The following is a 1,153,433-nucleotide window of genomic DNA, read 5'->3' as shown; positions in this document are numbered from 1 at the left end:
AATGCTGTACTATCCATGTAAGGCAGTCTCAATGGAACAAACAGCCATTTTAAAAAAGATATTATCCAAGAAAATCGTCGCAGCTTTCGTCCAGAAGGCTAAGTAACATCACCGACGACGGTCGTCGACAATTACGAGTCAATTAATTAATTACGACAGACACACCGGGCGGTCGATCGTACGCGAATATGTTGCTGGGCCCAACTAGTCAAGACCATTAAGCACGTTTATGCTGAAAGCGTATAAATTTCACCCTATCGGACGATCGACGCTGAAATCGAGCATAAATAAACGGCAAACTGCCTCAACAGCTGTCCTGTGCGACGCGTTAAAAGGCGCTCGTAAATTTCCCGCGTAGCTGTCAATAATGTAATTAGCATAAGAAGCGCGGACTCTTATCCATGGACACGACACTGGTTAATACTTATTGGTATTTTTATATTAATGAATATTAATCATCTACTCTCCTGATAATCACCCGATCGATAACGCATCGTTTGAATGTTAATACGACAGTCGTTCTGTAGATATTCGCAGAACCAAAGAATTTTATGAACTCGCTTTATTAAGAAAATTAGACTTTTGACACTTTGATATCGGTACAAGTGAACTGTTTAATAAAATTTGGTTGGTTATTAATAACATGGAACGTATACTTGTATTGGCAATCACAGGATATAAATAGCCGTTTTAAAATTATTTTAACATTTTCAGAGTTAGACACCGTAAAATATTTCTCTCGAAATTTGTTCTCTATCATAAGCTTTTGTAAATGAAAGAATCGAGAGAATAGTCATATGTAGTATACGAAATGTAGTCTCGTGCAGAGGCATCGGAGAAATGGGAGGGCCTAAAATCAGAATCGACCTCGGTCTGGGAAGCTCGTTAATGGAGGGAAGGTCGCGTGTAGAGGAGAGTAGCGTTTAGAGCTATTGGCCGGCATCGGGAGGTCGGCAGCCCACTAATCACCGCTAATGTTAATATTATGCAGCGACCACAATGCTCTACGTGAAACCTCGATAAACCACAGGCAGATCCGTCGAGATGCATGCACCGTTCGCATGCGAGTCCCTTGTTCATGGTATCCGTGATTCTTCTTCCTCTCGGCCGGGCGTAACACGATGGACTAGAATTGTTCGACACTTCCGTGTTTCATCCTGTTTGAAAAGGATCTGCAGCTTTTTGTTTCCAGTTAACAGTGGCGGATTGCATGCGTTCCTCACGGAGAGGTAATTTCGTTGTAGACAGTTTAAATGGCTGTTATTTAGCTTCTTGATCCTTCTGTGCGCAGTGGATACGTCCAGTCTTGGTCAGGCGCTATTTCAAATAACAAATGAACTCGATTCGCGAATAACGAAAGTATATTGGTAAATACCGTATCTATCCATACGTCCAGAGATGTATATCAAAATGAAATCGAAATAATAATAATCATTACGAATACAGGAATGCAATGAATAAATAAGTTTCCAGTTCGTTTTAATCACTGACGAATTATAATTGAGTAATGAATAAAAAAAATGATATTTCATTAAGTATTGGACACATATTAATCGAAGGTAATTGTTCAAATCGATCAAAGCATTCATATCGATAACCATCAAAACGATTACGTACTCTCAATCTCAACCTAAACACACTCATCCAACTCGAGTATCCATCTCGAATGAAGCTCGCGTGCACCTCGATTCAACTCGAGGCGTAACATCGTTGCTTGGATTACAACATCGCCGGCTCGTTACCCGCGGGAATAATAGAGAGGATCATCGCTTCCGCGCGGAGAAAGCGCGCGGTTCATAGATCAGCTTACGGGTTCTGTAATTCCGGAAATTTAACATCGCTTGTAACGCACCCGCATCAAGTCATCCACGAAATCGTGGCCTGCTGCTGGTGCCGCGCAGGGGAAAATTAATGCCCCGGCGAAATTACCATTTATTTCCACGTCCCCGGCAATCAGGCAGCGCGCGGCTAAATGTTAATGGATGGCCACTGACAGCAAATTGAATACACGCATCGATTCCAAGGCGATACCGTGCGTGTACGCCGCGACGCGCCACTTCATCAACCGTTGACCTATCAACTCATTCGCCCGCCACGACGCGACAGACAGGAGGACGTTTCAAAGGAAACTCGCGGGACGCCGCGCTGCGCCGAGTTGCTACGGGTGGCCAATTAGAAATGCGCCAATTGGTGTTTGTGTGTGTGTGTGTGTGTGTGCGTGTGTGCGTGCATGCGTATGTCGCGTTTATTGACAACGCGACGTTTTATTCGTCGGTGAAGTATCACGGTTGGTCACGCGATTACCGTCTAAAAGGCAATAATAGCGTGCCGCAAGTGACGCGTAATCGCGCATACGTATAATGTTAATTGCGCGGTATACCTGATTAATTCGACTAGCGGCCCCTTTTTTGGCTTTGAAACAGCAGGCGGGAACCGGCAGTAGTCTGGGGATTCACTCGCGTGAAGATGCATTTGCATCCCCCGTTAGGACTCGCCATGTTTTTTTGAGAACTTCTCTTGATGTCGTATTTATGGCAGAAGCTCGGAGTTCGTATTTTAGAACAGATGGAAAGGATGAATACAGTTAACGTTCTAATACTAGGGTACTTATTAGTTATATCGCGTTTTAGTAATTTTTGGTTATTGTCCAAAGACTATAATTTTTCCTTCTTGGCAAAAGTATAAGTATAGCACAGCTTATCATCTTTCCAACTAACATCCAATCAACATCCACTCTCGTTTTCTATACATGTCAAAATACGTGCTCGAACCTCAAAGAAGAATATCAAGAAGACAGCCGTCAGCTGATACAATCGGCTACAATTAGTCACCGGTAATCACACGACACGCTTCAAAATCACGTTCGCACAGTATCGACATAATACTCACTGTTCCTCGAACATGCAGGAATTCCGTTTCACAACACTCTCGAGTTAAACGTTGTTGCAACACATCCTCGCCTGAAATGTTGCCCGTTAATATTAATTTATCGTACGATCAGAGGGCACCTACCGAAAGAAGAACGAGTAGCAGCTATCCGCGACTCGGTGTCGCAAGGGGGAAGATAAATGGGGATTCGCGAGAAGATTCAAACGCGTACTCGAAGATAGCATTGTGATGTATAATAAGAAGTTTGACGCCAAAGGAAATTGCATGGATTCAACTTTACAATGGCGTCGTCACCGTGCTTCGATGCTTGTTGTTTGTTTGTTAGATACCTGTTTCGTATACGTGAACAAGCGTGTCTTCCATCGCTTGAAAGAGATCTCCTCGTCTACCGTGAATAATTTCTTCGATGAAGAACTTGCTCTAGGCGCATTCGATTCGTCGATACGTCGGTCGAAGATAAAAAGTGAGAAATGTTTTATGGAGACACATTGATCGGAATAAATTGATTTTCAAATAATGTTTTGTACGACAGGCCATTCAAATCTGATTTTCTAGGAAATTTTTTCATCGTTCTTGGTTCCTGTAATCGGATGAACATGGTTCGCGCAAGGCTTAACTATTAAATTAATTATTTCAGGTTTTTCCTACGGAAATTTTATCGAACCGAATGTACTCCGTCACTTCGTTGATTGATCACTTGGTATAGAGAAGAGAAAGATGGTTGAAACGTCGTTAATGGCTCTGTGAACAGTTCCTTCGGTAAATATCGTTGAAATATGTACTGTTTTTACGTAATACTGTAATTTAGTGACATCAAGTTAGATCGAAAGTAAAAGGTAGTACGTGAGAATGGAATTTTAAATATTTTTCCATTTTCCTGCGACTCGGTGTAATCTTTCCCTTCTAACTCTATGTCAAATATAAAAATTATTTATACAATTTTTCTTTGCTTCGTTAGGCATGTAATTCAGTAAGTGTAATTCACGTTAAAGATTACAACACGAGCAACGATACAAATGATAGCGACAAATAAAACACGACTATTATAATTGCTCTCGTGTGGCAACGATTTTATGATTTATAAGTTTCGCTTGATACCCAGCTTTGATTGATTTGCTCGAAGATTTTCCTCCTAATTACTTTGGAACTGGATCATTATCTAGCGGAAGAAGATAAAGATAAAACGTAATATTTTGCGCCAATTTAATCACTATCTCATTTACACATTTATTTTCTAATTTCTTAACATGTACTTTTTCCACCGCTATCCATCATTGCCATGTTCTCTCGTTCTACTGTTATGGCCCGATAAGACATATGTAAAATCTATTCAATCTTTTCCATACATTTAAACGCGTTCCATAGATCGAATAGGTTATCCTCCACCACTCGTAACCATCAGTTTAACGATAACCAAAAACCGTCGATTCGAGACATCCTTTAATGGATCCATTATCTCGCGACTAATGAACCAACCTCGGCAATTTATCGTAAGAATAGCAGGTATCTTTCACGAGAATCCCCATCTATCGAGTCTACCCGGCGTGCCAATAAATCTAACCTCACCGATCGAACGAGCACAACGGAGGAGATCGTATCTTCATTTTCTACGTTTCGTCTGGAGTCGAGACTCCAAGAAAGCGGAACGGTAATAAGAAACAAGAAGAAGCTCGGGGTGGCTGCGAAGAAGTTCGGAGCGCGCGCGTCTTAATTAAGGCGGCGCAATGACAAAGCGGCGTGCTTTTTCTCCGAGTCCGGTTGAACGTGAACGTGATGCGTCCGCGGCTTTCTGTGCGCGGAAAAAAGTCGTAGAAAGAGAAACATTTAAAGCAGATAGCGGGGTGCGTAGAGGTATTTCGGAATTGGGCTACCTTAATTGGGGACGGCCGGTGGGGCGCGGGGTGCGCTCTGTCAACGCGGCGCTTCCGTATTCACGTGATCGGGGCGTGAATTCCGCGTATTTAAGTGTCCGACACGGCGTGCTGGCTTTCTCCTGCCCCGGCTCGGGTAATGATCCCTTTGTCCGGCCCGAGTGAACGCGACTTTAAGTGAAAACGTCCATTCACCGAACGACAACGACGCTTTGCACCCTGAATATATTGCACCGATTGCGAGGGGAAGATAAGTACCGGAGACTGAGGTCCGTCGGAGCTTCTCTTCAGCTTCCGACGACCAGTCTCAACAGAAGGCCTTCTTTTTTCCACTTATCCTCCTACCTCCAGCTCTCGTATTCTTTCTTTCGTTCTTATACTCGGTATGGTGTATATACATATATATATTCTTTCCTTCCTTTTCGTGTTCTTTTTTTTTATCGGTGCCTCGCTTCCTTGTGGAAAAGGAACTTAACGCTCGGTTTCCGGATCCTGGGCAAGGGGACGTTATTCATCGACTGTCGAAACGACGAAACACTGACATAATGCGATCTCAAGACTGGATGGGAAACGTTCACTAGCTCGCGACAGGCTTTAAAATTCGATTATTATTCGCGATGCCGCGAGATCGAGCACCACGTGCTTCTTCGATGGCGGACGCGTCACATGGAAACGTCAGTTGAAATTGGAGAATGTATTGTGTGATAAGCTGTTTGATTTTTGCATGGGGGCCTTCAATTGACTGTACGAGTATGGTTCGTTCAAGGATTGATCTTTGTCTCGGAAATTGGTCGGGAAAATGGATATAAAGTTCTTCGTTTAACATGGTTTCAATGGAAGTGTCTCCTTCTATCGATGGGGAGAAATGTTTCTTCGTTGGTAGAAATGATTATTTGTTCAAGGACTTTCTCGATATCGATGCACGAATGCAGTGACAGGTGTTATGGGCTTAACACTTTCTTCCCCTTCTTTCCATTCCTTTTCAATACTCATTGAAACGGTTGAATCGAGTAGTCTTTTTATGTGGTAAATCAGTATAGCTACAATTCTGCTTAAAGAATGTTCTGTAACGGTAATAAAGAGCGTTTCTCTTTCAACGAGCCGAATGTTTCCAGTTAATTACACGGTGGAACCACGTGACGATTACATGAATATTCCACCTGGTCTTAGTTTTTCTACATCCACAACTGTGCATATTTCTGGAAAAATATCGCTTTCTACGTTTGATGAATTTTGATGAAAAATTTTTTAAGACAGAAATGTAGCGAGTAGGAATTTCACTTTAGTGCAACAATAGAGAGATTCTCACTTTCATACAATTTTTTTTTCCATAACGATATATACATATGAAAAGGTCTGCCTTTTCAAGATGTAGCAGCTTCCGATCATTCCACTTTCACGATAATGAAGTAATTTTCGTACTTCTACACGACGCTCTCAAGCATCAACAGATTCGCAACTCTGCTTTTCTCTCCCCGTACATACCAATTCAACGATCCCGTTACGACATACCTACTCGCGGAAGGCCGAGCAAAGTAGACGTGGACAGGCGTGCAAAGTAGATCCGCGAAACGACACTGATCTAACGGCGTTACCAGCGTTATCAGCGTCGACTAGACAAATATCGCCAGGAATTCCGTTCTTTTCTTTTCTCGCGATAAAACTCGCCTCGATTTACCAACAGGGCCGCGTTATCTGGTGGCCGCTGTTCTCGCGCATTAGTATAGCGTACGCCTGTCTTCCCGGTCAGGAAACCGAGACCAGGAGAGATCGATTCGACGTGTTTACGCGGTTGGACGGCGCGCTGGCAAAAAAAATTAATTAACACCCGCCCGCAGATAAGCCGCTTAGTTCAGATAATATTGGCCGGCCGCCACTACTTAATAGACTGGTCGTCATGAATCTAGGCGGGAACCCGGGGCGTGTAAATAAACGCCTCGTGAGTGGCTCTATTAATAGGATTCCAGAGAGCTTAGCAGCCGGAACGCTTTTTTTCTGCGACTAGATAGAACGCGACGTGATATCACCGTTCTCAGAGTCGATCCAGGAGCCGATCTCACCGCCAGATAATTGCGAAGATCTTACCGCGAAGTATGAACATACAGTCAGCTAGTCAATGACCAAGCATCGCGTCCACAGACCTGACCCTACCGATCTTTCCATATCGGATCGAGCTTCGAGGTTGCATCGATTAGAATTTTATGCGGATGTTATCGGAATATATTGGATAACCAATTATAGGATGAATTATAAATCTACATAGATTGCTTCACGAAGTATAATTGCCAATAGGAATGTCATTTTACAGTATTCGCTTTTTAAGGTTCGAGAGTGATACCACTAATAGGGTTATAAAAGTATAATAACGCTAAATCTACGTATATTTATATAGTAAGTCTATATTATAAGCAGAACAAAACAAAAAAAGAAATAAAAATGTCGTACAATAATACGAAACTCAGGAGAGTTCTATGCGTTGCTGTGGAAGAGCTTCTTGAAACGAGGCACACGTAGATTTGACGAAGGAGTTGAATAGAAAGGGGTCCCGAGGTGAGAAGCTCTGACCTGGTGAACCAGATGTATCTATGATGATGTAATTGCTGGGTAGGTAAAGGAGTACGTTTTGTACGCCAGAAGGTGGATTGTGACAGGGAGTAATCGGTGTTTTTTGTAAACAAATCAGACATGTAATTTGTATGTTATTACTTTCTAATTGAGGAAATGTTAAAGGGTTGTATTGTTAGGAATTCGATTATATAAGCACAAGGATTACATTAAAAACGAATGTACTGATAGAAGTTAAGTCTCGTACAAGTTGTTATTAACTGCTAATGTCTTTTTGTAGTTTAGTTGAATACAGCCTTTAATGATTACATAATTGGTTTATGATATCCATCAGAATGCGTTTCAAAAGTCACATAACTTCGTTTAAAAAGTTTCAACTTGTTGCAAAATCATCAGCCATTGCAGAATCATCACACGTATGCGTTAAATGTTCTGCTCCTCTTAACATGCGTGAAACTCACAATTTAATCATAAATTAAAGATCTTTTGCATTGATCCGTTACTTATTGCGACAAAGGCTGTTAGATTCTTAGAATTTGCACAGTATCTTTTAAAGAAATATCTCGTCTCAAATCTCGTCGAAGAATTTACTTGGAAACAACAACCAAACAGACTAAGATATGTCGCAACAACAAGAAAAAACGACCCTCGATTCCAGACATCGAAGAATCCAATTAATCTGTATCCTGTCAATTCATCATCAGAAGCGCACATAGTAGAAGAGCCATCATCACCCATCAATTCACAACTCAGCCACGGTCACTGAAATACATAAAACAACTTGGGTTGCTGTGAGAAGAGAAAGAATGACAAAAATGTACCCGATCAAAGACACCATAATCATCGAGAATATGCAGATAACCAACCTGTTGAGGCAGGTACGCGAAGCATTGCATAAATCGCAGATGATAAAGCCAGGACTCGCGACAGAAATGGCCGTTAATTCAAGCATTATACGTTTAACGAAGGACTATTAATAGAGGGGGCTTGGAGCTCGCACGCGGGGAGGCGAGTAATGTCGCCTTTTGAAAAGCGGCCTGTAGCAACTCGCCACCACATATTTGCACGTAGCTGCCGCATAGATAGGCATATACCTGCTGGAACTTGGCGGTAATTGCAAAGACGGCTCAAAATAATGAAAATCTATTAGTTGGTAGCGGCCTGTTAGGGGTCCAATCGTTTCGAACGCGTGCGACCGTGTAACGAGACAGGCGAAAAGAGACAGCACCATACCGATGCCAAGTGGCTTGGTCGGTTCCGTTTCGCGTTAAGTGGACGTTTGTTAAATTGACGAGCAAACTGGCGCGTCCTTGTAGTCGGCCATCTTTGTCGTCTGATCAAAAGTTCACTGTTTTCACTATTCGTTGATAAAAGCTTTCCGCATGACGACTCAGCAATTTTGGTTTCATATTTGGAATTCTTTTTACCTTTGACGAATTAGTTCAGGCTATGTTTAAGAAAGAAGCTTATAAATCATACTATACATTCTGTGAAAGAAGATTCTTATCTTCAGGCAAATCAAGCATGAACAGTTGCTCTACGCGTCTGCCACAATTAAGCCATAAAATTTACTACCCACTAATAACACCCATTACACCCACACTTGAGCAGCTTAACACCTAAAAGTATTCAGGAAACAAAAACGCGAAACATCTCCCACTCAAGCGAACCCTCGTCACTTTACCTACCAAAAATCCGCGAACATTATGCGCGCCATTCGCACCTCTCAATAAGAACCTTCTAACCTTCATCAAGAAAAATCAAACACCTTTAACCCCATTACCCTTCCATCAGGCGTTCATTAATCCCCTTACCTTTCCCTCGACAAACCTCATCAACGACCAAACACTCCCACCCACGTAACATCCTCTCATCCTCCTCGAACGAGAATAATCGCGCCGCGTACAGTGCGTTTACTCTGGTAAAACCTCTTTAGAACTCGCGTTCCCCGAGTCGAAGGTGGAACGTACGCGGAGAGGAGAAACGTAAGTATAGGAAGAAACGGTGTCCCGCAGGAATGCGCGGACAAAGGAGGAAGAGGAGGCCCGGTCGCGTCGGGACGACGACGCTGTCGACGATCACAGAGGCTTGGTGGCTCTCTCGCGGAGGGATCGAGCGAGCGGCGTCTCGGTCGGTCGGGGTCGCTGACTCGAACGGTCGCCGATCCGTCAGTCGATTACTCCGGGGATCTTACGTGAACATGGAAACAGGTTCTTGGAATCCGGTTCTCGATTCTACATACGACTCTAATCAACGCGGCTAGATTGCTGCATCGTATAGGCCGCGGTGGCCTGCTATACCTGCACGGTGCGTTGCGTTCGTTCGTTATTCCCTTCGGTGCGGATCGTTCGTTCGTTTGTTCGTCGTCTCGAATCCGCCGGCTCGTCTCGCTTTCCACGCTGAACGACGGACAACGAACGATATACAGGGTGTTTCGAAATTGGTGGCGAAATTTGAGAAAGGATGAATTTACGCGGAAAAAGAAGTTGGGAGGGTGAAGTGATGTTTCGGAGTACGGAGATTCAATTTTGAGGATCTGAGAAAGATCTGTCCTTCAGTAAGCTGGAGAATAATCCCTAACTTATCATCACGGTGCCCTCTTAATTCTTGCTTATTATTTCTCTTATTTAATTGTATATCGATCTGTCAATCCTACCCTACCATCAGTTCAGAAATGCTTTGTATGTCTCCAGAACCAACCGTATGTTTTACGTTAAAACGCAACTTTATTAGGAAGGTTCGGTTTGGGCTGCGTTCGAAGGCAATGGTTGTTGTCGCGGATCGGCCGAACCGGCCGCGATTTTATGCGAACGATTCGGTCGGTTACGGTAGCCGCCAATTATCGTTAATTGAGATCCCGAAATTGCAACGCGGACGGAGGCAGCTGCCGCATCGGATACGATCGAGAATGGAGATCCACCGGCGAAGGATCGACGCGCTCGCCGGGGCAGAAATGACCGAGCTCGTCTCCTCCTGTGTGGCATCGTAAATGCTAATTTATATCAATCATAGCCTTTGCCTACAACGTTGTCGCCACGGGAGGCTATCGCTCGTGGCGATTCCCTTTTAGTACTCTTTGCAGCCAGAGATATGCGCGATTATTGTATGTGCGGTTACAAGATACGAGACGCGGATGTGGAGATAAAGAAGAGATTTTCGGGTTTTACAGCGTTGGAAGACGTTTTTTGGTAGGTTAAAATTAGCGGCAAGCCACTTGCTAATTGATAGTCACTTTATACACTCGTCGATTTGGATGGTATAATGTAACTATGAATTTATAATGAGCTGTCTTGTGTGGTAGTATTCTGAGTATCACGTCGCATGTTTTATCACAATAAAGAATTTAATTCTTGCTGTTTATATTAATTCTAATTGGTTAGTTCTAGCATGTCATAACATCCTAAGATATGTTTCTTTAGAAATATATTAGAATTAATATTGCATGCATTAACGACGATTCATTTACTTTCTATAGATTAATATCTGAATAATATCTAGAGAAAAAGAGTATATCTACGGAGATGGAGAAATTTAAGATACAGGATGTTTCTTTTAGCTGGAAACGGTAGAATATCTCACAGGGGATTAACATTATCAGAAAAATGTTTGAATGAAAATTGTCTGGTTTGAAGGAGAACATCGTGTAAATTATTTTCTTGCAGGTGGAGTAACGGGCAAGATTTCATGACCAAAGTCCTTTTTTTTAAATGGAACCATATATTTTTAACACATCAATCGAATCTCGACATTCCCTATAAAAAGAGTATTAAATTATTTATGTCGAAGAATCATTTATTTAACAGATATTTTAACTTCAACTTGTGAAATTTAACATGTGAAAGACAAAGACAACGCAAACATGGCAATACCTATGGCTGAGGTGAGATATTTTACTGTTTTCTGTTAAACGAAACACCCTGTAGATATAGAAAGTAGAGAACCACGCAACCGGTATAGAAATGCGCAGACGGCGAAATTGTTCAACTTTATATAAAATTGTCAACATTTTTCTAACGATTTCTGCGTCTCGTGGAATGTAAGGTGATTTCGAATCTTCAACTGACAAGGTACATTACGGGTAATGTCATGCACACATCGTTCGCTTCTCAAATCCTTGTCATTTCAGTCATTCGATCTAACGCATAAAATGTTCCTTCATTTTTGCATATACTAATGATAAGTGTATATTAACAGCATGAGGCATTACAGTAAGTATGTGCGTAGAGCAAGAGGTGAAATTCTGTCTTGTATCATTAATTCGTCGTAACTGTTTCAGCATAGACAAGTCGAAGCCATTGATGGAAAGGAACTATAATCCCTGACAGAACGAAGAAGTACGTATATATTCAGTCGTCGTAGAAGAGTTTATCATAGTGCTCGATCATATTTCTTCTCCTACCCCCCTCTTGTAATTTCTTCTTGTTCTCCATATTTAAACAAGTCACCCGGTACTTCGTTGCGTGGATGTAGAATCAACTAAAGAGGAACATCAGACCTGCTTCCAGCAGTGCAAAATAGCTACCGCGTATACATACTTTGCTTGGTATCAATTCATCGCTCAAGGCCATGAAAGGGTAGATAAATCCACTCTACCCACATTTAACTCTATTGCTCTATCCGTTTCAGAAACGAAACACACAATTTTGCAACCATAGATGATAATAATAGAAATTACTTGTAATATTCTTCATACTGGAAATATTAATTTTGAACGACCCGGAGATCCACATTTACTAGATCTTTCAAGGAGAATATAAAATTCTCTGCAAATATAATTTAAATTCGAGATAAAAATACACATATATGATTAATTCTGATTTGACTGATAATTGCCTTTGATTATATAAGTTTCATCGACAGTATATTGAATTTTAAAATTGTTTACCTCTAAGAAACATAAAACATTATTTATTACACTGTTTCTCTGTGATCCAACAGGCAATAACCAAATATAGATACCGAGCGACCTAAGACAGAAGAAAAACTGTACATATTGGTTTATCGGTGTCAATGAGATGCGCATGGGCCACAGTCCTGGTCCAAGGTTGTCCACCTGCTGCGCTATCTATCCGATACACAATGTGCCCAAGACCGTCCAGCGAGTCCACGCCTCGGCTTGGGAGCAAGCGTCGCGATCGTAGCTGCGCGTGCGACACTTTTAGTCGTCCTGTCGCCTTCAATGAAGACATCCTGTTTCAATAACGTCGTCAAATCTAAGCAAAGTCACAGACGTGATGCGTCGATGCGTTCAGGAAATCCTCGATCTACGATACGAGGATCAAAACGAACAAAACGGACAGATCAATTAAAGTCACAAGATAAGCGACGTTAAAGTCGTAGAAATATGGTAAAAAGTGCCTTGAAGATGCGGGACACTGCTTTTACAGGTTCTTAATATTTGTTTGGTAGCTGTTCTCTTACATTTTTGTAGCTTTTACGCAAGTAATGCGGATGTTTTGAAACTGCCACAAAAAGTGGAATAATTAAAAAGATCTTTCGCATTTTTTATTTAGAAATAATCCATTGCTAAATAACGTCATTGTGTACTACTTAAGTCGCAGAATAAGTATAAAAGCAAAGCATACATCTTGAAAATTCGCAATCGTTACGATCGATCGTAGAAACTTTTTACGTTGGCGTGACCTAACGCATGGTCTGACCACGTCACCTATTCTACTGTGAATCTATCGCGTGGAACATTCGCCACCGAGTATTCTACGTCGCTCTGGCTGCTCTCGATACGTTCATAAAAGACAAGAAAACAAGAGGAACGTGTTTTACCTGCTCGAACCGTTTCCATTTGTTCACCTGTTGTTTTCGTCTCAGGAGGCCCGTCAGGGGATTATAAGGATTTCGTGGATAGCAGAGCCAGCAAGAAGACCAATTAAATTTCGCCCGTCACGAAGAGAATCCCTCGGTTAAAGAAGCTGCTTGCTTAGGGCCCCCTCGAGAATAATGTACCGCATTCCAAATGAGGAGATTTACACAATCGGGGCGGCGGCGGACCCTCGCTCGAAGCAACAAGTCTTTTTGCCGGAATCGTTCCGGTGATCGTTTTCTTTGCTGATTCTGGCTTTCTTTTTGCCACTTGGTTCCACCGTCGCGGCAATTAGGAAGTCCTGATTTCTGAATTACGTTCTCGGCGGTTGTTTTTATTCTGTAAACTGCGAGGGACCAGAGACGAAGAACAATCGACTTCTACGATCGCGAGATGGCGAAACCAGGAGAGAATACAGAGAAGAGCGTTTAAGCGAGCATTAAGCGGTCAGGCGTTGTTTCGACGTCATTACCCACGAAAACAGGTTTGGGTATTAAGCGTTTGAAAATATCAGCCCCGCTTTTCTCCCTGGTATTACGGTCGACGCGGAATTACGCATTCAGCGTAAAGTGGATTACGATTATCGCGAGCTGCGTTAAGCGTTTACCGCTTAAGAATATCTTGGTCTTCATAAAGGCGCACAAGAATGCGTAAGAACCTAGCTGACGCGACGGGGTGGATGAAACGTGGATGACACGATGCTTGGAGAGCACGATGTAATCATTAAGAGAATCCTGCTACGAAGTATGTATCTCGAAGCGATATACGATTTTATTATTACTATTATTTATTGTTATTTCTAGTGGTGGATTTAGCTTAAATGTGAATCGAGTCTGAATTAATTTTTAACTTCTCATCTTTCAACTTTTCAATTTGTTTGCGGAGCTTACAAACTTCGTTATTGAAAATATAAGTTATTTATTTTAGTCGTTATTTTTTTTCTTTAAATATTATTTTTTATCTTACCTTGTGTCATTAATCGAAATTACTCAATCCTGCTCATAACACACACTCCCTTCTGACGCGTCTCATTCGCTTAAACACAGTCATTGTCCACACGCGAGCTTTTCGAAACCGCTCGAAAAGTCGAAGGCAACATTCATCATAGTCACCGTAGCCGGATATTCTAGCGAAAGATTGCTTTCCTCCATAACTATATCGACAATCCACTACAGTCATTTGGAAAGCGGGTACGTAATACATCATCATGGTAGAATGTAGCGACTCGACGAGATGCAACTCGATCGTCACTACGTGCCGGCAGGTGTTGCCGGTTTACTGCAATTTTGCGAACCGGGTTGCAATTTCGAAAGGCAAATAACTGACACAGAACTCGAGGGGGTATGATTGCGATAAGTGCATTGGTCGCGGTACGAAATCCACTGGACGACGATCGAGACTGTAATCGCGTCGATTGCGAGAGACACGTCCGTCTGTCGTTTGTAACGCGACGAAACGCAATACATCAATCGGATGGTTGTAGAAGATCGAGCGTAAAAATATCGATGGGACGAGTCTCCAATGAACTTAATAGCATCGATGTTATATTCTACGCAATTGTTCTTTCTTTAGCTAGTTCGATGAAACGTGTACTGAGAAATATCTATCTGTGGTATTTTTATGTCAAACAAACGCGTGATAATTGATTCGTGATTGGAATTGTAAAAAATGTTCGTTTTCTCTAGAATAAAATAAAAAGTGAGAATTTACATCTACTATTGATACGAATATTATAGTGTTAAATGTAGTAAGATAATAATCGTGAAACCCAAGTACACTTTGATTAAGTTCTATCGGATTCTTGTAGTACACTCGATACTCTTGCTTTATAAACCTCGCTAACTCGATATTTTAAGTGGTTTGCATACATTAAGATAAATGTAATTTAGTATGTTTAATCTAAGGAAGAATATGTAGCGTGAGTGTATGTATGGAGGACACTTCTGCATTCTTTTAATTGTAGGTAATCATGCGTGAAGCTAGAAACACAGCTCGACATTCTTAATTCTTTCGCTTCTTTCTGTATCTGTCTCGTTAATTATTAAACATATTGTCGCAAGTACCGTATGAATGTTGTCTCGAGCATACTTTGCATTCAAGCGGAAATGAGATTACTGGTTCTTAGCGACAACTTCTAAATGGTCCAGTCACTGAACTTTGTTTCTGATATTCTATCCGAAGAAGTTAGAATTTATAACATTATTAAAATATAAATTATCTGTACACAAGTAAACTGTTACAGAAAAATTAAAAATGGAAAAAGCTTATACGAATAAATTGTATTCACATATTTGTATTCACCGAGCATATAATCTCGATAACGTCAGAACTATTTCATGCATTTCCTATTTTGGACAATTATTCTCGCTCCTCGTGGCAGCATCGGAATCAGCGTCTCATTTGCGGTTTATATAACCGAGCCAGGCCGATTCCTTTTCAGATCAGGGATCGAAAATGCGCATAACTGTTTTTGTGCCGCGCAACCCAACCGGAGGTGTGAAACGCGATTATGGCGGACGCGGCCACAGCGCTTCGCTTCGAATTTGGTATCGATTAACGAGATCATCTAGAAGACCGCGTATATGGTGAAGTTATTTGCGATCACCGTCTCCCATTTGGAAAAGTTGCCGCGGTCTGCGACTCTCTTCCGCGTTCCCCCGCGCAACATATTTCTCGTTAAGATGTTTATTTCATACCGGTCGCTACGAGGGATTCAATTAATTTCCTTCCTGCTCTCCTCTTTCTCTCGTCTTCTCGCACACGTTCAAAGTTTCTCGATAACTCGAGCAGATTTCCAACGAACGAGATAAAAGAGGATCATTAAGAATTTAAACCGGGTTTCTCCTCTTCCCCTGAAACGTATCTACATGCGGTCTACTTTCTCCGACTTGATGACATATCATTTTTATAAATATCTCCGAAGAACGAAAAACGAAAACACGATTCTAGGAATGATTCATGTCACGACGTAACAATCGTAACGAGAATCGTAACAAACGTAACGATATTCTCCGTTTGTTCGATATTCTGTGTAGAATGACCAAAGACTTGGAGAGTAGTATCTATTCTTATTCGTTGAAATATTGATTGGTAAATGATGTTAGCCCAAGAAAATTACTAACATTTAGTCTAGCTTTTAGGATTGCGGTAACATGTCAGTGAAAAATATTGTTTCCCACAATATTTGCTGCGATTGTTTCTTATTTAAATCTTATTCGTATCGTTTCCTCGTCTTCTACAAAAAAATCCATAAGAATCACTCGATCGATCCATAATAAATACACCTAAATTGTCAAAATCGTGCGACGTTTCATTGCGCTCTCCCATTCCACTACATTCGTGACATCTGTAACCGACTACAGCCAATGTGTTCCGTCTCGCATGGCCTTAAAGGAGACGCACACGGTTGCAGTGATACGTAAAAATGAAACAAGTTAGCCGGAACGGCAGCTAGGTCGAATGGACATCGAGTGGTCTATCGGTGGAGTGGTGACGCGACCCGAGGTCACGGAACGATCGGAGGAAACACGTGCAGCTAGCACCGAGCATCCGCGGCTAGCAGTGACGCGGTGGTGCGGTTGGGTTGCGTGTCGGTCGATCGCGTACCTGTAACAAGACGGACAATAACAGGCGTTGCAGCGCGTCGTGCAGGTCGAGGATGTTCGACGTGCACCGTGCACACGACGCATCTTCGTACGCACAGGGACGAGAGGGGGAGAGGAAAAGAGAAGAGCGAGGCAGAGCGAGAGGCGATCGCGCGACACACGGCGAACAGAAGAGAGAGCAGCGCATGGCTCGCCGAGAGACGACTAGGAAGGAAAAGGAGAGAAAGGGAATGGAAAGAGCGCGATACCTTCTCTCAGCCGGTGGGAAAGGAGAGGCCTGTAAGAGCGGATCGAAGATGTAAGGAGGCCCGTGCATCACCTGTGTCGGCCCACGGCTCACGGCTATTGCCGCTGGCGTGCCGATGCAACCTGGCGGCCCGAACGAGGGGTGCAACACGAGAGGGAGATCAATGGCGAAGGGAATAGTGGGGAGCAGACGCGCTGCGTGTGTGACAAGTGAGGCCCCGGGAGGTATCAGCAACCACCACACAATCGTGTAGACGCATACGTGCCGGAGGATGTGGACCGGGAGGAATCAGTTGGAAGATAGAAGAGGAGATGATTATGGAATGGACGAAGACAGAGAGATCGAGTATTCTCTGTTACCGCGAGGGCAAAGGGTGGAGGGAGAAGCGTTCTGGAAGCGAGAGAGAAACCTCGCGCGGCTGCCCTCCGGCGCTCGTCCGACGGCATTCCTTCCACCGACCGAGTCGTCTCTTCATTCTTCTTATCGGCTCCTCTTTCTTCCTCCCCTTTGTACTCTCGGCCGCTTCTCGTTCGTCGGCTCCCACCCTGGCGTTCGATCGTTCAGGTCCCAATTTTAACCTGGGAAGACGTCTAAACGCCCGACTTTGTCACCTACCGCCCCTTGACCCTCGTACTCTTCCCTCCTTGGGCTCTTCTTCTTCGTTCGAGTGTGGCTCGATGACCACATGGTTTGTATCGTAACCAACGATCCTCCGGATCTATCTCGGTCAGACGAGGTTTCGTTCTCGTTACGCGGTCGATGATCGATCGTACCACGCTCCAGACACCGGACAGGATTTTCGTGGTTTTGCTCGTAAACACGGTTTGCTCGCGTGATTAGACCGCTTTGTCAGCGTCCCTCTAGTAACGGAAACTCGAGTCGAGAGTAATGCGTTTGAGTGAATTCCGTTGTGCGTGGCACTTTCGTCATGCTTCCAAACACGGTGACCAAAACGTACGCGTAGAAGGAGAATGTTGGGGGAAAAAGAAAAGTTCAATTGTCCGACTGGTTTCACCTATCGTTCGACGTTGGTATTCGTGCTCGAACGAGCGTTCGTTTGAGTAGATGAGGATAGATATACGTACTACTAAGATAACGAGATCTTCCTCAGGATGGATGATAGTCAGTAAACGAAGACCGACGATGAAGCTTTTTGTGCAATGCTGCACGAATATAAATATTCACAATATAGTGAAAATTTGTCAAACAAGTAACAAAACATGATACAACTTGTTATCCAGGAAGACTGTTCAAGATCCGACCGATAGTCCTCGACAAGGACTGATCCTCTGGCGACGACGTAACAGATCCAGCAACGAGTGCAACGAAGGAGAAAGAGATGAATCTCGGCGGCGTAATTAAAAGTAATTTCCTTAAGCAGCGTCGGTATCGACCGGGGCTAAATTTCAACGCGAGATAACATCAACGACGCATAATTTATACGAAGCGCAGAAAAACAAATACATTTCCGACGGCCGGGTCATTATACGTTGCGTTATTTATCCTTGATGATCATGAAATACCGGTTCCCCGCGGGCCGGCATACGTACAATAATTAACGTACGATAGTAATAACGATAATTCGAGATCTCGCGCAGCATTCCGCGCTACCGGACAAGCGACTGCTGGCACAAGAGCGCGACCCTTCATTCATCGATCCTCCGGCTCGAGCTTCGCCTAGGGACGACGCGCGCTCTGCTTTGCTCCTTTCGACTTTATCATCTGTTACGCTGTATCAGTGCCGTGTTTCGATATTCTGTTATCTAATCGTGGCGGTCATACCATGCGCTTCTACCACGCCATTCGTTCTCCAGCCTAGTTGTTCGCCTCGTAGACGTCGTCGTTCCGGCGAACGGACGTTTGTAAGAGTTTGAGGCTACAGAGGGCCTCGGTGGTGTTTGCGCTCGCGAGTATTCTGATGCGTACACACGCATGTACGTATAGTATATATATAAAGGGAGCATTGCTGGAACGAACGCCGCGGGTCGTTTCCTCGGTGATTTTTACTCGCGGCAAATAATAAATTATCGGCCGGCCGTGCGTAATCGGGCTGGAATATAATCTGCGCATGGACAACCGTATCGCGCTGCGGTAGCTACGGAGGCTCCCTCTTAGCCTACAATCTGTCTTACATATTCATTATGGCTGCAGGCTGAGCAGGTATTATCTTAGATGGTCGGTTTGGAACAACGTATAGCTTGTAATTTTCAGGGGGCCCCATGGACTGCCCCTCTTTGCTCTTCCACGTCTTCGTCTCGTCTTTCTCTGACCCTCGTTTCTCTCTTTCTTTCTTTCTTTTCTCCCACACCTCACCCTATAACCTCTCTGCCTGGTCTCATTCCCTTTGTTTTGTTTTCTCAATGTTGTAAAGCTACAGGAGGGTAGACATTTTGAGAATCATGCGAAGAGAAGCAAGTACGCTCCTCAGCGCAGTGATCACAGATGTCATTGAGCAGGTAGGCTTAACGATCGGAGGATTTCGACTGTGGTTCAGCGTACGCGCGCATGCCACCAACAGATGATATCCATGGTTAACCGTAATTGCCGACCCTGCGCCCATCGTCTACCTGCTCCGCGACGATCCTGGCATTCCCGGAACTCTGAGCGGCGCCTTCCCCGGAGAACAATCACTGTTCACCGGCCTTGCGATCGTACTAACCGCGTCACGGTTGCTCGTAATGCGCGCTTTGCATTTAAGGGGCTAGCATGTCGCTTCTGGATCTGTAGGAAGGTTGAGAGGACACTGGGCGGTCTCGTTGGTAATGAAGGACCATTTTCTCGTTACGAAGGAATTGAGAACACTTGTATCGTTATATTTATCGCAGCAGAGTATCGTGATATGCAGATATTTAATTGAAAAATAATATCGAACGATTCTGTACATTGAAGCTAATCCGTGAAACGAGTGCATTTTATAATGAAACTGATAATAGTTGAGCAAATGCTGACAGAATCATCTTAGTATTCAATGGAATAATGATCAAAGGTGAACGTCTTCTGACTTTGAACCAGATAATAAGTGAAAAGTATACGAAGCATAAAGGTAAGAGGTACAGCAGCTGACCATTATGACGAGATGTAGGTAGCCTTTAATACCTGTGAGCGGTTAATTAATTTTGGACGAACTATAAGCTGTACTATAATTAGGGTCAAAGTTTCTGGCTGTCTGAAATTATTCCCCTGATTATAAATCATGTCAGATATGACTCTTACATCCTTGTATTAATAATGCCATTGTGCGTTTCATTTTTCTGTTGCGCACGATTTTTTTGACACCGGTATTCACCGCAATCTTGTTCTAAATTCTTCTTCCATTACAAAGAATACCGTAACTTGTTTAAAGTATATATAAAGCAGCACGTATTTCTCCTTTAAATCCATAATTGTTCTCATAGATTATAATAATCAGATTAAAATAAAATAGAACTATACAGCCGAATGGTTACACATAAAGAAGGCGAAATAAAACAATTGGCCTACCAGCGAAGAGCGTCGATCGATAACGACGGATATACGGCGAGAAATCGCGAGGAGTCGGCTACCGAGGATGTAAAGAGGGGAGGATACTCCGGAGATCTCTGCAGCACGAATTACGCTTCGATTCTGTGGCTCCTGATAGCGTGTTTTCTTGACATCTCGCCGTCACTCGACGGCGGTACGGCTCGGCGTGCTGGACGGTTGCATGGACAGAGAGGAACAGAAGAACGAAGAGAAAGGAAGACAGGGAGAGAGAAAGATCCGTGGCACAGAGCAGGTGGCACGTGAAGTGAATGACTGGAGGGACGATGGTGGTGGCTGCTCCCGAGATGGAGAAGCGGGGAGAAGGTTTAGCGAGTAGCGTGAGTGAGGTGTGTAACTCGAGTGAGCGGATAACGCGAGTTTGGTGAATGAGGCGAATGAAGTGAAACGCTCCAAGTCGACGGCGCGTGCAACGAGTGGGTGATACGCTTTCTAATTATCGAGATTAATCCGACAGGAAATAGAGACGGCCGGTGTGTACCAGGTTCGCGCGCTTTGGCCGAGCGTTCTCTTTTTTTCTTTCCCTTCGACTGGGGCGCGCTTTGCACCGCCACTAGACTTGACACCGGTTCTGTTATTTTCCTGCGTGCATATAACCCCACATCGAGCGCAGCATGACCTGCATTCGCGCTTGTTTACGCTCGCCACTTTGATGCGGAATAGATAGATACCTTTGGTCCTTGTAACTCCCGTTTCCACAATTTTACGCATGTATTTTGGTCACGATATAAAGTGAAATCGCAAGTAAATACATGTCCGGTGATATTTCTAGCTTCTGATGAATTATATGTCTACGCATATACGTATGTATTTTGATGCAAATGTCAATGAAACGAATTGTAAATACAATGCAGCGGAGCTTGATAATGGTATTAACAGGCTGTTGATTCTTTGAGAATAATGGTTCGATCGGAATTGCGGTGTAAGTTCCTTTTGCATTTCTAAGAAAAAGAGAAGACATCCTCTATTCACACATCATGTTCTCACACATCAAACTAATCTTTCACAAACTCATTATTCTCTCTTAAAAAAGTATCTCTTACTTTTTCTTCAATTTCGTCAACCATCATTTATCAACAATAAACCTACCATGTATCCTTTTTTCCGAAATCAGAGGCCGCAGAGCCGGTGCACGTCCCGTGGCGCGCCATACAAACACAGTGGAAGCAGCATCCAAGAAAAAGCATTAAGAGACAGACTCTGGAGGCGCATTAGCATTGTTTGTACCGGCGACGGCCTCTTACAAATTTCCTAACATGGAATGTTGCTGGTACGAAACACCTTGCGAGCCGCCGCTAGCTGGCTGGGACCTGGAATCAGGGCATACTTGTCGTTCGCCAAGGCGGGGTAGCAAGTGCACCGGCAACAATAATCAATGGAGTTGCTGCATTGGGGTGTGGCGCGCAGTACCGGCGCCTCCTTGCTGTCCGACGTACTTCGATCGTACCCCCTTGCCAATCCTGCCTCTCCCTCTCAATCCCCTCGCGCTCCTCACTCTCGCCACGTCTCTCCTTTTCTCGTTCTACGTCGGTTCTTCGCCCACCTATCCCCCCCTTTTTTCGCGGATATCGACGAGCCACCTTGTGCCCTTCTTTCTTCCACTTGAACGCCGGCTGAAAGTTGGTAAGACGTCGTAAGAAGAAAGATTGCTTGTCTCGAGAAAGAAGGTTTTGGTGTCTTTACTTCGTTTTTTGGTGCTCGCCTTGAATTTTATGAACGTTGAAGCAGAGATCGAGTTTCCAAAGTTTTAATTTCTGGGCGGTGTCTTTTGTTTGCTGTATGATTATTTTGATTACCCGATTACTTTTGATTATCCCGTTACACGTTCTATCGGAGATTAACGAAGGATTATGCGGATGGTTTTATCGTGTAACGATTATCAAGAAATATTTTTGTACGAATGGTGTACGAATGTGAATTGATAAGGATAAAGTCATAGAATCTCCTTATCGACGAAATATAGAGATCCTAGGATAATAGCGTTAATCAATTATGTTAATGATTCAATTGAAATACCAGCTTTAAACATTAAGAGTTCTTAATAGGCACGTATTTCAATTTTTATTCTTAAACAAAGATATTATCAATGTTTCAAAAGCATAATCTTCATAAATTACATAGAAGCGCCTGTCGTATAAATAGAATTCTAGACTTGGTTTCTCGATCCATCACTTCACATAAAGCATTTCGCGTAATCACACCCACGTGTATCCGCTTCGTCTAATTAATTGAATTCCCATAATAATTAGCCGGTAACGAACAAGGTTGGGCAGTGGTTATCAGCGTATTAAGACGGTTAAACACAGGTTGTCACCGGGCTATCGACAAATACGGGTCTTTCGGGTGTTGGCGGGCTAGCGGCCAGGTAAAAGTGTGGCTTTCAGCCGGCTTTGGGACTGGTTCCAACGGCGAGGGCACGCGTGGGTGGAAGACCAATCACAGTAGCGGCAGCGGCGGCGGGCCGCCGGTGTGCATTGCAGAGCGTGTGCAGGTGCAGCGCAACGGAACAGTGGCAAAAGAAGCGGCGTTGCGCTGGTCAGCGCTGACACGCCCGGTTGGCCGCGCTTCCGGCGCCACCGTCGTACGCGCCACGCTCCACGAGCTGCCGGCGCCTACGAATTTGCAATTGCACACGCTCCGGCTACCGCGAACTGCAAGTCACGTCCCGTTGTAAACATAAACCAGCAACGTGAAAGAACGCCGTACCGCCTAGCCTGCTCCCGTGTAAATATCCATCCCGACGTACCGTAGAAATTTCACCGAAGAGGAAGTTACGAAGAGGCGTAACAATTCTGTTGCAGATAATAACTGCGGCTAATTAAGTTTGAACGATTGGGTGTGGAAATGTGGAGTTCACATTGTGTAATTGTGGTTGAAATTAAGGTGGAAATTCCATTGCTTGTGATTTTATTTGGAACAAGGGAAGTGAATGGAAGTGAGATATTCTTGGATATGTCATATTTTTTGTAAATATTTGATGAAGCTTTGGTAGCAATGATTATGTCTTTTGTAAATTTTGTTAACATGGCTCCCGTTTACAATCTTCATTAAACTTTTTTCATCCAGAGCTCGATATATTTATAAAAAGATTCCATTTCTCTGTTCTATTCCATATTAACAAGTTATCTACCACATTAGCCTTCAGGAGCGAACACCTATAGTTAGCGATAAAATATCCTCGAAGAAGGATTTTAAGCGTTTCCACTGAAATCACAGTGAGAGGGAAACGACGATGAAGCGGGCAATTTGAATGCGCGCGGTCGTTTCTAAAATGCCGCAGTTAATTAACATAAATAACATGTACACACGCTCGTTGGGACGCGAGCGTGCACGGCGAGCGTCGCGTCGCGGATGTAATGTTTAAACGACAGCGTTTTCTCCGTTCGATGCAATTTATTCGAGAAGCAATTACCGCACGGTAAAGCTATATGTTATTACAGCTAATTGGAAATCGACACTATCAGACGCACAGAAAGCATCGTGTCTTATAATTCCTGCGTTAATCACTTTAAGTGGAAGTCGGTAATTAGTACTAAGCGCGGCAATTTCGCCTTTGGACGTATTTACTGTGCGGTCGCGATTCATTTTGATAAATTTAATCGTGATACGTCCCTGCTTGATCGTCCGCAACGCTGCCCTTTTCAACGACGTTACCATTGTCTCGATGGATAACGTCTTTAAATGTTAACGTGGATCCTATCGTTCTCGTACAACCTCCACGGTTCATAGAATGCTTATAGGATGTTACGCCAAACACTTCCTTATTGCCATAGAGATTACACGTCAATTGAAAATTGTTCCGTGCGAACGGTAAGTAAATTGCGCACCGAGAAAGGACGATAATTAACACCGCTATAATATACCAATGTACTCGGTGGCGCTAGTGTTCTCTGTCTGGCTCATTAGAGAAATCATATCTCTCTGAATTTCTTGTATATAACATTTTTTAAGACATAGAAATTGCTTTCGAGATTCGCTAACTAGATGATCATGACTTCAACGCATCTGTAACACTTGAACCGCGCGTGGAAGCTAATAAAATCATGGTTAATTGCTACTTCCATTTTTAAGAATTAAATAGATGTAATAAGCTGTTCGATTTAATCTTTTAACGAATACAAATTTTCTCGAATTTTTTCACGCGCAGCAAAAATATAATTCTTCCGTCATTACGTAAAAACAAGAATGATAACTTTTCGATAGAAACCCATGAATTTTATTTAAAGAATGAAAGTAAGTTTAAAAGTTTCGCTGATTCATAATGATGAAGGGTTGACAAACGTGACACGTTGTTCAACACGCGATACGTTCGCTGATTGAACGCCCGAATGCCTTTAATTTATAATCGTCGCTTGTACACTGATCTTCTTTTTTTTTTTTTTTTTTTGAGTTTCCCGATAAGTCTCCCATTCCATTTACTCGTTAACATCGTTAAACGTATTCTGGACCATCATCGTAGAACACCAAGATAACGTGACCATTTTGAACGTGTAAAGAAACGTGACGCAACCGTTTCAACGCGCTCGTGTTACGCGGCATACTTTTCTGCTTCTGTTATTAATTACGGCATACGCATCAGATAAACGCGGCAGCATTAATTCCTGTAACGATTATTGCATTTAATGATACCTACGTCGTTCCTGCCTTTTTTTCACCGAGTAATTTTTGTAATATTACCAGCAGTGTGCACACAAGTCACGTGCTTGTTAGGCACGAAATTAACAAAAGGGTCGATACACTTGTACCACTTTGCCAGAGGTTGACGTGTCTCGATTCTCTTAAACGATCTCGTATACTGGCACATGTGTATTTCTTTAATTCCATAATCCTGAAAGTTACGACGAATATCCTCTTTACGATGATATATTTGAATAAAATATTCGTGGAAAAAAAGACAAATAATTATCTTTTCTGGTCTTATTAAACTCGTTTCTAAAGAGGTTAAAGAAGAAAGGGTCCGACAGGGACGCCGTTCGAGCGGCCTCGTTGAAAAAGGTGCTTCGTTCCCACGTGTACGTCAGACAGTAGTTTTTCCGATTCACGATGAGCTTGCAAAGCTAAATGCTCGGTAGCCTGAAATCCCAGATTGTAATACCAGGCGGAACTCGCCGCGCTATTGTGTGCTCATTGTCCCGCTGAAAGAAGAACATTTTTAGACATCACTTAGGCGCTCCACCTTGGGGTGACACACAACCGCGACTCATCCTTATCTCTGCTCCGTCTTTTTTCGTTCTCACGCGCCTCGTGTCCATTGTCTGCCACGAGCTTTTAGAACGGCACGTCATCCGCATTCTAAGTGAGCGTCCAGCTGGAAGGAAGTGCGCATTCGATCAGAGATCTCAGTTGATTTATTGGTACTGTATATGTTACTTTTGCTGATGCAAATTTTGTTTCCTTCGAATATTAGTGTCTTGTCTATACGTTCGAAGGTAATTCAATATCATGGAGGAATATTAATTTTTACTACGAAAAAAACTTTTTACTCGGACAATGGCATACTATAATATCAGCAAAGCGTTTCTCCATTTCTAAATTGTACAAAATGGCAAGGCAGAACGGAAGATGCAAATTACTAACATCGAAGGTTACGGTTGATTCGGCGATTATGGTTCGACGAACGAATAAGAAGTCCAATAATGGAACAGCAAAGGTGCGAAACATCGTGATGTTTAACGATCGATCAAGCGATCGTTAAACGTCAAACAATATGCAACCGAGTAAGTAGATAGCATTTATGTACCAAGGGCCATTTATATTTTGCGCGGTCTACAATTTCGAAACACCTTGCGCGACGGTGCTCTTTTCACGAAGGCTGCGTTAATCGCCACGCGCGTCCGTCAAGCTGAATAAAGTAAATTGCACGAACCGATGCTTACGTGTCGGGAATTCTATGTGCCAGCCCTCATTATTCTAACAGCCAGCATTATTCAGTACAGTGTTCCGTATTGTCCGGAAGATAACAGCCTGTGGATTTATACTGTTCTTCGTTCTCTGGTCGACGGTTTTCGGTCTGCATGAAAAACTTGATAGCCTTAAGATAGCGGTGGAAGTTCTAACCTCCGGCAATCTCGAATTAATTTCATTTCTGCATTATCAAGTTCCTTAATGTCTTAAATTCGTGTATATTTAATAAGTTAAAGCATATCTATATGTTTTAACTGTAATATTTAAATATTTATTAAAACTTACTTCGAGCTTTAATACATTTAATCGATTTAATGATTCTGACTCGTTACATTAGTCTAAATTTATTTATCGAAGATCCTTTAAAATTATTCAAATGATCAATCCAATCACATAAAGAATTACTTAGCAGCAATATAATTTAACTAAAATAAATTCAAATTCCGCGATATTTATCCCGTGGTCAACGAAACCAGCCAACCATATAACTTGGACTAAAGTAATGGAACATCCAGGCGCAAGTTTCACGATTCGATCACTGTCCCATCGTCACTGTTTCTACGATGATCGTTAGATCTTCGTCAAACGCGTCTCTACTCGCCACATCTCTCGTGCAACAATGCATTCTCCTCATCGTTGTCTTGGTGCTCTGTCCTCGTGTATACCGGTCCAGGTTGCAATCAACGTTGCAACGAACGTTGTCAATCTCGCAGACGCAAAGTGTACTGGACGAGATGGCGAACGCAGCGAAACGATTTGCCGGAGCAGCCGGCGGGTAAAACTTCGTTTAGCATCGCATCGGGGTGAAACAAACCGGTCGCGTGCGTGTTCGCTGCGTACACGCCGAGCGGGGCAGAGGGTCAATCTCCTCGCGTCTTCTTCTTGTTCTTCCTCTTCGTCTTCTCTCTTTCCCTTCCGCGTAACTATCTTCTTGTTTCTCCTCTTCGTCCGTCCTCCGCCTCTTCTTTTCTTCTCTTCACCTCCTCCTCTTCACTCTCCACCCTCCTCTTCTCACCCTCTCCTCGCTCGTCTTCTCCGTTGTACCCGCGTGTACGCTTATTGGCATCGTGCCTTTTTCTGCTCATCTTTTTGATTTTCTTCTACCACTCCTTGCTCTCCTCTATTCTTGTTCTTCCTGTTTCCCTTTGACCACCCGTCTGCGCTTGTTCGCTCGGCCGGAGGTCGGACATCATTGTCCCTGGACGTTCGAAAAGGGAAAGCAGCTTGCTCGGAGTGAGAGGGTGTAGCTACGGGGGAAAAAAGAAGAAGATGACGGAGGAGGAGAAAGAACGAGACGCGTATTCAATCCAGTAGACGCGAGAGGTAATCAGTTACTTCCGTTGGGCTGCCATTAAACGCGCGCTAATTACGATTTTATACGGAGAACAGGCGCGCGCGCGCGCGCTAAGACGAGCTCTCGTACTGCTTCGCGCGGCCAGTGGAAATGTATTATTATGTCTCTATCGACGGCCGCCAGCCGACTATGAAAGCACAACGCATCGCTGCTAAATCGGAGCTGGATATTTTTGATTTCCAACGAGCCATGAGAATAATAATCACGAGATAATTAATTGTTGGCGTGCACGATGGATAATAATTAGAGGATTCTGGCTAGAGGCGATTTAAAAATCAGATGCTTGAATTTATTGGCTGTTTAGCGTGTTCGTGTGACTAGCATATTCAAAGTTTTGACGGGTTGCAGACGTGAATGAGTCATTATGGAAAATTATATCGCGGATTTGAATATACAGCGATGAGACGGTAATGGGGGAAATCTGTTAATTACATGTACGCTGTTATTTTGTGCATCGGTTCACGATCAATTTATCATATTTATTTTCGTTTGCCTTCATCGTATTATTTTCTTAGTTTACAATTTGAAGCTACGATACTCTAATTGCTTCAAGCGATACACTTACGACTGATGGGCGAAATTATAGTGGCGCGCGTAAAGCGTTTATATCGTTTAATTTTATTTTAGCGTTTGTGACTACATTTGCTTGAAATTGCACGATTAGTGACATTTTTTTAATTTCGTATTATTCAGATATATTTCAATTTAGCTAGAACGCGAATTGTAAATTTACAGTTTCATACGAAAAGTATGACTGATACGACATACATTCGTTGTAACGCGAATGATAGAATTCAATGTAATTCGATTTCTTAGGATTTTATTAAGTATTTTTTCGTTTCTCGTTAATAATGCATAAGTGTTTGTACAATTGAAAAGGTAGAATACGATGTAGACAAAAATTCTATGATTCTGCTCTCGCGAATGAAACGTATCTCTTTATTCTTCAAAATTGAAGAATTCACAGTTCGCTGACTCGATACCTCTGTTATCTGCTGAAATGAACAGCAAGAAAGCAACATAAAATACTAACATGTTCAACCGCAATGTTACTCAGAATAGCCATTCAACGCTATTACAGCCTTCCATAAGTCTCTAAAACAAATTCTACGCAGGCTTTCCGCGTGCCCTCCCCGTTACACGAACGATCATTAAATTAACCTAGAGATTACGCGCTAAATTTCACGGAATACGCCGAACGTTCCCGTCGCCTGGCTAATTCATAGTATTATCGCGAATGTATCATCATAAATTTGCATACGCTATTACGACAATCCACGACGTCACGCGAAACGAATTTCCATAGACCATTAAGGCCGTTCTGACACGTTTACGTCCAAAGAAACTGCACCATCTACAACGAGTATAATCTTGAATTCTGTAACATTGTAGGAAATTGCTGAATTAATTTCCATTTTAAGAGACAATGTTTTATGAACAGATTCGCTTGAGAATAAATTATGAAAAGTTGTCAGGTTCATTAACTCTAAAATGTTATTGATGATAATTGTAGAATCTAAGTGTCTACAATTTGATTACAGCAGAAGTCCATTTCAAACTAATCAGACCTAAGGAAAAGATTCAGTGGAATTGTATCGTATGAACTGTGTTGCCCTAATGAGGCATAATAAATGAAATTTTACCGCAAGTGGTTCTACGCTAAAATTCTATAACTATTAGGGATTTCTATCCCATCATTGCGAACAGAATTCAACAATGGACATAATCTCAGCATTCTGCCCATGATATCTCGTCGAAATCATAGAATGCAGAGCCGAATTCTTTCTTTTCTTTCCTGGCTAAGTTAGCCAACTCTTTGGCGTTGTTGCACGCACGTGTGCAAAGGAATCGCCGTGAAACGCTAACGTTATAATAACGGTCGTAACAACGGCCAGAAGTCGTAATTTAAATTGAGTTTCTCGCTTGTCTGTCTGTAATAGCTCTATTGCACGCTACTTGGACGGAAACGCGAAGGAAAGACGAACGGATAGAAGATCGAGAAGAGGACGGAAAGTGGAAGAAGGACGAGATTAAGCCGAGAAAATGAGACGCTAAAGGCGTGAGGAGGATGACGAGGAGAGAGAAGATGGATCATAGCGGGTGGGTGTGAGTGATATCTGGCGACCCAGGTTGGGGTGCGCTGATCTAATTGATGGCCGTGCTGGGGACAGAGCCAGGATATGACGCGAATCCATTGTGGCCCACATTATTATAATATATATTATATACGTATCCTCTACGATCGGACAACGAGCGAGAATCACGCCACGGGGAAAGAAAAGAGACAGAGTTACGTGGTTGCCCGGTGTAATAATCCGGCGACATTGTTCAACACGACAGTTAGGGAGAGTGGTCAGTAAGTGTCAGACAGATTGCGGGATATATCGGCGATAAGATATATTGTGGTGTTTCTTCGTGGAAGATATCGCGAAAATGATTTTTAAAGATATCGAAGGTGATCTGCTCTGGGACTAATAACGTGAGGTGCTCTTTTGTGGTAAAATGGTTTGTACACTGTATTTATTATGTAAATTGGTACGCGAGATGATGAGTGGAAAAGATTGGATTCTAAGGTTTGGTATCGCAGTTATGCACATTGCCAAGAAGATATAAAATTCAAATTTTGGATACAGTAATATAGCATCAAAGAGAGTGGTGTCACGTATGAAGATTTATTTCGTGCTGGAGAGATAACGACAACTTTGAAGACACAACGTTCGGTTAGTTACTAGCTGAAATGCACGTCTGAGGGAACTTTCAGGGAATTTTAAATTGGAAAAATAAATTGAAGCTTTCTATTAACTTGCCGGAAACTTAAAATAACGGAGTCGGAAGGTGAAATTGAAGAAAGTTCAGTTCTTCGGAACAGAGCGCCGACCCAGCCTGTAACTTTCTTTCAGTGTGATACTCCGCCATTACCAAATATTTAAATTACATCAATTACAGAGATACTGTTCGGTAATTTACTTAAGGCAATCTAATCTCAACCAATCTTCCACTCAACTGTAATAGCACGATCTGTGAATTACGAAGAAGTACGTACCATCGAGACATTTCTACTCAATTTGCGGTGTTAAAACAAGTGCTCAACAAGACTAGCAAACGAACAAACAAATCAACTACTTCCATTATCTATTCGCTATTCAACAATAACATCGCGAGTTCTGAATCATCAAGAGAAAACATTGCGCCAAGATATATTTCCCTTAATTATTTTTTAGAAGAATTTCAGAAAAGACATCAGTTTCTGTATCAGTGTTCTCCAGACAATACTTCGGTGTTAAAACAGCAGTGCTCAAAAAAGATTTAAAGACAAACACGTCAAGTGCCTCCACCAGGATTCTACTTGCAACATCCGAGGCCCTAGCAGGCTGAATTGACCCACGCTGACGGTAAGATCCCCGGGGGCGGCACGGCGCAGCTGGGTTTCGCGGCGGTAAATTCGAGGACGTGGTGCGCGCCGGTGGCGCGTCTTCAAAGTGGCAACTGCCGATCCCTCGGGCCGGCGATTCGTTAAAAGACATGCCGGTAAGTCGTGCATGCCTCGCGAGCGTGAAGCGAAAATTGAAGCGCAACCACTCGAGAACGAGAGAGCGATGCGCAGTCATGGCCAACCTTTCCAGGGCGAAAGTCTTGCGAGCCACTGGTTCTCGGCAGCGTTACGCCGTTCTGAAACTTATAATGAAGAAAATCCTCGAGACGATCGAATATAGAAGTGCGCGGTGATACACATAGAGTTACTAAAGCGAGAGCAACCGTGTGTAAGCATCATCCTCCTCGTCCTCCCCCCTTTCGAACGACGCGCACCCTTCTCCGGGTTCTCCACCCTTTTAGCAGCCTTCGGATTCAAAGTGTCCTCGTTATAGCTGAGTGGATGTCGCTTGAAGCGAGACTGGCTCGCGCGACGTGCGCTACCATCTAACGTTTAATTGCATCGGACTTTGGCACCGGATATAACTTCACTGCCGGAAATTAACAGGCTTTAACTATTGCCCGTGAGCGGGGACACACGCGTGTAAATTATAGGCGCGCCAGCTTCCACAGAGAGATAGAAATAGATATTTGTACCAGGTCTCTGATACGTGGATAAATGTGTACATGTGTGTGTATGTATATATATATAGGTCGGTGGTGGAGGTTCACATGTGTAAAATTAGGCTATGGGAATAAGCGTGCACGCGGTGAATTGGTCGAGCTTATAAGCGTGTCCGCCTCTGGACGCCCGTTATTAGAGGATCGAGCGAAACGTCACGGCATGATAATTAATGTCCCGATACGCTAAGGCGAACCGGCCGACCGGGCTGGGGTTATTACCGATTATGCAATATGTTTGCGAACGCAGTCGGGATCGCAGCGAGTCCCGATCTTACTCCTCATCGGTTGCTCGTTTCAATTAGTTTCGCCAGCGCCGATCCCTCGTTCCAGCAATAAGATTTCGGCACCCGTGTGTTTAGTATCGAATTTTGTTGATAAAGCGTTGGTAATAACTGTTGATTTACGACGTTCGATTATTAAACAATACTCTCGGGTTTTCTTAAATAAAATACTTTTTATTTGTTCGTGAAAAGAATTTAGTTTTTGAGATATTTACTTCAACACTGAACGACTACTATTGTTTAAACCAAATTATATATGTCCCCGCAGTACCTACTTTTTTATCGATTTTCAACTTCTTCCAACTTCTCTCCATTCCAGTCCTTTAACACCAGCTTACCAAAAAGCTCCTTAACTTACCTACTTTCTGTCATATTCCCTTTAACACTCCATATAGAAGCTAAAACAATCACTAATTCAACCAAATCATCGAAAAATCGGAGTATTTCCAACAATTAATAAAAATATTTACGAGTTCGAACCAAGAATAATCACATCCTCTACGAATATTCATCGAATATCTATTCAAACTTCGCTTGGAACGTTTAATTCTTAATCCGCAATATCCAAGCGTTTCAGCAACGACAAATCAAGACGCGAGAAGAGAATTCTCCTGTAAGAGAATGAAGAATCTAGAATGGGGAGACCCGTGGTAGCACCGCGAGCGGTGGTCTCGGGTTCGAACTTATCGGACACCCGATGGGCACGGCCAGGGCCCGAAATAATTGCCCGCAGTGAAATATAAATGATACCAAGATTGTGGAGCGGTCCGAGGGGATGGGTTACGCGTTTGCCGCTCTACGGTGTCCGTGGCTCCTTGCCACGTGTGCGCGTATGCGTGCGTGGCCCGTCGACTGGCTACTTGGTACGCGAGACGTACGCGCACGTAATTGCGTGCCCGTCCTGAAATTATTCATCTCCCCGACCACGGCTGATCCCAGGCACCGCACGGACCGGCCAGCCACCACCGGAGCCAGCCCCAGCGGTATGATAATGCATAGAAGTGCCAGTCATTATACTTATACGTAGCCGGTGTATCCACTGCCCATCCTACCTACTCGCTACGTAGATTACACCACCTCGAGATCCCCCTTCTCTTTGCCTCGTCCTTCTGTTCCTCCTCGATTCTCTATGTTTCTCTCTACCGTCCTTTTACATTCGCTCGTCCCTTCTTCCTTCGTTCTTTATTCTTTACTCCCTTCGTTCACCATCGACGCGCACGTAGACGCGACTATCGCGTGTTTTGCATTGCATTGCATTGACATTTGATTAGTGTGCGTATTTGTGAGCGTATGGTTGTATGGTAAAATTTATGGAAGTACGCAATAGAGAGGGAACCGAGATATGTGTGCAAATTTTTTGAGTGATGTTCGAGATAACCGATAGACGTTAAAAGGATTTCGAAGCATTTAGGAATGGATATTTCTGGAAGAAGCAAATTGATCGATAGAAGCGGTGAAACTCCTCTATCGAAGTGGTATGTCTAGCTATTAGTCTTAGTACTCGAAACATTACCTCCGTGAAAGCCTGTTTCACGGAAACCAAATACCAAAATTAGTTCGTCGAACGATCGAAACGACACCCAGTTCGAACCAACACGACGCAGTTAGTTTGAATAATATTTAACGCTTGCTCCCCATTAAGCGTAATTCCTCGATTCCAGGCATTCGTCCAGCGTAGCTAGTTGATCTTGTAATCTCGAGCTGTGCTGGTAACATGCAATTAGGTACACACGCGCGCGTTTACGGCGTGACGGGTTGGACGTGTCGCGTTCCGGCACAATGTATCCTCCCTCCTTCCAGAAACTTCAATTACACGCGAGCGGCAGCGTGCAATTATGCGTGTACGCACTCTCGCGTGTGCGACAAGCATCGCCCTGCTCTCTTGCGCTCTTCGTTCTCGTTAAGGCGGCCCGGAGAGCCGTGAACGACCCTGGACAACCGTACGATTAACCGAATTTCCGACGAAGTTTCGCGTGTTCTCCGCGGACACGACCGCGGTGCCACGCTCTGATTTGAGTCATTAAAACTCACTTAGGATAATACCCGGGTGATTCGTTTTTAAACGGAACTCTCTCCCCCGAAGCAATTTATACCGAATTCTCGCGGTGCCCCGTGGCTCCACCGAAATGATATCGTCCGAGGTGGACGCTTCCAGACATGTAGCACCAAGAATAGCAATTTTGGGCCCTGCTCGGCATCGTAAATGAGAGAAAGAAACATTTTATCGCTGGTTCACAGGGATATTCAAACACAGTTCGAGTTAATGGCGAACTGATTGCGAACTGGCTAATTGTATTGTAACACACGGTCCCGGGGTTATTTTCCGAATTCTTCTGTGAGATTGTTTAGATAGTTACGTGGTACTCGAGGATAATGCGAATTCGAAGAAAACCCCCCAGGCCCTAATTTTGGTCATCTAGATCGAGCAAAGTACTTTACTATTTGCCGTGTCAAAAAAAACGGATGTTTATCGAAATGGTAGGAATCGCATATAGGAATCGGAAGAATAGGAAGAGCACATACGCTGCGCGTGTAGAGCGGAAGTTTCGCGGCCGATTCGCGATATCCAACGTTCTATCCCTCTCGCGGCGCCATTGCTGTTCCCCCTGTGGCGTCCTCTTTGTTTCTGGGGGCCCCGAAGATAATGAACACAATTACGGCAAGCTTTTTGTTCTAGAAATTACACAGTAGTGCTCGAATGCATCTCTGCGGCTGATTGCTATGCCCTGCCATCCTTACGGCGATACATCGACGTCCACCGTACTACTATATACACTCTATTCCCTACGTGCATGTACTCTCGAACGCGACTACACGGACGCGTTTATCCACCAGCACCAGTGAAGAAACGAAGGATTACGGCAGGATACGAGGCTGTGTATGCGAGACTCGAACCACCTCGACGCGAGAAGACGAAGAGGACGAGAAGGGAGAGTCGCGCAAAGGGGCAGGCGGCAGGGGGACAGGGACACGGAGTAAGCTCTAATTGCATTCAATAAAGCAAATAATAGCAAGCTCATTAGAGCAGAGAGAGGAGCTGGCGAGTTGACCGCGGCTCGTATGCCAACCTGCCTACGCTCTCGAACGAAGGAAGAAGAAGAGGACGAGGATGAGGACGAGGAGGATGAGAAGAAGTAGGCTGGGGATGAGGACGACAGTGGGAGTGGAAGCGAGACAGAGATCGGAGCCAGAGAACAGAGAAACCGGGTAGAAACTGGCGGTCGTGCCGTCGTATCGTCGCGAGAACCACGGTCCAATGTCATTTATTGTCCCTGGTGGACAAGCGCAGTTTGCCAGAGCGCACCCCCCTGGCCTGGCCACGAACAGAAGAGAGAAGCTGAGAGAGGAAAGGAGAGGAGAGACGAGGCGAGCCGATGGCCAGCCGGCCTGGTCTATATGAATGGGCAATAGCCATGCAACCATTCGCGTCCTTCGTTAGCTATTTATCCCCGTTTATTATTATTCGACCGCATCCCATATATACTCGCGATCCCACTCAACACTGTATACCGCGTAATCGATGAGTAGCTATTCCCAGGGAATGTCAGCCCGTTCCCTGGGATCTGGGCATCCATGGCAAGTCTTTTCGTCTCTTTCACAACACCGATCTTGCTCCTTCCCGTCGCTTGGTATATGTTACTTAATAGTCGCTCTTTCGTGGTATTTGTATTTTGTTTCTGCTTTTTGCTGCTTGGTGTTTTCTTGTCGTGGATGAGAAAACGACACGGCATGAGTTTGAAGTTTTGTTGGCGGATCGACTATGGTTTAATTCACTTTTAGTAAAATCTTCTTGTTCCCGTAATACAAAATACAATTAAACTCAACACATTCAATGTAAAATACTAGAAGGATGGTAGTGCGTATAAAAGTAAATCATAAATGTAGAATACGATTTTCCTGCATGGTAGTTGGTTTTCGAGTTAATTGAATTTGAACATTCGTCCAACACTCGATTAACTCTGGACTTAACCCTCTTCAATTCAATTCTTTTTCTACCTGCAGGCTTTTCAAATCCGGTTATTTTCCTGGGAGACATGTGTTATACTAACAAGCCATTTAAACGTATCATTTACAAATAAGACGTCAATAATGAATATTGAAGAGTCTCGTTTATCAGCTAACAAATAGAATTATTCATGCTACGTATAGGACTGTGTATGCCACGTTGCACGGAGCTGTATAAAACACAATTTTCATTTTATTTCATAAAACGAATTGCTCTTCTTAAAATAAACAAACGTTCCTAGTCGCCAGATAATTTGGGACTGAAAGGATTAATATGTAAAATTCATTACAACTCTTCAACTCCTATATAAACAAAACCGCAAATTGTTCAAATTTGACCAACCCACGTTTCGTATCTTCCCACGCGTCCATTCAGCGCGTAATTACTATCTCTACCCACTAGTCACGCGAACCATACGAAAAACCAAAAAAAGGAAAGTAAAATGTTAGGAAGCTAAACTTGGAGTAACGTCCATGGCGCCATTGACAACCGCATGAATTCCAGCTCGGAGGCAAATTAATCTACTCGTTTCCCTATAGATATAACAACGAGACGAAAGGAAGAAAGAAAGGAAGGAAGGAAAAGATGTGACGCTAGCAGTCGCGCGCGCCTCGCGAACAGCGTCCGTTTTTTCGTCCTCGGCCATAAAGGACAACACCTGAACCGGATCCTATTTCAGCTTAACAGGGAGCGTACAACGAAGACCGCGGTTGTGCCGTGTCGTTCAGGGACGCGAACAATGAACCACGCATGGACAGGAAAGCTCGTTCCGAACAAATCGAAGCCGTCCTTCGTGGAACGGAGAGGCCGAACAACGGACAAAGAAAACGGAGAAGGAGAGAGCGAAAGATCGCGGGTTCCCAGTCGGTGGAACGGAGATAGATGGTAGACGAGAGCGAAGGAGAATCGGCCGCCCCCGACGCGAGTAAACGCCGGTAAGAATGGCGATTCGGCTAATGTATTCCGCGGTTCTGCGCGCTCATTATTCAGCGATAATTAATTGACGGCTATAAATAAGCAGCGCGTCCCGGCACCGCGTAAATAAATGGTTCGCGCGAACCGGAATGGTAATGGTGACTTTGACGGACCGTTTAAACTGGAATAAAGCTGGGATACCTTCGTTCTTCCCCCTGGGGTTTCCGTGCCTCTTCAACGACCCATCCGCGCACTCCACCTAACGAATATAACTCACCTGCCGAGGCACCGCTACCCTGCCTCGACCCGTCTATACGGTGTCGTTCTATACTCTCCTCGTCTAAATGCGTTTGTATACCCCACCATCTCTCGCCACTATCGCCAGGTCCAGGCGAATATTTACTCGTCCAACCGCTCCCTTAAACGTCGACCACCCTGTCCATCCTGGCTTCGTCCGACGCGACCCTCGAGTTTGCGCGGCGGTCTCGCTCTCGGCTCGTTTTACACCTCCGCGACCTGCGATCGGGTTCCTGCCGGGGACAATGAAACCACGATGTAATCGTTCGCTGTAATTCTTGCGTAGCTTGCTATTAGCTGAGGGGAGAACTGGATAGATTAATCGTAAGTGGTTAGGATGAATTATGGTTGTAGCGATACTTTGTTAACGTGGGTAATTGTCATTTAAACGTTATTCGATTCCTGATGAATCTAGAATGCTTGTTTCCAATAGACGTAGTTCTAATCTTAACTTTAGAAGAATTTTTACATTTTTATGAGTATACTTATAATTCTTCAATTATCGAATATCTAGCTTCTATTTTCGAAAGCAGAGTTGCTTACACGATTTGATTAGTTCCATTAAGATGTACATTATTGGACAAATGTAAAATAGAATAGCTCCACTTTTTCCAGGAGTATATCGTCGTAACGAGTAATTGCCTGTTAATCCAATATTTTTTCTGTTATTTATCGTAATTACATAATTACCACTACGTACATCGTGCATATTTTCTAAGAAACGAAGACGAAAATAGATAGTAATCGATAGATTTCATCGGAAATCGACGACTGTAATTAGAAACCAGAATTAAAACATTCTTTAATAGCCACATTCCTTTCGATAAATCTTGAAAATTGCTGAAGGTGCATCGAAAAAACAATAATACTTGAAAGAATCTTCCCAACATAGTTTTCTCAATCCATCGCATCGCTAGTATATTCGACGAGTCGCAATTTAGAAAATTGTAGTTATCAAGCCAGTTTCTGGCACTGCAAACAGCGGTTAATTGATCGTTATTATCAACGAATTGCCTCGGGGATGCTGATTACGCCTGGAAACGTTCCATTCAGCCGCACTGTTCAGCACGCCGTTGCCTAATTCTATTTGCAACAAGAACGCCAGACAGAGACAGGAATTACGAGTAGCTCGAGGACGAAGAGAGGGACAAGGCAAGCCTCTCATGAAAGCGGTACAAGTTATTATGGCCCCGAGTTCGTAATAACCAGTGGCTTTCCTTCACTTCCTCGTTCACGCCCACTGTTCTAACGTTGGACAGTGCACAATTAATTTCCAACGCAACAGTAACTAATCGCGGCTTAATTCCTCCATCGTGTACGCGGAGAATCGTTTCTTGGCGAGAAGCAATTCAACGATCATCCTTCGTCCGTGAGCATCTGAAAGATGGAGCTTCTACTCGACATGCTTGAATTATGCGAACCGGCCAGTAACCAAATTCGATATGGCGCCTGGTTTCTGCTGAGAATCAATAATGAAGCTGAGTGTTTAGTAAGCTGATATGTAAGGAATTAAGATTTGAAATGTCCATCAAGATTAGTACGTAGTATGTATTTGATAGAATAATAAATTACGAAGCTAACGGTATCTAATTTCATCTTTTTGTTCGGTCAAAAAAAAAATATACCTACTTTTAATATAAACTCTCGAGTAATCACAAGTTAACAAATCTTTTTAATAACTTCGAGCAAATAACGATGAATACAAAGTACATTTTATTTAAAATCACTATCTTCTATCTGCAGAAATAATTTTCAGTAATTTTCATAAAAATCGCCTTCAATAATAAACCTTGATCCTTAACCAATAACTTAATTAAATTCACAAGTAAAATTCGCTAATTTAAATTCATTTACGTATCCCTACCTAATATTTTCTGTCCTTGTATCACCGTTCTGAAGACCTAACCAGTCACCTCATTCCTTCCTCCGAATTCACGGAGCAACTTCATCGGTCTACTTCTTACCAGCTTTGCAGGTCGTATCTTACGTACATTGCATGCATCCAAACGAATCGGCTTTCTTTCCAACTTGCTTCCCAGGGTTCTTCTTTATCGGTGGCAAACTGCAACCGGACAGCAACAACGTCAAGAATGTTCGGTGGTCGCTGTTTCCATGCGACTGTATCGTTCCCCCTGAAACGCGATGGCGGACATGGTCCAGCCGCGGGGCGAAAAGGGTACACAGATGCGTATCTGTATCCGCGCGAATCGCCGAAAAAAATAATACAATGAATCGTGGGCCTCTATCGGGCGCGTAATCTCGGGAGGACGCGGAATCCCGCCTAATAACCTTTCCGTCGATCGACATTGTTATGGGCTGGTCATTAGAGCCTCTGCCCCTCGCCCAACCTCCGCTCTCACCCGCTCGATGCTGCTTCTGGCCGCTGCCCTGCTTGGCCAAAAAACGTAGTGCGTCGTTTATCGGGCCCTTGCGCCGTTGGGTTTCATCGGCGTGCACTTATCTCAAGGGACTTGAAAATCCGGTCGCATTAAGATATCTATCGGAACAACGGATGTGCGCCATTAAACTTTTACTTTATTTAGCGCTCGGAGCGGCGCGCACTCTCCGCGCGAGTCAACGGGAACAGAGAAAGAGACAGGTCGGACAACGGCAACCAGAAAATCGACCGGAGGATGGGAAGATGAAGAGAAGAGAAGAGAAGGATGGCGGGAAGCGAAGAAGAAGAAGATCAAAACACCTACATTATAATTTAGAATTGATATTGATAGTTATACGTCTAACGATGATATATGTAGATTAATTAGTGACACGTTGTAGGTTAGAGATTTCAGCGGCACTAACAATTTTTAGAATCGACTATTTCAAGAATTTATAATTTTACATTGAGTAGGTCGAGCAATTGATTTGTAATTTGTTAAATTTACTTGTTTTATCACTGAAATTGCAATTCGAGAGGATTTACTAGTGACTTGTAAAATTTTCATTAATACTAGTTCGATTTTACAAAAAGACCCGCGTTGTAAGATACGAACGACATAAAGATAAAGAGAAGAATGAAACGAAACACGAGCAAAGCGGTGGCGTGCTCAGGAGCTTGTATTTCTTCACGTCAAGCGATTGTTCTTAGCTCTCGAACGTGTAATTATTATTTACGTTTTACTCCTAATGACCAGGCTTCGCACGACACCATTTAGAATTGCTAATGGCCGCGCATCTGCGTGCCTCGGCTACTGTCAATAGATACTAAAACTCATTACCTAGCCCGACAACTAATTGGATACATTTGGATTGACGGAATGCCCGCGTACGATTGGTTATTAAATCGCCAACTCGTCGGGCACCAACCAAGAGAATCCTTATGTTAATACCAGTGCTACCATTACGGAATAGGAGCATGTACACGCGTCGCTCCCGAGTTTCTTTTATGTAGAGAACGCAGAACGGTTTATTAGTCTCTGACAAACGTTTCTTCCCAGGACATCGGTAAAAAGCAAGTAAAAAATAAGAAGAGCGAAAGAATGTAGGAAGAAAAAGAATCTGCGAGAATACGTAATTCATTTCTGAAATAAAAATACTGTTTGATTTATAACTTGTCGTACCTATCGCTGCTTTGACAAAAGAAATAATTTGCGTATGAATTTTATTAAAGTGTATGTTATATGTTAATCAAGTTAGTTGGTACAAAGTGTTTTGAATTAAATGATAGTGCATTGGATCTGATCGTTTCATAGTTGATAGCGAAACATATTAAAATTGTACCTGTATTCCTTGAAGCTGAATTCTATGACTCTCTTCTACTCCCCAAGAGATCGTCATTTTCACGTCATTGAAGACATTCGAAAGATCATGAACAATCGTGCGAATACTCAGCTAATATATAAAAATTTCATAACCTGACTAAAGAGCCCCGTTACTTCCATGAAACAAGTCACTCAGGTATCAAGAGACAAAGATACAATCCAATTAAAGAAATTCAAGAGAAGCGAAGAAGCGTTAGAACGAATCGCGTCACAACGCCGGAATAAATCAGCACGCACACGTTCAAGAACAGAAGCAGAGTTTTCCATTCGCTTCCATCGGTCACGCTCGCAACAAAACCCCTGAAAACAGAATGAAAATGAACGTCCTGCCGACGTAAACGATTGTTAACCGCTTATCTACTCCGAAGCAGTCGGTTTAACCGGAGAGTTACGAGCCTCGAACTCGTTACGCATGCATAGGCGCGAGCATAAAACACTGGAATTGCGCGCATGCTGCTTGCCTTCGTCCCTAAACAAGAGCTCTTCGTTCTCTTCATTGCCCTCTTCGTCACCCTTTTCCACTCAACGACGACTCGACCCGCGAGATTTTTCCAATTTCTTCCAACATCGAACGCCGACCATTCCGGCCACCATGGAGACTCGTCTTAAACCACGTCCTTAACCGTGCCAGCGAGACACTTAAAAGCATCCAGACGTTTCCTTCTCCGGATGTAGGGGAAAGTTTTTCGCGGAGGCTGTCTCATGGCGAGGCCTTCCGGCGATTCGCGGGCGAGAAGGATGTCGGGCAAGGGCGACGACGGGCGTCGTTACTCGCGCTGATTTAGTTGAAGGCAGCGAATTTACGGATCCACCCTTTTTGCGCGCACGCCGGAGCCGTGCGGAATGGAGCGGAGTCTGCCGCGGCGAGGCCTTTCTCGTTAGCCGCCTACATTATATTACCCATCGAGGGGCATACATCATTCCCTCTTTATGTAAGTATCTATAACAGCCCGAGAAACATTTGCAGCTCGCGCTGCCTCGCGATCCACGGGCCGCAGACGCCGGCCCATGGAGAACGCTCGCGTGGGCAGCCGCGGCTCGCTCGCGGAATTGATGTACTGCGACTCAAGAACAATGCCTCGTACCTGGACGACGGACGCGCGTTGTCTCGGTCCGAGCCCACGTGCCCCTCCCGTCCTTTTTCGCTTCGTCTTCTCGCCCGGCACCGAGTCCTCGTCTGCGAGGCTTGAAATTGCTATTCTTTTTTTGCCAATTCTTCTTAGGGTTGAAAGCGGTCGCGATAGTGTAGAAAGTTGTTATGATTGATTGAGTTCGTTTATTTATTTTTAATTTTGTTACTTTGTTATATAGCTTATTTAATTTTTCATCACATACAATTCCATATTTTTCTATATTTTATGTTCTTTTACAACGAATACATATTCGAAAGATATTCGAATTGGAAACCGTTGCAAAAACAGAGTTATTCGTTAACAAATAATTAAATTGAGCAAAAAGAAGAAGAAGGAAAGAAGCATTGGCCAGAACAGTAAAAGAAAATCACATAAATCATTGCACAGAGAAGTCAAGCACAGCGCTCTAAAACATTACTGATTTTTAGAGAGTCATAAACGAGCAGAAAATCTACACTACATTTATAAAGTTTTACAGGAAACAAAGAAAAAGATAAATGCCGAACAAATTATGTCTATAAAACCTCTCAGTAACCAGTTCATAGATTTTTGTATACTACAGTGAATACGCATGGAATGGATAATTAAGCGTTAAAGCGGACTACTCTCGCGATTACCCTTTGATTCCATCTCGCGTTGCCGCTAATCGGAAGACTCCTATACAATGTTGTTGCCCCGTGTAATTCTCGATAGAACGATACGTTTCGATGGTATCTCGACGAACGGACATTGTCGTGAATCGTACTAGTCGTCCCGCCTTTGCAGATTACGCAAGAGCTATAATTATTGCCTCACATTGGCAGAAAAAATGATAATTACTTTACATGCTTAATTACGTTCTCTCTCTCTTTTCCTTTCTCCTTCTCTGTTCGGAGGCGGTATGCCCAGGGACCGGTAGGCAGCGATAGCGCTTTAATGGCAGAAGAATTAATTATACACTGCACGCGATACGAAGAAAGTACCTCGACTCTTTTTACCCGCGGGAAGATGCCGCATTAGGCGCTTAATTGATCGGACATTGCGTTAACGAAGATCAATGGCAGCTACGCCATCCGCGATCGACCAACAATCAGATCAAAAATCGAACGAATGCTTTAATTACGCGTCACTACTTATCGTCAAAGGACAAAAATATTTCAAAGCTTATATTATATATCTTTCATGACGAATGAGTTTACGCTACACTAGCTTACGAAAATATTTGAACGCTCACCGTAGGAAACTTTTATGTCAAATCATTTTAAAACTTCTCTAGCGTTATAACGAGACACGACAGTCACGATCATATTAGCTAAATTTGAAACCAATCTGAGAATTTGTATAAGAACGATGTATTTGTTGCGAACATATATCTAACAGAAAATTTTAGTATACAGCATGAAAATCGCATTTCCCTTCGAAGAACGATCGCAGGTTCGATTTTGTCAACAATTCACCGGATTACCGTAAATTTTCCGCGACATAATAGCCGCGACAGTTGCGTGACGGAGATTTACGCTGGATGCACAGGTAAGATCAGCTTAGCCAGGTTAAGATCCGACGGCGTAGCGTACGTATACCAAATTGGGAGCAATCGTACGTCTCATTAAGCATCGAACGGTTCGGCCGATCCCGGGGGCAGAGACAATTACCGCGTGAGCGACAGCAGGCCCGAGATAATCGGCCGGATAGAAGGCGAAACGTGGACGTATATTTCACGTGGCCGTGGGTTCCTTCGATCCGTTCGTTTCCATCCGCGGCCCGCCGGTGTCTTACAATTCACGACAACGTCACCGGGCCAGATAGCATCGCGGCCAGCGAGCAACAATGCACCGGTGCCGATGCATACGACGTTCCAGCTACGGTAAATGTTTCGTCCGTGCACCTTCCCTTTGCCTTCACGGAGATTTTCTGCGATAGTCTTTTTGCCTCGTTCCTTCGTTTCTGGTTTTTGTTCAAACTGGGTGGACACTGACGAAGGTCAGTTAAGGGGTAATTGCACGAATAGGGAAGTCCTTCCAGGTTTGGGAAGATGAAGGTTTTATACAATGTTGATGTTAAGAGGAATATACTTACTTACTATTACATAGTTAGCTCAGGAATCAAAGACAATAGATAAGGAATAGATACGACTTGCAATAAATTTAGACAGTCATGCCCTGGGATAGCTGACGTGTACGTAGTTAACAAGAACAGTTACTCGCAGATTGTACGTATTGTCTACCATCGGAAGTCTGCGACATGATTCACGAGAGATATCTATCTTTGAAGAATAACTTCTTGTTCGACTATACCACCCTCTTTCAATTTGAAATTAATTAAACAAAAAATATGAAGAATACTAATTCGCCGTAGAAAAACATTGCTTAATTGATCACTCTTAATCAATCAACAAAGCTTCTTATAATCAACCTTACGCTAAAATAATTTTCTCTGTACTTCGTGCTATTTCCGCCGAACCAACTCAAACACATTAACCCTGTATATTGCACTGCAACTATTAATGAATATTTGTGAATCGACCAACAACATTTAAGTTGGAATAACTTCTAATTTGAGCGTCTCGAGGGGGAGAAGATATCGTGGAGGAATTCGAAACTGCCCGAAACGCGAGTCGCAAATCAGTGTTGACAGAGAAAGCTGAATATATATTCGCGAAGCGGTAATCCATCGTGAATCGATCCGCAGATATATCGGGCCGTGCGAACTGGAGAACCGTGGCTCGTCGTGTGGCCATGCCACATGCATGTGTAGTACTTATATACGTTGCCCGAGTATCGATTCGAGAACCGATGCACGAACCTAGCGTATAATCTGGCGTGCTCGTGACGAGCGCGCAACTTATCTCGTTACACAATCCGAATCTTTCGTAGCCGATGAACACGCGCTTGCAAATTAACACGCGTCCTAACAATCGCGAGAACTGGGACAATGTTTCGCAAATGGGATGTCGTTTGGTTTCCAGCGCATTATTCGAGTAATATTATTCGATGGCATCTTTTGCCGATCGTTGTATTACAAACTTTTTGAGAATTATCGCTTCGATGATTAGCGAGAATTTGTAACGAGTATTTTCTTTAATAATATTATTTTCATACTCTTTGATGAATATTATTTAAGAGATAGCTAGGTTGAACATTTATAGTCCTTTGTGAATTATTGCATCAGACATGTACATATTGGTTTTCGAATCGCGATACTCGATTTGAAATATGTTACAAGAAATGAAAATTATGATTTAAAAAATGAGAACTGGCTAATAAGTTTCCCCTTTATGATTGGTTTAAAATATGCTTCCGATAGTCAATGTCTTGAGATTGACAGAGATTTAAACGAATTCCTTTAATTTTACATTCTGTAACTGGTAACAAATCGTGTATAGGATTCGTTTCGCAACACGAATTCTCATAATCTCGGTGTAGCCTCGAGCGACCGTTTAACGATTGAATTCTTTGAACAGTTTCCGGGGAAAAGTTGCAGGTAGCGAAGTAAGTCAACAAGATTCGAGTCGCATAATTGCCGATTACGTTCCGTTCTGGTGTTATCGTGTTTCTGGGTGATCATCCAAGAAACCTCATTAATTACAGACTTTGTAATTTTTATAAATTCAGACAGATGCTAAAAATGGCGCCTAGAAATTACATTAAGAAGTAGTTTAGTTGAGTAATTTCTATAAAAGGATTACATATTTAAATTACATTTAGAAACAAGACAATCCCCATAATACATAAATAATGGGTTAATTATTTTTAACATTGTAATCTGCCGACTAATTGATAGCAGAGAGTCAGATACAATTTAGCCATTACTAATTATGAAATAGGTTCGTTACCTATACTGAATTGCTCAATAAAGCAATCTGTCATTGTTACTCAGTTCTTTGACTGTTAAGTTGTAATGTAACTCACCGACAATGAGAAGATGGTGTCGAAATGTTATCTATGACTCACATGTCAACGTCACTTTGCAAGAATAACTAAGAAATTGAACAAAAAAATGATAGCAAGTGCATTGATGAAGAAGTATGAAGATGTCTGACATCTGACAGCTGATATCGTTATATGCTCGCTTTAGTCAACTAAACTTTGTATGTAGGTACCTAATTGGGTTAACACGCAACGCGCAGCGTCACTTGCCGCAATTATTCATTTAAATCAATGATGTTTGCTCCGATATTAATTTATTAAAAAATTAATATTGCACCATATGCTACACATATGATACACATGCTAGAAATATACATTCGATAGTAAATTGGAAATTAAAAAAGTTTAATATTTGTATGTAAGTCTTTTATCGAACAAATTCGAAATTCATACAAAAATTTTGACATTAAGAAACGCGTAAGAATCAAACACAAATAAAATAAAACTTATCTGCAATTTCATAACTACCCTCTGTTCAAAACAACTTTAAAACTATCCAACTAGCCTATAGAAGCAAAGGGATTAACAATACTGAGGGAACAGTACCAGCATACCAACCCACAACATACCACTATCTATCCAGTCCCAAACAACTTAGCGCAAAGACACAGAGGAAGAACCAGAAACGCATCTCGGTTTGCATGGGATCCAGCAGAGGATGGTAAATTCCAGCGAGTGGGTCTCGCGAGGATTTTCCCTCTGCCAGGAAGTACAAATCCTGAACAACCATTCGTCGTTCCGATGAAATTAATCACTAAACACGGGACTTGTCTTACCGGGAGAGGCAGAGCCGCGGACGACGACAACAAATAGGTACTTAAGGCCAATGGGATGTTCGGCCAAGGGAACAAGCGTGAATTCTACCGGTTTTTAATAATTGTACTCGGCTCAGCCCTCGTGGAATATACACCCGGTTGCTTATCTGCCGCGAAACATTGGCGAGGGAACGAAGGCTCACGAGATGCCTGGATAATTCTTGCATATCTTCGCGTTGACGCAATGGCGCCCGGCGGAAACGCGTGGCCGTCAGAGGCGCCGCGCCGAGCTGCGCCGCGATGCATTAGCATCGATGCACGAAGGATTCCTTTGGACCCTTAAACGCACCGATACCGCGGCGGGGAACCATTAAAAACGGACGTCTCGAATTACTACAAATTCCTTGCGACGCGTTTCGCGCGCTCACTCGTCGTAAATACTCGGTTTTACAGCACGAGCGGCGCGACCGGCGATCGAGCGTTGATCATAAACCGCGATCCTTAATAAACCGACGCTCGAAGCAGCTTTTAACCGGTGGATGAGCGTCAGGTGACGAAATTGTTGGGTAATTTGTATGGTAGTAATTGACCAGTCGTTTTTGTGAGTATTGCGGAGTTAAAGAATGTCCTCGCGTCTCGTTCGAGGTCACACGGGTGGTAAAGCCTGTCAGAAATTTTAGCTACTTTGTTGGTTTATTCTTTGTTCGTACGTAAAATTATGAAAAGATAACGACGAGGTTTTAATAGACCAACCGATTTTCAAAGAAGGATAAAGATTTTTCTGAATATTTCTGAACGTTCCACGACTTTCGTTGCAGCAACGTACTTTGTTGGTAATTACAGATTTCCGTAAAAGGAATATCCACTGAATGAAAGTTCACGAAATTTCATTCTAAGAAATAAAATCCGAATTCAGTGTTTTTAATTTACGAAGCTATCGATCTTCTACTTATTCGTATACGTATATGTTTGTAGACAATTTAATCTTAAGAAGCTTTTAATACTACTGCAATCTTCAGCGTTTTCAACAACTATTTTTCATAGTATAAACCAGTATAAACCAGTTACACCGTTTTACATAAACCTTCCTAACCATTCCACTTCTTCACACCTATCCGAACTCACACCTGTATGATCGAGGATCGTCCTGCGATCATCAGCATCGCAGCAACCACGCAACTGTAGGAACTCGTCCGATCTAACCTGAGAAGGATCACGGAAGAGCGTGACACCGAAAGGAACCGAAAGGAGGGAAGACAAGAGACAAGAGACGAGAGCAAAGGAGTTACGGGAGACTCGAGGCCCGCCTGACAGTGAGGTGTCGGGTGGTCGGGGTCCAGCTCGCTGTCAGCTTGTCAGCCTGTCAGCCCACGCACGTTGGCACCGCGCCAGTCAGCCCCGTGTGGATTCACACCGACTGTTCGCGCGGCGCGTGCACACAACCTCACGGCTCTCCGCTCGACACGCATTGTTCCGAGCATGCCGCACGTATATACCTACGCTTAACGCGTAGAGCAGTCTGACGCGTCCGATCCGCGGCTTACACGGCCACGTCATTAGTCGCGGGACCACGGACGTCGTGTCCGTGCCTTCGATCCGCTTTAACGAGCGCTGCTCGAAAATTCCGTGCGCGATTCTCACCCCTAAAGGCGTTCTTCTTTCGATTCTGGACACGAGCTGTCCTCGCGCGCGATGTGCCGGATTCCTCGCGCTGGACTGCACGCATCGTGCCCAGATTAGCGACCTACGAATCGAGAGGAATCTCTTTTCGACGATTCGAGCTGATTCGGCTGACGTTAGATCGGTACTTTACGTGGCAGTCCGCTTTGATATTTTGGGTAATGGGTAACGGTAATTAGAATAGCGTTGGAAGAATTTTTATTGTAATATCTTTGTGGGAGCTAGAAAGCGTGGAGAATTTATTAAAAAGGGATGAACTTCTTACAAATGTTTTTTGTAGATTGCATAACACGCAATCCTATTCCCATATCTGCATCGAATTATTAAATCTAAGCTGAATACCCACTCGACAATTCTCGTCCATGTCGACATTCACGGAAAGAAGGAGGAAAGACGTGCGCACGCAAGGATCGACGAAATACGCGTAACGGATGGAAAGGCGTCCGAGACTGTGGTAATTAAATATAATCGGGATCTACGCAAGGCGGAAAGATGGCTGCTTGATTAATTAAAAGGCAGTAATTGGCTAATTAAATTTTATAGGCTACAAATGTGAACATTATCGAGACTGGGGTTACCCACGCGAAATTTGCTTCAATTTGCAGAATATAGGCAACCCAACCACCGATAGCACGAATTTATAAACTGCTTGGATCGTCTGAACTTTACATCGCGTACTGGACATCGTGAAATATAACATTTTAAATGGTATCATTAGAATATTCAAGTTATCGCGTAATTAAGTTCTGCAACTATTCTTACGAAATTCTTTAAAAGAAAATGAAAATAACGAAGAATTACGCAGTGACGTTCGACTGTAATAAATGATAATTAAATAAAGTCAAATAAATAAACAAACATACGTTTATCGGTAACAAACGTGCGTTTTAAGGACTCCTTTATGTTTAAAACCATAGTCGATTAAACGCAATTTACGAATAATTTTGTAACGTTGTTGTTGCATTATAATGAACAAGAAAAACTATTTGTATCGTCTGATAACCAACAGCCACTCGATGGCGACCAGTGCCACGTCGGAATTAATATCACGCTGCTGACTGCGATACCAATCTACGTAACTGTTCGTTTATTGTATCCAGACCAGGTAGTCGTTCCCCTAATCTTTCCTCGTTGACGTCAGAACGCTCTTTTTCAACCAGGTCGATGCAACCGGTTCCTGACTGCTAGCAAAAGAAAAATACATATGGAGTCACGATGAAAAGAAAGAGGTGCGAAAGTAGGCAACCGCTGCGTTGTTCGTGCTACTCGCGGTTAAATTGCACTTTCATCAGAGTTACTTCGTCTGGCAGTATAAGTACGCTATTAATGTTAATTATTATGCACCACTTTATAATTTATTGAGTCATAATCTGGGAAATCATTTATGTAGATTAAATGGAAGATCATTTACCTTGATGTTATGGCAGAACAATGTAGCGAATAAGAAGAGTCATTTAAGGGGTTGTTAATCTGGAAAGTCGGTGAAATTGTAGGATACCGGGTTACAGATACTCTCAACGATGATCGGAATTGCCTACAGTTTTATTCAAATAATATAAGGATATTTTTACATTTAATAATTAAGATGTTAATTTTTGTATATCTTATCGTATCTGTTCGCTGCGTAAAGTCCAAAATTAATAAGCTACTCGAAACCACTTCCTTCATTTTATACAGTTCTTTCCACCACCTTTATATAGTTTTCAGATTATAAACTAATGCACGGAAAATATATATCTGCCTTGTATAGCGGTTCTTACACGCTACATCATAAATGTTAATTATATACTTAGATCTCGAGTCGTTGATACATGTATTAAAATCCAATTTTTAAAAGAAATACGATACTGCTCGTTGTGACTGATTTATATAGCACATTTACATATAACCAGATGTACCCCTAGAATTTTTAAAACCTTCGCACATTTTCACTCTGTACGAATCATTTCTGCAATATTTATCTCACACCCACTATAAATTTTATATCACATCGTTACATTAATCGTTATTGCTAGCTCACGCGAAGACGCTCGCGCATCGATGTCACGATCGCCAATTTCGCTCGAAACAATTTGCAACGAGCATCGTAAGTAAGTCTCACCGAGTCTCACCGAGTGAAGTCGATCCGTGACAGTTGCGAAACGGCTGGCAAAAGAAGAACGCGTCCACCCGATAAGAGACCACGATCGCCGCAGGCGTCTATCAGCTTACTATTGAATTATTTAATTTATAATATAAGAGTCCCGTTTCAAAGTGCGCCGCGACTCGGCTACGCCAATAAGTCACGGCTGGAGATGATTTACAAGCCGATCTACAATGATAATACACGCGATAATTAATAAAATTCCTGATAATTTACGATCCTACCTCTTGCACGGACACGTCACGCGTAATATACCTATGTACCAACCTTCTCACCGATTCAGCGTCCGGCTTAGAATCGGTCATTGGTTCCGTGATCGAGGATCGTTCGAACCCCGTTGTTCCCGCACGTACTACGAGCTTCCTCAATCTCGAGAGGGCTCACCCCCGAACGTATCATTATCCGGTAAGTCATCTTAATTGACCTAACCCCGAACGATGCGTGGTTAGCTGGTAATCGGCGCGATTAAATCGGCCGATCGCCGACGCAGCCAGCGCATATGATAATTCAGTGGGTAACCAAAGGCGGCGGTCAATGGTCGCGCACCTGTTCTCTAAACTCTCTACCTTCTCTGTTTCTACCACAGCTCGGCTTCGTTCGCTTTCTCTTTTTCTCTTTCACTGCCGCTCGCCGTGGTAGTGTGTGCTCTCTCTTTTTCTCTCCCGTGGGTCACGGTACGTCTAGGTTGTTGGGAGGCCGTTTACCCCTTGGCACGGTACACAACACACCCGTCCTTTTCTCTTTCTCCCTTTTTCTCCCTTTCGGTTCTCTCCCTTACCGTTCGCGTTATTTCTTTCCTTTTCTCCGCTTTTTCTACGTCTGCACCATCCCTCGATGGTTACGTTCGTGTATTAACCGCATATATCTAATAATCTCGTTCCATCGAGTCCCGTAGAACCGGGACACCGCGCCGCGCCGTTCCGATCGACGCGGGTTAGCTTTCGACCGGGTATTAAATGCCAGGATGCGTGAAACGCGCGAACACCGACTGGACGGCTCTTCCGGAGATTAATGGCGGCGCGCCGACTCGGTCGCCCTGGAATTTAAATAACTTCGAGTTGATGTTTGCTTTAAGAACTATCAGTATCTGGCTTTTTCTCGTCTTGTGTACTTGGGTGCTTGGGAATTTTTTGGTTAGATGAAAATTAAATTTCGAACGAAGATCCGAGGGTGTAGAATTGAATTTCTCTGACAGATTGTTTACTGTAAACGATATCTATAATACAAACAATTTTTCCGTTGTTCTGAACAAGTAAGTTTATAATCTCTTACTCTTTTTGCTAAGGCAATCGATCATTACTTAAGCAATACGCGACTATCATTATTTGTTTACTTCAGTCTCGCATAAGAACTATCGCATTAATTATGATTTGCAAGCAAGTTATGATGGAATGTGCATGAAACGTCGACAAATAAAACTTTACGACTTTAACACGAATACGAAAGATACGCAGATTATCGGAGGTAGTAAATGAAACGTAAACGATTGCATCGAGTGCATGGAAAGATTAAGAGAATATATATTCGAACGTAAATAAACAATAAAAGAGAAATAGCAAGGAAACGCAGACCGGCAAGACGAATTTTTCAAATTGTACATCTTTACGACTCAAAATTCCTTCGAGTCGATAAGACGTATAAATACAGGGGTTTACTGGAAATTTCAATGGAAAAACGTAGAAAATATTAAATACGTTTATCACAAGAACCGATACCTTTCATAAATATTCGTGTTCTTACTTCGTTTCGATATTGCAATATTCATTCGATATCGCGGCGATAAATCTCGTTAATAGCACTTTTTTTGATTCAATTGATCCGACTCGGAGTGTCGATCGGGTTTAGCCGCGAACGTCACGAAGGATAGCCGTGGCTGGTCGACGGGTGAAAGGTGAATCACTTCAGATGCGGAAACGTGTCGTTGGATTGCAAGGTTCCGGTGCACGATCATCGTGACACAGTCGTCTGCTATCTCCGCGACGGATACCGGTGCCTTTCACTGACCGACGTTCCCGAAGATTTAATAGACAAATAGAAAGACGTTCGCGCGCGTAATATATGATTATCGTTGGATACTTTCCTGCTAAACTGCCGTAATACATGGTTGAATGGTAAATAATTGCGGCGCGCGAAGAGAGAAGACAGAAGGAAAAAATACATTGACGGAGAAACCGAGCGATGCAATGTCGCGTATAATAGTTAATAAATATCTGAGTAGGCTATCGCGACCTATCAGAAGTGCGTATCGCTTACGCGAAAGCCAATCTTGTTGTCACGGGGACTGCTCGATTAATTATCTTTGACGAAAGCTTTTCACCGACGCGTCCGACAACTGTTCAGAATTAATTACTTATTCTCTGACCGACTGGTCGACGACAAGGAGTGCAATGTCACCGATGCAAGGTCAACCGTGGACGAGGCAAGTCATCGAACGCTATCTTTCCCGTCTCTCCTCTCTCTCATCGTCGAACACGAGAATAACGGACAATATATATTTCTCGATTATTCGCCGGTCGAAGCGCAATCGCAAGCACAACCGAGCATCGTAGAAACATAAAACCATTAAAGAGATATCGACGAAGGAAATTAATTTCCTGTGCGAGAGCGTGCTACACACCAGGCGCTGGTTTCTATCGGGCGAAAATAAAAAGGCGGTTTCCACGTTTTATCCGGGAGCCAGAATGCTGCTACGCACTACCAATTTGTAGACGCGTGCATGCGTGGCGCGGACGATTCACTGGCAGGGGGAGAGATCAAGAAGGAGAGAAAAGAGCAAGAGAGAGAACGATGATTCGACACGGTGGTGGTGCGTACGCACGCGAGAACACCTACACGACAACGTCCGGTTGCGGGTATCCCAGCCCGTTGTAGTCCCGGTTTCTCTCCGCGGCATGCGTTATAATCTCGATATCCCATATATCCACGTACAAGACATGCCTCCCATTTTAAATATACCATCGTGTAATTCATAATAAATGACTTATAAATGCAATGTACTTTTTGTAGCGGAGCATCGCGCGCCCGTTGTGCGAGCAACCACGCCGTGGCTCCTCCTTTTCTTGCAACGCGCGGTATCGCGCATGCGCGCCAGCTTTCACGCATGCGCCTCAGACACGCTCGCAGCACGAACGCATGCGTACCCGCGTGACGCGTTGCACATCGCTTTTTGTTTCTTCCATTGCGACGCGCGCGTGTAGCGGCGCATTTTTACCGCCGCGCAGCGCTTCTTCTCGTCCTCCTCCTCTTCTTTTTCCGCCGGTTCTTCTCTTCTTTCTCTTCTTTCTTCTGCTTCGGTGATTTAGATGAATTAAAAGTGTATCGCGTAACGCGTCTCTACCTCCGCCTTTCAGTTTTCCCATGGATATCGCGTGCCGTCGTTTCACCGTTCCGCCGGTTTGATTTCGATCCTAGGGCAAATTGAATATCGTGCGTTCCGAAGCCATGTTCAGCGCTTGCACTGGTTCTATCGTAGAATATCGTCGCGCAACGATTGCTACAGAAACTCAGACACAATCGTCGCGTTCAGCGTCGACCGTGGTGTTACGTGGGCGGACGGATTAAAACGAGTAATCAGAAACCTAGACGACCACGCGACAGACCGTGCGATTCGAAAGGACGTTGGACAAGAAACGGAACAAAACTGAAACGAAGCAAAAGAAGGGAAACACGCGACAACGGACGAAAAGCCGTCTATCGAGTGATCTATCTCCGGCCGGTTAAACGGTTGTCGCCGATACGAATTACCGAGTAGTCGAGGCCCCGGGATCTTTGTGTTTCTCGTGTATATCCACGGGATCCGAGTGGGACGAGCGGGGCTGCGTGACCGTGCCTCCGGTAAAAGACACGGCAAGATTTATCGAAACCCGATGCGGCAAATGCGCCGATATATGTATGTCGAGGGCCGTTCGAAAACGCTCGAAGAATCGTTCGATACGAAAAATAAAGGATCGTCGCGCCTCGGTCGCCGGGCACGCGGTGTCTGCGCGAGCTCGCCGTACGTACCAGCAGGGGTGCGATTAATCGTCGTAAGCAATCGCTTATATTCTGGAATTTTAATTCGCAGTCAGTTAAGCGAGCTCGTTGCCTACGGGACGAACAAAACGTCTGCGAGTATTGCGAAAAGCGGGATTCAAGCGGCGCGAGAGCGGTCGTGTATCTACTTGAGCGAGCCGTCGAACAGCACGATGCACGCTTGAAATCTAGCCGGCTCGGCTCGACACCTGCGTCGCCGCGCCGGACGAAGCGGTCGTACCGGTCGGGAGTACCATCGGGAAGGTGACGATGATATGTGCCACGTTAACTTTACAACTACTCTGGGATGAAAATATGTACTTATCAAAGGGAAAGGAACCAATCGAATGTCTGGTAGAGCGGGATTCGATGGTGGATCTTTCGAATTGACCTCCTAACTCAGTTTGCAGGTTCCTCGAGTCTGCCTTTTCTACCTGCTTGAACTTAACTCATTGGCTGTTTTCATTTGGAGATCGTACGGAGAAATTTACGTCGATCGTGCACTTCAAATTAATACAGATTTACAAAGTATTGACCATATCGATCATAACAAAAAGAATCATTGGACATATAAGGACATATTTAAAGCACCAATGACGGGTTTGAATTTTTTGCGATACTACAAAATATTACCAGCTTTGTGTAGTGTAATGATATATAAATGTTTCGTTAGAGTACAGCTTCAAATTTACGCGTAAATTTATTTTGATATCGCTACATCAACTAATTAGAGTTGATCCAAAACTGTATACTTTTTTATAGTAATCGATGATATTTGAAAGGCAGTTTAATTCAATAAAAAATTTGTTACAAATATTATATATTTCTCTCATTTTTGGATCGCTAGTAATTGACATAAGTATACGAAATAAAAGACTAAAAGGTATACGTATTATACCTTTAGAAGCTCATTTCTAATGACAAAACAGACTACTATACGTAAAACCCCTTTTTATAAAAATGCGCATAGTCTAACATCTTCTTAGAAACTAAACACACGAAGGTCGAGAAGTGTCCTCCGGTGGTCGATGGTTCAGCGTCGGATCCCTATATCATTTCACAGTTTCCTCGTATTCCCGTGTTCGTCTGCATCGTCGGGACGGGCCATGCCTCTTTTTCGCGTGGAACGGTTGGAAAGTACGCGAGGCATGTGTATTACTTATAATAGCCAGCCATACGCCGCTGGTGTACAAAGATGTAAAACGCGAGTTGCGCGCCGGTATCCGGCCAGATTCCACGTCCCCCGCAGCAGGGCGCCGCCGCTAAATAATGCAATAACATAAGAATTATGGCAACTTAATGATACTTTATGTATAATTATACGGCTGCGTTACAGGACCGCGTCGCCTGGCTATTCTGTCTCCAATCGCGGGTGGTGGAACCGCCGCCTATTCCCGTCTTTCCAATAAATCCCGATTCGCTTTGCGTCGTGTGACTTCCCGCCTTGCGGTCATTCCGCCATTTTCGAGCTTAAGAGTCACGCTTTAATCGCCAATTAATTTACCCGTGACTATCATAAATGTATATTCGATAATAGGATGTCCAAGTATTTAATGAGAAGTGTTAAGGAAAATTAAAATCGTAGATACTTGGTATAAATTTTTCGTAACGATATTTCTCAAAGAATTACTTTTTGCAATAGACGATAATCGGAGTTATTCAAATCACTAATCAAAGACGAGACGAAGAATGACGTAATAATACCACGAATCGAAGCTAAAATCGACGACAGAACTCTACCAAAAGGAACGCAATCTGCATCCTAAAGAAGCATTACACAATTTGCTCGCCAGCCTTTTCTCGCCGATTCCACGAACGCATTAGCATATTCGCTGAACATTCGTCGACGAGGAAAAGAGCACGAATGTCGCTTTTTACTCGTCGTACGTCGTCCTGGCGAATTATTCCAGCATAATACGAACGACATTAAGTTCGCGTTTTCGAAACAAACACTGTCGCCTCGAGTGGAGGAGAAGAAGAGGTGGCCTCATCGCCGTTAGGTACCCCGCGGCGAACATAATCGCGGCAATTTGGTAAGAATCCCTTTCTACTTTGTAAGGCGACAATGTCCAAGCAAGCTTAATGGGCCAATTGGGAAAGTTCGATCGAATATTCAATATTTTTCTCACGCCGAACTCGTGACGGCGCCTGCATTTTGTTTTTCGCTTCGATTAGCGCAAGACGATGTCACGCGAGTGCTTTGACGAGTTCTCCATCGGTGGAGACTTTGTACGGGTTTTCAGATGGCGAGTTAAAAGCGGCACGGACGGTTCATTTAAAACACGTTATACGCGAGTGGTAATGGCCTGTCGACCATAATTGTCGATCCTCTTAAACATCTCTTCGATGCGTGTTCACGGGTTTCGAGGGAGCGCCGTTTTTTACTTGCATTATTAACTGCAGATACATCGATAAGCGTGCAGCTTCTCGGGTTTTTAGTCGTCTTAACGGAATACGAGCGAGATTCGCGAGAGATGTGCGCCAGTTCACCACCTTCCTTCCAGTCCCGATGGCGCACACCGTGTCAAGTCACTGGTATTGCTTAAAGGTTTTGTCGTCGTGTGAGTTTTTTCACGAAACGAGATCGTTCCGTTGCTTCCGCGACAATTAGTCCAGTGTCGGAATCCTCGGTTGAGATTGGGATGTCGGTCACGATTTTAATGGCCGGAAATGTTGTTCGCCTTTTATTGGATCGATGCGTATAACATATCGTTCTCTTGAATAATACTTTGACCACACGTGCGGTTTCTTCGCCGCATAACGTATTTAATTATATTTTGTGCACCTTTTACAATCATCAATTGATTTATTTATTCCATCCATTTATTTATTTTAATTGATTTATTCGAATACTGCTTTACGGGGTGAGCAATTTATTTGTTAAAGAATTTTTACGGGTATCGAGAAAAATAGACAAATGACGAAAGGCAAAAAGATTGCTTTCAAAGGCAAAATTTTGTAAGCTGATACTTGAAGACTTCCTGTGGACACTTCTCTTATATATGACGCAGGATGTTTACAACGCCATCCACATTGACAAACGATAAAAATCGAAATTATAGTATCACAATGCAGCAGCTTCTGGGCATTTCCAATCGAACGGAGACCTCAAGGCTCTGGTGTTATCAGAAGGCGATCAAAGGCTCCCAAGATTCCGCAAAAGCGCAAAAAGAGAGAGGCATCGATGGCAATCAGGTTGTCCCCAGTGTAGTTTACCTAAATTACAGGTCAGCCGTTCGTAACAACACGTTGCTCCTTCTCTCTTTCACCACCGATCTGTAAACATCGATCTAATAGAACGTGGCCGATGTAAACTGCTGCCATGTTGACCACCGGTGGTCGATCTTTCTTAACGAGGTGTTATTTTCTTAATAGATTTCCACTATTCGTAACGTGTTCGTCACGCTTCGGCGACATGAGAACGAACGACACCATATACGAACAACGCGGACACGAAACAGCAAAATAAGAAAAAGGAACACGTGGAAGAAACGCAAACATTTCCTCGTGAAACTGGTGAAATCTCTCTGATTGCTCGTCTACCTGTCCACAGGTAGAACGAGTGGAGAGATAACGAGAGCCGGTACCCTTCGAAACATTTGACGAGTGCGAGCGGTTTCGTGCGGGCAACGATGAGGAGGATGCGGCCCTAAAAAATCAGCCCACGGAACGAGCGGGCACGCGGTGAGGCGCGAGGGACGCGCGAGGAACAGGGCGGGAGGGAGACAAGGAGAGAGAGGAAGAGAGAGAGAGAGAGAGAGAGAGAGACTGGTAATTTATAATGTGTAATATGTAAAGTGGTAATGGACGGCCGGTTGTAGTGGTCGCGTTCGATGCAACCTGGAACTGCAGGTTGAGAGAGTCTCGAGGCAGTCGAGCAGCCACAGCCAGCCAGGCAACTGGCCACGGAGATGTTGCAAGGGGGCACCGTGGGGCGAACGGGGGGACCCCAGGGGCGTCGTATGGGGTACCTGGCCCCGTGAGGGCAACGACGGTGGGGGATGAGGGACGAAACGGAAAGGAGATAGAGTGGAAATCGGACAGCGAGGGAAAGAGAGAGGGAAACGCGCGGCGACCACGGCGGTGGCGGCGGCGGCGGCGGTGTTGGCGGTGGCTATCGAAGGGGGGAGACCATGGGAGAAAGAGAAAGAGAACATCAACAGCCACTGCTTGCGTGTCGAGGCTTAATGAATGCAAACCACGATCCGGAGGCAGCCCGCTCGACCTGTTGTTTTCCAGTCCAGATAGCCTATAATTTTTATTGTCACGGGAGAAATAGCAGCCTGATGGAGGCACGGCTTATCTTGCTCCTCGTTTTGCGTCCCGGCAAAGCATGTTCCATGCGTTTTGTTGCCCACTCTTTAGCCCTCTCCGGCGTCCTCTCGTGCTCCCTCCTTCTCTGACCGCCAACACCCTTCTCGTTCGTGCTTTCTCACCACCTTCCCACCTACCAACCAACAACAAACCAACCCCTCGTGATGTTGCTACTCGCTTTCTCGCCTCTGTTCGTCTCGTTTTTCGAAATCGACCAACATCCCACGAAGGAGGATCGCCGCGCGATACGATTAACTCGAAAGAGATAAACAAGGGAACGAAAGAGAAGAAAACGGAGAGAGAAAATCGAAAGCAGAGTAAAAGAGGAAGCTCTCGATAATGGTGAACCGAAGCTACGGCCATCGCAACAGTGCATCACGGTGTTCTGGCCGCGAATCCGGTAACTGGCGCACGAACAATCGTCCATTATCCGAGATATCGATTTCGATGCGGCCGGTCGAAGCTCAGCACGCACGGTAGGCCCAGCTACGATCGCGGATACAGAAGAATTTCGAGCGCGGCTCGGTGCCGCAGGTGCACAGGAACGCGATGATCGCCAGAGAGACCGAGAGCTGGCCGGCAAAGATCGAAGACTCGTAATCGGCTTCGAGGAATCGCATCGGAGTGGAATCGATGAAGACACGTCGGATCGCCAATAACGATTATCCTGGCTACGAGGTATATCGTTCTACCCGCGTGGTATTCAACGAGCCTTGTTATACGCTCGTTGCGGCGGCGCATTGTCGATCGAGCTTCAATGGTTTCGTGGAATCCTACTCGCGGTGGCCGCCGATCGTAACAGCGACGACGCTACTAGCGGAATCGATCGGATACTCGTGTGTGCAATCCGCGAAATCTGGTTCTAGAACGAAGCTTAAATTTGTGGGAAATCGAGCTCTTCGATTCGCTTGGGTTCGTTTAACGTTGCCATTAGCGACGATTATCCGTGAGAAAGGTCTCTTTTTTAACGGTCCTGTGTAATCTCTGGACAATAATGTTGAAGCGATTGTTGCAGTCGTTTCAAATCTGAAGAAGATCGAAACTGTTCAATGATACTTGACAAAATCAGATTCAAATTCAAATTTTCCTATTCCATTACTCAATTGTCAAAGCAAGAATTCAGACCTAACGTGAAAATAGTATGCTACCTATTATTGCCCCTTTATTGGTTAAAGATTCAGATATATTTACAGTCTTCCGTATCTATTAATAACATCTCGTATACTCAAGATTTCAACAGAGTTCGGTTAAAGAAACATCTACAGACCACACAGTCAGTACCACTGCGCTTTCTTCATTTTTCGAAGTGGCAACAATAATTTTCATCAAAATATCGTGTATCTAATTATAATTATCACACACGTTGTCCACCATCTACTGACGCACGTATTAATAGAATGTAGAACGTCATCGAGAGAACGGAACTTGTCTACGTGCGTGTAGCCGGTCCTGCGTGTGGAACGGCGTCATCATCATTATCATCGTCATCATCGGTTGAGCCGCGTCTGCAAGAAATTCCACCGGGCGAACGGTATAGCGACCGCAGGGCAATCAGCGTTAACAATGTTTTATTGTTACGTCACGGATCGGATCGGCGTGCACGTAGCAGACGAATGGACAGCCGTGCATTAAGCTTATCATAACGGTTTGCCGTTAAGTCGCCGTCAGGCCGAACTCTCTTCGCACGGGGTAAGATAAAAGAACGAAAGATAGAGGAGTAAGGGGTTGGCAGAGTGAAAAGAAAAGGCGTATCGAAACGATCGCTGCTGGGATTCGTCTGCGCACAGAAATTTCAAACGGAGAAAGTTCACAGACTGTGAAACGCCTCGATCGAATTTTTTCTCCTCATTTGTTTCGATGTGACGAAGTCGCTGAAAACGCGATCGCCCTCGTGTTCTTTACCTTTATTCGATAGAATACAGCACATAGATAATCATGCATGATCTCGAATTACGGCAATAGATATATCACCTCTATTGGTATACCAATAAATGTGATAGGAACATACGAGCTGAAGTGCACTTAATGTAATGACTCCATGAAAGGTTCGAGGTAGAATGCTCAACGATCATTGGATTGGCCGAAGTGGAGGACTAAAATGACTAGCTCGTTCTTTAGATCCTATCTGCGCTTAGATTACACGCGATGATGCACAGCAAGAAGATCCCGTTTTGTATCAATGACAATTGATATCTGTCGACAGATATCGAGTTAGCGTCGATGCTCGCCACATGTCCGTTGCTTTCCCGTATTAAAAGAAAAGAAAAAATATCAAATTACATACGCCTACGAAATATATTATACCGAAGTGATAAATATATTAGTTTCTCTATATACAACGTTCATCGAGTATTGGCTTACGATATTTATTAAAAAGAATAAAACAATATTTAATCAACATAAATTTTAAGATTTATAATCACTAAAATGCTTCTAGTAGAGATATTTGATCAGCTTGATTTATTTCACGTACTTGACTTATTTGATTTAACCATAATAAATAACATTGAAAATTACGATTAGTTGAAATACCACAATGAACGCACGTATGCCAGAGAATATACGTATCTCGAAAGCATATTTGTCGATCCATAATTTACACATGTGAATGTTATATTCGAGTGAAAGGAAGACGCATAAAACATCTCTTGTGAAAGAGGAAATAAAGTTTTATGTGTTTCTATGATTTTTTGTTGATACTAGTAATAACCTCTTGTCACGACACAATATTCTTGTCTCAGATTTCTTTCGTCAATTACGTTTAACATGCACATACGATGTAGCTACAAAATTACATTATATTATTTCGGAAAAATTGACTTGGCGTGTTCTATGTCGGGTAAACCTGTTTTACACTGCTCAGTAAGTAACACAAGCTCTTACTTTGCATCATCCTATACAATAAACTTCACAGCAAAAACTTTACATCTTCGATACGATAAAAAGAAACGCCGACGCAACATCTTCGCAAGATCGATCGTTGCATGATATGGTGTTTCAGAGAAGCTTCGAACGATCAAAAGAAGGAAACTTGAAAGAATGAAAAGAAAATATTTGACACCCTGTAGATGCTTTGGCGAATGCTTCGTTTCCTTTCCGCGTGCGGCGATCGCAAAAATTGCACGTTGGGGGGAAAAGAAAGTAACACCTTTGGGCGCTTAATGCAACCGAACGTTTCAGTTAACTGTACTCCTATATGATAGGTTGTTCGTTCTCTCTTAGATCGACTAATATATGGCGCATGAAATGAGCAAACCCGTGAGCCGGGATGAACGGTGGGGGAGTGGATGTCGAAGGGGGGTAAAGGTGTAACGGAACCCCGATGATCCACGTATTCATCATGCGCGACCTTAAGCGAGAAAAAAGTGACAACCAATTTATAACCGAGATAATTACAATATCAAGTGGCTGGCTTTTAATATATGCTTAATAACCAATAATGAGCGTGTCGACCAATCGATGCGACCGATCGACCTGCTCTTTCTATTTATGGATTCCCTTTACAGGATCGACGAGGAAACCGTTTCCGCGAAAATTACACCATTATCGCAATTTCTTCTTTAACGAAAATCCCCGTTACCTTCCTTTCCTGCGAAAATGTGGTATTTTTTGGAACAATTAGGAGATTGCCTCTTATAACAGTAGAGATAGAGAATTTTCGAAATATTTTAAAGCAAAGCAATATTTTAAAATTATTGCTGTCTTAATAAAAGGTAATAATTATTCTCTTTCATTATACCTGACAATAGATAATTAAGGTTTCGACCTTCCATTCGTCAACCAGATGTACTGTCATTAGATTTCAATGGCTTCCTGCGATAAATCACTGAACTGTACAGCATGTTTCCAAGCGATAAGATACAGCTTTGAAATTCGATACAAAGTGTCAGCTTAAAAAATGATTAAAAAAATTTAACACTAAAATTTACACGATTTATCTGTTTGTTACAATGAATTATAAAAGATACTCGTAAATTTACCCATAAAAGTATTTAGTACCTTGTTATTAGCAAATTAACGACTACTAAAGTTGTTCCTACCGTTCGTACATAGAATTGCACGCTTTCGCTATGTTAGAAACCAATCCTCCGGCTACTTAATGCTAAACAAACTACATCTACTAGTTTTTCCTAAACACAACGATTCAAAGTAGTTAGATGTAACGACAGTATACATTAGAGAGGTTCAATTGCATCATACGACAAACAACATAATATTCTACGAACACAAAGTGTCTTAGCAGTGACTTTCTAAGAAAATATTTCCAAACCCATACTTACGGTTTTTTCTCGGAACCGCATTTCCTGTCATATTCTATGCAAGCGTCTTTGCGTTTCACGTATTATGCAGCCTGAAGGACGATTATTATGCTACGGCTAACATCAAGTCCGTAAAAACATTTTGTTCCCAATGAAAAGGAAATCCAAAGTAGTATATTAAGAATGAACCATAAGAATTGTAGAAAAACTTAAATGATATTCTTTCAATTATTTCTTCGCGTCGTGTTCCATAAAACCAATTCTTCTACAAATACCTACATGTAGATAAAGTGTAATTTCAATCAAAATAATATACAACGAACATAAATCAATATCAAATGGACAAAATTGCAATCGAATTACGAGCTCTTATCTTTCTCTCTAGAGACTTGATCCATTAAAAAGAGAGATTCTTGCTTTCTCCGTCATATTCTCCGTTCCAAATTGCACTCAACCTTTTTCAAACAAGCGAACACGCATCCTAAACACAGAACAAAAAGCACCGTTTCGCGTTTGCCGTACTAAATGCGAACAACAGGCAGCCAACGTTTAATGCGTGTCGCAGTACAAGTATGTCATTGAAACGAGCGAATCTCGCGGCAGAGGACTAATTGACAAACATTGACGAACCGTCGGTGTAATGCCCGAAGTGGCCTTTGTTGACACGAAGACCTTTACTTCGACAACGATCGTACCGTCTCCCACAAAAGCCCTACACCTTCCAGTCCATTTGCTCGTCGCCTCGTCCACTACTCTCTTGCATCAAACCTGCGATCGCTCAAAACACGGACACGCGATATCTCTTTCCCCTCCCACATAGAAAACAATCCATTACGGAAACGTTCGTGAAATTCGTCACGGAGAAAGATTCGTCGCGTTAATTTCTAACCGCTAACATTAAACTAATGGTGGATGATATCTTGTAAAAAAAATGTTCTCCCTTATATTATGCATTCTTTCCTGTACCTTCCGTTTCCATTTCCTTGGTACAAGTTCTACGTTACAACGATCGGTAGTTTCAGTATCGAGCCTTTCATATTTAATGTCGCTTATATACAATTTTCTTTACAAAAATATTCCAAAACGTATGTTCTCTTAATAATTAGTTAAAAAAGCAATTTTCCACATAGTCTAAAAACACCCGATCCCGAAGGGATTAAAAAGAAAAGGATCGAGTTTCCTCTCGGTTGTTTCCACCTCCATTATAATTTAATCTCACCTTACACCCTGGAATTTGAGTGGAATTCGGGGACTTCCAACACGATGGGTATCTCGTCGATCATGGGTGATTGGCTCGAGATGATGATACATTGGCGGAACGATGACAAGATAGCTCGAATCGGGCGGGAAATTTGTGGTTACACGACGATCAGATGGGACGAGAGTACCTACGATGTCACACGGAAAGATGTTTATTTGCACGAGACAGAGAAAGGGAGAGGGCAAAAGGATTCCCCGATAATCTGATGCAAATTGTTAAAGTTGAACCATTAGCGGGAACTAATGTTGTTCTCCGTGGATCCGTGCGAAGACGGGTCGAATATAATATTGATGGGTTTGACATGGGGCTTACAGCGTTCGATTGGCCCGATAGAGCGAGGGTTTGAACCCCTCATTATTTATTAAATCATCGCCACGAAGTCGCAGGCAGCCGCGCCTCTCGGAAATTCGTTTTGCCTGAATAAGGCGAGACCGCTTTAAAAATTGGCCCCGCGTGGGGCGTGCATTATGCAAAATGATCACCACGAGAATAATGGTCGCCGCTTTTAGTCGAGCGCACCTGTCCGCCGTGCGTGCCGTTAGAACATAGGAAAGAGGAAAATAGACAGCAAAAGAAAAAATAACCTACGTTTACGTATGTACATACATTCTATCGAAGGCATTTATTAATTAAATATTTAAAGAAATTGCATTTTAATGTACCTTATTGTGTCTAGATTACGGGATATCTGTAGGAAAAATTTTTCTATAAGTATCGAATGTTACCTTTAATTTAGCAGTAAGTTTTTGATTCGATATAAGAAAACAAAATTTCTATCAAATTCTTCGATAGTTTTCCAAAAAACGAGAAATTACTTGCTACTCGAATACCGATCAAATGACATGAAATGAAACGTGGAAGCCTGAGACGACCTTGATCCTTGAAACACACGATGTCGATAGCAGCATCTTACCGATGCAGATCACGTTGTCGAAGCTTAAGAAACGAAACTTTTACAAGCAAGCCTGGCAATCAGGTAAGCATCATCTTCGACTACGCTTCAGTTACGCTTGAATCGCGTGAGCCAGTCGAGCGGTTTATTTTCACCAACTTCCTGCTCTTCTTCGTCGACGTAACCCCGTACGTCACGATGCAGATGTTATCAATCATCCGTTTTAATTGCTAGACAAATGGACGTATTAGGCTACGTCCTGGGAATATAAATAGTACCTTCGTGCAGGGTGCACTTAATATTCTATTAGCTTCGTCGCGTTCTCTTTCTCTCTCCCTCTCGGTTTTCCTTCGTTCTCCATCCACCTCGGCAAGCCAGGCCGGTTGTGAGTTTGCCAGTTAGTTTAGAGCCTGAAAGCAACGCGTTCTTGCACAATCTTTGAACACAATAGTTTCGTTGAACCCGTGACGAGAGTAACGCGCCTTTCGTTCCTCCGCTCATCTCCGTTTTTTCCTTGTGTTTCTTCCGTCTTCTTCTAACCTGTACACTCTGCTCGAATCCGGGAATCTTTATGAAAGGCATAAACGGCCATCTTCCGTAACGGTACCGGACCGGGAATGGTATTCATAATTATACAGTTGCGACATACGCATTATTTGTTCAGAATTGTAATGGCCGAGGTCTTCTTTCATTGAATCAAGCCAGCGACCAGTATAAAACGTTAATCGCCGTGCCACAGCACGATGTCCTTTACGACCGATTATAAATCGTCGCTTTCTCACCGCGTTATATCCCACTCGCCTGATAGAATAATCGCATTGGCCGGCCCGGCCTCGGTTAATGGGCGTCAGTCGAATTTCGCTGATTCTTTTCACGATTCTATCGATCTTCACCGAACGAATGTATCGTAACATTCACAGGAATGTATACGAATTGCCACGCTGGAATCTTCCATTCGTGCGACTGGAATCTTGGGTTAAAAGGTGAGGAGAATCGTGTTAATGGTAAGAGCATTCTTTCGATGAGGATGTAATTTTAGAAGATTTCTTTTTATTTTAGAATCGTCGATAATGGAAAATGATTTGATAATATGATCGATTTTCGTTGAATTAAGCGAAGAGTAACGAGGACATTTGGGAGGATTATTTACGATTATTTATAATTTGGGGAATTGGTAGAATCGGGCAGCTCCTGTACAGCAGAAAATAATAAGTATAACTGTGTATCGATTATCTGCATTCGAACGTTATTTATAAAATGACGAAAGAAATATTTCCCCGTGAAATTTAACGATAGTCGATTCTACGTAGAATGTTTTCCATGATTTTATCAAAAATTTATTTATTCCACAGTTCATCAACAAGCGATATTTAAAGTTTGGAAAAATACTTGATGATCTCTACATGATTCAATATTATACTTAGAATATTGCCTGGTTGCTTGCTGTGTCAAATACAGGCGGAGAAGTCAGCATCTGACACGCGATTCGTGCAACGATTAAAATTAATTCAAAAATCAATACTTGGGTGGTTCGTGTCACGTTTTCAATACCTATGCAGGGATAACAGCTTAACAATAAAGTGTACAAACGCAAGAACGCGGTGAAGTATATACGCGTGTAAACGTTTCAAAGAAATCGCCACGGTGCGTCGAAGGACTAATGACAGTGAACGGTTCGTTCCATCTTTTCATCGCCGATACCAGCAAACCAACGTCTTCTGTGTAATCGCGTGCGTGCAAAAATTCGTCCACGTAAATAAAACGAACTCTTTTGAGGCTGTTTCACTCGTGCAGACAATTTCCTTGCCAATCGAAAGCAATTTAATCGTTCCCTCCTGTCGGCCACCACGGGCGAAAACAGTCAACGTGAAACAGTCGCGCTTCTACTCTGCAAATAATGCAGGTTCGTTGGCCAGCCAGCGACGTTTTCTCTTTTCTTCTGTCGCTCGTTCGTTACACCTTCTCTGTTCGTTCATCTCTCTTTCTCTTACATTCTGTTTCTCATCTCGTCTCTTTTCGACACACTTCGCGACTTGACTGAAGCGGAGAAGAGCCGAGTTTTTGTCGCCCCATTGTGTTAGTCAGGGTTGCTGCCACTTCTGCTCTCCTATTGTACGCATTCATCAGCGTATTCATTCATTTCGTTCGCATTGTCTCGCCGCTGTCCTCGCCTAAGGTCCTCTCCTCTCGCTGCTTTTCCACCTCATCCTCCTCGGCTCATCGGGTCCGGCATTATGCTCCACGTTAACGATGCCCAAGTCGTGAAAGGACAGCGACGGAAGAGCGTCGAAACAAATTGCGCCGTGCGTGCAAGTTTCCCGTCTAGTGGTGGTAGGGTTTCGAAGTTTAGAGAACTTGTTGTGTTCTGTCTACGTGTATATGTAAGTTAGCTTCGTGCAGGAATGCTAGTGACATTATGTTGTACATAAATATTATTTCACTTTAAATAATTCTTAAAATTTATATATTTAACGTAACTTTCTCAAAGTGTAGTTACAAATTTATATTAAAGGCCTTCAAAGTTAATTAAAGATCAAAACTACAAACTTTTATCACTCGCTGTCCATTGCAACGATCACATACACCAACTTTGTCAAAACAACGCCTCACCCTCGACAACACATTTGTACAAGTTCCAGCTAACCCCAACCCATATCTTGACGATATTGTCACCCGCTCGATAAACACTTTACATCCCCTTCTTCCGGAATTCAGCTGGTTGCCGGTCGTAGGTGTGTAACAACGTCCGCCAGCGACTTCCTTGGACGAACTTGGCTCCCCCGGTTGTCGCGTTCGCGAGGGTGAAGTAACAATCGCATTTCCCTGACGAGAATTATCGAGCCCATGCAATATCGTTGCGGATATTGTTTCGACTCGGAGCAACACGGTTAGAGGCCGGGTTTGGTATAGAAAACGACAATAGCGTATACCCCATTGCATTGCTTGGTGGGTAGGACGCGGTAAAGGGGAGTTCTGGATCGAAGGCAGAGAGAACGAGACACGAGAAAAGAGAAGTTGACGCGGATCGAAGTGGATTAGAGAGAACGAGGAGAAATACAAGCGGGAAACGCGTGGCGTGGGAGGACGTTCATTGTCGTGGCAGCGCGAGCCATTTTCCCATCAGTGGCAGTCAATCAGGTCTCTCTCGGTTTAGTTAGTCAGTCAGTCAGTCAGTCAGTCAGCCAGCCGTGGCTCGAGTAGTCTCTCGCTACTTGCCGACCTACCGAGCATGGAAATACAATTACCACCGGCGGGAACACTATGCCTCGCAGCTCTCCGCCATTACGAAGCGCGGCAGCCGCCTCTCTCGCGCTCCTATTCAGCCCTGCCGTCCGTAATGACGTTTGATTGTGCGCCACCGACGGATATTCGATTAAACAAACAATATTAGATTCGCAGTCGGAATTCGCGACATCGTCGCGTTCTCGTTGTCCTGATCTACCGTCCTCGTTATCCCGCCGTAGAGGCTGTTTCTAAGCGCTGGGCTCTCAGCGAGCTTTAGGCCTCTTTGGAACTGAAATAATGACGTGAAAGGACGAGTGGTTGGAACGCGTTTATGATGGGTTTATGAAGTGAATGTGATTGGTTTGTTGCTTCTAGAGATTCGTATTTCTATTCTTCATTTGACAGTGCGTTTAAGGAACTTATATCTTTGTATATGAATTAGGTAATCCATCACCTATATTCTTAAAGATAAGTCGTATTCGTGGATGTTATAATTTTAGCGAAACTTTGATCGGAATTTTAGAATGTTATGTAGGAATGGTGCCAACAATAGATTCGGTACTTTAATACTTTTAGCAACTATCCAATCAGTATGCGAAGGATGATATTTATATTCATTTGATGAGATCCATAGAAACTCGTTCGAATCTCCAAAAATATATCGTCCGAGATCGACAACATTTTTGTGAAAAATTATGAATTGATCATTTTGATCATTCTGGTAGATCTAGTCTTAATACAGTAACCGTAATTTGTTGAACGGGGAACAGAAAACTCTGGAAACTCGGGGTCGATCGACCGTCAGGGTAGCAGAAGCTAAGTTGCTCGTTCGTTGCCAACCAGGGGATTACCAGTGGATAGCACTCATCAGTACCGTTACGCTCATTAAATATAATATCGACGTCTAAAAAATATGATGAGTTAATAGTGATGCCGGTTGCCATGAACGAAGGAAGACTTATGCCTCCGTAGTAACAGGATGCTAGATATAATATCGATGCATGCGCGCCGTTGAAACGCAACGTTCCATCGAAAGGCAATAATTTCGCGATTTATTCGCCGTCTGGATGAAAAGTGTTCATTGTAACCTCCGTGAACGTCTCCCTTCTCGATTACGTGCGACGAGTTTCGTATACGCGATCGTTCGAGAGAAAGGCGGATTCGAGCTCGCAGAGAGAAAACCAGATCGTATAAAGCGGTATAAAGTAGATTATCCATTAAAAAAGTAGTTTGTAATGTGTACCAATTGGGTGGTGGGCTCAAACAGAAAGTATTTAAGCCCGATTTCGAGGGGATCGATAGTCTCGCGCGTCACGAGCAAATTCAAGGCTCAAAGACCGATCCGTTCGACCGGAGCGTATTCGCGTTTCCACCAACTGGTTTTTTATCGCGACGCGGGTTAAATTTCCATTAAACATATTTACAAATGTTCCTCCTCGAATCTGCCAATTTAGATTTGCAGACAGTTCGAGCGTAGAATTCGTTTAACCGATGATGAAATTAAAAAATTCTCGAGAACCCAGCACGATGATGAAATTCGTTCTAGAAAAATCTACGCGATTCGTCTATCACGTTGAACGCGTTCATGTGGCATTTTGATAACAACGATTTATTTTCCTGGGCTGCACCGGTTCAGCTAGTTCGATCTATCGATGGAAACAGAAGAAAACTCGGAAACGAGTAATCTTAGTTGGCTAACTCAGGCTGTCCTGGCAATCCCTATGATTGAATACAGAACTCGATTTCACTGGAACGTCACAGCATTCGCGGAAGTTGCTTCTTTGCTAGATCCACGAGTGTCTGCACGCACCAGTGTTGAACTGATAAGGACGTAAGCGAGGGTAAATTCGTTCCCGAGTCATATCCTGAGCAGAACGCCTGCAGACAAGCGGAAATCTGAAAAATTGCTCTGCCTCTCGAGCAACCATGTTTTTTCTTGCTTGACAAATGCACTTAACTTCTATTTTTCTTACACCCGTTGTACATGCATATATCCTATTTTACGATGGAATCGATCACTCATGTTTTTTTATTTTTTTATTTTTTCTTTTTTTTTTTTTTTGATACAGATAATTGAGGCTGTGGCACACGTTGTACTTAATGGAATGTATGTGTTCACGTGTAACTTAATACTGTAGCAGAGAAAGTGCAACTACAAGTTGACGTGCTTTATTTGTATATAAAATATAATTATCCTGCATTTATTTTTATGCAAATTTACTCTGTCGAATATTTTACGCATAACATGTATGCACAAAAGATAAGCAAAAGTATAATTAATAACTTGCGCTCTTTGTTCCTGGAAATGCTTAAACGTAAGATCGCGTAATAAGCTTCGTATTCCTTATAAGCCATCCGCGTTAATAGATGGGTGCAAGCACGTTTGACTTTGTCGATAACTTCGCACAAAAACGCCCCGCACGCCTTAATGAGTTTTTATAATATATTCCATGCATGCACTTTACAGGTGTTCTCCTGCACTTACGAACAAAGTAAGGTTGCGCAAAGATGAACCCTGATATGCCATTCAACTTTTTTCTACCTACGATAAAACAGCTACGAATGGCCTCAGCCCCATTATCTGTCTTCTCTGTGAACACCCTATACATTATGTATATAATATCTCTTTTCTTTTGCGAGTTGGAAACCTTCCATTCTATATTTAAAAAGTATTTTTTCATTTCTTCTCTTTTTAGAAGAAGAGAACAATACATTTTCGCGCGCACAGCTTTTACATAGCAATGTCAATCTACGCATTGTATAAAAAATGTTATTTAACAGAAAACATCGTTATTTAATACAAAAGTCAGACCTAACTGGTGGTATAGCTTTAATCTACGCAACTACCCAAAGCTTTCAGGAAACGCGAACGTATTTGAGAGAAGAGCTCGATGTATACCACCCCGATTCGTCGATAGATATGCATCGGTATTAAAACTTGTACAATTTATAAAAACCGCTACGAGCTATCGATTTGAGTAAACAACCGAATTACCGGGCTTCGTTAAACACAAGCACGAAATGGAAATAATTTAATAGGAAAGTATTGCACACGATATCGATACGGATACACAAACATGATGGCCGGTCAATTAACATATCGGCCGCGAAAGTATTCCCTCCTTTGTATCGTGTTTACCAATCACTATGGTCTGTATTTTCGTTTAACCCGTAGCCTAAGGACTGCTACGTTATCCGGCCGATATTACCGGCATTTACCGCCGATACTAAGAAGCCCTTAATAATTCACCGTCCACAGCCGAGAGCGTATTATTTGCGCGACCACCGACAAACGTTGCGATTACATTAACCTAGAGTGCGAGGAAACGAAAATCCAGGGAACCCTAATTTACTTGTTCCTCGCGAACAGATATCGAGCTAGATTACCGTGTGCATGCGAAAAAATTCATTAGACGACTGACTGTTTCACGAAAAGTGGAACGCTTATTTCACCCGAAACAGTGAAAATTGGTGTAATTGATTTTTTATTCAAATACAAATCTCCGATTCTTATCAAGTCGTAATTATTGTTGCTTCGAAAAGTTTTCTAATTTTGCGGAAAAATGACTCTCGATATACTGTAGGCAATATCTAATAATGGAAATACTTTCGTGCATAATTAGGAAATTCAAAAATATATTCGGATCAAAGTAGGTGAACGAAGGAGATTTTCCGTGATAAAAAGAATAAAAAGTATTAGGTATCGAGATAGAATTATATCTTCAATGCAAGTTTAATTTGCGTGGCTAATAAAATTGTCAATTACTTTGAAGAACTTCATTCATTATTTAAACTCTGCAATGAGGTTATGATTAAATTATACTTCAGTTTGATGTACAGATTAATAATCTATTCGTACATCAAGTCTAATTACGGGATAGAGTTCTCAATAAATTACTCAAAGATTGATATGATTGACTTGTGATTTCCGAGGTTGAATACACTGAATTATTATTTGATGAGATATCTAAGTTTAATAAGGAAACGAATCAAAAATAAACAGAGTAGAAAATCAAGTAATATACTATTCAAAGATTTAAATAAAACCTAACAGCAACCTAACCCTAGCCTCTCGGTAAATCCATCTAAAATATTTATTTAAGTAATCTTTTTAAGCAATGAAATAGGTAATACAACCGAGTAAGGGTTGAAGAGTACAATGAAACAATAATTTGATCGTATTACATTGCGACCACAAATTTATATCGAATCCTATCGAGGTTTCCTCTCTCCTCCTCTTCGACGCATAATTAAGGAGGAAAAGCGTCAAGCAGCGTCAGATTTGCGACAAGAGGTCTAATTATTGCCGACATTATTAGCGCTCGCGGTAACAGAAATCGTTTAGAATGAAGGCTGGCTGAATAGGTGTGTCGGAGGGTAGAAAAGCGATAGATGGGTGACTCCGAGACGCTGCGTCGGCTCGAGGAATACTTGGCGAAGGAAACCAGAAGCTACTGACTATAGAAGAGCATTATGTCTCCTTTCGCCTTGCAACGCACCGTGTGACGTGACGTGAGTGTTCCAGACAACCTAATTACATCACAACATAGCTCCACGGTATGGGCCACCCTCTCCTATATTCTCGTCATTCCACACCTACAAACCGCCTTTCCCTTCAGCCTCCCCTTTCTCCTTACCCCTACCATCGTTCAACCCTCTTCCATATTACTCGGTTACATACTTTCAGGAACAAGTGCGATATAATTCGTTCTGTTTTTGTATAGTTCGCAATATAATATATCGTATATCGGTTGATTTCTTTGATGATAGTTATAGGCTTCATTCAAGTATGTACTTATTTTTTGAAGTTGTTTCCCGATGAGATCTACATATCCTCTTTCTGTCAAAACCATAGAATAAGATAAAGTTATGTGCAATTTTTCATTGGTTTTGTAGTCGAGAACAGACTATTCTACTTGTTAGTAGCATCCATGATTTATCTACAAAGATAAAATTTGAATTTTAAGATGTTGAAACTTTCCTCATAGTTGATCCAAAATAACCCACTTTACGCTATCTAAAGCAACTCTAGTTACTACAGTGTCCTATCAACAACACATTGAAAACTAGATAACCATACTAATCGATATGCAAAACCAATAATAGAAAATTGAACGCGGACTGAGTATCCATGTGACGCCGAACGCATGAACCACCCATACAACGGTCATTCATAAAGCGGGCAACGAAAGCGTTTCAGTGTGCCCTTTCGCCGTACTTTCACCGATAGGTAGGCCGAGTCAAGGGCACTTACGGTCACGAAACAGTTAATCGGGCGCGTTCGAGTTAAACATCGTCCGGCAATCTGTCGCGGCTATCGGTCGGCTGCGCTCGACGTGAAAAGCATGGCTGCTCCCGCGGAGACTAATCGTTCGGTATCGCTATCGGCGACGTGCACGCCGCTCGTCGTTTAAACTAGCGGATCGCGACGTACCAATTAACGAACGGGACGTTTCAACAGATTGCACGGGAGGAACGATGCCGAAGTGATCGTCCGTTAGCAATTTTTCGCGCACGCCTTCCTGCATCCGATAAATCGAAACCCTTTCGTAATCGACTGAAAGCTCGTTTCGTAGCGTCGATGGCTAGAGAGTGCTGTGTCGGGGATTAACGACATGTTAAGTGGAACACGACCTCGTAATAATCGACACGAGCTGGATCGCTCGATGGATATGCGTGAGGACGTGGCGCGAATACGTGATGCATCCTCGTGTTCTGGTTATTTTCTAGAAGCAACGCGATATCGCTCATAGTAGGTAAATTGAAGAAAATGGAAAAAGGGAATTGCATTTTATAACGTTTAGAGAATCAAGTTTAGTATGATATCTTCACAAAATCACGGTATGCCAAACAGTATACCAAAGATAGAGCAACCGCAATTCAACGTATAAAGAAACATGTATCACCTTCATTAGAAATTTGTTAAAAATACAACATAATAGCTTACAAATAATCAATTAAGAACGAATTCCAAGTTTATACGTAGTAATTACTTTGCAAAAAACAGAAAATTTCTCATAATTACCCTCATAAGAAGTTACAAACCAACATTTGACTAATTTGATAGTTCTTTTACTGCCACCTTAATAACCACAGATACATCATCGCGCTAATCCAATGGTATCCGTTAGATTTCCCTAGATTTACGACAAGTGATCGAACGGATTTCATCGCCGGTTAATTAACGGAAACAGAGAGTCCGACAGACTTTCCCCGATACGTTTAAACGCGAAGTTGGATGCCGCGGCGATTACGCGTGGCTGAAAGATTAAACTTCCAATGATATAAAGGTTAATGATTGAAAACTGACCAGCCAAGGTGGGTATCAATCATTCGCGTCACGTACACAACGATCAGGCGGGAGTAAAATTACGAGCCGTCGTTCCGCGTGATTTTCTGCTCATTTTTCAGATTGATCCAGGTTTTTCAGGAATCCCCGTCGGCCGTGGCGGCCGAGTGCCTTCGATAGACCCAGCGATTTATCTCGACGGCGTTTAACGTTATTTATGGACTATATGTAATGGCGAATCCTATGCTGAGGAATTTTCTCGCTGGGATAAACAAGTTTTATGCGCGCGGAACCGACGTCGCCTTCAAGTTGTTGCAGAAACTCGTATAAACACGTGTCACCGATCTTCTCCCGTGTTCGTTAGCTCGAACGCACATCCGTGGGATTATTCGGATTGGCTGGAAAACGATTTTATTTGACAAATCGGTGTACGTATCGGATTTTTTAAGCGAGATTTCTCTACTCTTTTGAGAACGAAAATTGCGTTAACTTTGCTTACGAGAAATTGAAATATTTAAAGTCCAAATTTAAACATACAATAGCTATACAACTTTTTGAACGCCCAACTCGATGACAGTCCATAAATTAACCCAGTATTCGAAAGCATTCCACCGAGCTCGCAAATATTCAAAAATAACGCTAAGATTCTGAGGAATTCATTCAGAAACATAACAAGCCGAGTGTTTCTAGAAGACCATCGGCTACGCGATCAATTAAGGGCGTCCGGCTTCCTTCCCCGACAAGTACCATTAACCAATTAGATGTATGCGTACGCTACGCTACGCATTTTGTATAATTAGAAAGGAAATGCCGGGTAACATCTACGAAGCGCAATTATATTTTCTTCGGTATCGTACTTTTCCCAAAACGTCTTTGTCGGTAGCCATTACCGTGAAAGCATTGCTGCGGATATTCAGACGCAAAGAAAAAGTGAAGTGGATAAGTAAGGAACTGTGACTAATAATGAACGGTAGCCGCGTTATGTTCACCCGTTAGCGGCTGCTCGGCTCCTTATGTAATGCAAATAAACACAACCATTTTATTACGAGCATACAGTAGCATATCTGTTATGTTGAAAAGTGTATTCCTATTAGGAAGAATCACAAAGTAATCTCTTGCAATCGTTTCCTAAGCAAATTATAACGTAAGGTAGCCTTTCAAAAAATCGTTCGTATACTAATTTGCATTTAAACGCACGTTCCCTGGTGTTCTGCCTACTAATGTTGCACCGTAATTGAGATATATTCTTTCGGAACAAGCCAAAATTTTTCTGTTCTTTGGCTCGATACGAACGAAAGATCCGTCAACAGTGATCGTTTTCTAACATATTCTACATTTGTTGTATACTATTTCTCATTGATCTCTATGACTTAAATCTGATTTTATTCAAAATATCCTCCACCAAATTCTAACCTTCTCCTGTCATCTAACGTCTGTGATAATTAAGAGCAATTGCTAGTTATTCTACGAGAAGATAATAATTGACAAAAAGAAGGCTGTATTTTCGCTTGTATAACTTCTAGCCTGAATCACTACTTACATCAAATAGATGCGATCAGTTTCACCTGACTGCCATGAAAATGGTCATTAAAACTAGATCACCCATAAATAACGCGGTCATTACGACAAACCTCGAAGGCAACCTCGAACTTCGCTTTGACGGGAAGAAAGAAACGCGAAGATGGAAGAAATCGAACTGTCGTTTCGCTTAGAAAACTCATCGTAGCATTAATATTAATTCCTTGGCGCATAATAGTGGACGGTGCTCGTTCTGCCATTAACTCCCCGTTAGAGACGTTAAACGCGCTAAAAACGATCGCGTGGGAGTGCAGCGGAGTGCAAACGCGCCGTTTCATCGGTCACTTCGACCAGTTCTCGGCACAGCTGGCCACTGACCTTCGAGTAAAAACAAGCCAGGATATACCGGCGCGCGTACTTCAACGAAGGAAGGTTGTCATTAGGCAAACGGAATGAGTCGTAGCCGTGGCTGTGACGCGCTCTCGCGATTCCGCTCGATTCGCGTGGATCTCTCGCGAGAAATTACATCTTTGTCTCGGTTCGGGGAACTGGGATGGCTCGCGGCGAGGACCCGGCAATTTCGTTTTTCCACGTTTCTCGGGACTTCAATCGGAAGGCGGCTCGTTCCCTTGTGCGCTCCGCTTTTTGCCACGTTACGAGAGGAAAGAGTCGGAAAGATGAAGACTATGCGTAAAAATTGCCCCGAGGTATTCGAAAGTAGTTTCAGATAATGTGAAATATTACGTTAATATGTAGCGCGGTCGTGTTATATGTAAGTTGTTATTGAAAATTTTACATGTTATGTGAAAATATCCCATTGGTATTATTATATTAATCTCCAAAGTCCTTCGTTTTAAATAATATTCTTATGAGAAAAAGAAAGAGGAAAATTTGTTCCAAGTACTGCTTTCGTGATAATATAATCTAAAGAATGATACAGATGTGACATTAAAAAAATTGATTCGGGCCATCGTAAAACTTTATCCCCTTCTATTACTCATAACTCTATCACTTACGAGGAAAACGCAGGGAACTAGCATCCTGAATATTCTATATGCAAAGGAAATATAGAAAATTTCTAAAATTCCTTGCATTTTTAAGTAAAAGTAAAAGTTGGAAATCAATAATTTGTCAACGCTTATCTACTATATACATCATGAAATTCTATCAGGACAGTATAATAATTTTAATAGAGAAGCATGTGAATATAAGGAATAACGTAGAAAGCAGAATTTAATATGCCATTAAAGAAATGATAATGTATAAGCTTACACGTTTTATAGCGACGTGCCTCTGTTCATAAGTCATTGAATATTTCATAAGTTTGAATGAAATGTTCCCTGGGTTAGGCTCTCCGTACGATTTTAAAGAAGCGCTTAATAGTTCGATATGTCTTATAATATGAATAATTAATAAGCAACGAATAAGTTTACAATCAAGAAATTTTGTAACTAAAACACGAATATAGCTTTATTCTAGACATAGTTACGAATCGTAAATATTTTATGAATTATGGACAGCCGTGCGTACGACTAAATCTTATCTTTAACCTACAATTCCGAGAATACTTAATAATAAAAAAAAAAGGAACAACATATAGAATACTACCCGAAAATAATACGAAGAAAAGAACAAACGCTTCAATTCTTACATTTTCCTTTGCTTATAAATCCAGTCAATTCTCCCTAAACAATCCTCACGCTAAGAAATTAAACAAATATCGTCAAGAGTGAGTTTAGGAACTTGTGAAAAGACAGATTAAGAGTCCATCAACATGACCGATAAAACTCAACGTTGCAGCGATTAGTTACGCGCTCGTCGAACCCGCACCGCATCGTAACCGCGAAACGAAACAATCGCGTCGGCATAGTAAGTTCGTTCGACGAACGATCGCATAATAACCGCATAAATTTCAGCGAGACGCGCGCAACATACCCGGACGATCTTGTTCCCCGGCATCGAACTTGGTCACGCAACGGGGCCGTTTGCGTACCACGCAGACCATCGCCAGAGACACGCGAGACGGTCCACGTTCGCGTCACCGGTGTTTGCTTTCAATGGAAAATTTCGAGGGAATCGGGCCAGACGCGCGCCAACAGGCCTCCTTCAGCGTGGCGTGTCCAAAAACGGGCAAGCTGGCCGCGATCGAGCGCGGGCACCGATCGATGGATCGATCGATCGCGGCTGTACGTCGCATTCCAGGAGATCCGGCGATCGGTGTGCACGGAATATAATATGTAGCCGAGCGTAGTTAGCCAAGCGAGCCGAACGGCCGCAAGAAACCGCTGCCATTCCTGAATCAGGTCGTGCGGTAGCCGCACGTCCCGACAGCTTGATTAATAGCCTTAATTAAGATATTTAATTGCTTTTATTTTTATTTGCCGTCGGTGCTGTTCGTACGGAACGGCACGACGCGACGTCGCGACAGCGCCGAGAACAGGGTGAGATCGAGCAGGAGGCTCGAGGGGATCCAGACCTCGGTGTTGTAGCTACGTGGACGATGCCAGAAGGAAATCGGGCCTGACAGAGGATAGCGATAATGCAGGTGCAGAGGAGGGTAGAATAGAGTGTTCAACGATTGAAGAAGCAAACGTGTGTGAGTGATTCTGCAATTATATCCGGTTGAATGATAGTTGGTGGATTAAGAAAAGATCGCGAGAAAAAAGGCAGAAAATTTATAAAGGTGAAAAATTAAAAGGCGGTTCATACGCTCGTCAAAACTTTCTATTTCCTTGCGGCTGATATCTGGATAAATAGATACGTGATATAAAAAAGTCGATTTTCGCCATCAAAGACCTCCTTAGATTTCGTGGACCGAATCGAATGTGGTACGGAAGAATGTTTAACGCAATGTCCAAACAATACTTATGTTCTTATAAAGTAGGCAATATAAACAAACGAAACATAGAGAAACCAAACACTGACTCCATTATTTAACTATAGCAATTCCTCACTAGAATTGTTCTCCCTTTTTCGCAAAATTTTTCTCCACGCAAAATTAATCGCCGCGACCTCGATACTGAGTTCTCGTCGCGCGCGCATTGTGAGCGATCCAGCGGTGTGTTCGCGGCACGTCGTACAGAGCGGGGTGTCTTGAAAAGGGAGCGGGCGACAGCGTGATAAACCGTGGGTCCATTGTCCGCCAGCGGCGGCAGACAATACGGGCAATCACGTATGAAGGAATCGGTGATTGTTTCGTTTTCGTCTCGCGCCACGGTTGCAGAGAGGGTTGTTAGGTTAGGCGCGGTCTGCAAACTGCCACGGAAGCCATGCTATAGACTCGCCACTTCGTGTTCTTCCTATGTATACGTACGACACACCACGGGTGTACGAATCGGACACGGATGGACGTGGTTTTCTCGATGAAGCACGGCGCGAGGCGACGCGACGCTGGTCGTACGTGTGCGCCTCGAGTGTAGAGGAGTAGGGGGATGCCTCTCAGAATGGAACAATCAGGCGAGAATCAAGCGGCCGCTTGTTCCATATGCAGGGACCGCTCGTCGCTCCTCCAAGTGGTCGAACAATACAAACCCGCGACAATTATTGCAATTATCGCCCGAAACTCTGTCAGAGAACGCGCAAGGATTCGCGTGGCGGACGTTAAGTCGCGCCATTTCCATGCAAATTCCGCGCCGCGTGTTTCGGCGTAGCTTCGCTTCGTGTCAAACACGAAACGTGTTGCTGCGGTGTAATATTTCGGGAAACTTGTGCCTTTGGACGAGCCATGCTGTTGTCTTAGTCGCGTAGATGCAAATTGATCCGATATACGGTCGCTGGCGTGGAACGACGTTTGTGGGTATTGCATGGGTTAGAACGCGTCGAACACTCGTTCTCACGGAGAAGTTGATTGAGATTGCAAATAAAGGCGAAGGCTTTAGGTACCTGACAGCTTGGAATGAAAGACGATTTGGAGAAATGGTATCGCGTGAATAATACACAGAGTGTACAAAGTATTAATGATAATTCTCCCTCTCGTAAAAATGATATATAATTTCTATTGTACTTGAAATTAATTTAAGATTCGCCTACGTGAACAAACAAAAATGTAACGGATAAAACTTTACGAATTACACGATCAACAGAGCTCTATTTAGAAGTTACCAGTTCAAGTTATGTAACGAGCTTGAAAATCCAACACACTGGAATGCCCGTCAAAACACGAAGCAGACTCGCCACTCGAAATCTCCCGAAAGGAACGCCGAGAAGAAAGCGGGGGAGCAAAAGCGTCGAACGCCAAGAATCGTCAACGTCGAAACAATGAGCCGCGAGTACGGAAGGGCGGAAAAAGCCATGACCGAGTTCGAAAAAGAGAGTCAACAGCGATCGGTGGCAAATGAACGCGCTCGTTCGTGCGATTCCCTCTAAGCCGATGTAGCGCAGCACGAATACCGGCATTGTCGAGTCGGCATCCACCACGGTCGACGGTGGAGGGTCACGGAGAAGAGACGAAGGCAAGCGCTTTTTTCCGCGACACGCGGATTACACGTCGGCTGGTGTGCGGGGATGCGCACTAACACCGTGGTGGCACGAGGGCCACGAGAGAACTACGACGACGACGTCGACGACGAAAACGATGGCAATGACAACGGACAAAGAGAAAAAAAAGTGCACGGCCAGACAAAGAAACAAATTTCTAAAGAGGACGCCTCGTCGTAGTTGCTGGTTCGTTGCTGGCGACGCTGTCGTAATGTTGTACGCACGCGATCGCGACTAACGATGGTTAGGGATGGCCGTAGAACAACCGAGAGAGGCAGGGACACGCGAGAGACAGAGAGAGGAAAGAACGCGCCTACGGAGAGAAAAAGTCACAAAGGGCGTACACGTATCGCGCATATAAATGACAATGCCGGCTGCCGGTGGAACTGATGAGGTGTCGCGTCTGTGTTTCTCACTCGTCCACCCCTTCAAACAACCACCCACCCCCGTGAGACTTTGTCGTCGTCGAAGGGATGGTGACTTCTCATCCGTCGCCTCGCCCTCACACCTCGACGCCGAGGGTGGCGGCGCGACCCTACACGAAGGTTATTGTTGCGGTTACCAGAGAAGCCCTCCGACGACGGAGTTAATTGAGCGACGATTGTGCTGCCGCCGTTGCTTTTCCTTTCTCTTCGTGATACACGCGCGCGTTGACCTCTCGCGCCAACGCGACCCTGACCGAAGGGGAACAAAGGTTGCGGATGGGTTTCCGCGCTTCTTTCCAGAACCGAGAAATCACGAACGCGTCGTGAGTTAAGGCTGATGTTCCTGGTAACGATGCCGTTGTAAGTTGCCGTTGTTTGAGAAAGTTGGAATTTTGAGGTTGGCGAGTGTTTGGTAATGAGGTTGGAGAGGTTTTAGAGTAGTCGTGTAGTGGAAGAAGTAAGAGGCTATTGTTGGAAATCTTTGTGTGGCTGGTGTTAAATTCAGATGTGAATTTTTAATGTTTCAGAGCTTTTCTATATGTAATTTTGTTATTAAGAGATTTAAGATATAAAGATTTTTACAAATTGATGTATACATTATGTAATGCAACATCGAACGTAGAGAAAAGAACAGACACCCGAGTTTCGAAACAAAGGACTGTTTTTCTTATTGTATTCCAATTTAATTGGTATAATCTCACGATTAAATAACACACCGGTATAATATTTTCCGAACAATCGAAACTCCTACGCATTGTCCTAGAATTGCAAACACCGATTTAACGACATTAACAATACCTTTTGTATTTGATACCAGCTCGATGGGAACAATATTTATATTTATAGATACATCGTTTGTCACGTAAGAACATCTTAATTAAATATAATCTTCGATTATATAAATATATAACATTGTTGTTTATCATGAATATCTATTATGAAACAAGTCATGATTAAGCTTCATGGAATTCCTATAACGTTAAATGATTCTACTCTTTTTGCGCAAATGTAAAAGTGTAGAGGGAAAAGGAAGAATGAATCCCCAATATTTTAACGTGGTCGATATAATTTCCATCGTTCGTATACAGAGCATAGTGGATTGAACAGAAACGAATTGAATTTTTGCCTGACAGTGGAAGTTCTGCAACGGAACTTCTATTACGAGCCATTCAAATCCCCGATATCGCTGAGCCAATAGTCACGTCACGCCGATCAATACTACGCGCCCTTTCATTGATTTCGACGTAATTGCATTTACTTGGGCGTTTTCGCCCAGAAACCTAGTGACATTGACGTTCACCTTCGGGCTATTCATCTATGGCTCACCACGCGCTCCCGGCACCCTTGTAAGTGAAGTCAATGAAACTGACCTTTCTCATGTAAATGCGTCATGATTGGCAGCGCGCGTCCCGCAACCAGAGAATTAAAGCTTTAAAGATAAGCGAGACGTGAACCGAATATAGCATCGCCGCTCCGGAAGAAAAGCGATGATTAAAGTCGCCATGAAATTTCTCGTTATGGAAACTGGACGCTTAAAGGAGTTTTGACAAAGGTAATAAATATTTATGTTTATAACTACTGCATTACTAAATCTGTCACTAATTCGAAAAAATACTGTCAGTAATGTAATACAAGTAATAAATTTTAAACTTTCTACATAAATTAAAAGCTATCGCCAGAAGAAACTGTTGACTTTATGATTCAAAGATTTGCACGGTATATGGTGTAACCTAGAAGTATATATGTAGTATAAGAGTGCGACACCAGCAATAAATTTTTTTCCGATAATGAAAACATATATTACCGAGCAACTGACATTTAACGTTGTTTCGTTGTTGTTAACGAAACAAATTATCGAGAAAACTCTTCGTTGATTGGGGTTTAAAAACATCGTACGAAATAATTAATTTAAAATTAATTACCCAACGAATCGGTGGTAGGCGAGCGTTAGCGAACAAACGAGCGCCGGCCGGAGAGGTGAAAGCATCGCGCCCGATTTTTCTGCGTATTTCGCCAACGAGCAGGAAGCAATTTCAACGAGGAAATCGTTGATATAATTCCATCGGGAAAAATAATAACGCGAGACAGCCCTGAAACCGTCCGACCGGTAATCGTACAAAACGGCCGGCCGCTGCATTTCCGTAGATTCCTTAATTGCATTTCGCATTATTCCGTTCAACGGCGAATTCAATTTGATCCGTACCGTCCTCCTTAATTATTCCAATTACAAAACCAGCCGACATGACCGAATCGAAATTATATAATCAACGATAAAACAGAAACGCGTGAGCGCGATTCGTCTTCATTAATTAAACGGACATCGTGCACGAGTCTTGACTGACGTGACTGCAGCAGAAAAGGAAAAGAGATGGCAGAAAAGTGTTGGAAAGAAAAAGAAACAGAGATAACAACTATTTCCGTTTCGACACAATGCAATTAATCACATTCGCGCATTTACATACGATAAGAATCGACAGATACAGTTTGCTTGACAGGAAAAGAGCGGCCTATTACAGACAGACACCTGTCGCCTCGATATGGCACGATCAAAAATTTAACCTTCCGAAGGAAAGAATTCCTCTTGTTCCATACTTAGGGTAAAAAAATACATTTTTGGATCGTTTGCTTGACCACCTTCCGATGGTCCATAAGATCCTCCATCTGTGTGTATGCATCTGTGCATTCATGTATATACGATGTACATTGTGCATACATATACAATATAGGCACGTATACGGTTACACAAAGGATCGCATACGAGCATGCACAGCGGAGAGCCGATAATACCTATGCGGCACGCAACCAGCACACGGACACCATCCAATGACTGCGCATTGTTCTTCGGGGAGGCGCTCCCGCTAATTGCGCATTGTATACCATTGTTGCTCTCAGCCGGTTAACTCCTATCGACCTGCTATCTTTATATAAAGTAACACAAAACAACGTAATTAATTACCAGTCTTCCAGGCATTGTTAGACGATAAATAACGCGCGCCGGGGCCTACGTCCAATTAAAATATTCAGCAAGACAAACAACAATGGGACGAGACTCGGCCGTGTACTCTTGGCCGCCGCTTCCTCCTGCCGCGCTGGCGAGCGTACTCGTCTCCTTCTTCTTGCGTCCCTTTTTCTGCCAGCGATCGCGTACGATTCCGCTATTCAGAAGCTAGATAACGCTTCTGTGTGTTTTTCGCGGTTGCGGTTAACGGAGGAAAAACTCAGTAGACGTAGGGGTTAGAAATAAAACTGCGTTGATCGGAAAGAATCAGCTTTTTTTTAATTCAAGATTAATTATTTGGCAAGATGCAATGGCCATCGCCGTTAACAAGTGTTCTCGTGTGTATGTAATCTTTTCACGAGCAATTAACCTCAACACTGTAGTTACGATGTTCGGTTAAGTATATGTTTGTAGAAACTTTATTAATACCAAGCGGTTTGTCACTTATACTTGGCTGATTCGTGAATTTTCATGAGGATTTCAGTTGCCTTTAAATAAATAGCGATCATTTTTTTTCAAGTCATATTTTTCAGAAGAATCATTAATTTTTCCGAACTTTATACAGTTTCATATTTCATGACTTTCAACGTCTCAAATGTTACTTGTCAATCAAAGTATCAAAGAGGCATAATTCATCTTTATAATTTTCAATTAATTTCAGATATTAGTACCTTTAATATAACTATACTACAACATTTCTAAACGCCATACATAAATTTACTAAGAACAACTTGGACTACCCTGTATATCTTATCTTCGTACACAGTCAGAGCGGCATCGAACCAGAGGCGATCGCAGAAGAGCGCTTCTGGTCACTGACGATCGGCAACCGTGTTTCGCAGAATACGCGCACAAAGCGAACGCAATCGACGAAACCGATCCGATAGAAGAGATCGTTACGCGTGACTCGTAGAAAGCAATCGAACGACCATTGTGTCCTGAATGGATACGAGTGGAATGGTGGAACATCTCGTAATTTAGATTGCTGGGAACATCGAGAGAGAGAGAGAGAGAGAGAGAGAGAGAGAGAGAGAGAGAGAGAGAGAGAGAGAGAGAGTTACAGGAATAGCACACACGATGGGAGAATATTGGTACGAGTCGGTGGTGATCGAGCGGTGAGCGGAAACGCGCGAAGGAAGCTGTCTGCAATGACGTTATTGTCGATCGTGGCGATCATTTAATAATGATTGGCTGCCAGCCACCGCGGCGGCCGATTCTACTGCAAGTTTATCCACGGACACTTTTACGCGGCTCGATATTCACGCGTTCGCGCGACTCCTAGACGTCTTGATTACAGGTTGCTCACCGGTTCCCACTTTCTAATGCAACGTATCGCCATGGTTTTTTCGTTTTCGAGTGAAACTCGTATCGACGAAGCCGATAAGCTCGCGCCCGATCGTCGTGCTTGCGTAACCCTGTTGCCTGTCGTGTTCTCTTGTTTTGATTTGACAGCTGGCACGGCACGTCACGTTAAGTTATATCGCGCTATGCTACGCCACTTCACGCCGATTGGATCGGCTGATTTCGAGAACGAAAACATATCTTCCGCGCCTTCCGGCTACCGAAGAACGTTTCAGTCGGACGCGACACGGGCTTGGTAGCGCAGGTAGCCACGCGTCTGTCTTTCGAGAGTGACGGCGATATTTCATAACTCACCGGTGACTGATGACCCTATGGAACGTGGTGCAACGGAAATCATGATCTAGTCGAACGGGAACGGCGCGTTGGAGCTTGGCGGGCCGTTTGTAACTGGTGGTGCTTGATCGACGATGACAAATGCCTGCTCCCAAGTAGTAATCGATGTTTGCGATTTTTTTTCTTTTTTGTTTTTTTTTTTCCAGACAGATGAACGAAGGTGAGAGCGGACCTAATTAAGCGTCTAATTCGTGTCGATGACAGTGAGAAAGTAATTCGGAGCTACGAATTCCTCGCGCTGTGCATCTTCGTATTAGCATACTGAAAAGGCATAGCCAAAGAACAAGTACCTACGATGAGCTCCCTTGATTTTCCCTTATCAGAGACGACCACTCGCGAATGGCCAGAGTAATTGCAAGCAATCGTTCACGCGGTTGCGTGGCAATTCGTTTCCCCGGTTGTAACTGGCCGTTGGAAGAAGGAAACGATTTCTTCCAGTATATGTATTCCTTCCAGGATGGCCAGGTCGTGTTTCGTACTTCCATCCATCGCGTTCTCGCTTCGGCTCGCGCATGCCGGCGACTTATCAGCAAGAAATTGCCTCGGAGAAAACAAGGCGCTGCATTCTCGCACGCTCTAACGACGCGGCTAACTTTCAGGGGCAGGAGGGAGCGGTCCAGAGAGAAAACCGTTTTCCCCGCGTGTCCAGAGAATGAGATGCCCAGAGAAAGAGGGAAGAACGAGGGAAGAAAGTGGGAAGGAGTGGCCGTTGAACGCTCGCGTACCACACGTACGTCCATTATTAGACATTAGAAGAAGCTGAGACGGTTCGCGGTTTACCTGCGAATAATGTAAATCCGCTCGGCCATTGTAACGTGGTATAACGTTTACATGTTCACGCAGGCGCGAGCCCGCTTACTCTAACACGCTTCATCTCGCTCGAGCAACGAGTTGCTTCGCAAAGCTCTATCGCTGGTATAATGCGAGCCTCACCTTCATCTGCTATTTTACTTCCCTCCAAGTACAGCTCCCTGTCCGCCCCTGTTCCTCGCATCGGTTCTTCGTCTTCTTTCTCCGGAGTCTCTTCTTTTCATCTTTTCTTCCGCCTGTTCTTCTTCTTCTTCCCGTTGTCCCTCGCTCCGCCTCGTCCCCCGTTCCCCCGACTGGCCGCGTTATTTATTGCCAGCAGCGCAACAGCCGCAAAACTTAAAGCCAGTACACGCGTGTACACTTTCTGCGTACAGTTTTTACACCGTGCATTACAATGCGCGCGCATGTACGCATTATACTGTCCGCGTGATTCATTACCGGCCGATCCTCCGGCTGCTTAAGAAAATACGGAAACTATAATTGCGCGAGACTTATGATGCCTGGTTGTACACCATGGCGACCACTCTCGCTTTGCGAGCGAACGAGTGGATAACCGCCAGATAGGAGAGCGTATGAGGAGTGAAGAAGAGAGAGAGAGAGAGAGGCTCGTACGAGCAGCGAGCGTTTATGATCGCCGAGAAACTTCGCGAGATCATATCGCCGGATCTCTTCATCCGTGGAGCCCCGTTCCCTCCATTGAGTCGTCCATTGTCGCTGATTGTGACAGTGCGTAATCGTTGCTGTTTTATTGGTGGTTGTAAAGTAATCAGTCGGTTGGAATGTTTAGTATTTAATCACGTGAACGATGATGTACACAGGTGTATGACTTTACGTGCTCGTGTACGTGTATATATACGTGTGTATATACGTATGTACGTATGCATGTGATGCTTCCGTGAACGTTCATAGACGCGTCGCTGGTATTTTGTAGGAAAGTTCCTGTTGCCACGGAGGATACTCGTTTGGACGGGAAGCGGTGATTATAGATAAATGTGAGTTTAATGGCCGCAATAATTGCGGTTAAACGTAGCCTGTTATTACCGGCAAGAACGTATTTCGGGGCGACAGAAAGAACGGCCGCTCATGCCGCATCTTTTATCTTTATATGGGCTGATTGGATTTTTTATTTTTCGATCTGCTTCGTTTCTTTCTCTTCTTCTTTTCTTCTTTTTTTTTCATTTTGCAAAGAGAAGAAAGGAGTCTATTAATCAGCTTTGTGGGAAAGAATGTTCGGGCTCGTGGAAACGTGATCGTTGATGGGCGAGTTTTTAATGGCGAGGTACTGGCAAAGAGCGATCTAATTTTGCTTCAATAGTATCTCTAGCGATCGACAAGAAACCAGCGGACGGTATGATCGTTACGCTGATACAACATCCTCGCCTCGATTGGTCCCTAATGAAGCAAACTCTAACGCTTGCGAAACGTCCACGCGTAATCCTGGCTGGACACAAATCTATCCCTGGAGCCATCTTTGATAGTCGCGATCTTTCACTCTCTTGGTTGCTGTTTCTTAAGAGTCAATGTGAATGCAAGAAGCAGGGTTTGCTGGGAATATTCAACGCAAGTTTGTTCTTATTCTCATTTAACTTTTGTGGGGAAATATTAAATGTAATTTACGTGTACCAATAAGTACGGGAAAATGTTCTACACGAAAATATATCTACACTTGAAATAGCAAAAATTCTGAAGACTTTCAACCTCGTAATTTATAAATTCAGTCGAATTTCACTGCATCGCTCAATTCTCTTATTCAGCTATTTGACGGTCGACGTGCCTCGATACAAGGACATAGTGTACATATTATTCGGAATAAGACGTAACATTGTCATTAAGAATATTCAGAAGCGTCCAGCAATTATATGACAGATGATGACAGTCCCCCTAACGTTACACAGTGTACATAGTACTTAACTCTATCGTACATTTCCACGACGCGTCTACTTATCAACGAAACTCTTACGATACCGTTTGTTTAAAATACCAGCGAGTATCAAATTAAACTTCAGCCTAATTGATAACTATTCTGCGTGGCGGCAGAGGAACGGTAACAAGAGGGCATGGCGCTCGCGGGCCAAACGCGGCCCACGGTGGCGACACAGCCTCATCCGGGCACGATCTAGCCTGCGGATAAGTTGTAAGCAGAGATCTCTCTGTTCTGTTACGTGGCCACGCACACGCACAGGCGCGTATCTGCTCGGCTGTCTGCCCGATTCTTTCTTTCGCTCCATTGCTCTCTTACCATATACCTTTCGTTCGTTCTCTCCTTTTTAAACTCTTACTCCGTCTTTTGCACGCGTACGGCGGTCCCGTCGAGTCATCAGCATTTCAGTCAGGTGCCGCTACTTGCACAACCTGATGAATTCCATCTCTGGAGCCGGATGGAGGAGACCACGGGCCTGAATAGCAGCGGTTTCTATTTTCTGCCATCCCGGTGTGTTCGACCGATTTCATCGGGCCGGCCTCTAGCCTATGTCGATTTATAGTATCATGGCCCATTAGAGATAATTGTTGGGGCAGTGGCTCGAGCGGACACGGACCACGCCACGCTCGTTTTTCCTCGTCATCTAGCCACCAATCCGGACTGGACGCGTCGATGTCTGCGCTGTTCTTGCACGCGTATGGCCACCTAATACAGGTTGGTTTATTACGTGCGAAATTTTTCTTCCAACTATTTTCCACGTGCGTCTGGTGCACGCTTGTTTTACGGTGGCGCCGTGGTGCAATGCTAGGTTCGCCATTAGGAATGCAGCTCCGTGCGATTAAACTATTAGAATGATACGCTACGTCCTGTCCGTCTCGAGAGTTTCAACTTATCGACGCCGGTTTCTTGTGTTCGGCGGTCGATGAAAGGAATTTGTTTGCATCTTTTCCATATTCAAAGGAGATTAAGTCTTTTATGGTTTTTGATGTGAATTTTTGGGGATCTGTGACTTGGTTTGCTGTTCTCCCAATGTGTACAGGATATTCTCAGAATACGTTATATTCTCTATATCTGTATATGTATATCACAACAGTTCTAAAACTTTCTATTCATTAGATAGTCTTGTTTAATTTATAGATCATAGATCACTAAGAATCACGATAATAGCAGAGTATTTGCTATCTTAATAAGCGTTAAAGCAGTTCCAAGCTTGTAATGGATGGTACTATGAACGGAGAAAGCCTGGATTTTGACATTTCATTAATATCGCAGCTGGTATTACAATAAGCTCCGAGAGTACTCTAATCTTAGCGTTGCATTGTCATTAATATTTATGGATTGTCATTAATATCTCATTCTGAAATGTTGAATTTTTCTTTGTCGTTTTTAATTGAGATAGACAATCCTCATTTCCCAGCCCTATGCCTAATTGCAAAGTTATAACGGCAATGATCATTAATTTGTACTCTGTCATAAAATAAACTGTTAAATTTGCATTTTTTTCAGGGAGATTTTATATCAATGTTTGCAAGGAAAATGCATATTATGGATTAGACATGGGTAGTAGCAGACAATTAACCGCACTAATCATAGTATTTCATTTTTCTTTTTATACCGCTTTTGTTCGCAAGTTCCGCATTAGGAAGGTCTGAAGAATTTTTACGTTCATTATTATAAAATTATACTTGAACAAACGTAATGAGGATTTTCCGTAATCACTAAAATGTAATGTTGATTCATTAGACGCGAAACCGAATGCAGCAGATTGGATTAATCGATCAACTGTACGTCATATCTCTGCCGACTTTTCTTCTATCCCTACCTTCCGCATTTGTTAAACGTAATAGAACGTCATCAAATGTCTCGATGACTAATTATCTACTTCCTTCTGTCCAACTACGATTCGTTTTTGCTAACATACGAATGGTAGATTTGCTCGACGAATCTTCTTCGTTGAACAATGGAACATAACGTTTAAATTCAAAAGAAATATGTAAGATGGAATATTATGATAATTTCAGTAGGCACTAAATTTTATTACTGTTATGCACAGATACTGCTACTATTATACGTGTCATAGCATTTACCTATCCTAAAAATTAAACTATTTCGTCTTGATTGATGAATTCTCTCTAGTCGAAAGTACGAATGTCAAGTAACCACTATTTTCATCTATGCAGAGAAAGTTTGCAAGGCTAATTTTCGCCGTCAACACTCGCCCACATCCAGTCTCGAAAGCCAGACATGCAGAACCTAATACACCAGTAATGATACATACATCTAACAATAATTGAACCTTTCTCAACCATGATGCATCTACTCGAACGAACACTTTAAAATTCAATTTTGCTACTCGATTAACTTTTATATTTTCCAAATAACGCTCTTTACGTACGATTTACTCAACAGCGAAGAAATCAACAGATCTTACATTTTAATCTCGTTTCTTGCCTCTTTTCCACTAACTTTTCAGTAACTATTTAAGATAACGTCGAACCAGATTGCCAATCGGTAGTCCGGTTACGGCTCGGCTATTAATCTTACGCAATTCATCTCGTTCGGCCTGTCCAGTTTATTAATCCTAGTAACGACGAGGCGATTCGCTTTTCCGAGATTCCGTTGGAGGCTAGTTCCACAGCAGAGCAAAGAAATGACAGTCCAACGTTCCTTCTGTCGTTCATTTTTCTCATCTTGCGGTTCGCAACGCGTGGCGTTCGTATAAATTCCAGCTGTAATTTAGATAATTTCCCCGACTGGTAATAAACTAATGCAAGGGAAAAAGGAGCACAGTGGCCACAATATTTCTCTGGTGCATATAATGAAAAGCCGGAAGAGAAACGGGCAACGAGAACATTTTATTTTTAATTGTAAGAATCGAATGTATCATACAACAGGTCATCGTAGATTACGGATGATAACGTAATATTTTTGTTAATATAAGTAATTAAAGAAATGAAATCTAATCAAAGATTCGTATTTCACTTCGGATATTTTCTCAGTACACGTTAGAGAAATTGAAGTGGAATAAATGAAGAGGATGAAAGATAAAAAGAAGGAGTAAGAGATTGCAATTATCGTAAAACAAGACTCTTGTATCGCGATCGTCAACGAATTCTCGTTAATTCCGGGGAAACTGTATCGAACGGCCAAACCAATAAACGATAACGAAATAACACGCGCGTTACGACTTCCCGTTATTCACCTTTGAAACCGAAGCGACTCTTACGGGATTCCACGAAGAAGCCGAGTTTCATTGCAAATATACACGCGCGTGTACATACGCACGAAAATTTGTCTTACGTGGCTCTCGTCCAATTGTGACGTTTGCCAGAACAAAATTCGATGAAAGAAAAGAGGGAATAAAGGAAGAGGAGAGGATTATAGCAAGGAATGAATTTAAACTCGTGGAAATTAGCAATGTAAACGCGAGCCAACACGTTCTACTTCTACTCTTGCTCACTTTATCGTTTATCAAAGGAATATGCAGATGATGAAAAACGCTGTGTGAAACATAAAATTGAGACGAATAAATTTACAAATGGAAAAATGTAGAAAAGAAATAGATAAAATATATAAATAAGGTAACTTTATATCCAATGTGCACCTAATATACAATACTATAGATTGACATTTCTATATCTTAATTTAAACAAATTGTTTCTATCACACTTTCATACTAAGCCTATCATCTTAGTACTCTGACAAACCAGAAGACACTATTTAAGTATACGTACATCAGTATAATCACGCGCAAAACCACAGTACGTTTCGATGAAGCAATTGTCGTTGTTCTCTTTGTTATTCGCGGCTGGCTGACAGTAATATTCGAGTGACCATAGAAAGTACCAGTATGTTTTCCTATTTTCCTCCGTAGCACTTGAAAAGGCGAAACACGGAGTGCAGCTGGAGCGTGCACGCACGCGGCCATGTGGTGTTACATCCTACTGGTACAACAATTCTCTTAAACCGGCCAGTTTACGTTCCGCGGCAGGCAGCAGCGATGCTTGTAAAGGGGCGACGATTGATTGATATTCCTTCCACGGCTGTCTTTACCCCATACATTTTTACACAGCTTTGTAACGCGGTGCTCTTGGAACAGGGACGGCCATCAGGCCGAAATGTGCCATCTATTCGGCCGACGAGTGATGCACTCCACGCACCCTCTTCCTCGCTCTTTCTTCCTCTTTCTTTTCTTCGCGCCCACGTGTGCCACCAGCACTTCCGTCTTTCCCTTGTGCACCATGTGACGAAGAAAGATTCTTCGTTCCACGCAGAGAACTTATCCCATCCAGACGAAAGTTCCAAACGAATTCCTCTAATCGGGACTGGCATCTTCCAGATGACGCTCTTCTTGTTTCGTGACAGATTTAAAATCCGTTTTAGTTGTGGAGACTTCTGGATGTTTCGTAAGTAGTCGTATCTGGGTTATGGGTGGCATGGGTTTTTGTTTTGGAAATATGGAGAAAAGTAGAAACAAGAATAGAAGTGGTCAATTGAAGCGCCGATGGATCGACGTTTGAGTTTGAATCGATTGTTTATCGAACTACTGTTCTACTGTTTTACCGAATACTTTGCTCTCATATTTCAGATTTCATAGAATAGCATTATAAGTCCTACTGTTCGTAACTATTCGATTAGCTTCCGAAACGAATAAACGCTACCTGAATAAGTTGTATTTGAGGTACGTAGAGTTGCAACGAAAGATATAATAAGAGAAGTGTTTATTTCAATGAACATATGATATCGAGGAAAGCCACGGGTCGTTACTCATATTCTACAATAAAGCCGAGATAAAATGCAAAAAATCCTATCTTTCTATTAATTACAAGCAACATCGTACATCCTCGTAAAACAGCGTACGATCATCGTCCTCGCGAGGAATGTCCTTAGAGGCAATCCACGCGTTCGACTTCCCGCGCTCATTTCTTTTTCTCGTATCGGTTGGATAGAGAAGTTTAGCGCATTAATTACATGGAAATGATATATCGACTGAGAACTTATGCGACAGCCAGGCCAGAAAGGGTTCATTAAATCGGGTGTACCGTGGAAAAAAGCCGTAATTGATTCGCGCGTTTCCCGTGATTTATATGATTTACGCCGTTCATTAAGGAAGCGTCAAATAACTTCACGCGGCCAGTATCACAGCACTACGAACAGCCACGACCAACAAATGCAACACGATCTCTGTCGCTTGAATAGCATTCCGAACGCAACGAGAGAAAGAGAGAAGGCGAGAGTGAGAAAAAGTTTTAGGTCGTTCTGTCGCGCGAAACGTGTTCCCTCGAACGCCGGCACCGCCGCTCGTATACACGGGGATTCACATGCAACGAGGCGAACATTGCATCACCGTGGACTCGCCACGGCCTTATACGTTTCTTTGCTTCCACTGGCTTCCTACATCTCGTGATAACGTGCTTATAAGGCTCGATCTTCGAGAAACCCGGCCCCGACGTAGCGAGCGCGCCGATGCCGAGCAGAATCGAGCTCGCGGGCAAGACGTCGCGCGTCCAACATCGCTACAATTGTAACTTCCGATTTCTTCGGCCGATAAATTATGGAAACTCAGCTCGTCGTCGAGGGACGAGCCCCAGCGCAAACGAACCGGCCACGTTCGTTCAGACTCAGCCACACGCTTTCGCAAAGTAAACGTAAGTACTCGCAACACGCACCTGTACAAGCGACAGACGCGGGACAAACCTTAAGCGTACACACGTGCGATCGCGTTTCGCAACCGTGCGCCGTGTTCGCGGATACGGTAATGGGAAGGTGGATTCCTATTCGAATTGCCAATAGTTTCTTGTTTTCGTGTACCTTTGCTAATATTGTTGTTGACTCTAGACTTTTAAGTATTGCGGCTTGGTGATTTTGTTTTAGTGAAAATCAGAAGGATTGCAATGGAACTTTTAATAAATTTGATAAATAATCGTTGTTTGATGATTGTGTCTTATAATGCAGGAAAACAGAAAGATTGCCGTGGAAATTTTTATGATTTAAATTTAAGATATTAAATTGCAAATATACAGTTTGAGTCGCGTAACGTGTTACAAGTCGATTTGTTTCTCTTAATTAAATGAGACAGAAAGTATCATATCAGAAACATCGTTACTTTGCTTCATTATTTAACGAGCACACGATACACTATACGATCTCATTATCAATTGTAGAAAGTTTACGAGACCGAAACCATTCTCTAAGTCGTAAGTAGTTTTCAACACTGTGTTTCCGCTATTTAATATCTGTAATTGTTGACTTGCTTATACCGTATTTCTTCGCTAATGAAGCTGCATTCTCAAGTACTACAGTTATTTCGTATTTAATTGCAATGGTTAGCATAACGCGTTTCCGTCTTGGCGACATTAGACGTATCTGTGGTACGATTATGTAAACGATTCCGCTCATAGATTTAAAATAAATCATATGCCTATATGGATGCATTATTGGATAAAAGTTTGGAACCACTACGTATTTCGCACGATCTAAAAAGTTAGAAATTAATAACAAAACATTTCTAGTAATGCACATACAACGTTCGAACGACAAAACCTTCAAGTCACAGTGTATTCATAAAAAAAAAAAAAAGAAAATATATATATTCCAATAATAAAAGTTCCACTCCATCGCTCGAAGCGACGATCACCGGAATCGATGTTATCAGACCAAACATTGCTCATCGAACTTCCTTCGTCGAAAGGTAATAAACCGCTTGAACACGAATGACAACGCGTTCTTTGTAGAAGAAACGGCGGAAAAACGGCGAGAACAGGAAGGACTCGTAGTCAACGCGTCCTGTGGAAGGCCAGCCTTCCGGCGCGCAGAGTTATTTCACTGTCGAGGAGTCGTAAGAGAGTGCGAAGGATATCTGGCAGACACATTTCTACGGTCGGGCCGTAAAGCCGGCTAACAGTGGCGCAGCAAAGTAAATGTTATAACAAACACGGTGAGCAGAGGCCGCGACGCCCCGCTATTTAACATTATTTAGTTTGCTTTGTGGACGTTTAAACAGTGCCTGCCTACTTTTTGTATGGATATTTGATGTGGCTCGGCCGGCCTCGAACCCGGGTGTATATATAAACGAGGATCGCGTGTTTGTTTTCTAGGAGGCACTGCTCAAGCAAGGATAGCCCTATCGTTCTCTATGCATACGTTACGCTGCGCGTGTATGCGCTACTATGGAAGTCGCGTCTTTGGCATCATCATCGTCGCGAAACGGTGTTTAACACGTTTGGCATCGAGTATGCTTTACCTGGACATTTATTTGCACTTGGTTCGGTATTTTGCATTGGGAAACACAACTTTAGTCCGATTGACATAAATATCATGGATATAACGTAACTGGCACGAATTGCATGGTTTGATTATACAGCACGATTGACATAAATTAATAAATTAATAATTTATGTCGTTAATGTCGTAGATAATCGCTATTTTCTTTTTTTAAACTAGAATATACAATATAGTTGCAAATGTAAGGTGACGTATGTCGACTATGTTAAATTTGGACTGAGTGAAATATTTCCACGTGTTTAATAAGGCGTGGTCAATACGATTTCTGATTAGATAGAGACAAGATATCGATGGTTGTAAAACCGTACGAGATAATATTATCACGATACAGAAAATTCAAATAGGAAGCGAGGTAAAATGTATTGATCTTTTGGTATATCGTTTTATTTATATTTGCTCGTACTCGATACAGCAGGCATGTTAACAACGCTCGAAGGACTGAGGGACAGAATGTATTTCTTTGTAACTTTATTTTACGTCGGACAATTTCCTTATTTATTCTCAGTTTGATTCTTTTATATTGATAAAATAAGTGTAAATATCATGCATCGACGAAGTAACATAAAGATCTTGATCTTTGAAAATTAGTTTACTGTCAGACACGCTATAAATCAGAACTTTCGAACAGCACATATTTTATTATAATTCACATCGTTAGATACTGCATGTCACTTTCGAAAGTCTATGGTTAACGTGAAACAGCGAAAATCAGTTTGATACTTTCTCTGCCGGATGAAATATCAGTCGCTTTACACCCCCGTAAATACCTATCATTTCCTTTATATTTTTGTTCCTATACTGACAGAACAGATACAAAATCTAATAGTGGTATTTTACACGGCTCGAAAGATCCCTCCAAGTTTCGAAAGTCTCCTGTTCTTTGAATTGAAAGAAACAACGATTGCTAGGTAACGGGATCTTATTTCTAGGCCCACAACTTTCTTTTCTTGTATCATCTTCTTCATTTCGTATTGGACAATACATCCATTCGAAGACAACTTCGGTATAATCTATTTCATATCAGATAACTCGATTTGTACGAACACAAACTTAAAATCAAGTTACTCGAATTCGCTTGATCGGGTCTGAATTTCACCCCTTGTGAACAATTTGGCTATACGTTATCCGTATATTTTTGCATAAGCAAAGGATTTCATAGTTATCTATTGAAGTTCCATTTTGCTAGTGAAAATCCAAAATTGTCAAAGTGTTGGTTATTCACCATACATATTCGCGAACAGGGAGCGTTTGAAGAAGAATCAGAGAGCTGCTGGTCTGGGAAAGTAGCGACTCTTCCGATTCGGAACGATAGCGATATATTTTTCCCCCGATGTAAAGAACGCGACTGGCCGTGACCGGGGGAAGATTTACACGCGTATTAAATTACCCCGCGACTTCGTGACACGCAAAGCGGCCTTTTCTGGGTGGAGCGGCACGACGAGGCGTGTTTCGTTGTAAGAGTGCCGCGGCTCGTTGTCCGGGAGAGCATAGAAATCAAGATAGAAAGCTCGTGTATACCTGGAGACGCCGGAGACAAATGGTTGTGACGTACGGCGCGGATCCTCTCTCTCTTTCTCCTTCTTTCTCCGGCTCTCCGCTTAAATCACACCCGGAATATTTACGATACGGCGTATCACGTTTCAATATATCTTATTGTAGTCGCGGCCCGCATCCCCCGGAACGAAAAAATCGTTTATGTAACGCATCATACTCGCTGCTTCCCCCTGAGAAATTAACTGTGTCGTGTAATAATTTTTCATACGCGATTGTAGAGTTTAAAAGTTGAACTAAATAATGAACCATTATCCACCACTTACAATTAGTTTCCGATCTTAAGTTGTTTCTTGGTTGGTAACAAATTGATATGAGAGATAAATAAGAATTCATACAAATTCTCGAAATGTTGAACTACATCGCTGATTCGCAACTTTTGCGAGGAATATCGATATATTTATTTTTGACCGATCTTCGTTTCTTCACTCACTCGATCATTTAACATTATCACAAAAACATTTTAGAAAATAGAAGAAATAATTTTAGAAATGTTTACAGTAACCTTGGCTTAGAAATTCAGATACTGTATTCAATATTATTACATTATGGAAAATATTATTTTAAACAAAAATGTCTTTTCGAAATGTACCAGATAAGTTGTTATAACAAAGCAGGAATTATACCTACCACTTTCGTTCACATTGTAACGAAAGCGTTAATCGCAATCGTGAACCGTATAATAAGAAGAATTGTTTATTTCCATTTAATAATACCTGTCAGTTCTGACCACCGCGGTCGGAATGAATACGCGACTAATTTCATTAGTTCGATCGAAATGACCATGATATTATATCGGAGTAGAGATCGGTGTTCGTTATTAACGAAAGGAAAATAGAGCTCTTGTTACGAAACGCATCTAAATATGGAAGTGGTGTGTCATGATAGTTGACGTTGTGCGGTACGAGAAATTAACCTTTTGTGGTATTAATTGTACGTTCTTGGGTAGGATTGATTTGGATCGAGGAATTTCAGGTTTCTTGAAATGTTCGAAATATTGGGTAACGTTATAAATTTAATTTCCTTCGGTGTTTAATTGTCACCAAGTAAAAGAGACACAAAGTCTCTTTATCTATCATAGTATCAACGATCGATCGCAATCTCAAAATTCAGATCTAAGCAAGTACGTATCTACAAAATATAAAAACCCAAGGAATATATCGACGCTACGGAAATCTTTTATAAAGCTTTCGCAACGAAGGTGTCAAACTAATAGCGATTCTAAGCACGAAATACTCGACAAAGAACGTTTCCCTTTTAATTTACCAGTTTCTCGTTATAGACGGCGCTCGTTTAAGAGCAAAACATAAATTCGTATACCCGGTTCCGAAAACGTCAAGAAACGAGCGTCCATTGAACGCAAGGATAGCAGGCGCCCGCGCTCGTTACGCGCAAAGCGTAACTGTCAGGAAAGGAGGCAACGTCTTCCGAATCGGTGAAGTTGCGAACGGCACGGCGGCAAGAAACGCAGTGCCGTCAGTCCACGTTACAGTTGGCGTTCCGCGGTGCTACCGTAACGGGGTGCAGTTCTAGAGACCATTCTCGCGTTACGCAAACCCTCATTAGACATCCTATTCTCGAGCGCGATTTAATCGAACCGCGGCTGCGTACTCGCTCACCGCGTCCGGTCCTTTCAACCTTTTCTTGTAAACGTAGTACAGATATACAGGATGAATCTTAATTTATGATACAAATGGAATGAGAAAGATTGCCTAACTCGAAATAAGACCAAACCAGGAAGTTTCGTTTTTGTGAAAAATGCATTTGAAAATCGACTGAGTACGCGTAACACTTGTCTGATCATTGACTACCTATTTCACTACATGTGTCTGGCTAACAAATTCTTAATAATTTCATTGCGCGGTTTTATGGGTCACGGAAAGCTATGAAATTCTCATTCTAACAAATCTTTTATATCTAGCGTAGTGTTAGGAATTGTAAGAAAAAATTGAAAACATCATTAAATATTGATATACCATTTCAGAAAATGAACCATAAAATAGAAAAAAATTGCTTAACGTCTGTACCATGTATAATACATTCTCGTAACTCAACGATTGAACGTGATACATCAGGGAATAGTTAGTTTTGATTTGAGTAAAAGAGCCGAGGAGGGACCTACTTTCTATCGTAGTTAGCCTACTATAACGCTGCTCGAGTATCCGGCAGCGCCCCGGGCGATACTCTCGCTTTAAGACGAGCTCCAGAGAACTCGGACGAAAGCACGATGTTCCTTGTCTACATCGTGTCCATCCGTTGTCGGTTTCCCAATATACGTTGAGTTTACCAGTCTTGTTTTTTCTGTAGGCTAGAATAACTTTATTAAGTGTGATGAATATGATTTTCAATAGGTGTGCTGCGATATTTCTCAGCGTGGACATTTATCGACATGGTGTGAACTCACACTAATGTTCTAAACTGTGAATATTCATGTTTATCAAGATAACTTTCGAAAAGAATGGGACCATCATTTTTCAAATAGCGTTATTAATAGAATTATTCAAGTATGTAATAAATCAATACATCGAAGCTCGATCTTCTGAATAATAGAACATGAAAAATATTTTTTACACGTTTAGGAAAGTAAGATGTCTTTGCATATTCTGTGCTGCGAATAATTGTAGGCTCAAATACATTTTTTGTTTTATTTATTTAATGTTTCCAAGAAACTGATTATGCTTTGGTATGTTAAATGAAAGTGTTTTCGTAAAGGATAAATTGAACGTTGTATGATACCGGCAGATGTTACGTGGCAAATTGTGACCTTTCATTGAATTTTTCATTGAATTTATTTTTCAAAGTCAATTTTTATTGAATTGAATTGAAATGGAAGACAATCTTTTCAATAAGACGATGCTCCTATTCATACAGCCGCCACTATGCACAAGTGGTTTCAAGATTTTCGAAAAGAATTATTATCATGACCAACAATGAATCCCGATCTGAATCCGATCGAGAATCTATGGTGAATTCTAGCGAAAAACAGTTTACAATCAGGAGAAGTCACCTATAGAAAGTATCGTTAAATTTAAGAAAAAAATAAAAAATAAAATCCGCGATGGCGAATATTTAAAACGAAATTTAAATAAATTAGCTAATAGTATAGCTAAAAAATTAATCAAAAACAAATGAAAATCCACTAACTATTTAACGAAGACGTAACAACATTAACAATGACTTTATATTTTCCCATAGCCAAAGACACAATCTTAAGAGAAAATTTAATTATTAACAAACTTCAAAAGAAGAAGATTTTTGTTTGTTGCACCTTTAGTTTTGTTTTATATTCAATATTTCAAATATACGTCAATTCTTGTTTTAATATTATGAAAAATCTAAAAACAGGATTGAATTTATAATTACTCACAGCACTGTACATACTTCAACCGTAACTTTGAGAACCAGTTGAATTATACGCTTCTCGAATACGGATAAATCGAACTCGACTAGGGAACAAATCACCGAAATCGAGGACGGATGCCTAACGAAGATAATGCCTAGTGGCCAGAGAAGTACACGCTGGTTATTTCCGATTCACGGTGCGCACGAGCTTGCCAGTGTCAGATGGTCGCGTCGACGCTGTACCGGCGAACGAGACGGAGAGTTGCGTAACGACTGGCATCCACGTGCTGGAGATCACCGACGACGGTGGATGCCCTTCGTGGAAACCTTGCCAAGGGTTATCGCGAGTACTTCGCTGACTGAATGGTTAATTGTCGACGAATGGAGGTACACGATGCTTGGAAGCGATACGGTGTACAGATTCGGCCCCAGCCACTGTCCCGACTGCTTTTTGGATTGATGCATTTTGCTCGTGGAAGCTTTTGTTCGCACAGAGGAATGCAAACTGCGAATGGAGATGTATCATTTGTGCAGTTTTGTATCTACTGTTTTGCATCTGTGTTTGTAGAATGAAGGGAAAATAAAGACATTGATATACAGGGTGTTCTGTAACTGGCGGTACAGCCCGGTAAGGGATGATTCTTCGTGAAAAAATTAGTCGAAAATGTAGACTGAACTTTTTTCATATATCGCTTAGTTTCTGAGAAAATCGTGTTTGAAAGTTTGACGAGTACACTTAAACTTGGTTAAGTACCGACTAGGTATGAGTGAACAATCAGTAGGAGGTTATTCTACATGGGAAAATAAGTAAGAAATGTAAATTAAATTTTTACCATTAAAGGTCTTATGTGAGAGAAAATAAAGTTTAAACGTGTTTAGTTAAGAACAAGTCTAGTGTATACGTATGGTACATTTTTAGATTTATGTTTCTCAAAGGCGAAGCGACTCACGAAGAAATTTTATTTCAATTATTTTCACGTACGGTTTAACCTCCTGTCGATTATTTATTCCTGCTCAGCGAGAACTATCCTAGTTTAACTATACTTGTCAAATTTTCAAATTCGATTTTTTTCGAAACAAAGTGTCGTAAGAAAAGAATTAATTCTATATCTTTGATTTACTTTTCACGTACAATCACCCTCTATTCTATTGTATCATCAGTGACCGAACATTCAGTATTGTCATAGACAATGTATATTTTTATACATTAAATAAATTGAAAATTTGAAAGTTTCTGATATTAGAAGGATCGTCCTGTAGATCTAATTGAACATTATTGAGTCATTTAGCGCCATATGTTATGTCGGAATACACTTACAAGTAGCTGAAAAATTAATGACTTAATTAGAAAAAAAAAACCTACAAATCACAGTACAAGTAGCAATTCGAGTTCCAAAACATTCCATCGTTTTACGCAATTTTCTCTGCTAATTAAAACCAAGCACCTTTGCAATAACTCGGACGACAAGTATCCTGGGTTTGACAGCTTGCGTAAATCGAAGCGTTTCCACTTGTTCTAGTTGTCTAGCGACGAGGGGAGAGGCGTTGAAAAACAAGAGAAGGGAGGGGAAGGGAAGAACGTTAGAAACGCTATTCGCGAATCGCAGCCTCGATCCGACACCGCTCGCCATTATAACCGGATCAGGCATCGTTTCGTGGCTGAAGTTAATCCAGTTGACGAAACCCGATCCACGGCGCGGCACGGCGTTCCATTTACGCGCAACACCGACAATCGATTTCTGCAACACATCCACAAATTTCAGAATCGGTCGCGTGTCCGATCCTACCTGTTTTTCTGGTTCGTGTCGTTCACTTGTTCCTTCGACTCTACGTGTGTATAAGTAGGTGCTTGTGTACTCGCGTCGTAAATACACTAAGTCTGAGTGGAATTTGCGAACCGAGAAGTATCAACGTATACCAGGTATACATTAGCTGGATTCAAGTGAAGGGACGAGGGACGAATCCTGAAGAACACGATGGTGTAAATGGAGTTTTAAGATTGATGTGGGTGTGAGCCGCAGAAGATTTCGTCGATATGAATATGCGTATGATGGTTAAGTAATTATAGAGAAGATTTAGAATTAAATAGAATAGAATTTTAAAGAGCAACTTTTTTTTTAATGAAAAATGATATAGCAGAAGGAGATTATCAAAGAACTAATTCAATAATTAATTTATTCGTAATGATTACATTTTAAATAAAAACATAGTAGATGCAGCGTAATCTGTACATTTGTTTGTAGTTATGTTCCGTCTGTGTACTTTGCAATTACGTACTTGAATGGAGTTGAACAGAAAGTCTCACGAGGTGTGTACACTGCGTTAACCCTTTGATCCCTGTTCCAGCACATATGTCCCTTGAGATGTTTAGAATGCTCTTACGTGGCATTATCATGCAAATAGTCATGGTATTTAACTATAATAGTAGGTTATAATCAGGTTCAAAGAGCTGTCAAAATATTGCCTGAATATTAACGCTGCTAAATATAATCCTAACAAATACGTGTCCATCTTCTCGCGTTAATTATTAATTGATATCTATTGATCTACCTATATCAAATTGCTTGCATTTCCTTACGGAAAATTATAGAAGATCAGATTTCACATAATTCCTATTGAAAAATTATTTTTACTAAGATACAGAATACCGAAATTTTTGGTATTGTATATATTATTTATGTTTATTATCACTGTAAATTACTGTTACTCCTTGTCCGTGATAAAATGTGTCTTAAAATCGACTTTAAGCAGAAGATAGCACATGTATAGTCACATTGTGCTCCGTTGCATTCCTGGAGGCACAAATGCCGGAATGTCAAGAAGAAAATCACTCGAAGGAAGCTCGGGCGAGGCAACGACGGCGGCAACGCAATGCACGCAGACATCAATGTTAACAGAGTTCAGTTGATGGAAAACCGTTGGTATGCCCGGCAGGCCACAAAAGCCATTTCAACGACCACAATGCTCGGCGCAGGCGTGCGCGAGCACAACGTTACGCGTGCAGGCCCGCTCGTCTCGTTTAGATGCGCGCAATATGCGCGCCACCGCAGACTCGCGGAAAAATCCCCGAGGAAAGCAGCGGAGTAACCGCACTTATTAAGACGTCGTGCCTCGGCCAGAATTTAAAGTAGCTGCCAGTGGTCGAGCACGAGCTGATGGTCTGCCCCTAGCGACCTTTTCTACCGTTGCAACCGCGTCTCCCCGCTTTGCTGCTCGCGAAAGGGCTGGAAAACGAAGGGACCGGTTCCGATTTACGTGAAAATTAATGTTCTCATTAGAATCCCAATGATCAGTCGGATGACTCCGAATGTAAGGGGCTGCGAGATCGTTTCGAGGTGACGTTTAATGGTATACTTTGCTAGCGTTTGCATATCATCGCAGTTGAGAAGAAGGCCTCTGAGGCGTAAGGACGCGCGAGCTTGTGTTGTAATATAGAAGCGCATAAATTTAGTGAAATGTCGACTGATTTAATGTCATTGATGTCACATGTACGAAGCATTGGAAGTTACGATTTATAAATCGTACGCTGTCAAATTCATTTTACGTCGTTATATTTTCGATATAACGATGGTGTGAAAGATTCGAAGAAGGAAAAACAATTTGGAATGTAACATCTTACTCTGTTTCAAAGTATTCTACCTAATAACTACAAGTATCATTGAAATTGCATTCTCAATTTATTAATCTACATTCAACAAACGCACTTAACTCACTTTTCAAAAACATCAAATCCAATCAAAGAATCAGAAAAAAAGCATCCTTCCCTTATTAAGTACACCAAGTAACAGACAGCGGAATCTTCATCAAAGCTCCACAAATTCCTCTCATCCTCTCTCATCAACTATCTCCGAGGCACGTTTACAAAATACAATATCGAAAATAAGAAAGGTGCGTCGAGAAAAAATCAGGGAGCGAAAAAGGAGCGAAAGCTGGAACCCTACAAATGAGAGGAGAGTGAATTTAGGAAGCGGCGTATCCGTGGTCAAAGCATCGGTGCGGCGATCGGCCAGCAAAAGGGACGAGCAACGGAGGGTCGCCGTTCGCGATGGGGTGAGTCGCGAATTTCTGAATTACTGGAAACAAATAGCGGGAGGGAGTGGCGCAACGTCGAAACGATACGAAGCTACGCGTGGACCAACGAATATACACAGAGAGAAAGGGAACAAGGGAGGAAGAGGAAGGGAGAAGAACCCCTTTTTAGTCCGTAGGTGGGTATGTGTCTCGGTTCGCGTAGCCGATGGTGGGAGATTTGGGGCGGTGGAGAAGAGAGCGGCTGGGAAACAGGAGGGATTCGAAGACCCGGGTGAAAGAGGGACAGCCCGTGTCGTGTCGAGGAAAGAGAGGTAGAAACCGAGGGACAGAGGGAGCAAGAAGTGCGAGAGAGGAGCACGAGGAATGGGACGAGTTGGAGGAGAGAGGCTGGGACCAAAGCGGCGTACACGGTAGCTCACATCAAAGAGTCGTCTTAATAGAAAGCCTTAGAGGCGTTTGTTCGAGTCTCCTCATCTGACTAAATATTCCTGGCTGACTGAGGAGATATCGGCGGGCCAAGATACACAGAGCGCGCCGCGCAGATCTTACGTATAGAACAAACAGCCGCGCGCGCCCGTGCCCCGGGATTACGGCTTCCGTTCCCCGTGTGCCTCCTGGGTAACGATCGCTCTCTCCCGCATAAGTTTCTCCGAGTTTCTGCAATCTGCGTGTATACATATCGGGAAGCCGGGGCTTCGACGAAATCCCCGATAGCCGTGTTTCGCCGTGGATAGAGAGAAACAGAGACCGCGGATAGGATGAATCTATACATATAAGGCAGTATGGAGCGTGCTAGCGGGAACGCGAGCACACCGACACTCGGGGGATGAGGACCGTCTTTGCTGTCTCTCCCTCCTGCGTGCGACGATATCGCAAAGAATTCAGCGGACAGACGTTTCGCCAACAAGCAAACGTGCTCGATTCTCGGTTAATTGATAGCGTTCTGGAAGATCGGTAAACACTCAACGTCGAAGAGTTTGGTTCTTGGTACGGCGAAGAAAGTTTAGATTCGTTTGATATATGATTGTAGAGGAGAGGTAAATCTTGATTGTGTTATTCAGGCTGTTGGAAGGTAAGTGTCTGAGACATTAATGGCTTCCGGTATTTATCGAGGAAAACAGAAAGTGTGAATTCTGAAATCCATCTTTTCGGAGTAAAATTGAAATTCATGTGTAAATAAATATGCGAAAAAAATTTAAGAAAAATCGACTACAATTATTGCCATCTATGTTCGATATATTTAGATTAGAGAATGAATGTTTACCGAGCAAGGGGATATTTATTTGTTCGGCTAAAAAACAAACCAATTTATGCTTGTTGGAACTTGTAAGGTTAAAAAGAGGATAATGGTAATGATAATAATGACAGTAATAATAGTAATAACATAATTTAAACAAATATACGTGTAGTGAATAGAAATATAGTATAATAAGCAAACGTATAGTTTCTCCATTTTTACATAGTTAAAAACACAGTACATTTACGATTGATAATGACAGTAATTATTCAGCAAATATAGCAAGATATACTCCGAGATAAAGGAAAATGAATAGCCTTAAATTAAACGTAACGTTGGAAGAGATGGAAGCAGAAATAAAAGCGAAAGTTGTCTTCTTTTGAATGCCAATTCGAATCGACAGACTTGACATTTCTACCTTCTTCATCGGAAAAATAATTGACTATTAATTTTAATTACGCCTAATCAATCTTTGATAGAAATGTTGTAGTCACAATATGTACAATTTTTCAATATGCTAATAAGTCACGGTGTATTCTATATTATACACTTAATACACGTGCTCAATTAATTTCTTTAACAAGCGAGAAAAATATTTCCTTTGCTAAAGAAATTATGTATTCAAAAATCTTAATGTAGGAATTATAAGGATCTTTTTTCTTATTGTTACATGTCATGGTACTTACCACGCATTAATTACTTACAATCACCTTCGTTAATTCTGTAATTCTAATTTCTAAAGACGATCCTAAAATTAATTCCATAAAAAGTCTATCTAAGCTACATACGTATATGCTAATCAGCCTTTCTCTGCCATTTATAGAGAACTGTTTCAGCGCAAAGACTTTGCCTCAAGAATATTCACATACCTTCCTCGTTCATCTTCCTATCGCCTCAATTTCACAGTACGCGTCCGCTCCCGTTGCACATTGTCGATTAATACCTGCGGATATGCGACCGCATATCCGAACGCGGAGCCGTGTTTGATTGATTTAAATAGCTCCCCTTATCCTCTGACAGATATAAATGAATCGGATGCGTCCGTTACTAAGCGCCATACAGATGTAATCCTTTAAAGGGATATTCGGCCTGTGTTTCGCTTCGGTTAAGCTGTACAAATAGACGTGGGATGTTCGCAATCAGCGTTGGCCTCTCTCCGGACCGGCGGGTTGGGTCGTCGGCTATTTATAAATGAATCGTCGCGCGGGACACACCCCTCGGCGAATCAGCATCCTTCCGTTTATTATTCGAACGGTTCAAGGACTATTCCCCATTATATCCTTTCCGCACGAGCTTTGTTCCTTTTTCGCCGTGGTTGATACGGTCAAAGCGCGATTCGTCGAAAAGACGTCGAATCTTAACGTCAGCGACGACCGATGAAACAGGAGTTGCGTGAACGACTTCGTTCGAAAGAAACTCGACAAAAACTCAATTCACCGTGAAACACGGTGGGGATGGATGAAATAAATTACAAGCGAAATCGCGAGAGTTGTATCGATTTTAAGACAATAAGAAAAACAGTGTATAGTACGTGTAATGGTATAGTAGTGTGTATATAGGTCAATTTGATCAGAATAATCGGGGTAATTGTTGCACCCAGGACTAATTACACCAATTTGGCAAACAAGAAGACTCTAAGTCTTTAATTCGAGCATCCACGGAGGCAGGAACATTACGGTTAACAATTATTCGAGCACGAGCCAAGAGGTTGGCTCGTGAATTTAACAAGATCTATCAGTGCCTTGCTCTTCGTTCGTTGCCGTCCCTCCCCTCCCACAAAGCAGGGGCGCACTCCAGTTCTCGCAAAGATCTTACTGCGAATCATCGTGCCAAACGACCTCGTCGGTAACGACGAAGCTTCCGTCGCTTGTTTGTACGCTTACTTTGCTCCTCTTCTCTCTGTGTCTCTGTCTCTTCCTCCCTCGTTCATCTTGTCTACCCTTCCGCTTCTCTCATTCGCTCTCCCGCTTCGAATCTTCCGCCATTGTTTAAATACAATTTTGTCGTTTACTAATTAATGCGCTGTACATCAAAGAAGATGTTTATTGGTTCATGTGATACTAAAGAGACGGTAACGAAGAGGTAACTCGCTAAGGGAGCGGTTGAAGGAGTGACGAAGGGTGGCAGGGGCAGAGGAACAGGTTTGGGGTAGAGGCAAGAGGGCGGGGGGTGGTTCGAGGCAACGAGAGACGCCGTACGCCCATGAAAATATCTATATAGAATGCTGCAAGTGGTGTTCCTTCTCCCACCGGTTGCCGCTCTTGTTTGCAGCTGTCCTTCTTTCTCTCCGTTTCTGTTTCCACCCCCTTGTCCCGGTTCTCCTCTCTGTTCCTCTCTGTTGCTCCGTCCTTTTATCCCCGACAAACGACGCCAGCCACCCACAGACTCATCAGCTAACTCTGTTTCAGAGTTACAGGACTTCTGCTGCTTTCCTGCCATCTCTTTCTCGTATCCCAGCCGTGTCTCGCGCTTCACGGACCTCGCCTCTCGCTCGAAACCCGGTATCGTGCCGCCGAATCAGCCGTAGTTACCTACGGTAGTTCTCTCCCACTCTTGCTCTCTCTTTACCATCCCTTTCTATCCATCGAGTCGTCGACGTCAAACGAAAAGCAGCGAGGTACAAACATCGTCGCAGACGTAGAAGCAAACGCCCGGTAGGCGTTCGTGAGTCGGCGGACGCGGAAACCGACCAACTTGTTTAAGCGTGTAATTTGAGCGCGACCTTACTCCCTCTTGTCGCTGTTCAATTCGATAATTCGTCCGCCTCGACTTTTGTTCGTCCTTTGGAATTGGCACGGGGTTGGGAATACGAAAGTAATGGATGATAGCAAAGGAGAGTATCCAAGCTCCGTGTGAAATTTGGTTTACAAATCGAAATTAAGGTGTGTTGTTTAAATAAAAATAATACGAACAAATATGCATGTATCAATAAAGTATGGAAGAGGCAGAAATGATTACAACTCGCCATAAACGTTCGTCTGAAATTCCAGTTCACACATATTTTTCCAGGAGAAACTGTTCAGTTCGATATCCTGTATACTAGTTAAATGATTCGAACAAAAATACCAACGACCGATGAAATAATCTGTGCAAGATAATCCCTGCTCATAATCCTTCGTCCACGCTCGCGATCGGTGCGCAATGAAGCATGCGCGATCAGCAAGAAATTCCACGCGACATTGAACGTTCCTCGTCGAAGTGGATACAGCGTACTCGCAACATGTCTCGAGAAACGCTTATTAAGCCTATCGGCCCTCGCTACCAATCGACTTTCTTACACGATGATGCAGAACCCAAAGCGGATCGGTTCGCTTCGCGTTCAGATGAACTCGTTCATCGACGCGACCACCGATCCGACGTCGTTTTTCTTTCACGGTACGCATTGGGATCGCCGTTCGATCGACTTGACGCGGAATACTCTGGAGCGTCATGTAAATTTCTCGCGTGACGGAGCAACTGGATCGTTACACCAGCGCCGCGACGTGTATGATACGTCTCTTGGTTCTTCTCCTTCTTTCACGTCGAGGAATTCCAAATGGACGAACAGAAGCATCTCTTTCCGCGCTCCACGCCCTTTCCCTTCCTTTTCACGCTGATCACTATCCCTCCGTTTTAATCTTTCTCTGTCTTTCTCTCTCGTCTCGTTTCGCTCATTAATTTCCCGTTCGCGCAGAGAACAGTGAACCGGGTCAACCGCACAATGCGCAACACCTTGCCCGGCATAATGCAAAGGGGTGGATTAGAAAATGCAATCTTTCCTAATGGATCAGAACGAGGGGGGAAAAAGCGGACGAGCGATGATACAGGGCGGGAGGGGAGGACAGAGAGTACAGGGGGGAGGCATAATGAATGCGGGGATCATAGCGGTGGTAACGTGACGATATAAAGGAGGCTTAGAAAGCCCGATGGAACAAAAGCAGCCGGTGATTGATCAGCCCTCTAGATGCAGCCTGTTGATACTACCGTTCGAGAGCCGCCGATCCATAGAATTCCCGCCGGCCTCGAACGGGAACGAGCCGCGGACCGCCGATAAAAGAGGCCCGAAAAAAGGGTAAGAGCGCGAGGGAGGTCGAGAGGAAGAATTGAAATCGAGAGGCAAGTTCGAAGGAGTGGAGCGAAAACAGAGAAAGAAGAGAAGTAACCGAATGAAATCGCATAGTGATATGAGCGATACCTGACTTAATACTGTCTATTCTTAATTCCATACTCATCAGGTTTACTAAAGTATTGGAAAACTATTAAGGCATCTAACATCTGTGTGGAGAAATTAATTTAATAGAACTTCCCAATTGACCGTAAACTAATTTCCTTCTGACAAAACTAAATCATAATTTCTCCATTTCCCGCGGAAAATATATAAAACAAACCAAAATCGCGCAAAACATAAGAGATTTGTCTCGTGAACAGCCTCGATACGGAATAATATGGAAAATCAACGGATCCAGGAATACCCCTCGGAAAGGAAGAAAGTAAACGGTGAAAGTAGGATGGTGAAAGAAAAAAAAAGAAGGGGAAAAGGGGACAAGTACATACGTGGACAGACGTGGCCTGTGATTTCGTGAATCCACGACGCGATAATGTTATGCTCGACGGACCGAACGAAAAACCTAGGGAGCCAGGGGATCGGGCAACGGGACCTATTATGCTGGATGGAAGAGGAGAGCAGCCCGCTGCCCGGGTCTACCCTGCCCTTCCTGTGTCAATAGGCTCGATTTCCCTTTCAAGTTGTCAACTCTTTTTGTGTGCACGGCAAATTGTCGCCGCCGGTACAGAAGCGGCGCAGAGGAGAATCAGGAGAAGCAGGAACGTCGAATGGGGTTGGGTGGGGTTAAATTAACATTATTGTTGTGACAAAGAGAGGGGGCGGCCCTGGGCCACCCAGGACGGCGCGCACCCCGGGGGACTCGTAGCTAGGTAAACAATTCCACTTGATGATCGGCTCGTTTGATGTCGCCTGATTACCCTCCGCAAACAATCGTTGATTCTCCGCGGAAAGGAAGATATCTTTTCGTTCAAATCGAGCCAGGCCCGGCCCAGCTTTCACTCTCGACCATCTTCGCGAATTGACCGCTCGTTCTGCATCATTTCCGTTTCTTTTCTTCTCTTTTCTTCTTTGCGCTTTTCTGCGCTGCCCTCTGTGTGTGTGTGTGTGTTTTTTTTTTCGTTTGAAAAGAAATATCGATTCGAAGCATAAAAGGACCGCGAAAGTCGAAGGGAGCTTTTGTGAAAGTTCACCTTTAACTGTGCTCGTATCAGGGAGCGATCCTCGAGGACCAAGAAAGGCTGAAGTGGTTTCGCGTCTTGCCTTTGTTATATCAATGTGGAATTTGATATTCCAAATGTGTTGGATATTGAGATTAATATTGCGAAGATAGTCCGAGTTAGGAGATTTTAGAATAAATTTCTGAAATTCTTCGTTTGAGTACAGGTTTTCAAAATATATTTATGTCTTTTCAAACATGTTTCTATGTTACAATATAAATTATTTTAATGCAAATTTATATATCGTAGAGTGTAATAAAAGAAAGTATTACCGTTAGAAATAAATTTGAAACATCATCTTAATCACTGACACGAATGGTGTAGTAGCTGTTGCATATTTATTCAGATTATGTATATCTGATAGTCTAAACGATACTGCAACTCGATACGCTTATATTTGAAATATAGTTATTTAACCATTACGTTATGAGTCTAGAATTTAGTAGAATTAGTTCTGCGATGCAGACACGCCTAACTGGTTACTCTTGGATCTCTAGCAGACATAATTTCCATAGAATTTCATTTTGTTTTCTAACTTGAGAAAATGTATCCGGTAACATTTTATTTGCATGATAGCATAAACTTATACGATAAAACTGCGTTAATTAAGTAGAATTTACTGTAATCTTATTCATGCTTCTAATTATTTATAAAGAATTCCATTATTTTCAACCTTTCCATTACCAAAAATGCTTGTAGTTATGAAACGTCCAACGTTTACTATAATTCGCAATACTTCGTCACAGCGACAAAAGTTTATTTTTAAAATAACCAACAACATTTTCCAAACTCGGCAATGAAAGCGACACCATCAACGATACTTAACGACATTTCGTCCGACATTTGTCTCGAAGCGATAAATCACCGACATATTCACCATGCTATCTGTCCGTCAACGTTCGCAATGAAGAGGACAGTTCGATACGACCGATCTTTCCACATTCGTTTTCGACTTGCTGAAAAAGGGTGTTCGTGCACGCTCGATCCCACACGAGACTGACCGTGATGCAAGAACAACCTCGAGGAAGATATATACACCTCCGTACGCTTAAACAGCAACCCTATCCAACGAGCCGTCGCCTACATATCGGAACCTGTTCTTACGGCGATGCTTCGTTGATCAATCTTATTAATTAACACCCGAGATCGTTCACCATCGTATGAAAGGACGCCGCTGGGAATTTCCATCGTGTCCCATCTTTCATTCGTTTGACGGGTTTTACGTGAAAGTAAAGACACACGCGACTTCGATTTTTCCATCCCCCCATCTACTTACAGGCACAAAGAGAGAAAGAAAGAGGGGAGAGGAAGAAAAAGAGGAAACCCGAATACCTTTGGTCGTGTATGGGAGCCCTCCGATTGGCCAAGAACCTGAAGAAAGTCGAAGTCAGTCGATCTCGGTCAGAGGCCGCGGTGGCTCGTTAATTAACCTTGGTTCGAGTCACGCCGCGCTACCCTTACGTAAGCCCTGTCATCCGGTGACAATGGGCGGCGATTGGCAATCATAAAGAGATTCGCCGTTTTGCGCGAGCGTCGCGCAATCTGAATAAAATATACGATCGAATCGATAGATAAAGGACAATGCTCTTTTCAACGGCGGCTGGAAGGAGAGCACCGCGAGCTGCTGCCGGCATGGGACGAGCAGAGGGTGCACGCGCACGAAGAAACGCGGAAAAGAGAGGGAACGATCGAGTGAGGAGCACTCCGACTCTCAGCCAGTCGACAAAGAGGCTCCTTCTATGCAAATTAAATGCTGTTTCCATAACCATTCGTCCGTTCCATTGAGTGAGGTTCGGCTCGCCCGTTCGCCCGGTTCTTTGTCATCAAGGTAAAGGGAACTTTCACAAGGGGCCGCTCTCGCTCGCTCGCTCGTTCGCCCGATCAACCAGCCAACCAACCGACCCAATCCACCCACCCAGACCACCACCCATCCGCCAACTACCCTCTCTCCATTTCAATAACCGAAAACTGAGCTCTCGCTCTTCTATATGCTATTAATCAAAAGAACTTCCCCGACTTTTTTCGCTCTGTCTCCCTGCCACCCTCGCAGCCACCCTGTGTTTTTCCTCCCTCGTGCGACCGTTTGTCTCTACTTTACACTACCCAGCACAACTCAGGGAAAACGAACGGCTTGTTCCTGCTTCTGGATCGTACTATCGCAAAAGTTTGGTGTATTTCAAGCTTCGCGATGAGGTAGATAAAAATTGCATCGAGATTGGACGATCGAAGAGTCGAGATTCGGTCGGTTGTCTCCGATGATTGAATATATCAAAGAATTATTAACTATGATATTGTCTGACATAGGTATTGTTTATTCAAAATTTCACGTGAGATCGGTATGAGCACGGTATCAAATAAAATTTCCGACCCTTCTTTTATTCACCATATATCTTATCTATGGAGATACTTTCACGTATATTACATCCGCCTACCATTATCGCTCCCACTCTTCCGTTATACATTCCCTTGACAGTCGATACTTGAAACAGCCAAATACCCTACTTTTTCTACATTTTTTCATATTTCTAGTTAGTGATCTTATTATAATTAACTATCACGTAAACATTGTCAGTAAACATAATTAAGTATAAAAAGATATCTATTTTTATCAAACTCTTGACGAAAACGCTTCTGTCTAATATATAAACAACATACAAGGAAATTTTTGACAAACGATTTCTGCTAGCAGTAACACACATTTTGACAAGCCGTCGCTCGAGAGAAATCGATTTCGGAGCATTTTATTGGCGACATTCATAGACTGCTAGTCTATAGCCATTAAAGAAATCTACGAGCTTAACGATCCACTAAATTATCGTACGCGGTCGTTCGCCACCGTAGGTCGCCCTAGCTCATTGCCATTAAATCCAATGTCCGGATTGTTAGTGCTCATTAACGGCGGGTGTCATAACACCGAGCGCAACGGAGCGGAAGAAAAAATGGAACAGTAGTTGATACTCAAACACGGATAATCGCGCAATACATTCAACTCTGTATAAACTTCCATGTCTTATTTGCCCCCGCGTATATTCATGTGTTTGTTATATTCGCCACGTTTAAAATCCTATTTATTACCACGAACAACGGGTCAACCAGAGCAATCACGGACATTTAAACTGTCACGGATAATACGCCATTTTCTCGTTTTACGACGTTTAATAAACATGAAGCAATAAAGACATGAGAATATGATATGTTATGGAGTGGTTTGAGACGAAGATAGTCTATGAAATCGAAATTGATATGAACTTCAACATAAAATGTATCATTCAAATTGAAGTGAGATAAAATTATGGAATTTGATTGAAACTTTTACGAATCCTCTACGACATAAGAATGCAAATTGAAAGCTGATATTACTCTATCTGTCGTTTCAAATTGTGTCTTTTAAAAATTGACTGAAATATTGATATAAAAATTTAGAGTTAAATTTCATAAGAATAAGTAGAAAATGACACCCTGTAAAAGAAACATACAGAGAGTAAGGAGCATACAATTTCAGAAACAAGATCACTCAACCTTCGTTCTAGCATTTTTCAAAACTTGAAATCACGCGACATGTTAATTCTTGTCACAATGGCGAACACTAATAGCGGCAAAGAAAGGAAAAGATTTTCCGCCGGCAGTATATCGGATCGAGACGACCCGCGCTCTTCTGTCCGAGCGAATGCACGCCGATAGCAATGAAATTACGCCCGGTACAAAGAGCGCCGCGGGCGCACCGTCCCGTAATGATGCAGCGCGTTTATGTTAAGAGCACGCCAGTTGCCTCCGAACAGAAGCAGCCACCTCTTACAGCTCATCGGCTCATATACGAGCGTCAGTTCGTAGCACGCGTGCACACACGGAGCGATCGTGCGCTTTGCGTGCTAGGCCCATTCTAATTTGCAAATGTCGTGCGGACCCACAGGAAGCTACCATCAAGATTGATACTATTAGTCTGCCAGAGAGAAGTACTACCTCTTGCTTCTAGTACCACATTGTTGATTCGGATTTACCATTCAGGTTTTCCTGCTACCTATACGTTCGGTTGGTTTAGTAATAATGAGATAGGCGGTTTGTTGAGATTGTGTAGACTACGTACGTAGATGGAAAGATAAATAATTTTGCTTTGGAGAAAGCTGAAAGTAATGGAGCATGGTAAGCTTGCGTTTGTAACACGCAATTTTGTAAAAATTAAACGTACTGGAGGAAAAAAAGTTGTCGGCGAAATCATCGATATTGCTACTTAGAAAGCAGGCACGTTTCAATTAACATTGATTTACCTTCTGAATAATCAATTTGTATTTGTTAAAAGTATCGTGTACCTACGTAAAATATTTAAACGCGAGATAGTAAAATTATTAAAATAAAATGTTTCTTAAATAATAATGTAAATTCATAGTCGATTTAAAATTATTAAATGCGTGAAAAGTATTTTAATGATAATGGAGATTGCAAGATAACACGCGCATGGAAACTATGTAAATGCTGTCGTAGCGAAGCCCACTCAGTTTAAGTTGTTAAAAATACAAGTATTTATTCGCTGCTTAAAGCAAAATCCACATTATGGCATTGAATAATCGCGAGATATTCTTACACGTCGGGCTCCAAGTATGCTCAGCAATTATTACTACAGTAATGGGAAACTACTAAATGAACTGTAGACTAGACTAGCAAACTGTCAGACGTTGAATTGCGCGCCAGATAAAATCCAAAAACTATTACTAGGTTATCGTAATTATTGTACCTTTTCTTTTACACTTTGTGAATTTATTAAACGTAACTGAATATTATCAATTTAGTTGGTGATTAATTTATTACTCCTAGCGGCAGTCATAACGCGGTGACGTTGATTATCACTATGCTAATATGGCTATGTGCATTTAGAAGTTCTCCAAATGGTAATTAGATCAGTAATATATGAAATTACGTGTTGGCTGCGTAAATTAAATGGAATAGACAAATTCCCTAACTTCATGATAACCTAATCATTATTTAGGATTAAATCGAATGAAAGGGTAGGGTCTACAAACTGATTACGCAACAAATTAATGAACCATGTTCTATGATAGAAATTAGAATCATACTACAAAAATAAAGTAAGCTGAAACTTCACTGTTATTTTCCAATAAGAAGATTGCCATGAATTCCTTAATCCATCATCCCCTCGTTCAATTAACGGGACTCTGGTTTAACAATACCGTACTGACAACACTTTCAGAAAATTCCATTCCTCTCCATCATTCTTGGCAAGCCTGCACCGAGACAAGACCCATCCGTTGCTCATCGCAAACGTCGATAGGAGACAAGTGGTCGATAATTAATGGCCGATTACCGAAAAAGGTTTGCGAGCGTGAACAAATGGGAAAATGAGAACGGGGGCGCGGGGTTGAGGGAACAGAAGGACGGCTCGTTAAGTTTCTATCAGCTGGCGGGACGAAAGAAAGACGAGCGAGTAACGAGCGTGGAAAAGAAGGAGTAAAACAGAAGAACGCCGAGGGAATGGCGAGGCGTTGCGGAAGGTCCGAACGACGGTGAAGCCTTTAACCTATCACCTGGCACGATGCCTCTGTGATAGTATTTCCGAAGTGGTCGTCGGAGTACCGTACGCCGGTGACGAAAGGTTAACCCGTAATTGGTACGTCCGCGAGGCGAATAATTCGCACGGGCCTCGTTTCGCGCGCGTTCTACCCGCTCTCCACGCGATAAGATGGCTCCATTAAATCAGGAACGCCATGACGTGGAACACGATCGCATGGAAATCGAAGGAAATTACAGAAGCCAGCCGGCCGCGCATGATTTATATTTGTGGGATCGCTGGAGCACGACCCGGCCCATGAGCACCGTTTCCCTATCGCCGCCACTCGGTGAGAGCTTGGCTCTCTTCGTCCGGCTGAATGGCTTCTCCGCAGACTGCGACGGTAACGCGGTTCGAAACGATATTAGACACGCGCCAAGTTGTGTGCTCGTCGAATCGTGGCCGAAGCCACCCGTAACCTTCCGCCGTGACGTTATGGCCACTCAACGAGCAGAATATCGGTTAGTTGGTTCGCTGCTCCCAACCTCTTTAACGTCTAGCATTGTTATGCGCCTCTACTTCTTGCTTCCTGGCTGCCCCGCTAATTGCTGAGAATGTTATGGTTGATTTAACACGAGAACCAAGCCAGAACTGCTAAAGGCGGTTCTATTCCTATGTGAAATTATTCGATCGATTGATTTATTTTTCCTGTTTTCTTTAAATAGTTATACATTTTTCTTTTAACTTTACCGTCAGAACTGTTTTTGTAATATATGAAATTTTATAAAAATGTCTCGTTCGAAAGTTGCATAGTGTTTCGGAAGCAACGTATATACGAATTTTGAAGATTAATTGCGCTGCCTTTTTTTTTAATAGAATACATTATATTTTCGGTTTATTAACTTGGTAAAAAAATTATAGAGAAATGAAATTCTGCGTGTAATATTTATTGAATCTTCATGACCACGACAATCCCTTGCATAATCTCTCCTTGCGTTAACCGCATTTGACTACCAGCCGTATAACCACTAACCAGAAACCGTTTTTACATGGACACCAAATCACCAACTATATACTGCCAGTACCAACAATATATTTACCTATCTAAGCGGTAACCGCGTCTAATTTACCTTCGTTCGAGTACCAGACACGAGACGAGGCTTTCTCAAGGCAGAAACGACCTAGTCTTTTTCTATGCGCAGCCTAATCAACCGCAAATCTATCGTAATAGTGCAAAAAATCGTAACAGCTAAAACGCGTTCGGCTGAGTGATCAGGGATTGTTTCTTCGTCGATAAGAAGAAAACGAGGCCGCGGGCGAGTATGAGAATCGAGTTAAAGGAAAAGGCAAAAGAGCTCGCCCGCTCTCTTCCTCGCGTGGCGATCGTCTTACAGCGAGCACACGACCTTGCGCGCAGTCGCGTTCAGCGTTTGGCATCCCAGTTTTTATCGTAGCAGAGAACTGCTCGTCAACGGACCGCGTCATGTAAATCCAGTTGGATTTAAGACCGACTACAAACTGAAACGCGATCGACAAAAACAGCCATAACAATATCTACGTAAGGCACATATGCTATGACGAAGCTAGTTAGCAAGGCGTTTCATTAGGCAGATAAGGCAGCCAAGAGACCCGCCGTCTGACTGGTTGAATCGCGCATGCGCGCTTGCAAACTGACGCGATCGTATTTATTTCGCGTTCTTAACCTTACCGCGTGTTCTTACATGCTGTTACCATCCTAATAAGTGCACGCTTGCATCTCATATTTCGTTCACGATAAACTTTCATGCTTATTCGAGTTTTGGTTCTTATAAAATTGAGAGCAATTAATGAAATGCGAATTGTCAATTGTTACATGTAATAACTATGACACTCCATAAGCAATATATTAGAAATAAAACTTGACTTACGATAGGCGAATCGTAGAGCTCGTTTTCAAAAAGATAGATCTCTCGCTTCTCTGAACAAATCCTGAAACTGCAATCACTTTCACCCACTCTTTCTCGCAAACTTTCAAAAACACTTATTCTCACCCACGCCGCGCATTGCTACTGACGTTCGCCATTCGATTTCTTCCATCCGCGCATGCGCAGTTTCGGAACCGCTAACTTTTCTAACATGGCGATTACACTTCGACTTCGAAAAAGCGTTATTCTTGCGCGAGTGAAGCAGTCAAATTTCGGTCGTTTATTTGCAACTTGAAGTCGTATAAGGTTGTACGAGATAAACCTGTCCGGCGTTGGCAAATCGGTAGCTGGGTCGGTTATCCCAGTACACGAAGGCACCCCGCGCATCCACGATTGTCCCGATATCTTGAGGTCGGCCCACGTGCGAGACTGGGAAACCGCGGCAGCGTGTTACGCACTTTGAAACGAGCGTGAGCGCGCGCGCGCTCTTACGCGGACCGGATATCTCCAACATCCTACGTGAAAAGTTCGACACGCTGTACCATTTGCTCGTACGATGTAGTATATTCGTTCGGTTCGTGCACTTCCGTGACTGTCGTGCGAACGTCCAGTTTGATATGTTGCTAGGAAATAATTAGCCTGCCAGGTTTAAGTGAATACCTATGCTTCCGTCAAGGTTTGGTAAGTTATACAGTGTTAATTTGATTTCTAATTTGGTAATACTTTTAAACGAATAATACCAGGCACACACACGCACACACATACCGTTGTTACGTTATATTTATAAAATATCACAGAAAATGTGAAAGGGAGAATTGAATTTATTTGAGATTTTTGGTTATCTAACAATTGATAATTTAATATCTTGATCTTCTTAGACACTCGATCGTATGAATTTCAAAATTCGATTTCACATTTTAATTGCCATTATGTGAAATAACTATATTTCATTGATGCAGCAACGCTATCATTTTAAATATCTCCAGAACATTTAGTTTCACCTTCCTAACCTCAAAAATTAGAGATACTCGATGCGTTCCGATTAAAAATCAATTTTGCCTCTTACTTCTCCGAGAGTCTATTCGTGTTCTTGGCCGTTGATTTACGACGAGCGTCGTAAGTCTACATTAAAATGATCGTTGCAAATACGTAGTCACATCGAATCATCAAACATGTCAATGCGGTAATTGTACCGTTTCACTACGTAACTACCAGCAATTCCGCGCCGCGTCCACCTAGCTTGCACCGACTAATTAGGAAAGTTCGTGCGATTCGAAGCACTGGTCGATCGCGTCGCCGAGTAAATCTTCCGATTGATTACCACCTGTCATTCGAGTATACGCGTCCACGCACCTGCTTCGTGCAGCGTTCGATCTCACTGAAATTACTGAAACGTAGTTGAGCGTGAAACGCACCGAGAACCTAAGGTAAGACAAGAAGGAAGAAATGGATACGGAGGTAAACGCTGTTTAAATACCGTATATAGTTCGTATCTTCTTGGCATTGGTATTTTAATCGTGTAAAAACTGAACCAAAAAGAAGTCGTTAGACACAATGTATCTTCGTTACTTTTTCGATCTCGGAATTTAAGTTTTCCTTATAATGTTTCTAAATCAAATGGCGTATTTTAAAAAAAGAAAACAGAAGATTACGCATTAAAATTTCAATACTACTGAAACTTAGGCGATACATATTTATGAAGTACAAACACAGACGTCAGGCCTCGCGAGTCGCGAGGTTCGACCAGTAGTAACACGTAACATACAACGAAGTCCGCGCTGTTCAACGAATCTTGTAACGTGTCACGTCCATTGAGATCGCTAGTCTTCGACGGGACGAGTCGTGGCATGGTCTTTCTAGACTTAATAAAGCGATTCACGCTTTCGACGCTCGTCCAGGCGTAAGGAGCTTGAGCAAACTCGAACAAGCGGCCAAGAAACTCGTACAAGCGTGCACGCACCGGTATCCTCAGCTCATTTGCGCACCGTCAAACCAATCACCTGCCTTTTTCCACGAAACTTGTATCGCGCAGGCTGCTCAGCACACGCATATAATTAGATGCCACGGTTATCATCATTTTTACAGGAAGCAGATATCTCGAACCGATCGTCCGGCTTCTCGATCTCGCGTAATTAAAGCCGCATTGCCATGTAGCTCGGAGGCAAATTACGCTCTATAAATTCGGCGTATTCTCCGTGAAATTTCGACACCAATCTTCAGGTTTTCGACTGATCGATTTACCATGAAACGCGCCACTTCCATGACTCTCGATAATTGCGAGAAATTAAATGAGTCACGTGCTCTCCCGTATGCGTAGTCTATTGTAGCAAATTCAATTAAATCAGCCGATCCGTATCGCAATCGAGTGAAAGTGTGCGGTTAAAAGGATCGTTTATGCGAGATCCATCGAAGTCGGTCGTAGCACGGAACGCTTTCTGATAAATTCGGAAATAATATTTTACTTTCTTTCATTATTTTACTATTTTATTAACTGTCAAATACGTAAAAATTTATAACTACTTTTGTTACACCGATACGAAAAAACCCAGGGAACGCAAAATGACAACTCTATTAATAAATTAAAGTACTGCTTTTGTTAACGACAGAAATGATTTATCAATACTTAAATCAGTCTAGCCTTACAGATCGCTATAAATCAAACTACGCTCTAACAATCTAACCCAGAAGCCACGCTCGTTCACCGAAAGCCGAACCTGTCTCGTGAAACCTCAATGCACGTATGTTTATATCCTTATCGAAGTCGTAAGCCTCCAGAAACGTACACGAATCGTACATTCTCCATGCAGGTCGAATGGAAGGGACGAAGCCGAGCGTGGGCCGCGAAATTTCACAATTATTTCACTTGCGATTGAATCGCGGAGCGCTCGTGACTTCAACTCCGGCGCGAATAATCGCGTTTTCTTTTCGCACCTGACTGCCGTCGCTTCGATCGGTAAATTACGCCTCGCATGATACACACGTGGGCAATTAATGCATATCCATGGACGATTAGGTGCGTTCAGGATTACGAGCGCCTCCGGGAACCATTCGTGGCGGAATTGGTCGCGTGGGCGTGCAAACGAGCGGCCGTGAAGCAACGGAAAAAAACCTGTCGAACGGTGACATTTATCACCCGCGTTATCTCGCTGGATTAAATCGTGCTCCTCTTTAGCATTCCGCTCCTGCGCCTTCCACGACGAGTATATTTAACTCGATTATTCTATTTTTCCAGATCGCGATTCGATCAACTATGAAAAGCAAAGAGGCTTTTTAATCGCTTGCATTCGTAATAGAGCGGCTAGATCGTGGTATTGGAGGTTGTCCGGCTTGTGTGTGGTCGACGTTTGATACGTAAGCGTATTAAGCGAGATCGCTCTGCGATTAGTGTAGTTTTTATCGATTAGCAAGTATTATAGGAATTTCTCTTAAAGTTGCAAAAAATATTTTAAGAGCTGTGATGTTCTATAATATTATACTGCATAATACTACAGCGATATAGTGGTTATCGAAAGTTTGCAATTGTTACGTATTTATTTGTTTTAAGTCAAGTTGAGATTGAAATTTTGTAAAAATTTTTCTTTTGATTTAGAGTTTAGTCGGAAGGGAAATATTGAAATGATATTATTGTGTATGAATTATTTATTTGGATTTCTGATTAATACGGTAGTTGCTGCCACCAGAAATAATAGTCTAAGGACTATTTCAAATTTTTATTTATTTCAAACGTTACGGGTAGCGTCGACTAGAGTTTAGTGCTACTGGCAAAACCGATTCCACTTTTCGGCTAACCTGCTATGTGCAGGGATACTAGCACGGGAGAGGATTAAAGCTGGTTGAAAGTAATTTAACAATATCTAATGATTTATTCAAATCTTGCTCGATTTCGATATTGACAATTGACTGACAGATATAAAATTCTTCGGTTGACAAAATGATAACTCTTCGATAGACAAAATGTTAACTAACTCTTTGAATGCTAATTATTCGGTTGACGAACGGTAATATTGTTATTCGATAGACGAAGGATAATTATTGTACTGACTTCTCTGAGTCGCTACATTTATTTATATCTGTCGGAGATGGAAAAGCGTCGGGGTCTTTCTTTTGAAAATGTTTGGGAAGATCTCCAACGTTTGTTTGTTTTGACGACTTTGTTTACAATTTAAATTGTCTTAATATCATTATGAAAACATAATTAGATAAATATAAAAACATAGATAAATTTTCGCAAGATATAGCTTTTAGCGGCTTTAACTGCCTTTCACTTCAAATACTGTAAACACGGTTTCAAATTGCAAATCGGTTATTAGTATGTTTATTTAGATTTGTGTATAGAGTGGTTTCTTGTTCTCGTTACGGCTCGTGCGGAGCGCGGGACGTGACACAATCTTAGCGTAGTTTTATTACATAGTATTTACATTAATATTATATAATATAATTTATTATATAATACGTTAGCAAAATTTATATGGTGACCTATAGCCACCCTATAAGCCACCTGCATTCATGCGTAACCTGTACTCAAGGGGTTAATTCCGAGGCTATGAAGAAACGATCAGAGTTCAAAGCTTTCTAACGATATCGTAGATACTCTCCATGGTAATTTTTATCCATCGATTCTATCAGACAACAAGGTTCACGATCCCAGTGCTGTCCGTAATATCGGCACGTAACATGCACACAGGAATGTTTCCCTTATGTCGGATTACTTTGTCCGGGCGCGCTTCGAACGTCTTCCCGCCGCACATTCCACCGTACTACGTTTCGTTTAACTATCCGACAAACGTACACACTCACGTGCACACATCGGTTTCGTATCCAAGAATCTCATTGCTCGTTCGCGGCCACATGGGACAGCACAAAGTAAGCGCGCGTATAAAGGCGCGACCTTCCTTCCAGACTTCGTCCCCGACAGCGAGCTCGGCCCACAGACCGCGCACGATGGTGTGTATTGCGGGAACGCACATATATTTTCTCCTGATCTGGAAAACAATACGCTAAGCGTGGATTTATATGCACCGCGGCCCGAGGCAATAACTTGCGAGGCGAAACACTGCCTCTTCTTTGGCGTTTCCCTGCTTACCCCGGACGTGTCCCTCCTCTAAATAAGGACACGACGGAAATGGCTTCCCATTTCTTTTTCCTCCGCATCTCCCGCGTCTCTTCGCCTGGGTACGGATAATCCACCAGCGTCGTCTCTCTTCTCGCCGTTCCTGCGGAATTAACCCTCCACGTCGTTGGCTTTTTAGAGAAGATCATCCGCTTCTACACCGAGCATATTCGTTTTAGTCCCTGCTTCCGAAATTCTTTTAAACACGAAATTGTTCGACTTCAGCAAATAGATTCGTTGAATCTTTCGTGCGGTTTCAGAGTGATTTTTTCGGTAACAAATTAGTAAAGTTCTTATTGTGGTTTAAAAGAAAGAAAAGGAAAGGAAACGTATCGGGGGAATGATTTGTCGGTTTTTGGTAGAATATAGGCTAACATTGGTAAAATATAGACTACGCTGATTAATGTAAATTATCAATTAACAAGAACCAATTTTTTCTCTTTCAAAATAGTGATACTGATACGATATTTTTAATTTCTCGAACTACTAGTTTCTAACTTAAAAATACTTTTATCCGGAAGCAAATATACCAAAAAACGAATAACACCACAATATCAAGCAGAAACTATCTCGATCAATTTCCTCGCTACTTCGCCGTGTATTATGCGTGTTTCCTGAGACGTGGCTCCTATAAAACATAAATTCAGATTATCGGTGATATTTGTGCGATAGATGGCCGGGCAAACGGCACGCGATAAATCGAAGAGGCGCGTGTGTTCCGGGCCACGAAGAATGGAGTTTCCCCGACAAGCGTCGATTTGTCAAGAAGGGCTTCGAATGCCTCTCAATGGCAACAAGCGGAAAGCTCACCCTCTACGGGGCGCCCATTCCGACCGCCACAATGCCTTCAATGCGTTCTTTATCCCGCCGCCAAGTGAAACGCGCGCACCCGCTCGCGGGAGAAAGCGGCGAGTCAGAAAGAAGAATAAATTCGGGCTCTCCTTTCGCCGATCGGGCCGAAGCCTACAAAATTTACTTACCTACGCGAGCCGCTCTTTTTCCTCCGGCATCGGCCCATTCAGCTCGGATAACTGTATTACGTTCCATTGTGCGCCGCGTCCATCGCCTATTGTCGGCTTCCCTCGCTATTTCCACGGGAAACGTCGTTCGTTTGCATTTTTACCAGTGACCCAGTCAGTTCGGCTTTTGCACCTACGCTACTTAGATTTTTTACGAGTGTTGTATTCCTTCGTCTTTTAATCTTTTCCTTTCCTCTCTTTTCTTTCTCTTTTGATACAGCCTGGTGGAACGCAAACTTATTATTAGCATCGCGTAATCGTAGTCGAATTTAGAACACGTATGCTAAGCAAAATGAATCTAGTATTTGCAAATATCTACGTACAGATAGGTTGTATGGGAAATGAGCCTCAAAAATCATAGATGGTTTCCTGATGAATGGAAATAAAACTGTGTCGAATCTTGATAAGTCATCTCTTTTCTGGTCTGATACGCGGATAACGACAACACGACGAGGCGAGCAATTATTCAGCCAACGAGCGCGTTCATACTTCGCGCATGTTTCCAGATTCCGCGTGCTCAAAAGCACCAGTAATCTCTTTTACCACTTTGTCGCTTGGTTGACACTTCGTCAGAACCTGCTGCCTCGAGTCACTGTAAAACAGCAGCGACTATTTTCTCTCCCACGCGTTGCATGTACGTGGATGTTACAGAGCTTGAACGAGAGAAGGGTGATTCTTCATTTCAAGGATTACATTTTTGTAATTGACTACTAACCCCTATGCTATGACGTTCTTTTAAAATTCAGAACTCAAATATTTCAATATTTAATTACCATTACCGTCTTTAGTTTGTCATTTAAAAGATTCTAAAGATTATTTTACCCCGAACTACGAGTAGTTCTATTCGCTTCCTATTTTATGCTAATAGTAACTAGTAACTAAAATCTTGACAATAATTTCATCAATACAATAACATTCTTAATAAACTTTACCTCTCACTAATCGTCTGACGAATCGCGCAACTTCTGCTCGGAGCGAAACGCAGTCAATTATTCCGATTCCTGTGAACCGGACACGAAACGCGACCAAACGGATCCATTACCAAGCATTGTTCCAGTCTTAGCTGTCGCCTGACATTTCCGCGTCGATTGTCACGCCAATAGATCGATTCGCGCTCGTTCCCTTTCCCCGAGGAGATTTATATCGTATGCGCCTCGGGATCGCCTATAATAGGTTGAACGACCTCGACTTTATCTCGCCACTTGAACCTGCCAGGTCCGAACAATCGATCTCTCCTCCACAAGATCCTCCGCCGTGGCCGCAGAAGGACGGGGACCGTGTTTCACACACGCTTGCGCTTCGTGCGTGCGAAAGGTCACGACTGCGCTCGCTGCTCGAACGTTTTTTCCACTTTCTAATACCTTACCACTCGCTCGCCGTACGGGGTTAACGATAACCACGATTCCCTGCCGCCGTTGGCCATGGGCAACGCGACGACGTCCTCTCTTATTCGCCGCGATTACGTCGATTGCTCGATCCAAGCTACCAGCATTGGCAGCACCACGATTTCGCGGACTTTTCTCTTTGGAATACCGTCAATCACGATAGACAGAATGGTGGTATAGGAAGAGGTGAAAAGGAAAAGGTTCGTTACCAAACGAAGAGAATTTGACAATTTTTAGTGTAGAGTAATTTAGAGTATAAGGAACAATTAAAAGAAGAGCTACTAGTACCATGATTTTGCAAGTTTTGTCGGAGCACCGCCGGTTAAAGTAGAGACGAATAGAGCGTTGATAAAAGAAGGAAAAAACGCGTTTCCAAATGGTGCATTGACAATGGAGGAAGTAGGCTCTACTAATTAAGAACAATGAAAAACAGAAAAGCCCCGCAGTGATCGAAGGTACTGGCATCGCAATTTCGTAAATCTTTCCCTTTGGAACAGCGTCGGTGAGGACAGATCCGAACGGAACGTCAATACACATAAAGGAGAGACGCGTTATCAAAGCTTCCCTCGACGATTGAAAAGATATACTAATAAAGGACGGTGAAAAGAAGAAGAGTATCATGATACGACGAGGCGATTAATTACGTGACGTTCGCGACGCGAACCGTTCGAGGCGATTCGAATTCACGTTCGAAGGAACAAAGAACGTGGAGGAGGAAGGTGGAGAAAAGAGATGCTCCTTTGTGAACGCTAACAAGCGTCGACAATTTAATGGTATAACTTCGTTACATTGACGGGGAGGCGTTGCGCCGCGATAGAGATATAATAGGACTGGCGCTAATTAATAATTAATAACCCGGATCCGAATTAAATGGCTGTAAGGGTCGAGGGTGGCCGCTGACACGGAGCAATGAATGCCGCAGCGCGCGTGCTGTATCGGAAATGACGTATAGGGTGGTCGGAGAAGGCACGTACACACCTACAGGCATAGACAGGGGGTTGCGAGGGTTGTGAAACGAGACAGGCTGGCAACTCCGGCGTTCCAAGGGTGGCCCGCCAGCTCAGAATCGCACCGAGGGGTGTTGCATTATTTATGGCCGCCATCGATCATCGTCCGGCTAGCAGTATCGCCGCCAACACCCCACTAATCGCCATATGACAACCGTATTTATTTTAAAGTCGCCTACGTCGACCTACGATGCATTAATTCTAATTGTTTGATCCGGCCGCTCGTATACGCGGGTGCCTTCTCATTTTAGGGTGGCTCGTGTTTAAATTCTCGTTACAACCGCGAAACTACCGGCTTTTGCCTAGGGCTTAGGGGATTGTAATTTATTCTTGAGAGTGGATAGAAACAATTTATGAGAAGTAGCGTGTTTGGAATCGGGCGTGTTCGGTGATGGACATTTGTCATAGAATGATCGATTCGAGTACTATGTGAAATGTAGCAGACTCTTTATTTTAACTTCGTTGCAAATGTGTGTCGATACAACTTGACGTTTCCTGTAAACAGATACGAACCTGTTCGTGATTAGAAAATGTACCTAACCTGGTATCTTACTTATACGTAATTAATTTAAGAAACATTTAAATTTCAGCATTAGAAGGTAATACGGAGTGCTTTGTATGGAAATTTTAAAATAATATATGACATTTTTATGATATAGAGGATGATAAATGAAACTATATTTTCTAGATAATTAGCATGGCATAGGTTTAACTAAGAAATCTTCTCCTATATGACCTTTATCCGTCCAAGTTGCTAAGAACCTTCTGTAAGAAACTAACATTTTCACTTAATGTTACTTCAATTTTCTTTTATTATATAATGCTGCAAGATCGGATTAGATTTATGTGAAATCTGCTTCGTTCCTACTCTTTTATTTATTGAAATTAATTACAGATTGAATTAGACGTTAAATTTCTATTTAATCACCCTCGATCTTCGACTACTTTGTAATACTAGTTCTTCCAGCGTCTTTTTATCACACGAAAAATGCTAACTTTATCCCATCTTCAAAATTAAACCTGTACTCACAGGTTAGCGCCGTGTACGACCTTTCTCAATATTTTGTCGATAGAAACCGACTAGGATATCTTTCCTTCATCGTCTAATTAAATATTATTCATTCCCAGACGAATCTCTGTTTTTTTATACTGTAATTACACTCATATGTGTATCTCCTAATCAACATGGTTCATAAGAACAGCTTGTACCGCATAATCAAGTGACACGCTAATGAAACGTCAATACCGATATCTGAATAGATCGTCCGACGCAGAGCGTGCGCTCTTTGACCGTAGTCAGGGTTAGGAAGTAAGACGCGAAGCGAAGGAGGTCGATGATTCGACGTACGCGACGGGGTGTGGAGAAGAGAACCGTATCGTGGGTATTGCTGTAAAATATGCATAGAGAAAGGGCTGACAGAGGAAGGTGGAGTATGGCGAGAAACTACGAAGAAGAAGAGACGCCCGAGGACGAGAGGTGGTTGAGGAGATGGCACGCTGCGAGAAGCTGGGTGCTCGGGGGTTGACGGGGGATTACGCTGCATTCGAATCTCAGATGTGCGGATGGGAGAGACAAGGAGACTGCTGCACCTCGGCGAACATCGGCGGCTAGAATGCCTGCAACGTGGGGTGCAGATGCAAGAGAGTAGAAGGTGGTGCGAGCGTTGCTTCCACATGAAAAGGGAGTTGTCGTAGATGTCTGCGAAAGGAAGTAGGAGAAGGGAGGACATTTTATCCCCCCGTGTTACACATTCACGGCGTAGGTCGTCCGTTGACCCCGACCGCCTCGCGTGAACCTGTGACGCGAACTATTATCTCCTGACCGTGCAACCGTGTGTTTGGCGTGTACATCGGAATCGAGTAATAGGCTTTTGGTTAGCGTGATGGGTGTTCCGTTAATGGGTGTAAATGTATCGAGGGCGATGTGGGGAGATTTGTAGGGTAGCACAGAAGGGAAGAGTTGATCGGAAAATGTATTCCGTTTTGCATGAAAGTGAGATACAGATTCCTCTATTTCTTTGATATACAGATCGGAAGATGGTAAATAATTTAATCGAAGTCGTCGAAGATTTCTATTTATAACATCGATATTTCGTTCTGATACTGCTATTATTGTCTTTGAAATTATTTTATCTATTTTTAAGTACTTTTACCTCAGAAAGAGACACTTTCTAAACTTACGGCTACATGACATTTCCTTACGCTTCAAGTAAATTAGCGAAGGCATTTCCGAAGTCTACTTATTTCTGAAACATCTTTATACCTTAATGGCCGCTGCTCAAATTAAGAAGCGGGAACTTTCTCTCTAACTAGTTGCAAGTTGCCAACTAGTTTCCTTTTTAAACACCGTTCGCTACTTTTCCTTTCTCTGCTTCGTATTTTAACACGGGGAAAGGTGGTTTTATCGTTTAGTAACGTAAGTAACTTAATATCGCTACTAAATTTTAATATATATTCGCTTCGAAGCTTTAAATCTTTTACTTATCAATGGTAGAACATTCACTTCTGTTCTTTTTACGATTAATCTGTCATGCAACTCATTAACCGAGTAGGTGAAATAAGAAAATAAGATTAACTATAACTATAATAATATATCTAAACGATACGCAGTTCTATAAATTAAATGATAAATAAACTGCTATCGTAACACATTCAGCAACTTCATTTAGTTACTAACACACACATAAACACATATATAGATCTTATTAGCAAGCAATTAAATTCTTAAATTTATATATCCTCTCAAACCTCAAATCCGTGAAAAATTCTGACCGTACTACAACCCATCGCACTCGACAGTTCCTATTCAATCATTAACATATACATACATGCAATCAATAATCATCCATCGATATTTCAACTTCATTTACGTATCCAACATAACAAATTCATAAAGGTCTTCAGGAATTCACGCACCTCTCGCTACTTAAAAAGACAAATTGAATAACGAATCCTCAACATTTCAAGAAGCAGTAATCTAATACTTCCAGCAAGAATCAACTCCTACTACGCCACCCACTACTCGCAATCTTTTCCATTTCCCTGTACAACCTGTTTATCCACGGTGGCTGCAAAGTAGCCGGAGGACATCGGTCGCTACCAGAATGAAATCGATTTCCGTCTCCGCCGGCCGGCGTTTCACGGTCCATCGAGCTTCATCCGCGCGCGATCCTCGAGGAAACAACAAGAAGGAGAAAAGGAGAAGGGAACAACGACCGAAGGGAGACAAAATGTATCCGGCAACGAGAGTAACAAAAAGGACAAGCGAAGAGGTGGCTGTAATACGCGAGGCGAGTCGAAGACGTCCGTGTCTCGCAAGGTTGCTGGCTCGCGAAAGCATGGGTCTCGGCGACTGGCATAACTTGTTCAACACGTTTCTCGCGCGATGGGGTCACCGACGAACGAAAGATGCATCGAACAGCGGGGTCACCACAGGGTTGCGCTGCACACGTGGCAGCCTGCCGCCGGCGATTCGGTTGCCGCCAATACCATCCCGACCGGCAAGATTTTGACCACCGTGGCGTACGCCACTCTCCGTATAAATCACTCGAGATAATCGCGGCCGATGCCCGCTTAATCGTAGGATGTATCACCGGGTCGTGGGGCAATCGTGTGTTCCGCTCAAACGCGATATCACGCGAGTGGTTCGTGCGCGGTGACTGGCCAAAGTTCTCAAGGTGCGACGGTGACTGTTTGATGAGTTTTTGTTTAGAGTTTGGAATATTAAAACTAGTAATATCTTATTTTAGACCCAGCCAGATTACGAAATATTTAACATATAAGTTATGGTTCTTTCTCTTTTTCGAAATACGGCGTTTAGTCGAAGCTATCGTAATATCGGTTCGAGTTCTTTCAAAGTGATTTTTCAAAGATACTATACTTCTCGCAGATATCACTTTCTTCACGTTTTATAAATTTCTTTCGTCTGTTCACGACTAACTTTTAAATTGATATCTTTCGAAAATATGACTGTAAGGTTCTAGCCAATGGAAGTGATAAACGAAGGTTTCAAGATAGGACTCGATCACAGAAAAGATTCGCGACAAGTTGTGGAAAAGTTCATGAGAGCGTTAGGTCGAGAGCAAGGATAAGATGGCCCCTATCGAACGGCAGGTGTTCGACGTTGTAATCGGGCATCTTATCCGGCCGAAATCTCGTTTACAGGGTAAACGATTGTGTTAAGTGAATGGCCGCGCAACGGTTCCCTGGTGAATATCATCGACAGGCCCGGATGAAGATCGTACGAAATGGTGATTTATTGGTCGGCGTTGAAAGTAAACAGCCGGCCGGCTGAGAGCGCCAATGACGTTGGAATTGATTCGACGGTTTAAATGGAATTGTCGTTTACTAATGAAACGGACTGGCTCGATAGCATCGACGGCTGAAAATTCATTTATAATTCTTTGCGGCGGAATAGAAACGTTATTTTGAATTCGAGCTTTTATTAGGTAGCTGCGTTAGTTGGATTCATTGATTGAAACATGAGAATTCATTTTTCATTCAGTACGCCTCCTTTTTATTCCTCTTTTTTTTTCTCTCTTTTTTGATTTAACGTAATACGTAGATGAAATGCGAATGGGTGAGCGGCGTTGAATAAAAACGTAATGAAAGAATTTTCGAACAATCATACACATCTAATTATTTATAATATAAATTGCTTGGTTTGCGGTAAAACATGCATTTTATTCGCACAATTATACGAACACTCATCCTATTCGATCATACAGTTCATGTACTCTAATGGATAAATCAAATTTCTAAAAGAACCTCTGCAAAAAACCAAACTGTATACACCGACTCAACAGTATCGACGAATGATCGAACAATGCGTTTTTCCCCAATTATCGTTCTTGTTGTATCTCGTAATTAAGTCCGGCACGGTCATCAAAGAGCGTAACAAACAGAGAAAACGAAGAAAGAAGAGAGGACAAAGATCTTGAAGCTCGGAGGTGTCAGAGTAATCGAGTTTTCGGAGTTGCTACTTCACGAAGATTCTTTCTAATTTCTCACTGTACTCTCTGTCTCTCTCTTCCCCTCTACTTTGCCCTTGCGAATCCGGATAATATGAGAGTGGCGAAGTTGGAGGGCGGCCACCTCCGTTACTTTTCTAATGACAACGGCGCCAATCGGGCGACCCGCGACAAAAGCAGGGTAATGAGAGCAGAAGTAAATCATGGGCCATTGTGAGGTAATCTCCGGGTATTGTCTGCCGCTACGCGCGTGATGTATTATGTTATTGGGGCTAGCAAAAGACCGTGCCCCGTCACGGAGACGCCGCAGACTTCTCTCGGCCGCCCCTCCGTTCTTTCGTTTCTTCCGATATCGGGGTATTTATACGCCTCGTCATTTCCAAATTCATCTCTGCAACGGGACACGTCCGCTACGTGGCTATTGTGATAGTTACATCACCGATAGTCAGACATCGTTGGATACAAATGACGATAAATGAGAAATATAAGGAAAACGAGAGATATCGTTTCGTAGATCCTACATTCCGACTTTGCTTCGCCACATGAAGTATATAAATGATGCCTAAAGAAGCGGAAAAGAAAGCAAGAATATCGAACGTATTATTATTTGCAACGAAGAATTCCAAACGCTTGTAGAGTTTTTCAGAAAAAATAATCTGTATATTCATTATATCAACATTTGCTCCACTTATCTTGCAAATTTCACGCAACTTAACAATCCAACCTCGCGTCATCATAGATACAAGCTCGTTTCATGCTAATGTTATGGCCGACTGAACAGCAGTCGGTACCACATCGTTTTTTCCCCTATCAATCATTTCAACGATTATACAGTGTTCACTATGGTTGTTTTATTCGTATAAAATCAGCGGGGTGTATTCATATAAATGACGAAATCGTACGCGAATAACGCCTCAGCTGCTTTAAACGATCATCAAGGTGACAAGAAGACACGCGAAGCACCTTACACGATTTATCAAGTACAACTCCGCAGATTGTACAGAATCCTTGTAGTAAAACGAAGAACACAGAGTGAATTAGTAAATTTCTAAAGTAACAAACGGCTGTTCGAAGATTACCGGAAGTCGTTTTCTGTGCTACATTCGGTTATGTCGAAGTTCTCAACCGTCTCGATAGCGTCTATCGATCAGCCAGAGAAACTTAACCTCGCGGCAGCCGATTCTGCTCGTCAGACACCTACGCGAGTCGCGATTCTTTAAAGGGACGTACGTATGTTCGCACCAGCGATACTGGAACCACTTCCGTGTCGGGCCATGGTAAATCGAAAAGACAACGTACGGCCACTATTACCGTACAATCCCGTGCACACGCCTCACTCGAGATTCCCGCGATAAGGATCCTCAACGACGAGGATTTTTCTGTTTGATGAACCGTGAATTGCACGGGTGAATTCGTAACACGAGAGACGGGGAGCTTCGATCCCGGTTTTTCCAGGATCTGACTTTATTCTAGTCGCTCTTACAAACGATTGACTGTTATAACGCTGCGTCCAAGATGGTCGATCGTATACACAAGAACGATCATAACGGGTTTTCGAATTAACAGGCTGGTTTTTCCGTAATCAGGACTCGCTGCCGGGAACCTACGTAAAGTATTAGATGTAGTATTAGAAGTTCTCGAAGATGGCGTGTTAGACGCTGAGTTGTTGAATAAGGATTTTCAAGTTTCCGCGACTCGATACGGTGTCAATGCGTTCGTTGGCTTCCGAAGGAGTTAAGTGCAATGTGGGCGAAACATTGGACCGCGATTTTAGCAAGATAGGGTTTACTGTTATTGCAAACTGTTCATAGCTCTCGTTGTAAAACTTAGAATGATTCGATTGCGACATTTTAAAAATTTGAATAGGGATTGTGTCGTGTCGATCGATATGTCGGTATATCGAATCTGACTTGGCTTAAGTTGGATATGAAAGGTTCGTGGAATGTAATCGAATAGTTTCTGAACACACAGTTTCGTGGTTTACGTTTTCCAGAGAACATTGACCGAAGGAGACGCGGTAGTCGGTTCGACAGAAAGCGGCGGCGAGCTAATCTATTACCTCGAGATGCGTATCCCGTTTCGGCCGACTGTTTCTCGAACAATTGACAAGACCGGCATGCGTTCCCGTTAGATCGAATTCACTCGGCTTACAAGCATTATGCTTGCGATCTTTAACGACCGCGAGATAACGATGCGCAATATAACGATCTACGTTCGGGAGATCGAGCAACGCGTGCCTCGATCCCGTTACTGTCCCGGACGAGAGGTTTTCTCGAATGATCGGTAAATGGAATGGCACTTGTCTGTTTCTTCTTTATGTGGAACAACGCGTTTTGGTGTAACTTGTGTACATTTTATTGTCGTGGATATATCGTCCAGACGCGTTCGTTATATTTTCCTGAGCCATCGATTTGTTGCTTTTTGAGGCATTTTAGTATTTCTCATGCATGTTGTATCAGAGTTACGATATATGTAACGTTTTACGCAGCAACAATGATCAACAGAACTCCAGCATTCGCCTCGTAAAATCGTCCTGTTTGTTCGCCTTTCTTATATAGCTCTTCTCTAAAAAATTGAGCGAGGAATTTTTCCTCCTTAGCAGGGAAAAGGCATCGAAGGCGAGGCCGATGATTCCATGCAAATGGATCGATTCTTCACGCTGCGTTATCCACCTGCAAACATGGCCTTAACGAGCCACAAGGACGTCTCGCGTTTGACGAAATGAGATTCGAATCTTGGTAGGCGATCGAAAGGAAGCGGAAAAAGAGGAAGAAGAGACCGATGGTAGACAGTGGAATCTCGCTTTCCGACTATGAGAGAGAAACAGAGAGAGAGAGAGAGAGAGAGAGAGAGGGAGAGAGAGTACAAAGTGTTGGACGCGCCCGTTAAAGGAAAGGCAGAAATATATCGCGTCTCATCTCCGCGCGTTCGTTCCGGCTATCTTTCGTTTCTTTATCGCGCCCCGGCTCTTTATGCTCTGTGTACTTGGCTGCGTTAATCTAAAAAGTCATACGGGAAATGCAAATAACCCACGTGTCCGTCTTTCGCCCCTTTCCCTACACCCTCGTGTCCGCTTTTTCTTCATTCGTTCTTTTCTTCCCGGCTTTTCCTTGATCTACACAGAAAATGTTGGTTCGCGAGTATACGAGAGCTTATCTCCCGTTGACGTGGTTGGGAAAGGTTGTTGCTATCATCCTATACCCTCCACAAGAGAAATATACAGAGAATCTGGAATCATATATGAGTAATCGTTAAATTTGATCAGGTGAACGATAGATTAAACTTTCCTGGTTAATAAAACGATTCACCAGAAAACCAACAAGTCCACTGGCAGGTTCTGGTCATAATTCTTTTGCTTTTCTCTTCAGTTTCTTTCTGCCTCTCTTTCCTATCATTACAACGCCACAAGAAGGTCACGAAGGGCTGACCGGTCGAAAATCACTTTATTATATGGTAACGAGTGGCGCTCGAAGGTTTGTCTGGGCCTGACCAGGGCCCATTAATACCTTATTTACCACATGCTGGCCCCCACGAAACGGTCGGTTCATTTTCAGTGGGGAAAATCCATCTGTGTATTTTACCGTTTATGTAAATCGAGCTGTAGAACGAAGAATGCGTGCAACGATGGGAACGAGTCTTTGAACGAAGGCGATGGGCCTGAATGGGTGTTTCTACTCGAGGTTTCAGGGATATTGGTGCAATAGCATAAGGGGAATGAGTGATTGAAAAGTTAACGAGCGGTATATTTATGGTGCGTACCGTTATAAACGTTTAATTGGATTTTATTTTCTTTGGAATGGGAGATAGAGATTTGGTATCTCTCGAGCAATAGAAATAAGTACTCGATAATATATCAGTCTAGAATACGGATAACCAATAAATCGATCTGCATAAAATTCTTTACGAATGGCTATCTCTTCGTTCTTTATCTCATGTATCTTTAAACAAGTGCAACCATTCGACGCCTTGATTATTTCTAAAGAAACAATAAGATACACTATTCCGCTGGTTGCATATATACCGAACGTGGTAAGGCATAAAAGTTTACAGCAGCTTGTCATAAATTTCTTATTTAACAAATAGTGCCTTCCTCCATATCTATCCAATAGGCTAAACTCGAAGGAGCAAAATATCACGATTTAGACAGAACACAGTAAACATAGGAAGCTATAAAAGTTCATGCCAGTTTGCCACAAGCCGATTGTTTCCGAGATACTACCTTTCTCCATATTTGGCCGGTACGAGCAATATCCGAGGATAGGATCGTCTCGATTTTCACGAGCTCTCGACCAATGCATATTCGCGTGCGTGTGCACGCACAAACAGGCAGGTAGGAAGGCTGGCCGGTGATCGGGTAAATTTAAACCGATGCGGAGATACCGTTACCGCCACTGTACCAGCGATATAGTCGTTGCTACTGAAACCGCACTCTGTTTCACCGTAGGCTGCGTCCGCGGAGAGCTCGGCTCGCGCTCACGCAGCTTTTTTTCCAGCGGCGCGTATACAGGTCCCCGTTATCGCGCCTCGACTCCTCCGCCACGCGTAATGTTACAATTTGTCTTCGCGCGACTCCGTACTCCCACTCGTTCTCGCCTCGCGCGCCCGTTCGTCCGCCTCGCGGTATAATTGAGTATCGACGCCAGTTAATAAATCCTTTCAACGTGTTCTTTCAGCGCTACTCGCGGGGAAGGGAACGTCCGAGATAGAAGGTTGTCAGAGGTGTTTTCTAACGAAGACTTACATTGGGTGTCGTTCGATGACAATTGGTAAATTGGAAAATACGTATTAATTGACGGATAGCGACTACGTTTCGCTATAAGGTTACGGAGACTAGTTGAGATGGTTATGACGTTGATGTTAGATGGATACGTCGAAATAGTTTGGTACTAGAAAGTGACCGATTTTTTGTGTAATTGCTGCAGATACGTAGCTACCTCTGATAAGGTTAATATTTATTTTCCTGGGTATAAATACGTGATTATTAGTTAGTTAGTTGGTGCTTTGATTGTAATCATTTATATGAGATGCATCTGGGGACACGGCAAAGATTGGTAATTCTAGTGCTGTAGAACAAAGTGTATAAAATGCGACAAAGAAGGTATCAGAAAGGGATTGTCTAAACAAATCAAAATCATAATCGTTCGGCTCGAAACGTGATAGGGAGGCGGTAAGGGCAGTAAGCGAACGGTAACACGGGAATGGAGAGGAAAGTAGGGAGAAAAGGGAGGTGTAAGGAGGATAAGGAAGAGGCGTATCGTGAAAGAGGAGCGCGGGCGAGCAAACGGCCAGGGATAGGAAACAGCGGAGAGGGCCGTGGCAGGTCGGCAGTCAGGCAGAGGCAGAGAGGCAGGGCAGAGGCACGGCAGACTCGTAACGTGGGCTAAACTACACAGCCTCGGTGGGTATAAGTCGGGCTATTATCGGGCTATGCGCTGAGAGCCCTCCGCTTTCATCCGCTAATGGGCAGCTCTCCGCCCGTCTGCTCCTTTACTGCGTCATTAATACAAGTTGCACATGTCGAGAGTCGGTGCGCTACAATAATTTACATGAATGGAATTGAAAATTTTCTACTCCGCGGAGGAGAAAAAGACACGAAAGAGCGAGAACCGACGCCGAGAGAGAGAGTGAGAGAGAGAGAGAGAAAGGACGGACAAGAGACGGGGTGAAGGAGGAACGAATCGAGAAAGAAAGAAGAAGACAGTCAGAGAAAACGGACACAGAAGGGAAAAGGAGAAAAAGAGTGCTGGTGGAGAGAAATTCAGGGGGAAGAGAGAAGGCGATCGGAGAGACCGCGAAGTTGTAGGTGGGGAACGGAGGAAAGGAAAGGGCGAAAATCTTCTGGCATTTTATGTCAGTAATTACATGAAAGATGGTATAACCTATCCGACCGACCGACCGCCCGATCCCCTTCTCCTTTCGTTCCGTTCGGAACCAACCAACCAACACGCGACCTCCTCTTTCAGTCGTCGGCCTGAACCCCCTTTAGCCCCCGTTACTCATCTTTCCGACTATGTCTCTCTATCTCCCGCCCTCGCTTTTCTCCCTCTCTTATACCCCCGTCCTTAACTCTTACGGCCCCCGCAACCGGATGGCAAGGGGTTTTTTTATGCTTTAATTTGTGCATGAAGTGTGTCCGGCTGAGTGGAGGATTTATCTACGCGGTGTACGTCTGAATACCGTTTCTGCCCCTCTTTCAAGACGGAGCTCGTTTCCTACGTGCCATGGCCGTTCATCCTCGACCCGAGTCCGATTTAACTAAAACGTAGAGCGGTACAACCACTCGGCAGTCTTCGTCGACTATTGTTGACCCCGTGCACTTTATTATGCGCAATGCCATGACTTTACCGCCGCATATAATGTCATCGTAAAGCAATCAACCAACCCTGCGCCATCCCCACGACTCCTACGCGCCAGGATTCTCAACGCCACCGCGTTCGTCGACGAATCTTCTCTGAGGAGGTCACGCTGCCGCGTGTACATGTAAGTATTGCCGGTACATCGACGCGGATTGCATATATTACGCATGGTGTGAATTAACACGACGATCCGACTAACCTTCCCGGAATAAATCCGCGATGGCTACGTGTCCCTCTGATTCTTCTAGCTCTTAACGATCGCCTGACAAACAACTATTTGAAACGGCGTCTGGCTGGACTCGCACCTGCTTGAAATGGCACTCAATGCTCGTTGTAGAATCTTAAATTAATTTACCACCTTCCAATCACACTTTCTAATTGTTACGTTACAATTTCGTAATAACTTCGTGGTACGAGCAATTGGAGCCCCGAGCGTACCAGAACAATCTTTGTCTCTTTGACACGATTCAAGGAAGTTCTCTAATCTTACTATTCGAAACAGTCGATTCCAAATGTTCGGCGAATTAGTCAATAATCTCTGAGATTTCTTCGCAATTCTCACGAAACGCAGCATCAAGGTGTAACCGCGGTATCCTCGGGAAGAAGCGCGTGTCTAGAAACCATAGCTATGCGAGCGGTACGTTAATCACGGCAGGCGATTGTTGGTTACATTGTAACACAACGACTGCAAGATTACAGAGGCGAATCGAGATCGTTGCACTTGGGTCTAATTTCACGAAATTACATGGCGAGGCCGATACGCCGACGAATCTGAATAATAACGCGTCGGTCACTCTCTTCGGAGGTTATAGAACGATCGAGGATTATTCAGTACACGTGGACGTGGGCTGTCGAAAGATTAAAGATCGACACGAGCGAGATCTTGAAAGAAAGAGCTGAGACACGTACTTTGCGTTCTCCCTGTATATGGAAAGTCGTTGCCAAGTACTTCTCCGGCATCAGCAACGGACCTCTCGGTAGCTATACCGGCCATACGTCAACGTCCATTACACTTCCACCCTGCTGCTGGCTTTAATGTTTTCGACTCGGCCACTCTTTATCCCACCTTGCAGCTAATTAGCGAGCCGGATACCGGACACGCGCTCTCTCACTGCCTCCCATCCTCTCTTGTTCGTGTGTACATACGTAGCCTACTCGTGTGTATGCCTACAAAGTCGTCCCCGTACATTTGGTTCTCTTGCCTTACTCTCTCTTTTTCTCTTTTTCGTGCTTTGCCCCTTTTTCTCCTCCGCCTCTATCTCCAGCCCTTTTCCTTCTCCAACCCCGTGGTCACATCTCTGCGTCCGCCTGGTCATTGCGAGGCGAACCAGACTCCGCGATTATTCCAAACTCATTTTAACTCATTACACGGGTCCACTGGCACAGAATGGCGCCCGACAAGTGTGCTCCGCTGCTCACGAGTCTCCGTAAGCTCCTTCCCCCATCCTCGAGACATTGAAATGTGAACCGCGGAAATTCGCATCGCGTGGCCTGATCTATGGCCCGTGGTTTTTCGCTTAAATTATCCACTGAGCGATTATTCGTACAGAGAAAATACCATCGATGAATAGAGATTACGAACCGTGCGATTCTTGGCTGGTTAACGAATAATATTTAGTCGTTCTTCTTTCACATTTCTTGGGCGTCGTTCAGGGTTATCGTTACGAATCGTTATCTATCTGTCAAAGATTCACCAACATATTCTTTCAGTGTTCGAAAGGGTTTGAAGAGATCGTTTTCGCGACGGAAAAGTCGCGACAATCCAAACCGTTTAATTTCACGCTTCTCCCAGACTCCGTTAACTACTTTCGCGAAAGGGATCTTGAGGAACGATTTCTACGTTGGGCTAAGAAAGGTAGAATGAGGAGAGAAAGAGAGGAATTTCTCTTAGGGGTGTACACGCGGCATCGGGATAAGTTTCGAGCTGATCATTAGGTAAGTTTAGAAAAAGGGCCAATCCGAGGAGGTTTCATTAGGAAATGGATGAAACAGTGGATATAGGAGGATTGGAAAGGAGGCGGTTCTGTGTGGAAAGGGAATGAGTAGAGCTTTGAAGCTCTCGCGATGACTCGAACTGATAATCCATTAGGATCCGACTACTTAGAGTATAACATCTATTTGAATGCAAATCAATAGGGAATGGGAAAGGACGGTAGTCAGTAATTGGTCCGGCTTTATTGGAGCTCTCAGTGTCTCAAAGAGCATCTCGTTCGGTCATCTCCTCTGGCTCCGCTTCGGCCTCTCCTACTCCCTTTTCCCCTTTCTCTCTGCACAGAGTCCAGCTCCCATTCTCTCTTTCCCTCTTTCTCGCCGAGTCACCTCGTTTCCTCTTCCTTCAACTTTGCAAACCTCTGTCGTTTCCTCCGTGTTCGGCCTCCTTCTGTAAAATATATACATATAGATGTATATGTATACATAAGACTCGACAGTAATTAACCAAGAACTTGTCCTGTCTGGCCACTTCACTGAAGTGGTAGATGCGTACGAACGACTCAAGAATATTGCGGCTACCGCGATGTAGACCAACTGTGTTGCGCGTTTGTCTCGAAATCGAAAGGAACAAATAGACTGACGCGACACGTCGTAACACCACAGTACAGCAGCCATGGCGTACGCTCGTTTATGGCTGCAATTTTTACGCTTCTCGAGCGTACATACGATCGATGACTTTAGGATCGGTTCTACGAAAGGAAATAATCGGAGGGAGTATAGTTGTAGACAATGGCTATTTGAGATTCTTTCTGCATCGTAGATTACATTTTGTTATCTCTATGGTCGTACTACATTTTGAATAAAACTCGTTACGTGACTGACTTCGGTCAGTTGTTAATGATTTACAAGTTCCATTTGGTATTTACCACCGGTTGAGCAATCGGATCGCCTCTAACGATATACACCGAACGTTAACGAAGCTCCCGAACAAATTGCCATTCCCAATGTCTGTCGCAAGAAGAAGGGGCACATGACTGGAACGGTTTGCCCCGTTGTCTTTGCACCGAGCAATCGGTAATGACTCTTTTCTAAGCAGGTGCAGAACCATTCATCCGCTGTGGTTGCGTGAGCGCTAGCGGCGTAGCAAGAGATGAAATTAATTCCAACCACGTTCATGCCACTGAATGGCTTCTTACTTTTCCGTCTTCGTACTCTTCTAGCCATCGTCACCGTCATCGTCGACGACGCGACTCTTTGCGATCCAGCGTCACGAGTACCCGAGTTCTCGTTCGGTAATGGTTTGTAAGAGGAAACGGGCGAAGATTTATTGGTTGCCAGAACGAAAATGTATGTGAGTCAACAATACGTCGATACAATATAAGGGGCGCGGGACTCTGTGTGGCTAGTGGTGCCGGTGGTGGTACTTACATAGCACACCCGAGAACGCCGACAAAAACGCGTGCACACAATCGACCCAAGCGCGATTTCCAATGGAGTTTCTTTTTGCTCGACCGCATGATTAACGATTGAACGCACTCGACTTCCGATCCGTGCCGGCTCGACATGGCCAGAACGGTAAGGAACGCTTGGCGGTGTCCTCGATCGTGTTCGATTTTTATTTCTCCCCGTGTACCCCCTACCCTGTTCTGTTGCCACTTTTCTTCCTTCGCTCTTTGTCCGTTTCGCGCCTTCCAGTTTCTTGATTTATCGTCGCCCGATGCGATTCGACGCCGCCGCAAAATCTCGCCTTCGAGTTCCGTAAGAGCGACGCCATGACACTAGGTACAGACGATCGCTCGAATTCTCGCGAACGATGGAAGATCGCTCGCTGTGGTCGGACCGAAAGCACCATACTAACGCAAAGAAGACAGTGAAGTATAAATCGCACGATACGAGATAGAAAAGACTTTTCCGGGGATTGCTCTTGTCTTAGCCGTAAATTAAACTATAATATATCAACGTAACGAGTATGCGACTTTTCTGCGGCGGTTGCGTTCAAAGGGTGGACTATATCGACCAACAGCAGCGCGTAATGAGCTTGATACATCCTGTTGAGGGTGTTACGCAAGCGATATTAACGGAAGAAGAATGAGATCGCTATTAAAAGCGGCGTTCGAGACCAGGCCTAATGTCTTTATTCTTGGCGTGACGGGCGCGTTCGCCGAGTTTTGCGACGTGTAGCGTATTAGTTATGATATATTAATAGTCCTAGCAACTTCGATGCCGCGATAAAATTAGTATTCCCTTCCGATGAGGCGCACCGCGCGATTCACCGCGCGATTCATCGTGCGTGCCTCCCTGATCTATCCGCTTGTACATAGAGCCAATTCACGATCGTTGCGGTCTACCCAACTGCGTTTCAACGATGAATATAGGGGTTACCGGGAATTGTAAAGTAAAATATAAGCTTAACGTCGCTACATGTATAGAAGAGAAAGTTCAAAGTTTTTTGAAGCAGGAACTATTATATATTTCCTATTATTTCGTCACAAACCGTTGCAAATGCATCAATAAGTAATAACTTGGAGTTTACATCAAACGCTTTCCAACCGTAACAAACTCCAGTTTCACGTGTTTCGCAAGAATCGGTCAATCAGCATACGCGTATCGATCGCGACACGATTGCAGAATGTTAAATGTTTTAAGCACGAGGGGCATAGTGGAGCTTGATTTAAACGAGTAATAAGATATTAATTGGGCCAGGATTTCGATAATTCGAACAAACACAATTTACATAAATGACAGACACGCGAATATCGGCGGTTCGATCGGCGTTCCGAATCCGACGTTAATAGATTGTCAGCCAATGTTGTTCCGTCGTCGTGCAGTTAAGTTACAGCACCGAAATTCGAATCTATCAATGGCTATTGAACGAGACCCATTCGCTCGATAGATCGATCCGCGGAATTTCCGCCGCGGGCTACGCGCGCCACATCCACGTAACTACTCAATGTACAATTTAATCTAACAGTTAAGCGATTCTTTCTTCCTCTTACAAAATGTTAAAAAGCTGTGCGAGAATCGAATCGACTTGGACGTTTGAAAGGGGAAATCGATTCGATTTGTGATTTAACGAGCATAATCAGCAAGGAGCTTTGTGAAACAATCACGCTTTATTTGCAATTAATACGAAGAGTTCAGATATCTAAAATTTTCTATATATATGTAATAACAATCACCTCTTGCCAGAATTGAATATTTTCACATAAAATTGTGAAGGCTGGGATGAATCGAAATAATTATTAAATTAATTACTCGTATTGCTGCATTCCGTATTAAAAACAATACTATTTTGTACAATATTATTACCGTGTAATATAAACAATTATAATCCTCAAAAATGTAATTGAGTGAAGCAACGGCGGTGCGTAACATTCTTACACGACAAAGGTTAATACGATTTCAGCTAGACCAGTGCCATTTATCGTGGTATAAATTACTTTCATAACAGCCGCGCGGTTTTTAACAGAATTATTGCGGTTCTACGATCGTAGGCTGGCCAATGAATGCCTGTAAAATTGAGATATTAATTCCGCAGTTCGAGCGTGGCATTTCGCGCGGGAAAACCGACTTTGTCGTAATCTTTAAAAGGTATCGCTTAATCGGTATTCTTCACGAGTAATTAAATACGAAGGTTTCATGGAGTAAGTCATTGACCGCTCGGAAAGTCGGTAAAACATTGAAATTATTCGCCCCGTAAAATAGCATGACGTATAGCCGTGCATTCGTACAAATGAAACGCCATTCAAATTACACGTCGAACGACAACAGCCCCGGTAAGTGTCTTTAAGGAGACTGCAAAGAGATCGTTACTTCTACCGTATAATTTGCCCGTTACGCAAGCAAACGTAACTACTTGGAAATCTTGTCATCGCCGACTGTATAAATCATTGCGATTGCGTGCCACGCACGTTTTCCTGTTCGTCAAAAAATATACCAATTCGTGTCGAAAAGAGAGAAAAAGGAATGCGGTTGCAATCTTTTGGACACTGACCTTTTCAAGTTTGTAGACTTACTTGATATTTTATTTTTATTGCTTTATACTTAATGGAAAAAGTTAAGAATAGGATAGCAATTTCTACTGTATATAGGATCGCTTAGAGGTAAAAGGTTGTACATGCTTCACACACTAGTCCAACTTTGCGTGAGTCTTCCTATAGAAAAAAATAGGATGAAAATAGGTAGGTTCGAAACCATTCACTCCAAAATTGACGAAGGTGATGACATTACATGCTTGGTGATTTGCTTCGATTCGCCTCACGCTTTCAACTATCGTGTCTAAAATTAACGGTAGAAGTGCTGGAGTAAGAAAATATTCTTGATGCAAATAATGAGAAAAGGTTTCTAGTCTAAGTCCTAATAAATCACTAACGTTGAGATAAAATTACCAATAATAAAACATCTAATTTACAATAAGCTATCTACGCTTAGAATATTGAACATTCTTTAGAATTACATTTAATATATGCCATAGTCAAAACGAAATAGAAGAACAGACACACATTCATCAATCTTATTCCCCACGTAAAATGTACAGCAGATAAACTGCAAGTGCCTTCCTTTCCACGGAAATCAACGACAGAAAAGTGAAGGTAAACAATTGGCCAGTAAAGAATCGCGCGTTGCACTCGGACGAGGTTATCTGCTCGTCTGCACTTTGCAGCCTCTCGTAGATTTCCTCGAGCTGTACGCGCTGGTTCGCGCGCTTATTCACCATCGAAGCCGGTGTACCGCGCGAAGTGAAAGTTCTCGTAGTCCCTCGTATAGTCCCGCGAGCGAGCTATTCTTTTTTCCCCCGATTGTCTCGTCACTGGGCGCATACGCGGCATTATCGCCGCTGACGTGAAGAAGGAAACGCCGAGAGAATGGATGCTGAAACGGCGTCGTTGATCCTGAACGATCTCCGATCCAGTCCCCGCCGAGACAAATTCTCACGCTTCGCGGCCCCCAGCGCATACACCAGTCACCATCATGCAGGTTAATAACGCCCGGCTCCGCATCGTTCGCGATATAAATTAACGCCTGACCCGGACGAAACGATCCTCCGCTCTTTTACGTGCTCTCTAACCGTGTCCTCGATGCCTCGAGCGTTACGCTTTGCATTATCGTTTTATGTTTCTTCTTCGAGGATAAGACTGGTAGATCGAGTTATTGGAATAGGAATAGGAATTCCAGCTTCGTTTAATGTCTAAGATCTGGTTTAGATGTTACTGTCATGAGATGTTAATTCAATTTAATTTATTAAGATAGCGAGGATATTTCGGATTATTCTGCATGTTTAGTGGTATCTTTATATATCATTTGTTCAATAGAATCTTTGCATGAAGTAAATTGGTAAAGTTGCATTGGTAAAGTTGAATTTTCTTAAACTGAAAAACGTGGCGTATATACTTGACACAGAATTGTCAATAGGCTTTCTCCATTGAACTTGATCGAGACTTACTGACAGGTGTAAGCTGTACGAACAATGGATGTGAAATCTGTGGGCTGGATGAGTGATCATAAATACAAATGAATAATATCGACAAACATCATAAGGTATAACCACTGATTATGGAAAGAATTTGTACATTGTTAAACGAATCTTTCTCTCTCCGTCTTTTTCTCGTTATTAAATTAATTAATTCATATAGATAATATCTGACATTATATTTCTTACAAAAAAAAGTATCAAACTATATAATTAAATCAGTCAAACGTGCGTGCCGACCGTACCTAATTCCGACTTGACATTTGAAAATGGTTAGGTGAAATAAAACAAATCGAGCGTTGATCCCGAGCGTAACCAGTTCGGTGGACGATGTTAGCTCCACTAACGCTAGTTAGTCGAGCAATGCATAATCGAAAGTCGAAAAATTGTAAGACGACGAAGGAAACGTGCGCAGGTCTGGGTCACAGCGGGGCCGATCGAACGCGGTCCGCTAACGATCCACGGCACGCCGATAGATTTTCGTCGAGCGATTTTTAGCTCAGCCGGCAGCTGAGGGGAAGCGAGAATTCTGCAAAACAAGGTTTCGCGAGAGAACAGGTCTCCTCGTTGTGCTCACGGTTCTTACGTGCTTTCTAATGTAAAGTATGCGCCCGGCTAATGGCTCGGAGGAGAACAGATATTGCATCGGGACGCCGCCGGAGCCGTGGTAAGGTGCCACGGCAGGCAATTAATTCCTCCGGCAGACTTCCGTATCGGAAAGAGATAAACGTTGGACGCTCTCGGTCGGGACCCTAGGATCGTATATTACGCCGCTGGTTTTGCGAAGAACTTTTTCCGAGGCGATCCAACCGTGTGCCGGTGAGAGCTGCAACTTCGAACCGAGAGGAAGAAGCCACAGAACTACGCGTCCTCCACCTCGTCGTCTTCGTACTGCTCTCTGGTCCTCCGTGTTCTGTCCTTTCCTTCTTCGACAACGTATAGAACGTGTCGGGATGGTACGCTTGCAGAACGAGTGGACTGGCGCCAAGTAGATGTCGCCACTACCTATTTGGCAACACAAGGACGCGATCTACACGCACGCGAGCGCTGCCCCGCCGTGTCCTCTGTTCCCTATTCCGAACTCCCCTTTAATCGGATGCCTTAGATTCCATTCGACTAATTAACCAAGCGTTATGCTAAATCTTGCTAAATTTAACTCTGGATCGGCATGCCGGGGCCGGTGCTTGCGACGGTTCATTAATTGCATAGCCGTCCTAAACGGAGACACGTCGCCGCGGAAAAATCTTCGGAACTCTTCAGAACTCGTACCGACGCCGTAATTACTCCGGCCGCGTAATATCTTACTTCGCGGTGATCTGAATTACTAATCATACCCGCACCTTGAACGAATCCTGCTCATGCGACGGACGGACGTGAATCTATTAACAACGCGTTGCAATTCCCGTCGAACTTGTAGAAATATTACAATTCTAAGCGATGCTGAAGGCGATATCAATGTTAAAATGGAAAATGCGTATCGAAATTTTTATTTTTTGTGTGTATGCTCTGACGAAACGTTTATAGTGGATCGAAGACTCATCTTGTTTTTACAATTCATATTTATCTTCGGAGTCAGAATGTGTCGCTATTTTTCTTATCAATTGAAACACGTTGTATTTAAGCCTTTCGCTACTACGCCTCACGTATATGTGACGCATTGTAAAAGCCGCTTGGATTGTCTACTTATCAATTTCTATTATTGTTTATCTAAAACTATTTGTTGTATTACGTAACATGTCAAAAATTTGAAATTTGCCCTGCGAGCAACGACTTTTACTTAAACGGCGGTAACGAAAGGACCTTAATATTATTAGTTCTTATAAATTATTGGTATATAGCATGAACCTCTGAATTACATTTAAATATACTTCTTAGAATCGTTGCTTTATATCCTATTAAAAGTAATTTATTCCAGTGAAGTCTATAGTTACCCAATGGAAAACTATAAAAGGCAACGGCGACTTAAGTAAAGTAAGGAAACAGTGATACATCTTTATTAAAACAGCGTAAGCCATACTCGCGATGCCAATAGCAATGATTCACTTACCCTTCTAACAAGAAATCATTTCAATTATCTTAACATCGCAGCAACGCTTGAGCGCGCACTATAATTTCGAATTTTGCCGCTAGAGAGACCGCGGCGCGTCATCTGTCAGTCAACAAACAAATATGGCTGCGTTCGAGTTGTTGCCGCGTGTAGCCGGTCAAAAAAGGTTCGTTTTCCCGTAAATAGTTGTTGCATCGCGCAGAAGTTACGTACACACGACGACCGTATTTCTGAATAATAAGTGCTGATTTACGTGATCGTTATATCGTATGTAATTCGTCGATCACATTCGTTAACAGTCGTATACGAATTTACGCATTTGACCGCGTCGCGTGTGGTTATATGGTGAACGATCGTTGTGACGCACATGCTTGATGACGTATTTCTGACATCTATGCTTACATGTAATGTTTACAAACTTGAATATCTACGCGAGAACTTCTGACCAATGAACGCAGTATTTCGACGGGCACCGGTAAGTTCCCACATTCTTTTCCCTTCGAACGAACGATCGTTTTAGACGTTCCATCAGATAATAAGCCCGCGGGCTGATTCGTGAAACGTGCAACAACCTCTAACAAAGAAATCAATGGTAAAGGTACGTCGTATCGTCGATATTGACGAGCTGACACGTACGACACTAGAATGCAGCGATTGTCTCGGAGGTGAGTACGAGCCGACTTTCTATACTTTGTGCCGACTTTAACATAACTCAAGTGCCCCGGACAAAAGTCAAGGGGAATCGTAGAACGTTGGCATTCAGGGACGGCGCGTAGCTTTACCCACGGGGGAAAACATTTTCGCGCGGTGCAATGCAGCATCGCGATAGACTATCGTGGCGGAGATCGCGCGATAAACGATTCGCGATGCGAGGAAAGACTGGCGCACGCGTCGATGAATTAGAGAATCGGCGCGGATTTGACGTAGAACGTTGTCGAACCGAATGTCGACTGTCGGTCGAGCCTGTGTACATACGTACATGTGTATATGCGAAAGCTTTGAAAACTCGCGGCAGCGTTCGCCTGTGTGATTAACGAGTTGTACACCGCGGGCACGACTGCTTTTCAGTGGCAGTCCTGCTCGTTTCGAGGCTCGCCATTATGTAACGGGAACGGTGTAGCCGATGGTGGGGAGAAAAACGGCGCGAATCGCCGCGCGCGCGCTCGAATTATCGCACCTCACCGTACTCACCGTTCGTTGTATATTACCAGATGCGGAGATAAGGGAACGCGCGTTAAATGTTTCATTACCGGCCGGGCTCGCGCAACGTACGCCGGGATTGAATGTCCGGGACGTTGATACAACTTATAGCGTGAATTTCAAACAGCCTGCGTGTGCACGAGCGAGCTAGCTAACTCGCTGCCGGTGCACCGCGATTCTGCCTCCTTAATAAGCGTGAAAGTTTAGTGTAACCCTTAACTGGCGAGGTGTATTTAACGGGAAAATTGCGATTTTCGATTCTGACAAGTTCTCCGAAGGGGGAACCGTGGAACAGCTCGGTGCGTGTGAGATGTTAAATGAGGTTTGTTGCTTACTTATTAAAGCGAACGTCAGCGTGAAAAATGACGTCGAGTGAGTAAGTGCACCGGTAACTCGACAAAATCATTTATGGTGGCTCAAGGGTCGAATGCACTTACGCATGTTAGATTAGTTTAGTATCGACGTCTCGAAAATTGGGTATTTCGTAGCAGCTAGACATCTGCCAAGAGTTATAAGCAATCTAACGATTATTTTCGATTTATTAAACGTGCTTGGTACACGATACCTTTAACAATACGATAGTAGTTTAAACTCATTATTCTCTTAAGCAACAACCGGTATATGATCACTTCGATGTCTCATTTTTCCAAGGATATAAAGATAACATGTCAGCGTATTTTCCTAATTAACTTGTATATCCTGTTCATATCGAAATGCATGGAATTAGCATAGGAAAACTAGAAATAGACGTCTTGCAACATAGAAGCGATTAATTCGAATTCCAAAGTATAACAATTAAAAGCAAACAACCTAACAACATCAAGATGCATAATGGGTATGCATAATAGGTATCGGTATTACAATCTATCCATAGTAACGAATTTATGACAATAAACTAGATTTATGTGTTTCTATACTGTACGTTGCCGTACATTCGTATAAGATTTATCGACGGTCGGAAAAATTGTCATTAATTTCATTTGCTTTCCAATGAATCTGTCCCTTTTATCCAGTCTGAAAATAGAAATCAAACCTCGTCCTATAACTTGGTGTCGGTAACAATCCGGCGTTGCATAAGTACAATAATAAACACCTGTAATCGGTATGAAACCGGTTCTTTAAAAACAGTTTGAACGCTGCAACAGCGTAAAAACTGGCGGACAGGCGTTTCACGCGGTCGCGGTTAGAGCTGTGGCGCTCGAAGAAGAACGAGCCGTCCTCTCGCGCCATAGTCGATGGTATATTTCGCTTTGTCTTATCCCGCCAGGGTGTAGGGTGTAAAATGCGTGTGGAATACGTGCTAAGACAAGGGTCACCGATACACCTGCCCCGGAGCTTCTAGAGCGCGATAATATAGGATTCTGATCCGACAACTGCGACCGGTATCTTCTTCTTCTCCCCTTCGCATCGTTCCAGCCCATCCAGAGAACATAATGCCGTGTAGAGCAGCCGCTCATAACGCTCGGCGAACCTGTTGAGATATAGCCCGGGTAGTGTTTCAATCGCTAGGCCACGGAACGTCGACAATGATACGTACGCGCGCGTATATACCACGTATGCAAAACGTATTACAATATTGGATAGCCGGCCCATGCATCACGATAGTCGAAATAAATCAACCGCGAACAAGCACAGACGTGGCCGGCGGAGTCTTAAATAATTTACTAATTTTTCAATGGGTCGACCCTAAAGGTCGAGTCCGCGTCGAGTACCGCGTAAATCCCTTTGGCTATGCCTCTCCCGGCGAGCCCTTGCGTCTGAGTTCAATCCCAACCCGTTCGAGACTACGCGAGAAGTTTCTACGTACTCGTACTCTCGGATACGGTACGTTCAGCCCGTTGGAAACCGAGGGAAATCGCGCAATTGGTACCGTTGAAAAATCCCTACGAAACGCGTATCCCGTGCGTACAGTACTCTACGAGCTGGCGATAAAGAGCCATAGTTCTCTCTCTGTTTCTCTTTCCTTTCTTCGTTTTCTGAGTCGCGAAATGCTTCCGCAAAGGGACCAACAAAACGACTTGAGTTCGCATCGTTGCCGTGGCTGAACATAATGTAAACATCGAAACGAGCAAAAATCCTTACTTATTACCTTCCACGAGCTTTCCTCCTGGCCCAGGGTCAAGACTCCCCATTTCCAAGCAGAGCTAAGCGACATTAGGTGAATTCGTTCCTCGGGATGTTTTATCGTTCTCTGTGTATACGGGAGGCATTCGAATCGCTGGCTGGCAGCGATGCGCAAGATCTTACAAAAGCGAGGGCATCGTCGGACCGGACAATGCCACTTGATCCCTCAGCCAGTGGCTCTGCGTTTCTAGTCTATTCCTCACCCCACGTGTCTTTTTTATTCCATCCCCTTCCCGTCGTCTCTGTTGCTCCGCTTTCGGTTCGTATCTCTTTCTCACTCTCGTTATAATGGGCAAACACATAATAAAGAGGGTAAGCGCGGGCCGCGTACGCGATATGTGGGGCGTTTAACAATGGAGCACACCTGAGCACGGGCCGGTGCGTTTGAGATGGCTTTAGGGAGGTGGAGAAAAAGAGAGAAAGGGAGAGAGCGAAGGTACCGCATGGTGCATCGGTATGAAACGTAGTGGGACGAAAAACGAGCGGTCCGCGGTGTACGGTGCGAGGGGCGCGGAACAATGCTTTCGACCTCTTCTTCTTCTTCTTCCTTGTCCTCCTCCTCTACCTTCTCATCCTCGTCCTCGTCGTTGTTTCGTCGCCGTCGCCATCGTCGTCGTCGTCGTCGTCGTCATCGTCGTCGTTGTCGTCTTCGTCGTCGTCGTTCGTGGCGGTGCCCCTTTTCCTCCGGTATCTCCTCGCCACCGAGCCAGGGTGCCGGCACGATGCTCTCCCATTTGTTCGCGAAACACCGAACACAGGCAGTCACCTCGTACGCACGTCGTCGTAGCGCAGCTTGGCATTGTCCGCGACGCTCCCCCTGAACCGGCCGCGCATGTGTGCGTCACGTATCTCTTTCAACTGTACCGGCTAAGCTGCTGCGTTGGAAAACTGCCACCTTCGAGTGTCCGGTCTGTGTACTTCTTTTTTCCTTTCGTTGCTCTCCTTCGGTTTTTCTCTCTAGTTTCTTTTCACTTGTTTTTCTTTTTCTATGAAGACGTTGGCCAAGACGTTGGTACATACCTATATATACTTACGTACGTCTGTCCGGGAAACTGGTGATTCTGAATGATGAATGTTCTTTTCAATTTCTCAGTCTTAATTTTGCTTCCTTTTCCGTTTCTTTTTTGTGGAAAGAATCGGTAAATCGGTAAAGGAAAAGAAAAATTAATAATTACACGCTAATTACACGTAAGTGTAAAGTAATGTTATACGCTGAAATAAAATTATCCTGTTAATTATTAATACCTTTATTGACGTTTTCGTTTAAGTCTCGCTAAAAAAACAAATTATGCACATTTAATTTGAATCCAAGAAATCACAAGTAACGAAATATTCCGTACAATGCATACCTGAACGTTGTAAAAAAATGTCAATCTCACTTTAAAAATGATTTGCATCGTACCTGTGCAGATAATTATAAATAAACGTAATGTATATGTAGGTATATTTAAATAGCGAAGGATGTACAAAAAAGATCATTGCAGATTTATCGAAGTATCATAATATGCAACGCGATGGATTTAAATAAAACGATAATAGATTACTACAAAAAGTAATATCACGACTTCATGGACGAAAGAACTAAGACAATTTATACATGTCAGAACTTAATTAATCGTTCTAAAAATAGCAAAATTTTAAAGATTAAATCCTTTTTATAAATTCTGTAGTTTTTGCGATAGAATCACGTTCGCAATGAGATCTCTCTAATTAAAAAATTCAGAGTTTAGAATAGAAAAATATCGCAAAGTTGTTGCAACAGAATTTAAGATTAGTAAAAAGTGAACCTATAAAGACTGAGATTAAAAATAAAATGTAATAGTGGTGGAAAATCAAAGTAGGTCGTTAATCTTTCATTCCGCTTATTGAACCTGTGTCAACAGCAGTACGAATGATCGTTATTGCAAAGCCTGGGACGATAACGCGTAGAAACGAGCGCAGCACGCTTACGTTGCGCTGTGAGCGGGTCGTTAAATACGTTCGTTTACACGACAACGTCTTATTAGTCGCGTTCGTTCATTACGTAACAATGATTCGAATCGTTGGTCGCGTTACACATTAACAGAACGGAACACATCGTCGTGTCGCTCAAAGGGGAGGAATAATGAACGGTTTCGATCTCGAGAACCCATTTTTCTCCACCGCTGCTCGAACGCTCCGCCCTTTATTTGCTTTTTCCACGTAAAGTTGTGCAATCAGGTCATCGTATTACCGAAAAAGAATACGTACAATTTAGTATTTGCATTTACATTTAACATTTAGGATTCAATTGTTTGAAGCTGTTTGTGATTAAGGATAGCAGTATATATATATACATATATCAAAAGTTAATCACGAGAATAAGCAAGTTAAACTAATACGGTCATCTATACTCATCTTTATTCGTTTGAGCGGTATAACCAGGTTTTTGTTCTTTCCATTTCTTCGTTCGATCAAATATTATTATGCTCGCCTTAGAGAGGTATTGGTCGAGAGAACGTCTTCCTTCACGACAACGAGCTGGTTTTCCATACGATTTCTCGCAGTGGTCAACAAATTTTTTTATTGTGACGTTTATACAAGCGGGAACGCGAGCTTCTGCTCGTTCAACACGTATCTTTAACGACGGATATCGTGGCCCAGGTCGTTTCACGTTCGACAAAACCGGTGACGACGTTAACCGCGTTTTGCTTTGATCTGTTGCACCACAGGCACTTTCAGCGTTAATTTTTCTCTCTTTCTCCAGCAAGGGTCCCGCTCTGTCGCGCTCTCCGCTCGTGACGAGAGATCATTAACCGGCTTGCGGACTTGCCGTGCTCGGGTATTAGAATTTAAATCGTCGCTGATATAATTACGAGCAAAAGCTGAATATCTCGGCCGCGGAAGAAATTACGACGGCGATCCGCCCGGGCGAAAAATTAATAAGGAGATCCCACAGGATATTCTACGCGGCCATACTAACGTTGTTATTAACGCGTTCGATCGTCGATCCCGATACACACTAGCTATACGCCTATTTTCAACTACGAAGCCATTTTTTCTTCTTTTCTTCCTTCCTCCGCTCGCTACGCGTCTCGCGTATCAGCAAAATAATAATAATAATAATAATGATAATAAAACCACTTGCTCGTGAAACAACTCTTAAAATGATCAATCGAGCGTTCGATTTGCGGCATTATAAATCCAGGGCTAATTAAGGTGGATGGTGAAGCTCGTCGGGAAGATCGAGACGCGGCTCATCGAGTCGGCAACCCGTTCCACGACCAAACGGAATGTTAACAGGCACGTAGATTCGTATTATCTCCTGGAGCCAGGATTTTCCATGACTGACATTGTATCTGGTGCGTTTAATCGTCGCGGATTCTGCATCCGCGAGTCTCTTTAGTCGTCCCGCCCGAATTACGATAAACGACCACTCGCGTATAAACCGAAGGTAATGTCACGAAGACCGAGAGAAGTTCCTTGGCCGAGGGAATCTCGATGGCTCGAGGTATCGTTCGGAATGCGCGTAATCTAACGTCGATTCGAAAGGAGAAGAAGCTGGACTCGCCGCTCGAGTAACCCATTATCGTGCTAATGAACAAGCTCGACCGAAGATGGAACGCTTCAGAACGAATTCGTGAGCAATGAATCCGATATCGGCTTTGCGGAATATTTCCGTGGACCGAGCATCCGACGAATCGAAGAAATCGCCTAGTCATCGTTCGGAATGATCCCCGCCCCCGACTGCCCCTCTCTTCAATGTCCTCGTCGTTCGTACCAACCTCCCAGCGAAAGTATTTTTTTCACGGGAGCCGCGAGAAAGGAGCGGACCCTTAAGTACCGTTCTTTCGTTCCTCGTCGACGCACCGCTCGATTCGTGCACGCTTTCATTGCCGTTGGAATGCGATGGTTACTTCTCTCGCCCGTATACGCGCCGTAGGATCGCTCAAGGCCGCGGTGGCTCAGGTGAACGGATGAATGGATTTGTCAGATGAATGCTCGGCATATAAGGGCGCATCTTCTTCAATTACCACTCGCATGTGTCCGAATACCGTGTTTTCTTTTCGTTCTTACCCATGTTTGCTATCAATAGCAACTGTGTTATGTTAACATTATCATCGAAAGGTGGTCGGCTACTATTGGTGGTTATTTGGTTAACGGAAGACATATGTATAGCACTGATTAGTTATAGCATTGTAACAGGACCTTCCTTCGTACAATCTCAAACATATGGAACGCATAGTTTCATTATTAATTGGAATGATCAAATCTGCGAATCGAGTAATGTAGCAACGTAAGATGAGAATGAGCAAGCTGGTTGTATTCTTTGTCCCTATGCTGATTGTGTATCGGCATAGTTAACTCTCCCGCTCTAACTTTCCTGAAGATCCTTTTGTGCTCCACGTGTCGTGTCCTCGTTGAAAGCGATTGTTTACCGTTCGACGCGGCTAGATGAATTGATTCGTCTCTGCGTGTCGGATTTCTTTTTCTTTTTTTTTTTCCAATCGCCGTGGACACGATGAGTCGCGTTTTCCGTGGCTGCTTAATAAGTCAGATTAATTCCGTGTAGATCGATATTCATAAAGTTACTCCATGTGTGTGCGCGGTCATTACATACCTTGTTAGCAGTAAATTAGATTCTTCGTGGTGAGAGATGGAATACGATGAATTTGAGATATGAGATTCTAATGATATCATGGCTGAATATTGCAATAATTCATTCTAAAGATGCACCGCATTCGTAGGTTTATCTTTCCGATAGCGTTGCTATCTTTCTCTAATTGCATATTCCAATCTAACTGTTCCTCGATCGTTCGCATGTTTTTAATGCTCTATCAAATTGCACATAGCTGCAGTTGTTTTTACGAAATTGTAACTGTGGTAGTTACACACTATGTCATTCACTAAATTCTGCTACAAGTGTTCTTAAATTATTAATTCTCAGAAATGTTCTAGAGAAATTTTAACACTGATCCATCATTACAAAGATAGTTAATCTTTACACCGTGTCTATTTCATTCGATTCCCTGTAAACATTTACAATCCCACTGTCGATATGACAAGCACAAATGTCAATTTACGATCAGCAACGATATCTACAATTACCAAGTACTTAGGTATTTATTGCACAAAGATCTCCATATCTGCAATCTACAACGAGAACGACACGTTTATAGCAACATATATTATCCTAATACAAACTCTACAAACATCCTCTCTCCACATTATCAATTCCTCTACATTCATCTCAGTTATGCATTTTAATCACCATTTTCAACATTCATTTCCAAAAAATTCACCTCAAAGTCTACGAAACAGTTCCACTTGTGTCGTCGAAGGTTCGAAACGACCTCATCTGGTTCTGATAGTGAAAATCGTGAGCAACCTGATCCGAGGGTCGGAGCTGGCCTAGGTCCGCATAATGGAAGCAGTCCGTTAACAATCGCGTAGAAAGACGCCGCGGCGGTCGGTTTTAGATCGAGGAATATTGGGGTATTGTAGGAGCGGCACCTAGCGTGGTGTGTGCGTGTGTTGACAATGGGAAGCCTAGTGGGTGCGTTAATCCCATATGTAAGCTCGCTCTGTGGGAATATTTCGTCAGGCTGTTGGGGGTGGGTGTGCTGACGAAGGGGCGGCAAAGAGGGGAAGGGACAGAAACGGTAGAAGATGCTGGAGATCGGGAAGGCGGGTAAGAGGGACTCTGGGTCTATTGTTGCATCCTGGCGATATAATCTGGGGTACACGCGATGCCTCTGTCGGCGAACCGAGACAGACGGAGGTGACTCGCGCGCTCAAAGGATCGCGCGGTGCGTTCTTCCAGGCTCCTTCGTAATTGCCGCGAACGAACGAACGATCGTAAGAACGAGCGAACGAACGAACAAATCGCCGGACAGATCTCCGCTCGCGAGCTTATCGGACTTCGCGGCGCGCCTTTGTTCGAAATCGATAAACACGTTGCCGAAGAATCATTTTCCATTTTCACTCGGCGATCGATCGACGGCCGCGAGTACTACGCGCGAGATACTCGAGACCCGATAAGGGTCGCGCGAGTCGAGGGGTTACGCTTAGAGGCGTTTCTCACGCGTCTTTTCTCCGCCGGATAGGAGAGAAGTCATGTGAGGAAGAATCGAATCCTGTTAGGTGAGATGGAACCGTTGTTTCTTGGTAAGGCAACGTGTTGGACGGGTTGGGCCGTGGAATTCGGGAAGTTTGCCTGTGATGTATTTCTCTTATCGTGGTGTAGGAGTGATGCATGATGCTGTCAGAGTATGGTATGTATTAATTATGGTTATTGTTTTATCGGAAAAATTTGAACTGATGGATCGAAGAATAGGAAACATTTCGCGCGAAAATCAAATGATAAATACTCTCTTTGTCTTCCCTCGTATCGTTTCTCGTTAATTTTCTATTTAAACTGGACAGTAAAACAATTTTCTTAGTTCCTGGGAGTAATTCTCTGATGCAACGTAAGACAAACAAACGACTAGATCTCGTGTAAATAAAAACCAGCACGATTATAAAGGGTGGGTTTAAGATGACGGGTTAAAAACGCATTCCGTGTTCCCGTACGTAAGAAAGAAGATGAAGAGCACGAAGAAGCTGAAGAGGAAGGGTCGCGGTCCCATTCTGGTAGCAATTTCTGCTTGTCTTTTCCCGTTCTCGAAGGAGCCATGACCGTGCCGTATCTCACCTGCAATTTCATCCTTTCGGTCGAGTGGTTTCGAAATTCCAGCTGTGACGGACGGGCGACGCCAACGACGCCGTTCCGCCCGTAAGAGTTCTGGTTCTAATCTCGAGACCGGATATCGAGCCAGTGTACGGTGTCGTCGGTGATCGGTCAGGGGATCGGTCTCTCGGAAAAGTGGCTGGCCACTTTTGTAGGCGCACTCTGGCGAACGTGGGAATGATTTTGAGAGAGGGGCAAGCCGCTGCGAGATCAGGACGAACGCTAGACGGAGAGGGAGAATCGAGAAGATAAAGAGGGACAGAGAGAGAAAGCACCTGAACGCCTCTTCGAGCCAGTTCCGTGGCGTCTTGGTTCCAAGTCTGTGTGTGATCCACAGCCTCGTGTATATACGTGTACATAGACGCCATAAGAGAAAGAGAGAGAAGGATGGTGAAAAGGAGATGGAAGGATGCGGAGGCAACACACGTGTTGTCCCGTGTATGCGCGTTCATGCAGTTTGTAACGCGCGGAACAGGTATTCCCCCATTGAAATAAGGTAACGTCGCGAATATGAAATATACCCCCTTGTACAACTTGATAATCCGTGGTTACCATAAATCCTGAGTGATTATCCGCGTGTCTATTTATAAGCCTCGTGGCGTCGCCCTCGCCTCTCTGCCCACCCCTCGTCTTCGCGCCGTTCGTGTATACCTCCCTCCTTATCCCTCTTCCTTCTTTGTTCGGATATTCATCCACCCTCCCAACCCCCGTCCTGCCGACCCGTTCTCCATCGTTATTCTCTCCTTCTTTAACCACTGGCGAGGATGATCGCGCCCAAAGGACCTCTCGCGCGTTTCTACCTATATGCGTGTCACGGCCTTTCATCCTCCTGTGTGTCAAGCAGAGAGAGAAAGAGAATAACAGGGAGAGAATCCTTTGGAGATACGCTCGATAGGATTAATCGGCTTACGAAGACACGCTCTCTCCGCCTGCCGGTCGCCAAGAGAGAAGAATATGATTTGTTGCCGAACATTCGTCCGCACCTGCGACAAAAATGGCGTTCGCCCGATGACGGGGCTGAGAGAGCTTTCTCCTTCGTCGAGGAGAGACGTACTTGTGGTACACTGTAGACGTTCGATGAACCAAGTTGTCTTTTCAAATTCTTACAGCAACGAATGTTTCCTGTAAAATTCAGTCTGTCCCTTAATTTTTTATCGACGTAAAAACGTTTAACATCCAATCGTTTCACATTACGAATGATAAACGCGGTAATTCGTCCATATTTCAATTGAATATCGATAACCTCCGAGAAGAGGAAAATAAGAGAGTAATAATAATAAATGATAAACTTCTGTACATAATAATCGTGGTCGTTTTGATCGAGTGGCGCAAGCACGAACGGGACGTGAACGTATACACGCGTGTGATACGTTGCTCAACGTCTGGCGCGGTCCGAGAGCCGGAAACGGTCGAAACGCGAAACACGTCTGTGCACTGTCAGATTAATTGCACCCGATTCGTTCGCCGCTGTATCTGCGCGCTCTCGGGAGGCGATCGTTCGAACGTTAATGCATGGAACGAATTAACAGTTTACGTTTGAAAAAAAAAGGTCGCGATAGCGATCTGCTTCGAGCGAGATCCACTTCTCCGATGTCAAACGGAATTCCACGAGCTCGTGTTACGGTTATGCGAGCAGATGTACGTCTTTCGACGATAACAAGTGCTCTTCCGGTTTCGCCTGGCCGCCCGGAAACCACGTTCGATCCCGTGGCGCTCGCGTCGCACGCCATTCCCTCTATCGTTTCTGTTTCTGTTTTCCTTGCAAAGCTGTTGCTGCCGCGCGCTGCAAATATCGGCGCCGTTTCTCTTTTGTCAAACAGGAAACGCGTTCCACGAGAGTGTATAAAATTATATCTGCTCTCAGACATCTAATCTTCGTATCGCATCTATAATATATCATTCCTGACAGGACCATGCCTCGTTGCGTAATTCCGGGTTTCTTGCGAATGAAATTGCTCGCGATCTTAGCAAACCAGCCCGTTTTCCTACTACCAGACGTAGTTACATACATAGATACACAGGCTGATTTCTTCATTAACCGCCTTCCTCAAATTCCATTCGTGCTCCATACGAGCCTGTAAGGATCGTCCAGATGTTGAATAATCTTATTCTTCTTATCTTCGACTCGACGCGTTAGTTTTGTCATATCGGAGGTTCATAAATTAAGAAAGAATATTATATTTATTGGTTTTGTAAATTTGAAGGTGTGAAAAATGTAGTAACTGTAGCAATAAGAAAGAAATATGTTCGATCGTGTATATCTTTACATTTCTTTTCGGACGATAAAGCTGTACAGGTTATTTTTCATTTCTATTCTTATAGAGATTAACGGACCGAAGGAATTATAACGTCTCGACAATCTCGATAAATTTTGAAGTTAGCGATACTCGTAAGTTCGTTTCCATCGTGCACCTGGTGCAAGCGAATTAACATATAGCTCGTATCTCATTATGAGATGTATGTTTTTTGATACGACTCGTGCTTTAGTTCCTTTCAGAAGAAGATTTAACAGAATGGTATTTAATGGTACATGCATATTACCTGTCGTTGAAAGTAAGAGCATTTAATTCAAAACTCGATAAATTTTCTTTTGACGAGGGGAGATAGTATTCCATTTTTAAAAGCGATGATGCTATAATTTTAGTTACGTAATTTGTGTTATATTATTTATGTTCGCTTTATCATCTTGATAGTATCGATATCATTATTTCATACTCATCGCTATTTCATCAAACTTTCATTTCCAAAATTAAACTCGGAGAACGAGTAAAAGTCGTACCTTTGATATTTCGATTAATATCTTGGGATCAGATAAAGCGTCGATTTGTGCGAGAAAAGTCGAGGAAAAGGGGTGCATTCGAGCGTCTATGGTTCGCGTGGACTTTACGTCTACGGGACGATATCGGGGCTATCCTCGAACATCGCCAGAGGCGCTGCGTGTTATGCTGCGGCAAGCTATTAAAAACCCAAGTTATGAATGAAAGCCGAGCTGAAATAGAATGGCACGCCGTGCTCCGCCCACAAGAACAGGTACAAACACCACGAACGATAAGCTTAGCTCAAGTCCAATGTCAGAAGATTCCCTAGAGGCTAGAAACGAATCCTTGTTCGCCAACCCGTGCTGATATTTCACGCGGAAGCGAAAATTATCGGTTTTTTGGTTACCGTTAGCGTGGCAAACTCGAGGGAGAGGGGAAACTCGGTTCTCAAAAAATTATTTAAATTCTGGTATTTTGGTAGAACGCTATGAAAATTATGTATAAAACTGGGATCCAAAAGACGTTAGATCGATAAAACAAGCTGTTATCGATATTTTCTTCCTGTGTAAACGGTATTTAACAAATATAGAATTTTCTTCACTAACGATATTTGTTCGTTAATCGCTTCAACTTATTCGTCTAACAAGAAAAATTCGTTTCCCTTCGTACGACGTGTATAAACGAAACTTTTCTCTAATTTCGTATACCTTAGCTCCAAATAGCTTAACTTAATCCGTCTTACGCGAACGAAAGAATTCACGGAAGTACCGACAAGGTCAGGAGAAAACATCGTTCGATCGTGTAGCGTTGATTTACTCCGGTCGGCGGTGTAAGGGGTTCGCGCGTCGTAAACCCAAATCACGGCGGAGCAAATTATGCGTAAACGAGCTGGACGGAACGACGGGCAATACATCGGAATCGTACGGCGGGTCGCCGGAGGTTCGACGCGGAGGGATCGTGAAAAGGGCACGATGCCCGACTGTCTGTCACATTCTTGATGTCAGCGGGCCGGAGAAGGGCCGGTAGTCGAGCATCCTGACGATTCAATTAGGATTCAGGCATGCAGCAGAGGTCCGGATCTCTCCTCCGTGTGCTGTTCGCCTGGCCCCTCTCACCTCCTTCCTGCGTCAGCTTTCTTTACAGACCCTCCTCGGCTATAATCGATCGTCGATTTCACGAGAGATCCGGCTGGCCGTTCGCGTGGCCATTGATGTACGGGGGCTGATAGAAAAATACTGAGAATTCTCGCGTATGTCGATAAGAACCTTTATAAACAATTGTAATTTTCTCCGAAGCAATTATCGATCGAAGTCGTCTAATATTTTGAAGATCCTCCGTCACATTCGAATCGTTTTAGGAAAACTTTATCATCGAAAAAACTTTCAATTTTATTCCGTTACTTCTTTATCGAAGCTTATCGTTGCTACTATCAACATTGCTGAATAGTAGATTGTTAAACGTGTCGAACAATGTCTCCTATATCTATATCAGGAGAATTTTAGATTTCGATTCACGAATATCATCGACGTAGCTACGAACACCAGAGATTTTACGGAAGTTATCGAATCGTTGGCGGCTAGATGGTCGCGGGTGAGCTTCTTCGAAATTCAATAACTCCCGCGTCCCTGGCTCTATGATTAACGAAGGCTGCGACCGCGTCGATCGATACAGAACTATCCCTTTTACGTATGGAAATATCGTTATAATCGTGTACACAAACGAGTCCGCCGCGGTGAGACTAAGGAAGAGGAAGCAAAGCGTTGAACCAAGGGGTTGAAAGCTTGGACGAGGCCCATCGGCGAGAAGCGTCGCGGGACAATGGAGCAATCAATAGGGTAATGTGAGGACACTTTATCGAATTATCGATGCGGTCGACACTGGCGTACCTACGGTCAATGGACACGGGTACCCTGCTTTTCGAACGAACCCTTTCCCCTTCCCTCCAACACCCCGCGCGGTCCTCTTGCACTGTCTTTCTCTCTTACTTCTGACCAACCGTTCTCTCGCCTCTGTTAACGTTCCTCCGGCGCTGCTTTCTATCTGCCTATCCGTCTCTCTTTCTCACGGTTTCCCGTCAATGTTCGTTCGCTGATAAAGTGAAGCATCCGTGCCGTAACAAGCTCAGTCGCCCTTGACACTTTGCCCAGTTAATGTCCACCGGGCACGCGATAAATCCGCCCTCGAACGCTTTAATAACCGTGTCGTGTTTGTGTGTGCGTATACGTGTGCATGTGGTAACACGCGAGTGTCTTCCCGTCGCGAAATTCATTATTCGGTTCGCGTTCCGTGACCTCGTTCCTCGATCGTAAATATCGTCTAGAACCCCTTCGAACCTCGAATCTTCCTTCGTCCGTGTCGGTCGACCGATGGAAGTCGTCACGAACTGTCCAAAGACTCGAAATTTGTAAAGTATCATGTTCTTTTCACAGCGGAAATATTAGATCTTTTTGTCGAAATGGATCGATGGAGGATGGGCAAGAACATGTTCTCAGATTCTTCTTTCCTCTACGCACGGAGGCGATCGCGCGCACAGGTGGCAGGGATCCTCGCGTGGAGCTCGGTTCTCGTTTCACGGATTCTCGATCCGGAGATCATTAATCACGTCGGTTCTCCCCCCGGACGAGCTGAAATCTCTCGGCTCGCGACGCAAAAGACTGCGAAACGCAGCTAGAGGAAACCCGGTCGCGAGTGGGTTTCGCGGACACTTAACAGGGACGATGGTGGGCCGATGCTTTTTACGCGGACGTGATCGCATATTTCATGTCACTTCGACTCGATCGCTTTTTCGTTTTTTTTATTCTTCTGTCAGCTCCGCTCTGTTTCTATATGTCGAATATACGTATAGGGTGAGATAAAAGTAACGCAACTGGAAAGATTGTATAGAAAATGCTGCGTATCGTGATTCATTATGCATCGCGAAGTTAATCTTTGAACAGATTTGTGTACCAAATTCTTGGCTGATTCTGAAGGAGCAAATCCGCCAGAGATGAGGGCAAGAAATTAGGTAATGGTTTGGAGAGTAAAGAATTTAACGTTACGTATGAACATGGAGGAATTGTTGGATGGTAAAAATATCAAAGGTGAAGAACTCGTTATACTAAAATCGTCGACGATAAATTGCGCATGAAGTTTGTTTATTAGTCGACTGATAAGCAACTTGAAAAAAATGATAATTAAATTTCGTCGCTCGTATAATTTAGCAAACAGGATTGCTTCAATGAGACATAAAATAAAAATTCCCTACAACGACTATCTTTTAAATCGTTTCACAAGGACAGATACCATAAGGTTCTTTTACCAATCCTGATAGTTTCATTGTTAATCATTTTAAAGCTGTGTTACTTTCGCGTCACTCTGTATACGCACATCGTTCGAGCATGGCAAATACACACAGAAGCGTACGCAGTTGTAATTGCCGCGTTCGGTGTTCGGTGTTCTTATCTGGACGGTGTGTCCGCGGCGAGTCGCGTCGAGGCCGTGTCGCCTTGGACTCGGCGTGTCCGATTGACCGCGTGTGAGAACACGATATCGCACGAATGAGTTATGATCCTTATTCGAGGATTTGCATACCGATTCATTATGCGCCGGTAGAAGTCAAAATTGGAACGCGACGTGGCGCAACGGCCGCGCGATCGCGCCACCTCAAGGCTCGCGGAACGCGACCGAACGATAAATCAAACACCTTCCTCCCCATGGCCCGATTTTTTATTTTTGCATCGATCGGTCACCGCACGTACCATCGTCCCTCCTTCTATAATATCGCTGCTGCGTATAATATCAGGATACATAATCAAACGAGGTAAAAGGTAAGCGCTGCAGAGAAAAGACTAAGAAGGAAAGAGTAGGCATGGCGAGACGAGTGTAACGGACTTTTCGAAAACGTCCTTCGGCGGTTTGCCGCGCGGCAGGTTATTATCACGAGTGTGCCTACAAACACGGCCGGCGAAGGCCGTACGCACAGATGTTCTAAATTGCGCGCAAACAAATCACTTTGGTACCATCGACGCACGCAAATACAGTTGTGCAATGACTCGGCCTGTTAGGTAATTCGATTTATGTAACGGTGCCGCGGCTATTGTTCACGCGTGTCGCTATTTCGCGCGTGATCCATTCGACAACCGCTTAGGAGAAAGAGTACTTATCTTCTGGTATTACGTTATACTCGGTTCTTGCCTAGCTATTACGGCGAGAAATACGTATAACGAAGGAGAGATATTTATTTCCGTTGCACACGTCGCACGGGGTATCGATTCAATTAATTTCGCGGTCCTCTCCTGGGTAGAACAGGGGCAAAATAAAAAGAAGAAGGAAGCGAGAGCGTCTCAGCTTCTCTCTCGAGAAACGAGACGCGGAGAAACGGATGAACGGATTGTCCGAGATAAGAAGAGATGACAGGTAATTCGGCCGATGGAAACGAGACAGCCGGTTACGGTGCCCTGAACGCGAGCCGATCGTCCTCTCCGCGCGTCTTAATCCTCCTTGCGTTCGATTTGCCCGCTTTTATCGATCCTTCGTCGCGATAAGGCCGACCGGATCTGTCGGAGCTGACGGATTTTTCGCCACGACTAATTGGCCGATGCAGATGTTTCCGAAACTTGTTCGAAAATCGTATACATTATACCGGAACGATAGTCACGATATATCGTCTTCGTATAACACCGTCTGATCGGCTTGGAATCGGTTTCAAGTCGGTTTCGAGCGGTTTCACCAGGCATCCGTAACCGAACCAAACTCGCCCGATCAATGAAGAGAGAATAGAGACCGATACGCGGTCTGCTCTCCGGGCTTTACCCCACTTTCATCCCTAGAACAGAAGTTCTAGAAGGTTGGCAAGTCGATGGGCGGAGGGAGGAGAGCGAGATAATACTCGCGCGACTGCCTTAAAGCGTGCGTACTCGCGGCTTAAACAGCAACAGCAGCATCAGCAGCACCGGCAGCACCAGCAACGAAGTACACCCCTCCACCAGGTCCCGCAGGCCGTTTCTTCTCCTCTCGTCTCTTCTCTCTGGTCACTCTCTTCTCTTACCTCGCTAGTGGTTAGTCTTGGCTCCCTCTTTTCTCCCTCTAGCCTTCTCGCTCTCTCCTGTCCACGTACCTTGTCTCTAGCGCTCTCTCCTTCTCCCTCCGCTCTCCCTCCCCCCATCTCACCTGGTTCAACCTGCGAGCCGCGTCTCGGCCCTCTTTCTCCGTCGCTCCGTCACCATCTCGGTTCCGCCACGGCTTCTCCCCGAGTCTCTTTAGTTTTGTGCGCTACCTGCCTGCCTTGTGGCTCGCTCGTATCGTATCGTATCGTATGTAAGTGAGGCGAGGTGCCGTTGGCGGGATGAGGCGAGGCTAGCCTGATGCTGGTCTATACCTGTGTGTGCCGCGGTATGGCGTTGTCTCCTCGCGTGTAGCCGCACACACTGCCCTCTTTCTCTCTTTTCCTTTCTTCCTCCCTCTTCTGTTGCCTTCCCTTCTCTTTTTCGCTTGCTCGCGTGCGCCTGTACGCGAACGCAGGTACGCACCGGCGCAGGTACGCAGCCACGACGACGGCCACGCACACCGGTGCCACGGTGCGAGCCAGAGTGAGAGGCCAAACACGCGAGAGCAAAGACACGCATCACAGAGGAGACGTTCCGTTCTGTTCGCGGCGCGCGTACCTACATACCGGTACGTACGTATGTATGCACGTACTTAAGTCCCACTATGCATGTAGGTAATGCGAATCGACGAATACACGTTCGATACGGTCCCGTCCGCGTGTATATACGTACAGCGAAAGCACGTTAGCCGTGGCGCGCGCGGGAGAGAGCTCACCGATTCCACCGCGAGAGAGTACGCTTCGGGCCTTGTCTGTGTATGGAGTCGAGGCACGCGATTGTGTGTGGCCGGTGCACAAGAGCGTGCTAGCTCCCCTCCCTCCGGAGCCACACTCCACCTCCTCCTACCTCTCTCAGCCTCTACCTCCTTCTTCTACCTGCCGGCCCGGCCGACACACATGTGTATGTGTACCTTGGTCTTCAGTGTAAGATCTGAACCAGCGGAGAACGCACGCTATTGTTATATCATTATCATTGTCATCGTCCGTGGCGATTCGCGCCCGTCCCCACCGTGTCTCGCGGACCGTGTTTTCGCCGGAGTGTCGCCGCGAAAACAGCCGGATCTCCCGTGGAAATTCGACAGCCCGTTCGCCGCGACCTCGCATTTTCCGGACGCAAGCGAGCCCGCGGAAACCAGAGGAGAAACCGCGCGATCAGGAGAGATCGCGGTGCACGCGCCGCGCGACAGCCGGTGCATCTCTCACGCGCGACAACCACGTTGCACCTCGCCGCTCCTCCCGATCTGTGCACCGGGTCAAAGGATGACGGGACAGACGGCACCTTCGCCGCGCCCTCTGACAGCAAGCCGCGCACGGGGCGGCCCGCCCGTCTGAACACGTGGGAAATCGCTGCCACCGACACAACTCGCCTCCTCTGCTTCCTACTTTGCCGCCCTTTTTCGACGCGCCGCGTGACCAACTTTCACGATCCACCTGTTCGAAAGTTTCGATTTTCCTAGTGCTTGCTTACCTTCGATCGTTTAGTGTCACGCGTTCAACCACGAAACTTACGATCGATACTCGATCGATCGCGGTCGGAGTAACGTCGTCGAGGAGTCGTCGATTGGATTGTGATTAAAAGAAAAACGTTTGGCTCGATAAAAGAGCAAAAGTGCGAGTATAAATCAACGAGAAAAGCTCGGTCGATTCGTTTCCTGCTAACTCTCGTCCCCGTCCCCGTTGCCAGCCGATTTCTCCGTCCGGGACACAGAGAAAGAAGACGTCGACTGGTCGATTAGAATCGAGGGGACCCGATGACGGGGAGGAAGAGAAGGAGGTCTCGGGACTCGACGAACGAGATGGGCAGGATTGATCGGAAAGAGGCTATGCTTGACGCCTAATTAAATCGATTAGACTTTGGGGTTAATTGTTCTGGAACGTGAGTTCCCTTGCACGCGTCTGTCGCCGCTACCGTTATCGTCGTCGTCCTCGTTATTCCGTGCTTTCAAGTGGTGGATCGTGTGTACGCGAGACGAACGATCGGTTCGGCCATTCGGTGGACGAGAGGGAGAAATCGACGCGTCGCCGATCGTATCGAAACTATTACGGATCAGATCGGTCGATCCAGTGAGTCTAGGAAGAAATTTCGGTGCTAAGTGACGATTCGTGTTCGACCACGCCGTATATTTGGCATTCGTATCGGCCGAACCGCCGGTGTCACTGCTTTTTCACCAACGTACTCTCCCCTGTTTCATCTCTTCTTTTTTTTTCCCGCTCTTCTGCTTCGTTCGTTTTTTTAACGTTGTTGCCCTCCCAATTCCGGTTCTTTTTTTTACTCTCGTTTTCCCAGGCAGTTTACTCTCGTTTCTAATCGTTCCTTTTCTACGAGACCGCTCCGATCGGATTGAACCGTCCACGACACCGGTTGTCATCGGCATGTGAGTCAAAGTGAACAACAGCGTGAACAACGACTGGTGTCCATTGTTGCATTCCGTGGTCAGTGCTCTGTGTCTTGCTATCCTTTCTCGTTGACAAACAGCACGGGTCTTCGTGGCCGTAATCGCGGTTGGTCCGAGTGACAGGCCTGCGTAGACCGGCTTCCAAGAGCCGCTAGAACGCCGCGGCTCCGACCTCGATGATTACTCAATTAGTTCAAAACTCGTGCTCCCATAGTGTAAACTGTGAAACGATTCGACTAGGTTCCAGAGTGACTGGGTGATCGCGTCAGTGTGAACGGGATAGTTCCTTGGAAGCGAAGTTTCGTGTGTCATTCGTTGCTAAATATCGTGATTCGACCTGGGAAATCCGATTATGCGGACAAACAGTCGCGGTGATCGATGATCCGCGCGATCCTCGACGCTTCTCACTCGCGGAAGCAGCCAGTTGGAACCGACGGTGAGTCTACTAACGATATTTTCACGATTTTCAAGCTAGATCAGAACGCGCGAAACTAGCACTTCGCGAAAACGATGACGCTCCGTTAGACGCTAGAAACTTTCCAGTTTCCCCTCGAAGAGGTAACTCCTGTCCGAGGTCTGGTTTAAAGTGACAAAAACGTGGCCTGACCGGGAGTGTATCTGTCGAAAGGTATCTCCTAATAAAGCAACATAGCGATAAGTGAAGAGGAATCGGCACGCCGACACGAGAGCAACGTTCCACTGCGGTGCATCGTGTGGATGCGACGTGTAAGGAGTTCCCTCCGCTTGGATCTGCTTGGTTCGTTTCGCTAGTCGTGAGTCCCGCGAATTCGAGGCGAACGCGACCGGCAAATGGAACGATAAATCCTTCGATTGTCGAACGTCGATAATCGTTTCGCGGCGGCGCTCCGTTGTAGACACGCCGAGTGAACAAACATCGTTGGACCCGACTTGTTATCGGTCGCACGTGATCGGCCCCGGTCGATTTCAACCGGTGAAAATATTGCCCGGCTGTGCTCGGTCACGTTTATAATGTAACGCCGTCGATCGCGACACACAGTTGGGAATCTTTCGGTGAAACTTCATCGTGTGATTATCAGCCCGGAATTCATCGTAACAATGCTTCGAAAACTTCTTACGTCTTGAGTGGATCGTCGCTTTTCAATTTGGTACTCTTGACGATAGAAGTTTGTATGTGATTACCTGGAATGGATTACCTGGGCAAGGTTTTGTTCGTTGAATGGAACTTTGTTGAGTCGAAGGGTTCGGAGGAAATATCGTAACCCTTTTAACATGAAGAGTATTGTGAAAATCTTTTATTCGTAAGCTATGCATAGAAAAGTGAATAATAGAAAATATCGTATTATAACGTACGATATCACATAATGCAAAAATATTTATATCTGTCGAAAATTCCATAGTAAAGAACTGGAAAGAAACGTAATGTTACCGTAACTGAGTTTAGTCAGAGATAATCTTAATTAAGCTACGAAGTATGATTCACGAAACAATTAACAATAGCATCCCCACGTTCTTCGAGAATAAATATCGTTCTGAAAACTCTTCCATTTTTATCTACGTATACGGAAGCTGAAGCTGAATCAGCCGCGTCATCGTGCAATATGACGAGTAGAAAACTATGCATTTGAAAATCATCGTCGGAGAATTCACAGATATGCAAATATGTTGTGTGTTCTTCTTGACATTCTACCGACATTTTTCCAGAAATTTTCTTAAGTTATTGTCCATTACCGGATGTGATGCAACTATAATATTATCAGAAAGTTAACATGCAATAACGTTGAAGCGGACGTTATTAAATCTTTTTCCTATATGACGAATAAACAGCTTTACCTGTTACATTTTTTGTACTTATTCCTATGATTATTAGGAGAATAAGAATAAATTTGCTTAGTATTCGTTTCTTTATCAACAAACGTTCCAGTGATTTTTGTCTGAAAGTAACCTTTCGTTTCCTTTAGTTTACCAACAGTACGATGTTTTCTTTAGAAATAGGTTTCCAGCAATTTCTCCGCCTTGCTATATTGGCAATAATCTTTTTGCTTGGTTCAATCTTAAACTCTTTTTTCAATTTCGACGTAATTTGAGTCGTCATTCGTTGCTTGTGTCAATTTGATATGTTATAAATGTAAAAAAGCAATACCCTGCACATCGCTTTATTTTCTTATGGCCGATATTAACAATCTTGTATCTGGATATGCAAGAATTTCATTCTTTTATTTTTGATGAAAGTCTTTGCACATTTGCGATATTTCACTTTATTATGTAAACCAGAAATTATAAAAGACGAATTAAGCAAGAAAAATGAAGGCTAGATGAGGGTTAAAAAAGGTTTTTGTATTAGTTATCGAGGAATGCCACTCGTAATCGAAAACATCTAGCACTGTACACCAATCTAATCTCTGACTTTTGAGCTATAATTTATACTTCCTCTATACTCTGTTTCGATTTGTATCTTTTTGTTCTCAAACAAGTTTCTTCTTGTAGCTTCGTGAAATATAACGCGACGAAGTGTTCTCGGGCAGAAAGCATTCGTTCCGCGAGACGTGCGTTCCGACCCGTGGAAGTAGTAAATTATTAATCAGTGTTGCTAATTACACGTTTCTATCCTGAGTAGAAATTCCCTGATATCATTGCTGCTTGTTATTGATCTCGCAAGACACCGACCTTTTCTAATGCGTTTAATTAATCCGATTGCGTAAGTAAAACGATCGGACCGATGCGTTTTCGAAACAGAAACTCACCGAGCATAACGATTTGATCTTCCTGCAACAACCTGTATGTCCCGGATGCGAATTAACGCTCTCGTTATTCCTGGATTTTTTGTCAACCTCCAACGCAAGTTCCCTGTTCTTTCGAACCTAATCAACTAGCATAAGACAGGTAAAAAGAATTAAGTATGGGCGCTTGATGTTGTTACGAATTTCCTCGAATTCTTCTTAGCTTTCTACTCTTCTTGAGAAATAGGAAAATATCACGGCAGCGTAGATCCAGCCATTTAATGCGAAGTTGCCTACAAAATTTCTGAAAGACAATCGCGTCCCAACCCCCGCGATACGAAATGATTTTTACCCGGTTGCACGGTGAACGGTGGCCACGTTTAGTGGCCATATTTCCAACTTAAAAGGAGCTGCTGTCAGCGGTGATTTGGGTGGCGAGTGAAGTGCCGCTTTTATAGTACGCACAGGAGGAGACAGTCCAATTAAGGGCACATTTGTATACTTAAGTGCACCGATATCGATGTATAAATCGGTCCGCGTTGCACGATTTATGGCCGCGCGGCGAGCGTCGTAAAACGTCCGGCAGCCAGATATCGGTGAGGAGAGGCCAAGAAAGTCCTGGGGCCTCCACGTTCCTGGAACCATGAACCCACGTCTCGCGAATGTTTGAACGGACGCCACCAGAACCAACTGTCCCCCGTCCTTTCCTTTCCTCGCCTCTCTACTCCAGCCTCCTTCTTTTTCCTCGTTTTAATTGCTGAAAAAGTCCATTCTCGGTGGGCCGGTCGGCCGTCACACTCGTATCATTCCGGTCTTCAGTCGTGAATGAAATATCGAGATGAATCGGAAACGCCGGGGGACACGCGCGACGCTGGCGGCCGTTCCTCGTCGGTTCCATCAACTCCGCGTTTCTCAGCGAACTTTAGCGAGCATCGCACGCGTTAAACTTCTCACTTTCTCAGACTTTCTCCGTTAATAGTAATATTTTAATTACAAGAAGTGACTGCCTACGTTGTACGTTGACGTTAAACCGCCTAGTGGCACGCTCTTCATTGCGAGTAACTTAATACCGTTTCATTCCTTTTTTCTTTCTTCAACTTCCTCTTCTTCGTCGTCTTCTTCTCCTTTCTTCGCCTCCTCGATCGCGTCTTCGTACTCCTTCGACAGCATTTCACTCGGTCTCCTGCGTGCACGCGCACGTTTCATGCACCTGCGAGCGTTCTAGAGGAGCCAGTCTCGCGGTTACCGTAAGCCGTACGCAACACGGTAATGAGTTTCGAGTCATTCCGGTCTCGAAGAGGCTTGAAAACGGCTCGCCGAGGCCGCCGTTAGAAACTCGCCGGCAATTTGTCGCGCGTAACGCTGAAAAGCACGAGATCCGCCAGCGAACGGTCACCTGGATTTTCTAATCCGTTCCGTACGATGCCAGGAGAAGCGAAACACAACACTGGTGAAATCATCCTGGACGGCTACATTGTCGATACTTTCTATCTGATCCCGCCACTGGTTTATGCTTGGAAACATCGACTAGATTGAGACAGTCGATTTTAGAAATTTGAATTTTTTCTTTTTTGGTACTTCGTGGTTTAGAAAAATTCTGATTTAAAAAAATCTAGGCATCATTCGTTTTAATGCTATTGGAAGAGAATTAGTTCCAGCTCCACTAATTTTTAAAGAAAAACTAAATGGTTCTGTTTATTACTGCTCGCTACTACTGTAGCTTACCTGTTAATATATCTATAAACTCTTAATCCTATTCTTATGCGCAAATTATTCTCGAGCGTATGCATAAATCCAAATCTTTCTCCTTTACTTTCTTCTTTTGCAATTGCTCCACTACGATTTACAATAAAGACATAATAATAACGTTACGCGTCCGAAGTAAATCGAAAAACGCTCAGTGTTCGCAACGTTCATAATTATGCAAATTTCACAGACCTTCGATTACTACTTCGATACACGGATCCAGGAGACAGAGAAAGAAAGAAATTATATGCATATTCTTGATTCCTTTCATTCCAGATATCTGAATCGGATAAACCAATGCACAAACTTGTGACGCCTTTGAATACTTCAACTATCGATCTACGATTAACTTTCCATCTACGATCGATATAGTGAAGTAATTACAGTTTTCACTCTCCTAAACTTCCAGTAATAGTTAAGATTTTTCTTTTAATAAGTGCGCGTGTGAATTACGTTTTGATATCTTAAATCGAGTTTGAAGTATCAAAATTACAAACAACCACCAAGAAGTAAATGTTAGAATAAAATAGGAAGAAAAGGAGAAATAGAAAAAAAGAAGTCGTGTATCCACAGCCCGTGCCGGTAAAAAGTTTGCGAAGAAGCGTCGTCTGGCGGAATTCGCCGGGTAGAATCGGAGGGTTAAACCCTTTACGCGCTACGTCACAAAGGAGAGCGAGTTTGCAGCCCCTGCGACGCACCAGTCGGTCCGCACCCCTCTCTCATTCTTCTGCGACGGAATTCTCTGTATGGCAGACAGGCCGGGAAGGTATATATTTCCCTTGTCGTAAATCTTCTTCGCTTGTTTCTCGCGTGCTCTTCAACGATCGCCGTTGAGTTACGCTCGTCTCGGTGACTGCACCCCACCCGGCGCGCCGCGCCGCAACTCCGTGTGTTAGCGACTCGTAAACGCTCAAAATGAAATCCTTTAAACCATGGTATATTCATTTCGTGTCTAGCAATTTGCATACAAATCTGACACGTTCGAGCGCCGGTATTGACGTTTCGCGCACCTCCGCTATCGGTACTCGCGACGTATGCTAATTGACTCCTTGGCGATTATTCTCCTTTCTTTTAACCGTATCCTTCTCTTCTCTGCGTTTAGGGTGACACCGAAGCTAGCGATTGTCCGCGGTTAGGCTGTGTGTTACGTTCTTTAAAATTTCAATACTTTAGAGGTATTGGTACACTGTGTAATATTATTGAGTGACGATTTTATGAAGTGTGGAGTACTTGAGCATGTCAGTTATGTTTGTTAAAATGTACTTCTTCCATCGTGAATCTGTGATATCTTTTAACGAATCTACGATCGATATAGTGAAGTAATTATAGTTTTGACTTTCCTAAACTTCCAGTAATAGTTAAGATTTTTCTTTTAATAAGTGCGCGTGTTAATTACGTTTTGATATCTTAAATTGAGTTTGAAGAAGAAGGTTACGATGTTGGAAAATTATAGTAGCATATATAGTAAAGTTTCTTCTAGGGATGTAATGTTGTGGGTAAAATATGTGCACTCTGTTTGCGTTATTTCTTTAAAATAGAACGCAGAAAAATGAATATTTTATTAGATATTATGAAACGCGTTATATCATCTTCCATGTTGGCAGATCGTTTTACTGAATCCAACGCTTCAATATTCAACAGCGATTGTCGGTGCAACGTATTAATGATTTCGTATTCAAACATACTGCTTGGACTTCATGACGGAAATAAGATACAAAAGGCATAGATATATGACTACGTAACTTGTAACAATAAGTTACATAAACAATATTATAAAAGCTAGTATTTCACCGCCCCAGATCATCGCGTGAAAAGTCCGTGTACCCCGAAACGATCGTAGAGCACCAATCGGGACAAAGATCGACGAGTGGAATCGTAGTTTTTCACGGTGTAAAATGCAAATATTAATTATCTAAGATCGGTGAGGCGCGATCTTGAAAAACGGCCGTGTAGTACCGGGTCGGTACGTCGCGCTCGCATAACTAGTCGCGATAATCAGATCCGTGCCGACACAAAGAGAATGAAAGTTACGTTTCTCGACGAAACAGCGTGTATACGCGGTGTACTCGACCGATAGAGGCCGCGCGAGCTCGGATTTGAATATGTTTACATTCTTGTTTTGTTTATCGGGCTACGATCGTCGGTGAGCGAGGCAAAATGCATCGCGGATCGCCGATGGCGTCTGACTTTTACGAAACAGGTGGTTTTCACCATATAGATTGGACGAACACAATGAGACGTGTCTCCCCGTGGACCATAATCCATCTTGGAAGTCAATCCAGTTTGCCTTGGCATGGAAAATGCCGTGTCTTCGACGAAACTCTCTATTGTTGTTGCCGGCTGTTCGATGTAGAACAACGTACCGACAAGAGTGGGCTGGTTGCCGATCCTGTTGGCTGCGTTTCGAATCGATCGATCAATCCGCGGCTCTACAACGATCGCAATTTAACCGATTTGGGTTGGTTGCCTCGCTGGATCTCGTTCAGGATGGTGAATCTCGTCGAAATGTTACTTTATACAGAGCGTTAAAAAATAAGAGAATATAAGTTTCAAGGTTCGTACGATACACGGAGAGGAGTTGAAAAATGTTGGATCGATATCTGAAACGCAGAATCGAGCGTCTTGGAGTCGAATAAAATAGAATTATATCTGCAACTTATCTTCTCTCGTCAAGAATTGAAAAATACGGATTCTAAAAATTGTTAACCCACATGCAAAGCTCGCGTTTAAGCTCTCCTCGCAGTCGCTTTATAGCTTCGTAAATATCTTTTTTTCATCGTCCGATTTTTCGTTTCCTGACTCGGTTGAAAACACGTTCACTTTTATCCGGGCAAACGCGAAGAGTCGCGCGCGCGTTTATCATTCGCGCCATATGAAACAACACGCGTGTTCCCGGAGTCATCTGACCCGTTCGCCCACTTAAGCTCATCGAATCACGCTTCTACGAAGCAAGTATAAAAGATCAAAGCGTTTCGGGTTTAATGCTCGCGGAGAGGATTCGAGCCGTAAAACGGCCAACAACTGAGAAATAAAGTAAGGCAGAGACGGTTCTGGGCTGCCCAAAGCGATTCCCGTTTTTAATTTCGAAGACAACACGCCCACTAAACTATTTACGAGTAGAAACAGATAGAATCTTGCACGTTGCGCTTTCGGCTTGGATTAAATTAAGCTTCGAATAAATTGTTACTATTAGTTTCCTTCGTTCTTTTAATCCACAGTGGATCGATTTCCATTCGCAGAAACGATATTATTTCGTTAATTATTTCGATCAATCGGAATACGAAAGAGGTTCGCAGAGAAAAAGTCAAACAGGTCTATAATAATAAAATCGGAAGAAGGGACCATCGTAACGATAATATCCCAAAATTACACGTCCGTGCGTAACGCTGAATCCAAAAGCTTCGAACGAGATGCGTTACCTTGCTTTGGAATTCTTACGAATTTCCATCTAAAAGCGGAGCACCTACCTGTGAAGCCGAATCGTTTACCTGCAGCTGCTTTGCTGCGTCGATGAAGCGGTCATCGACCCGAGGGCCAAACACTTTCGACTTAACAAGTTTACCTCTTAAGGTCTATGGTATGTCTACGAAGGTGTCCGAACTTCGGCCGATCCTCCGTTAAGATCTCCGTAGAGAATCTTCCTCTAGGATTCTCTTCCTCTAGGATCTTGTTCTTCCTTAATTTCCTTGTCGACATCGACAATGTTCCGAAAATCGCGGCTTCTTCCTTTGACGTAGTTCCACGATCGTAAAAGGAGGTTGGGGTAGCGGCAGCACAGAAGCGGAGAAAGAGAAGAACGCGTGGATCGTTTTCGAGAAAGGAAAGGAGGTTCCCGCTTCATCAGGTTGCCGAGTTTCGTTTGTCCGGTTAGTCCCTCGAAACGATGGCTATTCCACGGATGCACAGCCACGAGCACGACGACAACAACAACGACAACGATTTCTTCAGGAAGAGGCGAATTCCAATGGGTGGGAGGTCGATATCAACGAAGAAGGGTGACGCGACGGTGGAAGCCAGGGGGCGACAACGCGAGAGTGTCTTGTACAGAAAGAGAGAGAAAGGCGGAGGGCAGGGCGGCGGTGGGCCTAATTAGTCAGGGATATATCTGGAATCTCATGGAGGCTGAGTTTTGTAGGCCTCCTTCAGTTTTATGTACGCAGGCGGATTTCTCCGGTGGATTAGCATACAAATCGATTTAAACTCGAGATAAATAGCCACTCAAAGGCTCCTCACACGGAGCCGACTCCGGGCATTATCTTGTCCACCGGTGAGATTAACGCTTAATGCTTTATACTTTACAGCCAACGGAGCTCTGCCTCCCCGCGCTGCCTCCTGCAGTTACCACTATATGTATGCTTAAAGTATACGTACCGTCGTTTTGTTGTTGTACCCGATCGAGAGAAAACCTTTTATCCTTCCTTTAATTCTCTCCTTCTCTCTATTTCTCTCTCTTTTTCTTTCTTACCTTCTTTTCCTTAATTTACCTTTCCTTCCTCGCGAAGTAGCAACGAAGAAGCACCATTCTCGTTCAAACACCGACACTCCTCTTCCGATTAATCGAAACGTCTGGTTATCGTTGACGCAATATCGAGTCGTCGATGCCCGGATCGTTTACACTTTACACCCCCGATGAATTTCATGGAAGTAGCGTGCGCACAGTGGCGAAGGAGAATCTACTGGCTAAGCGAGAACGATAAAATCTCCATCTTTCTCTTCTGTTCGTTGTACGGCGCGATGATCCCCGAAGCGTATCTCTGTCCAGGCCGCTCGTGAACACGTCACAATTAACCGGCGAATCGCCTGGTTGCGAGCTCTCCTTGTCTCCTCCGCGAGAGGGACGCTTATTAAAAGGGCGAGACTCGACGGGAACCAGTCGCGCGGACTTTTCTTTAAATACGTTTATTAGGATTTACGTGGGTTGCTCTTTTTGTGGGATGGGGGAAGCTTTTTGTTTGGCGCACGAGTGTCGTGGATGCAAGAGCTCCTTTTTAGCGTCCTGCTCGTTTACGAGCGCTGGCTCCCGCATGCCGCCGCACACCCCTTCGCGTTTCAACGAATTATTATCGCAAATTTATTCGCGCGTTGATGATCTTTCGCGATGCGATCCGCACTTACTTCATGCGAAAAGATGCGCGTTCGTTTTTTCGTTTCTTCGAGTTTGACGAAATTGCGAAAATTTTGTGCGTGCGTGCGATGGTATATTTTTTGAAGATGCAAGGGATTCGTCTTTTACGATTGGTATTATCATAAGGTTAAACGAATTATATTGCTCGCAAGAGTAGAGGAAGAAAGAAACATCATAAAATAATTTCCTCAATGAATATTTAACCTCCTAAGGACGTGATATTAAATTGAAGCATTCTTAGGTGATACGAAGCTGATGATTAAATTGAGAACGATGTTTTAGTGTGAGATCGTGTGAATTTAATGGCGCCACAACGGCGCCGATAAATACGTACATACATATTTCTTATACAATTCGATAGAGACTTCTAGGAATTAAAACTAGTAGGAAGGATATCTTAAATAAAAATCTCAAAACCGCAAGAGTATATAGAAAAGCAATCCTGAAATATTTAACGTCTGTCTATTGAGACGGGAACTACCTCTTACTATTTTGTCAGATTTTTATCTATCACTATATATAGAATACAAGTTAGAATATTATATATTATATATTATATAATATATATATATAGAATACAAGTTTTATTTCCTTTTTTAATATTCCAGTTTTTAAGAACGTTTTGCCTTTCGTCCACGTCTTTCAAATTCACGGTAGCAACAAGGGTATCAATTCTCGCGCGAAATCTGCATGTTTCTTACGTTCTTTCGCGATATTTATGGAACCGTCGAGATTACGAAACATTCACGTTCTCTCGTGTCCCAAGATCCAACGAGCGAACAATTATGACGGGCTGTAAAGCGAAATTTATAGCGTGTCTATTGTGTTTCGTTCTTTGAATCGCCGAATCCACCTCGAAGGTTTATGATTCCGTCGGAGCCGCTAATTTATTCTTTCTTCTTTGAATCTTACGATCTATCGCTCGATGAACGATGTCGTCTACCGAATTGCCTAGAGAAAACGAGTTTCGGACGGAGCCTCGTAAATGCACGGCTTTGGTCCCCTCTGTTTTATCGAGATATTTCGATTATTCATGATTGCTCAAGGTCTAACGGACAGAGCTGAATCCATGGCTCCAGTCATTAAGCATTAAGCATGGAACACGTGGACAACGGGGAGTACGAGTGAAAATCGTATACTCCCTTGGAGATTTGTCGTATCGTCTCATAGCGCTCGTTAATCCTCATCGTTTTTATCCTAATTTATCCCGTTATTCGTAGCTTGTCCAGTTTAATTGGCTCTTGCGCAAACATATGAATTAACCATATTGAGCAAGCCTATATTTTTCTCTTTTTATTCTGCTTAGCTTTGTTCGTTGATACTTGCTTTTATATTCAAGATGAATCGAAAGAAATGATAGAATTATAATTGTGAGAGATGATTGTGGTTTGGAGAGAAGAATAAAAATCGTCTTCTTGTATTCTTCGATAGCGTAAAGTTTATTTACTATGTATAAGAATTTTCCGTGTTTGTAAAATATTACGCCAATTTACTCGGCAGATAGAGCTAATTTAGAGACCTTTCGTCGAAGAAGTAAAGTTAGACACGCACGTAGTTGCATACACTTATGTTGTTCGCAAGAGAATTCAAATGACCAACGGGAAAAATTATTGACGTGGATTCTGAAGAGATGAAGTTTCTCTGAAGCACGAAACAGATAGGATGTTTGATTAGAGAACGACCATGCTGAACATCGGGCCGCAAGATTGTGTAACTTTATCGACGTGTTTCCATTTATTGAAAATTTCCTAGATTTTTGTAGTGGAACGAACACTTTCGCTAATGATTGGATCAAATTTAATAAACTATCATTACGATCTTCCGTGTGATTTCGATGGGAGCGGCAATTGCCTTGTAAAATTTCACTAATAATTAGTTCAATTGTGCAAGAAAATACCGATATAAATTTTTAATACATTACACGAAATTTATGCCTAGACCATGCAAGTAATAACGAAGAATCGTCGGTGTTTCGTGATAAAAATATCAAGGTATCGAAAACGCGCACAAAAAGAAAAAAGATAAATAAAAACTACGATTAATATGAACACGTATCAGGAGTTTCCCTATTTATAGGTTCCCAATAAAACGAGTTAAGTCTGTATGACGAATCGTTTGCCACGACATCCGTGTCTCCATACTTTATCGTAATATTTCATGCAAAACAAAAAAAAAAAAAAAAGAAAAGAAAAACCAATGGAAACGTTTCAGCGCCGGTGTATATAAAGTTATTCGACTGAGGTAAAGAGCCATTAGGACAATTAAACGGCATGCCGTTAAACAAGAAGTATAAAGACACGGTACGGAGGCCATTACCAACAACGGTTCATCTAAATAAACGTTAACGATCGACGATTGTGATACTGGCCCGAACGAGGTTTCACGGGGAGATGAGCGAAGAAGCTGTTGGAACGTTCGTCGAACGAGGCTCTAAATAATTACTATTACGCGAATCGAGAGAGTCGAAGACGCTCGTTACCTTGATCGTTCTATTAAGCGGCGGATTACGTGTACGTGATAAATCGATAGAAGTCAGGCGATTCGAGCGGAAACATCGTTCGGGGACTGGATGAATGAGAATGAACGGAGCGAGGAGGCTGATCTTTTTCGGTCGTTAAAGCCTTGAAAACGCAATAAGAGTACAATGGACAGCGATCGCGCGCGAGCCCGCTACATACTACGTACGCATAAGCGGGCATAAAATCGTTGGTCAGATTCGAACGAGCGCGTTTATTTGATAGTTAGCGTTAAAATTGGTGTCTCGGATAATAGTGGCTTCGCTGGAAAATAAGTATGTTATACGCGGCGCGGCAATAATTGCGCGTTTGTATAATACTTCATTTACATTAAGTGAGACATGTACGATGGAACAGAGCTAAAACTCTTTCGCTACACCCCTCCATCTCTCTGGCTGTTTTAGCAATTACCATAATTTAGTTAATTAAGATGCATTATCGGAAACTGAAAGGTAGCTTAAAGGGTATCCACGAACGGAGATGGTATCGTATCACCATGCTTATCCGCCGTAACGATACCACACTCGTTATTAAGCAGTTATCACTCTAATTACGTATATGTTTAGCAAAAGAGAAATTTTCATTAGGCGATACGTGTATACGCACGCTACCGTAGCCGTGCCGCCGCTGGCGATCATCGTTCTTCATTCATTTTTATCACCTGTAATGACATACGGGGAACGTCGATGGTCGGCCCGACTGGTGAATTTGGCCATGAGAAAACACAACGTGGCTACCGGAATCGTGATATTGTTCTCATTAACGCATCCATTAAGAAACCACGACCAGACGCTACTGCCTTTTTTCTTTCAATTTTTGCGCGCAACCGTACCGCGTCCGATCACACGCACCGCGCATGCGTGTAGCGGGAACATTTCGATTCGAGTTGATGCCATGAGCGTACGCGCTATGATTTGATTTACGTATTATCGAATGATTAAGATCATAGCTCTTTTGAACCGAAAGCTAAGTTGCTTCGAAAGAAAAATGATTCCTATATATGTATATAGTGAAAATATTATTAATCGCAACTGTCCTTATTAATGGCACGATAATTTTAATTGAAGCAAAAGCTGTATAGGAACACCGTTAGCGAAGACGTGAAACCATGAACTTTCATTCGCAATCCTAATACGCTATTCACTCTATTAATTTCGTATGCAGCATCAAGTTTCACATCGAAGGCAATCAACATGCACTTTCATTTATCAAAACTATAACATTAAACATCGTATTAAAACGCAGCGCACTTGCATAATTTGCACGCTTTCTCCTCAGCTCTATTCAAATATCCTTGACCGATGCCCATAATTTAACGAATCGTCTTTCCTTCTTAAATATTTTACTCCAGAGTTGTTTCGACGGAAGGAAAGATCTTTGTACTCAATTTTTGTATAATTCGTCCTGTCTACGAGTATAAATTGATAGTCGAAGACGCGGAAGCTTCGATCCTGTTTCAATTCCAATATCTCAATCATACGCATATCCACGAACTCGTTCGCAACGTCGTACTTGGTTAATAAGCGTGCATACGCGCAATAAGATAATAAAGCGGAGGGCGATATGATAAAGTCACTGCGAAACGATATTTCCCAACAGAGCGTGAACATGGAGAAAATAATTTGGTCCATTCGTGAGACAGATGAACAGGTGCATCGGTGTCAAAACAGGAGGAAGAACAGCAAGTATGAAATGTAGAAAGTGGAAAAATTGGTGAATGAACAACAAGAAACGCAGAGAAAAGGAGGCAAAGGAGAATTCTTGAGTGTTTGGCGAGAGTCTGGACCAGCTGTTGTCGTCGAGCTGCCCGGCACTCCGCCAGATCATTTTCTACGTGGCCCATGGACGCGATGAAAACGATGCCACTAAGGTTCTGAAAATTCGGCGAAACTAATTTACGAGCGGATTATTGTTATGTAACGCGGCAACCTGCTGATAGCCCGTTGAATAATTGCGAGCGAAGAAACGTGAAGCTCTGCTTCGAGAATTATGAGCCATAACTGTTTCTTTCCTTAGGCTACGTGCATACGAAAATTGTTACGTATGTTTAAATGTTCATAGCTGTTCAACTAGGATAATTAACATACGTTAAAAACGTCCAATTTTCGTTTATTCAGCATCTCGAGAACAAATTTATGACTTTAAACTCGATAGCTGCTCTTGTTAATCGCTTATTTTTGAAAGATCCCGTACATGATATTCACGATTAAAGAATTCTCCCTTACTTAAAAATTCTTGGAAGAGGAAACGAAGATAGGGAGCATTCGAGGTTTGCGAATTAACGTTAAGAAGGGACAGATTCAGAGCAGAGATAACGATACACCTGTCGGATAAATAATTTCGACTGGTTCCGGAGACTGGTTTGGGTCGGTTGATTTCTGGCATCGCGAATCGACTGGATCGACTGCGTATCGCCTTACTCGCGTGTCGGCCGCGGAATCGCGTGTACCAACGATCGAATCGTCGACACTGGCACCGTTGACCCCAACCACGGTGTCTCCTGCGTCCCCGAGGAAGAAGCGCACCAGCCAGACCGGCTACTTTCATACGTTAGCTGTTAGCTCGCCAGCAAACGGAGAATGAATGATCGACCAGCTCGATGTTAAATCGGTAGAAACCGTCCCGGCTAATAAATCTCCGCAGATACATTCCCGGTTGTAATACGCTCCCGGATGAGAGTTATGTACTATTGATAAGGCATCGCGCAAAACTGTAATTTACGGCATCGTTTACGCGACGTGTAATTGACTATAAATGAAATCGTAGAGTAGGGGGAATGGCGCCTTTGTGGCGAACTCGATGCTCGATTTTCGGGTTTGAGAACGTGAGAGAAGAGTCGAGGGAGAAAGCCTCTATGGGAAGGATTTTATTGAAAATTTCAGATTAATGTGTACAGTAAAACTGTATTGACTGAAAGGAAAGTTTAGTTACGGAACGATTGAATCCACTTATTTGAACGTGAACCGCTGTTGTGTGAACGAAAAATAATAAATAGTGGAGAGATTGAACTTCTATCGTTTGTCCAACAAGTTTAGGTAAATAAAATTCTACTGTAATGAATAATTGAAAAATTTAATCTAAAAAATATTATGCAATCTAACAGTTGAATGAAAATCAAATAATTGGAATAAAAGTGCAAGTAATAGAAGCTTGAAAAATATTATTTAGTACGATTCAAAGTACAGTTATAGACACGACAAAACGAGTAAGCGAGAATACACTGGAGAATATCACTCTGTTGCGCACAATGTCTAGACTCGAGAAACTGACGCTAACTGGTGTAATGTAATACCTAATCTAGACATAGCATAGACTCAACTTAGATTTATGCTAAATGAAGCGGCCCACAACGTATACGCAGGTATCGCAACGATGAAAAGTCAGCTGAAATTCAGTGCGTAATTGAACATATGTAATGTAACGTAACAATTTACATGTATATAGAGTTAGATCAAACAGAGCCATAGTGTTATCTTGTTGCACGTAAAAATAATGCTATACTGTATGGACACGAGAAATTGACGCTTAACTTGTGTAATGTAATACTTGATCCAGACATAACTCAAACCAAGCAACTGATAGCGTAATCATGAGTATCACATAGTGACGGAACTCTAACCTAGCTAATGTAACTAATAGGGAATTCAGATTCAATTTGAAGCGAAATTTGCAAACTTAAATATGTCATAATTTCGTTCGAACTTATTGTTAGTCGACAGTTATATGTGATACGAATCGAATAAAGCAGGGTAGGATTGGTACGTGTATTAATATCCCATAACGTATGCTATGCAAGCTAATTTACACAATCTGATCTACGCAACAAAAATTGAAAAGAATAGTGCAACTGTAAAATACACGTGCGCCATAAAAAAATGAGAAAATATAATTTTCTTTGAATCATTTACATTTCGCTCTAAAATTTCTTTCTGACTGCAATCAGGCGAGACATACAACTCGATCCAGTTGCATGAATCACTCTATATAGCAAAAACATACTTATTTGGTGGATATAAATAACAATGAAGCGAGTTTCGTCAGGAGGCTCGACGCATCCTGTAATAAGTTGAGAAAGGGTTTCACCCTGCAAAGGTAGACCTAAAAGAAACAGTTCACGAGGGATTTTATATCGAATGGCGGTCCACACTTCGGTCGCATCTTTCGCGTGATGGAACTTAATTTTAGAATGGCCGTGTCCGAGTCTGGGTCTGCCGCGTATAGGTAATGCGTGACACCGTTGAATCGCTGCTACGCGGCAAGGTGTTGAAGCTAAAGGCTCGTATTTTTGTCGCGGCCAGCACGTCGGCTCGGCAAAATCCTTTCGGCTGGCCTGGCGATAAATCCGTATCTTTATGAAACGACGTCGAGCTTTCCTGCTTATAAGGGCTGGCTCCTTTTGTTCGGCTAAAACGCTCCACAGGACCCACTTTGCTCCCTTCCTCTTTCTCTTCCACACATTGTACTGTCAGTGGGATCAGCGATAGCGAACTCGAAAAGAGTTCCACGTACCAGGTAATTCGGTATAATCGAATTATCCTTGTATTCTTGGGATTTTTTTATCGAATTTCTTCGTGGACAACGAGACATTAATTGGAAGGCTCGTTAGTGGAAAAGTGATACAAGCATGCTTCTCGTACAAAATTTTGTTCGTCCAAAGAATTGTGTTGCGAATTTTTTAATCTTCGTGACAAATTTTGTCTAGTTTATCGTCTATATTATTATTAGTCTCAACAGATTCTTTCATAAAGATCATTTATTAGATACAAATCTAAAAAGGAGAACTTTCCTGCATACAGTTGTCTTTCTCATAAGAATTCCTTTATTACAACCGGTTGCTTCCAAGCTCGCAGAAGGCAAGTCGATCCTCTACAACCAGACAACACCATGGAATCCTCGATGTAACGATATCGAGATTGAAATTGGAACGGGGTCCTATTAGCATCAGCTTTGGGAACCACTGATACGAACCGTTCCCCAGGGAACGGCTTCTCTCGCCAGTTTTAAAACTACATTGACACACATACTCACACACGCATATCATCAGTATCATTGGTGGATTTGCTTTAATAGATAGGGGTCGATCGTAAATCGAATTTTGAGATACAAGGAAACGTCGACCCTATCCAGCGAATAAGTACCTCTATTCCTTTGTGAGACTCTGTTATCCGGTACTTAGGTATCCGGTGTATCCGTGTAAAGGCCCCTGACGATCCAATCTTATCGTGACGAAGGGACTGCTGCGCGTCCTAGGCCCTCCCCACCTTTTCGTATAAATTATCGCCACGAATTTCGAAATGCTCCACCTCCTCCGCCTCCCTTTCTTTCTCCTCGTTTTGCGGCTCATTCCCAATGTATCCTCTTAGAAGTGCCGTGGAATTCGACGCATTGTGACTACAGCTCGATCGTGGTCACAGCTCAGCTGTAAGCCAAGGAGAAAGTGGGGGTATGACGATGGTCAACTATGTTAGTGGTGGGAGAGAGATTGAAAAGGGCTCCTAATCAAAGAATGACGGTAATCACCGAAAGTAATGACCCGACGTTTCGTAGACCTTTAAAGCCTACGTACGCATCGTCTTGTGCAACTACGACGGCCGATGGGCAATAAATTGTTGGCTCCTACGCGCGAAACACGATTTCCGTCTCTGTCGAGCGTGTACCAGCGAACGGGACGCATCTCCGTCTCCGTGGCCCGACTCGTTTCACTCGTTCCCTTCCGACCGATCACGTTCGAGACACCTTAAGACAATAATAAGGGGGATAGCTTCGTTGTTAATGCGTTTCCTTTCTGTGCAAGACGTTCTGGACCGTGACCAATGAGAATAAATTTATGGTGGTCGGTCGGAGCGCCGAGCGCAGACTCGTTCGCGTCGACTGATTAGGGTAATATTTTGTTTATAAACGCGAGCTACGACCATGTGAACCTCCATTGATTTCCTTCTATTTGTTTCTTCGGATCTTTTGAGAAAGCGCATTTTGTCGGCTGTATAACGTAACGTTCGAACAGAGGTGCCACTCGTCTAAAAAGTACCTTTTCGCGATACTTCCATGGATGGATACTTTGTGAATATTGAAATTTTTATTTGATTATAGAATATTGAGCTATGCTTAAGGATATGATATAAAAGTTAGGACCGAAAAGTAGACGTAATAGTAGCAGAAGTTTTTAAATACGACGAGTAATATACCAGTTATGCGTATATTCTCGCACAAAGTCTGACATGTATGTATAGGATCTTTGGAATGACACCGTTGAAAGGTCCAGGATTAATTCGTGTTTTTTCGTTGACGTGGAAAAACTTGCTACGATTAAATGAAACGTTCCATATTCGCGGCAAGAAAATTGAATGCTCTCAACTATGTGTTAGCTCCATGTACTGCAAAGATATATGTATCTGTCAATATTTCAACGACTTTTCGCGAAGAATTTTTCTCTCCGTGACTATTTGAAAACAAGTGAAAACCTGCCTATCAGGGAATCTAATAAGATTTATAGTAAAGAAAATGAAAAATCTTACAATTACACAAATAATTCCACTTTCCAAATGTGATTTCTGTAATTATATGCGTACTATCATATTGGGGATTTAACAGATTTATTTCGCCTGTATATAAATTTGTTCCGCGGCGAGTTTTTAAAATTAAGGGCATGTTCGAATCAAATATCGTGCATAATTCATTTTCCTGTTTTTACACTAATACGACGTGTAACATATATTCTTGGAGAACACGTGTGTCTGAAAGACGTTTAGTGCACCGATAAATTCAAACAAGCGTAACCTCGTTGCGCCGAACGCGTGAGTTATTGTCGCTCCTAAGCAACTTAGACAATGCGGCTAAAACAGAGTGTATGGCTAGAATTTGAATTTCAATCGGGACGTCCATGTAAAAGTTATTTGTAACTGTCACGGCGTTGTTTTCAAGCCGCTCGTTCCCCCCGGTTCGAATTGAGAGCTTTTGCAAATGCCAGCAATTATTCTCGCTTGAGTTTCCGTATTTTCTAACTGACGCGTATTGCCCAATCGACTAAGGACAAAAGGATCAAAGGAGACTCTTATTGAAATAGAAGTGCCTCCTGATGTATTGATATATGTAGATGAAGGAAAGGAAACTTCTTTTCAACCGAGATGTCGTTCGTGCTTTACCTACGTCCGTGGTGTAAAAAGAAACGATGAGGATGAAAATGCTGTATTGTTCGATATTTGGAATAACTGCATCAAAAGGAATTGAGTCGTAAGTTTTCAACGAGAACTGTTTGTTTGAACATCAAGAAAATTGATGTTGCGTTCGAATTATTACTCGGCCTGTGAAGATGAGACCATCGGTTGAAAATGATAAATAAAAGAATCTTTTGCTCGTTTTGTTATTCGTTTCTAAGGCCGTGGATATACAGAGATCAATATGCCGTACGCGGTAAGCGACAAAATTGGCATTTGGAGCATTGGTATTGGTTGTGCCATCGCTTGTTTTGCCATCGCTCTGTATTCACACGGCATAAGATTTGTTTAACAGCCAGGTTTAGTCGTTTCACTCACACGTATGAACATGGGGAAAAAGATCGAATTGAATACTTTTTTTTAAATAATCGTTCATTATGCAGCGACGACCAAAAATTCTCTCAGCCACGAGTTCATCACGCGAAAGCAAACATCGTTTCTCGTCTCTGTGGCTATACGGAGTAGTTTGCTCTTAACCAGGTTCTTTTTCATGGCAATTTCGCGGCAATTAAATATACTTTACATCGACCAGCAACAGAGCTTCTTGTCATGGTTCCGTGTATATTAATATTCATCTAATACTACCTATCGACCATCCACCAACGACGAAGAGCAGAGAGTTTCTCTGCCTCTCTGTTTCTTTCCCTCTTTCTTCTACCACTTTGCATCGCGACCACTTAAGACGCGCAATTATCGAACTCGTTCCCAGCCGCGTTCACCACGGTGGAATCGATAGAAGAATTCGCAAAAGGAATATGGCGAGAAGAACAGAGGGAAAAGGGGCGACGCAGATGCGACCGATACCGTTAGCGGAGCCTGTAATAAAGTAAATAAAGAGCCCGTTCGACAAGTTGACTCGCCGTTCGGTCCGGCCGCACTTTTATTTCCTTCCGCTGGAGCCTCGTGGCGGCGCGCGCACCGAAGAGAAAAAAAAGGGGCAAGAGAGCACCCTGGGACCAGTTTCGAAGACGCAACGTGGCCCCGACGCTCGTTATGCACTATCATCCTTGATATCGTTCGTTGATTATGTAATTGACGTGCGCCACGGACCTTGATCTATACTAATTCAACGACACCTGCTGATTTCTTCGTCAGCCTCGCGTGGTCGATTGGATTTCTCCTTATTTCCTTTTTTCCTTTCCTTTTCTTCATCTTGAACGTTTTACACGTCGCTTTCAGTCAACAACATATATATATATATATATAATGAAAGCGATCGCATTCGCATATTTTATAGATACGTCTCCGTGATACGCGGCTTAAATGAGACGATCCAACCGGTCTGATAATGGCAAGACACGTCCGTCCAAAGGTTGACGTTGTTCAAAATTAAGATGGACCTCGCGAACCGACTGGAGCTGTCCTTTTCGAGCGATCGTTCGCACGCCGATGTAACGCTATTCTTTTTCTTTTTCTTCTCGCATCCTGCTTGGTAGCCTATGTAAAAATGTCTGAATCTTAAGTGACGTGGTTAATTATAAAAGTAAATACCATCGTCCGATGATAAGGGGAATTACTCCACGCGCTGTTTCTCAATTTGAGATGTACATGCTGTGACGTAATTAAGTCGAGGTATCGGTAAATCGCGGATGAACTTCGTTTTCTATGGAATCGATATGTCTGCTTTTCAAATATAGAGGTCTTGAAAGAAAATATTGTTCAAAGTTTTAGTGAGAATTCGATTAGGTCAGTGACGTTAAGTGACCGCCATTTGTTAAAGTTTCTATATTACTGTCATTACGGAACCAGGCCCGTAGCCAGCCTCTCCACGTACTCACGACTCGCAATTTACAACCGCGCAACGAATAGTCGCGACGGTTTCCGGGTGAATAAGTCACTCGGATAAATGTCGTTGCACGATATTACAGTCTCTGCTATCATCTTTATTCCATTCGCGTAATTCTGCTTGTTAATGGGAGAAGGTAGATGATCAGTGTTGTACCATCGGATATATTTTATTCACAGGCAGAATCTCGGTGCTGCGCGATTTTCCAGCGTTAATTAGGACCGTTTCTTCGGTCGATCGACTATCCTTTTTATTCCTCTTTTTACCCACGACTGCTGGAATCTAATTGGCCAACCACGAATAGAAAACGTGGTCCACGTGTGGAAAACTCGCGCAGGAAGTCGATTGTCTCGTAAACGCTGGAATCTAATTGGTCAACTAATAGATATCAATTTATCGGATGTGGATACGATCTTATTCGATACGTTAAAACGTTTCAGATGCTCGACTCAAGAATATCTCCTCTGTTCTGATATCTATCAGATACGACGAACCTGTTCATTACGAGCGTCGGCAACGTTCGATGTTTCCGGTGAAAATAGCATCGCTGATGGGGAAACGGCTCGACGCGTTTTATTACCATTCTTTCTCCTTCTGGACTGACAACTTTTCACTCGATTAGCGACGGTTTATGTATATTAAATCTTCGTGCTTTCGCGTGCGAATCGAGCACAATCTCTGAATACGATGTTACTGCTACGAGCGGATTAAAGATTGGATCGTGTTGCTCATAAAGGCAGAAATGGCACTCGATAGCTGAGCCAATGGGTACAGGTTTCATGTGCAACATCGAGAAGGTGGTTACTTATCCTGATTGAGGATTCTGATAAGATGCGTTTCCTTGGTAACATTCTATGCGTTAACGTCCGATACAATCAGATTCGTCAAAGGCATTTGCAAAGCGTAAAAATATTTTTGTAAAATGATGTAAGGTATTTGCAAGCTTGCTAAAAGTACAAGAATCCCATTGCAAAACTTGAATAACCATACTGTACTTCATCGTGTGAATGACCACTGACCACGCATCTTGTATTTATCTTACATCGACAGTGCCACTTCTATGTTCCATGTTGGTGGACGACGTGGTTGAAGCTTACTGAACAATGGCGAAACTACTACCTCACGAGTACTGTATCTCGACGTAATAGGAGGAAGCTAAATTTACGTCGATGAAAAAGTTGAACTTACAATATATCGAGGAAACCAGGAATGACAACAGCATTTTCATATTATATTTTCCAAAATTAAAATTCAGGTTAAGAAGAGATACGAAGATCGTAAGAAAACTTAATCTAACGGAGTATACGGATGTATTCAAGCTCGCGGAACGGAATTAGCCACTGACTTCGTTCGAAGATGGCATCTAAAATAATTTGTCAATTTTAATTTCCTTTCGGAGTATCCATTAATATATATTATGTTCTAACTCATTACTTCGTTTTATCACTTGTCTTAAAGACAAAAATGAAATTTCCTGCGTGATGCTCGTTTTGATATTCGAGTTAATTTGATCCGTGCTAATTTTTTAGAGAAACGAAGATAATCTTAGTTCCGCTTTCCAGATGATCTATTGTTTTATAGTTCTACCGCTTCCAACCAACGGTTGTAACACAATCTGCAACCTCCGTTTCGTCGAAACGCATACCAAAACCCCCCATAAGTAGGTTCACATTCATCCTGCGGTTCTCAATCAAAAGCCGGGTCTCCGTCAAAACTCGTATCTCGATTTGCATCGCGAAATAGTCAGATCGTGGAGAATGCTGAGCAATATGTATTTCCGATTGACCAGGTGCACAGCAGCTGTCATCGTGTAATCAGTGCACCGCGTTCCCGATTATTGCAGAGCTGCCGACGCCGCATAGCACCTGTAGGCCGCGCGATGCAGAAACGCGTCTTCAAAAGTCGGCACATTGTGTTCCATTTGGAAATAGGGCACGGAACAAGTGCGCGTCTCGGCGCGGCCGCGATAATCAGTGGCCTCGGCTGGCCGAGGTCCGCATCTGCATACAAGCAAAGGCAGTGCGCACGGCTTTCGAGCCAGTGACAACGGGTAAGGGAATCAGTCCGTAAATGTAAAGTTGAACGAGCGGTGCAAAAACCGCGAGACACACTCGTGCATCGGGCAAGGGGCCGTTTGTTTGGCTAGAGGCCGGAACGAGCGAGCCTTCTCTCCTCTTCGACCGTGTATATACCCCTGTGTGTTCTTCTGTTACCCGGTGTGCTTTCCGCCGGTTGTGTAGTGTCTTCTCCTCCTCCTCCTCCGCCGTCTCCTTTGGCATCTCCTGCTCATCCTCCCCGTCCCGGGCAAGCTGTTCTTGCGCGTACTCTCATCTCCATTCCGTCCACGGTGCCTCTTCTCTTTTTCCTTTGGCCGCGTCCACGATCCCGGAAAACACGCTCGGCTCGGGATCGGCTCGCTTGCTCGTCCGCTCATCCACGCCGCATTATCCTCTCTCGCGTCTACCGAGACTTTCCCTCGGCATCCGCTTTTTCTACCAGCTTTTTCCTGCCCATTTTCTCTCTTATCTTTCCTCTTTCTTTTCACCATGACAAGAGAAAAAAGAAATGCGAACAACCGTATGAAAATAGAGACCTCTGGGCAAGTCGTTTCAGAATGTTTTATCCAAATGTGCACGACTATGTTCAACGTTCTTTCTCTAGTTCACGTTGTTGGTAATGGAATATAAAAATGGCCGAAAGGATGGCTGTGTCTTGCGAATGTTAAGAGAGGATCGAACGTTTTGACGCGCTTCTTAAGCACGCGTGAATAATTACTCCGGATAAGAAGCGGCACTGTTGCCAGCCTTTTCTCTTTACACACTTTATTAACTCGGTAGCCTGAACGTGCGAAGGATCCGAACAGAAGAACGATTGTACGCCGCGACGCCGTTCGGCTCGCGTCGCTTTTTCTGTAGGCGGCAGCTTCCGGTTGCTGGACACGCCGCGGAACTGCGATCGATCTGTCCGACTCGTTTCTCGAGTTCCGAAGTTCCGGGCTGAATATGCTTGTTCTTTGTTAACGTTTATAGTTGTAGTATTATCAAAAAGTATGAAGATGTGTAGTTTTTGGGATCGTATACGTATAAAGACCACAGGAAAAGAACATGATAAATTATCGGACGTTTAACAGGGAAGCTGCTTTAAAATTCAATTCACTGCCAATCAATCACATATCAAAACTGGTTTTCTACGCGGTTTTGAGATTAAATATCTGTTATAACATTGGGTATGCTCTTGGCTTTTTAGAATACTTCACAGATTTATCACTCATTTTTAAAAGGCTCGTGTCTTCGACTTGATTGTTCCCTTTCCAAATACGTCACATCAATATGCTCTTGTTTAGCTATCGATATAATATAAATATAAATAATATAATATAATATAATATAATATATAAATCAATATAATATAAATAGAATGAGATGGGCTTATCATGTTCTTTGCTAAGCGAGAACCTTTCCTTTTTTTTTTAATGTATTACTAAATATCGGAAGATATAATTTTAACATCGAAGTATTAGCAAATTTCTAAATTTCTCACCTAGATATAATAGGATTTTAATTTTCATGAAGGAATTCCAAGATCGTGCATTCTCAATGAAGCTAACTTTGTGAAATCCATTTACGTTCTAGCGCAACCTAAGCCCGTGTTTCTCGTTTATCATATTTACAATTCATTCAATTCGTTCCTCTTTCCTGCTGAATTTTAATCTCGATTCAAATGAATTCCGTTATACGATATTATTTCAAATTATCTTTGTTCTCCCTGCTTGTTAGTAAGAAGATACAAGATACACCGTATTTATACACGACTCGATTCACATTTTTTTCTATAATTGCGCGCATCCTATTCGCAGTTATGCGGAGATTCGAGCCTGCGATTCTGTCTAATTTAGACTCAACCCACACGCGCGTTACCGGGCAAACTAGCCGTAATATTCTTATATACAATTTATCGATGAACACGGTTAATTAATAATAGTGTGCGAACATTTCGATATCTTTTGCGTTGGTTTACACGATACTGACACTTCGCTAACGAGCTATATGGATATCCTCTTTTTCTTTCGAAACTTATTTCCTGTTTTCTTCTTTTTTCTTTTTTTTTTTTTTTTTTTCTTGCTATTCGTGAAGAAATTGATATCTCAGATAAAATTCTTGTACACACACACACACACACACACCAAGCTTGTTAATATTAAAATTCCCAAAAAAGGCTTTCGTTCTTGCGAAAATAAAATATTGATCGAATCTTTCTAAATCGTCGTCGAAATATCTCTGAAATATCGAAAATGGATACGCGTGCTGCAAAGAAATATTTTAGCTAAGTGAAAGCACTCGTTGTAAAACATTGCTCTTACGAAATTCCCGTTTGATATTCCAACTATGCCATGATTTATAAGCGGACCTTCGACTAAAGCGAATGAAACAAAACTATGCCACATTTTATGCCAAGCCGACCAGTGACGATTATATCTCGCAAAGGAAAGAACCCGGAAGTATGTCCCAAACTCGACACAAACCTGTCCAGAAATTAAGAATATTCTTCCAATTACCATAAACTACAGTCGTTCCATCGGCAGCTTGATATCCTTCCAATATCAATCGCAATTTAATCGAACCACGTAAGAGATCAGGGAGTAATCACCTAATCATCATAAATTGACTTCTCTCGTCGCGTCATGGCCAGTAACGTGGACGATAAATTAGCCAATTCACAACCGATCTGGCATAAAATCCCTATATTATGGATTCGTTGAAAGGAGAGAAGCAAAAGTTCGTACAAAAACGTTCACCACGCGAATTCTTTCGCTTTATCGTGCGTTGATCCTCCGGCGCGTCGGATCTTCTTCCGTCGAGGAGGCAGCAAAAGGCGATGCGCGATGGTCGGAGAAGGAAGCATTCGGTGAATTGAATTATTTAAAGGCCGCGCAAGAACAGGCGCCTTTTATGAGTGTCCCACACAATGGCGGCTTTGTGGGCTGCGCGTTGGGTACACGTGTTGCGTGCACGCGCTCACGTACAACGGTGGCGGGTGGCGGGTTGCGGTGTGCCACTGCCGCCGCCGCCACCACGTGAATGTGCTAATAATGAAGGTAAATTTGTTCCGAGGAGTCATTAATTAAAGTATTTTGTAACAGAAGGCAGAAATGGCGACGCCACCGGCCGTCACCGTCGACGCGTCCTCTCCCTGTCTGCGCACGAATTTTCCGCATCCAGCGGCGTGTCGCGCCGCGTAATAAACAGCGCCTGGGCGATGTTCGCGACCACTCTCTTTCTATACACACGGTAATCTGGTGTATACGCGTGTGTCGGTGTGCTCTCGTGTACAGAAGACGGACGAATAGAGGAAGACCTGGAGGAAGGCAACGAGCCACGCCACCGCGCCATGCCACGGCAGCCCGTATAAATAAAGGTGGCGATCATAGAATTGCTAATGTTTCAAAGAGAGATATTATTCTTTTCAGAAGATGACAGGGCATGCGACTCGGCGAGAGACCTTTCAGAGGGTCGAACAGAGGGTAGGGGGCGCAAGAAGAAGAGAAGAGGCTGGGAGGACCGAGAGATGCTCGGGGACAGGGAGAAGTCGGTGGTAGCACCGGTGGTGGTTGGTGGTGGATGATGGTTTGTCGAGCTCTGACGGTGGTGGCCGGATAACTCTGGCGCCTTCTCCCTTTCTCTCTGTCTCTCTTCTTTCTCTTCTCGTGTATACAGGCGACTTTGCCAGATTCGCGTGTATAAGTCCATACGAGCGAACCCGGCTGTCTGTCCGTCTCTCTCTCTCTCTCTCTCTCTCTCTCTCTCTCTCTCTCTCTTTCTCTCTCTCTCGCCATACTTATATATTACTCGCTGAGACGCGCTCGCCCCCTATACGAACGTCCTACACGCGTCCGTACACAGAACACCCGTGTCCAGGTCTGCGTGAATACGTATACATTATGCGTCTATACAAAACAAGCAGCCAGCAGTAATTCAAAGGCCTCCATTCAAGGCTCCGTCTCTATTCTTGCTCTCTCCTACGGTTTGTAAACCGTTTCGTTCGCCGGTTGCCCCCTGTTCCTCCCTGGCAACGATGCTTCTCCTCGCCCGAGCGAGTATACTAATAACTAATAAGGAACGCGCGGAGCCTCGGACCTTTCGAACTGTTTTCCGTTGCGGTGGCCTCGCCGCGAGAGACTCGCCAGAGTCTCTGAGAGACTGGCCTCATTATCGCGGCCTCATGCCACACCACAGGGGAGAGAACGCGAATGCGGAAAATAACGGCTTTGATATTGTCTCTCCCGACTCGGTGGCGGAGTAATGGACAATGAAGATCGCATCAAGCGATTCAAAGAACGATCCCGAGGCCACGGCGAGAGATATCAGACGCGCGACTCCGCCGCGCCGCGCCGCGCGGACAATGAGCCCGGAATGAAAGCGGAATAATCCACACGCTGGCTGAATTAATCTTCATTTCTAGCCGCGCGACCGTGTAACGCTGCTGGAATATTGGTCAGAACGGTTTCACAATTGACATTTCCATCTTTCTTCGCTCGCTGTCGGCCTCTGATTGTTTCTTCAACCGTGTTTTCTACCATGCTTTTCTGGGGGAAGTCGAGGATATTGAAGGGTGGTTCGTGCAAAGGGAACGTAATTTGCTCGATTTCCTTAAGAATCGTTCGTATATGGGCGAAGAAAATGCCACTTTGACGTCGAAGCCGTTTCTCTCTTTGAACAAAGTTTGGACACTTGAGATTCTTTTAATAAAAAACGTAAACAAAGATGATAGAAGTTTAAGAATTATCTAATTTTATGATTACGATAATTCGAATGGAAAATGATTTTTCGTAGATTTTAACGACTCGCCTAATGCCACTTTCGTTCGTTTTCTAGAGACATCGCGCGATAGTACGGTTATCTATTAAAAGTCATCGGAGCCTTGGAAAGCTATAATCAAGCAGCGATAATCATCGACTAATGAATCCATTAGTAAATCGCAATGCCGTGAAAGGTCTTTTTTAATACTCCCTGTAATTTGTCTTGGAATAAATTCGAACCAAGTGAGACTGGGAATATTTAATGAGAAGTGGTCACGAGATTATAGCTTATGTAATTTTTATTATCCTTCGTTTTTTGTAGTTTACGATTGCAAGATAAGTAAACAGTTCACACGCAACAATTCAATTCGCGTTCTTCGATGATTACAGCTTTCGGTAACAAGATGTTAAAACATCTGACAAAATTTTCTCGATATCCACGATCGAAGAACGGGGTACGATACGATCAGTTTACAATTTTCTTTTGCAAGATAGCAATTTTTTAAATCGAGACGATAATACTTCACGGTTTTACGTGGATCGTGTTTTTTTACAAAATTTTCTGTACACAATTCGTCGTCAAAATTCGCTACCTCTAAAAATGGCAAGTTAAGAGACGTGATGGGTATAGCAGATATCAATGAGCAAACATCGTTTATTTCTCGTATACGCCACATGTCATGATTATAAAATCATTTTATAATATCTGATTCCCGCGCACCATAATTAAGATTAAGACAGACTACGTAAATCATGCACATCCTCGCAGGAAGAACTTTTCCTGCTCTTGTTTCCATTCAAGTTCGATCCGAAAATATAAAATCTAAAAACTTTATCCAACTTCGCAGTTGTAAAATGCGATGTACTATTTCCCTTTACGTGATATGCCTTCCTGTGCAATCAGCACCGTTTAACTGTGAAATTATACATTACGCCAACGATTACCTTAATTGCTAGCTCGATCGAGCATAAATCGCGTTTCTTTTTAATTTCCTATCTACCTTAGAATCCATAATTTTCTCCAAATCGAGAAGAGACTAATCATCGACAGATCCAACCCAGTCTCGTCTTGTCTGACCGCTGACCTTACGCGTGTGAACGGAACCACTTTGGAATCAAATCAAGTCGGTACAAACTTCGTAAAACGACAGGTATTCTCGCAATTTCTCGGTGGCTGGCAAGGCCAAGGGAAGCCCATCGAGAGTTGTGATCTCTTCGGTAGTGTGAAACGAACGCGGAACAAACAAAAAGCGTGCACTTGGTTGGTCCCCGCGGCGGAGCAACCCTCATCAAGTTTTACGAGCCGGCGTCTCCACGCGCGGACACGAGCAACCTCGGTGTACTTACGCGTCGAGGAATAAATTTCTTTATTACTTTGTAGCAGAGCCCTAATGAAATACTTAATAACAGTATTAAACCGGATCGTTAAGGCGAGTGGAAAACGATCGCGGTCTCGTGGTAAAAAGTTATACGCGCGCGAGTACGCGACCTGGTTTCACAGAACGAAGAAGACGAAAGCTCGTGGAGGAGCTGTAGAACGATCGAGCCTACACTGGCTAGAAAGAAATTACCGAGTAATTAGAGTTGTCTGTTCTGTTGCCGATAGAAGAGGGATTACGGGCCACCCTGTTGATGGTATCAAGGTAAGGATTAACGAGAATCGGTCGCGCGACGTTCGCGCGTGATACACAGGATTGATTATCGGCAGGAGTCTCTTCCACGCGTTTGGTATTCGAACGTGTGCTTGATTGATCTGGATCACCGACCAACGAAAGAAACAAGAAGGAACAAAAAGTGAGAACCGTGCTTCGTTTGGTCATGATACACAAGACTGATTATCAATAGGGATCGTTCTCATTTCCACGCGTTTGGTATTCGAACGTCCAAGTAGACGCATAGAGTTCGATCGAACCAGATCATCGCCCACTGAAAAGAAAGAAAAAAAAAAAAAAAAAAAAAGTAAAAGGAGAAAAAGGGAAAGAAGGAAGAAATTAGAAAAAGAAGAAAGGAAAGTACTGAAAGAGAAAAGCATCGAATCATCGCGATAGTACGGGTTACGTCAGACGAAGACGATCATCGATTCTCTCGAGCTAAACGAGGTGTCCTTGGTGGACACCTGTCAACGAGCCCCAGTCGACAGAACGATTACGGAGTGACGAACGAGTCGACGTTACGGCACGGTCTCGTGCAGGAAGAAGGGATCGAGGTGGCCGTGGAGAGAGAGGGAAGCTAGTCACCCTCGACTTATACACGTTGGAAGGTCGATGGAATTTCAGAGTGTCGGTCGAGAGGAGAAGATCGGCTACTAAATTGGTGAAGGGCGAGCACGCCGGAGGCTTCCATCCTGTTTCCCCCTTAACACGACCAACCCCCTTCTATTCACCCTTACACGAGGTCTGCAACGAAACACGAAGCTCTCGATCGGGTTTGACGTCAGACAGAGGAAACGGTTTCGCGCGATATAGTGATTGTCATTTTCCGGCCTGCATCCGGACCGTGTTGCTTTTTCTCCGTCGCCTCTTCTCCGCGCAGTCTACTTTCAATTATTTTTTACGATCAAGTATCCTATTCCCAGGATAGGCGTCTGTTCGACGTCTGTTTTTGTGCTCGCCGTGATTGCGTCTCCTCTTTCGTCCGATCGTCCATCGATGAACAAACGATCGTCCCTAACGGATTCGTCCAGGGACTTAATCGACTTCTAGCACGGAGTTTGTCTCTTTTCTTTGATGTTCGACGACGAGTACGATTATGGGCTTCTTGGTGGAGTTTCTGTGAGAGTTGTCCTTTAGAATTTGATATTTTAGGGAGTTTGAGATTTCTGGTATTTGGGGTAATTAGTTACGGCGGATAAACATAATGGTGTTTTGTAATATCTGTGATACTTTGACTTCATACTATAAATGTAGGTGAATCATTTTTTATTACGCAGATAGAAATTTTAAGTACTAGATACCGAGAAATCGATACTTTCAAGTGTCAGGCTTTGATATTTTACGAGCTGATTAATTTCGAATGTATCTTGAAATAAAATTTATTATTACCTTTCTAAAACGAGTTTTGTAATTTCATGCGAAAACAACGCGTTTACGCTTCTGCACATATTCCGCACAGTCGGAGGAATTTTTACAAGACCTGACTACCCAATTCGAAAGAAGTTCACTTCTTACAATAGACGTGACTTTCATCGAGCGGCCGCTCTCCTGCCGACGAGGCGATTCGTTCTTCCTCTGATTACGAGAATGATTCGAAATATTTTCTGACGTGTCATCTTTCTCGCCTCGGTTGCCCGTGCCTCTTTTGCGTAACAGCGTAAGTAGTCAAAGAAGGTGGTCGATCACCGGCATAAACTTCGAAGAAGTACGACGCAGGCGAGTTTATGTGACGTGCATAGCTGGACGTCTCTCTCAATCCCGGTTTCAAGGCTACTTCACATCACAATGGTCACCTAACGGTTAAAACTCCAGGCAGAGCAGACTTCGAGAGCGTTGGAACGTAATAATGGCCGTACCCCTCTATCGATGAGGAAGGATCGAACATCTCTCTGGCCTTATCGACGAGAGTTAATTATAATCGAAGACCGGTTAGTTGTTTGGTTTCGTTGAAAGCATCCGAAGACTACAAGGAACCCTCTGAACAAGGGCTAGCTCCCCCTTCGTCCGGTTCATTGTAAATTAATTACCTGGAAATGAGAAATCTCCGGTATACGTTCGCTTCCGTAAACGAACGAGCTCAATGGGAGGTAAAAAGTGTTCTTTAAGCGGCTCTTCGATGCGACTGATTGTCTTCCTCGCCCTGTTCGAGCCCTTTCATCGGTATCTCGGCTGATGTATTTATGCGCCGCGAATGGGGTTGAAGACTTACTGGGGTAATAGTACGCCGCTGATGAAAGTGAGGCTGTTATCGACGATTTGAAATAAAAGGAGGTAGTAATCGATCTACAAAGTGTTTGATGTACTAACAAAAATTATTATTATTCAAATAGCGCACACGCGTGTATCTATTTTTCGTATATCAGAATTGCCCTTGGGTTCGAAAAATATATCTTTACGCACCTGTAACATTACGCAAGAGACAAAAATCTCAAGCTCCATCTCTGACAATGTCCTCTTTACGTATGTATATTCTTCATAAAAGAATCGGCGCAACGAGTTAGGCAAACGTTCTTTAACCTATAAAAATAGCGGTCGCGAAGTGGAAAGAAAGAGTGCGGGGATGCGGGTTGGACTACGCCTGAAAGGCACCGAAAATTCGCGAATCCTATCTAATTGAATCAGAAAACAATTGTCACGCGTTCCCGCGATGACACACTCGCGCGCGTAACTCGCTCGCGTCCTCACCTACGCAATCCGTCGTAGTACACTAGAACGAGAGAATTTTCACCTGCTCAAATAGAGCCCGGCCTCGTCGAGTTCGCCGTGTCATTGTGTTTGCATTATTATGTTAATCACAACGAAGACGGTAACAATGCGTCAACCTCGATTTAGGAAGCGACTCGAAAAAACATATAGCTGAGCAAATATTAACTAAGCAAATTGTTAGTTTGCTCCTCGGTGACTGGCCACCTCTATTCCCCTCTTGCAAGAAATGGAAACGAACAGAGGAGAAGACCTTTTTTATGCCGGGCTCTGTGTGTGTATGTGTGACGAGCACGACGATCTCTCGCGGTTTTGCCGAGACACGGAGCCGCAACTTGCAAATTGAGCATACCTATTTACGGCGTCACAAGTGTTCTAGCAAACGACCTCGTGATAGCTAATTCGCGGGGGACGTCACGGGATTTTCGACACTGCCGATTCGACGTGTGAATCTTTGTTTTACGCGAGACTTTACCACTTTACCGATAAATATTTGAGTACAACTCGTAGATGGTCCTGGTTCCTCGAATTGATTATGTATCAGCGAACGTCGATTTCTTTTTTGATACACGGTATTTTAAGAGGAAATGGTGACAAATGTTTGATTCATGCAGGAAGAGTCGATTCTGTGACTCGATTAACTGGTCACGGTAGTCGTCCACTAAGTGGAAGATCGAACGATAGATAGCTCTATTTGGAAACTTTGTTTTATCCAATCTTCTTTTTGTGATAGTTTAAATTATACCTATTCACAGGATACAACATCGACGAGCTATAATTTAACTCAATCTTCGCAAAAGAGTTTTAATGGTGACAAATTGAACAGCCTACAGGGATTTACAAAGAATAAAAAGATTTTCAAAACACGAATCACGAAGTTACCGGATAATCGCCTAAGGTCATTCCAGTAAACGTTACTTGATAGAATGCTAATGTCTTTAATTCCAACTCAGAAGATAACGGATTATTATACACATATATTTCAATGGTTAACTTCCTGCTATGAAGAGATCAGGAAATTCTTCTAAATTTCACGACGAACATTTCGAGTACATAATTCAACACAATGCAGAAACCATACAAATGTACGACAAAAACTCTGCTATCAACGCGAAAATCACCTCTCATCCAAGCAACAAGCAAAAACAACAGACTCCCTAGCAAGAGCCAGTAGCGGAGTCGTACTGTGAGAAATCAATCGACTCTGTTGGACCTATTCTTGGAGTCGCGAACAAAGCCTCGATACGAACATATTCGGCCCGGGAAATAGCGGCACGCGATAAGCACGGCTCGCTCGAAAGGCGAGAGCGTGCTCGATCGAGGACGCTCGTGGCACTAATAACGTTAGCGTAGCACCGCTCGAGTAGTGGCATCGAGGAGCGGCCGAGTGCTTGGCGTAGACCACTCGTCCGAGCAACCCCCAACGTGCACGGAAGCCGCGACTCGACTCTGCCAGTTCCCATCGCCCACGATGCCAGTCATTCGTTCCAGTCCCTTCCACTTACTCCTTTCCCCTCTCAGGCCGACCTGTAACGCAATTACGATTGTTGTTTGAATGAACAATCAAGCGCCCTCGAGGCGCGCGCTCCCAATCATTCAATTTCTGTTCAATCGACTTGGAGCGTCGCCTGGGCCACCCCTTTGCGCCACGACGTCGTCTATCCTTGTCACGAACCGAGAATCGTGGAATAACTCGGTCGAAGGACAAGGATGAGACATTACGAAGGTTTGGCTTGGCTATTAAGGGTGAACGGCGAAGAAACGAAGGACAGGGAAGAGAAAAGTCAACGTGGTTATTGTTGCCAGCTGACAAAGAGATCGCGTTCGTTCTGCTCTCCTTATTCACTGCCACTGACAGGGCACGCATTACCCCGAGAAAAGAAGCTAATAACAGTCGGTTGGAACAGCCGTCTGTTTATCGGCTACCTGCCTCGACGTGCGCCCTGCAAAAGTTGAACAGCGTAGTGCGGAGGACAGCGTCGTTTTCGGCGCGTGGAATCCGGCCCGCGCGGCTTTCTTCGCGCGGACGCGCGTGCACCCGGACACGCCTCGTGAAACCCGGTTATTAGTTCCCCGCGGGAGGGCTGTCCCCCTTCTCTGATTCTTTCCACCTCTCGTGGACGGGTGCCACCGCTTGGAGACGAGGGTTCGTTCACGCGGACAACCGGCCTCCTGTTACTTCACTCGTGACGTCATTCAGCGACGATGAATTTCACTGTACCGTGGAATTTGATCGGTATCCGGCTTAGCTCGTTCACAACGAACCCGTGTATGCCCGCGTGAAACGCCACGAAAAACGCTTTCTAATTGGAAAGCTGGATTTCGTGACACCGAACGACGGGATCCAACGATAGCTACTTGATGTTTGCATTTGCTGCTTTGTATTTGAAAAGATGAAACGCCGGTGTGGTTCTTGACAATGACGAAGATGAGTTTGCCTCTCCATTTACGTGCATTTAACTTTTGTGCAAGTATTACCGATGATCCACAATAATCTACCTACGTAACTATCTCTTGAACTATTCGTTAATGTGGAAAATGCTGAACGTACATCTTTCTGAAGTGGGAGGTGTCTTCAAGATCATAAGGTTAATTATTTTATTTCTTTAAATGGTACTATGTATTTGCGATTTGCAAACCATTTGTGAACGTACATACGAGAGGATGGTTTTTTGAGTACTTTACTTTTCTTTGAATCATTGGTCGGTAGCATGTAAAAGTTCTATAGCTCAATACCATAAAGACCTATTAATGAAAAGGATGTTCGCATTGGAGATCTGAAAAAATTAATAATGGTGGGAAATATTTCTGAAAAGGTGGTGTATTGATAAATTCAAGGACTGTCATTACCTTTTACAAGGGACGCTCATTACTTTTACTCGATAATGGGTTTATTATAGGATTTGTATACATCATATGTTATTAACAAATAGTGGCATTTGATAACAAAAAGGCAGTGAATACAACATAGATGTAGTATAGAACTAACTTTTGCCGTGGTTACGAGAAACATATGAAGATCGTTTTTTTTTGTTGGCGGTGAACATGAATCTTACACGGATTTTCCAAGTGTTATGTCGAAATGTCTGTCTGTTTCTATCGCTGACTGGAATTCCTTTCTATTTACGTACAAACTCTTTCATAACCCACGAAGAAAAATTTTCTACACGATTCGATGAATAATGCTGAATAAAAAGTACCATACATCTAAATGTACCCGAAAGAAACCACCAATCAATGAGACGCTATAATAAAGGTACAAGTATTTTAATTCTCGAATTATCAATCATGAGAATACAAGTTTTCTAAAACGGCCTTTTCTAAGATCTTTCGAAATATTAACCGTTTCATATTTAACATCATTCTCTTCTATCGTCGATTCATGCGATATACTTTGATTCTCTCATTATAAAATATATACTTTGTATTTCATAATTTTTATTAAATAAAGCACTTTCTCAGTTTCACACGTGAACTCTCTAAAGCAACATTCGATACCTAACGGTACATATAATAATAACACCGACGCTAATAATACCGATCGATCGTTCGATAGTTCCAACGTACACAATCATTGACAATAAACTAATCATCCGAATCATGGGCACTAATCCCCACCGTAGAAACGGTTAATCGGACGAGTACCGTAGCTTGGATAATATTCATCAGGGACCGTAACGCTGAAAAAAATGCATCGCGCGCGGCCTTTTGCCGAGGCCTGAAATATGACCCGTGCAAGGATTGCCTGCGAATTACGGTGATCGTCCAGTCGCGATATATTGCTGAGAGGCCAGCGGGAAGGCCGAGGAAGCGTTAATGCAAACGAATAGTCGTAGATCGTGCGAAAAGTCTCGCAGGTCGTTATCGTTCACCTATTCCACGATTGATGTGTATTTCGGTTAACGTTTCTGACGTTTACGATCCGACTGAAATTGCCATGTGAAACCAGTTCTGATAGCAAATATCTGAATTCAGTCAGGAGACACATAAACAGAGAGTATTTATTAGCGACACGTAAAGCAATCACTGACTAGAGGAAATGTTTCATCACACCGAACAGTTCATGATTCCTTGATGGGGGAAGGTTCTTCGGTGTCCCCCTTTGATTTTGATCTACTTTCGTAGCATGTTAGTTGTATCACTCGCTGTTTGTAGGGTAGGGATGGATTTAGATGTGGAAATGGGAAGGTGCCTCGATCATTTGCATCGTATTTGGTCTGTGGTGTCACGGAGTTAGTGATACTTCCAACGGGATTGTTATTTTATTCGGATTTATTCATGAGATTTATTTATATAATACTTATATTTAATACTGTGGAACGATATTTGTTTGCTTTCAAATCTCAATGACCATCGATCGCTTGATTCCCACAGCTCCAATTCTCTTCCCTTTTTCCATGGTAGAACCTGTAAACACGCTTGCAAATCGCAAGTATCTCAACTAAGAAGAGACTATCCAAACTCTACGGTCCCACGACCGAGAGACATAGGCGTTATCGACAGAAAAAAGATGCGAGCGCGCTTTTTCCGCGCGACGTAACAGGCCAATTATCGTGTTAACACGAGCACGAGTGCAGCGCGTCGATTCGAGGCAAAGTAAGTACAAATACCGGTGTAACTTACTTAGTTAAGTCGGTGCTGGTGCCGTGCTCGGATCTAGAAGACAGGGAGACAGCCGCCCAATGAAACACTGTGGATGTGGATGAACAAAGAAAGAAACACTACACGAAGAACGGAAGGAGAGAGAAAGCGTGGAAGAAACAGGTGAAGGAGAGGGAAGGGGTAGCCAGGGAGAGCCAGCAGAAGAGAGTCACAAGAGCTTGTGAGAGACGAACGAAGTCGCCTGGAAGAGGTAAGAGGGCCGCGTGATTCGGACGCGAGGAAGAGAGATCCGACGAGAAAAAGAGAGGACAGAGGGAAGCAGGATCAGTGGTAGGAGGGGGAGGGGAGTGCAACGGGTGAACGGGTGAACGGCCTGCCGCGTCCTTGCGAACCACCTGACCACACCGGCCGTGCCGCCACCACTCGGCCTCTCCAGCATCCTTCCAGCGGCTCGGACTCGCCTTCCAACCGGCAAACAGCTCGCCTACCGGACTCCTACCTGACCGATCGCCTGCCTCGCTTCGGTCCCGATTCGCTTCCTCTCGACCGATTGTTCCTGAATCTTCGAACCGCTACTCCTTTTCTCAGCCCGAGCAAATACATTCTTTAATCAGCTGTTCGTCTGCTGCCGCCGCTACCGCCGTCGCGCCACTCAGCATGCCGCTCGTTCCGCGGACCAACTGCATGGGTCGCTCCTCTCGTGGTCGTTCGTTCGGACGGTCGTTTTCGAGACTCGGTTGTTTGATCGAGTTTGTGAAGAGGATTCGGAGCTTTTGTTTCGTGGAACCTTATTGGAAGTAAGAGGTTCTTGATATTGACGAGGACGATTTGATTTTATGATAGGTTTATGGTGAAAACAAATGGAAGGGTTCTGTGAAAAAGTAGTACAAGTAATGGGAATGCACGTCCCTGATTCCACTATGAAACATCTGCATTGTGTACAAGAGTCGCAACAATTTTATTACCGTGTTATCTAGGAGCGCCAAGGAACTTATTGTGTTTCCAACATCCTGCTTTTAGATTGAAATTTATTCTCTAATATACAGCTACACAATATCCTTTCACGTCGACACATTTCTATTTCTTTCAAACAAACGATACATCCGATTCTATACGATCCATATATTTCGTATCGACTCTCTCGAACATTCTTAATTTATCCAATGAAATTCTGAACGATAGGCCAACTAGAGGAGCTTTGTTACAAGACTTCGGCGAATGTTTCAGACTGGAAACAAGGCTGTTTCTGGGACATCAACCTGTGATGCATATGGTTCCACTAGAAGGTACTGTTCACAGCAAGGTACTGTTCATAGCAAGATTTCGCGAAGTGTAATGTCACCGGCGCGTTTCGCCCACGCTCAGGAACTACAATAGGAGTAACAATGATGCTATAAATTGCTGCGTGTGTTCTTCGCGCGGTCTAGAAATCGGAGCACACCTAAATTCCTGGGTTAGCGAGCCAATCTGTTTGCCCGTAAATAATGGCGCTTTGTCTAAGCGTTCGCGGTTGCGTTATCCCGGCCATCTGGACACCGGTAACGACCGTTTCGACTGATAACGTTTGTTGCTGACGAAAAGCAAAGAGAAAACAAGGGAGGAGGAAAAATGTTCGCGAGACACGAGGCTAGAAATTTCCTGCGACTCCATCGAGAAGAAACAAGAAACAGCGAAACACTGGTCTATTACGTTTGACCAGATCCAAAAATGGCTGGGTAGGTTGCTGGTCGCACGCTTCCTTATTTCTTAAGAACACCCACGCGTTATTAGCATATTAATGCAATAGCGAAAACTCGAGGCGACCCGGTGTTTCTGGAAGACCTAAATGGCGAAGAACGCTCCTTTCGCATGGTGTGGATGATGAAAAGAAGAGAAAGAAAAAAGTAGCCGTCTGATTTTGATGCGCCATTACGCTAGGCGTTATCCGGGAATTACAACTTCCTTCTTGTTGCACCGCGCTGGACGGCCAATAAACGCGCGATTGCTGTGCACCAAAAAAAGCCGCGGCCTCCGTGAAATATGCTCAGAAAATATGATTCTTCCTGTTGGTAATGGCGCGAACGTTACATTTATCAGGAAATAAGATTCGCCGTACGGTTCTCGAGCAATACGGGGAGAAGAAGAAACGAGAAGGCGGTGCATTATCGTCGGTGCATTCGCAATCGTGCCTCCAACTACCATTACCGCCGTAAGCTTCTGTCGGCGACCCAGCGCCACCGACTCCCATGTCCGACGATTTGCGCGTAATACAAGCCGAGTTTACGTATTTTTCTGTTCGGTCGCGGTATACAGCTCGCTCGCGAACCCTATCCCCCTTTCTCTGATACCTGGAACGGAGCTAATGTTCCAACATCACTTTCTTCGCTGGTCGAAAGTGGCCATTTAGCGCCTTTATGACCGCCTCTTACTGCCGCCAGGTGTCGCGCTTCTATGATCATATCGATATATCGAGTGCCCTATTAACGTAGTTGTACTGACTGCATTCCGAAGATGCAACGAGAATTGTCCGCGGTCCGAAGCGATGTTCCTGTTGCAGGTTGTGTTGCATCGACGCGCTTTAATCGGATGTCTTAATCGTGAGCTGAAGTACTGGCGAGTTAGAGTTAAACATAAGGAAGGGAAACGTAGTGTGTTAATAAATATACGTAATTTGTAGCAGTATTTAATACGAACAACGTCAGATTTAAATTAAACTGACAGGTATCTTAAATAACAAGTATAAATCGACTACATACATATGCATATCATTCATATTTGTATCCTAAGGTATAGAGCGTTGTAGCTTAAAAGATATGAACACTGGAATTTATTTGACGGAACAGACTCAAATTTAATAGACGATTATACGTTACAAACTATGCATCGTGCAAAACGTACAAGCATTTTCGATAGTAAAGCAGGCCTTTTAACGCGAGACCAATGCTCCGCCACTCGGGCTGTTTGTTTTTCTACAAATCGCAGGTATGCTGTGCTCGCTGACTAGCAGAAGTTACAGAAGGATCCCCAAGGCTAATGATCCATCATCTCCTTATTTCCAAGTCCGAAGTGGCTACTTAACGACTTTACGGCTCCCTGCTAGCCAGGAACGCCCACGTGCCACAGGTACCCCGGTCGCCTCGACTGCTAATTGATCGGTCGCTCTTTTAATAGAGCGAATCACCACTGCCAGATCGTCGTAGTGGCCGCACGGAACATGGGAACGTTCAGTTAGGAACGTCGTAGCCGGGACATGGTTAATGCGCCTCGTATTTCATTGGAAAGTTTCCGTGAAATTCGATGTACAGTGAATCTTGCAAGATATGAAGCGTTTCAGCGATGAACGAATTTCTTGGCCGATTGTTTCAATTAAATTTTACTCATAGAAATTAATGAAATCTATCAGCATTCTGTATTCGATATCTCTCTTGTCCTATTACCTGCTAGACTTAACTAAAACTACTACTGCTCTTATATCCATATCATTGAATCAAATATTTTGTTAACATATAATTAAATACAATTAAATACAATTAAATTTCTTTTTCTGATAGCGATTGCGGGTAGTCAGATTCGAAGTAGGATATATTTACACTATCAGAAGTAGCCTTGCCTCTGTCTCTCTCTCTCTCTCTCTCTCTTTCTAACCAGTGTATCTAAATACCAAAAGAAATGAACAGCGTATACAAATACTTTCTGCATCTCCTTCGGTTGTTTTTTCAAAAAGTCTCTCCCCAAAAAACAACTTCGTCCGCATCTCGACAAAGAATCAGCATTCACCCATTACCATCCGTTTCATCCCGCCTAGTTCGTTTCTTAACAAAAGAGGGAAGAAAAGAAGAAATCCCCCGGCAGTGTGACACAAGTTAGAGAGAAGCACCTGCTGTCGGGGCATCGAGTTCCCATTCTCGTCAGCGGGCACTTTCGTCGGGGCGATCAGTCTCGTCGAGCGATTCGGGAGATTTCGGTCGGCCGTAAATTACGGAAACGGAGAAGAATGTTTAGCAGACATTATATTTCCTCGGGACGGTTCATTTAACATCGTTGGATTCCTCGCGGCGGGAGGAATGCCGAGATTTCGAGTCGAAAACCACCTCGCGGCGTCCGATAGTCGGTCGCGCGCGCGCTCCAAACCAGCACAGGACGAGCAGAAGAAAAAGACAGTGACGTAGTGCCCACCTTCGGTGGAATCTCGTGTCATCTACCAGGTACTTCTCTCCTACTACCTCTGAATCATCGTCCTTTGTCTTCGTACAGGATCCTTCGTATCTGTCGGTCGCGACCGCGGGCCAAGACTCCACCGACCTCCATGCAAATCCTACGCGTTCGTCGCTGTGTCGCTGCGTTATCAATTATCGGAAGGTTGGATAATGGAGTCCTACGGGAACACGTTAGTAACGGTTTTTTTTTTTCTTTTTCTTTTTATTGGAGACGATGGCGAGGCTTGGAACCCTTAATTTGTGAAACGTTTGGCGAGGTTTGTTTCTTTCGTTTTTTACCAAGTAAGTTTGTAGGGAGTGGATTCTTTCGGATTCGAACTTTTTAGAGCTGTTAAGTGTGAGATACGTTTAATGTAATAAAAGTTGTTAGTGACGTTGATACGCTATAGAAATTTGATGGATGTTTCCTTACAATTTTCGTCGTATCGTACGAAGTAAGAAAGACGACAAATTTTTTTCTAAATACTTATTTATGAAAGTGAAAGGGATGGTTATGATCTTAATCTACTTATAAAAATATCTATGCTAATACGGCGTTAATACTTCTTTACGTAACGATACTTGATTAAAAACAACTATGAATGAGCGTACTACGATTTACGCCAAGCTAAATCCCGTTTCTACTTAAACATGCCTGATCCACGGCAAAATATGTACTCGCTTTGATAACCCTTATCAGCTTTCAAGATATCATAGCAAGATGTATATATAGTCTACAGTCTACGCAAAACATCTTAATTTTGCAACATTTATAACAATCAGTTTCGAGCGATAAACCTGCGTATCTATTACTTGATATTATACACGGTGACTCACTGAAACAAACTATATTCGTAAAATGATTAGAAATATGAGAGAATGAATTTAATGACAAAGCAAACTGAAATAAAAGTTTGAAATTTACTAAATTATTTCTGTGTTTAGACACTGTTTAATGCGTGAATTATATTTCTTTTCGTAATAATGTGACAAATTTTCTTTTCATATTCATATAGAAACACGTTGTGTAGGTACACACCTAGATTTTTCTTTACAAATTCACGAATCGTTCCGTCCAACCATAACGTTAAACCGTCTATCACGGACTACTAATAAAACGATTTTCTTCTGCCCGCAGAACGGTGTGCTTCCTGATGTTCGCCGTAATTGTTCGACGGTGGATGGGGTCGTCACGGCCATAAAGCCGATCAGCTGGAAGGAGATTCGAAGCCGGTGAGTCGAGCACCAGCACCTGCTTATTGCGCTTGTTCATTCAGGATGGGCCTGCGTCGGGGCGCCGAGCTCTCTATTCACCTTGAAAAGGCGCGAACGCGTCCCTCGATCCGTGTAAATGCCGTCGTATCGCGATAAACCGAATGAATCAGGATTCTTTGGAACTTGGAGTGGAAAAAATCCCTTCGATCGGAACTATCCACCAAAGAATCCTCCGCTAAATCATTCGTTCTTTTACAAAATCGATAATTAAATATTCGAGCGGATAGCTCCGCCTCTTCTGACAAATCGAGATTTTACACATTTTTATTTCCCATTTTTATCTTATGCTTGTACCATTTCTCGAGTCGAGGTCGCGTTTCCGCGACAACGTGAAACGGCATCGCGCGTTTGATCTAGCTCGTTCCTATTCGTAACGATTCATATTACAAATCCATTTTAAGCGGAGATATCGAGGTTCGGATGGCGAACTGTGTGGAGATTTTTCCACTTGATATGCTCGCTCTATGTCTACACCGGCAAAAGGTGAACCGCTGTGAAAAATGGACGAGGTCGCATGCGGCCGCGTACGAACATGGCGGGGCACGCGCGGACAATTACAGTCGGCCGGACACGATTTTACAATAACTCAATTCATTTCCGAGCGTACGTAAGAACGGGCTGACAAAAAAGCGCGGCTGGATATAGTTATTGCGGCTATGGTGCACACGTGAACAGGTCAGTCCGGTCGAGCGGTGGAACGACGCTGGGAGGGGGGAGTGGACAGGGATCGAGACAAGGGGACAGAAGGAAAGGTAAAAACGTAGACGGAGAGCGACCAGTGGAATCAGGTGGAAATGAAAGAGAGCGGGATAGATACAGAAAGAATTCTCTCGCGAGTACCACGAGCAACCTGAGCGACAAAGATCACTGTAAAGTCGGTTAAAAAGAGATAAGACGAAGAATGAAAGGAGACCGCCGAAGATGACGACAAGGAACAAGGAGACGTTCGAGTGAGATTTTCTATAAACGTAGAATACGTATTCATGCGAACGTGACAGTCGAAGATCGTTTAGAAATGTGCTTCTTTGATACACCGTGGCACGGTACAATTTCGTTTGTATGAATTTCATTTACCGGAACGAAGTATTACTTAGCGTTTAACTGCTACCGTTTGAAACTACTTATCTGAACGCGAGCTTCCATTATGTGAATGAATTCTATTATATTCTCCTATTATACGAACTCCGCTAATTATGGAAACTATTATAAAATCCCTCAAAAAATTCTTATAAATGAAGTTCTACTATACAAACATCTTGTACCGATATGTCATTTCTGTGTGTAACACTGTGTCCAACTGAAAGTGTCTATATATGTAGATGCGTATGTATGTACGTTTAACGCTTATAGGAAATCCTACTTTTAGAATAATCCCACAGTGCAGCGCGGTGTGTTTGCAAAAGAGTCGATATCTAATCGGCAAAATGCTCGTCGAAAAGTAAACCCGAGAAACAGGGTGGAGCACAGGCATGCACCTCTCGTCTCGTTTCGTCGTCTCGACGTTTTCGTTGGCGCGCTCGCTATACTCCCAAGCGTATGGGACAGTACGGCGTACACGGCTTCAACGCACGAGACAGATCCTCTTCGCGGGAATACCTGACAGTACTTGCTTCGCTCCTTTCGTTTGTTTCGTTCGGTGGTTGGTTCGGTTGGTTCGGTGGACCCGGTTCGCGCGTCTACGTTTACATACTCGCGCGTCGTCGCGTACGCGCGCAGCGTATTGCGCTCTCACACGTACGCGCACGCACACCATATTCCGTGTACACCAGTTCACTGGTATTGTATAATGCAGCCATTGATAGCCGTCCTCTCTTTCACGCACGCGATCTGTTGCAGTCGCTGCAACCCGTGTCCGGTGACAGCGTCCAGTGTCCAGTCTCCCTCCCGGTGAGTGTCCACAAGATTTATTTTCCCATGCGATATACGGGGTGACACCGCGAAAAGTGGACCTGATTCGTCGATTACGGCGAAAAATCAGTCGCTATCTTTCTGTTATCATCGTAGTTACAATTGCAACAATATACGTATTAATGAACGCAGTCTTTATCCGTTTCAAGATCTTGTGTTTTACGTGTACTTTATAAACAAGAAACACGCATTCACGTGACGATACATACCATACGCGTGTACGAGTGCATTCGTGTTTGCGTATTCTATGTGTGCACCAAAGAAGACGCATAGAAGTTAAAGAGAACGCTTGCTGCGCACCTTTCGCCGATCGGCGAACGCATCGTCCGTATGGATCTCATCGGGTACGTAGTCCGTTCGATCGCTCGAATCGATGTCTGAGCGTGTTGCATCGTGTCGCAAACGTTCAGTGGAGACGTCGTCGATCGCGGCGAAGAGGGCTCTGGATCGCGGCCGTAGCTCTCGGATACCTTTTCCGCCATTAATTGCGACCGCGTCACGTTTTATCGTTATTTTCTCGATCTCGATCTCGATCCACGCCGGATTGCTTTCCAGCCTCGTCTCTCCGAGGAGGCTGCTGCGGTACTTAACGAGCAGATCGCTTTCAGTCGAGACGCGAGCCGCGATCAATTTACAAGCGCTTCGAGATCGTACGAAGTTAGCCGATCTCGGTCTCTGATTCCAGAAAGATTTCGAGCCTGGCTCGAATCGAGTGGATTTTCGTCGATCTAAAATCGATCTTACGCCTGAGCTCCATTTATTAGCCGTGCGAAATATTCGCGAATGTTCGCTAATATAAATTTCCTTCGGTGGAGACGCGATGTGTAAACGAATAGAAAAAATTGCGAAGGATCGTGGGCGTTTGGGAACGTTTAGAGTAATGTTGATATACCAAAGAAAATTTGTTGTTCATTGATTTCGTACACGCTCCATCAATTTTTTTATTAGTTGAATCAACGACGAATGTCTGTGATCACTTTCGCTTTCTCCAACTACATATGCGTAGCGCAAAAACTCAACAAATGTTTATTATCGTCTGCTAACGCGTTTAGTAGATAATCAGTTCTAGACGCGATGCGACATCGTCATGATTCATATTGCTAATGATAAAACGCGTATTGTCGTAGAAAATATAGATTTGCTGAATCGCCCAGCGTCTACGCTGTGAAATCGCAACAGTGTTGTCTTGTTTGTCTGCGTCGAGTCTTGGTTAGTGGACCGATCGCTCTCTCGCGCGGAACACCCGTTGCGTCGCGAGCTTCGCGAATGCGAAACCACGATTCGACAAAATTGCGTAAAGGGAATCGAATTACGCCTGTTCGCGAAGCCCGCAAGATTCGCCCGTTAGGGGAGAATTATCTCAGCTACGGCCACGATTTACGCGTTCTCCGAACCGGTGACTCGTGTCTGTCTGAAGCGTGGCTGCGAATAATGTGATTTTGTTCCCTCGTTCAATGTTAAACTGTGTTCTTCTACTTTAATGGAATTTCTCGATGCTCGATTCTTGGTACGTTTCTTTGATTTTTGCAATTTATTTATGCTTCCTTTATTTTAATACGTAGTGATGTTATTCGTGTTTCATTGACTTCATCTTTCTTGTTCTCTTTTCCGAGCTTGTTTGATGTTTGTTGTCTCTTGTTACGCTTTATTGCATTTGTGTTGTTTTCAATTGTATTACATAATTAATTTAGATCACTCTTAAGACACGATTTCATTGCACGATTAATTAAAGAATTACAATTATTAAAGAGGCATTGGAATCTTTCAGACATCTATAACTGTTTGAAGAAAACTCGTGTGTACAAACTGTATTAAACTTTTACCACAAAAAGACTCGACATTACAATTTGACCGAACGTCCTTCGATTCCATGACAAGTTCCCAATATTTACCCGAGCTCCTAATCTCCGCGAACTTTACCGGTGGATTATGTGTCCGCAAAATGAAAGCAAACATCTGCGAGATAATTACACAACCACCTTCAAATTTCAAGATCCAATCACACGCACACATAACTCATCGCGCCTCGGTATTTCCCTCCACAATCGATATCGAACGATCGGGATCAAAAAAAAAAAAAAAAGAAGAATCTAAACATTACATCACTATTTCCAAAGAGGAGTCCCATTGAAATCGCACGTCCCTTTCCACGATCGAAACGTAAAGAACGAGTATTATCTAAAAGCAAATAGCGTGGCCATGAAGAAATCCGCGAACGCATCTCTGACACACGTAATCGACGATTCCCAAAAACCGAGAAAAACTATCGTCAAACTCGTGACTCTATTAGCGCCTCTACTTTGTTTGCTTCGAAGAATATTGTACGATGTGTTACCGAAGAGAAACAAGAAGCTACACTGTTTATCCTTTCAATTCGATCGTACGCTGCCCCACCTACCGGAAGTGGAGGAATGGTGATGTAACGCAAAGCGAAGGAACAGTTTGCGCGGGGCTATCGTTTCGAATCGAACGTCGTTGTATTCGTAAAGATATTGACACGTTACGCTACCAACGGGACAGCACGAGCAAATAACGCGCGGATAAGCTGCGATCCTCGCCTTCGCGCTCGCCTGTCAATAAACCGCGTATCGTTAGCGATAAAACGCGCCGCGAGAACGTGGAACGTTTTAGCGATTTTCGACGGTGGGAAAAGTTCGTACCCTTAATCTTATCTTTGCGCAAACAATCGAACGATGTTCCGCGACCGGTTACTGGTTCCCGTTGCCCGAGCCGCGTTCCATCGATTTCTTTAGAAGGAATCACGCCAAGCAATGAACGAAAGAGTAGGTTGAAGAGACGAGGAGTTAAATTCGGAGCAAATGGCGAGGAATTGGCGTCGGGGATCCGACGACGCCGTGAAAATTGTGACAAAAGCCTTTGGTTATTTTTTACCGCGCCCGCCGCTCGTAATTCTTTTCGATTCGCCGATCTCTTTGAATATTACGGCGCGTTCGCATCGGGAAAGGGGAACAGGTGCGTAATCCTCTGTTTAACACTTTGCTCTCTGTTTTATGGCTTTTTGAGGAATGATAGGGTGATTTCGATTTTACCGCAGTCATTGTAATATCGTAAGTTTGATACGAAGTTAACCTTTGAAAATCAACTTCTTTAGGAACAATGAATTTGAGAGCCGATGGAAATTTGCAAGTTATATCGCCATATGTAATATTTGAATGATGCAACAATTCTAATTAAAATTCTACTTGAATTATTAGAAATACAATTAGGAATTTTATTTAATCAGACGTTTGAATCTATTTACAAGTACTACTTGTTTATTTACGTATTTCTTTTCGAAGCACTCGCGAAATGTTTCAAATAACCTACTAAAATTCGAAGATACTTGCGATACACTTGATCCCATCGCTAATCAGGGGATCCCGTAACGGAATCCGCGCGCGGAATGCAGTCGTAAATAAAGCGCGAGCGACGAACTCTCTCGATGCGCGGCGGCATCGAGAAAATTGAGGATCGAGAAAGAAACGTGGACGAAGAAGAAAGGAACGGGAGAGAAAGGGAGCGCGCTTTTGTCGGTACGTCATTACGACATCCGGTCACCGTACGGTCGTCGCGAACGGTATTTCAAAAATATCGGATAAAATACGAGGATCGAGAGAGAAAGAAAGAACAGAGAGGCTGGTTTCTGCTATTATACTTGGTCGATGTAGCCACGTATTTCATCTTTCGTTCAAAATATCGTTTCGAAGGGTTATTTTTGGATGATTCTATTTTTCTTGACACTTTTGACGCAGGGGAAACGCCGCTGGCGGCGCGCTCACGCTTCGCCACGAAATTCCTTTGGTTCCTCGTAGCCCATTGTGGTTGAATATCTTATTGAGAGTTGATTCGTGTATATGCCTTGGTATGCGTGACGTTGAAGCGTACAGATGTTCGTTTATCAATGTTTCACCGTGGCAAGTGCAGTGTGAGATATGGGTGTAATTTTTGGTGCGATGTTTTGTGAGAAATTCTTGGGAAATTTTTGCATTTGCTGTACAAATGTGAAAATGGGTGCTCTGCTATTTTCTGTCAGTGGAGTTCAAAGTTGTAAGTGTATAAAGAAGTCTTCAAATTATATTATTTGGGATATTAGTTCAAATATATCGTGATATTATCTTATTACTTTTTTATATTTCCCATCAGAAACAAATAATGCAACTGTTAAATGTATATATACTTTGTTGCACCCTTTTTGGTCCTTTTCATCGTATTTTCCTAACACTGTTGAGAAAAGAGGAAAAACTCGTTATAAGTTGCGTGGACTACCCTGTACAATACAAATACAACTTCAGTATAGCTAGCGAAAACGTGAATATAAGTGTTTGTCAATAGATTTGTAAATTCTCTTCTGATAATGCGTGTATACTTTGCAAATCAGCATTATATTTGCATTATGTTTCAGGCAAATTGCGTAACAAGAGTCATAATAAAATGGCAAATGCAAGGAAATTACTGCAATTTATGAATATTTATCGTTTTATCGTATTTTCTTTAACAATCAGCAGATGTTCTATAGCTATTGTGTTAAAACAGATTCATTTGTTCATTGATTTTTGCCGATAGATTCTGAAAACGTTTCTTTATGTTACGACCATTAACATGTCATATAAAAAAGACTATCGTGGGAGATGTAGTACATGTAATTATTGCAAAGTAGGGAAACTCGAATACTATTTATTAGGAATGACATTCCAAATAGCGTTGCCAATCGCTTGCTTTTGAAATCAAAATTTCACATTACAAGACGTTTGTTAGAATCATCGTAAGCGCAATAGGATTAATTCAATAACACGGTAATTTATACGATATTGATAATTAATTGTGAATTTAATGATGATTTATCACCAATTAAAAAATGAGTTATACGACAATGGAAACGCTATTTCCTTAAGCAGGAAAACTGTAACGTAGCTATTGTGAATTATATCAAACGAAATTCAAGTAAATTCAAGTAGCTATGACTGTTCAAGAACCTACTTTGAAATTTCTATTATTTCTAAACTTTCTATTCGTAGCGTATATCATTCCAATATGCGCATTCGTATTTTTACCTCGAAACACTCATTCGAACAGATCATAAATCAAAAAATTGTAAACAAATTCAGTAGCTCTAAAATTTAATCAGGATGCGCAATCGCATAAATCACGTATATCAGGAAGCACAATAAACTATAATTTATTCATCCAAGCGTGCACATGCGCGCGTACCAGCAGTCAATGCTGGCTTCGTCAAATAATCACGGATTACCTAGAGAGGCTCGGTTTCGAGGATTAAAACGGAGGGATTCTATAGATGCTAAAAGCTTGCCTATTTAATTCAAGGATCTCGATTTATGTGGAACTCGCCGGTCGTTGAATGCTGCTCCCCGGTAGGCTCGCGGCCGTGTGCGAGTCGAGAGCCGATCGTGAATCTGTCGTTGACACCGAGCAGCCAGGCTGTTTGACAAAAAAAGTAGGCAGGCATAATCGTAAAGTGCGAATGTTATTCTCTGGACGATGAGCGAACCCAGGGAGAGAAAGAACGAGGGGACACTATAGGCGCACGAACACTAACCAACGCGAATACGTATACACACATGGATACGTGTACACGCACTTGACACCGGTATTATAAGCATTTCTTTTATTCGTCTTTTATTTTGTCGGTTTTTGCTCGAAGCGTATAATGGGACGACGTAAAATAAGAATTCGTAGCGGAGACAGAATTCTTTAACGGTTCCGCGAGCGGCGAATTAGGACGGTTCAATGTTCCCGCGAAAGCGATATAATTGCGTCATTAGCGAATTTCGCCGGACATCAAACCGGTCCTCGCGCGTACTCCGATCGAAAGAACGAGAAACAGCCGGAGAAAAGAGGAATCCTCTTAAGGATCGCGAAATCGTTTTACTGTTCATTCTTAAATCGTTCCGTTGGCCGCCACCCTTTTGTTTCGCGGATATTGCTCGGAGGAATTCGAAAGCGGGACCATAGAAAGATATCGCCACCCTTCGATTTCCATCGAAACGCAAGGAGACAGAGGCGAACACGACCGATTCGAGGAACAGAGTAAGAAACAGAGAAGACAGGGCTGGGAGTCGGACAGACAGGCAAATTCAGTGGCTCGAAATTGTACAAGCGGATTATACGTTTTCCTTCGTATTAAAATACGGCGGGTCTCAAAGGGAAAATAATGTCTCCCTGATTACTCGCTTCGGTTCAACTCGAGCCACCCCTGTGCGTCGATCTCCGTTGCCCTGTCCCGCGTTCCACCCCCTTTCTATATCCCTTCGTTTCGCTCCGATGTCTATCTTCGTCTGGCTTAAACGCGTCGACGCGACGGTCGCCCTGTTCGCGACCTCTCCATCTTCTCTGCCTACTCCCTGCTACCTTCACCGAAACGGGGATTAAAATGATGTTTGCGTGAAAGCCAAAAGCATTACCGACTTTATCTTCTGAAGTGCGTCGTATTACTCTCCCTTTTATCCGTCCTCGCTTCCACAATATTTGTTTTCTTAATTTCCAAGAACGCCACCTCCGCGATTTCCTTTCCATTTTTCTGTTTCTCTTCCTTTTCGCTTGTTCGTTCGTCGATACGAATTTTTCCGCAGAGCTCAGGAATTTTATTCTTGCTTTTCGTTCTTTCCTCGTCCCCTTTTCTTATTGATAATCGTTAGCATGGCAGAATGCACGTTACTTGTTAGATAATTTGTTTTTCGATCGCAGCTACTGTTTGGCGCAGTGTCAAACGAGTTGCAGCAGCGTTGCAAAAATGTCCGACGTAATGACTCGGGCGTATCGGTCTGCCTGGCCAATTATGATAAACCGGTTCATCGGTGAATGCGAAATGCCACTTTCTAAAGTCGTTGCGCCGCTGAAAGGAAGAAACTCTTGTTCCCTCGGTCCTTTTTGTTCCAACAAACTCGATCGGCTCGCTCGGTTACGTCGGTCTTGACTCCTTACGACTTCATTATCCGCGACGGTGGAAAATCGGTGGCGGATCGTGATTCTCGAAGCTCTTGCACTTGAAAGTGCATTTGGCAGCGTGTATTTGGGTTGTGTACGGAGGTATAAAAAGCTTTTGACTTTTGCAAGAAATACAAAATCTGCGACTACTTTATTGCTTTTACTAAGAACCCTTACAATCATCGATTAATTCAAGATAAAATTAACTACGCCGTAATTATCCTCGAAACTAAGCTACAACAACCGCTGAACATTTACAAGCGAAACAAACCGAGGGAAATTGGATTAGGAAAATCAGTGATCGAAAGGGCAGTGGCATCGCGGCACTACGTGGGCGGCTGATCGAAACAGGATGTTGCGAGAAGCCCGGTGGCTTCTCGTCCATAATATATGGCGGCCGCGCGAACATAAAATTCTCCAATTGCAAAATTGATGCGTCTTATGTTACTTCCTCTTTCTTTATCCCCCCTGTCTATGTCTCTATCTTTCCATCGACACCTTTTTCTCCGTCTCTATCTTTGCTTCACGTTCCCTGTTCACCGGGTACATGGTGGAGCCACGGGTCTCGCGGGTCCCCTGCTCGTTTTACTGTAAAGCAACTCCTCATATTGTACAGGGACGCGTAATTCATTTTTTACCGGACTCGGCTCAATTATTTATAAATTGCTGCTCCCTCGGGTAGGACACAGGCAACCTGTCATCCTCCCTCCCCTCCGCGTCGCCGACCTCCCTCTCGATACTGCTCTCGCAGTTCTCTCTGATGGCACTGCTTCTCCGGTGCGGAATAAAAAGGAGGGAACAGCGAAAGGGAGAGAAAAGGAAAGGAAGATTGTGAAACGGAACGAAGAAGAGCGAAGAAGAGAGAGAGAATGGGAGGGAGAGGGGGAGGATGGTAGGAAAGAGCAGCGAGTACTTGACGAGAGCGAAACGTGCACTCCGAGTACGAAGCACTTTGGACGATCGAAGCAGAGGTACAATTTACCGGTTTGCCTCGCTCTGTTTATTTTGTTAGCGTGCTAATGGAATGGTTACGATTCCGAACGGGGCAGCGCTCCCTTTTCCCGTCGATAAGGCGAATTATAAAGATTGTCCAGGAATAAAGTTTGACAGCCACTAATGGTGATTCCCCCGAAACACGTGAATCAATTAAAACGGACGAGAACTAGCAGTGGCAACGTTCGACCGGTTAACAGCGATTATCGTTGCTCATGGTTTTTCATTCGCTTATTCCTCCATCGAGACGGTTGACGAAGTCGAGACCAGACGACAAAGGCCTCTGGTTGAGAACGATGATCGTTATTGCGCCGTGATAATTTGTAACGAATGCGAGACGTTTCGAGAACGCGGCAAAGAAGTTTATGTATGGTGGTTTTTATTGGCCGGGTTATGACGATCGTGTAGGTGATAATGAAGATGGAAGTGTTAAACGCAGGTCGCTGGTAGTCAGGTTGGAAAAGGTGATTATTGTCGAGTAATTTCGGAACGACCAAGAAGGAATATAAAGGTGATGGCGCGCAGCTTGGGTTGCATCATAAATTTTTTCCTTTGTCGTAATATGCGAGTTGAAGTGATTAAATGCCTGTTCCGCTTAGGTATAATTTAGTTAAATTGGTAGTTGGAAGAATAATGTATTGTGCCTTCTGTACATCCTTCCTAAGATTCTAGTTAGTAGCAGGAATTATTTCCTTCGTTAGCCAGTGTATCTGTTTAAAACCATAACCCTACCGACTCAACGTTTATTCATCGAAATGATTAAACCAGATGCATGTACCTTTATTATACGTGATCTTGCAAATTAATTACACACATCCAATTAAGTTTATCGCTCAGTCGAACCGCAAAGATCCGGTGGCGAAGTCGCGAAGTCGACGACGCGCTCAACCTCACGGAAAATCTCGGCGGGTCGAAGCGCGCGAGAAAGCCGCGCGTAATCCGGCGGCGGGGAGGAGTTCGGGATCGTGCGTAATTCGCGATCTTAATGACTCGGCCGGTCTACATAAATTCGCGTGTAATTGGAAGCTTCTTCGTGGCGGCGTATAAATTTAAGGCCAGCGGGATGCGCGCAGACACGCGCGGCCGCCTCGTTTCGCCCGCGCCTCGCGTCTTTGAGGAATTAAAAAATCTCGAAATATCGCGCGACGGCTCACTGCCACGATAACCGGCCATCCGGACGTGTTTCACCTGACGCGTTAAGAGATCGCGACTGTTTTGTGCACGCATGTTATACGCGAATCCGCTTCGCAACTGCGAATGAGCATTAATAAGTGAATGGAAGGAGCAAGATAAATTCTTCTTGCATATAGTTGTATCTATCTGTTGTATTTTTTGGCTAGTTTCTTCTTAAGTGCGGAGGAACATATTCATTTCATTATGTTTGCTTTGCTTAAACTAACTCTCGTAAGAAGCAAAAATATGTACAAGAATGTAAAAAATGTAATGTAAAAAAATGTACAAGAACAGCGAGAATAGTTGCATAAAGAAGTAAAGAAGTATCGTTAGTCATAATTGTTTCACATAAAGACAGTGCGATTTGATAAGTTAAACACGATTCGCGTAGTTAAGTAGAATGTGTGCCTAAACAGATTCAGACAGATCGGCTAGGCATTGTCATATATAGTTGAAGCAAGTAGAATATATCTATGCCCCGCTAGTCGCGAAAACGTAGTGTGTTCAGGTTTTGAATAAAATGAAAAAATAAAATAGAAAATTTTATTCTTCTTTATAACTTTCTCTAATTAATAACTTTCTTCGCTCATTACGCAGTTAACAGCAAATAAGTCTGATCCATTGATATTAAAATAATGCATGACGATAACATTCGTATAATTTTGTGTCTTGATGCTCGAAAAGATTTGTATTAGAAAAATTTTATGGGGGATTTGGCTTGTATTTGTCTTTTTTTTTTTTTTTGCGCAGTCTTTCCCAGAAAACTTTGAAATCCGATTTGCAATTATTTTTGTATCACCCTGTAGTTTAACCTTCGTGATTATACCTTTAGCGTATATGGTTAACTAACTGAGCGGTTAAAATTGCTGAACGAGATAATCTGGCGGCTAGCTATCGTGTCTTAATTAGACGTATAATGAATCCTCGATTTATGTAAGTTTTTTTCATTTTGGTTTCGATTAAAACGCGATTAGATTTTTCTGCTAGTTCGTGCAGCCTGTGCGCACGCAGAGTCCGATAAAACTTTGATAATTAAAGTATGGGATTTTATGGTTCTCTGGCAGAAAATCGTGTATGTGTGTAAAGCGGGTTTATTACGTTAATTTTAACGAGAATTTGTGGGTAGGTTGAGAATTGGTAAGCGTTTAATCAAAGTTGATCGCTGTGCGTGGAGATTTGTCGGCCTGTGAAGTATTTCAGGGTGCGGATTATGTTTTATGAACTAACTGCGGGGTTTTTTAAGTAAAGTTACTGGCCAATAAAAACGAATTTGGTTCTACTTTTTATTTAAAAAGCAAATTGTTTCTTCTCTTTTCTTTAATTCCCTTTTTTTTCAAAATACTACTTGAAACGAATAATCAAATGTACAATGGAAAAAAGTAACGTTCGTTCTTTTAATTTGTCATAATATAAATTAACTGTTCATAATGCTAATATTCATATCCATCAAATATTAAGTAATTTAATGGTTAATATTATTTCTGTAACATGTTTGCTTTATACTATAGTATATCATTTCTACAAATAAATACCTATATACTATTCAAAAAATTATAAACAAAATGAATTAGTTCACTGTCTGTCGCCCGTTCAATTAAGATTAATCCTATGACATCGATAATGCCGTATCTATTTACTCATAATAGCGCATACCTTCGACGACTTAACACCTATAGTATGCCATGACTAAACCCATAAACAATCAGAGTCGTCACCCATAAACGATCAAAATAAAACAAGTTACATTGAAAAAGCTATATTCAGTTCGCAAACGGCTATTGAATCTTCAAATAAGAATGATATCTATCAGATTAAAAAATTGTAATCCATCCATAATCGCCATATTTCTCGCAGAAGACAAACAAACAAAAATTCTCCAATTAGAGGTTTTCAAGTACTTGGGCATAAATCGGATAATTTTCTCAAAAGTCATCAAATAATAGATCAAGCGACTAACGCTTTTCCATGCTGTAGCTATTAATCGAGCTCAAGACCTTCGACCTCGGGGCTGCAGCGGAAACGTAAGCACCAGATATTAATAGGAACAACCTTCCTCCTAGACACACAGTATCCAAGATCAATCGAACGTCTCCTCTTTGTTTTCCCTTATCTAAGATCGCAATCGACGATGCTCGGTGTACTATAATACTCCGGGCCACGTCGGAAAGCATCAGTTTGTTTGATGCTACCGGATCGTCGTGACAAGGGCGACGTTACTTTGACTACTCCCCTGAGAACAAAATCTCCCTTTCCGCTTGCACGGCTGTCCCTCCCTTTCGCCAGTTTCTCTCTTCTTCGCCGTCCATCCTCGTTTTCTCCGCGCCCTTTGAGTTATTCCACTCGATACACGTTCTGGTCTTGTTTGCAAATCGCGTACAACCATCTTAGTTTTTTTCCAGGAAACCGTGTGATTTTTCATAGAAAAGCGGAGGGTTTTGACCGAGCTTTATGATATAGTTAAAAAGTATGTCGAAAGTTTTTTATATTTTCTGCGCGATGGTAGACAGCAAAGGCGAAGGTTTTCAAAAGCTATGCAATTAACGTGTTTAATTTTTTAATGAGTTTTTTGAAACGGAAAATATTTGAAAAGGAAATGGATCGATGCTTCGAAATTACAGCGCAGTGCAGCATTGTTGATTATTATTATCCTACGTGTTACACATTCCAACACTTCCAAGCCTACTGTCTTCAAACACTGAAGATTTTATCTGGTAATTATATGGTACAAAACGTGTTAACTGATTCTTCGAGCGGTGCTTTTCTCTTTACGCGATCGAACAAATCGTGGATTTTAGAGCGAGAGGTATCTATAATTGATGTCACGTCATCTACATAATTGATGTTGCTCGAGTTTCTGCATGATTACATTCTTCAACGTCTATACGAAACCGGGCTGATGTAAATTCTTCGCTCGAATTGCCATTAATTTGTTCGATAAGATATCGGGTTAAGTGAAGTATACGCCGTTTGCAAGTTACTTAAAGAGCTATGGGAGATGTCGATTAGTGAATTAGAATCAAAGGGTGTGCCGATGAGAAAGGATTTCAGACTCGAATCGAAACGTCTAGAACCGTTTCCTTTTTCTTCCTCGTAACATTACCATCGAGAAGGTTCAGATGTCGTAATTTGTTGGATGTCGTATGATTTTCTTATACGACGCGATGGAGTTCGTTATCTTAAGTGTGGTGTTGATATATGAGCGTACTTACGCTTCTCAGATGCAATAAAGAAAATCGGAGTATATGTTTCCATTCATTAATTTACCTATTCAATAGAGAAATGGAAACTGGAAAACATTATCGTGCATTTGATATATTCGGAGCTCTTAAAAATAACTTTTCTCTTAAAAATACGTTCTTTAATCAATTACAGCAGAACATTCTCACGTTAGTAGACCTCTGCGTTATAAATTATATATTTCGTTCTATATTATATCAACTTCAGCTTCACGTAATACTATAATCAATATGATTACTTCTAAGCAATATATTTGTTGTTATATTATAGAAACAAACAAGTAATCTTAATACCTTGATTATAATACGTCAACATAACCGTGCAAGGATTACAACTTTATTATTGTCTAGTAATCCATTGAAGCTTCAATGTATTCTTATACCAGTAATAACATTTAACAGAGAATTTATAGAGGCGCACTGTCTTATATGGTCTATCTATTCCTGAAAATATATCCACGCCACGAGTAGTGGCGATACAGACTAAATTTAATGCGAATAATTCATCAGAAGGTAATAAGCGCAGCTGCGGATAAGTCAGAAATAAATTGAACTCCTGACGTAACAATAATACATCTTAAGACTAAACCAATCGATCCTAGACCATCATTACCAAGTTACGTCCAATATAAGTATTGCTTAAAATAATTCAAACGGAGAAATCAATATCTCGTGCATTCAGTGAAGATTTCGCGACACAAAACGTATGCTGTGTTTCCTTAATCATTTCATCTTCGAGATTTTCCAATTAGTCATTTAACCATAAAACTTCAACCGAAATAAGCATATAAGAAAAAGTGATAGAGTCACAGTTTACTAGGTTCATCATATAGCTATTAATTATAACTCGATTGTTTTCTAATCTATGTTTATTTACTTAAACCATTTTTAAAGTGGAACACAAGTTATCGGATTTCTCGATCGAATTTTCTTACGATAGAACATACATGTATAGATATACATATACATATGTGATGTATATCCCTCTTTTGTTTTCATTCCATTACCGATGACAAAATGACAATGTCGCCTGGACGCGTGGAAGTATCGATATCGAAGTCAAAATCCTTTAGTCGCGGGTTTCGCTAGTGGAGCACGATCCCGCCGACTACCCTTCAAAGAACCTTGATATTAACCAGTCGCGTAGGGGCCATTGTCGGGCCGGCACTATGGACATTGTGCTCTTTGAGCGTGCCACAAAGAGGCGCAGCTCGCACGCTCGGTGTGCGTGCGGCATTCAGCGGGAACGGGCTATCCGTGGCCAAGCCGTAGTTAAATCGCCGCCTAAGAGCCTCGCGCTACCATTGTGCTCTTCAGCCGCCTCTCTCGAAATACACGTAACCGACTAGAAATCGCTCGGGTCGTCTGTATCCGCTGGAAACAACGGAGCGAAAAAAAGGTGTCTCTCCCAACAATATAGAAATTGTAGAGAAACGAACGAGGACGGCCATTTTTCAAGCTGGTCATCCACCCACGCGCGAGGAAAGAGACGAGTGATGACAATGGACGCGAGGAATTTCCTGCGGCGGAGATTAATTGGTCACGAGGATTTCGAGTCGCTCTGAATTCGAAGAGTCGCCTTCGAAGCATCGAGCCGCGTTGAAGGAACAGGATGAAAGAAAAGGAATAGTGAAACGAAGCGAGCAGAGGAGAAGGCAATCGCGACGTTCGCACGAAGCTCGCCCTAATGCCTTAAGCTCCTTGGCCGGTGAACGCGAGCGCGCATGCGTGCAAGAGACTAATGCACCGCCGGTAGCACAATGCCGTCGTCGTGGCCCGCGATGAATGTGAGCATTAAATGATTATAGCCAGGGATTTGTACGAACAAATGGATGACAATGGTAGCGCGTCGGTGCGTGGCCGAGAGCTCGTTTGCCGACGCCGCGGCCTTGGCTTCTTCTTCGCCTTTCCGTTCGTCTTTCCGCTCGATCACTCTGGCCCGATTAAGGGTTAGGAGACGCTGGCTTTAATGATACCTCGGGATCGAGTGTCCAAGCTGAAATGTAGTCGATGAGCAGGTTTTCACTTGACGTAGCTTGAGAAATATAGAAAAAGCTAGAAAAATATTATAATAAACTATATCGTTTGCAACAACTAATTGCAACAACTAAGCCTACAACCAATTGACAAGATATTGCTTGCTATGTTTTTTTTACTACGATTAAATGAAAGATCATCCTTGAAGATTAGTGTGAAGCAGGAACAAGGATTTTTATATTCCATTCCATGCTAATATCTCTATCTACCTGAAGATGATTAGTTTAATTACTTTATCAATCTATAGACATCTCGTCTCATATTTGCTGTAAATTCAACTACACATCCTGTGTTTGAAATTAATTATAACGCAACCTGACCATTTACTGAGATCATCGAACAAAAAGAATATTCCTCTTTCCACTTCAGAACATAAGGCTCGACGAATATAGGGACAAATACAATAGATCAGAACAAAAACAGAGAATCGATATCCATACTAAGTGATACACGTGCATCCAACGTCCTTTTCTTAACATGTAGCATGTTTTTCGACCGATAACCAAACGATCGGCATTGGTATCAGGATGATCCGCGCTGGATTCCATCGTGCAAGCGCCTCCCTTCCTCGTTGCTTCCGCGAATAAACACGACGATAACGACCGGTTCGCAGGAGCAAAAGAAGTCGGGGCCCCGTTCGAAGAAAGAGCGGACGTTGGATGGAATCGGTCGGTCCGGTCGGGGCCATCTATCATGCAGCTGTTGCTTCCATTGTGTTGTTAGTCTTACGTTACGAGTCGTAAAGAGAGAAACACGGCTCTGGAGAGACAAGGCACGACGTCTTGGACTGGAGCAGAGGGGCAGAGAGGCAGGCCGAGGGTTGTAGAACGAAAGAAGCCAGCAGCTTCCCCAACGACGACCGAGTGTGCAACATGTGTTTGTCTCCTCTAGATCCATCTTTCCTCCTCCTCCTCCTTCGTTCTTCCAATATCTCTCTTTGTCCCTCCCTCTCTACGCCCGTTATAATGTTATTCTTCGGACTAAGCGGCTAAGAATACGCGGTCAAAGGACGCGGAGACGTCGATACAATGGATCCGTCTGTGTTTCGTCCGGCGCGAAAACGCGCTAAAATCGTTGCCTAGCCAAACAATCCAGTCTCTTCATAGTCGACGTTCGAAGTTAATGACCGCTGTTCCTCTTAATTTCAAGCGGCACGTGTTCTTTGTCGAGCTGTCTACAATTGTCTACGAAACAATCAACCGCGGCAAACGCTATTCACACCGGCACTCTATACATTTGGTTTCGTGATTTTTCATGGCTTTTTCTTCCCACGTTGCTTCCTCTAGCCAGCCACTTTTCAACGCTATTATACAAGAAAGCCTGGTCAAACTGGGATATCGTACGAGCGGAGCACGATTTACTGGCGCGCACCCTGGCAGAATGCGCGGCTTCCGGCGGCGTTTCCATCGTCACCGCAAGTATCGTGGTCAAAGAAAGGCGGCGGCGGAGTAATTTACAAATGGTCATTTCTCGGAAGCACCAAAGCCACGCGCTGCACGGGAGGGAAGCACGCGGCAAGCAAACCAGAAGAAGCAAGACGGAACGAGCGAGGGAGGAAACGCTGGCAGTTCGGAAGGGAGACGCGGATAGCCGGGTAAAAGACAGGGGAGAGAGAGAGCAGGAGAGAGAACGAGGACCCCGTTAAAGGCCACGGGAAAGGAAGAAGGAGAGAAAGAGAGGCGAACAGGGAGAAAGATAAGTCTTTGATGTCTAGCGGAGATATGATGATAATCACGATGTAGGCTTCCGCTTGCATGGTACAGCGGAATCCGCGCCTCCTGCCACCTCCCTGGCATCGGCGAACATGCTCGCGCGCGCACGTGCTTTCATGCCAGGTATCTTGTGTTCTCGCAATCAATATAGCGGATGTACCGAGACGTTGATGTATTCGAGACTGACTTCGTGTCCAAACACAGCCACGAGCTGGGACCGATGAGTCAATTTCGAGGAACTGGGAAGTCACGTTTGTCGATCGAAACGTTCGTTAGAGAAGTAATCCCGATCGAAAGGAAATAGTGTTTCGCGACGACGTCCTCGTTTACGATGTTTCCTGTCAGGGAAATAAGAAAGAAACTTCGTAAGTCCCATTGTTTAAAGCGACTGGAGGATTTTGAGAAATTGCGCTAAAATAGTTTTTGATTTACAAACATTTGACATGACTGAACGAATGTTATATAATTAAAAATTTGGAAAATCGGTAACAAGGCTTCGAATACCTATAAATAAACACTGAGACCAAGGAGATCAACTTTGCGCGACTAAATATCTTAAACACATACATAAAATACCAGACTCGCTGCAGAGAGACAAACTTCCACTTATAGACGATCCACGCTCTTCTAAACACCACAACCACAAACCACACAAAACTTCTGCCCTTGAGAAAGGAGATTTCAAGATTGCACTCCCTATTTCTTAATATATACATATACCCATCTCCATTAAATATCGAAAGAAAAAGCAGATGCTCTTGAAGTTAACGATCCCTGCGTCACAAACCACCAGACAACAGCCAGGCTTGAAAATTCGTGTCCCATTAAGAGGCTTGTTTCCGGCTAGAAAAGAAGAGACTCTTAGCTATCGTTTTCGAAGCAGGCGCACGCGATACAGCGAGAATAGAAAGAAAGAAAGACGCACGGAGAGCCGACGAGTTGGCAGCATTATACGGAAGGAGATACTACCGGGAGTCTGCTATCGTGAGCAATAAATTGATCTGTCCTTTTTTCCCATCCCTCAGGCTACTTTTTGCCCCCGTTGTCGTAACGTGGTTGTCCACGTTCACGCGAACACACTTATACGCGCCCATCTATGAACGACATGTTCAGTGGCAGACCGCAGTTGTCTGGTCTAAGATACATACAACGAGAAGCACAATAAACACCGACGATGCCGTGTGCGTGTGCGTGCGTCTGCACACGCGAACGTACGCAAGAAGAAGTGCGTCCTGCTTTCACGACAATCCAATGCGGGCACGAGAAAGTAGTCGGTCCATCCGCCTTTATACATACCAATGGAATAGAAAGCCAGATAAGTTTTATAGTTGATCGAAATCGTAAAACGGCCGGCCAACGAGTAGTTTTAACGAGCGATCCGCCGCGATGTCGCACGAATGCATTCCCATACGTCTGCCGGTTCGTCTTTCGGATGATGCCAGCAGGAATCGAATCGCAGTAGATATCGGATATCGACGTTGTTCGTCCCGTGGAGAATGTTAATCTATTAAGGGAAGTTGCTGGCCCAACGAAGTTCAGTGAAAGAAGAAGAGACTTAATGAGCGCTTTTGTTGCGAACTTAGGGGATGATTTCGAAGATCTGTTCGATTAACTTCTATATAATTTTGTGTCTTCGACGGGTTATAAGATATGTTTTAAGTTCACGTTCATGTTGTATGTTTTGCATTTGTCGGACTCGTTCGACGACATTTTTTAATTATCTGATCGGAATAATCGAAGCATTTTATTATACACAATATAATTTACAATTCGTCAGAGTCCTTTAAATGTACACGATATACAGGTGTGATTTACAGCAAATTTACACGCGAGGATATCTTGTAGAAGACTAATAATTAATTCTATATCCTTTCTTCAAAATATTTGGCAAAGTCTACCGTCGTAAGATGTTATCTCGTTTAAGAAAGTAACGGAGAAATCAATATCTTCGAATCGACATCACTTACGATATAAATTCTTCTTATCATACGACGTATCTTTGTTCTATTATGGTAAATTTACTTTGGAGTAGTTTTATTTTTCTAAATTGCTATAAATTTGGAGAGGTTCGAGGTGATAGTGGTTCGTATGTTGCTATCGATGTTCGGTGAAACCGGCTTGTATCAGATGTTCTAAGTGAAAAGTTAATAAATTGGAGATCGAGAAATCCTATTTCGTTAGCATAAGTATGTCTGTTTCTTAGCGGATTTTTATTCGCAACATGCATTATTAATCTTATCGCTGTTCCTGTCGAGCATCGACCTGAAGGTACGTCGACCCGATACTATTGTCATTAAAAGCCATATTTTGCACGACAGTCGCTGAAGCTTATCGACGATTAAAAATCAAAAAAATTAATAGCCAATAATTTTTTATATTGAAATTATTCATGTGAAATCACAAACAATCTGTTTCTTGACCTCCATATACATATTTAGACGATTCCTTTTCTGTCGTATGAGAAACCACGAAATAAATGTCAGAGTTGCATAATTCAATCTTAGAATTCACCAATTATTTACAAAATAAATTAAAGAGTTATCGCGTATTTATTATTAACCAAGAAAATTTTCAAGAAAGCGCAGAATGTTATGCCGAAGATCTATTTATTTCAGTCATACCCTGTATAATAAAGACATTTTCCTTGGAATAGCAAGCTTGGCGTTTTGAAAAGACGAAAGCAAGCGTCGAGAAGCGCGAAGAATGTCTTCGCTTCTAGGATTCGTCGACCGGTCATCGCGAGTCGCACGCTTTCATCGAATCGATGCCATGTACTCGCTCGTTTGCATATCTATAGATAATGCGTATTTTCAGGCACGAACATGCCGCAAACGCTTTCGCACGCGGGATTATTGAATCGGTTTCCGGTGATTTCACTGGCGCGCACGAGCGCGCGGATTCAGTCCTTCGACGTGTCAATTTTTACGCGACCGACGCCGTCTCGCTTGTTTTCTCGTACTCGCGGATCTGCGAACGAATTATAGAAAGTATACTTTCGAGTCTCGGGAGGAAAATCACACTCTGCTGGTCGTTTTCACGCGGGAAAATCTCTCCTCTCGCGAACCGTCTATCATGGTGGACGATGGCCTATCGGTAGGATTCGAGCACGTTGAAGAAAATAGAATCCGTGGAAGTTGGCGTCGATGAAAGTGTTCTTTTTATCCATTGGTCGTGAGAGGTAGTATTCTTTGTGATTGCAAAACGATAGATGAACATTTCATTGATAGCCCGTGGGTCTTTATGGAGCCAGTAATAAGCTTTCTTTTATTCATATTTTCGTTTGATTTTACATAGCGCAGAGATGAAGTTGATCAATTAACTAGTAATAAATATTCGTTTCGAGTTGCAGATTCTTGCTTACGAAACTGTACATATGCCGATAAGATTACACGAATTGATCGAAATAAATTGTAGAAAGTCGCTTTCCAGCATCGCGAGGAAGATACTTTTGTTAGTTGTGTTCCAATTATGGAAAAATCTGTAGATCCCGATTGATAAGTGATAACAAATTGATGTACATAATTTCTATTAGATTAATAGAAATATAATTAACGTAACAGCAACTGCATTTGAAAAATTGTTACAATACATTTACGCTCGTAGACACCTGCATTAACAAAGAAATTTTCGCAGAGAACGTTGCATATACTTCCATAACAACTTCCATAGAATGTAATTTATTTTTTAACAACATTCTTCTTGCTAAATCACAATTTATCGAAGAAAATTCGATCAATGTGCTCTAAGAAGAATTCCAATCGTATATATCAGAAAAATAAGGGTAGTTTCACGAAGGGCGGGTACACGTGCGCTGGACGTCGTTATTAAAACATTAGGCGATGCGGATAAATGGCTGCAATAATCCGACTGTGGGGCTCGCGTTTCGATTGTAGAGTAAAAATCGACGGAAAACGCGGCGGTGCGTCGCCCTTCCCGCCATAAATGATCGCTCTTCTTTCTTGGCAGCGTTTATACTCCACGGGCCGATAAATACGGGTCCGCTATAGGGCGAAGGCGAGACTCGACCACGAATTATAGGCGTTTTAAAAATATTGTTCCATTACTTATTCAGTAGACCAGCTAAGGTATCGCTTTCCAATAGTATCCTTCGATCACAATTTCCCAGCGTCTGTATTATTGAAGCCTGGCCACGAAACTCCGATAGGATAGACGCCGGAGGGGGTGGATCGTCTGTTTAGCTAGGGTAGCTCGACTGGATAAACGGATGAAATATGACTATTGAGAGGCAGAGGAGTCGGTGCTACCTTCGATTGTGTCCCGTTTCAAAAGTGCATTTCTCAGAGTGCATTTCTGGTTTCTTTAGAAACGTTTTCGTTAGGTTTCTGGGAACTTTGTGGTGGCTACGTAATATTTATGAAGAAAGGAAATCGTTTCGTAGAGAGATTTATGTAATCGACAAAGATGGAAGCAAGATGAAATTTATAGCTGTAGGTGATTGTTTTGTGTAGAAGTGTAGTAGAAGTGTACTATCGAAGTGATAAATGGAACTAAAAAATATTTAGAATTAGACAGAGATGTCAAATATGTATTGAATCGAATAAAATATTTAGTGTTTACTATCACATATTTATATAGTCTATCTTGAGTATCTTGATAACAAAATTATTCTAGTTGTCTTCACTCAATCCATATATATAACCGCATATATAATAGGGAATATGCATATTCAAAAGTCTGAATTATTTCCATGTACTCGAATATGTATATAATTTTAGCTTTTATTATAGTTTCCTTCTTCATGCTTCGATGGACTCACGGGACAAAATGTTGCGTTAAAGAACACTCACATGTCAAAGGACTCGTTGATTTTACTAGCTTCGCACTAATAGTAATTCAGCAATATTTCAACTGTAATCGTTTGCGAAACAGATCAATTATTTCTAACGTAAACCGTCTGTTGAGTCAGTGCTTTTTGCAAAAGCATCAAATCCGTCATTAAATTTCAGTCCACCGTCTTCCGGCTGTGTAGCGGATTATCCGCTTCTAATCTACCGCGGAACAGGAAGTTTTGATGATTTCATCCGAACTTTAAGATCGCCTCTGAAGCATTCGTAGTCGTTCTCGCATGAGTCGTCAGAAACCACTGCGATGAAAAATTGCGAACAGGTATTAAATTTCTTTTTCCGTGATCATAAACCTGACGCGATCCTTGACGTTTATCGAGTAAAAAATGTCAAGGAAGAAATGGAAGACGATGATCTAATGTATCATTCATTAGAGCGACACGTTGCCGCATCCACGCTCTAAAAACTACTTCTGTGTCAAACGAAGAAAAGACTCTTACGACGTTGCAGCATTGATTTTTCTTCGTTAGACAAAACGTTCTTTAGGATTCTCTAAAGTAAAGAACTAAAAATGATGAGCATCACTTTTCTTGCTGATAAAATAATCCGTTACAACTATCGTAAAATCTTTCCAAGTCACTGAAAAAGATTCGAAACGACGGAAGAAAGTGTCACGAAACAATCCCACTACCTCTCAGTCATCCACGCTCGAAACATCAAGCAGGCTAGACGCAATTCTGCAACTACTCCAATCTAAACCGCCTATCTACTATAGGATTATCGAGCATCGGCAGCCTGTTTTATTTGCGTGCTTAAAGAGCGCCGGTACAGGCCGAAGGACAAACCATGAGGTCTATATCGTAGTTCCCCCGGTGCGCGACAGGATCAGCGAAGAAGACCGGTCGTTCGAAGCGCAGTCGCCTCGACGAACTTACACGAACACCGACTGAGCATCCAAACGGACGATCGGTCTCCGAACATACGTACATATACATAAACTTCCATATGTATCTGCACGGAATAGCGTAGTTCGCTCTCTCGATCCAGGCGTTAATGAGCAGAGGCGGTCCACGGCGGCATCGTGCATACATTAGGAGCACGGCGATCACGGTAACTCGATCGGATCGAGCGACGACGGAGGAGAGAGAAAGGATTGCTAGGGGAGGAAGATCGGCTTCCGTCCGGCGATCGAAGCGCCGCCACTGTCGTACGCGGTAGAGCGGTTCCGATCGCAGCGCGAAGAGCGCGCACAGTCTCTATATAGAGAAAGAGCGGTCGCAGTCGGATGAGAGTGGCTACCGGTGGCATCCGTAGCGGCAGAAGCAGCGGGAGCAGCAATAGCGGCGGCACCAGCCGTCGGGAATGGGAATGAGAAGCTCAAGCGGCGCTTTCAATTATTCCCTTCGAACAATCCCGCCGCTTGTTTCCTTCGGCGATTACATCTCCGAGTATTTATTCGCTGCCTCCCGTTCTCGGCGTCCCACACCTCTTTTCCTCTTCCATCGTTCCCTCGCTATCTATCCGCTCTTGCTCATCCCCTTTTCACCCCTCCGCGCCGCGCCGCTTCACTTGCAGCCTACCGCCGCCACCGCCGTTTCTTCTTCTTCTTCGATTGTTGGCTACCTGGTCGCTACTGACGCTGGCTGCCTACTCGTTCTCGAGTCACTGATCCTTCCATGCGGCCCACGGAATACTCCGGCGAGCTTGCCATCTATCTAATCGGTCCCGAGCCACTCCGGGACTCCCTAGGGGAAACCAGCAGTCCGTCCTGTCGCGAATCAGCCAGGACCGCTTGCTCGCCACGCTACGGGACAGGGAATCGTTTCTTACCGGGCAACGATCGTTATGTTATGTTTCTAATTCTATGGTGCACTGGGGTTTCAAGAAGAATATCGAGTACAGTGGAAGATTTATTGGAATCGAAGGACAAATGATTTCTGTATAATAATAGTCGTCCATGGTCAGTCCACTGACATTATACATATATTGTCCATTAACAATCTACAAGCAACGGAACAGAAAATCCAAGTCCAAAGAGTTTATGAACGTTCTGTCGTTAGTCTGTGAAATAGAAAACAAGTGACAGCGTGCGTTGTCACTGAAATAGAAAACAAGAGAAAGTATCTGCCGACAATTGTCTGCGAGTCGGTTGACGAGCCTCTAGGTTAATCTCCGTTAAAATACATTATTCTCGCTTCCTCAACGAGACTTTGCTTTTCGAAGCTATTTTTTGAAACCGAAATCACTATCCTGCCAAATATATACTCAGAATTTTAATACCTCTCGATTTATCCCTCCGTAGAATGATTTACTTTTGTTAGTTTTGGACAGGGGCACAGCAGTTCGATAGCTGGATCGCGGCCGGTAATCTCGCTAGCAAATAATCAGTCTTATTTATGTAGTCGGCCAGGCAATTTATGGGGTCGTTACGCGAGATTTACGAGATTCGGTAACAATATGCAGCGAGTATTAATTGCTGAGGCTCGCGGTGGTTAACGCGGCGCAGAAACAGCTTAACGAAGTATGCATGTGGTTTGATATTGCGCGTGCAAGGAATTGATGTTCCATTAAACGGCTGGCAATAAAGCAGCTCGAAAGAAGAATACCCCCGCGTCCCGTTCACTTTCAATGCAATCGTTATTCTTTACGCGATTCATTAACGAATTACCCCATGTGTTCTGTCTGCCCACCTACCTCCTTTCTCGTCCTTCCTTGCTTCTTCTCTTCCGATCGTTCCTCGATCGTTCTCCAACAACGACGACCGGATCGCGAGATCCGAACCACCGATAACATGCACGCGAATTATTAAGAGTTAATTGCGAACTTAATTAAGGGGAAAGGTTGACGAATTTCTTAGAACGAGCAGTTTCGTATTCCGCGAAATCTGCGGTAGATCTTTAATTAGAGATTAACGTGTGATATAGTAAGATCGCTAGTTTTTGGAATTGTTTTTGAAGATGTGTTACCGTTTTCGCTTAAGTTTCACTTCATATCTTGTAGATCCATCTGATAAATGCAATCCTAATCAAAGATTAATATATCAAGTACCATTCGAAGATTATAAGAATTTTTTCTTCTTTTCTTATTGTAGAGGTATAATTACTATATATAATTATTCAAACAGTATCTCAATTTTTTTATGTTATTCTCTCCTAATTTATCATAACTACGTTATTATTACCATTTATCAATGATCGTCTTAACTTTTTTTTCCATGTTATTTAATTTCCCATGTATCAACTCCTTGAAAGGATAGCAGAACGTTTCATCCCGTATGCGTTGCTCAAGCCTGCGTGGAATTCAAGTATAACGTTATCGGACTAATGTTTGCGCTAAACAAATCACAAACACTAATGGAAAAAAAAAACGCAACGAAGATCGAAGAATACAAGAGGCGGAAGTGTCGGTACGAGACTCAATTCGGTGGATGGTCGCACGCGTTGATCGAAAAATGGCTTTCACTTATACAGCGTTCGCAAGTCGAGCATTAAGGCTGTAGCATAACCGAACGGTAGCTTCGGAGCTGAATCCCCGTCGCGTCTATCTATCTGCGGACCGGCTACGTACGGTCCACACGTGTCTAAATTATTATTGTCTGAAATACGCGCACTGCATGTACAACGGTGGGCGTCTGTGTGTTGGTGTCGAACGCCGTTTAAAACTGGTTACCTTGCTTCGTGGTAGTCATCCATCTCTTGGTCCAACAACGATGTTCCATTAAATTATGACATCCTCGATTTATATTTCGCGGGAAGAACAACGGAGTGCACGGGAGAGAAAAGTAGACACGCGGTACTACGCTCAAACCTTAATCACCGACCTCTGATTTTTACCGAAACGAAGGACTCGTCGTTGATTATCGGTTAAGTATGGACGATCTTGAGCGCGATCATCGTATCGTGTATTTGACTGTTAGATATTTGAATTGTTACTTATTATGGCGTACATCGTGCGTATTCATTCGATTAAAGTCGATCTTCGATGGTTTGAGAATTATTTCGTTGCCTGCTGAGATTTTAAACTGAGATTTCTTATCTCAGCTTCAGCAGGGATTCTGGGATTCTTACTTTTCGGAAGGCGACCCTAACCTATCCCCAGATACCGTGTTCTCTGCAATGCCTAATTTCAAGCAGAACACGTTCTTAGCTAGAAATAGCGAACAGACTTTGGTAAAGGGAAGGACCCGTAGCACGTCATGGTGTAACGATAATTAGGCATAAGCGGTTCGTCGACGCGAAAAAGATTCCGTCTTTTGGCACGCAACGGCGGCGTCGATGCACCGGGTGTCGAGTGGCCGCGAAAAGGTTCGCGGTATATTTATTGTAGCAACGTTGCAACTGCGGGACTAACGCGCGTTTCACGCCGTCAAAGTTGCAGACACTCGTCGCGCGTCGTGCACGCGCGTCCCGTACATCAAGAACATCGATGCGTCGCATCGTTGCTGCTCTAAATTTATGTCTCTACATTGTGTTGCTAGTCTCGAGAAGATATCGGATAGTCTCGTCTGAAATTAGGCTGCTTCTCATTGTTGAAGTCCATGGAGCATGAAGTAGCATTGTGCGGACTACGAGTTGAGACAAATCTTGCTCTTTCTTTGTTTGGTTCACCAGCTTTACGATGATGATGTTGCCCACTGTACGAATACTCACAAGTAACAATGTCCGTTAAATATGTCATTTGTTCTTGTCGTGAATAATGAGGTATTCGTACGTGGTAATTTATTATGTTATGTTAAAGTAAATTTAGAGAAATCTGTATGCACTTTGAAGAATAATGGAGATTCTTTGGATAGTCTCGCAACCTTGTAATTCTTTTGGAAATACTGTCAGTAGACGAAACAAGAATGAATATGAAAGGAAAGTAATGGGAATGAGGAGAAAGGAGGGAAAAAGGAACAGAAAATAAAAGAGAAGAATGAAGGGGAGGAAGCAAAAAAAAAAAAGAAGGGGGAAAGGAGAAGATGGAAGAAAGGGAAAGCAAGAATGTACATGGTTAAGTACTCAGATACTAATGTAATTCCTAAAGTATTCCATAACAAATTCCATTAACTGATAAATATTAATTAACCGAAACTCGATCGAAAGTTGATCGGTAACGCTGCGGCGGCGTATCGATGCCGCGATTTATATCGAGGCTCGCGCATCGTTTTCACGCATCGTGCGCCGCGCATCTTAAAACACCGCGACCGAAGTCATTAATAACGAAAGCGTATTTGTATACATAGTTAATAACTCAGGCCACGGTGGTCATACATCATCCTCGTTGCGTCTCAATTGCTTTATTTGCTCATTTCTCGATACCACAGTTCGTTTATACTACCTATACCTTCTCGATATGCTGAACAGTGTGACGTCCTAATAAACATTGCTTGGAGAACAATTAAGGTGCGACTACAGTCTTGCAGTTTTCAATTTTCTTACTGAAATATATTTTTAATCGTTTTTTAATAGCGAAATTAAACAGAATTTAAAAAATTGTTCGATATTATTCATCAGTATTGTTCATAATTGCTCAATTACTCTGCATCACGTTCTAGATATTTTTTAATTCGAATCTAAAAATTATACTTAACTTGCGTGTCATTCTAACAACTGTTCATCATATTGCTCACACGCGTCATTAAAATCCTCATCTCTGAAACGGAAATGAAATCGTATCATTGACACTAGTAGCTTTACCGTTACCAATCTGAAAGTTATATCGGTTAATGTCGAGTGTAAACTGAACCGTTAAGCGTTTCGATGGCGCGTCAATTTCCCAATTACGCACGCACGCGTTCCACATCGCGATTATCGAACAACGGTATATATGCGGCAGCAATGAGGAAACGTTGTCCGCACCTCGCGAGCGCCGACTATTACACGGGCCACGCATCTCCGGCTAATGATTTCCGTCAGCGAAGAAATCTTCGCGGACGATTGGTCGAGTTGTGATGCTCGACAACGTCTAACACGAGGAAAAACGTCCAAGCGACACGATATCGTGTTCTAGCAGCCGAGCGTTCAAGTCAGGAAAGAAAAGGCCGATTGGCATCGCTCGCCTTGATGGATATTCGATCTTGCTACCTTTCCTCCGCCGGATGATTGCTGTTTAATCAATTAACATGGCTGCCATGCTGATCGGTACTTTCACTCGAATGTTGCACTGTGGAAGGCTTTGTTGGATGTCTGTATGATCATTTGCATGATTCAATGGCGTAAAGTTTTACAAAACTAGAGGGATGTGTTTATGTACTTTATAGTTTTGAAGAATTTTCAAAATTTTGCTGGATAAATCTAAGGATAGCTGTTCTTGAGTTAAGCTGGATTCGTTGTCCTCTTTGAGCACTAGGAGATTGGATTTTGATCGAGGTTTTTAGAGTTGCAGAGGGAAAATAGCGTTTAACGATTGAAATGAATTCTTTATTTTAGAACGTCAGTTATGTGGCACGTCCGCGTTTACATAACCATTTACGTCTGAAAACACAGCTAAAATTAAACTATTTTCGAAGAACCACGTAAAGCAAGGAATAAAATCTCGTTTATATTTCTCACGAACAAATGTCCAGAGAGTCATAGTATACAATCAGCTTTATGAGGATTTTGCTCGTCGCATTCAGCGTCGCTCTCAGATTATGAAATGAAAGAAAATACAAAGTTGTAAGCAGATAGTCCAAATTCTAGTACCTGAAATTCCAGTATACGAAGACGAAACTAATAGTGTTTGTATAAAATAACACGAATAATACTATAGTAACAAAACCAAGAAGCTTGTAAACCAAGTATCATGAATGCCACCTAATCCTGAAAAACGAGAAAGCTGATGAATCAGCGCAAAGGTGCGAGATTTAGTGACCGTCCCTGACGCCTGTTCACTCTAACGAGCAATCGTTGAATCGAGTGAAACGACACGCGAATCGTTAAACTAGTCGTCGGATGCGCTCCGTTAACTCGCGAACCAGCGAGCGCAGTCGAAGTTTCCGCGCTTCTAGCGCCGATCCCGCTGTCGGTCAATTAGCAATGTACCGCGAGCAACTGCTAACAAATCACGCCGATTCGTTCAACCGTCACAATCCTCCGATTCTATTAATTCAACCTTACCCGAGGAAACGTGTAACAGCTTCGGCGATATTTATACGCGATAATGTCGAACGTTTGGTAGTTTGTAAACACCAGAGAACACGCGACGACCGTTGTCGAATAATGAAGATCGTGAGTTGACTGTCTGAATATCGAAGATCAAACGCAAGCGCGTACCTGAATGCGTTAACCTTGTTCGCAGGTACATAATTAGAAGAAATACCAATTAATTGCAACTAACTGATCGTATGTAAATTGATACGTTTCAGAATTCGTTGATTAAAAATTAATTAAAATTATATTCGACATTATAGGAAGTCTGCACTTTCGACATACTTCGTCCGTGTAGGTCATGTAGAACGTTCGCAGATGTTCGATTGCAGAGACACTCCTTAGAAATACTAAAAATACGATTATTTAATTTCTTTACGAGTGCATATCAAACGCATTTAAGCATAAATTGACGCGTTAACCACAAATTCCGCTCGGATTTTGTACACTTCGAACCCTCGCGCCTTCTCCCACGAGGTTTCTTTGTGGCGGCAATTAATAGTAGATTACTAGTTCGTAGGTGGCGCAAGAAAGGCAAACGAGATGCATCTAGCGAAATCGTAAATCTAACCCGAGCGGTGATAGAAAGGGAGAAGAGTAGAATCGAGAAAGGACGACGAGTGTGACGAGGAGTTAGGGAAAGGTCGAAAAAGGGGGTTGGCAAAGAGGCATAGGGAGCAGAGCACAGGGGTAAAGCGGTGGCGGAAGGAGGGGTGAGATTACACACGCCGCCTCGGGGATTACCGCACTCTGATTCTCCGATAAGAATGTCAAAATAAGCTGCCTCTCGCTTCGCCACGTGTAATCCCTCGTGTTCCTGTTCCGCCTCCCACACCCACCCCTCGTCGCTCACGAGCCGCGTAATTACATTGTACGACAATTCCGACGATCGGTCGTCTGATCCGTCGAAACGATCATCGCCAAGTTCTGACGACCACGATGACACGGGTTCTTTCCTCGTCGATCGAGAGCGGAGCGTGCACGCGGCACAAGGAGAGGGATTAAAGCGGTCGTACCGGTGCGTAAATTACGTTTAACGCCGCTTCTGTCGTGCAAATAAGTCGGGACTTTGACCTTGTGGTACGCGCGCGGAATTCGAAATGCACCGTGAGTGAGTTTCGACGTCACCGGGGACAGTCGCCATAAGTGGACAAGAAATTGTGAGTATTGTAGACGATGAGACATGGATTAAGCGATTAAACCACTGACGGATGGACCTTCTATCGAAATGTACGTACATGTTCTTTTAAGAGAAATGACTTTGAAAAAAGGGTGCGAAAATGGAGTTAAGAAGAGAATTAGATTATAGGATTAAAAAATACGATAGAAGCTTCTGGAAGAATTTTATTTTCGAGTAAGTGAAAAGGGTAATCATCTATTGTTATAGAATTAGCTTTTCTGAGGATGGTTCATCGGAATCAAGAGAATTATTATAGAAACAACAAGATAAAAGATTCGTAATAATTACAGAACGATAGATTTCAACATCTGCTGCAAAATCTTTCTCATCCGATCGCGTACCTTCTATACGACTACCTACACAAAAGAATACCTTCCCCTCCGAGCCTAACGACTCAATCACCGTTCTAATTGCAATTCGCGAATCGTCCCATCTCCCGCTACCATCATTCTCTCATCCCCGAAACGTTCTTTTCATATACACGGTTGTATCTATCGAGGCCGAAGTCGCGGCCCGAACCAACCGCAATGAATACTTATAATCAGAGGACATGTGCATTATAATACCCCGACGTGTGTATGCCGATCTTCACCCCAAATCGCTCGAGGCTTTTACGAGGAAACGATACAATGCTTAGAGAATGGCGATTATTCAGCTTGGGGTGGATTATGGGACGCTTATTGAGGCTAGCTGCTGTCCCCAGCGGATCCGAGCGAGCGTTCGCGCGCACACAGAACCGATACACGGGCAACGAGAAGCAGGACGATGTTGACATTAGCAGATCTGCTCGCGGATTAAAGCTTTGTGCCGCACAAAGCGTCGTCACAATGGCCGGCCCGTTAGTTGCGCGACCTTATGTAGCTCCAACACCCAGTCACCACGTAATAACTCTGTCGATTTCCTATTAAGGATTCAGACGTACTCCACAACTAGATAGCTATCAATCCCTGCTCCATCGGATCCGAAACGACTCGCGTTCCTGCTCAGAGGATTGCCTCGTGCAAATTGTGCTCTGGGTACCGATGAAATTCTAGTTTATCGTGGCTTTGATTGGAAAATTTGGCAAATTTCCACCTTATCACTGATATGAACATTGTCGTTTACAACTTTTCGAGTTCCGAATTTTCCTGCACGTATGTACAGAAAACAAGTGAAATCTAATCTAATCGTCAAACACTATTTCCTCAACCTACATTGTACCAAAGCTATGAGACAGATTGCCCAAACATCCAGCAATCTCCCGAGCTAATTGCTTCCCTTCCAACGCCTATCGCTGAGAGCGTTGCGTCCATTCGGCAATCTACATTATCCGAAAGTATCCGGCCAGGGAGAGTCATAACCTTCCACCCCATCGTTTGCCCGGGTCACGCGTACAAGATGCAACGATCTTTTACAGCGCGGCCGTGGCGTATCACGGCGTTAGCCTTACTTCTATAACTACTAATACTTGTCTCGCGTATCCGCAATGGCCGTTCCCTCTGTATTTTTAGTGTTCTACGAAATGAAGTTGCGGAAAGTGAGATGGTCTAACGTCGCCGATGATGCCCGCCGCTGCTAGCGGACCCGCTACGTAATATCTCCGTAAGCTCCGTCTTTTATGACAGGACTAGAGCGCCTCTCAAGGATATTGGTAATCTTCGAGCTGGCTGTAATATTGGCGGCGCAGTGATCTCTCGCCCCGAACACCTCCACAACCCTCTGCCTCCTCTGTCCTCGACATCGTCACCGTCGTCGTCGTCGTCATCGTCGTCCTCGTCTTCGTCTTCGTTGCTCGCCACCCCGTCTTCTCACGAACCCAAGTCCGTTACCCTCTCTCCCGCTGCCACCCAAGAACCACCCTCATCCAGGCGCTCCTACGCTCGCGCCTCTGCCACCCTCTCGCATCATCCCCCTTCCCCTTCACTGTCCCTAGCACAGGCAAGCGTATTGACGCGGCTTTGCAGCCACATTCCGGGCTAAGGACATGGAACGCGGATGTATATCGCCCAGCGCCACTTCCTCCGGATCTTCGATCTTTTATCATAGTCTCTTGCAATATAGGAATTTGCGAATCTCTCATTTCCACGAAAACAATTCCAAATTCTTTAATCTCTATCGTCAAATACCGACACTTGCAATTACGAAATCTCCACGCCACGCTATTTTTCATATTCTCCAATCTACGTGCAGGGGAAATTTATGATACTTTTTTATCTCATTAAAAAATAAAAATCTAGATTTTCCTCCTTCGATAGATTTATTATTTTAATTGTTTGGCCAAAATTATTTCATCGACTTTTTAATCTTAAGTACCAAGTAATATTCCGTTCACGCCACTTGTGGTACGCGCACGCACTCGGCAATTCATTTCGACAAGCTTATTGTAAGCAAGAATTATAGCCTGGTCGTAACGGGGCGTCTATCGGTTCGTTATACGGCTGGCACACCGCAGAAGATAATTGGATAGTACTCGTCGAAGTGCTTGAGCAACAATGGAACCAGGCATAAGAAGACTTACGTTCGTCGTTCTGTTTTTATTATTATCTCGAGCCCAACTACCTAACCATAACGACGATCTTGACTCCGCTGGTATCTCGTGAATATTCGACGTCTGCTTTGAATCGGTCACAGAAGCTGTGAATAGAGGCATGCGCGATGAAACGTTCGAGAAAGAGCGAATAGAAACGTTTAAGAATGTTATTGACAATATATTCAACAAAATAACAGAATGCAAGAAAGAAGAGAGAGAAAGAGGCGCATAGAAATTTTCTACGTGTGAAAAACCATAAGTTAGCATTGAATCCGCGTGAGGCATTCACGGTGGTGGCGACGTTTGTCGAAAAAAATTGCAACGACCCGTATAAAGAACACTTCCTCCCCCTTTAGAATGGCAGAAACAAGTTTCACGACGATAAACGTTCCTGCATATTTGCGACGTTTAAGGCGAAGCGCAAGGAAGATCTAGTTATTCAAATAGTCTTTCGTTAAAGACTCCAGCACGGACATTTATTCGCATTAACGCGTCCTCCTCGTGGTTCCGGACAGGTTATAGCGGAGTTACATTATTTAAGCCGCGATTCACCGAACAAGAGGCTTTTTCTACAGCGTCCGTTCGCGGTGACGTGCAGGAAGGCGCGCGAGAACCCGTTGCAACCCTTATTTAGCACGAGACAGGGAGCCGGCGGCCGCTTAATTGCAAAAATTAACGCCGCGCCAACGCGCGGCCACGGCCGTGCCCGCGGCCGATTGTTGAAAACTAATTAGGGCCGAGATTTTATTACACGGGAGCATATAATACGCTTTCCGTTTGATAGCCGCGCTTCATAAAGATCCAACCCGGGAACGGGTGACTGCTTCTCCCTCTCTCTTTTTCTCTCTTTCTCTTCTCTTATCTTCCGTCTTTGCCTCTTTTCTAGACTCGTTCCCGGACATTTTCCTTCTTGCTTCTTTCACGTTTCTCTCTCTTTTCCGCTTTCTTTTCCTCGGTTTCTCTATTTCGCTCTTCCTCGCGGTCTCTTGTGAACAGGCGACAGTGTGTGAGCCGGTAAGCCGGAGCGTAGCGTGCGCGAGATTAACACGAGAGTAAAATAAAGGCTATTGAATCCCCCATGGGTCTCTGAACAAAAATAGCCTCCAATGAGAAAAGGAACCTTACAGTTTCTTTTCAACGCTTTCATAAAAATTTCTGAAAACTAATTTTCCTCTTATACGGACGGCACAGCGGGGTGCTCGTGTATATAAGGAAAGGAAGGAACGGCCTTCGCTCGTTCAACCCCCTCTCCCGTTTTCCTTCTTCTTCGAATACTGCTGCTATTGCTTCTTCTTCTTCTTCTTCTTTTCCTTCTTCTTCTTCTACCTCCTCTTCTTCTATACCGTCTCTCGTCCCACCAAACCGATACCTCTTTGTCGATCGTTCTTTTTTCCTCTCACTCCTTCGTTCACCCTTTCTCGCCACCTCCATCGACTCTCCTACAACCACCACCCTTCCATCGACAACGCCGCCACCTACCTCCAACCTTCACCGTGTCGCCACCTTTCCCTCGAGTTTCATTCCCGCTACAGTACTTTTATACGAGGTGCTAATCTTCCAGACAAGCCCCCAGCACCCCCCTTCTCATCTCATCCTCCTCCTCCTCTCTTTTTCACTTCGTCTCACCCCATTCCATCGTTTTCTCTTTCTCTGTCTTTCTTTGGCTATTGCTCGCTTACCTCACGAGGCGACCTCACCAACGTCGTCTCGCTTCGCCTCGTTCATCCACCCCTTCTTTTATAGCCTCCACTAAAGTCACTGTCGGGATTATAATATAATATTGCGCTTACAGGGGTGAACGCGAGCTCCACACTGGTCGCGTCCTCCGAGAACCGGGGGACCAGCCAATCTGTCGATCGTATCGGATTTGCTAACGTTTCCTTTTGTACTTTGTCACTCTCGTTCCCCTGCGTAGACAGCGCGAAAAAAATGCTCCACGGCGCGTGAAGGTGTAAAATAAAAAGGAACAAAGCGTGATAAGATTCGCTGATAGCTTGTTACGTTTCTTTTGATGTAACATTTTTTAAAGATGTTTGAATGATTTTGTTAAATCTAGTGGTCGATGCAATCTTTATCAAAGATCATCGTTACTATGGCGTTGTTATTATGACGTGCGAATGTTGCAATTTTAGAAGTTTATTTTTGGACTTATATATTTTCATTCAAATCCGATTCTTGCCCGTTAGTAAAGCGTTGGCAAAAAATTTTAATCGAAATATCACGAATTGCTATCGGCTCAGAAAATACACGTTGCTGGAGAGTCGTCGGAAAAGCTTTTGAATTTTAATGCAAAGAAAAGAGGACACGAACGCCACCATAGAAACGACGTTTCGTCACCCACAAGCGAAATTACACGGGAATTTGTCGGTTCCTTCTGGGCTTGGCAGCGTGACGGTGTTTCGCCGTTTATTATCGGGGTCGGGTCACATAACTCGTCATTGCTTCGACTGTCCCAGGATCCCACGGGACCCGGCAGGATCCACGTCGGCCATGGGAACAATGTGGCTGCCTCCTGAATTATTCTCTTTGATTGCTAGCTTTCGTCTCGGTTCGCTCGACACGACTCTACGTTCCTTCTTCTCTTCGTGTCTCGTTCCAGACCCCGCGGTAAAAGAGCTTCATCGATACCTCCTGTGAGAACTCCTACACAGTTCGTGAAGTCTATTATTTAGCACATACACGCATTATTTATTCAATACAAACATCGTACAAATGTTTTATATTAGATATGATGAATTAAAAATAATCTAACGTCTTAAACTCGAAGTTAGCCATCTTCTATATTAATAAATATAGTGATCAATAGGAAAAGCTTCTTTCCCTGCTCTTACAACGAGTCAACTCTTTATAGATACGTATATGTGGCGGCACTCGACAACAAATACCGCCGCTAAACATTAAGTAGCACCGGACGACGACAGCGCAGTGGTTAGCGTCTTAGGTTACGAACATTCGGGACCCAGGTTCGAATCCAGGTGTCCGTAGTTCGATATTTTTCTTCCACGATACAATAATTAAAAGGTAAATACAATAGAACTCCAGCAGCGACATTTACAGTCAACTACAACAACTATCACGGGCCTAATCCGCCACATATACGTACTGAGTTTTCAGATAACCACGCATACGATCAAAAATCTTGTAGTAGGTAGGGTTAGTACACAATGTTCATGGACAATTCGGAAAGGATTCTAAGAATTTATATTATACTTGTATCCAAATATATATTTGCAAGCTGTTCAAGATAAAATAAATATCTGCAACAGATACTTTCATCTTCTGCACGATCGTGTATCGGCCCTGTTCGCTGAAATGTAATGCGAAAGGCCGTCGCCTCGCCAGGAGGCTGTGGCGCAAAGTACGACCTTGTTTGTGTCGTCAGTGAAGAAGATAGGGCTTGAACGGTTGTGGATGGACAGGATGCAGAACGGCCATCGAGCGCCCATTAATACGACTAAGTGGACACGAACCTCCGTGCCGCGAGATTTAACCTACGTTTCATTTTTTCGCCAGCTTTTTCCCTTCCTATTTTTCAGCAGCCCGCGTGTACCATGGCTAGACGGTTGTTGCCACTTGCTTTTGATATTGAAGCAGGCTTTGATGTCGCGCGCTGTACAAATTTCCTCCTGATGTTGCCGATCGTGTTTCGGCCGATTTTTTCGCTGAAGGCCAAAAGTGGAATCTCGTTGAACGCTTCCTTTGCGAAATGGGTGCACGTTAACGATTATAACTGTGTCTCAAAGGACCGATATGTATAGGAGGTAAGTTCTCGTGACGAAATATATTTTCATCGAAAAATTTCGTTCGATTAAACACTGAAGTGTATCGATACGAATGTATCGTTTATTAATACGTAGCGCGTGGAGTATGAGCCGGCGACATCGATTAAATCCCGACTGAAACCTAACCACTTCCGTGACGAATTCGTGTGGAACCGCCGAGAATCGCGGTGCTCTATCATACCCAGCACAAAAAGACCTTTATTGCTCGACAGTGGAGCCATTATGTTACGCGTACGCGTGATCCATCTCTTCGAGACAGCCGGACAATGGCTCGATAACGCTCGAACGTTTGATCGTGTGACGTTTTAAGCCTCTGGAATTAAAAGGAAGAGGAGAGGATTGACGACGCAGGACGCTTCTCACGAAATTCGCAGGCCTCTTCGAGAAACGTAAAGAAATAGAATGGGAGACGTGATTAAATGAGATACGATTTGCGAGCATTGCTGCGTTAAAGAATCAATTGACGTTTGAAAGTTAAGAAAGTGCGCTGTTATAATATACTTTTGACGCAACTGAATAAGCTTGTGTAGAAGTAAAAAATCAGGTCTACCGAGCAAAAGCGAAGCATTCAATGTGCATATCTAAGTAGATAAAGAAAACTGGGCCTGAAATCTTTACAAACCCACAGTGAAGTTAAGACGCTTTCCTTTGCTCCTTCTTTTCGAACTAATTAGCTGCGACTATAGGAGTCTTACCTCATAATTAACAGATTGTCGGAGATGTTCCACGGTATCGCTATTCTACTTTAATTCCTCCAAAGAATTTCGCTGTTTGCTACACTTTATCCGCGCAATTGATGCTTTAAAACGAAAGATACTCAAGAAATTTACTTTTTACGTAACATTGCTGCATAAAGTGGAGTCACCCGAAACTTTTGAAAATGAGGGGGGAAATTTTTTAAAGACCTTAACTTTCGTTAAAAAGCAGCAATATCTCATTCTTCGACGAACTTTCTTGCAAAAATTGTGCCACGAAAGGAGAGGAAAAATCGCGGGTCAGATCGAAACCTGTAGCTCGACAGATAAGAAGCTAATGAATAAAAGAGGAATGAGTAAGCTGAAACCGTGCTCGATGAGTCAGCCTTTCGTCGAGCTTCGTAGCGAACATTATTCGCGAGCGCTTCTTTCTCGTTCGTCGTTCATTAAGAGAAGATCGCGTGAAATCGGATAGAAAGAAGTCATTTAGCGATTAGATGCCGGAAACGTCTTATAGATTCGACGGCGATCGATGTATCACGAATCATTTCATACGAGTCTACTCTTAAATCCTAAAGTTTTTAGCTCAACCTCATTTCACTGCGTTCTTTTCTGACCCAGATTTTGTAGGTTACGAAAACTTTCGAGTCTCCTGTGGCTCAAACGGGTAGTCGTAACCTGCATAAAAGCCGCGAACCATTGAAAAACCCATTTCTTGCCAAAAATCCCCTTAGGCTGGCCGATTATAGATCTCCCCTTTGAAGCCCGAGACACCTTTCACAATTAACAGGCAAGTCCGCCCGGGCTGAAAAGCTTTTATCCGGGACGCGTCTAATTTCGATGTTACGATAGCGATCGGTCTGAATCGGTTCAAGGGCCCAACGCTCTGAAAGCATTTACGCGATATTTATTGAACGTTGTATTGCCATAGGCGTCGTGATAGTCGGTGAATGGGAAACGAAGCCAGTGGCGCGGAGAAAGATAAAGGTGGCGAAGAACAAGAGAGTCAGAGACACGAGATAGAGGGTTGGAAAGTGAACAAGCGAGAAAGAGAATCGTGCAACGCTGGAAAGAGGGAGGGAAGGAAGGGAGTCGAGTGAAAGCACGGCTTTGGCAGAGCACGAATAGGCGAATCAATCATCCTGCGACTCATTAGCTCCGTCGGTGTGCCCACCTTCCTCACCGACACCATCTCTGTGCTGTCTGCTTCCTTCACACTGTGCCTGTTTCGCCTTTCTTCTTCTTCCTCCTCCTCCTTTTTTTCTTTTTCTCCTTTGCTCCGCTCTCTTTTCCAGGATACCTGGCTTCTTGTATCCGCCGCCTTGTTCCTTCATCGCGGATCCTTCGTGGCCTTTCAGCGACGCCCCCGTTACAGGAACTTGCTCCACGGCACTCGTTATAGCCCGTTTCTATAGTCGCTCTCTCACAATGCGGATCGTGAAGCGAGTGGCGAAACAAAACGATAACACGAACGAGTTGTCTGCGAGAAAATGGCCATTGGGAACGAAACCAGTCATGGAAAAACGAATCTGGACGTCTCGCTAGCCTCCTCGAACGGCGCTTGTTCCCTTTCAAGCGAGAAGCTCGTGCACCGCTGTCCGTAGTCCTTCGGGGGATTATTAAAACGTTAATTAAGGGAAGAGCACAGGGGACGAGAGGAAACGCGACCTTCGGTCATGCAATTAACGCCACGGTGTACGCAGAGGCGTCTGGTGGCGACGCGTTCGGATACGATCCACCTTCCGCTGCGAGAAGAAACGAGTCCCGGCAGGTGATTACACCTGCGTTACATAACACGTTCGTTAGCCACGGCCCGTTATTTGCCGGCGATTTGATCGAGCAAACCGTTTATCGCGAAACCGGTAATCTCGCCATGTTTCATCGTTTTTCACTGTACCGTCTTTTGCCGCACTTCGATCGCTTGCGCCTCTTTTTTCCGGCTTCCCGATTTCATCCTCGGTGCGTCTACCTTCTTCTCCTTTTCTTTTCTTCTCTCTTTCTTCCTAGATATCGATGTGACTTGAACCAAGTGCATAGAATTATGTATTTCATTGGGAAATTGCAGTTTAATTTTTGCAAACGTTATCGACGGTCGAGGGAAGTTACGTTCAAAGGAAACGTACTTGCATATCTCTTGAAGTTGTTTGGTGGGAAAGTTACTAATACCAACGACTATCAAGATTACCATTTCCTTTATGCTCTCCACCAGTTTCTCCATTTTACCAATTTCAATTATCCTGCTCTGAAATATCCTCGTAATTGTGGTAGAAGAATCCATCAATCGCGTCAAGGAGAGAGCAACGATGGAAAGAATTCTAAACATTCGTTTCTTGAGAAATATCTCGGACACGGACGGCTACGAAATCCCGCGACATTGCTTCTCACACAAGACACAGGCGGGGGCCGTTCCATCAACGTCAACAATGACTACTAAAGCATGTCGTTGCATAATACATTCGACGTAGCGCGAGAGAACGATGGACAGAAAGAGAGAAGAGACAGACACGCGCATCGAAGCTGTTTCTGCTCTCGCGTCGAACTTCCTGCATGGCATACAGGGACCGGACCCATTAGCAGGATATATCGAGTCCCGTAGGATTAGCCTAGTTGCCCCGCAGCGGCTCTCCTATCAACTCAAAGGACAAACATAACTACTTTAGTCCCGGCCACAAACTCAAGGGTTAAGCGAGCCTCCGTTCCGCTTTACGCGAGTCCTCACGCACCCCTCAGGATATACGAAATCCTTCGAGCCTCGTGCCACGGCCCTCCCTTCGACCTTCGACACCCCTTCGCCCCGACTCCTTTCCTCGCTGCTGGTGTGTTCTCGATAGCGTAGCTTCGTTCGTCCCGGGCCAGAGAGTCAGGGATTGATTCCGGTTGAATATTTCATAGCGAGCCGAGACCGAACTTGTTGGCCCCCTCGCAGTTCATTAAGGTCATTATTGTATGATGAATTTATCGTCCATCGGTGCCCCCCGTCGATCTCAGCCATATGGACACGCCGAACTTAACGAGCAATTACTCGCCAACGTTAATGATTGTTGGGGGACGCTTTGCTTCGGAATTCAATTCGAATGGTTGTTCCTCCTTTTTTCCCTTTGACTCGTTCGTTTTTCTCTTTTACTTTCTCCTGCTTTTTTTTTTCTTTTTTTCTTTATGATAAAGTTTGTTAAAAGGTGCGGATTAAAAGTACGTGTTACGCTTTAAAAGTTGTATAACATAGAGTATTGGATCAAAGAAGCGTAGGTTATCAAAAAAGCAACATATTCTTAGTAATAAGAAGAACAAAGAGTCCTCGTCACAATGAACAAGTGAATATTCCATTGCTCGTAATATACGCTCTCCTCAAAGTCTCGAAAGAATTCACAAAAACAGCAATCGAACCACAAAACACCGATAAAACGACGTTTCGAAACATAACATGTGCCATTTAACATTCAGCGTTCGGAGTTCGTCAGAAACAGCGGCATGATGGCGAGCAAAATAAACTGGTGCTCCAAGTAAATACTGATTAAATGCATCTGGTCCGACTCGATAGCAGTCGCGGTCACAACGCGAACAACAAAGCGAAACCAACCTGGAAACAAGTCGAAATTCGAATGCGACTGCGTATCGGCCGTAACTCTATGGAAAAGCTCGATTATTTGATATCTGTAAGCTTACTGAACCGTCACGCGGCAATCTAATCAATAGGACAGGAGCCGGTTGCTAGGGCAATGCGGTGCGCATCGCTGCAATATCGTAATTATAATTATTAGCTAAACACAGAGAGTAACATTTCGGTATATACCTATACGTGTGTTGGCGATAGACGTGGCGGGTCCTCTCTTTCTCTCTCTGCAACCCATACCTTTCCACGCTTAGCCGGGGGTTTTACCGTGGTGTGCGACTGCGATATATCCTAGGTATGCATTATGCACGGCATCCTCTCATTGGCTCGTACCGGTGCAGTCGATACTCTCCGCATTCAATAGCTATCTATAGATGAAACGGTCTGGCGGCGCTGTTGCGTTTTGTTGCGATCTATTAAGCGGAAATATTCGGTCCCGATTCGTAGGATTCAACCACGCGCGCTCCAGGAACTAGATTTTATTTGACGTCGATGTGTACCGCGGTTTCCACAACTATCGACCAATCGCGATGTTTTTCTCCGCGTGGGAATTACACACGACGCTTGAAATTACCACGCGATCGCGCCGTTCGTTCTGAATCGTGATCTCGCTTCTTACTGTCTGGAGTGTCTAGACGTGCTCTCATGCCTGGTCTTGTTGGATAGATGACGTTAACTCATATTGCTAGGAAAAGGTCAAGAATAAATTTCCTTTGGATTAAATGAACTAGGATTAGCACTTCGGTAGCTTGGACGAATGAATCGATTAATAGGTGACTGTACGATTTATCTAGCCTCGTCAGTTTATGATAGTTACGAGCTGAAGACATAATTCCGATCGCGAGGCAAATATATAAGAACGATTTATAAGAACTTTGGTTTTGTAAGGTATTGAACCTGTTTGACTACATGAGACAAACATATATTTGCAGAAGAAATTTATTAAAAAGAAAAAATATCAGGCAATTGAGTATAAATAAAAAGCTCGCAATGATTAGTTCTACAAATTTTCATTCGTTCATCAGAAATGATTTTTCGATTTAATAATGTAAAAACTGGTTGGAATATTTAAATGCGTTAGCATAAATTTTAATAAGAAAACATGGTGAATTAAATCTTCACGTCGTACAAAAACCAATGCTTAGCTCAGACATATTTCATGACACCAACCAGACAGATGCCATTAGTTTGATAGTTGTATATTAATCTTGGAATATATAGTCGGCAATGAAGTCTCCAACAGTGATTGAAAACTATTCTAAAAACATACAAAAAATAACCTATAAGACATTTCGTGGCTTGTTTAAAAAATGTTGCAACAATTAATGGCATTCATTGACAATATTATTTTAACCATTAACCTTTAGATAATATTTTACAGATAAATTTCTGCATATGCATTTTCAAGTAAACTGCATATCATAACTTAAAAATCTCTGAAAAAGTCCTCGCTCTTTCAAGTGTCAATCATGAGAGTAACTAGAGACGGTCAATGCGATATTGAAACGCATAAAAACTCTTCGCAAGAGGACATTTTTCACTCAATGGTCGTTAGCTATCTATACAGTATATATACGAAAACGATAATTTTGACGCATTCAACATTTAACTCGTACCAATATCTATTCGACATAAAGTAGAGGTACCGTGAAAAAGCCAAAACACTCATCGTTGTTTCTCTAAAAAGTAGCAACTCCACTCGAAAAACCTCACTCGATCAATCGCCGTATTCAATCAGCCGTGGGAAATTGACCTGACGCCTTGAGCCAACGTAGAATCTTGGAAAATTACAAAACGCGCCGGCAGATTGGAAAAAGGACTCGCCGGGCTGGAAACGTCGTTAAAGCCGCGGCCTCGGCCAATTTTGAAATAAGCAGTCAGTTTCTTGCCCGTCGAAGCTCGTTCGATTCTCGCCGACATCGGCTAAATAGCCGTGCAAGAGCGCCCCAGCCCACGGCCGCGTTTCTCATTAACTTTTTATTTTGAGAACACGAAAAGTCGCTTCTTCGGATGAACTTCGTCCCGGCTCCTTCTTCTTCCCCGTTTCCCCTCTCACCCTGCCCTCGTCTGAGCTCTCGTCTCTTCCGCCCGCGTTCTATCCAGCGTTCGCGTCTCCAGACACAGCGGTCTCCCTTGAAAAAAATTCGCGAGGTCAGAACGTCTTGCAATACCGGCAGCGTCGAAACAAACGCGCCAGCAGGAGATCAAAGTGCGCCACGGGCTCATTGGACGAAGCTGATTATTTTTATGACGTTACACGACGAGATGGCTGTCCAGAAGATGAGATGCCTCAGACCCTCGATATCTCGAAGAGCCTTTGCCATGAGCCACCTCGGCCACCCTTCGCTCTGTCTCGTGCTGCTGACAGTGCTACCAACACGGCCTGTCCCGTGACCGGAATACATCCGCGTCTCCTGCTCTGGCTTCCGTCTTTTATTCCGCGTCTTTCTTGCGTTATTACCGACCAGACCTCCATGCCAGCCTGATGAATTAATGGACATCGGGAGCTCAGGGTGGGAACCAAGAAATTGGAAGGGGAGCATTATGTTCTTGGGATCAAAGGGGATTCGTTCACCGGGATCAGGAAAAACTCGATTTGGAATATTGTAGGCGTTGAATAAAAATTGCAAGTAGATGGTTATGGTGATTGCATGATCTTAAAAATTCTAATTTGGAAATTCTGATTTTTTAATGGGGTTTCTTTTTGTAATAACTCCTATAGAATCGTTTTTAAATCGTTTCTCTTAAGTAATTACATATTTATGATCATAATCACTATACCTCTTGTTGACAAATTGGGAAACAGCGATATCTTTGTCAACAACAAAAAATAACTTTCTACTTACAATTGGAGTGAGGAGTCATACAACTTCTCAATGTCAAAATTGATCTTATCCCTCTTACAATTTCGTTGTCCTTAATTATCCTCCATGCAATCTACATACATATGTTACACCTGTATAAAACATGGACATAGAATGTTGATATCCTCTTCCTTAATTAAAGCAAGGTGCCTCGACGATGAAAAATTGTTTCCCGATGCGCGAAGACGTCTGCAAGGTTTTTAAAAATGCGAGAAAATCTCCGAGCGAGAGAAGCTTATATTAGTCAAGCTGTCAGCCAGTATAACGGCGGTTTTTGCGTCGATAGTATATTCGCTGGCTCGTTACATAATAACGGAACGTCGACCCGACAAAAAAATGTGGCCGATGTAAAAATGAGGAAGCCGGGTGTATATATATGTATATTGATGAGCGCGATGCGCGCCAACGATGTCATTCCTCGTATTCTTAAGCAAATGAGAGACGACGCGCGACAAACGGAGGCGGTATCTGGTCTGACCGGTGACGGCCCCCGCCTCTGCGAGCGTATCGACGCGGAGTCACTTCAAACGATGTCGCGAACATACGAGAATAGTACCATACTAGGTGTTTATGCTATTGATTGCAAGCATTGTTTCCCATAAATGACGGATTTGTAAGGATAATTGAAAAAGTCTACGTTTTGCTATTTTTTTAAATACAATACTACGGTCTAAATAATTCTTGTTAATTTTTCTTACACTACATTGCGAATACAATTGTTGCGACAAGATCAACAGTCTGCAATGTGATGATATCTGTGAAATATAAAAATAAACAAATTTTTTTTCTAATGTTTAATGAAATAATTGAACAAGTGTCGAGTGTCTAAAATAATCGAACTTCGTACTATACAAATTTGTAAAATATTTCTTTCATATTTTTAGTATTCTTAAACTTTAATATGTCGTAAATTATCAAATCTATTTTAGTAATTGCTTTGCCCTTTTATCTTTTTCTTTTTTCTTTTTTACAAATCTATTCAATATTACCGATTTGTAAGAAAAACCCTGGAATATTGTTAGTTCCTACTTACTACCTAACACTATCGCACGAATACTTTGTATAGGTGCTACGCTAATTAGTTTCGAACAATACGGAATCTGTGAAGATTGACAGCCGTGGTTAAAAAAAACCGAGGCTGTCATTATCGTCCTTTTGTAGCTTCGAACAATCACCGAGAGAATACACGTTTAGAATTTGTAAGATGACACTAAGCATTCTGGAATCAATGTGCAATTTAATATACGATTTTTTGTTTACGTACGTCACTTTTGAATATCACCTTTAAGTACGTAACAATCGTATTGTGTTATGAACTTTTATGACTATGGTAATTACTTCTTTTTATTTTAGAGCTTACGATTGTATTGTTGAGATATAGCTTTTAAAGCGATTGTATTTTTATTACTGGGGTTATCCCAATCTGGTGATTTTTGCGCCAAACATCACTAAGTCGATTACGATACACCTCTTAAGTATCGATTATTAGTTATTTTACTTGATTAGATGGTTCTGGGACCATTTTCTGCTACACAGCTTACAAGCGTTAAAATCAATAGATCATGAATATTCTTAGACCATAAGTGGATTGGGAAGCTGTCGAAGATCAAAACTATTTGATACATATCTCGATTCGTAAGGTATGAATGCAATTAAAATTACATTTCTGCGTTGATTTCTTTATAAAGTGTCGCTGCGAGTTTATAAAAGCTAAGGAAATTTATAGAGCAATGAAAAATCGCTGATAAGCAATTTTCATCGCTGCGTAATACATGAATTTCAAACGATTCTCAATCATATCAGCCAATCTCGAACGATCAGATTTTCCTTGAAGAAAAACGCGTAAATGGTGAGCGCACCCTTTCGTCGCGGCAAGCTTACGGGGGCGCGCGGAAGACGCACCGAATGACAGACAGACGAACAGCGTAGGTAAAGTTATATACATTAACAAGGGTGCTGTGTCAGCGGGGGCGGAAAGAAATGAATTACGCTTCTCAGCGGTGTGTTTCCAGGCACGATGCCGAATCGCTACGGCTGAGCCGCGTTTATGCTCGAATGTCTGCCGGTATTTCTTCCACGAAAATAACGCGCGGTATTTATAGGCGGGTTTTTATGTGAAAAGCTAAGTGCTAGTCGTAAAGTTACATCAAGAGGCTGTGCACCGCGGGCTGTGTATCAAGCCTCCACGGATTTCGTTTTCTTCGACCATGCAAAATATTCGTCCTCGTCTCTCGCGCCAATTCGCTCGTGTCATTGTAACGAGGGCTCGTTTGTTAATGGAACTTGTGTTTATGTACGAGTCTATATATGCGCATATACGTAAATACCGTTAATTGATAGGCTAATCACGATATCGACGCGAATGTCGTTTCATGGATACGGTTTTTCGAGTTTATTTTGCAAACGCCTATTCATTAACATCTTTGCAAAACTGGTTCCCTGTTATCGTTTTTGTTCATACTGTAAACACTCTGTCATTTGGTGGCGATTTCAGATCATTTTCTCGGCGACGGCAATTAACGGTAAACGGGGAAAACGTAAACTGGATGCGGATAACGATCATCCACATTTTCTGCTCGTTCTCCGGTCGATAAATGCAACTTCGAGAAATCGACGCGTCGCGAATTGTTATTAAGAGTACCTTGCTCTATTTAGAAAGAAGCACTTTTATCAAAGGGTGTGGCCTGAGTAATGGGCAGAAATATTTCGCGGATTATCTATAATACCGCAAACCGATAATTAAAACGGCAAGAATCTTTTAGGATGGATTTTTTTAATTGTACTTGTAAAATTATGGGTATTAACTATATATGTGGCGGATACGTTTATGTCGTACATATCCACGGTACACTATTTTCTTTTTTCGATACATAATTCGAAATAGGACATCCATTACCTGCATTTCATTCTCATATTCGTGCATAATCTGTATATTTTTTACACCTGCGGATTTATGGATTCAGTTCAGACTTAATTATTCATACGATAATTATTCAAAATTCATTCTGAATAATTAAACACCGTTTTATGCTAAATAAATCAGTAAATCATCGTACGATCAATCACTTCAGTGCTTAGCAAAACTCAGAATTTTATCACTGTAAACAAGTCAGTCTGCATATAATCTACACTTTGTAGTAATTTGTTACAATATATCATAGTAAAATATCAGACTTTATATCAAACTCGATGCTTCATCCTCGCGATATCAAAACTCAATCCTATGACGTCTTATCACTCAATCCACCTGTACCATAAAATAATTCCTCGCTCGAGCTCTCTCTTCTAAAATTTACATACATTCGGATCAAAAACAAGTCCGAACGCTATTATCACTTACCCTACGAAACGTATTTCAACTTTTACGATATTTGCCACGGGTCGTTAGCCGATGCACAGAGAATGGTGCGTGCACGAATCGTAGGCGGTATAATTGAGCCTGGCCACTGGAGTCGATCAGTGTACTCAAGCCCTTTCCCGACCGTCCCATTATTCGCCGATCCCGCTAATACGGACCACGTGTTTTGAATAGCAAGGCTAGAAGACGAAGGGGACGCTTGAGAGTCGAGCACGTGCATCGTTCCAACCTTCGACATCCTTTCACCTACTCCTCCTTCTCTTTTCCTGTTTCCTCTGCCACCTACGGCTGGCCATTAGCCTTTCCACGTCAAACAACAGCCTCGTTGTGTCCGCCACGATTTACATATGCACTTGCTCGACGATTTCGTGCATGCATGTCTCCTTATGTTCTCGTATGGGGACTTTGCGGTGGGTCTTGTTTACGATACTTCTCCAGGTACGCGTACTTCGGGAAACGGTACTTCTGCATCCTGTTGGTGGTCGTTTTGAGGAGATTCTCAGTTGCAAATGAATCGTGCATGAGTAAATATCTTCGATGGAATGGAACTTTATAACTACGTCGATTAATTATGAAGATATTTTAACAAAAATTTGCTTTTCTACTGCTAGAATACACGCGCAAAAACTGGTTCCTATCAAAGTTTCTTTAATTCTCTTAGTTTTTGTTACATAATATAGTATAGTATATAGAATAAAACAGCTGGTTTCTAGAGAAAATGATTAAAATGGAAACTCGAATGACTGAGATCCATCTGTCGAAACTTTCCGGTTGACCTTGTCCGCTTGCCAAGAAATATCGAAAGACGATGGAACAGTGCCGATGGCGGGATATTTAGAAGCCGTCCTATCGCGAACAGTCGCTATTAAACGAGGAGCGACGGTCCGCTTCGACTGGCAATTTCGCGTTTGAAAGGAGTCGAAGAACACACCGAGGTCGGGAAAAGGGGGTTGAATCGGAGGAAGCAGAAACGGGGTAACGTTGTAACATTGAACCTGTCGGTCGATTTTACAAGAGGGATTTCACATTCGCCGGCCGAACGGCAGCGCATCCTCGACCTTTATCTACGAAAAGTCGAAGACAGCTATAAAGGGAGGGGAGGAAATCATTCCTATAGAAACGTTAATAATAATAATCATAATAATTCTCTTCTCTTTTCACGATGTCTGTTCGACGCGGCCTTTTCATCGGGCCATGAATGGGTCGAACGAGTTGAGCCACATCCTCTTCCAGCTCCCTTTTTCCAACCTCCGGCCTCGCTATCTCCACCATCATCGCCGTTCGTTGCTCCCCCGCCGCCCCTTCGCCAACCCCCTTCTACGATTCTGACAAGGAACATCTACTGTGAGACTGCGAGACCAATTGTACCCGGTCTCGGTACCACCGATCTAGGAGCTCACGTATGAAAAGAGCCACGAGTTTCTCTATACTTCTTCTCCTTCTTCCACTTTCTACCCTTCTCTGTTTCTCGCTCCCTTTCTACGAGTACCTTCCGCTTTTCTTGGAAATTTCATGCTACGAGAAATGCATTTTCTCTCGTTCCTTTTTGCCCGAACGCCGCGTCGATCCAATTTTATCGCGATTCCGTCCCGCGCCTTTCAAACGCCGGACTACGAGCCACAACGTTAGCTCGCGCGTGTTTGTTGGTTCTGCGTTACGATTGAAGGTAGGGCGAGGGTTGAAGTCGGGCTTTGCTTAGTGGAAATTGGATGGGAAGATGTGGTAAGATGTTTGGTGTCGTAAGTAGGATTGTTTGACGTGGTATGTAAGAAAATGGAAATGGAACAGAGAATCTGCCGATTAAGGAAACACGACTTGCGCAGTGTCGTAAACGATTTTACCAAAGGAATTCACGATAGTCTTTGTACAAGTATATTTCCAAGGCGATGAATATGATTAATAACTACTGACGGAAATTAAGAATTTGTTATTAAACGAAAGTCATTTGAAAACTTATGCAAACACGGTGTATCGCAACTTCAGCGTAGAATGTTTGCTGATCTAGATGCATTTACGCGTTAAAAAAAATCTCTTCAAGGAATACAACCTCCTTAGTTAACAAGTTGACACGTGACGACAGCTTAGACTTGCTTCTATCAACGAACACCGTATAACTACAATTACAATAACGTACCTAAGGAATCTAGCAACACTACGTCATCAACAAACTCGCCACGTAAGAAAATACTTCGTCGTATAAAGAATAACAGATGGTTCATCGAATCCCACGTCCAATGTACGTCGAGGTCATAGGCACCGAGCAAATCCAAATCCGCCACTACCCGACGAGCCAACGAATCCAAGGAATCAATCGAATAGTAATAACGTCACCGTCGGGGAACGAAATGCGCGGCGTGGCGGTGGGCACGTGGTTTGATTCACGGCTGAGGGAAAAGAGGCTCGAAAGGGTACATAAGAGGCAGCGATGCGAGCCAGATCCGGAGGAGCGGGAAAGGAGAAAGAGAGAAAAGCCGAGAGCCGGGTATAAAAAGACTCTCTTCTCGAATTCGCCCTCCGCCGACGTTCTCCCTCTTCTCCATCGCGTAGCCTCGCGCAATACCGCTGTTGGTTTAGTTGCACGCACGGCAACGTGCACGTTTCTCCTATCCGTGGATACTCACGCGAATATCTGTATCGCGGAAGAGAAGAGAGCGCGGGATATCGCGGACTATTATACCAGGGAGAAGCGACTCTATGGGCCCTGGAACGCGGCGCATGCCGGTAATCCGATCAAATGGCAAAGTGGATCGGAACAAAACGAGAAGGGAGGAGAGAAAAAAATGGGGAAAAAAGAGAAAAGGAAAAAGACGATGATCTGTATCGCTGGCCCGTCGAATTTCAATATGGGCCGGCATGCCCGAATAACCACCTATCCCGCGCAGAGGTATTCGTACGTGTTATATGAAAGGCGGATCCGGGGAATCCTTTGCGCCACGAGACGTGAATACGGTCGCGTGCGCGCGCGCGCGCGTTGCCGCGAGCACGAGCCACCGAGCAGACCTGATACACCAGCCATCCTCTCCAATTGGTCTGCTCCGTCCTATACCGATCGAGTCACATCGACGCGGATAATTATGCCTCCTGATACACCGTTACTCTTTCCACGCGAAACTCGGCTTTCTTTCTGTCGAGCTTCAAGAGGGACTCCTAATTGCGATCGGTAGGATCGCGATTGTTGACGTTATTACTTTCTGTGAGGCAAGGGATGGATGAATAGTGGAGCGAGGTGTTGTTGGTTGGAATGGATCGGCGTAGTTGCGTATCTGTTATTTTGCCAGCTCGACGGTCCCTTCTTTGATGCGGTTGCGTTTGTTTTGAGATAGATGAAAGATGGATTTTATGAGTATGGTATAGGTTAGTTCTAAATACCCTCTGCTGCGCTATTTTTATATTTTCAATTTACCTCTTGCTGTTAATCGGACTTATTAGAAAGGAGAGGAAAGATGTAAATGTGTTTGTTTCATTTTAACATTTTGAAGGAAAACCACGAGTTTGTAACAAGAAAGCTTAGTAACGGTAATTATACAACGTCAAGTATTTTTCTATCCACGGCAGATATCGCTAATTAAATAAATTCCTCGTTAGACAAATGTACACGATAGCCACGAAGGCTGCAGATATCCTAAGCGCGCGGGATAACAAATTGGTCGAAGAAACGAGCAAATGAGAAACAAAATGCGTGGAACAGGGCGAGGTAAGAGAGTATTTTCATTAACGAGGCACGATCGTTCATTCTCTCTCCTTGACACCTCGAAACACTGCCCACTTCCTTCGATACGCGGGGTGAGAGAGTCGATTAGCCTGTCCTGGTGGCAATAAAGATTTCAAAGGATTTATCGGGATGTTAATAAAATCGTTACGGTATCGGTAGGATAATTAATCGCCCCGCGCAGAACCATTAATAACTCGGATTATTTCTTCTCGAACGTTTGTTCTCCCCTTGCCGAGTCTCTTTCCCTTTCTCTCTCTCTCTTTCTCTCTCCCTCTCTCTCTCTCTCTCTCTCTCTCTCTCTTACTCTCTTGATTTTTTCTCTCACAACCTATCCATGTCTCGTATTTCCTTTAACGAACACCCGTTTCACCGGATCACCGAACGTTCTCCGTCGTATTTCACCGTAGCGGACACTTCATCGTGATAGAGCGATAGCGCGATCCGTTGCGTAACCTCGACCTCGGTCTGGCACGGGAAAACGGTATCGAAAGGTCAGTAACGCAAAGGCAATTAAGTTTCAAGCCTATTCTCCGTAGTGCAGCGACCGGTGTCGATACTCTCTTTGAAAATTCTCCAGATCTGTACAGTATTAACCATAGTAGAATCACGAAGAATTTTCTTTCCTTCGAGCAAATGTCAGTTCGTACACCTGCTGTTAATCGTTCGAATGTTAATCGGCCAGCGTGTCTCTAGTCGCCGCTGGATTCCAACGATTTGCGCCGTCATAAACGGTCAGCCACGATTTCTCCTCAGTCGATACACGATCCTGTGTAATGTAATAGTTGTAAATGCGTTCCCCTTGATCGAACTCGATTGCACGGTTCGATATTAATCCGACACAGATGATCGCGTGTCGCTTAAGTCGATTCGGCCGATCGTGAATAAGAATCGCAGCGAACAGAAGCTCCCAAGAGGTGCGAGTGATTGACACGGATCGAGATTGATAGATCGATATCCCTGTGCTCGATTCCTGGCCGCTCCTAGTGTTACATTAACATGAGAAAGCTTTAGGCGATTTTGCATTTGATTCGAAAGAAAAGCGGGTTTGTTCGCCGATAGCATAATGTCGGCTGAAAGAGGTCTTTCGATTCAGCGAATCGGGGATTGTTTGGAGAAGGTCGTTTCGAGAATTCCTGGGCGTATTGTCTGGTGGTGACGTGACTTAGTATGGAAAGGAATTGTCAGATTCAATGGAAATGCGAGAAGAACGGGAATATATTTCGTGTTTGTACAACTTAACGCTTGTATCTAATGATTTACAATGTAGACGTGAATTAACTTCTATGAATTATGAGATCACTGTATAAGAGGAACGGTAGTTGTGTTATACACTTTGAAACTGTGTGTGATAAAATTTATACGTTGAGAACAATCTTAACACATGGGGAATCCCCTGTATATTATTAAATTAGCACTTCATACAAAATGGAATTAATTTTTCTCTCACGTTTATTAGTCAATTTTTTTTATTCAACTAAATCAAACTATCAGGTATTACATTTTAGCTAAAAAATTTATCGAAGCATTCATGAATAATTTGATATCTAGCTTATTATCACCAAGAAAATTATGTTCAAAAATATTAATCTTCTGCTTCGAACACCCGATCCTCAATTTCTCAAATTTCCCAAACTTCGCACTCTTCGATATCGCTACGAGAGCATTTATCTCGAGAAATTGTTTCCAATTTCGACGCGACCGCTAAAAGTCCAGGAGACACTTTCACCCACGCAGCGAGGCAAGCAACGACGATGAACCTTCTATTTAGAAACCAATAGCCTGCAGACTCTTCGGGTTCAAAAGATTCGTTGGTCGTACGGTTGAAAAAAAAGGGGAAAGGAAAAAAGGAAACGATAAAGAGCGTCGACTGAGGCACGATAGAGGAGTGGGGTGTTCGAGGTGGAAAGAAACAGAGAAAGAGGGTGGAACGGGACACGTAGCACCTTCAGAGGAGCGGGAAGATGCGTTTTTGTCGAGGTCGTTAGAGAAGGGCGAGAAGGCTGTTTTCTCCTCTCCTCTCGTCTCTCCTTTCTTTCGTCGAGGCGGCGCATTTAAGAAAGCCCACCCCTCCTTTTCTCGTTCTTTTCGATCTCTCGTCCCTTTCTTCCCTTTCATCGCGGTAGCCGCGACTTGCCTGTGTCCTCGTCGTTAACGCGATCGAGCAACGCGCGAACCAGAGCGAAGGGTGGTACACCAACGCCGGACGAGAAACGTGTTTGTCAATAGCCTGTTAATGCGTTAAGCCATTAATCATTGCGGGCGCTCGCTCCTGTCACCGCGGAACCTTAACCATCCCCCGTAGCTACCATCGGCCTGGGGAGTGAAGTAGCGTCGCCCTTCACCCTCAACCCCGTCCCAACGCCAGCATCGAACACGTCGAGAGCCGGTCGACGTGTTCTTTCTTCGCGCGAACACCCTACTTTACGACCGCGACGAGCCGCGACGCTCTTTCAAAACGTACCAAAACCAGGATTAAACGCCTCGCGGATTCGAACCATCCGCTACTGGTAATCAATTATTGCCGGCTACTTTTTCGTGGAACTAGTGGATGGTTGAGTGAAGTTGTTGATAATGAATGTCAAGGGTGGAAGCGATGGTCTTTGTCGAAGATGACAGCTATCTTCAGGAGTGTAGATAAATAGGTACAGTGGAGACACGAAAATAACAGTAGAAATGTCATCTTTCTTGAACTTATTAAATATCCTATTATTTCGAATCATTTACAGGAAACTAAAAAGAGCAATGATATTTCTCGTAGCTATGTAATCGATCGTTTAATCCATTCTACGGTGGTTATAGAAAAATCAAAAACAGTGATGGGAAAGCGCACGATAGCATAATAATATCTTGGAAGCATTGGTGCGGAAATTCGCTCTCTGAAATAACCGCGCGTTTGCGGGCGGCTTGCGCGCGCGTGTTGCTCGTGGAGATGATGATCGGACCGCATCTATGACGAGAGACAAAGAGCGAAGTACAGAGCCGTGGAGCAGAAGGAACACAGAGAAAAGTGAGGCAGAGGCACGAGAGAATGAGAGAGGATTCCGCCTATTTATAGCGTTCTATTCGTTTCGGGTGGCTTTCGGTGGCTGCAGGGATCTGGCATGATGGAAGGCATTATTATGGTAAACCAACGGACGGCGCTTCGTTTATTATCTTCGAGTTTATTGTGCTTCCGTGGCCGATTAACTCGTCTAGTCTCGAGATCGGAACCGCTCGTGATCTCGCATACACACGACCTGGCTGTGCGCGTTCTCTAGCCTTTTGATGCTGTCCAGCGTCGCGCTGCGATAGGAGCCGTTTGCCGGATGAAGACGAGATTCCGTGAAAATAATAGAAATAAACAAGTAATGAGAACGACGTCGACTGATTTTTTGGTCGTGGTAGAGTGGCAGAGAAATTAAGATAAAATACGTTTTAAAGAAATAGGAAAACTATTATATAATAGTTGGTTTAATCAGAGGATTTTTAAAACATACGTAAAAAGTAGGTACGAAATAAAATAACCGTCTAATAGCAAATGTTTAATAATACGAACCTTTCGTTTTGGAAAATCATTAATTAATTCCTAATAATAATTTCCAAGTGGATATCGATTGTTCTCTCATTCTTCCTATAAAACTTTTGTACAACAGGAAACTGAGCCATCTGAAACATCTCATTTACGCTAGGTCGAAACGGTATAAGAAGATCGTACGATAAATCAAACGGGAAACTACAAGCGTTTCGATAATAGGAACATCAACTCGAAAAATTTAGGGACCAGAGAAATAAGAAAACAACATAAATCGATATCAGCAATGATACTGTAATTTACAACCTTACCATGTATCATCGAATTTAAGTACCACACATTTCCTTCTTTCAAAATGCGTTTCAAACGGTAAACTCAACACTCAGATCTGATCGTGGATTACATGGCTGGTTCTTCAATTTGTCCCGGATGCGAGCAACTTTCGCGGATGGACGATACATGATCGCGAAAGGGACGAGAGCACGTTGCCATCCGTTCGACTACAAACTGCTTATTGTTTTTAAACGTCCGCGTCGGCGTAACGGCGCGCGAGGCTGCAAAGAATGACAGAGGATGAGAACGGAGACGATAATAATAGCCGCGTGCGAGAGAACGGCACAGGCATCGGGTTTGCTTTCGCGGCCGCTACTCGCTCGCGCCGTTTTCTCGGCTCGCCTTTATGAAATATCCTCGCCATTCTTTCCAGCCTGACTCACCGGCACCGAGCTTCATTCATGAACGCAGCCGCGCGGAGAACAGTGATCCGTACTGTGCGGCCACGCCGCTTTAATTGCGCGTGTACACGCGGCCACGCGCGCGTGTCAGTAACGGATACACCGTTTTTATCGTGGCAACGAACCGATCTTCTGTCTTTGTATACACTCACGCGTGGTTTCCTCGGAAAATTTTCTAGAACGATCTTTTTAATCTATTTTTTATGTTACCATACTACGAATGGCATATGAACTGATACTTGTTTGGAAAACATGTACAGTCCCGTACATAGGTATTAAGATATTTGCTGGTGTCGTATAGGACGTGACAGTTAACCTAGATTACCGAAGAAATGATTAATTGAACTAAATTTTGTATTAATGCAAGATAACGATGCAAGGTACAAAACGACAGTTTGTAAAAACTGTTTGTAAAAATGACGAATCGTGAATCTTGTTGTAGATTTTCGGAAAGTGCAAAGAGATTAAGAAAAGTTTCAATTTTTCGGATAATCGAGTTGAAATGGAAAATACGAAACAGATGATTATTTGTTACACGACCATTTAGTAGAGAACAAATTTTCTTCTTTTTACGATTCAATTTAATAATCTGATCTTCGAATTTTGTGTTAAAGGACCGCAAATGTACAATTTAGCTACATTCTATATTATCGTCATCGAATATTGGATCTCGGTTCACATGAAATATTTATATTTAAATGATGTTTGAATAGATATTGTTTAGATAGCGATACAAAAATTACATGATTAACATCGAAATGCACTACTCTGTCCGCTACTACCCTTGCTGTTACCCTCGCTACTAGCCTGATTTAAATCTCTTGGATTTCCCTTTGATATCGAGAGTATTGTAAATATTGTTGTAAACCTCCTGAATACAGCATTGGAACAGAATATCAAATGATCTACAAATATACCTAGAAATTGTAACATATTCGTCATTCATCGTTACGATACACAATCGATCGAAAGATAAATATAAATACGAATCGAAATATCGATTGATAAGAAAATTGTATTAGTTAATTCTATCGTAATCAAATTTTCTAACTTCTATACGTATTTTCAGATTGGTTTTTAATTTTTAATTTAATTTTAAATTGCTCGATAATGATAATGATAACAGTCTCGTCAAAACGTTAATAAAATTTCAATATGTTTCATATAACATATTCGATATTGACGTAACAATTTTCTATCGTAAGTATTCAAATACTTTCGTCTGCCAGCGTACGAATATCGACTGAGAAAGGTTACATTTCTCACTAACCTTTCTAGTAGGCACTGCCTCCATCCTCCTGCAAACGTATGACACTATCTAGGATGCACGAGCGTCACGGCCAGATAGATACAAGGTTACAAGAGAGCCGAGACTATCGAGATATTGCCGCCGCGGATTCCTTCGACATTCCCGGCCACATTCGCACGCTCAACGTCCTTATCGTGATTTCGAATCAGCGCGGGCGAGACGCCATTGTCTGCTGCCACTTTAAACGAAGAACAATTAGACGCGCTCGCGGAATCGAAACCTCGAAGAAGCAGGTTCTTTATGGTCTAAGACTTCGATACCAGTCGTTTGATACAGCTCGAGTGATCGCTCTGTGCTCGAGCATGAGAACGGATGCGGACCGAACAAAGGGTCCAGTCTCCGCTCGATCTGATTTTCTGTAAGCGTTACTCTGTGCCGCTGTTCGCTTCGCGTGTCGCGATTAAACGAGCTATTGAAGAAGGGGAATGCGTGTCGGCGAAACAATGATACGCATCCACTTTACAGGAGACGAGAAAACAGAGGTTCTTTGGTGGCACGTTGCATGCAGAGTTAGTTTCTGCTTGAACGTTCTCCGGTATCGCCTTTGCCAGCTGAATCGACAAAGAGTAGAAGCAAAGAGAAGCAACTGTATGTCTGTGAATTTGTATTTACAATGCGTTGAATTAAAACTTCGTGGAAGTATAGAAATAAAGTACACGACAGGAATTCAAGCTTACAAACATGCTGTTCTCTCGATGTAATACAATTACTTTTGCTATGGTTAGTGATTTGGAAAAATTCCTCGGAGAACTCTTACCAAAAATTTTTTATTCTACCGATCCAGCATCGCACGTGGTCCATTTCCAAACAAATTCTATGCGACAGTTTATGCCAGGCTTATCTCAAACCAACACCAAAACACATTTTCTGCAGTCGTTTATTAATTTCTGTTCGAACAAATTGCCGAAAGAATGTCGTTCCTAAACCCACACACCTTCACTTCACCTCGATCGATCCACATAATCCACTAACGTGAACAAAAATCTACTGCAAGATAAGAAAAAAAAAAAAAAAAAGAACGACAGGAAACCCGCTCTTACAAGATACGTACATTCATGTAAATACTCTCTCGCCTAATTGCCCGGACGGAACACGCGCGACACCCGTGAACCGCTTCGTTTTACTCCAATTAGTCGGCTCCGCTCCAGATTCCTCGGAGACTGGCCTCGGAGCACCTGGTCAACAGGTATCTTACGAAACTCCTGTCAATCAACCGTTGATCAAATATACACTACTTGGTTTGTCGCTGCACCACGCGGATCTCTGGCGCGCTAATCGGTCATCGACCTTCGAGAGTCTCTTAAACACCTCAACCAGTCCCCTTTCCGTCGTGGATAGCAACGACAATGCGGGCGGCCGCGGTTCGCCGGTTCCCGTTATTTGCTGCGTCGCGATGCACGCCCACGCACTCTTCCATGCATATGCACGAGGCGGCGCGTGCACTCGCCTATTATGGCCGCGCGGAATACGCTTCGATTTCGATCGCCATCGGACACCTGTCACGCGTACTCGAGCGATCGCGTGGCTTTCTATTTATACGAGCGCGCGTTTACCGATGTGCGAGTTAGTTTGGCGAACGAGTCATCCTTGTAAAAAGTCTTTCAACCTCGCGAAGACAGTGGATGTAGACGTGCGCGCGAGCGCGTAGAGGGTGGAGACAACCACGATGAAACGATAGAGGGCCAAAGAAAAGCGTCCGACAAAGGTTACTATTTATAATCAACGGGACTCGCATCACCGGATGGGCCAGGCGGGGGTGCGCGAAGAAGAACCAGGCAGAAACGGCAGAAGAAGAAGAACACGACGACGAACACGAAGGCGAAGAAGAAGAGGAGCCAAGGTGAAAAAGGAAGATACGGAACGATGCAGAGAGAAGCGGCCGGTCACGCGCAGCAACTGCGATATATTAATAATGGGAGCAACAAAGCGACAAGGAAGAAGCATAAGGGACAGCAGGGGCAAAAGGAAGAGAAAAAGGAGAAGGGGGGCGAAACCGTAGTCGCATCCTCTTCTATTCCCTTTGCTCTCTCGGTTCCTGTTCTAAATTCGTCGCAGGCCTCGTTGCAACCGTTTGGCTTAAGGCTAACGGTCCGTTCGCTCTCTTTCTTCCTCGCTTTCTCCCTGTAGCCCTCTTCGTATCTCCGTTACTCCTGAAGATTCCTCTAAACGCGTCTCCTTCTTCGTCTTGGGGATCGCGGGAGTCGGCGACTCTCATTCATGAGAAGAGCAGCGGAGGACGCTAGAGCACCGAGAGAATCCGGCGAAGGGACGCGGCAAAGCGGTGACCGAACAACGAGACAGAGACGCTAGAGCCGCGCGAGGAGGACCCGAGCAAGCGCGAAAGAGAGCGCCGGAAACGGTCGCGAGCCAATGTTCATTCACAAGCGGCCACGACTGCCGGCTGCTCGTCTTCTTGGTCCTCTTCTTCTTCTTCTACCGCTGCCACTGTCGCTTGCCTCTGCGTCCCGTATCGGTCTCCTCCATTTTTTTTTTTCTTCTCCTTTCTTCGTCCAACACCGTCGTTGTCGTGCTCGTGGTCGTCGTCGTGGTCGTCGTGGTCGTCGTCGTCGTCGTCGTCGACGACGTCCGGAGCAAAACGTGCCGACGCCGCGTCGTTGTCGTCGTCGTGCATAAATCTCGTCCTCTCTGTCACGTGGCTCGCGTCCCTTCTCGCTTCTACACCCACTACCAGAGGCCGGTAAATCCATGGAAAGGAGGATGCAATACACGTACGATACTCATTGTTCTTGTCTGCTCCCGCACTCGGGAGGCCGGTTACCGGAATAGAATGGTATCCCGCGCGGGTTAATACGGTGCAACGTATAACGATGACCCATCTCCTCCTCCGCGACGAAACGAATCGTCGTATGGGCGAACATTTCAAATCCTCCGATGCACACGCAGTCTAAACACAAAACAACGAATTCACCGGTTTTGTTTCGATCGTACCGGGGAAATTTAAACCGCGTTTCCGCTTGTCTGATACTCAAACGACAACTTTGTGTGCCATCTTGTCGCTTTATTGCGACGATAATATCGCCCCAGGGGAATGTCTTTGTCGTTGTAAGAGATGAAGAATAGCTGTTACTGAGAGGATTAAAATGGATTATGAAGGAACGCTTACTTGTTACTCATATGGGTGCTTTGATCGAGCGCGTCTTAATTTTGAAATCTGAAAGTTTCACGTTTAAAGTTGCTTTTAATTTAAATGATTGTTAGATGACACGATGCTCATATTCGTGTAACATGGTCAAAAATTGCGATGATTTTATGCAATATGGTACTTCAATTACATAGTTCTCATAAAAAATATCAGAGAACAGAGATATCATGTTTCTTTGACTTTTAATTATAAATGTCATATAACACGATTGCAAACAACAAGAAATCATTTAATAATCAGTTATTTTGAGAAACTTATTAAAAAACGATTGTTATCCTTGGATCTATCCGCTAACGTTGGGTGTCTGACTAGAAACTGTACCTAATCTACTTACGATACAAGTCTACCGTAACTCTCGACTCTTTCATAAATGCAGCGTAGCTTATTTTCAAAACATGAATATATTCTTGGAAAATACGTTATATAATATCCGTTATATCTCGAATAGTAACAAACCAACGTTTTATAGGAAGTAAAAAGGAAATCTATTTCCAAGCGTATCGCGATGAAACAGTCCAGCGAATATTGAATATAATAAATAAGATAACCAACATAATATATATAATACATATAATTAACACTTGTTCCTATCGAAGCAACGATGATATAGATTTCCGTACGAAGCACATTCGCATCGTTCTCCAATCTTAATAAAACCTACAATTGGAAACCTTTCGTACGTTCGTATCGAAAGACATTCTAAACCGTAAAACGGTTATGGTGCTATTGTTTTTGTAATTAAGTTGGTACTGCTACTCACTAAACGGCGATACTGCTGTTTTGATAATATTCCACAATAAGGAAACAGGCATGCCGGGATATAAGTGGAACAAACGGTGATTCTTCTTGTGTTGCGATGCACCAGGAAACTCATATTTTCCGCAGTAGGCATGTCCACGTGAAACGATTCGCCGAACGGGACCAAATACGTTGCAAGATCGTTCGTGATTTTACGGCTCTCGCGTCAGGCGCTCAAAGACAATTAACATTTTTAATAGTTAATTAATCAGCGTTCCACGGCCGAGTCGATCTCGGAACACGGAGAAACACGCAGTATACGCGGGTAGTCGGCTCCTCTTTCATCAGAAAACGCGTGTATACGCGTCTCGAGTGCAGCGTTCAGCGTTCTGAATCGAAATAACCTTCGCAAAACGATTCGAGGACCGCATTTTGGGGAGAGGCGTGCACGTAGTGGCCCAAAGAAAAAAGCGCATCGCCGCGTTTTGTGGCCGTCGATAAAAAGGCTGCATCCGCGAAGTGGACGAACTTCGTTGCCTCACGGTACACGTGTACGAGAGAGCGTGTACACGCGTGTAGGATGGCGCGCGCTCTCTTGAGCGTATGCGTGCACGTGTACGTGTCTGTTCTGTTTAGCTCACCGGTGGGGGATGGTAAGGGGCGCAAGTCAAGGGTGCATTGGTGCGGAGGACGAGCAGCAGCCAAGAGAAGAGGGGGAGTGGGTTTTGCGGAGGACATGAAAGGGATGCGCGCCGACGCCATTCTCGTCCATTCCTCTCGCCGCGGTAGGAACAGCGAGGGTGGCACGGGGGGTGCGCGCTACGACCCTCACACAGTGCCAGCGTAAATGTGTACCTGTGCGTGCGCGATGAGGACGAGACAGGATATTCTATCTGACACGGCCACGACGAAGGCAAATGCAACCGAGAGATCGAACGCGACTCGGCTGAAACTGAGCGGCGAGAACGAAGGAACCCTCGCTCTGATGCACGTAGGCTTTGAGCTGGTAGATTCTGTGGCCGCGTTTGAATCGTGGACTTCGCAGGATAGACGCGGGAACACGTCAAGCTTTTTCATTTTTTCTTTTCAGAGTAAGAAAGGATGAACTTAACGATATTGTCGATTGTCGATTTTTAGTGTAATCATAGATTTTCAGAATTTTTCTTGATATATCATTATTGTTTTCAGTATCGTCCTAAGTTGTATTAGAATCCTTTCCGCCTTTCCTACGTAGAGGAAACGAAAACTAAATCTCCACAGACTTTTTAAATAGTTTGAGGATTAAAGCGCTGTCTGGTTGCAAAACTGGATAGATTGCCAATTTATAATTTGATACGTAAAATTTGTGCTCGATCAATTAAACCATTAAAAGGTACAAAAATCGTGTTGCAATAAATATCAGCGATATCTTTGAACTTCTACAATACGGTCATCCACCTTATCTCTTTAATATCGTTAACAATATCAAAAACCCTCATAGCGAAGCCACATAGCGAGGCTCCAGATTCACAAAATCAAGCAATGGCGCAACCGCACACCTGCAGAGATTTCTACCTGACCGAGCTGCAGGGAGCAGCGCCGGGCGGAGGTGGAAGAAACGATCCAGGGATGTGGGCGGACAGCTCGGCGACAACAATAAGCATTGTGATTTGCGCGGGTGTGCCTCGACTCTCATTGGTCGGCTTCCACCACCTCCACAGCTCTGTCGTAGGGCCGTCGCCGGCGGCCGGGGGTTGTGCCGCGACCGCCGCCTCCGACCGAAACAATAGACAATGCGCAGCACCGCCGCCACCGCACCTGATCCGACGGGATTCGAGCGCCAGTCGAAACGCCGGTCGCGAGCCATTTCATTCGCCAACCCGGAAAATCGAAGGGGACTCGATTAATAGTCGTTTCCCAATGTCGAATCAGCTACCTTTATTGGAGGCTGGGTTCGCAATAGGGTTGGAAGAGAGAGTTCATTGTAATCGAATGTTTCAGAATATGAAAGGGTTAAGGGTGCACCTCTGGTTGATTATAGGGAATTACGAGATTTAGCGAGGCAGTAAAAATTTACATTAATTTGTTTTATAATTTATGTACGATGCGCACCTACATAAATTTAAGAACAAGCACCTAATCCTTCATACGAACAGGATATATCCGAAGTATTTACTACAAAGCGATAACTCCTGGAGTCGCACTTAGAATCCTATCCTATGAACCATCTCGAGTACGTAAGTTACGTTTACCAAGAAGGATAAATAATGTTTGGACCCTGTGCCAGGATCGCAAGCTCCGTTAAAAGGCACGCGTTACGTCGCCGGCGTTCACTGTCTTCGCGTGCCACGTGATACGCGTCGTTCTCTCCACTTATCCTATTCATTCGCCGGGAAAGGGAGGAGCGAGAACTGCTAGGTACAAAGACGTCGAGGAAAAAGATAGTCGAGAAGCTAAGAGCTTAGGCAACATCGAACACGACAGCGCTACAGCGTACGCTGCCCATCCTCGGCGCTACTACTACGCCCAGCTCGGCGTCCGTGGCTCGTGTCCTCGGAAAGGGCTGGCAGAGGGTGGGAGATCTCGTTATACAGACTAGGGAAGGACAACGAACGGGGAAGGGGGGGGGGTCATACGGGAAAAGGGATATCGGCGGGCGTGCACAGGTGAACGGAGATCCTCGCGAAAACCCGACGACAACGAGCGTCGGCGCAACACGAAGACGACAACGGCAACGACCACTACGACGACGAAGCGTACGTCGACGACAGAGTGGCAGCGCAGAGAAGCCAGAAACGAAGGCGTAGACGAGGACGAGGACGAGGACGCGAACGAGGACGACGCTGACGGGTCGTGGCTGTGCCGCGGTGGTGGTAGTCTGGCAGTGCAGTGTCGGGCAGAGCGCGCGCCTTCGCGTGGGTGTCAGAGGAAGAAGGCGGGACGTACGCCCGAAAAGGGGCGTGGCGGGCAAGAGAACCCGCCGCCGCCACCGCCGCCGCGGCCGCGCGTCGGCCCGTCCGCTGCCGAGCGACCGCGACACGAAACGAACGGCCACCGGTGCGACAGAGAAAGGGAAAACCGCTGAAACGAGAAAGAACTAACGAACGTGCTACGCGACGAACAGAGACGACTTGATTCGCGTCGACTAGCGATCGTAGTAGCGTAGAAGAAGGAAGGGGCAGCAACGGCGGAGTGCGAGCAAGCGCGACGAAGAGAAGGCGAGGCGGGTAACAAAAGCAAAAGGAAGAGGGAGCGAGCGCGGGAGATCGAGAGAAAAGACGAACACAGGGAGAACAGTAGCGGGGAGGCGAGAGTGGCGCAGCGCGGGCGCCGAAGCGGCGCGGAGTGGCGCGGAGTGGCGCGGCGCGCCGCGCCGGCCGCCACCAGGCAGCGCCTCCGAATCTCATCCCGTTCGGTCCTCGGGGGCTTCAGTCAGTCAGCCGACGCTCCGAGACGCGGTGATTATTCCCATTGTATGCCCGCTGCTCGAGGGGGGGTTTCTTCCACCACTGACTCTCGTTTCCTCTCTCGCTCTCTCGCCCTCGCGGCCTACTGCTGCTACCGCTACCGCTACTGCTGTTGGCTGCTGTTCTGCTGCTCACCGTTGTCTACGTCGTCGTCGACGCGTTTCAGAGCAGCGCGTTCTTGCGCGTTGCAGGCATCCGCGATAGTGTCGAAAACCGGGAAACGGAGCGTCGGTGCCGATCGTAAATTCGCTCTCGATCCGCGACCAACTGTCGTTCTTAATCTTCTTACTTGTTCTTCTTCCGCTTCTCCTCGTCTTCTTCTGTTGGACAAGGGAAGATCCGTGCCAAAGACACGCGGATCAACCGGATTTCCAGCCGTGCGTGCTTATGTGCGCGCGCGCGCGCTCCCTCCGGAGCTACATCGATCTTCCTGTCTTCCTGCGAGTGAGAGATAGATCGGCTGTTACGTCGCGACGGAACCTCCGCCGTCACCAAGAACCATGACGTAAATGCGTGTTTGGGACCAGCCGGCGTTTACGGTCGTCCGAAGACTGGAGTACTCTGCGTACGCAAGAATTCTTACCGGTTATACGTGGCCGACCAGTGAAACGATTATTCTCCGACTTCGTCGCATCGAGTGCTGTTTGACGTCCGATCTGTCGATCCGCGGCACAGCCGACACATGCTCGTCTTTGCAGCCTCGGATCGTTGGTTCTCGTTCAAGTGCCGGTTCTGTGCGGGGGTGTAAAGTATACGCATATATTTTGTAATTACGTGACAAGTGCCACGAAGACGTCGAAGGGTAGTCGAAGCTACCAGCGCGCGAGCAGGATGATATGAGCACGCTTGGCAGGTGAGTGAGACGCACGAGCACGTGACCGCGTTGCGAGAACGATACCGGTATACCGGCGACGGTGTGTATACTCGTTACTTCTGTCACTTCCCTTTTTCGCTTTCGATCCCAATTAACAATCGTCTTTTCAAAATTTAGCATATCGTCATCTACGTATACTTGCTCCCTTTGTCAGCCACTCTTCAGTTTCAAATTAATGCCACATTGCCTACGATCGTTTGGAGCATTATTTACAAATTATTCCAAACGTGTGCGTACTCTCCCTGGAGCACGCCGCTCAACGTAATCTGTCCAATACTCGAACGATAACGGTAGTGGGGCGCGTGTGTGCGTGGCCAGCGTGTGTTCCTGCCAGACAGCCCGTGTGCACACGCAGGGCCATGTGTTCCCGGCGAAAGAGGAGATCGACAGCGAGAGAGAATCGGGAATACGAAGAAGGGTGGCCGAGAAAGAGAGGGAATCGTGCATCGCATCTGACCCAGTGACCCTCCCTTGACTGTGCCTGTTTCTACCGTTTCCCCTTAATGCTGCTACCCTCTTCTTTGGGTTTCTCCGGCTCCTTCCCGCTCCGTATCGTCGTCGTCGTTGTCGTAGCCTGTGTCCTACGCGACCCTCCCAAAAATCTCGAACGATTTCGTCTTTCCTTCTCGGTCGACCACTTGACGCACTCTACAAATCCTCTGTCTCCGCGTTCAACGTGTCTGAACATCTTGTCAAAAGGGGACAGCGAATGATCCCTGGGAAATAAAGTTGACTTCTTCGCTGGAACGTGACCGGCTTTGCTTATCCTGCATCTTAGGAGAAAAACAGAGAGAAGAACGATCCTTTTGCATGGGATAGAGACACGAGTGTCGATGGGATGATTATCACGGTGACAGATATTTAAACGTATTCGAGAAGTGGAGGATTTTCACGGCAGATTTTAAGTTTGCTGTTTCTAATCGTCGAGTGTCATCTCGTGGAAAGCTTCGTTTCAATTTTCCATCTTCCGGTTCATGGATAGGCAGGCTGTAATACGCTCGAGATCGAAAGTACGCGGCCTGAAAACGTGCAACGCGCGAGCTTGCCCCGCGTCGACATCAAAGGGTAAAGTCGCTGGTTTGCATAAACAGCTAAACCGGAGCGCGAGGGGACGCCGATGGGAACAGGATAAATCTTTCATCGTGTCCTTAATTAAAATCGGTGTAATGGTATTTTTATTGTAAAGCCACTCGGGCTACCCTTTGCGTTTGATCGAGTTTCATGACAAATTCACCGCCGAATCGAAACTATTTTCCGATGTTTGATGATTTCGGTATCTTCAAACGTCTCAATGCTTTTGATACGTTAACCATGCCCGTGAATAATAATCCACGAAACAAAGTGTTTGTGAATTATTATCGAGGTTCCATAAATACCACGAAAACCCACGTAGTAATATTTTTATCGTGCTACGATTAAACTTGCGCGTTGGATCATGTTTCTGAACGAGTAGACACATCCCCAATTCCGAGCGCAACTCTATTTGTCGCTCGGTGATTTTAATATATCGATAATCATTATTACGAATAATAAATCGCTAAACAAGATACGCGAATTATTCCCGGGGCTCCGTAAATATCATGAAATTTCGCGTAGACAACAGACAGGCGTTTGCACAAGCACGAAACTAACATAGGATGCTACAGCGTCGCGAGGTTAGTTGGGCTGACTATCATCCCAAAATAAAACACGACTGTCAACGTTGCATTGTGTCTACTGAACAGTTGAACACAATATCCGTGGTTGTGTCAAGTAGAGACAAAATTCCGAGAATCAAGCAACATCTCTCTGCTCTATCTATCTACTCCCACAGTCTCTACTCTCGCGTGTAGTGATATTAGAATAGAGATGTGGACGAAGTATATCTCGTGCAACGTACACAACGTAGGGAAGCACGAAATAAAAAAGTTTCCAGCACCAAGAACGTCCGAAACGGAGCTTCGGGGAACGAGTTATTGGACGTGTCTTATACACCGTAAAATTACTACTGTCGTACCACTAACTCCTAGCGTTCTTCGTATGGCCCCGTGCAACAATCGCTTTCTTGCGAGAATTCGGCTATTAAAAGGTTTGTTTGGTCTTTGCGAAAGTTGAAAGAGATTAGACGCGATCCGGGATTCATGCGTAATATACATATTGTTTGGATATAAGATTGGAATAGAGGGAGAGAATTATTGTTATTGAGTCTTTGTGTTATTTGATTAGACGTGTAACAGTTGCGCAGTCTACTTATAGAGATGTCGGTTCGCTGATTTAGATATTGAACAGATGCTAGAGTATAGAGGAAGCCGATGAAATTAAGTGGAATTCGAGTTAGGTATTGGATTTATCGATTGGAAAATTCAGGTGGGACAGTGGTTGACACGTGAAATTTGACAAGTGACAGAAATTGGTTATCGTTTAGATGGAATCTGAAAATAGCTAGAAGTTGATGCAAATATACCTAATTAAAAAACACGAAATAAATGTTGCTCGTTCTGCGATACTGTGATTAATTAGGAAACTTAAGGATCATCATTATTTTGATCACAATCGCCAAACTTGATACTGGTGTATTTTCGTACATTATACGATATATTAAATTATACATTTAATACACCAAGTGGTTAAACGACAAAAGTAAAAATAAATAGAATTAGTTATCCTAATGCGTAAGTGTCTTTCATCCTATGACAGCATTTATTCAAGAACAATCATTGAACAATTCTAATATTCTAAAAACTTGCCTTTTAAAATCAAAGAAGGATTTTCAGAATTAAATCTCTTCTTAATTTCTTCTTCAAACTTTCAGTTTTCTTTCACGCAAAATGTTTCTATTCCGCTGTAATTTATCGCGACACTGTACCCTCGCGATTTACAATCATCGTCTCTTGGCTCCAATCTGACAGCTTCGACGACCAAAACCGTACGAGACAGAACAAAGACCAAACTAGATGAGTCTCTGAATAATTGAATTCCAGCAAAATCCTGCACTATTCTACGATATTTCGTTTTATCGATCACTCTGAAGCGTCTTAATAATCAATTAGCCAGGTTTCCGAGCAAAGCACTGTTACCCTCTCCGAGAATAATCCGCGGATTCTAGGTGCGCACTGCCGAGCGTACGCCACGGTTCACGCCAAAAATACCGAATAATCTCGAGAGGAGCGTGATAATTAACAGCGAACGCATGGTGTCGAGGAGCGTTCGTGCAAAACGCCTCGTGCACGCATTGTTGCACGCGCGTTGCATAATTAGGATGTACCGATCGATAGCCAAGCGAAAATGAAGGTGAAAATGAAAAACCCAATCTAACTATACGAATTTCCGCTTTGTCTGTATTTCTCCATTATTCATTGTATTCTACGATATCGACTTTATCGAATCTTGCAAAAGGCTCCGTAGATATCGGTTTATTAGTCCCTGGCGAATGAAAGCGTCTCTGGTAGACGATCGAAGCCGTCGAAATAAATGATTTCGATTCTTAATTAGGTCAATATCGGTTTCTGTTGAACTAACTCAAACTCGCTCGAAGGAAGGGTAACAGACGAAGGAGATGGTGGCGGAGGAAGCAAAACGGAATCATGAAAGATCGGTCCGTTTCTGTGTGCTCGTCTGCAAAGATTCGCAAAGATGCGAAGTGTCTTCAGGCACGATACATCATATGTATCTGCTTTCCGATTCTGTCGTTCTTTCTATTCGTTCATCGGGCTGAATGAAAAAAAAAATTCAGAGGAAAAAGGAAAAACAGAAGATAAAGGGAGGAGAAGAAGGCGAAAAAAAAACAAAAGCAGGAAGTAAAAAAATGTGCATGTGGAAAAAAAGAATAAAGGCGCGTTTCTTTACGTAACGCCGCGTTCGCAGCAAGTGCGTTCGTTTCTGCGTTTTTCCGCGTCGTTCACCAGAGTAAAAAGGCGGGAAAAAATGCGAATGGAAGAGATCAAATGACTACACAGAGACAGACTTTGTTATCGAAACGTTTCTATATCTCTATCCATATTCATCGACCGCCTTTACATTTGTACGATCTCTCAGCGCGCGCTATGCGTAATAAATGCCCGCGTTGCATGGATTATTAGGCCCGACAGCCTCTCTCTCTCTGTCTCTCACTGAACATATTATACCTCTGATCAATGACCAGAAACAAGATACCTGTGTACGCGTACGCTTTTGCTGGCCACGGTAAATAAAATGATGATAACGATGCTGTAAAAACCGCGGCTCTAATCGGCCGCGTAATGTTGCAATGGCCACGCGTTTTAGTTTGTCGCGCTCGAAACACTTGAATATCAGTTACGAAGATACATGAAACGTATAAAAGCCATCTCGTTTATTTTTTTAATTATTTTTCGTTTTATTTCAAAATATTGCGTGCAAACGCCTTGATAATGCTTTATAAGAACCATAATCTAATCTCCAACCGCTTACATAATATTAGAATGGCATTATCTTGCGTTCCTCTCAGATACGATTCTTCTAGACGTACGCGTAATGTCGAGTCTTCCAATAAATTATCGTGCCGTTCAGATTTCCTTTCGAAAATGTAGAACTGAATTTTCTTCGATTATTATTACACTATGGATGTTTATCCATATTCATATTTTCACGAACGTTTAGCTCGTAACTTGTAGAATGTATTTGTTTTATTGTAATGAGAAACTTGTTATTGTTATAAAAGAGAATTTAATAGCATTGATAATCTGTAACAATCGTAAGCGAGTTTTGTGTATCTACATCTGAAATATAGAGCATACGTGATTGGGCAATGCTTCGCAAGAAGTACGATTTAATTGACAATTAGTCTTGTGCTGTAATAATATTAATTAGTCTTGCTCTCAAGAATATGCTTATAATTCATTAACGTGACTATAGTTAGCGATTAGAATCGTCTTTGTTCCGTTCGACTTCGAGAAATGGTAGCTTCTTTCCGACTGTAATATACATCGTCTGAAGCGTACAAAGGGCCGAGATAAGAATGAGACAAAGGATTTAAAACATTTATAGCGAGGACACTGATAATTCGAAATTGAATTTAAAAATTGGCAATATATTTGAAAATGACGAATATAGTATACTTATCTAGAAAAGATGACGATTATTCAGAGTTTCCAGAAAGAACGTAACTCGCATCTTTGTAAAATATCGGCGTGTACTTTTGGTGCTCGTATTTAGTAATACAAAATAAAATATAAGTTTAGTTTCGTTTAAGCGGTTTCATAAACTGCGCATCAAAGATCGCTGAATGCATTACGGTCGAACGAATTTGAATTGCAAAAATCATGTAGGTCATATACTTTGACTTTCGTCTGTAACTTAAAAGTACGTATTATTCTAGTTTTTTTCCTCAATGCGTAACGTAAAGAGTATAATTATACCGATAATTGACAATAATACAACAATCTAATCGCAGATTAGTTGTGTGACGCATTGATTATGATATTTAAATCTGCTGTATAACGTTTTCAAACTTAAAACTCCATTTTCTTGTCCATTTAACTTAAAATCTCATCTATAAGTATAATAACTTTGCAACCAGAGTTGCTACAATGTTCACCGATAAGATCGATTATTATTTCTTGACTTCATATTTGCGTTTAAATTATGTTGCAGCCTATGATTAGATAAATATCATACAGTATTGTCAAATTTTCTACTATTTATCTGCGTGATAGCTCTTTAGAAGATGACAGACTCTTTAAAAATCCGAGATCATATCTCTTTGACGTTTTCTTTTTTCCTCCGGTATTAATACATTGCCAATTGTTCGAATTGTTTGTCTTCGTATTTGTACAGACAAGTGTAAAACAGTTTTATAATGTTTCATGCGTTCGGTACGAAACACGAAGACAAAGTTCACCGTATCTATCCATAAATGTTATGAAACGAAATTTCTCACAATGAAATATTACTTGTTACAAATGTTACAATGTGGTAGATTACGTGGAATATCTGTGATGTTAAAGTGACGAATGTTTATTTTCAAGTAAATGATTTTTCTGTTAAGAAGATAAAGCAAACTGAAGCACAACAAATAGGAATATCTTTAAGTTTCGCATTACACATCGTTATAACGTTATAGGACAATTAAAATGTACTATATTTCATAAAATACCAATTAAATTACCTGCAAAGCTTTAAAAATGTATAGCACAATTGGTATCAGCAATTGACGAACTATCGATCCTTATTCCAATAAGCTCCAACACTCACGAAAAAACTTAGTTGGTGAAACGAGAAGCGAAACTCGAGAAATCATTCTATTTGGCGTGAAATACGTGGACGGATCTATAATTACGTGTGACACGTTGCGTGGCCATACGAATTCAGAAACGTATGCATCGTCTTCACAATGTTTCTCGCGCGATTGCGTCACTGCGAGGCGGACAAAACGCGCGCGCACGCTATCCCCGAAGTGTCAAAACGTACGAGCGCGGCCACACTCTTCGTGTATATCTTCGTCATTGGCGAAAGAAAAAAAAGTCACGATAACGTGGTCCAGGCCGTATCAACGAAAAGAACACATGAACCGTTGTTGCGCAACCGACGACTAACAATATGTATAAACACTATACAACGGCAGAGCGTATCTCTCGCGATGATGCTCGCGCGAGCATGAAAATATATTCATGAGATAAGAGGTATTCTTGTCGAGGGAAGAAGTTTAGGAAAATAAAAGAGATTTTATGGGTCAACGGGGGATAATTGTTGAGAATTTCTTATCGCGTGGCTTAATAAGTATGGTGTTCGAAAAATAGATAATTAAATTTTGAAAAAATGTTCCACTTCATTCGAATTTTTCGACTGCGTCGAACCTAATATGATCCACAGCGATGAATGCCTAATACATTGATTAACAGCGTACGGGCAATCGAAACTTTGCATTAATTCGCACGCCATTTTTTCGCAGATGCTCGTTAATGAATAACCAAGTAGATAATCGAATGATTGTTTTACGTGATATCCTTTTAATCTGAAAACGATATATGTTGGAATGAAAGAAGATACATATACGCGAATGATAATTAGATCTGATAGCGCGTTTGATATTGACATTATGTATGTATCTTGGATAATTATAGAACATATTAATTACAAATTATTTCCTACGAGTTATTGTTTGTTGCTTAAATTGGTTTCTATTTAAATAAATTGTATGTTATTAAAAATTCGAAAATCTGATTCTTGTTTAAATTACAATTTCAGACGATTTTTCTAATCTGATTTCCGTATGATACGTCTCGGCTTAATATGGAAATATAAAATGGTATAAAAATTCTCAGAATATCTATGAGATAATATTTCCAACCTTCAACTTTTCAAAGCCTTTATTTTTTCATAAAAAATGCAACATTAGTCAAGAATAAAAATGATGTCACATAGTGCAAGCCAATCTAATATAGTCTCTTATATTAGCCTGTATTTCTATTAATTCACAGACTTAATCTAGAATATTATTCTGTATTTAACTTCCTCAGATACAGAAATGAAACGTTTTTACAAAAACACGTGCGACGTAGCTTATGCATTTTAACGCGAACATGAGACATCCGTACACAAATATAACGTACAGAGCAAATCCGTCCTCACGCGACTCATGACTTTTCCGTTTTTTCGATCCGAGCTGAGCTTGATCATACCGGTGCCGACGAAAATCTGTCAGCAGTTAAAGGTCTCGTCGCGCGGCTAATTAGCCTGAAAACAACGGCAAACTTCCAAAGCAAAAGAGAAGCCGGGGAAAAGGTCTGTGCTCCAATTACGACGTTACCATGAGATCGATGGATACGCAACGACCGCTTTTTTGCCGTGATCTCAAAGGCAAAAATAAAAAAGGGAAATAAAATAAAAAAAGGGGCAAAAAGAAAGAAAATTTCCAGGCTGCACTCACGTTTCCGTTTCTGCTTTCATCGACGCAACGCGTGTGTGTCCTGGTCGTGAGGGCAAATAATCGTCGATCGCTCAGCGGATACGCAATCGTTGATCTGGTTCTCTGTAAAGTTGCGCAGGTAGAGACGTTGCAACGATTTAGAGAGAGAGAGAGAGAGAGAGAGAGAGAGAGATCGGGATAGATTAGAGTAAGTAATGAAAATATTCGGATGCTAAAAAGTATGAGTGAGATGCGTGTTTATTTTTAATATCTCGTGAGTTGAAAAAGAAAGAAAAACGAAACGAAGGCAGAACTTGCGTTTTGATGGATGAAATAAGGAGTTTATTAATTCAGGAGCTACGCCAAACTTTGGATATACCAAACCGTACAGTGCTATTTAACTCTCAATCAGTTGAGTCATTGAAGATCACAATAGTACATAGGTTATATTTAAGTTGAGTTATTTAATATTAATTGGTATTCTATATTTGATACGATATGTTGATGCTTCCCATCACGTAAAACATGGAACGCAAATTAGAATCAGGTATTTTAAAAGCTTGCTCCAATTATACTAATTGAGGAACTTAAGATTAAGAGCTAGACAGGCTGCTAAAGAGAATGGGAATAGCATCGATACCAAGGAGGCTTCTAAATCGCAGAGCAACGAATGGCACGAATTTAGTTGGCAATCCTAATACAATGATTTTGATCTCGCTTTTGATAATGCTCGTGTATGGGACAATTGCGCATGGGAGCGCAGGATTGTCATCGAGAAATCGTACGACCTTTTCTCGGAAGGTAATGAGGTAAGAGGCCGATTACTCTATAATCGACGTGCTCGTTGTGCCGTTACAACCGAGCATCCGTGGCACAATATGTTAGTGTAACAAAGAAATAGAACGAGATCTGTGTAGGGTAGTGATACCATGGTATCAATGCGCCTTCGAGTCTTTTGTAACGCCGTGGTATCAATGTGTTCTTAGTATCTTTTGTGATACCGGTTAAAGCAATGTTGACGAAATGTTAGAATTAATTTTTTGATAAGTATCATCGTATTGTTGGTGAACTGTAAATGGGTTTGAATTTAATTTTTTATAAACGACGCAAGAAACAAAATCGTTAGTACGAAACTCGCTGTCAGTTCATTTATTTGCAATTAATTTTGCAGTAACCATCGTTTCGTTTTCTATATCTGTATCTATAATTTATCCATAAAATTTGTTCAAACTCCAAGTTACAAAATACGCACATTGGATCTTCTAACCCTAATGATATCAGTACATTATTAAAATTGCAACAATATTTGGAAATTGAGAATTAGTGGTGTAGAATATACGCAAAATAAAACGTGGAATATGAATATGTAGGTATCTACGTAACTTATAGAGAGATGTAGAAAATTATAAAACGAAGGTTGGTTACTAAGATAAAATGTTAAATATTAATCCTTTGATTTTGTTTTCATTGAAGTTCCGCTGATGAATCGTACTGCTATTAATAATTCTTCGTTAGAGGATATCTCTGCTCATTTCATGCATATTTAAAAGGGTCTAAATTACAATCTGCCGATACTTCGGTGTCATATTGCGCTGCCACCGCGATTGCTTTCGATTTATCGGTGTAATAACTTTCGAAGACTTCCAAGCAGATATTGATTATTCATACACATGCGATGTTGTACCGCTTCATCGAAGATTGATTTTCGTAATTAATAGAAAACACAGCAAGACTGTTTCTATTTTGCATCTACCACCATCTTCCTCGCCATCGATTCGTTTCTAATGGAAATTCATATTTTTATATAAAACGATCTACACGATCGTGTCACTGCTTTATTGTAATTATTAATCGTTCGAATTAATAAAATTCCGATAAAAATATGATATTACTGCAATTGTGAAAGTAATAATCGCAAAACCAAATGACTACATAGTCTCTTAATACTTGCCATATTGTTGCACGCTAAATACAACAGTAAACGAAACAACGAGAATTTCCTACGGCTAGAAGTTGCTTATTCAAGTCAGAAATATTCATTCGTGATAAATACAATCTAGCTTCGTGAAAAATATCTAGGATCATGTAGAAATTCGTAATAATAGGTCGTATTTATTGAAAGGGTAGAAAGATTTGCAAAACCAGACGATAAATTAACCGATAAATTACACGCAACGCGTAAATATCTTTTAACGTGGCTTCTGTTAGTACGTGTCGATCCGATTAAAAGGCTAAGTGTTTCGAAGTTACGACATACCGGGCCGGTTGTGATGTGGAACAACGGATTAGGTTTAAAAATAAACGAAATAATGTACTGCAGCAGGGAAAACAGATGTCGCTTTTCAGCCACCGGAATAGTGACTTTCAAATGCAAGCGGCGAAAGAGACGCGTAAATATCATTTATCGCCGGCTGTTTTACCAAAAGTCATCTAAGACGGAGCTTTTTCACTGTCTCGAGTCCTCTCTTTCTCTCGTGAGCAAATCGTCCGTAGCACGGAGAGTTTAAAAATTGCGCAGCCTTGTTCGAATATCGTGTGACAAAGCGTTCGAAGACGTATCCATTAATAAAAAAATATTGTACCGTTGCATTTAAGCGAGTACAGAGAAATGATTATTCGGTGATGTTTTTGGCAGAGTAATCGAGATAAAGGAAACAGGAAAATATAGAATAAACGCGAAATATCCATTGACAAATATAAAGATTTAAAGTTTCCCTCGATAATTTCCGATAATTAATGCCCTCGACTGTCATAGGTAGATATACATAATTTACTTAAACGAAAAAAATTTGAAACTCCAAAACATTCGTAGTTATTTTATAGGCGAGGACAGAATTATAGAAACTAAAACAACATATGGCTCGAAACAAAAAACGACATTCGAGTAGAGTGGAACTATTTCTTAAGATACGCGATAAACTAAAATTTCAATGAAAGTAAGAAACAGGAAGTTGCATCTCAATAGCAGCTCTTAAAAAAACGTTTGAGTCACTGTCTCCACCCCAATCCTTAGCAAGGACAAGGGTACCCACGCCAAGAAGTCCATCAAGGCACACAAGCACACAGTCGTATAGCCGAAGCAGATCGCCTTTCGTATTCCCTCTACTGTAAAGTCAGCTCTATCGAATCTTACTTGGAATAGTAATTTGTGAAATTCTAAGAAACGAGTGCATATTCTAGATGTTTCAACTTCTTCGTGCTATTTAAGATACTTCCATTCAAAGCACTATCGTTCCAAGAAAGTTACTGATTTTTATGATATATATTATACGTCTCTACAAAAGTTTTCAGGATCTTTTCATTCCTATAGATATAGGCACCTTACAAAACATAATAAAAGCTTCACAAGTATAATCTTTATTTAAATTCCTTTTAATATCAAGCTTTATCCGAATTAATTTTCTTACTATATATAAAGCTGCTTTTATGTGACAGAATTTATGACACGAGTATGCATAATATTCGTGCATACCAACGTCACCGTACTCTCAACATCGTCTCAATTCGTACAGATTAGTTCCACATTCCTTTAGCCTCGCAGCATCAACGTTCTAACATTCATCTCACGAAGATAAAAAGCCGCATTCTTTGGTTCAAGTAGCGCACGCACGTGGCCGTTTTGATCCGCGACGAATTTTCATTCCCTTGGCTGCGGTCCTTGCCGGGCGGATCCGTATCCGCGCGGGCCGACACGAGCGTGTGCGTGCGACGTAGCCGAATGACGGGGGCGGCTGCCCGGAGAACACTAACGCGTTCCAGATGCTGCCCGCTTTGTTCCCATCGATGCTCTCTTTCTCTCAATGTCTAAAATTTTCTCCGTCTTGCCGTCTACCGAATCATCGACATCCTTCTCCGTTCGCCAGCATGTGCAGTCGTTTCACAACCTTAAGTATTTCCGTTCGATTGTTTTTGTATATTTACTCTCGCGAGGCATGCGCTCGGTTCTTGCCTCGCGCTTTGTTTGGTTACCCGCGCCACGAAGAAAACGTCATCTAATCCTTCTGGAAACGCGGTTCTGCGTTTCCGTGAACGATGAATCGCGACAAAAGTTTCGAACGACGCGTGCACACGCGTTTAACATAAGCAAGAGTAGAATGAGGTTGTTCGCGGTCGTTTCGAGCGGAGTGTTTGGAGCGCGGAAAGCCGAGCGTGCGAAGCAGGACGAAGCGGAGGACCAGGCTAAGATTCGAGCAACTTGACACTGAACACATGGCCCCACTTCTCGAGCCCACACTCGGCCAGAAGACCCTCCGTTTCTTCTTGCGAGTTTCGCCCTTTGCGCCGCTGTGCCGGTATCCTTCACTTTTGTTCCAACCGATGCCGTTCCTCCTTTCTTCCACCGATTCTTTCGTGCTCTCGCATACCGATGCCCTCCTCAGTTTTTCCATCATCGAGATCTGGGCGTAGGAGAAAGGTCGAATTGAGAGTGTTAGTTTTAGTGACACAGTTTGGTATGGTCTTTTTTAGAGCAGAACGGATGAATAGATTTGAAGTCGCTAGGAGATTCGATGGGAATTTGGAGCAAGATTTCTTTTGAATTAATGCGGAAAGAATAACCGTTAGACCGTAGATTTTTATACATTTATGGGGAACTTAAAGATACAGAAGTGCGTAGAAAACATCATACGATATTCCTTATAATATTTAGTAAGTGAAACAAATGTCTGCTTATGTCCTACATTTTTAATTCTTTTCATAAAGATATAAATGTGTATCGACATTTGTCCCATAATTATTTGTAATGCCGTGGTCTTTTTTTTGATGTTTTGAATATTTGAATGGTATAATACGAAGATCTTCATAATTTCATCGAGGTGTTCCAGTAGTGTTCTTCTACAATAATAGAGTTGGCATAACAGCTTCGGATTGTTATTACTGATAAAAATGGAACTCCGATAAAAGGAAATTTTTTAGGAATAGTGTGAGAAGAAAATATTGTTTGAAGTTTCATTTCAGAGATGATGTTATTATGTTGCATCGCAGGGTTAGGAAGAAATACATAGCATGGTAGAAAATTATGGCAATGACGAATCAGTTTTTGTAAACAAGATATGCTATCTCCCACTATTGAAGTATCAATCTGTTTCACGTTACTGATCAAGATCTTTGTCATTAATTCTATTTCTTTTATTCACCTTGTTGACAACTATAAACTTCTCGCGACAATGTTGATTCATACCAGTGACGGGTATGATAATCGTCGTTTTTCAGCTTCTCGTTTCCAGTTTAATTCACGATGATCCTTCGTTGCTAAATAATAGCAACAGTATATAAATAATAACGCTAGCTAAATGAATTTTAGACGCTTACATATTATCCTAATATACATACGCTATATACTACACGCAGTAAAAGAAGTCGAACTAATTTTTTAAACTTGTGATTTCCAAATTATGGAAATTTACAAACTTGTAATATTCCAGGAGTAAAAGTTATTATTGCGAGAAAACTATACCAGTGTTACACCAACTATATTTAGGAAATACCACGTTGAAAGTCTACTATTTAACACTTCATTTTTATATCTGATTGGAAAAGCAAGAAATCTTAAGGATAAAGAAATAATTATTTATCAAGTTGTTCATTTGGCTTTCGTGGTTACTTTATTACATAATCAAAGAATGAGAAAAAGTTTCAATAATAAACAACGGAAAAACAGTACATTTACATTTTCCGTATCACGTAAAAGATTTCTATTTACAAGATGTTATTGCACAAATTTTCCATGACGTTGCAACTTATCACAAATAATAGGACTATAGTTTCAGCGTATCTCGAGAGCATGTAAATGTCACGAAGCTGCAAGCATCAGCCGCATCAGTCGAGCATAGTCGGACGCCGACAACGAAATATGCTTCCTGCGTTCCGGAAAACAGAAGACAGTTGCATTTCGTTGAGACAGGGGTCGGTGAACTCGTCTTTGTAACATTTCCAAAACGGAAACGCGGGTTGCATCGGACGAAATCCGGTTGCCTGTCGCCACAGAAAAGTACAATTTTACAAGAGGTCGAGTCACGTGTGGCATTTTGCTATCCATACTATTGATTAGTAACTGGTTAACAACTGTCCGTCGCATTTCTTTTTTTTTTTTTTTTTTTTTTTTTGAACGATACAAATGATACAAGTCGTTGTGTTGATATACAGGATGATCTTGAATACACAAGCTCACGAAAGTATTCGAACTCTTGTAGACATTTTTTACGAATACGTTATGCGTGTTACAAACATTTCGAAATTCCATTAACACTATACGAGACACGGTTGTCATGATTATGTTAGTTATAACACATATGGAGATAAAGTTATAATATGTATGAACATTTGGACGTAAGTTATGGGTATACAAATTTTGTATGGTATGTTCACACGGTAGGTTCGAATACTTTTGTAAGCCAATGTCAGTAATCTTTAAGATTGTCAAAGAAATAAACGAGTAAATTTCAAATGATTATGCATACTTAAACATCGTACGTACAGAGAAACTCACTCATAATTCACAGATAAAACGTTAAGACACTCGACAAAATGAATTATATCTCGTAAAAATATCCATCTTTAATTAGAGACTAATTATATTAATTTAAAACGATTTGCATTTCAATAATTTAGAACCGCGAAAGACCGACCGTCCAACGAAATCGCTGGACAAACAACGCTCGAAACTTGGACCATCGATCACGAAATCACCCTGCATTCGAATCAACGTTCAAACTCCCTTTCATCCCCGCGATCCTCGTTTCTGTTTGTCGAATCGAGTTAACTCCGATCGACAGTGACGCACAGTGCGACTTCTTAAATGAATAATCTCGTGTCGATGAATCGATCGAAAGGGAGGCGCCATCGTGGGGCTTTCAACGTCGAAGGGAAAACAAAAAATCGAATCAAATCGTATCGTACACTGGGTTATGAATATCCCGCCGAATCACTGCGAGATAAGGCCGTACGTATTCGTATGTGCATGCGTTGCAACGCGCGTCGTAAAAATGATTTTTACGTAATGTCGGCCGCACATGCTAAACCGAGACGCCTCTGCGTTCTTTCTTCTGTTTCTCCCTTTCTCCGTACATTTAATTAACAGATCTCTTGGTCGCGCGTTTATCTTCGTATTATTCTTAACATTTGCCCGATCAAACGAGGGAACGAGCACGTTGTTGGTGCTCCAATTGTTCGAGAAACAATTTCTTTCGTTTGAAAAGGAAGCGTCGATTTTACTTGTTGCGTTTTTTTTTTTTGGATTTAAGTTCGGATTTCTACTTTCTAGATTCCGTAAATTGTAAGTCTTTCTTAGTGTCGTTTGCTTGACGATAATATTCTGTTATAATTGTATTCGTGTGGTAATTTCGTGTATTAAGATGAGGCAGGGTTAACCAAAACTTATTAAGATCTGCAAAAATCGAATCTTTTCTCGTAAATAAAGAGATAAAAATTAGTATTAAAAATGTTAAGAAATAGACATACATCAATCTCTGCTTGTCGCTTGGAATAAAATTTACAGATGTGATTATTTAAATGAAAGTCTTCTTCTAGTATTGGTTTCTTCTAAAACTGGTCATAATTCTACTGACATTAATCTATGTAAAGAAAGTTCGTCGTAAGCGTAACTTCCTCAGTCGAATTGGGCATTCTTGAGCAACGTGATATATTCTCCTCTTGGCAGAGAGTATTTGTTTTTTCAGTAAGCCTGATCCCGTGCTAGATTTCGGATTTTCGGCAAAATGTTGGAATCAGGTAAAAGCAATATATCATGTAGACGTTTATATAGAACATTCATGCGATGTAGACGTAAAGATATAGGCATGTACGTGTGATTTGGCGTATAAACGTATAAATTCGTGATTGATCGACGTATTTGAGGATCTGCATCGAGTTCACGGAAGTTGAAGTGTATCGTGAATAAATAAGAACAAATCTTTCTTTATTGGAATTAATCAACCAGTCACGTAGTCAATTACAATTTTTGATTATAATGCAATTTAGTTAATTCTTAACTGTAATCCTAAAACAATTGCCTTACATCCTTATTGACCTTATTTTCCTCAATTCTCATTTTATCTGTTTAGTATTGCATTATTGTATTATATCATTATTTTAACAATTATTTTAACAATATTACCGACGAACCAAACCTCATCTCGCATATTCCGTACACACATCGTAACACAATGCACGCTTCTAAGCACCCAATTGCCTATTACAATGACAAAAGTTTCGCTCGCTGATCAGCGTAACGAGGCAGGCAAACCGGCTGGCCGCGAATATCGAGAGGCAACGGCACAAAAGGCGCGGCATGCGTCCAAAGAACCACGACAATAATAGTTGCCGTCCGAAACGTCCAAAGGAATACATCAACTGTCTCACAGATCAACTAAACAAAGAACCCGTCTAATCTATCTAAACGTCTCCTCCAAAACCTGACAATTTTTCAAAATCAACCAACCTACGCATTCTTCTTTCTTCTTCCTCTCGATTATACCATCTGTATGTTACAAAAAATACAAATAAAGGAAACTGAAGAATGGGAAAGGGTTCGTGCGACGATTCACGGAATTTTTACGAAAAAGTCGATGTACATGACGAAACAGGAAAGAATGACAAAAGGTATAAACAAGAAATTTCAGAAGTTAGCCATCCACATCTGGATGGAGACAAAGTTAATGGAAAATTGGATGGCAAGGGATGACGAAAGACACAAATAAGCGACTTTACAAGTTAAGAACGGTTCGTGGGAAGCTTCGTGGAATTTACATATCTGAAATTTTCTCAGAGAAAATCGTGACAGATACTGTAATGAAGTGGAAAATGAGAAGAGTAGACAAATAGGAAATGAATAAGCGGAAATTAGGTAGGAATTACGTAAAGATTCGCTCGTTCGAAGGGTGGCTCAAAAAGCAACGTGAAGAACGTAAAAGACTAAGAAAACATATAAATAAGAAATTTCCAAACCTAGAAAAGCATCGCGCATTAATTCGTAGATCTTTTGCGAAGGAGTCGCGGCAGATAACTGCTCGAAGAGTGGAAAACCGTGTGGAAAGGGCTGACGGAGGTCCGCTGATAACGTATTCTCGGTACAGGGAGAAAGACTGACGGAAGATTGCTTTTACAGTGGCCGACAGCAGGCGTGTTGTCGGTTCTCGTGAATGTGGCTGCTCTCGTCGCTTCTGCATTTCTCCGTCGTCGAGTCGTGTCGTCGTGAAAACCGACGAGGATTCGGGCTCGGGCTTGGGACAGCTTCTCGAGGTTGCCTGGCTTGGCTAGCCTCTCTCTGACGATGATAGCGTCGCGACGCGACGACGTGCCTGACGACGCTGTTCATGACGTTCGTGTTTGTGTGCGTGGTTCGTGGTTCGGTGTGCGCGGGTGTGGTCCGCGCCCGCTCATACATAAACAAGAGATCGGCCGACGCGGCTTCAAAAGAAGAGACGTTAGCTGGGACTCCATTATGTAGAGCATATCCCACGGCGGTCCTATAAAGAATACTAACGATATGGCTTTCTCTCCTTGCCAAGGTTTCCCCGCTCCTTCGATTTCGGAGAGCGAGCTTGAGAACCCCTGACTTCTGTTCGAAAACACTACCCTTCCGTTAGGAAGCATGCTTGTTTTTCTTTTCCTTTTTTACGCGGGTCTTTGTGGTTGATTTTCCTTCAGTTGAGTTTTATTTAAGGGTTGTTTTGCTTTGTTTCTTGCGTAGTTGTGGCGTATAATGTCGCGTATTAGATACATATCGAACAGTTTAAGATGGGTGAAACGATTGGAAATGGTAATCGAGGGGAGAATCAATCGACTCTCGAGCATCGGAAATGGTCACGCGTGTCGGACAAACCGAGACATTTCTGATATTTTGATTGTTTCTTGGTAGACTTCGTAGATTTATTCTTTTAATTGTTAATCTCTTTTATTGAATTTGACGCATTTATCCAGAATTCTTATCATTCGTAATATTTAAAATTTCCGAACACTCGATCATTGTATCGTATTTCACAAACAGCTTTTCATCGCTCACTCACACGATCTTCTTTACAAGTCAAAGATAAGGCGACAAAATTCGAAAGTGAGAAAAATGAAACTTGTAGTAGCTACCGATACAAGGCTGTCTCAACTTTTCCGCAATTCCCCCAATGAATAATAACTTTTCTCACGACGGAAGATTTCTCCATCGCCCGATCATTCATCATTCTTTCAACGAAGCACGTGTAAACGTTGATTCACGTCGTGTTCGCCCGTATTATTTCTCTACCGCTTCTTTTGCTGCCTTTCCCGCGAATCATCGTGGAAGCAAAAGAAGTAATTGAGATAACGAGAACAGAGAATACGAGAAATACGAGAAAGTAAATTAATGATCTCTTATCGGTATTGTACGCGCGCCTCGAAGGCCCTTGGACTCCGACACCGCGAAATTAGTCAATAGCGCATACCTTCGTTCCTCGTATATCGCGTAATCAGTGCTTGCTTGACTTAATTATAAAGCACTCGGGGTACCGGAGCCGCTCCCATCGGTCCACGGAATATAATGAATTTAAAATTTAAACCGCGATCGCGCTCCTCCGCTTCCATTCTGGAAATTAGTTTGGCGTGTGGAACAATCGCGCATTTATGTATTCTTTGTTACATTTTATTCTGTACAGGGTCCGTTCTCTTTTTCTTTACTAATTCGCTAGCAACATCATTTCATGATCGTCAATTTTCTATAGCAAAATTCGCAATACGATTTAGTGTAATGAATGAATCATCAAACCGTCACACTTTTGTTCTGCTTTCTTCGGAGCTATTAATGATTTCACGGTAATTAACAATGTTCGTTAAACGCTTCGTTGCGCAAGATTTGACTTTTTAATTAACATTTAAATTACCTATAGACGATGGCAATTGGTGCTTTGTCTAACGTTATCACATTACACGTTGTTTTCTGAAATATAAAGACAGCAAGTGATTTCGTATAATCTGTTGATCATGTGTATATCCATGCACATCATAAATCACACGTAAAGTATCGATTTCATTTCGCACGATCCCTTAATTTTTTCCCGTGTCGCTCAATTTTCTCTGAAACAGCTTGGGAACTTCCGTTCCCCGAAGGTCCACTTTTCAAGAAAACGTCAGTGACCGCGCCCCTTATTAGACGTCCATGTCCCCGAGGACGTCTCGTGTGCATCGCAAGAACAGTGACGGAAGTCGACTCGAGTCACGCAGCCACGCTCGAACCTTTCTTCTCGCTGCCCCCTCTGCACCAACTGGAATACACCATCGCCACCCCTGCGCTGCTACTTGAGCCCGAACAGATGCTGCATCCCCAAAAAACCACACTCCCATTGTGCCACTAATAGAAAGTCAAGCGTCGGCTTACGGTTCTGGCTGGCGGTACGCGCGTTCGAAAAATTTCACTGCCGGTTATGCAGGCCCTTTAATTGGTCTCGACACGACCGAGGGGATCGAGAATCACCGATAGTGTAACGCGATTTTCGCGTCGATCCTCTGTGTCGAAGCGCGTCGATTGTTTCCGATTCGTTTTTGTCATCGAAAGAATGGCGCGTCCTCGTGGAAAATTTAGTGAATCGTTTTGTTTTAAAATAATCGGTTCTTCGAAGAAGCTTTTACGTGGTGAACTTCGATTGGTATTCGATGGTGTTTGAAGTTTGTGAAGTGTCATCGACGTTGAGATCGTCGAATGAACAAAATATTTCAAGTTGTATGTGAATATTAATCTTCGCAGAACAGAAACGCGTTTTTAGAGCTTATGACGATGAGAACACACGACTTCTGATAGGTGTGGACGCAAAGTAATTTAGTAAATTCAGAGGTGAATTTTAAATTTCTGAATGGGCATTTCATTCGCGGAAGTCACAAGTTTGTGACAAATGTCATTGGGATCGAGGCTGTCGAGTAGTAATCGAGGTATTAGTTAGTTTGTAAATGTTTGATTGAATCGTAAATACGTGCGTACGAAGTGGTTTTCTTTGGCTGAAATGAGTTTGACTTATCGATGAAACAACTTTATTAATTACAGTCTTCGCTGTTCGGAGTAAGACACTTCAGCAGAGTTTACGAGGCTTTGAGCTTCGCTTGTACAGATGTCTAGCGACTTGGAAAGCTTTTGATCGTAGAAAGTAGTCTTTCGGAAAACCGTTGAAACGGCGGAAACTGAGATGGTCGATACATTAACGAATCGATGACTTTATTCTCCGTTTACATAAAATCGAACTCTTAATTGCACTTCTTAAAATTCTGTTTCAATTTTTATTTTAACGATTCGTTTGTAATTAATTTCTTCACTATGGCGACTCAATTGTTTTCCACTACGCTCCAAATACTAGACAAAGCAGACTAATTCTGTTTTTTTTTTTTTTTTTTTTTTTCGTACAATATTAAACCACAAAATTCAAAATTAGAAGCTAATCTCAACTGTGCTTCCATTATGGAAACAACTAAAATAATTCATGAAATCGTGAATTTTTTATTTTTTATTTCCATCCCTGTTTCGATCCAACTACGTCGACCGTTAAATTGCGATTAAACAACATCGTCTTCGAATATAATATTTCAAGTATCCGCGATTCGCGAGTAACTTTGCAACTTCCATCTCTGGAAAAAAACATATTTTCCCACTCTTCGTCTCGTTTCATCATCGATCTTTGAATACATAGAAACTACAATGCAGGGATCACGAGGGAGGCGATAACAATCACGTGTCGTCGCACTCGGAGTGGAAATAGTTAAAGACAGAAACCAATCTCTCCCTCTCTTCCTCTCTCTCCTTCCTTTTTTCTCTCTCTCCCTTTTCCTCTCTCTTTCTCTCTCTCTCTCTCACTGATGTTTTTCATCTCGAAAAACGTTAGCACAATATCAGAGTAACACTCTGATCGAATCGTACCATTTCCTCGTTCCATTTCGACCAATACAGGAAGCAACGTTCGATCCAGAGCGAACGATAATGAGGCATTACGGTCGCATCTGCCGATGATATGCAAGCACAATTTTAAATGCAGCCATAACATTGGTTCCGATGATAATTTATCTATGTAATAAATGTAACTGGGATGTTCGACCTTTCCCGATAAGTCGAAGAGCATTGTATTCGCTCGTACGCCGAGAACGTAAGATAATTGCGTCTCGATTCTCGATTTACTATACGATCTAGAACCGAGAGCAATTTCATAATGACTCGCCACGATAGTCGTAATAACGCGATTAAACCATAACGCGATCAGTCTCATTTCCAACTGTATCTTCGTCTCGTTCCTTTTTCTCCCTGTTATTTCTCCGGCACAACGCTCGTGCAACCGATTCTTTCCTATTAATTACTTCACTTCCCTCTGCTATCTTTTTTCTTTTTTTACTTTTTTTATACTCGTCTATTGAGAAACTGGGCTCGTTGTTCCGTCGATTACATAGATAACTTCTGGGCTTCCAAGAATTTTATATATTGCAGTGTTCGAAAAAGGGAACGACAAAAAAGGAAGAAATAACTCGAGGGAGTAGAATCGTTCTAAGAAACTGATTTCGAGAAAGAAAAAAAAAAAAAAAGAAACGAAAAAGAAGAGGGAAAGGAAAGAAGAAGAAGGTTTATTATCAGCTTTTGTGCAAGTTTCTTTTTCATTGGAACGACCGGATCGAAATAGAACGCGACTGACATTTCCATCGGTGGAATATCGCGAATCGAGAGATAGCTGTTTGACAGGGAAAAATTACAGAGAGACACGCTGGAAGGGAGAAGCGACCTCCACGCGTGGAAGAAGGAGCAGAAAAAAATTACTTGTGTAATTGCTCATTTCAGCAAGTTAATGAATCGGTATCTGAATGAATGAAGATTGCATGGCGGCAAGCAAAAGAGAGAGAGAAAGAGAGAGAGAGAGAGAGATAGAGAGAGAGAGAGGAGAGGGCACTTGTCGAGCAGAAAAGGGGAGATCCGCTGATTTATCTCGCGTTCGCAACAGATGAGTCCACGGTTTATCGATGTCGGCCCACTATCAAACTCTTTGCTCTATGGAAGAGCCATGCACGTTCGAGAGCGCGAACTCTGATCTTCAAATTGTGCTTCACTAATTTCTTCGAATCGTACCGATCGAACGAACAAGCAGTGAAATTTATTCGCTTTCGTAACGCAAAGAGCACGCACAATTTTGTCCATTCGATAATCAGACAATATATTACGATTATTATTCTTTCAGATTGCGATTGTTTAGTCGTTCTCATAAAATATTTTCCATTTCCTTGCCCCTCGAATTTTACTAGAAAAACTCTTCGCGTGTATCATTTGCGAAAATACAAACGTACACAATGGGATTCTTCGAGAAGAAGAAATTTGTATGTATTATACATTGGCGACGGGACGCCCTCCTCTTTTTCGCGATTTTCTCGCACGATTTTGGTCCTTGACAGCATCTGGCGGTTAAAAATATTTTTTCCTCGTGTTTTCGTTCCGCCTCCTAGACGGCCTAGGCTTAGATCTGCGTTTCGCGGAGTAATTACGCGGCGCGCGAGACCTCTTCCTCCTCTCGCTCTGTCCGTCCCCCGCGACAGAAATACACTTCTCTTCTATAAGGACGCTAGGCGGGCGTGCGAGCGAACAAGCGAACGAGCAAGAGCGCGTAACACGACGAAAACGTGCCGCGAGAAATCTAGAACGCGCCCTCCGTCACGTTTAGACAATGGAAATGCAGAAACGAGCCGCGGAAACGTGACAATGATAGAAGCACGGCCTCCGCGTGAAATTTATCTCGCGATTTCACGCGGTCTGCACGAGCGCGCACCACCGAGCCGGTTTCCCGCCGCGCCGACTCGCGACGACGAAATTTTTATTACAAAGAACTACGTACATTGCATATTTTAGTGTTATAATAGAAAAATTTGAAAATGTTTTGATTTTATAAAATTATTAGACTTTAGGGAACGACGTTGAATTAGACGAATTTCTGGTTTGAAATATTATCGTTGTTAATTAGTATGTCCTGTTTAGCATCGTTTTATTTCCCAAGGCATGTTAAGATATTAAAATCTTCTTTGTTTTTTGCCGTTTGAGTAATATTACAAAAATTGTTATGAAATAATGACTAAATATCTTAAATTGAATGTGAGGAAACAAAGGCGACACGAAAAGATAATAACGACGAAACAACGTTTCGAAATTGTAGATAGGATGTTTGAAGTAAGGACCGCTATTGAACATTTATGGTGAAAAATATTTGTCTGAAAGAATCTTTTTAGCGAAATTTAAAATACGATAAAAATCTGGATGGAAAAATTGTTTCGAATTCAAAATGCTTTGAGGTCCGCAAATTCGTAATTATGTTATTTTTTCTAAAAATATAATGAACGTCAGAAATATTCCCCTTATCCAAACAGTCACATCTGTTGGTTGGAATAATAGAAATTCTATCATGTGGATGATGAAATTGCGTTGTAACATGTAAAGTATCTATTTTCCTTCTTTTAAAACGTCCGAAATAAAAGCATTTCCTGTTCTTAATGAGATAACCTACGCGATCAAAGTATTCGCTGTTGAATCGAAGCATTCTTACTAACGAGTTCATACGCCTTGACTTCTATAAATTTGTAATAGACATTTTCTGTGTATCTTGTTTTATAAAATTGTTTAGATAGTTAATGAAAGTGATAATTTATTGACGATAAGATCCTCTTCCGGCTGAAAGAGTTTTGGTGCAGGCAAACACCGACTTGATATAAATAGAAGCATTGATTTTGCTACGCTTTCTATCTTACGCTGCATCCAATTTAAAACATTGAACAGCCTACTTGCACTTTTTAGTGCAATGAAAATTTTTTCTTTTTTCGAAGCGTCGTTGCTGGTCTTTGAGCTGTTCCGCGGGTTAAAGAGTTTAACTTTACACAAGCCTGTTCAAATTACTCGGTTTCTCCTTTTAATTAACCGACTAAAACTTGGTTGCCTCTTTTAACCAAAAGACGCAAAGTTTCTGTGTCAAAACTCTGTGCCTTTTTCCTTTTTCCATTTTATTCTTCTTCAAAGATACAGATCCTATTCTCTAGAAATTTTAGTTTCAAAAGAACAAAATTTGTACGTAAGCTGTTAAGGGTACGATAAGTAATTTCTTGCCCGATGATTAATAACTTTTCGTTCGCCATCAAATAAAATTGTTAGATTTTTTTTATTCAGTTATATTTCGCGGTTACGACCAATTAAATTGAACTCTGACACTTACCCATGAATGAACTTTTGCTAATTGACGAAGCTTTTCCCACGAATAGATGACGTCGATCAACCCTTCCTTTCGTAAAAGTTGGAAGTCTCCGACGTAATAACGCGTCTTTAAATTTCGGCCAATGTCTCTGACGTAGTACTACGTCTTTTGCTACGTATCTTATCTGAAGAGGCAAAGGCTAAGACGAAGGACACTCGAGCTACGAATATGGTTGCTTACGGCTTACGCAATCGATTCTTCACTTTAAAAAGTCTGACTCTCGACAGTACACGCTGACGAATAAGAATGGCCGTTTGGTTTGTAGCAAGAATATTTAGACGTTAAACGCTAAAAACGTATAATCTGCGTAAAAATAGCTCCTCTCTTGTGTCAAACGCCGTCAAAGTATACGAATATAAACGGAGAAGAAATTCGGCATGTGTACCGCGATTATCTCGACTCCGGGATCAACGAGGACACCCTATGGACTTTCGACCATAGTCTGCTCATCCTAAATTCATCACGCAAGACTATTAAAGTTTGGATCCAGCAACTAAAATGAAAATTCGGAGCATAAATAATTATCTCCATTTTATACGTTTATATTATCCTGCTGTGTGTATTGTCAATATTTATTAATGTTTTATATGAAACATACTTTTTCGTAAAATTCCTCTATTTTAACAATATGCTACTCCAGCCACAATTCTTTCACGCATGGTCGATTCATCGGCGAAGAACTATACTGCTTTATTGAAATCCAGATTTTTCGGACGAGCTACGAGCGTACCACATGCTGCTTCTCGCGAAGAAGCACGTGTTCACCGCACCTAATCATCGAAGAGACGCGCGCGTGCATTCGTGTACGCGTAGCTTACGCGTTTCTCGCGACCACACGAAAAAAGTAATCTCCTACTCACGTATGACGAGGAAGAAAGTTATGTGAAATTCATCGACGCGTCCAGATGTCGATGGATAGAACGTTATCGTCGTGTTGAAGAAATTGGAGAACGCTAGAGAATTAGAATCGTACAGGGGTTGTCCGAAATTGGGAAAATAAGATTTCTTCTGTAAACATCGTTTTGTAGGTAATTATCGACTTGAGGATTTATCAATAATTGACAAAGCTTGACAACTTGATGATTTTTACTTAGAAGATCGGTCTAACATGAGATACCCACAACATTCAATTAATAAACGTTTACGCTTTGTTCGTCCGCACAAAATGGGTACATATTTCTGTTTGTAAAACAGGAAAACTACTTTGTTTCCTAGTAAAAAACAATGATGGAACACAATTAATTGTATAATTATCTAATTTGTAGTTTTTTTTTTTTTTTAGCTTAAGAAACTGATCCGATCTGAAGTATCATCCCATTTCCGGATTGAACAAGCTCGTAACATTTAAACCGTGACTGCTTCTCAGAATCAGATAATTGTATATTATTTCCCTGGACGAAAGATAGAAACAGCGATGTGATTCATAAGTCGATAGATATCGGTTTGTCTATTTCATAAGTGAAATTAATTCTGCTCTCAGAAACTATTCTATTTGTTAATTACCCTAGAACTAAAGTGTAATATTTTCCTTCTAAGAAGAGAATAAATATACGTTACGTATATTACCTCACGATCATTGTATTTCGATGGAATCTGATTTCAATTCGATTCATCTTTAGATTAAAGTAATACGCACTAAAAATTCTGACGTTTACAGAAATAGTTCTACGAAATATTCCTTCTGGAACAAACGTATGTAATGTACGTTATTCCTTCATATTATGAAACACAAACATCATAGTTTACCAGAAATAATATCCAGGAAAACAATGGAAACCGAAAAAATCTCTTTCTGGTGATTGCCGTGAATGATTTAATTCCTCCTCTAATTTAATTGTTCACGGTATTTATTGGATATCGTTTTTTTCAACTACAGGAAAAAAAGAAAGATTCCGAAAGAAATTAAATCTAATAGAATTTAATAGAACAATTTTCCTATTTCTAATTATGTATAAGACCGAGGAGAACTAATTTTACTGTCAAATGAGGCCTGATTTGAAGATAAAAAAGAACAATTTTCTAATTATGGAAAAAATAAAAGTTGTTATCCTTAGACTAAAGATTAATTGGCGTAAAACCTGAACTTTATACTAATGACTCATTTTTCTAAGGAAATAGATAGTTTTATCAAGAAGAAAACGTGATTCGGTCAAATATAGACATCACGGGAGACAATAAGAATAGTCGACGGTAAATATTAAAAATATGTATCGTGTTCAGAAATAAAAATCAAGCAACAGTCGATCCGATTAAATTTCTCGACAAGAATGGTCGATTTGAATAAAAGAACACGATTTCGGAATATCGGTTCGTCGGATGATTTTGGAGCTAAAAGAAGTGCTGGATCGTTGAGTTGACCTCGCAACCTTCGCTCATCTTCACCAGAAGTCGAAGATAATCGGCCGACCATTTCCCCCGCCCGGCAGTCCCGCCGATTGATGGATAGACCGTGTTACAACACGCGCACACAACAATAATCCACGCTTAATAATCACGCTCGATTATTGCGCCTTATGTTCGATTATGTAATTCTCTACGGAGCATCACGAACTCTCGGCCGGGTCCGATCGATCGCGAGATTTAGATTTAGATTTGGTAATTTGGAGACGGAAATTGGTGGACTAGTCTGGACTAGAGTCCGTTGCTAAATTACTGACAGATAGAGTTTAGACGATGTATTCGGTGAATAGGTGTAAGGAGGCGATCTCGAGATTTCTACTGCTGGACTGGAGTTGGTGTATATCTATCTGTCCTTGAATTGAGTTCAGGAGATGGGTTAGAAGGATGGATTGGTAATAGGGTGCGAGATGTTGGTATAATTGTTTTTGGAACGATGGTATATATTTCTAGGTTAATATTTTATTATTATTTATTATTTATCCATTAATGCACGAAAGGATTATTGGTCCTAAAATTGTGGTTGAGGCTGAGAAACAAAAGTTTGCAATAATGGATGAGAATTTGAGATTCTGTACAATTATTTTTAAAATGATATTGTGTGTCTTCCGTTCGTGGAATTAATTGTACAATTTTTGACTAATTTTTTATGTAAAAAATAAATATTGTAACCACGTATCTTTAAATTAGGTTTAAGAAATGACGGAGGAAGATGCATAGATAATTGGAGATAGAATGTTAGGGAGATTTAAGTTAATATTCCTTAAATAACTTACGACGATTAAAGTTTCTTATTAATATTTAGAAAGAAATGGAAGAATTTTGAGTAAAACCTCTTATGCCGTGTAATATTCTGATGACTATGAAAATTACTTGTTGACATCTTACTAGCTATTTTAAGGAATATGAAACAGTGACTGGTAATGTGAAAGACGTCAGAGTAATTTTTTTGTTACTAGTTTCAACATTGTTACTATAAGCGTGAAGACAAAGATCAATTGATTTGCAATTTAGTCGCAAAGGCAGTGTTCTTCTCCTCTCCTATTGAATCACCAATGAAGAATAGCCTCGCGATCGTGTATCGGCGGCATAGTAGCATTAACCGTGACACGTGTCAACGCGTTACATTATGAATTATAATTAGATTCATGAGTACTCATTTAACGCCGACGGAGATAATTCCGATCATTGCGCGACACAGTTGCAACTCTGTAGACGTTATGCAACATCATATGTGACACGAGGAAACAAAGTACTAATCGTGCCACGTGATAGAAAAAGAGACAAAAAGTGAAGTATCGACATCGTTCAAACCTTTCCGTATATATAACACGTGGCAATTTATGCGACACAGAAGCATCTCGAATAATGAGCAAGAAATATACAGTTCCTCGTCATCGGATTAGGTTAAAAAATATATCACTTTCTTAATTATGATACTGGATTGTTCGAGTTATTGAATATCGATGTGTTATAATATATGTATATAGCAATTAACTTGTTATTATATCGTGTCATAGAGTTAAATCCGACACAGAATTCCTATCATCGGAGAACATCGCTGTACAAGCGTATTGATCACCTGACTGCGATAGAATTCCATTTATATAAATTTATTAGAAGATAAACGATTTATACGTAACTGGAGTTTATATATAGCAGAAGTTCACTGATTCTTCTCGCTATGATTTTCCACATAGTAGGAGTTTACATTCAGATAACTAGATTCGATCGCTCCTTCGAGGGAGCTTCTTTACAAAATTACATCGATACGAAGGATCAAAGAGCTAACCATTTGTGCTTTTGTTTTTCGTTGCAGACTGAGGATGTCCTCAAAGAGGAAGTCACCACCAACGAAGCTATCGGAGGGCGGGGGCGGTACGGGTACAGTGGCAGGCGCCAACGAGGAGGAGGAGGATACGACCTCGTCGGTGACCGGTGTTCCCGGTGGCGAGGTAGCCGTCGGTGAAGAAGGTCCTACCACCCCCGTCGATATCGAGGAGTGTTACCCTCATCAGAGGGGAGGTGACTGCGAGTCGTCCGGCTGTTCGTCGCCGGCGACTACCAGCGAGCCGGATCTCCGAGATTCGCCCTCGCCGTCGTCGAATTCCCTGCAAAGCAAACGACAAAGGATCGTTTTGTCCAGCCAGGAGACTCTAGCCTCCTACCATTATCCTCACCACCATCACCATCACCATCATCATCATCACCATCACCACACGAACACATCGTCGTCGTCGGGTGGTGTCGTGGAACCGGCCAGCTCCTCGGAGTGTGGCTCGCCGCCAACCCCCTTAACCGTCGACCCCTATTACCCGAGCCATCCTCACCACAACAACAACAACAATACCGTCACGCAGAATAATAACAATAACAACGGCGGTAACGCAACAACTGTTACGAGTAAGAGATCCATGGACGACGTTCTGAAGAGGTTAACCTGTAAAATGAACAGCGAGTCGCTGTCGTTGCAGGACGATACCAGTAATAACAGGCGGAACAGTCCGCCACCCTCCTCTACGCCGACCGGACACAACGCGCACTGGTTAGTGTTCTGTTCATGTTCTATTATTGGGGATTTCAGGGAGATCAATCGGGGTGTGTGTGAGATACTTGGAAATGAAATGATACGAACCTTGTGAATATGAAAGGAAATAATAATTACCGATATAAATAATAGTTAATATCGAAAATAATAATTATCATTCGTATTATAAATTTGTGAATATCTCATACAAAGGATATTTAATTTTTCTTATTGAGTTCTATTTTCTTATCAAAGAAATTTCTTTCCGTCAGATATAATATCGTAAACTTTCTTACGCGATCTAAAGGAATCTATATAAATAGGATTTGAAGTTAGCGACAATAATCGAAATTGTCAAGGAAACAAATTTCAACGAAAATTATAGCGAAAAATTATATTTTTTCTCGATCTAAAAACTAAATGACAGCGAGTAATTTTCGTTAAAATGGATCTGTTATCGCGTAGCTACTTTTTGTAATAATTCGGCATTTCAGATATAAAACCTGAAATAACTCTTCTTTGACTATCTTCAGTATTCGCGATAACCGCACAATATTTCTCAAATCTCCGAAGACAGAATTTTCATTGATATCCCCTCGTGAATTATCTTCCAAAAAAAAAAAAACATCATTTAAAGTTCATCATTTTGTAATATAGAATCCAAGGTATCTCGAGTAACTTCACAAACATCGGAGTGTCCATCGTTAGGAAATGGAGTAGCTCCAGCTGTCGCGTATCGGCTATTTACAGTTTTCCTTTCTGTGTTTCTACCACGATAGTGGAGGACATTAATTAAACGGCGCCAGGAAGTGGCCAGTCAGCCGGGGGAAATGAGGCCGACTCCATTGGCGAGCGTTCCTTCCTGTTTCCCAGATTCACCGCGCGAGTTCTGACGAGATCCGCCACGGTTTCATGTACGTTGTCGTCCATATTACGCAATCTGTATCTCCTTTTAATTAGCAGATATTGTTTCTGTTCTAACTGCCACTCGTGGCTGGTGGATTCGTCACGATGTTGCAATCGTCACGCTTTTAATCTGCCGTTGTCTTCCGACCAGCTATCTGCCACTTTTATACACTTTACATAATCCATAAATACAGCGGTTATAAGAAGTATATTTGCACATACAGCACAACTTCGTTTATTTAAATGGAAAAAATTAATGTAGATACAATTTAAAAGAGATTATATAGGAACGATTAAACGAACTCCAATTATACAAGCTACTCTTTTCCCGACAAGTTCGTCCTTAAAATTGCACAAAATTAAGGCAGAATTTTTAAAAGAAAATCATCGTGAAACAAATTATTTTTTACATCCATAGTGGTGGTAGGATTTCAAACGTTTAAGCATCATTTTTCGAACAGATCGTCCAATGTACAAACATTCCAAGTATTTTTTTAGCTGTTTTTTTCAAACACCACTCTTCGAATAGATCGTCCAATATATAAACTTTCCGTTTTGTAACGACGAGCGTAGAACTATCGCTGTTCAAATATAGAAACTGTCATAGGAAACGTTCATCACTGATTTTTACTTTTCAAGCCTGTATACTACGCTAGGTCTCTATACAGCTTGAAACTTCGTTTCGAGAAGTTGAATAAGGGTAATTTTAAAAAATCTGAACGTGTATTTCAATTTTCTAGGTTCTATATTAACCACACAATCTTAAAATCGATCTAAATCTCAAGTTATAACTTTCTCGTCAGAAATATCCTTGGGAATGTTTGTTCCATGTGAATTAGAATATTTCTCGAGTCGTAATTCGCGTTCTTCTCGAGACTCTCTTTCGAGATTCAACGTACGCGAGAAAAACCTTAACATCTTCGATAGCAACGTCAAGAATTACAGTAGCAGTATCGAGCTTCTATTCTGTCCTCTCCTCTGTATCGGCCGCGGAGAATAACAACGCGAACTGCTTAAATTTGGCCCCGCAAGTGGCCCACAAAAGCGTCCATTGTTCGGGGAACGACAAGATCCACAGATTCCAGTCGTAAACTGACTCTTCGTTACCGAACGGAGATCCATCCGTGAAATACAAAGAGGAGCGAGCGTAAAGGAAGTCGTCGGAAGACGGGAGCGAGGGCCGAGGGCAAAAAAACAAAGGGTCCACAGAGAGAGAGCCTGAAAATATCCGACTTCTCGGCTCAGGGACAAAGAAACGCGTCCGAGGAGAGGACGATAAGAAATCGGACGAGTCGACATTTTATCCTGGACTATGCCTTTCTTCGTTTCCATTTCGCGCGATTGTTAAAAACGTGCAGGAAGATCCACGAAGTGTTAGGTAGTCGCGGATTTTGATGAAACTGCATGAAAGTTGGAAAGTGGTTATGCTATTATCAATGTAGGCATTCATACTAATTACTTGGAAAATTATTAGAATATACTTGTAGGCAATATTGTGTTTCGAGATTGTTAATGTATTTACATTCTTAATTCTAATTTTATGACACTGGTTAATTTACATTAGCTTACAGTAAACACGGTTTCACAACAGAAACTAGTAGCATATTGCAATATTCTAGATAAAAAGTAATTTATTTTTTATGTGCGTTGAGATATAACTTTTATAAGTTTTATTAAAAAGTAAAGGCAACACCAATCGTGATCTATTAAGATAAAAAGTATGCAATCGACGAACATTAAAATTTGCAATTTCAGATTGGAAACGAGTTGCAGGATAAGCTTGTAAAAAAAAAGTGGTTCTAGTAGTTATTCTCGTGTTAACAAGTTTCACTCGACATTGACACATGCCACTTTACAAATGTTGCAAACATTTCATCGAGTCCTGATTGATGTAAGATAAATTACAGTCACAGCTATTTTCAAAATCAGAATTTTCATTTTTAATATTATATTTCAGAAAGTACCGCGCTTATCTCGCGAACAATAACGAGTTCTGTCTATCTATTAGCTTTCTCTTTTCGTAATCATGATAAAATCATAATAAATTCCAACAAATTCCCGTTAGTGACGAATTAAAAAAGTAACACACGCGAAGAGAAATTTACCTTATTTTAAAACAGCCTAGTGTGGAAAGACGGAAAAAAAAGTAAAACGAGTGGGATTTATCGTGGATATGATAGAGGCGCGTGTGTACGTTATCGCAGAGTACGATTAGACTATATTCAAAGTCGATATCGCACGGTCACGTAATAATAATTGCTCCATGTAATCAGGCTCGTGAATGAATTGATTCTTTGTATCGGCGCGATGGGGACGCCTGGAAGTTTTTCCGTTCTCTCTGAACATCTCTCGCACAATGTACAACGTCGAGGATACAGAGTAAAGATTATCCGCACGTGGCTAATTATGGATCACCGTCTCGTTGCGAACTTCTTTTGTACAGGGTGATGAAAGAACTCGACTAACGTCTAGGAACCATACATACATTCTCGATGGATGAGCATGGAAAGATAATTTTCTTCTATATTTATTGGAGTATCTCGGTTTGGAACATGTTATTTTGGCTGTGTTGACAAACTAGAATATGCCTTAATTTAGAAGCATGTATATGTATATATATCTTTAGAAAACTGTGCATATTATTAGAAACACAAAGGTGGAATTAACCTTTGGTAGTAAAAATTGCCACTGAGTAATTTTATCGTCGCGTTATAGAATACTTTGCCTACAATTAGAATTTTAGCTGTGCCGTGAATCTCAAGCATTTTGCGATCCAATTGTCTCGTTATTTTGGTAAACAAGTTATCTAATTCTAACGTAAGGAACACTAGAAACTTGTTATCACTGTCAGTATGGTAATCATAAAATTGTTGGGAAAAAATTAAACCAAGGAGATTTCAAGTTCTATAATAAACTTAAAGTTTAAAGTTCAACGACGTTTCTAAATAATAAATAGAAAGAAAACGAAATACACAAAAATTACTAACATGAAATAATTTCAACGGAGTGTGCATGACCTTTCCAACCGAGAATCGGAATCATCTGCCAAATATGCCACAGTGATTCGTCCACGCGTATCTTTCGTTCTATAATTCTCTCGGTTTGCTCTTCGAATCATCGGCCACGAGAAATCTACTAAACATTCCTACCGATGATTGAAACAAAACTGTCGCGCGGAATCTTCTCTGACTGGTAACATCGAGCCTGTTCGAAAAGCAGACGGAACGTGGCAGAATGCAATCCCCGAGGCAGCGTGTAACCATTGAAAGCAAACCGGTGAACTTGGCAAGCACGAACGAGCAGACAGAATCGTGCCAGCCCGCTGCCCACACGCCGCGTGGGTATCGGGGCCAAAATTCTTCCAAAATTCAGCCAACTGTACGACAACTCGCACTTACGTGACGTTCACCCGCTTTTTGGATTACATTCAATTCTGGACCCGACCCCGCTCCGATAGAAATACTTGTTTTAACGACCGACCGCGAACTCGAGCAAATTGCGTTTACTTCTGATCGATCGACGTAGGTAGATTTTTTACACGTATGTTACTAATGCCGACAAATTGTTGATATTTTGATTTATTATTTGTTATCGTGGACATTTTACAATTTTTAAATAGCGTCGTGATTTGACAAATTTTGTACGTAGTTCGACTCAATTTCGAAAAATTTTCCACAGGGATTTTGGTAAATTTTATTCCGTATGATCGAACTCGTATGTCACTTATTTTCACAGATGCCATAATAATTTACAATTTAGCAAGCTAGTCACTGTACACTTCGTTGTAAGAAATATATCACTAGCAATATTTATTAAAGTTTGGGTGGTTAGATTTCAAGCTTGATAAAGTATTTTTACTTTTCAAGTTCTTGTTTGAAGCTCGATGACGTAGTTCAGCCAGAAAGTTAATAAAATCAAAAAGATTTGTCAAGCAGTTTATATCGAAAAGTGGTTTTACCCCGGCGGAAGTATCGGATAAAATTTTGACTTGATAAACAGCAGTTATGGAACGGGAAATTTTCGATCAATTAGATCGAAGATTCTGAAAGAAAAACGTGGATCGTCAATGTTCGTTTGTTCGGCAACAAGAGCGTTGCTATTTTGTAATCATTCTCTGCTTAGATATTCCGCGATGGCTTTTCAAACTAAATCAAACAACACCAGCATTATTCGCTGCTCGGGGCAGATTGCAGCTGCTATACCGTGAATCATTAAACCGTGGAAAGAAGTGGATCGCCAATAGGCAATAAATTTGCCTTATTTCCTTTACAATTTAACTTCTCTTACGCTTGATATCAAAGTAAATGGTAGAAGAAAGACAGAAAGGAAAAGTATTACCATATACAAAGCTTCGATACATAGTCTTTAAAAACCATAAATCAAGAAGAGATTCTACGTTCAATGGAGAACGACAGAGGCTCAAATTGAATAAAACTTGTTAATCGAAAGTATATTAATCCGTATGTGATTTCTGTAAACGGAGACGCGCGTGGAATTAAAATGGGCGCGTCACATTTAAAAATCCGTATATTATTATTACACGCTCCACTTTTGATACTAATATCTGCTTGCCAACTTCCACCATGCGTTTCACGCGTGTGCAAGCGTTTAATGATATAAACCGTCGAGTACACGCTGCAGATAAAAGTATCATCAATTTCATAATGAATGTAAGCTTCCACCAAAATTACGTTACAGCATGTCGTGCGATAAAACACATAGCCAACAGAGGCAAAAAGTAAAAACAAGGGGAAAAGGAAAAAAGATAATCGAAAGCAGTCGTTATTTACGCGTAATCCAGTTTTATTTGCAAACTTATCGTACGATCGATACACAAACATTTGGTGAAACATTTGTGTCGCGAGTCGTTTTATTGGATGTTCGACGATCGACGATGGAGTACCCCATCGACGAAATTAAACTCGTGCGCTTCTTATCGTTCATTCAGCTCCGTAGGTGACCTTATTTTTAACCGCGTGACCGCCGAAAATAACAGTATGTCGCAAAATTGGCGTGACAAAAGAAGCAACACGCGTGACATGGCCTATTTTTGGTCAGCCGGAAAGGCTAAGTCCTACGAACGTACGGCGTCGCCAGCGGGGATGATAATAGCGACAGAATGAGCCTTTTGTTGCCTGATACCGAGGTCAACAGGCGCGAATAGAATCTTGTAGCCGCCCACCGAGCGTTATTATCTTCCGAAAGAAAGCCACGCACAGCAAGGGTCTTTCATCGGTCGCGCAAGGATAAAGCACGTATCTTTTTTCTCAATAGGTAACGGTTTCATGATGCGCGATTTTTGAGCCGTTGATGAGTCGCGAGAAACGTGTACGGTGTGTGCTTTAGAGTCTAATTAAGCTTCCATAACGTATAGAACTCATCGAATGATTTTTCCTTTCTTCTAAGTATTTTGCTTCCTGCTATATTTTGTAAGGATTATTACATTTGATACCTATAGCTTTCCATAAATAATCGATACCTTTTTAAGCTACAAATTCCTTAAAAAAGTTCAAAACTATCCCGAAGTTTCGAACAAGCACCATAGATCTACCATTGCGACATCGTTCCGTCAAAGAATAGGAAACTATATCCTTTTTCTTTCGTTGCAAAGTAGATTTCGTAACCATTCGCGCATCACATGGCAAAAACGCATACCCACATCCACCGAGGGTCGGTCTTTAAAATTCCAGCGTCCCTTTAACCGTTGACCCCGTAAGAAACGCCATACAGTTCAGGGCGGAACAGTTACGTATATGTATATTGCCCTAGATTCCGGAAGGCGCGGTTCTTTCAATCCTCGTCCTTATCCTCTGGTTCGACGATGTCCTTCACGATTTCGTATGCTCGCCTCTCGTTGCATAGCCCATCGCGCTGCCGCTGCTCCGGCACAATGCGTCCGTATCACTTATTCGTGGTCCATTTTCCTCGGTATAAAAGAGAGAGGAACGAGAGCTCCGGGCGTAGACCAGGAGGGCACTTTAGAAGGAAGAAACCGCGGCGGAACGAGGAGAAAGGTGCGCGAGAGCGAGCAAAACGACTACTAAAGGCAGAGGAAAGGAAAGAGAAGGAGAATAGGAGGGTGGGTTGGCAGAGAGGGATGGAAGGAAAGAGCGAGGAACACCCCATCACGGGGGCAAACACTCGGGCTACCGTGATTGCGCGGCCGCGACCCTATCTATTATTCACCTGGCTCCCGGCCCTATGTACGCCAACTACTATCCCATTCCAGAGACCGGCAGAGCCACTGGAAACTCTTGCTCGCACGCGAATAGCCTCGTACGTGGCTGATCTACGTACCAGGACTGCTTGTGCTGCTTCCTCTTTCCTCTTCCTCTGTTTCTGTGTCTGTGCATCGCCTTCTCTCTCGTTCTCTTACTTTTTGTCCTTTTCTTCCGTGCTGGCTCTCTCGGTTTCTCTCGCCCGTTGTGCACCGTGCCGTGCAAACTACAGGGACGAGAAACGACCTCCCTACGCGTGTACACGTACGTAAAGCGTAATTGACCATGGTTTGATGGTGTACGTTACAGCGGAGGCGTCGCCAGCGTGGCGAACAGCGTGCCACCCTCACCCCCGGCTTCTGGCAGGATGCAGAACACGGAAAGTCAGGTCCAGCAGGATAGCGCGTCAGCATTCCTCTTCACGGAAAGCTTCGCAGAGAAGGAGCGCAGGCTCTCCGAGATGATCCTACAGCTGCAGCTGCTCAGGGAACAATTGCTGCAACAGCAAGATCAGTCGAAGGTAGGAGGACTTCTTGATTTTATTTCAGGTTTTACGGGTAGCTAGCTGGTGAGAAAGAGAGAATTGTGGATTCTAGAGTGTAAACTAGGTTTTTTGGAAGCTCAGGTTAATTGGTTTTTTATATAAACTTGTTTCTCTCTGTGAATTTTGGACTAGCTTTTTGACCAACGTTCTTGTGGCCGAGATTTTAGAGACTTTCGCAAACAGTTACAATCTACTTTACTATTCTTTAGTATAAACGAGTCTCGTGACGCGTGATCAATGATATCGCTGATCTGTAATTTTATGCTACCGATCAACCTCAAATTCACGATATCAACGCTCGTTCTTCTTAACACCTGCGGTTTCGTGCTTCCAAAAGATACAGTTTATACCGAGAGTCATCGGACGAAGTTAATCACAACACTTTCTATCATGGAATTTCATGGCTTTGTGGATAAGAAAATGGTCAAGTAGATCAATTATATTTGTTATCAATGGCAGAAAAGAAAGAACGTTAATAAGCGATACAAAGCACGATATACATGCGAAAGTAAATTAATCGCAAATATTTTTCTACTTTCGAATGTTCATAAAATCATCATTGATCGTATCATTAGGTGAAGCATTAGGTACCGTATTATTAAGCATCGTCAGAACCTGTTTGAATGGATCGATTTTACGCGGGTTATAGATACCGGCTTAGCTGCCACGATCTAGCGGCGGAATTATTTTCGGCTAATCGAGGCCAGCAGAGAAATTGATTGTCTGAGACACCGTGGTTGGCAAGCTAATATCGCCGATACAAAATTCGAACGTACACGCGACGTGACGAGCTAACGATGCTCGCGTATGACTCGCGAGATTTATCGATCAACCGTAGAAGAGGGACGAGGTTCTAAATTTACATATTAGCGGACACGAATTTGCCGAGATCGGAAAGCGACTATCAATAGCCGATAATTTGTCTTGTACTATTAAGCCGTTTCGTGATCCAACTTGTCTGTGTTACACCGTGACATTTATCTCAGTCTCGCGGGATACGTTAATCCGCTGATCGATCTCGCTTCTAACTTATGTTTCACTTAGCGATTCGACGTATAACTATGCCCTAACGGGGATTTAATTAACGCAACTCTGGAACACTGTTATCGACGAAAGCCGAAGATACGAGATTTGTTAGATTAGATCTGCAGCTCGAATAAAGGAAGAGATGTGCGTAATAAGGTAGGGTTATTTGAGTTATCTCACTAGGTAAGTCAAATATGTAGTTTATTTTCGAGCGTAGATGACTTAAAAATTGCTCGTAACCGAATTTGACGAATTACAGGAAAATTACTTAGCTTGAGTCAAATAACCATATTTTATTTCATTTTTTCACCATTGATTAAATCTCACATATAATCGTAAGTGAAAACTTGTCGACTGTTCAATTCGTAGTTGCTATGAAACATTTGAATTTGAAGAAGACAATTTCTATGCAAGAAGATTATTGACGCGATGACGAAACAAACGAAAAAGTATTAAGAAGGATAATTGCATCTTGTCTAATTTAACTCGGTTCTGTATGAAAAAATTACTGACTTGATACTAGCCAGCTGTGAGGTTAAACAAATATCGTTGCGTTACAACTGCTCCAATTAAATCTTGCAGCGATCGTATACACAATTAAATTTAATTATCCCCGCTTACTGTTTCGCTAAACGGGATCGTTAGTCTCGGGCGACGCGGAAGGGGTGATACGTTTCAGGGATCCGCTAACGAAAGAACAAACGATAAAGATCGGCCGTGGTGTCTTCAATGCTGTTTCGCGTGCAACAATCTAGACTAATCAGCAATTATGCAGGCAGTTGCAAAACCGTGGGTGCAAATTTAAACCGCTACTAGCGGACTAGAACCCGCGAGAAAAAAAAAAAGCGAAGGCGATCTGATTCTGTACCTTAATGAATAACGTAAGTACGTTAAACGAACATTTATTATTTATTATTTGTCTTGATAAATGTGGTAAATATGGAAAAAATAGGAAATCAACGTAGATAGATAAATTCCTAAATGTAAATTTAAGTTAATTCGCGATATTTGAAGAAACATTTCTTCCATCGTGTTTCCAATATTTTGAGGAATCGCTCGCATAAATGTATCATCTTATTCGAGCAACTTGAATGAAATTTTCCTTGTGTACACTGGACGATATTACATTTAATCCATGTAAAAAAGGATATACTACATTGCGTAAATAGACCTAGATAATTTTCATTTCTCTTTAATACCTTTGCGTAAAGTAAAATGAGCATGCAGCCACACTAAAAAGAGCTTCTTTAAATATTTGATGTAAGAGGAACATTCTAGATGCATCACTCCGCAGTAGACTCTTTAACGCGTTTAACGTTATCGATGAACACATCGATTCTTTACGAGGGACACTCATAACCTTCGAAATGTAAAAAAATTCTAAGATATTTATCTACAGTATCTACAAGTATCGTTTTATTTATTATTCTTCGTATATGAAACTCATTTTTAAGCTAACTTATCATAGTCATCGTTTAAAAATATTATAAATTCTGGTGCCACGATCGAAATATAAACTGAAATATACTATAAATATACTAAATCGAAATATAAATGCAAAAATATTAAGACGTATGTCTCTCGCAACTCTGCGTAGCATTGAAACGAATCGAAGCCCATTACGCACGACACAGCATCGTGCACCAGAGAAACTCATTATCCGTGGCAATGCGTGGAAGCGGACACGGCGTTCTCCTCGATGGCACGCGTCTCTCTCGTGCAGCGCGTCACGCGCGAGTTCATCGCATTCCTCTCGAATCCTCTGCACGAACCACGGCACATCTCTTACCTCTCTAATTTCCATATTTGTTAAAAGAAAACCTTTACAGGACACGAAACACGCGAACAATGTTGGATTCTCTCCTTTGATTCCTCGAGGCGAAGCGACGTCTCATAGACATGAACGATCGTATCAGCGGCATCGCGATGACTGGATACTCCACGCGACCTGAAAAACTGCGGGTCATCGCGTGGAAGCGAAGAACGGCTCGCTCGCTCGCGGGAATCGCCGAGAAACCTGTCCGTTCGCAAAAATGCGAACGCGTGCAGATAATACCCGATGTATTACCGTTATTATGCCAGTCATTTACGTGCTGCACACGCGCAACCCCGTCGCTCCGGTCCGCCCCGCTGTCCCGCTAAATTCATCCCGCAGCGAGATTCTGCGAACGCGTTTTAAGCAAACACGCTTGTGCCCGCTATACCTGGATGCACGGTCGGCCTCGTGTGCGTCCCAACGCCGTGGGATCATCTGGTAGCTGCGAGCATGTCGGTTTTAGTCGATTGGTAGCGACTATCGCATCGGGTTTGATAGATTTTCAATTGCGGGTTATGGATGGGTCGAAGAGATGGAAGGTAGAGACGAGATACGAGGCTTGTGTATTAGTCATTGATTATGTTAATTATACTTCATGACGTAGATCGGTCTTATCTAGCTAATTTCCACTTTTTCCTTTTGCGTGTCTTATCTGATAGTCGATGCATCAGTAATCTTACGTTAGAGTCGATAGTCTTGAGAGTTGCAGCATAATTTATATGTATAAGATGCGAACATGTTACGAAGCAAGAATTAGAAATTCGTTCATGCACGTGGTCGTGGAGTTTTCTGAAATTGACAGATTTTTGTAGCGCATTTATTATCAATTAATATACACCTTTGCTTTTCAAAATGTTCTCATCGGCAAATGGTGAGATCTTTTTTAACGATTCTTCAAAATCGATAAAACAAGCAAAGCCATTTCTACGATAACGCGGTAAGTACAAATACATATTTCAAATCGAACTATCGTAAGACAATAAGCATACAAAATTCTTCTCTAGACTAAATCGCCTTATGCCCTAAAACAAACTATTACAAACAGCATAGAAAATTTTTCTCGCAGACGAGCTACTCGTTCCTTAATAACTCCGCGAAGAAGAAACTCGATGAGACAGGAAACATCGAGGATTCTCGTCGCGAGCGCTTCTCCAGAAACCGCGTTACGAGCCGGGGCGGGTCGGCACTTTGCAATCTCTCCGCAGCGTGTGTCGCCGCTCTTGCAAGGGTGGAGAACGTTTTCTCGTCGGCCATTTCATCGGCACCAAGTGAAAACGCGTTTGTCGGCGGCGTTTGCGCGGCAGCGGCAGCCGCCTCGAGAGTTAGCCGACGTTAAAACGGAAGTGCGACCGTGAAGGAAAGAAGGAGGTCGGAGCCGGGTAGCACGGAAACGGGACAGAGACGGACAAAGCGTTGAAGAAAGACAAGGATAAAAGAGAGAAAGAGAGGGAGAGAGAGAGAGAGAGAGAGATGGATAGAAGAGAGAGAACGTAGGAGGAAGGCGGTAGTCTGAACGTTCTCCTCCTCTCGGGTCCCGGAGGGCGTATAGTAATGTTCGAGTTGGCAGACTCGGGGTCGAGTGGGGATCTCCCTCTCCTCTGTTCCCCTCTCTTGCTCACTCCCGCTCTCTTTCCGTCTGTTTCTCTTTCTTTCTTTCACCTTTCCACCTGTTATGCGACTCTGTGCCATGCTGCATTGGCACAGGTGTGCAGCCACGTACTCGTTCTCGAAAGCACACACCACCTTCGAAGGCTACACCTTCGACCTTTTTCTTCCTCCTCTCTCAACGTGCATACGCTACTCTCTCCCCCTATATCCTCTACGGCTCCTTTCCACGCTCCTTCTTTCCTTTTCCTCTACTCCGCCGTCGTCTCTTTGCTCCTTTCTCTTCCTCCCACGAAAACCCCGTCTCGCTCGTTCTTATATTCTGTCTCATTCGAGGAACGAGCAAAGCGATCGCGTGGGCGGCGAGAGCTCTCTTCGTTCCTCTTCCCTGAGGCGCCTCGGCGAACCTACCTATACCTTTGCTCGTACACCTGTGCAGGAGCATATTGTCACGCCCAGTGGCTCGAGCGTACGGACGAGATGCACCGGCCGACGCGCCGCTCCCGACCATCGCTCCTCTTTTATTTACAGCCCCGGTCCATTCGCTCGCCAAGTAACGCGCGACCCTTTCCTACGATTGTCTATATCGGACACGACAAAGATGCGGTGAGATCGGCCGATGACAGTCGATGGTGCGCGTTTAAGTTTTCATGATAGAGCAGAAGATACGAAGAGGGTGTGACCCGGAGAAACGAAGGGTAGATGGATCATGCGATTCCGAAATAATAGGAGTAGTACGTTGACACTATTGCAAGAGTTTTCGATGTAAGTGTTTTGTAACTTGGGGGAAGTTGGTCCTAAAATTTGGAAAGATCGTGCGAGCATCGATGATTAGATAAGAGACATTCCTTGATTAAGTGACGATGGAAGCTAAGAGATAAAAGATAGTGTAAAGTAGAGAATTGCAATGATTAATTGAGATTTATCTTGGACATCTACTGATGTTCTAAAGGATAGGTTTATTGATCATATAATCGTGCTTAATCAGTTGTGAATATATTAACGATAAATAATGCAAATATTAAAGAATGTATTGTTAAATGATTTATGATGTATCTATGTTATCAGATGTACCATCGAAAATCCATAATATTACCGCAGCAAAACATTCAAATATACTACTTCTCTGAAAGATACTTGCTATTAGAATCTTGCTGATGAAAATCTTAACCAAATTGTTGAGGTTATTAGATGTGTGAACAAAGAAACGTGTGGATAAATTGTAAGGTAGAAAATATAATTTAATACAGAAGCGTAAATACAAGTAGGAATATATATGTAAGCTGGTCCAGATCCGCACGCTAGCAGTGTTAGCCTATGACTAAAGGAACGCCGAAAAAGACGTCGCACGTGTGCCGCTTATCGTCTGTCGTCGACGCATTCTTTTGTCTATGCGCTATCGACGACATCGGCGCTTTGTGAAAGCCGAAGACCAGATGTAGAGTTTTCTCAGAAGTATCGATCACCAACACAAATTAATTGAAAGAATGTATATACATTATATATGTTCGCTGTCGTTCTCGAAAATTCGCCACGTTGACTAGGAGAATATTCGATTCTGCAGAGCGCAAAAATTCGGTCGATGATGTTTGGAACGCATCCTTGATACCTGGAAAAGAACCTGCGACACGCGATGCAAGTCCATTCATCGATTCTCATTCGCCGGTTTCGCGACCTATCTTCTTACCTGTTCGGACACGTACGACCTTCGTCATATAGATACCGATATTTGATGACTCTCCAGGGAACTGTGACAGGTGAGCGTGAAGTTTCTGCTTGCTATCCAAACGTCTATGTTGCACATGTTACACCGTCAGCGATTAAAGTTGAATTCTATGAAGTAAACTGCTCCATGTCGCCAAAAACATCGTAACGAGTCTGGATATTAGATATAATTGAGAAATTTGTATTTTATCACGAACCACTGCATTAATTTCGCATATCGCTATACATATTTATGTTTGTAACTTCATAGGTAAAGTGCGTTTCTACATTTTGATATTGCTTTTAATGAAGTGGAATGATAGAGGAAGATCTGTCTGATACGGTGCTTGACGTGAGTGTAAGTATTATATCTCGAACTGTTTCGTAATACTTCAAGCCACTTTAATATCACCGTTTGTTATTTTCATGCTTGTGCGCTGTAATTTATTTTTGACCTAGCGCAAATATTTAGATTGCTTAGTTTTACCGTAAAATTGGTAGAAACCGCTCCCAAACAAAGTGTTTTCGTACTTCAAATACAACGACGGATGAAATCGTCAAAATCTAATTTGCGTCTTCTATCTATAGACGTAGGTACAATTTATATTCGTTAATACAACTCAGTAGATTAAGCATTGAGAACGTTCAAAGACGTCAGTGGGGTGAATTTCAGAAATGTTTATCTGAAATCTTCCACAATCTATAGTATTAATTAAAATTTCGAAACTAGCCACGTGCTATGCGATCGGCATTTTGTCAATTGTGTTGCGTAATATGCAACGTATTCGTTACTTCGAGGGTAAATATATATATCGTCATCGATAGGCGTTAAACGTTTCGCTATAAAGTCAACCTTTCGATGCTCGTAGAAAACCTACGTTTTGCCATCTTAAAACAAAACTCGAACACAAATTCGTATTTTGATTTAAACAAAAAAGCTGAGCACCGTCGGACATCACGGCGCATTTCTGCGCGACCGTGCCGTTATTACACGCTAGCGTAATCTACAAAAGCGGGGGGCTCAAAAGGGAGAAAGAGACCGAGAACAAACGCAAAATAGAGAGAGAGAGAGAGAGAGAGAAAGCCTGGTCCGCGATATGCGAGCTGCGAATGCCGGGTTAGAAACGTGGAACAAGAGGGGGAGTGTATGGCGTGCGGTGTTTGGCCGGTGAGCGAGAGAGGCCAGGGGCGCTTGTGCGTATGTCCATACGTTTGTCCATTTGCGTATCGGCCGGCGCTTTATGGGAATTAGCGGCGTATTGTGGGTCGCCGGTGGGCGGTCTGTGTGCACCGGTGCACGAGAAGCGTCCACGGGAACGGCCACCACTCCCGGCCGACGGGAGCGTGAGGGAAGTTGCAGCGGCGCATACACCCGTGGGGGATGATCGGACAAGGATGGCAAGTTGCGAGACCGAGACGCGCAAGACAGGGACAGGGAACGCGTAGACGCGCAGAGAAAGGAAGACAGAGGTAACGGAAGCGTCCGGGAATGGGGATGATTCTCTGTCCCTCTCTTTCCCTGTTTCCCTTCCTCCCATTCTCTCTCTTGTCAATATACGAGCGATATGATCACCAAGTATAATCACCGGCGGACCGGAGAGCGTCGAGCTCTCTGTCAATAGAATGCTACTTTGTGATCCCCGTCCCCGCCCAATCCGACCGCTTATATATTGTATCAAACGTATCCGTGCGTTTTGCTTCTCTCTGCAGAATGCCGCCGCTCGTGAAATCCGTATCGACCGACAATACCCGCGAAACGCGTTGGTCAGCCGCGCAAAAATACACCCGACCACCCCCTCCCGTCCCACCAACTACGACAGCTCGCCACTGTCCTGGTAATATCGAACAAAACCGCCTCCGGGGGTGGCGCGTTTTTGTTCTTCACCGATATGGTGATTCGTCCTGCCGTCCTTTATCATCGATACTTCTGTCGGCGTGCACTGTTGCCTATCACGGTGCGCTATCTTCATATTTGCTTTGTTTTACGTTTCAGTAAATGGAGCTAGTGTGGTTCTTTGACGAGAATGCGTTGTGAGGAAGATTGTTTGACGTGCAGTGGAAACACGATGTGTACAATATTTGCGATGTAACGGACTCAGAATTTACAATTAATTGTGGGAAATACTCTAAAATCATAAAGTCGATATCCGTACAATAAATCCATACAACGATGAAAGAAAGCAGCCTTCTGTAATTCACGTACTTCAAACGCCACAAATCAGGAACATTCGTGTAACAAGCATTCGTTGATCGAACAAAGTGACGGTCGCGACTCTCCGGTGGTCAGCGAAGCGTGTACGAACGCGCGATTTCGTATCCTGCAGTCGTCGCAAGAGGCACGCCGCCTAAACGGAGGCTAAATGAACGCGCGCGGCTGTCTTTTTTTCTCTATCTGTGTATCATTCTCCCTTCTTGTTACTTTTTGCCCGCGCGGAACATCAACTTACGCGACCACCTCGCTTATCCGATTCACCGGGTTTTTCTCGACGGATAGGGTACGGTGCGGTGGCTGTTGGAGACGCACGCGCGCGCGCGCGCGGAGAGGGTGCAATCCGGCAGAGAGGGTTGGCTCGTCGGAGTGTATCTTTTCGAGCGATCAAAGAATTATCGCAGTGGAGCGGCAAGCCGACGGTGTTTGTCGTTTGATCGCGAGGCAACGATGCGTGAGTTTGCGCGTTACCTGCCGCGGGAGACGAGCAAACCGCTCGGCTCGGCTCCGCTTCGCTCTGTGTCGTGCGAATGAGCGCGCAGGCACAGTGTACCAGCGTGAACGGCTAACGCGTTAACGCATTTTAGCCAAGCTACACCGTTTCTTCCGCATCTCGTGCTCTCCTTTTTTTCTCTCTTTTCTTGTCTGCTACTCACTCCGCGTATCTCTTTTTCCCCTCTTCGATCCTACCCACCAGCTAGCATCCTGTCCTCTCTTTGTATCTCCTTTACACCGTATCTCGTTCTCTCGTCACGGCTCTCTCCACTCGTCCTCTTGCTCGCGTTCCACCCTCTGGCCACCCTTTTACCAGGCTCATACATCGAATATCTCTTGCAGAGGACCGAGGTCGGGTCCGCTGCCCTCGTCATGTCGTACTAATGCATGTAATTGCAGCTAACCTCATTAAACCCGCCGACTGATGCCACTCGCTCAAATTGCGTCCCTCTACCCCTTTGCTTCCTATATCCCGAGTCTCTGTCACTATCTCGCTCGTTCCTTTTTTTCACCCCATACTCTCCCTGGCTGTTTCTCTGTTTCGACCGACTCTTCGTTTCGTTATCCCTGTTCCGCGTTCTCCACGATTCTCATCCATGTTTTCACCCCTGCCCCCCGTTTTATCCGTCTGCGTTTCAACGTTTCTGTTTGTCTCTCGCTTCGTCCCGCCTTTGGCGGATTCCTCGCCCGGTACCGAAACCCCGCACCGCTGTCCTTGGCTAGTCTCGGTTTGCCACCTACGCGATAAACCCTTCGAATCAACGGCGGTGGTTGAATTTTTTAAATTCGTTTAAGATTCTTTTTAGCTTTCCAAGATAAGGATTTATTGGATCGTTCGAGTCTGCATTAGTTTCGATCATTCATATCGTTGTTTTAATATTTCAAGTTTTAAGTTGAAGCTATTGATACGTAAACTTTCTGTATAAACGTATTTTAACCTTTTAACCGAGTCGTCTTTTAATCAAAAATTTCATTTGGCATTAGTTTTAGTTGCGCTAGTTTTGGTCTTTGAAAATGTAAATACGATGTAACGATACGTTAAAACAATAAAATTCCTCGATAAAGAAATTATTAATTTTAATCTTACAATACATATTTCTTAGCTATGATCACATATCGTTTACACATCGTTTCTTACGTACATTAATCATATTCAAGCAATGCCAATAACATCATTTTATACAGCCGTCCAAGATTCTAAATATAACACTGATAACGTTTAACCCTTTTATTCATAATCTTTGGAAGTATTGTTATACAACACTTGTGAACTTCTTTTACGAAAGTGTTATATGTATATACGAAACATTTTGAAATTTCATTAGCTCTATGAGCCGGTGTGTATGTACGTACCGCGTGGAAGGATTAAACAATCCTCACACCAAACATTCCACCGTATTCCTGAATGAAGAAACAGGGGTGCCAAAAATTCCAGCATCCTCCGCACCCTCGACCATCGAGGTCCTTGTTCGCCATTTATGTAAATCGAAAGAGGGTGCTCGTACGGACGTTCTGTCCCATTCCACGATTCGCCTATGAATAGCTCACTCCATTAAATAACACCGGTACATATGCCTACAAGCAAACAGTTTGTAGATGATTGAATATCAGAGTAGTATCCGGTGTATTTTAATCGAAACGATACGCGGCTGGGACCTCCTCGCGAAATACACAGTTGCTGCTTGGAAAATGCTGTTCGTATTGATCCAGCGTAAGCCGGCCGGGTATCACTTGTAAAATGCACCGAGTCAATTTCGAACATTACGAAACCCAATATATCGGCCGCGATATTGAAACCGATATGTATAATACATATTGGCCAACAGATTTCAGCCGACTCGTTGAACGTTCGAATTCTCGTCATCGTTTTCTATTCAAAAGGCTCGATCGAGTTACTTTTGCAGCTCGTAACTCGTTCATTCTCTGTCCTGGATACGCTAGTTCCAAGCAACGGTGCTCGTGGAAGGCTTCTTGCACGCGTGTCGCGTCGACGTTTCCGTTTGGTTCGAGGGCGCTTTGGGCTTTCGACTCACGCAAACGCCGACGTTGCAACCGATGTTCGGTCACGTAGATTCATTTCATTAGTCTCTCCCGTGGTCATTTTTCCTCCTGAATGGTAATAATCCAAGATGTGTGCAACGTGAGTGTGTAATATCTCGAGTATCTATAAGAAAAGTAGAGTTCCTTGGAGATTTTACGAGAAGCTTCGAGGAATTGGTATCTCTTGATACGATAATTTTTGGGCATGGGGAACTTCCGATGCTCTGACTTAGTATGAATTTAAATGGATGTTCTTAGAAATATGGACGACTAAGATTTATTTTGGAAATCAAAGTCTCTGTTGAATTATTTTGCAAATATTTTGAGGACGGAAACTTAACTCTACAAAGTCCTAAGAATTCTATCATAATTCGTGGCGTATCTAAGAAATACTTGAGGTTGACTTCAATCTACGATTCAGTGCCAAGTTTGCATAAAACTTGCACGAACATAGAACATATTCTTCGAGCTCGTTAACGTAAGTATAACACACGCAACTCGCACAGAGTCCGTGAACAACTCAAATAGACGACACGAATCAACTTCCAATTTACCATTCCAATCGATAAATTCCTGTTAACCATCGCGCAACAATTTTCTTCGATCTATCGAGTAACCTGCAAAACGATATATTTCCGAGTGGTCGATGAAATTTCTCGTTTCTCTTTGATACGCGCATATACTGTACGGAGTGTTCCTAATCGTAACACGAAGGTAGAGGAACGGTTCTGGCGTTGCAGTATCGTGCGTACAACGTTAATTACAAAACACTTATGTCGAACGGACGTCTTAACACGTAGGAGGACGAGATTTCGCTTGTATTAAGGGTGAAGGCGTCGCCAGTAGTGCATGCACGACGACGTCTGGACCACTTGGCGCTCGCATTACGGACCCCTTTCTACTTGGTACTCTTCCTTCGTTGGCGGCGGGGGCACCAGCACCTCCTTCAATCTCCGCATCCGATTTTCTGGAGGAAGAAAATGAACTCTCATATAATTATTTTCCTCATTAACATTGTGGCCCATTGTTCGCGTCGATGAGAGGCATAGTCTTGCCGCGCGCGGTATTTTAATTACATTCCTATGTGCAGCCAGGCCTCAACTCAAAGGCGACCGTTCACCATTGTACTCTCTCGCGTCTTTCTTTCTTACTCTCTTTCTCTTAACCAACTGCGGGATCATCCGATAATAATTTTTTGTTGTCCCCGTCAAGGGTGTTCTTGGAGACACCCTTTATTCCCCCTGAAGAAAGTTTCTTTTTCTATTATTTTTTTTTTTTTTTTTACCTATATAAAGTATTATTCCTTATGGTGTAACAAATATGAGGATATTCATAGGGTTGATTTTAGGCTTCAAAATAATGAAACAGGTTCATGTAAGAGAATATCGTCTGAGCTCTATTTTTCGAGTTACAAGAAATAGTATTTTACGATGGAAATATTATCAATGTATCAGCTGACGTTCTTTACATCGCTTACACCGACCTCGCTTACACAATCGTAGTACACCATGTGCACGAGGTTTACAATAATTAAAAACATCGGTTTGGATTACACAAAAGAGTAAATCGCGCCTCAAAATATAAATCATGTATAACTAGACTCGATCGTGTGGTAAAATTCGACGTGTGAAACAAGTCGACGATCAGACGATCTTTGATCAAGATCGCGTACTGCTGGTAATGAATTTCTTGATATGTATTAAGCCTTGGGAGTCTGTTAATTTCGACGACTGCACATTCTTCCAAGTACTCCTTAGATCGTTAGCATTCGAACACGCGTCAAAAATAATAACACGGCCTTTAGGCTAAATTACACGTGCTTCCAATTACGAGTATTATTCACGCACGATAACCGCGTCTCTCTCGTTCTCGCTCTCTTTCAAACGAGCGCGGTCCACGAACGCGGCGCCCAAGGATTTTATAATTTTCTCCGGAAAGTATTTCGTCTGTTCCGCTAGACTTAATCATCGACCATCATGACGAGCGATAAACAAACTATTAACCAACGACACCGGGTAGAAACCACAAGATAAAAAGAGAAGGAGGATCGTCGAAGAACCCAACTTCGTCACCAATTATAGAATTTTTCACGCGCCACGTTCTCTCTCCTTTTATTTTTCTTCTTTTTCTTCGTCTTCTTGCTCTCTCTACACGCGTTTTTTTTTTTTTTTTATTTCTCAAAGAAGGTCGAAGCAAAAAAAGAAAAAATGATCTCTCATGATCGTCGCATCCGCTCGATGCAAAAGAATAGTACGAAGAGAGTTGGTGAAAAATTGGTACAATGTTTCCGTGCTGCGCCATTACCGCACCGTTTCCATTATTCCTCTTTCTCTCTCGGTGAACGAACCACCGTTCTTCCTTTTTTCTTTCCATCCGATTGAAAAGAAAAGGTTCTCGAAGGGATCCGCGAACGTTGGAGTGCGAGCCTCCGCGGCGTCTCGACGGTCTTATCTAGCGTGGCGTCCCCATGCTCGCTACACGGATTGTTAACTGAATCCGGCAGCCAGCATTGTTTCACCGCCGAGAGTCCCGAGCACAACAGTGCTCCATTGTATTCTCGGTCGCGTTCATTCAGCTTTTTCTTCCTCTTCGTCGCTCGTATTTTTTCGTTGTTTTTTTTGCCTCCACCGCTCTCTGATCCATCAGTAAGCTCCGTATGCGATTCCCGGTACAGCTGTGGGCTCGAAAATTTTCTACTCTTGTTAGAGAAGAGTGGTGTCGAGTGTCTCGGGCCTTGTGACTGCTGGTCGATCCACGAAATATATCTTTAAAACTGAAACTCCCGAAACTTACCATACCGTACATTCGCCACTCTTCGTATAGCTAATCTTTCAAACGTCGAGTCCTAAACTTGATATCTTCACAAGCATTATCTAAATTTATCATACTATGCATCTTATTACCAACTTTTTCAATTTTCAAGTCTGCAGATTCGTATGCTAGCGACTGTAACTTAAACTTACAATACTGGATACACATTCATCGTTCTTCGTTCATCTAACCACCCAAACCTCAATTTCAAAAATTAATATCCTCGTATTTTCAAATATACCACTACTCCACTCGAAGGTCTCCTTTTGCTTTTAAAAAATGATAACATTTTCCCCTCGACCTGCCTTCGAATTCCTTTACTTTCGTTCAGCAAATCGACCTTGAAGTTAAATTGCCAAATTCGATGGGAGTCTCCCTGTTCGCGCGACACGCAACTCTTTCGATTAAGACGAACGCCGATAGTTGTTTCCCGTCTCTTTTCACCAGTTCGGTGGATCGAGTGTTGCACGGCGGATATTTTCGTGCCTGGGCATCGTTTATCGAGGATATCAGTCGGTTTCCTTGGATGATGCGGCTGCGAGCCGCAAGTACACCGTCGTCGTGGCGGCGGCGACGGATAATGTGTGTTTCGGCCGCGGTGCCGAGAATAGTTCAAAGTAAATAGCATGCCGTGAGTGGTGCCCTCTAATCTTCTTCTTCTCCTTACCACGGGGGATATTCTGATTGCATTATGACCTACCACGGCCAGATACCACTTCTCCAAAGGGATATTCAAGCGTGGCTGATGTAACGTACACGCCGTATACTCCGACAGGCTACCAAGAACGATGGTAAGCATTGGTGGAACGAGCATTTGGATCATCTTTGTTGTGTAACAAAACGAGCTTTATGAGATATCGGTTTCGAGTATATGTAGTACAGAGCTGAAACAACCGGCCGGATCGAGATAACGCGTCGGCAAGTTTGAGTTAGTAAAAGCATTCTTCCCTTTTATTAAAGAGTCTTATAATTTGTATGTTAGTGATTTTATCGCTTACTCTTTTAACGTAGAGAAGAATAGGAGGTTGATTCGTAACTCTTAGAAATTTCGAATTAAACTGGTTCCGATATTCCATTTGTGTTATATTACTTTCAGTTCTTGTGTCTTTTCATGGTATCTTATCGAAGGTCTAAATATGTCTTGAAAAGGATGAAAGATATAGTTAAGGGAACTGAAAGGAAATCTTGCTTTGCCCCAACGTTAACTCCTCTAGAATCTTTCCATTTTAAAACTCGTATTCTTGGTGCTTATATTTTGCAAGTGATCGTTCGTTGTATATGGCACAATGTTTTGCGAGGAAAGATCGTACCTACCTAAGTATGATGAAGTTGAAAGGATTTGGAATATTACATGTAGCATAGCGTATATGATAGATGCGCTAATAATAAAACGGATACGAATAGATGATGTTTCTGATGCTCGTCCATTTGCTAATGCTCTCTTTAGACTCTAGCTTGAAATTCTCTATCTAAACTCTCTCTTTAGACTCTCACTCGTCACCCACTGTTCGTCCTTAAGAACCTCGCCTGTACACACGAATATTTACAGGCGTAATTCACCCATACTGATAGCTCAGCTCGTTCTCGAAATTTTGAAGAGATAGAAATTTTCTTATCGTTGTTTCTTATAACGGTGCAATTTTCAGTTTACTTGCATCCTATAGCGAGAAAATACGCGTTACAGTCTATGCGTGTGTTGGAGATTTGGGATATCTTTGGATATCAAGTATTCGTGCAAGGTGTTAGCTCATAAAATTTAATAGAATATTGAAAATGTTTTCGTCTCAATTTCGATAGGTTCGTTAAAAAAACTGGAAACAGCCGGAGCTCTATATTTACATGAGATTTCTAAGCCGACTTTCTAAACCTAAATTTCCAACATGGCCGACACCCACGCATAGTTGTCAAGCCACACGAATCACAGAAATATTATCTTTTCGTTTCGATAATCGTGGAAACCGATCTTACCTCGTAAATTTCTTGTGAAACGAAACGAACGAAAATGAGAACCGATATGTAATTAATTATGAAAATTTCATATTCGATGTCCTTATGATTTGTGACGCGAACCGTGAACCACGTAGCTAGCCAGTTGTTCACGGAAAAAGATCGAATCCTGTTTGTTAATTAATGCCGGTTGTTTCAGTGTATACAGAGAAATCCAAGTTGAATTTATCGGTTTGTTCGAAGGAAAAATCACCGGTCGACGCATAGTACGGATACCTTTATTCGTGCGCCTCGGCTTTACAAGATCCGAAAGCAGACATTTCATACGTTACCAGCGGAATAATATATCGCGGCTGGTTGCAAGGTTAACGCGGATGCGATTAAAGTAATCGGCCGTGGAATCGATAAGGCGGGGCTTATTTAGGAAGTGATAATTGCAATATTTATGAGAGGTTGTTACAGACAACGCGGGTCGTTAACGTTGTTCGTTAAATATCACTTAGCTGCTAAACCAGCTCGAGCTTATCTCAACCGATAAGAAAATATTTCCGGCTTCACGATGTTATTGATTGGAAGAGAAACTGAAATTCACGTTTCATGCAACTCAAACGAATGACAAGTATCGAAGAATGTCGACGAAAATGACAAAGGAAGTGATATTGCCGAATACAATTCCGAATGAACATAAACATATTATTCTATTTCTTGATACTTAAGACAAACATCTGTATAATACACCTTTCTTTATAAATCCCCATCTAACATCTAAAGTTCCAATCTTTCCTGCAGATCAAATTCAAATTCGTACAAATAATATCAAACAAAACTCCTAACATAGAGTATACGACAGCTCACAAATTTCGTGTAAATCGAATTGAAAATTAATCGATCAACAACGATCCTTCCGACTATTCTTACCTAGAATCTTAAGATACGATTCTCCGCAAGTTCTCTCTAAATTTCCTCCAATGTTTCGCATAGATTGATCTCTTCTCGCGTTATACCACCGGTTCGAAAACAGTCTGTATAACTGTATACGCGGTTTGCAAACGTTCCAGAATGAAATGGAAGTAGGTACTGGGCGGGCATTGAGTGCGGTTATACTTGTAACTCTGACGGCGACCCCGGGGGAAACCGCGAGAGCGCGCGGCGTGGTAGTAAGAATTCCAGTGTGCGCGGATGTGAATGAGCCCCGCAGCTGCTACATTCCTGTGTGCCATCGCCGGGGCCTGTGTTTTTCTTTTATTTACGTTCCTCCTTCAATATTTTAGCCGAACGTACACCAGAAGAGTGGAGAGAGGCGCGCGCGCGGCCCCCGGTCCCGTCAGATTTTTCCTCGGCCCGCGTCCAAATCTTCCTTCTTCGCCCCTTACTCGTCGCCGTGCAAATTTTTCGTCGACTTCGTTCTTCTACTGCCGTCGTCGTCGGGGGAACAACCTGGTCGGCGACTGCCACCACCGCCCCCGCTAATCGTTTTAAGGCCGCGGCTTTATTACGCCCTCGAAACTCTCCGTTCAATAGACGCGTGTTTATTAACGCGGGGATTAACGTCGCCGGCAGCCGGTGACCAGGTTCGAGAACTCTAGTTTCGTTCCGGCAGCAATTTTGAATGTAGCGAAACGCTAAAATTACCTGCCGCCTTGCGGGATGCTCGTATGGGATGGCAGTTCGCGTGTACGCCACGAGCGCCGCTTTGATTATGAATCGACCAGCCAAACGGAGAAATGCTAATGGACGGCGGGATAGAGAAACGATAATAATTAGGCAGTTAGTTGGACACTCGAGGGATTAATATGTGATTTAGTAAATAATAATATTAGGATTTTACAGTTTTGTAATTTCTAGATGAATAGATCGGTTCAGTTAGATCGGAATTTGTAAGATTCATTTGTTTTATTAGCAAACTTGTCAGTGCGAGACAATTAACGAGTACGAGTAGTAGTACACCTACGTAGTACGAATATTCTTCGACTATTTTTTCGTTTATATCTGCTTGTAATTTTCATCATGGATACCCAGTAATTAACCTGATATCAACTAACCATTAGATAGTTTCTCTTGTTATCTACAACTTTTTCTACGATAAAAATTCTATTTTATGACAACGGAATGATCTTTCTTCCCAGGTGAAAATCGACCCACTTTCCTATCTTTTTCTCTTTTCCGAACTTTTTCCGAAGAAACGTTTAATCAACTGAACTAAGTAGAAATGCCAAGACTATTGCACTTACGCCGTATTAAAAATTTATCTTAAAATTTATTATTATCCGTGTCATCTTCTCGCGATGGAAGTGCTTCAAAGTCACTTGTTTCTTGTGAATTGAACGTTGATCGTGCAACGAAGCTAAGAAACCGTGGGAAGGTGGAATTGATCAAGCAGAATGAAAGTCAGCATGCTTTCAGAAATCACAACCCCATCGAGGCGGAAACGAGGAAAACGTGGTTAGAGAATGTTGGTTGCGCGGAGCAACGGGTGCAAAAGGTCAATCGGTCTGTTTAGATAATTGAAGTGTAATTCGAGCGGCTCGAGGAGCAATTAACAAGCGCTATTCCAAAACGAGCACGCCGCTGGCCGGTGTTCCCGCCGTTGCGTTGCCAGGATGCGAGTTTCAATTCACGCGTATTTCTGGTTTACCCCGGTTCCCGCGTGTCGTCCGAATCTTTATTTCGGTTCTCACGTTTCGCCGGCGGGACGCGCGAGTGGAGGCGCGTGCGCCGAAATAAATATTGCATATTTCTGTACAGATGCACCGCGCCGGAACGCGACTCATATCAGCTTACGATACATGGCACGCGGCGACGCGACAACTGTTCCACCCGTGGACACACAATGTGGATGAAATCGTTAACGAACCGGAGGGTCGATCTCCTTCGAATTTCTGAAGCGACTCGGCATGTTGGAACGATTTGTTGTCGGATCGTCTGAACGCACGTGACGTTTTCACGGTGTTGGAAATAAATTGGCGGAGAGCTGTTGGTTCGTCTTTCTCTGCTCTGAAAATATATATTTTTTGATTCAGGATTCCAATACAGGATAATGATGATTTTTTTCTTGCAAAAATCTCGTGAAAGAGATTGTGAGAAAAAGTGAAACGGATAAAGTTTTATTAGTTACACGATGACCTAGGATTTTTTAAAATTTGTATGACTTTCGTGCGACAAAGGAACAGCGGATGTTTTTTAGTATTCCGGAAATTGCTTTATTAACGACGCCAGAAATATTCTGTTAAAGATATTTATGAAATATCCTGTAACTTTATGGTACAAACGAACGCATATCATTCATAATAGTTACGACTCATTTGTAATTCATTTATTCATTTGTTCTACATTCATTAGTTACAGTAAATTCTTTCAGATGTGAAATTCAAGTCTTACTCAATTATTGGAATGTCCTTATTATTTATTAATATTCTCCTCATCCCGAGTAAGTTATTCGTTATTCATTCACAGTTGTCATTTCATGCCTACTAGCGATACTAGTAGCGATTTACTGACTAAACGGTGATGTATGATAACTAAGAATGCTGAAACACGTGTCAGGTATACATTCTCCTATATTGTATCTTTACAACACGTTCTAATAGAATCAATCATAATTAAGCTATTGGTCCGTGAACACCGTACCATCTATATTTAATACATTCGATATAATCGTATCTTCAAGGGAAACTTTTCTTGTAGAAGCAATATAATTTCAGACGATCAATATCCATAAAAATGTCAATACTCGGATCTCTGGAAGAATTATGTTTATCATTTACATTCATGTTACGTGTAATCTATATGATAATAACACGGAAATATTTTCCAAGTATGAATGAAAATTAAATCGTTTAACGATAAATCTGCAATGTTAAGTCAACAGAAGAACGTATCTGCGATATTCGCTTAGATCAAGTCGTTGCTATAATATAGCACGAAAATAGCTTATCTATACGTACATTAAATAAGGAAACTGTATCTACATTGAAACCGAAGATATAATGGTTTATATTTCGAACGTTTGTGAAATCGATGCCTGGTTGTTAAATACTAAAAGTCATTTTTCTTGAAGCCATCTTTTGACCAGATACGCCTAGTTAAATTAACACGGCAAAAATATTAGTAATGGCTTTGCCAAAGAAAATAATTTCGATACAAACGTTTAAGGCCGCATAAAATGAATTCCAAGACGAACTACATAGAATTATCTTTCGCTAAATCGAAGACCTGTTCATCTAACGCATTTTCACGATCACCTTTACGAAGCTCGATCTCCGCATCTCTCGACCATCATCGCAATTTCATCCTCCTCGAAGACACAACTTCGGCATAAAGAAACACATAAAGAAACAATCGCCCATACAGGCTGACTCGACGAACATAGAGCCCATTAAATAAAAGAAGCGAGAAAAATCCAGGGAACGCTTAGCGTATCAATTAAGATCGCGCAGCGCGATAGAATTGAGCACAGGAAGAAGCGAGCGCGCTTCTCCACAGCCGATTAACCGATCGCGCGGCTCAATCAGTCGAAGAAGCATCCAAGCTCGAGCATTCCCTCGAAGCAATGTCGCATTCCAGCCGGATGTTGGCTCCTCGCGTACGCATAATTTCCCAGCGTCCACGAAACGTGCTCGTTCAAACAGCCATTCGATATACGTATCTTCTCTCTTGCCATTTTTCTATGCAAACAGAGCAAACTTGCCGCAATACCGCGACTCGAAGGAACGAACGATAGAAAACCCAGAATGGTCGGCCGCGAACGATTCTCCCCTGAGTTCTCGATGGTAAAAAAAAGTGGCTGGCGTACAAAGAAAAGCGCGAACGTCGCGGAACGATGAATTACAATCGCGGTTTACCAAGGGGAGAGGAAGAGAGTCCACCGTGGCACGTGCATCCTGGGTATTATTCTCCTTCTCGAGTGGCGATCCCCGGAGTTCTCTCTGTTTCTCTGCGCGAGAAACACGAGGCTCGGCTCGAACAACCGACGGAGAATTACCATGAGAGAAAGAAAGACCGTGGAAACGGAGACGCGACTATATATCGAGGGCTGCTGGGAGTTCGAGGGGGCAGAACCAGAGAATAAAGAGGAGGAACACAGCTCGGTGGTGCCCTGTGACTTCATTCTCGCGGCCGCGTGGCCGCAACACATATAAAATTAATTAAAGTCGGCGGAACCCAAGGGGCTGTTTATTGTACCTCTCCCCTTGGCAAGGAGCTCGAACTAGGGGGAAGGAGGTTGTGGGGTAGTGGTGGTAGTAGCTAGGTAGGCGCTCCGCATTGTAGTGTTTTCTACCGTCTCTCTTTCTGTCTTTTTTCTCTTTCACTACCTTTCCTTTTTTACTCCGTCGTTCTTCACTCGTTCCTCCTTCTCCGATCTCGCGCTACCTCTCAACCCCGTGTGCCGCGGTGGTCGCTCAAGTGGCGAGAGCAAAGCTCGCCTTGTTAGGAATTAATCACTTTCTAGGCGGCGGAGACGAGAGGAAACGACATCTTCCAGCGTTGTTTTAATTGTGAGCGAATTACCCAGATGTTGGGTGTCGTTGGATGACGATTTGTAAGGTCGCGCGACGAACCCAATGGTGGTAACGTTACACGATCGAATCTTCGTCGAGAATTTATTCCAAGTCAGATCTGTCGCTTGGTTACGTACTTCTAAGGTTTTAAGAATTCGAATTTACGATCTAGGAGGACGTATGCGTAGTATTCGGATACAGTGCCAGTGTCGTGCGAGGAAGAACGTCATTGGTCGACCATTGAATAGAACAAAGATGGGAATAGAAACTATTAATACAAAAATGTTGGTACGATGGTACGTTCGTTACTTTTTCATTTCTAAAATACTTTCGATACCTTACAGCAACATTGTCAGTTATTGGAAAACAAGTTCGGTTCTGCTTCTCACGTGATTCGTTTGCAATCGACTATAGTAGGTAGCACAGAGAAGACGATTGTACCATCACTGGTCGACTGATTAATCTCTCGACAATGTCTTGGTTGTTATTTAAAGAGGCATATACATACGTGATACGCGCGAGTGGAACAATCGACTTGTTCGAGTTGGACGATGAACGTCGGATGGGATGCTGTAGCATCTAAAACAGTACTGTTCGAGCTAAGCTTCGGGGCTTAAGAGGCTTCCTCTACTTTGTCTTCGTTAACGGTGGTGTTAGAACGCTAATGCCCCTTGGTTTCCCGGCTGTAAACGACGTCACAAGTGACCCAATCCGTAGCGATTTCGCTGCGTGGACAGCTGTTTTCAGATGCTATTCAAACGTGACTGAAGTATTTACAATTAGTAGGGTAGTAGGTAAATGGAAAACAAAAGGACAAGAACTGAGTGAATAGTATTATCTAAATTAAGCTGTTCGCGTTGCGTTACGCTTAGAGATTACGTTATATCATTGATTTAGTTTGTTCGTCATAATGTAACACGAAAGATTTTGGGCTGTTGTTTGATACAAGTATAAAATGAAAGAAGAAGTAGGAATATGACAGAATTAATTTATCCAAGTCAATTTTATAATTTTAAACAACAACAAATGCCAGCTTTTGCAATACTGTTACGCCTTTTGTAAAAGTTGTATTTCTACGAGCTTGCGCTTCAAACTCTTAAAACAAATGAACGTGAAAGACAACAAACGAAGCAGCGGAGTAGCCAAATAGTATCGCTAGGTATATTCCTCTTTGGCCTTGGATGATTATTTTAGATTTGAAAGATTATTTTCGACCGGAGAGTATATCACCTGAAACAGCGCTGTCTAAAACTATAGCATAATAATTCTGACTGATGCCAAATTATACGCGAACAATTCATATTCAGCGTATATAACTCTCGCAAAGCGAGCAAATTTGCGAATACCTCTTTGACGAATCATCGCCCACAGATAACTCGACAGTTTCCCAACAAAAAGAAACCAATGAGAAGAGAACTACATATACACACGTCCTCGCTTTCTCTCAGAGCCATCGTTCTCCTCTCGAGTAAATATTTTTTCGAATCGAGCGTCACAACAACGTCGACACTCTCACGAGGAATGCGCTCCTCGGCGATACGTCCGTCGTAACGACAACGGAGCACGTCGCCACGTTCCCATAAACCAATCGAGGTGTCGAAGATGGCAGAGCAACGGTGTAGTGGTTGACGGGTGGAAGAAACCGCGTCGACGAGAAGGAGAATCCTCTCGAGAAGAGGCGAAACGTTGACGGCAGCAGCGACGATAGGACAAAGACGAAAAAAACGCTAGCTGTGTTCGCGGCTGTCCGTTGAAAAGGGGTTGGGCGCGGAAAAAGAGTCGCTGGTAATACGCGTCTGAGATGGATCGCTGTCGGAGGGAAGAAGGCAGCAGAACAGAGAAAGAAGCGAAAAAAGGGATCGACGGAAGAGGATAACCAAAGAAAGAAAAGAGAGAAGAAGGAAAAGACAGAGGGAGAGAAAGAGTGGTGACGACAGCGAAGAAAGGAAGAAAAGTCGTGACGAAAAGGAGGTAGCAACGATAGGACTGCTCAGTTGCTCGAAAGGTGACGGGGTTGGTTTAGTCGCGTCCCGACGTCCCCCAGTCCCAAGGGAGTCACGTCCGTCGTTTCACGTACGACGATCCTCGCAGAAAGAGCTCCCCGTCAGAGATAAGAAGCCAAAGACAATAATCCTACTGACAGTCGGGTCATCGTCGCGGCTTATTTCGACCGACGCGCGTCTCTAGCTTTCAGCCGCTAAGAGGAATATTCTCCTCGATATCCGCTGTCAACCATGCGCCATCATCGTGCGATCTTTAATGCCGTTAATGCAACTCGCAGTCCCTGGATCATCGAGTATGGAAGCTACGCGATTCAGAGACGTGGCCTGTTGAAATAAAAGAAGAATGCTATACGCACAGCGTGTAGAACGTCCAACAGAAATATGTATAATGTGCGTCGTTGTGAACGTGTAGGCTGACGCGTCTTGTCTAATTCTACTTGGAATTTCCTTGCGGTTTGGCGAATGAACGCGTGCTTTTAGCGAATTTGTTTTATATGTATGAGCTAAAGGGAAATCGAATGGAGATTATTAACGATAAAATATCGAATTATTATAATGTATCGTATCTATGTGCTACTTTAAAAGTATAAATAAAGCGAGCATCTGATTAAGAAGGATGAGAGTAACAAAATGGATGAGTATTTCATGATAATTATTCCGAGCAGCGTATGTGTATGGAATATTCAATATTTTATCATAACGTCACAATTTCGTATAAGTAACCCCATTACCCTTAATCCGGACAGAAAGTTTATTCGCGTAAAAACCTTCAACGGTATACTACTCTACCGGAAAATTCAGGCGAACTCTTGAAATTTGAATTATTTATATTCTCGTGCTTAATAAACTATTTGAATCGTGGGTAAGTAAATCTCGTCAAAGCACAATTCGACAGTTATATGGTTATAATCAAACCACTAATAAAAAGTTACATGGTTACATAGTTATTGTGGCAAAGTTATTAGACCATTGTGCTCATTGGAATACGTATGATCGACGCGGTCGATGATCACGTGTTTATATAAATTTGAAAGATTACGAGATTATAATCTACTACTTTATTCTTAGTGATTCTGTACTGAATTTACGACTTCTAAATCTCTTTCAACGCCCACCAAAATCACATCGTTGACAAATCGCTTCCTGATCGAAAGTCAAACAGAATCATAATTTCGATTGCATAAACTCGTGTCGACAACCCGTTATCCATTGTTCCATTACACGAGTTCGATTACCACGACGAACGTTTGGTAGGATGTTTACGAGCGGCCGAGCACGCGCTGACAAACATCGTTCCGTGCGCGACGCCGATTTCGAGAGTGCGAACGCCGCTTGAACACGCTCGCTGTCGACCACGGTATTCGTGTCAGCTCGCATGGACGAGGTGGAACGCGTGGACAGGGAATCGTAAAAGATAAGAGAACGCGGCGTTGGACAGCGAATAAAACGGAGTGCGCGGTTTAAGGCGATGAAACCGGCGCGCTTATAAAGTATTCCCGGCGCTGTTAACGTCAGCCGTGGTGTTTGCCGTACACGCTCAACAGTACTGAACACACGATAACTCTATTCGCCTTACCGTGTGGTCCGTGCCATGCTACGATCGCGTACTCCTGAGATACGCGGGTTAAAGCGTCCTAACGAGAGCAACGAGCGTCCCAGAGGAGAGATTTTTGGGGTGGAATTAGGATTCGAGCAACGGTAGTTGTTAAGTTGATCTATCTACTTTGACGTTTAATTCCCGCACACAAATCTTACGATGCGTTCGACGATACATTTACAAGCGCCGATATAACGTACAGTTGCATGTGTAGTAATCTTTGATCAATATATATATATTAGTAGGTATTAATAATAAAAGGACTAAATATTAAGTCAGAATAAAATGATTATCGATTACGTATAATATTACTGCAAGTGAAATTTTTAAGTAGGATGTATGTGTTTGATCTGATTGATTCAATTTTTAAATATAATTTTACAACAAGACGAATGGCACGCTTTTTAAAGGAATTCTACGGTTCATTGATACATTCTGCCGATGAGTTATGAGCTTCGTGCCGTACAGGCGCCGTACGTTTCCGGAAGCATAAATATTATTTCATGCTATGCCGCCTCATTTAGTTCCCGCGTCACCAGTCAGGGGGTTCAGCTTTCGTTTAGAATAAATCGAAGAAAGATTTCCTCTATCCTGCTGAAACTGTTTTGCGTCCACTGCGAAAAATATATATCGATGTCAGCATTGATCTTGATGTATGTATAATAATTGCAATAAGGAAGTATTATTCATAAAGGGAATTCTCTGAAGTCAAAACAAGCATCCAATATGTTTTCCGAGACAAACAGTTTTATTGTTAGCATTTCACACAAATACATAGTTACAATTTCACCGCATATTTATAACATTTTCTTTTTCATGACAGAGAAACATGACACGTGTGTATCGATATCAACAACTCATAGTCATAATATTTATATACAGTTAGTGCACTTGACCCGTAAATCAGCATCGCAAGTTTGATATTACAATCTACTATGTTTTCGTGCCATTTATATGTATAACTAAATAAAAAAAAAATTGTACTTACACACGTAGAACGTGACAGCGTACAGTACACAGTCTACAGGATACAACTTTAGAAAACCAATTAATTTATGAAACATGCTTACATATTTTACTTCGGTATATCTACATACAAGAATTTTTGTACAGAACAAGTCGTTCAAGAATATCAATTAAAAGCAATTTCTTATTACATATATCTTTCATAACGAATTGCAAAAATGTTAAAACTCCTAATAAAACTCGAGTTCGTGAATTTAGCAAATTTTCTATTCGCTAAGGAAATTCTTTGCCAAGAAAAAGGAATGAGTCGACACGTAGAAAACGATGAACAGACAAGTAAGAACATAGTCAGTCGATCGTACTGTTTGTACGTAGCCATATCTAATCCATCCGAAAGATTGGCAAACGCGGTCTGTTCTCCAGACGCGAGCACAATCGGTGAGAAGCGACGTCGCGCCAGATGAAAACGAAACAAAGTCGTCTTTGTGACGTGGTTGAAAGGCTGGTGTGTATATTGGTTGCAGCGGTATGGAAGACGGGTCCGTTTAGTCGGATAATATTGTAGTCGATAGAGCCGCGGCGGTGCAAAGGGAATTATTAATATTACCGCTTTCGAGAAGCTGACCCCGGGAGAAGGTTTCGCAGCACGCCGCGCGGTGATCGTGCAATTTGTTTATCCGCCGATGGGGAATATCAAAAGGATTAGAGGCGGCGGAATAGATAATAAACATCGGCCAATAAAGTCGCCCGAAAATATCTTGGTTGCAGCGTATCGCCGCACTGCCTACCGTCTTCTACGTGTGTGCTTCGCTCTCTCTGTGATCTATGATTATGGATTCCGCGATGTCGATACCAAACGTATAGCCTCTGACGCGTGCTCACGCGTTTCTCGGAACCAGAAGACCGACGGGGAGCCCGCCGTTTGTAGTCAGTCGAACTCCGTTTGCGTCGTTCCTGTGATTCCGCTTAAACAAATTATTCTTTATCTTTGGATGTTGTTCCGTCAAAGGGCGTAGCAACGATAGGTTGGGGTATAGGGACGCGAAATAGTCATTTCATTTTCTGTCCTAAGGGATCTCTCGCCTATAACGAAACGTGGAAAAAACGTAAAATTTTTGAAACGCTGAAAGTGAGAGGAAATGTCAATGACGATGATAATAGAGGCAAGTAAGAAGCAAACTTCGTTCAAATTTGATAGAGTTATTGCAAATTGATATTACGATCTGTCGCGACGAGGCAGTTAATGTCTTTCAAGCTTGACAGACAATGATATACACTGCTGGCAATCGAGAGAAACGAGAAGTGAGTTATATACGGAAGATAAAATATAATTTCATGGTAAGAAGCAGTAATGGTAGAATAATTCACTCTGACTAATTGTTGTCTGACGTTACTTTGTACGAATGAATATTCCTGGTTCTAATTCTGAAAGCTTTATATTTTCAACCCTTCGAAAATTGCTTACAAAATTGAATACAATTTTTTCGACAATAAAACGTTGTACATTTTACGAGTATAAAATTTTCGGTTTCTCTTATCTTATAAAAGTATTCCTGTAATCGATTAAGCTGTAAAATCGATCATCTCGAAAATTCAGCCAACAAGTGACAAACTCGATATCAGAAACTTCGTTATCAACGAATCGTGATACCATCGAGTTAAAAAGAAATCCAGTAGAACAAACCCTAAAAGCCAATATAAATGTACAAATAGAATCGCGAAGAGGAATCGCGTGGAGCAAGAATCCAGCAACGATTCTCGTCCCACGAGCGTCGCCACGGAATCGATGAACGTTGTTCGAAGACTGGGATTTTTCACGGTTCCGAGGCAAAGAATCCATCAGGGTGCTGGATGGCCGGTGGGCCTTCCTGGCAAAATAACGCGCTGTTCCCCGGGTGGAAAAGCCCGGCCACGAAAATACCGCTTCCGGTTGCCCTAGATTCCGCATTCACAAGTTTCATTGCAGAAGCGGCCAGCAACGGGAGAAGCGAGCTACCGAGCGAATCCCGTTCAAAGCGGTCCATAATTTATGTATCCCCCAGGCCACCCCTGCGTGTCGTCGAATTCTGGCTTCGCTCTTTTAAAATTCCATTAAGAGTGCAGGCCAACGGCTCCTCTTTGTCGCGTCCGTTCTTTCTCTCTGTTGGCGCTCGTTTGTTTCGCGTTGCATATTTCACGAGGGAATCCGCGTTTCGTTCGAGTTTCGTTTTCCGTCTGGTTCGATCGATTCGCGTGACAGTTTCGGAGGTGGCAGGGGTAAAATGCATCGCGATATGTTTCGAGTGCAAATACAAAAAAATATACATATGTATATACATATAAAGGGATGAAAAAAAAAGATCGGTATATCGTCCGACAAACATTGTACATATCTTCGATCCAACTTTTGCTAGGCTTGTATTCAAGCCACTGTGTTGGCTGGCCCGTCGTAATTTTAGACAGTGCCACAGTGACAGTCTTTATAACGCACGTGAAGTATGAACCGCTTCCGGTGGATCTACGTCATCCCTGGTGTGCATGTCCCCTTGCACTCCAGTGGCTCCGATTCTAAATCTAGATTCAAATTTCGTGGCCTTTAGCCTTCGTCTTTCGTTACTAGCTGGCCCCGGCCGCGACGAAAGACCATTTCGCGAACGCCATAAGACGCGTTCTCAGTTCGTCAAACTTCGCGTCGTTTGTATGGGAAAAAATTCCGAAACTGATAATGTTATCAGTGGTAAGACGAATGTCAATCGTATTGAAAGACGCGCGGTCAACATTGACCAGGTCAAGCGGCGAACGTTCGTCAAAATTGTGGTTTAAAATTACCATCCCGTTGCGTCGTTTCAATATCTGTCCCGTTCGATCGCCTCGTCTTGACGAGAAATCAAACTCAACGCTGTCAAAGTAGAATGACACCTCGTGGTTCGACGCATCGCGAATGCATCGATAAATCGGGCGACAGCGGCTGAATACGCGTGGTCCGATCGAAAACAGCGGCGGCAGAGATAACCGGCAGAAGAGCGATTATGGGGGTAGGTATGTTTCAGTAATTGCACGGCTAAGTTTAGGCGGTGCAGTTGGCGTCAATGCGCGGATGCATATTCAGAACGGGGCTCCTCATATTCTTATACTCACTTACTGAAGCGGCGAGCGCGTCGCCTTGTGTGTGGATGTGAATGTGAATGGAACTTGCTGGCACCCCGCCTGTTTATATTTAGCCACTGTGGGCGGTATAGCTGTCATGGATACGTATCATCGGCATAACTGAACTTTGCAAATGAATAATGAAGTTCCATTGGCTGTGGTGCCGGTATGCCGATTATAGCTGAGGCCGTTAGAATGGTTCCTGAAATTGCACAGCCGTTTATTGTCCGACGTCGGGCATTGTTCGCGTTTTCGTGTCGCCGCACCAAACCACGACTAACACGACCGAGACGACGAATCTGTTAATGAACGCACGCAACCGCGTCGTTTCTTAACTCTCTACAACCAGAACTTTGTTTGCTTCCAAGGAAAATAATTATTGTTGTTCTTACTTTGGTCTGAAAAAGCATTAGTTGCTTTAAATATCGTTTGCTAACGATATAACGATGCGAAGCTAAAATACGGTCAGACTACGAGTTGTTCGATAACTTGTACCTTGAGTAATGTTCGATTCGATGTAAAATGTAATACTCTACCGAAAATGGTAATGTTCGTTTGGACAAAACACAACAAACGTAGCAGAATGTAAAATTTTATTCGAGTTTACCAAAGATTGGTACCACGTATCTTCGTTGATCTTCCAGAGAGTCAAGCGTACCTCTTCCAACTCGTTGTGAGCAAAATGTCATCCATTATTATTGATGATATTGTCGTTACGATCTTGCACATCGGAAATATTCCATAAGCAACAGGACTCGAATGGAAAAAACCGATTGTCCGGCCGGTTTTTCTCGCGATCTTCACGGTGTTGTTTTTTTACGGCGCACACAACGCGGCAATTAGCGCGGCCGCAAGAATAATTAGTGCTAACGAGTGCATTTCCATACAGAGGCTGTTTAATATGCGGATCCTGCCGATAGACGTGAATATCGTACCATCGATGCAGGTAAAACAATGAAGCCTAACTCTCGAAAGATACGTCGATCGATGTACTCGATAAAAGTATAATGTGCCCAACGATCTTTGTGGGTTGAACGTTGTTTATGAGCGAATGCGAGGATATTTTATTGTTTTCTTCTTTAATGGCGACCGTATTCGAAGGAATTTGTATCGTGTAGATTTTAAGTAGAAATAGCAACCATTTCTTTGTAGTCTTGTTACGGTAGACGAAGATAATGGTACTAGAAAGTTAATGATACTGTAGATAGATTTACTAGAAATGAATGGTAACGATATTGGGGAGGGATTTAATGTTCATTGTTTAGAAAGTATTTCACTATGCATGTAATGTCATATATATTTAGAATCATTTAGAAGCTTTTTACGAAATGAAGCAAATGATTTTTACGCTTAATGATAAGAAAGAGAATAATTATAACGAGGACAAAAGAGATTTATTAGGAAAAGACGCCTTCATCGTGGCAAGAATGCGCGAATAATGATATTTCTCGATCGTTTCGCCAGTTTTTCATGGTGGTGATATTTTTGGAGGCGCACTCCCTTATGAAGTGGCCTAGCTCGGTTCATTCAAGAACAGAGCTCGAGAAAACTGGTGACTCGCCTTTCAAGCTCTAACAAATAATCGCTATCGTTCAACACATTTACGACCACGCAACAGATAAATCTATGAATTTTTTCGACATTTCACATTGCTATTACAAATCATCACTACACGGAAGCCAAACTGATTTCCATTAAAATAAATCTTTTCATTTCTGAGAACATTGTCCCCATTCACATGCTGTGACATTAAAACTGAGGAATTTGTAAAAAGTAAAGTCGACCAATTTGACTTCTGCTTCGCTTTTATCAAATATTATAAATAACTCCACGAAACCGTTAACACTTTACATTCTTTTCCTCTCATATCTCGACAACGTGAATCATCAGGTTCCCCCGAAAAAAGTCGAAAGTCACATGGTAACGTTCTTGCAAGGAAAGGCAAACACCGAACACATTGCTCCATTCCTCCTTCTTTTTTCATCAGAAAGAAAAAAAAAAAAAAGAAAAACGACCCTTTGCGAAGAATACAAGCGGTTTATCCAAACGAATCCGTGTGTCCTATGGCGATCGTAAATCATGGCTCGCGATCTTCCACAATCCGCGTCGAGGATTAATAATCGCGCGTCGAAAGGCAACCAAAGAGAGAGAAAGAGAAAAAGAGAGAGAGAGAGGAAAGGAGAGAAATAGAAGGATACAGAAACGAATGGAGGAGAGGGAACCTGCTCGCGCGCTTAATATCGTGCATATGTGACGTTTCAGCTGGTGCCCAGGCTGGATGAATAAACGTCTTCCTTATCGTCTAAAATAGACTTTAAACTTCAAGCATATCTGGACCACAGCCAGGTCGTAGGAAAGTACAATGATATTAGCCACGTTGAATTGTTACACCGTGGTGGAAACGGGAGCCGCGTTGAAAACCTGTCCCGTTGAATTAATAGCGGCACCTAGTCGCCTCTGACTAATGGACACCGCTGGAAAAGAAATATTCCATTCGGCCCGGTTTCTACCGATCCAACCGCGATCACCTTAACCCTTGGCTATCCACGATAGGCGTGTATTTGCGTCCTACTTTCACGGGAAAAGGGTCAACGTTGTACACCCGTTTACTTTGTACTTCTTGAAAAGCATCGGAGGAAAATTGTACTTTCGTTGGAACGCCGAAGCAGATAATCAATGATCTAATTATCGGGTTATTACAATATTACGTGCGTATCTGGAATATCATTACACCCCGCGGTATGGAAATTTTTACAACTGCACGGGGATGTAAATTTAGATATCGGATTTACTGTATACAATGTGCACTCAAATATTTTGTACGTAGATGATTATGATTAATATCATTTCACCTTCAATAAAACTATAAATAATCGACTAGTTTAACCAGAAAGATATTATTTCTATTCGTAACATTGCATTAAAATTATTAGTCTTGTTTTTAAAAATTTCATATACTTTGAAACTCATAGTAATCCCAAAGATTAGTCTGCAACACGCATGTTTCAATGCTAAATTAGAACCAGATTTTCCCCAACATTCGTATAACTTTACTTACTCGCTCTTCTACTTACGCCCTCGAATGTTAATATCTCTTGTTTAACATATTAACAACCGCAACATTACGTCAACGACTCTAAATGATATTTGAAGGGAACTCTTCAAGTTGCTATGTTTGTCGTAATTACAGGAATTTGCGGTTTCCTACTTCAGGATTTCCCTAAAATTACCAGCCACGAACGCGTTAATAATAAATCCTGTCCGCATTCCTTGATATTTACATTTAACATTCCCAACGAAACGTTCGACGATTCGCGAAAACTTAAATTAACCCACGAAACACGGCTAGAAGCACGAAAACTCGAGCGTCACACCCACGCAATAAAAGCGCCGAGCAAGCGCCGATCATCCCAGTTTCCCTATTCGGATTATACAACGAATCGTTTGAGCGACAATGACGGAACAATCGAAAATATCGGCCCGATTACGCGTTCAAGATCGCTTGCTGCAGGTTTTCACGGGCATTCAATGCAAATTGCCGGAACAATGAGTCGAATCCGTTCCGAACGATCGTCGCGGCGGCGATTACCAGGGACGCGTGAAAAAAAAAAAAAAAAGAATGGAAAACAGAAAAAAGATTAAGTGTGGATACGTTACGCTCGCGAGTGAATTAATAATGCGCATAATACGAAATTTTCATAAGCATAAATAATGCGTTCCGCACTATCTACATTGCATAAGCGGAGTCGGAAGTTTCGTGGGAAGTAAACCGTGAATATCATTCGAGCTTGTTATATTTTGCGGAATATTCGCTGGATCATCAAACCAGCATTTGCCTGGACGATATCTCGCGATTGACATCGACGCTACACAGCTAAATTAGGTATGTTTATGTAAGTATGGACGAGAACGATTAAGAACGTTGGTTAAAAGAGAAAACTGGCGGACTCCTTCCTGGTCTCGTTATCACTTCGAGGTAAATAACGTTCGTTTTTCTGTCGCGCTTTTCTCGCTCCAGCTAGCTTCCATTTTACGCATTCGATAACCAATAATTAAAGTCAATGCCTCGTGTGGTGCGTCGATCGCGTCTTTTATTACGCTTTCTGGGAAAACTTGGACTGGAACTGGTTTCGTGGATCGATGCTTAAATAAAAAAAAAAAAAAAAAGAAAAAAGAAGAACAAAATGGAGCTTTAGTCCCGATCTCCGTGGAAAATGTAGTCCCGTTGAACAAGCTGGTAAAACTTGGTTTATAACGATAGCTGAAACTTTGACGCGATGGAGATTAAATTATAGTTTGAATGTTAAAATATGTATTGCGCTTGCGTTTGCGAAAGCGTATCGACGCTGTCGTTATCGGTGTTACAGAGGAAATTATACGGTAATAAATCGCGTAGCTGCCTTGTCGACGGCAAGTTTGTGGAAAAATATTACTGTCCCTTGCGTAGCTTGTATGATAGTTTTAGATTAGTTTCGACTATATTACAATATCTATGTTTATTTTACATGTGTAGTTATTTGTGAAAATCGATGTCAGGCCATTCTTATCATCTATTTCCACTATCTCTCTAGCGAAAAGAATAACGAAATTCGTAAATGTATAGGTATTTTTAAGATTACAAATACTAGACACTTTGTGCGATAATAATGCATTTATGGGATTAACACATTGCGAAGCATATGAATATACTTTTGCGTGTCCTCGTTACATTTTATGTCTTACTTAGTCGAGAAAATTGCTACGACACGCGATCGTGCTTATACGAGATTGTTTAAGAACAGAATTTAATTATCAATTTTCGAAACGATTTCGAAGGAATTTCGAAACGAATCTGAAACAACGTCGTTACGCTGCAAGGAAAATAGAATAAAGGGAAATATTGTCGTTCTTTCTCGAAAGATTAAACCACCCGTGAATCTAACAATTTTTCCCACGTTACATTTCCTCGTCCTTGTCGTTCCAACTGAAAAGCAGAAAATGAATACCCGAGCGTAGCTCGCTACGCTGTCTTTCGTTTTCCAGAAAGCAAAGATGGAAGGGAAATTTCATTCTCTGTTTTTTGCCCGCCACAACGTGATTCATCATCCCTCTAATTGCTCGTCCCATGGCTTTGCAGTCGTATCCTGCGCACATGACCGTCGACTCGCAGAAGCAAATCGAGATACAACGGATGCAAACGGAGCACTTGAAGCGGCAGCAAGAGCACATCATGCAGCACAACATCCAGGAGCTACAGGCTCAGATGACAAAGAGCCAGCTGAGCATGTCGGGGCCGCAATCCTTGATGTTCCTACCGTTTCTCGAACAGCTCAGAGGGTTGCCGGTGCAATCGCCTATGCCGCCACCGCCGGCTACGTCGACGTCAACCACCACCAACAAACATATCAATTCGATCGCTAACGTACGTAAACCCAGCGCAATCCTAATTTCCCCGCTCGTTCCTACGTTCGACTTTGATCAACGTTTATACCGAGCCTCGTGTACGCGCATCTAACGCGTAGCACCGAGCGTTTAAACTTTAAAAGCGGTTCACCATCCGCTCGATCCGATAAAAAATTCACACAGCATCGTTGCGCGACATAGGTGGCGCCACCGACAAGGAGGTGGGTTGATAAACTGCATAAAAAAAGAAGTTGGAAACGCGAAAATTCACGGTTCGAGGCGCGTCGATCGACGATCAGCAGGCAGCGCGGTATAAACGTCACTTTAACGAGATGGTTTTCTCTCTTGGGAAAAAATTTATTACTAAAAATATGATCTTGGCGGAGGTGGCAGTGATCCGTCGTGGGTAGCAAACAAAGTTGTTCGACCGTTGCGAGAGGTAGATCCGCAAATTACATTGGCAACAGTTAGTATGCGTTTGATTTAGATCGGTATTTTAAGCATTCGGTTACAGTGCTTTGAACTATTCCTATTAATTTACAGACATACTGGGAATACCACGTGCTCATAAAGCCGACTTTTTCGAGGGGGAGATGTTGTCCATTTTCGATTTATTTTTCCATTAAAAAATCATGTCTTCACGTCTCGATGTTACGAATGTACTTCACGTCTTGTACGATATCATCTGCACGTATTATTTACATCATTCCACATTATTATCTAAATTATTTGTCACAAATAAACATTATAAATTTATAGTATAAATCTAGACGCTGCTCTTACGTTATAAAAACATGTGAAAAAATTTAACTATACAGGCTGAACTTGTAGTAGTCGATGCGACGTATAAAACGAGAAAAGAGAGAAAAGGCAAAGAAATAAGAAATATTGTCAAGATTTTCGTAGAAATAAACGATAGACGATGATTGTTACAGATGATCAGCAGTCATCGGGAAGGACCGAGTTGGGCGACGGCGCATCTCGCGCAAATGACCACGCAGATGGAGAAGGAAGCGTCGCCGACGCCGATCTCGTCCGCCGTAGCACCAACCGCACCTCCTCTGCAAGATCTCGACGCGCCTCTCAACCTCACCAAGCCGAAATCCTCGTCGTCTGGGGCCACGGCATCTTCCTCGTCACCTGGTAGCGACTCGCACTCGACAGGGGCCGGAAGTAGCGGTCAACAGGAGCAACCAGTCGCGGCAACCGCGCCGAAACTCTTTCCGCCTGGCCTACCGATGCCACGGAATTATCTCACAACCCTTCCTTATGCAGGTCTGCCACCTCATCTGAGCACCCTCTCCTCGCCAAGTAAGTAAAATCTTCTATTAAATCGAAATAGTTCATCCATACACTGTGAAAAACACAAAATACACATTTTTTACACGCTCGACGTAACTCCCTTAACAATAAAGAGGTCTACTATGTACAAAAATGTGAATCAGAATTACAAACTTATTTTTTCGTACGTTGCGATTTAATCAATAAAAAAATGGTTACTATTACGATGAAAGTACAACTATCGAAACCATGATAGAATAGCATCCAGTTACGTTCGAAACATCTGTTGCTTTAATCGGATGGCTGCTTTAACGAGGTTCGTATAGATATCACGATGAATTTCATCATTAAAAGTACAAGCGAGTCTGATAGAAATTCCGATCGACCGCACGAAAGTAGAATATCGATGTATCGATTCTCGTCCGATCGGCAAACGCAATTCACTGGTCGTTGGCGTTTATAAACGCGACAAAGTGTACCCTTTTCGGGGGACAGGCGAGGCCGTGGGGGACCAACAGGAAAAAATTCGATCAATACCCCATAGAATACGCGGCGGGATCAGAAACGTACGGTTAATTATCTTCGGGTATGCGCGCGCGTTTACCTGATTGTTCGCGATCGGCTTTTTCCTTTCTTTTGCCCCCAAGTAAACCTGTTCCCTTTCGCGGCCGGTTTTTGCTTTCGGTTTAAAGCACAATCAACGACGCGTAACGTGATTCTAAGATAAGGCTCGGTGCACCGCGTATCCTCGGGAAAAAGACACGGGCAGGGGAAAACGATGGGATAAAAAGCAGAAGAAGAAACGAGCCTTCGGATTCCACGAGCTGTCACTCGGATATTAGATTGCTGCGTAAATTCTCCTCGTCGACTTCCTGGTTTGAAAAAACCACCGATATCATATATAGTTTTTGTGACATAGAAATGTTGTTTGAAAGAAGGACCGGTATCGTGTATAGTTTTTGCGGCATAAAAATATTATTTACTTACTTTAGTAATTAGCAAAAAGGGCAAATAAATTAGTATGAAGTACGAAGTATAAATAGCACAGAAACTAATATGAAATATAAAGACGAAGCAATATTATTTTAATAATTGGTATAAAAAAAAAGCTTGAGAAAGATATTTTTCTAATCAGTTCATCGCTTGTTCCGATAACTTGAAAATAAACTTTTCCTTTGATATAATCTTACGATATCGAATGTTTCACTCAGTAAAGACCTAACCCAACATCTTAACATCCGAGGAACGATCGATGGTGCAATCCTCACGGTATATCGTTGCTTATTTGTACAATGAGACGAGACGATGACGTTAGCGTGATACGTTGATTTTGCCATAAATGTTTTCCCTCTATCTTTTCTTATCTGGCTTATAACTTATCATTGCAGTGGGCAAGGTAATGGCCAAAGACGAAGCGGCTGGACCAGGAGGTGCCGTGACTGCTGCCGCGGTTGCCGCCGTCGAAAAGCATTTCGCTATGCGTGGCATTTACGGGATACCACCGAGTGCTGGTGCAATGCCTCCGTCGCCGCAGACTCAACGACCGATCAAGCACTCCGGTTCCCGGGAGGAGGCTGCGCAGGAGGAACAGGATTATCTGTCCACGCCCCACAGTAAATACATTTTCTCATCCTTTGCGCTATACTACTTTCATTATTCTGCTAATTCGAGATAGTATTATTGGTACTACCTTATCGCCGACCCGAAAAAGTAATGACACAACTGTGAAATTAAAAGAATTTGAGAAGATATCGTAAATACATACATCGTTGGTATTTGAAATATTAGATTGTTGCAAAATATAACAAAATCACGTTAAATTATTAGACGTCCTAAATTTTATTAAAATCCGGATTAAAAATAGTTTATTTGTAACGATATGATAAATAAACCGTAAAAAGGGATACCCATTCGATGAACGATGTCGCATTCGGATCGCTCCGATGATTTCTCATAATCTGCTCGGAGTTGCTGTTGCAAATTATAACATGCTGCGATATTCTGAAATTACAGTGTGGCGGGAGCCGGGTTACAAGGTACCGGAAGACATAACGGAAAAAGGTAAGCAGTCTTTTGACGAGCCACGAGGCTGACGTTACGCTTTTGTTTCGAGAGCGCCAGGTGATGCTCACGAAATCAGATTCGCTTCTCACGGGAGGAAGCCGAGCGACGTTGACATCTAACACGTCTTCTCTCTGTTCAGCTAAAATGGTGAGACAGCAGAAGAGGGAGGGTGAGAACAAGCCACATATCAAGCGGCCTATGAACGCGTTCATGGTGTGGGCCAAGGACGAGCGTAGGAAAATTTTGAAAGCCTGCCCGGACATGCATAATTCCAACATATCGAAAATACTCGGTAAGAAATTTTCAATCGTGATTTTCTTAAATTAAAGATCTCGTAGCATTTTTCCTGTACCTCTCAAAATTATCAACTTCCCAACATTACCATCCCTCGCAAAAACGCTTTCTTAAAACTCCTTTTTATATATAGATATAATAGATAAAATAGACGTTTCTTTCTTCTACATTAGAAAGCCAGTGTCGCTTTCACGATCATCTTCAACGATATTCCTTTTACTTGCACAGGTGCTCGATGGAAAGCGATGTCGAACTCCGAGAAACAACCATACTATGAGGAACAATCACGGCTGTCGAAGTTGCACATGGAGAAACACCCCGACTACAGGTACAGGCCGCGACCAAAGCGCACCTGCATCGTTGATGGGAAGAAGATGCGCATATCCGAGTATAAGTCGCTGATGCGGCAACGACGGCAGGAAATGAGGCAGCTCTGGTGTCGTGACAGCGGGCCAGAGATGAGCTTCCTGTCTCCGGTGGGCTCGGATCTTAGCACGCAACATCATCCGGGAACGGGGGCGGCCGGACCATCGGCAAGGCCTAGCGTGTCACCGCCGGCTACCATGTTGAACGGCGGCGCGGCTGGTCCCAGTTCCGATCATCCATCGTTCTACTATACGCAAGACAGTTTATCACCGTCGGATATGATGAACTTCTCGCCGGAGAACTCGGGCTCGATCGGTGGCTACGACGCCAGTCCGCGACATCACGACGAAGATTGAACCGCAGCTCCGGGTCAGCCGCCATGGCCGCCCGGAGCATCATCTTCAGCAGCAGCAGCAGCAGCAGCAGCGTCAACGTCGAGGCTCGGCCACGAGTTGTTCTGGTAAAACTTCTGGTGGTTCGCGTGAAAGGAATATATACGCATGAACGCGTGTATCGTCGCGTGAACAGAAACGTGGAAACGATATATGTAGTCGATTGTCGGGGGATAGAAAAACGTTCTCGAAGAGTGACTGAGCGTTTCGAAGCCTCGCTCGAGAGGTTGTGATATATAACAATTCTGTGCCATCGTACGACGCGTGGAGGCCCTCCCGCGGATTCGAGCGGCGATGTGTCCTGCTTCCTTGGATCCGCCGTCGTCGCGTCATCGTATCGCCCAATATGTCGCGCGATTCGTTATGAGATACGTTGCTCGTGCACACATGGCTGAAAGATCGTGCGTACCTCGGGCATATACATCACGACTCGAATCTTTGGGACAGAGTGTCATGATGTAGAGTCACGTGACCGATATCGGCCAACCAACCCTTTCTCGCTATGCGCTACGTATACATGTACGTCGAACGATTCACGGGACACCGGTGAACGTGAGCTCGACGTGGATAACGGCATCGTGCGGAGCTCTGATGGTTTCCTGCTTGCTTATGCTGTTACTAAGAGGAATGGGGTGGGAAAGCAGGCGCGACGGTTGATCCATGCCGACGGGACAATGAACACGACGGCGGCACGAGAGTTACCAATGGTATATTCCGTTGGTGTAATCAAAACCGCGACCAAGGCGGCGCAAATCTGCGAACGATAAGGTCTAATCGTCGTTAGGTAACGTTCTAGGTAACGAGATACGCGCGTGAGTAGAATTCTCGATCAGGTAACGAACGTCGATTCGCGTGTCAACGTATGTCGGTATCCATCTCGCGGGTGTTTTCCGTACGCGGGAGCGCAGAGTAACATGAACGCTAGAATTATACATAAAAAATAAATGAGGTAAATAAATACAAATATAAAACGATATATATATACACACACATTTTATATATATATATACATATATATATATACACATACCTGATTTTTCGTAAGACTGCCATGTGTCACGTGTGTGCGCGCGCGCGCCAGAAGGATCGATCCGATGCACTCTCCCGCCGATGCTCGATCGAATTCGTTTCTATCGCGTTTCGTATGAGCCGCGTTTCAACACACCGCGAGACGATCGCGACACGTATTTCTGTGTGTACGTGCGTGAGTGTGTGTACGAAAATACGGTGAGCGGCCAAAAAAGTCTTGTTCCTATTCCTTCTAGTGTGTGTGTGTGTGTGCGTCTGTCTGTGTATGTGTGCGCGTGTGCGTGTGCGTGCGCGTCTATAGCGATACGCCATTCCGGTCGGCCGTGTCAATACGTGAGAAACGAAGATAAATAGAAACGACAGAAATAAAAATGAACAAGAGATGAAAATGTAAGAAATTGAACGTAAAAAAGAGAAGTAAAAAAGAAAGAGAAAAAAGAAAAAGCTGTGGTCCGTTAGTATCCTGCAGCATCACGCGTTTTCCGAGTATACGCGGCACACGCGTTATTAGATCGTATAGTTATCCCACGTTCACGGCGGACGGTCCTTTTTTTTCATATTCACATGCAATCACTGATATCCGGTGTATCGCACGAGGACCGGGACAGAGGACGAGAAGAAAATGTGGAATTCCACATTCCGTCACGCGATATGAACCCGCTCGAGTCACAGGGGTGTGTGGCCACTTCGTTTCGCGTCTAAAAACACACTTATAGTACTTATAGTATTTTTCGCGATTAATTTATGGACCTAACGTTATAAGCGGAGTTAGCGTTAAGCGGAGACAAGACGAAGAGAACTTTTTTTTTTCTAAATAAAAGAGAAACCAAAATCTAAAGAGAAGTAATCGAAGTGTATTATTAGAAGGAAAGGAAGTGTGTATGTATAGGAAGAATGAATAGAGAGAAAGTGAGAGAGGGACACGCGCGGCGTCAATTTTAGTACAATGTTATTGCGTAAAATTACGGACGGGGAAATTAGCGTTATTTATTGTAAACGATGTAAACGAACGAATAATCAAATTCTAATACGACGTTGTGTGTTTTGTTTTTCGATGTTTTCCGTACACACGTTGTTACATTTTTTCTCCGTTTTTCATTTCCTTCGAGTTGTGCGAATTCGTGAAAGCACGATCAACCTGATGGGAGCCGATCGAGAGAATCTAGAGACCGTTGTTTACCGTGATGTTAGTGGATGGTCATAGAAAAAAAGAAAAAAAAAAAAAGGAAGGAAAGGAGGAAAAAACGAGCACCGTCTCGTAACGAGAAAAAACAATATAGAACTCTAGGGCGTAAAGTCTCGTATGTAATTCGGGAAAACGAATTGTATCGAAACTGGAAAAATCGGGAGCTCGATGTGATAATACTTATGTGCCAAATAGCGTTTTCGCGGATCGGAGGTTTGTGACGATATAACGTCCCTTCCGGTTCCCGGGTCGGCAGAGTTGGCTCGACGTGAAAAACTCGATAACTTCTACGTCTCTTTTTTCACCGTTTTTTCTTTTCTCTTTTTTTTTTTTTTTTTTTTGTTATTTATAATCAGTGCAATTCTATACAAGGTACCTAATATAATTTTATAAAGAGAGCCAGTATCCTCGATATATCTGTGCCCGCGTTTCGTCGGGTGCTTTTCGAATACCGCGGCCGGCGGCAGATAGGATAGCTTAATGTTGATAATAATTTATTTTATGTATATACATGGATTTGTACAACTGCGTCGGCGGTGTGTTCGTCGATCGAGAAAGAAAGCACGAGAGTGTGAACGGTATTGAGAGGATGAGAAAGAGAGAGAGAGGGAGAAATCGACCGACGCAAAAAAAGTGTCAATACTATTGAATGTACAGTGTAACTATATTGTGATGTATCTTGCATAGCGCCACATATATGTAATTTACTCGAGAACACGTAGACTTAACGAAATGTTAAAAATGCGATGCATATTCTTATTTTCATTTGGTCATTATTATCTCTATTATTATCCTTAATATTATTATTGTCACATCAGTTTTATTTAGTACTATTATTATTATTGACTATTATTATGATTATTATTAATATTATTATATTATTTCTCTCTCTTTTTTTTTAATAATTATCCTTATTACGCATAGCAATAGAAGTTGTACGTGCCAGTTCAGATGACAACGACGACGACAACGGGCGACATGAAGCTCGTCGATCATTTGCGTGCTCGAATACTCAAAAATTTTCAATGTCGTATCGCTCACGCAACAATTAGATGTTTTTTTTTACATTTACACTGAAACGTTTTTTTTTTTTTTCTTTCTCTTATCACGTCCTGGTAAACCGAAAGGTGCACTTTCGTTAAACATTTCTACGTTTCCTTCGAGCAATTGCGTTTCCTCCTTTCTTATCTTTCCATTTCCTTCTTCTTCACCAATTTGACCTCCAAATAACAATAATTCAACCCTATTCATTCTACAAGTAACCAATTATTCAATAAATCAATTGATATGTGGAGGGTATAAACGCACCCATTGCATGTTATTTCCTATTGTGCCATATATTCGTAATCTTTGAAAATAATTCGCTCTTCTCATTTTTCTACCTTCTTCCGCGATTTCTTCCGCCCTTTTACATTCAAGAACGCATTTTCGAATCGCGTACGTACAATTAAGCTGTTAAGAAATTTTCATCGATTTTGATTATCCCCAGCACGTTGTTTTCTTTATAAAGTTCAGTTCTGCATTTCATGGACAGATCAGTTTTGTCGGGAACGACAGATGCTAAGTACACAATTTTTTCCACCTTTTATTTTTCTTTCTTTTCGTTTGTATACCTAGAAACGAACGTTTTCACGATAATCTCAATGCACTCGCTGTAAATTCATCGGATTTCAAAAGGAAAAAAAAAAAAAAAAAGGAAAAGAAATGCAACCAGTGCGAATGCAAACTGTAAGAATAGTAAACTGTAAAACGAATACATTACTAATACTATAGTATATCTAACGTAACGAAGAAAAAAAAAAAATGAACACTAACATCCAATCTCAATATTCCAAGAATTCACTTCATTTACATGTACGTTGTTGTTAATGGTATGAAAAAAATATAATAAAATAACGCTTTACCGAAATTCAACCTTAGTTTTAGGTATACAACGTTATTTCTAGAAGAAACTTGTATGTACGTGCAATGTACATAGTCTATGCAATACCGTCTAAATGAGAGAAGAACATGAGAGGGGAGAGAGAAAGAGAGAGAGAGAGAGAGAGAGAGTGTGTGTGTGTGTATGTATGCGTGTATGTATATGTGTCAAGAAAGGGGAAAAAGGAAAAAGTATAAAATCAGTCAGATGCATGTTTGAATGCGATTAAACGTTCACGATCATCTTATCACTACTCGCGACAGATGTAGTACACGTTATTAATTGGTGTCAATAGCGTACAATCAAAATATATATATTTAAGATCGGTAAATCTTCACTGTTAACACTATCTACTTTGAATTTTTATGATTAATAAATATTTACAACGGAAGAATCCGTTTTCATCGCGGTAGTGTTGAGATGAACGTATAAAGTATATAATAGGAATTAAGGGAAAATTATACTTGGAAGTAAAACGTACGGTAGTAATGACACACCAAACATAATGGTCTCCAGTCTTTACATACATACCGTAATGGAATTACGTTTTAGCTAATTATAAATAGCATTTGCAGCGTTCGACTTATTTACTGATCCATAAGGCACCTTGAGCTGGCTGTGATTCATAACTCTAATAATTTGTTTCTAATCAACTAACATACATTCATATCGCATAGATCAAAAGGTATAATTACACGAAGTGTTTGTCAATGGTAGAACATTTAACGGTGTGTACTCCAAGATCATTTTCCCTAACAGATAGTGACATCAAATGCACTGTATCACATAGAGAGCAGCACTATTATAAACATAGATATATGATTATATTTATTACAATAATTTGAAAGTTAGGTATTCTTTGTTGTTTGTATTTTACAAGCGTAACCATTATTATACATAAATAAATAACTATATAAATGAATAAAATTTTATGTACTTGTTCCTTCATGGATAGTGAAAATGGGTAGCATCGTTAACATTTATCACAGTTTTACATATTTAAAAGAATATGTCTTTATTTAGTGATAACGTAAATACATTGTCAATAGGAACAAAGTATCGTCAATCTGCAATTCGGTAATACCTAATTTCTTAATTCTATTTTGAACTTTTTCTAATTGTTGTTTCTCAGACGGTGTCATCATTTCTGCAATCTGTGAACAATTTGAATGGAGTTAATCTGTTACTGAATAATTACAAATAATACAATAATGAAAATTATATGCACCTCTGCTAATTGCTCTTCGCTAGCACCATGTTCTTTCAAATTAGTCGTAAGGGTTTGCATTCGTAATTGTTTATCGATCATCCGCTTATTGCTGCTTGCTTCATACTCTCGTCTTTGCATAGTATTGTACAGTGCATGATAACAGTGCTCCACTTCCATACGAACAACCAAATTTAAATCAATGTGAAACAGGAAAAATGTTTTTATTGGTGCAGCTGATACTCCAGACTTCTTTATTTCCTGAATTTGTAAATAATTCTCTTGCAAGAGAGTATAGGTCAGATGCTTCGCTTCTTTTGCTGGAATCATCGCCAATTGTTGAATTTGCTCCTGTTCAATGTACTTCCTATTACGCACTAATCTGTATATTAAAACGAAGATACTTAAGTTAATCAATGTTAAAATCGATATTAGTCGATATCGTACCTAAAAATTCTAGCTGCTTTTGAACCAAATCGTTCCATTACAATATTTTCTAACGTGGTCCATGCTAATTGTTTAAACGCCTCTTTCATATTAACGCTATATTGACCACCTCCCGAATCCCCAACTCGTTTTAAAAATTGACTAGAATCTTCCTCTGAAACAATACATTTAGCTAAGTATTATGCAATGTTCTTCAAAATACTTAGGCAGTTTACAAGTATATATTTTACAACTAATGTTCGTACCAATTAGACGTAAATATTGATCGAGATATTGTATAAGTAATGGACAATCGACTTTTCTAACTGCTTCTTTTATTTCTGTAAGAGGTATTGGATTGGATGTGTATTCCCATGATGCTGTCCGTAAATACATAAGAATCAATAACTGTCTCATCAACACTCCTGCATTTTCGTCAAGTCGTCTGCTTATAGCTGATATAATAATTTGATCCCTACAGATTACATTGCAAATTTTTCATGTGCTTTATGTACACAATAGTTTTGTAGTTCTTACCTAAAGTCTTGGGTAAGACGATCAAAATTAACTTTCCAATAAATTTTACTATCTCCAGAATCAATATCATTTCCTTCTATTCTTTTAGTAATAGCAGCCACATTCAAATCCGGTAATGTAAAATAACATTTTTCATTTTTCTCTTCAATTGTGTCTAAACTGCGTATTAAAAACTGGTTTTTGACAAGTAATCCAAATTTCTCTTTTAAAACTGAAACTGATGGTTGCAGATCAGCTAAAAATACAAGTACATAGTTAATAGAACAAAATTTTTTATCAAAATTATTGCAATATAATATATACAATTAATTTTTAAGTTAAAATTTTAAACTATAAATTTACATACAAGGTGATTGTTCAATCTTTTTATATGTTTTCACAATTGCTTCTGAAGCTGTTATATATCCATGCATTAATACTTCTTCAATAATCATTTCACATTCATTACCACACATTGTTTTTACAAAGAATATATACCTATTAAAATTAAAACATTTAAGCTATATGAATCTTTCTTATTTTCATTTATTTGTGAATTAAAAGCAACACAATCCGTGTTATATAAATTACATATTACCTTGGGTAACGAAAAATAAGTAAAACATTTTCAACAATTAAAGAATATTCCATCCCCTTTTCTGTTTGATTGTATTTAACAAGACCATGTTTTATTAAAACACATAATGATTCTTTAATCTAAAAACAACATTAAACATATATCATAAATGAGAAATAAATTAATTAAAATAAATTAATGTATACCTTTATTATAGGAAGATGCGTTGCATGATGAATTAATCCTATTGGTCTTGCACCATGTTTAAATAAATCTTCAGCCACAGATTGCACAATCTTTCCAAAGTGCTCAGATAAAATAGAAAAGCACAACTTTCTACACATTAATGACATGTTATTCTCTTTATACAAATTTTGATAACCAAATATTCATAAGCATAAATTACTGTACATAAATCACTTATTTCTAAAAGATATAAAGCCGAGGACACATATTTTATAAATTAATATCTTTCGTTAACAGTTCGGCGATATTGTTTTATAACCTCTTATGAAATTATAAGATATAAAATTAAATCTACATTGTACAAAAATTACTATCTCTATATACATTACAATTATATTTACAAAATATAAATTGTACTACAAAGTATAAATATGATTCTTTATGTATACTACATTAATTAATTTATTATAGTTATGTATACTACATTACTTCAAGCAATTTAAAAGCCTTCTTACTTAAAGACCATGTGATTATACAAAATATAAGGTTAGTTTCTAGAAGTAGACCAATCATGGAGTAAACAACTTGTAAATTGCACCTAACGTTATAGAAAATTCCAAGGAGTATAAATAATGTTTTTATAACATATTTATAATATATTTACGTAATTCATATAGGATGTATTTAAGAAACGACCTCGATATAATATGTATACATTAGAAAGCTAAATTTTTCATCGCGTACGATTCAAACGATATCATATCCTTCATAACATTTGTAATTTCATAGAAATGCTTCTTAAGTATCATTGGTTATCATTATTTAGAAATGCGTATTTCATGCAATTCCGAAATATGTAAAATCATCGAAAGCATCAAAGATAACGAAATATAAACGCGAACATACGCGAAGAAAGTATTATTCTTGTTAATAAATTTCTAAAAGCTATATTATATATTAAAGTGTGCGGCACCGTGAATGTAGAACTTCCGGCGGAACAGCATTGTCGCAGATGATCACGTGATCGAAGATCGACTTCTTCGTTTGTGGCCACGAGGTTTTGTGGTGAAAATTAAGTTTACCGGGTGGAAAAGGCCCTATATTTTTGTATTTATACAAAAATGCCCTCCAGCAATCCCTTGCCACCCAAAGAAAATGCCTTGTTTAAACGAATCCTGGTGAGTAATATGTAATCAAAACGCTCTGTTTTGGACCCCACTCTCCGGTTAATAAGAGTATTCATCATGCTGTAATGATGAAGCACTCTTCGAAAAATTGTGAAAAATTCACTGGCAATCACGGGTCATAAAAATTTTATCGATCTTATGAATGAAAACATGATTTTTTGTTTATCTTTTACGATACTTTATAATGCCAGTTTATTGAAGTACATAGTATTGAAATCATGAAAACGTTTTATCCTATGAAACGTATTTATGTTTCTTGCAGAGGTGTTACGAACACAAACAGTATAAAAATGGGATAAAGTTTGCAAAGCAAATTTTATCAAACCCTAAATTTAGTGAACATGGAGAGACCTTGGCAATGAAAGGTCTCACTCTGAACTGCTTAGGTCGCAAAGAAGAAGCATACGATCATGTCCGGAGAGGTCTTAGGAATGATTTGCAATCTCATGTTTGTTGGCACGTTTATGGACTTTTACAACGCTCGGATAAGAAATATGATGAAGCCATTAAGTGCTATAGAAATGCCCTTAAATGGGACAAGGATAACATTCAAATTCTTAGGGACTTATCGCTGCTTCAAATTCAGATGAGGGATCTGGAGGGCTATAAGGTAAATCCTTAATATGAAGGACCTTATTTCTACTTATTATATATGTATAATTTGTTTTATTCTTGTTTATTTTTCATTAATTTCATTATCAACCTAATTTTTATTTAATAGTATTTATTTCCATATTTTTTTTAGGACACAAGGTATCAGTTATTTATGTTACGTCCTACACAGCGTGCTTCATGGATTGGTTTCGCTATATCATATCATTTATTAAAGGACTATGAAACAGCACTTAAAATTTTGGACACGTTTCGAAATTCCCCAATGGTATGTATTCTAATATTATGTAAAAAGAAAAAATGTTGCATTAAATAATGCAATGTCTAAATTTTTTTTTTAATGTTGATAATATTATAATATGTAATACTGGGATATCTTTAATATTTGCAGATTTGTTATGATTATGAGCACAGTGAGTTGCTATTGTACCAAAATATGGTTATCCAGGAATCAGGGGAATGTGAACAAGCATTGAAACATCTTGACAAATATAGTGATCAAATTTGTGATAAAGTTACTGTAAAAGAAACATATGGTATGTTATAAATTTCTACAACTAAATTATGAAAACTAATCCTAAGTGTTTTACAATAATGTTTTTAAAACTAATTTCCTGTTTTTTTTTTTTTTTTCTAGGTAAATTAAGATTACAACTAAAACAATATGCAGAAGCAGCACAGGTTTATAAAGAACTTTTAAATATAAATCCTGAAAATACAACTTATTATGCTAGGCTAGCAGAGGCTGAAAGACACACAAAACCTGAAGAAACATTAGCTATGCTCCAAAGATACGAAGAATTGTTTCCTCGAGCGTTAGCGCCGCGTCGCTTACAATTAAATTATGCATTAGGGGATGAATTTAAAACACTAGTAGATCGGTACTTACGAAGAGGTACGATTTATGATTATTGAAAATATTTTTACAAAGAGTCTAAGTTACTTATTGATATTTTATTTACACCATAGGTCTTCATAAAGGTGTACCACCCCTATTTGTAAATCTTCGTTCTCTATATAACGATCAACAGAAGGTTGATACTATACAATCTTTGGTTTTGGAATACAAGGAAGCATTAAAAGCTCATGGGCATTTTAGCGATCAAGAGAAAGACAATGCGCGAGAGCCAGCCTCGGCACTGTTATGGACTTATTATTATTTAGCACAACATTACGATCATCTTGGACTTACAGAAAAAGCGCTAAATGAAATTGATGCTGCCATAGAACACACACCTACACTTATAGAACTTTTTGTTACCAAAGGCCGCATTTATAAGGTAAATTCCGTGTTCGATTTTGGTAATGTATATTTATATTTCTTTAATAATGTAATTAATTGTGCGTGTACATTCTTAGCATGCTGGTAATGTTCAAGAGGCTTATAAGTGGTTAGACGAAGCGCAAGGATTAGACACAGCAGATCGATATATTAATTCTAAATGTGCCAAGTATATGTTGCGTGCAAATCTTATCAAAGAAGCGGAAGAAACGTGTGGCAAGTTTACTAGGGAAGGGGTTTTAGCCATGGAAAATCTAAATGAAATGCAATGTATGTGGATTCAGACAGAAGCAGCTAATGCTTACAAACGCCTTGGAAAGTACGGGGAGGCATTAAAGAAATGTCATGAAGTTGACAGGGTAGGTTTTAACATCCTATATTTGCAAGTAATAATTTATTATTAGCCGCTCTCAAACGATTTCTATCAATTATAGCACTTTTCTGAAATCATAGAAGATCAATTCGACTTTCATACCTACTGTATGAGAAAGATGACCTTGAGGTCTTACGTGGGTCTTCTAAGGTTAGAAGACGTGCTACGAGCTCATCCATTTTATTTTAAAGCAGCAAAATGTGCAATGGAGGTTTATTTGCGACTACACGATGAACCATTGCCCGATCCGACACAGACGCAAGAAATCGACACCGGTAAGTCTACATTCCTTGCATCGTTTATTTTTATCAATCAGCTACTAACTGTCGCCGAGTTGTTTATATCTACTACATATTCGTGAACAATGATTAAGGGTATAGTGCTCGTGTGGTTTTACTTTATTTTTGCCATGGCTTCTAAGGAAGGGCTCATGAAATTGTACTTGGAATTTTTTTAGATTTAAATAGGTATTTATTTTTATGCAACTTTAAACGATCGATTTCTTAAAAATCATTTGTCATTACATTGGAAGTCACGTATTATTTAAAAAAGATACTTTACAACCTAGTTTAATCCTACGATAATAATACCATCCATTAAGAACATCACTTATATTCATCGCATATATATTTACAATAAATTTCTCGAATAATACAAAATTCGTAGAGTATCATACAAGAATTAACATAAAATAATACCGATATTATAATCGAATGTGAGCACCATGTATGTGATTTTTCTAATAATATGTCATGCTTTTATCAATATTTTGCTTACAATGAAGGATACTTTGTCTTTCTAAGCAATGTTTATTCTATGTTCGAATATAACATATTTCGTGTAATACGGTTTATGAAAAATGCACTCGGAAGCTCTATAATTGAATCTCTACATCGTCAATCATAACTATATGTACACGGTATGCATTTACTATCGATCATTAATCACAGACAACGCACGAGTACATGACGGTCATTCAAAGTACTCGCGCATACCTATCGTCGCACACAAGCGGCGTTACACACAATATCGCATCTGTATCAATCTAAAGCAGGGTTGGGGAGGAGAAGGGGAGAAGTTAGGTCGCATAAATTAAGCATTTTATATAGCGTAACTAAGGCGTCGATAACCATCTAACTTAATTGTACATTACGCATACAAGATATATCCGTATATATATTTACACATAGAATAAATATCCTAATAACGGTACACGGTTACGGTCCTATATACGGTTGATTTCCGCGTCGCGTTCCATATGACACGCATTTCCATCGTGCGTCCCCGATGATTGGTATGGCATTGTGCGGCTGCCTCGTTGCGTGCACGTATCACACGTTGTCTGGCCTCCGTCGACGTCTTAGCAGCCTCGTTCCTCTCGACTTTGAGTAGAGGTGACCGGCGTTCTGCTCCGGCCTCTGCGTGATCGCCTGCGGCGTTAGGAAGTAAAAGTGACCCCCATCGCCTGGCAATCTGTACGCGAAATAGGCCTTTGGCTTCTCCGGCTGGTTCTCTTGCACTGGAATCGGGTCGATGAATTCGGCGTCTGGATTTATGGTAGGTCGAGGGTGGCGGTAGTTCACTTTGATGTCGTCTTCCAACGATATGGGTAACTGAGGATACGTGTCGTCCAGCTCTTCCGGAGATTCCACGACCGGTACGTAGTTGGTGGGTGGGCCGTTTCTTGGACTCACGAGTGGCTGCGGTGGATAAGCGCGGATCGCTGCCAAGGGTTGGTCATCCCTGTTGGGTATTCTATAATTGGGTGGCTGTTGTTGGTTTGGATCGACCACCGTGATGAATTCACTGTCGGGATTAATAGGAGGCAGAGGTCGCCTGTAGTTGACAAGAATGTCGTCTTTGAGGGAGTATGGTCTCTGAGATTGGTCTCCGTAATGCACTTTAACCTTAGGTGTCTTATACACAGGTGATTCGGGGGTGTCGTAATTCTCCACATAGGTATTCACGTAATCCGGTCTTTCGGTAATACTGTTCGTCTTTGAATACATGGGAGTCGTGCTCGGTATACCCTTATGCGGTATCTTCTTGCCAAAGATGGTGAAATACTCCTTCGTGACATCATCCAGGAACTTCTCATCCTGTTGAGTATAATAAGCATGTTGAGGATTGTCCGTGGTACTTATCGCTGAATGCGCTGTCGTCGAAGGATAGATCGGCTGTTGATTCTTATACGGTTGCGGCCTGACTCTCTTCTGAGGCACTGATTCATTCTCGTAATCGTATCGATGATTACTATACCTTCCATTGACTTTAACATTCTGATACTCGTTAAATACGTTAGTTTGATCTTGCTCGTACTGTTGTCTTTGATTTCCATGCTTCGAGTAGTCCGCTGCTTCGAAACTGTACTGATAAATCGGCTTTGATTTCACCTCTTGCCTGTAATAAGCCTGTGGCTTTGAGGTGGTGTAATAGGGCTGCACAGAGACAGCTGGACGAGCAGATATGGCTTGATAGTAAAGAGGCGCGTGATCAAGTAACATTCGTTGACCCTGAGTTCTCGTCGAGCCGCTCTCGTACTTCGGTGAGCTTTGCGTGACTGTCGTGTCACTGTAGCGAATGGGCGCGGAATTTTTCACCGGAGAGCCGATAAACTTGATACTGTAGTCCTTCGATGTTTCTCGCGACGGAATTGCCTCCACGTTGTAATACTGCTTTTTCTTTTCCTCGGCTCGTGGTTGCGTCACGGTTTCGTAAAAAGGCGATTCGGTGGTAGTCTTGTAATAAATCGAATTTGGAGTGGTGTGAAAAGGTGGTTCGTGAGATTCTTCGTAAAAGTAGTAAGAAGCCTGGCTGGGCGATCGTTCCGGGTTGCTAGTGGTAATAATACTCTTTATCGAGGCCGGCGTTACTTCCACAGGTCTTTCCAAGGTGGACTGCGTGGACGTGTAGTACGTCACTATCGGAATCGTTTTACTGGTTACTAGACGCGACCACGCTTCATTCTTCTCCTGTATATTTTCTTGATTGGTTACGTGATTTTGTGTTAACGAACCGATGTTGTAGAATTCTGGGTTATCAAGCGTAGTCGATTTGTCCGGCGTCGATGTCGTAATTTCTATATAAGGGACTGTCCTTACGTTGGGCTTGGTGGTGAAATTTTTCTCCGTAAAATTTTTATACCTTGTTCGACCGTACGTCTTCGTAACACTCGACATACCGATGGACGTCCTGGATTTTATGGTTTGCGTTAGGTTTGGCACTGTAGTGGAACTCTTGTATTGCTTCGTAGTTAATTTCCTAGGTGGTAGATAGGTAGGCCTGGGTCTTGGTACGGGTGTAGTTTCTGGTCGCTTCGTGTACTTCTTCGTCGTGGTCTTCTTGTCCTCGAGAGCAGAGAAGAAGTCCGGCGGTGGTGGAAGTATAATTCCTGGAACCAGAGGACCCGGTGGCACAGCTGTCGTATTATCTTGCTGATATTGGAAACTGTATGGCGGTGGATAGTAAATAGACTGATCTTCTTCGTCATACTCCGACTGATTATTCGGTGGTGGCACGAATACTGCACCAGGTGGAATTGCGTGATAGAAGGGTGGAAAACTGCCAGGTGGTACGGTATCTGTCTTATCGTCCTTACTCTTTACGCTTGAATTTTCTTCCTCCGAAGATGCGTTCTTTGAATTCGTATCGGACATTACGATAGTCCCGTTGGCTATAACAGCGAAGAGTGGACCATCCTCCGATAGTAATCCCTTGGTAAATAAAGGATCCTTTCTGTAGTCAACGGTGGCATTGCCGATCTCCTTGGTGCCATTCGGCCCGATAATCTGTATCGGGCCGCCCTCTGTGAGTTGAATGGGAAAGGGCGGCGGTACCTTTGGCTTGGATGGTATCTTGACCTGTCTCCTGGGTGCTTTGTAATTGTCGATCGGTGGCCAGGTCGGCGTGCTGTCTCCATTGGCTTGCGGCGTCTCATGGCCAGGAAATTTCCCTCCTCTCAACACTAATACGTGATTCTCGGCTAACCAAATTTCATCCTCATCGAGACCACCTAAATTGTCGATCGTGTCCTTTGGTACTTCCGGATTGCCTAAGTAACTGATTATTCCCGGTCGTTTAGGTTGACTTCCGTAGATTTCGTTCTGTATTAGACCGTATTTTCCTTCTTTCACTTGTTGAGAGAGAGTTTTCTTCTCGTCATCCTCGTCTTTACGATTAGCCTTCGTCTCCCTCCCGTTTCCAGCAGACGATAAGAGGATACCGTCATCCCAGAACGTTTCTTGCTTCGCATCCGCTCGCAAGTGGCCTCCAATCAGTTTGTGCGACACTTTCCTTCCGGCTTCCGTAGTTATCTCGTTGTCTCTGCTGGTCGATGACTTGAAACTACGACCGGCTGGTGTGTGCGTCCTGTCTGCTCCATGACTAGGTTCGTCCGCACCGACATTCCGTCTCTCCCTGCTCGATGATGATGTCACGATCGACAAGCAGGTTGCTAACACTACTACCAAGAGGAGCTTTCGCACAGGAAGTCTTCTCTGCATCATCTGCAACGGAAATTAAGTAACTCTTTACGTTTCGTTCAGTGTGATGTAAATGGTATTCATTATTTTTACTTTAATATCTATGAAACAGTATCTTCGGTATCTTAATATCTAAATGTTATAATCTAGCATGTTCATATAGCATTGGCATCTTTCTTTCGTAGGATCGGTATTTTATTGCGTAAATACGATATATGTATGTCTCCCAAGAAAAATCAAAGCGACTGTTTCGTATGAATTACTTAATGAGGCTTGACTACGATCATGTGAATTATATTTACAGTCGCGATGTATATCGTACGGTAATTTTGATAATACCGTTCAATCTTGTAATCACGTCATGTGTCTTTTAGAGCAGTTCTCGTCGAGTTGTTCGTCGCAAGGCATACGGTGACTGCTACCTGGCGCAACGAAAGTATAAGTTTATTCTGTGGAGGTGTTTCCGTTCCACGGGAGTAACTTTGCTTTCCCCATTGAAACGGCAACATTTTCTCAACTATTGCATGGAAATAATAATTCCTGTTATTAGAAACTGATATTAAAATACGCGGGAGACTCTTCGGACTGAATGACGAGCTTGAACGAGAATCTACATGTACAAACTTTCGATTTTACATTATACTTTTCCTATACAGTACCACGAAATCAGTAATGCGGTATAAATTTCGTAAATTTAAAGAATAAGCAACTTTCCCCTAGGATCATCGATAGAATTTCCAAAGAAGAGTTCGATGAAATTAGGAAGATAATATTCTTAGAATCGTGACAAGGATCTCAGTGGAAGAATCGACATTTCTTCCTATCCTTAATGGAATCTCCCCGTTAATTTTCACTTTTCTGTTTTCTAAATATATTTCGATAAAATCAGCAGAATGGAATGCGAGAAATTGAGTAAAGGTTCCCTCATCGAACAGTTGCTAAATTTTCGAGGAACGTCGAGACCGTACGATTGAAATTGGCGAATTCGTCAGGCCCATTTACGTGAATTGCAATAATATGGGAATGTGGGACCGGAGGGGACCACGCCTTTCCCTCGTGAACAGTCGGTGAGCGGTCGACAAACATTCACGGGTCACTGGAGTACCAACGCTCGTAATCGCTTGCAACCGAATAACAAACCTAAGCTCACGTTTCTGCATTCGCCTAGCGCACGTTGCCTTAGCCACGGCCAACGTCAGAGTCGTCGATATCGCGGAAGTAACTTTGTCGTTGTCGACAAGAAACTGAATTTACTGCTTTTTATTTTTATCCGTATCCCTGCGGATCTTTGAATGCGTTCGCGGGAAGGAAAGTCGAAGGATGTTTGAAACGAAGTTAATTGAGCTTTGTGATTTATTGCCGTCGGTAAAAAGGATAATGAAGCTGCAGTTTTTGTTCTTATTACGATGAATGATAATGGTAATGTTGGCAATTAGCTGTTTACGGTCCTTTGTAAATGGAATGACGACGATAGTCCTTGAATGAGGTATTGGGAGAGTAATTGATGGCTTGGACATTGTTTGAGGGACGAGTTAGAGAGAAGTTAGTGAGTGTTGAAGAGTTTCGTAATTGGAAAATGTTAATATGGTAGAACACCGATGAAACTAATTTATCTTTTCAAACTGATCCAAGGAAGGAAAAAGGACACTTGGTTTTAAGAAAATCCTTAAGGCTATTAAAAAAACGTCCGATATAAAAAACTTGCAACTTATAAAAAATATTTATAAAACGTATTAAAAAGACACTCGTCTGTTAGAAAATATTGAAAAAATACCACCGTCGGTTCAAGATTTCACTGTTCTCCGCGAGACTGTTATATCGGAAACGTCTTTTTAAACTATCAAATACACTGATAGCATGTTGCGGGGAATAAAAGAGTACCTTTCTCTCGGTTTCCGGAGCGGTCGCGAATCTGGACGATAATCGTTCAGCAGGACGTCGTGAATGGTGTGTAATCGAGTTGCCACACGCAATAATGCGCTTCTTCCGAGGGGAACGCAGGTTTTTCAAACGGAGAACGAGCACACACGCACACGCGATGATACTTTACCACGAGTGCCAGCGATTTCTCTCGGCGAGCGGCTTTTTAATCGAAACGGAACGAAAACGTGACGGAATCAAGGAATTCCTCGGCATGGAAATCGGCTTTATTTAATTCCGTCTCTGTTTTTAAATCATCTTCTTCGGGAAGCTATTTGACGCTCGAACAGATAATGATTAATCTAATCCGCATGCCGACGATTGCTCGCTCAACGTGTCCTGATCGAGAGCTAACCATCGCGTGTATTTTGCTTTCTCCACCTCGGAAGCAATGACTTTGAGATCGGGTGTCCGGCACGAATGCAGCAGTCCGCTAATTTAAAACGCATTTGCTGTTCTCGCGTCAGCTGTTCGCTTTCCTCGCGACCGCAAGACCTGCTTCTACCACGAGGAAGACTCCTGTCGCCAGAACGCGTCTTTCGAAGGTCAGTCACGTCCCTGGAGACACGATCGTCTAACTTTTCCTTGGGAAACACTTTCAAACGTCTCACCAACTAATACACGACCACTGACAACATTCGTTTCACTCTCCTTTGTGAAAAAAAAAAAAAGACACGAACGAAGACGTACTTCTGAACCATTTAACGCATTCACGGTATTCTAGGTGTAAAAGTCGAATAAAACATTTTCTATTCCTTCTATCGAACGGTCTGACGTGTTGTCCCGGTTCACAGACACTTTAACAGGACAAACATCGATCAGAAAATCAATGGAACGTGCGACAAGAAGGCGAAGCTAGCGAACAACCGCTCGCGCCGGCATGGTACACGTGACTGGCCGGTTTTCATCACCTTTCCCGGTGCACTGGTTCGCTCAAGGACGTTTGTTCCGAAAGGTGGAGCCATTTTCAAGCGATACGTCCAGCTGGAAAGGAGGAAGTCGTTGCCAGTTAAGATTCGTACGGTTCACGCGATCGCGATCGCCGCCTCTTTGCTGGATCGCGATACCGTCTTGTTCGTCGAACGTTCGCCTCGATCGGGTGGCAGGTAGCATGAATCCACTTGGCTCAGATCGCTATACGAAAAACGATTTCGAAACGAAGGCTTTCACTTTCGTGCACCACGCATTGTCAGCCTTTTTACTCGATAAGCGATTTAAATGACGCAAATCGGACTACGGCATCAAGCTTTCTTTAGTTCAGGCAACGATGTCACCGATCATAGATAAGGCACTCTGATAGTTTCATTCTGATAGATTTACTTAATGTTCTGATTTTTAAATCAGTTTCAATCGAAATGTAAGATGCTTTGTTAAGTGTTTCTTGGAACGCTTTAATCGATTCATTAATCGGTTTTCATCTTTCAGCGAATTGGACTAAGAAACGTTTTAATACAGTTGTGGCATTAACGAGATGGGTTAATTCGTTGTAAGCAGATCTGATTACTTAATTGAATTCTAAATTAATTTCCTACAGACTTGAGAAATTGCCAGTGGTCGCGTGGACGCGGTTCGTTGATATTAATAATTCGCTACCTTCGAATAAAACGAAATTCTAAGAACAGGGTGATGAGTTTAATTTCTCGATAGTTTTGCATGGGTCTGATACATTCTTTTTATGTAATAGATTCGTTCTTAGGAATTTACTTCTCATCTAATTTAATCAGGAATTTCCAGCTGAATTCAAAACACGCTACTCTGCAAGAACAATGAAAATTTAGATTCCTCTTGACTTTAATAATAAATCATAGATTAAACGTGAAGGCTAACTTACTCATAATTTATCTGGAGTTCGGCAACAGGTTAAGCGCAACGTATGCGAAATTTCAAACAAATAATTAGCATAACCGCTCAGATACGACATTTCAAATTCACCGTAGAGATGATTTTTATTTCATCCTACTAGTCACGGATTGAAAGCCCTTCGAGTCAGAAAGAAAAAGCTTCGTTTCTCCCGGTGCTCGCGAAGGGCCGATCGATTTGACGAACTATCGTAAAACTGACACACGTCGTACGCCGGGCGGTTTCGCGCGTTCCGCAACGCGGATTGTTGACTTTTCGCAACGTGATGTAAGAAGAACGATCTCTGTGGCGTGGCAAGTGCGGTTACGCTATCGTTGCGACCGAACCCGCCGTAATATCGTTTCTCGAAGCCAGATTTTCTAGTCCTGCCACTGTGCGATTCTAGATCCGTGCGATTTCGTTTCGAATAGCTCGACGAAAGTCGCGTACTCGGCTAGTAGTAAAGTCACGTTTGTAATTCAGTGTCTAGAGTAACCATAGAATATCATAGTCTTTGTAGATGTAAGTAGGTATGGGAATGAATAGCCAAATGTACGTAGTTAATTTTTTTAGTTTGTTTCAATTCTGTGCAATACTGCAGCACGTTTGAAATGATACTGTTATCACAATATTTAGATTGTTAACGCATTATTTCACATTGTGTATGGGAGCAAGTTCACGTATAAAACAGCGTATTTATTGAAAATGTTTGTGAAAACTGGGAAATGTAACTCAAATGCACGATGTGTTAATCATTTCGATACGATCACTGACTTTACTCGACAGTCACCGGATGCTTACGTATTGTCGTGCATTGACTTCGGTGTTATGGCGATTCACGTAAATTCTTGATAAGATATTCATATAACTTCCTTGGTAGCTTCGATATAACATTCGACGAAGTATAGCGACAACGTTATTATATTTGGAAATGAACCTTCATACGAAAAAATTATACGTGTCCGACTTACGTCTCCAATTTGACCCCATTGAAAATTATGTCGTTAGTTCGATGACACTCTATAGAAATCTTACAGTCAGAAAAATATAAATTAATGAAATTTTATAGGTTCACACTATCGATCTCGTTTTCGGTCGCGGTTTGACGGCGCGCGCGAGCACGTGGCCTTGAATGCAGGTCATCAAAAGCGTGTGCAACGATATGGCATTGAATCGCGGTGAGGGAACGACGCGGCGGCAGTTCGTCAGAGGCGGTGAAAGGCTGTGTGCGGTTCAGAAGCCGATTCCAACAGCGATTTATCCATCAAATATCGTTCGATTGAAACCTCGGAAACGCCATGAGGAGTGAGAAGCCGAGGAACAGAGAAAGAAAGAGCCATACCGAGGCAACACGTTGCATAGCTCGTGTGACGAGCGCGCGTGCCTCGCGTAAGGCTCCCGCGCGCGCGTTATCCAATTCGATTTACGCTTTCAGCTACTTTCCTTTTTGTTTCGCGTCGTGCTCGCTGAGCAGCATTAATTCCTTAACGCCGTGCTAACACCTGCGAGCAACTTTCGGCGCGTCGCTCGTTTAACTATGCTTCCTGTTATGACAGAATGACTTTACCCTCCTTCGTCCACTCTATCAGGGAATTAAGCTTATTAAGCTATAGTTATCATGCACGAGTATTTTGAGGAATTGTCACTCTGATGAATATTTTAGAGCAATCAAACGCGAAGAACACAGGAAAAATAGGATAAATGTCTATTCTTTCTAATATTCTGCCTATTATGTTACTTGGTGGTTAAAAATATATCGATATGAGATAAATGAAAAAGAAAATAACCTGATGATGGTAGATCTAAGTTTCGTTTTTTTATCGTTGTTTCCCAGTGTAAATATTTGAAATTGAAATTAGAGTTTAAGCTAAACTTGGCCACAGACGTAACTTGCTTTTATCGAATCGGAACTACATAATGGTTACAACATGTGCGATTCAATGTTACGCCAACTATTAACATATTACTTATCTATGGTTTCTAAGTCATTGACCCATAAATATATTGTCTGTTACATTGCACTGTCGCACTGATCAAGAACCAGTCTATCACGCCACAAGACAAGATTTGTGATTTCTTTCGTCATCTACCTGTCGATTCTTTTTATGTCATAATTTCTTGACAACCTCACGCCTTTGACATAGAACGTGTTCCCTTTTCTTGCACCAAAGGAACAGTTGTTTTCTTCGTTTTGTGATTTTGCTTAGAATTTAGTCTCGTTTGGTTTATTTTCATGCTTTTTGTTCTCAAAGCGTACAATTCACGTATTTTATGATGTACGTTAGACGGAAAGCGTTCCATAATTTTCTTTTTCAACATCGACGTTCAAAGAAATAGGATAACTGCAGGAAATTTCGCAGATTTCCAAATTTTCAGACTATTCGCGTTATTCGCGACTTTGCATTTATGTAACGCAACGGTGAAAGCTGAATCCAGCGTCGACTTTGACTTATTTTTGTCACGATGTTTAAAAGTAAATTGGAGTATCTCTCAAATGGAGGAATCTAATTTTAGAAAAGAAAAGGACTTTTTGCAGAAAAAGTGTTGCAAGCGAATTTTTTTATAAAGATATTTAAATAATTGTGTGATATCTATTTAATTTAAATAATCATCAAGTTCTTGTTTTATGATTTTAGTTTCATGTAAAAATTGAAAATCCTCCATATAAACCGACGTCATTCGCCTTTCGAAATATTTATAGACGTCTCGAAGAATTCCAGACATTTGGCTAATGAGTTTGTATCGCGTATCTATTAAAATTTCTGGAATTAATTACTCGGCAAGAATGTAAACAATTTCAAAAATATTGATCTGCGCGTACACGTCGAATCTTCTTCCAAGTTCGATTAATATTCCGCTATATTACAAATTCAGACCTCCATTCATTTTCCGAAACATTTTTATACAAGTTCTTTTCTTAATGCTCTTTTCTAAATGCTTAATGCTCAGTGTTTCTTTTCCTTTCGAACTCAATCATTTGACTCTAAGTCGGTCGTCGCTTCGTTTCGAAATTTTCTTGTTATGAAGTCCCTCGAAAAATTTGACTATCCTTACACGTCAAGTTGCTTTATCTTCAACTCGAGAGGCCAGCTGGCATAGTGCCTCGTTAATTCGCCTTCGCGCGATCCAGACGATCAATGATTCAAGAACTTATTCGAGGTTGATTTTCGCTTCGAAGTTATCGGTGATGAGGTTGCCGGCGTGAGACTAACAGAGACGAGTATCAGCGACCGTAGTTGTACACCTTGGCATTGACCGGCTTGTACTGCAAGGCAACTCGCTTGCATAATATGCTCGTCTCGTTCATCCCGCGGCTCTACTGGATTATTCTCTTCTCTCCTCGGCACCCGTGGCTCCTTTAACGGTAGTGTGTATTACACGCGAGAACGCGATGTATCTGCCGCATCTCCGTTTCGATGAACACAGCTATTCGGATATAATGTGTACGTGACTCATCATGTATAGCATTCTGTTGTTTAGGACTGTAGATTCTGACGAACAGGATTTGCTCGAGGCGCTATCACGGTTGTAAAAAAACAATCAGTTTTGATAATTTTTTTGTCGTCGAATATCTTCTATTCTATTGATTGTAAAATATGAAATATGGAAATTAGACAACGTTTATTTCATCACTATCATAGCTTTAATTTATAAATCAATATTTTATATCACAAAATGTCTTTAATTTTTTCACATATACACTGCAGGATATTTATAAGGAAAAAATTGATTTACCCTTTTTTTTAATTTTTCTTCCATAATTACGATAGTTGCGTTTTAATGGAGCTTTAATAATATGCCGAATCTTTAATTTACATTCGGCAATTTGTCGCCAGAAAGAAGAGAAATGTTTATAAGCGATTTTCTCCATAATACGATTAACCAAAAGGGAGAAATGTCGTTTTATTAAAGATATTCCGACGCGCATTATACGGAGGCTTATCAGAATGCATATAGCGTATGCGACCAATACCGGTTTACGTTTTTGTTGCGACTATAAAAGCTGTAGGTACCGGTCAGACAAGGTTAACGGCCCAATTTTTCCATCGCGCGAACATCGTCATTTTTCGTTTTGATTTTTATCCCCCTTTTTGGATTTATTATTGCAAACAAATGACGAAATTTTTCACGGTGCAAGGATATGCAGATTTCTCCAGTCTTGAATTATTCCTGCGTTACCTGTTTCGATCGTCGATAGAAACGGTGTATTTTTCCAAGTAATTTAAGGAAAGCATTCATACTTTGAAAATTACTCGCGCCATCACGCAGCTATATTTATTCTCCAACTTTTTATCGATCCGAAAGAAACGAAATAATAATTTGCACGTTATCAATGTCCATTGACGTCGATTGTAACGTAAAGGGTTAAATTATTTTTAACGTGACTTGGCTTGAGAATAATTTTCGCGCTAATCTCTGCTACTGACAATGAGCTAAGCAATGACAAACCATGGACCTCTGTGGCAGTAATTCTTACGATAAACACGGCTTCGCTAATTTCATCAGCATGTACGCGAACAATTTTCCTCTTCGTTCGCTCACCTGTTCGCCTTCGAAATAAACGCAGGGACCGCGAACCGGTACCGTATTTCGAGAAAAGAGTCGGCTCTGATGTATGACCTTTCGTCACGTATGAGGTAGACGTCCTGGTTAAAACGTCCGTTTTAGGCAAAAATCGGTCCCAAGGCCTGTTATATCCACCAATTAGCCGTTAGCTTCCAATTAGTCACCGATTAGTCGGACGTCCAGTGATTTTTAACATTTAATAAACCTCGTTTCGACCAAGGTCTTCATGCTGCGTAAGTTGAAACGTCCTGTCAATGAGCGTTATAATTCAACTGGTTACGGCTGGAAAACGCAATTATTCGTCACCTGGCCTGTTAACAAGTGCGTGGTGCCTAGCGATATATTTTATGCGAACCGACCATAACTTTGCCCATTGTAACAAATCCCTTGACCCAATAAAACAACGCGATAAACCTTGCAAAATTTGCTTACGTAATTTCGATATCTTCTTCATCTTCTTTTGCTTACATAAGTTTTATGGTTGTCGTATAATAATTTGAAATAAACTTTTTACATGGTTCTTCTCATAGCTTTGCTCTATCGTTATACGCAGTTCACAAAATTTGACTATTCAAAAATTTGATAATAATACAAACGATTAGTAATATCTTGTAGTCATTAGTTTCTAACTAACTTATAAATTTTAATAACGTTATTCTATGAATCACAGCCAGATGACGGCGGCTGAGAATCGTTTCTCTGTGATGTGTTCGATCTGTGTTCCGTTTTGCGCGCATTCCCACGTTTCCTCTCGACCCTGCCGAGCTTGTCGTCATATCACGCCCGCGACTCTGATAGCCGCAATTAGGGACCAAGAGGGAAAGCGCGCGACGAAGGTTACGCCAAGGTTCGTGTCACATATTTTTACTCGTCGCGTCCCTCTTTTCGTTCCTCGAGCTCTCGTACTCCAGATCGCAAGAATTTATCGTCGACTCGATGCGCTCGTGGTCGTTCGCTTCGCAATTTATTACCCAGTCGACTTTTATTCTAGGCATTTTTATCAGATAACAGAGTCCTTGCTCGAGTAAAACGCAACACGTAGTTTCTTCGAAGACCGGGCTCATTTTATCAAAGCTGTCGCAGCCAAAATTGACGTTAATAGAATTGCTTCGAGGTAATTCATCGAAGGGCTTGCTCGCGTTTGTCCCTTCCCAGAAAAGCAAAAGAATTTCATCTTTAACGCCTTCAACGTTAATTATTTTCAATAGAATGTTCATCGTATTATACAAGCGCCGTAGATGTATCTAGAATTTTACCCGAAAGGGCTGTATCCGATTAAACACTAAATCGATTTCTCGGTCTAACTTTGAATTCGTTGGGAGACACGTTTCCGCCTTATTCCCCGTGATAAACCGTTTAAATCATGAAACACAATTTACTAAACGCTTTGTCGCTTTCTCTCTGCGGATAGCATTTTTCTTTTACTCGACAGAAAGGAAAATTACGCAAGTTTGATAAATAGTTGCGGTTCCGGTGCTCCGATCAACGATTCTATTTCATGACGCGTGCACGTGTCTGTCGATCGTTGAACGTAAATAACACTTTTCTTGATCCGGTGGTCTCGGTCTAAATGCGATAACTCGGAGGAACACTCGAAGGAAATTAGATTCCTAGATCGTAATTTGCTCCGCCCCTGTCTAGCGCGAGGCGATCTTAGACCTGCTGAAGAAACAAGGACGCGTTGCTCAACCGATGTTGCTGGAGTTCACGATGCTAATAATCGCGAAACGAGCACGATCGTTTATCACAATTCCATTTAATTGCTGAACGATAGGCGAATGGACATTGGCTGACACGCTTAATTCGAGGGTACCGAGACGAACGAGCGCCCAATTGAATCCGTGCTACGCCCTCTGATCCGCATTTAGCGATGAATATCGTGTTGGTCACCAGAGGAGATCTTCATTGTTCAATTATTTATTATTAATATATTTCGTAAATGGGTTGGTGATAAAAAACAAATTTATTTCGTTTTCGAATTATCTTTTATCCTGGCAAAGATTTGGGTATTCTGCATTAGCGAATCTGATCTCTATGTTAATCGCTGTTTTATAGCATTCTATGAATTATTTAGGAACTTTTTTTAGAAATACAAACACACACACACAGAGTCGAGAAGTACCTAATCGTTTAGAAATAATTTCGTATTATGTATCGCGAATTGTAGCAGATTTTGTTTTGAAATTAAATAGCCAATTATTTATTTCTTATAATAGAAACACGATTATGATTCGATAAAAATCTCGTAAAAGGTACATTTACATAAATTCTTTTAATGATTCTTCCAAGCTGAATCTAATCTTGGAGCAAAGTATGCATCCTCCGAATACTTTGCAGCCCAACTTACCATTCATCCGTGATCCGCCTACTCGCGGTTATAGCTACGTGGTATATTATGCCTTCGCAATCTCTCAATAGGACCATCAATCCTTCGATGTGACAAGAAAACAAGAGCGAGCGATAAAAGTTTTCACACGTACCAAAGTACGATACAATAGCATCGTAAGTATGCGTCAAAAGATACATTTGGAAAACCATTGAGGAAGAGAGGTGTAACGAAAGTTATAGAAAAATTTAATACAAGATATCGCGTTACAAATCGCTAAATGTTCCCATATATCTCTCCGTATTATATCCCCAGTCGATTTTTACGCGATCTAGACACGATTTGCCCGCTAGCCTCTCAAAAATATGTCGCCGGTTTTTGCCTTCGTTTTCGTCGTTGCAGTTATGTCAAAGTGAAAGCTACCGGTTAACGGCGAATAGGAAGCACGTCGATCTCCGCTGTGTTAATGACGAATCTACGTTGTAATTAAGCGGACACGTGACGAGGGCCTCGCCGTATACGCGGATCGATCTGCCGGAAATCTTAACTTTCGCGGTACGTGGAACTGACCGGATACTGTGGACGTCTAATGCGACGTGACTACGTGAGAATCGTTGCAAGCGGAACGAATCGTTTTCCTTTTCTTCGATTTTCCATAGGTGTCGTTATAGATTTTCATGATGTACGATTTCTTTCTTTAGACTGGTCGACAGTCTTCCGCGTTGGGGGATCGGAGAAACGTTTCCCCCTTCTACGAGTCTGCTCTCTTCCAACGAACAATAATAATCCACATCCCGTCGAGCATAATTCCACGCGTTCGAACGAACCTGTTTCTCGGAAGTGTCACGACATTTTCGTTCGTCCGATAAGAAGAAAGGTACTATAAATTCGATCAACCGGTAGTCGGCGATCGGTAGCTACGGTATGTTATCGCGCGTGTCTAAATGTCACAAGCTGTACGGGAATATTTTCCGTCGTCGATTTGTGAAAGCACTCCGGCCTGTTTGGAATAATATTAGCCACAGCATCGATCATTCATTACACGCGAGTCTCACGATCCGGTTCTCTCTATCGTCTGTCGTTTCTACGCGTCCGGTCATACCGACAAACCGATCGCCAACGACTTTGTTCCTCCGGCACGATATTTATCCCCTGCTGACTAACAATTATCGTGTACGTCCGTTCGATAAAAAGAAGAAAAAAATCTTGTCGATAAATATTCATGCCGGAAAATGCAAGGACTCCGATCTTTTACCTGGCTCGTTGTAGGCTCGCGACACGTGAACCGCTATTCGACGATGATTCACGAGTAGCTATGCCGATCGTGTCCGTTATATAAATTTCCTGAGCAGTATGCAGTCGCAAAGACGCGCCAATTCGAGTACCAGAAAACAGGCGCGCGTGTCTTCGTTAGCCTTTCTTTATCGTAATTGTCGTAATATCCAAAGAGCATTTACTTCGAAACGATATTACGTCGTTCTAATTCTCTCGATCGATACCAAAATACGCGTCAACGATTCTACGTACTTTTATTACGTTGCTTCACAAAAATCTAAACGTTATAAATCAACGATTAAGACGATCAAAGACAACTTTATTTCACTGAGACCTCACACAGTTGTCGCACGAGGTTGACGATGAATTTGAAAGGAAAAAAGCGGACTCACGATCTTCTTCTAAGCTCCGATCCACTGTTCCAGTATATCTCCCTCGATTCGACGTTACTCAGCGCTCATCTACGCGAACCAGTTACACACGCGATATGGTATAGTCTTTCCAACTAATTTCAATCGATTAATTTGAAGGAGTACGAACGAAACGAATACAATAGAACTGATGTATAGGACTTGTTATCACGGAGATGAGCCCATAACACGGGAAAGCAGCTCGCCACCGCGCTGTATCACTCACTGTCCTGCTGCACTTGGACGACGATGAAGAAACGAGTAACCTCCCGGCCCGTGTGACCGTAGATCTTTATATCGGTGGATCCTACTGGCCCTGCGCCAGTGTCCCACTCTCCAACGCGCGACACGAGACAACCGGAGGAGGCCCAACGCCGTGCACACCGTGTATATGTGTATATAGTTGTGATACGATCCGCGAATCAGCAAGAGGACGACCGTGTTACTCGCGGCAAAAGGGATACACCAAGTGGATCGTGTGTGTCACGAGGCTCTCCTACGACTGCCGCGCCAGACGCGATCACGTTGTTCCGCTTGCACGCCTCTTCCACCCTTCCTTTTTGCGCCCGATACGCGCCTCTCCCCACGTTCACCACGTTGGAATTGGTCCACGCGGCGGGAATAAACCGCGATCATAGGAAAATCGCCGCGCTTTCCACCTCCTCATCGTCGATGAGTGATTAGAAATTACTCCTACACCGAGGCGGATTTTGTGGCTTCAGTGTTCCCGATGATTTGGAAGTGGGACCTTTTATGTTGTTGCGAGTGGTAATTTAGTAACTTACGATTATTCGAAGCAGTTTCGATTTTGAATTTTCTATGGAAGAATTAAATTTGTTGCAGATATATTAGGAGAGATCATTAGTCTGAAATGTTATAACGAAGGAACGAGAAAATATCGCGTAGCTTCGATCGGACAACAGAAAATATAAGAAACGCGGAAATGATTAGCGTACTTCTATATTAGGATTATTTGAGTCAGGGAAGAGTTATGATATAAACAAACAAAATAACTTACAGGAATAAAGTAATATCGAAGTTTCCTTGAGGAAAAGTCGTAGGATATTGTATTACGTCTAGAGGATTCAGCTGGTGCGTTTTATTTTTGAAAGGACACAAGTTTTGAAGAAAAGTTTAAGAAATAGGGTGACGTATCGTTTTGTTTCTGCTTCGCTGACATTTGACAGGTAGTCTACGGAATTCGTATTTTTACGCGACAGCCACGATATGTGTTAATAATATTCGAGGTTCTCGAGTGTAAACTGTGTCCTTTTTCACCGTCTTTCGTCAACATTGTGATTAGATTTCCTCCAAGCATGTGAACGCGCCGTTACCAAACTAGATCTTCTATTTACAATTGTAGTTATTCTGATCGCTAACGAAGCTAATTCGTGTTAATGGAACGTTAGAAACTGCCTTCGTAAAGAAACCAGGACACATTTGCCAATTTCAGGATCGTCAAATATTAGGATTTAACATTCGTTCTAGTTTTTTATAAATTATCTAAACCATCCACAAGCTTTGCCTTATAATTGCGTAAAGTGTAAAAACCAGTTTTACAAATATTTAAGTTCGTCATCGAAAATTTCGAATTTAATCCAGTGATTTCATACAGTCACCAGAATGGAAGGCTTTGTTAATGTTCCGTGTCGTACGATCTACTGACAAAAGGTACTAATTGATTATAGAAGAGATTCCTTTGATCGACGAAGATGAGTAAGCAATCTACCTTTGAAGAATCGGCACATTAACGATATGACTCTCAATCCTCGATTATCGGTGTTGCCAAACACTTTTAATGTTATTCACCCAGGAAATCACGTTTTCAAATTAACTCTTTCACAATCCCTTGATACTCTATGATCGAACAATATTGTCATACATCGTATCCATCCAATATTTGACAATTTGTCGTGTCTTGATATAATAAATGCTTACGACAACCTCTGTATGGATCTATTCACAATAGCGATGTTAGATCGTAGAGGTTAATCATTAGTAACAATACGACAGAAGTTACTTGGAACAGGATTCTAATCCATTTGAGGCAAGAATTCTCGCGTCGTCGACCAATATTTCCATCAAGTTGTCCAATTAAATAATTTTTTCGTAATACCACTGATGCAACGCGATACGATCGCTTGTTCGCAGTCGTAAACGGAAACGAGCTTGGGAAAACCTGCTTTTTACCGATCGATTCCGCGGTGACTCTATGAAATAGGTATTCGCAACAGGTCTTCTCGTTCGCGTGGCTGTAGAGACGGCGCGCGAGATTTTTGCTCGCGATTCGCGAGTTCGAAAATAACTCTGTTACGTCGCGGGACGCGTGCTGCGCTCCTTTACGTAAATCCTTACGTGTGTCTCGTTAGGCTCTCGCGTTCTTTCGCCCGTTGCGGGTTAATGTCTCAATCGAGCAGCCACGATCTCCAAAGGACCACGTTGGAATCCATAAAATCGCCCAACATTCCGCGGTGTACGCTTATTAGGCGACCGATCGTGTCACCGCGGTAACGAGCACGGAAACAGACACTTCGGATCTATCGACGATCAACTCAGGAATTACCTCGCGTGAATTGTAAGTCGCGCGTTGGTTGCATGTTAATTGACGTGGCCACTCATCTCGGCTGATAACTGTCGTGTGTTTATTCCCCTTTCTTTCGCTTTTTCTTTTTCTTCCGCGCTTTATTGCCAGGTCTTTTTATAGTGCGAACGTGAAAGCACGGTAACGAGACACAGCAAAGTTTGTTGAAGCGTCTGCAATCGCTGCTTTTGATAATGCTCGAGGTTTCCAGGTCAGCGTGTACTTTTTTGGCATACAGATTATCAGGAAACTTTTATCGCGGTGTGTACGACAGACGAAAGATGAAACTTTTGAAAGATGTTTGTACACGGTAGACGTATGGAGCGAAATAATACTGTACCGCATGTAGTGATCATTCCTGTACATGATAACCCAGTAATTCAACAATGAGCGATGGGTCCTTGCCGGAGCATCAACCAAATATGTCTGACGTGACAGTCATTATGTTAAAGATTCTCAGGATTGTAAAACTCTAAAACTCATAAAAATGTCGAGAAGGGATTGAAAAAATGAATCTTTATTTAGATCGCTAGAAAGGTTAATTTACATTGCAACGAGAACACGCCAACTTTTTTTCAGCTCTGTCAACACCAAGTGTAAATAATTTCCGTTTAACTCCTGCAACTTCAGACAAATTGTTTTATAATTAGTGATTAGGGGCGACGTGCTTGCAATTCGCGTGACAGTGCAAATTTTCTTTTTTATGGCACGCGCTTGAACCTATATCGGCACGCGAAAGAGCGCGCAAAAATGTTCCACGATGCCAGTCACGTGCAATAAACACGAACGTGTGCGGAAGTTTGGCCCACTTGTTTAATACGCGTCCACGAAATTTCATCGTCACCTTTGATAAGCATCGATCATGCCGAATCACGAGCACGATCGATCTATGTATATTATTCCACAAGGTCGGTTCCTTTTTCGTTCGGTCGAATTTCGAGTTTCTCAAATTTATTGTTTCTACATTGTACGGCACGTTTGTGTTCTCTTAGGACCCTTTCCCCTAGAAATAAATGATACGAGTAGAAAGAAGAGGAGGAGAAAGTTGAATATGTTTTTATCACATTCGTTTAAATAAAAAGTAAATGTGAAAAGAAGCGTCGCAGACGTGAACTTGAAGACCAAACGTATCACGCAAAATGCGATCTCTGATGATGTTACAAGTGATTTATCCACTTCCGTTCGTCACATTGTGTAAGGACTAGGAATTATCATTAACGACATGGAATTGTTTTTTTCCTTCTTATCTTCGTTTGTGTGAAGCGCGTTTTAGACCCAAGAACGATTTAAGTTTCTTCATATATATTTGCTTTGTATTTCTTGTTAAATTTATTAATACTTTTCGATCTAACATTCTCCGTCTGTTTGTGACTTATATTTTAAATATCTGCAAGAGGAAAATTTTCGAGAGTATTTAAATCAGTAGACTTCTACGTTTTATTCGTACTTTGTCGTAAATTTGATATAAACCTCGGCGATCCGAGTTTAGAACGTTTTTATCGCAAAATTAACTCTGAGAGATAATTCTTTTGATAAATATTCGGCATTTTTATTTATTTACTTAAAACGAATGCTTTTGGTATTGATAGAAGCCTTGCTTTGAAATCTACCGAGTTTTAATATTAAAGAAGTTTTTTTGAAACTATTATGTAAAAATCTTCACTAAATAATTTTTACTATCGATATTCCGATATCTAAGATAATTTGGAATAATTTACCGGCGGTCTAATATTTCCATAGACGATGAAGCACAAGTTTTCGGCATGTTTTCGACATAGTTCCAACAATCTCTTGCTCACGAAGATCGTGAAATTTACGATCATAACAAAGTAAGGCATGCTTCTTTTATACTGTTTTGATACGTCGCGAGCAAAAACAAAGGAGAAAAAACTCATTCCTCATGCAACGACCAAAAACTGCATCCCAATCAAACAGAACAGACTTTCGATCCTACGCTCGTACATTTGCATTTCTACTCGCCTCGGATAATTCAGTAACACGAGGATTCGCATTCCCCAATACCATATTTGGTATATCTCCGTGCATCGTCCCCAAATAAGATCGAACCAGTCGAATTTCTGCAGCAATCGATCCATTCAAAATTCCAAGCTCCGCTTGTCAAAACCGCTGCATCATTATCGATCTTAGGATCCGATCTCGCTGACCATATTTGGTGGAACGCACGCAGCTCCACTCGATGATCCATCAATTCCTCTCGTGTCGTCACGTCCTGTATGCAATCTTCTATGCCGACGTCGATGACATAGTATTCTCGGTCTCTGACGGCATCGTTGAGCCGCGGATTATGACGAACGATCGAGTGACGCACATCCTGAAACAGTAGCTAGCCAGACTGCAACGGTCAGGAGGTTATTTTTAAGACTTGATCGTTCATTCACGTTTTTCCCAGGAACCTTTTGAGTCAGCACACACGAAACTAAGGACGTTCCGAAGTCGGTTCGATCCCCGCGAGAAGATCGCCGGCCGCATGAGGATGCGTGTTTATTTCGAACCTGTGTGTCTAGCGTGAGTGAGTCATCGGAAGAGATTCTTGGTATCAAGGTCGTCGATGGTCGTGACCTTCCTCGGCCACGCCGCCGTTACCGATATTCTGGCGCCAAGCTGTGCCACCCGAAATATTTCCCAAAATTTTTTTCGTGGTAGAGATAGTATCAAAGATGAACATAGTGGTTGGGAAGGTCGTGGTTTGGAATTTTTGCGATGATCGAGAGAGAACAGACGATACGTTTATTCGGTTGTCAGATTTTTGATAACGTTTATTCGGGACGCCATTAATACAGTCTGCATTAAGGATCGTTGTTGCGTTAACGCGACCTTTCGTTTTCAATTCTTTTTCGGTTTATTTACATTATCGAATTCTGTTTTTCAACGTTCCGGCTACGAAAAGGAATTTCAAAGATTCCCTTGATATTTCCTTCTTCGTCACTATTTTTTCCATCTATATCCTACAATTTTATGAAATTTAAAGAAACTGAAGTATTTGTAACGTTACGTCAGCCTTAGTCTTTAATGGTTTAAACGGAGTTTCATTGCTTCATTCAGGATACGGCCGAACTATTATACAATAATTAAACGTCGCTTAAACGATCCAGATATATCCAATACGGAAGCAGGAAGCGTCGTGTACCTTATCAATTTACTACATTTATTTGTCGCGATCGATTCTCGAAAAGCTCTACGTCTACGAATCAACAACACGGCCAACGTCTCGACGTTATTAAGATTCATATCAGCCTCTCTAATTATGTTTAATTAGCCACTGTGCGTCTCAGAAACGCAGTCAGCGCGCACGAACCGAGAGAGACCAATTTTCTGCATGAATAATACGACACTTCCTGATTTTCTTCTCTCGTATGAATAATGCCCAGGGAAACTCGAGAAATTTTCTTCGTTGTAATTTCATGAGAAACGACCGTGCACCTCGGAATCGAATCTCTCATTAACACGATCTCGCGTGGCGCTTGATCTACCAGTTTCTGACAAACGATTACCGCGATGATTTCGAGACGAGCGGTCCTAACAATGGAACGCGATAAATGTCGACGTTCGCGAGCTCTTAATTAAACCTGTCCAGTATTCCCGTCGTTTCGATAGTTCTTTCCTTTCCCCACGACACGCGCCCATTGTCGTCCAACTCACGAGGCGTCTACGCGCCAGCGTATTTTCCCGCAATTTCGCACAAAAGCCGAGAATGCTGTTTCTCACAGGCGACTTATCGTGGCGTATCTTGAGAACCGGGACGGGCTGGTTAATTTCAAGATCACGGCGAAAAGGTTGTTCCCCGGTGCGTGGCTTGATGTCACGGCCTTTAATCCTGTAGTGGTACGCTCGGCTATAATACACGCCGACGCTTTTAAAAATAATGTTACTTTGTTATTAGACATATTAAACGGTTACTCTTCGGTATCTTCCTGTTGTACGCTTCTTGTTTTGAAGTAAACGTTTTATTTTCGCGCAGCTGAGATTATGAGAGGAATTTGTGTTTAATTCCAGCTCGGGTAAAATTTGTTTCGAAAATAAATATGAGCAACAATACGATATAATATCTCCTTGGATCTGTAGTAATATAATTTTTGAAAAAATTGGTCGCGAGATGTAACAATTCACTGCATAAGTCTCAGCTTTCTTTTTCTCGCCATAAAGTCACCAAGTTAACTGCGTCATTCTTGTTTTTGCTTTTCTCTGTCAATCTGGAACGTAGAAATTTGGGCAGATACCCTGTCGCTTCGTTTTTCCTTTTTTTTTTTTTTTTTTTCACTTTCTGGAACAGTATACCGGTGCTTGTACAATCATTCAACACGAACGTGACCGAAATAGGGATGAGCAGTTGCATTCTTTTTCTTGGAATTCTGCTCGTTCGTTCCGGTGATTTGAACGATGGGGCAGAAGAGACTCCGAGGTTCTCGTGCTGTTTCTCGCGACAGCAGCGATTGTGTTGCGTAGAATCGTATACAATAACATGTAAACTTCCATTACAGTCCGTCTTACTAGTGAGAATAAGAACAATTTCAGAATTGATTTTTTCTAGTTTTGATATACGTATTCGGATTGGATAAGTGGGAAAGCTATAAATGCAAATTGATCGGTGAAATTGAACGATGTAATCTAACGTGTGTGAATAGTTATAACGAAAAAATCTTTCGCACACTAGTCGTTAGGACGTAGGTTCGTCGAGACGATGGTTGTTAGTAGTTGAATAATAACTATGAAATTCGTGGTTCGTTAGTTTGCGATTAGAACTAATCGTTTAACGTGACCGTAATTGAGTCAACGACAATGGGACGGCATGGAAGATCTCGATGCGAGCGTAATTTTCTGATTGCGTGCAGTTGAACACACTGTTCCCTTTAATAATATCTAACAGTTCTTTTCTCAAACGTTATAAATAAGCCGTATAAAATTTTTATAGGAAGAACGAAGTTCTTCGAATAAATCTTCGAAGAACAATGTGATAAAATACGGCTGCTATAAAAACTAGGCTTACAAACACGCGAGTTCGATAACAGAATGATTAAAGCAAACGGATCTCATCGCAAACAAGAATCTACGAAAACAGTTTTATAGTGTTTGTCCAGTCGTGTTAATGCAAATTTGGAAATTCTTGCGTAAAACAAGCTATAACGAGATAGATCGATACGTCTCGTACGTTTAGTGGAACGTGACGTAGAATCTGAATAAAGAAAGGCAACTTGGATACTCGTAAGCTTTTAAAAAATCAAACGGCATTACATACGCCTTGCTGACTTCTCTTTGCCTCAAGTTAACGAAGCAAGGACATTTACTTAATGAATTAGTGTTCACGAGCCGTGCACTGATGAAGGATACAAATTGTATTTGCCATGTATACAAAGCTTACAAAATTGTTCCATCATTGAATAAGTACAGATATTTATTAACGTGTGTCATGTACGGTATAAAAAAGAAGAGTTACGACAGAACGTTCAGATCAAATACAAAAATCATATTGAAACATTTGATATATGTGTCCGTTGCATACGTCTTGTATCAAAATTGATATATATATATATATTTTTTTTTAAATTAGGAAATGTAACCGGTCTTAAAATTATTCACTGTACAGGTAATCGATATTTCGATACAGCACACGATGTACTCCATGTACAAGCAGTCAATAAGAATTATCATTTGATTTTCTTGTAACTAGGTCACGATTTAATTAAAGATCACAAGGAACTATGCGAATCATTCGGTCAAGGCAATATTCTCGATAACTTGAGAACAAATCTCATCTGCTGTGATCTGAATTTGCGTGAAAAAGGACGATGTGACGCGTGTCTGCTTTGCGATTCATCGGCATTGCCGGCGGAACTTTCCTCCGACCGATTTTCCCTTTCGCTCGCGGAATTAGAAATTTTACTTAAACGCGGCCGCTCTTGTTCCATCGCTCATTACGAATTCCGTCAGCGTGTTGTCTGTATTTTTACACGTACAATGACCTTCTATAGAAGAAGAAGAGCGACTAGCGAAAGTGTCATTGCTCGCCACTGCATATTACCGCTAACATCCGTCGCTTTCGCCGCGATTTCGTTGAGATTCGACGCGCGTCCTTTCCTTTTCGGTGTTTTCCGCGCTTGTTCACGCTCGATCTTTACGCTCGAACCGCCCTATTGTCTTCCTGCGAGAGTTGACAAGCTTTCAGGTCTTGTCGCCTGGAAAACAATCGGAGAAAGGGCTACCTACATTATTAACGCGTATCTTGCTATACGTGTGATCATTGTGAAACCGTTGTCGTTCGGTTGGAGATTCTTGGAAAATCTGAAGACACAAGGAAATCGGAAATGGTAGGAAATTCTCCAAAATGCAGGAAAATCTCTAAAATTACATGAAATTTGTCAGAGAAAAAATGCAATAGCATCAAGTATTTCATACTATATACATAGGAATTTCTTTTATCTCATAGTTGAGAAACGGGCGACATCATTGAGGAATATTTCCCGTGACCAATAATTAAAAATAGAATGTGGATAATTGTGAGAGGAAATGAATTTATGAAAATAATATTTATAATTCTCACTTTTCTCTGCATTTAAATTTATGAAGTTGATAAGTACAGCTTCTGAGAATATTATCTCATATCTCTGCAATATCTCCACAAAGGCCTCTTTCACTTTGAATTCACAACGCTGCAATACCTAAAATAATTTCCAATACTTCGAGCCAATTACCAGTCATTGGATATCGAAATCGTTCGTATCCTATAAAGGTAAATCGTTGTGCTTTCCACGGTAAAAACTTGAATTTATACGAATGCATTTCTTTATGAGAAACGCGAGATATCGGATGCACGTCATAGCTGCATTCGAAGTAAATGTAGAATGAAGGAAGAGAAAAAATGTACAACGGCGGCGATTATTGGTGAACGTAACCTTAATTGTTCGTGCGTTTTATGCGTAAAATCTCCGTATTCGTGCGTTCTTATTCGTAGAATTTGCCTATTCACGTCTAGGTATCTATACGTTTTCCATATTAGTCAACCGAAAGAAATCGCGTCTTTGCAGTTCGTTCGAATAGCACGCAACGCCATCGATGCTGTAAAGAGGGAAAAATATCAAGACTTAAAACAGTCTATACGAGTCGATAAAAAACAGGATATTTAAAGGGACGCAAAATATGAGAATTTTTTTAAAAAAACGCTATTGAATTTCACGGAAATATAACACGAAGAATCATCGTTACAGTGAAAGTTCACAAGAAAGCAAAGATCTACTGGAGAAGATTTAAGGCCATTTTCTTTCCCTATTTGCTGCTCTTTCGCGAATTGTAACACGAATAAGTTTATTTCGCTGTGTTCTCGTAACATACGCGAGATCCTCGACCATTGTTTGACGAGTGAAGAATCGAAGAAACATTACGTCGCTGTTTCTCTGAAATTCGCCGTATCCTAAGAATAGCATCGACAGATCGAACCTAGTTCTTGCTTCTCGTCAAGAGGTGGAGATTATGAATTAGCGGTATTCGTTCGTATCGTTTCGTAAGGAATTTTATCGCGACGGGACTTTTCGTTCGTGAAACGCTGGAAATAGTTCGGACGAAATGTGTTTTGCATTCCCGTCTGGATTATAATGCATGTTGAGCCACGGGCAATGAACATTAATATGCAGGCGCTGTTTCGTCATTCAATTTCTCGTATTCGCGTTCCTTTGTAGCGAAAATGCCTAAGGAACTGTTACGTGGCGGTAATTCATGGCGCGAGCCATGAATATCGCGGTTATATCGCTCGGAACGACTCCTCCGTTTCATGAAACATTTTCGTTGAGACTTTTGACAAGACCTTCTAGGCTGCTTACTCGGAAATTCAATTCCATTGCTCCAGTAATAAAGAAGTAATAAAACGATATTGGAAGATTTTGGTAATAATGGAAATCATAGTTAGTCACTTATGTTGTAATTATAACACTCTTCCAGTACAATATACGGTCTAGAACAGTTTCATTAAGAATACAGCGGCATTCAGACGTGCGAGGTGAAAATTGTAGGAAAGAAAGTGTAAAACTAAGAGTATGCATACTTTATAGCTGCACAGGTAGAAATAGTTTCCACTTATTTGTAAGTAGACTTAAAGGATAGAGTTAAATTAATGACTACTTGTCAATTGCTTGTTGCACAATCACCGGATTGCGGTGATTAACTCATTTCTCTACCGAAACACCGCCGATTCGTTAAACACGCATAACCAATGCGATCGTTCTCCAAACGGTTACTTTACCCAATTCAATTACAAGTTTCCCATTTTTTCATACTTCTCTCCAGCGTATACAATATACTTAGAAATAATTGCTGAATAAACGATTAGTATCGTAACATCTCAAAAAACTAAGGATTTACGTCTATAACTTCACTTATTGCAAGGGAATAACATGAACAATCGTAAATTTTCCCATTACGGTATTTAACACGTTCTTCTTTATTCCCCGATTCACGTAGTCGATCAATTTAGTTTCTGGGCGATTCGTATCTGCTTCTACACTGTTTTCAACCGAAAAATTTGGATACAATGGAAATGATGGCCAAGTCTGACGCATGATATTCAAACGGACGTAAAGAAAAAGAAAGCAAGGAGGCAGGACAAAGCGCAGGGAGGATCGTCGAAGACATCCTGTTGATAGAATTTGAAAAAAGGCTCGTCGATGCACTCTCTTAACATGGTCGGGGATCACGACCTTGCCACGGCGAATCCGGGATTCGATCACGCTCGCCTTGCCGCGAGAGACCCGGTCGAAACTGGCCTTTTCTTTTCGTGCGTCGATCACGAAACCCGCCATGGGAAGTTAACATTCCGGTGGCGTCGCTCCAGCGGCAACGTTAAGGCCTTTCCAGTCGATATTGCCACGAGAGAGAAAGAGAGAGAGAGAGACCACGGATCCCTTTCTTATTTCTCCTCTATGAGCCACGCCTAGCACTTGCTCCGTGTAACCATTTGCACACACCCTTCACTACATATAGAACGCGAGTGGGAAACGTGGGCGAGTCGTCGGCCACGATATATCTCGACCGATGATATCGCTGGCAGGTTATCGGGCAAAATCCACCGATCCCGAAACGAGAGGAAAGCTCCGAAGAAAAATCTCCGATGGAACGCTGGTGAGATCGTTCGCCGAGGTTTCAATCGAAGTTGTAGTTGCGCTATGGTCAGGGGAGGAAAGGTCACGGTGCGGTGGGATTTACGTACTGACTATGGTAGAGATGGAAGGTGAGCTTGATACGGATCATAAATTCGATCGATTGTTAAATCGTAGCACGTTTTAGCAATTGATGCTTCAGGCAAAACGGGATCCAAGCGTCAGCGTATTGCAATTGCAGATAAGAATGTGATACGGTTGCGTTTAATTTAAAAGCAGATGGGATATTCTGACGTAAAAGATAGGCAAATTTCACTGATTGCACGTTTTAGTTAATAGGTATTTTACTTATTAACGCGCGTGTTGGTTTAAAACAACACTCAATCGCTTAAATTGTTATAATACATCGTCAACTTGAATGTATAATTGCGAAGATAATAAGAAGTATCGTACTGCCTGTTATTTGCCCAGGATATTGCAGTTTGATGACAAGGCTGGCTTAGTGTCCGCGTTCATTCGACGACGATCCTTATATGTATTTTCATCTTACGTCATAACGGCCAGGAATAGAGTAAAAGTAAAACAATTTCAAACAGTCTCAAACAACTCGAAGAGACGAAGACCGATCGATCCACGAAACAGGTGTTTCCACGATGGACCTTGCTTTACTCATAATATCTGGACTTATTGCTTGCTGCTATTTGCAAAATTTGATGCAACGCGCAGACGAGACCCAGGCACTGAAATCACGTTTCGCGTGAAATCTATTTTTTACCGGTTTCGCGCTCGTTATGAAACAAGAGTGGCAGGTCGAAGTGAATCAGTGAGAATCGATGAAGAAAAAGGCGAACGAATCCAGCTCCGATTTGCGTCACAGACCGAAAGGGGATAGTCTACGAGTGGATTGATGCACTTTGATCGCTTCGTGGAGGACGGTACGAAGACAATCCAGTCATAGTGGAAAGGTTCCATTTTTCGCTTCTAAACATGGATCGTCTCCATTAAAAATTTCATGCCAGAAAATAGATCAGCCTAAAAGATTCTATTCTTAAATGTTTCTCATGCTTAATGGATAGGATAAATGTATAGTAATAAATGGCACAGTTGAGAATGGGGTGAATAGTTTCTGTAGCTTCTGAGAATAGATAAATTTCTCAATTTAGCGTGCTCTTTATTACGTTTTTATAAAATTTGAATTTTTATCCGGAGAGCTTTTTTAAAGTTCTCGATCGAAACCGAGAACTTTCAAATTGTAAAGTCACTGGCTACATATATATTCGTGTTGTAACTGTTCCAAGTCGACGAAATCGCTTATGGCTATTTGTTCGAGGGCAAGCGAACAATTGGCCAGAATGAAAATCACAATAGCACCGAGCCATTGTTGAAATTTGCCTAGCGTTTCTTACATACGTTTCATTCATCTTACGTTCCGAACGTACTTCCTTCTTATTTCGAGCAATGTTTCTTACAACGATTTCCTGTATATTTATAAACTATTCCCTGCCATTAGAAAAATCATGTTTCGAATCGTTATATAAACGCAGCAACGACGTCTCTCCTCAAATTTTAATTAAGGACAATAGTATCGCTGTCTGTTCCACTCGGTGTTTATAGTTAAAGATCGATCGACAGTTATCGAGCTCACAGTGGCTTCTACATCAATTATAAATCATTTAACATCGTTGCACCATGATATATCGTATCGAAGCGCGTCGAACGATCGAGCAAAGTCGGCGTGAAGGCGCGTGTACGCAAAAACATCGGGAACTGTCCGGATCGATGATGAATCACGGTTCTTGACCGACCCGCGAATGTGAATAATCGATCGCAGCTTTCTCGTGGAAGCGAACGAAGCCACGATCGTTTGGGCGTTCGAATGCTCGATACGCTTTGATCGGTCGTTGCTTCGGTTGACAATGCATTCGTCAGTGGTGCGTTCGAATTGTTCGCCGCCTCATACACGCCATTACGGTCACGATACTCTTCGAATACGTAATATACCACTGAACCCACTGAATACCAGTCGTGTTCTTCGATCTGCATACAATGACCCGACGAGATACGAAGAACATTGTCGCAATTATTATCAGAGCGCGTGCATCGGTTTTGATTTTTAAATATTTCATATCTAGTCCTTCTCTTTCTTCTTTTTTTCTTCTACTTTTTATGTACGTACGTTGGCTACACACGCCCGTGGTTCTAGGAGGAATTTAACCTTTCTCCCATTCTTCTCGCGAACGGTCGGCTTCGCAAAAACGGGGGCATTGGTAACGTATTACGGCGATGAACGAGAATCGTGATTTAGTAGAGAAGAGAATCGACGCCATGAATTTTAAAATCGAACGAGTTTACTTTTTCATATCGCGCTATTTATTGCTGTTACGATATTGTGGATAATATCTGTAAAAGCACGGCAAAATGGCGATGCCTTTGGTGGTGTTGGCAAAAGCGTCGGATACCCTTTTGAAGTTACGTCAACGCGGTAGATCGAATATAAATCTTTGAACGTCATCACGATTATCATCAGACTTTCAAGGGTTAGATTCCTCGGTTACCTGTTTCGGCGTTCATTGTTCCTTTGTGCTTCCCATGGCTTATGTCCTTTTTGTATGCACTGCCGTCGCTCTTTTCGAATTCGTTTATATCGTTATGAACATTCTTTTCGCTAAAAATCGTTTGTTATTCGTGCATCACTAAAAATACCATATTTGAGTAATTTCTGTAAAAATCTACGTAAAAATTGTCGAATCAGGATTAGTGAAAACATTCGATATTTACACTTGGGAATATTTTCTACCTTTTCTATATTTTTATTTAAACGATTGCTTAAGCGTTGCAGCAATCGAGAAAAAACATCGATATACTCGCAACTCTAACAATTCTCAAATTGCAAACTAATACAGTAAGAAACGTTAAGAAATAACATAAAATGACTCAGTCCGTAAAATATTCGCTTTCAAGTACGAAAAAATTTTCTCTTAAAAATCGTACAAGCCACTGAATTTTTCTAGATATACAAAATTCACTAACTTTCTACGACCATACAAATCGGTGGAGCATAAAATTGACCCATTCTTTAATACCAATTAATTTATTTGCACGATAAAAAGATTTACCGATGACAAGCAACATTTGTAAATACGGTAAGCAGAAACCACAATGAATCGACCACTTGCACGAACGTATCGACTCGAGAATTGAGTTAACCCACAATCAGGAGATTAGGATCGCTTATCCCAGCTAGAGAACCGCCTCCCCTAAACACTTTACATTTCACGTTCTTCGAATAATTCTGTCAGACACGATCAGACAGTCTCGTAACTCGTAAATATCCGCCAACACGGATGAGATAGTACACGAATACCAGAAATGTACTGTTGCCGCTTACATAATGAACACGCGCATAAACAACAAATCCCGCGATTACTCACGGTCGAGCATTTGATTGAAAACGCATCTCTATTCGTCTAATAACTCAATAAAGTCGTGACATTGGATAACGTTAATTGAAATTACAAGCGATCCATTTACGTTCCAGCAACTTCGCACGGCGAAAAAGAAACGACGTCATCGAATACACGGTTTTTCCTTCGAGTTTGATTCTCTCTGTAAACACGTGTTAACGAATTCTCGCTAATTTACACGAATATTTCTGCGTGATAATTTGTTCAACGTAACCCCTCCGTGATCCTTTGACATCGATATTTTTGGTTTTTTCAGATGAATACGGATAATCATGTTTCAATGATTATTTTTTCAGATTCGTTGAGAAAATGTTCTTATGGACATCGCGTCTATAAATATTAACGTTAGACTGTGAATATTTATACAATTCTAAAACAAAGGAATAGAAAAATTTTGCATGAATGCGAACTCTGGAACTAGGAGAGGCTCGTGCTATTAAAGACGAATGGCGCTGGTAATTTCATCATAATTTGTCAGACCTTGTAACTACGCTCTACTACGAAAAAATGAATAGTCTATATCCATGGTAATGGATTACGAAATGGAAAAAAACATGAGGCGGCACGCGTCGCAACGACGATCATAGGAGACGCGACTTTTTCTTAGCGATTACCGTCATTTTGATGGAGGAGCATTATCGTTCCTCGTTGCGTTCCTTATAATCGTGAACCATACTCGTATAATCGACAATTTCTGCATCGTCTGTTAATGGTGTACTACTTGCTGTCGCCGTTTCTTAGTATTATTCAAGTACTTGGTAGAGAGAAGACACATCGATGAGAGTTGTTTCTAGGACGACGTCGTATGATCTGGAAGATTCTTCTGTAGTCTCTAATCGTCGAGTAATTTCTATTTCACTTTAGTATAACGTTATTGACAGAGATACATGATGATTCGAGACTGAAGAATTATCGTATTGCGATTAGAGTTTTCTGTTAACTGTTTTATTATTTAGTTGAGGCTGATCAATCGCTCGTATATTCTACGATTATATATAGAGTATCGTGATTGTTAAGTTTCTGGATATCGTGTATCATAGAAAGAATGTGATGACGTTGAGGGCGTTGCTTCTAAAATAACATTGCGTAAGCAGGAGAATTTAGTCGCGTGGATGCCTTTTTTCTCATTTAAGCGTCAAGTTATAATCTGAACTTCTACATTGATAAATTTTTTATTACAAAATCGTTACTTTAATTTTGAATTTCTATCCCCTTTCGTACCTTCAACTATCCATAGTCTATATGTATTGTCAATTAATGACAATCAACGTAACGTCACGTACTGTTGTCACTACATTTCCTAGTAGCACGTGTCATTGAAATCGTATGGAAATGTCTGTGGCTATTGTATCTGGCATGGCATTGTGCACTTCGGAGAACTATTATTATGTCTAATCTTCGAGCATTTTTGCTTTCTCCTTGGATATTAGTCGAACGTACACGTGGCCACACATGAGCGATATTAATTTAAAAAATCATTAAAATCTAGATACTACTTTTAAATTTAAATAACATTCTCTTTTGAGCTCAACATTAGGTAATCGATGGTTCTGCTCGTACGTAACGCCTTCCAAGTATTGCAGCTGCATTTATTGTTAAATATTGTACGACAACAATTGTCCAATTTATGTCTAAGATACAATCAGCGTTGTGCAACATAATGGATCTCAAAGTTACATTGTTGTTAGTTTTTTCCTGAATCTGTATTCTTGTGTGATCGATATTGTTTACGATTTTTACAGACATACATTGTTGCGTACCACGATTACGTAGTTCCAATAAATTTCGTTGTTAAGTTTTGTTTTACACCTTTCTCCGCTTTCAATTTCATATAACCGATAATCCTGGTATTGTCTCGTAACGTACAGTAATAAATAATTGGTCCCATTAGATTTCGAGAAGTTGATAACGTTCGAAACACAGGAAATCGCGATGGTCAGTTTGTTCTTGAGTCAAAGAGCTCCAATGCAATTTTATCTGCTCGTGTAATAGATTTTTCGTTTTATCTAGAGGCCATATTTTTCTATTCTAAAGTAAGTTTCAAGCGGGGAGATACGCTTGTTCTCTAGAAAATTCGAAGAAGCCAAAGTTCGTTCGAAATAAACGTCGACCCGGAACAAAACTCGATCGTTTCGATGCAAAGAGGTAAAAGTCGCTACGTACAGTTACGAAATGTTTTCATTTTGAATTCACCTGGATTTCTGTCAACCTATTCCCCTCGACACTGACAAGCCTGCCGCATCGTTGCGTGCATTCCGATTGTTGACCGTATGTGCGTTCTTGAACTTCCGCTTGTACCCGTATTCACTACGAAAGTATCCGCTCGACTCTACTTAGTGCTGCAGTAGAAATTACGCAACTCGAAACCCCGCATAACTTCAAATTAATAATCTTCTTTTATGTTTTTCAATACTCGATAGAAATATCTCGCGTTCCTACCAAGCAGAGTTATGAATAGCTGAAAGAAAAACTACGCGGCCATTAACCATTGAACGGCAAAGCAAAGTACTTCTTACGTAACGTATTACCGCGATAAATTTAACGTTATTGGACAAGTGGATGAAATGTGTAGTTTGTATGGCGTTAAGTATAGAACTAATTAAGCGCGGATGAGAACAAAGCTTTTCACTGGCTTCCCTTAGATTTAGCTTCTTCTCTTTATAAAAGATATTCTTTATTCGTTTCAGGTAAGCTTTCTTTGATATTCATTCGAAATTTCAACGCAGAACGCAATTAAAAAATAAAAAAAAAGAAGGAAATAAATTCAGAAAATTGCTATTAACGATTATTTCTCCTACGTGCTTAATCAGTTTTCAAGGCGATTTTTACTCTCTCTAATATACAATGTCTGGAAACGATACTTCACGATACTGTTAATTGCCTTTACTCTATGACATCAATTAAAGCTTTATTCTTCGCTCACTCGTTGTAACTTCATCAACGTTATTCCTTTAGCGAGTATTGAGCAACAGATTACCAGTATCGTTTATCCATTTCCGCGTTCGACTTTCACCGAACGAAGGAAAACTTCATTGCGACATGATGCGATTATACGCGTGCAAAGGGCGCGAGGAAACGAAGGAAGGCAGCAGCGCGTCTTCCCGCGGCAAAAATCTAACTATTTATTGCCTTCGTTGTCCGTTAGATTGACTGAATACATCGAGGCTAGCAGTACCGCATACTAGACAACGTGCGAATTAATATTCAATGGTCAATACATCGCCGATTGCGTGGATTTCTTGGAAGCGTAACGATCGATTTCAATCACTATTAAATTTATTCCTCCGTTTGACATATTGATATATGCCGATATATTTTATCGTTATTTGATATGCTATTGATCTATTGGTATATCGGTATCGAACAATTTAATACGAAAGTGTTAAAAATCGAGTCATCTTTTAATCAAAAACTTTTGTAACTGTCAAATTTCGAGCATTTCTAATACGTTCATTAAGAGTGTTCGGATAGAATGTACGAAAGGAATAACGTGCCTAGAAGGAAAACGTGTATAATTCCATTGAAAAAGAACCGCAACTGTTGCATTATAGAGTGCATCGTTGCATTAAAAAATAACAAGCTACTGCAAATATAGACATTTCGAAATCATTCGACTTTTCCCTTTATTCCGGATATAGTTGAATTTATTGAGTTTTATCGCGGTCCCCTGCGACGTCGATTAGCAAAAGTCGATACGCTAGGAAACCGAAGGAAGAAACAAAAATGGCTCGTTGAGGACGCTCGTGGGCGCATGTTTGCGACAGCGTGTGGCTAGTTAAATCGAAATAACAGCTGCACTTCTGCGTACTCGATTACGAAGATAAAAGCGTCATTTGAACATTTTTATTCGCCGTTCTCTCGTTGTTTCTCTCCCAGCGATTTAATGACGGCGATTTAAGCGAGACGCACTGCCTTTTTGTATCCACCAACCTTGCCGCCCCCGTCATTTGCACTACTTGCTTGCAGCGTCTTACCTAACCGTAATTATTTCACCTAGGAAACCTGGATCCGTTGCACGCGTCAGATGCGTTTTATGCAAAACGAAACCCCGACGTCAGTGCACGTATTTTTAAAACGCTGACGAGGACGTTTCGTACGGACGACAAATGGGGGACGTTAAGTTTTGGACAGCGCGTGCCGTTTGGGTTGATCGGCGACCTATTTCTAAGATGGGATTGAGGTTTATCGGTTTATCGAAGTGACCTGATTTAAGAATAAGCCAGATACTTGAAGACGGAACTTGTAAGGCAAGAAAGAAAGAAGCGTTGAGATTTTTATTTGCGACGAAAACTAGAGATTATTTTCATTTTGAACTTACATTGGCTAACTGTACTGTATATAATTTCAGGTTCAGGTACGAATACTTATTGCGCATATTTTTCGCTTGTTCTTGAGTATTTCTCAATATCTTCGCGAAAGGTATAAATAAATATTTCTTTATGAAATTCAATCTGAAAGTTTTGGAAAATTTGTAAATATCTTTTATTTGATAAAATGTTTTAAATAAACAATGTTCGACAAGGTTTTTACCGAAATTAATTGTCATTTCTACACTTACTGTAGATACAGAAAAATATTTTAAGGAGGTTGCAAAACGAAAAAGATGAAAAGTAATGTTAAAGGCTACGATAAAAATACTCGGCATAGCGCTAAAAATACAAAAATACGATCACGTAGGAAACAAAGGGCGTGACGATGCAAACACGAATGAAACTGCCGAACACAAATACTCGCGCTTACTTTCTATCGCTACCAGAATCGTGTGAAATTCAGACGCGATCCAAATAGAAATCATCGATCGTGGAACCGCGAGGGCCAGCATGCGCCATTTGCGTCGGAATTCGACGTGCAATTACGGTGCTCCTCTACAACGTCACCACTTTCGTAATGGAAAGAGGGTCTCGTCGATAAAATCGAATTTTCGAGGCGTTGCCCATAGCAGGAAATCGCGATTCAGATCGATTTCCTCGATTAACAACGCCGTGTCAACGCGTATATTTATGAGCCTGTAGGAAGATTAAAAAGTGCAAAGTATTCGTACGCAGAAACGTATGAAATGTCCAAGGTATTGGTTATAATTTAATCGCAGATATCTATGCAAATTCAAATATCTTTACCAACGTAATTTAAGAAATTGTAGAACCTCAGCAGAGATCCATTTCGCCTACCAAATATTTTAACGAATATTCTTCTTTATAATTTCGAGTATTAAATGTGTATTCTATAAATTTTTGTATCTTCAAATTTGTATAAACGCATAAAAATCCGCGATCTACTCGCAATTATTTTGGAGTTGCGAGAAAATGATTTAGGGTAGAATTTCTTTAGTTGCGTTTACAAAAATAGGAATTTGCATAAAAATCCACGATCTAATGATCACACTGTGGTAATCGATGGGGGATGAGATTTGCATAAACGTCGTTGCGTGCTGGTACCGCCTGTTGCTCCACATTCCGCAACGCGGTCGTAATGCACGCTGGCAAGGTCCCCCTTTGTCAAGGATGAAAAATTCCTCGCCTGTCAGCCGCATACCGGTCCCTAATTGCCGACGATATTTTCCCGCGCCACTCAGACCAATTAAAATCGCTGACCGTTCGATACCAGTCTTTTGAAACGAGTTAGATGTATTGTAGGTATAAGATGATTGATTGTTTGGAATAGAAGTCCGAGGGATAGCCCTTGCGGCGCATTTATGGAATTGCGTAAATCAAATTTGACACGTGAAGACTTTTTATGTACAGTCTTTGTTCTTTGAAGTGATTGATTCGAAGTGATAATGTATATCAAAGATACAGACAACGATACAAGCAAAAGTAATTTTTCTTCTTGTTATTGAAAACCAATGAAAGATATAGACACACATGTGTGTGTATATATATACACATAGAAACGTTGTATATTGATAGAAGCATACTCGTAGGAAGAGAATAACAAATGAGACACGAGTAGAAAATAGTGGGAAAAGAGGGTTAAATTGAGATTTTGTAAGACAGCAATACCACGAATGATGTCCAAACACTAAGAATGACACACGATAAGATTTATTCGTCGACTATTTTATGAAGACGAGAGAGAAAGATAGAAATAAGCACTGATTACGTCAAAGTCTCTAATTATCCTCTGTGTCTCCGTTTTTACCATTGTTTGCACAAATTACGTTATCATTTTGTGTGATTGTGCAACCTAAAGCTGGAGACGTGATACGTTTCGGATACGTTCAATACATCGTCATCGATAAATGTAAAATAGGAAACCGAATTACATCCTCAAGATTGAATGGAACAAGATCGAAGAGATCGAACAAAGATGAACAAACCAAACTTCTATCGTGCACGATTATGATCGTATCTTCGAGCTCATTTTGATTTTTTTCTCCATTATCTCGTAATATTCGCGTGTTGTCGAGTTCTCGTTGGACGTCATCATCACTGTTTTAACCATTGTTTTCATAGAACACGTTATCACGGTGCGTGATTGTACAATCTGACGGTGGTGTAATATGTGTGTTTTAAATACACAGTCAATGATAATCTTTATTTTTACACGCTTAATGAATATAAGGAAGGAAGCCAAATTACATCTCCAAGGTGAAATCGAACAAAATCGTGGAGATCGAGCAAAGGTGAATAAATCAAACATCTATGTATTGTGTACAATTAAGATCGATCGTATACTCGAATTCGTCAATTTCTTCCTCGTCTATCTCATAATAATCGCTTGTTATCATGCTCAAAAGACATAAAAAAAAAAAAAAAAAAAGAAATGATACATCGTCCCAAGGACAACTGCATAACATATTGCGTAAATATTATTATTTCTATTTTATCACGCGATTGGACCATCGAATATTCTTCGTTTCTACTTGCTTCCAAAATTTCTTTCGTTAGATATCGTTTGCAAATATAATCAGACCTCGAGATGAAGATCGTTGGATGGCTACAGGAAAAGAACAAAAAATCATACGTACGTAGTCACGAATTTACGAAGCATAGAGCCAGTCTCTCTTTCTACCGCGTCCAAATAACGCATTGACTGTTCCTTACATAATTGGAAAGCGCGCAAGTGATTTTCGTGTTATAAAACTGCATTAATAGGACGGTAATTAAGCCGTTAATGCCCACTGAGCAAGTTAAGTGTAGGGGAATTAGCGCAATAAACTCGAACCTTCTCGACCGCTTCGAACAGTACTTTCCACGATTAATTATAAATCAGAGTGATCGATGCCAGGACTCGTTGCAAATTTTCATCTAATTAGAAAAGAAAAGTTTTCGTCAGAAATCTAACTGTTACGAAGCGCCGATCCTATCGATAAACACGATGTTGCAACCATCTCTTCGAGCATCCTTGTTTGAATATTTTTATTAAAATTATACGTTGTTTGCGTAATTACCTTCGATTCTTTTCTTTCTTTCTTTTTTTTTCATAGAAAAATCGATCTCGAAAGAAGCTTCCTGACACGGGGCCCGTCTTACTCAATTCTTGCACGGTCTGACAAAATTTTACAAGACACGATCGCCAACTAATATTTCGTTTTTATAAATGGAGCACTCCCATACTATAACGTTGAAACTATAAAATTTATTCGGGAAGTTGATCGTGATCACGATCGCGATAGGGACAGGTTCCACCTTTCCCTCCGGTAAGCTACGATCTCTCACGGGTAGTGTCGGCGGGACTGCACGTGACTGCAGTGCACGCGTGACACGTGCACGCATGCCAGACCTACAAACGGTTGTCAGTAGGTCTGACCACGACCAGAGGCGAGGAAAAGTTAGAAAACGTTTTGCGAAACCGACCGGAATCGCTTTTGCCGCGCGACGGAACCGCTTGACCTTGGTTCGACACAGCTCGGGCGAGCTCGCGCCGGTAAAAGTGGTGTGCGTGTCGAAATCGCGTCGGGGACAGTTTCAGCGTTCACGTATTTATCATTGCTGCAATTACGATGATATTACGGTACTTGAAAATTCAGGACAACAGGGGAATTTCTGCTGTTAGACGCAATTTACGTGCGCTCGCTGGAAAAAAGGTACAAGGCGGCTCGTAAACTAGTTATTGAATAAACCGTTGAACAAACTCGTGTTTTCAGCCTTAGGGTAATTGAATGAGTTTAGATCTTTCAATTAGTGTACGATGTATTAGCATTCCGATTCTTTGCCTATAGACAGGAGTGTTGAATTAAGGGAATTCCTAATGAGTGTAATTTCTAAGAATTGATGAAATTCTCTGCAAATGAATTTCCAATGACAAGAATAGTCTTCGACATCGTTGATGTATCATGTAATGACGGTTTATCAAGTTTATCACTGGACTTATATTTCGTTCAATCATAGCAACTCAATTTATCGATAATATTATTACCATCGTAATTTTGTATGTTAACAACTTGTTTTCGTTTTCATCTTACAGAAAATCTAGCGCCATCAGAACTGAAGAAATTGAGAAACAAGCAAAGGAAACAACGTAGAAAGGCTGAGCTGGAACGACAACAGGCTGCCCAAGCCCAAGAAAAGAGGGAACAGCACAATAAGTCGCGGCAACAGACCGATCCCGATTTAGAACAGCCTACGCTAGATGAACTTATACCAGAGAAATTGGAGAGGGTCAGTAAATCGTGTAAATTCGACGAGTTAATGTCCTCGAGATAATATGAAATTTGATTCGAACTATTATTTTCAGGTTGAGGATCCTCTCGAGCAAGCAATCAAATTTTTACAACCACTGCAAGACTTGGCATCGAACAGAATAGAGACGCACCTTATGGCATTTGAAATATACATTCGTAAAGGTACGTAGTATGATACATCATTGGCGATACAAATCATTTGTAACATTCTTGTTGAAGAAAAAGATTAATAATAATAGTTGCAAATAATCATTGATTTTTAAAGCAATGGATTTTACTGTTAGATTTCATTTAAAAAATCAAACGCCTTTTGCAGGTCGTACGTTGTTAATGTTAAGGTCGATAAAACGTGCGCATGGTCTAGATCCTAACAATCCGGACCTCCACACGTGCCTGGTACGCTTCATGTTGCATACTAACCGCTCGCCGTCTGAAGGACCAGTAGGCGAGGTAGTAAAGCGACAAACTGCAGGAATCTACTCGACTTCAACGCCCACTCAATTGAACGCGGAATTCCTAAAAAAGAATCGAAACTCACTGCCGCATTTGCTTCAGGGTGCGAGGATGTTGTACGTCCTGGACCCGTCCGCTCAAACAAAAGCTCTCTCCCTCGCCACAAACATTGATGATCTCGAAGGTGTAACACTACAGAATTGTACAAAAGTATTGGAATCGTTGCGCAATGGTGACTTTGGCCATTGCGACTCTACAATCGCCGACTACATGACGAAATGTCACAAATACTTCCCATACGCGACCGCTTTTCGACCGCCGGAGACAAAGTTGACGGTGACGATCAAGCATCAAGAGAAAGAGAATTCCATTAAGAACTGATCCAGGCACGCGCTATCCAGCGTTAGCGAATCATTGCGTAGTTAGACGACGAGGCAATGGAGGAGGAGTGTGCTGAGATACGCTCTGATCTACGTTTAAGGAAAAGAACAAAAAAAGAGCAAAGAAACTAACGTTTAATGTAAAAGGCACGCGAACGAATGAACATATGTAGTGAAAGAAGAAGCGAAATTGGCGGATTTAATATTGATAATTATTAAACATGTATTATACACGAACTGTTCCTGGGAAGATCCATGTAGTGTGAACAGTGCTGGGACAGTGCTGAATAAATAATCTTTAATAATAAATTATAACACGATGGGACGCGAGACAAGCGCCTCTGGCACGGTCCCGAATTTTAGGTGAACGAAGAAAAGGATGGCTTTAGCTAAATATTAATTAACAATTGGAACAGAATGAATTAAAGGAGCACTCTATCGACAGAGCGGTCACATTTAAAAGAAGGATTGACAAAGTGTGAAAATGTTTAGTGCATAGATGGGATTGGGGCAGGGCAGGGAGGGATGGGGTGAAGTACAGTGTGTAAAATATATGACGTGCGTAAACTAACACATTGGTACAAAATACAAGACTTGTATACATTCGTATGCGCGTTCTATGAATATTTCTACTTGATGTTAAGGTGTACTATTTTCAGCGATGTCTACATAAATACTCTACTGTGTAGAGTTGTGAAACTAGACGATCATCGAGCACCGATAATTGTACCACGCATGTTCGTCGCTACTTTTTGAGAATAGACTTTGTTCCAAGTCATATACTAACTTCTCTAGTTCACTTCATTCGCAAAAACCGTTCAAACTTGTCAAGTGAACGATCTAATGTTTTTCTTCTAGAAACACAATTTTATTCCTGTGTTTAAAGCCAGGGTAATAATCTACGTTTGGATTGGAGCCCTGATATTCCATCGAGATAGCAGTCAATATGGAAATAGCATCCATTTGCGAAAGTCTCCGTGAAAGTTATTATAAGAACAATAAAAGTGCATATATTGTGTACGCAGATTACCAAAGTATATGATAAATCGAAAACAATAAGTGTCAATAGCAAAACAAGCAAACGAAAAAAATATCATACATCTGTATGTCAACGGATTACAGAAATTTTAATAAAAGGTAATGTTCAAATTTACCGATACAAATCGAACGATGTTATGATTGCCTCGTTTATTTTTTGAAATACCAGTGCATACTTATAAGTCGTGAGTTTCCTTTAATTAAAAAAAAAAAAAGTAAAAGAATTCAATAAGATACAGATACTAAAAACTAGCGATAATATTTGTATATATTTCACCTACTACTTTAACGATATATATGTATAAATACATATACACACATATTTCCTATCTTATTTAAGTCATAGAGTATAATTTTGCGATTAGTTAATATTATGCCAATGTTGAAAGCTCACTCAAAGTCGACTTAATGGTAATCATAAAAATAAGATATTTGCATCAAGTCATGGTAATGTATATTTAACATTTTAATTCATTCGTAACATACAACGGACAAAAACTCAATACGTACATCCAAAATTAATCGATGGAATAATCTTCTATCAGAATATAATGAATACAATTGTATTGATTAAACTGATACCTTCTGTAAATGCATGGAATGTTTCTCAGGGCTACATAAATAATGTCGTAACATAAGCGATAATGTAGAAGTTTTACTCATTCACTTTACCATTAGTCATTTAATTATTGTACAATGCAAAGAAAATATGATATGACCACCATGCTAGTCTATCGATATACGAAGTATTTCTTCTTGTAAAAGATTATCATTAGAAAAATTAATGCATATTATCATACATCATTCGCGTCATACTCAACTTTTCGACCATGCATCTACCGAAGTGTTGCTATCTTTTAATACTATTTTCTTTTTATAATACATTATTTACAGTACGCTTACACTCCTGCATAATTATTACATTTCGAAAAAAAGATATATATATATACATATATATATATATTAGTTGCTCCAATCTTTATCGGAGGTTGTTACCTCAGTATAAAAATTTCTACTCCGCTCATAACTAATTATTAAATCTTTAAGAAATAAACAATGTTGATTAAGGATGGTACATTAATTTTTAGAAGATTCAGTTTAGATTTGCCTTTGAGTCCTTGATTTAATCGTACGAGCTAACGATAAGCATGGGTACCTCAACCCATATCCTCTTCCATCTCCTCATGTAAATGAATTCATCATATAGGTTTCATGCAAAATTTCTCAACGTATACGATTAAGTTCTAAGGTGATTTGTTATTCGAATAAAAAAGACTTTTAAAAAAAGGACATAAAACAGAAAGAAATAAAAATTGGAAAATGAAGCCAATGATTATTTAAATGTGGTTATTACTTTAATCATTGTATTAGTAATATACTACCATTTGCAATAAGCTGTTATTATATTTTCTGCAATCGCTATTTACAGATTGAATAGTTTGTGATTTGTGCAAAAATTGCCCAAATTTTATAGTATTAAAGGACAACATTTATACAACCACGTACGCTTTTTACAAATGTTAATATCTGTGTTTATGTATAAAATATCCATACATTTTTACAATATTAAATATTTTTCTATATGATGAATTCAATCATCACGTGTAATTACTTTCTTTATGTAACTTTTCTCCATTATAGCGGTATTTACAAACGTGAAGTAATATTTTAAAGACATGAACATGGATATGTATAGTATGTATATAAACGTATCATTATCGTATGCATCAAAACTCTGTGTTCAATTCCTGTTTGTTGTTACATTAATAACAAGTCAACATGAAAATATTATATCACGTATCAACAATCGCCTCTCCTTCAGTCGTTTTGTAAAAAATGATATTGAAATATTATTTTATCATAGAAATGATACACACTTGTTACATGTTTCTACCATGCCATATTTGATTGTACTACTATTTACATTTGTACAGTACATCGTTTGCAATACAGTTGCAAATGATATTACATCTTGATGATAGCATAGTATCTTTGTATTATTGCTAAATTCTTTCACTTTCTGTACATTGTTTTATTTATTTTCCATAATATTATATGGATAATGTTAAAACTACAAATAGACCTGTAAAAATTTAAAATAAGGGGTATTCCTATTTTCCATCTGTACCTAATTTAGTTTTGCATGTAAATAATGGTAATCAATCTTTTAGTAAATGAATATTCAGTAAAACTGTAATTCATGTTTATGTTAAAGAATTAATATTAATTACGGATTTAAACCTGCAAAATGTCATTAAAAAATGAAATAAATCATGAATATATACACTGGAAAGCTTTTCATTACAGACATTGTCATCTTTATCACTTACATTATTTTTATTCAACTACTTCCATTTTCAATATTTACTCCCTTATCTTCAGTAGAGTCAATCTCACCAAAATCAATAATTAACTTTTTGTGCTTAGGAAAATATTTGCTAGAAAAGAAGATTTATAATGTGATTAAATAATATTACAATAATAGTGTAATAATATAATAGTATAAATGAATTAATGTTAATGCAGTTTAAACGTACATTCTGCACATATTGAAACGCATGTATTACATACTAGAAATTTGATTTTTAATTAATAATTTTAAGGAAATAAATCGTGTCAAGTAATACAAGTCTTATGGTTTCTTGCCATAATCTGACACTTATACAAATTTAATAACAATACATATATGCAATCTGCATAATTCAAATACCTGTATGTAACGCCTGCAGCATCAAACATTCTTTTTGCAGCTTGAATTTTCTTCTTCTTTGCATATTTATCTGACACATATTTAACTGTTCTTATTCCAGACTGTATTATTACTTTAGCACATTCATTACATGGAAATAAAGAAACGTATAATGTACAATTTTTAATGTTTTTACACCCCTTATTTAAAATAGCATTAACCTCTGCATGACATACTGCAAATTCATTATTATCATTGTTACAATACAATATTACATTATATTATATAATACAAATATGATCATCTTGACAATTAATAAGATGTTATTAGCTCACCATATAAATTCTTTGTTTCCAATGGATCAACAGACTCTTTGGTCCAAGGAAAAACATCATCGCTACAACCATTGGGCATTCCATTATATCCAATACTTAAAACTTGCTTCTCTTCATTTACTATACATGCACCAACTTGAGTACGAGGATCTTTGCTACGTTTCGCACTTAAAAAGGCCAGAGCCATAAAATAATCCTCCCAATCTATATAGTTTTTTCTTTTATCGCTACTAGGCTGCTCACTATAAAGATACAAAATTCATGTTACATCAATTAAGTAACTATTTAATTTATTAAAGGTTAGAATATCGTATGTAATATACCTTTCGGAGTTGACTTTTTCGTTAATTTTGATGTCATCTTTTGATGTCATTTTTGTTAACTTTTATAATTATAGAGCATTTACAAAGAATTTCTACTTGTGGTTTAATTCAAACTACTTAGTCAATGAATAATAACACGACCCGTTATTCATACGACGACACGTACACATTAGAAATTAAGACTAAAATGATATTTTGCCAAGGTAGGAAATACACACTTGAATTAGTCATTAACAAAATAGGCGTGTTCAAAATTCCGTCATCCAGTTGCGATTACAAAAAACTGGTTTCATGTTGCAAGCTTATATAGAAAACAAAAATCATTGCATCATTACAATATATGCTTAGGATTCAATAACTAATTATTTAAAGTGCCTATATAGTTATTTAAAACACGATTATTCTATTATTTTGGAACATTGAATTAATATTTTAAACTTGTAGGTGCGCTATCTACAGAGTAACAGGTGAACTACAGTAAAGGTTGCGCTCTACCAACTGTACAGGGTATGTATTTTCAGGTATGAGAAAGATTTCTTTTTCAGCCGGATTATTCGTGTGTTCATAAAGTTCGTGTGTTCATAAAGTTCATGTGTTCGTAAAGTGTTCATAAAGTGTCAAACATATATATAATATCTTATAAAAAATAGAATAACATTATACCATACAGCATAATTCTAATTTTCTTAAATCTATTGAATTACATTAATATCAGTTTAGAAGGAAACAATAAATAAAATTAATTTATCAAGATTGCAGAGCAATTGATCTTAAAAATAGTAAGTCAACAATAACTTTTGAAGTATGATTGATACATTGTAATAATCGGTGCATGGTAGAGCTTAGGGCAAGTTTCTTAGACACGACAATGGTAGTTCCTGGTACCGATAAATCATTGTTTTCATTTTAAATCTATTCTTATACTCATCTTTAGCACATTATGAATTAGTACAATTTTACTTTTCTTGTTATTATACTTGTATATTATTTTATATTGAAATCGATTTAAGGTATTTATAGGCAGTTTTTTCGGAAATAATATTGTATGATATATGTACATATTACCATGACAAATTGAACAAGTGGAATATAGATAATAAACACGCGAACGTGAAATCGGAAAAAGTGCCAATATTTCATGATATGTTTCGTGAGTCTCCCAATTGAACTTGTGAGATAATACATGATTGCTTATCGGAACATACATTTACTGATAATTTGTCAGTTTATTATGATAAATTTAAGGAGTGTAATATTTTTTAATTATTTCACTTAATATTAAATATTAGTTATACGTACGGCATCTCCTTTTGGGGAAGATATTTGTTTTCTATATTTCTACTCTCTCTCTCTTTTTCTTGCAATTAAATACAACTTAATCACTACGCTTTAAAGATTTATATTTGTATCTAAATGAGGATTTTTGTTTACCATCGATAATAAATGATAAACGAGCTAAACCGTTCGGAACCCCAAGCTGTTGAGACTTTTTTAAACGCCTGCTACACAAATGAGTATACTTGGGCGCGGCACTGTAGACACGTCTTTCAGGCCTCAAGTATACTTAGCGCTCCCTATAAAAAGGGCTAATAATTCGTGGATTACGACACCCTTTACATAATCAGGAGGTTGTAATTAGTCTCCGCGTTAAATAAAATTACTTTTTTGTAATTGTATGAATTTTAACTGGCAACTAATCACGAACAATGGGATCTGGTATTTCCCGATATAACTTTCTAATGCTTTACGTATTAAATATAATATTTTTCAATAATAAATAAAGTTTTATTGAAAACAGTATCTAATATGTAAATCTAAATTTCAACGAGAACTTATACATTATATGCTAAAATATTCTAACTGTATCTTACATCATGAGCAATGAAAATACTGTTTCCAATGCATGCTTATTCTAGTCTCGAACACGCTATAATATTTTACGATACGTCAGTACGAGTAAGAGTGCAGCTACTGAATGAAAAGAGGTTTCTTCCGCCAAGTAACGCGGCTAATAAAGTAATTTGCAGGATCGTGACGTTATTCTTTGGGGAACCATCACACCCTCGGAACTTTCTTCACGCACGTGCATTACCGTTTAATGTACCCTACATCCCTGTTGTGGATATTACATCCCCTCTCCTTTATTCAGTTTATATTAAATTAATAACCACGCAATCATAATAAAACTCAATTAATCACAGAACTTTCAACTCATTATATTTCTTCCTGCAACTGTATAAATAGAAGAAAACGTTAAAATTATCCATCGATCTTCTAATGCTTTCTTCCATATATTTTCTGTTCATATTTTTTATTTCTCTAAAAGGTAAACAAATAAAGTACTGAAAGCATCGAACTTGAACAACGTACGCACACACGCAAAGAATCGAATTTCTCGGCATCACGAAGTGATAAGAGGTAGCTCGACGATGTCGAAAGTTGGTCCAGGGAGGAGGATACGAAGGATAGTATTCCTGGCCGGCAGAGAACGGCGAGTATTGATTAAGGGGTTCGTGGGGAGGTATCCTCGTAGTCGAGGGGATTTGCTCTGTGAATGCGCGCGGGGCTAAATGGAGGGGGTAGTCATGGGGTTGAAGAACACCGAGACGAGCCGACGGGGGTGTTTGGCCGATGTACTTGTTCGGGGGATTGCACTCAGTGGGTGCGTGTAAAACGCATGCGCGTCGTAACTCTGCTTTCGTACGCATGCACGTTTCTGCGTGTATTTACAGTGCATGGTTGCCGAGCCGGTACGCATTGGCGGTTTGCACGTGGCGTTCCCGGTGATTGACGGACAAAAGGAAGGGGGTTCGAGCTGCAAAAACTACGAAAGTAAAAAAGAGAAAAGGCAGTCAAAAGAAAGGTAGCTTGTCTCTCGGGCCGTATATATATATATATAATCTTTCGGGCAAGACGTATACATCTTCGTAGCGAGACTCGCGTGTGAACGATCGCCTATCTCTCTTCGACTCACAGTCCGAGAGTAACGAGAGCGATCTCTGTCAAAGTCGCGTCTCGCGTGGCGTTTAGTGTACGTCGGTACATACGTGAAATACACAATATAGTGGCCGTCAGTTCGGAGCGTGGTCGGCTGGAGAAACAGCGGGAGGTTCGTCCGTCTCGATAACACCTCCTTCTCGCTCTCCTTTTTTTTCGCATCCGTTCGTCTCGCTCTTTCGCCGTCGCTTCCCTCCCTCTTACTCTCCCAGCGGCAACAGAACCGGCACTGGCACATCGAAGGGCTGCAGTTGCGATCGGATGATCGACGAGTACGCGTCTGTTGTGCGCACTGTTGTGTGTTCGTCCGGAATGTCAGGTGTCCTCTCGATTCTTCGAGTCTCCTATCCTCGGTGAATTGGAGCAACAGCAGAGCTGAAGCTTTGAATCAAACAACGAGTATGAGCGATGTTCACGAGGATCCGTGAGGTAAGGGAACTTACGCACATACGTATTTTCCATTCGCGAATTTTAGGTTATACACGATGTTTCTTATAGTGGTTACACCGGTTTAGTCACTATACAGATTTGTTCGATACGTGTCGAAATGTGGTATTAGTTTACGTTTGTTTCCAAGAAAAGACTCGAACGGGCGAAAATCAGTCAGTAATCGGAGAATGTTATCGAGCTCTTATTGATTATTTTCTTGCTATACCTTCGGCTCTTCTTTTCCGTGTAATCGTGGTCAATGTGATTTAACGTTTTGGACGAGTCTAAAAGTCCTCTCTCGAGGACTTGCTATCACGCGTATGAGAGAAGGAATCTGAAGGAAAGAAGTCGAAGTTAAAACTGTAGCTTAATGCAATTAAAAGTAAAGATATCTATAGTAGATTTCGTAGAACGTCAGAACAGGGTCCTTGGGAGAAACCAATAAGTGTCACATACTCGATGTAACAATTAGTCGACTAACTGCGAGATTCTCTCGCAATTCTTTCCGACTCGATCGATATTCGCGTCTGAGTAGTGAGTAATTAATCGGCTAGTGGTACGATAGCACGAGGTACTTGACGTAGCGAAAGTGGCAGCAATAAGTAAGAGTTATCCCGTCGGTGATAACCCTTTTTATTTGCGCGATAAAATGTTTAGACGCAAATTGAATGCAATTGAGACGAATTGCGAAGAGTTACCAACTGAACGGGGACTAGTGAAAAACCGTTTATACACATATACCACGTTGGCCATCTGTATATTTTAATTGACACGATGAACATCGTTGTTCGTGCTTCGGGTTAGTTTATTTATCGTGACTGTTCCACAGTGGTTATACGGCAGCCGAAGCTGTAATCTTGTCCCCACGTGTTTATCCATTATTTCAGTTGAAGCCTCGCTTACACTTTATTAACACTCATTGTTGCTAAGTGTTTACCTCTTTAGATACGAGAATACGCATTGATTGGTAGTAATTGTCATTGGCTTGATGCTTATTATCTTCCTTTGTACGACCTGTCGACTTTAAGCAATACAGTAACTACGTTAGATTAAAAAAAAAAAAAAAAAAAAAACACAATGAACATATGCGATTTAAGATTCAGATAGGAGTTACGGTATGAATATGTCCTAATTTTTTAATCTTTTTGTCTACGGACAGCGAATTTTTATGCATTTACGTGAAAGTATAAAATATCCAAAAAAAAAAAAACGATACTTGTCATAATATGTAGTGGGTAAAACAAATCGCTGCCTGGGCTCTGCTCTTTTAGTATTCGCATAAATATCCACAGCCTACTAGTAATTGAACAACGTCTACGATTTTTCGTTTATACATATAATAGGAGTTCGTGTTGAAGTTCAATCGGTAGTTGTTCATTTAATCAAATACAAAGAAATAATATAAAGGAAACTCTTGGTGTAAAGTAAAATCGGAGAGTGAGGGGTCGAGAAGAAGATTCTCCGAGATACAGATGCGGGATCAAGTTTGTAATTGGAAGGTAACATCCGGTCCGGTTCTCACAGCAGGACGATCGGCTTTCGTTCGGCCGTGAACACGCCGTGGTGGAGGCGACGCAGGATCGTGAAAAGACGCCAGGCGAGAATACGGTCGCGACGAAGCTTAAACGTCGTTTGCTCGTGTGTGCCGCGCACATAAAGTCATTAAAGAATTTCTAAGGCGTCGGACAACGGCCTGCCTCCGCGAGCTTCGCTACACGCCATTGGCGAGCGTACGGTGGACAATGTAACAACTACACGTATTTCGTCTCCTCCTGGTGATTAGTGGTCGCCTTTAACACTCATCCGTTTCTCGTGTCTAATTGACACGTTGCGACAAACCAGCGAATCGCAGCTAGGGCATTCAGCTCCGTTTGCTTTCCAGCGATCTGAGCAAATCAAAAACAGACCATTGAAAAATCAAGTGTTGGAATACTTTCGTGAATGTGTATATAGGTCGACCTGTGTATATAAGTCGAATCTGGTTTTCGTGACGATGAAAAATTTGATACTTCGTTTGGTTATTCCTTCGTAATCGAATTTTTATTTGCTTACGAGTAAGTAATTGCAGGTGATTATAGCTTTTTATTCTGACGCGAGATGCAAGAATTAATAATTGGTATAGGTAGACTGTTTAATGGTGGAATAAACGCACGAGGATAATGTAATAACGAAATAAAGCCCGAAACACGTACATATTACGGTTATAAAAATTTCGAAATACGTATTATGGATACGTCTGCTGTGTTTAATGGTTAAAGGTAAGGGGTTTATAGATAAAACACGTAAAGAAGGAGGTAACTGTATTTTCGTCCAGTCGCGGGGAGACGTTCGCGTTATAGCGCGTCAACGGGAGTCGTAAATTCCCGCTACGATTGTACGAATCGACACCACGAACAGGACGATCCCCTTATTTCTTGTGGGAGAATAAGGGGTGATTGGGTTGGAATATAACTGGACTTCACAGTTATATTATATATGTATTTATTTATACTGGATTACACTACTAGATGTGAACAGACCGTGTTTGGAAAGCGTGTTGATGAACCCGAAGGTTGCTAGACGTGGTAGTTATAGAGGCGAGAACTTGACTGATATGTTAGGACTTGAAGTTGACTGTCCGAGAGCTAGTAGAACAGTGGACTTGACTGTCCAAGGGATCTTAGAGCAGTGAACTTGACTGTCTGAGGGCTAGTAGAACAGTGATTGACCTGTCTCGTACTATTTAGGAAGAAAGCTCGTTGTGGATGTATTCTTGTTGAACTAAGAACGCGGATTCGTAGTTCACACTTTTCGGTAGAAAAGTTAATGAATTAAATACGAAGGGACAGTCCTCGGCAAATATGACTTACGTTTGTTTCTGTCCTTGGGAAAAACCCGCTACCTCGCTGGGCAAACCTCCGCTTTCTCCGTAATGAGTACGAGCGTGCAATAAACCTAAGGACCCATTTAAGGGACCACTCATAAACCGAATATGTACAAAGGATGCAATTTTATTGTTAACAGATGTGGGCTATGGTGGTTCCTTGGGTTTATTGCGGATCAGTGTGACGATGTGCAGGCCTCGGCGGCCTGACCATGAGGGACGTCGCAGGTACCGACTCACGCGACGTAACAGTAACGATACCACGAAACTGTTTAAGATTGTTGGGTCGATCGGAGAATTTACATGCTAATAGACATCACGTTTAATAGATATAACTTTCCTGTAGAAATATAGTCGTTGTTACGATAATCAATAGACTGTAAGTCGTGATTCCAGGATATTTTTTACGTCCTTTTATATTCTCAAATATTTCGATTACTGACATAACTGAAGAAAAGGAACAAAAGCTCCGAAGAGATTGCCGTGGCAAACTTTTTCTTTTTTCTGTCCACTCGTTTAACTCTTTCTTCGTATCTTTCGAAAGCTATTCAGTGGCATTGCATATGCATACAATTGCAGGTTTCGATGATTCACAGTAGTTACATTTTCCTCGACGATAGCGTGTCAACTAAACACAAGATCTTTTGAAATCGATGTTCTCGGAATCGATGTAATTACTCAATCCGAAGCTTTCGATTAATCGATTGCATAATATGTTCCCTGAATCCGTTGACTTTGCCATATAAGCGCAAATCTATGCGGGTGCATCTAAATTGCAAACCAGTCTGGTGAAAGAAATTTTCTTTTTTCCTTCTTGTTTTAAAATATGAACGTGGTTGAAATTTTAGAGGCAAAACGTGTGTTTACAACGAAACTACCGTGGTGTAAGTTTAACGAAGTCACGACTTCGAAACCTACGTGTTCCGCGAATGCCTACTGCATACAAAGCACTGTAAATAATAACAAAAACGTTTACGGTGCAAATCGATAAAGCGTTCGATTGTCGAGAATACGTTTTGGTCTTTGTTTAACGGAGAACAATGAAGAAGAAGGCTATTTTCAAATATTTTTAAAGATTCTTAAGGTATCATATAGGATAGTTCTAGTTTTGTTATAAATTGGTTTCTTTCATTAATTAGAATGGTTCATCGAGCAGAGTAATTAGGAGATCATCTACTTAAATCTAATCTTTAATGAAGTTTAGCGAAGAAAAGTTGGAAGATATTTGTGAGGGTCGGAGTAAAATGGAAGGTAGAATACAAATGGATATAGTACATACGCTGCGCGAGATCTTTGGTATAACAATGGGTACTTACGAGCCTTGCAGGTCAATTTTTAACCTCTGAATCACAGGGTTCATATTTAATTGACCTTTCTCTTTCAATTTATAATCGCATTTACCTTTGATAAGTACATTGACTTTGATAAAGTTAAATAGGTGTAGGAATGTTGCGCCGTTGATTAATATTATTTCTCTAAATTTGTATTTATCGTATAATTTATATTTCATTTTTTACAATATCACGATCGGTGATTTCGTTTATTTATTTACTTAAGGATGACAAAAAAGACACAAATTTTCGTAATAACTCCGTGTGCACCGACTTTCTGATTAGTAGAACGTTCTGTAGCACATCGCACGGACATACTCACACGCGCTCACTATGGTCACGCTCCAAAACTGTTACTTATTACTTCAATCTTATTACCGCTAACGGAGCATTACCGCGTTTTAGAATCATATCTCTTCAGGTCCTCTCCAATCTTAGCCAACAGAAAATTTCCTATTCACGAGAAACGTTATTTCTTAATTTTCTTGTTTTATCTCTACATTATTTCCCGAATTACTCTCCACCAAATATAAATGATTTCCATTTCCATCATGACGGTTGCGCCTCGCAATCAGAATGTTACAAGACGACCTGTTAGACAAAGATTGATAGAACTAATTACGATCGAACGAGTTAAAAGACTTTAATCGACCAACCGGTCTGGTTCTTAACCATAATTTTCTGCTGGTCTATTTTCTTTGTCCCTTGTCAGGATCGTTGGATGGCGGGTTAAAAGGGCGTCCCATCCCATCTGTTTTATTTACGCGCGGCATATTCCCGTCAACGACGAGATATTCTCGTTCTTCCTCGTCTTTTTTTCGACGGTATATAGGGACAATCCCAATAACTCGTCAAACGACCAGGAAGAGGCAACACGGTACCTCAAACCACGCAGAAACGTATGGCCTCGTGGAACGGTAATTGGATAGGCACGCTCTGTTTATGCGATTTAATTAGACCCACAGAGCTACGGCGTTTGTAAATGGAATTCTGCGCACGGATTCCTTCCATATCTTTTCTCATTGACTGACATTGAAATAAAAAGTGCACCATGTACGTGTTCTGGAGCAGCGCCGGTAATCACGATGGCTTTCTACGCTCCTGAAATCGAACTCGATCGGAAGTCGATGGCGTGCCTCGGTGAATACGTTCCTCCACTTGGATCGATCAATCGCCACGCTCGAGAATGATGATTAATTGCTTCGTTCTATCGCAGTTATTCAATTTGATGATTTCAATAAGTGAATTTTTATACCTTCAGAAATTAATATATTTTGTTAGTTTGGTTGATTTGGTTGGACTATCCTAGTAAACGTCACGCTTTACGATTTTATTTGATTTTCATTTCTCGGATATTCCACGATTTCTTCTTTTATGCCGTAAACAGATTCCCTAGATCTTTAGAAGATGAATATATTAAGAATCGAGCCAGCAACTCAACGCGTTTGAAATTCGTACGATCAGATCTTTTATAGGTAATTCTTTTATTATTCAAATCAGAGGCTTTCTCGGGGTTTTTATCGCAGGCTATAGAGCCAAAGCTTCTCACTGTTTTGTTATAATTTAGAAAAGTATGTGTCTCGAATTATTTTTAATAATAAACGATCATTGGAATATCATCGTATGAGAAATAGTAACGAACGTTGTTACCATTCTTGGTCTGCGAAATATCTACAAATTCGAAACGGAGATGTAACTTTTGCACTCGTCTTCGCGTAAGTTTACTTTGCATCGTTCGCCGCCTATGCATACGGATTTTCCTGTATGAAAGTCTACACAAAGTCAAGAGAAGTTGTGCGAGGAAACGTTCACGTTGACGCGGTCCAGTTCGCCCGTTGCATTCAACATTCAACGTGTATCTTTTCGCTACCCTTGCGGAGGAGGAAAACCCTTAATTAGAGCAGCCATGTAATTATTCAAGAAACTTGGCTTTTTAGCCGACAAGAAAGACCGTATGTAACAAACGATGGAATGAATAAAACTGCGTGTTTGCAGGTTTGTCGGAACTTTAAACGATAATACGCGCTGTGCAACGTTTCCGTTTTCATCGTCTGATTCATTTGCCTGGGATCAAAGATGTCGTTTTTGGATATTGCTATTGGAAATTCGAAAATTCCAATTCAAAATTTAAACAGCTGGAGATGAAGAAGTTTGAATATTTGAAAATTTAGAAATTGAATTCGTATAGTTTGTAGTTTGTAGATTTGTATAGTTGAAAATTTACGGAATTCAAGATTTGAATATTTGAAAGTGTGAAAATTTAAAAGTTCGAGAAATTATGTAGATTCGAAGTAAAGATTTCTCTTAGAAGTTCCACGATAAGAATCGTTTTCTCTCTCCTTTTGCTTCATGCTTCTACCGCGGCAAAGGCTGTTATTATATTCAACCTGACGAAGTTCATCCGACATCGGAACTATAGCAAAATGCGTCGAGCATGTTTCGACGTTGAAATTCATTCAAAAGGCAAATGGAGTCGCAACGAAATATCCGACGTGGGACGCGGAATAAGATAAATTACATGCAGCAATTTATATTCGCATTTAAAATGAAAATATTCATCACCGCTTGATGATTGAGGAAAAAATGGTCATAGAACCGAAAATAGCATTACATCGTTACGTAGCAGTCTCACAGTACACAGTCGTCCATTTAAGATACCTCTGTTCACGTTACAGACCATTGACCACCCTCAACGAGCTCTTCTAATTGCCTGACCGGTCAATCTCAACAACCGCAACACTTGAGATAGCAAGCATCTCGGATCATTATCGTGTCATTATGCTAAACTAAATGACATCGAAGCGAAAGATTTTTCAGCGCTTCCGAGAACAAACTCTGTGTATTTTAATGAAACATAAATCAAGTCGCGTTCAACGATGTACGCATAACGACGTGCAACATTTTATCAGATCGTACTATATTTAAGATTCCAGTCTTAATTCGTTAAACTTTCATTCGCGAGTTCGACTGTTTCTCAAATTTTTTATCTATCGACAAACATCCTCGAAAATTTGTTAGTAACATTCCTCGTAACTTCCTCGAACAGAAACAGCCAACTCGAACTTTTTCGTTTTATCGTTCGAAACAAAGCTTGACACTTGACCAAAGTCTTTTCCATTAAAAGACTAGCTGAACAAAAAGTTGGTTGTTTTTTGCTCCCTTTTTATTCCCAGGCATCTTCCAACTCGACTTGTTTCCCCCCGCGCTCACAGATTGTCTGAATGGAGAACAACAGAAGAAGAAGCGGTGCGCTTCCGGCGGATCCAGTCGTATCGCTTTCATCGCGTTTCTACCGGGGGCCGGGCACGCGACTTTGTCGGCGCCTTTTACGGATCACAACGACGGTATCTTCCAGCGTAATCCGCCACCCACGTGTCCGAGTATTTGCCGCGCGAACGTAAACACCGATCGTGCACACGTGAACGTGTATCCTATCGATTCGATTCGCCTCGTAGTTCCATTGCCTCCGTTCACCACGACGCCTTCGGTCTTCGTTAAAATATACGTGACCTTGTTCTTCGAAATTACGACTGTTGTCCGGATAAAGCGACACGTGGGTCAAATCTCTCGCGAATACTGTTGACGCAATGTGCGTCATCGTGAAGCTGCTCTTTCGAAGAACGCACCCGCTACGGGGTTAATGGCGCAGAATCGTCAACACGGTGTCAGTGTGTTACACACGTGGTCTCAAAACGTGGCGTGGCGGATGATCGCTGACGCGTGAGTCTCGTGTACTTACTTACTACGTACCGGACATGCACACGCCGGCATGGATGAGATTGTTGGTACGGTGTCGTGCGTTTTCGCCGGTTGAACGAGCAGTCGAGTTTTCTGGGAAGCGTCCGAGAAGCCTGACGACCGATCGACGATCCAATTCAGCGATTATCCGAGCCGCGGGTACGATTGTTAGTCGGTCGTTGCTCTCTTCGTACACGCGCGCTTCGATGTGGCTTTCTTACGACTAGCTTATCAGCTGATGAATATCGTTATCAAGGAATAAATTTGTAAAGAATACACTAAACTAATAATCGTGAAGAATGTTGATGAAAATTAGCAACTGCTCCTCAACGTATGGCGTAATATTTACATAGTAGGCAGTGGTATTTGTCCATGAAGTGGTATTCGCAAGAGAGGGGGAGAGTAAAAATGAATTCGATGAAGTTGCTAATTTTTCATTAACGGAGACTATACTGTAATTTTTCTGTCTGCTCGCAAACAAGCGTGTACATGTCGAATCTCATTTTTTCGTGGAAAGAAAGTTGAGTCGCGATGTTATTTGAAAAGTTGGTATTAGAGGGCACGGAGAAGTTTAATTTCGAATTCTACTTGAAAGTGATTTTCAACTGCGTGTGCACGATTCGGTGCTTTCGAATGGCGGACTAACGTGACCGAAGCATCTGAAACGTATCGCGTTGGAAGTAATTAGGATTAATTTGTCTAAGTACATGCAATTACACGTTAAATTTCATATTTGCCATTAATTGAATTTCTGGTCATTTTTAAAAACGCGGTACATCGCAATTACGAGTTATTCAGAGTAATTAGCAGGGAAAAGTTCAAGGATGGAGCAGGTATATCGAAGCAATTTTTATGCACGGAATTTTGCAATCAATCTATGTATCAATCTGTGAAGCGAGCTGAAATTTTGATTAACGTTTTCCAAACATCAAATTTTCGCGACTTCGATGTGTGAAAAGTATCTTCGGTAATCCAGTGACATGTAATTTAAATATTCCTTTCGTTATTTAACTACGAGCTAAAAGAAATTCTTCGCCTTCCGAGGAATGCAACTTTTGCGGTTACATCGTACTTCTTTGTATTCGTGAAAAGAGCACGTTAGAGGAACTAATGAAGTTAAACTCCATTAATCCTCTTGCATCTTATAAAGATTGGAAAGCAACCGATATGCACTTCGATAAGTTAATTGAAGGAACGCAACCGTAACTTTCTAAAGGATGAACCCCGCTACAAGTTCTTTCACCAAAACAATCTCACGAGAATTTCTACGTAATCATAATATTTACCCGTTTCGTTACATCATTCGCGCGAACGATAGAAAAAGCAAAAAAGCAAAACGAAAAAAGCAAAAGTAAAGCGATGAAACGCCAGTGGAGGAACGCTTGCAGAAACTTTTCCACTTTCCAATACACATGGTGGTACGAGAAAAAACGTTGGATTAACGTGGTTTTCTTTTTCGATTGAGCGCGACGATTACGTTCGTTCGTGGAATACTTAGGCACGGCAAGCCGCGTTTACAATCCAATACAATTTCGCGCGTGGCGACGTCGCGTTTCGCGCCTGGAGACTTAATTAAAATCGGTATAATTTATTAGGTGCGTGGGTGCCACCACGCTCGCGACGCTGTTCGACGATCGACTCGAATCGAATACCGCGATTATCCTGCGAAACTTGCCATTCGTAAATATACGTTACCGCGAGTCGGACAGCTTGTGTCATTCTGTGGGCGATGATCACGTGTTCCGTGTTAAATTGATTGACCACGTCGTAGAAACAAATTGCATCGGACAATCGGTACGTTTTCATGGACTTCAAATTGCGAGCGATAACATTTCGCGATTATTTTCCTGATCGAATTCACGAATAAGCACTTCAGATTGATGTTCGATGAGTGTGACCGTGGGTGTCGTGTATTGCGTGTACAAGTACATCGAAACGTAACGGATGAAAGGATATGTACATAGTTCCGTATGAGATAAGGGTCCCTGTTATACCGTGATTTTTAAGAAGGTAAGGTAAATTGGAATTACGTGGAATTTGTTAGATTCGAGCAATTATGGGTGTACATTGTAAGAGTATAGAGTATATACTTTGTTATGGGCGAAATTTTTTAATAAGTAATGTATTTTGGTATTTATATTTATGCATTCACGTATCTATGATATACACGTACGTTTATCATTTTTTAAAAAACATATTGTATCAATGACGAAACGTCTGATATCTCTGAAATTACTCTTTCGATGGTAATTGCTCGAATCGCGCTATCGAATGACTGACGTCTTCGAAATATACTGTATAGGTAAAGCTATATATCAGTGACCTTCGAATGGAAGTTGACTGTGAATCGGTTAGAGCGACAACAACACGCAAATTCGTATAATTTCAAAAATAGCTAGTATCTTATAATAATTAGAGAATGCATTTGGTATCACGATTAACACTAACACTACTTCGCCATACTGAAATTAAAACACTTTTGAACTGTATAATGACTTTATCAAGTATCTCTGATATCATCAACTATTTCAAACATTTTATTTAAATGCTACATCCTGTCTCGTTTACACCTTTCATCGGTGTTGCCAGCAGCACGACCGTTGCTCCAGTTACGAAACACAAAACGACGGATGTCTAATTTTCAATTTCTCCAAAGGAACACGTAGACACACACGACAGCGAACGTATGTACGCATAATTACGAGATATCGGTGGAAAAGCAAACAAGAGCTCGCTCGCTATCTTGGCTCGATTAGGTTGCATCGATGCTTCACCTTGAGGCTAACACACTCGCTTCTCTGCTCCATTTGTCACGATAACGCGAAAATGTTATTAATTGGCCAGCTGTCGCCGGTAATAATCGATCACTAGGGTCGGTTGATTTACGAAGAACTCTATAACGCTCGCCCACCGAATATCTGGTAATTACTCAAGAATTCCCTATTTCTCTAAAATAAGTACACGCATCGAAACAAGTCGGTTATCCGGCCACGTATTATCATTTATATTACTTTCCGTTTGTATCTAATTTAGTTTTGTATGCAAAATAATGGTAATCGATTCTTGAGTAAACGAATATCCAGTAAAACGGTGAGTCATGTTCATATAAAAGAAAAAAAAAATTGTAGTTAATTACAGACTCGAAAAGAATAAAATACCATTAAAAATGCAACAGATCATCGATATACAATATACCTGCATATATGGAAAATATTTTCACTACAGACATTGTGATCACCGCTGCTTACATTATTTTAGTGCTAATAACTCCGTATTTACTCTTTTAATTCGAAGAAATTAACGCGCCTCCATATCTTAGTTAGAACAATCAAACTGTGAATAACTAATTCTGACCTCGAACCTGTTAACACATTAATAATCGCTAATATATCATTGCACCTTTCCACGATTAAAGTAAGTCCGTGAGAATCAATTATCAGGGATTTTGAAAAAAGGCGTTTCGATTTTTTATCTTAATTTTTCGCGGTTCTTGTGTTTCAAGATTTCGGTAAAATTCAAATTATCAGTCTCTCGAACATAATAATACGATAATATATGAGATATCGAGGTTACACGATCATTTCTATAACTCTAGACTTTGCTATTTTCAATTATCGTGCGACGCACAAGACACCACGTGATCTGTCCGCAATTGCGTTAACAAATCACATTTCCATGTAAAAATAGGGAAAAAAAGAAGTGAAAAAAGAAAAGACTAATGTTGCTTGGACGCATAGTCGAGAGTCCTCACCTGTTTACAACGGATTGCATTACATCGAGCAAATATAGCGATAGCAAGTTGATAGATCGATGTCGAAGGACATACGTAGGTTTGCTCATCGATCACGAGACTATCATCTGGATTTTCATTTCATCGATTCGAATAGATTCCGATTGATTTTCCTGTTTTCAGGTGTTACGTCGCGTGAGTCGGTACCTGCGACGTCCCTCATGGTCAGGCCGCCGAGGCCTGCACATCGTCACACTGATCCGCAATAAACCCAAGGAACCACCATAGCCCACATCTGTTAACAATAAAATTGCATCCTTTGTACATATTCGGTTTATGAGTGGTCCCTTAAATGGGTCCTTAGGTTTATTGCACGCTCGTACTCATTACGGAGAAAGCGGAGGTTTGCCCAGCGAGGTAGCGGGTTTTTCCCAAGGACAGAAACAAACGTAAGTCATATTTGCCGAGGACTGTCCCTTCGTATTTAATTCATTAACTTTTCTACCGAAAAGTGTGAACTACGAATCCGCGTTCTTAGTTCAACAAGAATACATCCACAACGAGCTTTCTTCCTAAATAGTACGAGACAGGTCAATCACTGTTCTACTAGCCCTCAGACAGTCAAGTCCACTGCTCTAAGATCCCTTGGACAGTCAAGTCCACTGTTCTACTAGTTCTCGGACAGTCAACTTCAAGTCCTAACATCTCAGTCAAGTTCTCGCCTCTATAACTACCACGTCTAGCAACCTTCGGGTTCATCAACACGCTTTCCAAACAAGGTCTGTTCACATCTAGTAGTGTAATCCAGTATAAATTAATACACATATAATATAACTGTGAAGTCCAGTTATATTCCAACCCAATCACCCCTTATTCTCCCACAAGAAATAAGGGGATCGTCCTGTTCGTGGTGTCGATTCGTGCAATCGTAGCGGGAATTTACGACTCCCGTTGACGCGCTATAACGCGACCGTCTCCCCGCGACTGGGCGAAAATACATCAGGTTTTTTACCTACATATACATGTATATGTAAGTTCCAAAGGGCAAGATGCGAAAACATCGTTTTACAGTTATTTCTCTTTAGAAATATAAACGTTGCCAATCTGCTTCGAAGCAATAAGAAGACCAAGTTTTTACAAAATTGAAATTTGAAATTTTTACTTTAAAGTAAACTACACGTATCGACATGTGCTAACTCGAACTTCTAAGCGATTTTATAATCTTTCTGTATCTCTCTCGCTAATAGTAAAGCGTATTGAACGCTTACATCAGACAGCGTTCGCCACTAGATTTACGTCACGCGAAGGCGATAGCGTTCTCCGTGGAAGCTTAGAAGGATTTATGAAGATTTCATTTTTTTCACCCATTTATTCTCTTCTGTCCTGCTTTTTTTTCCATTCCCCTCGTTCGATCGTTCGATCGTTCGAATCCCACGCAACGATTCAGTAAAATCGCGAGGTTTCTGCGTGAGACGTCTCGCGTTCCCCGGGGGCTGTCGATGAATGCTAATGGCGTCGAATGTCGTTTAAATACAGAGGCGTTTGTGGACATTGCGAACGCGAGCCTCGTGGAAATTTATGTCCATTCCTTGAACCGCGATCTACCAACGACACGTCGGTGACTATATTTATTATCAGACTGCGAATATTTATGCAGATTCAAATTTTGTGAACAGAATTGAAGAGATGGAACCTAAACTGAGATTTATTTCACGCGTTGGATATTAATCATGACTGAGCCCCTGCATAATGAACCGTGTAACAAGTTTGCAGTATCCACTTCGAGGTCGAGAAGTCTCATCCTGCAGTCTCATCCCTCTCAGGGCTATTACGAAAGATTGTCGACCGGGATATTATAAACAGCTCCGCGTAACATAAAACCCATTCATTCCCGAAAACGCCACTCGAGGCTCGTTTTCCTTGCTGCCAGTCATTCGTGTCAGACTCATCTCTTGGCCAGCGGCCTTGGTCCGTTTACGGTTAACTCGTGCCCGTGTCTTCCGGCACGGATCTTGCGTCGTTTATCTATCACATTAACAAGGAAGTTAGAGAACCCGAAAACGAAAAAATATTTAAAACTTCGTAAACATCTAAGCATCCGTAAACACAGCCTTCCGCGTTAGAATTAAAATATGAAAAAGAGAAAGGCAGTTCCACGGAACAGATAGTTTTCGAAATAAAAATCCTTAGATGTATTCCGATTTCATAAAAATCTGTCGAGATTGCAACATTCAGAGGTCCGTGTTTCCCAACTAAATTCGACCAAAAAGATGACTTATACCATAAACCCTATAAATTTCACGTGCACCGCAACGTATACCACTTAAAAAATGGCCCTGATAACTGGTTAGATAAAGCGAGTAGATAAAACCCATAACCAGTTAGCGAAGCACTGTTGTATCTCAGCTGATTGAATCGCGGACGGCTTTCCTGGTATTCGGATCATCAAGATCGCTTCCTTCCTTGCTCGATGGCAAGAAGAAATCGAGGCAACATGCCCACGTTAAGACGCACGATAAGACAGAGAGGGTTTTGGTTTTCAGGCTCGCGTAATCGACAGACGTGCCGCATTGCACGGCGTCGCCGGGACTCTTTAGCAGTCGAGAGGAACCGGTGAGAAATCGGTGGCGCATCCAAAGGAAACCTGCAGACACCAGACGGGCGAAAAGAGAAGGGAAATATTAAATCTGGTCTGGTGGAGGACAAGAGGAAGTGGGGCCGGTGCGGGCCACCGGGACGCTTCTCGGTCCTTTCCGCCTCAGGATGTCGTACGCCAATCGATTCCCGTCTTCGCAGCACACCCGTTATCGTAGCAGCTGGGGACCCTCTTCAGTGACTGTGTTCAATCGCGCCGACGTGCCCAGGCCCTCGCCGGAAGAGGAAGAGTACGCAGAGTTCTATCACGAGCGTCTGCACTCGGCACAAAGCAGACAGTTGCTGCCGCTGCAGGAGGACCTCGCCGATTGGATCAATAAAACGTTGAGTGAGTAGCTGTCTGATTTTATATTGCGAGATTTCGAAGGGGAGTAAGGGGAGGCAGGGTGGAACAAGGACGTGCAAGCTTGCGGGGTTGAGATGTGTTGGCATTGCTGGTTGGTAACCAGAGAAACATGTGGCACCAGTGGTAGCGCCGATGACATAACGTGTTTGTCAGGTGGAATTGCTGTATTGGAGGAATTAGGTGAAGCCAGGATTAGACGTCGAAGTAGCTCACAGAGTAATCGCTTGATAAGAAACAGCGAAACCTTTGAAAGGGACTGTTCTTTCTTTGTTTTTGCTTCTTATGGAGGTTTGTTCGCAAACCGTGAATCTTTGCAATTATGTTCCCGGACCGTGAAGAATTAAAAGTAGGAAATACTACTTCAGGATTCGAAGTAATTTTATTCTACTTAAAATGCATACTTTTTATAATTCGATATATAGGGTAGTCTGAATAATTCCTGATTATATCAATTCTTTAATAGCATAGTAAATAAGAATTGAATCACCCTATGCATGCCGCTGTGAAATTTTTCGATCGATAAACTAAATTCGTCCATCGTCTTGATTTGCGAGAGGTGACTGGCGCGAAAATTGGTCGTATCCGTTTCCCGTAATCCAAATATATACGTTTTTATCTATCGATCGATGTTTCAATCGGTTTGTGAAAGCCTCTCATAAATTCACGTAATATTTATCACGAGCAAAGGATATTTGTTTTTTAGAAAGAAATCACATCGTGTGAATGTTGTTTACATCCAACGTTTAAAATTCCTATATTAAGAAAAAGCTCTTTGTACTTGGAATCTGATAGTGATTTTCATGGACATTTAGCAAAAGTAAATCTTGAAGATTCCAGACCGTGGAAGCGTTTTCTTATCGTAACAAGTAAGCTTCTATTTTTACGTGCTTGTGAAAGTTACGAGGTGCAGAAAGGAATCGGCATGATGTAACGAGGATCGCAGTTCCGTGCGTGTACTCGGCTGCTTTTTTTCCGTGACCGCGTGTTTTCTTCGCGATGTGAGTTCGCCTTAAAGGGACGGAGGAAAGAGCTCGTCGCTCGGCGGTATACAAGGCGTGCGTACATGGCTTTCGTAGCGCACAAAAGGTTCGCATCTGGCGCGACGTGGGAAAGGATATTCGTAACATTTGGCCTTTCGTTCCGTCACGTTTTTGGCGGATGGTCTCGCGAAGGAGAACGTATCCGTATTTCCCGATACGAGGATTTTTCCAATGTAACGATCTGATAGTCGATAATTTTAATAGATCGTTTTGAATGTACAGCAAGAAATGTGGTAATTGCGAATAACAATTGATCGATCAATTTACCGTGGTTTAGAATTATTAGAAGTGAAGATAATCGGAATATATTATGCAGAATCGTAGACGTAATTTAATGAAAGCGATGAGATCATAGGAACAAAGATGAGAATAAGAATAACAAGCATGTGGAACATTTATGTAACGTGTATATTGTTAATATAATAAAATGTATACCGGATGATGAACAAAGATGGGGCAAAGTGTTAGAAATATACGGAGGAAATCGAGGCTGCAGTTTCCAGACTTTTTAAAAACAAAGCAAGCGATCGTAATTAACAAGGGATTGAAAAATAATTCCATTTTGGACTCGTTGATTATGAATGAATTAATATCGTTGAATTTGATTAATTAGTAATGGATGAAATGTGCATCGGTTAACCGGCGTGGATTTATTGCCGAATAATTTGCATCCGTAAAATGGAATCCATTATGACGATGGAAATCCAGCTGCATTGGTTAGGATCCTTGAGCCCATGCATGATTCAAGAAATCCTATAAGGATCGATGATCGATGTCGTATCTTGTAGCAGATTTATGTGTTTCGCACAGTGGGACGATAAAGTGACATTTGAGGAATTTTTGAAATATTAGATATATTAATACGCATGTCTGAAACATTCCTGTAGAATGTATCTTCGTTCCTGATGGATTCTTATTCGGACATTCAACACAAGTTTGCTAATGATCTCGTATAAAGATCAAAGTATTTTCTTGGTTTTCGTATTGGAATATCGGTACAAAAATGTACAAAAAGTACCGTAAACGATGATTATTATTATTATTAATGCAAATAAAATTCTATTCGTTAGAAATTCAAATAGAACTGGTTTAATTTGCTATAACTGCCTAATTTAAATGAAGAATTTAAATAGAAATAGGATAATTGATACCTATAATCGTCTAATTTGAATAAAAAGTCTATTTTAAACAGAGGCATGTTCCGATATCTTCGTCTCAGATTCGTTTGTTTCTTCTGGATAGTTTCGTAGATCAAACAGCAACATGGACTAACCGTCGCATCGACTAAGATAATTCGCGAGATCTCTGGCGCGATACATTAACGAACTTCGAAGTGGGTGAAAGTTTTCTTCATTGACTGGATTACACGCAAAGATCACGAAACGCGCGTTCTCAGAGGCAACGTATAGCTAATACTACGAGAATCTTAAACCCTTTCCGCTCCATTCCATCCGAGAAAACAATTGGTGGGTGAATTCGTAGAATACGTGTTCGTTTCCTCGTTCGATCCATTTACCTAGCGTTCGCTTGGAATTGTTACAGTTTCTAATTTCTCTGGCGCTTCATACTTCGCCATTGCTTTTACTAAATTACAAAAGAATTGATTTTTAATTTTTAAAAAGTTACGGAAGAATTTTTGTTGATAACATTGAAACGTTGAAAAGGTGGATAAAACAGATACTCTTTCTCTACCACAGAAATGGATGTTCCTGCTTTCTTGGAAACTAATCAGTTCACGGAGAGTCTAGCGCTTTTTTCGTCTCAGGTACCAGTGTGACCGCCTTTCTGAACTACTACTTTCCTAATACGGCGATAATACGAGCCGTTGCGTAAAATAGAACCGCCCCGATTCATCGAACGTCGCGCAAAGTCACCATTCTGAACTTATACTACTTTAAGTAAATAACTTTATCTATACTTGATAGCCTACTTTTGCGTTGCTGTTAATAATCGGCCTAGAGACATCCTCGGAGACTCGTAATTCATAAGACTCGCTTACGTAGAGCTTCTTTTATCGGCGAACTTATTACAAAACTTGATCGATAATCCGCATTCGAGTATTCATCCTGCCGAAGGACTCGATGTCTCGAACTGAAATGGAACAAGCTGCCGTTTCGTTGTTCCATTTTTATCTGGTTTACCGGTAACGTTGTTATCGATGTCAAGGAAGGTTGTTTCCGTACGAAATGTCTGTAACATGTTGCCATATATTTTGGTGAACGGAGCGTTCGAACGATCGCGGTTTCATGCGACCTCGAAGAATCCAGCCGCAAGATCTGGACCACCATGAAGGATTACGACACGAGCGGTCTCTCGAAGAAAAACGACTAATACGCGCGCCGACTGGTACCGTGTCGTCTTTCTGGATGCGAACAGATTGCTTTGAATTACGCGAAACGCGGTTGCACGGAATTTATTAACGAAACGACTCGCTGTTACTTTATTAGCTCGCTATGGCGAACGCTTTCGGTCTACAAAGTACGTTTTGAACGTGCAACGTGGATCTTTCGATTTTATTTCTTATCCGTTTGGCAATCTTTCTCTATCTGATCTTATTATCGAAAAGATTTAGAAAGCATCGAATCGATACAATGTGTAGGAAATCGGCACTGATATCGAAAGTAGCTTGATAAATATCTTCGTTCTTACGCGTACATAATACGCTTATGCACTTATAAGAAGTGAGGTACTTTTGAATGCAGACGATAAGAGATATTATTATAAACACGAGAGAAGAATAAATAAAACTAACGCAGAGTTAGAAAAGATTAAGAAGAAACTTTCTTTTTCAAACTATCTACTTTGGTAGATACGTGTCGTTTAGAAATTTATAATGTTAATTATCACACGGCCGCATATCGAATGACCAAAACTGCGATAATTAGTACAATAATCTTTCGTTATATCGATGTTGAGGAGTACTTGCGTATCTAATTATATCGCGTGGTAATATCACGTTGGTTTCTCATCGCAGCTTCAAAGCTGCAGCATTCTAGAGAGAAAAAGAGGAACAACGAGAGAGAAAGATAGGTCGGCAGCCTTTGCTCGCGGAATCGTGTGTGGGTACCTCTGCCGTGTCGTTACTATTCTCGTTCCGCCGGTGCGGTGTACGATTGAAGCGTGCATACCCACACCCACGCCAGCGTTAACGGAGGAGGAGACCGTTTGAAATGCAGCGTGGCGGTCAACTCTCCCGTCTGCATTCAATCGAGGGGGAACTTAATGCGCGAGGGTGAGCTACACGCGGGGTGTTTGCGCGGGGAAAGATAACCAGAGGCCCGACGACGTTTCGCTGTTTGAACTGAATTATTTCGAGTGTGTCCACGACTGTCGCTCCAATTAGCGTTTCGCGTGCACAAGGTAAATGAACGCGCAACGCGACTACGCTTCCAAACAGCTTCAATGATTAACGATTATTGACGGTGATATGAATTCTGTAAAAAAAAAAAAAAAAGAAAAAAGAAAGAAAAACTAATCCTCTTGTGGGATATAGATAACATTTTGCCGCGTTGATTGGATTCTTCGTACTACATCGTAGTTCTCTATAAACGAACGTCTTCTTGTTTATGTAATTACAGAGAAGCTGTGGTTTATTTTTGAAGAAAATAAAATATAAATTAGTAATTGTTATTAATAGGAGATTAAAATATGGATAGTTTATAAGAGGAAATAGAATCGTTGTAAACCCACGTGTATCCCTAATTCTTTGATTAAATTACATCCTGTTAAAAACGAGCTAGTGTCCAGATACTTGTATGAGGTAGTACATGTCACGAGGAGTGTCGTAATTGGATGATTGGTGGGGATTGTAGTTTGTTGGAAGGTTGGTGATTTATGGTGATAAAGTGGGTTTGGTTAGTGACATTGTCTCTCTTTGTCTAAAATCTAGTTGATTGTCATTTATACAGTAACTTTAACATTTTTTTTACCACGTGATTAGAGAATTTTCAATCAAAAACGTTGGAAAATTCTAACTTTATTGCTTCAATGAAAATCGTGTTTGAAAACATGAATCCGTCACGATTAAAAAATCGATTTCCTATTTATAGCCTTATTGATAATACGATCGAACACATTGCAATTGGATTTATTCAACTAAATCCGGACATCTAAGCCTTCGATGCGGCTCTCGATTTGGTTGTTCAAGGTTAACGACGTGAAAGATTAACAACGTCATTGCGACGAAGGAAGAACTATATTTTCCATTGGTTCAGAATCTCTACTATACTGTAATATTAACGGTTTAAATTACTGGAAACAACCATCGTATTAAACCCACCAATTGGAAATAAGTTATCTTGGAAACAATCAATGTTTATCCCACACGATCTCGCCGACCGAAGTACCTATTTTCAATCATCCACCGTTTAACACGTGTCAGCCTTCCAGTGAATCATCAAAGACTCATTAAATTCTTGCAAAAAACTTCGCAACTGTTTCACCCACGTCTACGAATCCGGATTCTAAATGTTTCATTTATCAAAACGTGTAAGCTTAAAATTGCCTACATTTCTAGAGGATAGTTGGAGAAATGAAATTCAGAGAAAATAAAAATCAAGATTCTAAAGTTAAAAGTCCGCCATGGCGAATATTCATAAATAAGGAGAGAAGGATTATATTTACCCATCGTCGAATGCCTATTATCATAGTCGAAGGAAGAGGTGTTCAGTTTAGGGCAAAACGAAAAATCAGTTAATTTCCTGTGGCGATTATTAAAATAATACGAAAGGACGGGACCTTTCGACCCACACCCTGCGTCTGCGCCGGCTGCAGCGGCGTCTGACTCAACCGGAAGTCTGCCGGGCACCCCTCTTCCTTCGTGCCACTTCTTCTCCCTGCATCGTGGCTACCTGAAGCCGCATTACGCATAATGGGCGTACATACGCATAGCCGACACGCTTGCGCGTGTAAAAGGGGCTCGATGGATCGTGGATTTAAAAAGCAGGGGACGTTCGCGAATAGGTTGCTTGTTCGGCATGGGCCATGGACGGCTACCGAACCGTGAATCGTACCAGTGTGGTGAGACCTTCGACCCTGGTACCAATGGTGCTGCACGAATTCAGAACGAAACCACTTAGAATCCATTCTTCCACAAAATCCTTCACAAATGCGAAATTACGAATAACTTTGTTCCGTAGATTTTTCTTTCGTACTGTCTATTTTGGGGACAAACTGTGTGGGGTCCATGCGATGACGAAATAAAAGCTGCCGTGTCACTGCGTGTTTTATGGTAACTGGTTATTGCAGTAATATATCGTACTCGAATTAATGCATCGATCGAACAATGCCAAGGACGATATCGGCGGGATACTCTGAAAAAGGTTCGAGCCGCTGTTTAAGGAGGTCAGACGAACGTTAAAATCGAAGGGTAGCGTACCAAGGATATTAAGAAAATGGGGGTCACGGTGTACGGTCGTTATCGGCACACGTAATACCACGCTATTAACCCAGTAGAAATTATACTTTAAAAAATTCTGTCATAGATTTCCTGATGTCTCTGAGGGATACTATTATACGAATACTCAAGAAAAAATAGGTAAAGTTACATACTGAAAATGTAGAACGTAATAATCTTACGTTAGACAAACAGTAGCTCGATCGTGCAAAAGATTCGCACGAAAATTCATCGTCTAATTGTCGAATACTTGGACTTCGCTCTTTCCCTTAAACGGCGCCGCGTTATCAACTCGTATAGTGTCGAACATAACTACTGCAGTCAGTTCCGGGTGACCGAGTTGCTGTTGATCGTCGCGCGGTTCGCACTCAAATACGTTCACGCCCGTGATCTTTCGTAAGATCGAGCAAGGGTTATACATCCTATGAACACAAGTATGAGAGCAGTCGTTATCACGAGCTCGTTGCGCTCGGTTTGCCATTGTGTGTCTCCAGGCCATATGCGAACGATACTCGCGTACCAGATCTGACGACGACGTCCGTATGCACGCTGTGTTACCTGTACACGTGTGCGCACACGTACACGTTGCATACACATGTGGCCCACGTGTGTGTCTCACGAAACAACATGTGATGGACTTAACTCCATAAGCCTGCCCGTTAATTTTTTTCTCGTTCTGCCCCGGGTGCAACCCTATTGTTAGCAGGTCGAGTCACGAGCCACGACGCTGGTTCTCATTACCATCCGTATCTACGAGGCTTTATCGTTCCGTCAGCCCAACCTAGTTCCCATTTCCCATCGTATCCTGGCTATATCTATATACATGGCACGGATCGTGTCGTGGCCCATCGGGTTTTCCTTAGATTCTCGACCGTCTCCATCTATCCCAGCAGCGTGGGAGAACCGTGGGTGCCTCTGTATTATTTCTTTCCCTCTACGTAGCGTAACTTTGCACGTGTGCGTCCGTAACGCTGCATCGCGATGTCTGCTTCTGGTACAGAACGCGAGGCGTTCGAAAAATCTCGGCCTTGATCCTGTTTACAAGCCAACGAAGCCGGCAAACGAAATTGAAATGATTTCGTGCAGTCACGCACGAATTGGCCTATCGTGAGAGTGTCCCAGCTAGATCGTTTTTCGCTTGACCGAGCACGCCACCGTGAAACGGTTCTGGCGTTCCTAGCGATCAATTTTTCGTAGGCCTAGAAATTAACGTGTACTAAATACAAGCGAGGGTGGATGCAGATGTACGACGAGTTGAGAAGATCGAAGGAAGAGTATGTACGAGGATTGATACGAGCGGAGATTCCTTCAGTAGATAGAGGTTCTATAGATGAATCTGAAGCAATCCATTGAATGGTTTCTCACGTTCTCTGACAGTCGTGTCATCTTAGAGACCTCTGTCGCCTTTGATGAGCCGCGATAGCGCGTCGCCATGCATTCGCCAGGGTTAATTCGCTTTCTCCTTCGCACGATAGCGAAGCGCGGTTGAATAGTTCAACATTCCGATCGATTAGGAAGTTTTCACTCTTCGATGTACGAATTTTTGAAGATTTTGTAATTGAAAAGGATCGACGAGATATGTTATAGTAGAAAGTTGCAAAAGAGCGTAATTACATTTCTACCAACGGCTCGAAAGCTCTGAGAAACTGTAAAGCGAAAGTCACCCCGCTATTGCCGCGAAGAATTTGACTACGATGGAGAGCCCGAGGAGAACTGCTCCATTGTTTCCAACAATGACGCCACTTCGTCGATGCTCTTGGCTGCTTTCGAGAGGCCGTTTGCGTAATACGTTGAATCGACACAAAGATGAATTGTCGGCTTGTTAGTAGACTAAAAAGAATAAATTTTATAAGTGGACCGCATTTCTTTTTATCTCAGACTCGGAAATCGTATCGGGAGACAACTTCTTCGACGCCTTGGACAATGGCGTGGTGGTGTGTCGATTGGCGAGGGTTATCCAGGAAAAGGCGAGGACAGCGATTGATGCTGGAAAAGCGAAAGGGGTGAGTAATCGCGCTGTTGAGAGACTACCGTTAACATTCGTGTAAGATGAACTGTGCGAGTAGTATCGATCAGTTCGCGTATTCCTTGTCAAATATTTCATTTCCGATTGTTTTTCGTATGTAAATAAAATATAGATCCTGTAGATAAGTCATTTATCGATCTTCTCGTCTTCGTGTAATAAGCATTTTTTCAATGATCGATTCCTCGCGATTCTTTTTCAGCCTATGCCGGTGATAAAGGGCCGCTGCTGGGAAAATGCAGCGCGTCGCAGTTTCTTCTCTCGGGACAACATGGAGAACTTCATACAGTTCTGCAGACGACTGGGCGTACACGAGAATCTTCTGTTCGAGAGCGACGATCTCGGTAAGAAAGCCAAGAGCTAATCAATCTTAATTCGTTGAAATCGACTTGCCTGGTTTATTAGCCGCGTTTCGCTCGCTATAGCTGCAACTCGACCATAACTGAGCCGATTAAAAGCGAAATCCCGCCAATTATGCCGCGTGGCCGGCTGTGCGTGGCTATGCAAATGCAAAGCTACCACGAAAGGAAGAATAATCGCCGCGAATTAACCGCGTCTCGCGGTGGTAACGATGAAAAAGAGTCGTTTTTCCCTCGTAGCCGACTGACTTTCAATGCAACGACGAAAAACAATGAGCGCTCGTAGCTGATGTAATCTCGGAAATGAAGCTTCAGAGTTACGAAAAAGTGATCCACTGGGTCACGCGTTATGGGGATGGTTGTCGGGCAAAATGGTGCTGTCTATTTTTACTTTCTTATACATACGTACGTATACTGGAATCTTGAAGTACGATAACCGAGGAAGAACAATGGGCCCATAAAGAATAAGTTCCGAAGTTTACTTTCCCCTAACTTTGCCTTTCAGTAACTTCGAACTTCTGTCGTTACTGACCTCTATCCTCCTTTGTACTTCGTCTTCCTTTTACGATCGTTTGGTACACATAGCTCTGATATACTGCCAATTCAGAAGTTAAGGGAATGAAAATAATATTCAAAGATCTCGTATCAAAGACGATTGTATTGATTTCAATTACTACTGCAACATCCAATCAGTATCTAATAAAATAACATTGTATATTTTTCAAGAATGTTTCGAAAATTGTGTCTGTTATTATTTCATGGTCTAATTGTAGCGGTAATTATTTTTTTAATTCTTTCACTTTTCATTCTCATGTGAGAAGAAAAATCCGATTATAGAAGATTAATATACTTACGTTTCTATTAATAACACGCGTTTCTCAAATATATCACTTTCATCGAATATAACACGTCACTCTGCTTTTCTTCTGCTACAATATCTCCAATAGAGTGCCACAGACTGTTTAAATTCAACTTGGATAGCACCGATGCAGACGTTGAAATACTGCTGGCGTTCGAAGCTCGATACAGTGGAACGAAATATAATGGCGGGATTTCTCCTTTTTCCTTTTGTTTCATTTCACGGTGCTCGTCCCGTTTGAAATTCTTTTTCGTTGGAACGGAAACCTGTGAATCTAGATTTTCGTGTCATGCTCGTCCTCGTGCTACAAAAGTAAAATCGTCAGGCACGTAGATTTAACGTGGAACAAAGCTTTTGTCTCTTTAGGAATCCGCCGGCCATAGGAGAAACGAATAGCTCGAGGAAGCAATTGGGGTAGATTAAAAAGCTCATCTACTATCCAAACAAGGATAAATTTTGTATGTTCTTCCGTCGAGAATAGTTGTCTTAGTATATGAGGAATTTTGTTTAGTTTGATCGAAGATGCGATACTTTTTTCTGAATTAAGAAGTAGCTACAATTTTATTGCGAATAATATGATGACCATTTCGTTTGGTTAAGACGATCTATTTTAATGAATAAATGAGATGTACCACGAAATGTAGGCTAAATTGATCAATTACAATGGTAGTTGAAGAAGGTCGAGGGTGTCATCGCTTACGTTCTGTAAATAGAATCTACATTTTTCTTTTTTTTTTTTTTTTTTTGGTAGCGTGGATGAGACGGTCGTAAAGAGACTGGTTTCTAGGTTGTCTTGTAATTTTCACCATGTGGACTGCGATGTATCACGTAGCCCGATATAGCAATCGGAGAAACTAAAATATCGGAAAGCTTCGAAGCACCTGATAAATTATGAACGTATAAAATCTTTTCATATGTTGTATAAATTCAAGATAGAAAGTTTTCATTAAAATGCAAATCCTTTAAATGTATGTTTCACTTGGCCTTGTCTGAATTCTAACGACTTTTTTGCTCCAATTATTTTTTTCATTATTTATGAATAAATATGTAGTCGGCCACTGTATAAACCATTCTACGGTAAATTGTAAATTAATGTAAACTTGCACGTACGTAATTATGGAACGACCATTTCCAGCGTTTTCTCTGCAGCTAGATAAACATGTAACGCGATAAAAAATTGCTAGAATCTAGCGTAATACATACGTATTGGTCTCCTTCAAATTATCTGTATTTCTATTACGTATACATACGATAAATTTTTCATTTTCTTTAATATTTTTAATTTTACAGTCCTACACGGACAGCCACGGAACGTGGTGTTGTGTCTGTTGGAAGTGGCACGATTGGCGTCAAGGTATTCGGTCGAACCGCCGGGACTCGTGCAGCTCGAGAGGGAAATCGCTGCCGAACAAGAGCGAGATCTTCACTGTCTATCCGATAGTGGTATATCCCATAGCAGCTTGGTTTCTTGGCAGTTTCAATCACCGTCCCCGACCGCAACACCCAGACCTCCGACAGAGAAGATCAAACACAGCAGGTATTGTGCCTTGTGATTTCTCCATTCCCATTTACATCTCCGCTTTTCACGACATCGCTGTCGTACAATTGGTATTTCAAGAAGATATTCTATTCATAATTAATAACAATTTTCAATTCTTAACAATTCTGTAATCGGTTTGTGTTTGTTGAATCAAACATCAGGGAAGTTTATAATTTTCAAGTGAAAATGCATACTATTGATATTAACTTGAATAAAATTCGATGATCTATATCCTAATGGAAATTCAAAGGCGATGAGAAGTATGTGACGCGAATGTAATACTGTATCTGAAAAAAGAAAAATCGAAAAATTGGTGATGAAAAAGTTTCTCAGGAGTGTCATCGATGTTCTCGATTCAAGAACATTTAAAGCTTCTAGTACCTACCCACTTAAAATTTAGGTAACAGGACAAAAGAATCCTCTTTTACGTTGAATTTCAATGGCATTTCGACCCAATTTGCACCATATTTTGCAGTTCAGCATCGGAAGTCGCGTTGACGGCGACGCGATGGCTGGATCCAACCACCGGTGTGACGCACGAGCCCGAAATGAGAAGGTCGGTGAGCGACAATGGGCCAACGGGTAGCGACGGAGTACCCAGCGATACGACGGAGGACGATTGGTCACGAGGAAGCGCGGAGGACCCGGACGAGCTTCCATCGCCATCGAGTTCACCTTTGCCCTCGCCAGCCGAGCCGCCGGAACACACGGGTCCCATAACGGAACTCGATCGTAAGGTACGCTGATCAAACCGTTTCTTCGTCCGATATAAAATTAAATGTCTGGCATGGTATTCAAGTTTCTCATTCCCATGCTTTAGGCACTTCTCTGACAGAAATTTCTGTTCGTTAAATAATTCGGAAGCGAAACCTTGGAAAGTAAGCTTTCGTCGTTTTAATATACATATTTTCTAAAACAGATCTAATTATAAATTGAAACACGGGAATATCTAAAAAAAATATCTGAAGCACTTAATCGTAAATTTAAATTAGAACTTTTCATTTATCGATTTCTCGGCTTATCGGCTAAGCTATTTGGGTCATCACCAATTACTTTACTTTGATTCTGGTATCGGAAGCTACAAATAAAGCAATTTAATTCATCATACTCGCCCCAATTTCAACGATCTTGAAATAAATTTAAACACGGCTTGCTTCATAAATAAAATCAAATGAAAGCACACGTTTAACGTTAAAATCATCTACAACATCTTTTTCTATTTCACTTACGTGCATTCTACAGTAACAAGCATATAAAAGGTATAATGTTACATTCATCATGAATTCAGAGCTCTACTCAAAAGCTAGTCGCGGAACAAGTGCAAAATTAGAACTGCTTATTATCCAACGAACAATGCGCGTTATTACCTTTTTCTCTTATCCTCGTTTCATTACCATACGCTACCAATTGCGCCAGAAACAGTTTATCTCGTTTGTCGGGGGCTCAAATTGACGCTCCCAGTTTTTTGAAAGATTAATTCCGCTTTTACCCGTAATAAATGCAAGTAATACTGACTAGGAGCGTGCAATTTGCTCGGTAAGTTGCATCGTGTCACGTTCGCCATGAACGCGCTCGTTCACGTGGAAGAGAGAAGAAAGAAACAATAGGTACGAACGGGACGCTTTAAGCTTTTTCACGTATGCGTTTACACGTTCGTGGATCCTCGCGTGTCGGATTCCTGCATGCCGCAGAGCGGATGTTCCGAGAGGCCGCTGTAGCAACTTTTCCCGCGACACGTCGAACCGATTTATCTCACGATGAAGGTCGATCACTCTTTGTCCGTCTGAGCATCGTCTCTCATAATGTTATTTGGATTCCGTAGTCAACTTTTACATCGCGATGTGGCCTGTTTACTGCTTCTAGGTGAGAAGAGCCACAGAGGCCGTGCAAAGACTCTGCCAGTGCCCATCCGAAAGATGCTCCAAACTGAAGGTGCGTAAAGTTGGCGAAGGACGGTACCATATCGCTGGACGAAATGTCTTTATCAGAGTATGTATTATCTATCTGATCTTTTATCTTGAATTAAGATTTGAACTATATGTGCGTATAGTATTATTTTATATCATTGATCTATCATTCATTATGCGGTAATCAAAACTCGTAAAATTGGGCTTCGTTGCGACTTCATATCGGTGGTTCTGTACATTTCTAAAAACTCAATTCAGACATCTTATTATTAGAAAAACACCCGCATCGAACAATCCTGACAGCCTTCAAAAAAAGCTTTTTTAGATCGTTAACCTGCCGCGTACAGTTGGAAGTACGCCTTCTGTTACTAATGACAATGTTACTCGACGTGTTCGCAGCTTTTGAAAGGAAGACACATGATGGTCAGAGTGGGCGGGGGCTGGGACACCTTGGAGCATTTCTTGGCGAGGCACGATCCCTGTCAGGTGAGGACCCTCAACCGCGAGAGCACGCCGCCTTCTCCTCACGGCAACAAGCACACCAACTTTCTTCCTATTCGCGCCAAGTATCGCAGTCCTCCGCCGGAATCCGTCTCGGCCCGTTAGCCTAAAAGCACAGTGCCTGTTTACAAGTCCACGCTACTTCACGTTCATGCTGTTGTTGGTCCGTTTCGTACAAGTCAAGAGACAGTTCGATAGGGTGGCTTCTTCTGAAGAAGGATGAAACTTTTATTTGATAGAAGCACGAGAAGTTACGAGAGTACCACGCTGATAGATGAACGGCGGGAACGTTACATACTTGAATCTTTATAAAATATACAAAGATCAGTAACGTCCCCGAGAAACGTCGTCTTCCTTCTTTCCAACCGCTGTCTATAGCGCGTTGACGATATCGAGGGATTGGATAATTCTATCTGTGTGCTATTCTCGTGATCAAATACAGTAGAACTTGTATCAAATGCACCACTGTCTCTCATATACATATGCATAAGTTATACAGGGGATGGCACTATTTTTCTTACATGTCATGTAATATGGCTGGGGAGCACTAATATTACACGTATATCCTGACAAGCGTGTTAATATGCCATCTTACTCTTGATGAGACTCCCGCGATATTCGCTGATTCTTACCATTTTTACATCCGTACGAATTTCCGACGAATATATTGTATAGATCTATAGTATACATTCGCTCGTTATTTTTGTACATTCACATCGAATTATACGTTGTGTTCATGCTACAATGTATGTACTATATGTATATGTATCTACGTATAGAAATGCGACTTGTATTTATTTGTACTTTCCTACATGTTCGCGTAAGTTGTTCGTTTAGAAGAACAAGGACTTGCCTTTCGTATATACGTATCAACGATTCCATCGGTTTCGATTTACGACCCGTAAACGGTTAAGTGTCACACATTCCACAGATGACAGGCATATTAACGCTTGATTTGGAAATTGTCTAACAGAAATAGACGGGAGGGCAATGCACCTGGTAGAGGTAGTCGTAAGACCGCAATGACCAAAGTTCGTAATGGTATACGTATGTTGAAACGACCATGGGCAATAAAGGCTTATCGGAATGTCGTTTACATCGAAGATAATGACCAACACAGTGTATCCGCTGCGAACGAGCTGCCTCGGCTTCGAAGTTGACCCATGCGTGTAATTAGAAGAAAGTGCAATTAAGGACTCAGGTAACATTTTAAATCGAGCTTGTCGGGCTAAATAGAGCTACAGGAAATTGAACTTACCGATCGAACGACTCCGTCTTTTTGTAGAAATGCAAGCTTTAAAGGTTAGGTAACCGGTTACAAGAGTGCGGGATTATTATTCTGAAAAGGGGATGAAGCAATTAATTATTACTTATTTATACTTGGTCATTGCTGCGGCCCACACGGGCGAATCTCATAGTGCACTTAAATATTTCTCGCGGTAAGCAATATAAGGCACATAGATTGTAACAAATAACAGGGTCGGTTACATCGATTAATTCTATTTGAAATATTAGATCATTTATTGTTACATTATTATATAACAGTGTCAAACGATTGACACGAATGATTATTATTTTCATGTTTCACGTTCAAAAGATATCTTTGAACCTTTCTCATCATTGAGAAGAAAATCTATCTTCTTATATCGTCCTTAGATACATACATGTGTATCTACCGATACCGACCCTGACGATAATTCTTACACTTTGGCACATAATCGATACGTACTAAATTTGCTAACACGTAAAATGCTTCACGATAATTGCCATAATATATGTTTTGTACTTTTATAATAAATACATAGGATAAGTGTAACAAAGGACGTATTGTAGCGAAATTACAAGGCGACATGTGTTTATTCGGTTCACAGAAATGCAAGGACACAGTGTGCAAAGGAATACCAAAGCAAAGAAATATACGACGAGCAATGTCGGCACGTTGAGGCTATTAACGTTGCCGTTCAAAGCTTTCCTTTTTGTTAGACTTTTTCCTTTCTATATCGTCTAAATTGATTTTGTATAGCGTTGTACGTTTCGTAAATTAGTATTCGACACATAGTGTGTAATCTGTTTCATTTTAAATATTTCGCTCGTATACGCAGAATGTATTTATTTGTAAATTATAACGCAATCAGTTCTAAACGTAGTGATCGAAACAGATTTATTTCACGAGTATGTTTAGTGTCATTATTGCTACGCGCGAATGAAATGATTCCGCCATATTATATTATTACCGTAAACGCGTTACAGAATAAGTATGTCTATAGTACGATTAAGTTGTACGTACCTGCTTAATTAAACGCAGAGTATTCTAGAGTATTTTTCATTAAACGAAATTTTATAATTGAGAATAATTTCACGCGTTTCGTTTATGTTTGTTATCGTGTAAATTTATCGTGTGCAATGCTATTTATTCTAGCATCAAATGGATTTTTGTCCTACAGACTTTTGTTAAGAACTGAAATATCGAATTTACGAGATTTACGAATCAGTTTATAAATATTCCATTGCACGATGAACATCGTGATATCATCGCAAACATAGTCTGTTTATTTTCTCATGATTTGTAATGTGATATGATTGTGTTGCACATCCTACTTTCATTTTTTACTTAACGTTAGTAATCAAAACATGCTTCTATAAAAGTAGCTCGTAATCAGTTCGTGTATTTCATATAACGTATAAAATATGCCGCTAATAACGTTAGTTTTATTTAAGTACGATACTATTGTGTTAATTGTTATATTTTGTTGAACAATAAAATATTTAATTATAAATCTTTTAGACATCTGTATAGTAATTATAATTGATTGCTAAACGGATGTATTTGTAAGTAACAAATATATCTTTATTTTTCTCAAAGTGCATATGTTAATACAAAAAGTAAGTTAAATTTGGTAAACATCACGTTTCTCATGATAGTCAGTCTGGTATAAAATAATATCTACGAGTAAAGAAATACATAAGAATGCAATATAAATTATAACGTTCGAGAACGTTCGATAATTTAATTTTAATCTCAGTGATCAAATATTATGCGATTAAAGTAACTTATACGTATATAGAGATATAAAATGGAGCATCGTATTTATTTATTGCAGCATCAATGGCGGATATTTCTACTTCTTTTTACTTTTACCTAGTGTTAACGTATGATGTTGAGGTTGTTGAGCGAATTGAGTTTTTCGCCTATTAAATTCCAAAATATCGTCTTCGAGCTTCTTTCTACTTTCTTCCAACTTTTTCTTTTCCTCTGTGTGATCTTTTTTCAGTTTATCGAATTTGTTATGAAGCTAAGTAATACATACAAAAATGAAATTATTATATGGATCTTCTACAGAAACATTAAAAATTATAAATACTATTACCTCTTTCTCTGCCTCCTTCAATTCAGCCTCTTTCTCCTTTACTCGTGCCACGAACATCTGTCGCATCTCATCCTCCTTCTGTTGGAGTTCTTGCAGGTGAATAGACCTTTTTGCTTCGCAGGTTTGTTGGAAACTAACTGGTTTATTTTCACTATCAACATCGCTAAATCCCATCTGAAAATTATAATTATAAATAATTGAATTATGTAAGCCAGATTCAGAAATCTTTATTTTGTGCGATAAACTACCTGTTCTAGTCGCTTCCTACGATATAGCTCATAATGACGACAATGTGTCTTTTCTCTCATGTCTTCCATATTTGTCCTTATTAACATTTCACGTAATTTAACGAAGTCACAATGCGATTCATTCTCCACTGTAAAAAGAACAGCACGGTTCAGGATAATTCACATATTTTAATAGTAGCAAATAATTGTAATTTTACCTTGTACTGTGCCCCATGGATATTGGCGAGAACGCATCATTTTGTTACCAACTCGAACAAAGTCTGTGCTACCAACTACTGCAAAAGGTACATGGGCATTCATACTAGTATTTACTTCTGCAACATTTTCGTCGTCCGTAGGAAATTGATAAATATGAACTCCATTATTTTGTAGTTCAGATATAATTTTAGTCTGGAACAGACGATAAAGAAAAAAGCTATAATAGATAAATGTATCTATAGATGACTGTAATTTCTGTTACCTTAAACTTCTGCAATTCCGTTTTAGATATTGTATCAGCTTTGGCAATAATTGGAATAATGTTGACTTTCGTATCCAGTTTTTTCATACAGACTAGATCAATTGACTTTAATCTATAATTATACATGTAAATATCAATAAAGACAATGTCAGAATAAAAATGATAAATATTTCCATAAGAAATATTTTACACTATATATTTACCCGTGTCCTGTTGGACAAATAAAATATAGGCAAACATGAATACGACTGTCATGATAAGTTGGCAAAGATCGTTTTATCTTCAATTCCTCTTGTAAATATGCTTCAAATTGGGCATCTATGTAATCAACAACAGCTTTGAAGCTGTCCTCCTTATTAATTTGATCTCCATAACCAACCGTATCGACAATAGTGAGCTTTAACCTAACGTTACTTTCTTGTAATTCATAGGTATGTGCTTTAAGTTTTACAGCAGGGAGATTATGTGGGCTTGGCATAGACTCAAAACTTGTATTAAATAGAGAGTCCATAAGAGTTGACTTTCCAAGTCCAGTTTCACCTATTAGAAGTACAATTATAAATGTTAATAATCGTAAAAATTTATAGTACACATATGTATTAAAAACTAACAAACATATTTGTCTTACCGATACAAAGAATATTGAATACAAATCCATTTTGAACGGATTTATTTACCAATTGATCTGGAAGACTGTCGAATCCAACATGACCAGACAATTTTAAATTACGTAGGGAAGATTCCATCTGAAAATATGAAAACGCCATGATTATTAACAGTCAGTAAGTCGGCCGGAAACTAGCAGTACTATCCATATACGGAGAGCTTTATCAAGAATACTGTTGTTATGACAGAATAGAGAACCAACGCCCTTCAAATTATAAACATTACGCGTATAAATCGAGGACTGAATATATGTTTATACATGAAAACAAGCATTTGTACACGTGATTCCTTCCAGTAGGAATAATCGTTAGGTGTAACGTAATATAGACGGAAAATTTAAAAAATGACACTTACCTTAGCACGTTCAACATCCGCCGACGCCATTTTTACTACTAGTGACGCGTGTGTTACTCATACCAGCTCATACTTATACCGTAGTTCCCTCTAATACCGTGTACGTACACATCGTAATTTATTATAAACTACAATACTTATTCATTAAAGATAAAATCGAGTGAAATCCGTATATATGTCGGGTATCTCTGCAATTATTTCGGTTTGAATAAAAGTGATTCTATAAGCATGTCATATAAATATTCATACATTTTGTATATCTTATCGGTATTAATCGAGATTATCGGAAATAAATCAATAGTATTATTGCCAGAAGTTCATATGTAAGCAGCAAATCAAGCAATGTATACTACCAGACATCATTTACAGGTTAATTTAACAAAAATAATTTATAATTATATCGAGTTAAAATTTATATTTCGTCTTTACGTATGTTATCATCGTGATTATTAACACATTGATTGCTGGATGAATTTCGTAATTTCGTATACCTTATTCATTGCGCCAGAACGCTGTTGCTTATTTCACATGCATTGTTATATGCATATATGCATAATATATATTCTATTAAAGGAACAAAATTGTTATTATACATTTGGTACGTTATATTGTTATTTCTATGATAAAAGTATTACAAATTTTACGAGTATAATTTTTCTTTCATTTAAATACTTTAATTAATTCCATGGCATAGCAATGTCACCGATGATGTTATTGGAACTTTAATATCGAAAGGTAAATTTAAATTACGAATAAATAAAGCAGCGTGTAATATTTACCGGTGCAGGTTCATATGGATATATAAGCGGTTTGTAAGCCGCGCCCTCCCCCCACCACAGCGGCGTACGCCGCTCAGGTAGGAATTTACGGGCTCAGTTAGTGTTGGTATTGCGACCGCGTCGCTAGGGTGTTTCGCGTTGCCGTACTGGCAGGCTCCTCATAACAGTGTCTACTTTCTAACATGGAAGATCAATTTGTGTTGTATTATCATGTGACGGGGAAAAGCTCTCGTTTATAAGACGGTCTTTGTGTAAACTATCGTATATTTTCCTCGCGAGGGAAACGTGTTATCAGGTTAAATAACCGTCGCGATGGCGGACATGAAAAGTCCACCGTTCAGTGACATTAAACGGCCCGAGGAGGTGGTGGCGATGGCGATGAACGACAGCCTGAAATTCGCCGTGCTGATCGGGCTGATCGAAGTGGGACAGGTGTCGAATCGGGAAGTTGTCAACACCGTGCTTCATCTGGTGAGTAACATTGAAATTCCATAGATTTATCCGGCGTGCCGGCTATCTATTTCACGGTCATTCCCGCCGATTTTGCGACATCCGACCAAATCTGTCAGCCGGAGCTGTCAAACCGTGTTCGCGACAATCGACACGGTGTGCACGACCTTGCATACTGTGAAATATCTCGTCGTTTAATCGAAATCGAAAGTAATACAGCGCACGTCGTTTCAGAGAGTATACGATACGAAACAATCGCGCTCCTTTTCGTTACGATTACATTCAATGTTTGCTTGAAAATCATCATCAAACGTCATGCTAACTTTATGGTAAACAAGTCCCTGCTCGCACATTTTTCAGTGAAAACAATTTCCAAAATCGAGCCATATGTCTCGTTATTTTCTATCGTTATATTTAAGATTCGAATAGATTTTTAGATTAAAATATTAATACTTTTATCGTTTGTTTGCTTAAAGCCATTTATTGATATTTCTTACTGCAATTACGTTCTTAATTCCAGTTTTGTTTTGATTTACTCGTGTAACGACCAATTATTTTTTCGAGGACACAAACAAGGAAAAAAAAAAAAAAAACACGAAACGCGGCAATCGAAACGTAGTATAGCCACAAAAAGTTTACAGTCGTGTTTTTATTGCGTTAAATCACGCGTTTCGTAGTCGACATTGCACTACGAAGCGCTGTTTACTCGTCAACGTGTCGCGTTCGCGATATTGTTCTTATTTCCCCGGGGAATTCGGCTCGCGTTTAGGTGTCCGCGCGCCACGTAGAAAAACATGCTTATCAGCGCGATCTTGTCGCGCACACCGTTCCCGCGTGGGATGCGAGTTAAAATTTCCGTCGATCGTGCGCTCCCAACGATCGAATATCATTTTATTTGTTAACTGTCGATCATATGATTAAACGTTTGAGAAATATTCGTGTTGTATAAATTTCAAGATAATTATGGAAATTTTTTAGCTGGAATTTTAGATTCAGCAATGGAAGCTAATTTTTGAAAACACAAAATTTATTCACAAAGGTGATAAAAAATAATGATACACATGAAATTTCCAATTAACGTTTGGTCAAGGTTGAGAAATACAAAAACAAATGGAATATTTTAAAATTCTTTCGACACGCAATTGTCAACGGACAACTTTCTTTTTCTAAATTGGTCAGAAATCGTGATACAGGTAAAACCAAGATTTAGATAGGATCGAGAAAGAATTTTATGATATTTAGAATACGATATATCAGATAAAATCTAAAAATTCTTTCGTCACGCAAATGTCAGCGAACATTTTAAAACCTTGAAAATTCCTCAGAATAGCTGGAACTCGAATACCGCGTAAAGATTTCGTTCGAACAACCAGGAACCATAGGAACATGTATAGGCGGTGGAACGTGGCCGGTTCTCGAACTGGCGAAGACAAATAGGTAGCACGTGGCAGCGATTAATGTCGGCCGTCACGGTTACACGGAGTTACGATCGCGCCGCTTTTCCGATTCTGTCCGTCTCGTCGTTGTTGTTCAAAGAATTAGCCAGGGCTCCGATTTTTGCCGTTTTCCATTGATCTTCTCTCGGAGGTTGCACGGTCTACAGGCTCACGAACTTTCCAACATACAAATTGTGTACGGTTTGCTTTGACCCTGAATCGGTTAGCGTCATCGACGATCACGATAGCGTCACGATCAATGTACGTACTTATTAGTCGGCTGCTATGATAGATAATGCTGGGACTCTGGAACAGACAGAGTTTTTGCATTCATCTAACAATAAGCGCGAAGGAGGATGGCGTGTGGTTAATTTTCTGGAGAACGATGTTGTAACGGATAGTGAAAGTATACGTAGGGAGATGGCTGTGCGTGGCAAGACGAATGGTTATAACGAGGAGTTTTTATGTGGTTTTCGTGATGTAGGAGATTGATTTCGATGATGCGCGAGGTAATTTTCCCATGGTGTGTATAAAAATGAGAGTGGTAGAAAATGGAAAAAAATGAGGATAGCACAGATACCTAAAATTATTTTTAATATATCAACGAGAGATTTTCTTCTATCCCTTTTTCTCAGAATCCTTCGATTGTGTTTCCTTTAAGCACGTAGAAATTCCTCTCCTGAAAAGAAAAGTGTTTCTTATGTTAGAATTGAAAAGGAAAGTGTTTTACTTTTAAACTAGATGTACATGGCTTCGAACTCTTACCTTTGCACTTATTTATCGATTTTCAAGGATATTCGTACATTTTATCTCTCTGTTTCATGAATGGAAGTCTAAATTAGATCCATGACTAATTTGCATTTCGATGGGAACAAGCGTTTATCGCGATAGTCCGAATCGTGTGCAATTTAATATTATGTGGCTAGGAGCGAAGGTATTCAACATTTTGATTGTGGTTAAAGAGGCTTTGTTAATGATCACATTTGTGTCAATATATTGTTAATAAATGGCCGTGATTATTAACACCACTTGTGCGACGATTTAAAATAACGAATTTTCAGAAATCTGTACAAGATTCTTTTTTCTTAACATCGTGATCATTTGTATTAAGTTCTTTCCATGTTGTACGTAGCCATGCTATGTTTAACGGTTAAGAGAAATTTATGCAAACTGTAACTAACTGAACTTAAAAATAAAGCGATATATGAGTATAACCGTTAACTAGTAAAATACGAGAGTATAAGTAAAGTATAAAGTGGCAGTGAAATTAACTATATGCACGCGAAGTTATTTGTAACTACACGTCAAATATAATTTGATTTCCGAAGGTTCGCTTTTGTGTTGCGAAATGAGGTGAAAAACTTCACTGGTGACGTTATTATTTTGCTCCGTATAGAACATTCAAGCCATATAGTAGCAAATTCAATCTTAAATTTCACTAAAAATATTTCACCGTGAAAGCGGTTTCCATTTTCAGTCAGATTTTAATTTAAACTTTGTATTATTTCGCGAAATTATTAAAATATTCCTATACAATTGAGAGAAAAATAGGATAATTTAGGAATATACATTGATAGGGAAAACAGGATTCTGTTGGTAGCAAGTGAAATTGTAAAATCGTCGAATTACAAAAGATGAACAATTTAAAATAAATGATTAAAAATTAAGAATGTTTAAATAGTATATTATCTCGCTTTTCTAACTTCTATTATTCTACTATTTCTGATTAGCATAAGTTTGCATTACGTCAGTAGTAATGAAGCCTCATGCGCAATAAGTGAGCGGGAAACACAATATTCGACTATTGATAGAATGACTGGATATTCCATCTTTTGATAATAATAGAAATGATATTCTTCTAATACTTCCTCGCTGTTCTACGGCGTGAAACTTAAAAAAATTGAGACAATTTAAAACAATTATCTTTTCGCACATCTTTTCTCACTATTGTTTCTTTCGAGTTAGAAATTTAAAAATAAATCCATCGAACCTAGTTTCATCATTGATAGATCAAAGTATCAAAAATTGGTTCTTGCAATAAATGTATTTCGCGACATTCTTCCTGCTATTTTTTAATTCTGAATTACGCGTATAATTCTGATAGTCTTAACGACTCTGTTTGAAATATTTTCGTGAATCACTGTACAACTTTTACAATTGTCTCGCAGATAAATTTGTTCAAGTAGCTCTTATTGTTTAATCGTTCCGAAGTGGCGTATTTATATGCAGATAGTGACGTATTAAAAATATTCTTATCCTTGAGCCAACGTGGCCGGAAGCGCCCAATAAGAAATTTTCGCGACATTACGCATCGTCGACGACTTTATCGACTACGCAGGAACGCGTCGCATTTCGGAGGTGAAGGTCGTACCAACCTTGCTCTGAATGCGTGTGTACACCATTTGATGGACAAATTTGCATAAGTAACTGATAAAGTGGTAGCGGTTTCGAGTTTCTCCGTACCAGGGATTATCCGTTTACTTTTCCTATACATGACGCAATGAAATTGGCTAATTAGTCCGCCGACTTTTTCATCTCTTTTTCTCCGCAATTTCTGCCTCTTTCTATGCTGCCGTTCTGATTATCGAACCGGGAGTCAGAGGCACCGATGACACGTTTCCCAAGCGTCCCAAGGTGTCGGAACGAAACGCGTTTTCGTTGGTTGCTAGATATCTGAAGAAGTTTGCCGAGATTAGATTAGATTCTTTGGCTACCTCGAAGATAATTCGGTTTTCTCTTTGTGAAGTTGGAATCTTGTGCATATTGTCTGTGCACTTGTTACGGCTTTATTGTTTCTCTTTAGAAGGAAGTTTTATTTGAGTTCTGTTTTTGTAGAAAGTAACTTGCGTCTCGTAAGTTTAGCTTAGAGAAGGGAAATGGAAATGCAAGAGCGAAAGAAGTGTCAAAGCATATAGTTTAATTAAAAATCGCAGATAGAAATGGCGATGCTGATCTTAATGTAAGATAACGCGCATTTCTAAAGATTACATTATAAATCTAAGAAAGAAAACTGTATTTGCGTAGAAAGATATTAAGAAATGTTTCATTTAATTCGAAATTGCCAAATTAGCAATAATTTCATTTTTTATTATTACTGTAGCAATAGGTATATCGTAGAATATCGTTCGACGATAAAATTCATTCCCAAAAATCGAAACCTGTAGATTCATCGATGAATTGAAATATGTATACGTACATAGATGCAACGACTATAGCTGCGCAATACTTTTCGTGATATAATATATTAGTATGTCGTTATGACATACTAATGACACGAGTATTGTTAACCAACTGCTAGACGTAGAGATATAATGATAGCATTAGAATCGATAGTTGCTCTTTTACTATACTAACCTTTTTATGTTACGTTACATATTTATGTTATTAATGTAGATAACACGTTGCGGGTATATTGTAGTATTCTCGTATTAGTAATAGCGTATTATTACTTGTATGTCACCAGTGTTACGTACTAGTTAGCATCATTAAACTCCAATAGACGTTTTTATTTTGAAACATCTGTATTCATAGCTGTATCCCATCACACTGGTATAGGTATCTTCTGCAGAATTAACTTCCGCGATATCTATTTTGGAATTTTATAAATACGTTTACGAGTAAAAATAATGTTTATTGACGTCATTATATTTTACCTGCGCTACTATCCAACGTCACGGTAAATAACATTTTCTTTTAACCCTTTTATGCCAGTAAAAATCTAAAATTGAGCGCTTAGAAACTTCTACATGTTGTATAAAATGTATAATGCAGTTACGCTCGTATACCTCTACGGTAGAACAGATATTGAACAATGTTACACATTCGTGTCACTATATCGGTAGAATTACTACACACGTTGTACTAAATCCTACACGTTAAACATACATGACCCATTGTACAGCATAGTATTTAACACACGATGATGTGCTTTATTCTAAAAGCTAACTGCACAATACGGTAATTTATGCCAATTGTGCTTGGTAAGTCACTCATTAACCTCGTATCACCGTTTGAGTAATCTGGAATAATGGAAAATAAATTGCTAGCGCATTGAAAATTTTAATGTACGGTTAAAAAATGCAACATTTATCGAACGTTGTAGCGTAAAGAGTAAACTTTCTATCGGAATGATCTCTATCGACGTTTATTCAACTTGGCATTTTCGCGCAATCGTTAGACGAATAAACCTATTTCGATCATTTTATCCAGACCATCGACACCTCCTTTCTTCGCTCCAATTTCGTATCTTTGGAAAAGCATCGTCCATCCAGTTCACACGTATAACACAGGTTGTCATCTATTGCACAGCGCTCGCTTATGCTACCAAGTCGTGCGCCGTTGAATCGGCTTTTGTTACGTCCACGCACAATTAATCATGCGGACAATACACGTCGAGCGGAGCCGTTGCGATAGAAATGGAGGTAGACGGGGGCTTTTTAGCAATTGATAATTAATGTAAGCGAGAAACACGTTCCTTCGATCTACCCACGCGTATTCGCGTGATAATATCTTTCAACGTGTTCTCGCGTGTAACGCGGCCAATTCTTTTGGTTTCTAGAAGAGCAAAGGCTTGTTTTTTCATATTCGAATTGATTCGCAAAAGACAGAAGACTTTTAAAAGTCCAAAAGATTCGAAAGTTTAATATTTGAAAGAATAGAAATTTCAAATGACCAAAACAATTGAAATTCTTGTAAAAAAGTAGGTATCTACCTACTTTTTCTTTTGATCGAAATAACGCTGTTAACAAAGTTACGAACATTTTACCGTACTCTATGAACTTAACCTACATATATCTATATAATAAAACCCATATTCTATAAAATCGATAGCCGTATTATATGAACCTCTCAGAAGCCAAATTGATCAACTCTACTTTTTATCAAGTTATCAATTTCATATTATCTATGTAGGTACGTAATTAGTATTCAACACGTGAAGAAAGAAATCTTATAATATAGAAGGATGTTCTTTATTTCGTAGCGCAATTAGTTTTCATTCAGAAGACGTCATTATTTCTCCAATTTACAATATTACGAAAATCGATCTACGAATCATCGTTCGTTTTTATCTCTCTGTGCCGTGTTCAATACAGCTGATTTTGCAGCCGATATCTATCGGTGAAACGTGTTTCTCGTCGTGTCTCACGATCGTAATTCTTCCTGAATGGGATATTGTTCCTGGATGGAAGTGCAGTCTCGGTGACCGGTCGAACGTGCATTTTAATCAATTTTTCGAAAGGTACCCGTCCAGTTTTATGTTTAGCCACGATATCGTGAGTTGGAATCTTGAAGTTATTGCGTTACAGTATATGAAAGTTCACTGTATTTGTAAACTGCCAGGTGATTCTGAGCAGCGACTTGTTTTTGGGACAAGTTTGATTTAACCCCTATACATTTGAGAACGTGATATTTCCCAGCGCGATGTCATTCGTTCAACGCTTTGGTCGTGATATCTCGCCTCTCTATTTTTCAGTATTTATTATTACATTGTTGTAAGTGTTATAACTATACATTGCACATGTCGTTTCAAAAAAAAAAAAAAAAAAAAAGAAAAAAAAAGGAAAGAAATGGAAAAGTTTGCTTTTGGAAGAAGAATGTTTGATGTTTAATATTGCGCTCGTTCATTCGCACGAGATGAATGAGATGTCTCGCGAACTGATTTTTCTTTCGAACCTTTGGATGAGATGTCTCACGGTTGAATGAAATAAAAGGCGTGATGTCTCGTACGAATGACACAACGCGTGACGTCACATCTACAAACGCGAAATGATCGAGTCTGTTGTGAAATTTGGTTTCTAGCCCGAAGAAAAATATCGTTAGAAATAGGATTTTTGTTTGTTAAAAATTTTCGTTGATACAGTATCTTAGAAAAAATTTATTACTTGGAAATCTGAAACAACAAATAGAATTCTTTCTCTTTTTTTTTTTTTGATAATTGTGTTACTCTTACTCGTACTTTTTTCCCTATTCTCGTGTTCTGTGTTTTTATTTTCATTGTTGAACACATTCTTGGCGGTGGCATTGAAATGGTAATCTTGTTTGCCTTTCTGCGACAATAAGAATCTATTTTAGAACTGTCGCCGTGATGTCCGTCCTTGTTTATGCATACCTTTTTTTTTAAGAGTAATATATGTACAGTTAAAATCAAACGTCGAACCAGTTTTCGTTACAAATGCTGAATTTTGAGAGAAGGATTATTAAAAATATAAACAGGAAAGTACAGCCGTATTTATCGTAGAATATACAGTAAGATCAGTACCACCAGTTGGGTATCGTTGTTCAAATACAAGTCATGAACATTTCAGTGTTCGTTAAATACAATGTAACAGATAGTTCTTATGCTACGTTATTGGTATACCGAATTAGTATTGCCAGTTTATATCTAGATAAATTGCATAGAAATAAACAGGAATTGTTTGCTCAGAAGCTTATTGTTATAACTAAAAATACAATTGGAATTTTGCACATGTTTGTACATTTCTGCCTGACCAGAAATTTTATTCGTTAAATCTCTTATTTACTATAACTTTTTTGGAATTTAGTATGATTAGATTTTGCAATTGCTCCAAATTAATCGATTTAGAGCAAGAATAACAAATTTTACAACACATTAAGTATGTCATATTAAAGTGCAATCTTTTAAACATTAAATAACACGAAAAGTATTTTTCTCCTGTAATCTTCAGTCATAATTGATCGATCGTTATTTCTTAGTCTTTCTCTCTCTAGTTGATACATAGCATTTAATATGTATTACCCTGATAATTAAATGCCATGAATTTTCGATCCAATACTTTGTAAAGAGTATCGTACTTTCTTAGCGTGGCCCCTCTAACTTTGCAAAACTATACACTTGAAATCTCCCTCATTTTGTAACCAGTGAAAATTTTTCTTCATCCACCTTCTCGAAGCGGAAGAAAACTACTCGTTCGAAAGTTGGTCAGTTTCGAAACTAATTTTCAAAGTGCGATTCGTTACATCTGTCGGCCTGACGACTTTACTCTTCCGGTTCACCTGATATCGGAGATTCCTTATTGCTCTCGGCGTCTTCGTGACAAAACCAGTCGACGAATTCTTGTCGATCCCATCGGGCCCTATAAATAACGTCCACTGTCTCCTTCGTAGAGATCGATCGCCGCTAATTGATTGGACAAACGTGTGATTCCGTAATTTCCATATAAATGGGAATGCAGATTCGGCGTGTTGCAAGATCGACCAGCGGAATTCATGGCCTATTGTCATCGTTCGTTTCTATTCGGTAGGCGTGCTCATCGATCGTCTGGCCGAGCGCTACTGTGAATCGATTGTTTGTCATATTGCTTGGCCACGAAATTTTTAAATTCGCGCGACGGTCACGTGAGAAAATACCAAGTTGAAATTTTGCGCGGTTGTTCGGGAACTTTCGAGGTTCGACGAGAGCGTCGGTTAATCGGGAACGCTGTTTTTCTTTCCGTATTTTGGAAAATATTTGCAAAAAGCCCGGGATTCTAGAGAATTTCTACTGTGTTCGTTGTTAGAGATTTCGACCAGAAATTTTTTTGGATAAAACGATACAATGAAAATTATGTCTGGAAAAATACAAAGCTTTTTTGTGTCTTAGCGGTGTTTCACGAGATGTCGGGTGGTATAAGCGTGATTTTGATAAAACTTCGTTAACTAAAAGTACCTAGAAAATTTAATATACATGTTATTAAATAGATGTGATTTCTAGTGACTAAATTATCAGTTTATCGAATTTTCTGCGGGCTTTCACCCAACCTTTACATTCGTATCTTAACATTGTCATATCTGACTTGCAGATTTGGATATGCCACGGTGTCGAACATTTAATTTGAAGGTGTTAGTCAGTGCTTTATATTTATTTTTTCCAATCGTAAAAGTTCGGAGATATCTTATCGCACAAGCGTATCTTACACGACTAATACTGTTGGAAAATGTATCGATAAATTATTGACAATTCCAATGGTCGAATCTATAAAACGAACGGATGCTTCCTAGAGAATGTTCTTTTCTCAATAATATCGTTGTCGAAGATCCGATATCTCTAAATTGAAATTTCACGTTAGATAAAAATTCACTTATCGCGATTCAATCGAATAGGATGAACGAAAATGACAAAAAAGACGGTATTGATTCGAAAGCTCGAATTGGCGCCAGTCAAGGATTTGTCAGTGGTTTAAACTGTCGCTCACGGTATTGACACGTTTTGGCGCGTAATTAGTCAGCGCAATTTCCGTAACTCGAACGACTATCGCGTTGACTGTCATTCGGATCGGCGGAACAATTTTATGGCCGCAACGAGAACAGCAGAGTGGCCAGTAATTAATTCGGCGATCGGATTCGTATTATTTGCTGTTCGTGGCGAAACGAATGGCATTGGTACACGATGGAACGCTGACGAGATCGTTTCGAATGGACGAGGTATTCGGTCAGCGTTCAAGATAATTGTTGCAGGTTGGCAAGAGTGATAGCTTGAAGATTGCGTTCTCTTCCGTAATTGTCGTGATAGTCGGTGGAAAAGCGAACGGTGTAATCTGTCTTATCGTTGATTGGACAAATTATTTCACGAAATGCACGGTTTTGAAAGAGCTCAGCGCTTCCGCTTGGCGTATTTCAGAACAAAGATTTCTTGCTTGTTAGATCGATTCTTAGTATTGTAAATGGAAGTGCCCTAAATAGACATAATATGTCCCTCCTAATGCTGTGTGATCTACCAAATCGATCGTCAATTTCATTAAAAAAATTACGAGCACTTTATCTAAATATAAAATATTCAAACACTCGACGACAAGTTCCAACATTTCCGCTTGAAATCAAAGCTACTAATTAAGATCTAACGAGAGATCGCTCTACATTCCACTGTCAGCCCTGCAACTAATTGGTGATATAAAGTTGTCGAGGAAGCTTAGCAGTACGAGTAATCCTCGTAATTGGTTGCAACAGATCGATTTTCATCCGCGCGAACACTGATCTAAAAGAAAAAAGAAAAAAAAAAAAAAAAAGAAAAGGAGGAAGGAAAAAAGGAAGGTAAAGAAAGTCACCGAGTAACATTTTTTTGTAGCTAAATTTACTCCTATATTTATAGGCTTGGTACACGTGGGGGTGCGTACTAGCGTGTTTTTCGCGCACAATACCGCTTCCGATAAGCTGTCAGTCCTTGTGTATTTGATCATCAGGTTTCGGATTCGGCGTTCGTTTCGAAGCATCGAACGCGTGCGTGCCAGTAGGAGTGTTAGGAAAATATTTGCGAATTGTAACACGTGTCGCGAGTCGGGAAAAAAGTAACCAGGTAAATAGAAGCGGAGGCACGGAACACTTGTCGATTCGGGTTACCATGTACGTTTTATTTTACTCGCGCGATCATTTTTTATCCTTCCTTCTTCCCGTCTCGTTTAATTCTTTTTTATCTCGATCAGAGTAAAGTAGCGAGAGTAGATTAGTATACAGGATGGTTTATTTCAATTTTTCTTACACGGCACGTCTCCGTCAGAATAGAACACCGGTTGCTTTAAGAAAAGGTAGGAAAAAATTTCATTATCCGTGCGATAAAGTTTGAGAAATTGATGAGAATTTGTGTATTAGAAATACTTGGAAATTCGATTTCGATACGTGGTTGAATTCGAGCGATCGTTAGCACCATGTCGCATAATAAACGATGATTAATTACCGGGCACGTTGTAATAACCATCGTATACCTTAATTCCACCTACTACTAATTAGTCCTCATTGTAATGGCAGCGTGCTTTCATTGTTTGTAACGCAGCGATTCGAATTAAATGGAGGCTGACTGCGGGAATCTTGTTACGTTATACACGTGAAAGTAATTAATATGTGACTGGCTGAAAGACCAAATGAATCGAATACTCTAAAACTAAAGTTCATTTCATTGATATCAGAAAAACGATGAATCGCAGCTCGTCGTTCGCTTGGCTTCTATTTCAGAACGATTTTCGTTAATAGACGATGGGAAGTATTCCTAGATTCGGATCTCCGATACACGCAAATGTAATTCACGTTCTAACGAATTCAATCATCACGGTTGCTTAGGATCAGTTAATGGTATAAATAAAGAGAAGACGGTAAAATAAGTACTTGAAATTTCGATTCATTTCTCGCAATTCAACCTAGTTAACTTCGTATTGAATCAAGATAATGTAATCTATAATATAAGCAAAAGTAGGTAAAAAATGTAGATAAAATTTCCTTCTTCAATGCTTCGTTTTCGAGAAAATCGTGTTTGAAATATTTGTCTACGACACTTCGTCGCTATTCAAACATAAAGTTATCTAAGTGCACGTGTACCCAACAAATCTTCAACCTCGATTTTCTCGAAAAAGCGAGATGTCCAGCCAAAAGCTTTACTCTTTCTTCTCGACATATTTTTGAGCGTAAAAGAACCTGCTGACTTTTCGGATAATCATCCGTCCTGAAACACCCTGTATTCATTGCTAATAAGGTTAAGAACTGCAGACAAATGTTATATTTCTTTCTTCGTGGTCGTACAATCTCTGTTTCCTTTTTCAATTAGAAAATTATTATCGTCGACTCGTGACGCGAGCGTACCGGCGAGACAAGCGAAACGCGGGACGTTTCGTATTTGGTTGAATGTCTGCGACAGCGATGACATAACTGTGTCTTAACTCGATAAATTGGTTGTGGTTGTACAGTAATAGGTTAGAGGAGATTCGCCGACGTTCACTGGTAGAGCATTGATTACACACGCGCACGTACAGCCGGTCGCGTTATCAAATCATATTCGAAGCAATTTAGAGGTCAGCTAGCTTATCAAGATAATATCGCGGCTAGAAACCACGGACAGGATCTGAACGGAAATATACTCTGCTCGCGAATACTCTGAATGGGAACTATGGCACACTGTTTGATAAAGTTTGCGATTTTCCGATGAACACAAATGGAAATACGATGAAATAAGATGCAACAGGGAAGATCGTGTTTGGCGATAATTAGGAACAGTGGCTACAAAAAGAATTCTGCGCTACTATATTTATTGTGGCATTTACATATTAGTTGATTAGGGCCAAATATATTAAATTTCGTATCGTGTAGTAGTACTTTCATAGATTACTTAAATTTGATATTGTTGAAGTGGTTATTACTTCTAAGAGAACTCTGGTCTTTAGTTTTCTCAAGCACCGAAGCCATCGACAGCGCATTGACAAAAGACTGCGTCGAAGGCAAACCATAAACAGTAGATAGGCGACGTTGGCTTCAGGGTTTTCAGTCACAGGGTAACACTGCTAGCGTGCGAATGTGGATCAGCTTATATTACATTCCGAACTTTGTATTTACACTTTAGTTTTAAAATATATATTTTCCACCTTACAATTTATCCACGCGTTTCTTTGTATTCACGTACATCTAATAATCTCAACAGATATTCTGAAAATGAAATGTATAGAATCAGAGAAGAAAATGCATCATTGAAATAAATAAGGATACGTGGCAATAATTGTTCTAGGTAAGGTGAAAATCTTTCTGTGCTAGTTTTTTCATCGATACAATTTATTTGACAGTAACTACGTTAAGTTCAATTATGTCAGAGTAATTTTATTAAAGCAATAAAGATTCTCTGCTCGTTACTGCCTCCCATGCGAAATTAATCTACTTGAGTTATTCATAATCGATAATCGACTAAAGAATAGCTTTCGTATGAGTATTTCTTTTTTAATCTACGGAATTCTTCATGAGTTTACCGAACAACTTAAACTTAATTTCTTCGTACAAACAGAAGACAGACACCCACTAATTAATCAGTGATTAGAAACTTTATTGAAACGAGAAACACGTTTTTAAACGTGCCTGATTACACCGTATAGAGACACGTTTTTAAACGTGCCTGATTACACCGTATAGAGACACGATGAACATGCTCCGTAGTTCTCGCTTCCTAAATCTCGATTTGTCATTGTTCTTTACTGTTATTGTTTATTGTCGACTCGTCATTATCCTGTATTTATTAAAACCTTTTTACACCGACTTTATTGAAATGTCTACTTTTCTGCGCCCGATACGAGCATCGTTTCTGAAGAAAAGCGATATAACAATATGTTAAACTTATCGAAATCCCCATTGAAACGCTATTACATATCTACCTTTATACCTTATTACAATTTCAAACAGAACTTGGCGAACAAAAGCACGGCGATAATAAGCTCCGTTATTGATCGACTAGAATGAATTCTTTTTCGCTTTCCGGTTTTTATATTTCACTCACCGTGGGGTTTCTGATTTTATTTTATTTTTTCTCATTTTTCCACTTTTAATGAAGCTGGCGCTCGCGAAGCGTAGCCTGGCGTTCTCGTATCTTGCGAAGGAAAAAATTGCCACGATAAGCGAATTTGCTATCGATACAACATGCTTAATCGCGTTAATCTCCTTGTGCAAATAGTACGGTATCTCTTGATTTGTTACATAGTTAGCTCGCGTTCGATGATCTCATTAGGCCGTGAATTTTGTCGTACAAGGTTATTCACAGTCACACGCGCGTTTGTGCATCAGCCTGCACCATTCGATTTCTTAGATTTTCGTTTTGGTTTTTTAGTAAGAAAATCCTTGGGGAAAGTGAGAATATCCATGGAGCATTCTGACGGAAAGCTTCGCTATATCGTGGGATCACATACTAACGGAGAATATTCGATATTCTCGCGAAAAATGGTAGTTGAAAGCCAGGAACTTTTTATTGTAAATTATCGCGAAAGTTTCAAAGAACTTCCTAAGGTCTGAGGAAGATACGTCACTGTTGTTTGAAGACATAGGAAAATTGTTGCGACGTAGAAAAGTGCGGAACGATGTAAATAGTTACTTATCGTCGAAGTGATACGATCTAACTGACGATAGTGAGTGAGCGGATTATAATGCAAGCCGTAGAAAAATCCAGTAATTTTATATTACGTAATTGCCTCCATCTTGTAATTAATGAATGCAAGGAAGTATATATCTGATAGAATAGTGGCAACGAGAAGATGATGTGAATATTTACAAGGAAAACTGAGAGTCCAGCCGCTTCACTCGTATTGAACTTGATATTTTAGAATCGACCTGAATATATTTCATATAAAACTAAAAATAGGTAGATTGTCAAATTTTGTAGCAAAGCTACGGTAATCGATACTATTTACTCATTTAGAAAGAAAGAAGAAGAGAAGAAAACCAAGGAAACGAATATTTCTCTATGGGTTTCAGTGATCGAAATGACTGGGTGGAATTGTAAATGGTGACAGGTACGCGAAGCAGGTCCGTGGCCGCGAAATTCTTTTTCCAGTTGGCTCGCTGAAGAAGCACCTTGAGTAATAGCGCTATAACGATCGAAATTTTTGGCAACAGTCCACGTGTACTCGGTCCGCGTCCGGGGAATTTTTCTGTCGCTTAAGGGCAACGACTCGGGAGACAAATTTTTCCAGCGCATTTTACACCGGTACCCGGATGCACGCTAGAAATACCACTTAAATCCCCGGGAACCGGCTTTATTCCAGCCCCCGAGACTCTCTCCTAGATGAAATTACCTGTTTATATTCGACTGTTCCGCGCGACTTATTGGGGAGTTGTTCGAGGGGCGATGCGCGTTACGCTTTTATTACGAGCACAGAGGTCGATATCGGTGCATCGATAAAAGTAGCTGGCTTTGATCCAACTCAGTGTATACCGCGTGAATGTTTTCTTTTTCCTTTGATAAAATAGCGCAAACTCGGAACCTCGCCCTTTGAGATTCCGTCGATTGAAGATTCTTTCCTCTTTTCTTTCTCTTGCTTTTTGGTCGACTTTGTGTAAGTTGGGTGTTGGAGAAGAATTATGTGATCGAGGAAAAGTATAAATGAACCAATAAATGAACTAGCTAGCTATTAAAATTATGTTCGGTTGGTTGCATCTAGTTTAATCTTTTGGATTAATGATAATAATTACACGTTAGCACGTTTCGAATAGAGGTAGTAATGGATCGAATTAGAGGAGGATTGAGATGTTTTATCGGATAACGTCGTTGGAATTTGTGGAACGAGTTATTCGTTTGTAGCACCTCTAGGAGGAAAGAGAAGGAAACAAGGGAAGTTTTATGAGAGATACAGTTGGATAGATTGATGTAATGGTAGTAGACGTAGAACAGGTATTTTAGGTGGAAATTTCCAAGTGTTGAAAAGTTCCTGCACGCTTCTACGCTCGCTAAATGCCGAAAGTGGCAGACTCGACTTTTAAACCACCTGAGACCAGTTCAAAAAGTAATTCCGCTTTCGATACCTTGTGCTTTCAATTTAACTGCATCCTCCTCCACAGAAATAAACGTTAATTCATTATGTCTTATACAAACCCAAACATCTTACTATATATTTTCTATTCTAATTCTTAATTGAATCCACTAGAACGCTTTCTACGCATCTAAACGAAAAATATTCCCAGTGAGTAATTTCACTGCATACTCCGATACGTCAACCTGCATCGAGCGAATGTATGAGTCAGCGCGGTTTGTAAGCGCCGCATGTCTAAAATCGATAAGCGCATCGCGGTCGTTAAATTTGATTAAAACTATCGTCGACGTTTATTCCTCGTCGAAACAGTGTTCGCTTGAGAAATTCGCTCGTCGAATTATCGAAGCAGCGGCACAAATTCTCGCCTGTTCCTGTCCCGGTTCTTGGTCTGCCTACCAAACATTCGTTCCTGGTCGCGCAGATTTTTCTGTCCGGCAGTGCTTTCGGTACACGTTAGAAAAACTCGTTAACTCGAGCAGCATAGACGGAGGAACAAGAGAGAGAGAGAGAGAGAGAGAGAGAGAGATGAAGAGAAGAGAAGGGTTCGTCATATTAGCGAGAGCTGCAGTGGCTCGGTCAATAGGAGCCGACTCCACTTGTACTGGACTTGTGCTGATGCAGCTTCTCTCCGTCTACATTTTCGTCGCGCATCTTGTGTCGAAAATTCGCTGGCATATGATACGATTTTGTCAAACGTAGAGCCATTACGTCGTCGATTATAGACGTTTAAGTTTGCTAATGAGACGCGAAATTCGTTTGTGCGAAGCTCGTTGCTAGGCAAGATTCGATGCAGACGAGGGACTCAACGTTGTTGAAATTATAGGATTTGTATCTTCGCGGTGATATCACAGCCCTTTATATCAAGCGTTTTATTTTTAGCGATATAATGCAGACGAGTTTACGGCCCCATTATAGGAAGGCCCTGTGTCGACCAAGAATGTGACGCCGCGTCGCGTCGCGTCATTGCAATTTATATTTCTGAAATTTTATGACGCGGCGCACTGGAATATAGGGAGATCGTAGGTTTCATATCACCGTGGTGATATCACGCCATTTGCATCAGACCTTATACTTCTATACAACGATGTAACATACATCAGCGTACGATATCATTATCCAAAATATAAGGCCCACTGTAGAACAACGATGCGACCTCGCTGCGATTTGGCACCGGTATCCCTTTCCGAGTCGACTATTTTGTATTTCTGAGGTTTTACGACGCAGTACATGCGAATACATTTCGATTAAATGCATCGAATTAACGATAAGATAATAATTAGAAGCAGCAGCTTTTGTCAAGTAACAAAATAGCTCTATCAGGTTGGACAATTATCATTGCGCATTGCCTTTTAAAAATCAATTCAATTGTGCCGCAATATTCTGTTGTGTGTAATTATGATGGTCGCAAGGAATAAAATTGTTGCAGTGCGATTAATCTAATGAAAATACATCGCGTAAAGAATAATCAAGTATCCGACTACTTTCCAGCGCCGATGTACGAAAGATAACAATTTACGTCGCTAATGCAATGTCACAATGACGTCACAGCGCTATTCTGAATCAGCTTTTGTATCTCTAAAAGTGGGATCGTACACTCGTACATTGTTAGAAATATATAAACGACATTGTTCCGATTTCCCTGTGACATTGTGCAGTTCGGAAGCTTTATACTTCTAACGATGCAGTGTACACGGACGTGTGATTCCGTTATTGGAGATATAAAGCGGTGGAATCGTTGCGCGATTGCGATGGCGTGAAATTACAACGACGCAACGTCGCGTAGCTTGGCTGCACCGGGTCTAATACACAGCTGAAGGGTTTCTATATATGTATGTAGATGTTGGAGGTCTCTGCGTTTTTAGCACGCGGATTTGTCTGAAACTTTTAAAATGCGGTCACACGACCTTTGAAATGATGGATGCCTCTATGGATATCGTAACGTTGTAATACGTACGAACAGCTACTAGAACGATGTTCGTCAATTTTGACGTCTGTGCAATGCGACGATGGACAACGCTACGACGTCGACCTAGCAGCATCAGAGTTTCACGTATTCATCTGGCCACATGTATCAATTGTGGTTTGGTCTCGGTGAAATAATTTTTACACGTTCCCGTTTTCAGTTGTCGACTAATTCATCAAACGATGACTAAGATTAATGTGACACGTAGCTCTACGCGATAAGTTATGCAATAAATCTCTATGTAGGGAAGATTATCCTGATCCCATTTATGTACTTTAGCATTTGATCTTTAGGACTAGATTTGGTCGCGAAATATATCAGAGAACTGCATTTTCTATGTTTACGTATCTTCATCGGTGGTAATTTTTCAGGTAGCGAATGTGACAGTAATTGCTTAGAAAATACGGATTCTGATAGCGCAGAGCGCTCGTATAACGATCGTACAGGTACAGGTGGGAAATCTGTTGTTAAGGGTGGTTGGAGACTGCACGTTAGGTAGGCTATAGTGAATGTAACGACTGGCGAGGCCATCGAATGCTTTTAGAGCAGACGTTTAAGGCAAGTGTAACGAGGGTGTTCTCGAAAATATTTAGGTCTAAAGAGACCAATAATTCTATTTAATATTTCACCGTAATCGCATTGTCTGCTCATGTTTGGTACACGTTACGTTAAAGGCAGGAAAATTTGTTACTAGTTTGGTACAAAATCTTTAGCTAATCGCGAAAGATATTAGTAGAATAATATACAAAGAGAATCTCAATATGTACTATGTTTTTTAAATTAATCTTAAGTTCTTGAATAATACCATCCGTTTTCTTATCTTCGTCATCCTCATCTTTGGCTATAATATATTTAATCTGAGAATCTTCATTGTCTAAAGATAAATGCAATTTCTTATGATGCTGACCTACATTACACATACCTGTGTTTAGTTGAACGAGCAAAGATTAAAGTAAAACAAGAGCTACACATACTGACATTCTTACCTTGATCTGCAATCTTAAATAATTTATAGAGCAAGATTACCATTTTGATAGGCAAATATTTAATCCTAAAGCACTTTAAACCGACCGTTGAGCAAACGAAGTACGATCGTTACAAATAAAAATTTCTATAAAAGGCTACACTGTCTCACAAAGGTATTTGAACACTCACCATAGAAAACTTGCCTGTACAATTTCGAGACATATCGTATATCAACGTTATTGTATTCCGCTTATTTATAATATTCAATACATAATTCACAACAGTTTAAAAAAGAAAGAAAAATATATCGGCGCGTTGAACATCACAGCGCGCGAAAATAGACGACACAATTCTCTCTCGAAGCGTGCCATGAATACGACAAATAAACACGTAAAGAGCCGACGTATCACCGCGAATGATAAAGCAGCTTCAGCTGTACGCTTACCGCGGCCAGGGCTAAGTTTTGTTAACAGATAACGAGAAGCTTTCAAACGCCGCACACAGACAACAAGAGCTATGTACACAGGTAGCGAAAGGCGTTATCTAATTTATTCCCGTCACTGCGTGTAATTTTCGGCGAAATTAAAATTCGCAACGTAGCCGTCTTTGTCACGAAGAGTTTGCAACGCGATCGTCAAACATTTACCGCCTTTTGTCATGCGCGTCGTTGGGTAGCGACGGTATTACTAATGTAATGCTAAGTGAAAGAGGAGGATCGCGAAATTAAATTGCTGAGAATGATTGAAAAGGATTGGTTGTTTCGATTCGTCGTGGATAAAGTTTTGTTTCTCTAGCCTCTTTGTAATAATAATTTACCAAGCAGCCATATTAGCGAATCGGTAGGCGACGAGTTGTAAGTAGACCGCGGAGTTTTATGTATGTAAATTTATATTTCTATGAGTACGTCTAAAGAAGTGAAATTTAAATAGCGATGCATCTAGGTATTTTATTTCATAAACGTTCTCGATCTAGTTATAGGAAATCGAAAAAAATATACAGGTACATTGTTACGTTAATGAGTATAGTCGTTGCAATGCGATCGTTATAATGCCTGTTACACGATGTTAAGATATAGCGATTTTTAATCGTGATAAAAAAATTGCTGGCTCGGCGAGATAAATGGCATGTACGTTTTATGTAGTTAAGCATGCTGCTTAAAATAATTAAAGGATCGATCAACTATTTAAATAGCTTTATCGCTTGATAAGGTGCTTAAATGCGTTAAAAATTTCCGCTTAGCGTATAAATTGAAAGAGATTAGTATTATGTCATACCACACTGTGATATATAAAAATGCTATAAAAATTGTCCACAAAATTTGTTCTTTAATACTTTTCAGTTGAAATTTATAAATCCCTAGAAAATATATTTTTCAAATGCTTTCCAAAGTCCTCTAGATATTAAACAATATCGCGATTTAAAAGAGATTCAAGATTAAAGCAGATAAAGAACTTCACGAGATTCTTTCGTGAAAATCGCGGACGAACGATTCATCCTCTTGTACTACGTCTTTCAAACTGCATCGTTTCAATCACCATAATAAAAGCAAGCATACATTAATCGTTATTGAATTTCAAATCGTCAGTCGATACGTTCTTTGCGAGGTACAGAAAATATTTTCAATCGAAGCATTTCCACCTCTCGCGCGCGCTATTCTCTCGTAAACTTTTTTTTTTCTTTTTTTTTTTAAATAAGCTTCGCTTCGTTTCAACGAACCCTGGTTAATTTTCCACGATATTCAGAACGAACTGTCTGTAACTCGCAGTAGCTTTTTCCATTCATCGGTAAGACAATTCAGAGTTAATTATTGATCGTAGCTGCGAGTAACGTCGGAAGCGAAAGTTGCAGAGAGCCTGTTGTAGTTCCGGCTTTGTGCACTTCGGAGAAAGACAGAGAACGAGAGAAAGAGAGAGAGAAACGAAAAAAAAAATAAAGAAACTTCTTCGCGAGTAATTTATCGTGCGTTGATGACAGGCTGCAACTTTTCCACGCCGATCAACTAAAAATAGGATTACGGTGATTTACGGCGACTCGTAAAACCAATATTTCATACGCTTGTCCAGAACCTAACTTTGACTCGAGCCGGACCGGATATCGAGGATGATCGATTCCTGCGAATGAAAATATATTCCACGTTCTGCGTTCCGTGCGGCGCCGCACGGAACAATTTACATGCGCACGGTGATCCGATAAAAATGGATTACCTTCGCGTTTTCTGTCGCTGGAACGTTGCGAAAGGAGACAGAGAAATTAATAGAGAAGGAGAAGATTACGTCGTTTCCTTGCGTATCGAAGCGTTGATTCTTGTTTTTTAATGCTTTTCCTCTGTTACTGTATTGGAAGTTTATTTCAATATGTACAATGTTCGATCCTATGTACAATTCTGTTAACATTATATTGGGAGACTGTAAATAATTAATTCCTGTTAGTATTTAATCTTGAAGTTAAGATTAATAATCTGTGGAAGACACAATGTTTGTGTTGAAATAATATTCAGTGATGTTTATTAAACAGAACTACAGAACCAAATGTATATAAGCGAGTGATATAATTAACAACGTATACAAGAATTGTTTATTGTTGGCCAGTTACTCTCAGATTAGACTTAGGTAGTGACCCATGATCCCTTAAATACTTTTGAACCCCACTCTCTATACAGTAACGAGTATGACCTGTGTAAGTGTACTTAGTAAGTGTCTGTGTAAGGGTACTTATACTTATGCGTGAAATATCGTTGTATTCCAACAATTCCCACAATGTAGTGTGTATAATTTAAACGATAATCTTTCCAAAAATTGACCAATTTCGTAAATTAAGAAGTACAGGAAAGTGACGACTGACGTAATTAATTAATGGAACGTGAGGTTTATCAGTTTGACTTTCGAGAGGCTTATATGTAACGTAGTTTGTATAACTTTTTCACTTGCATGTTCAAAAAGGAAGGAAACAAAAACATTTTTAAAGTCTTTATGCATGGTTGAAAATTTAATTAACTTTCGCAATTGGTTCCGGGTTATTAAAGCGTGAATGGAATAGTGCTATATAAAATGAGTAAAAAATTAAATTTTTCCTAGACTTTTAATTGTACTCACTTTTATAATTATTAAGCTCGATATAAATAGACAGTGGAATCTTGCAAATAATAGAATTTTTCAATTGAAATTGAGCAGAATTTTCGTTCTCGCAACCTTGTTTAATTGAAGACCGCGTCGCGTCGCGTCGTTTGAAATTTTTCACATGTTCCTGTTAATTGATTCGTTTCCCTTGAACGTCCTATCATCAATTTCCCAACAAACGTTCGGAATACGTCAGACGAAACGTGTTTTATCTATGGCATGGTTTATTAGCCATTCGTTTTCTGTTAATGACTTTTTTTATAATGCTGGTCTATCAGCGAAAGCGCTATCGGCATTGGTACATGGCCAGTCGGTAGTAAATCATTCGCTATATTTTTTAGACGCGTTCAAACATCAATAATGAACTATCGGTCGTGCTATATTCACACGGTATAATTACGTACTGTTGTCAAAACTTCCGAAGTAATACTTTACAAATAGCACATTATCGAATGTTCACTCGTGTGGGACGATGTGTTTACTGGTAAATTAATAAATTCATGCTGTCATGTCATGCGACGAATAATGCTGAACTTTCCGATGATAGAAAATATCGACTAATGTGTTTGTAAAATGACATAAATTAGTCACGCTATAAGTATGTTTAATAACTATACGTAGAACATTGGGAAAGAAAATAGCAATTTTTAAGCTTGAATATTTTCGTGGTAGATATTTTTAATTTATTTTGTTGCGAATTCAGAAAAAATGATTTTAATTCAAGGTATCTCAGGTTGTGACAGGCAAATTTCGCATAGAAATAAAATAAAAGAATTCCAAACATACATTATTGACTAGCGCTTCGTTTTCCAGATATAACGATGTGGAGTTGTGCGCGATTGTCAAAGAGCGTTGCTCGAAAATTAAACGAATTCGAGCGGTTGTAGGTTTTCAAAGCAAAAGTGACATTTTCGTGTAACAATTATACATAACGCGCAATATTTTTTTTTATCAAACATATATTCTAGTTACGATTTTAAATCGGTAAAACGAATCTCGCTAAGGACGTTCTATTTTCTTAGTTGTGTCGAAAGCAACGTCGTGCATCATCCCCTTAACGTACTCGCAAGTCGCGGGAATGGGTCGTCTGGCTTGTTGACGCGATATGTCGTGGAATGTTTCGCGAAGGAAACGATCACGGAAGCGAACAACATGCGCTTCGCTAGGACGAAACGCGGAGAGTAAGCCGAGCATAAAATTATTGACACACCTGTCGATAACATCGTGTGATAAGGGCAGACTTACCCTCTCTCTATCTATCTGTCTCGTTTCCAAGTCCCTTGGACCTCGTTTAACAACGGCGAGGAAGGGAATTTCGCTTGCGAGATCTCGCGGCTTTAAAGTTTGTCCGAGAAGCAGCCAGCTTGGGATTTAATTTGAGAGGCACGAAGAAGAAGCTGCTGGACGGAGAAGCAGATAAGCTCACCGCGAACTTGGCGCGAACACTATAATGTTTCGAGTCGTGGTCTCTTAATAAGTTCCACCGTATCTGACTAAACTCGATGTAATGTCGAGGCAAGAGCTTAACGAACGAGCACCGCTCCTGTATAATGCACTCGTTCTCCTCTGTTCTTCGTGGTTCGAAAGGCGTTCGTAGGGAAATTGGTTGCGTTAGATTTTCAGGATTTTCGCATGTTTAACCTCTCCGATTCTATGCGCTCTTATTGACAAGGTGAATTAGGGAACTTGGAAATTTAAAAAATTCGAAGGATGAGAAGATTCAAAGCGACGAGGTAGAAAAGAAAGGAAGGAAGAAAGAAACGGGAAGGAAGAAATGGAAAAGCAGGGTTGATTCAACGATTCGATCGTTTATGACTTTATGAGTTTTATAGGGTGGATTATTTCCTGTACTTTCGGCGTGAATGAAGTTCAGATGCTTCGACTATGAATGGGAAAGTTTGAGGAAGAACGGGAGGGATCGAATAGCTGTTCGGAATATGAAGTTCGATTTTGTGCAAGATATGCGTCTGAATAGTTTCTTGGAATGCTCATAAAGTTTCCTATGTAAGAATGCTTATATGAATGTATACAAAAAGAATTAGCCTTTTAGAGTAACCTTAATGATTTTCATTTAGCTAGGTGCTTCGATTAAACGTGCAGTTTGCTTTTACCGTTCCTTTTAACGTTATCATTTTCAACGGTTTTCCGTATTACGTAGCTGGTCACGTAACAAGCAAAAGCGTGTTACCAAGCAAGAATTCGAACTAGGATTCTTCCCTTGCAATTAATTTAACCAATTACGCTACCCACCTCGTCCATGAGTTCTTTGTCCCTGAAGCTAATATCCGAAATGGTCGCACCATAAAGACTGCTATCAATTAGTAGAAATCTCTAACAATACGTCCACCTGGAGCTTCTTCACATCATCCCCCGATCATCGTAGCAGCTACATAAATCATTGTTCCTTTACCTCAACACAAGCGCGCTGCTTTCAGATATTGCATTGGAACGTCGATTCTCAGACACATAGACACACTCTTTCGTAGAATGAAATTGTTCTTTATCTAGAGTTAGTGAAATTTTATATAAAGAGAAAAATTGAAACAGCGCTATGAGTTTTTCGTTTAAAGTTTCAATACCTTTTACTCTATAAATATGAATAGAGCGGTAGATTGCGAATAAAAAAAGTCCATATTATTTCAATCAATGCAATTTGTTACCATTTACGTTTCTGAATAACAGATACAGAGTTTGTTTGCAATTCTATCCTCTTTTAAAATCCACGGATAAATCATTAAATCCGAACCATTCAATTGTAGTAAAATTTCCTTTGACGTGTTTCTATCTACGCAGATACGAGTTTCATAGAAATTAAACTTTCGCCAAGTCAATCTCTTCGTTGGTTTATTATTCAAGGTTTAATTTTCAATTACATTCTGTATCCGACGTAATCAGATAGAGATCTTTTTACTTGGAATATCGTCTCAACTTGTCAAACTCTCTCGATCAATAAGGGAAATCATCCCTCGAAGTGTAAAGCAAAATTGGAAACTGGTATTCATCGATGAAATATTCACCGGAAATTTAAAGTTTAAGGGTTAACGTAGACAGAACCAAACCAACAGAACAGAACCAAAGTGTCGAAGGGATTAATATCGCATAAAACGTAAGTTCGACGAACGTCGTTGTTCGAATTTGAAACTTGGTGAAAAACGAATGTTACGATCTATAGGGTAATGTCGATTATTTTTCAATGTTTCATCGATAACAAAAGAAATATTTGTATCTTAACAGAGAAAGCAATCGGCAGATTCTTCCGAATAGGCGCGTCAATTATAACAGTATCGTCAATTGGTTTCCTAGGAAAACGAACAATTTTGCCATGTTTTTGATTGATGGACCAGAATCACGAATTAAACGTATCGTTTTTCATCCGACGGAAATGCTACGCAGACAAGAATGCCGGCTGTTTTCAACGGAGGATATTGAGTATTTAAAAACTGCCGGATAGCTCCAGAACTATTAGTTTTAGGTTGTGTGGTTGTCAGATGCCCCTACGAACGAATCCATGATTCAAATTGACGAAGATTTATTTCGATCGTAATAGTCGATTTAACTGTGGTTGCCCGACTTTTCAATGGATCGGATATTTTGAATTGGTAGGATGAACGACTACAGTGAAATCAGTGGCAGAGTGTGTCCCGAGAATACTAATTGATGTCACGTATAAACATTTTGTCATATTTCTTAGAAATAAATGGAAAGTAATTGGATTTTATTTGCTTAGGGAACCAAAATGAAATATAAGAACCATTATGTCAAATACAGGAATCTTGCATGTATACGATATATATACTTATTATTGATACTTTATTAAAAATTCCTCGATGAACTAAATTACGACGCAAGAAGCTTATAAACGAGTGCTCGTTCCTAACGTTTGCGACGAAAGCTTACATTTGTTTGAATAATAAAACTACTTGCAATTTTAAACACGTTGTAACGTAACAGAAATGTATTACGCTACACAAGAAATATCGCGAGGTAACACGAAACATAACGGATAGCTAACAAATTTGAAATGTCTATATGTCAAATCATTCAGAAAAAAAGATCAGGTGTAACAATTTACACAAGTGCAAACGCCCATGTTTATTCGGTATCCAGACTCTTTTTTTATCGTCAGGCCACGAGACTCCCACCCGCAATTTGCAACGAGCGCTTACTCACGTGTCGTACACACCCAGTGCGCTCGAAAATAAAATTACCACCGCATGAGTCAGAGGAGGGTAAATACGGCGTAACGCGCGCCCTTTCGCTCGCGGAACGTTCGATCGATCGGCGTACTTATACGCGAGCACGTAGCTGCACACGTTCGACACTGGGTTAATGACTCGAATGGTGAATGACAAGACGCGCGCTCCGATCGAGTCATTGTCATGCGGCCGGCCGGGGACACGCCGCTCGAGTCTTTTCACAAGCGGAAACTTCAATTTCACGCCGAGGGAGCACGAATCGCGCGCTATCGTTCTGAAGATCGGCGCCGACCCCGTGTCGTCCCATCTGTGATTTTAAACGACGCCCGATAAAAAGATGTCACTTCGTCGAGACGATTCCGAAAGTTGAACGAGGTTCTCGCTGGCTGTCGAAGGGTCACTCGATCGTCGTAATAGCGATTGCAGGACAGATTTTAGAAGAAATGGACATTCGTAAGATGGCATTGGACGACCGTGTTAGTGGTCGTTGAATAAATTTTATGGAGAAACGAAGATCTTTTACGATCTTGTTGGATTCTTATGACAGTAATTGTTATATAGGTTTTGGAAAATAATGAATATTTATACGATGATGTTGAATAATCGTAGCAACGATTTTTGAACAGATACTGATGGGAAATATATATATAGAAGAGAAAGCAGCATTGCGTTAGACTAGAAATACGAATTGTTTGATAAAAAGACAGATATTTTTACGACGATAAGGTAAATAAATTGCTTAACACGTTTTGCAGAAGATGATCAGGACGATATCAACAAATTTTAAAGCATCGAAAGATTACAATTTTTTAGAATCTTTACAGTAAACGTACTGACACTTGCCACTATGCTAACGAAGAAAAAAAATTGGATCACAGTCGCTTAGAAAATCTCGCGTAATTTCTTTCAATAATGTTGGCCGGATTCATCGGAAAAAGGAAAACGCGGAAAAACCATCCGTCATGGAGAATCGAAAAAATTCCGTGCACGCCCGTGTGGAGCACCTTGCCACGGTAGTTCGGTGGAAATAAAGGGACATCACAGCAGCTCGATATGCATATCGAAGAGGCGGCTCGTACGAACGTAATTGTGGCCCGGCTATCGGAAAACGAACTGGTTCGCTTTTTAACAGGGTCCGGTAGTCGTGGCGGAGAGTAGACATTCCAACTGTGCACCAGATGCGCCTTCTGGCAAAAAGCGACCCGCATAATGCGAGGGAACTCGAGGATTTCATTCGAATGAGAAACGCGTGCGTTCTCGCTTCTCGCATTGCGCCCACGATCGCGAAAATATTTTTCCCGCCATCCAACGCTATTCAGATTCTAGACGAACGGTGAATCTTTTTTCATTGCCGTGATCCTTTCCTCTTAGCAGGGTGAATTAGGATCGCTACGATTTTTCCAGGAAATCCGACTTAACCCATCTACAGCTCAACATTTTAAGGGATAAGTCTATCAAATGATGATTTTATTATAGTGTTTAGAATTTTCTTTAGCCGATTGTTTGTAGTCGAATCGATTATTAGGCGTAGACTATTAACAATTGGCGAGTTAGGATCATAAATCGAGATTTATAATATTCAGGAAAGATTTAAAAATTTTCGCATTTCTAATTAAAACGTGTACAGCGCGATAGAACTCGTCTGGATTACTTTTTCAAAGAGAATTACGTTTTGTTAGTGACGTGGCATATTTAATGCAAAATTTTAACGAATGTAAAAAATTCATTCGACGTATCGTTCTTTGTACCATTTTTTAAATAATTTTTGTCTTCGTTCTCCTTTTGATTCTGTATTTTTATCGATATGGCTGCCGGTTTAATCATTTCGTGATAGAATTTTGGTACGCGCGTGATGAAACGCCTCTCCACGGAGGTACATTCCAATTTTGGTTTTGAGGGGTGTAGGGGAATTGGATGCTTTCCACGATTGATAGAAGAAGAGGAAAATGAAAAAAATTATTGCGTATAGATAATGAATAAAAAATATTTTGCAAATTAATATCGAATATTTTCTATTTTAATATTTGTCATTGGCATTGATGTTAAATGTTGAATACTTTTAATGGTAGCAAAAGAGAATGTCAATGAGAAATTTTCTTTATTCCTTCTGTGAAATCCTGCATACCCGGTAGGTATATAAGTTTGCTGCATAGGATATGCAGGTGTGCAATGCGGAAACGGTGCACACGTCCCTAAGCTATACAGGAAACCTTTGCAAAGAACTCAGTCACGTGCTTTGGAAATCTGGCGTCCTCGTGGATCGGCGATACGTCAGTCGCTATTGAGAGCCGAATAGAACCACCAAATTTTCCGCATCTGAGTCAGGGTTTTGCGCAAACATATAAAGTAAGCTAAAATAGAAGAAGAATTTATAATTTTGTAGCGTATTATTATATGTAGTATGTATACTATACGCAATCCTCCATACGTGTGTTCGTTTCCTTTTTAAGCAATTAGAGAATAGAACCTCGTTTATCCGCACTTCGTTTATGTGAACAAGTCCTGAGAATCATTTTCTACCGTAGTTGCTAGAAATGCACAATTAGAAGACAGTAAATTAGAATACAAAACTGCTCGACAATTTGATACACGTATTCATTTGCTTTATAAATATATATGAATTTTGTAATCGAATGGCTGGATAGACGAGTATATTATTTATATTGTGGGCAGATTTCGACGTGTTCTGCGTATTAAACGACGTAATATAGGCGGCTGGGTGGCAGGGAGCGCCGCAAGCCCCTATTGATTTTGTCCGAAACTGGTCAATCAGCGGCGATATATTTCTTCTCAGCCGCGAAATGAACCTTTTTGCTCCAAGCTAGCAGCCCCGTCTGGAGCTGTGATTTCGTTCGAAATTGAAACGAGGTTGCGTATCACGCAAAAATATGGCTACATTTAGGAAGAACACGTATGTGTGCTCGTTGCAATGTGTCGTGCAAGTAAAATATGCGATTGATGCATAGAAATGATTGCTTTTCGGACACATTTCGTAGATAGATAAATTTCATGCTATAAATTTCGGTTGCAGAGTTTTGCTTGAAATTTTGATCTTGAAGCGAATTGTTGGCAGAATAGAAAGAATGGATAATAAGAACGGATATCTCTTAAAGTCTTTCACGATCGTTATAGCAGATGCACTTTAAAACTCTTATCTATATCCAATCTTGTTTGACGTTTCACATATCATACAGCAAGTAGAAATCCTCATTAATTTTAATCACGTCTGTAACAACGATCTTTCTATTATCGAATAACCTTCAGTTTCATAAAATTTGTACAATTCTGCCTGTATATCGTAAATTATATCGACGATAGCATAGATGTACGCGGAGATCGGTCGCATCAAGTGGATACTTACGCAAAATCGTATCCTGTGGCACAGCATCGTAAATTTAAACGTGACATTCTGAAGAAATCGATCCCCGGTACAACCAAGGTGAAGCGTAAGAGGTTACTTCGTGTCTTTATTAGCTGACATTTCATACTTTTATTCGTCGCTATTTTTACGGATCACGCGGGTCAGCGAATTAAACGGACATGTTTCACTGATTTCTCAAGGAACGCGATTACAGAACTTACTTTTCGTTCATTCCAGTAAATTTTTAATTCAGGTCAAGCTTATGCTGATTCGGATAAATAGAAAAAATCTCGTGTGCCATATATATTGAATGAACAAAACAGGCAAAAGATGAAACATAAATCAAAAATAAACTTTATTCAGAAGAATGTATTGTTATTGTTAAATTGGTCGAACAGTCGTAGAAATCCTTTATGAATAGCTATATTATGTATACTATATTTCGAAATTTTATTAGCGCAGTAACGAGATTCGACTATTATGATTTGCATTGCTGTTATCTTTTAACAAATTTGAAAATGTTCGTAAAAACTAAAAGATATTTAGCGCAAGTATATATTTCGTAAAGATCACAAAACTTATAGCACGATATACCAATAAAAGATTCCTATGGCAAGTATCCAAATATTTTCTCCAGCCACCGTATATCAACCATAAAGTTCCATTTTTTTTAGATTCTTCCTGGATTTTAGATTTCTTCGCGAAAATTCCTACTGTACTTTTCTTTGAAATTCTTCATTGCCTCCGGGGAATTCTTATCTCCACGTAGAAACACACGCTCGTGACTATATTGCTTGGTTAGACTTGTGAGACGTGTTCTTAAGACATTTATTTCTTAACACCACACTCACATTTCACCTTTATATGGAAACTCTAACGTGATTGACTATCTTCGTACGAACTTAGGAAAACTTCCTAACTTTACAGTTCCCGATTAGAAGTTCGAATCCTGGAACCTCTTACTCTTTTAACACATTAGCAACAATATCTCGTATTCGTTTCAAAAAGCAACGGGAATAACATTGGTCAAATTAATGTAACCGTTTAGCATGTAATTAACGAGATATGTATTGTGTTCTCTCCTATTATCCATTTGCGCTTAATTCGAAATGTAAGTTGCCTGTAATTTGTTCTCGTTTAACAAATTACGTTCTCGGAATTTGTCAAATAATTTTCTGCTTATTTAACGTGTTGTTTCAAAAAGGAAAAGGATAATTTGAAAAGGGTAATATGATTCCACGAAGCAGTAAATGGGAAATTATGCAAATTTCTTGCCTACATATTTCTGCAACAAATTATTTCCTAAATTTATGATAAACTCGGTTTAACTTCTTAATTCGAGAATTATCTTTCTTTCTAATTTTTCTATCTTTCAAAAATTCTACCAAATCGAACTTCACGGATTTTCAATACTAAGCTCGCGAAGAAAAATATCCAGGAAATATCGCGCAAACTCGAGAAAATGAAGGTGCGTCGGGAAACTCGGCAGAATCGCTTTTCTTTTATGTTCTCGTTGCAGCGTTCAACGAAAAAATAAAAAAAATTGTTTGTCGCTACTATTCTCAACGAGATTAAGAAAAATCTAGAGACTTGGCGCGACACGGTTGGTCCGCGTTTCACGCGAGCCGAAAGATCCGCGGAGCAATGAATGGCTGAATGAATGTGGGTCAGGTCAGGAAATGGTGAATACTAACTCGACCGCATCATCCAAGGTGCCGGGAGGAAAAGGGAATCCAACGAGAAGAATCCGGAGAACAACATCCACGTTTCTCATTTGTTCTCTCTGGTAGTATTACGAATGCATCGCCGATAAAATCTCGATCTCCGTGAAAAGAACAGTTTTGAACGTTAAAAAGAGCTTCGTCCGGCTCGATCGATTTTTTAACACATCGCAGTACTAGCAGAACTATCTCGTGTTTTATTCCTCCAAAAAAAGTAACAATGGCGAGTAATCGTGGATTTAAAAAAAAAAAAAATCATCCTCGTGGAGATGGAAAGAAGTCGTGTACATTGTTGGGAACGTGTAAATTCATCGTGCAACAAATATTGGCACGTCGCATTATAGCATTTACAAACTAATTAATTAGGTTTTAGTACATTAGATTTCAGTACATATATATATATATAGTAAGTATATCATTCAGTGGTAACAGCAGATCTACAATTTACTATTATGCAAATAAAATGAACCTGATTAAAAAATGCTGGAGGTAAAGGTACCTGCAAATATTTTTTTTAACCTCTATAGATCTGTAAAAGTCCGCATAATTTTTCGTAGAAACATTTTTTATTTGCATGGGAATTTCGCATGAGTTGTTACACTGGTCAAATGTTTGAATAGACTGATTTACTGCGACATGAGTTAGCTTCAATGTCAGAACGATTTGCTCGACCATAAGTAGTATAATTGTTTGAAGAGAAAATAGAAACTGATAACTATCACTGTAATTTTAAGTACGATTGCATTTCTGCGAAGTTTCAATGCAGGTAAGAACTGTTCTAACTTTAAAAAGAAAAATTTTCTGCAGTTAAAGGATTTACAACTAATACAGGCATTTAAACCGAATATATTATATATTAAACCGAATCGGAAAAATACGTAGCAAATGTTACATCGTCGATTGCGTATATGTTAATGAAGTTTATTCAGTTAATAACTTTGAATTTCATTATACGTGACAATCTTAAGAATTGTGTACATTTAATTACAGGCAGAAACTGTTGAATTAATGGGAACTTGATTGGTAACTTTTTCAAATGGTATCATAAAGTGAATTATAATTTTGCGATTAAAATGGCGATAATATCTCTGTAACTTTTCTTGGGACAATTTTATGACATGCTAGGGAAATTCTCGTTAAATTTGCAAAACCGTCCGGTGCGCAATTAACATGAGTCTGCCGTATTATGCTAATACTACATCGTGCATGTTGTATTGTGTATTATATTGTAGCATACTGCTATTCAATCGATCATACAGCAAACTTGATTTCTTGCACTGTAATATTGAGTTACATTTGTGACACAGATTAGAGAGCTAATGAAACAAACGCAGGGATTATATTCCCCCGAAGCTTAATTTCAATTCTAACAAATATGAACAATATTCCTGGCGGAGCTTGACTTTAATCCCAAATTAAATTGTAATTAAATCAAATACAGGATTACCTAGCGCGAGATGCAATATTTCGCCGCTTTTCATCTGTCATAATGTTTGAACAGAAAATAGTAGAATTCACGTAGAAACACCTCTATGTAAAGTTATTAAAAAAGTTTTGTATTACACGACGAATGAAAATTTAAATAATCTAATTTCAAAGCACTCCCAACAAGCAAATCAGTCAATTCAACGACAGCTTTGTGATAAATTATATCTAATATGTGTTTTATGTTTAATAATTTATTCAGATATTCCTTCTTCCTAACAAAGAGTCAAGAATTTTGACTCACTGTTTTGACTCTAATTAAAGTTTTAAACGCTGATAGATTTTATCATTTTTATCAGTCTTTTTATAATAGTGCTCCACTACAGATTGATTGACCGCGGATGTTTTATAATATAAATTTGTACACATTCATAAAAATATAAAATTGCATAAATATTTGTAGTTTATAGATATAGGTCAGTTACTCACTCGATGGCTTAAAAATATTTTTCTAGATATTTTTTCGTTCCACAAACATCAATGTATGTTCATGCAGCAATGAAACTTTCATCACGGATATCGATAAAAATATTGCGTATTTGATCCCACAAAGGGTAAACAAAAAGATTTCAGTAAACAAAATAGCAAAATGTAGTAGCGTTTAAATTTCAACCAAGTCGATTATCCAAATCTGTCGTATCGTCCTTGTTTTGCAATTGCGCAGTAGATATCGAGTGGCTATCTAGGATGTGAGGTTGGACCTATTTTAGGGGGAACGCATGTTGGGATAGTTCCTAGGAATGTAAATGGAATTTCGGGCGTAAGGAGGTGCGTGTGGTATGACCTGCGAATATACATACATATATAGTGGCTGCGCAACGAGGTTCCCAGGGGGGCGAGGGAAGCAAGTTTAGTTGAATTTAGTTCAAGCTAGAATAGAGATGGAATTCAAATACATGTACAATGAAAAGAATTAGGGAGACAAATTAAGAGTTGAAGAGATAGTACACAGTACGCGAAACGCAATGAAGAAAAAAAAAAAAGAACGTTAATACACGGTAATCCCTAGTGTTCCTAACTCTCGTTCGTTCGTTTGAAGTAGTTCTACCTTCTACGGTTATCAGTTTTTGTAATGCTGCTGCAATAAGGGTACTTATGTCGGTTGTAATATATTTTTGAGGAAAGTTGAGCACTGAAACGAATATTTTAATGCAACGTACGTAACCTTAATGAAGGAGAGAGAGAGAGAGAGAGAGTATTCTAATATAATTTTCAAAGGTCTGCGTAATATATAAAAGTCCGTAGAATTGTTAGAGTTGTATGTATTATAGAATTTTTAATGCATAGTTGTATATTTTTTGTACATTATACGTAGCGAAAAATATTGATTACGTTTGATTATTTGCACTTTAATTTGTCTTTACGTCTGCTTTGCTTAAGCAATGAATTAGAAGGTGTGTTCTCAATTAACGCGAAGCACGGGAGTTACACGCTGCACGAAACGTGTCAACCCAATCTGTCGTGAGGATGCACACTAATTCGAAAATTAGAGCGTCTCTGTACTTTATCAGTATGCGTAGATGGATTTAAGCACATCACTCGAAGGTTGATGAGCCTGCTGGATTGACTCGTAGATCAGTGTTCGCGCGACAGAAATAATGGACGAAGCCTGTCGTTCAACGTGTCAGTTTTAGTAACTTGATTGCATGATCGCGTATCGAAGTTTCCAAGAACGAGTTCACGAGTTTCAGCTCAGCCTGCGGCTTGACTTGGCACTGGTTACGACTCCGATGAAAGGAAGTAAATGGGAAGACCGCTATCATTGTTTAATTCACTTACCTTATCGCTTCATTAATTCTGCGGACACGCCTCTGCGATAGCGACTGTGAAATTTATTGTTGGCGTAACTAGATGAGTAAATTTTAAGATACACCAGGGAATTTTCAAATCCGGATCAAAGCTTTGATTTTGTGGCTCACGAAGGTATTTGAGTCATTATATTTGCAAGTCACAGAATATTTAGTGAGATTATTACTTTAGCATTACTTTTATGTTTAAAACCACTGTTCTTATTGTTTATTATTTTTTTATTGTGTGTGTGTGTGTGTGTGTGTGTGTGTGTGTGTGTGTGTGTGTGTTAATGAATGGTTTCAAATTTTATCAATAAAATGGTGACAGTCGTGTCCCATTACAGTATTAATGAGATTTCAAAAAGTTTTGTATAATGCACACGGTATATTCAGAGAAATTTTCCATGACGAGCCATTGTGTCCTGTTCGAAAATGCAAATATTAAAGCTCCGTGATCATCCGCTTCAACATTCGCAAAATCCTTCGCTTCCTCTAAAAGATATTTCGCCATGAGACGACGTCGCCATGAATCGTATATGTACATCGTCTTCTGGAAAACTTCGCCGAAGTTTTACCCGGCACGAACGATCTTCTATCGAAAAATTTCAATGTATCCAACTGACTAAATCTCTTAGACCAAAAATATGTTATTCATCCACGTGGGACGTTGTTGCACGCTAAGATATTTACTTGACGGGCACCGTGTCCTTGCAACGACGCTATAAATTTCATGAAGCCGACCCGGGGCTCGTAAAGTGGGCTTCTGGGTGACGGTTTCGTTGGTAAATCGAAGAAAACGCAGCACGGCAATCTGCTCGTCGATATTCGCGCCGCTCTTGCCTCCTTCGCTTCCGATACGATCCTACTACCGGCGGCAACCGAGATTTAAATGGCGACTGGTAATTGCGTTCGGGAACGAGATAGCGCTCGAGCTTTATCGATGAACTTCTCTATGGTTTTAATAACGATCCGAGTGCATCCCCGTGGTTTCCTTCTACGAGTCGGCTCGAGTGTCGTCTTTGCATGTTAACGCGTTCACAGGTAAATGAATTTACGAAGGGACTATACTGTACGTGATTTGTTCGCTGTGAAAAGATCTCGTGATTTTGAGAGAGAATTTAGAATTTGCTGGATATACCGTAGTTATTCGTTTGAATCGAAATACGGCGAAACACTGAGTTAGCAGATGTTAGAATATTAGATAGAATAAAATATAGCTATTCGAGTATCATGAATTATTATAATTTGTTGATTAATTACTATCATTTATATAATATATATTATATACGTAATATAATTATATAATATATAAAAAATATTTTTCTTGGTTTAATGCTGATGTTTGTCGTATTAAGAGGGCATTTTCCTGTGAACGTTGGAAAATTTAACAATTTTCATGAATTTGTTTTAAAGTGGTGGTACGTCTAACGTTGTAATTTTTTTTGTAGTTCATTACTTACTTTTTATACATAATAATTTTTTGTACGGTCTTGATTGCTTTTTGCTTTTGTTTTGCCTACAATGAACGCGTGTTTGAAGATCTTATCTCGCTGACGTAGGTAACTGGAATTCTCAGGGTGAATCAAGACAATAAAATCAAGAAGATTCTTAATCAGTATGTCTATCGTTCTTTTTTTGTTTACTTAACAATTACCGAGAAAGAATGAAATTTCGGAATTTGTAATTTAAACATTCGCTACTTTGTCATTTTTCAACATAAGTTGTTTAGTTTGGTACGGACGATAACGATAAACATACTAAGTATCTTCCTGGTCTTCTTTTAATTTTAGTGTACCCTGGGGGTTTCAGTTGCCTGGCTAGCGGGATACCATTTTTAAACATGCGTTTATTGCGGACGAGATAAAATCCAGAAACAATTAAAGTCCTATAAAAAATTGTTATGTATTAAACTACAGAAAAGATTATTACATTAGACGTATCATCGCTTGTAACGAAATATCTTATAGAATTTCCACTGTATTACTTTTACTTTGGAATAAATATTTTGGAATAAATATTTTCTTTCATATTATTGGAAAATACAATTTGTGCTTGTTAATTTTATAGTTTTTGCGATTATAGAGGTGGAAATGATAACATGGTAGCGGATGCGTCCGAGTTCGAACGCGAAAAATATATATCTATAGAATTGGCAGTTTAGCGATATTTCAAAGGCTTAATTTGTGTATGAATTTTCGCGATTTTCAGAGTACCGAAGCACTCAGTGCGTTAATTTACGGTGTGTTGGAAGTCGAATTTACAAATTTTTTATTCGTCGAATAGCTACTGTGCAGGACAAAAGGGAATTCGAAAAATTTCTACATTTCCGAGAATTAACATTTAAAAATAATGTCTAGAAAATGTTGCCTGAAAATAACGGCGAAGGAAAAATGTATTTTTAAATTTCTAAATGGAGTACTATCATATTTTTACATCGTACGTAAGCAACGCTGGATAAAAGCTATTCGACAGCAGTCGTTTGACGCAAGAGTGGTTGTCATAAAGCATAAAAAAGGAAAGCGATAAAGAAAAGATTTGCGAGTGTTACTGTACATCATTTAAAGAAACAAAACAATATTAACGACCTTTCGAAACAGTTATTTTATTAAACACCCGACTTGTTTTTTACAAGTTCTTGGACCATTATCAGCGTATACTTATACTATACTTACCATACAACGTATACTTCTCTCATTTTCGTGCAATAGAAAAAACAGACAATCTGTCATTCAAACAGATATAAAACAGATATATCTTTATATCCAAACATTTTATACATATATTTTTATAATAGGAATTTATGAAGCACTTATTTACCATGTCGTTTCTATACGTACTCATTGTTTACGCGGAGATTTGTGAAACACAAGCAGTGTAACGCTAGGCGTTTGCGTGAACATTGTGGTGAACGCTACTCGGTTATTAAGCAGGAAGGAACACCTGTAGTAACAACGAAGCTGTCGCAGAGCCGCTGGATTTATTACGTTTGTTCATTAGGGATTTCGATGAATTTCGAGTAAATAATTAGAGACGAAGTCGTTGTAAAATTCGTGGTGCACGCGTGCGTCCCGCATTGTAACGCAATTATAGCGAATGTTGTTCGTTTGCATCGAAATATTCACGACAGGCACGGAATTGTTCTGCCGCCGAAAATAAACGCGCGCCAACATCTGCGTCCTGCCGTCAATGTTGCTGCGAGTAACGAGATTTTTTCATTTCGTTGCTGAAAGGCTAACATCACAGTGGTTTACGAATGCATGAATCATGACTAAAGGGTGAAACATTACCTTACGCGCCAAACAACACGTTAATTCGAGGAATATTTCACTTTCCTTAAAGCTTTGTTAATACAGCATTATATAATGTAGCAATATACGTTACTTGAGTTTTGTTACTTTCGGTCGTGATGACGACTTGAAACGTGTTTCACGATATTTTAGTTTCTATATAGTTATAATCGTAAAATCTGAGTTGAAAATAGGAGCGGAGTAATAATTAATTTTAAAGCTATTGTAACGGATAACGTGTGAGGTATCCTGCAAAAGTGTGAAATTGGTTCTAATCTAAAACAATTTTTAAGACTGGAAGGTTAAAGCGGCTGAGAAGAAATGCTAACTTGTTGAGTTCAGACGAGTAGCAGTGGTTCTAGAATTAGAATCGAATCGATTCGAAGGAAGAGTAAACAATTTAAAGATACTACGCGAGTGATCGTTAAGAAGGAAAGAAGTAGGTTGAAGAAGAAATTAGCACGAAATGGTAAAAACAGATAGAAGCATATCTGTAATTTGTTGTCAGTAATATTATTCGAAAAATTTAATTAAGGAATCGAGGCCCGGCATAATATTGCAAACCTCGACTCTTCCATCAAACATATCGAATATAAATTCAAAAATTCAGAGAGATCGTGAAAATGTTCGTCCTAAATTCTTCTTCGGAACCGCTCGAAACTCGGCGACATAATCAAGCCGACACGACGATAATTTCGAACGAAATAAACTCCCTGGAGATCGAGGGAATTCACGAGTGGATTCGTACACCGTTCGATTCGCTTTGGTTATTGCCAGCCTAACGCATCGTCGATCAAACAATACGTGGCGCGCAGAAATGACAGAGTCGAGCAACTAGACCGAACGAAAACGTGATAAGCGGCCATGGTGTCCATATGTTCTTTGTTACTCTTAATCGTCGGCATGTAATCGAGCGTGTACGACCATCGGTGGCTGGATTACCGCGGTTAGCGCAAAAGATAGAGCGAAAGACAGCGACAAAGGGGTGAAAAGGAAACGCGAACCGGGGCTGTGGTTATTTTGTTTGAAGGAGTAGCTTCTCTCCGTCCCCTACACGACATTTCCATTTTCGTTAATGCTAACGGACTACGTAATTCCGCGCTTCATCTCGCTGGCTGCTGCGCGTCTGTTTTTTTTTTCTATTTTTCGGCGAATCGCAACACGACTTCGTTTTGTTCCCAGAAATTAATTCAACCGGATTCACCTGCGGCGCTTAACCACCGACGATTTACGATTCGGTGCGGCAGCTATCCGTGAATATTTCCCTCGTGCATACACCCCACGCACGTCGTATTTTTACTCGTTCTACTAGAACACCAGTCGTCTTTTGCCGAGTATGGTAAACGATGTAAGAAAGGTTGAGCGTCTAACGAGGGACACAGGGGTGATTGTCATTCGTGCTGTGAAATTCAGGCACCGATTTTGTTTTAATGATATGGCCTGTTGTATTTGCACGGTGGTTTATGGAAATCTCATTGGGGGTGAGATACGTGGCGCTAGAGGACGCTTCGAATTGGAAATTTGTCATGCAATGCGTGTTTTCTTCGTTAGTGTAGTGGGCTTTCCATTAAGAATCAGACAGTGAAATATTACGCGACAGTTACGTAAACGCGACGTTATTACAGAAACGCGAATCAAGCAAGTTGTTTCGTTAGAAATTTTTGTTGAATTTAGAATTTGAAAAAATTGGTATCGTGATATATAAGAATATCGAGTGATTTGGTAATGAAATTTATTCGACAGTGGTAAAGATTCAAAGACAGAAACATTCGACAAATTCGTGAGCCGGTGTCTGCAGGCTATAATAGCCAGCGATTGGTGCGGCTCCATGATAGCCGTACTGGTATTCGTTTCAACAATGTTCGCTCGTAAAATCCTGGAGATAACACTTCCCGACTATTGGTCACTTTTATAACTCTGACAAATGTTATCGCCCAATTTTTCCCAGACAAAGTGGATTTTTTCCAAGTTGCAGCGAATGCGGAAAATCTCGACGTTACGTGATCGTCGATTTTACAACTCTATTTTTGGCTGCATTTTTTTATAGTCAGAACGTAAAATCTATACTACAACTTGTAAGCCGTTGTAAGCTCTATAAGAAAACGTGTTTCGAAAAGTTTACCAAGTCAAAAGTCACGTATTATTCATTGAGAATTTAACCATTCTTTTTACTTTCTTTGGTAGATCACGTAGTTTAGAGTTTCGAGACCTGGCCCTTAAACCCACAAACTTGGATTTGAAGTTTAGGTTACGAAACTTTGGATACTGAGCTTGAGTGGATTTGTTCTGTATTTGTAGGGTTGAGGTCTGGATTCGTGTTTCGAGTTTTGTGATCTAAACTGTGAGATTTATAGCTTACGCTTGACGTCTAAAGTCTCCGAGCTTGTGATCCCATAGTCACTGATTGAAGTAGTCCTGAATGGATACAGCCTATAGCTCATTTTGGTACGTCTTTGATATTCCATATCAAAATCATGGTATTTAATATCTTACCTCTTAGGATAATCTTAGTCTGAGATGCTAATTCTCAATATTCCGCAATTCATTGTCGTAAGTAAGCGCTAAGAATTCTCATTGAACTTTGCTTTCACTCTCAACTTTTCGAAATTTGCATGCTACGAATTCTTCCAGCTACTATAATTTTACTTTAGACGATGTACTACAACTTTACTTTAATTGCCAAGTATTTTTAATTATCCACTTTCTATCGCGATTCTGTCATTCCATTACAATCCAGGAAATTTTTGTAAACTCGTTACGTTTCGAAATATCATTGTCATCTCAGCTCTCAGCCACGCTAACTCGGTATCATTGTCCACGCGTTTTGTAATCAGGCTGCACAACGTGACTGGTTTTCCAGCGGTTACTGCCTCAGCGAGGTTACCAACTGCATTGTTTCAACTTATTTTTCTCGCTGGCTCCTTTTGTGTCTTCATCGGCCAGCAAGCGGGATATGACACTTAATTTCGTCCGCGTTCGTTCTTTATCCTTATGGGTCGTTGAAACACACGAGAAGGAACAGCAAGGAAGAGTAAATTCACGCGACTTGACTCGACAAGTTTTTAATAAAAGTCCGACGCGCGAAATACGATCGCAGCTGTGTCGCAAACTGTTTGTCTATCGTAGATACTACTTCGATCCCTGCACTCTGAATCCTCCCTGTGCAAATTGTTTTTCAATCCACGCTTTTTTCTATTTCGTTACATTGTCCTGTTTATTTTCGATACTGGCTACGTTCGCGCCGAGCTTTTCGGACGGAAGAATTGAATAAATGAAAAGTGATGTGTCTCCACGTACTATACAGTATTTGAAATATTTTAGGACGCGCGGGCGATTCGAGATTCGTGGGTTTCACCCGCGATTCGATACTTGTTTCTACGAAAATACGAGAAACAAGCGAAAGATTCGTTTACTGTAGCAAATGGATCGAAAGATCTTCGTTGCTTCCGAAGATGTGGAAAAATTTTTGGGAGAGAAATTTGTTGGAGTAGCAAAGTGTTAGTAAGGATATTGAGAAAATCTTATACACGTGTGATATTTTAGCGCAAAAATTGATATATATTGGTTCTTTCTAAGTACCAGCGTAATAAAACGAAACCTCGTTTCTCGTTACTTACTAGTCTGAGGTTTGTTAATTGCATTTACGCAAATAAAATCACCGAATAAGTTCTTTCCCTGACACTTGATTGCACCATGAGTGGTAATAAAAGTCTCTTGTGTCGCAACGTTAAGTGCTTACTCAGTGAGATGATTATATAATACGTAGCATTAAACGATATATGCACACACTGATTAAGCTAATATTCATCCTTGCACTTTAGTTATACGTTACGTGTGAGTTGCTATCAGTGACCTGCAATGTTTCATACTGCAGTTCATCTTTTAAATACAACTTAGTGCTGTTATTCCACGCTTCATTATTTTATAACGATTTTTTCTGTCATTCTTAAAATTATATTGAGAATTCAAATTATTCCATGCTACATTCACTAAATACGTATTTAAATGAAAAAGATATTTATTTATAGCTTTGTTTATGTACAGTTATTAAAACTGTCTCGCAATCTCATCTTTCTCCATCAACATTATATTTGATGTATTACCGGCTCATGAGCAGTCAGATATTTTCAAAGATTATTACATGCTATTTACATAGCAACAGTGTATGAACATACAAATGAATAAACTAATATTCTATAAACATAAATTACTTATGATATGATATTCTACTACGTACAATTATACGAAGAGAGATCGTAAACATCTCAAATCCATCCGTTCGTTATCCTGGTATTATATATAGTCTGCATGATCAATGATATTGATATTCTGTAAATGTTTAAAAGACTGAAAAAGGCACATTTAGTCAAATGTCAAATGCAAAATTGAATTATTTAAAAAACGTATTGAACTTTAACAGTTGCTCTCCCAAAAAAAAGAGAAAAGAAAAAGAAGAAAAAAGGTGAAGTGCGATTTATTATGTAATCTTCATATAGAATCACTTAGTTTTTTTCGCAGAGTTTTATCCCAGGATAACTTTTTTTACGCTTAAACAGCCTCTTAAATCTTCTTCTTCTTTCTTACGTTGAAGCAGCGCCTAAAAGACGTAAGAACGCAGCGGATAAAAATGTATCGTGTCGGTTACTCGAACGATGGCTCCAGCAGGTTCTCGAGCTGCCTCTTTTCTGGAACGAGCAGCACAGGCAGAAGCAAAAACAATATCCGTGAAGCGGCCAGCACGCCGGTAAATGGCGAATGGTCTCGAGTTCCCCGGATATCGAGGATAATATAAGATCCCGAAACGTCTCTTGACTGTACGCTCGGTTTGCTCGTCTTGTCTGTTCGTGATTAATAGTTTTGTGTCAGACGATTCCTTGTATCCTGGATTTCCGAGCCGCTTCACAATCTCGATTCGTGCCGTCATGATACAATTAATTCGAACGCCAGAGCCTTGCTACGATTGTTCCCATCGACGAAACATAGTTTGCCATAGAAATCAAGGGCTCGTGATTTTCTTTTCAATGGTACATGATACGATACGAGTGCCTTTTCGTTTTGTTTGCCTTTATTTTATTATATATTTAAGTAAATCATTGTTTCATTTGGGTGATTCTTTAATGACAGATTTTAAGCTATAATTGATGAAAATCGCCTCGAGTTATATTAAAATTGCCAAGTTGAAATTATTTTTCTACGCGAAGCATTTGTGGTTTGTTTCACAGAGGTGGATAAGGAGATTTGGTTTTTTATTTAGAGACATTGAAAAACTCTGCGCAGCGAAACATATCGCTTCTCTTTTTGGGAAGTGAAAGACACAGGGGCATAGCACGGTTCTGTTCCTGTTTAGAAGTCTTTTAAATGCGCAGCTAAATATAAATTGCATCTGGTTTGATAATTTTCCATTTATTTTAATTTCCCAATTCTTTTTCTCGGAAAATTTCTCTTTTGCCTGTAATACAAACCGCTGCGCTTTCGCTACTAGTAATCTCTTTGCTCAATGGCAGAGAATCGCTAGCAGATATTGTCGTTTTATTTTCTCGCCATCCGTTTGTTAACGAAGTGTATATGTATTAAGAAGACAAAAATTTTAGGTTAATAATATATTTTTAAGTTAATAATAAATTAAATAGTATCTCGAAACCTTTCGTGATTCGAGCAGAGAGGTTCGAAATACGAATACTCATTAAAGCTCGTTATCTTGGATTATTTGTATACTGAATAAATTTATTGCCTTCGGTACTTTTATATTAACGCACTCAGATTAATCCAGGTTTAATTCAGATTCAAATACAAAAGAGCAATCAACGTTAATTTTGAAGATTAATCTAGTTTTAATCCAAAGATATTTCACTTCTCTTCTATATCATTTTTACACGAAGACACAAACGACGTTTCTTTTCAAGTTACCTACAATTCCTTAAGCCTGCACGTTAAAAGTTGGATAGAAAACAGTACAAGTTTCTACGTAAGTCCCAATTAAACTTCAACTTTTCCTTGACCCGAAGCGGGTTCGACAAAATAAGAAAGGAGAGGAAAATCCGAATGAAAGATCATCGCAAAAGTCATGTCTCCAAGCTTAACAATTTACAGTTTTATGCGCTTACGTGAGACATTGTTAAATGTTACAGTGAATTTTTCATATTACCATCTTTAAACCTTATACACTTACGTGACAAATTGTTCACGAAAATGAATTTTTAATTAAACGCTAATCATACTAGGACTTTCCTTTCTAATATAGTTTGTTCTACATATTCTACGAAATATTTATCAGCTTTTACATTTCATTCTCACATACTATCAAATTTCTATAATTATACGAAGATACTAGTAAATGCAACGAAATTAAATAAACTCGGAACTCATAAACCGGTATGTAGATGTTGTAACACTATAATATATACAACGACGTACTATTTATAACCACTGTAGTTTGATCAACAACGACCTATGATATTACCGCAAACATCGGATGAAATTTCCGTTACATTGCTCGAAACTTGAGTGGAATCTCGTATTATCATAAAACAATTTCAACTGATTTTCTTTCATCTTAGAACGAGCCATTCCAAGACCGAAAGCTTTTTATGCAATGAAAATTTGTTCCCGCGTCGTGTGTATTAAAGCGAGTCCGTGAAAACGTCTGGCCGGAAGATTTATTCTGCTTCTTTCAAGCGAGATGCCGACGAAACTCGCGATGGGTTCCATATGAATTTAAATGGATTTGATTCAAGGGGTTGGCTAGCATGCCCTCCGTCAAATCCTTTGACAGAAACTAAATTTGCTTCGAAGTTTTGAAATCTTTTGCGCACGCTAGCGCGCTTGTGTCACCATGGAAAAAAGGAAAGCGAAGCACGAGATCGAAGCTCTTCTATATTCGAAGCGATAGCTGTAGAAAGCAGGAGAAAAATAACGGTTAAAATGCGGCCTTATGGAACCTGGAAAGTATTGCCTTAGGGTTAGGGAAAGCGTAAAGTATATGCGGAAGGTATACAGAGGCCAGACGGAAGGGTAGCGTTGCGTACGTCAACCCTTACAAGTGGTTCCCGGATATATGTCAGACACCTTACTCTCTCGTATTTCTGATTTTTTGCTAGTCACGGTGAGCCGCGATTCAATACCATATTTGTGATTATTATGCAAAAATTGCTGCTAGGAGTTACCACTGATTAACCGTTCTTTGAAGCGTTTTCAAGTTTATTTGTTTTTCTGACATCACAAACGTCTTAAATCCGCAAAGAATATAAATAAATCGTTAGGTGCATAGTTTGAACACTTGTAGACGTTACTTATGAATATATGCATAAGACGGCTATTCACGTTTGTATTAATTTGTACTGCCTGTATATTAATTTTTTACCATTAGCAGTTTATACCTATGCTTGTATAAAATTTCTCTCTTTATAACAAAATTGCGTAAAATTCCTGTCTTCGTAACAAAATTTCTAGATTTTGAATAGAGTTACCGAGAAGAAAGCAACGAATTCGTTAATGGCAGAAAATCATTTTCTTTCGCCGATATTCAAGACGTTACTCAGTCTGATACAACGTTATGTAACAAAAAGAACTAATAGAAGTGGCATCCTATGAAATAGCGTTCGGTTTTTCTATCTTAGGATCAAGTTCGTCGTGTAAACTCATTGAACTTGTCGACAGGTTAGACGAAGAAACGTGATATATGATTCGAGCGAGTGTCAAGCATTTTACAGGCGAGTAGCAAAAACGGATGCCTTAGCTTGGATGTTTTAGTCTTTTTTATAACCGAGTCTAGTAAATCAGAAAGGAAAAAGTGGAAATGATAAACGATTCCGTTCTGGATGCTCGAATATTTTTGTAACCAAAAGAGGAATTCACATTGATAGAAGTTCTTACAAATAAACATTCATAAAGAACATTCGATTTGTTGTTTAATTTCATGTTTGTTACGTGAAGATCGTAATGCCTTCGTTAATTAGGTTGTTATCTGATTAGAGAATGTCACGCGTATTTGGAATACACAATAATCGAAATTAATCGATAGTATAGCAAGTTCGGATATTATATTAATTTATTCTCAATACATATGTTGTGATAATTATATCATTAAATACGCTGGAACCATTTATTTACGCGAATAAGATGCTTGTATTATTATAATTATAAAGATGCATCTTTATTTTACGATTTTACAAACACACAGATAAAAACAGGAAATAAAGATAAGCTTGCTCGTGGAAGGGTAATAAAAATGAAACACAGAATTCAACACGAACGAATGCTGCGTATTAAGTATACGTACAATTCTCGAATTCAAAACGTTACAAATCCTCCCATCATTTCAGTAATATCACCGATGATATTTTACGAACAAGTGAAAATATGAACAAAGAGGAAATGAAAGAATATAAAGAAGGAAGCGATATCTTCATGTTAAAGCTATATTTTCTTTTCATCATAGCTTCGTGTTTCTACCATAATTTCTTCAGAAAATTGCAAAACCTTTATAACTCTTACGGGTTTAAAAATTACAGTAATTTATATAAAATGACGATATTATCGGTTCAATCGCTCGTATACTTCTCTCTGTAAGTCGAACTCCGATACACGATGATGCATCAAACAAAGCACAACACGGTTCAGCGCTTTGTAAACGTCTTAACACATTGTGGAAACGCGTTACTCGTCCGTGTTCGAGGAGACATCGATCGACATAAGGGGTACGTTTTATCGGAGTCCACGCGGATATTTCGCGTTGCATAGAGGCGATTTTGCGCTGAATTATATCTATTCATCTTTGCAAAGATAAAGGAGCTTCCGTTCTTCCTGAGGTAGGTATTTTCTTGTTTGCGTCGTGTTTGTCGAGCAGCTTCATCGGAACTCCTCTCAAAACTCCTCTGTATACTCGACCAAAGAAAGATTTTCGAGGAAACACAAAACCTTTTTCAATTCTTCGCTTTAGTACAATTTTCCACGCTTATTGAGTTTCGGTCGACATGATGGCTTTCACAACGTGTCACAAATGTCGCATTCGGTTCTTTTTGAAGGGAAAACGTAGCTATCGGAATTTGTTGATTATAAAATTTCGGAAGCTGTATGTTCAAAGAAGGGAATATTCGCCAGAGGAATTTTATACGAGCTGTAAAGTTGTAAATTGTTGGAAAATCCTGTTGAAAAATTTGTAGGTATATTCCATGGAGTGTTTCGCTTACCTTATGTGCTACCTCAGCTTCGTTATGATTAATAGCGTAGAATAGTATGCGAGGAAAGATATTTTAGGCCATCAATTTCATATTTTTCAAAGTCTTAAAGTCTACTCTCTTATGACATCGTACAAAGTGCTTGTTTAATACCAAATATATTTTTGTTATTTTTTAAAGGTAGTGGAGTTCAGGTTATTACAACAAGATACAACAGGATTATTAGGTTTCTGGCAACTTATTGACGTGAAGGTATTTTGGTATTCCATGATCATCTTATATTAATATATTGTAGTTATCGATAGTAGCTTCTTGAGACAAGTTATATTTACGCAGAGTATCTTCCCGGTAAGGAAACTATAATTCAATTAGTATCTACTTGGAGGTCATTGAATGTCCTTGATCTATTCTACTTCGGTAGAAACTTTCGAGAAATTGCAGGAATGCATAAGCAATGCGGGTGATTCAGTTAGAAGGCTTCTAATGGAGGCTACCTCGAATATCTACCATAAAATCAGTCACTTAAAGTAGTTATACCCCTAAATTAGGATATTCGTGGGGCCATATTTTATTCGAACTTCTTGTTTTTGTATCTGAGTTATAAGCTAGAAGATATATAATCTGATCAAAATAATCATACATCTGTAGTAAAGTTTATCATAGGTCGTTTGGTTCGCATTGATATTGCTGTCTTCTTAATAAATCATTGATCGAGTTCTAAATAAAATTTATAGCTTGATCGGCGTCATTAACATCAGCCAATGTTGTAATGGCCATTGAATACTTTCCAAAGATGATGACACGAGTTACCAACTTCTTAGTAACAATAGTTTAATTTAATTTGATTCGTACAATTCTTCCAACAGGACATCTTATAACGATATTTAGCACTATTCGAACTTTTTTAATCGCTAATCGAACTCTTTGTATCTTAGATTTTCTTGCTATGATAAGAGAGGTTAGCTGTTTTTATCTCCGCATGAATAATTTCACGCTTCATTTCAACGATTACACATGTACGTAGATGTATAATTAACAACATCAGCCATTAATTGTAAGCAATTTGATGCACGCTAAAACTAAACTGGACCAAATTATCTTTTCACATTTTTCTTTTATTTTTCTATTGTTCTTTCTTCACAGGAGCTAAAACAGTTTGTTTCGCGAATAGGAGAAAGTAACAGAATTAACCATGCTACATTTTGTGCAAATTTCCTACAATTAAGAATATGTTCAACGTCTCCGTGTTATTACATATATTCTTATGACTCGCATCACAGTTTCTTCCGAGATGTATGCAAAATTCACGAAACTACAGAAAATATCCCTCGTTAGCGTCTTCGCATCTCCGCTTATGTCTTTCAAGGGTGTCTCGGAAGGAAGGAATTAAGGGATCACGCTCAACGTGCAACAGTAATTTTTAGAGTGAGAATTATTTAGACTCTGGAATAGGGTTATCTTGAATTGTACTCCATGTTGAGCTTCTGTTCGAATTAAGCTCTAGAAGAAGCATGTGATTTAATGAAATACTTAAGATTAAAATGTTGGAACGTTGTCACTGAAATATTTAGGAAGCCTTACTTTGTTTCAATTTCAATAAACATTTTATATTTTAATGGAAATAGTACATCATATGGAACATAATTTTGTTGAGATTAAATTATAATTATAATTATAGGAAAAGACATTTAATATTTCATAAAGCATTGTACAACAGAAATTTACACTGATTCAGAAAAAACATTGAACATTTTAAATTATGCAGTAATAAGTAATGATATTCACGCGAAGACTAGAAATAATAAAAATGGCGAACTTATATAACAGACTGTTTTACCAATCTCTATTCGTCAACACTTGCTGTAACGTATCATACGTTTTTCAAACTCGTTATCAAACCTATATCACACGAACCTGTCATTCGAGCACGTTGGTATTTCGTTGCAACGTGTCAGTTACATAATTTTCAATGCTACACGGGTTATATATACATTTTTCAGAACTGCCACTCTTAAATATTCTATACTCCTTCCATGCTATCTAAATATTTAATATTTATAATATTTATAATTTTAATAAAGTATCTTGCCTTTTCATTTTTAATTTTAGAAATTTAGAATAAAATTTAGAATAAAAAATAGAATTTTAATTTAGTTACTTATAACGCAGAGAACAAACAGAAATCAGAAAATTAATTCTGACATAAACCTGTTAAAAAATAAATACAGAAAAGGTTCTTCACATTTTTGCAATTTCGTGAGTGAGATTCCTGCAATTACTATACCTCACGCTAGCAAGCTCGACACGTAACAAAAAGGAGCAAGAGAAACGCATGACACGAAGAAAACGCAACTCGTTCCCACAGCGAATGTACACACAGTGTACACTTTCTTCGGGAGGCGGGAACAAATCCATGACGCGCCGCGGAAATTCAACATGCATCGCGTGTTGGCTGTTCGAGGCAAGAAATCTTGAGGCGATGTTGGTCGATGGCTCTCCGGGAGCTTCTGCACCCGTGTACCGGAGTGGTAACTATTTGTCGCGCGATTTCGAGACGTCCCTCCGAGTGGCACGCCACTTATCCGAAAGAAGATAGTATTATAGCGCAGAAGGACGTCTGTGCCTAAAGTTCTCGTCGACGCGACGGAGAAAACGTTTAAGTCGCGAGACGACGTTGATTCGAGCGGTACTTCCCATCCTAACGCGGAAGTCTGCGAAACACTTAGGCCACCGATGTTGTTCCGAGCGAGAACAAACTATAGTTCAAAACCAAAACTATCTCCGATGAACCCGCTCCGCTTTGGAGAACTTTATCCGATTAGAGCCGTATCCCCGCGATGTCATTCCCCTTCGTTCGATGCTGCAGGGTTTTTGATACGGGTTCTCCGCCGGAGATTCCGATGTCGAGAGGCTATGGATCGCTAGATAGCTTCTTGAGTTGTTTTCTGCCGTTTTATGGCTCAAAGTTTGCGTCCTACCAGCGTACGTACTAGATTATTCCGTGTTAAGAAGATTACATAAGATGTAATTTAGCAAGGGAAACGTGTACAAAGTGTTACGGTATAGAAGCATAAAGCTGTATACAGCTACCTACTTACATTTTTAATTGTGTTTTTCTTACATTTATAAAGCGAGGGAAAGCTTCACGATACTTCGATTATTTGGTTAGAAAATACATTCGATGCCGGTATATTCATCTTAGACCTGTAGATTTCTTTTTCAGAGAGCTCCTCGGTCATTGTCGAAATTAAAGTCGTTCTATATTTTATGTTGCTTGAAAATGAAACAGGAAATTATATTTTAAGGTACTGTATCACAGAATACAATAGAAATAAAGATTTTCACAATAGAATGAGTAGAATTTACGAGGAAGCGTATCTCTGTTTTTCTTTCTTCTCTTGTCACTTTTGGGTTGTAGGATGTGTCTGACCCAACACGGTTCGGCGCTTATTCTACTTGAACTCGCGTAACTCGAAGTCAGATTGTTTCTTTTGAGAAGCGTGTCTTTGTTTGCATATTTTACTATCACTGTAACAACGTACGTTCTCTATGATTCTTTGTATCATAATTAAAAAAATTAAGCTATCCGACTAGGAAATAAGCTCGACACTATAATACCCCACGAAAGATCGATTTGTACGAGACAGATTTACGACGTAATTTGCGTAAACGCACTCACGAAATCACGTGTTCGCTTATGCTTATGAATTACAAATCGTACGTTGAATTGCCGGTGGATGTTGGTGCAACGTTGGTGGAACGCGAAGTTCCGAGGTCAGGGCCGAAAGTATTTCCGTCCAGACGCAGCCGCGAACGCACAAGCTCATCCAGTCGGCGCATCAATTATTGCTTCTACCCAGGTGAATTAGCGACGGCTTAATTAAGCCTGCGTATAGAATACCGGCGCGAGACGGCTATTCCTTGCTATGCGATCGCATTGTACGAGCCGTCCAGTTTCACGTAATGGGTTATGTAACGCTTGTCAGATCGACCGGCATACTAGTGTAACATTGGGAATGGATATGCTTGTGGAATGAGTGTCGGTATTTGCGTTGGGTTTTCCCATTGTGTAATTTTTAGCAGACTATGTTGGGGAATTTTTACAAATGAAATGTGGGGGGGGGGTGGAAAGGATGATTGGGATGGGAATTCGTTTGGCTCGCTGTAAAGCATTCGTAACTGTTGTCAGATATCTCGTTAAAAATTATTTTTACTTCAAATCATATTTTCAGTTAAATTTGGTCTCGAAACCAATTTCGTAGCATTTTCTTGGGTTATGTTTTGGAGAGATTAGATTACAGAAATTTTGCGAATGAAATGATTTTCTTAGTGGAGGGAGGGATTTGAATATTTTACGATGACAATTCGTTTAAACACAGGTACCAAGTTCCATGATTGACTGAATTTCAAGTAACTATTAAATCTAGAATTCGTCCTAGTATTTACAATAATGTTATTAATGTAATGTTATTCGAATTTTATGGCTTCTCGGAAATAAGTCTAAGAATTCGATATTCTGAATTTCGAAGTACCCTTTTATTAAATCCGATATGCATTACTTTAGAGCTATTAAATTTTATATGACTCACGTTACTGAGCTATCAATGTTATGTCACAGAAAATTGTCTTTCTGTATGTTACGTCGTAAAATAGGTAAAATGTTGTGGCTTTAATATTATCAAATTACCGAAGCGATAGGGAACCGCGTGAGTATTCACGAACGCGATCGTTGTAGACTCGGTTAGTGTAATTGACGTTGATCGAAGAATTTGGAAATTCAGTCTAATGTTCGATGGAACTTTCGATCTCAGATGCTTACGTATATTGGGATTCTTCGATGGTTTCTGTATAATTAATTGATGAAACGAGAGTTTTGTATTACCCAGAGTTGGAAACTTTGCAAGTTTGCAACTTTTCAGATTTAACTATTGAACGAGTTGAACAAAAATGTTTGATAGATAATACGAGTCAAACGACGATATTTTGTCTATTTTTATTGTAAAAGTAAAAGATTGTAGAAATTCTACACATATATTATTAAAACTTTTTTACACTTTCATTATAAGAATTTCTCTCGAAAGATGCAACATCGAAGAGCAATAACGATCAATAAAAGCTAAGTTACATTATATAAATTTCCACGTCTGTTCGCTTCAAATACAACCATCTTACGATGTTTCATGAAAAAGAGCCACTTCTTTCTCAATATTTACCCTACAAATCGAGATGCTAATTCACATCCAAACAGCGTTACGAAACCGATCACGACACGGCGATAAAATCATTTTAAAAGAGAAAACGAAGACACCGTTAAAGGGAGACGACCGTATAAAGGCAACGTGGAACGAAACGTAAAACGAAACGTTCACGGGGAACCGCCACTTTTTCCCTCGTTTCTCGCCTTTCGAATGAAGCTAATTACGCCACACGGCACGTTAATTTCTCGGTCGCCCACGCATCGTTTCAAATTAAAGACCGTCAAAGAATATCAGCCTACGGGCGAAAAAAGTTCTGCTTTAGACGTTCCATCTGGAGAATGTTGAGAAAGGATGAGAAAGAGAGAAAGGAAAAATGTCAGAATACGACGAAAGTTCGCAGTTAAAGTTTCGTTGACGAAGATGAAGATTCTCAGACCGTCTCCAATTAGCGTCCTATAATTACGATCCTCGCGAGTCACGAGGACCCGGTTGCAATTCTGTCGACAAAGAATTATTTGTTTTCCTCCCGTCTTTTCTTTTCTTTTTTTCTAACATATATATATGCATGTTTCTCATTGACAGCGTACATAATTGTTCTATTTTTCTTTCTTTTTCTCTAAATATGTCAATTGTGTTCTCTGAATTTTTTCTCTCTTTTTTTTTTGCACTTTTTGCAACTCGTTTCATCGATCATTTCGTTTCGACAATTTTATTTTTGAAAGTTTATTCATCGTTTCATCCTTTTGTATTTGTTTCGGAGTACAGACTTAGGTTAAGTCGAATTAGTCGCTTGTTAATGACACGTGCTGTTTAGGAGATGTTGGCTGATCTTTTATCGTTTTATATTGATCTTTTACAGATTGATAGCTTTTAATTCACACAGTAATCGATTAAATCGAAAAACATGTTCCATCGCTATGCTATGATTTTTATCGATGCTTCCGATTTTAACAATTTGTCAAGTATGATGATATTCTCTCTATATTTTGAAAAGCATAGAAAATGTCGTATCTGTGAAAATTTTTAGTACTCGGCAGATTTTAGCGTTCCGAACAGATACAAAGATTTTAATTGGGAAAGTTTTTAGACTGAAAAAGTTTAGATTTGAAAACAGTTCGTATTGGAAACCGAAGGATTGTAAAGAGACGTGCACAGTTAAAATATTCGACTTTTCAAAAACACCAGATGTTTCGCTCATATTGTAAATTTGGTACAGCCCGCTATCCTTGATGCATATCCCCGAGAAACCGCGCTTGTTTAATTCTTCCTTCCGTTCTGTATAAAGAGTTAAACGAGCGCATCTTACAACGCTTGTCGAGCTACGCTACGTGAACTTGTCTCCTTAAAACCTTCCTCCAACGTTCATTCGTTGCATGCAAGCGTGTGGTATATACCTAAAGGGAGAGAAAGAGTATCACAGAAACTGGAAGAGAACCAAAAAGAGAGAGGGAGAGAGAGCGAGAGGGAGGAACAAGACCGCGCGTCCGCGAAATGAACTCGCGAAGTGAATACGCCGCGTCGCGCGTCGGCGCGCGGTTTAATAAATAAACAGCATGACAGTCGATATACTGACTCGAATGCGGCCGACGGAAATCGAGTTGGATGCGTTTCCTGTGAAATGTCAGTAAACGCTTACCACTCTGAAGCGTATAGATTGTATAAAATCAGCAACTGTCCACGGCATCGTGTGTTGCACGCTTGCTACAGATGCGCGCAACTCTGTACGTAATTCCAAGGAAGTTTCGAACGCGATTTTGTAGAAATAGCTGCGAAATAATAGCTGCACTCGCTTTTGAGTATTTAAAACATTTCTTGGAAATGAGAATATTCTGATATGTGCAGCTCGTTTGAACTTTGTAAAGGGATTAAACGTTACTGGTATAAGCTTTTAGTATGTTACAACGAAATATCGACGATTTACGAGATCGTATCTCAATTTTTCGCGCCATAATTTTTTCTTTATGTTAACCTTTGGGAGGAACATGGGTGGAAATATCCCATCGCCCCGAAATTCCATTTTTTATAAATTATGGTTCAGCAGAAATGTGTTCGGTTGGGTATTGAGTTTACCGATATCGATGGAAAAGGAAGGTACACGTGGATAAAGAACAATTTCGGGAGAGAGAGAGAGAGAGAAATTTACTGAACTGGGGTGAGAGCGTCGCAGTCAAAGAGTTTCAGTTAGAGTACTACCCATTGGGAAATCAAAATGGCCGGAGATTTACTGGTTGGTCGGTATCAATGAAAAATGACGAACATCTAGATCTTTGTCTCATCACAGTTCGCTGCCCTTCCGTACCGATATTTCCATAAGATTAAATCCATTCCATCGCGATCGATCGGCAAAGGATAAAAATGACGCCGCTCTGTCCTATGCAAATAAGGTTACCCGATACTGATAAGGTCCGATAAACCCGATGTCCCAGATACGATACGTCTGCCATCTGCACTGATAAAAATTGAGATGTTCGACAACCTACATTGCATCACTCGTTCGCTGCATTTAACTTTTCATTTTCTTCTCTCACATTTTTCTCGTAGCCGCGTTTTCACGCCACCATGTTCCACTCGCAATGTTTCATATTTTCTTTCCAAGCTCAATCTTTTCTTGGTATCTACAATTTCTTGTCACTGTACTCCCCAATATTTTGTTTCATGCTACTCGGAAGAAGAAGACGACTGTTTATTTAAAAAATGTTTAATATTTTTGGGAGTGAAGAAGATTCGTCTGATAAAATCAAGAAAATATTAACAGACTAATATTTTTATTCTTGAGTTATTTTTGTTTGGATATGACAGACTGTTTGAAATAAAATAACTGTTCCAAGGTAGTGAAAAATTAAATATAATTAGGTATATGATTTAGTTACCTCGTTACTTTATATTTTCACTTCACGTTTGGCCGGTTCTATTGTCTCGAGACCCAGGTACTCTATTTTCCTCTCCCTTTCCTCCTTTTTCCGTTTTCATCTTCTTTACCACTTCCTTCCCTTTCTTTTTTCTTGTGTGTATTGCATTCGTGAATATACCATGCAGCAATTGTTTCCAGTAGAATAGCTTTGAATAGTTGTGAACCGAAATGAATCATAATTAACATATGTACACTATTTGATGTAAGGCATAACAATAATTTCAATATTCACGCTTGAAACATTTTTCAAGCAGACTTCGCCTCGTCTCACACATTTGATTCCCGTATTGTCCAGAAACCCAGTTTCGTAATTGTTTCGAGCGGTTTATCTCCGGCCGTTTCCCATCCCGGCTTTAACAACATAAACTACAACGAAGCATACGCTCGAACGACGCAATTGCACCGGGCGATATGCATCACCGACGAATTTCCTAGCCCGTTTAACCGGCTAGTAAAAGCCATATTAATCGTCTGTCGCGCGAACGGTTACTCGCCATTTCGCGCTCGCCATTTCGTGCCGCGTATAGACGATGGACGCGATAGAATCTCAAGGCGGTCTATTCGAATTGCTTCGTTCGAATTTCTTGGTTCGGGCACCTCTAATTCATCCGATATCGATACTTTGCCGCGAAATAACCCGTTTCCACTCGCTAGAAAAGTTTATACATTCCGTCGCTACTTGATATCGCGAAACTGCACGAGCGGTGCGCTTCTACGATCATTCCACGACGCTAACGTCCTTTTTACGAGTTCTCGATTTCTTTATTGCTTCTTGCACGCGTATTCCCAGACCTGCAAAATGAATATTTATCGGGAACATAGGCGGACGGCCTACATTAGAAGAGAAATAGGAAATTCACGACCCTCCAGCCACGACTTACTAGATATAAACTTACGAATTTACAGTATGACCAACTCACCCTCTATAGGATGGCAGTGTATTGCGAACGAAACCGGAGAGCAGATACCACGGACGTGTTCCGTGTGTGTACGAACCTCGCGTTTCCACCTGAGAAAAACCCATAGCCACATATATCGCCTTCTCTTTTACCGTCCCAGCAGTAGTTTTGCAGTATCTCGAGAGTTCAGCGAATCTGCTATCTGTTTTTCGAGTTACAACGTTCTGGTATCAGCAGGCGAACTTCCTTCCTATCTAGAAAGTGACTCGGACGGTTGGTCTGACTGTTATTAATAACTGTAATTTATCTGCCTCGTAAGAGTTGTAATTATGCAGCATATGGAAGCGGCGCTGATCACGTTGTCGCGGTTAACCATCTCGTTTAGCGAATATTATTCATTTTCAGTGGATTTTGTGGATTCGAACGACCGCGGGAATCGTACTTTATCGGATTTACGTAAATTGTAATGAAACATTTAGGAACCCTAAATGAATGTAAAATAGCTTTTAGGGTAAGATTATCCAATCGAATACTAATTTTAATCAACGCGTTTCGAGAAGTAAGTTGGTTGAGCAGCCGTATCATAAAATTCTGTCCCAAAGGAATGTGTTTTATAGACTGGCAGAAAAGAAAGAGGCAGAGTCGTGTAAAGATATCACCTGTGAACAGCATTAGTCTACAGAAGTACAAAAGCTTCTTTAGACTTGGTCTGGAGGCTACAATACTATTGTCAACGTAGGAGTGAAGTCTTACGTGGCATTGTCCACTTCTACGCGCTGTGGGTAAATCTGAGGAGAATCGACACTTCTTTCCAGGAAGAAATAATATTTGCTGAATAGTACACTTCTTTCTTGTTTAATATTGCGCCAGTGCCTTCATTCTACGGTACTCGTGACTGAAAAAACAGAAAAACGAAAAAAAAGAGACTCATTTGCAGATCATTTAAACCTGAATTCTTTATCGTTTCCCTTTTCACTTGAATTCTTAAATTCATTCACATGCACATTCTTAAACTTAATGTTTTAAAATTGACCTTTATCAGAGCCTTTCATCGCTTGGTTGGCGCAATAAAATCTTTTTCCACATCTTATCCAAATTTACAAAACTATAAAAAAAATTCTACTCCCATTTGCTTTGTAGACAAATATTTCCATAATCCACTAACGAATTAACCAAGTGACTTTAAGCGAATGCTCGCGTACAAAACTGCAAAGTTTAAAAAAGCGAAGTGAGCGATGCTGGAACTCGCAGCGTTCAACGATCAATGCTAAAAGGGAACACTTTGGAAAATTACATCATCAAACTTTAGTCTAAAACCGTTTTATGTAGAATGTAAAACGAACTTCCGTTCCGGCTGAAAAATAACTAGATCGTTACGCCGTTAAATTATCCACCTTCGCAGGATTATTTTTCGCTGCCAGAGTCGTCTTCTAAAAGCATCTCTCCGCGAATGCTTTTCCGGATCGGATATTCTTTCGGCACACGAACGTGCCAATGTTTTCCTTACAAGTTTTCCCGGGACAGCCGGGATTTACTTTGCTGTTGGTAGTGCATGCATTTTGCCACGAGCCCTCTCGATGCACCGTCGGCTTTTAATACTTCGCTCTTCAAAGGGCGAGGAGAAATACGATTCCCCTTTACGCTGCCATGCTCTAAGAGGCATTGAACGGCTCCGCTTATACCAATAAGTGGTAGTCCGTTATCAGCCTCCATCTAGGAATAAGTATATTCGCCATTTTTCGATGAAGAATCGTTACATCAAAGTTCCGTAAAGTTTTCTTTAAGCTAGAATACTTCTTCAAATTCAATCTGTTTTAAGTCAACTGAGCAAGAAATATATTTGCGGAAAAATATGGTAGTTTGGAATGTATAGAATAGTTTCGTGTTTTATTAGTCGTCCGTGATATTTGGCGAGGGTTGAAGAATTATAGATATATTCTTGGTTGATCGATTATTGCTCCATGAATTGTATATATGCTTGACGTCAGAACACAGAGCTTATAGGCCCGAGGTTTGTCATATTTCTCTCGTAGATCTGTTCAGTTCTTGTCAGACCATTATTTAATCCTATTACGGTCTGTGAATTTTTATGCTGAAAACAGGAAATTAGAAAATTTTCTAGCAACAGAAGAACAGTAATAGTAGCGTTATATAAATGTCAATCGACAAATTGGTAGACAAGAGAACAAGATTCGTTCTATTTCTTCCGAGAAAAAAAATACATTTGCATTAGGTAGAGGACGAATCGATAGATTTTTGACGAAATACTCCTCGTAGAAGTTTATGACTTTCACAACAATAGATACGGGACTGTACGGTGTATGGAAAATCGTAGACTCTTCTGAAATCATTTTAACGCGATTAGGAAAATATTGATCAACTCTTTTTTTCTTCGAATGTCTTTCAAGCACGAAGTATATACGTTTGAGAGACTTCAAAATTCTACGCGTTACTGCTTTCGCAATAAAAATCCCCAAACGTCCTCTTCGCTTCTTACACTCGAACTTTTATTCAGTTATAAAAATGATCTTTCTTCTCTCTGCTCAATTTGAATAGACTCTAGTCAAAAGAAATATCATTAATAAGAAATGTATATATTATTCAATAAAACGTGAATTCTATAAAAATACATTTTCTTCAAATCCGATCCACTTACGTACAAACGTTACTTCATTACAAACTTTTCGAATAATCTGATATGTATTTTTCTTCTCATCCTCCTTTATCCCGCGTCTTAAATCTTGTGTCCAATTTGCGCGAGGATCCATCGCGTGAAGTTTTACGTCCACCATCAACCCTCTATAAAGTATAAAATCCACTTTTACCGTTTATACTGAAAAATTTCCGCGTCCCTCTCGAAGAGAGAAGTCGAAAGTCGGTATTTATTCCTAACTTATTTCACTACAAATTACCGGCAGCCCGGCGTATGCCGTGTCGACTGGTTCCCGTGGGAGTTCTCCGCAAGAAAGTTTCACAATTCTCTCCGTCGATGGAGCTCGTTCGCCAGTTATTAGCGCGGGCAAACAGACGGCAACGCGACGCAACGACGGGATGAGGTCTGAGCGGAAACGCGTGGCGGTGCGTGCGGCGGCGCATTCTGCGCCAAATTTCCGACAACGACGCGACGGCCAGGCCTTGTGGTCGGAAACCACTGTCTCTGTTTCCCGAGCCGAGAGGCCGGATTTGGATCAACAGTGAACTCGCAGCATAGAAGGGGTGGTTCGTGGGTCATTTGCACTTGCGTTGGCAGCGAGTATCGATGCACGACGAGAGATGTTCCGATTGAACCCTCGTGCGGTTTCAACAATGTTGCGGAGGATGGAGTTAAAAGAAGAAAGAACGGAGAGGATAGGATAATGGGAAATAAAAGCGCGAGAGAGGAATATACGAGAGAAATTGAAAGGAGATTGTGATGCGAGAATGTCGAGCAAGAGAAAGGAGAATTGAACGCGTATTTTTATGTTTCGAGAGTTGAAATTGGTTTTTTCTTTAAGCGTATGTATAACATTGAAAAAATAGATCGATGTCTTCTTATAAGTTAAGAAATTTTTTCAACAAGAATGATATAATGGTGAAAAATATATATAACGAAAAGATAAATTTTAGCGAAATCCTTTTGTTCGCAAAAAGCAAAGCAGTGTACAAGACAGTTCTTTTAATCGCAACGTATCGAATTGTCACGAGAATTAGGTTTGAAAATGTTCGCCTGCCGCAGTAAATTTCATTTTGTTAATGTGAACAATATTCAAATAGTTTATTTGTTTTATGCTTGCTGTGACCGTTTCGTTAATGAGGAACACGATATCTCGAAAATCATATTTCCCAGTTGGTTTCAAATATTGTAGCGTTATTTATTACGGAGCCCCTTTTTCATATTAAATCAAGCAAATATTCCAAAATATTCAAAGAGGCCTTTGAAAGATATAATTTATCCGAGATTTTATTCATTAAATATAATTTTCTTCTCTCTTTTGTATCAACTATAATCAACAATTTTTTTCCTTCTACGTATCATACGAGTCTCGCAGCCGTTTCAAATGACACAGAGAAAGTGCATCGAATCTCTGAACGAGAAAGCTGGAATACATCATGATTATTAAATATCTTAAATATAAAACGCGAGACAAGGGCGAACACAAACGATAAAGAGGCAAGAATGTTGCAGTTGAAAAAGAGATCACGTAGAAAAGGGTATGAAAAAGGAAACACAGGAAACTAACTGGAAAATGAAAGCTAGAGAGCAGATGAGATCAGCGGAGAAAGATAAAGCATCAAAAGGAGGACTGATTAAAAAAGAGGAAAGAAAAGGGAAGAGTAGAACGAGATAGAAAAACAAATGAATAAGGACGAAAAATAGAGCATGAAATAGTAAGGGACAGAAAAATGGAGGTGAAAGCGAGAGTGAAAGAAAGAAGAGTAAGCGTACATACAATGATAGAGTCAGGAAGGAAAAGAGAAAATCGGAGATGGAACGGGATAAACAAGAGAAAGAAAGACGCGAATAGGAAGGATGAGCAAAGGGGTGGGTGGCCTGTAATAGTATCGCTACTGTGTGTCCGTACTGTTGGTACGTATGAACGGTGGGACAGACAGAGGGTGGCAGAGGGGCTGACAGTACGAGTCGGTCGATACGCGCCCCTTTGGCGACGTAGCGTGGCCCATCCTCGTGCTCCCTTCGCCGGGTACAACACCCTCCGAGCATTCTTCCTCTGCTGCATCATCGTCCTCGTCGTTGTCGTCGCCGTTGTCGTCGTCGTCGATGTCATCTTGTTGTTGCCATGAGCATCTACGTGGACATCGTTGTTGTATTCGCTTCCATATTCGCTTCTGTTCCTATCGTTTCCGATTATGGTCATCGAACGAGACACGTCGAAAACGACTTGCTTGTCTAACCGAGTTCACGTGTTTATTTGCATGGGTTTCACAGAGAATTTTATGCTCCAAGAAACTTGGCTAACGAACGAGCAAAGGAAACTATCATTTATTCTGTGGCCGCCTAAGAGTCACGCGTATGTTTTGTTGTGGTCGTTTTGATGGATACAACGGAAGTTTGCCTGGTTGTTTGGGATTGTTTCTTTGCTTTGATTGCTGCAACTTGCGTGGCGGGGTTGTTATGTAATTGACCAAGCAGAATTTAGGGTTTCGAACGCGGTTCAAGAGGGAGGTGCGTGAAAGTTTTTAAATTTAACGTCATATTAAATGATATTTTTTATCTTTAACGTTAATCATCTCTTTACGTAGTCGAACGATACAATTCTAATTTTTCAGCCGTTACAATCACGCGCGTCTACGTATTTCTGTCGTATCGATCTGCTGAAATAACTCGTCGAAAAATCAACGCGGAAATTTTCGCTCGACGATAATCGAACTTTTTTCCCATTTCGTGTAAAACTCGATGGGCGAGTTTCACGTGGAGCATGGTAAGTTTCAAGTAACCGACTGCAATAACCAATTGGTCGTTCTGAAACAGAACACTACGCGTTTCGTATTAACTTGCTCCTGCTCCAAACACTCGGAGCTATAGCGATTACTGTTTCGTAAAAGTATTTTTATTTATACAAGCAAATGTTAATTACGTTGGTCTTCGTGCGGGAAAAGTGCGAAGAGAGACGCTGCGTTTTGTAAATACTTAGCTCGTCGATTTGAAATGCGTAGATAAATTTTAATAAAATGGATAAGTTAATAGTAAGGAAATAACTATGAATACCAATATCATCTTTAATTTTCTAGTTAAATTATATCCTGTCGAAGATACTTTTGAGAGATACTATATATCCGCGTACATCCCTGTGTCGTTCTCCGCAATTCCTTCATTTCACAGGTGAATGTGAAATGCCATTTACGTTATGCGATGCAGACGCTCATTATTGGTCGACCAATTACTGTGACGGTCTACGTGCAGCAACCTCACTATCGTCTAATAAATTTGAGGAATGTCGCTGTGTACGTGGTTGATAATGAGTAGGATGTCGAATGAATTGAACGTTTAAGATAGCCGGAATTAAGACAGTGTATCGAGTAATATCGTAATAATATAACACTTGTTAGAATATAATAGTTGCTGTTGAACGTGTTACTCAAGTGTGAGTTTCCTATTTCATATTTATTTATTCTCTTATTTTTGTATTTTGGTTTGTACTTTAAATTAGAAATGTGTCTACTAGTTGAGAAACGAAGAGTATAGTTTTGTCAAATTTTCCAGCATCGATCCAACATTTCACAGACGAATCTGTAGCTGTAAAAGTTCAGGAAAGCGTGAAAAGTCAATCATTCGTCATTCAGTGCCTGAAATCGTAACCAGAAAGCTCGAGTCTTCAAAACTATTCTCCATCTCAAAGTCTGCATTCGCACAAAATTGAACTGACTCGCTTAGCGACCAAGAGTTAATCACTTCGCTTTCCAAATCTCCTAATTTACACTTTAGACGAAACGAAGTTTTACCCCGTTGTCGGTAGTGTTTCGTATCGCTAATTCTTGAACTGGATCCAATCTTTAAACTTCCTATCTATCTCCGAGCAAGCAACTACTTTCGAAGTGCATTTATCGGCGTAATAAACCTGATCTTCGAGTATCTTATCCAGTCCGTAAAAACATCGGTTTCTCGTTGCTTTCGAGTTTCAGAGACCACTTTTCGTTCAACGGGATCCTATTAAAATACACGACAAATTAGTATGCTGTTAGATTTCGTTTTTAAACAACCGCTAGAAATTATTATCACGGTGTTACAGAATCAATCAATTAAAAACGTGTGGTAGGTGCTAGTTCGACGAGCTTGTTCATATTCTTGAACGATTCCAGATGTTGATACCATTTACATAACCTGTTACACGTAACTGTCTTTTCACGTTGAAATTTATACCGTATTCGTGAAATATTTCGCGTGGCAAATTCACTCTACACGGACGCGACGAAGCCTCGCGATTCCATCATGAAATCGATCGATCGATCCTGACCTTCGTGGTTTCGTCACTGAACCATTGACGATTAACGAGGGCTTTGTTTCGGTGATTGTGCCAGTTTACCGCTCGATGAATTTTAACGCATGATTTTATGGAATCGTTGTGTTTAAACATTGCTATGTTTCATGGGTGGCTAGTTACATGGAGGATATACTGGGTGTTGAGAAAGGAGAGATAAAAATTTATGATTCTTTTTTATCACGTGGGATACCCTTGCTATAATCAAAATTTTATAATATTCAAATATTGCTATAATAAACATGTTTCACATAAAAGTTTATAGTATCGCGGGTACTATCTTATGATAATGCTACTTTCATCCTTTCAAGAATTATCAATAAGATAGTTTCTTATCAAAACTTATACGAATGAAATTTTCTATCTAATTTTGGCTACCATAGAAATTGATGCTAAAATGTGTAAAAAATAGAAAATGTGACAATATTCTTCGCACATATATATTTGTTATTCAGTTCGACGAGTATCATGACTTTTGCAAATAGTAGATAGATTTCTATTGCCATCATGTATATTACCAAGAAAATTAAGTCCATGTGCCTCGGTGTCCTCCCGAGGCAATAGCGTGGCGTGTATCGATCGTTATCTCGATATGTACTTAACACGATTTCTCCACCTTATCCTCTGAATGGCTTCCTAAATCTTAAGAGATGACGGCGCAGGGACGAGATGCGATTTTTATGATATTCGCGGCCACCTTATCCTTTGGAGAGCACGGGAGTTACGAAATGATGATAATAAGACGATAAATGGGGGCTATCGCGCGATGATTTGCATTTAAAGGATGTCGACTAAGTTTGCGCCGTTCGCGTAACTCACGCCGTTCAATCTTTTCATTTACGTTTAACGAGATGTGCGACGTATTAACAGTTCATATTTCACTCGTCGCGTTATACAGCGTCTTATCTTCTAAGATAACGATAAAAGCGATAAAAAGAAAAGTAAAATTTTTGCTCGGAAGTACTTTAGGAAGGAATAAAAAATGAACGAATAATTAATTAAATTAATTAATTTCAATTGTGTAATAAATGTTATAACATATACGTAATATATTTTTATGCATTTTTGCACGTCCTAATTTTCTATAGATAAATGTATAAAAATCCCATCTTCCGATTAAAAATGTTGCTCAATTTGTAAAAGTTTGGAGAAGGAGACAAATTCTTTTCTGTTTTTTTAATTAACCATCTTAAACGCCGCGTTAAATCCGTATGTGTTTATCATTTAAGACTAGTGAAAATTGAATGAGATGGTAATGGGAAGAATAGAGAAAGGAGAGGAAAGAAAAGGGAGAAGTAAGAAGAGAGCAGAAAGGAAAAAAAAGAAAGGAAGTTAATTATTAATTCCATCATTATAGGGCATAAGAACGTGAATCTTCATCGTATATATCTATCGTTCCTTCAATGTCAGACGATTGACGGTTAGGAATAATGGACAGGCAAGAGAACCGATAAGTTCCTCTTATTTCCTGTCCCTCTATTTACAAAGAACACACTGCCGTCATAAATACACTTACGCGAAAGAATACTCAAATGTTGTTGACTGTTTGCGCAATCAGACTTGTGCAAATTCCAGCTTGAGCGATGGAGTTGATTCGACCTTAGAAGACGAAAGTTGATTGTCAATTGCCTATAGTCTGTGTTGGAAACTTCTTAATCGATCGATTCTTCTCGTTGACTAGTCTATAATATTCAAACAGATCAGGAGATATAATAGCAATTAAAGTCTCTTCGATATTCTTATCTAACTTTAAAACGGGATAAAAATACTGAAATTTTAAAATAGATTTCCTGTAAAAGAATATTCATTTTAAGATGGAACAGTGATAAATTAAATTAATAGAAACGTTAAAGTCTATATCGGTACTACCCAAGTTAAGCGCCTTAATTTCTTCTTGTAAAATGTCTGGAAAATTTCACGACGACCAATCAAATTATTTCCATCGTCGTGATCGCATAAAGAGCGGATCACGTTCCGAAGCCTCGTTCTTGTGTCTCGTATGTATGCAAGTGATATGCGGTTTTACGTGTAATAATACGATGCGAACCGACAAGAAAGAGGAACGTACAAAAGGATACAAAAGACACAGTAAGACAGGACGCAGGATTCATGCTACTTGCTCATTATAAATGGGAAGCATAATCTTCCTTGAGCGTGCAATAAGATCGCTCGCAGCTGTGTAGGACGATACTCAAACGCGTTTATGCTGCTTTCAGCGATGCGTGATTACTAATTAACCACAAACAGGAGACAAACAGGATTTGGTGCTCTCGTGGAAAGAAGGAGAATTAATTTTTTTACAAAATACTGAATTATTTTGTTACATTATTTATTATTTTGCATTACGTTCGTTGAGATTTATCGAGATCACTGTCTGCAAATCATGTTTAGAAGCCACGTTAATTACCTTTATATTTCGTACACGCACATTGCACTTGCACTTGGCACTTGCACCTTGCACATACACTTTGTGCCAACGTTGCGTAGATATTGCAGAGCAGACCTGAAACTGAAGCTTTCAGACTTGGCTTTCAGCCACGTTTTCTTTGTGTATACGAAACGTTGACGCAAGGTGCAAGTGCAAAGTGCAAGTGCGAAGTATACACGAAGACAAGCCTGAAAGCTTCAGTTTCATGTCTGCTCTGCAATGTCTACGAAACGTTGGCACAAAGTGCAAGTGCAACAGCTACAAGATTGAGCCCGAAAAACCAATATCGTGACATCTCATCATCGTGAAATTTCGAAGTCCAAATGACATCTTCTTCATTTTCTCGAAATAAACAAGAAGTGGTCATTCGTCCAAACTTCATCTACATTCCTGAACTCAGGCAGAAGTCGTTTGTCTCCTTTCTTTACCCTAATTCCAGTCATGTGACGAATAATTGTAGAATTGCATAGTTTCATTTGAAACGCTATTTCTCTTGCTGTTTCTCGCGGATTAGTTTCAGTAACGTTTCGTGAAACACTATGTCTATGTCATCTTTCGTACTTGCTGTTCGTTCATCTCCTAATGAAAAATTACTAGTCTTGAATTTCTCTAGTTACCATTCGACTGTCTTAACTTTTACTTTTTTAAATATTAAATGTACCCGGTAACTTTACTGGTACTTTTCCAATTCCAAACTTAAATAAGTAAAGCGAAGAAAATTTGAAAATTTTTCCAGAGCACAGTTCGACGAATCGACTGATTTAATCGTGTGAAGTATAATCGTTTGCTATTTTTAGTTTCCACGAAGATTCTAGGAGTCGGAAGAAATAGTACGAGATTAAGAGAGGTGAAGCGACCACTGAGCGGCTCTGTAGAAATTCTATTTTATATTCAGATTGCTTGTTTATCTAGCTTTCCTACGGTTGACTTTTAAATAGATTCCGGGTGACCGTAACTTCGTATCGATTCCTTCCTCCACCCTCGTGGCTCTGACGCCCACTCTACTTTCGTCTCGGATTTTTTGTAGCAGCGTCGTCTCCTCTTTCTTAGGTGTAACAGTACAGATTAGAGCCGATCGGTCGATTACCGTATCGAGGGGTTGGGAGCTTCGACACCCTATAATATCACACACAGCTTAGAGGCCAAGTAGACCAGGCTAGTGGCAAGTGTTTAACGTAACGAAGTGATGTAAAGTGTGTATCATCGTATAATTTATCAGTGTGTAACTTTGCTATTACGGCGCTAATGCAGTTGGGGAACTTTCGAGAAATTTCAAAATCGCTTCATCGTAAACCGAAATTATTCTGACATGGATTATTTATTCTTTTTCTCATTTCATTGAATAAATTCTTTGTAAATTGTACTTTACATTTACGAGCTTTGTTGCATCTTTCTACTTCATAAATTAAACTTTGCATTTATGTAAGTACGTTACACCTTGCTAGTTATTATTTTTCAATAAACTTCATATTTTCAATTATATCTGTATAAAGGATCTCGTTATATTTTCATCTAATAGTTACGTTTCCTTCAAACACGAAAGTAGCTATTAATAAAGACAAATTGATTCATTCTAGTCTTTGAAAATATCACAGTATAATACTTTCATAAAAGCCGGAATCTCAAGTAAATAAATAATAAGGTGCACAATAATGTAAAAGCGCAAATATCAGCGATACGAAGTTAATTGGCGAGTAACTACTAAATAATTCCATCTGTAATTTCCTGTACGTTTTACCCGTAGCTTACTACATCCCGGAGTCGTCGTACAAAAATCAGCTCTCGTTAAGGACCATTGTTTAACTCTGACTTTCTAGCGAGACACAAGGGATTTTTCTCGGTGACCAGGCTGGTTCGTTAAGCCGTTCGATTCCTTTTATCCAGCATAAATATTTACCCAGCTCTATTCCCGTAGCTCGTTACTTCGTTAACGGGACATCTGTCTCAGACCTCGATCCTCTCTCATACCGTAGCGCAGCTAACGTTTCGACAGCTTCCTTTATCCTTCCTCTTTCCTCTCCCATTAAAACGACGTTGGTAAACGAGTTTTCATGGACGGCGTATCTTCAAATGGATGATAAATTATATTCAGAAAAGATAATGGTTCGTGGATGGTGTCGAAGCGTCGAAGAACTGCGTTCCTCGAGTATCCACTCCGACCATCGGTCTCTTTACCTTCACTAACCCCTTCTGTCATATTGAAACGGGGAAAAAAATTAATTAGTCGAAGCTGGACCGATCGTTACGGTACCAGCTGACATTTTCCCTTTCGATTCTTCGTTTTCCACCGTCTTAACGTCTTTATTTATTCTGTCTCGTGCTTCTTAACGATCTGTTCCCAACCCCCACATCCTCAACTTCGATATTCAACGCGTTCTTCGAGCGAACTTTCCGCCCGGCCATTGCTATATTATGCGCGATACTCGAGCGATAGGTAATCGGTGAGTTAATTAAAAGATTCGAAGCTTTTCGGTGCATTGGTTCGGGTAATCCGATCAACTTTCCGCTCTCGGGATATTCGATCACGGTGACTGCAGCGTTTCACCCTGATGGATCTTTGAAACGGTTTGTAGTTGTACGTGTAATATTATGTGGTCTATGTTTGGTGTTTAAAGTGGCACTGGATGTTGTCGGATTTGTGTTTTTAATTTCGTGCTTTTAATTTTCGGTTGTAATATTCAGGTGGAAGAGAAGAAGGTAGAAAAGAGAAGGATAGAACGCGTGTGTCGTTCTAGGGATAAATATTTTATGTTTGATAATATTAATATTTGAATATTTTGCATCTTATAAAGAGGTAGACAACATTGGTTAATTTATTAACAAAAGAAAATAGCAAATATGAAGAGCTATTCAGAATATAATGGATACGCCAAGTGGAATAATTAATCGGACATTGAACAAAATGTTTATCAGACTGCTTATACAATATATGGAGTTATTAATAGGATTATTATGAAGCTAAGTACTGTAGTGAAGTGGAATTCATTAAGACCTTCGTCAATGTTATATCAGAATAAATTCAAGTTTAAGCGACATTGTAATTTGTGATTTCAAATTTGTTTCCAACTGTATGTTATAAAATATGTATTCCAAATATTTCCCTTTATATATATTCGCAATAGATGACAGCTAAATTATTGGTTTGATATCCACCGCTATAACATATAACGCAGTAAATATCACAAAATTTATCGTTACATATATCCATTTGACATTTTTATTCAAATGTTATCCCCTTTCTTCCAACATCTGTCGGCATTCAAATGCTTTCAACAACGATTTAAAGAATTTCGAGGATCTAGATAATAAAAGAATATTTGTTACAAAAGCTTTCATATTTTATAAGCAGAAAATAAAAAGAAAGACACAATTTTAAGATTAAAAGAACATTTCGAGGGAAGCATAACGACCTTTTAGTTTCAGGATTTTAATGTAATTACCGGCGTTCAGTAAACAACGTAACAAAATTACACAGCGAAAAGGGCATTGTCCATGTAAAATTTCTTGTGGTAAAGAATATCCTTCGCTTCGTGCAACTCATTAACACACCATCTGGTTGTGTAAAACTCAAAAACGATCGTCGATTCTCACGGAGGTTTTCCTCGTGGCGGTGAAATTTCCAGTGCCAAAACCTTACATTTTCTGTGTCCTGGGTAGAAATTGAAATTACACCGACGGGAACGCCGTCTGTTTTGTCCGTTACTGCGTTTACATTCATTAGTTAAGCGACGACTGTGTCGGTTTTCGCCAGGCAGGCACACCGGGGAACCTTTTATACGACGCATCGCGAGCCGTTTAACGACCAACGAAAAGAACATGAGCCATTACTGGCACGTCTGCCGATTCTTTCTGGTGATGTATTTTTTCCCTCGAATCCCTGAAACGTCCACGTTCGTCCGTCGAAGCGTACATTTAATTCGAATAAAGAATGGAAGGCTTTTTCCTTGCTGCTGTGCGAATCAATGATCGATCGGTAGAACCGAGTAAGAATGGTTTTGTAGATCGTGATTTGTTAAGGTAAATGGACGCGTAGAATGTTTACGTGGAAGCCGTCGGCTTCCATAATAGAACTACTTTTTTACTTTCGAAGATATGGAGAAAATAAATCTCATATCGTTGAATGTTTTGCCATTTTTCATTTGGTGTGTTTTGTTATTGATTTTTCTATGCGTTTCCTGTGTCTAATGGCGTTCCGATTATGTTGCGTTTACGGAGATATAGACAGAGGTAAAGTCAAAGGTTAATTAATTAATGATCTTGTTTAGTGACATGTTTGAGTAGTTTTGTGTGATATTTAAAAGTCATTCGCGATTAGTTAAGATACTTCTGTATCAATTTAGAGTGATTCGAATGCCATTTGAAGTCACCTATGTCATTTGTCAAACGATTCATAGGCACTGGACGCGTCTTATAATTTTTGGATATCAGTTTTCCTTTGTTTAAAGTATCAAAGAAATTCTTAGGTATGTAGGAAAGTATATCCGTGGAAGTACAAATGTTCCACGACTTATGACTTTGTATAGTCTTGTTTGTACGGCACGATTTATGCTTTAGGTGAATTTATACAACGCTCCGAAGGAAATTCTCCGACTGTGAGTACCGGACGTGTAAAAGTAGGTCGATCGATGAAGTATAAGATCTTGATAGGTTTAAGATTTCCGCTGCTTCCGGCCTATAGATTGAGAAATTCTAAAAAGTCTGTTCTTTCAATTTTCGAAAAAGTTATTAAAATCCGTGAGTATCTTTGGCAACCTTGATTTGTATTATTCATGCAATTAAAAAGTGTTGTACCAGACAGAAGATCATTTCCAATGCAAAGGTTGATTATCGAACATTTGCGAATTTCAATATTTGATCATTTGATGAAATGGCAGCTATTTAAAAGTCGCATACCAAGCTTTATATTGTAAATATGAAAAATTCATCACGAGCTATTATAATCGTTAATTAAAACTACAATTTTCCTCAAGATATTATTCTATCCTGTATGCACTTTTTCCTGCAAAAGCTACTCGATTTAAATACGTAGCAATTTAATTATACAACATGATATGAATATCTACTAATTCAAAGAGAAAGAAATTTTATTCTTTCGAAAATATACTCACGTATATCTCGTACGTCTATTCACCCTTAAAATAACGCCTGAAGCTCTATCGAAATTGTCGCAGAATGGAATGCTTGATCAAATCATCAATAATTTCGAAATTCCTAAATCTGTGTATCAAGGTCCTGAATCTCGGAAAATCCATGAATAATTGAGGAAAATGGTATGGTCAAAGATGGAAACTCGGTAGACGTAGGAACCGTCCGAAAACCACCATTCTACAGCATTGTAAAGGCCATTATTATGTAGAGACCCATCCGCATTAATCCTTTCTGCTAAGCTTCTTCATACATCGTGTACGTTACAATGGTTATTCGAGAATAATTATTTCGCGAGGAACAGACGTTGCCTGACGATAAACTAATTTCACGTATCTAGACGATTTCGCGGGAATTGATCGGTTAATTCGCGTGCAGTCTTACGCAACGATTGTACGAATTGGATGGCAATCGGCGGTGACGTCGGTGAAAAAATGGTAAAGGATCTCGAAAAACGTGGAGATTGGAAGGGTTGAGGGGATTTTGCGGGTGGCACGGTGGTTGGTTTTGATGGAATAAATTGTACAGCAGCGACGACTTTTCCATTTCCTTCGCCGCAGGAAATCGAAGAGTTCGGTTAAATGCTATCGATGTGTATCGAATTGCTTGAATATTACGACACCAGTTTTCATGTGGTTCACGATGTCGCGCTGTCCCGACCCCGCTCCTTTTTTCCACCGTTTCCTGAACGAACTGTACGGCTGCCATCACTGTTGAATCGATCTGGAACCTCTCGGATTCGATTATGCGATAGATAAAATAAAACCACTTGATTCATGTATCGGTATGTATGATTAAAAACAAACACAGTAGTTGAAGAAAGTACTCGAGCACTTTTAGAAATTGAAACATTCTGAAATTTCATTAATAGTGTTACAAGACACGGCTATCATGATTATATCGATAAAGATCGAAACAAATTTGAAAATGTACATAATTACGAAATATTTGCTAATGTGTTCAAGGAAGTAGTTATACGAATTTATTTTTAATTTGTCACAAATAATTACCGAATCGACTACGTCTGTTGTAGAAGCGACTCTGTTACTGTAGCTTCGATGAAAAAAATAAGAAACTATTTTATGAACTTTAATTTGCAAACTGCAAAAATTTCTCCCGTTCTTGCTACTCTTTTCTTTCCTAGGATATAAATCAAGTTCATTATAATCAAGAAATATTTCAATTTCCGCGTTAACATCAAACGAAATGTCTCGATTTTCCAACCAGTTTCGAAGTACATTTTAAAGTTGGATGATGTTTTCGTCTCAACATTTGTCTTTCCTCCAAGAAGAATCCTCGGAGAATTCACCGTCGTATAAAATATTCAATGCAACACCGAGACACTTCTTCATTACGTATTTCTTATTCCGTAAAATATCGTTATCTTCATTTTACGACAATTGCACGAAGAAGAATTCTAATAACAAGTTCGTGTTTTCATCAATGCATATACGTGACTATAATTCGAAAACTAAATTATATAATAACGTTCTGGTTTCATCTTCCTATTCTAGGCACAATTATTCATTTCTAATGATTATGAGCAATATGATCGTATCATCAATTCCGAATCGACCCTATCTTGCGAATGAAATGCACATAGAAAACGGGCTACATATTCTTTCGACTTCTTCGTACGCCGTTTGGCTATGTAGTAGCGTGCATACTGGCGCTAGTTTCGCAAGCGATTCGGACAATCGTTGTTTCATGTAAATTTATTGTCTTCGCAAATGGTGAAAATGGCCGAGTTGCTAGATAAAATGGAAAAAGATCAAATTTTCTTTCGTATACAGAGTTATTCGCCAAAGATCTGTGTTTACGATTATTTCTCTTTTTATGGCGTTATTTTATGGAAAATGTTTCCAGCACCGCCAAGAAAATATCGTGGCACTGAGATATAATGGCGTTTCAAATTTCGGTTTTCTAGTAGAGACAAGAGCTATAATGTGATGGTTTCATGTACACGTTATTCCCTCATCGTAAACTACATACGACGTCCCGTAATTTGATAATAACGATAAAACAGTGACCGTGCCGGCAGTGTGTGGTTGTCATTAACGGGATGATCACGGAACATATTTATTTGCTATATTATCTACGGACAATGATAAATTTTTGGAAATCGCGTGCAACTCGTAGTTTATCGTAATCGAATGATTATAGCTTATACTTATACTTATATAGCTTAACGTTCGTATCTTTCTTCTCCTTTTAATCTCTTGAAAGATATTCAAAATTCATAATGTGAAATGTCTTTTTGCTTTATGCTCTTTGGGAGAGTACAATAATTATAATTTCAATCTGTTTAATAGATAAACGAGACTTATTTCCATACGATGACCTCGAATCGAAGATAGTATTTCCAAAACTTTATTCTCTCCTTAGAATTGCCCAAAAGATCCCCGGAACAAAGGTTACGAATATGCATAATTAATGTCCAGTATATGCTTTAGAAATCTACTTACGTTGATGGAAAGTTCCGCTATGTTGTAATTTTCATTCACAGAGAACGAAACACATCGTCTAGGAGGCTTTGTGCGGGCAAAGCGGTTAAGTATACAAGAAACACGGGCACGTGCGCGAATTTCATGAATCCTCTTGGCAAACAGCGCCCCTAGCTCAAATTCAAACAAACGTGGCCGTGGAAACGAGGTTCAACGCGTCATCTTCGTCTGACCGATAGATAGTTTCCAGCTGGCGTTAACGCTCGTAAAAAGTTTATTAAGACTGGGAAGTGAACTCACGATTTTTCTCTGCTTCTTCAACGACGTAAATTATGCATAGCCAGGGCGCGAGATCTTGAATTTCCTGCTTTGTGGGATAAACTCGATGCAAATATGGAGCAAGGGTAGGTTCTTTGCTCCTTTCGGGTTCTGTAATATAGCGGGCAGCTCGTTCGATGCACGCTTCACAGCTGGGAAATGTGATTCTTCGGAGGCCGATAAAATCTCCCCGACATGACGCGGGGAGAACATGAAAATATTTGCGGGATTTTATCGGACGTCTGGGATCGAGAATCTGTTCGGTGAATTGCGAACTTTCCACTACTTTCTTGTTTGTTCCGGGTGAGAATTTTCTGTTACGAAAATTGTGATTTTTAAGTTGCTTATTTGTAAATTAATGCATAGATATTTTAATGAGTATTTTCTGCATTTTGATTATTTTAATAATTTATGTTATAGTAGCATTAGTAATTTTATATTAATACGAAAAAATTGTTTAATGTATTATTTATAGCTATTTCAATATTTAAAATGATCAAAGAGAAACTTTATACACACGTTAAGTTCGTGAAAATCTCTTAAAAAATGTATCATAGAACTAACTTCGATTCTAAAATTCATAGCGATGATGTATTGTAAAATTTGTTTACATTTGTACCGAGTGATGTAGGAAGATGAAATTTGCAAGAATTACGTTATATCTACTTTGACAATGATAGATTAGAAATTCTAACAACCAAGCCATTAATATGTGGCCAGTGATACAGCAAAAGTTAGGGGGTTAAAGTTGGAAACAGTACTTAATATCAGTCGGGATAGTTATCAGTCGGTTCTTATACCGTCTAATTAATTGGCGAGTACCACTTCGGGTAGCCGAACTAATTAGTCAGAATTTGCTTCAATTAGAAATAATCAGGATAGCTCAAGAAATGATCAGATTTTACTATTGTGTTCCTGAACTTCAGTGATTGCGCAATGCTTCAAGGAGACGAAGCAATAAATCTTTGTGATATATCGTAGTTTCAACAACCTTATTGTGGCATTTATCAAATACACAATGATCTATAATTAGTTTAAATGTAACTGATTACATTTTAATTTGTATTTGAAGTATTAATAATATGTGACAATAATTCACAAGTTCTTTCATCGATCACACACAATGAATCTACATTCGATGATTTCTTCTAATCACATTTCCTTTAAATCCATGTCAGAAACTAAAGGTATATATAAATCAAAGGAATAAGCGATTGAAATGGCAGGAAGTACTTTAACTTCAACCCTTTAACTTTAACTTCAATCTTCCCCGTTTCTTCTGCGAGTTACGCCAGAAATTACATACACTCACTCTAAAGCAACCGTAATACTGGAAACTTGGTCTTTGAAGAATTAGCACTTTCCAAGTACCCGTTCCGTTCGGCGCAGTCCGACGATTCCAAAGCGATACAGAATTTCTCTCATAGTACTTCGAGGCTCTACTAAATTCACCAATCCGCAGGACTTACGATCCGCCAATTTTCTTCCTGTTCACTACTGCCGCAAACTCCATAATTCCTCTCGATAAAGTCCCCCGAAACAGTTCAAGTAGAATCTCCCTTCAATCTTTAAGAAATTATTCGAGTGTCCCTTTCTCCGAAATTGCCAAGTGACTTCAAATACCATGGCCGTGGCATAAACCGTGTTAACAGTGATCGCCGACTTGATGGCTTTCATTCAGCGATTCAGAATCGCGGTTGAAGGTTGTCCAGGCCGTGGCAATTTCCCTCGACTTGAGTCGAATTTCTGCCTTCCTAACTTCCTAGGCGAGATTAATGAAAGTTTCCCATTAAAAGAATGCCCTCTGTTCCGGGTAAAAAGCCGGCCCCGGTTATATGGCCGCATTAACGTTGGAAGAGTAATGCGGCAACTCTGAAAAGTCTGCGAGCTTACATTGAATGGCTAGACGGCCGGCACGAGGGTGCTCTTGAACTCTATTCATGCATTTCGCTCTTTTCACCGGCCTTCTCTTCCCTTCCTGACCCTTTCTCTTGCTCTCTTCCTTTCTCTCTAGCCACGTTTACGCGGTTCGTTTCTTTTTGTCTTCCTTCCACATTTCCTCTGACCCTTATCCATTTCTGGTTATCATAACGTTGCCACCGCGGGGGCGCAAACGTGATCCGTCTGCGGCCAAGTATCGTTGTGAGCAGGATTAGCGTGGCTTGATTATTCATAGCCGACGAACAGTAGAACACGTCACGCTAGCCAACCTTGGACCGCGTGTATTCGACGACAGAATTATGCACGATGCGCATTTTTTGGCGCAACACGTTGCTCATCCACCGTTTTGAATCTTGTATGGGATAGAGTCCGTGACCGTGACAATCCTGCGGTTGCTCGCGGGATCCTCCAAGTTTGACCGGATGTGGGAATTTATGGCTCATACAGAGATGTACGTGGTTCCACCTCGATAAGTTAAGAGCGAAACTGTGTTGCTAGTTGTATTCTAGTTTTCGAAGGTTTCATTCTGGTTGGTCTGAAATATTTTTTTCCCTATGTTATGTTCTTATGCAAATCTATGTTAGATTTAGAGATGATGATTTATTATGAACGATAAGGATTGTGACTTTTGTTCTGTAATTTTTGGATAACTATTGTAGCTATGTGGTTACTATTACTTTTCATCTTTCACTCGTGAAACATTCAGCGATTTTTGCTTTTAATTATAATATGCTCTTTATAAAACTGCCCAAAGATGAGAGGAAATTAGGTAATTACAATTTTGAAGAAAACGAAGACTGTCAACATTTTCATAACCGGTAATTTCTTCACTTCTTTAAAATTAAAAGAGAAGTAAATTTAAAGAATCCTTCTTTAACGAGATATGAATTACAAAATTTGTTTGAAGATATCATCAGAAGCTTTTGAATAAAATTTTTAACCTTTTCCTTATCTCTTCATGCTGCTTTCTTACGTCTTTCTGTTACTTCGTAAACTTGCGTAATTTATGAGCTACGAACCGGTTGCAAATGTTTGAAATTTACTTATAATATAGATGCTCGTGTATGTTTCGAAGAATATTCGACAGAAAAGTTCACGAATTGATTGAGCGATGTTTATAGCGAAAAGAAAGTCAAGGCCTTGGAAGTTACTTTATTCCTACAGAATTTCCACGTTTTCATCGAGCATCGAGTCTCTGTCCTCAATAGCAATTGATGCGAAGCAAAAGCTCCAAAGTACAACATGGGGTAGCATTCAACAATCCCAAAGGACTTTACTACAATAAGAAACATGAGTGCAGTGGCGAATGCTTCGTTCATTAATTTGACTGTTTTATTTTTCTGTTTCTCGAGATGCATCTTCCATTTAGATACACAAATATAAATACTGCAATAATCTAAAAATATTTTTATGTACATATATACAAGCATACCTCTGCTACTCTTCAACTTTTTACACTTTATATTTGTATTTTCTCGTTGTCATTTTAGCAAACAAAAAGGAACCGAATATAAAATTAGAATGAGATAATTGTTTTTTGTTTTCTCTCAACTTCAAATACCTTTTAGCATTAAAAAGATACAGTCAAAGCATGAACTGCAGCAGCGTTGAACACTTAAAAAGCACTCTTTCTATTCAAACAAATAGCTCCTTATCTGAAGCGATGGAGACTCTGATCTATAGACAGTCTCGAATACCCGAAAACAAAGACTTCGTACTTGTAAATTCTGGCAATTCGAGCAGCAGTAATTACAATGCAATTGATCGAGAACACCTCTAGGATCTTATCGAGCGAACGGCCATCGTCTGCTGAGTGCCTGGCCAGCAAGTTTCTCCATTTCCCGATTCTCCCCCAAAGACTCCCCGTAGTGCTCTTTGGAAAGCGTTGTCCAGCCCGGAAACCGATGCATGATAACTGGAGCTTGTTTGCATTCGCAGATGGTATCGATAACTTCCTTGGAGCCGGGGGTAGAATCGTTCCGGTCGGCTGGAAATTAGCGTGTACATGTCCTGATCGATAAATTTTCGGCAATCCCTGGCTATTAGCTGGAAACGTTCATCGATATTTGCTACTCTCGCTCCCTACGTCGAGATAATTTTCCTACGTTGTTACTGGACTAAGCGGGATGTAAATAAATCGGGGAAATTCGTGGAGAAAGGGGTGAGATGGAAAATGAAAGAAGACAGAACGAACAAACGAATGCATGAGTGGAAGAAAGAAAAGAAATGGCGCAGCATGGAAACAGGATGGAAAGAAAAGAAGAAAAGTTGGAACGAGGAGTTGCGTAGCCACTCGGTGGCACCGCCAAAAGCCAATACGATTTCCAGGGTTACAACGGAATGGAAAGCGGCCAGAAAAGGGGATAAAGAGCGAGGGGAGCTAAGTAATCCAGGGTGTTGCCACGGAAAAAGAAGAGAGAGAGAGAGAGAGAGAGAGAGAGAGAGAGAGAGGTGAAAAAAGACGCGAAGAAACAGTAGCCGTGGCCAAGAGTGAATGGCCGGTCGTATTTAGGATCACAATTGAGTGGAGTCGTGCTGTACCCGTTGTTCGTCAGCCTTGTCACAGTCCACGGGATGAAAACTCTCGTGGCTTAACGTTTTCTAATTCCTTCGGTGTTTTTCAGCAGCGTTCTAACGGCACGTCGCGTCGGGGCCAACAATGGCGCCGCTCGCCAACGGGATCTCTAATTGCCACCGGACAAATTATTCCGCCCACGAGTAGCTTAATCGTCCACGTTATTTCACCTGTGAAGTTTAATTGGCCTGATCGCGAAGGAGGGATTTACGTGATGGTTACAAAGAATGCACTGTTGCTTTCACGTGTGCGCGACATCGAGTATGTGATGAAGGGATGTTCGGGAATCGAACTCGATGGAATTTTCCTGGGACAGTTGAGTGGTCGAATGAAGTGTTTCGCGAATGTAGGTCAAAGAAGAGTTATTGAGTTCTTCTTTTAATTCGTTGCTAGCGCACACGCTGTCGGTAAAATGTATAATTTATACGAAATGAGAGTTTAATGATCGAAATTAGTTTCGCGTTATGAACCGTTTCGTAATCGATCTGCAGTTTTGCAATCAAGTCGTATTTTGTTAAAGATTACCAAAGGCTACTTTTAAACGGCAGTGTACTAGCTATGTACGAGATTAAAGAATAAACAAATCGGATTATCTGTTAAAAATAGTTTGGAACAATCTGGTATTACTACCGTATAAATTTTTATCTTGTAGAGGGATTTGTGAAGTGTCGATGAATTGTAAAAATTGGTGACTGAAATCAAAATTGTATATTTATAGCGAAAATTCAACAAATTCGATATTGAGTGTGAAGAGTGATTACTTTAATTTTTCAACGATTTGGAGCGTATCGTAACGAGGATGACCTACATTTTCCGTTGCAAAATCGAACGAAATATTGTATAGTACATAAAGAGATTTTTACTATTTACTAGACCCGTTTGGTTATTAGTTCAATTGTGAAAGTCCAGGAGCGAACATCATAATTTTTTACCATCCGTACATTAACTCTGATTTTTCGATCATGCCAATAATCCTTCGAGTTTTTGTTGGCATGTTCATCATAAACAACGCGGATGTGATTCGAATCGCGTGGCCACGTGACGAACGCTCGGTTGAAAAAGCGTTTTGATTGATTCGTTGGCGTTTTTACGAAGAACGTGTATCGTTGGGAACGAAATGAAGCGCTTCATGGACAATGCGCCAGCGTTCGTTTCATTAATCAATGCATTCCCCTGCAGCGCGATAGTTTTGCGGTGAGTTATCAGCCAGCGGGATCTCTGGTCGCGGCAGATTAACTTTCCCGATCCTACGGGCCCCAACTTGACGTGGACCCGTGGTCGTTTTCATCGTTCCAGTCGCGCGTGCAACATTTTGTTATTCACGTCCCGTTGCCTCGATATTGTCGACCATATTCTGTCGTTCTTCACTGCCTCTATGTACTGTTCTGTCTATCGATGCGCGGATGACATATGCTTTGCTTCCACATTATTTTCTGGCCAATCAGAATGTTTTTTGGGATCACAGAAGAACGTATGCGAATTTTAATCTTTGCTATTTGTTATTGGCTAAAAATTTTCGACCAACAGAGAGACGAATCGTGTTTCTCTATTGTTAAAATTCTCCTTGAGATCGAAGTTCTTTTTCTAAAACGTTAAGAGTATTTTTCTTTAGCGAAACAAGAATGAGATTGAGATAGAAAAATTCGAGGACCATAGCAGTATATGAATATAGAAGTTTTATATATTTAACACCTTACGTAACCGACTTATGTTGTTGAATAAACTGTGCCAGCTGTGTTGCTCGCTCATGTCACGTTTCAAAAAGATGGTAAAGGCAGAAGAATAAGAGTAGAAGCGTAGAAGGTACAAACGAAAGTTCAAGATATGCATTTACTTTGCAAGAAAGTCTTACGACACAATTCTAATTTAATATCTCCCAACAAACTAAGCACTTAGTGCATTTTAATAAATAAAGCACCTCTATACGAATTTCTCAGCGGCGCACCATAATCTGGAATGCATTTCCCCAAAGTCTGCCCACTCTAATTGGTTTGCCGCGTTTCGTTGGTGTTTACTTATTTATCGCGTGTCAAGCCCTCGTCAAGATGGGGTTGTACGAGAGCAGACAGTTTTCCTGGCTCGTAGCCAGTCAAGAAATGACGAGGTTACACCCAAGATAAGCGTGTTCGTGAATTAATCGCGACACAGAAGATACTTTCCCTGGTCGCTGAACATTATTTTCTTGTCCTTATCTTCGATATTTAATTCTAGTCCCATTTTTAGTCGGGTATTAACGACGTACAGTGACTGAAGAAAGTGTTCCAACACTAATGGGAACTTTCTATGAATACATTATGCGAAATATTTAGTAGACATACGATACGGACATAAAAGTTTTCTGCAGTAAATGTTTAACTCGATAACTTTCGTTAACTAGTTTACAACGAGGACATTGAAAATAGAGAAGAAAATTTTCGTGCTACGAACCAGTTTGCTTTCTACGCTTTTCAGTAAGGATAATTTTCACGATGTTGCTTACTTGCGTGTTGCTTTACGATATGAAAAGATTTTCAAAGGCAAAGACGATACGTTTTACTATTATCGTTTCTTCACCTCGCGTTCAGTCCATAAAGGAATTTCGCTGTCGTTACTTTTAATTAGAGGATTCGGTACACCCTCTTCCCTAAACGTTGTTCCGACCGCGAAGTAGAAAATCGCCAGCCATGAATATTAACATCCGCATGAACATTAAACGTCGCACAATGAATTAACTTCGTCGCGGATTGAATTAATTGAGTTACGGAAATTAAAATGCAGAAACGTTACTATGGAAATCCAACGAACGGGGATGATGGTCGTTTGGTTGATATACCTCGATGAGCGCTTGTATGTTGCACGGTTAGAACTAAATATTATCGAGATTAAGTATACGAATTAAATATACGTGTTCGGTCGATAGATCACCGTGATTCTTTTGCCACTTGTAAGACTTGGGTGGTAAAATGTTATTGAATTGAAAATCTGTGTTGATTGAGTAACATAGAATGATAATTTTTCCCAATATAATGATATTGCTTTTTGTGATTAAATATAGAAACGACAGAAGCTAATAATGCGGATAGCCTTTCACGAATTATGCTACTTTCATCGGAAATGTAATTGTAAATCGCCGTATGCTGTCACCGGTGGTATTCTTTTCGTGCTAAACGACATCCATCAATTGACAAACGTTCTCGTGTTCGTGGAGTTGCTAATGTCGCGTCAGATTATAATCAGCTACCATTAGCGGATTATCAGGCTGAACATTAACTCAGCAACACCGATAAATCGATGGGTAATCCTGCCTACGCGTGTAACATCTAGTGTCATATCGAGCCCAATTTTCTGCTGTTTGCACGAAATCCAGTAACGGTTGATTCGCGAATTTTCGTTACAATTCTGGTATCTATATTAGACTAAGAAATTCCATAAAATAATTTAAGTTTTTTGACTAAAAAAAATACACTCGATATTTACAGATCTACATGTCTTTTTCTCAAACTTTAAACAACTATTCTACCTTATTCCAAAAATTGCTGAATACTTCAACCAAAAATCTTCTCTGCGTAATAATTTATGGACTAACTAACCAGAATCTATCGTCTCATTTAAAGATCGCCCCTTAATGATTACCCCTATAAATGACTTTAATTCCAGCAAAAGTGGAGCATGAAATCCTTCATATTGTGGCTAACGCCACACGGATGGATATCAATGCCCCAGTTCAATTTTCCTTGCTCGGGTGTTAAACCACGGGTAGCTTAATTAATCTCGCCGCTGTACCAATGCCGTTACTAATTGACCGATTGTTTGGCGTCCGGTGGAGGGTTCGTATTGAATCTTAAATGCGAGTTCATGCACTTTCCAACAATAAGATCGATTCCAGTCGCCGTAGCTGTTTCACCGTGGCGGGACTTTCGAATAAAATCGCCGTCAGCCCACAATGCTAGTTAAAAGCAACAACGCATTGTTTGTTTCTTCCCCTTGGTTCTTTTACCGGTCTCTCCGCGAATTACTTGCCGCGAATCGAAAATAGACTATCCGCCGCATGCAAACAGCCGCGTTTCCGTGACATAGTACGCGGAAGGTTATACCTGCAGGCTGAATTGCAGGGTGAAATTGAATAGCATTCAATGGTGTAAGGATATCCATTTCTGATATTGAATTTTAAAGGGTGGAAATTTTGTGGGTTTCGTGATGTTTTATTAATTAAAAAGGCAAAACCATGCTTAACTTTTTGTTATTACAAAGAGCGAGGGTAGATCTTTAAGTTGATTAAAGTGCTTTTGCTAATTTATATAATAAGGAAGGATTGAACGTGTTGGGAGGCGTTTTATGGATTCGAAGAACGAGGGATTTTATAGCGATAGTTCTGTTGTGAAGTGGACTCGAAAGTTGACTTTCGTATTTTGGATGTACATTGACTCGAGAAAGTATTTGAATATTTGTAATAGGGAAAAATTGCTACTATGTGTGATGTAAAACATTTTAAATTTCATTAGCGTCTGTAATGAGGCACGACTATCCTGATAAAGAAATTTTACTAAACATTATTGAAAAAAGAAAGGAAAGGAGAAGAATTTTGAAGTTAAAAGTTCTTAAGAATCTTCGTCATAAGTCCCCTCAATCCCCGAGCGTCCGACATTTTATTTCTAAAGGGACGCTTTTGATACTTTCATTCAAGAAAAAGGAAGAAGAGAAGGTCTTTTTATACAAGTACCAAAGAAGAGAATGCCTCAAAGTGACTGAAAAATGTAACGGAAGAAAATTACAAATCGGGAAAGTAGAAAGTAGAAATTTTCGCGAGATAAAGTATTGTAGAATCGGAGGGACCTCTGTGAAGCTACGTTTTAATTCAACTCGGGTAGGTGAGCTAATTGTTAAACTATTTTTCTCGGACGCGATTAAAGTCGGTCGTTGCATGCTGGGAAGATGTTCTCGTAACTCGTTTTATACCAAGTTGCCGCGAGGCTTCTGTGTAATCAGGTTCATTTAAATCTAGTTTACGATAAGGCTAGTTAACACTTAATGTGCCGTATAATGAAAGGCCATTCTTTATTGTAAACGCATTAAGAGTGTTGCCGTTTAGAGAATAAAAGACGTGGCAGCTTAAATTTTCTTTGGGAAAGTGGTTTCGGTGGCTCGAGTATCTTTGTGCTTCGAAGCTGTATCAGAATTACGAAATACGCCATCTCGATTATATTTGTCCGCTAACACATTTTTTTTACACTAAATAGCAATGCATTATCGTGTTCCATAAGTAAAACGACTTTGATTTGTTAATATATCAAACAATTATTTAACATACCACGCAGTTATCTAATTTATGATCAGCTTATTTTGAGGAGCAGCGAATCGTAAATTTTATCCTAGTTGCCGCGCCTAGTTTGATTGGAAGTTCATATGCACGCAATTATTTCATTAAAGGTAATAGTCTATAACATATGTACGTTTGGTTCGGTCATTTATACACGAAGGATGTCGTATATACGCGTTGATGTTAACTTTAAAACGCTCGTAAAATTGACGAAACTTTCCATACTTTTTCTTCCATATTTTTTTTTTTATTTTTTTTTTGTAGTATGTTATTGTACATTCTATCTTTGATTATATATTATTTGACTAATCAATAATGAATTTGCGGCCATGAAAATTAACATTTAAATTACATGTTTGCAATTTACCGTAGTGTATCGCAGTAATGAATATTTATTTATTAATATATGAGTTAGTAAAAAGTTGTTTTCTTGCTCTTGGACTGTGAAAAAAAGCTGTGCATAGTTCCACGAGTCCGTTGATGCAAGTGACGAAAACGATCATGAAGCGTCAAACAGCAACTGGAACAAAGTATAATCGATTGACTTGATCAGTGCAGAACGCAAAAAACATGACTCAGTTAAAGAGTAGCCGCGTAACTATAGATGTTCTCTGTTCGTCGGTGATTTAATATCATCTAAAAGATACCTTCTGCGCTAGTCCAGCGTACAAAGTTGCAGAGAAAAATGAAAGTAAGCGAACTCTCCTGGGAAACATCGATCGTAGTTGTCCCTCAAGAGAGCTCTAAACCCATAACGCACGCGATAAATTCTCTTAGCGATAAATTTCCACTACATCGACAGTGTATAAGTGCTCTACTACAATTAAAACCTCATGCACGTTCTTCGTTCTTACATACGGAAGCTATTATTTTATAATATATTAACTAGCTTTAAGAGGATGCAATTAAATATTAATAGTTGGCATAAAATTCTAGAATTTCATGAACTATTTTCTTTCAAACCATTGTAGAAATTTCCATGAAATTTTGGCCGAGTATGTCGAGTGAAAATAAAATTTGATAAAACATTTTGCCATGTCGTATAAAAGATGCATACTATCAATCATACGAATTAGGGCACCTGCTGCTATTTCGTATAAATTGAAAGCTTTTCATTATTTTTCTTCTCCAGTTATTCCACAGTATCTGTTATTTCATTTCCATCGTGTCAGAATCTAAACTGATCGACTATACTTTTTGTATGTTATTGATTTCATTACGTAAGTAGACACTTCTCGCGAATATAATCATGATAACCGAGACTAATTAAAGTGCTAATGAAATTCTAAAATGTTTCATACGAAATTTCTGTAGGTGTTCGCGTAATCATACATCACTCAAGGGTTCGATAAACCACACCGTTACTCAACAACGAACTTCAGAACTTAACCTAAGCCTTGCTACTGCGTTTCACAACCAGCCTTAACAAACATAGCACCATCGTAAAATTTGAATCTCTGCAGGCACGTCAAAGTTGTCCTCCTTGATAAAATTCAAAACAACAGGTTCCGCGTGTTTTACACGATAACGCGATAACGTTTGCGAGGGCCGATTCAGGCAATCTGTCAGGCCATTTGAAAAAGTCATGCACAGCCGGCGGACTTGTAGAGGTTTGAAAAAGCGGCTTCGAGCCGTTCGCGTTTGTCGTGTTCGCGAGAGATTGGGTTGGCTCGTCTGATGAGAGCAACTCAAACACGTACTTTTTAATGAGGGCCTCGGCTGCGATGCAACGTGTTCGACGAGAGCGGAAATGGGATCATGCGGAGGATGTTTGATACTTTCGTTCTCCATCCTCCTCCTCCTCCTTCCGTCTTTTCGCTCTCTGCTTTTTGAGCGGAATTACATGGCCGCGCTTTAACAGTTGCACGGCCTCGATGCACAGTCGGTTAAGTTGCGTTTTCAATGTTCGACGCGCGAACAGAACAATTCCTCCAAAAGTTATTCCGCGTAATCTATCGAAATACCTTGCATCGAAATGCATCGAATTTCTACGATGCTCATTAACTCCGACCAATTTCGACAGCGTCGAACATTTCGAATGACTGATCAGGCAATATTCAACGTTTAAAAATTATTTGCTCGTATTTCGGCGGACCCTTGATCACACCATTAAGCGTTAATGAGTCTTATTGCTCGTTGATTTAACGCGATGCATCGCGTTTGTACCGGTACGAGTGCACATGGGTGCTTGATACGAAATAAATTGCCGCTTAAAATGCGTATTCTGTGATTTGGATACATACGTTATTGCGGTGATATTTGTATCGATAATTATCGATCATTATTGTTGTCTGAAGAGTAGTTAGATTTTAGGCAATTATTGGTCAGCATATTAATATTTCAAATCGGTCTTCTATAAAATGTGGGGAATTTGATTTGTTCTGTTTTTCATCTACGGTCTTTATCCGTTAATAGTAACCAGGAACTTTTATTTAAGTAGCTTTTACAATAGAAATCGTGTATCAAATTTGTTCTATATATTTGAAGCTGAATCGAATATTTTCACATTTCGATTGGCACGGAAAATAACGAGTTTAATATTGTTCGTTACCAGTTAAATTGACAATTTATTGACTTGCGTATTTTCCCAATCAATGTTAGCTAGTTAAATTCCTGATTTACGAGATCATTTGTTGTTAAAGTAGGCAAATTGTTTGGGCCTCTAAATATGTAAATGGTAATCTCTGGGATGAAGGGTTCTTGGAATAAAGTGAACTAATAGGAGCTTTGCAGCTGGAGCGTCGCTTCTGTCGGTATCTTTGTCGTTAGGCAGTTGTATTATTTGTTAAAAATACTTAAACTGCGGAAAATCTTTGGTACACGATATCTTTTTTTCTATCGCAGTACTATTTATCTTTCATAACATTCTAATTGGCGTTTTGCAACTGCATTTACATGATGAATTAATCACGTTAATTTATTGTACTTTATCTCAGGAAATGCATCGTTAATAAAACAACGTGAATGCGTGTTTACAAGCAATTTTTTTCTTTTTCATTAAACGAGCGAACTTAAACGTATCATATTTATAATTATAAGGAATCGTAATGCGCAATGAATAAATAGAGAAAATGTGTAGTTTCAATATATTTCTGTAACTCACAGGAGAACTTTAAAATAGTAAGAAGAAAGTCGAGAGACATGAAATCTAGACTTGAAAATCTGAATGTAAATTTGAATTTGAAGGTTCCTCCATATATATAAGTAAATTTCCTCAAAAGAGCGGAAGTAACGCGAATATCAACAAGGACAGTATGATAAGATTGTAGAAGGTGTATGTAAAATTCAGGAAGCCATAAAAATAAGTTTTATATTAGCAATCCCATACTTTTACTTCTGTGATTCTTTATGAATATTTTAATGTGAATAAATCGGGGTTCAAAAATACTTTTGCTAGAATACCTTGATTTCTCGAATTGACATATATTATGAATTTCGGTGATACTGTGTAGCTATTGAATTTGTACATTTTTTATTATATACAGTTTAGAATTTGAATGTCGTGTTTTAATCAGTCGTAGAATTGTACACTTCCCGTGTTCACTTTGTGAAGCTGTAATCAATTCAAGTGTCTCAAGTGCTGCAACAAGTATTCGCGAAGCAATAGTCGAATCCTCTGTGCGTATCTTGCGCAGCTACCTAACTTCGCGCGTATAATTGAGAGGTAATGAATGGACTTATCGTAGCGTAAAGGAGAAAGTTACTTTCATTGTAAAGTTGAAGAAATGTAGAATCTTGGAACTATGTAGAACGAAGAAACAATGGCGTTCGCTACTTCGGTGTCAACTTTGAAACTTGTCTGTTTGCTCGAGCAATGTTATGATTTTAATACTTAGACAAGTTTATAAATACGGTGGATGAATTATATCAGATATCAGATTTTCTTTAATACTTCAAAAGCTTCTATGAAAAGACGATCTATAATTCCTCCATAAATATTACCCATTGATTAATAATTTTCACAATTAACTTAACAGCTAATATTCAAAAATAAATTCATTCAATATAGTTGAACGCGAATTCAGACGTGTAAAAATCAATTCATAAATTAAAACTTTCTCCTAAAGAAAATTCCCTATTCTTCCTAAATATTTATAATACTTTACATCCCTTCCTTTTTAAATTCGCTTGCACGATTTTATTTTATTAACAAAGACTAAAGCTGTTACTATTATACAAGAAAAGTATGGTAACTTATAATATGGTAATTGTAAAATATTTGTCTTAGTAATATTCAATTATATCCAATTGTCCATGAGGGATCTTGAATTGTAATTTTGTGCAAACACAAAGATATTCGAGAATCCCTGCCGCGAACCAACAGAAGGTTAAATATAAACGCAGACCTTGTTAGCGTAAAATATTCAGAAATTCTTTTCGTGTAGCACATTTATACAAAGACACGCATATCTACATCCTTTCCCCATAGACGATCCTATTTCGAGAACCGGGGAGTCCCTTGCCTCACGGAATCATCGCGCCTTACGAAACACTTTTGCACGCACACTCGCAGGATAATTAAACTGCTACTCGCAACCAGCATTGTACAGGGACAAATTAATTAAGTCGAGAAGTTTCCGTCATACCCGGACAATTTAATCCCGTCGTCGAGGGCTGTGGACGATTCACGTTTGTCGCGGTCTCCATCTGCAGGTCGACATTTCTGTGGGCTAATCCTTGGGAAATGTAAAATCGATGCCCGCGCGCCTTGAATAACAATGCGTTGAATCGCGTTTATTACACCGCTATAATTACGATTCGATTCCAATTGAGAATTCGTTTTACCGCTACCAGCCTGCTTTTCCAATCTTTTTAGCAGGCCGTTTTACTTCTCATTTCGTTGCATAGTTAACAAGTATTGGTTTAAGATAAATTTTTCCTTCGAGAACAACGAATAAAAAACAATTTTTTATTCGAATGTTTTATCTGTGTGTGTGTGTATGTTATAGCGATTTAAACTCCTGTTTGTTTATTAGTTATTTAAAAAGGGAATTCATTTATTTATTAGACTATTTACTAGACGTAATTAATATCTTTAAATTTGTATGTATTCATGAAAACTGTCAAATTGTAAAAGAATTAAAAAGAAAAATAATGTTCCTAACGCCATCACATTTCTTGTACTTTCCAATTTATGGAGTTGATCAGTGACTTCAGTGTATCGTGTTCGATTTTTATCGCGGAGGCAAATAAATTTTTTCACCATTTTGATTAAAATCGAATGAACAGGTATACTGTGTCGTTTACTATAATCAAATGTTATAGCTTTGTGTGCAAGCATTATGTCAAATAGACCCCTTAACGAGCCGTAAATAGTATGTATGTTTCATAAGCTCAGTTTGGGAGACGTAGGAGATTCATAAATTTCGATTTCACCGTCGGAGAACGTCCATGGTTACACGTGTCTTCAAAGTCACACGCGTAATAGACCCATGAAGTTCGTAATAGCTTCTAGATTGTTACTATCTACGAAATTTCTGCTCGTACAGCATGCACTTAACCAACAAGGCGAAGAACAACTAAAGGCCAAACTTTGCATTTTCGGACGTAGTTAAGGGAAATTTCTACTTCCCAATATCGTTACTCGAACAAAAATGTCACTAAGAGAGGAACGCTTGGTTTCTGTACCTATCGTGTCCACAAGTTTCGAGTATGTTGCACACGTTTAACACCAAAAGTACTAGACATTTTGAAATGTAAGAAATTTTATATCACCATAATAATTTTTATCTCGTTTTATGCTATTACAAATATACAAAAATATTTCCGGGTTAATATTTTGCCCGGAAAACTTTCTGGCCGGTTAAGGGAATCTAGCAAAGAGCCGTATAAACGAGCGTTCTTAAGAATCATTCCATCACGTTCCAAGAAAATCTCCTAAGTGGCACCGTGCAATTCGTTATACCGTGTGACTAGCGATTGCAGCGAGGAACGATCATAGAGACTACCTTCGATCATCGGAGCAAAAATTAGATGATAAATTTCATTGTCCGAAGTATCGCGACTTGGTGCAAATCGTTTCTCTGGTATCGATTCCCCCTCCAAGTGGCCTGCTGCTTCGCTCGTCTACTCTCCGCTTTTAACCATTAAAACGTTGAAATCGGGTCACCGCTCGACCGATATCTCTTTCCCCCTGTTATTTCAATCTCGTGAATTACTTATGTTCTTTTCTTTCTTTTTTCACGTGAAAATATAGATTCGATTTTTAATAATTTAAGCGTGCACGAGAACACCAGTTTGGGATTAGAAAGCTTTACCTATTTTCAAGTTGTACGAACAATGTCCTACGACTAGCTATACCAGAAATTAATTGTTTTACGAAAGAACGTGTAGGAGTTAACAGCCAATAGCGTAGTATTCAAGTCGTATATTACGTTGATAGAACTGCTTATACCATAGACATATGTAGTCATGATATACCCTTTATTAATTTTTTAATTATACTTTCTCCAAGTTTTGCGCACATTTCGTCTAAAAGCTTTCGATCGTCGTTGCACAAGAAGTTCTCAAATATTTTATTAAAATATGTCGTTAGTTCATCGTGCCAGAAGATAGACTTTATATTTTACTACTCCGCAAAAAAAAAAAGGGAAAGGTTCAAAAAGGGAATAAGACACAAAATATTCTGTAATATCTGGAAAAGCTTCAACGTTTCACCAAATAAACAAAGAAAACTAAATAAGGCGAATAGTATGACAGTAAAGAGCTCGAGATGTGACGTTTAATTCGGTGGGGGATGGTGTCTTAAAGAACCGGAAGTCGTTCGTAAATCACCGCCGTTTCATTACCGTCCTCGCCGGTAGAGGAGACAGCGCTTTATTTCAAAGATACCGCGCCAGGTGGAAAATAATTCTATCACCACTGAACAATATCTGGTTGCTGAACTTGTAGTCTGGTTTTGACTTTCAAGTATGTATAGTGCGAGTCGTTATGCAGAAACGTTCCCATGCATTGGCGATACCAACATCCTTCTCTTTTTCTTCCTTCTTTTTCCTTGGTCCTTGGTCTTTTCCTCAACCACTCATCCCTCTATCTTTATCGTACTACGTGACTAACCCTGGAAAATGTTCTTCAATTTTAGCCGCGACGCGGTTAACAGCGAGAAAAGATAAATAGCCCCTTACGCGGCACGTTCTTTCCAATTCGAAAGAATGATCTATCCCCGTCGTCTTGACGAATGTTAAATATTTCTGACGAATATAACCTTGGAGAAAGGGTGGGTAGGATGTTGTAGTCGCGTAGGATATAACGATTGGTATTCTAAAGAGTAATTTTATTTGTTGTGTTACAGTTTGTTGCTAAGTTGCTCACAGATTTCTATACTAAATCTTCCAAATTTTTGTGACATGCTTCGTATTACAATTAGACTGCGAAAATTTGTATAGATTTATACTTTTGTCAACACGATTAATTTTCTCTGTCAAAGTATTATAACTTGTGTTCTACTACAGACAATTTATGTATTTTTTGTACATTTTATGCGTTTATATACATATATTTCATGCATCTATGTTACATACATTTCACGTATTTAAAAAATATAATTCTTCACATTTTTATCATTTTTAAGTCATATTTGTTATTTAACCGTAACATTTTTTGACATGTTTCAGGTAAGTCGAAACCAAAGTTTTGCAACGAGGTCATTTGCAGAAGCTCCTATTGCGGTGGTAAGTGCACTTGCATAAAGTTTCAATCAGACGAGAGTTACGAGAGGTATTGTGTCTGTATGGCTATTTAGAATGTTGACCAAGGCTGTTTATTCATGTAGACGAGGCTATTGACATATTGAGATCCTCGATACGTATCATATTGAGATCCTCGAGCTCACATATAAATTTCATTGTATTGCGAAGCCTATTACCTGTAGTTCAATAAACTGATGACACTAACAGTTAATTAGGAAACATAATTACAAGTTTGGTTGGTTAATTAATGGACAGAGGATTTGGTATTTAAAGAGCTTCAATGTTCTGCGCAAATTAAATATTCGGTAAAAATTACCAGTGCATTGGTTATATTAAACATAAATTTGCATTCGTTCCTGTCATCTTGTTCATTTTCATAAACCATTCGTTCGCAAATGTTTTCTTCTTCCTTGATTTTTTATAATGATCGCACATTTTATAACTTTTGCACAAAGTTTTTAAGATGCGTTCAATTTCATTTCTATTAACGCGTTTTGTATTAAATTTTTTCTCAGAGGATTTCAAACGAGTTTGTCTAAATTTTTACGATATTTTAAATTCTCTTTTTACGTTCATTTAATTTAATCAATTGTAACAATTTCCAAATTATAATGAATTTTAGCTTGTTACTGTTTTTTTCACAAACCGAAAACGTGACAAACGAGAGAGCAACTTCACTGTCTTCAATACTGTTTAAATGCAGCCCATATGATCACGTGTCTTTACTTTCATTATTTGATTGAGTGAACGTCATTACGGATAAACGAGATCATTCAACAGTAAAGTATTGATTATGCTCCACTTAGTTTCATCGCGTTTCAGGTGTCTAGCTTTTCTTTCTCTTTCTATTCACATTTTTCTCCTTTTTCCATGCTCGCGTATCGCCATCAACATAAATCGTCTCGTCGCCGTGTTTCGCGTGTGTTCACATTTTCCCTCGCGGAGAGGCGCATTAATTATTAATTGTTCCGCGTGAATTATAAAATTGACATTAAATGATCGCACGCCGGACTGATCTAGAACCGGAAAAAACTTTTACTTCGCGACTATTTACAGCGGCCGCAGGACAAGCGAATGAATAAGTGAAACGTGCGAATTAGAAATTTTTTGAATGGCACGATGAAGCCATGAAATTAGCTTTATTATGATTGTAGTACATTTTAGAAGTATTTAAATTTTGCTAACTGTGAATTTGATCGCTATGCGTTGCGATAGTAGAATATTGTTAAATAAAATTGAAATTTTGTTCCGATGCTATGCATCCCTTCAACCTTATTTTATTTTGCAGATTTATTTTCTCTGATTATTCGATATCTGTGAATTAGATTTATATGCATGTAGTATTAGCAGAATATGAGCTTTTTAAAATAAAATTCAAACTTTATTTAGTTACCCACGTATTTAAAATTTTTTTTAATTCAATTATTCGAGAATTTTTTCTGTAGTTTTATTGTACGTTGAAAATTGTATTAGAAGTATCATACAATCATATTGTATGGCCATGTAGGAGCAAAATCTTATATGCATTCGTTTTGTTGTCGATTTATAAGTAGCCGTTCTACCTCTTGAACGCCACAGGAAATACTTGTTATGCGTACTTGGCGAGAAATGCATTCATAGTCCATATTCGAAAAGTTCATTCGCCCCTGTACGCTTAACTTGAATACTTCTCCCTTAAATGAGAAATTTGCCCTGGATCATGCAGCGGCGGCCAACTAAAGAGGGCTTCTAGTTTTGTAGTTACTAGATTATTATAGCTGCTTGCCGTTATATGTATGTTGCCTTACAAAAAAACAAGGAGTTTTAAAGCTACACTGTTAACCCTGTTGTAGCCTTTGCCTTGTTTTTAATGCTTTTATTAAAGGAACATATGCACAAATGGTTGTTAATATATACGTTCTCTCATGTCTTAATATCTTGTCCGAATTTGTGTTTTTTTTTAAAGAAACGATTTTTTAAAATAAATAAATCTCTAATACATTTTTAAATAAGAGAAGGGCGTTATTGTGACAAAAATATTATCAAAATAGTGACTGGGTTAAATTCGTCTAAATTACAGCAACATGTAATGTAAACATTGTTAATATTTAGTAGTCAGTTAAAGCAAATCCCTGCTACAACTGTTTTTTTTAAATAAAAAGAAATTTCGTGCATACATATATTACAAAATTCCATTAAAAAGGTCATCCTCGGGGAATCTCATTTAATTCCTGTAGTGCTGTACGGTAGTATCCTGCTGAAGAAATATTATACAATATTCTGGGAATATTACACCACGCAGTTACATTAAAAAGCTCTACTACTTAGTAATTCACTGTACATTACCTGTTTCACAAACACGTGACCTTAAAACAACAGAACGAAGCTCACGTACCTTTTTAATAGTGCATTAAATATTATAAAATTCTGTCTGCAGAAAATATACTATAAAATATTATTACGCTTCTATTTCCAACATTGAAAATTATAGAAATTTAAACTAAAAGCGAATAACGCTATTGCAAATTGCCGAGCTCGAGGTTCGCCATCCTAGTAGATACTGGAAATTCACTAAAAAGAAATCGATCGAGATCAACCGTCGAGGACTAGCGAAAGCTCTCCTCGCGAGCAGTGTAAATATTAGAGCATCCGATGTGGAGAGTACTTCGAGCCGGCAAATCGAGTACCTGGCTCGATTGATATTCGACAATTATCGTCGAACGACTTCGATTCTAGATACGACCGTGCGCGCATTGCCTTCAATTATTGCGATTAGCAGCATATCGCTATTATTCCCTGATGATGCGAATGCTCAGTGAATCCTGTCGATCAGACCCCATGGGTAATTTGGAGGGTTGAGCCGAGACGAATGTCACGCTGAAATGAATCAACTATGTTAAGGTTACGACGCGACGTGTCTCCGTGTCTCTTGACGCTTGAAACGTGACACGAAATGTATATACAAGATGCTGCAAAACGCTGGATCCTAAAATTTATAGGCGAATATCGTAGCTTCGAATGAAAATTACAAATTTGACACGTTCGTTATCGCCGATGTAAAGTTACGTCTTCCTACTACGCGAAGTGAAATTGTGTCGTTTTACGAGATAGCAAGCTGGATGAAAAAATACATTCTCTGAAATATCGTCTCGTAAATTATGGCCATTTGGAACGTTTAACAAGCCACATCAATAAACGCTCTAATTAACTGTGCCTAATGTTCCCGTCAATGGTGCGTGATTAATCGTTCCTTCAGAATTTCCCTGTCTATCCTCGTACAGTTACTGCGTCTGAATAACATCCGCGAGTAAGTTTCCGTTGCCGCGAATCGTCGATTGAAAACTCGTCAATGCTCAGCGGGGATTCGTGGAATTGGCCTGCAAATGTGCTCGTGGTTCGCGTATTACACGGGAGCACCCTCGATTTCATTTTCGGCGTATCGGTGATGCGTAGCCATCGGGATTTCCCTCTGGACCAACTTAATACTGCCTCATCGGTGTCAACCGCAAGCCATTAAATAGAAATAAAGCTCTCTTACAGGATACCAGTCAATCGACTGAATGTCGGAACACGCTGTTCGTTAATGTATTTCTATGTGCGCTGGTTTCAGTTCAGCATTCGTTTGACACGGTAGAATTCTTGTATTTATCTGAATTTCAGTTACTACGACGAAATTTTAGTTAGTACGTATTTGATTTAACGTTTCCGTTGCTAGATATACTTTACCTCGCTTCAATTATTTAAATGGACACAGTGCATGAATATTAAACCAAAACAGATGCCTTTTGATGTAACGATACACTTTCTTCGACTATTTTATCGTTCAGGCCAGTCATATATTTATAATTTGCTATGTTATATCTGCTTGTTTTCGATTCGTCGGATAATATTGAAAATGTAGCCAACGAATTTACCGTGCCATTAAATTATTTTGACTTTGAGGTAAAAGTTGCGAATAAAATGGGACGAATTGGATGAGCGCAGAAGGCAGAAATCGTGGAAATTACCAGAAGCATAATTGGTGTTTGCGCTTGGGCGGTGATCGTTGAAAAGTTCACCGATGTTTCCGATATTACGTTAAACCCGTTTTATTTGCATGTTGCAGTTGTATTCTGTTTCTGCCGCGTAATTAGATATTAAACCGACATTGAAATATTCGCACAGAACATCGCCGAAAGCTCGTGAAACAAGGGAATCGCGGCAATTTTAATCGTTCCGTGGAACTCGTATATCGTGAATTAACTATTGCTGCGTACGCAAGATTTTTCCCCATAGCTGAAATATTTCCTCTCGTTTTCGTTCAAACTCATCACCTGTGTCTGGAATAATTCGTTCAATTTTGATTACCACATACCTACGAACTATTCGTTTTTCTAAGAATATTTAATTCTCCCTCCGTCTTTTTTTTTTACGTATTCAAACTATGTTTCTTTCCAATTCGTCTTTATAGAATTCGATATAGAATTTGTACAGATTCGATAATCGTGTAATTTTTTTCTCTATCATCGTTTATTGTCAAAAATGAACGTAATTGAGATGATGAACTGAAAGTATCTATAGACCTATTCGTAACGACAATTCGAAATTATTAGCTTTGTCAATACGAGATTGATAGCAGAAATCTGGGACGCTATTTTTGAATGCCAGATATCGATTAATATAAAATAGTGTTAAGTGAAGTATAAAAATACTGTAGTCTATATTTAGAACTGGAAGTGAAATAAAGCAGGGTCAGTGTCCCGGATTCTCAAAATTAAGTGACTTACCAAATTTGGTTACGAGCAAGATTTAAACGATCTACGTATCTTTTCTTGCTGGATCTAACGTACACGATACTTTCTTATTTTCTCGTTATTATATCGGAGATTAGTATCGTCCAATGTCTCTTAATACGTATACAAGTTTGATTATTTCAAATGTGCAAAATTTAAGATTGAATATTCAGCTTAGCTGACTCAAACAATTCCACCTTTCTACATTTATATGACAAATCGTACATCAAACAAAATATACACGCACACACAAAGGACAAAAATAAAACAGGAAACTTTTATCTTTGCCTAAAGTCACAGTTCACCGGACAACTGACAGCTCAATCAGAGAATGCGACAACATCGAGTGAAAAGCACACTGTGGCGGAAAACAGGTTGAGCCATAGAGACTAACGTTTGTAGCCGTTTGATCTTCGACTCGACAGAATGAGATACACTTCCGGCTGACCTGTCGTCGTTTCATGCGCCATCCACCGTATCATTTCTACTAGCAACCCCTTGCTCTTTGCTCTTCTGAGTTTTTGCGAACGATACAAACGAGGGAATTAACATCGTTGCGGCGTTTCCAATACGAATCGTTTCACGCGATATTGGTTCAGAGTTGGGAGCGCGCGAGTTAAGGGCGAAAAGAACGCGCGAACGAGAGGCTCGCAAAAGCCAGGCTTGTTCGTGGGAAACGATGCGAAGTAATTAAAAGTCGATAGAACCTAGTGCCCTGCTCCGCGCACTTTCTTTCACTCCGTCTCTCATTCACTCAGGCCTGTTTCTCGTTGCCTAGTCGCGTGCACGCGCGTGCATTCACGCCCGAATCGTGTCGGATTCGCGTCTTAAAGAGCATTCGAGCTTTCGTGACGCTTCCTCTGATGTATGGCCGTGTGTGTTTTCCAAGTATTAAGTTTATAAGCACGTTTTCAATGGCTGCTTTGTGGGGAATCTGTTGAGTATGATGTTTGTTCGAGAACGATGTTCTGAGCAGAGAGAGACGCGTGTTAACACAAATACCGTTGACTAACCTAAGCTAAGCAGTTTTTCTAGTATAGATAGTAGGATGGTTTTATATAGTTAATGGTAAAAGATAGACTGCGCTATAACGTATTAACGCACCCGTCTTCCTAATTTAAAGTGAATGAAGAGAGTTAAAGTTCTATCACTTTCGTTCTGCCATTTTCGTTTCACTGCTTTGTTCGTTGCGTGCTTTTCATTGCTTTCAGTGTCTCGTTATTTTATTTTTTATAAACCCGTTACTTCACTCACGTCATTCTTCTCTATAATATAAAATACAGAATAGAATAGCATTTATTAAAGCCAACAACCGCGTAACGAGTAGCTGTCTGAATGAACCTATGACCCGCATTATACATTCGGAACAGCCAATATAAACGAAACTCTCGAATACACAGCGTTGCGTTTCTCCCTCTCTGCTACCAGTGATTCCCGCAACGCGGAAAATCCTACAAAATTAACTCGTCTCGAATTCTGAAAAATCAACGCGGGCAAAGCGCAACCCCATAAAAGGACGTCTTTTTTTTTTATTTCTTTCATATTAATAAAAGTTGGCGCGTGGAATGTAGAGCAGCCGTCACAGTAGCATGGGATCTATATTTCTGCTTTATTTGTAGCATAAAACGGACAATGGTAGTTCTCTAGCGACGCTAGCGCTGGCCCCTAGCTACCTAGTGAGTTGTCGTTATAAAAAGCGTTCTTCTGCCGCCGCAAAATCGATAGTGGCCTGTTTTATATACTTGAATGCTGACTTGCTGTGCCGGAAAACACGAGGGAAACCCGTTGATTCCGGTTATTTTCGTTATTAGAAGGTGGGCCACCGAGTTTTAGCGATCGTTGCAACGTGGCGGGGGGTTGTTTTGGGGCGGAGAGAAACACGAGGGTGTCACGTTCGTCACGTGCATTAATGGATAGGAAAAACGAGGGAGCTGGAGTTTTGGTTTATCAAACGACTAGAGCAACTCCATCGAAACGCAAAAGCACATGCCAGTCAGCCGAGTTTCTAGAGATTTTTCTTTTTTGTAATATTTTGGTATACATTTTGTGATATTTGATATTTATTTTACTGTATTTATTAGAAGAGAGAGAAAAAAAAAGCTTAGATTTCATATTGAAAGGCGCAAAGGCTTCTTTTTTATTACGAATATTATTTGACTGTGAATTTATGGCACATTTAAAAAATTGATTTGGTTTTCATTGATTTTGAATTTTTTTTTTGTTGGCTTTCGCAGATTACTGTAGCTGCCAGTTTTGTCTTCTTAGAAGAAAATTGTTCAGAACAGTAGAATTAAAAAATGAAGATCTATATACAGTTTTAGATAACTTAAAATGTTTCAATATTTTTGTCGTGTTGCATACGTGTAATTTAAAGTCCTTAGTCTTTGTTATCGTTGTTCAGGATAACGTCTCTCGGATTAAGCTCGGAAGCTTAAAGAGTTTGTTCGTATTCTAGGTTAGCTATCGTGGAGTACAAATTCTCACTGACGTCACGTTATACGAGATATGTGTTAGTGAATATGAATACGGTCCCGCGAGTATGTGTTCATTTCGTTCTTTCTGACTGACAACGAGGGGACGAAATCGCACATCAAGGGACACCAACCACGAACAATATTAGTTTTGATCGTCGTGTCGGACGAAATTTGTTATTTGTAACAACCAAATGCGATATCTAAATAAGCCTAAACTAAACGGTTTGAAAAAGACGAATTTATAATTTGCAGAAATTCTAAGGTCTTCAATTGATATTCGGAAATTATAATTTGGGTAGAAATATAATTTTCAGAAATTGGAGTGGATCGTTTCTGCTTCTGAATGATACAATTATCTTCCACTGTCTCGTGATCTTTAATTTTCTTCGTATTATGATCGGTACATTTATTTTTCTTTTATTCTCGCTATTTCCCAAGTGGATTTTCATACTATTAGCGTATTATTTTGCACGCGTATACACGTACCTTCTTATATCTCGATCTTCGTATTATATGTGGTGTAAAAGGGAGCGAAAAAGGATCAGCGGAGTGTCGAACGTCACGCTGAAGTTTTTCTCATGGCAACCTTGAATATCGAAAACTCGTTCGAGAGCTTCTGCTTTCGTATCATAATACAGCGTGGCAAGGGCTAGCTCACAAATCCAAGAATCTGTAACTATCGAACACCTCGCGTGCCACCCCTATATGGCAATCCTACCCTCGAGAAATACGCGGAGGAAAATGTCACGGTGCCAATAACGAGAGGAAACTTGAAGAAAACAATATTTCGCCAGGCGATAAAATTTAAATAATTCTTATTTTTCATTTCTCATTTCTTCCGAGTTCTGAGTTTCTATATTTTTCTCTGTATATAAATTCAATATTGACGAAATGTTTAACTAAATAGAACTGTGGAACTTGAATCTACTTATTATTTCCGTTACGTTTTCCTTTTTTGCAGAAGCGTAATATTAAAAAAAAAAGAAGAAGAAAATACATTTTCTCACGTAAACTTGAAGCTACTATTCAAGGTTAGATCTAAAAAAAAAAAAAAAAGACTATTCGAGGCAGCGTAGATGAAATTACCTAGCACGACAATTCATTGTTACGTAAGATTGGAAAATGAGACAAGTTTCTTTCTGGACGAAGATAACAATTCGAATCTGAGACAAGGAAACGAAGTAACTTCTTCGTGAAGTAGCAGATAGGACATCATGTTGAACGACATAATTTCTTGAAATTATCCAATGAACGCTCATCATTCTGGTCGTGTACGGTATCGATTGCAGCGTGTAAAACGTCCAAGGTCCTGCATGTGACTATATACGTCAAAGCAAAGAGGGTCGTAGCGCATAATCGATATTTATTCCCGACGTGCTTAATAGCGTCTAATTACTTTACTGGCGCGTGTCAGCGTCATCGGTCGATACATGGCAACGATGGAAGAAAGCCTGCTGTCCGATTACATATCACACCATATCTTTTGAATCTGTCCATTAAGAAAAAGTATTCCTCGATCGCAATTAGATACTTTTCAATGTTTTCACGATTTAATACGAGAGATTCGGACAAAACGTTGAATTCGACAAGAACATTTTTCTTTTTCGTTCTTCTTCGAAGGATATTAAAAACAAAAAAATGGAAACTAGTATTTTCTTTTTAGAAATTTCTAATTCTGCTGTTACGATCTAGGAACTTCTTTCTTGCTATAGATATCACGTTTTTCAAAGTCCTGTCAGACGTGTTAGACGTGTAAGAAAATTGGAAATATGAGCGTTGTAATATTTTTGCAAACTGCAGGATGTTTCAGTCGTACGAAACGAAATTTATCCAAGACCCGAATCTCTGTCACTCGTACTCCGTTCTCATGGAATTTATTGCCACGCGAAACAGCTTGAACAGATTGAAACAATCGAGCCTGGCGAGATTACTCCACGTTAATGGACCGATCCCGTCGCGATCTTCCAAACGATTCTACCGTCGTTCTAGAAAGCTTCCATATATTCGTAAAGGAAAATTGGGTCTTTCCACCAGGAAGTTTGGAATTTTATTCTGGCGATCTTGCGCGAATGAGCAAACTGGGTGACAGGGTCACCGGAACGTATGTTAATTTTAGGGACGAAAAAAAGTTTATAGATTCTATTTTGTAATACCATTGTCTGCTTAAAAATAAAAAGTAATATAAACAAAGTTCATAGCGAGATCGAAGAAAAACGAAAACGTAACTTATCTTTATAACATCAATATTTAATCCATCTGCTGGAATAACCACCTGATCCTTTTCTCGAAAAACTTTTCTTCCCCAGTAATGAATTCCTTCAAGTACTTTTTTTCAGTACGCCTCCTGCATATTTAATTTCTTGTCATTAAAGAAAGTTTCATAAAGATCAGAATAAATAATAGTGGAGCTGCGCTATACCCGATGAATAGAACGGACAGGGTTGAACATTGCAGCTAAGGCTCAACGTCTTTTTCCTGCGTTTCATCGATACACCAAACTGTCTTTTAACTTGATCTGTCTCGTGATATTCTTTCTATTTTTATTTTTAACCATCAGTCTTTTTTTAACACCAAAATAATACGTTTACCTCTTCAATTTCACTCCTCAATATTGATCGATATACGTACCTATGTTTATTATGTTTATTATCTGAGATCATGGGCAGAATGTATGTCACAGATTTTTCTATACTTTTTATTTCTTCTTTTTTTCTTTGTCTCTATGTTGCGAATTTATTTTCGCTATGAATCTTTTTTCAACCATCGAAGCTATAAAATTTGTCTTTAAAAAGATTTTAAAATCTTTTTCTAATTAGTATATAGTACCTTAATTAATAGTATTAGTAGTAACTATCAGATAATATCTTAATAAGGTTTCAGTATATAACGTGAGTTATCGACCAAATGATATTCCTTCGTATATTCTGGATATTACTTGATCTTTCCTAGTTTCCAAGTAAATATAGCAATTGTTTTACGACTTTGAAAGAGAACGTAAGTAAAAATGTGTTAAAATTTTGTCCATCTACTTGGTTCACGCTCTCAATTCGATCTTCGTATGATGAAGCAACCCGATCGGAGACTGAACATCAACTGTATATCTATGGCGTGACAGTTTCCGTACTAAATAACGTAAAAGGATTTTAGAGACGACGTTCGTGACGCATGACCAGTTTGCACGCTTGAATAAGGTTCGCCTTGCATTTTCCTCAAGGGCGGTTTTCGCCCGAAAACACCTCGGAATTGGCTCGTTAGAGTGGTCGGTTATCACGCTAGACGTTTCTCGCGCCAACATCCACTCCACGTAGATAAAGGGCCAGTTCGATTACGTGTGCATCGTATTAGTTTTCACAGGATCAATGATTCCTCCGTGGGTTGAATGACTCTGCGATGTTCGATTCGGCTATTTCGTGAAAAGGTTTCGCTTTCCAGCAATTTCCATTGACCTCGGTGCCCGGAATTCGCTTTGAGATTTATCCGTACTTGGATTTCGCTTCGTTTCGTTTCGAGTTGTTTGACATACTCGCTTCAAAGTACAGCTACCTTATACTTGAAATCACACCATTGTTTCTTCATCAACAGTATCTTCGTTTGAAACGATATTGCAATAGTTCAATGAATTACGATGCTTCTCCCTTGGGTTTTCGTTGTAACCGAATTTTATTGATTTTCGATATTTTTTTATGTCTAAAATTTATATCGTTGCCCTCTCTATTTGGAGACGAGTTTATAGCATAGATTTTGGTATCGATTTCGAGGGCCGTAAACAAAGATGGAACGAACGTACCGATTTATTTGCAAGTAATAGTTTTTTCTCGGAAAAAAAGCACGGTATAACTTTTACTGCATAAACACGACTGGGTGTTCCACCCGTTTTATAAAGTATCGTATCGATCGTACTAATCCCGCTTGTTTTATATTTTCACATTTACGTTTCTTTTTTTAACGCCAAAATAATACATTTACCTCTTCAATTTCACTCATAAATATTGATCGATATACGTACCTATGTTTATTATGTTTATTATCTGAGATCATGGTCAGAATGTATGTCACAGATTTTTCTATATTTTTTATTTCTTCTTTTTTTTTTCTTTGTCTCTATGTTGCAAATTTATTTTCGCTGTGAATCTTTTCTCAACCATCGAAGCCATAAAATTCGTTTCTAAAAAGATTTTAAAAATTTTGCTAAAAGATATAGAAGGAAAAGAGAAACACTGGTAAGGAAGTTTACTTTGAAAACGCATGTACGCGTCTATACAAATAGGGCGTAGAAAGAAAAAGAGCGAGGTCACAGGAAAATAGACCATGCCGCTTCGACAAAATAGAAATTACGGCCGTGTCACTAGCGTGACACACCCTGTACAATTAAAAAAACTAGCTCAACGATATATGTATAAACGGACAAGAGAGCCCATTGAATCCCACGAGCAACCTCGTTTACGTTACCGGTTCTATACGTTTGGCTAGTAGAAATTTTCTGCCAGACAAGCAAACAATCGGACCAGTTGAAACAGCTTAGAAACGATCGAGGAATATTGGCACGAATCGGCAGACCGGAAGTTCTGGCGATGTTAAGCGTTCACCTAATCGGGGATTGTTCCCTTCCTATGCGCAATCGACCCACGAACGACATAATTCGGCTATTAATGCGACGAGTAGCGAGGCAAAGCATCGATTTGCTTGTCCACCTATCGATTCGCGTAATGACGCATCCGAATGAATTGCACCATGCGCGAATTACATACCGAATAATCTCGTCTGTCCAGGTTCGATTTCTTGCTCTGTACACGGTGCATGGGGTCTATGAAATCACGGTAGGCTGTTTGAATGAAACACAGGCGCGTTTTCATGAAAGGGATGAAGAGGGCTGACCGATGAATGCCATTTCTACTTTACAAAACTCAATAGCGAGTGCTCGTCGAAGCGACTAAAGGCGAGCAAAAATTCCACCGAACAGATCCCTTCAGCTACGCAATATACTTCAAAATTGGCCAACTTTGAAATACCAACTCGTCATGCCCGTGATCAAAACTCACCTCTTCCTGTTTTTATTCGTTTCACGTCGCTACATCATATTTTTTTCCTGCTTCACGGTACAGGCCTTCTGGATTCGTTGTTTATTCTCTACATCCGTATCGATGTATCATTTTGAGACAACTTCAATATTTGCAATAGTATAAACAAATAAAGTACGAGCATCGAATTGTCTTTTTTTTGGGGTTGGGGGGGGGGGGGGAAGGGGTGTTCTACTGACATGAAAGCGCTGGGTGCCGAACGTCGAGTTAGCGTTACGTCAGCTTGCCGCGACATTCGCAAGCGCACGTGGTACGTTGATCCGAATAATTCCCCAAGTCTCTGTTAGATAGTATTCTCGCGATTATCGCGTCCTCTACCCGTGGAAACCAGCTTTATACCTAATCTAGTGGTAAAGGACCATGTTGGTACGGCAGGCAACAGTTTTCCAGAGTGTCTGAGGGAAAGGAAGTTCTTTATTCGTAGTCGATTTATCTTTTCTAAATTCTTATACTGGATATATATTAATTCGTTTCATTGAACGTTTTAACTTTTATTATTGTTAACCATTTATTTCATCAAATACATATATTAGTTTTGTAATAAAAGATATTACTATTGTACGGATTGTAGGTAATTCCGAAAAATATTTTACCGGTCGATGGTACAGAACGCTGCTGCTTACCGACTAGTAACTTTTCTGCTTTCTGCATTGGCAGCACTGTCCGTAGTACCATCACCGACGAGGTACGCTGGTTACGAACCGGTAGACCGTCGAAATCTACCTTTTCGTGTTCTACGTTTTAGGGGTTACCTGATTCTCCCATATCATTTTCGTGTCACATGCGACGTTATCGATTCAGTATATTTGTGGTTTGAATTAAAACTAACGTCTTGTTTGAAATTATAAATAAAATATAGGACTGGATATCCTAAGATGCACGCACCCCACGACGTCCTTACGATATCCCACAGCTTCCCACGATAAGTTGAGTAGTTCAGTCTAGATTAAAAGTTCTGAAAAGAAATTTAGATTGACTAGATCGGATTGTATTAAAGTAGTGTTAACTTGATATCGTTTCTTCAAATAGTAATACTCGGAAATGTTAATATTTATACCGTTTTACAAATAGTAATATATTTCCTTTTATAGTATAAATATAGTAATATATTTATACTAGATTTTGTTTGTTTTAATTCCATAATCAGGATAATAGCTCAAATATCATAAATTAAGTGGTATAAATTAATAGCCTAAACGTTATTAGTTCATAACGTAAATGTTATATATAGATAAATGAAGATTTTCTACTGATAAATGTTATAAATTATTATCGTAGACGTTATAAATTAATAGTAGCTTAATTCTTACAGATTAATAGTATAAATGTTATAAATTAATAATTAAATTGTTAATAAGTAAGTCAAAGACTTCTTCCTATCTCTATCGCGTGGGAATTGAAACAAAACTCTTTTTCACTCGAACTTTACTTTCGCAAATGGAAAACCAGTTTCTGATTAAAGACATTTTTAAACAAAATTCTGTAACAATTAGCGCATTGTCGTCCATCAATGAAAGTAGACATTCGCTAATGAATCTAATGAAAACTAGTGCTTCTACCATCCGTCAAAATGAAAAAAGTCATCGAGAATTGACGTCACAACGAATTCCAGGTTATACGGTTACACGTTTGAACGTCGCGTTACCATCGTTTAATCGAAATTCGATGTTCGGTTCTTTTACATCTATACAGGGCCAGGGCAATGTAAAGTGATCGAAAAAAGATTTTGCTCGATCATAAGCCCTGCTGTAGCTAGATAATATGCGATTAAAATCAATCGGTTCTAATCTTTCTATAGTGTACGCGACCTAACTTTTTTCCGCTCATTTATCCGCTTTAACTATTAATATGAAAATATCCCGAATACCCAGGTAATCCCTGTAGGTCTCTAATTAACGTGGCTTCCACTGAGGGAATTCGAACAACGCTCTAGCTCGTTTGGTAGCTTTAAATACGTGATGTATTCGGTGAAACGAACCTTCTCTGTCGCAATGGCGCGACAGGGATCATTTCTCTTTGCCACGGTTTCTTTCGCATTTTATTCTTTTCTTTTTCCCTTTTCATCTCTATTTTTGTTTTAGTCGGAAGTTGTATTTTTATTTTTTCTTTGTATATGTACGTTGAAGGAATTTTCAGATTTTTTTCTCTTTTCTTATAATTCGCTTTTACTTCTGTCGGTATTCTTTCTTTTACCGTATTTCTTTCTTTTTATTTCTTTCGTTTAATAGTTCGATGCAGTTCGCGTTCATAGAACTTGCTCGGTACCACCGTTGGTTTCGAGATCGCTTTCCGTTACGCCATTCCTGAACCATTGTTTTCAAATTCTTCTGACGTGCTCGCTGCACGGCTGAAACGGCCGAAAGCGAATCTTACTGCAACGTAAACGCAAGAGTTTATTTATACGGATTCGGTGTAGCGGACAAGAACTATCGCTTTGATTCCCGTAGCAGTATCCTGGCTGTATTATTACGTTAAGAAAAGCAAGGCAGTTGAAGAGAGATAAATATTAATGGATGGTCGAGAGTTGGTCGACGAGGGATTTCTTATCGGCGGTGCGCGGCGGTTATTTAAAAGTTCGTTCGCCAGCATTCGATGCTTGCTTGTAAAAGTGTTGCATGAAATGCGGTGGTGGTGTGTTCTGAATAATAATAATTTCTGAACTCTATCGATCTTGGGAAACTCTGGAATCTCGTTCATTTGAATAGTCCAGATTCGCGCATATTTCGAAGATTCTTGGAGATCGGAAGGATAATGGAAATGGGTGAATATTTGCACAAGAAAAAGTCATTTCAACTTCTATTTCGCTTATACGAGAAGATTTGAACTCTTTTCTACTAGATAAACTCTGTGCGCAATCAAAATAAGCGAGCAGTTACTAATGAACGAAATTAAAGCACTTTGCATAATGGTAGACTTTTCGAGCCTTTTGTAAAATGTAAAGCACGAATTTTTATAAAGGTACACGGACGAGAGCTTGGCACAGAAGACGCCTTTAAACGTTGAAAATTCAAAGTCATCAGATTGACACATTCACGTTTTAAATATGCTTCCGCTGAAAAACTACTGACCTGGATATGAAAAAAGGAATTTTTACAGTCGCGTATACGTCCTTATGCACCAACACTATCAAATTGGAAGTAACTTTTTTGGGTAAAAATACATATACGCCACTTGTTACACAAACTGTTATCAAAACAGAAAATGAAAAAAGATAAAAACGCGGACGGTGGAAAAGAAAAACCAAAACTGTCGAAAGAAACGCATCAAATATTAAATACGAGCGTTTTAAGCAGCAGACCACTTAATCCCAGCGATGGTTGTTTCCACGTTTTTGTAATTTTCCTGGCAGACGCGGACTCGGCGAAATAACTGGCGGGGGTGCTGCCGCGTTATTCGGTGCTCCAATTCGCCTCTATGATACCACTTTGTCCTTCTCCTCTGGCCTTTCTACTCTTTCTTCCTTTTCTGTTTTTCTATTTCTCATTTTTTTCTCCATTTTTCCTTCTTTCTCTCGCGCTCTCTCTCTCCCCCAATTTTTTTTTTTTTTTTACTTTCTTTCGTTCGCCTGCCTGGCTAACGATGCTAATGAGCGACAACCACCCCGAGAAGTGGCGGCCCATATTAACACACGCCCCCTTTCCGGACGAAACCAGCGAGCTTCGTAATAATTACATGCAAATACAAACAATTATTCGGCCAACGGAGCGCGAGGATACGGGATCTGTGTACAGAGTGACAAGTGGATGCTCGCGTTGCATGCTTTGGCTTCCCCGTTCTCTCAACCACCGCCTTCTCTTTCCTTCCGATATCTTCATCCTCTGGTTGAATTTATGGTTCGAAGATGCTACGTATCGTGTGAAACTCTTGGATTCGCCAGAGGTCTCGAAAAGGAAATGGAATATCCTGTTGATGCTATCCTGTTGATGTATTTAATTTTTCGAAGCACCGAATGTTACTACACATTCCGAGAAACGAGAATACAATCGCGTACGTTTTATCTATTTTCTCTACCTGAGATTGGACATTTTTTAATAGCCTGCACGGAAAATTCCGTCGGGTTAATTCACGCTTAATAGAGAAACAAAACGAAAGCAGGTTGTTGAATTAAACGGGTGGATCGACGGAGAGCAGACAGAGGAAACAAGAAACGAAGGAGAGGATTTTCTAAAGGTGAATGGAAGTCCTGATTAACACGTGGGAAAAATAATTTGACAAAAAATAATATCCTGAATATTTGATGATCGCCGTTGGGAACCGTATTAAACACAGGTCATTAGATTTTATTCCAAGATCATCGATATTCTTCCGCATATGCGTATCCGATGTTAAACGCTTAACAACATGTAACACTTATTGTCATGATACTTAACATTTTTGAAACACCCAAGAATGTGATAGAAGCGTTTAATCTCGAAATTAAACGCAAACAGTTCCGACGATATAACTCTGATTGACAGCGAATTAAATTTTAAAATTGTTCTCCTGCCAAAATAACTATGACTTGTGCATACTCTTCCCCTGTAGTTTTTGAACGAAGAGTCAATTTTTGTGATACGAGATTATTCCACGTTAATGTTCGGTTTAATGTGTCTAAAATTTAGGATTCGAATCGAAATTAAATTCTCAAATGATAAATCTCTAGTAAATACCATTGTTCGACGTCTGTATAGCTGGATACTTTAGAAACATGCAATGTTATTTGGAATCTGCCGACAATATAACGTAACAACGTTACACGTTCGTGTCGAGATGCATTTCCGTGTGTTGCATGCATTTCGAAATATTTTACGAGACGATCGAAAGGTTTGGGTCAAGCGCACTTCCGGTATACCGTATATAACCTTTTTGCAAATAGATTCTTCGCATAGCGACCATAGGAAAGCCAGGCAGGATTACGTGTTTGCAAGCTCCCTCCATCTGAAACGTGCAATTGCACAACTTGGAAATGAGTTCTGTCCAATACGCACGGTGGCTACACACCGTGTTTATGACCGTGTCCCTCTTTCCATCGTTGTTTCTTTGAAATGAAACCGCCCACCCCTGAGGGATTCTCTTCATTTGAATCGTAAAAAAAATGAAACGTTTGGCGCCGTGCATCGTCCATGTTGCTGTTACATCCGGAACGCGTTTTGAATATCGAACGAATTGAAGAAGAACCATATGAAAGGGCGAGAAAATAGCGCCTAGAAATTCGTTTCGTTGTCACAAACCTGGAAATGATTTGCAGTTTTATGCGAAATTGAGTATTTCATTTTAAATCGATCAACTCCGCTTTCAGTATAAATTTCTGCGACGTATAATTTCTGCAACATATAGAACTTGTTTTTGGAATTTTCTTTAGTGTAAAAAGATGCATGCACAGTGTTGAAGTACAAGGTAAACTTATAAAACCCACACGTGCAATATCATCATATTTTTTCTGCTTTTCATTTTATGCAGTTGGTCAATACGATCGAGCAACTTATCTGATCATCCGTGGAAACGAATGAAAGTAGTAAAAAATATAATAATTTTAATATAAATGTTCTAATGTTTTGTAATAACATCGCAAAGAAATATTTGTCATTTTGCAACATTAAAAAATTACGATAAGCAGCGCAGAAGTTATAAGGAAAGGTTAATGCAGTGAAGAGGAAATTATATAATTTAATTACAAGTAGTATAAAATCGTTGTAGTTAGATAGAAAGAGTTAAAGTTTTTTAATTAACGCTGTTAAGTGAGCCTTTATTAACTATTTTAGCAGCCTACATTATTTCGATTCTTTCACGAGGGAAATTTTCAACAGGACGTTACGCTGTAATTTCTGATCGTGGTCCGTTCGCGAACGTAAAATTGCTTTTTAACTCATGAATACTAATATATTACTCGCGCGTTATGGTTACCGTCATAAATGACTGGCGCGAATTAACCTCGTATACTATCTACGATGGTCGAATTGAGAAACATTGTCCAGTTATTAAAACGATTATATTTCGAACGTTAAGAATATTATTTGGACACGAGCACAAACAACTTTAACAAAACATCAATTGTTCAATGTTCAAATTCTATATTTTTTTATTTTGTCGATTGCCATTTACGATAAATCGAAATGATAAATCTGTCCGCGATGTTTTTTACAGGTAACCATAGAAATGTTAATAACGCGTCTCGTTGTATTTTCGTAAGCGTACAGTCCTCGCGTGCTGTCCAAAGCGACAAGTATAGCGGCGCAATCGAGAATCTAGCGTAGCTGGGAAAAATTGTTTTCATTTGGAAAACGTCGGCAGGCCGTCGCGACCTGTCGAAATAATCCGACTCTATCGATCAAAGTTTCTGTCAGTGACAATGCGGCGGATCGCCACGCGGAGTTTCAACAATGCGTCGAGTCGCTTGACATTTTCGAATGCACGTTGCAAACCTAACTGTAGATTAGAGATGCACACATTGTTCCCTGATAACCTATTGTTTAATACGTCAACTTTACTCTGACCGAGCTGTGAACGTTTATCGGCGCGAGCGTAATTAAATGGCCTGATTCGATCGCGCGTTCACACGCGATTTTATAATTTTCATCTGTTTTCATTCGTAATAAAAATCCTGTTCACTCTTCCTGTAGTCTTTGAGAAATCTTGAATTGAATGGCTTCGAGTGTAATGGCCACTCGATGACAAATCTACTGATCTTCAAATGATTTCGAATCATGAACCGTTTTGACTTTTGAACGATCTTACATTTCTATGATCTTACAACAAGCTTGTAAACAAATAGGTTCATTTTTGATTATTGTTCTTCTTACGTTATCTTTTTAGATGGAGGAGCATCTATAAAAAAATGTATACTGAAAATTCCTCATGGTAAATAGCTTTTTTCATATGGAAAAGAATATGTACTTTGAATTGAATGAATTATAACGTTGTACACGTTGAATAAAAATCTTCAATTTCAACGATAGTATTCCTCTTTCGAAGCGAGCGTTTCACTGTAGTTCTTCTACTCCATTTACGTCTTATTTCGATAAGTATATTGTATTTCGACTCTTATTCGAACAATCGCTAGGAAGGAAACTCGATAGAGATTCGTTAACTCAACTTAGTCAATGATAGTTCTGTATCGATTTACATCTTCAAGAAAATGGAATACCCGTAGATCAATTTTGGAATACTGTATGGATTCTTTTTATTTGCAAAACAAGCTTATACAACGCCGATAGAAAAGAAAACAAAAAAGTTCACATAGTATCAAGTATTAGCATATTCCTTTCAAGTTCTTCGAAAGATACGTGGCAATAGTCCAGTCGCATTTCGCTGGATCCTAGCTTGAAACCTAATCCGAACCACGGCCAGCATCGGTGTTATTTTCATAGAAATGGAAATCCCGTTCTTTTCGAGGGCGCTGTCGTTGACCAACTTTCGATAGCTATTCGCGGCCAAGGGAAACCCGTTCGTCGAGGATAGCCGTCTCTGTATACGCCGCTTCGCTTTTCCTACGTACGTATACGCTTTCAAGCTCAGATAGAATTCTGCCGTTGTGGGTTCCTTCGGGATAAGATTTCTCCCGACGACGCGTAATTGGAGCAAAGGGAACGACGACACGTGGAAAGCGAACCTAGGTGCGAAAACACCAGAGAGGGGAAAAAGCATTTTCGTATAGAAAAAAGAATGAAGAGAAGAAGAAGAGAGAGAGAGAGAGAGAAAGAGAAAAAGAAAAAGAGTGGGAGCAGAAATGCGATAAGAGAAGAGAACGGAGTCGATTTGATTCGAAAGAAGCAGGTTTTTTAGCGTGAGACAAGGAGAGGAAAGTGGATTGAAAAAAGAGAGGAAAAGAATGAGAGGATAGAAACGCAGCGTTCGGTTCGGTTGTCGATACCAGATGCACGCTAACTGCAAGTATCGACCTAGTTTAAATATTCTCAACAGCCGCGGTGTCCTCTTCAATAATTCATTTGGAAAACGTCATCGTATCGGCCATTTATAATGAGGCCGGTGAAACTACACCCGCCTCGAAACCGTGTCAACTATACCTGGTCCCTGGAATTTCTATCGGCCGACATAGACGCGCGTTCCTCCCTCCCCCTGCCCTCCCAAACTTATGCTTCTTAGCATATCTTTCGAATCCCTTATTCGAGCTTCAACTTAAGATCCAGTTATAACACAGCGTTTCCCTCCTTTCTTGTGTTCTCAACAATTATATTATGGTACTATGTTAAGCTCTTTTCCTTATCGTCCAAGTTGTAATCCTTTCGAGAAGTTCCAAGAACATGGAATTCTGGCATTCTTCAGAGCCAAGTTTTATGGTGTCTCGAGTTGTTCTGTTATAATTTTGTGCTTAACTAGAGTTAAGACTGCGCGTTCTAAAGGGATTGAGTGGAATCCGCGATGCGCAGAGGAAGATAATGGTAGATTTTAAGGGAAACATTGAATTTGACGATTTATTGGGTTGGCAACTAAGTAATTGCGGCTTTTGTCAATACCGACTAATCCGTATTCCTTAGTTGCGAAATCATTAAAATGTACATAAAGACGTCATCCACTTGGCAAAGTTCATGAAAATTTGGAATTTTTTGGGCAAATAAGTCGGTGCGCCGCTCAAGCTGGCAACCAAGTCAGTGCGCCGTTCAGGCTGGCAACTAAGTAATTGCGGCTTTTGACAATACCGACTAATCCGTATTCCTTAATTGCGAAATCATTAAATTGCATATAAAATACGTAAAGACGTCATCCATTTGGCAAAGTTCATGAAAATTTGGAATTTTTTGGGCTGGCAAATAAGTCGGTGCGCCGCTCAGGGTGGCAAATCAGTGAGTGCCAGACCTGAACTTGGATGTTCTAACGTTTGTACATAATACAAGCAGTTTCAGGATCAGCGCAATGCGATTAAAAATTGTCAGATTATAGGTAAAAATTTGTGTAAAACTTGTTAAAACGTGATATCGTGATAAGTGTTGATAAAATTAACATTTTTCGAGTGGTGATCGATCTACATATCTCTGGATACGAACGTTCGGTGTTTCACGAAGAACCCGACGAGGCCGCGAGGTTATATCCGGCTATGGCCAGGAAGTTCACCGGTGGAACGGCCGCTCCCCTTTCATTTTCTGCATGACATCGTTCGGCCGTGGACGATCTCCGTTCTTCAACGCTCCAAGACCATTCGATCTCTCGACGTCGAGTTTATCGCCAAGTGGATGAAAACAATGACTCGTTCAACGATTTCTCTCGTTCGCCCAAGAGATTCGCCCGATAGAGAAACTTCGAGTAGGTCGCGAGAATCGTCGAACGTGGAGAGAAAACGATAGCCGGATAAACTATTTCTACGCCGGACTTCGTAGTCCGGATTTGCAGTCTTAATTACTTTTAATTGTATTTTGCCCGCTGGTAAAACTCGACAGGGTTACTCTGCTTCTTTTCTCTAGCCAAAGTTTTTTAAAACTTCCGAATGTTTGCAGAAGCATCTAGCAGAAGGGTATCACAGAATTTTAAGATATCGGTGTGATTAGCAATTTTTAGCGATTTTTAAAATCCCTGTTCACCAAGTGTTTGTTACGAATGCTAAATTTTCTGAACTCTTAGATGGTTTTTCGATTCAAATTAATTCGAAAAAATTCAAGTTAATAATTTGGAAGAATGAAGAATACAATCTTACGAAATATTCAAATTAATTGAGGTATTAACGATTTTTTAAAAGTGACGATATATTACATGCAAATTTAACACTGTTATAAAAATAATATATCAACGCGGTGTATGTTTGTACAGCACTTTAGATTGGAAATTGCCAATTAATTGGAGCTTTCGTGTTTTCGTGGCTGTATCAAGTGACTGTTGACCTTTCGTTCAGTGTTAAATGTAGAAATGTACTAATTATATAATTGGTTGGCCAAGTAAATTTCAGTGATCTTTAAATAACAAATTTGCGAAAAAGAAACAGAACATACGCGAGTGTCGTGGCGTTTAAAAATTGAGTTGATCTGATATAACTTGAAATAACGCAATAAAGGAAGGAGCATCTCACGAGAGGTATGAATGATTTGACCTGCATCAGTTCGCGCAAGATTGAATTTTACGAAATGAGTTTCGTTTGAAAAAGCAGAGATTTGTGATTGCACGGGCAGAGTTAGTTATTGTTCTTGCCGAAGGAATAGAGATACCTGTGGTGTTGATGTTTATGTGTTTGTTAGAGTATTAATTGTCTGTTGGTAGGGACATGTGTCTTAAGTTTGGACAGTTCGGAGTTTATAGCCGTGCAGAAGGCGTGGCGGTTGGGATTGTGGTCGAACGTTATCTTTGTAGCTTTTGCTGCAATACTTTATGGCTGTAATTTTACGACCAAATTTTCTTTTCAACGAATTATTGAATGCTTGGTGCGAATGTTGGAGTTTCCGCAATTTTTACTCGACTCGTAAAATCTTTAAAATTTGTTGGAAATTCCTTGAAGTCTGCTTTTAATGCTAGAACTAAAGATTAAAGAGCTGTTTCTGAAAGTTCGTTACTTTCAAGCAGGCATAAAATCTCGGCAAGAAGTTGATAAAATCTCAGGAATCGCGGCGATACTTGCGAGTAAAAATATAGGAGTAGACACTATTACGTACTAACCGCTAAAAACACAACGTTCAGTTACAACAACTGTATAACAAGTTAGGAACCACATTCTAACAGTTTGATATATTTCGAACAACTCTCTCTCGAAATCGTTAAAAGTAACAATTCCATGTTTTATATACGCTTCAAATGTATGATATTTTAACTGAAACTACATTCTGCCCATTGCATATTGTGTACTTTTTAATTAACAAAATGTACGATGTGCAATCTGGTAGTAGAATCCAATAATACAACGACTTCGTTCTATCGTTATTTTTTATTCTGTAAAACAGTTACTTCTGCTGGTTTCATTGGATTAAAGAATTGAACCATTTCGATTAGTAGAAAACCGCAAAGAGATATTTTTTCAAAGATTTAAACGGTTCAATTTCCTCCCGAATAGATGGACATTCGTGTTTGTCAGCTATGAATGATCAGACCGAGTCATTCTTTTTCTACCTACAACGTTAAAGTGAATATCTTGTGGAATAGAATAGATTAGCTCCACTTTTTTTAAATTTCTTAATTTTTTTTTACTAGATACAGGATTAATATTCGGCTTAAAAAAAAAGGACAATTGACTGACACTTGTATAATTTTATTTATTAAAGTATGATATAAATTATACATTCCAAGGATTAAATATCAAAGAATATCTGTAGCATCATCACTTCTCTCTAGCTTTTAATTTATGAAGTTGATTAATAAGTATACCTTTTGACGATAAATAGCTTACGTGTTTGGCTTTCTGAGAAATCTTTTTTTGTAGTTTCCTTAGTGAAAAGATTTTGAACGTTGACTGAATCTATATCAATGTATATCTTTTTCCATTTAAAAATAAATTCTTCCGTCAACGTTGTTGTATAGCAGCGTGGTTATACGATTGTACGGTGGCAAGCGCGAAAATGTATAATTGTCATGGTGAAAAGAAACAGCTCGAGGCTCGATCGCTGCCATTCGATCTTTCATCGCGGCTGTCCTCCCAGTGGAAATCAACCGGCAGTCCTCCTACATTCTTTGCCGTCGATGATTAGGATAAATTGAAGCTGAGATCCACGGATGCAGAGCCACCTTTATGCTTGCTCAATTTCTCGTTTCCAATATTGTCTGCGACTCCTCGTAAGCTTTTTCATCCCTCTCTTCCAATTATCCGCAAGCTGCCATGCCTGTTCCGTGCTTCTCGATCGAGAATTACGATTGTTGAACACGTGCCACTGTCGACACGAGATTCCATTGTCTCGCATAATCCTAGTAACGATCCTCTTCGCCCCTTTAGATTTCATTATCTTTCTTTTATTCTTGACACGAAGTCTCGTAATTCTTGGGTGTTTTTTCCCATAGTTTGTTGTTGTTTTGTTATATGGTAATCAATTATAAAATGTATTAAGACATAAAAAATAGTTCTGTGCTTTTAGTATTACGTATTTTCTTATGTGGAATTTAGATATCTTACAATTGAAATATCCTCTAGAGTGTTTATAATATTTAATTTTTGAAATAACACTATAAAGTTTACTATTGCGATTGTGACAGATTTGAGAAATAGTCGTAAATAAATCAATATAATAAGTGATACTTAAAAATTTCGCGATAGGAATTTGTTGGTGCGGCTTCTTTTGTTTATAAAATCTAAGAAAAAGAAAGATCTTCTTGTAGGAGGTTAGTCAAAAGTGTACCCTTGATAATACATTTTTATTTAAATCGATATCTCAATTGGTTCTGAAGCACTATGAAGTGTAACGAATATATCTAAGTCGACAGAACCATGCGACGATCCGACCTACATTTTATCCATGAAATAGTACGTTTAGTAGCGTTATAGAAATAGTAAAAAGTCTGTCATTGATCAGCGCACTATTAACGAAGTTGGGATTGGTCAGTGACGCGGAGCCGGTAAAAATTCTGAGCGTGCCAGCGAGACAGAAGTATTGAAAAATTCAGCTCTTTTCAAACGATGATATCTCAGCAATGGAAAATCGGATCGAAATAAAACAGAGAGCATTTTGTACGTGAAGATTTCTCCTCTCTGACGACGTCGACTATATTTGAAAATTTTCATTAGTCTTGCAACAGTAATTGTTTAAATTTTTAGTAATTGAAATAGGCGTTACTCTATATACTCTGGATAGACATAAGAAGCATATAATAAACTTACGCGTTTAATTGTGTATTTTCTTCGCATTTTACTTAATGAAAACACTGCTCAAGCTTCTGAAACGATTTACATAAAACCAAGAGTACAAAATCTTCTTTCATATCTCATGCGATAACAACTGAAAAAATCATTTTATTTTTTCATTTCATGTTTTCGATTCATGTTTAACAAGATTTTCGGTACAATGACCAACGGCTGCTAATTCTCATTATACAAATTAAAATTCGTGTATCGACCATATTTTCACGGAAAAATATTCGCCAGCGTATCCGCATGAATCTAATGAACATTACAAGCGTAATTATTACTCGTTGGATGCTCGAATAATTCTGTAAAGAAGAAAATTCATATTTTCCCCTCCCACTGGTATTCAATTCGATACATGCAGACATATTCTCTTCCTTTTCTCTCTCGTAGAATTTTCTGGCGATGTACTCGGTTATTCCCTTGGAAACGGTTCGGTCCTACGGCCGTTAATTAAGTTTCTGTTACGCGCGCATTCGACTCGCCAGCGTAGCGTATGGAAGAACGAAATTTAATACGGATTCGCGATTAACGGGGCATTATGCGGGAATTTTCATTTCGAAATGAATTCTGCGAATTTTCAACCGGACGTCGAGGCATGATTTCAATTAAAGTTCACCGTGAACCATCAGTTTTCGAGCGTCTCCCGATAGATAATTTGATATCGTTACTTTGTACTCGGACACCATTCAAATATATCTCCAGGCGGCTATGATTACTCTTGCGCTAATGCCTTTTTCGATATTAAATTAAACTGCGACTCGCAATTTTCTAGTTGTCTGCTGGCAGCCAGACGATCCTTTCAATTAAGCATATTTTCGACTTGTTAAAGGATTATATAGTGATTCAAAACTGAGAAACGTAGCAATGTTTTTCTCGTATTTTATTTGATTCTCGAATGGCGTAGACTGCGCCAATTCCGACTTCTGCAGATATTTCATGTTCATTACTTTGATTATCGCATAGAGATAGAAAGCCATTTTAGTCGGATTTTTGCTTTGCGGCTATGAAATAAAATATTCGATGCTTGAGATGACGATTTACGATTAGTTGACGATGTTCTAATTGCAAAGTTGCTTTCCTGTAAAAAAATAGGAAATTCAACTTACCGTGTTGTTCCCTCTTAATCGATATATTGAAGTCGATAGATAGATTTGTAACTCACCTACCATCGATACTTTTTAACGAAATTTAGAGAGCTCTGTAAATATTTAAATATTTGTCTTTTAGTAACGATCTCGTGACTGTGGTCGAAAAGTTGTATTATTAATTTCAGCACGGTTCTACCTGTTTAGTTCTCTCGAGCTTATGGTTAATGCATTCGTTCGAGCGTCTCGCCAAGCCGCAGAAGACGACACAACAACGAGACAGGGACTACGCCCTCTGAGACGGCACTGTCTAATCCTGGGAATCGATTGTACGTTTCGAACATCTCCAGAAGGTTCTGATGTAAAATTACCCCTAGGAGATGTAATCTGGAACAACATAATGGTGATAGTTGAGAAAACGCTGGAGGAGAGAGGTTGAAGAATAGAAGGGTTTCCTTTAGCGTTCAGAATTGGAGAATCTCGTGTGACGTGCACGTGTTTTATGTAATAATTTCCAGATAGAAATCGGAGATACACGTCAGAAGGAGTAAGATTATATCCACGTTTCGCTGGTGTAATTTATGTAATTATACTTGGTGGAATAAATGTGATTAAGTGATTGAAGTTAACTTTGGTGACGTCTTAGATGATACTTTGGAGATTACGAATTAAGCTTACAGTGGAGCAGTTTTGAAAAGTATAGGACACTGACAACGTTACAAGCATCGGTTTTTTAATTTATCTTGGAAGTTACTGTTATTTATCTCATTTTCTTGCAATAAATTAACTTGTGCAAGTAAATTTGTTTCCTGAGAATCGAAGGTTGATCGTGTATTTATGTAATGAAATAAACAATTAATTAATTAATTTATGTAATGAAATTAACAATGGAGTTGATTCGCCTTCTAAGAAACAAAATTATGAAATTCAACATTCACAAGGTTCAGTCCTCTACTACGAAGATTCTACGGTAGATTCCACACTCGCTTCTGTAGATTTTGGCTACGTTGCGTTGGTTGAAAATATTCTGGCTTGGTATCTATATGACTGGATAATTAGTATTCTCCGAGGTCATTGCTATGTCGCGAGACGAGGAATACAAGGATCATTCACTTTCTCACAGCAACCACAATCTAATTACCGTACTAACCTCGTTCTACGTTAAGTCGACTTACCGTCCCTTCCGTAACTTCGTAAGGCGACTTTCGTTCGCGACTATAGAGAATAATTGATCAGGAACGATAGGTTTGAGAATCGTTCTTTGCTTTTCAGCAATGTAATCTTTGATTTCGTTTGCTTAAATTCGAGACCAAATTAGTAATCTTGAAGTTGAGACTTCTAAAAGGATTGCAAAATATTTCCCGAGGACTCGTAGTAATTCTTGATTAGAATTATTTGTACAGAAAACTTCAACACGAAGCTTTTCAACTCTTATTTATTTCAATATGGCTATTGTAGCGGAAAATAGTTCCAGTTTTGTACGTCAATCCATATTGAAATGAAAGTTGAATATTAATAGAGGACGAAGTGATCGTTGAGTGGAAATACGCGTATTTTGAATTCAGCTAGGCGAAGTGAAACGAAGCGTTGGCTAAAAATATAATGGAAATATTGAGAATGGAAAGCTAGAACGGTGTAGGATTTAATCAAGTGTTATAAATTTAGAACTGTGAGTGCGCTGTAAAAAATGTTTTCAAAAATCCTGGAGAATATAGAAAATATGAAAGATCCTAAAATATACGTTGATAGATCAATTATTCTCAAACTAAACATTTATTTTATACATTTGCATTCCTCTTTCATCAGATTACCACTATAACAGATCCAGATATATCCGATGTTCGGAATATTACCCCTTTCTAAATCTAATAACCATAATGTGTACTGTCCACCGTACGTTCTCCTATCTAAACACGAATATTGATACAGCCAATGTAGATCTATTACTCTTGGTAAAATCAATCGAATGACGTCACGTCGTATCTATCACGAACACAGAAATGGATCGAGTTTGCAAATTAAAGTAATCAAAGAGACAATTGAAGTTTGTGATGAAACACTTTTACAATCCTATAGAAAAAAAAAAAAAAAAGAAAGAAAAAAAAGGAAAATTGGAGGAATTTCTTCAAGATTCGATGGAACGATATTAATAATTAGTAGAAGTCTATGGTTCCGAATAGAACAATGAGGCAATAATTAGCGGCGTTTCCAGCGTAATCTGTTCGACGTTCAATGGAACAAGCCACTCGTTCTTCCTTGGCTTGGTAACGCTGCTGAAATTAATTAAGACGTTCGCGAGCGGTTTCGTTCGTGGCTGGTCGTAGCTTGGATCGTTTAGATGAAAGCCTGAGCGCGCAATATACTCGTCGCGTAGCCGGAAGCAGCACCGCCGGAAATCTCGATCCGAATTATTTGGCGCGAGGCGAGAGAAACTAAAGGTAGGTGGATGCGGCAGTAGATCCGGGATTTCGCAAACTGGAGAGTCTTGAGCGGTTCCTCGAGATAATTATCTTGTCGACGATACGCAGCTGGGAACTACGGCTAGTCGACGTAACGTCGATACGCGTAACTCTATCGAAGGTGGTGCCCATAAATTCATGGAGCGGCGTGGAATTCGTGCTGTGCCTGATTTTCGACCACAAGTAGGTTACTTGAGCGTTACAGGTTCTAGCAATAAGAAGACGAATTTTTAAATTATAGATTGACTTGGTTGGAATATTTCTATGAGACTTTGTTGTATTCTGTTTATTATATATTTGATCAAGTTTCAAGAGAGTTGTTTATCATGTACTTGAACAATACTACTTCCAGTTGGATATTAAATATTTCAGTTAAAAAAGAAAAAAAAAAAATTACTGGTACTGATCAGTAAAACGAATGTCATTTCTTAAGAATTTGTATTTCGATAGAAAATTAAAGAAGTTGATTATTCATGAAAATTGTATACCATTGATTCCTATTGTGGAATTTTTACAAAACATTTTTTCATGATAAGGAATTATATTACTATTTACTATACTATTTATTACTTATCCCATTTATATACTATTATGTATTATATATTTTTTCCGAAGATCAAACAAATTACGTTACGTAATCATTTGGAAAGAGATCTGAAATGAGAAAATGTATTGTTAACGGAGAGGATGGGAAAGGTATGTGTAAAATAAAAAAATTTATCGATAAAAAGTTTATCGATAAAGAAAAACTGAAGTACGGAGAAAATACGAAAAGGGAAATTGAAAATATAGGATCCTAAGGAAACTGCCCTAACGCAATCCGACCGAAATATCAAAATTCGTTCGGAACAAAGGAAACGCCACTTCGGTATTCGCGAGTGCGGAAACGCGATATCGAGAAACGTCTGTTCAGATCAAATTTATATCTCGTCAACAGCATAAAATTCCTACATGCATTCTCAACCGTAAAATCGAACACGTGCACTGATTTTTCTATCTTTGAGATCTTGCTCTACCTTGTTCTTCTGAAATCACGATATCGTCATTTTCAACACGCCTTCTGTGCTACGCGGATCTTAACCTACAACTATTAGATGGAATAAAAATTTTATTAAATAGAGAAAAATGTATCATTGAATATACTATTTATTGCTGTGTCAACAATATAGATAGACCATATAGCAAAATATAAAAAAAAAAAAAAAAATGTAAAATGCTAGGAATTACAATCGCAGCTATCTATTGTAATTTAAATTAAACCTATTATGACTTTAATGCAAAGATGAAACACTATAAAAAAATAGACTTTCATTTTTTCCAGTGAAATCGACAAAACAGTATTTGTCCTTACTTTTTTCCAATCTACGTTATATTAATGCAAATTCTCAAATTTTACCAATGATATTAATCTTTTCACGACAGAAGATACGTCAACGTGAATCGTGTATTTGGTATTGCGATGATCGAGGTTTATTCATGCGAACGTGAAGGAGCCATAGCTAAGGTTGCCATTATGGCCAGGCAATAACGCGGAAGAACGACATCCATTAATCAATATGACAAGACTGATCATTGACCATGCTTTGGTTCGCTTTTCGATCCACATGTCCGTTCTCATGACGTTCGATAAAACGGACGCCTCCTGTCAAGGAGAATAAACGCGATACGTATTATTTCTTTTTACCTGCATTACTGGTTTCTGTTCGTCTCAGTGCGTCGTTCTTGTTTTCTTCTTTCTATCTTTTTTTGTTGCGTGGTCGATGTTTTTTCTTTTTTTTTTTTTTTCTCTCTGTTTTAGTACTGGGACAGATGGTAAACGTTGTTTCCACTCGTCAACAGCGTGGTACATTATTCAAATCGCGCGCCACGTCCGCTAATGAACTTCATTAGTGGCCTTTGTAGTCTGGACTAATTACGCGACTACTGGTGAAAACTTTAATCATAGATGAGATGGTTCTTTGGCGTGTCTCATTTAGAAAGAACGTTTCGCTTCTGAAAGAAACTTTCGTTCTGGTGCAATTTCGAGCGTAAATGGCATCGATGAAAGTAGATTTCATTGAAGATTAAATGTTCCTTTTTTAAATCAAAGAGCATGAATGAAATATGTTAAGGTAAACTCAATGTTAGAGAAACGTAACCTAATTATAAGTTTTTTTTTTATGATTCAACAGTAGGCATGTCACAGCTTTGAATTTGTCTGTAGATAATTTTAATATCGTTTACTTGGAGAATCTTGCGAATCATAGAATTGATTCTGTTACTAAATGCAATATTTTATTCTTTAATTCTTGATAATGTATCACATAATTTTTATTCATGTAATCTTGTCTTCATTTTAGATTTAATTCCTTTTATACGTCATGCATGAAGTGTTAAGCTAAAAAAAAAAAAAAAAATGTTTCAATTATATTACAACCGAAAGAGTACGGAGTTTATAAAACAATAATAAACAATTTTGTAAAAAGTGGCTGCTCTGCTCCATTTACAAGCACCGGCCAAAGGAAACAGAAGGAAAGCTCAAGTTTTATCCGGATCAACTGTACTGATGTGTGTCGGGTGCAATTAATCGTAATTAAAATTCGCGACTAATCTCTGAGTGGTGCAGTTTAATTAATTAAACGCATGACGTTCGGGCTTTGTAAAGGCCAAATGGGAACGTTTAATTAACGCGCTCGCTCACGAGAACACACCGTTTTCCTGCTTCTACTCTTTCACCAAGGTAATATCATTAAAGTCATCGAAGAAGTATTCGTATCTCACAATTATTAATTTTATGTTACTTTAATATGGTATTTTTCTTCAACATAAAGTTTAATTTATTATTATTATTAATAGCAAGCAATTGAATCAGAATCTTATACACATTGCAAATAAACTAGTAGTGTTTACAGACTTTGGTCGGGCTATGTCATCGGCCATAAATTCGGAACTCTATGGCCACTACCATGGCACTCTTTAATTCTTTGATATTCCTTATTTTTTTATTTCATTTATAGAGGATTCAATCTTACAAATCAAAGTCAAAAAGTGACCAAATCGTTTCCAAGTGACCAAAGAGTCCACCTTGTATATCTTCGCATATATCCGCATACCATAGTCAACCACGCTACACAGAGAATCCATCCAATTTAACAAATTCTCCTACTCCAAATTCCTAATCCGTCATTTACTGCCTCTCCATGCTGATTATTCGAATTGGTCAATTAGTAGGATCGAAAGTTCCATTTGTCTCCGCGTTAAACGCGTATTGCCGCGCGATTATGTCTGGGATAAATTCGATCACGGATCGACTGCAACGAAGATTCGCGACAGATAATCAAGGCATTGTTTTGTGGGAAACGTGGTCGCGACCGAAGCCCCTTTGTCCTTTGGTGTACGAATTTAATTCCAACCTGTCCAGTATCCGATTCATCAGAATTCAAGTGTTCTGAACCGTATATACATTCCATATCCCTGTTAATAAATATGTGTTAGAATATTTTGAGGGAAACGAGATAAACGTGACATATCATTAAAAAATGATTAATATCGTTTGGAACATTCGACTGCAAGTAACTGATACATAGTACACTGTAATAAAGATCTTACCAATTTCTTCTATCGTAATCTATCATGTTTTGCGTGTGATATATTATATCAACATATAATTATTAACATTGTTCGTTATTTTAATCTAAAGTTTCTGAAAATAGTTTCCACAATTGATTGCTATATGCTTTGGATTGATATTTTGTGTAGATACAAAATTCGAATAGATTAATTATCGATTGGGATCAATTATGACATTCTGTACAGGATCAGGAGCGTACGTACGTTTGAAACAATCGAAATCCGAGTTACAATTTGCATGGTACTTTATTAATGTACGAATTGACCACTCGTCGATTCGCTAATACATATATGGGAAACAATCTGTTTATTTGTAATTGGTAATTAGGAACTGTACCTTTGATCACGAGCCGAAAACAGAGGGTCTTTGAGAACATTAATTTTAGATGGAATGTTTCGAGAACGGAACTGTTTCTCGCGGAAAAGATTATTCAGCGTGGTTTCCACTGAAAGGGGAACGCGGGACAAAGGTCTTGATTATTGGCGGTGATTGTTGTTCAGAGCTGTTCGACTACTCGAACGTTCGAGTGGGTTGAATGGAGCTCGCGAGTAAAACTCGTTGCGTTCCACTTGAGTGTTCGAATGTTTGAGAAATAATGCCGGGTGAAGGATTCCGGAAAAAGGATTTGAGTAACCTGGATGGGTTGCGCGAGCGAAAGAATTTTCAATAATTTCTTCAAATTTCATATTTGACGAACTTTAATTTAATCAATGTGAATTTTTTAAATAAAGTCTTCGTAACGTTGTAAAAAGATACAAAGCGTTATAATATGATTAAAAATTTGAGCTTTCCGAACATAATATATTTCTAAGATAAAATGGATGCAAATAAGTGTACGAAGTGAAATATAGCAGCTTAAGTGAATAATTATTGTACGTTCTACATTAGCGATACGCGCGGAATAATATAGCAACGGTAATCCCGGAACACAATATACTATAATGTACACTTCGAGATATAGATGATATTAAACTTATCAATAGATAAGCGCATTATATAACACAAAAAGTTACGTGGATGCACTCCGAGTATTTTGGAGATAATCTTATGTAAGATGTATATACGTTTACCTCGTTGTTCATATAGTAATTTGATTCCTTTAGTGAAATCCAGTCGTATTTCTTTTTTTTTATTTTTTTAATGATCCATTCGTAGTCGGAACTTGATTGAAGTAAGGGTTTCTGATCGCACTTATTCCAAACAACTTTTAAAAGTTACAGAAAAATCCTATTCTCTACTAAGTATCAGCACAGTATCTGACGAAATGGAAGGGAGAATAAATGATTTCTGCATGATACTTACGAAAAGAACGAGGAGATTGTTTTCAGCATTGGCGCTATTTAAATATCACTGTATGTGCTTCGACAAAGGAATAAATAATCAAGATATATGAACTGAGCTTGAGAGTAGGGAAAATATTAAGAAAAATTTTATGAACGAACTTTACCTCTACTCGGATCTGCTGATATCAAGTTTCAAGAATACTGTACATTATATGCACTTTTTTATCTTTGCCCGAAATCCTCATTCGAATACCACCCTGTGAAACATGAGAGCGCGGTATGCAAATGTACGAACGTTGCCTGCGAATTTTAGTTCTTCTCCCGAATCCTTACTCAAATGTCGTACTGTGCATCGTTTTGTAATAGACATGTAGTATAAAACGTTATAAGTGTGTTTAAGACCATTTTAGAAATTGCTGAAAATTCTGTCTCAATTCCAAGCAAAAACCCATTTAAATGATTTTTTTAAAAACATGGTGATTTACACCTACGTCGATTTGTAATTCAGTGAATTATTTATGATGTTCATTTCACTTGTGTGTGACAGTTGTACAAATTTTCACATCCCCATATGGGGTCCATAGTCTAAGAAGCCCTGGTCCAGAGGAAACGCTTCTCGCCCAGGTAACTTTGTATTTTTTAAAATTGTTCTGACCAGCGCCTGTGTCATAAATTCAGTCACCTTAACAGTTGTGGAATTATTGGGTACAATTCGTAGGACGTAAATTTAATCTCCATGGCGACGGTGAACGTGGCGAGCTTAATTGTTCGTTTGTTAGGAGAACGGTACGTTACCGCAAGCACGATACCGCAGCTCGCGGCTCGTAGTAACGGCGCTCGTTAGGCGCGGATTTGCGTTTCACGATTGCTAATTACTTTCTGATTCTTAAGCGAGCTTCCAGCTAGCCTGTTCGGGTACAGCACCGTTTCGCGCGGATTCGATTCGCTTGGTTTACGAAACGATGGTGTAACATGCGAACCAAATTGATCCTTTGGCTGAGAATTAACTTTGCAACTCTTACTGAATTGTATAGGTATATTGTATTGTATATTGGTATAACGAATTAGTAATCGATCTTCCGATATCAAAATTCAGGAAATTCCTGTTCATGGTGTTGTTTACATGAATAGAAAATTATGTATACGCGAATCTATATTTTATAAATTCTATTCTATTTGCCAATGATTACCTATTTATCCAGACGATTTCATGCATTTTGAAATCTCATTGTTATTGTTGTAAAACACCATTACATCTCTGCAATTTCTTTTAAATCTTAATTTATAATTGATGGGGTGTTTAGTTGAACAATTTCATCTCCTACGATTATTTGACATATAGTGCAAAGAAATAATTTTTAATTTTACGAGAAATAACTACATCTACCGAACAGTACACATCTACCATGGCGTTCACACATATTGAAAAAATTATAACACAGAATTCTACTACATTAAACTATTTTTGCTCATTTATTCGAAATCACTTATTTCCACAGAATCAGAACATGAATCATTTGTTGTTCATGTTTGCATGTATTTTTTCTGACCTTTTTATTATCCCAATTTTTTATTTTAAGGATATAGAAAAATAACTGTAAAATAAACATATCTAAATAATATATGACTAACAGAATATGTGATCATTGAATTAGCATTCACTTGCATTGGTTCAAATGAGAAGTGCTGGAATTATGGTCGATAAAATTTTCCGAGCGCCTATAGACGCTTACAGTATCACAAGCGGAAATTTGCTAAGCTCCTTTGCTAAGATCCCACAGTCGGAAAAATTTAATTTACTATTTCATTAGTGTTACATTATTTTGGGAAGCAATTGGGGTTGCATGTAACGTATTAACACCCTGTTTGCCAGTTATTTACAACGATACACGCTCAACCGAGCCTAAAAGAGGAGACGAGGTTTTCGCAGGAACATGGGAAAGCGCTACAGGCGGTTTAGTAATAAATCCTTCCATTTAAATCTACACGGCGCAGCGATAACGTCAAGTTGTTAATGGCGACATAATAAAATTTTACAGCCCATTACGGCGGGACTATCAAATCGCCACGGTTATGGGAAAATTAAGAGGCGTCGGCTAGAGTTTATTAGATTCAATACTGCATCCTCCCGATTCCACCCTCTACATGCACGTGCACGACCAGCTAACACGTTTAATCCTGGCCTGCGTTATTTTCAGACAAATAACGAACTAGTTCGGTCCTCGTTCAATCGAATTTCCGTGCCGATATTGAAAAAAATATCTCTTAAACTGCAAATATCGCGGATAATATGTAACAGCCGCCGATTATAATTTCAGTTACGATATTGCCCTTCTGACTGCCAGGCGGATCGATTCTGTCAAGTCGAATATCGTTCGATAAATGTTACATTTTGTTGACAGTGGATATTGAATCGCGCACGTCGAATTATGCGAACTGCGTAATACGTGATGAATGAGGACAAAGCGCCTTTGTGATATTTTAAACACTGTATTATTTTAAAACAGACGTATGAAGACGTAAAAAGTGGAAGATCGACAGGGTTAATGATTATATTAATTCTGAAAATGTGAATTATAGGATATAAGAATCAAGCTTTGTTCGATGTGAATCTAAAATGTGGAACTAATCCTCCGTTTTTAATTCGTATTTATAAATTTCAATTCATATAGTTGCAATATTTGAACCACTTGTAGATAGCTTGTACGAATATATTCTATGCGTTGTCCGAAACGTTTTAAAATTCCATTCATCTTATCATCAGTTGCATGATATCTTATTAATTACACCTGATCATTGTGTCAACTGTACGTTGCAACATCAGACGAAAAACTAGTTGCAGATTAAACCACTGATAATTCAAGTAGTACAAACAAACGAAATGTACGAAACGGCTGGAAGCACTATGGAATAATCAAAAGACTAACGTTCAGCCGATAAAACTCAAAATCAGGGATTGATTACCGGCTTGGTGTAGTTCCTCTCGGTTCATTAACCGTTAAGTATAACGTCTTTCCACTTACGTCTCGTTCATTTGTTTCCCGACTTCGTTGCCTCGTGCCCGGCGTAGCTAGTTTTGAATATCGAGCAAGGCTTAACTTTCATCCGCGGCGCGACTCCAACAAAATGGTAAGGGGCGCCAGCTCGTATTCGTAGTCGTCGTCGTCTTGCTTGCTCGTTTTCGAAGTAAAAATCAGCGACTTTCGTGAATCAACGATGCGACTTTACTATTCATGGGAAAAGTTTTAATTTGCGTGTGGTTGTCGTGCCGCCTGGCATTCAGAATCGTGTTCGCGTGTGCTTCGATGAACTTTCATGGGAATCAACAACCAAGGTCTTCCGCTCGAGAATTGGCTACGACTACGAGTTAAATCGCCGTGACGGCGTTAATTTGCGTGATTAATAGCCTCTTTCCTTGGACGAAAGGGGAACGGTCTCAAAGCGGGGTTGGTTTGGACATAAAAGTTATAGTTGACTGGAAATTAATATTATAGTAGGAAGGATGTCTTGACTGGGATATTTTTGAACAATTTTTGCTATACTTTTTTTTCATTAATCTATTAATGGGAATTTAATTATTGGCGAAGGCTCAAATTTTGCAACAATTTTGGATTCATTGGCTATTAGTTTATTTGTGAAAATTTAATATGAAAGAAGATGGAGCTCTAAAATCTATAGTACTCGAGAGATCTCATAGTCGCCAGATCAGAGCGAAATGGTGAAAATAAGGGACATATATAGATCAAAATTTAAAAAAAGAAAATACAGATGTTTGTGAATTCGACAAAAATATGAATTGGATACTAGTTTTAAAAAAGCTTTACTGCAGAAATTTTTAACAGAAAGCAGTAGAAGTTGTCGAAAAATTACGCAGTATGTAGGATAACGAAGTATTGAGAATTCATTGATCCTCGTCGTCAGCCGTGCGTACCGGCGGTACTGCTCATTCGATCAAATGAGAAACGAGTTTGGAAAGGCTGCGCGATATTAGTATGCATAGAAAAAGTTTTAATTTCTGGTCAAGGTTCCCGCGGAACGTTTGCGGCCGGCATTCAAAATGGGCTGACGATCGATCCGTTGAATCTCCGCGTTACAAAATCTGTCTCATTTTCCCTCAGTCTTAACAGCTTCGAAATTGAACCGCATTTCGACGTTCGCTAGAGCGTTTTTTTTAACGAGAACGAAGAATTTCCACCGTTGATCAAACTCTATCCGGCCACGAATTGCCGAGGTTAATGCTTTTACCATGAGATACATACATATAATCAAGATATTCTATAATTAACGAGGAATATTTTAAAGATAGAAAATTTGATTATTTAACAATCAACCTCTATCTACCTGATCAAAATTTCCAAAAATTAGGGAAACGTGGTTTCTTTTGTTGAATTTTTTGGTATCATTTTCCCGGCTTGACACGTCTATTGTATTACCTACCTCTCTCAGTTCTATATAATGGTCAGCTATATTTTTCTTCACTTGGTGCAACAATTTCATAATAGCTACGTTTTGTTCGATGTCGCATTCAACGCATTTATCGTGGAACCTATTATAGGGCTTTCTACTTATTTTTAACTGGACGTTGATACGAGTCTTTATTTCAGAGATAAACTTGATATTTCACGGGAAAATTGAAATAATGTATAAATATTAATAACTTTTATTTCATATTTAAAGATCTATTTATCTAGTGGAATGCATGAAATTTTGTGAATAAATAGCTAATCGTTATTTAATTACTGTCATTTTAATCGCCTTTACTTAGCTTAAAATTTAAACAATTAATCAACGAACTTCACGTCATCTCTATCTTGATATATCTCTATCTTTCGCTTTACTTTCTGTTTATTTCTCCTTCTTTCCGTATCTTAGTCCGTATTTCGTGACGTTTAAAAATATTCCACGATACGAAACTTAATATCGCATGGACGAGCTCGTATACTCGCTGGGTAATTACAGACGAGATTACAGGAGACAATAATAATGCAGAGTAATGCACACCAGTCACATACCGGGTGGTCCACTTAATTTCATCGTCTGGAATATCTCGCTTGTTTCTAACAATACCAAAAAATATTTCACATACAAGTTCAATGGTTTTAAGGGGATATAATTTGGCATAATTTGTTTTCGTAGGTGAACGCATAGAGGACATATGAAAATCACCGGTGTTCTTCTTTAAATGAAGACATATATTTTTTAATAATCTTGCATCTTGTATCTGACTTGTATCTGAAACATTTTTTGATATTACCAAAAACAGGCCAGATATTCCAAACGATAAAGTTAGGTAAGTCATTCTGTATAATGAGTACATAATAATAACCGTGGCAGATAGGGTGGCACGAGTTAAAGGGATTTCGCGAATCCTTTCGAAGTTCCGCGTGAAATTCTCACTGAGGCTAAAGTAATTAGAGGCACTGGGAGAAATCGAGACAGAATTAAACGTTTTCCAATTTCGCCGACTATAATTATCTGTTCGTAACCATCCTTACCTGTTGTTTTTATATCTTTAGTCGTATCGTTGCTATTGTTTCAAAAACTGATACGCAAAAATGGTAAAATTGTAATCTTAAAAGAGGATGATTCTGTAGCTATTATTTTCTAGAAACAGCTCATAGTTCGTAGAATATAAAAAACATCAGCTCAGTTCAAATTCTTGACACAGCGAGTCTACGACATTTAACTTCTTCAAGCTAAAAACTACTTTGAACTCGTACAGGTACTTTCTCATAGCGTTCTCGAGCAGAAAGTTTCCCAACTACGGAATCGATATCAACATCCAATTGCTCGCAACAATTGATCCAATTACAGTCAGGCCTCTTTACCCAGCAGTGTCTTCATAACCCAGCGTGTTGACTTGGCGAATCGACGACAGACGAGAGTCGTTCACCGTTTCTCTAACATAATTTTCTTCTTACCATCGATCCACAAGTAGCTCTTAGTGATCGCTTACAAAATACAACACTGAGAAGAAAAAGCGAATCGAAAAAAAAAGAAACCAGGAAAAAAGAGAAAAAGGAGAAGACTGATCATGTAGTGGGTATTCGATAGTTGCAACTGTTGAAGAGCTTCTGCAGCCGGGTTTTTTGTTCGCTGAAACGTCGAACGGAAGCGGCTTGTTAAAGGGGTTAGAAGCACGCGTGGATCACGGAGAAAAAGCGAGCAGGGCCAGCTCGGGATGTTGGGTAATGCGCCACTAAAAGTGTTGCACGTCGCATCCGAGGCTGCTTTGAAATTTATGGACGATACACGGGGCTGGGAACGGAAAATCCGCAGACTCTGCAGAGAACGCCAGGCTGGGGCGGGTTTCAAAGCGACTTCACGCATGCCAATGAAGATTAAGCGACGCGCGCCGCATGGAACGACGCGACTCGATTCCAAACCAAAACGCCTTTCCCTCTTCTCTGTTTCGGAATTACATTTTCTAATGGGATAATCTAATAATTCGACGTCGACGAGTTCGTTCCCTGTTTTTCTGCAGACCCATCGATTACGAAACGTTTCTGTTGTTCGTCACACGATTTCTCAAGTACCTCTTTCCGTGATGCGGGTTGGCGAGTACGGTATAGAACTTCTACTGAAGAAATCGAAGTGGGAGATGTATTAAAAAAATACATAGTGTAAGGAGAAAAACAAGCTTTTATTCTTTCTTTTTTAAAAAATTATTAGAATTTTTATTATAATTACCTCATTATTTTGATTGCCTATTTCTTCGACATAATAATCTCTTTTACTTTAGAGATTCTCTATCTTGTCTGTTGTTTCGTTTCTCTTAAAAAATCAATTACATTATATTTACATTTGCGAGGGTTAGAATCGGCTTCTTTGCTTTTAATTTTGCACTCTTAACAATGAAAAATTTGTACAGAAATCATATATATAACACCTCGACAGTAGTATCCAAACATTCAAATGCAAGTCGTATTATATGTAAAACACTGATGTACAAGTTGCATCCAATCTAAACACTCAAATGTGGAATCCAAGCAAATTTCAGGGTACTCAGCTCATCTAGATGACGAGGGATGCGGTTAACTTTCAGGTCGAGTATGATTTCTCGCATGACTCCTCGACCCCGGGTGATTCGTGTGTCCAGAAATGCGAATTCAACAGCAGCTCGTGGAACAGGATAGGAACGGAAGAGACAGCATGCGCGACAATTCAGGATTCTCTGAATGCGACGCCAGAGAGTAATCGAAAGTGACGTAAAGAGCACAGCATTCGCCTACAATGACCATGTCAATTGAACTTTGCGAGCGAGCTGATCTGTCACGAATAGTTTCTCAGCTCGAAAATGTTCTATGAAAGGGGTGAGAGTATGAAGAGCGATGAAAACATTGTTCGAGCGTGTTACACGAGTATTTCGTGGCATTTGTATTGAAGCTTCAAGTGGATGAATATGTTTAGCTCATAAATGTTGATAGACTATTGTAATAGGAAATAAGAAGAATTTTAGGATATTAATGTCGAAGTTTATATGACTTTTATTCGAATTTCTGGATATCCGATATCGAAGTTGTTTGTAGATTTAACGAGGAAAAATTTAACGAGTATAAGGAAATAGTAAATTATATAATACAGATTTTTCAGCGAGATCGATATTGGAAAAATAATTACTGCAGCAATTTTATTTTGGAAAATGTTATTTGTTACTCGAATCGGTTTCTTTTGTAGGGGTGAATTTAAGCCCGCGATACATTCCCTCTCTTCGAATAAATCTTCGATATTGCGTCATCAGTAAATTCCATTTCCTGCGAGGCCATTCTGTTCCCGAATATTACTTACTCTGTTTTCTCTTAATTCTTGGCACGACTTTCTTGATCTTCCAGTTACAGCATCGAACAACGCTATTATTCCATTTTTTGAAACTCTTGGCAGAATCATGAAGGCCATTGTTCTTGATCTACTTCAAGAATTTGTTCTTTAATGTCATTGAAGACTTTATACTAACAGAGAATGATTAAGAATTTCTCTCATCGTTGAAAACCTTCTTTATGCTTGCGCGTTTCAATTAATTAGACTTGCTGTAAATTAGATTACACGAGAATACATTTTATTATTAATCAGAAATAAAGCTATCTTGAAATTTGAAATTTCATACGAAATTATGTTCATATTAGTGAAACATGAGAATAAATGAATTCATTTGAATTGTGTATCTATTCGTTTATTAAAATTAACTGCGCAGTATAACTAAGTGAATGTAAAACGAGTAATGTAATTGGTTCTTGTAGCAGACTTTAATTTTCTCTTAACATTTCGATTGCATGCACGTTCTGTAATTAGTTGAAAATAGTTGTTCATACAAATTGAAATACAACCAACTAATACAAATTGCAGGTACATTTTAATTATTGCTGTAATTGATTTAATTATATTTGTTGATGAAATTCGTCGATCAAATCTAATCATTGAGTAAAAGTAAAATTAGAGATAAATACAGAATGTTTGTTTCGAAAGCGATGTAGGTCCATTTTTGTCTGTATTAAAGTGTTTGCGTTTCCAACGATTGAAAAATCCTGATAAGATCTACTTAGTTTGCCCACATCTCTGTGTGTTTAAGTAAATGCAAATTAATTATACTCATAGTTCTTTTTTTGTTTTTTTTTTTTTTGAACTAACTAGACCAATATCTTTTTCTCATTATAAATGGACTTACATCACTTTTGAAATTACTGAATTCCATAATTAATTAAATTTTAATTATATAAAATTCATGTTTCAGGCTTTAATCTACTTTTGTTTCTGAATATCTATACGATATTTAAAAATGAACAGAATAAAACTAAATAATAATAATTATTATTATAATCCCTATTTATTTAGTTTTATTCTGTTTATTATAATATTATAATGTTAATATTATTATGTTAGAATGCTAAATCAGATTCTAATATTAATCCGAAGTTATCCATTGAGAAAAGAAAGCAAGATAAGATATTCAATCTTAGATTTGCACTTTGATATGATTTGATTTAAATGTAATTAATTTAACAATACTTTAAATGTAATGATGATTACTTTTAACTACAATAATAATAATTTCATAAATGTAATAATGACCTACGAATATGTCAAGTGCCGAATGATATTTAAGCAACTTGTTCACATCCATACATGAAATATTATGTGAAATATAGAGGGCAGGATCACATTCGCTATCATTTGTTTTTGATTATTGGTGTCTCAACTGTTTGGATAAGCTACAGACTACAAGAAATGGACTTACATTTATTAACAAAATTTCGATTAATTGAAACAAATCAGTATTTTGAGATTAAAATTATAAATTGTTTATAAATAAGAAATTTATATTCACAGTACTTTCAAAATAAACGGTCCATATATGTATGAGAGCATCCAAACAATCCAGTGAACCTTATACAAATACAGCAAAAGAAAAATACAAGGCGGACGCAATTTCCCGTATTTAAACAATAAAGATACGAATCCCCGTATTTCTAAAATAAACTTCCTTAAATTCTTTCTGTCATTTATTCACTCTTGGCTGACCCGTTTTTCGAAACAGACGCTTTTACTTATTGTACTTTTCACCAGTTTACCTTATACTTTGTTCATAAATTAAACATATCTATTATTAAGAAAGCTTCGCACTAAGTATTCTCTAAAATTTATTTTTACAAATTCTATAAGAAATTACAAAGCAACCAAACGTTGACCATACTGACAACAACCCTTGCATTGAATTTATCCATTGTACAAAATATTGCTGAGGGTTCTCCTAATAGGGACATCGAGTCCCACGTGTACCTCTAGTACCCACTTTCGTTTATTTGTCGATTTTTTTTCTGTCAAACAACGCCGCAGAGCATCTCCTCTCATTTGGCAACTACTATACAGTTATATAGCTTGTTTCATTTTAGAAAAGCCTGCCAATTCAATCCGGGACCGTTTTCCCTTACATTCAATTGCTAATGAGGCCGAACGAAGCTGGGAAACGCGAGCAAAAAAGGAAAAAAGAAAGAAAACGAAATCCGAGCACCGGTGAAACACGATATAATGAGCAATAAGCCAAGATAATGGCTCCTCCAAATTTCCAGCTGTGCAACGCGCGCAACTGTATGCAATGATTTTGTCGATAATTTGCGAACCAACCGAGTGAATGTCGTGGTCAGACTATCAGGCCACGCCCATTTATTACCTCACCGACAAATGAAGAACTGTTTCAAACGCATTTTATACCAGATCGTTCGATTCGGAGCCCGGAGCATTGGTTAAAGGCGAGTTTCCGATTGATCGAGGTGTTTGCACATGGAATTTCGAAATTGTATGCGATTCGCCTTTGTAAAGTGAATCGAATTCAAAGGGGATAAGATCCAAAGTTTTCATGTCTAGCGACTGTTATACATTTGTTACAAAGTGGTATTGGTATATCATTGTATTTATCACAGCATTTACGTACTAATTAATTAGTAGAAATGTAGAAAATGGTAAAAGCCGATTCATTGGAAAATAAGGACGCGTGTCAATAGCTTTAATAGTCACTGCAATTAGCTTTCAATATAGTATTGTACAAATATTAATAAGAAAACCATTACAATCACTTATGACATGACATGAAAGAAATAACAAGATTTCAGTAGATGTAGAAATATGTATAACAAGTGTTAGCTGACTGAAGAAAAAATTGTTAGAAATTAATTATGTGAAAAAGTAGAGAGAAAAGACTGCATTTAAAAAGAAAATTACATAGTCTAAGTCGAGCTGGAAGAGAGGACAAGAGTCGAATCAGATAAAAGAAAAAACGAAGAAAGAGTAACGAGAAAGGAAAATCTGAAAGAAAACAGAATCCTTCCGCATTCGTGTTTCCTGGGGCGGCACGTGTGCGCTTTCAAAGCTGCACAAAGAGAGATTCTTAGAAGTAAGGAGTCAAAGGGACAGGATACTAAAAGTGTGTAGGAAAAGTTAAAAAAAAAAAAAAGATAGAAAAGATTTTTTCCAAAGCATGCCAGAACACTGATTGCCGTAGTCATTTGACATGTCACATGCATGTAACAGCATTACACACGTCTTATTAATTAGATTCAAGGAAAAGCGCTCGAATAATGACAATTGATTAATTATCTTGCGAAATTTATATAATGATTTACATTGTATTGAAACATCAGTTGAAACTTCACTTCTCAGACTTTTCTATCCTGATTACACTAATTAAAGATACAAGATCATTAAATAAAAAATTGTTAGGGGGAAAGAGAATAGTCAATCTCCATTATCATTGGAAGATCGTACGATCAATCAATTTTATTTTAATCGATAAAATGAAACTTGTAAGAAACATAATCACCTGAAACCACGGTAGGAAAGGATATTCATGGACAGCCAAAACCGAATGAAGATCTTCGCTCTACTTCAAACAACAGAAATTCCTCGATCTTAAATATTAAGGTATTTAAAGTATAGTTCGGTCTATCAAGCATCGACACTTTCGTGTCACGTCGTCGAAGAAATCTCAAAGCGCATCTACCTTGGCTTAATGTACTTAAAGACGCATTCGCGAGGAAATCATTTTGAGTACGGTTTCGTGCAAAGAACGGGCTTCATTTGAGGATTTAATGGACGTATTAAATAAAGTATTTGCGAAATTGGCAAAACGCCGATCGAGCATTCCTTGCGGCGCGCCATCGACGTGGATCGTCAAGCCTGACAAAAGCACTCGATCGCTAATGCTTGGTAATTTTCGACGAAGGTCACGTCATTCTGTCGAAGGTGGCTGGTATCGATTCGATTTCGCGATAACCATGCGGCCGTGCGCCGGGAATTGCATCGGTCGACGATCAATCATTCGTTAACGAGTGACGCGACGCGCGCATAATAACGCGATGCACGCGAATCGGTTAACCCATTGAGGCCCGTATTCAATGCTTTGTGCATTCACGTCAACTCAGCTACATTTGTTTTCGTCAACCGAGCGGCTGGTAAAATGTTACAAAAAGGAAAAGCAAGAACTGACCGCGCGTGAAGTGATAAATTAAAGTATCGACCGATACTCTTAACTTCATTTCATAGGATTTAATTTGATCTTGTAGAGCTCTTGTTATATTCAAAACTATTAAAAATCTCGTTTTGTAGTTTTAGAAAGATCAGAATAAGATGGGAAATACTGGAGTTTCGTGCAACGTAGATTCTTATTATTTCAACACCCGCATAGTCGAGTATACATACTACTTCCATTCCGATCAGTTTGAAACTTACATCACTTGTTTGATCGTTTCACCGTGTTTCGCATAAACTTTCCTTTTTGAAATTATTCTCACTCTGGTTTCAATTTCTATATCTCGATTCTTACTCTAAGTGTAGATCTCTATGAAGAATTATTACCATTATAACTACACGTAAGTTCATCTATCGATAAATAAATTAATAGAAATTTTCTACTAATATGATTGCTTTTGGAAACTTTCCTCTCTCCAATTCCTACTTTATAGATCTGTATTAACAGATAACACTTACCTACATTATATGTGTTCTTCTAAACGTCTAGTTAATAATTCACAAATAGTACAAGTACAACCCATCGCTATTTACAAAATTTCAGGACGATCTGTTCTTCAAAACTCTTCTCTACTATTTTCACGATCGATACAAGTGACGAGCTACCACCATCGCGGATTTGTCGTCGAACGATTGAATCGCAGGGTGAACTCGAACGCGAGTTTCCGAACTTGAAACTGTTTTCGAACACGCAAAAAACGATGAACATGAGCTGGTCCCATCGATCACGCAGCTTCTCGTCCACGAATTCTCCAGCTCTGTGGAAATCGATCACGAGCGCCAGAGAGTTTCCGATTGGGTGCGTCCGCGATCCCGTGGGGTCGATCTTCTTTGGTACTCGTCTCAAGTTGGAAACTTTCAGCTGCTTTACTGCTGAAAACGGCAATAGTCGCCCGTAGTAAAATAATTTCTGGATATTCTTGAGAAGGGCGAGGACTCTTAATAATCCGTATGTTAATTAAATATTTATTTTAGAGAGCGCTGTATTTAATCCAAAATTTCATTCTATTTAACGTTCCATATACAAATATTTATATATAATATTCCATGATCAAAATATTTTATACAATACAAATATATGCACATGGAAGCTAATAGTAATGAAAATATTTTATATGTCGGCCAGCGTCAAGGTTTTGTCTGTTTATTTAAATTCGACTTAACTTTAAATTAAGCTTCGCTTTATTTAACTTTAACTGAAATGAAATTCAATTACGAGTTTGTATCTATCTTTTTCAACAAAGTAACGGGAATGTATTTGGTTTTTCCATGGTTAACACGAGTCGTATGACGCGTCCAGCCGTGCCCTAATGTTGCCAGGCAGACCAGGGTTTATGGTTGCTATTGCAGGGGCATGTTTATAGTTCGTCCTGCACTCGACATAAACTAGTTCAAACAATTTTAATTTACGGTAATCGTGGAAATGTCTTTAGTTTAATTTTGTACAGCTTAAATCTAATTTTCTATTTACCATTAGACGTAAACCGTATTTTGTTATATCGTATTCTAACAGCAGTTGATTGCTTTTTATTCAAGGAGAGAAAAGCAAATTGAAATTATTTTGTAAATAACTCAACTGGATAATCCAGAAATTAGAATTTCAATTATTTAATTAAAACTAGACTCATTTAATATCGAAAATTATTAGTCAAAACTAGAATAATTTAATTCTTAATTTTCTGTAAAATCAAGCACGGAAATATACGTGTCCAGCAAAGCTTGAAAATGCTGGAAACGTACTGGTTCACGCAAACTGTTTATTCCCTGTAGTAAAGTTTGCAAACATTTGCATTTCGAAAACAGTAATAACAGTTTAATTGGCGCACTCGCGTGTTCGATATCCTCGATTAATTATTCAATTCGCGGAACTCTTAGAATGTTTCATTTCATATATTGATATGTTTAAATGTTTCTCGTCAATTTATTCCCAGAATGATTATTAATAAATTATTAATGGCTACATTCGTACCAGCGTAAAAAGGAGTATGCTATGTTAGCACGAGATATAGCACGATAATGACTTTTGTTGTAATAGCATTTCAGCGGTATTTTCAGTTGGCTGAAAATTCGACGCTCCTTCGTCCGTATTTCACAATCAACGATCTAGGCGCAGTTTTGTACATTGAGATTTAGTTTCCGCCGTTGGATTTATATCACGTCGCGGGCCGCGTAAAATACACAAATTTATAATTCTTGCATTCCCTCCGCCTTGCTTCTCCTTCCTTTTATAACACGCGTAAATATCCGTGCGAACATTATATCACGATTAACATAAAATAATCCCTGCGACTCAAATTCGTAATAACGACCGACGCTAAAATCTCAACGATATTTTAAAAAATATGTGCCGAAATGTAAAATTAGAAATCACTGTCACGTTGAAATTATTCGTGTAAATATTCGTTTAAGTGTAAGAAATATAAATTTTGACATTATACAATTATTTTTAAATAAATGACAAAGAGAAAAAGCACGTGCCGTTTCCATTAGAACATAAATCAAAATGTAAATTAAGAATAATATCAAAAATAAAAATAAGAAAATAAAATTCACATTTTATTAACGCATAAGGATTAGTGCGAACGAAGAATTATTTCAATAAAATTTATCGTATGAGGTACAAGGAAAGATTTATATCTGAGACACTATCATACGCAACATTTATTTTTTTTTATACGGTTTGGATAACATATGCACTAGAAATCCATTCTAATACTCTCAAGACTCTACCTCCATTCTCTTGAATAAACTCAACCAAGTTCCCTGTACACGTCGGATACAAACGAAGGATATTTCTCAAGACTAAACATCCATTGATTGTATTAGCTCGATGCTTGTGAAATGTTTCTTCTATGTTTGAATTTAACTACCCAATAACGTAAAATACATTATCTTCTGCGACGATGCAACAATTTGCGATAAATATAGAATAAAATATAACAGAATAATAAAGTTAGTCAAGCATTGGGAAAAGTGTTTAGTATCATGTGGAAACTATTTTGATTAAATACACGATATTTTAATGGAGTTATGTATGACTGAACCTGTACTTTAAGAAATTAAATTTCATATATGCAGATGTATATCAATTTGATATTTTCCACTGTTTACATTATACATCAAATGCATTATAGTTTATCTTTATTAAACATGATATATGTAAATGATTGTTTGCTGTTTTATTGCAACTAGTTAAAAAGGTTGCCTGCTAAAACGGTTCATTAATAAATTACGTAAACAGAAGCTGGAGTGTGCCCTTCTGGGTAACAGAATCCCGATGATCGGAAACCGAATCGTTCGATAAATCGAGGTGACTCCAACTCGTTGAGAACGTGCATAATTCATTATTTTAATTCTGTCGCTACTTTTTAGTGCAGCTGTATGAATGGGGAAAGTTAAAACGCGGCTGAGCTTTGATCATGACGCATTGAGCGATAACGCATCATCGAAATGTGCTCATTTTGTTCGTGTTTTCGTTTATGGTTTTTATTGGTGGTTGTTTCTGCCTGCAACAGTTGAGCTTTTACCATGATCTGCATGTTTAATGCGAAGTTTGATTTTGAATCCTGATGATTTTGAAATGAACCAAATATCGAAGAAACAATAGCGTTCTTTAAATAGATTCATGGAATACGTATAAAAGCTTCAAAACTATCTGACTGTACATGTAATGGATATTTTTGAAAATTAAATACTTGAAGCTTCTTGTATAATTTGTTAATTAATAATACGAGTAACTTGTCAAAAGCGTTGCAAGTTATAGATTATGAGCTTCTTCTTTACAGCCTTATAATTCAGATAATCAGATACTTCGTAGCTTATGGAGTAACTAACTAATCTAGTTCTTACTCAGAGATCCTGGCATCAGTTATTTCTCGCGCGAATTACTCTGAACATTACTATTACTAGTTAAAACAAAAAGTGTTTGAATTCAACTAGTTGCTATGTCAAAGTCCTACCATGGAAAGTAAGTTACTTAAACAAAAGTTCCAACCCCCTACGAATTCAAAATTAAAAAACCACCGTCGAATTTCTACCAATCGTGAATTACAAATCCACTCCCAATGAAAAGATTCTACACAGAGTCGCCCAAATGACTCTGCACAAAGCATATAATCCAGAAAGTACAAAGCTATCACCGAGATACCTCTGGTCGGAGCTTAACTTCGCGGCAACCTCCAATTTATGTATTCTCACTTGCTGGTAACCGGCGCAACGCCGGTGGTAACAGCTCGCAGCATGGCTCCTTTATTAAATTCTACGCTGAGATTTCGGAATATACGCGAAGGTACGGTAACTGCGTGCTCGCAGGCACAGCCCGAAGGGATGCGCCGACGTAACCGGGGAAGAGGATCGTGGAAACGACCAAGAGCCACGGGGAAAAAGTGCATTCGACGTCGCGAGCATAGTCTCGTGCGATTGCAGGCCATTGTTCCCGTTTTTAGCCTCTGGTATTTACTAGGTCTTCTTTTTCTTCCTCTTTTCCCCTCTTTCCTTCCCTTTTTCATTCTCGTTTCGTCTTCAATTCCTGGCGCGCACGCTTAACGAGGCCGACAGGCTGATTTTTTCGACGCGAGTTTTTTGTGCTTGACGATCCTGACTTCGACCTTTTTCTGTGCCATTCAACGTGATTCCACGTTGGATGGACTTGAATAAGGTATCACGCGGCCACGGCACACGCACAAAGCGCCTTTACTACTTTCTGCCGCGTGTGTGCCCCTTATCCTGCGAAAATTCCTCGTGTTTTCTCCGAAGATTTTCTACCTATCGCTGGAACAACAAACCAACTGAATAAGACAGCGAAACAGATCGCGAGAACGTAGAGCATTCGCTCCTAGTGAGATTAAGATATTGATCGGTGGTAGTGATTGTTCGAAGAACCATAGTACTCGTAATTCATAGAAATACTCGTAAACGCTCCTGCATAATACAACAATTCGACTAACAGCGGGGATGTTACACCTACGACAGAATCCAAGAGAAGGTGTTAAATCACAAGATCCTTCGATGAAAACAAACCGATCATTCAACACTCTCGTCGCTATCTCGGACAAAAGACGTCGTCTCTGGAGGGATACCCTATATAGCACCCACACGAGGCTTTAATATCGACGTTACTCGGCCTAACAAGCAGAACCAGAGATTCAGATTTTCGTGCGGAGAAACATCGTACGATTTTCCTACGGTATATGTACCATGTGATCGTCACGTACTACTCACCGGATCTTGGCACGCGGCAAGTGCATCCGTGACGAGTAGACGGAAGCGGTATGCATCGATCTCGGTTCTCTCGTGGCGGCACTTTAACAAGGAGCATTGTCGATGCCTCCGCAACCCTCGCCCACTACCCACCATCGCAGCCATCGCCAATACCCAGGCTCTCGCCATTGGGACGTTTTCATCCGGGCTGCTTCGTTCTCGATTAATTTCCATTTATATTCGCTATGCACCTGACGACGTGTTTACAAGAGCCGGTAATTGCGCGAGGCCGCGTATAGATCGATCCACCGATCGCATTCTACGTTCAGGCAGACGCTAAGTTTTAACCGTATCATGTTATTGTTCGTGTCGAGGAATATGACGTAGGGAAACCTGTATCGAACTATACACCAAGCAAATATTGTGTTATTTTCATGGCAAATTAAAAGAAAAAAAGAAAAAATGACGGCCATTTGGCAATTACTTTTTACCATATCGAGGTGTCTGTAAATATAAATTTAGTAAAAATCTACGTTAGTATCTAAGTATTTAGCACGGAATGATTTGTTACAGAACTGCTGCAAATATTAATATTAGTCCTTTGTACGTTTTACGAAACAAGATTTAAGAATTTACAACGATACTCATTGATTTTTCGTTGATCCTATTTTTCTAATTGGAAGGAAAATCGAGATATTGCTAAATCCCGCTATTAAACCAAAACCAGCCGTTAGTAAATAAACAAGGATACTTGTAAACGAAATAAGTGGCTGAAATCTCCGTTAATCTCGTGATCTCATGATCCCATATTTACGTTAACGAATTGCATGCAACTACAAAAACCTATTTTCTACACAGCGAAGCGTAGTAACGAACGTGAGCATTAAATTATTCGTGACGTCCGTTACCGGTGCTAAACCGTGGTCGCGATTTTTATCACTTTCGATGCTCGTTGCATCGCGCGATCATTCATTATACCAAACGAGGAAACAAAACCTAGTTGGAACCGACCGGTTCGTATTATTCCCGCGACGTGCTCACAAATAATATTTTAGCATGAAACCATGCGTGTACAAGCCGGCAACGCTCCGTAGTAATACGATGACCGTACCAATTTACGCGTCTAGATAAATATATTCGTTCGGTAACCGCAGCAACTCATTTGGTAAAACTTTCGACCTTTTACGGCCTTCCTTTCGCTTCGCCTGATTTTTTACAAATATTATGGGGAAATGTAAGTCAGAAAATCGTAACCTTTGTCATGATTTATTCCGTTTCATTAAACGTATTTTATGTAAATACGATCAATAATTCCGTAAAATAAATTTGCCTACTCGCCATGCATCAATCGCTCTGATCTGGGGATTTCTGCGCGACGTTACTCAACGAACGGGCGTTCCTGGTCGTTGACGTAACCATGCACGTCGTTCCTTTCGTTCGACGGCCGCTTTTCTCCCTTTTTGTTCTCGTTGTGACGCGTGCTTTCACGCAAACGATCGATTGCCGGTATGTGGTAATCCAGCAATGCTCGCGCCCGGGAAAATAGGTTGCATAAGCGTGAAATATAACGCGCAACTATATACCAGGAATGTATGGAAGAAGCGACGGAGCATCGGAAAATCAGTCGACTGTTTCATACTGACAATTACGAAAATGTGATTTTTCTGCGAGAAATTGCATGAGTATCATTGGAATTTATTGATTGTCAACGGATATGTTTCAATCGATATTATTAAAATATAGATGTAAATATATCTCAGAATATTTGGTTTCAGTATTCGATATCAATTTACTACCATTTTTGTATTCCTCGTTTGCCAAGAAAAAAAAAAAGAAAATATCGAGAGATACAAACGTAAAAAAGAGATTCATTAGGGAGTCCACGAGTGAATGTAAGAACGTTCGAAGCATTAAAGTAGTAAAACGTAAATCTAACGCGACGTCGTTGAAATTCCGACGATTCGAAACACAACGATTTCGATCCACTTAAGAATTCAAAGTAGCTGAATCGAATTGAAATTTCGTAAGGAAATTCGCGGACAGAGTCGAGTGGAAGTTGATCACTTCATTTCATTTAATGCCTGATTTATTTGCTTATATTGTACTTCCAGCCGACTTTTCAATCTCTTCTCCATGAAACATTGTGGAAAATTAAACTTCTCGTAGCACCGGTATGAAACGAAGTTCGTTGGAATGACCTCGTTAACGGTTTCTGAATTTTCGAAATTACGAATGGCTACTTCGAGAATGACAGGTATCGGGGTCTGTGAAATATAAACTTCGGCGCATGAAGTTTTCGTTCAAAACTCTGAGAATCGAGTTCGATAGAAACTGGCTGTGATTCGCGAAGGAATTTCGATAACCTAGAAATTCTGATCCTTTTGAAATTTTGCTGGCTTAGTGTAAAAAGTTAATAGAAACGTCGAGCAGTTTAAACTTTTCAACTGCTTTTTGATATTATGAAGTAACGTAACCGAAGTACTCGAATAGAAATTAAAAGCTATTAATATTGGAATGATCTTCTTTGGAACATACCTAGTTATTCTATTTTATAGAAATCATGTCTCAAAGATATGTATTAACTAATTATTATAAAAACAACATGGTATAAAGATATTATTCGTACAATATTATACTTAAAAGTTATTAAGAAAAAAATGTTACGATCCGGTGCCTTCATACACCACTCTATTTTATAATTTCCGCGAAAAGCTGTTTTTTTAAATCAGCAAACTTCCCTATTGGACAGCGTTATAAAACAAGAACGAAACCTTCCGTTTTTAATTTCATGCGTAAACTATTCAACCTGAGAAAATAAGCGTCGCAAGTGAATAAAAAACGACGGAACAACAAATTCGAAGCCATTTTTCGAACATTTTTAGTCAGCCCGTATTTTCCATTCCGAGTCAATGCAGTTTATTAAACCAATATTTTTCTATTCTATAATATTGTAACTGGTTGTGATTCGTAAATAACGTGCAGTTTTCACGATGAGCGGGAAATTCGCCATTCGAATGATTGCGTATATAGCAAAGGCTAAAAAAGGGATCGAAGTTACTTTGAACCAGTTATTTTTTCGATATAATGGTTTCATTTGAACTTTGGTAACGTTTTGACGAGATAAATGATCGATCTGTGCTTTACTTATTCTGTCTTCTTCTTATAATGTTTAAGTGAAAATATCATTGACAAAAAAGATAACTGTTTAGTTTGGTGTTTGTTAACTCTAACTCCACAGCATCCAAATAAGTGAATAAAATATAGTTGTGAAACTCGACATCTTACTATTATGCAAAGTTTTGGAAGTGCAAAGCCTTCGAAATACTGAAGTTTCAGGTTCTATGGCAACGACTTCTACGGTCGGTGGCCGAAAAGTTCGACGTTTCACGTTCTCGTGACCATTGGGATCGTATTTTCTGATCTCAGGATAGTTTGCATTATTTTAAACATCTACTGAAATAAATTTCCTTTACTAGTCCCTCTATCGAAATTGTTCCACTATTTATATATATTATTACCTATATCCTTATCGGACTACAGGTCATTAAATTATTCCTGACTTCATTATTACACCACAGTGATAAAAATACGTAGTTCTTTTTTGAAATCTAAAAAAAAAAAGAGAAAAAAAATGACAACTTAAGGAAGATATTTCTCCCCTTTTCTTTTGCATTTTTTACTTCCCATATTATATTTAATGTACTGATACAGAATTCATATTATGAGGTCTATCTTTAGGAATTGGAATATGTATGATACAGAATGCTAATGTATTAACCCTTCTCATAGTCTAAATGATTTATATTATGAATTAGATTTAAATTATAAATAATGTTTAGTTTAAACGAATTTCTATGTTCTATTTGAAATGTTAATACATTGTATAATATGAACAATGGCATGCATTTACTAAGCTTTCAATTTGTAGCGAATAAACATATTCCTGCACAGTTTCCTTGTCGTCTGAACATATTCATACATATATTCATAGACATTTGCAGAACAAGCAAATTCAGAAATCAATATAACGAATCAAAATTACATTAAACATACGATCATCATTTTAGGTCTTTCATTCATAATTCAATATAAATATATGAACACAAATTCATCACTACTTAAATAACCTTCCAATTCCATCCGCTCCGCTTTCATTGCACAGAAAATTGTAACGAATTTCGAAATATAAGGATGAATACTATTCTAATAGAACACTATTTTATGAAAGAGCGGTAAATGGAATTAAATCAGTATGATTATCAACTAGTCAAATGGGAGTCGCTATATACGAAAAACATCACCTCGTTAGTTGCATTAAACAGCTCGAATATACGGAAGAAATAAATAATCAAAGAGGGAAAGCAGCTGGTAAATAATGGAATAAAAATTGAATCCGTTGTAAATCGCATCGGAAATTCGACGCTTCTATTCCGCCATGTTTGTTCGACAACGAGGTATCTACGCGTGTATATTTGCAAAACCCAAATATCTCTCGTTTCAACCGGGAGCCGATGAATGTTTAATTTCTACCATGCTTCTCTGCTGTTATTTTTCCTTTTTTTTTTTTTTTATAATAAATCTCTACGTACGCGCGTTTTAATATATTCTATTAAACGATTTCTCGATATGGCTGGAATCGCGTATTTACGCGGATGCAAGCGAACAAAATGGAGAAACGGGGTTGCAAACAGCTCCCAGGGGCGGCGTTCGTGCCTTGGCTAGGCCTTTTATCAAACAGTTCGCTTTAAGTGCACCATGTGTCTCCGGTTATTTCCTCGGGCGTGTCCAGCGAATGCACCTGAGAATTGTGCAACGCGGCACTCTGCTGCATAACCTTTCCTTCACGAGGCCGAGTCGCGTAATAACGTTCGTAGGTTTGAAACGTGATAACTTCGCATAAACGATGCCGCGAGGAAGATGAAATTGAAACGGGAGAGAACAGGCGGCGAAAGAATTTTTCGTTGCCGAGCTGGAGAATCGTCGAAGCGATGAAACGTCGAGGAAAGGGGTTTTATTTTTCGGCAGTTTGCGTGCAGATGTAATCGTGGCTTTGACACCGTTGGTTCTGAAATTGGAAGTTCCTAGGTCGTTTTCGTGTTTGGTTGACTTTTAATTCTGTTAAAACTTGATTCTGAAAGAATATTACTAAGTATTAACGAATTTCATTATGATGCACATGAATATCACGTTTATTGTTTTATATTGTGTAGGAAATTTTCTGGCACTAACCACCTTAAGAATATCATATTTAATATATTATATAATATAATACTTGCTATACCACTCGTATTAATATTAATTATTGAATGAAATACAACGGATATCCTCCAGAGAAATAATTTTACCGAAATAAATTTAAATGGTCAAGATTATGAGATAAAAAGTATTTCACTCGTGGAAATTAGAAGCAGGAAGGGAAAAAAAGATTAGTAGATGGTATGATAAAATACCATTCCTTTGTTGGAACTCTTACTATTTAAATTAACCAGCTTGTGTAACTAAGAATGAAATTTTCATAAGAGAAACGAGAAAGAATGATCCTATGTAATTAACATGTAATTAAAATAATGTACTTACGTTTTATAGTTATATACAATAGAACTAAAATAAATATGAATCACAGATATTCTTAAGAGACATTCTTAAAATATTCTGCAGATAAAGAGAAAATCATTTAATAGAAAAATTAACAAAATTAGATATTATGTGATATTACACATGATTCCATTCACGATTAATTATTAACGTCAGAGTAATACATAGTGGAATTGCGATTTCCGTCCATATGAATGTTTGAAACATCCTGCAAACTGATAAAATTACAGTTTCTCTGTCGAGAATCTATCTTCGTACTGCTTGCTGTAATTCACTTTGTGAAAATGCAGGTACTTTTATCGCTCTACTTGTAATATTAAATTAGCATACTTAATGTCGATATTCGAACAGAATATGACTTTTTTCAGCAAAAGAGCAGGGAATATTACGTACAAGAGAGTGAAAGACCCGCTCGATTAACTGTCCGGAATAATTCTGAATCTTTGGTTGAACAATCCAGTTAATTAAAGCCAGACCTTCGTTAGTCGTCGGCGTAGCTCGTTTCGCCCGTTCCAACGTGCGGATCGAAGATTGAATGATAAAACAGAATTACTTTAAAACGTTCAGTGTCGCGAGCCGGCGATACGAGTCGAGAACGAAGCTCGGACGCGTGGCTAACAATAAGGCAGATTTAATTTCGTTTGTTTTCGTTCGAGTGCTTGTAACTGAACGAATGTACCTATCCAGCACGTGGAAAAGCAACGTTAATAAACAAATTGTAGGAATTTTCTTTCAAATTGCCTTTCATCGATCAAGCATAGAAAAATAATATTAATAGGCAAGTTAATATTGGAAACAAAGTGTGAAATATCTGCTTAGTGATTTTTCTAGATATTTAATATAGATCAAATTATTTGATATTGCATTCAAATATGTGTAAATAATAAAGAAAATAGTTTATTGTACTGGATGGTGTATCACAGACAAACTGTTTTAATAATATTCATTCTGTTTATGATATACACCTTCAACATAGGGAGATCGTTAGAGGAAAATGTCTATTTGATAACGGAATATTAGTAAATTTTATTAATTCATCATTTCATGAAAATCACGTGTCAAGAAGTAGGCAAGTCTAATATGTTTAGCCATAGAAACAAGCATTAACTTTTACAATGTATAATTTACTACGCATTAGGTTTGGTTTTGCAAGGTAATCACATTTTACTGCCTTTTTGCGTTAAGGTGTAAAAAAAAAGCTGCAAAGAGACTCGTTTTACACTAGATTGCAGTTACGGGCTTTCTCCACAGGAAAGTGGCAATAATTTGCGATGAATCGTCGATGTCGAAGAAAAAATCGCGCCGCGGTGTAATTTCTGTGCTGGATGCGTTGATATCTCGTTAGAAATATCCATCCAGCGAACCAGCGGATGAAGAGGCGAATATTGAAATTTTTAATTTGAATTTAAAATATGGAACAATAGGAATGTATAAAGAAGAAGGTACTCGGAGGATAAAACGACAGAATGTAAATTGTAGAGAGAGAAGGAGAAAAAGAGAACACGAGGATGCTCGTGGAGAAGAAAGGCAAAAGGTAACGTCCTTGATTTGACACAGACCTCCCAATAGAGTGAAAATTTCAGAGGAGAAGCTTCGTGAAAAGCGTGGCTATCTCGAAAACTGATGAAAACTAACGGAAACTGATGAAATTGAAGAAGCCGAAGCAACCTGGCATGTATCTTGCAATCGTACGCCTTTAATTATTGCACTTTTTTTAAAACTATTTTTTAAAACCGTCACCACACGAGATCCGTAATCGAAACCTTGCGCGCATTACCCAAAATTGTACGCTGCATCTCAGTTTGCCTTTTCCTGTTTTTTTTCCCACAATCAGTGATATTTTGTTTTTCTGATACTAGATTCTCCCCGAGATACTACTGTAGATACTTCTGATACTAGAAATGACTAATTTGTTATTTTCTTTAAAAAGTAGACGTAAATTTACAATACTGCATTTTTGAAGATTTAAGTTTATTTTTCTTTTAGATAGATTTGATATCATCTACTAGTACTTTCATATAGCTATAACAATTTGCTGTTATAAAAATGAAACGTAGGATCAGATAGAAAGATGTTTCATTGGGGGATAAGAATATGTGCCGATACTCTTTGTAGCCATTGTATATTTGTCCATAATCTTTAAAAAAAATCTTAGTAATGTGGGATAGTACCGAATGGTACTTGTGAATATTAGCATACAAGCATGTTGTTTGATTGACGTTTTATGAGAATGGACATGATGTTTTATGGAAATTCACGATCGAGTATAGATCGTGCTTAAGTGGTCTTTCGTTATCGTTATACTCGAAATAGACCTAATATGATTTATTACTTGAACTCGGGACAGGATGAAGTTGGAACCTTAGTCAAAGTTTGGGACGCAAGGTGGATTACAGTTCTGGAATTGGGATGGATTCTTCTTGCGTTTGTGGACAATATATGGCACCGAGGAATTCGTGGGAAATTCGAATAATTGGACCCGTGGTAGTTTAACTATGCATCGTTAATATAGATACAAAGTGTTTCATAATATGTAGGGACCACTTTAGTGGGGAATTGAGTGATAAAAGCAATGGAAGAAGATCATATTAGCATACGACGTAGATTTTCTCGGATGAATCTTGGCTTAACGAACAATACGAAATTATTACACCCCTGTTCATTATGTCACATGCTGATCTTACACAATGCGCGACAAATTTCATTATCCGTGCAAGGTAAACCTATAGAAATGATGTAAAAGAGTCACAGTATCCACAATTCCCTGATTGTTAGATATGTAGATATTGAATCTGAATATCGAAAATTTTCCCAGTTTAAGATTGCAAACGAGTTAACAATTTTTAAAGGTTTCGATAACTTCCTAATTATTTTCCCGTGTCATTTAATTTTTTTATCAGTGTCTTATGAGTATAGTTAGTAATAGTAATGTATAAGGTACGTAATGAAGCAGACGTATATTAATTTTTAACTAAGAAATATCTTGCTTTAATGAAATGGCTTTTCTCGACCAAAAAGTGTATGTTACCGCGTATTTAATTAAAACGTTGATCATATAGAAAAGAACGTTGTAACAAACTTTTGATTAACAAAGGGAATTACGATTGAAAGGTAAAATTAATTCATTCTGTCGAACATTCCTCCGAAAGAGATATCGGCTTGAAACTCGCAGCCACTGAGCGAAATGTAAATGTAATAAACTCAACCACGAGGCGAATGTAAATAACGTTCGTTCAGAAATTTACTCATATTTGATGCGCACGGATCATCGACTACTTTTTTCATGCGACACGCACGTTTTAAATATTCATCGTCTAAAATTCAAGGCAACACGCCTCTCTTTACAAAGCGAGCTTTGTTACGCTGCACGCGCGCGCCTTCTTTAAAAGAGCACTTTTTAAATTTCACCAGCTATTTAAAGACACAAAGGGACCCGTTGAAATCAAAGAGAAAATTTATAATTTCCTACGAAAACTAAAACTGGCGAAACATGCCGGCGACGAGAATAAACGAGACAGATCTCGTTCTGGAACTGGGGGAAAAATCAAGCATTTCTCTCCACGAAGAGGCAAGTCGTCTCGAAATCACGCAACGACGCTATCTTCTTTCGAACTTTAATTGAAGCCGTCGACGCTACGATGACTTTATCGTTGAAAAAGAAACACTCGTTGACTCGATCGACGATGCTTTTGTTTAATTAATCTTATTCGACAAACTTCTGCTCTCTTCTTTTCCTTCGTTCATTGTTATCGAACGTTAACTCAAGGAAAACATCTCTCCATCGTAGAGAAATTCAATGTATACCATTTAGAATGGTCCAGACTTGATTCTTGGACGTTCGAAATTTAAATCGTTACCTTTCGAGTTACTTCAGAAGCGACTCGAAGAAGAAAAGAAATCCTGAATAGGAATGGAGGGAAAAGAAGAATCAAAGATTCCAAGTTTTTCTCTTTATCGCAATCTTTGTATGCTTTTCTGACGTGGTTATGCAAAATCGTCGGATAACTTGGTCGATTTCCTTGAATAATTTCGTTAGTGGCTACTTTTGCAGTTTTTTCAAGTAGCTCGGATGAACTGTTCTTCCTTGAATGATCGGAATTTAAATAATTTTAAATAAATTAAACCGCCTATACCGAGTCTTGGATGGTTCCGATCTACCGTGAGATTCGCTCGCTAGTGGAATGAAATGAAATGTGGCCAGGGATCGAACGGTGTTCATGGAAAACTCACTTGCCACGTAATTTTCAATTAGATCCCAATGTGGCGCGGAAACCCGCCAATAAAAGGCGTAAAGTTTTTTAATTAGAGACCTGTCCACCGAGTTTTAAATGAGTCGGTGTCGGTGACGGGTGGCGGACCGGAAGTCGAGGGGAGAAACAGACAAAAGAGGAAAAGAAAGAGAGGGAATACGAGCTTGAGCGAGATTGCGGTTGATGATGAAAGGATTAAAGGTAAAGTAATCTGCAACAACTGGAAAGTGGTTAACGTGACATCACGGTACACAACCGAGATTTTGTCGTTTCGTTACTGTTCTATTCTTTAATTGAAGAAAACGCAGAGGAAAAAGAGAACAGCCAGAAAGGATGAATCGTATATTTGCTGATAACGTTGATATCTGGATTGTTCTTTTTTTATCTTACGGTGAGAGATTGCCAATAAAGGTTTAATCATTGTTTTCTTTTTTGCTTCTTTCCTTTAAATTTTTACATTCGTTCAGGGGTAGTGGTATTATATAGATAATATAATAATATAATAATATAAATTTATAAGAAAAAATCTACCCAATTCACCTACTGTACTTTTTTATGTAATCAATCGTGCGTTGATATTAATTCAATGTACATTTATATAAAAATCATAAATATAAAATTCGAAATCTCTCAAGTCAAAAATAGTAATTTCTTCTCCAGAAAACTCAATCGATTCACAATAAACTGCAAGATATGTCATCCCTGGTGTAATTCTTCTCATGAAATTCGCAGTTCCGTCGCCGTGAACTACTAGAGCCATATCCATTTTTCGCATGGAAATCCCCGCTCCATTTACGCGGTTACGGATATGTGGGGCCCGGTCGAAATGTTATTCAGTAGAATTCAGTGGAACTTGGGAATTTCGTCTCTGAAGTCGATCGTCGTTTCTGTTTCCGTACGTCGCAACTCGTCCCGTCGAAGTTGCCGTGCAATTCACGACTTCCCTATTTACATCGCAATCACCACGTGAATTTTTTAGTTTCGCGATAGGTACTCGATGGAGTTTTCTACGGAAAGATGGAACTTTCTTGGCGATTCTTTCCTCGAGCACGAAAAGACACGTGTCTGATCGTTTCGAGGTTTCGTTCGCTGTAATGCGGGCTTGAAGGAATCGTGGAACGAAGAATTGTGATGCAAACTGTTCATTAACTATGAAAATGTACATCTTGAACGTTACTTGAGATATCTCTCGATGGATATTCTTCTGGAATCCCTAAAATTTTTATCTAACAATTTATTTCGTACTCAAGATAACTTTTTTTTTTTGTGTGGAATTTTCAAACACCTTACATACACCGCTACCTTTCATTTTTCTATAAATTCTATATTCTATAATTTCCGGACTTTTCGCTTTGTCTAATTGGTCTTTAATTAACGTTCAATTATCTACTAGTTCAACGACTGTATGATGAAACCGAATCGAAGATTGCACATTCATGGCCGTTTTTCAATAACGCTACGATACAGTTCATTACGTGGTAATTTTGTAGCAAACGAAACGACCCGTCGACATTCATGTGCCATTGGTGCGCTATCGATGCACGCGAAATCAAAATTCGAACAGGAATTGGAATCGGCCGGGTACTATGCGAATAAACTTCCAGGGAAATGTAACTGTAAACGAATTAAACGTCGATTCTTCCTTCTAAAGTGTGCTCAAATCGACATTAATCAGTTTCGCATAATCTGGACGCAGATCTGGTTTTCCAGTTTCATTCGTCTTCTCCGTTTATTTTTCGATTTATTGTTGCGTTAATACGATTCGTATAACGTTTTAATGGTATAAACCGGGTATTCGCGCTTTTCGTACGTCTTTCACGTTTTAATAATTTCACATTTTAAGTAAAACTTAAAATTGTAAACGCGAAAAGTATTATACTTCGCGATTTCAAGCAGATATAATTACATTATTATTCACACTTCGTGGTGTGGAAATAATTTTGTAAATTATTTAAAGATTTCTATCTCCGAGTAACACGCAATTTTAATTTCGTACAATTCAACGAAATGCTCGCTACAAGTTTTCTTTCGTTCGATAATACAAGAACAAATAAACATTAAATCATAGAAAATGAGAGACGCGGCTGTCGGACATTCGTTGGTAAACGGATTCAAACACACGAGCGATCATTGGAATCGCGGACGCAACGATTCAATTTACTGTTGGCCAGCATTGATATCGCTATGCCATCGTATCGTTTGATATTTCATGTGTCCTATCTTATCAGAGTCGCTTTCAGCATAATTTCGTTTTCGATAGTTCAATACGTCCTGTAATAATTTGTATCACGTTGTTATACCAATTTGTGGATGTTTGTGCGCATTCATATCTTTGTAAATATGATTAAAGAAATGCAAAGATTTGTTCCATCCACCAAATATTATGACTACCTTATTTCGGATATTCTATGAATTTTTGCTTATTACGTCTATTTTTGAATCTTTACATTTTCCATAAATGAGTCCATCCATAATTTACGTATTTCTAACTTCTTCTTACTACATACTGAAGTAATATCTTACCTTTTTCCATTCCCTTTCTGTTTCGTCATTGCTTTGCTCTACAATGAATTACCCAAACGATGTCCGAAAAGAAAGAAATATCCATTTTTCAAACGATTTTCTAAATTTGATAGATGGTTTAAGCTTACATTTACAACCATTTTGGTATAAAAATATTTCTTCAAACTCGCGTCATAAATTCCAAGTGCCACGATTTACGACATCTGTCCATTTAGCGGCAGATTCGCGACGCTTTTTATCATAGCAGGAGAGCTTGAAAAGAAAGTAGGATGAAAGATGGTGGCGGAAGATCGTAACGTTCCTTCTGCAGCCGCGACAAGAAGGAGCGTAAAAAGGCAGCTGCATTTAACGTTTCACTTAGCGTCACATTTATCGAATGGAAATCCGGCAGGGATACGAAAGAAGTCTCGACCCGTAATTTCTATCGTCGACCAGCTTCACTTGAGTGCGTGTCTCGTTAACGTCGTAAAATACGATATTTGTGTCAGCGTTTCATTAACCGCCCGCGTTGGGTTAAACTCATGGAGCTGGCTATTCGAGAAGCTGCTACAAAAAGGTTGCATGGTGCCGTCTCTTTATGCGTCTGTAAATTGCGGCCGTTAATGCAATCTCAGCCGACCGAGACAAGGTTGCAAGGCAACAACGATGACCTCGGTCCGCGTCGCCTGGCGTAAAATAATGTTGCTAATTTAGGGAATGCCTGTACGTGGCGATAAATTACACCTCGCTACCTCAGATGTCGTAGATCGTTTCCTGCTCGGCGAATTAGCTCGAGCGAGAAGACGCGCGGTGCTGTTCCGCGTTGATTAACTGATATTTGCCGCTGGTCAACATCTCGTTAGACTTAGACGATCATTCGATAAATCTTTCCCTCCTTCGTTAGTTTCCGTGTGTTGCGTGGTATAGGTCCTTTTATGGCGCAGATTTGTCGTTTCTTTTTATTGGGATTATTATTTTTATTAGTTTTGTTGCGTGGCAATAGTCGACGGTTATGAAGCTGAAATGCTTACAGTTATTTTTAGGTTGCTCTGTTTTAGGATCAGTTATGAAATATAGCAGCAGTTATTAGAATTCATTTTCTGATAGAGGAATTTTCGAAGTAATAGTTTTCAATTATTCCTCGACCATTTTTACAGTTATATAAACATTTCACCTGTTTCGCGTCCGAGCGTCTTAACAATGAAATTTCAATGTTCTAAAGTGAGAAAAAATTAAAGAAGGAAGTGGATTCTCTGCGAAGTGGATTCTATTAATTCTCTGTTAAAGACATTAAAAATTGTTGGAACAGAGTGCTTCATTTATTATCCAAAAATAAAAAAAAAACGCATAAAAATTCGTAAAAGTTGTGGAAATTACCAAATAAAGGATTGCGGTTGAATGAAATGCAGAGAATCCTTTCATGGTCTCTAACGATCGTGTGTAGATAAAACCACATATTCAGTTTGCAACAAAGCTTCGTGATATAGTAACGGATAACGTCAAAGCCCGACAAAAATGTCACGCGTATTGGTTCGATATGATCCATCGATTGTTAGTCTTTCTGAAAATGTCAAAGGATTCTGTTCGACGAAGTTGTTCGCTCTATACATATGTCTTGAATGCATATATCAGTATTTGCTCCGGACAAAGCTCGTTTTGAATGAGATTTCCTTTTCTGTATGTAACGTGTAACTCTGTATTCTCAACAGCGCTATGAGCTTGAATTTTAATCACGACTCATGAGTGCATGACAAATGTTTAAAAACCATACTTGAAACGTTTATTCTAAATTTATCTTTGTATTTGTTGTTTATTTATTCATGACGGATCAACTTGATTTGCTTGGATAAAGAAGAATTTTTAGATCTGTCATGTAAATATTTCCTTTTCCACCCTTGGGAGTGATCTTTTTTTCAATTCTCACAACGCTCTCAATACTGCAGCTGTGTCGTACTCGTATACATCGCTTTAGGGATTTCGAAGGCGAGCAAAGTTTCTCATACGTGACAGAAAAAGGTAACAGAAAGTTCAAGGGAACCTGATCCCAATCCAGCAAAATATTCCCTTAGGAGGATGTTCCTACTATATAGAATATTTAGTCATCATTGGAATGTAAATTTCAATGCTATAGCGGTAGAATTAATTTTAAAAGCAGGGAGAATCAGATACTTATAAATCTACACAAAATTTCATGGAAAATTTGTTTTCTTTATAGGAAAATAATATTATTGCTCTCACAATTGGAACTCTTAGAACCAAAACTGTCCAGGTCTACTTTTTCTTAATTTCTTAATTTCATTAAATTACACGGTAAATTCTAAGGTAAATTTAAAAAATAACGTTTGTAGATAGAGTTTGAATAGAGTTTAACGAACATGGCTCAATTAATGACATTAATAGCCAAGAATAGTCGATAGCCTTCTTTTACAGATGACCCAAGTAAACGATCATAAAATTAATTTAACGTTTCCAACAATACAACTTTTATATCTCCGACAATTCCTACGTACCATTATCCCAATGACATTACCATTTCTCTATCTTCACTGTCTTCAAGTATCCTACATGTACTCTTACCCCCTAATACCTTCACGTATCAGGATAAGATTCTCGAGTCTTAATCTGAACTTCTGCTCATCGAGATGAAAGAAGAAACAGACAGGCTAAAAGGAACTTGGAAAACGGGAAAGCCGAGGAAGCTTCTTCCCTTAGAACTCGGTCGAACAACCCGATTCTCGTTCGACTTAACGCGTCCCAAGGCTGACGGGGGTTGGATCGTGTCATCGCAGCCGGTGTGCGATTCACAGCTATCCCATGGCTACCCAGGGATTCGTCGTCCGCTCCGCTGGATCCTTCAGGAAGCTCCTCGAAATAGGTTGAGCCGATGCAATCACCGGTTAGTATGGAAGTTAACCATCTTCAAGAAACTTAGTTGTCCACCGGAAGTGCCTATTGCCTTGGGCCACGTACGTTCGGGATAAACTTGCCTGACCGAAAGTTGCGGATACACCGAAGACCAGAGAGCCGTTGCCAGACTTTATGTTTCACGGATCGAGTTAATCGAGCATCGATCAAAAGATCCCTTGTAATCGAGATAAGGTAGCGGATCGTTGGATCATCGTAATGTGGATTTCTCTTGAACTGAGATCAATGAACTGACCAGCTTCGATGCACCGACGGATTTCCTGGATTAAGCTTAATGAGCTATCGTAAAGAAAAGTGTATAATCGGTGAAAGAAATAAAGGGAAGTTGTGAAATAGAATAGGAGCTCAGGTTTATATATTTTAAGGGTTGAAATAATAAAATTATAATAAGTTAAAATATCCTCGGAGGTATGAAGGATCTAAGATTTAATTAAGATTATAGAGTATGAATTTAGAATTTCATTTTTATTAACATAATTGTTATTGGAGTGGAGACTTGTAGTTTTAGTAGAATACTAGAGGCACAATACACTTATGAAAAATATGTAATAGTAGCAGCAGTAGCAGTAACAGTATCATTCGTGGTAATAGTAACAGTAACGATAATAATATTTTAGTTTACAACTTCTCTGTATCGGTTCCTCTATAATATGCATCAATGATGTTTTAACGACATTGATAGTGTTACTTTTAATCGAAACTAAATTACTTGAACTTGAGGTGACTCGCGATATCTCTTCCACTATCTGTACGTGGTGCGAAATAGAATAAATGATCAGAACCGTGAATGACCGTACTACTGGAATTCCGTTCGAGTTAATAGATTCCCGAGGGTCACGCTATCGGGCTAATCTCTCTATTAACGGGACCCCTTATTGGAATCCGAAGTGTAATTGTCGCCAGCCCGAGGCTCATACACGGAATTTATATTTAGATCGAAACTAATCTGGGAGTATTCAATTCGCCACTTACCACAAGAGACGTTGAACGATCAACGAATCTCGCATTAGATGCAAAGCGTCGACGATCGGGCAGACGACACGAGCCAAGTAATACGACCGGCTTGGGAAGGAACACGTGATATCCTGGTTTTATAGGATTTCGCGGCGTCCTAAGTCGTTGAATCGCGTGAGCTCTCTACATAACAGGTGGTAACGCGCGCCCCTGTATTTTCCCTCGAGTTTCTTTCTTTCGTACGTCTTCGGAGACCAAGAATTCTACGAAATTTATCTTTGTCCCTCTATCTCTCCCTTTCTCTTTCTGCCTCTTGGGACTCTGGAACAAATCTAATAGGTGTTTTATTCGAAATGGGAGTTCGAACGTTTATGATAGAAAGCGATGGAAATACGGCAGACAAGTTGCGTAAGATATTGTATAGGTTGTTATAAAGCATGTGGTGGAATATGAACGTCTTTCATCGTTCTCATGTCTAGAATCGACCAGATACATATCTCACACATATTTTGTAACACCCTGAATAGAACGATATGAATAAAAGGACATATGATTAATTTTTTGATGGCTAAGTTATACAATATATTGAAGATGTATCGAAGCGCTAATAAAAATTCTATTTTCAACAGAATAACGAAGAAATCGTATAACTGTTCTTTGCAGAACAAAAGGTACATGGAACGTAAAAATCAACGTACGCATATCGACTACCGTAAAACAATTTTTCAAACTCCGGTAACGAAACTTTTCACGGTGTCGTATTCACCGCTGTCTAGTGTGCACTTTTAAAAGCGCGTGTCACTCGAGCTCTGTAACCTTAAACCTCGGTATTTTCAAACTCGTAATTATATTGCAGAAGCCTTAAAATCTTGCAAATTCAATTTCAACTTTTTCCAAATCTTGTATCTTGTATATAATATCAAGAGTATATTTCGAATATAAATATCATCTTTCTCCAATATTTATTTTTCAACATTGTTTAATATCATAATAATTTATTTCTCTTTTTCTTTTGTTTCAGGTACGTATATGAAATCCAATGAGAGCTTCCAGCAAATTTCGCTTGTAATCGTAAGTACAGGTTATCGAAAACGTTGTCGAGAGGTTCTCTGGCCCCTTCGATATGTTACTTCCGGGTGATTTAAGTGTCGTGGAATTTCTACGGATATCCAGGATCGTTCACATCACCCCTCGTTCCTTTATCACTCTTTCTTCCCTTATCAGCGTATTGTGTCTCATCTCTTTCGTACTACTCGCGATGAGATGGCAATTAAAGTGAAGTTACGTATCCGACCTCTGCAGAAGAAGGCTGCATTGTACCTACCCCTCTAACCGTGAAAGGATCCATTCACGTTTTCTTCGAAATAAAAGTAGAGCGAACTGTGAAATTCATCGCGGAGCTAATATCAGAGAGTATTATTTCGCGATAGAATCCTCCTCGCGATGGTACGAGCTTCTCTGGTAACTATTATACGAAATTTTTATCGTAAATTCTTAAGTTACAATGGCTTAAGGTTTATGAGAATTTTATTTTCAATTTAATTGGCAATGGGCGTAGTATTTTTAAAATTTAATAAGTGTTTTGTATCCTAAGTAATATGCTGATATTTTCACAAAACGAGAAATGTTTCGCATAATAATATTCGAGACTGTAGAATATCAAATCTGGCCGTGATTCATACAATCTTTTCGTATTTTAATATTTGCTATATTAACAACTGGAAATTTTTATTTTGTCAGTAGAAATTATAGCATTTACGAGATCATATCTTCTCATATACCATGATCCTATAACAAACTTTCCTTTTCAAATTCATCTAAAAGCTACTTTTGCAAACAAATTATTTTTCAAGAAGCTGCGAATGTTTCATACTCACGAAAGAGAAACATTCTTGCAAATGTTATACGTAGCAAGAACAGAAGAAAACGCGTAATAAATTTTTCAGCGCGTGAGAAGGTCATCGAGTCTTAGAACAGTCGTGGAAAATGAGATTTCTTGTGCTTGCAAAATTCAAAAGCCGCATTCCAAGAGGAGATACGTGCGGATGAAAAGAAACGTTGGAAAAGGAGACGTAGCGAGACAAAGGGCAGTAACCGAAGAAAATCAGTTCCCGCTTAAGGATCGAATAAAGGAAACGAATTTGCACCGTCGTTGTCTCCATTTCTATTCCCGAGGAACATTTCAGGGTCCTGCCCTTGCATATCTCTTTAACGCCATCGTTTTCTTCGTCTACAGAGGTTAAAATGTTTTTTTAAGGAAGATGCTTTTGCCAAGGAGTGGTAATTTGATGGCGGTTTTATTCTGTCTTTTGTGACCGAGTTGGAGAATGTGTGTTTGTTCTTAGGTGGGATCACGTAGTCAGTTTGAGAACGAAACTTGGTTTCTTCAAATTTATATGAACGAGTGGAATTTGTGCAAATACACTACAGCTCGTAATTGAAAATTGGACATGAACAATTTTCAATGAATTTGGAAGCAACATTCTTTAAAGAAATTTGTAAAGAAGAATTTTTATTCTCTTTTTCATAAATTTGGTCGATATCCATCGTTTGCTCTGGAAAGAAAGAATAAATCTGGTAGAGCACGTACGCACAAAGATGTACAAGACACGTACGTGCAAAAATGTAAAACGTAACAGGAATAAAATAGAAAGAGAAGTAAGCAAAAGCAATAGTGGCAATGTAGGATAAAGACAATTTTTACCTCACTCGTATTCCGGATCCCAGGCACGTTATCGAAAATGACAGAGCGTCCGATGCAACCACCTCGCTGAATCTCGTTTTGTAGTCAAAGATATGAAACTGGGTATATCGAGAACGATGTACAATTTTGGCAATTCTATATCTCTAAAAAATTAATTTTCTTCAAATCATGAAACATTTCTTAAAGCTTCTTTGAACAAATTATTCCATAAATTTTTCCTAAAATTTTTCTATACTCCTCACAAAAAATTATAAACTGGTTTAAAAGGACCCCAAACGGATCGATAATTTCCCTGCTACATCCACTTACCCTCCTCATCTTGTTTCCTCTGACACATTTCCTTCCATAATATACACCCCATCCACAACGTTAATCTGCATTCGTGTCGTAAATCATCAATTCCTTACGCACTGTGACTTCGTATACCTACTTGAAAAACGTAGTCTCAATCGGTGTGAGAGAGTGTTACGCGAGAAAGTCACGTAAGAATCGATCGACAGTGTGACCAAATAAATGTATACGAACGTGACAAGTTGTCAGAAATTATTGGACAGAAGAGCGACGAGACTGGTATAACATGTCGCGTATCACGAGAGACAGCGTCAACCTGAAAGCTAACGTATTCGTACTTTTTGAGAAGGGGATAAGGAGACTTAATGTCGACGACGATACTCTAGTCAGGTAGAAAGAATGTATTTCCTTATGTTCCTGAACAGTCGCATCGATGTGATAAACAAGAAGTAAAAGCGTCAGGACTTCTACCAGATGAATGGAACAAGCCTGGTGTCGGCGCCAGTCTATCCCGTAATTCATCTTATCACTTAGCTAAAGACGTTTAAACAGAGACGCGCCTCTTTTCTACCGTTTTGTTTCATTAGCGAAGGCTTTTGGACGATTTTCTTCGATGAGCGATGAGTTTGAATTATAGGAGCCTTTTAAAAAAGTTCTATCGCAGAGAAGGTCCATAAATTGTTTTGAAAATTTGATGGATTCGTTTAGAAATTTCATTAGATCGATTGTAAGAAATTTCATTCACGCAATAAATTAGAAAATAATAGGAATAAGAATATAGTTGGTATTTGTATGCTTGATTATGCTATGTATATTATGTTAGGAAGTCTGTATTGGAAAAACTTAATGAGGCAAATACTTCGTTCTTCGTTAAAATTATTAATCGTCTCATTGTAGCAATTGTTACGTTAATGAACCTACTGAGAGAGAAACCGTAGAAATTAAAGTAGAAACAGTTAATTTGATTGTAAAGCACTGAACCGAAAGTCATTATCTAGAGCGCATTCCAAGCATTCTATATTAAAATCTTCGAAGGGATTATTATTAAGAGAATTACCCTTTTAAGAAAAGAATTTTATAATTGATCGTAAACAGAAAAAGATGTATAATCGGTCAGACGAAAATTCGGCAATCTCTAAAACTGAACAACCTTTCCAACATTGATTCAAATGACTGTTTTCTTTAAGCTTCCGACCAATTGCAATTTTATCAAAAGTTTTTACACGTCATCTGGTAGGCTAATCTTTTTAACTTCTCAAAAAATTTCAAACTGTCCAATTTAAAAAAGTTATTCTGTTTAAAGGTTGCGCAAATATTTATGTGACCAACTATAACTACGGACAGGGAATGTCATAGAATATTATATTCCTCTCCAACTGTATTCTTCTATTTTAAATGTTGCTCGTTGAGAAAATGACAGATTTTTATTTAATTCAGTCGCAAAGTAGGACGTTAAATTTTCTTTAGGAACACCATAACCCGTATATATCAGTTCACCAACTCATCCTTCTTTCACTTTTACAAGTAGCGGGATAAAATTAAATCGACGTGTAAAATACGTATGCTACACTTTTCCCCGGTATCGTTCCAAAGATTATGCGAATTTCGCAATTTTTTAAAAGTAGTTTCGCGTCGTTCGCCGTAGCTCTGAAAGGAGCACGAATTTCAACGAGGGAACGAGGCTTTCCCCCTTTTCCTTCCTTTTTTCCACGCAAACCTTACAAAGCACCGGTGAAATTTAATTTCGGCGCCAGTAATTGAGTTTGCAGCCGGTCGCCGTGTTTCACGCATGGTAACTTTTTTTTCTTTCTTCCCCCCCCCCTCTCTCTTTCTCGCTTTCTCTTTTTTATCAACTATGTTGTTTATTTATAAAAGAGGATCCGGTGTACAGATAATGTCACTGTTTTATTTCGCTTCGGTTGAAACGCGCTGTAATTAGGTGCGCGTTTGTACAATGCTACGCGGATTGTTCCGAGATTCGCGATTGTTTGTACCACGGCCGATGAATCTGAATTCCAACTAGAGGCCAAGAATGATTTTGTTACGGGAACGCAGATCACGTATAAAATGCTTTTCAAGTTATGCATTGTAAATCAAAGCGCGTTTTATTATCCGTATAGTTCACAATGTTGTTCAAAAGTTCCCAGGCTATCATTCACAGGTTCCCGCTTGTTATTGCTAAAGTGTATATTAGATTTAAAGAATTTCTGACCAAGTGTCAGATGTGTATATTTATGCTTTTGAAAGCTCTCATGACAAGAGACTATCATGTTTTACGTTTTTCTGTCATATTTTTATAAATATATACAGAATCAAAATTCAAACTCCATTGAATATAACAACAATTACTCAACCAGACGAATATACGTGGTAGATTGATAACGCGTAATCCAAAAATATTATAATCACAATTAAGAACAAAGGAAACCGGAGATTTGGTACTTTTCAGCATTTTTCCAGTTCCCCAATCTTCTTAGTCCCCGCGTTATTGTCTTGTTCCAAAAGATTTTCCGCTAGGTTCAACGTCGAGAAGTCTCATACAATTACCATTTGGAATATTCCGTAGAATTGAGTCGCAACAGTTCGTTTGAACGCTAAACTTGGTTGACAAAGTACACGGTTTGCCCTTTTCTTTCCCCCTATTCTCACCCTCTGTTAATTACTTCGAGAGGATTCCGTCATAAATTACAAGCGGACCAGCTTTCTTCGCGACGCAGAATCTCTTTAAAATTATAACAATCGTTGCCTGGTACCGGTCAACTAGGGCAGAACTACTTTGTCTCTTCGTTTCCTTCCAGTTCGCTCGCCTTCGGATAATTTCTTTAATGAGTTCTATCGTAATTGGAGTCAGAAACGTCGATATTGCAACGTTCTACCTCGTGATCCAGTAAGCTTCGATCGTTTCTGTGATAGAATTTTATGGGGCAATGGTAAGCAACATTGTACGATCTCCTGATAACACTGATAGACACTGAATTATTCATTACTCACGAGTATGAAGACATTTACAGAAAGTAATAAAATATCAGAGATTATTAAAATTTTGTAAAATTGACATTTCTTTATGTTAGTAGATTCTCCATCGTATTATTTCTCGTTCGTTGCCTCTGTATGTATAATATATCACGAATGATTCCGCCAGCCAGATTCAGATTTTGAACAGAAATCTCCGACATTCCGGTTTAACCTGTCTAAAAATGAAATATTGCAAACATCAATATATAATTACTTTACCTAAATCGTTATCTTGCATGAATACATAATTTTCGGTTATTTATCACGTTTTCTATAAAACCAGCCAACTATGAATAGGAGTGTACGTCGAAGAAGATCGAACGATTTTCTCCTTCCCGTCGATCCTTTCCACGATCCTCCCTATCCATTCCCTAGGCTGGGATAGTGGTTTAGGGGCGTACGAGTAAATATAGAGAAGAGGGCAGGGATTATAGAGAATGGTTGGGTGGTCTGGAACGGGTACATATTCGGAAGTGAGGAAATTTACAATCCAAGTCTAGCCATATATTAGGGAAAGTTACTTCAAGTCGTAAACGTCGAAATATATCAATAGCAGAGCAGGACGACGTTTCTGTACGGTGATAGTGCTAGTTGTGGTGTGTGTGTGTATGCGCGCGTGCCCAGATGAGTTCGTACGTGTTAAATATCCCACCTCCGGCTGCCAGCCTCCGGTATAGTTATCGATGAAACCGTTTTAGTTAGCGGAACTGACCCCGTTCCCTGACTTTCAATGAATTGGCCAGCTTTAATGCGGTTGACAGTCGGGAATTAACGGGCTTTTTATTTAACCGCGGACCTGTTTTTCTTGCAAGTTCACTCCACGGTTGGATTTACTTTATCCTCAGTCTGCCTTCATCCGCATTTTACTTAATCTTCTAATTCTCATACCTTATAGATTTTTGTAAATCTTTATCTCTACTGCTATAAAATATAATAGGTACCGAAAGACTAGTTTTAAACATGCGTACAATATTCTCGTATTTTTATTTTTATTGCGAAATTTGTTTTACCATATTTCGTTATTTTATCTGATCCACGCGGTAGAGCTTGGTGAGAAAAGTGATCGATCGAGTTACTCCACCGGGTTTCAGCCGAGTGAACGAGTCACGCAGCTGTTCTTCGAGAATTCGCTGTTTCGCGGAATCCTTAATCGTGCTGGCACTACGTAAACTGGATGATCCGCGAATGGAGTATTTTTATTGGAGCAACTAGAGTCGACGTACGTAGAGCAACGAAGTCGAGCGGATTTGAAATCGTTGAATTGTTCATGAAAAATGTTACAGCACTGGAATACTGCGTGGTTATTGTAGCTAGTATTATTAAAATGTATCCACGAAATTTGATAGAATATAATCATCTTTTCTACTTGTCTACAAATATCTTGCTAACAAAAGGACAAATTTTTATATAAAATGGTGCACATTGCTGAAAGAGATTTTCATTTTTCCAGAAACTGTCTCAAATTGTTTAGATGTTTCGATATTTGAAACGTATAAACTTTATTATTTCCATTCAATATACTACTTAACGATAATCTATAAAGTGTACACATACGAAACAATCGTAGTGAACTTGATTTGTCGAAATCAATAATAATCTCGTGTAATTAATCTCGTAATTTATCAACAAGGAGAAGTCCGAGTACAGAAGATAGTCGAGTTCTTGATCCAAATTAATCAACACCGATTGCGAAATTACTGTACACCAGGAATTGAAGAGCATGCTCGATCAGATCGGTTCTCTCTGTAGTACGCTCGAAACTACTGCAAATCTTTGCCACTTGCCCTCAGCCGTTCTACCGTGTAGTGGCTGCTGAAACTCTGTCGGTTAAACAAGAGAACGAGTTTGTTAAATTCGTTCTGCCCTATCGATTGAAATACTCGCCATCAAACTGAACGTTTCTTAGCCTTTGTGAGTATCGTGCGGAATTCCTACGATTCTCTGCTCGCTTTTCATCGAGAGAAAGCTCATACCCCAATCGTTTTAAAAAGTGGCATCGGTTTCATCGGAAAGTTGTCTCCAGTGTATCGTAAATATGTATCAATCTCGTCTTTCTTGCCTCGCTTTTAAGTTTCAAAGTATTTTGTTTTAAGGAACTTGCAATGCTTCTGATAGCTACTATGAAGTTCTTGATGCTGATTATATTCAGTTGGTTATTGGAGACTTGAAATTAGTTGGATTTTCCTGAAAGGTTGGGAAAATGATATTATGGTTAATTAGATCCGATATTGGAAAAAGTAATTAGGTGGAAGAGGAAATTCTGGACTTTTGTTTTCACAATCTGCGATGTTTTAAGTAAAAATATTTCCTGGTATTTTTTAGCATTTAATTGTAAGAATATCGTGGCACACAAAACATTAGAGACGATATTCAAATGATTGTGAATATAATGGGACCCGGCTGATTAGATATTCAACACCGCTCCTCTATCCTTCATATTTTAATTTAATAAAAATCACAAGTTAAATTTCCGTAATTATTTCAATATCAATTTATTGTACAAGCTTTTTTCTTCGAGGCAGATTTTCAAATTCGTTGCATTATGTATCATTCACAATGGATTATATTTCGCGTAAAATGTGTACTTTTAGTCAAGACAAATAACCCATCACAGTATGCAAATATGTAACATGGGAAAGTAATTTTCGCGAAACTGACTAACGAATTTTGTTACGTTTACATGAGTTTAAAGTTTACGTAACCTTACAATATTTCGATCTTCGTCCAAGATAATATATACGAGGTACGCTGTCGTAGTAGGAAATTTGTTTCGTTTATCTAAAAATTTAAATATTCAAAGATTCAGAGATTTATGATCTCAGATACTTAAAAATTCAAATTTTCAAATACTCAAAATTTCAAAAATTAAAATTCTAAACATAGAAAATTCAAAGATGTGAAAAGCAGCACATCTTTACCCTCAAAGGCATACTTCGATATCTTGGAATACCTTCGCAAAAAATATTTAAAATTAAAATTATAGCATGCGCTGCTATTTCTTCACACTATCCAGGTCAGCTTCGGAACAAAGCGTTGTCATCGCACGCAGAAAGTTCACTTATTCTACAAAGGAACTATGCCTGTGGCTGTTGCTTCAGTGGAAATTTTTCGCTCGATTAATTCGCTTTCGCGACTCGGTAATCCCTGATCGTGTTATTTAACAGTAATTGTTCATCGATACTGCGTTAAATACACCTTTCAGTACGAACGTCTGTCACGTGTTATATTTCTTCCAAAAAGATGCGAATTCAATTGAAAATTCTCAGATGTTTCTTCATCGGATGTCACAGAACCATCACGAGATTGATTTATTTTTTCCTATTTCAACAATCTTGTAAAATCGACAAGTGAACGACAGGAACAAGTCAAAGAGAAATATGTCAGCCGGAGAAGTGATCGAAAAAGTCACAACTTACTTACCCTTGTGCGAATTTCTGAGAAATTTCGAAATAGGAAGAGAGAAGAAGAAATATTTAATGATTGTATTAATAGAAAAATACGAAAAAATTAATCCTTTGTCTTACGATATTAGGATATTACGATATTATAACACTCGAGATATAGATAGTAATTTCGATTCATCAAAAATACATTTACATTTGTATTGAACAAAGTTTCATTTGAATTCTAATTTTTATTTCAATTCGTTGGACAGAAAACTAATGAATAAAATTGTATATAATTTTACAACATTTTATATATAATACAGAATCAACTATTACAATTGTTAATTCATTTAGGTAGCTAGTAAAAAGACAGTAAGGCAAGAGGTTAAGCAGAAGTTGGTAGATTGTATGAGTCTGTCGATGAGACGGTGACCTTATCTGAGTCGAACAGACACCAATTATCGGCTTACCAGGAAGCACTGCTCACACTGCCTACCTGTAATTACCTCGAGCTTACTGTGATTCGAGACCAAGACGGAATCCTTGCATGTGACTAGGCGATGTTACGCCAGCAACCTCTGCTTCAGCATTATGCACATACTACGTTGTTTCGCGTGACGTTGTGACTGCGTGACTTCATTTATCTGCGTTCCCATGAGAAAATCTACTTTGAAAAATCAAGATGAATTACAAATTATTGATAGTTGCTTATATTCAGTCATTTGTTGACAATAAATATATTGGGACTTGACAAAATTCTTACTTAATACAATACAGAAAATAAAATATGCACTAACAATAATCAGCATCGATAAATAGTTATTGCGATAAATTTTCGATATTGTCAGTTTCTTCTTTTATTGCTTTATTTATTGCTATACTAGGAATATCAAATGTTTTTATGATGAAATTTATGAAGTTTCATTTTCAACTTAACTGTTTTGCGTTAGCAGAGATTGAAAAACATTTTCTCGTTTGAATGAATTTCTTGTACTTCCAGTTCTTATTTTACTGCTTTACTTTAACGACGATTTAAAGAATATGCTTGTCTTATTCTTATCGCAATGATATTTTACGTTTCATTATCTTTATGTAATTTACAAAAGACGATATAGTAATAATAATGTACGAAGTTTTCACATAATGCACGAAGAAGGCAGTACGCTTTACGAATATAGAAAAAGCAAATACGCCCGAGAAATGTGACAGAATATAAATGGAATTCTACTAATACGATACGTGACGATTTTTTATTATAACAAAGTGGATTCTGGCTTAAATATTATATGAGATTGTTGGAATTCTTTCCACATATTTCTCGTACTTATTTGCTGTATGCTAAGTAGAATAAGATCGAAACATATTCTACATTTTTATTTCTCCATCTGTGGCTTTGTAATTGTGCGTCTTGCGCAGGTAAATCAAAAAGTCAAACGTAAAAGTAAAAAATCAAAAACAATCGTGTATTAACAGAATTTAGGATGAAAAATAGGTATGTCCTTTTTATCCTACTGCGAAGAATTATCCTAATATGATTTAAAAACACGAAAGGTATTGAAAACGTCCCCTTTTGTTCGACGGATTTCTTATTTGCTTTGAAGAACGCGTCTAAAATGTCAAATATCGTTCGAATTTCGATGTTGCAGGGAATATATGTAATACCTGTGATTTTAATGGAGTGGGAACTAACCCAACTAGGTCCGGAAAGTGCTTTTTCCATCGTGCCCTACATTTTGTACATAGAAAAGCCTAAAGAGAGTAGGGTGATCTAATGTAGATATTTTCTCTCCTTTCTCTATTTTCTTTTTCTTTGTTTAATCAGTGATTCTATGTTTTGTTCGTCAGAAATAGCATGTCATTGATGGATCGATGTGACATGAAAATACCGATATTTAAATAAATCATACTTTCCAAGCCAAGCACGAATTAAGCTTAAAAAAGGTTTTCCAGCGAATTTTGTAATATTTTTATTACTCGCAATGTATTTTTCAAGCACAAAAGCCAGAAGCGTTTCCAACGTTTTCATCAAAGTACAAAAAATGTATTTTTAAATCTTATAGTACAGGAAAAATAGAATAAGAACATGTGAGAATACAATTAGTAGCAGCATTTTTCTATTTCTATGCTCATCGCTGCAGGTTGTAGGCTGCGTCTGACACGATACGGTGCTGTTCTACTTAAAATCGCGAGATTCGTAATTGGATCGTTCCCTTTGAACAGAATGTTCTTATTTGCATATTCTATTAATAACATAAAAGTTTTGTGGTTTCTCTTCACATTATGAGGAAAATTAAACTATTTGATTAAAAAATACTCTCGTTACCTATTTATCATATAACTATAGTAACCGACAAAAGCAGTCCAATACTTGTCGAAAACTTTTCTAAATATATTACGCGTGTTACGTGAAACGTTTTGGTTTCGATGATAAAATTAGAAGCTCTTTCAACATTTCCATCAATTTCCTTCAAATCCACCAATCAATAAACACGTCTCTCCGAGTGGTACGTTACAAATTAAGTGGTGATCGTTCCCATGTCACTGGCATTGTTTCACATAGCCGGAGCAAAAATCTGTTGGCCATTAGGATAATTGAAAAGGAAAGCTCGATGAAGTACGGTCAAACGATCGCTCGCTCTCCGGCTTGTTCTCAATTATACCGAGTAGGACCACTCTCGGAATTAGATTTCCACGAGTAACGTGCAAGCGTTGGTCGTGTGACGCACTGCCCTTTCTGTCGTGCTTTACGGTGTTCCCTTGGTTCGAGGCAAAGGTCGTCTTAATCTTTGAACAGACTTGTCGAGACAGAGGAAGAGAGAGAAAGAGAGAGAGAGAGAGAGAGAGGATGAAAGTTGGAGAGAGAGACTTTTCTCGGTGACTGGCTAGTTCATTAAAGTGCAATTAAACTCGCGTGAAACTTGCCGGAAACTGTTCGTGCAGCCGTCCGCGAATGCAAATCCTGTATCTTGCGAGACGTTGATTGACTGGTTATCAGAGCTTTGTAGTAATTACTGACTATATTTTTATTTGTTGGATGCATATTGTCGGTGTTGTTTGATGTAAATTTGTAAAGTAGGGAAAGAGACAGTAATAAAGGAAAAAAGTATAAAACAAGTTTGTTTTGTTTTAAAAAATGTTTTTCATTTTAATGTAATGCAGAAAGGTAGTAAGCTATAGTACCGGTCTAGAAAGGTCAGTAATATATTAATTAACGCGAGACAAAATGAAGTGAACCTACTAAGCTGTTAAACTTTATGTCAATTTGGTATAAACTGGTTGCTCAACAGATAGTAGCTTTGCCCGGATAAAGCTGGGCAATGATATTGATTTTCGGATTAAGCGTAATACGTATAAGGAACAGCGAAGGTTTATTTAATTTCAGAAGGGATCGTAAGAATAAAGGATATCGAGTTTTCAATCCATGGCACTTTATTTATTATTTGTTCATTACTGCATGAAGTAAGGTTTCATTTATCAAATATGTTAACAATATACTCTAATATATAGTTACTTTATGTACGAATAAATTACTAAGAAAACAAATAAATTTCGAAAAATTATTTATTACGCAAGTTCACGTATATTCAGAAGAGAACAAAATTCCCTGCAGTACAGATTACATCGAATAATTCCAATTTACGTTCCTTCGAATTACAGACCCAACAACAAGGGATTGAGAATAAAATCCCGGAGAGAGCGGTAGAATCAATACCGCATAAGACGACAAAAAACATAACGCCCAGGAAAAATAAATTGAACCTTCTCTTACACGATCTTCTATCCTTGAACGCTAACAAATGCTTCCACCAACGAGTCTCGATCCTCTTACCTACACCTTTCCTACGATCACGTAAACATCCCTTAAACTTCCGTATACATTGTGTCGATACAAGTCCACCGAGTCCTGTACCACTTAAACGCCACGTCGCTTTCTCCATATTCATGACTACTCTGTGTATCTAGTTTGTTGTCCATGTGAGACCCCTAAAATTCGTTTGGAAAGCCACCAATCAGAAAGAAAAAATCCATCTTCCGTATTAACACTATGACGATCGATGTCGTTATATTAATTACCAATGTGAATGTTAACTATCAGCACACGATATTTATTTGTATATATATTTTTGTATTTATTTGTTTGTTTATTACGATAGAACTCTGCTAATTGAATTGCTTATCTAAGCAAAGTTATCAAAATGAACTCCTATTTTGTTAAAAATTTGTGAAATTTTATTATATGGTCCGATGATTTTCATATGGATAAAGTGAGTTTCAGTCAGGAAATACACACGGGTCATTAGAGAATATGTAGAGAAACTACGATTGCGGTAGTGTTCGCTAAGTTAATTTTTAAAATCGCGCCCGCGGAATTTTCAGCAAATGACACGAAGCTGCGTTGCAGAGGAAATGGTCGTTACGTTGAACGTCGAGTTGGTCGTCATGGAGAAAGCAGTAACGAGAACACGATGCGTGAGACTCTGTCGAGATTCCAAGAACCAGAATTCATCTGTCGTGAAATTGTTATACGATGAGAAGTGGGATTCTTAGATTGCAGTGCAATCACATCTGAAGAAACCACTCGGTCTTTTGAATCCTTTTCGCAGAAATCGAGGTTTTGGATTGAGCTTTAAAAATCTTTGAGTAAATTGTCGAAGAAGGAAGGAAAGATTTTTTATTGTATATTGGTTAATGCGAATTTTGCTTCTATTTTATAAGAATTTAAATATGTGTATATTTCATTGCAATATTTGAAATTAATTGGTTATTCTATGTGCTGAGAAACAAACTGTATTGCTTCGCTTAACTTTCTTTCAACAACGTTTAACTATCAGAGAAACCTGTACACGACGGATGTAACATAAATTGAAGTAATAAAAGCTGTGATTAGTGTATCTTCGATCTTATCGCTTTTCTTTAACTTTCTAAACGAATAAAAAGAAAAATCTATAAGAAAAGTATTGAAAATTTTTTCTTCACAAATAGATCAAGTTAGAATGTACTTAAAGTACATTCGTTACTAAGCGACAGTACCGCCATTGTCCGCAAATGTATAAAGTTATACAACTTTCTACTTGCCACACTACTTTACATCGTATTCTACTTATCGTTACACGATTTTCTACTTTGGCTGATACGTTATTAATACGCCGAGTAGCGATACGTAATAGTGAAGACTAGCAACGCAAGAAATTATCGACGAACGTTTATTCGCGATGCTGCATAGCGACGCGAATGTTTGTCCAAAGAAACTGGGACATTACTCGGTATACTTTCTCCCTTAAGTGAGAAAGTAAGAAGTTGAGGCAAACGAAGATGGTAAAGTCCTATTCGCTCAAAAGAAATAGAGGACAAAAGGGAATGTAGTTTGCGAAAACGTCACTTTAAGGTAAATATTCAGTTTCCAGTATGAAAATTCATATTTATGCTACATCTGAAAAATTCTGAAGTGCTTGAATCCTTTCGATTCAATCGTACCTTCATTTTGCACCTAATATTAACCAACCTCGCTGTTTTCTTTCATTTCTGCATTAAATGTCCAATCAAGCGTAGTATCTATCCGAATTTCTCAAATGTCTTTCTATAAAAGAAATTCGTAGTGAATAATTGCCTTTCGATCTCGCCAAATACACAACGGAGTATATCGATTGTTAAAATTGCTATATATGTGAAATTTAATGCTATTACACGTAATATTATCCAATATAGCAATTTCTCTCAACCGAACCATAGGAACGTTACTAACTTCACAGACTGTCAAATAAAAAAAAAATATTACCTGAGTTACCATCTATTTCAGTCCGAAACGAGGGGCCGCGGTTTTTCACGGGTTCCGTAACAATCGGAATTCCAGCTGGGGGAAGACGAGAAGTTGCTTTTTCGGCGTGAACACTGTGGATAATCGGGGCAGAGAACCTCGGCTTGAAGTGGAAACTTTTTCTCTCCGCTGGATTCCGAAAACAATCGTAGTTGCAACTAGAAACGAGTCGCAACTAGTCGCATTTTTTGCCTCCCGTTCCTACGGGATCCAAAACAATCGGACACTCTCGATCGAAAATGCGAAATTTTTCCAGAGTGGTGCAGCTTGGAACGTTCACTGTCCTGTGGAAAAGAATGAAACAATCGCGTCTTTCGACCGGAAATATCGATCCAACCTTTCCTGGGGCGCGATAAGCTTTGAGCAATATACTTATTTCGTTCCACAACAAAAATCAGTTTCTTTCGCTATTCTGTGTAGTGAAATATCAAAAGACATTTTAAATCTATAAGAATTCTCTACTTTAAGATAAATACTTTAGTCCTTTCAACACGATTGCTACTCATTCTACCTATTAAAAAGATTCAGAGATACACGAAAGTGAATATAGAGACGCGTAAACGAGAAGGAAAGCGGCGTCAGTTTTTTATAGATTGCTTCGGTGGTCTTGTTCACGGTCCAAAGAGGACGATGACTGAGGTGGCGTATCGGGTGGATGGAAGAAAAATGGTTAAGAAGCGGAAAGAACGAAACGGACAAAAGAAAAAGAGAAAAAGTATACGTTCCTCTAGTTGGCTAGCGAGGCATAAGCATGAAAAGCAGAAGGATCCCGAGGAAGCATGAAGCGTAGCCCGAGCGAGACAAAGAGCACAAAGGGAAAAACGAGCGGTGACGAGGACCAGCCGATCGAAGCAACGATGAATAACGCGAGGAATTCGCGAGATGATACCCAGGACTTTCCTATTTTGTAATAGCCGAGCGTACCGCTAACGTAATATCATGCTTTGTGCTTGCTGAAATTTATAGAAAATGCTTGCTCGTGGTCGCGAATGCTAAAATCTGCGTTGCTAGCATATAACATGTCTGTTTCGACTGTGACGTAATTTAAAACGAATAATTTTTTAGAAAAATGCAAAATACCAAATATATATGGAAGAATCTTTGAATATAAAAATCATGCGCCGAATATCTCTTAGCCATATAGAAGTTATATAGAAGTATAGTAGCTTCTTAATACAATGGATAATTGACCGTTTAAATACTCTTGTGATCTCTGCGAAATGCAAGTATTCGAATATTTCCCTGACCTATTGTATATTAAGGAAAGAAAAATATGACGTTCTAGAGAATACCAGACTTAACATTATTAATTTGGCTGCTTCATACGTTTAATTAAATATCTAGCTGTTGGCTAACTTTAATACTCTTACTACACTTTCATACGTTACGTCAAACATTAATTTTCCCTTTCTTCGCTTTTAAACTTGGCAAAAAACATTTCTGGTTTATCATTTATCTTCGCATTTCATTTTAAGCTCTATTTTCTTCACGGTTGGTATGCCTTTAATTTGTAATTCGTGAATATGCAATTCCGCATTTAAAGTGCTTTATCCTCAAACAGTCTTATTACCTCGACCTTAATGAAGACAGAGAATCCAACGAACAGGTTTTCACCTCCACATCATTTTTTAAAATCCATTTGCCTCCACTGAAAGAAGATAATTTTTTTATTCTATTTATTTTACAAGTTTTAACAAATCCTTTGTTGAAAGCTTTTTAAAAATAAATAATTATTACTTTTATTAGAGCGACGGCTAAACATTTTCAGGATTGTCTCCTTTTTACTCTGAAAAATATAATTGGAAAACGTCACGTGAATTCAAAATTATGAACAATATTAATTACATATATCGGATTCTTTTTTAATTTATACAAATTTTTCACAAAGTTGAGAAGTTCCTTTTGCTTTTTATAATATATTATATTATAACCAAATACGATGTTTCCAACGAAGGATTTCGACTCGTAAATGTTGAGTTTTAAATAGAAGACTAAATATGAACTTTTTTGTTAGCTTGGTATATTTCTAATAAAATATCATTAAATTAGATCTTCAATGTCGATTAATATCAACAACGTAAATGCCTTTCAGTTACTTTCTCTTCAGTATTCTCGTACGAATAATCAGTCGCAATAGAAGCACCCCTATAGAGACACCATTATACACAAACAATACGAATAATTACCTAAGTGGAAGACAAATGCTCGAAGATGGCGTGATATATGTTCGATCGTGAAGAATGAAGGTTTCATCAAACGGAAGAGGGAATGGACAAAGACTGAGCAAAAAGAAGAACTTTCCGGGTGAAATGCGTAGCGTATGTTTATTCTCGAAATACGAAAGGAAAACGTGGGGAAAATAAGAAATTCCGCTGCGTCGAGTGTACGGAGTCACGAAAGTTTTAGTGTTTGGAGTAGATATACAGGGTATTTCAAACATACAATTCAATTGGACAGTGAGTGGTGAAAAATATAGTTACGAATAGCGTAATTGTTGAGAATTATATAAAAAATTAAATGAGAAAGAAACTTTCTACGTTCAATATAGCATTTATTTTAGTCCAAGCAATAAGGATTAATGCTTCGTATAAAAGTCATTTTAAAAAATAAATAAATCAAAGGGAAACTTTTGAATAAAGACTCTATGGAATATCATAAAATTCCGTATTCAATGAGTAAAGTTAGTAAAATTATATCACCGTAAACTGGTTTCCAAGATTTCAAGAAAATTTCTAAAAGGAGAAATTGAAATCGTCCTCGCCGTTTTCTGGGCAATTGTAGGAAGAAACGAGATGAAATTACGAGGAGGAAACGTCAAAGCAATCCTTGAAAATATGTTTATATCTTATGATTAACGTAATACCCGAAAATTATTGGAGCACATAATCGAATATCATATGAAACGACGATACACTAAATGGCGATAACAAAATTTCGAGGGAAGCGGAATTAAACCCGTACAATCAAAGCTCACCATGACTTCGACAAGAATAGTAGTTGTTAGCTAGCATAGTTGAACGGTGGGAAGAATGTAGCCAGATTCCAGCCAGCGTATACAGTTATTAATCAAGAATGTATTCACTCAACAAGAATGCAGTTAGTCGTTGATGAATAGAGTTAGTCGCCGTAGAAAGTAGTCTTGAATACTGTATACCGATGAAATTCCAATCGAATGTATTCCAGTTGTGAAAAACAACGACAGAGACATTCGCGTTGGTCGATATTGCGACGTGAATATAATGTATAGGAGCGTAATGGTATCGTTCATCGGTGAAAATAAATTCAGGTGTCAGGGAATACAAATACGTACGAGAACAGAGGCAGTCACGAACAGGGATTCTGTCAAATAGCGTAGTCAATACCAACGTCAGCAAGATCGCATTCAGTCGTCAGGGAACGTAGCAAATGTAAAAAGGTACAGTCTGTGTCAGCAAGAACAGTTGGATGCCATCGAAATTGTGATCAATCCTGCATATGCATAAACGCGTATTCAAAACACGCTCGTATGTACAAAGTCGCACTATGGTATCCCGTATTTTGTATGAAAACAGGATACCACTGATTTCCGCAAAGAACAAAAAAGGCTTCTATTCATTAATATCGAATGGAATTCAGAGAAAAATATCGATCGCGCGCTTCATAATCATTTACTATTTTGGGTGTTTTTACCAATGTTAAAAAGTATCGTTTCAATGTTCGCAAGTGAGCAAATCTTAAGGAACTGTTTCAGTTCAATCGCGTACGAAACTACGAATCTTTACATTAGAACACAAATATAAATAACACGGATTCAAATTCTTCTGAAATTCATCTTCTATTTGGTATAATTCCATCATCCGCACGACTATAATCTCTTAAAACTGAAAGATTGCTCCACGAGGCATAAAGACGTCCGTTACGCAACTTTCCAGCCAAACATCGTTTCGCCGCACCGCAGCCTACACGTCGAACCAGTCCGACGATATTAATTCCTCTCGATGCGAGAGCATCGAACGTCTCGCCGTAGTAGATCGAGCGTAGCACCCGATTCGCGTGCGTGTACCCCTTGCAGAATCGCGAAACAGAGAGAGTGGACTAAGTCTGTGAGAAGAGAAGTAAGGAAAGGAGCCACGAAGGCGGAGAAGAATAAGGCCGACACGCTATCGTCGCTGCTTCCAGTCACGGGCGAACGAGAAACAGAGACAAAGAGAAAGAACGGCAGCGGCAAGAAAGATGGATGTACGGAGAGTTGGTGGAAAATGGAGCGAGACAGTGGAAAATCCTGAAGAGAAAGAGAGACGGCAACAAAGGTGGAAAAAGGAAGGGTAGCTAGAACGCAAGAGGCAGAGAGATCGGGAGGGAGTTGGTGGATTTTGCGAGCACAGAGGGGTCGGGGGTGGCGCCGCGGGCCGCGCCGTCGCCCAGCATCCCTCGTTTCCACCCGCCCACCCTCGCGAAGGCGCACCCTCACGCCGAGAGTATCTGCTAGTCATACGCTGGCCCGTTGCGAGCCCGCCGATATACCGTGCCTCTGTCGCTCGCTTTGCTCGCCTACGTGCACGCTTTCCTCGTTATATCGTGATTACTGCGTGTCGTGTTGACCCAGTTAAAGCGCGCGTATGGTTGGTATCGCGGTTGCCTCTCGACGTCTGTGCGTTTTCGCGAAGAATTTCCAGAGAATTATTATCCGAAAAAACAATATCGTTATTTAACTTTTTTTTCCTGATACAGCGGAAAGAATAGTGGTCGAAGAGTGACTTTGCGTAAGGCGTTTAGCCGAGGCTGACGCGGACAGTTGTCGCCTAAGTTTGTCGTGCTCGATCGGAGACCGGTGGAGAACGAGAAACACGAGTGGCTCGTGCACCGGAGGGAAACGAACGCGAGGGCCATCGGCGCAGCGACACACCAAAGAATTCTCCTCGAGCCACTCTTACCCACATGGTCTGTGTTTTGCTCCACCACCCTCCTCGTTACTCCTACGTGGCTCCCTCTCTGCTATTCACACGAGCGAGACTAGCTCGCGTGTGACAAGGACACGCGAACATCACCTGGTCTCCTTCGTTGAGAGAGATTGTTGATTGGTCCTGCGGTGTGTATATTTTTCGAGTGCACGCGCCTCATCGAAGGCTGCAGGTGCAAGGCTCATCGAAGTGTGTTGCTGGCACTTCGTTCTACTCACGGGCTAGTGCTATGCATACCGATGACTGTGCGAAGTTGCCTTCGTTATATATGAGACGCGTATGTTGATGTAGTCACGCTGGAATCATCGAAAACATTGTGCTTTCGGTATCGCCGCGGTAATCGGTTGCTACTATCATCGATAAAACCCTTCAACGTCGACGTTTGGATCGTAAACACTCATCGTGTTTGTAACGCTCGATTATTACGCGAAGGTACCAAGATCTATTGGTTACGTTTAGCCCGTACGTTTCTAACATCGAAGGTGCATCATAGCCGAAGGTGCACTAAGAAAGTCGCACATTGTTAACGAGGCTACTAGTTTCTGATCGTGGCGGACAGTTCACGGGGAACTTACTGGTATGTTGGTGTCACAGTTGTAGGTGATTGATAATAGAGGAGAGTTTGGAACAGGGCAACGGAGAGTAGAATAGAACAGCAGGATACAGGGGACGTTGAGGCGGATACAACAGCATTTCCATTCCCCGGTGGACTAATCTGTTCCGCGTCTCGGAGGAAACGGTAATCGATACGATGGAAACGTTCATGATAATAGGTATCTGCTTCCTGTGCTACGAGATGTGCAACTTGATCAGACGTCACGCCATACCGCAAACGCTGGAGCCTCGCCGCTCGAACCAAGCTTCTGCAACACCATCCCCGATATTCTCGATTTCCCGCAGGTTGCAGAATCGTCCAGGTGAGCACCAGCATTAAGTCGCAGGATGATCCTTGTCTGTATCTCTTTTCCTTATACCAAACTCATCATTCGCGTGTGTCACTTGGAAGAAACAGCAACGCGTGAGATAAAAGTAGTGGAAAATCTTGAAGAAAGCCATTTAAATTCAAGAAACAGCGACAACGATCGTTACCTACCTCTTGTTAGAGGTTCGAAGTTGTTTAAATAAATTCTTGACTTTTGGATGGTGGGATATCCTAAACGAACCACTTACAGGAGAAGATTCTGAATCACAGCAAGAAACATCCCTAACGATTTCAAGTTACGGCCAGTTGTCAGAGAAAATTTAAGCAAATTCTCGTGGTTCATTTACACGGACATTTACACGGTTCAAGATGTTCGCGTGATCTTAATAAAGCGTAGAGTATTTGTCACGCCCGAACTGTGACGGGACGTCGTGATCTTGGAGAACGGGGCTAATCCGAACCGAAGGACGGAGCGGAATTCGCGCTCCCCTGACAAATGTACTTGGACATGATGGAGCGCATTCCGCGTTCAATCGATAGAGAGACGACATAAACGTGCGACGATCGTTCCTGGCTCCGTTTATCGCGATCAATGAGATTCCGATCAATCGAACCGAAGAAACCTTCGTGTCAGTTATCTGTTTGAAGGATCGAAACTCTGTGTGCGGGGTGTCGAATTGCTTGTTAAAATGCGTGCTTGCGCGGAGTCGAATGAAACCTTTGAACCGCGTGGACAACGAGAATTCTCTTATTGCGAGTGTTTCTCGAACTGACAGAATCCGGATATACCTTCCACGAGAAACAAATTTCATTGGTTTATCGTCGAACGGATATTGTGGAAGGTGGAAGAATTTCGGTTGAGGCACTGGGAACTCGCGATTTCACTGCCTGTCTTCGAGAAGTAAACTCGGAGAAACAACTTCCTTTACGCTAGGATAGGTACTGCTTGGTTCGAGGCGATTATATGAAGATGCAGCACGCGTCAACGATCCGTGAAAACATAAAGAATCAGAACCAGAGTTTGGGAAACACGGAATCGAAAATGTTCTACGTTTAGTCGGTCCCGTACTGCGCTGACTTGAAATAATCGTTTGTTATCGAATGTTTCGATATTGATTGGAAGTTATCAACGATAATGTTAATGTGATCGATTGATCTGTTGAGGATTTCAGAAAATGACAGATTAGTTCGGCTGTATGAAGTTATATCGTTGGTATATACGTATGTCTACAGTTCTGAGTGTATCAGTTACATGTTAAGAGAAGAATAATTATTGAAAGATATTCTGCTGATTGGAGTTTGAAGAGGAGGAAGAGGTTGGAACGTGCTCGTTGACGAGCGGCTGTTGATCAAGTTCAGGTTGAACGAAGAAGACACGACAGACAGAATCACGAAAATTGAAGAGAGATGGACTCGTTAGAGCGACTGATAAGCTCCGGATCGCACCAGCCAGCCCTGACGGCCGCCACGAGGTCGCAAAACGCCTTCGTGCAGGCCAACCTTTGTTCCGTGATCGGCCGGAAGGGTCGTCACTTGACTGGCACGTTTTGCTTAACGGGAGACACGATGGAGGGCATAATACAGTGTCTGGTGTTCCTGAAAGCATTCTCGGTAAGAGGATCTATTGTTTCTCTAGTTTATCCGTTGTTTAGCGTTGTTTGAATCTGCGTGTATAAGTAAGATAGTTTTCTACTTGATAGTTTTAAAAATTCACATGTTAAGTCATTGTTTATGTAGTTAAAAATCCGAATTTTGTTTATTGGAATTTTGATAATAAATGTTTTAGGTTCGATAGACTATAGTTTGCAAGTATTGTGTGTTGAAAATATAATAGATATTAATTATCATTGTCAGGAACTACACTAAATATTTTGTAGACCTTTGATCATTAAAGCCCTATAAACAATATAGGATTATAAACAATATTCTACATTCTGTCTATCAAGAAACTAAAGACAATATTTCAGTCGATTTACATCTTGACAAAAGTCTCTTGTTCGTATAAAATGCGGCAGAGAATGTCAAAAAGTCGAGAAGTCCTTGGAAAGTTTCTGTGATGCGAATAGCTCGGCTTGTTCGAAAGAAAAGGATGTCAATGTGTAGGCAACGTTTGCGGAATACCGAATACTGATACTCCAGAAAGCTAGCTGTCTATTTAACGAGCGTACATGCAGACAAGGAACAATGTCGAAATTGTTTAACCGGATATTCGAGAGACGTCTACTTGGCGAGAGAGAGAGGGAGAGGAAGTGAGAGAGTATGTACCAGTGAAAACAATAATGACAGCAATACATGCCGCAAACGCGCAGCTGATACACGTATACTACTTCTCAGAAGTATATTAAAAGAATTAATTAAAAGTTATTCAAAGTCTCTGAACTTCCAACATTTATGCAAACAGTGATATTTGAATAACAATATACACAATGGCTACGATAAGTATTGGTACACCATTGAATTTATCATATCGTTTGCATACTAACTAATTATAGGTTCAAATAAAGTGGCTCAGGAAAATGTTTATCATTGAAAACGTTTATATATGTATTGTATGTGTTATATAAGACATTTTGAAATTTCATTATCACTGTAACGAAAGATGACTGTTATGACTGTATTAGTGAAACTTGAATTTAATCTAAAAGTGTATATAGGAGTTTATACATATGGAAGTATTGGCCAAAATTTGTATACTCTCACTGGTAGTTATTAGTAACGGTATATGATTTACGTTATATATGTATATGTATATGTATACTTTGATTCGAAGAGAGTTTCCAATACTTTGCTACTGGAAAGTAGGATTAAATTTTGGTTCGTTCAAAGAGGCTTTAGTTTGTATCTCTGTTTTAACAGGATCTGTATCTGTTTCATACAGTAGGATATTATTGCTTTTCTGAATTGGTTGACACTCCTCTTCCATTTTATAAAGTTTACTCACTTTTATTACATCCTTGTGATTTTCAAAATTTTATTAGATTTGATATTATTTCCTAGTATCCCGTTGATTGAGTGTTTTTTTTAAATCATATACGATTTAGCATTTATTACCTAAAATCTTTAATAATTTTGGAAATCTACAGAAAGATGGACGGTATTTAAGCCTATCATAATATTGTACATGGTCCTGAAAAAGGACACAGCAAATACTACGTAAAACACTATACATTTCAAACTTGACTTTCAATGCGTGCCAAATTGAACTTCAAAAATCTGCAGGGCACCGTACCAAAATCTCTTCTCTCTGCAGAAGCAGACTTTCAAAATTGCTGCTCGAAGTCTCATAACAGCGTTCAACGACTTCCAATATGTAATCGTGCTCCTTATTTTCAAACACTACTACCAAACTCAAGCGTCTCGCACTAGGATGCACATAACATCACGCTCGGCCGGTTAAATTCAATCGAACGAAACAGCACCCGGTCTGAACGAACCCCAAAAACGTCCTCGATCTAATACACCCTCAAAGGATGCCTCGATGCACTGTTTCGCACGGAACGTGTGCACACATTCGCCGACAAAGGCGAATCCTCTTCTTCGTACTCTACAAAGATCGACCGGACTTTACGTTTGCGAGACACTTCAATCTCCTGCCCTTTGAAGGTCTTCTCTCCCAGCGTTTGATATCTCGAAACGACTTACCTCTACTTGCTTCTTACGCGAGGATAATGTACGAGCGAGCTTCTTTTCGTTGACAAAACCAATTGTCCCCAAAACGGAGACAAATCGAACCTCGAGAACTCGCGATTGATATCCACGAAAAACGCATCGTCTTCCTATCGTCAACGTGCAAACCACTCGAACAAATCGCCGACGTCAAGTCTTCGATAATGAGAATTCGGTGGTGCACAGAATTATTCGGGAAAGTCGTGGGAACGACGTTCGATAGGGATAAGGAGATCCAGAGTGAAAAGAGAAGAATCTGGGCACTAGCGATGGAATTAAACACGCATTTACTTCGTATCTCCTGCAGATAGTCATGTAGATGACAGTCGGTGTCTCATTATTAGACTGGGAATTTTTATGCATTTGAAATGTATGAAATATTCACATGAAACAAATTCCTATTTCGATTCCAGTTTTTTAGTTATATTCATAAAAATATGAAATCGCATAAATATTCGCGGTCTACTCGTTACACCGCTAATGACGTTTCACAGTGATTTATATAATACGTATAATACATGCGTAAACATTATGCTACGTGTTCCAATATTTTCATAAGCCACTGTATAATTTCCATTTTTCCAACAGCTCCTCAATTGAAGAGGTGAAACATAAATTCTTATGAGTAGTAATCAAATCTTCCAAAGTGGAACTTTCGTACTAGACTTGAATTTGTGAGTACATATTGAACTTGATCCCATTCCAGTGTTTTCGTTTCTCTACGAAAGAAATTTTCTATTTGCGCTTCCTGTCTCCGATCCCAGAACCAACTGGGTCAAAGAATTTTAATCGCTTCGCTCCGATGCAAATTGCGCGCGATCTTTTGCGCGGAATAATTCTCGACCGAAAGCTAGCCGAACTAATTTCATCGGATAACGGGCCAGAACCAGGCTTCTCTTGGGAATCCCTGGTACCGGAAACCGCGCACCGATTCTCGCGTTCTTTCGTTTGCACTCGCGGCAATTATTTTCGCTCGCGATAAACGGTTAGAACACTCGCGGGTGAATAGATTTGCAGTTAATTGCTCGATGGTATTTTTGTTAAATTTGAATGTTGTTTGTCGAGTTCGATGGCTTGTATAATGAACGGCGAATGGAAAATCGATTCGAATGACGAATGATGAAGTGAATTAACTGTTGGTTATGTTAAGTGATTTTGTCGAATTTATAATGTTATTTCTTAGTACTTTCTAGAAAAGGTAGATTTTGTGGTTGATAATTAACATATCGTTGACCGACTAAAAGCATACCCATGTTTGTACACGGGATCAATTTAATTATTGAAGTATAGAATTGTGGAAATTGTCATTATAACAGTAATGGGTAATGTGTATTAAATGTTATAGAAATTTAATTTTATTATAACGTGATGGCACACGTTAATTTTTGCATAGCATATGTAGTCAGTCATGTATTAGAAATTTAAATTTTGCTAAAGATTCATTGCCACTTAGTTGATTTTTAGAAAATATCACTGTTTAATATTACAGTTTAGTTAAATTACTGATTAATTATTTACTCATCATATATTATATATTGTTATATAGTCATTATAAATTTAAGTGTATTAGTTTATAGATATTTTATGATCCTCAAAAATGTATTTAATATTCTATATTTTTACTATTAACCAGTTGTAATTTTACCTATAATCAACGGCTGTATTTATATCACGAACGGTTTAATTGAAGTCGATAATGATTATTACTTGGATATATTACGAATGGAAATTAGATATCGATCATCAGTCAACGTTACAATAATATCCACATAAATTTCGAGGATTGTAATGTTGCCAATATTATTCTCTGTTAATTTTCTAAATTGTTTGATTTCGATCGAACAGTGATGATTATATATACGCACGAATCTATAATTCTATATTTTGTGTAGTCAACAATAATATAAATTTAAATAATTTTATTAAATTTCGAAACAAAATAAAAAATGTTGTATGTTAAAATATTCTTCATCATAATCAAAAACTCATCTGATCTATACCTGGGATCTTAAGGTGGAAACTAAATCTTTGTGGAAACAAGAACGCTCAATGGAAGCTTGAAATATGGATATTACAGCTGAGAAGTTTTTAGCGTTAAGTCAAACATATCATAGCAAATTTCTCTTGAAAGGCTGACACGGACGAGAGACGTAGAGAGGGACACGATTTTTAAACACTTTCTTCGACCCTCTGGTTCTAACTCGTTAACTTTTCGATTCTCACTTTGCAACGCTTTAAAGTCTGATTGCACACTTTTTGGCTTTTTCACGGTTTTTCATTACTTTACCGTGCAATTATGATAAATATATATGTTGGTCGTTCAAAATTACACGTTACTTCTTGATTGACGTTATTCACTACATCTTTCCTAGATGGTCGTTGCAATAAACATGAAAGAATGTACACATTTGAACTGTTTCGTACAATTAATTATAATGTAACGCGCGTAAGTTACTGATGAACCGTTATACATATAAGGGCGTGTAATCGGATGCAAGTGAACAGGAACTAATTCTTTATACAAAAATAAATTAAAAGTATGAAATAAATTTTTTCGCTTGATTCTGCGCAATTGCTGTCGAAGGAACTCGATGTTCTTCATGAGCAAGAATACATTACGTATCAAGACGTATGCTGCGAATGAGAAAATATCTCAAAATGGCGTTTGATTTGTACCAAATACTGATAGATATTATAATTCTCATAACCGATACTATGTGTTGAAAATTAATTCAATTAATCTGGTATCAAATTAACAATCCCATATCTATAATTGCGAAAACACTCGACTAGAATTGCTAAATAATGAAAATAAAGAACCCTGTAAGAATCCATTCGATCTTCGCTCTTCAGTTCCTGAAAAACCTAATCTCAAAGTTCCATTTATCACGAGACCTGGCTTAACACGACGGTGAAGCTTCCTCGGAAGAATCTCCGGTGTTTTCATCGAGGGCCTTTAAACATATAGCCGCGGTACATGTATTTTGTAGTCTATCCGTGAGCGACGTCGTTGACGATGGTCGCGTTCCTCCTCGGTCGAGTGGCTGGCATTCTTCGTTTCCTTCGCGCGGCCGTGACGAAGGGTGCGACGAAGGTGACGATAACATCTCGACGAGAGGAGGCTGCCTATGAATTTTTATCCGTTCTGGCCGTAGGCTACGGCCGGCTGAAACGAACGAATCGCGATGGCCCCCTATCAAGAAAAAACCACTTACCCCGGCGAGCTCGTTTGACGATCAAAGTTATTGGCGTGGTGACGTAACGAGGGTCGGATGCGAGTCTCAATGGAGGTTTGAGATGATGCAGCGAAAGTCGAACCTGTATTTTGATGGCAAAACATTTTGTGTTGGGGAAAAATTAACGCGTTTATAATCGATGACATTATTAAGTTTTTATGTTAAAATGAAAGCTGAGGGAAAATTAACACACAAAGAGGACAATAAGATTCGTACGCAATAATTTACTAACTAATAATGTTACTAAATCGACAAGTTACAAATTAATAATTTGTAAAATTTGGTTTCTTTTGTTACCAAACTTGCTACTATTACGTAAAAGAATTTATAGGACTTGATTTCTTATAATTTGCGATTTGTAAAATTTCGCTAATAATATTAGTCAATTGTACGAAAACGTCCTAATTTTTTGCGTTAAATTTCATGTACATTCATATACGGTATTATTTCCTCATGGGTATTTATTACTACGCGGTTTTATGAAAAAATTTTGAAAAATTTTATGAACGTAACTTTGCTTATTTATGGAGAGTTTGTCGATAATTATGGATCACCGATAATCCAGAATGCACTAAATGCATTAAATTACATCCGATCGTAGACTTTCCAAACGAGTATCTCTCGTCAATCAAGGGAGTCCGCCCGCAATATTGAGTTATGAACTTTCCACCGAACCGAAGTTCTAATATCGTAAAGTAAATTTTTCTTGAAATCCTTCCGTCGCAGCTCTTGCCCTCCTTCTCTCTTTCTCTCTCTCTCTCTCTCTCTCTCTCTCTCTCTCTCTCTCTCTCTCTCTCTCTCTCTCATCACTCTGTTACGTGCAAGTTCGTATTAATAAAGTTCTCGTTAAAGGGTCGACTGCAGGTGGTTTCGTGGTTTAACGTCGAAGAGGTATTAACGTTCATCCGGATGTGAGATGGATGAATTGTGAGATGGTTTTTGAAATACTGACGTCTGCGAATTTTTGTTCGAAATTTGTTGTTATGCTTACGCAATTATTCTCTAGAGACGAAATTATCTTCTACACGATTATAGGAAACGTAATAACATGACGGACATCCTATTCCCTCAATTTTCTCCTTAATAAAGTTTGAATTGGAAACCGGATTAGGCGAAACGGAATTAAGGGAAACAATCGTGGAACTTCGACGTAAACCTCCGCGGAGATAAAGCGTATCCCTCCGTGCGGGTATCAAGAAATAATTCACACGGCTATTATCGAACGACAGCATAGCCCGCTTTTCCGCAGGAAAATCGAATCACTCACGGGGAAATCCCCAGTTTCGCATGCTCGCTCGTTGTTTATTTAAAATTTCGAGCCGCTCGAAAATATACGGCCCATCCTATCGAGCGTCCCTTCAAAATCGCGGTCGACTACCCTCGTCCAACCCCTTCCACCTATTTACATTTGGAAAATCAAATTCGCGTTTCATGGAAATTTAATCATCCGATATCGCGGATTACTACGCGTGACAACGCAAGCATATCCGTGCTAAAGGGATAGCGACGATGATGTTACTGTTGGGGTTGATCGCACGTGGATTGATACTCGTTTTGAGGATGTTATAAAGGGCTCTGCATTTTAATGGCAGTTTTTTTGTTTACTCGAAATTTGCCATATATTTTGAGGATTTTTAGGATGGATACATTTTTCCTTCATTTGTAATTAATTTTAATCTGAAGCGTGGAGTGTGCCTTTTCGTTATTTGCGCTAAATTTCTGTTTTGTATTTCTCGATTTTTGTTAAAACGGTAGCTTGAGAATTTTATAACAGACGTTTACCAAAGGAGATAAAAGTCAAATGTTTCAGTGTAGATATATAAACTTAAGTGGTTTTTAAATAGCCGGAAGTTTAAGAAATAATGGTCAGGAAGAGTGATAAGTTGAATCTCTAATGGGGCGGAGAGAAGCGATAGAAAATTCTCTTTAGCAAATGAGGATTATCTCCTTTCTCCATTCTTTGTAAGAAATAAAGATTCGTCATAGGTCATATTTTATGACGAATTGTTGAACTACAACAGCGACTAAAAGTTTGGAAACGTCCAAACTCCACCTGGATATCATATTTCAGAATCTCACAGTATCACTCAAAAATTAATCAAAATCACACCCAATCTCCAATTTCCAGCTCGCAAATTGCTTCAACTTCACCCTAGTACGTACCCTCATAAATTCACGAACTCATAAATCGAACGAAAGAAAGAGGACCACAACGAAGTTCCTACAAGATGAAAATCTCTCTGGTACGACGATCGAAGAACGTTAATTACCTGATCGCGAGGGTAACTCTGTGAGGTGTCCGTTCAAGATAATTAAAGGAGTCTGCCTTTGTAGCGCTCTAGCGGTCTCGCGGTCGGCTCTTTCTTTGAGGAGGGGGATAGAACCACTGTCGGTGACGAAACTTCACCGATATTTTAGCCTCTTCGAGAGCAAGGGAGACAGGGGAATCTGCTACTATCCCGTATGCGGCCAAAGAGACGTTATTTCCCGATCCCGGTCGGATGTGCGCATCTGCGACAGCCGTTCGTGTCTCGGAGAGAATACGCTCTCGTGTCTTCGAGACTTGACCTCGTTCCAGGTGTTCCGCTAGTCTATCTTCCTCCCTGTTACTTCCTCTGTCTCTCTGTCTTGCATGCTCGTATCCTCTGCGGGGCGTTCTCGTAATAATAGATTTATATGCATAGCTTTCCGCGAGCGGTACAGGTGGTTCCGTACCTACAGTACCTCGTGCGTGCAAACCGTTCCACGAGTTCGGTAATGCAACAGTGTAATAATTGTATTTTAAATGGCGATACGCTTGCGTGTCACGAGGAAATTCTATCGTATCTTTCTGTATTTGTCGGCTCGACGCTCTCCAACGACGTTTGATTATCGTAGAAATGACGTAATTCGTAGCTCGGTGTGTCATAAATGTTGCGATTTAGAGGATTCTTAGTTGGGAGTTTTGTTGGAACGTTAAAAGGAAATGCGTGTACAATAGCTATGAAAAGTATTGGCACATCATTGTACGTATTATAGCATTCGCACTATATTTATTGTAGGAAAAGGTCATGAACGGAGAAGAATGAAAATTTAATGAAGGTTTCCAATACCGAAGACTGATGAAACCACTTGAAATCATCCGCCACTGTATTTTGACGTAACACGCCAGGAATGAAACTGAGACTCGAGTCCTTGGCACCCAAGAGTGACGAAAAGCAAATTTTCTAGCTCAGTGACCTATATGATTTTCTCATCATAGGTATGACGGAGGGTTTATGCATTGTTAGAAAACTCCACTCTTCTAGATGAATAGCTTTATGAATTTATACGGACGATAATCGGCTTTTTGAAAATCCCCTTGCTACTCCGGAAAAAATTCCTAATTAAACACAATAGTTACAGGTTGTCTTTTCTGAAAACAAAGTATCCCAAACCCGTGAGTTTAGCAGCTCTAACGTTAAAATGAATAGAAGTAGAGAGTGAAGACGAATAGCGACAATAAGAAATAAATAATATTTTTCACAGATTTCTAGAAAGAATTACTTTCCAACCACAGTGCTATTCGTAATGCGCTGGAGCACTGTCGTCTCGTTGAAAGGAGCAAAGCTTACCGCGTGAAGCTTCTCCCTGTCGCGAAGCAAGAAGCTTAAATCGTCTCAAGTCCGGGAAAGCTTCGGCTAAAGAGGAAGAAAACATCTGGTTGGTTGGTAACTTTGATATTTTGTAAATATCGTGATTACTGAAGCGTTTTTCGCGTGACTAATCCCAACCTCTACTTACACGTAATTGATCGAAACTTTTCGCTGTTGAAGTCTTTTTATGGATTACGTGTCGAGCGTACCGATGACTCGATTCGAACTGGTACCCTCGGCTAGCAGTGGATAGAGCCAACTCACGAAGAAATATACGCGGGTTCGATAGCCTGTTCGATATTCAATATATAATTTAATAACGTAGCTGTATATAGGTCAAACGTTCTTTCTCTAACCTCTTTCCTTTTCCGCCTTTGCATTCCCTGACTTTCATGTATCACACATCTTGTCCGAATGTCGGAAGTCGTGTGTGTTCGATAAACCGAATATTTCACGGTGTATTTGTCGAGGATGGTAAGAGAAGAATTTGATCGAACGATTTGAATCCCAGCCGTGTTAACTTCTTTGTGTATGTCCGAGATTAATGAAACGGTGGCTGTTCGGATCACGATCTGTGTCACTGTGTCCATGATGATGGATTTGTAGTCTATTTATGCTGCGTTTCGAGATTTTTTCTCGCTTCTTCTATATTGTGAAATGTTACTCTTGACTACAATTCTTGCAAATTCTTCAAGTTTCTGAACATTCAATTTGTTTAATTTTCAAACTTTGTAATTTTGAAACTTTAAATTTTTATTGACCTTCCTCCAAATCTTCAATCGTGGTCTATCGGCAAAGCTTCCCTGTTATTTCCGGTCACACATCGTCGTACATTGTTCGTTATCGCTTAGTTCGTTTGTTTGCTATAACTCTTTAACAATGCTTCCAGCGAAATATATTTGTATGACAGTTTTTTTATTTTGCCTATGAGATATACCGATAACGTTTGGTGGAAAGAAACTGAAACAGCCTGTATAAACGCATACGTAGATACTACAAAAGTCTCTTTCTTTTTCTCTGGTTTTCTTCCATTGTTTACCATATTCGCTTGAACTCTACTTTAAACTCCTCTGTCAAAGCATGCTGACCGCCCTCAGGATACTCGAATCTTTACACGTACTAGCACAAATACGAACATCTGCACAAAAACCCTTCGCTGCCCTTTAGCCATGTTTGACTCACATACGCAACTCACGGATCTTTGCTTTTCAAACATCACAGTCATTTTAAATAGTATAAGGTCTTTGACTTCTATGATACAATGTTTGAGTACATACTTGTTGTCTGTACCACAGAGAAGAAAGAAAAATGACGAAATATAACGCAATAGCTTTGAAAGATACGCTTTCGCTTTGGATAGAAATACTGTAATACATGTAATAATTTATTATAAAATTTAGCAAAAAATATCAATTGATAGGAATAATATACGATTAATTATAACGATTCAATCGCAGAAAATGAAAACATTTCTCATAACACCGAATTCTCTCCATAGAATGATCTTAACTTCACATTTGTCTGATATATCATAAACTTATATTACTGTCGTGATTAAGCTACGGAGTTTTATGCGTTTCTGAAAAATTTAAATACATTAAATGCATATAATATGTAAAAATATGTAAAGCATCCTAAGTACAGTACTCGTTATAATATTTACTGCGTAAAACAAATTTCTGGTTAGATTCCATTTGAATTTCCATAAGCATCCGTAGCGTAATCACGACATATGCACTCCTTTACTTTCTTGAGAAATATGCTCAATCATGATGTATTTATACGTCTCATTTATGCGATGACTTCCATTTTATTTTCATTAATCTTCCTCCAGTTCTACCTATGTAGGAAATTAATGTATGGTATTCTCGTACTAATTCCTTGTCATTGCAGTATTAATTAAAATCTCTTCAATCATCTCCACTCGTATAAAATTTGTCTGGCCAAACACGTTTGCATGGCATTATGTGGTTTACTCGTTCCATTTTGAATTCAAAATTTCCAAGTCGCAGCGAGACTGTTTAAAAATCGATCGACCGGCATGAATGAAAACGCGGTTGAATCGTGAGGTCGTCGGTGCAAGGCAAATAGAAATGAACGTCGAAATTTCAGGCACCGTGAATGCAGTTCAGGAGCGTGGCGTTGTTTTTACTGGGTAAACGACGACGGACGACATCCACGGTTTCATTTAGCGGATGCGCAAACACCGATCCGCTGCCAATAAACACGGCCGGCTCTTGGTGGCTGGCCACTTATGTATTCAAAGCCTGTTCGAATTCCGCGATGCTTTCAATCCGGCTTGTTCGCAGCTTTGGAATGCTATCTGCTCGCCTTCCGTCGAGAATCCGTCTATCACCAAGTGTGCCATGGATAGATTATGTTAAGCACTTTGTTACATTCTCGACTAAAAAGTCTTGAAACACCTCTTGCTTCCAAATCTAACCAATTGAAACCATCATTTCAATGTGATTGCAGTTAAATTACGAGCGTTGCATATAAGTAAATAGATGATAAATGTAATGTCGTTTGAATCTTCATGTACATGGCAATTAATTTGTTTCGTTATAAAACGACACAGAAATTAAACCAACTAACGAACCTGCTCAATATCTTCACTCAGCTCGCATCGTCGTGTCGTCAGTTCTCATACGTACAATAATAAACGCGCCGATAAAAAAAGAAACAAAGAAACAGCGCAGTGTCGATCGTATAGTCGGTCAGCGTTCCACAAGTTTGCTCGACGAATTGTGTCATCATACATATCTCAACAACAGCTTAGAACATTGAAATTCGCCCGTGTAAATTTCAAATGCTAGATCGTCTAAGAAGTTTGATTTTTAATTGGAGACAAGTTCGATCGCGCACTTAAAGCAGATGCGAGAGCAGTAATCAAAGTTCGACTCGCTATGTAGAACCATGGTCACGCAGCTGACGGAAGCGTAGAGCGACGGAAGAGATTAAGAGGGATGAAAGGTGCGCGTCTTAATTTCAGCACGCGCAAGTGCGAATCGAGTGCTCATTGCTTTTAGTGAATTCACCGATCGTGGAAAACGCAAACGCCTCGACAGATCTGAATCTAGGTCCCTAAGCTTTTGACGCTCGACGAACCGTATCGGCTTCTTCAGTACCGAACACGTTTCACGCTTTTTCGCCCCCCGCCCATTTAAGCAAAAGCAAGATCCGTCGAGGAGACACGCGATGGAAATTGCCTCGCGAGATTTAACTTTTAATAATTTTTAACCTGCAACCCGGAAACGCCTTCAATCTGAATCTCTTCTTGGGGGATTTATGAAGCGGTTATTAAATTTGTAGGGTGGTTGGGTCCGCTGTTTTTAAAGTGAATCGGTGTTTAGAATGAAAAAGGCGGCTATCCTTTTTAACGGGACAGTTCGGGTATAAAGAGGATTAAGTAGGGAGAATTGCTGTTTAAATTCGGGTAAATTGACTGAACTGAATGATGATTTAGGTATAAACGCTTTGTCATCTTTTTTTTTTTTTTTTTTTTTTTTTTTTGTAACTTTGTTACGTCTTATTGTCTCCTTTTTTAATGTGAATAATTTTCTAATATCTCGCAATAACTACTTCAATCTGTATACATTATTTCGAAATGTCAGATTTGTGTAATTTCTGATTTCGATAAATAATTTATCAATCGATAGTTCGTTTTCTTCTTATAACCATCAGTAGCTTTCTAGAAAAATTGCTTCTTCATATCTTTTCTTTTCTAAGTGAAGGATGAAGACTCATAAAGTAAAAAATTCTACGCGAATAATAGTAATTTATCTTTCTTGGTATAATTCCCTCCTTTAAATCTGACCTCTTGAAATTTTCATTCACGCTTATTCATATAACCCGCGTCATGTTGCTGTAAAATTTCCACGAGTTGACGCGAGCCGTCACAATGTAATAACATTTAACGAAGTTATAAGTTTGAAAATCACGAACTTCTAGATTGCGTAGTTTTAATAATTTCAAAGTTTGACGCAATTGGTCGGTAAGCTCGATTACTGAAAAAAATGCCCGTGAAAGCTGAGAAAAAATTACAAAAACTTCTTTTCACACGTAATCGTTCTTATTCCGCTTGTACCATTGATTTAATAATACGTGATATTACAGAGTTATGAAGAAATTCTTAATTAAAAATTAAAGAAGAAATTCCATGTTGTGACCTAATTTTATTATTAAAATTGAACAATGGAGAACCTCGATATACGAATTTAATAAATCCTCGTAACACATTCAAATTCACCACTGAAACAATCGATTGGCTGATAAACCTTTGCGCAAACCTGATTAAGCCTTTGCGAGTGAGTAATAGCGTCACGCAACAACAATTTTGTTGGAAATTAGTCGACTATATTCGTTATCTGCAATTTATGATACATTTCCACTTTCCTATCCATTGTTTCTGAATAGCTCTGGTATTTGGTAAATTAATTCGTATAATACTATTGCAGTAGCTTCCGTATAAATCTCAATATACATATGTAGATGGTGTCCTCATACATAGATTCATACAGATTTTATGTACAGCAGTTTGAAAGAACCTTGATCAAAATTGCAAAAAAGAATTCTAATGGCAATAATAGAAGTAATGAACAATGAAGAAAAGAGGAATAACGGTTCCATTGAAAGGAAAGAAAGAAAAAATTCCAATATTTCGTTAAATTCCCGCCATTAAGCCCATCAACTGTTGTATAAAAATTTCTTTTGCATTTTTACTAACTACAGAGATGTACGAACGTAACATAGATATTTCTAAAATTCGTGTATCGAATACTTTGATATGACGGACTACAAATCGAGCAAGAAGAAAGTCGATAGAGAGAAAAAGAGTGAATTCACGGCAGCAAACTAATCGAATGAAGCTCGCATATTTCGCTTCTATGGGAAATTCCTTTTACCATTCTCGTGGAGATACACCGCAGATTTATTCGTTTCAACGGAGAAAAAAGTTCGGTGCGCCCGTGAAGCTGGACCGATGATTTTTCATCTCGAAAGCGGTTTCGTGTAATGTTCTCTCGGTTCTCGAGAGAACACGCTCGTTTCCGAGCGAGTCGTTGCCCTCTCGCGGTCGGCTGCCACTCGCAGCGAGTGCTTTTCATCTTCGCGGACGCAAACAAACCGCGGGAACCACCGCGTTATTAATCTCCGGATTATCAAGTAGGCCGCTCGAACGTCCGACTCGGAGAGTATTTTGACCAAATTTTGCGAGATTCTGCGACGGTTCTATGCTCGGTACGGATAAATCCGCTACGATTTGATGAAAAATACTACCATCACCTACTAATTACTTTTTCAAAGAGAAACTTGTTGATCCTACGTAACGATGGAGAAGTTTCGCGCAATAACTGGTAGAAGCGGCGAATGAAATCTTTAGATTCAAACTTTTTCCATCTTTAGACGAAAAATTCTCTGATAATTAATCCGATCTATATTGATTAACTGGATTTATTAGATCCAAAGGATAATATTAATAATATCCTGTATGCAAATATATATAGTTGGTACACAAACCTACTACGAAGATTACTTGGTACACGAGTCTCGTTATTGATTAGTGGATTTATTAAGCGCATTTCACTCATGTTGATTCAAACGAAAATCACGTGTGCGAGAACGGTAGTATTTATACGATATGAAGATATAGTATTAATGAAGATTAACGAGGTAATGGTGCCATTTGAATGCCAATTAATTGATTAATTAAATCTGCCTGTTAGAAACTTCATTCATTAGAGAGAGAGATGTACATACCCATATATGCATATGCACATGTAATCATACTCTTGTGGACATAATAATAGCCATGACTATCCCCTTATAGAAAAGTGTATTACGTACATTTCATACATTTTTACCCTTTGATTTATTTCTCGTAAATATCGTACATATAGAAACTTAGAATACTAAATCGCGGATATTTATATAAATTCATATTTTCCATGTATCTTTTATGTAATTGAAAAACTGAAACATAGAAAATTGTTTTATCTGTTAAACATTATAACTTATATCAACTGCATTCTTTGCATTTTTTGAACTTTCAAATTTCGAATCTCTCGAAATGCGATGTCACTAAAAAATCTAAAGTTTCCTTTCCACTTGCACATCCACCATCAAACAAAGGCGCCTTTGTCGCACCCTAAATCGTAGCTGGTTAAATCTCAGTGGCCGTAACGACCCAATTTCGCGATTCCGGCCCTGTCGATCCATTGTTCTCGCCCGTTTCGTGGCTTCTTCGCGCGGTGAGTTTAACCGTCTCTCGTTCATCTCGTGGAAAATTGTGGCTGCTCGGAGTCGCAGTGATTATTGTAAACGCGGCTTCAACGAGAGAAACTAGGTCGAACGAAAGAGTCGCATCATCGATGGGATTGGCGGACGACATGGTGGTGGCGCCGCAATGGGAGCTCTGCGTAGATTTCTGTGTCTGGGGGCCAGACTTAATTACGGGAGGCGGCGCGTACAATAACCAGACGAGCTCTCCGATCGCAAATATCACATGGCCACCCGCGATTATTAATGCACAATGAAATATGCGTTCATTAGTGAACGTTTTGGAATTGAGTCGCGCGTTCTTCCGGTTAATATCATTTTCGAGCGTGGCGCACGGTAGGGTTGAACCTATGCATGTTTCGGACGCTTTTGGTATCGGGTAAATGGGGGATTATGGTAACTGGAATAGTCGAATACTAGGAATTTCGCTACGATAATTTGATTCCAGGTGGCTGAAAGAAAATACAGTGGTGAACAGAAACATTGGCAAGTGTTACATTTTCTTATAATATCTCACGTAAATCTGTAAAATTTCAGGTTCCTTGGTCAATCTTTTGACTATGATAAATAGTAGTTTTATTGAATGGATAAATAGAATTGAACATTTTAGGTAAAATCCAATATTTGACCTATCAACATTAGATAAACTGTATACATTCTTCTCTTTCGTGGTGTGCAAAAAGTGTGAGAGAAAACCAAGATTGTTACTTTGTTTGGAATGGAAAGAGCTATAAAAAGGTACGATATTTTCATGGAGTTTTTTTCCGAGGAAATAAACACTGATAAGTAACCCGGAGGTATAACGATGTCGTTGTAACCCTCGTAGCGCGCCATTTCTTTCGTTCCTTAGGTCATCTATAGGAAACTCGGTCTGAGGATTTAACTTTTGGGGTGGACTTAATTCATATACATTACGATTTTTTCGAGCAACGGTTGCTTTCTTCCCTCGACTGTCTTTAGTAATAATCATAAGCTTAAATGTGAAATATCTTTTCACGTTTTCTAGTTTGTACTTTTGTCACGCTTTGGTTAACTTTTGTTAGACACTTTTATTTACACTTTATTCTTCGAGATGTAGAATTTTTTGCTGTAACAGCTTCATTTTTTATTCATGATGTAAGTAACGAAATGTTTCGTTATTTTCATGAAAGCTCTTTGGCCTCGTTTATAATGTAGTAGTTTTAATAACAGCTTCTATATAGCTGCATTTACGATACAAAATTAAATAGATATTATCTTTGAAATACATGCATACAAAATGGAATTTTTATACAGTTACAAAATATAAACCCTTCCGCCATTATGCGCATGAAACGTTATTACTTTTTAAAAAAAGCTATATTCTCACGGAATTGACTTCCACGGTTCATAAAATCTCCATCTATTGCCAACAAAATTAATATCGGTGTTATTAAATAAAGTATTAAAATACGAATGGATTTGAGGATGCATTTGAATGGATATGGAGATGCCTTTCCTTCGACAAATTTGTTCCAAACTTAATGTCAAAAGATATTAATAAAATGAATAATATTAATTTCATCCACGTACATTATCAATCCTATATCATCTAAACCTCTGCGATCTCTTCATAAACGCGTTCTAATCAGGGATGATCGTCAATTTCATAGTTTTAGCATCGATGGCTTGTTCTTTTCCAACGCGACAAAGGACCTTTTGAATTTTAATATTACTACAGGTATCCGACGGGTAATTGCGTTCATGCTGGCCGCATATTATAACGACGTGCATTATTAACCTGCGTGCAGCCGGTTGATAAACGCGTAATGGCAGTTATTTGTTATGCGGAGAATATGTCCGCGGCAGGATGCAGGCCGCAAACATATCCGCACTGACGGAACCCGGCGCGGTCGCCCGTTAATAAGTGTGCATTTCGACTTTTGGCGCCACGTGATCCGCTTCGTGAAAACGCGCCCAAATGGCTGATAACAAGCCCCTGCTTCCATTTAATGCCTGACCAGTTCGTGGATTAATTCAATTAGCTTTCAATTTTATGGCGAGACACGTGAATTATAGAACGAATAATAGAAGTTTGATGTGATTATAAAATTATAGCGTGATGTGATAGCATAGTACATTAGATATGAAAATATATTTAACAATAATATTATTACAGAACAGTAATAAAATGGCTAGAAAATTTCAATTTGACGAGTTAAGTCTAATAGTTATAGCTAGTAGCGTATAGATATATTTTGTATATCGATAAGAAGTACTAATTTTTTTAATTTCCTCTTACGATACGCATTAGCTCTGACGTTTCACTCTATGGCCCGTCGAAATCTTGTAACAGTATATTAATTGCCAATTTTCTTAAAACTCGATTCTTCAATAACTCTTTCAACTTTTCAACGATTCCTGTAAAAGGAAAGCAAATTTCAGTATTTCATCATAATCTATGTTATCTTCAAGTATTATAAGTAAAAATGGATCTTTATTTCCTTTAGTATCATCACTATTTTATATAGCACTATATTAGTATCAAGTACTAACGTAGTTGCGTTGTACTGAAACCATCGATTCTTAAAAAATTATTGATTCTTCCTTCAAATTCATAGGATAACGTTCTTTTTCGTTTACTAGGATATCTAGAGAATTTTTGGAGCGTGTGATTGAATTCTACCGTGGTTAAACGAAAACGTTCGCAGCGGTAAGGACATGCAAAATTATTCGGGCATATTGGTCCCTATGAGAACGTTTGTTTGTGTTTTCTTGAGCGTATTTACCCACCTGTACGCGGCCTCTGTTAATGATGATACTTTGTGAGTGCACGTAAACATCCCGCGCAATGAACGTTTATTTTCTTAGCGTGCTGGAACCTGGAACTGTGTCTTTCATCACTTGAAACACTACCATCGTTTTTCTAAGTGCATAAAACTGACACTTCTCTCTGGATAACGATTCATTTCGATTTAACTGGTCGAATTAATTATTCGAGAAAGATTAGATTAGATTTTCACGGTTTCATAGTTTTATATTAAATTACAGAGTTTCAGTCTTTAATTTATGAAACGTAGCGCTCAAGCGTAGCAGGTCTAATGCTTCCAAGGTATACTACGAATATTCGAAAGATGTGCATTGTTTTAACGAACGTGCGAATCTGGACAGCGAACTTGTGAGCGTTGCGTGCGAATATGGTGTGCGAACCTGGCTTTAAAATGTATTTTCACGTTAGTTTGAGACTTGATATTTGTTTGGAAGTAGCCAAATTTGTAGAGATAATGAAATTATTAATGTGACGGGATTATAGGATATTAATTAATACGAACATTTGCATATAACATTTGTTCATTGCGAAAATATGGTATAAATTATTAAAGCTCGAGTTTGTTTTAGCTGCGCTGTCGTATTTCCAAAACCATCAGTCCTCTTCATGTAAATTTAATTACTTTTAAATAATCCGTAATTAAATATGCAAATAATGTGATAAGTGACAGGAGAATATAATCATTTGTCATATAATATATATATATATATATAGAATTATAGATAAAATTGTATAACTCAAAGAATAAAATAACTGTAACAAAATATGTATTGAAATAGCTTACAACTAGAATTAAAATTATATAATTTAAAAGATAAAGCGAAATAGAGCTATTTTTAAAAACTAATCCTATATAGGGGTATAGCTGACCCCTATTCTTTTAGTTGTTCAGATTCTATCGAGTATGACGGTATGCGAGATAAATTCCACGGTACACAAAAAGATGTGATCGAGGGTTTTCTATCTATCTACAATAACTATCTTAGTATTGGGATCAGGGTGGAAGAACATATAGTCCGGGTGTCTCAATTTATAAAACACATGATCAAGAAACGAAAGGTTCCGGGTTCATAGATCGAGTAATCTGAATAAGCTACGAACATTGCGAGGGAAGGTTAAATTTAACCTCAATTTTGTTTGAAAGGCTTAAGGTCGGAGTCTTCGAAGCGAAATATGTCAAACAAGAAAGAGAGAAAGCCTGTGTATATAGGCTGTTACTTAAAGTAATTGTTTTAGTATGCAGGAAGAAGGGTTTTATATGTACAAAAATTTGATGAAATTCCTTTCTGTTAAAAGGCTTTCCGAGGTAATTGAAATTTTTGCATCCTTTTACTTAGGTATATCAGGTCTCTTCTTTTATAACTCTCTTTACTTTCTTCAATTTTATGTAGATAGAGGTGTATAAGTGCACGAGTAAATATGTTAACAGAGTAGCTGAAGGAAGTGAAACAAGGGATGAGAATTTGAATTGTTGATTAAATTATTCCTTCGTTAGAAACTTGCTTAAATACGAAATTAAAAGGATACGGGAAAAATTAATTTTAAACAAATAGATAGATTTTATTTTTATAAGATTATTAATGTTATTTAAAAAAAAATGGAATGATTCCAAGAAAGATAAAATATTAAATGCAAAAAGTAAACTAGTGATGAATTAACTTATATGGTACTTTTTCATTAACATACAATGTTGTCTAGTTTGTACAGCTATGGGTTGTGTATACATTGTATACGTTATTTGCAATATTTTAACTTGCTTACTGATATTATTACGACGAACAAGAGAATATTCATTTGATGAAGAGAGGTCATGCAACAAAAGTGTCCTCGCAATTGTTTCCAACATGCACGATCAGTAACAATCAGGTTAGCAACTTCTGCTAACCTTCGCTCCAAGAACGTCCCTTATTTCCAAAATACAAATTTCTCTGAATAGCATCCGAAATGGTTCAGGCTGGGATTGTTCATCGGAAATAAACGTGTCAGGTCCCCGGATACGAACTACTGAAAATACCTCACGCTTGGATTTCTTGCGAGACAAAGAAAGGCACGAAAAAAAAAAAAGAAGAAGAAGAACGCGAACGAACCGGTACAAAACATTGTCAAATAAAGGCGAGACGTCTCTAAGCATCTCGCGAGCCATTTTATTAATGAAAACGGAATGCCCCATTTTATTTCGACGTGTTCGCTACATCGTTCGACATGGATGATGATGGCCCCTACTCGTTCGGACCATCATTCGTTGTATGCCTCACGAAACTGGTACAATGAACAGGCGCTGAATCCATCCGGTCCTGATGAAGATGTGCGGCCAATCTCAGCCAAATTGCATTGATAAAGATTACACGACATATGTCAGCTGAAATTGCGTAAGGAATGCGGCTATTCGACCGACTACCGTGATATACCTCCACCGATTCCTCTGACCTCGTGTCTGAGATTAGTATCGCGCGCCGGCTTATTGAGACCCTAAGACATAGCTCGACTTGACAGAGTTACTCTAGGATAAGGTTCCTTTTTTGCGAAACGGGGATAATCGATTGGTCAATTCTTGCCTTTTAACTGCCTCTTAGGTTATCTCGTACGCAATTTGATTTTTGTGAGAGCTGGGTTTAAAATAAGGGAAGTTCTTACTATGGGAATGTTATAAAATTGAAAAGGGGAAAGTTAAAGAAATACACAAAGCAAGGGAAACTGATTATTGATCAATAAACTAGAAACAACCTATTAAATACTATTGTATGTAGAAAGATAGCTTCAGTGTTCTACATTGTAAAATTGAGCGTATAAAGTGCTAATTTCAGGAACAGGCAAGATAAGCATTCTGAAGCAAATCTTTATGATCGTTGTTACAGTTCCAATGTAAATTTTACTCCCTAATTAATATGTATACTATCCACTCTGCATATTCGAAGTAATCCCTAGTTTCAGTTATCCTATGAATTACCCAGCTTTACCTTTAATGGTGAATTACAATTTTTTTTTTTCTTTCATTATTCCTTTATCTTAACAGTTACTTATGATACAAACTTACACATGCTTACGAAAGTATTTGAACTTTTAGAAGACTTTTATAGATATATTATCATATAATGAAATTTAACTTATCTAATAAAAGTTTTGAATATTTCGTATAATACACATAATATATTCATAAAAGATTTCCAGATATATTCAAATATTTTCGTGAACCTGAGTATACGCAGTGGGATAATTTGCAACTGTTCCACGATTTTCATGGTAAAAATTCAGCTGGCATTGTTTTAAGACGATTATACAAGATCGATGCGTCTGGTTCCGGGCGAACGGTCGATCCAGGGACTCATCAGCCCCTTAATAACTTCCTTTAAACGCGCCACTTTTAAGAGAGGCTGACCTTATCGTCGAACGAACGAAATTCGAGCGATCTCACCTACAAAGGATCTTGTTTCCCCAACCCCATAGTGGTCTAAATTTAAATGGGTTCACGGGAACGTTGTCATTCGAGAGTGTATTTCGATGGAAACTGTTACACGCAATCGATCGGATAGAAGACGAGCTTTTCGACGAGAGAAAAGATTAACGCGTGCATCGAACGATCCGAGCAGGAAATTTCATTGAGCAGTTCGTTTCAAAGAGGCGACTGTTTCGCGGAAAAGACCGTGTTTCATGGAAATTATTTCCCTCTGTTTGTCGAAACCTTTGTGAAACGCGGGCGACAAATTATATAGGTATTGTACGATGAAATGAAACGATTCTTTTGGGTATTAAGCGAAATTCATTTCCGAGAACTGAACGCTGCGAGTCTTTTACCAAACCTTCGATAATTTTGGCTTTCTACTGCTCGGAATACATAACTTATCGTACAAATTATTCATGAAAAAATTATACTATAAAGAAGAAACGACAGTGTAGTCGAAAGAAGTTCCTTTGCTTTTGTTTTGTTTTAATATTTGTTGTAAGTAACATTCTTCTTCTGGAATAATTTGAGGGATTGAGAATGTCTGCGAACATTTCAACGTATTTGATCAGTAGTCGATCGAAACTCGAATTCTTACCACAACGCCAAGTCGAGATATTGGTTGCTTTGCAAGTAGAGTAATTGGAAATTTACAGTTAGAAACTTGAGCTTTTAGGTTCCTAACTGTAGTTTGATTGTTATATGCAATTGACTAAAGAGTTTTATTAGATTTGCGATACTTTGCATTGTATATTTAAATCTGAAAAGACTAAATTACTAAACTCTATTATTATCGGACGTAATAAATTTTAGATATGCCAGAATTTGCTCATCTACTTAAATTAATCTGTTGTACAAAAGTACACAAACACTCAATCGTATTATAATTTAATTCCAATTCCTACACAATCGATAATCAATTCTAAATTAAATTCTAATTAAATTTACAAATTTACGTATCAGGTGTATATACTTAACTATATATACTAAAACTACACTATAGAAACAATAAAAAATTTATTATTAAAACTTCTAGTTATATTTTTATTTCTTCAACATTTTACACTTTCGTATTTTTATTTTCTTCTGATTATATGGCCAGTACCTTCTTTGTTCCTCTCTTTTTGTTAAAAAGATGAACGAAATTCGCACGAAAATCGCTAGAGAGTGGCGTAGTGCTTGTAAGACACGATGTTCAGTCTTTCGAGGAAACACAATAGCCAACATTCGATGCGTGTCATCCGTACAACGAGGGGGATAATGTAAAGGGCATATTTAACACAAAAGCTGCACGCTACGTAGCTACCTTGGATGTTACGAGAATCAGCGTGTAGACGTGTGTAGAACCGTGAACAATGTGCGAGGTAAACAATGAGTTGGACCGTAAAAAAGCGCGGATATTTAACAGCGACGTGGATATACGTGTCACTGGTTACTTGAAAATCGATACCTGTCCAACTATTTTCCTATGTTTTTCCTTTTCACCTCTTAACCTAAATACCGCCGAGAAACTGTCATAGAAAATGTAAACATTCCATGCTGCTCAAAGAACAAGCTACATAATTAGTTAACCAAGGGCTTTTTATTTTATAATAAATAAGTACGTTGTTTATTGGTACTAAGAATTGTGGATATTATAATAAAATATACAAACTGCTTTGTTAGTTATCGAACATTATAGGAAAAGTAAATTGTATAGTGTGATAAAATTCTTTGATATTACATTGAAATTTGATTTAACCCTTAAAAGTTATCATGAAAAAAATTACGTTTCCGATATTAGGACTAAAATTTTACTATGATAGATTTTTTATAAAGTCAAGTGAATAGAATAAAATGTTTTATCATTATTCTGTTAACCGTCAACGGAGAAATCCATATAAATGATTTTTTATTTCTTGTACAAACAAAACTTTTAATTGATTAAAGTTTTTTATTCTAATTTAAAAATCACAGAAAACCCGAGGCTCGTACCTGGATCAGTATTTTTCTACAATATCGAATTCAATTTTATATTACACAAACCCGATACGTTTAAGCCAATTGTTACGCTTCTTTCCTCGATCGTCAAACGAACGACAAAATCCGCCTGTTATCTCCTCATTTCTTTCCTTTCCCCGATTTAAATGGAGGTTTTAATTGGTCCACTGTTAACGCTACACTCGTTATACCGGGAATCGATCTGGCGTCGAATATTTCGGCCGGGCACAATGGTGTTCGCGAATTACACAAGCTCGCACGTCGCTCGCGAATTCAGAAGAGAACGGTGGATCAAGCTTTCATCGAGATTATTTGTAACGCTCCAGTCGACCAGCATTGTATGAAAAAATAATCCCTACTGCTCGAACAATAGAAACGTGCTGCCCTTCACAGAGGAATCTTCAAAACAGGATATTCTTTTTTTGTTTTTCAGATCAAAACGTTATTCTTTTGTTCTCAGTTTAAAACAATTTGAAACGCGTTCTTTTCTTTTTCCTTTTTGAAATATTTTTAGAATATTTTCGTGTGTATGAATAAGCATATTAAGATATTATTGGCGCATTTAATGATACCGAGAGGCTGAAGTAAATTTATCAGGTCGCGAACTCGAATATGTTACATCAAGCAACAGTGAACGTTGGGAATTAATAAAACATAGCCGTCTAACTAATGGCTTTGATATTTATTCAAATATATATAATTTTCAGGAGAACTCGTTCATGTAGTGCACCATTCCCCTTTCCTCCGAATATCTTTGTTCAAATATACTTTTAGCCCTCGGTTAAATGTTCTCTGCTCGATTCCTGTTCTATATCAGAGCGTTTAATTCGTGTAAAACTTGCATTCACGCACTCGTTTTAAATGTACGTGAGGCATGAAAGCATCTTTCGTAGAAGATTTAATTCGTTTCGTAGATTACTTATTTAATCACGCGTTCCTGTATTACGTGATTTTTCATCGTAGTAAAATAAGCTTTCGTAATTAATATTATTCATTTCGCTATAAATATCAATGATTTGTTTTGAGTTTTAGTTGTTTTGGATGGCTTAGTTCAAATTAACTTTACGTGCATTCTATTTAGTACACAACATCGAAATATTATCTTTTTCCACGCGTCGCACATGAACGAACATCAAAGCTATTCAAAAGTCGAAATATGAGGGAAATTTTAAGACTGATCAGTAACGATACAATGTAGCGAGCGCGGCGATCGTGTTGATTTATTGACGAAAATACAACAGTGACAAGGAAACAACAGAAAACAGAAATCCAAGAGACACGCGAGGAAAGAAGAGGAAAATGGAGTATTTTTTTCAAAGATTTAACCAGAGTCGAGTATTTGCTATTGCAGTAGAGAATTTTCAACATTTGGCGTGCGTGCAGCTGGCAAATGGAAGATTCTAGATGGAATCTTACTTATGAAGTTGGATGCTTCCAGAAGTGACGCTACTTGGTAGAAGTCGTTCTACTTTCTTTCATTGGTTCGTCTCGATTTTTTCAAATAGCGTGTTCGAACGTTGGCTCCTTTTTAAGTTCACAAAGAAAACGTTGTCCGAGGAAAGCCATTTGCACCTCTGAAATTTTTAATTTAAAACTGTTTTCGTTTATGTTCCTTATATATTTTGGATAAACAATTGAAGAGCATTCTAAAAAGAGTCCGTAAGATAAAATAGTAAATTGAGCAAAACTAATTCTACTTTTTTTATACTAGCTACATTTAGAATCATAATAGTTTCCAAAGAACGTTGTTTTTTCATATTTAGAAAATAAATAAAAATTTCATGATACTTCAACTATTCGACTAATAAAACAAGCTTACAGATACTTTCTTCAGACCCTTTATAATAACGTATAATAATTCATATCATTTAAGACCTCTCTAAAGAACTTGCAAAGCCTTTGAAACCTATAGAAAGCATCTCCAATCGAAACGTGTTTAATACCTTCAGAAACACCTTGGAAATAGATTTATTTTAGTGAGTCGATTGATTATCCCTGCACGAAAGGCTATAGCCAAACCAAAATATAGTTCGTTCTCGGGTGGCATTAGGACAAATTAGAAGCGTGCCTGGCTCGTGGAATCAATTGTTGGCCGCAATTCCCAGCAGCCAGGCCTGGCCTCTGGTCTGTGTTAGATGTAACGATCGAAACCCGGTGGCTTCGAATCCCTTCGGTCGATCGTACGGACTGCTTAATTGCTCCTCGTCCTACTCGTTGTAATTGGAATCGAAACGCGGACACAGTTAGGTGCGAAAGAAACCGCTGACGAACTGTCGCTGGACGCCCCTTCGTTTCCATTTTCGTTGTCCGATGAAAACAATCTATTCGTGTACGTGAGACGAAAACCAACACCACGGGGCTTGGATTCTTCGAGGTTGTTTCGGTACGGAAGTATTGGCGGATGCGGAGGCGGTCACGAAACGCTTAATTGCGTTTCTTATGGTGTTTTTATCGAACGAAGGGGTTAGGTTGAAGGATATGGGAAAATAAGTGTATCTTGGTTTCAGGAGAAATCCTGATAAATGAAATGAAATGAAGATGAAGAGTGAGTTAGATTAGTAACTATAATAGTTTTACTCTGAGAATCTTTTCTTTTTTTTGGTTAGGATTAGATTTGGATTGACGAAACTGAGTAAGATATGGTTAATTATAATACGGAAGAATCTAAGTATAAATTATTTGTAATCTTGACGAAATATACATAGACTTGCATTAAGTATCTTGTAGCTTCTATGTATGTTTTCGGACTTGTTTCAAACTTTATCAATATAATTATGGCAGTCAAGACTAATAACGCCAACGAAACTTCAAAATGTTACGTATTACACGCGCGATGTGTACATAAAAGGTGTCTATTTTCCTGAATTTCTGTACTTATACTTCATTGCACCAGTTAAGGGTCGAAGATCCTCTCCCTAAATTCTTTCAATCACCTTCACCATAATCACCACTAGTCTGGTAGACACCGTCGATCGCGAATTTTCATATCTTATCAATTCGTCCCTGGCTACCTCGATCGAACATTCCTTTGATCATCGGCGAAAGGGAGAGGCGGATTGTTCTGGGAACGTAGCCAGTGGCGGGAAATCGGATTCCGTTGCATCATCGATATCGGGTGGCCGCGTTGCGCACGAAGGCCCGTTTCTCTCGAATTTGGCGGCGCAGGGCATGTGGAGAATTCGGCTTGGCTGGTGGCCTCGTTAGGAAGCGGGCAGAGCCCGCGCGCGTCATCGGGCGGGCGCGAGCGTGTTTCAACCCCTGCACGCGACTCCAGCCGCAAATTTTCACGGGCTATGAGCTTGGAAATCGACTCGCGGCCGCAATTACCGGACAAACCTGATATAAACGCCGTTCCCGCCACGATGGAATCGGAACCGACGTGAGTCTCGCGGCCTGGTTTAATCGCTTTATCCTTCACCCGTTACGATTGACACGCTGTTCTAGTTTAGGCTTTAAACTTTTCACATGCATTAATTCTAGTCGAGGATTCCAAGATCTGCTTGTCACGTTGACTTCGGTGCGTAGATTGTAGAGTTTGAGTGTCAGATCTCGTAACTTGTCTTAACTTATTTCGTGAAGTTGAGAGCCGAAGATGTATCCTTCTTTTATTACATAAGACTATATTTTTACCAGGAATAATTACATCGTGGAATTGTCAAATGAGACAGTTCTATGTACACCGTTTTTCATCCACAATCTCGACCTCTATTTTCTCACCCTCTTTCGATAGATTCATCGTTGCAATGAATGCTTCGTAACCTCTACAAACATCATTCGCTTTAATTCGAGTTTCATGTATACAATTCGAACAGTCGTATCTTACAGTAGTTAAAACTTTACTCTGAAAACTCGACCCTGATGTATTATTGTTACTTGAACTTTCAATAACGTGTGTTACTGGAACAGTTGAATTGAGTGTACTAGGATAGAATGAACATTTCTCAGAAAATGAAGTCGATCAATTTGATTTCAAATATGCTACTTTTTTTTGTGTTAGAGTTACACATAGAGTTGCACGAATAAAATATTTCGCCTTTAATACTAAAGGCGGAATCCAATCGCCTGAGCTTGTAAATCGAAAGAGGAAAATCAGAACGAACTGTGACTAATTAGAAGATAAATCGAACGGATCTTTTCGCGTACAATTTTCCACGTTTTACTGGAACGTACGATACTTCTGCCAATCCAGAGTCGTTGGAGGATAAATTGAACAGGCACCGTGAGAGGCCACGAAATCAATTGTCAGCCACAATTTCCTGCTGGAAACTCCGTTAAACGATTAAGACCCGAGAAGATACGATTCAGGGAACATCGCGGTTACATCGTATCCCTTCGATCGCTTGTAAGGACACCTTAATTGCTCGCTAGTGTCCTCCCGCGCGATTGCAACCCAACTTTACTGCTCTACGTAACGCCACATGATCGTAAACGTTAAACCGTACGTTCCATTCTATCTCTCCTTTGTTCAAGAAATTATCTTTTCTACAGTCCAAGTTATTTCTCAATCATGGTCTAACTAATTATTAAAAATTAAGTAGTTATCAGGCAAGATATACATACATGATAGACATACCGAACTTGAGAACTGATTATAATGGATTTTTACATCATTTTTCTGGTTAATGTCGAATTTTTCACGAATGTAACATTTATTTTATCTTTTACATCGAATTCTATAATTTTAGTCGTTCCATATCTATTCAAAACTAATTTAACGTTTGATCCTTTGTAAGCTTTCTACATGGTACTGTACAGGAGATTACTGCAATGTGCTGGCTTTCTATTCGAACAGCTGCAAGTACGATCGCATCGTTACTATGGTAACTATAAATCCGTGACGACCACATCACGGTTCACATCACAGAGGAGACAATCTGAGGACCGACTGATAAACTGATCGTTGATTCAACATCTGTCCGGAACATCTATATTGTAATCTCTCAACTGTTGGTGAAAGGCATCAGAGCTCGAAAGATGTTTCTGAGAGAAAGTGAAATGAACAAGAGCGTCAGAGACTGGAGAAGGGCAAGAGGAAGATATGTTTGATGTTTTGCAATAGGAACCGCTCTATGATGAAAAGAGTATCGATGTGAATTAATATTGATCGATAGATGTGCTTCAAATTTTGAAATTTATGAAGACTTGGAATGCTCTGAAGATACTGTGTTAACTTAAAAAAAACTCTATAGAGAAATGGAAAATAGAAAATAAAATAAGTGTAAACGATAGGAACTTACAAGGAATAGAATTGGAAATCTCACGTTTATCATTAATAAACCGTGGTTACTATTATTAACTGAAACAAAAATAAACATTATTTTTATATGGTTACATACTGTACAACTCATAACATTCTATGGAATGTTAACTTTCATGTGACAACAAATCTCTCAGTGAACAACGCAACATGGAGTCTGAATAAACGATATGTCAGACAAGTAGTATGAACCGCAAAACTGTCTGCCAAGTAATATAACACGAAACTCTATCAGACAAGTAGTAGGTATAAGTTTTTCATGTCCAACCTGAATTGGTTTCCCCCAGCCATTCAGTCGACTATATGTGACGTCATACATGACCTTTTCCACAATTTCAATATACTCACTCTTAATTACAAAATTAACATCATAAATTACTATCAATCGATAAACTTAATTACCAAATATTCTACGAAATATCACTTAAATAAAATTGAAATGACAACCTTTGTCAAACTTTAAACGGTAAAAAAAGTTAAAGCAATAAAAAAAAAGTCAGGAAATCGCAAGAAAGAAACTAACGATAATAAATTAGCAAACTATGCAATCTATCAAGCAATCTATCTTCGTCTAATTTTAGTCGAGGGAAGCAACAGTTTGTTCTCGAACGATGATAGCCTAATTACGAGGCGGTCGAGTTCGTGGTCGTCGCTCGATGTCTGATCATAATTCATGAACCTATTAGGGCGGTTCTTTTCGATGGGAGTATCGAGACGATCGAGAAACGGACATAAACGAATAAACGGTGCCTCGACTTGGCTCTGTCTGACAATCTGTCATCGACGACAAGACGCGAGTGTCGAACGTTCGAAGGGGAAGTTGCTCGAAAAGACACAGTCCTTTAATTCGTTCTTGTCAATCATATGGGACAAAACTTTATTATAGCATAATATATTGAATGATGAAGGAATACATAGTTTTTTGTTATCCATAATGTTCCTTCTAGCGGAACTTACGAAGATTGAAGGTGCGCGAATATTGACGACGATTTGTGAAAATGGTTTTGAGCTGAATTTATGAGCCTGAGTGATAGTGATGGTGTCAGGTCATTCAGCAAGTTTATCTATGTTTTCTTATGGTTTCGTGACGAGAAATGTTTTATGAAGAATGTGATGAAAAGAATCGAGAGTTGGAAATCGAGATGAAATGGGTCTTATATGTAATATATAATATATCTTATATATAATATCATACAATATGATAGTGTAATAAAGTAAAGAATTTTGTAGAGAATAATATAATCAGTGATAAAACAAATAATCCCAACAATGCCCTACATTTAATCAACATGCGAATTATACATAGAACTATCCGTAGTTTATCTAGCAAAACCATCTTTCATTATTTTAAAACAGTAGATTGTTAATTTGGATAGTACTTTCGCTAATGAACTTCCTGTGTATATCTTCTTGTATATCGCCTTTTGTGCAATTTTGCATCAGCAACGTAGTCAATACGAAATTATTTATTTTCGTTATTACATTGGCACGATTAAATCCGCCCGGGAAAAGTATGGTTATGATGATAACGAAAATTTGAAGACATTATTTTTTCTATGTAAATGGTAGTGCTACGATTAATGGATTAATTTAAACGTTCGCCAGTATAATGGACTACAGTTTTCACCTCAAGCGAAGTTTTTAATTTTCCTTGAATCCATTATCCTGATACCATCAAAGAGAGACTTTCTCTGAAAAGCACCCACTTGCATGTATCCCACGTGCGTCATCAGCTAATAAAAATATAAACAGTTAATATGCGTTGTGTTTCAAATGAATATTTTTTGAAATTTTCTTTTCTTGTCTACGATTATTTTTAAAACTGCGCAATCATAATCTCAGAACGACGACAGAAATTCTCAAGTAAGCTTTATTCTACCGTACATTACACTAAAAACTTTGAATCATTCGTAGTTCTTCCCACAGAATTATTTTAGAAACTACGCAATCATAATCTCAAAATGACAACAAAAATCCTCCCGTCCCATTTCACATCCAACATTCCGAAATCCGCAATAAATTCTGGGTGCTTTTCGTCATATGTCTATCTATCTATTCGTCTATTCAGTTGAAACGCAGTAGGTCGTAGTGTGACATGGTGCGAGGCTTGTAAAAACTTATAAGCACGTGCTTGAAAAATAGTTACGTGGTAAATCCGCCGACGGGAATTTATACGACTTATTCACGGAACTTATGCATCAAGGAACGTTGTTCTGGGCGTCGTTGCGAGAGCAGAACCTGGTTCCGCTGTACTGCATAATTCCCTCGTAAAGATAGCGACGAAACGATGCTTTCGGCCGCTTTATGACCACGCTAGTGATAATTCCGTAGCTTCGTCTCGTGATCCTGTTGCAACGAGAAATGAAATCTACCTCAGCCCTTTTCTCGCTGCTACCCTGCCCGCAATTAACATTGTGTTATAACTGATGTTTGTCGTATTACTGGCAAGATATCGCCAAAACTTTTGTTTCGAACGGATGTCGAATTGTTGTGGTGGAATGATAATGGTGAATATGATTAAAAAGCTTTCTTTAGGTACATGATCACCTAAAGGATAATAGAGATAGCGTTCTGAAGTGTTTGTTTCATTGTTTGATTGAGGGTGGCGATGTTTGTTATGGCTTTAAACAAACTGATGGATACCACTGAAAAATAATCGTTGCTTTATTTTTAACCGATATGTTTGTCATATCTTTATAATCTTTTATCGCATCTTTGTAAAGTTTGATAATTAATAATCGATATCAATGTGTCCCATGAAGGTCCAAAAGTAACGTTTACATAAGTAGAAGTAATTTGAGGACTACAGATATCGAAATTTGGTTGATTGCGCTGCGATCCACTTTTTTGGAGATGTTAGCCTGCGTTTCTTAAGGTTCAAGCAATTTATTCCACACAAACTTTCCGTAAAAAGGATTCTATAGTGTGAAAGAGCGAAATTAAGCTTTGATAGTTTATCTATTGTCTCTGCTTAAGAAACTTAACTTGATTTTGTGAAAGGGTGACTGAAAATCTGAGTACACGTTGCTTCATATTTATTACACTATATGAGTCCGAAAATCAATCCTAATTAAACTCATTTGCCTGTTTCAGGTATGTATACGATAGAAGAACAAGCACGAAGGGCTTGGTAGAAGTGATCCGCGCGAATGTGGTGAGATGTCGCCGAAGCACGTAACAAAGGCTCGGCTAACGCTCTGTAAACGACCGTAGAAATGCAAATAAATCGTTTACCATATCATTCTCTTTCACTCTGTTACACACTGTGCTTTCACGAATATTCGCGTGGCCAGCGGTACACTGCAATCGATGATCGACACGATTCGTTTTTCCACTCGTGCAAATTGCTAATTCAGTTAATGGACGTGGAATCGGATCGGTCGTTAGCGCGTTTATTTCAATTAGCCGAACAAAATCCTACGAATTACGTAAACTTGCCTGAAATTTAATGTCTCCTACTTGCTCGAGCTGAGATCTTGTCCAGAATGGTGCGACGAATCTCGTCCTGTTATTCGGTCGTTATCCTCGTTATCCTCGTTAACGAGTGAGTTGTTAGGTAACTTAATTAACGCGCCGGATTCGTAATGGTACATCGATTGCAGCGGACGCTGGCGGCGTTTGCATGGAAAGAATTGTGAACCGATTATCAGTTGACGAAGCAGGTTTCTTTTGCTCTTCTTATATGTTAATACACGTGTAGACGGTGGACGAGCCGTATGGTGAGTTGTAAATTTGTTTTAAAATTCGCAGGAAATATTGATTTTGACTTAAGAAAGAGTGCTTTAAATATTTAAGCTAGAGATTTTGTTTCTCGCGTTTGATGTATAGTATGAAGAAGAAGATAAATGGAACAAGCTCGAAAGGAAGATAAATGGAACAATGAAGCAGTTAATCTCTTAAATGATAATCGCACAGCCCCTTGGATTTTTCAAGATTTATTTCCACCACTTCTTAAGAACCCTTATGAATCGAATGAGAAATAAAAATTCTAAGAAAGTAATATTTCATCCTTTAGCGGTAACGTTACTTTTGACCATTCCAATCTCTGGTAGTTCTCAGTCTCCAGGGTCTCGTCAATTTAACAGTGCAAAGTCCAACTGGTGTTCGAGATATATAATCCTCTATAACGCCATGGGACTTGGGAATTATATATACGTATAAACGTATATTCGTACCTCTAACATTTTTAGTTACTTATTTCTTCGTTAATCCGACCTATGAATAATATTTTATTGATACGTTATTATACTGGGACCATAGAATCGTTCTATAGCAACTGTTACTTCAAATTAATGTGAAAATCTGATTTAGTGTGTTATAAGCTCAAAGTTCTACGATAATTATAGAAAGTTAAATTTATCGTTAATTAGCTATCGAATTTACAACTCACTATACACCTCTTCTATCAACAAAACACATTATATAATATAATGATTAAATTGATCACTTATAATGATGCAGACGCTGTACAAGATATATACGTGATACTTGCTACTAGAATTATGTGTGAGGATTATAAAATTATTGTTCCTCAAGTATTTATTAGATTGTTATAAAAGTCGCGTATGTATACGCGTTTAACGTACGCTGATTATGCTTATGGATTAAATAAAACAAAGTTCGATGTACGTACACTTGGCGTTCTGACTCATTCCATCGAAGCCTCTGTTTTCGATACATGTCTGAGCGTTTTAATGACTTTCGGCATTATTATTTTTACGTACACTCGAAACCACAATGAAACAAAAGGTAAGAGCTTCTTTCTTTCGAAGATTTGCTCGAGATGAAACTTGAAAGTATGGGATTATCGTAGATAAAAATTTGGCGATTACTAAAGTTTGAAGCTTCAAAAGTTTGGAAAACTAAATTTTAAAAATGAAATATTTAACTTCGTAATTCATAATTTTAATATTCCGATAGCTCAGCTTTCGTTATTCTCATATAAAAATTTAATATTAAAGCGGTCGGTAATCGTAAAATTGTAGGAAAATATTTGATTTTGAAAGTTTTTTGCGAGCACTCTGAATAATAATTCAGATCGTTGACACGAAAGTTCCAGTACGTTGGAAATTAAAATCGTTTTATTTTTCCGCGTCATTAATCATTCATTTCTCGTGCACGTAACATTCCCTGCAATGGACGACACGATATTTAAAGTCGATTAACGTTTCACAAGCTAGGTAAGTTCAATTATTCTCATTATTTACAACGATCCTATTCACAGTGAGGCTTTATGCTTTCCACCGCTTCTGTGTCATTCGTTAACGCGACACTGTGTGATTCCGGAATCTTAATGCAAATATTTGCTGGACACTTTGAACATGTACTCGCGCTGGTTGTTTATTCTCGTCAGAATACCACGTTTCTTCACGAAAAAAAGAACACCCGATATAAAGCGTACATTTGTGCTTCTTTTGACCCATTGGAGATACATTTTCACACAACTTTTTCTTTCTATCTCGTTCTCTTTGTTTCGAATCAATTAAATAATTTTATATAAAATTTGAGCTCATTTTTGAAATTTTTTAATCACACGTCGATGTTATTGAAAATCTTTGTATCGGTGTCAAAAACGATCAGAAAAGTATATACTTGGATTTCGATATTTCTAATTAATTCGATCAACTAAGTTAAGATAAAAATGGCGTGGAATTTCGTTGTTTCCGTTAAACAACGTAGGTACTCTGTGATGCTACGTACATTTCTTTTGTATAAAATACTGATTTTTACTCCGCGTTTCGTACAACGCGGCGTGAATTTTTGAGAGCCTCGTGTGACTTCCTTTTATGTTTCAACCGGAATACGAGGGATGCGGGGTGGTTTATGTTGACTGTGCCTGCTATGAATAATCGAACGAGCACGACTCTGCGTACAAATTTATTTTCACTACAGCTTGCTATGACGTCAGAATAATAGGATTTTCCTATAAAAAAGGGCAAAGTTTTATGTTTATATTTATGATAGAATTTTCTCTATCTGTATCCAAATATTTTTTTAATATTTTCAAAATGAAGAATATGGTCGTGCGACTTTGATATTTTCAATTCGATATTTTGTTCCGTTTATTTTAAATGATTTATTTAAATGGTTTTGTTGCAATTGCATCGAGTAATTGGTTTTATAATTCATAATCCGAAGTAATTATGATATCGAAGGACAGAAATGCGAATACTCGTAGATACCTCAATTTATGACAATTATTCGCATTACAAGATTCTTTTATTCCTAACCAAGAATTGCTGGTAAACGCTGTAATTTGCAATTATATGAAATCACGTTCTTTGTCTGTCGAGAAAATTATTTTAAATGCGTTCTACTTTCTTAATTATTTATGATCGATTAATTATAGATCTCACATAATTGATAACAATTTCAATCTTGACTGAGATTTCTGACATGTTTTTACAATCTGCAATCAATAGAAATTCTATATTTTATACACAGGGACGTATACGTAAATTTATTTAAAACACTTGTATTTGTCAACCATTCGCAATTCATCGGACATTGTCACAGGTTTAACGTGTATGACACTTCAAAAAATATCTGGAAATGATGAAAGCTCCTGGTTATTTATGATCCATGTATTTTACAAATTCTGAGTATGTACGAACGATAAAAACTGCTTGAATGTTACAGGTTTGTGAACAATTTTTGCGATCGCTGCAAAGCTATTTTCAATAATTTTACTATTTTTTACTAAAACGTATTAATTGACTAGCTACGATCTTCGAAATTACGGCATTTATAATGGAAAAGATGGTTTCAATCTATTGATAATAAAGGTAGTTGAAGTAATCTTATTACGCTTACGCCAAATCTCGTTACTAGATTAGAATATCATTGTAAACGCTATAAATAAAATCCAACATCGTCATTAATCTACCATGAATTAATTAAACAACATCTATAATAAATTTTTTATAATATATATTTGGAGAGTTAAACAAATTTCGCTTTAGAGAAGAACGTGAATTGACATCCACAATCTATTAATCACCGATACGTACTAAAATCACAAAATATGGTTGCCTAGTTTAAAGCGAAGTTCGATGAAAAACGTCCCTTTGTCAGGTGCCTTTGCAACAAGGCTAGAATTTGCTGTGGTTAGGTGCAACAATTTCACGAACGTCTGCCACAGGGATGGAAGTTCGCCATATGTTCACACATACACGGGCACAAGTCAGTGGCATAGCGAGAGGGGCGATGTTGGATGAGTTTATCCGATCTACGGTCGTCGTACAAAAGGCGTGCAGCCTTTAGACGAAGCGGAAGACCGGCGTAGGGTGCAGAAAATAGCAAAATGTTCGGACCTTTCGCTGAACCGTGCACGCTCTTTGGATAAATAGAGCGAAGGGCGGTGGAGAATCAAGTGGAAAACAGAGTCTTGGCGATCGAGGGAACGGGGATGAAAAAAACGGCGGTTGCTTCGACAGATTTGATTGCCTGGGAAGAACCGTTGTTTCGACACTGTTCTCGAGAAGCTGATGCGGTAGTTGTGTCGATATTGATTATATCTGTTACTTCCGGTTGCTAGTGCTCGTTCCGACCATTTTGTCTGTCGTAATACGAAAGGAATGTAAATCAGCGAGACAATCGACTGCTGCAATCTTTTTTTCCGGCTTGGCATGTGTAGGAGTAGCATTGAGAATTGATATTTTTTGGTACTTACCAAGTGGTTGTTTAATAGATGTATATTGTTTAATCTGTTTCAAATGAAAGTAACATATTTTTCTACATCACTCCAAATGTCACTCAACTCCGATTAGTACAATCATATAAATTGCATCGAGTGACTTGGTAGGTTATTCGTGTACAAAACTAACAATAAATGAGCTGTAAATATTTTTGAATCTTGGTAACAAATTTTCAAAGGTACGACGAAATTTTCACACTTTCGGCTAACAAAATATCTAAATAGAAATTAATTAACAGTAACATACGTATTAGATCAAAGCCTAAAATACTGGAAATAAGATATGAGTAACGCGTCCCTATTGAAATTTTCCTTAAGATATAAAAATTGAAAATTCCCAAAATGTGCAAACAATAGCTTCATACATCATACCTGGACCAATAACGATTAAGAAACCCTACATAATGCATATTTCATCTCTTTCACATCCTCCTACTTTATATTCCGAATTTCACTGATACTGACATACGATTAAGCATTAAATTTCGTTCTATCTGTAAGAGATTTTTGAGGACCAAGGAACATTGTTTACATCTGTGAAGACAAATGTCAGGTGAACTACGAGAGAGGAAAATTCTTAGCACATCGATAGCTACAGGGATCACGTAATCCGCGCCGGGTGCGCTTAATAGCATTCGCTTCGAAAGTTCCCGATCGTTTGATCTCTTTTCTGTCGTCCCATCGTTCCGAGCCAAAGGAGACGATAGCTATAACGTCTTACTTGACGGTTCGATGGATGGTCCCAGCATAAATTCTTCTTTCGAGTTACCAGCGATGCTTGGTTGCTCGTGGAAGGTTTCGTTGTGGTTGAAATGTCTGATTCTTCGCGAATTTTTATGGCTAGGGGATTCAAAGGTTATTTTGTATGGAACTTTCGAAATGTAACTCTTCCTTTTATGGAAGAAACGATCTTTTTCTCGTAATAACTTTTTTTATTGTATATTATATTTATTGGCACTTTACCGTCGTCTTTAATTTAAATATTTTATTTATCATTAAGTAATGTCTAATTCAATTCTGTTGGCGAAAAAGTGTTGAGAAACGATCGATCGTCAAAGGACCGATTCACGCGGAACGACTTGACTAAGTAGTTTCAAAGCAAGTTTCTCGACCTTCCTAGCGTGGATGCTCGCTACTTTGATAAGTAGGAAAGATTAGGATTTAGCGTCTAGTTATAGTTCCTGCAAGTCGCTCTTCGCTTACTACACCAATGAAGCCGAAGATTATAAGTCCATAATGGAAAAACTTTCCTCCTAAAGTATGAAACTGTCGATTCTTTCGTGAAAACTGCTTACGTTCCTTTGCTTATCTTTACAGCCAGTTGAACCTAACAATGAGCATTATTTGGAAAAGAAACGCCTATTGAACTGGATTACACTGTATTTCACATATTGTAAACGTTGGAAACCTTATTGGAACACGTTATTGCAGCCTAAAGTAGTTACAATATAAAATTACAAAAGTATATGGATCAATTCAAAACTATTAAAATAATTTTTCGAAGAAACGGTTATGACACTTATGTTATTTTTAAAAAACTGAACTTTGAAAACAATGGATAATTTTTTTTTTTTTTTTTTTTGACTCGAGGTTTTGACTAGTGAATTCTCAAATCTCACATATTATCATAGTCGATTTTAATTTTCCTACCATGTGGTAAAAAATTACCAGTGACAAGTGCTAACAATCTCAATCACAGCAAATATACGTCGACCATATACTACTAACTAATAGTCACGGCGCTTGCTGAAAGAAGAATAACTCGCGCAGAAAGGGAAAGTACAAACTCCAACCGTCGCGATGTTATCGAACGACTGATGTTAGTCGATTAAATATCGTTTTCCTCGTTAAACTCGGATCACTATTACGCTGGCCCGGGTTTTAGTTTTTTCTTTTTTTTTTTTAACTTTTTCACATAGAAACTTCAGCCACCCTACGATCAACACTATCTCATTAGCGAGTATAATTCCGAGAAATCGACACTTTCGTATTTATGAATAGGTGTGATTTCAGATCATATTTGACAGAGTGAAGTTCATGCTTCGAACGAGATATCTTGCCTGTCTTTTTATCGATCAATTTGTGTAATAGATAAAGTATACTCTCATCGGCAAATATTTTGTTTATTAATATTAAATTTCACATTTGATGTGAATACACTCTCAAATTTTGTCCTTGTACCATTACAAGTAAATACGGAGGTACTCCGTTATCAATGTAAAGCAATTAATATTTTCGATAATTTCACGATAAATTTCCATCGATAGCCGATAAAGACGCGTGGCTTGAGCCGCGCTCATGTAGACTCTTCAACTCTGATTAATATTCATTAATCAAGGTGAGCCACGAGGATGCTTTGCTTCCAAACATAACGATTCTTCCAGTTAGACACGGATCTTAAACTTCCTTACGAGTTTCTGTCCTATTTTTGTTACCATATTTTTGATTCGCTTACAATTCGTAAAATGTAGTTTTATATATGTAATATAAATAATTAAAAGTTTACGAGATCTGAAAAAGTTCGTCTAGAACGTTCCTCTGCAGTTAAGAAGGATTGCTTACTTCGGTTGAGTGTATTATTTTTCTGTTCCTCGAACGATCGGACGAAGTTTCAAACGAAGAAGACGACCCTTGAATGAAAGGACGATCCTCTCGTTACGCGAAGAAGCAGGCAAGTTAATGTCGTGTTCAGAATTTTATTTTCTTCATCGTTTCTCGAGTTGATGCTCTTTTAATGGCGAGCTCGACGTAGATTGCTATTGTTCGAGATCGAACATTCGTTTGCAATATCTTTTACATCATTAAAATCATCCCCCTTGGAAGGGCGTAATTTTACAAGTTCTTTTTTGTGTATAATTATATTCAAAGAATGGTTGCATGATAACAAGTTTGAAAATTTTTTATCGCAATGAATTTACCATTAAAGTGATTATCGAATTAAAATATTTTTATTGAAATATTTGTTATTGTTATTAATAATATCACTAAAATCTTATCATTATTATATTTGTTATTTTGTTATTAATAATATTACTAATAGAATGGAAATGATACGAGGAAAAGAAACCGATTGTAGAAGTTGCATCTTCGTGAAGGATATCGATATAATCTTCGATTTATTAGCAATTTTATCAGCAGTTTGTCAATAGTATCTTCAGTGAAGCAATTTTCCGATATCAGATCCAAGTTCGAACGTAGGTATTAGAACTCATTACTTGTATATCGGAATCAATGGCCATGGAGATAGGAATCTATCGAGAAGCTTTTCAACGGCAATTGCAAAAAAATATCGCCACAGTACTTATTACGTTTCAATTGATTATTCGCTCAAGCTTTTTTATTCTACGATATAAAACCATACAATATTTTATTAAACCGTCCTATAATTTTATTGCTTTCTCACAAAGTGAAACGAATTCTTCTGAAACATCGTCGCGAGATAAATTACACTGGAGAATTTCTGTATCCACTGCAAAGTGGATAACTTCTGATCGCAATTTCTGTTGAAGCAACTCTACTGCTTCAATGCGAATTTCAAGCGCGTAGAATATTTTCTGTGTAAACGAACGCGCATATTTACGCACACGAATTCCTGATGCTGGGTGTGAGAGCAAAGATCACGACGATTCTCGCGGAATGAAATCCGGTTTGCTCTTGATTGAAGCGGAATGAAGATGAATTCGCGGCTTTGGCGGATAAACGTTGGAAGGGTTAGAAGAACGATTAATGAGGAATGATGATGTGCATGTTCATTGACCTTCTTTTATGACCTATTTTTGTTGATACGAAATGAACAAAAACGCGGGATCTTTTATTCGTGAGAAAATATTTTTTTAATTTCGAAGTGTATGTACAAAGTACAATACTAAATTTTTATATAAAAAATGCTGAAAATTTTTCACTAACTTTGTAAAAAAATTACTGTTATTTGGGTGATACAAGTTTGAAAATATTTCAATTATTATATAATATACAGATGGACTAAAAATTATCAAAAGGTTATAATTGCGAATGAATGTGTTTTTAACAACTGCAATATCGTACATTTTTACATTTGTTTTCAGAGATGTAAGTTGTTATTAACGAAGAAAATAAATTTTAATACCGTAAATCAAATGTTTACGAACAAACCATCGATAGAAAGTGACAATTTTGCCGTAACAGCACGAGGGACATAAACGACATTGAGTCTCAATAACGAAATACAGTTAGGACATTAATTATCTGGACTGAATGGAAGCCAAGTTAGCTCAATAAATCAGTGTTACTGTAGTTATTCGATTATTCGAGCCGCAGTTTCAGTACCTCCGTTATGAAAATTTACGATTTGGTACATGTTCCCATATTCGACTGCTGAAGGATTAACATCCGACTGACTAATACGGAGATGGACAATGTCTTTTCAATTATTTTATCCACGAACGATAGATACTGTCAAAAAGTTTCAAAGATTAAAAATTAGAAGTTGTCGAAAGATGAAACGTTTCATCAGTAATTCGTTAACAGCTTGTTCATAACGAGTAGTTGAAATTCAGTTAAAAATTATTTATTAAATTTCAGATTAAATCCGTGGATTTTCTATTTACAATATGTGAAGTCTCAGATTGAAGCAGCGCTATATGTATATCCAGACACAGAATTGTTAATTATGCGAAGTTCATAATACTTTTAAACGAAAGTTTCCGGTCTCCAGTCCAGTCTGGAGAACAAAGAATAATCGGTGCATTTCCTTCGAGACCGATCGTAAATCCCGAATTCGTTCCGATCACCCAGCGAGTTCGTCCCGAACTATAAATTTCAGTATCGAGGATCGCATCGCTCGTAGAACGAAATCGCCACTAAAACCGTATCAGTCAACGAAACCAGCTAACACGGCAATTTTTCTTCGCACAAATTTGGACAAACACGATTTTGCAACATCTCAAACTAACACTCGCAGAAGATTAAAAAAGAAATTCAACCAATGTTCACGTCTTTTTCAATTAAATTTCTCACATCTAATGAATAAAAGAAAAAAGACGAAAGAACGAAAAATGTGGTACTGTGATTCTAACAATAAATGAGGCAGAAATTACAATAAGAGAGAGAGAGAGGGAGAGAGGAAAGAAAAAGTACGAGCCGACGATAAAAAAATTCCAGCTCCATTGGAAAATCCATCTGTTGATCATATTCGAGCTTAGACAAAGGATAGGGCGTGTGATCTGTTTGAAAAATAGCCTGATGGGAGTTCGAAAGACAAAGGAAGGCTTTTTCATACATATAGAGGGTGTGTTGCGAATTGTCATTGATATTGAGAATCGTTGAGCCATTTGGATGAGACTTTGGAATCTCCATAGTCGACAAGAAGGCGTCTATCGACTTTTTTTATCGTATCAAATGGAAGATTGATTTTTAGCTTATTTTATTCAACATAACTTGTTGTCAAGGCTCGCAATAAATTATTATGCGTCATTCATAATATTCGAAATAGAGAGGTGGAATAGAAATACATACACTGGAGGTTCTTCGAGGAACAGTCCGCGACGTACGTAACATGCGAGTTCCGTTTTCGAGGCGAGCGTCTTTTAGTTCGCTCAACTGTGCTCCACTGCGATTCGACGGGAACCGGATGTGACACAGCACGTGACGCCGCCTCGCGTCCCTTGAAAGAGTCGCAAGGGGAAAAAAGCGTTTCACGACCTCGTTTTGCCGCGACCCTTTCTCTATGCCTGTACAGCAATACGTGCCTCGAATTACACCAGCCTGTTTTCGTTTTGAAGTTTTTGTCGCCATACCGCCCTTTATCCATCCCAACAACCGATTTCAGAGACTTCGAGATAGTGTGAATTGCGAACTGCCAAGGTCCGCGGGACCACCGTATTGTCACTGCTTCAGCGACGCAACTGACAGCGCGCTCTTTTTTATAGCTCGTTTCACTGAATTTTAAGGGGAATATCAAAAATCCCAGTTGGCAGAATACCAGAACCACATGGTACGGATAAGTCGTAATTTTCGCGGTGATAGTATCGCGTGGAATCAGATTGAATTTATCTAACTTCGATGGTGTTGCGTTAGGTAGCTGTTATTGGCTCCATGCAATATTCGGATCGAGTACGCGAATTTTTGTGTACGTTTGTTGTCACGATATAGTCAAAAGCGTAATTTGCCTACCTTAGATTTTGTACTGGAATAAGTTGGTGAATTTACTCGATTTTGGAAAGATTCGGATATTGTTCATTTGATTTTTAGCTTGTATTTCGGTTTAATAATAAATTAAAATAATTTTACAATATCTTATTTTCTATATAAAAAGAAAGGAAGATTAGGATATCTTATGATGATCATTTTCTACAAATTTTCCTTATGCCAAAATAATTAACATAAGAAGATAATAAAAAGTAATTTAACAAATAAATTTTCACGCGGAAGAGTTAGGTACTGTATAATTAAAAACAACGCAACAGAAATGGTAAATAGCGTTGTAGTCAAATGGCTGGGCGGAATCTAATTAAAGGCCAGCTACTGAGTCTGACTAAAGTCGTTCCGTAACTACTGGTTCTGCCTGTAATACTCTTTCACCAAGCGGTTGACTGGAAAGGCACGTGATCACCGGACTGCCTACTGAACTTATACTACTTCGAAGTACATTTTCATTACTTAATGCATTCAGTAACATAGCTTCAGTAGTGACGTAATCGGGAGTCCTCCATTGAGACGAAATACGTCATCAGTGGTGTGTTTAAGTATGTGGATTTTAAGAACGTTTCGTCATGATTCAGTTGTTTTCATTTGAAATTCTAAACTACGAAATTTCACCGGCATTATTAATTGTCACTAATGCTCGACGTGATTGTGGGATTATATTTTGTTTTATAGATTTCTATATTTCTCCTCATATTTGTAGCATGTGTAATTTTTTTCGAACGAACGAGATTGCAGCACGTTTTTCTTCACAATATTCTCATTTAGATTCATATGCAGGTAGATAATATATAACTTGACATTTTCAATTTGTATAAACAGATGTTTTATATATAATGTTATATTTCGAACATACGTAATAAATTCCCTTTGACACGCTAAACATATTTCCGATCGAATCAGAGTATTATTAAATGCATTCTATATCGAATATTTTATTAAAATACATTTAACAATACAACTAGTTTCAACCAGTTTTCAAAACACCATCAACCTAATTCGTCCAAAGTAAAATACGGTCATCGTTACTCGATAGAGGATCTTAAAAATTTAACACTGCAAACAAAATATCCTCTCGCGATAAAACGGAATGGAAGCGACTGTAATTTCGCTGGATGCTTGGCGACTACGCGAAAGAAAAGTCATAATGTTGAGTTATAAGTGGAAAAGCAAATGTGCAGGGGCTAGCCTTTTCCTCGAGAGTCGCGAGGCGCGATATTAAAACTCCGTCGTGTAAAGTTCCGGCACAAAAGCACGAGCGAGATAGCGGCCGACGTAAGATTTTCGTTTCGTAGATTTCTTCACGCCTTCTTTCGGCGTCGTTGCTCGAAGCGTACCACGGAGACGTACGCCAGTTTCCTTCATCTGCGCGTCTTTGTCGATGAAAAGCCACGGTTCCTTCATGAGTCGCGTCTAAAATCTTAACCTTTGTTCTTGCCGTGATTTATCTTCTGATATGGACCAGCTTTATGATGAATGAGGGTAAACCGAGCTCGAAACTTCTATGTTGTTTCGCTGCGCGTAAACCTGTCCCATGTAGCAACAGAATGTAACAGAGAACGTAATTCGCACCGTGGCACTGTCCTCCATTTTTGGTTGATACATTTAGTAAGTTTGAATTCTGGACGTACGTACACAGACTTACGAAAGTGTTCGGAAGTTGTAAATATTCATGTATATATTATTTGCGTCGAAAGATCGTAAAATTTCATTAGTGAAGTTATTCGAAAGAGTTAAAAATATATTGAACAAAATTATATAATTTTTAATATCTATAAATACCGTTCAGATTGAAATCTATTGTCTTATCAATGAAGAACACTAGTTTGTAAGTAAACTTTTCCAAGAGACAAAAACGATTTATTTCATTTTATAAGAGAACAATCGGTATGATATTACAGTATAAATTTCACGCAAATTTCAGATCGAATTATCTCGTACCGATTAACCTGAATATATAAAAAGCGATTATAAGACCCGCTTGCCAACCAGGATTTAATTAAAAATATAAAGGTTGGAGTCTCGTTAAATCGATGCAACTCGTTCAATCATTTCCTCGCGAACGCTTCCAATTCTTTTCTTTTCTAATTAAATGTACACGATAATATCAGCTTTTTCCGAAAAGTTTCTATCGATTTATAATTAATCTTATTATTTGACGTTAGATGGAATGCAGACATATGTCGATACAACAGTATCAAATTATCAATTGCAGTTTCGTTATTTCTTCTTCGATAAATACACATGAATATGAACATTTAACGTGAATAAAGGTTACATCGTTGGAAATATGCTCACATTTCCTGCCTTCCCTTGTGCTGTATTTCTTCTGTAATATTTAACTGTACGTGGCATTAACGTAAAAATAATTTTCGCTCGATAAACACTACTTGATCTGTGTAATTATACTCGAAGTTTAAAAATTCAAACACAAGGTGAATTTCAAATGTGTCGAATATGAATTGCAAAGATAAACACTTGGATGGATAATGTATTTGTTTTTCAAACATGTAATGACTTTTCTACCGTATTATATAACGACGCACAGGAAATTATGAACAAAATTTAATTTATTCTTCGTTTGTTTATTCTGGTTTAATATTGATAAAAGTTCATACTGCAGTTGTATTGTCTTGTTTACAAAATAAGGTGAATGTATGAATAATACTTCGGCTGAAACGATACATTATTGCTTTACACTAGTACTTTATCGTATCATTAACATAACATAACATTAAGTATATTGTACATTATATTTCGATAATTTAAGGCGACAGAAAAAAATTACATTCTTCTTAAAACTTCCAAATCGTTTAAGACTACACATAGTTATTGAAAATAAAAATTCTGAGATACTTACTGAATCGTTACGAACACTATTTATCCATATTTTCCATATACCAGTTACAACTCTCACAAAAACTCAAATCCTCCATTTCCTTCGTTCCAGAACTTTCGAGTAAAATAAACCAATCCAAATGCACGAACAAAGGTATGTGAAAAACAACAATCTTTTTTCCAGGAAGAAACCAGAACCAATTCTAAAGACTCGGAAGAAACTCTGTCCGTAAATATTGCAGAGCGTTAATGTGCCGAGCTGTATCGTGGATTCCGTGGAATTTTACGATCTCGTAGAAGAAAATCTTGAAAGTTACAACTAGCTAAATAGGTGTAGGATGGCGCAAGTTTATTTGTCGCATCGGGTCCCATTTGAAATTCTGTATAATATGCTGGTAACTTGTGCATCGTCGTGACACAAAGGTGGAGGTTGTAGAGAATAGAAGCGGTCGGATCCTCGTGGCAGTGGTGGTTTGCATGTATTTCGGTAGCCGCTCGAAAATCTCCGTCGCGAACTACTCCACACGCCGTTCAGAGTTTACAATTTGCGCGAGCTATGCAATTACTGTCGTTAAGCGCGCCTTGGTAGTCCATCCGCGTCCAAAGTTCACCGATTATTGTGTCTGGTTGCCTTATCGGCCGTTCACGGCTTTCCCAGGTAATAACGTCGAGAGATAGTTTCGAATACAACACGCCCGATTAAAGCGATTGCTAAGGACAGTGCAAGTTGATGTCGCTAGAGTAACGTTTAGATTAATAGATTTATTTGAAATTGGTTATGCACCATGTGCGTCATACGAAAGGAAAGATTATTTTTTAGAATAATTGATCATCTTAACATTCGCGATACGGGGAGTAATATTTACCACTTTTGAGACTTGGAGCATTTACATTCTTCCTGAAAAGTCTTCGAACATTTCCTATATTTCATAAAACTTCGATATTGAAAAACATCGCTTCTTCTAAACTTGAAAGAAAAAGAAGAAAAGCACAGATAGTAAATAAAATATTTCCTACATTCATGTCAATATTTCTTAAAATATAGTAAGTATTATTCTGGGATGGAACGACTTGCTAGCACCCTTACTCATCCATTGGCAGCAGCTTGCGGCCGCGTCGGAAACTTCTCGACGGGAAAAGGTTTCAAGGGTTGGATAAAAAAGCAGGCTGTGTATCTCTATGTACATACATTTACCGGTGGATGTTGAAAGCACAGCTGGCAGGCTCTGTTAAAAGAAGGGCTAAGACGGATCGTTCAGTCTTCTATTGGCAGATCGGAGATGGTTAACTTATTTCTCTATTCCCCATAATGGAGAGTTCGTTTCCCAGCGATGCTGCTCGAATTTCGCTCTTTTCTACTTTAATAGTTTCCTTCAAATTAAAAGCCTCCATTTTAATCTAATTTCTTGAACATATATGACGATTCTTTTCGGCTAATTATTATTTCTTCTTGAGAAATATTTACCATATAGTTATAATTTACCGTCGGTATATTACGGTATAATGTACGGAGATTTACCATTTCATAGCAGTATACCCATTATTATGAATGTAGTTGTAGTATGTGAATGATCGAAACATAAAACAAGATAAATCAAAAAAATGTTTCTTCGCAAAATTTGTTCAACGTAAGTGTAAATGGAAAATACAGCAGTAACTATTCTTGATGAAGATACAGAGTAGATTTTTACTTTTAGATATCCAGGAAAATATCTCATAAATTTAAAATCTCGAATGTTTTCACGAACCTGTGTAGGAATAGATATAGAATTACAAATTGATTAAATCCTAGATCCTGTTAAGAAACCCCTTAAGCTCGTAAAATCTTCCTTCTCTGAGCAATATTCTCTTGTTTACGAGAAACGAAGTTCTACACGCGCAGAATCTACGTAGCTTGCAATCGAACGGAAGGAAACGGTGTACAATCCTGGTGAATGTGCGCCAAGGGAAAAGTTCGTTCCCTATTAAAATGTGTTTTACAAAGCATCCAGGGGAGAGACGTATAAAGTGTTCGTGAACAAGATAATGAGCATAGCACGATGATATCTGGTTGCTTCCACGAGGGCATTTTCTGTTCGTTGATTTATCAGTTGCAAATCGATTGTAAAGAACAACAGAATTGTCTATATACTGGCATTAAGTCATATGGCACTTTCAGGCAGTGAAGATGCATCAGTCGACGATTAAACTTTCAGATCGTCGTCCCTTTGCTTCCCTCTTATCGTTGATTAGAAAATTTTCCATTTTCCAGGTTGCCACTATTTAATGGATCATTCTGAACAAACGCTTCATATAATGTCGAAATTTCTACATAAAAGATGAATCAAATACTAGAATTTCTGCAGTTTAAAAATTTTTTGCACATTCATTCCGTTTTAAAATTATCCATTCTCCATTATATTATAATGCGTCTTGCAATTATTTCAACGTTCAAAATATCGAAAACACATTCGACACGAAGGCTCGATCTGCTCGTGCTATTATCAAGCCATTAAAATTCCATCTTGCGAGAAACGAGTGACACGAATCAACGCTTAAAACAATACAATTCGCTAATCCAGTGCCTATGCTAGATTTTTAAGTGGATCTGCAGTGGCACGGAAACAGGAAGAGAAGGAGCGAAACAACGGCGGCGCATACACGGCAACGGAGAGAGCCAGTTAACCTCCTTTCTGCCGTACAATTATGTCCTTTCGCGCCACTTCCGCGCAGCGATACATGAAAAGTTGCAAAAAAATAGGCAGCACGATCCGACGAAGCGGAATTTTCACGGCATTGAAACGAATTCCTGCTTATCGCACTGTGAACGTACGTTCCATATTTTTAAGTTTCTGGTATGGCGCCGACAGCGTAATCGAAAGAACGCTGAATGAAAGCTCGAACAATTGTTCGATACAAAGAATTGTACTCTGTCGTTTGAATTAAGCTCCACGCGATGTACAGCAATTTCGTGAGTTGAACACTTCCTTGCTCCAGATAGACATATATAGATTATACTTTTATCGTTTCTTTCTTCGTTTGATATCGCGGTAGCTTTTTGCAACGATGATGCATAGAATAGATAGAAACGTGCAATGTAAATGAAACAGTAGGAAAGGTATTTGTGAGTTTAGTGGAAGCGTTTTTTCTTTCGAATAATATTGGCAGTTTGATATGTAAGTAGCTACGTTTATTTGCTTTAAAAATATATATTCTTTAAAAAAAATATATCCCTGATGTTTACTCTTTCTTCATTGCATGAGAAATTGGGACCGTGTATTCCCTTCGTTGATTGAAAATCGATCTCGCAATAATATTCTCAATATTCTGAAAGCATTTTTGAATTAAATTAATTATACGTATATGTGCTCGAGTATTTCTTAACGAATATCTTTTATTCTTATTAAATTAAAAAAAAACTGACCTACGTAAATTACGTCTCCCACATTCACACCTGAAGAAAATTTTTACCATTTCAGCATAAATATAAAAAGAAGGAGGTTGAAAGCATCGAAGCCACAAATTTGTTTCATCGAGAACTCGATATTTCAAACCAATTCTTTCCATCCATAATTTTCCACAGTAACGCGATTAAATTATTTACCTGATGTATTTTGGCAAATTTCGAAGCGAAATTTTCGAGCGAATCGTGCGTTTCCGTTGGAACGGGATGGTTTAGCCAGCATTGTAAGTGCATTAATCCTCACCGGAGCGAGGAAATAGATACGCTTAATGAAATGCGCTTTCGTAGGGTGCGCGCGCGCGCGCACTTGCTGCCTAACTCGATTTATACCACTGCGGTAACCGAGCTCTGCAGTGCGTACACCGAGCCGCGATAAACGCGTTACCATATTTCCCACATGATAAACCACGAAAAGCCAACAGTACACCGGGTGCGGCCCGTAGAACTTGCCACGATTCTCGACTGACGACTCTAGATCTTGATTTTTGCTCGGTGACTCGTGTACGCTTCTGTTGCTGCCTACGACTGTGGCTCTCATAATTCAGTGCATCGTGTATATCGTGTGGATATATTGCATCTGCTCGGATGGTTGTGAAAGATAGGACGTGCAAATGGTAAAAATAAGGGCGGCGTCGTAAAATCTAAGTAGCAGAGATAACGACGTAAGAAATATTACGCGAATCCTTGGAATTCTTTTCTATACTCACGACGTTAAGGTTATAAAATTATAAATAGCAAAATTTCGTAATATAAACTGATAGAAAAAGATTGCAAATGAGACGTTGCGTTGGCCGTTACTGAGTTAATTCGAAGAAACAAAAAGTTGAGCTGAAATTGAATTGAGCAAAGAAAATAACAATTCGTCACTTTTATCGCAAAAATTCGAACAAAGAAAAATGCGTCTCCTCGTAAAACGATTTTCCTTAAGAAGAACTAACTGCTTAACTAGAATTTGATTTGCCATTAGTTTCCAAGACACAGAGCTGTTTCTGGCCGTAGGGAGAGGGATGGAAATTTCTTGCTCCCGCATATCGGTGATAAAGATGAGGTGGAATCCCCGCGAACCGATAAAACCGTTCGTGTAAATTTTTGCTCGCAAAGAATCGACAGGAAGTCGATGAAAAGCACGAAATCACGAGGCAGAGGTGAAATTTCTCTTTTAGCTATTGGACCAAGAGGAATCGTTGTCTTTTGCATTGGCTGAATCGAACCGAAGAGCGAAGAGCTTGAGTAAGATGAGAAACTTACAGAGTTAAGAGAAGTGAAAATAAGCGGATAATGGTAATAGTTTCCTTCTCCGCGTAGATTTTCACCGCACTAGATTAGGGGTTGCGGAAAGGATGACGGAGAGGGAATTGTTCCAACTTCTTGAGGGAACTTTGAACACCAGGTAACGACATTCGATCGACTTCCAGTACAATTTCGATCTAAAGTAATTTCAATGTTTATCCGCGGTCTCATCAGCACTTGTTAGCAAGTCTATGCTGCGTTGCATCGAGCTTTAACGATCTTAATGTGGTTAATGCGGTGTGACGTTGAATGTGACAATAATTTTGCGAGAGATTCGAAATTTATCGGTACTGATTCTTACGACAACAGAAATTTAGGTTAGCTGATTAAAACCACAGGATAATCGACGTTGTCTTCGTCGTTTACGAGAGAATCTTCGATCAGACGATGATAATTTTAAGGAGTAGAAAAAATATCTATTCTTGGAACTATTGATAATGTCAATAAGATTACTCGTTTTCTTGAACTTTTGAGTTTAGTATCTTCTAATGAATCATTTCATTAAGCTTATCTTGAAGCTCCGATTAATTATAATAATATGTATATGAAGAGAGCTTTATCAGTAAGAACAGACAGGATCAAAGTAACCAGTATTTGAACAAAATTCAAGACAAGAAAGATCCAAATCGTTTTTCCAAAGGAATAACGGAAATACCCAAGAGATCAAATTTACATAGTAAAAATCTATTTACCGTATTATATGGATATTCCACTCTCCACACTATATCCAAGACATTCAAATAACCTTGAATCTTCCTCCTTACTGCGCTTACACTCTAATCACATTTAATACTTGGAAAGAAAGCGATTTCAAAGCCAGCTTTTCTTTCTCCAATAACGTTGTTCAATTCCTAATCTCGAGGATGGAGAAGTTATTACCGACAAGCTTCCAATTGAATTCAACTTCCGTGGACAAAGTATTTTTCTCTTTGCCTTCCTCCTTCTTCGACGAATGTTCGTGTTTCCCATTATGATTCGTCGAGACACGGTCTTCAGACCTCCAAGCTACGTTCCACATAAGAAGAAAGGATAAGTAGCCAGAATGGTGTCGACGCTACTCAAGAGTTTCCTGTGGTATTGTGTCGCTCACATACGCGAACAGAGGCGACACAGCTGTCGTGATAGCATCGCATTCGGGTTGCCATACCGATTCAGCGTATCTCTTGAAAATGGAGAAAGAGAGGAACACTTAGACTTTAACGGCATAGCGTGTGGCCGCTCGTAATACGTCGAGTATACTCGTCGAGTATTTGCTAGACGAGAGGAATATCTGTTTAGAAACCAATTTATCATCCATTTGGCAAAGTTCATGAAAATTTGGAATTTTTTGGGCTGGCAAATAAGTCGGTGCCCCGCTTAGGCTGGCAACTAAGTGAATGCGGTTTTTGTCAATACCGACTAATTCGTATTCCTTAGTTGCGAAATCATTAAAATGTACATAAAGTACATAAAGACGTCATTCATTATTACAAAATTCATGAAAATTTGGAAATTTTTGTGCTGGCAAATAAGTCGGTGCGCCGCTCAGGGTGGCAAATAAGTCGAGACATTGTAATAAGACATTGAAAATGAAAAATAAACTTCATGCAAGACTGGATACTTTGTCGTTAGACTGGCAGGATTCTGGAAGATTGAATACTTCAAATTATAGAATGAATTACGAGTTAGTGGTAAAATAACACTTTTTAGGGAAGTAGTCAATAAACGTCTGAATAATTGAGGGGGTAGTTGCAATAAGAAAGCAGTTGAATTTTTCAGTAATTTGAGTAAACCAACAGCAATTAAAAATCAAGTATCTTTTTAAACGTGTTATAAATTTACAGTCAACTAACACCCATAAAAATGAACTTCTGTCTAATTAAATACGAAACCTATACCTTTCCTTCTCTTTCAATCGATAACTACGACGCCTTTCCCTGATTTATAAATTATTCCACTTAAAAACCTAACAGACTGTATATACGAATAAAAAATTAAACGAAAAACCAAGTCAACGCTTCAGAAATTCAATAGTTAGAACGTAAACTCGCATTACATGTCGCAGAATTGCGGAATGGACGCATTGCGGCGTGGAAAAATATCGGAAGCAGAGGATCGAACACGCCTCTAAAAATCGGATAATGTTCGAGTTCGATCGCATCTAAGGTCGTCGTTGGTATCAGCGTCACACACAGCATTCTTTTAGTAAGAGAGAAAAAAAGAAGCGTAAAAGCGAAGGGTCAAAGAAAACGTGGAACAATAGGTAGCCCGACCATAACGCGCATTCGTATCACGCGCTATCTACTCTCGCTTCTATAGAAAATCCTATGCTCCTGAGTTAACCTGTTTGTTCGTCTTCCTCGACTTTCTACACCTGCGACAAGAACCTCGAGTAAATCAAGAATACCCTGCCATGTTCCGTTGTCTCTCTATCGTTTCTTTATCTGTTTTCTTCGCGTTTTTTCCTGGTATTTCGTCTTTCACTCGTATTTTCTCAATATCCCTTTCGTCCTTCGTTTTGTTCGTACATTCGACTTTTTGGTTGTCCATAAGACATATAGTTTAATTGAAGTAAAGTGAAGTTTCTGAAGTGAAATTACCTGTTGTTTATTTTTTAACAGCATCATTGGTTTCTTCCTTTCTGTCGATAGATTTTTTCCTTCAATTTTAAAATTCCGAATAAAACGTTCTAACTAAGGAGGGCAATGTGCTACGTAGAGATTACGATATTTAATCTATCAGATACATGGGAAATCTTACTACGAAAATTCAAATACGTCAAATATTTGACTTTTACTATCTGAAAATCCCAGTGACTTAATCTGAAAAAACGATAAACCCCTACGATGATTGCACGTCGATATCCATTAATATTTCCTGAACGGTGTTACGATATTGGCATTCAGCATTCGCCTGCGACGACAGATTTTGTCGTGTCGAAAAAAGGGAATCACGAAAATATATGCAATCCGTTTACGTACACGTAAACGCGGCCACGAAGATGAAATATCCGCTGTTCCTGACACAAGCTTTCTTCGGGCTTTTCATAGGCGAGATATGAAAGGGATAGAGATTGAAAAGTGTGTTCCATTTATATGACACACGGTGCCGACATGCAAATGTACGCGTGCACGTTTTCCAAATCTTTCGGATTGGTCCCAGGCTTAAATAGATTCAGCGACTTTTCATCCTTAAGAATTTCTGCTTTTCACGCCGTTGAAAAGTTCAATCGTGTGGTTTCCGAAGAATTAAACACTGATCGTGTGTTTTAAGACTAAAATTAAGAAATTCTCCAAAAATGCAGTTGTTCAGTTTGGTTTTTATGTAACTCGTATAACAATGAAATCGCAGGAATGGCATTTTGTTAAAAAAGAAGAAAAATATTAAAGTAACCTTGAGAAGTTGATTCACACATGAAAAAAGATCGAAGGTACTCTCCAGCAACGGTTCACCAAACTCTCCCTGTAATATAATCTGTAAGCGGACAATTTCGAAGAACCGTCATAAAAAGATCTCATCCAAAGGATTCCGGATTTTTCTGATCACCGAACATCTCACGGATGGAAAAAGTTGGTATGACGTTGTTCGTCCGATATATACCATGCAATTGGAAAAGTCGAAAGACATAGGCGTCCCTTAAGAATTTTACAGACGACCAGCCTGTGCTAAATAGGACATAAAATTCGGCGAGCATTTACATTCTTCCGCGTAGCGGGGGAAAAAATTCAAAAATAGAACGCGTTCCAGAGCAACTTTTTATTACGCTTCGGAAAGTTTCACATTCTCCTCAAAGGAAGAACTACTGCGGACCGGTGATCTATAATTTCAAACGAGAGAAAGTTTCGAGCGAGACTAAGAGAAGACGCGTTTCCTAGAAACTGAAAGGCTTCTATATTTCGCCTGCAAGTAATAAAGATTGAGTTCTTCGAAAAAGATAACTTGAGTGGGGTATGAAGTGGACGGTTTGACGTTTTGAACTTCGATTAAATTATCGATAATTAAACGAGTATTAATAATTAAACTAGCTTCGAACCGTGCACGTTGGAAAGTTTTTCTTTGAAGCGGCTGTTCTGTTTATTTGTCGATACTGGACGTGAAAGGTATGTGAGAGACTGTGAACCCTCGACGAATGTTTTTACTACGGATTTCTTATGGGAAATATCTGGGAAATCTCTTTGATACAGGTGCAATTGAAATATGTTTTAATTTATACTCTCTATTATTCTTCACGGACGCAATTATTTTTCAATCAATTCGATAAAATAGACGTTTTCAAAATTTAAAAGAGTTTCGATAGAACATCGAGTGGATTAAATTCACGATGTGTAGGTTGTATTTTCGAGTTCATTTATGGTTACGGATTATTCAATTCAAGGCAAGAAACGATTTTATTTTAAATATTAATCAGCAATTTAATAGTACAGACAAAAAGAAATGGATATTTTTTTTAATCATGTTACAATGCATAAATTGATATTTTTACGCATGGTTACGCTCTAGATCATCCAATAACATATTAACAGTCTATTACTCGAATAGTTTTATGAATTCACGGGTATAATTCGCGTACATCACTAGATACACGAATAATCTGACAAATTTCTATCTTCGGATATCTATGAAACGCAATCAACAAATTGATATCATTTTCAAATTCGAAGCACGATGTCCAAGAATACCTAGGTACACGAGATGGGAAATGTCAACAAGTCAAATTTAATCAGAGATATCTCGTCGTCGAGAGAAACGTCATTATGAAATTCTACACGTCCTTGTTGTCTTTCCGACGCTATAATTCACGCTCATACTTCTCTCTCCTCCCCCTAATTCTGTTTCTGACCCTTCGTTGAACGAGTAGCTTCTTCGCCAGCTGTCTCGCGAGTTCCACGAGTACACAACTAATTACTATTCGTCTCGTGAATACACCCTTCCCTTGGTCGACCTGGTGTAAACAAGTTATTGCAAGGGATACGTGAAAATTCTCAGCTTTATGGTATCGTCGAGGTATTCGCCATTTTACACGTGTTTCTTTGACAAATACGAAGTTTTGTCTTGTTTCGTACTTAGTTCCGTGTCTTGGAGAAAAATGGTCTTTTTAAATGGAGGTAGTGACGGAAGTAAAGTTAAATAAAAACGAGTTTTAAAGACTTTGAGACACTTTTCGATGTAATTATACTTTTTCATTGCACTCTTTTTAATATTGCAACTCTTACAAATTATTTCGCTGCTTAGTTCTTAATGGCTTAATATCTGAGGTTCAGTTTGTCTGAAAGTATCAGGAATATCTTTGTTCGGCTAAAATAGATACTTGTTCCGCTAGTAGAGCTGACTTATATTAATAAAATACGTGAAACAGACAAAGATACATGAGGTGTTAATGCATGAAAATTGTTGCAAATGGAAGTGAGTTCCAGTATTTGTTGTGAATTATTACGTCGAATTAATGTGTTGGAAATTGTGGTATCTGTAAAATTCTGTTTCGGGTTATGAAACGACGAATATGAAAAGGGAGAGTCTTTTGTTTCGAGTAAATCCATTAAGGCTACAATATTAAATCAAAAAGTATATTAAATCCAAAAATGGTGGTAAGCTAGAAAATTATAGCGTATTATAGAAGTTTTAATATATGCAATTAAGAAGAAAGATTTACGCATTTGAAACATTATATTCATATGCCTGAATTAGTACAATAATGACTAAGTATCCCGATAGCAAAGAAAGGATTACGTTATATTCCTTCATACTTTTAGCTCTGCACACTCGGTATGTAAGCCCAGTACAAAGCTCTACGTTCCAGAGAGGCTTGTAGTAAAATCCATCAAGACAAGGCATAGTCAAGCACGTGCACATGCTACGTGTTGTCTGGCGAGAGTTTCTCAAAGAAAAGGAAATGGACAGAAAGAATTTAAGACTCCAAATCGTGCCAAACATACACAGAATTTCGCCTGTTCGCTGTGAAACATTTTTGGTTTCTTTTTAAATGTCGAGAAGAAGTGAATTACGTAGTATTATATACTCTTTATATAGTCTTTTAATATAATTTTGTAAAAAGAGATTTTTAGCATAAAACTTGGAAAGAAATTGTTGAAAATTTTATATTTGAAGTAATATACGAACAGTTTTAAAATCCTGCGCTTTCTCTTTATGGAACTGTTTTTCTGTGCAATTTGCTCAACGCACACAATGTCCACTCTATTGTTGAGCAAATATACCTGGTAAAGAAAAGAGGGCTATCAGGATTTCTCGGTACCATTGTAGTCAGATGTATTCGAGCCGACTCCTTAAGTCTTTACATCGAAGGATCTCTCGCTCTCTTAAATCCCTCGACAATGGTCCAAAATGAATCGTAATCGGATATTCTTCCTTTCCGTGGAGTTTTCTTCCGTCATTAATAGACGAAAATATTTCAAAGGCAACGAAGAAAAGAGGACATGAATCACAGAATAAGTGACTTTTCACTCGAACTATCGATCGAATTTCAAACTCTGTTATGTAGGTTACGATCGTTTATAATAATTCATTGCAATATTAATCATACGACAATTTAGTAGAGCCATAAAACTTGAATCAAATTATCAGACTCTGCGATTATATACGATCGAAACATTTCTTCCAATAAAAAATTTATTACGAATCGGTGGACAATTACTTATCGAGCAACTTTTTATACAATGAAAAAGAAAGAATCGCTGCGATATGAAAAATATTCTTTTCAGCTCGTTACTTTACTATTCGTTATATATGACATATAAATAAATGACGTGATCAGGTAGTAGGATAAAAATATAATTATCTAAATACTCAATAGGATTTCGATATAAATTCGATATTTAAAGAACTCTGTTTACCAAACGTGAAACTCGTTAAAATTATACACGTATAAATGAGCTTCGCTTCTGGTTCGTTCAGAATTGATGTCGCGTCGATACTGCAACGATTAAGAATCCGGATGAAAGCAAGTGGAACAATTGTCCGAAATATTCGAAACGATTCCATCAAGAATTATCCGATAAATGCCGCATTGCTGTATCACGAGTCGCGCGTTACAATTAAATCTTTTCTCGATAATTTGCGACCAGGCAAAGACGGAAAAGAAATAAATACAACCGGGCAAGAAATTTCGTTCGGATAAAATAGTTGCAGCGCGGCACCGTTCGATGCTCTCATTTATATTGGACTGTCGATAAAACGTAAATAAATTTCCGCTGTTTACCGAAGTTAATGCATCTCATTTCCGCCTCTTTGCATTCTCCCGCGTGTTTAAATGCCATCCACCTTCCTCTAAACTGTTTCCGCTTTTTCTTGCCCGTAATCACGGACATCTACGAAACGAGATGAATAATTAGTTCTCCACGAAGCTTTGCTTCTTAATAGATGCTAGAGAACAGGGTGCGAAACGATGATTTAATCGCACTAAAAGATTACACACGATGTTATGAAGCCTATGACCGGAATGATAAATGGAAAGACTCGGAGTCTTTCGGATAAAAGGAGCAGTAATGGTTAAAGAGAAAAATGTGATTTATATCCTCGGAATCGTACAAAGAAGACACATAAATATCACCAGCTTCAATGCCAGATTTTTGGTAATGTCATTGAGTTTTCTTAGCTTCCTCCAATGACATCGTGAGAAACCCATTCGTTTCCCCCACACGCCATATCTATGTCACCATCTTTTTCAATCTGTTCCGATTTTTCAACTGATTTGTCGTGCTCGGCATTCTTCGAATTCCGTTACACCAGTGATGACCAACTATGCAATTTTCTACTGCAACTTTTTACTCGAAATCCTTGGCAGAATTGAAACCGAACAAGTTTGAATTATCGCACGTATAAACTATAATACGCAATCATAAATATATAAATCGTTTGATCGTACGACACTGGACATCAAAACTTTAATTTGGGAGGAAAATGGATTAATTAATCACTGATACTAGGAGAGTATATATCAAAAACATTTGAATTGTTTAACGCGATACATTTTTTTAAATCTCGAATGTATCTTCATAAAAATTTCACAGTCCTGCACTAAAACAAGTTTCATATAGAATTTGTTAGGCAGCAATGGCAAATTTCACGATGCGAAGCACGTCAGATAAATTTATCGTTCCGTTTTCGGTGATTCGATTTCGACTAACGCTATTGATCAACGCAATTCCTCTATACGAAATTCACAATCTTGGCACCATGATAAAACGGAACTGCACAAAGCATCCCGCATTAGAAACTTCTCTACGTGATTTGTTAACAAGAGCACTCTATCTGGCACGACTTAACGACGTTGCAGCTTCGTATCTCGTGTCACGATAAAATCAATTTGAATCGAAAGGAGGAACAGCTGCTTGGAACGAATTCCACGATGCTCAAAATTCCACTTCTCCCGTCCTGTACGGTTCTTGTTGTTCTCCGACAGGCATGCTAATTCAATTCGTTCCTTCTCCCGCGACGAACGCCTCTCCTCGTTTGCAAGTCTGTGCTTTTCGCAGCGAAGTTCGCTGCAAATTAGCGGGAGTGTCGACAAGCAATTAATTTTCAGAGTGAGACGGCCGAACACGAACGATTCATTTGATTTCACGAGATACCAAATGCTGGTAATACCAACTGTTTTTTAATTATACGATAAGAGGATTCGATCAACGTAAGGTAAGATTGCTCGGAAAGAAATTATGACGAACCTTACCAATGAGTAATGTATGTAATTGATGATGATGAAGATAAAGTAGGCTGCAAGAAGATTGAATGAGTTAAAGATTCAAACTTAAGTTTGTTGAACTGAAGTGAATGTTAATTTCTTGATGACTAAACTATTACGAAAAAGTAATTTTGAAGGTAGATGATATATGTGGAAATAATAAACCAAAAGTATCCAATAATTTTTTTTTAAGATTGGCGAGTTAAATAAAATATAAGTTTCTGTTTTATTACACTTTATTAGAATTAATTTCTCGACGATAAAATGATCCTCCCTTTTGAAAATGAAAATGAAATCATGTTTTACATGCACATGCAAATTTCATCAGCTAAATATAAATATACCATGGTATGAAAAGATGTAGTTTACATTTTCGAAGTTTATATTTTATACATAACTCACCGTGTTTAAAATTTTTTGATATAAAAATTCATACATTCATTTCACTTCTCCAAGGTACTAAGTAACCAACCACGACGAGTAATATCAGAAAGCAAACGATAAAATTCTATCTTGCAGAGTAAAGCATGCACGACCTAAAATCTCGTTAAAATTTCGCGTTGCACAAAATCATATGTTTTCGAGAAACACCGGGGTGCATCTGCCAAGAAATTAACTCGCTAATCGTACAATCTTCGCAACGATGGGTACGAAGGGACAAGGATCGCGCATAATAGAATTTACCATGGTTGTCACGAAGTAGCTGCAACAGAAGATTTTCTTATTAACGCTAATGCGAGGATGTCGTATTTTCGAAGATTAAGCGGCGCGTTATACGGGACACCGAGCGCGCAGGTAGTCGCAAAGTTTTGGGTAAACTCGGAGTTTCGGTATGCGGTCGAGCAACATACGCGTCGAGTCTCGGAATCGAGACTAACGACTTGGAAAATTTCGCCGCAGGAAATTCGGCCCAGAGAACGAAGGAAAGGATCGTTTCCATTCTTATGTTCCTTAAAATCTGCGAACATCCATGCGTACGAATTAACATTTTATCTTGGAAAGTTTTGATGTCACGCGCACAATTTCATATAACTGATAAAATTCTGGGCTTTATTAATTTCTTAATTTCATTAGATAAGCATACGATAAATATTTGACTCTCAAGAAACAAATGACTTACTTTTATAAATTCATTCTCATTGTGCAAGTAATATTATGCAAATCAATCTTTGTATGTTTTTGTACCGCTGAACGATGAGTTGATGAAGTAGAAGTATCCCTCACATATCAGCCATCGTAAAGGCTCTCGATCATCCGTAACACCGCTTAATTTTTCCAACTCGGAGTGATTCATAATGCTTCGGGACAAAAATATCCCATTATTGTTGCGCGCATATTGGTACAACTCATCTTGATTCTCTGGGTAGTAATAAATCGCATGATATGAGTTTCATGAAGTGGACACGAATTACGGCTTCAATGAAGATAAAGTTTCTCGATGATTTCACTGCATTTCATCGAGAAGGAAAAAATGAAAATGAGAACAGAGAAAGGAAGAAAGCCAAATGAAAACAACTGGAAGAAACGAAAAAATAAAAGAAATAATACAGGTCGAAAGGAAAAATTGCACCAACTTCGAACTTATCGATCGACGCGCTTTACCCCTTCTTTCAAGCATGCCGTAACTCTGATAAACGCAACCGCGGAATTTACTGGCTGATTCAAAGCTCTCGAAGGGTTTATCGAGTTAAGCTTAGGTCAAATCACGATTCACCCCACTGCCTTTTGGCGCACTGTGCTCGGTAACACAGGAAAATGGTAGAGAGGATATATTCTGGTAGAAATATTCGCCAATTCAGAATAGAAAGAGAATTCGGTCCTCTTAGCGAGCCAGCTAAGTTGATAGGTAATGAAGATAAAAGCGCAAGAGAGGACGAAGAGGAAGGACGCGACTAGGAGCGAAACGAAAAGGGGGACAGTACTGCTGGGAATTCCGCAATTAAATCTTGTGCCCCGCCTATTCTTCTCCTTTTCTCACGATTCATCGTTTCTCTATCCCTTCGTTTGCCTCAAATCCACCGTTCCGTTTTCCCTTCACCCCACCACCCTCTTCGCCATCTATCCACGTGCTTCCCCTTGTTGCCCACCGCGTTACCGCCTACAACAGAAACTAAATCCTCCTACTGGAATAGATACCCGCTGGAAGTAATTCCGGATTTGTAAACCGTTTTACGTGAAATCTCTTTTTTTTTTTTTATCCAACCCCCTCTCTTTTTCGTACTTTCAGACTTCTTTCGCTCTTCCACTTTCTAGCCGCGCTGCTGGCTCCAATCTGTCCCTTTTTGCTTTCCCTTTGCCTGTGGCAAAGAGTAAATTACATCGGGCGTATCTCGCTGGTCGAATAAAATAGCCACGCAAGCGTTTCGAAACTCGAGTTAACCGGTCCAAAAAGAATTCTGACGTTCCATTGGAATTCATGGACTCGTCGTGTTGGTTGCGCCTCCGCCAAGCATTTTGTGGCAACCTAGATTGCGTTACATTTCCAGATAGTGGGTTTGTGAAGTGTGTTCATGACCCTGTTGCCCAATTTACGCACGTGCCACAAGAGTTTTCGCTGGATGCGTCGTTTAACCTCGCTTGTCAAAGAGATAATGAGGCTGCCGTGTGCCCGGCTGCATTAACGTTGCGGAATAGACAAGAAATGAGAGTAAGAGGATTTCGTGCAGAGTGTTGGTTTTGCGTAGGTTTGTTGTATATTGTTTCTTGTCTGGTCGAGAAATATGGGAAGAACAGATTGAATATTTCAAATGAAATTTGCGTCGAGAATTTCAGAGAAAATTGTGACGAATAATTTGGAATGAGATTGAATAGGAAATTAGAGGAATGGATAGAATAGGGTCCAAATTTGTTAATATTTCGTGGTTGACAAGTCTCATGTATTTCACTTTATTGATTTATATTGCCTTTATAATACCGTGCTACTGTGCCCAACAGAAAGTGGTTAAACATATAAGTAATACAGGAAATGGGATGAAATAAATACTAGATAAATTAAAATTAAAATTTTGCTTACAATTTTCAGCTGTATCGTCTGATCATAAATGATCGTAATATTTCAAGTTAAATTTAAATGAGATTTACGAACAACAAAATTTATTTAGCATTCTTTATCATATATATCTCGTCTATGTTGAAAATGCGATGTAATTCGTTGTCCTTCGTAAAAAAGACAACGATTTCATTCGAAGAAGTCTGTGAATTCCTGAGGGTAAAATGCTCGGCGAGCAAAAGTTTACAAAATGTCACTGTACGGCGCTTAAACCTATATGGTCCTCGACACCGTATGTCCCACGAAGAATTCTGTGTTTTGTTGCACATTCTCGGAATCCACCAGCTCTGACATGCAATAAACCTGGGCTGGCTCGAGTCAAGCTTTCGTTGCCTCTGTACGCAACTTGAAACACGCTTTTGACGTGGTTGACTACAATTTTAGAAAACTACCTTCCATATCAGCCGCGTCGTTTTACTGAAGACATCGTATAAAATTCCCATTGTAAACGTTGCTATAAAGACAACCTGAAACCTTTCATATTCTTTTTTTTTTCCCCCTTTAATAGCATGTCGTATCCGCCTTATCCGATGGTTGGCATGGAAATAATGGGCTATGTTCTGCTTTAAGGTCCCCATTTCAGTTTTCGTAAAAATATATATTTTTAGAATGCTTCAGTTGTACATCTACTATTACATTACTATTACATCTACTATTACGAATATGCCTGAATTAGATCATTATACTTTTGTTCATGTGACTTCACTGTTTTTTTGTTCTTTTCCTCTTAACGTCCGTATTATGTAGAACATGCAGTCCTAACAATAACTATTTAATACCGCCACAAGAATCAATTCTAGTCACAGCATCGTCCATAACAACTTGTACTAAAAACGTGAAAAGAGGAACGATCTTTTTCTCAACCTCGACGAGAACAACACACGAAGAACACGTTTCTAACGCAATGAATTTGTCTACACTGTGCTAAATGTAGAACATTCCCAGTGATAGAATTCCCATGCGTACAGTCAGTATAAACGTTCATACTTCTGTCACATCAAAGAGTAAAGCAAAGCATACTACATACAACGAAATAGTAGAATAGTAGAAAACGGAAAAAACAGACAAGAAGTACGTACGACACATGTATGCAACATTGTCAAAGAGATTTGTCACGCGACACGTCCAGCAGCACTTTGCATGTCATTTAACAATTTATAGGAAAAGAGGAAACGTCGTTTTATCCGTTTTAGTGTCTGTAACGTTAGAAAGGACACCGGCTTCTATTTCAAAGTCTATTACTTGCAACCCGACGCTTTCCTGGAGCTACTATCCGAAATGAAAAACTGCAAGGGTTAACGCCAAGTGCAGTGACACACGGTGTCACAGAAGTTATTTAGAAAATGCGATTATTAACATGGGTCAAAGGACATCCGTGCGACTACCACCACTAAAAACCTGGACAGAGGCCGCACGTTTACCTCTCGAATATTTCTGCAAGAATCCCGGAGAGATTCGCGCGAAAGAATTCGTACGGGAGACCTCTCACAATTAACGAATTCTCCCGGAAACTTTGTAGTCTCGTTCTTTTTAGTGGTAGGAATTTTTGTTCGATCAAACGGCGTCGAAAGAGGAAGCGTTGCGGTGAGTTGGGGTAGATTTGTGATAGGGATGGCTGGAAGTGGTCGCTTTGAAAATTAATGAAAGTTTTGACGTGGACGAGCTGAGTGAAAATAAATTTTGATATCTAAGGTTATTGATCTTCGTTTGTGTAAAAATTGTGGTCGATTCTTTTATACGTGCACTGACCTATAGTCGAATGGTATTTACTATCGCAAAAAGGAGAGTCAAAGGAACATTCAAAATTAGAAAAGCAACACTGAATAATTCAATTCAGACACACAAGAGTGATGTCCTATTTTTGATACTAAAGAGGGGTTTGTGAATGATAAGTGGCGCCGTGGAACTTAGGTTCCTGATCTTCTCCAAGTTGAATGTAGCGAGGAATAATTTATCTATTGGATAGAATAATTTATCTCTATAATATTAAGATTTTGAGAATAGATCCACGCTCTAAGAGATCCGTAGTAATCTTGTTTACGCAGTCGTAAATATACATATCCTTTATGCTTTAGAATGATGGTATTCTAACTATAAGATAGTAGCTGTTATATATTCATATCTTCTATCCTTTAAAGAAGATAAATTTGCTACAATCCGCGCTTCTTTGAAAACCAATTTTCACACATCGATAAAAATATTCTCATATATTAATATAAAAATACGTCTCACGTTATTTTCGATAATTTTTCACAAAAACAGACAATCTACTATTCCTTATCAGATGCGTAACCCATGCAAAACCAGAATCCAACTTTCTCAAACCATCTTCGTTTAATTCATCGACATTAATTTTCGTCATTCTACGTTTTTCCTGGACGAATCCGTCTCTGGAATGGTGGAAATGCGACATTGCCAAAAGAAACCCTGAAACCATCAGTGAGGAAGCGTTTGACTGCAGGAGAGACGAAAAATGTTGGCGGGGGTAGAAAAGTGGAAAGCGCGGGCAAAGGAGCGGGGTTGCAGCAACGTGAGGTGCGGAATAGTGGGTGAGGTAGGGATAGAACGTGATTAATCGATGCTAGCGGGCAGACGAAGCGAAAGAGGGCGCCGTGACAAAGGACGACTTCGCGATGGCGCCTGTACGCATAGCGCCATCGGATTACCGGGAGGTAACGAGTTAACGACGGAGGCCAACTCCCGTCGACACAACGCAGCCCATTACCCATGACAAATACCGTGACGTTGACTTTTCCTCACTGGTTCGCGCTTACCCCCGCCCCTTATTCTCTACGATCCTTTTATGCCTCGTGATATGCTTCGGTGGTCTAAACGATTTTTCCCAGCGAGCGAAATGAATCTCACCCCAAGCTTGAAATTTTTTTTTCCTGATCCTGGCGTGACCAATAACATTTTAAACGATACGACGATCTTTTATACGAGACAGTCTGAATGGGAAGAACACAGCTTTGTTTGCTCTACTATGTATGAGTCTTTTAGAGGTCAAACTGATCAATTCTCTACTTTTTTCAGTGTCATTTCTCAGTTTCGTTATTATAACTACGGGATTAATGCTCAATTGTGACGAAACGAACGTGCAACGAATAGCAGCAAATTTGTGGGACCATATTTAAGCTTTTAAGCTATCTTACTACATGTTTAAGATAGCTATTCATGATGTGTATTCATTTATTAAATGTAACACCTGTCCACTAACTAGCCTGACATCGTAAAATTCTACTAATCCCCAATTCTTCACATCTTCCTACAACTCTTCCTACAACATTTACAAATTATTCCTTCCTAAAACAGTTTACAGGATCCAAGATTGGGCCTAGACGAAAACATCGTCAGTTAAAGTAACAAACATAGAAAATTCGCCGTAGCACCCACGACAGTTGGTTCTCATTGGACGAATCGTCGTTAGCCGAGCAAGGGAGCGAGCAGACGTGCATAATTAACGCGAGACTCGTCGCCATGGTCGTTAATCCGCGTCGAGCTAACCCGAGGAGGCCGCGTGCTGAACACGCAATCTCTTTTCATCGAACACAATGGACACTGGATAATAGCGTCGGCTGGCGTGGAGGTCGCACGAAACCTCTCACTGGACGAAAGGAATAGGAGATCCAGCTGAAGGAAAAAAAGCCGAGAAGTAGGCAACGATGTAAACTGAATGGCGTCGTAACGCTGGGCTCTGATTTTACATTATCATCCTGCGAGCACGCAGAACCGAGCGTAATTGAAAATACCGAAGCACGCTTGAAAATGTCGATAAATCTACGACAGGGACACCTTTCCCTTCTTCCTTTTTTACTACGTGTACGAACGAGTCTTTTTGTGTCGCGAATTTCATTTGCTGAATGACGAGAAGCTGAAGGAAGACGTAGCTGAAGATCGTATTATTTTAAGAATGGTGGAAGTGAAGAGAGGAATGTATGGTCGAAGTGTGGTATATTTGTGAAACTACGGACTACGGTGTTTGGACATTGAGTCATTTAGAATCAAATTGAGAAGCTACGCTGAACTTAAAAATTGCGTGTGTATGAAACTTGAAAAGTGTGATTTTATCGTGTTTTAACAAATAATTAACCAAATATCATTTGCAAAGCCATCTTTCACATAAAGAGCGAAACGTCCTATGCACAAACGCATAAAGGGAAATTACACGAAATTTTATTCCGAAAGAGCATATTTCACAAAGTGAAACCGCAATTCCTGTTACGACGCAGCAATATCGAATCGTAATTACCACGATACAGCAAAAGGTTAAAACATGCGTCAATTGTACTCGCAATACTCCTGAAAATCGCGTAATAAATTATCAGGGCCATCGTGCACGCAATCGCGCAATTATGTATCCGAATCGACCGGATGACGAGCATTTCTCTGGTTAATAACGAGACGAGCGATCGTGATTAGTGATCGCGTTGAAAAGAGACCCGGTCGTTTCCGTCTATAGAGCCGCGTTCTTGAGCGAACGAACCGCAAACTAACAAAACCGCGAACTATCGAAACGCACAGAGGCTTTCCAAAGAGAGGGTGAATAGGAGAAAGTCGGCTTTTGCCTGCTATGCGCTGACCAGCTTGAATTTCTCACCGCCTGTTCACCTTGTATCTTGCCGGCAGTAATATAAATTGAGTTGCGGTTAATCGAAATTGCAACACATTAACGGGACCATTAGTCGTATCGGCAACTCTCATTTCGTTCGCTTTCCACTTGGTTCCGCAATTCCTCTGCTTTTGGAGGAAAAGCGAGCGAACGAGGGACAGAGTAAAGGAACCGGAGTACAGAGAAAAATCTATCTGGCTGAGAGACAGAATTGCTATGTTGATCTGAGGAAGCCCTTTGTTCGTTTTATCTTTTTTGCCAGGAATGAACGATCTTTGATTTCTCCTGCTATTGGGGTGTTCTTTTTTGAATCGCTCATCGATGCTCCTGGCAAGCTGTTATTTGTAGGTAGGACAAGTGTGAAAGTTGTTTGATGAGTTTGGTGCTCTTCTTAAAGCGTAAAACGTAGTTGTGGAGTGTTTAGGTTTGTTTAAATTTTCAGAACTTCTTGTGGTAAATCACACGAAGTGAAGATAAAAATGTAAATGATTGTTGTGTAAATTCGGTTTGATTTTATTCTATAGTTTTAGTGTTCTATAGCAAGTGTATGAGATTTAAATATATATATCTGGAACACATAATATCTTCCTTAGTTCCTTTTGCTCTTTCTTGGATAATCTTTTGCGTGAAAAGATTGATGATGATTTTCCTAGGTGCTTGAATAAAGGTGCATAACAACGTTGTATATTGAATTCCCTTGAAATATCCATCATCCTCTGATGTCATGTTGCTGTAATTATTTTTAATTTCCACTACATCACTGCTGTTCTTGATACTTACCTCTTTTCATATCTTTATTATATATCATTTATTATATGTCAATGTCCGAAGAATGAATTTTCGAAAAATATGTTTTTGTTAACAAAGTTATGGGCAATTGTTTTGTCTGTTTATGTAACATTAAAAGCATGGCGTTGCAATATTACAAATTCGATAGAACGCGTGTAAAATTGTTATATCATTATTATTACTCAAAATGAATATACATAAACCATAAAAACTGCCAAAAACGTGCCGTCGACATTTAAATCAACGATGTTAAACAGTACAGAAAAGTAGAAATATTCTTCTTCACCATAAAGTACGAAAGCATTTACTGCATATACAGGAATGAATAAATTATGCGATTCGAACTTTATCGAGTAATCGTAAGTAGTAGCGTTTGTGTGTCGCCGCCAACAGAGTCATTGATCTCTTTCCCTGGGGATTTTCCTATTGCTGCACAGCGAACGCCGACATGCCCGAAATATTTCAAGGTAATAACACAAAGGTGCACGTAAACCACCCTATACAAAGACGCTGCTATTATATCCGTAGACGAAGTTACCCAGCAGAATTTACGACATTTATGTAAGAAATATTTAAATCCTCCGACCATTCCGCATAAACTAAGTACATTTTCGAGCCATTTAAAATTCAGTAATGTAGTGTCTATAAAATAACTATCTCGAATATTCAAGTTTAAACTCGATTATTAACTTTATTTAAGACTAAGTTGGTTTGAAAGGAAGATATTTTCCGAGAATAAAAATATTTGTTATGAATCAATTCAAAAAGGTGTAATGTTCCTGGTTGTTTCCGGTCATAGCACGCAGCTTCCTCTTTTGACACGGTTCTCCACTTTTCTGGTTGATGTTGACGCAAGCGACACACTCGTGACATCGTCGTAGTCGACTCTTTTCCTTTCTCTTTTTCCATGTCGAATGGAACAAAACGGAGAGCGTGTACGACACACATGCAACGTGGTATGTAGTTTATTGGAACGCTGGGATTTTGTCTTTCAACATGTACACGACCGAGTTCACCGTACTTTTCGTCGAAATCACGTCCAAATGCGTGTTTCTACGAGGAGACACGCATTTTCCTCCATACTTTGAAAATTGAATTCTTTTGTGGAAAACTCTTTCTTCTCAAAATGTGAAGCAGAAATTTTATATAGAAAGAAAGGAACGTCGTTTTATATACTATTGCAATTCAATTCTTCAATATAGTTTTTGTTCAATACACAAAATTTCTATGTATAGTGTAGCATATGATTATTAAGCACTAATGAACTACAAACCACTAGTAGAAGAAAATTAATTTAGTATATATACAAAATGATCCGAAATATTCAACTTGGCTTTCGAATTTTACATTGACAAACAGTACATAATTAACGTCTTAATTAACAGTAATTAACATCGCATCGATTAGACTCTCACGAGTCAATGTACTTGAAAGAGTGTTTACCTACTCATTGTCAGTTTACTCCACTTCACTTGCCCCTCCACCAGCTGCGAATTATTACTTTACACAATTCTAAACTATCGATCTTCCAGTCGGTATAACAAATATTTACCAAAGGTTTCCCCGTTCTCTTCAAGAAACAAATCGCTAAATTCTCGAAAGCAACCTTACCTCTGTCATTCTCTACAGCCAGCGAGGGAATTAATAAGAAGAGTTTCGCTTTACACCCTGAGAGACGAAGAGAAATAAAATCCCGTCGGTATTAAAACTTGGAGGATCATATCGGCATCTTTTTTCTTGCGCGCGATAAAACGCAAAAAAATGAATGGTAACAGAGCGACTAGGTGGGGCGAGCGGTAGTGCATGGCGACGATAGGAAGGAAGGAAGGAAGGAGCAATTTCTGAGCTGAATGTAACGTTTCAACCCTCGCGTTTCGTTTGATCCTATCTACGGTGGCAAACGTTCGTCCTGAAGCGTTTCTCCGCTCCGCCATCAGCCAAGCTCTGTTCCTATTCCAGCAACTTATCGTCGTGCATTCGTGCTGACGTCTTTTTCTTTCTCTCTCTCTCCCCTCCTCTCTCTCTCGTCTCGTCAGTTCCATCCTCTGGCATCTTCATCCTCTTAGATGTGTTTTTTCCACTATGTTTCTCTCGGTCTTCCTTTTTATCACGCGCTAGCAGCAGACGAATCACTTCCGGTGATGCTGACTCGCTGGAGGGTACTTGCCGAGGTCGTCATATTGTAATCGCACATGCAATACCGAACTGCATTTCTACACGAATCAAGATTAAAACACAGTAAACGTATTTGTAAAGTACTTCTAATACGAGTATCGTCCATCTTGCCGATTCTTCTTTCTTTTCTCCATAGTCTCTTTTCGTTCCGTGTTTTATCCTTTTTGTAGATACACAACGGCGAAAGAGAATTGGGAAAAATGGAAACAGAGTTTCCGCCGCTGATTCACCGAAGCCGGGTTATATCGACCGTGGAACGAATATCTTTAATAGTCGTCGCGCCTGCCCACTTTCCTGTCGCCTCCGGTGTCGTTCGTCCAGATTATTGGTTGCCGATAATATGGAAATCATGTTTGCAGACTTTTAGTACTTTTATATTTGAGAGCTTTCCAGGCGGATTTTCGTACGGAGAATTATTGGAATTAGAGTGAAATTTGGTGTCGGTGATTAAAGTAGGTGTACCTTTATTTTATAAATGGATTGCGGATGTTTATACATTAGTGGAAAATTTAAAAATGCAAGAATACATGAAACGCAAATCATACGCGAGAATATGAAAATATATGCAACGAAGATATATTCAAAAATATAATATTTAATGAGTGAAACAAATCTTGGACTCCGTTTTTTTTAATTGTATCCATCCGCATTCTATTTATATTATATACTATCGGTAATAGTGATTTTAAATGAATCATAACGCGTAAGAAATGTATACCGGAAAAAGCAGAAGCTTTGTCTGAGAATGCTTCAGGCTTTGAAATATCCTATTACCGATAAAATGGTAAATTCTGTGGAAATCTACGAAATCTTCAAAGAATGGAATTATGAGAGAGTCTGTGCATTTCGATATCGAAGGGAAGGCGAATTGAGGAATAAAAATATTTGTGTTTCGTCTGAGATTTGTCGTTGTTTCATGTCTGTTCCGGAATCCTTTAGAAAATTCGTGACGAAGATTTAGTAAATTGAACATCTGTTTTACGTGCCCAGACGTTTTCATTTTCAGATCATATTTCATACAGTGTGACGCCTTTCATCGTCTAGATTTATGAAGAGGAGATCGTAAAAGTGCTTAGAGTGGCTGTTTACTACCCTGTTACCCCTTCCCATAGATGGACAGGTCAACGTCCTTGAAAAATGTTACACCAAAAGTCACTCGTTAAAGTATGAGGTAGAAACTCCATAAATTTCACGTCACTCGCATAAAATATACAACAGAAAGATCTGCATAAAAATGTTACAATTCCTGATTGAATCTTTTCACAATTATGATTAAAAGCATTGCAATATTTCAATCAATATTAGTTACATACGAAACACGCTCATATTCATCTGTAAACAAGATCAAGTCACGTTAAACACTTTCTACGTTCAGCTTCCATTTTCATTCTCTTTGTACGTTAAATGCCTCTCTATGGAGCCTATAGGAAACAAATCCCAGAAACCTGTTCGAACTAGTGAACATCACTCGAGTGTACCTTTATACGCATATTTGCGTATTTATCACGCATTACTCTCATACACGCGTTATTTTGTAACGGCGTAAAGGTATCGATCGGGCTGAGCTGCGATCGAGAGATTTTCATCGGTAATAAGCTTGCACTGATCTGGCCTGAATTCAAAAGCAAACTACGAATGGCCAGAAACTGGAAACGTATCTTATGATAAGAAGCTTCCATGTAGATTTCCTGTTTGCCAAATCAATCTTTCTGCATGCTATGCATACTGTTTCAAAATATCTTCGTATACAGTTGATAACGTATATTGGCTGACGAAAGTATTTGAACACTTACCATAGACAATTTTTATGTCCACAACGTAAAATACAGTAAAATTCGTGTTACAAGCGAAAAATCTGGTGGTAATTTCTCATACAGAAGCAAGGTGAAATTTTGAAATAAACTTTTTTCTACTATATATAGGATATCTTCTCTGACTACGAGCAAATTGTTCTTCTTGTGTTTACAGACATGATTGCGTGTCATATATTCATCGCCGTAATTATCAACGAGACACTTTACAAATTTTTTTGCCAATGATGCGACATGTATCATGGAATATCTGATGTACACATGGTGAATTATTACTCATTCGTTATAACATAGATATACTATCGGACAGAGCATTAATCTCGCCTCGTAACCATGCAAATTAACCCGCTTGATATCGATCATTTTTTCGAGAAACTCCTGTATTATCTTGCATTGTCTGTCTGTCGAAGCCGATTTATTTCGCATACAACTCGCGTTTATGCGAGTAGAAACTTCTCTTACGGTTTGAAGCTTTTCAGCGAAATGAAATTCTGAATGTTGAGAACTTTCAATTATCATATTAGAATAAACTAGGAGAATATTTATAAATGAATGAAAGTTTCTGTCACGAGATGTAATTTTATGTAAAATTAAACTTCATCATGCCTTTGTACGTATGTAATTTAAGAATAATGAGAATTTCAAAGAACGTTTCGTCAAGAGTTTGTACGAGTGCCTCGATAAATTGCTTTTCCTCGCATTTTCCTGTATAGAAGATTGAATGTGAGCGAGTATTGCGTGCGAACGTGTAATTAAAAATATACGCGATCATACGTGAAACAAGCCACTGTCCAGCTTTTCATTACGACTTCCTGAATCTCTATGTAAATCATTTGTCCTGGTGATATTCAATGAAACGAATGAGGTCTCAGTGCTACTGGTCCGCGTTTTATTATAAAGTAGAAAAGGTCAATAATAACGGGTTTTGAATTTCCTTTGAATTTCATATCCGTAAAATTTCTTTCCGAGAAATACAGAGGATTTATTAAAGGAATGATAGGAGCAGATAGAAATACATTTTTACCAATAATTCGTAATGCAATTTTTTCTCTGAATTATATTTGCTTCTCGCGTGTACAGAAGCAGAGAAAGGAATATAATCAGAAAGCTTTGAGAAATTCCAAAGAGCGCGTAATGATTGTAACTTAGCTCTGTACGTAGTCTTAAAGCGAGATTGCATAGACACAGAAGGAAAGAAGAACCGTATCCCGCCACTTTAATACAGATTCGTATCTGCTTCTGCACATCACGAAGTTTTATACATAATCGAATGGCAGCATCGTCCACCCTTTTAAATTGATACAAAGACTTTAATTTAACTCTCTTTAAATTACGTTCTCGTTCTTAAATTGTGATCATGTCCCTTGAAGAATTTCTATTTTTTGACATTTTTAATAGTCTTTGATAGTTGTAACGATCGTTTTCAATAAAAGATAGTAATTAAAGTTTTCTCCAATATCTCTATTATAAACTCAGTTGTATCAACACATAAATCGGATTGGCGACAATTTTGTTCGGATTTTCTGTTTTCTTAATAACTAACAACCCCATCGTTCGATTGACCAAAATCAACTGGAACCAATTTCTCATTCAAACCTTCCCTTTACATAAATCAGCAAGTAAACATTTATCGTTCTATAGAACGCGTCTACGCTATTGAACGGAAGTTCTCCCCTCTCGAAAAACAAGGAAGATCGAAATAAATTGAACGAACTAACCATCGTTCACTCTGCACGTTATCAATTTTATTTCAATTCCGTCATAGAAAATCGTTCCCGATGCGATTCTCAATTTCTCTCCCCAAGGTAAACAAACTGCAAATGGACGATTTTGAATTCGTATCAGGAACACCGCGACTAGATGTATCGGCGACGAACAAGCAACCATTTCATCGGCACCATTTTGCTTCTGTTACGCTATACGTTCATCTACAAATCATCGTCAATGCTTTATCATTCTCTCTGAATGAAAATGAACGTGTCGATGAAAATATTACTCGTAAAACGACTGTCAGTAATCTCAAAGCATGTAACCCGAATCGTATCGCATCGATTCTTCATCGTATTCGGTTATGCCACGCCACGCACGATCCCACCCCTTTAATACCTTGATCTCAGTTTGTCAGGGGCGTAGTCGATGTCTAAGCATACGGATTACAAATTACTGGCGCCTGGCCACCGGTGCCCTCGCGTCGCGACGTGAAATTACGAGCCTCCTCTCGTCTCCAATTAAGCCAAGCTTCGCCTCGGTATCTCCCTCCTAGTTCTGTCTGTCTTTCTCCGTCGTACATACTCGACCTTCCCCGTGGTAAAGCACGACTGGTGTCTCGGTAACACGAAGCTCCTGCCATTCCTCCTCTCGTTCGCCCTTCACATCTCTTTTCGTTCGTGTTGCTACCGGGATATCTTGACAGGGTCAAGTGGCATACTCCCTTTTGCCACCTTATGTCACGCAGAGATACTCACCGCAGGATACGAATCTGGTTAATTGACCCATTTCATTCTAATGGGCTTCTTTGTGGCTGGACCCGCGACCTTCTTCCACAATTTCCTCTTACGTTTGAGTTAGGTGAACGCATGGTCATTTGCGAAGGAAGAAACGTCGTTATTCAAGGAAGGACGATTAATCACGTGGTCGTCGTGTGATGTGCAACGCGGTTTTTATTCGTTCGTGCTTTTTCTCCGAGACTCGGAATAAGTGAAGTTCGCCTGGTTGCCGCCCCGAAGAAATGATTAAAGGGAAAAAGTGTGATTAAGAAGGGTGGTGAGGTTTTATCTTTCGTGCGATTTGGATGGTAGATGGTGAATGCTTGGGTTTCTTGTTTGTTTTTCTTACGTTGGTATTTAAAGTTGGTTTAAAATAGTGGAAAAATTAGGAGAAGTTCGTAACATTTTTGGGATTCGTGTATTAGATTGGAGGATATAGCTTTTACGTTAGAATAGACAGCAACAAGGTTGAAAATTCGTGCTGTACACACGCACTGGACAAACTCACAGGTTACTATACAGAATAGCACTACCAAGCAGGGTGTTACTTTACACTCGAAAGTAAATCGAAAATGCAGGAGAGAATTTTTTCGTTCGAGATCTCGTTTTTGAAAAACATTTGAAATGGAAGTTTCAAACGTCAAGTCTGAAATGGGAGCCGTCGAAACTCCATACCACATGCCACACTTTGTTTTAGAAGTTAGCAATGTGCATGTACATTCGACGTATTTTTAAACTCGATTTTATCGTAAAGGAAACGTCAAACGAAAAATTTTCCCGTTTCTCGATACATCTTTGCCTTTAGAATCTCTTCCTGCTCACAACTGTTCTCACTTATTACAAACTGTTTCGGTGTTAACAAATTCTCAAACAAATATGCACGAATAATATCTCACAGTGTCTTCCTGGTCAGTAAAAATACGTTTGACTAAAAGGAACCGCATCTAACTGGATAGTTAATAGGACGAGACCAGGTGAATTCCCATTCGACCAGAAAGCATTCTGCGTTGCACGAGAGCGCTTCTCTCTGCGATGAATGGTGCTCGTGTACCGGTCCGAGCTAACACGATCGAACACAAACAACCCTGTGGCTGGCCAGTACCTCCAGATTGAACCACTAGATTTCATTGCGTGGAGATGAACCACTCAAAGCACGCTCGCCACGACCAGGCCACTCGTCCCGATTAGAAGTCAGTGGCTCGCGCGACCCGTGTGTTATTATATCCGGCCGCTAACAAGACCCTCTTGCGAGTGAAAAACCCAAGTAACCAGCACAAAGGGATAGAGAGGTTCGATCATCGCGTTTGTTGTTGTCGGACGTAATATCTGGCTCTCGTTGGTATGGGTCAATGATATGCTCGTCGATTGAATCGTTTTTTGGTCCAAGAAGACGGTACTGAATGATAATAAAGAAAAATTGAGTTTTCAGGAATGTAAAACCTTCAAATAAGATTTATGCATTTATTTAAATGGAACGAAATATATATGAAACATTAGAAATTTGAGAGAAAATGGACAAATGAATGAGAGGTTTTATCCGACCACGTATATGTGATTTCATATTTTATTTTAATACATATAATCTTTCGCCAAATTTAATTAGTTAAAATAAAAAGAGGAACCTGCGAGTTAATTAAAATGTGCAATTTTTTCTATATATTTGTATAAGAACCAATATTCATAGAGTTATAAAAAATTGTATAGTAATAGAACAGTCGGAATCAAACAATTTTCTATTTTTCCCCTCGATGAGAATCGAACTTTTTAATTCGAAATTAACGCGAAAACGGTTTCCCAAAGCTCGTGGGCCATCTGTTGCCACGCTAATTGCGAATGGTTGTCAGCGCGAAATGTCCACGTGGAATGAAATATGAGCCACGGTTTCAGCGCGGGAAGGCGCGTGTTAATTGTTTTTCGTCAATTATTCATCGACTCAATTATGTACTAGGTCTTTGTTAAATTGAGAGAAACATCCTGTTATTTGTTCTCAATTACAACGATCGACTTGCTCCGACTATTCTGTTACAGCGAATAAAACTTCCAACACATTTCTCCGGGATTTCCAGTTTTATTAAAATGTAGAAATTTCAATTGTAGAATTTACAAAATGTATAATACTCTCTCGATATTTTATTTTACGTTCTCCCATTGCACGTTCGTGCTTACAAAATCCCCGAAACAATAATTTTTTATGAAATCCAATGATGAATTCAACATTTTCGGAACGATTAAAAATGGCCAACGACTACGAACAGGCGACGATCGATTCTCGTCAATTGTATTTTCATATGCGACATGCTCCCATGTATCAGTGACAGTAACAATCTTTCGCACATTTGTTATTCCGAAGAGGGATGAATTGGCAAACACCGGCTCTGCCATGAAATCCGTGCTTGAATTAATATCAGGAATATCGAATGGCGTTAATGCATTCACTTGCTCACCAACATCTCTATATTGATTGCGTACTGTTATTATTTTTAGAAACGATAAAAAAATTCTATCCGTTGATATCGAGCAGCCCCGATTGTTCCACTCGATTCCACTTTTGCATTCATATTTTCTTTGTCGTGTATTAGCGATTCCTCTGCGAACGAGAAAAATAAGTTGTCCAATATTATTATGCATATTATGACTGTTAATAAGCTTGGTAATCGCAATTGCAATGTGTTTTACTTTATACCTTTATCATCTGGAATATTTTTTTAAAGAAACACTGATTTTCTTCGTTTTCTTCGCTCTTTATCGGACGACAAAAAGATAAACAACGAGTTGTATATCAATTTTTTAAATGAGTAAAAATACAACATCCTGCGTTTTTTTATAAACATCATACGATGATTGCGCGAGTATGATACCCAGTAATTAGGAAAGAGTCATGAGTTAGGGGCCGATCGTCACGAAGCCTACTAATTGCGGCCCATTAGAGGCCGACAGCTCAGTTTCGAGTTTACCGATGCTTACAGCTCATCATGCATCACGAAACGGAGTAACTGCGGTGTCAGCTCTCTTTCTCTCTCTGTCTGTCTCTCTCTCTCTCTCTTCCTCTCTATTTTTTCAGCAAACGAATGCCAACGAAGATTGTTAATCTTAAAACATGTAATTAACACGCGCTGAGTCGATGTAGAGGAATTTTTACTGGAATTCCAATGTTGAAAAAGTTGTAACTTGGTTAATTATACGTTGTAAGAAACACGACAGGATGATATTTTTATCATCAATTAATTTTAATTTCTAAACTTTGACCGATGGCCAATTACCGAAGAATCAAATTTTTAAACTAATCTTCGTTCTATATAGACCAAGCTGTAATAATAAAGACGTGTTGTAATAAAAATATCGTTTCATTAGAAAATATGAGTATGTGCAAATGCGTTTTATATCTACCGTAAATGTTGTTGGTGCAAAATTAAACTAAACAGCGCGCTAATAGATCACAGAACCATTATACTGACTACGAAAAATAACAAAATTTATTAAACACACCCATCTTAAACCGCGTTATCTATCCACATGGACACATACTGATATACCATTCACAAATACGTAGTCTCAAGATAAAAGCGTGTGTTTCACAACAATAACCAGCAAGTAATTGTTCGACCAGGGAAATATATTCGGCCTCCGGAAAGACGTAGGACGATAACCCAGAGCAATTTTCGGTCCACGTCTATGGATTGTTCGATAACAGAGAAGGAGAGAGAGAGAGAGAGAGAGAATGGAGTGAGGAAGATAAGTTAGACCGTTTCGTAAATACGGCGAGTTGGAGGTGGGACGTTTCTCGACACGTGGAAACACAGGGCAGTTGGATTGACCCGGGCTCGAACATTGTTCCGAATGCAAATCGTAGTTTACACCGAGTCTCGATCGGGACCACCCTATCATACTCCCTGATGCAGCCTCGAGGACGTCAGCCGGCATCTCGATGCCAGGGAGCGAGTATTACTTCCAGTTGGAAACCGGCGGAACGCTTGCGTGGCAGACCCTCGCGGTCCAATTCCGCTCTCAGGGATCCCTTTCCTCGATATCTCGACTCGTCGCGACGCATACGAATTCTGTTTGCGAGCTGGTAATTTCTACGATCGTTCCACTACTCGAGACGAAGTTGGGGAAATGGTGGGTGTCGAGAGTTTCTTTTGGTTGAGGTTGCCGTCCTCTTTACGAAGGACGCGGAATTGAAATTTCAGCTTGGTTATGTATATCGGATAATGTTAATCTTGGATATGGTTATTTTCAGGGTTCTTACATTTTTCACCTCTTTTAGAACCCATTGTTGTAGGAATTTGATGTTCATTCTTATTGAAATATTATGAGAATGTAAATCATTTCGTAGTTGTATCTCTAGGTATTTCTTAACGAATATTTCAGAAATTCTCATGGAACCATTTAAAATCACTGTAATGAATCTAAGAATTAATAAGTTTGGTTTAATATTCGACTAAAGTTATTCCTATCACATGAATTTAAGAAATTAATGTGATACAGAAGATTTTGAGGAGGAACAACAAGCTGCCGAGAGAGGTCTACTAACGAAGAAACTTACTCGTCGAAAGTGGTTAATGCTCGTTTTTGTATTTTCGATGAAGTTGTTCATCATCGATGCAAGAACTCCGCGTTATACTTCTTTGAAATATTTCAGGCGGGAATTCACTTTACCTCGAACATGAACGTCGATAGGATGATTTTCATTTTCTTCTCCGACGTAGCCGCGCTTAACGACGAAAACCATTAAAAAGCATTCACGCTGAAGCATCGTTGCGCAACGTCGTTAACTCTTGGTGGATACACACCAGGAAAGACGGTTAAAGTGTCCATGCTTTCGAGATCTCATTACCCACTCTGCTTAACAATCACTCAACGAGTTCATGAACGTCTCGAAGGATTATGGTAACGCGAATAGTTTGACGTAGTACTCTTAAAGTATTGCCCGCGTAATTAATTTAGAATAACGAATAATTGAAAATGATTTCTACCCAAAGGAATTCGCATCTAAGGGAATTAAAAAACTTATCTTCACTAAATACAAACTTTCGAAAAATATTGAAATTCCAATAATCCAACATTCCAATGCAAAAATACTTGACGGTGTGTCGATTAATTGAGAAAGACGTAACGCCTAAAGGGAACAATATGTATTTTTATAGTCGATATTAAGGGAAACGTCGAAAAGTGGAATATTCGCTGGCCATTTCCAAAAGAGAAGGACCGAAAGCATGACTTGGCCCGACCAGAACAATGCTTGTGAATTTAGAGCTTGTCAAGATGGCGGCCTAATTAGGAGGAACGCAGCTTAAATATGAATGTCGGTCAGAGAGAGAGGGGGGGGAAGGGAGAGAGAGAGAGAGAGAAAGGACACGAGGTTTATGAAGAGAAAAAGACGAGCAATGAGAGGCCAAGGGTTGCGTACCATAGCCAATGAGCTCGCTTCGCGTTCCTCTTCTTCATCTTCCTTCTACAAGGGTTAAAAGCCGGGGTTATTCACCTGGTTATGCATAATGCACCGTGTGTGATAGATGATTAATGTTGTACATGTATTGTGCTTTCATATAAAAAATATCGAGCAAAGAAATTTGTCATTCTAGAAATATACCGTGATGCATTTGAAATAGAGATAAAAGAAAATATTACTTACTATGGAATTATAAAATTTATATCGTAAATGAAAATACCTTTATTGTTGATTTTATCATTTGCTACATGTAATTTTTAAAAATTACCGATGTAGTCATTTCTAGATTTTCATTTATTTGGAATATCTATACGTACATAGATATGTGCATTTGAAGCTTAATAACATTTCATGATCTCATTAGTCTGAATTAGCAGTGTTTTTCTCTTTTCCTCTCGCATTTTATCTTCCATTATTCCAGAAATTTTAGAAGTGGGTATACACTCAAACTTTCAAATTTTCCAATAACTTGTTATCGACTGTTGAACGTGTGTTCCAGTGTCTCTTAATTAAATATAAGCTATCAAGACACGTCCAATGAAATGGAGTCAGAGGTGCATGGTCGGGGTTAGCACCGATTTCGCGACGAACACTAATTGCTCTCGAGAATGAAGATTGATCCCGGTCTGACATCTCACGGGTTTCATCAAATTGGTCACCCATCAACCGGCTGGCTAGTGGCTGTCTGCCAATTCGAGGAACGATTAGGGATTAATGCAAGTAAATAGATGCCAATGCTAAGCCATCCTTGCGCCAATCTGAATTATTCATCAAGTACTTTATGTACTCACTACGAATCTATTATTTCTCTTTATCGTTTAATCTTTTAGAGGATTCCTATTATTTCTCCGTGTTTGTCGCTTTCTCTTTACATTCGAGAAATTCTTAATGTTTCCTTAGCATTACAATGTTTATGATTACCAATTTAATATTTCCCTAAGCTCTTTATATATAACGTAAGATATATAATTCATTGAAACTGTTTACTATCAATATAAACAGAGCGAAACGAAAAAATGTGGTTTTATTTTACGAGTAAAAAGGAATCGCTGAAACAAATAGCGAGCCAATTGACGTGGTTTACTGGATAGGCGAAAGGAGAACGAAAATTGCGAATACAGAGAGGGAAAAGGAACGAAAAGAAAGAGAAACGATGACAACAGGCTGCCCCCGCTGAAATTCTGTTTGCAAATGTTCCGTCGAAATAACCTCTGGCGTATAGTCCCGCGGAGAATTTACTTTGGCGGGACGAGGGGTTTCCAGCTATAGAAAAAATTGCTGCTGAAGGTCGATCGAATCGAGTCGGATCGAGGAATTATACGGGTAAACCATTTTACTCGACGTGTAACTGGTGGTCATCTTTTATAATACGTTATCAGAAAGGATTTAAGGGAAAAATTGAAAATGGGAAAAGTAGAAAACAAAAAATAGAATTTATAATATCAATCACGTATGAGTTAAAAGAAATTTAAAAGCAACTCTAAGTGTCCTTACCTTTGTATTTCATCACTAATTATTTCAAATTTTTAATGTATTTATAATTTATTTTTATTAATAAACGTTTTAATGTGTTTGTTCAATTTTTAAAAAATGTAAAATCTGTTCATTACATAAATAATTTCTACACTAGATTTACGCTTTTAATTTTCTAGTTGACCGTCGAGTATTATCTTAATTTGGACCAATTACAATTATATGTATAACAAATATTATAACAAGCGATAGTGAACACACTTCGATAAATCCAACGAGCTCAATCACACACGAATATTCCTATAAAATCCAGAATTGCTTACCACAGTAACCAGAACGTCACGCACCACAAATTCAAACTACCGTCCGAACTATGCTTCCCGACATTAATTCTCTATAGAACTGACATCCTGAAATACGCTTTCAGATCTTTGCGTCAACGTTAACACTCTATCCGCCCAAAATATCATTCGGTTATCTGATCGCCAAGCGTGATAGTTTACAATGTCATTAAATCATCATTGTATAAAAAGAACTCCGCAAAATAAGGACAAACTATTTAAAGAAATATTCATATAAATGAAATAAAAATTGTTTCTCAAAATCATCCGTGCCAGACAGAAGCCAAGAGATTAGAAAGATTTCCCATTTAAACAATCCAATATGCATATTCCAAAGAGTATCAGCAATTCTCAGAAACCGATCCAAGTTTCAACCACTTCGAGGAGGAAAGAAACGACGAAATTCGATTGTAAGGTTCTTTCGATAGTTTTTTTTAACAACGTACTCAAAAGCGTTGACAGACTCGACGCGATTTCGTGGGAGTAAACGAAAGCTGTTGTTTTTGTATCACGATTACAACGCTGCAAAAGAAGAAAAAGAAGAAGAAGAGAGAAAGAGAGAGAGAGAGAGAGAGAAGGTCCCCTCGACATAATGCATTCTTAAGAGGCAATTGAAAACCTTTCAAACCGTGCAAACAAGCCTCTGCAAGGGCCTGCGCGTTAACTCGATCAAGATCTTTCACGTGTGAACAGTGTGAACTGAACGAGACCTTTGGGAACCCAACCGAATATCGTCGAATATATTATCATGTAACCAGACAAGTCCGCGAACAGCCATCGATTCTCCGACAGAAAATTTATCCGCCCTGGCGAAATGCGGCCTCTAGCTCGGTTTGTAATAAATTATGCCTCGGTAACGTAGCGGAGAACATTCGAAATTAGCTATCGGCTTTCAATAACGACGCGTTATTAACTAAAGTTGGAATAGTTTCACCTAACAATTACATGGTAGGCACTCGCAGTTTGCAGCTGGTTAAGGAAGAGAGTTATAGTATATACATAGCAGCTGAGAGATTTAACATTTGAAGTTTAGATATATTTGCTGAGAAATAGCTTGGCTACTTTACTTAGCTTAGGGTGAAAAGTATTGATCTAGAAGTTGTTTCTAACTAGAAAAACAGTAATAACTTTTAAGAATACATATTTACGTATCACAGATCGGGTATTACTTTGCACACGTTAATTACAATATTAATAATATTGTAATTACAAACTCCAGTTACTACTATGGATTACTTGCATAGTCCAATTATTTATATTATTTATTTGTATATATATATACTACATTATTATTATATATATAATATATTCTTAACTATACTACGAAATAAATTACTAAAATCTACGTGTAACATTTCGGAATCTTCAACATTCATCCCACAATTTAACCATTTCCTTATCTAAGCATTCATCCTTATATCTAAATCCAAGAGGACCATTCACTGTGTCACTAGTTGATAATTCGTTGCATATATCGATTCTCCAGTGAAACACAATCGGCACAGTCATCCCGTTGTTCTTATTAGAATTATATCTCGTGGCTCCTGAAATGAGCAAGGCTACTGTTTTCGTTGCCGAATAAGCAAATTTGGCACGTACCGGGAGGCTCGTTGACCGTTTTCGACTGACAGAAACATAGAAGGTGTAAAAGCCAGTGGTGTCCAATTAGCGGTCGGCAATGCTGACCGGCCCTAATTCACCGAATCCCATTCTACCTTCCGTTGAACGCCCATTTTCCCACGAGTTAGTGTGCGGATGCGGTCAAATACGCTTCCAGTCAGCGTACTATCGCGCGGAATCGGGCAATAGCCGAAAATCATAAGTCACGCGAGTCTGTATATATTTCTTTTCTCTTCTTTCGATTTTGTTGCATGTTTCAACAGAGAAAGAGAGAGAAAGAGTAGTTTATTGCAGCAAGCGATCCTTTGGTGTGGTGTGTAGACGCGTTGTTTATGGAAATTTCGCTGGCGAGTATTTGCGTAAAAAAACAATTCAATCGATCGAGACTCTGTTTGTTCTGGCGCAATCAATTTGATGGGATGCGTTACCATCGAGTGTTGGACCCGGTACGTAGCAGTTGGTACTTTATTTTAAGGATAGAAATATCTCGTTTGAAGCTACACGGTGTTAGGGGTAGAAACGATATTTTTTCTTTATTTGAAATTGTTATCGGCTTGAGAAAGGTTGGAAATAATTTGTCGCGAGTTTTTTTTCACGGAGACTATGTCTACCCCTTATTGGCGCAACAAAGTTTATTGCTTTAAAACTCCTATCAATCTCTTTTAGATACTAACTCCGACTATTTGTACCGACATATTTGTCACAACTGATCGAAAATTGTTTTTGTCGCTCAAACTTAAGATGTAAAAATGGATAGACATTTTTAAACGCCTTTTCAACAAATAGTGATACTGTTAGAATTTAATCTTGAAGTTAAGATTAATAATCTTTGGAAGACACAATGTTTGTGTTGAAATAATATTCAGTGAATTAAACAGAACTACAGAACCAAATGTATATAACCGAGTGATATAATTAACAACGTATACAAGAAATGTTGATTGTTGTCCAGTTACTCTCAAACTAGACTTAGGTAGTGACCCATGGTCCCTTAAATACTTTGAACCCCACTCTCTATACAGTAATGAGTATGACCTGTGTAAGTGTCCTGTTCAAATGCCTGTGTGGGTGCCTGTGTAAGGGTATTGTGCCTATACGTGAAATATCGTTGTATTCCAACAGATGCTAATTTTGTTCATTAGTACATTTGATTCGAAAAATCTTCTATTGAAGGATACTATTGACTAATTGATGAATTTCTCATTGTGTTACTTCTTCGTATTACATTGTCTTCAAATATAGTAGAAAAGGACAAAAAATATTTCGAATTTATCTTTATATAGAAAATATTCTACTGTTCAAATCTATCTATCCAGAAACAGCCTTTATACGTCCATCCACCACAAAAGAGGGCTCAAACTATGCCCTGATATCGTACTTCGCCTCGTCAAATACTTGGCAAAATCCCGTTTCATCTCGCACATATCACCAGCATTTTGGCAAACGGTAGAGATCGATATTTCTGGTAACCCTCCTATTTTTCAACGACCTACTAGCATCCCCTTTGATACCAACACTCAGAATTTCAACGAAAGACGCGGATTGTCTGGAAAGATAGCCACGGCGTCGAACGTGAAATCGTCGTAGCGTGGCACTCGTGACAACAACCTCTGGCTTCTTGCCGCGAAATTTATTTTTCTCGGAGGTTGCTCGTGAACGACAACTACGTGACAGTCAAGACAGCAGAGGGAAAACCGTGTGGCAATAACCCCTTCGCGTTTCAAACGAATCGCCCGCAGAACGAGGGTCAATGCCTAACCCTTATTGCGCTCGTCTCTCGTGCACGATCTCGAGAATTTCATAAAAAGAAATGTTTTTCGCCCGAATGTTTATGTAGCTCAAGGAATTCGCTGGAATAGGATTGAACGTGGTAATGGGAAACGGGTTGACAAATGGAAATCGACGATAACGATATTGGGTTTTTCAACAGTCGAAAACAGAAGATGAAACAGAGATACAGGACAGTTATGATAATATCATTAGAAATTATTTATCGAAGAAGCAATGCAATTTGTTTTTATCAGAACTAGAAGGTATGATCATAAAAGTACCAAAAATTTGCTATTAATTCGTTGTAACATTTTCCATTATTACTAGACTATGTATGTTTATAGCGCAAAACTGTGTAGGATATCCATTATATGTAAAAATATATAAAATATCCAAAAGAAAATTCCCTTTACAATATTTAGTAAATAAAACAGATCTTTGAGTAAATTCTATTTCTATAATAAAGATTATAAAATATTTTAAACGCTCTCTGCTTGTTTTCAAATTTTAAGCTACTTTTTTCCAATTTCATATGGATCAGCGTGTTATTCGTGAATTTTTAGAAACTTCGGATCGTAAAAAGTGCTCGTGACCGCGTCTCGTCCACGTAGCTATAAGCAATTCATGACCGATTCATCAGGGCTAGTGTTTGGTAGAAGGCACGACAGGGAATAGCGAAGGAAGAGATACTCTACCGGAAATTACACTCTCCCCATGGAGACAGAGCTTCCGGTTCGGCTGTATATAAGCCATCTCTCTGTAAGAAGACACCAGGAATACAAGTGCACACATATAGGTAGCTTCATAAACTCATAGCCTCGAATTTCCAATGATTCATTATCGCTGCTTTGTGTGATATATAAGAGAAGATAGCATCGAATGCATTTTTATGGTCTACGATTTAATTTGCTATAAAATTTAAACAGTAGTAGTAGTATCAATGAAAAATAAATATCTTTGTAAGCTTAATGTAGATAATTCAATCGTTGTAACAATATTCAGTGTCCACGAACAATTATTAAATCATTAAAGTCTTGTTGTAACATTACAAAAATGTTCAGTTCATGTAGTATTCGCTTTAATTAATAATATTAATATTGATACTATCGTATTATGGGAATGAAGAAGTAAAAATTCGGTAATAGTTTATCTCAGATTCTATAGGATAATAGAATGAAAATAGGGTGGACAAGGGCTATCAACTAAGCCGACTGATCTCTCGTCTGTCCTATTGGCATCTCAGAATCGACATGGTTAATCTCTCGATCTGTCTAATTCGAGGGCGTTAAATGAGCTTCCACAGTGCTTCCGTAACCCTTGTATATATAGACAACGATACGTCCATAATTTACGCGAAACCTCGAAATCTTTGCTTATACTACATATAATAAGTTGTCTACCGTACCAGCTTATAATTTATTATTTCATATTTTTATTTTAATCTTATGCTTTCATCAGCTTGTTCGAAATTGCCTTGCTGTCTTTTGAAGCTCATATTTAAATCCACGCTGCATGTTGTTTCTGTCGAAAATATTTTCCCCGAAGTCCATCGTATTTTATGTCTTTCGATATCGATAAGTCATCGTTCCTCCCGACCAATGAGAAAACTCATAAATTTTTTGCACACGAACGACGTGAATGTTTCACGACTGGAAATTCATTGCCAGTGCACGCTCGTTTACTAAATGTGTTGGACCATCCCGTCGGAAATGTGTATACGGATGTTATATGGCCAAACGCAGTTCGATTCGACAGGCATTACCTCTTTTGCTGCGAGTTTAAATGGATGGGAGGAGGCAAAGTAGCATAAATTCAAACGAAATCGATTTAAATGGATACATCCCTTGAAATTATGGATGGATAGCGGAATAGACTTGAGGGTAATGGGATCGTCAAATTTGTTGCGATTGATTTTCATTAAATATTGGTTTCAATCTGAGCAAAAATATATTTGAACTAAAAAAGCTAAAATTATTCTTAAGGTATTAAGAGGTTCGATAGATATTATTTTAGAAAGAAACATGATTTTTCTGTGCGAAATTTATACTCTACTCGATGAAGGTCTACAAATATGATAGAACATATTGAAGGACGCTTCTAATAGCGATTTGTTTGTTCTGATTATAGCTGGTGGGAGGCGAATTCGACATGGAACTCAACTTCGTGATTCAGGACGCACAGAATATCAGGCACATGCTGGAACTGCTCGATCATTGCCCGCCCAATCTCCAGGTAAGCATTGGGCGTAACGTTCGCCTCGATCAAACTAATTATCCAAGGGGCTGGGGTGTTATACCACGCCACAAATTTGATTCTACGAAGGAACACACGATCACTGCGATCAATACGTCAAACTTGCTCGTAATTAATTTCTTGCTCGCCCGCTAATATGTGGACCATTTCTTTGTCCCCTAAGAATACTAATTTTCTCGTGGTTTAAATATTGAAAATGGATAAAAGACATAAAAATAAATCGGAGACGTCGAATAAAATTTTTCTATTCAATCCCGTTAAATCTACCGAAAAATGTAAAATTTACGTAAATCTCCTAATCACGATCAGGAAAGTTACAGACCGATAAGCTGCATGCTATATCATGATATACCTTTTTCTCAAACTCGCGGCTGGAAAAAAGGGGAAGTTCAAAACTCTGAACGCGCCCAACGGGAAAAAAGAATTGAAATCCATTACATCGCAAATTTCGTTCGAGGGAGAAAACGAATGCGCAGAGCGCAAAATTTTTTTTTTTTTTTTTCTCACTCACCGTGAAGCCATGGGAATTTATCAACCTCGTCGACGTCGCTTGCATTGCTGTCTCGATTCAGACACGTTACCGGTTTCAAATCGTTACCAGTTTTCTTCCTTGATGGAGAAAAATGGAATTCGCGAAATAGTGATATGATTTGCTGCGCGAAAATTGGTATGATTTTATTCGTTACAAATGGCTGCAAATTAATCAAGATCAGACACCAATCGTTTCGAACTGTTTTATTATCCTTTTACTTGTTATATAAAATATATGACAGTTCGTGCAATTATTCGAAAACTTGTAGAACCTTCTTATAAATATATTATGTGTTATGTATAGAAAATGTTGAAAAGTAATAAAAATTTTGTCGTGTCTGTATACGCTGCTAATGAAATTTCAAAATATTTTATGTAACACACACGATATATAAAATCTTTTCTGTGTTAAGCGTTGAAATACTTTCGTGAGTCCCTTATATACAAAAGGCATAGAATTAACTGTGTAAAATATATACGTACAAAAAGTGAAACCATCAGTTGGTCCACGCAAAACAATGCTCGTCCATAACACACGATGCAAGAAATATCGTTCTCGTTCGAGTTGGGCGCGCAAGAAACGTCGAACCGCTACGTCGCGCCGTTTTCTTCGCAACGTCGATGCATCACGTGTCGAAAACGGTAGTCGTGAAAAACGCAGCACTATTACGGGGCTTCGAAGTCGTTGCATTCCGTCTCGTTAAGGGAGCCATCAGAACGACGAGATACAGGCATAAGGATAAGAAAGTTTCGTAAGTAATAGCCGGTGCTCGGCCGTCGCGTCAAGCGAAGAAAAAGCCATTTACTCTTTCCACCGACGCGACGAGTTGTTAAACTTGCGCGAGCTGCTTGCGTCGTGGCGAGAAACTTTCGATGTAAAAGTAAATAGAAATTTAAACTGTGTACACGGAATAAGTTATAAGAGTCTTGTTCTACCGTTTCTCGCGTCCTTTGATCACAACAGAGGAAAACGTTGTTGTACGGTTCCGAACTTTACAATAGAATCTAATTTGTCGCTTCATTGATGCAAGTTTCACAAACGAACAATTTGCCTCCCATTGTTTTCATCAGTTTTATATACGCGTATTGTTATATCATAATCTAATATTTAACCAGTCTGATAAGATGGAATGTATTAAACTCTAGAAACTTTTATTGTTGTGCTCGGTGACTCTCTATACAAACCAAGCTCCACGCCGCAGATAAGATAAGGTTGCCAGATATCTACACACCCTCATTACGTATCCTCAATAACCCTAAGGACCCACCATAAATCTTGGCATTTTCATAATTAAGGTCCTTCAGATCAAACAAGTATCTTCTTACCTCAAGTGTTCCTTAAATTTATTGTCTACTCCGGGAAGGTACGGTGTCTCCCGCTACCAACTTTCTCTCTGGGGCGTCTTGAACCCTTCCTTGCCCACCAACTTTTTTCTTATCCAAACAGAAGCAATGATTATTGCCCTCACTTTCCTAGCCAAAATTGCCATCAACGAATCCAATGGTCCCGTGCACTAGACACACCCATCAATATCTTTCCTCCGCCACAGCATCGTCACTGAACTTCACTAGTTTTCCATCTTTAGATCAGTCAACATCTGTCTCCGGTTTTTCATGTGTTGACCAGTCAATGTCTTGACAGGTTTATCAGCATTAGTTCAGTCATCTGTTTAACTTATATCTATACACATCCAGCGTAACTGTCTATGTTTTCAAAGTTGTTGGAATAAAGTGTATATTATAACCTGTCATTTCAGTGTTATAATCAGTTCAACTATCTCTATTATCCTAATCGAAATAGGGGATCGATCATTCCGTGGCGTTGATTATCTAACCGTAACGAGAATTTACGACTCCCGTTGGCGTATTTCTTCGCGATCGCGTCTCTCCGCGAACGGTCAAACATTTATTTTAGTGGAAATTCCATAAAATTGTTGAATCTAAGTGGAAGAAATAGTATCGAAAAAGATATTAAACAAATTCTTGAAATTCTCTTCCATAACCATAATGTTGAAAAACAGAAACCGATAACGTACATTGATTGGGAAGAATCGTAAATGAGATGTTGCGTTCCCGCGACGAATAAAAATACAAATGTAATGAAAAGTTGATAAATTGGGTGACGTAAGTCATGAGATTAATCTGTTAATCAGAAAGCACGTTTTTACATATTGTAAATTGAATAAAAACAAGGATAGTTTAATTTCAATGCAAGTTAAATCGGAAAATGAGAATCGGTTCCTACTTTTCTATTCCATTTCGAAACATATCCCAAGTTCTTTCATTAATGTATGCAACTGAATAGTGCTCGCTTTTGCATCATTTGACACGCTTTGGCATTTCAATTTACATAATCGAATAATCGATAACCAGAGTATCAGTTTCCATATAATTTGTACATGGTTGCTTAGGTAATTGACGTCCTACAGTACATTAACTGCAGAGTATGTGCATCTTTTAATATCTACGAGGTTACGTTCGTTTTGCTCATCTTCGCGAAATCTTTAATTATTTTGAACATGAAAAAAATTATAAAACAGACATGTTTCTCGTTTTATCCATCTGCGTGTTAACACCAGGATACGCCAGAATATTTTATACATCTCGATATTTTTATTAACCGACAATGAGATACGAAACGAACAGGATATGTAGAAATAAAATAATATACCATCGTGATCAGTATATTATGTAATTTCAATGTTATTAAAAGAGAATATAGAATTATTGAAAGCAAAGAAGTACCACAGGGTACGAATGAAAATCAGTTGTTTGGAACATCGAAAATAGAATGGCAGAAAATATTAAAAGTTATTCAGTGAAATAATAATTCACAGGAAACAATTCTCAAATTAAAAATGTTACCTGTAGCAAATTCGATCGTGTTTTTGATATCATTTTAGTTGCGCTCAAAATAATTTTTATATCGTCGCAACTATAGAGAACTATCAAGTGATCTACTTTAAGTAGTACATCTTTATAACATGAAATAGTAACAACTAGAAATAATGATCAAAGCTGCGATATATGTATCCTAAGGCACGTTAGTAAAATTCAATATTTTATTCGTTGTTCACGGTTGATAATAAGCGAATCATCAAGAAATGTGTATTAACGGAGGATAATAGCTCAATAATACGAATTTACGGTGTGAATTCGCTGTATCATCTTGACAGAATTGCCTGTGGCTGATATAATCTGTTGGAGATCGGTTTCTGGTGTCCTCAGAATCCGGATCGAGCACGTTCCTGAAATGTTAATACTGTTAAGGGAGTTTCCTCGTCGATGTCTTCAGCTGTACAATGCTAGTTCTCTACATATGAGTGTCTTATATGTATATGTAATATGTATATGTATAGGAAATGTCCTCAGAAATACATATACATGTACGTAAATACACGTACATAGAAGGCTCCAGTCATTGAAATCTAAGTCAAGCACGATAGAGTATGCAACGGGTTACTTCAACGAACGTTTCGTGTATTCTTTTTGCCGAAATAATTGAAGGAGCACTTGATTTGTAAATCTAGCTTTTTGTAAATGACTTTTTGTAGAGAATGTGTAGCATAGTATGGGAATAAATGAAGATTTCCGATATTTATGACTTGTGTGAAAAGAATGTTCTTTCTCTTTGGATTTCTGTAAGAAAATACAACAAAGAAGATTTAAAAGATCAGGAAAATATTTGGAGAAGCGTAAAAAAGTGTTCAAGTGTCAAAAGAACTTCGTACTCTATCAAACCAAAGTAAATTAATATTAATATCTGTGCTATTAATTTCGAAGCGATGACATTTAATAGAAGGTTTAATATCGGTGATTAAATTTCAATGTTGATCTGGTGTACATAGAAACGTTCAAAGTTCCTCTGTTTATCCACTTCAATCCCTTTTCCAGCGTTAGATTTAGAAATAGAAGCAACCGGCTATGTGCGAATATTTATTCTTTGAGTTCTACAACCAAACTGACAATAACCAGCGGTGAAACCTTTAAACGAAATCAATAGAAACCAAATTGAACTTCCCGGTACAAAGACCAACCAACAATAAACGGTTTTCGTCCTTGCAAGACTAGCTTGTACTTGAATATCAAGACGAAGAGAAATAACGTTTCAATAATTTCCATCGGAGGTTTTCTCGGCTGGGGTTTTTGTACCAATTTACAATCAACTGTTATTCACCTCGGAGGCAGAGGTTTACGTTCCTCGAAAGATACCAACTAGATTGAGAAATACACAATTAAATGTCGACTATATTTCTTCGTTATTTACCGTAGTAACCTCGTTGCAGCGTGGTAAGATCTACAAAGAGGCAATTAAAATGAATGAAACATCGGGTTACGGACTTGAAAGGTACCAGTCAGAGACAAGAAAATGTCGCTGCTCTGTAAAGCCGGTAAAATCAACGAAAACAACTGAAATATTGAATCTTTTCATTAAGCAACGTGCCAGTAATCCGGTAGAATTCCAATCGAATTTGCTGTGTCCATTATCGCATGGTTGAAGGTTCAAAGGCGCGAATCCCTGTAACCGTACGCGGCTCGTTATAGAACCTATTCACAGCAGAGTTTTAACATGCATTGCCATTACGCTTTATACCACGTTACGATATAACGAACACGATTCGAAATTTTCTTGTATTAGATTTTCTTCTTTTTCGTTCATCGTTGTTGAACAGCTTGGTTGAGATACGTTTTGGAATTGAAGTTTTTAAAATTCGTTTTAAATTACATAACTTATGTATGCATGTGTTTTGATGTTTACCAACCTGGATGCATTTGCAAGAGAAATTTAGTTTATATGCATATGACAATACATAGCAAATGATATTTAGCTTGTGAATCCTGTGGTATATTGAGATATTAACGTATTTAGTTACCAGCTTAATTCGAATATTCTTTATAAATTTTCAAACACATATTTAAATTCATACGGTCAAGTTCAAATCTAAATTTAAATAAAAATTCAAATTTTCAAATTTAGCCTTTTAAATTACAGCGAATTACCATTTCTCTAACATGATTTATGACAACTGAATATTGAACAAGGTTAATTACACGATAGCCAACCTGTTAATTTCAAACTTCGATAAAGTAACGTTTCGTATGCAGGAACCTATCACCGCACTTGAAATCCGAATAAAATCGTATCGGTGGACGATTGTTACTGTAGGTGCTAGCTCGGTGATCTCAATTAATTACCAGGTCTGGCAACGTTGATACAGCTGGTGGTTAACCGTATTCCGGAGGAAGTACTTCAGATACAACCATTTACCGGTGTCGTATCGATGAAATGTAAATTTGGATAACTGCTTGCAAACGTCATTCATGTCGGTGCAATCTGCACACCGAGCCGTCTATCTCATGCATATGCCTCTGGCAGACTGTGCTATCGCTTTCTCCTGATATATACGCTTTTAAGGAATAAATGCGACCCGTGTTTACAAGTCAAGGGACACCGGGGTCGTATTCGTGTAGCAAATTTGCAAGTAAATATCGGACACGCAAATTTCGCAAGTTATGACATGGTTATGATACCCCAAGAGTCGCGTAAACTGTTTATGAGTGGATCATAGTTTTATGAGTGGTATTATAGTTTCAATACAGCCGTAAATTATATTCCTAATATACATTTAAAGTATTTAAAATAGCAGTGATGTATTTTCCAATATAAAAATAAAATTGGATAATGAATTATTCATTAGATATGCAGAGAGCAATAACGTGATTACTTTTTAAATACTTAATGTTTATCAGCGTATCCATTTTTAATATTAATTTCTTTTTTCTAATATGAATAATCTAACCATGGTGAAATCTGATTTTAATATTAATTTAATCTTTATGTTGCAAAACCGTGAATACCTTCTTTATAGAAACTTCACCAGCTACGATTTACTTTTCCGATAATTCGGTAGGCTATGAACTATAGCTACTTCAGTGGAAGCTCGGGACCATTTGTCAAGGTGCAAATTACCAGTTAAGTCAGACAAATCGCGACAATGGGAAAACGCAGTCGCGCGGAATAACCGGAAGGCAAGGTATATACAACCAGTCCGGACTGACGCCGACGCAATCTCGAAGAACAGCAAAAATCTCTTCCTCTCCTTCTCTCTATCTCTTTCTCTATGTGTTTTTTAAAAGTGATCGTGAGCAAATTTATACGACAATTTATTGGACATCGGTAAACTGTTAAATCCGTTCTAGACAAAGAAACGTTTGAGTTTGAGCCACACTACGCGCTCTTTGTTCGGACAATTTGACGTAGATGGTTGCACCGAGACGGATTTAACAAGTTCTTCACGGCATTGCGAAGTCAATGAATAACACTCGCGTTTCGCGAACTATCATGATTTAAGCGATATAACTCGGTTATCGCGGGATTACCGGATGACGCTGGCTTTCATAAATTTCAACCTGAGTTACGAACATAACAATTCCGTTTTGCCATGACAGTTGAGCATCGAAAACACGTATACAGCTAGTCGGACATAAATTTGGATTAATTTCGTGATAGATCAACGAGATGAGGAGATGAGATAGTTCGGGATAATGTGTTTGGTGTTTTAAATAAACAAGTAAATGTTAAAATTCACCGGATAATCGTGTAACACTGATCAAAGTATGGCTCGAATTTGATCGTGCATTAATATGGAATATCGCGTGTATTTTAGCATTATGACAGCAAATACAATTATGCAAACGGAATTCTATTCCGTAAATAATGAATAATGTATAGAGTATAATAAGTATAACAGTTATAACAAAGTAAATTGAATGCATAAAAATATTAGAAAGTAGAGTAAAATGAGGTATAGACAACAGTATAAGAATCGCCTAAATTCTAAAATTAAAGGATATTTACTGCAGGTGAGATTTAATTAGTCAAAAACCTTCATATATACAGATAAAATTTTATATAGCAATAATAATAATATTTTTTCCAAATACCTATGATATTTGTAAAGAATCGTACATTTTATGTTATGCTTTTGATGTATTTGTAATTTTTATGTCTTCAATATTTGTTTGTATATTCAAAAATGTAAAAAATTATTGAATAAATAATATATCTTCCACGTGCATATACTAACTTTTAATTTCTGTTGCATACTGACAGCATGTTGCTTTGAAAGAGGAAAGCATATTGCAATGAAAAAGGGAAGAAAAAAATGGAGATGAGAAGCAGAGGGGAGGGGAGGATTTACGTTTCATCGAATAACCATTTATCAGAATTTCGAACTAGACTAACAAAATACAGACGCGGCCTGTAACGCGTTACACAAATCTGCAATGTTGCGGCGCTGTTGAAATTGGACGATCTCCAAACGCTTCCAAACAGCGAAATAAATATGGACGACGTATGAAGTTGCCAGATAAAATTTCCCGATGAATTATTACGCGATCGTGTAAATAATCGGTGGAAATCAAATTGGACAAATAAAATTCGTATGAAATCTATAAAAAATTCGACCGTACATGGTTTATCGTTTATAAAGAAAATATTTTTTAAAAAAAGATACTTGAGTGACGTTTGATTTTTTCAGCAACATAAAATGAGCCACTACCATAATACTGATAAAATTGCTGTCAACACTCTTTTAAAATCGGCAAACTACGAAAATTCGTTTTCACCAACAATTTATTCAACGCCAATAAACTTTAGCGCATGAAATTAATAACGCACAAATAATTCAGTATTCATGGTAAACAACGAAACAACCATCGAACACAATCGTTCGTATGACAGGATAGAATCGATCGAATTACTCCTGCAAATTTCTGCAATGAAGAAACTAACGTATTCGCAGCCACGTCCGATCGTGGGATATGCAGGTGTACGCGCATGCAAATGTGGCTCTGTTCCGAAATGAAACGTCGAAGATAAAATCTGTTAGCGTGAAAACGGAGTAACAACACGGTTCAACAAAGATCGAAAACCTTATCTTCCACGCGATGCATTAATTTCGATTTGTAAATTATGTTCTATCGAATACAACGTGCATTTCATTTACTCGATAAATTAATAGTACGAGAGTTTAGTTGGACGCCACTTCGATCGCTGGACAGACACGTCGAACATTGTCAATTCAGTGAATGCTATGTATCCTACAGTCTGTCAGTATTGCAGTGAGCCATGCTGTCGTTAATCTCTGCCCTCTATTTTCCATTTCGAATCCTACATCGATCGATATCCTAAATTTACCGCAAACAGCTTTGACGTCAAAATGTCCAACGAATTTAATATAAAAATTCAAAGCATTCTGAATGAAAAATTTGAATATCGAACAAATCACGTGAAATTCTATAACTGTAATATAAAATACCAGATTTAAATGGTTTTTGCCCTAAAAAATTCAATATAGACGGACGTCGATTCAAGAGAATCGATATATCATTCTTGATGTAGGAGACTCGATAGTGACACCTTTCTGGACTCGAAGTAATAGATACAAACGATCTTGGATTCGACACATCAATCTAAACCCAAGGGATCTGATACAGACTACCACAGAGCCAAGAAACTTAATTTAGATCAGTGCTGGTCCCCGGGATTTGGTGTGGATGACCTGAATCCTTGGACGTACATACGCCACCTCAAGGTCCAAGGATCGAGATCGATTCGTTTAGATGTTCAGTAGACTGTCCAGTTTCCTCCAACGTTATTTGTACGGAGTTCCTTCGGTGAAAGTAAGGATGCCAGCATCGTGTCCCTTTGAGTTAGGGTCACTTGTATCGCTTGCGTCACGTATTATTTGTCCCAACCCCTTTGAGTCAAAACTGACTGTTCTCCATGCCACTCTTTGAGTCAGGATTATCTATCTTTGATCCGAACCTGACTACGTTGGTCTCCTTTGATCTGGAACCGCCTTTAATAATTCGTTTTGACGCAGAGTTGCAGATCTAGCGCTACCTTTGAACCAAGCTACCGTTATCCTTCTCTTGTTTCATCTATGACTACTTTTGTTAACTTCTTTCAATCTAGAATTATCTATGTTAGACTCTTCCGATTCGAGATCATCTTTCCTCAGTCACTCTAATCCAAACTCAGGTGTAAGAAGTTTCTGTAATTCCCTTTTACGCTATCTTTTTGATTTAAAATTATTTATACCAGATCTTTTCCACTGAAGTTTTTTAAATCGAACGGGAAGATTGGCAGTAACGAACCTTTTATTATCGTAACACTTTCATAGTGTGATCGTTTGATACAATTTCTTGATTTTTAAATATTCAATATGTATAACGAATATCTAATGTCAGATTTTTATCGAGTATAGCTTTTTAAATAAATTTGTATGCTTAGAAGGTAAATCAATTGTTATTAGAAAGTTTCAAAGTTGCATATTCATATTAATTTAATCTTTCCTATTCGGCAAATCTCAAATGTATTCTACCACAGAATGTTACAACGCAATCTACTTTCCAAGCCACAAGTGGTCAAATCCCTTCACTCTACCACTTCGCCATAACTCTGCCAAGACATTACAGCAAATAATCCATGACCTAGTACCAAAGATAACGAACATTCGAGACCACGAAACTTCACCCAAGTTCGTTACAAAGTCATTAATCATACAATTTAACAGATGTTGGAGGCGCGTTCAACCCTATATCCTGCATGTACGCCAACGGTACAAAATATTTTACGTGGGCCTGTTAATGCTACGCGTCGTCAACATTATTCGGCCGTATAATGCGAAGCGAGTATAAACAAGCATACATATACTACAAGTTAATACCGTGCTACAGAAGTGAAGCTGAAAGCGCAAACGCGTTTACGAAACATCGGGTCAAGTTTAATGACTCAACTTCGCCGCGTTTCTCTCAGAAACACGATGAAACATGGATGTTTCCAGTCAACAGGATTCGCCGCGCATCACCGGAAGCAGCGAAACTCCAAGGCTCGTTGCCAGCTTGTGAGCCTTCTAAGCATAGCTATACATTACCATTGTTTTCTTTTCACATTTACTTAATGAACATGTTTGTGTAATTTTTGCGATGATTATTATACAATCGTTCTTATTCGTCAGATTTCAGAGAGCCTCTTGTAGAAATTTTATGGAATGAATGCATATTTGAATGTGTCTACCGATATTTGTTTGTATGACAAAATGAGTCATGAAATACGAAAAGATTCATATAATTATTATGGAACTTCGATGAATGACAAACGAATGAAACGACAAACATAAAGTCGGTGAACCTGTTAGCGAAGCGACCAGAGCTTGAGAATCGTACTGTTCACGAACTATGCGACTATTTAAATTTATCACGTACCGATTTAGATTTGCCACGCATACACCGCGTAACGTTTGAAATCAAAATTTTCGAATGTTTGTTCGTTTCATAAGTTCTTTAAAATTTCAATAAAATCACACATCTGTCAAGTATTTACTCATCATCATCAGGTATTTACTCTTGGCTCCAGCACCAAAGAACGATAGATGCCTCGCAGTTATAAGTTTAATTCGTTGCAAACTCGCATTGATATTTTCCGGCTATTTCACGATTGCACTCGCACGACGGGTATACATTCGCATAACAGGAATGTCTTTAGTTATTAGCCAGGTCAGGATATTAATCCCGGTTAGTGGCAAGTGGCGCGATAATGGCGACACTTGCGTTGCGGTCAGCTCGAATTTATGTCGACCGAGCTCTTGTTGTCGTAGATTCTGTTGGTCGGAAGCGAGTCATTGTCGAAACATCAGAGCATCGACGATAACCACTCTTCGTCGGCGATGCTCCATGTACCGCAGACAGAACCGACCAGAAACACCAAAAGCATCGTGTTGCAGTTAATTACTCGCGGATCGAATCGCCGAAACGATGGGGATTACCGGAGAAATTAAAACATCAGATGGTAGCACGATAACATATTTTCCGTTGTTAGCGTAGCCGATCGTTAAAATTTTATACGGCAGCCGGAAAATGTAATCACCAACGGTAAAACGTTCTATCCTCTCACCCGATATTCGAAGCGAAAATTGTGGAAACGCAAGGCGGTAATATTCGCGATATCATCTTGTGGTGTTGTGTATATGTATATTACTTTTGAAATTACCATTGGAAACTTCGGTGGCTTGTTAGTGAAACATTAACGTGATTGCGAGTAATTAGTATGTGTATTTTTATATATATATGTATGGTTAAAATTTAAGATAATATTACATTTGGTAGGTTGGAAATATTAACTTCCCTGTTTGTTATGTATCTTTAATATTTGAATTTCTGAAAATATCAGTCTTCAGTGTGAAGTCGTGGGAACGAACTTTCAAATTACTTTCAGTAATCGTATTTTTTTTTTTTTTTATTTACGAGCTATAGATATCCTAAAATCACATAGATTGACCATATCTTTATACGTAACGTTAGACATTTCAAAAGAATGAAATTCAAAAGATCGTTTTTCGAGCATCGAATTGCAAACTGCATAGAGAGTTATAGAAATTTATTTATATACTTATTCGTTCGTAGGAACGATATTATTACACGTATTCCGAGAGGGAAGGGAATAATTTGCATTGTGAACGCTACGACATCGAGAATACAACATAAAATAACATGCCTAAATTTTTGAACGACGGTGTACACATAACGCGTTTAACAGACCGCATCATGTTTTTTCGAGCTTGAAGAAAAATCACGTTAACGAATTTGTAATCCGATGGCGGTGGCTACGAAATCAAAGTTTCCAGCTCGATGCCACTATTTGTGCATAAAATAAACAGCGCGGTTAGCGATGGAAGATTTATTGGCGCGCCAGTATCAAATATTTCATTTAGCTGTTTGTTTTTTCAATCCGAAACACCCGTTTATATATTTATACATTCTTTCGCGTCTACACGATATTTATGCGCATGTTCGGGAATCGCGAGCTCGCGAACCAGAGTGAAGAAATTATTACACTCTCCTAACAGCGCTGAAACTTTATTATGAATGTGTGGCAATATACTTTTTTCCACTGAGTAATTTTTTATTCATTCCGAACACACGTAAACCGCAGGAGCATTTTCTCTCTTATATTATTTTTTCGTTCAGTTTGAACGAGAATTTCTTCTCTTTCTCTTTCTTTCTCTGTGCAAACCAACTTTGTCGGTTGGTCGAATATTTTTTATTAACGCTTGACTAAAATCAGCCGCAGCAAGTTTTTAAACGGGTCAGAAACTTCCGTTGAAATTTTTGGAAACTTACCGATGCATTTATTAACACCATTTATTACACCATTGTTCATCGAGTGAAGTTTCATTGAAAATTCGCCGTAAATCACGCAACCCGAAGGTGTATGTCTTCTCCGAGCACGTAAGAAAATTCTGTTAACCGACCCGGATAAATATGTACTGCATCCGTCATCGTTGAAGTCGATCTACGAAAACGAGGAGAGAGTAATATTTTAAGAAGCTGCAACGTAAAGAATGACACGTACGTGTAACCGAGTTATAAATATTGTTAACCATGCGTGAGAAAGATAAAGTGTCTATACCATCTGGAGGTTCGTGTAGTTTATACACTGGTTTACATATAGAGTTTACTGCGAAATTTTCTATGCTGCACTATGATACTGCTACAATTTTCATTAAATAAACCACAACCACTTACGTTTAGTAATTGTTTAAACCGTAGTTAGAATTTATATATTCGTTCACTATTATACAATATTAAAATATCCCAAGAAACATAGCGCAATTTTATAAGTTGTTTATCAAGAAAACTGTGACTCAAAAGCTTCCTCGAATTAGGATAGTAGATAAACGTTTCACTTGTTTAGAGTACAAATATCATGTTTTGCTGTCATCTCGCGATGTTTTCTTCTGCTTCAACTACTTCTTTCTTTCTTTCTATAAATAATTCGTCTTACACATACAGAAGACCAGTCATGTTTGTACTGTGTATGTGTGTGACCAGTACTATCGTTAATGTCATTAATAAATTGAACAGAAAAGAGCTGTTCTGTCTCGTTATTCTTAGTGCCACTGAGAAATTAAATAACAAAAGAATGGCATCGCAATTACACGGCTCCCTTTCTTTTCTTTTCCTTTACCCTACCTTAACAATTTATCTTTAAAATACGCATTATTTCCTGAGACGTTTTGATATCAAATAAAAGACATTTCGTAACGCTTATTACAACACATTAAACTTACATGCATCGCCTTATGATCATTCTCGAGTGCTTATTCTAATCTCGAGACATTAAGGAATATCTTCGAAGAAAGAATAAAAGGTTGTTATAATCCGGGAATACACAAGAATTTCCTGAAAACGGCTGCGTCATGAGCAAAGAAAAGTAATTACGGCCGTTCTTAGTTACGGTTACGCTATCTTCCCAAACGTTACCAACTAACGAGGTAACCTCATTATTGCGCGGCGGTAATGTTAATCTCTCGCGGCGTCTCAGAATTACATTTTTAATTAGCTTGGCCCTGTGCACCATCGATTAAGAACAGAATACGCGTGATATACAATGCCTTTCTGTATCCCACGGAAGTACATATCTTTAATCTGATTCTTTTTTATCATTTTTATGTCACATGTGACGTTATCGATTCAATATAGTAGCGATTTGAATTAAAACGACAGTTTCCTTTGAAGTTACAAATAAAATATAGAACAGAATATTCTGTAATCGCAAACGAAAAATTTAATTCAATATTTCCACATACTTCTGCCTCGGAAACTCGCGGATAAGAGCGAAAGACTAACGAAAAGAGCCAAAAAAGAAAAAAAAAAAAAAATGTCAATGAAAGGAACAAAAAGACCAACGAAAGAAGCAAGAAGATCACCAAGAATCTGTTTCTGTGGATAAATATATCGATCAAGTACACCGATCTTCACACAGATACTAAAACGAAGACTATATAAAATATTGAAACTAACGACGTAGCTTAAAACTTTGGAAGACTTTAAAAGTATGACTTAAAATTAACGACGCAATTTAAAAGGAAGATTTGAAAGTAAGGCTTAAAAATTAAGATTTAAGAGAGTAAAGTTTAAAACTACGATTCCAAACAAAGAATAAGTCCCTTGTAGTCTCGAATCTCATACAAGTGAAATTATTTTTACTTTAATAAATGAGTCCATCCTTAAACAAAGATTGTAAACAACAAAAAGTTAAACATAGAAAAGCATAAATCGATAAGATGATTTAATAATACATAGCAATTGAATTTTCCATTTAATTTCTGATGTTCCAATGTTGTATACTATAATAATATGAAATTATTAATTCCATTGGATGACGTAGAACAAATACTTGTCAACAAGTCTCAAAATAAACGTTATTTGATTTAATTTACTTTCATGATTATCAATACAACTAAAAATATTTCACCTACAGGAGATATTTCAAAACACATTTTCACGAAAATAACATTATTTCCATTTCATTTCCATTCCACCAAATCAAGTTGAGAAGCAAATTAATCTACTTATTACTGCGCAAAGCTAATCCATGTATCTCCGTTATAGCGAGCCGAAACACGAGGAGCCAAACGATCCTGCGTTCATCGTACAATCTGCTTTTCCCTTTCGCCGAATCTATGTCGCTAACAATTTCGCAGAACCGCGCGTTGCAACGGGAGTTATCGTGAAGAGGTCTATTCAAACAGCACAAGTCCTCAAGCTGCGGTTGCTTGAACGTTCCTGGGACGTAATCTAGTCGACGGTGCACGATTGTGCGGCCATAGAACGGTGCCACGGAAATCGTTCGCGGGACAACGCCCTGGCGCGTCGCGACGCATTCTGTTTGTGTCCCTGCTGAATAATCAGTGGGGATGAAAGGATGGCTGGGAAAAAAGTGTTTCCGGTATCCTGTTTCGCTGAGAAAACAACGTTTCAAGCTACACGAACGTGCTGCATCATTTCGCTTCTTTTACGATTTTTTTGTGTAGAATATATTGTAAATTGCGCGGGTTGATGAACTTACATTCGCTGGAAATTAAATTTCCATTTAGAACATCGTTAATAGCTTCGTAGAGGTGAAAGCGTTTACAGACGATTAGAGGATCAATGTCTAACACGTAACTAATACTATCTGCTTGAATGAACGGATAAATGCAATATTTTAATTTCTATTTTTCCCTGATTTTCTCGATTATATTTTTCTTCAAGACGAAACAAAAGTCAACTATTGTCATGTGTATCTTCTGTTTTAAGTTGAGTTACTAGTGTTATTTGCACATTTTTATGGAAAAATACTTCCAATAGAATGATTATCGGCGATAAACGAATTTATCGACGAGATTAATTATCGGGAGTAAAGTTAATCGAAAAGTAGAACTGTCATTTGATAGATGCTATCGGTATTCCTGCTTTGTGATTTACGCAAACTCCGATTCCATGCCATGTCAGCATACAAAGGGGTTCATTTATTCGTGACGTTTTCATCACCGATACAGTGATCATTGCAAGCCCGATATTGCCTTTCGGATTAACGAAAAAATGAGCTACCTTTCTTTCGTCCATCCGTCGGGTCATCCATTGCTTTCATATGGGAAACATTAGTATGCAAGCCGTGTAAACTGACTAATAGCTTTCGCTGGACGTTTCGGTCCCTCGAAATATCCAGCTCGTTCTTCCAAATATCGAATAAACGAATCGAAGTGTCTCATATATCGATCTCATGTTCAAAATTTTCTTCGTGAAGAATCGAATTAAATTTAAGTATTTTGTCAGAAGTGAAAATATTAATTTGAAACGCAATAGAGTAATACAATTAAATAAAAATAAAAACATCGAAATCTTAACTTTTCCATTTATCTTGTATTCCGTTATAATTAAAATTATTCTCGTTCTTATTCAACTAATATTTTTCAATTCATTCAATGGCCTCCGTGCTTTACCAAATTTTACATTCACCGTCTCATTGGAGAACTCATGTAAAAGGGCCAAATCATGAAGGACGAGCTTCCACGGAAGCGTATTAAGAAAGGAAGAACCGGCTTTTATTAGATACTCCCAACCTATTACAAGAGAAGTAAGACAAATCGTTCTTAATGAGCGACGATTTGTTACGGGATATAGGGAGAAAAGGAAACGTTCCACCAGGCACCGTATCACGGAAAAGCTTTTTGATATCGGTCTACATGGACGATCCAACGGGTTAGTTTTGCCAGGCAAAGAGAAAAACGATAAGAATTGCAGCGTCTCATAAACAACATTGGTAGACAAACACTGCAGGATTCTGGAGCGGTTTCCGAGCAACATTTCCGATTTAGACAGCCATGCATTTCTCGAGCAAATAAGAGCAGGAAGCGTGCTGGAAACGAGATCGTAAAGCGTACTCCTGCGGCAGGGGCGGTGTTTTATTTGTTTTCCTTTTATTGTACATTAGGACGAGTACTTAGCACGGTCTTTTCGGCTATCTAATGCCGCTTCATTTAATGTAGCCTAATAACGAGAAGGAGTTCATAGAAAAAAATAAAAGATTTTTCTTTTAAAAGTAAATTTTTCCATATATACTGCAAATGGTTTGGTAGCTCTATTAAAAGATTTTTTTATTATAACTTTATTCCAACGATATTATAATTTCAGTTTAATAGCTTTCTTAATAGCGAATACAATTCACTAAAGAAAGTTTTCGATATTAAAACAACTACATTAAAAATCCGCTAGAAATTAAAATAAACTCAATACTGTAGAACAAAACGTTCAAATCTACAATTTACAAGACTACAGACAATATTGATAGAACATCGTTCTGTCAAGTGCAAACACTCAGCGGTCCAAAAACAGACGTGTTAATTGTCTTTCAGTTCTTAATCGTTTCTTGTGCTCAAACTATCAAGCCCACGTTTAGTTTCTCCAGCCAACAGCATTGGTTTTGTGCGTCGGTATCATTTGAGACAGCAGAGAGGCGGACGCCTGGTTAATTCTAACTCGCCATTAAACGCGCAAAGCTGTACGCTCTTCCAGTCCGTTGGCTACGGTTCCACAGCCCAACAGAAATTTCTCAGTTATCGAGAATGTGACGTCACGACGGCGTTATCGCTCAGCCGATTTCGGGGGCTCGAAATCGGTGGCTGGTTCCGTAGCAGTTTGTGCCAAAGCCCGACTCCCTTTCAGAGGAATAATTTTCCAGGAGGATGGATTCGCGCGGCCGAGTACACCGGCTCGTGCTGAACGGATCGTCGTTGAGCGTAAGACAAAGGAGGAGCAGACAGGGTGGGAAAATCGAAGTATAAGTGCATCAAATGGAAGTGTTGAGATCGAAGGAAAGACAGTCAAGGTTAGGTTTATCTCTTTGCTAAATCTTTATAAACCGTTCATATAGTTCTTTCAAATAAATACATCAATAGATGTGATCTTATAGAAACATCTTCACGTGAAATTTATTTAAATGACGATCGAAATATTGAACGAAAGAAATAGATCAGTAGGTATGATTCTATAGAATTGTCATCATATGAAACTAATAATAAACAGTTGTGCTAACAGGAAATTATTGGAATAATTGATGTTTGTCAATAGACGAAGTAAACGTGAAACTGAATTCTCAGCAGTGTATTAACACGACCTCTGGTTTGGCATGGCTCCTAAGGGACCTTGATGATCATTTTTGTGGTGCGATTTCGAAGTACATCATTGTCGTCGTGAGGTTCGATCGTTTCGGCGAAGCGAACAAATGAGATGAAGTGGAAAAATTTTAAGATGTCATAGATAACGAAGAAGAGTATGTCAATTGATTAAGGAGAGATTTTTCTTGATTCGAGGACTGTGATTGTATTGTGAGAATGAAGATAGATTTGAAGATAGTGTTCATTGCATTCTAAGAATTTGCTATTTAGTGTAAGAGATGGATACAAGAGATGGAATACTCTGAAATGTTTTTACTATTTTGAAAATTACAGTAAAATGAATAGACCTTGTGATACAATTCCAAGTTACAATTCTATTCTTAGATTTCTCATTTTACACCAACTAACTTTAACCGCAAACTAAACTCGTTCTTCGATTTCATTCTATTCGCAAAACTATCACCATCAAGCCAAACGAATCGTTATATCGGAAACTCTATGTGTTCTCTATCCGTACAATCCATTTAAAGCCGTATCTCGCCTGAAACACTGCCTTCTATCCTAAACAGCAACTTGATCCCATCTATGCTTTCCTAAACACTTGTCATTTACAGGCAATAGTGCAACAAGACCTTTATTCACATCCAACGTCCGAGAAGTTCATTCGCACCTGCTACAATTGCGAGCATAGGTATACTATACAAGACCAATTCGCCTTTGTGAACTTTTAGTTGCGTTGTTTCGCAATCTGGATTCTATGCCCGTTGCAGTTCCTCTCTTTGTAAATTTGAACAACGATTTCAATGGAGATATCCTTACTGAATTATTACGTTCTGCTCGGTAAAAATTTACGAAAAAAGGGAACGTAAAATATACTGTGGCGGCACTTGACAACAAATACCGCCACTCAACTAGCACCGGACGACGATAGCGCAGTAGTTAGCGCCTTTGGTTACGAACGTTCGGGACTCGGGTTCGAATCCCAGCGCCCGTAATCTGATATTTTTCTTCCTCGATACATAAATTAGAAGAAAATACAACAGTACCCCAGCAGCAACATCTACAGCTACTAGCAAACTACACAACTATCACGGCCTATTTGTCTCAATACTATTGTAAATCACTTTCATAAGAGAATACCTATATAAAGAAAGGATATAAAGAAATATACCTATATTTTGAAATATGCTGGAAATATATTATACAAGTTAAACTAGAAAATAACATTCTTCGAGTCTAATTATTGGCAGCTATTGATATTTATATTGCTGTTATATATATAGTGTTGTAGCAGCACATGAATCAACAGAAGATCTGAATCGGAGAGACTCATATTGTTGTGCCTTGGAGTACCAACGTTGTTTTGGTTTGCTAGGTTCAAAGGTAAACAAACTCCGGACAAAACATTATCGCTGTTATTTCTAATCTTCAACCGGAGTTACATTCGAACTTTTTATAACACCACCAGTCGATACAAATAGACGAGCGTGCTCTCTAGAACCATCAGTATATTTATTACAGCGAGTCCTACAGTCGAATAACGAGCGTAGAGTTGAACAGTAGCATTGAGCGAGCGACGATTACGACCGGCATGCACTATCTCTGTACTTGTACTTAAAGTGATTTTAATATAACTGACAACTACGAATTCCTCACTTGTCTCTTTAATAAACCAACCAACACGCATAATATACCACCTCAGTATAATAGAATTGTAAATGAAGCTCTCTTCGAAAATTCGTTATACTGATTATACTATAACGCACTAATTAATAACAGTTAACAAAGAGATACTGTCAGACCGCAAAAATAAAATGCCGCAATTAATGTTTATGTGAATGAAATTTGTTATCGATAAGCTTTCACGCAAAGTTTATTGTTTATCGTGCATAGCCTGGTTTGCTCACAAATTGATACTAACAGTTGTAACGAAAGGATTTCATATCACCACAGAATAACGCAAGTAAACAGAATAACAACGAAATATGAGTATAGTGTAAAGACTGAAATTGTTAACAATATTATCCGCTAACAAATCGATATTTATACCAGCGCAAACACAATGAAACGCAGAAGGAAGACGTCGATTTAACGTCAGCCTCAGAGACGAAGCAATTAGCGTTCAAGAGGCTACGTTTAAGAATCGACGGCTCTGGTTCAGTGACGACAGCGAAATACGCCTCTCATTTACTCGTTGCTCTCGAACGATGTCTTGACTCGGGCCAATCGTGTTTTATTGCCAATCAGGGGCCACGACGAAGAACGGTGCTCGTGAATTCGCAGACCAAACGAGCTAAACGAAAATTCCGCCGAAAACGACTACCCTCTTTTACGTCGAACACTTCGCGAAGAGGGAAACCCACCTCGGGCTATATTCTTTGCATGAATCTTGTTGATTAACAGTCATCGCGACCGACTTTCTCAAAACCTCGTACTATGCAAATATTTACATTTGAGCAGCTAATAGTACGAACGATTTATCTTGGAATATAAAACGGAATTTCACGGTTTCGTACGTATGTAAAAGAATTTTCTATACTATTTTCGTTGATATATTCTCATAAATCATGTCTGCGCGTTGAGTCGAGCCTTTGAAGGAAATTGCTACCTTCGTTGTCTATAAAGGCCGAGCTGTACGATGAAATACGGTAGCCGAGACACGGCCGAGTTCGAGTTAAAAGGATTTCCAAGAGTAAGTTTCTTGTAAGAACGTTGTACAAGTTGATAGCTTTTATGGAAGAGGATAGATGGAAAGTATTGCGAAAATATCGTCAAGTTATTTTTACATTATTTGATGATTCGTGATATTTCTGCTGTTAAACAGCTAAATTGCGTTAGATATGTAATAATAATTTGAAGACCATAGAAAAACAGTCAATTGCACATTAAAACTATCTTTTCATTTGATTTTCAGATTAAGTATGCGTGTTTGTCACTTTGTGGATCTATCATCTATTTTCACTAAGTCATATTTTCCAACTTATCCGATTATTCTCATCTTCGATATTTTATTAAAATATTCGTCTTCAGCTGCAAAGTGGCATAGAAATCAGAAAATCAAAAGAGAAAAAAGATGTATTCAACGATTCATTCTACCTTAACCCAAGTTCTACTAAACTGTAGATTCTGTAATAGTCCCGAGTTTATATATAAGTTATTGTAGCAGACTCAAATTCGTAGTGAACTGGTTCCAAAACTGCTTGTTTCGTGATTTACTTACAGTCTGGAGAACACAGTCAGCGCGTTTAATAACCGTCAGTGTGATCCTATTATCGCATCTTCTCGTCTATTCCCGATGTCGGGCTTAATTAATGTTATTTCAACTTCGCTACAGCCGTCGTATACTGGAAAATGATTTGCGCGGCGAACTCGCTGGCTTCTTTAATTTAATGCATTGTCACGACAGGCCGCGGGCCCTGAATAATAATTCATTATCGAATGACCCGAGAACACTATCCTCGTTATGTGTGATGCCTCCTCGGGGATGCCACGCTAAGAAGAAACTTTTCATCCCATTCATTTCTCTAGAGATTGCCGTCACTCTCTTTGTCCGCGTGTTGTCTATTCGTTCACGGCCGTTTGCCTTCGCTAACACAAAACCAGACAATCCGACGAGTTTACGATAACACGACTGGCTTCGGGGAATCTAGACAATTTTGCCTGATATTTTGGAAATCGATGTTTCCCATTTTGACGTTATCAAGCAATGCTTGTGCGTGGTTTATCATGATGTTGCAAAGATGTACATCCATTTCTTTAAATTTCATACGATTGTAAAATCTAGAAGGTAAATATAGCGAGGAAAAAGGTATCAGGTGACGTAAATTAATTGCGATTAATTGCGTAAATTAAAAACGAAACATTGTGTTAACGCAACGTTGCCCCTTAATGGATTAACAAGAAACAAGGGATGCCCGTAAGCAAAGTGAAAATTGGCTGGAAAAAAACGCAGGTGGTCGAAAGATCCTGCGTTTATTTGGCATTCACCCTCGCGCTCGTTTATAAAGTTGCATTTCAATTCGCAAAATGGGAAAGGGAGAACGAGAGAAGGACGGGCGGGAGGGGGGAGTAACGTGTGCAAGGAAACCGGTATAAAATATCCGTCAACGTGGCTGGAATAGTGAACAGCGTTCAATCTTATTTCGGTTTATCTCCATAAATCCCCGTTAAAATTGAACGCGGCTGAGATCTGTGCTCGACCGATCGCCGCGAAAATTTCCATCTTGTCGAAATTGACTCCGGAGTACAGGGACGCGAAACGTCGGGAAAGAACCAGAGAAAATCTCAGAGAGAAGGAGCAGAGTCACGTGGGAAGGGAAAATCGCGAGGAAATATTTCGATGTGAAGGAGAGAAGCCGCGAGGGTCGTTACTCTGGCCGCGTTTATGGACAGCTTCTTGATTATAATTTCAAATCAGCCGCTCCTTCAAAACTTCCCTACAACAAGATTACTACGTTATCGTGTCTCAGCTTTCGTGAGCCACTATCTCACGAAATTGTGGATGAACATTACGACACTACGCGTTACCCAAGGGACTCGAGGTACCGTTACGGACTCGGTATTTAGGTAAATGAGATTTGTACCGGGATTCGGCGTTAGCTATGCTACTTGATAGATACAACGCGAATGGCTAATAATTGTGAGTAAAATTGTCAAAATGTTTTTAAATATTCATTCATAAGCATATATTGTCAGAAGAGACATGTATTAGATGTAGAAATGAATTGGATAACTGATGGTCTTAAGTACACGAATTAAACAAATTAGTATAGCATTTGATAGCGTTCAGTGTTGTCGCGTCGTTCGAGATTCGTTCGAAAATCATTATCTCTGTTCACTTAGTTTAATTATAACTTCCTTGAAACATAATAAATTCGTATTATTTTGACAATATTTATATAATGAAAATTTAAAAATATTATTCTTTTTTAATATACAGACGCTAAGAAACGAACAGGTTCAGCCGTACTCCTTTCTGTATTAGCATTCGTTCCTCTTGACCTGTTTGATTAAGCAGCGAGACAGAAAAGATCTCTTCCTCCTTCTTTATCAACTTATCCTTACTGTAGAAAATAAACAGTATGTTTATGCAATTTCCTTTCCTTGGTGTCTACTTCTTTTGCGAGCACTATGATTTGATTTTTGATATTACCCTTTTACATCATATTTATTATTAAAGCAGAATGACTTTTCTTCTACTTGTTTCTTCGTTACGATATATATGGGTAATGCGCTATACACAATCAAATAGGAGTATAGGCTGGCAAATTTCTAAATATTTAAAAATTGTGTACTTATTTGGTGATTATCAAATTATAATTCATAAAATATTACTACATGAAACCCCCTAAAACTTAGATTTGCAATCTTCATAACGGTTTTTCCCGGTGTTAAGTCAATGAACAAAGTATATGTCGTCTTCGACGATGTTTTACAGATAATTTTTATTTTTGCGAGATAATCGTAAGATTCAGAGTTAAGGAAATAAAAGAAAACATTTTGAAAGAAATATACGGTACTCTTGCCTCTACTCCCAAATGTCCACGAAGACATCTTGCACTTGACCTCCGCTTTCTCAGCCTCGGCCAGGTGAAAAATTGCCCGTTTCAGTTGTTGGAATTTTCCTTTCCACAGAGGAAAGTGGAAATTCTTTGCGGCAATCTTGCTCTCTATATATCTTCCCTCGAGACAATTAATCTTTCCTTACTGGTAGCGTAGAAAAACGCATTATCTATCCGTAGAAATAGTGCTTCTACTGTAATTGATATATTTAATCGAATCGAACGGTATTTTATCCCTCGAATTTCGAGTAAAATCGCTAAGCACTTCAGCGCACGTTCAGCTTTGACATAACATAGAAGTCGTTTATAGGATAATATCGAAGGATTATTGAGCCGTGAATATTTCGTTGATACGACACAATAGAATTGTTCGTATAAACACTAAACTAATAGTGGCGCGAAACGTGTTGTAAAACGATAGGTGTGCTAGACGTGGAAAATTATTTTATCTGCGAGTGCGACGTTCATGACTGATCGAAGGTGTTTAATTTGTGGTGTTCCATCGATTCCACGAACGAATGCACACGTTCCGATTCAATAGCCTTTTAAAATCGGCTCTTTGTCTGGCCTGGTGAATATTTAGGATTGATCGCGCCTAAATTATTTTGCGATATTGTATTACGCCGCTTCGTAATATTCTATTATCCTCGCAATCGTGTTATTATTGACATTTCTCTTTTCCATTTATTCCGTGGTTCTCGATGAAAGCCGAAGTCCTGTCAAAGAATCAACAAATTTTCAGCGAATAATAACTACATTTCTGAAAGTTAGACGCATCTCATTTCTGTTTTCAGAACTGCTAGACGAAAAGATTCGAATGATAAAATGTACGAATTTGCATTTCGAATAAATCTCAAGATTATTCTATTCATATCTATGAAGTTGAGAATGATTCGAGTTTCGGAAACTCTGAGGTCTGAGTTCTCTTCGAGGCTTTCAGCTCGAACCACCTAAGCATCTTTCAATCCGAAAATCTCGTTTAACCTTACGACTAGTAAATCGAACCGAAATCCAATCTCTTAACATTATTACCATTATTTTTCAGACAATCAGTCGCAGATCTTCTCAAGCACGGTAACGACGAATAAAAACGCACTCCTGATAGGTTTATTATTAGAAACAATTCCCTCGGTTGCTCTCGATACTCGTAAACCGGAATCCCAACCTACGAAACTGCTAGGATTTCGTTTCTTTCGATCAGGATCAAAAATAAAGAAGGGTCGGGTGCACAAGATTGTCGTGATTCCATGAATCTAAACGTGGATCACCGTATACGTGGCGATACTTTCGACGAGATAGCCACGTACGAAGGTCAAGATACGTAGGAATAAATCCGCCTGATGTATGGAGTCGATAAGGACGTGATGAGGCGATGAAGTTGGAGCTGGCCAACGCTGCGTGTGATAGCCTCTCGCTCCATTGCATTCTGATCGAGCCAATTCCACCTCAGCAAAAAGTCCTCGGAATATTCCGTTCTCTCTTACCTCTTTGCTATCTTATTAAAAAGCGATCACGGTTCTTTTACTATGAACTGCTCGTTACACGGTAAATTAATCTCGCGAGAATTGCTGTTTCGATAGGATCGAGAAGCTTGTTTTAAAAGTGCTTAAATATTTGGTATTTTAATGGAAGTTTATAACCTGTAATTTGTAACTTGTCTAAATAATATTATCTAGATGGTAAATTATGGTGCAAGGTTAAAACGCGTTCAATTAGTAACAAAGCTAACAAGAAATTACAAAGTTGTTTATTGCATAACGATTATCCAATTGTGATACCTAGGATAATTAAAGGAGTTCGTTGTAACTCTTAGACACCAAGGAACACGAATCGTTTCTCGTATCCGTTTAATTTAACTTCCCTATGCCGAGGCCGGTGACAATCTTCAAGCGAGATGGAGAAAGGGGATAGTGGCATCGAAATTCAACTCTCGAACGTAATCATGGAAGCGTGTAACGTCACGAAGCTTGAATCCCGAAATTACATCGAAGTCGTTGAAAATCTCGAGCTTAGTTGCTCCATTTCATTCATCTTGTATACTCGCGCGAATATTAATTTTCCGTGACGAACGTGTCAAGTGCCCCGCGAACTCAGCGAAACAGTTAATCTTCCGAGTCACATTTAACACATACTCACGTAGGTGTTATTATCGCATCGCGTCTATTGTCATTTTACACGTACGAGAACGCATCGAACGCGTTCGAGGATCTCGTAGTTTCTAATTTCCGTTTCGTATTCCGAATACTCGTGTCGATTCGAATTGCAAAGAGTTCGAGGGGTTTGACGTCGATGAATCAGAATACCACACGGTCATCGATAATCCTCGAAATCGTCCCTCGGTGCTTTCGATAAATGCCGGCACAAAAATAGGATCGAATCGCACGATTGCGTAAAAGGTGTCGTTATCCACGTAAGCGAAAACTTGTTCAGATGTAGGAACCTGAGACGTTACGTTGCGTAATCTTGTTGAGACTGGAGATCAATAGACGGTAGTTTAGAGCAAGAAGTTGTATTAGCACAGATAAGATATGGGATAAGATGCGAGATTTATCAACGAAACCTATCAACTGAGTTTCCAACACTTGGATCATGATATCAAGTTCTGTGTCTTGTTTGTGGCTACGTCTCCTAAGAGAGTTGCAAAATGTCCTTTGATGTGTCGTATTACTTTCAGTTCCAATTATTTTTATAGAAAATTTCACCGCAAAGATTGCATTAAAATATTAAGGTGGAATGATATTCTAAAGAAAATCTATCTTTGCTATTTTTTTCGATATTTTATTTAAAAAATAGAGCTAACGACTTAATGCGTGATAGAATAGGAAATGGCGAAACTGGTTGAAAATTATTAACAAGACGTTATTCACGTTCTCTTTCGAGTAAATCTTGTGAACCTATCTCGCCATTTCTATCTCAAAGTTAAAGCAAATTACATGTACACGATGACAGTAGCTAACGAAAGTTGTGCCAACATTCTTGCACCACCTCGAGGAATTGGCAAATACCAATGACAACGAGGAATTGCTGGAAGCTAACAGTTGCCTTTTCATTGACCTGTTTAGAAAATTCGACGACGTGGAAGGGAAGATGTCAGCTTCTGGTTTACTGCGCCGATGCTTCTGTCGTTTCAGCTTCTTACTCGCAGTTCGCTACTTTATTTTTCGAGTTCTTTTTCGAGATATTTTCACGACACATTCGCGAACGTCACGATTCTAAGCGCTTTATACGAATTTTTGTGGTCAGCAGTTTCATTTCGACTTGTTTTATCCACAGTTTGAAAAATTTCTAGAGCATTATACAAGATTGAAAAAATTGTACAAAGTTGATAATGATTTTACCATAAGAATAGTAATAATAAAATAAATGAAAAAGGTGGTAGTGAATTAATTAATTGAACTACATAGATATACAAAGATAATAAAAATACTAAAGTAAACTTCCTCTCTACTGATATTAAAAATCTATCGTTATTGCAAATCAAACAGGTACGAATAATATTATCCTTCAATATACGAAGATCTGTGAAATTTTCAGAAATTTTTACTTCGATCCAATAAAACTTTATATTCATTCAACTTATAATTCTTTAGAGAAATCTGATCGTTTGCACATCCTCTGAAATCCACCGATGACCTACTGAACGACTGCCGATGCCGGTGGGATAGATTCGCGATTGCGTGTAAAACACGATATCGCAATTTTAGGAGACATGTACTTGGAATTACAACGAGGATTCGATCGATTTAGGAAGCAGCCGGCACAGCACAGATCCAATATCTTCCGATCCGAACCGCATCATTAGGTTACGTTCGCACGGTAATTAACAATTCCACGTGCAATTTCCCGTTCGCGTCAATCCACTCCACCTGCGTTATTATCGAACCGTGTGTATCGTATCCTGTTTCGTGCCACTTTTCCCAAATCATCCTAAATTATTGCAAATGTTCGAAAATAACCTTCTGAATTTTTCTATTCAACCTATTTGAACCTTTCCTATTACAATCTTGTATATATAAATGTGCATTTCTTAACAGATGTAATACCGTGTTAAATGAAAAATATTGAAAAACTATATTTTATATTCGATAAGATTTATTGAAGAATTAAAGTTAAAATTAGAAAATTGATATTTTTTCCTACAGATAAAATCTGTCGAATCAGAATCCACAAATATTGAAATTAGTTTTTATACGACGCGGGTGTCGAATTATTTTAATCGAATACAAAATAACGTAATTGAATTCTGAAATCTATTTTATCGGCCATTCTTCCGACGCGTATTTCGTATCATCGTCAAAAACAAAATTATTGCGTTTTCATCGTGGAAACGTGGCACATTGCTTGACTAATTGGTTTGCTTTTCCACTCGTAGTGCATGTTTAAGCGCACGAACGAAAGGCAAACAGGCAAACTACGGAAACGTTATTTCAACAGCAATAACTCGAACGAGTTTGCCGATCGTTTTTAAACGCCCCGCCATAACCTGGCGCGCGTGGAAGCTCTTCCGATAACCAGAATCGTGGATTATAATTCGAACAAATCGCTTTCGATCTGTTTTTCCTGGAACTCGAAGTTAACTCGCTCGTAAGCGGATTATAAACGCTCTAACGAGCTGCAACTTCCCGGTTCAATTCGAACTTTTCCGACGATAGCGTTGTTCTTTCACTCAGCCAGTTAAACGCATCTGAAAAGGAAACTTCCACGTCCTTTTGCTTACGCAATTAAAAAGTTAAATAAAAATCGCGCAATACAATGAAAGTCTCGTTTCATTCAGATTCTTAATCTTTTTCAAACTGATACAAGTAGTACAAACTGGTAAACACCTACACTGGTTCACGAAAGTTTTTGAACACTTACCATGGAAAGCTTTCATATCTCCATTTACGATTTTATCCGATGGTTAAATGAGGAAGAAAAATTCAAGTCACACGTTTCGTTAAAAAATCTTTGTTTTCGGCTTAGTGTCCGGGGACGTTTTATTTCGCGTTATTTCAAAAGAAAAAGGGATGTACGAAGTGAAGAATAACAAGATACCTTTGTGGAAATCCTAGCCGGAACGAACGCGAGTCAAACAACAAGAGATCCTCAAAAATGACGAGTGCAATCTGATATCGGACGTCTAGGGAGGATAACCGTAGGTATTGATTGACACGTTCGAATCACTGGGAAAGTAGCGTCATTAATCCGCAGCACGATTCTATTTCCTCTCTCCTTCAGGAGCTTTACCTCGTTCCATCGTCCTGTCCTTTTTCTCCCCCAGTCATCCCTTCAACTATCTTCTGTCTCGCCTTCGTTTTACATGAACGTTGCTGACAGAAGCACGGAGCATTCTTTTTTCTTTCAAGTTATCTCGTTACCGTCTGACACGGCGGTAATCGTACTCCTGCACGTTTGTACGTGTCTATGGAAAGCACTCTTTCGATTTGCGTAGTCCGCGGAGAACGCGATCGACATTTCTATCAACTTTCGCGAAACACCGACGGAATGCGTCTAGAACGAAGAGGAAGCTTCTTTATAGATTTAAACTGATTTAAAATCGGATAAAGTTTGGTATAGACCGATGGGAAATTTAAATTAACTGGTGCTTGATAATTTGTGAATATCGTAGTATATTTACATTTCAAGTAATCTTTGTTACTTTTAATTTATTGAATAACACTCTTATAGTCATAACTTCGTTCTGTTGACGATCAATTCAACTTTATGAGTTCAATTTTATTACACCAAAATATAGAAGTGATAAAAGTGTTAAATTAGAAAATATGAAGGGTTTATTTAAGTGTATATACCACGTTAAGCTGTTGGCTTCAGGTACTTACTTCAGACCTCCTCGACTTTTTAATATTTTCTTGTAAACTCTTTTACTGCAGACTCTCGTTTTGCTACGTATTGCTCCCTCTTACGAAAATTCGCCCTCATATTTAACCAGCCCGGGAGAGCTTATTTGAAATGTCGCAAGTGAACACGTTACGTCTAAAATTCCTGTCCTTCGACCATCGTACTCGGACTTCGTTTAAAAATTCTTGTTCTTGCACGAATTAATATTAAAGGAAGACAATATTTTCCTTCGTGCATTCTGTGCATAGAAATTTAATCCACAGGAACTAAATTAAATGGAATTAAATTAAGATTTAATCCCAAAGGAAGAAAAAATTTCTGCAACTAAATAATGAAATGGTTAATTAAGCTATTGACGAATAATTAATTGAATGAAACATCCAATACACTTTGACGTTATACTACTTCGTCAAAAACGAAATTAAATTTTGCACGATTCGTCGAACGAATTATCGATCGTAGAAGCTATTTGAACGTTGAATGATTAATCACTGAATGCTACGTTAAGCTTAAGATTGAATTAAAGATCTTGAGATCAAACTGAACGTGATTCAAGATCCAAGTACGGCATAGCAATACGCGTTAACGAGAGATCAAAGTTCACGTACTTTACAGTTCGATAGTTAGCAATTGTGATTCTTCGAAACTAATTTAAAGCTATTGCTCAGTTCCCATTTCCCCTAAAGTCTAAGGTATTCTTAGAAGATTGTGAATAGCAGTGAGATCGTGAAAGTGCCAATGAAGATCCTCCGAACGGTTCCCTCGATTTTACTTAAGTGCAACTATACAATGCTACCTTTCGGAAATTAGAATCCCTGTAATCTCTGTTTGAAATCTTGCACTCCGTGAAAGTGTGGTAACGTGAATACTATCGAAGAGAGAAAAGAAATTGTAAGTCTGAAACCTTATCTTCCTAATTGATTCGAAGCTTTTCCGATCATAAGAATTGAGCTAAAAGAAACTTCGAAACAAAGGTATGCAAATACATGATTCATCTTCTTTCAACTATTCTTATTAATAATTATTCTTCTCGAGCAAACAATGGTATCTGATCAAAGGAAATAAAGTCACGCATCTTTCACCCTTAAATACATAATTCTCTCGAAAGTCCCTATAAAAATTTCATTGTTTACTAAACTTCTCTTACAGTTTCTTACTTAAGTACATACACAAATATATCTTCCAAAAAAATAGAAAAAAAAAAATTATGCCGTCGATATACCTATATTCTCATAATACTTTAATCTGCACGAAATAGGTTTATCGGTGACGTTCACAAAATTGAACCATCCCGCGAGTAATACGCGTACTGGATACAAAGAGGATAAACGGTAACGATCGAGCAATCATAATTACGAAGCAATCGAACCTCAAATATAACAGGCGTAACCGCGATGAGCGTTTTTCTTTTTTCTTTTTTATCTAACTAAATCAGTGTACGGGCGTGCTTCCAGCCGAGGCTTCAATTTACGAAGATTGGAAATACAGCCGGGAGAAACGAAAATCGTGTATCCAAGGGGGTGTGGAAGTAAGAGGAGGTGTAGGGGAGAAAAACGCAATCCGGACGAAAGGCTCGAGCGCTCGCGTCTCGTCCCGATGAGATAGAATCTAAATTGCGTTCCGGTAAAAGGGAAACGGTCCATGTCCTGCATCCAGCGTCGTCGTCATATTTATCTAGCTCCCGCGACGCTGCTCTATACCCGTGGGCTTAGGCAAATTCCGTATATCGGTTTAGGTAGTTGCGGGACGGCGAAGAGACCAGCCACCGGGGTAATTGAAACGTAGCCATCCCATATAGCTCTATTTTCCTCGAGCTGCTAACTGTGAACGAGTGTCTTTCGCTATACATCGATGCACACGCCAAGTGCCGATCGACAAGCAGATTATGGTTTCGCAATTTAGTCAGAATGTAAAATTGTATGTATAATTAATATAATTAATTGTATGTATAATTGTATGTATAATTATTTTATATCAAGGATCAAGGGTTAACGATTAAAATTTTAACAGCTGCGGTCTTAATATGGTCTGGAATATGCGGTCTAGAATATGGCTAGTAGGAATTTTAATTGAGTTTCGTGGTATCGTTTATTTGTTTCGATTAAGAATTAAAGCTTGATGACAAAAGAAGCGAGAAGAGAAAGAGAAAATACAAAAGTATCAGAGGATAAAAAGCTGAAGAATGTAGTTATATTTTCTGATTTACTTATACTATAATTAATAATAAATGGTAGGATTTAATTAAAAATAACGCTAAAATTCTTGGGACACGAGGAAGCTACGTGTTGCAACTCAATTCTGTACCTTGTTTGTCTACCTTCGAATCAGTGTGTAGTAATCAGACGCAGTAGTATAACTAAATGATTGAATCGACCAATTCCGTCTTACGACTATGTAAAAGAAATTTCGTTTCCTTTTAACAGAAAAAAATGTTTCTTTCTTTGCTTAGTTGTTATTCAACACAAAACCTAATTATTTATGAATCAAGCACAACTACTTTCAATTTTTACAGACGAAAATTCATCAACTTTCGCAATATATCAATTAGACAACCGTGTTAGTATTTCAGTGCATTGTTTGTAATATTGTGACGGTTATTGGCCATGACGGGAAGAATTTTCGCACGAAGAAACATCAATGGTTACGAGTCGAATTCGGAGCAAAGTTCTAGCGAGAACGGTGTCGACAGGACGTTCATCAGAACGGACGAACACAGGAATTCACGGCATCCTCAGACCAATTCCTGGTTGTTCCGGAGAATGCCGCAAGCCTTCGTGCTATCGCTAAGTTATGACATCTATAATACCAGTTGGTATTTCATTGTAATCATTTATGAAACGGTCATTCCGTTCTTTCTTTTGCAATTAGCGCACGAACAGCTTTTTTCGCGCAAGCTTCGAAGCAGTTGTCGTGAAATCCATTCTCGTGTCTCTATCTCGTGTCTCGTAATATTCTTCGTAATTACTATTATTAAATTATCGTAGTCGTTCATAGAAACAAATGATTATTTTATAAATATTTCATAACAGATCCGATTATAATTTTTCTATTATATTTCAAACATTAGTGTAATCAGAATATTAGCTTAATAAACATTCGAAGTTCCATCGTTAGTTATCTTAAAACAGACTCATTCATTGTTGAGAACACCTATTTTCATCCAGGCTAATACAATTAGATGTACGTAATTCGATGTCCCTGGTATCATAATCATAAGTGATCATAAGTTCACGAGTCCGCAAAATTCGAAAACAGCGAATCGCGTTGAGTAGCAAAGATATCTCTCAACATAAACAATCTCCTCGTATTTTTTATTTTTCACGTTATTAATATACAGTACAGGAATCTCTTTATGAAACGTCAAATTTAAAAAAAAATACTCTTTCCTTATGAAGTACAAGAAATTAGACGGATCGACTTCATAAATTTATTATCCTGAGTCTATTTCAATAAGGAATATCCGCAATTTTCCAGGTCATTACACCGACTACCTCATCCTGTGCAAAGCGTTTCGCTGTAGCGCATTCCTTTTCCATCGCTTATAGTTCCATTCAATAGTAGACGTTTTACGATGCGATGTCGACGATGCGATGGTACCTAAAAGGAAATATCGATTTCGGGCAGCGCGAACACGAGATCATGAGAGAAGCAAAGTGAGGAACGAGCCGTTACCGTTACGACCGAAAGTAAGGTCATACAGGAAATGCAAATGAAGGCCATGTGCAGCGTAAATGTTTGCCGTCTGCGAGGACTAGGAAACTTATTCTATCCATCGTTCTCTGACCATCACTGGTAATAGTGGCCATCTCGCTTCGATTTAACTTGCAATCTACATAAACACAAACACATCCACGACACCGTGTCACAGTCATTTAGAGCACACAAATTGAATCCCTTTCATTTCACGCTTCAACGAAGTGATTTTGCTCGCCTACATACGTTTTCTCTTTGTCCTTCCATCGTCGATATTTTCATGTTACTCTGTGTCACTATAAAATAGTAAGATTTGAAGAGTATTTATATGAAGAATACATCATGCGATTTGAAAGACAGATAAAAAAAATGATGAAGCGAGTTATATATATAATTTACTGCTTTTTTTTTTTTTTTTTTTATTGAATTTCTTATAGATTTTAAGCAGAATTAAGCAGAAGAGGCTAAGAATATTAAGGATATTATCTGGAGAATCTGGATGCTGTATGTTGATTAAGATTTTACAGACTCATGAATTAATTACATGGTAAATATAAATGTATTTGTGAAATTATTTAACGTGATAACTGTATTTGATTATTAAATTGTTATGTACAATCAGAAATATTATTTATCGGAATATGTTGCTTATGTATAAATATGTTTCAATTTGATGGCAATTTAAAGTTCCAAATGAGATCTGGACATTTTATATTAGAAAATGTCCGCCAGCGTTAATTATAAACGATAATTAAAAAGTATTGTATAATATACCTTTATTTTTCTTTTATAATTGTGCGACCGTGTCAAGAATGAAATTCTAATTATTAAAAGAATTTTTAACATCTAATTATGATATAAGAACATATTTCCTTTTAAAATATTTATGTATAATATAATACTTTATTTAAAATTAAACAAGAGAAATCTGTGATAAAAATACTGTTTGCTAATTTTATAACGATAAAGCAATATGGTTTTCGTGGTTTGGCAACGTATAATTTTGTATATTTTATATCTATCTTCCATTGTCTCTAATTAATTGACCAATTAAGGAAATTTAGCAAAAGGTTTCGTAAGGTAGTTTTAATGACTGCATTTTCTTTAGTTGACATAAAGATAATTGCCGTGTTCATTATTAGAAAAGACAGAGTAAAGCGGACCGATGAAAAATAGATGAGTGCCATTGTTGCTTTGACGTCCTGTTCGCGAAATGAAAGAGAATAGAGGAGAATTATGCCGTCATTATGCTGCTCTTTAAGTCGTTCCTTCTAACGTTCCGTTATCTGATAAGGTTGCTGTTGGAAAAAACGTGTAAAACGAGTAGCGGATCTTTTTACAAAGAGTAGTTCAATAAAGAATATTTAAATTACAGAATTTATTTTAATAAAATGCTCTAATATGAATATTTTAATACGCAAATGGAAGAGTATGATAAACATTCTTCTTTAAATAAAGTTATTTTAAAGATCTTCCACTATCAAGAAGAAATATTTCGTAAGGGGCCAGATAATACCAGATTATACGGAACATTTGGTTGTTTTGTTTTGTTTTGAAAGCACGAACATTTTTTGCAAGGAAATATTGATGACCTTGCGTATTTACCTTCATCAAAGCTTTATAAATCTCTCGATTATATCTCCTTCGTTTTGCTATTATTGACGCAAATAATTATAAACCTTTGCAATTACGAGCTTATCACTGAAGTACCAATGCGTGAGATTCTCATTTACAAGCATCGTTAGAATGTCAGCAACTTCAAACTCACTACCGACGATTAGTAAGATTCGATGTATCGCCGTAAAATTACATTTTGTAACAAATTGCAATATAGTTTCAAAGTAAAGTAATTACAAAATAATGACAAAACGATACAAAGTAAGGTAACGAAGCAACTACAGTAGATCACAAAAGTACTTAAACAGCAATATATTCATGAAAGGTCTCTGTTCAAATACTTTCACGACACACTGTACATGACGCAGCGAAATTCATATCGCGCCAACTTGGAGCAGCCAATTGATTTTGGTCATTAAACCGATCCCCCATCTGAAGTGAAACTTTTTACTCGGAAATCTGCCAGGAAAGAAAATTATAAACGCAACGGACGGTATCTTAGCCAAGTCAATTAAAGTCAAAAAGTTGATTAAAAGGAGCATTGTATGTTCGTTTCTCTAAATGAGCCGGTGCTAGCAGTCTCTTCGTTTACCGCGCCGCTTGTCATCACACTCCTCGTCGAAAAATTTAACCAGCTCCTGGCAGATCTTTATTTTCTCTTCCCCTTGATGAAAACACGAAGATTCATACATCTATGAAACCTCGCGTGATCTCGCGTAATCGTTTGTTTGCTAGCGCGATATTGCGAACCGAGTGGGTTGAAATCAAGCGGACACGCTCGACGGTTCGCTGGAAAACGAAGACCCAAACGACAACACGGTTGCACCAGTGTAGTGTGAGGCAATGCGCAAGAGGGTTTAATACAAATGGCGCGATTCAGAAATAGATTAAGAAACGAAAGAAAAGCACTCTGAGCTTTTCATTTTATTTATCTAAAATATTAAACCGAGATTGAATTTTTTTATACACTCCACATTGGATTTTTTAATAACAGGCAAAGATGTGAATTAAAAATACCATCGTATTAGCAACAAATAATTTTTAAGATATAACTTACCCAATGAAAGAATTCAATTTTTATTCACTTGAGATTCTACTTGAGAATATAAACCAAACATATTTAACAATGTACGATCAATGTTAGACACTAATTAGTGTGTGTGTGCAGGCTCCCATGAAGATCTAACATAATGTTAACGAAACTCTATAGAGACACATATTTTGATTTCATCATGGAGTTTCATATTTCACATCCGACATTCTCTATCTCGAGTTTCAAACGTTTTCATAACTAGCCTCAAGCAACGACCATCACATTCGTATTCCAATACTTTTGATCTAAAAAAAAAAAAAAAAAGTACAAAACGTTCTCTGTGCAAACCGAAAATATTTTCGTAACTTGCGCAAAGTGATTACTCCGCGGTTCACTTCTCTATTCCGCCGCAAACCACTTCAAACAGCGTGTTCTCGAAAATTGACTGAGCCGAAAACAAATTTGCAAGAAGATTAGTCCGAGGTCAGCCGCAAGTAAGCTTTGTGACTGATAGAATTCGCGAGAGCGATTTTTACTGAGACAGGGTCTCTCTATGAAGCTGTCTACGGAGCTTACTTTCTTCGCTTGCATACGTTTGTGCCTGTGTGCAGGCTCGCATTTCCTTTGATGCGTACCCTCATGGCTCTACTCTAAAGTATGATGCTATGACCGGCTGTGGAGAGTAAATTGGACTTACCGGAAGGGAAGGATATCGTAAAGGCTTCACGGCGTTTACGGTTCGCCAGTACCGAGTTTGAATGTTCCTAGCGGAAGTTAATCATTTATCACGCGAACTGTGAACGATCCGCGACGCCCTTTGTTCCCGGCAAACATTCCAAACATATTTGATTTTGCAACGGGCCACGTACCTGCGCCTATCTAATCGATTGTGTTCCCAGGTAGAACGAAGACGATAAAGGGAATAAGTAACTGGGTCAACGTCTCTCTACCGTGGAAAGCTCCTTTGATTAGCGAAGTTGAGCCGCACGCTGGTCATTCGTGGCGCTTGGTTAGCTGATTATGTTGCCAGCATAAACGATGGAAGAAAAACAGATCGTTGAGGAAATGTTGATATTACGGTGATACTTGCCAAGGATAACTTTGAATGAAAAATACATATGCCCAATTATTTTTCTGTATTATGTTAAAGTATTCGAATACTCGTAGATACTTTTTATGAATATATTATGTATATTATACGAAACATTTTGAAATTTCAATAGCGCTGTAATAAGACTGGATTATATTCCGCAGAGATTACAAAGGTATTTAGAGTGTCATTTATCCATGATATTAACAAACCTCAATATTCAGTGAGCTTTAGCAATCGAAACTGATAAATATCAAGAAAGAAACAAAGAGTGTAACGAAGTAAAGTCTCGTACGCTTCGTGGCTGAAAAGCCTGCAAAATTGGCAGTGACAAATGGAAAGCATTTCGTGGGAGCGATGCCTCGATTATCGATAAAGAGAAACCAAATATCGAGCTTCTGGGCTATAAGGTATGAAGGAGGAGTGGCGAAGAATGAGATTCAAATAAGACGTCAACGATATCGTCGTTGATTCAATATTAATATTCGCGAAGGGGTAGCAGAGGACAATATCGACGAAGGGATCGAGAAAGAAATGCGAGAGAGGAGAATTTGATTAAACGGGAACCCATGATGGGACTTTGATAAAGGTTGTTAATTGCATAAGGGTTACTGATTTCATAACGATGTAATTAACAGAGGGTCGAGGAGGGAGATCGTCTGTGGTTTCGTTTCGCAGCCACGTCGAGAACGCTCCATGGTTCTTCGTCCTCTTTCAGCCGATACTTTCGTGATTTTCATTATCCGATGCAACTACAGCGCCGAGTTATCAACTCGAGCGGCAATACTTAATCAAGAGGCTCTCGGCATGTTTAAATATGCAAACGACCGAGGTGCACGTCGTACCTAGAATAATTGAAAGTATCCGCAACGACCTAACGATACGAGCGGATTTTTCTACGAGCAGATCTCGAAATAAAGTTTTAAAACGCGAGGTCATTAGTTTCAACGAAACTTCTTGGATCTCCTTCCATTAGAACGTCATTAACGGTTTCTTTGGATCGCAAAGAAAATGCAATCAAGACTGTTTTTCAATTATCACATTCTTCTGGTGAATTTGAAATTCTTTTTAGATCTTCTTAACGAAGAAATATTTCTTACTCTTTTTTCAAACTTTTTCACTGGGTCGAGTATCGTATTTTTTCTGTCTGCAAAGGAACGCTGTAAATGGAGTTCGGATTTTTTTGCTCCATCGTTCCGCGATATTGCCGCAAGATTACATCGCCAACGTCACTCCCGTTATCGTAATTCATCCGAAGACGTATTGAGATTAAAATCGTTCAGGAAAAACAGGCCACGTTGATATCTTCCTTTGGACTGATGCTATGGAAAAATGTAAGATGGTCATGAAAGATGGATAGTTGCGAAAGATAAACACAGCGTAACGAAATATTTTGTTCCCGATGTCGTCTTTTTCCATTGGGACGTCTCAAAGATAATAGACAATGAAAATATGATCCCACGAGGATTAAGATGGTGTGAATATAAAATTGGAAAATTGAAATTCCTTTTTATTCGTTCGGATATCACAACTGAATCTAAAATACCAGTTTCATTGCAAAGTATAAAAATATAGGAGATATAAAAGACGTTGAACTTGCAACGACGTTCAGTGGGTTATCAACTAAATATTTAAATAAATTAATTCGATAAAATATTACTAACTCCTTATATTAAATTGAACGGAGCAAGTACCAAATTTTGCAAATAGTTTCTAGGACATCGTGTTTAAAATTAAATTGTAATATCACGCTTTTCTCTCAAAGCCGTCTATGTTTTACTGATCTATTTTCTTTAAGTTGACCTAATTCCAGTAAACCATTTTAATGCTCACGAAGGATCGTGATATAAAACCATATTACATTTACCATTATACCATTCACAAAATGCATAGATACTACACGAATTTGATATGAAAGGCCAATAAATCGATCTTACGATCAGAAGAATATACGAATGTAAAAAGAGGCGCTGAAGTGACGTCCATCAAACATGGTAATGTTCGAAAGAATAGCGCTCTTTGGTGTCGCAATCAGCTTTAAAAGCCGTACACGGCTGGTAGCTTTTAGCGTGACACGGTTGTTGAAAAGTGGGTGCCAGTCCCGCAAGTACAGTTTAATGCACCAAGCGAAATGGACGGAGTCCCAGAGACCAAATTGAACGATCCCATGAAAAACATGATTGCGCGAGATCAGCTGGCATCCTCGTGACATATTTTCGCAATATTCATTAGAGCTTGAGACGACAATGCTAGGAGAAGAGAGGAAGAATTTTTCTGTCATGACCGACGAATTGGAGAGGAAAATGCGCGATGAAGAAATATTGTTCTTCTATATATTTTATTTCTATTACAAATTCATCAAAATGTTGATTATTAATTTTCTATTATATGTGTATATTCCAAATATGTAAAAAGAAATATATATAAAATTTAAAGACCTTATATTCATTAACAATATTGTTATATATTTAAATTTTCTATAAATGCGTAAATATCCACAGTCCACTTACGAGCAACAGGCTTATCTAACAGTGATTAAATTTTCGTCGACATCAATAATACATACGTAGTTGAATCAATATATCAACACAAATGGGAGAACGTCAACACCATCGGTCGATCAAAGGAGAGAAACGTTCTTGTAATAATAACAAGCGTAGCGAGACGAGAGCCGTAGTCTAAATTCTGTCGTGCGATAAGAAAGGTGTGTTAACACAAAGCCGCTATTACAGGAGAAACTTGGTTCAATCTTCCCAACAAGTAAGCGTAAAATTTGTAGTAATATTATATATATTTGACGGTTTGTTCTGGGTCTCCTCCCTTGTTGTTTTCTGAAAAAATTAATTAAAATTTCACGTGCAGAAATTTACGCGAATTCACGGAGAGAGGGCATCGAAACCGTCAAAGAATTTAATTTTATCGAAGCACGTGTAATCGTCTTCGATCGGACGATATTTCCGATTCACGCTGAATTCGGTGTTACACGAACGACGTCTCGTTTCGGTTATATTTCATCGTTTACGTGCCCTGATGCGCAATACACTGTCTTCGAAACGCGGTATTGTAACGACATGGTTGGGGAAACAATGCCACTGCATTATTACGGAAAGACATTCATTGAATAAATTCGATATCCAAGGTAATAACTTTTACTCGCTACGAGTTCTACGCGATGTGTTTCTTAGCAGTTTTCAACATTCCCTTTCTGTCGAAGACTGTTGGAAACGTATTTTTCACGATTTTAAGCGACGTCAAAAAATTCATTTTCGTTTTACGAGGTTCACGGAAATGTAAGAATATCGAAATTATTTCAACGTCGGTGATATTATTGAATAACGTTTATTATATTTATTAAAGATAGAAATAGTTTTGTCATACAAGCTATAAATAAACGGTAAAGACAGAAACGGTAGTTTGACTGATGTGAAATTTCTTTCTTTATAAAAATTGAAGGGAAAAACGAAATGGCAATTTAAAAACTCGATTACACGACTATCTATATATACCATCCATATTTCTTATAGAGTACGGAGATGAGTGCTGCGAAGTATTGAACGTAATTTATGATGTAAATTTCTGTGTGCAATTTATACCGGGCCGCAGTACCTTCATTACTTTTAAATTCTTAATTGATAAACTGTTTTAAACGTATGGGATGAAATGGGAGTGGAAGAGTTATTACGCATCTTTGATTGAAAATTAAAAAGAAGAGAAGCTGTTCGTTCTCTCACCTTCTTGTTTTTAAATAGCTATTAAAACTCTCTATATTTTAATTAGTCTGTGTACAGAAAATTTATTACCAAAGAACAGGAATATTCCAATAATCTTTGGGAGTATTTCTACTCAATATCTTGAGGTTCTATCTATGAAACTAATTAACTGAAACGTTGAACACTGAAAAATAGAGACATAAAGTTTTGCTGTAAGACGTTAAAATTGCTATTTAAAAGTCAATCAAACAAACCTGCGCCAAACAACGTGTCAAGATTACGTCATTCGTTTTTAATTAACCGGCATCATACACGCTACAAAGATTGTCACGTTACTGAAGCTAGAAAATTTTCCCAAAGTTCACTTTGTTTAAAATTCGCTCTTTATTCACCACTGTTTCTCAACTTAGATTCAATTCATCGTAATTATTCAGGAAAAGGATCGATTTACTTACGGCACGAGCTCGTTTATTCTCGCATCCGTATCGATAGAATTGTCACGAATCCCCAAAGAGGCCAAACCTCGAATGTTCTACACAAAACGTCTTTCCCTCGGGGATTAACTCGAGTTGCGGCGCCCCTTTAATTCCATGCACGTACGAAAAACCACCCTATCGCGTTATCCGATATACATAGGATACCCTTAAACTCTCGTTCGGCGAAACTTCGGAAATTCCAAGCCGGTGAAATTTCCACCGCATTTTCGGGATTTCAACGGTGTCGGCGGTCGCTGGATGCTTTTCAGTTTGGCCTCCTCTTGCTCTCCATGATTATGTCGCTCCGTGACTTCGCTCACGTATTAGTAACGGATTAAAAGCGAGTTCGTTCGTTGGCTGTTGCTTCACTTCTGATCTCTGATCCAATGACTAGGATAACTTTAATCAATAGCGTTGTATAATAATTTGGATATTAACTACCACCACTAAAGTAGGCCTTATGGTTGCCGGTGAAGCTCGCGTTAATGTATCGTTTAATACTTACGTAACTCGTGATTGGTTATGGGTTTTGGAATTTGTTATAGTTTAGTGGAAGGGGTTGTAAGAACGGGCTCATTTTGCAACGGGCTTGCAGTATGGAAGACCATTTTTCATGAAATAGCGTGCAGCATTTGTTGTTGTAAAAATTTTATTATATTTTATCAAGTTACGTACACGTATCGCAGCAGAGAATAAAGTTATAATTATTCTGTTTAATTAATTAAGTTAAAGGGATTATACCTTTAAGAATTTAAAATACCTGAATAAAATTCAAATTCTCCAGATCTTAACTTACGTATGATTTTCAATCTGCCGTGTGAAATCTTCTGTTTGTTACAGGCTGAAATATGGAGCGTGTTCATCGCTATTTTAAGGAAGAGCGTGCGCAACTTACAAGCGTGTACAGACGTAAGCCTCATCGAACACGTGCTGCTTCGGCTGTCCCGCGCTGAAACTGTCGTCGCAGGTAAATCCTTATCAAACGATTCTAATCCTAGTCGCGTCTATAATAGTCTATACGTGCAGTTTACACAACAGGCAACGTTCCTCTGTTCGATAGATCTACTGATCGACATGCTTGGAGTGCTGGCCAGTTACAGTATAACGGTGAAGGAGTTAAAACTTTTATTCGGTGCTATGAAAGCTGTAAAAGGGAAATGGGTAAGAAGGTCCAAAAGATATAGAAATATAAATGTTCTTTCGAAAGAGAACTATCTACGTTTAAAGAAACTAACGAAACTTTCCTAAGACTTTTGAGTAGAAGTTTATATCTTGTATGATGTATCGTGTAGAATTTTTATTGTATTCTTGTATGTCACAGCCACGACACTCGGCAAAACTGTTAAACGTTCTTCGTCAGATGCCGCAACGGAACGGACCCGACGTGTTTTTCAGTTTTCCTGGCAGAAAGGGATCGGTAAGTCGATTTTCATCCTTCTCTCAGCCGTTCCTCTCCGGCACCGGATATTCCTGTTACGACCTCGCGGAAGATGCCATTCGATTCTGAACTCTATTAAACTTTCGATAAGAAAATTCGCCTTGTTTCATGGAACTTCCACTCGCGCTTAATCCATCGAATCAAATGACCTATTGATTCTTCGTCCAGTAGAACTCCATAGGCGAACAGCTGGAAAATCATTCCAAATTATGAATGAACCTAAAACTCGATCAAGATTAAATGTATATCTTTTTAAAGGATAGAATATGTAAAGGATAGAATCCAAGATGTAGTTCGCAATAATTTGAAACAATTTCCGTACGAGTAAATTTTTCTAAAACTCCTTGAATATTAAGTAAATCTATCAGACTTTTTCAATCTTGACACTTGATTCATCTTGCATTTAAAAAAATTCTTATTTCAATTCCCTTTTCTCTAAAAAAGAAATAAAAGCGTTTGATTTATGTAACACTGAAGCACCAATGTACGAGGTACCAAATTTTGGAATTATGTTTCATTTCTTAAAGCTATAAGGAAGCATGAATCATTCCTTTCAAAATTAAACAAAACCTTTTTCAAGCTTACACATTGAAGAGAATACTTGAACAAATTTCTCTGGTATTAGAATAAATGTTATTTTAGCATCGACATAACAATCCATTTCATGATCGAACAAAAAGACGAAGGTAGAGCAAGAACATAAAACTCTCTACGAAAATCCATCGGAACAGATGTCGTCCGGTGCAGACGTTGGTAGCTATTCAATGAGTTTTAGAGACAGAAACTTTCGATATGACAGAAAATGTTAAGGAAAAGAAGTTTCTTATTCGGGGGAACTGTTTCGAGCGTTTCCTTTAATATATAACTGTGAAAGAGTACAAGTCAAAGGGGAAGCGTCTACTACGAAGTTTGAATAAAGTTTTTATGCAGTGAGTACAGACTTAAGACAGAAATTTTAATTCATGGAATAAAAATTCAAAATTTAACTTATTTTAAACGAGCATTTCGTATATCTTCATGAAGATCGTAAGCTGTAAGTCATTTATTAAAAATTGTATAAACATGAGGAAGAAAATGAATAGTCGTTAAAAATACGTACAACATACTACCAAAGTTTGGCAGCTTATTTTCCAAATACACCTATACCTAAACTTAATTATCGTGATATTATATCGAAGAATTGCACCATATTGGAAAACTGCACGACCCATCCATGAAAAACCTAATTTCATTAACATAACATCCTCTTCAGACAAGATCACATCAATTATTAAGTAGTTTTGAGCGTCTCTCTATGTCAGAAACCCAGGAGGTATAAATAAATAGCTAGAACCAGTATAAATGGTGAATGAAGTGAATACATGATGACCTCTCTATAATGTAATATCGTAAGATTCTAATTCTATTCGAGCTTATTTAATTATTTCTGCAACTTTGTCAGGCGATCGTCCTTCCGCCGCTCGCGAAATGGCCACACGAGAATGGATTCACGTTTACCACGTGGTTCCGTCTGGATCCTATCAACTCCGTTAATATCGAACGAGAAAAGCCGTACCTCTATTGGTAAGTGCTCTTACATCAAGCCCTCTTGCGGGAACACTCTCTCGAATCGAAGTGGCCTGGCTAGTACTGGCTACCTTAAAGAATCGTTTACGTTGCCGACTTTCACGAACGAGAGAAAGAGAAATACGCGGAACTTGGAATAGAACAGAGGAAATTGGGGCCAGGGGAAAAACGCGCCGATCAAATTCCTTCATGTTCGACCGTTTGAATTTGATTAAACGCAGCTCCGTTTGAGTTAGCGCGCAAAAAAAGTATTCCTATTCGAGCGTTGCATCGTGCAACAATTTGATCGCATTCCGTCACGCGAAAACAATTCGATTTCCATACAATCGACAACTGTTGTTTCCGTTTACAAAGTACATCGTTATTCGGAAGAATAGGAATAAAATACAGAGGATCGAAACCGAGCAGAGCAGAAAGATCGTTGATAAATTTTTATTGACATTCCAGATATTTCTAGTCGGCACCATTTACGTTCACAAAGCTTGTACGTTCCTTTGTTCGCAGTTTTAAAACTAGCAAGGGAGTAGGGTACTCCGCGCATTTCGTAGGGAACTGCTTGGTCCTCACATCTATGAAAGTGAAGGGCAAGGGCTTCCAACATTGTGTCAAATATGAATTCCAACCACGTAAGGTAGGCCACATTTTTATGTTAATTTTGTGAAAATTTATTTAATATATTCGGTGTTAAGATCAAAGTACGATGTAACACGAAATTTACATTAAAACATTTAATTCTTTCATTCCCAAATTATTTAGATATTACAAATATTTGTGTGTAACTTTCCTACTCGTCGTATGTTTCTATTGATCATATTATCGGTAAAATTTGTACAAACATTGTGATAAAAACATTATAGTATGAAAATATGGACAAGGAATAAGACATGTCTGACGATAGAAACATAGTATTTCATAATTCTAAATGTGTATCGTACAACTATCACGGGAATGAAAGTGTTAATCGTATGAAACTTCACCACTTTTTGTAACATTTCTTCCGAACGTGTTGTCAAAATATTTAATAAAAATTGCTCGTGTTAAATCTTTTTAAAAAACGTTCCACTCAAGGACAGTTTATTCGAAACATTTTCAAGAGAACCAATAACGTTTACTTTCACAGTGGTACATGATCGCCGTAGTGTACATATATAATAGGTGGACGAAGAGTGAAATTAAATGTTTGGTCAATGGTCAATTGGCTTCAAGTACCGAAATGGCGTGGTTCGTTTCGACAAACGACGTAAGTAAATTTACGTATTGAATATAATGTCGCCTATTAATTTTATGTGTTTGCCGACCGCAATTAAAACTGGTCGTTGCTCGAAACGCATTGAAATTGCGGTCTCTGGCTATGAAATGTTGATCGAAAATGAAAAGAGCTATATAGCACGTTCTTCTTTGCAGCCCTTTGACAAATGTTACATCGGAGCTACACCGGAACTGGATGAAGAGCGCGTGTTTTGCGGACAAATGAGCGCGATTTATCTGTTCAGCGAAGCTCTGACGACGCATCAGATATGCGCTATGCATAGACTGGGGCCTGGATATAAGGTACATTGAGTTTAGAAACATAAAACTTTGCATAGATAACAGGCTTGAAAAAAATTCTTCCATTAAACTTTCCTTCTTCGTTCGTAATTATGGATACGCGTTCTAGCTAAATATGAATTTCTTTTAAATAGAATTTGCGCTCTAGTAATTCAAAATATAGAGAAATAACATAAAAGCAGATTATAATTGTGAAAGAAATTCCTTTCGCGTATTTTTTTATGAAGATCTTTAATTTTCTGTGAAACTTCTTCCGTGTTCTTCACAAAGGCATCTGGAACTCGGATTTGTGTAGATTCATTAGATATTCAACATTCCGTGTTCCCATTCCCATTCTGTTCACAGAGTCAGTTTCGTTTTGACAACGAGTGTTACCTGAATCTGCCTGACAATCACAAAAGGGTGAGTGATGAGCCGGAGCTCACGAGCATGGTGGACCAAAGTATGCAAACTGTAAGCATTTTTATTTTCTTTTTCTCCCGTTTACATTTGATTTGCACATTGTTTAATCACTCTTGTTACTGCGTTCGAGTTTCGTCAGAGGTAATTACCCCGATTATCGACCATCACTACGAATATCTTTTCCCCAGAACGTCACGTTCCGTTGGACGTTACTGCGATTCATAACGTTTGTATCTATCCATTGCATAATTTGCTTCTATTTGTGGATTTTTCTCTTTTTCGTTTATTACACACACGGCTCGTTACTCATACGAGCCACAATTTTCTGTTTTGCCTGATGCTTTCTTACGACGTAGGCCTATAGCAAGACCCTGATTAATTTACAGCCTAATGAACAGTTAAGTTTTTTCATAAATCTGTCTGTTTGATCATTTTGCTGTGATGTGTGTATTTTCGTAGTAAAAGATTTTTCATAGGTTGTACGGACGAACATATACTAAGTTAATACCTGTCATACTTCAGTTAGTGTTCTTTTAATAGACTACGGATGTTTATTCATTTATGAGAATTCTAAAAATGCAAATATATGTAAAATATCTAAAAGTAGGTTAAGGAAAAAATCACTGTTTAGGATCAGGATATGAATTTGCATAAACATCTGCAGTCTAGTTATTAGCAATGGACACTGCGACTAATGGATATCCTGAGTTTGGAGATTGTCTTAAGTCCATAAGCGTCCCTCTGAAGATTTAACACAACCTGTCTGACCTAAAATCACGTTCAGTTCCGTTTGTGATGTGTGGCACGTTTGTCCATTTAACATGTAGATATTAATTTGAATAGTTATGAAAATTTACTTTGAAAGTCCACTTTTCTACTTTCTAATTTCCAATATTAATCTATGATTAAAAATGACAAATTTCCACAAGTAATCATATTCATTTCTGTTTGGTAGACTTTCAAAGATGAGTTTTGACTTGATGTAGTGGAATGATTTTACGACATGCAATTAGAAAGACACATCAACGGTATTAACAACGCTATTTTATAGGTGCTTTACGATGGTAAGCTGTCGAATGCGATTGTGTTCATGTACAACCCGGTAGCAACGGATTCTCAACTATGCTTGCAAAGCGCACCGAAAGGCAACGTCTCCTATTTTGTACATACACCACACGCCCTTATGCTGCAGGTATGATATAGAACACGCTATACTTGTAATTCAATAAAAAAAAAAAAAAAATGATAGGACGCTTTGAAAATGTCATTCATCTAGCAGTTTTTTTTTTACAAATTTTCATGTAAAAGCATTTTTCGCTGTAAGGCACGACGTTTTTTATATGGTAAACGAATGACACAAAAATTGAATTTTTCCCTATTAAAATGTTTTTAATCTTTTATGTTATTTTATAAATTTAATAGTTTGAAATATTGAAAAAGAAAATAACTTCTCCAGCCCCAATTTCAATCTGGATACCAATATAAAAAAAAATACTTCATAATTCATAAAAAACGAAAATTCCAGTGATTTACACTCGAATGCGGGCTGTCTCTTTGATATAAAAATTTTTAAGTGTTGCTTTTCTGAGCGTCCCAAATTTTTGGTCCTTTTTTATTTTGCAACCGAATGTAGAACATCGAACTTGGAAAACATGCGAACATTTTACTATCTATTTGTAGGATGTTAAAGCTGTCATCACGCATTCCATTCATAGCACGTTAAACTCGATTGGCGGCATTCAAGTGTTGTTCCCTTTGTTCTCGCAACTAGATATGCCTTACGATTGCATAGCGCCCAACGATGTTAAACGAGACCCAACGTTATGGTAAATATCTACCAAAACTCTTCACATTGAAATTTTCGATGGAACAAGTATTCGGCTTGTATCATAGCCGAATCATGTTTCTCGATCATGTAACACGACAACTTGAATTTTAGTTCGAAACTGTTGGGGTTTATTTGCGATTTGGTGGAGAGTTCACAAACCGTTCAACAACATATGGTACAAAATCGTGGCTTTCTGGTGATCAGCTATATGCTGCAGAGAGCGAGCAGAGACCATCTAACTACGGAAGTTCTCGCGTCCTTTTTGGAGCTCACGAAACATCTGGTTACCTGTCTCAGCGCTAACAGCGACTTGTTATTGAAACAGGTATCGATTTAGTCATTAGTTTAGTACTCGTACGAATTAGAATTAAATTAACGTTAAGAGCATTAGCGATAAGTTGGATGAGAGGTAGAGATCGTTGAAGGTAGAATGGAACTTTCGATGGAAATCGGAGTTCAGTTGGGTCCAAGTAGATTTACGGAAGTAAGAATGGGCAAGCTTAGTTTGCACGAAAGTAATAAAATACATATAACGTATATCGTAAATGTATTTCTACTAAGTGAATACACGTCGTTTATCAAAATTAGCTAAAATAATTCATCCTTGTGTCCATTCATAATTAATTCGATAATTTTAGAATAATATTTCTAATTTGATCTATTGAAGATACAATTTTGTATAATGAATCATTGATGAAATTTATTTTTTCATCCTTTTTGACATAATTATTAATTTCTACTCATATTTTATAAGATGAATTATTTTAGCTAACATATCTGAAGAATTCAACATAAATTTTAACTCAATTAAATTGAATTAAAGCATACTACCAACCCTACTATGAGACATATGGTTACTCTTATAATTAGAAAATCACATTGTGTTATTAGGGTTTGTATCTAAATGTAATAGCGTAGGTACATTTAAGCTCCCTAGTAAGATCATCATTGAAACATTCTAGCGAGTTCTCCTATGAAAATTTTATATGTTATGATACATTTACGTAACTACTCCTCGTTCTCCATTCTCCTCTTTTTATTTTACCCACGATACAGTGTACAATAGCATGAACGAAAGAACTATCAAGCGCAGTTCTAGCGTATTATAATTTACTCTCTCTGCCTACTCCATATATAATATCTGTTGCAATAGCTTGTACGATAAAAACTGCTCGTAGATGCTCTGTATGTTATATGCTATTTATAACGTATGTGTATATATTTTCGTTCATTCGGGTTTGATCCGTTCACACACAATGCATTACGATTTCAAGCATGTACTATTTATACTTTTTCTCATGGAAACGACATTATGCTACCCGAATCTTTGGATCGCATGCAATCTACCGACTTTTAGGCTTCCTGATTTCATAATATGGCTACGCAAGACTATATATTTTTGTTCACACTAAATATTTGCTTCCATACGAGAATCTATCTACTTCTATTGTTTTTTGCAACGCTGAAGAATATTATTATTCTCTATTTGCTGTCTGATCGATCTGTCTAAGTTTCTATTTCGAAACGGTGCTACATGAGAGCGTACTTACTGACAATTCTGACTTTTCGTTCGAATCTATAATACTTCGCTTCATATTCTTCTATCGAGGATGCCTATCGCCTTCAGGAAAGCTGTTTCATTATTTTCTTTCTATGCGCACAGTTCAAATATTGGGACATCCTTTTCTCGCGGTGAACAGCTAAATCATGAAAGAAAGGAAGACTTCTATCTCAATATTTGCTTATAAAAGTATATCTATATGGTCTGAAATATCAAACATTAATATTAAAATTCATAATTCATATATGTCCTGTGGAATATTGATTGGTTCTGTGATTTTTATGCAATTGTTTCAATTTGTCTCAATATTACCTTCAGAGCTACCAAATTCTCAATATTAATTTTTCGGTGCATGAATGTTTGACATGAATTGTCATCTCTATTCTCCCCAATCTACTTTTCCTTTTGATAATGTGTCGCAAACTCTATACGATGAATTTATCGGCACTCTCAGTTTCTTTCTTTCTTATTTTCAAATTTCCCTCCTATGTACTTTCCATTCTATGGTATACATATATACCCCGCTGCACAGTTCTAAATGTTAAGTTCCTATTTTAAATTCACCATAACGAGACTGTATGCTCGATATAACAAGCAAAATATTATCATCCGCTGGTACGATTATTTAATTTCCATCCGTATCCATGAAACCGGAGAAATGTACCTAAGAAGCAGGAACAAAAAGACCACGTAAAGAAATAAGGAATACATAAAAGTCGGCTAGATTGGTGTGTCCGAAGAACAGGCAGATCCATGGTGATGTAGTTGTTTTACTTTTCATTCCTAACATGGCAGCTATTGGACCACGTACTTTTTAATGCCGCTCTGTGGATTTATACACCGGCGCCGGTGCAAACGCGGCTCTATTCGTACTTGGCCACAGAGTTCCTCAGTGACACGCAAATATATTCTAATGTAAGGAGAGTCTCCACAGTATTACAAACAGTGCACACGCTTAAGTACTATTACTGGGTTGCCAATCCGCGAGCGAAGAGTGGAATCACACCCAAAGGACTTGGTGAGTAATTTTGAATACATGGAAATATGTATTTCCATAAGGTTCGATAAGTTATGGCGGATTTATGACATTTCCGATTCATTGCAGATGGACCGCGACCTCAACAGAAGGATATTTTGACAATACGTTCTTACATTTTGTTATTTCTGAAACAACTGATTATGATCGGGAATGGAGTGAAGGATGACGAGTTGCAGAGTATTCTGAATTATCTGACGACAATACACGAGGTATGGTGCTCGTAATTGATTGTGTAAAAATGTTTTTGATGGCGTAAAGTTTACCCTTAACCTTTGGTGAAGGATAAGAGTAGAAAAATAAAAAGAATTAATTTTGACTTGTCTTTGTTTCTGTATGTCTGTTACTTACGTTTGTTTCTCGTATTGTTTACAATGTTGAAATAAAGAATATTAAAGTTTGAAAAAAGAAGTTTTTTGTTTCGAATATTATAATAATAAGTAAGTTTGTTGGTCCAGCCAATAATGTAATTTATCTTTTCACAGGACGAAAATCTACATGATGTTTTGCAAATGCTTATATCATTAATGTCGGAGCACCCATCGTCGATGGTTCCAGCTTTCGATGCGAAGCAAGGCGTCAGAACGATTTTTAAATTATTAGCAGCGGAAAGCCAATTAATACGTTTACAAGCTTTGAAGTTATTGGGATTCTTCTTAAGCCGCAGTACACACAAGTAAACGAATTCAATAAATAAATTAAAAAAAAGAAAAGTATTTATTTGATAGCTATTAAGATTCGTTTTTTGAATTTCAGACGAAAATATGATGTTATGAGCCCTCATAACTTGTACACATTATTGGCCGAAAGATTACTATTGAACGAGGAGACATTGTCACTACCCACCTATAATGTTTTATACGAGGTACTATTTTCAGTAAAAATTTAACTAATCATTTACTATTTTAATTTATACAATATCCTTTCAGATTATGACAGAGCACATTAGCCAACAGATCCTTTATGCCAGACACCCTGAACCAGAGTCCCATTATCGTTTAGAAAATCCAAGTAAATCATCAAATCAGTTAATTTAAAATGATAAGAATATAAAACTATATAAAAGCATATTATATGATATTAACAATTACATACATAATTGCAGTGATTCTAAAGGTAGTAGCGACGTTAATTCGACAATCAAAGCAAACGGAGCAACTGTTGGAAGTGAAGAAGCTGTTCCTCTCGGATATGACATTGCTGTGCAACAACAATCGAGAAAATCGTCGAACTGTTCTACAGATGTCTGTATGGCAGGAATGGCTAATAGCCATGGCCTACATTCATCCGAAGAACACGGAAGAGCAAAAGATCTCGGATATGGTGTACTCGTTGTTTCGTATGCTCCTGCATCATGCTATAAAACACGAGTACGGTGGATGGCGAGTGTGGGTAGACACTCTGGCCATCGTGCACTCCAAGGTAAATATTCTAACATAGTGGACAAAATTAAAGACAGTTCCTACGGTAAGGTCAATGTTGCACTGTTTCAGGTATCCTATGAGGAATTCAAGCTTCAGTTCGCTCAGATGTACGAACATTACGAGAGGCAGCGATCAGATAACATTACGGATCCCGAGTTAAGACAGCAAAGGCCAATCAGCACTATCTCCGGTTGGGATCAACAACATTCAGGGAATAATGGATATAGCAAACCATCACCCTGGGGCAATCAACAGAACCACGAAGTGCAACATGTAGAAAGGAATTACAAGGTTGGATATCAAGTTTTTTAGGATTAAGCTACTTACGGGGCTTACTATGTTATTTAAATTCGTGTTTGAAGATTCTGAGGTTTAAAAAATGGAAAAAGAGAATAGATATTTACATGGCCGAGAAAGTAGGGATATTTCCTACTATTTTCTATAGCAAAGTTTTCTTATGGTTTTCAGACCTATTTCAGTATAATCACGTTAGTCGTATCTCATTGTAGCGTTAATGAAGTTTCTGCGTTAATAAAAGTTTTCTATGGTAAATGTTCATTTACTTTTGTGAGCCACTGTAGATGACGAACAAATATAAAATACCTTCTTGAAATAAGTGATATATAACCACTAGAACATCAATCGTACTGTGTTATGGTAACTAACTCCATTTCCAGGAGTTCGATGCAACCGAGAGCAACGACCGTTTGGAAGAGTCCTGCAGCTGCGATTTGAACTCGATAGACAATACTGAAAGCGATGGCAGTCCAGCGATTATCAAATCGCACAGCGAAACCCTGGACACTGCTCAGTCGAGCGAAGCGATATCCCTGGACTCCAGACTGAGTGATAAACCAGAAACACCGACGACAGCGCGTGAAATTCATACAGACACGCCGACAATTCTCGAAGAAGGAAACAGCGAAGCTGTCTCTATTCCAACGACTCAGGAAACCAGCGAAGCGATATCAATAGAGAGCTCCAGTGATTTCTATAGCGAGGTTCATAAGATCGAAGGCTCCAGCCCAGATTCCTTGGCGGTGCAGGAAGTTTTAAAGAAGGACGACGATTCTTCAGAACAGAAATCACAGGACGAAATCGTCTCTCAATCATCTCCCGTTGAAAAGATGGAGGAAAGTGTACACACTAAACAGGAAGACATTGAACAGACGGAAGAAACAGCATCGGTATCTCAAGACAATATAGATGCGTCTGGTACTGGTGTTTCTAGCGTACAGAAGTCGCAAGATGATGAAACTGAACCTGAAGGTGAGGTTGAAGCTGAAGCTGAAGCAGAAGCCGAGGCGGAGACCGAAGTTGAAGCTGATGTTAAAGCTGAAACCGAAGTCGAAGCTAAGGTAGAAGCTGAAGCTGATGCTGAAACCGAGGTTGAAGCTCCTACAAAGCAGGTTGACGAAACGTGTAAAGAAAAATCGAACGTGAAAGATAAAGTCACTCCCAGTGATGAGATTTCTTCTGACATGGCAGAGGCTTCCGAAAAAATGGAACAGACGAGCAAACAGATAGTGGAGGAAGATTCCACAGGCGTTGTTGTTTCAACGGAACAGATTGATTCGGAATCAGTGCTACCTATTTCCTCCAGCGAGACATCAGAGCCATTGACCATCAAAGACATCGAGAAGCTGCAATTGGAGAACGATCGAGAAGTGATCGACAGCGATACCTCAGAAGCGTATTTAACACCGACGGAGAACCAAGACAATTTGGGTGATATAAAATCGAAGGAGACGGATAAAATTGACGACAATGTTAACGAGGACATTGAACACACGGAAAAGACAAACGTCGACATTGAGAATAGCGTTGAAAACGATACCGAGGAAACCGTGAAAGATTCCAATTGCTCAACTAGCGTAATAGAAAATATCGAGACCGGTAAGACAAAGGTAGATGTAGAAGACAAGAAAGTGGAAACAGTAGTGACTAGTGAGTTAAGTAGTGAGAAATGCGCCGTGAACTCTGTAACAGAGGACAAAAGTGCTGTTATTAATGATAACGAGGAGAAGGTAACTGAAAAACATTCAAGGGTGCCGTCCACTATTTCTACTAACGTAAGTGATAATCAGTCAGACATTCCGGTGAGAACTGAAACCGAGGTAGAAGTAACAGATAGTGTTTGTAGTAATAGCGATATTCAAAGTTCTGTAGATAATGTGACGCAAGTGCCAAATCCTAAACAGCAAATTCCAACAATATCTACGGTCTGTGATGCAAATAAAAATATGCCCGACGGTGTGCCTCAAATCGTTAGTTCTACAGTGGTTGCGAGGGATAATTCGTTATTGAATGATTTAACTCCGGATCACGTAGATGCTCATCGCAGATCCAGCTTACCAGCTGTATCCACCGAGACAACCACCGATGATAATCTAAACAGTAACGAACCTCCTTCTTTACCCGTACCCTTGCGTAAAACATCGTCGCCACAGAAACGACCAAGGAGTGCCTCAACGTCCACGCAAGTGGATCCCAATCATTTCGGTGAGAATTTCCTTAACATGTTTATTGTTTGCTTTCTGTTACCTAATTATTAGATCGTGGATGTTTATGAAAATTTATATTTTTGTAAATAAAATTAATTATTTTCGATATTTTAGACCTTTGAGTTTCCTATAAATACATAAACATTCGCAGTTTACTAATTATTTAATCTATTATGTATCATGTATTCAACACATTATACAAAACTGTTGATATTTATTATAGAATCAAAACGATCGAAGCAAGGTAATCCTTCTACAAGACCAATGTTTAGTCCAGGCCCGACTCGTCCTCCTTTCAGAATACCAGAATTCAAATGGTCTTACATACATCAAAGATTACTCTCGGATGTCCTCTTCTCGTTAGAGACAGACATTCAAGTCTGGAGAAGGTATATAAATATCTAATCCATATACTATTAGTTACAGCAATATTTCACTCGCGCTTTAAAAAAAAAAAAAAACACATAACACGTTCATTAGTATGAAATCTCTCGAATCAAGGATTAATTAATTAATTTTATTTCTCTATAGATTTACATCTTTTATCAAAAAATTCAAATAACTGTATGTTTACAGAAATTTTAAAGACGAACGAATTTATTACCCGACTTAATATAATAATAAACTTGCGATACAATTTATTACTAAATTCAATATTCCACTGTGTTCCAGTCATTCGACGAAGTCAGTGTTGGACTTTGTAAACAGCAGCGAGAACGCAATTTTTGTTGTTAATACTGTTCACCTAATTTCGCAACTAGCTGACAATCTTATAATTGCCTGTGGAGGATTGTTACCGCTTCTAGCATCGGCGACCTCACCAAATGTATGTATAAACGTTTTTCATATTTTTCCTTGATTTCACATAGAAGAGCATATCCCAGGTGGAAAGTTCATTTTTCACGGATTCCTTTTTTTAATTGGTGCTTGGATATATTCATAGAGCGAATTGGATGTAATTGAACCAACTCAGGGGATGCCAATTGAGGTAGCGGTTTCTTTTCTGCAAAGACTAGTCAACATGGCTGATGTACTTATCTTCGCCAGCTCTTTAAATTTCGGTGAACTGGAGGCTGAGAAGAATATGTCTAGTGGCGGTATTCTAAGGCAGTGTTTAAGACTGGTTTGTATTTATCGTCCACGTAGTATTTTTCGTTTCTCAAACAGATACATCACTATTATACCACACCGTGTAATTCGAATTTCATGAAAAACTCGTTTTCTGTGACATTTATATATAGTTGAAGAAATTAATTCTTTTTGTGAATATCGTAGAATGTCGATAGAACAAACTAATGAACTGAGATTATTGAAAAAGACCATATTATGTGTTTTCGATCCACATTTATTAGATTCGCTGTTATCAGTGCGCATCCTGATAAACGAAATTTCTTACATACATTATTATATACACAAACACTAATCGATGAACTTCGTCTTTCGGCATTTTAATATATTTTCCCTGAGAGTAAAAATTAAGGTTTCTAAACGACTCTTATTATTGATTTCCAATGTACCCCCTCTCATATGAAAGACGAAGTTAATTAAAATTCTATTATAATAGAATAATCATATAGATTGTGCTTCGTATTAATTTTTTTATCTGTATATACATATTGGTGTTTCATAGTGTCATAACACATAAACTACCTATATAAAAATTTACGTATAAAATTACTGTATCACATCCAGAGTCAAAAATATAATTATCTGTTGTAATATACATATTATAATTCTCTTGAATGCTAATATCTGGAAATAATAAGAAATCATATACTTCGCGTGAAGGAAATTGAAAGCCACACTCACCTTAACACTATCGTAGTCTATATTTTTTATCAATAGAAATAGTTCTTATATCAGCAGTGTTTTAAATAGCCATAATATTTTTAGTTCTCCGTAAATGTATAACATAGAACTTCAACATGTATGTGTACACTATATGTTTTTGTTATATTCATCTGATGAAATGCTTCTATAGGTCTGTACATGTGCCGTTAGAAACTGCTTAGAGTGTAAAGAACGTGGCAGATCGTACAGCATGTTAGGTCGACAGATTGGTTCTAGTAATAAATCACAGCACATACAGTCTCTTATACGTGGAGCTCAAACATCACCCAAGGTATGTTTCATCTGATCGAACTTAATTTATCTAGAGAAATGTGTTATTGTCATCGATATTGACAAGTTACATATCATGTACTTATTCGAAGCCGTATCGTATAGAGAATAGCGTTCACAGTGATTCGTTAACATCGTTTACCAACAGTGAAGTAAAGTATCGTCTCTATTTTTGTAGAACATAGTGGATAATCTGGCACATCAATTAAGTCCTGTAAAAGATCCAGAGAAATTACTGCAAGATATGGACGTGAATCGCTTAAGAGCTGTGATATACAGAGATGTTGTAAGTACTTAGAATATTTCGCGTATCATTCATTTTGCTACACTCTTTGTATTATTTCCCATCGAATTATATTTTTCTGTTGTTAAAAAATTGTTTAGATTTAAGTACATAGTTGTTCCTCGTTTCAATTATATGTCGAAAATTTTCTTAAAACATTAAATTTTTTCTGACTGTATTCAGACATAAAAAATTCGATGACTTCAACAGGGTTAATAATAAGAATAGTAATAAGTAGATATTACTAATAAGAAGCACGCTTTCCTTTCTTCATTTCAGGAGGAAACCAAGCAGGCCCAGTTTCTGTCCCTCGCTATAGTTTACTTCATCTCTGTACTAATGGTATCAAAGTACCGTGATATATTGGAACCACCAATATCACAGCGACCACCAAGTCCAGTTCAAACAATACAGACTAATGGTGCTAGTTTAAGACCAGGTAGCCCTTCAGGTAAGGTATACACTATTATCTTATTAAACAATTTGTCACACTAAAATGATACAAGATTTGGAGAAACTTAATTGATAAACGTAAACACATGACGCCTAGTAAAGGAGGAATAAACAATTCTTTAATATTACTTTATCCAGGAGCATTGTTTTCATTGTAGGATTTATTCGATTTAAGCGTTGAAATGCTTAATGTTACATGTAACTAAATTACGCAAAAAATGATCTAAGTACAATTTGTGGAGGTGACTATAGATTTTGCTATTTGTAGGAATTTTGTAAGGATTTTAGAAAAAACGTTAGTAAAGAACATGAAAATCTTTGAAATTAATGTTGACATTAATATATGTGTGTTCTATTTCGAATACATATGTGTTGCCTTTAACAAATTTTACATAAGAAATACTAATTGTTTGTTTAAAAAAGATTAATAGTAATAGTATCAAATTATTACTTCAAAACTCTTACATGTCAGATATATCATCATATTTTCTGATTATTATATTAAATAAGAAAACTTATTTTTTCTACATTTTAAATGTGACATAACATTATAGTATGATTGTTATTGTCAACAACTAAATGAGCATATTTCCCATGATATTCATATTTCGAAAAGAACTATATTTTTCCTTTTCGAATTTAAATGTAATTTTAATTTAACAAATATAGGATACAAAAAGATACATAAGAAATTATCATTACGATAAAAATGAAATTAAACCAAATTAAAGTAATTGGACCATTGAAAAGTGAAATAACAGATCATTCTGTGAATAACACGAATATATATATGCAAATACGTAGATGCTGTGGAACACTATGCACTTTAATTGTGTAGCAGCAAATCGAACAGCACATTACACTGAATAGAGCGCATGTCGAATTGCACTGTATGAATTATTTTTCTATGTATCTGACAGTGAGAGTTTTGATGTTTGTCGAATGCATTAGCACTCTTTCTGTTCGGTTTAGATATATATATATATATTGTTTAAATGTCGCTATTATTTTATATTATAAAACAAACAATTTATTTGTGTAAAACAAATTCAAAAGATGTTGACCATAAATGATAATGAAACAAGGTACCATACATCAACTACGTCTGTTGAATGTTTTTTTAAAAACAATTGGATGTTTGACGACATATATCATTTAAATGTTCTACTTCGATAATATATGTTATATTTGAACTATGCGATGCTCCTAAAGTTAGTATCTTACACTTTCTTATATAATTCAGTAATTTAATTGTTCTTTGAAAAAACTGCAAAATTTCACTTTGTATTCTTTGCTGAGTTTCACTCTGTATTATTATCTCGTGCATAAATTTGAATTAAAAATTTTAAACGAAATTTTAAATATCTGTATTTGAAAATGATCGATGAAAATTACAACAGCGAGAATCTTGTTTTTATAATAATTAAAAAGTCTCTGTGACAATAAAAATTATCCTTAACACGACATATTCAATTGAATAAAAAAAATAATAGTAATTGTGAACAATACAAATGAACTACATATCTGTCTTGATTTTACACCTGTGGAATTTATCTTAGATATATATTATAGATAATATCCGTTTTAGAAAGTATTGATATAGATAACGCTTCGACTACTAGAATAAAAAGACATACACTGTAAACAAATTATTAAAAAAAATTAAAGAAAATCCCAATTAATTATGATTCTATTTAGATGCGAAATATTACTATCTATTTCCCAACATAGAAGACGCTAGGGCAATTTGGAAAAATTACACGCTTTTTTAAGAAACAGAGAGAAACCCAGTAAAAGGACTAAGGAATAGTGACACGTTCAGTTAACTAAAAACATCAAACGCATGACAGAAACACGGAGGGCATATGGTCTCGAATCGTGGTAATGTGGTAAATGTGGTTCCTCAGCAGATGGGAATGGTGGTGGAGGAGGGCGGCCCCTGTTTCCACAGTGGTCTCACCACGTGTACCCACAGTTCCTCCCGGGATCTCACCCTAACGCCAATGCGAATGTCAATGCCAATGCCAACCACCACATGAACCAGCACCACCACCAGCACCCGCTACCGGCTGCCAGGCACTCTAATCGCCAGCCCCCCTCCAACTATTATCTCCCGAATCACCACAGTAATCATTACAACCATCATCCGAATAACCATAACTATCATCGGCATCATCATTACCATCATCATAATAACAACAATCACCATCATACGCTTCAAAAGCATATCGATCAGCCCCGAAATCTCTGTCATAGAAACTCCGGTGTTGGTCTGCAAGGTAACTCGATTGCCCGAACGTTATGTTCCACGGAATGCTCGAGTTTGTTTCTTTATCGCCTGCTCGATATTTTTCTTACCATCTACTACTGGCCAACGAACGAATTATTGACACTAATTTTCTTTTATCATGCCTCCCTTCAATTACGTATTCTTTTATATTTTCGTATATTCTTCGATTATTCTTCCTACTTTGTTTTATCGATATCATCGGCGTATCGATATTTTTGTCTGCATGTTTGCCGTTCACTATCCAGTTTGAGCCAACCTAAGGTTTGACTTTTACACATGGGCATACACATGCACGTACTTACACACGCATAAGTATCGTTCTGATTCTTATTATTTGACGAGTCTTTTGTTTGGTAACGAAAAAATATTTGATTGGATATATTTGTTTCTAGAGAACTATTTTATAAATTAATTTCAGCTGCTATATTTGTTTTTCCTATTGTTTTGCGACAGGAAAGTAAAGTTGGATTGAACTTCTGGATAATTTCGTTTGCAGACGTTGCAATTATACGATCCGTTATACGTTGATCCTCTAATGTGGTTTGAAAGCTTGGAGCACAAGCTGCGAATGAAAACTGCACTACTTGCGATTTGCGAGCAATCGAAAAGTTTGCATGTTGCGGATTGCAACTCACAATGCAAGTTTGCGTGATGTTGATTCCATTAAACGCATCCACTATTCTGATCTAACGCAAGACTATTCTTCTTGCTAACATATAAAAGCTAACTCACGAATAAGTGATAGTTACCGTTAAGTTTCTTCACCAATGACAATTGCACGTTTCAGATTATTTTGCCGGCTGGAAATTTGACAAACGTGCATAAACTAAAACGATATTTTACGAGAATATTACTATAATTTCTAATGCGATGAAAAGTATCTCTAGAAAGCGTCGACGCGTGCACCATTCTTACGTATTTAAAACATTGGCAATAATTTTCTTGCGTTTATTACAATTATCAAACGTTATTTCATTTGAAAATACGCTTTGAAGAAAAAGGAAAGTAATCGAATAAAATTTCATTATTCTAACAACTACTTCCTTCTTCTTCAAATTGTTGAACAAGTTTGAATGCTTTGATTACGTTCCTAATTACGCTTTGTATTTTCCTTTCCGTTTTGAGTTCATGCACTATAATGCATCTCCTTTCCCTACAATGCGATCGACGTCAATAATCCAAAGACATAAAATATGATAAAATGAAATATCAAAGATTTATTAACAAATACAAAGACAATATTTATCATTAATAAAATCGTCGATCGCATGATCGTTCATGTCGGCCTGCTTTGCAAGATGAAATATCCCGATACTTTTAAGTACAGATCATCACAATGGTGAAATATGTTTCCAGGAAGCGGAGGTATAATGAGCCAAGCTGGTTCTCAAGATGACGGTGAATACGAGGTGATAATCGTCGACGAGAACAATTCGTCGATCTTGGCAGATCACGACGTTACGTCGTCAGGCCCTCCATCAACGAAGGTAAGTGACCAACAAATGTCCTCCTTACCCCTTACCTATTCGATAAGATGTTGCTGTACAACTATTAGCGTACTTCGTTTAAAAAACGTGCTACGTAAAAGATCTACCCATACGAAAGATGCATACGTCGGAATTAATTGATCCGTTGTTCCCAGGTAAAAAGCGAAAAATATCTTGTGAATCTCTCCTCAGTGCTGTTTCTACGTGAAAGTATACGAAAATAGCGAAACTTTTTTTTGGTTTTCTGATTTTTTGATTCTCTCTCGGTATACATATATAAAACCATCGATGCTCGAGATGATTTGTGACAACCTTACTTGAGATTGCATGCCTTTGACGAGATACAGTCATGTTTCGTTGTGTATTTCACCGAATTAAAATCTTAAAAAGATGTAATGGTCGTTTCGGAATCCTGATCTTGATATATATATATATATTTGATACGATTTTTACGACATTCGATATTTCGATGGCGACACGATTCTCTTGCACCTTTCTTGTCACGCACGATCTACTGTTACGATGGAATTGGCACTCTCCAGCCCACGCGATGCGCTTTGCATTTCGTTTACTCGACTTGTCATTTTCCGATTCTTCTACCGTAGATACTTGACTTAACTTAAATCTCTACGTGTCTCTGTTGAAATTTCTGATCCAATGAACAATCTGCATGCATCCCGAGTATTGATAGCCTGATAACAAACAGTAGATCTTTAAGAAAACTGTAAAATTAATAAACAGATCTTAAGGTATGAAATTAATCGATATATCACAGTTTCGATTCTGAAAGTTCTCCTTAGAAGTAGTTCAATTATACCCTGAGTAGCTAATACGTTAATTGATCCCGAAGTAATTCTCTGATCTAAAAACGTAACAGTTCGAGCTACATCCAGCACGTAGTGTTTACTTTAGTGAAATATTTAACGATGTTCCTTCGCACTTACGTAGTCAAAAGATAATTCCACACATAGTTTCGTTCTCGCACGTGAAGTTCAAAAGTACATTTAAAATTTCCAACGATTGCGATAAAACTATGAAACATGCCCTTCTTTGAAGCTCGATACGAATGTGTACGTATAAATGTAATCCTCGATTATCCCCGAGGATATTGTACCTCTATCTTGTATCTGTGCAACCTCTGTAATTATTTCGAGCATGCGACACTTTTACTCTTTAATTTTTCTCAACGTTAACTTCCTCTGCTTGCATTGCTATGCGTACTAACTACTGGTTCTGAAGGGAGGTCACAGTGGTGTACCTCGGCCACGGACAATTCTCGAGGATTACACCTCGTCAGAACCAACGCTTGGCTCTTCGACAAGACCTACCGAACCACTGCCACGAAATGTCCAGGTAAAAGTTTGACTTTGAGTACGGACACGGAACAGAAAATCTCATAAATGAAACAGGGAACTTTATCGATGTACTCTGACAAAGAAACAAGCTAAACAAGCTAAACAATCGTCTCGACATGATCTTCCTTTTTTCTTTTTTTTTTTTTTTTTAAGGGGATTCGAAAAACTATTTCGATTTTTTTACATAATCGATGTATTTATATTTCTTTTTCTTCTTTTTCCATCTATCGAAAGCAAGAAGAGATGAAAGCAACAACGAGTGCCCGTTTGACGGCTACGCAATTAACGATAGAAAATAGTACGAGACTAAAATCGATTCGTCTTACTGTACGGTGGCTTATCCACGTATATAATCTTCCCATACGTAACTGTATTTTTGTTACGTACGGTTTTATGGACGTAATCAAGCGTAGCCATTACGATATTACGTTCGCCGTATCGTGGCTTGAGAATCTAGGAAGCTTTTATATTCCTTGTTTACACGTATATTAGATGACTGCGTATTAGTGTTGTTACGATTAACTGCATGTCGTCGAGTAAATGCATAGCACGCGAGACTTAATCAGTAAGCAGAACATGTCGTTTGATTCTCTTCTCAAGTAAACGTTTCTAAGACTTGTTATTATATCATAGGTATTTATGATTAAATAGTGTGTTCAGCGAAAGCTACGCTTTCGTTAGAAATAATACAGTATTCAGTATCAAGTAGCCAAGTAGCCGTAGTGTTGTTTGAAATTGTCTCGATTAAAAGTAATGTTGTTAAATACACTTCTTTCACGATCTTGAGAAATATTCATTCAACGAATTATATATAACATGTCAACAATATAAAACAATATTTTAGAGATCAAATAGAATTTTCTTGAAATTCAATATACACACAATCGTGTTAAAACCGATCGATCCTATATTTTCCGATTTTCTTTAATCTACGTACCTAATAAACATATGTATAACGAGTATATTTTGTGAACACACCGAGATGTTAATGTCGTCGCTTTTAGAGCAACGACTCCAGCGAAGAAACGATGCATCGTAGCAATATTACCGCGGATGCCAGTCCTTCCGAGGTTGCCACGGATAATGAGAACAAACACAACTCCTCCGAGGAAGCTTGGACCGATGTAAATCTTAACGAAGACGGAGACACGATCCCAATGACAAATCAAAGGGAAGATCCGCGAAATATTCACAACATGGCGCACACCCGCGGTAAGAAATCCATTTGATGTTACAAGAAAAAGAAGTAGATTGGTAATGCATTTATTCTTTTATATCCCTTTGTTTCGTTTCTCTATTATCTCTAAACTAAATTCTACTCTGAGACAACTTTCAACTGTTAAGACCAAAGATAAGAATCTATAAACTACCTGTCTGGCGGCAGTTTTCTCAGAAGATTTGGTTCCAAATTCCAAACTGACGATACCATCGCCAACTCTTTCCCTTTCTACGGCTTAAGCAAATTCTGCCCTCGTACCTTTACCTTTTCTTTTTCTTACTGTTTTATAATCTTTTTCAATTTGAAATTCTCAATATTGTCTGAATTCCTCTAAACCAAATACGTTGAAATTAGACATTGAAATTCGGAAATTAAGAAAAATGCGTTTATGTACAAAAACGTGACTATATCGAATGTGTATTATTTTTTGCCTGCACGTGTGATGTTTGCTGATACCGAACGTGTTAGTTTAGAAAACTTCGAAATGGTAATGTGGGATTGAAAATGAGAACTGTGATCTTCCCTTCTGATACAGGTGAGATTCAAGATAGCGAAGGAAACGTTCTGGAGCAAGGGATGCTAAGTAACGCGGAACGCGGCGAGAAACCTTCCGGGGAAATCTCAGTGGTTCGCGTATCAGACAGATTGGTGATGACTTCCGCGTCGCCACGTCCGGACGAGTTACCGATCAAGGGACTGGTCGACCATCTTCCAGTTCCAACACCATCGCGCGAGGCATCGCTCACGCAAAAATTAGAAATGGCACTGGGTTCTGTTTGCCCGCTTTTGCGAGAAATCATGGTGGACTTTGCCCCTTTCCTCTCGAAAACTCTCGTCGGCTCCCACGGACAAGAATTGCTGATGGAAGGCAAAGGTAGGACTCGTAAGTGCAATCTCATCGACTAATCTACTAATATGTGTGTATTGCTTGGTATGAATACGTTTTTATTTTAATACTACTAAATTTTGTTGTAGAATTTGGTTGTGTAAAATAGTTTGAGCTTTTGGTTTTAAATGTGGTAGCGGTTATTCGATGTAGATTATCTTGTGCGAATTACCATTTAATTTTATCGTATTTCGTGAGTAAAGATTGTACGTTTATTTATATGTACATGTATCGTTTAACACATTATGAACGGATTGTGTGTCTTCTCTTTTGGAAAGTACTAATAGACAGTGGTAAAAATTGGTCAGTTTAATCTTTACTTTTTGAAAATGAAATTCAAAAAGATATATCTGAGAAATGTCTGTTCTTAATGTGTTCGTAGAAAAATGTGACAATATATAGTATTATATATTTATATAATATATGTTTTGAAGAAAAATGCATTAGAAAAAAGTAGATCATAGCTTCGAGTAACGCAAGTTATCCCTATTTCACAGAAACACGTATTTACTATTCATAAGAAGAATTGAAGCGATAATCCCGTGTAACGATCTTCTCTTCTTAGGCCATAAACTGTGACACATATGTCTCCTTATTTGAACGGAAACTTTTACGGTCATTAAATGAACTTTATCGTGCAACATAGTCGGGAAATTCTAGAAGAAAATGCAACCTAGTGGATCCTTAAGTCGCTTTGCATCAACACCAGGCTCGTATATTCCTTTCGTTTTATCTGTGTCGATTCATCGCAGCGAATGTATTCAAATTAGTCAGTTTATGGTTCCGCTTAGAAAGATGGAACGCGTATTCCGGGATAATCGTTGAACATTTGTATTCACGTGACGCGGCTGCAGTCCATGGCACTTCGCGGGGATTTTATATTCGTGGAACGTCGCGGATGACGGCCGTGCCACGTATCGATGCACTTTTATTTTTAAACAACAGCTCGAGAAGCGATACGTTCACCGGCCGTTTATAAATCACCCGGCCGTCTATGCCTTTCCTATTTCTTTCTTCCATCCGTGTCCCGCTGCTTCTTCTCTGTATTTTACAACTGAATTTCAAACCCCGCGACTTCTTTTTCCCCATCCATAATCCCATCGTTTTCTCGACCATTCGACTGAACGACCAAACGAGACATTTTTAATGATTCGATCCTCCTGTTCCACGTTAGGACTGACCACCTTCAAAAACAGCAATTCCGTGGTGGAATTGGTGATGCTACTTTGTTCCCAAGAATGGCAGAACTCCTTGCAGAAGCACGCAGGCCTGGCTTTCATCGAGCTCATTAACGAGGGAAGGTAAGAAGGGCTCGTTATACGATGATCGTTAGAACGACAGAGTTATAGTGCGTGCAGTAAACCGCGGCTCGAACTACGCTGCTTCTCGTAACGCAAATCGTAAAAGTTTGCGTTTATACTATGCAGGTTACTGTCTCACGCGATGAAGGATCATATAGTGCGAGTGGCCAACGAGGCTGAGTTTATCCTGAATCGTATGAGAGCGGACGACGTGCTCAAGCATGCCGACTTCGAGGTATCTGTTTTTTACGTATACTTAATTATATTTCTCGACGTAATTTGCGATTACTGTTTTCTGCATTGATATATGAAACTTTGTGATAATGATTTTGAAATTTTTGGCTCAGTCGCAATGCGCGCAAACATTGCTCGACCGACGAGAAGAGGAACGAATGTGCGATCACTTAATCACGGCTGCACGGAGACGAGACAATGTTATTGCCAGTAGATTGTTGGAGAAGGTCCGTAATATCCTGTCGAACAAACATGGTGCTTGGGGATATATGGATCCAATGGCTGCAAAGTGAGTCGCCGTAGTTTTTTATTTGGAATGTTGTTAGGATGTTGATAATTGTATTAAATAAAACAGAATTATTTTAAATAAAACAAATATCGAAGATATATATATATGGAGGATTGACTTGCTCAATTTTTTGTTATATTATACGATTCATTGAATTTCTTTAACTTCCATCTATTACTTAAAGATTAAATTTAAAATATACATATTAAAAAGAATCTTGTTGAAATTCAGATTGGCCGAATACTGGAAGCTAGATGCTTGGGAGGATGATGCACGTAGACGTAAGCGTTTCGTGCACAATCCACTAGGCTCGAGCCATCCCGAAGCTACACTGAAGGCGGCCCTCGAACACGGTGCACCCGAGGATGCGATTCTGCAAGCGCGTGAAGAGTTTCACGCGCATCTCGCAGCCTCGCGTGCACATCAACAGCAATTGCAGTCGGCGGATCTGATGGACGACAGTGAGCTGTTGTCGGACGACAGAGACCTCGATAACGATCTGACAGGTTAGATCTTCCTTCATTTCATTTCATTTTATTTTCTCTTATTTCCTTTGCTTGCATATGTAAGCGAAACGTGACACGTTCTATCGTTTAAATTATGTTACATGTGTATACGTTTATGTATATACATATATATGCGCGGATGTATGTGAGCTACAACGAGATTGTGTTCTGTCAGGCCCGGTGAACATCAGCACGAAAGGAAAATTGATCGCGCCTGGTATCGTGGCTCCTGGTATTATCTCCGTGACGTCCGCGGAACTGTACTTCGAGGTGGATGAGGACGACCCAGAGTTCAAGAAGATTGACAGTGAGGTAAGTATATACATGAATCTTTTTCTATTGACATTGAAATTATTGGATGCGCTGATACAAAGGGAAAGTTAATGTTTGTACATAAATAATGGAACTTGAATCATATGCAACGATACGATTATTTTAATCAAATTGAAATTAATTGCTACAAAATTGTTTTTCCTGAATCTGACGTACTCTGTGCTTAGGAAAAGTTAAGTTAAATTATATAAATCACTATATATCGTTATCTAAATTAAAGTAAAATAAAAAATCTTTATTTATTTAATGAAAATTTTGCTTATACTAATTAAGATGACAATTTTTTATGATACGAAACATGTTGTAGGAATATCAATTACAGAAACGTTCAGTAATTTCGTCATGATACCTCTTAAGGATAAGTGTTTATGTAATTTGCTATTCTTGTTGGTTCTTTGATGTATAAATAGACAATCGGAAATATTTGAGATCGAAAAGAATTCTAATTGATTCGCTGACTAATCACTCAGTTATTTTTCGGACTACGACAGAAAATATGAGATTCGAACAGCCATTATGTTTGTCACTTTTCGCGTTATATATTGCGACTGTATTCCCTTGCTTACATTTATCACTTGTCACACACAATCTTAATGATTAATCATTGTGTCAGTTTGTCCGCGTTAAGATACCGTCTATTACATGCATTTGGAGCAACTTGTTGCGTTTGCGAAGCTATCTCTTTGAAATATGGTTACTGGTCTCCATGCAGATAACGTTCCCTCGCGCTCTGAAATCTAGGGCCACGCAGAGACTCACTTTACTCGCCAGAGAAAATTTGTCTACAACAAATTTATGCACAAATTTTGCAAATATACAAATAGAAACATAGGTTGTCAATTAGTAATTGAGCAAGCAACTCGCTTCATTACGATTCTTCTGATAAACTTCCTCACTTTTTGAAGAGACTTATACGTGAAATTTTTATTGGAAATTCTAGGAAATATAACTGGAGCTACATAATATTTCAATAAGATTTATTATAACACGCATATATCGGTCTTAATCGATAACAATTTAAAAGGAAATGCAAATATATTAGTCGCATGAATTGCGTATTTTTTAACGCAAGAACCGTAAAATTAAAAATTCTCAGAATGATGTATGAAGAAATTTAAATTCGTGATTGACGTTCATATCAAAATTAATTATAGAGAATAAGAGAATAAATCGAAAAAAAAGAAATGAATAATATTTTGATTAAACGGTATCCCATGTACCAAAGATTCAAACTACTCAAATTTTCTACGCAGTTACCAAAAACGCTATCGACCGTGTTTACGACTCCAGAAATTCTCGGAAGAATTTTACTATAAATAAACTTCGACTCCGGGAAGAATGACGAGGCAGACCACTGGCAGCGTTGGTTCGCGACAAACAGTATTAATCACAGGTCGGAGCAAGGAATTTGAATAAATGCGAATCATAAATGATGAGACGTGGCGAAAGCTTTCACAATAACGTAGTTGGAATTGGTTCGGACGTGTCTCTGTCTATCAGTGTGCATAATGTAGTCACGTCTCGTGACGGTGGTCATCCGACCGAGTGAAAATCAAAAGAGAACGAAAAACTGAATAAAAAAAGACGGGGAAAAAGGAAGTAAATAAAATGGAGATTAAAAGGAGAGAGAAAGGGAGTTAGAGCGATAAGAGGAACGAGAAGAGAAGCGAGAGACTGTGGACCCTGGAGAGAACTAGAGGCCGATTATCATATATCGGTCGTAGATCTCGCGTTTGTATAACTAGGGAATAAAACAAACAGAGGAGGGCCCCATGGGGTCGGCCGATCTTCAGGGTCGGCAATTATGAGCCCCCCGCGGGGCCCGGTATCTACCTTGCCTGCTCTCCTCTCGTTTTCTCTCTCTTTCTATTTGCTTTCTGCATCGCTCCACCACGTACTAAGCACACATCTGTGGCATAGGTGGGCATACAGATTCTCAGGAATGCACTGGAACTACCACGCTTCTCCTCCTATCTAGTAACTATTGCACGTTTACCGCAGACATCCTGTTTGCGCGATCCTCCTCGCGATCCAATGGGAACCGATGGATCGAGAAGTATCTCTCGTCGATCGAATTCCACCTTGGATATTTATAGAAGCGACTTGAAAGCTTCGAGTTTTGTAAATGAGAGGCTAGAAATATTGTGCTCTGCTTTGTGTAAGATGTTCGTTTGTATGGTTAATGGATGGTTGGGAAATAGATGAGAGGAACAAACTGGGTTAGGATTGTCCGTGTTACGATACAGAGATGTACCTAATTGAATTCTTATACACTCGTTTTAGTATCGGTGAATAACTGGTAGATAAAGAGGAATGATATAAATTGTCGAAACGTTTTGTAATGTTTAGTTATGTAATACTAACTTTGAAATTTATCTGTATGCAATAATTCGACTGAACATGGATAACGTGATTTTGATGAATCGCGCAATGTTTATTTTGAGAGTGCGAGAAGAGGAAAAGAGACTCGTCGAGCAAATCTTGCTCATCTTCATCGTATTCTATGTTTTGGAATACGTACACGAATGAGTTGGAAACAGATCAGTAAATTAAGTCTTATAGAAAGGTATACGTTTTAAAGAAAAGGATGAATAAGATTTCGAAGAAAAGATATATTCGCTGTGAAAAAGTTATCCACTTATTATTATGCCACGCGTTAGAACCAATAATAATCTTCGTTTTATAAAGAACGAATAAAATAATAAATAAGAAAGAAGCAAAATTGCAACGCAATATTTCTACCTATTCGTGAAAGAAAAAAATCACTTTAGTCACTGAATTTCAATCTTTCGAAAACTGGACACAAAAAAGTTAAACACGAAAGTGTCGCGTCTGGGGTCCGATTCCAGGGTCACCAAGAATTCCTACTCTTCTCGACGATTTTGTCATGTCCACCTGTCATCTCCTATATATCTCGACCAGACGAGTCTGTGAATAGGAGCACGGGCTCGTACCGCCTCTTAATTGGAATCCTGTTTAAACAGAAACACGCTGAACGCACCTGGAAGCGTGGATGACTGGAACGAGTAAAGAACCGAGCGAAAGACGAAGAAAACAAGCCAACCAAACAAACCAAAAGGTAAAAGAAAAAGAAAGAACAAGGAAAGAGGAAGAGCTAAAAGAAAGGAGAGCAAAGGAAGAGTGAAAAGGCCGAGATAGGAGCAGAGAAAGAGAGGTTAGTGGTTCACGATCGAGACACGCTCATTAGTCGAGGATGTCCCGAGGGTAGGCGGGAGGCTTCGTCGAATTCGTAGGCGATGGATCACTCGATAGTCGAGTCGAGACTTAAGCGATCGTAATGCGCGGACGTAGAAGAGAGGCTGCATCGGGAGTGGCCCCAGGGAGGGACTGCATATCGGTGAACTCTCGGTTCACCAGCTTCGGCTGACTGGCCTCACCTTGTTCGCCGATCGCGCCGATTCTCCTCCTCTCCCGGCTCGAGCTTTTATAATGGTCCCGGGCAAACGTATTTATCGTGATTTATTGTTTACACGGGTCTCCTTTCTCTTCGGTTACCTCTATCTTCCTTCATCCTATGTTCATGGACTCTCTTTCAACGGGTTCTGCGCTAGAGATAGAGGATGCACACCGTGCGATTACGTCCGATGTAAATTATTGATCGTCCACGAGGAACATTAATATCTAAAACAAATAATGGACCGTTACATCCTGAACCCTTTTGAGTTCTGCGCGCCCTCTCTCTTTCTTTTCGTTCACTCCAACTCCCCATTGATCCGAGTAGATCCTACCGTTCGTTTTATCTTTTACGATTTTCTAATTGTTTCTCTTCCTTTCTCCATTTGCATCTCTTTTCGTTTCGATCGGTTCGAATCTTTGTTTAGTATGGTAATTAATATACATTTTGGTTACACTGGTGAGGAGTCTGATTCACGGCAAACGAAGTAGGAGGCAATAGTATCGTGCGCAAAAGTGAACGTGGGTTTCATGAATTCCGTGGAATCGTAATTTAGAGAATCGTTGAAGGATACGAATAGTAGCTCATGGTGTTTAAAATTCTGCCTTTACACAGTTATTACATCTCTTTACTGTATTTGCACGACGTTGCACGGCTTACGTGCTCTGTGGAAAGTGGCAGCTCGGTAATTGCCGTACTTTCAAGCACGCACGGTACTCTCGTTACGCCAGCCTGCCCTCGAGATCCGCTCGTTCCATACAGAATCTTCGTCCTTGCTTCATACTCTGCGGTCATTTATATGCGGCGAGAATCTAGAAGACACAAGAATCGTAGAGCGTAAATAAAATTATGCAGATGATCGGAAAGCTTGGGAATAAAAGGAAATTATTTATATAAATATTTATTCTGAATTTCTTTTCGAATTGATAATTTTTATTTTGATTTTTGCTCTGAACCGAGTTTCATCCTTTTCGAAGAATTACCCGAGAATGAAATTGCTTAATGCAAATTAACTAATAAATTAAACATTTCAAGTATTGTGAATGTGTAATATATTACTGACTAGTCTAATCGAAGAGTTGTTACGAAGAAAGGTATGACAAACATGAAACATCACACACATGACTGCTTAGAAATATACCGTTCGATTGTCATCACCATTCAGTCTGCATAACGGATGGATACATTAACCGCTAATCTAATAAATAAGTGTTTCTACAATCCACCATTTAACTTCTTCCTTTATACACAACTCCGTTACATAACATCCAAGAAAATGACCAACAAATTTCCATCTGTCCAATCTTACACGCGATTCAACGTTTCGACTCCAGCACATGTTCACCATTAAAACCGTTGAAAGGTACCGAGAACGGGTTACAAGAGCAAGCAATCACGGAAAGGAACGCGATGCGAGCTAAATGCCTTTAAACAGGATTCCATTTTCCACGATTCACACTTACTTCGCCATACAAAAGATACAAAAAGCATCTTATTGAGGACAAACAGCCAGGAATGTTCCGAATGTTGAAATTCACAATTGCTAAAAAATATAAAAGAACACTTGTTTGAATATAAATTGCCGTATTTTCGTAACAAGGCATGTTTAAACCCTTCATTAGAAAGTACAACGAGGTATCGAATTGCGACGGTACCCTCGTGTCTTAACATATTCAGTGCATAAGTTCCGGATTCGAGCCGATTTCGACGATATGCACATGAAAAGTTCAGGAGGGAAAGGATCGTAATTTACTGTTAGATGAAATTGAAATCTTGGCATCACTTTTCAAAGAGGTGTCAAATTAAGAGAACGGAACGGGCACGACTGAAAAGAAAAATTTCAGGGTCGAATTTAATCCTAAGTTCGGGGAAGGACGATCAATGTTAAATCTCTCTAATGGAAAAATGATCACCGTTGCATAATTAACAAATAATTTTCAAGAATACAGTCTAACGGCAATAAAAATGAGAAAAAAAAGTTTCCATAATAATCCATAGTAATCCAAATAATATTTCGCGCCGTATAAATAGCTTTCGTCTGAAAGCCATTTTGTATTAGCACATAGCATATGCAACAAAGATTCAGTCGGCAGTAAATGTTAAAGCTCGCGGTATCGTGACTCGTCGGAGCTCGCATTTTTATGGAAACGGAGTGGTTGTGGCGCCTAAAGCTCGCAAAGGCTACGGTATAGCTATTGCAAACGCATGCTGCGAATATCCCAACGGGATACTTGCATGGTACGCGAAGAATGGAACAGGAGGGGAAAGAAGGGAAACAGACCCACCGGACAGGTGGTCCGTTGGTGTATGTTGGTGCGCACTCATTGCCAAGTGAGATGCCATTAACGGGAGTACAATATCGGGAAAAATCGAAGAAACCATCGGATCGTTTATCAGCGAACGCAAGACGAGCTACGCTGGTCATATATCATGTTGCGGTAAAGATTTTCGATTTATGGATAGGGAATATTGCGGTGTACGGTTGCCGGTCCGTGGAAAAATCGACGGATGGTTCGTGGTAGCGAGCAACAGCGAGGTTTGACGAGGATTGAGGAATCCTACAAGTTAATGGTTTTATAGGTGTCCATGCTGTGGCTAGGGGATATTAATTATTCGTTTAATTTATGGTCGGAGGATGTTGCGAGTTCGAATTACTACAAAACAGGCAGTCGACGTTTATTGTCGGGAAGTATGTGGGACTCGAGAGGTTTTGTGGATATCTAATCTTTTGTGAAGTGAAATTAATCGTTGGTTGGGTCATGAGATTTATGCAATATATGAAATATCGTTGTTTGGAACTGTTGATAACTGGGAGAAATCTATGGTGAAAATTTGTATGAAATATTGGGAGGTTCGTTAAATATATATGAATGCGGAGATTTTTATCGAACGTTGTTGTAAAGTGATTTTTCATTTAATCTAAGTAACTCTTACTTCTCCGCAATAAAAGCTTAATAAAGTAAATAATGGGCAAACCGATTCTTCTAAGATTCAAACCAGTTAACTTCCTGATAATAAAGTACAGTAATGAATAAAACATTGAAAAAATTTGTCACGTGCTTGTAAGTTACTTGAAACATGTATAATATCCTTGTGAGAAATACTAATTAACCGGTTCCTAATTGTCAATCACGATATCCCTCTTATGCTATCAATGAATATGATATCGCAGTACCTTGTTTATTTGAGAAAAGTCGTACGAGTATACGTTTTGCATTAATGAATAATCGTAGTGACTGGTTAGAATACACTCGTTAAACATTGGCTATCTAAAAAGATAAATATCGCAACGCGTATTTTCAATTAACAATTAACCTTGTTCAACGAAAAAACAGTTTTTACGCATGCACAAACAACCGAGCATACTTGCGGTCGATTTGCCATTAACAACAGCCGTAAGCTATCTTATTTTCCAATCCGTAAACACAACAGTCTGCACATTTAATAAACAATTAATTTTGTTTTACGCAAAAGAGTTACTGTAGTTTACCATAGTTGTTCGAATTATTTCTTCATTTTTTATATTTTTTCTTACCGAACCTAACGAACGCGATATTTTCTTACTCCCCTTCCGTTATTATATTAGACACTAATGGTGTCCCACAGTATATAACGATTGTTTCGTACAAATTTCAATACCGGATGTGTAAGACGGTGAAGCTTAGCTGACTGGAATACTATTATACTATATACCGAAACGCAATAATTAACGAAACTATTACGCGAAACGATCTCATAATCGCATCCCGATGCGAGTTCATCGTACGTCGGACACGCGCACGGTTTGCGGGCAAACGAAATACAGACGTAGGAAAGAATGATCGCGGAGGGCGTGCACCACGCGAGGAAAGGTCGAAGAGAAATGGCAGGAAGGCGGGAAAGTAACTGTGAACGAGCGCCGATTTAATGTTATGCGATTATGCCCCTCCGCGGCGATGCATATGCATGAAATCCTGGTGATATATCGTGAATGACGTTGGCAATAATGCAACTATAATTATCCTGTGCTCGATACAAACTGATTTAAAAAGTCGCGTACTCGTTCGAAAGTAAATATACGGCTATCATGAGCGCGACCGTAAGTTTCGTTCCGCTAGTTCGATTATATATTATCTGTCGATCGATGCAGATCAGTTACGTTCGTTTAATAAATAATAGTTAAGTCACATTCATTCGACGCTTGCATTGTGTCGATCAGTATCGGAGTACTTACCGTGAATAGAGGATTATTCGTTGAGTTCGATGTTGAATGGCAATGAACATATGGCATCGTGCCATGATTATCACGGATCACGAAGTATAGTTACAGTTAATTATTCTGCCTTTGCTTTAAACGATTGTGACTCAGAATGATTGAGTAATGTGCCCCTTCTTCTTCAGTGGTTACGACCTTTTCCACTTGACCTTTTCTTTCCCTTTTTTATATCTTCGCCTTTTTCAATGTATTGTACCTTTCATACTTTTAACTTCATCAAACGATCGATTTCTACGGTTTTTATCTGAACGGATTATCCAGTTATCGTATTATACGCTAGGAATGAAAATTTATCCACGATAGTACCTCAGATATATAACAAATCAGGGTTGTACATATGCGTACATGCGTATACATGCACGACATGTGAACGTCGCGTTTTAATCCGCGAGGCCAAAGATTTTGATGGAATTCGACGTTATAGTAGCTCACGGCTAGCAGCCAGGCTGCACGACGACCAGGCAGTTAGTTTGGTAAACATCCATCAATTCGTGGGTAGGGCACCGTAAGGCAAAACAGGGTTGAGCCTGAACAACAGGCAGTCTAGAAGGAGAGCGGGCGGATTCATTCTCAACAAGGCAGGGTAATCACTGCTATTAGCGCGGACATTACTCCGGTGGTCCGCCAATCTCCTTAGCACTCCATCATATCGCTACCTTGAGGGCCTTCTCTACTTCAGCGCGTAGAGAATAGATTGTATACTCTTTGCCAAGCAACAAGTCTCCGCTTGTTTATATTTCAGTCGACCAATCACTATGCTTGTCCACTATACTTTTCAACGATATATGAACCAGGTGTGGAATTATAAAAAAAAAAAAGAAGAAAAATATATAGAAAATGACAAGACCGGTTAGAAAGATACGTAAGTTAGGAGAATGGAAAGTGAGTTGTCTCGTTGACAGCATTGACAACCGAGAGATCATTCGATGGAACTGGCTATGGCACAGGATTTTTTCGTTCGTACGATATCCTTCGTTGGCTATTAGAGGCGTGACTAACGATTATCCTCGAAAGGAGCGATGATGGATATCATAGGCAACTGTCTCGTGCCACATCAGCGCTGTCAGCAGCTGCAGGTAGGCGGAAAGATTGTGGGTGTAGCCGTGTACCGTGAATCCACGGTGCACCGCGTAAAGTCGATGCTCCGAGGCGCAGATGTGTGCGAATCCAGTGACGCATTTTGCTCCGATTCACCCCACTTTGAAATGTTCAAGTTAATTATAGAAATCTATCGATGAAGTTAAACTCTAATAGAGAGATCTGTATTCTTTTAAACACTGAGCAAAATTTTTCAGATATATACGAATAGCATACATCGTTTTCCATATTTAATTCTTTTTTAACAAAAAAAAAAAAAAAAAAGAAAAAATATCTCTATACCACTTTTCTAATGACTTCCTCATAAATCACAAGTATCGATATTTATTCGTCTCACTCGATTCGCTGCTTAAAATTATAATATAACAAAACTGCATCTTCTTGTCACCACGTCCACGATCTCACGCGAGCAGGTAGGCGTTTGTGGGAATAAGATACGACGGAGACTACTCGCGTCGATTGAATCGAATCCACGAGCTGGCAATTTGTGTATCACGGGGCGCTTGGTTACCCTTTCGAGACGAGCCTGGTGTGGAAGAATGCTAGTCGGTGAATAGGCGGAGCCGGCCAAGCTGGATCCGATTCAGAGTGTGACGGATGGCGCCCACCTGTGGATTCATTCACTAATCTGCTCGCTAAGCAAACAGCCCGAACACACCCCATCATTATCGCTGACGGCGTAAGTAGCGCCCGATCTCGTCCTTACCCGATATTTATTATGCCCCCCGGTCCTCTCGCTGCCCCCTTTCCTATACCCCTACTTTTATATGCTTTTTAAGGGGCCACGGATCGAACGTTCAGTCTATTTTCGCGTCACCCCGCTCTTGTATCGGGTATCGATGCTGTTCAGCCCCGTGATTATCCGTGGCAAGCTGGTACCAACGCGTATCGCTGGTTGCGTGTGCCATATGGATCCGCGATCGAACCCGATCCGGTTGTTCGACTAATTGTAACGCAGTCTCTTGGCAAAAGATGTTTGCGATTTGTATAGGATGGTCGAAATTGCGCAGAATATTTATTTTTGTTGTCTGTTATTTTTGGAAATGATTCATGAGATCGATATTTTACTGGGATTTAAGTATAGTGCACGAATGTCCACTCATTTTTGCACAGTGGTATAGTATATTCTATTATTAGTATATTCTATTATTCTAGTATATTCAAAATATTCTAATACTGCTACCACTTCGCCGTTCGTTCTAAGCGCCATAATCGCAGTATGAATTGCATACGGGGCTTGAAAATTGACATATGAACAGACCGCAAGTGTTAGGAATACGAAAGCCTAGGAATAATAAGAAGGTGCACATAGTGGTTAAGATATTACAGGAAACACACCTGAGTTTACCTCTAAGTGCTACAATGTATAGCTCACGCATGACTGGATTACATATGCCTAAGAATATTAGCTGTAGAATATTTACTTGCTCTGTTCACAGTATAAAATACACGTACTTGTAAATATTCTAATATAACTTGATACATTTAACATAAACTATCACGAGATAATACCATATCTAAACCTGTCCTGTGAAGACAACATAAACAAGATAATAGATCCAGAAATATAAATACGTTATGAAATTGCTACCAACCAATCGCTGGCGAAGGCAACGGAAGATGGAGCAATCAGAAATTCGCTTTTCCGTATTTATAACGAAGGTAATATTGTAAGCAATAAATGTCTCAGCGAACAAGACGATCCTGAACGGTAGGGCATGCACAGTATAATTATTTTTATCCGCGTGATTATACGGTGGAGGGTTAGAGGCGAGCCGTGTTCGACATTAAGGAGCGCATTCCCGCTGCTTGGTGCTCGTAACGATGGAAAAACGAACGGACGCAGCTGCGACGCTCTAAAACAGCGAATAAACCAGCCGCCAGTAGATAAGGGAAAATCTACCTGCGCCTACCTTTCCCGCCTTTTCTGTCATTAATCATCGGTAGGTTGCGTGCAGACACGCGGCGGTCGAGGCACGTTTTCAAGCATTGCGAAACGGCCACGTGACAACGAGGTCGATTAATATTAATGAACGGACGAGCGCGCGAATCGTCACGCGTATAGGAACGCGTATTTTCGTTGGCTCGTCGCTAAGTGGACATAATGTTAACTGTGTAATTTTCTTTTCGCGTGCGTCATCCATCAGGAAGAGATTCGCAGATATTTACAAAAAAAAGGATGGTCAAGGGGAAATTTTTCATGGGACTGATTCCTTTGTTTCACGACTTCGACTTCACAAGAACTAACACAGCATTAAGACGGAAATTAATTCGTCTGTATCAATTTTCAATTCCATGATCAGAATGATTAGAAATTTCTACTCAAAGGATGACACTAGTTTAACAGATTAAAAGAGAATTCGTGAAAAAGTTTGCAAAATGAATTTTGAAATACTACTTATTAATACAACAAAATTTGCGAACAAACTTGTAAAAAAGAAAATCGCTAAGGAAATCGTAAAGAAAGTCGTAAAAGAACGATAAAGAAAATTGGAAAATCTCAAGCTATCATAGAATATCATAAACATTTTTCAGTATAATATATATGTACTAATCGAGTTAGATGGCTCATCCCATATACAACATTTTAGCTCTGTGACTTTTTTTTAAACAATTTTAAGTAAGCAATTAGTAATTTTTTATTGCTTGGCAATTCATTTCCTGCCAATCTAATGTTTCTACGAAATCGCGAATGTCGATGTTACATCGAGCGTGACGAGCATCTAGCCGTTTGGATCGGATCGATAAATCCGTGAAACGAGACGCGTCTACGCCTGCTACCGGTGCAAACACCATAAAACCTCGAGAACGTTTACAATTCTAAGTGTGAATCACGGTTCAGCGAATACAACCCATTCGAGCGCTGTTTTTCAAGGCGTGTGGCCAAACAGGAATGTCCAGTCACCGGGAGGAAATTAAAAGTAACAAAGTACACCGAAAAATGGGCATCTCTCGGTGGTTTTACGAGTCGCTGCTCTCGCGGTGTCCTGTAATTTAGCAACCGCGCGAGATTGATTTTATTTTGCCCGCTAAACGTTATCTGTCCACAACAAAATATAAAATCATACGGCGACGTAATTGCCCGATCAAAAATACCGCACAATCACGTCAATACCGAGACGAAACGTTTCTTTTACGACTCGTGCTCTTTCTCTTTCTCTTTGCTCGGGGATTATCACCTCTTGAACGCATAATGTTGTCGTTTAGAAATATATTCATGTTTTCTCGCACTACCGGTCAACGTGTTAGTTATTTTTCTATATCTGTAGGACACACAAATTCACAGTTTCAAAATTGTTTTACTATCTCTAATAAATGCATCTAAGAATTAATTTATTCGATCGCGAATTGTCATATATAGTCGGATATTTTTCCTTTTCACAATCTATTCATCTATCATGGATGCTTTCAAGAAATTCGGCAGTGACCCTCAGTGCGCCAGGAACGTCGCGTCGTCCCGGTTGATGAAAATTAATGGCTTACGTGTCGTCCTCTCCGGGATCTTAGAAACACGAATAAAATAACAATTATATACGCTTGGTCGTTGGTCGATGTTTTCAGGTGAATTTTATTGTCCCATTAATCATCGCGAGCCCCGATAACGTTAGCTAACCAATGTCCCATACAATTTTTGTTCGCGAGTCGAATAATTAACTCTGTGTCGATTTTCATCGTACCAGTAACCCGAACGCTGTTTTACCAAAAAGAAAGAAGGACGAAATGGGGGAGAAAGACATAGAACCGAAGCAAGCTGGCAGGTATCGAGAGAAACAAGATGGGCCAAATGGATAGGCAGAAAACGGGAATGTCGGCGAAAGAGCCGGGGGAAGCGGGCTGGTAGTTAAAACTGTACGCATCCCATAATTTAGCGATTATTTTGACAAGGGTATGATCTCTTGACAGGTTGTTGGCCTTACGGCTACGCTCTGAAATATAGCTATTTAAATGGGCACTTAGGCGTTCCGTAATGAATACATACTTTCGAATGCACTGTTGCATAGGAAATTTTGCGGAGAACGTGTGATTTCGTCTCGTTCACTTCCAGTCGTTTGTTTCTCGAAGCTTCCCTCTTCCACGCTACGTAAATTCGAACAAGAACTGCAGTGACTCGGAATCGCGTGTGGACTCCGTTGTGCCCCGAAAAGAACATGTGTTGGACGTGGAGTATGATACTCGATGACAAGCAGTCGTTGATTTGAGACATACGAATCTGCGACGCACGACACGATGTTTTTTAATTCTGTCCAAAGTCTGTAAAATTTCAGTCATACGCTAAAAAGTCAGTGTGGATCGATTCCATGTGGCTGAGTAGAGGGTCGATCTGAATTAATAGAAGAGTAGGTATAAAATAAAACAGAGTAAAAAGAATATTACGTAGTGCTAAGCGGTATAGTGAAGAACCACTCTAAGCTAGAATAATACATAAGAAAATAGAGTGGAAAATAATTCTAAATCGTGAAGATTAAAATAGAACGTCGAACGATTTTAAAGAATAAAGTCGAGGCTATCAACGATGCGAGTAATTATCAAGTAGTCTAATAAACCTCTGAATAGCATTTATACCAAGTGTGCTTTTAAGAAACCTACGAATAATAAAACGTGTTTCGTAATCACACAACCGCGCTAGGTGCTCGTGACAGGTGTTGCTTGGAGCTTGGTCGTATGACGTTAATTATGGCAAATCAGTCGCGACTCGATTATCCGCAATTTTCACGGATCCTCGAGAACACGCTCGTTTCGTCTAATTACGTTCGTTATGCTAGCCTATTTACCTTGTACTTTATTGCGACAGTACGTAGTCAGGCTACACGATTATCCGTGAGACCAGGTAAAAGGGACGAGGATATGTGGTCGCGTAAGTTACTCTTAAACGAGCCTCAATTTATCGCGAATAACGGTCACGAGACTATATCCTTTCAATTAATTCTCGTTAAAGCTGATAATTTGCAATCGAAATCGAATCTTTATTATATACAAGCACGAGTATTTATCTGGCCATATCCTGTATACGTATGGTTCTTCTTAGACCCTTCTTAGACGGGAAGGAAGTTTTTAAAAGATCGCTCGATGGAGAGGAGGGCAAAGTAACAAGGTTGAAACGCGGTGGATTTGTAGCGGCGTCGTTTAGTGCAGAACTGTGTAAACCGGTGGTCAAAGTTGTTTTGTTGGGCTTTTCGAAGACGCTCAGTTACACGAGGTAGCCTTCCAGGTCTCGTCGGTACTATTATCCGGTTGTTAGTTAGGCTCTGAAGTCGATGGTAGGTGGAGCCCCTTCCAATTTCGCTCGCTACATGATAGCGCCCGCGTGATCTGTTTACATTTTCATCCTGTAGGTAAGATAACCACGCTATTCCATGTAAATATCAGGTGATGCTGCCTGGAGGATCTTGGACGAAAGACGTATAGCCCTGTCGAGAGATCGAATTTTTGTCTGCGCTCTTCGATTGCTCCTTGCGTTGTATGTCTTATGTCCTCTGTAGTTGGAGCCTGAAATCTAACAGCTGGAGGCTGTTGAAAGTAGCCTTCGCTATACGGCTTAGTTCCTTTATTCGTTTTGGAGCTTGCTTTTCTACCTTTTATATTTTTTCACTCAAATGATTCTTGGCTTAAAATTGAAATCCCAAACAAGAGAATTTTGAAACGTAAAATTCTACATCTATTGTTACCTCGCGTTTCCATTACCGGAAATTCGAAATATTCTCCTATCACAAATTTGTTAAATAAAGCATAGATGCGATATTTCGGAGAAGAGAAGCGTATGAGAAAAATTCGCATCCGCAACCATACGAAACATAATCTTCATATACAATGTCTACAAGTCCGGAACATCTTATCGATTTATCTCACAAATGGTAATATACATTACCTTCGATCGAAATAAGAGGCTATAAGAAACAATTAACTCGAAGAAAAGCTTTAATAAACAATCACTTTCTTCGACATAAATATTCATGGCGGACAGTTTCCCAAGCAATTATCCGATCTTTATACAGCCGTGTCCATACAATTTTTCCCTTTAACGGCACACCGCGAAGTAACCTCTCGTAATAGCGCGTCGCAGATAAGCGAATCCGTGAATACACAAATATCTCGTTTGAAAGGAGGTGCGTGTGCATTGAAGAGGAAGGGGAAGGTCTGCCCGCGGCTGGAGGCGCGACGTACCTTGAGTTATGGCGCAGGTTAATTATACAAAACATTCAATTATACCTCCCCGAGAACGCACACAGGGCCGTGGTTGTTTGCACGGACACGGCTACGTAGACGTTCACATACGGTAGAGACAAGCGAACGGTCAGCCTGGGAGGATGTTGCGGAGTCGCAAACATGAAATCGGTCGCGAGGATCGAAGAGAACGATCCCGTTTGTTCGAAAAAAGCCCGTGCGATATAAGTACTGCAGTAGATTTTTTCAATGGTCCAATGAAACAGATGTTACCAGCTGCAGAATTCGATCGGGCTATGAAGAATCGATCATGGTATACTGACAGGAAACCAGCAGAAGCGTAATTACAACGAAGAACAAATTGAAGAGCGTAAAATATGGAGAAAAAGAATAAACTGGTGTTTGAATCAGGGAAAAAATAAATTGCAAAATTGAAATCGTCTTTTAGATTGAGAATTATTATGAGAACATTTGCCCCCCTATATCTATAAAGGTAATGAACGCTGGGAGTTCATAGTATTTGTACAACGAACTATACGAATGTTAAAATCTATAGCTAATTTGTTATAAGCAAAAAGACAAGATATATAAAAAGAGAATGATTTTACACACTGATTATAGGAGACGAAACCTAAATACACGAAATCTAACTCACGAACTTCATCAAATCTACTAAATGCAACAGTTGCTCGAAACATAATCCAAAAGCGTGTCAACAATTCAAGTCCCATTAAAAAACGATCATAACCTCGCAAAAATACAGAGGAAGACCTCTATCACAGTTCACGGGTCGCATCTCGTGCAAGAGAATCGTGAACTTCATAGTCCTTTTGTCATCTCGAAGATCGATCTCTGTCCGGCCAGTTCAAGTTGTCCGGTTCTCTGGAGGCAAATAATCGCGGCGGCTGGTGTGTCACCGCATAGTCGCACGTGAAGTTACCGATCAGGCCCCGTTGGGAAGGGTACCATTTATCACGTCCGAGGGATCCTTGGGATGCCTTCTTAAAACAAAAGCCCGTGGTGGAGGCTGCGCAGAGACGGGGTATTTCGAAGCGGAACAGGGCGAACGATACTGCAAAGGCTGAAGGAAGAAGAGAGAAAGATGAAGGGATAGAGAAGCAGAAGAAGAGGTGGCGGAGATTCCTTGGCGAACGGCGTGGGGCCTGGTATATAGTGGTTGGGGACAGGTGGTGGTGGGAGGCGAGAGGGGTCTCATAAGGCAGAGATTTTACGCGCCGGCGCCGGCGCCCCCCGCGGTCTCAGACGCCGCAACCATAATGCTGAACGAAGCTGAACGCGTACCGGACTATCTCTGGGACTATCACCGCTCGGACCACAGGCCCTTCCTCCGGACGTCTCGAAACGTTTTTATCGATATTCTCGTTACATAACGATCGAATTACGGAAACTTGATTTTCTTCTCTGCACGAATGTCCAAGACCAACGTGTCTGGATTCTCCTCTCTTCCATACATCCCTTTGCCAGATTGTAAGTTCCTTCGCAGTTACATGTTACCTTCCCTTTTCTATACGTATGCACAGAGTCGCAATGTGTAGAAAAGGAACATCATGTACGATCCGGGAAATATCCTCGTGATTAATGGCGATATTTAAGATTATTTTACAACGCGAACCGGTGCCGCGCCGTGGTCGTATAATCGGCGATTCTTCCTTCGTTCGATGTTTGTAGCAGCGGCACGTTGTCTTTCGAGGATGAATGATCGGTCGGCATTCGTTTAAAAGCGGATTCTTCTATATCGATCATGTCGCGGGGACGATCGATCGTCGTGGATCTATCCGACCGCGCAACCACTGCCGCGGTCACGTGATACTTCGTTTTAGAGCGGTCCCGCGATCGGTCATTAATTATCAGAGGGGTTATTAATCGCGGCGGGGGGAGGTAGGTATCATTGCGCGTGGAACGCGATTTAACCGGTTCCCTTCGCTAACCGATTGATTTATTCCCTGACCTTGAACTTTCGTTACACGCCACGAGCAAAAGAAGCGCAGGACAAGCGGATACCGGTGAGTTTGGTCGTTGTTGCCGTGGCTACCGATTTGGATACCCTACCGGAGGATATAACCGCCGGCACGTTGGAAAAGAATAATCGTGTTTTCTTTAAGAGCTATCTCGATAGTTTAGAACAGCGATTTCACGATTTCTAGGTCGTTGGCAATAATTTAAAGTAGATATTCAAATTATGTTGGTGATAATATGCGTACTTAGAAGAGTGAAAAATATTACTTTTGTCATCAACATAATCTTTCACACTGAGAAGGTATCTTCTAAAATATTATTTCAGTACGTTCGGTTTTCACTTAAACATCTATCTTCATATATAGGGTTTCTTGGAAACAGTGCAAAAATACTAGTAACCTACATCTATTACAATATGAGTCGACGATCATCTTTCTTCCTTTGTGATAGAAATCTGGGAAAACGCAATCTGTGTATCATTGAACCTGGACATCTCATAAAACGCCTTCCGGAGGACCGATATGGCGACACGCATATTCGATCCACGGTCTCTGTTTTTACCTCGATTTGCACGCACGTTCTCTCGATTTCGCGGCGAGGCCCATTACCGCTGAAACATCGTCCGCTGTTGGAAACAGGTACAACACGCAAACGTTGTGAAACGAGAGAGAAACAAGAGGAAGAAAAGGCCCTTCCTGCTTGCTGGTCCGTGGCATCTCGGATTTCTGGAGTCCTTGAATGCCTTCGAAAGGCATCCAGGGGCCGTATTATACGCGTTGTCCGAGATCGGGCCGATTTCTTAAGGATCTTCTCACGAATCAACGAGGACTTAACCCCGGAGACACCGTAAACATGATATACCGGCATTCAAGGCAGCGACACAGCCATTGGTCCTATCCGCGGGACGCGTCCCTCCACAGCATTCGAAACCTAACCTATTCATTGTTTTATAGGAGTCGTAAAGATGTCAGGCAATTAAAAGATTCGCTTGATTTGTAGCGTGGGTGTTTAGTAAGCGGTAAGAGAAAGAGAGAGAGAGAGAGAGGAGAGGATCGGGTGGGTAATGGGTTGACAAGTCGATGGAAGACGCTGTGAGACGGCAACGGCAGCATGTGCCCACGTGAAACACCGCGTTGGGGACACCTGACATTGTACCGTCGCTGTCCTACAAAAGGCGCCTTTAGCTATGCTCGTAAACGTCCAAGCACCGCGACCGGAATTGTGATATATAATAAGCTGTATATTACACTTGTAACGCGCAATGGCCCCGCCAGGCTTTCACCCGAAACTGTCGTTCGTTTTGCATTTGATATCGCCCATCGACGGATACCTTCTCTTCAGATACGTGTTTTCGATTGCCTTCACTTAGTGAGTTCTTTTCTGGCAATGGAACAAGTGTTCAAAGTATTTGATTGATCCTTACACTACTGAAACCTTAATAATACGATCTCCTGAAATACGTATCTATCATACGCTGAACCCCTACAAATTTAACAATGAAAGGGTGAAGAGCTTGAAAAAGTTTGGATGTGTTGAATGAAAATTGGAAAGGTTTGGATTGTTGCCAGTCCATAGAGAAATAATAAATTAAGCTCGTAAATACTCCACGAAAGGAAGTATTCAGTTACATTTTACACGAAAAACATCACTCTTATGTTCTATGTTGATCAGGCATCTTTCATTCCCCTTAATGTTTTTCTCTCAACACCCCGTATAATTTCGCCCCGTGCTCCATAATCCACCGGTGAAATATTTACAATACATTTGCGTTACAAAACGAAAGGGATATCATAAATCGTGGAACTATCCACCGTAGAGGATATTCTCTTTCTATATAATCTCCCATCATTTGTAACGCGGCTAACAATCGCGTACGAGTGATGAATTGGAGCGGATGGTTATTTCGTTTACATTAAAGACCATAAAAATGGTAACACGGCGCAAGAAGCCAAGTTCGTTCGCGTGAACAGCTCGGCCCGTAAACCCGTATTTAACTGAAAACACGACTCGAGACCTAAATGTGCCTTAGATCCTCACCCGAGGTTTCGCTCGAATTGCCGGTTCGCGGGGCAAAACGAGAAGAAGGAAGCCTCACCGTGTCTGTCTGTACCAACCCGACGACGACAGACGAAGCAACCGCATCGCGTGGCTTCCTTGCCTCTCGAACGACAGCGTGATCAATCTCCGTGGCAAACGGCGGCTCGTATCTTTGCTCGGCACCTATGTTTCTGGCCAAGAAACCGGCGCAACGAGATCGTATCTACCAAGAGAAGAGCTCGCGTTTGCGCCATACGACCGATGAGAGGAACTGTTGCTTGGTCGTAGGTTAGTCACGTCGAAACGGACCATCGGGAACCAGTAATACGACAACGAAGGAGATACGAAAGAAGGAACGAAGACTTTGCGTGTTCGTTTATGGAAGAAGGAAGGATAAAAGGGGGAGAAAAAGGAAAGAGGAGAGAGACTGTTTCGGTGGGAGATTAAAACAATGCGTCCGGTCAGATAACGCGGGTGTGACAGCTCTCCGTATCCAGAGACCGGAGACTCGGCTACGCGGATGGACCTTAACGAGGTCCTCTAATAAATAACCGCCAAGTTTGAGTTCCCCTTCCTTCTTTCTCTGTCTGATCGTTAGTTAGACTTTGTTCATCTTTTGGCCTCCTCGTGTTTCAAAAGCCGCACGAGGATGGAAGACCATAGGGATGGACCTAAACAGGCCCGAGCACGAAGATGGATGCGTTGCGAGGCGCCGCCGTCACCTGGCAGCCCTTCCACCAGACTCTACCGATACTTTCCGAGGGAGTCGATGTGTAGTGCAGGATCAACCGTGACACTTTGCTCTTTAGAAAATACTGATGATTTTATTGCTATCTGTACTTATTAATTAGAAGAGACTTAAATATGGAATTGAAATCACAGTCGTTCAAGGGCATTTCTTCAATGACGCTTACAAGTCAGTGATATCAATGAATGAAAGGTTATTTCCTTTCTCTTAGTATAACAAGAATTCATAAGATTCGTAACGGAATTATAAAAAAAATGGAAAGTAATGTACTTTTTTTCAATCACTTTCTTTATCATGTATTAGTTTCACGAATCTCTTACGGAAAACATTCTTTCCTTCGGTAACAAGATTACTCTTTCTATAAACTTACATGATCCCTACCACAATCGTAACTTACCTCGAACCGTTCGTTGCAATGACACGAAGCTACAACATCGTTCCCAATCGTTAATGTCTCCCGTCCCGCACGACGTTGCCTCTTGACAGACAAACTCATTTCGATCGTGGATCGTCAACGAAACATGACTCGTCGGAAAAAAAGGCCAAGCGACTGAACGTGGGGTCACGATGAATAAGACGTTCCACGAGGCAACAAGCAACGCGTCACGTACCGATCGAATGATCTGCAATTCAAGCCGCGCTTCGTTCTCCGCGCCGTTCCATGTCGTTTATACGATTCCTCAAGGGCCATATTGATAAGGAGGAAACCTACACCCATGAAAAATTTATCTGGCGCATATTTTACGTTCATCCAGGAACCCTGTTTCGCGTCGTCGCGATAAAACAGAAATAAATTCGATCGATTCGACTGAAGACGTTCGAGGGGCCATTAACGATAAAGAGCCGATAAGAAAGGTGAATGTCACATGGTTGAATCGCCAAGAAAATGCAAATGTACAGCTTGCACAACAGGTGCCACACTATGGCCAACGTTACTGGTGGGTTTGAAGTTTGAAATAGCTTCGTCTCGCTTCTGGAAGCTAGCACGAAAGATTTATTACGATGGACTTGGATATGTTTGACGTTTCGATCGTCACTCGGCAATGACGTTCAATATTCCGTGAATTACTGTTTGCTGTTTTGGAACAGGTGTATGGTATGAAAGCTGACCGATGGATTATGTTGTCATGATAACTATTTGCACGGACAGATATAGAAATTTATATAGAAAAAAAGATTCTATGTTTTCACAGTTAATGTTATTCAGATATCCTAACACTCTTTATTATAATTTATGTATCGACGACTAATCTTTGAAAGATCGTGTTTCCAAAATAGATTTTGATTAAAAACAATCAGCCAAGTTGGTCAAGACCATACTGTGAAAGCTTGAAATTAAAAATGAAAAGACGTCATAAACATGGGCGATTCAAATTATTTCAATTTTTTGAGAATGAAGATACATATTATTTATAATAACACAGAATTCTTTCCAACAAACATGTATATCTAATGCTTCGAGGATTAAATTAAACATCCAGTTAAACGAGGAATTTAACATGTTAACTAGGTTGTTTTTTAATCAGAAAGTTCTTTTAGATTCCGAAACTAGACTTTACTCCCAGTTTTTAATATACGACTAATTATGTATTAAGAAAACCGAGAATCTCTATGTAAATAAATTTAAATGTTGGTAATCGAAGTGACGAGTTAACTCTCCTTTCCCATTTAATAGTTTAACATGTTATTGGAGAATTTGTGATTGGGAGCGTGTCCGAGATATACGTTTCTAATCTTTACATAAATTTATCTGACTTATTAGACAGAAAACATTATTTTACTTTAATAGCGATCAAATATTTTTCGATTTCTCATTGCTTTATAAAGTTTCATTAGAACCGGTTACAGCTTATGCAATTTGCCATTTCAGTTCCATTTCTTGTCGTTGCGTTATATGAAAATAAAAAACGCGTATTAGTTCATTAATAATTAACCGCGAAATCATAAATTTCCTGAGAATTTTATAATATATCGTTACGTTAAACATGTAAGTTTATCATTGGATTTCGATTATAATTTTCTTGCCACATTACGTACCCTGTTTTATAAATATTCAAAAGATACAAAATTCCTGTTATTTGACACTATTTTTACCAAATCGGCAAAAATAAATATCTAAGAATTTTCAAAACGTTCAACGAGAGACATATTAATATGACTTCGTGAAATCTCAATTCTTAAACTTAAAAATTCAAATAAATCCCAACATAAAACAGAAAACCTCCGAAAAAATGGAAAACTTTCGAAACAGTAAAAAAATGGAAACTTCTTTACAAAACCATCGTTATCGTACAAAACTTCGTGTTTCTTCCTCATTTCCTCATTATTCAAAAATTTAAGCTCCCAAATTCGTAGATCGTTATTTATATTTGTGGGTTGGCGAGCATGCGTGCGGTGTAGCATCACGATTCCCGGTTCCTGGCTACCGATAATATACGCACTTCAGATTCTATTAGGTCGTCGGTAGATCCTCGATACCTGCTTGACTCGGTAACCCAAGGGTTTCACTTATCGTGCAGCCGATCTTCTTCACGCATATTATACTCTCAGGAAAACAGTGAGGGTAAAAAAAAGGGGCGGATAGCAGGAGCACCAGTCTCGAGCTGGTGAGCTCTGCCGCGCGAATAACAGGATCAGGTTACTCTTTTGGAAAAAGGAAAAGGGAACAACGCTGGTATTTCTCCGAGGATCACCCCCGACCCAGTGGCGGCCTGTTTGAAAAACACGTAACTGGAGGAAGAGAGTGACCGATCTTTTTCCGGCGCGTTGCACGCGAGATACGCTTCGCTATTTACTTTTTATCCTTCTCTTCTTTTTTCCGTCGGCTTGAACCTTGTGGATTTCGTGACGCCGCTTCTCGAGCGCGGCCATGCGAAACGTTTACCTTGATGCAATTTGCTGAAAGATAATTTCGCGGTATTTTATTGATCGTGATTAACAAGGAAAATTTAGAGAGATAGCTAGTGATAAGGTTTGGAAGATTTTAATTTGCTGACATACGTTACATGTGATGAAAAACGAATATGATTCGGCGGATTACAAATCTTAGTGATATTATGGATGCACGTCCCAACCAATATTCGTTTCAACTAATAATCTTCGTCTGTCTTAAATAATAAGATACGATAGAAACGAGTCGTTGCTCTTTCATTATCGCACCCCATGTGACACCTTTGTCTCGTTCAAATTCAAGCGTACTATTACACCAAAGTATCGACAGATCTACGGTATAAAACAAATTACTACAACTCACTCACTCGACATTATTTGCTAACGAATATTCACGCAATAAATATAATTATCAAACTCGAAGATTCTTCTACCGCTCGTACAAAAAGACTAGTTGCAATCAGGTCATCGGGATGCACGGGTTCGCGAGGTTATTAAAAATTGTGTCCCTCTGGATGGGCCACCCTGATGTTCGGTGGGAAGCATAAATCTCCGCTGGATCGTATGATTGACGTCTATTTAATAGAAACGCAACTATACATGGATGGCGCGGAATAACATTAACTCGTCCAGGAGTCGAGGGGGCTGGTTTCGCCGCGGCGGGTGGCCATTGTAGCCGGTGGACCCCTGCAAGCCACGGCCTTTCTCCCATTCTCGTGGCTGCCAGCTCCCTCGTAAAGTCAAACGTTGACACTAGCCGCGGGACACCGGCTCCGTGGCCCAGGGACCTTTCTTTCCCTTTCTATCCGCCTCTTTTTCACCTGAAACGGACTTTCTCGTGCGTCGTTATGTTATTATTACCGGCCTCGAATAATAACCGACCGGTCAAGTGGGCGTGGTGTCATCGACCTACCGACTAGAATCAAGGGTTACGGCCTGGCAAAAATCTGGCGAACGCTTGATTGCGTGTTTGATGCGTTTCACGTATGCTTCACGTTGTTTTCTATTCGTTCTTCTTATTTTTCGATGAGTTTTTTCAATCCTTAGCAATTAGAGTAATTTAATTTCTCCTAGTGATGAAGAGAGTATGTACATAGTGTGTGAGGAGCGTGGTAAATTTATAAGTATGGACACACGTAAATGAGACCAGAACAACCGTGTTCGTTAAATTAGAAACTTTATGGCCGCATTAGCGAGCCTAACGACCTAATCAGAACGGCACGGCATCAGAGAAGCCGCGATGGATTGACGTAATCGTGCTGACGCGAGCTCGACGCCTCGGGCTTCGACCATTCAGCAAACTGTATACAGTAGAACTCTATTTATTGCAACGAAATTTTAGTTAGTATCCGACTAACTGTACACCAGCCGATTAAATTCACTTATCCGAATGGGAAATCATTGTTTGAACGAAAAATCATAAACAACAAATAATATATGCGATTCATAAACTCCTACTAATTAAATTAACCCCAGTTATATGAACTGTTAGGCTCACAATAGATCTCTATCATATTCTTAACTTCAGCAATAATTCTTTCGTTCTTCCGTACAATTAACAGTCCAAAAATCGGAACATAAAAACGCAATAAGCAACGAGAAAATGATTGAAATTCGACACGAAATTTTCGAATTTCATTCAACTTCCCACGCTATTTGAACCTTATTGAATTCGAGGAAAAGATCCGAGCGAAAGGCCGGTTCGTGGAACGTGGTAACGCGATAGCGAAGCTGAATCTTCCGAGATCGAGGCTGCGGAGGTTCGTCGGTGACCGGCTGGTGAACTGGTCGTGGGTAGGATCGCGAAGAGGGGGATGGCGAACGGGTCGCGCGCAACAAGATGAACACGAGGCCGTGGAGAAAAGGAAAAAAGGTGGAAGAGGCAGAAGAATGGGCAGCAAAGAAGGTTTGCTTTGCGCTTCGTCGGCGAGATCAAGGTGGCGCCACGCCTCCGGACCGCCTCCTCTAATCATCGGCTCATTACTCATTAGCACTAATGAGCCACGCGCGCCATCTATACCTGTGCTATACAACGATACACAACACCTAGAAAACTGACTGAATACCTGGCCACAATGGCCCCCATCGGACTACCGGTTCTATGTGCTCGTGGTAAAAGTGTGCGCCTCTATGATACTGTGCACGCAACCAGTTGCCAGTCACGTAGATCCTGATGGAGAGAGGAAGAGAAGGAAAGGGTGGTCGATAAGATTGTTTTAAAGTATATCGTGAAATGGAACCATTTAACGGAAGGTCGGTTGATGATGATTAACGATGCACCAAATGGAGAACGTCTCCAACCGTTCGCGTTTATTAAGGAAGGCCCGCAACTCTAGCCCCCGTGTTTCTTATAGTTCCTTTGAGTATTGGACTCAGGCATTCGAGCGTAGGCTAATAGGATACATATATTTTACATATTTTTTTCATTCCATTTGACTGTAATTAGGTTACTTCGGGAGATGGGCTTAGAATTAATAAGTTTGCTAGAGAGCTTCCAGCATTTGGCTAATGCACGACGATGAGAATTAGGTTGAGTTGTTTTAGATCATAGCGTCGTGCTTGGTTTTATTGGCGGATGTAGATCTGGTAATAAATTTGGTGCGTGAGAATATCTTCTTATACTTTAAAGACCTTATCACAAGCGATATTTAAATGAGAGATTTAATTGGATGTGAGCTGAAAATTTTTTATTGACTTTATCATGCGAAGTTGGAATTTATCAATCCAAGTATCAAATGCAAGCAACCAAGGTTGAAAGCATTTCAAAAATTCAGAAAGAACATCAGATAAAACGGATACTTATCTCGATTTTTTTATAACGCCTATTAAAATCATGCATATTACATATATTATAAATTAATCATATATATTACAAGCTTCGTTGCTACGATGGTAATGAAACATGGCTGGAAAATCAACATCTGATGTTCCGTTTCTGATTTTCACAGCGGGATGTTGGTTATCGTATCACTGATTATACAAATTCCTGTTATTGATCGACTATCAACCACAGAATTATGCTCAACCTTCGGAATCACATACTTATGCAATTGAAAATTGTTAGCATCTTTATCCACACAAACGACGAGAATGAAATTACCTTCAACCGACTAATATCATAATTATTCTATGTCTGAAGAGTATCATTTAATAATAAACAATTATACATAAGTATCCGCGAAATTTACTGAATATTCATCGTGAACATAGAACTGATTTCGAATATTCACCATATTGGAATATTTTCTTCTCAATCTCGTTAAACGTGCACTAGTTCCTCGGTTCAGCGCCAAAGGGGATGATTTTTGATCTCGCGAACGAAGCATCCACCCCCATTTCCCATAAAATCAGCCATGACATCGTGCCCAGCGAAGCGACCACGTGTGACGAACGCTCGCACAGAACTGCGTCTCGTTACATCCGTCACAGCCGTCGGTCCGTAAAATTGGCGCCACCTGCCACCCTCCCGAAATCCAGCTTCCCGTTGCTGCGGATTCTGACTCATCCCATCGCCTTCCAGTATTTAATGCATTTATAATACTAGGCTTAATGACCCCTGGCCCATCTTCTCTGGTCTGGAATTTATTACGAATTGAACATTCACCGATACCATTGAGTTTATGTAACACAATTGGACGATATGTCAATTTAAGGCAACTCTTCAAATTTCCAGCTGTGGTGGAATGTTTCATTTGATGCAGCATTAATTTGAATATTTTTTACAAAATCTTAGTATCTCAGATATTCTATATAATTGTGGTTTTTAGATGATGAGCAAGCACGGTAGATGAATGTTATTGTCACTGAATTTAAAATTATTTTAGGAGAGTAATATGTGTTTAATTACATTGAAATTGAATATAACGCGATTAAAGGTCACCCTGTATAATATCTTTGAGTTGAAAGTGACTTAATTAATGCATCAAGGGTCCAGCAGTCATTAGTCCTTCCAGCTTAAAGGAATAAAGAATCATTACATTACGTTGGCCCACCCCAAAACAAGGGTGGTATCGTGGAAGGGATAGACAGAGAGCTCGATGTACAAAGTATAATGTGATTGTTTCCGAACCAACGGCCTTGCTGGGGTTGCTGTTTCGCTCCACCGGTGATGACTTCATCCCCATCTGATCCCGATTTCCTCTTCGTTTTAGAGACTCCTACGAAACCATCAACATTCGTTCTCAAATAAAACGTCACTTGCCTTCTCCCCTATGGTGTAACTCGAGTGTTCCAAAAAAACAAACTTCCATTGACACGCAGAAAATATGTAGCCATCTCTATTGTACTGAACAAATCCTCGTCCAAATCAGAGTACAAATGACATAAAGTATGAAATATTTTACTAACTTATTTCACCACTTAATTTTTACCACGGAGTGTCACCTATGCGAGTGTCGCAAAAATCTGTCGTGTCACCTATCCGTCATAAATAACAAATCTTTCGCAGAGCAATAAAAACGACGTTCCTCTCCTTCTGAAGCGAATATAAAAATCTATCTCACATTCGTAACGACATCGTAAACAAGATAATTATGCAGAATCTGTTGTATTACCTTATTACATCATCGTGAATTGACCTACAACCCACAAAGGATATCAGTGAACTTCCTGTTTGTATGAAAAACGGCAAAACATGTGGCAGCGCGAAGGTCGTCCGCTTCCTGGTGGAAGGGAAGTGGAAGCAACGTTGGGTGGCTGGCAGTAGCTGATCGGAAAGAACAAAGAGCACAGATAGAACCCGGTTGTATTGTCCTGCGGGCTGTTTGCGTCCGTTTCTGCTCTGGTGTACAGGAACGACCGACTCTTTGTGCCTCTGGGTGTTTTCGCCATCGTGCACCATCGGGTGCTCCCGCCAACTGCGGCCAAGGGATTACCAATGAAATCCTTTAATGGCATTGTTGGCATTTGAATAACACGAAATACGATACGAGATCAGAACCTAGTCGTCCTCTCTCCACCACCCTTTCTTGTTGGCTTCATCTTTAAGCTCGAACTTAGGGGGGGTCCTATACGATATAGAGTTACGGTCCCGTTCCACGCCGTTGTCCGTCCGGATTAATTGTTGGCAGTTCGTCGATGTACGTTCGAGATACCGCCGAAAAATATTCCCTTTTTCTTCTCTTTCTTCCGTCTTCGCGAACTTTCTCGCTGACAAGCTGGTCATAGTATTGGCAACAATTGAATTTCGAAATTTATTAATGTTGCTACATTTTTATTAGAGGCGTTTGCATACTAAAGAATATTAAGACATCGAAACAGGATTATTGGTATTTTTAGATTGTCGCTGTAAAAATTCGTTGTGTCGTTATTTACATAATTATTTTGGACATTAACTTCTGTTTCCAAGAATTCTATAAATTAATTTATGACTTGAAATCCTATATCTATTTTATGATAGCTCGTAAATCGTTATTATCGTTCGTCCATAGCTCAGAAAGTATTTACCCAGGATTGATATCCGCGACAGCGACATTGTAGTCTTTTCTATTTCCACAGAGGATATTCTCCCTCGTGAATTCGTGACAACGGGATATTATTCGTAAATCGTTTGGCTGTTCCGCAATTGATCCGACACAGAGGTAAACGGGCGCCGCGAGCAACGCCGAGAAGCAAGGAAGGTTTCGTGCGAGGTAGCATTTGAGACGCTAAGAAAAACGCGAATCACGCGGAGTTAGGTTCTCGTTGAAGAGGAGGAGAGGCAAATGAAAAGGGACGCGGGGCTATAAAGCACCCGGTGGCTTGGCGAAGTGAAAGGACTGGCACGAAACCGGCGAGAGACAATCTACACGAGGGCGAGAACGTTTGAAAAATCGAATGCCTAAAACGTAGTAAGTTATTACACCGGAGAATCAACTTGTTAACGTCATTTCGCGCGTGAGCGACTACCGGTCACCTCGCTGCGTTGCGCTGTGACTGCTATTTTTTCCGAGAAACGTCCATAAACCGGGCACTTTAGACGTACAACGACTGCACTACGATCTATTTAGCATTCACGTCGCCACGTCGTGTCTCGACGACCAACGAATACCTTGCTTCGGCTTCTCTCGCCCTCTTTCTCTCTCTCTTTCTGCTCGCTTGTCACCCGTTGTCGCGACCATAAAGTTTATTTTTACCAGTTTAACCAGCGGAATCGATGAGATAACGCTACGACGCGCGAGCGGTTCCTATGAAAAAGAAACGGACGAAAGTTGTTAACGCCGGTCTGATACGCGACTCGAATTTGCTAATGCGACACGGAAATGCATTCACCTATATTAACGTAATCGCAGGTATATTACCGATACGCGTCATTAATAATCCTCCATGTATGTGTTTATCTATATGCACGATAACTACTCGTATTTATGCAATCTGTTATTTTTGAGACTGTTTTTGAGATCGTTGTAGTAGATTTTATTCTGTTAGGTTTGGGATTTGGGGAAATAAGTTGGAATTGAAATATTTTAATACAAGCGAATTAATGAGATTATTATTTTACATTAAATGTACGCCACGTAACAATAACGACACGAACCAGTTTTTTAAAGACACCTAAAGCGCTCAAAGTACTGATTCGATTTGTTTTCATAACTTTTGACAAGTTCATGTAGCGGCAAACTACTTCAGCGACAGCATTAACGCTCCCTCTTTATCACTAACGATACACAAATAAACCCAGCATAGTCGCATTCTTTTCAATTCTTCATACATTTCCCTGTTGTGAAACCCTCTTCACCCAGTTTAACCCTCTTTGTTCTTATTTTGATTTCAGGTGAGTAATCGACGAACTTTCAGTTTCTTGCAACAATTTGCCACGATCACGAGCAAGGTCGGTAGTTCAGCCGATGTCGGTGAGTAAATCACATTGTTTATCCTAAAACGGTGGATGACGTGCCAAATTAGACTACGAGAAAGCTATCGTGCGTTCGCTTAAATCCACGCGCAGAAATCACCTCCGGATAAAGTAGCTTTATGGTCGTGGCCACGAAGTTACGACTGTAAATAACCAATATAGACGACGATTCGTGAGAATTAAGGAAGATCGAGTGCAACTGCAAAGTTTCGTTGTGAATGTTTCTCGAGTGGAAGGACTGTTTGTGAAAACAGCTTAAAAGAGCAATAGGAAAACCAGTGAAGTTAAGATGTGGAGAGTGGAAAGTGGGAAAAAAAGGAGGGAAGGAATGGCAGGACTCGGTAATAATTCAAGCAAAAGGACGCATCAATCCTGATGGCCCTCTGCCCCTCTTGTTCCTCGAGGATGGCTTGGCCAGAAATAGAGCGATGCCCGTAACGTTGTTTTACGCTGTCCTCCTTCCGTCACTGTTCCCACAAGCTCATCCGTGCTCTCCCCAGGGAAAAGCTAGATGACTACCGATTTTCCCTTATTGCCGCTTGCCACGCGACACCCCCGCCCATAGCCTCGCACTTTTGACACATAAATCTCCGCTCGTTCGGACGTAGCTAGCGCCGCCTCCGGAACTAATCGAATTTTCGGCCGAACTCGAACCGGTTTACAATCGAAAAACGTGTCATGTGAAACGAATCGATGTTGGTTTCGTTAAATGAATCTGTTCTTGGTTTTTCATACAAAACAGTCGGCCGTAGACAGATCTTTTACGAACGATAGGAAAATATTTTATGAGAATCGTTTATGAAGCTTTTGGAATAATTATACATATATAATTTGGATGATTATTAGACTGTGGATTTTTATATACTTGTAGTAAATGATTGTGAGCAGATTTCTCAGGAGAATAATTAGGGTGAGAATTGCAAGAGTGATAAGTTTTGAAAACAAAAGTTGTGCTTAGCAAGCGAGGAATTATCGCTTCTGTTTGTTTGTCTCATCGGTGACAAATTATATTTGGACAGCACTTAGCTCGTCCGCTACCCCTTTCTCTGGTAACGATGTTACAGAGGTTGTCGCTGGGAGGATGATTCAATTTACTTACCCCTTTCAACGTAAAGAATTGAAATTGTGTGTACGAAAGTAATTCACCGATGTCATATGGATTTTCTCGTCTTCTCCTATTTATTCTTCGATAGAAGAAGTTATTGATTTTTCTTACCCATCCTAAAATTACAGCGAGTCTTGTAGACCATCGTAATTCATCGATCGAACAGCTAACGGGAGCAACAACCATTTATATCAATTCACACAATCCATCGCCGTGAAATATAACTCCCACGAGCCAACTTTCTCTCAAGATGGCGTTCAAAAAGTAATGCGGACACGTGGCCCGCTGCGAAACTTTAATAACCAAAAGTGTTTCTCGTCATAAAAGAAACTCCTATACTCTCTTCTTTATTTTCTCTGCCGCTGAATTATTTAATCACCCCCCCCCCAAATTTTCTTCGGCGATCACACGAACAATTTTTAATTAAAAAATTTCACTCTATTTACATTCTATCGTCTCTTCGTCTACGATACTTTACTTTCTAGATTTTAGGAGCTTTTAAAATAAACTCACATTCTGCCCTTACAAAAGTTTAGAAAAAAGTAGAATTGGAACTTATACTTGCAAAGGTAATGTTTATCAACTACATTATCCCAAATTCTTAGTAAAAGATGTTAAAAGTTTTACAGAAGAAACTCCATCGATAAACGTTTCTTTCCACAATACGAGTATCAAAATTTTCGTCGTCCAGAAGACTGAGATAGAACATTTTTTCCCAGCACATGTTCGAGTTTTAATTAAAGACTCTTTCACAAGTATCTACTTACAGCTTCTTCCCTCCTATTTTATTCTTTTTTATAACACATGAATGTGTGAATACGAGGCTTCCGTCACTTAAAAGCTCTCGGTTGCGCTACGTCGACGATTTAAGAGGGTAGTTACACTCTCGACGCGAAGCGAGCGTCGCTGGCCGGAAGATCGGTGCTGTGATTTATCGGGGCGCGTTTTCAACGCATTCAGCCTAATACGTCTCACAGTGGACGCGTAGGAGGAGTAGCGCATCAGTAAGGAGCGATGTTTAGACGCGGCGAGAACAAAGGGAGCCGTCTGCTCAGCGGCGGAGCCGAACATTAGCCAGATCACCGGATGCCCGTGACACTTTTCTCACCCACTCGGCCCGTCGTTATCTGTGCCGTAAAACCAGCCTCCCTTTCTCGTGCTCCTCGTTTCTTATTAAAAAGTCGCCCGTTAATTTCGCATCTGCCCGTGCGTGGCAAAAAACTAAAAGACCCAAGAATCTTCCGATTATCTCGGACGAGATCGTCGAAAAACATTCGGGAGTTACTTTCGATGGAACGTGCAAATAAGTCGAAATGATGCGGACTATCCGGTGCTGGTATCGTAAGGACAACATTAATTGTAGATACTTTGTGCTCCAGTATATTTAACCAGCCGAATGGACCTGTTGGACTTGTTGAACGATACCCGAATCGCGACTCGATCGTTCGCTACGGTGATAACAACTCGTTCAGGTACTTCATAAACGAAAGATTACTTAACTGGTTACCTTATTAAGTATTGATACACGTTTAGTCAGTCCATTTACGGTTGTATTCATATCAACCGCTTAAACATCTGAGATAAATCCTTCGACTCTGAACAGCATGGCAACTGAGACTGTGGCGACTATTAAAGTAGGACTTTTTTTGAGCATCAGGCATGTACTTATATATGACGGCGCGTATACGATACTTGAAATATGTTTATTAATAGATTACGGATTGTTATGAATTTATAGGAACTTTGAACGTGCAAAAATGTAAAAAATGCGCGTGGTTTATAAAAATTAGAAAGAATATTCAAAATTGAAGTACTTGTCGTAATATGTAACGGATTAAATAAGTTTTTGTATAGGTTTTATGTCTTTAGTTATATTAATAAAAATATGAAATTCTATATAGATTCGCAATTCGCTTATTAGGAAATGTCATTTTTACAAAGTACAAAGAAGATAAATTGAACGTAGATATCGTGGCAATAAGAACGTAGATTCGCAATGGCATTATAGAAATTCTCTTCGAGATCTTTTTGTCGGAGTGTCTGCTTGAACTGCTAGAGGAATAAACGTAAAAACGTTAGATAGGAGATGAGCATCTCGTTGATCTCATAGAGTAGACATTGCGTGACAATGATCCCTCAACGAAGGTCGCTATTAATATTGCTGCAGCAGCTTTTTGTTCGATCAGAGACCACAGTTCGTGGTCGATCCGGTTCGAAGGATTTCGCGTGACACAATATTTTCATGAGTCCAAGACGCAGCGTATCACCCCGACCTCGACTTCATCAATGTTTCATACGCATGCGATGACCCCAACCTCTTACGCCAGCGATACACTAAGTGGTTTTGCTCATAAAGCTGTGACGGTTCGTAGGATAATGTCGCTGGTAAGTGGTCTCGAGTAGTGGGTTGGCTAACGTGTTGGCGAAAGCGCACATGTGACCAAGGAAGTGTCGCTTCAGAGAGATATTTTCCTATTTTGAGGGAGTTTTAATGATCTCCTTCCGCTATTGACCAGAATGTTCTATAGTTTTTATTCCTTTAAGATGAGAAAATAAGAAATTAATTTATAAAGCGAAGTTTTTATTATATACTACTACTACTCGTGCTTATCCTCCCATCTGGCAATTGACGACATCCAGCAGCATAAGTTATTAGTTTTTGCATAAAATAGTCGACCAACAGTGTTTTAAAAGCTAAATTTTATTTTTTATTTGTGACAGAGTAAGTTTCAAACTATTACGATGCAAATCAATTTATAGTTTTCGCTTTAAATTAATATATAACGTTCAAAGTTTTTAATGCCCATTATGTAGCTTAGCGTTAAAACAAGTAACAGAAATTCTTGTTTAGATGGTAATTCGTTGATGATATCTATATCTCTATATTACCATTGAAGAAAAGTAGTTTCTACGAGAGCCACGATGACATTTCGACATTCCAGTTTTATCAAAACCAGCTACGCTACCGTGACGTCGATTCTTTCGAACATCTAGTACCAAGGAAGGTAGATCTCCATTAACATCGATTGCTATTAAAATCTCGTTATCTTAGAAGTACATGTAAGTACGTAAATATCAAGTAAGGTCCAGTATTTGTATAATGCATATTCAAAAACATCCTCAGAAACTATTTCAATAACTTACGTTGAGAAGATACATTTACTACGCAGCTTAACTAACGTAATAAATGAATAAGAATCAAAACCAGCCTGCATTTGCATTGAAAAGAAATAAATTATGCTACAACGTATACGAATAGGTACATTTATTCTATTGAATAAACAGTTGACATGGTTGCATGTTGCAATGGTTGTCTTTCATAGTAAAACGACCAGACACTTCTTACAAAACGCGGATATGCACGTTTTTCAATTGAGTTCCCGGAATTTGTTCAGCTTCATGAATTTCAATAACAAATCAGCTTTTTGCGTGATTATCCTTCTGCATGTAAAAATTCTATCTATCTATTGGCTTGTAACTTTTTCTTTCACTCGCAGCTTTATGTCACACTACGCTGTGATTAATCTTTTCACTCCAAGTATCCTCCATTTTACTAATTACCCTACATAAAAGTACTATTCCTCTATTTCCAACAGCCAATCGGCTTAGACGGTCGCTTTTTATGCTCAGTTGGAGCGAAACCACCAGACTGCACAAGATTAAGAACCGCATAAATTCTGTCTCCTTGACTTCGGGTTCAACCATTTTCGTTTAAATTAATACGAAGTTGCTATACGCTATACATATAATTCCATCGGACAGCTAATGAAACGATCTAAGAAATGTTACAAAATACGATTTCACGCGTACGATCAGGCAAAGTCATCGAGCTAATTCATCCAACATTTTTGAATTTTCAAGTAGAACTATCGCGTTTCTTATTAAAACGCCAGCACTCTAATACGAATCACTATAACGTGTAAAAATATGAATACTATAGCACATGTTACGTCTGCCTTCACACCACTATTTCTTTAATTAACTTCATAAACACCGAACTTTATTGCATAAATATCCGCAGTCTAACAATAATCAATATATAGACGTCGATTCGTATAGTAAACGTACTTTCAAACAAAAATTCGCAAAAATTAGCGAATATTTATCAACGCGTGTATAGAACTTGCAAAACCTGATTCATCTGCAATCCTGCATCCGCCCCATCGTACTTATATTCCCCCTCTGAAACAGTGCACTCTAAAAAAGTTTCGAATTTCAAAGCCTATATTTTCCCCCTGTTTTCGACATGATTTGAAGCCGCGACTCGGGAACGGGGGTGCGAGCGGGGACACCCGCGTTATTTTTACAATCTCGTTTTGCCGGCTCGAAGGCTCGAGCGGTCTCAGCGTGTCGCTGCTCGGTCTTACGCGCGTGCATCACAGGAGAAAAAGGAATCGTTCGTGGGGTATCGCGTTACCGATCGGTAGGTAAGGCCCTTGTCTCTTGTCTTTTTCTTCTCTTTGGCCGGCAGGGCCGAAAAGGGGTGAAACGTGTGTGCGAGCGCGCGAGGGAGCACGATCGCGTTCCCGGGACCGCCAATAAAACTCGGGGATGTCGAGGACGCGACATGTTGGACAATGAAACGAATGGACGGGTCCCGTTGAAATAATTATGCCACCGATCTGAAGAATATTTTCTGGGTCCCTTTTCACGGAATCTGCCGTTTCATCGATCGAATGCCATTTGTTGCCGCGGTTACTATAGTCAAAAAAGTTGAAATTTAAAAGAAAAATCCATGATAATTTATAAGTCTACGATCATTTTGATCTTGGGACATTGGACCGCTTTTCGGAAAGTGCCTTTTGCTTTTTCTTTAATCATCGATATAGTATGTTGACGAAGTAGATGGTTTATTTGCAAAGGTAAAAAGTTTTAAGTATAGAATACTTAATTTTAACCTGTGTCCTACATTTTACAATAGTTAGCGATAAATATTATGATGACTTTTATCGCGTAAAACAATTAAGTATATAATTCGACCTAAATTCTTATCGGCGCCCTACGATCCAGTTGAGGGTTAACAAAATTTTAAATACGATAACGAAACTGACGCATGTCCTTTAAATGATCAGCTCGTCGATCTTCTTTTTACGCCCACACACACTCGTCAACGAATGTCAGCACATATGCACGAAGATCGACGTACATGGCAGGTTGGCTGTGATCCGTGCGATCGATCGAAGCTGCCGATGAAGCGGAGAGAGGCAGTTTAATGAGAGCCAGAGCCTTAAGATAAGCATAGCTCTACCTACAGCCTCTGCAATGTGGCGTATTCATCCGTGCATTCCTGTCTGGTTCTCTTCTTTTCTGTTCGCGCACCCGTCGCACCCTTTCGATCAGTTTGCTGTTTCCGATACTCCCTTATGTTGGATACGTATTTTGATTTTCTCAAAATTTCTCAATGTTGGCTCTATCGTCGTTTGTTTTCGTAATTTCCTACTTCTCTTGGTCAATCGAAGGAAAACACTGATTAGTTTGTCAAAGAAAAGCATTTTTTAGCATTAGCGACGAATCCAAACATTCTCTCCGAAATGAATCGAAAAATAATTACATTGAATGAAAAAGAAACAACGATCAAATAAATAAAAAATTGAATGAACGAATAATGGATATCTTATTTCATAAAATTCTGTTCTTCGTTCAAACGAAAATTTATTCGAATAATATCGAACACAGCTTTCTTCTCGTGGCTTCCTTCCCTCCTTGTTCGTTCCCCCGTCCTTGTCGGTCGGTCCCTGGATTCGCGAGTTCTGGCCCTTTACTTGTTCCTCCGCGTCGTCCACCCCCGGCTTTTGTCTTATTATTTGGTCGGCGGCCGCACGCGGGCAGGTATATCTTTCCTTCTACACGGCACTCCTCTCGCCGCGATCCACGCATATAAACATCGCGGCTTTATCTGAGCGTTTTATAGCGGTGGAGGTCTCGGCAGCCGTGTGGACCAGCCGCGAAGAACCGGAGGACGAACCGCGACCGCGGCCTCTCTGCCTACGCTCTTCTTCTTGTGTTTTCTGTTCCTCTGTGCTCTGCTTCTTCTTTGTGTCCCTTATATATTCTCTTCTGTCTCTTTTCTCTTTTACGTTAAAAAGATATTTCCTGGATAGAGTTTCCTCGCGTTCGCGAGTTGTTTCGTTCATTTTTTTTTCTGTTCTGAAAACCTGTATTATAATCTTGCTCTTCTTAGTTAAGATGTTCTATCTACCATCTCAGAAGTGAAAAAGAAGAAACTAACGATTTTCCACTTTCTTCTTTTTCTTCGATTATTCTAGAATATTCAGTAATTATCTCGTAACAGCTTGTATAATTGTAGCTTTCCTTATAAACTAAAAGGAAGAGTAACTTGAAATATTTCAGTACTACTTGAAAAGTAAAAAAATATTAAGCAGAACGTTTTAAGTAAGAAAATACCGAGTTGCACGTTTTTCCTTGAATGCGCAGGTATTATCGACTAGTTCCTTCCAATATAGATAAATAAGAGTTTAGTGGAGTGCGATTTGGTGGAAACCATCATGATAGCGCTAATGCGTATCCTCGATTTGCGCAGAGAAAATGGATGGATAAATTATTGCCAACATATACTGCCCGTATTCCTGCAATTGGCATTCTAGTTATATATGGCGAGCTTATTTGCAATTTAGCTAAGATTACAAAATAGCCAGGTATGTAATTAGCCGATGATCAGCAAAAAAATCTCTTATTAACTTCTTTTTATCCCTGCTTTCCCTTAACTCACTGGAACTGGATGTTTCCTTGTTTGTAAAACAAGTAAATTACAGTATATTATATATTATAATTTTCAATTTTGATGGGAAAGATAAGAATTAATAATTAGCTGAAACGGATGGCTCGTTAAAACTGTAATAATGAAAGGGTAAAATAAATTCATATAATAATAAAACGAAAACTAACAACATAGATACACAAGCATATAACGTTTAAATCGCACTCTGTTAAAAATGGACGACTCCTATTTTTAGTGTCATGATTGCTTGGACTTTATCAATATTGATAAAAAAAAAAAAAAAAAAAAAAACAGGTAGACAAATAGATTGTCAGTGAATAATCGTCACCGTAGAAATTGTTAACGATTTCCCGATTATCGAAGTGTTTCGCCTAGATAGAAATTAGGTAGGATATTAGAATACCGTATTCTATACCTAGATAAGAAAAAGGAGAACATAACTGCGCGTACAACTACAAACAGCTTTTGAAAGTAGTTTACTATACACAAACCAGTTCGAACCACTTAAATTAAGATATAGCACGTAGAATGCAACTCAAATTCTAAAGAAGTAAGATGAATTAATACCGTAAAACATCGTTCGACTCTAATATTGTGACATTCGTTTAAGCTTTCGTAATTCAAATTTGCTTTTAATTGTAGTCTCTTTTCATTTCGAAAATTCTTTGAGCGAACGAGAGAAAAATAAAGAGGATGACTCGTGAACGTTCATCTCAAGAAAAGAAGCAGACATTCATCCGAGGAATACCACATGTTGTCTTGTCTCAGTTTCTCTTCGATTATCTTTAAGGATCGATACCGCCGATCAAGAAACCCGTTTCCGCGGATCTTGAGACAGTGTTTTCACGGGGGTCCATGGCCAAGATCGATCTCGAGATCGCCCATCGTGGACCGTGAGAGGCGGCTCGACGCGTCGAATCTGTTGCGGGGTTCGCAAAGAACATCGCGGCAAAAACAAGGAAAACGGCTGGCTTCATTAGCATACCGTGTCTGGATCTTTCCTCTTCCCTTCCTTTTACTTTTTCTTTCATTTCTTTTTTCTGTTTTTTTTTTCTTTTTTTTTTACGTGGGGACCTGATCGTTCCTCCGCGATTCTCGCCACTTTGATAATTTCGACGGCTTCGCGGCCATAATTTTTTCCTCGCTTCCTTCTTGGCCAGTACGCCGAATTTCGTAATGTGCTTTACTCACCGCGAGAAACTGGCTTCGGAAAGGAGGACGCGTGTTCTGGAGTCTTGTGGGGGAGGTACGTAGGAGGTACTTGAAGGTACTCGATCGTAGAGAAGGGATAAAGGATTATATTATATTATATTAAAGGAAAGAAAGTATTAATACAATTGGGTGCGCTAGAAAACGTTGTTTGGCCTGGGTCACTTTATTTTTAAATCATTTGTTGGGTCGTAAAAATAGTCAAATACATCTTAACATTCTTCACGAGATACGATGGAGAAGAATATATACATATAACTTCTTGCGAAAGAAATATCCACGATCTTGAAAGGATTCGAAAAATACGATAATATCTTCCGATGAATTAGATTTGAGTTAATTTGGAATAATTTAAACAATTTGAATTTCAATAAGTAAACGATTTAAATCATTGTGTCAATACTGTTCCCCGCTCGATAAACTGATTCTTGCATACATTGAATTTCGAAAATCAAAATAATTTTGTATTCTGCATCTGCATTCAATAATTCTACACAATCCAGACATAACACGAGTTCAGAAAATACATTTCTTTTTTCTTTCGGGGAAAAATCGAAAAATTCCTTAACTGTGATTTAACGTATTTTTTTAGATCGTAAAAGATTTATTAATAAAATTGCACTCGAATTGTAGCATGCTTATATAATTTCTTCGTTGTTCACTGAAGGCTTTTTCGACGAACTTACCAGTCAACTTTTGTTTTCCTTCTACTGGAAGTCGTGGTATTAACTAGATAAATATGTAAATTTATTCACCGTGGTAATTTGTCGCACGCATGACTGCTTAATATTTAATCCACGAACGCAACCACGGACCGGCGATAATGTTCACGCTACGAAATTGTAAATTTGGCAAAGGAGCTTGTTAATATTGTCGCGTGCGTCGCTTGTTTTCGTCCTTAATTTAAATTATGTATTTTTCCATTCTATTTCATCATTCTTTTCTCATTTCATGCTTAGAGATTGACGAAATCGTTGCATGGTAGCTTATTCTTCGAACAATCGCGTTGTATTCGTTCGTTGGTTTACTGGAATGCCGCCGATCTCGAGATTAGGGTTTAACTAAAGACCAGGAACACGCGAATTTTTCATGGAAATTTAACACGCGATAAATATTTTCTATTTCTATATTTGTTCAAGAAAAAAAATTTCTTTTGGAAAATAGAAAGTTAAAAAGCAACTGTCTAGTTCCCATTCTAAAACGCATAAAAGTCTGCTAGTAGCATATAATATACCTAAAAAATGTTTATGATATTATAAATTGGTAATTAAGAAAATGCGACGTAATATTCAAACCGTGCATTTCCAACGTGAAAAATAGTTTTCAACAAAAAAAAAATCACTTAATTCTCTTCTAATTACCCTAAGTATCCACTATGAAACTAATTTAATATGACACTAGAACAAATTAAGGCAATTTCCCACTCTTAACAGCTAGTGGGCACGTTTAGATTTTTATAAACAATTCGAAAATAATATGGAAACGCATCAACGAGTAACCTGACTAAATGCAAAACGATAATTCCAAAGCATAGACGCTGTTTCGCTCTAATTTTCCTTATTTCATTCGGAACTCGACGAAAACTTATGTAACAGTCACGATTAATCAAGTCTGTTTGCATATTAGACAGAAATATTAATTAATATACATGACTATTTCTTGATCGATAACCGATATGATTCCATTGGACGTTTACACTTACGGACGCTATAGTTTATGGTGGATTTTGCGAGTGTATAAATTAAATGCATAACAAACGACTATTTGAAATTTTCTTGATGCATGCACTGTAAACACGGATATTAGCGATTTTTGTTTGAATTGTTGCCAGTTTTCCGCTGCTTCACATCACTCACGCGGACGTTTGCATCCGCAAATCGATTACACGCGTACATCCGCTTCGTACATGTCGTTAGATATTTTACGATCCTAATTTTTGCTAATCCGATGATTACTAAGTTGACGAACAGGTTGTATTTGAAGTGTCGTTGCATACTCATCCCTATATTTTCTTGTAATTAGCACGAACGAAAATTAGGAAAAACATAGTATAATATAATAGAACAGTAATTGGCTAATAGATAACATATTTTTCGTTCGTTTTCATCATTTTTGCTTATTATGCATATATATATATATGTATATTGCACATGTGTCATATGCAAGGCTATTCGAATAGTTAGTTTTATTTCTAGTTTTATCATGAGTGATAATATAAAAATTTCATAGTGAAAAATTTTACATAGTTTAACATATTCTCTACTCATAAAGAAGAATATATTTTATGAGAATTTCAAATTTTATGATATAAAAGAATACTTTCAAGATGTTAAATCGGTGAAACATAGCACTTGATTGAGTCTCTCAGTTCGAATATTAGGCACTCTGTAACAATTAAAATATGGTACTTTTCTATGGAGTTCCAAATTTTAGTATTAGCTTGAGTTCCATTTTTCCTCTTCATCTTAATGTAGCTTTTAAAATTTACCAAGAACCATAGCTGGGGCGTTACATAATCCCCAAAGAATTTCAATGCAACAGTTCTTTCACAAAACAAAATTCGTTATTCACGGAACTAATAAAAATTACGTGTAACAAGTGTAGTTTTCGTGCCTGATGACAAACATGGTTAACCGTGTATAAGTTCAGAAACTAGTATAACCCGGTTAAAGAATAACGAATGAGACCCTCGTCCTGTTAAGGTGCAATTTGCCTATCAGCAAACAAAACGGGTAAAAAAAGAAAACAAGAACAATAACGATAACGACACTGACAATAACGTGAGAAGTAGTAACTCACGTTTATAATCCATATCATCACGACTAGAAGCTTCTCTTCTCTCACTGGAAACTATTTATTTCTATTCAATTTTATATAGTAAAGACAAATGGAAGATTGCTGTGGCGACAGCAATCTGTTTAGAGCGAAGACTAAACACAAAAAAAAAAAAAAAAAAAAAAAATAAAAGAAGAAATACACTTGCCTGAATACTTTATCGAAATATCCACTGAACAGCAGCTGAATCGAACGACGTGAGAATCTATTCAATTTTAAGATCCGTTTCTCCGGCGGTGAAAAAGCGCGAAAATAAAATTTACGAGAGCTAACCAACGACATTAACGTACGCGAACCATTTAACGGTACGTCCAAAGAATATTTACGCGAGTTCGATTCCCGTGTAAATTTCGAGTAGGTGAGGAGTGGGTGTTTTGCTCTTGACAGACGAAAATGACGACTTTGGATACGGTTCCATATAAATAGCATTGTATTTCACATACCTCGTGTACACTTTCAATAAATATTTTTCAAATAGTATGTACATAATGACAGGAGAAAAGAGACAGTTCGATGAGAGAAGGAAATTAAGCATAACCCGTAACCGATGACTCTGCCGTGATTTTTCATTCGTAACTTCATTTATAATCATAAATAATTTTAGATTTACGTCGAATCACTTATTTCTTCCTCGTATGTTCGACGGTACCTTTAACATATTTTAATTAAAACGAAACGATATAACAACGGAGTGGAGCAACAAATCGAGTAACACCGGTTAAGAGTTAGGTATCGTTCGAGTATCGTAATTCAACATAGCTGCCGTCGGCGCGGCGACTCGAAACTAAAACAGAGACTCTCGACGTCGGCGTATTTATGGCACTGGTTCGATCGTCCTCGGGCTTCGTGAATCACAAAATCACACACGCGTATTTTCTCTTTCGAGCACACACAGCGCAACTTGCAAACGAGATTCAAACTCTCTATAATGGCCGAGCAGCTTCTTGAAAATTCTTCCGGCGGTGTCCAGAAGTTTAGGTTCCCATTTCAACTCGCGTTTCCAATATATAAGATCGCTGAATGGAAAACGATCTTCTTTGATCTCAGCGTTTCATTCGACCTCTCCTTTGATTAATTCATAGAGCTCGAAATAGCAGATACTTCCTCGCTCTTGATGATCCATACACATCAGAATTTTTCTTCGCTACAGCTTTTCTAGAGCTCGACTATTCGTTAATAGTTCCCTGGTGAGTCTCCACACTTGCTTCGCCGCGTTCTCTAAACCACTAGGCGATTTGCCCTTAAACAGATCCAAGTTTGGCAAAAAATAATGTGGGCATCTGCGACACTGTAGACAGGAGATCAGTTGCAAAAGAATGCCATTAATTCGATCCGCTATGCACGTTTCGTCCCATTCTGCTTCGTGCGGGTGTTTCTCGCACTCGTACAATAATAAGGTTTTCATATGATAGCTGGTAACCGGGTTCCCAGGTAGATCAAGATGTCTGTCCCTCAGAGTTTTCAAAATGCTTAAACAACGCTTTCTACTGCCACCCTGAAGCAAACGATTCTCCGCGTCTATGAATGATAACGCCCAGGCGTCGCCCTCCATAGCGGATTGTTTCCCTTGCAAACCAATGCACTCCTTCGACAACATGTCGAAGCCTTCTGTCTTCACTTCAGCCACGATATTAGGATGTGGCCAAGGTATATGTGCGATGGGCCAGTGAGAAGCTGACCTGGGCCACAGACCAGCGCATTTGAACGCTGGCGTAATTTGTACCACGTACCGCTCTCTGATTCGAAGTTTCACTTCTGTTGTATCTGCTATCATTTTTACCGAGTCCCTGTAGGCACACTTATCACAAGCCTGTGCTACCAGAGTTTGAAATCTCGAACGGATTTTCCGGGCGGACAGGTAGCCGGACGCGGTGATGAACTCCACCCAGAGTGACATGGATCGCTTTCGACCGTCGCTGAGCTTCAACACCGCGCATCCCGGCAATGTTCCATCGTCTACGAAATTCAGTACCCCCATTTGATTCAGGTAGATCACGATCTCGAATTCCGTCGGAGATATCACGTCCAGACCGTCGAAGCGACCGTTGTAGTCGGTCAAAGAGGAGATGAACCTCGGCTCCTGTACCTCGACTTCCTTCAGAACGTCTTGAACCACGCGGCACACTTCTTGGATCGTCTTCATCACCTGACTCTTTCTAGTCATCACGCGTTCCCCGAAGTACTTGTTGATTTGGTACACCATCTTGGATTGGGCCGACAGCATATCAGCCGGCAACAGCATCGCTGCGGCGGCCTGAAGCCTTCGAAGGCTTCTCTGTCGCGGTTGCTATTTTCTTTTACCGCATTCTGCCTCAAAACTTTCCAAACGATGAATTTTCTTGCGATTTTAATCGAAAGTTCTTCTTCGCTCCCTTTCCATTTGGTCCTCTGTCTTCCTCTTATATCACTAGCTTTGCGTTTCAAGTCCAACTACTAGATACCTGAGAAACGAATCGAGAATGACCCCGTTGGTTCTTAAAAAAAAAAAAGACGATGTTCCTCGCGCGTCGCGTCGCTTAAGGACGCCGGTCCTTGCGGCGGAGACACGAACGAGTAGCGAGAGGAAAAGGTGTACGAGCGACTCCGTGCCGGAGCAGATAGTCGACTGCGCTGTCGTTCACCTCCTCCGCGCCACCCGCTCTTCGAGTCGTACGAAGACGTGCGGTGGTCTAGGTGGTCCCTCCAACAGGCCACGCCTCATACCGCGCGGTTCGACCAATCCCGTGACGCACTAACCGCGCAGGCGTGGCCTGTCGTGGTGCGCCGACCCGATCGATCCGCACGAACCGTTCTATCTATATGTTACGAACGCCTCGCCGAAGGACGAACGGAGCGGCGGCGGCGGCGGCTAACCCCAAACGCAAACCCTTTCTCCCTCATGAATTATGCAGATCCGACTCGTTTTATTTCGTGCTCATGGATACTATGGGGCTCGGCCATTCCTCCGCAACCCCTTCGAACCCCGAAATTTTCGTCATGGTGGAAGATTCGCCGATCACGCTTCGTTACTTAAGCGAAGAAACCTAGTCGTAGTCGTGGCGGATTTTTAGTTGTTTCTGGTTTGTCGATTCCCGATCTTCGTTCGATCGGATAAGGTTTTCGTGATTCCCTCGAACGATACTACTCTGTCGCTATCTATATGGCCCCGGTAACATTTCGCGAAAAGGTGCTTCGGCTTGAAATAAGAAATTCGCGCGCGACGCTGACGCGATCGGTTGAGTTATCGAAGATGGGGGACAGTTTCGTTTACGAGCGTTTTTATTGAGGACCGGACGCACGCGGCGAAAAAAGCTCCGTATAAAATGTACATTTAACGACGACAACGATAACTCTCCCATTAAGGCTTGTAAATCGCGAGGCAACTGCCCGATACGGCGCGCGTAAAGTGTTGCCGCTCGCGAGCGCGAGCTCTCCGGTTCCAACGTTTTCCTCTCACTTTGTTTTTACGGGCCAATAATAATAACGTAAATTCCCGAACGATCGGCGTGCAGAGAGTGAGTGGCAGCGGTTAACGAATGTCATTGCGCTGGGAAGATAAGGATGGAAGTTTCTGGAAAGAATTAAGATAAGGGACACGGCTCGCGCCTCGTAGGCGTATAATGACCATGAAACTCGGTAGCGATGCCTTTGACGAGGTCGTTTCGGCATCCTGCGCACGAGTGTTAATATCGTAGATAATAATTACGCCGTGATGGTTTTTATGTTCTCGTTTAGAACTGGCTACGATTGAAATTGGACGACTGTTCGAAATTTCGGATCTCGTTAATTGGGATGCAAATTTTATATTTGATAGAAAGATTGTTATGGGAGGAAAGTTGTGAAAGAGATTTGAATTAAGCGACGGTCTTTTATCAACTTCAGTTTACCTATAGAGGATCATAGTCAGAATTGTTAATATTCACTGGTTCTTCTGATGCGTCGTTAGATTTGTATTGAAAGTTACATAAAATACACGCCACTATTGGTCTAAAGTTACTTTCGTAGAAAAAACAATTGTTGAGAAACAATTCAGTTACCGGTTTATTGAAATTCTCCGTTTCCCAGTTGATTTAAACGATGAAAGAAAATTACTTGGATAATTCTTAAGAATGAAGGAAAAATATAAGGATGTTTTTGAAGACATATGATATATTAATTTAAACAATTAATTTCTTTTTCGATTTAAAATATATATGACGTTAAAAATTCAAGTTTTAATAATCTCATATTAATCCTAGTAACTCGAAGCAAAGGTTTCAAATCAATTACATGAATCCTTATTATGAGACGAAATGCATTTATTAGTTTATATTTACATTATGTGTTCGAACAGCGATTCTCTTGAGAAATAAATATCGTTTAAATAATATAAAGAATTATGTACATACAACAATATGGTGGCCAAGCTACCGTCGGCAGTTTGATTGCTAACCGATCATAAACATTAGATTAATTTAACGATAACGGATCACACGACAATTTACATTAGCCATTAGATGAATAAGAGCAGCTAACCGAGTATCTATTTAATCTCTCGCATACTGCAACGCTACGTAGAAAAATCGTTCGAGCTGCGTTAATAAGCAGGAGATTCCGCTCCAAGCGAAAGCTTCAGTCGTATAAAAAACGCAGTAATACTAATATCTTTCAAACTAGTACGTATTTCTAATGATCGGTGGACACCTCGATTATAACATTCGATTCAGTCTACAAAATTTAACGTGCCCATTTCGAAACGAAATATTCGACTTATACAAAATCAACGTAGAACCTAGCAACAATTGCTTTCGTACGAAACAGGACACTGGCTGTACGATATTGCACTGGAACGAAACGTTGCACTGATCAACGTTTGACTCGCATTATTCGTACCATGGTTTAAAAACTATTAAATAATAGAAAAAGAGAAGAAAGGAAGAGGAAAGGGATAACCGTAATGAAACTTGTTACACCATCCCTATACCCTGGTACGCTGTAGCGTGTGCAAGAAGATAGCGAGTGAAAGTAGGCTTCCCACGTTTACGAGGGTAAAAAGCAGGCAAAGAACTGTCGCGAAAGCAGCATCCTGAAAGTCGTGATTCACGCGAGTCACCGAATCCTCCAACGTTCCTCCAACTTTCGCTTGTCTCTGTCTTTCTCTTTATTACATTCCTCAATTTGAAACTTTAAAAGGGAAATCCCTGATTCAGCTAAAGTTTCTCCAGTGCACGACTGTTGGTTAGTAATTCTCTCGTCAGTCTCCACACTTGTTTAGCCGCGTTCTCCAAGCCGCTGGGCGACTTTCCTTTGAACAGATCCAGATTAGGTAGGAAATAATGAGGACATCTTCGACACTGAAGGCAGGATATCAGCTGCAAGAAGATTCCGTTAATGCGATCTGCCAAACATCCTTCGTCCCACTCGGTCTCCAAGGGATGTTTCTCGCATTCGTAGAGCAACAACGTCTTCATATGATAACTGGTCACTGGATTTCCTGGAAGATCCAGATGTCTGTCCCTCAAAGTCTTCAGGATGCTTAAGCATCGTCTACGACAGCCACCTTGCAACAATCTCGTTTCTGCCTCCGTGAAAGAGAGAACCCAGGCGTCACCCTCCATGGCCGACTGTTTTCCTTGAAGCGCCACGCTCTCCTTAGACAGCAGGTCGAATCCTTCCGTCTTAACCTCCGCCACGAGGTTCGGATGCGGCCACGGTATATGAGGAATCGGCCAGTGTGCCGCCGATCTTGGCCACACGCCGGAACATTTAAACGCCGGCGTGATCTGCACCACGTATCTCTCTCTGATACGAAGCTTCACCTCCGTGGTGTCCGCTATCATCTTCACGGAGTCCCTGTAGGCACACTTATCGCAAGCTTGTGCCACCAGTGTTTGAAATCTCGAACGAATCTTCCTCGCGGACAGGTAGCCGGAGGCGGTGATGAACTCCACCCAGAGCGACATGGACCTCTTCCGACCGTCGCTGAGTTTCAACACCGCGCAACCCGGCAGGGTGCCGTCGTCGACGAAGTTGAATACTCCCATCTGGTTCAGGTAGAGGACCACCTCGAATTCGCCGGGTGAGATAACCTCGAGACCCTCGTAGCGGCCGTTGCACTCGGTCAAGGAGGAGATAAACCGTGGTTCTTGAACCTCGACCTCCTTCAAAACCTCCTGCACCACCTTGCACACTTCCCGGATGGTCTTTTGTACTTGGCCCATTCGAGCCTGCACCCGCTCGCCATAATACTTGTTCATCTGATACAGCATCTTCGACTGGGCTGCCATCATATCTTGAGGTAGCAACATTTTGCCTCAATATCCTTTAATCGATATCAACAAAGATTCTTTGCAGTCGCTTCTCTGGAACCGACGAGTCTCATTCTTTCGCGTGGACGCGCGTTTCTTCGATTAATTTGCTTTTACGATCCATGATACCGAGCTTCTTTCGGTCCAGGTATCTTTCTCCCTAAAATGGTCTGATCGATCGATTACGACGATGACAAATAGGGTTAGCACTTTCGAGAAGGAGTCACAGGCAAGAGGACGAACAAAGCGTGCACGAATGTACGGCGATCGGCGGCGGCAGGTGTTGTTCGTGGAACGAGCGCGACTCGAGGTGCTCCGCGCGCGCGACGACAGAGAGAGCACCGGCGACCACCAGCCCGTTCTACTGCCCTTGTAATTGTGTGCCGGCTCCCGAAGTCCCGCCTTCCGGAACGACAGGGTCACGTGGAGTGTGCGCGGTTTTGCCACGCCTCCTGTCGTTTCTTCTCTCTCTCTCTCTATCTCTCGACCCGGTGCCGACCGACCGCGCACACCAAACCGTCACGGCCTCTCGCCCTTTCGATCCGTCGAATTCTTCATCCCGCTTTAGTTATTTACGCGGTTTCTTTCGTCGTTAACGAGGGACATGACACAGGATCTCTAGGGTGGTCTAAAGGGATAGGTAATGCGGTACATAGTCCGGATAGAATTTTGTGGACAGTGAACGAAATGTATCGATTACACGGGAGTTATTGTATAGTTTCAAAATATCGAGTGGAATTTGGGGAGGATCTTGCTGGGCTACGATACGTTTGAAGATTCGATTGGTTAAAGTTGACCGATTTTGAGTAGTTAGTAGAGGGATCTTCTTCTCTTCTTTAAGATAGTCTACTATCTGAAAGAATCGAACATCCTTTTAGTCAGAAATATTCTGTTAATTCTTCCATTAAATATAACTTTATTCGGTTTAAAGTGCATTTACACGTTATATATTCTATTTAAGATACTTGTGGAACCCACAAAGCGTATTTAACCCAGCTTTCACCTCAAACTTTGTCGCTATTTAGCCATGAACTATCACAGTGCAAAAAGTGTACATAAGAGACGCATAAAGCGCACATCGAGAACGTTGATATACATACAATTGTCCCGTCAAACAGCAGGACGCATAAACATAGTAGCAAAAAAAAAAAAAAAAAAAAACAATAATGCCTTGGCACTTGTTCTTCCATTCCTAATGTCAAGGAGACATCGACGCTTTTCTGCGATGTATCAATCCATCGACTGTCCCTGGAAATAAATTCCTAGGGTAAAAACAAGTTGCGAAAGAACGCATTGTTCGGGCTATGAGATCGCGAGAGGATTCCACGCACGATCATTCGAGCCGATAATTCCATCGTGAGGGTCATTTGAATGTTCGACGTCCGAATAAGAAGCAGATCTGTGTTCGTTTTCTTGTTTGCTCGCGAATAACAAAAACAGCCCCCGCGGTTCGCAATATGGCAGCAGTGCGCTGGCAGATGTTTTTGAATAAGAGTAGCGATCCGCCAACGTGAAATGCACCGCTTTCCTTTTATGCGTTGATCGTAAAAACTCGTGACGCGAATACCTGCGTCCAAAAATACCGATAACCCGCCGAGATATCCCATACGTCGAACGTCCTATAAGATTCCAGAGATTACAGCTTTCGTATGACAAGGTAAGATTCGGAGATTCTTTTCTTTGACCTCCTTAACCCTTTTGTTATCGGAAAATCTAGAGACACGTTGTTGGAGACGGTGTTTTATTTGACGAATGGTGGGGTTGTTCAATGTTTGGTGCTGTTGAAAAGGGTGCTCTTAGTTGGAGGGTGGTGTTAAAAAGGTTTAGCGTCTATGGATGTACCTACGTTCTAGTTTAGAAGTTCTAGAATAGGACATCGTTTTAAATAAAACTTTTGTATTCGGGGTAGGTCACAAACTATATTTTTTAGTAAAATTGTTAATTATAAGCGTATTACCTTTTTATGGTATATACTATCGACAGAAATAATATCTTTTTTTTGTATTTTAAGGATTCATATTTCTAATACTTATCTAAATGTACACGTTTTAAGATTTTTGTGTATTTCACCTGAATTTTTTTAATTCGAGTGCTGTAATTTGATAGGACGTTAAATTCTAAAATTCTTACGCGGAAGTTTACTTCCCTCGATCTTGATATTATCAACCAGAAAGTCTCCAAAGATCTCCAATCTCGAAAATATTCAACATCATATTAACAATCGAATCAACGATCAAGAACCTTTTCGCGAATCTTACTCTGTTACTAGTGATTACTTTCTACGCACAAAGACGTACAGGGCTAGTATTCTAACAATAGTCGGAGAAAACCTTCAACGACGCGTTTCTATCCGCTTCGCTGCCGGATAATCGAATAAAGTTCAGAAATCCAATCTACTCGAAGTTGGAGTGGTAGATTGGTACCTACCAGGCCTGCTATGCCTTCGCTAATACGACTTGATTCATGAGTCAAGCACGTGTATCTCTTTCTCCCTTTCGATCTCACCCTGTCTTTTACCCTGGCGCTGTTTTCGCGCGAGACGAGGGGTCAAACGTTCTGCTACATCAGCCCTCGCATTAATGCAGAACCCGGCGTCTCGTTGTGCCCTAAACGTGCCTTTCATCATCTCGTTTCGACGTAATTCGTTTATCATCTGAATTATTTGTACACCAACAAGATAACTCGGGTTCAGTTTCGAAATGATGCCTTCGTGTCTCTTTCATTCGATGATGTTTTGGTAGTGGAGAGAGTTTTTCGAGTGGTTGAAAGAAAATTGTAGAAAAATATTCTGTGAGAGTAATAGGTTGTATTTTTCATATTGCAATTCTCGATTTTTATTTAACATAAAATTTCCAAAGGTTTTTATTATATCGAACGGCTATTAGACTAAAGAATAAATTTTAATGTGTAACGTACTCTTGTTGAGAAAATTCTTATCTTTTTCTGAAACTTGTCAGTATTTGAATGTTTTGACTAATATGATTGGTCACTAATTGGGGATTCATAAGTCATAGAGTACCTCGTGTCAGTAATGAATAATATTACATTTTGTGTGGATTTTCAATAAAGTTTCTAGAAACTCCTATTATCATATGTTAATTTTCTTTTTTAAATCCGAAGTGAAGAACATATTAGTAGAGGGAAAATAGGTATATTACCTAAACACAATCTATCTGAAAATGTAAATTTCATATTCTGATGAATACTCGTCCAAAAGACTTACATATATATTTGCAATGTTATTGCTACTACGCATTACATAAATAACTTTCCTATTAGAAATCAATTACTGCACGTGCACAACGTAACCAGAACAAAGTAACATATTAAATATGTAAATATGTTATTACTCTTTTTGCCATAGCGTATTGAAATGGACATACATAATCGATGTTTCTACAATTTCAATGTCATTTTCATACTAATAACTCGTATTTGACGTAATGAAGATCATTGTTATTAACCGATCTTCATGTTTAAACACGTACTTTATTCACGGACTTATATGAATTTTTAAAGATCAAATTGTAAGTAACAAGGTGAATGATATATATAAAAATACCTATATGCTTGTACAAACATTTACCATTTTAACATTCATTAAATGCCTTCATTAAATCCCTATGTTTTAAAGTTCTATAATATTTCCAACACTACAAAATGCCCTCGATATTCGCGAAACTTCCAAGTAAAATTTTCGAGGATCGTTTCCAGAGGCTGCACTATTCACTCGACTATATCTGATGTCCCGATCGCACCCAGAAAGATCGAAGTTCCAAAAGAGCAGTCCTAGTTGAATGTAGTTTGCCAAAACATACCACTACGAAGGCTCGTTTTACGCGACAGGTATAAGAGTCTCGAACAGTCTCTTATTACGTGGCGTCTCATTGTATAAGATTTTCGTGTAGAAACGACGACAAGTCCCTTTTCGCAAGAGGCAGCCAGCCGAATTGAAGTATACGCAGACGGCAGCCTTGTAAATCAGCTCGGATGAACATCCTCGCGTAATCCTCGAATAATCCTGAGCTCAGTCGTCGAGCTCCAACAGCCGGCAATATTGAAGAGCCCCGCCGTGTATTTTACGGTCTCCTTGGTTAATGACACGTGAACCAACACCGATCTCTCGATTCGATCTGCACGAACAGAACAGCGAACGCGAATTGCGAAATTCCTTGCGCAGATAACACGTTGAATGCAAGTGTACAGTTAAGTGCGTGAAATCACCGCAACGAGGAAGTGGAACTCTATATGATTTTGACAGGGGCTTGTGGTGGAAATTATGATTATTATTATCTATAATTTTCACTTGGGATTTCGACGAAATTCTAATTGGTTTAGTCGATGCTTGGAATAAATTTTCTTGGATTTCTATCAAATTGAATTAGATCGATAGTATTTTGCGTTGATACTTTTGAAATTGCATATTTTGGAAATTTTTAATATAATCATAGATCCATTTCTTGTAAGTAGATGAGTAGTAGTAATATATCGCGTTAGCGTTTGAATACATTTTTCTATGAAATCTAGCATCATTTCGCCATCAAACGAAATCCATCATCAATGTTGAAACACAACTGCAAACGTACTTAAACTATCGACCTTCCACAAGAAAAATTATCATTTTTCCACCAAGCCGATTAAAATACTCTTAAAAAATCTTAAAATACTACTTAAAATAAATTAGTTACAACCAGTACAATTTTACACGGAGTCGAATCTCGACGAAAAAATTTAAGTTAATAAACGTGTAATGATCGAATAAAGGTCGTGTAGACCAGATTATCGATACGTGAATGGTTCATGGTTCAGTAACGGAAGTACTGGTCCAAATCGAGTGACGGTCTACTCGCATCTGTCGGTCGAAATGAATCGCGTTATGCGTTGTTTTGTAATATCCCTACACTCCGATATGGGTTCATCAAAGGAAGAAATGTCGTCGTTCGGCATGTACCGAGCGCCATTAGCTCGGCTCGTTCTGTCCAATTACTTTCATCGAGGCTGACGACAAGACAGGAATCCGCATTCCAAGTCGGGTACTTGAAAGTATTCCGTTCACGAATCAACCTTCTTCGACGATAAATTGTCGACAGATATTGGAAAATGAGTATATTTTCTCGGAAAATAATTAACTACTGTACTACTTTGTACGTGATGCTGGTACATCGTTTGAAGCTAGCTTTTTTTTTTCTTTTTTTTTTCTTATGAATAACGGTAGTGATGGTCTTTATTCCTATAATTTAGAATTCTCAAGGTAAACTATATTTTTAATTCTTCTTAAGCCAGTGAAAAATATAATAATTTCGCTATTCGAAAATAAGCGACAGATCACAGAAAGCGACAAATGAAATACATAGCAGAGAAATTATAAAATATATGTATAACACTTTCAAGAAATCTTCCTATAAACTATGCTTTTTAATGCATCTATGCAAAAATTCAAAGGGAACGTCTCTTGTTCAAGAGCTGCATTCGCGGTGGATGTTGGTTGAGACACTGCTTTGTCTCTCTGGTAGCAATTCTACGTTTATTAGGGGCAACAGAGCTAGCTGCATCACCGGAACCTTTGTACACTGGATGCCGCGATGCGTTATCTCGTGCGAGATACGGTAATAAAGGTATGAGAACACGCAGGTGGCACGTATAACTCATTGCCGCAGTGGATGGTCTTGATGGTTCTCGAACGTTTTCGACGCATCAGCCGACGCGTTCACGAAACGAGGGTCGTTAGAATGGAGTAGAGACAACCTTTTTTGGAAATTTGACGGCTGACGTTGTGTTTGTCACGTTACTATGGCTACTGTGTTCATAATACAAGAGAAAGAAATAAAAGATTTTGACATATAGTTTTCGAATCACGACATTATAGACATTCAGTAATATTTTGTAGAATCTCTTTTCACATCAAGTGATAAAGAATCACTGGGACAGATGAATCTTACTATTATATAGCGTCCAAAATAACGCTACTTCGATAAAACAAACGAAGTTAAAGTTGATTCTACTTTCCTGCATCCACCTTTCCCATGCGAAACTCATTAGAAAAACAAATATAATCTCAACGAATTCCCCTACATTCCCAATAAAAAGTTTCTTCTCTCTCGGAAAAAAAATGCCTACGCACGTCCTTCAAGTGCTAACTTTCCAGAAGAACAGAAAACACAAAATTCTGGAGTCTCATCCCCGTTGTTGCTGCGTATAATTAATGATCAGGCCACTTCAGGCATATACACCGAATCGAATAAACCACCATCCTCTCCGCCTCCCATGTTTTGTTCGAGCTATCGTGATTTCGAGTGGTTCGCGCGCCACGAGAACGATCAAGAGGGTGTTCGAGAACCTATGCAGCCGAAGAGAGACGGGGGGTCTATTATTGTCCGGTGCTTAATCTGTTTGTTGTATACCGGGCTGCTAAGTGGTACCCGTGGTTCTATGGTGCCCTATGGTGTACATAGAGGCGAGCAGCAAGGGGCCCTTGTGAACGCGACACATGTTGTTACATCACGACGCCCATTGTCGAAGCACGCTGCTGCGCAGCCACGATTTCGCTTCGTTGAGAGATGAACGCCGCACGGGGAACACTAATCGCGCACCACTTGACACTCTGCCAGAAACGCAGCTCTTTTTAACCACTGTCCTTTTTCGTTTTTCATCTTCTCTCTTCCCTCTTTCTCTCTCTCTCTTTTTCTTTCTCTCCGTGGACGCTTCATCGAACGTGTAAACATATTAGTCGCGCGAGACTACTGGCACCCCGTGATACGCCGGAACAGGGGTGTCCCTGTTATTTTAACGACTCACTTTTCGGTCGCGTTGCTGCCGTGGAAGAGTGTGTTTTGGGTGAATGATGGTGGCGAAGTGTTTTCTGGATGATCTTTGTTTTCTTGTTTTATGGGGTAAGTTTGTTTAGTGGCGCGCGTTATGGAAACTATACATCTAACTGTGTATGTTTGTTTTACGAGTAATTCTTCGTGAGATTGATGAGTTTTGTGAAACGGTGAGATTTTAGCTGGCGAGATTTCGTAAATCAGTACAGATTTTATTGCCGATTATTTGTGCTTTTTGTAGTAGCCAAGAAATGCGATCTTTAGTGACATCGTCATGAGATGAAAGGTTCTGTACGTTTTCTAAAGAACATAAATATTAGGAAAATGATCTCAGGAGATAACATAATAGAATGCACGCGTGTCATATCTGCAGCCAGATTGCAACCATCCAAATAATGAATTCCATATCACGGCGCGTTCTTATCAGTTACAGGCAATGTTTGCGAAGAGCTTGCGCATTCGTTCTTAGGGGTTGGCTCTGTGCAGCCACCCCCGACTTCTCTTACAATCTCGCGCATGGAATCCACTGGATTCCGCTATGAAATATTTTTACACATTTACAACGCTCTACATATTTAACTTAACATTTATTCCAATTATCATTTATAATTGCATATAATAATCTTCTGTTATTTTCTAAAAATTCTCACGATAGATGACAATAATTGACCTTCCCTGACAATATTATAAAGCTCTTTAATGAGTTATTAATACAAGCAGCACGCGTTCTACTTAATCTTCCCAAGTAGACGCGACATTTATGGTCTCTGGAGATTTCGAACCGCTTATGTGCTAATAATTAGATTTCCATGTGCGTGCGTTGCACCCTAATGTTGTCTCCCGTGTTTATTTGATCTCCTGCGTCTCGTAGGGAGCACTCTTCTCTGCTCTTATGGAAACTTATCTATTTGTGTGTCGGATATCCTTTGTTGTTTTGTGTTACAGTCATTAAACATCTATCTTTGTTACTACCTGTTAAGAGTAGCTTAACTTCTTAACTTTGTTTTTGGATACGAAGTCTGGATAGAATTCAGTAAAGTCTATGAAACTTTCGAATAACTTCTATTTGTACATATTCATTAGCAGACCCTTCTTCATTAACGCATTAACAATTTGCGAAACACATAGCACAATCGTATCGCGAGAAAACGTAGAATTTTACAACTTGAAACTTTAAAGCTAAGCGAATATTTAGCGATAAAAAAAAAAAATACCTGACGTTATCAACGTCTCAATTTTTGTATAAGTACTTTAACTCCTCCCTAATTTCATGCTTCTGTACCAACGATTCTTTCTTAGTAACTCAACAAATATCTCCTACATTCCATCTAATGGAACTTTGCTTTTAATAGCTATACTCTTCTGGCATCGCAGATGAAGCACCCCAGGGAGTACAAAACACATCAAAATCGTCGGCCATCAAATAACTTTTCCCACTCTTGTCCAACTACCAAGCTATCCAGTCGTGGCATTAATTTCAATGACTGCTTGGTAACACCCATCGCTCGGTCAAGTTCTCGTTATACCACCGAAGAACAAGAAATTCGACGAGCGTCGAATCATCAAACAGATACGATCTCGATGTTGGGGACACGGGTTGACCGCGCTCATTCCGCGTTATATCGAGGATAATTTCATTTGGCGCGCACGAGGACATCGCGACGGCGGCGCTCGTTAAGCGGGAAAAATTGAAAGGCCTGTTAGCCGCGTCCCGGTAAATTGCTTCCTCTCCGTCCTCGTACGGACCCGCCGCCGTCAGCCTCGTCCTTTTTCTACCCTCCCCCTTTTTCGCCCACGAGTTGTTCACGACTCGTTCGAGAGCGCAAGTCCGCGAAGTCCTGGGATCGATTCCCGGCTCAGCAGGAGGCTCCTCCTACCATGACGGCCATCTTGCGACCGGCACCGGTCTCACTATATCACATCACACTTCACTGAATACAGCTTGCATACTTACGGTCAGCCATGCGATCGCCACCCCGACTTTTGTCCCTCTTTCGATATGAATCCGATCATTCCATCCGGGTGGTGGTTATGGATCGAGGCTTAGATAGCTTTCGGGTTCGTTTGAAAAATTTCTGTCTGTGAGTACGTTAACACGGAGACGGAAGAAAGCAGCCTCGCGGATCGGCACAGGGGCAAGGGAAATTGTGTTCTCTGTCGCTTAACGTCACGCGACGTTACGTTGTTCTGCTCGTACATGTCACACGTTCGACCAATACGCGCGTTTATCTTTACGATTCTGTAAAAAACAAGGAATCAGAACCGCATTCCTTCCAAAGAACCTCTTTCCACCTTCGCGCAGTGGAGTAGGTACGTTTAGGCTTACAACTTTTTGGGGGTGGACGTCGGTGGTTTTGAACGAGGTCATGGTTTTAAATAATTTTCCTGGTTTTTGGAGAAGGATTTCGTAAGAAGTTTGGGGTAAGTTTTGCATAGGGATGAAATGTTTGCATAGGAACGAACTGCGATTTTGTTGATCTTTGATTGGCGAAGGAGGTTATAAATTCACCCTTTGAACGAATATTACTATTTATAAAGGAAATCTGTGAAGATCAACGATAATATTCTTGTAATTTTTTACTCGTATATACCGTAAACGATAGAACCGTGAGATTTTGAACATTATTTTCTTAAGAGTACGGAAGGCAAATTGCAGAAAAACATAATTTATTTGAATCGCTATTCCGGATTCGCGGTTGAGGTGATTCCACGAAGGATGATTTCCTAAAGCAAGAATTTTTTGTGCAAGATAGACGTTGAAATGTGAACCTGAATGTTATTATTTCCATAAATTGCAACGTGGATATATTAGAAATTATTAATTACTTCTTCACTTTCACTTTCTTAACAAGGTTTACAGATTTAATGAGGACATTCGAAGTCGTATTAAAGTATTTTTATCGCGATAAATAATCATGAATTACGCGAAGTTTTATTTGAATCGTTTGAGAGAAAATGATATTTAGATGAATTTTGCACGTTTATTTAATAATTTTTTAGTTGAAATTATGTTTGGTTATAGTTTTAATAAACGAGGTTTTATATTCTCCTATAATGCCGCTAATAACCTTATAATTAATTCTCCTTATAATTAATACAATATTACATACAAAGAAAAATATTTCTTAATTTCGTTTCTCGTTTCAGGTGCTCAAGTACTGCGACCATTTGCACGGAAAATGGTACTTCTCGGAGGTGCGTGCGATATTCTCGCGCCGATATCTGCTCCAGAACGTCGCCATCGAGATCTTCTTGGCCAGCCGAAGTAAGTCGTGCTTGATTCGTATCGTTCGTTTTCAAAGGGGGCGGCGGGCCCTTTTCGAAAGGACGCGCATTCCGTTTCTTGCTCGGTCGCCTGCGTTATTTCACACGGTGTGATCTAATCCGGCAAAATGGAAACGGAATCTCGAGCTCGCCGCGAGGTGTGCACCCCCGTTTACTTTTTACGCAATAAATATCTTGGCCCGCATTACGGTATCTGTTTTTTCGATGCCGATTTATCAACCAATTCCAGCTACACCTGCTGCGCCTTTCTTGCTTTTAAATATGCATAACATTTGAATACATTCGGTTTAGTTTCGTGGCTACAGAGATGCGAAATTCCGAGGAAGCTGTGTAAATTTAAAGATGTTTAAAATTAGTTAGAAAATTCGCGATAATTTTCGGTATGTTAGGTTCGAAATAACAGTCGAACACTTCGAAAATAACCAGACTTTTCTAAATACGCACATTACGGTCGAAGATCCTAATCAATATACATAAGTTGAATATGAGATATTAAAACCATACAAACTTTGATATTCTTAATAATTGAAACAGTATGAACGTATTAATTAGTATTAGGAATATAACGAACAATTTACATATTTTATGAATATTACGCAAAAGCAGCATTAACATGTATCAAATGCAGTAATTGCACTTGTATTAATTAATATTATGATTGTTCATTATGATTATTATTCTTCGTTTATATCGTTAATCGCAAGTGGACCTCGATCAGATTCTAAACTTCCGACTATCTTTCTTACTTAATTAATTAATTTCTTCAATTATAGGACTGCGGCGTACACCATGAATATCACAGTTTTACATCAAATGTACTCGAACGATTTAGTTCTGTCCTTACACCTAAGTATTTTAATAATTATTCCTAATTATTGCTATTGCATAGGAAATGTCATAAAATCCACCTTCTTCAAGTTCGTTTATCACACTTTCTACAAGTGTAGATAAATATTACGTATCGATATTTTCACAATGATAATCTTCGATACACTCGTTATTTCACATTCCACGCATTTATAATAATACTTCTCTAATTTCAATTCACAATATCTACACATTCTCACTGGTAATAATTTTCTCTTATTCGATCATTAACATCTTCTAGCCATCCCTTTCTCGCGACACACGTACAAAGAGAAAACCTTTCGTCCTCGAAGAGCCTAACAGAAAAGAAGGAAAAATTACGACAGAATCAAATAGGAGAAATAAGCAGAGCCTTCGTTATCTCTGTTTCGTAAGGAGGTGTTAAAACATTCCTAGAGGACGACGAAGCATCGGGATACGTAGCGTTTCACTTGAAATATAGTTGTCGTTCCTTCGAACGTCGGTTCGTCGGTGGTGCGCGCATTTCGAACAAACGCGCCGTAGGAATTACCGGTATACCTGCGAGCTCCGTTGGACCCGCAATCCCGCTGATTATTTCTCTCTTGGCCGCAGATAAATTTCACGTTTGGACGTTCCTCGATTCTAATCTGATATCCCCCAGACTTTCGATGAACCGGCGGAATGTCATCTGCGCGTGTTCATCGTTCGTTATAAAAATTAGTAGAAACGGACACGCATACATTGGCGTTCTCGTTAACCGATGCGTGGTTGGATCATATTTATCGTTTTGTGATAAATCTTTGGACAATTAGAAAGGAGATACGAGCGAGTTACGTTATGGTAGAATAATTTCGTGGAATTTTTACGGATATTTAAAAGTTCTAATCTGGACAAAATGATTGGGGAAATATTATCTTGCGGTTTCCTTAGGTAGGAAGTGTTTGCGGTTTTTGATATTGAATACAGGTTTAAAGCCAATTTTTCAATTGCTTGATTTATCATGACGTGTTCAGTAGATTTGATAATTAGATAAGTGTTTTCAGGAATTGTGAAGTTATTTATTATATTCTTTATACGATAAATACGATGAATAACAGTAAATATATAGAATATGGATATTATTTTGTATGTTTTAAGATTTAATCATAGAAAAATATCAAATCGACAGAAGAATACATTCATCTCTTCCAGGATTTACAAAATGAGTTACTCAATTCACAGATTGTTTTTTTCTCCAACTGAAAATTATTTTATCTAAAATCATGACCTACTATTAGTCAACTTTCAACACGTTCAACTTCTCAAGGCATAAATCTTTCATACAACGTGTATTCTGGATAACAATTATCAAATAAGTTTTGCCCTATTCAATGTTTTCATGTTTTTCACAGAAAAGGCGTATGCTATAAGATATATTCAATATGGTTCGCTATTCATAACGAGGTCAGGAAATTTTTTGATTCCCGCGTCTCTCTGTGATCGTGCCTTTTACTATCCTTCTTCGTTGATTAAGACCGACTCGTATATTCCAACCCTGTATTCGAAGTTACATAAATTACCGGCAAGTATTTATGGTAACTGTCTCTTTGCACGCTACTCTTTGAACTCACGAGACTGCTTCAGCGATGCTATTAAAGCCGTGAAATTAAGTCCATCGTATACTCCCTTTTCATATTTCCACGTTTAACCAACTACGTTCTAAATGCCTTTACCATGCGTGTCCAAGCACGAGGTACATTTCGATGAATCATTTCCTTCGGTTTAGTAGAAATATGTATCTAAACTTCTCGTAGTAATTTATAGTATAATGGAACAATGATATTATTGCATGAAACAGGAAACAATTTACGCTGTTAGTAATTTTAATATTTCTATTACTTACAAAGAATTTTTGTTTGCTCGGAAGAAAATTACCGAATTACGAGGAACTTCAAAATTTACACAGCTTTCTGTATGCGTTATAGCTAAACGAAAATAAGAAACAATTAATTAACGAAACATATGAACAATATGTATGCATAATAGACACGAATTTTACACTTCGCCCCTTTGATCTTCATATTTGGTATGTAGAACAGAAATATTTAAAATTAAAATCCAATTAATCGGCAGACGAGTACAAGCTCCTTCTACATTCATCTTACAGTATCTAAATCCTTAAATTTAAAATACAAAGTTCCACGATTCCTTCTCTTTCAAATATTCCTTTTCAATTTCAATCTGTTTGCAATCCTTGCGTTCCTCGTTCAACATTCACCCTTACCTCCACGCACCTTCCAAAAATTATCACTTTATTTCTCTCCCGAACCAGACCATGCATCATCCTAGCCTAATTCCTAGAGGCCAGTAACACTCGAGACAATTCCGCATGAGGTACCTTCCTGGCAGAAGAACCGACCGCCAAGGCAATGCGAGTAAGAAACGCATCCTCGCCTGCCATCCTTCCTCGAATGATTGACACACGGCCTGTCTGCTGGATTGGCTTCGCTTATAATCCGCACTTTAACGCCTTTTTGTCCACAGCCTCGATCCTGTTCGCGTTCCCGGACCAGACGACGGTGAAAAAGGTGATCAAGGCGCTACCGCGAGTCGGCGTGGGCATCAAATACGGGATTCCGCAGACTAGGTAAGGAACCACCGAATCCCTTTCGTCGCAATCTGAATCCGAGGGATCTAGAGGCCTCGAGGAACACGCTCGTCGCATTCCTCCTCTCTTTTCTTTGTCCCCTTCTGTGGGATTCCGCTCGCGATCGGCTCCGGATCTTCGGCCCTTTCTTGTTCGAACCCGAACGTTAAGATGAATCGAAACGATAGAGTTCGATGTTGAAATTATATTGAGAAATACATACTTCCAAGACTAGATGTCGCTCGTACCGATGTCCTGATCGCCGTGTCGATAGTTTTGTTGATTTATTTCGAACGATTAAACGATTGGAAGAGTCGTCTTTGTTTTCTCGTAGAAGTTATCTTATTGTTAGGATTCGCGGTTGTTACAGCTGATGTAGGAATTAAACGTGAGCGTTTTTGAGATAAAAGAAGGACAATTACGGGATGTGGAAACTAATTTATCTGAACTCGTTGGGAAACGAGCAGTTATTTTAGGTATTTTTAGCAAATTATCCTACATGTAAAATTCAGTCGGAAGAAAAGAATAAAACAGGGGACGCGCATTATGTGTGTCCTCTTCTACGACACTTTGTGTAACTGCCATTCGTACAATACAACCTGATTGACTCCTCGTACTGTCCATGATTTTTCCTCCGAATGATACCACTTCACGTTTGGATAAGTAGATCCAGTTCAACTAATCAGACATTAACTAAGATTTTATTGCAATAAACGCAGTTGTACTGTATTATAATGGTCACTTCAAACAACGAATTAATATGGAGAAACGAGAGACAGGTCGATTCGTCGAAACGGTTGCGAAGATCCTTGCGCTTTCATCGCGGTCCAGCTTCGGGACAAGGATCCTCTCTCGATACCAATACTCCTGCAGCTTGGACGAGGACAGGCGGCGAGAACAGAGGTTCGCGTATCCGCGTTTCGATCCATCCATTAAAGCTCTCTTATACACGGGACCGAGAGAAGGAGAAAGAAAGAGAACCGACGAGAAGGATACGCCGGCCATAAATATACGGAGGCCGAGTCGGACGTCTGATCCAAGAGAGATTCCTGGCCAACAAAAATAATCCGCCGGTATATAAGACGTGCATCCGCGTCGTGACGCTCTGTAGCACGCTCGCGTCGCGGGAAAAATAAATCCGCTTTCGTATCGAAGAGCTGTATTGCCTTTAATATGAGTTGATAAGATAATTGGCAATGATTGACGATTCTTCTTGGTATCAGGAATTTTGTTTCTGTAAAAAATGACTTTTTCATTCAGGATTAGACATTCGTGCATTTGGAATAGATATCTGCGTTTCTTAATTCTGAATTCAAAAACATCTATAAACACGTTCACCCGTTAATTGATACATTTCTTAATCAAAAGATTCTAAAACTATAAAATCGAAAGCTAATAGAGACAAGTCAGTTCCAGCCGAGACAATTCTACTCTCTGCAAATTAGATATATTTAAATTTAGTTTAAGAATTTCGATCTTCCCAAATTGGAATTTTTCAGAATTGAACCTATGTGACTCATCAGACTTTAGTTCGAAAATACGATCGGTTTGTTTCTCTTTGTGAAATAATCATCGCCTTACATCTCTGATGTTTCCTGAAACGACTCGACTTTATTACTTCACATTGGATGGAAAATTTTCATAGTTCCGCAAGATTTGTTATTAATGCACGCAACGCCAGAATTTATACATCCGGCTGCAGTCGGATGCTTCTCTCCTTTAATGTCGTCCACCGCGTACCGTCTATTAAAGTCTCTCGTATAAATCCTAAATCAGCGATACTCGCGTTCGTAAAACGCACTCGCTGAATTTTATAGCATTAATATACAACACCAAACTGTATCTTCAGGAAACGAGACCGACTGTTCTTGCAGATAATTGCCTTGTGAAACTCTTTCCTCGCACAATTATGTTCAATGATCTTCAATTTACTTTTATGCCCATTTTGCTATTCTTCGCTATTCTATGCTATCTTTCGCATTAAATGCTTCTTCGTTCACGATGATTTACAACCATCTATAAGTAATGAATAATAAATAATGATATGGATAAAAATAAAAATCAGATTAAGGTAGATATATACGTATAAGGTTTCCTTCATACAGATATATCGATCTATGTCCTTGGATAGAGCCTCTTCAGAATTAATCGACAGCTCAGTTTTAGTTAGAAGGTTTCATTATTCAATTGCTTCGTTCTTTTGCTGTTTGAATTGCTGGAGATTGTAAGAGGTAGGAAAATAAAGTAAAAGACAGAAAAGTAAGAGAATTAAAAGATAAATTCGTGCAAACTGAGAAAATACGAATGATGTTATGATGCTACAATAGAAGCAAAATTGTTAGAAATATTGATATCTAAAGAAAACCAATCTTAGATGAAACTAATTCTTTTCCAAATGCGTATATACACGGTGGACCATTAATTTATTATGTAAACAATATGAAAAGATTATATCTATCACGGCAATAACCTATTCAGAAGAATTCATTATCAATTTCTCAGTACTGATTTGAAATAAATTTATCGTTAAGTCAATCTCGCATAACAACACACCTAGGTATAAGTCCACGTAGATAACTTTTCATAAAGTCGTATTAACCGATAGCAATCGTACAGTTGCAGTTTCGATGGATCAATGATAGTGTAAATTTAGTTAGACAGGTATTAATTCATCTATCGTACGTAACATAGTATGTATCAAAAGCTACAATCGTGAATAAGTTGTTACACCGGTTTTGACATCATTTGCAACGATGGATAAAGGATAATCAATTCCAGGATAATAGTAATCTATGTCATCGATAATACCTTCTCTCAATACGAACTTATTATTAATGATATTAATCTTACGAACGTATCATATTCGACATTTTGATCGATGAGTTTTCTGACAAGAATATTTAGAATTTGTCCTATTTTTGCAGGAGAGCGTCGATGATGTCACCTCGACAACTAATGAGGAGCTCTAATATGACGCAAAAGTGGCAGCGAAGAGAAATATCCAACTTTGAGTATCTCATGTTTTTGAATACCATTGCTGGTAAGTAGAAATTTATACGAAACTTCATTTTTCAGCTTCTGTTCGCTCAAATATTATAAAGTTACACTGATTGGTTTCGCAAGTATGGAAATCGATTATAATCGTAAAAATCTTCATAAAAAGAGATATGGAATCCAATCATAGAAAAAAAAAAAAAAAAGGGAAAACAAAACCTAAAAGTAGCCGTCTACACATGTGATATCTCATTTGATATTAAATGTACATCAAAAAACGGTATGAACGAAACCCTCTAAGCACTTCACCAGGCAAAACCAATACAATAACCGTGATAAAAGGGGAGTTGTTCAACGGCTAAAAAATCATATCGGCTTACGGGTTGCGGAAAGAAAATGCGACGTCTGCGGATGGTCGATAGTTGTTCGATCACGTCGCCACGGTTCAGATGAGATGGAACAAGAGAAATCATAGTAGAGTATGAGTTGGAAAAAGATGGAGAGTCTATGGCTGCACACGGCCGGATGGAATCTGTCGCGGTGTATTAGGGATGTTCTCAATCAGCTCCGTGTTCCGTTAACCACCCCATACGAGTAATCCCCGGCTCGTGGGCCCTGGTAATCCTCTCCCGAGGGACCGGTGTTCTCCGCTTCCCTACGTAGAGTGGAAGCCGCGCCTTTGTTTCTCCGTCGGCTTAATATCGGCTGCCCCTTTTGTGCGCTCGCGTCGTAATCTAAATCACGAAACTCGAGACGTTGGTCCCTTTACCTTTTTTACTGAATCACATTGATCAACCGTCTCGACGAGTAGCAAACATCCGCAGCGTACTTGTCACGAGAAACGTAGCGTGGTGTCTGATGAAGTAATAGGAAAGCTTAATAACGTGACGTTCGATAGTGGAATCATCCGAAGATAATGTATTCACGGGAGGAAAGATGTTTATAATTAGAAATTAGAATTTTTTTCTATTTTTAGCGATCATAAAGAGGAAGATAGGATTCAAAGGATTCGAGCGTTTGGAAAGTCTCGATGGCAGAATATTTCTTCCAAACCCATAATGATAACGATAATCTACTACTAACAAATTTCCAAATTGTTTTATTTCCAAATTTCCATAAGCATATCCGCTATAAAATAAGTTCTGGTATATCAAATACTATCGATGGATTTCCAAATCCCTATATTTCTAAATTTGCAAAAACTTCGATCCATAAAGTTTTAATTATACAAAACTCGAGTCCCAATCTTATCTACTTGCGTGAAAACTGATCGTAAAGAAAGTGATAGCACATGCAATCGCGAATTATGTAAACGTAGATTTTACGGCTGCCCACGCGCACGCGCGCTGGAATCAGCCGTCTAATGACGAGGATCATCGTGGACGCGTAATTATTTGTACATCGAAGAGAAACGCCGCTAGACGCCGGAGGGTGACCGTGTATTTACGAGCGTTATATATTAATTGCGCGAATAAATAGTCCAACAGGGTAAAGAGGGGTGAAGAGGAGGAGGAGGGCGCGCGCGATCGCGAGCGCAATGCAATTGGGCAAAGCCCGGCGGGAGAACACGTTGCGAAAACGAACCGGTCCTGCGGCCAGGCTCCCGCATACGATCCATTCCTGTTTTTTATTTGCTTTTGTTCGCATCGGTTTATTAAAAATTAATGATAGTAGGGCCGATGTAAATATGATAGGCTGCATGTCCCGATGCAAGCTGGTTCGCGTGGGTGTACACACCGCCGGCTACACCGCCACCGGTCCATTGGCGTTCTTCCTGTTGATGTTCGCCGGGGAGAATTTCTTTAATTAATTGTTTGCTTGAAAATGTTTTGAACTTCTTTTTAATCGTACGAGTATATGTGTGTCTGGAAAGGGAGAGTTAATAAGAGCGTTGGATAACGTGAATGTGATTTCTGCTGGAATTATCGTGAAGATTTTTAAATACGGATATACAGCAAGCAGAAATATATATGATTACATATGCTAAGATATATACAAACATCTAGATAAATAATACAGTCTGGACAAAATAAAACGGAATTTCTAGTATAGACTATATCATACTTGTCGCTTAGCTTGGCTCTGTACTTGTAGTGTTTGCGATCGAACAATAGGTACTTACGGATTGTATCGCTCAAATTTTGCATTGAAAGTACTTAAGTAAGGAGTGTTCACGGTGGAATGCTTATACTGGGTTTCAGGTTTCCTGTGAATTGTACTTTCCGTTTGTACCACTCTATATCACCATGCTTATCTCGTTTTAATCGACGAGCCGTTCTTAAGTGAAAAACTTTTCTTTGAATGATCTCAATATATCTAGTATTATAGTCATTGTGATCGGACTACAAGTAATTGTGTGTTCTTAATAACAGTACGTTATCGGACTTAGAAAAGCAGATACACGAGGATGTTTGATCGATAATTTATTTAATTTAATTTGATCGAAACCAAAACACTGTCACCGATAGTCACAACGTTAAAGACCAACATCAACTTTCTTGCTTGCAAAAAATACGACATCAATATTTAATTAACAATCGCTTTAAATAGTTTCTCAAAAAATATTCTCCAAGCAAATGAGAGACAAGCAGCGTAACGAGGCGAACAGTCGTCGAGTTGAAACCATTTCGCAGGACTTCCTGCCAATTTTTCTACGTAGACCTGTGTCCCTTTAAATCTCGGCAAGTGGCGAGTTAAAAACGAGCCTCTCGTCGCGGCTAGCACTTATTATAACGTTGTTCTGCGAGGGACGAGGGTGGTGGAGGTGGAGTTAGGTAAAAAGTAAAGGGCAAAGGGAGGCGAAGGCGAGAGGGAACGCGCGTGTCGCGGACATTCCAGTGTCGGGAAGCGTTCTGAGAGCGCTCACTCACCGCGACGCTACCATTAATAATCACTTTGATGCATAACGCGGCCTTACTATTATTTACGTCCGACCGGCGGTCGTGCAGCGTCACGATTTACGATGCATTGTGGTCGGGTCTTGTGCACACACTTGCCGACTCTTGCCGCCGAGTCTTTCCTTTCCTCTCTTTTCGCTTCTCTCCTGTTGCTTTTGTTCCAAGCCGAATTGAGTACTTCATGGAGTTCTTAGAGAAGAATCAGCGGATTCTTCAGAGATTTCGTGATTATTACTTATAGATAGTAACTTTTCCTTTAATATATTGGAATTAGGTTTCCTTTGGTCGATGTTCATTGAAAAAATATAGTATTCTTCGATTAGAAAAATGGGAAAGAGAATAATTGAGATAGCAAAATTCGCTAATAACGTTAGAATTAGATGTATCTCGAACCCGAATCGGCATGTTGAAGATTCGCGAAAGTTTGTAATTTTCGTCCTCGTATCCCCTATAAATTATTCCCTGTGTTTTCATTCCGTCATTAACACCATATTGTTATCTATCTGACTATGATTTCACTTTGACATAAACACGCATACATCAAATGATAAAAAAAGAGTTGAGAAACAAAGGAAAATAATAAAAAGAATGTCTCGCTATTCGTTGAAAAAGACATACTCTGCTCAAGAGCTGTCGACGGATCGGCAAGATCAAGCAGAACGAAATAAGAAGTACGAATTAAACGCTCGCGTAAACGATCCGACGCGAAGGTCTAAGAGGGTAGGAGGATAGGCTTCGCCTGACAAACTTGCTGACGGGTTTTAATTAGCAACAGGGGAGGAGATTAGACGAAGTCAGGTTCTCTTGCAGCCGCGCTGCCGTCACTAATGCATCTTGGAATGGGATTCCGGGGGTGGAAGAGTGAGACCTCCAGAAGTGACAATTTCAGGAACGATTAGCCGTCACGCTCTGAGTTATGCGCTTACTAAACGGAGCACCTCGCACCCTACGGAACTGTGGCATGCATTTCGTAAAAATAGAATTAGAGGGCCTGCGAGTATGCATCCATTCTCTCTCTCTTCCTCTTTTTGTCATTCGTTCTAGTGCGAGGGTGGCGCACGAAAGAAGAGTGACCGCGGCTGAGCGCAACAAAAAATTAGGCCGGTGATTATAAGGCATTAAAAGGAATACACCAATGATAGCTTATTTATTTTTGGCCTCGTTTAAACGAGAATTTTTGGTATATGGGACGAGTTCCATACATAGATACATCGTAAATGATATTTAAGTCATTCCTCCGACCTTCGAGTTTTTTATAGCTTTTCATTAGATATTGTGATAGGCTAAAGGAAGAAATATTTTAAATGTTAAGCCATCTAATTAAACGAATGAACAGAAATATATATTTAATAATTTTTATAGAAATAAACGAATCGCGTGTGAAATCTTATGGCGATAGATTAAGTGTAAGTTATATTTTAGGTCGAACTTACAACGATCTGAACCAGTATCCTGTGTTCCCTTGGGTGTTGACTAATTACGAGACGAAAGAACTCGATCTCAGTCTGCCTAGCAACTATCGTGATTTATCAAAGGTATAAAATACGTATATATTACGTATATAAATGATACTTCGTGTGATGCTTAAATTTTGCTATATCTGTTCAGCCAATCGGAGCGTTAAACCCAAGTAGAAGGGCTTACTTCGAGGAACGCTTTCAAAGTTGGGAGCATGACAGTATACCGCCGTTCCACTATGGCACACATTACTCCACAGCTGCTTTTGTTTTGAACTGGATGATACGTGTGGTAAGTGTTTAATACCTATTTTTAATACGACTAAGAAAATTCTATTTATCATGAGTTTACCACTCGTCTAAATAAAATGCTTCCTTAATTCAATATTTTGTAAATAGAGTTCAATCTTACGCAATGTATTCCCAATTTATCAACGAATGCTTCTAAAGCAACGCGGAATATCTGGACGAAATCGTCGATTTTCCAGCTGACTATTTTAGAAACCTGTCCACCTCGAGCCATAAATTTTGTCACATTCAGTAGTATGTATCTACACACTAATTTGGAGGCGTCGGAACGCTCTAGAGGCAACGAAGCTCGCCTTCCCGTTAAATATGTGCATTTCTTTTCTGCTGCATTTCCTCGGATTCTCCCTCTTCTTCCATTTCAAGGATACGCGTAAAAGTACACCTCTCACCGCTTATCGCTATAATTTTTATTACTTCATCGATTAGATACATTAATTTCATGATTATTAGCGTGCCGAGTAAGTGGTGAGAAAATGAAGACAAGAAAAAAATAGCATTTACGTTCATGACTCGGTTTATCGCTGCTTCTAGTATAATCCATTGCACGTTCAATGATAGTTATTGCGCATACACGCGCGCGACACGTTCGATAGCGATTGAATCTCATGTAAATGGTGAAGCTCGAACGAGCAAGCATAATTTCCACGCATTTACATACAAATCGTCAATAAGCGGTTTTACTGTTGTTTCACTGGCGAGACGCCCTGGTGTTCCTTGTAAGGATATACTGCATCGTAAACAATTTATTGCTTTATAACTGCACCGCTTCTTGTCTCTTTGGGCCCGTTTCCATGAGCACCCTCGACGCCCTGGTCGCGATCGACCTGTGGTGCGGCGAGATAGTTCCAGTCTCAAACTGCTCGTTTCTTGGATCATTGTAAACGTTCCAGGCACATCTTGTCGAAAATCTCGTTCGCCGACAGGGCTGTAAATCACGGCTGTATCTTCGACGCCTACGCGTGAAACTCTCACCGATCACAGGGGGTCCTCTGTTAACATTCATCAGCCTGTCAGTGAAATGAACGACGGATAGGACTTTAAGCGCGAAACCATATAACAAAGTAGCGTTTCAGTGGTCTTCCCGCATGATGGTTTAAGGACTTTTTGCTAGTGGTCGTGGGAGAATACGTGGCTCTAAAACTTTTAGAAAATTCGATGCTTATTCATTAGACGATGGAGGATTTTAAAAAGTGACGTTGTTCCGATAAAATGATCAAAATTAACGCACAATATCAGAAGGAAGAAAAAATCATGCGACTTCAATCAATTATCGAATGCCAAAAGAATTTCAATTTTGGACGTACGAAGAATTTGGATGTCCAATTATTTATCACGATAAAACTTGGTATTTCAGGAGCCCATGACAACGATGTTCTTGGCTCTACAAGGTGGCAAATTCGATCATCCGAATCGGCTGTTCTCCTCGATCGCTCTATCTTGGAAGAATTGCCAACGCGACACTTCGGATGTCAAGGTTTGTTCCATGTTTCATTTTTTAAAGTCGCTCGTTAGTTATATCTTTACAAAATGGAGTAAATTCATGCATTTTTATAGTCTATTGTCTATTACAATAAATTATTCGTTAACAGGAATTAATTCCGGAATTCTTCTTCTTACCGGAAATGTTGGTGAACAGCAATCGCTATCGCTTAGGTAGGCAAGAAGATGGTAGTGTAGTTGGCGACGTTGAATTACCTCCGTGGGCATCGTCCCCGGAAGAATTTATACGAATCAATCGAATGGTACGTTCAAGAAATTCTATTCAATTGAAATGCATATATTTTAAAACGTATCGGGCAAACTATATTTTATTACTTTAATTGCTGCAGGCTCTAGAGTCAGAATTCGTGTCCTGTCAATTACACCAGTGGATTGATTTAATATTTGGCTACAAGCAGAAAGGTGAGACCAATCGATATTACAATGTTAATCTGATTACCCTTCTTAAAAGAATTATGTAAAAGAAAATATAGACAACAAAACGTAAAATTTTACAAAAAATATTCCTCAATATCCACTTTGCTGTAAATACAAATACTTCAAATCAGAAAAGAGCTATAAAATCAAAGTAATTGGAAAAGAAGAAAGATAATTCGAATCCATAGAAAGTCTTACGAAATCTCATTAATTTTTCCACGTAAATTTTTCGAAGGAATCGACGCGATATCTGTACAATGGTGCGAGTAGTAGGCTAGACCGGGTGTTGGGACACGCGTGGTCGAGTCAAATTAGATTTCCACCGGTGGTAATTGCCGGTGGCGCCTCTATATCCGGCGCTTCCCCGAAGATGTTGACGCCAAGGAGGCAGCGGGTGCCGGCGCTCGCCGCGCGTATGGAAGGAATTAGTTTTTAGTTAGCTTCCTCCCGGTCTTGTCCCAACCAATTAGGCACGTGTGCCGGCCGCGACAATGCGCGCCACCCCTAATACGCAACACGTTTACAGTTGGTTGCACGAGAGTACAGGCAACCGGATATACCGGCCACGAGCAATCGGTAGCGGCTTGAAAGATATGCAACGCGAGAATTTGGTGGTAAAATTAAATTTAATGGTTCGGGAACACGAAAGATGTATTTTCAAGCGGTCATCAGATTTATTTAGTGTTGAGTCACGAGGAGATAATATGGTCTCAATTTTCTTCAGAATAAACAAATATTTGCTCTGTGAAAACTGTGACGACAACAATTATAGGTGGCTAATTAACTTGTATTTAAATGGAAATTTGTATAAGTTAATTCGTGTTAGAATTATAAATGTTTTATTGGAAACTAAAATTTGCCTTCCTTAAAAATGTTTTCCGCGAATTTTCTTTTAGGTCCGGAAGCTGTTCGAGCAACGAACGTTTTCTACTATTTAACATACGAAGGTAGCGTGGATCTAGATACGATAACCGATCCAGTTATGAGAGAAGCCATAGAAAATCAAATTCGAAACTTTGGTCAAACACCCTCGCAACTTTTAATGGAACCGCATCCTCCGAGAAGCTCGGCGATGCATTTGGTAAACAATATTCATTTCATAATACGTCATGCTTCTCGATAGTCAAATCATTGTTTAGCATCGTAGAACTATGCAGTAAGAAGAGTGTGCAATGTATCGTAGGTAATCTGTCTAGAAAAAGGAGCAAAGGATCTCTGGGAACTAGACTAACAAATCAATAGGCTCTAATAAGGATGTGAAGTCTTAAAAGTATTCTGTTAGTTTTAGAATAGTAGTACTAATCTCTAGAAGAATTCATAAATTTATTGAGTTAGTTTAGAGTTTGATAGTTTAGATCTATCATTTAAATTTTATCATGCGGTACCTTCGTGGTTTTTTTTAGGTAGTTTCCTTAGCGTCAAAGCATACTCTTTCCCTTCGAAGTACCTATGTTCTAAAACGAAATTATTATGCAAGGAACTATCTAAAATTTTAATGTAATTTTCATTTGTGCTTTAATGTGATTTAAATATGCTTCGTTTCATTATATCATGACTAACCTCATGCGTTCTACTAAAACAAACGATCAATTAACGAATTTTAAACGAAAAGGAACAATTTTTATGATCTGAATATTTCCATAGATATGATCTTTTTCAATATTGGAAATTAACTTGCTATTTTAAAGAAGCCTTATAATTTATTTTGTATGATCAATATTAAAGAAATTCCGTAGCTAAAAATTACACTAGGTTTATATTATTTCAAAGCCGCACCGAACGTATGATAAAATTTAGAAAAACGCAACATCTGACATACTTAACAGAATACTAAATTGCATCTTCTACATCTCTAACCAAGCCACCCTCGAATCATGCAACAACGAGTCACTATATATATATCTACCTACAGAAGCGTACAATGCACGCTTTTCTTTCTGTTCAATCGTTCCGAACGAGAAGAGTACCGCGATGTTTGACAAGACGTTGCCAACCGTGTTGCAGTCGCCGATGATGTTTTCGAGTATCCCAGACGATGTGTGTATGACCATCAAATTCCCATCGAACTCGCCGATCTGTCATATTTCGGCTAACACGTATCCTCAGTTACCTTTACCATCCGTCGTCACAGTCACTACTGGTCAGCAATTTGCTGTCAACAGATGGAACACCAACTACGCGGGTATTTTATTTTAATTTTATTTCTCATTTTATCATCCTTAAAAATCCTTAAAAATTTATTAACATGCAAAATAATTTATAGCATCTGTGCAATCGCCAAGTTACGCAGATACTCCACAAGCACAAGCTGCTAATCAACCATTGTCTATGGATCCTGTTCTGTGTAAGTATAACGAAGAACAGTAAGAAATATTCCGTGGAAAGAGTAATATAAAAATTCCTACAATAAATTTCGTAGCTCAAGCAGCAAATAGTCCGAATCCCACGTTACGTCGTCACTTGGGTGACAATTTCAGTCAGAAGTTGAAGATAAGGAGTAACTGCTTCGTCACCACAGTGGATAGTAGATTCTTGGTTGCCTGTGGTTTCTGGGATAATAGCTTCCGCGTGTTTTCTACTGAAACTGGTAATAAGGCTTGTGGATATGTATTTTTGTTGAAATACGGACAAAGCGAAATGCCTCAGTTTAGAGAAAAGGAAGCAGGAGATCTTCTCTAACATAATTATTCCTATTTTCAGCAAAAATCGTACAAATAGTGTTCGGTCACTATGGAGTTGTTACATGTTTGTCACGTAGTGAGTGCAATATCACTTCTGATTGCTACATAGCATCTGGAAGTGCCGATTGCACGGTCTTGTTGTGGCATTGGAATGCCAGAACGCAGACGATTGTAGGTGAGGGTGAAGCACCAGCACCTAGAGCAACCCTTACGGGACACGAGCAACCAGTGACTGCTGTTGTCATTTCGGCTGAACTGGGCTTGGTCGTTTCTGGATCTTATTGTACGTAATTAACCAATGTTTGAAGTTTTCATTGTAGGTTGAATGTATTAATCAAGACATAAGTTTATAAAACAGTCTCAATAATGAAAACAGAATTTAATGAACTGTGTACTATTTACAGACGGACCAGTTCTTGTGCACACAACTTTCGGTGATCTTTTAAGATCATTGGAAGCACCAAATGGATTTTCTTCGCCTGAAAATATTTCAATGTCGCGAGAGGGTGTCATCGTCGTAAATTACGAACGTGGACATATAGCAGCTTTCACTATAAATGGAAAACGACTTCGTCACGAGTCTCATAATGATAATCTTCAGGTAATTCATATTAGTCTCAACAACGCGATAGTATTTCATTCCTTCTTTTATCGTCATAGAATTATGTTGCTGCTGAGACAAGTACCGGTATTTTTTACGCTCGATAAGAAATTAATTATTATGTTACAAACAACTTTCATTCTTTCAGTGTCTGCTCCTCAGTAGAGATGGCGAGTACTTAATGACAGGTGGTGATAAACGAATCGTAGAGGTGTGGAGGACGTTCAATTTAGCTCTTCTCTATGCATTCCCAGCTTGTGAAAGTAGCGTACGTTCTCTAGCACTTTCGCATGACCAAAAGTAAGTATAACTAAATTTCGTATCACTTATATAATTCAACATTTTTTCATCTCTTTTCCGATTATCATAGGTTAAGAGAAAGAAATTTATTACAACTGCAAATCCACAATTGCAATTTATTTAACGTTTTAGGTTTCTCCTAGCTGGTTTAGCCAACGGGTCGATCGTGATCTTCCATATCGACTTTAATAGATGGCATCACGAGTTCCAGCAACGCTACTGAGACTGTTTCGCGTACGTCTAGCAAAGTCGAACGAGACACGAACGTAGTTCATCCGTCGTTCGTCTTCCTTCTACAACATCAACAGATTTCCCTCAGTCATGTATGAGTAGGGACGGTAACATCCACTCAAAAGTCAGTTTCGCAACATCCGATCGTGTGTGCAATTCGATTCGAACAGATCTACGATTCGATCGCAACGTGTCGAATTTAAAGAAAAGGAAACCGCATCGTGCAATAACGCGAGGATTGGACAAAGCGTTCATCGACTATCTCGATCGTTCAAAATAAAAAAAAAAAAAAAAAGGAAAAAAAAAGGAAAAAACGATTTCGAGTATGGTGAACGAACTCTGATCCTCTAGTGTTTACAGATAGGAGCAACGAGCAACGACGCTTTCGTAATCGTTTATTACAATCAAGTAGTGGGCGCAGAGAACAGTAGTCGCCGAGCAGCAGGTATACTTATGATATTCAGCGTTTTAGCAATAAACAAAAGAAAAAAAAAATAATATTCGCTTTTTCGCGATTCTATGGAAGAATATTCGAGTGCTTCCGTGAGATGACGCGTGCGAACCGATTGACCATGCGTAAGTGCACGAAGGTGAAGCGAAATTTCGAGCACGGGGGAACTGGCCAGGCTCGAGCACGCGTTATTCTACGATTTCGATTGGTATCGATACTTGCCTCGAGATTTCTAGCCATGCAAAAACCGAGAGAGAGAAAGAAAGAAAGTATCCAGGAGGACTCAACAAAGAAAAGAGAAATAGATACGAACCGCATCATTCCCTCTCTCTCGAAACGCTAGTCAATTACGAATACATTCAAATTTATCTGTACGCTTGCGAATACTCGAAGGCCGATTCTCTCGACTCACACCGTTCGAGGGTGCGTGGCGCAATGATGTAATCGTGATCAGATCCTCGCACAGTAAACTCGCAACGACGTAATCGCGAGTATCTCTTTGTGGCATGCCGTAACCACGTTATGTTTCTATTTCTTGTACGAAAGGAACATGAGCGTGGTTATGGTCCTCCGGTGACACATGTCTAGTGCTAGAGTAACGTCCCGTGTAAATACGATTATCTCTACGGCGTATAAATATACATAAAATATATTATATATTATATACGTACACGGATAACTTCGTGTTAAGGTGTCGAGCGAATGAGCGACAGATGAGGGAGAGAATTGTATTTCTGCGCTGATGTCGTAATTGCTGCTCGTGATAATGACACACTTTTTGGCTAAGCACTTAGTGAGTTCAGTTTTACGAGACATAGGACCGTAAACGACACACGTACACGTGTACTCAAAACACAATCCCACCTATAGAGATCCCTTCACAAAATAAACATCTTCAAATCTTTACACGTTTGCACAAAAAGGCACTTTCGCAGGGACGATCAACGCTTTTTTCGCAGGGCCGTGCACTGGGTTGCCCCAAATCTCGAGGAATACCCATTCATACACACAAGCACATACATACACACACACACACAATATAATACTATTCACCGTAATCATCACTATCATCCCGCAAACACTTCCTATTCCCCAATATTCACGTCCTTCGAAAGAGATCCTAATTTTTTATCAAAGCCGTCCAGCTTAACTTTTTGCGAGGATATTTCTTGGTATTTTCGCACGCGATGTATAATTAATCAGCAGAGACGAAGAATTATTAATAGGCTTTAAAACGAGCGAGTCTGAATCACGTGGATTTACCCGAATTCGTTGACGTCGATCCTATAGTCATTGCTAGAGATCGACGTCGTTCGTGTGTGAGCGTGTCGCCCGTATGACGATTCGAATGGGACAGAAAAAGGCTAGGATTGCACCTCGTGAACAATCGCAAGATCAAAGAACGAAAGAAACAGAGATAAATGTGTAAATGTAAAGGTCGATCAAATTGGATGGATCATCGAAGAAGTAGAAGGAAAATGTAGAACGAATTTTTCGAGAAATAACAATATCGCGAATGATCCATGCGACTCTCGTCTACTCGTCGTTTCGCTGTATCACGAATGCTAGTCACTCTTTCTTGCATAAAAATTGGTGTTCATCACTGAATTAAAGGAAACGCGTGTGTGCACAGCTTTTATTGTTTACGATTGATATTCGATCGGCATAAAATGTCATTCACTTTCTATGATGTAGTATGCTAGCGAATCGCTTTTATCCAACGGATCAATGATTCTTCTTTTTACACGCACGCTTGTTAGTCATCTCGGTAGATCCGAATGTGTTTCTCTTCGGTAACGATCAGTGACGTGATATTTAAATCGGACGGTATTCGTAAACGAAGGAATGAAAAGTCAGAGGCAAGAGTGGCGAAGAAATGGTGGACAAAGTGTGTGAGGGCGCGAAAAGAGGTTGGCGTGAAAGGAAAGGTGGCGTAAGTGAGGATAATCCGGAACGTGAGTTTTGTGGCCACGTCGGTAATTGTCGCGACGTGATATCTCGCGAGTCTACACAGTGGCGTTCGATAGGATAGAGACTTAATTTCAACACGATTCTGTGCGATTAACCGCGGAAAGTACTTAATATTAAAGAAAGACAAATCAATCACAATGGATTACGAGAATGTATTCTTAAAATAGAAAAATTGTCCTGAATTACGATATAAGATGTAAACGTCTCAGGATGCATCTAGTCAAGACTCGCGACCAGAAACGTGGCGAATTACCGATGGATCCCGAATTTCTTAGATGTCGATACACTTAAAAAAAAAAAAAAAAAAAAAAAAAAATAATCATATTACAGTACAGTCTACATGGTAGATCTAAAGTAAGTGCATGGTGCCGTCGTTTTAGCGATCAATCACTCTTGAGCTTGCGAAACAAACAAACAAAGAAAAAAAAAAAGAAGATGTCACGATGTAAAGTTGTAATAACGATTTATCATAAAAGTTTTTAGTGTCGGTTCTTGTATCGTGCACCCGGTTCGCTACCGGTCTCGTTAATCGTACAATTTATACACGCATAGGACAATGTTACGTGTGCAGCAACGTGTTAAACAATGGTATTATCGCTACTACTCGTTATGGGCGTGCTTATTGCATGATTGTTCGTGTTGTTTTGTTCGCGTGGAGAGAGAGAGAGAGAGAGAGAGAATGTGTATGAGAAATCTTGCTAGCCAGACGGAGGGAGAAAAAGGAGAAATGAAAGAAAAAAGAGGAATAAATGCGCACGTTTGCTGTATGCGTGTGTGTGCATGTGTGCGAGAAAGGGAATCGTGTCTGGTGCTTTGGATAATGTTAATTTCTCGCGTACGCGTGATGATAGCTTGTCACGCGTGCAACTGTTCACACATTGTACTTAATGTACAGTCCGCGTATTATCGACACCTTATTTTCGCTACAATGGAATTAGGAATGGGCAAAGGGAAATATGAAAGGGGGTAAAAAAAGAGAGGAAAAGAAAACAGAAGAGAAGAAACATACGTGTCATTCTGGCTGTATTCTCTGCTTCTCACATAATGTTTTTCGGTCGAATTTAAATCTTTTCGAAGGTCGAGAAAAAGGACATTTGAACAAGTTCTTTCGAACTTTGCAAATTTGAAAGATTTGTGAGAAATTAACACGTCTGCACAAAAATAAACACTTAACAAGTGCGAAGCAGCGTAATCAGTGAGAATGTACCGTGATGAACGAAAGCAAGAACTTAAGGAAGGAGGATAAGGAAAACAAAATGATATGAGAGAACGAATGAAAAAACAAAACAAAAAAAGGACAAAAAGATTTTAAAAAGAGGACTTTTTATATTTGTTTATAGGTGTGTGAGAATGCTACACTTTTCGAGCAAGTTGTTAGTAAATTCCCTCCATATTGCTATATATATATATATATATATATAAATAATATTATATATATATATATTAAAAAATATATATAAAGGAAGTTAACAAAAAAAAATCAATTTTCTGTCCGTACTCGAACTTCGGTACACGTAAGAGTAACGCTACTATTTTAAATAACGCTAAGTACAACGCTACAACAAAGGTTTGCCTATATAATTATTATTACAACTATACTTTATTCTCATTATTAATTCATATGGTTATTATTAATTATCATTACTATGATTACGAGGTATAATTGATTAGTATTCTTGACATCACACGCGTTTGTGAATGCATTTTGACATGTGTACTTATTAAGAAATATTATAATAATTGAATCGGTAGACGCGAACGATACAAAAGAAAAAACGAACACGAAGAAGGTGAAATAAAAAAAGGAAACAGAAATTTGTACAATTCGAGAACGAGTTAGGGTTCGTCCGATGGTTTCCATATCGAGCCAAGAAAAGACGATGTTTCCGTTATTTACCGTGAATTATCAAGAAAGTGCGAGGTAATTGCGAACCATGTGTAAGATGTTAGGAGAAAAATTACGCAAAAAGGTAAGAACACAAAAAAAGAAGAGGAAAATGTAAAGGAAGAAATAGGCGGAAAAAAATAAATAGACAAGAAGATTAAACGGTTCGTTTACATACGGAACTGCCCGTAGAAGTACTTACGTACGGATTTAATCAAACGTTCTAAGCGTAATCACGGGCGGATGAGAGGGACAAGCGCATAAATGTCGCGGGATAACACTTACTCGGACGCTTAGTCGTTAGAATCGTAACCTCTTCAGTATTTAACTGCGCCACGGTTGAAGAAAATCGTGACGACGACGTGGAATCGATTCGATAGCGAGGAAGGTCGAAACGTGTATCCGTGCAATTTGGATTCAAAATCCTTGGCGATTGTTTCGTGAAAGGAAAAAAATTGTCCCGTCGTCACGAGCTTCTTCTCAAACCCGAAATAATTTTCCAATCAATCGATAAAAGTCAATATATGCGAGATTGTAGAGAGAAAACTAAAACTAATAATAATGCAAACAGAGAAAAATACGATGATGAAGAAGAAACACATACACACAGAGAATAATAAGGACATATAGCGAAATCATGTAGAACTGCGATTGTTTAAACGTGATCATCGAGTTCATCTGCGTCAAGTAGTGTTTTATAATCGTGAGTCCGTTTCTTATGGTAAGCGATACGATTTAAATAATTGTACAGCATTTGTAATGCTACACGAGCCATCCGCTCTGGATTAAGCTTAAGCCCATCCGGTTCACAACACAAATAAACCAATTTAATCACTGCAGTTACATTTCTTCAAAGACTGAACATCGTTCCGCGGCATATTGTTTTCTATGTATGCATAATGTATATTTCACCACCACGTTACGCCATGTCCATTGTTAATCGTAATTTCAAGCCAGCATTTAGAATCTTAATATTCGATTCGCTATGAGAATGTTCGATTAGCAAATTGGGGGTGAAGTGAGGTAAAAAGGATAAAGGGAAAAATTACGGCGCGGGGGGGGGGGCGGTAGAGAAAAGAAATGCAAAAAAGAAAAATAATCGAGATACGAAGAAAGATAATAATATGGCCTAACTTTTTCACAACTTACGACGCGATGTAGATGATACGTAGAACGCCATAAAATGAAACAAAAAAAAAAAAAAATATTAAAATAATAATAATAATAATAAAAGCAACAAAGATGGATCGATGTTCGATCGACGAATAAATGACTGCAAAATTAATTACAGTTTTAAATGGAACCTCGATGCTTGTCTAAATATGATTTCCGATCGAAAGCCAAAATTGTAACTGCGACATCATACGTCGGTCAGTCTCGTCGAACACGGGCGACGCAGGTTAATTCCCGGCACTTTTAACAGAGTACTATTAAGTAGAGGTACTTAAGTCATTGCTACATACCAATATAAGCTCTATTGCTTATTTTATACTTAGTATTATCGTAACGTTTCGATTAGAGGTAACATAATGGGAAAGTTGTATCTTAGCATAAGGTAGACTAATCTGTAAAGATAAGTAGTCAAATAAATGAAAAGTACATTTGATGTTGCAGATGGTTTTTCATTTACTTTCACTTTCACTGTTGTACTAGATACGCTAATGATTAAAATTTACATTGATTGATGGATACTTACTAACCTTGAAGCAGCCTTCAATGCCATTGACATGACTTCGATGACCATGAATAAGATTTTAAGGTATTTATTTTAATTTAAAAAGAATCGACAAAAAATCATTGGAATAGGTTTTCAAGAAACATAATTCTATATGGTACCGATTTATTTATTTCATTCACAATCACAAGAGGACACTGGCGTGCCCGGATATATAATATAGATTATACACACTCGTTAGAAAATAGGTACATGTTACCAGCGGTACCGGGTTACTCTCTCCATTCGAAGATCACTTGTCCAGTGAAATATGTAAATACTCGTCAGCCCGTTCGTTCGTTTCGTGATATGATATGCATGCGCGTCCCACACATATCGATCATCCACGATCGATATTTCATCGGTTTGACAAATCCAATGGAACGATGCGAAGTGAAACGACATCGTATCGTTCGACGTTACTCGAAAAATCCGATTACGGTACAAAAAAAGTAACCCGCTAACTCGAACATTGACGCATAATAATAGTATACAGGAACGAATAGAAAAATGCCAGATTGAAAAGAATTCATACACTGACGATGAGTATCAGGCAGGTCAACGACTTTACTTACATCGAGCGTCGCTATTTTTTAACTAATTGTCGTATTCAAAGTTATAATAATAGCTACCAGCATCGGCTGCTGAAAGGATATTTCTCGACTTAAAATTAATACTGCCCCAATCCTTTGATTGGATTTTATTTGAGAAACCAGGACACTAATTTTACTCATTAATAGGAGAACATGAAATATAGTTGGCTATTGTTAAAGAAATTATAAGTAGAAAATGAATAAGAAAATATTGAAGAGGAAAATACGGAAGGGGACACGGGATTGGAAAATACCGGCGAGGTTGAAATCCTACTGCAAAGCAATTAGGGATATACTGCAGTATAGCAAAGCCATATGAAAGATGCTACATGCATTAGACAGCACTGATCGTAAATTTTAATGGTATTTGTTGCTGTAGCTCGGTTCCTTTTTATTTTTTTTTTCTTTTTTTTTTTTTTTGTAATATTATATTCCTCTTCATAGTTCCCCATGTCTATAAGAACACGTTTTCTGTGACTACTTTTCTGCTAGTAGCACTTATATCTAGTAACACTTATCCTTCAGTAACCTTCACTGGTGAATACTCGTGACCTTAGCTACAGTATTACGGTATTACAGATCTATTCTATCATGTATCTATTCCTTGCATACACATAGAAAAGAACGTTCTTCAGTCTCAGTACGTTTGAACGGCTACTCCAATTGCAAAACGATGCAGGCATCGCGGTAATTACGTTCACCGTATGAAATTGTTCGGGTAAGTTCAGTCTGTAGTACAATGCTTGTAATTCGTACGAAAGAATATAATAGTTATGTTAATTTTGTCTGCCGTGTAAACAACGATGGGCGTCGCTGGAATCTCAAAGGACGATCTCGAAAAACTCACCGGCAGCCAAACTATCAAATTGACTGGATACGCGTATTAGTACAACGATTATACAAATATACGTATATATGCGTGTATATGCTCCGAGGATTAACCACTAAAAGCTTATGACGTTCTGCGCTACTTTCTACGATACTACACTATTTTGCAGCTTGGCACATTTTTATCGTGTCTCTACTGTACTTATGTTATCACCATTTTCTCTTGCAATTAGTTCAAAAACTATCATTCTATAGTATCTCTTGCACAGTAATCTATGTTTCGATACAGATTAGATATACTTTCAACTACATGGAACACAGAGTGTCTTTACAAACGAAATCTCATACCTTAATAATTAAGCAGGCAATTATTCTGTCTTACGTATACATCGATTGCTCGCTTCTCGACGATCCTCCTCATCCGTATGTCTTCCAAAGACGCCCATGTACATGCAGGAATGCAGCTTCTATACTTTTCATGGCTGATCGATCGTTAACCGACATAAAATACAAGCCATCGCGGTCGATCGAGGTATCATTAGACGCGTAACAATTGGTACCATTTTACGCGCGCTCCTCTCGTACACCCCGTGTTCTTCAACTTTATACTTGATTATTATATCTGTTATACATATTTCTTACGATACATCATAATGTCGCTTGTATACGTGTGATATACACGCTCCGCATCGTTCGCGTTGATTCATTTCTTTACGACGCAGCCCTTCGCACGTGCATGCAACGTTATCGAGTAGATACACACGTATTAGAATAAAGTTCAATAAATGTCCCTAAATAAATTCTCCATGCCTCTACGAGACGCTCCTTTAACTTCTCTTTATTAACTTAGAACCACTCTATTTCTCTCTCTCTCTCTTTCTCTCATACTAGCGCTACTATCGCCGATTTCACGACTTCTCCACAATTTTGTATTTCCTGAATTACCATTAAGAACTCTTACCTTCTAAATCTCCTAAATCTATAAGATTCCCAAGAAATCCTCTCCTTCCTTCCTTTTCCGAGAAAAGGATAGCTGAGGTAGACAGGCGCCATAATAGAAATTATCTACAACGGCCTTCACCGATTCAAACTCTTAAACGTAATGATATCATTGTCATTACATTACACACTTTCCTTGAAAGGACTGTACTCGCACGTTTCTGTATGTGTGTTTATTTGTTCGTTTCATATGAATGCACGTACCTCCGGGCGCGTTATCACAAACAGTGCCCATCGACGAGCTTCATACCGAAACACATATCGCCTTAAATAAGAACATTTGCGCGAAATTGGCGTAGGAGCGTGAATTAGTAAACGTCGCTTTCGCTACATCTATTTTTATCTTGTTTTTTCATCTATATTATCCTGCTCTTCGTTTGGTTGCTTCCCGTTGTGTTCGTATCGCACGATTCACATAGAACAACGATTAGTAACGTTCACAGATACGTTTACGTTTAGGAAATATTGCTCTATTCGAAGTCTACAGGATTTATCTGGTTAAATCGGTTATTGTCCTTAGAACATTTCCTCGTGGCGTCATGCATAGATTAATCGACAGAAAGAGTTAACTTCGGAAGCACGAAAGAGGTGCTTTGATTATACGATAGGATCCATCCGGTGGATTTCACGAAGATCACTATCTGAAGCGACTATTGTATGTATCGTGTTGTTTATTTCGTATATTATATCGCAAGTCAACGAGTGCAGCATAATTGCTGTGCAACAGTGTCACGTACATAAGTAATATGCAACCATATACGTTTCACATCGTATAACTAACAAACTTTATGCGTTGTTGACATCGTATTTGTAGATCTCAGCGAGTTTAAATATTTACGATGCTCGTTACATAGGCATGCAGAGATAAATGATCCGACTGAATCGGAGCTTATAGCAGAATATTTCTGTTTCGTAAAATACAAATTATTTGTAACAATTATTTTTGAACAGCAAAGGATACTAACATCCAAATGAAAAAAGATTTACAATTCAGGTACGATTAAGGAAGCAAAGATAATGCTATACAAATAAATTTTAAATCGCCGACGAGCATTACAGGTGATTGTGAAACAATTTCGAGTAAAATCTGTGCGTTCGACCGATCGTTCTCCGCACTGATTCTTTTGTTCGTACCGATTATTTCGAAGTGCTGTGTATATAGCAAAGCTTATTTTCTCTATTCACAATTCTACTATTCTTTATATTCCGCCAGAAAATTATTTTCCAATATCGTCTGTAGAAATTTCACGCGTCTATAGGGATCCCAATTGTTATCCTAGTATCTTGGTCGTATTGTTCGATCGGAAAAGAAAGGGAAAGAATACTTTGTGAAAGTATCGAGCAGCGAACAGTTCGCGCGTTCCGTTGTTTTGTATCATCATAAAATTTTGCTCTATTCTCAACCATCTATTGGGTCAATGAATCTCTTTTCTCTTGATGATAAAATATATATGCTCGTGGTATAGTTGATAAACTATATTTCGTATTCGTGTGTACGCTTGAATGCAGGACCAGCCTGGATTCGTTCTCAAAAAATAAACTATTCTATCTTTTATTTCTATCTTGCTCTCTTTCTCGCTTTCTTAATATTGTTTTTTTTTATACTTATATATATATGTATATTTTTTCGTTACTTTTTGTGCAAAGATAGTTTGAGCAACCTGGCCATCCATCAACTCCGCTATCATATTACACTTTTACAAACATTCTACTACGATCTACTGTTCGTTTACTATTTCACGCTCGCTACGTTTAATTATATTCCAAAAAGCACAGAGTGTGTTATGTCTTTTTTCTGATTTTTTTCACATTTTTGCTTTTTTTTAATTTTTGGTTTGGTTTGTTTCTTTCGTGTTTCTTTCTCGAGCCCTTCTTCTTTAAGATAGGAATTGTACTTAAGTCAGTCAAGCGGTGTGCATTAAATGACGACAGAAGGAAACAACGCCCAAGCCGACGTCCGACAAGAACTGCGACTTCCCGCGATACTTATTCCAGCCGTGCTGTTTTCATCTGCAAAAGATTCACGCTATTCCATATCGAAGTTTCATTTCTACGAACGTCCGCTCTTACTCGCTCAATCTTTCAATCAAAGTCAGTTGAGATTGCTTAATCTTTAATCTTGTAATGTAAGGTTTGTCCCAAAATGATAGAATCATCCTAGTAAATGACACTTCTCATTGTACGATACTCTATATGTTAAACAAAATTATAGTATCGAGTTGATTAAATGTTTTCTTAATACCACACCCTTGCATTGGCAATCCATTTTGCATTAGCAACCCGATTGTGCTTAGACATATGTTACGTTGTTGTTCTGTATAATGTTACGTTGTTGTTCTGCATAATGTAACGTGGTACACTATTTGCTTCATTAGGCATGTTGTTAACAACGGAATGTATTCAACTAACAAAATTGCAAGAGGACACGCATTAACAGAACTTGCAAAAGATCAGATTATCGAAATGTTCAGAAATAATCGTTTTATTAAGGGAAATTGCAAGAAGGATGAAACGTTCGCGGCATATAATTTCGGATTTTTTAAAATTTGACGATGCATATGGTAATTAACCCAGGTGATGCATATGTACATTAACAACTTATCAAAAAAGGAGAATTCTAAGAGAAATGAGCAATTCCACAATAAGTGTTCAACAAGTGCCCAGGAATTGAAGCTGTAAAATCAACAGTACGCAGATGTTACCACATCGGGTCAAGGACAAATTGAATGTAAGCGTATGAAAACACAGCCACCTCTAACGCAAACGAATAAAACAAAACGGTTGAACTGCACCACATTATACATATGGCTTGGATAAGCAAATGGGAAAATGTCATCTGGAGTAACAAAAAGAAATTCAATTTAGACGGTCCAGATGTCTGAAGACACTATTGTCATAATATTCACAAAGGAGAAAGAACATTTCCAAAACGATAACAAGGTAGTGGAAGTGTGACGACGTGGAATGCATTTTGCAGTGTAGATCTTATTTCTAGTAATATCAAAGCTAAAGATTATCGAAACATATTTCAGAATAATCTATTAACATTGAAACAATTAACAAACTATTAGAAATATTATAAAGTGACTATATCATTTTGAAACATATTGTTTTTTCTTTTTCTGTTTTGTATTAAAAAATTCTGTTTTATTTTTATTTTATTTATGTATATATTATATAAGCAAACAAGAAAAAAACATTTCTGTAACGTGATATTTCAATTTTTCTTCCAACATGCAGCGGACTTTCAGAACAGATACTTTCGATGATGATCCTACCATGTTGGGACTTAATTCTTTCAGCTCATTTGTCATAAAATTGTACACATTTCTTTGTACAATGTAGCTGAAAAACTCCCTCCCCTTCGTGTAATATTCTTTTCATTACATGACTCAAATTTGTTCTCCAAATCTTGAAAATCGTCTTTAAAGACTTTCTCAGTCAAAGTATTTTTTCAATTTTACTATTTAAAGAAAAAAAAAAAAAAAAAAAAAAACAATGAAAGAAGAATCAAAATGCCAAAATCTCATCACTAGTATGGAACTTCTTTCCTAGTTAAATATCTTAATTTGATCCCATTTTGAAATATCAAATATACAAAGAGTCTTCATTTCTACTTAAAACGAAACATGTTAGCCAACCCCCAATTAAAATTACTTTGACAAGTTCAAACAGCTATTCATTCACTTACCTGCTGTTCAAGCAGCTCAGACTCACTGGAAGAGGTTCCGAACTCACGGCTGGAATATGGCCAGGAACCGTTTCCATCAGTGGATACCATTGCGTCACCGGTTTCCTTGGGTTCTCCAGCATTTTTAGCCATTGTTCGCGTCCAATACCAATGAAATCAGCACCAATCGCTGTGCAGCCCATTAATTCGTTCGAACCGATTCTACAAAGAAAATTAGGCCGTGGCCGATCATTGATTGATCTGCGATCGAAACTGCGTTTCACGAAAAACGCTTTTCAGTACCGCTTACCTGTCGTAATCGATTACTTTTACTATGAGACTGACGTCCTCGATGTTCTCCGCCGGCACATCGAACACCAGAATCTCGTTGTACACGGGGAACAACGTGTTCTTCTTCACAGAGGTCTTCTTCTTTTTAATTCGTCTGTCCTGGCACAGCAGGTACACCTTCACGTATGGGTCTGAAAATGTAGCACGTTAGGTATTTTCAGCATGTTATTGCAGCAATAGAGAGAGAATGGTTGTTGGAATATTGATTTTCTGTGCGTTTTTGTTTTTTCTTTTTTTTTTTTTTATAGTGGCATGGGACGCGAGAATGGTGCTGGTTAAGACATGAAGTGCAGTTTTTAGGAGAATATACTAAGTGATGTATTATAGCGAACTTTATGATAGAGGAACATCAAGTTGAGAGCGTGTGTGGTCTTCTATTTTACATGAGTCACTGTTGGTTTATGATAAAAGTTCAACTTATTAAACAAACGACAATATTCTTTGTAATTCTTTCGTTCGAATTGTTTGCAAAATAGTGGAAGTGTTACTTTTCTCTAATGAGAGAGTATAACGTAAATTTCTCATTCGGATTAATGAACATTCTCCTGAAACGTTTGTCGGAGCACATATTAACAATTCAAAATAACTGAAATGTTTAATTTTATGACATTTTCCATCGCGACGAAAATGCATGTATTTTTGAACATTATATGAATCTTGTATTCTCATGTTGCTCATAATTTCCTCTTATATTAAATGTAATTTTGTATCATATGTATATACAATATGCTATAATTCTATTTATATAACCCAAGGGTATGAAATTATTTTTAGAAAGACAAATCACATTACATACTAAATCATGTAAGGATAAAAATTGCGGTTTATTGCCTAAAATAAACAATTTAATATATAACGTAGTCGCACTTATCAACGCAAAAAATTTCACGTCACGCATTTTGCCGCTTATCGATGATCGCGAGGGAACAGTTCCAAGCAAATTACCTGACGATCCTGTTATATCCATAGCTTTCAAGTTTCTCGCTTTAATTACAGTCACTGTTAGCCGGCCAGCAGTCGGTAGGTAGCAGAGCGACAGCATCAATTTTCCCAAGTCCACTTTGTCCTAAAGGAACGTGCAAAAACCGGTTCAGTTTCTAAAGTACAGGAGGCTAAGGTGATGTCCAAAGTCGAGGTCAAAGTATAGACTCTGTGAATTTTTTGCCGCAACTAAGACAGATATTATTCTGCTATCTTCTACTTCTCGTGTATATTTCTTTTTCTTTAAATAAATTTTTAGCTACTAAAGCAAAGAGTGTGAGTTCTATTTTCATTTAATTTAGATTCATATCCATTTCTTCTTCTCTTTATAGAAATGTTATCGTACTCTAAGTGAAACTATGAAATTTTAAAAGGCGCTCTAATACTGAAACACGCGGTGAAAATATTTCAATAAAATCAAATGATAAAAAAACACGCTTCAATGACATATTCGCTACCTGCATGGCGCACAGAATGTCCATCGTATACTCAATCTCTTGTTCGAGGTCGGTGCAGTCCAACAGCTCCTTCCACACCACTTGCCCGATTAAATCGTTCCGGGAAAATCGATCGAAGTCGTAAACGGAAAACTGAAGATACTGCTCCCTCAGTTCTTCGTACGATACACTGGTGGCAGATAATTGTATTGGTATCATAAAAGGTCCATATGTAAGATGATAATTTATAAAACTACAGATGGTCGAGGAATTTTTCTTTTAACACAATTATTTAAAAATTCGTTCAATCGCGTGCGCTAACCTGAATATAAATGTTTCGTTGAATACGGGATTTAGATTCTTTCGATGCACTTTCGTTTGATACTTCTTCTTTCGGTCTGGTAAAAGATACACTTTAACATAAGGATCGCTGCTACCTGTCACATCCTTCACTGGTAATTCTCGAGCTTCTAGAATCTGTAAGAAATATTATATTTTTGGATTACAGTGATTATCTAAAATATTTCCAAACGTTCTTTTTTTTGATACGTATATCTTAATTAACTCGCTTGATACGTATCGAAAGAACTGTCAATAAAGCGAACTGGTATCAAATGATCGAGTATGTCGATCTGATTTAAAAGATCCCATTAAAAAACATACATGTATGCAAATGATTTTTTGCTCTTCATAGGTATAATATGACGGTGATTTGAACTGTCTGTTGAATAATAAAGTAAAGAATAAGAATCTAATTCGAAACGACTTGCAAAGTAGGTATCGAATGTAGTGTATAACGGAAATTTATATAAATATATTTCGATGTAATATTGAGAAACTGGTCATCTGTTCCATCTGTCTGGAATTGTGAAGCTACTTGGTATGCAGAAAACCGTGAAACCGATCCGTTTGAGGGGAAGTGTATTGTATGTATGGAAATGTGCAAGATTGATGTCAGCTGTGTCTCGAATAAAAATTTAAGTAGATTCAGTTGATATCTCTGTATATTTGCTGCTACTTATTAAGTTATTGAGAAGGTATTAACTTAAGGCGATAGTTATTAAATGTTATACATCCAAAGAAAAAAAAGTTTTGTGAGACATAAAAATATTAAAGATAGTAAAAATTTTAATTTTTAAAGATAGTAAAAAAAATTAAATTTTGAACAAAAAACCGATAGAATAAATTCTTTACAATACTCGACAATTCTTCGAATAATAAATGGATGCATAATGCGACAGTGTTCCTAATTCCCATCTTATTCAACCTAATGCCATTTAATCTGGAATATTATTAGAATCGCGCAGCGATGGAAGGGTTGATGAAAAGGGGGGAAATAAAAAATTCAGTTCCCAGTGGATTTTGCCAGCGTTCCTTTATACTCTCATCCTCGACTAAATTTATGAATGAGACCGATTACGTGGCATGCATACATCCAGTCGCGTTTACATTTCTGTGCCACGAAACGTGGGTTCCGCCCTGTTTAGAACGAATTCAATCACCTTCAATTCCATTTTGTGAACGCTAACACGTCGACACGTTATTTATTAGTCAAACAGCGACGACAGAGTTACGATAGCATCGGGTGCTAATCCAACCAAGAGCACTGCCCATCATTATAGTACCATCACGTAGATACTTTATTATCATTATCGAATAGCTCACACTAAATATGGCGACCAGGTAATTAGCTCGCTCGAGTGCAATTGCGAGTTGAATTTACCTACACACGTATAGCATCACGAAAACGTTCTCATTCTGACAGACCCTGCAATAGAATCGGTGTCCCCACATTGATCTATTTTCAGCGTTCGCCACAATGGTAGTTGTTCGAACGAGTGGGTCAATTATGCACCGTGGAATAGTGTAATTGTCGTTTCCATTACTTGGAATATTACTTTCATTTCTTGAAAACTTTAAAGTTTTTCACAATAATGAAATTGTATCATGTGTATATGTGTACGTGTGCTTCTGATTTTTAAGTAGTTACATGAGAGTAATTTTTGGTTTCAAACAGTACATGTTAAAGGTATTAGGGCAGAGTTAATGTCCTACTTCTTCCCATTTTAAAGGGTAGATGGTTTAAAGATAATCTGAATGTCCTTATCAATGTTCATATTTCCTCAAGGTTTTTAAAATTGATCATATTTATTAAGATAAAAGTGTTCTTTAGAGATGCACCGACTAGGGATTTAGTCGACTGGTCGTCTCTGCCGATCATTTTCAAACATCGCTCCAAAACGTGTCAATTTTATGATTGTTTGATATTAGGAACCCAAGAAAAAGATTTTATAACATTATTCGTTAGATTTATTTTATTACGTCTTGTTTTGTCTTTTAGAAGGGTTTTTTTGTAACGATCAAATTAAGAAATAATGAACAATGTTTCTAGTTAATTGGTACTTATTTAGTTTCTTCCGATGAATACTAATTATTATTTTTAATTTTTTATGTTACGTACAAATATGCACCCATAAGGAAGTATACTACATATTAAAAACGATTAAAATTATGTTAATTACATAAAGAAACATTGTATTTTGATTTCTATGCTTCATCAAATTCTTAGTAAAACCAAAAATTTAAGGCCGATCAAGCCTTTTTTACTGACTAGTCACCGATTGATTGTAGACTACAAAAATAACCGACTATCCGGCCACTAGTCGGTATATCCCTAGTATTCTTTTACATTTAGTTTGCATTGTTAATTCGTGTATTCACTGTTCATTCACTCTGCACTCAATATTCCGGAAGCTATTTTACTAATAATATGTTAACAATATCTACTACCGATAACCGACAAATATCCGCTTAAGTTCCATAATTGATTCCAGTACAGATTCTCTATTGGAAAACCAGTTCTTAGGTAATACCACTCTCAGCTATGAATATTCAATGTAGGATCAGTACCTAGATTCGAGAAGGAATTATGTATTGAGAAGAGCGGTGATCGTTCTTTGACGTAAATCATCAACGAAGGACACGAATCGTTCGCGTAACGATGAATACGAAATTAATTTTGATTCGATCGGATTATGCATCATCGATTCGTTTTATGCATCCCCGTCTTTATCTATCTTGAAAATTTTTTCTCGGACACGTCACGACCTTGAACGAATGCGCGGTTTAATCGAAGCGGCTGCACGTGATCGAACGTATCCTAAATCAGGAACAATATGATTTTGAAACAAACGATGAAACTAGAGCGCGCATGTCGGTCATCGTGCCAATAAAAAGAATTTTCTGTGTTCCACGTTGATTTCGCGAGGTACGTGCGTCGCTTTGGAAAAAAGCTCGGCACTAGCTTCCGCCGATAGAGACACTCGGTATAAAGGAATAAGAGCGTGACTACCAGGCACGTACAGCGGTTTTCGATACACCGATAACTGTGTTCGTGGTCGGATCACTGCTGCGTCGCGCCGCGGCACGATGATTTAATTTCGTGCCTCGTGCTATTGCGACACTTGCCTCCGAGTATTAATGGCTTAAAAGGTGTTTTAATTTTGAGTTCGAGTGCTTATACTTTTGTTAGTAGCGAATTAGCAGATCTGAATTGGAAACGATGAAGAAGGGAAGCAAGGAAGTGGAGGAATATTTCCAATATTTCTCTCTGTGAAGTTAACAGCCAACGACGTAAATCGAGATACTCTTCATTTGTCTCAAGAGGTAGACCGCGGAAAGTTAGATCTTAATCCTCGGGGCATAACTTAAGCAACACTAACAATATCTGATATGACAACTCCAGTTGTACCTGGAATGCTTTCATAATATATACGAATGACTGCAAACAAAATACAGGTCAAGTTGGAATATTGTGAAACTCACTTTGACCACAAGACCCTCCATCTCCTTGTCATAGCGTAAAGCAAAATGTAGCTTGCCAGCGTACTCCATCTCCGTGGTACTGCAACTATCCGCATCCTCTTGTCCCAGCTCCTTTTTGTAAAGTTCAGGCTGCAAATGCGGAGACGCACGTTTAAAACTTCCAACAAACTAAATTTGCTAGTTTGTTTCATTTGTCTGCACGTCGCTTCGTTGGTACATTGTCTAGTCTGTGTCAAATTCTTTTGGAAGATCGTTCGAAGAAAAAAGTTCTATTAAATTGTTTAAGTTTTGTATTGTTTTTGGTTTCTTCGTTCAATATCAAATTTTTCCTTTAGAATACTGTGATAGATTTTCTGATTAACTGTGTTCCACTTCTAGGAAAGTAAGGAACAAAAGGGATTTGCTAATGTTAAGCGTACCTTGATTAAGCCAAGACTGGAATCGCTACGATTCTCCAGGCTGCAGATGCTAAACTTAATCGGTAGATCGAGACGATGGGAAAGTTGTCTCTGAAAACTCTGGTGTCTCATCGGTACAATGGGTAGGGTCGTCTGGCGCAATACCTATAAACAAGCCACAGTGTAACACGTTCATTGCGTCTTAATATCTCAGAAGTTTATCCTGAAAGTCGACCGCCTCTTCGTTAGTTGTTCAATTAACAACTTTCTTCGGTAATGTTTCGCTACTTGAAATTTCCATTTACGTGTTTCGGTATTGTTACAAGCAAACTTTGCGCGGTAAACAAACTAGACAGTGGAATAATCTTTTTAATATAATTTTCGTATATAATACCTACAAGGAAGATGATAGATGGTTACTTGAATATTCGAAATTATCATGATTGAACAGTCTTCTATAGTTTCTGAATTTTATCTTCTTAAGAAAATAATTTTACTGAAATTGAATTAAAGCTTGAGTGCTAAGAAAAGTAATACTCAAGCGATATTCAAAAGTATCTTCGCGTTTCGCGAAAACCTGTCTATTAATTTTCTTTTAAGCTCAGTACTTTTTATTCTTATTAACAGCTTCATAATTTCGTCGTAGTTCCTAGTGTTTTTGCTGTAGCACAGGATATTAATGATGGATAGTAGATGAGATCAGCTGACGTTATCAAGTGAAAAATAAGATTGCTATCCCTGCAGAGTATTCGATTTGCATGTTACATCGCAATCTTCGTTATTCTTAAATAAAGCGTATAACGATATACAAAGATGCAAATGTTTTCGATAGTCTTTGATTTTGAATGTATATTTAAAATTCTTGGAATATTCCTAAACATTATTCGTATCTACATCATACGCAAAGTAAAACTTCGTACTACTCTTCTAGACTAATAAATTCATATTCATAATTGGTACAAAGAAAAAAAGAAAGCAACTCGTTTCTACTGTACATATATTATCGCTCATACCTTTTTGCTATCTTTTTGCTCTTGGACGTACTCGTGAGTGATTGGCTCTGATTGGAGATCCGGCAGGGAATGACTGATACGTATAGCGTTTTGCTGCGATAGGTCGCTCTCAGCGTCTTGCTCCTTCATGTGCCGTCTCACCCTCATTAACCATCGCCAGGTAGAAGAACATTGGAAGCTCACGGCGGCTAACAGTAATAGAGCCATCAACGCTACTCCCGTTCCAACCAGCAGCTGATACGGAAACGTTTCCGTCCATTCTTCTGCGAGAAAATTCACAGGACATTAACACGGAACATTTTCTTCAAAAGAAAACGCAACAATCCCTCTCAGATTTTTTTTTTTCTTTTTTATTCGTTAGATTTCGTTTTCAATTAAAGTACCACGATTCACTGACGGACGGTTAATAGAAAAGACTTTGAGGCAATATAACGAAATTCAACGTTAATTACCACGTTCAAAGGCCTAAGCTCGTAGTTAATTAAATTAGACAAGAGACAGCGAGATAAGGCGCCTAACGGAGCTAAAAATTTTAATCAAGGGAAGGAATGTCTTTTCGTCTAGAGATTAGCAAAGCACGCGAGGAACTCACGAAATTAGTATACCAGTTAAATCGAATAAGCTGTTGTTACATGGTACCGATCGATAGCGGAAGGTAGACACCATCCAGACCCTTAATTGCGCAACTTTGGATAATTTCGAGTTGTGTGAAACAGTGTTTAGAACGGTTTCTCGATAAGATAATTACATTTTTTGAAGAATTGAGAGACTTCTAATGAAGTGCGTAGCACGACAAATAAAGAATATTTTCCAGTATCGACTTAAATCTGGAAGATAAATACAGTGAACACGATCAATCATTTTAATTCCTATGAATCAACAATAGATACACTTCAATATGGTTGAACATCTACCTAACGATGAAAGAATAAAATTACATTGTTCTATCTTCTAATATTAAGATAGTTGATCATTTCGACATAAATGGACGTCACAAATTTCATGTTTCTCTGTTATGTAATTAATTAAAAATACAAATCCACTAAGAAAAAGAAGTAGGAACATTCTTTGATAAACTGCGACATAATAAAACATTCCCAAAGTTGCTCGTTTTGCCTAACAAGCGCCTTCACTCACGGCAAAGAAAGGAACGAAAGAAGAAACAGAAAAGAGCGTAGGTAAAATGTTTATTGTCCATGCCTTTTAAGCCTACAATATGTCACACGGTATGAGTCATTTAAAGTCCGACGGCAAAAAGTCATAGATGATTTTCGCAACGTCGGCAGAAGTTGATGCAAATGAAGAATAACGCTTCGTTTAAAGCACATGCACAGTGATTAATGTAACATATAGCGTTGCGGGTCGCCCACGAGAAAATGAGAGCCAGATGGATTTTCGTACGCGCTAAAACATGGACTACGTTTCTATTTTGGGGAATTTGATATTGATACATAAAATTTAACAAAAATTTACTCAAAAATTAAAGTTAGTTCTGTAGGATGTATTTAGGTAAAGTTTATGAAAGTTGGAAGAGAATGTGCGCTTTAAAAAGTAGATATATTTTACTATAGCTGAAATGAATAATTATATTTATTATAATTACAATCAATAATTAGATTCAAGACAGCTGTGAATTTGTCAGATTTAATATACAGACATACACATACATACACACACACTTAGCAATTTTTCCATCACAATATACGGTCATGAGCTGCTCATGCCTGCGTTAGACACATCTTCACGTAAACGAGTCTCGAGTTGAAGAGCGTTTTGTTCTGCCGTCTTTATTAATCGTGTCTTCAACGCCCATAATGACAGGAACTCGTCGCAACCAGCTGGCTCGTATAATAATACAACGGGCGCCTCGAATAATGCAAATAGAATGAGTTTCCAACGGGTAGGATGCTTCATTAGGCGTTCGCGTGTCCGCACCGTTTTGACGAACAATGATTTTCCCACTACATCAGCGGATGTCGACGCCTTCAGGTTCTAAACTTGGTTCCCTACTTCTGAGAATTTGTATCCTCTTCTTTAGGATTTTACATTGTAATTACTGGGATCCTGTGAGTCACTCATCAGCGTAATAGGTATTTAATCGTAGGTTTATTCGACACTTCGAAAGACATTATATAATTATGATTTTTAGAAAATTAAATATTTAAATATTTTACATTTATTTACTTACATGGTTAGGGTATTTAGTTTCAATTTAGTTAGCATCGCTGAGACTATGTGTAAGTACGGTATTGCCGAATTAGGTAACAGAAAAAGAAGTATTGGTAATAGCTAAGTGATTTGCTATATTTATTTCTTGTTGTTCCAAGACAAGACAACATTTCAAGGATAGGGTTGCTTCAAGCTTCTGCGGTTATTACCGAAGGTAAAATACGATACAGATTCATTAAGTGAAGGTCGGAGATCAGTGATGCTTTAAAAATAATTATTATTTAATTTTTAAACAAGATGTTAATTTGTATTAATTTCGCTCCTGTTAATGGTTTGCTAGCGTGTTATATAATTTATTGATCCAAACCATTTTCTACAGTAATCAATTAGAGATAGCTGTCATGGTCTTGTCTAATATAAGCTTCTAATCCTGATTGAGGGACATCTTTTGGATGCATTATGTTTAATACCAAGCTATTAGGGGCACCTAATTTACTAATTTAGAATAGCCTCGAAAAATTTTAATTAAGTTATTCCATGATATGTAGGAAGAGATGTTTGAAAAATCTTACTTTCTAAAGAGTTACACGTAATCAGAATAAAATAGCAACCTATCTATCTTGATAACTAAGAAATTCATTAACGGAAGAGACCATCACGCGCTTCACACGGAATGGCAACTCTCATCTTTTGTGAACCGTAGGAGGATTAACAAGCGATCGAGTAGATTAAGAATGACTACAACCTGATACTTAAATCTGATTCCTTCTATACACTCTTTTTTAACTAGTAAATCTAAATACAATCGTTATGGGCAATGGTTAACGGGAAAATTTGCAGAGAGGTTGAAGTACGACTAATCGGATTAATAAAATCAAATCGATTTTCCAACTCGTCAATTTTCTTTATTATCCGGATTTGTTTTAATTAGCCATCTTCATTATTCGAAAGACTTGTATCAATTATCCATATTGATCAATATGAAGTCTGTTAGTTAATTATAAAAAGTAGAGATTTGAAATAAAAATGAAGAGAAATATTAGAGAATATTTCGAGGTTCGAATAAATTTGAATGCTTAGGAGTTTAGAGAATATAATTAGAGCATTGAGCTTCTTTGGAATTAATCTATCCTGTGTAACAAATTTTTTCCTTAATATTAATTTAGGAAATGTATATACAGTCATGAAATTTCAGTAGATTCTTTTAAAAATAAATCTTAATTGTTTCAGATAAAGAATTCATTACATTTCAGTATGGATGATTTGTGCGAATCAGAATTTATTCTATTCCATACAATTTTTTTGCGTCGAACTCTCTATGACACGATATCTGCATTTTTATAAATTTCATTGCGCTTTTATATAAATCCTCAGGTTATACGCATGTCAATACAAAAATGTATTCGATGCTCGTATATCATATATGCAGCCATTTTAAAATAAAATATCGATTCCGCGGCAAGACAAAAGCAACGCGTACAACCATCGCACAAATATTGTTTTTGGAATCGGTGAGGATGTTACCGCATGATTGATTGGATTAGAACGATTGAGCCGATATATGAGCCTGGATTTTTCGTTTGTTGGATGTACCTTTTATCGGACTAAACAATTCGGATTATCAACTCTTCAATTTTTATATAAATACGAATATCTGAGCGAGTTATTTAATATACGAGAATCGTCTGGGACGCGTATGTAAACTTAAAATTTGTAAGAAACATAAATGCTGCGAAGTAGATTCCATTCCTAAAAATTGCGGCTAGTAAAGGAGTGGCCGTCAACCGAGTAGATAGTACTTCGAGCTCTAAATTTGCAGATAATTTAAAACAACGTATGAACAGTTCATATTTCCATGTTATGTTTCAAAATCATAGGAATATTTTTTGATTGATAAATATATATTTATCGTTTGTTCGTAATAAAGCTTCAAATTCATCTTTAGTGGGTTTGGAGTTCAAATTAGAATTACTATGTAACTATAATAGGTACAATTATCTCGATTAAAACCATATGGGTAGCTTGCATATTATGATATAATTTTCATACAATATACTACATCCTAATTAAAATGAAAATTTAATTTAGTGTCCTGTTTAAATTTAATAATTTGCTCAAATATTTGTATCTCACATAAGAAACAAACTGTATCGGATACACAGATTTCTAATGCAGAATTAAGTAGCATGTAACACTTGCGAAACGTAAATTGCCCTATTTAAATAAACGATCCTTTAATTACGTAGCCCGACAAGACTAAAAATAATTACCACCTATTCGATCCGATATTGTTACGAATTACGTGCGACCATGTTGTCCCCTGTATTCATAATGATTGTAAATTTGTGTGTCACTGAATGTATAAGTACACGAAGATCTGCAATCACCGCATTTACACAGGCCCGTTATAGGCGGTCATAGATAGTCCATGTAGCAAGGACTTTTTCCCAAGAATATACTACGATAAACCAGAATATCCTCCATTAAACGGCACTTTCGTTTTTCTTTTCAATTCCTACGACTTTTTACGATAAATCTACGCTTTTAGACTGCACTTGGAAATTTAAAAAAGAACGTACATACAATTGTTTATTTATCCGAAGGAAATTTTAGGTTGATGGATTTGATGAAAGACTCCCAGTTTGGAAATCTTAATGCATAAAATTTACGGTGTATATATATATAACTTTTTATGATTTCTAGATAGGAATCATAACAGTAAATAGGTTAAGTTATCGTTCGTAATAAAATCGAATATCGATAAAACCGTTCCACTCTCTTTCGCGTCTTCAATAAGTTTACTACATCCTTCTGACATCCACTGGTTTGTTTTCCACCCTATCGTAACGAATCGGTAATCGCGAAGCTACGCACCAGAAGGTCGTAAAAAGCTCGAACAGCTGAGTTCTACCAAGGTCTCTTCATTCTTATCGTCTAGTGGAGCAAGGTAGCGATGATCGCATGACGAAGGTGATAATGTGCGCAGGTTCGGGCGTAAACTCGATTTACGGCCCATTCGTTCGAGAATCGCAGTCTCGAATGCCATAGCGTCTCTGCGTGCGCGCTTAAGTGATTGATGCTAGCGAATTACGTCTTTACCCGCCTCTTAATATTCGTTTGCAACAGGGTGAACACGGTCCAGCCTGCATTTTTTAGTAGTACCAAAGCTCTCCGAGGCCATTTTCTGACTCATCCCCGCCCACTATCTTGATGTATATCGCTCGGTATGCGGTGCAACAGTTACGAGAGTTACGAGTCGTTTCGCAAGAGGATATTTTATTTTCGTCGACTAAGAGGGAATAGTTGAGAGGAAAAAGCTCGAGTTACTTTTACAGTTGATGTAGGCGCCAGCTATTTCAACGTGGATATCGTTGAGACGCAGTCGAGGAATACCCAACTGGTGCAAAGGTAAAGCTAAATAGTTCAATGGTTCTAAATTATTTTCTACTCTCTTTGTATCATTAAGTAATGTATCAGCTTGAGTTGCTTGTAACTGCATCTCTTCTTATAACTGAGTTTGACTGAGTTTGAAATTTAATTATTATATTATGGGAAGATTTCAACTACAATATATGCAATTAACACATTCTGTACTGAAGTTACAAAGCTTGGATATTCCTAGGCGTTCTTATCAAAAATGGTGTAAAAAAAATAAGGCTCTTAGACGAGATCATAAGCGAAGTCAGTTTATAAAGTTAGTTTATGTCCATTTAATTTTTAATTTCTTTTATGAAATCCATCCGTCCTATTAAAATACTTTGTACACGATAACAATCTTGACACCTTACAATGCACGATACCTCTGTCTCACATACAGACTGGCTCTTTAAAATGGTATCCGTCAGCGATAAATTTCCGTGCAATACCCTTTACCGTTGTTCTTTCCACAGGACGTTACAGTATATCTCCACTTTAGATTTATCGGGTGCTGAAATTCTTCACTTAACTCGCGAAATTAAAAAAGAAAAGGAGAGTGGAAAAGAGTATAGAATTCGTAACGTATGATTTTTTTAAAACTAGGTCAGTATTTTAATAAAGTTCCATATACAGTCATATCCGGTATCAATGGAGTCCCCATTGAGTTGGAATATTATGACAAAGCGTTGGAAACATCGAGCCCCGGAAGTCATTACATACTCGGAAAACGTGCTGCATGGTTTTCCAGTGATATTTCAAATTGCCTAGTCATATGGTCCACCTTCCATTTGCGCAAATTCCCCGCCATACAGCCGTTCAATTATCGATTATGCTAGCTTTTTTCATCTTCCGCGTGGATTACACGCCAGCCTTGACCCTCGCATCCCGGTTGCGTAGGCGGCAAGGTTATATGGGCTGGTTTGTGCGTTGCACAGACACCTTACCATGGTGACGCGCAAATTTTTACCCTCTGCACCTAGTTCCAATTAAGCGGAACTTCACGAAGTATTTATGATAAACGTCCAGATTAAAGAGATATATTATATGTAAAGAGAGCTCAAGTATATACAATAAAATGATTGGGTTTCACGGTATTGATGCAGGTTGGAATTCCGTTAATTTCTGTATTATAGTTATGCAATATAAAATTTTAAAGTAATTTATTTTCTATTAATTTTTCTATTACAGTTCTCGAAATAATTGCTTGATCATTTATCGCCTTTGTTTAATTTTTAAAGAAATATTTTAGTCAATGAAATTATTGATAAATTTTTTCATCTTGTTTAATGAAAAATATTTTGTCGATATAAAATTTAAGTCAATATTTGCAAATTTCACAAATACAGGATTTCATCCCTTTCGTAAATGAACTGTTTTTTAATCAAATTACGACTCTGAAATTCAACTACAGTGGTTCTGAAGAAACGAAATTGGGACGATCCCTTTTTGATAGAAAATTCGTGATAAGACGATATTGGCCAATCGATCGAGAAATACAAAATACGAGCTATATTTGAATTGGATATTTCAGATTAATTTTCATGGCCATGGCACGTGACGCACTGATCACTGTGTGACGAAATGTTCACGACCCTGACCTTACCTTTCTAACGCGCGCTGTAATCTCCAAGAGGTTAGCTGGACTGTCACGTTTCACTTGCATCATCTGGGACATCGGACAATTTGATCGGCGACCTTTCGACCTACTATATTTCGTTTGTTCTTCGTCACGATTTTTCTGAGACCTTTAGGGTCGCTAATAAAGGTAGATTCGATGTAATTCGATTGATTCGATTTAATCTGATATCTTGGATTTTATTTAGATAACTTGAAGAAGAATATTTTACAATATGTCAAATATTATCCTTATTATCTATATTTATATTATATGTGCGTATATAGAAATATTGTTATATCGACAAAGTTTGGAATGCGTAATTCTTCAACTTAATTGATTGGTAGCTTAATTGGAAGAAGAAATTTATGGGATAGCGAATTTGGATATTAATTATTGTGCGCGAAAATTTATGAAACGATTGTAATTTAATTCCGTTGTCTTTGTAACGCGACATGAATATGTAATGAGTTGTTAAACGAATAATAAGTCTTTGTCTTTGTAAATAGTAGTGGATGATATATTGTAAAAAAAGAAAAGACGAATTCATGTAAAATTAATCATCGATGTATAGTGACAAAAACAATCATATTTTATTGTCAAGAAATATTTGTTTTTCGTTATACTTTGTATCACAATCACAATATTGATTTTTATTACTTAAATTGTTTGTAATATCAAGAAGTATATTAAACAATAGATAAAGGACTTAAAAGAAAAATTACGAAGTACCATTTATTTTCCATCGAAAGACAATTTTAGAAAGTTACATAAAATATTAGATATGATAATGCAGTCGTTAAAACTTGAGAAAGAAATTACTTGAAATTTCTCGTGAAGCATTATCGTTAATCGAAAACCAATAACGAACAGTAAAATACCATTTATTATTTTCAGGTTATATATTTCACATTGAGAGGCAATTTCAAAAAGATAGAAGTACTAAATATTGCAATACAATCAATAAAATTTGATAAGAGATAGCTTGGAATTTCTCATAAAATATTCCTGTTAATCGACGATAAACAATAAACTCCAAAATGTTATTTATCATTCCCTCGTATATATTTTTCATCAGAAAGCAATTTAACAAAAATTATATAAAATATTAAAAAGTATTAATTAATGTTGCTAAAGTATAATATTTCTAAATGCTCTCAAACTGAAATCTATCATTCGCTCTATTACAATTTATATTCGATTCAAATTTCACTTCTATGCGATATTGGCCATGATTCGAAAGCATCAACGGCGCGAAGTCGTGCGTGTAATCGAGCCAATTAAAATTCAAACGTGGATCACGCGACAGATTTATACCTTTCAATCCGCACGAGAAACGATAATCATAGAGATGAAGAAGATTTCAGTATCGTACGCGGATGGTGTTAACAATGTCAACTTATCGCCGAAGAATAATTTAGGAACATCCGGAATATTCAAGAACGACCCTCCGAAGGAGGAACCTGTCGAGTCGAGTTTCAAACCGTGGCGCGTGTTTATCAATCACGTTGACAGCTATCACGGCAGAAAACTGGTCGATGTAAGCGTCAAAAGTTCACATTTGAACTTTATCAAAAGTTTTCATTCAAAAAAAATTTATGAGGTCACTGTAATTTTACCAAAGATTTAATGTCAGTACAGCATTTAGATAGAATAATTTTGATGCAGATTATTATGAATGAGGTTATTATGATTTTGCCAACGATGAGATAAAAGTAATTTTTGTACGAGATATACACGTAAAACCAAATTTTTTCAAGCCACGTGCAGTTTTCTTTCTGAGAAAAGCTATTTATGTTTTTATAAAATGCAGATCGAACTTTAATTTGAAAATAATTTTGTATTTGAACTCCACTTGCGATCTCTTAAAATTTAATTCAGTTCCAGGAAATATTAATCTGGTGATAAAAGTGTTAAATATCTGATAAAAAGCTTTCATTTCATCATAAAAAGGCGTGACTATAATGATGTGGAAAGCGTGCTATAAACTAGCACACAAATAAAAAATATGCGATAAAAATATACATGTTATAAAATATACATACTTCTTCCTACATAAAAACTCATATATATCGTTTTGCATACATTCTAGTTGATGGTTGCATGCATTTATATAATATACGGGGTGTTCCGCTTAATCTCGGTAGTCACGAAATATTTCAATTTAATAGTACAGTAAGGAACAAGCTCAAAGAAGTTTCAGAATGATAAATAGTATTTTAAGATTCGTTTCAGAATTTTAATGTCAATTTCTTAAATATACAATATAAAACATATATCGTTTTCCATTCCATAAAAACATGGAACAGATCATAATAAAATAAACTCAACGACATTCCACAATGTATCGTTTTATTATAAACTTTTAAAGAGAAACATTCAATTCCTCTTTAAATCCTGGAGACCATACGAATTAAACTAAAAACACACATTTTAACATGTACTGGTATTGATTGATCATTCGAAATAAAAACACAAAGAAAAATATTATGAATTGAGAATTCGAAAGATATGCAACCATCGAAGGTCGAAAGAAGACAAGGTGGAGAACTAAGGTGAAAGAGTAACGTCTCAGACTTTCTTTCGTAACACCCCATATGCATGTCTCATGGTATCGATTTCGAATTAGTTCTAGCATATCCTCTTTAAACATCCTCCAGGTAGAATCTTTTTTTAACAACCGAGTGCAACGTTGGTTCCCCTTTGCCGGATAAGTGCTTGCAAATTACAGGCAAATTGTGTGTCAGTGAATTTGCGGTCGCGAATTGATCGATAGTCGTCGGTAACATCTAAGCGACTGGAGCTTACTTTCTCCGCGGCGCGTTCAAGCAATTAAGTAGAAAATGCAAATAATTCTCGTGATTGTGTACCTGGGACAAGGTGCGATATGACTTAGACAGATACGGTATAATTTAACGTAACCTTGAATAAGGATTTGACATGCATTTTAGATCAAATGGTGTTTCCCACAAGATATGGGTTTACAGCTCTTTATTGAGCATTCTGGTACAAGCTGTGCGTAAATATTCCATCAGGAGACTGTAAATTATTGAGCAAATTTGAGCATCATGCGTTCAAAATTTAAGGAAGAAGGAGTTGAAATACCGAGCAATTTTAGAGAAGCGAGCTAAGTTGAAACTAGATATAAATCGTATAGTGGAAAATTATTATAGAATATTCTGACAACACTATGGTATTCTACATAGAATTTAGTCTAATGTTATTCGAATATTGTTCAGCTATTACGCGAGGTTAGTTATCAATTACAAACGTAATGCGGGATCACATTCTACGTTTTCATTAAATCTATAAAATTGTTTATGAAATTAAAATATCAACAGTAGGAGTTTGAGGAATTTGTTAATATTTTAATGTCTGCGTGAAATAATTATGTAGTTGGGATCGTGGTAGTTCGCGAAAGATGGATTATTCATGCGTCGTGCATACGTGACTGTTGTGCAGAATCTCGTGAATGGTGAATGAATTTTCAATCGACAATACTGTTCGTTTAGCAGGAAACGGAGTTGAGATAAACGAAGGACACCATTTTGCTTCCTGTGCTCTAATTTTTCTCTATTGTTTAGGAAGAAAAATTAATTGATGTGTCCGTATGTGATTCACCGACCTTTAAATTCACTCAAATAACAAAAGATTTATTTTTTGATACCAAAGCTTTCAAACCTACTATAATATATAAGTAAATGAACAAAACATAAAGATTTTTGAGCAAATTTTCTTGAGAAACGTTTATCGCTCTTATTATAATTCAGCAATGGATATATTCTATGCCCATACTTTGTTTCGTACTCATAAAAAACGACGGAAACATAAAAATTGTCGATACAGACGCAATATCCATAATGAAGCTATTATCCGCATTAAAGAGGCTACGATTCCACATTCTAAACAAGATCGTTCTACGTTGCCTACTAAAAATAAACCAATCAATTATCTCATACATATAGATCGCATGAAAACGTACTATAATTATTTTTAATGTAGGAAGCAACAAAAAGAATGTTCCCATTCAATTAATTTAATACAAGCAGGAAGCATACTGAGTTTCACAGCGAACCGCTTAATTGTAGCGTGCGCGCGAGCATACCTATACAATTAAATTTCGATGCGAACTACTCTTCCTAGAATAAATTACGCATCTCTTTTAAAGGTAACAATCGATAGGTCATTAGTCCTGTACCCATTCGTGCCCCCCTGGCCGTGATATAATTCGATTCTCGATTGGTGATCCGTCAAAAAGTCGAACGAGAGGAACTACAAATCGAATTTCTTGCGCCATAAACTTGGGGGACACGATCGAAAAAGGTCAGTTTCAGAGGCGAATAACGTTAATTAAATGGCCTTTTGACCGATTAGATTTAATCGGGAATCCCATCGGAAATTGCTAACTACGCTCATTTTAAACGGAAATCGTTCTTTTTGCTGCGTCATTGATACACCGGATGCAATAATCGTCTTTCTATCGGCGTAGCGCAATAAAGTTCTTTGATGAAAGGTCCTTTCCCGAAACTGAAGTGAAAGATCGATAGATAAGATATCGCCGAACTGGTGATACGAAACGTTGAGATTTATGATGAAAAGAACGTGAACCCGTAGAATGAAGTTCTTTTACCAAGATTTGTTGTTTTTACTGTTGAGATTGGAAATTTATGCATCCTACGCTTTTAACATATTACTATGCATATTGTGCGCCAATTATATACAAGCTAAGTGGTTAAACCAATTATTTTCATCTCCTCTTAGCTTAGCGGGTATTATCATACATAATCGAAACCCCGTGGGAAGAGAAGATGTATGACAAATTACTTGTCACCGGATGAAATTTACATCCTCCAGGCAATACTATTAAAACACTAAGATGTGGATGATATATATGTTCGTTGGATAAAAAATATTTCTTCCATCATTCCGTATTACTTCATACTTCACTCCTTAAACAGATGGAAAAGAATACAAATTGCAGAAAGGGAAGAAAATTTAATATGGAAAAAATATCACCCTATATCTTCTAGTTATTTTTTCATATAGAATCACTTGCTATCATATCATGCTTCCAGTTTAGTAAGATTATGCGGATCGACGTCCGTGCACACGTAGCACCTTTCTTTTCAACATCGCTAGTAATTAAGTTCTTTTTTTTTTCCAGCTCTTATCGGATCGTGTATACGTTAATCCACAAGGGGAAGATTTGGGAGAGGAGGAGGAAGAAGAACTGGGAGTGGAAGAAGAGGAGCAAGAGCGAAATGAAAGGTTGGAACAAACTATGAACCTTGTTGCAGGGGATGTAAAGCTTCAAGATTTAGCGGACTCGCCGAGAAAGTACGAAGTGATTGGAACAATTTCGTCTCCAGAGGTAAATGACACTCGCAACCCCCTTTTAGTGCGATTAACGCTTGACTGCTCTTCCCCCATGCTGCGCCACCATCTACAGTTCCCAAAGACTGGGATTTTTCGGTAAATTTATTTTTCCACGCCGTCGCGACAGTCGGGGAAAGTGTTTCTGTCGACCCTTTATTCCGTGCAATCATTTCTCGCGGTGGGTACGAAACGATGTTAAACGACCAATTTCGCGATATTCTTTTCGTTCACTTTCTGCTTATACAAATTCAATGTTCCACTCCCTCGCCAAGTCTCTGGAAGACGCTTTTCTTGTGACCCCCCTCAGTTGGTTATTTGTCAAGTTTTCTTTCGAGTTTCCTTTCAACTCCATTCTAACACTTAAAAATGGTACTAGCAACCCTCCTGTATATTCCAATTCGTTTTTATTGCATGGAATTTCTTCCGTTCTGTCCCTTCAGCATTCTGCGCCAGAGGACGTGGTTATGATTATAAAAGACGCGAGGAACAGGGATGCGCTATTGCAGGAGCTAATGAAGTGCGGCATCGTGATATACGATATCACTCAGGATCAGGGACAGGTCGAAGAGGCTCGATGGGCACTGAAATGTTAGTAGTCGCGAGAAGTGTCGGTTGAATTTCACGTATTAATCGTATCGAGGCCAAACGGCCAGCAATGCCGCGGAAGCTCCGCCCAGATTGTAATGCGAGTTGTTATTCCATGAGGAAATTTCAATTCGAATCTGATTTTAAATTCTGCAACGATCCTCTATTTGCTTGGATAATTATTCGTGTAACTACTGAAGAGAGAATCTTGTGTCTGGAGAGAATATATTACCTCATCCTGGAGATAAACGAACGCTTGATATGTGCAAGAGAGCAACGAAGGGAGATGAATACGTGAATTCTAATTGCTTCTAAAAACAAAGAGGGGATAAAGAGAGAACGTACGGGCCTTAAAAAACCCCGTGTTAAAAGCCGCAGATATTCCACCGCACTGCGATTGCTTCGCATTGACGGTCGTTTTATCCTTGAACCCGTTCCTGTTTCTCGTCACTATATCGGGGATGATGTTCATTTTATTGAGTCTGTGCGCGTGGATATGTATAGGTGCTATCATAATGCGTGGACATGATGATAATGGTGAATCCAGGACGCATAAAGCGTCATATCTATGTTATGGCGTTGAAAGGTCCGTTCTCAAAGGTCGAGCCTTCTCTGATATTGCCAAGGTAAAAGATCCAATGTTTAACAATGTTTAAGCTACAAGGGTTTCGAGTTACATAGTCTGGATTGTATGGAACTGATAAAGATTTCTATATATAATTTTATGAAACTTAAGGCGACTGTTCTTAATAGATTTCCTATAGATACTTTTTTTTCAATTCTTTCGACTGGTTTAAAAATAATAATTGAGGTATTAATAATTAGTATATATTAATACATATTAGAAATAATAATTGATCAGATTCTTTCATTCTATATAATTAATAATTGAAACGATTTAATAATAAAATATGTAAAAATTTACCTTGTAATAAGATATAATTTTGTAATAAGATAAAATTTCTTTAACATACCTATTTTGTTATTACTTAAAATCGATATAAATAATACACCTTAAGTACTCGCCCTTTTTACTATAACTTCGCCTCTAATATCCTGCTTACACACTTTTAATAAACTTCCAAGACAAACAAAAAGTCATCAAAGTTCTCAATTTCTCATTTTATCCGCTTCTTTCAGACATCGTTCAGCAACTAGAAAAGATGGAACAAATATCGCCAAAGGCTTTCAAACGTAACAACGAGATACGAAACTTCATCCTGATATCCACTTTGATGACTTGGGCCAATACGAAACCATTGAATCCGGATGAGCCGGACTTACCATTCACGGAAGAAGACTATAGAAAGAGGAAGCCTCATCCAAACTTCAAGGAGCACATTCAGTGTGAAAAGGAAGTTGTAATAGTAAAAAAGAAAACCAAACTTAAAGACAAGTTGAAAACATTAGTGATTTGTTGCGGAGTGACTTATGGCGAAGAGCAGGGTCCTCTGCATCATTTATTCAAGATGGCGTGGCAGAACGCACCGTTTCTGCCAATCATTGGAAAAGGGAATAACAATATTCCATTACTGCATATTCGTGACCTATCCAAGTGAGCACAACGATTCGTATACGTACGATTTCGTGGAATAGTGTACGTTAATAGCTCGATAATTCTAATTCCAGTTAAGCATTGAATGAAGTTCATGTTTGCTAGGATTTAACAAATCGCAGGATTAACACGATACCGATATTATACATCGCTTCCGTATATGTACCTCCAATCTAATTATAATATTTCGGTCATTTTACGATTTCCTGCTATATTTCTCTTTAGAGAATATTAAAAAAAAAGAGAGGTATATTAAATGATACATTCTGTGTTGGTATACAGTGTAGTGCTGGATGTTTTACAAAATTGGCCTCCATTACGGTATATCGTAGCTGCGGAACAGGAACCGACTTCACAGAGCACTATTGTCAAGGTATTGTGACGAAATCTCTTTTGTCATGTATATTCGATTTATGTATCTCTCACGCTCTGTCATATGAACTTGCTTTCTACAAATCTTCGAAGTCCCTTGACAGTTCTCTTTTCGCCTACTTTAACATTATTTTACGCGATACTTCATTTTCCTTCTATCTCTTTTCTTGTAGGTTTGAGGTTTTCACGAGGGTCTCTCATTTTGATACGTTTTTATTTTATGAACGATTACATCTTTGTTTCCTGCATAAATTCTAATTGGTTCAATGGTAGAAAATTAGAAGAGGAATTAATTAGTATTTTCAACAAATGTTCTCCATCTGATTCGCACCTATTAACATTGGAAATTATCTCGAATATCTCTTCCATTAACGTTTGATTATCGGAATTTATACTTTCACGTTGTCCGGGAAAATTTCGATTCTTTTGTCAAAATTTAAAGATAAAAAAAAAAAAAATAAGAAACAAAAAGAAGTTTGATAAATGTATGTTCAATAACCGACAGTCTGAGAAGTGTTCAAGTTTTTTAGTTTGCAAGTTAATAGTCCATCACGTGATCGTATACAGTATAAAATGACGGATAGCTTGAGAGTTCAACGCGTCAACAGGTAACAGATGATCTCGGAATGGATATGTCTTGTTACAAATTAGTTCTACTTACAGTTTGAGTAGCGTCATCGTTTCGAGCAATTGCAACAGAAAAGGTGTTGCGTGTTTTATGGCATGTTTGCAATGTTAGGAATAACTTGGAAATTAAAAAACTGAATAACTTTGTATTTCAAAGATATGTTTATTAAGACCTCTCTAACTCTTCTTCCGACTCCCGCTTATTTCTCGAATCTATCTTCAATAAAATAGGAATTATATCTTGTAATCGAACATTGTATAAAAGTTATTTTCAATTTTGTAGAAATTAAATGTTACACGTCTTTTGATCACCTTCCCGATAGCAATAATAATGCGATGTTCGAAACTGTTCTTTCATCATGATATTCGATATTTGTCTTATATTTCATCTGATAAAAAAGTAGAAAAAGTTCGAAGTACATTTTTGCTGCAATGTATCATCGAGACATATATAAAATTGTTTCGTAGAAAATAAGCAGAGCACTAACTACCGGCAAGGTGAAAAAGATCGCGCAGGAGGAAGCTTTCTTACTGCCGGAAATCACGCAACGGACTTACGATCTGATGACGATGAATCTAATAGTCGACCCCGTATATATCACAGACAGGATATCTTGGCATCTTGATACACCGTTTTCCGATAGTATCAATGCCATTGTCAGAGAATATAAAGCAGCGCGAAATCTCAATCCCATAAAAATAATAGTCCTCGGTCCACCAGCTTCTGGAAAGTCGAAGGTCGCACGATATCTCGCCGATCATTACGAGATTCATTACATTCATGTGAAATCATTGATCGCGGATACGATTGAAAATTTGGTTAGTACGGATGATTTATAAAAAAATATTACAGTAATGTTGAAATAACTTCAAATTTTTCTTACACTACTTTTAGTTCTTGATTAATTTTAACTTAAAAATATCAAAAACTAAGTATTCGACTTTATCGATTATAAGAAAATGATCTAACGTTCTAAACAGTCAAACGAGGTCGAGGAGGCCACGACTGCAGTAGAACAAGACGAAGCGGAGCAGACGCTCGAAGACGCGGACGAGGGAGACGAGGACGTAGAAGAGGATAGAGCCACTAAAGTCGAAGAAATGCAGGAACTCTTGGACGAAATAGAGCGAAACATGCAAAGAACCAATGGCCGTCTCGACGAGCCCCTTTTGAACAAGTTAGTGAAATAAGTAAAAAAATATTCGTTGCGAATTGTTTTGAACGTTCTCGAATTTTCATAGACGTTTGTCATTATTTTGTGCAACAAACATATATGGATACAGGTTTGCTCGAACTTTGATGGTGTGATTTAGCCGCGAATGCAACTGATGTATGTACATCATGTTATACGTATCGATCGTGCGTATTTGGCAAATAATACGCTAAACGAATTGGACGTTAAACCAAATACATATTCAGAAGGCCGCGTTCATTTAGTTAACTGCTTCGTCCGTCTCTTGTCGTGGTCTATGTGGCAGCAATCGTTCGTCCACATGCAATTTGATTTATGGAGTTGAGATAATCACGTCATAGATCGAACCACGAGCTTGCTTTAAAGGTTGCTTTTAATGATCGGTACTCCTGTGCAAGAAATTTAATTTCAAGAGGATCTTGTTTCTCGTAGACGAATATACAGCGTTCACCATATCATAAGTCAATGTTTTTCTATGTACGTGATGAATTTATGGGAAGAATATATATAATATTTTTTAAATTGGCAATAATTTTTTAATAAGAGGATCCTGAGTTTTTTACGTTACACATTGTTCAAGATCACATAAAACAATTTCAATAGTCTACAACACTCTGTCTCATTTCGATGAGTATCAGTTCATATACACGGACAATAAAAAAATAAGAAATACTCGCTTATTATATTATTATTTCATATTTTAAAACAAAATAAAATTCTTAAAGGAGATACAACTAATCGAGATGTGTTCTAACCGTGTAATGTCATAAAAAGACAATGAAACATTCTTTCACTTTCGTCATATTTTTACCATTTACGAGAAGAAACGTTGGATAATAACAACGGAAATACGCTGTACGTGATATCTGTATTAACAGGATCACGCTATTGACCTATTCACCGTCCTCTTAAAGGCGTGTTTTCACCTGTATAACGGACTCCATGGAGCAAGCGACGAAGGTACGAGACTTGTTTTGGGCCAATTTCGCGTTCCTAACGCAAAATGTGCGTTGCATGTTTCTTCGAAGAAATGCGTGCTTGCATTGTATAACACGTTGTGTAAAATAGTCTTTCAAATTGTATAACTTGAATTTTAGGTCAAAATTGTTAATAAACATTGCCATGTCTGCGTCAAATTGGATTAAGCCGTATTAGCATAATACATGATGGCAAGCACATTGTATGTTACTGTATTTCTATCACAGTATAATATAATGAAGTTATATCCAGACGAATTACGTATATTATGTACAGATTGGATCTTCCTGTTATACAATTTATAACAAGGATTATGAGACGACATTATGTCTACAAAATTCATGACTTTTCTTAATCTCCACTTTTGCTTGCATATAATAAAACATATTATGATTCATTACATTTTTATCTTTCTGATTGGAATAACAGAAGCTTCTCATTGTAAATTGACATTTGGACGTTACTTTGATAATGTACTACTCGTTTAATAATTAAACTTTAATAGAAGCATAAATAGAACGTTACGCTTCCTGGAATCAGAGAATTCCTGAAATCAACGATGCATAGAATATCGCTCAAGGACAACGTTTGATGACGTTCCTTTCAAATGTAGGACATGATCGTAGACGTTTGCTTTATAATCGCATTTCTATGTGCAACGCACACCACGTTGTTTCTCTGAATGCATTCAAGCAAATACTATGGCATTTGTATGTGCTTTGTGGTGGTCCTTCAGCATTTGAATGTAACCTACTTCATTGAAAATGCCTCTTCTTTTACCACTTTACGATATCATGTTTTATGTAACATGATTTATGAGTCCAAAGAACTTACTACGTTAGAAAAAATATACGACCGTCTCGGATGTTAAACTGACAACTACACTTCCTGTCAATCTCTCTACTTCACTTTTCTGTCTTTGCAATTAATATTCAATTTCTCAAGGAATAAATGATTTACTTTCGTATGCTTGTTTATTGCAAGCGGATGCCATAAATAACTGAATATTTAAAAACAAATCTTAAAAGATATTTCTCTTTTAACAAATATTTATCTCTCTAAATTTATGAAATTGATCGGAGTAGTTTTTGGACAATCTTTATTGGAATTTTACTCCAGATACGGTAAAGATTGATCGATCCCTGGAGCACGCAGTATTTTATCGGAAATAATGTTCTAAAATGATTTGGGGCCGCTGTGTTATATCATTACGTCTCGTAGAAATGCAATTTCCTAGCAAATTCAACGTCATCCTGTTCACTCAACTTGCACTAGAACTGCTCCATAGACATCCCTAAGCAAACTGAACTTCTGAGATTAGGAAGCCCCGTACCCATTATCCTAGTACAGAAATATTGGTTATCGAACTGCGCCGTCAGCGAATGTAATTGCTTCCCACGAAAAGTGTCGATAAGTGTTTTCCCATAGCCAATAATAACATACAATAAAAGAATATCCAGTACAACATCCTGCAACAATCTTCCGCTATGCCTGCGTCCTATATATTACGCGGAAGAAAACGGGTCTCAATAAACGTCTAGGCTCTACTGGGTGAGATGTAATAAGCTTCCGAAGGAGACCGTAATAATCGAAAGTAGAAAATATATTGTATGAAATAAAAAGGTAAAAATAATAAAGAAAGAAACAGGGCCATATGCATTAAAGAGAAAACGATGTTTATTAATTTCACGGAATCTTTGAGAACTCACGAATCATTTCGAGCTGTTTATTATATATTCGCATGTAACCGCAGGATAACCGAAAATGTTTCGCGAACTGACGGTGCCACGCTGAAAGCGTTACGATAAGATCGGTGGCGGCGTAACGGGAATGGGAGGTTGTCATGACTTTATCAGCATTTTCAACTGTGACTGTTTTTCTCTTCTTCTGTCGACAGATTTAACTGATCTACAAATCGACGAACGTAGAAACGGTTGTCCGATCCTGGACTCGACAAGGTTCGAACAACGCGCAAACAGTTGCAGGGACGATGCTAAAAAAGACAGACGCTTTTCATTGAGCAATCCTCTCTTCTTTGTTGCTTTATCTTACGGGTTTAACTAGTCTGGAAATCGAGCAGCGATAGTCGCGTGTTTTTATGCTCGGTGTAGTTCGCGCGATGCATAGACAGTCGCAAGAACGACGTCAAAAAAGAGCGTAGTTGCTTTGAAACCGACTAAAGAACGTAAGCAGTTGAAGCGTGAACGACTGGGGGAAAAAGATGGCTATTCGTGATAAACGTTTGACCAGCGAATTAGATACTGACGCGAGAGCTTCGAGGAAGAGCTATTTGGGACAAAAAGGGGAGCTGTGCATGCTGGAAAACAATTAAAAATTAAAAATAAAACGGGGATGGGTTCCGTACGCGAAAAGATTAGTCGTGCTTTATTTCTATTAAGTTCTAGGGGTCAAGTTCAAACGTTTGACTGTTCAATGTCGCATCTTCAAACGTCGAAAAGATAAAAATACTTTTTAATCTTATAATCCTATTACCCTTGTAGCTTGATCTTTTATGTCGTACTTATTTTGTTCCTTTCTTCTTTTTATACCATAGAGATTTACTCCATCGTCTGTAAGGATCAACATCATCGACTGTGATGTATTTCTGATTTCATTTTTGTTTCATATTTATTTTGGTTTCTTTCGATGTTACGTAAGATCCCAATCTTGGCGAGAGGAAAACAAGAATATCAAAAATACTACATAATATATGTTTTTCAGAGAAAATACGTGGTAAGCTGCTTGTCATATCTGACGCAAAACAACCAAACAACAAAATAAATTAAAGTATATCTTTCTCGATGAAATTTTCTTTAAAAATAATTCCAACTAACAAGAATCACGTCTATCTCCTACAAATCACTGCACAATTTCTTTTAAGCGATCGTGACCCATGATTCTAAGTTAGATTCGTGCGTACTACGAATCAACTATTTCTTTCTCGATTCACATCCACGATAATCGAGTCACGAACGATCTAAAGTTGCATTTCATTTATTGAACTACGTCTTTTTTTGAAGCTAAACGTATCTACTGATAGCAATTATTAAGCAAAGCTGAAGCTAAGACGGTTATATTATAATTGCAATCGGTTCCTTTTACGAACGTCGCATTCATCGACCGGCTCACGTAAAATTAACTATTCCGTATTATTATCATAGAATTGCTGAATGAACCATTGAATCACGTTTAATTCTCTCGTAGATTATTCCTAAGGAAGTTACGCTCGAAGGAATGCTTGAACCAAGGCTACGTTATGGACGGCCATCCGAAGACGCTGGAACAAGCGAAAACATTGTTCGGCGGAGAAAGTTTAACTGAATTCGACGAAGAATTGGGAGAAGATGCCGAGATAGATACGATGCATTCGATTATGCCTGAGTTGGTGGTGTCGTTGGAAGCCAGCGACGAGTTTCTGAAGGAAAGAATTATTCAACGACCCGAGAAAGAGATCCAGGGCACCCATTACACGGAGGAACATATGATGCGCCGTTTGAAGGAATACAGGTAATCGTATGCGAGTACATCGCCGAATCCGGTTCGAATTGCGTCGATAATGCATGGCCACAGAGCTAACAGGAGGTTAATTAAACATGAGTCCCGCGGCAAAATTACCATGGTGGTTTCATAAAATTCTAAGAATTATATAGATGAAATCCAGTTAATAAAATCTTGATGGTGCAACGGCCAGATGCTTTGTAAGAATCTCGATGTTTCGTGAAATTATGTCGCGGTATTTCACCACGGTAAAGTTTTCTTGCTTTTATTTGTGCTATTTTATTTGTGCCAGATTAATTATAAGAGATTCAATATGTTGCCTGTTGTGATTGTTTAAAAGGAATTTGTTAGTATTACCTGAAAAAAGAGAAACCTTTTTAAAAAATGGATTTCAGTGGAAAAGTAGCACATGTAGATTTTTGTCCAAAAACGAAGTATAGGACACGATATATTGAATCTGTATTTGTTCAAGCGAAAAATAGCATAAATGGTTTTTCATGAAAGAATAAAACATATTTTTGTTCCCTACTTTTTAATAGATCTGTTATTTTAAAAAGAACGATGGTTGTGAAATTTTTTCAGAATAGATTCAATAACAATTGACAACGTTATTCGTACGACATCTACCAAAATACGTATTTGAAATATCGATTATATAGCGCGTCGCTTATTACGGCGCAGCGGAGGCAATAAAAAGTATTATCAAATCACGCGGTAACTGATGACACGGATTGTTATTAAATCAGAAAACTCGTTGCTATCCGACCAATGTTTATTACGCGAAATATCAAAATTATTACAATATCGCGTTGCAGTCCGTAATTTTCCATTTTTCCAGAGCTATCAAGACCAGATAAAGCTAAAAAATACTTCGCTTTCATCGCTGTTTTTCAGAAAGAGAAACACCGACGATAATACACCGTTGAATTTTTTCGATGAAATTGAAATTCATCCACTCATCATCGACGTAGAGGACGATGTATGCCCCGATATGTTCCCCACGATTTATCAATGTCTCCAGAGAGTCGGCCCGCCGAGAAACTACGGTGAGATATGCCTTTGACATTGCCAAATTTGTCGTTTATCATCTGGTTAAGCAGACGGTTTTCCTTCGTTGTCAAGAAAAAGTATGTATATTAGGGTAACTTTTCTTACAGAAACTCTACCAAGTTCTTGTAGAATTCTGACATTGGATATATTAATCTCATCGGCGTTTATGTGCACGAGCCGCTTATTAATTCCATTTACACAGATCACAACAAACTGTAATTTGTGGAACTTGGAAAACGAGATCTGCATATTTTACATTTACAAACTTATGTACGTTAATTCGTTTCTACTTCGGTCGTTAAATTCTTTTCTTAAATATTCAATTTCATTTCCGTTGTGTTTGACGTAAATTTTTTACTTACTTTTCAGTAACGCATTAGCATAATTTTCTATTGCATCTTCTACTTTATTAGGATTAACCGCGGAGGAAACGAGGAATGCGCGAGAGCGCGCTGAGGCGGAAGCGCGTGCAACGGAAGCTGCCGTGAAACTACAGCAAGAAAGAGAATTCTTAGAACACAAACGTCTACGCGAGGAGAAGATGGAGGAATGGGTTAGAGTTTATTCTTTCGAATTGATGATGAAAATCGATTATTTAGATAGCAAGGAATTAAATCCCTTATTAATCATTCATTTTATGCTCTATAGCATTATTTGTACCGAAACCTTGAACAAGTAAAGTGCAATGACATTAAAGATTTCATTACGTTACGGTCTCGTCGTAACATGTTCTGTGTATTTAAAAAATGGAAAGAAAGGCAAATCGTATCAAATAATGAAATGTTTTTAAAAACGACTATTTTGAAGATCAGCTCTAATATTATAACTATATTAGCTTGTATTAAGCGCGTGCAAAATGTTTAAGGCGTTTAAATTTTAAAAAATGACACGGGGATATTTTTGTATTTCTGCAACTTTTCGAAAGCTGTCCAACGAAAGAGTAAAGAGTGCTTGACCTGAAGAAGTGATAATCTGTCGCTATCAAATCTGGAGGGTACGCTGCTTGCGAAAGAACTTCCTAAGTTAACCCTAAGTCAAGGGTAGTGATTGGACTCACATACGATCGAACGACTTGTCGTCGCTCATCGTGCTCACTGTTGTTTTGTGAGGTTATCGTCACCAATCGATCATGAAGTTGGCATTTCACTTAGATCAATGCCAAACCAACAATTGCGCGAAAAGTCGGAAAATTATATCGGTTAAAAGTAATTATACATGAACGCTTGAGAAAGAAACTAAAGCTTTTGCATACACCTAATATATTTACGTCTTAAACGATAATTAACGTCGATTTATCGGTAGCGAAGAAATAAAGATCAATTTGGAAGGAAGTTTCAGTAGATTAAGTTTTTAGTAGATAGTCAAAAACTCAGAATCCAGTTGGCCAAGTCTCATCTGACAACACATAACACACCTATTGAAAGTTGCGGTCGATTAAAGTATCATGCTTCATTTTGTTGGACGGCTCCTAGGAGGAAACAAACTCTGTTGATGGATATGCGAAGTGGTACCTTGACTTTCTTCGACGATACCCACCTTACTCCTGTCATATTGAACGATTGTTCGACTAACTTTCATCGAATATTCATTATACAATATATCACCTTTATAAACTTCCAACTATAATAAATTTTTATTTATTCTGCCTAATCCTCCAATTAAACGTGTAACTTTTATCATTAGTTAAAATGGATATTTTATTTTATTTTATTTATTTTATTTATTCAAAGAGAATAGATCAGTCGTTACAATACGTCACATATTTACACTAACAGAATAATCATTCATCTGCGATACTAGCACAAACTTTGCTGGACTATTCTGATGCAAATGAATTAATGAATGATTTGTCGTCAAAAGAAAAGCCATTGAAAACATTCATGTAACCAATTACATACGACACGATTTTTCGAAATCTCCCAGAGCTTCCTTGTTTCGCTTTTGTTTCTCTATTTATAAAAGGTATATCCTTCCATTGTGGAGTTGGAAGGACACAGAGATCGTTGTGTTTCACGAAAACAGAGGGACAATTCAATAATCTTGAATTAAAATGAACAAAAAAATGAAGAACTGGCTACAATAGATGAAATAGAATCCTGTTTATATCGATTCTTTGCCTCGTGTCGTTTTCTATTAAGCAGACGAGTTGTGGTATGTACGATATAAAATCTGATTCTAGTAGCGGTTCCTTTACAATGGTAGTATCGTTTTAACGTCGAAAATAAAGTTCTTCTTTAATTTCATTTGCTTTAAACGCTTTGCTAACAAGGTATCCCTTCTTTCATGAACGATATCTGAATTTTTTATTCATCAGTTGTTTACCCTCAAATACGTAATTTCCATTTCAGATTTAATATTGCGATAGCTAGAACGTTTATTTATAAATTCGTTTGCTGTAGTCCAAACCATGATTTCTTGCTTCAAAACTAAGTCTCGAATAAAGCTATTTAAGTTGAAAATTATTATGTCACAAACTAAAAATAAATTTGAAGTCGTGTTATAATGACAAACGAAGCGGCAGAGCCATACCCTGTTTATCTATAATTTCAAACTACCTTCTATAATATACTTTAACTTTTTTCATTATGCTTGTTACGTGGTAAATATATATAGACATAATCCATGGAAATGATAAAAAACGGATTGCTAATCATATACTTATTATTTCCTTTTACAAGTCGTGCGTTTTAATGATAATACACCCACATACGTATATAATATTAATGAGAATAACAATAATAAATGTTACTTTATCAATTTGCAGTTTTCATTTTGCCATGTATCGTATCGTATCACGGTATTGTCGGTAACCGATGGTTTTTGCTATCTTGTACGACGTATACAGATTCGCGGCATCTTTTGTACAACAAATCAAAAGGCTTTTCGTAGGTATGTGTAAGTTTCGTGGATTTATGTTATCGTTCCACGACTCATGAAACTTTCAGCATTCGTAAAGTTACTTTCAACCGTGATAAAGTAGCTCGCGACAACGAATTTTGGAATGCGGTCGGAGGAACCGATAGATCTCATTTGTAATTCTAATTCGGTCTTTCTTCGTTTCTGTTAAAATATTATGATAAATAACGTCTGCTGCGTGGAATGTGATCGAACATGTTTTTTGTGTAGCTTTTTATATGAAACTATCCTTCATTGATGCTCGATTAATTCGGCATCGTTGGTTTTCGCGCTGACCTTTCCAGCCAAGGTTTAGCATTCCTTAAATGTTTCTCTTTCGTTTGTCATTAATAAAGGCGCGTGATTTCACATGCGGACAAAAAAATATTATGCATGTAAAAAAAATTGCTTTTAAAGAGAAAAGTCGATAGCGAGATGGAATTTTCTTCGGATCATCAGTCGCGAAAATTGAGAAGTTGTTATCGAGAAAACCGGTAATAACAGTTGGAATTCTGTCCAGAAATCGAACACGAAACCTTGTACTTTATCGTTGACATTTCCTAAAAATGTCCCTTATAAAAGAATAATAAAGAAAGAGGTTGTTCATTTCTGAGAATGGTGTTCTTTCTGGTTTATTACTTTAATTACACGTTATACAATATAGTAAAGGTGTTCTCCATCGCAATATCGGCACTATATTTCTTACCAGAGATAAGTGTTTAAAAATTGAGGTCTTCTATTTTATCGGAATCCTTTTAGTGTCTATAATAAAATTAGTAAAATAGCTCCATTACAAATCGTATAAGGTAATTTACGATCCTATTCATCGTAAAAAATAACGTTTCTTCGAATAATAAATTTTTCTGTCCATAGACGAATTTGATGGAGAAGTTAAAGGAAGAGCAAGAAGAAAGACTCTGTCTAGCTAGCTTGCCTCTACGCCACTATTTGATGAAGTACGTGTTTCCAACGTTGACGCAGGGACTCATCGAAGTTGCAAATTTACGTCCCGAAGATCCTGTCGACTTTCTTGTGAGTCGAAACTTCTACCAATCGTCTTGTCACTTAAACGCGCGTTTGATGTTCCGTCGTAATTATCTGGGAAAGTTCTGTCTTTCCTGTGCTCTCTTTTTGACGCAGATCATTTTCCTCTCGGTGGTTTAAACGATAAGAAATGAAGGTTACTTGTCGAAAAAAAAATAGCATCGTATTTGGTAGAACTTCAGAAACCGATTAATTGGAGAGCACAAATATTCAGCCGTGATTTTTAAGATTCGTACAGTTTTAGTATGAAATTCTGTACATATTTCTAGATTAGATGTAAAATATTTATTGAGAAGAAGGATGAACTTTTTTTTTTACAAACAATGTATTTTTCTTTCACTTATCAAGTTGCAAATTAATATAATTAAGCAGATTATTTAACAAATTTATTCCGGATTGTTTAACAAATTAAAGCTGTAAATTCAATTTTTTCAATACGAAAAATATGTACCTTAATTTCTATTGTAAAATTTTAGTAGAACGGAAGAAATGATATAAAAATGTACCTACAATGTATTCCATCAGTTCTTTCTCCGTTTGAATAACCTAACCAAACTTTTTCACCTCTTTTCAAGACCCCATTACGTATAAAAAATTCTCCACTGAATGTATTAATCAAGGGAGAGAGCTTTTTCACAAAGTACGTTCCCTGGTTTCCAATCAATTTCAAATATTTGTAAAAGTCACTATTCTCTTCTTATCACGTAGCTTTATTTTTTTTACAAATAATGAACCATCAAATAAAAGGCGATAAAAAATTAAATCTTGCATATGTAGACAAATGGCAGTCCAAATATATTATATTACATTCATTCGAACGTTTCTACCAATTTTATAGTACGTCAACGAATCGATAAAAAGATCAGAAATCGTTTATCACGATGGTTCACGTGTCTATTAAAGCAATTTCCGTTTCATCGGATTTATCGGGAATATTCAAAAATAATCGTCGATCGTTGATAAGCACGAAATGAAACTAATCGTCAGGGGGGTTGGATTAAAACGGATATTTTTTAGGCAACGTATCGATCCGCGCTGGTAAACTGAGACGCTATTGCTTGTCCAGAAGGGGATATTGAATTTCAACTGGTGGAATGGCCACTGATACCACACGGATGCCTCGCTTCAAAAACAGAATTCTCGTAGAATTTTGGTATTCCCTATCGTACTTCACACATATTGATCGATAAAGTTGCCGTTTGCTTCCATTTGATCGAAATTATCTTTCATACGATATATGTAGCTATGTTCTTTATTCCTCAATTCTGAATTTCCATAATGCACGACCAATAGTATTCTTTATCCAATATTTATCTTTAAAAAAATTTATTTCTAGTATCAGAGTCTAAATTTAAATGTCTATATATATAAATAAGCTTGTCAATTTTCTCTTTCTCTACAGACTAACAAATAACGTATCGATCGTTTATTAATATCATTTAGTTTCCACGGTCCACAAATATCTTGCAACATCAGAAATTCGTTAATTTACTGTGAATTAACGTTCCTCTCTTTGATCTCCAGCAATATCTACTTCGCCAACACTAGAATGCCGCTGGAACAATAACTGGCTATCACATCTCTAACTTTGACGTATCGACATCAGCAGATCCGCCTCTCACGATCAGCCAACGATCCACGTCGAGACATCGACGATGGGAACGAGAGCGTGACGAGGTTCAGATTAAACTAGCGGTCGACCACCCTACTTGTAACCCCTTTCGTCGTTAATTCTCGGTTCGAAGAACTTCGGAACTACGACTCCGAGGTCGAAGCACGACACGCGTATCCATCAAATGTTTGCATTGAAAGACATCGTCCTATCGATCAGCTTTTTTCTTTTATGTAAGGTGAATCAGGATACGACGAGGGACGTGGTCAAAAGGGAAAGGAAGAGTGAAATATCGACGAAGTAAATTCTTATTACCTTCACCGTTTTCCCGACGGGCTTCCAACGACTCGTGTCTCGCACTTTGGTTTGTGGTACGTCCTTCGACCGTCTCCTGTTTAAGGGGTTGCTCCGTGTATCGAGTCCTCGTTACGCGAACCGTTACACCCCTATACGTTCCGCGTTTTATGAGCACGTGCACTGAAACATGTCCTCGATTTCGTTGCCTGTTCGTTGCTGAGACACCAGCCTCGTTTCCAACCTCGATGATCCTTGCCAAGGTTATTTAGTAATAATAGAATTAGGTCAGTTTTTCATACGATTTTCGCGAGATACAATAACGTTTACGAAGCTCACGATTTGAAATTAAGGATGGACTGTCTAAGATTTTGTATATATAGGAGCTTGTATTATTTACGATTTTGGTTAATCTTGAAATCGAATTATTATTTTTTGTAAGTTTGTTGGGCAAAAGTGATAGGGAATTTTTATGCTTCGCGTCATTATTATTTCGACGAATAATGGTAGTTGAAATTTTTGCATTTCTCAAAGGACAAAGGAAGAAAATTTAGAAACGAGGGAACATTGTACAGGAATTCGTCAATTAATAATATTAGTGTATTGACAAGTTATAAATTTGAATCCATTTCATCGTATATTACCCAGTATAACTACGTCCTGCCAATATTGAGTAACCATTATTGAGTTCCAACATCAATTCCGATATTTTTTTTTAAAGCACAAGTGAGTTTCATTTCCAGCGAAACTTCGGGACTTCTGGATAGTAAAAGTCCAATGGCTTGACTCTCTCGACCCGTCCCAGCTGTCTGTCGTTTTAGCGACAATTTTCACGCTATAGCAGATCGTCCGTTGCATCATCAAACGTAAAAGCGTCAGTTGAATTGGCGAGAGAAGTTGCATGTAACGTGCGCGCGCGCGTGGTTCAATGTACTACACTCTGCCGCGTGGAATTTTACGATATCGTCGCTCGGTAACGTGGTGAAAGTTTTCGCGGTCGTTACAACCGCACGAACGTAAATGTAATACGCCGGGCGACGAACGGTGCTTTCGCGTCCCAGGTGTTTATACCTAGTGAATAATCGACGCGATATTGCGGCGAGCGTTTATTATGATTTACCGGCAACGCTGAAGAGCTTCGTTGTACGCGATTGCAAATAGTCGAACCGCTTAGTTGTGTAATTATTCGATGGATAAATGGAAACTGTGCAAAATAAAAAGAGGAAAAGCACTTATTATACCTTGCCGTTTTACTGCTTTTCCATTTTAATTTCTATATGGCTTTAGGTTTTATAAATTTCTTTTATTTCGTACTTGTGCAGGACAATGTACAACTTTGCTTCTTTGCGTTGTCAGATAAAAAGTTAAAAGGTTTTACTGAAAACAGAAGTCACGCGTGCTTAAAAGAGAATGTTGAAAGTGACGCCTCGTTAGAATTCGAAAGTTGATGTATTCGAATGTATTCTTTTTGAAATATTATATGTTCTGTTAAAATGTTCTTTCTCCATTAACTAATTTCATCATTCCATTTCATGTGCCGCTTCCACAGTTTTTTCTTTCCGGAACAATTTACTCGTTAGAAAATTGTCGATGTGTGAAAAAATGAAACTCTCTGAGTGCAAGATCAGGTATATAGGAAAAGTTTCATATTCTCCTCCCTGAAATATTTACTCTGATTATTTGAAACTTGAACTGATATTGCGTTATTCATTTCCTTTGCTCTTACAGATGGAGTCAAAAGAAGGATTTGGAAAGCTTTAGATATTTCTCGCTGATCGTTGTCGATTATTTCCAGCAATATATTGTGCGATCTTATTGTCGATTATATTTCCCGGGTTTCCCCTTGGTTCATTTTCCAATGAAATATCACCAGTCTTAAGTTTTATGAACCAACCAACCAATGTCGAGCTGCTTTCACATTTACAGAATCTTCTTCGGATGTTAAATTTATGTTTTCGGCAACTTACGTGGCGTGATTCCCAAGTTTAAATCTGTATAATAATGTCATGCAAATATTTCGACTATTCATGACAGTTAATAATGACGTAATATTTTTACCATATATTCTATTAGTTTTCGATTGATATATGTCAGAATAAATTTCTGCTTTTCTATTTAATGATAGGATAAAATTTGATAAGTGACTGTCCTGTTAGATTTAAGCTTGGAGAAACCGTCATTTCATATGCATTAACGTGATATGTATTTCGAGAAAAATGGGTAAGGTAAGAAGATCTAAAGAATGTATTTTTTTTTTTCTTTTTAACTTTTATGTGAACATTTCTTTTGATGGAGTTAGCTAATATTTAAGCAGCGCGGTGTTGGCATTAACGATTCCGGTAAGTTGGAATTAATTTGAGTAAAAGTTGTGTAATATGGGATTAAAAAATGTGAAGATGTAATTTGAAAATTAGCATAACGATATATTATTTATCAAGATTCATTTATAAAACGTTAAAGTAGAACAGGAGGAAATGTAAATTCTACATTTAATTTAATTTAAGACGAAGGAGGTTCATGCAAAATTATGAAATTATTAAAGATATCATTTTTAAAGATCAAACAATATGATATAATGATAATAATAATAATTTAGTACTTTACAATATGAAACAACTAAGCTAATATTTTGTAAATTAATCGGTCAAAAAATGTTACCACTATTAACAGGTAATATGTAACATTTTGAGAACAATACACCGTGTCGCCAATTTCTAATACAAGGCGCAATCTTGTCTGAAACACACAATAAACGACATACTTGCGAACTGACTTTACTGTACAATATGTGTCATCCTTTGTTACGTGCTATGCAGGGTAACGTATAATACAAGTTGTGTCTATCTTACAAAAAGAAAAAAAATTCGTTGATCAGATTATAGCCGAGACAAACAGTAAGCTGGGACTCAACCCATATTCTTCACAGATGACTGATTTGACCAATTAATCCATCTAGTTTGTCGACAAACTTTTCTTCTCAAAACTCACCATAAAAGCAGCTAATGCGTCCCTGTGCTCTCTGACAAATGCGGCGATTTTCAATTTCGAATTCCGTGTGAAATTGATGTATTAGAAACGATACTAAAAGGTATCTCAATGCGTTGCTGTAACTATTAGGGATTATTTCTCACTGTTTATTTCTCACTATTTACAATGGCTCGCGTCTATAACGGAGTTTCTTAGTCACCTATAGATTAATTTTCTTAATTGGTCTAATGAATCAGTTTACAAAGCGATCTCGAAATGTTCACTGCTATGCAGCGATTTGTATTGCAGTTAGACTAGGAATAGTTTCGATATTGAAATTTAAATGAAGGTTTTCATGGTTTGACTTTCTAAGGCTGATAAGTAATTCGTGTATTACTTTATAGTATATCATCTTATATTCTTCAAATTGCAAACATTATTATTACCTCTCTTTCGAATATCAACGAAATTACAGATTTATAATAAAATAAGTGGAAAATAAAAATAGTGAAATTCCATTTGTACGAAATATCAAGACATCCCAATACTTATGACAGCAAACGAATATCGAACTAATTATTAAAATCACATCTAATTAATATCAAATTCAGATTACGTGTATCCTCAAGGGAGCTCCTTTGAATCATCCCAATACTTCGTCGCGAAGTTTCCAACTAGTTGAACGACATATTACGACAAGTTAAATAAATATCAGAGAAATTTCAAAGCAGTGGTAGGTATCACTACCAAGAGACAACAGCCGTATTTCGTAATAACGAGATAGTATGCACGACACTACGCCGTTGTTACTTGGTGAGCTTTAATAAACAAACTTCTGTCATTCACCATAACCCAGACTCGAATTTACCCCCTATAACGGGGATGGAAATTAATGATGAACTGTGCTCTGATTGCCTGGATGACACGCGACGTAAATTCAAATTACAAAACTAGACGTAACAATGCAACGTGACAACCATTGAATCTCTGAATATCAATCTTCTTCTACAATCTTCTTCGAGATTGTATCAATGCGGGAACTGAACTACTTAAAAAATATCGAGCGCCCTTTCCTTGATAAAATATTACGTAAAGGTTCGTTAATGTTCCATGTGGTTCAACTGAATGTTATATCCGTCTACTTAGGTACACGCGTATGCTTTTGTTCATAAATATGCTGCACGATCGTTGACTTTATACAGAACGCGATAATTGTAATTATTTTACAAGACAACCAGGACGAGTTGCTAAAATATTGTGTTCATTCAAAATAACGATCATGGACATACTGCAAAGATCTTCGAGAAAAGTAAATTTAATGTAGAAGAAGTGAATTTGTACGAATTGCAGAAAGATTACGGATTAATAAAAATACCTACATATTTGCCTCCACAATTCTCTCATCTACAAATTTCATAGGGAAAATTTGAAGTGAGCTAGGAAACTTCGAAAAAAATGTACGTAAAGCAGTCTTCTATAAATTGTATTGTATCTAGTAGTTATGAACGGGGATGTATGTACGTTAGTGTTACATTAATTCAATTAACGTATTTGGTTGCACCGAAATCATTAGATCGTTGTAACTGTTTCAAATAGTAGAACAACAGGTCGAGACTGAAACGTATTTGTGCTTTCATACGCAATCAGGCTTCCGAAGTTGACAGACATTATAATTCGCTTGCTCGTTCAATTACGCGAACCAACGAGATTGGAGTTCGAATGAGGAGATATACTCTTTTAATGAGGAAATTGATTTATAAGATCTAGTAACGAGTCATTTGATTCTCCCGTTTGATGGTAATAGCTTGTTCTATAAAATTTTATTGAATATCAGAGTTCGAGATACAGACTACTTCAGCAGAGAAGGAAATGTTCCAAGTATACCATTATTCGGGATTTTGGTTAATTTGTGGTAATGGCTGATAGCAGTATCACCTTGTTGCGTGATCAATATATTACGAATCTAAATTGCTCACGTTTTATGGTTGAATAGTTAAGCAGTAATTCGAGGATCTTAATGCTTATAGCGAGGAATTTATATTTAACAATTTAGAGAAAATAAATTATTTTTTTACTATAATATTCTATCATACGCAATAAAGAATAAAATTATTATATTTTTGTCATCTATGATATTTAGATTAAATTGTATCCTGACAAGGATAAGTAAGTGTTGAGAATACGTTTCTGCGTTAACGCGCGCAATAATAAACTTTACGAAGTAACCTTGACTGAGCTTTAACTGTGAATCATTTTAGCGGAACATTTCCTATGCCCCTTTTAACAACCTTTAAACGTCGCCTTCGGCGAATTTCTTCTTTGAATTATCTCGACGTATTTCTGAGGAACGCAAAAAATATCTCGAAAGTAAGTCTAGCATAAAATGGTTAGGTACTAAATGAAAACTTAGAAGAAATCATTGGTGCATCTCTCTTTTATTTACCCAGTTACTTTTAAATTAGAGTTTAAAAGAATGAGGGGCTAAATTAATCTAACCGTAACCACTTTCGAAAGTTGTTTAAAAGAAGTTAACTCTTTAGGCAGACGGTTTGCAAATTTCTATGAATAAACTGCGAACACTATTTGTCGGGCATATCGATTCTTCTCTGTTCAAACAACTCTCATATTCTGTTGCAACCTTGAATTGTTCAAAGGTCTTGACATACTGATTTATCTAACTCCTTTTCTTTTTCAATATGTTCATGAAATAAAAAAAAAATGCAACAACATAATCTTATCTTTGTAACTAAAAGAAGCAAAACAATGAATTTTTAATATAATCTGGAAAGCTTAAATAAAAAAAAAAAAAAAAAGAAATAGCAGGTTCTAAATAAAAATTGAGCAGAAAATATCACTGTATTTTTCCCTTATCTCTTGCCTTCCATTAATTATTTAGTACAGCACTTACCGCAATACGTGAATGTTCATTCATAAATAAAAATGGGCTATCTCGTATAATTTTTCGTGTAACGTGAACATAACATCGACTTGAGGAATGGACAGAACATTTCAAAGGATAGCTGTTTCCCTTTTCTTTTTTTAAGGAAAAAATTTTGTTGGTAAAATAAATATGTATTTGCAGTTTGTTAAGTTGAGCTATTTTTCTAAAAATCTAGGCGATACATTTTCTTACGAAAATTGAATAAATTTGTTTATAAGTGATAACAACATTGAAAACAAAGCTGCTAAAGAATAAAGGTAAATTATTTAATAAATGGATGCCCATTAAATATAAAGGTAATTTTTCTCGAACGTAATTAACGGAAATAAATGACCGAGTCGCTTAAACTCGGTTTAAACTTCATTAGATACACACATACGCGTTAGTTTGCAACCTGAACACGCCAGCCAACCTCTCAACGATTAACAGATACTTGAATTAAAGAGTGCATCTACATTTCACACTTCAGTTTTAAATCACATCACTGCAAATTATAATAAAAGGAACTAGATTACAACTCTTCTTGTACAGATTTAAAGAAAATTAGCATAATTTTTCTAAATAAAAATTATATCCCACAAATTTGAACGTTTATCGCCATAAAAGAACTGCTAACCGATAAAGTAGAAGATAAAAACAATTTGTCTGAGGGTAAAAACAATAATCTCTCGGAATTTCAACGACCGTATCAATTTCATCGAGTCTATTCTCAGCGGAACAAATTCGAATAACTTTCGCGATTTGCCACTGAAAGTACCGACGGTCACTTGTGCGATTCTCTATTTCCGGAACTGAGGTCGTACTTTTTATTCCTCCTTTCCCTTTTTATTCGCCTCGATCCTGACGCGGAAACGTCGAGAAACAGGAAATGTGTTGACGAGCGTCGGAAGTTATTCGTTGAAACGTGAACACAATGTAACAAGGCCGGGGTTAGAGTGGGAGAAACGGGTCAGGGAGTTAGAAAACGGGAGGCGACCCATTTTTTAAAAGGGCCACGTGCACGTATCATGCCAATGCATCAATGCTTCCGGAAAGAATATCGAAAGATATTCCATTCTGCTGACTGCATGCCTGTTGTTTTCGTTCCACGTCTCCATTTATTTCGCTAGATTTAAAATGAGATACCAAGGATCGTGTTATTTATGAGGCGTTTCTACTAGTTGTAGGAAATATATATTTACATGATTTTATCGTGAATAGAATAGTAGAGGAAGATTTCGTGAAGAAAGAAAGTCTGTAAATTTCTGTAGTATTTTCTTCGAAGAGTTTGGAATACCATCATCTATTTGCGGTCTTTTATTGGGCTTAATGGTCTGTAATACTTATTGATGTTTATTTATTATTATTACTTTCAGTAATAGAAGTGATCAGCACCAAGTCTTCACTACTGGCATATTAACTTTTATCGTCTCAGTTATAGTATTGAGCATCGTTGTCACGGAATCATCACAGTAAACAGTAGTTCACCATCTTCACAGACAATTCGATCTTTCATTCTACATCGAAATAACATAGCTGTTAGTCTATACGATTTCATCTACTTTCTAATCCTTTCCTAATTCAACGCTCTTTCAGGCTGAATATTTATTCAAAGAGAATCCAGAGGGGAAAATGTTCGAGCCAGAATACACAAAGGCGATGGCCTCGGTTCTGGAAATGATCGACAAGTACGGCAACTTCGTTCTTCCCGAAGAAGAAGTCAGCGACAAAATGTTTGAATTTTTGAAACGGGAGCGCAGCAAGTCGGAAGAAGTGATGGATAGTAGTGATATAGACGTGTGCACGAGTCGGAAGACCTGTATCACACCTTGTTTCACGTATGAAGACACGGACACGTACGAGGGAGAAGGAGAATCCGAGCGGACAATATCCGAGCAAATCTACGACAAGGAAGATTGACGGAGTTCGAACGAGCTGGACAGTTCTTCCCGAAGGACTTGGACGTTAGGTCAAATTGCATGGCAATTAATTAATCTACACGTGGCACAACAATGACAATATTTGACTGTCATCGTCACCCGAAGTTCCTGTAATCTGTTGAGCTCTGCATACTAATACCCTACGTCCCCCTTGAATCTGTTTAAGAAGACATTTACGTAGTGTGACGGCTGGACTGTGAATGTTTATGCATTCATAGGAAATTTGAATATTTGAAAATATACAGGATGTGAATATACAGAATATTTAAAGCAAAGAATTTCACCACGTTCAGATGACGAAATAAATATTTATTTTACTTTTATTCTTGTAGCTGTCTTCCTAAAGATATAAATTTGCATAAATATCTGCAGTTTAGCGATACCTTGATTCGGAATATTTGTTTACAATGTATGCTAATTACTAGAAGTGACAACAAGTTTTATGTTGTGATCGTGTCATGACTCAAAGTACATGTTGATGTAAGTATAGAAATTGTCGATGCAGCAGATATGTAATATTTTACCAACATTCAAATTTACTCACCTATAGCAATATAAATAAACACTGTTTTCCAAGTCTGTTATATTGATTTCATTCTGACAGCAACAGATATATTTTATTAGTTTAATGTTCGTATCTTAAGAAAGAGTTTATGAAAATGTGACTATCTCTTTTAAACCTTTTTGGCGAGCAACAGATGTCTGTTTAACAGTATTGTTCAACCGGTGGAGGAAACCGTGGGCTGAGTTACATCCTCCATAGATCAGACAATTGGATCCAATGTATTTAAAAATAAAAAGTACTCTAATCTTTCTCTTTCATAAATATAAGGATATTCTTGGAAATTGCAATTACTTTTATAGACTTGAATAATCCTTTCTTACACGTTACATGTATAGTATATTGGAATAAGGTGGACACTTTGCGAGATATTTAATCCAACAAGATTATTTAAAAGATAAAGTGCCCATTTCTTAACGCGAGAGACTTAAAAGAAACGAAACAAAGTAAATTACCTAGAGCTATGTATGACTACCGTAATGGTAAAAACAATTTAACATAATATGTTCATTCCGTTGCAATTAAACGAACCCACATACTTTGCGAAGAGTGAAAAGACTTTTAAACCACTTGTTATGTACCGATTGCCTACATAATTAATTATACTACATAATTAATTATACTACACCCACGTACGACATATTTTCACGGTAAAAATATAAAAATTCCTTTGAGACATTTCACATATTCAACATGTAAGATTTTTTCGTTCTAATTACCTTTATATACCTAATTGTAACAGAAAAGCTTTTATATTTCAAAAGATATAAACAAACAATTACTTCCAAATTCTTTGTATGCCTTTATATAAAAGTTGCTCCTAAAAGAAATATCTCCAAAAATTTGTATATGTACTATCGAAATATTCTACGTTGTAAATGTATTAGAACTTCATATTCCGAATTATCCTATTTTTCCAAACTAAAACACAGTAACCAAGTTTCACCATCCTTATGAAAAGAAAACAATCTAACTGTAGAAATGCTATTTAAATATTATTAATCTTTTCCCCAATAGTATGTTGCACAGCGCACGAAGTAGAATGTACCGCTCGAGTCAGACGTAGCCTGTTGAACATCTGTCACCAGAAGGATGAAGCGACAGAAACCGTTCATGTATAACCATAATTTACATATTTATAATTAAATTTATCAAACAGAGACAGTACACGAAAAAATGTAAAAATATGTAAAAAGGAATAAGTTATGGAGAAACGTAGAAATATAGAAATAAAGATATGAAATGTAAAAATATTCCAGAGTTCTACGTGTTCGTTAGAACCAAAGGACGAACCGTGGAATCGAATTTCTTTGACGCGATACAAAATAGGAAACGCGTAAGTTTCGAGTTCATCAGTCAAATGTTACAGACCTTGACCGACCCGCGGTCGCAGATCGGAGACAGAAAAATCTACCGTGAGAATAATTCGTCTGTTGCAAATTGCACGTCAAAGAGCCAATTTGACCCTTCCTCTGTCTATGCCGTACATAACAGAAAACCAATTATCGTAGAATCTTTTGGAGGATAAAAGCATTATATTATAGCCCTAGGATACAGGAAGACCAGGAGCATATTGCTGTATAGAGGAAAAGTCAAAAAAGTGCTCGTCGACTGTAGCCAATAGCGTTGTTTAGATTCGTTTCGGATTCGATGAATGCGATTCCAATGCGATTATTCGTTCGGAGCACAATTGCCGTTAATCTGGTTCTAAAAGAAGATACATATAAAGTGGTTACATCGAAATGCAATAAAGAAACGAATGAAAAGTTGTCGCAATGAATCGCGAAAGCGTACGTTTGAATTATAAATTTATTTTATTGTACGCGTTTGTTGATCAAATGTATTTTCACGTGAAACTCGTTATGTTGAGTGGAAAATCTTGTTGTATTAATAAAGAAGGAAAAAGAGAAAAGGAATAAATGAAACAGAAAAAAATGAAAAGGAGAAAGGTAGAGAGATGATGAAAAGGGAGAACACTGAAATTTCCGGAAATTTAAGCGGATCAAAAATCCCTGGTAATGGAGTGCGTTGATTATCAGTTGGATGACACATTAATATTTCCCTGTGAGAAAGCGCCCGTGAGCTTAAAATTTGTATCCAGAAGACTGTGAGCTCTATATCGAGCCGTAGGCGGTCTCACGGGGCCAAGGACGATGCACATTGTTCCGCGTCTTTAATATGACGTAGGTTTGCTCCTTTCGCCGTGAGCGCTCGTAGTTTCGCGGTTTACCTTTTTCGTGTTTCCTTTCAAAACAAGTGGTAAATTGTTTCACAACGTAACGGCCGAACGACGAACAGAAACAACTTGTACTCCAACTTTCCATTTCTTTTATTGGTGTCATAATATACGCATTTGGAAATGTTCCGTTAATTAACATCTATAAATATCGCGTGTATACTACGAATAATCGAGTAGTGCAATAAATCACAGTATTTACGTTGTCGTTTTTATCATTGTGCTATTTTTGCAGCGTCCACCGCGCTGTTGTTTTTTCTTGCTTCCTTTCTTAACTTTTTATCGGACGGTTAAGAGAAATTATTACTTTTAAACTTGACAACGAACCGTTATCGATTCCCCGTAAACATAAATAGAATCAATGCGTGCCAAGATAGGAATGAACACAACGCCTACACGATCGTCCCATATCGGCTGAAAATATGTAATGATAATAAATCACGATAGGCGAACGTTCCAAACAACGCAAAAACTTCTCATAGGCAAACGAAGTTTAACTAAACTATGGGGATATCGATGTGGTGGGAGTCTAAGCAAGTATGTAGGAGGATGTCCCACAAATTAGTTTGACGTCAAACTTTGACCAACATTCCTTAAACTGAAGCCCTATATCTCGAATTAACAACGACATAAAAATAAAACAAGAAAATATCGATACAGTTAGCTTTAACAAAATACTCGTTCCTCATTTTTACGAAGTAGTTGTAAGAATTTTCAATTACGTGCTCGAACGATCGGGAATTGAATGCTGGGAACTCTATAGTACTGTGCTTCAACAGGTAAACGTTCCAGTGACTCAGTTAGTTCCTCAGACAGCTCGCTTTGATCGGCTTTCAAATCGGTAATATCGATCGGCGATGATAGTTAAAAACAAAGGTACTTTTCATACAGGAGCATCCTTCGTTCGAACGTTACCGACGTCGAATAATAGGACGATAGGTCTATTTGACGCGAAGCCGCAAAGCGCTAATCGGCCCTAAATCTTTGATTTTCCAGGGGAATAGAAAGCATGCGAAGGGTACGCAGGATCGAGAGGAATGCTGAATAATTTCACAGGAACAAAGTCGTTCCGACACGACGACGCCTCGTACGCCGCGAGCTACGTATATAGACGAAGCGCAGTCAGTATATCTGTATCTTCAAACACCTGTTAGCAGCTCGTGTGGGCGGCTCGCCACATCGCCTTTAAATTCTCACCACGATTAAGCACGAAAAGCCGCTTCCTCTCGTCGTCTGTTCACGATCCAACCGAATCGTAATGTCCCGTTACGATTTAACGTACGCATGCCGGACACGCGTTTTCCTTTCTGTCTCCAACGCGTCGTTTACACTGCACCAACCGTATAATAATACCACTTACGATACGAACATGAAATCGTACTATATGTAAACACACTCGCCGAAAATAGAAGAAGTAAAAATTAAAATATTAATGAAATAAAATATAAAAACTTACCGGCGTGGCCTTGCACGGAATAATTCGCTTCCTCGCTAGGAACGATAGTTTCCTCGAGAACGCTCTCAGAAGCGGTCTTAACGACGCCCATATCCGGTTCTATTTCTTTGATTTTGCTGTGACGGTGCGTACAGTCGGCGTGGTACACACTCTAAGTGGATGCGACGAAGTGAGGTTGTTCGACGACGATTAACTCGGCTTGATCGTGCCGCGTTGTCTGCCGTTGCCGGAATGCGCGGCGCCGTTTCGTCAACTTATTGCGTCTGCGTTCGCGCCTGCGTCCTCCGCCTTTCCCTTGAGCCCTCTATCCTGCTCCTCTTCCCTCCTTGACCCTCACACCGGTATATCCTACCCCTCTATTCTTCCTACCTCACCGCATCCTTGTTCCTTGGCCAGCAACACGTCACGGGACGAGGAGCAAGGCAATCCCTAGGCCAGGGTGAACGCGTAGCCAAGAACGGAGAAGCGGGAAAGGGAAGAGAACGGCACGTATATGGTGGTGATGGTATACTGGCGGTGGTTTGTCGGTGGTGGTACGTTAGTGATAGTGTGCCGGACTAGGCTGCCGTGGCTCGACGCGTCCGATAGCTACGGTAGGGGGTTGCTTTGGCCGCTTCTGCCACCGTCAACACGCTCTCGCGCGAGATCTCGCGGCAGCGGCAGGGTCGGGCGGGGTGCGCCAGTGCCATGGCACACAGGGGCAATGTCGACCAACTGGGTCTCGGTGAAGGTCTCGGCTAGCACAGCTACTCGTGTTCGATAATGCATCCTTCTACCTCGCCGTTTTTCCTCTTTCGATCTGCGTTTCAATGTTCCTTCTCTTTATTGCTCGATCCCTCCTCTCTTTCTATGATTTCACCGTCGACGGATCGTTGTTTGCGCCTCTTGCTCCGTAGCAACGTTGGCACTTCTATGCCTTAAGACGTCACATTTTATGTTTTATATATTATCATTACCGAGCAAGTCCATTTTATGGTCCCCAGAGGGCTGAAATTACGGTATCTCCCTATCTATCTACAATTAATATATACGCAGAAAGTATCTACAGATTATCGAGAGTATGCGTGGAAGATGTCTTTACCTGCGTAATCCTGCTCTAAAACATTTTGTGCTTCCCTTACGAGTAGGACTATCGGATCCAACATGTTTGCAGCACGTGCACGTCCTTGAAAACGTGCGCCGCTATAGATAGACGCGCGGGTGCATGAACCACGCGCACTCTCTAATCTAATTGCTGCGTTTTATTCGCACGATCCCAATCTTCGCTTCGCACGAAATTACCCGATATTGTACCTTTAAGCCCTACATCGACGTTCACCGACAAACTATCTCTTCCCTTCTAACACGTGTTGCGTGATTGCGAATCAAGCTTTATGTAACGTAGTTCCTATTGGAAGTAGATAGATCAACGTAAGCCTGTGTTCCCTAAGAATTTACGAGCCTCCTAATCCTTGCAGCGATTAATGGAATCCCAACAGGAGCTTCCAGCATTTTCTTCGGTGCTCCATAAAGAATAACCATGAAGAATTTATAAGCATCATCAAGTACTCTACCAAGGATCGTGTAAATAGCAGTCAAGGATAAAAAGGCGGATAGATTTATTAATCGAAGCATTTCTCGCGAGACCCACCCCTTCCTCTTCTTTTTTTTCCAAAGCCCTCGGTATCCTGCGTCGATCCCGACATTTCATCCTCATTATCTACGCTACCTCATTGAATTTCGTCCCTGCCATATGAACGTCACGTGGCGCGAGGTCATGTGCTCCCTCGTTTAATCCTGCCGCGAGACTTGTTGCACGCAACCAACCCAGCCAGCTGAGCAAACGAGCGAAGAAGTCAGGCGAGCAAACATAAACTTAGCCTTTTCATGGGGAAAACCTCTATCTTACTTATTTCGCGTCCAATCCCTCTAATTGATGTCTAATCGACGTTGGCACGTGGGCTTGATATCCGATACGGATGCAAGGATTTCAAGGACCTCTTCGATCGCGGTTCATTCAAGGTCAACGCGTTACTTTGCCTAGGCCTCGTTGGCTGCTTTTATCTGACACGAACACGGGAGAGAGAGAGAGAGAGAGAGAGAGGGAGAGAGAGAGACAGACAGACAGATAGACAGACGGAAAGAGGGAGAGAAAATGCCCCTCTGATTTTCGACACTGCCACCTCCATTGCTACCCCTTCGCTCCACTTTCTCTGTTCCACAGCTTTCCCTAACAGTGTCCTCCATCCCCTAGCATCGCCGTTTGCCGTTCTCTGGCTGCCACCGGTTACCATCGATCGAGCGATCCCGCTATAGCGCCCGGATTTGTGCGTGGTTTGCATCGCTCTACCTGTGTGAGTTTGTGTGTGTATATGTTGCCATACACATACCATGAGACGCGTGCATCGGCGCAACTGGTGTAGTAACGATCGATTTGAGTTCATTGTATGCCGTGGCGTTGCATCCGCGACTTTTTCCCCTGGGTTGTCTGGGACAACGCGAATATACATATATGTACACGCGCTTCTGCGTCTTCAGGCACGTGTCCTAGGGCCGGCGCGCAGCCTGGAAAACATCGTGTCGTGAGAAGAGTCAAGGTGACGACGCTAATGCAAAATTCGTGGCAGGGTTAGACTATTCCGCTGAATTTTGAATTTCGGGATAATTATTATCCCGAGGACTAGGTACGTCCTTGAACCATTTTGGGGCTTAAATCAAGATAATCAGTGACTAGACGTCTGCCCTTATTTTAAATTTAGTCACTTTTAAATATGCAATTAAGGCTCATCGATACTTGAGTCTACCTTTGCGATATGCTTCTTGGTGCTGGTTTTTGTGCAATGTTTTTTGAGTAAGAGGATTGTATATTCTAATTATATATTTTGCTGCCTAGATAATGCGGAGATTGTTGCAGTTAGATATTTTAGAATGTAAAACTTGGAATGAGATGCTTTTTTACGTTCGAAATTCAGAAATGAACGGTCTCCTTCAGAAATTGGTCCTCTCTTTTCTGACATCTAATGAAATTCACTGAACTGTATTTTCTTTACTAATGGACTTAGGTATTAGAACAGGAGCCTTTTAAAGTTTTGTATCATTGCTTTTTCCTTTTAAACATCAAATGTAAGTTGTATTTAAAGATTTCATACTTGTACACTGTTTCATATCTTCAAATACAATACCGCTTGATAACCGCACGTTTATGCTGAGACACATAGTAGAATATTGCCCTGCCAGTAAACGACAAAGGATTGAACTGCGTAAAAACAACTTTAAAAATTCAGAATACTGTGCAGGAATGCAATAACTGCTTTTTCGATACAAGGTTATTTCAACAATATATTCGTCTTAGTATTATATCCTTTTGAAGGCGAAAGCTTTTACTTAACACATTTAAAGGGCTTAAATGCCAAACAAATAAGGAAAAGCGCACATTGCTCTTGACAGCTTGTAGCATGTAATTGGCTGATAGATATGAAATTCATTTTCGCAGTTTGATTATTAAAATCCCGTATTTTCATAAAATAGTAGAAAATTACATTCACTCTTGGCTTATTGTTAGATCTAAACTAGATACAAGTGAATAAACCGCTAGAAATTAATGCGAAATGTTGAGGGTGTGTATATATGTAAAGATCGTGCGGAATCGCTATTTTCAGTTCTAAGAAAAATTACAAAGTAACTGATGAACAATTACCTTGGACTAAAAAATATTCCCAAGAAAATTTTAGTGTCACGCTATGCAATCGTTTACTCAGAATGGCGAGTGCATTCGTACTGTCCAGTCTAGGGGGTTACGACATTCTTGTCACTTAATAGACGGTTCCAGGGAAATGCTGTAAATGTCGCGGTAAATTGTCGATAATAGGGTGTCATGGAAATAGATGAAAGTTTTTAATAGAATCAGGGAAAGGCCAGCACTCGCCTAATAGTTCTATCTTGTCACGTGGATGAGAGTGACTAAAATTGTTTAATGGTCAGGAATATCAATCGATATCTACAATATGAAGATGAATTTGAAGCAAATTACTGTTATATCAGATTTTAAAGTCATCCTTGTCAAGTCGAACATTAATATTAATTTTATAATGATGTATAAAAGTGTTACTAAAATAATGATATGCTTACTTCGAAAAAGAATTATACTATATTAACGAGTATATTGAAAATGCTAAGTAATATTTCGCCATATGAAACCTGATTCGAAAGTTTACGTAGCTTATATTTAAATATAATTCGTTATATGGATCGAAAATATTACATAAAACCATCGTATTCTCTTTAAACCAGATTCGCATTTGTACAGTTCAAGTTGTACGGAAACACTACTACTGTTTCTCGGAGGAAAGAATGAATATCATATTCCTAAACCTATTTATTCGAAACTGGTGATACCGTGTTCACAATGACGAAAGCTTATTTCTTTCAACTCAATAATAAATCTGTATTATCGTTTATTATATTGGATAGTATAAAGTGAATAGCAGAAGAACAGAACCTTTTGGTCAAAAATTATCTTCTATTAAAATAAAAATTACTGAAAACGATTCTCATCTTTCAGCTAATCTATCCTAATCAACCGTACCACGCTTTAATGATCGATATACATATATTCGACGAAATTCTGTCAGCTATTCATTCAAATATGAAATTTCTCGCGAATAAATATTTCTCTTTATTTTCTATTTTTTGCGCCGTAATATCGTCGTTCAGTGAGTTATACCATTGATTCGATAATATTATATAGAATCATGGAATTTTGACCGTTCGATCATCCATTTTCGATGCCGAGAGTGGCTGTCGCGGACAGAGATATTGCACGTTTTAAAAATATAATTGTCGTTTATTTTTACGCCTCTGTCACGGATATACACCGGTCGGTCTGGATTAAAAGTTCATAGGGTGTTGTTCGCTCGATGCATGCAACGCTGTACGTGACGTTCTATTGACAACGAGAATGTGTGCCAACATAACGAAGCCAGCCTTCAATCTGGCACTGTTAATACACAGAATTTAAATAGAACAGTTGATCCGTCACTAACGAACTTGCATAACTGACACCACTTCCAATGGATCATGTTCGACCATCGAACGATGATTTTTGTTCTCCAAATGAGTTTGTTTATACTTTATGGGGCCAGTCGTATGTAAGTGTACACACGCTTAACTCTTAAGAGCACACGGTGAAAGTACATCCTACATTTTTATTTCCATTTTAAATTCCGTTTATGGCAAAATAATTATAGGAGAAATTTTAAAACAGTTTTAGAATCTTGCAAAGAAATATTTCGTTTTTTCTCAAACGTTTGGAAAAGTAAGGGAAGACCCCGATGTTTTAGGAAATAAAGTGTCTACAAGTGTTTGAAGGTTACAGGCAGGTTTTATGGCGGTTCCCAGCAGACATGTACAAGATTGAGGATTTTCTAGGTCGAATGAAGAGCTTTAGTGGAGTTTAAAAGAGAATTTAGAAGGAAGGTTTGACAAGGGTTGAATATATCCAACGCCAACAAATTTATATTATACTGGTGCATATTATTAAATTTAAATTACATTTCATTTACGTTCACGGTTCAAAGACGATTTACGTAATTTCTATTATAAAATATTCGTTTATTTTTAAGCGTAAATGTGATGAACGTCTACCGCGAAGCTCGAGGTTTATATTACGTTTATTTTTGTTATTACAATATCAACAAGGGCGAATCAATATTCTATGAACGCGTGTACCAGACAGCAGGGTGGACAAATGTTCAATTAACATAGATTTTGAAACCAACTCTGTCGAAGTAAATCGCAATTGTTTCGATATTGCGACTGACTAGCCAGTTTCCATGCTGAATACGTCGCGCGCGAATAAAAGGGATCAGAGACAATTTGTTATTTTCCACGTTGCTCGTCTCTGTGATAACAAAAGCTATACATATAAGACTATAATGCGATAAACACAAATCTGGCTACTGGATGATTTTTGATACGAAACCGTTTCAGTTAGCGGATTTAATAAACCCGCAGTTATTGCGAGATCAGAGATAGAGATTTACAATTTACTCCAAAGGGTTCATAGATTTTATGTTAATCAAGCGTTTGTTTCACTTCCTGCCGCTAAGTACTCCTGCATGTTCGTGCATCACGTGAAACGCTTCAAAGCGTTTAACGAATACCGGTTCTAGATCGTTTTGAAACTAAACCAAATTTCGCTAATGTAAGACGGATAAGTACTTCTTGTGTATTTTCCATAGCAATAGTTTTAATAGGTTGGAAGTTAAATTTCGAATAAATTATAATAATCTCTAAACACATTAAAACGTTGAAATTAAAATGAACGAAGCACGATGTATAATTTAATAAATCGTCTTTTTAAATTAACTTACTCTATTCAATTTTTTCGAGGCATGAGAAGAAGTATATTACCGTTTGCAAATAAAATGAAACGGAACGATATGAAATATTTGTCGTATCGATACGATCGATTGTTAAATTAGGCAAATCGAATTTCGTTACTATAGAAATACACGGTTCAATGGGAGGGCTCGTGTATTGCAGTCCGATAGTTAGCACTCTGTCGTAAATCACTATTGTCGCAACAGTAATGGTAGTTAATTGTTGCCTATGCATAGTAAATGCACTTTTTGACCCGCACAGAACGCTGGATATCGACGTGACTTGTTGCGTATGCAATCAATAGCGCCTCCATCACGGTGACACGCGACCGCGTTAAACGTTAAAACGATTACCAGTTTCTGCCACGATAATTAAACTTTCGTTATCACGTACAACAATAGAAAAATAATCGTATGAAAATATTCATTAGCGCTTTATTCAACCGTTTTATCTTTTTTGCGATTGAAAATGTAAATGTGGTACACGTAAGATTGTGTGTCCGCCTAATGTAGACCTATTCTACTAGCAAAACTAGGAGGCTTACCACAGTATAGGGTAGTAGCTCTGGTGATTATAAAAGTGGCATAAATTTGTTATCTTTTGCTTGCAGGTAACCGCGTTTGTGCAACTCTGTATTTATGCATGAAAAATACTTTTTCGATGCCATTTGCGGCTGAACTTTCAAGTATTTCTTAAAAATAATTTTACGTTATATCGTAATGTTGATACAGGATTCTTTTCAGCTTCTTGTGTACGCATTAAAAAAGCAGGATTTCAATGTCGTTATGTATTATAGTTCGTAATTTCAAGTATTTTCTTAAATATCTAAATAAATACGTATTATTAGTTTCTGAAAATTGGGACCTTCGACCTTAAAATATAGAATCTACCAATCTGAGCTTTCTGCATGAAGAGAAACATTAATAACCCGGAATAAAATATAATCTGGAAAAATGGACCTTGCCAAACACGATTGGCCATTTGTAAAAATACGTCTGATCCTCGGATTTTCCAATATATCTCGTAGAATGTTTGTCGGGACGAGCCAAACAAGCCCTTCCCTGGCATTTCGTCGTAGAAATACGTGAAAATATCTATTGGAAGAAGACTCGACTCCCACGCTACGCGTATCCCGTTTGTACACGATAAGCTTCACACGCGTGAGAGAATCGTGAATATCTAACACGCCATTATGTCGCGGGTTCCGCAATTAGAAGCGGCAAGTCAACGAACAGGAAGTACGTCTTTCCTGGACGTTACCGGCGACAGTCCTTCATAGAACGTTCCGTGTCCTATATTTTTTTTCAGGACGCCCTGACAAAACCTACTTTATGCCTCGCGATTCAGCCTTCGCAATTAAATGCGGCCGAGTATGCAACCATTGTTCCGTTGTTGTATCATACTTTTTATTTTTTCTTTTTTTTTTTTTTTCCTGTAGGGATAACCTTCGAAACCTTCTTTTCTTTGAGAGACGAGACTGAATAATCGTGAACCAGTTCTCTCGCAGGCTGTTGCTCTAAAAAATACTCGGTCATCGGAGATCACTCGAAAACAAAGCGATTTACTTCAGAATCAGGGTCATAAAAACGTTTTGTACATTAATTTTCTTCGATGGTTTATTTATGGAAATATTTTCCTTGGAATATTTTTTTTTATTGTATCGTTTTTAATGTTCGATTTTCATTTAACAACAGGCGTAAATATTCTTTAGACGAAGGACAGCGCTGTCGTGCATTAACAAGTGCTTTTACAGAAATTCTAGGGAGTACGCTGACCAAGATGTTAGTATTTCAAGAAATTCTCAAATATTAAAGTTATCTTTGACTGTTTGCATTGCCACTTTGTCGGGATCTCATTAGAGAAACTAATAAAAATTTCTTATACCTGTTTAAAGTTGCTCAACTTCCTTAATTAGTTTTAGATCTTGATAAAGAACAAGTTTTAATCATCACTAATTGTATGAGTAACTGTATCTATCAAATACAAAGATATGCAAGTTACGTTTTTCCTGAATGTAGGTATAATTAAAATGATATGGTGCATAAAATGATAATATAAGATGGCGAGAGCAGACGTTTAATTAAACTGAAATTTTCTATCTGATATTGTTTTTCCCTTAATAACCAAGTAAGATACGAGATCAATTAATGCATTACACGCGTACTTAATCTACGATACTCGATATACTTTATATTTTGCTTCTCTGTTTCTCAAATATCGAAACAAATATTAAATGAGATATTAAAAGCATGTATTAAAGGACAAATTATACTTAAAAGATTTTAGTTTTCCAGAATAAATTTTGATCAGAAATCGATATTTAGGATACAAATATTTCAGAAATCAATAGAAACAAACATTTTCATTTGCAATTTATTATAATATAAAATTATCACATGACATTGAAAATACATTCTATCTTTAGTGTATTAAAACAGTAGTACAAAATTAAACCAGGTAGCCGACGCTGCGTGAACTGATCATCAATGGAAATGGAAGCTGTATCGATTAAGTAACTGCGACACTGACTTGTGGATGACACAAAGTTTACCTCGATATCGCGGATTAAGCGAGTTTGTAACCCACTGAACTTAGGGCGACCAGTTTACATGGTAGTTCGTTAAAGGAAGCTCCAACGCGAATTCCAGTGCTACAGAATCAGTCCCGCAGTTATCGTTTTCGTCGTTAATTACGTCGGCTTTAATGCGTTCATTTTTCTTTAAAGTTCCTTATCTGTACGTTGCGAAGTAATCCGTATTTATGGTTTCAACGCTTGTCAATAAATTGCATATGAGTAAGTATACAAGATAATTTATCTAATTTGAAAACTTCGAACTATTTGTAAATTGTTCATGCCACGAAGAAATTCCTGGTACGAAGTTTATGCAATTTCCAAAGGAAAATATTTGCAATTAACCGTCTATCATTGTTTATATAATTCTTGTACCATATTTTCAATGTTACATTTAAATTTCAAATTACGCGAATCATCCTGTATATTATTTCGAATTTGCATCGATTCACTTGATTTAATTTTGATATTAAATATACAAATTATTGTGTTTATGTTTTTAGCCGCGATCCATTAATTGTAATTGGAAATTGGAAATACGGTAGCTACAGTGTTAAAGGAATTCGCGAATTTATTATCGAGAGAATTCAGGATTCGTGGAAAAGTCATCTCGTAATAAGTCATTGGATCTCGAGGAGCGTACAAGGAAGATTCGAATCTCGATCTGTAACGAATTACACATGGCTCGTCTAGCATTAATTGCGTAGCTTCTTTGCGTGATAATCAGATCATGTATAAAACGAAAGTGTGTTAATTATTCTGCGTGACTCCTGTGTTCCTATTACCGTTATACAAATAACCAAAGAAAACGATCAACGTGAATGTCTCTGGTTTTTCATGAAATTTAAATTTGTTTCGATGGAAAATAAACACCTGCTTTGTTCCAGAAATGAGTAGTTCAAATTGTTAGATACATATGTAAATGCATTTATAGTGGTGGAGCGTCGGTCCTTAGCTGAATGCTAACCTAACACTATACCCAATGTGTTAATGGCGAGACGTACAAATTTGGGAGAGTATGTGCTCGTTTATTACGAGTATTATTTCATTTTCACATTGCGGTTGTGAACAGAGCTTAAATATGCTTGAAACAGTTGGAATTTGAAATAGGGGAGAAAGTGGTCAAGGAAATGGTAATGTTTGGTAGTGTAACATGGGCGCAGTTTAACATAAAATATCAGTTCTAGACGAGACGGAGAAAAGTAAATGATAATTTCAAGGAATTGGAAAATAAATATTTCGTAAAGAAATATGCAGAATAAAAATATACAACTCGAGTCGCAAAATTCACAGGGAAAGGGAAAGAAACGGGACTGTAATAAAATACGAAGAGACAAATACACGAGTTGCATGTTACAAAACATTAGATAAGCTTTATTAGTCGATATTTTACAGTTCACGTGCACGGTCTCGCGATCAGCGTCTGCGAATCGTGCTCGGTATTCAAGATCGAGCGTGCCGGCGCCGTTTTATCTCGAATTTCCATGAGTGCTTCCCATAAATCATATCTAATGCCACGAAGCTCTTCGTGTGAATGGAACGGAAGTGAATGAAAAAATTCAAGTCGAGACAGCGCTTGCACGGCGATCGTTTGATACGCGACTGATCTTACAATAGATCTGTTCGTTGTTCGCGACACGACAGCAAGAACTTCTCCATAACGTGTTTAACATGCAATATACTTCTTGTAGCACCTTAGTCTTAGATAGGGGAACGTGTAACGCTAGCGATTCGATGCCAGTATCGGGGATATGATGTCGTTTCGAGCACGTGCTCGCCGTTTTCTTCTTCCGTTTTGACGCCTCAGCAATGGGGACAGCGAATCAGACCGTTCACATCGCATTTCGCACACTTCAGGGCGACGAATTCCGCGGTGAAGTCGTTGCGATGAACAGACCTCTTGCTGCCATTGCAAACCGGGCACAGCTGCCACTGGTAACCGCCGCAGAATAGACACACTGTGCATGCGTCTTCGCTCTGAAATAAAAGTCAACGGTGTAGAGATGAGTAACCATTTCTTTTCCTTTTCTACCTCTTTTTTCTGTGGATAATTGGTATAAATAAACTTTTGCATTTGGGGAGCAAATTAGCTTAGATTGAAGTCATGATTGGGTATATGAGATGAAATGTTTGTATCTTTGATTACACGATGCGTTAATGGCGACTAAAAATGAAGAAGCTTGTTGAAAGAAATATAATACATATAGTAAATTTTACAATAGTATTTCATTGTCTATTAGTATTCCAATATAGTACTCATCTTCTCATATCCTATTATACTATTCTTGTTTAACCGTTGTTAGAGGAAAAGAGCTATACTAGACTCGTGATAACGATGTCTAGACAATTAGAAAGAAGTCAATAGCCCTATTGAGAAATATAATCGTCGTGAATACTCTGAGTATTTCCGGTAGTAAAACAATGGTAGACTAACAATAGCCGTATAATTATGGGAGGAAAGTATTTTGAATGTAACCATATTACAGTAGCTGGAAATTATCTTTCATAAACACCCAGATCACACCTCCTATGAGGGGATTTGATGATTAATTGCATCACGCTGCTTCGGATTGAAACGTGTGTCTGAATGAATTCTAAATGCAGAGCGTGTACGTGAGACAAGTTCAAGAATGTGTTTAAAGCGAAGAAAGAATTTTAATTAAGCTTTGATCTAAGTAGAAAACTCGCACAGTGGAAAAACACTCGACAGATTTAGAATTAGAATTAAAGAGTGGAATCAAGCATATTTTAACATTAATATCTTCATATCAAATATATATCTGGCTTAATGTTCAGAATTATCGATCGTGTTTCTGATTTGATCATCCGCAGCAATTCCATTCACATTATACATACATTTCACCTACGTAATGCGCTGAACCTAATGCTCGAATAATTGTTGGACTCTATCATTCAACGATTATAAAAGAAGCGTGACGATTCTTATTTCTGCATTAGTTTTCAGCGTACGCGGTGTGTTCGGCGATGTTGCTCAACATCGCTTTCACTTTTACTCATTTTCAATTGCATTCTTCGCAAAAACGACGAATATACATCAACCTGAGAGTGGACGATGTGAGAAACGAAATTGTTTGTTTAACTTCCTTGACTTCAACGCTCTCGATTTCGAAACACGTCGGAATTTCAGTGTTTTTACTTTAATTCTCTTTGTCATGTGTTTAACACGCGCTTTGATGACGTATTAAAATGTTCCTACCTTTTCACAATATTATATAATGTATCACAATTGAAGAATTAGACATGTAATATACTAAAAGATGGAAGAGAAGTCAGTGTCCAACTTCTGCAGCTATACTTTTCGAATCCAATAAAATGTCGTCCAACAGTGGGTAGACTTCAGTACAATATCGATGTAACACGGTAGCGTTGTAAATGACAAGACGTGGTTGATATTCAACGTGTTAATGAAATAAATCTTATATACACGTTACACGTATAAGCTACATGTTTATCGTACGAAGGAAGATTAGAATAACGATGATACATTATGCAAGTATTGCGTAAAGAGACGGGGGGGAAAGGGTATATCGTGGGCGTCGTTTAATTACGCGTCTTTCTGACACACCACATGAGTCGGTAATTAACTTTCATTCAAAAAAAAATATACGATATTATTGTTTTTCTCACAATTCACTCTCTTAATTTCTCGGAGGCAATCCGCAATGTTTTCTTGAAATTGTAATTGTTATATAAAGTTCATTCAATCATTAATGACTTGATTTAACATCAACGTGATAATGATCGTATATCTAATTAGACAAAGTTATATATATATATATTATCCAAAATTTTAAATCTTTCCTCTAGAAGACTGATAATTTCATCTCAATAATCTATTAATATAGAATATATCATTAATATTAACACTTAACTAACACTTTGGAATGTACAGATTTTTATATGCAATTTTTAGATTAATTACTCGATTTATGCGTTAACATGATCGCACACGGAATTACATAAAGCGCATCTTTCATCCACCATTTCTTCTAACTAAACTAGCCCTTATTCCAGCCAGTTACATAATAACTACTCACCTCTTCAATTTCATTCTTATTGCAAGATAATCAGAAACACATTTACCTTACACGAAACGTAGACACTGATCGTGTCTCGATTTTTATACCAAAGTGTATTTTACTATCTGCGGAAAATTTCTTTCAGTAGAGACATATAGCCTTACGGACAGCAAGCAACCGCAAACTATCGCAAGCGTTTGAGAATGTTTGAAGTCACGATAGTAAATCAGAGAAAATTTTCTGTTACATTTCTATGGATCGACGAACGCACGTGAAAATACGTTTTAATTTGGTTTCGACGCAAACTTTTGCAAACAATTACAAGCATTTGCCAACTTTCGATAGGGTTTTATGGATACTGAACAAAATAATCGAATGTAACGATCAAGTAGCAATTTTTAAATACGTCAAGGTATTAATTTTTGAAGGATTCGTTGAGAAATTTATAGACCTTGCATGGAGGGGAAAAATGTCCTTGTGCTGGCATGAATCCAAAGGACGACCACAAGATTTAAGGGCCAACAGCACGGAAAGAATATCAGGAAAGTGATAGTGGTAGCGACAGTGTAAACGACCTTTATTCGCTGCAAGGTAAACTTCAATTGCACGACATCGAAATTTATGATCGCGATGGAAAAGGAAGGTGGAGGCAGATATCGCCGGATAAAAGTGAAAGGATTGTACAACCTTGTATTCGCGACGGATTACGCGCGCGCACGATCGTCCGCCAACACGCAGTTATGTGTATAATGCCTGGCACAGCTGTTCCATTCTACTACACGGCATAAATATTCCACAGACATGGAACATAGTTACGTAGCGAATTCTCGGAACCGTCACGGAATTCCTAAAGGGTCAAATAATTCTCCGGCGTGAGGAACATTGGCAGAATTCTTTGTAATTCTTCCTCAGAATTACACGGTGACAAAAGATTGTGGTAAAATCCGCGTGTTCAGCATTCGATACACCGAGGGAACTAAATTCTTTGACGAATTGAATCGAATTGTAAGAATATCGAATTCGTGGTATCTATTTAGTTTGATAATAGAGGAACTACGTGGGGGAATAATATGATGTCATTAGATGCTGATACGATTTATTATTATTAACTGTGATATTGGAATTTGTAATTCTGTTACAATATTGGATCCGAACGAAGTTACGAAGTTGTGAACTGCACACTACATTAGCTGTATACCTTACGTATAAGAGATGATCAATTGCTTTCTACCAATCTTTAGAAAATTTTTCTCTGCTACATTTTTTGTCACAACTTTCTCAGTTTTATTAAAAGCAAATTTTTTAAAGTAAAAGCTGAGTTTAAATTATAAAAATAGTTTTAACACCAAGGTCAATCGACCAACTATTTTTATAAAACTAATTATAACATTGAAATTTTCTTTGCGCATAAGTTTATAATAAGATAAACAAGAAATCTTCAATCAACATTATTTTAGGCTAGCAGCAACTTTTATATATTTATAGTAACGTATATATAAGAATCAACCACGTGGCGAGATGCTCTTTAAGTCCTTGCAAATCGATACTGATTTTACAAAAATTGATCAATGTCCGTCAAACATTTTAAAGGAAAGGAAATATGTAGCCACCAATAGTTGTCAATTAATTGCTCAAATAACCACCGACAAAAAGTATCTGTTGCAAGTGTTAATGAAAATGCTGATTTATAAAATGGAACTTTTATTTACCTGGTAGGGCTTAAGCATTTCTCTCAGCTCTCCAGATTCGTTGAGTCGCTCTACGGTGTCGAATCCCTGTAAGAAGAAGCAACTTTTAATGACACGAATATCGTCCACGACTTCGTATTAATGAAACTTAATGATCAAAGCTAACAAGAACACGTAGAATTTCTGGGCATTTCCTCTTTGTTTTTCATAGGATTATGTTTTACTCGCAAAGGGCGCAGTCGGACAAGTCGATTTTAATTTCAAATATGCGATAATCGCTGGCGATTACAAAGCGTTTCATTGCACAGAGATGCTGGAAGGTCGCGTAAGCTTATATACGAAGAGAGGCATATTAAAATATTTATGACCAAGTAAAAGCCGCTATAATCGCTTTGGTTTTGCTGTCAAGCGTTTTCTCTATTTTCACGGTATTTTATCACCGATCGTTTAGCGGTACCGCGTTATCACACACACTTGACAACAGCTGTTGGTAATGAACATTTTATGAAACTTCGCTGTTTAAACAGTTACGTACTCCAATGATTTTTAATAGTGCCTGTTTATCCATTACCTCGCATGTCTTTTATTACTTTCCAGTGTTTCTTTTATTTTTATGGAACAGGATAGCGGTTTGGTTTCCAGTGAAAGGAATTGGCAAATAAAGTATAGGTGATCTGTAAAAACGTGTCTCAATTTTTAACTCGGTCCGTGGAAATGTTTCGACATTAAAGCGTGAGACACAAACCGGTATTAAATGGAAACTACTGTTGAAGGTTTTCACTACGACTCACTATTGATAACAGTTTTGCTTAAATTTGGAATTGTAAAGTGACTAGTCATTTTAGCAATTCAAATTCCAAATATTCATGTCATATTCGTAAATATTCTTATTCTTATCTCTCGTTAATAGATAAAACCGTGTCTCTTACCATTACCAAATCTCCTCAACCGAACAATGAATCCATTATCGATCAATTGATAATTTCCATCAATAATACATACGATTAATTCATTCGTTCAAATCCTAAACCCAACCCACTCCCTTTTCAATTCCCAAACCTGGAACGTGCCTCAAGGGAACATCCAACGATATTATTCTACTTTCGATATCCACGCACGTCTGTCGTAACCTATTACGAAAAAACGAACGATCGATGCCTTTCACCAATTCCAATTCGTCACCCATGTTGCGACAAGACGAATTCATAAAAACAGTCCCAAACGAGGAATCATGCAAACGATACAAATACCACATTGGTCATCTATTTCGTAGGTTTTTCGAAGCTAATAGTGGATCCGTACACTATCACGTGGCGCGGTCGATGAGGAATGCGGTTGGAACGCGGTGTGTTTCGTTTATACACGCTCGCCAGAGACCACAGGGGACCGCGGTGCCTTATACACAATCCACTTCACCTTTCGTTCTCTCTTTCGCGCTATTTCTCTGTTCTTCTCTCTTTCTCTCTCGATAGACCTTGGATCGAGCGGTTTGACATTTCGCGTTTATCCACTCAACGATTATCGCGAGTGACCAAAGCGACGATGCAACCGTGCGTTCAATCGACAAGATCTCTGATATCCAGCGCCGCGACGCGACCAGACACTCGGTGAAATTGGGCAATTGCGATGGCGTTGATAGGAGATACGCTCGCTCGATACGTGTTCAGAGAACCAAATGATATTATATATTCGCTGTTTGTTCCGAAGAGTTGGAATTGATTGCGAACGCGAAAGAATTCGGCTGAAATTGTGAAATCGAAGCTTTCGTGTTTTGTGTCTTGATGTCTTGTGATTGATAGATTCTTGGTGGAGAAGTATATTGTTTGGTGTGTTCGAAAAGAATAATTGCTTAATGATTTTTTAGCAGATTATTAAAAATTGGATTGAACTATTTTCATCTCATAATATTATATCATTCTTTTATTTTAAAAATATCTCAACCTTTTTCCTTTATATTTTTCTAGCGTATATAATATTTCCTTTGACATATTTCCAATCACCTAACAGCAGAGAATGGAAAAGGATCATAAGAGTAAGAAATATAAGAATTAAATTTGAAAGTTGATAAAAGAGCGCGAGAAAGCGAAGGGAAAACATTAAGAATTGTTTCTAAGGAAAGCTATTCGCATTAATGGAAAGCCTTAACGATGATTACGTTTAATAACTTCTTTCTATTTCTAACTATAGCACGGTGAAATGGTACAAAATGTGAAATGAGTAGCAAAATGTCACAGTGTTGAAAAGGTGAGGGCCAACTTAGCTGTTATTAAACCCGAAGTAATTTCGTTTTATGATTCCTAAGCTGCATTTCATTTTCGCTTTCACTTTCTTCGCTTTCTTAAGAAACAACTGAAAAAATACTACTTAAGTGGATATTGTAAATAGATGAGCAGAAGAGCATTTATAATATATGAGTTATTAATAACATATAAATTAGAAATTTTAATATGTATTTACATCCAAAAAATTATTTATAAATTCATATTACCCTACATTGTATACATATATTTATATTACGTACACATTAAAATTAATTTAGAATATGGGAAAAACCACATGATTCTCAGCGGTGATGGCAAACAATAATGAGAAGAGAATCGTGAGAAGGTGTCCTTAAATCTTTATTAAAACGAGCAGTCTCATAAACAAAAAGATATTTCGTAATATATTTATATGCACTTCCATATCACAAAAATCTTTCACATTAATAAAACTGTTAACTTCCGGAAACACATAATTATATCATTAAACTTTTTTCCTTCCTCTCTCAATCACTGGACTTTTGTTACTCAAACATAGTTCGTACAAGGAGTCTGTACTTGAAACTTCGGAAATTTCATCGCTGAAAACGCTCGAAAGAGAGATATACAACTCGAAAGTGGATTTTTAGCGGTAACGAAGGGAATGTCTTGAAGAGCGAAATAAATTCACCATTTTTACAACAATGCTGCGAATCTGTTATCGTAAAATATTTGCTGCGAGTGCATATATACCTCGCGTCGATCTGGGAAATCTCTAACGCTCAATTTTCTCTGAAATTGCGTAATTTTTCGGCCGCAGATCGTTGTTCGTTCACGAGCGATCGGAATTTCTCCAACCTCCCAATGATGCAATTTATTAGTCGGCGTGTTGCGACGTAATTGCGCACCGCGCCACTATCGGAGCGTGCGTCTAATTGCACGGCATGTAATTGCACGTTTGTTTGTTCCATTTCGACTAGCATTAAGCGGTACGAGAACTTGTTTCACGACACCAGCACAAAATGTGCTTTTGTTTTATCAGTTTAAGTAAGAGGAAATTGGTGAAGTTAGGAAACAAGGTCACGATGTTTCGTTATCATAATTTCTACTTCTACTCCTTAATCTTCGCCAACTAGGTTGTACTGACGGTCAATGCGTTTAATACAGACGTGATCCCTAATATCTCTATTTTCCTCGAAGTCTTTTCATTCTATCTTAAACGATAATTTTTTAAGCAATAATAGATATACTTGTTATTATTAGTAGGTTGACAAACGAGAGGTTGTGGGTTACATAATTTTACTGTATGGACAGATTTTACAGCTAATAATGTTGTGATAAGTAGGACAATCTATTGGCTCGAAATTTGCAAAATTCATCTGTAGCTGTTGTTCGGTTCGAGTTAATTACTGAGATATACGTGTGATTCGAAAGTGTACTAAAACTTCTACGAATCAGATACAGAGATCGTAATGGGATGACTCAACTATATTAAAGAATATTTCTTAATAACGTTATGGTAATCATACTGTAACCTGAGACAATAATGGTTTTTGTTTAGAGTTATTTAAATCGATTTTATCTTAAGTCCAACTCAGCATGTGAATGTAAAATTCAATTCCTTTGTCTTCCTTGACAAGGTTTATTCTATCCATGAGATACTGAATGACGAATACCTATTATTTTTGTAAAAATGATGATCCTTCAGATTCCAGTATTACATGATTGACGTTATAAGGCGTCTACTTACATGTATCCATACAGAAATCTTCAAGAATATCTCTATACGTTGGTGTAGTACTTTTTAGTTTTAATCCCCTACATATAGAAGTACAACCTCGCAAGAAACATGAAACTGACATATATAGTAAAAGATCTTTAATTAAAGCTATGCCTGCGTGTGCCTTTCATCAAAATTTTTCCTCCCTAGCTTCCTATTTGATACTCAGTGAACTAAAACTTTAAACGTTCCTCTCTCAGGCCATAAAATTCGAATAAATTCAAAGAACAAGATTCCCTTCCACCGATCCTACCCTTTTTTATGATTGTTTCTCAATTTAGTAAAGGATGCCGGCGCGGTGGGCAGATTTGATTTTGAAGTCGAAAAACAATATCAGAAGCATCATCTTCTGCACGAACAATCAAAGCGTAAATAGAGGCAGAACCCGACACCATACGAAACTTTCTTCGTGCATTCGACTGGTAAAACGAGTAAAAGTATCGCCGTAAACGTAGCAGAAAAGCAGTGTGCGACGCGTGTAATAACCGAGAGTCGCGAGAAACATGATCATCACGAACACGCTGCAAGAAAAATAACAAACACAAAATCATCTGTTCCGCTGGACGCAACACCGAAACCGAAAACCTACTCCCGTGATATTCGCGTCATTCAGAAATTCCATTACGGTTTTATTTTTGTTTTCACACGTCAACGCAGAATTGCGAAACTACACCGTCAGCTTCCACTGGGAAATAACGATCTTTAAGCCCTATAAGTGAAAATTGCATTTTTATCTTCAACCTTTGTTTTTAGCTGTTTGAACAGACTACGGTCCCCTCCTTGGAATTTATTGGAGGAGGTAAACAGAGATGTGAAACCAAGTTCTATTAAATATTTCTAATGAGTTAGAATGTTTGAAATTATATGAGAACACATAAGGAATATAAAAATTGCAGATGAATATTGTAAAAAGATTTAGTAGATATAACGTAATCGGATTGTTATGTAATATAGAATTATTTCGTATATTTGTATATGTCATTGGTAAATTTTTAGTTTCTATTTCTTTGGAATATTGCAATACAGCAGTTACCACGAAATCTTCTCGAAGTTTCGATGAATCGCGAAAACCATGGAACGGCGCGCTACTGCGGAACAATTTCTGACTCAGCAAGAAAGAAATCACTAATGTGGAACCGTTGCAAATCGGCGCGGCGCGATTGTAAAGCAATGTCCGCATAACAAATTCGAAACTTCTTGAAATCTTATGATCGATGAACGACCGTTAAAACGTGTGCAGATGCGGCGTACAAAGGACTTTCTCGTGTATCACTTGCGTAACTGTGCGTCGTGTCTACCGCAGATTTCCTGTTTGCGAGCCTATTCAAAGCAACGGCGCTCGTCTGTCATCTTTGACATTTTCAGTTGATTTCTCCTGGTCGCGTCCTCTCAGCTTTCTCAAACGTGCGGACACTAGTTGTGCAATACGACATCGGCCTTGCGAGAAATTCACGCGAAAACCAACGAGACCACAAATATGTGCTGTTGCATATTATTATTATCGACCAATCGTCGAGTTAATCGGCGAAAAATTACAAATTATTAGGTGGTCAAAATTGATGATTAAATTCGACGATTCAAAAATTGTTAGCACCGAAGGTACCGTAAATTTATTGGCTGATCGAATTTCGCATCGTGTAATGCATCGCGAAACCAATGCAGACGGGGGATTCAATATCGCTATAATTTCGTAGCGCTGACGCTGTGCAATTCGGCGAATTTACACTTTTAATGATGCAACGCACACGGCCGTGGGATCCCGCTATTGAATATATATTAAGGCTCAATGCACACTATCGATGTGATGTAATTTGCTAGATTTATATTTTTAACAGTGCCGCATTGAGCTTTAGATTTCTAACAGCGTTGCACTAACAAAAATGTTATATTTCTAATAACACTGCATCGTTCTTCATATTTATAATAACGCTACATTAAGCTTCATATCTATTTCCAACAGCAGAATCACACGCTCGTAAACCTATCGAGTGGCTCAACATTGCCACAATGTTACCAGATTCCAACGACATTGCGCTACTCATTTTCAATAAGATGTGTGCCTAAGTAAAATGTGTCGATGCGATACAGACCAAATCTTGCACGCGCGTCCCTCACGCGTTATCCATATAGCCGTGATTGGCGCGCCATACCGGTTCCAACTACGCACATAGAAACTCGTATCTTCTCTTAAACTTAATGCAAATGTATTCGCCGACGACCAAGTCTTTAGTGAGTAACGGCACTTATGGGAGAAAGGGATGCCGTGTGCTTGGAAAGAAACGATTACAGTTTCCCGTAGGCGAGAAAATCGATGACGACGAAGAGACCTGTTTGACGAGCGTCGAACACAGTTCGTCGGAACGTTCACCAGCAGATGCTCACGTTTCATTATTCAACATCGTTCTCGTTGATAATCGTGGAATGTACACCTTAGTGCGAACAGGTGGAACACGTGCCAGCGAGGACCAATTTACCTCTAACGCTTGTTCGAGTTTTATGCTAAGAAATACACCGATATATTAGTTGCACGTTCTAATAATGACCTCGATAAGCAGCGATAATTATCTACCACGGTATTAACAAGAGTAATCAGTAAATAGATTTAACCTTGCCGCTGTATTAGCATACGATCATTCGGCTAGAAATTATTCGCTTGCGTATAATTTGAAGAGATTAGGTTTGCGTGTAAAATTGTACAGAATTTTGGACACTTCCAGAAGATTCGTCTCTATCGAGAATGTGGATTTGAGATTTTATGGTTTTGTATTAGTAGAAAATATGTAAAATGGAAAGATAATCATTTGACATGCATCATTACAAAATTTATTACCCATTTGAAATTGAAATTTATTATTATATTATTATATTATATTATATTCAATAATATATTATTGAAATTTATTAGTTTAATCTACGATGTGTCATAAAATATTAGCGTAACAGCGAAAACAAACTTCACCGTATCCAATACGTTTCACCTAATCTTTTTACATCGATCATTTGTGTTTTTATGAAAAATATTAGCAAAAAGTTACTAAGAAACTTCACTATATTTTTTAATACCATTTATAATGGTAGCAGTAACATTTTGCATCACACAAAAATTTTCTATTTACATGAGAGTACAAAAAATCGCTATCATTACAATATGAAATAAGGGTAAAACTAATCAACCAAGATCAAATCTCAAGTTTCAGATCTTCTTCTGTTTTTTAAACAATGTCCTCGTGAATAATCATGAATCAATAATTACTTGTTCCAGCAAGAAGAACTAATTTATATGTATATTATAAATCTACATACCCCGATGTGTTGTCCATCAATGAAAAGCTGCGGCAACTGTATCACCGTAGAGCCCAAACGATCTCTCAATTCGGTCTGTAACTCTGCGTCGCCAAACAGGTCCAACTCGTCGTATTTGACCATATGCGTCCTCAGAATTTGCTTCACCTTCTTGCAGTTGTAGAACGTTTTCCTCACGATACCGGAGGTCGTTGTGTACACCACCACTTTACCCAGTTCCTTCTTTATATACGCCTGTAAACAGACGTAATGTCTCTTATTAAAAATCATGACATCGTGAAACGTATCTTTCGTGAAACCTATCTTTTCAATACCTTCCTATATCGTGTACGCGCTTTAACATTAGCTACGACTCGTCGCGATTCGACCGTCGTCCTCGACATTTCGCAGTGATTATGATCTATGCCGCGCATGGAAACCCTTATAGTTTAATATCGAGTTACGGTTGCACTCGGCACGTTCTGCTTTGCAACTTTTGACTGAATCATATCGCCTCAAAGTACGGCGCATTATAGTACGGTTTCGATGACTTTGTGCTCCACGCAAGGATAGAAAATGAAATATGAAATTACGACGAACGACAGGAAGACTTCGTACGATGGAGACATAGATAGATAGATTTGCCTCTGCGATGAATTGGATCCGAGCATTCAGAGGTGGATTTTATTTTTTTGAATTTATCTCTTGTCTTTGTCCCGCAATTATTTCAACTTTGATTTCATCCAAGAAGATTCTTTTCCGTTTTATTTTATTGTGGAACGTGGATATTAATTTGTGTTGCATTATGTTTTGATGCCAGGAAGATATAAAATGAATCAGGATTAGAGCTGCAACCAGTTTTATGTTGATAAAGATTATAGGATACTCTTTTCTTTTTCGTGAACAATTTTTATATTTCTTGGTTTCATGATTTTCTGTTCTTCGTCCGTGCAACGAAGATACAGATCAATTTCTAAAGATTCCTATGTTTAAAACAAGTAACAGTGCGGATCGAACATCAAGCGAAGAGATAAACGATAATGCAACGAAGTAACTAAACCTAATAACATGGCAGAGTTTATTCCTTAAGGTTTCCTGCGCTAACCCTCACTTTAAACCAGCTTCGTTGTACGTATATGCTTGCTGCAACTTCTTGCATCGTAAATATCAAGTGTCACTCGGTGCAGTATACTTTTATAAATTTTCAAGCTAATTTAACGCTGTATCGATTTATTTTTAATTTGTATAAATTACCAAAATCATGTTCATAAATATTTACGTGCGTAAATATGTAATTCACATTTTACGAAAACGTTTCAATAATGCCTACGCGATGCATACACATGAGAGAAATCTTTTAACGATGAAATGCGCGCATATTATAATTCAAATTTTCGCCCGCGCACCGATTCATATTTCACATACGTTTGCCGATTACTGATGATCTTAAGGACGATGACGGTTGCGTAGGTGGTCTATTACACCGTAAAATTCATCTCATTAACCCATAAACGCTAACAGTTTGCGCGTTCCGTTCTACAACCTTGTCGGCAATCGTGTAGCTACTCTATTTACATATACTGCATTCACAATGTCTGATCGGGTGAAGGTAATAGACTTCACGTAGGTATACAGTGGGAAACGTGGGTGTTACGAGATAATGACACTCAACACGATATATGCATGTACAGAATCAGAAAGGGGATTGAAATATGTATATGAACACGCGCGGACATAACTGGCATATTATGTAAGGGGAATAAAAGACCTTCTTTAACGAGCGGACAGGTGGCCGATTTATGAAAAATCGTGAAAAAAATATAGTATTCTTAGAAATTGTTATATGTCAGATAATTTTGTTACGCTCTTTTAACGGCGAAAATAATGAGAATGGCATCAATATTATTTCTTGTAGACATAATAAAACATGATGCTCTTTAAGAAAGTTTTTTCAAGAAACAGTGATAAAATTGAATCCTGTCCTCGTTTTAGTTAGTAGTTACGTTATCGGATTTTTTTTGTAGTTCTGGAAAAATGAAAATAAAAGTGATATGGAAGGATAAATCTTTAGCGAAGTAAGAATACAATGGTAAAAAAACTAACAAAATTCAATGACCGTAAATAGCAACGACTGGAGTGTCAGTAGCTAATAAACGTATTTAATGGCAACGAAAATTAAGGATGTATCAAGAACTCACAAATGTTTTGATGAACGAACACGATAACCATTTATCAGCATCAATTTTTTATTCATATTTAAATCGCAACTGTCTTTCCAGTACCCAGGAATAAAAACTCGAATTATAGACATCAGTACCCAGAGATGTGTAGTTAGAATTTATGCATTCCGCGATTTCAACATTATTTACGTACAAATAAAATCAAGATAAATAAAGAAATGAAAGATACTAAAATTACTCCTTTTTTTTTTAAGTATCGCTTCAAATTTGATATTTGTTAGTGCCCGCACTCATTGAAAGGTTTGCCAAAACTTTCATTTCTATTATTTTTTTCACGTTACTTTAACTCGCTAATGACGATGAAAGAAAGAAGAGGTCGGCAACGTTTTGAGAAGAAAAAAACACGAGGCCCGTGATATTGTTAAATTAACTTTCACTCGGCAAAATGACGAGAAGATTGGTCGTGGCACGTAATGCATATAATACAACCGTATGTGTGATGTTATTTGCGATTCTAAAGTACACTACGAGAAACAATTTTTAACGACCTTCGAAGTTACATACAACATCAGAGCACAAGTGGAATCATGTTGAGCATCCTTGACGCGAAGTGTGAAACACTTATGTACTAATCGTAATATTTTGTAATCATATAATACTATAAACATCAGTATAACTGAAGTGACTGATTTTTATAAAATCGTATATAAAACAAATTTTAAATTTTAAATATTTCCTAAGCACATTTGTACTGCTGAAATTCTTAACTCTGTTTTAATTATTTTTAGAAATATTGTAATAATACGTTACTGTAATATTGTAAGAAAGAAAAGATTATATGTATTTGTATTCAACAATATTTTACCAACGTATAGGATATTCATTCGATGTTCTTGTTAAAAAATAATTAGGATAATGACGATTGACAAAATCATATTACTAAATTACCACAAATCACTCTATGTCAATTTCCTCCCTATTATTTCAATTTTCCCTCAATCCATTTTCTAGGAAACTTCAGAAATCGATTTACCTAACAAACAAGTAATTGCAATATGAAACCGGTTGGCCGTACCATGATTCGTAATACAGTTACTATCGTGTTCCATTGCAAGATAAACCAATCCAAGAATTTGCCATGTAGATATTTTGAATATCGTCCTGTGAAAATATGTCAGTTTTACATAAAGCATAGCGGGACATCGAGATTGCAGTTACGTGCGCCAGTTTACACGCGTAGAACGACCAGGTAGTTTGCATTCGCGGACCATTTTTCGTGAAATTTTCGATTAGCTACTGAAAAATTGCTTCAAACGGATTCGCGAATCCACTCACAGGTCGCTCAAAGCAATCATTGTAGTCAGGAACTTTATTTCCTTTTGCTAGGGAAAAAAGTAGTTTTTCATCCTGACTTAAAAATATGGAGATATGTTGGGCCATAAAATTAGTTGCACTGCTTTAAAAAAAATCCATGGTATTAATATAGTTTCCTCTAAACTGTATTAAATAGTAATATTATGATCGGAAGACCACGAAGATGAAGTTGTCGTATTTTTCCATAAGTCTTTAATCAAAAACAAATATTGCTACTATTTCCACACAACAACAGATAAATAAAATAAAACATAATGCCGATATATCGAAATCCATGTAACGTTGAAGTGACATGGCGTTATGGAGAATTAATTACTAACAATCACGAGAATGTGTAAACGAATGTTATCACAACCTTCGACTGTTTCATTGGAAAATAACGAAATAATTCAATCGGAATTCTCGTGATTTGCGCGGGTACACGTTCACCTGTGTGTACGTTCCTCATATTATCGTCGGCTGTTCTTAACACAAGCAAGTCGATCATGTCCGTGGAATATTATAGATCCTCGTGTAGCCACTTTCAACGGGATCGCTAATGAACACGCATTACGCATTCGTTGGTCGGTGTAAAACCGGATCCCTCGATCCAGGTGTATGATCAACACGATAAAAGGAAACTATAATTGCATAGGAATGCTCGGAGTACGATCCTGCCATCGAAGCTCGTTTCTTTTTTCTACGATCACTGGCTACAACCCACGATTGCGCCACGACATTTGAATCGCGAGCCTCTCTAATTATATGATTTAGTGTCGACGAATCGTTGGGACGCGTTAAGACAGCAAATAACATTTGTATAATTCCAACGTGTGTGATGATGCACTTAAGCACTCACGATGTTCGGAGATTTATAACTTGGGCAATGCACGGTAAACAACGAAAGAAAGTTAAGAGGAAAGAGAGCATTTATATTATGACATTATTAGTTTGTGTTACGAAGAATTTAATAACGAAGGGAAAGCTTTAAGAATAAGAAAGTCTTCGTAATTGTTTTTGTGGTATGTCTAAAGGAGCAATAATTAGATTTTGAGAACAGGAAGGTCTTTGTGGTTGATTTATAGTATATGGTAGAAGGATTAATTGTACTGTATGATAGTCAATGATGCTAGTAAAAAATATCATCAGAAATATTCCAAACATATATTACATAATATCCTTTAAATGAAAATGTTAATTGAACCACGATAATTAGCACGCAATGTTCCAAGAGCGACAAGTTATTTAGTCAAATAACAAATACACGCCAGTATGAAGCAGCATGAATATTTTTAGTCGTAACGCAAACAGAAATCACGACGAGCGTGTGATTATATGGGCGCGTTGTTTCTCGTCGATGTTTGTCTTTTTAATTGCTTACAATCGAGCGTTGTGTAAATGAAATAAATATACGGCTATGATAATTATAAAAATAAAAATATACGGCTAATAAATTAACGGCTCAGAGTTTCGTGATGAGAGAACCGACTAGAGTGAAAATTTGTTAGACAACTTGGTAGTCGAACAGGTTATCGATATCCACTTCCACCTGTTTGAAATTCGCGCGGGTTCGCTCGAAGAAAGCGGCTGAAACATAGCCGTGTCCACGCTGAATATAGAATTATAAAAGACGTAGAATGGCAATCGCGGCAACCTTCGAGGCAACCTCTCTACTCTCCCACTATTAATGTCGATGAACCGCATCCACTGGAATGCGCGAAAATATCCGCAAGGATATCTTAGCCTTTTCTGTCATTTGCGACCGATTCATCAACTATCATTAATGGAAGTTCATGTAGTTCTACAAAAACAGAACTCGAAGTTTATGTTTAAAGTAACATGGAAGAAATTTCAAAATTTAGACCGCAGAAAAATCTCAAACACGGTTATGAATTATGAAATATGTAGCCACGGCGTATTGAGGTTTTTTGTTCAATGACATTGATAGGGTACTGTAAGCTGATCGAATAAATTAATTTTTCAAGCTCCCTTCTGGTTTTTCTTTCACGTGATTTACGATGAAATAACAAAAAAGAAAAAAAAACTCCTCTCGAGGCTAGTTGGTAAATTGAACGCGAGCTGCGTAATTTGGCCATTATTCTTCCGCCGTTCTTCTTTTTCTCTAAAGAGTGGAGTGCCCACGTGATTCTTGGACTCTTTATAGGGATTACATCTCTTTATACAAGTATAAGAATAATAGCGTAAGAGTGGTATCATGTATTTAACCTTCTATAACCGGATCTTTTTACGATTAATTACAGATACTTACTTCGGCATGAGAAACAGGAACTAATAATTGTTACAATTACTCCATTTGGTGGTAGTACAATGATACAGTGCAACGATATAAGGTGATATATAAACAGAAAAAATAAGTTTTGAAAGGTATAGATACACGGTTATGTAACTTTGAAGTTACATTGTCTATTGAAGAGTTAAACCATCTATTTGTATCCTCATTTATCTGAATGCAGATCTTGTCTATTCAGTCGAATAAAACAGTCGAAGTCAAAAGTGTATCCTCAAGTAAATATAAAGTTTGCGTCACAAGTTTTGTAATAAATCATCGAGATGAAGAAACTAATATATTTCAATAATATAAATATAATTCGACGAATATTTAGAATAATTTGTATAATTTGACATTCGGTATAGATAAAGAATTGACAATTTTGTGTTATAAATGAAACATTGCACATTTTTTGTACGTTCATAATTTTGTAAAATTTTCAAAAATATATCAAGTTCGGAATTTGTGCGGATTAAATTCCACATTTACACAATATAAATGCACTTTTGACTTCGAGTGTACACGCAAGTGTCTACGAAGAATTAAATGGATACGAATCAACCGCATCTTTGACTTCGCCGCGATAAATCGAACAAACGAATAAAAGCAGCTACGTCTTCTTGTTCTCGTGAGAATAATACGGCGGTCGTACAAAGCCAGTTTCTACCACGGAACGGAACGAAGATCGCAGGATCGGCAATTAATTATGCGGCGAACGATTGCCGATGCTTCAACGGCGGACAAATGACATCAGCGACGATTTCTCCTCAAGTGGGATATAAACGCTTATTCGCCGAGATCGAGCGGTAACGGGAATTTTCTATGAAGAAGCCACGACGATTGCGATTCGCGCACAGGTTTAATGGATCGAGCTTCGACTATCGCCATGCACAGCACGCGGTCTCGGCCGTTTTCATATTTTAGAAAGGGGAAAAAATACGCTTCGTAGATGGCGGGGAATCGACGTCGATCGTGGCTGAATGGTAACAATCGTACAATTGCATGACCGACGTTCCCTCGCTTCAATTATGTATGACGACATCGTTTGGTCGACTTTAATTGAAAATCGAATGAAATTTATATCTAGTTTGTTTTGTGAAAAACGATGAATTGAAATACTTCGATCATCTCAACTACGAGAATGTAATTTTAAAAAACCGGAGTGCAAAAATGCTTCAATCTTTTAGGTTTATTTCTTTTACGGAGTTTATTGGTCTAGAATTTTAATCTCGATTCTTGTAATACCAGCTACGACAATAAATTAGAAAAGAGATGTTTATTCGAGTATCGCGTTAAACTCACACGCGTCAGATCAATGTTAAATTAATTATCTCACAAAAAGTGTAATTAATTTACATAACACCAAGTACAAAAGACATTCTAGTAAACAGAACAGCTAAAAGTACCGGTTTTCTCTGCTTCCAACTGGCGTTTCTTTTTTCCAGCTGACAGAACCGTGCGACACAGTCCGTTGGACGGAAACGCACATCAGGATCTCATAATTTAATGCGGTGCAGCCAGCGTGCATCGCGCTCGGGGAATACTGTCATTTCTCTAATAACAATTTAACGTTGCACGACTTTCGCCTGGCGCAAAGTGAAAAGTTCTTGTTCGCGAAAGAGCAACACCGTTGTTCCAAAAATGAGCGTGCGCGAGTCGCGGAGGATTCGGGCTAGAAACTCGACCCATTAAATTCATTTGAAAATGTTCCATGGAGCGCTCGTTGACAAACTGATAGCGTTCCTGGTATTTGGTGATAGGTATATTCTTTTGCAAAAGAGAAAGCATTACCGTTTCGCCAAATGACTGGTGATAGATAAAACTTCATTCAGATTAGTCAAATTAATTGAATTTAAATCGTTTGAATTTAAGTAAGTAAGTATTCTCAAATCGAGAAATAGATCAAAGAATCTGCACTTTATTTAAAATTTGCAACGATATTTTTAAGTGAATAACAGTTTCATAATGGAAAAGAAATTTCGAGTTACTTAAATTCAAGTCACTTGACTGTAGTAACTTGAACGAGGCTTCCCGATAGAGGAGGAAAACAGTGTTTCAACTATAAAATAACAAGAGATTTTGTTAGTGCAAAACCATTGGAGGGAGAAATACGAGGAAATAAAGTGTAGAAACGCTGCTAAAAATTGGAAAATCGTGATAGCGACGACAGGGATTTCAGGTAAACCGAGTCCAAAACTTTTATTCTCGTCGTTGAACTAGTAGCGGATGGCTGAGAGCTTTCCCCATATAAGCACGAATGTTTTTATAGAGTGAACGCGAATTTTAGTACCTATCAGATATCTTATCGTTGAGATTGCTAATAAAATTTTGGTGACAAGAAATAAAAAAATAAGCGTAACTCGATAATTAATATCATATTCGTTTCAGTAGAAGAGGAAGATCAAATTAATTCATATTGTATTCAAGTATCTATTGAAGTAATTTCGAATAAATTTCATATTTCTCTTCGACAAATAATTATTATCGTTAGCTCAATAACGAATTTGAAATTCAAAGGATTGAATTAATACACAACATACTGAAACAGTAAATGCGTAGCTTAAATTTTCCCTTGAATTTTACAAAATCTACCAAACTATAGCATATAAGATTTTTCGAATACAGATATCTGTGTAATATATTTCACTCGTTTTAATGCCCAAATTTAATTTATAGAATATTGCTATACATTACATTCTACATAAATAAGCGATTTCATTTAGATTAACAATATATGTTTATGTATATAGATATTTATTAGAGTTGCTACATACTATTTGCGTGATAAACGTTACACCATGCGCGTTTAGCGCAATAGACGGCAATAATTAAAACTGAAACCAACAGGAAATATATTCTCTTATTTTCACCGATAAATTCACATTTCCGTTGCCCTGAATATTCGAAACGCGCGAGCGCTTAATCAATTATATCTCTCGATTCAACATTTCATTTCAATTATCATCCTTTTCATATTGATCGACTACTGTCAATACGTTGTAACGTTCGTATATACAATATCTACTAAATTTAAAAAATTCGATTAGCGATTATCGATAAATTTTACAATTAACCTAACCATATGTTCCAGTTTTACAGACCTTCTTTGTGAATTCACGAATAGAATATGAGTGCCGACTAATCGTGGGACCATGCTGAGAAAAAAATGGAACAGAATAGTTGAAAAGAAACTTAAATAACATCTCACCATTTGCCGGCTTAATTTCTTAGCTGTGACACACAGGGTTAGGCGTACGCTCAATGAAGATTAGTTTTTTCGCGTCCCCTGAGAAAGGACTTGTTCCCATCTTTACCCAGCGCCGTTAGAAAGTTTCCAGACGTCGCAATAACGTGCATTCCTTTACGATTCATAAAGTGTCGTTATTTCTATACGCGGACGGGGAATTTTACATTTCGTGTGATCAGCGACATCACTAACTTGACGTTTATGTTCGCTTGTTGTCATCAAATGGATTTCAGAATTAAATTGAAATCTGCCAGCAATTACGTCATGTAATCTGATGGTTTTGGCAGTTTTGAAAAAAGAAAATATGAAGCTGAAAAGCTTAGCAGCTTATTTGTGAAGATACTTCAAATGAATGGTAGTATACGATGTATGATGTGGTTTAACGGTTCGTTTGAGTTAAACGTAATATATGAACATGCAGATGTCGTTTTTAATGATCGTTTGCTGATTTAAGAATAAAATGTAATTATAATCGTAATTGTTGTTTATAATTGTTGATTATTGTGATGTAATCAGTTATTTGATGATATGTACAATTAATGCAAAGAATATATAGAACGCTTACTAGAACGAAACTTATAAATATGTGGATTGCAATTTTTATGCATTTAAAGGAAATTTGAAAGTGCAAAATTGCATAGAATGCGCGTAATATGAAAAGATATATAAAGCATTCAAAGCATAGTGCGTTTTACAATACTTGCAAGGTAAAGTCATTTTCTATCAAAGCTCTACGTTTTTAATTATATTCTCAAAAATATGAATTTGCATAAAAATCCGCAGTATCATATTTTACATCTTATGAAATGGTATACTGCCCTCTTAAGTCAAAAGAACGTATCTGTATCTTTCGCTTACATAAAGTCATTGCTGCCAGGTAGCATAAAAATGTTTTATTTATACGTATATTAAATAAGAAAGTCGAATCTGCATCGAAATTGAAAATATAATGGTTCATATTTCGAATGTATGTGAAATCGATGCCTGGTTCTTTAAATACTTAAAGTCATGTTCCTCGAAACCACGTTTTAACGAGATACGCCTATTAATTTAAATAATTAATACAACACAAACACAATACATATATCGGTTTCAACCAATTTACCAAATTCGTTGATTCAAGAAACTTCCTGACAGGCCCTGTTTATGGACAATTTTCGTTCTTATCGAGACAAAATTTTATGTTAAATGATACACACTGCCGGAAGCTCCGGTTGATTTATAATATCAGTACGTGAACTTTACCAAAGCAAATACAAATCAATAGCCAATGAATAACTGCAAACGATATTTACTATCTTATGAAATTAGCAAACAGAACATTGTAATTGAATTGTACTTCGTCCAGAACAAGCAAATATCAAAATCGATAAATTATTCTAAATACATTGTCATGCGACTTAAAGCACAGTTCCATTGAACTTTACAAGTGTCGCTCGATTAACGATTCCGTCGCCGCTACGACTCGATACCTATTTCACTTACATCGAATTAATATACATGAAGCCGATCTTTCCGAGGCGTTTCGCTTAACGAAGCCTGCCTTGTTTTGATAAATTTCCAACGACAGGCTTTCACTGCTCATTATTCTCGTCGTAGATGGCCACGCAGTCGCCGTGCTAATTCCCGAATCGGTCAGAAACATCGATTTCTCAGATCGTGCGCCTATTCGATGCTCGACCAGCGTAAAGTTCATTGACGTTGAACCGTGATTCCATACGCGAAAGCTAACGAACCGGTGTAATTAAAAACATTGCGTTTTCTGCTTCAAGTAATTGAAGAAAATCAGCCAAATATAACTCTCGTTGCGAATTATGTATTCGCATAATATTCTAGAAAGTGCTTGTACGATTTCCGTAAGCGTATTTATTAGAGATACTACTTCGTCGTACGACTTTATTCTAAAAAAGGTGATGCAATCCAGACAGTTGAAGGTAATAGGAATAAGAATTGCGGCAGATTCTTGGAATTCACAGCCAGAGTTGTTATTTCTCTTTTTATAAAGATATTACTCGAAAGTATTTTTATATTATTGGGAAAATTGATTGATGGGATCGAAGAATCATAGAAATGTAATAAGAAGGTAAGATGAATCGAAATATTAACATTTAATTTCAATAGGAAAAAAATGAGAGATTGAATTGGAGATTTTAGATAGAGGAAGTATCATTGGCTGGTTTGTATGGAAAAAATCTTATGTCGATAATAAAAAGGGTATTTGATATATCCAGTTAAACTGTATTCGAAGTTCCAGAATTAGTTTTCATAGAATTCATAAATATATATAAAATAGTAAAATATAGTATAACTAATTGGAAAGTGAATATCACATGATAATAGTCGCAGAGCCAATAACAATACTTTGTTCATCTACCGTACGAGTAAAAGTAAATTAAAGTACTTTATGTAATTAAATACCGTAATCTGTTAATTGATACTTCAATGAAACCCACATTCCTACCGCAATAAGAGAAAGTCAATTATATGAGTATTGCAATAAATTGCGAAAATCACGCTACAACGAAGTATATTATAGAATCTCTATTTCTTCTTTGAATTTTTTCAAAAAGAAATCTATCAGCGAAAATGAAATTGAGCTTACATATATATCATATACCAGTAAATCACGGCCTCTCGTGATCGGCGTTAATTGGATGCGTTGTCATCGGAATGCCGAATTCCAAGAAGAAAGTGCGCTTTCGTGGATGCGGTTAATTATCCATGCTCGATCGGTGACAACGAATGGCGTGCCGCAGAAATGTCAACGACGAATGTCGCGAATGGAAAGTGCCAACATAGTTTATTGTCGACGCACAACGCAGTACAGCGATATATTGTTTCTCACAAACCTCACGAACTACGCTGCTTCTTCCATGCGAGCGTTCGCGAACATTAGGTCGTTGTAGACAAAAGAGGTGAATTTTTAGAGTGCTACCAACTTGCCACATTTAAATACACTATCAATTATTGATAATTATGATTAAAATGGTAGGACGAAAATAAAAGTACAGGCCTTTTGTTTTTCTAGCGTTAATAAAAGTTTTTTAAGCAACGCGTAAGGCTAAGACATCAGACCGCGTCGTATTTAGCTCTAAAGTCTTGTAAGGAAAGTGCACAAATTCTATATCGATCGACGTTCTTGCTTTAATGCATAATATGGAAAAAAAATCAGGATATTCGGTTTCCCTCTTTCTATCCTGAATATGGTATCCAGACTTTTTCTTTCTTTCGTGAAATTTCGAGTCGCAATTGACCGAGCAACGACTACAAGTGGCTGCCTACCGCGGGAATTCTAATTAATCGTCGGACGAATTTGCATTCGCACTAAAGTCACGGTCTCGTGGGAAACGGCTGCGGAGCGCACTATAGTTCTTAGAAATGACGTAAGGATAATGATGTAGCGCGCTCGCGTCTGAAGAAGTGCATCGTTAGCCGCGTGTTAAAGGAACCGAGAAGTCGCGAGGCCTTTCTCAAAACATCGACCGATCCACTGGAAGGATTCTCGACGTGGTTGATCTTGAGTAGGTTTTGTCGACAAACAGAAAGATTCTAGATAAGTTTCATCAAGGAGAGTTTCCTAGGTATCCATGATGATCGACAAAGACCCTTTCTGTGTGTGAAATATCTTGGGAATAAGCGATATTGAGAAACGTGTGACGCCATACGATGAATATGCAGATATCGATGACACAGAAGATACTATTGTTTGGTTTACTGTTTCTGAGAAATTTTAAGCAACTGAGAATGTCTTCGGTAGCAATAACAAATTCTCGACAGATGTATAAACGCTTCTCTATCGCTCAGGAATGATTCATTTATCTCGAATAAGCGGCTTACACACTTTGAATATTACATTTATAGTATACACTATCGTGTGTCGTATACATACCGTACTGTATGTCTAAATTTTACAGAATATTCATGTCTTACAAACTATCTGTCGACACAAACAAGCCATCCATGCAGGTACACGTCTCTAGACAATTTCTCTAAGTAGGTCTTATACGCCTTAAGGGCAAATTGTAGATGAAACGACTCTTGAACATATATATACTGTACATATTATGTATACATAGTCTCTGCATAATTGCGGTCTTTCAACGATATTATAGTTAATTTCGTCATAGATTAAATATATATCTGAATTCGATTTACTAACTGCCCTCACGTTTATAGATTTTACGGTTTCCATATAACTGCTGCTATATACGATCTTTTGTAATTAATAAAAAACTTATAAGTAATCCGAGTCAAATACGATAACAATTAAGAAAGAAACAATTCTTAAATATTTACAATGTAAAAATGATTTAAAATAAACACTGCTCACTTCGATAATACTCAATTCACGGTTTCATCGTAACTGTAATGTCATAAATATTATTAATAGCTAACCTAGACTACAGGGCCATGAAAGGCTTGTTCGTAACGCAGCATCCAAGGAAGATATTATATTTAGAATTTCTTCTGTCTTAAACGTACAGTCAGATTTATAGCCGTTTACTTTTAAAAGCGAATAAAGGCACGTGTGCGTATGCAACGGAGTGCCCCAAGGAAAAGCGTGCGCCTTGAAGACGGAATCTCGCGAGCCGCGAGTTGCGAGAGAGTGAAAAACGAGCGTCGACCATCTAGTTACGGTCTAGAAATTTACCACTTTTTTTTCTCTTTTTTCCCACTTCTCCATTACAGTGTTTGAATATTATATATACACCATTTAACCTTCCATTATTTCACCATTCTTTCATGTATCCTTTATCACACGCAACATGCACCATTCGCATCTGCTACTTTATTCCCTCGGTATGCAAACAGCTATAAACAGCTATAAAATCTGCTTTATCTTTCCTTCTGCTTTCGAACGATCGTTGTTCGAACGCTTCTATAACTCGCGTAAAACGAGCGCGACCCATATACCTCTGCTCGACACGAGATTTATACGAACGTTCGCGGGAAGATTTCGCGAGACCTGAGCTCGTAGCCGTGGATAACTTACGAATTACAGGTTTACGAGCTCGGTACTCTTGTATTTCCTCGAGCAAGTCACTCAGTCGAGTTTACTCGCCTCTCGGATGATCGTCTCGGTGTTCCCGTTACGACTTTTCGAATCTCCGACGTTTCCGTTATAGATTTGATAAACCGGTTCCTCATGACTCCAGCCAAATTCCCGAAATTTTGGGTTACCAGTGCGACGCACACACACGTTATGTAAAGTTCGACATTGGTTAACGGTATATGGGAACGAATCGCGGCTTACTTTCACGTGAACACCGGCTCTTATCGAAGATAGACGCTATCGAAGCTGATTTTATGTACGCTACATCATGTGGTATTCGCTGGATAGAAGCTAAAGGATCATGTACCGAATCAATGAGATCAATATCGGATCAACAACGTTAAAATTAGACATAGATGAGCGATATGATATTGTTGAAATTTTGTAATCGATGTGATATTTTCCAATAGCAAGGTATACGCTATTGTGCACAGGAATGCGTTACGTCGTTAGAAATATGAAGAAATTGAAGAATCGCATGACGCTACGATTGTGGAATTTCAGCAACGTCACATGACACAGTTTTACTGAACTTGGATTATCCGAAAATTGTTAATACGGTATTACTATAATATATATAATATACTTATGTTATAGACGAAAAGTACTATAAGTCGATCTTTGGGGAACATTTCTCTATGCTAAGTTACAACATTATAAATTTCCAAACCTTCATGAACATATACACCTTACAACATATATTCTCTAGTGATAACACATTTGAACGTTTAGAGATTTCTCTAACAGAATTTAACCTTATCCGCTCGTACCATACCTTTCCTGAATTCACCATTAAAAATCCATAAATAATACGTCGACGTTGGTCCTCGGTATGAGCGAAGACCTTAACGTGACAGGTGATAATCGAAATCGCGATTACGCCTCCATCGCGCGTTCTTCCGCCTCTCTACATGGATCCCTGGGTTACCGTTACGCTCAGAGACTTCGAAACGAAGCGCTTTTTGCTTGGCGCGGTTATGGCGCTTGATGCACTGCTGGGTACTTTTACGCCAGCTGTTCTGCGAACGGTTCTGCGGCACCATCGCGAAGACAGCGAACGAGGTTTTTGAAGCGCACAGTTTGGATCTTGCAGACAAATGGATGGACGTTAGCGTACGTGATAGATAAGAATGTGATCGATATCGATCGGTTCGAGGTGTGGTATCGATGAATGATTTTGTCTTTGATCGAGAATGTGGACATGTGGTTTAAAACGGTTGTTGTATTATTAAGCATTTTTAACTTATTATTTTTCATAATCTTCTGCTTCTATTATATATTACCTTTCTACTTTAGTTTAGTTATATATAGTATCAAATGTATAAAATGTACATTTCTAATGTGTATAATAAATGCATCAGTGTGCAAGCTCGTTAGTACATGACCCGAGTGGAAAGTTAGGCGAAAACGGCACGGAACGTGTTAAACTGATATTATTCTGACAGCTCGTTATATGATTTATTAGAACATGCGTAATGTATAATGCACTACATTTTGATGTGAATGTATGAGAGAAATTTCGAGAAGTCTATGTATCGAAATTTTTTAATAGCGATATCTGACTATACTGTAGATAGATAGTAACTCTAGCGCGAAAGAAACTATGGTCGTGGATTTTCTATCGGACATTTAAGGTTTGTAAACCTAGCCATTTTCACGTATACAATTTCTAATCTAGTTTCTCAAATTTATCATGGTATATAATGTGTTTTAAAGTGACAAACACGTAGTGAATTAGTCCGTGGAGTTTACAATGGAACAAAGGCATCTTAATGAACCTACATTCGTTCCGGAGATATAAAGATTTCTTTTGTACGAAAAGATGTTTTTAACTATGCACATGTTATTCTAATGCGCTTCTACGTTCAAAGACCTCTGGAATTTTTCATCTTACCCTGTATTCATCAACTCATTTAAGTTCTTCCATATCCACAGAGAGAAGTCTGAATAGGAATTCACGCCTCGTTCTACAAGAATACTCATTTTCAAATAATGCTATTGCTAGCAAGAACACGTTTAAAGCGGCTCGATGCAAATGACTTTGCGACACGAATCGTTATAAGTTCTTCAAGTTCGATATTTCTACAATCGTTACAAAAAGCATTAGAGTTTTAATATCGTACACAAATTTCATTTTTGTAATGTCAAATGTTCATATTCATACGAAAGTACTACTAAACATTAATTCGTATGTAAATGCCACAATAAATGCCACGGTGTGCAAATACTCTTTATAATCATAGTACTTTCAACTCTCACAAACTCTCCTATACTTTTCACATTTTTATCCTTTCTTTTTACCATTTAACCAACTATCTGAATTCATACTCACAATTTTAAAATATCTTTCGCGTTCAGAACTTGCATTCGAATTTTCCAAGAAACTCTTCTAGAAGTTCAACATGGCGCGACGATGTTCAACGATGGCAAACTCACGGAGGACTTCGATGGCTCTTGATGCACTAGGAAGGACACCGAGATACGGCGAACGAAACAAGAGGAAATAAGGAGACCGGAGAGAAGGTTAAAGAGAGGAGAACGGATCGAAGAGGAGGTTAAACCTGGTGGTCGCCGTTGCTGTCGCCATGGTGGCCTCTTTGACCCGCTTTCTCTTTTCCCACCCGATTTGTCTCGTGGACATGCCTACCGCGTTTTCTTTAACCGGGAAATTCACGATGCTGGCCTCGCCACCTGCCGTGCCATGCTCGACCGTGCTAACGTCCTCCACCGGAGAAGCCGCGCAAGAACGAAAAACCGGAAGTCGAGAACCGGCCAGTCCAAGTGGGTCGAACAAGTGGGCACACGCTCGCGCGAATTCCGATTATCAGCTAGGCTTGCGCGAGCGGTTCGTTCAACCTTTACGCATTACATCGCGCTGAGCACTTTCGAAAATTGCTCGACAAGTGGACGCGATCGATTCTGCAATATTGTGGCGTGATGGGTAAAGAGAAGGGGACATTCCGCGTACAAGAGTTCGATTCAAATTTAAGAATCGGATAAATGTGTCGGATAAGAGTAAGCTATGTGATTCCTCTTGTGATCTAACGATCGATTGTTTCGGCAGGAATGTAGATATTCGAGAAGTTGGAGACAGGAATTATAGTGCCTATGTTTCGAAAGTTGGAGAACTGAAATTGTTGGAATGTATTTCTTTGTTGTGACTATATGTATAATCGTTAATTTTTAGTAGAAATCTGGGTTCTGAAAAATGTAGAGGTTCGATAAAGATCACTGTATCTAATTGAAATTTTCGAATCTTAAATAAAAAGTCGTCTTTTATTGTTCACACATTAATTTTATTTTCGGAACATGAATTACCTTGACAATTTTTTTTAAAAAGAAATAATTAGAAATCGTCTAACTATCGTCAGAAAACACGGCGTTTTGTAAGACACGAAGTTATCTTGAGAAATCTACCATGGGTAAACTGTTTTGACCGTGACTTATTTGGAGAATATATTTCTACTTGTGATTTCTTCTTCTTAAAAATATGTTTTGCTGTAAGTTACGTTAAATGTAAAGAATAAAAAATTTCAAATTTTCAAATAAATTTTACGATAAAAAATTCACGTATTACATATATGTGTAAAGGAATACACGATATTTTTTACTTCAATAAATTTTATCGTAATAGTATGAATCATGATGTCTCGCAATTTATGTAATCCGTTATATATGGACGTTCTTACAAATGGCACTAATTTTTGTTGGAAATATTTCCTGATTTTGATTTATTTTCCCATTACGCGTATAAACTGCTTCAACGAATAATACATATTTAAAAACAACATTAAAAATGTAGCTGTCGAGAAGATTAATAATATTGTATGGAATATTTTCTAGTTCTGACCTACTTTTAACCTGCAATCAACATAAAGAACTATCTATTCTATCTATATTCCAGGATAGACGTCATTTACATGTTATATCATTCACTTTAAACGCTAACAAGATAGATCGCTTAAAATAGAACTTAATTACACATTACTTTTTAAAGTAAAGATTCGTTTCTTTCTCTCAACAAAAAAAAAAAAAGAAAAAGAGATTTATTATCATATAGTATAGGTAAAAGTAATCAGCAATCAATAATTCATGTATCATTTAAATGAAATCATAAGTTTCAAGACAGCCGAGATTAAATCGCATCTGGAGTCCTCTCATCATCAATTTGATATCTCGTGATATCTATTTATGTAAAACAGCTGATATTGCTCAAGAATAATTCGAAAACAACCTAAAGGAATTGAAATTACGCCGGCTGTAGTTCAATTACGATTTTCATCGACCTGATTTCTTGAATTTCCAATGGAGTCAATGCTGGCCGTCGAGATCATTTGAATGTTTATTTGCGTGCAGGCCAAATAAGCATCGCGAATAAATAGAACATGAAGCGTGACATGCCGCCTGACCATAAGTGTCGATTTCGAGTAGCACGAAGCCGGCGAACAGATCGGAAAGAAAGTCGGCGACGCTGAACGATGAAGTGGGTCGTACTTCTGCCGCGTTTATCATCGATCATTTCACCTTCTTCGTCAGGAGGTCTTCAGGATCGGCGAAGTGGGTTGCCCGGCTCTTCTCATACCCGTGCGAATTAGTTTCACGAAAATTTATGTCGCGTGCATGAAACACGTTGTCGATTAAAATCGACGCTCGACGTGCGATGTTCAACGTGCATCTTTTGTACTCAATAACTTTCATCGTGGATGCAACGTACATTGAAGAGAAAATCTCTTTATTTCTATGAAATCGTGATATTAAAAGAATTAAAAAAAAAAAATTTGCTATGGCGTGCACCCACATATAGTGTTCTATCCTATTTACCTCTCATAATTATGATTCTGTACTTTCCAATACCAGTCTATGAATTTATATAAGTTTCAATATTTACTATTTGCTAGCAAGTACACTTAATGTGATCTTATACTTCCTCAGTTATCATGGAAGAATTCAGTATTAATATTCCTGCTTGCCTGACTTCTTTATCGGATTAGCTTCGTATCGGATTATATCATTCTACTTATGGATTTTTCAATTGTCTGACATATTTATTATAATAGATAAGTAAATAGATGAAATATACGCTCGATATACCGTTTTTACTGATTCAGCTCAACTACGTAAATCACTTGATTTGCTTTTTACAGGTTTTCTACAGATCGCGAAAATGATATCGCGCGGCTCGGCGGTCTGTACACCAATCGAAACGCAAGATTTAATCGATAATTAATCGCGAAACGCGCACGCCGATTCAGGGGTCTGTTGCAGCTTCTACTGTCAATTACGTTGCGTTACAAATTACGTTTAATTGGCGTGCGTTCACGATACAGCTCGATACGATCGAATAGGACATTTTTTCTTCCATCGACAGCAGCATTTCTGTCGTTAAAACGAGCTGACTCGTGTTCGCGTTTCGTGTACCGCAAATTGGAATTAATCTAATTAATTTAGTGGACGCATTCCGAAACTAAATTATTTGTTGGACAAAATTCTGAAGTTTTAATTGCACGTCTAGTGCTGCTTGTCCGGTTGAAAAATACGATACAGCCACGTGAGTGTTTCGAGATATTAGATTGCGTTCACGTTTCATCGTGTCCACCTGCTGCTACATATTTCTTGTTGAACCTTCGACGTAGAACGTGAACCATGTCGGGTTACATAACTAAGCCAGAGTAAGGTTAACTTGGATTGAAAAAACAGTGCAATTTATATTTTTGTGTAGAGTGCCGGTTGAAAAGCTGCTTAAATGGTATTGGCACATATATTTGGATTACACAGGACGTTAAAAGGAGAGAAACATAGGGATTAGGTGATACGTTTGCGCTTGGTAAATAAAATATGGTATGTAAATTCTAGATATTTACTTTCGACTTGATTCGATGAAAAAACAAGGAAATCCGTAAGTTCATATGTTCCTGCCACGTCTCTATAGTTTATCCATGTTTTAGACCAATTACTTGTGTAATATTAATATCAATTAAAATCCACGAACCGTATAAAGATATTTATTGCTTTAAATGCAACAGCAGCTTTTTATCTTTACGCAATAACCATGAAGCCAATTATTCAATTATCAACCATCTAACAACTGTAACTAAATTAACTGTAATTAAATAAATCATGAAAATAAGATGTTAGTATAAATGATAAGCACGATTAGTAAATCGTTTTGAAAGAGCGCAAACGACCTGAAAAAAGCAATTTCGCTGCAGCCTACTGGTCTTGAATAACCTCGACGACTTTCTAGACTCAATAAGATCGCGTGAAGCTCGCCATAAAAGCGAGGATTACGCGAGAATCATAATGAATGCAGCATCGACATTACGTGAACGATAATACACCGATAACGTTTGATACGAGGCAGCGAGGAATTGAAAAGAATCCCTTTTCATCAATGCATCTTGATGCACAACACCGCTTCGTATATACCAGGAAATTACAACAGCGCTTTCCGTTCGTTTGTGTTCTGTTATGTCAGCAGCGCTGTGCGATATCTAACGTTAGTTTCATATTGTTAACTATGCGGAAGTAGCCACGTGACTTCCTATTCTGCGTTTTCTCATCGCGCGTCGCGGCACTCCGAGCAACAAGCGGAATCTCCGTGTTCTTGAAATTCATTAAGATCGAGAATTATATGAAGAAATCAACAAGTGTATAAGAATTGCATAGACAAGTCATCAAAGTTTGGGATTTCTTAGTAGTAATTTCTTACATTTGTGTAATATATAAATTTGCATAAAAATTCAATCAAACGTATGTGTACACACTCTTTGGTTAGGCACAGTGTTCATAGATACAGATTTCCTATTAGTATGAGATGCATATATTACAATAGATTTAAGAAGCGTAATTGGAACTGGTGTATTCGAGTTAGCTGAACGCGTCTAACGTAAAGCAAATAAACCCTCCGTTATAAAAGTAGGAGACAATATATACGGTACGTATACAGCGAGATAAAATTGGTATTTTCTTGTATATTTTTTTCATTAAGAAAGGTAATAAATGTTTAGACATATTCTTCAAGATTTCAATAAGGACATTACAATTTAAAAAATTTTAGATCTATTATTTTGTTCGCGAGGTATACGCTTTGTTTTTGTAAAGCAATCTTTGTCTCACTGTACATCACGTCTCACTGTGATCTACTCTCTCTTACTCGTACCACTTCACTTATAAAAACTGGAGAAACAAGAAACAGGCTAATGAAATCCCTGCTTCAACTTATATCTAAACGTTGCAATCAAAGAAGACCAGACACACCAGGCACATAAATCAAAGTAGAACATTCGATAATAGAGACATTTAACACCAAGACTTTAGTATTGTTAGGATCGCCAATTACTCACATAATTAATATACCATCTACACATGATTCATTCTTAATAGGACCATAACAGAGCAAATCAACCTGTATGGTTGGTTTTCAAGCTAACCGTGACATGTTTTCGTGTGCCAACTGATGAAATGAGTTGCATACCTGCCGATCTTATTTCTCTACAGCGAGAAAAACAGTACACAGTTACGACAGAGCCAGCCGCAGATTACCTCCCAACGAATGTTCTCTCTAATCTTTGCTTCACGAGAGATTCAGTCTCCGGGCGGTCGTTATGTCAGAACATTGACCGTAACGCGGTGTTCCCTTTTTTTTTTCTCCTTTGCTTCTAATGAAACGCGTTAAGAAACCAAGGAAAATTGTCACTAAGTAAATGACTCCCGTAAATGTACCTGTTGCAAAGAGACTTTAAGAAACGCGTTGCGAAACGCGGTCATTACGTTGCTTTACTGGCAAATATTGTACGAGGCGTTCTCTCTTGCATCAAAGGTTCAACCATTTCCACAATAAGTGCCATGGTATATGTAAACTTCAGCGAATAATCAAATTAATTAAAGTTACGACGATGGAATCAGTAATGTTGAATTTTAAACCTCTCCTTTATGGCTATATATATATGAGCATCTCGTTAAATCAAACGATTATTTTAAGGTTTCTAGATGTTTCTTTTTAGTTTAGAGCTGAACAGAAGTATCCATAACCTTGGATTATTACCATTATTATTGTTTTCTTGCGTAAGATAGTGGTATAGTACGAAACTATTAAGAACAAAGCAAAAGTAGCACGCAAAAAGAAGGTTCCTATGATTTCTAACGTTTCCCGTAGAAGGACGATGAATGAACTAGGGAAAGTAGCACGGTAGAGTATATACTAACGTTGATAATAATAATTAATAACGGAACGAAATGAAAACATTAATTCTATTTCAATTCATTTTACCAATCGCCACTGTTGTATATTTTACGTTTATTCAAAATAGGATAAAATTTAAAATTGGTTCATCTGATGCTGTAAATAAACTCTCACAGCGAAAAGAAAGTAGAACATCGAGTCTTGCATTGAATATTCCCAACCGACTTTATGTTCGATTGTTTCCATCCCGGTGGTATCGAACGATGTGGAATCGATTCAATAAATATCATACTTGTGCGTAATCCTTGTACGATCAGCAAGATCCGTGTATAATTTCCATAAAACCTGCATAGCATAGAAAGATCGTAAAGCAGAGACATCGATTTCGAACAAAACCATTTGAAGCAAATTCAACGCGAAAATTAAGTCCCACGTCGAAATCTGTCCGCAAATATGTATTATTTGCAAAGGATATACAATATCGAATTTTTATAAAACGAAATCCCGTGCTCGTTATTCGAAGCATGAAACTCACTATTGCGTTTTACATTCTGATACATCTGAAAATTTCTGATTATATTACACAGAATTGTCAAAATCCGACACCAAATAAACCCCTTCACGAGTGAACATACATAATACACTCATTTTCATCGGATCAATACAAAGAATCCTCGATAACAGTTTTTTGACTCGCCTTGTGATCGAGCTACAAGCCACGAACGATCCAGGCACGTTCACGTGAAACGCGTTGATGGAAGCAATATACGAAATCCCTAGGGACAGCGAGCTGTAGTGAATGCGTGATTACTCGGCAGCCTGTTGCAAGAAGAGGCGCGTGCAATTCGGCCTCTTCTCTGTAATTTCGCGAAATAGACCGCGCGACCACACGCGCATCGATAAGGGCGCGCAGCACGCGGGCATACATATCGACGTAGGCGCACGTGTACGGTAAAGCAGAAAACTCGATGCAAACGTAGAACACGTAACGAGGACACTGTCTAGGGTGGCTGTCGAAGAGGAAGAAAAAGATAGTGGCAAACAGTGGAGGAAGACCGGTTTTCAAATAGGGACAACTAGGGAGCGTGATCCCCTACGTAAGATCGTTTTATCGGATCTACCGTTATGTCGATTCGTTCTGCATCGACGCCGTGAACGATTCTCTTCTCTGTTCGACGCCGACGTCTTATGCACGATACTCGCATGGCAACACCGGAAACCTTGCAGTAGGACCACATGGGACGCCGTCTACGTCATCGATCGATGCCAGTCAACTGGTCGATCCAAACTGGTCAGCCAGAGAGAGGTGATCTAACTGTAAATCTAACGCTTTTAGCTCGGCAACCCGTCGCTGGCCGGTAGCCGTCGTCGTCGTCGACGCGAATCAAGTGTATCACGCGAGTGGCGTAAATAGATAGCTACCGTGGCCGACAATAGTTCGAACTTGCCATTCGATACCGTTCGATTGGACCGTGTCGAAACGTTCGTGTCGAGCGATCGCGGTGTCAGCGACTGATTTGCATAACAAATCGACGCGACGTTTACGAGGACTGCTAGGCAATGCAGGCTATAGGGAGTCGATATTTAAAGCACGTCAACGGGATACATACGGGACAATAAATGACATCGTTCCACGTTCCATTTTGATACCTTTGATGAGATTTTTACTCACGAACGTATCGATGACAGCGGAAGCCAGCTAATCGCGCGCGAATGCGGTCACAGAAATCATCGTTCCACGTGCCGCGGTATTTGGTGAAATCAAGACCAACGATTCACAAATTTTTTCGGCATCCTGTCCCTCTGACCTTTGAATACTCCTTTCACCTTTTACAGTCGAGAAGTCTATCGAGTGATTTCACGAAGTCAAAAAGTAACCATCATTTCCTATCGGGTCCTTTGAACTTTACCGGAAGCTATGTACTTTTATTTCTCGTACTTTGTGGAGAAACACGTTTTCTTTTTCGTTCCGCAAACATCGCCGCCTCTGGCGTCGATAAACATCGCTTAATTTAAACTTTTCATTCGTTTCCCTGGGTATCTGTTTAACATTCCTTTTGCTAACTAGGATCGGCCGTTAATTGGCACGCAACAGAAATTCCTTCGAGCTCTGAGGAACATACTGTATGTAATATATACTTAGATAGAATAGGAAATATAATGATACGAACCTGAGAGGATGGTTTTTGAAGGAATGTCGCGATTCCTGCGCGCACCCTGTTTTTGACACCGCGGACAGTTCCCTTGGCACTGCGTATGGCTTCCTTCTCGAGGATCTTGTAACCAGCGAAACATTCATCGGTATCCTTATCGCCTAACACCACTCCCCTGCTAGTGTCTTTATTGTTGCCCTTCAATTCGTTCACGTGAAACTTGTAGAACCTGTCGTATTCGTACACGTACTTTTTCCCAGTCAGAGGATTGATGCTGGTGTCGATGTCGCCGGCAACCGACTCCTGCTCTAACCTCTCCTGTTCCTGCTTCCTCTCCTCGTAAGTACATTCTTTCACCACTGGCGACGATAACCTGCCATTCTGTTCTATGTTCGGATCAGGGCTCCTGATCCTTGGAGTGGAAGAGGCTTTTGATAAAGAGGAAGTACCAGAAGGTGAAGGAGAAACGCTAGGAGAAGCTCTGGACGAGCAAGAATTTGAGTGGACTTCCGGAGTCGATGCAGTTGGTGTGGTTTCTTCGTTCGTTCGTTCTTCCTGGCCGTTCGACAGGTCTAGTCTGTTTAGACTCACGATAGTATCGTTCATGTCTCTATATTTTTGACGATCCACTCCGTTCTTCAAACGATCGTTCTCTGAGTGTTCTTGGAATTCTAAGGATGCTCGATCAGCCTCGACACCATTTCCATTGATACCACCATCGATTATTCTGTCGCTCAACTCGCCACCGTTTAAAGAATCGCAGCTGATACTGCTCTCGTTGTCGTCACTGTCAACTTCTGCTCCACTGCTGGTCAGACTACCCGTACGATTGTGTTGATCACTCGCCAGGATAACCGTGCTGGCGTTCTTTTTCTTAGGAAGAGGCGGAGGTGTGCCATCCAGATCGCTACAGGTCCCGCTGTCCAAGGTGTCACTCGGTGAACACTGTCCACTGGACATCACCATCCCGTTCAACTGACTGGGATACGAATTGTAGTAAAAGCAAGAGCCCGAACGATTGTTCGGAGAGGACGTATTCAAAGGCTCCGATGTTTCACGATGAACCATCTCTTTCTCCGAGCTGTCGTCGTTCCGATTACGCTTATCCTTGTTGTTATTGTTGCGTTCGAAGGCGTTCGAGCCAACACTGATCCTCACACAGCCGTCACCGGCACCGACACTTCCACAACGCTGCTCGTTCACCAGATTCGTCGCACTCACGACCACACCACCGTCACGCTTGCTCGAACGTTCGCACGCGATCCCGTTCTCCTGCTCGGCTTCGTGGGTGATGTTCTCGTCCAGCGTCAATCGTACGGTCGATATCACCCTTCCGTTCTTATCACCATCCGGGTTGATCTTGATCTTCACCACATGAGCCGCCTGCTGCTGTTGATGGTATTGCTGTTGCCCGTGGTGCAGTTGTTGCTGGTTCTGCGTGTTCTGAACGGACTTCACGCTGCTCTGCTTACCGTAGCCGTTCGCGGCTTGTACTTCCGGGATTCTTCTCCTACAGGTTGCCGCGGAATCGACGTCAGGAGCGGCCAGTCCGACAAATACCGTTGCTCCGGCCCCTGTACTCAAAGGAGCTGTGGGGGGACTGGAAACAGTTCGGATTGACACAGTCTGTCGGGCAACTTGACTCGCGTCCCGGGGCTGAGTCTTCGCCGGCAGTGTCGGTGGAACGGTCATCGTGGCGATCTCGTCCATATACACATTCGAAGGCACTGTCACTTCGTCGACGAGGTACACCTGGTCATCAACCGAACGATCCTTTGCTTTCTCTTCTCTCTGTTTTCGCTTGTTCCTCTCTTTCGCTCCCTTTCTTCGGGGAAAATTACTATTTTCTAATTTCTTTACAGAAATAGGAGTTTGTGTTAGGGTTCTTTTGTGATTAGGTTTCTTTAAGGATGAGTGCAGTTAGGTTTCTTTCGTTTTTGATTGTGTGTAAGGGAGAGTCTGGAACGTGCAATAATTTGGTTCCAATTTTCAGTCGGTATTTCATGTACACGCGCAACAAGTTGTTGCCACGGATAGATAATTGGAATTAGCAAAATGAAATAACTTTCATTGGACTTAATAGGCGATGAACCTGTTTTATGAATGACGTTACGTTCAGTGTCACTGATCGGAATTTCACATCGAGGAACTCAACATATGGCGCGACATATTGCAAGCTCCGGTAGTACTGTAAACGAAATCTTTGAGAAGTGTCAATTTGTCTATTCTAAGCTCTATAGTAAAATCTTACTTTAACCCGAGTAGAATTTAATTCACCACGTTGTTCCACCAAATTGTTGCACAAAATGAGTCAGACATAACTCTCAACCAACACTCCTAGTCGTTAGTTGATCGAAAGTCGTGACAATCGATGACACTGCATTTCGTCCGAGATCGTTATCACGTCGTTGTATGATCGATTGACCGCGACTACGACACTCGAGGGACTTTTTTAAATATAACTCTTTGCACGAAATACAAAACAGCCGCGAACATTCGACGCCGCGGTGACGTCGCAGAAAATCTGTCTGCCTGGGAAGCAGTTTGAACAACAAAGACAGAGGAGAACAAGTCTAGTGGAACGAAAGCGTGGATCGTGAGGAGGCAAAGAAACAGAAAGAGAGAGAGAGAGATAGAGAGAGAGAGAGAGAGAGAGTAGTAGTAGCCGCCACTTACTAACCGCATACGTTTATCAAGAGCAGCGCATGGTAGAATCCGATTCTGTTCGACGACGACACAACGACACGGTGACAACGGTCGACGACGGCGATCGTTCACGGTACGGGCCGTCAGTAACTGTACTGAGTGCCTCTGACACTTACTCATGCAGTTTCGTTCGCTAGGTGGGGACCAAGTTGGGCCTCGCGACGGGGCACGGCGAGACACCCGGAGTGGGAACATCGACTGGTTCTTCGGGGAGTGGGGAGAGGGCTTGGGCCAGACTTGAGCGTGTGCACGCATATACAAACCTACATACTAGCGCGCATACATAAAGCAACGTAAAGAGGAGGTGAGAAAGAAGGATCGAGAACGAGTAAAGCGTAAAGACCGAGGGAGAGGACGAACGCGCCACATGAAGGCAGTCTCAAGCACGAGTGAATGAGCGAGCGAGTGAAAGACGAATATTCGAGTGTGTGGATAGATAAATAAGCAGCCAGGTGGGACGCGCGAGTGAACAAGCGAACGATCGAGCGAGCGAAAGGACGAGCGTATGTGTCGATGAATAAGCGAGAAAGAGAGTTGTTCGGGTTAGGAGGGAGGAGAAGGGTCTTGGAAGTTGTCTGGCACGTAAGCACTTGCTCGAGAAGGACGTGGCGTCCTCTACCGAGCCAGGTAGAATCGACTATCCGGTTTTTCATTTAAATACCTGTTCTTTACCGTTCACCGGCTTTCTCGTGTATGTATGCTTGTGTTTATACGAGCTACGTGTAAGAATGTGCGTGAATGTACCTGATCGAATGAATACACCTGCCAAAATTTTGTCGATACCGTAGAATGTCCTCTAGAATGTAATGGTAAATCATTCAGTGAATCTATTTCGCGAAGGTTACGTCACGGAACGATTGTATGAATGGAAAGTGACAATAAAAACGATGAGGATGGCAATCGGTAAATTCTCTCGGTGCACACATGGAAATCTCGCAATGACATAATGTATCGAACATACTGGATAATTATTCGTTTCTTTTATTTGAGCTTCTGTTTCATCATATTGATCGTAAGCAAGCGGCCATGTAATTACCCTTGCACGAAAGCAGAACGATTGTAATTCTTTAATAACTCGCGTTTCGTTGAGAGCAATGAATGGATCTGTCAGGATGGGAGGCGGCGGCGTTTTATCAACCAAATGGCCAGACTATGGAGACGATCGATTTTTTTATCTGCGCTGTAACACGAGATCGATCTCTTATCGTGCCTGGGTTATTTATCTGTGTAGCCACGATAACACCGTGGCATTAATAAGGATAATTACACTCATCCGATTATCGATGTTCACTCGTTAGTTTACGATATGAGTGATATCGTTGGCATGGATTGTGATTCAGACATAATACAATTATGCAACATGATATCGTGGGAGCACGTTTTCTAAAAAAAGAGTGTTGTATTAAATAATGTTATCTTGTATTTATAGCTCGTAACAGCTAAATGTTACGAGTCTTTATAACACTTACTGAATAACATAGAATCAAAAGTCAATTCCTTTCCTCCGTTCGCAAGAACTATTTGACGTGTCATCCTTCCATTGGAATACAGCAATTCATGTGCGAATGGCAAATTATGAAACACTGTATGTAATATATTCAAATATTCTTACCTTGTTTTCATTGCCTGATATGTATGAGCTTTCCACTTACACTTTAATCCAAGATAAATTAAGCTCGTTAATCGTTCTCAGAAGATACGAAAATACATTTCACACTGAGAACTCTGAAATTGCTGATTAAATTCTGGTGAATACTATATGCCCTTAAAATCTCGAATATCGTATTCTCAACATACTGTAATACTTTTCTTCTTAATTAAATCCATGTCCTATAAAAATCAGAATAAACTTCAAGGATAATATGTCGAATTTTAACAGATAGAAATAATATCGTGGATAAATTCGCGGTACATTTCAGAAATATTTGCTTCGTCTGAAGCTTTGTTTTACTTTGTTCTCTTTTAGCACTTGAACAGGTGCTGCTTGAGAGCTCTAAACTGCTGGCAACCACGTCGACAGTGTTCTCGAGTCGGGATGAAAAAGGAGCAGGTTAATAAGAAGTTCGGTCTGCTACGGCGAAACAACCTGCTCGCGGAGCCAGAAGGCTCGATTTAAAGTACAAACAGGAGGGAAAAAATTTAAATAAGAAAGATGGCGTATACGTCTACGGATATAATTAATGCATAATCAGAAGATGCTATTTAACAAGATTCTCTTATTAGCTTCGTTAAATAACTAGCTACACATTAACGTATTCCAGGTTGCTCATCTTATTTCAGATTTCTTGCAAATCGTTCTTCCGTTACACACGCATTTGCGTCAGATTTTTCATATTTGGATCTTTTTTGTAGGAAACTTGTTTTACAAATACATATGTCTCTATTATTTTTAATTTACGTACTACAGAAGTTTATTACGAAGAAGAATACCTATACATGTTGTTGGATGTTTATACATAGTATTGGATAATCATTTATCGAAGTGGTTGCAAATTATTAATATTACTTTATTGCGTTTAGGTGTATTTTCTATTATTTTAAGTTTATCACAAAACTTTCCCACAAACAGGAACACTTATCTATATCGTTAAACGATCAGCCAACTGAAATGTTTGGCAATTGGTACTGTTGTTTTATTACGGTTAAGCTAATTTATTAGAACTTTTGAGCGCTTGGTACACGCGACATGATTACCCATCATTTTCAACTTTATTGCAGTGCCATTTAGCGAGACCCACGAGTACCTTGTGGGAAGAGATTGTTAGGAGGCTCAACACATTTAATCTCATTTACGGAGACCTGCCTAGCATAATGAATGAGGATATTGGTTATTAACATTTAATCTCATTTATTACGAACTTTGTTAGACTAAAGCATCGGTATGTTTCCACGAAAGTTCGTTTACCCGAGTAAATTGATCGATATTTTCTACTCGTCGAACAAACTGTCAACTTACGTGTTACATAACTGATATTTCGTATGTTTATCTTTTAATTACAAAATTTTTATCTGGCCGACTTTATGTGCATTATATATTAAAATCTAGTACAACTTGCTATACACGTTCTGAATGTGTTCCTGTTATAAAAATGGTAAAATGTCGAAATGGTACACCTTTCACTACCCACTGAAGAAAATAACATTTTACAGTCAATAATTTATTGCAATAAAATATTTTATCGTAATCGAAAGGAAGCTAAAGCAGGATTTAGCTTCACGATTGTGCATTTCATTGATCTCCATTTAATACACATATTCTCCGACTTTCACAAACTAAATTTTATATTAATAAAATTACGAAGCCGAAACTCTGCATATTTGACTTTTTAGAAAGTGTTAAAACTTTCGCATGTAAGATCATTGACAAATGAATACGTGAACGTTGAACAGTTAGAGTATGGTAATTTTTCACCAGAAAAATCAATCGAAGACTATTCATTAAAATAACGATTACTGTAAAAAAAGAAGCAGAGATGTCATCATTTGTTGATAACAAATTTAATATCGCAACCCATACTTAGCCTGATACCGTTATTATTATCCGGGTTAATTTCATACGTTATTATGTTCTCGATCTCTCTCTCTCTCTTATTTCACTCTAACTCGTTCTCTCGTATCCTTAGAGGGTATCATTCCACAATTTATCTGTCTCTCCACCCGTTTCACCCGATAAGTAACAGTTACTTGAAAGCAAAGTAATGTCACGCTAATTCACCTCGCGTGCCTATAAGCGAACACGGATATCTTTATTCAAATAAGTAGAAATCGATCGGGGAACTGTCGCTTTTCGAGGAAAGAAGAGTATCTTCTTCGGATAGACACGGAATTCGAATATCATCGCAACTCTAAAAGGGTACACACGTACATTCGAAATCATAGGCGATAGTAGAAGAGTACCGTGCTCCAAATATCCATATCACGGTTACATATCGACTGTCGATATTTAACCCTTAAAAGTTATCATAGGTGAAAGTTCACCGGAACACAGTTAATTTCAATTAAAGAGTTGATAAAGTTAATCAAGCGGAATTAAATGTTTATACAATGCTAGATGAAGTGCAGGAAAATTATCGTTTGTAATATTCCGGTAAATGTACCAAATAATTACGGTGGCACAAGAAAATTCACACGGAATGTAATTTCATTCGTGATGAATTTTAAGAGTTAAAATTTCTGCTATACGAAAATTCAGCCGAATTTACTATTAACGCGTACAATTTAACGTTTTTACAACGGCGTGGAAAATTTATGATGGCTGTACGTTCACCAGAATGACAGAAGAAAAAGGGAACGGCTGATTTGTGGTTTAGAAAATTCCCAGTACCGTAAATTTCAATGTCCTTTTTTCACTTAAATCACGATTTCGTGCGAATGCCGGCTATTGGTATCGATCGGTTAGTCCCATAGCGTCAGATGTTTCTTTTATTCTTTATTATTTGGCCTTATTTTCCACATACCTCACCCGGTAAACCAGTTGAGTCGCGTTCGCCTTTCTTTCCGCGCTATGAAACCTGTATTCTGCATACCACTCACCGCGGTATGCGATTGACTAAGCAACTTTATAAACAGTTAAAACAACATGCAACCAGCGTGTCTAAGAAAGCATAATACGCTCTAGAATTCTCCATTTTACTCTTTAATCTTATTTCATCTTACTCTTTGATCCCTGTCTGATTGTAAGTTTGCACGAAGGTCCGCAACATGTGATATCTTACGAACGTGGTTTGGTACGAAACGAGTTTTATATGTGAACTTTAATATGCATTTGTAAATTTAAGTTGGTTTCTGGGATATAAATCAGAAATTTTCAAAATTGAGACAAACTACTTTCTGTCGTGTTTAGTAGATATCCTTGGATTAATGTTATTGGTACCATTTTTGAAATTATTAAACAAAATTTCTCTACAAATAGTTTGCTCAACACAAGAAAGAAAGATTATCGTATTTAATAATTTAATTTTCTTTCTGGTTCGTATAATAGATAATGCTCGTTACTTACTTACCCTACCTCTTGTACGAAGCAACATTAATCAAGTTGAGTAAAACATATTGCCCAATAAATATCAAGTTTAGTTGTAGTTACGTGTTTACAAGTTATTATTAGAACGTAATAATCATAATGTAACCAGTTATTTTACAGAAATATCTTTATGATAATAAGTACGTACAGGCATTCTTAACTTCACAGAGTTGTACCATAATTATTATCACTTATCACATAAATAATGTAACGCAATTTACAAGCCTTATTAAATGAACGTTGAAACATAAAGATCGAGTTTAAACCGACTAAGTTCCGTGTACATACAGAACCGACTCAAATTTTCAATAACACGATAAATATAATAATTACGCAGGTAATTTCGAACCGGGTTTACACACGCCTAACTAATAAACAACAAATCACAGAATTAATTAAATATATTGCGATCCATTGGTTTAATTGCAATTTATTTGAAAGTTGTAGAAAATCACGTTCTCCAGGGAACGATATGTACCGAAACCACCAACTTGAGAAATGTCAGTCGTCGGAAAGTATGAAATAGAATAAAATACCTGGTATAAGCGTGCACATGATGTAAAAGATACAAAAGAACCAGGACAGTCGGTTAATTCTTAACAAGCGTGGCATATTACTTTCGCAAGATGAAGCGTTTTATTGAGATATTCTTTGTAGGAAAGAGGGAAAAATGATCTTTGGAATCTGTGCCGCATCGGCGACGATCGTGTTGTGCACGAGGTTTCGATGTATTGACCTTGCGACGTGCGTGGGACGTGTTGGGGAGTAGAACAGGTTCCGTTACACCTTCCACGTTCGAAGCATTCCATCGAAGCAAGAGGCTGTCTCTACTTGTTTCTTTTTCTTTTTTTTTTTTTTTCGTTTAAGGGTGAGGTCATTTTACGCTGGCGACCTCTGACGTGGCTCCTCGACGATCGGCCAACCTGTATGGCGTGAAACGGGAAAAGAAATTTCGCATACCATCGATGGACACGCTATCCAATATCGGTGACATTTATATTTGATTGCCTCTTACATTTACAAGTGGTAAACACTGGTCGTTAAGTTGGCAACTGCACGTAGAGATTCGAGATTGCCGTATGGACGTTGATATATATTAACAAGGAACCATTTTTAGTACGACCTAAGCCTAGGAGGACTTCTGAATAATATAATAGGTTGTCCTGTAGTGCTTCTAACTTGATAACTTGAGAATTGTTTTTGTGACGTGGTACTATTGACTTGATGAATATTCCATATAGTAACGAAGTTGACAAATGCAAATAATAAATTTTGTAACCGAAGAATCAAGCATTACCTAACGAAGTGACATTCGCTGGTAGAAAACGTTCTCCGTTTGATTTTGTTGCTTTAGGGGGTATATCTCATAGAAATTTCCATCTTCCTCTCGCAATATTCGCTAAAGCGTATGATTACTTTTATCGTGTGGTTTACTCATGTATCGTGACTGTCACTGCGGTCCATCAACTGTAACTCGCGATTGGTACACGCGTTATAAAGGGATTTCTCTTCTGCAATTTCAAATCGATACATAGGCTTAATTCGATAATTCAAACTTACCTATTAAAAATGAAATTATGGAGGGACTTGATTAAGCGTTGAATCTAACGGAAGTCATCCTAGAATTAAATATCGTACCGTACAAAAAGATTTTCTACAGCTTGTGTTTTGTGTGATAGTCGAAGAACGCTCGTTTATAGAGTATTAGAACCGTAAAAATTGTATTTTTCTATATAATGCGCTAAATGAATTGAGAGCTCGAGCTGAGTAGTAAAAATATTGCTACAATGGCGGTCGCCACAGCGGTTGCAAATTTACGCGGGTAGCTCCCTTTCTCTGGACAGGAACCACACGTTCATGGGTTCCGATTTGCCCTTCATAGACACAGGTCCCCTGTATTCCAGCAAAAATTGGGGATCCTGATTCTCCGGCATGCACAGATATCTGTAATGATAATAAAATAGTTCGTCCTTAAAACAACATTAAAATATTCATCTTAAGCCTACATTTCTAAAGAAAGTATGTTACGTATCACAGTTTTGAAAAACGTCATGTAATCAATTATACAGTCAAATTATAAACTCACTTGATATGAAAAATCTTTAATTACCAGAACCTAACGCTCACGCATAATTACATACGCCCCCACATCGTCAAACAAAGTTGAAACCTTTATCCTACGAACCTACTCGTTGTCCCCTTCGTAATTGAACAGGGGAAGCCCTTGGAATATACTTATTTAACGTCTAATCGAATTATCCCTCTCTCGTTTCCACGGTTGTTCCTTGTATCAGCCATTATTCAGAGGTGAACAATGGTCGTGATAGTTTGCTAGCACGTTTTAAATCGTTCTTGTTGACACGGGATCAGTGCGTGTCGTCCTTCAAGCTTTTCCATCGGGCACAGAAAAAAAAAAAAGATGGAAGTACTGATCGACTGTTACTTCGACAAGCTGTTCGCTGAAATGGAACGCAGTTGCTTGGCCTCTCGATACAAACGTCGCGAGATGGTTGGCTATTTTTCAGATGTGATAAATAGCTGTTCGGCAGGTACATTCTGAACATTCTTCGTTGTTTTCAAAGCGATCGAGACGACTTAGAAAATCATAGGTCATTTTAATAGGATTTCGACTGGCGATTTACCGTAATGCCTAACGGGGGTTTAAAAAGAATCGATTCAAATCGGTCGCGGAGCGTGTCAACGCACTTCGATGAACGTTTCCGATTCGCTGATCGCAAGATTCGTCCAGCAACCTGCTAGAAACTATATTGTGTGACCATGAAAGTGGCTCGATCGAGGATACCGGAAAGAAAGTGGTCCTACGTAATGTTATATGCGGGAGAAACTTTTGCATCGTTCGCTTCCATATGATTTTACTTTCCTCGAAAAATTATGCAAACCGACCACCCGAAGCGACGCGAATGGAATTACTTATCCGTGAAAAGAGAGTTTCGCAAGTTGTGTTGTTCGATCATTCGCACGGTGAATTGGAAGAACCACGTATATCGGTTGGAGAAATACAGAGAATGAAATTTGGTTAATATAAAAATAGTAAGAATTATCTTTTATGAAAAGTACTGTTAATTGTTGCGATATACTTATCTTAATTAGATATAAGTTTGAAGTATTTCATAGTATAGGCGAAAATTTTTAGAGGACTAAGTATATTTCTTGAAATATTGATCGTTCGTCGTCTTTATCTAGAGATTAATAGTTTAGAACATGTTACAAAAAAGATCTTACATTTCTAAGGAAGTGAAACATTGCGCAGTCATCGTGAAATATTGTGAAACAATAACATTACTATTAAGTTCCTGCTTTCACCCCGATAACCGTTATACGTAACCATCCTCGTAGCAATCGTTAATTAATAGAAACAATGAACATAAATATCTTTCGAGCGACTCTCCGGTTACCGTTAGATTCTATCATATTATACACGAACCTAGCCTAGGTCCCACTAAGCACAGCCTCCTGTTCAATGCAGAATTCCCTCCCGCAACAAAAATCACGATTCTCGATCCTCGATAACCAATGAACTACAGCATCTCTGATTAAAATTCTAACAAAACTTTCCTCGCCAGAAGAGAATCTAATTATTCCTTAAACTTGCAGCAGAGAACCTAGATAAGCAAGATGTCTGCGAGAGGATAGTAATGTCGGCCCTTCGCTATCACAACATCGCAATGATGGAAAACGGCTATGTGTGCCTTCTCGGCAAGTTCCACAACGTGCTCTATGTGGCAGCGAAACTTTGTTTCGACTGGAACCTGAACAACAACGAGATCGTCTCCAGACTACTCAATGATATATTCTACTGCGAGAAAACGTTCGAGCGTATTTTGGTGGGAGCCATATTCGGTACACGAGTGACTCACTTCCTGTCCGGTTGGAAAAGCGACTTCGAGGATCGCGAAGAGAATCTTCGAGCTCTAATGTATTTCTTGCATCACGCTACAGTCGGAAGACTCGAGTATCGTTGCGCGTCTTCGCTCGATAAACGACGATTCATTGACGTTCCTATGGAGTCTTATGGGCAGGCGTTGCCCTTGAGAGTAGCCATTCAACACGGCTCTCCGGATATTCTTTTGATCATGCTCCGTTACGGGGCCTCGGTTGAGTCTGACAAATTGGCTCCCTCTCCGCTCGAGATGCTCCTGAGCAAGCTGAGCGAGTACGACGCTCAACCCGGCCAAGATCAGATCGTATTCCCAGAACACTTGCTACTTTGCTTGAAACTCGTACTGAGAACCGTGACGACTGCCTTCGTGAAGACGCCTGGACACATAGCCGAGCAGAGCGGCATTTTCAGTGTTTCCATTTACGAACAGTACCCAACTCTGGTCGAGCAGAAGTTGGTGCCGCCGGAGAGAAGTGGCATGACTCCGCCGGAACTGAGGCATCTTTGTCGTTGTCGCATCCGAGAGACTTTGTTCGAGAACTGGGCGTTGCCGCATGGGATTCAGAAGCTTCAGATCCCGGAGTCGCTGAGGAATTACTTGGACCTTCTCGGTGATTGAGAATACTGTGCAGAGGTGGTTACCTTCCATGGCTGAATGGGCTTAGAGACTTTGATCATTGGATTTCCGAAGCTTTCGAAAGAAGATCTCGTATTTCGGAAGATAGGCTTTTCGGGAATTGATCTGTTTCGTGTGAAGATGGATTTAGTAAGTTTCAGCGAATTTTCGAACTCTTATGATCGGGGCCTTATAATATGCGTATAACGATTGTTTTTTTTTAACTTTAGCTTCTCAAATTACTCAAAGTGTATTTGAATTTCCGAATTATCTGTGTACGTGCTGTGTGTGTTGTGTGTGTTGCATAGATATAAGTTAGGAATTTTTTAGCTATGTATAAAGTGACCTTAAGATACTTGGAAATCCAAGAATTACGTGTATTCTATGCGATAATGTGTTTGTTTGGAATAAAATAAATTCAAAAATTTATCAAACATAGTTCAAGTTACCAAAGTTTAAATTTCATGTGTACAAATTACAGAATTCGTAATATTTTCCTTCGAGGATTTTTCTCTTTTCCTTCTATTTTGTAAATATAATATTTTCCGTTTACTCATGCTCTCTGGCCACCTTGAAAAGAAAGATACAAGAAATAAACGCATTTACAGAACAAAATGGGTCACTAGATACACAATTGTGAGACTTGCAGTTAGACAGTTTCTATGAACGCGTCTGAAGTTGTTCGAGCAGGATGAAATCGAACTGGTACACGATCTAACAGAAGTGTGTTTCGAAGAGTTTGATTCGTAAAATGCATACGTTGCCTGTTCGCTAAAATGCTTTAAACCTGTTCGTAACTTCCGATGCAATTTCTTTCAAACGATGCCTGGACCGTTGTATACCTATATCGAACTTCCTGATGGAACTGCCGTCATATAATAACAGGTTGACCGTATAAATTTCGATACTGGTGGATCGACTTTTCCATTTTCTACGGGATATTTTACCTTAAACTCGCCATATGATAAAATACTCACACAGCAGTGACACGGTGTTTCTCATTCAAACGATCAAACTCTATCAATATAGAAGAGAAAAGTGTGACAGATACATAACTTGCAAAATGCTTTCACTGAACATGATTCAAGGTTTAGAAAAACGGTGTTCTATACATTTTTTATTTATTAGTGGCCAATATTTTTATTTCAATGTAAACTTGGTTTGAGAAATAAAATTTAGTACCTTACGAATTTTTTGAAACTGCGCGGTATTAACTACTTAACAATTATAGATATTCAGTTATTGGAAAAGTTTGTAACGCTTCTTACGAACGATATTAAGATAATTAAGATAAATACTTGGCTCAAGTGGAAGGAAATTATTTATTACGAACTTCTGTCAAATAATAAAATGCTGACTTTGAAAAAGTACCGTTCAAACTTGGACGTCTAATGCGGCAATTAAGGAGAAAAGTCTAGGATCAGCCGATAAAAAGCATGTCATTCTTCAGCGGTACGATATTTGCCTTCGTGGGTCAAAAAGACAAAAAAAAAAAAAAAAAAACGTTGGACAGATGTTCAATCTGATCTCCGCTTTGTTCATTGAATATCGCATAGTCGCGCCATAATTTATTATTGTTTTTTCTAAAACTTTCTTCAATGGCAATAAAGCTGCTTGCAAAGATTATATCAAAGAAAATGCGATAAGTTTTTTGGAATAACAACGATAAAGAAGTATTTACTAAAGAATAGTGGAACACAACGAGTGAAATTCAGAACATTAAATTCCAACGATTCCAAGTAAACGGATCGAAGCAATTTCAATGTCGATCGAAGCAAGGTTTTCACTCAGATGTGATAGACAGAACACAAGTCGTGGCAGGTTAAGGGAAAGTTAGGTTCAATAGGTCTACGATAATTATACATGATAATATCCTGAGGTTAATGAATGTTAAAAATAAGAGAAATTATATACCAACTACGAACACTCGAGACATCGTTCGTTTTCATAAAATGTTTTTCTCTTTTTGCGAAACGCTTGGCACGAAAGAAAATTCAATTTATAAATTCCGCACTTTGATGCAACCACAAATATGTACGCTATGTTGCGACTGAAAGTCGAGTTTGCCAGTGGATTACATTTTTCGTAAAACTCTTACCTATTGTTGGTATTGCGCCATCAGAGTTTACGATCATTATGAAATATTGCGACGAAGTCGAGCGCACTGTGTTAACCAAAACGGATTAAAGCGTTTTAACGAAGAACAAACTACGAATAAATTATCGCTGTGTAAATTTCGGTGCAAGAGTGACAAAATTGTTGCTGTATAATTTATACGAATCGCTGTTTTCATGACGTTAACGCGTCCATCAAGTATAGTTAATGTCTCAGCGAACAACAGTGATATTGAAATTTAAAATACCCTGGAGATCAGTTGACAGACGTGTAACTGTTTCAACTGGCGTTTTGCATTAAATTTTATCCCTCTGCGTCCAATGTATTTCCCTTGGGGATGATAGCTCAACAGCCCTCCTAGATTTTCCCGAATTCATATAATTGAATTATCTTCTCCCTAAACAATTCGTTCGAGCATAATGTTGCTGGACACGGTTAACTGTCGTTTACCAATTATTCGAATCTTGATAATTCGAAGTAATGTAAGAGAGTATCGTACAAAAATTCCCAAGTTTTTATCGTAAAAAATTCTATGAAGCTGTGATATAAGTATTTAACTAGAGGTGTTATAATGCACTGTATAATGTTTAAGTTATTACCATAACGCGAACTGGAGCACCAGCAACAAAGTAATTAACTTTCAAAATAATTTTAGTATAATGTGTGAAGTTACTGTTTACGTATTTAATAAATGCACAAATTGGCATCTCATGGTGGTGATATATTGTTAATAATAGACATAGTTCAAAAGGCACACAACAATTCACTATTGTTCGTTTGAGGCAACATATTGCTTTGGGCATTCATTAATATAAATAACAAGTTTAAACATTATCGTAATATTGCTTCGAGAGATTGTTTCAGATCAATTCAATACATTTGAACATTTCCTACAAGATGATATAGCAAACACTATATAGTTACTTTTATAAAAAACAAAACAATGATCATACAAAATTCGAAAAAAGATGACTATCATATCACATATAATAAGATGACTATAAAGAGATTTCTCTTTCACGATATCTCTTTTGTAAAATCATTTGAATTCGATCTCAAACATTGTCTATATTATTGGAGATAAAAGAGATATTTTAATTATTCAATAGAACGGAAAACTTCATATAAATTTTCAATCAGACATGTTCCATATTCCGTGAAATTGCAAAACCTTTTAATTAAATTACGAATAACTGCAATTCTGCTATTTCAAACGCATTACGATTGAAAATATTTCGTCATCGCTTTAATCTGTAAAGAGCAACTCTGAAACAAACAGAATTGCTAGTACTTTGCAAATTACTCTAACAAGCCCCTTAACTTTCCTTCCTTCTTTAATAAAAGGCCGAATTCCCAAAGCGAAATCCCAACGGTAAAAGCTTCGAAAATAAACCGCTTACGATTCGAAAGGAAACATTCCAGTTGCGCGTTTCACGAATTCGGCCAAATTCAGCACCGACTTTTTCCAATGCCAGCAAGCCCCGAAAATAGCCTGCAATTACCATAAATCCGTAAATTTAATATGACTTCGTACCTGTACGCGTCCTCGGAGACGTTTATTTTGCCCGGTTCCCCGGTGGTCTCAGTTCGACTGGTGAGATTCACCGTATTTCCAAACAGGCAGTAACGAGGCATACGGTGTCCAATTACCCCGGTCACAACCTCTCCGCTGTGGATGCCGATGGTGATTTTCTGCGAAACATTTCGCACGTTTATTAAACGGGTCTTCTTTATATACAACGATGTGAATTCGCATCACGTCGACAACGTAAACGTTACCGGCGGAAGCTTTCGCGTAGGAACAGGAAGAGCACATTCAGGAAGGAGAACAAGAGTCTTTCTACGGATAATCGAATGCAAGAGATCTCTCGCGTACCTGTCTCCGTACTGCGTTCCACGAAACGCAATTGAAAAGTCAAGTCGGGGAACGCTTAACTCGTTTAGAAGTATTTTCTGTTATTTCGTTGTCTTGCTGATAGGAATAAATACATTAGCCAAGTACTTGGAGACAAAGTGAATTCCGATTGATAAATCGGACATGATTCTGCGATGAGTTTACCGCGAGGAATTTGAATTTAAAAAATGGAAAGAATTATTTGAAAAATTGAAATATCAATTGTAGCGGGAATTGATCAAATTCCAAACATATTGCCTGTAAATGAATGAAAAAATGTTCGAGCGAAAAAGTTACAATAGAAAGTTCATAGATCGGATAAATTCCAAATTCATGACGCGTTAACTAAGAATTAAAGGAACGGTATTTCATCTATCACAGTTGTTTCCAAGTTCAAAGACTAGCATTTCATAATATAATTTCATTGTCCAGAATTCTTCCCGAATTATTATACGAAACGATATTTACGAGCTATTGGAGAAAGAAAATTAATCATTGGATTTTCGAATTCAGAAATATTTCGGTGATATCGTTGGTGGTAAAGTGGTAACAGAGAGATGATAAATGTTTCTCCGAGGATCGATGTTATCATTCGAAGAGGTCCTACCCGCAAACATAAAAATTGAAGGCCGCAGAACGAACGTATAAAAAAATATGGGGGCTTACCACAGGCTCGCCATCGATCTGCACTTCGTCCGCGGCTAGATCCATCATATCCAATGCGAGACGAGCGATGCACCGTGCATGGCAACGACATGGTTCCGGTAATCCGCTCACGGCCATGTATTTGTCACCAACAGTTTCGACCTAGTCCGACCAAAGTGGATCAGTGCTAACAAGCCTTCTCGTAAATTCAAATATATTCGTTGTCAGCTGTATAATGGTTATACGGGAATCCTCGTTTTAGCTTTCTAACGATGTTCTCGTCGAAAGTAAAATCGATAACAATGTGTATTTCCTTTCGAAAAGCAAAGAAGAAGATATATATTGATGGCCGTATTTTATTTTAGGTGAAGCTACAGATACTTATAATTATTTATAATTAATTAAAAGATGGATTGAAATTATGTAATAATAAATAAATTTAAGAAGTATTTAGAAAATATTGTTACGATGATCCATAATTAATAGTCGTTCTTTTAACCGCGTTATGTTTCTTTAAATTTGCTACTATAATTGTAAGCATAAACGTTGCAATATAGGGAACTATTTTGAAAGGGAATTCGTAGCTAGTTTCATAGAAGAAAGAAAAGAGGGAGATTATATCTAGTACTTATTCTACGTATAAAACATCATCTGCATATTACAATGGACTTCATACAAGTTGCAAACCCGGCTATGGCACTTCACATGAAAGGAAGTCTTAGGGGACAAAAAAGTTTCTCCTAGTCGGTATTATTATTTAAAATAGCCAGTATTCCTAACGGCTGTCGTTCATGTTTCCTACGGAGTCGCTCACAACCGTCCATTAATGCATTTTAAACGGCACGGGTTACGAGAAAACTTTCTTTCCAACGCGAAAGTGCCTTTCAAAAATATATGTTGCGACGCCATGAACGCTTTATGTTACACCATGCAGGCGCACTTTCCATATTACTACCATTCGCGATCTAAGTTACGTTCCAAGTTCCATTCCGATGGAACTACAAACGTTCAATTTTTTTTTCATTTGCATTTGAACACTTTAATTATTCTTCAAGCGTATCAGTCACTTTCGAATCTTCAAATTATACATTATCTTGCGTAATCGAATACACATCCTGTTGCAATCTTTTCTGTTATTCCTTGTAACACCTTCAATGTTCTTTTATCAAACTTAACATTTATTTTATTCGTTTGGTATTAAATATTAAAATATTCTATAATAAATATCCAAATATCTAGTAAATATTCTACAATAAATATCTCGATATTTAAATATCTAAATGAATTACCAATTGCGTGAATATTGGATAGAATATAAAGTCATTTCAAGTCTATTTTATTAAATATATCTTGCAATCTACAAATTTCCTAAATTGTTGAAAATACAAAAAAAAGACACTAAAAAGTACTACTTTTACTTAGCCTCAGCACAGAATTATCCAGAAAACCTAGTTCGATTCGACACAGATTCTCAACGAAGTAAACGCTTACCTTGTACACATTTGGGTTCTTCTTCGGATCGGTGAGCACGTCGAACGCTGTGTACAGTTGATTGAGCATGTTGACGATTTTCATCGCACCACTGGAGTCCGTGTGAGCGGCGCAGTAAGCTCCGAAACCAACGATCCCGGAGAACAATAAGGTCACGCAGTCATACTTCTTCGCAGGAACCGGCCTCGAGTGCCTCAGCTCGTTCGCCACGGAAATGGGCAGCACGGAATACAACAACCTACGGAACACGTACAATTTTTAATGCAGCTCCCTTCAACCACAACCCACCGTGCCACGAATTGCTAATTTCGTTGGCATCTTTTAAATCGTGAAAATAGGAACTATAAATCGAACAAGCCTCCGAATTTTCCTCCTTTTTCTATGATAAGATGGAAGTTATTTTTACAAAGTTTTGATTCCGATCTCGCTGTGTGTCGAACGAGATTAAATTAGCTTAAAAATGCAACAGTCAAAGGGAAATGTAAAGACTGTTATTTGATTTCATTGAAATTTTGATGAATTTTTCATGCTGAATTAATATATTGGAAGCCATTGTCTGCGACAATATTTGCTAGAATTAATGTTTCTGTATCTTTGGAATAAATTAGAGTAATATAATTTATTTGCTATGTGGAATCGACATTTTATATCTCGCGCTTAATAGTTGTTTATTAATATTAAATGGAAAGAATGTTACACATAAATTCATAAACTGCCAAAAATTGTTGAAATTTCTTTTTTATATCACCCGAAAGGCAATTTCTCTGACAGTTTAAAAATTTTTTATCCAATTATACAGCAAATTTATCCCGTCCCGATACAAAAAATTCTTTGTGCGATACAACCTAGTTTCATGTATGCAATGCATATGAGGGCAACAGGTGGAAAAATGTAGCTGTAATTCTCATAAAAAATAAATATTAATATCTTTTATGGAAGTATTTATAAAATTTTTTAATACCTCCTTTCTGACTAGAACGCAAATATACTCAATATCGAACGTATTACTACAATGACGATGAAAATATATCTTGCGTCATATCGAATATAAATTCTTCTCTACATGTGTTTATAAATACATTGCTAAAATATTTAATCTCTTTATTGAAACAAGTCTATTTCGATTAAAACATCTAAACGTGTTCAGTGTAATCAAAATTGAAATATTCCATTAAAACTAAAGTCGATCCGTTTCACTTAGTACTTTCACGAATTTAATCATTCTTTAAATTCATCGTGCACACCATCCAAACTACATTTATTTCAAGACTCTTCGTTGTCGCGATCACGTCGTTGATGTTTTAGAACGACGTAATAGACGTAGTTTAAAAAATACCTCCCGATGAAGGTGAGAAAAAAATCACGATCCAATTTCCGGTAGGAGAGAGTATTCTGTCAAGAAAGAAACTGTAACGACGCCGGAGAGAAGTCGATTCCGGCAGAATTGCGTCAGGATAAATGGCAAACGAGGCCAATGGGGATTTCCTTAATCAGAAAATTACGCGGACGGAAATCCTTACCTGTCGGTTTTCTGCTTCTCGCCGTCGAGCTCACGATACGTCTGTTGCAATTTATCGGTAAGCAATTCCAAGTTTCTCGTTAATTTGTAATCAGCCTCGAATTGCTCTGACATCAGCACGAGATCTCTGGTGGCGTCGTGAAGAGGGATGTCGCTCAGATACAAACCTCGCCTGACAATCAAAAATACATGAACGTAAACAATAGAACACTCGATTCCATTAACGTACGTATTTGTAAGGAGAAACGAGTGTTGAAACGTGACGATGATTACAAGATTGCAAAGTAATTGAAATTTTTCTAAATTTTCGAACGACGGTGAGTTATATACAACTCTTCGATCCAACGCTGTTCAACTATGTTTACAATTTATTGTTCATTCAAGGATAATAAGAAGTCTCAAACATCTCGATGCAAATGGAGATACCTCGAAACTTTAATAATTTAAAAAGTAATAACCGATACGACAATAAACGATGCATTATTCCGTATACGTCGCGTAAAACGATATTTATGACTTTCCATGGAAACCGCGGCTTCAAATCCGGTGCAATTTATCTCCGACACTTCTAATCGTTCTCATTTGAGATTCAGCATTCAATCATATCCGATGTATAATTCATCTCTCTGCTCTCGCTTGCTGACGGTAAAGACTACCCAACGACGCGGCGCAAAAATGCACCCTTGAGGTTCGTTAAAATGGAGGACCATCCTTACTCGCGACACTCAAACAACTTCGTCATTTCTCTCAAAGAAAATTTATTCCCCTAGACGAACCGTAATTTTTTTCCATACTGAAACGAGGTAATCTATCCGGTGAGCGTAATTCCCGCCTAATCTAATGCTCCAAGAGTTATCGCTACTCGGTTCTCGTTACAAAAGGAAGTTAACGCGGTAAACAGGCGGAGTAATGGGCGACAACTCGATTAAGCTTTAAATTTATCTGCTAACTACCTTGACGCTTCTGCTCGACTAAATCCTAGTCAATTCAAACTATTGGAGGAATTATCTTGACGTTAATCGTCCAGAGATTCATGAGAATCGAGAAAACGGCGTGTATATAATTTCGCACGAGGCGCATGAAAATGGTCTAGTGTGTTTTCACTGATGCGTCCTCAACAGTTCGTCGTTTATTTGTTATTCTTTCATTTGCATCCTGTTCATAAATATGTTCGCAAAACATAATTCTCCGAAGCATCTGAACCAAATAGAACAATTTTGAGAAAATACTTTGCAAAGTGGTCGGTAAATATTAGCGAACATTTTGCAAGCACTGTGTATGAATATGTTTTGCTGGTATGTACGTGCCTTGACGTGTCGATTACGAGACTGAATTTTCTCCGTGAGACATTCGATTTCCGGAGAACTCGGTCAGAAAACAGATCGGAAGGGATCCAGGTCAGAATGTATGATAGAATGCGGATAAACGCGATGTTTCGTGCATTTTTCCCTGTTACTGAAGCACAAAATAGAGGAAATGAGAAGCAAAAGTTGACATGGACAAAGAAGAGAGTGGTCGACTGTAAGGGAGAAGGAAAATTACGAGAATAACAAGGGCAAAGATTATTCGAACGGGGGCAATTCGGTAGCGGCTTGACGGAAATTTATGTTCGTAGTGGAGTACGGGCAGACACTCGAATAGCTATAATTATACAAGCCATCGCTTCAGTATTTATTGAATGGCCAGTGTACCCGTTCTTTTACTCGGAGACAAATATTTTCCGCGCAAAGACAGAGTAATGGGCTACGATGAATTAATAGGGAAAGTCCACTAGACGGCCATCGAACACGTTACGTCTATTTACGATAACGACCTAAATAGCGTTGTGTCCGATGGCTGTAAGATCGGCTGAGTTAAGCTTTGTATACGGATTTTTTGCTACTTGAAAGAAGATACTTCTATTGTCTTGTTCTTACTGTATAACAAGAGCTTCTTTGTACATACTCATATTTCTCCACGAGATTTTCTTTCGGTTCGATCCTGTACTTTATATCGACATTGTATGTCAATCCTCTACTGAGAAATTAAAGTACGTACGTAGCTTTGACTGAATGAAAATTGGTTAATGGTTCCTGATCATCAAACTTTACGATGAGATATTTTTTACTGATTTTTCTGGGATGAATATTCCAGACTTTCTCTTATAAAAGACAAAGAAATAGTTGATCTAATTAATTAAAATCTTTGGTAACCTGGCGTTTGTGAAAAGAGAAACTTGGACAAGGTACGGTCGTTTACGGCAAGGCGAAAAATCTTGATTGAGTTGTGACGAAGCAGATTTAGCATCTGGTAATGGGGAAGTAGAGTATAAAGATGCTACGTTAACCAGGCTCTTTCCATTTTTGGAATGCTTGCCTCTTTTTTTCTTCCCATTTTTCGCCTATTTTCTTCGAATGCTCATTTTTTTTCTCCCCTTAGTGTTTTTCTTTTTATTTCTTTTTTCTCCCATTCTTTTCCCCTTGTCCCTTTCACAATTTCCTTTTTCTTGCTTCGGAGAACAGTTACTTATATAATATTTTTGATATATGTTAGGATTTTAATACACGATATAGCCATAAACGTCGAAACCGAAACAGCGGTTTCTGGTTTCTGTGCACCGAAGTGGAAAATCGTTTTTCCAGCGGAAAATAACGTTGCATTTTTCTTGACAGCCATTTATTTCGTCGCTACTTACGCATGCAGACGTCGTAGCCATTTTTATAGAATTCAGAACGTTTGTCACCAAACCTAACGACGATGAATGCGTTCTCGTCCCGTTATTGATCATAGTCGTACGGCCGCGCTATTTGGTTTGATTGAAATTCAATTTAGGAACTATTCGATAATTGCGCCGCGGTATGGATCAACGTAGACGCACGAATAACGATATCAGTCAGCGTGATATAATTACCGTAACGATAGAGACGGCAAATTTTCGAATCGTGGGATGTGAACGATCGTGTCTCTTCGATTTCTAACAAATTGAGGTCGCGCTAACATGCTCAGGAGAAACGTGAGTCGTTAATCAACGCGACTTTGGTACGTTAAACGGATGAAATCAAGTCGTGAATAGTGGTATTTTGACGTTTGAATTCGGAATTTAATTGAATTTGGATTAACCTTTGATCGCTTATCCAATTCAGCTCGTCTAATTTCCTTGTTAATCGTAGTTTACGTGTTCATTTTCAACCAACCAGAATGTAATTTCTCTTCGTCATAGAGCGATTTAGTTTGAATTAATGATTATACTTCATGTAAATTCTTACCTGGTTAAGTCATCCAAGTTGATAACGCTAGGATAACAGAGAAAGGTGACGAGGTCTGATTCGGGTATGTACAACATTTGCCCCTGGAAAAATAATAATCTTGCACGTGACAACGAAATACGTTCATTTTTTTCACTTACGATTTAAATATTATTTACTAATTACAAGGAATATAATGGTAAGTATTATAAATATAAATGTTCAATTATTCATAAGCATTGGTAATAAAGATTCTTTAAACCTTACTAAAAAAATATATAATTTGATCGATTCTACTGTATTGTAAAAATCCTAGAACCAACAAATGATTTTAGATAATTCTAATATTCTAAAAGATATACTAACTTTCAAACGTAGGTACGAATATTCTTCCGAAGAATCCACTTGCATCACACCCTTTTTCGTTCGTAACACGTAAACCGTATTGATGTGCGACAATATGTTCTCGAATGTTAACTCTAAATGTGGTCTCACCTACGACAACAAAGCTAGGGATTTATTTCACAACATCAAGGACATATAAAATACATTTAAGATTATACTGTGATCAGAAAACGTACATACATAGTTATTCTCAATGTTTATCGAATTGTACTTCCTGATACTTTATTGCAATCCGTAACAAGTCATAAATTCGTAAGATAGTATGATATTACGTTTATCGTTGTGAATGTGTATAAATATGTATCTAGATCAACGACAAGAATTTTGATTAATTATCGATTGACTTTATTCTATACATCTATGCACGTGCAACGGGATTCTGTTTCGATTTCTGAAGGCAGCAGCGTCATGAAATATCAACGACGATCGGGGGCTAATAATGAATGGATAATGGATCACAGACGTGGATGTAGGTACGAGCACGGATGCAAATGAAGTTAAACGGTACCGTTCCAATAGCTCGTGTCATGACGCTTGAAACAAACCGTATTTGAAAGATATACGATTATGCGTGCATGAATCCATGCAAATTATCATTGGTGGCCAATGCGCGGCTCACAGTAACGTAATTTCGTGGTCCGCGCTAACTAATGTGCTATTGCGGCAATAAAACATTTTTCGCTAACGCCTTGTGAATCGATCATTGCAGAATTCCGATTGAATCGATATTTTGTACCGCGTTTTACAAACTATGAATAGCCCGAAGTAATTTTGAGAAATATTGTATATGCTAATGATACGATGGAATTGAAGAGATAAGTTTATATCACACCATAAAAAACATACATCTGTAAAAGGGAAAAAAATAATTTTTAATTTTTTTTTTCTAATAACTACAATATTTTTCATGCGAAGGCAATGATATTTATTTCAGAAGTTGTCTTTCGAATTATCTTTGATATCTTGGAGGTACATGTATTTCCAGATTGAAGAAACAAATACAATTACATCGATATTACATTGTGAATCGATTCTGTTATCTATTATTGCCATAGTACCAAAAAGAGTAAAAAGAAGAGGAATCTTACCTACGAATCTGATAGCCCAAGACGTGGTTCTTTCTGTTACGTCAGATTTCTTTTAGATTTATTACTCTAGATTAGTCTAGATGGAAGAAATTGATATTGATCAATTGCGGAATCTGTAATGTCTGTCTTTCTTCGCGTGTTTTTATTAAATCGCGATTCTAGATCGTGCTTCACATGACACATTTCTTTTCTCGAGTTTATATCGTCCCTTCATGAATAAAATCTGGATATTTATGAAATGAGATACGTAGACTATAAAGCAAGGTTCCGAAAAATAATTAATGGCTTGTCATGGTTACAAGAGTTATATCGTTTGAGGTAAATAACATATTTTCAGACAAAATAAGTTCCAAATTACCACAATGGCATTCTTTCTTTTTTTTTTAAGTAAAATACTTTGTAGTTAATAATTGACAGTAAGATAGTTATTGTTTGCCAGTAAAATCAGCAGAATGATAATATTCATTAAACGCTGACAGAATGTTATAATAGATGTTCAACACGCTTCCGTTGAATACACTAGTATTCAAATATTTATGTATTATAGCTTACACAGATTGTTAAACCAAAGTTAACGTCTACCTTGAAATTTGTGTTTATGGATGCTATCCTACAGGATGATTATAAACATCGCAGTTTATGCAAGATTTGCAAACTGTATGTGGCTGGAATAGCATGGATATCGATAGTACTTCATGCATCGTCCATATAAGTTATAATTGTGGGAACTTACTGTCAGAAGAATGTCGTTCAACTTGCAATTACCAGAGCACACTTGAGGGATAACTCGAGTTATAGTGCATCCAGTCTGAACTATGGTAAGGTCCCGGTTGAACATCAGATGGAATGGAAAAACTCGGCAAAAGGTCATAGGGCTCACTTTTGGTTCTACGGCATATATTTCATAACATTTTTAGTAAATCTGTCCTTATCACTTTCGGTGCTTTGCTGGTTTTAGAGATATCTAATCTTAATAAAAAAGAGCACACAAAATATGCTAACATCTGCTTTATTCTCAATATTATCGGACATTAAATTAAGTATGTCTATATGGAATTGATCTTTTACTCTTCTAAAAAATTATTCTTTTCCAGATATATCATTGACTTTATGCAACAACGACACAGCAAAAACTAGGATTGACATGCCAATAAATACTTTAGTAAAAGGTTGTAACATAAATACAAAAGGCAGAGTTAAATCCTGTACTCATGCTTTCGTATCAAAGAGTTTCATATACCACAGGAACTTGATATCATTGAATTTATTACAGACTAAACTTCGTTGTATGCAATATTGATTCTCTCGATTAATTTCATATTGCAAACTTCTCCTTTTTAAGCTCAAAAAAATTACCTAAGGGATCAAGAGATCTCCCGCGACTAAATTAGCTAGCGTTCGCTAAGCTAATTTTTTACTTTTCATGCATAACGGGTTGGATAAAACCAAGAAGAAGAGAATTATCGTAGCCATCAAGTTTTATACTCTTATGACAACCTTTTAATAAAGCGTTTATGAACTTTGTGTTACCTGACACTCCAGTAACATAACAAAATTCCTATTTAATCTTATTTTTAGACGTTTTAATCTCTGAAATATCCTGCGCTCGCAGCAAGATATATCTTTGTGATATATAAAGTAGAATTAGTAGTAGTATTTTTATAAATAGAAGATTGACGTATGAAGAGTATTACTCACCGACAGATAAGGTTTCAAGTTCCGCGATCATGGGATTTGAAACGACCCCAGGACCGGACGTGTTCGTGATCAAAAACTGCACGTGGTCGCATTCGTTTTTCGTTTTCAATATCCGCATTTCTATATCCGTGCCGTGAAGCTTCTTCGCCACGGTCTAAGATCGATAAAATTTATAACCGATTTATAACTGTTTGCTTTTATCCGGATGAATTTTAGGGTGGAAATTAAATATTACAGGTCAGTTAATTGACACAGTCGTTCTCTTTAAAATACACGCAATTCAAAATTCAGAATCTTATGGCGGAAAATTAGATTTGGATAAATAGAGTACGAGATCTTCGTGCTGTGGAAGTTACTGCAACTCTCTTCTATTTCCCATCCTTTTCAATCTCTATGATTGCTTTTTGTATTCGTATTTAATATCATTAAAAAAATATGGATATGGATCGAGATTTCTTTCATCCTCTAAATATCATATTATTTTTATTTCAATTTCGATACTTCCTACAGTCTTGTACGTTATACGCATTCTGTCCATTTTTGCATATCTGAATTTTCTATGAACGCATAAACATTCACGATCTACTCCTTAATTTAAAAACTTCAAATGGCAAAAATATAAGACTGTAAAGAAAGAGTATTCCTTTTTCAAGTATTAACAAACTTCGATGCTCAATTTTCACCCGATATATCATTGAACGATAAAAATACCTTGACGATGCCAATCACAATGTGTTCCAAACCAGGTCGATCGGAGTAATAATGTAATATGAGCGCTCCATCCTCTGGTCTCTCGGTGCACCGAAAAGAGGGCGCCCTCATTCCCGGATACAAAGTGCCTAAATGATCGTGAAGGGCGTCCAAGTTCTGTAATTAAAGGTTACACGGCCCCCTGTCAATCTATCTGTGCTCTCGCTATTATCGAACATTGCGTTCCGCCCAACTAAAACATTCCTATGTCCCTAATTTATTTTCGATTGCCACTTTGCGTTTCAACCAGCCATGATGATCAATGCACGCCATTTCATCGTAGAATACTCGTTACGCGTTTCCAATTCAATTTCTGCCATTAATTTCGATCGTGTCGATATTCGTGGAATCCAAGCGACGAGGAAATATAAGAAACGCGAAATTTTCCAAGTTCGTACAACGGAACGAGAACTAACTGTTCGTACGTGACGGTCTCGAGCTGAGAAATAACCGGAAATGGAACCTTGCGATGGAAAAACGATAATAATCCTGATCCGCGGTCACATTACTCACATTCCACTTGCTAATCGCGTCGCGCGCGTTCATCGCGAACAAAATTTCTTACTGTACGTAGTGCAAATGGGCTTATTCGAAATATAATATAGTAGGAATCGCGACAGAATCATATATAGGGCGGTTGTTAATTTTAATTCAACAAATATTACTATAAGCTCACCTCCGTGTGAAATTTGAATTTTGAAATCTCATTTCATTATAGTAATCTAGCGGGGAATTTTTAAACATTTCAGCATTTGAGTTGGAAAAATTTTAACAAACGAATATATTTCATTATATAAATTTAAACCTTTTTAATTGCCATAACACAAGAATTTAATGAATGAAACGAATAACCTAAGGAACTACATATATGTGGTAATGACACAAATACGTCTACAGTTAAATACTACAATCGCAGAACTGTCTTCCAACAAGATTTCATTTTGAAACACGTTTGCTCTGAAGACAAGATATGCATACGATTATATTTAGACTTTGTATCTTTCGCCTGTAACTACGTAATGTATGTCTTTCATAATTATACGAAAACAAAACCGTATGTTTAACGTGCCGGAGGTACTAGTTCAGATGTGAATGACTAAACACCGCGGAGATATTAAACAGAATTCATGAATCTATAATTAATTCAAACACCACAGCCGTGTGTAATATTTCCTCTCTGAATGAATAAATATTAAGCGTATAAATAATAACTATCGCGTTTTCTTTCATACATTTTACACATTGACGCTATTCCTGTAATATCGTTAAATTATGAAATAACCTAGATTCTATATTTTGTCAAATGTACGCTTAATGATCTTTCAGAATTCATTATCTAAAAAGACAATTTTTTTCTATGTAAAAAAAGAAAAAACAAAATAAAGAAGAAACGAACTAATTAGATATAATCTTTTGTTTTTCTCGCTTTTGCTCAAAGAATCCATTTCCATTCACAGCGTTGCTATTATTAATGCTCCGTTCCATATAGTTAACCTCGCTGGATTCTATCTGGCATATTTTGAAGAGAAACAAGCCAATGACTCAGTTGTTGGAACGCCGTAAAGAAATCACAATAATGCATCGGCTAGGCGCGACAAAAACATTTTCCAGTGAGCGTCGCAATAATCCTGCGTTCGTATTCTAACCATGTGAACGAGTTTACGCGCTTTTTGTTTGATTATTCAACCGTAGGTTGCCGCAATTGCTGGACTGGCGCGACGCATTTTTCCCGAACGAATCGTGCGTCGAGTTCCGAACAACGGGTATATACGTTGTAAACATTACGTGCCTGATACAAAGATCGAAATTGTCGGATACGCGCATGAACAATAACGAGGACAGAAATAAACAAAAAGAGACGATGTTCTCTTGAACCAGCTATAGATGGCTATAGATAGTAGGAAATATGAAAATTGTATATCGATCTGATAACTTGTGAAAGAATTTACTGGCTTAAAATATTTCGTAGCTATAGATAAGGTCCTGATCTCTATGCTTTTGCTAACATTCGCCGAGTGATTCTAAATTGCAACAAAATACCATAGATTAAGTGTTATTCACCATTAAATAATATTTTGTCTCTTTTATTTTTAAACTGATAACATCATGTAGATATACTTTCTCATTTCGTTAACGTACCTATTCGAGGCCTTGTCTAAATGTTTCCATCTTCTTGAAACTTTTGGAAATGAAAGAATCGAAAGAAGAAGTTACGATGAACCTAGTTGAATCATACGCGAGCATTCGATAAGTTTCTCTTTGTCCCCACATTTCTATCCAATTTTTTGCGCAATCCTATCGCATTACGTAACGGAACATCTATGGCCTTCGTACATAACACTAAGGAGAATGACGATCTACCTACGTGTCATCTTTTCAGGAAACTTTCACCGCGATCCGCATGGAATCGCGAGAATCCCGGGCACGGTCTACCGGAGCAATCTTATTCCGCAGGAAAGTGAATGGCGGCAAACGAGCGTGTCGAAGCGCTATTTACCTGTAAAAAGTCCCTGGGCGTAGCCCCAAGCACCTGGAGAATCTTGTCGTAGCCGGAATCCTGGCAGAACTCGAAGAACATCCTGCCGAACAGCTCGAGGATCTCGTCCGCTGGAATGTCTGCAAGATTTCCCGTAATATCCTCGATACCATCGATGTTCCATGGAATTTGATTTTCCGAGTTTAACGCTGTTTAACGTATTAAACGGGAACCACCGATACCGACGTCGACGTCGTTCGATCGTCGATCAAGGATAATATTACAATGTTCCAGAAACACCTTGCACTATATATTCCAGAAGGAATAACGACTTTTTTGTACAGAAAAGAGATTAGCTACGACTTCGATATCTCGCGACAAATTGTTCGTCGAGGGAGATTATAGAGGTGAAGGTTCTAGAGAATTGGTTCTTTCTTTTTTCTCGTTTCTGCCGAGAATTTATGGTTCAATGTGGGGAATGTAATACTATCGTTATCACTAGTATTTCAATTGAGAAGGGAAGTAAAATTTTTCATTGAAGTTTAAATTGATTAGAATAAAAATGTAATTTTGGATAAGAATGTATGTTCAACGAAGCGTATAATAATATTATAGTTGTGTTGCAAATAAAAAATTAGTTTTACGTGATAAAAGGTGTTAAAGAAATATTTTGCTTTAATTTACTATTCAAGAACCATGTGCCAAAGGAAACGTAATCATCCTTGTGAAAAGGATAATGAATGCGAATGTTAGAGTGATTCAAGAACCTTAATCGAGTTACACGTTGCATGAAAATTTAAATAACAGTGATAGAGTAAAAATATTTGGAAAGCCCTAGACATCTTGATAGGATTAAATATTGTTGAAAATTTAATTGAGGAAGTAGAAATATTGAAACCGAGGGATAAAAGCAATTATTTGAATGCGACTCAAGAATCTTAATAGGATTAGACGCTAAAGAGATATCTGTTAAAAGATCCAGTATCGTATGAGAAATTGTTATTATATCAAGCTTTCGTGTTTCTTTTACATAATCGAATTATTAACTTTCCTTAATGGTACCTTTTGTAACAATACTATGAAATTTTCATCCAGAATATGCTCTTTTAGCGAAATAATAATATAATTAAAGATTCACAATTCAAAGAAGAATACGTACTGAGCCGATTGACAGCTGCCGATATGATGTTATATGTAATTTCATCGTCGTATATCTGACGAACCAGAAACTGTCCTTCCATGTTAACCGCGGCATCTTTCCTGCGTGAACAAGATAACAAAAAAATAAACATTAATCTTCATATAATAATTATATTATAATTATCACAATACTAATACGATTTCTAAGGATGCATGCATGATAAAGGGTTAAAATTTATAGCGATGTAAGTCAGTCGGAGAAGTCGGATACTTCAACTCTTGAAAGCATCATCGCATAACATTGAAAATTACATAATTAATTAAGTTGTCTATATCTGTATTATCTGTCTCGGTACGTTTTCAGGGATTTAAGAAAATGTAACAGATTTTTTTGAAAACTGACAATGTATTGACGTACATCACAATGATGCTCATTGATATCTCTATAAACTCTTCTAAATTTCTAACTCTTATTCTATTATTATAAATATTCTATTATATCAAATTGTTATAAAGATACACGGTAAAATGAGAAATTTCGTTCCCTCGATAAATTTTCATGCAGAGATACTTTTCCTGCTACGTATATTAAAAACTTGGCAATGTAATGCAATGCTAATTGCCAGTTCCGAGCTAAAACACCGTAGCGACCCAGCATCGATTTTATTAAAGTTTCGAAAGGACGGCTAACAAGTCGTTTTATTTTCTATCGACAGAGGATAGAAATCTGGGAAAATTGAAAGTGTCGTTGTATAATCTGGCAAAGTTTCGTTTCTTTCTTTTCCACGTCATGTCGCATCATGATGGTTCGCCTTGGCGGTAAACGATGTAAGAGGAAATTAATTAGTTTCGCGCATCGGATAAAGTAAATACTTCTTAGCAGCTAAAAGCCAAGCATTTTAACAGGTTACCAGATGCTCGGTTTCCATTAAATTTACAAAGTGCAGTCTAAAGGCACTTCACCGTTTGACATGGATATGAGCTGTCACTCCAAGCTCGCCGCAGCATTTTCGCATAACTTCCCGAAGGCTCTTAGCGATCGACAAAAGACCATAATACAATCTTAAATGAACCGCAAAAATAATATTGGCGTTTCCATTCACCAAGATTATTTCGCTTTGACGCCTGTGGAGTGTACTATAACAGGCTTGAGGATTTTAAGGTGTTTAGATATACATAAAGTTAAAATCTTATTTTATATGTATTTATAATAAATTTTCAGGTCATAGAGAATTGGAAATATCATGCAATATTTTATTCCCTCAGATTATTATATAAGGGAAAATAAAATATTTGGTAATTACGGATAATCTAAATATATTTAAAAAATAAACAACGTAATGTATGTTTTTAAATAGATATAATAAATTTCATATATTCTACATCTTCACAATTATCATTCATTTATTTTAATATAGTAATATTCTGTGACAATAAAAGACATACAAACATATATAGAATATAGAAACAAAAAAAAAGATATTGCAATATCTGTAGAGATCAACTTTCAGATTTAATTTAATCCTCTACAAAGCACAAGAGAATCTTTGTTTCAAATCCACGTTCAAATATATTGCATTAATTACAAAATGGGTTTTAACGATCGCGAATAGCAGAGGATTACTTCACAGTTTATACCCACAGCTGCAACCGAATTACAATGTCGATAATTATGTCAAAAGGAGATAAAAAAGTAACTTTCAAAGACCTGTGTATCTTTTCGTAGCAAAAAATCTTTCCAACTCTCATCGAACGCATTCTTTGATGTCACTGATAATTGCACCTACGCCTCTGTATGGATTTACGAAAATAGGACACTCCGCAAGCGACAAGCACCGTCATATTTTCTACGCGAAGCGAGTCGCGTCAGTAAGATCTCGGAAATTACATCACGCAGTTTACAAACACGGCGGTGATGATGGGATGTGATTTAGGACGGTTAAAGTGACCCTTTTTCCCGGATCTTTCAAGAGTCATTATGGTATCTTACACCGAGGGTAACCCACATTTTCGTATCTCCCACTCATATATTTCCAACAAACAACATTGCTCTCCTGGGACTTTGTCACAACCACTTCTTTCATTTAGGAGAAAAGCTAGTATTGATTCTACCCGCATTACTTACATCGTGTGATCTACATCAAAATCACCGATATCACATCGAAATAAGAAGTGTGTCTATTATCGTCTTAAATTACAATACATATATTTATATTTACCAAAATTAATTCTCTATCCTTAATCCTCCATTAGCTTTAATTTATCGATATTACATTTAACGATATCTTTGGTTGTGTTAATGCGCAACGTGCATTCGTTATGTGATTAATAACGCATGACTATTATAATAATGTATTAATATTGTTAAATTCGTTGCTGTGTATGTTTTAAATAACAAAGACAACATTATTTTCCCAATCAGCCGGAATTAAGCAAGAATAGATAAATTATTAAACACACTTATTTCAACATCTACTTAAATGAGTTTTATTCGCTCATCGTCATCCCCGATTATAAATACTAATAAAATGAAATAAATTCGAAATGAGATTTTAAACAAAAATGCACGAAAGCAACGAATGCTAACAAACAAGTCAAACACACCAATTTCCGCTAATAATAATTATCTTGGCAACAGCTTATGTCTCACTAATAAACAGGTTCATTCCCATGAAAGCACAGGAAATCAGACTTTCATAAAACGTTGCATAATCAACCAATAATCTTGGCTGAACCGGCTCTACGATAAATTCTTGTACATTAAGTTGCCGGCCAGTTTCAATTAAATCTCAGCGAATCGCGAAACGCATAGTTGACCGACCGTGCCGCATTGGCCGAGCAATAACTCATCGTGTATTCAAAGAAACATAAACCGTGAAGCAACACGAGTATTACGCAGTCAAGGCCATACGAAATTTTTAATTCTGTTAAATTAACTTATATGGAAGTTAACTGAAATGGTTCTCAGGAGTTTAACGACGAGAGCATGCGTGTATGTAAATGACAATAAATTTTACAATAGAGATATTGGAATTTTGTTATCAGCCGCTATGATAATTAATATCAAATTTTCGATTTTGCATTCATGAATATTCCCTATTACGAACTCTTACAAAACTTATTAATATCATAAATAAGTTTCCTCGAAGTTAGATCGTTGAAAAGTAACATTTAAAGAATTTCTGAACTGTAGAAAACTGTTTCTTGTAAATCTAAAATAATGAAAGAGATATATGAAATATCATGTAGAAATTATTTAACATAAAGTTGCTGCACGAAGTTTTATCCGAAGAAACGACATGTCACGTGTACCAACGTAATAACTACGTGAACTTGTTGAAACTTCGAAAGACGCGCGGTCCTCGTTGTCACCTTTGAAGACCGCGAAAGAAGGTTACATTTCCGGAACGCTTGGGAATTTCGCGCGTGACTTTGTCGAGTCACGTTCGCATATTCGCGCATAAACCCGTCTTACCATCTTCTTGCTCTCTTTCGGTCCTTTCCTTACTTTTCTCACCATATAAATTTCTCCAGACAACCCGCAGGAACGTACTTTTACGAGAAGATAAAAAAGGGGATCTGGTAAGAAGACCAGTTTTTCGTTTAAGAATACGATCAGGAAAAGGAATTCCACCGCTGTGAATGTAAAAAGTTTTCCTCGGCGTGAATTACACGATTCTTTTTATATTCTAACACGGTTGACAATCTTTCGGCAAGCCGTAGTTGTTGGTTCGAAAGAAAGGAGCGCCGTTTAATCCTGGTAAATAAGTAGGCGCATCAAACGATTCCCAGAGGACCGTTTGATCGGTAAATAGCGAAACATTCATGCGGTGTGTTCGATCAAGCATTTAAGGATTCGCCTGTGGTCCGCGGCGACCGCTCGGTAAACAGCAAAACGCGTGCCAATATTTCGTGGGCTGTATCGTTGAATCAATAGACCCTGAGCATCGGGTAAACAAAAGTTTATTACACGAACTTGTTGATCCAATGAAAAGGATGGAAGAAGTCACCGAGGCTCGACGTCTTTTTCCGTTTCACAGTAAGACGAACTGAATGTATGAATGTGTCCGTACGTGTGCGTTTTGTATTATACTTCGCTCTTTACGGAAGAGGGTGGAATTCTTTAGGGTATAATATATGAGAGCTTAGTTTTAGAGGTGTGGTTTATTCTGAGAGTGAATAGGGTGTTTAAGGGCAATAAAAGGAGTTTATGTAAGTACAGGTGCGAATGTAGCTTGTGGGTGTGATTGATACACTTGAAGAGTAAAAATGGTGGCGTTGAGTGCATTTGAATGGACGAAAGAGAGATGAGGTAGAATGTAGGGTGACATTCGAGTGTTTTTAATGGCAGTTAGAGCGTGGCGATGGTACAATATGTCAAAGAATAGCAAAATCGTTTGTAGGTGGAACAAAAGCGTTAGTAGCTATATAAATATATCGGATTTCATGGTTTTCGACGCTTTTGTGTTTGGTTAGCTTCTTTATGTTCGTGACAGGTATTCGAAAAGTCCATTGTGTATTTAAACGCAAATTCACAAACGATTATATTAATTTGAGATACAAAACGTGTACTTTTACAATGCGATGCAATATTTATAAGGACATCAGTAAAGGGATGCAGAAAGTATCTAATATTTCAAAATACAAGCATAAATTTTCATATATTCAAGCAAAACATAAGGAATAAAAGTGCGGTTCATTATATTCGCGTGTCCATAAGAAATTCAAGGAAAAGATGAGAAAGAGCGACGTTTAAACCGCCACAATGAAATTTATCGACGAAATTCATTTTCGTCGCGTTTATTCTTCAAATCGAATTGGAAGTTCAATCATTTTACCGATTTGTATGGAATCACATTGGCCAGAAGATTCAATATAAATTCCGGCTAGTACTGCAATGGGCGAGGAAAAAGAAATATCTTCTTGAGGCAGCGAATTTCCAATTAAAGAATGCGAAGGATTCGGGTCACGGATGCACCGAACCCCGCTACAGATACGTCTATATACATCGGAATGCTAGAGCAAAATAAAGCTGGGCAAGCATGGAGTCCATACCACGTGGCCTGGCAAAGCGTCTTCTCGTTATCAACTTGTAGCCTTCTCGACAGATGTCGACTAGCATTCGTGAAATCGAACGGACAACGCTGCGAATATTTAAGATTGTACACGAATAGGAAGAAAAATGTGAACGATGGATCATGCAAGCGTGGTGTACACAGCAAATGAGACACCAAAGACAGCGATAGAGGGACAAAGAGAAAGAAAGAGAATGAGAGCGAGTCGGGCGCCCACGTTTTACCTACTTTATCGCCTCCCACGTCTCGCTGTCAAAGGTCTTCACAACCAGCAACTCGAGGGCGTAATTCACAAATCCGTACTGCACATAAGACAGAAAGAAGAAGAACCGATAGTTTAGCGCGTGATCGTGTGAACGAACATTGGTAAACGTCAACTATTAACGTGACTGTGTATGATTTACGAGCGAACGAATCGGTTTAGTCACTGGTACACGCGATTATAATTGACATCCATCGACTGTCAACATGTCCTATCGGTCGTCCGCCAGTCACAGTCCGTTCAGCCGTCGATTTTCCGTCCCAGATAGTCTTTCCGGTTTCTCTTTTACCGCAACGTACCATGATGATCAGAGAGAAACGATCTATTGAAGGCTTTTCCACGTATCATTCCATTCTAATTGCCATGGGAGCCATGTTTACCTCGTGCACACGAGCCGCGTACTGGAAAGTCGGCCTGCTGTTCGTCGGAGACGATAAGTATCGATTTTCTGCTCTCGCAGCTGCGCCATCTAGATACAACCCTGTTACCCGTCTTCAGCTCGCTCTCTACGCGCCTCCTACACCCTTCCGCTGCCAATCCGCTTTGTCCCTATCGTCGGTTTGCCATCAACGTTATTATTCGTTGGATGATTACTTAGAAGACCTGGAAGACGTGCAGAGACTAACGCGGAGAAATCTCGTCTTTCTTTTTGGAACTAAACATCCACATTTTTTACTTTCTTCTTATGTTCGATTCTATATACTGCTCGTCTATTTTGAAATTTAAGTAAGAGATCATCTGGTGGTTATTGCATGCTCGATTCTGTAAGGTATCAAGGATACGGAGAAATGCTATTTTAGAAAGTAGAATGGACGACGAGGAATATTCTTTCGTAGCTTTCGTTATTTTATATTTGCTTTCTTCGTAGCGTGAAGACGTAGGTTGCTATAAAAAGCAGAAAGATTGATGCATTCGGATATATTTGCAATTTATAATGGATATTATAATTTATAATAAGAGACAACAGGATGTGTAATAAATTTTCGTTTTTAGAGCTGAAAAGATCTAGAACCCCTAACTTTTTGCAGTCATATAAAGTTTCCATCCGTCATCATTTCCTAAACACTATCTATTTCCATCAATCTTAGTCGTCATCTGGGGGCCATCATCTCAAACGATCAAGTGAGAATCGACCGAATCGAACGAACTAACAAACGAATGAAGGATATGGTCCATCTCCACCTACAATTTGTTTCCCAACTATTCACACAAAGAATAGTCGATCGAGGAATAATCGTACGCATTAAACGAGAAACCTCACCACCTACTGATTTCAATTTTTGGCTAAATTCGAAGATTTTCAGAATTATTAAAATTTCTTGGACAAAGTTTCTTCTTCGCCAGAAACTTCCTTTAGTTAACCCATTAACGTGCTTTCTGGAAACAGCGTATCAGGCGTTTTCAGGGATTTCAGACGGAACATCTGACGCCAGGAATACTTTAAACGACTAGCACCAGGCTACGTTCCATCGTTAAAAAAAAATAACAGCAGACATTTAAAGACGACAGCAGTCGGGGCAACAGGTTCAAACGGACTAAGTTCGTATTAACGTAGGGCGCAGGAAATTGGAGTGCGATATAATATTCTGGTCGGACGATCCGCGTTGAGAAACGGCGACTTTGGGACGATGCGACGGCGGGGAATAAGCTCACGGCTTAAATCGTAATTAGAAACGAAGGCAGGAATTCGTAGCGCTTCAGTTACTTCCAGCGCAGAGCTTCCGTTGAAACGTCTCAAACGGATGAATTTTACTTTCGCGACGTGCGACTACACCGTCGTCGGAACCGAAGAAACCGGAAATTACCGGTGCCTCGCCTAGGTGCAGTACGGCTTCGTTAGGGCAATCACCGGTGTTATCGCGGATCGTGCTCTCTAGATATAAAAGGGCACTAATCTTTGAGATGAACGTGATTCTTTCGCTTGGCTTGGATTAGATGCTGATTGGGTTAGGATCAAGTTAATTTCTAGAATTTTTAGGTTCGTTTCAGAAACGTATTTCATGAGATAGAACACGATCAAAGGATACAAAATGTTCGTATATTAATTTTGAAAAATCTCTCATTGCAAATATGCTTTAGAGTATTTTATATCGTTTGTAGTTTTTCAGTAAGTAATAATTTCAATTGATGAATTGAACAGTGTATTCTGTGATATTGAATATTGCTTTTAAACTCACATTTATCACAAAGCCTTCGTTTCGCATTATAGCTGCCCTACATTTCTTTGAAAAAATTTCTGTAGTAACTTGTCTACCGATACCAGGAACGATTCATAAATATCCAGCTCAATTATGTAATTTTTCCGTCAAGTTTATCTTGCAATGGTCGCAAGGGATTAAGGCAATATACATTATATTTCCCTTTCTCGTACATTCAGAACGCCCTGGAACATCTGCGGAATCCCCCACAAAATTATACTCGTACAATTATACGTACAAAGGATCGTAAAAGTAGCTTAATTGGAGTTTAAGCACTAACATACGTGTGCGCAATAAGTACATAATCTATTTAATACTATCGAGTAATCTAAAATTATTTTACATATTGCTTTTATAACCATATTTAATTCGCCATTCGATCTTCCAGAAAATTTGTCCAGTCAAATCAAGACACAAGAATCGATTCTTCTTAGAGTTACAGAAACAAAATTCGCGTTACCGTGAACTAGAAGTAACCAGACTAGCCATAAAGCTACAAGACAAAGGATCACGCGATACGAACATTCATCCAAAATTCCCTTGGCTTCCATGAAACAAGCGTTTTTAATTAATTTACGCGTTGTTCGCTCTCCATCGACTCGCATGTAATCCCTAGGAGAACACGAGCAATTTTGAGCTGAAAGACGACAAAGAGTATACTTCCGGCGTTGGGAATCAATTGCAGAAAGATCATTAGGGCAAATGAAAGTTTAACGGGGCGCTTCGTACGAATTCCTTTTCTCAGAGACGAAGGAGAACTTGAAAATTTCAGCGCGACTGAGGATGCACGACAGCGCATAAATATTTAAGATCCTGTGGAGATCTAGTCAAAGTTGGCCAAGAACTTGATGGCCCGAATCGGGCGTCGACTGTTTAACGTTGACCTCTTTTCCATAGTCTTCTGAAACTTCTCGGCGTGTTCGATGGAGGAGAAGCGTCCAATAACCATTTTCAACGTTCCTCGAGTAAAAACGCTGACCTCGAGTTTAGTTGCCGACGGTGTTACGCGTCGATTCTTCTTATAATCTTGCCGCTAAATTTTCTATCGTTTTTCCTTCGACCATTGTTTTCGAGCAATTGGCCTGATATCGACGCAACATCGACACACTTTTACGCCAAAACTGCCAAATGTTTACTCTCGCAGCTGTCGCGCGACTTCAAAGATGAACACGCTATATGGAACTCGCAATATCGGTATATAGGGCAGCCGAGGGAATCGCGAAGACCTCGTCCCCATTGTGAAAGGCCAAAAGGACATGGTGCAGATTTGACTCCGTGTGATTTCCAAATTAAAGCTTTTTTCAATTGTTGCTCGTACTCTAGCACGTGAAAATCATCCACACGATTCAGAGATAGTAATCATTTTTCAGCGAAAAGATATAACAAATTTGAATTTTAGGAAAATTTGATGTCGTTATTGTACAGTTGCAATGATGATTGGAGATGTTTTTTTAATTGCTCTTTGAGGATACAGAAAATTATCGTGGAGAGGCTGGGTTTTGAAAAGTTAGGGTGGGAAATGGAGAAAATTGTGTCCCACCTTCTGCGCTTCATACGAGCTCAACGTTTATCGTACAGAGTTCTGTTACTCCCAAGGGGTAACATGAGATAAGGGAAATATTTCTTGACCCGATAAAGAAAGTTAACACATTTACAACCCTTGATATAAAGAGATGTTCCCGATATTTGCGAAACATTTCTATCGTGTATGCGTTTAGAGTATGCAACTATTATTTATTCGAATATTCTATATAATCCTCTCTATCTGAAAAATCAGATATCAGAACCTTAACTTGGAGAAACAAAAATGATAAATAATGATAAAGAAGAAGATTCTTAAAAACTGAAAGATAATGATATATTGATTTCAATTATAGTAACATTGTTGTATAATAATACTCCTTAAATTTATTGAATCTAGGAATAAGGAGATCGAGGAATATATTAAGGATTACACCCGAACCGTCTTGACTAATGAAACTTCATGAACCACCAATACTCCAAATGCTGGTCTCTATGGACTATAACATGATATCTGCCGCGATCTTTCCCATCGAATAGAAACACGTTGGCATGTTGAACGGTCGAGGTATACTCGGAATCGATGCAACCGTCAAGATTTACGATGCTCGCGACCGGATGGGTTATGAGCTAAGATGTAGTCCTATCGGTGCCAGTGTTTGCTCGTAAATGCATGAAAATAATGGTCGTTATATAATTGTTGGAACATTTACGATCGGTAAAAGTTTACGAGCTATATGTGTCACTGTGAGCAGAAGCAATCGTATCGGCTGTCAAACGAAATGCATGGGCATCGACCGTCAGGGATTAAATGGCTCCGAGTGATTCAGGACAGTGGTAGAGGGCGATAATCAACGTCGACGACAACCAAGGGCTTTCCACCTCCTCCACTTGTGCACAATGAAGAATTACCACCCGATTTCGAGTGTTTGAGATCGTAGAAAAAGATCCCCCTTGTAGACTGTAATATGTCACGATATCGTGGAAAGAAGATAGGTTTGATCGTCGCAAAAACGCAGCCAGAACGGATCTTCGATCTGTCGTAACATCGTCGAACGTCTCGTTAGCAACGTTCGCCGAAACTTGGAAAAGATGCCCGGCCTTGCATCGTCGTTGCTGGAAGTGGATCTTAGACGATGAAATATCGTGATAAAAAATAAATGAAAAGGAATCCTGATTGGATTTTTATATAGATCTTGGATTAAACAGTTGGTATCGATTGACAATTTTGATGTGTTCGTGATATATATGAATTTTCATAGATTTACTGTATCAATTTCACACCAACCTTCTGAAACAATTTGTATAGGTCAGATTAAAAGAAATTCTTGATAACAATTGGAAACGGACTATAGAAATCCTTCGTTACACTGCCCTATAAAATGTTAATGTCTTACAGAAGTTATATTTACGATAATCTCAAATTTGATAAATCTCAAACCAACTCAAATGACGATAATTAATTCAATATCAATCTCGCGAGTCTTCTTACGCTTACGTGTTCAGCAAGAAATACTCCGAATTGGATCGATTTACCAATTAACTCGTCCTGACCTCATTAATTATTTTTAACTAATTATTGTAGTTTCCTACGACCGCACTACAAATTATTCAGATGCAAAATCCACGAACGTGGTCAATAGCGATCTCACGTTAGACTTAAGCTAGCGGACGATGGATATGGCATCAAACACGATACGAGTGGATAAGCAGTTTCGCAGCATTATCCACTTCATAAAGCATCGATGTGCAAATATTGGACGAACCATTGCAACCAGTTACAAGGGTCCCCCACGTGGCCCTATCACTCTGTCATGTTACGGGGTGATTTATTTACGAAAGAGTTTCGTCCCTGTCGTAAAAGCATCGCTCCACGTTTTAGAATCGAACGTTTCTTCCGGCTCCATGCAAATTTACCTGCCACTTAGTGCACGCACGCACTTGCTACGGGCAATGGTTATATGTGATACACCGGCTCCTTTCAGAACCCCCGTATGGAAATTTAATATTTTTAGGCTGCTATGAGTGACGTTCACACGAGGTAACTAGAATGTGTGGGAAAATATAAACGGCACCAGGCACGGAATTTGGAGGAAACGAGTTTTATTATATCCTGTATGAAGGTTTATGGGTTTCAGTAGAATAGGGCTGATCCTAGTCAGACTATACGCGTACACAATTTTCAAAGATTTCCGCTTCTCTTAAATTGAAATTTATGCTTTCTGTACTTTTTAGATAGAATCTGCTTCGTTTTTCATAGAAATTTTTGTTTTAAAGTTAATTGCATTATTTTGATAACTGTACTGGAAACCGTGACGAAACAAAAGAAGAACATAAATGGTGAACATAGAAAACAAGTTCTATAAATATATAAATTTTAGAAAATAATGACGAAAGATGAAAGTGTGGAAACATTCGTCGGAAACAAGCAGATTTTACTGCTGGTCAAATGTGAGTAAGATTTCCAATACGTTACGTCAGACGATAAAACATGATTCTTCATTGTATTTTCTACTTTTCTTTGTCTCTTCTAAAAGCTTCTTTACGACCGTAATATTATCTACCTTTTTGTATTTTAAATATCAGAGAAAATTGCTTGATTTTTATTATATATACATAGCTTCATATCATATGTTATAATAATCGATTGAACTAAAGATAATCTGTAAAATAAACTGCTTTTTTCTATTTCAAGATGACTTATAGTGTATTTTAGATAATAATTCGATGGATTTATTATATTATATTCACCATATATTTTCCTACATTTCAATTACAGTTCAATATTTGCCTTGAAAATACTTTTTACTCCTAAGAAGTTGATTCAAGAATCTACACTGATTGCATTTCGTTCGTACACCTCATCAAACTCTGTAAACGAATTCTCCAACTTATTTTCAACACCCTCCACGCCTACACACACCATTTTTCCAATCAAATCCAAATCATTCGACTCGCACAACTACGTCGTCGCGTATTTCCACGCAAACACCTGAAGCGTCTTGGTAACAAGATAATCAATAAAAGCAAGGTACTCGTTAAGTGGACATTACAGTCGGGAAGTTGGAAGGATGGTCGAGAGTGGATGATAACAAATGGGTACGGCTGCTTTACATCGTGAATCTGACGGAAAACTTGAAATTGAAAAGCCGTGTCGCAGCGTGCTTTCATGAATCGATTCGTTTCAAGTACGAAACAAAATTATCCGCCTCCTTTGCACCCTCCCCCTTGAAAATTAATTAGTCAAGGACGTCCTCGTAATTTGGATCCTCCCGCCCTCTTCCGAGGCGATGATGAATAGCGTTCCGAAGTTAATTAAAAATACCATCACGTATCGAATATCGATGATTCCGTGGACGTGCCCGTTCCGTTGTCCGTCTCCGTACGCTTTCGTTTCGTTTGAACGCTAGCATAGAGACCTGGCCCACACACGGGCCGGAACGTTCGGGATAATAACGCAGAAATGACCGACGTCATTGAATGTGATGCATACCAATGTATCATAGTCTACCTTCCAAAGGATAGTCTGATCAGGCAGTGAGGTTAGGTTGGGAGAACATTGTTTTAACGGAAATTGAAATATATTTTTCTTCAATACAGAAATCGAATAAGAATGTAAAAATATTTCTACGTAGAAATAACTAAAATTCAATAACGAACGGATTTAAAAAATATATAAGAAGAATATAAAGTGTAGATTCTATTTTAGAAAATCCAGAATACTAATATGAGATTGTGTTTTATTATTACAGTAGAATAACTGATATTCCATTTTACTGATTTCAATTTATTTCATTTTTTACTAAAGAATAATAGATAGTTGCCGTTATAGATTCTACTTCTCAACGGATCAATATTGATAATAGTACGAATAAGCTGCTTAAAGACTTACGTTTAACTCTGCCCTTTAGTACTATAGGATTTTCATTATTTTTAGCATGTGGTAAAGATAATTGTGGCGTTCAAAGGTCACAGGAAATGTAAAGAAGAGTGATGATATTACGAACACGATTTTAAATTTACCTTAGGATCGTGTTGCGCTGAACGAACTTATGGAAGTAAGTTATTGGTTTCATGGAAATTGAAGTTTAATCGCGCGCTTGTGTAATAAAATTGAGAAATTCACAAAAAATGGAGTTGATCGCTTTAGATTCCGAGAGATTCAGTAGCAATAATCATTTATATAAAATCTAATGAAGTGAATTGTTTGATCTTGGAAAGCTTAAACGAGGTGCCTATAAATATTGATTTTATATAAGGAGGAGGCTAGATTCCGACTAGTCCCTTGTCAATTTTTATAATGAAACGACGTCACTCCATCGGTGGAACGTGATCATGTTAGGCTATCCCACGACGACCATCAATTTTCCTCTTCTATGATCTCGTTCGACGGTGAAGATTAATGTCGACTTTCGCGGCTTTTTCGATCCTTTCTGGCCAGCCGAGCGTTCCCATTACGTTTCCCGAACTACTGCTTTGCCTGAGACGATTAGACTCGCAACTCGATTGAAGTTCGATGTAAGTGGATCGATCGACATCGGTTTAACGCTGTTGTTTGGCAGGCTCGTTTCACCGCAGTCGAACGTTTTATTTCCGCTCGATCGAAAACCGAGTTCCCAGGATCAACGAAAGAATTCATGGCTCTTACGACGGTATCTCTTCGTAAATAGAAAATTAATTCGTTCCGTTATCTTTGAAACTTTTACGTGAATTTATAAGATATTCGCATACGTGGAAAGTTATTAACGAATAGCAAACATTGGCTGTCAATCGATATCGTATATTATTGGCATTTACTGGAATTTTTCGTCTTTTATCTCAAGAAGGTATTAACTAATACTCCGCTACAAAACACGTAAATATAAATATCTCATAAATCACGATATCCAATAGAAATGGCAATTAAGCGAGATTTCCCGATAATCGCACAAAACTCTCGACATCGCTGCATCGCGAGTTAATATTCGCCATTTTCAACGTTTCCGCATAAAGTTGCGTTATATTATGATACAATCGAGCGATAACGTCTAAATAAAATGATACGTAAAATGATTCGGAAAATTTACCCCGTCGCCTACCGTTGATTCGAGTGGAAATGTTTAGGGATTGTCTATCACGAGAAATACTTCTCATGAATCGAGACGTACATATTTATTTCGTGAAATCGACCATATCGAAGCTTTTATTTCCACTCGATAGGAATCGAACGACGAAAATTTCCAGTCGTAGAATCCTATCTTGGTTGCAGCAGTTTCATCCGAATGATCGCGACTGGCTTTCCTCGAACGTCGTCCGCTCGTAGAGAAAACCAGATTCTGCGAATCTAATAATTGTTCTGCTGTAGAAAATGTGAACACGTATCTCGGTCGATACTTCGATAGAAATGAAAGGGTGGTTGGGGTGTATCGTGTGCTAACTCGTGGTTAATTAATAAGAAAACGAAACGCTAATTATCGAGGGGGTGCAGCTACGAGCCAATTCTTCCGTTTACGCCTCGTTGGGTGCAGCGTCCTCGATTGGAATTGCAAGGGAATAAGCTTAGGAATATTTTAATATATTCCATTAATGGAATGAAACAAAAAGGAGTAGGGAGAAATACTACGTGTACATGGAACGCGTACAGTGTCGAGGAAAGTGTGTCGAGGTGAGAAATGATTTTTTTCATTCCTGCATGCTCGTAAAACTATGTTGAGTTTAGTAATGCAGTAATAAAACATATTGCTGAAAGCGCAGGCATCGCATAATTGCAACGTATAAAGCTGGAAAATAAAAAAAACACGAACATCGAAGCGATAAGACCCCAACATGCTTTATAAAAGTTCCATGTAGCGAGTGTTTTTATCAAAAAGATCCATTCCCCCGTTATTATGCATTCACAACACGTATCTTCGAAATATGATTTACGACCCCGTAACCCTTTCCTTTTTTAATGTCATAGATCGCAGTGGAACGACCGACTGAAACACCACCAATATCAACTTATCATAGCGCCAGGACGCGAATCATATTTTCGCGATACGTTGTCGTTGGGTAAGCGAATCACGCGATTTCCGTGATCGATATCCGCCGCCAAGCAGAAGCGGCGGGATAAGAATGCGAAACACCGTGCCATTTGCACGCGACGAAATTGTTTCGTGAAATATGAAAGTCTGATGCGGAGAAAAATTGCAGACAGTTGTTTCGAGTAATGTTATATGAACGTTTTCTACTTCGTAATATTTTCTGTGTTACAAAAGGACGGAATGTAATACGTTACACGGTACTACATGATCTCGCGCATGAAATCTCCTGGCAAAGCTGGTAGAAAGTGAACTGCATTGTGTACTAGTTTTTAATACGTGTTTTGTCTTTTTTATGTCGAGACAAGAGGAAATAAAGTGTAACTCCGCTGACATATAAGTTTTTAACGTGAGAAATAGCATTTATCGGCTTTCTTTTCTCTTTTACCATTGAAGAGGAAGATATACGTGTGTATTTATGCATGTAAAATGCATAAGATGTACGATGAAGATGTGCAAGATGTTTACGAAACTATAGGAATTGTAATTTTACTGTGAACATAATAGGAAGAAGAGAAAGTACCGAAGGATAATAATTTATCATGACGTGTAAATATATTCATAATTTTTATTACATACATTCATAATTTTAATTATACCTGATACTGTCCACTATATTAAACAAAATTTAAAATTATTCAAAATTGTATACTATTAAAAGTAGAATTTCTATCGCTTTATAAACATGGTATCATGATTTTAATCATGGTGTTTTGATTTTTGTTTCACTTGTACTATATTATGTTCTATTTTGTATTAAACATTTATACGATTCCGGATTTATAAATGAGTCGGATGAATATGTCATGTATTTTATACCGTGCACCAATTTTTCGCAAATATGATTTAGTCGCAATATTTTATCGTCTTGACACCGGTATTTTCGATAAAACGGTCACAGGAATTTTACTATACACTTTTTTTCACAATCAACAATTACTGAACATAAATTTAGAATTTAGTAAAATATAACATAATTAAGATTATTATAAAATGGCTTGGTCGACGCTTCGTTAAATATCTTTCAACGCGAACACTCGGAGTATGAGTTCGTGTCGTTTATTTATTTGCGCTATGGTAAAGCCGATACAGCTTTTGATAATGTCAAGGAGCTCAAGAAGTTGATGGTAGCAGGAAATAAACGCTGCGGCGACTTTTGCTAAACCTCTGTTATCCAATGGGAAATCTTGCACGTTCTACTATAATTCTTTCTCACTCCTCCATAGGGAAACATCTTTCAATACTGTCTTCCGTGGATGCTCGCGCGATTCCTTGGCCTGGAAGAAACGTTCGACAAAATATCCCTTGTGCTTCTGCCTGTTCCTATCGTGCTGTGTATTGGCAATATCGTCAATACATAGTTGCCATTTAAACGATTGGCGTGAGATTTTGTAGAGACGTTGGAAGACACGCAGTTATCAGAAACTTTGTTAAGGAAAGGATAATTCTAGGATTTGTAAGAGCAAAATACTCCTATAGAAATTCTATGAATCTCAAAAAATTCACTTATATAAAAAATTATAAAATTGAACAAATTTTAGATTGTAACACGAGATTAGAGTATTGTACAATACTATATCCTACATTATTAGATGATTGACTGGATGATTGAGGACCATTACAAAATAATGGACAATATTAACAAATAAATTCTCCATAACCAGGCGATAAACAGAGGCACAACATCAAAAATATTCATTACTTGAAACAATAACTATTTAACATATTGCTTATTGATCTCGTAATCGCAGGATTTCCGAATCGAGGTTGCAGTGGCTGAGAGAACAGTATCTATCATAAACCGCTGTATAACCGCGGAACTCACTTTGGATCATCCCGTAGGGGTGATGCTCTTTTCGAAACTATGTAACCAACCTTGAACTACCCGTAGCTTTCGAAATCGATTCTGAAAAATCCATCCTGCGTCTTGGTAGAAATAGTTATTTCCTGCCACAAAGAATTGTGCTCATTCTTTTCATTTATTTCAGTCTTTGAACTGGAGATATACACAAGTAGCACCGTATTTATGACCAAAGGATTGCATAGCAAACACAATTCTAGAATGTCTTTGCATAACTATCTGATTTATACAAGTACATAATTTGACGTAGTTTTCGCTAGTCTGGCATTTCATTTAATGATCTCTTGGTAGAATGCTTTCGCTTCTCCCTATAATTGTGCATATCATACAAATCTGAATTTCTCGCTTATTGTCGAATGTCACTAGCGTCCTCACTCGTAACTTGGTTTCCAAACTCGGCTGTCTCTGTGGTTGCTGCGGTTCGTTTCACTATCCATCGAAATGCACGTGGCTTTTCCCACACAAGGCGAAGACACTTCCGGTTTAACATCGTTTATGAACTTCATGTGGCGAATTTGTGTCCGGAGATACTCATCGTGATAAGCGTAGGAGTTAGAGATTACATTAATGTGGGATTAAAACCCTCGATATGCGCAAAGATTACTACCAAATCCCGTGGATTCAACATGCATCGGAGAATTACAGACAGAGCAGCTTTTTCCAACAAATTAGCTCGGAAAACGGAAAGCTAAATATAGGGAGGGAAAATTTCAAAACAAAATACAAGAAAGATTTAATAGCTCAAACGATCAATCCACTGCTACTAAAATATGGTTACTTCTCCGCAGGAGTTCTATACCATTTTAGTCAGACATATTCTTAATTTAACTAACAATATTTACTCCAATCTCGTTGCTTACATTTCTGTTCATCTGTTCATCTCTAAAACCTAGCAATTAAGAGGACATAATTAAGCGAAAGCAATAGTATGTCAGTTACGAGTATGTTAATCGATCGATAAGGTACACTTCGATCAAATACGTTTAATTTTCCATTTCGTAGATGCATGCATTTCTATATCCGAAACAGAGTTCTGCGCAATTGAAGTATTTCACGTCACTAATGTACATTCAGTTGCCTGTCTAACGCCCTCTGAATCTACTGCAGCTGTCACTGAAGTCACGAGGTAGATGGAAGCAATCTTAACATATTGAAACTCATTTCGAGTTCTATTTTTTGACATTCACGGTGAAAGGATTGCAATATCTATTACAGTATAAAACATTCATTTTATTCATATTCAAAGACTCGTAATAATTCGCGTCGATTTTACTCAGATTAGCCTGTTCCCAACTATTCTCTGTCAGTGTTCAATTGTTTCAATCGTATTCGTCGTGGACCCTGGATACGGTTCGTTATAAAAAGATCGAATTGTTCTCGTTGTAGCAACGTTAACTCGTTTTCAAACTTCTTTGCGAATGATAGTCTTGCATAATTAGATTTGGGACCTATGCTTGAAAAAGGTGAATTTTTTGTAATGACAACATTCTACAGTCATTCTTTTCATCCGTATAAAATTTTATTAATTCGCATAACTTCGCGAATAAGAGCACGTAAACTGCTGAGATATGTCGAACTTTGTGATTGGATTTCGTGGCACGCCGACAGCGATTAAATTTTCCTCTACTTTGACTAGGTTTGAGTAAGGTTGCTCAATTTATTGTACGTGGTTTTCTTGTAGTAATTACAAACAATTCAGGAACTTTATGTACAAAGGCCTCGTAAGATAAAATTCTGAATTGCGCGTATGTGTGTAAATAGAAAATTATAACGGCTTTTGAAGAACTTTATCCTTTTTATATTTATACTTATAAAACTGATAAAAGTTTGATAGTAATTCAACTACTTGAAAAAAATATGTCCGCGTAGTCGGCACAACTTTGGCAGAAAGAAGCGGACGATTTAAAATTTAAGAGGAAGTCAAACGAATTAAAGGGATCCGAATAAGACGAACGAAACAGAAGGCACGTTTGTTTGAGTCAGGAAAGATCTATGTAAGTCAAGCTAAGCTTGGAGTGGCTCGGATAAAGCAGGTGTCTGAACAGGGTCGAGCAAATCAGATTAATTCAGAGAAGTTCTGTGAAAAAAAAGAAGAAGGAACGAAGCTAGAATGTAACAGAAGGTCCAAGATAGGAGCGAAGACGAATTAAAAGGTATCGGGAAAAGTTCGAAGAAGTCAGTAGACTGAACTATGTGAAAGCACGTCGAATAACATCTAAGTGAATGAGAAGAAAGTGGAAAAACTTTGCCAGTACCAGTGTGTGTATGTGTATTTCTAAAGAAACAAATAAATTTCCTTTGCTCAGTGATTTATTAATGGTGTTTTACCTTCGTCATTCATAGATACATGTCCATTGTACTTTCTCTAATTAAATTTATTTAAAAAATATTGTTTTACTACTTTGAATTGCTCAAATTGATGTTTGGAAGCAACTTTTCCGTACGATATAACGTACGATTTATGAATTTCTTAGATTTGTTTTATTCTGCGGGACTTTTTACGCCTAAAAGAGGCACGTAAAGATAGTAAGATAAAATAATACTTACAACTATCTACATAAAAGTGATTATTAAGTTCCTTTGGACGTCATCTGTAGCTCCCAACTCTCGCGAAACTCGTTTGTAGACATTTCTCAAAGCGATAATTACAATCCTTAGAGTTATGAACGAAACGAAGGGAATTTGTGAAACGTGACTATTGTAACAGAGGGCGTAGAGACTGCCAGTTATTTGGCATGATGAAAAACGAATTTATTTTATTTTCATGGAAAATAAATAGTATTTTTACATAAAATGCAAGATCAGAAAAATATATATATATATCAACTATTAAACATGTATAAAATAAAAAGAATTGACGCAAGAATCTAACTCTTTCACGATATTACATTCTAACCCGTAAAAAAGTATTCGTATGCACATACACTGGCGACAAAATCGAAACGAACGAAAATTAAACATTATCCAATATTTTTTCTCGCTGTATCCAATTACGTTCACTGTTTTGACACTTCAATTAAAGTAAACCGCAACAAATACAAGCCTGCAAATATAAGCTCGGACGAAATTCGAGAAACTAGTCCAACGGTCGCAAATGGTGAGTAATTCGAGTTGATACAAGCGTTAAAGCGTTCCAATAATTTGTCTCTTCGGCCAAAGTCCTGATAAAGCGAAAAAGTAAGAGAGAGGGGGGGAGAGAGACAGAGACAGACAGACAGACAGAGACAAAGAGAGACAGAGACAGAGATTCGAACTTGGTTCAGATTTATCAGAAATCGGTTCGGCAAGGTCGAAGCCAATCAGTGCGGGTCTCGGAAGTACATAGGTGGAGGTTAGACTAGTAGAAAGTTGCCGGAATCGTTCCAGATGAATCAGGGTGAACCGAAATAGTTCGAGGTGTGTCCAGCCGAATCAACGAGGGTCTACGTTGATCGAAGGAATTCAGATAAGTCACACCCAGTCGTTCTACTTGATAAATAAACATGCGTGGCAGGATAAGACTATTTGTTAAACGAAAGGGCGCAATCACTTAAATTGGAAAGCTCGTGTCCTTCTTGCGTGGGATTTCTTAGGTGTTAGCTACTCAACTGTAAAACATTGAAGTTAAAAGTTTCTATTTTTATAAAGCAAGGTTAAAATCTTAAATAGAAAAGGATATTGAGGGGATTTCTTCGAAATCAAAAGCTTCCAGGAGATGTTACGAAGGTTCTATAGTTTCGCAAGTGTTCCTCTTTAAGATATTGAGATAGGTATTAGGAAAATGTTACTTGAACTGATCATAAGGTGAAGATCGTCCGGAAATTATTTTTAAGTCACCAAAGACTATCTAAAGCACATTTGGAGATCGTCCAAAATGTTGTTAAAATCATTATATTATATCGTAAGGTAATGTTACGGGCATTAAAGGGGAGTTGAATATCGTCAAAACTGTGCCTCGGTCATTCTAACGCTGTTGAAACTTATTTGAAGGATACTCCAGATTGTTTCAAAGGCACGTCAAGTTCTCCCGAGACCTTGTCATTTGTCAGTTACTTATTATTGTCCTAATATGACGAAAAATGCTTTCTTCCTTGAGATTTCTATATTTTCATCAAGGTCAGACTCGTTTGGGAATCATTTTTCTCGAAAATCAATCGGTCGTAGAAAAATTTGATTTTTACCTTCATCGGTATTATTACAATTACTAACAACCGTATACATTTCACAGTCCAGCTTCAAAATGTAAGAGAGAATAGAAGTCAGTAAACGTCTTTTTATTTAAACTGCTCCACTTGACGTCCATTAATTCTTCCAAAACGTTTTCATGCCACAAACTGTCCACATTCGACCAAAATGCACAGCCTCTTTTAAATATTTCACACTTGCTTCACATACACTTACATCCACTCGTGTACCTTTAAAAACTCGTGCATATAAATGTAATACACGGGTATAAATGAAAGAGGAAAAGATAAATCACGGTTGAGATTGAAAAGCGTTCAAGCTTCTGATACAGTCAAAACATTTGCCCAACGTTACTTATGCTAGAAAAACGAACTATTAAGGAGAGGAATATAAAATTGTATTCATTTGATTTAAACCCTTTTTACCGGCACAATACCTAGCCTCGCCAATTGTTCCATTGTATACCGGCATTATTTAATTCGGACGAATATTCCTCGACTCTCCAATTATTAGACGTTCGATAGGAATCGAAAGAGCCGAAAATCGAACATCCCTCGTCCCATCCTTTGGAGCACCAACTATTGTCCATGATTTAAGCTTCTCGCTAGCCTTAGGCGAGGTTTGATTCATTGTCGGATGAAACTGTCGTCGAAGTTCCATACGAGTGTACGCGTGCAGTCGAAACGCAACGATTCCATTGTCGAGTGTCATGGACAGGACTCGAGCAGAGTTTCGTTGGCTCTTGCAGCCCAATCAAATTCAAAGTTCCGACGCGTTACGACTGTGCGAACGAAGTATAGTCGAAAGTTTCCCTCTCTCTCTCTCTCTTTCTATATATCTATCTATTTATCTATCTATCTACATCTTTATGTGTATGTGTCTGTGTATCTGTCACGAAGCATCCGAAATGTGAAGGCATTCGTATATAAACGCTCCAAGACCATCGTTCTAGTTGAAAGAAACAACCTGACTACCGGAAATGGAGCTCTTACGGCACGTGCCTGTTCGGAATGTAGCTGATTGCAGTTTCTAGCTTTCCTCGTGTAACGCAACGAGTTAATTTCCAGAACGGAGCATGGAAACGCTACAATTTCTTGCACCAGCTGAATATTTCGGAGCTTTCGAGTCCGACTGGAACGAATTGGGACTCTTTCAGCCTATGCTCGCTCGTCAATATCACTCGATAATTTTCACGCATTGTTTCGGCAGTTCGTATAGAAATTGAATGCTTTAAACGCTTCTTTCACGATATAAAGAGAATTTTAATTACTTCTGTATTCTGCCTTTTTAGAGTTTCGTTTTGTCTGTGTGAAACCAGTGAAATACACTATGTTACAATGATCTACATTACTTCCCATAAATTTAACGATATCTGCAAAAATTGTAATGCAATGTGAAGTTTCGAACTGAATTATACATTCAAATAAGTATCATTGCCGAGGAATATGCCAGAATTAACAAGAGTATAGAAAATTTCAGAGAATCAAGGAGATACGTAGTATAAATTATAATATCGCGTGACACAATAATTTACTTTGGGCTACGTTAAAAGCCATATTGTTGGATTTAGAGGGCAGTTCGACTTAACTCGAGATGGAAATTAAAACGCATAGTGTGTTCCATTTGACAAGGTGTAATTGCCGATGTGGAATGCGTATACGTGCATGCATCAGAATCAATATTTCTTCGTGACAGCCGTTATGGCGACAAGTTCCTGTTGCAAATTTCATTAACCGTTATATCTGACACGGGATATACCTACAACGCGACGGTGGAAAGCTACACTAGTTTCCCACGTAATTTCTATCATTTGTACCCATTACAATTTGGAAATTTGCCGTTACACGCACGAAGACTGCACGTCGCTGCTTGGCATTTTTACGCATGAACTACCGACTTAAATGTTTATTTTTTATCGCGCTGAACGTTGAAGAGTTAGAGCCTCGATTTATTACTCCGCTATAAATGTCAGGACCGTCTGATATAGAACAGAGTCGTTTCTCTGTTTTACATTCCTATAACCTATTTTTATTTATGGGAATTATGCGCCTTTGTCCAATGAAATGAATATTTTTATGAAAAATGTGCTTATTTAAATGTAGAATTAAAATAATCAAAGAATAGAAGATACACAGATAAAATATTGCTCAATTTCCTAAATAAATGTTTCTTTAGGTAAATCGATATGTCTGCTATTATCCTCGTGTTTGTTTTGAACCAATTTTAATATCATTTTCCTAAAAGAGAATCGTCTCCTGGATAATAAATATGATACCTGGAATTTGTTAAGTTTACTTTGAAATCTTTAACGACATACTGTCAAAAATTGATTTGCCTAATTTTCATTATCTCATTTATTAAATATGATACCTGGAATTTGTTACGTTTACTGTGAAATCTTTAACGATATACTGTCAAAATTTGCCAAGTCTTCATTATCTCATTTATTATTACAATTGTCTATACGATACAGACTAACAATAAAGTTATTAAATGTTTCGTTCTTTAACTCATTATCCATAATATTTCTAAACATGCAAGAACATTATGATTTCTCAGTTCAAATTTACTTAAAATTTATTCGTTTACGTGCCGCCAGTTCGCATGTATCGCTTCAATTTTCAAATCAGTTATCGAATCGTACCTTGCCCCGTATATACCAAATGCAAAGTAAATAGGCAAGTAGACGAATCACGTACTGCCATTTTGATAACAGCGTTTGGGAGCGAACTTACGAGGACCTCGTGCACGCTGTTCAAACGTTCCCAGGACATTTGCTTCCTGTATTCCCATTTCTCTGCGTCACGTAGTGGTCGAGTTTGAGGATCCGTGCAATGGCTAATAATTCTCTTGGGTAATGTTCCCCTGTACGTTTCGCCACGTCTTTCTCCGACTTCCAAGAACGATTTTTGAACACGAATCCCACGAGGACTACATATTTTATAATTCCTGCCCTCGTTGATCTTCACGAACAAGATAAAGTTCCGAAACTTTCTATAAGATATTTTATCGATTTCTGTAGAGACTTATACAAAGTGTCCTTCAATAACGGGAGAAAACAGAGAAAACAACTTATATAAATAGGTACATATGTATCACATTTTCGAATTATGAACTATGACTTTTGCACTGTAAACTACTATAACTGATTTCACTAATAAAATTTATTGCGTGTACGTTTTATACCGTTGCTATGTTATGTTAGGTAAATACCGTAGAATTTCCTAAATACACAGGAGGACAAGCATTAACAATAGAAATTCTCCAATTTCCTCCTTTGCCTGTAATTCGCGAATAAATATGCAGATAGTTAGGATCCACATTCGGATAATTGGATTGGAATTTAGTTTGCCTCATCTACTATTACAATTGTAAGTTCGTGTAATTAAAATAACAATCGTCATCGTCCAATTTAGATAAAAATTCCACACGGGAGTTTAAGAAATTCAGCATTGCGTAAAATTTCCTTTCAACAAATCGATTCGCATTTCTGACCTTTGAAAAATTGGATCACTCTATGACACAAACACTGCAGTCTTGAGTTCATGTTAAAGATAACGATCGTTTTCGTCTGCTATCTACAAAGTAAGCAGCTGCAACTTATAGGAACAGAAAAACAATTTTACTTCGAGAACACAGTCGAGTACGATATTTTCGTGTGAAACAGTTATATGTGAAATGTTTGCATTGCTTTTGCATTGGTCGATCGTCATTGAAGTACCCTGCATACGCGATTTCAAGAGTAAAACGAGCAACCCTGTTTGAAGCACGAGCCAGTTTATAGAGTTCGTGGAAAGGATTTCTATTACAGACACGAGGGTTATGCAATTAAATCTTCGAGCTCGTATGTCGCCATTTAGTTGGCCGCAAATTTCTGCATTTACCTTTCTGCCTGCCACGCTCCTACTATCCCATTCTGCTGAGAGATTATTGCGCCGGTTTGTATTTGCTGCCTGTATTACGCTTCGCGCTTTCTATTCGCGTATCTCGTAAAATATTAACTTCTTAATGAAAGTAATACCAACTTCATCCTGCATGCAACGCAGCCGTCCATTGTACTTGGGAAAAATTAAGCATCACTAACCTAGCTTTGCACGAGAGCGCTGAATTAATTCCACCACTGCACCATCCTGACCCATTTGACGCGATTGAAGGAATTGAAACGTGAGTCCTGGAACAAAGACGATATTTTTGATAATTACTATTTTCAGCGTCTTCTTGATGTATTTTTAATGATAAATGAAATAGTAGAACTTTCATAGAACCGTTTCATAGAAGAATCATTGAACAGCGAAGCATCCGTCTTTTCTTGTATTTTAAATTATTTTACATTCTAGAGAAAGTAATATTACTTAAGTGTAATATTATTCCTAAGTGGTACTAACTTTTTATATGAGTCGCTTAATGCAAAAGTGGTGTAAGTCAAAAAAGTTGATTACTGCATAATGAGGGATAAAGTAAAACTTCTGTAAAGGGTCGAGTGGGCGATTCTCACTTATTCTGCTATCCACCGAGAAACTAATGAAGATATACTTACACCGCGTTTGCACAAAACAAAACGAAGGTTACTCTTCCAAGATGTGGTGTTAAATCAAATTGGCAAAAAATCGAGTTACACCACTTTTGCATTAAATGGTTCATATATCCCATTTCGTTTTATATTTTCAAATCAAGTTAACTTGTACTGGAATTTGGTTTAAACGTGTACTATTTTAGTGTACTTAAAATAACTTTAAATACAAGATGATGGAAAAATTATGTTTTGAATCGAGCATCGGATTCCGAATTGAAAATTTAATTCCGAAATAATCCGATTTGACCCATTCTGATCGCTACCTGACCCAACCCGGACCTCTGGCATCCGTTATTTCGGGTACCCGCACATTCCTTGTATTCGCATAACGGAAATTCTACTATAGGTGTTTATTACCTTCATGTATTACAAATATGACTTACGAATATTATTTGTATTATAAACTATATATGCAATTCTTAATTTCTATTATTAGGTTCACCGGAGAGTCATTATTGCGAATTGGTTTATTTGCCAAATACATTTAAACTAGATCAGGATTTAGTATTGCTAGATGTGTAGTACTTAATGTTTCGTAATTTATAAATTGCTAAATGAAACGATTGTAGTAAATTACAACATAAATACGTGTTTTAATTGCGATGGTTTGGTGTAATATAAACTACATTGAGTTTAATCATGTGGTCTGCTAAAATTTATTCTATATGTTATAACAAAAATTATATTACACCGCTTTTTTAATATTTTATTCGAGATAACGTCGATAAACACATTTTGTTCAAAAGTAACAAGTATTCTTATTGACATAAGAGCAGCAAAGTATACTCGACAGAAATAAATGTCTGAAACTTCCAGTATTGTTTTCTCTAACTAAAGTTTTAGGTATTTCTGTCGCTGTTTACGTATCCCGTGTGGTAGAAGTCGCTCACATTAATTTAACATCTCGCCACGACATTGTAACAATTCAAAAGAAGTATCCTCTGTTACTTTTAATCCCTGAAACTTCACGATTCCCTGACACTCTTTTCCATTCTCTTCTTAATCGCATGGAGGTACTATTATCCTTGATGTTAAGGATAACATAATAATTTTTCAACAGTAGCAATAGGTCGATACCTCGATTCTCGTAACACGGAAAAAGTAACTGTGCACGCGATTTGCGCCAATTTCGATTCTAATCACAAATGTAGTAATAAAATTTCTTTATAACACGATGCATACATAACTATAACAAATTCGTATCAAACTTCGAACGCCATTGAAAATTCCATTAACATCAACGTACGGTCAACCCTGTGGAATAAATTCGCTGACATTAATCTAATATCGCAGCGAAACCACGAACGACGAGCTATAAAAACTTTAGCCTTTGTTATCAAGCAGTCATTCGATTCTTCCATCTCTCGACTACGCTTCTTCTTTCCATTATATATCGAGACCCAAGATTTCCTCCTGCACCACGATATACCAACTAATCACATTAGTGAATTGACAAATTACAAGTTGTACATTAAGAATTTCTGTAACACACACACACACACAAACGCGCGCGCGCGCATGCACGCACGAACGCGCGGTGCAATGGACGGACGCACGCACAGTTCACCAATTTTACTGCTGACATATAATTGAAAAATTTATTTATGCAGAACTTTATCATCAAACTTTTCACTTTATGAAAGAATGAAAAGTATGATAAAAACTAGAACTCCTTACATTAAAAAACTAAAACTATGATATGAAATTTGTAAGAAGGAAATCAAAATGAGAATTACGAGGGAAAAGAACTTATTATTAGAAAGGAAAAGCAAGCATTATCCATATAATTTACAAAATTCATTCAAATTCGCTAAAATGTAGAAAATTTATTAAGTTTCAATAAAAAGATATGTATTAATTAGTTTGACCACTCTGACAATTTTAACTATTAATTACACTAATTTCACGAATAATATCAATTTAATTATGTAAGAGGATTCAGGATAGAACCAAATTGCACAGCATCTTACTTACTCGAAGCTAGAGAGAGGAAGAGAGAGATAGTGGGACAAAAAAAATTAGTGACCGCTAATTAGGCTACATCGATCTGGCTGTGCGCGGTCTCAAGTAGCGCGAGCGTTCGTATATAGCGACATACGTGACACAGAAACACGGTAGAGATGTCACACTGTGTTGCCAAAGAATTCTCGTAGCAATTTTAAAAGTTTGTTTGTTTCGATCGTAACAAACCTCGTTGTTTCCAAGCACGTGCGTCGTTTACGGAGTTTCAGAAATTACCCCCTTCTGATAAGACAATGAATTCGATCTGAATCTATTTGTAGCTACAAAGGAGATCCGCCACGTTTGTCTTTCTTCTACTCTGTTTCGTGATTCTTCGGATTTCACTGTTTACTGTTACAGATACATTCTATGCATAGGAAATTTCCAGTCGAGTTTGTCTAAGAGCTACTACTTCTAGAAAACGCGTTTATTTATTTCTACTTTTCTTCTTTTCGAAAAAGGGTTTGTCTACGTGTTGCGAATTGTTTAGTCTGTTACCCCGTAGGTTTGTAGAAAAGAAATGTTTTGTTCTTTAATGGACCGCTAATGGAATTGAAAAAGTTAAAGAGATCTTTAAAAGTTATTTTTCGATTGATTCAAAGTTTGTAATAATGAATTGGTAATTTTTGTAAACTAAAATTGTTTTATTAAACGTATTAATCATTTTTCGATGTAGTTCTCTACGAACACAATGTTGAAATATTCTTACAAGTAGTAATCTGCATGATTCAAGTCAAACATGCGTATATTTTTTAAATATAATTTATATTTACAAAATATTTCTGACTAATTGCTTTATCTTACTAATAGAACAATAGAATTTTAAATATGTAGTTCTAATTATTTTGATATCTGAAAGTAGATCTCGTTCAAAATTGTTGAATACCGCCACTACTTCATATACTGTCCGAAAATCACACGGTAAATTTAGTTCCATACGAACGATATTCTCGCAAATAGGAGAATATTGCGAAAAATTTACGGAACTTCGCAAATAATCTCGTCATGTAATTTCCGTAATGAATAATAGCAAATTAAATACTGTAGAGAGTGTGACGTGTACGGTGGCTACGTTTCGCTGCGTGTTATTAAATATTGTTTGACTATCAGAGAATTCCATTAGAGGTACTGAAGCATTAGATACACCTACTTTGCAAGGTATTTTATTTTCTCATTCTCGCCAACAGGATTCCTCTAACAATATTCAGAAACGTTGGTCTCAATTACACACGTTCAAGCGCTTTTCTCGTGAAATTACCTTGGTAGTACGAACCTCCGCTACTAATCAAACGGAATGAGAACAATGATGATAGAACTTTTTCGGTGGAATATAAAGAAAAGTTAGGAGAAAAGAGGTAACGAAATGCAAAGCACATATTTGGCAACGACAGAGTTGAATTCATGCTGTGAGCGATGTTTTTGTAATTTAAAGAAACGTACATAAAGTTTGAAAATGTCTTCTATCTTGCATGAAAGTGTCATTATAGTATCACAACGTCCTTTTTGAATTTCTCTAGTATACTGACTCAAAGATCAAAATATTTCATCGACAGTCTGATACTTTGACGATTAATATTCTTGGAAACTTTCAAAGCTTTGCAACTGATCGTAGTTAAAACAATGATATCAAAGTTTGTAATATCATAATGAGCGAACTAATGCAAAATAGAGTGCTTTATTTGAAAGGAATGACGATATTAATTTATGAATTACTCGTCGATTATTCAATTCGATTTAACCACATGTCGCGTTTAATCACATGTTCGAATTTAATCATAATTCCACATTTACCTGTCGCAAGGTAGAGTTTTTCTCTGTTAATAAATATCACTGAATAGAAGCTGGAAAGTTTATATAAAGCGACGAGAATGTTTATCGTACGCTGAAATGTCAAATAGCTATTACTTCTACTACGTAGTGAAAGTTACTAACTAATTAGGCTCTGACAATAAACTTTTGATTATTACACCCGTAACAACCGAGTTCGGTTCGTAGTATGTTTAATCTTTGACTTTTCCTGAAATCAGTTAGCTAATTTACACTGTAACAGAATTATGTTGCAAAGTTCTCCGCGAATCAGCCAGTCAAGTTGCTCTATAACAAATGCGTTTATTTTTATTCGGAGAAACGCGTTTATTTTACTTCTATTTCGCTACGTCTCTCCCGAGACTTAATGTTAAGAGTCTCGAACACAAAGACGGTGAAGCGCTTCTCCTTCGGATAAAGGTTCGTCCCGCCTGCAGGCAGAACAGAGTTATTAGAGTTACAAAAGAATCTGTCGTTTTAAGACATTGCTTTCAAGCAAAATGAACTAACCGCTTGCGAATTCGTTTCGTCATTAAGTGTACAATGCAAAGAAAGTACGTGTACTTGAAGATGTTAAAGGCTCTCGAAACAGGGAAAACCATCGAAGTCCGAAAAGATAGAGGAATAGAGGATGGAAGTTATTACTTTTGGTTTGTTCTGTGGCTTTCGACTTATTCTTTCATAACAACTTTCGAGCCATTTGACAGGAACTTCGATAATCAATGGCTTCTCGAGAGATTATTTCTGAACAAAGGAAAGTGGTTAATTTGTACCGAGACCGATTCGGTAATTGCTACTGCTAATAATTTCCTCGGAAGCGTAGTAATTAACAACGAAATCGTTGAAGCTAGTTTTATGATGTTAAAACTAAAATAATTCTTCTAATGTATTTCCAATTTCTACTATATATTGCTACCATTAGATGATGATATCTGAGTTTTGCTTACTTCTGTTTTCTCTTTCATCTTTTGATACATGATATGATATGTCAGTGGAACATTTTTGACATACAGAAATAATTTTCTAGTGAAATTTTATAAATATATTCTCATCTGTTAAGAGTAACATCTCAAACACGACACTATCGAGGGGATATTTTTAAAATATCTGATAATTATCGAAGCAGAAATTATCAGTTTCAAACTGTAGTAACCCTTATCCCTGTCTCTCCGTCAATGTTATTAGAAGTTTTACTACCGCTAAAAGGAAGTCGATAGGAGGAAATTTTAAGGAATGACTCGAATATGGTCGCTACCCTCGGTGTCTGTGTAACTCTATAATGGACCAGAATATTAAAACTTATGGAAGCGCAGTGACCTACATTTCCAAGAACAGTCACTACTTTCACATATATTATATTCTCTAAGATTCCTCATAGAGAGTGAAAAGTCTTATAAGGAGATGAAAGAGAGGAGGACGGTAAAAGAGAAAGGTCGCTGGGCGTGTGTATTTCTCTTCTATTCAACGACCCCTCAACGTTTGTTAAATAAACCTCCCACTGACGTTCTCGCTACGTGAAATATAGGAAAGCTGGAAGCAAATATACATCTGCGAATTCTTCCCTCTTTCGCCCTACATGCACGACCGTAGCTCGCGGGTCAATTTTCTCAAGTCCTTTGTTATATGCCTCGCACCCGACCAACTCGACCCCCTCTTGCATATCCCTATTCGTCTCTCAAGTACACACACATATACACCGTGTGTTTTTGTACATAGCTAGAAAATAATTAGGGTTTGCCATTTTTAGATAATACTGAAATAGAATATCAAATATTATAGTCGATACAGAAAAGTTTTGCATTCTTATGGTAAGTGTCGTTGAATTAAGTATTTGTTCTAGAAAGAGTGGAGAAAGACTTAAAAAATGCATAGAAGGTTATTGCATGATATAAATAATCTGGAATAAATATTGTACTCTGAATTTTATTCTCGATATAGGCTTTATAGAAGGTTTCTAGAAGATTTGCAATTTTCATACGTGAAATATAATATTAATAAAGGCGTGCAAAAGAAGATGAAATATTTCTTTCGTGCAATTGCCCTAAGTCTGTCTTATATGAATCTTCTTTTACTGTGTTAGTAATAAAACTTCAAACACGCGGGCATAATGAGAATATTAAAGATAAAATTTATATTCATATAAAGATTTTTTTATCAGAAGTAAGCTTCGAGCATTGGTTTTTGTAATGCAAATATTAGAAAATGAAGCTCGGCATTCGTATAGCGTTTATTATTGAAATCGAGCCACAGAAACGACCCGGAACAGCGTTTGATTATGCTCGCCTGAAATTGCAATTTACATTCAAAAATTCAATTCCTTGCTCAGCAACAAAACCATTTATTCACGCGCCGCTGTATCAGATTACAGGATTAAGCAGATTCTCTTAAAACCGAGACTGCAAACTGCAATTCCAAACAAAATTCGTTCGCTAGCCTGAATATCTTCTCCGCGTCCCAGACCAGCTGGCGATAAATTTCCCGATACTGCGATACTAGCCTCGAGCGTTAAGCTTGCACTGTTTATCAGAGAAGCTCTCTACTGCTAACAAAGTTCCATCCAAAGGAGCACAAACGGGCTAACACGCTTTCTATTCGACGAATACGTCTGTTAAGACGTCGTGTGCACACGGCATTCTACGGAATCGTAGAAACGTAGAAGGGCCAAGCCAAATTTCATCGACAGTCGAGAGTCGTAGCTGTCAATCGGCTGTTTCGAACTCGCGTCGACGAAACGGGGCCACGAAAAGAGTTGGACGGGAAAGATCTCCGTAAATTCTGGTTGGTAGAACGAGCAAAAGGGATCGAGAGATACCGGTGACGGGAAAAGCTGGCAGACAGGCAGGCAAGTAGGGCAGAGGGAGCAGGTTTTCGTTTGCGGTTGAAAGAGCTACCAGTAAAGAGAAAAAGCCATTCTCTCTCACTCTCTCTCTCTCTCTCTCTCTCTCTCTCTTTCTCTCTCGTTCGGTAGGTCGAGAGGGGCTGAATATTCGCGCAGGCGTTTCTACCACCGTCCATCGTGGCGCCTTGACGCTCCTCGCAGCTCCGCGTCCCGACGCTCACCCCGCCAATCGTTTCCACTCCACCCCGTCTGCCGCTTACCACCAAGCAACCAACACTCGGCGCTGCTCGTTGCGCCTCGGTCAATCCGCCACTAGTATGGCGCTACGCGCTCCGACACGCCACCGTACGTAGCGTGCTTTCGCAATCGACGACAGATCGTGCACCGTGATACACGCTGAAAAACGGTGAAACACGCGCGAATTCTTTTACTCGACGAACAATCAAGTAGTCTGACTGAAAAGTCGGTGGAGGAACGTGTTTCCTCGCTTCTTAGAAGGAAAGAAAGAAAGAAAAGAAAATATACGAGAAGAAGTTGACTATCCGTCGCGAGAATACAATTATTGTTTTGCTAGTGTTCGTCCAGACTTGACAGATAAGAATCGAGTGATTGATAGAAAGATAGGGAGAGAAAAGCGTGAGAGGCCACCGACCAAGGGGTTGAGAGCGGCTATTTAGGGGTTGCTACTATGTAACCGCGTGCACCAACGCTTATCCGGTAGTAGCTCGCAGAGAAGGCCGCGTGTTAAGTGCTGATTGCATTGCGGTGACACGAACTGCGATAAGCGGCAGCCAGCAACTGGTAATAAGTGAATTTCGTTTACAATTAGGGAAATGATAGCGTCGTTAAACGTGGTCTGGTGCACGAGGCCGGACGGAAGTCGCGGCAGGTGTCTGACCCGGCACGAGCTCTAGGGCAACGATGCGAGTGGATCGGCTGACACGAAAACCAGACAGGACAGAGACGAGCAAATACTGGAAGCGCGTGTTGTTCCGTTGAAACGTTTGGAAAGGGAAGATACCGCTTCGTTGCCGAGGCGAAGTACAAGCAACATCAAAAACGAGAGAAGAAAGAGTGGAGGAAGTGCTATCAACTGCACAGTTGATCGCTGATAAACATGAGAGTACCACGTAACACGCTAGTGTTCATTTAATGCGACCTAACGATCGAACGATTCACACCGCGCGCTAGAGTTCTCGTAGCCCGCATCGCTGACAGCGATCTCCACGACCGTTCATCGATAAACAACATGGCATGTCCTTTTTCACGGGATCTCTTGAAGGCAGGCCGCGACAAGCAGACCGTCAGAAGGGACAACGATCGCTCGAGTATCGCCAGATTGGGACAGAATGGCGGTAGCAAGTCTAGACAATCGTCCTTTGAAGTCACGTCGTTGCTGATGAGAGAGGAAACCGAAGATGCAGAGGATACGCAGACCCTGAACCTGAAGCATCTGAGGGCCGCAGTACTCGTGCTGACAAATCCATCGGTATCGTCTTCATCTATTTCTATGTCACAATTAATTTTACGATTTTTTTCATAAAAGTACAGTAGGAAAACCGAGATTTTAAAGTAGATACAAAGCTGCGAGATATTCGCGCGCGAAAATCAAGCTATTGCTTTCTTGGATTAGCGAGTTGAGGAATCACACGCTTGAGAAAGTTGAACGCAGAACCAAGTTTAGGTAAGACGAAGGCAAGGGAAAGGAATTTATGCGACTTCCCGCTTGTCGAGTTTGTCGTCTTTCGATAAATTTTTCATGAAACTTGGGAATTCAATTTTCCCGGGCTTCTTCTCTTCATCTTTCGGTTCTCCACACAATTATTACATTCAAGGCGAGCGATTCAGGAAAGAGAGGTGTAATAAGTGGAATGTTTGGAAGTTGTAGGTACATGTGTGATTTGTAGGATGATAGAATTCAGTAATCGAAGCGTAGAATTCTTGATAAATACGCGGTGCACTTATAATACGAGTCTTTGGAAAGGGAAGCCTTGGTTTTTGTTCTTCCAGAGGGAAATTGAAACGAACTTTGCAAAGTATGAGTTATTCATGGATTTCTTTTACTTCAGTTTCCTTGAATTTCCATTCACGTTGCATCGAATCTTTTTATTTCCTTTTTCTTCGTAAAATATATCTATAAAGTTCGCATGAATTGAAAATTTAATTAATACGTATGAATATGTATATTCTCATTAGTAAAATATTTATTAAAAGAAAAACAACAATTATTTAAAGTTAACAGTCAAATAAGTTATTGCTGTAACTTTCTATACATACGTCTGTACGAAATTGTATTTGGAAAGAGTTCCAGTTTGAAATTACTCTTTGTTTTATTGATAATTTGATGAAATTGTTGTGTAATATTTATCAAGGCATTTTTGTATTATCATTTCTTCAAACTCAGTTTATTACAGTTTGCTATCTATCTTTTATCATTTGAAAAAAGAGTATAATGTCATAAAGCTTTTACACAGATACAACACATCAAGACAGAATCTGTAGCAGATGTCACCATTATCTTTGATTTGTATCACTTTCCGATGTTATCCTACATGAGCTAGCAGTTTAACCGTTTCTATCCAAAGTACAAATTGAAAGCAAATTATTCGCAAATATAGACATTACTGCATGTTCCAAATATAACCGTTTTCGTATATTTAATTTTTTTGTCATAAATTATTCTTTGTACGATGGTGGATAATAGATGTTTTAAGTGACAGACGTTCATTTAAACGTACGCATTTTTTAAGTAAATTTCATATAAAATTGAGTTCCTTTTACTACAGTAAAGTAGTACAGTAAAAAAGATAATGAAAATTATACAGATGGAATCTCGCTAAAAGAATACTCTGAACATCTTGTCAAAGTCAATATCTATTAATTTACCGTTCTACTAAAGCAGATTTCATCGCTTTTAAGTCATTAATATTTGAAAGTCAAAGCTAATTGAAGCAGAAATTTAGAAAAATAAAATTTATAATTTAGGATGTAAGAAAGTAACAATTGTCATCTAAACCGATTCATTGTTTGTTGATTTATAAGAAGAAGGCACCAACGTCTGACCATAAATTTTAATACTATTTTCGAAACATGTATCAAACTTCTTCCTCTCTACAAATCACTCGCCGCATAATATCAGATACTCGAAACTTTTCAAGTTATTTACTTTCAAAGTTTTCTACGTGCCTCAAGTGCAAGTTATATTATTCGCTTATATGCAATTGTCATATAATAACCATGCTTTGTAGCATGTCACCACTGAAATCTCCGTCGCTTCTTCCAAAACCAGAAAACATCTTTTCGTCGAAGAAACAAAATTTCTTGCACTATCGGCGCTATCATCGTTCATCCGAATGAAATTCGTATTTCACCGGAAAAGAAAAACGGTAAAGAAATGTATTTGTTGTTTTATATGTGCGAGATCATCTGGTAACAGAAAACGGGAGAACGAGGAAGAAAACGATTTGTTGATCGTTCTCGGAAGCGTTTCATTATCAAAGATAAAATCATCGAGATCGTTCACAAAGAAACACGAGCAACATGCCAGTTTGAAGTACAAATTAGAATTCTGACCTCGGGAATTGGGTCGGAAATGTGCAATAAACGTATACGGAGGGCTCCTCTGTTTTGCTGCCAGCCACAAAAACGCCGTGGAAAATTTTCTGTCGTATGGCGAAACCTATTTCTCGTTTACCGGAGGCCAAGCGGTGTTCCAGAACTCGTGAAAACACTCGCGGGAACCTTTTCGCGCCATCACGCTCGATAAAAACTAACGCGTAATTCCAGTCGCTTATCAGCCCTCGAATGATCGACGAGTCCAACGTTCGACGGATTTCGCTAACTTTTTCCGTTTCTACGATTTGCGCTATGTTTCTTACTGAATTAATTCGAAAACCGTTTTAATTAAAGTATCAAAGATCGTTTTCGCGATACAGAATTGATGTGTGGTGAAATTAAAAGAAGTTTATCGCGCGCAAGATGTTGAAATTTGGAAGAATTGTTAATCACTGAATAGCAAATGGCAATTGGTAAAAACCTGAGTCTACGTGTTTGTGTCATTGTTTTATTGCATTTTATTTTTTAAGGTAATGTCGTACATAAATTTTATTTTGCAGTTAAGTAAAGGTAGGAAAATAAGAAATTAAGGTCACGATCTTCATACAACGATTATCGCGTCCGTATCGCAATTCTATGTAAATTATGGAACTATGTATGAGAAAAGTACTCGTATATTATATGATAAAATGTTTAGAACTATAAAGTACATTATAAAACAGTTATGAAAGCTATACTGCGTAGCAAAATTATGGATACTATAGTACTAGCGAAACTAAATTGGGAATCACGAAATCGATCATCATTATTAACGTAACTTTTCTTTGAAGCACCAAAGCGTATTATATGGAGTAATAGGGTTGCAGTTCTCTCTGTCGAATAAGCCAATCATAGTCGTTCAGTAACATTTGAATGATAGCAAAGCCTTTTCACGATATTTAATTACTCCGCGCCTTAGACACCTGAATGACGCTGTCTTTTCATAACTTAATTATTCTTTTATACAGAATTAATAGAATTAATATTCGGAAAGAAATGAAAATTTGTATAATACCGAAGTATTGGTTATTACGTTAATTTTCTAACTTGTTCTTCGAATATCCAGTCTCTGCTTGTATTAATTACATTGCTTCGAATAACCGTTTTAGTAAGATCATTTTGTAATTATCCCAACTTCATTATTCTATTTCATCATCTCGATAAAGGTATCATTACAACTGGAACAGTATCGAAAAAATGAAGCCTATGAGGGCCTATGAAGCGACGCGCAACAAACTTCGATTCTAAGTCACATTTTAATATAGCATTCAAATATCTACTACAAGATCAAAAATCTTATCAACATAATTCCATAAAAACGACTTAATCTTTGTTAATGATCGACGTATTGTAGATATTTATGAAAATTCATACTTCTATAAACGCAATTAAAAAGTGAGACGTAAATGGAAATTTATTTCGCTTGCTAGATATTCTAAAGATACTTTACATTGGATATTTTTTATGTTTTTAAATATTATATGCATTCTGTGTATTTTTGGATAATGAAATTTCCAATAAAAAAAAGTGAATAAATTTTTTCGATCTAATGATCGCGGCCAAGAGGAGACAAATTTAATTGTTGGAAAATTTATTATAAAACAGGTGAGAGTTTTGACGAGAAGATCGTTCAAAGCGGAACGAAATCGCCACTCAGTAAGAATGTAAGAAGAAAGCTGTGGTCATTCGAGACGAACGTCCGTGTTTTTTCTCCCTCTGTTCGTGTCATGAAACTCCCATTAGTCTCTAGCGCATCAATCGAGAAGAATCGATTCACTGTTCGCTAGAGAAAATCTTGGATAAAAAGGATCTCCCAAACTATTGTGAAATATCCGTAGCGAACATTTCCGACAATAGATTCGCAGCATTATATTATAACATAATAAACGTAGCGATTTATGTGCTATTTCACACTAACAAGAAAAGTCCACGTTACAAATGCACGATATCACGTCTTTGCGATTTGAAAAATAGAAACCGTAAAACATATCGATGCCAAAAGTGAATATTTTCAGTCGCAACATATGATATGTGCAATTTTTGACTAGAAATTGACTATCGAAAATACATATAAGGGCCAATGCAAGCAATCGATGCAACGTCGTTACGATCTTGCAACGATGAGGCTGTGCAATTCAGCAGCTTTATATTTCCAATAGCGAGATTGAACGCTTGTATGCAATGCATCATTAAAAATATAAAGCTTCCGAGTCACCTAGAATCGTTACTGCAAAATTGTAACGACATCGCATCGTTCATCTGCGTGTAATCCGCGAATTTCTAGAGATTTTCCTCCATGATGAATTTACTTCGCTCTTCTAAACGTGCTCTTTTCTACCGTTACAAATTCGCAGAACAATAATTAAATATTTGATCCGACAAATAAACATATTGACATATTTGCGAGTAAAATTTTGCATTCTAGTATAAACATACAGCGAAATGTCGTTGCCACTGCCGATACTTCGAATATTTCGCATCGGTCTATCCGAGGAATTCTTAACGCGGCAACGTTCAACATTCACGAAACAATCGGCGTTTCAATAACTCGTCTCTGTTTTGCCACGAATGGAGAACGAGAGAGAGAGAGAGAGTGTGTGTGAGTAATGCAAGCTAACACGTAATATGAATTTCAAATCAGAGGCGTCCTGTTTGCTAAAATCGCGCATATTGCCCTATACGTTTCAGGCTACGAGCACTTAATTCGAATTTGATACTTCGAACTTCACTTCGGATCGATTTCCATATCCAATGTCCGACAAGTTTTCAACGGCTATCCACCAGGAATTCATATTCATGCTTCCCCTTTTACCGTTCGACATCATTCCCAAATTTTTGCCGAGGTCATTGTGTTTAATTTGGAAAATATTAACGTGTATCCTGATTATGGCTATTACTGATTTACGTTTCACGAACAGTTCGTCGCATCATTTGTTCGTTATTGTTATATCATATTATTTATTTGCGTAATGTCTACAAATATATTCGCGGGACATGGTGTTATTATATACAGTAGACAAAGTATATGCAAATTGCAGACAGGAAACATGATAGACAATTTTGAAATTCAATAACGCGTTAATTTATTTCATATTACCAAAACGTCCCTTCGCTTGTTTGTAATATCAAATGTGTATTTTTACATCTTATTGGACATTTAAAAAATGATTCAGTATTTGATTCCAAATTTCATGGATTTATCACCTATGTTCAAGAAATTTATATCTACGAATCTAGAAGTTAAGAAAGTTAGAAAAGAAGATAGTAAGAAGTTAAGATAGTAATAAAAATAAGTTTAACATTTGCAGAAATGAAAAAGTGAATTGTTCGCCAGTAAGCACATGCCTTCACCCAATTGTAACATCGAATCGTCGCACGAGCGGAAGATCTTAACGTCCCGTCGCGTCCTTTAGAACTGGGCCGACGACGCACAATGCGACAGTTAAGTGAGGATTCGGGACGAAAATTAAAATTCCCATGCCATATTCATAGACCACGTTTGCAGACAATATTTGCACGATAGCATACCAGGTTCGAACATTTGCAGTCCACGTTTGCACTTTTGCACGTTCTCGCGTTTCACAATGTGGAATTTAAATGGCAGTTCGAAACAAAGATGAAAAAATACATATAACGTGCAGCTCTTCTGAAACTTGATATCAGGCGTGAGTAAAAGTCCGTTCGTTAAATCTTTTTTAATATTTTTCCTACTTTCTTGTTCGTGGAAAATATCTTAAATATTTATTTCTTTATCTAACCGCATACAGTGACGTCAAAGTAAATAGTACCGATACTGGGAACAATCTTTCTATTTTTTTATTATTTTCATGTATCCTCGCTTCCGTTTGGTTAAACATCGTACTGACATTTAGTAAAAAGCGGAGTCTTTATGTAACTTCGAACATTTTGTTGAAATAAGTGTGGTCAGAGATCCACTTTCCAACCAAGTGGCGATTACGAATGAGTTTCACTAAAAAGATAAAGAATATCCAGTGTAGCAGTTTGTAGCAGAAAAAAATTATATATCAATGTAATACAATAGATACCTTCTTGACACAGAATAATCAAAGTTACAGGATGATGTGAACCGTTTTCTTTTAATTGCTCTTTAAAAGAAGAAAGAGATTTTTTAATTGGAAACCAAGATTATTATCTTTGCTCAAATTTTCTACATTTTCGGAGTAATAAACACTACTTCACAAGAATCGATAAACACGAATGTACAATGAACGAGTGAGTTAATTTTCAAATGATTAGATTATGACGTACAAACGACTTTTACTAAACGTCTATTTTGGCGGCAATTACCGTTTACATTTATGTTACTTACAAACAATACAGACATACAAAACAATGATTACATATTTCGGTTCTTGTCCACTGCATGCCAAACTGTGCAACGCCTCAGAATTGATACTCTGTTGAAAATAATTAGCTGATCGTTTCTAATTTGAGCCACTTGACTCTTCTCTCGCATCACGTCACGATCAGCTAGCTGCGCGCTGTAATTCTTTACACGACCGGTCGTTTAACTCGGTTTACAGGGGCGATATTCGCGTTTTGAAGTTGTTATGCAAATGCGGGTGTAAAAGAAGGAGCGTGGAATCACGTCGTTGAATGGGATTGTTGCTCACTCGTGTATTCAATGATTTAATGGACGAGAGGGGTTGTACGAAGTACTTCTGCTCAGTTCCATTATATTTACTTCAATTGTGGTTCATGAACAAATTGTATGGTAAAGTGCCTGGCTTTTGGAGGAACGACGTGATATTTAGTTTAATTAATTCTTTTATCGGAGAAAGTTTAAAACAACTGGAGGAAATAAATACGAGTTATACCGTTTTAAGCGGAGCAACGTAGAAATTAATTAAACGATACGAACCCTTAATGGTGTATTTCATATTTCATACTATTTAGTATTAATAGTAAATTTTACACTTTGATTCGCCAACAATTTTGCAGCAGCAGAAAACCATATATCTGTATTATATTAGCGTTCTACAAAAGACCTAATGAAATGACTTGACGAAGAATTAAGCAAATTTTTTAAAATTAAAAAATGTATTAAAGAGATAGTTTGAGGTGGATATTATTAAACGCGTTGGTTTATTAATTAAAGAGACGAGTGATAAAATTGTAATAGTCAATTATATTAAAATCACCTTAAGTACAAGTGCAGAAATACTGTATGCTGGTCTTAATCGTCGCTCGCTTAATGCTACTGTTCAACTATATGACTCGCTATACTGACTAGCTACAATGACTGTCCTAGAGAGTATGTTCGTCTATTTATATCGACACGTGTTATTATAAAAAATTCAAATGTAACTCCATTACAAATAACGGCGATAATGTTTCGTTCGGAGTTCGTTTACCTTTGAACCTAACACAATACCATGACACTCATTCGACTCATATGCCGCTATAAGTTTAATCAAGAATATAAATATATCACAGGCAACAATTTTGATAGGAAATGAACTCCTTCTTTAAACACTTTTAAATTAAAATCTCCCATACGATATTCGGTCTAGAGCGAAAAATTCACATAATCGTCAATGCAATACACAGGATACATCAATGGAAAAAGAGCAATATCAAGTATATATTCCCATTTCAGTGCGAACTTGCTAGCATCCGTAATCGAGTCGCGAGCTCCGTAACAAAATCTATTTCGACGAGACGAAGTTCAAAGAAATCCGATCGAAGGAAACGAAAATTGATTGTCGTTTAACAGCGATTCATAGGCATAACCTGTTGAGTCGACGTCTCCTTGGTATAAGTATCGATAAAATCGAGAAACGGTGTCGACGAAAGAGACGGAGATCCTTGACTTTCGTTTTTTAGGCGACTTTTACATTCTACCTTGGAGTGAAGTGGTTCGACGAGCCGGGTTGTTTAATCTTAATCGAACGAATAATACAGCTGTGTGTGAGACTGTCCTGTTGCGGTTCTCAGTCGAAGCAACCGCAGCTTCAAGGCAATGCGGCGCTCTGACAACCCGATGTGCGTGATAATTGCATTGCCATTTTGTGGAAACGGAGCCATTAGTCGATTGATTCGTTCGCGTTTCGTTCGGTCCATTTAACGTACGCTATGTAACACGCGGTACGTGTAAAAGATACGATATCGATAGATATTGCAAACGAAAGTTTAGAGTCACTTTTATTCAGCCGATTCTATCCGTAAAATGGTTACTGATGTTATGTACGATCACGTTGAGGTTTAAAATTGGTAAACAAGCGCTATTTAAAATGAAGTTTAAACGGACAATATCAGACAAATGCAAGCGAATAGTTCTAGATTTCTATGTTCTATTTATAATTTTTTTTTTTTTTTTTTTTTTTTTAGAATTTACTGAAGTAAAAATGACGATTTTGTGGATCAATAATATTGGGAACAGAGCGATATATATGTATATGAATGATGAATACTTGTTCCTTGTACAGCCAATGATGTAAAGGATAAGTATTTGGACCAAGTGCATAGGATCACCGTATAAGCAAAGGGTGCACACTCTCCAAAGCTTTAGATGGATGTGCTCGAATGTAGGGAACTTAGGGAATGTCCTTGCATCGAGTGAAAGGGATAGAGAAACAGAGAATGTTTGAATGCAAGTTTGAATGGTTGTAAAACATGCATATTCGAATTAGTTTAGAATTTCAGATTTTTAAGGAAATAAGGCGCAACGCACATAACTTTTGATGATTCGAACGTAATGTAAAGATGACAAAGAAGGAATATAGAAATCTCTCACAGTCAGTGTCTCCATCTTTCTTTTCCTTCGATATTATTACACAAAACTCACTTCATGTGTATATGCAAAAGCATACATTTCCTCAAGTACGTTAACATCGTAAAATGAAAACAAGAACATGTCCAATCATATGTTACATCTCAATATCAAATCTTCGTTACATAAACGTATCATACACTCAAACTCTAAAACGTAGGTGCACAATCTGATCTTTAGTAAATTCCAGATTTTCTTCGTTGAAATTGGTTACTTCATATCTGTCGATCCTTGTTGAGTGTGACACCTCAATATGAAACTTCCTAAACTATCGATAGATGTTAACATGCAGAGTACATTAATCAACCGGCACTTTGCGAAATCTGTTAAATCATATCAAAGTCAAAAGACGTAAAGCGTGCGATGTCACGGATTACACTACTGACTGACCTAAGATACTTCGCCCAGGTGACATACGAATAAAGATATTTTCCCTCGATATCACCAGATTTCTATCGTCATACCTATTTGTCTGAAAAGTCTCTTCAATAAAATAGAACTATTCCTTCGTCCTCTATGTTACAAAATTGACAAATAATTGTCATCTACAGTACTCTACTTTTTACTAATACCATAGTAGGCTTGGATCTATTTTGATCACTTAAAATCTTTAAATAAATTTTCAAATGTATTGAAAATATTCAGAACTATCTGTTAACGTTTGCGTTTTAATATCCAGTATATTTTTTAATTGATCGTTAAAAGATTTGTTTTAATAAAAATTGAAATTCAAGCGTTTAAATTGAGTGTGAAAATTCGCTCGGGCTTGTATTCAAAAGTGAAAAAATGGTACCACGAAAGGTTAATGCATCGCCAAACAGAGTTTCACTCTGCATCTATTCACCGAATTTATTCACGGGAACTTTCCATTCTTATCGATGAAACCACGACAAATAACTGTATTTTATTAGTTGCTAATTAAGTAGGGGGTCTACGAAGTTTGCAGCGGAAAATTGGAATCGATAACGGCCATAATATCTGACCGTTATCAGATGGTCGGTTCGCGAACTTTAAACTTCCCGGAAACGAAATTCAGCTCGTAATATTTTCATTAGCGTCACTTTCTGTCCTGTTTTACTAACTCGCTTTCATCTCGTAGTTGATATTCGACCCTGATGCCGCACGCGCAATGCATTTCCTGGTAGTAACCAAACTTCGTCAGTATTCGACAGCAAACAGCCACGTATCGCTGACGAAAGTGGCAAAGAACACGTTGCACTTTAATTTCTGCCAGGTAAATAAAGAGCGCTGTGCTTTTAACTGCACCAAGTGAACATCTAGCGACAGCAGAGGGATCCACACGTCGTTCATTTCAAATTTTAACAGTTTCACATAGATCGAGCAACTCGATTGAATTTATCGAAAAGGATCTACGAAATTTAATGTTGAAAATTATATACTCGATCGGCCATACAGATTAAGATATCTAATGATATTTAACACAAAATTTTATATTCTATTTGTATCATTACAAATTCGTTATTTTTCACTCGCATCATGTGTGTCTTATAAATAAAAAAAAGACTTTATAATGTTCATCGATAAATATAGAAGATCCTCCTACATTTACGCCCTACAATTTCTATGTCCAAATAGAAATTGCAATAATCACTGACAGGTTTGAAACTTCTGATTTTAAATTCTAAATTGGACGTCCCAAAAGAACACAAAATGAAACTTTTGCAGAATCTTCATGGAAACGAAACTAATAAACAAGAGATACTTTTCTCTGGCACACAGTTTTAAATTAAAGTAACCAAAAACATAGATAACACAATCCAAAAAGTAATAACGTGGTACATGTAATGTGAAACTGTTTGATAATGAAATAATTTAAGTAAAGCAATTGTTCTATTTGCATTTACATTTTCTGCAACGTTCTCTCTTGCCCCGGTCTATCCAAACGTTTTCTCGAAAAACTCTTGATGCTCTCTTCGCTCAACGTTTTAGCTATACGGCTCTCATAACGCACTGGACACGCTTAGAAACACTCTCACCTTCCTGTACATATACATATATGTACTTTCAACCACTAGTTACTCGATCTGAAGCACATATCGCTCGTACATTTCTTTTCTACGCTCTAGTCACTTTGTTACTTTGAACAACTTTTTCACATGTACACTAATAGCTAACACAAGGTGCAAATCCACAAAATAGTTTTCCACTTTACACATATTTTTTTATAGCCTTTCATAATTTACTTACTACAAAGAAAATCGCACAATCGTATAAACAGGGTTAAAATAGGGTCGAATATTACTGTCCAGATATTGCTAATCAATATTTCATCTGAGTAAGTTATCCTTTCGATAAACGATAATTGTAAGAAAATTTTACGTTGTATAGGTTTTCAATTTTAGAAACATACAGCACATGTTAGAACTATAGATTGGTCAAGTATAATAAGAGTTAATAAAATAAACAGCTTTTATTTAATAAAAATGTGCTCAATCTCTATTTTTCTATAACAAAGCTTTAAGACATCTATGTACATTGTAATAAGATTTCAACGCGTTTAGTGTAAGACGAAATGCTTGTCGTCAGGTTACTTAGAATTACATCCTTAAAGCAGTGTTACTGGATTAAGTGAAATCAACGACATGTTACTATATATACAACATATGCTCCTTTGATCATTCTTTATCGCTTCCTTCTTGATTAATCTATAACTTTAAAATATATTTAATCGCTCAGTAATTAAATAATATAATAGTGACTAGTATTTAAAACAATTAATTTAGTTATTAACAGAAAGTATGTTAATAGAACGTTAATATAAAGTATGAAAGTAAATGTGTCCACTAGAAACTCTTTAGAAGGATACTACAAATAGATTTGATCACACGATTACACTAAATCTGTTACGGCTTGTCAGTAATTCACGTGGAAACAGCGCCATAGGGCATATCGATTGCAACGTATTTATTTTCTTTGTGAAAATTCTTCGAACCGAGCGGAGAATTATCGAACGTTTTTAAAGAGGAACACTAGAATAGGTTGATTCGACCAAAAAAGGTCGAGAGCAATTAACCTAGGAAGTGGCACGGTCAGTGAGATATTATTTTTGCGCTACACCAGTTCCACTTTTAATTTCATCGCGCCATGAAATGTCGTATTCTTTTCCACTTTGCCGTTTAATTCACCGGATTTACGGAGCGTTAATTTAATCAGGTTACCCGCTTTCGTAAAAAAAATTATGACGATTCCGCCTGTGACCAAACCTTGTTCTTCAGTTTCTCGACGCAATTTTTTCTGCCTAGTCTCGGACAATTCTTCATACGTTCGCTCAGTTTGGTGTCGCACTTACAGAATATTCTTGTACTTTATCTTTCCATTAAATATTGTAAATAAATTTTTTCACCATAATTCGTAAATGATTGTAAGATTGGAGAAATTTTTTTACTATTAAGGACACTTTAAATTTTGTTTAATCACGCTACGTCTAACAACAGTTGTAGATGTTAATTACGTAAAAATTATACTTTAAAACAAATGAAAAAATCCATAGAAGTCCTTGTTTCCGAGATCTGAATATTTATTTCAGAACATAAATGTTCAAACGTTCCTTTCTTTGTATTGAGAATATTATAAACTGAATTAAAAATTCATTGTATAAAGTACGTAGAATCCAATAACTAACAATTTTCTTGGAAAAATATTCGAAAAGAAAAACAACGGTTGAGGATGGAAACCAACATCGTGCAAAACATTTGTACTACTTTCATATTACTTGGTTGGCATTTATCCTTAAAAGATACATTCATATTACACGAGACACGCCGCAAGCTGTTTCATATTCCATTATTTCGAGCGGCACAAACGAAAAAACGGTGAAAGAAAGTAATGCATCAGTTGCAGCGTTTATTATGCAATTCTTTGGAGAGCGGCACGTGTTAAAAATTAACGACATCAAGGGAAGTATCCGCGTTATGACGGAAGAGAATGCAACATTCGGGCTCGGTAACCGGAAACTTCGACTCGTCGCGCGTTGGTTGGGGAACATCACCGGATGCAGCATTTCGGATGACGCGTTCAATTTTTTAAACGGCTGTCGTTCGTCGAGTTTCTCTTGTGCGAGTTGCCTCGTGAACGAGAATTAAAGGGATTAAGCCTCCTAATGCTGAAAGCGCGGCAAATTAAAGCGAGTAGCTTTCACATCGCCTACTTAAGTTTCACAGCTGCTAAAGTTCGCTTCGTTCGCTCGTTTAATCGCTAATGGCTACCCCGTGCAAATGCAATCGGAAACGATGATAGAATTTGACGTTGCCTCGTTTTTTTTTTTTTTTTTTCTGAACTTTCACGAAAATTTGAATTGGTTCTGAATCTAAGTGAAAATAATAATCTTCTATATCTTTGTTATCAAGTCAGTTGTCGAATCTTCCCAGAGTACACGTCTGATGTATAATGGTACATATCTTTTTAAATCATCTTTGACATATGTCTCGTGATGTATTATAGAACACCCTATATATTAGTGATCAGATGCTGTTCAAATTAGACCTGGAGCTTACACAACTACCTCTACAGTATGTTCACAATCATGGTATAGTGCACTAGATAATGCAGCATCATAAGTGACAAGCATGTACTAGTGAACATGATTGCTATCGCATGTGTTGATTACTCATATGAAGAGACAAAACCATGTAAAAGATTCCATCTGTGGACAATGATGATACAACGAGTGGCATCTAATGTTGATATAAATTTCACACTAAATTTCAGGTAAAACTTGTGTAGTAGTGTTGTTGAAAGAAATCTTTGTTTTGTACGAATTTTTGGGAATTGCTTCATAGAAATAACTTCTTATTATCGTGGTCCAATAATTATTGGTAGAATATTGGAGGAATATATGGAAATTACTCAATAATAGTTAATAGTCGAATATAATACGAGTATTGTATTCTAATAACTGTTTCATTAGGAACATGGTTAATGGGACATTCAGCCATGAATTCCCAACAAATCTAGAGACAGAAACGTCTCTTGGGGGAAATCGCTATAACCAGGAGTTATGATGAACAGTTGATTATTATCTAACTAATGGACAATTGATTGTCGTTTCAGAAGATACGAACACATATATGTTCAAGAATTAACGTTTGGCAAACAGGTAGTGTTTCAAGTGTTCAACTTCAAGTATAGTGTGTTTCAATAACTTGTGTAGAGAGACTCGAACAACTAAAGCGCAATCTCTCGATATCCCGTTCTACGATCATAAACGTGCCATTTCTCGATACTTATTGCATCAAATAAAATTTTATTGCATCAAAACAATTTAACGATATCTTTAAGTAAAATAATTAAGCCTGCAAATTGCCGGTGATTCACGAATGAAGGAATAGTCTCGTCGTTTATCTGTCTTTACATTCCACGAAACCGAAGCCAACGCAATGATTATTTCACGGAATCTTCGAGCGCCGCCGATTCATCGTGCTTTTCGGGAAAACAGAGGGCAGGATAGAAAACGGATTGACGCAGCAAAATCGCAGATCGTTTGTTTTCCCGCTGTTGCAGACGAACCGACACGCGCGTAACCAGTCGGAAAACGAATCAGAGAAAAACCAGGTTCGCGTTCAATTAATAAACGGCGAACAAATAAATAGAACGGTGGCATCAGATTCATCCGTTAAACAAGATAACCGTGGAAGACGAATCGGACACCCAAGAATCTTCTATTATTTCGACCGCGTTAAATTGAATTTTACAATCCATTTGATACGCATAAAAGAACGATGCCGACTACCGGAGGATTAAACCAGTCCGCTAATCGCGAAGTAGTCGAATTAGGTTAGCTTCCTGATCATCGCGTCTCGGGATTTCCAACCGATAAAATTCTTCGCCTGTTTGAAAAGAAGAAATCCCATGAAGTTCGTTCAGAGAATATTGTTTCTTTTACGCAATTTGCTTTTTATCTACGAGTACAGAAGCAAAAATAATATGGTATCTATAAATAGGAAAAACCTTATAGCATTCGTTAAATGGTTTTGAACGCTTAAACAAATTTACAACGTATGACGAACAATTTTCCACAGCTTATATATAGATATAATAGCGGTGGAAGGGTTAATACCTAGAGAGAATGTTGGTCGTTGTTTAATTCGATAAAGGGGAGCTTAACACGGTTGAAGGAGTCACGATAAATAACTTGAGCGAGGCCTGCTCGCCGGTTTCCGGTCGAGATACGAAAACGAGTTTCGACGTCGTGTCACCCTAAAATATTGTGGCCCTGATTTTGTGCTGCATCGGTGTCTCGCCGAGGTGCAAATGGAAAATACACGCGATATACTCGATCGATACGTGCCTTCTCTCGCTCCCTCCCTCTCATTCTCTCTATTTCGCAGCTTTTACGGTGCTTCAACGTCTCAAAATAATCGCCTGACTGGTGGATGCGTTCCGAAACGGATACCAGGGTAACTATTGCGGCCCCGTGGCGAGCCTGTGGAAACGTCGTGATCGATTCGGTGTTACAGGCCACGGCGAGGGCGAAGGAATAACGACCGCGACCGATATTCAAATTCGCCCGACGAACATGCTGGTTCGATTAAAAAGACTTGAGGTTTCGAGCTGCGCTCACGCCAGAAGAACCAAATATTTAGTTAGAGGGGCTGGAAGGAGAAAAATTTTAGGTCACGAATTTCAAAACAGCACAAACCTACCTTTTGATTTTATTCAGATTTTTCGGTTCACTCGTATTTGTCTTTTCATTATCATTTTAGAAACATATGATGTGAAACCGAATGATTTTTAAAATAGCAGTTTAATATATCGTGATGCAGTAAAATACCATCACGATTATATAAATCGTTTTATAAAAACAATTAACCCGACAGTAAGTAGAATGAAATTGTATGTGTAAGTAATAATAGAGAGATTAATCGAAGAGATTAACGGAAAACTAAAAAAGATGAAGAAATACTTGTCTTGTTTTAAATATTGGAATCTCTGTTACATGCATAATATATGTATGTATAAGGTATTGTAATTTAGCAAAAAAAGTATTTCTCCTTTTGTTAACAGATATTGAAGGTAAGCAGATATGAAACGAGTAATAATATCTGTAATAGGATATAATTTGAAAGGGAGATATTTTACATGAAGAAATAAGTGAAATATTTCAAATATTTTTTTGTTCAAAGAAATACATTTTCAAAATTCGTGGAATAGCTTTTCCATTTCACGAGTATCGCAATATAACGAGTTTCGCAATGCAATTACTGAATGCGTGGCCTTATTTGCTGGAAAAAAGCTACATACGTTCTCGTGAAACGTTTAAAACACTCTGCAATACCTTTTGCAATTTACATTCATAACAATTTGTAACGATAATAATAATTGATTAATTTCCACTGGTCCTAAACGAAAAAATTTTAACTGAATTGTATTTATTCGAGTTTATGGACGAATAGATATGTATATATTCAGTGCGTCAATAATTACTAATTGATTTTGCCAATTTGTTGTTATTCGAAGTGTTTGCACGGTACATATTGATATTTACATTCACATTTATGAAATTTCTATAATCAATTTTTTCTTCGATTTGATTGGTGCTTGTAAATTAAACATCACGGTCAAAACTGTTAACAAGATCTGTTTCTTTACGAAAAACATGCAGCTTAAAAGACAACGAAAACTACATAATAGGTTTACCGTTACAAAAGAGTGATAACGTTTCAAACTCTATTTCTCTTCCTGCATTGTAACAAATTTTACCACACGCTCTTTTTCTGGAATGCCATCGTTTGCCACAACGTAGTCGTTGTAAACACCGTTTGACGGCTTTTCGTCGCCGAATTTGCGGTTTCGTATTGTTCCGGATTCTTCGTGTATCGTTTTTCAATCGGAACGTTCTATCCGCTTTGTACGATCCCCGTTATCGCTACTCCATCGCGTCACATATATATTTCCAATATTAGTTTTCTCTTTTATTTACCATGTTTCCTATTCTTTTTCTTGCTATCAAGCCCGAGTCGATTAATTCCCTTGAAACAAGAATGCAATTTCTCGAATAAACGAGTTCTTATATAACCATGCTCATAAACCTCTGTATATATGGCGGAATATATCAGGCAAAGACGTAAGTTTTATTGAGTCGCGAAACGCAAAGCGCCTTTTCAACGCGTGAAGAACCAAATATGCATGCACGCGATCGCGCTACGTACGGTATACAAAAACATAAACGTTATTGTCGAAAGAAATGTAAGTACAGATGTTGGGAAAGGCGCGAGACATCGATCCATGGAGATTAAATGAAGCTAATGGAACGGCAATTTCGGTGTTTGCAATCTTATAATGCATTTTGTCCGAAGAATAATGGAACGCTCATCGACCGGGGGGGAATTACGTAAACTTTTACTGGTACAACACGTTGTTTCAATTTTTCGCCCGGTTTCTTCGAAACTCTAAACCAGTTCACCGCTTTATCGTCGAGCTTTTCACTCGTGTATCCATCATCGACTATAAACACTGCTTTTCAGCAACTTCTGTGAACAATTATGTGTTCGCTATGATCTTAATTTCCGCTCCATTTAACTCGACCAAAGCATTTTAAATAAAATAAAATGGTGTTTGTGTATGCGCGCGTATTTTGTACTAACAAAATTATATTACGGTGCAAAGAGATAGTGGTATATAATGATAAATATAAAATATGAATGAGAAAGCAATCTCTATCTTAATTTTCGTAATTGGATCTTAAATTTCATTGCTTCGTGTTCAAAGAATGATTGCTTTGACCTATGTTCTTCCATTTCCGAACTACAGCAAGAGATTATTTTCTTCTTAAAAGTGCGATGCTTCAGAGAAACAGCCAATATTCGCCTTTGACCGCATTCTTATCCTCACAAAAAGAAGTAGAAAGAATAGAGAACTATCTTTGTTCTTAAAAGTTCACTATCTATGTATTAGAAGTTTCATGCTATCAAGAAATTGCAGTGCTATAAACTTACGATTTTAAATATAGTAAATAATGTAGGATCATTCGCGAGATAGAACTACTTTTCGAAGGTAGAGTATTGTATTTACGTGTCTTGGGTAAATTATATAAACCTAGTTAGTAACACGGAGGCGAAGAAGTGACCCAATATTGTTCTCATCTCTCTGTGAATAGATACAATTCCTGCTGCTGTTTCGTGTTCGAGTAAAACAAGAAGGTTGCCTGTTCTTGCCGACCAACAATATCAGTTCACTAGAAATCCAAGTTAAAACGATTCTGAATTTGTGCATAAATAAATACAGTGGCTACAAAATATATTTACGCGTCCCCTTATCTTCCAATGAAGAGCCTTTTTGATCAGATTCTGTATGTACTTAATTTACATAATATTAAATTATTACAGTCATATGAAAATGTTACTAGATGATATGAAATTATACATTTACATAAATGTATATAATAATAAACTTAGTGCGAAAATATTAAACTAAAAATTAAACGATAATGAAAATTCACGATAAAAGAAGTAAGCTAATAAATTAATAATAATAAAACAATTGACAAATCAAGCGAAAAACTAAATTTTATTCCGCTATTCGATATTTCCCTTCTTAGACATTTAAATATTGCGTCTCGGACGCTTCGTCTTATCGCGTTTCTGCTCATCTATCTTCTGCATTCCAAATATCACAGTTCCAAAATTCAATTCCATCATTTGCATCTTCCATAACGTAACATTATGACAACAAGATCAACGATATCTTACGCTTTCATAAATTGTTAGCGTGTATCCTCCCGGGTTGACAGATAAAAGCAGCGGGAAATCGATGTTCGAACGAAGAATCGTCGCGTTATTGCATTCAGCCTGCGTCTACCCCCGACAGATCTCGTTATTTTTCGTATAGTACAGTTTCAATTGCATTTATCCACGGAGAAGCGCCGCAAGCAACGCTCCCGTTTCTATTCTACGCTCGGAACCGTCTTCCTTCCGCTGTGTTTCACATAGACCGCGTAATTTCTTCGCACAGCTGCGCGTCACGGTGCCTAAACGAATAACCGACGAGACAACATAACAATCGAAAGACGAATTTTAATGACGTAAGAGAAGAGTTGAATTGAGAACGCAGATGATCGGTCCAGTCAGTGATAAATTCTAAAGAAATCAGCGTTTAATCCCTTTAGGTCGAATTTATCGAAGTACAAAAAAAATGACCAATTTTTATTTTCCCGAGAAAGAAAGAAACAATCGATGGCCTGAAATTAATTCTGCTACGAAGGAGAATTATTTCAATTAGAATCTTTTCATATTTCGTTCGAATTTGAGATATTCTTTGACGTTAAGAAGATATAACTGAGTCAAAGATAACCGAAAAAACGTAACATGGTGAAATACAACTATTCGTTATAGATTTTACACACTCTGGAATATTTATTTGCAACAATGCTTATTGTATCTTTTAAAATCATGTTTGAATTAAAGAAAAATTAAACTAGCACAAATTACGTACGGTCTACCTACGCCTTTTCGGAATTACGTTATTACGAAATTTTAATTATACGATATAATGTTTAAATATGTTACGGCTAGCCGTCGTTAACATAATTTGAATCCAGCGAATCTGGTAACTAAATGGATATGATATTCGTTAATTAATCCTCAAATTGTACATATTAAATATTATATAATATTCGTAATTCATCGTTCAGATTTATGAGACCATGTAATATGGCATTGTACGAATAGAAATGGAAGGAAAGAACTATAGATCGGATAAATATGTATTATCTAGCTTGACGTACAAACGGTATCCCTTTCCATCGTAATTCTATCATCTCGACCTCATTTCGCTCACGTCTACTTGCTTTTTCAGCTATTCGCTTTCAAAACGTAATTAACCGTCACGGATATTCGATATGGAAAACAAAACTTATATTCTGATTTGAGACAATAATGGTAAGTGTATAAATAACCAAGTAAATTAATACCAAACGCAAAATACATGGCAAACATCAAAGAAACACAAAATATCTTGCGTATTACTATTTTAATAATGATCTCCGGTGTCAAAGGATCTCCTATGTGTTACAGTAGAACGTTGATTATCCAAACTAATCATGAATCACGGTGTACGGGTAATCGAATAACTTTGGTTTCACACAAGAGTAGATTATAGGTCTACCTGAACCTATTTTATCAATGTTAATATTAAACAGAAACAAAAATTTTTCTTCTTAGTTTCCTGGGAAGAACTATTTTTACCTCTCCTCCCATCTTCCTTTCTTTCTTACTAATTTAACAGATACAAATCTTCAAGATTCGATAAATGGAATGATAAGATCAGGCATTTGTACGTGTTCACACTTCGAGTAAAAGTGGTGTCTTTATTAAACCGCTTCTTCTAACACCAGAAACAAATCTTCACCGCAGCTCCAACGAGGAACAAAGTACAGGCTCACAATGCTTTGCCTCTTGGCAATTGTAATCCACGTTGTTCTTCCATTGTTGTAGCCGCTTTCCGTGATTGCATCGGGAATCAACACATCGCTTGAACCGCGTCTTTCGCCTAGGTCAGTCTCGTTTGATTTTCATACAGGGTTCATACAAGGATTTCCGTAGCGTTGGAGTTCAGTTCGATTTCCGATTGTGTACACACTGTGTATATTAAAATTTTCAATCTTCGTCCGATCATATCAATATTTGCAAGTACGAATGAAATCCGAATACGAGAAAACCACGTGAGAAGCGATTTCGTTTATAAAATATTAATTCCAAGCTGTGTCGTAGTATCCAGGATTATTATACAATTCATTGATCCATATGCTGTGCACAATACAGTTTCTTTTTGTTTTTTATCATTAAACACGAACTAGATTTTTGTCTCAATTGTGTTAACATTTTTTTTTTTTTTTTTTTGTTTGTTTTAGAAAATCATTATCCTCTAAAGTAAAAAATGTCAAAGTTAAATATTTCTAGATCGACGGTCAGTTATTTCAGCACGAAGCATTTGTGTTTTAAAGTAGAATTAGTTGTCAAGAGAAATTTAATTCTAGCGAAGGTACTTGTTTTGAAGGCGCTTTGTGAAGAAGGTCCAAAAGTTTCGAGAAAATCTGGAGCTCACCGAAACTTTTCTTGGTGTTTGAGCAACACTGTTAGTCAGTGTTGAAAGCATCTCGAAATTAGGTTCGTTCAAATTCTACTGTCATTTCTTCTACTGTCATTTGTCCTACGATTTATGCTTCGTTAATCCGGCTTTCTTACAGATGTACATATTCTTAGCCGAAGATACAGGGGAGATGACAAGTGAAAAATAAGAGAAAAAAGATAAAAAGTTCGATGTTAATAAACTTAAATTTTCCTTTAAATATTCTGAATCATAATATATATTTTTCTAAACGTTTATCGTATGCCTTCTCACCAAAGCGTAGGTAACGTTTAATGTTAAATCTGATGTTAATGACGCTATAATTAATTCAGTAAGATAACGCCGTATGTATCTATATTTCAGACAATCCATTAACATAATATACAGCATTACAAGACTTTAAAAGTAGGAGAGAAGATCTGAAAGTTTACGAAGAACATCGCTATAAGAAGATTTAATAACGTTAATAAAACAATGATTTCGGTTCTTAAAACTTAAACAGATTCCAACCTCGGATCTTTGCGAAAAGTTAAGGAGAATTAATAGTTCAAGACAGATTATCCAACTAAAGTTTGGTCATTGAAATTTTCGTTGCTACGCATAACTTAATATAGTCCATAGAGTACTTATAAAATACATAAATCTATGCGGTCTTTAGTTTCTAATATAACAAGGAGAATGAATATGTTATGTCACGTTACAAAAGAAATTTCGATAAGTTTTGTATAACGCGCATAATATATTCATGGAACCTTTTTATGGTAAGTGTTCAAGTATTTGAATCGGTGCAATTTATCAAAATAAATACGCGAACAATCCTAACTAAATGTTACCTCGATGTAAAGGAGAAACTCGTTATTGTCACGGTAACCTCGAGAAAGTGTTCAAGTATAGCAGCATGGCAGAGATACAACGAATAAATCCAATACTCGTGTCGACTAAAATTACTCGACCGTATTGATAAGAGATGAAATTGGCTGGTTTCCGCGTGACAACCTTCGTTCTAATGTCGTTTCACAGCGATCGTGAATGCGTTTTCGGCGCGATTTCGTAAGTGCACGCGCGTGGAAAACTTGATTCCCAGCAATTTGACTAAGTAACGAAGTTTCAAGCCTCTGCCCGTTCAATTCGTCAAAATGGAACGGAACTCGACCAATTTAAGCGTCGTCCCCGGGCTTCACCAAGTGTGTTTCTGTCTCCGCGTCAGTCATCGGCAGAGAAACAATTAATTTCGCGTTACCTGTCAGACCCTGTTTCTACGATTCACGATAACGTCCCTTGACGTATTTTTCAATGCGACCTGAATTCAAGCACTGCGTTGAAAAATTCAATCCCGTCGACGACGCTTCGCATTCGCGCCAAGTCGAAACAGACTCGCAGCTGCTGCTATGGATTTCGCATTTCGTCGCACGTACGGCGTATATAGAGCGCAGAATGTAATTTTCACATTGTCTTCGTTTTAACGCGATGTTAAAATAATTAGATGCTTTCCGTTATGCACCGGCACATGAAAGTACTCGAATACTTGTGAAAATTATTTCTGAATATACTATATGTATCATAAAAAACTTGTTATGAAAGATTATGGTATTATCTTCATTACGAGTAACATAAAAAGATATTTAGTGCAGGTTTCAGTAATGAACGCCTGCATTCCGTTATATCGCGTTTAACGTATTGTACGCGTTGTATTCAAAAATATGTAGGAATTTTATTGTGCTCACTCTGAATCTAAAAATGTATATGTGGGAAATTGGATGCGAAACTTAATTAGAAAAACGTTTGTACGGATTATATCTTCGACAAATTACGATATTCATAAAATTTCATGGAAGACAATAAACCATGCACAATAAACCAATTCTCAGAGATTCAAAATTCTTTTAATAACAACAACTATACCCTTAAACTGTACAGATTATATTCATGCGGTTTGATTATTCTGGTAGTTGAAAATGCATGCAGTTATTTGATATTCATGACGTAATTAAATCTGCGTAGAATTGAATTTGCTACAAAATGGAAAACTCGTTGCTGCAAGATTGAGGAAACCTTGGATGTTGACTAAAAATTCAAAATATTGTGATTTCGTTATGTTAAAAAGAAGCAATTCACTTTGCTACACGGTATTCGTTACATGGCGCACGATATCCAGATTTGTATGCAGTATAAAAATCGTATGGTTCACAGCTTTCAACGCATTAATAAGCTTGAGGCTAAGAAAGAAGCGCAAAAAGCCCTGATGCATATTCAAAACGAGAAGGTAGAAGAGGTATATAAAGCGCGGGGCGTCCGAGTGTATCGTATAATACCTTCAAAGCTCGCTGAAAATCTTGACGAAACTTTGCCCGGAGATTTCAACGTGTTGTCGCGTACCGATGAAAAGCAGAAGAAGAAAAGAAACGAAGAGAAATGTGGAAAAATTTCGAGAAATCTTATCGACCATAAATACCGATTCATAATTAAACGTGTGTTCTTCATGAGTAGTTTGAGCGACCTTCCGCTTTTATTCCAAAAAATGCTCTATCGATTTTGGCCCCGATTGGAGCACCGCTATCGAGACATTGTGTACCCGAAAGATCTTTACATCTGCCAAATTCCATTCAACATATTACACTCAGCGTAGCATGGGACGCATCAGCAAATCGCGCCAGAATTCCCATGAAATACTGAAACTCGTTTCTCACTTTCGTTGATTACACACACCTGTTCAGTTCTATCGTGTCGAATTTTCTAACCAACGAATTCGCGTAACTTTGGAAAATTACTGGCCCTCGAGGGAGAGAGAGAAAGAGAGAGAGAGCGCAATTTCCAATCGGATTATTCGCGCAAGTGTGTATACGACGAGTTATTACATTATTTATCCGATCGATGTCTCGGATTAAGCCCACCGTCTAAATCCTCATCGATCGAATCTTATCTGTGTGCCCAACCATATGAATTAATTACGATCACGATCGCGTTTGATTTCGAGACATTAATAACACGATTCAGCAACTATGGAAATTCTAATAATTCTTTTTAATAGATCTCCGTATGCGTGGCAATTGTACGGGCATAGATGCGTGCCTAACGCATCGGTAGAAGAACGGCTGTCATCAATCATATGCGAAAACGGTTACGAATGGTATCGAAAAACTGTCACGTCCCGTGAGAAGGTGTAAAAGGTGTCGTCGAGTATGGAATATAATAAATTCGATAACCGTTCGATATATTAAGTTGACAGACAGGCAGAAATAGGTTGCCTATAAGAGGACAAAGATCGACTAATAAAATTTGGTAAATAAATGTTCGGTGTTAGGCTGATCATAGGATTTCTTGTTAGCATGGAAAACAGTGGTATTTTAACTTCACGAAAACACTGACGAACCACGCATTTAATTGTAATATATATATATTACTAATAATTTGAATAGATAGTGCAAATAAAAATCTGTATAATGGACGGTACTTTCAATTACTCGATGAAAATCTTCCTTTTCTCAATAGTTGTGAACATATCGAAAATACGCTCAGAATCTTTCCATAGTTCTCAGTGGACTAAAAATTCTGCGTCGCGAGACCGAAGCTATTGTTTGATCAGGAAGAAGTTTGACTGGGAATTCGATTGGAGCACGCCGCTCTTAGCTGGTCGAGCTTTTTGAAACCGAAGTAGAAGGAAATAAAATTCTCGTCCATTTGCCTACTTCTTCAAATGTTTACTTTCCTTTTTAAGAGTTCCGCCAGTGATAAAGAAATTTAATCAACTCGACATTGGCGAACGCTTCCACGTCCTACCTTTTAAATCGAGAAACTTTTCATCAAACGCGGCCGTACTGACGCCAAACAGAAGTAACGGATTCCGGACGACAATGGAGATTATGTTATCGATCGAGACGAGTGTTTCTTCCACTCGCCTCCTGCTCCCTGTCACCGTTTCAGACTAAAAACTCGCATTTCCATGTAAGATCTCGACAAAGTCGGTGCACAAAGAGACGTTCGATCTGCTTTTACAAGATGTCAAACGCGTTTGCACGTAGCCACTTGCAGCCTTTTCTTCGACATGATACATCTTTCTGAAGCTGGTAGCTTGTTGACTGAAATCTCTCCATTCGCAATTCTGGGAACTTTGCCATAAAGTGCTCGTTAGCTAACACCGCCATTTTAAAACGGTGAGCGGTTCCAATTTCATAAGAATTAAACGCTACTGTTCTCGAAGTTGTCCCTATTCTTTGCTTGATATATTTCGATAATAAATATCATTAAGGATTCCAGTACCTGCAATAACTGTTAAATTTCATTGTCTGCCGAAACTGTTTTCAGATATACGATCTTCGCCATCTTTTTTTTTTTTTTTTTTGTCGCTCGTGATTTATACATGTCGAGACCTTACGGTACTTTCCAGTGCGAGTAACCGGCATATGGGATTTACGAACCAGTGCTATCGGATTAGAAATTTATTCTGTGTCCTGAAAAATATATCCTATGTAAAAACTTTTCCGGTGTATATAAAAATCTATGAAGCAATAGAAACGTCTTTGTGTACTTCACCATTGACGTACCAAAACTTTTAAAATAAAGAAAGAAACTGTAACAACTCCTAAAAGTTTGTAATATTACCGTCAAGAAAATCTCACGGTAATTTATCTCTATAATGTCCTAATAATACATAACAACATAAGATGTAAAAACCATATAATCTCGAACAGAGGGATTGACTCCATTACAGAATCCTTGCATGCAAAAACTTAATCTAGACTCTTAACTTAATGAGAGTATGTACTAGTAGCTGACATCTTAGCTATTATCTTAGTCCAGAAGCTGTTCCTCTGGTAGCAAGAAACTCATTGATATTACTACAATTATCCTCTCAACAAACATTATCACCATACTATTATCACCATAATCAAGAGCAATTACATAAACGATTCACTGAGAATTTATCATGAATCGGCAAAAAGCAAATATGTTTAATAATATTACAGGGATATTATCCACCTATTTTATTCTATTGACAAACTGCATTCCCACTTGACAATCCCTCATTTGGCCCCAAATAATTTATACACATTATTCCCATCAAGGGATTGACAAGGTTAAAATGGGATCGTAAATAACGAGGGATGTTAGAAAGCATTCGACCGTAACCTTAATCGTAAATAGAAGTTAGTTTGCGAGGTAACGGGTTGTCGAGGCACGCGTCCACATCCAAATTAGGGACAGAATTCTTGTCGGTGGGCAAAGAGGAATAATGCAAATCGTAATTCAATGTGATTCAACGTCGAGAACCGGTCAGAGAGCGATTTTGCGTTCAACCCTGGCACCGAAGGTCGCGTAGGCAAAGTAATGCCCTACATAACTGCTTCGAGAGTAGAAATTCTCGCTCCTTCCCTCTCTGTTTCCCCCGTTCCCTTCGGAGCATAGTTAACCGTGGCGGAATACCAAGTGGAACGATAAATTCTGGCGCAAAGTGCTCGTCATAATTTACGATTAAAAGCTGGATCGGTTCGCGAGCGACCTCTATCAAATTATCTCAAGTGATTATTAATTCCGTCGTAACGTACGCGTGAATCGTAAAAGAAAACTTTATATTTCGGGAAGTTATAGTGTAGGTGAAAAAAAGCCGTGAAGAAAGTAGGGAAAAAAGTAATCGTTCAGTCGTAATCGTTCCTGACAGTAAGATCGTTTTATGGGTTCACTAGAAGGATAGAAGCATGGTCGCGTTTCTTATGGTCCTCAGAGACAGATGTGGTTTATGCGAAGTTCTCGAAAAATCCGTCACGCGAAACGTTCTTACTGCAGCGACTATATTGGTTTCTTCCAATTACTAAAAGTATAAGTTACTGAAACAGGTTACGATAAATCGACACGTTGTTAAGCTTATTAAGTTAATTGAAGGTTTTGTCGGAGATTAAGGCTTATTGGATATCTTTAGAACATTTGAGGACATCTTGGATATAAAAGTAAAGAGTCTGTTTGATGTTTCGATACCGTTAATTCGACGCGTTTCGATAAAGGATTGAAAATTAACTAACTTATATTTAAGTAACATTTAATTTACATCTGCCTAAGATTTATACTTTTATTCCAAACGTAGCAATTTTTACGTACGAAATAAAGTCCGAGACCCTTGAAATTCTTTTTCGAAATATAAATAATTACATCTCGGGAATCCGATTTCCAGTGCGAGCTGTTTAAATGTCAGACAGCTGAGTACGCAATGACACTCACACGTATGCAGAAAATACGTGTTCAGATAGTATTTACCAAGTAAGTACATCAAGTATTCTAATATGTCTCTGAATTCAAATATTGACATTTTATATGAAATTGAAAGATAAGAAGCTTCTAACTTACTTTTACATTACGCCGATATATTTCTTCTTACCGCTAATATCACGTGCTAAATATTTAATCGAAAGTTCTTTTTCCAATAATTTTTATCCTCAGTAAAAATCACTACCACTATATGTAGAAGATGTTCTCATCAAATTTATATTCAATATATAAATGAAATCTACTTTGGCAGCTATGAAAGACATACAAGTTATAACATTCTGTACAAAGCACTTGAAACTCAGTTGTAAATCACAAAGAACATATCGTAAAATTTGTTGAAAGTAGAAGTAACTTTTTATCCGGATACGAACCATTAAATCTACTAACGCCAGACTGTACATCATACATAAAGTGTCAGCCAAGAGAGCAAACACTCGAAACGAAACAAAAGTTTCCGGAGCATCTTAGGATAAGTGTTGCAATTTCTGTAATCGCTATAATTCTCACCGACAATTTCCCAACGGAATCGTTAGTGCGTGTGCGTAAATTCTGTACACAGCACACGTCTTATTCGACGAAAGATATCTTCTTTCTTGGCTATACATCTCTACTTTCGCTTTTATTGCAGAACGAAGCGGTTGCTGTAGCTCTGAGAGTTCTCTTAAGCAAAGAGGAGGAGTCGTATCCAACCACGAGGTATCTGTAAGTATTTCATTTTGCAAATATATCCCATCTAAGATCGTTCGAAGCAAGCTTACGTCGGCAAATATCACCTAAAATAGAGGACAAATGAGAAAGGTTGGTCGAAGCTTTTAATGAAATTTTCCTGTCGACGAGCAAAACGAAGCGTGAAAGAGAGAATCGATATGTATTTAGAAATTCTCACTTCATGAGTTATCATCGAAGGAGTACAATACGTGTCACGAGCTGAATTTGTCATCGATTTCCAAATTCATTCAAAACCGTCGCGTCGGGCTAATCGCAAATATTATTGAATCATTGAGCTGCAAACACAAAAGCTTTTAAATATTTTTATAAATGGAAATTTATAATAGACACTGATTAAGATAATTAAACAATTCTTGGAAAAGAACTGCCTCCAGGTATGCGTTAATGCATCAAGCTGCGAAATTTAGTAATTTATGTAGGCTTTTGACGATGCAGAAATAAATCAAATACGCGAATTATATACGGCGTTCCCAGCTAAATATTTGTACGCAATTTTCCACGAAAATATATTTCCTCTTTAATTTGCGTTTTATTTTCGATGTTGAAAAGGATAAAGAGATAACATTTTTACATATCGACATATACAATTCATTCAAAAACTTTGATCAACCGTTTTCATGCAGTCTATCCGTACTATACTATATTTCATCCCTCTTCAAAGCCATGCGATTACTAATAAATATTTCTATGGAGAGCTTTCCCCCATTCTTTATTTCGACGATCGACACAGTGAATTACGCACTCTTTCGATTAACGAGATCACCAATAAAAATAAGAGGTATCGTTCTATAAATCGCTCTGATCCGTGCTAACTGAATTTCATCGAAACCGACTAGTACGTCGCGTCGCTGAATGCTCGTAACTGTTTTATTTACGTGCGCGATTTCACGTTACGAATCGCGTTTCTCGAAAAGCGAGTACCAAAGAAACGCGTTCCGGAATCAATCCGTCGTTAAAGATGCGCAGCGAGAGTTTCTAATTGAAGTTCCTACCTCTCTTAACCGCAAGCTGTTTTGCTCGATATTTCAGCGAGAAGGTGTTCCGCAATGTCGACGCCGAGGAGAACTATAACTTACTGGAGGACATTTACGAGACGCTAAGTTATCACTGCGGTAAGATGTTATTGCTAACAGGATGTGTATGTGTATGTGCGTATGTGTGTATTCAGAATGGTGCGCATGTTTACTTCTACAATTTGCTTCAATGTACAAAGCAATAAACACCAGAAATTTAAAGAATTATTTTTGAACATAATAATACATTATTACAACTTTCTGTTTTAATTTTAAATTTACCAACAAGAAAAATAACACAATAGAGCTTCGATTATCCGAATTAAAATCATGGTACATGCTGTTCAAATATTCGAATTTTTCAGATGATCAACTTTGTTCTTATGTCAGAGAAGATCATTTACTTCGAAAGAATTACACATTTCTCATTTTCGTTTTCCAATCTATCTTACAAAGGATCATATTCAAATTTTCCACTAATCGAAATTTCAATGATCGATTCTTTGGATAATCGAGATTCTACTGTACTCGTAAAACAGAACCAGTCGTTTTTGTCGTCCTTAGTTTACTTTCTAAAAAATTCTAATGTTAACTAAAACTATAATTCTAGCTATGTCAACGCGATGATGTTGCATTTTTAATAATAAAATTTTACCAACGCGGGAATTGTTCTCATTTGTTAACGAGCATTTAGTCATACGTTAACCGTTCCACGGAATCCCTGAAAAATTTCAAGTTTCTGTTTGCGAGAGGATAATGAAAGGAATACGTTTTACTTAACAAACATGCATAAAATTATAGTATTTGTGCGCATCTGCAAGCGACCATTAATCTTTTTATTCCTGTGATTTTCGAATTTCGCATTTTATATATCCCGTATTTTAGCAAAATTTCGGATCAATAATTGCACCTTGTTTAATATTCTTTTCGCATTTCGATTTTATTAATAACTAATATCGATAGCTAGTAAATTGCGCAGCATAGTTTGCAACATTTTGGAAGTAACTAGAAATCGTAGTAATATTAATTGAAACGATATTAATTATATTAAAATCGATTATAATTTTGTTTTACAGTACGCTGCATTTTGCGATTAGCGTAATGTAATGACTACAGCAATTACTGAAAACAATGAAATAGACATTTAAAGGAATATTACGATCAATATTAACGATAAATTGGTATAAATTTTTACGATTAAAACTCGTAAGAACGAAACAATATAGACACCGTGTCATCATAACATGCAATACTCCATTCGTTGAAATTTCCAAGAAAAGGTTATAGCTTGTTCATCGATAGGGATTTAAATTCTGTATTTTTTCAAGATGTTCAATTATTTTTATTCGTCGTATAAAACTTTGCTGTTGGAATGCAACGATATTTCACGTATAGGCACAATACCAATAGGCATTTGAACAGGACACTTACACAGGTCATACTCATTACTGTATAGAGAATGGGGTTCAAAGTATTTAAGGAATCATGGGTCACTACCTATGTCTAGCCTGAGAGTAACTGGCCAACAATCAACAATTCTTGCACACGTTGTTAATTATATCACTCGCTTATATACCTCAGGTTCTATAGTTCTGTTTAATAAACATCACTGAATATTATTTCAACATAAACATTGTGTCTTCCACAGATTATTAATCTTAACTTCAAGATTAAATTCTAACATTTGCAAATCTAACAGATACTCAATACATAAAAAACATTCCATCCTTATTTCTATTATTATTTTATTATTCTTTGGTAACTTAACTTATAATTTGAAAGCACCTTGCATTCTATCTTTCTAGTCATACGAGGCACCGTCGCGTGACAGATTAAGAACGAGTGTATGATTATTGTATTGATGAGTATTGGCGTTTCACCATTTTCCGAAGCCGTACCCGACAAATCTTCCCTTGAATCTCTAGAGACGAAAAGTTATGCCATACTTCGCGGGTTTCATGTATCACGTACGAAGGTAGCAAGACACTGTCCATTTACGGATTGCTTGTGATGTTGCTCGTATTTTATATGGCGAAAGCTTAGGTTACATATTGCATCGGTTGCACGAATAGATGCATATACTTAAGTAACATAGGTTTCAGAATCACAGTGGTGTAAATCAATCCATTGTAATTCTTCGTAAAATAATATACTACAATTTTTATTATACAGTATTCGTTATATTTTTCAAAGTCATGAAAACGTAGTAAAGAATAAAGTTATAACATAATTGGTTATAAAAGTGAAGGGAAGATAAGTTTAAGAGTGGAAATATGTAGTCCAGCGAATAACGTAAAACGTTAAGAAAACCTTAGCATCACATCAAATATATCGTTTCAAGACATTCGTAGGTATTACCTTTTATCTTCTTTCGAAAACTTTGCTATTGCTTGTCTTCGACAAGGAAACGAAGCTGTCTGTTAGCTCCGTGAACGTGCTGAGACATCGAGCAAAAGAAATCCACGCAACCGTGTCTTTGTTGTCATTCCACGTTGCAAACAAGACTGGTACGGATATCAATTTCGCGAGAATTTCTTCAAAGAAGACACTTTATAGCGTCGAATTACGGGCAGACGAGCACGGGTCGTAAAATAAAATCGATGCCCTCTATAAACGCGTTTCACGATCGCATCCATGGGGACATTTTCATTTTTTTGACGGTTACGATAAATGGACGGCAATTTGCGTGCTCTATGCAGTTTACTTGGCGCCGGACGTCGAACAATTCTTTTTCGAGATGGTACTCGGTCGAATGCCGTCGTTCGACGCTGTGGCGACTTTTTAATGGAAGAAGAAAGATAAAAAGAACAAAAATGAAAAGAATTGTGAGTGAAGAGAGGAAAGAGAAAATAGAAGAGAAGAAGGAAAAGAAAAATTGGAGCCCGATGAATGGAGAACGTCGGGCGTATCTATTCATACAGAGAATCCGGGACTAATTTCGTTGAGCTTTTCTATTCCCCGCGATTCTCTTTTAAACGTCTTCGGCCGTTTTCCTCTCTCACACGGCCGTTGATAACGCGTCACTCGTTAATACAGGCTTGACCGAGTTTTTAATTGAATGACCGCGGAATGGCGCGAAAACCAATCGATATGTAGCCCGGCGGATATAAAATATTCAAAGGCGTTCCATCTTGGTAACAGGGGCACAATTTGTAATCCCCTTTTATCCGATCCACTCGTTTTCGCGCGTCTTCATCAGAGAATCGATGCGTCACTTTGAAATACAGTCTCTCCTCCGTGAAAATTAAACACGACGCGGTTTCTGGTTTTGTCAAACGTCGATGTGACGCATATCGTACAGAGACAGGAAACGATATTGAAAACGATAATCTCACAGATGATGACGCAAATAGCGAAGAGATGTATTGGCAGAAATTTTTCGCTAATGATGTGAACAAATGTAGATTATAATAAAAATCACGAAATTAGATTTATTATAAATCGTACGGATTATTTATGTTTAAATGACGTATACGAAATTGTGCGCGTAAAATTGCGGAGATAAATTAAAAAATTCGCCTGAAGTTGTAAATTCCACGCAACAGTAATTTGTAATTTGATGCAGTTTTCAATTTTCCAACCACGCTTATAATCAAAATCTAAATGTTCTTTCCTCAATAACCACTCGCATTTTCTACCACTTCGAACTTTATTCTATCAAAAAGTATCCACGATCACCTTCAAGCCTCACGGATAGCGTGATCGAAGTCGCTTCTTAACGCAATCCCCGAGGAACGTACGTAAATATCACATGTTTGCAAAGCGGTAAAGTTGAATCGCAGACGAATTAATTCGTTATTCCCTAACTGCGAAGTAGGTAAACTATCACGAACGGTGTGCAAATTTCATAATCTCTATTTAATACACTCCTACAACTAGAACCGGGCAAAATTGATAGCTGAACATTACCTATTGTACATAGTATTGAATTATCAGACACATCAGTGAACCACTCAATCTCTGGAAGAGCTGGTTGCAATGTTAGACGAAAATCGAAATAAAATTCTTAATGTTTAATGACTTTACAATCAAAACTCCTATTCAATGGAAAATAATAATTTCTTTTTCGAAATTTGATCATTAATCGTGTATTTATTATTATTAATTATAATGAAATTGTGAAACTGATAAAAAGATAAAAAGTTGATCAGTTTGGTTTCTGTGAGATTCATTTATGACTGGCAATGTAAGTGTGCACATTCATGACAATAAAAGCACACAACATTAATTACTGAACATTCTACGATATCCGGATTGCGAAAGTCTTAAATTCATGATTAACGTGTAAGATCTCGATTAATATATCTGCGATGAAACATGCGTTGGCACTGTTACGGCGCATGTAATGGTGCTGACATGTATCACTCGTATGCACGCGGTCTTAAACATGTAATACATGCGCACATGTCGTCGAAAACGGCTCGAATCTTGATTTTCTTGCAATGCGAATTGGAATCGTAGCTACCTAGCCCCGTAATTACCCGTAGAAATGCAAATTCGTGATACGAGCAGAATACCCAAGTAACTATGCCAGTCACGCTCATGACGTTATCTTGATGATACAGTTCTAACAAGATCGCCGTTGCAAGGCGTGCAACAAACGATCCCATATGCGAAGTTTTCACGTCGATGCAATAACACCGTACGATATGCATGTAATTTCTAACCTGAAAGATTAATTAACCTGATACTTGACCTGAACCAATAATGAACCTGACGAGCGTGGTCCAAGAAAATTGCATTCGTGTCCACTATGATCATGTTTCCGGCGATAGTGCTTATGACATGGATCACATTTTACGGAGTCAAGCTTGGTACGCCTAATGGAAAATACCTGAATGTGTCGTTTTCCTAGTTGGCTCTGTCACGTTCAAACGGTTCGCAATTTTTTAATTGTGGATAATTCTTATCGTAGATGGTTTTTACATAGATTTTGCTATATCATTTCGAAGATGCGTACCGAGTTCCATTGGCCTCTAAGATATTCCTTCTCGAGATTGAAACTAACGTATCGTTGGATGAGATATGGGACGAACGAGTGTCTGGCTGAATATTTTACCAACGAAACACCAAAAGCGAAAGATGAGAGTACGTTTAATAAATCAAATTCGACCACGTTTTCTGTTCCCTTCTGAAACTTCTGAATGTTATTAGACTGAAAAACGTGATGAGTTAGACTATAAAGATTATGAAATATACACGTAAAAGAAGGATCTTGATAAATGGGTAAATTTATTGAATAAATGTATGTACATAAAATTTATACGTCGTATATAAAGTAGGAGAGATTTACCGTATAAGGATGAAATTCTTTAGTACGTACATGTGTATATATTTAAAGTATACATATATGGTCGAATTTCCAGGAAGTATAGGTTATACATAATAGATTTTTGGTCAAAGTGCATATTGTCATTCGTCTAACACGTGGTAAATCTAAACCAACCCATAATAGGGCGCATATATGGTTACTCTGAAGTGACACATGTGTGACCCGATAAAGACAATATGGACCGCACTGGACTCAACAGAGACGATATTGGGAACGTGGGTTCCGTTAGAGACGCTATTGAATACATAGGGCCCAACGAGAATGTTACTAGATACATTGACTTGATAGAGAGAATACTAAAAATGTAAGCTAATAATACCTATAGTATACATATACAAATTATACAGGGCGGGTTGAAAATCATAGTACAACCAACCATAATACAACAGAAAATTTTTCATATGTCGGCTCGTTTCTGAGAGAACCAAGTCTGAAAATTTGATTGTCAGAAATGATTGATTAATTATTATTGCGAACCTGGGAATTCCAAAGGATTCGAAAAGTCCACGTATCGAGGAACACAAAAACCAAAAGATTATTAATTCAAAAACACAAAACTCCAAGAGTTCAAAGTGTACAGAACCCCAAGGATCTAAAAGGCCAAGATATCACGACTTCAGGAACCCAAAAGTTCAAGAGTTCAAGGTTCCAAAAATCCACGAATCCAAGAGCCCAGAAAGTAAGAAGACCAAAAATTCGAAGATTTAGACGCTCATAAATCGAAAAGCCCAGAAGATTGGAGGAAAATCCAGACGCAGAGAATCTGGAAAGGTCTGGGAATCCTAGGGATTTGACTTATATTGTTTTCTTTTACGAGATTTTGGTATTCAGTTGTTTGTGTCGTATTACATTGTATGCATGTATGTTCTCAGTAATTGCGTGTATGTTATGTCATTAGAAATAGATATTATTTTAATACGTTGTCGTATTGATTAGACATATAGTCGCGTTTACTGAGACTTGTGTCACTTATACGATGTTCACTGATTTCGAATTTATGTATGCTTTGCACACATCTACAACAAATATTTTGTATTATTTAGAATATCTGTGAAGTTTCAATCCTTGTAAAAAGCAAATTCACTGTCTACACTAAAACATTGTTGCTATTCTGTTCTTCAAAATTTGGTGTGAAATAACTGCTTTCAGTTCAAACAATTAACTTTGTTATTCTCTTCATCACAAGCAATAACAAATTGTATTGTATGTTCACTTATAAACACAGTTTATGGGTTTATTGCATTTATAAATATCCGTAAAACGCGTGAAAAGACTGTTAATATTTTTTTAATTTTATTTTATTCATATTCGTAACAGTACGTCATATCATATGCGCGTATGTTATTAATATTCAATGATCTATGAAAGCGCTAATTCAGGGGGTAGAAGAGCCAATTTAAAAACGAGCCGATATTGTTCGGGCACTTGTTGGAGCACTTACAGAGTAGTTACTGCGATTATCTTCACCCAGTTAACCGTGATAAACATTTATTGCATTCGAAGATGATTATAAGTTGCGCACACAGAACTTTTAAAGATGTAACTGTATGTATACAGATCGTTAACCGCTGCGCTGCTACGATCTAATTTGCCGTTCATATGTAAACTTATTACATGGATCCATAATGGAAATCAGGGTTGTAATGGAGTGGCCCAATTCTTGCTTTTTGTCTTGCTTAATGAAAGTATCGACCATGCAGGTGTATGGAAGAAGCCTGGTTTCGATGCCTTTGCATTGAAAATGTGCTATTTAAAGGAATAGTCCTCGATATTTCAAAGCTATGAATGTAGATAGACACATGTATAATGTATATTTTTGGAATATATTCAACCTGTTCAACATACTCTTATTTATGGCAAATATTTAGCCTGTGACTCGATACAGTAGAATTCCATATTTTCCCCATTGCCTATTATTCACAAAACGGGAAATCGAATAATAGGAGTTCACATTCAGATAAAAGAAATTAATGAAATTTGAATAAAGATCTATCATATTCTAAAATTCTCTGTACAAACTTCGTTTACCGGCGAAGTTTTCCTCTGTGTAAAATCGTTACTAAGCTCGTATTCGCTGGAAACTTTACCATACTACGTATAAAAGTCTTTAGATGAAAGAATTTTTCTGAAGAAACGGGATAATTAATTAGTTTATTGGAAGTTCTCATCGCAAACCGGTACAACCGATAATACAAATTAATTGTTTTAAGAAGCTAATTTCTCAAGAATAATTCCAGCTCGGTGAAACAATAATTTTCCCACTTAATAAAGTCACTTCGACAAAAGAAGATCCTAGCAGTCCATGAATAATGGTTCTCCATCGATGGATCTTAATGATGCATCGAGAATTCCGACTAACATGTTCGATGAGATGCAATATATGTTGTCAGGTGGTTCAGGCACGATCCTTCATCTTCGAGGGCATGTTAACCTAATTTGCATTCGGTTGTCAAGTACTGTAGTTATAGTACAGCATGCTTCGTGAACGTCTCATTAATCATCATGGACAATCAATATGCAGAGCAACGTATTCAAATTCGACTATTCTGTCGGAACTTTATCAACGATTTCCGGCAGCGGTCTTTCGAAATCAGAAAGTCTATTCGTCGATGGCGTGACACTCGCGTGCATTTCGCAACATCTGAACGTTTTACAATAATTCCTTTCGCTATGATCACATCAAGCGATATACATGAAAATATCTGAACACTTAGAGGATAAGATTCCAAAGAATAAAGAATAAGTGAAGAGAAGTAACGAATAAGAATTGCGTTTGAGATTCCGCTTGTCGAAGATGGAGTACAATATGTACAGCGAGAGAAAGCTCAGACGATAAGAATTTATTACTCATTAGCGCGACATGCTCTACAATAATGCAATAACATAGCTCGACCCTTTGTAACCGCGTTGCGGTGTACGGCACAGCTTGCGCCCTCGCAATTAGGATGGAAAACCCTTTTACCAACCGTGAAAGATTCATCTCCGACCGAGTTTAATATAATTTCCCTGTTTAAACGCATTATTATTGCTGGATATTATTACTGCGTGAAAACTGCAGAGACATCCATGAAATCGTTTTTACTCCGTAAAATTAACATCGATGATTTTCCAAAGAACAGGTTTCTCGCGGTACGGTCTGTCTTCTAGGTGTGGAAGCTTGTTCCTCTGACGTTACCGATAACAATGCAACAAGAGCGAAGGAAACAGCGAAGGATGAGGAGAGAATAAGCGAGGGAAAGAGAAAAAATAAAAGATAACAAGAGGGAGAGTAGCACGAGATCGTTCTTTGGAGTTGGCCAAGCGCAAAAAGGATTTCTCGTGCGATCGTGATGGAGCCTTGGAGAGTGGCTCGAGACGCTTCGCCTTGAAAAGGCGTATCCCGTATTAGACCTTTTCTCCTATTGACTCGCGTGGAAACGCTGCACACAATCACGATCGATACACCACCGCTTGCTAGCGGAAGAAAGGGACTAGTCGAAGTAAGATACAACCTTTTTAAGGAGGCACGAATCTTTTGAGAGTCGCTTGCTTAAATTCTAGATTTGTTTCTATAACCTAATTCCAGCTAGCTTTCCATAACTTGTCGCGTATCATGGTCCACGAATCGTCGATACGAAACATGCACCAAAGTGCTCGACATTGCAAAAGCGTACACAAACGTATGTAACGGTTGCTATTCAATCAACCGTGAATATTAACATCCCCTCAAAGGGAGTACACCCTGCTTCGTCGAAATCGAGTCACGAATAAACGCGGTTGAGAACTGTTACGCCGCGCGCCAATGTCGAACGCAGGTTCAAAGCGAACTGGGAAGAAGCCTGTGATATTTCGTTAGACCGTATTGTTGCCTTAACGTTGCTTTGGTAATGGAACACATGGGACCTTTCATGAATTGAAAAGAGAAAGAGCATGTCACTGCACAAAGGATCACTGTTCAGATTTTTTACGACAAAGACATAATTATTGTATAGTTTTGTAACTGAGGATAGTCCCTGTAAGGTTCAAGAATATCGATTCGAGGATTTGTTCGGTGACTCTGTACTGGGGCATTTCCTCCTACACGGTGTTGCGTGTTCCTTCACTCGAACCTTCGTGTTCCACGACACTAGATTGTAACACAGGAAAATAGAGGAAATATCGAGAGGGCGAACGTTTTCTGGACTATGTGCTTCCTCAGAACCACATTTTCGTTGACTTCCTGACAATCTTTGTAATTCACTATCTACATATATCGCACCAGTGCCACAAATTCACTAAGAAGTAGAAAACTATTCTTCAAACGAGTTCGATATTGATTCAAACGAGTTTGATATTGAATAACGAATCACTCTACCAAAAAGAAGTTTCTAAACTTTTCATGGAACTGGTACTCTTGATTTTTCCTCTACACACTTATGTTCTGTTTCCAAGAAAAGCCATCTTTTACTTTCCTAAACTAGATCAACCGTTATTTTCTAGAAAACGAGAACACAAACTAAAATTCGCAAACCAGATTTTGTTCATAGCTTATATTTTCTCTCTAAAATACGTAACTTTAAAAGAAGCGCAAGAATTCAAGTCACATTGCGGTATATAAGCAGTATCTAACTGAACAGCATTCAATCGATAACATCGTAACGACTCGGTATACCTGTGCGAAACTCTAGCTTCAGCGAACAACTCTCTTCCAAGTCAGTAGAATACAAACAATTCGTAAATTCTTCTATAAATATACGACATATCAAGTGGAATCGTTCAATATACATTTTCATAAGCATATATTGCGATGTCTCTGTTGTTGCATCCAATATTATTTATTATTAAATGATTGAAAACAATTTGTTCTAGTGCATGATATATGTGACCTTTCCATGTTTGCCTTCCAACTGTTATTAATGTCATGTTACGTTTATTGAAATTATTGGATTGAAGTATGAAGTGATGGTTGAATTAATTATATCAATAAGCACATCTTTATGAAACTATAAGATTTGATCAAAGATATTTTTGTAAAAGTTAATGTGAATATAGTAGGAATTCCTTCGGGTCAAAAACTTGTTAAATAAGTAATTGAATCGTATTTTATCCTGCGTAAAATTCGGAAAGAGATATGTCGTATATATTCGGATTTATAACACCATAAATTCGATGTCCACAGGAGGGACATTTATGACATTGCCTGGTAAGGTTCAGAATCGACGTCGAGTTGATTCAGGTTAGGTTTCGGAACCAATTGAGGGACTCTGTGGGAAATGATACAAGTACATTTTTTCCCAGAAACATGATGAGTGCAGGAAATAACACAAAAGATCTGTATTTATCTAGAAAATTTTGTTATAAATTTCCAATGCCTTACGATATTATTATAACGTTTTATAAAAATATTATACACGTATATTAATTGTTTAACGTTTAGAAGAAGTTCAAAGATTCGCTTAATACTTTTCTCAATGCTATTTCTCGTCCGCTTAGATTCCGCGATTTTATAAAATTTAAAGATATTCAAATATTTGTAACATTATAATAAATTATATTGTTTGATCCTCCTAATAGGTACAATATTTCGTCATTTATACCACTTACTCCTCCGAGTGTCTCAATTCGTATATACCAAGCTAATAGGTTGATCTTAGTTCCTTGCTCCCCTGTATCCTGAACATGTTTACCTCTTATAGAAGTTTCGTTGTAGTCGACGACAGGCTGCGAACTCAGACTGCCAAGGAGCCATCGATTTGTCAAGCTTAGCTGGGCGATTTGGCAGGCTGTCACAAAAGCATCACGCGATGTTCCAGACGATTGGCCGTACGTATTATATAGGCGGTCGGTGACCGCTATTGATTATCGTGCGCTGCCAGTGACATTCGGTGGGAAATAATACGCGCAGCCATTAGAACTAACCGGGCCAGGTCGTTTCGATTTCCGGATTTGCAAGGGAGCTAACCGCCGCTTTATCACGGGAACTCGATTCTATCGGTCGTTTATCGACCGCACGACCTCGAGGTCGACGCGTAAATTTTTCCCACCTCTTCGAAACGCTTGGCCTGCACACCGCTGATTTCCTTCTAGGAACTTACATTTTTCAATCGAGCCTCAATGGAAGATAGAAGCTGCGATCGTAGAGTTTTCTGTAGAGTATGTGGAGAATCGAGTGAACTATTTTCGAGATTTCATGCTAGCATTGTAATTCGAAGATGGTTTTAATTGGAAAAAAGACTTGAGACTTCGGTTCGATTAATTCGATATGCGTTGTTGAGTTGCATTTGTTTCGTGTTACTTCAATATCATCGTGTTTGAAACAAGCTTTAATAATAATTCACCTGAGTGAGTTTTTTCTTCGTAACTGTTACAGGTAAAAAACATTCGAATCTCGCAATTCAGCTATTCGATCGATCGATTCTCTTTGCCGTTATAATAAAACACAAACGCAAAAACGGATCTGTGCTGAATCTGGATATTGGCAAAGTTCAGTACTCTTCAAATGCAAAAAGCAGCCCTTAAGCACTCCTATAATTAACGCAAGAACCATCATTCCTGGAGTGATCCGGGAATTTGAGATTGGTAATTATTTACTCAGAGAAAAACACGTACATGTATAGTAGCATGAATCGCAGATTTTGTCCAATTTACATCAATCTATCTTCTTCAAAATCTTCTTCTTCTTAATCCCTTGAAAACTTCTGAAAAGTTCAGTCAAGCCAGAAAATTCTAGAGACCAGAATTACAATAACGGAGAGGGCATTCGACAAATCGAAATCGTTCGATTATCATCAGATTAGAAGCACTCGGCGTGTAACGATCGGAATTTTTATTTGTTTCCTCCATTTTACTTGGTCTTTATCACGGGGACAGGGAGATTTGAGTAATTCGTCGCTGGTCGTCTCGTCAGCGAAATTACGATCGCATTCAGTCTGCTGCGACGAATATCTTCCTGGAACGAGAGAGCCAACCTCTCTGTTCTGATTTTCTTGTTGTTTTTTTTTTAATTGCTCCATCCATCGGGAAACATTGAACTTGCCGGACATGAAAGATATTAAACCTTCTGCTAACTACTGGTATTTAAAACGTATAGGTATGTCGATAAAGCACATTTCCTACGACTTTGGGATTGAAAAACAACGATGTGCTCGGGTGTAGTTAACCGATTATAAACGTGAAACGTCATAAACGTAAAACGACAATGTTGTAAACTTTGAAAAATCTTGACTTTCAGGATGTTCAAACGATCAATACTAAATACGCAGCATTAAAAGTCGCGAAGAAAAAACGTGATCTGCTTGTTGAAATTTCTATTTCAACGTCTGCTCACTGTCTTCGCGCGAACGAGACATTACGCATTCCGTTGAAACGCTCGAGAAATAGCTAAATAATTAATGAAATCAGGTTAACTGGTGCGAGAGAAAATGTGGGAAAATCGAAGAGAATTTGAAGAGACAAATGGGCTTTTCAAAAAAGAGTTACAGCGATGTTCGGGAAACTTGTTAAGTATCGTAAATTCAGTTGAATAATGTTCCAACGATGGAGAGTGGACTTTTGTTTCCACGAAAGAAGTAATTGTTGAAGTATTTGATTGGTGATAAGCGAGGATATCGATAAACCAAGAGTTGATTGTTTTCTGCACGCAGTTTTTGTTACTAGCGAATATTTATATGGAGGAACTTTCTACAAATACGGTTGGTAGCTCAACGAGATTTTTAACGAACGTGTTGTCCCTAACTTTCTACCAAATCTCTTGGAGTAAAATCTAACATTCTAACGCACGCTAGAAAACCACATTCGAATAAATAACGTAAAAAATAAAAGTCATATCGTAGGAGGTATCGTTTCATTCATAATTAACTGCACTACACGCAAGTAAAACAAATGAATTTACATAATTAACAGCGGTTTATTAATACTTTTCGTTGAAAAAGGAATGTGTGTTCATTTATCGAGTAATACTATCAGTAATTAACAACCCGCCATTTTACACGCAGATACCCTGAAAAAAATATTCAAACAAACGTGTAAAAAAGCAATCGAAAAACCGAATAATTATCTGTAAACATTTCGTGTAATTTTCTGTCGCATTTGACAGTAGGTACATTTACATTTCTGATACAATAAACCCCCGAGCTTTTTCCAATCATGCACTTTCCAATGTAGCTTCAAATACTTTTTTTTAGCTTTCCTTGCCCATTTTCTGCATGTTGAAACTTTTATATTATCCGAATCCTATAAAATCCACGATTTCCAAAGTTCGAGAACCAATTAAAACGATCGATTCACCTTCCGAAAAATGCCAATTACTCCTACTTCGATTCAGCATCTATCGAAGGAATATCTAACGGTAAGTATATACCGTAGGTCACTCCTGACCCACATATACGAAACTTGTTCGAACTTAAAGCACCTAGGTCAGCGTTCGAGTTATCTGAACAAGGGGTTCGCGTTACTCTTCGCTCCCAGTTGCGAAAGGTCCATTCTACTAGGACTGCGTTTAGATGACTATGCGACGAAGGACGAAGCTAATTCAGCGAACCTTTTTCAGACGTGGACGTGAGCATATTTTTCGATCAGCTTGGCCAAGAGCTGATTTATACTGCTTGCGTGGGTCTACTTGAAAGAGCGTTCCGTTGCCTCGGGAACGATCTGACGGCTTTCCTGACCACCCTCGATGGCGTGAACGATGTCGTGCAACACCAGTCCGGATCCGAGGCGGAGGCAGAGTTCGTATGCATTGCCACGCCGGAAGCGATCGAGCTTCATTTTACGACCGACCACCCGTCTGTCGCGTATCTACTAGTCGGTAGCCTAAAGGGCATCGCCAGACAATTTTATAACGATGATGCCAATGTATATATTCTACCCGATCCATACAACACCAAATTTTTTAGGTAAGTAGTTTTCGATAATGTATTTACATTCTTTTTATTTTGTTTTTTGTTTTATTCCCTCTATAATGAAAAATATCGTATATGCTTGTTTACAGAACGAATATTTTTATAGTTTATTTTGCGCTTAGTTACAATCTCCAACGAATGAAATAACTGTAACAACGGTATATTTGAATATAAAAATTTTAATAAAGTTGGTACGCGGAGGCGAAAACAGTCACACACGCGCAGAAAGAGGGTTGGCAGAATTTAATGCAAAAAGCGGCTCCTCAACTGCTTTTTATCCTGCTTCCATGTACCGTTATAGATTTAAGCTGAGAATATGTATTTGAAATCTGGTACGTCCAACGGCCAACTTGCGAATTATTGATCGTCGGAACACTCGAAACGAATAATACGCACCGATGTACGATAGTTCTATGTTACATTCAAAAGAACAATATTTAGTATTTGCTCGTTCGATCGGTAGCCGCTGTGCGTGTAGACATCGTATCGCTCGATTTACACCTATACTGAAGGAATCCTAGAAATTGCGCCACTATGAAGTGGTCAAATATTGATCGCCGATGTTTGCAGACATTTAAACCGGGGAACATACGGACAGCCTGCCGATTTCAAGAACTTCATTACGCATTCGCTATGGGAAACGAATTCGTTAAATAGTAAATCTACTTCCAATTACTTGTGAGAAAGGAACACCGTCCAAATAGTTCGAGCCCAGTTCCGTAATTAGTTCGAATTAGCTCCATTTTGATTAAGGCACCTTGTAAGGAAAATCGATTCGTACAATGTATGATAGAATGAATTCAGAAAGTAATTAGCAATCTAATAAATAGAAAAAAAATTGGGGCTGCTTTTGTGTATCTCCATGAAATTTGATATTAAAAGTTACGAAGTTTGGAAATTTGAATATCTGGAGATTGGAGTACTTTTTGAAAATTGAAATTTTTGAAAGTCTGAAGTTCAGAATTTTATTTAACCTATAATATGAATCGACTCTGTACACTAACCCGAGGCACTGTATCCTACAAGCGTAATGACGTTCACTGAACTGCTTCGCAGGTATCATATCACTCCAGAGCGCTATAGCGAACATTTGGTGGTCGATCCGGAGATCGACGATAATCTCGACACGGTCACGTCCCCGTTCCGTCCACTGTCGACCGAAGCCACGGACCTACGTATGGGGGTAGCAAGCTTCTGCAAAGCCTTCCCATGGCACTTTGTGGTTGATCGACAATTAGAGCTGGTGCAGCTTGGAGTCGGATTTATGAGGATTTTCGGGCATCATCTTAACCGATTGGGGAGAGAAATATCGACGTACTTCGCTTTTACACGACCACGCGGAGTTACTTTGATCTTTCATGAGATACTGAAGCGCGCGAATACACCTTTCGTGCTCACCCTTCAAAGACCGCAGGGCGTCGATAAATATCCCGCGGAGGTATCTGAATATACAATGTTATTCTTATGCAGATCGATAAAATTATTACACGTACAACGATCAGACCTTTGCCGAATTGCATATCGATGCACGAAATCGAAGATTTAACTTTTACCGTGATAGGGATCGGGATTAATCTCTGATTAAGTTTTGCCACGGTTGCTAAAAATTTGGAGGAATAATACGAGATGATACTAAATTAGCCTTCATGAAGATCGACGCAAATCTAATTCGGTCGAAGATTGTATTACGTTATACGTATTTTTAAGATCTTTACGTAAAATGCTGAAGCATCGAATATATTATCCATATCGAATCGAGTTACAAAAATTTTACTACTAATAGGACTTCAATCGTTCCAGGGTTTAGAGATGAAAGGTCAGATGGTCCATTGTCCTGAATCGGATTCCATTCTATTTGTGAGTTCGCCATTCTTGAACGGTCTAGAAGGATTAACTGGCCGAGGACTTTTTATATCTGATATTCCATTACACGACGCCACGAGAGACGTTATCTTGGTTGGGGAACAGGCCAGGGCACAGGTATAATAAAATTCACATTTTATTCTCTCTCCGGTATCGTTACATTTATATTTATAGAATTCATATGAGCGACAATATTATACATTCCATTAAGCGATGCGTTATGTTATGATATAAGAGAGAATTTCAACGTGTAATTTTATCCGTCGATGAAAATTTCATCAATGAATAGATCTTTTGAAGTATTCATTAGGACTTTCAATTGGGTAGAACGATGTTCAGATCGTAATACATCTTTAAAGGACGCGTCTGTTTGAAAAGATTTCGATTCCTCGGGATAGAGGGCAACAGCATACAGAGCGTTACGTTCTAGATGGCGACTCTATCCAGTACAGTGGATGGAATCTAACATGTGCAGATAAAGTTGTTCTCTTTATGAATCCATTATTTGAATTCTTTTTTTTTTTTTAAATTATATAATCATACGGAAGAATAATTTTAATTAAAAATTAATTTTCTGACGCAGGATGGTTTGAGAAGACGGATGGACAAATTGAAAAGCTCTATAGAAGAAGCAAATCTAGCTGTGTCTGCGGAAAGAGAAAAGAATGTCAGCTTGCTTCATCTTATATTTCCTCCAGATATAGCGAAGCGTTTATGGTTGGGTAAATATTTCAATTATGGTTAAACCAATAAAAAAGTCCTAATATTTTAACTTTCGTTTCTTATTTGATCTTGAATTGTAATTTTATCTGAATTCAATTGCATATTTTTCTTTTAGGAGAGACAATCGAGGCAAAAACTTATCCTGAGGTGACGATGCTTTTCAGTGATATTGTTGGTTTTACAGAAATTTGTTCTACCGCGACACCAATGATGGTTATCAACATGCTTCAAAATCTTTATGAACAGTTTGACTCATTTTGTGGCCAGTTAGATATTTATAAAGTGCGAATTTTACATAAATGAGTGTATTATCTTCTAAGATTTATTATGAAGATATTAATTAAGTTAAAATCAAAATTTCAGGTGGAAACAATTGGAGATGCCTACTGCGTTGCATGTGGCCTTCATCGTAACACTCACATTCATGCACAACAAATAGCTTGGATGGCTCTAAAAATGATACAAGCTTGTTCTCACCATTTAACTCACAAGGGTAAACCAATAAGGGTGAGGAAATATTTACGTCTCTTTAATGTATTTTACTATTGGGTTTGCATCCCATTTAAGATAGGTACATTTTAGTTGGGAAATTTTTTTAATAAATCTTATATCAATTAAAAGTGTCTAACAATTTTAAAATTCTAATCAAATACTATATATGCATGTAGAAATGACTAATATTCCACGTTATATACATATTTCAAGGATATGGTATTTAATTGTTTGCTATTCCTATTTATGAGACTATTAAAACTTTTCCCATTTAAAGTATTCCTTGCTTGCGATGACAGAAAGGATGATAAGTAAGGTGACTGCGCTACTGCATTAACTTTCAAAGTAGGTTACGCCAGACTTAATGCGATACAAACCATAATTCACTACAGTTAATAATTTATTACTTTGTAATTTATGTCGGTATAATTAAATATTGTATTCTTACGATTTTAAAATTCACTTATCATGTTTATGATATTTCGAAATTTTCATATAATGGTAATAACACGAAATAAATGTTACATATATTATTTCTTCTTAACATTTTTTAATTTGAAGACTATAAACTGCAAATATCTTCTTCTAATTGATAGAATTTTTAATAAGGGAAATATTCATGATGAAAATAATATTTTAGATGCGTATTGGCATTCACACTGGAATGGTACTAGCAGGAGTTGTTGGAAAAAAGATGCCAAGGTACTGTCTTTTCGGACACAATGTTACCTTAGCTAATAAGTTTGAATCTCTAAGTGAACCTCTTCGTATCCACATTAGTCCAACGACGTATGTGTAAGTAATTTCTACTTATAACATTAACGATATCAAATAAATAATATACCAATGTACTGCGTATTTATATTCTTACAGTAAGTCTCATGTCACTTACATTGTGATTTGTTTATGACAGCTTATTGAAATATCCTATATCAGGATTTGATCTGGAACCACGACAGAAGGAATTCTTACCAAAGGAATTTCCAGCTAACATAGAAGGGACGTCTTACTTCCTGAATGGCTACAAACACAAGGACGTTGACGTCACTTTCCCGTTGGATTTACATATTCAGAGCGCGATCAGAGAATACGGGCTCGGGAGCAGCGTTTAGATACTTAAATAATAAAAACCATTCCAACGAATATACGTCGTTCATGAATGTCGTTATACCAACGCTACTCTGTCCATACTAACAACACTTTCTCGGTAAACGTCTGTTTCTAATGAGTTCACAAACTGGCACCGTGTAACAACGCTGATTCTAACCAGCCTAAACGGCCAATTCCCGGGCCGATAATATTTATACGCAGAGTATTAGGTTACAATTATTATATACTTATGATCATATGAGCAAATAAATCTGTATCATAAATCATCTGATTTATTTAATTTGTCGACATTCCACCGATATCTACTCTGTCACGAATGCCACATTCCTTCATTAGCGGCCGGATATTAACGCTGCGTAACTTTATCATCCGACATTGATCGATCTACAAATTTGTGGGAGATAAAAAGACAGTTATCATTTAATTAATTTTATCATATTACGATCTAAATAATAAATAGCCTGCAGTCGAGTTTTACCAACAAATGTCTATTTCCCAAACGTATACAACTGCGAGGATATCAATATCTCGAATGCTTACCGCGAGTCGATATAGCGCCATTCTTTCATTCCGTTCCTTACCTACCACTATCCCTTTGAAATCGGCCGGTTGGTTTTATTTTTGATAAGACTTGTTCCAGATTCCAATCTTTTACAACGTGATTCTTTGTTCGTGGAAATAATAGAACAATTTGTATTCTTTACCGAAGCTGTTGTTATCGTTACAGGTTGCTCCGTGGCGCGTTGTCCGACCAGTTCTTTCTTTCCTTCCTTCCCTTCGACCTGATACTCTATCGGTGCACTTTCCCCCGCGACATTACTTATTTACCATGGTACGTTACGTTCCCGTGATCGCGTCCGTTCCGGTTTTCTCCTCGCCACCACGGTTTCCCTTGATTTCTACCATTTAGCCGCGACGTTAATGTCTCGAATGTCGTTTCATTTGCACGAAACCCATTGTCCAAGGAAAAGAAATGTGATCGTAAAGGAAGACGAGTGGAGTACCTATGTTTAGTCGTGCTGAGATTTAAATCCTACCAACGTCTCTGACTTCCAGATCGATTTCTAAATTAGTATAGCTCTCTGTTAGTAAATATTAAATAATCTTTTAATTCTACACAGATTTTTTATTGATCGTTAAATTTCTTTATGGCTACTATCATCGCAGGCTTTAATTACATTTTACGATATATTCTCTTAGATAAATGTCATTTTACGAATAGAAATATGTTGTTCATATTTATAGTGTTATCTTGATGTTCGCTATGTTCATTCATAGATATTAATTTAATTTAAATGCTACATATTATATCGAGATTCATCAATTTCAAAATGTACGTAACTGATTGTGCAAATAATTCCTCTTCTTCGAACATCGTAGTTGTTTTTTCGATTTTATTTTGCAAGATCTTTGCATGACCATTTCGAATTGACATTTTCATGATTTCAACATGTGAATCGAATTTATCTTTCGTTCCAGAAAATAATCATAATCTATTAATAAACATTGTAAACAAACATATTGAACAATTAAATCCATACGATGCAATTGATTGTATTAAGAATTAAAGTGTATATTACGGGTAATTGTAAATAATACATGTATTAAACTTATAATGAAGTAATGATGTTCAATATGTCGGTATTATATAAATATAACGTAGCAGGTCTAAAAAAATATTGCACAATTTTCCAATAAATGTTATAGGCATTAAATTAATGCAGCAAGAAACTATAATATTTCAAGGGCAGCTAATTAGAACGTAACACGAAGAAGATTTTTTAAATTGGTTATGAATTTCGTTATCATCGAATTTCATTTTCAACTTTATTAGAAGTCGGTTTTTGAATAACCATAAGTGGGATGGCCAGTTCAACATGTAATAAGACAATGGTAGTATTACACTTTCGCAGATCGATACTCGAGTGAACTTTACTTTCAGCTTCGGCTAAAATCTACAGATAATCATGGCACAATCTGATACAGTAGAACTCTCTTTATTGGAATGAAATTTTAGTTAGTGCTGGATTAAATGAAACTCTTGTGAGATTGAATCCACTTATCTAAATGTGAATTCCTATTATTTGAATGAGGAATCGTAGGTAATGAACGGTATTAGGAAGCCACTATTACACGAATTATCTATCGTATGGCAAGTTCTAATAAATGAACTTACCTTTAATTAAATACTAATTTTTCTTCTATTTTGTTATAACCACACTTTATAACCACTATACGATTTCATATTTCCTTATAAGAACAGCAGTCAACTAGACATGAAACAGATATTTCCTAAGTTACTGAAAAAACATACTTTCACTTTCCAATTATTAGAAATTTGAAACCTCGTTATCAGGAAATTACAACCTTTACGCTAGACTGATTTCATACCTTTTGCACAAACTATATTGTATCATTAGTGCAACCGTGTCATAGATAGAAAGCAGGATCGATAAATTCCTCCAATATTAACTTCGGTTGTATGAATTATTTGTTCCCTGATAGCAGCTCGAGATAAATAAAGTTCTGCCGTAATGGTTTCCGGTATCGCAAAAGTAGCCAATCACGCGTTTGTTCGAAGGGTCCCTGTACTGGTTCGTACTATGTCGACACTCATAATTCTGGAGCATATACGCGTTATTTTACCGAGTCGTCACAAAAGAAATCAGGGGAATAGCGTAAAACTAAAAAGCCGGCAAGAAAGGAATTACAAAAGAACCGGCAATGTCCTGGTTGCCTGGTTGCGCGGCTGCACACATAATACCGGCGTATCTGGCCGCGTGCTTTTTCGCGTGCCTTGCCTGTGTAAACGTACCTTTACTATTTCTTATGCTGCCATTCATCGCAACGAAACCCGAGGCCGTGCAAAGAGAAAGAAATTAAACATTGGACCTTCCGGCTATGCCGCGTAATCAAACGCCGCTGAAACTAACGAAGCAGCCCGCGGAATGAGACAGACAGAGCCTGATATCAAAATACAAGAAACGAGCCGGATACAGAAAAAGAAAGAGAGAAAGAAAAAAGGAAATAGCACGCGCGAGAGTAGGCATAGGGGAATAATAACTTAGATGACGTGCAATGAAGAGAGAGAGAGAGAGAGAGAGAGAGAGAGAGAGATAGGCCAGCGAAAGGAGGAGAGAAAGGAGAATATCTTCCGTTTGCGTGAACGAGCATCGTGAGCATCGTAGCCATACAGTATTATGTCTCTTCTCTTCAAAGTATGACTATGGTGGAACGAAATTACACGTAATGGTAGAAAATGACGAAGGGAAAGTGGTGAACAGATGAGAAAGGACGGTCGTATTGATGAACATTTATAGAGGAAAAAGCAGCTAAAGGTCGACCGTAAGAAACTACGGCGACTTCTGAAAGAAAAGTTACTTGGATTACGTTGATCGAGATGGCAATTTGGGTAATCTCTCTCAAGCTTTGTTCGATAATACTCATTTGGAGCATCCGATAGAGATATTTTAGAAGATATTCCGGTCAATTTATTATTCATTGCGTGAACAGATTAATGTACGAGAGTAATTTGGAAAGTTTAAAGGTTAATCCACAGATAATAGGAATATTTGAAATATTTGGCATGATAAAACCGACCATTCATGTCATAAACGATCTTAAAGTCTAATAATTGAAAGAATATATTGAAAAAGGAAAGTAACTTGAAACCCAAAGTCGTATATTATCATTACCAGATCACGTAAATTTTTTAAATAATCCTAATGAAAAAAGAAGTGATTGTTCGCGCAATTTCGAGAACGTTCGTCTAATAATGACGTCCATTCATCCGTCAGTCTGTCGACAATGGGTATAAATTAAGCTTGACTGAACGGAGAATCCTAAGCAAGAGATAATTTCTTTCTTCCACTAGTTGATTCATAATAATTCGAATTCGGTAAATATATTGTGTGCTGAAGTTTACAGTATCTCCGCTTTACACTCGAAATGTACATTATTCCATTCGAATGAGTACATTGTTCCCGTGCCAGGGATCCTCCTTGCAATAGATTGCTCATTGTACGCTAATGCACCGAAGTAATCGATTAGCGAGCACTTCTGTGCATTTAGAGAATCGTCGGACGTGTATGTCAGACTATTAATTAGGTGACGCATCTGGGCTCGCGGCGACTGTACGAAATTTCACAAGTTTCAAATCCGTTTTAATTGGAAACGCGAGTATCATCGATCGAACAAAACGCGACAACTCACCGTAATATCTGTTGAATGAAACGTAATCGATGCTAATGAAACTATGAAAGTATTTTGCGTAATATTCCGTGTCACTGAAAATAATTCGAGCAAAGTTCCTTCAATTTAACGCGTTTCTGCATTTTTGTCTTTACGCATTTAATTAATTATGGTAAAATGCAAAAAAGAAGAAGGTATGAGATTGAGAGAAGTTAACTCGAAGGATAATAATTTACAAGCGAGTTAACTTTCATTTTTACATAGCTACGTAAATACTTTAATAAGATACTCACGTGGTTAAACGCTGATGGTAGGATATTTCAACTATCCCAAGTTTAATATACGTGGCATTATCTACATTCTCAGCTTAATTACATTCTCTTAATAGTTTGTAACAGCTCCAAGTAAACTGATACTGAGGTATCCTGAAATTAAGAAATCATTTTATTATGCGAAAGAATCGAAGTTCGGTAAATTATTCGAATTATATGCTATTAATGATTTACGTCTATGTTTGTGATATTTAAAGATACGTGAAATTATCTAAGGAAAACTGTTGAAGGATAAAAAGTATTCGCAAAAATGTTCGCGTCTAAAGTATAGTACGAACAAAAGAACAGAACACGAGGAAAAGTTGTGCATCATAGAGTTCTATACTTATACAAGCAGGTTAATGAGTGAAAAAACTTGGGTGGACACTGTATTTAACTGAAGTAATGAAAGTTTACCAACTACCAGAGGAACAATGCTTGTTAGATACTTTGTGTATTTTTCATATCTTAGAATTAACTAATCGTGTTGAAAAATATCACGAATTGATTTAAGCTTAGGGTTGCGTTATATCGTGCAACTGGAACAACTTGAAAACCGCGGAATACGTAGATACTATTAATTTTCGTTGCATTTCTATTCATAGGATTTAAGAATTGCTTTTTTAGAGTTTTTTTAAAAATATCACAATAAAAATAATTCTTTAACATTTGTATAGAATTAAATAATCGATAATTAAATAAATAAGGAACATCTAATAACATTGATTACTTCGTCACAGCTATAACTGATTTTATTAGCAAGTTTTAATTTTACGCTCGGTTTTTGCTAGAGAACATAAACATTTTTCATTCTTCACGTTTTAGTCCCTGCTCATCCTCTTCCCATGGAGAACAGGACAAGTATGAGACAATGAGACAGGCTTGAAAAATTACCGCAGCACTGTCTACTGCAAAAGTTTCATTAAGAAACACTTCGTAATTTATTTTCGCACTTACAACCGTGTAGGTGCCTTCTTTTTACTCAAATCTTAGTAAACAGAATCAAACAAGTCTGCTACAGAGGTTCTTAAAAAAAAAAAGATTAGAAGTTCTTAAAAGAAAGAATCCTTAGAGCAAGGAGATAATGATTTAACATCTGCGGGTAAAATCCGTATAAATATGTATCAACAATATTTCTACTTTACGACGCTATCGATCATCTTTCATCTTTGAAAGACTGTCATAAAAGCTGCATAAACTGGAAGAAAATGCAATAAAGTCGAAACTACTTCGTTATCGATTAGAACATCTTAATGGAATGCTTTCGACGGAATATGTTATATACAATACGATTTCCGATTCATACCTGTTTTCCTATATTTATTCTCATAATGCGAGCACGAATGCACGATATTGAGATACGCGTATATTCTTTGTGCTGTTTCATTCAACTGTCTCTCTGATCGATTCGCTTATTCGATTAAACTGCAATGACTTCCGGCTTTTGGAAACGATCCGAATATTAAATATTTAGCGAATACTTCACTGCGCAGTCGTTTATACGTACCAAAATGTCTTCTTCCCTCTTGTTGACAAAAAAATATTCGACTATAAACATGGCGCGGTCGAAATGTTATACACGCGAGCAAAAGAATATTCTTTATGAAAGAGCAAATCAAACGAGCAGACAAAAATGCCCGAGGCACAGTTTTCGAGGCATACATACACATTTATATAGCTAATATAAAATACGGTCCATTAATTACTATAATGTTCCTTATAGTTAACTATGTAAGTGTATAATATATATATTTTTGAAAGTAAACCTTGAATGACACTAACCTTTGTTTGTTTCTGCGTAAGAAATCATTTTCTGTTTCTCATTGTAAAATATTTTTGGCCACACCCCGAATATATGCATACGGGAAAGAAGGAGAGCAAAAAGAAAGAAAGGTACATATACGAGCACAAGTTAAAATTATTGGTATTACAAAACCAAAAATTTATCGCGGATACGAAAGCTTACATCTCGTTTCCGACTAACGTAGTGAATTTTCAAACGCGTAATACCAAATACCTTTAACCATAATAATTCTACATTGTATACGTATCGTCAATATCGTACGCAATTCACTACGGAAAAATATTTCATGGACAATGTATCCTACGACCGGAATAACGGGACGTTATCTGGTATTTCTCGGAGTTGCACGAAATCATGGTTGATTCGATTAATCGGTTCACGCGCGGGAGGAGGTTATATAAAAAACTATTCTACGCGAGATATTATTAGCGTAAAAAGATATTTTGTCATGAATGGGATGAGGTCGAGAAACGATGCACGAAATACACGAACGAGGGGACTATGGTGAATGGAACGTAATTTATTCAATTGCTACTAATAAATGGTGTACACCCGAACAGCACGGTAGATACGCGCGACTAAAAATCCGCCCGCCATTGCCACTCCCTCTGCATTCTGATTTAACGTTGATCAATCGTAACTTCGGCGTTCGAACACTAACATACACGAAGAGAAAACGTTATATACCAATCCGAACGATCCATTTCCACGACTGATTCGTTCCACAATGGCTATTGTCTCTGACGCGTTTATTTACGCTTGGCAGCCTTGCCGACTAACATTTCACGAGCCTAAAAAACGCCGAATACAAAGCTGTCGGTAACGATTTAAGTCGCAATGAATACAATTATCCAATTGCAAAAGTAACGTTATAACCTACATATCGAGCGATGGTTACGTACAATTCATCTACGTTAGTTCGTATTGAATAGTGACCACGAAGCGAGAATATCGGCAACACGATGCGTTCTCCCGTATGGATTAAAAGGAATTCCCATGATCGAATCGATAGAACCGAAGCGTGCTCGATCGGTGAATTCTAAAGTTTGCGCCGGAACTATTGGATTTAAATTACACTCATCGAACATTCGCACCTGTACAATAGAAAAATATAGTCGACCATACGTCCATCATGTCGCGTGTAGATTCGACTCTGTTTCGAGATAACTCGTGCCACGTGCTCGCCAAATGCGTATACACTATACATACGGCTTCGTATGTATTCACAGTTCAAAAGAGATTGTTTACCGCGACCCGCGTACCGTCGTGTGAATGTCGACCGTGTTTACCAAGAGGGCTTGGAAACTTCTTCGTAGAAGTGACGTAAGAGCGATAAACAAACTAACCTCCAAGTTTAGTGGCTACATGCTAGACTGACAGTTGGATATATTATACATATAAATACTTATGACTTACGATTAATTTAAATCATACCTCTGCTCTGGTGGCAGTTCGAGGTACTTCAATAAAAGATTTGACTTTGATCTTATAGATTTTAATTCACAGTTAAATACATAACTAATCTAAAAAATCTACGAAACTTCTTATGATATACAAATTTTGGTTTATGAAAGATGACTTAAAACGATATATTGAAGAAGAGGATAATTTATTTAGAATGAATGATTCTTACCATTGAACGTGATCACGACGCATAAAATGTACAACGTCGTATCAGGATCGCTGTTTTCGTTATATTTACAAAAATCGAGATTGTTATTTTCGGATGGTATTTCTGCATCGGTGAATCGCGAAGGATTTGATTTAGGATGTGCAGAACCCGTACGAGAAACGTACACTCGAGTTTCTAAGGAATCGAAATACAGAGAGACCGGCCAAAGACGCGTGACGTTGTAGGTCGGGTATCGGCCGCCAGGAGCGCAGCAATCGCGTACGCTAGCCTCAAGACTTTCTCGACACTCAGTCTGCCGGAGTCTGCAGCGCGCGAAAGTTGTATGTGCGACGCGTAGCGTGTGTCATATCGGGCCCGTACAGGATTTCGTTCGCGCGTCAGTGCTCTGCGATCGGCAGTTTCTTTATCTCTGTGCAACGTAATGTGACAATCGGGACGCAAGTCTCAGTTCGTGATCGATATCGATTCTCGCGGTATCGAACGTGGATAAATAGATCGCAAGTGTCGCTGTTGTCGTTTTTCGTTTCTGTAACTCGTCGAACGCGTTACCACGTGATTTTTCTCTAGAAAGTTTGTAACGCGCAGGCAACCGTGTTTTTCGTGCGGCGACTTACAGTGAGTGTTTTGATTATTTCCGGAGTGTGATTAATTTGCGAGTCGTTCCGTGAGCTTTCGATGTATATCGATATATACACGATGTACGCGTTGCGGTGAAAACGGAGGGAAAAAGAATTTAAGCGGGAGTGGCGGTAGTTTCGTTCGTTTCGTTTCGTGGATCGGCCACTCTCTGTCTTTGTGTGTGTCGCAGCTGCGGCGTCTCTCACAACCGGCCAAAAGAAACAGAGAAGGAAAAGGAGCAAGGTTGCTGGTGGCGGCTCCGATTGACGGATAGGATCGTTCCAGCTTCCAGCAGCGGGCAGAGCGTCCACCTTGTATGGCAGTAAGTGTTGATATTTTTTTTTCTTTCCTCGATCGGACTCGATCATTCTCTTTCTCCGCGCGCGTCTTTGACTATGACCTTCTTGGGATGTACACGAATAAGAGTAGTCGATCTTTTACCTTACTAACCCCCTCCCTCCGTGGCACACGAGGCAGACGGCACATTCGAACACGCTCTTTTCTTCGAGTAACCTGGACTCGCTCGGAATGGAATCTTGCCTTGGGAACACGAACCACCACTGTACGAGGAACTTGAACGTTCATCTCTCTTCTCTCTAGACCTCTCGTTGCTTGAACTTCGGTGAGCAACCGGCAAGAAACGATCGTTGTGCTCTGATCGTTCGATTTACAATGTTTTCGCGTACTGGATAGTACTTAAAAGCCGTGTACCATAAAGTTGTAGTGATTCTTTCCGAAACGAAGTACCATCGCGTTGTCGTTCGAAAGTTCAGAGCACCGAACCTGTAGTTGGCAGGTATTCGGGAGCAAGTCGACCAATCAAAAAACAGTGCCGATCCTACGCGGTCGTTCCCTAAGCGCTACAAAATGCCCTGATTGTATTCAGTCCTTTTGAATTGACACGCTCTCTAACGTCGCCTTTCAAAGGTGTCCCAACGTGTACCGTAGATTACGCGTTAGAATAAATCACCGTTTCTTTTATCGATTCCTTCAGTTGTGTTTCTAGGTTTTCATGTTGTAAACGTTTTACGTTATAAACGGTTATTTAGGTCTTAAGTACACTATGTACAGGTTATAGGCATCTCTATACTTTCAGCGAATTTCATTGATACACGCTATAAAGGAATAATACATATATGTGTTCCACTTAATAGTTATTATGTGTTATATTTGAAGAAAACAGAATATATTTCTGTTTTACATAATTAATCTCAGTGATTTAAATATAGGTGTAACATTTAGGTAATATTTTGTGCGTGGTGATAATTGTAGTAAATTGTATGTTATCTATAGGAAATATTCTTGTATAAAATATATAGTACTTGTAGGGATAATGGTACCTTTTAGTGTGAATTTTTTAATATATATCTCACTTATATAAATTCCTATATAAAATCTGAAATTCAGTAAATCATTCATTTGAATTTCGTGATCTGACATTAAGTGTTCTAAAATTTATAAAAAATCCAGATATCTAAGTTAACCTACTTACTGTGCTATTTTTTATATAATTCTCAACATACTTTCTAATTTCCCTCAAAGCTACTATAGTGCAAGGTCCTTAATGAAATTAATGATCCTTTAAAGAGATACCGGAAATGTTTCATTGATTAAATTCCACTCACTGCTTCTGAGATAATGCACCCTTTCTACTTAAGTGCATTTAAACCTCTAGTTTAAAAAACGTTCTTGCTTTGAGTAGTATGCACTTTAAGTAGTCTTCTCTTTTCTGTGTAATTTACACTATATAGGTACAATATTTCTATGAATCTTATTTGTTAACAAATAATCATGTTATCATGTTTTTCCATTGCTATAGTTTTCTGATTTCAAACAAAATATGAAGGAATTGTCATTTTGATTTTATCGTCGGGTTTTTTTGGACAATATTAAAGGTATTTTTGTTTGTTAGAACAAAAAGAAAATAAAAATTTGAAAAGCGAAACAGTGTTAAAATTCGTTGAAATCGGAGTCCACTGTCATCGCTGTGTCACTCGCGTTTCTAAAAAAGAATCTAAAAAAGGATGAATCAAACCTGGGGCTACTCGACCGTAACATTCTCCGCATTCTATGCTACCACTAGACGCTGCTAACCGACTGCGCGAATTCATTCGGTTGCGAGACATCCTGAAATCGAAGACGCATCACGTATCGCGTAACACGTATCCCGGTACAAAAATTCCTCACGTCGGCAATGTTTTCGGTGGCTGTCTGCTACGACACCATGACGCGTGAATCCGCATAAGATAGAAAATCCCGCTTATCCTGGAGAGGAGCTATATGCCCGGTTACACGGGAACGCGACCGGTAAATGGTGACACCAAGAAAGGGCCCCCAGGTGACACGATACACGCGTCTCTACGCATTTCGTGCAAAAGTATCTCGAGCGACATTTGTGAGACAAAAGATGAGAAAAAGAGAAGAAACCAAATAAAAAGAAATAAGATGAAATAAGAAAAAAAAAGAAAACATATGTTGGAATTTTCTTTATAATTGCTTAAAAGTTTAAACAGTTGATAGCAGATAAAGGCGTATTAGCGAACAAAAACAAATTGAACGAATATTTTTACAATAAATATAATGTATATACTGCCTCACGAAAGTACTTGAACGTTTATCATAAAAACTTCTACCATATACCTATGCTAAATATCGTATAATTTCTATACATAACATAGTTACATATATTTTCAGATTTGATTGAAACTTTACCAATACAATTATGATGATCGATTCTTGTAATAGTGTCTTGTATTGCTAATAAAATTTCGAAATATTTCATATAATAAACATTATGAATCTATAAAATGTGTCTGCAAGTGTTCGAATACTTTCGTATGCCTGTATACAACGTTTGATATTAACCTAATTTTAAGGAGTGATTACTAGAATACTACTATTTTGATCTGGAAAAATTTATTCTCGGTCTGAACCGTCCTCTTACGGTTTAGCCCTATTGGATTTACAGGTCCAACAGCTGTCTTTATCTTCAGTCACACTGTAATTTTGTCGATATATCAGTATATTCCAAAAGATAGGTAAACAAAGAAAACGAAAATAAAATGAAAAAGGAGCGAGAAACGAAAAACAAATTCAAAAGCCAGGGTGCCAGGGTGCGTAACGCATTGGGGTCGCTGGGTTTCCGAGTTTGCTAGCCACGCACGTAAATCTGCCGGAGAGTCGTTAGTCATGCTTTATTTCGCTTTAGTTTTCCGTACACGCTGAAATAGCATCAACTTTCCAGGAAGGGGCTGACTCACGCGCTTTTGAAATCCATTCAGAAAGTGACGAATGCCCATGCATGCCACGCACTACCGCCGGCTGGCCGCGCGCCACATGTGTGCCGGCTAATGGCTCGTCTTTCGTTTTATTGCCGCATATGCTGACAATGAAACGTTCCATGGATTTCGTTTTAGCCCCGGTTATCTCTACGACTCTAGAAATTGAATACCGATCGAAGAAGATCTCGATTCGGTTTCTCCGCTGCTGGGTAACCCAGGCCAACATGCGGTATACCTTCGTTCTTATGGATCTGAATATCTGTTACTTAGCACATCGCCGATAGGTAATGGGAATTCTCGTTTTCGTATAACATATGTCGACGATTGGAAGTGAAACTGACAATGAGAAATCTCGTTTTGGAACATTGGGTTATTTCTCGAGTGTTTTTCAAATAATGATAGCTTTTTCTCTTCGAGCTGACGATCTTCTTAGGCTATGGTATTGAGTATTTTGAACTAGACTAGAAACTATTTTCTATTATTAACATAATAAATGGCGTAAATATTTTAGTAGAGGAAATAATACATTTATGATGAATAGGGAAAGATTTTTCTACCTCACAGTTAGCGTTTCACAGTTAATGTACTGGTGACCTAATTTAAACGAAGGTATTATCTTCCGCGTACATTTCAAATTGCTTACTCTTAATTAAGCTGTAGAGTATATCACCTTTCATATAAGAATTCTATAACCAAGTCTAATTGTTTGTAGGGAAACAGAACGTTATGTCAGTTGCAAGTGTTTCATTCGGATCTTTGGAAGTAGGATATCGATGTAATTAAATTATCATAAGTTTTCAGAAACTTGTTATTATTAATGAAGTCTTTAAGACGCTCTATGAACCTTTTGTAGATCCATTTACTTGTGAAAGCACGAATTATACATCGATTAAAGAAAATTTTCTTAGAATTATCAAATAATATATTATCTTAAGATACATTATCGTCTTAATGTTACTTTAAAAAAGTAAGTTTAATTTATCATAAGTAACACTTTTGGAACGTGTTCCCGGAATTGACGGAAATTTTTCCCTATTTTAATTTAATATGTGATTACATTTAATGCGAAATTAAATGCGAAAATAAATAGTTTGGATAAATGACTTTAAAAATCCATGCAACTGTCACATAACGTGTTCACTCGGTTTTTACTTTTAATACACTGCTGATTGCATTCTACGTACAATACGGCACGATTTCCGAGTCATATTGTTGTTCAGCGAAAATTAGTTTGGCTCTGGAGCATGTGTATGAGAACGTTTTGCTTCCAAAAAATTGAATGAAAAAGGTATTTTCACGATTGTATTGTAGTCTCGTAATTTGTAACAATTTGTAACATTTTAAAAATCGTGTCAGTAATAATAAATAAATAGGTTACTAGAAAGAAAGGCTCGCAATATTTAAATGCCTGGAAAAAATGTAAAAGAAATATGTCGAACAATCACAGCAAGGAAAGTAAACATTATAGAACAAATCATGAAGTTATCTAATTGAAATTGAGGCAATTTTGTTACAAATATATCCCACTTGATATTTAACGTAGTTCTGAATATCGAGGAAGATACTCGTCTAACGTTAAGTGCACGACGATAATATTGAACAGGTCGGGATTATAAAACTGGTGATAATTACATAAGAAATCGTGCGGTGTAGCATCTAGTATTCTCGTGCACTTGGAGGCACTTATGCTTATTAAGTCCATAGTCTCCCTGTGCATCATGTGATAAGGGGTAATGAGATATGGAGAGCAGAGAATAGCTTCTTGAATAGAATGGTCCGAGCACATAATGCTGGTTCCGTTCGGAAATTAATTACAATGTTGTACGAGCAGACCGTGACAATCTGATTGAAATTTGGATTAATTCGCTGGGTATTCTCGTTTCAAAACTGTCGAAGAATATCCAGAAATATCAATCTTCGGAGGAGTCTCTTGATTTAAATTCATAATTAAATTATCTTCTTGAAATGGCTATTATCGAAATATGTATGTGTTATATGGTTGCCATGTGGTTTGTTAAATCCGACATCTGACCATTAGGTAAAAATTATTACGTTAATTGATAGGATCGAACATGGTCTCTATAAAATATATCCTAAATGGTAATGTCTCGTACGTGGAGGATAGCAAGGTAATAAATGTAAGCTCTTGGTAATGTATTGTAGCTTTAAAGTGTGTCAGCATTGGCGTGAACAGGTCAGGAAAAGTTATTTCAAGCGAGCAGATACAGGTCGAAGTGAAAAGGTCATTGATTTCGTCTCGAAGACAGGTAAAAAAAAAAAAAAATGACAGAGTCGAAATCGAGAATCGCATCCTTGAAAAATTAACCAACTTTAAAATGTCATGGTCGATCGGAATGAGAATAGCCGCTGCATACCGCGCACGTGTGACTTTGTAACCGAATGCGACATACGAAAAAGAAAGAAAAAGAAACGAGAAGTTTTAAAAATGTTCGTATCAGGAAGTGATTCTGTTTTGGAATAGAAATCACTTTTGCATGTTAGTAATTCCCATCACACACAGCGTAAATTCACTCATCGATGTTTACAATAACGTTTGATGTATCATGCGCAATCTCACTATTTGTAAACATTTTCTTCTAATATCTCGTGAATCATTTCGGCTCATGTTTATCAACAACAGCTTAACGTGTTACGACTTGTAACCTCATGTTTAGATACAAACGAATATTCGACTCGACGTAAAAGAATATCCGACTCAAAATCAAGTTAGATGTACGATTAAACATTTATGCAAAGTTTTTCTTATCATTCTCGCCTATCAAACTCGTGTATATGCTATATAGATTTGAAATTAAAAGGAAAGTTATTCATCAATCTTTCAGAGTGAAATCTGTGCTGCGATAATGTTACGAGGAAAAGAAATACTTGCCGCTATAAAATCGCGTGAAGTACGTGTATGTTTAGTTTCAATTGTGTTACAGTGTCTAAAAGCCGACCTTTTTACCTGTGAAATTTCAATTGTCATATCGTAATCCCGATATCTCTACTTTTTATCTTCTTTACTATTTACAAACCAGTGAAATTTCACCAAATATCTGTATGACTAATAAATTGTAGTCCTACTTTAGTAACATCGTATAAGTCGTTTATTTTTTTCTTCAAAGGAGAAAAAAATAATCGTTATACTAGTAATAAATATACCAATACTAAAGCGAGACTAATATATATATACATACAAATCTCTACTCAAGACGTGAAACAACTTTTTATCTAATTGAAGAATATCATTCTTTGTATCAATCAATGTATTCACGCGTGAATATCTAAATCTGTAAGAGAAGCTAAAAAGAAGTAGTATTTAAATTCGCATATCAATGTTATCCGTCGGGACTTCAAGAGTTTGTAACATTCGAAATGACTACATTTCTCACTGCTACCACAACTTCTTAACATTCGAACATAGTTTAAAGAACAAGTCGAGTATTTTATTGTTCCTAAAGGGACGTGTATACGCGCGACTCGCATTTCCCTGCATTCTGACTTTGCCAGGCAAGAAAATGCGCGCGGTAATCTGATTTGAGATTTACCTTAAGTGTAACAGTTCGTTGACTCTAGCGCGGGATGTAAGTGTGGCACGCAACAGCGATCCACATGCTCGATAAAGGAAACTGGAAATTTTTCGTGTCACGAAAAATGTATTATTTTTTACAGAAATTGCTCGGTTCTTGCGGGAGAAAAGAATGGGCTATTACCAGCTCGACTGATCCAACCACGGTTACGTTACACATTCTTTCCTTTCCTCGTATCTTTCTTTTTATTCTTCTTTCTCAGACAAGAATTGTATCGTGTGTTCACCGATTGTTGATATACATTTATAGGACGTTTATCTTCCTTCGATAATTCGAGAAAACTGCCAGGAAACAATGTTGATACCCATTTTTTTCGAGCGTAATTTCGTTTCTTTTCGTTGTCGGTGTTTTTAATTTTCTGCGCGTTCACGCTGGAACTTGCTTTATTGAGCGTGGACCAAAGACGGATCGAGGCGGATGACAGCTGGGAAAAAGAACGAGTGAACGAGAAGACTCGTTCGAGAAGTCTTCCGAAAAACCACGGCTATAAAGATGTCGACCACGATAGGATCACCGATGGCAATATCCAATATTGTCACGTTCGAATCATTATGCTCTGTCAACACGATTTACACTTTCACCCTGTGCATACGTAATACGAAGAATTACGAGCACTCACCGTGGCTAGCATAATAATGATTCCCCTCTCGTATAAAAATGTCGGTGACTTTGGATTTTTCCTTGGAATGCATTATAAATTATAGTTCGTAGACTAAAATATCGGTATTACGTGTGAAAATATGTCGGAAATAATTTATAGTTTTCTTCTCTGTGAAATGCTTTCCGTTCATTGTAATAGAGTTTACGAGACCTCTGACTTCCTTTTTTTCCATAGGACATTTAAATTGGCTTGGTTGAAAATAATTCGATTGTTGATTAAAAAAATTGGTAGACCATCTATACATTGTTCGATTTGATATATTTTTCCTTTCAAATTTCAACATCGTTTTTTCGAACGGAGATTCAGTTACGTCAAGAGTCAATTCGACTAGCCCCAACGGCAAACATTGTATATACTGAAAATAAATTGCTTCCTTTGGAATGTCGAATCATGATTCTAATATTATTCTGTACATGTACATCGCGTTGGTAAACTAAAACAGTGCAGGACCATGACAAACGCTGATAATTAAATTTATGGATAGGAGCGGCCAGTCAAAATCGCTAATCGTCACGATATTAAAATATTATTTAACGTTGATTACAATCGAGGATCGGCATCGGCGTCGGTTCCTTTGGGGATCGGGTTTAATAGCTGCTAACGATCTTGCTCGCGCGTCGATATGCATCACATTTGAATAAATTAAAGCCAAATAATGAGTGCAATTATGCTCCGAATGGCCTGTCATGTATGCCGGTATTTATTTGTTATTTTTCCTGATAACATCCCAGCCGACTCGTGAATATTAATCAAATTTACTGTAGCCATCGTTGCGACAAATCCTACGGTTGTTCTCAATTGTGGTTTATTTTCGTTTAATTAATACATTTGATTTTTGAATTCTTCTTCGTCTTTAATCACTTTTTAATTCATCAGAAATGTCTTATTTTTCTCTCCAAAATGCGATTCTATGTATTATATCCTCGATGTATTTACGTGTGTTTTCATGTTATATTTTTGCTTGTAAATTCAACATTTGTACTAATATACCAATGAACAGGATTAATTAACATTTAATGTATTTATATTTACGATTACTGGGTTGAACATATTCGGATAAATTCATTAATTTAACAGAAGCGGTCTCTGTTATTTTTGGCATTTAACTCGAAGAAAGGAAAGGAATGTTCGTTATTTCAGCAGGCAGATAGTGACTCGTTGTTCGGTAATTACTGGAATATATTTTCTTTTACTTGTTGTTATTCTCCGCAATATCATATTTCTTTGAAAAGACGAAGAAAATCTTAAAATAATCTTTTCTATTCACCTAGAAATTAACATTTTCCTGTTGATCAAAGTTATAGATAATTCAATCTTTGTTGGTTTATTTTTCTCTGACTCACGTCTCGATTTCAACATTCAGCGGTTCATGTGGATCTCCTTATTTGCCCATTGAAGGCTTCTGAATATGCAATATTGACCGTAACCGGCGCCAGAGATCTTACCCGCGCAATTCAATTTGATCTTGAATAATACACGCGAACGTTCTTAATCATCGAACCTGCGGCTTTAGAAAAAATCGTGGCGTGCGTGTCCGTAGTAGGTCGACCGGCCTCTGTCTCAGGTTTTCCCACATATAGCGGCCTTCGGGCAAGCTACAGCCTTTTATATCGATGGCCTTGCAGTTGAATATGCGTTCTCGTAGCAAGTGCGTTGTCTGTTTGCATCCCGGCGTATGTTTCCTTTTTCCTTACCTCCACGAGAATACCTACAACGTGGGTAGCCGTTCACGCTCCTGGACACGTGTTTCACGTTACTATTTCCAATGAAAATTCACGATCGAATTTGCTACGAGTTTCGATTTTCAATACGTTTCTGGTTTGATTGATGCAACAGGAATAACTATAGGTAAAACTAACAGATGGTGTAGAAAGCATAAATCATTCGCAATATGTATAAAATATTGAGGCATTACTATGCCTGTTAAATATAGATATACATACGCTATAATATGCGATATAATGTGATGTATAATATATAATGTATAATATTCTCATTACTTCCAGGAATTAACGTTATAGCCACACGTAATGCACAGTGATAAAATAATTTTTTAAAAGGATATGAATAAGATTGTTTTATCCTGATAATGCAACAATCTTCGTATTTTGATTTATGTTTTCCTTTCCTGCAAATAATTATTTTACCATTTTTATACGATCTTCTTGTGAACATCATGTTGTTGAGCTTCTTATGCTATCAATACATCCTGCTGTTACTGAAATGCTAAGCACCTTGTCCAATTTGCTCGTCGAACGTTCAAACATCGTCAATGTGTATAAAATGAGGCCGTTGTACATCCAGTGGAGATCTTGCGATAAAATTATAGAAATTAAATTTCTTGTTTTGTGTGTTATGCCTATGATTATGTGAATCTATTACTTTCCTTTTTTAATATTGAATATGTAGAGAAAATATACGTTGCACGTTGTGTAGGTTCTATTACATATTATGTAGAAAGCAAGATATGATTTATAAAGTACTAACAGTTTGTGTAGAATACTTTCTCTGAAAATAACTATCTTTTCCGTAATAGTTATTCCCTATAATAACGCTAACGTTGCAATTACCTGTTTTTACTTGAATGATAAGCGAAAATCATAGATTTCATACGAAAAATAATTTCTAAATTATTTATAGAAAATTAAAAAAGAAACGCATCCTAGCAGATTGCGTATCAATCATTTCTTTAAAGTTTTATATCTCACCCGGCTATTGTAGTACACTTCATAAGTCATGGTTAAACTTACAAAGTATCCAAAGTTGAAGCTTCATAGAACAATAGACGGCTAAACAAGTGGTCCACTGATCATTCCAGTTAACACGTTCTTTCTTCAGTTCGAGTTAGTGTAACAATTGAGCGTTGATTACACCAGGAAAAGTGCATTGTATCCGAAGGGGTGAAACGTGTAATTTATACGAATCTGTACAAGAATTGGTGGAAATTAGCTTACCATGGGAGGGGGCACGGTGTTTGTGAAGTGAAGCACATTTCCATTTGTATGACACGTCGTAGTGCAAGAGAAACCGCTTGCTTGCATTGTAATCTGATCTATAATCTGTTTTATTCTCAATCAAATTCAGAATTCTGCCTAATTAGAAATTAAATCACATTCAAGCGGCATTTCGTAGCTTTTAATTGAACCAGATCATCTTTCAACCAGATGGTTTTCGTCTCCGCTCTCTTCTGTCAAAGAGTCAAAGGTCGAGCGGCAAATTAAATCTACCTCTTTATGAGAGGACGCAGGCCATGGAGAAAAAAATTTAAGCTATTGTCATTAACAAAGAAATTGTTTAAGTAAACTCTGTTTGGTCGACTCGTCAGTATTCTATAGTCGGTTAACTTCACAACGCTGATTATAAGATTTTTAATCGAGATGAAAATGACTGAATAATAATTTGTATCTTTAATCTATATAGTTCGTTAAACTAGTTTCATTATGTTGTACGATAAAAATTATTTTCTTGAAAAACCAGTTTTCTAAGATAATACATTGATCTATCGGGGGAAAAAAGTGGAAAATCGCTGATGAAAATCTGTTACACGATGGTCTCAAAATTTCAAAAATTTCCCTGGGTTTGACGCGTGTCGTACATGCACCAGCTTAACGAAATACGTCAAGGATATATTATACCGAGGCGTACGCATTTTGCCGAAGCAGGATGATCACGATTACATGAGGCAGCTTCTCGTCCTCGGTAACCTGGTAACATGAAACTTTTCTTCAACCACGGCTTCTCTCGAGTCGCTTCGATATTGGAAATATATCGGCCGTTACTTCGACAGCCTCTAATATGAAAATGATTAAAATATGAAGAAGTCCGCGGGAAAGTTAAATTAAAGATGAACTAAAGTTCGAGCAAAGCTTTTCCCCTCTGCCCTCGATAGAGAGAAGTTGCATTTTACCGAGTCTAGCTGTTTTGTCGACTGCTTCGGAAAGATAGCCGCTACTCTCGCGAAATTTATTGGCCGACCGGCGTGGATTTCTTAAGCTTTCCATCAGCGGTCATATTCTTCGGTTTAATTGCCTCTGAGTGATAATCTAGAAGTAATTGTCGCGTTGGGTCCATTTATAAGGTTGGTTTAGTTGTTAATTTCGAGAAATTTTAGATGACACAGAAATTTTAAAAACGTTAAAAATTGATATAATTCGATCGTGTCGAAATGTAAATCGTTTAAGTATAATTTGTTTTATTAAGGAATCAAGTGATTCATTGTTACTGGCGTGTAGGCTATTTTTTATCTTGGACTGATTTTGTATTGTATCATGCTATATACATAGTTGTGTTGTTTTTCGTTTCAAATATATTAAATATATTTCTGGTTATATGGAATTGTAAATATACAATTCGCATTGTATAGTTATACAGAGCAGTGGCTATCTACACGATTTCTGTTGCGTATGCAGTAACGCAGAAATTCAGTACTCGCTTTTTTTTTAGTAAATGAACACGCGAAAAAATCTTATTTGAACTTCCACGTTTCCGATTTTTACGAAATGTACGACTATTTTTGTACAGCATTTTATATTCGTTTGTTCGTCGAATTTTTCATTTTTCTTGGCGGAGTGAAGTAAAAAATTAATGTTATCAATTCATTCGTCATCCGCCAAGCTCTACACCACATTGAATTCGATTATACAAGACAAATGTTTCCAGTGACGCAAAATCAGAGCTTTTGGTGCCTTACGTCAGTCCAAGAATTATCAAAGACAATTTATAACAACGCTTGCTCCCTTTCATCGTGATAACACAGCGAAACTCGTAGAAAAATGTGCTCCGTTTCGGGTCTTTGTCCGAGACCAAAATTACTATCGCGAAGACAAATGTCCACCGAGACATGTCCAACGAGAAAACACATTAAACGTTTTCTGTACACACCTAGATTCATCCGTTATGAAAAAAGTAACATTATACACAGCATACACACGGAGAGCCGACTAAAATAAGTTTCATCAGATCAATATCGAGGAATTAAAGCTGTGAAAGATCGTGCTCTTGCAACATCGAAGAATCTCTTGAAAATGCGCGACGAGGAATTACTTACCTCTCAATAGGACGTGTATGGGAACAAACAGTAAGGAGACACACTGAAAAGGATCCGATCTACTTGACGAAAGAACGTGATGAACAGGTACGAGTCTTTGATCACATAGTAGTCAAGTGCTGAACTTGGAACGAAGATTGAGAACGTTTCTACGCGAGAATAGTGGAGTTACAAGAACTATACACCTACTGACTCGTGCTGTCATTCTTTAAATATTTCTCAAAGCTATTCGGTGTTAGAAATAATTGTTTGAACGCTGGCTTCCTCCAGATGGCTTTGCGATAAAACACGGAAGGAGTAACAAATATCTTGTATTAAAATAAACTTCCTTAAATGCGAGGAATTTCTTTGCTTCTATTTACTAAGAATCCTGGCCTACATCGATATCGTTTTCTCTAACGTTTTAGTCCCCAGAAAAGCCTATTAACTACCAAACCTCTCTATCCTTTATCTCCTCTTAACTACTACCACTTATAGTACTTCCTAGCCATACTACTTACTTTCTGCTTACTTTCTCGAAAGTATGAATGGACGTAACAGCAACTTATTATATTACATAGTAATTTAATGTACATTTAAAATCACCGCTGAATGAAAAAGGAAAAACAATTCCACCGTTTAAAATAACTGGAAAGGAGAAATGTAATAGATTCGATTAATTTACTGGCGAATAATCTGGTTAATTGAGAACTGTATAACCGTAATGTACCTAAAATAGGAATAAATTTATATCGCGGTGGTATCGATTCTACGAGATATGGAGTTGACTTATGCTGGCAGGGACTTAATTCGGTGATCGGGTTATGAGAGTGTTTTGCAGCCTGCTCTTGGATCCGAGTCACGTTCTTAATAATCGATTGGCATTGAAGTTTTGTTTCATGAACTGCTTCCAATTTTCTGTATTCCCGAACAGGAAGACCAGATTTATTTGAGCCACGAAACGGTTAATCTCTCCATTTCCTGGCGTATTTCATGGACCTTTCTTTCTTTGGAACTCTCTCTCTCTCTCCATCAATTTCTCTCCCCCCCCCTCTCTTTGTCCACCACGAGCCGTTTGTAGCTGCATTAAATCGGGGCCGCTTTGTCGGCGCTACGATCCGCATACGGACGAGGTTACCTAGGGAGAATTATGAAGTGGCAACGATAAACATTTAACGTGCAGAAATGCAGGATTGCGCGGTCTAGGAGGATTGCCGCATCTGCTTGAAATTCAAGGCGATGTATGCGCCCGCGGCTTTCTACACACAGCAAGAAAGACCTTTTCGGCTTAACCTATTTACCACCGAACGTACGGGTTAATGGGTTAAAAGGGTACATATATGTGTTCTAGCGCGCCCTTTCGCCGCTTTTCTTCGTCGTGTCATCTTCGCCATCCTCGTCATCGTCGTTGCTGTCGTTATTGAGGACAGGTCGCAATGAATAGTAGATAAGATACGGTTGTTTCAGGCAAGCTAGGTAATTCGTCAAATTCAGCTATGGATAATCTTTAAACCACCTATATCTAAAAATAGATTCTTTGATTCGTTACTAGTGGAACGATGAAGAGTGAAGTATATCGTGTTCCGGACAGAATTTCCAACGAGGATATACATCGGCTCTGTTTCAACACTTACTGGAGGAAATTTTATATTTATATTGTACGTGTTCTCTAAAACACTTTGCAATTTCATTAACACTGTGACGAGACTCGAGTATCGTGATTATATTATATCTCTTAAGTAAGTAATTTTATGTACGTGTTACACATAACATAATTATACGAGAAAAAAAGAGAAGGGTGTAATTATATAATTATAGAGGAATGAAAATTGAATTTTACTCTAGTGACGAATTAGTCTAAAAGGGAAAAAGGCATGCATCAAAGTGAAAGAACAAGCGGAGTAGGATATTGTTTAGCTAGAATGCGAGTAACTATTTCGGAAATTAGTGTAGCGATTTTTCGTCGGGTGGATAGCTTCGATTACCAAGCGGGGGTATCAGCAATATTCGCGAACGGTCAAAGGATTGGAATACTGGCAGAACAAGAATTTTCTTCCGGTTTTATTTTAATAGGAACTCGTGTGCAAGAGGTATTTGAATTCATTCATTTCGGCTGACTAAACAAGAAAATGTTATTGAAGCGTTGCTCCCACCTGCACACTCGCTTTCTAAATATTTGCCTCGAGTCGAATGGAAACGAATGCGAACTTTGTTCGTGAAGAGAAACTGCCTGTTTAGCGTGATCGTTCTGCTTGCTTCAGGTAAAATTTTTTAAAAGTATGACGATGAAACGAGAAAAAAACGCGGAACAAATACGCGTAACAATGTGATTATAAGATCAAAGTATACACCATACGTTTCAATGGTCTTATATAACGTAGATAACGTAATATAGAATCGTTTTATTGAAATTATGGAACTTATTTGTCCAAAGTGGCTTTTCATAATCTTGCAAATTGTATCATGAGATTGAAATGTAGATCGTAGATAGTAGCCGATATTTTTCTAATCTGAATGAAAATTGGCTTGATGAAGATTTTTATTTAATCTACGCGTGACAAACCCCAGAAGGTCACATCCACCAATAACTATTTTAAAAATGAACAATTACTTTTTATCAAGATTAGACACGAATTCTCATTGAAATGCGAAATAAAACTAAGCTTTGCTAGCAGAAGCACATTTCATATTCGGCACAAGATAATAGAAGAGCATAGAAGAAGTAGTTGGCCGGGGTGTCGCGTTGTTTAGACATGGCCGATGTTAAAGATGCATCTTCTAAAATATTCATCGTTCATGGGAGTCGTCCGATGAGACGACGACGTTACTCGTGATGTTGGCCTTGCGCTGAAATCCACTTAAGATCCAGGATATCGAACAAAGCCGTCCTTTGGAAATTCATTGAAGGACCGGGTTAATCTCGAGTATCGGCAAGTTTCGCTACCGATTCTGGTCCTAGCGAGATAACCATTTTGTATACAGAGTAAATTCGCGTATGAGCCGCTAAAACGCAGTAGCCCATACTGTCCAAGCCTTCCTAAAATCCAAATTGTTGAAACATATCGTTGTTCATGGAACATTCGAGTGTGTTTATATCACAGTACGACTGTAGTCTACGATTCTAGAAAGTTGTTGGTGGACGTTCTTTTGGAAACGACAATTCCTTGATACCTTAGGATTCGAGGAGTAGGTTAATCCAGCTTTGCATCGTGTTTCTCGTTACCTGGAAATTAGAAAGAGTTTTACCGTTTCTCACAGTTTGTTTGCTGTACCCTTTATCCACAACTTATTCGTTTCTGTATGGCTGTCAACGTTGTTGCCTAAACCATCAGCCGTTGACAGTTTATTTGTAGTTTCGCTTTGAAAGATTGTAGGTGCATCGTAAACGGAACGTTAACACGTTTCTTGTCGAATAGGTCACCAGTGCCCGTAATGTTTACCAGTAACTGAGTTAGAACTGTATAGCTAAGAATATTCCTCTGTTTAATATCGTAGTGAAACCAGAGTATGAGAAAGGGAACCGTGCAAACAACTTGACATGGTGATTGTGATAAACTCCTGAACTTTGTTTTAACATTCCCGGAATGTTAAAGTTTGTTTAGTACTAAAGGTGCAAAATTGCGTAGTTGCTTGAGATTAGTTACGAAAATTGGTGACAAATTAAAATCGAGACAAGGATCTGCTTTTTGGTTATAGATCTTCGGCTATCACTGGCATATGTTTTTTCCCTCTATTTAATGTTTGTACCAAAGAATGTTTTTCCTGTAGCATAATCTGTAGTATCTTGGAGAACGTTACAATGAAGTCAGTACAGTGATGCAAAAACTATCGGTGGTTATCGTTTTCATGCAACGATCCTTTGTCCGTAGTCCTGTATTTCATGTTCTTCCTCTGCTTGAAATCGATAAATGTCTGCAACGAACTACATGTAGATGTAACTATAATCATTTACTTACATTTTCCATTCTATACTTTGCTTCTCTTCTACTTTTTTTGAAAAATTATAATGGAACATTAAATCAAATTATACCTGCGACCGTGTGAAGCTATATGCAGCGTATATCCTCGTAGCGAGTTCTAATCTGTTCTGCTGAAAATTTATATTCACAAAAAGATAATATGCCTTACATGATTTAATGTTTATCCCATCAGTTAACATTGAATTTAATTACATAATAAAAAGATTTAGCTGAGTTATGTGGAATTGTATGGCATATTCCCATAAATTACCTTGAATAATGTTATACCGTTCATTAATCATCCCCTTTAAATACAGTAATTAGAGAGAAAGGCACGTGTTTCGATAATTTGAAGGAAACGTAGAAAACGCGAAGCAGTGCATTAAATACAATTTCTTAAAATCAGTGTTTTCTCAGGACAATGATCCCTTCATTTTCTTTCGGTAATTTTGTTTCTCTTCGATGGAAGGAAGGAAATACATGAGATATCTTTACGAGTAATTGGATTTACATGGTATTTCCCTTTGTACGAGTCGCAACCAATCGCATGCATAACATTAAATTAACTTATTCGATCACACGGCGGCATTACACGGTACGGAAAATCGTTCCTCTGTGAAATATTATACATTTAAACAGATATTTAAATCTGGCTTTCTCTGACTCGCTGTGAATTCACTTGTAAAAGTGTTTAACAGCGGTGATTGCTCTGCGGGACGTTAATTTCATTTTAATACGTATTCGACTAAAATAATTCGTTTACGAATGACCAAATTGTTGGGAAATAAATGGCGTTAACCGATAGAAGGCCAATCACGTGGCAAAGAACGGTAAAGTAAAACCGCGATATGTGCGGCTGGCGATGTGTTAGATTTTATTAGGTATATTGGAATTTCAAATTGAGGCTTGCTCGAAAGATCGCGAGTCGCATATGTTTTTTTATCTCGTGCATATTACTCGCGATACCTTGTTTATCGTTATTTATCGCTTTACATTTCTCGATTATAATTTATAATACGTTAATTGTTACAAAAATGTACGTGTAATTATTAAAGCCTTCGTTCACTTAATTTTCACGCAAATATTTATCACCAGCGATTGTTCGAGTACCGTTAGGCATTGAAATTGGAAAAATGAAATACCCATACTTCATTTCATCATTGAAAAGTTATTTTAATTGAATTGCTAAAATTTCCAGATGATTTCGTATTATATGAGTAATATTTAATTATGGAAAATGGAAAAACGCCGGGGAAATATAAAATGAACAGAAATATTGCTTTATCTGCTTTTCGAACATCATGCCTGAAGATAACCGTATCGTAAATACATAGTATGGGGGGATATGATAACTGTAGATATTCTTGATCTTGCGTATTTTCATTTTTGCATTTTTTGTGATGATATCGCATTTCCTTTAACTATCGACATGCACTTTTAGGATATTATTACCGTTAATGGTATTTCTTGAAATATAATTGCATATTTATAAAATTAATCCGACACAGCACAAACACTTTTAGTTTTTCGATTGAAGAAAGAAACGAAGCCTATCAGATATCTCGTCAATATTTAAGCTTTGAACATCATCGGCCTTTACAAATAATATTACTAAAGTCGTAATTTCGTCCCATATTCAATTCTACTCTATTTTATTACATCCCGGTACAATAACAGATCACCTACGCTATATTAGATCTTAAAGTTGGAAGTAATAGCAAACAGTTTCTAAAGCAATATCCGCGCGTCTAGCTATCGTAGTAGCTTGCGACAGCTAGGTACGGATTGCTGCGTTCAAATACTTCTAACGAGGCCAGACACGTTGAAAGAGGAAGTTATGAGAGGGATAAAATATCGGAACCGTATTTTACGCGACGTAGCATCAGGTGATTATAGGGAAATAAATCTCGCGCGATTCACCCGCTGACAGTTTCGAATATACTTTTCAGATTGGAATGATTGTTGCTCGCGTCGTATTTATTATCTGCCTTACACTTTATCCGAACGAAACATAGCCCTGAAACGTGTGAATTATCGCGATGGCTGCGTCACCGGTGTGTCGAAAGATTTTTATGCGATCGCGATAAGCTTCTCCAAAGAATTATGATAATACGATGCAACGTTTCTCATACGTTAACGTTTGACATAAAGAAACGTAAAAAACACTTGGATTGTACGAAATATTTCACCCGAAAATTAACGATTACGACTTCATCTGCATTTTTCTTCTTTCGAATGATCGATGGATGTTGATTTGACAAAGTGTTGAAGAATTTTGGTGTAGGTGATTAGTTCTTAGGTATTGATAATAGTGTGCTACATTCCATCCGAAAGAGGAAAACCCATTCTATTTTCCATCTTATTCTTATACGTGGAACAATTTTTTGTTTGAATTTCCGCGTTACTTCTCCTTGCACACTCTGTATGAATAAGTAGAGATTACGACTATTTGCTTATCACATACTAGAAGGTATAGATTAATTACGTGCTACTTTCCTAATGTAATTACTGCCTTTACATTTCTATGTATTTTTTTTCTACATAGGGCTCACAAACGAAAAACGTAATAAATCACACTTCCCCTTTTTCATAGAAGTACAATCTTAAAAATCAAGGTAAAAGGAAAATTTCAAACAGACTATATCAAGCGTACAACATAATATCAAAGAAATCACTCTTCATAAATCTTATCTACGTCTTATCTCCAAAAGCAAAATACTCAAGGTTGATCATCGAATCGTTCGATGAACGTAAAAACATCGTCGAACGCGAGAATCTAGAGCTTGCTCATTACGCGTTACACGTGGATGTGTAGATACCATTTCAGGAATGCCAATATGACGAATTTCCCCAGGGAGAACCTGGGGCTTCGTCGCAGCGTGTTGCGGAGGAATCGCGACCGGTGCCATCGACACGATAGAGAGTCGTTACGTCGACTAACGTTAACACACGCACACAATAGTGGCCGCATCGACGATAGAGAAGCAACACGGCTCGAATTAGACACTGTTGTTCTAGGCATTCACTTAATGCCCACCTTTGGGACCCGTCTTGGTAACTCTGCGGTAGGTAGCATGGTGAATGACCTAGAAATTCGTGCGGTCGGCTTTATGCAGAGAGCCAGAACCGTGCAATTTTACCTTGGCGTGCAATCACCTGACACGGGATTCGGTAGAAGAAACAAAAACACGTTCCATAAGCTATCCCATTCCGACGCTTTGCTGGCTATACGAGTTGTAAGTGCCAATAATATCGCGAGTCGACATGCTGCAACGTGTATTAAAGCGACTATCTGATAGGAAAAAAGTCACAATTTTTATCATTATCTATTACATAATTTTTCTTCTTTTGCAAGTTCCTAAATCCTTAAAAATATTTTATATTGTACATTTTATGGAGGAAGGTGGATATCGAAGTTTTACAATAGAAAGATTACAAGAATTTGATGACGCTTCTAAATACGTATGTGTCTCGTAAGAGAATGATTATATATATTATAGTCATTTTAAGACAGTGAGTTTTTAATTTTTGAATACACGTTTCTGTGTTCATTTTCATGCTCGAGATTAGGTCGGCATGTCTGCTACCAATCACTATCGATCAGGTTAAGGTGTCAATGACGCGATTCGGTACGGATAAATTGGAACGTAACATGCGGAAAATTTTGTAACGTTATCTGATCGTGAAAGGTGAGCGATGGTAACGCGGGGCGGATGCTACATGTTTTTTAATTATGTATCAATGCGAATTTCTTGCATGGAAGCGAAACGATAGGTGCGAAGTTTTTATTTTATCGATCGTTTCAAAAAAAAGAAGGTCGAGTTGCAGTAGCGTGAACAGAGGAAGCGGAGCGTTACGAGGTGAAGTATTGTAAAATAATAATTACCGAAGGAAGTAGGCGAAGAGAGAAAGCCAGGACTAAAATCCATGAAAAATAATACGTTTATTTAAAATTGAAAGCGAGTATTTCATTTCCGTTGCAGCTTAACACGCCAAGCGTATTAATGTATTTTATTTGCCATTGTTAAATTCGATGCTGCAATAACCCGAGCTAAAAAAAACTTTAAATTCAATTTCTGTTATTAATTTGCCTTTCAGTCTTTCAAGGCTCTCGGATTTTCCGTGGTTTTGATCGTTTTGTTAAACTATCTAATGGTCTCTTACACATACACGTTCTTATTCCCTAGTGTGTTCAAACTAGTGTAGAATTTATTCTTTTAAAATATAATTTTTTCCACGGAATCGTAAATTTCATAAATATCGCTCTTCATTATAATCTCATACAATTTATAAAATATTAGAACGTTCATGACATTTATAGCTTATTTATTGATGTTCAAAGTTAGTTAAACCAAAGGCTTCACGAATTCCTTGATATTTATCAACAATTCCCAATAACAGCGATACTTTATCACAAATAACGTAGTTCGCGAAAAATGAAGTCGATCCACCGATCAATCATCAATTTCAATTTCACAAACTACGAATAAAGCGAGAGATGATAAAGTCGGAGGCATCGTTGGTTAACGGTTCGTGAAATTGTGTAATCAGGTGTTCGCAACTATTATTCGCGGGGCTCGCTGTTCACGAAATATATTCGCATCGTTTATCGAGATAGATATCCTTATTGCGTGGATTTTTATCCGCTGGCCAGAAACCACTGGATATATTTTCCCGAATCCACTAGAATTTTTTAATTTGTCATGAAACTACCACAGGTATGTAACAGTCACACGCGATATTAATCCATTGGATTCGTTCGTGTACCCGCTGCAAACGCAGCAATTTCGTTGAAATTTGGAAATTCTGTAAGATCGCGGCTTCGTTAATTATTTTCGATCCAACCAACGGGGCTGAATATTTCATGCGATTTCACGCAATTTCACGCGTCACAAAGGCGGACGTGAAACGTGCACAGCCGTGGAAAATTGTACGCCGGTTATTCCGAGAAATCGACGCAATTGATTAGTCGTACGTGATTCAGGGGCTCTCTCCTACCCGTTTGTAAACGTGACGTACGATGAATTTTCGAGGTTCGACAGCCGTATGCGTATAAATTCCCGAGGGTTTGTTCGAAATTTTCAGAGTCATCGTGTTTGGTGCACATACACGACAGCTCGGTTTTCGGACGTATCAGGTATCGAAACTCTGATAAACACGTGTATTACGCATGCCTGTATTTTTATCGAGTTAGACGTTTCGTCTTGGAAAACGGGAAATCCAACTGTGTTCTGGTAATTCTTCTTGTAAGTGAGGAAAATTACGCGTTGCTATACTCGCTCTGTTGCACGTTTCCATACTACTTACATATTTTCTGTCCGAAGGAAGAGAGAAGCGATTGAATGGTAAAGTTTCGTTCGTAATTTATGAATTTAGGGACATGTGCATTAGAATGGGAAGTTACAGAATTCTAATATGCGAGTTGGAATTGGAGGCAGCATATACGTAGTTAGTTTTGTACAGTATCAAAGACAAAAATTCATTATCTAGAAATATAATTTGTATTTAATTTCTCAAAAAAAAGGTCATGTTTCTATATTTTTCAATTTATGAAGCTGATCAATATAGTTTCTATACGAGTAGAATCAGTAATTTTGTTTCATACTTAAGAAGCTATTGGAAAAGATAATTATATTCCATGAAAGATTAATCGAGATTTATAAATAACTCTAGGGAAGTTTTAGAAAATTCTTGAATCTTAGATGCGTCTCGAATAATCTTATTGCACTGATCATGAAAACGTGTAATTCGAGGATACCGTGGCGTAGGTGTTCTCCGTTTCAAGAAACCGAGCCGAGCTCTTCAAGACTATCATTTGCGTGGGCATACGATACTCTTTATCGATCATGAGAAACCGGAAGAAACATAAAGTTTTAGATAGAATTCTGTTTTTTCCATTTATAAATGTATACACTACGCATAGGAGACGAAGTATAAAGCCGTATAAGTCCTGGAACATCTGAAAGTTTCCTATGCGAACTAGTTTACGATACAACGAGAATTCAATCTTATTTTTCAGATTGAAGGAATTAAAGTTCGGAAAGTGTGCATTATAAATTCATTTTACTACTATAACTTTAAACGCAAGATGTAAGATACGAAGAATCGGCTTTCCGGATTGAAAAAAGAAACGTTCTTAGATTAGCGTATCGTGCGAGGTGTACGTAAAATTCAGAGAACGAAGAAGCCTCATTAGTGTCTTACGTTTCTTTCCCTATAGCTCGCTAAGAATGCCCTAGAAAGAGAAAAATCAAAGCTTAAGAGGCCTTGGATCAGCCTTTTTACTTCGGATACATTTTACATTCCAATGAACAAACTTTTTAAACTATCGCTCTCTTCAACTTTACAATCTTCGATCTCTCAAGACTTCTCGAACTCTTGTATTATAATTCGGTAGAATTCAACCAAAACTTATATTTTCAATTATATGAAAGTCCGAAACGTTCACGAATCGGTGGCAAACTTCATGGAAAACTCATTTGTATTACTATCTTTCATAAATGAAGTTGCATACAGTAAATCTAGACTGTTTCAGACGTAGATAGTACCCGAGCTTCGAGTTTCGATCGCGGACAAAGTTTCTTCATTGTAGATAGCTTTGCGTAAATTACTTTGTACCTTCGGCTATGGTCTAATTGTCGTCTTTAGCAAACGCATTATGTTACAGTGATCCTTAATCTATGTCACTGTCTCCCAACCTTTCTCGAGTCACGACCCCTTTTTGTGATAGTTATGTAGTCTAAGATCCTCCCCCTCACATTTGCATAAGGGGACATTTTTACCAGAATAGCGATCCCTACTTGTAAAGTGCTACGTGTGAAGTAAATAAGCGCTGAAAATCTTCGTGGGGAAATTTCCTACAAAAATAATCGGCGCTCCCCGGAAAACACTTAGGTGCTTCGAGAATATGTCGCCAACCTAATCGCGGATTCGTGTTCTATTCTTTCATCGATTCTTTAATATCTTAAGAAATATAACATTATTTATGCCTCTAAAATTTTGTAACGTTTCCAGTACAATTATGTAGAGAAATGTTACTGGACGATTACTGCAATGTTTTTCCTTTTTTTATCTTCCGTTACATATGATGCAATTTAGCTGTTCTCATCTACAATTACAAAATCTGGTATTCTTTGGTAACGTTGATTAAGCCGGACAAGATCCACTAAAAGACGCAAGTGTCATTCATCTATTTATGACGTGGCACGCAACGGGTTAAACAGAAGCAGCACGCGTCGTTATAGCGTACAACCCACAAATTATAGGTGAAAATGCACTCAAGACCCATTAGACACTACAAATTAGCATAGTGAGGCTTGTAAGCCCCAGGTGGCAGGATGCATATGCACGAAGTGACCGTCGTATTTTTGCCACTCGAGTAATTTCCTGTAATTCGTAGCTGGAAGAATGCTCGATTAAATAGCCGAAGAATACAGGGTTCTTGTCATCGATATTCGTTGCCGTTTAGACGCTCGTTTTGCATAGGTAAGCGTGCAGCAGTGCAGCATGCAGCTACACCGATTCTTCTGAAACAGATTTCATTCGCTAGCCGTGGGGGTGAAACGGCGAAAAGTCGTTCTCTTGTCCGTTTCTTTTTGCTCGATTTTACATGCATACCATCGGTTTATTGCATGCTGTTCTCCGATATACGGGGCGTTAATCGTCCTTCGAATTAGCCAATTCCGCTCGACCAATATTCTTTTATCGACTTTTTCCACGACCGAATGGTTCACGGGGACGCGTTTCAATCGGCGCTTGTTAGCGTTTCCTTCATTCTTGCCACTGTGATTTCTGCCGGTTGTACGTGATGGTGATTATAAAGCTGGTGTAAATAAAATGTGCAGGGAAATTGAATTCGCCATTTAATTCGTGTTATATCGATTTACAGCAGGCTTCGGTAATCCGTGACTGACTACGTTCTTTTGTGCTCCAGGTAAATTTTATTCTAGCGTCAACATTGAAATAAATTCGCAAAAATTAAACGATTGCAAATGAAAGACGTTTCGTTAATATTATGAATAACATCGAATATTTATAAAGATACAAGTAATAATGTATAAGTAACGTATAAATGATGATGAACGAAATGTAGAAATAGATAAATATGAATATTGTGCACTACTAGTTAACGCTTATATGCGCTAATGTCGAGTTACCAATCGTCATATTATTAATATAGTTTAACGAAGCTCCGTTTCTTACGTAGTATACCGAAAGGATTATCCTCTTTCGATTTAATAAATCAAAGAATCACTTCATGTCTAATAAAATGTCTAATAATCATCATGATTATACTCCGTACAACTCGAGTCACTTTTATAATCATCGGTACTTCTATCCGTACAGTCACTATTAGAATAACGTCAGCGAATAAACTCGATGATCGTCTACTTAGCCATTCTACAAGATCTCTAAAATAGAATTGCTTCCTGTCTCGCGATTTCTTGTTTACGTAATATGTCGTTTTGTAGGTAACGCTGAGTGATACATGCAGTATTAATGCATTTGCAATACGGCCGATTTAATGCCGTAATTGCAATCCTCTTCCGCGTGCAGAGGTTGCAACGCTGACTCGCGTGGTTGATTGTACGAGAAATTAAATCTGCGATGGTCGCGGTCGATGCAAGCATGAATGCGTTTCGCCATTGCTTTGCTTTTTGCCCGTTTTGCCGGTATTTGAACATCGTGATTAGCATATGTGACATACTGTCGAAATTCGGATATTTTTGGAAACATAACATTTATGAAACGAAAGATTTGAATATGCTAATATAATTTTCATGAAAAAAAAAAAATAAAAAAATAAAAAAATTGTTGAAGAATATTTGGTTTCAGAGAATTGCACAGAGAAGTCCACACAGAATAGATTTAAAGATTCGTATCAGTTATGTCACTAAATATTTCCGTAGGAGCTCTTCATGAGTAAACTATATTTTTGAAATAACATCTTCATCATTTAATAAGATAATATCATACTATCAGGAATATGAAATTATTGTTAACGGGGAACCACCTTAAAATAAACCCATAAATAAATAAACAAGACAATATAAAAAAAGCAAAATTAATAAGGTAATAAGAATGAAACCTACGTATACAGATTATGATAAAGCAAATCATGTTTTGCATACGATGGCAAAAATTTACAAAAATCTCTTCTTTAAGCTGATTCATTTTGCATTAATTCCTCTCAGAAAATACGTCGACTGATTTCAACGTTGATACACTTCCACTTTGTATGTATGTATATCGTTCGAGCATTTAATTACACTGGCTTTCTGCGCGCGGTCTGCGAGCAGAAATTCGTAGATACGTAGCAATTTATCGAAGCAGTAAATTGAGAGATAACAACGCGGTTCCGCGTACTTAAAACACTCAAGGCGATTACGAGATGCTATGATTTTATTTTCGTAATTATCCTGCTGCAAGTCGTAGACTCTCGGCTTATATTTTTAACAAGAATACGGTCCGCGATGCGTTTTCGAAAAGATATAAATCAAGGGTCACGGGCATCGTGACTTTCCAATAATCTACACATATATCGTATGGCTACGATCCAAAACTCTAACTGGCAAGGAATTGCCTCACGAACTCGATAATTGTTGCTTCTTCGAACAATTCTACAATCTATCATGACAATTACTCTAAATTGTTGCGCATACATTATACGTTATTTATGAAGCTTGGAATTGTTTGCTCAATTTGTTATATTAACGATTTTTATCGCAAGACAATATATATGTTTTACTTAATATTTTTAATATAATTACAAATTGTATATAATTAAATATTCAATTTTATTAATTTCATTAATTTATCTTTCGTGAATTTCTCTATCTCCTATGCAGGAATTAGCACCGCGGTTTAAATCAAAGTCACCGGTGTCTCCCAGATACACCGTGACCTATGGATTAAATCTGTCCAACTATTAAAGCATGTAAAATTCATGCATCGCGGAGTGTTAATTATACCAATGAAATTGGGAACTTCAGGTACGGTGAACGTAGAATTTCCCCGGCTTAAAATGAAATTTGGCGAAAGGTTAGAAGCGATTGCTTCGAATTTATGCGTGGTCCACCCTTCAACATTCAGCACGTCGGAAACTGACCGTTTATCAAATAGGAGTCGACGTGCGTATAGTAATGCGCTTCGTATTATACAACTATACATGTATATGTACATTCCACGCGTGGTCCTTTGAGGTCGGATGCTCTGAAAATTTTGTTTCGGATAAAGCGCCTTGCTGATTCCAACCTTCGGCGCACGTCATTAAACTTTTGCCAAGTCGTTACTTATTCCTGACTATGTGAGTATATTTCGCCAGCGACTGCATGATTCTCTGTGTACCGAAATGTCGAATTTCCTTACCGTGTCGATAAACTTGCCGGAAACTTTCGAATCAGATACATAGATTTGGATGCAGGATCCGAATATCCTTGGGGAACTGGTACCTGGTTAACTTCCTATTACACGAATTGTATGTGAACAGATTTTCTGCTCTTTTTCTCTTTCATATTTACTCAAGGAATTAATAAAATTGGATTCTCTCGATTCCAAGCAAACTAACTGGATAGACCACGTTCTTACAGGAACTTTTTAATTTCAATTTTTTCAAAACTTTCTCGAAACTCTTGAATTTGATGCTTGTCTGAATTTCGTGATACGAAGGTATTTAATTTAAATTAGTATTTGAACAATTGAAATAGCATAAATAACAGAAGATTCCAGGTGAATTGAAGATAGCGTTCGTAACAGTAATTTTCTTTACTTTTAACTTATGGAGTTGATCAATATATTTGCTGAACCGCTCTTTTAATACCTTTTTAAAAATTTATGTAAAAATTGTTTGACTCATGATATCGTGATTCGCCTCTTAAATTAACTCACGGGATCATGGAGTCGGACCATTTATGGAACGTGGGACATCGAAATTCATAACTAGCGAGTCATAGGACTTGACTCAGGCCTTATCTTGAACATGGAGCCTCGAATGCTATAAATCTTGAGTCCGGATAGTGAACCTCAAACCATGGAATTACGTTTGGGTCTAAAAACCAAACACGAGAATTCCTGATCCGTAGTCTGTGGTTCAAGGGCTGTGGTTATGGTATTCGTGATACCTCGTCTCAGGTGATCCATATAGGGTCTTACGATTCCGGAATTGTGGAGTTTAAAGTCTCACATTGCAGGAGTAGTCTGGCAGTGGTCCACTGCTCGAAGATTATGGAGGTTGTACTTATTTCTATAGCTAGCTAGTAATTCTGCCTTTTACGATTATGTATTCCACGATACCATATTTTTACGATAGAGAACTAAGTTTTTAATGGTACTGTAGAATGTTATTGAAAGAGTATGGTTTATATGGAAGGTAGTACTGATATTGAGGAATACTGAATTGAGGATATCGAGGATCGTATATATTAACTCTTTATAAAAACTTTGATTTTTAATAAAGTGCAAAAAATTCACTCGCTTCTATTAAGAGTATAAGAATATCACTATCAATACCACTTTCTAGACAAACCATAGGATTCATTTTTAATTCACATTCATTAATATTTATTTCGTCGATATTTGCATAAATGATCCGATTAGATGAAATAAAAATTTCAAACGATGAATTATTTAACACTGCATGCACGAAAATACGTCGAAAAAGTAGATTTATCTGTAGATTAACCGTAGCTTCTTCTTCTAAATTATTTTCCGCGATATTATTACCGAGATACTTTTCGCGTCACGACACAGGATAGATGTCAAATTTTCTATATGGCAAACTTTCTCATAATCTAATTATACATCGAACGAGCCCTCGTGTCCTCTGTCCTTATGGTCGATGCATTAATACTCGGTGTACGAGCGCCGAACTCGCTACGTGTCCTGCACAACTATAGTCTCGATTCCATCTCTAGCCGGAGAAACTTTCTTGAAACTAGTTTACTCGTGATCTGGATGTAACTTGTACGAAGGTTATATTAAGCAGTCGCTAAATCTTGCAACAAGACGTACAGCGAAACCGATAGGCTATATCTACGGTGGCTGTTAACGTAGCGTCGACTACCTTCATCAGAACTGAGAATATTATTTATGTCCCGTGTTAAGAAGTTAACTCGAGATTCGCTGTGTTCATCCTGATCTCACATATTCAAACCTATGTTCATAGTATGCCGTTTACGCGCTTAGAAACGAATAATCGGTCGTTAAACTCTCCTGTTGTATCGAGATTGATATATAGAAGATAAAAGGAGGTTGCTGAGGAAACCGCTCTGCTACGAGCGATAAAATCTTTGATTTAAAGAACGTTATGGATAAAGTCAACTGCCAAGGGTATACTTCAATAGTGAATATTCTCTCTATAAAGTTAATCTTCCGCTGTACATGTCTCTGCCCTACAGCCTTATCAAAGTTTAGTTCAGTGTTGTTGCTCTGCCCTTTGGGATGTCGGCGATTAATGTTCGAGCATATTCGACTGCATCCTGATAAACGTTCCTACAAACTGTATCGCGATCAAATGCATTTGATAATGTATTTAATCAGCTTTTTCAGATGTTAAAAGATTTTCTCAATCAGTGATTGAAATATCCTGATTTGTCAGACAAAGCATGAAAAGTTTAAAATATCAGAGAGAGATTACATATAGTTAATTAATATGATTTTTGGCAATCGAAAGTTGCAAGAGTAATCTCCCTATCAAAAATTCTATCAAATATTCCTTAATGTACAACAAAAGATACAACATTTTTGCATTATTTACCGAATTAATGCGCTTTACGGAAATGAATCTGATGGCTGGATGAAGACAAGCGGATTACAAGAGGTTGTAACAGTAATCCAGCGGTTGAGCGGTGGATTCGTGGGTCAAACGACGACCAGTAACCCGTGGTGATTAGAAGCTTATTTCACCCTAAGAATTCCAATACCTCGTGAGCCTGTAAGCGCTTGACCACCAACTAAAGTAACCTATCGGGTGTTTCGTTACCTGTGTACACAGGACCTGCCATAAACCTTAGACGAGAAAATAAATATGTACTCCAAAGAGTAATTGAGTCATTTGCCTTTCTTATCAGCGATAATTCATTTAATAGAAAACTCTACGATCCTTTTTAACTTCAATTACTAACTTTTATTGCGTTTCGTGCGTAACGGAATTTTTTCGAGCGTTGTTTGCTTATTTCTTAACGCGTTTAAGTGGTATTTCCTGTTCGATATGGTTGATACGAGGAAAGTAAAGATGATAGTCAGAGTCTATATTATTTTGTAATTCTTCGTAGAAAACCAATTCTATAGAGGAAGTTAGTATGGAAAGGGTTGAAAGCGGGTTAAAGTGTAAGAGAGTAGAACGCTTGTCAAACATTGATAACGAGATAACGTCAAGATCGAGCAATGTGAACTCTTTTATACATTCTCTTCTACTCTCGGTAACTGGAAACAAAAATAATAGAATAATAGATTTTTCTGTATCAATAGGAGTTAAAAAAAATTAGAAAATATAGCATAAGTTAGCTATATTTTCATAACTGATACCTGAACTGTAATACAAAAAAGTATCTGTGTTTCTTATTCTAAAAAATGGAAGGAACGTCAAGTTCAACTGCCGAAATAGAATCGCCGACGATTACAATGCACCTCAAGTTATGAGAATGATGAATTGCGAGTTTCATTCTCTAAAACTCAATTCCATCTAAAACGATTTGTGTCCCGAACATTCGTGACCCGAACACTTTGTCTGGAATTCCGCGCGAATATTAATATTTGTCGTTCGCGGTTGGCAAGTATCATCCGCGAGGTATAAGTCGAACGCCAACTAAATCCGATAAGTTCGCGGAATCAATTCGTCGCACGTAGCCGGCCTGTGTATATTTATCTTTTCACACAGAGACCAAGCAATATGTACCCTGCCAGATAAAAGCTGCACCGCGGGTTTTGAAACGTGTGCACCGTTATGTTGCTCGTATATCTGTATAGAGGGTAAGATAGTTTTTCGTTCGAGAAAATTTCCTACACCCGTCAATCAATAAACGTTATGTCATCCACGAGCCGAAGGGTGACTCGTTGATGTCCATCGTAAATTAAACAACGCTCTCGCGCTGTCTATCAGCACATATATTTTGTTTGTCCAGATTAAATAATACATATGAGATTAAATATACATATATATAAGCGTCGTAGCATATTTTCTCGTACTCCGGGAAATGTTTTTTCTGTCAGGATACCCGCTCTTCTCCATGGTTGTCCCAACTAATCTAGATAAATATTTTCATTCTAAGTGATGTAGAGATTTAGAACGATCAGCCTTCATTTTGGCCGCTGCTTATGTGAATAGCTGCTTATTCAGGTTTAAATTATTAGTTACAGTTTTAATGTACAGTTGTACTTTTTAATGGGGAATCAGTGTTTTACACTTCTTTTAAAGATGTAGATTTAGTTTAGATTTTCCACGAATGCGCTGCAACTTCAATGTGAAGTAAAATTTCAGATTCCATAAATTAACAAAGATCGTATTACGTTGTTAATCTTCTCTTCTTTTTTTTTCACAATACTGCATCATTTAAATGTATAATGAAGTGGTAATGAATACATTATAAATAGATCACGACATTAAAAAGTTTGGTGGCCCGTTTTCTACAAAGTATAAAATGTCTTCGGGATAATTACCTATTACCTCAAGCATTGAATATTCCATATTAATATTTTCACTCGACGAAAGTTACGATATGATAGGTATAATTCCGATGCGTATTAGTCTCCAAGAAATCACATTTCGATGGCGTAATAAAATATCACCGTCTTTATGAAAGCTAAAGACTTTTATCTCCTCGACTTAAAGACTTCAGGAACTTTGAAGCTCCAGTAAAAGTTACTGTAATATTTTGTCCTTTAATAATAATCGGAATTACTTAAATTAGGAATTATAAAAATTCTCTCATATGCAAACGACAATCGAAGCGATTATAGCTACGGATGTGATCGAAATAACGTAACTCGAGGAAAGAAATAGCTTGACTTTACTCGATGAAAAGTGGCGACTGTAATAGAATGATCATTTACGGTTATACTGGGAAATAGGCAAGCAGCGAGTGCGTAAACGCGGCGGTTTCTTTGAAGTGTGGTTAACAATGAAACGAGATCCGCATTTGGATCCAGCCGCGACGTTAAACGAACAAAGAGTTACGGATGAATCGAACTGGAAAAAGAGGTAGCATTGTTGCTTCACATCTATTCATGCCAATAACGTTGCACACTATGCTAAATCTGACTGCGTTGTAGTTTGATAGCGTAATCCGGAAATAATATTTGCTGTTGTAACGTGTAACGTGAAAATCGAATTTCGCCGGCTGAATGCATCACAGTTTCACCAGTCACCGTTTGTCAACAGATAAATTCCTAGTGGAATAGGAAACAAATTATACCATATAATATTCATAGTTCGATACGAAGGGTTTTATATTATAAATGTACCAAAATTATAATAGAGCCAGAATCGATGTGTCAATGTTACACCTGTGTTTGTACTGCACACTTTGTGTCTTGATAATATTTAGCATAGTCAGCGCTTACAACGGTTTTAACGTCACTCGGTATCCAACATCGTCTCATCGCTAATTAATGTGTATATTACTACAGGAATTATGTATTACAGGTATTCTTATTCTTGTGTTGCGCTCCTCAGTCAGTTGTAGGATTATATAACTATAGGTGATCTAGTTACTCAAAGAATTTTTTCCTCCTGCGTTTGAACAATGTAATTTCTTGGAAAATTTTTCATTGGAGCTTGCGAGTATAAATTTTAAAAGAAACTAGAATATCGCATTATCTGTCAGTTCCTTTGAAGCAACCTCTACATTCTAGCCCGTCGTAAGACACGTCCTATCAGTCCTAGATTTCTGAAAGAACGATGGCGCGAAAACTAAACTGGTGAGAACCTTTCGTCCGGAACAAGACAATGCACTTCCAGCTTCGTTCTTCGCATTATCCTCCCGCTTCGTAAGTTTCCTCGCTATTATAGCGCTTACTAAATCGGTTTTGCATAATCCTGCTTGGAACTGGCGTTACCTGCAGTCTCTATTCCTCGATGAATCGTACGTTCGAATTTACTTTCACACACGAGACATCCAGACTTATGCCATTGGAGATTGCGAAGATGTGACACCACTACCGCCGAGTGCATCTGAATTTCAGAAATTTTTTTCCCTGTAACGTTCCACGAAAACTCTTTTGAGAACAAACGGAGGATAGATCATCTATCTTTCTTTAAATATTTAATTATTTTTTATTTAAATACAAAATGTATTTTTTTATTTAAATATAATATAAAGTCACGCGAACAGGTTTAAGCTTGTTGATAGAAAATAAAAAAAATGTTTCTCACAAGAATATAATTACTTGTAACTCAAATTAACTTAGAAGAAAAATCCTATTGTTTTGACTATGAGAGAAACGGGAACACAACTGTAAATTATTTTCTTAGAAACGTTTATCACTACGGTTAGGAAATTATACCGTGACAGCTGTCAAAACGTCGTCAAGTGACAATAATCCATAAACAAGCGGCGTCGTTGATGGCAATTCGGTATTATCGGATTTGCAAACTGGGTTCCGTTTGCTATGGCCGGCAGTAAACTCATTGATGGCTAGGAACGATTCCGCTATCGTTTCCATAATCACGTAGGTACCCGAGGACGTGAGCAAGTAAATTCTGAGAGAATATTTAAAATTCTAATCATCCCTAATTATAGTTTGAATATTTTGTTATTATTCAATTTCCACTTCAAAATAAGATATTTATATTTTGAAATGGAACAAGATTATAGAGGTCTAGTTACAACAGAGCACAATAGTATTGTAACAGACCCGTATCGATGTAAACCTAATATCTTCAGCTAACATTAGACATTTGCGCCCCGTAACTTCGAGTGTAAACTAGTGCAAGCTCTGTAGAAATTAAATATAAGGTAATTATGATATTTGAGAACAGACTATACTTAGGTCGATAGGTATACTTAGAAATACTGAAAATTACATTTAATTGAAAAAAAATAAAGAAAACGAAGACTGTCGTATCTCTTTCTCAAACCGTGCAAAGAAACGCATATTATGACCCAGAAATTCCTCTACACAGGCCAGTCGTAATTAGCTATAAATTCTCTTTAATAAAATAAATATACCAATATTGTGTTTAAACTTCAACGAGCATATCTACTCGTTCAGCAAGTCCGATAGATCTTGATCTCTTCCTCAATTCGTTCCTCGAACCATCTAATGACTCTGGAATCTCTCGTTTCAAGGTAGATCATTAGAATCCACGGGTAGTTAATACAAGTTAGTAACATGATCGACGTTCCAAGAAATTCACCGATAACTCCTCTCGTCGGGTTATAATTTAGATCCAAAACACATGGGAAAAGTGCAATTACCGATAGTAATTCACGGTATTATAAGAAAAGGAAGAAAAATTATATCGTTCTGACAGGAACGTGAAAAGTAGGAAAACGGAAGAGCCCTAGTTTATTAGCTGAATCGAACGAGGCGAAAAGGCTCGTGATCGTCCAATTGCTAACATGCCCAGCTGCTGTGCACCTTTGTGAACTTGATAGAGTATAATATGAAAAGCTCTTGACTTATTCGTAATTGGCGGTGCGTATGGAATTTCAGTTGAGGGCGATGCAACTCCCGCTGGCTGAAATTACATAGCGGTCTCTCGCGTTCGTGCACTTCGAGCCTCTATCGAGCGCAAGATTAGATACACCGATCTCCGCGTGTGCCTGGATAAAATTACCCTTGCAGTTACGTTCCTTGTTCGAGATCTCTTCCACCTCTACTCGTCGCCTTTTTCAGTTCCGCTGTTGAAAAGTGTACGTGCGTGTACACGGGCGTCACGTAACTCACGAATAACTCGCGAAATTGAAAATTATAATTTCCACGCCTTAGAGACGAAGTTCGAGAATGGTGTATGCGATTGTGCGCTGCAAGCTGGGAAAGTTTCGCACGACCGGTATGCGAAGCATCTATTAGCCGATCGATAACTGGTTCGTATTTCGTACGTTGTTTGGGAACTTCGATTCTCGCGGCCAGCTGCCAAATTTCCGGTGCGGTCACGTGCCGCTCTCGAAAAACCTGAAGAACCTCCGGATAAACTATTAACCACTCGAGTTTTCTTAAAGTGATTTTGAACGTATCTACGACTTGTTTTGGATATTTGTATATATCATTGTAAGAGAAAGTAGCCAATTATTTGTATACAGCTAGCTTCTATTCATAGCGGTATATTCGAGGGACATCGTTCAAGAGACTTGTGTAGGATCAGGGAATTTTGCAGTTAATGTTCCGTTGAATCGTTTACTTGTATTAAGTACGAGTTACAAGATATTTCTCAGAAGATAAAAATTTTTTATATTTATTTAACAAAATCAATATATTCAGTGTTCTTGTAATAACGATACCGCAGTTATTAATATGTTTCATCTCGTGCTTCGGCGAATAGTGTTTCGATTTAAATATTGTTCTTCCTTCTTGATCGTTTTGTATTTATCAGAGGATGTAATGCGATAAAAAATTGTTTATACGCTAAATAACAAATTTGTTTGAACAATGTCCAATAAAATGTACATACGCGTTTCCTTCCTAATTAAGGAAGTTAATACATCCTTTAGCAAATCTTGGAAAATACAGCCGGTAGAAAATAGCTCAAAGGAATCAGTCTAAAGCAACTCCTGCAACAAGCTGCACCGACGGCAATTACACTACGTAACACTCTAATGCCGTCGCCGGAGACGTAGCTGTGTGTACACCTTATACTGATTAATTACAGAAGCTCGAGTTAACGCGTAACCTGTAGATTACTGTCATCTGTGTAACATCAGTTATGTAAGCAGAAATCCACTCTTAACAAATTCCATCGTATTTTACCAGTTTCACCATGTGCTTCGTTTGAAATAAGAACCGCGACATTGGAATTTTTTAATTCGGATATTGTTCTTTGCAGTAATCGTAAATAGTACATCTAATGCGTTTTCCATTTTTCTATAAAATTCTAGATTATTGTATGAAAACTTGATCTTTAGCGGTTATAGCCTATATAGATACTTTGTAGCATCTAATTTCGATCTGCCAATATAACATTCCTATTACCTATTGCTTGCCGTTTATCTCTTAAACTAACGGAACCAGCGTGGCCATCATTTGCGTTCGCATTTCGAACTGGCGAATTGGAGTACTGAAGTTCGCGTGGTAACCCGAGGGATTTACCGACAAACTTTCGGCTGCCTGTGATTTGCACTGCAGTTATTTGTATTATATCGATTTACCGGAATCATGAGATTCGGTTCACCAGGCGATTTACTCGATCCGACAACGTCGAAATTCAGAAATGTCAGCGTCCAAGTTCCTACGGTTCCATGCCTATATCTTCGATCTCTCTAGCGCCGTATCTCGTTGCTAGAACGATCGAATTCGAGGATATCCAACTGATACACGAGCATCGTGGCAAGACGAGCTGCGATAAAAAATTTTTACGATATCTCCTTCCTTACCACTCGGCCTTTCTATCGTTTCGAGCCGTTCGAATGTCAAAAGATCGATAGTTCGCCGACCCTTGCCCATGGAACTTCCTACATACATATGTATTTTACGAACTTCATGCTCCTCTTCCGAGGGAATTGGCTCGCGTGTCGCCGGTAATACATTTTGCTGAGTTTCGATGTTCGTAGACGCGGCTGAATTACAGATCCGCTTGATCTTGATCCGTCCTGGCCTTGTTGCGGCTCGAGTCGCGAACAGACGAGGATAATTCTCGATCGTGTTGCGGCTTTCATGTTAGAACTCACGGTACAGCTGATTCGGGAGAATAAGGTTACGACAGGAGGAGAATTATACGAATGATACGTGCATCATATATTTCTTTTATATAATCCAGTTTTGCGTCTACTGTTTATTATGTTCGGAAACGGAAAAGCAAAAGAACGTAGAAGTATATACGAGATCCAACGCTGGTATAAAATCTAATTTTCATCATAAAATTGTAGAAATAACTGACCTCTGAGAGACTGATTTTATTCTTCACAAAATGCTTCTTCATCGAGCGATGTTCGGATAGCGAAAGGACTAATTAGTCGTTTCCACGCATCGGCATATTTCTAATAAAAATTAAAATCAAACGAAGAAAGAAAAGACTTCATAATACTTTCTCTGCAGAAAAAAGATAATCGCACTTCATCAGATTTCCTTCAGTCGCATTTCAAATTTATTTCGTAACAGCCCTGCTCCTGGACTATACCTAAATCACTGCGAAAAACGCGACCGTAACCGGATATGAAGACAGGAAATGCGAGAAAGTGTTCTGTAAGTTGTACCTAGGTACGATCATCTCGCTTAAGACTTAAGATATAGATTGAAAGAATCACTAGGGTCAGCGATGAGAAGCTATGGGAATGTGTATACACGTTCCACGAGCGTGGCGGAGTTAGAAACTAGATGGGAGTCGTGATTTCGGTCTTGACCGAGGTGGAAGCCATTTTCTCGCTTCTTGTATCCCACCTCTGTTCCCCTTGTCCCTTTTACGGCTCGGAAGACACGCGAAGCACGTTCGAATCGACCAGCTGGATGCTTTCGTGTACGCGAACCCGGATATGTGAGCGAGGAAATTGAAGAAACGGAAAATATGTGCAACTGGCCAAATGATCACTGTGGCGGACTCGAGAAACCATGATCTACGAGAACGATACGAACCCAACGCGAGCACAAATGGAGATACACGTTAGTCGAGGATGACTTATGTTAGTGGAACGAAGCGTGCACAAGATTTTGACAGAAATAAAATGTCGCGTTAACTTTTCGTTGGTTCATAAGATGTTCGTAAAATCTACCGCATCCCCGAATTTTTTCCTGGTCTCTTAAACATTTCTGATTTAAAAATTAATCCAGTGACGTAGCAAAATCTTTAACGAGTATCCTAGAAGCTTTTTCGATTTTTCGAAAGCCTAGAGAAATAAAGAATTAAGAGTGGACGTAAACGACTCGGTATGAAAATATGCTCGTCCACGACAATTTTCTAAATAAGGAAATCCTAGATTGATCCTGAATGAATCCTAAGTGTTTTTAAATTCTCGAGATTCCTGCAATACGCCACGATTTAAAATTGTTGGCCGGTAGTGCAAGTACGTATACGCGTGTGCTGGTTAGCGTTCAAGAGTGCTTTGTCTGCTCGCCTTTGCTCCATTGAGATCGTTTCTCGGTGGCTTTATGGCGGCTGGGTCTCGAAAACTAGGCTATCTCGGAGAAAGGCGTAAACCCTTGACCTTTGACGTGAACTTTCGTGCCTTGGAAAAATCGTTTCGTGATCGGCGTGAGAGATTGAGGGCTTATTGAATGGAAAAATGGATTGTTTCGTGGAAAATAGGAAGATTCCAGTTTTGTATTTGTATAGTTACGGCGGTGTACTTTCGAATATACTAGATAGGAATTGTTCCTGAATAAATGTCACGTATTATATCACGGAAATGCGAGGTTGTAAATTAATTTTTGGGAAAGGTATTCGGAATATTTTCCCTCGGTTGATCATTCCTAAAGTAATAAAGAATGATATAAATAATACATTTGAGGCATTTTATATTCTTTGAACGATTATATATACACTGGTATGACGTAATAATCAATATGATTGAAGGTGTTGCGAACGTTTTAACATAATACAGACACGTATAATTAGTTGCTCTTCGTATCAAATGTTACTATAGAATTCTCATTTACTATCCATTCTCCCTTTCCCCATAAACGTATAAATACGCGATCATATTTGTATCGACAGCCAATATTCAATCGCTTTGAAGTACCGCATTCAAAATTTATTACAAAGTCCCCGAGAAAGAGAAAAATGAAGAGAAAAAAGTTAATCTATTTGCTCCACCATATCCCTATCGTTTTTCAATACCACTGAAATATAACCCAGTATCACCCAAACGTCCTGCAGTTCAGCTGGAATCAGGCTTAAACGGTGCCCTTTGAACGCTTATAAAGCGTTTCTCGCCCTCCGGGGCCAAAGATCTACTATCCTTTCGTAGTCGACGTGCGGTACCGAAGGGGTCGCCGAGTAAAAAACGTCGAAGAATGGCGATATCCTGCGCGCGCTTAAACCTACCCGATAAAGAACGATTTTACCTCGACTTGTCGACGCGGCAGGGATTCGAAAGTCGATAAGATAACTGTGACAAAGTCGCGATACGGTGTTTGTTGGTCGATCGAACGCGTCAGGAGTCAACAAATTTAAGCCGTGCAACCTTAGTTTCGCACGCAAGCCCGAAATTGCCAATTAGTTTGGCTACCCCGTCTTCGCGTCGGTACCGTGGCAACACGGAAGTGGTCCCGGATAAATAATTGCCAATTCCACGGCTGGGGATCGCTGGAGATGGTCACGACACACCGGTGGCAGGTCATTTTCTCCCATTTACGTGGTCGCGGAGAGCAAAGTCCGGTCCAATGTTCGTTGCCCGATACTAGCGAGTCGCATGCGTGTTAACCTGCCCGCCTGTTACTTCATCGTTCTCCGTGCATACATGGTATTAGCGGCTTTTGTTGGTAATTTCGTGGTACTTTCGAAAAAGGTTTGAAACTCTAGTTCTTTGGTGCAAGGTTTCTACAGGTTGTGCGCCAACGTTGCATGTAACTGTGCAAAATAGTATCTGCTCCGTTGAACATACAGTGTATAGTGTGCATACGTCCAGTATTCGACGAAATAACGAACTCGCGAAAGTATTTAACTTACCACAGGAAATTTTAAAGAATGTGTTACGTATGTGTGTATGCTATACGAAACTTGAAATACTTTCGTGAGTCACCGTACGTTAGAGAGAAAGAGAAAGGGAGAAGCAAAGATAATACTTCGATACCCGTATCCGAGTGTTCGAGCGAAGGTTTCGAGGGTAAACAAAGAATGGCGAATGACACGATCACAAGCACGCGCGTCTCGTAACGCTGGTACACGTTTAAACGGAATTCTCAAGAGTAAGGTTAAGTGGATTCGTCAAGTAAGTGCGTAAAAATTTACGACCGTTTATGTATTCCGTGAGCAACCTGTCAACGTCCCGAGCGTCATGTTACATCAGTGAGTTTCGCGCACACTTTAAGCCGTTTCCAAGTTACCACGTTGGAAACGAGCAACGGCTTTCAGTAATGACCGCACTTATTCGTTAATAATTTTTTCCTCGTTTCTATTCTTTTTATCCTGTAATCCTAATTCATTTTCTTGACTTTTTTTCTGTTTCAGGGTAAGATACTTTGTCTCCATGTAGCGAAGTAGATAGCGAAATATCGTCCGGAAGACGGTTCCTTTGACTTGCCTTCGCGTTCTTGGTACCAGACGTAAGCATTTATCAGTATATTTAATTCTATTGATTGATTTTTATATTTAGTATTTAATATTAATTTTATATTTTATATTTAATTGTCGAATAACGAATTTATTATACGTAGTATTATTGCGGTATTATTTGTGCGATGCTAAAGATGTTAGCTAAATATGTATGAAGCTTACAAATATAGGGATATTTATTTGAATTATAGAGTTGAGAAAGAAAGACATCGCTGACAGTTTAAGTAGCTTACTGGCAAATCTGAATTTTAATAATCCTATTGATTAATTCTCCTCCTCTTGTGAATTCCATTTATTTTCACAAGAAACGAGGGAAATGTGTGTCTATATTTACACCTTTAGACAATTTCGAAAATTTTAATAGAATGATGCATACATATTACGAACTTCTCGTTTACACAATATAAATGGCAATTGAACAACGCTGTAGAATACAAAACACTTCAGTACAATCGATATAATAACTCAGCATTTAATAACTTCAAGAGTACGTGGGAAAGGTCACAACACACAGTTTCTCATCGCGTTATCAAATTTCAACAAATGTTTACGTAACTCCCTTTCCCTGCCCTAAATAAACCAAGATAGTTCTAAACTTCCAATCCAACCAAAAGTCTGCTTACGAAGCGTAACTATCACAGAGATACGAATACATACTTATCAACTTAAGAATTACCAATTTGTTTCTTGACATTAGTACACGTACAAACTAAACAAAAATCAATTTTGTTTCTATCGTTGAACTCAAACAGCATACTCTTACCCTTATTAGTCTCACTAGCCGTCAGCAAGAAGCGATGAAGTTTAACAATTATAAAATTAGCTAATCTATCTAATCGTACAGCAGTGCGTAAACGCATATAATATGACGGAGAAATGGATCCATGTTATAAAAACCTTACTTATCTTTAACCCTTTGATCGATAATCACGCGGAAATTGCGTTCCAGCTGTTCTATAAAATTACGCAAGCAACGTCGTATTTTGCACCGATGCAATTTATATATATTTTTTTCTTTTTTTTTTTTTTTAAATGCAAATAACGAATAAGATTAGTCTACAATTTTGCTCAGAAAAATTTCTCGCTGTTAGTGTTAGAAGAGCAAATTTCTAAACTGCCTCTCCTATAAATCTTTATAATTACGTCATTTATATAATATTTTTATAATTATGTCATTACCATTGTCAAGGAGGTGTTTCAGTAATTCACATTAGTCGGCACAAGAGTCATATCAGATCTACCTAGTGAATCAAATTTAATCGAACGCGCTGAACACACATTTACACGAACGTACATTCGCCTCGTGCGTGTTATGCAGAGTGACAATCACCGGAATGGTCTCTCCTGCCGCGATGCCATGCCGCAGCATTGAATCGTATCAGCCAGGACGCGTTTAATTTCATTCCCGTGGTGTATCGATCATCGGGCAAAGGCGGGTAATATCAGTTTCGAGGTTCCGACTACATCTCACCTTGAGCCTTGCCGGTTCGACCACGCTTATACAACCCGATTTCAATTTAGTTTTCGCAGTCTCTCGAGAATTCCCCAATCGTACCGATTGAATAGCTCGGTTTCGGTCTCGCTCCGTACTTACCTGATCAAGGTACCGACCTTCTCCAGGGCGGGCTCCATTTTCGACGTTACTACACGTTCCACAGAACTTTGCCCGCCATCCCGCGTGTTCTACACGCTACGCCAAACGGATACGTATACCTATAGTACAAAACATCAGACGCCTATGAGAAGCGGATCACACCATGGTATGGGGTCCCTTTGAACGTTTAGTTGAACCATGCGTCGTCAGCTATGTGCGTGAACTCCTGCGGTATTTGGGGAGTTAAATATCGTACGATGGTGGTGACGGGTGAACGTGACAGTGTAGGAGGTTCATTGTCAATCAAATCACCTGGTTTCATATAGTGGATGGTTGAGTGATAGAGAAATTAATTTTGCAAGTTGGTAATCGATTGAAATAGATTCTGAAATATTGATGAAAATTGTATGGTCTTGAGAGATTCTAATAATGGTCCTTTAAATTATTTTACACTACGTTACCTTTTACTTTTCTTTCTGGCAAAAGTGAGACAAATTTATTTTTAAAATATTGACGATGAAATCGTTTAGTTTAACTCGATGGAGTAATAGAGAAATTTATTTTGAAAGTCGATTGTGCTCAATTTTGAAAAACTTATGAAAATTCATTACACTGCTACGATGATATTGATATTCGGAAATACTTTATAATTGCCTCTCCTGTTGCTGATTAGAAGCAGTTAATATAAAATAAAAGGAGAGATAAATTTGTCTACTTTTCCAAATATTACCAAGCTCTGTTACATTCTGTCAACAGTGCTTCGGTTCTAGTGCTTTTAGTGCTTCCTTCTTTTGACTCGCGATCGATCTATACCTCTCATACTCTCATTCCAAACACAATTTACCCGATCGTATTTCGTAAACTCCACACGAGCGAGAGCAACCATAAACTCCACCTATGCAGACTTTTCGAGTGTATCCGCCAAAACTGAAAGCACTCTGCAGGAGATAGAGAAGTGCTCCGTGGCTTAATGAAGAGATACTCTATATTACAAGCTTCTGTTAAAGTATTCATAACCGACAGGCCACCTTTGAACAGATTTGGTATTTCTCGACAAACTGCATTCATGCATGCATTGAATTTCACGAAGGACACCTCTAACCTTCTATCCTCTCGCTTCTTTGATCCAGGTTCGAACTTTATACTCGTATAACTCGCTTTCATCCCTGTTCCGATAACATAGAACGAGTATAGACTCAAAAAATCGTTTTGTAAGATCGTAGCCTCTTAGATACGTCGGCGTTAGCGCAGAAACGCTTTGGCAACCTTCTTCCTTTTTCTCCCTAGGATTTCGTTCGTTTGGCTGGAAGACGGGTAGACGGCTTATACGATACGTTACGTTACGTTCCATTGTTCCCAAGAATCGTGCAGCTGGTTCCTATATTCCCGCATATGCGCTTCTACGTGTTCCGTGCGATTACACGCGCATTCTGCCTCACCGACATGCGTCTCAACAAGCGCAGCGGTGTCATGTCACGACTTGTAAGCGGCTGGGTCGCTTGAATAGGCGAACCTGGTTCACTATAGAAAAAGATACGCCGGATCTTTCGAAGGCCTGATCCCGGCAATGGTGTGAAGGGTTGACGTGAAGTGGTGGTTTTGTTATTGGAAAGCGCTGGCCAGGGATGTCGAAAGTGAGAACCATTGGATACACTTTGATGCGCGAGCGGGGTTGTTGAAATTCGTTAAACGAGGTTAACAGCTTGAAAATCCGAAAGCTGATATATTTTATTGATGGAAATCACCGAGTGTCCTCTTCAAATCGAAGTACCCAAATCTTGACTTTGTTTTTCATTCTGTAGGAAAGTGTTTGCGACGTAATATAAATAATGTTTCCAAGAACATTTCTGTTTTTTCTTTTTTTTTTTATTTAATTGCCAGAGGTATTCGATATGCAGAGAGTTAAATACCGAGATAAAAGGAATGCATATTGAATAAAAGTGTAGCACGAATATAGAGAAGTAAAACTTGTGCAAGGTAATTATTAAGAGTTTCTAAGGAACTAGCAACAATTTAAACTCAGAGGCACGATATACGTTTACGTCTCCGTTTTAATTGCCGCTTGTACCAGTAGATTTTATTGGAGCGTTTGATAGCATGCAACATTCATTGTTCTAAAAAAAAGTCAACTGGGTTAAAATTTCATCGTAATGCCTCGGTGGAGAAGGAATAATGAGTGGTACGTAGTGCAAATTGTTGGGAATGGAGGAAGCGCTATTTTGCCAGATCGCTAAGCCGCAATCTTCTTTGGATGATTCTCGCGTAGAACGAAGGAAGCGTCCAGAAGGAAATATTTCCGTGAATTGACGCGATATACCAAAGATGGCCTTATTTCGTCGATTCGGGCCAGTGATCACAATTTGGCGTGAATTCGAAAAATGTGACGGTTAAACCGTGCACGAGCTCTATATCCACGATGCAAGATCGTCGAAGATAATCAGCACTACGATTTTATTGGAGTGCGAATCGCACGGGCGGAGCCGAGAAAAGCATTGTCCGCTGGAAGTATTCGGGACTCGTTTTCTCGTCGTACGTCACTTTTAGCAACGCTTTCCTGAAATTTATGTCACACCACGATAGATCGAAAAATTGTCTGCCTTCTGTATCGCTGCTATACAGATAAGAATATAGAATGAGCGAATTGAATTAACCATCGAGAACTGGCGTAGCAGTGAAAACGCTTGGTTTGTAATTTCTTTGAAAAACGCCACGAATTTACGACGACGTTCTTTCTGAATTCTACTAGGATTTTCAGCGGAAAAATATGAATAGAGTCTTTTTTCTCTCGTATTTTTTAGAAGACTGTAATTTACACTACTGTGATTGAAATGGGTATATATGTACACCGATTTCAAAAGAACGTTATGCAATACTTAATGGGGTATTTATACCCGCAAAAACGAAAATGAAAAGGATTATTAAAAAAGGCAAGGAAGATATGAAAATTTCCCTATGTGTATCACGTTTCATAACATTAATGCAGGTATCACGGATTGTTCTACCGTTCAACAAGAGAGATTCTTTCAAGCTGAGAGAGCGAGTCGAACGAATGTAATTTTACCATATTTGCGATGTCGGTGTTATAGAATCGACGATGGAAACAGTATTTCACAAGTGGGAAATTAAATAACTTCCACTCATGACAGAAAAGTCGCGATGTTTCTTTGAATCCAGTATTAATGGAGAACATTTTTTTTATTTCAAGTCTGTAGCGAAAAATGGAGGAATAAAAAGAAAAGGATGGTAAAAAGAGACGGTTGACTCGCTGAACATTCAATGAATATCAAAATGAAAACGTGATCGAGACAGAAAAAATACACTCCTGTGTTACTTTCATCCATGCAATTTGCACACCATCAATTATTCCATATTATGACACAGGAATTGGAAATACTAACGAAAAATTCGCACTGACTCTCGATCAATTTCGTTTTCCGGTCGATCAATTTTCAGACGTCCGAATCAACGAGCGATATTCCGTTTCGCGCATGCAAATATAATTTCCAGAATACATGTATGGAGATGTTTAGCGCTTGTCGTTATTATACATGCTGCGATATTACGTTCTTTAACACTTGTTTCTGCTCAGTGGTTGTTTACTACGAGCATCGAGCAATATTCGAAACATAATTAACATCCGGTCGGACGAATCGAAAAATAAAAATTATAATCTCCGGTCGTTTGTAAAGTAATTATTAATAATTTCGATGTCAGCTTCGGCCACGCGAGAAATACAATATCGCATTGCTGACTACTCGAAATCAATTTATCCAACTGTTTTCGATTTCGTCGATCGGTTTTGGATAGAAGCTGGTGAATAATATAACGTTGGCAATTTTTGGAAGCTTTTGCATGAGTCACCGCATGTCTGCCTCGGTTATAACGTTTCAGCTACCGCGCCACTGCAACTGCTGCGTATTGTTCATCACGCTTATTGACGTTTGATTGCTCATTGAAGTTTTTATTAATATTTCGGATTATGACGACAAACGAGCCGAAAATTGCACGAATTTCGGTAATATTCTATTATTCCGCGTAAATTAGAGTCGTATTCGACCACACGTTTACCATATTTAGTCAGCCTTTCTTTTCATTGTTGTTATTGTCCTTTTTATTTCATATAAATATGTTGTTTGTATTATAAAATTGAAAACCGATGACAGCAAAATGGAGGGCAGTTCTATAACGATAGATCAATTAATTCGAAAATGCCAGTTATGGATTAATACACAATATCCCGAATACATAACGTTTGTTTAAATGACACACGCGCGAACTCTTTAGATTTTAGTTGCTGTAACCAAACTTTATCTATAGCCCAGAATATCTATAATCGTTTCTTGTTTCAAATTACTGAGAAAGAGGAAATAGACAAGACACGAATAAATCAAAGATACATCGAATCGCTTCGTGTAATCGATCATAGAAATTATTCCAATCGCTACTTCGTTTCCCATTATTCGGAACTTGACCCTTCAACTTTACTCCACGCTCAAAGTTCCACAAACGACCTAATGGTGTTCACATAAACTAATAACCTTGTTCGTCCGAGAAGTTGGCCTACGAGGTTGTAAGCTTTTGCATACAACCGTCGTCGTGGTTCTTTCGCTTTACAGAGTGAGTGTTTCGTTGAAACGCGAAAATCAAAGTTTACTCCGATGAAAATCTTTAGATCGTCATGTTAGAATCAATCTTGAGAATCGACTGGGTGACGAGAGAAGGAACCGCAAGGGGACATGGAGGTGACGGCTCGTTATATTTCTTCGTCGACGCGAGTGAATTTATGCGTCGTATCTGGGGAACGCATGGGGAAACGTTTCAACGATTGTTTATAGCAGCCAGACTACTTTCTTTCCTCGCGGTCGTATCTTTCGTTCTTCTATGCATCTCGCATCCACATGGATAAACAACTGAGCAGCTTTCCACCGCGAAACGGACCCATTGTTTATCGAGTTTATTTCCTGCGTTTCTTTGCGACGCAACCGATCCCCGTTACACCCCCATGGGAGACGGTTCGTTTTTTGAAGTTACGATTCCTCGCAGCGCGCGCTTTACGTTCTGCGTTCACGGTGGAAAAAACGAACCGACTCTGTTTTGTACGTGAGTTATGCAAACAGGAACGAAGAAAATGTGAAAAAAAGAGGGAATTTTTCTCTCCGACTCTTTCGAATAGTTGCACGAAGTACAAAGTCTTGTACAAAGAACGAAAAAAAAAAAAAAAAAAGAATGAAGAGATACAACGGTGATTAAATCTGCAGGAATTCATTGGGTGGTTTTCGGCTGAATGGAGAATGGCAAAGAACGTAGAGGAAATTTTTAGTCACGTCGGAGCTCGTTGAGTCCTTCCAACTAGTCGTCGTTCTTTCGTTTGAAAGATCTCGTGAAAGACTTGTCTGTGCGGTGACAATACCACGTCTCGTGTCGAAGTTCCTATATAGCGTCTCGAACACGTCGGAAACGTTCGTTCATCGGTTTCCGCGAGGTGAATCCAGCAATTGCATTTGGTTACGCGTCCTACATACTATTTCGTTAAACTACAAAGGAAAAGATAAACGGATTGAATATGAAATATACAAGTACATCATGACGAATATCACTGTTCTTATTTGAAGATTTCAAGTGGTAGATGTCGTGTGTGCTATGAATGAAGGTTTTTAATATGAAAAAGGACATTTGTGCATAATTTTGATACATCGTTTGTCACATAATACCGTGTATTTTCAGTGTTTATCACCTTTATGCATTTAAACGAGAATTAAAAATTTGAGAGGATTATACGTAGTTATATCATTACCACGAGGAATATCATATAGCACCATGGGTTTTACCCATAGCAATTATCGCTACCTTAGTTCTCAGATCAAAATGAAAGACTATAATCTACTGTAATTCTGTTTCTCACGAACAATATCAGGATACAAAATTCTGGTTATAAGGGCTTATACTTTTCACTATCTTTATTTCACCAAATCTGCAATAATTTCTACCACCATGCATTGCATGACTATACCATTTTTTTTAAACTAGATGTATCTCTTACGAAATCTTTATTTTCCAAGTAATTCAGTGTATATTCATATTCAGTGCAAAACGAATTGCCTTTCTCCCATTTTATGGAAACGGCACCTAAGGAACTTGGATCTTCCATTCATTTCTTTTTTTCCTTTTTCTATCTCCGACGAAGACCTACATGATTCGTCTTGTGACTTAGTTTATGTGGCGCAAGGAAATATATCACGGACTCGTAATCTTCTTACCGCGTTTCCTCTCGTAAATAAAACTTAATTATACAGACCGGTTAAAACGACTTTTGGAACGTTTATTCGTGGGATAGCTTCCCCCAAGAGTAAGACGGAATGTGTTTCGTGACAAACGTGGACAGCAATGTAATTTTATTGTCTTTAAAAATACAAAACGACGCCTTCTTTGACGCATCTTCGGTGAAGAACGCGCGAGAGAAAACACGGTTATTCGCGGGACCATCGGTTCGAATGGCCAGCAAAGAATGTCAAAGGGGAGGCTGATTCCTAACGTTTTTCAATTTTTCCCGGTTGATGTACAATTTCCTCTGATAGAAAGTCGCGCGTTCGCTTTGCATAACTCCGACTGAAACTCGAACGAACGCATTTTCATGACGAAACGACGCAACCAGGTATAACGTTCATTCCCATTTTTTTTGTTTTCGTCTCTTTTTTCGACCGCTCTTTGTCTATAGAAATTCTGGCCTCCCTGATATTTTTGCCTACAAACGACCAACTCACGTCGTGATGTTTCTCGTTATCCATTGTATCCATCGTTCTTCCGTTAAGGATTCAGCGTAAAAGTTGATCTGACGTTCAACGATCCTTTGGACATATCTAACGAAGATTGACGAATATATCCTCGATAAGGATATCATAGTGATTTTTTAATATTAATTAAGAATCTTAGATTCTAAAAATATTAGAAAGGAGAAGGAAAAAAAGAAATTTACATAGTCAAATACTTAAACGAGCAAAACGATAGAAACTTAAAAGAGTCTAGGTAGTTAATAACTTCTATTATGCTCGGATATGGCAAACGATGCTCGTAAATAATAATATAGTAGATTAATTTAGAGCATTTTGTGCTAATTATGATAAATTTTAATTGAAGTAGATAATAGAGACTTCCAAATGAAATTCCGCCTTTGAACAAAGCTCTATTGTATTCTATATATCTGAGCTCCCCTTTTCTATGGAATGAAATGTTCAGAAGCAAAAAGAATCGACGTAAAAGTATACGTTTAATGTTTCTCGCTCCATTGTGTCCTATTTCCGGCCTACGTTGCTGTTTCTATGGAACCTATGGTTTCTGCGTTCGTAGATTGCCTCGGCTCTGGTAGGGATGCTTTTGCCTTTCGTACGATCACAGGTTATTCGCGTTTGACTCACTGACTATTGAAAAACGTGGGACGTTATGCGCGACCTTGGATGTCACTACGTCGATCGATCACTCCGCCTCTTCGATTTAAGACCGAGATGAAAAAACAGGGATGTCATACCAGATCTGTTAATCTTTCTCCCTGTACTTTTTTTTTTATACACCAACAACGCATGTAGAAGGATAAAGACGTATGAAGTAAAATTTATTTCTAGTCAATATTACTTTGATAGGTGTTGTGTTTAATTGAACGGAAATATCAAAGATATTTTGCAATAGTCCTTTTACATATCAATCCTGTTTAGCGCTGAATTAATAATATCCATCACTATGTGACGCTAACCTTGCAGTGCTTTTGAACGAGGTTCTTTCATCTGCTTCTCTTTAATCTGATTGGCTACAACTATAGAAATCTCACTTTAAAATTTGTTGATCGACAGTTGCAGACAACTTACAAATCTCTCTTTGTGAAAAATTGTATTTTTGCTCAGGCAAATTATACACGCAATTGAACAGGGCTCCGTTACTATATCTTCGAACGTAGCACATATCATTCGATCCATCAGACGAGCAATAACAACCAAAGAATCGTCAATCAACGATACCACCAATAAAAGCTCCCTATATTATTCCCCTGATGGACTATACGAGCGCGTGCAGATACGCAAAGAAAATGACTGCGTGGCGTAGAAAATGCGTGCACGGAACTACTTATACCGTGGGGCGCATCGAATCGAATCTTGCACCATCACGTGTCGGAAGATATTTCGAATGATTTATTTGGTAGACAAGGCTGGTCGAGCCGTAACGACCCGTGGCAGGCTGACATTATGCGAGGGCGTATATGACTCCGAAGTTTCACGAGGATTCCGATATTTACTGCCTCGCGTGTTCCTCCTTTATGCCGATTTTACGGAGCAGATGTTGTGTCGCCGTTTGCGACTGCCAAACTCATGAGTTTCTGCTCTTTTCCAAAAATATGGAGCACCGTGAATCGCGTCCGCGACAAGGAGTAAATCTCTTTTAGGTGACAATCGTAGAATTGTGTCTAAAATTTAAATGATGTTGTCTTGCGAACATACAGGGGTTGAAATTCATGGAGGACGTGAATATTTCACGTCGCGTTTTATTCTGAATGTTTTAGAATAGTCGGGAAAGTAACAGAGGACTGGGTTTAATGGTTTGTTTGTATATGATGACTTTAGAGATGTTGCGTTTATAAGAGTGAAAGAAGAAATGTGTAAATACGGGTTTGAAGCGTAGTCTCTTTTTAAACAAAGGGATGGAAAATGTAGAGTTGATGAATTAAAATATAAATATGTCGAATGAACGTTAGACATTTTAGAATCCTTATATAAAAATATAATTAGATTGATTAGATTAGATTGGAGATTGAAGATTTAGATATAATAGATTAAAGGTGCTTGCATGTATAAGAATATTATTACCACTGATATCAAAGCCAGATTGTTGAGAAATATATTCGGTATAACATCGTCAAGGAAAATTATGGAAGAAACTGTTTTCCATAGTATCTTCTACGCGGCGTGAATTTCCATATTAACGAAAGCATCCTCTATTTTTGGACGAAAGCGAAATTTCGTGAACGTCCTATTTATGCAAAACGTGGATGCCCTGTCACGAATTCAGCGACACTGTTGCCTCGAACAAAGTCACGCCATCATTTTGCTTGTTCATCGTGCACGTCATATCCATGGGACGAGCAGAGGCGGTGGTCCTCGCAATGACACGACAAATTCACCGAAGGTAATTACTATTACTTGCCACATCCCTGGTTATTTCCAGCTAAATATACCGAACCACACTTTTTATCGACAGATCGTGACTCAATTTCGTTTCTTTGTTTATATTGACCCCGTAACTGTGTGGTAATCGAAACGAGTGTAGGAAATTGCTAATTATGTTCGAGTTTAGGTTCGTTCCTTGATGGAAATCCAAGAAATCCGATAAAACGGGGATCCCATTAAACGGGAACTTTTTAATTCCACTTGGCTTGCTCTCGTTGGATTTCCAACAGTGTGTAACGCGCGGGAACGGTTTTATCGGTTGGATATATTCGGTCGGTTAACAGGTAATTTACAGAAATCGTTAGTTCCTTGCGCTTTGGGTTCTAATGGCGAAACGATTAAATGTGATTAATTCTGGACGTTTGATTAAGAAAAGTAACGGAAAGATGTATTTACATTATCACGCATGACGTGTTTTAGAGCCATTTGGCTTTTAATTGCGTATGCGTAAATGAAATTTTGAGAGCGATACGTGCAACTGTGTAGAATAATTAAACCTGTACGAATTTCTTTATATACGTACACGTAGATAAATGCTTCATAATACGATAATTCCCAAATTGAGCAACAAAAGTATCCAGTATAATAATAGGAGATCCAAGTGACTCGTACCAAGCCTGTGCTTGGTTCCTGAAACTAACGAATAAACCCGAAAACACCTACGCAATAACAATAATAATAACAGTTTTATTATAGCAACAGCTACCAAGTAATTACATAAGAAAAGGAAAGAGAAATGCAAAATAAAATACCAAACAGAGGAAACGCACGGAAGAAGAAGAGAATGATGTAAAAACAGAAGCGCAGGAAGCAAAATTCAACAGAATTTCGCTACTATGAAATTTAGCACGATAAAATTCTCTATGTATGCTATCACGTTATTGTAGTATTATTAGTTTGAATTGCTAGACGTAGGTGCTGAAACATACCGCTTCATATCGTGCAATGTTTGCTAGAATGGTCGTCGATTTACGAATGAGCAGGCTATGCGGACTATTTAAGACCGTCGACTTAGGTGAACCTTGCCTGTATTTTACGAAGAAAAACGATCGTTCGTGCTCTTTTCTCCTATGATTTATTTCGAAGAAACGTTCCAACGGAGAAGCTGGCTTTCGGGAGCACGTATCACAATAGCACGCAGTTTCGCACCTATCTTCTTCAATTTTTCCCTTGGAACATGTGATATCATCTTAGCTTTTCTGTCAGACGTGTAATGCGCAATTTGCCGCTCGAGCCTCTCCCCCTTTGTAAACCGCGCTATCTCGTTGAAATGACGAATTACATTAATCGATCCTCTTATTCCCCTTTTAATCCTTTTACAAACGAAATACATCGCTTCTAGCTTTGTCAGAAAGCAAAGGTATAAATGTAATTAAGCGAATGCGTACGACTGCACGAAAATCATGATAAATCGTAAAAGAATAATTTCTCATTTAGTACTATTAATTTAATATCATCTTAATCATATCTGTGATTGTCACCTTGGTTAAATCATCCACCGTAAACGTTCCACTTAAATCTCCATTCTCTGCATTTTTAACAGCAGCAGCATTTTCACGAATGAAACTACACAACACAAACGAGACTACCTAATCGGCATAAAGTAAAAGTCCGCTCCCGTTAGTCATCCACTTTATCAGTTTTCCAGCGGAGAACAATTTTCTCGCCGTGATCTGAATGGTAGACAAAACAGTAATAAACACGGTCGCGAACGAACCCGCGACAATCGCGTCACTGTACAAAGAGTTAAAAGAGCTCCACTAACATCAAAGCATCCGGCCAGACACTCGGAAACGGACGAGACGCGAAGGTATCTATCTCTTCTCTCTGTTGAGCATAATTTTATTTGGTGTCGCGCGTTGTCACGCGTCTCGTCACGTTGGAATCTTCGCTCTTTTCCAGCCGCGTGTCGCGTGTACGCACGCAGTCATGGTCTTTTTATTTTTCACGCGTTAATGGACAGTGTGGGCTCGTTCTCTGGATAATGGCATGTGTCGTGCGCGTCATTAGGCGTCGGTGAATAGCGTGGTAGAGAACCTTGTTTCGCCTTTTCTCTGTTTCCCTATTTTGTTGGCGGGACGAAAATTATCACGATAATTGGCGCTCGTCGATCGTGCCGCTCCTTCATCCCTCTTCCTTCTTCCTTTCCTTCTCTTTTCATCCTATTTCTCTTCCTCTTTCGTTAGACTCGACCATTCAACTTCCACGTTGTCACGTAGCGCGGTAAAAATGTGAAACGACCGCTAACTTCATTGCACGTAAGTGGTGGCGTGGGAAAGTGTCGGCAGTCTTTACGATCCATCCCGAGATCTTGGAATATCTTGGTGGAAAATGGACCATTCCTGATGAGAATTACAGCCCCCGGCTGTCTGCAAAGACCATTCGGTAGTCCCGCCTTCTCCGCGCGCCCTTGGGATTGTTCTAACGTGAATTTTCGTCAATTAATCGCGGCCCGCTCTGTCTTCCCCACTTTCACTGTTCCGAGGGCCGTGTCACTTCACACGAACGTCCCCCTCGTTGAAATCGCGAGTCGAGATGAGAATGGAAATCCACTTAACCATCCAACAGTTTGAATCGTCTGAAAGATTCGGCGCGAGTGTGCCATGGTTCGTTCCGTGATTTGTTTCGTCGCTCTGAAAAGAATAAAGAGACGTCTGGCGGATGGTGTTTGGCGTTGCATGCGTCACGATGATTCATGGTGTATAATATACGAGCTTGAATCATAACTGAGAAATTTGGTTGTTAGTTATTATTAAATTCAAAGAGAAATAGAATGACTCGAATTATTTTACAATAAAGTAGACGATTGATAGTGAGATTTTTATCGCGTGAAGTGAAAATTGGATGAGTTACGATAGTTTCTGGATTGTATCCGTAGACGTAAAACGTAAGAGGTTTCTGCAAAAAAACATACGATCACGGATTAGTTTCAAACTTAACTCTCATTATGCGTGAAACATTTTTCTTGCGTTATAATCTAAAACGTTTTAACTGCTTTCCTCCAAGGGAAACTGTTAACTGAACAAGCACAAACGCGAACTACTCGGTCTGTTTAAACTCGATCTGCTTGTTAATGCTTCTTCTCAAAACTCTGTCTCTAGATTTTCTTCACTCTCGCAGCGATCCCATCTTTCGTCTTTAAGAACTCTCTTCCCCACAAATATTCTGTTTCGTACACAACGGTCTTCGCTTAACGATACTATGCTTCGTATACATTCCAAGACAGCTTGTCTTTCAAATATTCATGAAAATTTCAGTAAATTCGCATACGTATTTAAAAACTATATCGTTCATAACTATATCTGATAGAAGTCGATTGTTTGTTCGATCGTTACATACAAAAACTGAGTTTTCAGTTGGTCGAAATTCAGTAGAAGAATTTATTTATTTGAAAATGTAAGTGTATAAAAAGTTCTTCATAGAATTTCTTATTTCTTAAAATTTCTTGGCAGCTTTACAAAACATTCCTCGGAAGATAATTTCACGCAATTTAATTGGAAATATCTATATTTTCTCAGATTTTATCGTTCAAAGTAAAACGATGTCACCGTACTTGCAAGCATCGGTACATACAAATATGTTTAGTCGGCGTTGGAATATGTGCCAAAGGGTGCAAGTTTATTGAATCCGACGTTTATATAGAGACTGGCTTAGATTTTGTACATCGGTTCTATTTACGCTGTCGCCCCGTATCTTGGGATTACGTCTTAGGGCTATGGCTCGGTCCAAAGCGTGCGCTTCGAAATGGGCGTTCCTTCGACGTAAGAAAGTAACTGGAACACATATATTTACCAGTAACTACCTCTTGACCTTTAAGAATCAATTCTTTATGCTAATAACTCGGTTCCTTTTTATCGAAGAATTTAATCGACTTGTGGTTATATTCGCTAAATAAAAACAGATAAAAGAAAATTCCAATTAACAAACGTTAAAAAAATTGTCCCTCTTAAGATCTAGAACGAGCGTTTCAAGCGAATAAGTTTTCATCTGCATCTTCATCTGCGTTATGTAGAGTATGGCATACGACCGAAATTGCCGAATATATTATCAACTATATAGTTCGGTAATGATTTTGCGGAAATCGATAGAGATCGTTTAAGATTGCAAAGTTTCTATTCACTAGCTGAGAACCAGGAACAGAGAAGTTTGTACTTGGCTCGATATATCAAACGCCTTCGGACCCTTTAATGGTCCTTGTATTCCCAAAAGAGACGTTTCGGCCTCTCCATATTGTTCGTTCGAATTGCGTAATTTAATTCTACTTCGAACGCGTGAGAGTCAAGCCTGTGGCATTTTATTCGTATTGATTGTTAGCGAGATAGTGCTGTTTAAAATGTTAAATATATTTAACGCACACTCGAGGCTAGTTACAGCTGATACAAAGCGAGGCACCGCGTCTTATCGCCTGAAAAATATTCCCGCTTCTCACTACTATAAAGCAAAGTGCTCGTAAAAGATAGAGAAATTGAGCTAGCCAAAAATGCAACCGCGGCGAAATTTTGGTTTCGAGAATTACTTCGAGATTTCGTCGTGATGGATCGTTGAACTGATTCGATGCAAATTATATCATTACGCGATAAAATTACTTTTTGGGACGTGGATATTTGAAGATTAGAAAAGTGAAATTTAATTATTTACCAAGATATTATTTCATCTAAATGTGGGATACTTTAATCAAAAAATGTGGAATGGAATATTTTCAGTTGCACCATATTAATTCACACAATTAATAAACTACACAATTCATCATAATACACCGCTAATTCGAAAAAATATAACATTATATAATATAATGTAATAATTAGAGTTAGAACAATATTTGCAATTAAAAAATCTGCGTCTTGTATTACATATTAAAAGATCAATGGTACTAATATCATTTACTCAATCACTAGCGTTTATATCTTACCTATTTTAATTACGAGCGATACTCTCTCAAGAGTTAGAAGAAAGTACCAGCAGTATTATACATTCTATCGTATTTTAATTAAAACGGTGTCGATATCCCCAAGGAGTTCAAAGAACGCGAGTGTCTTCGAACTCTCGATGAATACGACTCCAGAAATAGCTCCTCTCCTTATCTTCGCATCGTCTCCCTTCCCACTATCAGCAGTAAATTAATACATTTTTTACACGGTAATAACATCCACTACACATTGTAAGGCGCGTTAATATCGACATTCAAAAACAAAGAGCCAAAGCAAAACCTCGATAAAAGCAACTCTCAAGCGACCAAGATAAATAATTGCTCGTTTATAACGAATCCAAAATAATGGTGGTAAAATTCTAATTCGAACTCGAACCAGCTCCTTTGTTCTCGGAGGGTCGGCGAAACGATCCAACGCCATTATCACCGGCTATACCTATGAATAGATAGTTCCGTGAGAGAAATTACGCGGCGCGCCGGCTTCCGGTTTATCGCTTAGCCATTACAAACGGCATCATGTTCGAGTCATAAATCATGAGCGGCTGTACTACAGGGCGGCTACTATTTTTCACCTATATCTTCCATTAACTTGTATCCTGGCTATGTTCTCGACGCACGTACATCGGATCTGTAACATGTGCAAACTATCGAACCACCAAGTTTTCTTTTTGCCACACACCATATTCCTCACGCCATCCAAGTAACACTCATTGTACATTGTCTAGTATACATCATGGTCCTCGATTCATGATAGAAGCAAGCAGAATCAAGGGAGATTTTATGGCTAGAGATAAAATGGAAACCAAGAATAACAAAGTCGCGTTGGCTGTCACATTCACGAGGAAATCGGGTTTGAAATCTTGTTAAGTATACATGAATTTGCCTAATTTCCCGTTTAGGTAGGAATAGATAAACGACATCCTAAAAGTGAAAATAAGTCGATAATGCGAAATAAAACAGTGCCTAATCTCATTTTCGAGAAAAACGAATTTGGAAATTTGTCTAATATACACACCGGATTAATTTTTGAGTAAAATATTCGATATTAAAAGTATTGTAAATATCGAGTAAATATATTAGCGCGAGTGGACGATTAACAACGTAAGAAAGGTTCGTCGCACGTGTACGTGAAGCTAAAGCCTCCTTAACTATTTAACGATTTAATATTATCGCCGACTGACATTTTTCCGAGCGTGGTAGGAATGTTTAACAAGGCTACTAGGATTCTAGGAATGCTTATGGCTGAGCGTGTGTACTTACATGCTGCGTATTATTCCGAAGAGAGTAACGTGTAGAAAATGGCTGAACGATATTAACACAAGATTTTCATATTGCCGAAGCGTTCTATCTTCTTGGTTTCTTCATTATTAATAAATACTTGCCTGCAGCGTATCGTACGATATCTGTCTTTATAAATTCTCTGGAGGTTCGTTATCAAGGGATCATCAATAATTTATTTTCGTCGATCTTCCGATACTCGGATATCACTTTTCCTCCAGCAAGTGGTCCTGCAGTAAGTGTTAGTGAATCGTGTATGTTCACTGGACTCGAGACCTGAACTCGCCACTAGTGACTCGAGGCTACGGGTCACGCTGTTTATTGCATGTCGATGGGTTCGTTGCACGGGCAATCGGGCATTCGCCGTTGTTTTTTGCTCGCGGTATGAGCGACAGTACGAATCGCGAAGGTGGAGAAGGAGCGACGAACGGAAAGAGAAAGGCTCTGGTAGCGGGCAACAGAGAAAGGGAAAGGAAAGAAAAGATCGTGGTGGACGCGGTTTGAAATTTTCAACGAGCCGTCCGTGGTTCCACACAGTGGCCGGTCGCGAATTATAATTGCTAATCGGAGCCATCGTTATTTGCCGGCATGGATTGAATTCGACCACCGTATATTAGCTCGAAAAGCAAGGCGATTCCATCCGCTTCATCTTCTCTTTTTCCCCCTCTGGTTGTTCAATTTTCCGCCCCGTCCAGCATGGAAAGAAGAAGAAGGTCGGATGAGATAAACAGGGACAAAAACAACCGACGAGGGGAAACCGAAGCCAGTTGTTGCATATTCATGAACAATTCGTTGGATCCCTAATACTTAAAACTTGAAATTGGTGGATCAATCGGGGAGGCTCTGTGTCTTCTCTTGTTGATGGAAAAATTCGAGCGACTGGATGTCGATGTAAAGCACGGTTAATGGTATCCTGATTTTTTGTTGGGAAATGTAGACAACAGAGATTGATGTACAATACGTAAGAGAATATTAGGCTGCTACAGAATAAATGTATATTTACCTATATACTATTGCTTGGAAATGTTTTGTGTGTGTGTGTGTGTGTGTTATTTTAGTACTATTTTACTTTATGACTAGCTTCTCAAATGTTGCACATTACGGCGCGACATATTTAAAATTCCTCTTTCTACCACTTTACGCCACCTAAAGTTAATATTTTACGATATCGCGACATAAAACGTTGCTATACTGCTGAATTATTCGACGAATACGCGCCGCATGGAATTTCTTCTTTTATTCCAATGTATAACTCCAGCAATTTCACGCGGGAAAGCTAGCTAAACTTACTCAAATATCAAACAGTACCTTATTAAAAAATGATATTCGTATGCTACTTTTCCATTGAACAATTCTTTCTCCGAGAATTCAACCTCAAATTTTCGAATCTCTTTCTGTGTGAGGTTATTTAAGAAAACGTTTGCTCTCCAATAAAATTTAATCACAACGTTCCAACGTTTAAAAGATCATCGAAATGATAAATTTGGCAAACTTTGTAACTTTATGTCGTCATTTATTTAGATATCTTTTCGTCACTTTTAGAGCACCTTTTTCAGGAGTGGGTGCGATGATACCTAAATTAACTTGGATAAGATGGTGGTCGAAACTTCAACTAGGAGAAGATTCTCTCTTTGATCGCCCCGCTGTTGTCATTAATGTTTAATTTATCCTTTGGAAACTTCTGCTTTACAGCATGTCTGTGAATTATAACAGACGAGAGAAATAAATTTCTAGCATATCTTATTAATCAATCCTAACCTCCCTCTACAGCACGTACAACGTAACGTACTGGAAAATCATTAGGGAATTATTAAAACTTCGTAGAATTATTATTTTGCTTGGAATTTTGGGTTACAGGTAATTCATGTTATCAAAAATATTTCCACAATTTTGATCTAAATTTTGCGGATACCTCACTGAGTTTCCTATCCAAATCGTATCAAGTTTGTCTAATAGGGTTTTGATTGGAGAATTATGGACATGAACGCGCAATTGTCTCTTTACAAATTTTTCTCGCGTATTTTGTATCGTTACTTCGCATGAATATAAAATTCTGTCCAATTAATCGGTTCTGATAATCTGAATCGATTATAACGCTTCATAGATATTCTACCCATGTACCGAATATTTTTTGAATAGTTTGCAACAATAGTTTGAAATAATCTATTATACGATCGATATATATAATACTTACTGAAAGTGAAAAATAGTATTTAATCTGATATTTATTACAGGAAGTATTTCATGATTGAAAGACTTAAGTTCTTTCTAATAACTTTCACGTTCCAACCGGATATTCCAACCGGAACATTGTTCCATAAAGATCAGGAATACGTATCGAATCTAAGGTCTCGATTGTTTGCCTTTTCTCCGTGTCGTTCTTCAGAGACGTTGAGGAGATGGTTACACGACCAGTTTGGTGGTCGAAGTGTTTACCCTTGAACCACATCCCCTATGTGCGTGTGTAGCTCGTGCGGATTTGTCATGAAAACGCTACAGTCGCCAAAGAAGGGGGAAACTGGTCCCGAGGATTGTAAATTCTTCGAGGCGACTGCACGTGCTGCATCGTGAATTCGCGATGTGTCAATCGTTACGATGGTGAAAGGATTGAAATTCTGTAACTTCGTGCTGTTATTTGGTATAGAAGAGTATTTCAGTTGTACAATTTTTAATGTGAATCGAGAACTTTTGGAAATATTTTCCCAAGATTTTACATTCTGAATTTGGCTTCAAAAATTTCAGATAGATAAAATATTCAACAGAAAATTGAAATTCAAAAGGAAAAGAAAATATTCTTAGTTTTCCTTTAGAACATGAAATGCCATAAAATGTAAATTGTCAGTGTAAAATATAGATATCAGATCAAAGAAACTTTAATGGATATATCTGTGACGAAAATCAAGTTTCAGACGATTTCTTCTTTCTGAAAGACATGTCGCTATTTAGTAAGATCTAATTAGTAAATCTCTCGCATTGTCGTCGCTAATAACCACATCGGTACAGTTGATGTAACGTTAAGTATTCGCTCGTTATTCCACCTTTGTTTCATTAAATCATATCTCAATTAAAAATAATGTCACCGCCAGAAAACTATTAACTTTTACCAAAACATGGAAAGACCAGCATGTCTGACGAATTGTATCATAACGATCAAAACATATTTCAACGATTCCACGCTACGATACACAGCTCCCGTACGAAGTTCAAAGGTTAAGCTAATTTGACGAATTCGTAAAGCGGACACATACAAAGCAAAAACGGACACTCTGGTATCAAAAAAAAAAAAAAAAAAAGCGACGAATAGAAACGATAGAAACTGGCGAGAGCTTTCGAAAATAACTTCCACACAGTGTTATTTCGATGTCGGAGAGAAAGGGAGAGGGCAGATCGTTCCATTGGATACTGGTTGATATTAATTCACGCTGGCGGGAAAGTGGCAGCGTTTTGGTCACGTCGCAAAGCCAATCTTGACGAGATACTAACGCTGTTCAGAGCCTTCCGACAAGTTCCATTGAAACTGTAAATATCTTGCAGTGCATTTGCCGATGGAGCTTTGCAAAAGTAAATACGTCGGTTGACATAAATGTAATAGGGGCTTATGCGTATGGTTCCTTTGAAGTAGAAAGCCCTTGGAGCAAATTGTGCCGGTCGTTGGCTATGTCAAAAGTTCGCCAGCATGTCCACACCGACAAGCAAAGAGAGACTGAGAGGAAGAGAAAGAGAAAGGGGGAGAGAGAGAGAGAAACTGCATACATACGTACGATAGAGCGTTGCTCGCAAGTGGAAACATCGAGTGTGGTCACGGCAATGCGGAACATTCGAGTGGAAACTGAACTTGATTCGATCGTGAAACGTGAAACAATGGCTCGCATGCTCGATAGTTGCAGTGGCTCAGGGATCGAAAGTACGTCCGCTGTCGATACCAAATTACCGCATTTTCTAACGTGTGCGCGAACGCGTAGTCCCAATCTACGACAACTCGTGCATGTCCCGAAAGCTCGTCTCACGGTTTTCAGGAACTGCAGCATTAAACTTTACAGGTGAATGAACGCTATAATCGATAAACGTTCGGTGATTAGTATGAACGACTCATTGTGTAATTGGACGTTTATTTTAATTATACGTTCCTTCCTGTATGATAGGATAACATCAATTTAAAAAAGAACGAAAGCTATATAATGTTATTGGTAAAAATAAAACGAGATGGCAAAATAATTCCTCAAACAGTAGTATCGATCGATATCTACGGGTATCTATATGTAGAAATGATCACTTTAAATGAATCTGTCAATCTTAGGACGGTATTTTGCGAATCAATACCTACGGTGTCCATCAACTATTGGAAACTTGTCAAAATAATAACATATCTAGCAGATCTATAACAGTCAAACTTACGACCATTTCGCTATCAGTCATTCCTTTCTATTCCTCGACATGTCCATCGGATTTCCGCGACACTGATTAAGCAAAGCGAAGTAACAATCACGGTTCAGGCATTAGCCGGAGATAATCTCGAGCGGATGCGCGTAATTAGTGAGATTTGAAGGGTGATATAGGTATTGGGCGCGCTGCCCGTACGTGTCAAAACAGATTTGCGCGGACGCGGTTTGTGCCGGCCGGAAGCACGGCCTCGGCCGCTTTTGGCGGCCACCTCTGCCAACTATCACATTGATAATCCGGCTAATGCCGAAGGAATAATTCAGCGACATCGTGGTGCACACGGTCGTGCACGCGCGACCGGGCTACAACTTCCTATCAGGGTTCTGCCCTGTCCGTTCTGGTTTCGACGTGAGCCGAACTGCTGTTAAGCTACGCGTCGGTGTTCCACGTTGACCGAGCCGCAAGCTTGATAGAATAACTAAGCATTGACTTTCAACGACAAACAGTTACTCGGAAGTCAATTATTAGCCAGCGGCGTGGTAATGCGCTGTAGCAACGCCCACAGTTCGTCGCGTGGCTTTCTCGCGTCTGTGTTAGTTTTTCTCTGTGTCTGCGTGGGGTGCTAAAATTTTTAAATCCGCGAAATTACGCCTGCACCTAACTGCCCCCGGGTAATCACGCTCATTACGCGATAATAACGCACGCGTCTCGCGTTCGATCACCTAGTATCCTGTGTGTATATGTATTTTTCTTTGTACTACTCCAGGGAGGATAAGATAAACGAAACGAGCGTGTAATTAGGTGTACTTGATACGCGGTTTGAATCCAATTGCGATTTACGACTGGCGAAATGAGCAGAGACATCGGTAGTCATGGTCTGCTGCTTTTTGCCAGCCATGGTAATAGGTTGTTTGAATGTTCGTTTCCAATTAGCGTAATTTTTGAGGTGTGGATGTGGAAGGTTAAGTAAATTTATCGTCGCCCTGGTATTCGTTGGACGCTCGTTAAAGAATTCATGATTTTTATCTCCTCTGCGAGTAGCTTACAACGTCGTGGCTATGTTTTCTGATTTAAGAATCTTCTTCTTTTGCAAGTAACAACGACGATATTAATTTCTGCGACATATTTAAGGAATTTACAATAGTTGGTTGGGAATATGAAATGAATTTTTCTTTTTTTATTCAACTTTGTATTTAACTTCCTGTTATTATTTTTCCACGTGGAAATCGTCGAGAAAAAAACAGAAGTGTATTTTTCTTCAACATAAATTCTCACATTTTTATACGGCTTATTTTGAAGGCAAACAATATCTGGTAGAAATATTTGCTCATATTTTATAGAGAGCGAAGAGCGGAACGAAAGAAGATAAGAAAACAAGAACTCGTGCAGCGATAACTAACTTTGCTTTGAATATCAGATGTTCGAAATAATGCTGGGTATGTATAAACGCTAACGCAATGAGCACTTCATAACGTAATTTTTCATTCAGAATTTAATGGACGGCGTTTACTACTGTCTGTTCTGGATTTTTTCATAAATTTCATAAAATTTTGTTCATAATATGCACGAAAACCGGAAGAACTTGAAGCGTTTAAAACAAGTCAGATATGTCATAAAAAAGTTTCGACGATGGTTAAAACAATTTAAAACATTAGAGAGTATTTGTCAATAAAAAATTTCCAAACTCGTCCCTTTGAAACGATCATAACAGAATTCAGAATTTTTAAAGTTGTGATCCGACATAAATCTATTTTATAAAATAAACAAAAAGCACAGGACTCCCAAGAAATTTCATACTACACACATATATTTATTGCACGACGGAAGAAAATTGCATATCGTAAACCGCAAATTTTATAGTACAAGTTTTGCAGTAAAAATTTAAGGCTCAGTCGCTACATAATAAAATACTTCTTCGCTATCTCTTGCTCAATAACAGTACCTTTTAACTTAACTAGTCATAGCAGACTATTCCCATGCAATAACTTCAACGTTTAATTCTCATATACCATATCTTTCTATCTCTTCGTGCGTCAGTGTTGAACCATAATGAATTTCACGGTGCAAAGACAATCTGGCAGCCGTTATCTGAGAAAATGCAAATAGTATCGGCGCGACAGTGATTTTTGACGGTACTTAAGAGACTCGTGGGCATCGCGCCGCACCGCATCATTTGGCTATCTAGGCAGTGTCTGCGTTCTTTCAATCTGGTCGATGAGCCGAATTGAATCGACGTTTCGAGCGTAATCCAGCTTTATTGGCGAGAGACGACAAAGCAAAGCTGGCTCGTGTGCGCGCCTTAATCCCCACAGGCGTCAATGGCGTGAAAACTTCAACAGTTCGAGGCCGTGGCAGCCAGTGACGACGGCCACTCGATCTATGGAGGGGCTCGCGGCCATTCAGTAGTCGCTTTTAACGCTGAAAGCGCCCCAAAGAAGAAAAGCGACTACCCTTCCTCCCCACCCTTTCCATGCCTCTTCTTTCTTCTCCTCAGTTCGTTGGTTCGTAAAAGTGAGGCATGCCATCGGAAAGTGGACACTTCTCGCAAAGACTTCGAGAACATCAAGCGTCAAAGTGCTTGGACACATTTTAGGAGCTAACCATCGGAAAATCTTTGAAAGTAGCGTCTACTCCGTGTATTTCTCTGTGCTGCTCGAGGGTTGCCGACTGTATCGATACTCGATTCATTGGACACGCTTGACCGACGATATTTTAAAACGTTGCGTTGGTTCAACCAGGCGGTGCGAGATGGCTTGTTCTGAATGTCAAAGTAAATTTGTGGTTGTAGGAGATTGAAGATTTCCTACGCCGTTTAAAATATTTGGCGAGTTTATGAGTTTGTTAAGCGATCGTTTATTCTTTGAATAGACACGAACTTCGTCATATTGAATTAAGAAGGTACTAAAAATAAAAGGCAAAGCGTTCTGTTATAAAATCTTCTTATCTTCAAACAGACAAATAGAAATTCCATCAACTTCCAAAACTTGCCAAGCTATTTATTCATATTTCTCATCTTCCGTGCTGTCCTTTTGCTACAATATTCCTAAGAGAATAATCTGAGAAAGAATAAGAAATTCTATCGAATCGACGATAATGGCGGTAAGTAGATTAATCGGTTATTCTTCGAAAACAGAGGACCAGAGATATTTTTCCGTCTCGAAACATTGGGTTGCCCTTGCAGTAGGCGCTGATAATTTCCTATTCTCAAAGTAATAGGGCACCAAACGATCAGCACTTTCAACCGGGCTCCGGTAAGCTCCTTTTCTCCTGCAGCTTGTTCTCTAATCCTTCACCCTCTTTCTCTTCGCACTCTATTCAACTTCCACGAAATTCTTTCAGCAAAGCCTGCTCCCCTTTATCTCTTTCGACGATGTGCTCGACGTTTAAATACTTTGAGCATAGTTCTCTCTCGTATGGAGGGAGCCTCGAAGCGTGACTCTTTATCCTCCTCTTGTCTTTCACGTAAATGCTGCAACCGTGATTTTTAGTCGCGCCGCTGTTGGCTGTACAGTTCAGCTAGCTGCGACGCTGTTCCAGCGTTAATTTGCTGCGTCGAAAGAAACGTATAGAATTTCCAGGTCCGAAAATGCGAGAGATTCGTGAAAATTAGGCGCGGAAAAAGTTTTCTCGTGTGATAGCGGATGGCGTATGAAGTGTATAGAATAAAGGTTTTTCGTCGAAGACTTCGTTTTTGAAGGAGTCAACCAACGACGTTACGCTTTAAGTAATTATATGTATACGCACGTTGACTTTTCCAAATTAAGAACTATTGCACTATTGATAAGTGTTGGACTTCATCGCGATACGAACAGTGTTCAAGAGCATTCAATTAAATTGCAAAGATTGCGATAATATTACAAACAGTTATACTCGAGAGAAATAAAATGGAAGTTAGGATTCTTACAAAATACAGGATTGGAAAATATCGACCGGAAAATCTTAATTAATATTTATATAATCATGCATTTGATGGATTCACTGAACTTCCTTTCTATTGAGGCATACGTTAGAGTTGCACGTAGCTCACGGCGTTCTCCGAAGGCGGCTGCCGACTTTCTAATTTGCCTTCCTCCTTTCTGGCCTCGTTGTTTCGCGAGTTTACACCTTAAAATCTCCCTCGTGCCTCCTGCGACGAAACCATTTTCGCAGCCTGACAGCTCCCCTGGACATAATACATCCGTTGGAAGTTTCACACCAACCACGTTACTCTTTTTTTTTTTTTTATATCGTTGAAAAACACGATACTTACGGTAGAGTAGAAATTACGTAGCCAGCGAAACGAACGCAGCTTAGAAAACTTCTACAATTTTGGAAAAATTTTCAAAGAAAATTGCGTTACAACGAACCCGGGATTTCTCGTTTAGGGTACGATACACCGTAAATAAGTAGTTCTACAAAGTATAAATAAGACTTTAGCGTAAAATTTTCGAAAGAAGTAAGATTGAGGAAAAGAGTCAAAAATAAATATTTCGAAATACAAATTTTTAGCTATTCGGATTTTCAATCACGCAAATTATTTTTTCTTTAGGAAGAACGTATTTAGATTACTAACTTTAATTAATTAATGTTAAATAATTTCATTTCCGTCCTTACTAATGTATTAAATCCAATTCAAATCCGCATCATATATTCTCTTTGGACAGGTATAGAGAATTTCGTGTATTGTAAATTACTAAAATAATATTGCTGTGATACGGCAATAAAAAGGACGAATAAGTAAATTAGGTCGTGCATTAGACTGAAATCTTTTAAATCTTTCTTAAAAATGCAAAAAATGTATCACTTTCAATTAGTGAGCTGATAAAATTCAGCTCGTTTATCATTATCAAATAATAATTCGACAGAGCTCCGATTGCTGTGGAAGGAAAAATTTTCGGACAAAATATTGGCTAATTTTGTTCGAAGAATTATTTTTACATTAACGGGGATTGTTTCATTGGCAAGCACGTCACATTGCAAACGCAATCGCGTTATGGATGGACTCTCGAACAGTGTCGATAATACCATCATGTATCGTGGTCCCCGTATTTCGGACAGCAAGTAGTTATAATCCTCATTTCGCATATCGAATGAAGTTTTTAGTTCCGCGCTGGTGCACGTCCTGTGATGAATAAACTCGTTTAATTAAATTATGCACGAACAGACTTCGTTTCTTTCCAACGTGGTGGCTTTTTTTTTTTAACGAAATCGTATTAAACGTTGAATTACGTTTCGGTTTGCACTGGCTGTTCCATCATCCGGTACAATGCGTTTTGTACTTTTAATGAAATGTTCGAATTCCTAGTATCCCGAGAATTTAAAAATTGCCCGTTCTTTGCAATAAATCGATATTTCCAAGCATTTATGTAATTTTACAGATATATTTTCATCTGTATGTGTGGCCGTTTTTGCGACGAATATGTAATAAGAATATGTAAAAGAATATGTAAGAAATGTAATAAGAATGTTTTAGGATAAGGTTAAGTAGATCGTTAAATATAATGAATAACTTGAATGGCAGATTTTACAATATCGAAGTATTACCAGGTATAAGAAAGATTTTGCCCATTTAATTGCAGTTGTGTCATTATTTCACTGTTTGTAAAATAGAGTGTCCGTTTTTCGAAAAAATGTTGCTGTTCATTTCCGTATCTACGAATAGAAATTTTAAAGTAAGATCTTCCAATATTAATGCAATAATGCAATAAAATTCAATAATTTGATAAATTTGGTGAATCATACATTTAGGAGTTTATAAATTTTAATCGGATGTCCTCTATGCTATGCATTAATCTTTAAGTGGATTGGGGCATAAAACTGTGGTTCGACATAACTCATCAAATAAATTATAAAATTCATGACTGAAAGGAAGGACAGAATGAGTAATCAGGTAAGGTTAACATTAGATTTGTGGGAAATTCGATGTATAATCCTCAAATATTCTGAGAGTTGCACAGGTCAACGGCCGAAGTTGAGTTCGAGAGTCAATTTTAACGAGCATCGAGAATCGGTCGAGTTTTTACTGGCGAATCGAACGTTGGTTATAATGTTACGACACGATTTTATATAAACGTCTTACGATCCCATAACACGAATTCGTTCTCTGTTTTTCATTCCGGCTATAGGTGATCCTGCGAAACGTTTATTGTTCAGTTAGAAAAGTCTGGCAACGATTATTCGACAGATTTTATGATACTTTTGGTCTCGATTTCTTGCAAAGTGGCTTAGAGGTAAGAATGGACTTTTAGAATCGTTAAATTCGATGGGTTCATACTGTTCAAATTATGATAAAGAGAAAAATCTTTATTCTGTAATTTAATTTAATCATTATATAAATCTGATATTCTAGCAATAACGCTATTTTATCGTTTCCGTATTTTTCGGAGTTATGTATTCTAGAATTTATATTTGGTGAAAGTGAGAGGTGTTCCGAAGTTTTTTCGCTTTTCGTCCCTTTCATTTCATCCAGCTATATTTAACGCCCGCTTTTTCTTTCTGTTCTTCGATCGTCTGCGCAGCTTCACGCAATCAGCGTACAATCACTATGGCTTCTATTAATATATGCACTTCTTATACAGTCGAAGTTCGCATTAAAGAGGGCAGAATTTACAACAACACGTTTAAATGAAATTTAATTCGTAGTACTAAAAGAGTAATGAAAATTAATTTCGAAACATTTACCTTCACTATGTATATTATTTGTAAATTTATTACACAATGATATTTCAAATAATTACGAATAATTATAAATACATACCTACATATATAAAATATATAAATAGGAATTGCAAAAAAATATTATATACGTCAGAGTATATCAAACGAACAACTTTAAAGTCATTGGTATGCAAAGAGAGCGAGATGTAGAGATTCCGTGATCGTAAAGGATGTTGCTTTAAAACCTAACTTCAATATATTACATCGCCCAGAAATGTATCATTTCTGTACCTGCCGCAGCGCGTAGGTACGTGACATAACTTCGCAATCATAATCCGCGAACGGAATTAAAACAGATGGCCTCTACATCAGCATATCCATCCACTTACTCCCAATTCTCGTTTTCTCTCACTGAACGCAAACTCTTTTTTTTCCCACGGACACATCTTACCGTGTCGTCTTCCGTCAGGACAAAACGTCGCACACACGTTCAAAGAGATTTGCCCGTGCCGTTAGTTCCGCTTAATTAGAAATCCTCGGTAATGGAACATCGAGATCGCGGAAGATGCATGCCGGGGAGGAACGAAATGAAAGGAAGAAAAAAAGAAATAAACGTGTACGTAGGACGTGCGTGCTGTCATCATTTTCCTCGCGGTAATTAATTGTCATCTCCGGCAGGCGGAAAAAAAGAAAGGGCGAGCACCACCTGTCGCGACGAGACGGCGGAAGCTTTATATTTCCAATATTATCTCGTCCGTAATTTCTCGCCGACAGACTGCCCAGCTCGTAATGTTCTTCGAGCTTAATCCTTTTTGCGAAATTATGATCTCCCGAGTCACATTTAACCGCGGCCAATAGTTTCGTTCCGGAACGAGGAGACGACTATCGCCAGGTGTAGCTCATTTCCAGCAGACTTTATCAGCGATTCGAAGCCGTGCCGACTCGACAAGATAAATCTGAGAATGGAATCGGCTGTATGGGCTTGTGCTGACTGTGGTCGAGTAACGCGAAAGGAAAGCTGTTTTGGATAGTTTTGGTAGGCAAGAGATAAGTATTTATACATGGAGATGGATATGCAGGATAAAATTAGTATTGAGAAAAGGAAATGGAAATTGCGATCTAACTATAACGAAAGTTTAATCTAAATATTTTTTATGAAAATACTTTTGAGATATAAAATTGTTTTCTTCATAAGAATATTAAGGATATATATATATTATATTTTATTATTCAAGACAGAGTAAATACCACGTTGAAGAAATAAGAGATTAAAAGAATATTTCACACGTTTTGGTTAAGGAACTTGGCAAAGCTTCCTCACATGCAGAGACACATCGAAAACACGAGGATGTGATTCAACAAATTTCTGGTCGAAATTTCTTGGCATCTTTCCCAATATCTCAATAATTGTAATCTTCACACCATATGCGCTTCTCGTACTACTTTAATTTCATAACCCCTATTACGGAACAGCGTAACAATTGAAAATTGTTTCGACGAATCTCGATTAAATTCTTAATTAAAAACTGTTGCAATTTTGAAGCTCGATTTCATAGAAGTAACCTTGAAAAATCCTATTTCACAACAGCACTTAAAGCTAGTACTAAGTTAAGTACATTAGTAAAAAGCTAGCACATTAGTAAAAATATTACAAATCAATTCTTCCTTGATGGATCTTCAATTTCCAAAACTCGATTGTTTACGTCGATCAACCTAGTTTACGATATATCTGCCTGTCCAGCTATTTTTATTCGAAACAGCAATTCCGAGTATCAGCATCATAAATCCCAGCTCTTGTCTAGAGCGTTGTCGCCGGGTGCAAACATTTGTTCGTCGCGCATCCGCGAGGATCGTAAAAATGTTCGTTTGTCCGAGTAGTCGTTTCCTCGAACCCCTGAAACGACGCGTATACTCGAGAACGAGAATCGTCGATAATCTCGGAATGGCGGAAGTAGTCCGTCGTAATTTTCCAACGACCAGTTAACGGATCGAGACACGTAGAATAGGAGCAGCCGGCGTTCAAACCATCATCCTTAATCCCTCGTTTCTTTTTCGAATAACCGGGAGCTAGAAGTTAGCCGAGGGAATTTCCGCTTGTGTCACGCGAGATCTTCAGCCCCCCCGAAGATTCTCTCCAAAAGTAATCCGTTGTAAGAAACGAAACTCAGTTCTTTAGTCCTATATAGAAGGTATAAAGTATTACAGTTATGCAACTCAGACGAATGTAATTCTACGTGAGTTATGCTGAAGACCAGTCGTTTTAGAATTTTGTTTAAAAAAATATTTAGTACCTCGTCAATGTGACTTGCCAGTCCAACGTTGAAATATTTCGTATATACATATTTTCGTTTCTACTGATAAAGCAGAATTGCTATTCTTTTTCTAATGTCCTTGTTAGGATTTTAATTTTTCTCAATAATTACAATTATAGAGGTTTTTCTTAAATAAAGATCTCATCTCACGGTACTTGTTATGAACTCTGTCAAAAACGTATACGTCTATCTACCAACTTCTCAGTTATTTTACTCTAGAATTCAGTAGTAAATCCAATTCTGCCGAAAGATATAGCCGGGGAGAAAAAAATTCCACTCCCACATATTCGGTTTGCCTTTGTGCATAGCGTACCATCTTCTCAGTTGCACCAAATCGGATACCAAGTATACGTATACCTAAACGCGTGCTCTTTCTTGGTCTACGCCGGGTGCACAAGTCGGGGCACAAGAAGGCGCACACGATCTAGCGAGGAATGCCGGGGCCACGTAACCCCATTCCTCCTGTATCCAGTTGGTGGAGCTCGCGAGCATTAAAAATGGTAGAGCCGCCTTGGGCTAAAAGCTGCTCGCGATACGTGCCCACCTCTCTGTGTTCCTCCGTGATACTAAGTTGGGATATTCACGACGGCTTAATAGTCGACGCTGGCACGCCGTGTGCCACGATCCGACGTGTTTGGTTAAATGCAGACGTGCACGTGTGAACGAGTAACACGGACCAGCAACGACGTGACAGAGAGCGAAAGGAATAAGGGAGGAGGCAAGAGGACGATATGAGCGACGATGACGAGAAGACGGTGCCAATTTCGCGAGACGTTTACATGAAGGGTATGTGACGTGCGAGAGCCCCACTGTGACGAATGATCTGTCAGGTGGTTACTTGGCGCTGGTGTAACGGTCGGCTAGACGGAACGAGGGAATGCTGGATCCTCGATCGTGCTGTCCGCTCTTTTGAGACCGTGCCAAAAATCCTGGCCCGTGAATGAAACGCCGGAATCGCTGCAAATCGTTCCGGCATTCTACTCGCCTCGATAATTCACGCGCGGCTGCGATACAAGCGGAACCGCGAGTTTTCGCCGAAAGTTGCAATTTCGGTGGCTCGTAATAAAAGTTACATCGGGCGCGGGACTTGTCGCGTCACGGCCACGAGGGAAGGGTGCGGGGAGGGCATCGGACAGGAGGGAAATATAAAATTGTTTATTCGCGCTTCTGCGGAGCAAACAACGCGTTTTTTAACGCTTTCATGACACCCGGCCGTGTAACGAAAAATTTATTTCGGCGAAAATATTAGATCGACGTTATTTGCCCCGAAACGGCTCGGTCGAACGGTGTTGTTTCGCCCGATCTACTACGTTAGTGAGTCGTCGATCAATTTTTTAAACATCTCTCTGGGCTATTATGCACCGCTGACAAACACATTTTGGATATTTGCATTGAAAATGATGGTGAATATCGCATGGGTATCTTTCCCAATTGATTTTGTAGATTTTATATAGATACTCAGATTTATAATTGATGGTGTGATGATAGAATTTTAGACGTGGATATTTGAAAGGAAATTGACGTAAATTATTAAATCGCTTTGTTTTAAACCTGGAACTTGAAACTTTCGAAACTGCTGTCTTCCTGCCGAAATTTTTCACTTCTGCTGATTAGTTCTGAATACATGTATTTTAAATTAAACGAATTTCAGAACAATAAGGATATGAATAGCGTATTTTGAAATATGAAATATAGAAATTATGCATATTGTATAACATATGTATCGAACCTTCGCTTTTAGTTGGCTAAACTATACACAGAAATTGTATTATACCTTTTATTCTTTTTCCAACTGAATCAGTTGCACCGACAGGTGCACACTCATAGAAACGACGAAAATTACTCGAATGCGGAATGTCAGCTCGTTGCTGACCGCCACTCTGGTCTTCCAGTGGTATTCTCCTCACGTACATCAGAGAGATACGATATTGTTAGACGAATTCGTTTCATCTTCAGAATCCTCCGGCTTCCTCCTTGGCTTTGTTCTTTACGTTTCCTATCCTTCCCGCCAATGGAGTAAATTGCACCAGGGACTTTACTGACGACGAGTGATACGCTGAATTATTGCGGCAAATCCTTCTTAGGAAATCAGAATTTCGACAAGCAGATTTATCCAATGCAGGCAAACCTAGTTCGGTTATGTAGCTGAGTCGGAAAATGGACCGTCACGTTTTAAAAACAAATCCTTGTACAGAACACATCCAAACTTCATACATCTCTCCTACAATTTTCATTTTAATATCTAATCAAATATCTTAATTTTTTGTTAATCCTCTTTACGACTTCCACGTCTAACTAATAATTATTTGGTAGACATTATATATTTCATATCATAACTTAGAGAATTCAGGATTAAGAAAGCAGTGCAAATTTAAAGCACCGTACCGTAATAATTGACAGTTATTACGTTCACGCTATTATGTGCGGGAACATTGAGAAATTCGTAAGTTAGTTTAATATAAAAGACATAATATGACTTACCAAGTTTAACACAAACGATATTTTTCGCCAAGATGCCTCGTTCGCTCATTCGAGAGATAATCCTGTCGATTAGTGCCGATGATTGACATTTGCTTAGCCAAACATTCCAGATCGAAGCGTTGTTATATACCCTCACGTTCAATCGCTAATTGACTGAATTCTTGTTCGACACACGATTTG

At 39.1% G+C, this 1,153,433-nt stretch overlaps 16 protein-coding genes and 1 long non-coding RNA gene across 63 annotated transcripts; 8 read left to right on the top strand and 9 right to left on the bottom strand.

Annotated features, from left to right (window-relative positions):
• Positions 1 to 148,397: 148,397 nt before the first annotated feature.
• Positions 148,398 to 354,738, top strand: Sox102f (transcription factor Sox102F). Of its 8 annotated transcripts, none has more exons than XM_072006608.1 (11): positions 148,398 to 148,720; positions 210,648 to 210,742; positions 212,621 to 212,671; positions 304,455 to 305,180; positions 312,596 to 312,806; positions 346,790 to 347,074; positions 347,991 to 348,366; positions 349,725 to 349,949; positions 350,350 to 350,397; positions 350,540 to 350,692; positions 350,923 to 354,738. In XM_072006608.1, the coding sequence occupies exons 1-11, from the start codon at positions 148,694 to 148,696 to the stop codon at positions 351,414 to 351,416; spliced, it is 2,691 nt and encodes an 896-aa protein (XP_071862709.1). In that variant the 5' UTR covers positions 148,398 to 148,693; the 3' UTR covers positions 351,417 to 354,738. The 8 variants fall into 8 exon arrangements, with proteins under 8 accessions (XP_071862709.1, XP_071862747.1, XP_071862742.1 ...); XM_072006593.1 differs by lacking the exon at positions 148,398 to 148,720 and adding an exon at positions 209,605 to 209,787; XM_072006646.1 differs by lacking the exons at positions 148,398 to 148,720; positions 212,621 to 212,671 and adding an exon at positions 148,795 to 148,910.
• Positions 354,739 to 356,586: 1,848 nt separating this feature from the next.
• Positions 356,587 to 358,826, bottom strand: Polr3c (RNA polymerase III subunit C). 2 transcript variants are annotated; one of them, XM_072006675.1, is made up of 9 exons: positions 358,726 to 358,800; positions 358,521 to 358,650; positions 358,336 to 358,454; positions 358,105 to 358,235; positions 357,759 to 357,993; positions 357,488 to 357,696; positions 357,243 to 357,396; positions 356,817 to 357,177; positions 356,587 to 356,742 (listed from the first exon to the last, which is right to left on the bottom strand). In XM_072006675.1, exons 3-9 carry the CDS (start codon positions 358,386 to 358,388, stop codon positions 356,608 to 356,610), a joined length of 1,278 nt encoding a protein of 425 aa, XP_071862776.1. In that variant the 5' UTR covers positions 358,389 to 358,454; positions 358,521 to 358,650; positions 358,726 to 358,800; the 3' UTR covers positions 356,587 to 356,607. The 2 variants fall into 2 exon arrangements, with proteins under 2 accessions (XP_071862776.1, XP_071862768.1); XM_072006667.1 differs by having other exon boundaries at positions 358,521 to 358,826.
• A 668-nt stretch (positions 358,827 to 359,494) lies between these two features.
• Naa15-16 (N-alpha-acetyltransferase 15/16) lies at positions 359,495 to 404,536 on the top strand. Its single transcript, XM_072006658.1, has 11 exons — positions 359,495 to 359,678; positions 359,950 to 360,297; positions 360,433 to 360,567; positions 360,691 to 360,835; positions 360,937 to 361,194; positions 361,269 to 361,579; positions 361,659 to 361,940; positions 362,016 to 362,229; positions 402,324 to 402,517; positions 402,594 to 402,702; positions 402,857 to 404,536. The coding sequence occupies exons 1-11, from the start codon at positions 359,622 to 359,624 to the stop codon at positions 403,372 to 403,374; spliced, it is 2,571 nt and encodes an 856-aa protein (XP_071862759.1). The 5' UTR covers positions 359,495 to 359,621; the 3' UTR covers positions 403,375 to 404,536.
• On the bottom strand, positions 362,403 to 369,233 carry LOC139988817 (uncharacterized). The gene is made up of 2 exons (XM_072006584.1): positions 368,317 to 369,233; positions 362,403 to 366,459 (listed from the first exon to the last, which is right to left on the bottom strand). Exon 2 carries the CDS (start codon positions 366,457 to 366,459, stop codon positions 363,286 to 363,288), a length of 3,174 nt encoding a protein of 1,057 aa, XP_071862685.1. The 5' UTR covers positions 368,317 to 369,233; the 3' UTR covers positions 362,403 to 363,285.
• A 312-nt stretch (positions 404,537 to 404,848) lies between the features above and the next one.
• Positions 404,849 to 407,922, bottom strand: LOC139988910 (deoxycytidylate deaminase). The gene is made up of 4 exons (XM_072006716.1): positions 407,759 to 407,922; positions 407,436 to 407,677; positions 407,122 to 407,335; positions 404,849 to 406,849 (listed from the first exon to the last, which is right to left on the bottom strand). Exons 1-4 carry the CDS (start codon positions 407,806 to 407,808, stop codon positions 406,753 to 406,755), a joined length of 603 nt encoding a protein of 200 aa, XP_071862817.1. The 5' UTR covers positions 407,809 to 407,922; the 3' UTR covers positions 404,849 to 406,752.
• A 3,081-nt stretch (positions 407,923 to 411,003) lies between these two features.
• On the top strand, positions 411,004 to 442,255 carry LOC139988674 (growth arrest-specific protein 2). 6 transcript variants are annotated; one of them, XR_011800185.1, is made up of 9 exons: positions 411,004 to 411,184; positions 425,390 to 425,829; positions 434,161 to 434,285; positions 434,508 to 434,649; positions 436,814 to 437,060; positions 437,539 to 437,800; positions 438,927 to 439,052; positions 439,370 to 440,672; positions 441,343 to 442,255. XR_011800185.1 is itself a non-coding variant. In XM_072006349.1 (8 exons), the coding sequence occupies exons 2-8, from the start codon at positions 425,610 to 425,612 to the stop codon at positions 439,574 to 439,576; spliced, it is 1,329 nt and encodes a 442-aa protein (XP_071862450.1). In that variant the 5' UTR covers positions 411,004 to 411,184; positions 425,390 to 425,609; the 3' UTR covers positions 439,577 to 442,255. The 6 variants fall into 6 exon arrangements, 3 of the variants coding, with proteins under 3 accessions (XP_071862450.1, XP_071862467.1, XP_071862459.1); XR_011800184.1 differs by having other exon boundaries at positions 440,757 to 442,255; XR_011800183.1 differs by having other exon boundaries at positions 439,370 to 440,910.
• Positions 442,256 to 442,295: 40 nt separating this feature from the next.
• Positions 442,296 to 444,669, bottom strand: Septin2 (septin 2). The gene is made up of 8 exons (XM_072006390.1): positions 444,568 to 444,669; positions 444,176 to 444,293; positions 443,751 to 444,087; positions 443,548 to 443,659; positions 443,285 to 443,477; positions 443,088 to 443,215; positions 442,840 to 443,013; positions 442,296 to 442,764 (listed from the first exon to the last, which is right to left on the bottom strand). Exons 1-8 carry the CDS (start codon positions 444,595 to 444,597, stop codon positions 442,591 to 442,593), a joined length of 1,266 nt encoding a protein of 421 aa, XP_071862491.1. The 5' UTR covers positions 444,598 to 444,669; the 3' UTR covers positions 442,296 to 442,590.
• A 726-nt stretch (positions 444,670 to 445,395) lies between these two features.
• Positions 445,396 to 860,127, top strand: Rg (A kinase anchor protein rugose). Of its 22 annotated transcripts, none has more exons than XM_072006201.1 (54): positions 445,396 to 445,817; positions 536,297 to 536,353; positions 712,448 to 712,552; positions 754,470 to 754,596; positions 754,690 to 754,790; positions 754,951 to 755,046; positions 756,509 to 756,630; positions 757,138 to 757,264; positions 757,754 to 757,873; positions 758,038 to 758,184; positions 758,527 to 758,583; positions 759,635 to 759,775; positions 760,264 to 760,409; positions 760,523 to 760,736; positions 762,738 to 762,990; positions 763,078 to 763,220; positions 763,494 to 763,684; positions 763,765 to 763,873; positions 763,938 to 764,019; positions 764,114 to 764,430; positions 764,502 to 764,723; positions 765,110 to 766,934; positions 767,160 to 767,325; positions 767,609 to 767,762; positions 767,880 to 768,059; positions 768,918 to 769,058; positions 769,236 to 769,343; positions 769,620 to 769,791; positions 771,704 to 772,072; positions 773,440 to 773,570; positions 774,810 to 774,923; positions 775,930 to 776,137; positions 776,680 to 777,027; positions 778,205 to 778,331; positions 778,458 to 778,566; positions 778,679 to 778,854; positions 779,086 to 779,360; positions 779,536 to 779,672; positions 837,229 to 837,346; positions 840,718 to 840,820; positions 843,745 to 843,860; positions 848,134 to 848,246; positions 848,320 to 848,460; positions 849,832 to 849,951; positions 850,067 to 850,219; positions 850,307 to 850,379; positions 851,291 to 851,475; positions 852,357 to 852,576; positions 852,658 to 852,738; positions 852,814 to 852,981; positions 853,095 to 853,358; positions 853,480 to 853,676; positions 853,825 to 853,976; positions 854,109 to 860,127. In XM_072006201.1, the coding sequence occupies exons 1-54, from the start codon at positions 445,659 to 445,661 to the stop codon at positions 854,197 to 854,199; spliced, it is 10,071 nt and encodes a 3,356-aa protein (XP_071862302.1). In that variant the 5' UTR covers positions 445,396 to 445,658; the 3' UTR covers positions 854,200 to 860,127. The 22 variants fall into 22 exon arrangements, with proteins under 22 accessions (XP_071862302.1, XP_071862251.1, XP_071862321.1 ...); XM_072006150.1 differs by having other exon boundaries at positions 758,527 to 758,634; XM_072006220.1 differs by having other exon boundaries at positions 445,397 to 445,817; positions 762,768 to 762,990.
• On the top strand, positions 730,521 to 732,259 carry LOC139988555 (uncharacterized). Its single transcript, XR_011800168.1, has 2 exons — positions 730,521 to 731,302; positions 731,895 to 732,259. It is a non-coding gene; the product is annotated as an uncharacterized lncRNA (long non-coding RNA).
• Positions 821,402 to 823,593, bottom strand: LOC139988541 (protein mab-21). Its single transcript, XM_072006121.1, has one exon. It carries the CDS (start codon positions 823,234 to 823,236, stop codon positions 822,139 to 822,141), a length of 1,098 nt encoding a protein of 365 aa, XP_071862222.1. The 5' UTR covers positions 823,237 to 823,593; the 3' UTR covers positions 821,402 to 822,138.
• Positions 823,475 to 827,624, bottom strand: LOC139988549 (protein mab-21). The gene has a single exon (XM_072006135.1). It carries the CDS (start codon positions 827,258 to 827,260, stop codon positions 826,163 to 826,165), a length of 1,098 nt encoding a protein of 365 aa, XP_071862236.1. The 5' UTR covers positions 827,261 to 827,624; the 3' UTR covers positions 823,475 to 826,162.
• A 210-nt stretch (positions 860,128 to 860,337) lies between the features above and the next one.
• LOC139988665 (synaptotagmin-10) lies at positions 860,338 to 913,919 on the bottom strand. The gene is made up of 10 exons (XM_072006337.1): positions 913,685 to 913,919; positions 873,324 to 873,586; positions 872,332 to 872,475; positions 871,913 to 872,041; positions 868,410 to 868,564; positions 868,109 to 868,277; positions 867,615 to 867,735; positions 866,629 to 866,800; positions 866,340 to 866,540; positions 860,338 to 864,658 (listed from the first exon to the last, which is right to left on the bottom strand). Exons 1-10 carry the CDS (start codon positions 913,773 to 913,775, stop codon positions 864,655 to 864,657), a joined length of 1,449 nt encoding a protein of 482 aa, XP_071862438.1. The 5' UTR covers positions 913,776 to 913,919; the 3' UTR covers positions 860,338 to 864,654.
• Positions 881,876 to 909,862, top strand: LOC139998078 (adenylate kinase 7). The gene is made up of 12 exons (XM_072022334.1): positions 881,876 to 882,064; positions 885,689 to 885,895; positions 886,341 to 886,488; positions 887,626 to 888,040; positions 888,323 to 888,413; positions 889,508 to 889,858; positions 890,021 to 890,217; positions 894,415 to 894,717; positions 895,603 to 895,754; positions 896,172 to 896,311; positions 899,527 to 899,685; positions 909,087 to 909,862. The coding sequence occupies exons 1-12, from the start codon at positions 881,876 to 881,878 to the stop codon at positions 909,408 to 909,410; spliced, it is 2,676 nt and encodes an 891-aa protein (XP_071878435.1). The 3' UTR covers positions 909,411 to 909,862.
• A 10,043-nt stretch (positions 913,920 to 923,962) lies between the features above and the next one.
• LOC139988410 (uncharacterized) lies at positions 923,963 to 962,945 on the bottom strand. Of its 6 annotated transcripts, none has more exons than XM_072005821.1 (5): positions 962,781 to 962,945; positions 960,123 to 961,958; positions 935,668 to 935,901; positions 928,366 to 928,431; positions 923,963 to 924,593 (listed from the first exon to the last, which is right to left on the bottom strand). In XM_072005821.1, exons 1-5 carry the CDS (start codon positions 962,928 to 962,930, stop codon positions 924,420 to 924,422), a joined length of 2,460 nt encoding a protein of 819 aa, XP_071861922.1. In that variant the 5' UTR covers positions 962,931 to 962,945; the 3' UTR covers positions 923,963 to 924,419. The 6 variants fall into 6 exon arrangements, with proteins under 6 accessions (XP_071861922.1, XP_071861942.1, XP_071861932.1 ...); XM_072005841.1 differs by having other exon boundaries at positions 960,123 to 961,856; XM_072005831.1 differs by having other exon boundaries at positions 960,123 to 961,929; positions 962,785 to 962,945.
• Stops (SOCS domain-containing protein stops) lies at positions 962,749 to 972,406 on the top strand. 2 transcript variants are annotated; one of them, XM_072006085.1, is made up of 3 exons: positions 962,749 to 962,883; positions 962,948 to 963,114; positions 971,446 to 972,406. In XM_072006085.1, the coding sequence occupies exon 3, from the start codon at positions 971,487 to 971,489 to the stop codon at positions 972,348 to 972,350; it is 864 nt and encodes a 287-aa protein (XP_071862186.1). In that variant the 5' UTR covers positions 962,749 to 962,883; positions 962,948 to 963,114; positions 971,446 to 971,486; the 3' UTR covers positions 972,351 to 972,406. The 2 variants fall into 2 exon arrangements, with proteins under 2 accessions (XP_071862186.1, XP_071862176.1); XM_072006075.1 differs by lacking the exons at positions 962,749 to 962,883; positions 962,948 to 963,114 and adding an exon at positions 970,073 to 970,379.
• Positions 968,799 to 1,080,143, bottom strand: Gycbeta100b (guanylate cyclase soluble subunit beta-1-like). 7 transcript variants are annotated; one of them, XR_011800143.1, is made up of 15 exons: positions 996,429 to 996,552; positions 996,096 to 996,169; positions 990,812 to 990,912; positions 989,674 to 989,792; positions 987,138 to 987,293; positions 986,427 to 986,580; positions 985,462 to 985,616; positions 983,602 to 983,730; positions 983,257 to 983,339; positions 980,013 to 980,183; positions 978,493 to 978,730; positions 977,023 to 977,163; positions 975,997 to 976,154; positions 969,391 to 969,774; positions 968,799 to 969,297 (listed from the first exon to the last, which is right to left on the bottom strand). XR_011800143.1 is itself a non-coding variant. In XM_072006034.1 (15 exons), the coding sequence occupies exons 4-15, from the start codon at positions 990,891 to 990,893 to the stop codon at positions 969,645 to 969,647; spliced, it is 1,716 nt and encodes a 571-aa protein (XP_071862135.1). In that variant the 5' UTR covers positions 990,894 to 990,912; positions 1,016,017 to 1,016,103; positions 1,076,485 to 1,076,616; positions 1,079,940 to 1,080,143; the 3' UTR covers positions 968,799 to 969,644. The 7 variants fall into 7 exon arrangements, 6 of the variants coding, with proteins under 6 accessions (XP_071862135.1, XP_071862147.1, XP_071862143.1 ...); XM_072006034.1 differs by lacking the exons at positions 996,096 to 996,169; positions 996,429 to 996,552 and adding exons at positions 1,016,017 to 1,016,103; positions 1,076,485 to 1,076,616; positions 1,079,940 to 1,080,143 and having other exon boundaries at positions 968,799 to 969,774; XM_072006046.1 differs by lacking the exons at positions 996,096 to 996,169; positions 996,429 to 996,552 and adding exons at positions 1,016,017 to 1,016,103; positions 1,076,485 to 1,076,616; positions 1,079,741 to 1,079,760 and having other exon boundaries at positions 968,799 to 969,774.
• Gycalpha99b (guanylate cyclase 1 soluble subunit alpha 2) lies at positions 1,023,426 to 1,072,266 on the top strand. The gene is made up of 11 exons (XM_072005958.1): positions 1,023,426 to 1,024,640; positions 1,052,509 to 1,052,582; positions 1,053,639 to 1,053,721; positions 1,067,461 to 1,067,806; positions 1,068,869 to 1,069,250; positions 1,069,613 to 1,069,792; positions 1,070,259 to 1,070,397; positions 1,070,514 to 1,070,680; positions 1,070,762 to 1,070,905; positions 1,071,531 to 1,071,685; positions 1,071,804 to 1,072,266. Exons 1-11 carry the CDS (start codon positions 1,024,401 to 1,024,403, stop codon positions 1,072,000 to 1,072,002), a joined length of 2,109 nt encoding a protein of 702 aa, XP_071862059.1. The 5' UTR covers positions 1,023,426 to 1,024,400; the 3' UTR covers positions 1,072,003 to 1,072,266.
• Positions 1,080,144 to 1,153,433: the final 73,290 nt, after the last annotated feature.

The sequence above is a fragment of the Bombus fervidus genome, chromosome 1, assembly GCF_041682495.2.
Source record: "Bombus fervidus isolate BK054 chromosome 1, iyBomFerv1, whole genome shotgun sequence".
NCBI lineage: Eukaryota > Metazoa > Arthropoda > Insecta > Hymenoptera > Apidae > Bombus > Bombus fervidus.
The sequence above is the reverse complement of the archived record's forward strand: the minus strand, read 5'-3'. Positions and strand labels throughout refer to the sequence as shown.

Coding starts and splice junctions, on each gene's coding strand:
- Sox102f (XM_072006593.1), top strand. CDS start 209,620: ATGCAAATCCTACGCGTTCGTCGCTGTGTCGCTGCGTTATCAATTATC. Junction 312,807..346,789: donor AACAGCAAGATCAGTCGAAG/GTAGGAGGACTT, acceptor ATGGCTTTGCAG/TCGTATCCTGCGCACATGAC. Junction 347,075..347,990: donor ATATCAATTCGATCGCTAAC/GTACGTAAACCC, acceptor TGATTGTTACAG/ATGATCAGCAGTCATCGGGA.
- Polr3c (XM_072006667.1), bottom strand. CDS start 358,667: ATGTCATTAATGTGTAGAAAGTTGTGCTTTTCTATTTTATCTGAGCAC. Junction 357,697..357,758: donor CGTCTTACCCAAGACTTTAG/GTAAGAACTACA, acceptor TGTAATCTGTAG/GGATCAAATTATTATATCAG. Junction 357,178..357,242: donor AAAGCAGCTAGAATTTTTAG/GTACGATATCGA, acceptor TTTAATATACAG/ATTAGTGCGTAATAGGAAGT.
- Naa15-16 (XM_072006658.1), top strand. CDS start 359,622: ATGCCCTCCAGCAATCCCTTGCCACCCAAAGAAAATGCCTTGTTTAAA. Junction 362,230..402,323: donor GACGCAAGAAATCGACACCG/GTAAGTCTACAT, acceptor TTCATCTTACAG/AAAATCTAGCGCCATCAGAA. Junction 402,703..402,856: donor TGAAATATACATTCGTAAAG/GTACGTAGTATG, acceptor CGCCTTTTGCAG/GTCGTACGTTGTTAATGTTA.
- LOC139988817 (XM_072006584.1), bottom strand. CDS start 366,459: ATGATGCAGAGAAGACTTCCTGTGCGAAAGCTCCTCTTGGTAGTAGTG.
- LOC139988910 (XM_072006716.1), bottom strand. CDS start 407,808: ATGACATCAAAAGATGACATCAAAATTAACGAAAAAGTCAACTCCGAA. Junction 407,336..407,435: donor GGAAACAAAGAATTTATATG/GTGAGCTAATAA, acceptor ATGAATTTGCAG/TATGTCATGCAGAGGTTAAT. Junction 406,850..407,121: donor GCTGCAGGCGTTACATACAG/GTATTTGAATTA, acceptor CTTCTTTTCTAG/CAAATATTTTCCTAAGCACA.
- LOC139988674 (XM_072006349.1), top strand. CDS start 425,610: ATGTCGTACGCCAATCGATTCCCGTCTTCGCAGCACACCCGTTATCGT. Junction 434,286..434,507: donor ATGCTGGAAAAGCGAAAGGG/GTGAGTAATCGC, acceptor ATTCTTTTTCAG/CCTATGCCGGTGATAAAGGG. Junction 439,053..439,369: donor GACGAAATGTCTTTATCAGA/GTATGTATTATC, acceptor ACGTGTTCGCAG/CTTTTGAAAGGAAGACACAT.
- Septin2 (XM_072006390.1), bottom strand. CDS start 444,597: ATGGCGTCGGCGGATGTTGAACGTGCTAAG. Junction 444,294..444,567: donor CGGATGTTGAACGTGCTAAG/GTAAGTGTCATT, acceptor TCATATTTTCAG/ATGGAATCTTCCCTACGTAA. Junction 443,014..443,087: donor GTAGGAAGCGACTAGAACAG/GTAGTTTATCGC, acceptor TATAATTTTCAG/ATGGGATTTAGCGATGTTGA.
- Rg (XM_072006150.1), top strand. CDS start 445,659: ATGGCGGACATGAAAAGTCCACCGTTCAGTGACATTAAACGGCCCGAG. Junction 755,047..756,508: donor TTCCTGGCAGAAAGGGATCG/GTAAGTCGATTT, acceptor CAACTTTGTCAG/GCGATCGTCCTTCCGCCGCT. Junction 849,952..850,066: donor GCGACACTTCGGATGTCAAG/GTTTGTTCCATG, acceptor ATTCGTTAACAG/GAATTAATTCCGGAATTCTT.
- LOC139988541 (XM_072006121.1), bottom strand. CDS start 823,236: ATGCTGTTGCCGGCTGATATGCTGTCGGCCCAATCCAAGATGGTGTAC.
- LOC139988549 (XM_072006135.1), bottom strand. CDS start 827,260: ATGTTGCTACCTCAAGATATGATGGCAGCCCAGTCGAAGATGCTGTAT.
- LOC139998078 (XM_072022334.1), top strand. CDS start 881,876: ATGAAGAAGATTTCAGTATCGTACGCGGATGGTGTTAACAATGTCAAC. Junction 885,896..886,340: donor GAACAATTTCGTCTCCAGAG/GTAAATGACACT, acceptor CTGTCCCTTCAG/CATTCTGCGCCAGAGGACGT. Junction 889,859..890,020: donor CGGATACGATTGAAAATTTG/GTTAGTACGGAT, acceptor CGTTCTAAACAG/TCAAACGAGGTCGAGGAGGC.
- LOC139988665 (XM_072006337.1), bottom strand. CDS start 913,775: ATGGGCGTCGTTAAGACCGCTTCTGAGAGCGTTCTCGAGGAAACTATC. Junction 868,278..868,409: donor AACGAAACATTTATATTCAG/GTTAGCGCACGC, acceptor ATCTGCCACCAG/TGTATCGTACGAAGAACTGA. Junction 866,541..866,628: donor AAAGTAATCGATTACGACAG/GTAAGCGGTACT, acceptor TTTTCTTTGTAG/AATCGGTTCGAACGAATTAA.
- LOC139988410 (XM_072005821.1), bottom strand. CDS start 962,930: ATGAGTAAGTGTCAGAGGCACTCAGTACAGTTACTGACGGCCCGTACC. Junction 928,432..935,667: donor TTGATGGACAACACATCGGG/GTATGTAGATTT, acceptor TTCTTCTTACAG/GGATTCGACACCGTAGAGCG. Junction 924,594..928,365: donor AAATGCTTAAGCCCTACCAG/GTAAATAAAAGT, acceptor CTTTTATTTCAG/AGCGAAGACGCATGCACAGT.
- Stops (XM_072006075.1), top strand. CDS start 970,250: ATGGAAGTACTGATCGACTGTTACTTCGACAAGCTGTTCGCTGAAATG. Junction 970,380..971,445: donor GATAAATAGCTGTTCGGCAG/GTACATTCTGAA, acceptor TTAAACTTGCAG/CAGAGAACCTAGATAAGCAA.
- Gycbeta100b (XM_072006024.1), bottom strand. Junction 985,617..986,426: donor ACTTGAAACCTTATCTGTCG/GTGAGTAATACT, acceptor TATATGCCGTAG/AACCAAAAGTGAGCCCTATG. Junction 980,184..983,256: donor AACTTGGATGACTTAACCAG/GTAAGAATTTAC, acceptor TTTGATTGTCAG/GCGAGGTTTGTATCTGAGCG.
- Gycalpha99b (XM_072005958.1), top strand. CDS start 1,024,401: ATGGCATGTCCTTTTTCACGGGATCTCTTGAAGGCAGGCCGCGACAAG. Junction 1,053,722..1,067,460: donor GACGCTAAGTTATCACTGCG/GTAAGATGTTAT, acceptor AACCTTTTTCAG/ACGTGGACGTGAGCATATTT. Junction 1,067,807..1,068,868: donor TACAACACCAAATTTTTTAG/GTAAGTAGTTTT, acceptor ACTGCTTCGCAG/GTATCATATCACTCCAGAGC.